This window comes from Semicossyphus pulcher, unplaced genomic scaffold, assembly GCF_022749685.1.
Source record: "Semicossyphus pulcher isolate SPU_LCO1_2020_fin unplaced genomic scaffold, fSemPul1.0.p SCAF_2, whole genome shotgun sequence".
Taxonomy (NCBI): Eukaryota; Metazoa; Chordata; class Actinopteri; order Labriformes; family Labridae; genus Semicossyphus; species Semicossyphus pulcher.
Genome location: NW_027211693.1, coordinates 19817871 through 20902566, shown reverse-complemented (window position 1 = coordinate 20902566; position 1084696 = coordinate 19817871). Strand labels below are relative to the sequence as shown.

Below are 1084696 nucleotides of genomic sequence, written 5' to 3'. Positions count from 1 at the left end.
GGGACAGACTTGAGGTTACAGTGATCTTTGACCCTTAATCACCAAAATCCAATCAGCTCATCCTTGAGTCCGAGTGGACATTTGTGCCAAATTTGAAGAAGGGTTCCTGAGATACTGTGTTCACAAGAGCAGGACTAAAACAATTCCCAGAATTCATCACTTCATCATTTAATCGTATCAGACACTTCTTTAAAATTGTGTCATAATTAATGAATGGATTTATGAGTGATTACAATGATCTTTGACCTTTGAACACCTATTTCTATACAGTTCAGTTCAAGTGGACATTTGCGCCAAACTTGAAGATATTCCCTCCAGGCTTCCCAGCAACATCACTTACACAACAATGGGATGGATGGTGCAGGTATGATGTGCGTAAGTCTGTGTGTACATGTTATTGTACGTCCATCAGGATTTCTTTGAAAACATTATGCCTTTTACATTTCATGACAGACACAATAGAAATTCTAGACAAAAACAACAACGGGAGTTTTGTGTCAATGAAAACTATCCAAACTATAAGACTGTGCAAGGATAACGTTCCCCGAGTTCCATATTCATTGCCTATGGGTGAGTCTGGTACAGATGGACTGTAAATGGAAAATGGACTGTACTACATTCAAACACTGTTGGCAAAGGCTACTATACCAATCTCCAATCAGGAGCTATGGACATTCATACACCGAAGGCCATGCCTTTGGGAACAGTCTGGGGTTCAGTGTCTTGCCCAAGAACACTACGACATGTGTAGCAGTCGAACCCCAACGACGCAAAAGTCAAGATCTGACCCACAGAAAGACAACACACACACACACACACATGGACAAACAATGCGGATATTTTAGGCCAAAACATCATTGTTGCTGCTTGAGGGTACGTCAGAGGATTTTAAGCGGAGCAGCACTCTGAACAAATATTCTTCCTCTTCACTGTTACACGCACTGTCCTATAAAGACAACAGGGAAACAGCGACCTGCATTATGTCTGATCAAAGTTACGAGTACCAAGACTACTCACTGCCACACACACACAAATCTCCACCACCCAAAGCAGCAAGCAGCTAATTTCACACAGCCTCGCGGGAGTGTAAAAGGCTTACTCAGGAACAGAGTCAGTGAGGGAAACAAAGGGAAAAGTGGGAAAGGTGCTGATGGAGGAAAATAAGGAGAATGGATTGTAAAAGGGGAATGCAGGATGAAAACCACGGAGAAGAGCGTAGAGACATAGGGAGAGAGATGAAGCAAACATGGTGGCTGATATAAGATAGTGTAGAAGAGAACTGCGACTTCAGGTTAGCTCCAGCTGAGAGATGTTTTTATCTAAATGTGCACACGCTGTCAAAACTAAAGCCAACAATGCACTAGATTCTTTTCATACTTCAGGAAGAATAGATATTGTTCTGTCAGTACTTTTCAAGGCTCAATGTCACTGACAAGTTACATAAAATCTTAGTTTGTGAATGAAGTTTTTATAATATCCTGCACTGCATTTGCTGACAAACGGTATTTGGCATTGAATTCTTATTTTCAATACATGACAGATATTTATGTTGTTCATCAGGAATTCAAGGACTGACTTACTAGAGAGGGTTGCAAAACAATCCCTGTCTTTGTAATCTTGTAACTGACGGGCTTTAGTTGATGTTTATGCGTACAGTAGATATTTCATTATTAGGACAATTGTGCGAGGTGTGACCGATTAACATTGTGGCCCTCTAGGGTTTCTTTAAGAAGAGGGAACCAACCAACAGAGGAACAGAGCTCTTTTGGGATCAGCATGAATCCAGATGGTTTTTGACTGTTAATCCATTCAGATTCTTGTCCAGGGGTCAGTCCCTACTGAGCTTAAAGTGCGTGGCAAAATTCAACGATCCTATGCCTGAGCAAAAGGGATGCAAGCACAACTCTGCGGTAGGCACACATGCAACACTACCATCACCATCTCCATGAGGGGAATGGATAGCACTTGCTATCCGACCTCACTTTACTGGGATACAGAACCTAATGTCTCCAAAGCACCAAGTACTGAAAACTCTGACCTGCCAAAAATTCCTTTGAGCATTTGGTCCAAACACGGGTCAAATGATTCTGCAGTAGACCCGGGTAATTATCGCCAATCAGCAATAATGGGAACACAAAACCCAGATCGACACACTAATCTCCACCCCCTTTCCGGCACGATGCTATGCTCCATACAAATTCCGCCCGTCTCCGTCCAAGCAGCGCTCGAACATCGTTCCAAATTTGTCAGCGCCGAGTTTGATACACAGACTGAATGATCACTGTCTCCATCAACGTGATAATTTTGCTGGGAAAGGGGTATCACAAATTTTCATGGAATTTTTGTTAAGTCACTTTCTTTTGTCGAAGGACTTACCACTTGGTTCATTGAGACTATGGCCCAATGATGAACGTCATTGCAATCACAGAACTCTTTGGCATTGCAAACTGGTTGTCCAGTTGACTTTCAATGGGAAAACCACAAGTGGTGCCCCTCAGCCATCAGTAGTTGTTCCATCAGAAAGAGTAGGCAGAAAGGGTGACGGATGACTATAGCAATGTAGTGCAAATCCAACCAAAAAGAAACCGTAATGGCAGCAGTGTCACAACAGGCCTACCAATGGTGGAGGAAGTTGGGACTCCTTCCTGACCAATTAATCTTTTTACCTCTTCACCAATTGTCACTTAATCTTGCCCACATTGGACGAGAGCAACACAGAACAAGAGAACTAACCTTCCTTAGACAAGAAAGAAAGACAACAAACACAATTGCTGTCTTTTCCAGGTCGCCCCATCAGTCTAACTTGCCATTATCTCAACTCTCTCTTTCTCTCTCTCTCTCTCCCTCTCTCTCTCTCGATTCTCAACAAACAACACCAGGTCCCTAATAAGCCCACATGGGGATTGGCCCTTCCAACCGGGTGATCTCTTCACTGATTGGCTGAAGCATGAGCTTTCACTCTGCAGGGTGATAAAATGATTTAGTACAACCATTATATTCTATCAGAACCTTTACGTTACAGCAGCAGCAGGAATAGTTTTACAGCTTGAAGAGGTCCTATAACAATTACTTCAATCTAAGTCAGGCTGAAATGACACAGAAAGGTCTTCATTCTTTATTCTGAGTCAACAAAAACAAAATAAAATTTAATGAGCTCTCCTGAGAGAAAAACACCCTCACTGCTTTCATTGGTTGATGGAAGACTTATTGTACCCTATAGAGGTGAGATGAGGATTTGCCTCAAATACACACCCAGTTATTATATGTATAGTGCAGTCAGAAAGCATTACATAAATTATGTTTTCTGGTTGTCCACTTTCCCCATTTCTTGTTGATCTACCAATAGAACTGCCTTCAGAAAAATACCACTACATTCAAACTTAAGTTAAACTGATAATCTCGAAGATTTCAGTTTTGTTCTCTTTGGCAGCAGCTTCTGGCAATAAATGGTAATTAGAGTACACTTCCACGGTTGGCTCCCTTTGTCGCTTTCCTTTTTAGACTGTTTTCCTTCATCTGAGCGTCAAATTTGTTTATTTTTCTGTGGATTTTCACTTATTTTTGAAGTTGTATCTGTAGTCATCGATCTTTTCTTTGTTTGTTCAGCCATAGTAGATTACTGTTTACTCGCAACACTTGCAGAGACCGGAAAAACAGCCGCTTAGCTCCGCCTACCCTCTCTGGCAGACAGACATTTATTTAATCAAAATCTTCGAGACTATATCTTTAAGGTAAACCTCAGTATAAAATCTATTTGCCGATGATCTTTTGTTGTTTGCATCTAATTTTGGAAAATCCATACCACTTGTGTATATTAAATTGGATCTGATTTTAAAGTTAAAATGGAGAAAACAGAAATTATGGCAGTAGGGAAACATATCACAGTCATCCAGATGGACTACCAGTTTTTAAACATAGAACTTGTAACGAGTGAAAATCAGCAACATATCAAGAAAATTGTATTTTGTGACTTGACTAAAATCTGAGGAAGCCCAATCAAAAGAATAAATCTTACCATAAATGCAACAGGAAAAAACAACCTGTTTCAAATTACACTCTTATTTTTCCACAGTACCAATTACCCCGACTAAAATGTCTTTTTAAAATGAATATTCATGTCATTACAGACTCAAAGCTATTCAGAAATTATTCTGACTAACCCGACTTCACCCCAGCCATACGCTTCTTCTTTTTCTTCTTCTAGTGAACAAAGGATTTGATAATTATAAAGCCTGCTAAATGTTAAATATGATGACTATACTGATGGTTTTGTTTATGAATCCATTTATATTCTATCACTGAGGGACTACAAATACAAAGGACTGAAGATTATTTACTGCCTCTCTGATTGGATGTAAATTCCCTCAATAATTGACCAGTTGATCAGATCCCTCCAAAAGCTAAAAGAATCAAATTTGTCTCCCTCAATATTCAATATGACTCTGGAAAACATCTGATCTGTATACCTCGTGCTTCTCTTTGTCGTACAACAGCACATGGCTCTGTGCACCAAGAGAGATCTATAATACACCAGCAAAACAGTTGGTTTAAATCATACCATAACTGTAAATAACACCATAATGTTGTAGTTTTCACTGGTCTGTATTTGACTATTAACTCGCCTGATCATTGCGTCATTGGTTTCTTGTCTTGAGGCATCCCCCCCACAACTGGTTCCTTAAATGATCGTAATATTAGCACTCAGTCATTGTGATGCAGTTCCTTTGTTAGCCTTATGAAGTAAAGGAGGATAACTTAAGTTAAAGCTATGAGTCAGCACTTGGCAAACTCTTAGTCTCGGTTCATTTCAAGTTCAGTGTGTCGGAGTCTTAAAGCAACACATCACGTTCTGTTGTAATTCTGTGACTACGCTGTAGGATTCTAGAATGTTCTCACTGTGTTGTCACGGAGACGTTCTACACACAGCAGCTGCCTTTAGTTCTCCAGCTGACAGTTTAACAGAGAAACCACGTGCACTGATGTGTAGATCCGCGTTGTAATATTTAACGAGTGGCTCGCTAAGTTAATTATACTGAATTTTAAATGCGCTGTCAAACAGATACTCACTGCGGTAAGTAAAAACTCTTCTGTCTCTCTGCTCTCAGTCCTGAACCACCAGTCGAGTCACTCGTCTCTCCGCCGCGCTCCAGAGGAGGCGCTTTTACACGCACCATCAACTTGAGTCTCTCAAGCTGCTTACTGGAAAACACTGTATTCTACCCTCAGCTGCTCAGCATTCAGTGGCTTATTAACCATTTTATATCCACTTAGATCAGTCAAGTCGGCCTTAATGCTTCTATTAAAAATGTTCTTTTTTGATGCGTAATTAATAGATCAGTATGATTAGACTGAAAACATGCACCTGATGCTGAAGATACTAAGTAGATACTGCAGCTTGAAGCAATCCACTCACTTTAAAGAGTCACTCCTTTTATATATGCTTGAAGCTTTCATACAGAATCTGAGATGTCAAGAACCCTGTAAAGAACTCGCTCGCCCCCTAACACTTATCTTGTCATACTGTTGACGAGGTGACGAAAGAGCTCAACATTTCCAGAAACCCTGCTGTTAATGCAGATTTGTTTGGATTGAAGCTCTCGGAGTCGACCGCTTAGGTTTAGACGGTTTGCTGAGAATAACCAACAAGTCCGCCATCGTCAGCTTAGATAGGAAGCCTGTTTGACGACTGAAACAACGGTGTTGGCCTGTCAGGTGGGTTTTCTGCAGACTCTCAATCTAATACCATCTTCAAAAAATGCATTATGTCACACAGTCTGTTTTTCATCATTTCCACATGCATATTTCCGCTGTTGGTTGTCATTTCCTTTTCCTCTCCCTTCTGGAAAGCCAGCTCATGACGCAAAAACCCTAATGTGTCTATTTATCATGTCATCTTTTCTATCTTACATCCCTCGCTTCTTTCCATCTCCTCCTAATAGCTGTTAAATGAGATTTGAGAGTCTGCGTGCCGAGGCGACGCTCACAAGCTGACAGATTTATTTTTTTCCTCTTTGTTTTTTTTCTTCCTTGCTTTTCTTTTTCTACACAAAATACTGAATTGTTTTATTATAGCTCTCTCTCTCTCTTTCTCTCCTGTTCCTGGTGCAAGGGTCTAAACCCTTTTCTTGCACAAGTGCACATAACAAGAGGAACAACTCCTGTAGACTCCTCAGTTTGTTCTCGGCTCTAACCACTTATCCCAATCTATCGTTGTCTTAATATTTGAACCCTCTCCTGTGTATTGAACTCTACATATGATGGAAAACACAGGGTTAAAACCTGCCTGGATATCAACGAAAGCATGCTTCTTTTGAAAGGGATAACATTTTCCCTACGCAAATGAAATGTTAAATTCATAAGCATAAAAGTTCACCCTTACTTAATTCAATACACTCACAGGAGTTTCGCTGCCGCAGCATTTCTTGATCCGGTAGCTGTGTAGTTGTAGCTTACGTCGGCTAATTTTAGATCATTTGTAGCAAACTTTCGGTGGATAATGTTTCATAACTGAGTCATTTCTAAGACTTTTCTCTACACAGGCAGTTACTCTTTTCCTGTAAGATTATCCCAAACTTATGTCTTGTGGCTACACTTGAGCCAAAGTTACACACTGTGGTCTTGTTTGAAAGTGTGCACAATTTTTTTCTAAGCAGAAAAGAAAAGAAAACCATAACTATGGCTCAACTAGCATTGCTGGATATCAGAGAGTGGCAGTGATGTTGTATAGAGTGTGTGTGAGCAGGTCACAATTATGTTTGTTTCCAGACTCAAACTCCCCAGATGTCAGTTACCTTTCGTCCGATACAGTAAGTCTTTGTATTAATCTCAGTCTCTCCTTTGTATGTGGAACAGGTGTGGAACAGTTAAAGCGTCTCTCTCCTCCTCACTGCAGAATCAACATAAAGAGTTTAGCGGATGAAAGATCGTGTCAGTGAAACGGCCACGGTCAATAAGCAGAGCACTCACAAACACAATCAACATCACCATCATCACAACAGTTATGATCACCGTAATCTGCATCATAATCATAAAGCTGACAGAGACGCTAATCAAAGTACGCATTGCAGAGTGGGAACGTAATTGAAATGGATGTGAAGGTATTTATCTCCGTTCTGAAGCGGCACGTTTTATTTTCTCCACTTCAAGATTTACAAATGTGAGTGAAGCGAGCGAGGCTGTTGTACATTTAGCGTGCCTCACGTCTGCTGCTGCAACAGAGAATGTGTGTCAATGCAGCACGGCCTCCCGCCACACAGAGCTCCACACGGACTGCCAAAACAGAGCTTCTCTTCATGAATCTTATCTTCTTCAAGACCTTTCCATCTCAGCTGACACCACAGCAGAGAGTCCTGGCCAGACTGCCAAGTGCCTTCATGCGATGCTACACAACATGTCCAGGCTCTTATCGTCTTGAATCTCGAGCACTGCGCAGCATCGCGCCTCGAGCTGTGCTGCCAGAACCGTCACTTCAACCACAGAAATAATCGCGTTACTATCTGCTTCTACTTTAGTCGCAACAGTTGTGTAACCCGGGGTCTCTGATTGAAGCACAAGAAATACAAAACTATAGCCGGAGAACTTCAGTATCTACCTAAAGGAGAACAGAAGGCTCGATGACAGAGGTTAAGCACGCAGTGGCGGCTAATTTGCTTCACAAATTGGAGATGCTGAATTATTCAACAGCACGGCGCTCATAAACTATCTGCAAATGTTGCCGAAATCCAAGTGTGTGTTGTTAGAAAGATTTGTGTAGGAATGAGAGGGAGCTCATGATTTCTCTGGAGTGCACTTGTTAAAAGTGTAGAAAAGTCACTGAGCTCTGTTTTATCTCTCTGGGTAACAACACATTAAACTGCATATGGCTGCAGGCTGATGGCAACAAGCACTCATGGGTGGGTTTTTTTTCTCTTTGAAAGGGCCTGTTTTAAATACAGATTTCAGCCGCTATACACCCTTACAAACCCAGAAAGCCATCATATTTATGAAACAACACAAAGCAACTGTCTTTCATATTTTAATTATATCAGGCTTAAAGCAGAATAGTGCATCAAGGACAACGCAGCCTTGAGACACGACTCTAAACACACAGCCTATTAAACTAATGTCTTTACTTCCCTCTCAGAACGTCGGAGCACTTTAGATCATCATAAAAGATGGTGTGATGGCTCCAAGAGTAAAACAAAGAGGGCAGAGACGCACAGTATGAGAATAAAAAAATACGATATGAATGATAATTATAAGTGGCAAAACTGATGTTCAGAAAAACTTTCTTACATTAAAGTACAGCTAAAGCTTGATTACACTTCATAGCTCTAAAATCAAGCCTGCATTACACCAGACATCAGACACCTTTACTTTGTTACAGTGAGCCAAGAATGACGGTCACAGTTACATGTCAGCTGTGAACTCGCATATAAATACATGATTCTACAATAGAGACCTTTACCCGACCTGTCTGTTCAAAAGGTTTTTCAGACTGTTGCACACACGACGCTTGTTTTTTTCATCCGTACCGCTCTCCATACAGGCCACATAATGGCTCACTGGGACCAGAAGCATATTATTACTCTTAAAGTATAATTCCCTCTATTTTTTACCCTTAATTACAATGGTTGTGTTTGAGGTCTGAATGCTAGGGCTGTCACGGTAACCACATGACTGCAACACCGTTGAGTGGACCCGGTGACCGCCATCACCGCTATTTTTTTTTAATATCATAAACCCAGTGATGTTGCTAGGTACGAATCCCGCGTCTCTAAGTCATTAAAGGAACACAGTAAACTCACTATATCCATGCATCCCAGGAAAGCTCCTCATCTTTCCCATACAGAACGATACATTATGAACACCAAGAAAACTGGCTGTCAGAGCACCGCTTATGAGCCTGTGTGCAGTCTCACGACATGCTAGTTTAGCCGCTACCCCAACAACAACTAGCCCGTCGCCATGGATTTCATGTGAACAATTAAGGAACTTAGTAGTGGTTAATAAACTCGCGTTTCCACAGCTCATTCTGTGTTCAGGTCGATGATGTTTACCATCTAGGGGACGCGCTGTAGTGAAATAAACAAAACGTACTCCAGCAGCTGGCTTGGATGGCGGTTAACCACCAAACCACAAGGGGGCGTTAGTGTTTCACCGTGGTTAGACAAATTCAGTACCGTGACAGCCCTACTGAATGCCACTAAAGGTGAGACCTACACTCATTACCGTCCCTGAAAGCATCCTGTGTGGAAACAATGATTAAAGTTGCAGCTGCTCTGCTATAGTGCCGTTGTGACTACGGTGACTGTGTGGACATCGTGTTACAGTCACATCACAGCCACGGGTTGTCATTTTGATTGGTTGTCAATCATCAAGAAGGCGAGCGATCAGAGGGAAGAGAAGAAGAGAGAGGAGATGGAGGAGAGGTTTTCATGTAGACTTTGATGATCAGGGATTTTCTGTCAGTGTCTGTTTGTTAAGCTAATAGCACTTAGAACAAAAGTTGGTAACACAAGAAGAGGTCAGGGCAGAAAGCTAGTTGATCTCACTAAACCTTATTTAAGGCCTACATCCTTGTATTGCATTAAAAGAAATTAGTGTATGTTGTTGCCTGTTTGTGGGCCTGTAGGTAGCTGTTACAACCATAAGGCTCAGTGGTAATCAAATCCCACCCTAGACAGACAACAGATCAGTTTACAGGCAGTATTGTCCCATTGCATTACGGTAAGAAAATGCAATTAAATACACAATACAGAAGCAAAAAGGAAACACAGGCCGCATGTTGCACTCGTCAGATCCATCTTTATGTTTCATCAACACCCAAGATGGCTGCAATAACTACAAATTTCCTGTCCTCACACATCTCCTCCATGTGGATTAGTTTTGTAGAGCTCCCTCTTAAAGAACACAGCCACTGAAGAACAATAAACAAATCAACGTGAGGCTCACAACACGTCTCTGCTGAGGTCGGAGATCAAGGCGAAGCTAAATAGTGCCACAAATAAAACAGCTCAGGGACGATACGGTGCCTGTAGAGGCTGAAATGGGAATCTGCTGTTTAATACTGTAATTTCAAGGTTCTTTTATTCACTTTTTTTTCTCCCATTCATCCGTTTTCTCTTTATAATTTAAGATTGAAGCAATACCAATTTCATTTTAAAATGAAGGACAGTTAAGGACATACACAAACACACACGCTCCAAAGCAAGAGGACAATCAAAACATGTTTTTTCATCAGCACTGTCAGGCCTCCCAATAACTCTCAGTCCAATCTGGGATCATTGCAGCAAGCAGGTGAGGTCCTAAAGAGAATATAACCAGAGCTCCTGTCTGACTTACATTCTGTAGAATGAAAACATGCAGCAGAGAGAGCATGGAGAGCTTCAGACTGGTGCTGCAAAGTAACACGCTTTAACCTCTATTTCCTGCAGGGGCAAAGACAACTTAAGTGCAAACCCAGTTGTGATGCCGTTTTCTTCGGCCTGTCCGGTAAAGCCATGACATCAAATGAACCATTTTGCAAGGAGGTGGATGGAGGTTGTGTTTAGGTCCCCCTTTGGCATAAAATGTATCCTGTTTCAGCAGCTAACAGCACCTCTGATCGCAATTGTTGCAGCTTAATTGCCGTGGCTGCAGACACAGATGTTATGATCCTGCAGTAAATGTATATCCAACACCACCTTTAATGTAACTGCCCTGGGTTAGAGTCAGCCACTACTCTTTATCCTCATGTCTTTCCTGTCAGTGTATTACACAGCAGATAGGAAGTGTTTGAGCACATGCAGGTCAAAAGCCACGTGCACCTTGATAATTAATTACACAGCAACAGAATCTCACAAAAAAAGTTACAAGACCTCGTGTCAAGATTAAAGTGAGAAATAAATTGCAGCTCAGAATGAACCTGACCTCCATCAGAGACGTCAGGAAATGTGTACTGTGATGAAACTCAAAAGAAAATGAACAACCCTCCAGATTTGATTCTAAAATCCTGTGTCAGGTAAACTGAAATACGATGGAAGGAACTCAGTTCCTGCAGAAACACTGCTGAACTCAAAGCATTTGCATGAGTGACATTAATAGGCACATGTTAAGAAACCCAGATATGAGCGACTGAAGGCAAACCCAGTGAGCTAACTCCTTAATTAAACAGGAAACACAGACAGTAATAATGAAACACACGTTACTGTAATTGTGGCCTCACTGCTCCCACAGAAGTGTTCCTGATGTGAGCCTGACCTGCACTCTCCTCCTGCCTCATTAGAAAGCTGTCGGCTGCAATCGGAGGGGATGAGAGGAGCTGATGTGATTGGTCATTATAATGCAGCTCGCCCCAACTCCACCTTCTCGTACTGTATTCCTCCTACTAATAATGTGCTTATCCTGCTCCCTGCCGGGCCTGCACTCCTGCCTCCAGTCACTGAAATTGGAATCTTTAATTGGTCCCACCTTTCTTTATGTGTGTGTGTGTGTGTGTGTGTGTGTGTGTGTGTGTGTGATGACACCGCAGTGAGAGGGCTGCAGGCTGGCTCCAAAAGCCAATCCAATACAGACTGCATCACAAAGCGGAATCGAACAGATCAAAACAAACGCTCTGTGTATGTGTTGGCCTGTGTGTGTGCAGGTGAAGTAATCTGAGTTTCTAAATCCAATGACTGTATATACAGGTGGTCGACGCGTTTCCATCTGCTCCCATTGTACTACATTTAAGCCAAAATAGCCCCCTTGACAGGCGCTGCCATCTTGCGCTGGTGACGTCATTTGAAGCCAGAGCTGCGCGGTAAAGATCGAGCCGCTGTTGCCACTTCCATTAACCAAACATCCTGCATCGGCGTGTTTAGCAGCAGAACAGATTCATGTGTTGGTCTGAAGCAGACGTTCACAGTTATGGACATTTAAATGACTGTAGTGATTGTTTGAGTTCCGTCTCCTCTCACCGTTCCTCCTTCACTCTGCTAATCTGGAACAGATCGGCTGCAGGAGCCGTATTTCTCAACAGAGCTGTCAATCATCATTTTTACAGCATCAAATAACTAATTAAAAATAAACTTGTCAGAAAAATAAACACTTGGACATGAATCAGCATGATAAGAACTAACTATAATGACAGAAACCATGTTTGAGAAACATTTATTTGACGTGTATTTTGATTTTATAGTTTGACTCATGTCCCATCTGTTAACATGGAGGAGGCGGGCTTTATGACCTATACTGCAGCCAATCAGCAGGGGGCGATAGAGAAGTTTTGTCTTCACTTTTAGGGAACTGGCATTTCGTCCAACTTTTTATACAGTCTATGTTTCTGACAAGTTTTCTCTTAATCCGTTATTTGATGCTGTAAAACGGATGATTGACTGTCGACAAAGACGGCTCCTGCAGCCGATCTGTTCCTGATTGGAGGAGGAGCGGCGAGAGGACACGTAACTAAAACAATCACTACAGTCATTAAAGTTTACATATCTGTGAACGTCTGCTTCAGACCAACACAAAGAAACTGTTCTGCTTATGCGGCATCCTTGCTGTTCGGTTAGTTAAGTGTGTGTTTTGGTTAGCGGAAGTGGCTACGGCTGCTCCACCCACTGATCTCTACTGTGCAGCTCCAAATGACGTCACCAGAGCAAGATGGCAGCGCCTATCACAGGGGCTATTTTGGCATCACTTTTCGTACAATGGGAACTAATATTCTAATTTCTACCTATCTATATTGTCAAGACTTGATGATGTCATGGATGAAGTTAAAGAGCCTCGTATGGCGCCTAAGTCTCGGAGGGAAGAACTTAACACGCTCTGCCGCATTGAGATCTTCCAATCAGAAACTAATTACTCTGCAGCTATCAGGAAACCACATTCACTTTGGTGCCTTTGAGACGCATCAACACACTCACTGTTGTGCACACACAGAGGAAGTAGAAGAAGAGGCTAGAGGAATTACTGGATCAGAAATAGTAAAACAAAACAAACATCCAGCCTGAGTAAACTGTATAAAATAAATCCTCACTTGTGCTCTTGACTTGCATGTGCTGACTGATTGGCTGCCTTGTGTTCCACTATAACTTGTATATTCTATGTTGCTTTTGTATTTGATATTGTTGTATTTATTGCTTCATATTTCACCTCTGTGGTTGAATCCTATCATACAGTTTATGACTTTAGATACAGCGAGATCCAATTTCCCCATGAGGATCAATAAAATGTAATATTGTCTTGTCTCATCTGCTACAGTCGGCGACATCTGCAGACTTAGTTTAAGGCTGTTTTCCACTTTACTGTCATCTGCCGGCATGTAACCACACACGCACACATGAACCAGCACAAGGACATATCAGAATAGCTCGTCCGCCCGGAGAGGCAGGAGCATTTGAAGTCCTTGCACATCAGCGGGGAATCTGTTATTATACTTCAAAACCATCAAGTAGCATTGTATGATCCTTCTTTTCAGACACACACAGAGGGAGAAAGAGCCGTGGGAAGTGTGTGAGGAATGGGCTGATAATGGAGCAATTATATAAAAAAAGGGAATAACATAATGGGAAAGGCAGTGACAGGCGGACGTGAAGAGGAGAATGGATGAAAAGGAAAATGGGTAACACAAAAAAAGCAGGTACATAAGTGAATAGAGGGTGAAGGAGGAAGAGGAAATAGGTGCTTCTTGCTGAAATATGACTCCAGTGTGGTAAGACTTCTTCCTTCTCTGCCCCTCTCACAGTTTAATTACCTCTCATCACTAACACACGTGGCTTTTGATTGGCGTTGAGTTTGAGGCTCGAGATCAGCGCTGTGTTTGTTTTTCCGCTGTGCCGAAGGACTCAGCTGGCTCTGCGCAGGTGTTGGAAATAATGGAGCTGTCATGGTGCAAACTTAAGGAAGTCTTTCCCCTTTCTTCTTCTCGTCTCCTCTGTCGCTCTCATTACCATTTTTGAAGTCGTCTACATTCATTTTCCATCCGTCACTTTTTCATTTGTCCGACGCAGTCTGTCGTCCCTGTTTCTCTCCCCCCTGACCTCTCCGCTCACTTTCCGTTCCCTTCATTGATGTCGGGCTGTTGACACTCAGTTTGAGGGCTGAGATTAGCGTTGTGTTTGTTTGTCTCGGCGAGCGTCTGGATTCATTTCTCACACTAATGACCTGGCTGGTTATTAATGGATGATAGCAGTAATGGAGCTGTCACTTTCAGAACTCATACTCCTCACTTTGGTTCGTGATCTCCCTTCGTCTCCCGCTGTGTTTTACTATCTCACGTCTTTTTCTCCCACTGTAAAATATGGTTATGTTCACGCTATACTTACAGGCCTCTTCCTGTTAGATGTGCTGTTATTAAGACAAAATGAGCTCCATAAACAATGGATTATCTTCTGTCGTACACTGGACCAGGAAGCTCTACATCATGGCATAACCATCCTAACCATCTATTTCAGATTTAAAAAGCACCATAAAACCTTTATTAAAGTACATTGGCAATAAAATGGTTGTATCAGTACTCACTGGCCTCTACTTTGAAGGTGGTAGCAGTAAAGGATGTATGCAGAGAGCAAACAAGTGTTGACATAGCAGAGAAGGGATATACTGTGTACTACACTTAAGACTGATATCAAGAATAGTTCTCAAAGCTTAGCATAATGCTATTTTGCTAGTTTAGCAAACACATGACAGTACAATCAGTATCGAACACTGGATTAAATACCGCCTAAGACAAAAACACCTCTCACTGTGTAACTAACGGCTATGTTTAGTAGAGTTGTTTTGACCGAGTGTTAACTAAGTTTAATCTGGTGTAAGAAATAATGCTGGAAATGTGTGTGCATTGTTTTACTTCTGGGTCATGAATGCAGCAGCAAATGTGTAGCCATCTATTGTACTGTTGTATCTAAGCCTTGATAGTGACTTTATATTACTTAGATAGCATCCATGCAGGTTATAGAGAAAGAGCCAGAGGCTCTGCTTGATAAATAAACTCTGCAGCCTGCTGGTTTAGATCGTGTCTCAGATGGACGCCATGTGCTGGTGTGATTGTGTTATACTATACTGCACTGAAACTTTATAACACAACTGAATCACGTTTTCTCAGTAGGTCATTTAAAGCTGTTAAATCCTAATAGGACTTTCATGTCACAACTACATTTACATTTTTATTATAACAATCATAATCAGCTTTTTAGTTGTGTTACTCTATCCAACATATAATAATTCCTTTAACCTATGGTATTACTTTGTAAGATGCCTTAGGCTTGCTTCCTTTGTTTCCAAAAAAAACCCCGTCCACACAAGAATGGTTATGAAAAATCCCTGTCTAAACGAAAACACAAAAACACAACAGAACCGCTGTCATGAGAATGCCACACCAACAGGCGGTGATGTAACTGAAGAAGAAGATGAACAAGAATCGCAGCCAGTCAAAAGTCTGAAAAAATCTATCCCGACGCCTTTGTTCCTCTATGTAGTAGACGAGTAACTGTACATATAAATGTGTAAACATGTAAAAAGTCCTGTGAAGCATCACTGTTTTTGTCACGTCCGCCATTTTGCAAGGAATGTCGCCTCGTTCGTGACGCCTCACAGCAGAGGTAACGGCACACAGCCTGACGTCACAAGCCAAAAAAGCTGTTTACCCCGTTTACATGTTTCCATGGAAACAGCGTTTTTCAAAGTCTTCACCCCGGCCAGAGTTTTACAAAAGATCAGTTGTCAGTGACCTAAAACGGCATTTGTGTGTGGATGAAAGGTCAACATGCAGAGAAAAAGCTACGTTTGGAAAAATACCTGTGTACGTGTGGACATGGTCTCAAAGAGGTGATATTATGCTGTTTCATATTTTAAACATATCCTGTATACAATGTTACAATGTTGGATGTCCAGACTAAATGTGGGTGAAGTTTCTAATCTGTAGGTAAAAGTATGTTGGAGTACACGCTGCATTTTGTGATGTCACAAAGTTCAGCCTCAGCTGGCTTCGTACAGCTGGCCAATCAGAAGAAAGCGGGCTTGTAGGGGCGGGGTTTCTTAAAGGGTAGAGAGTGGTTTCAGGCAGAGGCTGTATGAGGGCCTGCACAGAGCACCAGTGTAAGAGACATAAGGAGTTTGTCTAACTGTATATTATGCTAAGCTACTCCACAGGTAACACAGAGTGAAATATGAAGCTTGAAATTAGCATAATACCCCCCATTATTTTTCAATATTTTTCTCAGTATTTGTGTCAATGTGTCAATGTTTATATTTAATTTGCTGTAGATGTGTTTTGTGTTTGCATTGTGTGAACTGTGTAAAGGTGTATGTTGTATTTTCACTGTCAAATTTTGCATATGCCAGAAAGAGTAGCTTCTGCTATGTTGAAGCTAATTGGGGTCAAGCATGTATCAGTCTAATATTATAAGGAATGTTTAATTTGTATACAAGTGTATGTTGGTCTTCAAATCATGGTAACGAGTTCTGTGTGCCAGTTGGATATTCTAAACAACATTGTCAGGATGGCCGCACCCAGAGCAGAGGTAACGTACAATGCCAACAGGATATTTTCAACATCACTCAGAGTCCTGATATCAGCTGATTGTACCAGTTAACAGCAGTCAAACTAGAGGCCACAGTTCTTACAGTGTGCACTGAAATCAAACTGTACTGTGAGTGCAGGGACTCAGGGGAGAGCCGAGCACAGAGCGACAAATCTCAGCTGCCACACTGAAGCCTGGAGGCCAAAACTGTAGCAACCAAGGCTGTACCTGCAAAGACACACGCAGACACGCTCACACGTTCAAAGCTGACAAACCATCTAGCCAGAGGCACAAAACTGTGTGTGTGCGTGTGTGTGTTTGTGTGTGTAACCCCGGTTAAAACACACCCTTCAACCACAATTTCACACCGAACAGAAAACATGCAAATCACAAACACGCACGCACCCTCATTTACATGCAAGGAGTGCGCTTTGTGCTGCAATTTCAGGTTTGGAAGCTATCAGAGGCATGATTTGTTTTAGATGACTCCATGATTAGAGCTTAGCAAATATTAGTCTCTTTGTTTCTACCTCAAAAACACTCAACAACACGAGGAACAAAGAGGGAAAGAGAGACTTACCTGTTTTGCCACCAGTGAAAGAAAACGATCAGACATGAAAGAAGAACAGCAAAATAATATGTTAGGTTAGAATTTGGCTTCCTGTTTGTCTAGCACACACTAAACACACACACGCTCACGACCTAGAAAAGTTTATGCCCAAATCAGACCACACGGCTGCTGTGTTCAACCTGAATTTTCTTTGCCTCTGTTGGAAACGTCAGCAGTCAGGAAGAAGTATTTCGCCCACTCGTATGGTGCACCCACACCTTTACACAACGTCGAATTTTACTTTGACCTTCGCTGCACAAGTATCAAACTAGGCCGGCTCTGAAATCTGACTCAGGAACATCACAGGCTGGAAATCCTGACCTGTTTTTCACTCCCTTGCTGAGTGTCCTTGTTAACCAGGACGGGGGAGGAAGAGTCAGAAATGTGAATAAACCACAGGCACACACACACCAAAAAAAGCCTCATACACACACAGAGCAGTCAATGAAGATGCTGCCTTTTAAATTTTGAGGTATAAATATGAATTTGAACAAAGTCTGCCAGTGTCACATTAACCATTCACAGTCTTTCACATGGAGACAGAGCTGGTGGAGATGGTTGATAGTGAAGAGGAGGGGAAAAGGCTCGGATATCTTCATCTTGTCAGCAACAAACATGTAGAAAAGCCATCTACTACAATCATGGCTCTTTATCCTAATGAATAAAGAATGTTAACACAGCTATTCCACAACACTCCGCCATGAAACAAAGCAGTTCTTGAAACCTTGTACGTCAATTTAATCTAATGAATATTAATGTAGTTGTCTAAGAAGAAAGACAGCATCCAAGCCATCTGAGCAAATTGGAACTGTTTAAATAACATGTTTAAGTTGAAGTCACAAAGCTGTAGGTATTAAATACACCGATCATGTGTAGTTCCCCTCTTCTGCCGCCAAAAGAGCCTTCATCTGTTGAGGCATGGCCTCCACTAGACCTCTGAAGGTGTGCTGAGGTATCAGGCACCAAGACGTTAGCAACACATCCGTTAAGTCCTGGAAGTTGCGAGGTGAGGCCACCATGGACTGGACTTGTTTGTCCAGCACATCCCACGGATGCTCCCCTGGGGAATTTAGAGGCCAGGTCAACACCCTGAACTCGGCGTGTTCCTCAAACCATTCCTGAACCATTTCTGCAGTGTGGCAGGGTGCATCATACTGCTGAAAGAGGCCACTGCCATTAGGGAATACCTACTTCTTAGTTAGGTGGTACGAGTTAAAGTAACATCCACATGAATGGCAGGAGCCGAAGCTTGAGCCTTGGCCGCCCATGACCCGGTCGCCGGTTCATTGGTTTTCCTTCCTCTGACCACTTTTGATAGGTACTGACTGCTGCAGACCGGGAACACCCCACAAGAGCTGCAGTTTTGGAGATGCTGGTCACCTAGCCATCACAATTTTGCCCTTGCCAAAGTCGCACACATCCTATTTTTCCTGATTCCAACACATCAACTTCGAGGACAATAAGTTCACTTGCTGCCTAACATATCTCACCCACTGACAGGTGCCATTGTGACGAGATAATCAATGTTATTGACTGTACCTGGTCATAATGCTGTGGCTGATTGGTGTAGACGGACATCTGTTAAGGGAGGAAGCTGGATGGATATATGAGTGAACAACAATTGTCCTCTGATCTCAACCGAACCTTTTTTTAGCGTAACCATGACGGCAAAGATTCCCTTGACTTACCAAACTACTTATTTCTTATTTTAAAAGATTGATTTAGTGTCTTAATGCGATCAAACCTCGACTATTAGCAGGTCAAGAAACTCTTCCTTTCCTGCTGGAAATGGCATCTGATCTAAAAATGAGTTGTTGCAGAGGGCATGGACAAACAGCATGCTTTGTTGATTAAGCTTGCGGACTGGTTGTAAATATAGTTACTGTGGAGCATATCATTAAAGCAAATTACCACAACATCCTTCTTGTGTTGCTGTTGTGCAATTAAGGGGAGCTGTCCAACACTTCCAGTAACCCTTTGCAGCATCCATAAATCCCCCTCAAGCCAGAGCCAAATAAAAGATTGGCCGGGTTGGATTGGTGAAACTTTCTTGGTCTCAGTACAATGTTAACAAGAAAATTAGCCATTAAATGTTGTTTTTCCATTAAAAGTACCAGTCAGCTTCCATCTCTCAGCAGAATGATTCACAGCCTCATGAAACTATTCTCCCTAGAGACCGTACAGTCATCGTGGCAGGATTATGCAGTTCCTGTTTCACAGGAAGTGAAACGGCTAAAGCTCTGCTGACAGAATTTCAGCTCTGGCAAACAGCAAACAAGGTGCCATATGGGCGCGCACACACACACACACGCACTGCACAGAATACAGGCACACATAATGATAAGAAGTACATTCAGTGGAAGTAAGCCGCAGAAACCTTCACCCACTCTCTCCTTCTGAGAAGCCAGACAGAGAGAGTCGGAGTGGGCTGGTATTGGCTGTTTCCATCTAAATGTCAGAGCTCTCACCATGAAAAGTTGCCGTAATAAAAGTAAGAAGACACACAAGTAACGGGTCAGGAAGATTTTCCTGTGTGTGAGGGTGGTAAATATCAACAAAAAATAGATTACAGTGTTGGCGATCACTTAAAATGCAATCAATTGAAGATCATTAAACAGACCACTTAGAGTATATGAAACGTCAGCCTGATTATATTGTGTGTTAGGTTTGTTAATGCAACAGTGTGTGTGTGTGTTTGTCTTTAATTACTTGGGTTTAAATTAACGCCCCATTAACACTGGATATTTGAGGCCACAATCAATATCGATATGTGAGAGTTTAGTTTGAACGATATAAAAACAAGGCGCTGATGGTCAAAGACAATTAACAGAGCACATTGGAAAAGTCACGGGCTGCAGTAATCTATGCTTTTTGTTCCCTACCTCTTCCATTGGTGTCACGCTCAATCACTTAAATCTGCAATAACACAGACCTAAAGTATTTCACTTTGACAGGGTGAGCGGGTTTATTTACATATCCAGCAGGTAAAGATCAATAGTTTCTGCTCGTGTTGAATAAGCCAAAGTGAGATGTTTACTTTCTTTGAGCTCTAGTGTGAGTCATCACTGTCTCTTCTTCAGCAGCAGGTCTGCTGTTTGGTACAGGTTAGGTAGTATACGCTCAGTTTTTCAGTTCCTGTGCTGAAAACCATTGCCTGCTGATGAAATCGGTGAGACTGGCTGTTGGCTAGAAGTGCAAGATGCTGCGAAGCTTTGTAAAGAGCTCAGGGGAACGGCTGAGTCTGGCTTGTGTGGAAAAAATGGATTGTAGTTGCTCTAAAGTTACTGAAGACCAGGTTGCAAATCTTGTGTATTTCCATCCATGCATTTACCATTATCTATAACACTTATCCTGCTGAGGGTCACAGGGGGCTGGAGCCAATCCCAGCTGTCATTGGGTGAGAGGCGGGGTGCACCCTGGACTGATCGCCAGTCAATCACAGGGCCGACACATAGAGAGAGACAACCTTTCACACTCACACCTACGGGCAATTTAGAGTCAGTATGAACCTAACCAGCATGTCTTTGAACTGTGGGAGGAAGTACCCGGAGGAAACCCACGCATGCACGGGGAGAACATGCAAACTCCACACAGAAAGGGCACTTTGTCCAAACCGGGATTTTGAACTAGGAACCTCCTAGCTGTGAGACGACGGCGCTCACCACCGTGCAGGAATGTGTTGGTGTGTCATTGGCCTTGAAACATTAGAAAAAACCCCAACAACAACCGTCAGATTTGGATGGATCAAATGTTGCTACAAACAAGCCGTAATCGGTACACTGAAATATTTGACATTAGCCTTGGTAGAGGATTTTGTCTTCAGGCTGTCACAGTAAAAAGGTGAATTAAATAATAGGTTTTCAGACCTCAATAGACATCTCAATAGAAGCAGCTATTGCATTTTGCAAATCTCACAAAATGTGCTGGTTGCATTATACCTCTGATAGGAAAATACCAGCTGATAATAGCTCCCTGCGAGTTCATATCTGTCAGGTCTGCTGCACCTCGAATGAAATGTTCTGCCTAAATGAATCCCATAATAGCGCTATTTAAAACGGTACCATCCAAAGTGAAGCTATGTGTTCCAGTATTGGCAGGATGGCGCAGTTTTATCTGTCAGTTCCAGATAAAAGAAGCTCCCCTTTTATTGATCAGCAGCCTCTCCGCTCATCTTATTATCTAACTCCAAAATCCATGAGAAAGTCACTGGAAAGTGCCAAAGGCTGGTGCTATCAAGGTTAGAAGTGTGTACGCTCACACACGCGCACACTAACCACAGGAATACAGAGAAGAGAGGAGGAGGTTTAAAGAGAAAGAACATATTCCATGTGGGCTGTGTGGTGTGTGTGGCTCATTAAAATGTGATTGAAGCCGCAGCTCAGAGGCTGACTCAGCTGAGTTTAATTAAAGCTGTCAAACAATTCTTCCGTCATCCTCCAACATGCATATGCATAAACGTATTCATTTCCACGCCCACGTCCACCTCGCTCTCTCTCCCTCATCAATTGAAGTGTGACATTCCCATAATCAATCTCCCTTTATTTATCTGGGAGACATGACCGGCCGTTTGGCTTCGCTATTCTTCCCATGTCTTTCCCCCGCCCACTGCTCCATCAACCGGACCGCCGCTGTCAACACACACAACGTGCCTGTGTCACCACAAGCATACAGGAACAGGAGATGGAGAGAGAGAGAGAGAAGAGAGGGGAGGTGCGGGAGCCACAAGGAAATGAGGGAGCCGAGTCCATCGCTCTGGTTGTTATTAAGTAGGAAGGTTTCCAGTCAACACAACCTGCAGGGCCGCCGCTATCGCTGAAGACAGAGCTACAAACCTCGGTTAAAGAAATGACATTTGAATAGCTTAGAACGAGGGACTGTAACATCTGTGTGTATGTGCTGCTCTACCACATGCATACATATTAACGCTGGTGAACTCGTGCGTGTCTAATGGGATCATTTGAATTCTGTCTGTATGGATTTTGATGTGTACAATAATTAAAGTTAAGGGCATTTTAACACAACAATAATTACCCTGCTGTACATAGCAAGTATAATGTATTGTTCTACATGTTTGATTCCCCTGTAGCTGCACACTGTGGTCTGAATAGAACCAGGCTTCTTGTGTGTAATGGTACCTGAGGACGGCATTACCTATGAATATTCTTTGAAAATGTGCCGTTAATTAAATTTCTTTTTGCAAGACGGCACATGAAGATTGAGTATGCACGAAGCTTTTGGGAGATTAATTGAATATAACCATTGAATGAAATTACAGATGGAAGTAATTCACCCTCAAGGAAGCGCTGAGAGATTGAATGTTGAGTCTAACACACCGAACGAAAGACAAAACTTCATGGAGTTTTATCAGTCGTTCTGGTATCTGCCGTGCACACCGAGGATTAATTGCTTTTATAACATTACTGGGCATCATTTTCGGTCAGCTCATTTAAATTTAAATTACATGTTGACACCTTCCCTGCACCCTGATAGCACAGAGTCCCAAGATGACTCATTAAGAATTCAAGCACAAACAGTGTTACAGAGCAGGGTTCATACAAAGAGCTGGTGTATTTCTTGGCATTTTATTCGCATTATTACTACATATAGATGAATGAAACAGCACCTTAGTAATACATTGCTTTACCCTCCACGTCTTTATGACTTATTATATCATTTTTGGTAAATTTATATGGAAAAAAAACGACCTAAAGTCAGAGCAGATGAAATGGTTAAACAGAAATACAGCGTTACAATGAGAGGGATCTGATTGGAAGACAAACTCAGTATGGAAAAAAAGTATGCTATACTGTATCATCTTTTAGTAACCGTCACTATGTTACCTTGACTTTGTTTGTTATATCCAGTCGCATACACAGCGCTTTATAAGTACTGCCCAATGACTGTATACATAGATGGCAACGCGTCTCCATCTGCTCTCATTGAACAAAATTGACGCCAAAATATCCCCCGTGATAGGTGCTGCCATCTTGCTCTGGTTACGTCAACAGCATGTCGGCGTGTTTAACAGCAGACCAGCTTCTTGTGTTGGTCTGAAGCAGACGTTCACAGATATGGAAACACTGACTGTAGTGATTGTTTTAGTCACGTTGCCTCTCGCTGTTCCTCCTCTACTCTGCTAATCCGGAACAGATCGGCTGCAGGAGCCGTATTTCTCAACAGAGCTGTCAATCATCTTTTTTACAGCATCAAATAACTAATTAAAACTAAACTTGTCAGAAAAACGAACACTTGGACGTAAATCAGCATGATGAGAGCTAACTATTGTGACAGAAACCATGTTTGAGAAACATTTATTTAACCTGTTTTCATTTTACAGTTTGATTCATGTCCCATCTGTTGACATGGAGGAGGCGGGCTTTATGACCTATACTGCAGCCAGTCAGCAGGGGGCTCTCAGAATGTTTTGTCCTCACTTTTCAGGAGCTGTCATGTCTTCTATCTTTTTAAACAGTCTGTGGTGCTGCCCTGTAATTACATTTACACTGGAAATACTATTAAAAATGTAAAATGACTTTTACATTTGAGTTTCTCCTTCAAACCTGTAATTATGTGTTAAAAATCAAAGAGTTTAAATAGGATACGGGGGATAAAACACCATCTGGCTTAAATGTGGTTACTGGTGTCTCTCTGGATTTGAAAGTCAGCCTGAAACAGGACGTCCAGCCAGCTGTTATTCTGACAACACTGCGGCATCTGACTGGAGAGTGGTTGTGTAGTGCCAGCGGTGACAGCGAGTGGCTAAAACTAACTCCTACGCCCCCGCCATCACCCGGATCAGCAGCAGTCCATCTATCTGAGAGGTTAAAGTAGAACAATGTGTCCAATACTGTTTTTATCCACTTGAACTTTTCATCTCTGACCCTCGACACGGAGCAGAAATTACTCGCTCACACCACTTTGGCCGCAGAAACACACACACATAGAGAAAACAATAAAGTTGAGCCTCTCGTAGTGGACAGCACAAGTGGAGCTGACCATGGTGCTGAAATGTAATGCTGGGATTACAGCTGTGAGGACCGTAGGAGGACATGGATTTCACTAGTGCATTATTGTTGATGATTTTGTCTCACTTTTAGGCATCAGGTCACTTGTCGATAAAGCACTTTTCTAAAGACTACTAATCGATTAAATTGATTAAAATCGATTATTAAAATAGTTGGCAATGAATTTCATGATCATTTAGTTGGGTCTTTGTTATGATGCACGGCATGCGCTGAGAAAACCAGGAGCAGCCAGCTAATGCTGCGGCTTATGTAGCTCAGGTGATGAATTTCAGGAAATGACAACATCTCCGGTCCCCTTCTGGATAAACATTAATTACTTTTCAATGAGGAGTATCTGTTTGTTGTACAGTGCTGGTGATGTGTCCGCCTCCGGTAGTCGAAGAAATAATCAACAGATTACTCGATTACCAAAATAGTTGTTAGTTGCAGCCCTAATTTGGTAGAGACCTTAATTGTCTTCAGAAGATAAATCCCACTGACTTTGATGCTCCCTTCATAATTTGGGGGTTAAATTACACATCTTGACAACTACTCAATTGGCTACCTTGTGATTTAGTACCTTTGTTTATCCTTTGTTTCTCTAGAGTTTCCACCAGATCAGAATTGTGAATAATCAATACTTTGGTTGTTTTTGACCAATAACAAATGGCATTTCCATCAACCACAGTGACATTCAATGCTTATTAGCGTGCATAACTTAAATCTTTCAGCATTTAGCCCAAAGTGCCACTGTGCCTGAGTACAGCCCCACAGAGCTTCTAGCATTGCTGTAGACTCCTGTTATTTTAAGAGAGCGGGGACAAACAGACAATAAATATCAGGAGACGAAGAGGAAGGGATGAAATGCAACAGCTGGAATAGAATCAAGGTTGATGTAGACACATGATGGATCTAAAACCGCAAGGTCATGAAACAACATTACACAAAAACCAGCAGTCTCATGATAGAGTAGCATATTTTTTTATACGTTTTTTAGTAAGTTATTGGAGAAACAAACACTTTTTAACTACATAACCCAGAGGGGTATTGGCTTAACTGTCCACACACACACACAGTCACACATAGAGAGTCCACGACTTCACATGCAGTATTCATTCAGTCCCTCAGGGCTCAACTGTTCGTTGCCATTACCTACAATTCCCAAGAGTTTATCTGTCATAAACAAACAAGCATCAGGGAGTTACTTAGCTGCAAAGAACTACAAAATGATGCAGTAAGGGATATGGAAAGGCACTAAAAGCTACAAGGAACAGATCTGCCACATCTTAGTGTCAATCTCTCCCTCCCCTCCCCTCCTCTCTCTCTCCCAGGAGCATCACATGAGCTGCAGCAGCAGAAACCTCCTGAATTATTGAAGCAGACAAGACATCTCTCAAACCCACACACACACTTACACACACACACAGTAACCGTATCCCTGCCCTCAGGGGGAAAATGAGATAATGACCAATTCAATCTGACATGGTTTTAGAGACCATAAACATCATAGTGAGAGAAAGAGAGCGAGCGAGAAGAGAGATAGTGACACTGATCGAGAGGAGGGCCGTGGAGGTGTGAGAAAGAGAAACAGACTGCCCGTGATTTATTTCACACTCAGGGTTTGGAGGGCTACTTTCAGATGTGATCCGAGCAAGGCAGCGCTCTTGTAAATAAAATCTGCTGCACGTCATAATTGATTTAACTGCCCCCGAAACTCAATACATAGCAGGACTATTTATTCAAAAGAGCAATTTGTAATTTGAATGCTGTCCGTATGATCGTCCGCATCAGCCAACACGATGGGCAAAGCAATAATTGCGTCCATCATCTCAATAATAATGACTGTGATTACAGGGAACAGGCAGACAGACACGTACAATCAATCAGCATGTAGCTGCTTCAGAAATCTCAAGATATAAGCTCCGTGCATGAGCATTAACAGCGCAGAATAAGACAGCAACATGATGCAGGATACGATAGATGATTATGATGTATAGTGTGTGCGTGTTTGTCTTTATAGATGACTGAATGTTAGCCATGCTAGGGTGGCTAATTCAACCTCTTAGGTCCAAACTGAATCATCTCATATTGAACTCTCTCTAAAACTACTGAATGGGTTGCCTCTCTAGTTTTTCCTCAAAGAAAGAACCTAAGACATCCTGATTACAGAGTTCATCTTGGATAGAAACATGCATTTTGATTTCAGATGTCTATTGGGATATATTCCAGGGTCATCTTTTAAAATCAAAGCTTTAAATAAACCGAAGCGATGAGTCATATTGCAAGGCGTGCGCATGAACCCAAGACCTCAAACTACTAATAAAAAGAAAGTATGACTGTGCCAACAGGGACTTCGTGTGTTGCAGGGTATCAAGCGGGCAAATACAGCAGCCATGGCTCATCTCCTCATCTCAGGGGTTCAACAGATTAAACAGAAATCAGGCGCTGATATGTAGAGAGATGTAGAGTGAGCCAAACCTTACAGAAGAAAGCTCTGATGTTACACACGAACCAGTGCGCAGTGGGGGCGTCATTACTAGTAATCCAACAGGAACCCTCAATCAAACACATAAAATATGTTCCAACATACACATGTCTATATTTCCCTTTGACATGGATACATGATGATTAAAACCTGCTATGCATGTTTTATGCATGAAATTACACACAGTTGTGCATAAAGGCCGTGTTTGACACACATACAGTATATCCTCCCCTTCAATCAAAACCAACTGCTAAGCACATGAGTTAAAATCCAACAATTGCATAGACATGTTGACATGAAGCTGGCTGCCTGTCATTAGTATAATGTAGATTTCACTAACAACTGCAGACATCCATGAAAATGAAATATGGTGGAAATATAATGAGGACAGCTTGGAGCCATATGGAACACTGCTGCATGCAGGGTAATGGTGTGTTTACAATATTCAGAATAAAGCAGTTTAAGAGATACAATGATTTGTTCAATAATCAATGATGTGTTTGACAAAAAAGTAGGCAACAATTATTTTTTTACTTTTTTGAATTATTTTTTTACATAAACTTTTATTGGTTCCTGACTCTGGTTAATGTGAATATATTTGGCAGTCAGACTGTTCTTTAAAGTTGTAATCTTGAAGATCTCATATTCGTTCTCTTTGGCGGCACCTATGGCAATAAATGGTAATTGCGGGAGCACACTTCACAGCTATCCAGACAGAGTTGCATGTGTGACGTCCAAGGTTGGGTCCTGTTGTAACTCTTGATTTTCCTCGCTGACGGTCGCTTTCCTTTTTAGACTGTTTGCCTTCATCTGAGCGTCAAGTTTGTTTCTTTTTCTTTAGATTTTCACTTATTGTTGAAGTTGTATCTGCAGTCATCGATCTTTTCTTTGTTTGTTCAGCCATAGTAGATTACTGTTTACTCGCAACACGTTTGTTTCGTTAGCTCCGCCTACCCTCTCTGGCAGACCAACCACTGCTGGGTCACTAACTGGGCGCCGCTTGTGATTTTTCCCACATAAGTTGTCACAGACACCCAGTCCGTAATAATATGATATACTCCAAATGCAAAGGCTTTCATCAGTGGGCCATAGGCTCAGTCAACATTGTGTTACCTCATTCAGCGATAGATAGAGACTTAACAGACATTTATTTACATGAAAATCTTATTGAAAGATTACTACTGTAACAGACTTTCTCAGCAGATGAGCAAATAATACTGTAGGTACGGTGAGCAATCTGATGGTAGACATATTGAAACACCTTATGGTGTATGTCATCATAGCATCTGTCTCTAATAAAGGTAATAATGTCAGAAGCAAAACACAAATATAGGTTATTGGTTCACATTAATTTAAATCAATAAGAGATTTTTTTGTCCAGTGATAAAAGACGTATGTATGTGCGCTCTGGTAGAATATTGCATAATGTAAGAGATACATGTTAGAGGGAGATTATATCAGGTTTTCTTCAATGGTCAGAGGGTTGTTTCTCTGTCTCGGTAAATCTGTAGACAAAAGCAGCGAATCAGACAGCTTCTCTTCAAAGGAATCAACAGCTTAGCAGGAGCGCTTCATATCAGCGCCAAAAAGACCGACACACAGACAATCCCTACAGAGAGAGAGGGGAGGGAGGGAGTTTGTAGGAGCTGCCATGACAAAGCTAGCTGAAACACACACACACATACACACACCCGCTCTTTGTATTGATGATGGATTCCACATGTCTCCCATGCCTCCATCCTCCGTCTGTCCATCTGTTCTGCCCACAGTGTTGATGGGATTCACATTAAATCTCCTCCTCTTCCTCTCTTCTCCTACCATCGCTCTTTTTTCTCCCCATTTCCTCTTTCTCATCAACAGCCAGATTAACACTGGCAGTCCTTTAGCTCTCCTGCTTTGTCTGTCCCTGTCTGTTCTACACTCCGACACACACACACACACACACACACTGAGAAACCTATTTATCCTGGTCAGAGGCGACGGTGACCTTTGTGTAGCCTGTGACCAAATGTCCTCCAATGTGTTTGTGTGTGTGCCTGCACATCTGTGTGTGTGTGTGTGTGTGTGTGTGTGTGTGTGTGTGTGTGTGTGTGTCGTCCTGCCTTTTCACACTCTCATTGATTATACCAAGGCTCCAATCAGAGTAAGCAGGCCCTGTAAATATTACTGATCGATCCCTCCAAGAGCCTCGGGGTGGAAGGGAAGCTCTGTGTGTGTGTTTGCATAAGCATTCATCGTGACTTTTTCCACCACTGGGTTTAAAGAGGTACTACATGACACAGAGGAAATCTTCAATGCAGAGATTACAATCAGCACTTTCTCATTTGAAATCAATAGCTCAGAGGGAGAAATATGCATGCAGAAGGAGAGCGCGGAGAAAGGAAAGGGATGAAAGCAGCAGAAAGCTTGAGTGAGAGAGAGAGAGAGAGAGAGACGGTTTATTTTGAAGGGCACTGTTTCATCAGGAATTAGTTGAGTATAAAACGAGAGAAGGAAGAGCCAGGAGAGTGGAGATGATAAACGCTTTGAAGAAAAGAGGAGGTATGGAGGAAGCTTAAAAAGAGAAAGAGAAATGGAGGACGGAGCAGGAGGGAGATAAGAAAAGAATGACAGGTGTTCCTCAGAGTCTCCACTTTAATTGACAGAAATACTGTACGTCTGCAGGGGAGGAGTGACTCACAGGCTTTACGTGTGTGTGTGTGTGAAGGTGAAGGTGACTCCAGGGTTCGTCATGTCTAAGCTGCTTCTCTAAACCCCCCCTCAGCTGTGCAACCAGCCAATTAGGACATGTGCACGCGCACCAGGGAGCAAACATAGACACAACAGAGGACGAGCAGTTCATTTGGATGCGGAGTGAAGCTCCCAGGTGTGAACGTGGGACTGAAGAAGAAAGTGCAAGCTCAACAAAACTTTCCTTCAATAAATGCAAAAGGGGGAAACGTGTAATACAATCCAGCTCGGCAACCAGCTTTGAAATGAAAATAAGCTGTCACTGCAGCTGTAAAACACATTGTAACGCAAACATTTCTGTACACACGCGCCAGGAAACGAACGCACACGCAGTCCTCTTGTTTTGATAAAGAGAGACAGCGGGGGTCTGTGACTGGCAGCCCTGGAGAGGCTGTCGTCTTGGAAAAGAGAACCCCAATGATAAGAGATGACAGCGTTTAATTCTCACCGTGAGGATGAGCCGCGACGGGCCGCGAGCGCTGACACAACACAGGCGCACAAACACACGCAGCTGTTTGAAAGTTGTCGAGATTTTCAACCAGGTCCACCAGCTATTGAATAGACAGCCTGGAGACGACGAGAAAATATGCAGGACACATCTTATTTCCCTCATAAATAAGATTTTGTTTCTGTAAGCAGGGTTGAAGACAGGATTTCAGCAGGAGAGGAGAAACAAAAAGAAAGGAATGGCGGACAGGGAGAAAAGCCTCTTTTAGGCGTGAAAACAACTTTTCCTTCTCATGAGGCATGAATGTCACTGACAGCTTTTCTGTCACTGTTCGCAGTCAGAGATTCTGCCAAGAGACACGAGAGGGGAGGAGAGGAAACGAGATGAGAGGGGACAAAATGAGACGAGATGATTCATCACGAGACAACCTGAGATAACGCAAGAGCTGCTTATGTTTCACAAGACACAGTCCATAATGTGAGCAGGGAAGTTTTCTACACACTCAGGTAGATCAAACGTAAGCTTGTGTTGGAAACAGACTCTCAAACACTCATGCTTACTGTGCCTGTGCCTTAATACAAACTAAACAATGATCTCTTTTGACAGCATTAATCCAACAATAATAGGCAATCTCACATAGACATAGACTGTTTAAACAATGGACGTAGCCCCCGTGACGTCACCCATTGGTTTCTCGACTGTGTAAATGATATATGAAATCATATATGGCCGCCACGTTGGTTTTCTGGAGCCAAGTGAGTGGTCAGACTGTGTCTGGATCCATTATCTGCTAATGAGCTGGTTTAACTTTGTGTTTCCCACAGAGGAGATTCTGTTTGTGACGGTGACTGACAGCAGGTATTCATTTAGCAGAGTAAAGAAGTAGTGGACTCGCCGCTCGCTCGCTCGCTGAGATAGCAGCAGGTGAACGACACATGCCGGGAAACGTAAAATAACAGATCTTCTCATCACTACGGCCCGCTGTAATCTCTCCGGGGAAAAGCCAACAACTTCTGACTCCTATTTACTGGCCGACGATTAAATAAATGTTGGATAAACACTGAACGGGCTAACAAGCCAGGTACGAGCACAGTATACCTGCTGCTTAGTGCTAAAAATATGAAGTTCCATAATCCCACAGAGAGACAGATTATTTGTCCAATGAACAATAAAATGAGCTATTTATAACAAAACTGTTTTTGTATCAGGCTGTAAACATGTTTATTTCTGCTGTAACAATAAGCTTTCTCCCATCTGCTGTAATGTTATTTCCAATTATTTCAATTATTCCAATTATTCCAATGCGGCCCTTCCGCATTGGCTTCATTTTTCTACATCGGAGGTTGCCGCTTGTTAAAAAGCCATTAAAGGAGTTTTCCAAACAGGTATTATCAGTATTGTAATTGGCCTCCCTTCTTATGACTTTGCTAAAAATAGTTTTGTTCCGAGTACTAATTATTTCATCTTATAAGTGCAGAGACCACACAAGATTCAGGGCAGCAGTTTTGTCACGTAAGGTGAAAGAGGTGAAGTAATGAGGCTGTGAAGGACTATAATTATTAGCTAAAATTATGTCTATTACTTAGAGAACCCTTTAGAGAAGTGTCCTCACATTCACTCAACTTATAAATATATTGACCGTAAATCTGTTGGAGAGTGGCAGAGAGCCAGAGGAACCCATAATTAGCACTGTAAAGAGTTAGTGCGGATATCAGTGTACATGCTTCAGCCCTGCATGATGGCGTCACCACATTTGGATTGGCGATTATGATCCTCCGCTTAGCTGCCGCTGCTGTGTCTACCACAGCTCCAGCTGGGCCGCTCATATTCGCTTTTGTCCCGACTCGATAATACTTTGATGTAGCAAACAACACGAGGCAGTCACAGGCAAAGTACAACAAAGATGACCCTGCCTAAAACAGAAACACAGTCGGACTCAGCGCTGCATACAAATGTGTGTAGACTCACTGCAGGGATGTGATTTGCATAAAAGCTTAGGAAAATTAAAGCGGTGATTGTGACCTAAGGAAAATTGAAATACTGCTGCCACAAATTACAACGAGTGTTTTGGCGGCGGAGCAACAAAGATGTTTATGCAAGTTTAAGGATTAAGAAACTATTTAATTGGTCAAAACATTTAGATATGCTTTAACAGGCTGAGGAAGCTGCAAAGCAGCCCTATAGCGTGAAGAAAACAAAGGCACTGCAATGCAAAATAAAGTGAAGACGATTTTCCAACAAAACGAATCATGCTTTAGACCAAATCTACAGTAACACAATGGTGGCGGGTGTGTGAAAATCAGGCTTGCAAGGCTGTTCTTTAACTTTGTCCTGAAGCTCACATGGTGTTATTTACTGCACAAATGTGTACTTTGGTTTCCTAAAAGCATCAAGCAGGTAACAAAGACGTTAGCTTTAAGGGAACATGTTTTTGAACAACATAAGATGGTAATGAGGGATGTTTTAACTTCTACTGCACGTACCCAGTACACTAGAACAGAACCGTCTCCGTCTGTGTTACACGTATCTTTCAGCATATTACAGTCCACTTATGAGGAAGGTGACAAGGCAAACGAATAAATCCCATCCTAATTTCCTTATGTTTTCACAATAAATCCCCTGAAATTTGACTGTCCAACTATTGCACCAGCTCCCCTGCCAACGAGTAGACGCTCATACATTATGCAGGAGGGAGCAAGCTGCTCATCAGGGATGCAGAGTGAAACATGGCTGCCAGGGGAGAATGGCCGAGAGGAGGAGTCATGGGTGAGGGCCGGAGGGGGGGAGAGAGAGGGGGAGGGGAGAGAGAAAGGGCCATGGTTGAGGAAGCACAGGGTCATTCACTGCTCCAGAGACTGAGGGAGGAAATGAGAGAGAGGAGGAAAGCATGGAAGAGAAATGTGGAGTTCATGACTCAGTGAGAATTAAGAGGAGGAGGTGAGAGTGAGTGAGTGACAGGGAGACATGGTGATTGTTGTGGGCAGCTACTGAGCTTCAGGCATGGTTGGAGTGGAAAGGATTGAAATGAATTCAAATCTGGTGGCCAAATATGACATCAATCAACATGGTTTAGTAGTAAATGAAGATGAAAAAATACATTTTGCATAATTGTCTAAAAAAATCGTTTCCAAAGTTAACGTGTACCTGGAGAGAAGTTTTAGTTTTTGCCGCATCAGTTAGCTCGACTTAGAAGTATATCTTACAGCTCCACAGTGAAAGCCTTGAGGATGTCAGGTGGCGAAGTATGAAGAGCCAGAAAGTCCTTTAGCTCAGGTAACGTGACTTCACTTCGTCCTCTTCAGCTGTCTTGGAGTTTGTAAACCACAATCGTTTTTAGTAACTTAAACAAGCAGTTTTGGTGCTTTCAACCAGCCAATCTGCAGATGCTTCACATTGTTTCTAACATGTGGTAAACATTGTGAAACGTTCACAATTTGTTTTGGTCTAGGCACTAAAAAGTACTTGGTTTGATTAAGGAAGAGATTATGGTTTGGGTTAAAATGATACGTCAATGTTGACTTTTGGTGCCCCAAGCGACCTTGATGGTTTAGCTCAGTTGGAGAGCAGGCCCCCCGTATATGGAGGCAACAGTCCTCGACGCACTGATCCCAGGTTCAACTCCTGGTCTGCCGATCATTCGGTGCATGTCACCCCCCACTCTACTCTCCATGTTTCCTGTCTCTCTCCAGCTGTCCAATAAATAAAGGCAAAAAGCCCAACAAAAAAATCGAACAAACAAAACAGCAATCTTAAGAGTTAAACAGAAAAAGCTTTCTGAAACAGCAGCCTTGAAGGATTACCCCACCACCCCATGATGCAGAAAGAGGTCAGAGGTCAAAACGTTGAAAGTGTATGAGCTCGTCAGTATATTCTGTGTCTTAGCAAGTAGTGTTCTGATCAGCTGGTTTGTAAATGTGGGTTGCTGCATCTTTCAGACTGTGGGATTTGTGTCCTCAATTTTCAGATTTTGAAGCAGCCTGTTTTTGGTCACTGCAGCTTTATAAGCCTTTATGGATGTCTCAGCGTACAATGTAAGATCACAGTTTATGACGACCATCAACGTAAATTAACAACATAAGAAACTGTCATTATAAACCACTACTTTAAGAGAAGGCAATCCTCTCTCAGTGAATTTAGACGTTAACAAGAACGATTGTTTTGATGATTGAAGTTAATTCATACACAGCCACACTACAACCTTCAGTCTGCTGTATTAAAGGTCTGCTACCAGAGAGGAGGAACGAGAAAGGACTGATAAAGACTGGAGAAGAAAAGAAGACACAGTGGGACAAAAAGACAGCCAATGTTGCAGGAGACAAATTACGACCAGCAGGTTTCCCTATGTGATAGGGCAGCCAATACACACACACACACACATACAACAACAGCTCCTGCATTCGGTGGGTAGCATTGCTTGAAATATTAAACATAAATGTCACAGCCTCTCCTCCTATCCATTGCTTCTCTCCCTCCTCTCCGCTCATGTCCTCCTCCCTCCTCTGACAGCTTCCTGTTAATGAGTTTCATTTGCACAGGAGACCACGGCCAGGAGTAAACACACACACACACACACACACACACACACACACACACACACACACACTGCAGGTAGTAGAGGCCTGCCTGAGCGTGCACAGACATGACTTACTATAGCCCTCACATCACCGCTCCGGCTCTGCATGGGGACGACCGGCTCTAATAAGGCCAAAGTTAGCGCACTGTCTCCTGAAACCTCTGGAGGACATGTTAGCAGGCAGCAAAGGACAATCATGTTGTAACTCTACTATCATCATCAACCTGATGAAGACCTGCCAGACTGGAGAGAGTTTGTGGCTTCAGCATTGTCAGTATTAGCCATGGGCTAAGAGTCAAAGCTGCGTCAAGTGCAAAGAGAGCTGAGAGGTATCCTAACCCCTGTAGGAGTCAACAGCAGACGGGAGGGCAGGTGGAGGTGAAGGCCTCTTTGACATGTTGGATTCAGTCAAAACAACCACCTCTGATTTCCTTTTAAGTAGCTGTAAGATTGTTTAAATCTCACAAATATTCTCTATATATAGAATGATGAACATCATCAACATGTCAGGTAACACCGTCAGGTAAACAGGAGAGGCAAATATAGCTGCTGTAATGGCCTGGATACTTTCTTCCTCTTTATAAAAGCTGTTAATTCAATGGGGAAAGCCTTCAGTCACTCAAATCGCACTTTTTTCCATCATGTGCAGAAGTCGGATGTTCTCTGCCAATGAGTCTGCTTGTCTTTGCTGGGTTTGAACCTGCTGAGTCTCTACAAGGTGGATTATGCCTGCTGGCAAGTGCTCAAGTACTCACAGGGTGTATCAAGGGCGGAGTGGGCTCCCCTTGCTCTCTCTCTCTCTCTCTCCCTTTCTCTCTCTCCCAAACACACACACACACACGAAGAGAGAGTGAGGGAGGAGAGAGAGAGTATCACACACAATGATGCTAATAATGAAGCCCCTCTCTACTAGATGTTGTGTCTGTCAGTGCAACTCACATCTCTGAATCTGTTCCAGGATCTGTCCTTGTACTGAGACGCGGTGCTCAGCCATTTGTCATTACTGTTCCCGGAGACCGTCGTTTCTCTGCTCAGCAAGAGAGCCACAACAGGGAGCAGGAAGAAGAACATCTTCTACGAGCAAAGATAGGGAGAGAAACAAAGGACAAATTAGACTAGTAGATCCATTCAGAGTGAGATAAAAACAGATGCAGAGGAGAAGAGGATGCAGCAAAGTGTTTGAAGAGCACACCGAAGTGAGACTGATCACTTTATAGAACACAGAAGTCTCGTATTGTGACGCATAATTTGCCGAATGTAAAAAAAGAAGCTAAACGAACCACTGTTTATAATTGAAGGAGGTGGAGGGCGCTCATTTTATCAAACTAATCGGATTATAAACATTGGAGAGTTGTCACCGCGGCAGATGGGGCACCGCGAAACGATTAGCTCGCGAGCTTCCCCTCCGCCAATTTAAAAAGCAATTAGCGGCGTCAACACAATTGCCGCCCCCACGGAGCTTTGTCTCGGCTTTCATTTGCTCTCTCCTCCATCCTCAGCACCGGGAAAGTCGACAAAACGGGCAACTGTAGACTTTCTTCAGTTATCGTTTCTTTTTGTAAAAGAAAAAAAAAAAAGAAAACACCAACGTGCAGCCTCACCTACCTGGGAGAGTTTGTAGGTGTCCAATTCCGATTCCCGGGGGTAAAATAAGTCCACAGTCCCGGGTACTCCGGTGGCACCCGACTGCTAGTAGGATTGACGGTTAAAAGAGGGGGAGCTGCGAGCACGAGCGGACCTGGAGCTTTCTCCTCCTCCTCGGTCACCAGACACCGCCTCCTTTCTCTCCCTCTCTCTCTCCCTCTCTCTCTCTCGCGCACTCTCTCTCTCTCACCGTGTCATTGATTTTCAGCGGGGGGATTTTTTTTTTATGTTCACACACCAGAGCCCAAGCGGGATTTAGGCTCCGTGTCAGAGCGCTGTTCCGGATGTACTAACACAAATTTCATTTTAGTCACGCGCCTCTGTTGTGGAATTCCAGCTCGTGTCCACCATAATAAATACAATTAAGACGCATAAAGCATAAAATGATATGACTGTATTGGTGTCCGAATGGCTGAAACGTCTCCGAGGCGGGTGCGTTTGTCCTGATGGGGGTATAAGGCGCTTTTCAGAACCATGGATAGAGGCGCTTCTTTATGATTATGACACAACGCATAAATGGGCCACATAACTAGGACGTTCATTTTACGGGGCTATAACGATATACGTTTAAATATTTAATCTGTGACTCCTTGCTTTATCTTTCTCTGGGTTTTGTTCGCTTTGCAAACACTCTTCTTTTTTCCTTTCTCGTGTGGGTCTGGGTGTGTGTGGAATTCAGCAGGAAAATAGTGAATGAACTGTGTCTGTGGTGTGTACTGTCACTCTCCTTCCTATGTGGTTCAGTTCAAGTTTAGGTTTAGGGAACAGAGGAAGCCAGCTCAGTTTTACATTTATGGTTTACTATTCTGGCTGGCTTCATAATTCTCTTTTCTTTTGTTTGCACTGTTGGAAAGTGTTGCCAGGATTCATTTAGTAGGGAAGACTTTTCTTTTGCAAATCTGTATTCAGCTCAACGTGCAAAACTTCCCTGCAAGGAAGGTTTTGCTACTGCCAAAAACATTGTATTGTACATTTATAAATCTAGATTTTATTTCGCTATACTTATGAGTCCAGATTATTTAGTCAGCCGAAGTTCGGTGCAGTTTGAGCAGTGAACTTTTCCCTTTAAAATGAACTGAATCCTTTAGGTTATAGGCCTATTTACAGTCTTTCTTTTTTATTTCCTGTTTTTGGTCCAGACTCAGAGCTCATTAAATATGAAACAGGTTAAACACATAGGTTATTCACACTTATTTGCAATAGTGTTTGTGTAATGTTTGTCCAAAATGTATTGGTCGGAGAATCCTCATCATGAACCAGCCTTTAAAGTGTGTTGCTGTCTGGTTGGGGAGGTTGGTGCATTCAAAACACACAAATCAGTATTGTTGCAGCAGGCCTGTGAGGTTTAATGAAGCAGTGCGGGTAGAGGAGCTGTTCGAAGTGCTGAAATGCTGCAAAGGTGAAAAACATGAGAGACTATCTAAGTGACAACATTTTTCTCTCTAAATTCAACAAGTATTACAGATTACAGATTAAGTGCAATTTTGTCATAGTTCAGACAGCACTTGAATTCATCTTGAATTACTTTATGTGTACAGGCCATGTGTAAATGTGCATTGAAGTGCACAAGCAAAAGTTCAATCCTTGTTGCTTTGCTTCAGAACACAAACTAGTGATTTAAAAGTTATTATAAGCTATCGTTTATGTGTCATTTATAGTAGCAGCTGTTTCAGCGTATATATCGATTCATTAGGAAAGCGGTCAGCATGCAGAGTCACATAAATTTAGGATGCAATTATTCGATGCCGGTCATTAAAAGTTTGTTTTGAATTGTGCTTTCATGTCCGTGTCTATTAATAATTCACAGATAATTCCACGTTTACTAGTGTGTTAGCAATACCCTTTCCTGATCTGCAGTAGTCCATCTCTCTTATAGAGTCATGTAGAAAGCATGTAACTGTATTGTTAACAAAAGCAGTTATGCAGTGGTATGTATGGGATCAGCTTTAGCTAAGAATGTATGTTCCATTTATCTTCAAGCATTGTGATGGCTGATACATTCGACTGATATTGAAGTATGCAAGTTTTTCGATTGAATTACACGAAACATTATGAAAACTCTCTTTGTACTAACTGCATTCAAAATGATTGTTTGGCAAGACCGAAAGAGAACACAGCTATTTCCATATCCAAACCCTCCAGCCTCCTTCCTTCAGTTATTGCAACCCTTAATCAGACTAAAATAAAGACAAAGAGGCAACAACAAAAACAAAAACCTTGTAAAACATTAAACTCACATTTTAAAGCTCGGGCCTCAGCTCTTGTTTTGTTTTTTATTATTAGTAGCATCGCTTACATTAAAGTTTTATATCGGGTTTCGCTTTGCGTTTAAAATTGCAATCATACTGTAAGAGAAGATTTACAGCATGCTAAAATATTAGGGAGAGAGTGTTCAAACGATCTGGACTTGGGCTTGTTTAAGGATTGTTTTAGTAATTAGATCCATGGAGGTCAGTCATGGCATGCGAGTTAAAGTCCAAATACAGTCCATGACCATTTATCTGGATTAAAGGGCGTGAAAACCCAACTTCAGAGGGCTCTGCATAATACACGCTAATATTAAGTCTTTCCTCTTTAAAAACATGTTCATCACTGACTGTGCTGTGAAGTGCTGTGAGAGGGGTGGAACGGCAAAGTCCAATAAGCAGCTTATGAGCTGAATGATTATGAGACACTTGATTTTGACATTTAGAAGCTCTAATGAGACATTTATATGCTGTATATGCTAACAGTTATGTAGCCTGTGTTACATGGATAACCTGACATTTACAGTAAACATGGGGACACTTGTCTCAGTCTTGGAAATGACATTGAGTATTTGTCCTTCAGCTATGGATAAATGGCTTATTTACATTAACATTCATATTTAGACTCAGTTAACACATATATTAGCTCCAAGGGGCTGTTGAGCTCTAACAAGACATCCTTAGTTTTAGATTTAGACATTGTCTTCGTGCTCAGAAACATGCATCCATATTAGATGCAGCCCCTGGACGTTCTTGTGCTTTCTATAGAAAATCTGATGCTGCTAATATATGCTCATCATTTTAACCACTTTTTCATTGTTATTGTGTTTTTATATCAGCTCAACCAGATACTCACCACTCTCTGAGTTCAAAGGAGCCGATGCAGTCCCACTTCAGTCGGATTTTCTCCTGATTTTCTCTAAATCCCAGCATCCACTGGGGGGGGGAGATGAAGGATAAGAGCAGCTGTCGGGGATCCAATTTTGAATAATAAAGATCAAAATATATGAAACAACACATAGGGGAGCAGTGTCCCAGCAGTAAATTTAACGTCATACATCCCCCACATTGCAATTGCAGATGGTGAAAGAAAAAAAAGAGGGAGGTAGGAGAGTGAGAGTGATGAAACAAGATTACATTTTTGTGGTTTTGTGTGTGCGTGTGTTCGTGTGTTGTAGACAAGTATGAAAGAGACAGGGGAAGTGTGCCAGAGATGTTTGAAAGTGAGCAGTGGGGTGTGATAGACTGGTTCTTAATGAGCTGTGTGTCTGTAACTTAACTTGTGCGTGAGAACTTCGGTTCCACTCGAGCGGCTCCACAGAAAAGCTCCGTCAGTCTGCCTGAGAATGGACCATGATCATAAAGCATATCAGCCTCCATGATGATATCTGCCTGCGCTGTCCCACTGTGCAAGGTGCAAAGTGTTGCAAAAAATAAAGCATTTCTACTCCGTGCTCTCGGGGGCATTCGTAAATCCAATCATATATCTGACGTTCCACACAGGATGAAAAGAGGAAACTCACTGAGCATGAAACCCACCGGCAAATTGGATAAGAAGTATAAATGTCTCAACGTCCCAATAGATGTTTTGGTATGCTAGGTATGTGTCCTAATCAGTTCTGTATCAAGACTTCAGTGACAGTAAACAGAATGTGTTGTTGCCTTGCCAAATCTAAAAACAGGACTAAATTAGCTTCATAAAATAATATGATAACGTCTCTTTCAGAAACAACCCCCGATCGGCTTTGAAGTTTTCCTCTGGCTTTGGGCACTTCTGTATTTATACGATGGTTGCTGTTTCTGTCCTTAAATACCTGTGTGAAAAGCTGGTGTGTCAAGGTTTCAAAAAGTTTTACATAATCACAGTTTTTCTTTGTTGAGCTGAAATAGATGTTTTAGCCTCACAAAAGAAGAAAAAAAAGAGCAAAACCTAAATTACTAAATTAAAATTACTAAATTAGTTAAAAAGAGGACATACTTTGTAATTAAATTAGTTCTTTATGCTTATTGTTTGATGTGACCACTGCCCACAGAGGAGCTGTCCATGGTCCTGAAAATGTCCATGGTCAGAAATTTACTTTTTTCTGACTTTAGTCTCAAAATTAGGAGAAAGAACAAACACAAAATGTTCTAAGACATAAGTCCAGCAATAGATCTCAGCAAAAGACATTTAAACAGCCGATTTTTAACCTCAGTCCTATCACACTAATGCCATTATGGTATGGAAAAAAATGCAATTTCGCTCTTTGCCTTTGGAGGACGCTATCCACTTCCCCGACGGGCCCTGGAAAACCTCTGCCAGACTGCGTAAAACGCGTCATCTGGCGGAGGCCAGGGAGCTTGTAAACTTCCTCACTCTAGGATCTCGCCTCCGATGTCATGTCTCGATCAAAATCGTCAGGTTTGAAATGTAGACTGCAGACCTGAAGATTGTTTAGACGATCCACCGGTATATTCTCATCGTATTTCAGATTCTGTACCGCTCTGAGCCATTGCCTGCAACGAAACGGTAGTATTTCACTCCAGCGTCTCTCGCTGGGCCGTTCCTTTCAGAGGGAGGGGCACAATGCACAATGAATGTAGAATGAGCGAAACCATGAGCTGCTTGTACAACTTTCTCAACAGCTATGGCACCAATTTCAAATAACATTGCTTCTATCGATTACAGAGAACACCAGCTTTGACTGACAGGGGGGAATTGCTCCTTTAATCGTTGTTGTTTAAACATATATACACATAATACAGAATAAATTAGCTAAAGTCTCTGGTTAAAATCTCTGGCCCAATAAACTAAGCAGAGTCTTTGATATTGACACACCAAATTTACAGAAAGAAACTGAAAAACAGAAAAGTAAAATTGTAAAACTGCCAGCATGAAATAACATATTCCTCAAGACAGACGAGACGCAGACAGTGAGGCAGACAGTCAGGTTAAGGCCAAGGACAAGAAAGCAAGTTATGAATAGGTAAAGATTTTAAAAAGAGTTGATTAATAGCATCAACCAAGAAAAACAGAGACACATTTCATGTGCTCTTACCGCACTACACTCTGCTGCTTGTGTTGTGTTCTAAAGACTCCAGAGATACTCCAGAGGAGCGCAGGGCGCAGAAGAGGAGAAAACTGTTTCGTGTTATAAGCCGGCAATGACACAGAGAGGTTATCTTCTTACAGCAGCCCACTGTTTGAGAGGACACTACAGAAAGAGAGATGCACTGCAATGCAGCATCGCACCACAAACTGCTGAGCCTCCCTCCAGGTTAGCAGTGAAGAGGCAACACGCAAGGTCACCGAGGTTTCTGGACCAGGGCAGCTAAAGGAGAGCCATTCTCAGGAGGAATCTCTCTCCACAGACTCAGACTAGAAAACAACAGCGCACTAGGGTGGGATGGTTGACACCATGTCAGAGCTATTATCCGCAGTGAAGAAGAAAAGCTCCTTCTTTGTCTTTGTTTTACTTTAGTGGATATACCATGCTCATACTTCTGAGTGTTTATGCTATAATAACATGCATCGGTTTTTCTCAGAGGGTTTGTGCTTCGCAGAAAACGACTAAAAGTTTAGATTAATCTTCACATTTGGACTGTTTCATTTAGGTGCATTGATGTTGCAAATTTTTGTTCTATTGTTGATTTGCTGAAGATGCTGCCTATTGCACTCAGATGCTGACCTAGCATTCACCCTGAGATGATCTAAGTCCCCTAGAGAGAACTGTAGTGTGTGCTGTCTTTATAGAGAAAATACAGTCCAAATCAGCAAAAACCTTAAGTGATAAGTCATCTCTAAAAACAGATTTGTATGTATGAAGGCAGAATCTGTACGCAGGCGACTCGATTATTGGTGCATGTGGAGAGTGAAAGAGGCAGAACGCAGTCACGTGACAGCGATGAAGCTTTTTATAAACACATCTTCTTAAAAGTGCTAACAATCTGATCTTCGACGTCGTCTCTAAAATCCAACTCCCACTTTCTGAGGTTGCTAGTTGGACTGTAAACAATGATCAGCACGCATTAAAGCAAGTCTTGGCTGGAAGCCTTTTATTGCAGTTGGCTACGCCGGAAGCCCTGATAATTTGGCCTTTGCTCCAAGAGGCTTTATGGTCGCCAGAGTTCAGAGATTGAGCCAACAAGAGGATCAAAGCTCCAGACATTTGCCTGATGTTTGGCAACCATTTACTCTAAAGATGGAAGACACTTCAGCTGTTGTCTTTGTCTGCTATTTTATGATAAAAAAGAGATTAAAAAAGAGACTTGGATAAAAATCCAATTTAATCTGTTCTTTCTTTGAGGGCTTGTAAGACCACCAGAGAAGAAAAGCAGTGTGCACACAGTTTTGTTTGTCTGTGAATTGTGAATGTGATTACAGGTCGGTTAGTTAGCTAGTTAGCTAGCTTACCGGTCAATGTTTCAGTCTTATTTATTTCTTCATCCTGTAATTAGACAGTTTAAAATGGCACATTCACTCAAATGTGTCATTTTCTCGTTTGAGGGATCCAAAATGAAGGTGTGAAAAATCCCTCCGCCATCACTGCAGCTCACCTATTTAAACTCCAGGGTCTTCTCTCCCCACAGAGAGAGAGAGGAAACTCTGTTAGTGACCAGCGGTGGGCTAACGGCTGCCTCAGAGTGGGAGGAAATAGATTACCCTTATCAAGGCTCTCTCAGAGGAAAGTTGCAGCCGTGAAAGCTAATTACACTCCGGATCCTCGGAGAACGGTTATAAAACCTGGTGATCCTTTACTTTTTATTATTTCTGAACTTTATTACCAGATATAGGTGTATAAATGTTACCTGCAGTTCTATTTTGTGAGTAACTGTATCATGTAATATGTGATGTAATACCTAATACACAGATCAAACACATGTGGCTTATATTACAACATCAATGATTTACACATCTCCCTCAATCTGACTCGATTCTGTCAGACTGAATCAGCCGCTTTCTCTGTTCAACAAACCGCTCAATCCTTCCAACGTTTGACACTGACGGGGTCGCACCACCAATTAAGAAGACTTTTCTCCCCTCTCCGTCTATCACTCCATCTCCATATGTCTTCTCTTCATTTCACTTCGTGCAGGTCAAAATAATCCATGAGGAGCGCTCTCCCCCTGGTGCAGAGACAGTCAATCCAAACGACGAGTTCTTGGCATGCCTGATCGAAAATGTATTAATATTCCAGGAGGAGGCGTTTAACATTCAGCTGGCTGTTTCTCACAGTTAAAACGCAGCCTGACACGCTGATCCTTTAGGCAAGACAAGAGAAATGAGAGAAATATAAATTGGTATGTTTCTACAAGGCTTAATATCTGACATGATTGGCTCTCAGGCTGTTAAAGGAGCAACAACTGCCAGTATGTAATTCATTTAACAGAGACGAATGATTCCTTTGTAAAGACGTAACACTGTCTCTCATCTTATGTCAAATGTGTTCGGTTTAATACGACATACAATAAAAACCCTACACAAAAAGTTACTGCTCATTTAAAGGCCTCGCTTAGTTTCCATGAGGACGTGTATCACATCTAGGAGGCAGAATCTTGTCCCGTTCTTTTTTTGCATTCATCACCAGGCCGGAAAAACTGCAGCTCAGGATGCAGAGGATGATTTGGTGTTGTTTATTCACACCTGAGCCCTGCTGCATACAGCTGAACCAAGCAGGAAATCCACTTTCCTCTGCTGCCTGCCCAGAAGCTTGTTATTGCAGAAAAATTCTCGCACATCGGTCTGTGCACTTGAGTTTTCACACCTTACAGTTATACTTCAATCAGGTGAGACTGATTGAAAGGAGGGCTTGAAGGGCTCTTTGGCAATACGGGAAAATTCCACTAATGGAGTCCAGACACTGCTGGAGGTAGAGGAGTGAAGAGCAGCCGAGCAGAAGATCCGGATGGATTTGATGTGGAGAGGGATTGAACAGCTGGTTCTGATGAAACACAAAGTTTCCTTAAAGTGGTAGTCTCAAAGATCTCAGTTTCGCTCTCTTTGGCAGCACCTTGGGCGATAAACGGTAATTGCGGGAGCACACTTTTCCGATATCCAGACAGTGTTGCTTGTGTGACGTCCACGGTCGGCTCTGGTTGTAACTCTTGATTTTCCTCGCTGACGGTCGCTTTCCTTTTTAGACTGTTTGCCTTCATCTGAGCGTCGAGTTTGTTTCTTTTTCTTTGGATTTTCACTTATTTTTGAAGTTGTATCTGTAGTCATCGATCTTTTCTTAGTTTGTTCAGCCATAGTAGATTACTGTTTACTCGCAACACTTGCAGAGACCAGAAAAGCAGCTGCTTAGCTCCGCCTACTCTCTCTGGCAGACCAACCACTGCTGGCTGATGGAAAACACGTCACTAACTGGGCGCTTTTTTTGTGAAAATGTCATTTTGACAACACTGTATCTCCAAAATGTCCTTCTGCAAGCTTACAATAGAACCCATATGAACCTGAGAACGATCTCTGCAGGTTAAGAAGCATTTCTTTAACCAATCTGAAAACCAAAATCACATCCAGAGAAAAATGCCTTCACTTTGCAGATGTATCACAAACCCTCTCTGTCTCTGCCTGGCTGTCTCCCCGAGTGTTATTGCCATATTTGTTTTCATTTTTCTCCACAACTATTCCCTCTCTGAAATTCTTCTACCAACCGTTCTCAGTCATTAATTCTAAACTCTTTCAGGTCTCATCCTCTACCCTGTCACCCTGCCTCTTTCTTTTCCTTTGTTCATCATTGAATCTCTGCCTCTTTTTTTTTCTCCCAAAACCCCAAACCCTTCTGACTGCGAGGTTCTTCGCTCATATTTCTTCCCTCCCCTTAAAGCTTTAACATGCTGAAGTAAATCACCACTTCATTCTGTGCTCTTTTTCATCCTTTGACATTAAATTACTCTTACTCCCCTGACTCTAACGGGCCCCCCTCAACTCTCTTTAGACTCTGCATCCAGGCTCAGGATGAGTCCCAGAGCACCCTTCGTCTCTGATTCCCGGGGTGTGACCCAAATTGTTTTGGACAGGCACGTCACGGCTGCCTGTGCTAGAGGTCCTTTTGCTGGGCAACGATTCAGAAAACTGTAGTGGGAAAACATACACGCACGGAGAGGCACACAGATACAAGGATACAACACAGCCTGTTAACTGTCTCTGTTTGAGCTGTGCATCAGGGTCACACAGGTTCATACATTCAATGTCAGACACACAAACAGCATCGGGGCCTTTACAAGGACAGAAAAAGGGTTTGCAGGTTGAACAGTTTGAAGAGGTCTTAAATTCTGGGTCACTATAGAAAACATCCCTGAAAAGTAAAGATTTCTATCAAGTTTTCGATCATTTTAAAGTTGCAGCACAGTTAAACCACATTACAAGAAAGTGTCTACAGCCTGTTAGAATAAGGATAAAAAACATAGAGAGAAGGAAGGATTGACCAGGTGAGGAGTGCAGTCTCACAGGATCTTTTGTATATCCTGTGTGTTAGCCTGATATAAAGGCAGCAGTAAACTCTACCTGGGGCAGCGACTTAAATCTTCCATATTCTCTTATCGCACTCTGAGAAATAACTTTGTACACGCGCACAAACACACAGAGGAAGTGAAATCTAATCCCCACCACCTGTTACAGCGGCAGCCACCTGTGAAGATGCCTTCCTCCTGCCCTCGTCTCTTTCTACAGGAAAAACAAATGAATCAATGCTGAAGGGAAGAGAGGGGGGAAAAAAAGGAGGCAGACAAATGAAACGCAGCCAGGGGTGCCAGGTTGGCAGCTTATCAGCATCTCGTAACTTCAAAACAACACGAGGCTGGAAGAAGGCATAAGCTGGTGGAGAAAACATATGATTATAATGCAACTGTAGAAACAAGGATAAACAAGAGACTGTTGCACAATGAAAAAACGCTGTAGTAGAATGGTTCATACAGGGCAGTGATGGAAAGTCAGTATTCTATTTGGTTGTGTAGACACACATGTTGACTTCTGGCCTGGTATCAGATATATGAGGCACTTGCGTCTCCATTCAATGTCAATTATTTTAGACAAAAAAGATGAACTTTTGCAAAAGTACATGAAAAGTCAAAGAGTTTCTTCTTGTTTCTAACATATTAATCATCTCATGACCCTTCAGACTTCTCTTTGGAAGGGGACCAACCCCTAGGCTGAGAACTTGAATAAAGTACATGTATATTAAAGTATTAAACTAGCACTACGACTGACTATAACACTGAAATCCTTCTTATAAATGTCACATATACTCGCAAATGAATGTGTTTTTTGTGGATTTTGTATTTTTGATACTTTGAATATTAAGCTGATTGTATTCTGTTCTCTTCGGGGTAGGATCATTGTTGGAGTGGTACTTTTATGTTTCGTATTTAACATATCTGTATGCATTTAAACGGAGCTGAGCGTCTTTAACCAATGATACAGGCTAAACTCTTGAACTTTCTTTACAATTGTGAAATACACCACCACCAACTCTTTAATAAAAAATATAGAGAATTTATTATTATTATTTATTATTTATTAAGACGTCAAACTTAAGGTGGCTGACATGGGCAGTAGCGCTGCAACGGCCCAAACAGTTTCCATCAGAAGAAATGGGCTGCAAATTCAGAAACAATGCTGATTCAAAAACACATGCAGAAGTCCAAAACACATGCAAAAAGCGACTGCAAAAATTATCATCAAATGTGCATGAATACAGAGATAATGCAAAGTTAAAAACACAAACCTTGAAAACATGCAAAAGGAAAATGCTGCAGATCCAGTCATCAAAACCGAAGTGCTAGCTGCCCCCAGCTAACTTAGATCCTCAGCAAATGGAAGCAATCCTTAGCTCTTGCTCTTTGCTGTTACACCGAGCACTCCTACAGGTCTGGAGCACGTTCATTATGTTGACTGGATTTGCAGTGTTTTTCCTTTTTTGCATGTGTTTTCTGGGTTTGTGGGTTTTTGACTTTGCATTGTGTCTGTATTTGTAGCGTGTTTCACGTTAATGCATTTGTTTTGGACTTTGCATTTGTGTCTTAGATCTGGCATTATATTTGAATTTGCAGTGTTTCTTCTAATGAAAACTGTTTGGGCCTTTGCAGTGCTATTGCCCTTGACGGCCACCATACAAACTGATTTAAATCAACAAAATACAAACAGATATTACAACTCAAGTAAGTTGGGTTTATTTCTCTTTTCAAGAGAGTTGTTATCAGAGAGTGTAAAGGTGGATTCAAGGATCAAACTGCGGTAAAAAAGCCTTCGACTAAAGCAAACACACAGGTGAAAAAGGGGCTACATTACAGCATCACCCACAGGGATGTGGAATGCAGGAGAAGTGAGATTATAAGAGGAAGGTCACCAGACAACGGCTTTGAAAAGAAGCTGCTGCAATTTACAGTCCAGGTTTTTCTGTATGTCAAATGAAATAATATTTCTACACGTATAGAGGCAGCAGCCGTAAGAGTGAAATTATTGGGTTGTAAAAAAAAAAGCAAATGCCAGGGAGGTGAAAGCTGTTCTTACAAGGATGTAAGTGTAATGGGATCAGGTTATAATATCAGGGGATATTTATATCTGCAGAAGCTTAGGAAGTGTGTAGACATTCACTGTGCAGGTGTTGAAATTTTGACTGCAAAGATTTCCAGACGATGAGATGAATAGAAGAGAAGAGAATGCAGTCTGGTCTGTCTTAAGTTCATAATATGCTTGATGGTGGAGCTCCTCAGCCAGTCAAGGTCACGCTCGAATACACGGTTAGCCACAGAAAGAGGATGGTTTGCTTGTCACTGCACCGTCAGCTTACAATGCAATACAAAACCCTTTCCACAGTCCATTTATCTTTGATGTGATAGCCCGAGCACAAAGCTGCTACACAGAATCTTAAACCCCTTATTTGGCTGAACTCTGTGTGGCAAGATCTGGTGTTTATTTCTGTATGCTGAGCAGAAGGTATTGATCTGAGCAGTAGGTCAGATATCAAACACTGGATTATGTTCAACTGAGATCAACTGAGAATGACATAGCAGGGAAAAACAATGGCTATGGCATTTTACACAGACAAAAAACACACAGAGAGACAACAAAGATAACAATGTAAAGAGAGGAATCCCAGAGTTACCTGGGAATTCTGTTACATCAAAAAAGAAGAAACAACGACTGTTACAGCCTAACAGCCAATGCTGGGTCACTGAACTCACCACAGGGCCTCTGCAAATGCTGGAGTATACAGTCATTATACTTCCAGATAACGGCACACTACTCCTATGTCTGTTAGAAGATCTCTGCATTACATAATTCTGACCAAAAAATATGTGATATCGTTTGTTAAAATTCTGGTAAATTAAATAGACATTCACCTGTATAGCAACAACACAGGATTTACGCAGGTGCACTCAATTACAAATTAATAAATTGCATAGCACTCAAGTGTTCTCTCTAGCCCATCTACGTTAAAACTGTCATTTACGTTGACTTACATATAGCGCTCCCATCACTTCTCATCATCTGTTCGTCCTCAGAGGGGTTTCCTCTTGCTCCTGTTTCCAGCTGCTGCTCCTCTGTACGGAGTAACGTTACTTTCTCCTCCTCCTGCTCATTTTGTGCTGGCGGACTGTTAATGTTATCACTGCTGCAGCTAGGGCTTTATGTAGCACTAGCATCATGACGACGTTATTTTAAGTTTATAAATGTGATAAAAACTTTGAGGCAATAACATCGGACTTGTTCTTTTCTTTTCTCTCTGGCCTTCTCGCTCCCAACTTGTAGGGTTTTCTGGTACTTTATTGTCCATTTCATTAGTACTTTCATCAAACTCCGCTCCTTCTGTCTTGAATTCATTTGTTTACGTTCCGTTCGACCTCTGACATTACATGGACTGATCCACTTGACGGGGTGTAGGGGGAAAACGATGGTCGGTACCAATTCACCTGCACTATAGTGCCCTGTTGGTAATTTTGGGAGCCTGTTGATAAACCATGCAGTCAGCTATGAGAAATGTGAAAAATAAATTCATATAACTGCATTATAAATACCCATAACAACTACTGCTTATAATAGCCTGAATTACATAATTTAATCATATAACATACAATATACAAGTGTGCCTGAAGTAAGCCCAGCTAATTTCTTCCTTCTAAAGTATATATATTTTAACAATAAGACTAACTACTTTTATGTCAAGTATGCCTATATGTAAATATACTTATATTAAAGTTGGCCCGACCTTTAACCATGTCAGATGCAATGTAAAAGTGATAATATTAAAATAATATTAACCAATCTGAAATGTGCTATTCTTCTAGATGATGAGCCCACTTTAATCTCTTACACAGCTTCCTGCACCAAAAGCTACTTGAAGATAATTCCCTTACTGTTCATTTGATTGTTCACAAAAAACCTCCGTGTACTGCCCCCTGTCTGCGCATGGGACTCAAGATTGAGTTGCTGGGAAACCACTTACATTCAGCGGTCAGAGGTCACGAGCTATGACGCAACAGTTAGCTAATTGTGAAAGTTCTGAGGAGACCAGACGGTCAAACCAGACTCACACCAACGCAACTCGCTAAAAAAGTGGCTATACATATTTATGTGGTTAATAACATTAGCTATATTATGTGAAGACGCTGTTTTCTGTAGCCTAGTGTTTATCGTGTTTTTTAGGGTCCAACAGCCTGTCGACGATGACATTTTTGGAATTGAAAATCGCAGGGGACATTTTTCTTTCATCCACTCAACGACCACAGCACAACCGTTAAGTTCAGCACATGGACCCACAACATAACGAGGTATCATTACACCCACAAGACCTCAGGTAGGCAAACCAGTTATCATTTGCATTTCATCCGAGCTGTTTTACGTTGAGGCCGCCGTGCCACATTAATGTAGGCCTAATGTATCCTGCCTGTGTGCATGTGTCTGCTTTAATATTATATCAGCAGTAACAGAGCTTATGATTAGCCTCTGTTGAACTAGGACACTGATGTCATTATGGATGTGGTTGTGTGATGCATATGGAAGAATCTATCAATGATAAGGTATTTTGACTGTGCCTTTTTAGTTGTGTTGCAGTTTGCTAGGCCCTAATGCTTGCAACCAGGATAACAACTATAGGCTAGATATTTGGAAGTGAGAGTTATTGGAGAAGAAAGCCAAGCATTGTCTGTCATATATCCCTGAACATTTTTATGCCCACAGTGTTTTTTTGTCAAGTTGGATTGAAAGTGACATTTTTATCTTTTCTTGCTGTTTTGGGGACATATCAGGCAATAAATGTGGCTGCTTGCTGTTTTTCAAAATATGACTTTTCTTAAGTGATAAAGTGCATTGCGCTATACTAAAAAGACCATATGCTAGTTTTCTTAATGTAAGCTGTAAGTGGCAACATTTGATGTAAGAATAATACTGTCATCAATCAAGGCTTATGAAGAAATCTGGCAGTGTCTGTGCCGCCATAGCTGCATCATCTTTCTTGTCCCCCACTGTCCTTCATCGCTCCAAGTTTTTCTATTCCCTTCATTCTCCTGACTGTGCTCTGTCTTAAATACAGCCTCATTATTTGTTGTGCACCATGCATCTGTATCTCTTGTGTGTGTGCATTTTGAAAGCACATTTCTACAAATCTCATGTTGATGACGGGTAATATTGAACAGGTTTGTGACCTCCACCTTGAGAAGCAATCTAGAGAGGATAGACAAAAAAATGCCTCATATTTTCTTGTTTTAAAACATTGTTCTATTGCAGTGCTAGTCAATAATCATTACAGACCAAATTGTTTGCGTTACCCGACAGTCAAGGCTAAGAATAACATAAAACTTTTTAAGGAATCATCGAAAAACTCATAAAACCTGTAAAGAATTAAAAGGGTGCATATCTCTCTTAGTGCTGTACAGCTCCTAAAAATGGTTTTAAATTAAACAAAAGAAAATTTTAGGTTTTATCTTATCTGCATTTAAAAAAAAATAACATAAAGGGAAACATGTGCCATGTACTATTTTGATTTGAGTAGGTCTAGTATGTATTGTGGGTGACATGATCATATATCATGTTATTATTTTTCAAAGTTCAGCAGTATTTCATTTGGAAAAACAGCAGTAGAACATAGTTTAATAACAATAAATATATATATATATTTATTTTATTTTATTTTTTTATTATTGCTGTGCAGTATAGATTTTAGCCATTTGCCCTGGGGTGTTTGTAATGTGGTATAGTGTAGTTTATAGTAGGTCAGTGATATTTTAATGCCTTCCTCCACACACCAGTGGATCATCTTTAGCCTATATATTCCCCTCTGCTCCTGACCGTCCAATGGTAGATGAGAAACACAAAGGGAGTAGGAGGAGGGCAGAGGGGCCAGCTTGTGAAATATAGCTGGATTGGGCAGTGATGGATATAAAAGTTGTTGACAGCATTTAAACAGGTCATAGATGGAGTGAAGAGAAGTGAGTGTAAAAGATAAGATGGGTAGATTTTACTGACAGACAATCCCCGCACACGGAGTAAGAAAATAAGTGTTGTCAGCAATCTGGGGGAAGTAATAATAAATCTGCATGATATTTGACAGCATCAACTCTGACCTGAGAGATTCTGCAGCCCTATGCATTATTTAAAGTTTATTTACTGAGACTTGCAAAACAGAGGCAAGAGATAGAGCTTTAGAAAAGGGTGAAAAGTTGTAGTTAGAGACAGATTAGCTAAGCCAAGTGTTATAAGATACAATGATGCTTAAAAAGAAGAGTGCGCAACATAAAGAGATAAAGTAAGTTGGTTTATTTGACACACATAGGGAGCTCAGCAGCAGAGCGCCGACACGAGTGTAATGCTGTTGACTCTGTCCAAATCAGGAAATAGATCTTGTTTCTCTTCACTCGCACTCATCCACTCCCTTTCCTCCCACAGCCCAGCTCTCAGCAAACCAAACACATAATTATAGTTTCCATTGAACAAAGACAGGGAGGAATTAATTAGGCAGCAGTCAAGTTGGTAAAACACTTCTCACTTACAGCATTATACACTCTTCCCTCCATCATCCAGCTTTAAAGTAATGAAGGAGAGACTTAGATAAAGAGGCTTTTCTTTGGCGGAGGCTTTCTTTTGTGTTATTAGCTAAATGTGCTTGATGGACGTCAGGATCCATTTTAATGCTTTCTTATCAGACAGTGATTAGAGACGACACTTGAAGGCAGACTACCAGTATGCATGTGTGTGTGTGTCTAGACTGTGAGTGTGGATTACTAAGCACCGTATCATAACATTACCATGGTTTATTCTGTTTTTCTTGTACACATTTTGATTGATCCTTGAAATACAAAGCAGGATCAGACATTCTCTGAAATTTCTTTTTCTCTTCACCGCTGCCTGTTTGTGCACCTGCAAAGACAGAAAATCACTTCAAAGACAGCACAGGCTAGCTTAGCAGTAGCCTGCACCTGCTCCTTTGCAGACACATTTGTCTCTGCAGGAATCGGGGATTAGAAAGAAACAACAGAAACAAGTTAAACAGAACTAGAAAGTCATCCAGCTTCTCTCCTTTGAGATTAGCTGAAGGAGAGATGGCGGGGAGAGGAGGATGCTGAAGTTAAGCACCTTGGACAGCTCTCCCATTTCCTCTGATTAAAGCCACCCAACTGGTGTGCAGAGCAAGAATGCAGATAGATGTACATTTAAATGTGATGCCCATTGGTCATGGGTATTGAAACAATATTGTCATGGTTAGAAAAGAGATTGTATATCTTACACTAGAAGCGTAGCTCTGTTTTGGAAAGAGCAAAGTGCGTGTGCGTGGGGTGAAAGAGTGAGAGGGAAAGATGAAAGTGTGTGTGCACGAGTTACGTGAAGTGTCGGGGACTGGGGCAGCGGAAGAGCAGAGAAAAGAGTGATCGGTAGCTGTATAAAAAAAACGAACAAATCAACATAATAAAGCCTACGACTCCTCAAGACACAAGCCGCGCGTCTTGCTTGCTGCATGCTGCTGGCAAAGTGACGTGAGTTAGCCCTGAAGCTAGCTACAGCTTCGGCCCTGGAGCACAACAACAATAAGTCTCCCCCATGCTTTCTGACTACGGTCGGGACGCTGAAGCTGGAAAAGTTAACAACGGCTTGGCTCGTTAGTTTCCTCCTTTGATTTGTAGCAGGCAGCGTGTTATCGCCATCTGTTGGAATGCAAGGCATACATATTGTTTGAAAAGGAATACATATTGTTTGAGAAGGTCAAAGGTCAAGACAGAGCTGCCACTGAAAAGCAGCACCAGGTTGATTCCTCCATTTCCACGCAGGAAAGGTGGCGTGGGAGATAGTTTGTGGTCATTGCAGTTATTTGGTTTCTACCAGGCAATGAGAGATGGATGGAATGGCATTTTTCATCTCTAAAATGTAGCATCCTATCTAAACAGAATACACATTCACGAAGTAATAAGATAAAATTAAGAACAGATGATATAATATGAATTGTTCTTAATCCCTCGAGCAATATTTGGCTCATTGTCTCTGCATCACTCAACATCTCAGAGGGAGGTGGAGGAGTGCAGCATTAATATGGGGAACACATTCTCTCACCCCATCATATACACACTCAGGATCTGTGTTCGTATCATATATACAGAATCCGATGTACAAACAATCGGTTATGCTTCTACTAAACAAGATAATCCCTCCGTATCCGTGTGGATGTAGGTAGTGCTGTGTGCTTTTGATTGAAAATATGAGATTAAGTTTTATTCCTTTGGCATCACACCGCTCAGGTTTTTCCTTTCATTTGTAGTCAGGAGGTACAGGAACGAATTTCTGCTCGCTCTCCGTGTCAACTCCCACACATGTCAAACGTTAAGCGCACACATGAATTCAAATGATATTAGGACACATATCACAGATACAGAGCGAAGTGTGTGGTTGTGCACGCTCACACACAACGAAAGGAACAATCGAGTCTGGAAGTCCCCCATGTGGGAGAGAGGAAACCAGTAACCATAACAATCTATTCTTTCTGTGTGTACTGCTTTTAGATTGTACTTCTCCTGAATCTCTCCATCCATCTGCTGAAAGCCTATTTTCATGACAAACAATCAGACACACGCAGTCACTCACACTCTATCACTGTTCCCTGTAGCTGCCAGAGAGCCAGCAGACAGAGGAGAGGAGAAAAAAACACTGGGAGGGGAGGTGACAAAGTGAAACCATTTGAATAGCTGGACAATTTGAGGGATTGTCAGTGTGTGCATGTGTGTGTGTTTGGTTTTGTAGGCGTCAAACAGATTTCAGGTGTTAGGGCATCAGCGAGGTGATATAAATGTAGGAAACATAAAAACCAGGTGTCCAGTATGCATATACTCTGCCTATAACTGCATGTTAAGAGGCAATGTTAAGTGCCAGTGCAGAAGGTATGATGTATAAAAGTCAAGTTGGTGGCCTTTAACACACTTGAAGATATATCCACTTGAAGAGAATCACCAACCGTTCAGTTAAATGCACTGCAGCGAAAATAGGTAACCCAGGACATGCAATGGATAAAAGCTTGATTTCCAAAAGGGGGTATAACCCAGTGCGAGCCCCTAACCCTAACCCAAACATCTATTGTGAAAACTATTTCTGTTGTCATTGTTTCCCTGAAAGAGACGGGACTGCATGAATGCTTCTCTGCTTCTATTGGATAGAGCTTTAGCTGAGATTAGCTCAGTCGGTAAAGCAAGGCGCCCCATATACAGAGGCCTTGACCCAGTGGCCCATATTTCCTGTCTCTCTTTAGCTAACCTATCTGATAAAAGGCAAAATGGCCAAAAAAAATCATCTTTACAATCATTCTTTTATTTATTCTTTAAAGCCTATAAACATCCGTGTGTCGAATAAATGGAAAATGCCATGCTTTCAGTGCACTGTAAATACCCTTTATGCAATCATCTAGTTGCTGCCAGTGTTGTTTTCCAAAGTGGACTGTCTAATGAGGATGTCCCCTGTTTATGCAATCAATGCAATGTGTGTGCCATCCATTATTTTGCTAATACTCGTCAAACACAGAGGCATATCTTAGCTGAGTGCACTCACACACACACACACACACACACACACACACACACACACGCATTTCTACAGAGCATGTGGGTTGAAAGACTGATGGACGGAACTTTTCTCTATCACCATGCTTGCATTTCTTTGAAGTACAGACTAGTGTTGATAAAATCTACATGCATATAAAATGCCAACTTTGTATTCAAAACAATTTAATTAGATTCCAAAATTGACCCATTGATCCATTTAGCTGGTTGAACTTAGAAGCATAGTCTGCAGTTTAGCCAGCAGCCTGCACTGATGGCAGGTTAAATGTGGCCTTGACTTTCACTGACTATAAAAGTTCGTAGTTTAACTGACATGCCCTTATATTTACAGTGAGTGATGTCCAGATCGAAATGTTAGATGTGAACATGTTACCTTAAAAATAGCAGAAAAGGAATCCCAACTCTAAGGTTTGTTTTTCTGTGGATCATAAAATGGACAGAAATTGTCAGATAGAATAATCAGATTCCCCAAATCTCAGTGCAGCTAAATCAGTGTGTGTGTGTGCGTGTGTGTGTGTTAGTGCTGGACAGATTGAATGTTGGCATGTGTTACAAACAGCTGGTGGTTTCAAATCTTTGTCACAGTCTCACATATTGTGATGTGTTGCTTTGTTTGAACAGAACCTCTTTTGTAAATGAGCTCATCCTCTTTGTCATGCACGTACAATCCAGATGTTAGTTAAAAATGAATCCTTTTTAAGAGTTATGTGTTTATGTCTTACTTTATCACTTAGCATAATGCAGTTTTTTGGCAGTAAGCATGTGTGTGGTGTTTGATGTCAAAAGGCAAATATGATGAAAGTAGCCAACCAGCTAGCTATCTTTAGCTCATGAATACTAGCTAGTTATAGATATCAGGTTAGGTGGTTTACATCTAATCTTTTAATTTGAATTCATACATGCTTGTGTAATAAGTTTGTTTTTTTCCAGAACATTTGATTTACTGATTTCTGTCTGGAGAATTTCAACACGTATATAAATAAATGCTTCTAAATTAAATTACCGAGCTTTAACATGGCATTTACCCAGTTTTAACATAGCCACACATTTCTTTGCTGTGACAGTTGCTCTTTAAGCTAACAAAGGGTCACACAGAAGCATAGAAATCCCACGGTGAAGGCCACCAGCATTTTGTTCCTTAAAGGCCACGTTTACATCTGTGCCATTTCTTCTAGAGCGAAACCATCAAATTAAGTGTGATCAAGTGTGTGAGCAATTTTGAACTGTATGTCAGAGGTTAAAAAAAAACATGCTAGCAAATATGGTTTCCCCTAAATAATAAGAAAAGTTGACATTAAAGCTTGCAAATATATATATATTTTTTATTGACATGCGTTCCATATAATCTTACTTCTATTCTAGGCTTTTAAAGATGAGTCCAGCTCAACGTACACTTAAAGATTGGCAGGATACTGTATGTTTGATAATTTCACAACAGACAAACATAGGGCTGGGTTTTAAAAAATCCAAATTTTCAGATTCGAATCGATTCTCATTTGAATGACTCAATATTGATTAATAAATCCAGAGATTGATCAAAAAAATATGCGTAAAAACGTGTCTGATCACTCACGTTTCTGAGCGCCCCTGAATGTAGCACAACTCAGTGCATCCCACCGAAACACGGCAGTGAGGGAGACATGCCCGGATTTGTCTACTGCACCTCTTACGGAGACCTCAGTGATCGCAGACGGGCTCTTTTTAGTGTGTGTGCCTCCATGAATATGTAAGTTAGTTTTGCACTGATGTTTATGTTACTCTCTGTAAGCGTCAGCTTTGGCCGTGAGTGTATTTTCGGCATGTTGTTATGCACTATGCCTTTACCCAATCTCGCACAAGTTGAACCCCAAGTCATTTAATCAAAACCATTAGCCAGATGTACAAAAATGAAATGAATGAAAGTGAAACTGGAAAATATCAGCTGTCAAATTCATGAAATTGTTAATATACATCTGACATTTTGCACCATAATAATGCACCAGGTTAGAGGTGCATTGATATTGTAACTGAAAAAACCCCGAACAAAAATCGATATCTGATTGGAAATCGAACCGAATTGGGACCTTGTGAATCGGAATCGAAACATATTGACAAATCCTTATCGATACCCAGGATATATACGCTTTATTTGCAACCAAGCCTGTTTCATTGGCAGTTTGCTTCGGGTAGATGTTGTTGTTGCCTGTCCCACTTTAAATGTAATTCAGTAGACCTTACAACAGCAGGACCTGTTCCAGACATTCCTACATTGTTCCGCTGTAATTATATTAAAACCAATTTAGATGTTTTGTTAAGCTCGATTCTTATTGCAAAATCAGACCTCACCCTCTCCACACTAAAACTTGACTTAAACCAACTTTATGTTTGGTTTCAAATGTTTAACTGATTCATTTCTGTGGACAGCTGCCTGCATTTTTTTACTCTTCTTAAAAAGGCGACAGCTGTGTCCCAATTCAGGGGCTGCAGGGAGGTACTATCTTCAACTTTAAAACAAACTTACTTGGAATGAAAGGTGTACTGATTAAAATTTGGTGTTCCAGGTCAAAGGTCAAAGCCACCATGATGTCTCAAAAAAGTTTTGTGCCACAACTCAGAAATTCATACACTAATTTCATAAAACAATTTCTTAAAAATAGCTCATTGTATGAAATGAGGTGACAATTTTTAGGTCAACTTTACTGTGACATCATAACTTCCTGTGGTCATCATTTTAGGGAGTAAGGATTAGGCAATGTGATTTAGAATCAAAAGTTTCCAGATGAATTCATTCACAGTTGAGAATTTGTTATTGTAGTGACCGCAGTACTCGAATGTTTCCTTGTATACAAAATGTTAATCACACTATCAGGACGGAGCATTACCCCCTAACCACACCCAGCTTTAACTACTTCAGCAGAGCCAGTCATTTAACAGCACTCCTCTCCTCGTCGGTAAGTGTGGGCTAAGAAATTCTGTGAAAGCAAATCCAATTACAAAATCCTTCGAAGAGAAATAATGAAAATTCAAATGGGTTATGTAAATTTTGCTTGTTAAGTGGCTGGGGACAAGTGTGGCAAGTATGAGATTGTGCACATGCACAAACACACGCACGCTCACACACATCAGCCATTCTGCGTCTCTAACACTTTCACTTTCAATATTCTAATCTGAATCCATCATTTCCTCCCTGTCACCTCTTTGATAGCACCGCTAATGTTGCTTAATGAAATTTGTTGACAAAGGAACAGCGCTCCGTCCTGTTCTCAACGTATTGAATTGGCTGTCTCGGGGAAAAGGGAGGCGAGAGGGAGAGAAAACCCAGAAGATAGATGACCTCCCCCACTCACTGTCAGCACACTGAAAACTTCTAAGAACCCCTTTAGGTCTCTCTCTCAATCTCTCTCTCCCCATCTCTCCTGCTCTCCCTGAGTTAATACGGTTTCTATACACTGCTCACTGACTTAATGCAGCATGAAAATAGAAGAGTGAAAAGAGGGAGAGAGGGAGAAAGAGAGTGAGAGAGAGGAGGTTCAGAAAGAAGGATGGCACTGGGGGATAAGCAGCAGATAAACAGAGAGGGGGGAGAGGGTGAAGAGGGGAGAGGGGTGAGTAAGGCGGGCTAAAGGAGAGAAAAAAGAGCCGAGTGGACAAGAGAGATAGAGGGCCTAATGAGAGGCAGAGTCAGAATGAAATATGGGGGCAGAATGTGAGAGATAGCAGCCCACAGAGAGACGAGAGTGAGGCATAAACTCTGAGAGAGAGAAAGCACCAGAGAGAGATTGGGGGGAAATGGTTTGGAAAAACAGCCATGACGTGAAATAAAAGAGAATTGTTCAGGAAAAAGGCTGGAGGAGAAGGATGAGGGAGGCATTAGATTTGGTCACTCGCACCGCTGTGAGTGATAACCGGTTAAATCCAACACTCTCTGACCCTATTTGTTCTGTTTCTTCTTCTTCCATGGGAATGGTGTTTTATTACTGTGATCTTTTTCCTGCTCCTTACCTTCATTGAAACACCCAGGGTCCTTGACACTTGTCTTCAGTCTCTCCTGTCTGTCTTCAGAGTGGATTAGGTCATGTTAAGATTTATGGGAGCGGGTTTGTTAGTAAAAGAGGAGGCATTTGTACCGTTAGGGTGAGATTTCTTTGTCATTTAATCATAATAAAAAATAGAGAAGGGGAAAGGAAGGGGGCAGCATCAAAGGAGTGACAACAGGAGATGGGGAGGTTTTGGGTGAGTTAGGAGAAACTTCAGATTTCAGAAGTAAAAGTAAGTCTGCAGACTCACTATAGGGCAGGAAAACATGATCTTTTTTATCAGATTGTGCAGAATAGGCTCATGAAATTGGAAAAGTTTCACTGACTATGTTATACCGGATGAAAGTTACAAGCATTAAATGCAGCTGAGGCCTTTAGATCATCAGTAAAAGCGAGATTCGTCTTTGGCACTTCTCCTTCTCTATCTTTCTCTGTGCACAACCTTCCTCTCTTCCTATGAGCTCATTTTTCTGGTTTCCAAGTTCTCCGAGTAGTTTAAACCCAACACAGCTGAAGCGTGTTCAACACATCTGTGTGTACTGAGCTGTGCTGTTTCCTTGGACAGGAAACGCTGTTCTATGCAGATTGTGTGAGTTAATACACACACACACACACTGTACAGTAAAGAGCCACTGAAAGGATTAGTATAAGGCCCGTGTGTCTTATTAATAAGCTTATTATACACTGCTGGATGGATGGATGGACCATTTGCAGTACGCATATGCACTGCCCTTTTAGTAATGTGCTAAATGTCATCCTGCTGTGGAGCTGTCAAAACCAGCTGCCACTTTCCCGGAGTAATGCCCCCCTCCTCTCTCAGCCAAGAGTCTTTCTGACTCGCTCACATCTGGCAAAAGCTGACTGCAAGTACAAGAAGTAGAGAGAGACAAAACCTGAGAAGCAGAAGCAAATCTGGCTGAGCTGCAAGTTCATTTTTCCAACATTAAATTCAAATTTGAATGTTTTCTGTTGTAATGATAACCTCAGTGCTTCTCCCTGGAGCATCATGGGTAGTGGGTGATGAAAAGGGTTGTTTTTTTTGCAACTTTGGCAAATTACTCGTCAAAATAAGAGTTTGAGAATACTATTTCTGTTATTCACTGAATCAGTGTCGCAGCATTCATACAAAACTGAACCAGAAACCAACCAGATAAGTGTTTAAAAAGCCCGATTCATAATGTCAGCTCGACATTTGCAGTGACTCCAGTCACATTTAAGAATTAATTGATTGATACAACGCTGCATCGTGCTGGATTGTTTTTAGGTTCATTGTCCCATTACTGGCGCTAGAATCGAATCACCGAACATCAAACTTGAACTGATAATCTTGAAGATTTTAGTTCTGTTCTCTTGTGCGCCCCCTAATGGTGATATATGGTTATTGGTCTTGATTTTCCTCGCTGACTTCATCTGAGCGTCGAATTTGTTTCTTTTTCTTCGGATTTTCACCTTTTTTTGAAGTTGTATCTGTAGTCATCGATCTTTTCTTTGTTTGTTCAGCCATAGTAGATTACTGTTTACTCGCAACACTTGCAGAGACCAGAAAAGCAGCTACTTGGCTCCTCCTACCCTCTCTGGCAGACCAACCACTGCTGGCTGATGGAAAACGCGTCACTAACTGGGCGCCGCTTGTGATTTCTTTCTGTGAATGTCGCCACATGCACCCAGTCCATAATAATACTATATACTGCAAATGCAAAGGCTTTCATCAGTGGGCCATAGGCTCAATCACCATTGTGTTACCTCATTTGGCCATAGATAGAGACTTAACAGACATTAATTTACATGAAAATCTTTGAGATTATTACTTTAAACGGTTCTTTTATTTTGGAAAAAATAAATACTGTTATTGTACACACAATATATGTTTAGAAGGACAAAAAAAAAAAAAAAATCCTCTTAACTGTTTTCTTAAATACATGAAAGCCAATCTGCGGGGCCAAACGAACTTAACAGACCAAAGCAGAGATTGAGAACAATGTCATTTAAAAACAGGCAAGTGGTTAAAGGGGCATCGTAAAAGATAGTCAGTTCATGAGCAGAAACAAACACAATGTCATAAACTTCACTATCACCTTGACATGTTTTTTGTTTTCAAGAAGGCCTAAACCATTAATTTTTTAAGTTAGATTAATTTAACCAGATACAGTTTCAATCACTTAAAGAATACTGCTTAAATTAGGAGCTTTATCTCCGAGGTTTACACCGAGAAAATAGTGCAGAAAATGATTTATCACAAGTACATTCTTTCAAGCTCCGTTGTGTGCTTGCGATGTAAATGACCACAATAAATCTCAAAAGGTTGCGATAAAAACAAACCATTATACAAATATTAAACTGACACTGGCTCCCAATCTGCTCCTTGTTTAATTTCAAAAATTCTTTAATTAGGTTGTAAATCTCTGAACACTCGGCTGTAATGATCAGGTTTGCTCGCTCATTAGGAGCAAGCGCTTAAAAGCACATGTCCTCGGCCTTTTCACTACCCTTACAAAGAAACATGAGTGCTCCGGAGGCTTCTCTTTGTTTCTGTAGCAGAAACACAATACAAATTAAAAAATTAAAACCACTTTAACTTATGTTTAATAAAATTGTCTTTACTTAATACTTCCTGTTTTATGCATGTCTTTTAAAGCACATGTTTGCACAGCACTTGGTTATGAAGACCCTTCAATTTGATCCCGATCTGTGAAAAATGTTTGTTTGCAGATTTAATTAGTTTAAATGGGCAATCTGAGGATCATTACGTGAATCATTAAAACTCTGCACAAGCGGTGCAGGTGGGAAAGTCAGTTTCTAAGTGAATAATTAGTTTGATAAACTTCACGGCAAAGAGAACTCAAATAAAATTAAAATTAAAATCGAAACAAACAAGCAAAAATGTAAGATCCATCTTCTAATCTGTTTAATGCCTTTACAAGTTCTTAAGAAATTACCCAGAAGGCTTTACAAGCAAGGGAACAAGAAGCTCAAGGACTTCTCTTTCCTGGAAAAGTACTCAGGAGGATTCAGCTCAATAAATCACCATCACAACAACAATGTAATCTCTACAAGCATAGATGCAAAAGTTTAAACCCCATGTATTTCCGTCAGCTGAACTGTTCAAATGATAGAGATGGAGGAGACGTCTTTATCTATCACTGCAGGCGGAGCACTGCGTCCTCTCATACACAAAGCAGACATGTAATTTAGGTTCTATTTTTGGATAAGGCTAATTGTTCTTTGTATATGCCTCTAGGAATCTTTTCTTCTGTCGATGAAACATGTTGAATAGAATGGAAAAGAGAAAAAAACAGGGTTGAGGGTCAATAGAAGAATAACAAAAAGACGTCAGGTTTTGCATGAACAACTTATTATCTCTGTGGCAGCACTGGCAGGCGTCCAAGGCCTCGGAGTTCAAAGCAGCTTATTGACTGAGCATTGTGCCATTTCAAACAAGGGAAAAACACAAAGACACATGCAGGTGACATAGGGAAATGGAAAATATAAACTTTAAGAGGTTGAAGAAAGGGAGAGGGAATGGCAGCGACAGAAAGAGGGTTGAGCTTTTAGTGCACATGAAGAAACAATGAAAAGAAGCACAGTTGGAGATCAGCCAGTGGACTCTGTGGTTTAGGTCAAACTGTCAATCTCACGCAGATCTTTAGTTTGTATGTGAAAAGAGAGGAAAAAACATTTCCATAAAATAACATTTATACCGGCACACAAAGACACAGAGACCGTGTAGGTTAGACATACAAACACAGGTTACAAAAATGGACTCTAGGGTTATTCATCATTCAACAAATGTGCCTCCAAGGATTTGAGCCCTCTCATTTCAGATCTGTCACTTTCTACCCTCGTGTTTCCCGCTGGTGTAATTGTCCGCCCTGCCCCGATCATTTCCAGCTGTGTCTCATTGTCTTCTCCTCAACATATTTAATCTGTGTAATCCCTCTGTGCCAATCCGTCCTTGTCCTCTGTGTCAAGCGTTCCAACCTTTTTCTCCCTTGTGCATGACTCCTGGTTTTTGATTATCTCTTGTATTTTGGACTCTGACCTAGCCATTTTCTCATATTGGATTTGTTTGCTTTTCTTCACCTAAAAGACCTTTGACAAGACTGTGTTTACTACCATTGGGAATTGTAGGCTTAAGCCAGAAGGCAACTGGACTTGGTTGAAGTTCTTGAAGACGTCTCACCTCTCAGCCTCTGTAGGTCATGCTTACCATTAGCTGACGTACAGAGGCTTATATTTCTAACTCCGTCCACCAGTCAACTGAAGAAGCCTTTCATATGAGAGGTGAAACGTGAAACCTGGATGACTGAGACAGACATACCATCTTGAGACTTTGGGTTGAGCATTTGACTCCATTTACCTGAGATTCCACTGCCATAAAAGATCCAATACGCTCCCTTTTAGGCAACTGAGTTTTAATGTTTCTATCCGGAATCAGTTTCACTCCTTATGAGTTAAGACGAGGCAGCAGAACGTTTGTGTCTTTCGCTGTAGTGCCTCGCAATAGTGTGATCCATGTTTCCATCTCTTAAAGCTGCTTTATCTTAAGTTATTAAGATGAATGTTCATTAATCTGTGTTGACATATATAAACATCTAAAGATCACTGGTGCTGCTCTGACTTTAGGTTGATTTTGACACAGTTAAAGACCTTTTATCCCCCCCTCCTCCGTCATTATCAATGAGGATCAGAAAGACACACTGAGAAAACACTGGCATAACGTGTGATTGAAATAATTCACACATCAGGCTCTGTCAGAGACATTGTGCTCATTACAATATGTTGTCATTCCAACCCATCTTTAAACGAGACATCTGTCAGAATGAGCGTATTAAAGAGTTCAACCAGGTGGCTTAAATCACAACACCCCACTCAATTTACACTTCTTGTTAAGAGGGTGACAGATGACTGAGAAACAGAGCTTCCTGTGGAGGCGCCGTGTAATACGTCTGTCAAGGCTGACATCTCCAGTTGCCATAAAGGGCATCGGGGTGAAACGGAGACCTTGAACTGATTAATATAGACGTCTTCTGAAATCAGTCATCTGATGGATACAGTGTCCAGGCACCAATAAAGCTGAGATTAATTGCAGCCAAAACCCAAGGCTTCTGCCATAAAGACGACCAGAGCCATGGACTGAAACAGTGTTCAGGACGAAAAGAAAGAACACCAAGAAAATCTGGATTTATGTCTTGTTTTTAATTTTTTAGTCAAGCCTGACTGAAGACTTTTGTTGAAGAGATGTTAAGTAAGAATGTGAATGAAGCTTGTTTTCAGTTGATGTTTATCATAAGTGCATTACTGCTCTGGTGAACGACTAGCTCAAGCCTAAATTCCACAGGATCCGTATCCGCTGCATTCCGTGTGCGCCGCGACCTCCGGAGTTGATTGCGCCCACTCTAGTCAATGCTCATGTTTCCACAGCACGTGCCGCTGCCCGTCTCCGACGCATCCCAGAAGTGTCTCTCCACTCTGCTCCGCTAAAAATACGTGCCAAGTCTATTTAGTATATTTTGATGGAAGCCTCTTCAAACATGTGTCAAGCTGAACGGAACAGAACGTTCCAAACAGGAAGTCATACACGAAAACAACATAAAGCATCCGGTCATTTCAAAATAAAACACCATGTACACACTCCCGTTTTTATATCCTATCACCATATCAACATTACATAACCGGTGGCTCGAGGCCAGGAGCCAATCAATCGGTCAGAGGTTATTCTACGCCATGGACGACAAGAAGCTCATCTCAGATTTACAAACTGAACTGTTGTTTGTGTGTTGCTCTGTTTTAACATTGATGTTATCGCGTGATTTCGCAAGTTCCGCGTGATAATGTAGTTCTCCAGCGATCTTGTGATCTCATGAATCCAGCTGCTTGGGCCAGCGCTCCGCTGCAGACCAGAAACGCCTTCTGTGAGCTAGGGCGCGAGCTGTCTGACGGACCAGAACCGCAGCGCAGACGGAACGCAGCGGACACCGATCTGGGCGTAACACCATATTCAAACGGCGGCCATTTTCCTCTGACGTCAAGCTCAGTTTGGAAGCTTAAATGCAGTTAGATTGTTGTACTGCTGTCTTCCAGGTTGCATTACAATGGACAGAGAAAGCAACATATCTGTTAACTCATGAGCTACTATTAAAAAAAACAGCTAACATCACCATTCACCAACTAGCTAACATAGCTAGGAATTTTAAGCTAGCTGCTGATTGCTAACGTTAGCTGTTGTCTAATGGTAGCTTATTAATGAACAAATATGTTGTTTTACCTTAAAATATTGCTAAATTTTTGGTTGCTGATCAGTTGTGGAGCAGTAAATATGATATGATTTTACACCTGGAACAAAGCACGACATTATCCACCATTTAATCTCTCCAGTCAGGGCACGACATCAGAGGAAAATACATCAGAGGAATATAGTCAACTGCAGGCAGGGAGTATCTCTTTACGGGAGTTATCAAAAGGTAGGCTAATTAACAAGTAATGCAATAAAAACTGGTGGTGTTGTATGGTATGTGTAATTCATAGTCCATGTAGAGCAATACACACCACTCAGGCCTCATCTGAGAGTACATGTGATCAATATCAATCAAATGATTTCTCTATTCAGTTGCTGCAGCAAAATAATAAAGTAAATTTTCATGACTTCAAAGCAATTTCACAGCTCCTTCTGTTCTCCGTGGTGGTTGCCTTGACAACGCTATCAGGGGGGTTCAAATGAAGTGAGGTCTTCTGTTGTTGATAAATGAGGAGAGGTTGCCAAATAAACAGAGGAGTGTGTTTGCGTATATGTGTGTGAGAGGGCATGTGTGTAGCGGTGTGATGATACTTGACTTAGCCTTAAAGGAGAGAAAGAAGTGAGGAGAAAGAGAGTGTGATATGTCTGACCCCTGTCCTATGTAGTTAATTGCATGATTGACAGCTGCAGGTTGCTGATATGAGGGCATATCTGGATACTGATGTTGGTGGGTTGGGTTGGTAGATCCATTAAGTCATGAAAACTTCTGGGTACGCTCCCGGTACAAGTTCATGCAAGTTCCACAGTTTTGTTTAATACTCAAAATGCACGTATGGTTTTCCTAACACAAAAAAAATATTGTAAAAGATGTATTAAATCCTCTCAGCTGTAATTAAACACTGGGGTATTTGGTATGAATACTTTATTTGGTTATTTAATGATTTAGCTGGTCCCAGATATAAGTGTTTTATTATGCACGAGTGCTGAGAAATTAGGCAGCTTATTTGCAGTGCAGTTTAAATGAAGCGTATGTGAGCTTGGAGCGAATTTATTTCAATTAAAGTGTAAAATTTAACCACATTTCACCTTCTGCTGACTGCTGTTTATTCTCACTTACAGTATGTAATTATGGTTTGGAAAGAAATAGCTTTTAACATTCTAGCACTGAAGATATTTGTCTTTATTTCCTAGTTTAATTGAAAGTGGTAAAACTGAGAGTTTTCGGAGGGTTCACTTTGTGTTTTTGTGAGTTAGTGAGAACCGATGTGGGATTAGAGGTGCTTATTGTACGTACCAGTGGTAAACCAGAGGCCTGCTGCACCTGCTACAGAAAGGGTGACTGCCAGGACTGCCAATGTTAATGGTGAACTGGGCGGGGCACTGCAATGTTTTAGCCAGAGTCAGCAGAGTCTGTTATTTTTAATTTACTTTGGTTTTGCATTCTTTAACCACTCACTCACACTCATTTTGACAGTGCTGCTTAAATCAGATCTTAGATAGGGCTGGGTATCGATAAGGATTTCTCAATTTGATTCGATTCCGGTTCGCAGGGTGCAGATTCATTTCGATATGGATTTGTTTAGGGGTATTTCAGTTACAATATAAATGCACCTCTAACCTGGTGCATTATCAAAATATGTAATGTTCACAATAAGAATTGACCCCAAAGAAGTTGCATCATGTCCTTTTTATTTAACATGACAAACACACAGCAGTCAACACAATGTTAACAAATTTATGAATCAGACAGCTTATGAAGCTTATTTCTCCAGTTTCAGATTTGTAGTCTGAACATCTGTCTCATGGAATTGATCAAATTAACTAGGGTTCAACTCGCGCAAGATTTGGCCACGAGATCTCACAGTGCGAAGAACAAAACCACACGAGACTAAGAGTTATGGGGAGATGCATACTGTATGACAACATGACGCTAACAGAGTGTAACATAAACTTCAGTACTAATTTTAGACAACATAGCAAAAAAGAGAGTGCAGAATGATTAATACAATCATAGCAGAATCATGCAGCCCTGAATGGAATGTGTAGATTGCTGCCACTGTAAAGTAACAACATGAATCTGCGTCATGTCAGTAATAAATGGACTTGACTGTAGTTTAGATTGATACAAATGGATATTGTTGGCTACTAAATATCATGCCAACAGTGTGTGTAATATGTTGAACTAGAAGCAATCTGAATTGGATGTTACAACTAGCTACCTAACCTCGCAGCCTAAGGTCGTTTCTGGAGGCATCGTCATTTTAAACATTTATTTTGACCTTAAAATGATTCCCATTACTTGTATTACACCTTATTATGTGCATTATATATTTGTGTAATAACAGACAATAATAGATTCAGATTTTGACTTTCAATGTGAGGAGTGCTTGTAGCCTTGAGGATTTGTATCGCAGAGGTTAATGCTCAGCATTTCTGGTTGTCTGTTTTAAAAACACCTCTTGCATAAAAATTGCAGCGGCACCTGGAAGTCAGAGAAAATGACAACAGACAGGTTAAATTTGTACGCCTGAAGAAGTAGTCAACAAACTACATCCTTTAGTAAAACCCCTTTATTTGATTATTTCCCACTGCCTCCAATTGTGCTCGCAAAGTCAGATCACTCTCTCTCCCTTTACACTTTACTCTGATGCCTACAACTTCACTGCTTGTCGGCATCATTGCAGAATATCTGTATAAAAAGTGCTTTTATTTATTAACCTTCCTTTTGTTTGGGGCATATAAGTTTTTACTCTCATTTTCTGTAGCCCTATTTTTTTGTACCACAAAAAATGAAATGCAGTTCTGTTGACCGTTCTGTTGTGGCCAGTAGAAAAAGAAGGTGCGTGTCGCCAACTGCACCTGCTTTGAAGGTGCTCCGAGAAGGAAAACCGTCTCAAAGGTCACGTCTAATGTTCTCCATAATGTCTTTTTCTGCCGCATAATATTTTGCGTCTGGATCCACTTGGACTTGTGCATCTGGCTCAGAGTTTACACTTTATAAAAAGAGTCTTTAATGTGGACCTTTTCACCTCTGAAATCCTCGCTCTGCAAATTACTGCTCAAGCCTTTGTTAACAAATCTATTAGTTTAACACAGGAGATGAAACACAGTTAGATAATCCCTGAGCTGCTTTCCTTCATTCCCTGCTATCCCATCCTTATCACACTTTGCCTCCTCCTTCCTGTTTGTTTCCATCTCTCCATCTCTTTCTGTGTTTCACCCCGTCCTCTGATTTTCTGGCCACTGACTTATTCAACCTTTATGGGCATTGCAATGAAATGTAGTGCCACGAGGGACTTCACTGCAGAGTGGAATTGCATTCTGTTAAAGCTAAAGCATTCAGACCCGTGTTAGCACATTAGCGTTTTAACTTTTGTAACGTCATTAACATCAGTTAAGATTTATAATGAAGGGAAGCTTGGGGCCTTGGAGTCTTTGGTGGAGGTTAGTAAGAATATTCATATGAATATATAAGGTGAACTGGGCACATGTGAACCCTGATAGCGATGTGATGGATCCATTGCACAGTAGACATATGACTCTACTGAAGTTGGACTTATAGAAACACCCCGACCACTCACAGGTTTTCTTCTTTTGAATGCCTCTGCATAACAACATAAGTCAAATGAAGAAGCTGAGTTTCTCATGCTAAATATAGTCAGCCTTGTTTTGGCCCGTTTAGGCCTCACCTTCCCAACTTTAGCTGTGGTATATCAACTCTGCATTTAAAGACATAGTTAGGAAGTTAATAGTTCATTACCACAGGAGACACATTCTAATACAGTTCATGGAGACATTTCCTCACCGCTCATCCAGTAAATATTATTCAAACCGCTGCTGTGGTTAGCGATCGTCTCTTTAATTGTTTATAGTCAATATGATCAGGAGATGATCCTTGAGAACGAGAGAAGGTCCCGTTCTAAACCATTTCTTGGTGCTTACATTAAAGACAAGTACGATGTAATTTCATACTTCATTACTTTCTAGTTATAGGTTTAAAATGATAGCTTGGTTTGTTTATTGATTGAAATCCAGTACAGTATCTCCTTAAATCAAGCTCACTTTCTGCACCACCTCTTAACTTTGTCTGGAGTCTCTCTCTTGATTTCTTATACAACCTGAGATCATATATTGTATTGTAGATATTATATTTATCCTTTAAATGATGAGCAGAAGCACTGTTAATCTGTCACAGTCAGACTGAAGAGGATGAACTTTGAGCAGTTATTCTCAGAGGAACTGTGCGAGATAGAAACCTATCTCTCTCTGCAGAGAAAAGTGTGTGTGCGTGTGCGTGCTGAGTGTGTGACGCTACAAAACAAATATATGCATTAATATTAAAAGCGGGCAGAGCCATGTGTGGAGATGGCGAGTCTCCAGGCCCATGAATAAAATGAATAAAGGAGGCAGTTAATCTTTAATGCTGTTTAGCCTCAACATGGGACCCTGACTGTGACATCATCAGTTAACACTTCAACCATGACTCAGATGATTTTAATAGTGATTTGGTGGTATTTATGTATGTGCGCTCACACACGTTCATAAAGAAAGCAGAAGACAAGGTAAGGACGGCTTAAAGGACGGTTAGCCTCCAGTTAGCTGTTAGCTTCAGTAATGATCCAGGTGGGTTTTTTCCAGCACTAATGTGTAACAACAGGAGGCTTAATATTAGAAATGATATGTGGATATATTTCCTCATTCAGTAGAGTATACTGACATGAATTCTGTGTTACAATAAAAGGGTAAAAGGCCTGAGCAGTCTCACGATTACTTAACAAGACTGCCTCAGGGAGGACTTTTTTCTCTCTTAACCGGACACATGGGCTCTCTGCTCTTGTTCCACTTTGTCTCAGTAATATCCAATCTGTGTGAGATAGATTAGATGTAAAAGATAGAGGGGAGGGAAGGAGAGGTCAGATAACACCGAAACAGATGTTGATGAAGGAAGATCACAGAGTAGGGACGAAGCAGGAGGCAAAGCATAAGAAAGAGAATGAATGAGAAATCACGAGTGGATTTCCAAGTGGGACGGGAATTCAGATTGATTTTAAAATGAGGTTCAAATGGAGGAATAAAGGTAAGAAGGGGGTGACTGGGGAAGAAGAGGAGAGAGCAGAGGAGGAAGTTTTGATGCATACAGAATTTGTTATAAAATCCCTGGCATAGAAAAGCAGATTGTCTGTTGTGTAGGCCTTCCTGTTGTGTTTAAAGATGGTTCATTAACGCCTGTTCTCTGCTATTAATCAAGACAGATGTTTCTGGCACCTCTCCGTCACCAAATATGAACTGAAACAAATAACCTGTCCAATAGAAGTAAAGTCTACACAACCAAGCTCTTTTACTTCCAACATAGGACCCATGTTTTCAGGTGGTTCACGCCACAACAGAGCTGATGGAAACGCTCTGGAAGCAACGGCCATCTTTTTGGGCCTTTTTGGGCGACTATAGGACTTCCAGCTAAGACTTTCTTTGTGTGTTGCGATTGTTTTCCTGCATGCAGCCAAAAGCTGCTGAAGTGAAAGCTACTATTCAGACTACAAACAGAAACCAGAACACTTCCAACACCCTTAATAGTGCCACATGACTACAGATGCATCTCTATGCAGAATCTGTTAAGTGAAATTAGGACGAGTCTTACCTTATTGACATCCAAATGTTGTGCAAGTTGTAACCGAATGTACAGAAAAAATGGACATTAGAGTTGTTCCATGACTGATAGCAGTATTGCTATTGGCCTCAGATGCTGCCGAACATGCAGTATTGGGTGATCGGTGAGTATGCTCGTCAATGCAAAGACCTGATACCAATGAGGCCAGAAAAATCTACTGGTTTCAGATAAATGATAATGTGACAATAAGAAACATCAGCATTGCAAAGAGTGTTAAGAGGTCAACAGTTTGTGTTCACATTGTTTTAATCACACTGGTATCGGAGGGGTTCTCTGTATTGGCCGATAGTCAAATCCATGTCCTGGAATCGGTGTCTGAAAGGGCAGCATCAGGGCATCTCGAATGGAAATGATCATAAAGAAAACTTTGTGCATAAAAATTGCGATCAGAACTCAAACCAGGTCCAGAGTTCAGCTGTGAATTATTCTTTTGCTGTGAGGCAGTGCTGACAGTCACTGATCCATTTGTGTTACAGTTAAAAACACAAATATTTCCTCTCAGCCAGTATTTCCTTATGTGCAAAGTGTGCCTGTTTGTGATGAGCCTGGTTTTCTCTGATTCCTTTAAAAAGAAAGATCTGAGAGTGTCCTTCAGCTGATCCAAACACGTCTCTCTGCCCTCGTACCTCTTCCTTGACTTCTTGCTCTCTCATTCCTCATTCAGAGTAATTAGGAGGAAAACCTTGAGTCAGCTACAAACTGCAGTGTCAGTCAAAATAACACACGCACTGCCTTTAATACCATATTTTCTGACGTTTCCTCTGCTACAGTATCTTTTCCTCCTCCAACTCGCTGCCTCTCTTCTCAAGCTGTGCCCTGTTTCCCAAAGTCTTTCTGAGCTACATAAAAGAATGGAGGGATCAGCATCTCTGCCAGTCTGCTCGAAACAGAGAGTGTGATTCACACGAGAATAGCAGTGTGTAAAAGTTGAGGCAGCAAAAACAAGGAGAGGGAAAATGAGAAAGATGTAAGAAAATAAGTATGAAGACAAAAGAAAAGCTGAAATGGGCAGAAATGAAGTAAAAGGACGAGTCCCTGTGGGAAAGTGAAGAGTTCTCCCTCATCACAAATCTTGTAAACCGTCTTCTCTAGTTAATAACGTTCTTTCTGGAAAAGCTGCAAAGCAGGCACTGAAAGTTGGACAACTGTAGTTGAAAAGCTGCAAAGTCATTCTGTTCAATAGAGTTATACTGAAAACGCATAGATTGGAAATAATAATGACTTAAAGGAGCGATTTGACCCTGGAAAAAAATTGGCGCTCGTGGTTTCGCTCATTCTACATTCCTACAACACCCAGCATGCATTGCGCCCCTCCCTCTGAAAGGAACGGCCCAGCAAGAGACGCTGGAGTGAAATACTACCGTTTTCGCTGCAGGTTCGACTGAATTTGAAATTCAGTGAACTGGCCCTTTAATGACGGTAGCAACAGACATGAGCATATTTTTGACGAGCAGCTGGGACCAGCGGCTGCTCATTTCAGTAACTCAGGGCCTGAACTCTGGCACAATATTGTGGTATTGCACATAAAATATTGATCCTAATATTTCATAATGTTCATGTATGTCACAGATGTGACGGGTGTGTACAGAACAGACTGGCAGGAGGTGCCAAATCTCTCCCTTTCTCAAAACAGTTATCGATTGATTTGAGCTTGATTTGAGGAAGCGGCTGACAACAGACCACGATATCCAACTTTAGCTTGCATACATAACTTATGGTGCTTTTTACACTGATAAAACTTGTTCACATTAACCTGAGGTCAACACAACACAAAGGTCTTTTAATCCGAGCTGGAGAGAAGACAGCTGTCTTTAACGTCCCTGTTTCAGCTGCTCAGTGACTTTGTTTGGGTAAATGTTAGGGTGACTTAATGGTAGCATCTTTGCACTAGCCTAACCCATATTCAATGCTTTTTCATTCTAAAACGAAAGCAGGGAAAGGCTCCTATAGAGTTTGTTTTTCAGTCGTAACCAGGAAGCTCTATTGAGCCAAGTTTAAAAGTGTTATGAGCTGTATATCAATATCAGTCACTGCTTGCCAGTCCAAACAGAAACAGATATGGCATTTAAGGGAGACAGGTCCTCTCTGGGGAAATTATATTGTCAGAGGCAAATCTGCATTGAAAGTGAGTGTGATGAGAAGGAGAAGGGTATGTAGCAGTGTGACATTGCTCATACTTGAAGGAGCAACAAAGGAGGGGAAAGAGGAGAAATGCTCGGATGAAGACGGAGAGAATAAAAGACAGTGACAGAAGCTACTGTAACTGGTAACGAAGAGGGGAGACAAATCGTTTTCTTAGAGGCAGAGAAAGGGCAGGTATGTTGTCAGAGAGGTGGGAGGTGTAAACACCGTGAAGGACAGAGTGAGAACAGTGAGTTGCTGGCAAAGATGACATATAACTCGTGTTACATGTACATTTTTTAGTTTTCTGTGTTTTTCCAGTTTCTATAACATTTGCTTAAAAACAATACAGCCTTTAAAGTGTGTTATAGACATCTCATGTAAAAAACGCGCCCAGTTAGTGACACATTTTCCATCAGCCAGCAGTGGTTGGTCTGCCAGAGAGGGTAGGCGGAGCTACGCGACTGCTTTTCTGGTCTCTGCAAGTGTTGCGATAGACGGTAATCTACTATGGCTGAACAAACAAAGAAAAGATGGATGACTACAGATACAACTTCAGAAGTAAGTGAAAATAGAGAAAAAAAGAAACAAAGTTGACGCTCAGATGAAGCAAACAGTCTGAAAAGGAAAGCGACCGTCAGTGAGGAAAATCCAGAGTTACAACTGGAGCCAACCGTGGACGTCACACATGCAACAGTGTTTGTGTAGCTGGGAAGTGTGCTCCCACAATTACCCTTTATCCCTGTCGGTGCCACCAAAGAGAACGAAAGTGAGATCTTTGAGATCAGCACTTTAATATATAATAAAATAGATATAGATTAAAAAATATCTTTCCAAGAGGTGTTTTCATTGGGCGCAGACCAAAATGCCTTTTTTCCACTACAACCAATCAGAGCAACAATACTATGATGAAGCAGTAAGCTGCTAGGCTAGGTAGCTAGCTCTATCGGTCAAGTAATGATTTTTAGTTCAACAATATACACAGACGTTTGGCATGACGTGATTTAGTAGCAGCACTTCATTTCAAGATGTCCCCAATCGGAGACAGTCGTCTTGGTTGTCTAAAAAAGTCACTCAGTCATCCTGTCAAACCCACCCCGTATTACATAAAGCGCAATGATTGGTCTGACTTCAGTCAGGTCAGATGGAAATCTGTCTCTGAGAGGGGAACTGAACCAATCTGCCAGAGCAAATAAAACATGAACTCACAGATTTGTCTGGTTCCCAGGTTAGCAATACACACACAGGGCTTCATACAGGGATGTAAAATGTAGAGTTCTGGTTAGGGGGATAAAACATGACAGATAGATGGTAAAGAAGAGGAATAGAATAACTTAAACCAGACAGAGAAGCAGCAGTAGGTTTAAACTGCAGAGTGATTGTTGCATCAGCTTTGCAAGTACAGGAATCCCAAATCAAATGCAGCCTTCACTGTTGTGTTCCCACAGCGAGCGCTGGAAGTGGAAAACAACGCTGTTTGTCCCAACTATGTTGTTGGACTCAGCTTTTCTTTTTCAGCTCTTGTCTCACAGTTTTCTAGCTGACAGACGTTTGTGTTTTCCTCCCATCAGCACTGAGCAGGATCGGGTTGAATAGAGCAACGTTAGGAGCTGTTAATGGCCCACCTGTTCCTATACCGCAGCTTCGAGGGTGTCTTTGAATGTGAGTGTCTACAGCTATTTATAACTCTGAAGCTAACGGTAGAAACATCTGTCCTGCAAGTGCTGAATCTGTGCTTCATGTTAAATAAGAGGATGTAGCATTAGCATATCGTATGTTGTTCATGGTCATCCAAAGGTGTGACTGGACAGCAGAGTTCATATGGAGGCCTGTGTCCTTCCTCTAATATGTAATGGTTAATGTATATGGTTAATCAGTTTGTGGTATTGGTAGAAGGATGGCGAATAGTAATAAATAACGTAATTGAATCCATACGTGCATCGATCGGCTGTGTGGCACTAATGAACGTTTCAGAAGGGAGAATAAATGAATGTAACAGAGCAGAGGAGAAAACATCCATACTGAGCTTGATTTGAGGAGGCTGAGTTTCTTGACAAGGCCTCAGTTTGTCAATTTGATTGATTGTTGGGATGCGGTAATGATAGGATGGTGACTGAATCCACTGAAGAAAGTCTAAGCTTTTTTAATGAAAGGTGTTGTTTGTATGATGACCTAAACTTACTAAGTTTTTAATCCATTTTGTATCTTAAAGCAACAATCTCAAACTTTTCATGTAAATAAATGTCTGTTAAGTCACTATCACCGTGGTAACACAATGGTGATTGAGCCTATGGCCCACTGATGAAAGCCTTTGCATTTGCAGTATACAGTATTATAATGGACTGAGTGTCTGTGGCGACATTCACGGAAAAAATCACAGGCAGCGCCCAGTTAGTGACGCGTTTTCCATCAGCCAGCAGTGGTTGGTCTGCCAGAGAGGGTAGGCGGAGCTAAGTGGCTGCACTTCCAGTTTCTTTAAGCATTGGGAGTAAACAGTAATCTACTCTGGCTTAACAAACAAAGAAAAGATCGATGACTACAGATACAACTTCAAAAATAAGTGAAAATCCAAAGAAACAAATTCGATGCTCAGATGAGGGCAAACTATGCACAAATGAAGGCAAGGAAAATCAACAGTTAGAACCGTGACAAAGGGAGCCTGCTGTAGACGTCTGGTTAAATTGGGAAGAGTGCTGACTTGCCAATGGGAGGTGCTGAGGAGCACAAAATTGAAATCTTCAAGATTATATCTTTAAGTTTGTATTACTTTGGTTCTATTACTGTCTTACTTCCTGAAACATGTACGTATAAATGAACGGATTTAAAGGATCCCTGGGTTAGCTTGAAGAAAACCAGAAACAGAACATTTGGTATCATCCAGCCTCTGCTCATCCATGTATGAACAAGAATATTTGTCCTTTCTGCAGATATCTGAATGCCCTAACTTTGTGGCGTAGAGTTGTCCATGCACCCTGTAAAGTGTGTTTTGTCTCGCGGCAGATTATGAGGTATCCTCGTGGTTTCAGCTTCAATGGATGAAATAGTCTCACTTTGATATAACCAGAATGAAAAGTAAATCACCCTAAACACATTGCCACCGTTTTGTCTCCACACATTGAAAAGATAGTTTTTTACCCATTATTTAAGATTGTATAAACCAAGAAAATAATCTCCATACGTATCAAAAACATATACAAGAAAGACATAGAAAGATGTCTTCTTTACCCTGTGGCGTGGCAACTGAAGAATCAGTCTTTGTCTAGGATTGGTGAGAGAGGGTAACCAATAACAAGTAAAATATCGCCCAGCACAATATTACAGTTTCTAAGTCGACTTTTATTGCTTGCAAGCAAGAGCCATTCTGTAATGACTGAAGAATAACAGTGTACTCCCCTTCTTATAGCACTTTGAGAAAGTGGACCAAACAACAGGATGCACTTTGTCACACTGCAGATGTCATTTGAGCACTAGTGATCAGTCAGTGCTTTAACTGGTTTTATCACACATTGGTATTCTCCCATCCTGTGTGTGTCACAGGTCTATCATCTCTTTGTTACAGAATATAATGTAGCACACACACACACACACACAGGAAGAGTTTTCAATCCCCCGTCCAGGCTACAATGAGCCGTCTTATTTACCATTAACTGACAATGTAAACAAGCTTATACAATGGTGAACACATGAGACAGATTTCTTCAATAGTCAAGAATCAATTCTCAGCAAAGGCATGACCGTATTGACAAACACATGGTCATAGATGAAAAGTCGTGTTAATCGCAGGAACCTCACACCTGCACACCAGCACGCCTTACTACTTTTTTCATCACTCTGTTAAATTTTTCCTCAGCTCCTCTGCCCATCAGCTCATTAAAGCTGATCTACAGTCCTGCTCTCTATCTTATGTCTGACTCCACTGACACAGAGAGCAAATGTCAGAGAGAAGGAAAGTTCAAAGTGGTTCTGTGTGCATGTGCATGTGCGTGTGTGTGTGTGTGCTACTTCGTGCCTATCTCTATAGCTTTTACAAACCAATTAAACATGGCATGTATAAAGGAAATATAAAAAGCATTGTTCTCAGTCTCCCCATTAATAAAAACAATTCATTAATATTGTGAAGATGATGAATTCATTAATTTGACTGATTTAGATGTATAATTGGCGCCAGTGACGTTCAACATTTCCCCCTTAACCAAGTGTCAAATGTCTCAGTAACCATGGTTACAGTTTTCATCCTACACAAATGGTAAATTTTATATATATATATTTTTTGTCTTTGGCCTGGTTATTGAAGTCTTATTTTGAAAGACCCACACAGGGGAGCAGCTGGTGTGTGCCTGTGGGGGTGTTGATGTTTCAGTGGTATATCGGTGGTTCTGTCAGAGGGGTACAGGAAGTGACTTGCTTTGTTCATTCACAATGTGAAAGCTACAATGACTTTATTTGGAGTCCTATTGAGACTAAATTCAAACCTGTCATGTCTTTCCAGTGAAAGCAGCTGCTGTTTTTGTTGCATTGCATTCATGCAGATGATTAATTACAGCGTTCAGGTCTCAAGCAAATCCCTCATTATGGTGAAACCACAGCTTTAAATATCATAAAACACCAATATTCACATCTTATTATTTGAATGACCTTTTACTGATCCTCATATGTGCCCTGTCAATGTTTTCTGTCCCTGCTCACTCCAAAGTGTCAATAATTATACAAAATGAGCCGTTACACAAACAGGAACAAGTACAGAAAAAAGAGAGAACATTAAAGGTAGAGGAAAGGCTTCAGGGGGTGCTTTCTCACTCCATTTAATTGTCTAATTTAACACACACACACACACACACACTATTGTCACCTTGCTGAGGAAGGCATCGTCATTAATACAGAGAGGGACAGGGAAAGATTAGGCTTCTGTTAGGTCTGCAAATTGGACAACAGAAAATCAATTCAAGCACAAACAGAAGCTAATATACATTTCCCCATGAAACAAGGTTTCAGTGTGTGTGTGTGTGTGTGTGTGTGTGTGTGTGTGTGTCTGTTAAAGTCACTGCAGCCTATCATGAAGATAAAAACATTAGGAAACAAGAAGGGTGAAGTCTATAAAAGACAAGGAGCAAAGTCAGAAAGGAACACTTAAGAAACCACAAGCCCTGCACCCCTTCCTCCCCCACTCTCCCACACACACACGCACGCAAGCCCGAAAACACGTACACACACACACACGCAGGGATCTATAGAGTGATCAATTACTTAATCTGTAGTGACTGACAGCCTTGATTGGAACCTTGATGGGATCAATAAAGGCCTGAGAAAGTAGCGTGAGGCACACACACATATACACACACATTGAAGGACAGATAAAGGTTAATGTTCAATGGAAACACTCTAAGCTTTTATTTTGAAATGATTCTGTTGATGGTCAAAATTTTGCATTACCATAACATGCAACGTAAAGGTATATTGTAGCAAAGAGCTATGCTTGAACTCAAACACGCGCTGTGATGTATCGGTGATGTTGAGGTTTTCATTGAAGTGAGTCCCCAGAACCCACGGGTGGTGATTTGAGTGGGTCCCTGGGAAATTGAATGAGTTTAACAATTGTAGTGTTAATCTGAAAAGTTAATTAGAAAACTAACTCTGCATGACTTTTACAAAATTCAAATAAAAACAAATTACCAATCGGAGTGCTGATTTTAACACATGAACAAAACATTCTCATCAGCCCGACAGTCTACAAATAAACCAAACATCTTCTAGTCTGAACATCTACTAAATCAAATGTGATTAATAGTGACAGAAAATGAACCGAGTTAATCACTGTGAAACTTTTATCACAACAATGAAACTTGACTAACACAGTGGAAAGTCTGGTGATAAAAATAAAATGATGCAGATATGTTTGTGGTGCATTGTGAGCAGCCTTAATATAAATCAAGTCTATCGCCTTTGTCAGTGATTACTTAGTGAGCGGTAACGGGATATATGCGCAGACATCGTCTGAGCATAAGAAAACGGCGGTGGCCATTGTTATTTTTTACAGCCAGCAGAGTTTAGTTTATTTCACTACAGCGCATCTCTGAGACAGTAAAACAGCGACATGACTGAACACAGCATGAGCAGCGAAAATGGAAGTTTGTTAACCACGACAAAGTTTGTTGTTGAAATGAAATCCGTGGTGACGGGCTAGTTGTATTGTTGTCGTGGCTAAACTAGCCCGTCACGAGACTGCGAACACGCGATCTCGTCTGCGCTGATTCGATGCGTAGAGGGTTGAAACATGCTCTGACCCCCAGGTTTCCCTTGTGGATTACTGTGAGTTTCACTACAAACCGAGTTCACAATGTTTCGTTCTGTATGGGAAAGACGAGGTGCGTCCCTGGGACACATGGACAGTAAGTTTACTGCCTCCTTTTAAATTTGAATGCGTCAGACACGCAGGACGCGTACCTAGCAACATCACTGATATATATTTAGTTAATATATTACAAAAGATGTCGTCATATGACTGTTTTGAGTTTGTTCAAACAAGCTTTATTGATCACAGAAGAAGAGCTCCTACAGGAGTGGGAACCAGGTGACCAAAGGAACAAAGGGCAAATGAGTTTCAGAATAACGTCTCAACTTATATGATGTTGACGTTCTGGTTTAAGCAGCTAATCCCCTCTGATTAAAGCCTCCATCCAACTCTCTACAAGACCTAACAATCTGTAGAAAAGCAGCAGTGTTTCCACTCCTAAATGAAAGACATCGCAGAGAGGACGACACACGCTTTGCTTTCTCTGCACGGCTATATGTAGTGTCCTATCTTTTACTTAACTGTCACCTTCACCTCTCCCCTTCCTGATGGTGTGTTCATGTGAAACACAGCGCTCTGCAGATACTGTCCGATAGATTAGTGGTGATTCAGCTAGAAGAGGAACCAGCCTGAGATAGGCTGCTGTAAAAAAGAGCTGACTGGCTCACAGCAGACCCATAAAACCACAGACTGTTAGGCCTCTCACAGGTGATCCAGACAGACTGCCAAGACTCACAAACACACACAGGATACACAACGCTCCAAGCACAGTTTAGTAATGCGAGGTCACAGAGATTTGCTTGAGGCATCCACATTAAATTTAATGCGAGCGCCAAGATACAAGAAGGAAGAAAGACGGCTTCAACCTTACCCTCTCCGTATACACCGTATAGTTATTCTACTCTCCATTACCCTCAGCAGCTGTTTCTCTCTCTGACCGTTCTCGTAACACAAACGGATGAATTTGACTCCTGTTTGGAAAAAGATCCTCTGGCACCGATTGAAAATCTCCACTCTGATTGGCTGAGAGGAGAAATTATGTTTTGTTTTATTGTTTTAATTATCGCATATCATCCTGTTTCTTAGCGGCATTCAGAATGATTGCCCTTTAGGAGGCAAAACGCAACCATAGCTGCAAATTACCTACAAAGAAGAGGGCTTCATTATTCCACAGGGTTTTAAATGTGTGTGCTGCTGAAATTACAAACAATAAACACAAAGTCGGCAGCTTTGAAGTCAACATCAAATTCAGATTATTTAATTATTTACAGGAAATAATGTCAAAATATGATTACTTTTTAAAAAATTGTCACTTTTTTTGAGTAATTACTGCCCTCTAGTGGTCGAAAGTCAATTAATGTAGCTTTACGTATTTTAAATATTTGGTCACATAGAGAGAAAGAACTGAACAGAAAATGTTTCTTGACGCCTACCAGAAAGCCTTACTGTACGACCTTACTGTATTTAAACACATGGCACAGTCATACTGTAGGATTTGGCCCTCGATGCCTTCATTTAAAAAGCAGCGTTCGCAATATAAATATAGAATCTCTCGGATCCGTTCGGATCCTGGAGCCTGAACTCTTATAACAGCAGTGTATTTCAGAGGAGGACTCGGGGGAGCTTTACAGTCATGTTAAATCAGCGCTTGAAGCTTTTTGCACAATCTCTTCATTCAGATGTTGAAAACCCTCTTCAGTGATTCAGTCGGGGTCACAGAGGAGCGTGGTAACATTTCCAGAGGCTTCCTGCTGAAAATGCAGATTTGTTTTGGTTGCGGCTCTCCGTCCAACAAGCCTATCTGAGGGTTTAAATGTGGAGGTTTAGAGAGGTGCTGTGAATAATCAATAGCATCAGCAGTGCCCACATAGACAGACAGCCTGTCAGTTCAAAGATAGATGCTTCCTGGTTTGACTTGTCAAGTGGTATGTTCACCCTCTGCTTAAACAGTGACTCTTAAACAGTGTTCACCCTCTGCTTAAACAGATGCATGATTCCAACTGTCTTCCCTTCTGCTGCAAAAACAAGGTGCATAAAACCTCTAAAAATGGACAAAAACCAAGAACGTAGCAGCACAGCGGATCCCTTTTTCCAGCTCTATGTTGATGACTCTTTCTCATCCATGTGGAAAGCCTCAGGAGGACTATTTCTTCTTCTCTTCTCCTGTCAAAGCAGCAGTCATTGTTTCGGGGTGGCAGCCATTCTGTCGTCGTGACAAGCGTCACATCCAACAATGTAATGAGACTTGAAGGGAGAGCAGGAATCTGTGGCGCAAATGTTTGTTACGCAAACAATATCAATCACAGTCAGCTCCTCACCTCGGTCTGAGCTCCTGTGTATGTCTGTGTGTGTGTGTGCGTGTGTGTATGTCAGTTCCACAGACGCTGTGCTGGAGAGAATGTCTCTCAGGGATAAATCCCAGGATGTCTCTTTAGACACAGAGCTGAGCAGGAAAAAGGATGAAAAGAAGAACAGAATGAAGCTGAACAGATTTAACTGTCCCTCGCTGGTCAGACAGTGTTTGTGCAAATTCAAACTGTGTGCACAGGGATTTTCTTTGCAACAATTTGCTCTGCTACAGTGGAAAAACACATTACTGGAATTGGCTGTGCATGTGTTTGGGACAGAACCACAATAAAGCCATGCAGTGGATTCACTAGACACAGCTTCAGGGGAAAAAACTGAGCGTGTAAATAGTTTTATTGGGACCACTGGGCTTGTTGAACTCCACGCTAGCTTTAAAGGGTTATATCAGCGGTTATGCTCTTTGGTTACCGGCCGAGTAAATATGAAACAGTGGTGAAATGAACTCTCTGAGCCTCAGAGAAAGTAAGAGGTTCGGTTACAAATCACATCTGCCACATTCCCGCCCGAGTGTATGGGGCTCATAAAGGCGCTGCCAGAGAAGAAACACACACACACACACACACACACACACTTTTCATTGTTGAAGTTTTAGCTTTGTGAAAGCTGAGAAAAGCTCATTTATCTCCAATCTGATGAAAATATGACTCTATGTGCCTGCAGTCCACACACTTATTCAACACCAGAGTCAGTGTGTACTTTGATGCAACCATTACGGATTACAAATTATGACACAATTAGTTTTTGTGTTATTATTTGAAAAATGGATGAGTAAAAGTCAGAAGCAGTTGCAAATCAGCCGGCTGAAGTTCAGTGTGTTGTCAAAGCCAGAGCCAAAGATTGATGATCAATTGTTTGCTTAGTGTTTACTTGTGTTGTCATTGTCGACACTTATGCTGCGTTCACATGGATTCAGGCACACGGTAGACGGACAACATCTTTTGGACGGCACGGGAAAAGCAAACAAACACGCATGACGAGGTGTTGTTATGGTGATGTTATTAACCGGTTAGCCACTAGCCAAATAACTCGCTAAGCTAATAGCATTAGCCTACACACTTTCAATATTATCTACTCTTCAAAGCCACACCCCGAGGAAGACCCAGTGAGGGTCGAAACCGATCTGCGTTTACTCCTGTAATATAGATGTTTTTTACGAGAGATGCCCTGATTCAATAAAGGCTTTTTAAACTAAATCCTTGTCTCGCTGCAATGTGCCTGAAGAAAGCCCAGTGGCTTCCCTCCTTTAACATTTATCTACCTGGTATTCCACCCAGCTCTGTGCTGATTGTCTGCCATATTTCAGCTTTTCTTGTGATGTCTCTGTAGGTTTATATACGCTGGTCATAAAGTTCTGGGTGTTGTTGTACCAAAATGATGAGCCTCTTGTTGTCCAGATCGGCCATGTTTTCTTGTTGTGCGAGGGAGGTACGCAACATTCGGTTGTACATTTCTTTGCGGAGGACAGCAAAAAGTTAATTTTTGTTTAACTTTGTATGGCACTCTGCCGGCCTCAAAATGATCCTGTTTGCCGTCTACCGTCTGCCTGAATCCATGTGAAAGCTGCATTAATCAGATTTCTTCATGTTGTCCTGTCAAATATGTAGGCCTATGTGTTTTTTCCGAGAAGAAGGGGGCCACGAATTATGATTCTATGCATTGCATTCTAATTCCTGTAATTTCAGGTTTCTAATAAAGGTCATGATTTGGTAACATCCTACATTTTTGATAGTATGGCTGGGAACTGAAGCATCAGCGAGTGGCCTCTGATCTGAACTCCAGCTAGCTTTATTTCCTCAGTGGTGTCTCTCTCTGTTAACCATGGGAACTGGGTAAGACAAGTGTTCCTGAGGGAAAGGGGGAAGCATTGGTGTGATGAAACACGGCTCTGAGACCACACACACAGGTGGCTGTGGCAGTGGTCCTAACTTGACGTGACAGGATGAGGAGTGAACTGAGCTGCTGCTTCTCATGTAGGTGAGCCGTTTGATGTGATCTGGCATCTGATAATCATTCCCCTGAGAGCAGCCGGGTACGAAAGGGCTGACCTGGTTCATAATAGTAGACAAGATTTCCCAATGTGCCCCAGTACACCGGGGAATTTCTTAGCAGCTTGGAAATGTTGTACATTTTAGACGGGGTTCAGTCATATGGAGTCAGGCATAGCGTTTAATCATTTAAAAATCCTTATTTTACACTTTGATTAGAGTTTATACAATTTCAGGATATCTCAAATGTAATTCTGAACAGTTGTCTAGTACTCTCTAGAATTATGCATGTAACAGAATCAGCACATCCGCTCACTATATTTACTTTAAAATGTGAGCAATTAATAGTGTATCTCATGTTCGTGTTGGACATATGAGCTGCAAAGACATCCATGTCTTTGCATCGATCTCTAACAAACTGTAACCCACAGCTGCATTCAGTGAAGGGCATCAGCTAGCTGAGCCTCCAGCAGCAGTCAAGAAGGCGCCTTTCAAAGAAAATCCATGATAAAAAAGCAGCTAGCTGGGATGGCACGCTGGCAGAGTGATGAGGGGAAGTCGAGGAAAATCAAAGATTCACATCAATTTGAGTTCCAATGCGTTCCAAGTATTGATCAGCGGTAACCTGGCTGACCTTAAAGTCTGTGGTGTATGGGAATGTCGCAGGGGGAAACGCAAGGCATGGATGTGATCTGACACACATCACACGCACAGACTACACAGCACTTATAGCACAACATAGACAGTGCATACTTGTTTGTTTTGGAAAAAAATTACCGCTAAATTACATACCTGTTTTGTTTCAAGTGTTAGAGACTACATTTTGTTAAACCTTCTTTTTTACTTAAAGCTTAAAGGGATAGTTTGGATTTTTTAAAGTCGGGTTGTGTGAGGTACTTGCTGTAAGTGTATTACATACACTTTTCTGAAGATATCATTGTTGGTGCTAGAATATTCAGTGTTGGTTTTGCATAAAAATGATCGGTGCAGATGTGGAGCTATCTTAGTGTTGCGTGTGTCAACGGAGCCAGCCACCGCTATCTAACGCCATTATCACTCGGCAGAACTCGGTGTAATCTATAAGGTAACCAGTGGAGGTCGACCGATAGTGTTTTTTTTAAGGGCCGATATAATAACGATAGTTTGTATGAGGAAAAAGCTGATAGCCGATTAATCGGACGATGTCTCCCTACCCCACGAAAAAAAATGAAACTAATTTAAATGAACAATCTTTATCTTTATTACTTATCCTTACACATAACTGTTGAACTGAAGTCTATGTCAAATAAATAACAAAATAAAAACATAAATCTGGAACAGAACATGAATCTCAAAGAGTAATGAATACCTAAATAAATAAAATAAGTATTAAAGAAAATATAATCTGCAAATGAACATTTAACTCAATTTGTTGTGCCCACATTGTGCCTTTCCTCAGCATAATAGTCCCATACAGGGACTGTGTTTCCTCCAGCTGCCATCTAATGTAAGAAACAAGAAACATGTAAATCAATTCAATATAGCTATTAACTAAATAGGCTATCAAATAGATAATGTATATATATATATATAACTTTATTATTTGGTTGTGTATATATTTAATATGTATTTCAATCTACATGAATGATTTAAGTTGCACTTTATTATTGCAGTTGTTTTCTTAAAGTTGCTGGTTTAATAAAACCTTTCTGATAAAGTAAAGATTTACTAAAGTTACAAATGAATGGTTATTATCATCACGGAAGCTTTCTGGTATATATTTGGGAGAAAAAAACCATAAGAATCGTATATAAAAAGCGAATGTATCGCCCCTGCGCCAGTCTCTAGCTCTTTTCCTTTAACTTTACCCACACGTTGTTCACAACAGTTTGTGTTGACGCCGTGACGATAATAAGTACGGAGAGTATCCTGAAGTGTGATCTGCTGGATTACATCGTTGGAAATATGTTGGATTTGTTTACATGGCGATGCGCTCTTCCGTGGCATATATCAGGCCAGATGCTGCGCGTCCCGTTACATTTTTAAATACCACTCTTACAAACTATTAGTGTTTGTGCACATTACCGGAGTGAGGAGGATCATAAAAAGTGTGAATTCATGTCATGAATGGACAGTTGACGTTACGTGGTTGGATTATTTAGAAGAGAGAACGCCAAATTGGTAAGTAATTTAAGTAACAGTTAAATGATCTATTTTCCTCTCTGCCTGTCTTATATCGTGGAGAGCTGATATTGTTACGTTATATTCCTGAGATAACTTTTGAGGGGAGAAATAAACTGAAACGAGTCAGATATAATATGAATCATGTACAACTTCAACGTCTCCACGTACGAGTGACATTTCATGGTTTGGTCATTTCAACAGTTGTTAAAAGTATCCTCGGGAGTTGCACACGCAAACTTATATTTTCAGCAAAAGGGCCCCTCAAATGATCAGATATGATCCCATTAGTTGTGCTAGGCTTGCACTCACTGCTAGCCAAATTGTAGCGAGCTTGCTAGCTAAACGGAGCAGCATGAGCTCGGCAGAAAAGCAGTGAAAGTTATCGATAGTCTAATTCATTAATAATGCAATACTATAAACAACAACCTTATCATGATCATACTTTGGGAATACAGCTGTGGTATAAAGTTAACTTTAATTAATTATCCCAGGTACCTGCATTACCTGTATGTCACGTATGGAGACTCCATTAAAAAGGCGAATGCACGCGATGTACGTCCCCGCCTGAGGCTGCACAGCCATCGGCCACTATCGGAGCCCAGATCCGCCGATGATTATAGTTTTTATTAAGTCCTATCGGGGCCGATTAATCGGCCAAAACGATCAATCGGTCGACCTCTAGTTAAAACTACATCTGTTGAGGAAGATCATGTGATATGATCAAAACAGCTCCAGACAGGGATTAAGGGCCCCTGACTATGATTGTGCTAAAGTAATACTTTCTTTGTAATGTAGTCGCCATATTAATAATGATTTAAATTGAATGACTTGAATACACATTGTATTTATATTCGTCATTCATCTTAGAACATACATGTTTGTACATGATTGGTATCCAATAGCAACAGTTTAGAATGTAACAGAATAGAATTGAAACCGTTTAGATCAAAGTTGCCTTTGATGTGGATTCTATTGGACTGTTCAGAGTTTATAAATACTAGACACCAGTATAGTAGATTTCTTCATTTCCAGTCCCAGGTTCAGACACAAACTGCACTCTGACAATGGAAGCTACACAAACCACGAGAAAACAAAGAAGACAACGGAGAAGAAACAACATTGAGCATAACTCCATGGAAGTTGATCCGCCTTATAACTTTTACCTCAGCTCCATGGAGGCACAAATAAGGGGCATGTTGGAGGACAGCGAGGCCCGGCTCACTGAGAGCAGAACAGAAGGAAGGGTCCTATTGGAGATACGTGAGGAGTCCCTCGCGAATGTTCTCTATCGACTCCAAGAGCACAAAGAGGACATCCGCGAGAAAGATTCCCAGGGCATGGACAGGAAGCTGAAGAGAGCTCAGGCTGATCTGGAACTGCAGATTTCCTCCACCAATGACCTCCATGTCCAACTGGAGAGGATTGTTGCAGCAAACCAAGCCCTTCACAATGAGCTGGAGGCCATGAAGCAGCTGCATACAGTGGAAAAACATGACACAGAGATGGTGGCTCATTGCCTGCAGGTGGAGCTGCTTGAGAAAGAGGCAGCAGAGACTGAGGCTCGGTCCAAAGTAGAGCAGTTGGAGGCCGATCTCATAGTTGAGAGGGATCGAGCAGATAATCTCCAGAAGGTACTGTGTGAGATGGACGAAGCTCTCATAAAGCAGGAGGAGGAAGCTCAAGAAGCTTTTGAGCTGTACCAGTGTTGTCATCGTACCGAGCTAGAGGAGTACGCAATGGAGACCAAGAGGATCAAATCAGCCCTGACAAAGGCAGAAGATCTCCTTGCGATTGAGCGCCTCCACCTTCAGCAGGAGAGAAGCTTCCTGCTGGAGGAGATGGAGGTCTCCAAAGCCTCCTGCCTCGCTCAGCTGGAAGAGCAGAGACGTGAGCACAGTCAAGCCACGGCTGCTCTGAAGATGTCCGGGCAGAAGCTGGAGACTCACCGCATCCAGTGGGAGGAGACGTCCCTCCTGCAGGCTGCAGAAGAACTCCAACAGACTCTGCAGGAGAAGGAGAAGGAGAGGGAGGAGGCGCTGAGCTACATGAGGGCTCAGCTTGAAGATCTCCAGAGCCAGATGGAGAAAAAGCAGAAGAAGAAGAAGAAGTGGTACAGGAGACTCTTCTGCTGCTGATCCCTCCACGCTCAGCGCACGCACACACACAAACACACACACACACACACACACACACACACACACACACACACACACACACACACACAGCCTCATGTATACCTGTGAGGATCAGCCAGTCTTAACCCCTAAATGGCTCTTTGAAGAGGGCTGTTTGAGGGTTAAGACTTGATTTTACACCTGGAAAGAGAAGCCAGTAGTCTTCACTTTTCAGGTGTGGAAGTTAAACTGGTCCTCACAAATATACACATACTACACAAACACACACACACACATTATTTAAAATTATAATAAATTAGTGCAAATAAAAATGCAAATCAAGTCTGTCCGTCAGTTGTGTGATTAAAGTTGCATTGCAGTGATATTGAATACTTTGTGTGGATAAATCAGGCACTGATGAGTTTTAATTTACACCTTACAGGTTTACAGTTTATTATTTTTACTTTTACTTCATTCATTGTTAGCTATTGGTAATTAAAAAACATTGTCTATGAGTTCAGTTACTTGTTACAGACAAACTTATTTCATAGTTTTGTTTAAATATCTGTTTAAGGCCCAAAGAGATCGAATTATTAGAAAAAGGAAAGACAAGAGAAAAGTCCAACAATGAGTTTCTGTGTGACAGAACTGATACTTAACAAGGCCAGGTCAAAACCTAGTATGTGGCTGTCCGCATCAGGTCAATGTGTGCTTTTGTGGGCAATGTGTTACAAGGACTGTCCTTCTGAGGCCGATGACAACGTGTTTGAAAGCAGGTGCGCGCTGCGGACATAGGTAAGGACAGCAGACGAGCAGCGGAGGAGCAGACCCCGCCTACTCCCCGAACAAAGTATCAAGAGCCGTATAGGCAGAGAGCCGCATCAGTGGAGGTCCAAAGTGCACCATGATCCGTGACTCTCTCTGTCTCTACTGCTCTGAAAGTACCGTCCCTCACTCACTCAGTCAGTCAGTCAGTCACATACAGACCCATGTGTTGCACCGACCCCAGCGGTCAGCCAAAAAGTACATTATATCCTCACAGTCCCCGCCCACTATGCAAATGTCCAACCACCCCCTCCGTCTCGAAAACCCAACACGTCTCTGTCATCGTTTAGTGGCAACTTGTTGAAACTTAGCTAGCTTGAAATGTAGTAATTAGTTGTTGTAATGATAATGTTAGTCGTCAGTAGTGAGTTTGCAAAAATTACGATGACAGTTTAAGCTGGCTCGCGCATTGCCGAAGTGGTTGCCATAGGTTGCTCATAATGATATGCATAACGTCAACCCGTCCATTAACGGGATTGGCTCCTTAGGTTTGTGATGTCTCAAACTTGCCAATCTGAAAACGTGTTGTTCAGCCTGTCCTGGGTACACTGCAGTTTAAAAGCAGACAGGCCCAGCCATGGAGATGACTGCTTATGTTGTCCCTGTCATGAGCCAATCTAGTTTAGTTCTGTTTTTGTCTTGTATTTCGATGTTCAGTTATTATTTCTTGATTTACCTTGTCACTTTGTCCCTTGTCATGAGTTTTCATCGTTTGGTTTTGTATTTAGTTTATTCTGTGTTCTTGTCAGTGTTTAGTCTTGTTTAGTTTAGTATTTCACTTGTGTCTCTTTGGTTAGATCATTTCCTGTTTTACTTTGTCACCTTGTCTCTTGTGTTGGTCCACTTCCTGCCTTTGTGTGTTTTCCCGCCTGTTTGATTATGTGCCCTGCCCTGATTGTTTTCACCTGCCCCTTGATTGTCTCACCTGTGTCTGATTAGCCTCACCTCCTAAGTTTATTTAGTCTTTGTGCTCCCCTGTCTTGTTGCCTGTTCATTGTCATCCATCGTGCGTCTATGTCGTCTATCCTGTGTCGTCCTTCTCTGGAGTTTTGTCTATGTCCCTTACTCTGGATTATCTTCATGCCTCCCCTGATTTCCTAGTGTTCCTTGGATTACCCTGTTCCTGGTTTTGTTTGTAAGTTTTTTTGCTGTGTCTTTTGATTTTCCTTTTTGTCTTTTGTTGGATTTTAGATTTTGTTTTTGCATTTTTGCCTTTTGTTTATTAAATCCATTATCTAAGTCTGCATCTGGGTCCTCAACCTTTTTGTTTAAATCAAAACCCTGACAGTCCCTTATATCTTGCAGCACATGAAAAACACCACATGGAGATGTTTAAACACTTGATTTTCACTGGAGGATCCTCAAACTAATTTCAAGTTTGTAATACTTTGTTGTAAGGGCTTTCATTGTGGGCCTATAGTTTAATCGCCACTGAATTACCCCATTTGGCTGTACATAAGAGTACACATGACAGACACTTATTAAATTGAAAATCTTGTTGATAATAACTTTATACTGCTGCTATAAATGAACATTTGTACATCTCTAAGTCTGTGACAGCTACTAACCAGGACACTGCCAGCCTGGAAAAAAAACAAGCACGCACCAACAGTGATATCTTCAGAAGAGTGAAGTTTGATTTGAGTCTGTGCTAGCTGCAGCACTTTCTGACCCAAACAGCTGACATGCGACATAATACACTTCACGGCATGCTTAGAAAAACAATATCCACTAGTCCAACTGTGAACGGCATTCGTCGTTTCCATAATGTTGCATTTTCTTTTGTTTGTTGTCTCTTCTACAAGGCGCTGACCCAGCTGTTGTTATACCGTGCGCTGCATGCATAGATATACAGGGCCGTGCAGAGTGAGACATAGTGCCGAGGGAAAGGGCCGTCTGATGTCAATGTGAAGTGACAAAAAACTACAGCGTACACTTAAACTGAAATGTTTGTTTATGTGTCGGACTCTTTTAAGCTGAAGTACGTGGTACTCCTGCGTCTGCAGCTATGCTTAGCTTCTGTGTAGGAACTCCGGCCTGCTTCTCCTAACAGGGGCCGTGCTGACTGTTATCCACTGTAGGTAATACTCTTACTAAGTACATCATGCAACCCCACTTCAAACAAACCAAACTATCCCTTTAAGAGAATTCTATGGCACCAATACATTGTGTTAGTGTTCAGCAGTCTTAAGACTGAACAGCAGAGCAGTGTGGCCTGGAATTACATATACTATTTAGCATCCCATTAAAAAGCACTAATCCATCAGCAGTGTCTTTTTAAATAACCTTTAATTTTTGCCTCATTTAGCAACATGATATGATGCAGCTGAAATGTTTAGTCCATTAATTAGTTTACCAGCTGAAATTTGAAATGCAACAATTTTGATTATCAGTTAATGGTTTGAGTCAATTATGAAACAAAAAGGCCCTAATATCCTCTGCTGCCAGCCGTTTAATGTTGCTGCTCTCTGAGTGCCGATTTGAGTACTTAAGCAATTAAGATGTCAATTTTGACCGGGATGTTTCATAAACTAAACAAATAATGAATGAAAACATAATCAACAGACTGATTGCAAACTAGAAAAATCCACAGTTGCGTCCCCGGTTCATTGCATTGCAGTACATTTGGAAGCTTTGGGAAACCTTCAGTCCACAATCGGGGAATAAAACTGCTTCAATCATGTTCCACATAATCAATAAGAGCACTTTTACCCTCACAGCAGCTGTTATTACCATTAAAGCTTCTTACTTGTGAAGTTCAACTCCACTGGCACTAATGGTTTTCTTTATACCGTGACCTAGAATTCTACCATAATAGCACATCTGCAAGCTTTCTCTGTTGAAAGCAGCTGGAGACGAATTCAGTATGAACGGTGTTTTTGAGGAGTTGCACTCCAAGGACAAGAGGAGAGGAGAGGCCAATCCCACATGCCATCTAGACATTTCTGGCTACCTTTAGAGAAGACAGGCGATGACGTGCGCTGAGGAAAGATGTGTCAGAATAACGCAGCAGGGAAGCAGCCGTGTATTGACGTCTGCGAGTTCCCTCTGGATAAACTTGGAAGTGAAAAAAACACTTATTTCCTGGTGCCAAATCCTCCGTGTTGACATGTCGCCAATATTCAAACAAGATAAACAACTCTTCTACTTTGCTGCTACAGTAATGTTATTTTTTATCGAATGCAGCCGATGATTGTCCTGAATTTGCAGAACTAAGATTGCTCTCGTGTCCACAGCTTTGCAACCATTATACCAGAGAGTCCTGGCGTAGGCGGAGCTGAGGAGTTACCTGTTAAAATCCGTTCAAACCTTTAAGGCTATGACCAAGGAAGAAAAATCTCAGATACAAGCAGCTGAAGAGTTTCCTCTGCAGGTTTTCTGAGCTCATCCACAGAGACAGGTTGAGAAGTTCAGACATCCAGAAGGAGGTCAAAGTAAAAGTAATGCTGTTTAAAAAAAATAGTTAGAAACCAGTTGAAGAGGACTTATTAGGGCATATCGAACTGGAAGAAGACCTCTTGGTTGACCCTTAACATGCTGGAGAGATTTTATTCCCCATCTAGCCTGGAAATGCCTCATGAATTCCAATGAACGCTAGGACATCTGAGCTGCTGCCTCTACAACTTGGTTTTGCATAGACACATATATGGATAGAGGAAGGACAATGTGGTGGACATTTTGAAGAAGAATTTTACCAGAAAATATGTCCAATCCCTGCTGAGCTTTAGCTTAATTAGCATTGACACTCTTCAGTGTCTCTTGTCGGAATGTCTGTAGAAACAATGGCAGGAAGCCTTCTGTTGCCCATCAAACATCTTTCCTTTGATAGTAAAGAGGTGGAAAATGTCCTCCGTCTATGAGCTCATTGTTTGTTTCTCATCAAAGACTTCATTCCTATCCCCCCTCCTCGTCTTTCTCTGCGGCGCCGACAAGGACTTCCACTGTTTACTGTCAAGGAAAGCAGATGCCTTACGTGTGAGGAATATTTCCACATCTACATCTCTATCTGCATGTAATAATGTTCTCGCACGCCAAGTTGCCTGCTTGTGTGGCACCCACAAAGCTCTAGTCTGCTCTCTGTATGTATGAAAGAGACAGAGAGCCTGTCTCAGCTGAGTCCCCTGACGAGGATTAGATATTGTCATCTTTTATCAGCGCTCGTTTCTTTGCCAAGCTCTGACAGTCTCTCAGGGGCTGCCATTTGCTATAACGTCTTCCTCTTGTGTGTGCGTGTGTGTGTTTGTGTGTGTGCGCAGCACCGTGTGGATTTAGCATATTTTTACACCCAGGCTTGCGTTTTCAGTGTTTATATCCAAAAGCAGATTTTGACACATCTTGAAGATAACCTTTCCCTCAAGTGGATTCACACTTAAAAGCTTAAGGACTTAACAGCATGTTTTATTTTTATATTGGAGCTGTGCATCAGAGGTGCCTAGGGTTGCACTGAGAGTAACCAGCTATGACACATCTAAAGGAGTTTATTAATTACCACCTTAAGAAGATGCACATCAGAGATATGCATTTGAATGTACACTAACTCACCTCGCGCGTGTGTCTGTTTCTATTAGCAGCGTATGGCTTTCAATTATTGTGCCAACTAACCCGCGCATATAAGTGAATTAACATTTTTGCTGTCAGGCGTTAATACATGCAAGATCAATTAGATCGGTTGATGCTGAACAACAAGGGAAAAGCGTCTGCGGCAGAGATAATCTAATTCCCATCGGCATCGCAGTGAGGGTGAGAGAGGGTGTGAAGAGAAGAGGAAGCATCGCTAATCTGTAAGTGTTTAAGGGACCGGCTCTGATAATGTAGGAGGGCCCATAGGGGAAGAATAAAATCATTATAACTTGCTTTTTGGAATCGATGGGGCTTGTTTTACTTCTGTTAGCTATTAATGTTGTCTGCGTCATCTGCATGCTGAAGGTGACTCATGAAGCACATCCGGCTCCTCCCACCCATGAGTGCAGCCATGTTCACCACCGCTCATTAAATCAGTATTTTTAGTCAGTAGTGCAGTTTAATAAGTCAAAGGTTAATGTAATATTTCTTCTTCCCTTCTTCTGTTCTCTTCTGTCATTATCTGTACCACCTCACTTCCTCTTCTCCCCTCTCATCTCTCTCTTCCTTCCTACTATCGTTAGTGCTGAATCACCCGGCTCTTCATCCTCTCTTTTCACGCTCCATTAATTGCTGATGAAGTGTTGCATATACAGTATATATATAGTCACACAGCAGCCTGGCTCACCTATTCCTTCTGTTTTCTCTTGTATGTCTTATGTGCACGCTTGCCTGTATGTGCTGAGAGAGAGACACTAAAGAAGAGGGTGCTTTAAATAGTTGTGTCTTTGTGTGCACTTTTCTATCAGCTTTAAATTAGACTTTTTCAAACACACAACCAGCAGGGTCATAGTAGCACACATTAGTCTTACAAGATGCCTCTATCATGTTCTTGTCATGCCAGGCCTCTCATACTTACATGTGGCTGTGTTCAAGAGTGCTATTTTTGATACGGACGCCAGTAGCTTCATTGTACATTATGTACTTGTATTGGTTGGTGCTTAAAACTTAAGTAGCTTTTAGCTTTGCATGCTAGAATTTAAGAGCAGCTTCCCAGAAAGACCATCGTGTCCAGTGCTACTGTTACCAAATCATCGCTATGGAAGGTAAATTACCCCACAAAAAAAGTGCGATTAACTTTTTCATCACGCCATCTCATCACATCCTCTGTCCCTGTCTGTCCTTTACAGTGAGGAAAATTAAACACAAACGAGAAAAAGCTCATACAGTCTGATTCCCTGAATCATTTATCATCATTACCCCGCGTGCTGTACTGCAGCACTGTTCATATTCGGCTTCCAGCTCTCCTGACTCGATTCTCCATGCTGTATTTCATCCTCGTGGTTACTGCTGTGTGTTATAATAGAAAAATCTGCATTGTGCAAGTAGTGACAGACGGCCAGTAATACCATCTGTGACTGTATCTAATGGGATCACTGCTGCCATTTTGACTGGACTGATGTTAATGCGTATTTAGATGAGCTTAGTAATGTAATCCAACATCTATTCAAAGTACTGAACATGTCCAATTTTAAATCTGAAGAAATCTCCTTCAGAGCAGCGCTGGTGTGTTGATTGATTTGATCAAAAATAAGGTGTGACATTGTTATCTCGTGCTGCTATCTGCTTAGATAGATTTGGATTCTTCCATAAAACCTTTTCCCTCTTGGCCTCTCTATACGGGAGTGTCAGCAAGTAAATCAAGTATTTTTGAATTAGTTTTTATTGTCTAGTAGATTTCAATATATGATTTAAATGGTTTTTATTTCATTCCAATACTAAAATTAATAGAATAGTAAATTACCGATTTATATAATCACCTTTACTTTAAAGACCAGCTCCAGTCATGTTTTAAGACATATAAAATGCTCTGCTTGAAATAATAAATTGTGTCTGATATGTTTTCTCCGCAAAATACGTTTAATTACTTTGTAAAAATCCTGTCAAGGCATCTCTTCCTTCTCCCTCATTAAAAATTCCTGAATCTACATAGGCCCCGCCCACTATGCAAATTTCCAACCTGTCTCTGCCGTCGTTTAGAGGCAACTTGTTGAAACTTAGCTAGCTTGAAATGTAGTTATTAGTAGTAGTAACGTTAACTTTAGTACTCAGTAGTGAGTTAGCAAAAATTACGATGACAGTTACAGCTGGCTCGCGCATCGCTGAAGTGGTTACCATAGGTTACACATAATGATATGCATAGCGTCACCCCATCCACTAACGGGATTGGCTCCTTAGGTTTGTGACGACTCAAACCTGCCAATCTGAAAACGTGTTGTTCAGCCTGTCCTTGGTACACTGCAGTTTAAAAGCAGACAGGCCCAGCCATGGTGATGACTGCTTATGTTGTCCCTGATATGTCTTGCAGCACGTGAAAAACACCACATGGAGATGTTTACAAGGTTACACACTGGATTTCACTGGAGGGGGTCTTTAACTGAGCTAATAAAGATAATGTAATAAAAATGTGAGCTACTCCTTGCTCTTGCTTCTCTGTAGGGTATATTTATATTTTTCAGTCTTAGTCTTTGTAAGATAACATGACAGTGTGTATGTTGCCTGAGAGGCAAAGCTCAGGGATTCAAAACTGAAGGCGACATAGATAAAACATGTATCAACATTTTTAGCCACTCGGAGCTTCCCTCATCTAGATTTCAGTGATCTGACAATTCAAGGGCATTGTTTAGATGGACTCGAGTGAATTGATCATAGTGAAAGTGTGCAAGCAAATATATGAATTTAAAAATGAGTCATTTAAAGTTTGATAAATTATTGAATCGGAACTGTTTGAACATGCTTTGTTTTGTTCCATTAACCACCTAATACATTAGGTTGCAAACTGACATCTGCCTCACAAAGGTTATCGTTGATGTTTGTTGTACATACATTAACGATCTGTTGTAGTTTGTCTATTTTAACCTTCAAACTCCCTTTTCAGTCTCCAGTCCTCTTTCCTTCCCTCTGTTACTAATCATTTCTTTTTAAAATCACACACACACACACACACACACACACACACACACACACACACCCACATACTGACATGTACACAGCAAACTTTGCTGCCTGCCCTCTTGGGATAAAAGCAGATAATGACCAATTCAATCAGACACAGGTCTGTTCAGTTCAGAGAGAGAGAGAGAGGGAGAGACGGAGACCGAGTTAGGCAGGAGGTAAAGGTGAAAGACTGAAAAGAGAAAGACAGACACTGTGTGTGAGTCTGAAAGAGAGAGAGAGAAAGAGAGAGGCGCCGTGTCTGCTTCAATAATTCAGAGGATTGCTGTGTTGTTTTGTGCTGCTGCTGAGTGTCTGTAGTGAGACATAAATAGAAGTAGAAGAAGAAAAAGTGAAAGTGACAGAAAGGTTAAGGGGAGGGAAAAACATGTTTTCAACAGAAAGATAAACTTGACAGAAAGATGTGCCAAATCGAATCATTGTAGGCCTCAGTTCTTAGTTTTCTGAAGTTATAATACTTGCTGTGGCAGCCTAGTTAGAGAAAGGATTAAAGTAGGATTTAAACTGCAAAGACATTGTGTAACTTCACTGAATAAAGTCTTTAAAGTACCTTTAAATCTTCTTAAATATAAAACTAAATGTTTTGATATCATGGAGGCGAAATCAGCATCTGAAAATGTTCTTCATTGGAGTTTCCCTTTCTGTACATTTCAGCACCATGGACAGCTCACTGTTGTTTTGCCGCTCTGACTGGAGAAACCTCCAGACGTTTCTCTGACTACTTTGCATCCTCTTTGTTCTCTGCATAGTTTTAATGTGTAAAAATAAAAGAAATGGAGGAGTTGACAATCAGAGAGATTTGAGAACAAATAAGAGAAAGTAAACAAAAATGATTTGTAGTGAAAACGATATGTAATTCATTTTCATCTCCAATTGAGGTCTTATTTGTACGATTTGTTACTGTGTGTGTTTGTTTCCTTCCCTGTCCTCCTCAGTGGCAAAACATAACAAGATATCTCAGCTCACTATCTCTTCTGCTTTGTACCCTTTACCTCTGTAAGTATGCCGGGGAACAATGTGGCTGTAAACAATGTGCGTGTGTGTACGTGTGGGCTGCTGACTCTGCAGCTGTGTTTGTATCACAGGTAAATTGCTCTGGCTCCTTTTGGTGTGGGAAGCAACAAACAGGAGATCAGATATTCAATGCTGCTGTTCTGTGTGTGAGCACGTGCACACGCAAATGCCTGTATGCAGCACGCAGTGCTTTTTGTTTGTGGCAGAGGAGTTACTTGAATCAACACTATAAAGGCTGCTGTGATTGCAGTACAAACACACACACACACAGTAGAGTGGCCAGTCTTCTCCTATCTGTACCTGTCTTGTGAATCTCTTTATAAGTGAGAGTTTAACAGAGAAATCAGAGCTTTTGATTTGAGTTCTGGTTCTATCATCCCGACCCTGCCCTCTAGGGACACAAATGAGCCTGTAATTAAAATCAAAGTGTCATTTTGATTTATAGATACAGTTTTACTGCACTAATTATGAGACTCTACCCCCCTCCTTTCCTCTTCAAGGGCAAACTACAAAATTACACCAGTCAAAATGTCATCCATCCATGGAAGGATTCAGGTCCCTCAAGGCCAATCAGCATCTAACGTGTCACCTTGTTGTGTGACCTGTAATTTCAGAGCGCCTGCGTTGGTGTTTGTTTCCATCAGAGCTGTCAGCTGGCCTGATTGGGATATGTTTCACTTCCTGTTATGGGTTCAGCTGAAATCCATCATTCCAGTTCTTACTGCAGGTTTAAGTGAAGTTGGGACATTTTTGTCAGCCTCTTTTTGTTTTATGGTTGATTTAAGGTAATAATCTTGAAGATTTCCATTTAAATAAATGTCTGTTAAGTCACTATCTATCGCCGAATGAGGTAACACATGAGGGTGTCTGTGGCAACTTTGTGGCGCCCAGTTAGTGACGCGTTTTCCATCACCCAGTAGTGGTTGGTCTGCCAGAGAGGGTAGGCGGAGCTAAGCGGCTGCTTTTCCGGTCTCTGCAAGTGTTGCGAGTAAACAGTAATCTACTATGGCTGAACAAACAAAGAAAAGATCGATGACTACAGATACAACTTCAAAAATAAGTGAAAATCCAAAGAAAAAGAAACAAACTCGACGCTCAGATGAAGGCAAACAGTCTGAAAAGGAAAGCGACCGTCAGCGAGGAAAATCAAGAGTTACAACCGGAGCCAACCGTGGACGTCACACATGCGACACTGACCATATATCTGGGAAGTGTGCTCCCGTATTTACTGTTTAACACCAAAGGTGCCGCCAAAGAGAACGAAACTGAGATCTTTGAGATTATCACTTTAACAGCTTCATAATTCCCTGTTTCACAATTAAAGCTTTTAAGCTTTTACTCTGAAGGAGCTACAGCTTTCTGAGTCTAACATACCAAAATTGTTGACTGCTTTCTACATGGTACCTACAAATACCCAAGATGGACTAAGGTGGACTATTGGTTACTTTTGTATTGATTTTTTTTTTATTAGGTTCCCCCTTCTAATACACCTTTAAGAACAGGACTAGCGGCTTTGTGAGGCTCTACTGTGGCTTAATTACATCAACAAAATGCTCACCATGCTAATGCAAGCGTATTGATGTGATGTTTTCCCCTTCGCGCACTTGAGCAGAAAACATACCTGCAAGCATCACACACAAGGTATTTCTCCAGACCCAACTGGTTGTCAGTCCTTCATGTTTACTGATTTTTCTTTCCAGTTTTCACTCTGGAGTCACACATCAGTGTGTTAGCAGGCTGAACCTCTTCACCTAAAGTTAACACTGAAGTTCAGCTGACTTGCCCTATATAAGTGTCTCCTCTTAGACGCTGTGGAGTTTAATATCACCTCTATTATTTTCACTAGTTCTGTCACCAGGCAGTGCAGCATACTAAAAGACAGTTAGGACCCTTGTTAAAGCTTCTGTAATGTTTACAGAGGTTATAATGGTGCTGTAAAAATCAGACAGAGCTTTTGGCACTTCGGTGTTAATGGACTTACAGAAGCTGAAGCATCTCATCAAACCTTTGCCACACGGTGATGTACTGCAGGAAGGCAGGCACAGTGCACAAAATCCATCATTATTCTTTCACAGTAACCTTTTAACTATCATGATCACTCTGCATCAGGCTTATTATTCCATCTGTGCAGGTTACTACTGAAGGTTTGATTGCGTTTTCCAGCTTCCAGAAATAACTTCCACTCTCTAAGAGAGGCAGACGTGCAGAGTTACATCCTGCTAGCACTGTGACTGTAAATCTCACATTATATTAGATACACAGGTGTGGATAAGAAGCTGGAAAGCTTATCATAAAAAGATTACTTTGAACCTTGATAAGCTTCTTTTTTTTATTCCATGAAAGTCTTAAAGATAATTTAAAACCCTGTTTGAGTTTCAGGTTTCCTCTGTTGCTTGGGGCGTGTTTAAGGGAGAGAGACTACAAAAGGAGAAGAAAGAGGAGTAGCTTGTTAGTTCAGTTTCTGAAAGACATCAAATCTTGACATTGAAATCTCAATTTATTCAGTATGAAAACCTCTGTCTCTGTACCCACCTCTGTTTCAAGAGTGCCAACAAACTGACATACAGTAAATAAGATGGAGATAGAACAAAATATACTGTAAAGAGGAGACATGTTTGTCCTTATGGTGCATTGTGTAAATTATGACTATACCACAACAAAAGAAGACAATTGAGACTTCAGTTAAAAGTCATTCACTCATCACTTCATGCAACGTTAATGCCAATAAAAGACTGGCTGCAAATAATCTCCAGTTTGTATCTGCTCTCCGACGGAGTCTTATGCTGTTCTCGTGAACTTCAAAGTCGGCTTACTACTGGTGTGTGATTTTTATGTTCTCTTGGCCACACTTTGTGAATTTAAAGAGAAATAATATAGTAGTATCAGATGGAGTAAGGTCATGTCAATAATGATGCATGGTTCATTGTGGGAGTAGCAGCAGCTGTACGAATCCCATATGCAAGTACAGAGGAGAGCAATGAGAAGAAATAGGTGATACAATGTTGGAAGCTTTCTCTCTGAACAAAGACAGAATGAGACTTAATATCTGTCGTTGGTGCTCATGAATCTTCCCACTGCGTCATAGGACTCTTTTGTTTCCCTCCTGTGCGTCCTCCCCTCCCCCTGCCCTTTCTTTTACCCCGTTTTGTTCCACCGCCATGGTTTCTTTAAGACTGTCCTCCTTTTTCTTTCTTTCTTGTGTTATCACCTATTTCTTCTGTTATTTCCTCTCTCTCTTTTGCATTCTCCTTCACTGACTTTTACTTATTGAAACTGTGACAGGAAGCATAATGGAATTTGTTTTAATGACTGTGGAGCAGCGTGTTGGAGCCGTATTTGTGCTCAGTCAAGAACAGTATCACCCAGCTCTGTGTGTGCGCGCTTGCATCTGTACAAGTCAGAGTGTTAAAGTTAATGCTCCTACTAAGGTTCGCTGAGAAGTGAAAAGTTCAGCAGAAATATATATGTAAAAAACAAGCATGAAGCCTGTGCAGGCTCTCTGTGTGATGCTGCATTTTAATACAATGGCATATTTTGTGCTCTATAATGGAAAACTTGTTTAAATTGTAGCAACTATTTTAGCTGGTTTAAGGCTAACAGTATCTGGTTTATCCATCCATCATCTATGCCACTCATCCTGTTCAGGTTCGCAGGGGGCTGGAGCCTATCCCAGCTGTCATTGGGCGAGAGGCGGGGTACACCCTGGACTGATTGCCAGTCAGTCACAGGGCCGACAACCTAACGAGCATGTCTTTGGACTGTGGGAGAAAGCCGGAGTAACCGGAGGGAACCCATGCATGCACGGGGAGAAAATGCACACTCCACACAGAAAGGCGCCCTACGTCTAAAATGAACCAGGAACCTTTTACCTGTGAGCCGACAGAACAGTCTGAGGATGATTGACCTTCAACAAACAACTGTTTTAAAAATAATCTACACTGTGACTATAAAAGCACACCAGCTCTGCCCTCAGTATGAAATTAGAAAGTCAGTTCTTTCCCTCATTTCTTTTGAGTGTCTGTGTGCGCACCCTTGTGTGTGTCCTCCAGCTGACAGACAGTGCAGTACACTGATAAGCAGGGTGAAGCCTATTAGCTGTTTGGCCTGCAGCCTGAATGTCACTGGTGATCTTCTGTCTCTGACCAGAGAACACAGCCACACTTATCAGAGCGCCACGGGACATGGGACACTTTCCATCATGTGATTCTTGTTCTTTCTTTATTCATTAACCCTCGGAGCGACACATTTCATGTCTACTCCTCTCGTTCAGTCTTTTCTTGTGTGTGTGTGTGTGTGTGTGTGTGTGTGTGTGTTCATGTGTGTTTGTGTTCATGTGTGTTTGTGTTTGTGTTTGCTTACAACTCGCTTCAATCTGGACAGAACGTCTGTCATCCAGAGAGGAAACGAAGAATTCTTTGCTCAAATTTGTAAAAAAAACAAATGTGAAAATTATGAGTGAATTTTGTCATAATTCACTTTGCTATTTTGTTTGTCTTCCCATTAGAATCAACACCAACAGTCATAGTCATAAGCTTATATCCACTTATAACTTATGATTATCTGAAACAGGAAGCTTGTTTATGGAAAATAACTGCGAGCAAATAACTGTGAATAAAAAGAATTGCAAACTTGCCAACCTGTTTATGATATTCATATTGCATCATAGATTTTTGCCATATAGATCTGTTATGTACTTATTTCAGTTGCTTCAATACAGGGCTACAACTGATTATTTTATGATAATTTTCTTCATAAATACATAATGAAACAGTTTCTCCATTAATACTCCAAAAGCAGAATGCTATGAAAACCAACAGCTCCTCACATTTAAGAGGCTGTTAGCCACACATTTTTACCTAATAAAAATGAGCATATAAAATGTTGCTCATTAAGTTTTCTGCCTCTCAGTTAAATGATCAGTTGACTCCGCTCTAATTCAATGTATAAAAAAGGACAAAACTAATCTCACTTAATGTATGCAGTGCAAAAAAAACCAATCAGTCCAGTTTGTTAAGTTGTTAGGGAGTTGTTATGAGTCAGCTAATATGTTCCCATTAACTTTAGCTTAGTTAATCACCTCAGAACTCAGAGAGATGAGTGATGACGGAGTTTATGGATCCATTTTAGTCAGAAAGTCATCAGGGACATTTAAAGTTAGTACCTATAACTGAGACAGTAAAAATAATGTTCTCTTACAAAGTTGGAGCAGCTTATCAAGTTTTCTGCTCAAGACAACCCTAACCAGGCTGCTGCTTATTCCCTCGTCATGTTGGCCTCCATTGGGTCCATTTTAATTGACTAAAGTTTGTCAATCATTATCTATAAAACGCAGCCAGTGTCTTACTAATACCAGTCATTTATTTTCTTAGAAACGGAGGAAGGACTTTTCAAACTTTCTGCCTTTTGATAACAACTGGTGTCAGCTCAATTATTAAGTTGATTGTAACTGCTGCTCTGATGATCGCTGTGTCGTTTAATACACTGCTTATTTGTGATGGTTGTTGTGTGACATAGAGTACTGAAGATTAATCAGGTATTATATCTAGTGAATGTGAACTCTACTCCCAACAGTAGAACTGAACTAATTAAAATAAAGAACAGGTTTGCCTTTAAAGCTAGAGGGGAGATTATACACCTATTGCTAAGATTATTCCAGTTAAATGATCACAGTGAAACTTTAGCCGTGTCTCAATTCAGGGGCCGCACCCTTCGAAGGACGCGGGCTACAACACTGAATCTTGGGATACATTGGGAAAAGGAGGACACATCCGCCGGCCGCATCTGAAGGAGCCTTCGAAATGAGACCGCCTTTGACGCGCTGCTGTGACGCAATCTGCCTTCAGATAAGTCCTTCAAAGGATGCGGCCCATGAATTGGGACACAGCTTTTAAGTGTTTTAGTTCTTTTCATGCTATCTTAGCCTAAAGCTAACAGATTCGGGTGCTCGTTAATACAACATTTGTTGACATTTTCATTTGAAGCTGTCGCCTCGCAGCTAGAAGGTTCCTGGTTCGAATTCCGGTTTGGACGTAGTTTGCATGTTCTCCCCAGGCATGAGTGGGTTCCTTCCTTCCAGGTACCCCCGCTTCCTCCCACAGTCCAAAGACATGCTTGTTAGGTTAATTGGTGACTCTAACTTGCCCGTAGGTGTGAGTATGAGCATGAAAGGTTGTCTGTCTCTATGTATCAGCTCTGTGATTGACTGGCGATCAGTCCAGGTGTACCCCGCCTCTCGCCCAATGACAGCTGGGATAGGCTCCAGCCCCCCGCCATCCTGAACAAGATAAGCGGTATAGATAATGGTTGGATGGATGGACACAAACTACCACAACTGACAACATCATGCTGAATATTAATCAACTTCTTTTTGCCTTTTATTGTCTCTTCCATTCTGCATGCTCATGCCAACATGTTAAAGCTGCAGCTGCAGGTGGAAGATTTCATGAGGAGTGAGCAGTCGTGCTCCAACCATTAGACCAATCACAGATAAGAACACAAAGACAGGTCTAGTGGAGAGGTTGAGTCACCCTCATGTCAGCAGGGGCATAACATATTCTTATAGTCTTAAAGATCACCATATCAAACACACGGGTAAAGAGAAGAGACGACTGTGTTTGTGCATGTGTTAAGATGTGTCCTTCTCACATATTTGTATTGGTACACTGCATCTCTGTTCAGATTAATGGAATTAGGAAAACCCCACAATACATAACATTAAACAGAAGGTAAATAGAAAGAGGGGAGGGGATAAGACACGGAGCAAACACACAGAGCCCCCGCTTACAAATATGAATGTCTCAAAACAAATTGAGGTCCCATTCGCATGACTGATTATAAGAAGCTTTGCAGGCAGAATGGAAAAAGAAATCGATAATCCCTTTAGCCAGATCTCTCCCGCTCTGACTTAACGGGCAACAAGAGCATCTCTGGTATTTTACCCTGATCAATAATAAATAAACAGTCACTTCTGTTCCTCAGGTTAAAGAGAGGGCTGTGTAAAATGCTGAATATGTATTGCCTGGGAAAAATAACCAGAAAACTCATTTTGCCTTCATTTAGAGGCATTCTCCTTCCTCTGCAATGTGCAAACACTCCACAAAGCAAATAGAGCTCTTGCTGTATCATAGCTACATCAATGGGTGGTCTTTACTTATGTAGCCGGCTGGTTTATTTATATATATATATATAGAGAGAGAGAGAGCACCAGTAAAAACACAAGGAAGCTGTGCTCAGTCATTCCTGGAGTCATGGAGTGAAGTGCGGGATTTGAAAGGATTCAAAACTGATCCTGGATGTTAATCTATTTTGTTAACTCCAAAGAACCATCATCAGTAGCCTGCGATCACAAGGCTTCATCCAGGATAAGTGGGCATTTTGAGCATGGGAATGTTATCCAGCTCTTTTGGTGCATGAGAGGAGAGCAGCAGCAGAGGAGGAGTGTACAAGTCCTCCCAGCGATCCTCTATATTTCAATCCGGGGAGGTTTATTAAAAACCTTCAAGCACATTTTTAACATGAGTGTCAAATGTAACCAACTGCTACGTGAGAAATGGAAAGCGAGCTCACTGACTGATTCACTGCACTCTGCTTTCCAAACAGCTGCTGATGGACTTTCACTTTGATGCTGTGTTAAAAAAATAAAAAAATCTCTGGAGCCTTGTTGAAAGGCAAAACTGACCCAGGCCGACACTGTGATTCAGATCCTGGCAGAAAACCACAAAATACAATCTCACTTCCAGAATCATCAACAATTGCTGATGCAGTGTGACATTAAAAAAAAAGGGCCAAACGCAGAGCTCCCCCTGCTTCTCCCACAGACTGCCATGATCAGTCTGACACTTCGAACATGAGAGGCCTCCCTCAGCTGATCAGGCTGAAGATCAATCCGATGCAGGGTGGAGGGGCGGGCATATGTTCTCAGGGGGGCTCATTAGATACTTTGTAGTGTTTGTTGAGAGAAACGAAATGCTTTGGGATCAAATGTAATATTCTGTTGGGGATGACTCATCACTGGTTAGATGTGTGATGGCACACATGAAAACAAACTCTAAAGATTGTAAATAGCACCGGGCAGTGTTACACATTGACTCTTACATGAACCTTTACTTCATATCAGTGACTCTAAAGACGTTTCAAGTGCATGTTTTAAACCATACAGTAGTAAAGACCATTAGGATCCTCTGTTATTGTGACACTGACAGTAACAGAGCTAGATTGTTTTACGATTAGTTTCGTGCCCTTTGGTCTGTAGCATCGTCTCCTTCCTACATTATCCACCTTTCTTTAAGTGCTTTTTTCCCTTTCTTCACTATCTCCTCTAACTTTGTGCCCACGTAAGATTTTGTCTCCTCTTAAGTTGGTTTGTATTGAGACCACAGCTGTTGTACGTCTGAGAGCTGAGTGTGTGCGTGGGTTGAGGAGGAATGACTCTTTGAAATCATCTCTCTTTGATCAGTGATAATGCGGCTGCTGTGATGACGCCGAGACAATATGCAGCTGACTACAAACTGCATCTTCAATGTTTCCCAGCTGGAGAAAGATACTGATCCTGGGTGATCCAAGCCTTTCTACTGATGGAGCTTGGCACATGAAGTTGAATTGTCCCGATGTAATTCTCTTTGCTGAGCTAAGCTGAGTAGATCGTGTGTGCTAGTTACTTATTCTGACCTTTGTTTTCATAGGTGATGACCTCTGGTGGACATAGTCATAATGACGACAACTTATTTTGTTGGTTTGAAACTAACTTCTATTGACAGATTCTGCATAGAAATGTAGAATCTGTAGGCAAGTGTTCTGGTTTCCGTTTGTAGTACCCTTGTAGTTCGAGTGATGTTGACCAATCACGTATCAGCAGGCTGCAGCATATGCAGGAAAAACAGCCCGTGTGGAGAGCAAAAGCAGGCGGAACGTAATCCGTCATCAGCGGCTATCTGACAATGTAGCTTTTCATTAATCTCTATAAACAGACATCTGCATGCTAACAGCAAACAGTCCGTTCTAGATCATAAACTCAACTTGAGATAAATTCCTTGACGCTGTGTCACAAAAGCCGCTCAGCGTTCAGATTTCCCGACTTCCTCGAATGCATCAGAAATTATCCGACCTCCGTTCACCAAAGAGCATTTTAAAAGTTTTCTTCTCCTCTTGAGGACAGACCTGGCAAAGCTTCATTTTTACTTCTTACTAATCTGCATCATGATGTTGAAAAGTTCGGCAAAGGTAGGATCCGTTAATTAAAGTCAATCACAAGAAAAACGGGTTATTTTTCTGTTAACAATGCAGCAGGAGGAACAGGAAGTCTTGACTGCAAGTCGTTTATCGCTAACTGCTGGCTAAACGCCCAGCATGTTCACCGTTGTTCCCAGAGGCTATATTGTCATCAGACTATAGCCAATGGGATCCGAGATTTGTTTGAAACAGACAATCAAGCTTAAGGAAGTTTGAAGTTGGTAACCACACCTTTTGGAGTAACTTGGCAGGTGCCCCAGCTTTCCAGCGCCCCCTTTTTTATAACATCAAACAACTAATGAAATTTGGGAGAGACTGGCAATCAACCAAATCTGTCTTTTACGCGTGACAACTTGCGGGAAATGTTCCAACTTTTACTCCTGGAGCAGAGCTCAAATCTGTGTTCACTTTGTTTAAAATATCTTTTACCTGGTTTCGATGCTATATTTAAAAGTCATGTCCAAACAACAAGACTAATGGTCCAGCTTTGATATAACCTCAGTGGAAAAATGATGCAACTTGTTGTAGCTAGCCGAAGGCCCTGACTCAGTCACGGAGGTAAACACGGTTCGTTACGGTTTGTTTGTTGTTGTTTTCTTGCCCTTAGTGTGTTCCTGCGCCGTGTGACTCCCTCTCTCCCTGTGGGTTTTCTCAGGACATGAAAGAGCAGAATCCATGATTTGTTAGTCGCGGTCCTCGCTTTCAAGGCAAACAAGCAATGACGCACACACAGCAGCCCATTTTCCATGTAAAGGTACGTTAAGTACTGTTTGTAGTTTAATTGAATTTCTGCATCTAAGCAGTACTTTTTTATTTTCAATAAGTCTCAGAAATCTTATATTAGAATTAGCATTTTAATTCAATATGGTTCCATGCCTCCAAACACACTTTTATCTGTAAGAATAATATATGACACTACAGTAGGAAACACTTAATGTGACATGGAGCCACTGATGCAGGTGAAAGTAAAGTCTTCTGACACTGTGAGAGACACTCAAAAGAGAGTAAAGGGAAACAGTTATGACGGCTTCAAGCAGGATAATTGATGGCTGCGTGCTGGAGTAGAGCACATTTCTCCCTCTTACTTCCTGAGCTCATCCCTTGTTTCTTATCGGAGCAGACACATAACAACTTCTGCGTCTGATTGGCTTAACATTTGTGGCCCATCACCGCAGCATCACCGTGGGATATCAGCAGAGTTGTGAAGCGGCGAGAAAAATCCCTTTCTGCTCGTGTGTTTTCATTTATCTCCCCTCATTAGCGTCTCCTCCCAGCTCATCAATGCAAATATATGGATTCAATTACTGCTAATGTAGCTTCTCTATCGTCAAGTATTTCCTCTAATACCGCCAACTGATGCAGCAGTCCCATTTAATTTAGTCAGAGAAGACAAAGAGTGAAATTATGTGTGATTTTATTACACTTTATGTCTGGACTGATTCTGACTGATCAGCCTTATATTTTAAGGTTATATGCATAGACTGTATAAACAACGGACATAGTCTCAGTGACATCACCCATAGGTTTCTGAAGAAGCGTTTTGAAGCCTGAATTGCGCCGGCTCTGGCGGTCGCCATATTGGAAATGCCAGCGCCTATGGCTGAGCTCTATGGGCGGGCCGCATGAATCAGCCAGCTATGGCTATGAAGCTAGGCTATATGCTCCTCAGCGTAGCTAGCGGTTATTAGCCATAGACTGTATACATAATGAATGAGCTAGTTTAACTTTGCTTTGAGGAGATTCTGTTTGTGACGGTGACTGACTGCAGATGTTTAGTTATCAGACTAAAGAAGTAGCGGACTCGCTGCTCGCTTGAGGTGAGATAGCGGCGGGTCGACACGTACTTAAACTTAAAATAACCGATCTTCTCATCACTGCGGTCCGCTGCAATCTGTCCGGGGAAAAGCCAACAACTCCTGACTCTTATTTACTGGCCGACGATTAAATACATAAATGGTTGGTAAACACTGAACAGGCTAACTAGCAGCTAAAGCGAGCACAGTATACATGCTACTTAGTGCTAAAAATATTTCAATACAATAACACTAACATTTAACTCACCGAAAAACTGGAGCTCAGACTTCTTGCACAGCCATAAAGTTTCATAAATCCCACAGAAACAGATTATTTGTCCAAACTTTGAACGAACAAATCCCCAAAAGGCTCCAACAGAACAAACAGGTGAAGTTAAGCTCAGTGTCTGTGTCAAGTGAGTCGGCCCCTATCATTTAAGGCTTAATATAATTAAAATGGGTGTGTTATATAAAAATTCACCACCCATACAGTTATCTTGAACAATAAAATTAGCTATTTATTACAAAAGTGTTTTTTGTACCAGGCTGCAAACATGTTTATTTCTGCTGTAAAAATTGGCATTGTCCCATCTGCTGTAATGTTATATCTTGTTTTCTGGAGCCTCAAGTGGACACTCAAGGAACTGCAGTTTTTTGCACTTCCGCATTGGCTTCATTTTTCAGCACCGGAGGTTGCTTCTTGGTTATATCACCCTGCTGTTGATTGATGAGTTAAAGGGGTGAGTCTGTGTTTCCATTACCAGCATATTGATTATATTGCCAGTGCATTTGTTTTGGCAGATTATGTAACCCATTGTATGTGTATGTTGCTCTGTGTCTTGCTTCATCTCCTCAGCAGCACATCTAATATTTAGCACTACCTGTCTGTTTATATGAATGAGACGCCGCCTGTCAATCCGCAAACAGCACACATGAATACTGCACAGAATCCAGATGAGCTCCGTCTCTCATTAACTTCTTCTCCTCCTCCCTCTGCTCTTCCTCCTCCTCCCACCTCAACTTCTCTTCCTCCGAACGTCTCCCCTCCTCTGTCAGTCTGTTTCTTCTCTGCAGTGTTTTTGTTTCATGTTTTTTTTTGTCTCCCTTCTTCAGTCGTTCTCGCTCGTGTCATATTCCCTCTTATTTATACACATTTTATACCCTTTTCTTTGTTTTTCTACTAACTATGTTTATAACCTGCCATTGCCCCCTTTTCTCACAGCCCCTCATTTCCTGTCTCATACATTTCCGATCTGGGTTACCAGATGTTCTTGATAAAGCTGTAGAGTAAGGTTCAGTAGCTGTCATGAAACCATAGCCACAATAAAGACATGGACATAAAAACAAGTAATAAAATACACAGGTAATAAGAGCAGGAGACAAAGGTTAGGATGAGGGGCAGTTAGGGACGGAGTTTTGCGATGTTTCTGAGGTGGAAATAGGAGTTTGTGCACAGATGTTTGTGGGACTCAAAGGTCAAATGAGGGTCAATGTTTACACCCAGGTTAGTGACTGATGAGAGTATGATGAGGAATGTCCTGCCCAGAAAAGGATATGTGGAGTACAAACCAAAATAGCTTCAGTTTTGGAGCTGTTTAGTTGCAGGAAGTTATTTCTCATCAATGTCTTTATCTCCTCAAAGCAGTTGGTCAGTGCAGATGATGATGGCATGGCATGTGACTTAACCTACAACTGACACCTAATTGACACCAACCCATGTAGGGGTACCTGACAGGTAGCTGAGGCGTTCCTCTGATTGGTTAAGTGGTGCATGTATCGGTCAAATGTTCACGTGCTCTTATGAATGCATGGCCCGTGTATATACCACTTTTTTTTGCAACTTGTGAAGTATTTTGCAGGTTGATGATGCTGAAACACTTCTGGTTGTATTGTAATGTCTAACATGGCCGTGCCGTGACACAAAAACCTTTATAATTTAATAAAAACAGAGTACCTCGAAGTATTCACATGTATCCTTTTTCTAAAGACTCCCTTAAACAAACTCAAATTGAGCTCGGGAAGCCTTCCTATCCTTATCTGACACACCTGTAGGGGCAATGACAGTCGTAGTCGTATTGTATGATCCAACAATTGGCTAATATTTGGTAAAGGACTTCATGGATGTGGAAAGCAACAGTTCAGGGACCATCGTGTTCGTGGCTAAAACAAACCAATAATAACTTCTGGTGGGAAGCGGGAGACAAACGGTTGTCTCCCGCTTCCCTCCTGGGAATTTGTTGCTCTTTAACGACATCACGCTATCAAACTACTTCCTTTAGGGCATTTGCTGAAACAGAGGACATTTTTAGAGCACATTATCTCAACTTCATCTCACTTAACAAACTTAATTGAATATATTCCCCTCCACTAAGAAAAGGGCGACACAAATCTTGGTAAAAAAGTACATTGGAGGACAATCTGAGTAAAGAAGAATCTTTTACCAGGAAAGTTGAATATTACAGAAGGAACAAAACCATCCATTCATTTTATGATGACTATGAATTAATTTTCTCCTCTCTGTCCTTCTACCTGATTAACTGTGAACGTCACAGCACCGAATCTAATCATTTCTGTTCCATCATTCAAAGGGAACATTCGGCCGGAGCGGGCTCGCAGTTAATCTGACGATCCTTATAATATTTGAGAATTAAAAGTCAAATGAAAGTAAATCAGACTCTAGCATGATTCAAGTCTGTGATGTACAAACCTTAAGTGATATTCTGACTGGGTCGGCATGTTGTTATCGATGGACCGGTCCTTTTCATTGTGACATTACAGATGTGAGTACATTTTCTGTCTCGGCTAACAGAGGCTGTTTCGCTTCCTGTGGTCATTAGTGGGGAAATAGATTCTTGCTGGAAGAGAGAAACCTGCGCTCACACACGAACACGCAACAGAAAAATATAAATATGGAAGCTTATTTCAGAGAGAGAAAGTCCTGTCTCGTCCTGTCTCGTCTGGGGGTTTATTAGAGAAAACTTTATTGTCATTGCAGTTAATCTATCAGCATTGCTGTAGCTGTTCCCAAACAGCTTCCATATCTTATTTTAGAAGTCTACAGCGGGACTGATTCCCTTCAATCCTGCAGCCACCTGCTCTTAAAAGATTTCAAACCTTTACTGCTCGCTCTGCAGAGGCGCCATCTCGCTCTGATCTCTCCTGACTGCAGCCCCTTTTAATCTATTAAAATCTGTCCTCCCCATCCCACAGAAAAACATCCATTGAAATGCTAATAAGGCCAATAAGACACCTTCGCAAGGTGTTGAATGAAAATAAGTCTTATTAAATGTTCTAACCTTTAAAGTGACATCTGCAGCAATGTCGACTTAAAGTGAATATTAACTGTATGGATGGTTTTCCATTTCTCTCTCTGTTTATGTTTATGTTCCCATGGCAACAAATACAAACCAGATGCCGGGGCTTCAACAGTCTTATTGTTTAAAAATCCGATCGGATCATGGTTAGCTGTTTCTGAGTTTTATTCTGAGTTTTATTTAAGACCTTCTGGTTTACAGGCAGTGAAATCACATACAGCATTTTATATTTTCACCTTTTGTTCATCCAGAGATAATAATGGTAATTACACTGTCCTGCCTGCATAACATCCAGCGCCTGAAACATTTGTTTGGCTGTCTTTGATCTTTCCAGCGCAAACGAAATGATGAAGAGCGCTTGTTCCTCGTCCTCCTCTTTCACATTCCCCCTGCTGTTTTCGTCCCTCTCTTCTTCTGTGCTTTGAATCTTTGAATCCGCTTTAAATTACTTTCTTACCTCAGTTCTGTATTCAGATAAAGTACCAAGGCACCTTAATCAGACTTGATGTACATCACGTACACCATTATCAACCACCTCTCCCTCATGTCCTCCATCCGTTCTCCTCCTCCTCCTCCGTCTTCAGCAGTGATTGAATTGAATATCTTGCAGGATCCTTCCAAACCAAATGTTTCTCTGGTGGTGATGTTGTCACAGAGCATTGCTGCAGAGCTGTAACTATAAGTGTACAATGAGGTGGAACAGCTGGTCAGACATAATGTTATTAAACTGCTGATTTCTAACTTCAGGTATGTGAAAAAATACTAATCAGGTGCTGTTCTGATGGACTTGTTTGTTGTAATCAGAAAACCATCTGTTAAGTGAGGTTTTGTCCCTGTCTGCAAGACTTGTGCATCTTGTTCAATCTGCAGCATTGATTCAAATTCTGTGAAGCCGATTTCTTCATTAGGCGTCCTTTTAGATAAAACGCTATTTGTGATTTAATGCTTCCTCATCTGCTCTCCACACTGGGGCCCTTACATAGATTCATTGCAGTCAGGAGAGACGAGTAAATGAAGTAAGGAAGAATTTATTTTGCAGTAACGATGTGGTTATGGGCAGAAGTCTTTGGCACTTGGACTCTACGGGAGATGCGGTTATTGAAGGGTGTCGTATAGGGCCGCTTTTCCCAAAAAACAAGATCGAATGAATTCAACTAGGGATGCACGATATTAGATTTTTTGCCAATATCCGATATGCCGATATTTTACAACTCATTTAGCCGATTACTGATACCGATACCGATATTTTTTTCCCGCACACCGATTTGCAGAGATCATCAACTCTCTTCTGTATTGGAATTAGTGTACAGTATAATGGTGATACTCTTATCACATTTGTTACAGCGGTCGGGGTGACGGGTCTTGAGATGGTTAATCAAGTTTGTAGTGTTGAAAGACTTTGCCTTGGCTCCTCCTCGCATCACCGAAGCTGAGCAGTCATTGCAAATAGCAGCTTTGCTATCTATTTCGGACACTTTGAAAAACTTCCACACCACGGACATTTTGGTTTCCAACTCTCTCATGCTGCAGGTAGACACACGTGACATCATCACGCTGCGCCCCGCAGGTCTTCTTCGCCCCGGGGACATTGCGCCGAGGTCGGGCATTTAATCAAGCATGCAGCAGCCCATTATTTTATCGGTTAATTATATCAGCGTGTTGGCCGATATCCGATAGTTCATTTTTAAGCCAATATCGGCTGATATCGTGCATCCCTAAATTCAACTTGAAATGGAGTTCTTTTTTTGCCAAAAAACAACAAGTACATATTAGCTGTGTCCCAATCCAGGGGCTGCAGCCTTCAAAGGCCGACAAATGCATCCTCCGTTTCCATCAGGTGCATCCTTCGCAGCCCACCGTATCCCGAGATGCATTGGACGAAGAAATCGTGTGTATAGGCCTACTGTAGGCTACTTTGTTTTCTGAAGAAATGGTCCCAAGTGTATTTATACAGCACGTAAATCCAGTGAATGAATTAAAATAAGATATTTCTGATAGCATTGAGGAAATGCAGGATATTATTCACTGTTGGTTCAAATTCTGTCAAGTCATTTTATCAGTGGTTATAATCAGGATGATTGGCACGATAATTGAAGAGAAGCTTTTCTCGGTACAAAATGATGTATGGACTTATTTCTTAATTGTGCATAAACTCTGTATTTCTGTAGGATGTAGAAGTCAAATGAGAATGAATTAATAGGATTGGTATAACCGGAAATGTACACATTTGTTGCTCTTTCTAACTGAAATCAAAGTTGCCCAAAATGAAGAGATCCCATCGTTTAACATGGATTCCTTGGTTGTGGGCGTGTACAGCAGTCAGTGGCTTTCTGCGCAACTCCTAGATTGGAACAACTCCCAGAAGCTCGATATATTCCAAGAGGTTTAAAAAGTAATTGACTTTCACGTGTTTGAACAGTAATAGACTTTGTTACAAACTTCAGTCAGAACTCTCTTTCAATCAGAGCATAATATTGTGCTAATATTGCACTTCACACTTTCATAAAGGTTAATGAAGTCTATCTCAGTCAGAGTGGAGCCGAATGAGATGGAGGAAAGCGGAGAGAAAACAGAAGCTACAGAGAGAGATGGAGATCTGAGAAGAAAGAGAGGTACAGAGCGAGGTCAGCACCTCCGGGGATAATCTGCACGGCCAGTTTTGTTTCTAGTGTGTGTGTATTTGTACGCGCGTGAGTGTGTGTTTGAGTTTTGTCAGTGTCTCTGGGTCCATTTAGTAAAAAAAAAAAGTTCCTGCTCAGCCGAGCTCGACGTCCAGGTCACCGTGTCTTCGTCCTTCCTTCTGTTCCCCTGACTCTCTGTCCATCATCCTGTTAGTGACTCTTCCTCTCCTGCTGTATTTGCCCTCCTGAACACTGACACGTGGAAAAGAAGTGCAGAGGAGAAATGGGGACAGAATCTACTAACTCCCTTGAGGTCTAGAAAAAGTAGTTTGGCTTTGTTGTCATGAAATTTAGGGCAAAGACAACTGTGAGAAGAATACAGAGGAAGAGACAGACTGGGTAATAATGAGAGATATATAAGAAATTAAAAGTCTGGAGGAGAATAAATTAGACAGAGACAGAGGCAGGATTGGTTTGATCTTTATCAAATTTAAAGTATTTTTGGTGCCGCACAGATGTGAATGATTAGGTGAAAAGAACTCATTTTGGTATCTAAAAAGATTATTTCAGATTTTTGTTTCTGGGATGAAGAAGTTAATGAACAACAGGGAAACTTAATAAATCTTGAAACATTTTCCTCTGGTTATTTTCTCTCAATATTACTACTTTAACTCCTCGCCTCTATGTCTGATAATAACTGCTCTTATGACTTACCCTGCATATAAAGTCAGCTATATAAATGAGCTTGCTGTGCCTCGCACTGCGCCCTCGCACCGCAGTAGTATAAAGAAGTCGTTTGTAAAGGCCCAATGCTGACTTACAGTGGACCAGATCTTATTAATACACAGTTATTTATTTACAGTGTGGAGAGTTTGATGACTTATATCTGCAACCTCGTCAAGAGATGATTAAAACATTTTGAGAAATAATTTTATATCTACCGATATCCAGTTATTTCACCAATAACATTCAATCAGTACCTTGGGTCGATTTGTGTTCATGATGGGCAGAGACAGACTGTTTGCTTCATCTGAGCGTCCAATTTGTTTCTTTTTCTTTGGATTTTCACTTATTGTTGAAGTTGTATCTGTAGTCATCGATCTTTTCTTTGTTTGTTCAGCCATAGTAGATTACTGTTTGCTCACAACACTTGCAGAGACCGGAAAAGCAGCCTCTTAGCTCCGCCTACCCTCTCTGGCAGACCAACCACTGCTGGGTGATGGGAAACGCGTCACTAACTGGGCGCCGCTTGGGATTTTTTTCCGCGAATGTCGGCACAGACACCCAGTCTGTAATAATACTATATACTGCAGATGTAAAGGCTTTCATCAGTGGGCCATAGGCTCAATCAGCATTGTGTTACCTCATTCTGCGATAGATAGTGACTAACAGACATTTATTAACAGGTAAATCTTTGAGATAATTTCTTTGACATTATGGATGGGTTGTTTTTTGGTCAAAAACATATAAAAAATATAAAATATTGCTCGTCTTGCTTCTGGGATAAACTGTTTACTTATTTTTAACAAAGACCAACATTTCTGACAGTAACCAAGTGCTATGACTCTCCATTAACAAGTTACGTTTCATCATGATTTAGTTGATACAAGCAGATGTCATATTACAACTCTTGTTTATGAACAACTCATTTGCAACAGCCAATACGCTGCACAAACATTAACATAAAAGTGCAAAAATGTTCTTGATAAAACTTTTGTATTTATATTGTAAAATGTTCACTTCACATACCGTAATGATCCTAATATAAGATGACCCTGAATATAAATGGAGCCCCTTTTCAAGACTGAAGACAAAAAAAGACTGTTTGAAATTCAAATTTGTATTTATAAAAAATAAAATCAAGTTTTCTAAAACTTTTAGATTAAATTGTCACATTTTAAACTACATAAAATGCCTTTCAAAATGTCACTAAATCTTGAACCACCAAAGTGAGGTCTGTTTGTAGAGCAGTCTTGAAACAGCTGGATGACTGCTCTGGTACCATTTTCCAGTAACATACACACACATACACACACACTCTCCTGTTGATCGCTTGAAAGCGACCGCTTTAAGGAACATGGTGCGATTTTCTCTGTTACCTTCTGTTAGGTAAGACTGTTGGCATTTTTAAGCCGCTGCGGTTCAGGGTCACGATGCAGCTTTTTCTGGGCCAGAGAAGGCATGCCCAGTCCTGGGGGACTCCCAGGAGCTCAACCAAGGTGCAGAGGGCTGAGAGCGCAGGAGGACAGGGCACGGAGCTCCGCGGCTCTGAACATATATTGGCCTTTAAAAGTCTTGACCCCGAATATAAGATGACCCCACTTTTTCAGAGGTCAAGGAAAAAAAACGCTGTCTTATATTCGGACCAATACGATACTTAATTTCTTTCTAATATTTTAATTGTCAGGTTTGTAAACTCTCAGTATGTCATGATATTCCTTTTTTATGGTTAAACTTGGCTGATTGTGTCAAGCTATGAGAGCCAAGTGAATATCCTACATGAATAATCTGAAATGCATGCACATGTAGGCGTTTATGTTGCTGCCTGCACAGTTGTTAATACTGCCATGGCAACAGAGAAAGGTCCTCTTTGTTAATTAGGAATACATAATGGCTCCTCCAGCTTCTCTTGACCTGCTTACACTCACTTATGCACTTTAATGGAAATAATTAGTAGATTGCTTTGCACCTCCTCCATGAGCTCAGTGATTGTCATCAATAGCATTCATCGCTGAGGTGTTTCAAAATAAAAGCCCGACTGTACAATGTGGCAAAGAGGAAGCAGCCAGTAATCAGCGGCTTGCCTCTACCTCATGAGGTTTATTTGCAGTTTACTGAACACCCAGAGGTACAGAGTGGATTATACTCCTCGCACAGTCGCTGTGCTTGTGTTTCTTTTTGTTAGGTTTGAGTTGTTGTCCCATTATGTGGGATCCAGGCCAGGCAGTAAAGCTATTTAAAGCACAACACCTCTGTTTAAATGGGAACCTTTTCTGCTTCTCTCTCCTGTTTGTTTTATTAAAGAATCCCTCTTGTCTCTTGTTTGTATAGTCCCCTTAATTACTTTTCTTTCCCACCAGTGTTTTGTTGGTGTAGTACAGTATTCTATTCATGGCTGGTGATTTATTAAACAGGCAGTACCTCGGTTACAAGAGCTTATCTGTTTAGTTTTCTTTGTTGCAGAGCGCGGACACTGCATTAAGCCTGTGGCCTCACTCATCTGTTTTCTTCCTCATTATCGTCCCTTTTCCTTTGTTCTCTTTCATTTGCTATTCCTGACTCCGACTCTCCTTTTCTCTGCGGATTCATTTTTTTGTTTCCAGTTTCGTTTCTCATTTTCAGCCTCTCACTTACATGCTTTCTTTCCCCCCCACAAGCCCTCTTGTCTCTCTGCTTACATGTTCTTGCACAGCTGTATATGATTCCTGGCATTTTGGGTTCATGATGATAGTCTTGCATGAACAATGGCGAGGATACATTTAAAGCCTGAGGGAATCTTAGTTTTTTATACACTCATATTTTATTAAAGACATTTATTTATTATAACCTCCGATTCCCTCCCTAATTATTCTCTGGTGATTCCAGTCTCTTCTTTCATCAGCTTTACTGTCCTGCAGTAAACTGCAATATTTCCACTTCTCTGCATTATTGATTTTAAAGCTGCTTTTCAAAGTAAAAGCTCGTATCGATAAAGACGTTTAAATGCACCTCTATTTAGACCAGTGGTTCTCAACCTAAGGGTCGTGACCCTCGAGGGGGTCCCGAGATAATTATGGGGGGTCGCCAGATGGTTGTGGAGAAAAAAACCCCCAAAAAACCAACATATTTTATATAAAAGAACACATTTTAGACTGGGGTGGTTTTTTACATTACCTCACCTCTGACAGTGATATCATTTGCCTTAGAATACATTTTAATAAGAGTGTTTGTCAGAGTCAGTTGGCAATATTTACACGGCGCACACCGCCCTGTCTAAAGTACATTGCTCGCTGATTTAGGGTCCCTTGATTATTCATCGGTGTATACTGGGCATATCATGATCAACTAGAGCCTCCGCTCTCGTTCCTTTTAAGAGCCAGGTGCGCTTGGAGGCAGGCCTACATTAACTGGGTTTGGACCGGCATATTTAACTTCTTTCCTTCCACTGTTCCCCTGTAAACGTAGAACACACGCAGGCCCCTGTAGGATATCTGTCAATGCACGGATTGATGTTAAAACCACATAAGCAACCCCACTGCCCAGCAGCAACAAGAATTAAGAGTGACGCTGTACGTTTATGCACGAGGCACAGCAGCGTGACTTCATTAATTATTTACATCTCCAGACGCGCCGTCAGGATCAGACAGGATCTTATGATGTTTCCATCGAAGAAAGGTCGGCTGTTAATGTTTATTTACTTATTTTTGCGGGCTTGATTACTCTGGTCGTGACGAGGACCACCACTGTCTAATTTGAATTTTTTAATTTTTAAAGTTTATTTTGAACAAAAAAAAAGAGAAAAGAAAACAACAACAACACAGACAATGAAAAGTTTGTTCAAAAAGGAGTGGGAAGAAGTCTAAACTTATCTAATCCCACCCCTTCTCCCTGCATGATGATTTATAAATCTATAAATCTATCCTTCCTTAGAAATACTACTATTTATGATTATCTGTGAAATGTGTGATAGACTCTGGATTAGTTTTTTTCCTTGTTAAGAAAAGACATTTAGCAGTAAGTAAAGGCGAGTCATTGTTTTGTTTGTTCTTAGTGGAACATTTGAAATAGTGCCTTGTTATATGCAAATGTATGTAAAAATACAAAAAACATTTTTCTGTCTCGCAGCACAGCCACCTAACAACACCACTGCACTGCTACTGACAAATGTACCCCAGCCTCGCTCGCTCCGCCTGGTTGGTAATGACAGACCTGTCAGTAGATGATAAATTCAGATTTCATCAGCAGGTCAGCTGCAGACAAGAGTGGCATAAAAAAAATAAAATACAAAGTGCTTCGTCATCATTGCTGTTTCTTTTTGCAAACACTTGGAGCTGCGGTACGTGAGAGTGAGAGGTTGGAGGATGTTAGGAAATGCATTCATAAGATACTCGAGTCCTCCGAGATGTGCTCTCCAGCTACGTCTGCGAGATTTGCATTCAGAAAGTGACACCTCATTTAAATAAGGCTGTTAGTCGGGGAAGTTTCCTCAGGTGGTGGTGGGATGATGGTCCAGTTTGAGTAATGGATCCATGAGTTTGGAGGCTGATCACATGCCAAAATACTGTTACACAGATTTATAACTCAAGGCCACAATTATTCTACTGTGACTTAACACTTTACTGCGGTCAAAGTTGAGCCAGGCTCAGCTTGTCATTGGGTGACCCAGCGTTGTCACTGGTCTCACTTGGGTGGTCTTAAAGCCGATCTTTGTCCTCGTACCTCTATTAGCCTCCCCCCAACATCTTATCTCTAGCCTTTTCAATTTACCTACAGTGTTTCAGCACCTTGTCTTCCCCTCCTTAAACCTCCTACACTAGGTGCTGACAGCCTGCTGAATTTAATTTTCAAACCTTGTTGTTGCTATCGAGGCCCCCCCATACTGTACTTCCTGGCTCGTGTCCAGGCCTGAACACCTTGTTCTGGGCTTCTGCTGGCAATATAGTCTTCTCCTCCGCCTCACCTCATCTCTCCCTCTCTCCTTCCTTCAAAATGATCGAACGGTCGTCCTAATCTGGTTCACACAGCTGAATTACATTTTTTCGTCTACACAAACTCACATTTCATGAACCAATACAGTACGCCAACCTTTCTTATCTCACTTATAGCCTCTCTTTTGTATTCAAATCCTCCTCCACTGTCATATTACTGTCACAACTCTGTTCTTGCTCTACTTTTTACTAGTTCTCTGAATCTAGAGTGTATATTTTTTCTTTTCCTGTTTGCACTGTGAGAGCTGGAAGGGAGGCTCATTTAAATATTAAGTGTAAATGAAGGTGCTCACACGGAAAGCATGAAGTTGGAAATGGTTGTGCGTGTCCCTGAGGAGAGAGATAAGGTGACAGGCAGCTCTGAGGTCAGTCCGGCCGTATCTCGCAGACAGCCTTGCTCGCCCTGTGGGTGGTTTGAAGCAGCTATCTGCTGAACTCGCATCAGATCCTGCAGGGCTTCACGTCTGCCGCGGCTCCCCTCAGCTGACCCTGGATACGCACGGCAGGATTTCCATAATGTATGACGGGATAAGAGGTGTAGCTTTTGTGCCAGAGGCAGATATCAGATCAGCTCTTACAGGTATGGAGATAATATTGTCTCAGTCACCAGGGGGCATGTCCTTTTAAACTTTGATTGGAGATTGGAGGCTTGGGGAAGCGGTATGAGCAACAGCATATCAAACAGGTTTCAGTCTCAGTCAGAGGATTAAAGATGAGGTTTTGCCTCTGGATAAATTAAACTTCTATTCATGGATCCTCATGCCAAAGCAGTGATAACACGTTGCCAGGTTCAGTAATTGGTATGTATATTACATGTCTGTATGCTGCTTATCTTATCTAGTAAGGTCTTATTTTTTAGTGATAGTGTTTTGCTTCTCTTAGTGTTTTTGGTACTTATTATGTTGAATGTAATTCCATTGTAAGCTCAGTAAATGACATCTCTGGGTCGCATATTATTTTACAGGTCCCATAGTTTCCCATAATTCCCTGCTTCGGGCCTGGTATGTGACTGTAAAACTACTGGAGTTTCCTGGAAGAGACTTTTTGAATGTGGTGCAAAATGATATTGGTTCATGTTCAAGTGATTACTTTTAATTAAACTGTTGAGAGTTTTCTTGCTAGTGCACAGCAGGCCGGCTATACATGCAAGAACATCACATTAATCTAGAGATGAGAATACAGTTGAACACATATGGATGTGGGATGCTTTTTTGGGATGCGTAAATTAATACTGAATTGTTCTAACTATTCAAATATCTCATGTTGCGCAATATGTCCACAAGAGGGCATAAAAATACAACGAGAGACAAAGTTGCTTGTTAAAATATATTTATTTAAACATAAACATGCGGTGTTATGCTAATGTTTAACTAATAAAGTTAGCCAAAGATATTATAGGCTGTTTATAATCTTTCTGCATAACGCTACAGGATTTGAATTCTCCGCCATCATTACCACACGCCACGGTTGTTGTAGTAGCTTGTTTCAGCTAGACTAAAGTTAGTTATTAACATATAAAGTGATGTTGTGTGCATTCAAAGCTGCTCTGTAACCAAGAGTGTGAGAACACACGAGAGCTGACGAGACAGCCGCGGTAGTGCTGATTTTCTTCACGTGGAATATTAATTTCAATATCCTAATATCCGTTTTTTATAACAGTTCGGTTATAAATTAGATTCAGAATATTGGTTGACAGCCCTATACTGAATACTTACTTGGATTTAAATAAAGCAGTTATTTTAAGTTCTGGTGAGCAAAAGCTGCTTAATTTTGTACCAAAAACAATTTTATGGTTTTACTCATAAAACTGTATCTGAACAATATTTCATTCATATCACATTTGAAATTTGTTTGCAGGAAATAGTTTATAATTGTCAATAAGATTGCCAAGCTAAAGCAGAGTGAAGACTCTGTGGGAGAGGAAATCTTGGTTGACTGGAAACTTCATTCTTAGCTTTCATACATGTGCATAACTTGAGGATTTTGTAGTTGTGTATTATTTATTATCTGGAGAAAGGTCTGAAAGGGAGATTTAGAGAAAGCCAGCAGTCCAGAGGAGCACAGGGGAGTCCAACTGGCCCAGAGACACAACTACACACTACAACACAGAAACAGACTGTATAAATAGAGCCAGGGGTGAAAGAGAGACAGATTTGGATTACAGGATTAAAGTCCATCAGTCAATGTTCAGCTATGATTTCTAGATATAATGACCTGGAATAAACTGGAATAGAGACAAGCAACCTATTCCCATTACACGGTGATACTGTCCGCTTGGCTTGCCAAGTTGGATTTATTGTTTGTAGTTGCCACAGTTGCAAAAATGGTTAAAATATGTTCACAAAACAAAATAAAGAAACCAGAACTAAAAATCAGATTTGTTCTGTCTGCCTGGGGAAATGTACTCAACCCTGAGGCATACAAATGACTTTCAGATTTCCCTCTGTTTGACCTGGCCAAGTGGAAAATTGTACATGAGCCAAGTTTTATTTAAGGCTGGTTTAACACTAAACATAAATAACGGGACAGTTTGTGCCGAGTCCCAGCCAGGAAAGTGTTTATGGGAACGACAGCTTGGTGAGTTTACATAAATGATTGACTATTATCGAGAAGCTGGATTTGTACCAGGCTGGCCTTAGACAGGAACTACCTCACTGCTGATGACCAAATTGGTGTAACTGTCAACACTGGTAATGTACAAGCAACGTAAAACTCTGTAGTATGAAAAGAAGGATGTTTAAAGTAAAAGGGGTTGTAATAGTGTTCAGACTAATTAAATGCTGCTGTGGTTCTTACTCGGCTCCGTTTTGAGTATCACGCCTGAGTTTTATTCTCAAGCACAACTCAAGAACTATTTAAGGGGCATTTCTAGCTAATGAAATAACAGATGTCAAAGTCTATTCTAACAATGAAAAGTGACAAAGAATGGAGGGAAACGATGATGAGTGCCTCAGGTATGCTTTAAGTACCCATGTTCTTCATTAAATGGAGCAAGAATCACAGCCAGAATAAATCTCATTCACTTTTAAAGCTCAATCCCTAAATGGTTCTTAAGTGTTGGTCATATCATAAAAAGCAGCTTAGTATTAATACCAGTGACCTTAAGCTGTCCATCTTCCTTTTTCAAGAATGCTCATCTCAACCAAACAAAACACATAATACTTCATCTATTCACAAGTCGGTGATCTGGAACCTGTTAAGGCATGAAGAGAAAGAAAACGTGCACGTGCTGTGGAATCACGAGCATTGACTTGAATGGGCGCGATCGACTCCGGAGGTCACGGCGCACACAGAATGCGCCGGAGACGGATCTTGTGGAATTTGAAGGTTATGGGGAAAGGTATATTGTATAACAACGTGCCGAAAATACACTCACAGCCAAAGCCAACGCTAACAGAGAGTAACATAAACATTAGTGCAAAACTAACTTACATATTCATGGGCCCACACACGGTAAAAAAAGAGTCCGTCTGCGATTGCTGATGTCTCAGTAGTAGGTGCAGTAAACAAGTCCAGGCATGTCTCCTTCACTGCTGTGTTTCAGGGGGAAGTGCTGAGTCATGCTGCATTCAGGAGTGCTCAGAAACGTAACTGATCAGACACGTATTTTCACATGTTTTTAAAGCTTGATCTCAGGATTTATGAATCGATATTGGGTCATTCAAAAGTGTTCTGGTTTCTGTTGTTAGTGCGTTTGTAGTCTTGACAAATCATGTATCAGCAGGCTTTGGTTGCATGCTGCAAAACAGTCAGAGTGAAGAGCAAAAGGGGCGGAACACATCTGACGACAACTTGATTCTCGGTTCTCAAGTTGCTAGATGGACTGTAACCAATGGAGCACATGGAAAACAAAGTTCTGGTTGATTGCTAATTGCGGGCTACACCCAAGTCCACGAAAAGTTGGCTGTCACTTCCAGAGACTACAGTATATCGTCGTTAAATTATAGCTATTGGGTTCAGAGATTGTACCTGCAGTACACTGACCAAAAGTCTCAAGTAACCTGAGCTTAGCATTTGGAGTGACGTGGAAGTGGTCTAAGTGATTGCTCTATTTCAGTATTTCAGTATTTCTCCGAATGGATTCGGGTTAGAATCCTCACGGCCACTGAAAGGCTTCATATGATTGGAAGCATGTTCTGTTTTTAAGCTTGTGCTGAAATGATTAATCCTGTCTTTTTTTCTTGGAGCCTGTGAGTCAGACCAAACAGTAATCATGCAGAGGTGTTTGATGTAAGATAGACCAAAATAAACTGTGAATCAGTGGAGCCTTAACTGTGTGATATCTACAACTGGATGTTTTAGATAGCTCAGAATCTTGATGAAATAGATGAAAGCTGTGTAGACCTCCATGTGGTTGCGTGTGTGTGTGTGTGTTGGTGTATGTGTGTTAGATCCTGACACTTCTGCTCTCCCGGCAAAATGACGAGCAAAGAGTCTGAAGTGAAGATCACAGCAGCCTTCAGGCCAAACGTCGGAAAGATAAGCGACACTTGGGGGGGAAGAGACGAGAAATACTAAGACAGTGTGTGAATGTGTGTGTGGAGGGACATACATACACAGGTCAGATTACAGACAGGACAGCTTGCTTGAGCAGAGTATAACTTTGAGATTTTAGATTATGAAAACAAAAAGCAAGGCTGGAAACATGAACAAACTGAAGGCTTTGCTAAAATGAATGTATTGTCCACGCTGGTTTAGCAACAAACCTCGACCCTGTCAAACCTCTGCAACACTATTTTGTTCCTCACTTTTTCTTCACCTCTCTTTTTCCTTCCATCTCAGTTTTTTATGCTACCTCTGAATCCTCCAGGGCGGAGAATAAAGAGGCAGAGAGATCCATCAGCGCTCGCTAAAAAGCCTTGCTGGCTCATAAATAAAGGAGGCGGGTGAATTAGGAAGTTAAATCAACTTTGGTTGTTAATGTCACAGCCTACAGTCAGACATGAAATACTCCCTGTAGCCCTCAGTGTTTGACGGCTCTGCTCCCTCCCTCAGGCTCTGCCGCCACATCAACATATGGCGGGGTGTCATGGCGTCAAGTGTGTGTGTGCGAAGGGTTTGATGAAAGGTGACTCCAGAATTTGTATTTTGCGGATCAGTGTGCATAAATTTCTTTGTACCAATGATCAGCCTGTTACCTGCCCTCATATAATTTACTTATCTCTTTTTAGTTGTTATGGTAACAAGGGTTCCTTTAGGCTTAATTTAACATTCCACTGGAAATTACAATGCATGTTGTAGACATACAAAATCCACCACCAGGTTCTATTACTAGCCGTACGGTTGCCTTTAACTATATGAAATGATGTCTGTGAATGTGCTCAGTCATCCAGGTCAGGGTAGAATTATATGAATTGATGTTCATCATCAGATTTATTAAGTAATATAAATGTATATATGTCTATTGTGTCACCTTAAACAGGAGAAACTTGTCTGTTTCATTTGAAGTTGCTGCAGGGCGACATTCATCTTTCAACAGTAGGTGTTAGAAGCAGCAGTGGTATGTTATCGCCTGATGCTGTACTCCTGGTTAAGCAGGAAGTTAGCCCAGTCAGAAAGCATGAGACAGTAGAGCAGCACAGGAAGACGTTGTTCTTGCAAGACTGTCTTTCTGTTGTGTTCGAGAGAAGTGCCCAAGCACCAGAAACATTTAGGTTAAGAGTATCTTCATGTGTGAAGACATTATGTTTTCATGTTTAGTGTTAATATGTCAATAAATAAAGGCTAACTAGCGTACCTGTAATAGAGATGGCAGTTGTGGGTCTTTGCAGTGATTCAAATCTCAAAGCAGTTCAGTCTCATTAGTTCATGAGACTCGTTCACCAAGTGACATTTCCGGTTTACCTGTAACAACGAAGAAACAACTCATTCACTCTCACCTGTTTATGAACGATGAAGGCTCCCGTTGCATTCACTGGTCTTCTCGTAAAATCATCACGATATAACAGTTACTTGGCCCAACTTGTCCATCACCTGCTGACGTTATAATGTCTTAATAAACAAACATAGTTTAGTTTGTGTTCATCTGTCAGTGGTTTACACGTCTGGCTTTGTATGCACGCCTGAAACACTTCTGTCCCACTTTGGTTTGTTCTCGGGTCGTGTCATTTACAAGGACCATTCTCGTTCAGTGACTGACTGACTGACTGGATTCGTTCCGTAGTCCTCCTGATATGGTCATTTGATAAAACCAGCCCTCCTCCAAAAGGCTATTGGCACGTGCTTACATCAATTAGTCGGCTTTTCCAACAGGAAGAAGGAAGCAATTGGGAAGCTGTGAGCAGAGTCACATGCTATTCTGTTGGACGTTAACATCAAGCGGAGAGAATTTAATGAACGGCAGGAACGAATCAGTGCATGGAATTGAACGGATCATTCAATTCACTAAAAAGATTAGGCCTTTTTGAACGGATAGTTCGGACCGAATCATCTCTAATCGGTAGCAAATCTAGGCACGCTGAGCACGCTAGCTACATTTAATTAGAAGCGTACTGACACAACCATTGTATTGTTCGTATTAATTATTACATACGTAGTTAAAATAAGGAGGATTCTAATGCTAGTAAGCTACACATTTAATGTCAAGGTATAAAGAAGCCATGTAGTTCTGAGACGGTTGTAGCTAACTTACATAGATTATTGAGTTATTGAACACAGTCAGCACAGGCAACTATCCCGTTCAGTGTGCGTTACACGTTGCTTTCCCTCCTTGTTGGCCTGGGTAAAACTTTGTCCAAGACACAGAGCAACTTTTCTCCAGCGTTGTCTCTCACAGAGACACAAATTGTGTTTTCATCACATTGATTTGTTCTTTACTGTTGTCCAAAGCCTGATCCATGGCTATCCTCCCACTGTGACCACTCTGGCATAAAAATGTGGACAAAACACATTCTCTATTGATTTACTAAGGACACATTTCTTCTTCATTACTTGATGCTTCGCTGTTAAATGTTTGGTTGACAACAACAGTTAGTGAACCGAGAGCCAGCTCAGCACTACTGCTGCAGCAAGAAGTGATGCTTAAGCTTTTAGTAGTGTTAAATATAATTAGCACTTCACATGTGTCAGAAGTGTGGAGAGACAACATTATCGAGCAGAGAGATTACCGAGCCTACAGCCTGTCATCTGAACCAGATAGAGCCATGGCTAATGCACACAGGAGGATCAAAGCTAGCCCCTTCAGTCACATGGAGCTATTTCCAGAGTTAGCTTCAATCCTAACATCACGGTCTGTTAGTGCATGCTAACATGAAAGCTGCAGCTTGGCATTAAGCAGCATTGTTAGTGTGGGTGGTAGATTAGAGATCATCTCCCACAGAACAACAGAAGGGTATTTACAGTAGCATGTGATTAGAAAGGCTAGCATGGCCTCACCTTCTGGTGCAAAAGGTTTTCTTAGAGGCTAACAGGCTTAAAGGGATAGTTCGGATTTTTGGACACCAAGTTGTATGAATACTTGCTAGTAGTGGAGTGGATGCAAAGCTATTAGCTTACTCACCGAGTCCCGTGGTCGGAGTTCTGGAAGGTTCCGAACGTAGAAGTAGTAGTTCCGGTGAGATGCCAGGGTCATGAAACCAAAAAGTTTTACCCTACAAAAACAACATGCAGACAGTAAAATTATTAAATACATACATTTAAAAAATTTTATTACTACAGCCGGGAAAATCACAAATTCCCACCATTTTGACATGTATTTTAAAAAAATTTAAAGTTACCAGTTCCAGCGTGTTCTCCCCTAGAAACAGCTGATGGATCCCGTCACCTGAGAAACCGGCCTGCCGCAGGCGTAGTGATACTGGATTGTTCAAGAAAGAAAATAGTGCCAAAAGAACGGCGCAGTATATGAAATCCTAGGACGATGACCTTGTTTTAAAAATGAATCACTATTGCCGGCGTGTTGGTAAAACTTTTTGCTTTCATGACCCTGGCATTTGTTGGAACTACTTATTCTACATTTGGAACCGGCCAGAACTCTGACCTCGGGACTCGGTGAGTAAGCTCATAGCTTTGCATCCTACTACTGAGACAACTTGGTCTCCAAAAATCCAGACTATCCCTTTAAACATAGTGGGCAGAGAGTCTATGCACATACAGTCATAACAAACCTCACACGTTTTAGTAGACCCAGCTGATGCCTGAAACCTTGCATTCATCTAAATTGCTAAAATTAATAAAAGAGTAAGTAGGAATTTCTTAAAAAATGTCTTCAGCTCAAACTTCTCAAAGTGAAACCCTGACATCTGCGTCTTCTACAGAGAACAATGTAGGAATATTTATCAAACTAACTGTGCTGGGAACAAAAGAGATTGTTAAAAAAAAACAAAAGTTGCTCTCCTCTGCATCCACCTTATTAAATTTGACCAAATGCTTCGGTAGTTCTCTCCATTTGTTTCCCTGCCATGCGCCTGCCTCTCTGTGGTTATTATGATTCAGCAGATAGATGAGATACAAATGAGATGAATGCCGGCCACCTCTGGCATTACCTGCAGGCATTGTTTGTTTGTGTGTGTGCAGCTCTTTGTGCGTCACAAACCGGTGGGGAAGCAGTGAAATGAACTATCCTGCTGACTGCTCGTGTGTGTGTGTGTGTGTTGAATGTGTGAACATCAGCCTGAACATACAGAGCTTCAGTGTGTAGCTGTAGAGACACAGAAGGCTTGGACAGACAGACTGTAATGCAAACTGCTTTAAACAAAGAGACAGTATTTATATTTCTCCTGCTATAATGGACAATTTCGGACTGTGCCATTATTTCTGACCTACGGACCTCACAGATCATTAGCTGTAGCTTACATCTATTTGATGCTGCATACATGGTAACAGGAAAGAGGCAACCAGTCATACATCTGGAAGTGCATTAGTGCCCTCGAGCCTCCCCCTAAAGCATACCACCTGAAGCAAAAACGCTAAAACTTACATTTAGTAGTTGCTCTGGGCAACAGTTTCCGATTGGATACTACTCCTCCAGAGGTCAATGTGTATTAAAATACATGACAGTGAATGAATGAGTACCAAAAGCATAAAGAAATGTCTCTCAGTGACCAGATGTTCCTGAACTGATACACACAGGGGAGTGAGTGTGACGTCTTTGGGAAGGATAAAGAAAATTAAGTATTCAAACTATATTTTATCTTTTATTAGATACTGCCGTGTCTTTCCTAAAGCTACTAAACTCCTTGGGGCAACCACAGACAGAAAAGTTGTTACTTGTAGTTCTTCAGCCTGAAAAGCCTCTTTACATTTACAGTGTTGTGTCCTCATTAGTACTGGGCAGCAGTTAATGTGTTATGTCAGAAATATTATAATGTCAGATGTTAGTGCTCATTTTTAAGGCCCTGCTTTAAGTTCTTACTGCTAATACCACTTATTATTAAGATCTGTGGTGCCACTGATGCATGGACAATGTTTTCTGCTTTTAAATGGCCAGTTTGCCGATTTTCAACCTCAGTGCTATCATGCTATTATGGGGAGCTAATGCCATTATGGTAGGAAAAAAATGCAGTTGGCTCTATGCCTTTGGAGGACGCAATCCGCTTCTCCTGGAAAACCTCCACCAGACTATGTAAAACGTCTGGCCTCTGGCGGAGGCCAGGGAGTGCGCTAAACTACACTCCTTCAATCTAGGACGCCCGCCTCCGATGTCATGTCTCGTTCAAAATCATCAGGTTTGAAATGTAGACTGTAGACCTAAAGTTTTTTTATGTGATCCACCGGTATATTCTCGTCGTATTTCAGACTCTGTACCGCTCTGAGCCATTGCCTGCAGCGAAATGGTAGTATTTCACTCCAGCGTCTCTCGCTTGGCCGTTCCCTTCAGAGGGAGGGGCGCAATGCACGCTTGGTGTTGTAGGAATGTAGAATGGGCGAAACCACGAGCTGTTTGTACAACTTTCTCCACAGCTATGGCGCCAATTTCAAATATTATTGCTTCTATCGATTACAGAGAACACCAGCTTTGACTGACAGGGGCTTTTTCCAGGGATGAATTGCTCCTTTAACTCATCCCTCCATCCACCTCATCCTCCAACCTCCACTCTGCTCAATTCAGGCTTGTTTGTCTCACACTTTACCGGTAAGGTAAACCATCAGAAATCAGTTCTCTGAGCTTTCAACTTTTTGAGCATTGTCGGAAAAGTCAGTTTTGCTTTAAGCATAGTAAAACGTTATTGCTGATTTCTGAAGACTATTTCTTTAAAAAAACATCATATAACAAAACAGCTATTCTTATTGTACAACAATTTAATTTCAAACTGAAGTCATTAAGTTGTTTTCTTCTTTTCGTTGAAACAATATCCTCTCTATGAAGTTGCTTTCCAGCAAACTAAGCAATGCGGGGAAAATATCAAAGAGTTTTAGTGTTGTTGACCAGTTAGCTGTCAAAGTCTGCAATACAACAGTTGCTTTAATCTATAAGGAAAGCACCCTACACAAAGAACTGCAGTGGTACACTCGGAATTAGATTTTTAAAAAACAGTTTGCAGTGATTGTTGGTTTTAAAAGTTATAAAGCAAACAACAGAGAACTGAGGGGCAAAAGTTTATTGCTTCTTGTTCTGGTTCTCAGCATCAGTCATCCTCAGAGGAGGACAAAAGAAGAAGAGCAACTAAACAAGGAAGAAGACAGGAAATTAGTACACAAGGAGAGAACTTCTAGTTTGAATTAAAAAGGAAGCGAAAAAGTGTGTTTTGAAAAATAGTTGCAACAATGAGTTTTTCAGGTAATTGTTTTTTTAATAGAATTCCTAAGAAACTGTTTAAATATTTATTTAACATGTGTAATAATAGTCAGACATGTTTTAGACCACCCTCAACCTACCAAACAGGGTTCAGTATCTCTTTTAGTGCAGGAGGAGCAGTGCAGTTGTTTGTGTATTAATCATAATGGCTGGATCATTTGGCCTGAGAAATCTAATCCCTCCAAAATGTTTAATAAGTTCCGATAACATAGCTGTCCCATGAGCTGACAATGCAAAACTCACGGTAGACAAATGTTGAGAAAACCTATTTAATCAGTGTTGCAGAGATCCATTATTTATTTTCTGCTCTATTGGCTGTAATTGGTCACAATCAGCAGTGGCATCCTGGTGCCCGGAGGCAGGATGGCCTCACATTCCCTCTGCTTTGCCTTCATTAACACAAGAGCACAGTACACACTTGGAGTCTCACTGCGAGATATCAGAGAGTATACTCTACTGCTCTCCCTTTGGCATCCGTCCACTGGCCCTCTGGCAACATGTCCGTCTGCAGCTTATTAGCATTTCACCACTCAAGGATGCACCGCAAGGCAACAAGATTATACATATTCAGGCCGGACCACTGTCAGACAGCAACAGACACAGCGGCTGATGTTTACTTCACAGAGGAAAGCAGAAAAAAAACAAAAAAGCTTGCAATTGTACACATCTTTGTCGTGGTTTAAATGTCCTCAAGTGGAGCATATTCAAGCAGCAGTGGTATGGATTTCAAAAACCCCATAAATCAGGATGTTACCAGCAGTTCTGGGAGTCCACGTAATTACCTTAAAGCTGTAGTCGATAACATTGTTAAAACTAACTTTTAGTTGTATTTGCTCAAACTGTCACTTTAAACATGCAGTAGTAGATGAGAGAGATAATCTGTGAAAAAAAATCACATTCCTCTGGCTCCTCCTACTGCTCCTTAATGGCATTTGCAAGAATCAAACGCTCCCGAAACACAACAACCAATCAGAGCCGAGCAGTCTCTCAGGCTGCTGTCAATCACACGCTGCGCATGCTCACACGGTCAAGCTCAATTCCTTCCGTGTGCGCAGTGTCAGCCGGTTTGCGTCCAACCGAGACCGAAACAAAACCAGAGTAAACATTGGAGCGGCATGTCCAAGGTGGAGAGAGCTATGAGACCTGTAAGGATAAAGAAGTGATGCTGAGTTAGACAGTTCTGCTCGACAGGTCATTACCCCAGCTTCATTTCTGCTGTATTTGTTTCACATTGCTAAGATGTCTGCTGTAACTGTGATGTTACGTTGGTGTTGCAGTCGGGCTAACGTTAGCTTGTTCTCAATGCGGCTGCTGTTCAGCATTGTTTCATGGCAGTGTGGCTGAAAATATGTTTGAAGTGAAGTGCCCAGGCAGTGTGACCGTTTCTGACTTTCTCCCGATAGTTCTGTGTGCCTGTGCTCTCACGGCTAAATGTTCTCAACATCAGTGTGTTACTGCTTAGTTGCTGTTGTGTTTTCCAACTCGGACATGCCGCTCCAATGTTTACTCTGGTTTTGTTTCGGTCTCCGTTTCAGCTTGCTTTTCCTCATTTCTCTAGTAGTGTAGTGTAAGCCGTAGTTGGAGGGATGGTGGACACAAACAGGCTGACGCTGCGCACACGGAAGACATTGAGCTTGACCGTGTGAGCATGCGCGGAGGAGTGGTGCTGCGCAGCGTGTGATTGCCAGCAGCCTGAGAGACTGCTCGGCTCTGAGTGGTTGTTGTGTTTCGGGAGCGTTGGATTCTTGCAAATGCCATTAGGGAGCAGTAGGAGGAGCCAGAGGAACATCCTTTTTTTCAGATTATCTCTCTCATGTACTACTGCATGTTTAAAGTGACAGTTTGAGCAAATATGACAAAAAGTTAGTTTTAATTATGTTACCTACTACAGCTTTAACGAGCTACATTTTGCAGCAAATTGTGTGAATGAATATGAGCATTATGATCATTTAAATGCCAGCTCCTGAACACAAAACATAGCCACAGCATTTCTGTGCTGTAGTGAAAGTTTCTGTGGAAAGAAAAAAGAAGTCCTTGCCAGAAAGTAACTAATGGGCTGTCTCAGAGGTCAGGGCATGTTTTTTTTTTCTTCCTTTGGCAGAGCGTGTCTCTGCAAAGGAAACTGGGGATTTAAAGACAACTGGAGGACAGGGGCCACATCAAACATGCCTCTGTTAATAAAAGTCACAAAAGAAAATCTCCCTGCTTGGATACAGTCACAACAGACTTGAAGGTGAAGCCAATCCAAGGATTTAAACCACGGCTTTCTGTTATTTCAGTAAAGTCAACTTCCCATTCGTGGAATTTCATCGTGCAGATGTGCTTGACCCGAAAGGTCCTCTGACTAAATGTCAGACTTTCATTTGTTGGAAGAGCCTGAATAAATGAAACTCACTGTTCTTAGATTTTCTTGAGCTGGTTTTTACACAGGAATGAGTACACTTTTTTTTTTATTGTTTGTGTGTTTATTTGTGTAAAACGTCATAAATTAAATACATTGAGTCAGTGTAACAATGGAGCCAAGTCTGCTCTGTCTGAGCAGCTTATTATATAACAAACCGTCTTTGTTACATTTGCGAAAGCAATTTTACAGACACATTGACTTTGTCCTCTCCTACTCGTTGCTTCATAGACTTTGTCTGCTTTTTACACCTCTATCATTCTCTGTTCTGCTTCCCCCTCTGTGTTATCCCGCACTCCAGTGCCACTCAATGGCCAAACCGAGTCAGACTCTGGGTAACTTATTGGTGTATTAAACCCACAATAAAACTAATTTATCAACAACAGTTAAAAGGGGTTTTGAAGCTTCCCTTAAAATCTCTCACTAATACAGCCTTTCACAGAAAACATGGGCTACTGAAGAAGCATTCAGTGCCGATAATTACTGTCCTTTTAACAACAGCTGCAGCACAACAAAGGCCTGCTTGGATCCCACTGATTATTATCTCCCTGTTTGACTATTTGAAAGTAAATCTTTGGTCTAAAAAAACTCTAGATCATTCAAAGAACATACATTTTATGAGTGTACTGGAGACATTACTAATAAAATCTTCAAAGCAAGAACTTTAACATTAAAGAGCTCCACAGGTACAGCTCCCAGCTTAGTGCAACGACATCACATTTTTCAAATCAACAGTCATAACAGCTACTGAAGTGAATATGGCAACAAAGAATGTGGGGATGTCTCGGTCAGAACTGCCTGCAGTACTTGATTAGATTAGGGGAGCTGAGTAGGTGTGGAGTTATGAAAAAAATGCATCCACACAAGATTAGATCCAAGAAATATATAGATTTAATAAATCAATTTCACAAATCTGTCACTGTTGGATTAAATTCATTTAAAGTTCTATTCAGTTTTCATTGATATTTTCTACCTGCCCATATGAGCTACCCTGTCTGTCAATATGAGCTATTACTTTTAACTACATTTAAAGTAGTATTACTCTACTTTCATTAATATGTTCTACCTGTCAAAATGAGCTACCTGCCCTATCAATATGAGCAACAATATGTTTGAGTACATTTGAAGTAGTATTGCTAAAATTTTGTCTATTTTCTACCTCTCAAAATGAGCTACCCTGGTTGTCCTTTTGAGCTACTTTCCTTTAAATACATTTAAAATGGTGTTATTCAAGTTTAATCTATTTTCTACCCGACAAAACGGGCTATTCTCTCTGTTTATATGAGCTACCATCCCTTTCAATTAGAGCTGTGGTATTACTCATTTTTCATTGATGGTTTTTTCCCTGTCAGGATGAGCTACCCTACCTGCCCATATGAGCTACCTTTCCCCCCTTTTTTGGCTGATATCAAATTCTGACATCAAAACCCGACGTTGGGTTGACGTCATAACCTGACATGGAGCTGACTTCATAACCTGACATTAGGGTGATGTCAAATCCTGACCTCTGGCTAACGTCAAATTTTGCATGAACATCTGGTAGGGGTATTAACCCAGTATTTAATTGCCGTCAGCCACCACTATCGGACCTGTGAGACTTGTGATTAATCAATACATTCAAAGGTAGTGGTGCAGTAGGCTACATGCCATCCTGACAATACAACCAACATGCGTAACAAGTCGCAAATGGGGTTTTCATTTTTGGTAACGCAAAAAAACTCTTGTGCGTTTCTTTTCTCAACACAGTAACGTAATGAGTTACTTTTAAAAGTAACGTTACCCCACACTGCTGATCAATAACAGCTCATGCAAATAACAAACGGCCTGTTTTTCTTTCCCATTGTTCTGAGTGTTCCTTTAAGAAAACACGGCATCCGAGTGCCACGGTCTTTCATCACTTGATCTAAATGTCAGAGCTGCCAACAGAAGAGTTTTTTGGGACATGCTTTGCTGCAGTTCAGTTGATTTGTGTAAGTAATTAATTCACAAGCTTTATTAGAATTCATTCTCTATTAACTGTGACATTTATCTAAAAAATGACTTGTGCCATGACTCTATCTTCTCAAGAGTATCACTCATTGAGGCTTTGAGCCATGCAATTGTTTTATCTCATTTAATTTGACTGAGCTGTAATTAAGACAATGAAAGAGGGCCCTGCTGGAGAGTCCCGCACACAGTACTCTATACATCAAGTCACTTTATAATCAGTGGATTTCAAATAGTAGCTTTGGTATATGTTTTAAAGATTCAGTGATAGAAAGTATGTGAGCGAGCACTTTAAGGCAAGAGCCATCCATATTTTATAATTAGGTTTACTGTCAACTAGTTTAATGAGAAGACCAAAACCTGTTTATATGTTAACAGCATTTATATTTCATGCAAAATGATTCAATTACATTTTAGTTCATCGAGCGCATCCAGGCTTTTTACAGAGCAGCAGTGGCTACATTTAACTGAATGCTGACCGCCGGGGTCGGCCCTACACATGGATCTGTATGTGACTGACTGAGTGACGGTACTTTCAGAGCCATAGAGAGAGAGAAAAGAGTCGCGACATCGCAATGGCAGATCATGGAGCATATTGGACCTTCACTGATGCGACTCTCTGTCTCTACATGGCTCTGGATACTTTGTTCAGGGAGTAGGCGGGGCCCAGGAAACCCTTCAAAATAAAAGCATTGTGCACAAACGAGGGGAGTCAGAATTCCAGATCGGGCTTTTACTTTAAAAAAGCATATTTTTTAAAAGTTTATTAATTGATCGCAATCACTCGCATATATCAATGATTTCTGTGAGAAGCACATCACATGTAGACTTCCACACTCTAATTGTACTCTTTTCTTACTGTATTAAGTTTTAATTCACAATCGACTTTAATCTGATCACTTTGCTTCAGTCCCCCAACACACCTGCACCTCTGCTCTCTGCACCTTTTATAAGCTTTATAAACAGCGACAATCAATGCATTTACAATAGGGACATACGGAGATACACAGTAGGAATGTTTACATTGCGCAACAGAACTGCATCTTTTTTTTGAGCGTCTGATGTCGGACCCTCTTTTGACGCACAACCATTCTTCATGGGTTGGTCAGTTTGCTATATAGCAGCTAGCAGCTAAAGAAACCAGAGGTCAGAGGACCAAAGCTAAAAGCTTCCTTGCTGGTTTTTCTGAAATATCCAGAAACACTTATACCGGTTGTGTTGTCGTTAACAGGCAGCTCCCTTCATGTTTAATGTTGCACAGTGTTAACAATGTAACTTATGATATCCCCCCCGGAACTCTGATGCTCCAACAAATATACTGGGTAATTGGTGTGAATGCTGAAGGTAACAGGGATTCAAACCAGAATCCTTGCAGCTGTGAGGCAACAGTGTTAACCACAGCACTACCTTGCAGCCCTCTTGCATTTAATGTCTTATGGAATTAAAAGTTGAGATGGTAAAGTGCAGTGGACTCCGGTGGTATCTGAATTTCTTTGCTTTTCCATGAGTTTGTTTTATAAAGTGCATAGTTGCTTTAAAGAAGAAAATGACCTGCTGCGGGACAGTTACAGACAAACTAGCTAAACTTTAGAAAGGCTGCACGCAGTTTCCCACTCGGGATTACTACATTGTTGCATTCAGAGAACGAACAAAAAAGGTCTTAATTTCAACAAAAGGCCAACAAAAAGCTTACAAAGTTACAATTTCATTTAGCAGAAGCTTTTGTCCAAAGCGACGTACATCTGAGAGTTAATAAAACACAAGCAACGATTGAGACGAGAGGGAACAAAGTCAGCAAGAGCCAACAAACGGCTTCAAGTGTGACCGGACACATGTGCTGACAGGAAGTACACAGGGCGTTATTTTTTATTTTTTTAATCATCATCAACAACATCCTCAATGTCATCGTCATCAATAGCATCAATATCATAAAGTGCAGAGGTGTTCATGAAAGAGCTGGGCCTTTAGCTTCTTCTTAAAGGTGAAAAGGACTCTGCGGACCAAATGGAGTTTGGTAGCTCGCCCACCACCTTTGGACTGCAGAGGAGAAGAGGCTAGTTAAAGACTTAGGGCCCGGTTGTGATGGGAGTACCAGGCGCCTTTCATTGGCAGAGCGTAGTGGGCGGGAGGGAGTGTAGACCTGGATGAGGGCGTTCAGGTAGGCTGACGCCGCTTTTGTTGCTGTTTGGAAGCGAGCAACAGGGTTTTGAATTTGATGCGAGCGGCAGTGACGTGTGCTGTTTACTTGCTTGAAACAGAGTCCAGGTAAGTCCATCGAAAGCTCCAACTTCAGTCTAATTAAAAAACAGGTGAGAACACAAGGCAACAAAACACAGGGATAATGACTATTTTAATTCTGTGTGTGTGATTGGCCCTACATGTCAGGTGAGATGCTCTTTTCAGGTCATAGTATCTCCCTCTGAATCACAATCACAGTTTTGTCATTTTATACTTTCCTCTGACTCTTGTACGTCGCCCTCTTATCCTCAATTCCCATTTCTTGCATAGCAATGAAGGTCAGATCTGTTTTACGAGACTTCATTTAATTTTTCCTTTGTGTTATGGTTTCCTAACTTTTCCTTCCCTTCTTCCCCTTCAGTTCATTCCCCCTTGTCTGACCTCTGTTATCTCCTGATCGTCTGTGTCTCCGTCTCTCTTCCTCCCAGTCTCATTGAACCCATCAGCACTCTTCTTATAAACGATACATCCGCTCATCTTTATGTATATGCATCCACACATGCAAGATCCCATTAATAGAACAAGGCTGTCATTGCTGTAGAGACTGCCGCGCATTACTCCTCGGCCCTCTTAAATCATCATCTCTGCTCGCCTCTCTTCTGTTCATCCTCCAGTTAAGTGGAGCAGCTCCAGATTGAACCCCTCAGCAACTGTCATCTCCCGCTCGCTCTGGCTTCAATTTTCTGTTCACGCAGCATAAAAATGAAGCATCAAAACCCTATTAGCTCACAGAGAAAGACCCAAAGCTACTCTGAAAACAGTGTCATTTGGAGGGATTAAGGTAAGTGGTTAAGTGATGAATCCCACTGGTTTATGCTACATACTGGCTCACTTGCTGCTGTCTATGTGATGTTACATATTTAGCTCTCCTACCTTAGCGAGTTTTCTGCTGTTCATGCTGCATTAAAAGTAAATAAAACAGTGTCACACTGAACCTATCCATCTCTTCTCACTCATTTTCAACCATGACCTAAATAGTTGTAGGAGCAAGGTTTCATTAAAGCCATATTAACCCCCAGAGAGAGGAGGAGAGAGATGTGCCAGTGACTTGAAGAGGTCATCCATCACCTGTTTTTTTCCCCTCCCTCTCTCTCTCCCTCTCGCTCATCTCAGTCAGATAATTCAATATGTTCAGAACAGGCCAGAGAGCTGTTCCTTTGCATAATTGTATTAAGCAACATTAGCAGCGCTATCAGAGAGGTGACGGGAAGGGAAATGGTTTTGAAATTGGTCTGTGATAAAAGACGGCATCAGCAGTAGAAAGGTGAGACTGCGTGTGCGGCTTGGTGTCACACTACCAACACATGTCCTCAGCCTCCCAAACGCTGCATTTACATAACCTACTTAAGTTCCTGTTATTTCTCCTGGGGGGACTTGATGATTGGATTTTTCTTCTTTTTTTTTAAACATAACAATTTCTTACCCCATGTTTATTTCAGAAGGGAACAGTGCTGTTAAAGTGCATTCAGATGTGTTGGCTTCACACCAAGAAACTGGTTGTTTCTTTGAACATGTGCATATCTTCTGTGTGTTTGTCTTTGTTCACATATCGGTGTTATCTTGACGAGTCTGTCACCAATCCAACAAAATGCAATTGCCCCTTGATACAAAATGCTGTCTCACTAGAAAGGAGCCGTAAAGTAGCGGGTGAAGTACCAGCCATATCACTGGGGTCACATCTCCAAACAGCACAGGCTCTGTAACCTAACTCCTGGTTATGACCACAGTTGCCCAAAGGTGAGATGCACCGGCAGGTGTGGGGATAATTCCAAACCTCCAAGCTCACCACATTTTGCTGATTGTGAAATTCTTTTAGCATCATCAGATTTCAACCTGCAGTTTGTGCTGAGGTGGTTTTTTAGCCAGTTGTGTAACAGCTGGGATGAGAGTCAGCACCTGTGAGTGTTAGGCAGTGGTCAGGGTGGTGGAACATGAAGGAAATCTGCTTTTGTTTTGGAAGATCTGAATGGTTAGTTGTTTTAGTGATCTGCTACCCTGCAGTTTCACCTTTCCTTGTACACTTAGCTCTTTGTGATCCTCGTCTTGCCGAAAAGAAAATAACATCTTGAAGGTTGCTTGATGACCTGTAAACGTGACACTTCACTTATCCTGACCGCATGAAAACCCTTATGTTTATTCTGTTCCCAGAACTGAAAGTGGTGATACATAGCAAAGCTGGTTCAATTCAGCCCGATGCAGTGTGTACCTGATAGTTTCTTACATATTGCTTCAAGAACAGCAAATGTTTTCACCTGTGGTAACTGTAGACAAGACCCTTACACAAGCATCTAAAACGATCTCCTGCAGGATGTCATGGAAGTCCAGTTTGAGTAACAGATCCAGTCATTTCTCAACCTTTTAGAAGCCAAAACGCTTCACATTGTTTTACACCAGTCAGCCATAACATTATGACCACCTGCCGAATATTGTGTAGGTCCCCTTTTTGCTGCCAAAACAGCCCTGACCCGAGACCTTGGGAGTATGGAGTCCAAGTCAACACCTTGAGCTCGACGTGTTCTTCAAACCATTTGCAGCATGTTTGCAGTGTGGCAGGGAGCACTACCCTGCTGAAAGAGGCCACTGCCATTAGGGAATATGTTTCCATGAAGTGGTGTACTTGGTCTGCAACAATGTTGGTATGTGTCAAAGTAACATCCACATGAATGGCAGGACCCAAGGTTTCCCAGCAGAACATTGCCCAACGCATCACACTGCCTCTGACGGCTCGCCTTCTTCCCATAGTGCATCCTGGTGCCATGTCTTCCCCAGGTAAGCAACGCACACTCATCCGGCCATCCACATGATGTAAATGAAAAACGTGATTCATCAGACCAGGCTTCCTTCTTCCATCACTCCGTGATCCAGTTCTGATGTCATGTGCCCATTGTAGCGGTGGACAGGGGTCAGCATGGGCACTCTGACAGGTCTGCAGCTTCGCAGCCCCATGTGCAACAACCTGCGATGCTCTGTGTGTTCTGACACCTTTCTATCAGAACCAGCATTCACTTTTTCAGCAATTTGAGCTTCAGCTCTTCTGTTAGATCGCACCACACGGGCAAGCCTTTACTCCCCACGCGCATCAATGAGCCTTGGCTGCCCATGACCCTGTCGCCAGTTCACTGCTCTTCCTTCCTTGGACCACTTCTGGTAGGTCCTTACTGCTGCAGACCGGCAACACCCCACAAGAGCTGCAGTTTTGGAGATGCTCTGACCCAGTTGTCGAGCCATCACAATTTGGCCCTTGGGGCCAATGGTTTAGCTCAGTTGGTAGAGCTGGCGCCCCATGTACAGAGGCGACAGTCCTCGACACACTGATCACAGGCTCAACTCCCGGTCTGCCAGTCATTTGGTGCATGTCATCCCCTACTCTCTCCTCCCTACATTTCCTGACTCTGTTCAACTGTTCTTTCATTAAAGGCAAAAAGCCCCAAAAATAACAATATAAAGAAAAAAAAAAACACTTAGGCCCTTGTCAAAATCGCTCACATCCTTATGCTTGCCCATTTTTCCTGTAATGACTGTACATATAGATGGACATTGCGTCTCCATTTGCTCCCATTGTACGAAAGTGATGCCAAAATAGCCCCCGTAAAAGGCGCTGCCATCTTGCGATGGGGACATCATTTGGAGCCAGAGACTGGGCAGCAAAGATCGGCGAGTGAAGCGGCCGTAGCCTCTTCTGCTAACCAAAACACACAACTCACCGAAAAACAGCAAGGATCCCGCAACCCCGGCATGTTTAACAGCAGAATAGCTTCTCTGTGTTGGTCTGAAGCAGACGTTCACAGGTATGGAAACTTCAATGACTTTAATGATTGTTAGTGTTAGTTATGTTTCCACTCGCCGATCATCCTCTACTCTGCTAATCCGGAACTGATCGGCTGCAGGAGCCGTATTGGTCAACAGAGCTGTCATCATTTTGACAGCATCAAATAACTAATTAAAAATAAGAAAAATGAATAGTCACAGAAACAATGTTTAAAATTTATCTGGCATGTATTTTGATTTAATAGTTTGATTCATGTCCCACCTGTTAACATGGAGGAGGCGGGCTTTATGAACTATACTGCAGCCAGTCAGCAGGGGGCGCTCGCAATGTTTTGGTCTCACTTTTAGGGAGCTGTCATGTCGTCCATCTTTTTATACAGTCTATGGTTCTTCCAACAGCAGCAACATTTTCACTTGCTGTCTAACATATCCCACTGTCAGTGGTCATAATGTTGTAGCTGATGTGTGTGCTCTATAAGACATGATTGTATAACTCTGGGACTGTGATTCAGCTGCAATGTTAGCATCTTCTGCTGCACTGATCAGACGGTAAACAGCAGAAATAAGCCTGTTCATAGTACACAATAATCCACCAGGAATGTCTGCTTACATGTGCTTGATTCTTCCACAGCACTGGCAGACTTACCTCATTCAAATTAATTACGACCCGTGAGTGAGGACCCAGATGCAGAACAGAGGTGTTGGGATGGATAATGAGGTTTAGGTATGGAGATGGGGGAATGATGTCCTGGAGGGTGTGAGCGTGGCTGGAGGAGGGGAGCAGTTCTGGTTTTCCCCCTCGTGGCTAAAGTTGCAGCATCAGTTTTAAACACATATCGAAGTGGCTTGGAAGAAGGACGTTTGCTTGACAAGCTCATCGAAGCGGTTGCAGCTCCACACTCTGAGGGCTGCAGAGAGGCAGAAGCAGCTGACACAGTGCAGAGCAGGTCAATCAGAATCAGATGTGGAGGGTTATTCCCGGGTGAGTCGTTGCTGTGAGTGATGGCACTGATTGTGAAACGGTAACCGCTGCAGTTTGCGCTGATGTTGGAGGGCAGTGGTGTTGTGATGGCACATGCTCACTTCACACCTGCGCCCTGTTCCTCCCACAAAGGTAACTCACTTATAGTTGAGTTTGTTGACGGTTTGGAATATGCCCTGGATTTTCTGCTCCCTGAAGCAAGTTGATCTTGTTACAAGAGCAGCAACTCAAATGTTCAGAGTCACTCATGTGGGCTACATTTTCAGATACACATTTACGCCCTTATTTCACTTCAAAACACGCTTGTAACGGTTTGTTATCAGGCACGTTTTTAGATGAGAACAGAAAGAGCTCGGATGTATAAGAATAATGTTGTTATTCAATCAGTTAGTAGGATGAAGATTAAATCATTTGAACTGACTTACATGTTTGGATAATTAATTAAACGCTTCCTTCTCTCAGCCTTCTCCCACCTCATCATTTTAATGTTTTCTCCGTCCTTTCCTCACTCCCTTTCTCTGGCAGCTTCAGGCAGCAGTGATGCACTGAGTGTGTGTGTTATTGTTTGTCATGAAAATGGGATTTCAGCAGATGGATGGAGAGATGCTGGAGGAGAAATGTTATCCAAAGGGAGCAGGCCAGAATGGATGGACTGATACGGTTACAGAGTAAGTATGTCCCAGATGGGGGGTCCGTGGGCTGAATCTCAAACTTTCATACTTCTTACAAAGTTACAGAATATTGCAAATAGTGTAAATTTAACCTGTTTTTTTCATGGATGGCAGTCAGTGTTTCTGTAAATACATCTTGCTATTGCACAGGATCAGAGGTATAGATACGAGGTATGGATGGATGGATATCAGAATTGAACATGAGCAGCTGTGGAGAGAAAAACAATTCTGTAATGCAGCGTGTATATTTCTAGAAGTCTTCCTGAATGACATACCAAGGATATTTGGGATTTTTGTGTAGCTCAGTATAATGATTCAACTTTTTCCTCCCAGCTTCTATATTTTATCTCTTAGCTGCATTTTAGGAGAGATGTGTACATCATCAAAAAAAAAACAGATTTTTAATAAACTTCTGACTATGAAAACAGTTTAGTAGAAAACAGGAACACAGATCTGCCAACACTCCCAATTTGGACTGGAGTCTCCCTTATTTAAACCACTCTCCCGCTTTACTCCCGATTAGTTATTTCTCCCGTTTATCCATTTCACATTGATACCAATCAAACTGGTGTTCCTCAAGCCTCTATGTGGGATATGTGGGATAAGACCTGGCAACCCAACTGGAGGCAGCGGCACGCATGCGCAAACCACTCACTATCTCTCTACCGCTTAGCTTGCTGCGGAAACGGAGCCAAAGAAGAAAGAGAAGTCACTTTTCTAACATATCTGTTTATGATTCATCTGTGGTTTAGGGTTAGATGTTGACAGGGTTGCTGGGAATAGGCCGATTTTCTGTCCCTCTTTTTCACATCCTAATGTTGGCAGGTATGGAAATGTGTTTATCCTTCCTGATGATTTGAGTGCTTGAGTTTCTCTAATACACCACATTGTGTTTCTACCTGCATTATAGAATAACCTTTGTAGGTAAAATATTACCGTAACAAAGAACAATGATTTCCAAAACCACAAAGAAAAACACTGACGGCTGAATGATGGAGGGAACAGAGAGCGATGCTCAATCAGAAGTCGTTCGCCATCTTGACTGCTGCCTAATTACCTCGTCTCCATGTTTGATCAGTGGAAGCTCTAATTATGTGTGCTCAGAGCTTGGCTGCATGAGTTAAGGAAGTGGATGAGTGTGTGTGAAGTGGAAAAAGATCTTCTTCCAGGTCTTGGGCTGTGTAAACATTGAATCAATATGCAGAGAGATGGTTAACAGAACTATGCTGGTTGAGTCAAAACTTCCTCTTCCTCGCGTCAGTCTCTCATCTTTCTTTCCTTTTTCCTCCCGGCAGCCATCTTTAATATCCAACCCTTCATCTCCGCATTCTCACTAATTACTTTTCCCTTTCATTCACTCTCTCCTCACTCATTTTTGATCTGATAGATGAAACTTTTCAGAGTTCAATTTCTTGTGTGTTTCTTTAATCCATTCTGGCAGTTAATTGCTAACTCCCCCTCTCTCAGCAGCCAGCCTCTGTGTTTTTGTCATTTTTCTCCATCATGCTGTAATGAGATTGATGGGGAGGTAAAAACAAGGTGAGGCTCTCCCACTTCTCCCTCTGCTGACTCCTTCGTCTTTGATTTCGCACCATCTGGAATAAATGCCAGCCAGGCAAATAATGCCAGTGTGCGATGCTGAGGCATGTTCCATCAATCACTTTTTCTGTCCACAAAACTTTCTCCACTCTCTTATCTATTTCCTGTCTTCCCCTGCCCGTGTGGGGACAAACAGCAGCACGCTGGGATAACAGCAGTATTAAAACTCTCTCAGACCTTTGCACCTGTCGGATCAGTCCGTGCTCTGTGTGGGCGGAGGGATACACGCAGTCTTGTTATGAAGCCGGGCCCTCCTCGCCGGCAAATCTCTACAAACAGAATAGATATATCTGCGCTCGACAGGAAATAAGGCATTTTTGGGTTTCCGTCTTCACAGGTTTTTTTTGTGGTTTTCCCCCGGGGGGGTCAGGGATCGGATCTTTGAGCTTCCATCCAGAAAAGCAAAAGTTTATTTTCAAAGTGGAACGCTTGCTAACTCCCTGGCTGGACGTTTTATCACTCTGAGGCCTTTAATATGCTCTATTAGTGTCCTGTATTGCAAACACAGATATATATATATATATATATATATATATATATATATACTACTAACACACTAATCTCTTTTATCCCCATTTAACTTAGCTCGCCCTCTGCTTATTTACAAAATGATATTTGCGTTCTGCCCCCAACAAAGCCATCATTCACTGTCTAAGCATTGTCACTGTAAGTGTAATTGCAGTAAAAATATGTAAGTGCGATTCAATCCTCCGGGGCTGATATGAACTCATTAGGCCATGAAAGTCTGTCCCAGTTTTTAAAGTTAATTAGATGTTGAAATTGGTGCAGCAAAGGTGAATAGTTTTTGGATCCTTTAACTCTTCATCAGCTCACAGCAGCCAAAGGAAAGGAGACATTAACAAAGCAAAGTCAGCCGCTGAATGGGATAAATCCCCCGACTAAATTAAATTTGTCCTTGCAACATTGTCTGACAGAGCTCACAGGAGGATGGATTATGTTGCTGCGCCACGCTCCTCCTCCCCTCCAGTCTGACTGCTCTGTTAGAGCTGAGTGTCTTTGAACACTGCAATTAAACAATTGTCTCAAGTGCTGCCAGTGAACGCACACGCGCACGCGCACACACACACACACACACACACACACACACAAACAAAAGTGTTTCAACAAGAAGACGACGCCACAGGTCTTAAAAGAGAACTTGGCCTGATATACATTATTTATACATGTTTGTGTTAGTGTGGTGACGTGTTTTTTTGCATGTACTGTCAAGTTGATTCCTGTAATCTGGATCATGTGTCGGGTTTGGTTGTAATTACAAAGGATGAGGACACAATTGCCGACTTTAATTAAGATTTAATTAAACACTAAAAAAGGAAAAACCAAGAGGCAGAACAAAAGGCTCACAGTTTGAGAGTCCAGGTAGGAAAGAAACATCAAAGACAACATTCACGAGGTCCAGAACACAAAAAGGAAAACATCCACACGAGAGCCAACGGTAGACAAAAAATCAACTGGCAAAGAAACATGGGAAGACATAGGATGCTTCTCATTACATTAATCTGCACATCCTCGCGTCCTCTCTCCTCGTCTGACACGGAAATCCTTCCCCCTCCGCCATGATGGAGGATCTTCCAATTTCTTAAATGCAGGAGGTACAAAAAACTGTGTCCCAATCCAGAGGCTGCAGACTTCGAAGGACGCTGTCCTAGGAGGATGCTCCATTCAAAGCCTGCGTAGACCGTTAAGGCTGAACTGAAATGAGACGGTCTGGTCTACCCTAGCGTCACCAAACGCTGCTCCTGTCACCTAGCAACAGGTAGCTGGCGGGCTAACTAGCTCGCGTTAACTAATGTCGAGTAAGTTAACCTATTATTTAAAAAATAATTTGTTTCAAGGGCCCTTTCGTTTTCTAAAACATGTGTAACACTAGCTATTCGTTTGAGTTGAAACCAAACCATTTCACATTTTAAAGTGTGTTCCTCGGCCGTTTTAAAAGTCCGCCATTTCATTTGAATTGCCCCGCAATGCTTCTCGGGATATGGTGGGCCACGAAGGATGCACCCGGTGGATCCTTCACGGCCAAGGAAACGGAGGACGCATTTGACGGCCGCATATGAAGGAGCCTTCGAAATGGGACAGCTTTCGAAGCGCTTCTGTGACGCAATCAGCCTTCAAATACGGCCTTCGAAGGCTGCAGCCCCTGGATTGGGACACAGCTAATATTTATTGAAAACTAAACAACAGGGGGCACTGGTTTAGCTCAGTTGGTAGAGCATGCACCCCGTGTACAGAGGCTACGGTCCCACTCTCTACTCCCCACATTTCCTGTCTCTCTCTCCATATTTCATGGTTTAGCTCACAGTTGTATTTCTTAATTGTTCCTTCCCCACTAACCAGACAGCAGCACAGCACGTCTGTTCCTTAGTCCCAGCTCAAGACTTAAGGTGACCAGACGTTTCTACTCCACCGTCCTGACGCTGCAGAATCATTTCCAACTTTTAAATCAATACTTTAAACTCTCTATAACAGCCTTTCTGTCATGTTCGAGTTTTATACGTCCACTATCATTACTTCTTTTGTTCTTTATGCTGCAAAAACCGAGGAAGCGTGAAGCAGGTAGTTAGCAGGAGTTATTTTTGTCTCTTTGTGTGGATAATTGTCACCTTCAGGAAAATGTGTGGATGTGCATGAGTCTCCTCGTGATTGCTGGTTTGTAACTGAACGAAAACATGCTGACTGAAGCGATAACCTAAAACAAATGTTTTTGTGCTTTTTACAGAGAATATTCACAAAGAGACGAGAGACAGTCAGGAATTGAAGACACAGGAGGAAGTTCCTCTAAATGAAGATGTTGAGAAACAGACTCCGTGAGATGTACGTATTTGACAGCGTTGATCCTTTTGTGTTCCCATGGCAATAGCTGTCAGAAACCCCAGACAGCACTTGTCGTCACTCTCAGAACAATTCAACAGCACATTGGGACCTGCTTAAATCATACACGTGAGTTATTCTAAGCACACGACCTCTGTTTGCACTCCAGGGTAGAGTCTGAGGAAGGGCTTTCGTCTGCAAAAAACATCAGTTTTTCCCCTTTCCTTATTATTTCTTTCTTTGAGTTAATTCATTTAAAAAAACGGTTCTTTAGCCAGAGTATTCTGTCTGTTTTTTGCCTCAATTAGAGTCCAATGTTTCCTGTATTGTAACACCAAGCAGACAGTTGGTTTAACCTTTAAATAACACATTGCTATCCTCTGAATCCTTCAAAATCCACATTAAAGAATAGAGGTTGCAGCAGAAAGATGTCAGGGCTGTAACAATGTTTTTAAAGTGTCTTTTCCTCCTCTTTCCTCATTTTCTGTCTTTGATAGTCCCTGAGTCTTCATTCAGCCACAGCACATTTATGATGTCAGCAATTACATTTTATAAAGCTGTAAAAAGTAACGGGAAGTTGTGGGAGAAAATATGTTAAAAATGTTCGCCAGCTGGTGCAACAGATTGGTAAAGGCAGGGAGGAGGAGCTGAATGAGTTGATATATTAGAGAGGAAAGGGTCCCTGAGTTGTGTTTTGCTGAATTATGCACACACTGTGCTGTGTGATTGTGTATCTACTACAGTTAAAGGAGCAGTTCGCCCCTGGAAAAAGTCACTGTCAGTCAAAGCTGGTGTTCTCTGTCATCGATAGAAGCAATAATATTTGAAATTGGCACCATAGCTGTGGAGGAAGTCGTACAAACAGCTTGTGGTTTCGCCCATTCTACATTCCTACAACACCCAGCGCGCATTGCGCCCCTCCCTCTGAAAGGAACGGCCCAGCGAGAGATGCTGGAGTGTAATACTACCGTTTCGCTGCAGGCAATGGCTCACAGCGGTACAGAATCCGAAATACGATGAGAATATACCGGTGGATCGTCTAAAAAATCTTCAGGTCTGCAGTCTACATTTCAAACCTGATGATTTAGAACGAGACATGACATCGGAGGCGGGCGTCCTAGCTTGAGGAAGAGTAGTTTAGCGAGCTCCCTGGCCTCCGCCAGATGGCGCGTTTTATGCAATCTGGCGGGGTTTTCCAGGGGAGAAGCGGATAGCGTCCTCCAAAGGCACAGAGAGAAATTGCACTTTTTTTCAACCATAATGGCATTAGCTCCTCATAATAGCATGATAGCGCTGAGGTTAAAAATCAGCAAACTGGCCCTTTAAGAAACAATGCAAGAGTGTTTGTGTGTTTGTGCAGGTTTGCAAAAACACGCCGGCCACTGGGATTAGTCCGCTCCGTGCCTCAGGAGTCTCTATTGATCTGAGACAACAGACATGGAAGACGTGCAGAGCGAGGGAGTCGGGGGAGACAGGTGGGGATGGAGGGAGAGGAAACAGAAAAAGAAAAGAAGGTAATTTCCAGCCATTAACCAGTTTTCTCATATCTGACTTGCAGCTGATCGATAGCCTCTCCTGTGAGAGACACGCTGACTGTCTGGCTGCTTCTTACTATCACTTCCTCCTGGGTGCTGTGAGACATATTCCCCCAAAACAAACCGTATGTGCTGCAGCTGATTATAGCTGAGCCAGGAGATTCTGGCTGTAAATATAGAACTCATAGTGAGCCTGAAGCCACCCCGAAGAAATCAAATATGAGCTTAAGTTATTAACCAGACAGGTTAGCTGGCTGTAAGCTATATGCTGGCAGCAATGCTTCAGGGTGGCAACATACGAGAGCAGTCAATTATTAATCGTAATGTATTTGGTGAATGAATTAAGTTAACTTTGGAAGGTAAGGCTCTTTACATGTCAGGCCAAAGTGTCAGCGTCTCTCACAACATCGCGCACTTCCTTCATTGTTAGATGCTCTAGTTTGTGTTGTCGTCTGTTGCAGTGAAAAATACCTAGAAGCTGAAGCCAACCTGGCAACTCCAGATACGTTTCTCCTCCTTAATTCGCTCTCTCTCTTCCCCTCTTCCTTCTCTGGAAACCGATCTGTGTTTGTCCAACAGGGTGACAGAGGATCAGGACGGAGTGGAAGCTGTTTTTACAGCTAACAGATGGGAGATTTTACACTCAGCTTTAATAGGGTGCTGGGTGAGATTCACATAGAGAATTTAAAAAAGGGTCTAACAATAACATTCCTCTTTTCTTTTCTAGTTATCCGAAAAAAAGGCATTGATTTCTCAATTTCTTCAGTCTGGGCGCCGCTGTGTTTGTTTGTATCTGTGTAATCTGATGTCTTTGTGGATAACCCCTTATGCTGCAGGTTCTGTGTGTGTGTGTGTGTGTTTGCATGAGGATGTGTAGAGTGTATTTCTCAGTGTGTAATATCAGGCTGTGGGAGATTCCGCTCAGTGCGTGAGGTGGTGTTTATCACTGCCTCTAAATCTGAATAACACACAGGAGAATAGGAGTATATAACACATCCTGACAGAGGTCTCTCATGATGCCTCCTCCGTCTCATTTTCTGTCTTTATTTATCTGCACTTTATTTTTCAAACACTGCTGAGTTTTCATAAAATCTAAGAGGATGTTGGATTGTTTTTTTCTAATTGTCATCTGTTCACCAGCATCTGGCCCGACAATGACAAAGGTCATTTTGTATGTATTTAAAATAGTATTTTAGAGTCATGATTTCCCAATAAAAAAGATAAGATTAACCTTTTCGATGATTCCTGCACTAAGGGGACTATACTTACTGTAAAACCTGGAATATAAATCGCACCGGAATGTAAAATGCAGTCTGTTTTTGGGGGTTTCCCAAAAGTTTCCTATAGCTATTTATTTAAAAAAATGTGTGTACAAGTTATTTCAACACTATTGCAATTTCTTTCCGTTTGAAACATGTTCAAAACAAACAAATTACAGCCCACCATCTGTTTACGTCGAGTTTGCAATCTTGCTAGCTACCGGTGCTGTAGCTAGCGGTAGCTGGCAGCCTACGGTAACGTTGATTATTGTGAGGGTGGCGGCTGCAATCACGATCATGACGGTGCATGTCTGTGACGAAGCAACAATCAAGTTAGTTTTCCTCGCCAACACAAACAGCACTGCGGTGTACCACTTAACAAGCAACAACTTTAGCTAGATTATAGCGCCATCGTCTGGGTAAAACGCAATAACATGCCTCTCTCTGCATTTTATACTAGTATATTGGTTGTCAAAGTAAAACAGGAAATAGCTAGAGCACGAAATACAAATGAAATGCAGAACTAAAGCATCCTAAATCATGACAAGAACACGGAATAAATTAAATACAAAACTAAACAATAAGAACTCACGACAACAAGAGACACAGTGACAAAGTAAAACAGGAAATAATATCTGAACACCGACTTACAAATCAAAAACAGAAATAAACTAGAATAACTCATGACACTTCCAACACGGATGCTACTCTAGTTTCCAAGAAGAGAATATGTAGAATAAAAACCCACTCTGCAAACTGTTTTATTTGAAATAAAATGTTTTTTATGTACTAGTTTCACAGTCGCAGCAGCAATATCACCAATTATATTCCGAACCTATACCACGGTCACTGCTTTAAAAAAGACCTTCTTTCAATGGCAGGTCATTTCTGAGTGTCTGTGACCCACCTTCATGAATGTTTCCTAGTACTACTCTCTGGCTGAATTTATTCATACGAGGTCAGACTCTGAAATTGCTCTGAAATTATAGGAAAGAAAAAATATTACGCAGAATGCTAAGTAAAAGGTACAGCAAATATTTTGACCTGCTTGCCACTGTTACAAGTTTCTGATACTAAAACTAAAAATCGCTCTTTTTATTGATATTCATTTTCATAATTAATACTGTTTGCATGGTTCACCAGGTGGCTACAAAAGGCCTGAAGTCCTTCCTCTACATTTAGGTCATAGAAGAGAAAGAGAGAGAGGCTTTCTCGACGTTCACTGTGGGCCTCTCTGCAGAATCCACAGAAAGATGAGTGGGTGTCAGAAGAAGAGAAATTGGATTGTGGAGACTGTGAGTATCAAAAGTAACAAGAGATATATTTCAACACTTTAAAGCTATAGAGGGAATGAAGAGCGAAATGAGAAAGGAAGCTCTCCGAGCACTCGCGGTTATCAAAAGAAGAAATAAAAGGAGAGAAAGGGGCAGCTCAAGAGATGTAACGATCTAAGAGAAAGTGGGACAGGTGGAGTTTGGATAAGTGGCCTCTATTGACCGGTGGGAGATTGACAGTTAGAGAGAGATTGAGAACGGACCGGTGCTATAGAGAGAAATGAATAAGTCCTCAGAAGCAGTGGTGGAATGGCTGAAGCAGAGAGTGACTGAAAATACAGAGAGGGGGATCTGAGTTTCATGAAGCGAGTGTTTGGAAAAGGGCAGCATGCAGATTCCCTTCTGCCTGAGGAGCACTGATATTTAGAAGGTGCAGGCAGATAATGTTTAGCTTTTTCAATCATTTGCTCCAGACCTGCGGAAATAATGAACTCTCTGAAATGTTGTCTATGCTTGCCACAAGGATTGTTATACACACACCCACTCGCACACACACACACACACACAATTTCTGTGTGTGCGTGATTGAAATAGAAATGTCAGTTTGAATAGGCAGATAATGCTTTATTTCCCTCCTCCTCAGTTCCAGTCTTTTACCTTGACTCCATCATTTGCAACGGCTGTAATTACATAATATTGTCAAAGTTTCAGTGCGTTAGTGAACATCTGCGTGTGTGGGTGAGAGAGAAGTCATCTGCTTGTGTTTGAAATCAAAAACTAAGGAAAAAAATGACTTTACAGAAAGAACATGAAAAAAAGACAGCGTCTTTCCAAATCTTGAACTTTGGACTAGAACAAAAGTATACTCACTCCAACCCACACATCCCTGTGGAACAGGCAGACACTGCTGTCTTTGTGGCATGCCGAGAATCGCTGACTTTTGGTCGTCTCAGAAGGAATAAGAGGAGACTGCTTGGTTGCTTGCTTTATTTCTGCCTTCACAAACAATAACAAAAGAAAAACCTTGTGAGTTACAAGCAGAACTCTATTGATCAATCTGCCTTTAATTGTAGTATTGTTGACTTGTTGTACACTGTTGAATGAGCTCTCTTTGCAGTCACATTAATGGACAGTCAACTTGTCTTTAATCGTCAGGATGCCTCCCACTGCAGGACAATGTCTGCTTCTTTATATTGTTCATTTCACCTCAGGTACCCCAGCTGAGGACACTTTAATGCTTTCAATCCATCAAAACCCAGACACAATATCTCTCCCTCCTCTCTTTGTTTATTTTTATTTCTCTTTCTACAATGTGTGGCTCCTGTGTTTTCTTACCTCCTCGCTGTTTCCAACTGTTTATCACTAATTCTCTGTGACAGAGGGAGTGATATTGACCCCTTTTTCTATCCCAGTGTTTGAGGTCAGCAGCGATTCAGAGAGCATAAGTGTGGAGACGGACTGCCTGACCTGAGTGTGAGTTTGTGTTTCATTAGAGAGTTCTTAAAGGGGGGGTATTATGCTAATTTCAAGCTTCATATTTCACTGTAATATCTGTGGAGCAATCTCGGATCCCATCCGGTATAGCCTCTTGGGACAACGGCAGACATGTCGGGCGCGTAGCCGGCGTTTAGAAATAAACGACTTTCAGGCAAGACTTCCTTTTCCGCGTGCTGCATTGTTTGCAGAAGGAGACATACTTTTACCTACAGATTTGTGTACTTCACCCACGTTTAGTCTGGACATCCAACATTGTAACAATAAATATATGTGTTAAAATGTGAAAGAGCATAAAACCCCCTCTTTAAGCTAGTGCAGAGCAAGTTGATGGAAATGCAAGTCATGCTATCAGTCTTAGATTATTGATGTAAAGAGTTGATGTGAAATTGATGGATAGAGGGATAGAGTGAAGGACGAGTACAGATGAAAGAGAGTTGCGGAAGGAGGTTGGAAAAACAGGGGAATGAATAAAAGAAGGATGGAGGGATGGAAGGACGTCTGAGAGGAGCGCTGAACAGGTTGTTGGAATGATAGTCCAGAAAAATCCTCAGAGCTTGTGAGCTCTTTGATCCTGGTCAGAAGAAGATGAGTCAGAAAGGTCACTTAGGTTGAAAGACAGCTTTCATATGCTTTACTCTTTACAGACATCTTTATTGGAATGTTTTTATTGCTTATGCAGATGATAAAGCCAGAAGAAAATCTGAAGAATAAGAAAACCAAACCTGTACATGTTGCACCTGCAGGCCCCTGTGAAATTACCTGTGTACTTATTGCAGGATGTTTGGCTGTTGGCCTCAATCTGCGGCTATGCAAGAACTATCAGTTGAACACAATGGCTTAGAATTTCCTTTGTCTCCATCTTATTTTTTCTTTCTTTTATCTTTAATTCTCTTTCCGAACCTCCATTAATTCTCTGTTCGTTGATGTCCTCCTTTGTGTTTTTGTTCTTTCTCTTTGTTGCATCATTGCTCTTTGTTTGTATGCAGGTGTTAAGCCAAGTCTGACCACAAACCAAGATTTGCCTTTGCTTGAATTGTTATTTTTTATGGCTCTCATTTATGTGCCTGTCTTTCAGGGTTAGCCCTTTGATCCAGTTGGACTGCTGTGTGATTGTCTTCTGTCTGTCTCTAGACAGCCCGCAGAGTCTCTTTATTATTGAAATGTGGGGAACATCACAGTAACAAGTGCTTTCTCAGAGTCACGACGCCTACACCCGAGAGGTGGGGGGTTTACATGGGATATGTGATAATAAGCTTCAGAGCTACGTGACTATTAAAGCTCCCTGTCTGATTGTTTTGCTCTCCTTATGACTCACGCTAATGTAGTTTGACTAAATAGTACTTCAAGTTTACAACGACCTTCTAAAGTTTTTGAGGTAATCTTCCAAACTTCTCTGGCTCAGCCACATTTTCCTCCAATGATATCTCACAAGCAGTCTCGTAATAAAACCAAATGTGTGTGTGTTTTATGGGGAATTTGCATCAACCTTTCCACAACACCAGAAACAGCTGCCCCCACTTTCAAAAGCCTCGGATATGATTTGATGACCAGGATCAAACTATTTCCCTCATTTGATTCTTTTACAGTTCACCTCAACTTCCTGTTCCACATAAACACATGAATCATCCTTTAAAGATCGTAAGACAAAACATATTAAGACTGGACCAACTGTGCACCTGGACAGTAAGCCAATCTGTAATACAGTTTGAAATTATGAATCAATGAGAAAAATGACTACTTTCTGAATGTTTCTGATGCTACCGATGATGATTTATGTTATTATTGGTGCCATTCTCGTAGGCATTTTTAGTTATATCCCCTGCTAATGCTATCGTCTCTCTAGACTGTCAGTAATACAAAGAAATCTTATCATTGACTATGATCTATTCTTAATCCTGGCAAAGCTGCGTCTCTCTTAAGAGATCAAATAAACGTTCGTATCTCTTTGCTTTGAAGTGGACAAAAGCAGTAGCAGACTTTAAATGTAGCTCAGCTTAAGTTCAAGCAGGAAGACTGGTTCAGATTCATTCAGTCATCATTCATTCATGTCATGTTCTCTCTCTCTCCCTCTCTCTGTCCTTCCTGTCTGGTGATCAGCTGATTATGGGTGTCTACTATTTTAAGTATGAAACCAACCAGATTTAGCCTCGACTTATGTCGACCAATCATCCTGCTGCTGTCAAATTTTAAAGCTGTTTTCCTCTCTCCGCTGTCAGTTTGTCGTTTCAGCTCAATCATTATGACCCTCCTCCAGCCCTGATCACCTCCGATCCATCTCATCAGCTTATCCTGCATCCTTTTCTCACCACCACAAGTGCCTAGACTCCATCGGGGTATCCTATCCTGCTCTCGGCCTCACTACCCCTTCGAGTACATGAAGGCATCACGATGAGGTCTAATCGCCAAAGACTTTGCACATTTCTTCTCCTTCCAAACACTGGGGCGGCTGTGGCTCAGTGGTAGAGTTGGTCGTCTCTCAATCGGAAGGTTGGGGGTTTGATCCCCGACTGCTACATGTTGAAGTATTGTTGGGCAAGACACTAAACCCCAAATTCCATGGCCATAGCGGGTATGAATGGGCATAGATCTGATTGGCAATTGGCATATCAGTGTACAGTCCATTTTACCATTTACAATCCATTTAAATAAATACTTGTTTACTCATAATGTAGTCTCTCCCGATTGATTTTCATCCCCATTTGTAAGGAGGGGCTTTAACTAAGTTGCTCATCAGACACAGTGATTTAAGGCTTAATGTCATTCTTCTTTAAAACCAGCTTTAGTTGGTGTCTCTATCGCAGCGGTGTAACACCTGCTATGAGAAACTTTCACACGATCAAAGTGGTGAATACATTTCTGTGCAGCTAGACTTTAATTAAGGATAGTAAGTATCCAGAACAATGAAAAAAAACAAAAACATCTGCATTAATGTGTGTTACAAATGCAGCACATGTAAAGACAGGAGTACACAGGAGTTATAGTAAACAACATTTTTCAATTACATTCAGCATTCATGAGCAGAGAAGCCCCTTAAACCATTCGTACCATCTCTTATTGTTTATTTTGAGTGGAGCTGCTCTCTGTAATAGAGTGTGATTGCCTGAGTGCAATGAGCTGCTTTTACAGTCAATGTGTTAATGAGAGCAGTATAATGAGAAGTGTTTATGTTTTTATCAATGTGAATAAATTATGGTGGCCTATTGAACTTAATGGTCAGCACACACACACACACTTTCTATGCAAGGGACCCTGATGTGGTTTACCTCATGTGTCACTCTGGGTGGTGATGCAGAAGCAGGACTTCTTGCCTCAGGGAAAGTGGTGGGTGGCTGAGACATGCAGATACAGCTAGGTATGAAAGCTGGTGTGAGTGAAAGACAGATTGGATGATCTGTGCTTACTTTAATGATTCTGTCCTGCATGATTAGACTGATATATTTAAAGAAACCCACAGAGCATATACCAGCGTCTTTAGTTTACATGTGCCGTCTTTGATGAACACCTGCATCGGTAGTTGTGATTGAAAATGTAATCTTGCTCGCTGACTCTGGAAGCAGTGAAGGATACCTTGAGAGGTGCCAGTAGGAGGTAGACACATTAACTTTATTCTGGGCCAAAAATATTCAAGATGATATTTACCCAACCTTGCAGTGACAGGATTTGAAGTGAGCAGCAAGTGCACAAAAAGTCCCTTTACTAAGCAAAAGTAGTAACCACAACATTGGGAAAACTACAAGTAAAAGTCCTGCTATACAACTTGTACTTATTAACATGATGTTTTTGTCTGCCCTGTATGACACACTACACACAACCAGCCATTTACCACCAGGCTGTTGTGGTTACAAATCATACATTTTACTCAAAAAGATGAGTCTCTGAACAAAATCTTAATATAATATATTATAAGCTTGACCTGGGTGGTATTGCATTGCTGTGCTATTGGATTACATTGCATTACACCATAGACTACAGGTGTTCTTATTCTGGAGCTGCATGCAGTTGGCGCCTGAATAATAAAATATTTTAGCACCACGGACAGAGCTCCTTAATCTGTTGAACTGTTGGCTCAAGACCTGCATACATGCATAATTCATCTCACCATTGTGTCGACATGGGTAGACTAGAGGATTTTTAAAGTCACACCAAAGCATAGAATTTGATAAAAGTTTTAACAGGACATTCTTTTATAACTAAAACATTTACTACGTTCTTAGATATTAATAGGGGCAGTCCAGTACTGTTCTTCCTGAAGGTAGGGGAGATTATATTTGTGGATGAATCATGATGCCGGTGGCTCAAACAGCTATAGTAAATTTTGCTTTACTGTAATAAAGATTAGTTGTTTTTGCTGGGGATCCCGTTAATACCCTCAGTGCCCCCAAAACAGTCTCTTGACCTCACCTGATAAGAGTCCATACTGGGTCACTATGCACTTCTCCATCTGTTGTACTTGGAATTAATGACACACTTAACACAAGATAGGGATAAATAGTAGGTTAGTTAAGGCAGGCAGGTCATTTTTTCATCCATTATGAGTTATACAGCATTGTAAATATTATACAACATACCGTGGTAATAGCTACTGTAGGCTTCAGCGGTCATGCCAAATTTAACTTTGACGGACAGAGAGGAGGGGGCGGGACAGTAACAAAAACAGAGCTGACAGCCCGCCCACTGCTCATCCACCTGCACAGTGAAGAAGTTAGTTTGAAGACGAGGAGAAACTCTTGTGAACTGGAGTTGACCCTTGTTATTTCTAAAGGCATGTCATTTAAGTGAACTGGGAGCTGAATGTAACGAAAAGAGGAATTAAAAAATAAGGTAAGTTATCAGCTGCCCTGTACTGGCTTTCGCTAATACAACTGTTAACATTAGCAAATGTTAACGGCTAACAAGCTAGCTAATTTCTCGGCTAATTTCGTCTACGGGCTCTTCAATTATATAAATCCTCAACGTTGCTCCAGTCGTTAACGGTCCTGTGCGACCGAACACAAACTGACAGTTTGAAACGTTACGTCATGACGACGTGTTCCAGTCTATTGTAACTCCATTCTAGAACTGTAATTTTTTAAGTGAAGCAGTCAAGTCAATAACATTTGTTTATATCTATTTCTCTGCGTTTTTCTAAGCTAGCTATACTTCCAGAAGATGCTCCCTGCTACCTGTCCCGTCTCTCCTGCTGGGTAACCTGGCTCTAGAAAACAAAGATAAATTCTGGAACAGATTCAGTAAGTAACATGCAAACATACACTGGACTCTCTTTGTGGTGATGGGTGATCTTTTATCAAGTTTATCTTCACAATTTAGCATTGATTTTTGTGCTTGTGTGCTAAAATCAATATGAAAGACTTATCATCAGAGAAAAATATCCACTTAACAGTTTTGAAAGAATAACAGAAAACAAAATAACACAATTTTGACCAATCCTTTGTGTGGTCGTCTTCATAAGATCACAAGAAAAGTTAGGCAAGAAAGACACAGAATATATGTGAAATTAGTTAGCACTTTTAACACTTCTAGCTGAGAGTAATGCAGTGCCTAACATCAGGGGACACACTGAAGACATTCTAATAGTTTATTTTATACATTAATACTAGCCCAATACAGAGTAATAGCACAAAAGCAGCTGCAATATAGGAATTTGGTGCACGCTTAGGTGCTTATTATGTTCTCATTATTAAGGTATTTGTTCCTTTATCGTGACTGTAATTGACATGTTGTTCAGTGCTAAGGCAATGTAGGATAGTAGCTACTCAAATGTAACACTTTCTTGGAAAAGTATGAGTAATGGAGAACTATGTGACCCAGCTGAGGTAGATCAAGGATATGTACTCATAAACGTATTCAAGTTAAATATAGCTGTCAGGTAGGGGGAGTCTTATTATGGCTACCTGCTGTCCTGTTAGCAGCAGAGTCATCTCAGTCAATCTGTCACAGCTCCTGCAAGAGCCTAAAATAGGTAGCATGTCCCCACAAGGAGCAGCTGCTATTAGCTTTTTTTTGTGCTCTGTAATTGCATGGAGTTTGTTCCTGTGTGAGAGAGGTTTTTTTTTTTTTGCTGATTTTGAGTAAGGACAAACTCCAGAAGTGTGTGTTGCAGCTGTGATAACTGAAGTCTTCGAATGTGCACTTCTGACAGAACAAATTTGGGCCAAATTGACCGCAGCCCCCTCTCCACTTTTGCAATTTCAGCATCCTTTGTCTGATTCTCTTTGTGGATATAGTAACAAATGCTCGTTGTTGCCGAACAACTGATTTGATCCTCAAGGAGTGGAAAAGCTCTGTTGTTGTTGTTTCTCCTAGTGTGTCCTCAATCGTTTGTCCGTTTACATCTCTTCTCTCTCTGTGTATCCTGGTGCTGATAGAGAGGTCTCAGATTTCAGAGAAGTCACAACGCAGCCATAAGAAACAAGGTTCCGTACTGGTTTTTGTATTGTATGTGGAAAAATTGTATCTAGAATTGCGGTTTCCTGCTGTTTAAATAATCATACATCCTGGCTGAATCTTATCTTTTATTGTGCATTTTACAATCGTTTCACTTTGTGTGACACTCAGATCTCCTGGGCTTTGTCTTGTCTAAGCTTTTCCTCTGAAGCGCAGCCAGCCCGTCGCTCTGGGCTTTAAAAGCAGCCAGTACCAGAACACACACAGCTTCTCCCGCTCAGTGAATTGTTCAGTTGTTGCGGGCCAGTAAAGATGCGTACTGTATCAATCTGTGCCATCTCTTTCCTGTTTCCCACTCCTTTCCTTCTTTCCTCCTCTGTCTTCTTCTCATCTCATCTCTTCTTCCTCCTCTTTCGTCTTCTAAATCGCACAGCTCTTTTCTTGCTAGTTTCACGCTTCAGTAATCATTGATGAAATATCATATAGCCCTTTTCTTTGTCAGGCTTTCTCACTCTCAGTTTTCCTCTGAGATCCCAGTCACTCTGTCTCTTTCAGCCTTTCTCTTTCTTTTTGTTGTCAACCTCTCTCATATCCCATGTCTTTTATCTTATTATGTTCCTTCTTTTGTTTGGCTTCCTGTCTTTCCCTCTTCCCCTTTTACTGCTCTGTCAACTGTGATAAGTGAATACTTTTCTCAGGTGCACAGAAAAAGTGAAAGGGTCGAAGGGGGAAAATAGTATATCTAAGAAACTTAAACTGTGTATGTGCGTGTGTGCGAAGAGCCTCATATTTCAACACGAGGGAGATTTTAAAGCATGTTTGATTGGCGCCAACCTTCTGGTATTTGTTTGAAGAGTAGACCTAAATGTGTGTGACTATTTGAAGTTTGTACTCAGACTGGAGCTTTTGTAGAGTCACTCACTAGCACACCTTTTCACACACTCCTCTTAGGTGAGGCAGGCTTTCAGATTACAGAGGTCCAATTCAACAGGTTAACTATTCGAGGTGCATCAATTGATCAGTTTTAAAATCAGACATTGGCTACATGAACTAGAGAATTCATATGTCGTGTAATTAACTTTTTTTTCTTGTTAGACATTGTATATGTTGTACTGAAAATCAAAGTGGTTTAGGAATCAGCATTTATACCAGTATAAAGAAACAAACCCAATGTTTTCAATTGATTTATTTTACATTAAATATCCACATTAAGATACAAATGCTTTTTTAAAAGAGGAGTCCTGGCCAAGACAGCTATTTAAAAAGGTTTCACATGAAGGTACAAACAGGAGACTTAAACAGGCTGATACTACATCAAACAGTGAATAAGCAGTGTTCAGTATAGGACATGTGCATTTACTGGTCAAATTTTCATTAATGCTTTATTAAAGTCGAGCTGAAACGCTATTGTGAGAGTATCTAGCTTCTGTATCGTGACGTATTTCCGAGTGAAACAGGACGTGCAGGCGGGACATATCATTAGAGGGATTTGATTTGATCGTTGAGAAGTGGGCGTAGACAGACGTTCTCCACAGCGCAGTAGCTAGCTAACTGACCGAGCGTTCTTGGTGCTCTGCGGCTAAATGTTGCAGATTGAGTGGTTGAAATTGTTTGGCGCTAACTTACGTAAGCACGCGTGAAATTTAGTTTTACCGGAAGAAAAAATGAACGTATTTTGATTTAAGAATACGAAGAAATTGATTTTCTGTATTTTCTTTGGCCTATATTGTCAAATAGATGCACATTATTACCGGGGATGTGATCTGAAAGGATTAAAATGACATTTTTCATTTCACCTCGACTTTAAACTTTAAAAGCACTTTTACCAAAGACAGATTGAGGAAGGAAAAAGTTGTAGCTACGTAAAGTTTTAGGAGTCAGTACGGCCCTATAAAAATGTATTTATGATATAGGCTTTAGTAAGCAAGATGATTCAGCCTTCTCATACAGGCTACAATAATGTTTACAGAAGCCAGAACCAGGCACAAATCGTGACCCTGAATCCAACATTACTAAGGAGGATGAGGTTGTATGCATAAACAGATTGTCGCCACAGTTAATTCCAGAAGATCATTCTCTAGGCACAATTTTTCTGTTCAGCATTAAGTTTAAGTCGGCATTAAGAATAAGATCCCTCTGGACAACCTTAAAAGCAGCTTGTAGTTCCGTAATCATTGTTGCTCAAGACGAGGAAAAAGTGTGTAAATGAGCCGTCTATTACAACATTTTTTTTCTGTATTTTTTTAATCAATGCATTGATAATGTCATTCAAGACTTTCATCGTCGTAGTACTTTGATTTTCTTTTCTTAAACCAGACTGCAAGTCAGTCAGAACCGCATGTTGTGATCATTTTCATCAGCCCTTCCAAAACCTGGGCTTAAACTGACATTCTAATTGTTCTCAAGAACCATCAGAGATGGCAGCTTACCTGCGCTCTAAAGGGAAAATGTTTTAACTCCTGTTTAGCAGCATATCCATCACCTTGTCACTGTGATTCAAAGGTCAGTCAGTCGACCAGGTGGGCGTGGACTTCACTGTCGCTCTGCCTTCCATTGGACAGCTCGTCATTGGTTTGATTGATACACAGCAGTGGCTTCCTTGCAGATTGATAAATGGTTTATCTTTTCAAAAGGACACACAAAAAGGATTAGTTTGTGAAATGGGCAGGGCTGTGTCCTTTCTGAGCTCATGTAAAATGGATGATAAGCACATTAGTGTGAGAAAGCAGTGTGTGGAAGAAAGACAGTTAATGATGTTTTCTCTTATTTTGGTTTCATGTACATGTCTTTTACCTACATTTAAAATGGACACCTATTGTATCTAGATAACTCATCCTCTCCACTCTCACATTCTTGCTATTACTATTGATTTCACCCAATAATCATTTAGCCATATATAATTAAAAGTGATCCCTGCCTCACTGGAATATAAACACACAAACACACCCACAGCTACTACTCTACTTTGTAAGGAATAAGCTGTACTGAAACAGTGTCATGATTTAGTGGGACAGCCGGTCACCAGGGCATTAGGCTTAGTAAACTGTGCATTACTTAAGATCCAGCCCTTCAAATTAAGTGTTCTCATAAAACGTGAAATGGGAAATCAGTTCACACCAGAGCAATAAATGCTTTTCCATATTACGCTTCCACTGAAGCAGACAAATGTCTCGCAAGTAACAATGAAGTAAATTTTCAAGTAAATGACCCCGTGCACTGTGAGAGCTGGAGTTTTGTGTGACCAATATGTGACCAAATTATCTCAATTCCACACCATCAACATTTAACGCTCCAAACTGGTCACAGCATCGACTTAGAAAGGGCAGATGATGGCCATCCACATCTGACACCAATAACCATGTTTAAAGAGACACAGGTGTTACAACCACTTGTTATTGCAAGATAAACATAGATCGTTTAATTCGACTTGAGCCAGCTCCAATCCCCTAATAAGATTTAAACAGCTGTCGGACTGTTGAGTGGAGAATGAATGGACTTTAGGTGAGTCTTGAGGCGCAATAAGAGAGAAGGCCACCAAGTAATCTGCATCGCTTTGCTACTTTTATCCTTTTAGAGATTCAGTCTCATTGGGCGCTGTTGTCATTTTCCAAGAGAATTGATTGGTTACATGGAAACTTTTCTGGAGGAAGTGAGTTGTGCAGCATAAGTTACCATGGTGGTAAACCTCGCTCGGAAGTGAACCACCAGAATAGCCTTGAAAAGCTACCTCACCACCTCCCAGTATTGCCTTTTTATTACAGGCCCCAGGTCGCTGATATGCAGTTGAAAACTGGCAACACAGTGAAATAACAAGATGCAATAACTTCAAAAACATAAAAGGAATCTTATTTTATGTTGAGTTAGTTAAAATGTAAGTAGAGTTAAAGAGGGCAGCTGTAAATACAAAGGCCCATAGTATCAGTGTGTGATTGTAATGCAGTAATGAGAGCATAATGATAAAAAACACAGATGGCAAAAGTGGGAGAGGAATTTGCTCACAGAGGTAATCACAGGCAACGACATACTTGGTTTAAATTATTAAAGTTGAAGAGTGACCTACGACCCTTAGGTTGAAAATGACCACCTCCTGACCTCGCACAGTAAACATGGTCAGTCTCACACTATCATTCAGGTGACTCACTGGTAGCGGCTTTGTGCTTTAAAGTAGTTCTCATCTGCATAGCTGCATTTTAAACTGCTGTGTTATGGCATTTTTGAACCCAAGTTTGCAGCCTAGCCAAGCATTCAGGTTCTTAGTCTTAATTTTTATGCGTGTATATTCAGACTGAGTGCTCAATTTTGTACACTGTTGACCTTTCCTCCTCCAAAACTCCTCACCAACAACATTGCACTTAGCTGGTTTAAACTGTAAAGCTTTCATCTCTATAGCAGAAACACTCTCAGGGTACTCAGGTCTGTTGATGTGTAGGTGTGTGTGGGTGGCCCTGCAGCCTGAATGTTACTGGTTATTTTTCTCAGTGTTGAGTAATGATGTTATTGTTTCAGAACCAGTGTGAATGTGGTGTCGTGTCCGTCATGTACTTCCTGTTGATTTAAGTGCCGTTTTAATGAAGACTGTATGAAAACACTATGTGTCGGTGTTGGCTCGAGTGATTATTTTTTTGCTCTAGCCCTTACTTGCCTGGTGCATTTCAACAAATAGTTGAACATTTTGGGACATCTTTCCATTCTCGCCTGCCATGAAGTAATCCAGCACATAATACCCTGTAAAACTTGCCTATATGCACATTTAGCTACCTTTGGAACCAAGCCATGCAAGCCTTTCCCCTGTTTTCAGTGTTTACTCTAACTAGGCTCGTCACCTCCAGGCTGCTGAAATATTTCTTTAAATTCCCCAAAATCTGCAACGCTTAAGTGGAGGTAAAATTTAACAATATAATAATAAGTAACACAGTTATTTTAAAGACAACACAGTGTTTCCTCTAGGATCTTTTTCAGCAGCAGGGGTAGAGGGTTTTGTTGTACCTGGGTGGTACGTACATTCATTCATTCAAACCTTTATTTAAGCCTCGAAAATCATTGAGGTTTCCCTCATTTGCAGTGATGTCGAAATACAGAAAAGGACACAATTAAAACAACCAAGAACAAAGTAATTAGAAAAACATTTGCAAGCTGAGGTGAAGTGGTTTGAGATCAACGCCTTAATTTGTCTGAGAGAAATTAGATATGATATGTAGGGCGGTGAATGTCCACTAAGGGATTTATAGATAAAATGCCACCGGACGCCAGTGTTCGGAGTGAATGACAAAATGACTTGACTACAAATCAAACTTTAAACACATATCCGTTTTTACATTTATACAGAGGGCACTTTAAAGCCTCTGTGGCAAAGTTTGGAGCCTGACTCAGAGCACTGAGCTGGTCTTTGTTTTTTTTTAAAAGAGCTCTGAGGCAAGTATTTTTTCACAAATTGCACCCTGATGATACCATCAGGTTATTAGGCCTACTCAGGCGTTCATGTAAAATAATTCAAAGGAAAAGCAGTAAACTTTACTTTGTGAAAGCTGGAACCACAAAATGTTTTCATATGAAAAAGACTTCATGACTCGAACAAAACATCGTTTTTCTATACTTTTCATATAGCCTATGTTTTGTTTGTAGTCTATATATCTGGAGGCTTTACTGACAGGAGAGGCTGTCAAAGCGGAGAGAGTGAGGGCCCGTAGAGTATGTCAGAAACTCCACATCCAGGGAGGTATCTTTCATCTTCCTTAATCAGCTGCTCCTCGTCCATTGCAGTGTTTTCAAAGCGACAGAAATAGGAACCGGGCGTCTGACAGCTAAAACGTTCGGCTCAAAAATGTGCCACTCATTATAAGGCCTAGTTGAAATAAGGAGTTAGATACACAATAGCTTCTCATTTCACTACAATATTGTGGCAGCTTGCTGGAGGGAGATCGCCAGGGAGCTGAAAGTTTGATACTGAGCGCACAGCTTATATAGGCACGTGGATTGTTTACATTGCATCATAGAACTGCAATGTGGTTAGAACACTGTGTGACGAATAAACTGGTCCCGCTGTTGTTTATCTGGTTGCCACGACTTCACGAGTGATTGACGTCCCATGACTCCTGTCACTGTTTCAGTGCTCTTACCCAACGAGGAGAGAGGGCAAACGACCATTCATTTGGAGCATACAAAATGTATGCAGCGGTGCACTGAACATCAGTGATGCATGTACAAACGATGAGCAGCACGAAGGCCAAAATCACTTTTAAACTGATTTATTTCTTAATTTTCTCAGACAAACACTAAAGGAGAACTGGCTTACTATTAGTGTTACTTTTCACATCCATTATGATTAATGCAGCAGGAAACTGTATCAGTAACACTTCATTTAGTTCAAGTTTATTGTTCAGGACCTGTTCAGGATCTGTCTCTGCATTATCTACATCAGTTCATACAAACAAAGACTGTTTTTTTTTCTATGCGAGGAACAAACAAACTTTGATTATGGTAAATAATGAACAACAAAAATGTGATCACGACGCACAAAAAGCACTCAAAGGACTATCGGCCTAATTAGCTTTCATTGTTAGGAACCACATTCATCATCAACATTCAAGTGTGGTCTTTCTGCATTGTCTCCTTACTCTTTATAGTTCCTGCTTTTAACTGTGATGCTTGTTCCCTAAATGGCTAAAAGGCAATTAAGCTCTTTTCTTTCACTTTAATCCTGCTCTTTGTCTCAATGCAGGCTGAACCTGTGTTCAGTGTGCACTCTTATTATAATAGACCAGTGTGAATGTGACCTTGAGTAATAGTACTTAAAGTAAGGCAACATTTTCTCCAGGCCCCTCAAGGTTGGAAACAAAGAACACTTTAATTAATCAACAGTTTTATAACTCCACTTGCTTAATGCACACAGAGGAGAATAAAGAAAGCTTACAGTAAATAATCTGAAATCGATCAGCTATGAGTAACGTATCCAAGCTATGGTAGTTTTCATCCTTCCATTCATACTTCTGAAAGTGTTTGAGGCCTAGTTTTGACCTAAATGAGTTTCTCATCCTAGTTTATACAATCAGGTTTTTTATTTCATAAGTTTGAACGAGGTGAATATGTGAATTTAGAATAAAGTAATACCTTTGAACCAAGATCATGTCTGACTTTTTCTGTCTGAAGCAGCTCGGATGTCTTTTCTTCCAGCTCAAATCCTGACCGACATATTGACTGATTTGAGCTACTGAGCATTTTCTTGGAGTTACTCGTTGTCTTTCTTGTCATATATTTGTAGTAAGCAGATGACCTGCTCGTATTCATAACACTCAAGTGTCATCTTCCTCCAGTCTCCAGACTACCTCTCACGACTTTCCTCCTCAGTCTTCCTCTGTTTGATAGATTAGAGATATTTCAGCCCGGGCCAGAGAGGAGGAGCCAGCCTCACAGAGATTGTTGGAAAGGGCTGACTGGCTCACAGCAGCCTGATGGAATTAGACTCATAAAACCACAGACCTCACTGGTGATCCCACTGACTGTCCTAAGAGCACACACAGGGGTACATGTGTGCTTTCTTAGTCATTTCTGAAAGTGAACTAAATATATTTGGACAGTTCGTCAAAAACTCAAATATAGTAACTTTGATGGACATTACTCCCTATTTTATGTATCAACCAATTCATGTAATAATAACTATCAAAAAGCAGATTAGTTGAGACCAAGTCCCAAAGGCTTGACCTCTGACTCGGTGATAAATCTACAAGTAATATAAACATGTTATGACATGTGAGTTTGTTTGTCAGACAAGGAAAGTAATCGGAAAGTTGACGCCTGAAAGTTTGTGTGATTGCACCATGTTCCAGGTAGTATAGGTCCAGCATTTGTCAAACACACTCATTCGGTTGACATAATCCACTCTATTCACAGGACTAGAAGCTGAGTGTATTGAATTTACATTTATCATTGTAGGATAAAATACCAGAGGTGCTGCTGGTGCCTGTTGAGCCAGAGGAGGATAGATATGGCTGAGTTGAGCATTGATTTTTCTCTGCGTCTACTCAGGGAAATTCTTCAATTTAATTTAATTGTAGTAAAACCTCAGATTGTTTGGGTGTCATTAATATCTGTGAGACGGTATGTGTGTGTTGCTATTGACAACAGGATGATGTGGTGGTTAGAGAGACTATCTGGGTCCAGATGATCACTAGTTTTATAGCTACTTCAATCAATATATATCCCTGCTGCAGTGCGTCCATCCCGCCCAACACCCCCACAGCACATAAAGTGTTTGTTTGCTGCACACAGAGCATTAAAGGCTCACTAACATAATTCTGTACACTTCATAATCTTGTGCTTATATTTTTAACTGCCATGCTCATTACCCGCTGCAGAGAGAATAATGGATGGACTGTCGAGGTTGTGCTCTGTATGGAGAAGGATGAGAATAGAAAACTCTTAAACTCTCTGCGGTTTATCTTATACAGAAGAAGATAAAAGGTTCACACGTTGCTTTATAAAGTGACTTACTATATGTTGCTGTGTCAGGCAGTATGTGTGTTTGCATCACTGCTTAGACATTTACCGACAGGAGGTTATGTAACACAATAGTTGATGAATTCAGAGCCCACTAGTTGATGGGTCAAACACTGTTACCTGTCTGTTTTTAGTTATTATTGATACATTGATAATAGTTTTCCTGGCTGAAAAACAGGAGGATGCATAACTCAGCAGATAAATAATCTATGCTGCCACACTCCTTAGGGTCTAAAACTGTTACCAGCTGATTTTGTGTACTGTTTTTAGTCAACATGAAGTATTTTTACTTCTAAAATCTGGTCTGAAAGAGGATGCGATGTTAATTTCGGTAGGTAGAATATTGCAACACAACTGCCTAATAATTCATCCACAGCATTCGTTTGCTCCACGGTGTTGATTTTAACTTACCAAACAGCTCATAGCCCAATTAAATGTTAGACTTTCAGAGTCTGGTGTTTTTCCGCCTTTATAAACACAAAACACGTTTCAGTCCATCATTTAAGAAAAAGCTTCTAGTACTGAGTCTATAAAACGTTGATTATTTATAGACTTCAGATCATTTCTCATCACTGATCAACCCCCAAAGGAAAGAAGTACTGTATATTGTTTTAAACTGTACATTGCCGTAGATCACATTATCGCTCTCCCTGGATTAGAACAACTACCTGTAGCCACTCTGGTCGGTTTGATAACATAATCCAATCCTAATATGGTCTAAAAATGTTATTGCTGTGAACCCTCTTCGTCATGTTTCTGTTACCTACTATTTCTGTGCTTTAAAGCTAAGGTTAGCTAACGGCAGCATCCACCAGTAAAAGCCAAACGTTTCGCATCGTTGATAGACTCAAAAGAGGGATACAAACAGCACTGCGGCATGTTGTAATTAGGAGACGTGGTAGCAGCTTGGACCCGGAAACAGTTGCGGAGGTGCTGCGTCACCACTTAACCCCGTCCCACTGACAAAAGTAAAAACTACTCACATGCGAGCAGGTGAGAGCAATCGCTCGCTTGGTCTGAGCGTGCTCAAAACATAGTTTTCTCCTCACAGTTTTTGCACGCTACAAAGTTGAACCTCACCATCATGTCAGTGGTGGTGTATTATAACAGAGACAGTGATAGTTAGTCCAGTAGAGTTGAGACAGAGATGATGGAAGGTCAGAAAGATGAAAGAACTGGGAAAATGTAGAAGGGTCATCAGAAGGTGTACTGGTTCTACTGGTTTTTTAAAAGACAGAATGATTTCATGTTTACTCCTCCCCAAAATGAAGCGATGTCTGAGCTACTGCAGGCAGGCAACACGAGCTGCACTGAGCTCACACTTGACATGTGTCATTCTCCGCAATCACCTGACAAACACTTCCTCCCAGTCTGGCGGTCCAATTAAACTTACAAGATTTCCAGTCTCTCCCTCTGCTCTGTCATCACCACCGCCGCCCTGCACCAGTACTGCGCTCATACTTTGAGCCCCACCACCACCACCTTCACCACCCCAGCATCCCCCTGCAGGCTCTAATCATTATTCAAATTTCTGCATGTAAAATAAATCTGCGAGGAGTGATGAGGTCAGAGCCTAGACACCAAACACAAGCTGTGTCCTGCTGCTGCATTAAACATTTCAAACTATTACAAACGTGTTTTCTGACCGAAATGTCTTCACAAAACTCAAATCCAAGCCAGACATCTGGACAAGATGTGGTTTGTACTGGATTTTGTGTTTAAAACAACAAACATTTTATCTGACTAATCTTACTAACTATCTTAATATGAATCTTTCCAGTTATTGATCACTGTGAGTACTGTAGGCTACATCAAAACAGAAAAAGCCTTTTTAATAGTTCCTGCAGGAAAGGGAATATTAGCTGGTTTGGATTTGGGCTGATCTCAGCTTTTTCTGCAGATACACTTTCTCTGAGCTCCAGGAAGCCCACACACTAAAAACAGTTTTTAAATTTCAAAAGTTGAAAGAGATTTTTCTCTCTCTCTCCCTCACTATTCAATAACAAGGAAAAGAGCTTTGTAAGGAGTTTAGTGTAACAGTTGGCCATGCCCAGAGTGTCTGCTTTTCTTTGATTCAGTTTAGAAAAAACACACCAGCGCAAAGGTGCACAAACAGGTCTCTCTGTGTGTTCTTCAGTTACCTACTCATTCACTCGCTTTTACACAAAAGTCACATACAGGTGAAACAGGTGGGCTTTTAACAACGTTTAATTTTTTACTCTAAAGCCCTGTGTCCTGCTGACAGTGATGGTATACCAACATCTGTCAGCTGGAGGGGAGAAAGTGGAAATAATCCTGAAATGTTCAGAGCAGGCTGTTGAGTTCTTTTAGAGACAAAGATGGCTGCATCTTTGTTTCTTTCTGTAAGCTTCACAACCAGTCAGGTAAAAGCAACGTGTGAGAGCTGAGGCTGCTAGCTGTCAGCAACTCAATTTATCGCCGGACTCACTGATACTGTAGTAGTAGTAGTAGTAATTAATTACTTATGTTACCAAAAACACAAAAATTATATGTAAATTACAAATACATTTTTTTTGTGTGTTAGCGACCGTGTTAGCTGCTCTCCTGGGACAGATAGGCTTAGTAATCATTCCTCTAGTCTATCACATAACATATGTCAGTGTGAAAAATCACCTGCTGATTCCTTAGTGCTACAGGAATAACTTTTCATCACGTTCAATCTTTTTGAAATTACGGAGCAAACAAGCTGGTAAAGAAAGACAAAGGTCAGCAAACAGACAGACAAATAGGACAAAAAGAAAAGTCACTTCTCACTCATTTTCTCACCTGTAAAAGAAATCAGTCAGACGTGTTTCCTTTTCCAGTAGAGTAATACCACTTTGGTCAGATGTAAAGTTTTTAATGACATATTCCCCTAATGTTTCTTCCTCCCCTCATTATGGTTTGTCTTTTAGCAGCAATCTGCAAGTCAGTCAAATATCTCTCTTCCTTCCTTCATTGCTTGTTTATTATCTGCCCATCCCTTTGTGTTTACCCGCTCTCACATTTCAATCTCTTTCTCTCCTCTTCTATTTCCCTCAAATAGTGAGTGGCAGCAGGATTTTAGTAGCGTCTGGCTAATTGAAAGACATGCTGCCTTATCTATTATTCAGAACTCTATCTGAGCTTGCCAGTAGCTTATCCACTGCCAGTTTTAGGGGCACCTGACAACCATCTCTTGTTATCAGGCTACATGGGTGGGAGATGCCTTGAATTTGAAGTACCTGAACACTGAATCCTTTTATACAGTGTGTGATGTTTTTGTAATATCACACCAATGTTCAGCTGCCAAGCTCATAGTTTAGTGCATAAATGTGCAGCGTCTCTCTTGTTGTGGAGACACACTTATCTTTACTGCTGCAGCAAATCTAATCTATCTGCTCATTACTGTGTTTCATACTACTGCCGGACTACTCAAGACAATGGGTACAATTCACCATATAAATCGCAATGCACCACATGCAGGTACCTGGCTTTTACTGTGAATGGGAGATGACCCTTTAATTGGTTTAATTAATTTTACGCCATACAGATTAATTTCTATTGCTCCTTAGTGGAGAGAGACAATGTAGAAAAGGAAGAGTGAAGAAAAGAAAGTCCACGTTTTCCCTCACAAGTGATGCAGCATTGAGTATAAAATACGTGACCTCATGTTTCTTGATCGTGATGATGATCGTACACAGCTTAGAAAGGAGACGGGAAGAATGCATGTGACTGTGTGTCCGTTTATCACTAAGCTAAAAAGTTATTAATTGGTGTCTTTGTGGTGAAGAAAGCCAAACGTATATGGTGATGGTTCCTCATCTCAACTTTATAGTGTATACGTTAAACTGTTGGCTATGTGAAATTGGCACCTCTCTGTGAAAATCTTTGCACAATGTCTCACAGATAAAGGGATATGTCGTCCTTGTATGCTATCATTTTTTGTATTTGTATTTAAAATGTGTCATGTTTGGCGTTTCTATTATGCTGTCTGATGTTCTGTGGCCTTCTGCCTTGCTTTTACTTAGTCTGTCAAACTCTTTGTAAACTCAGTTTTTCAAGGTGCTTCATAAAAAAACATTACAAAGGTATAGAGAAGTGGACCTTACCACTCACAGTGTACCAACAAGTTTGTTCTGTGCAAGTTTGAATAAGTGCAGCGCGGTGGGTCCAGCACATGATACCGCTACTGATAATAATGTGTACATTAGATTACTCTAATGCACCCGCACGCACACTCATACTCAAAACACTGACACGACTATTGTGCAGGGAAATTGGATTTGTTGATTTTATCAACCACAGCATCTCTTGCTCTCACAGTAGGCCTAACTACAGCAGTACTATCTGAACCCAACAGTGTGATAAGCAAAACTTGTTAGAGACCTCATTTGTACTGAATAGTTACGTTGAAGTAACCTACTTCGTGGGAGTCATAGTTACCTGTGATAGCTCCCTAGTGTCTTCCTTAAACTAAGGACTGTCTGTGTATGTTTATGTATATTTGTGTGCGTGTATGTGTGCTTATTATAATTATGTAGCTCGGAGGAAATGCAAGCCGACAATCATTAAACTTCCTGCACAGCAACATCCAGATTTTCTCTTCTCCCTCTTTCTTTTGTTGTCACAATCGCAGTGACAAAGACGCAAACACACAACCTATAAGAGAGGAGAGGAGAAAATTTGCACTCGAGTCCAGGACAGCACCAGTAGTATGCAGTTTGCAAACTGACACCTTTATCTTTGCAGGTACTAAAGTACTCTGTAATAATTTACCAAGAGTACTTGCATATAGAAATGACTTCAAAAGTCCCATCCCCAGTATCTTTTTATATCACAGGGCGATTGATTTTGCTAATGGGACACAAACCGCTGATCACTTAAAGACAGTTGGTGGCTGAATGCACTTTAAGTTACACGAAAAATAAAAAGGGCGGGTATTACATGAAACCTAGGTCGACGAAGGTAATGGGTCCATTTTGAAAGATTTGCTAATTAGAATTTTCCAAAACCTGAAGTGACTTTTTCAAATGACCTCTTTTGTCCAACCAGCAGTCCAAAACCCATTCTAACTCAGACTGGCAAAGAAAGCTGAAGATACTTACAAGTGTTAATCGATCATTGATTGTTGATTAGTTTTTGTCTTTCAGTTCATAAATGATTGCAGCTGTAGTGTGTGTAAGCATGCTGTTATCTGGACCTGATCTTGCATGCACACATTATTCATTTGTAAGAAACACACGATATTCAATGCAAATTATGTATGTGTGCAAATATTCTAAAATACATTAAGGCCTTATCTGTTCAGTGTCTGTCTGTTTACATCACTATCAAACCAGAGACCATGCATGCAGACTTTCTGAGGTTAATAACATCCTTTTGGGAAGATCATATTTTAATCTGGCGTCTCTGCAGCTGTGTGAGCCAGACACTGTGAAATCCAGTCATCTATCCGACCAGATCCATGTGGTCACATCTCCAAATCAAATCTCCCTAACAACTGTGCCATGACGGCAGCAAATGAGCTACTACCAAATGGCCACCCTCTATCACCTAATGGATACAGAGGACTGAAATGTTCCCCACAGCATCCCAGGACACCCTGTCCAGCTGATGCAGCAGCTGTTGCCAGAATGCACCGGATGCATTTCACCTGCAGAAACACCGGAAAGATGTCAGTGGTGCCATCTGGTTTGTACAAATCAGTGGCGCCACGCAATGATTGAAGCACTGTCTGTGCGCTAACTCTGGGCATATTAGGTGTCTAATAAACTCATCATTGCTGTAATACCAACTTTATTAGTTGGCAAACCATTCTCATTATTTATAGAGCAGTTAAGAGAATACTGCAGTAATTCCTTTAGTTTGAGCCTGTTGGACTCGATGATTAAATCCATCGATATTTATGTCCCTTATGGCCTCACTAAACAGATGACAGCAGGGTAGGGATGGGTAACAAAAACCTGACTTTATATGTGTTATTTTATGCACTACCCAATGCAAAGTACATCTTAGAGGTAATTCACTGTGTTAATTACCATCATAATACAGATAATGTACTATTATAGTAATAGCAAGAGTCTTAAAGAAGTTTGAGACTGTGTGACTCATCTCTTTATCTAATGTTTGGCAGTTTTTCTTAGTGTCTGGCTCTGCTACCACTTTAATGTAACACAAGGTAGCAAACCCATCTTTCATACTGACTGCGTTCTAAATCTGCTTGACACCTCCCTGTCCTGGCTTTGGAGGGGGAGGGATGAAATATACGGACATAACTTTGTTATTTATTAGATGTGAGAGAGGAAACAGACAGGAGTCATAAAGAGAGGATGTGATCACAAAAGACAGATTTATATTCTTGTAATCACTTTGAACGGTTTGACTGGCATCAGGGCAAAGTCGAGGAAGGCGAAGTTAATGCTTGTAAAATGAGCGTATTTAAATATTCATGGCTTTCTGGGAAAGGAAAGGTCATTTTCTATACCAAGTCAGAATGATAAGAGAGCTTGAAGACACTGTGATCGTAACATGAAGCAGTTAGGAAAGTTTTACCAACATTTCAAACACATGTAGCTGCTGTCCTCATTGAGTTTCACAGTAACTTACTCTGATATACGTACACTTGTTTTTTTAGCCTTGAAGATCACATGTCACTAGTAATACTTCTCAGCTTTGGAAAGTCTAAGCACATAACTCTGGTGATGTCATTAGAGTTGTTTTCTGTGACTTTCTGACTGAAGGCCTGGGTTGTGAACTTGTTGGTTTGAAGTTTGAAAGGAGGGTCTCATGAAACACCGCATAGCTGAGGGTTTGAGCCTGACCTATATTACAGACGCCTCAGAACCAGATGAATCTGCAAGTTCATGTTTTATCTGCTCTGGTAGATGTGTTTGGTGTCTTCCCTCCAGGTCCCTTCTTCCCTTCGCCTTCCCTTGCGTCCAGGTCTAGCCAATCACAAACGTTTCAAGGACTGCACAAAGGAGTACAATTGAGACATTTTGTAAACAACAACAATGTCTGCTGCTTAATTTCAACATCCTGTTGAATCCACTGCTGTATTGTTACTTTAAACTTTTCAAGACAAGAGAGATGTGTTTACTGTACGTCTCCCATTATTTAGTAAGTCTACAGCACATGTGTTGTTTTTGTTGTTGGTCACATTTGCAAATGAGTCCAGCAATGTAAAGATGATGTTAGTGGGACTAAAAGTCATTACATTGATTGAATCTCTCTTTTGTAAGTCTTCTGCCTTAGTAGCCAAATCACTGGAGTTCCCCTGCAAGTACTGTTTGTTTGATGAAAGCTTGCAACCAGCTTTGTTGTACTCTACACATCCCAGAAACATGTCCAAGATGGGGAAATATCCAGATGGCAAAAGAATCATGATGAGAAATATTGAAAATATTTTTCCGATTTTTCTGTCATGATTTCTAAATCCATGCTCAAACACACCAGCATTTATTCTCAACAGCTTGGCTTTAAAGAGCCACTTCAGTCCGTTAATTCTTCTTCAGCTATGTGTTATGATCCTCTAGTAAACACATTCTGTATTTTAGGGAAAGAAGTCGAAGGACGGGAAGCTGCCTCTCTCTCTTCTCTCATGGATTTTGTTCCCCTCACTATACTCCATCCTCAGTTACTCTCTCTTTCAGCGATTTCATTTCACCTCGATGTGTTTGGAATTACATGTCACATCAAATAAGACTAGCCTCTCCAGCCATAGTGTGTGTATGTGTGCAGAAGTATCCCAACACCCTCTAAAACATATTCCTATTAAATGAATCAGTGGTTCCAGTGTCCTGAATGAGTAGCAGAGTCATTATCACTGACCTTTCTTTCATCTGTTGGACATTCATCCTGCAACCAAATAAAGCATTAGATAAATCAAACCACTTTGTCAGTATTCGGTGGTATAGTATGTTGTATAACAGTGCCTCACCTCCTTTGAAGACCCTACTGTAGAGTTCCTCTCAAAGTGAAAAGGTTATAACAAAATGTTGCTGCTTCAAAAACACAGCACACACAAGCCACTGTAGCTTGTCAGTAATAATTAAATGCGTTAAATTTCCTCGCCACATATTTCATAGTGCAGTAGTGCTGTGTTGAACTACATAGAATATGAGGCATAGAAAACTTGCTTTGTGAATGCTTCTGAATTTAACTTCTGTATTTGAAACTTGTAAAGTCTGTTTTCTCACTGTAAGGCTGCACTCCCCTGTGAGAGCTAATGAGGATTTCTGCTGCAGGAACACTATCCGCAAACTAGCTGCTCAACTGTTAACCTATGATGGCACGCCGTATAAATACTTGGCTGAGGAAGTTCATATGAGCACGAATGTCTCCATCTATAATTGGCAGTATCGTGTAAAGTGCACTACACGGTAACAATGGTTTATAATAGTCTATGTGAACATGGTACTAACAAAGTCCCAGCTGTGGGTGCAATATGATCTCAACAGCAGTAGTAATTGTTTTGGTATCTTTCAGAGACAGTTAATAGCCAATGCCAGTAGAATCACATACAAAAACAGAATAGTGTTACAAAGTCTGCTTTTAAACATTTAATCTTGCATGTCCTTTTTTATCTACACATTTTGAGTTTTATTTGAAAGTTTGTCCACGCACACTCAGGGTGGGAGTGGCAGGGTAACTCACAATACGAGATGTGATACGTGGCCCACGATAAACGATAATATCACGATTCAGCAATTCTGTGATAATAGATACATTGCAAGACAATCATATGATGAAATATCAAAATATCCGATTAACTGAAGAACACAAAAGGCCCTTAAAAAGTTAAAGTGCAGGATTAATGTTTATTCAATCCAATTTGGTGTCAGTTTCACAGAATGTGACACAAACTGACATGAAGCAAGGTACCTGTTTTCAGTGTGTAATCTTAATTTACAGAACTATAGAACAACTGTTTAAACAAATGAGTACTTTGGATTTTAAGTGGCCAACATTATCCCGCTTTCTTTTACTTCTTTTATCCTGCTGTCAACTTGTTCTTCGGCCAATTAATTACTGTTCACGTTACCCTCATTCATGTCTTAAGTGCCACCGCAAGGACATGAAGTAATGACACGGTGAGTGAAAATGGCAGGAAAATCTGTTTAGAGCGCCGTATATTTGTAAATTAAAATATCGATATTTTGCAGCCTGTCAATAATTGTATTGCACAAATCAGGGTGACGATATATTGCCGTATCTAACAGAACCGTCAGTGTGAAGCGTGTGAAGCGTTTGCAGCTGCAGTTTTTCCACGACAAAGGCAATAATTGTCCCTTTTCTATGGTTAATTTGTAGATAATTGCAAATCATCATCCATCCATCTTTTTCTTATCTTATTCTTTGTTAATCTCTCTGTTTTATTGTCTTGTGGTCTGTCTTTTTCTAATTTAATAAAGAAGGTAAAGATCCTGTTCACAGAATAAAAGTTCCAACCACCAGCTTTAGGTCTTTATACTGTATCAACACAGTAAGTGTATTTCAATCATGTCTGCTTCTGAGCCTTTTCTTCTGATACAGTGAGAGTTGTTTTTGATGAAATTCCTGAAAGCACTTGTAATCTGCACCTCTTCATGTAACCAGCTCACCCACTCAGTTTTACCACTCGTCTTTTCCACATTTAAAGTTGAACCTTTGACCAGAAAAGTCCTCCTGAAGGGTAGTGAAGCTAGACATTTCTAAGCAAGCGAGTCGTTCAATGCTAAACTCAGTGACAGGGCTTTTTTTCAAGTAGCTGCTTCACAATAAAAGCTCTCCACTGTTGACTCAGTTGAAAGCTTTAGTGACCCTGCAACACCAGAAAGTATTGTGATTGCATTAACAGAAGGATAAAACAGCAAATGGAGCTCCTGTAGTGATGTAAAGTGGAGGAGCAGTGAGGTTGCTGTTTGTTGTATGAAAGTAAAGATTAAAGTAAAACTGGTCAGCACATTTACCACCTGGAGAAGGGCAACATGGTACAACTTAAGTGTGTCATGTTACTAAAACATTTGGAAAAGGTCAAATACCATGTTTCTCTATGCTGACAGGTTCAACTCTCTCAAAGTGCTGCTTCAATAGCAGCTGCCAGAGCTATTTTACATGTCTATGTGTGTGCGTGTGTAGTGGAACAATTTATTTGGCTCATGGGTGAACAGGAACATCAGCACCCTTCTTGAGGGGTAAGAGGCTGCTATTTGCATTGCTGTCAGCCTAAAAGGTTCAGCTTAGGAAGCAGTGCTATAGGAAGATTGTGTTCAGGGTGAGAGAGACAAGAATGGAGCCTAAGGCTACAGAGGTGAAGAGAAATTGTTGGTGAAAAGAAGCTCAGTCTGCAGAGTTGAAGCAGCTCTACGTAGTGGGTTGTGAAAAGCCAGAACCGGGGACTGACTGAGCTGTTTTGCCGTCTCACAGAGGGAGAGAGAGCTTTATCTCTACACTCGAACCGACCGAGCCACTCTAATGAACGAGGAAGCTTTTATCTGTGGGTGACCAGCTGTGCGTGAGGAAGCGGTTTCTCCACTCAAACAAGGAGGCTCGCTGCATATCCAAAAACAAAGCAATCATTCTGGATTTTCACACAGCGGTATCCAAAGCCCCAATCTCCAGACGTTCAGGTTCACATTTTTCGGACTTGTCCGTTCACACGTCCCACACAGAGGGAGATAGTCCCTGTCTGACGAGTTATTACTACTGGATAAACTCTGTTTGGTTTCGGTGAGGAGGGGTGCCTTGGTCGAGTGTGCAGAAATAGGAGTCTTCCGTAATGGAAAGTGTTTGTGGGTTAATAGCACTGTAACGTGTATAAGGAAGTATCTGCAATACAAACGCAAGAATGAAAGATGAAATACAACTCGCTGCAATTACCTGCTGCTTCCACACAGCGGCTAAAGCGGGGTACACACTACTAGATAATCGGGCCGATTTTGGGCCTGATTCCCCCCATCCGACAATCATAAGCAAAGTCCGGACATTTGATGGTTCTAAAGATTATCTTGCCAAATGTGGGGTGAGGTACCAGTATGTTAAGAGTGATTTTACTTCCTGTTCAGTCGGCCGTAATGGCAGCACAGATTTCAAATCGTAAATATTAAGCATGTTCGAGATTTAGGATCTGTTATCCTGTTGGGTGGGGGGAACCCCGATGACAGCCGAGCACGCAGTCTGTGGATTGTCACGTGGCACCATATAATAGCCAATGGGGAATCAAGCTGACTGAACAAGGAAGCACAATACTATTTGGCACAACAACCACAGCAAAAAAGTAACATGTACAGCCCATGTTAACGCCGTCTCCACCACTTCATCCACAGTTAGTTTTTGGACTTTTTACTGAAAATTCAGGAAGAAAAAAGAACTATAATCGCCAATTTTTCCTGCCTGTCATCCACAATGTTGTTTACTCTAAAGTTACGTAAGTTTGACCGCAAGAGTTTTGCGAGATTCCGGTTTTAAGAGTCGGACTCTGGTGTGGGCCAGGCATAAATCTGACTTCACTCAGACTTCATACTCAGGGGCAGGAAAAAGTCTGCTTAAAGTTTCACATGCAGCCTATCTGGTTAATATTGGGATTTTTTCAGCAGTGCAGTGCATGTGTTAAAGGAGCTTTCATGTTTTATCTCCCCTATTCTGGCTTCCCTTCACTGGCTCCCTGTGCGTTTCAGGATTGCTCCAACCCTTTCTTTCAGTCCTTTTAAAACCACATCTTTTATCATGGACTCTCAGATCCATAGACCAGTTGCTTCTGGCTGTCCCAAGGTCAAAGTTGAAGCTCAGGGGTGACCGAGCCTTTTCAGTTGCAGCACCAAAGCTCTGGAACGCTCTGCCTCCACATGTCCGGCTGTCCCCCACACTGCCTGTCTTTAAATCAGACCTCAAAACGCTCTTTTATTCCATGGCTTTTGGCTCTGGATGAAAGTTGCCCTTTTTATTCCTTTTCCTTTCCTCTTGGTCTCGACACTTTTTACTATTTTACTGTGCTGTTGTCTCTAAACTGGTCTTTAAAATGCTTTTATAAAGTGTTTTATTATGTTGTTTTTATGGCCTTTATGTTTGATTCTACAGCACTCTGGTCAACTTTTGTTGTGTTTAAATGTCGCTTTATGAATAAATTTGGATTGGATTGGTTTGGATGTTTTCTAAGGTGGTTGTCACATTATTAGAGTAGAAGAGGAACCACTCCTGTATGCATGCATGTTTGTGTTTGTGTTAGTGTGTGCATGTGCGTTCGTGTTATCTACGTGATAATAACCATTCTTATCAGAGTTCTTGTAAATTCCTTGTGCAGATTATTGACATTATTTGCACAAGAGCAAAAAGCAAAGCCCACTTTCATTTTCAGCTGATTGAGTCCCACATCGCCGCACACATCCCACATCTGTTTACCAAACTACCATCTGCTCGAAACTTGCCACGATGCTTTAATAGAAATAATCAAGTGCCAAAACGCACACTTTGATCAAACACCAATTTCACTGCAATTACGCCAACACCGTGCCCTTGGAGGAAAAACAGACATGGAAGCTGCATAAGATGGAGGGTTGTTACGTCGGTGGGCGGAGAGGAGGAATCATTTCGGAGTACAACCCTCTAATCAGTATTTAACTTCAAACATTTGCTTGTGGGGCTAATTGAGGATGACAGATGAAGAGAGGCCAGCCTGCTCGCAGAGTGTAATTGGAGGCTAATTCTCTGTGATTTGTCTCATCTCAGTGGGACAGATCCGTGGTCCGGGGAGGGGAGATAATCAGGTGAACAAATCACTGTAGCCTGTCTTTACATTCCTGTTGAACTACTTATGATTAATAGTAATAGTAATTAACCAATCAGAATCAGAAAAGTATTTAACACAGCCATGTAATAATCTTTCATATTGCAGACATTCTTTTATTTTCATTCTCCGTAGCCAAGTAATGTTTGTATTCAAACAGATGAATAATCAGTCTGTCAGTGATGTGCACTTTTAACATTACAGGTCACTAACACAGGTCCCCCAGTAGTCTGACTGTTTCTGTATTTAAGTGGCACCACAACACATCTGTCATGCTAAGGGCTGCAACAACTAATCGATTAAAATCGATGATTAAAATAGTTGGCAGCGAATGTCATCGTCGATTAGTTGGGTCTTTGCTATGATGCACGGCATGCGCTGTGAAAATGTTACTAGGGGCAGCCGTGATGAATTACAGGAACCGTCTCCGGTCTCCTTTGGGATAAACATTGATTATTTTTCAATGATGAGTATCCGTTTGTTGTGCAATGCTGATGATATGTCCGCCTCTGGTAGATTAGTGTCTTTTTACACGGACAAACGCCCGATTACGGTTTCTAACATTCATTTAGAAACAAACGTAACGGACTGTAACTCCGTCTATTTTCTCTTCTCTTCGTTTTGTGATGGGCCCATAGTTGGGCTGCTGATAAAGAGGAGGACAGTAGACTGTGGTAATAAAGCTGTTGATAAGCTAATGCCACTGGTAAAGCTATTTTAACGCTAACTCTTGATAAAGCTAATGCCGGGCTTCATTAAACATCACTACATGGAGAGAGAGCTGACGGAAAGTTTCTGTCCGTCACGTTGTGTTTAAATTAACTTGTTATCGTGTGTTTGTCCGTCAGAACCATAGAAAAAGATGGACGACATGACAGCTCCCTAAAAGTGAAGCCAAAACATTTCGGGCGCCCCCTGCTGACTGGCTGCAGTATAAGTCATAAAGCCCACCTCCTCCATGTTAACAGGTGGGACATGAGTCAAACTATAAAATCAAAATACATGCCCAATAAATTTTTCTCAAACATGGTTTTTGTCATTATAGCTCGTTCTTATCATGCTGATTTATGTCCAAGTGTTCATTTTTCTGACAAGTTTATTTTTAATTAGTTATTTGATGCTGTCAAAATGATGATTGACAGCTCTGTTGACAAATACGGCTCCTGCAGCCGATCAGTTCCGGGTGAGCAGAGGACGATCCGCGAGTGGAAACGTAACTAAAACAATCACTACAGTCATTGAAGTTTCCATACCTGTGAACTTTAACCTCAGACCAACACAGAGAAGCTATTCTGCTGTTAAACACGCTGGTGTGCGGGATCCTTGCTGCACCTATCACAGGGGCTATTTTGGCATAAATTTCGTACAATGGGAGCAGATGGAGACGCATTGTCCATCTATATATACAGTCATTGGTGAGAACGGACACTAATCTATCGCTAATTAGCTGAAATTCGGTTGGACAGACACTGGAGTGTAACATAAAGTTATGGAGTTTTTGAATATTTCGTGCCAATAGTCATAGACAGACTAAAGTGAATCTTTTATTTATTCACAACAGAAACTTGAGCAGTTTCTGATTAAATATATTTTGGTAAGTCACGTTTCCCTGTTATACTCATGGCTGCATCCCCAATGTCCTTGTTTTTTTTACTGTAGTGGCCTTGTCTGTACTTCCCCTTTTCATGCGAAATTATTAAGTATATCAATAAGATTTTAATTGAGTTACATAATTGATATATTAACATTGCATTGTACAAGACAACAAGATATAATATGTTTGTGTATTGAATATAATGCTAATACTAAAATTGAGCTTTTTTTCTTTTTAGCCGATTAATGATCGATTAATCGTAGAAATAATCGACAGCTTAATCGATTATCAAAATAGTTGTTCGTTGCAGCCCTAGTCATGCTTTTTTCTTACAACCTGGATACTGGGACCCCTGCCTCAAGTCCCTGGACCGAGGTAACGCTTCTCTGTTTCATCTCTTAATGTGTGAGTTTTTTGCACTTCAGAAAAAGGAACAAAGATTGTGGAAAAAATGTGACCAAGTTTTCCCATATTGAGCATAGTTGAAAAGTTGAGTTACAGAGGAAAAGGGAGCATTTTGAGTGTTTCTTACTTAATGAGAATTATGTATCGAAGTGTCGGCTAGTTGTTCTCAAGTCTTTATAAACATTACTGATAAGCAGCATTTGCATTCACCATTCAGATTGAAGCTGAGAACAAGCCTTTAAAATATTTAAGCTTACAAGGAATAGACACCCCACAGGTCACTTAGTCTCAGCAAACTAAAACAGACGCATATAGGACCACTACTAAATAACAGGTAGACTACCATCAGGTGTTGTTGCTTTGAATCACAAGAAAAATACATCAAAATAGAGCAGAAGAAGTACTTTGAGGAGATGGGGTTGGATACAGAGAATATAAGGTGACTGTAAGGTGAAGAAGGTGATTATAAGTTGAAGTCTTTTGTGCTCCTTTCTAAGACTCTGAGAGTGGAGGAATAAATCATTACTCACCTTTGCAGTTACTGCTTTAAAATGAGGGAAGAGAGGAAACAAAAATGAACTGAGTGCTGTAGAGAGGGCAGAAGAGGACAATTAGGGCCTTTTGTAAACCACCTCCTGCACCCTCTCCTTGCACACTTCCAATCTATTTGCACGCTCCACAAAGGGTCCGAACCATTAGGTACCATCCAAAACCGCCTAGCATGGAGTGGGAGTGGCTTCTAAAACCCTCAAACACAACTATAAATGAAGGTTTTGTTTAGTTGCCTGTACAAATGTGAACTTCAGTTAAGATAAATATTTAATAAGTATCATACGGACGTTAACATCTTAAGAATGTTTTACATTCAAGATCTAATAAACCTTTATCTCTAATCTAGAAAGCTTAATATGTGTTCACTTAATTGTATATAGCTGTAGGCTTTCTTTAGAGGGACTACATTAGAAGCGATACCTCATCTACTAACTGGTTCATCATGTAGCGTTCACTGACTCCATTGAGCATGTGTTGAGAGCTTCTCATGTTGCTTTAGGCCTATAAAACTATAATTGAGGCCTATAATTGCTGTATTTTCTATAATACAACATGCTTAAATAGGACTTCTCAGTTCTCCGAGTCCTGCAGCAAGTGATTACTTCCACTGAGTGCTTGGAAAGTATGTTATTTGGAAATAATTAGAAGTAGATCATTGTCCCTTTGAACAAAACTCTTCACTACAGTTGATTACACACGTCTTTGCCTCTATTATCTTTGCTCTCAGTCTCTCTCATGTCTTTTTATCATCCACACCCCTCCATAGTTTTCACTCTTTTCTTTGAGGACTTCTAAGTTTTGTATCGAGACCCTCACATGAATCTTCTGTTATTTTCCAGTAGATGATGACGGTGAATCAACACACCAAAGACCTGTGGGATTTTGCTGTTGGTAATTTGAATATATTTCACGCACACTTGAACAAAGTGGTTTGCTTTTTACTATCTCACCAGTCTTTTCTTTCATCAGTCTTTTATGCACAGCTTTGAATCATCATTAGACAGAATAAGGGCTGTAACCATCTGCCCAGTGTCTCTCTTCCTCATTTGAATCCAAGCACAAACACAATTACACAGCATTTGTGAAGTTTTTGGCTGAATATTTATGGATAATCTGTCCCTTTTCTCCAAATTGTTGCAATTAAAAACATTATTTTGATTTTTTTTTCTTGTTTGGTGAGTTTGGCGTGACACCAAACTTTACCAGATTGAAATATGTGTATCCTTCTGTCTGTGAAGCATCAGGTAGCTGTCTGCTCCAACAAACAAATAGAACAGCTGTGGCCATCTATATTGATGCATAACAGAAGGGCTGTTTTGAGTGTTGTTTTGTAGCTTCTGTCGAACAGTATCAGTGCTAAGAACTAATGTGGACTCACCAACAACCTGAAAGCTGCACTGATGTCTTCCATTTGTGTTCAAATGTTGTGCATGATATTATCTGTTGTCTCATATGATAGGCAGGCACAAGCAAAGAATATGAAGAACAATTGAACCTCTGAATTGCGTACTATAAAAGTAGCACACATTCCAGGTGCACTTTCTTTCACTTTCACCACATCCAAGTTTTGCTTTGCATCAAAAGTTCCCAACTTTCTTGGCTTGTCTTCTTGCTGGTCTTGGCGCTTCCTTTTCAAATTAACCGGAGAGTTGTTTTCATTTAAACAATTTAAATGTATGAAGTTATTGGTTAATTAATTCAAAGATAGTGTGACATAAGCACAACACAAAGAAGCAGAAACATCTCCTCATTTGATGCTATATAGCAAAGTTTCAGGAGCAGGACCACACCTCCACCGTGCGCCTCTTCCGGCATTACGATTAATTCAAACCTAACTTTCTCCTCCTCTTTCGCTCTCATATCCTGCACCCCTCCCTCCCATCCCTTTTCTTTTTCTGTTTCTTTCTGTCCTCTTATCCGTAGGGCCCTGGGGGGGGAGGTTCGTCGTACCTGGGTGCTATGGCGGATCCCCAGTAAAGCCTCTCCATGCCCAAGCATCATTAATCAATACATTTTTAAATCATATCCTGTTGTTGCTGTGGTCGTTGCTAGTGAATATGTTGTTTGTCAAAGAAAAGACACTCCGATTTATCATGTGACCCTTTAATCTGAACATACATGTTTGTTCAGCCCACGTATGATTGATTTGTTTAGATCATTGGGCCCAAATGATCTTAGTGTTTACTGTGATGGGCTCTGGTTTTCTCCTGTAAACATAAGACCCACATTGTAACAAACCTGGAATGTCCTTTAAATGCAAATGAATGTAAAAGCCTGTGAGATGAGGCATGTCTGCTTTGGAGTTATGTGTATGTACTTAAAGCAAGATGATGTAACTATTGAAAATAGAAGAAACACATTAATCAGTTCATAGATAATAGAAGGATTAATAAACAATAAAAGTCAGCCTCTCTCCATTTTACTACACTCAGGGGTTTTTCTGCGTGTAGAGACGGCGTGCAATCAAGTCTCTCCCACACAGGAGGAGAAAACTATTCATCAATCTCCATTGTCTCTGTGTTGCATAAAGCTGCCTGCTTGTCGCTTCCCTGTGCTAACACACAACAGAAAGATGCTTTAAAGCTGCTGTGTGGTGTTATGCACTAACAACACAGTAACAAACCCAGACTTCATGTTTTTATAAGCGCTGTGCTTCTGTTACCATTTCGCATTGTTCCATAATTATCACTCCTAAGGAGATATTCCAACGTCTCACTTTGTGTGTGTGCGTGTGTGTGGCGAGCAACATAGAAAGGGTAACTGGTAACAGACGCGATGTCTCTTAACCCCCTTACAGGTGTAGAACTGCTGCACAGAGTCTTAGAAATGTTAAACCGTTTGCATTTGTAAACGGTCTTTGCAATATGCGATACCTCATTAAACAACTGCTAAATATCATTGTGTTGCCATGGAGGCCAGCATATTTCATTTGACATTCAGCTGAGGCTGCCTGTAGCAACTAGAGCTGGTTGTGTGTGTGTCTGTGTGTGTTTGACAGTTGTTTAATGAATGTAATACTTCACACTTAGGCTTCACACTATGTGACAGACCTGCCTCTGCCCTGTGCATACAGAGAGACAGAGTGAGAGAGGTGGACTGTGGAGAGGAGTTTAGCTCCAGTGCTTGTGTGAGAAACCGCTGTCAGATAAGGTCTTCAAACCTTTGAGGTAACACTGTTATCACAAGATTGATCTTGAAGACTGACTGTGGATCAGAGCCTGGGCAGGCGATCACATCAGTGAACTTCACGACGAAGGTCGAGGGTAGAGGAAACGTTATCCGAATATGTCAGAGAAAATACTGTCCAAACTTTTTGATGGTTGCAACTTAAAAAAGCTGTAGGATGTAAAATTGCTGATTCACTGTTTGATAATCTGTTGAATTATTAAAAACTTGCATAGCAACCTTTAGACGTAAGAGGAAGTACGGACTGTCGAGTCGGAAAGATTAGAAGACATTGGGGTGTGTATTTCTTGTGGTATGCTTTAAGGAAAAATTGGTTCTGACTGAATTTGACGCTGGAAAGGTTTTTGTCAAGCTGACAGTATTTAATGTGTTGAGTCACAGTTGGGTTTACAGCATGTCGCGCTGTACAGCGTCACTGTCATGGATGTCTGACCTGACGCTGGACCAGGACGGGGAGTAGCGACGTTATTCCTCTGGGCCTTCATACACTCATCATGCTGCACTTAGTGCTGTTTTTTCAGGTGGTTGAACAGGATAGTTGTGTTGCTTTGCGGTGCAGACACAGGTTTCATGCACTCTTTGCATATAATTTGCTTAACACAACTTTGCCTAAACCTGAAATACCATCAAACAACCAGTGACGAGCCATTTCGGGGGACCGGTGTTTCAGTTTAACAGCTGACTCGCTCTCTTCCTGTTTTAGCGTAACAACAAGCAGCGTTCGAAACACTACTGAGTGTTAGCGGCCTACATGACACGTTTGCACAAACAACACTTCACAAGACATAACAGGTAAGTATATTTAAAGATTGTAATGAAAAACAACAAGAAGCATTAAAGAGGACTGCTACATATTGTCTTCCCATTTTCAGCAGCTGCTGTAACCACGACAATCACAGACGCATTCGGGGGAAAGTCGCCAGTTAACAAGGTCACTTGTTAAACTTAAGCACCGGTCTCGATTGTTTACTCTTCCACTCTACAACTCAGGTTAACGCTCATGACATCTTCTGACACGCCAGCTCCTCCAAAAGTGAAGCAAAAACCTCTCAATCGCCCCCTGGAGGAGTGGCTGTTAGTTAAGGAGGTGCTTGATTTGATATGCAGCTGAGCACGCATTTTAGATGTCAATATCGCGGTCAATCTGAATTATTATTCGATTCATTGTTCAGCCCTAATTTATAACGTTACATTATGAGTTTGATCTTGAGCTGATGTTCTTCTCCTCATCTTCCTTTTTAGTGTAAACTGAGCCAGTAACATGCTCACTTACCAGGGATCACATACACATTAATTGTAATATTTCTATTCATGCACAAAGCTCAAACACGTACACATTCTTACAGCCAAACACACAAGTTGCTGCCCTTGCTCGCTGCCACCCAGGTGTGACTGACGGTAGCAATCTCAGGTTGGAGCAGCCAACTTGTAGTCATTAAAATGTCAGCCGTGTCCTGACATTAACGTTGTTTCCCATTTACGTGTACAGGAAAACACAGACCCATGCTCAAGCAAACTCATACACTAACTGCAGAGAGAGAAATGCAAGGACGCATGAAAAGCCAGTCATGATGTAAGTGCTCTTTCCACTGCGAAGTCCCTCGTTGTAAAGATTCCAGTGTCCAGCTAACAGTGTCCTCAGGGTTTGTGCCGCCCTCTTCCAAAATCAGAGTCTGATTTATTTATTTGTTTCTTGTTTTCATCATCTGCATTATTTTCTGCTCCGTCCCATCTGTAATGGTTGGAGCGTTGCCCAGAGAGACAAGAGGGAGAGAAGAATCCTTGGGAGCAGATGAGTTGAGCTGTCAGCGAGGCAAATTTCATTCTTTGGGTCTTGTCTATGAGCATGCCAAACAGCCTTGTGAGCTTGTGATTGTATTGCATTATCTGGAGGAGGCAGTCACAGGGAGGATTACAAATGGCAGGCTGTCGTCCATTATCGCAGCCAGTACAGAGGAGCACGAGAGAGTCAAAGTGGCACGGAGACGCAATCAGAACATGCTGTACACATATAAACATAGAGAGAAGTGTGAAAGAAATGACATATTCAGTATATTAGCATGTTGGGTACATGTGGTGTTTCGAGCCCACTTCACTCCGATAACAGCCTGCAGTTATAAAATTGTAGTGCACCAAGAAGACTCCTGCCAGCTGCTGACAGATCTGTCAAACAATAACTCAGTCACACTTCAGAGGAAGAGGTTGTACCAGCATCTTGTTTAGAATTAGTTAAGTTATCTTTATTAGCGTTCATTACTGTTGCAGAGTGTGGCAGAGCAACCAGGATCTCCCGAATGAAATGAACTCCAATTTCCAAAACCCATCTCTTTTAAGAAACACAGCTTACGGTGCTGTGACTCCTGTGTAGCTCTGAATGTGCATTTCAACAGGAGAATTAGTGTTTTATTTTTATAGCTAAGTATCTGTACACAAAGTCCTCTTGTGATCTTCTCTGATGATGAAGCTAATTAACAACTCTTAGGAGAAAGCCCTGTTACAGTCATTTTCCATTATTGCTGAGTTACAATTTCTTATTTGTTAATAAAGAGCTTGGGAAATAGCAAACTATATGATCATGATATTTATTTCTGTATTGATCAAAATCTATAAATCGTATATGTAAGGTATAATGTATAGTGAGCAGGTTGTTATAGTGGAATGGAACCCTGACAGGGTGAGCAGGATGACGTGGAGCTTATTACACAGCTTTTAACTTATTATTTCTTCTACTTATTATACTTAATTATTTGACACAATATATTGATTTGGAAATTATATTATTAATATAAAAATTATTATCTTTCCGTTTTCTGTTTAAAAATTGTCTGTTAGCTAAGCTAGCTGTTTTACTAACATTAAAATGAGCTAAGCTAGCTGCTATTACTCACATTAAAATGAGCTAACCTAGCTGTTATTACTCACATTAAAATTAGCTAAGCTAGCCGTTATTACTCACATTCAAATGAGCTAAGCTAGCTGTTTTTACTCCCATTAAAATGAGCTAACCTAGCTGTTATTACTCACATTCAAATTAGCTAAGCTAGCTGTTTTTACTCACATTAAAATGAGCTAACCTAGCTGTTATTACTCACATTCAAATTAGCTAAGCTAGCTGTTTTTACTCACATTAAAATGAGCTAAGCTAGCTGTTATTACTCACATTCAAATTAGCTAAGCTAGCTGTTTTTACTCACATTAAAATGAGCTGACCTAGCTGTTATTACTCACATTCAAATTAGCTAAGCTAGCTCTTTTATTCACATTAAAATGAGCTAACCTAGCTGTTATTACTCACATTAAACTGAGCTAAGCTAGCTGTTTTTACTCACATTAAAATGAGCTAAGCTAGCTGCTATCGCATTAAATGGAGACATTTCCTCTAATGGTGAAGAAAGAGGCTGTGAACAGGACTGCAGGAATCAGCACAGCGCCTGATTGAGGTTTTCTGTCTTGTCACTGTTACTTGACATTTTCTTTTCCATTCACCGTGTTTAAACATCGCCGTATTCCGTACTGTGCTCGGTTTAATGTTTACTTCATGTGTCATATTCAGAGTTGTAGATCTCTCTGTCGTAGCCTACAGTTTTTGTATCATTTAACCTTTTGACGTCATTTAGCTTTCTCTCCGCTGTTTTGTCTCTTTTCTGTTTTTTCCCCTCTGTAAACAAGCTGACGTCAAATTTACCGGACTTCTTTCAGCGGATTGATATGATTACAAATAGTCCTCCAGATTGTGTGATTAAGCTACATCCCTAGCGATCTGTTCTTCATAGCAAATGTCTGTTATCGAGAAACACCAGACCTTGGAATGCTGTAATTATCTAATCAGAATAAAGTATTTAACACAGCCAACAACATGTAATAAAGTTTGATCATTCTGCCAGTCTAAAGAGTATCCTCATAATGACAGAGCCTGAAGAAGCAGAGGGTTCATTACTCAAACTTTTAAATATATATATATATATATATATATATAATATATATTTATTAACATGCACTGACGTTATCTGTCAAACACTTTTAAGGCTGCGTTCTTTATTTTTCTTCAGGTAATTATAACAGATTAAAACACACAAAAAAGGATTTTCAAATAAATGACACTCTTCGGAGGAGGACATCCAGAGTGGCTGCAAGCTGAGCCGCCCCTGACGACGTTAGCTTTGTTTTTGGATTAGAATTCCTTCAGTGTTCATTTTTACAAGGTCACCACCTGGACCAAATTATCCCCAGAGGTCTCCTGTCGTTGTGTAACAGGTTTAAATATCTTCCAAAGACATGAGGCAGAGACCTCCACACATGCCCCTTTGCACTTTTAAACTTCTCCATGAGGAGTTAGGATAGGGTAGGGATAATATAAAAGATAATATGAAGACTAAACACAAGGAAATTAAGATTATAATAATATCAAATGTTACAATAACAGTCTAAGTCAAACTGAGTTACTTGAAGCAAGTGTTTCCCATTTTTGGAATGGCTCAAAGCTTACACTTACTTCTTCTCAGCCATTACACTTGTTTACTTCTCTATTTAAAGAGTTCATAAACAGTGACTCAATATCAACAACAGCAACCCCGACCTCAGTAATCATCATCATTATTCTGCTTCATGGAGCGGTGCACTTCCAGTAACCTAACAGTACCACAGAAACAAAGCAAGAGCCAGACACAAGCTCTCACCCACATCACATTACCCGCGATGAGGAGTGTGCTGACACACACACTGAAACAATGGAGAGAAATAAGGCATTGTGAAATGAGCAAGCAAACTGCTCAAGGGAGATAAAGTCAATTAAATTCTAATCAAACCAAGGGGGATGCCATGCATTTGATTATGGGAGAATAGAAAGAGGCGTTTGTGTGTGTGCATGTGTGTGAGTGTGGCTGAATGACGTCCGGGGGCATAGATGGTGCACATGCTATAATACAGTGAATCTGCAAAGTGTGCGACCATGCACTTTAACTAGCAAATTACTGTTAAAGCCACTGACAACAACAAATAGGCTCAGTTCTGAATAAAGCTGTGAAACTCTTTAGCCCGGTCTCTGGTGTGTAAATGATGCTGAATGAACCATTTTAGGAGGTAAACAACACACACACTGCTACATACACTAAAGAATACATGGTATGCGTTTGTGATAACTAATAAGCTTTATATAAGCTGATGAATTTGGCGGCAGAAAAGATTTGAAAGAAAAGGAAACTGACTGTAAGTTGTGATAAACAGAGATATATTTATTCAGTTGTGTATCGGCTGTGAGCTTGGAGGCCAGCCCCAGAGCCCTCATATCTCTGGAGGCAGTAAAGAGCCTGCAGCCAGAACAACCTCCCAGTCACACTGTTGTGCCTCAATTAACACAGGGTTGAGTTTAGGCATGGTGTTTAGCTATGTTAAACCCCAGAAGCAACAGGGGTATTACATTTGTGCCAAGGAATCAATCTTATAACCCTCTGGCAGTGTATTTTTCTGCTGCTGATTTGCATAGTGCTAATCAAGGATGCTCTGCAGATTATTCAGCCGGACAACAGAGAGACAGGACAGAGACACGGGGCAGCGTGTAATGCTGAGGTGGTAAACCAGCCACATCCTGACATATCTGTTCTAATGATCAAGAAGCCTGAAAATAAAATATGACATCCTCTGTGTAAATATATATCTGTTGTTTTCCCTTGTGTATTTTTTTTCAATAAATAAGCATTATTTTTTTAAGTTACTGGCAGCAGACTGGGTTGTGGGTGAGGAACCTCACCTCCGTTGTCATACATTGTAGGAAACTTTTATTTACTGTGAAAAATGAAAAGGGCAGGCATCCCCGCAGCTGGTAGCCACCCTTAAAGTGCAGAAAACGAATGTTACACAATGTGCAGAAAAACACAGATTAATACAACTTTCCCACCAAAATTAGCACATTGGCGTACTGTAGGTTTTTCAGACCTGGGAAGACCGGATAATAAATGCCGATTGTCTCTTTTCCCATTGCCAGTGGAGTATACTCCTTTCGGTCCCTTTTCTGCTGCGTCACTGTCTGACGTCACAAACGCGCTGAAAACAGAGGCGAAAAACAAACTTCCCCTCGGATCAGAAGATGCTCTCTCACCTCGCTGTCTGGCCAGTGTTGCTGCATTTTGTACGATAACAAAGAACACATTCACCGTTGTATGTTCTTCTGTATTTATGCGACAGCGGACAGAACTTCAATGTGCGTCATAGCATCGTGTCGGACAGGGGGCGGAGATTTACGCGTCGACCCGGGTTGTATCCATCATTGCCGATCGGAGCCTAGACGATAAATACTGGATCTACTGCAGAGTCATTTGACCCAGGTCTGAATGCCGATTGTAACCTTTCCCACTCAGCAAAAAAGCTGTGTTAGCCGGTTTTTTGACCAGTGGGAAAGGGGCTTAAGAGTTGGAACCAAATCTGCATCTAAACGAGATATGGGAAAGAAAGTAACTGTGAAAAGCAGTAATTGTACTTAAGGAGCTAAATTACTAATGTAACGCTGATTTTGCTTTTACTGGAGATGGCTGTTCATGCTGTAACTGCATATTCACTTGACTAAAAATGATCACGTCTACTACAAAGGACACAGAGAAAGCAGCTGCATGCAGGAGTCATGCCACATTTGAGGCAGGACCACGCAGCAGTCTCCTACACACTATCACTCATTTGTATTCTGTCAAAGAGTTTTTAAAACGTCATTGAAGTGAAGGTAAAAGTAACTTTTCAACCTTGTCTTTCTGAAGTGAATGTGCTTCCTCTCTGGGACTTGGAGTATCGCTGATATCAAATCTAGCTATGTGAGAGGAAAGATGTAACCCTCCTACTTACATCTATGCATGAGCAAACTCCCTCTCTCTCACACACATACACACACACATGCACACACAGTTAAGCCCGCCTCAGGCATCAGTCTTTAGCTCACATACCACCCACAGAATAAACAAGTTCAGCCCATGTCCTTTTATAAATCTTTTACATGGACAAACCAATCACCACAACGCGACCTTGACAGGCCTCCTGCTTCACTGCTTCACTTTACACAAATACACAGTGGTGTGCGATTTGTCGATGAGTAGAAAGTCTCGTGTCCTTCTCTCTGGCCTTGTGTGGTTTATGTGTTGGTACTGTATAATTTACTTTTCTGTTGATCTGATATAATGTTAGCACTTTGCTTTACTGCCTAACTTAATATTTCTGTTGGATAGATAGAACACCTTGGCTTACAGTATTGTAAGTAGCCCGACCATTGATCAGACATCTCTCCTATTAAAAGCGAAAACAACCTCTGTAATGTGCCGTGTAACTTATCGAACGAAAAGTGATCCAAGTCTGATCTAGGAATAGAAACGTGTCCACTCCTTGGCAAAGCACGGCTCATTAAAAGAGGCTGTTTCCCTGCCAACTCAGACATGATTGTACTTTAAAAGGCAGGGGGTCAAATGGCAGCAGATATCGTAGGTTGAATAGACGACTTTGGTACTTATGACAGGATATAAAGGGATATATTTAATTAGGAGGCTCTGGATGCTATGAATAATCCTGTGTGTAGGTTGAGGTCTGCCTGTTCTCTGTGTGTTTTTACAGGAGGAGCTCACTTGAAAGCGTTGCATTAGACTTGATCCAGTTTATTTGTAGCTGGATGTCTGAAAGAAAGTATTGATTAGAGAACACATTTCTGCAGCAGCAATTTGTTAGATGCTTGAGACCAATAATTTGCAACCACATGAGAGCTCATTATGCTATTCAGTTTTTCTGTTATACGCCTGATATTAATTAATATTCCTTGGGTTAGTGGTTCAAGTGAGAGAGAAAAAGTGGATGTGATAAAGTCATAATTTGGTCCAAGTCATAGCTTGTACGCCGTGTTTGCCCGTGTCTTTTGGCAAAAGGAATGAAGAATTAACAGTGTTCAGTACTTCATTTTCTGGATATTAAACATGTTCGATCAGCTCCGTGCTTTCATCCCTCCATCCTTCGCTCCAGACCTGTTCGCAAAGCCAAGATTTTATTCTCCGTGATCTGTTTGTGTTCTCTCTCTGCAGCTCTTGTTTTTCAGTCAGTTAATGTCTCATTTCGGAGCAGTCGGTGCATCTCACCTTATTTATGTTAAAACTTGTTTATTTGCTATCAGGAGCTGGGAAAACAAACAACAGAGAGCGACGACGACACACAAACACCTTCTACACTAGAGAAGAGCTTTCTTTGGCATCACCTGGAAAATCAGGACGAGCCAAAGTCTCCTCAGATCATAAAAATATCCTCACTTTGAAGGTAAAACTATCTTAAGGTGCGTCTCATAAACACAGAAGTATAAAAATACCACACACACAGCTCTGTAGCAATTAATTAGAGGCCACTTCCTCCCTCTGAGAGGGCTTGCTGGCAGGGTGCGGTGTTCTCCTGCACTCTGGCTGATCTTTATTATCCAATCAGTGCTGGGCTCTGTCCAGTATTAGAGGGCCTAAGAACAGTCTTTCTTGCAGCCTCCTCTTTTAGACTGAGGTCATACTAAATACATATATTAGAATAAAGATTGCAGAGTGGGAAGTGGTTTTTCACTTAACCTTGCTTGTGATCAAATGTTCGGGCTGTAACGTTATTTTCTGCTGCAAGCAAAAGGGATCAAGAACGATGATATAAATGTTTTAAACTCAGATTACTGCCTTACAAAATACCCTGTGTATAATTGAAATTGAAATAAGTGAAATTCGTCCCTCCAGATATGTCGTCAAAAATAAATGGTGTCATTTCATGCTTCATTAAATCCCCCAGAGGAGCACCCGTTCATTTGTTCGGTGAGTTTCACTGTACGTAGTAAGTTACACAGAGGCTGCACTCGGACTTCATACAGCAGTATGAACCTGAAAAAGGCCCAAACAGCAACATCATGATGCAGATTAGTCAAAAGTTAAACTGCAAGCTTTGTCAGGTCCGTCCTCAAAAAGGGGAAGAAAACAACCTTTAAAATGCTCGTTTGTTGAACGGAGGTCAGATCGATCTGATGCATTTGAGGAAGTCGGGAAACCTGAACACTAAACGGCTTTCATGACACAGCGGCAAGGGAATTCATCTCAAGTTGGATCTAGAGCAGATTGTTAGCTGTTAGCATGCATGTTTATAGAGATGAATAAGAAGCTAAATCATTGTCAGATGATGCTGATGGGATGTCATTACGACGCATTACGTTCCACCTGCTTTTGCTCTCCACACAGACGCTGCAGCTGCTGACACGTGATTGGTCAATTCTACTCGGACTACAAGCGTAGTACAAACGGAAACCAGAACACTTCCAGTCTAAAAATCCACACCCCTGTATACAGATTCTACGTTTTTATGTGGAATCTGTGAGCATTTCCATAAATCTCCATTCCCTCCTCCTATAGAGGTGGTCCCGCAGCCCCCAGCCCCCTAAATACATAGAACATTACACCAGGCGTACAAGCTTTAGCTGCACCACAACTTTTTTTCCAGCTTTAAAGTGGTAGTATTTCGACACAAATTAAAAGTTGGATTTTGTTCAAATTAAATTAGTCTTTCCAATCAAAACAATCTCTTCTTTCTGAATAGAGCTGTTTTGTAATTCAGATCCCAAATCTTACAGCTTGATTAGTTCAGCAGTGCACATTTATCCAAATGGTTCATTCAGATGGGATCAGGTTGTGCTCATTTCATCAACAAAAGCAACTCATCCTTCCTCATTTCCTTGCTCGTGGCTTGGAGGTCGGTCTCTCATGTGCTTGAAAAACATCATTTGTCATTAAATAACAACTATACAAATAATATTTGCAGGACACTTGGAAAATTATTAATATGACAAACAATGAAAAGTGTTAAACGTGTATAATAGAGCTTCTTTTTTTATGCCTGTACGGAGGCTAAATACATGTATGGGTGTGAGTCGCCTCAAACTCACATCCTTCGAAATCTCCTCCCTGAAACAGAACAGTAAGAGTCAGAAACATGTACAGAGAATCAGACGGAGAGCAGATTGAGGAACAGCAGTAAGTGCGAGGTCGGCTGAGTTTGATGGACTTACAATTGAGTTTTAGTTTTAAATGGATGAAAGTCTCCTCTCTCTAAGTTATCATTCATCAGAGCCACTTTCATCTCCTTTACCCTTCCTCCTCACAGCCTGTCTGCTCCCCTGACCTTCCCTGTTCTCTTCCTCCTCTTATCACTGTCACTACATCTTTCCTCTCTCTCCACCTTTGTGGTTCAGCCGTGCGGCCATTTCTCCTCTCAGCCTTCCTTTCCTCGTTATTGAACTTTTTTTAGATGACTTTATTCCCCATATGTATGAAGACATTGTTCAATTTGTGGCATAAGGAGACTTTTATACATTCATAATGTCAGCGAAACCTTTTTGATGATTTGATATGTCAGTATCTGTCTCTATGATTAGGCAAATGTCTGTTGGAACTGTAGACTGTATAAAAGAATTGATGTGCATTGCCCTGCTTCTATCGAATTGAGATGTTGCTGCAGACCTGTCAATCATAAAGTAGCCATGCCCCGAAGCATACCCTGCTGTATCATCTCGTTTATTCCAAACGGATCGTAGTTTACAAAATGAACTTCATGCTTTTCTGATAAAAAAAACCGTTGAAATGTTAGCTGAAGTTATATGTCATGTGGCAAGTAGGATCATTTTCTCTTTAACATCTGCACAATCTGACTTCAGTTTCTTAACTAAAGGAGTCACCTCCTGCTGGCCATAAGAAAGAATGCAAGGACCGGAGGCTGTACAGTTCGATTCAGCTGTGATAAGCTGGCACATCATCAAAAATGAACATTAATTTCAGAGGAAAGAATCTCCTGTCTCTTAAAACATATCCTCTCTGCTTGCTTGGTTTTCTTGCATCTCTCCATGTATCCTTGGTAGGACGGACTAAGAGGCAAAGGAAAGACACAAGTGAGGAAAGCATGAATGCAATTTAAGAGACTTGGGATGTACCCATAGTCCATTCTTGCTTTAGTGTTTGGTTAGTCCAAACATTCAATATTCTGTGTCTATAGCTTATTGGTTTTATTCAAGTAGAGTATTCATACCAAGTAAAGATTCAGAGAATCAAAGAGCAGGAGATTGTGTGATTCTGACAGGATCAGGTAAAAAATATCATATCCTATTGATAGAATCGATCACGGTGTGTGATCGGGTCAGGAACTGTCTACTTAATGTCTACAGAGGACACCAGCTGTGACTCAAAGACAACCCATTAGGCTCCTAAGGCTGCTCTCTACTTGAGACATTATATAGCAACATGCTCCTGACGTGTCCCATTTGTAAATATCAGATTTAAAACAACACCAACATCTCTGTATCACATGCATTAAGGAGACAGATCATCTCATGTCTTTGTTAATCCACATAGAGGTAATATCCGATGTTGTACCTTGGCGTGTTGAAAGCAAATCTTCCTCTGTGCTCTTGTTCCTGTTACACTTCAGGTCATGTGCATTGTAATATCTACATCTCTTTTTTTTATCCCCCCCTTGTCTGTGTTCTCTGTCTGTCACCTTCATTTGTTTCCTCTTCTTCTGCCTGTCACCTGAAAGCAAGTTTGTGCTGTTAGCCTGGTGTGAAATGACAAAACGTTCAGAGTCAATGAGCTGCCTTGATCTCTGTCACCTTGAACGGCAGCCAGCTGCGCCTCGGTGCCGCAATGACAGCATCACCTTGGAGAACGATGTGAAAGAAGATGGCTGTGATGCCCTAAACGACATCTTTATCTAATTTCCTTTACTATAAAAACACGAAACATTTTCTAACATGCTCACTCTTACATGAGCAGTTTGTTTCTGTGCTCTAACTCACACACAACAGGAAGTGTTGAGACGGTATGAAACAGGTAGATTGTTCCCCAGCACAATGTACTTCCAGCAAATCAATGGTTATGCAAAGAGATTAATCAGCATTAAAATGATTGCGAGGTTTGGTTTGGTTGAATCCCCGTCTGAAGTTTTGCTTTGCTATGTAACATTAAAGAAACGGCACATAAAAAATAATAGTTGGTCACAAAAACATTATGACAATTAACTTTCATGGAGGAATTATGGGAAGATCTATAAACAAATGAAAGTGTTGGATGTCTGATTAAAAGATGTAAACAAACCTTTAACATAATCAGAAGACTGTCTTTGATTTAACTGTGTCTAACGTAGCTATGGTGTTAAATACCTGTCAATCAACTAAGGAATAATAGTTGGGTTCAGTCCTTGCTCTAAATTTACATTAAGCTGAACAGTTTTTGGATTCTTTCTGCCCCCTAGTGGTCAAAAAATATCAACTGCAGGCTTAAAAATTTTGAAAAGACAGTATTCTTTTTTTCCGAGACAGAAAATGTACCACGATAAAACTTTAGGTTTGTGTGTCCCTTATGTTTTTTCTTCCTGTTGGTCTTACTCTTTTATCCAATACCTCTTTTACTCACTCTCAGTCAGCCTATCCTTCTCTGCACGTCACCTTCAAGGAGACAGAAAGATAAAGGAATCCTGGTGTAAGGACAAAGCGACCTCCTCTATCATACACACTCTAACACAGTACACAAAGATACAGTTTGTGTAGTGTAAGGAAAGGTTTGTCCTGACATCTCTCCTCTCCTCGCCTCTGTTTCTAATAACTGAAGTGTAGATTTAGTGTCACTGATATAAAATTAACTCAAAGGAGTTTCTGTATGCCGACAGTGACCGGGGGAGGATGACATCTCCCGGGTCTTCTCCCTCACTCTCTCCCTTTCTAGACACACAATTAAGTGCGTTAACAGCTCTGTCCTTTTCAACAAGTTTCATTTAGCAACATTAGCAGGCAATAATGGGGGAGAAGAGGTGCAAATTATGGCTTTGAATCAGACTTTCTGAAGCTAAAGTAGTGTTTAGAGGAAGCTTAGCCTTTATTAAGCATATTTGTGTGTATTAAAACTTGTCAGCAGCCTCTCACAGGAACAATTTACAAACCCATCTCACTCCTCATTGTTCCTTTCTGCATAATTAGATTTTTTTCCTCCGACTATCCAAACCTTTTCTGACCCCTCACTCACTTGAAATGAGATTTATACTGTTCGATTTCACTCTGAAGTAGTCTGTCCTGTTTTTTTGTGTTGCATAAGGTTTGTACAGCATTGAATAATAGAATATCTAATCGTGTCTACTCGGCTGCCTAATGGACACATCTGCTCATCAAAGATACATTGTGTCTGAGTATATCTCATCCTCACCTTTTGTGTCTTACATTCCTGTGTATGAAACAGAAAGCCTTGATCAGTACTCTTGTGATTCACTGTGCGTTTATTCGAGGTTTCTTTTTAATAGAGATGAGGACTCAATGACCCATGATTCTTTGTGTGCTTATGCTGTGTAAATTGGAGTTTCAGAACTGCCTATCTGTGAAGATAATCTCAGAGAACAGTGAAGGACTGTGTCCCTGCTTGACATGAGATTTACTATTACTCTGCTGATATGCTTCAGCCAACTGCAAGTTCCGCCACCTCAGCTTTTTTTTATCTTGTATTTTTGGTATTGTTGCCAAGATTTAACAAGACAGTCTGGTTGCTGATTTAACAGTTCCTTCCACGCGGACGTAACGGTCCCGGACTCGTTTCCATTTAGTTTTGCCGGTTTCCACGTCGACTTCTAAAAGGGAACTTTTCGCATGTTTGTCGCTGTGCAGTGGCAGTGAAACATCATCTCCCTCTGCCTCTACACTTCCCCTACCGTTCATGTGCATACTGCATGTCGTGTATGTGTAGCATTCATTTTTAAGGACATGCACAAACAACGCTACAAACAGACGCAGGGCAAGCGCCCAGCTATCATGCGCACACGAACACGTAGTTAAAAGCAAGTATATCTGCGGTAACACCTAGCCTATTAGTATCTCTGACTGAATGGAAGTATTCTTGAATCTTGTTGTTTTTATATAGAGAAACAAAGTTTGTAGTTTGGCATTAAAACTCAACTTTTGAACAATTACCAACCTGTTAATAAATGTATGCAGGCTTGGGGTGTAACGGAATACAAGTAACGCTGTTAAGTAATTAGGATACAAAAAAAGGTGTATCCTGTTACAGTTACAGAAAAAAAGAGGTCATTAGATTACAGATACATTTATTAAAAATGGGGATTACTAGCAGGATCACAATTTTAAAACACATTTTAAAATGAAGCTGATATAATACCAAAGATGCTCTATAACGTGGCGTCTCTTGTAAACAGTCTTTCTGACCGTCCCTGATTAAAGTAACTCTCCCAACCGTGTGTGTGTGTGTGTGTGTGTGTCAGTGTGTCGGTGTCAAAGCTACTGAGTAATGCTGAAATTATGTATAAATTAATGTAGATGAGTCCTTGATTTCAGAGATGACAAAAGTCATTTTGATGCATCTTTGTCTGTTGTGATTCCAATGGGTTTACTTCATGTATACATCTATATCGTGTGTCTGATGCTCAGCACTGACACACTTATAATGGCCACTGTGCAGCTTTTCCACCTCCACATTCTATCAGTGCAGCAGAAGTGGTGCGTGCGTCGTTACATTCAGAATGATTAAAAAAGTTTGAAAAGCTCTGAGAAAGTTGTGAAGCTGCTCGGCTGTTCTTTTACATGGTTATGTAAGCTTGTAGTTCAGGTTAGTAGGTTGTTTTTGTTTCTGTATCTCAGCGTGAGTGTTAGAGCCTGGAGAATAGAGATGGCAGAATCAGGTTTGAACATTTAGAATTTATATTTTGTGATTTTATTGTTTTAAATAAGCAGCTCCAGCCATGGCTGGTTTTGAGGTTTCTTGTTGCAGCTACTTTAGCCTCCAATTAAGACACAGTGACCCAAAGTGATGTATGAGTGTATGTTTGTGTGAATGAGAGAGAACCATATGGGTGTTATATTTCCTTTGCTTGGTTTGTTTCCATTCCCTATTGATCTGAGTAAACAAATACTGCATGAATGACAGAGGAGGGAATAAGATGGAGGGGGGGAGCAGGAAGGAAAGGCGGGAGGGTAATTCCCAGCTATGATCCAGTGTTTGATGTCTGACTTGTGGCACAAATCAATAGTGTGTGTTGGATGGGAAACACACGGCCTCCTGCCTGACTGTTTACTACAGCTTCCACCTGTGTGCATGTGAGGCGCACAAACAAATGCTTTAACACACACAGAAACTCTCACTACTCAGAGGAAGGCCGTATTAAGACTGTACGTCTTTCTCCATGTTTAGTTCTGTCACATGGGTGTCAACCCAGTGCTTTTGTCCTCCTGTTATACGGTTTGAGTATGTGGTAGCTGTGAACCTGTTGCTTATGTTGATGACTGTCACTCAACATTTCACGATTGGTAAGACTCTAATTCAGACAATGCGTTACATTAACGCACATTGGAGTTTTAAACTGTTTGTACACTTACGCATTGCTTTTTATATTTTTATTCTTATTGCCTATTTTTATATCCTAGTCTTTTACTTATTTCTATTCTAGTTCTGTGTTAATTGTTCTGCACCAAAATAACCAAAACAAATTCCTTATGTGTGAGACTACTTGGCAACGATTCTGATTCTGATTAGTTGCCCTTTTTGACGAATGCAACCTAATAAAATACATGTTTGACCCTGCCAGTCAACTCTTAGAAGTGAAGGTTTGGCTCATTGTTGTTTGTCTAAATCAACAGTAACAAATGTGTAAACCAAATTATAGTGTAAACAACAAAGCTGCCTTATAAACCGTGCCTTATAAATATAGCTTAGACTCAAAAAGACAGAGGTAAAACAGCATTGAGTTGCACGTTTTATTTTTATAGTCATTATTGATATGCACACAAACACTGGCCCATGAAATGAGAGTCAAAGATTTAAAACTGAACATTAAACATTCATGTTGTTCTTTACTTGAACTCGTATGTTATTTATTAGATGAGAGTTAATGGCAGCTTAATGAACATTTCAGTGGTTTTTGTGTTTCCATGTTTTTTTATTATTTTATACTCTCATAGTATAACAAGAATAGAATGGAGAGTTGTGATCAGATGGCCAGCACTCCTCTGTGCTCATGATTGTTTAAATCTCACTTTTCTCTTTTTCCTCTCCCTCACTCTCTATTGCTCTATCCATCTCAATGTCATCCTCCCCTCTCCTTTTTCTCTGCTCCATTTTTATATTTGATGGCGACACTTCAGCATAAAGGGCAGATGGATGACCTACAGATTTTGACCGCAAAGATGAATTACTCGCCTCACTATTTCTCCCCTGTTCTGTTTTATGAAAGCTCTTTGACTTCTGCTGTTTGCTCTCTGTTTGTCTTCTGCTTTACTACCAGCACAGCAAAGCATCCCGTGCCTTTATCTGTGCCTTTAAGACATATTTAACTATGCCCTTTTCAAAGGATAAACAACATTTGTATTTAGTGATCTGTCAAATTTTTGGCGGTCCAAGTTGTAGTTTATAAAGGCCTTAAAATCAGATGTCTGCCTAAATGAACATGTCTGTATGATAGGCCCATAAGATGCCGCTGATGCAATCCATGGACTATTCAGATCCTTTAAAAGCAATGTAATTCATCTGCTAATGTCTGTGAGTCATACCAATAGACGTAGGCATATGTTACATGTTAATTCCATTACAGGAGAGACTTAATGGTTGGCAAGTAGGTGGAAGAAAAATGCCATATTATTAACACAAGTAGTGCAGCATCAACCACAGCCTGGTTCCCTCAGGGTCGTTTGGCACACTGATTCAAGATGACTTCAGCAGCGTGAACACTTCCTGTCTGAAGGTCTCTTTTAACCACTGAGCCCCCCCTGTGCTCTGAATGTACAAGTGTCTCCTTGTACTCCCTGTGGAACGACTTTGATGTGTGTCTGACTCTGTCAAGCCGACCTGACCCCGCTGTGCTGCAGAAAGAAACAGTTAACAGGACATGTTGTCTCTGCGTATCTCGTCCCTTTGTGCGTGTGCCTCCCAGTGTGCAAATGTTTTTCCGCTCCAGCTTTCTGACTCAGCAAAAGGACTTCCATCACAGGCAGCAGTGCCGCTCCCGTCCAAAACAATTTTGGTCATGGCAAATAAAACGGAAACGAGGGTTCCTTCGAGACTCATTGATGCCCACAGTGCAGAGTCGGAAGAGAGAGGAGTGGCAAAGATGGGGAGAAGGAGTCAAAGCAGAAGGATCAGAGGAGGAAAGAGAAGTGATTGTCAAAGTGAACAAATTGACTTTGTATTCAAACACCAAAGACTGTCAAAGGGAGAAAATGGAGCAAAAGATACTATTAAAGGTAACAAGATGTGTACTTCCATTTTTGAGCTGGGAGAAAAGTCGAGGTTCATATCATGTTCTCAGATTACTGCTTCCATGTGAGACAGATGCTGCATCCTCACCTGTAACGTGCTCGCTTCCTCTCACCTCTGAAACTCCAGCTGGTGATGAGCTGTAGAAGTGTTATTGTGCTGCACACCGTGTTTTTCCTTCACATGCTGCCATCTCTGTTGATCAATTAATGCTGCCGATCAAAGGAGAGAATCTCTCGCGCACACAGACCCACACAAACAAATATGCAGGTCAGATATAATTATCAGAATGTGTTCCTATGGTAACAGACAAAACATATTGTGTGATCTCAGTGTTATAAAGAAATGAGAGGTGGATGAAAATAGGAAGAGAAGAGAAATTAGAATTTATTTGTGTTTTACACATCTCCTCCTCGTGTGTGTGCAGCCTGCACTGACACACACACACACACTCCATCACCACCAGAGACATAAAATTGTAAGATGTTCCGATACCACTGTCCTTCCCTAAACCAATTCTGATATCTAAACTTGTGTGTGTCTGCTGACACTAGATACCACTTTATCTAAATCGTTTTGCCACTTATGATTATTTATAACCCATTACTCTGCCATTTATTGGTTTATATCTTGTGTATTCCAACCCATGGCTGAGGAAGTTTCTTATTGTATGTGTATGTATGTCTTGTTAAGTTCAAACTGCATGCAAGTCTGTGAACCCAAAGGCAAATTTCCACGTGAGTGGACAATAAAGATTTCTGTTCTATCGTTGTTAGTGTTGTTGTTTTTGTTATTGTGTTATTTAACAGCTGTATACTACTAAAACTGTATGTACAGTATCTCTATCATTGCTGGTCCCCTTTTTTTAGTTTGACAGTCATAGCCTTTTTTTATTTCAGTTATAACTGAAAATTGACCACTGAATTTTGCGTTAATGTTGATGTGATATGCTTTAGTGGAAGCATAAATATACAGGATAGCAAGGGGGTCGAGGATGGAGCCTTGGGGAACACCTCTGATCAGATTAGACGCAGAAGAGAAGGCGTCACTGACCCCTGTCTGATAAATAGGTTTTAAAAGAGTGTAGAGTAGTATCTGTATTTCCACTGCAATTGTTTTGTTTGATTTTAAAGGTCCCATTGTGACTTGTAGACCTAACATACCTACTTCGTTTCATGATATTTACTGGTCTGGATGTTATGAAAGCTAGACATGAGTCTTGACCAATGACTGTATATATATGGACGACGCGTCTCCATCTGCTCTCATTGAACGGAATTGATGTCAAAATAGCCCCCATGATAGGCGCTGCCATCTTGCGATGTTGGCGTTACTTGGAGCCAGAGTCTGCGATCGGCGGGTGGTGCCGCTGTTACCACTTCCGCTAACCAAAACACACACTTAACAAAAAAACAGCAAAGATACCGCACGTCTGCATATTTAACAATAGAACAGCATCTTGTGTTTGTTGGTCTGAGGTCAACATTCACAGATATGGGAACTTCAAAGACTGTAGTGATTGTTTTAGTTACGTTTCCTCTTGACGTTCCTCCTCTGCTCTGCTAATCTAGAACAGATCGGCTGAAAGAGCCGTATTGGTCAACAGAGCTGTCAATCATCCTTTTGAAAGCATCAAATAACTAATTTAAAATAAACATAAATCAGCATGATAAGAACTAACTATATTGATAGAAACCATGTTTGAGAAAAATGTATTGTACTGCACTTTGATTTTATAGTTTGACTCATGTCCCAAGGAGGCGGGCTTTATGACCTATACTGCAGCCAGTCAGCAGGGGGCGATAGAGATGTTTTGGCTTCACTTTTAGGGAGATGTCATATCGTCCATCTTTTTATACAGTCTATAGTCTTGACCTCCTGCTGCACCAGTCTGAGCCGAGTGCCATTTACCTGAACAGTATGATGTGCATGAAGCAAGCTGTCAAACAACAAGTGGTGCTACTCCTTGCAGAAACCTGAGGTTGAGCATGGGGAAAGTTTTCCTTAGCCTGATGAAGTCTGACAGAACGAATGATGAAGTTCAGGGGGGTACCTTTATGCAGTTAAGAGGGGAAGAAAGGAGGGATGCAGAAGTGAATGTGTATTGAACGGTGAGGTTTGCAAACATGGTGGTGCCCAAAGTTTAACTCGCACTCATTTCCACACTCTGAAATCATCAAAACATGGGACATTGTCAGTGGACATTCTCTGCAGGAGTTGAAGAGTAAGTAATGAAAACTTAAGTGAGTGTATTGCCTCCTGCAGCCCGGTTCAGAGTGAGCGATTGGGGAAAGGGAAAGAGGGGGGAGGCAGCATGACGGGCAGGAATGAAACAGAATAGATAAGAATGGACAGGTTTTTGTTGAAAGAAAACTGAATTGTTTGGACGAGCCAAATTAGGTGTCAAGGCAGAATAATGAAAAGAATTAAATGAAAATGAAAATGTCTTTTGTGCGTTTGTTGATAAAACTGTTTTGTTAAATTGTTTTGTAAAAGTGTAATTTTCTTTGTTTTTAGGATTGCTTTACTAAAATGAGAAAATATGATCTAGACACAAAGGAGGAGGTGCACAGGTCAGTTCAGCCGAATGACAGCTGTCAGCCACTCGCCTCTGGCAAAGGACATCTAACACAGATTCCATCAGCTAGTCAATTATTACTGAGCAGTAGAAGTCTTTTTACTGAGAATACACAGCTGGAGAAATGGTACTTGCTCTAGTGCTGGTACGCATGGGAATGTGAGTTTATGTGGTAAAGGTAGCCAAATAAAATACCAAAATCTATCCATTTTTAACCTGGGCATTCTCCTGTCCAAGCCTTTCCAAATGATCTCCATCATTCAGAGTTAGCTCTTTGATCCAGGTGGAGTGCTGCAAGACTTTAATCTTTATGCCTGGGGAGTCTTGTCTGCTGAGGACAGCCTGCAGAGCTGCTTTCTATCATTATAGTGAAACATAGTTAACAATACTGCTTTTAGTGACGTAAAATGATGTGTGAATGACGCAGATAACATTAAGTATTAAAAGGTCCCATTAAACATTTATTGTTGACTTGAGGGTCCTGGATTAAACTCACAGGAACAGCCCTACATGATTATTGTGCATGAACTTATCAGGATCTGGCTAACATGTTGGCATAATGTACAACTCCAGTCTACATAAACATTAAAGGGATAGTTCGGATTTTTGGACACCAAGTTGTGTGAAATACTTGCTAGTATTGTAGTGGATGCAAAGCTATTAGCTTACTCAGTGCGTCCCGTGGTTGGAGTTCTGGCCGGTTCCGACCGTAGAATAAGTAGTTCCGGCAGGATGCCGGGGTTCATTTCATATACTGCCCCCTTTCTTATTGCACTATTTTCTCTCTTGACAGATCCAGTATCACTACGCCTGCAGCAGGCTGGTCTCTCGGGTAAGCTGACCTAGTAGCTGTTTCACGTTGATTCTGACTGACTTGCGTCACCGTTGAAGGAAACATGTCGGACTATGAAAGTGATGAAGATTTTTACAACAGATCCAACGGGATATCCATCTACAGCCAGGAAAATCACCAATTCGCACCATTTTGACATGTACTTTCCTCTGTGACAACAAACGTTGTCTCCCAAGTTACCAATTACAGCATGTTCTCTTAGAAACAGCTGATGGATCACGTCACCTGAGAGACCGGCCTGCCATAGGCGTAGTGATACTGGATTTTGTCAAGAGAGAAAATAGCGCCAAAAAAAGGCGCAGTATACGTCAATGATTTTGTGTTGGAAGTGGATCACCATTGCCTGCATGTTGTTTTTGTCAGGTAAAACTTTTTGGTTTCATGACCCTGGCATCTCGCAAGATCTACTTATTCTACATTCAGAACCAGCCAGATCTTCGACTACGGGACTCGGTGAGTAAGCTAATAGCTTTGCATCCACTCCACTACTGGAAAGTATTTCATACAACTTGGTGTCCAAACATCCGAACTATCCCTTTAAGTGAGCCTTCTGCTTACCTGCTGATTGAAAGTCTCATGTTGACTCACTTTTTCTCCATGTTTGGCTGATCAACTACTCAAAAAAAAGTATGTGTTACTTTTACATCATAGGTGACTTATTTTTTCCAGCGGTACATTTACTTAGTTTCTCCATGATGCCATGCTATGAAGCATTTTTTTTTGCATTATCATGTGAGCCGCTGTGCTGGAAGTAGCAGGCTTTAAATTGTGGAGGATGCCTCAGACTCATTCAAAACCACGGGCTAAAGTTGCACAAGTCTACAGTCTATGGTTCAGATATTTTGTGAGTTCACTTTATGGGGAGCTGTTTGATTCAGTGCTGAAACAAACGACGTATGCACTGGGGAATCTTTGTAATGTATGCTTGTTTGAAACTGCTAATTTTCAGTTTCAATTCAGGCCTTCGAGCATATTGAATCTCTAACTAATAGAAAAGACGTTCTTCTAACTCTTGAGTCTACAAAACAGCAGGAATACATTACATTTTTATACAGCTGAATACATAATAGCCTACAGGCATTCAAATGTTGGAGTTCTGTTGTCTTTTGTAAGAGAGGTTGATGTGCTCAGGGTGTAATTTAAGGTGCTTTTATGTTTCCTTTTTAGATCTCCATGTTATTTTCTTCACCCCCTGTGTTATTGTATGTTTGTTTAGTGATATTTCACCTCTGTGCTCACACTCTTATATCTGTTTAACCTCAGAGGAGATAAAAGGTTATATATGGGCTATAGAATTAGAGACATCAAACAATGAGAGGCAATCTGCCAGCCTCTGTAACTTCATGTGTCATCTGTGTTTATTTCAGATGAGGAGCAGGATACATCGGGGGATTTTGGCAGCAGGGATGATGTCATTCTCTCTGAGACCATATGAAGGAGTCGTAACAGAATGAGAGAGGAGATCAGAAACATGGACGGAGTCAGATTTGAGGACGATGAAGAACTGGAGAGCGTTACATGGAGGTTGATATGTAAAGTTGCTCTGCCCCATTTACTTTACAGTTAGCCAACAAGGAGCCTCTGATCTCTCGGCAAAGATTTGAAGTCATTTGAGCTGATGAACAAACTTAATAATCATACCATCATATGACAAGTTCTACAGAATTGGAGGGTGTCTCTTCTCCAAACAGTGTCCATAAATCACCATCAAACAAACCCCCCAAACTTGAACATCTCAGCTGAACTAACGGCTGTTAGTTTTAAATACTACAAAAAGACAACAGACTCTTTTAGATTAAAAATATCCAGTGTTTTATATACATAGACACTGGCGTCTCTAAACACTCTCAGTGTCTGTGTGTCACGGTCACATCCTCTCATCTCAGCGTGAGAAGCCAGAAATATGAGCTCAGTGTTCATAAACATTGTATGTTTCTTCCAGGACGGGACAGATTTTAGTTTATGTCTTCTCTCTGTCATTAACTCTCCTCGGTGTTTCATCACAGGGCTCATATTAGACGTAAACAGTATAAACAGTGCTGATGCATGACTGCCACACTCACAGGCTCTGGGATGCTTGTAATTGTTTTATGTGAGGGATCTTGAGCGATGGAGGAATCTAACAAACAAGGGATTTTTCTCTCTTACTGAGATTTGGATTGTACCAAATTTGATGTTGTTTTCACTCAGTCTCCGCAGACCTCAGGGGAAATAACAGAAACAGATGTTTCAGAAAATCAAGGTAGGAAAGCATGAGCAACTTAGAGCCAGAAAAGAAGAAAATCTCAGGGAAACAAGGATTGTCTGTGATTTTAATTAAACAAGTTCTAGTCTCTGGAGACTCTTTCTACTGATGGGATCATTTTCATAATATTTTCAAATGTTATTCAGGTAAGCTACAACATTTCTTTCTTCGGGCAAATACATTTGGATCAGAATCTTACCAACACAAGCTGGAAAAGTACAGAAAAGTACTGAGCAGAAATACTCAGCAGTGGCTCAGCAGGTAGAGAAAGTGGTCCAGTAAGAGTGGTAGTTGAATCCCTGGTTTCTCTTCACTTCATGTTCAAGTGTCATCGAGCAAGACACCGAACCCCGAAATTGCTCTAAATGGTCAGGGTTGGCTCTGCCATCAGTGTGTGAGTGGGTGCTTGAATGGTTGAACAGTGCTTTGCATAAAAGCACTGTATAAGTGCTGTCACTACTCCAGCAGAACAGTGCTGCTTGTTTAGAACAATTAGAAGAGTAGCCTGCAAGAAAAATGAATTAAAGTGTTTCTGTCACAACTTAATTGATTAATGGAATCAATGTTGCCTGCATGTAAATAGTACAATACTAGGCACTAGTGATGGTTAACCTATTATATAAAGACATCTCGTGTGTTTGTCTCCCTCGTGTGGAGCTCCCTCTCTCTTCTTTATTTAAGCTTCACCTCCACCCAGAGCGCCCTGATGTCTAGAACAAGGAGCTGACTCTGTAGCGTCAATTTCAATATAAGATTTACTTATTTAAGAGACAAATGCAGCAAATAATTATGACCTTAATTCCAGCTATAATATTCCTTTCTTTCCTTTCTCACCGTCACAGTCAGACTGGTCTGTCCTGTTGTCCTCTCATGACGTCACCAGTGGGACACCATATCCTTTGTCTGCAGGCGCTCGCAGTAAACATTCACAGTTATACACAAACACAAAAACATTCTCTTCTGCTGATTAATATTCAGTTTTCACTTCCTGTCTCTCCACACGCCATCATACTGTATATTCTTATTTTTCCCACCATGTTGAAATTCTAACGAAATGCACTGAAAAGGTTTCGGCTCTGCTGTGACAGTTCCACGTTGTTTGTCTGAATAAATTTCAGTCTCCCTTGTCCCGTTCTGTCTGTTCAGTGTCCTAATTTCAGCAGCCTGCATGTTCCAGCAGCGGATACACATACTGTACAACTGACACTTCTGCAATCACCGGAGCGGAGTCGCACACATGCGTAGGTTGCTCACATTATTAGAGGCCTTTTCTACAGGGAGACAGCCGGAGTTAAGAAAGCATTTTAAAAATACAACCCACACAATTATTTTTTGTACTATTGTGTGAAAATAAGGGGATTTTTACAAATAAATTCACTCTTACATGTATACATGTCACACGCAAGGGGTCGACTTTTGATCATTCCCATTACTGTCATCCTTCAAAGTAAGCTTGCCTCATCAGACACGCCTTTGCCTTCTTTTCACACGCTGTATTAAATCCATTGTACTGATAATGCCCTTTCTGTAGTCGATTTGATTAATGCATCTAGAAGAAAATCAATTTTCCACCATCTTTCTCGCCTGTTTCATCCCATCTTCCTATCAGTCCATCTGTGAGCTTGTCATGGCGGTGGCTCTGATATAATGATTTCAGACTGGTTTAAAGCTGTGCTGCATGACTGATGGCATGGATTCCTGCATGGACTGGACTCGCTGATATGAAAACTTGATGTTCTTGGGGAGTGACAGCCAAGACCTCAGCCTCTCTGGTGCCCACAGATACAGTAAACTTTTTCTGTTACTTTTTGGTATCAGGGCATCAGAAAACACTCATTTGTTACAATTTAGAGGCAGGCGTTGATACAACAGATGTTCCAGAACAGCTGCATTTGGTGCTTTTTTGCATGCTCAAATATGTATTTTTCTGCATGTACACATGCGTACACTCATTCTGATTCTACAACATAGATTGCCAGGAAAAAGGATATACCATCAGGCCCTGGAAAAGCTGTGAGATTGATGGGAGCATCTGGTAATCTGTCCTTGGGGAGTGATATGTGGCATAGAGGCTTTATCAACTGGATGTGTGACTCAAACACGGCACTATCCTCCAGGCTAATGTTGACAGGTAGCACATTGGTTTTTTTTTTCAACCATTTCTGCTGTTACTTTTCGTATTTATTAATTTGCAGTTTCAGAAATAAGGCAAAGAAGAGTTTTAAAATCTAACTTAAGCTGTGGAGAACTCCTCACTCCCTGAGGCGTGAAAGACAATTGGATTATGCCCTGGGTCAGTGAGTGGAGTAGACAGGCCAGCTGGTCCATATTACCTCTGGGTTTAACCCCTTTCCAATGCATCATTAAGATTGACTGTCTGTCCCGGCCTTTAAATTGAGGTTATTGGTCTTAATCCACTGCACTGATAAACTCCTAACAGGCTACACTGTGTGGACATGCAGCATGTCTCAGCCTATGCCTCAAAGACCTCATTTATATTTATGACAACCTCGACTCTCCATTCCTGATTAATCCCCTTAATATTGGGACGCAGATCCGTAAATCTCCTCTTGCCTCTGTGGAGAGAGTAGGAGAGCCAGGGATGTGGAAAGAATGTCAATTCTGAGATTTGCAAAAAAAAAACATACTTGCACCCAAACACCACTGCTAGTGCCATCTTTGCACTCGTGCCAGAACAAAAAAAATCCACTTGTGCAGCAGATGGTGGCAGACACCAACAGTTGTACATTATTATACCCATGTCCTAAGAAGATTGGTTTAATTCCTAAGCAAGCTATTGAAGTGCTGACGATTATCATCCCGCTTTTCACTGGAGAGGACAGAGAAACAGATCCTGAGAGACAGACTCGTACTGAGTCACAGATTAGCTCGTCAGCAGAGAATATGTGCCGCTTAATTCCCTCTGAGGAGTTCAAATGTTTCCTTGTCTGTTTAGAGAGCTGGAGTGCAAAGCTGTAACATGTCTTCAACAGCAAAGTTACAAGAGTCACGTAAACAGAGTTTTTATTTGTTTGATGTCTGCCTTTAGTTCCATTTCATGACTAACTTTTACAGGCGCAGGATGTTGGTCCACTCTGACATAGACCTTCCTGTGAATGTGTTTATGTACCTCTGCTAATGTAAGTCCTGGCCTCCTTTTGAAAGTATCTGATTGGATGAATCGTCACTCACTCTGTCTTCTTGTCATTTCTTCGTGATGACAAATAGTCAGTGTCCTTGAATACCCCTGAGAGTCCCTCCTTCCACCTTCACTGGTCCCTCTCTCCTCCACTCTCCTTAAGCAGATGGCCACAGATGGTAAAACAGAGCCCAGTTAACCTGGTGGCATCTGTTTTAGGTCACACTCTCCGTAACTGTCCAATGTGCATACCTATGTACACCACATACACACAATGAACCCTCCGCTTATGGCCTGGTTACTATAACAACACAGACTGTCACTCCTGCTATGATGACACAACCTTCATGGGGTACAAAAGGTCTCTCTTTGTACAATACAAAGCACAGTGTGACATAATAGAAAGGACATCCATATGGACTGCAGTTGGACGTTTATTGAACATTTTATGTAAGTGGCTAACATGTAAGGAAATACAGTAAGTGACAATTGCAGACACCAAACAGATCTACGAACAAGAGAAGAAGTTAAGTACATAAGTGCTTTAACTTGCATGTTAACTTATTAGTTTCTAGAAAGACTTACAGAGATATTTTTATTTCTAAAAATGTATACACTTAGGTAGAGTAGAATATATTATAATAATATATACAAGTACCAGCAGTTAAATTATTATGTTTAAGTTTTTAGTTCGTAAGTAATGCCAATATGTTAATTTTATATTTTTATGGCATAAAACAAATGTTTAAACAAACTATTATGTATTCTGGTTAAGGGTATACAGGTGAGAGCTTGTAAACGCATAAAGACAAAAGCTTGGTGAGGCTAATTTAAACCTGGGCTGCCCCTAATTAAATGCCAGGTGACGCTTAGCCTGAGACCAAGTCCAATGACGTAAGGGAACAAGCGTGCCACTTCCGTCATCACCCCTCTTGTCAGAGAAGCTACTGTTTTGTTTGAAATGCCATACTATACTAGCAGTACGTACTGATTTGGTCAAAATGTAGTATGCAGTATGCAAACAAAAGCAAAACGTGTAGTATGCCAAAAATACACAGATGTCATAGTGATTTGGAAATCTCAAGTATCAGACCGCATGGCAGCGTGGCACTGGCATGGCATACTGCAAAATAAATCCTCCATACTACCACCGAACGCTGTATGCAGTATGTAGTATATTATCTGATTTTGAACACTAATAAACTACGTGACAAGCCACTTGATAAGCTACACGACAAACCACGAGATTAGCTACAGGACGAACTACGTGACAAGCCTCTGAGCAGCTACGTGATAAGCTACGTGACAAACTACATGATTAGCAAAGTGACAAATTACGTGATAAGCTACATGATCACTTTATTTTGCCAGTTATCACCAAATAACCCAACAATGTTATCGCTACATGGTTGACTTTGTTTTCAGCGAGCCTCCATGTAAATATAGTTTTGTTAGACTAATAGAAATAATATTACAGCTCTATGGCTTGCCAACAGTCTCATTAACTGGCTTAGTTTTAATAGAATGTGTAGATAGAGGTAGGCCTATATTGATTGCAGAGGTCACAATACATAAATATGATGTTAGCTTACATGGAAAGTATATATATGGGTTAAGGCTATCCCTCTGAATTGGTAAGCTTTGACCAAAAACGTACAACCTTTTATAACTGTGCCCAGTGTGTTGATAGTATTTTGAGGGCTAAATAGAAGACGGTGTCCCTCATCTCTATCACAGCACGAAAGTGTAAGGTTTCAAACTGAAATTGTATATGTTTATATTTGTTCAGGATTTAATAAAATGCACATTCATGTTTTAATCTTGTTTGGTTGCCAATATTATGTTGGTTTTTTTAGCATTAAGGACCCCACCACTGGAACTTTGGACTATCCCTTACTCATAGTAAAGGCCTACAGTTTGTAGATTAAAACAAATTCATTTCAGGGCACATGCACAGAGTGTTAGTGCAATACTGCTTGAGTGACAGTTACTGGTAACAAAACAATTATACATAAGGCAACATTAAGCTCAGGGCAATACTGTGTGGCTGAAAATGTAGGCATGTTAAGATATTGTACTGAATGAATGAAGTGGAAAGACTGATATACGTTACTGAGACCATTTGTTACTGTGTGCGTACGTGGTGTCTACCTGCAGGCGATGTTCTCTGACACATACTCCTGCCAACGCTTGTTTCCATCAGTACTCAGAAGACATCAAGATATCTATGATGGAGTTCATAGAAAGTGTTTTATGGATGGACTGAAATGAAGTGTTCAAGGAATTAGAATTCAATAGGATGCAGTTGATGGAATTAAAGTGAGTAGGCTAGTTTAAAAAGATGAGTTTTAAGAGCAGATTTGAATTCAGTGATGGAGTCCAGCATGTGGATGTAAGGGGGGAGGGAGTTCCAATGTTTGGGTGCAGCATAGGAGAAGGCCCTGGCACCCCCTGTGCTGAGGTTGATGGCTGGTAGTGCCTGTAGACCTGCTGATGAGGACCATAGGGAGTAAGAGAGGGTGTAACTGTGAAGGAGGTCTGTGAGGTAAGTTCAAAAGGTTTTTGCATCATTGAAATAAAGATCGAAATAATACCAATAAAAAGGTACTGTTATCACTCATACTAAACACTTTAGTCATGTGAACAGCATTCAATGGAATTACATAAGTATGAATCAAAGAGATGACATTTACTAATTTTGTTTACAGTGATCAATAGTCCGCTTACAGTGTTCAGTTTTGGGTCTTTTCATACATAAAAACCACATGTTGGGAAAATTGTAAAGAGTTTCACCCGACTACTGCAAGCTGTCATATACTTATAGGCTCTCCTAACTTATTTGTTCAATGTTTTAGGACTGCCACAGCGTGTAACGACCATCCCTGCCTGCTCTCCAAATGTGAGTTCACTGTGTTTGTGTGTGGGTACACCTGCTGTGCACACTAACACCGCTGTGGCTCAGAGTTCTAATGCCCTCCTGTTCCAGCCTGTTATATTGCCCTTCTTAGTCCTGCTCCTCCTCTGCTCGTGTTTTGGGACTTTACAGTGCTCACTTATCATCCCCGCTCTCTCACATCTGCTGGTATATTATCTGAGTGGAGCGTGACGCTTTCATCCTGCCCAGATGGGGCTTGTAGCAGGAGAGGACCGCGGCGTAGATTATGTGATTTTATATTGAAATCTGCAAATCACAAAGCTGTCCGTTTCATTACTGTTGTTCCATTATATATTCATGTTTGTATGTTTATTAAATATTCATGTAATGATCATATAAATGACAATTAGATTGTAATTTGCATTAGAAATAAAGAAGAAGCAAAAAATTCAGTTACAATAATCATCCACTTATAGGGATCTATTGGCCCAGACAGACTATACTAACTAACTATAAGCAGTTTTGTGAATGAGTGTTGCACATCACCGTCCTTTTCTCCTCGTGGTGTTAAATCACTCGTGACAGCTGTCACACTGGACCCTGGCTTGCTTACACCAGCTTCATCTTCCTCTGTAATATTCTACTCCCAGGGGTTTTTTTACCTGCTCAGAGAATAGAAGAGGTATTAGGAGACAGCTTGAGCAACAGTGAATTATCATGTTAAAACTTTGACAGGGGAGTGCGTGCAGGAGGATGAAGAGGGAGCTGAGACACAGATGATGGAGGAAAGGTGGTGGTGGGAGCAACCACGGGGGGCAGTCCTCTGTGTGTGGGGAGGGAGAGAGCCGCCATGCCAGGTTCACCATATGACTGAGGACCTTGAAGCCTGGCTTCTGAATGTTGCTGCAGGATGTTTCCATTTTTTGCCAAGCAACTAATCTCTGTCCGCCCTGGTCAGAGCTCTACAAGACACAGAGCAATGGAAAGGACTGTGAATGTACAAGTAGAGACTACAGACATGATTCATGTGTTATATCGCCTGTTTGACACTATTCAATGTCAGCACGGGTCACCAGATATTGTATTAATTCTTACTCTGGTAAAAAACAAACAAACGACTGCTGTCAAAAGAAAAGTGCAGTAATTAAATTCTGAGCCCAAACCCTAATAAACAATCATTTGCAGCATTATAAAGTGACTTAATCAATTAGTATGATACATGTCTTGTTCACATTCATGGATTATGCTAGTCAAGGCAGCAACATTTTGCTGAGATGTTATTTTTTTAATTTTAAGAAATAAATACATTTTTTATTTAGATCCAAAGACTTTCTGTACATAAGGAAAATCGACAAGAGAATAAAAGTAATAATCTCAAAGATTTTTATGTAAATATATCTAGCTGCTAAGTCTCTATCTATCGCTGAATATAGTAGCACAATGATGATTGAGCCTATGGCCCACTGAAGAAAGCCTTTGCATTTGCAGTATATAGTATTATTATGGACTGGCTGTCTGTGGTGACACAAGCGGTGCCCAGTTAGTGACACATTTTCCATCACCCAGCAGTGGTTGGTCTGCCAGAGAGGGTAGGCGGAGCTAAGCAGCTGTTTTTTCAGTTTCTTTAAATGATGCGAGTAGACAGTAATCTACTATGGCTGAACAAACAAAGAAAAGATCAATGACTACAGACACAACTTCAAAAATAAGTTAAAATCCAAAGAAAAAGAAACAAATTGGACGCTCAGATGAAGGCAAACAGTCTTAAAAGGAAAGTTACCGTCAGTGAGAAAAATCAAGAGTTACAACTGTAACAAAGGGAGCCAACTGTGAACATCTTGTTACCTGGGACGTATGCGCCCGTAATTGCCTTTTATTGCCATAAAGTGCCGCTGAATAGAACGGAACTGAGAACTTCAAGATTATTACTTAAATAGGCTAGCTAGCAGGCAGTGTGCAAGGCCATATTGTTATGTGAGCTGATAGCTGGCTCTTTTAGTAATTCAGACCTAGCTTACATAACCACACTTACCCAATGCCCTGTGGCGAACGTACGTCCACACATCGTACACACGTTATTCTCACATACACACTTACGTACGTTATCCATGTGCTTATCCTCGTGTACATTATCCAAAACTAACAAATTACAAAATTACTGTTAGGCTATGTTGCCGCTACCCCGCCATGTGCATTGTGGTAACACACCACACAGTACATCAACACCACCGCAACAGCATGACGACACACGGAACGTCGTGAATTTTTCAACCCGTATGTCACGTTCGTTAGACAGCTGAGACCTCCTCTGTCTTAGTTCATGGGGACCATCTGTGACACAATCCACCCCCCATACAGGTTGTGGTTCTCAGATGCAAGTGATGCTGATCAAACGTCAAATGTATGGGTGCATCAACACCTGAGTAGGTGAGAAGAGGAACAGGCCGGGACAGCTACCAGCCACTGCACACCAGAGCCATGCATTTCCATGTGACAGATCATTACAGCTCTGATGGGCAACAGATGGTGATGAATTGGCACTGAAACCCATGCTGGACAATTTTGTAGGCAGTCAGCTGCACAAACTGCTATATCACTTTTCTCCATGATGTGGCCATCCTGTGAGTGCCAGACACAGACAGAAGCTCCACCCACCTGATGTAGCTCTCCCAGTTCACCAGAGAGAGGTAATACCACAGGGGTAATCATTGGTTTGTTGCTCAATGCAAAAGCAGATGTTTGTTCTGATAGGAACTCTCACAATTCACAAGACACTGGCTAATATCCAACATATGCCAACCTTATAAAGTCTAACAGATTGCATGCCACAATTATTACAACAAAATACTTAACAAGTCTTTACTTATGAGTGTCCCATGGAGTACACAAAAAGCTCCAAGGATATAATGCTCCATCATTAATAAAAACAAGAGATACTGTATTGTGCAAGCCATTTCATTTTCCTTTAACCAATGCTGTCATCTGGTGGTCTAAATGTGCAAAAGCTCTTGGATTCTCTCACTGCAAAGAAGAACAGGATGCTTCCAGTAGATCTCCAACTGTAGAAGGAAATACATTGGACTCAATATTTTGTCCCAGTATATATTTTTTTTTTACCATTTTTGCTTCTGATGTGAGCTTTTACTGCCACCCGCATCGGGTAAAAATCTTTAAATACTTAGCACAATAAAAAATCTGAGTTGATATATTTCTCTAAATATGACCCACCATATTAACAGAGGACTCAGCAGTTAAACACTGTGTTGCAGAGCGGCTTTAAACCTGCAGTAGGAACAATATTATACTTACACTGTACAAACACTGCAATCTTTGGCTTACGTACCTCTGCCAGCATCTCAACCCAATAATTTGCATCAACCTCAACAACAATAGGTAATTGGGTCACTGAGCAGGCTGGCCTGACACATAACTGCTTTTTTTTCTTTTTAAGGAAAAGTCTCTATACTCTACCAGCCATACTAATTGGAAAGCTGACCTTTCTCTGTCTTGAAAAAGCCTACTCAGCACTTTTGGAAGCCACATTGTCGCAACACTCTTGGTCTTAAAGGACGGCTGAACCCTGCTGACTGGGATATACAAAAGAAAAAGCCCATATCTAGAACATGGTGAACTGAACTGGTACTGAAGACTATTGTAAGGTTTCTGGTTTTCATGCACAAAAGTGATAACATAAACATCAGTCACAAAGGGATATGCACCTTTAATAATCATTTTAATGGATATCTGTGGAGTTCACACATCAACTGACATCGAACCAAGAAGGTTTAGTTTAGTTTCTAAAAGAAAGTTTAAAACCTGTGCCAGTTTTCTTTCCCCTTTTGTTCTTTATGTCTTTATTCAATTGACAGTGGGACAGAAGATAACTAAAACCCAAACCCCATCACTGCTGGTAATGTACAGCAGGTGGTGAGTAGCAAAGTTAAGTTTTCAGAAAATAAGCCAGTATAACTATAACTTGCTATTATGGCTTCACTTGAGTAGTATACCTTTTCTTATTTGACAAAACTAAGCTATTAAAGTTAATCCTCCTGCCCCCAGTCCTCCCACTGCTGTTTTCTGAAGCCTACATTTTTTATCCCTTTGGAAATTCTTAAAGCCCAGTGAGAGTTTAAGCTCTTAATTACCCAAAACCTAAATTATCCGTACGATTTTGCTAAGCATGGTTTGACATTTCATTAATTAACTGAAAACTTATCCATTAAGCAAGCACATAAAGAAAATGTAAATAGTTTTTTTGTTTGATGGCTGGAGCTGTAATAAAAAACAATTGACAACAGGTATTTCAGGTTGCAATTTACCTTGCAAAATATTGACCAGCAGATGTCACTGCACACACTAAATATTTATGAAAACCTCCCAAACAATACCTATGCAAATGACAATGTAATAAGTGGGCTATTAAGAATTAGCCTGCACTAAGAAAAGTGGAAAGAAGCTAAAAGTACAAAGACGTTTGGTTACTTTGGTACAAACTCTTACAGAGGGAAGAGTAATCATGCACTTGATCCTTTGAGTCACCTCAGACTACAATTCCCATTATCCCCTATTACTGACGTCAACCCAGTTTCGGCCATGGTTTTAGCTTCTGTCCAATCGTTACTTCGATTTTTATGATTGACGTACTACCCAAGAGCTGCCATTGGTTTCTATGTGGTTTCCAGGAAGTGAACGCCACAGTTCTACCACCTCCTACATGTGAGCCCCATCGACAGCACCACGCGCGGCGTGTGGAGGAGAGAGAAACCGGTAGGGAAGGCAACGTCACTCCTCGGACCACCGACTCGACGTAGTGCTGCGGACAGATAACGGAGCGGAGCGGCGTTGTCCGAGGCAGGTACCGTACCCGTTACATTTATACCAATATATATTCAGGCTGAAGAGTTGACATTTGGTTTATTCCGAAAGACCAGGGGGAAAGTAGGTCGCATTAGATAAGAACAGGGTGGACGCTAGGGCCTGGCAGACTGTAGGCCTGTTATTCTCCGCGCGCTGTACTGACAGAGGCAGCCCGGGCAGGGTCCTTCCCTCACGGTCAGTCCAGCTGCCAGTACTGGTCAGGTGCCTTAACGGACGCCGCGCCACTAGTTTGGAGAGGTACTTAGTCCAGCTAATTAGGATGAATCTTTTGTCAGCTTCATAACACTGTGAATACCGACCAGTCTGGTTACTTGACGGTGTACCGCATATGTTTAGCTCTTCTTTTTCACGTCTTTCAGGTGCTGAAGCGATTACAGCAGAAAGATGGCGGACGACCCCAGCGCGGCGGACAGGAACGTGGAGATCTGGAAAATCAAGAAGCTGATCAAAAGTTTGGAAGCTGCTCGTGGGTAAGAGACCTGTATGAGCTGTGTGTTGATGCTATGGCCGCGTATAATATCTTATGATTTATGGCTTCCGTTGATGGTGTGAATGTTCACCGCCGCAACAGCTGGAGATCGGATAAGTGGGGCCGAATTTGGGAGTGGTTAGCTTAGCATTGCTAACTTTGCTTACCGTTACTTTTGCTGCTAGTAGCATGCTAACTGCTAAGCGCTAGCTAAAACCGCTGGCGCATGTAGCCTGTCTGAAGGTTGAAAACATTGTGTTAATTCTGGGAAATGTTTGTTTATATTCGTCTACGGTTATATGATATGGAGTACATTGCGAAGAATGTTGCTTCATGTCTGATAAAGGGGGGGAAAGCTGGTAACGTTTATGTTAGCTGTGTGGCTAATGAGACCCGCTAATAGACGTCATCTGTGGAAAGAGGCCGCCATGGGTGTCTTTAACAAGAAAGCACGTTGATGAGAGAGGAAGGCCGGCTAGCATACAGTTGGGCTTCACATGATCCGATAGATTAATGTATAGACTTTTAATGACGTTTACCAGGAGGCCTTTGTTGATGTAGATTATGTGACAGAGCTTCTCTATTCCCTTAAGAGTCTTCTTAGTCAGTTAACTCATTGTAACCGAGCCTTTCAATGTTACATGAAAGCATTACAGGCTACTAAATGGTCAATTGAATTCCGTAAGGGAAATTTGGCCTTGTTATTAATCACGACATGTGAAGCATGGGTGTTGATTCACAGGCTTATAGCTTTCTCTGCGACAGCTTGGCGTTTAGTGCTGCGTAGAATTTGCTGTCCTGTGCTCCACCGCCTGCCATGTCACAGTTGACCATTTGCCCTATATTCATCCAGCTGCTGCTACCTGCCTGCCTGCGTGCCTGCCTGTGTGTGTGTGTGTGCAGTGTCAGCCTGTACTGGTATGCTTTGTCTGTTGATAGGTAGTGAATAGAGAGACAGTGTGGGGCAGTGCAACTCAGTTCCGGGCTTCAAGGGCAGAGATTGTATACTGTTTAACTGAAAGCCCACCCTGTGTGTCCCTCAACCTTTCAGCCCCTGTCAAGGTGATATTTTGCAAGGGAAGGTTTGGTGTTGTGTGTACTAAATGAAACGAGATTAAGTTGTGGGTTTATCTCAAAGCTAATAAACTTAACAGGTCAAAGTTGCCATTTCAAATAAATAAAGTTGATAACGCACACTGTGGATAACACCAATCATGTCAGTGTCATTTTGACGTAGATTTGAGTTGCGTTGTTGTGGTGTTAAGCCTGTTACACTATAACAGTGGTGAAGCACCAATGTTTGCAGTGTGCTGTTAGACACTGCAAACATTGCATCTTTTGTGTTTGTATGCTAAAGTGTTTATTTAAGCTTTAATAATAAATCTTCCCTCTCTCTCTTTAGTAATGGAACCAGCATGATCTCACTGATCATCCCTCCTAAGGACCAGATTTCAAGAGTGGCCAAGATGTTGGCTGACGAGTTTGGCACTGCTTCCAACATTAAGAGTCGAGTCAACAGGCTCTCTGTTCTCGGGGCCATCACCTCTGTACAGCAAAGACTAAAACTCTACAACAAGGGTATGTATTTCCTTAAATAATGTCATCTTTATTCTAGGGCAGATTGATACATGAATTTCCATCATGTACCCAGGCAAATACCCAATGTTTTGTGCTTTGTGTTTTAGATTTAGAAACTTGAACAGGTTTCAATTACAGTACGTCTAAACTGAAGTGGCAATTGTTTAAGTGTCATCTTTCTCCGCATTTAAATGTTCTACATTTTACCATTGTTTAAGTGGCACAAGTTGTGGTGGTTATAGCTAGTGCTGGGCGGTATGACTAAAAATCTATATCACAGTATTCCTTTAATATTCTGGCGATTTCACTGTATTTAAAAAAAAAAGAAAAATTCTATGTCTGGGTCTTTTATATAGGTTTATGGTAGGAGTGGGCGATATGACCTAAACTTTATATCACGGTATTTCTTTTCCTTTTGGTGGTATCAGTATTATATTGCGTTATTACAAAATAAGAACAGTCCTCTACTCAAAACATGATTCTGCCTCTTTTTGCTCTATTGTCAATGTGTTTTCCTGTACGTATAAACAATTAACAATTACACTTGATATTATTTGGCACTTAAAATCTATTTTCTATTTTACAAAACAAAAACGCTGCTCCGTGAACAGTCCGTTCATGTTGCCACAGCGTTAAACGGCACCGGGACGAGGTTCCACTAATAACGGGGACACATTCTCTGAAAAGCTGACTCGCGTAACCGCGTCTGACTCAATCATCCCGCCGACATCATATATGACGGCTGCAACGTAGCGTGCATGTTTGCATGTTTTCCATAACCTGTAGATGAGTTGGAAAACGTGTGTGTTTTAACCATGGCAGAACGTGACACCGGTGATACCGCCCACCCCTAGTTATAGCATTGGAATGTAAAGTAGGTAGCTATAAGCATGGTATAAGGGTGTGTATTACCCATCTGTAAAGTCTCACTGCACACATCACATCATACATTACAACTGGAAAACATTCCAGGAACTTTTGTCCCAGAAAAACGATGGCATTTGACAAGAGAGAGAGGAGTGTGCAGTGAAATATTTTCGGTTGTCAGTTTGATGATGCTGGCTCCTCCTACATAAACTCTTAATTGTTTATGCATTCAAACCATAACGTTAATTTGTCTAATCTCTGCGCTCTGACTTTTCTCTCTTGCCAGTGCCACCCAATGGTTTAGTCGTGTACTGTGGCACCATTGTGACGGAGGAAGGTAAGGAGAAGAAAGTCAATATCGACTTTGAACCTTTTAAGCCAATCAACACCTCCCTGTACCTCTGCGACAACAAGTTCCACACTGAGGTGAGAACCTTTGCTTGCTTTCTCTGACCTTTTTTTATGTATTTCTTTCATGTAAAGAAGATTCTTGGCATCTATTATACTTGCGTTATGTCACATTGTCATCAACCATTCTTCCCCCACTACCCTCTAACACAGGCATTGACAGCCCTCCTCTCTGACGACAGTAAGTTTGGCTTTATTGTGATCGACGGTAGTGGGGCACTGTTTGGCACACTGCAGGGCAACACCAGGGAGGTGCTACACAAGTTCACGGTGGACCTACCCAAGAAGCACGGTACTAACCCACACAACACTGAACTTTTGATATTTTTGAACTGCACAGCAGGGATTGTTAGAGAACTAGTTAAATAATGCTCTGTATGTGTGTGTAGCTCATATTTCTAACTGTAAAGAAAAGTTTTAAAGGGTGTGTCTCTTATCTCCATCTTTCTTTCAGGCAGAGGAGGACAGTCTGCTCTGCGTTTTGCTCGTCTGAGAATGGAGAAGAGACACAACTATGTAAGAAAGGTGGCTGAGACGGCTGTCCAGCTCTTTGTGTCCAACGACAAGGTTAATGTGGCTGGAATGGTCTTGGCTGGATCTGCAGACTTCAAGACAGAGCTCAGCCAGTCCGACATGTTCGACCCAGTAAGTCTTCGTCTGTGTGTGTTTTGTTAAAAATCGTACCAATTTTGTGTACAACATTATATACTAATGACTGATCAATTTGAATGTCAACAATTCAGAAACTAGACCAATAAGAAAGTTAGAATCTATATAAAGTTTGTTTACACAACACTTTGTTCAAACTAAAAAAAATGATTAAGTCAATAAAACTGAATTTAAAGTGACAATCTCGAAGATCTCAGTTTAGTTCTATTTGGCGGCACCTAATGGCGATAAAAGGCAATTGTTGGCGCATACGTACCAGATAACCAGACGTCCACGGTTGGCTCCCTTTGTTTCGGTTGTAACACTTGATTGTCCTCGCTGACAGTCGCTCTGTAGTCATCGATCTTTTCTTTGTTTGTTCAGCCAGAGTAGATTACTGTTCACTCGCAACACTTGCAGAGACTGAAAAGCAGCTGCTTAGCTATCCTCTCTGGCAGACCAACCACTGCTGGCTGATGGAAAACGCATCACTAACTGGGCGCTGCTTGTGATTTTTTTTTTCACGCGAATGTCGCCACTGATACCCAGTCCATAATAATACTATATACTGCAAATGCAAAGGCTTTCATCAGTGGGCCATAGGCTCAATCATCATTGTGTTACCTTATTCGGTGATAGATAGTGACATAATAGACATTTATTTAATTAAAAACTTTCGAGATTATATCTTTAAGTTATAACCCTGATAATGTAACAAATAAAAAATATAATTACATTTATATTAGATTTGCTAGAGTAATAAATAAATAAGATGAATGCGCATGTTAAAACAATGTATATTTATTTATGTTTATGTAAAGAATTGTGTAGTTTCAGGTCCTTGACATAAAGTTCTGTTTGCTAAATTGTTAGTATATGAATTCATATATACAGCAGGGTTTATTGGGTGTTTCTCACAGTTAATGCCTAATGCAAATAGATGGAGCTGTGCGCTAAACCTTTTTTTTTTTGTCTCGATTAAACTTTGACGAGTTTAAAAAATGTTCAATTTTCACTTAGACTTGGCTGTACAGAGCCAACACTGCTTTCCTGAGATTCAGTAGTTCTTGGTAAAGCAGGAGCTCAGGCACAGTTAAAATGTCAACATAGCAACGTGTGTTTCAAAAATAAAAGCGAGTAGTTCATTCCCAAAATAAGACTTCTCAGTCGTCTGTAAAGTGGTTAGGATTGTAGCATCTGACCTTGAGTGAACCAGTGTCAGCTGTAAAGTTTGTCCAAAGTCTGTGGCAACTTGAAAATGCAGCATGACTTTATTCTAGCATCTCAAACAGAGGCACACTGCCTTGCAGGAGAACTATGGGGCACTGCAAAAAGCAGAAAACATTAGCAAAATAAAATCAATTAAAATTGCAAATAGGATCTCACATCAGAAAAATCTGACCTACTTTAACACCCCCTGCCTTTCTAATAGGTCTTAAAAAAAGTATTTACTTATTACTGTCAAGGCATTATGAAGAGTACCTTTGTCAACCCTCTGAACTTCTTAGTAAAATGTTCATTGATATATAACCCACAGCTCTAGTTGTAACAAAAAGGAAGAATAAGTTGTCAATATATACCCATATCTACCATGTTAGGAATGTTTGTTCTATGTGATATGGGATATGTGAATGGATATCTCTACAGTGTGTTTAATCCATGTGTGTGTTTGTTTTCTGCAGAGGTTACAGGCCAAGGTTCTGAAGCTGGTGGACATCTCGTACGGAGGAGAGAATGGTTTCAATCAGGCTATTGAGCTCTCGGCAGAGGTTCTCTCTAATGTGAAGTTCATCCAGGAGAAGAAGCTCATAGGTGAGTCGGCCTATTGACACATTGGAACAACAATTTTTTATCATCATCTGTAACTGCTGCGGTCAAACAAAAGCTTTTGTTATGGAAGTGATTTTTCAAATGATTGTCCCTCTGTCTAGGGCGGTACTTCGATGAGATCAGTCAGGACACAGGGAAGTACTGTTTCGGTGTGGAGGACACACTCAAAGCCCTGGAGATGGGAGCAGTGGAGATCCTCATAGTCTACGAGAACTTAGACACAATGCGCTACATCCTTCGTGTTCACGGGGCCGAGAGCAACGGAGCAGAGAACGGTAGGCGAAACACAACAATGACATCTTCTATTAAGGAGAAACAATGCAATACATATTATGCAATTTTTTTATAACCTTCATGTGTCTCCTTTGATTTCTAGACGAGAAGACTTTGTACTTAACGCCAGAGCAGGAGAAAGACAAGTCTCACTTCACAGACAAGGAGGTGAGTAGTCCCAAGCAAGGAGACATTACTGGGATTAAGGTTAGGCCCATTACCCATCATGCCATGTTTTCCTGACACTTCCTGATTGTGTTTCTAGACGGGGCAGGAACATGAGCTGATCGAGAGCATGCCACTTCTGGAGTGGTTTGCCAACAACTACAAGAAATTCGGAGCCACGCTGGAGATAGTCACAGACAAGAGCCAGGAAGGGTCCCAGTTCGTCAAGGGCTTTGGAGGCATCGGGGGTAAGAACACTGTTAATGACGCTGGAAGGCTACATTTGTAAAGCATCAAGTAAGGGAGTTAGGACTGCCCTTCAGTTACAGTTATCAAGTATCCATCAAGCATCCTTGTGCAAAATATGAAGGGTACTTGATAGGGGCTTTTGTTTGTTCAGTCCCTAACTCTTACTTTGCGGACTGGGATGATGTAGGAAACAAAACAAGCACAAAACAACAACAGTATCTTTTCAGTACATATGTTCATGGCATGTTGCAGACGGCATACAAGCTGCTCAATCTAAATAAATGTTTTGCTGAGATCAGCAACAATAAGGACATTGATATCCAGTGCTGTATGATTGCAAGAATGTCACAGGCTATTTATAAACATTGGCATTATTCCATGAACTGAAAACCTACACATAGTAGTTTGATGCTGGGGTAATTCTGCTGAGAAGATGCCATTTCAGACCACTTTTAAAGTGTAACCTTAGCTACAGCAAAGCAAAGTAATCGATTCCTGCACTTGAACTAGACAGGTTGCTTGTTATTGGGCCACTTGATCTCAATTTTGATACAGTAGAGGGGACAGAGTGTTCTGTTCTCCTGTCCTTGTTGCTTGATTCACTTTCCTCCTGTCCTTTGGCTACACTGAGTTTTTTGTAGGAGATGCGTGGTGGAAAGATATTAGGTAAAGTGAAGGCAAATTTAAAACTAAATTCCTAAGGTTACTGTGCTGTATTTGCACTTTATTTTGTCCTCTGGACAGGATCGCCCTATATATTACCTGTGGTCACTTACTTTACACATTATCCCTTCAATTCCCTAGTAACAAAATATGGTTTTAAGCATTTGATTTTCTTAAACAGCAGGTGATTGGCATAGCCTTGAACATCAGTGGCTTGAAAAATCAAATTAGTCAACGTATGTGTTTCATGTGTTCCTGCTACAGGTAAGAACTTTTAAAAAACTGATGTGTTGTTGTCCGACAGACTTTTAATATGATAGAGACCTTAATCATGTGAAATCTTTGATCCATTTCTTCGAACAGGTGAGATTCAGAATGTTTAGCAGGATAAACATGAATAAAATGTCCCAGTACATTTCCTCTTATCTTTTTAAATATCCTCCTCCAATAGCTTATAGGTATTAGCATATCCTGACAACTTCTTCTTTGAATGCTGCCCTGATCTAACTAAACATGACATAAGCTGGCCGCTCATCATATTACCCTTATTAATCTGTCTTTATTGTATTCCTCAGGTATCTTGCGGTACAGGGTGGACTTCCAGGGCATGGAGTACCAAGGGGAGGACGATGAGTTCTTTGATTTGGATGACTACTAGGTAGTCGGGGACTGATACTGGGAGAAAAAAGAAAAGCAAAGGAATGAATGAAGAAATACGGAAAGAAAAATGCCACCTCTCTTGCAGCAAGTGAGAGGTGCAACCGTGTTGACCATATATATGACAGACACACCTTCCAATTTACCTGTTGCATACACAAACTTGCACATACATTTCATCTGTACACGAGACAAAGTACATCACACAGGCTGAAGAGGAGTGAGATTTTCTTTCATCCAGAGAGGGAGAAAGCCCTTCCTGAATAAATCCCTGCCTTAGAGTGCTGGTTCCTTCCCCTAGTTGGATTGGACTCGACTCATTTTTGTTCTTTTTTTTTCTCCTCCCCTCCATTTTGAATGAACACAACAGCAAGTTCCCAGATTCCTCGCTGTCCCTAACCCAGTCTGAAGAGAAACTTTGGACTTACTCCTCACATATAGAAAATATATTTTCCTTTCTTGCCTCATCATGCCCCTTCCCTACATCTCTCCTCTCCTTTCTATGCTTTCTCTCTCTTCTTCTTTTTTTTTTTTTTTTTTTGCATTTCATTTTTTTACTGGTAACTGCTGCTGTTGTATTTTATGAGAGTGGGGGATTTTTTTTACCTGGGTTTCTGTAGAGAAAGGGGGACAAAGTATTAAATTTGAACTGCTGAAAACCATTGCTACCTCCTCATCTGATGTGGTCTCAATCCTGTGCTGTCAGTCTTGTTCCTGGAGGGTCTGACCTTTTCTCTGCTTTCCTGACTTCAAATGAATATATTGTGATAGTCCTGTGTGAGTGACAAGTATGCATGGCTGCTTTAAAGAGATTCTTTTGTTTACAGCGTTCATCAGGATCCAACTACTCATGTTTAAATTGAATTTAAATTTTCACAAAGCAAGTGTATCAGATCTGTTGGATATTGCTAGATATTAATAAGGGCCCCATAATTTATAAGGATCTTAAACCCAGTAAGATTGCATCTATTACACATTTTAATTAAATACTCTGAATTTTTATCGATGCAGTCCTGAAAATACTTTTTTAAATGTGATACACAGGTGATTTACAAATGAAGTAAGATGTATATTTGTTTGCCTCTATTGTGGAGTTAAAGATAAAGGTGAGTGTTGATTCATAGTGCTATGTGTGGAGAAATTATAAGCATAAATACACAAGACACACCCCCATTGTTTCTTAAAAATGTAATCCTTAAACATTGGATTAATGTTCTTTCACAGGGCAAGCTAAGAAAGTACACCTACACTAAGAGCTTGTTTAATTCTCAGTGTACTCGCTGAGTAATCAGGAAGGAAACATGACATTCTGCATATTACAGCGTTAAAGCATGCCCTATGATGGTAACGTTAAAACTTAACTCTTGGATGCAAGTTATTAAAACACCCAAATGATTGTCAGCCATATTTCTGCATTGATTGTGAGACTCGTAGGGAAGCATCGACAAAGGTGAACTAAGGTAAAGGATGCTGGTATGAATGAAGTTGTGTGTGAGTGCCTGGTTTATTGATTTTTCCCGTTGACATTTTTGAATAAAGCCTGACACGGAGTCTTCTTACATCAATCCATTATCATGCAGCTCCAGGTTTCACTCCGCAAAGTTATCAGATGAACTCATTAACCTGACCTTTTACAGGACAACACTGGTGTAACTATTATGTCACGGTTATCACTCATATCAGTTACTTGCATTCATTTTAACCTACGCCAACCTGTGAGGGTTTACTTAGATATGCAGCTGGATGGAAATGTCCTTAAACAACCCGAACGTCTTTTCAAAACCGTAATATCACGAAGCTATAGAAACCTTGCAGCCTTGCATCACAATCCATGTTACTGTTTAATGCAGCTGTATATAAATAAACAATGCCATTGATCACATGTTATATTGAAATAATAGTCTACACCTTGCAGCATCTCTTAGGAAAGCTATGCGGATGATTGATTTTGCCTTAGTGTATTCCTCTTCAGGATAGCAACAGCATCTTCATCCATTTGCCCTTTTGTTTGGGGGAGTCACCGGGGAAGCCTTGGTAGCACGGTTAGCCAATCAATAAAAGCCTAAGCTGCGATTGCCCGCCCCTTTGACAAATTCTGTCCAATCAGCGCGTTCGTTCTTTACATGGGCGTTCCCATCCCCCACCCACCCTTTCTACACTGCCCTACCGAAGCTGTGTGGTTGAGCGAAGTGAATGACGTCTCTGCATTTGCGGGCCGCCGACGCAGGGCTGGGTTTCCATTTTCAGAGCGAGTTTCGGGGGGGATCGTCAACATGGAGCCGGAGATGGAGGACAAAACGCTGGAACTGATGGTAAGATTATTTTTCGTTAGGCATATTGGACTTCCGATGTGTTCGGTGTCACTCCTAAATTGAGCGAAGCGCCGAGGCTCGAGTCGACGGCAGGAGCGGGCTGGAGCGGCTCGTCGGGAGAGGGAGAGGAGAAAGGAGGGGGGACCAGAAATCAGAGGGAGGGCCTGAAATTATCGATACATTTTGCTAAGAATGCTCCGCATACTGGTGAATATGATAAACAAGACTTAGACGTCAACATCGGACGGATGTTAAACACACGTTGTTTTGGACTAGACTGGTAAACAGAGGGGAGAATAAAAGGTGTATGTTCTGTCGTCGGCCGAAGACAGCCGAGGAGTCGCGGGGCAGCGCTCACTGCGGTGACGCTGCGCCACTTTAACTGGGCCCTGTCTGATACTTAGCCGTCCAGCTAACACAGGCTAGAAGGCGATGAACCACGTAAATTTACGGGTATGTTATATTATCTAGTTTATGTTTGGTCGACCTACATTGTAATCGATGTCTGGAACAATTATACAGATGCCATCATGAAAGAGGATGTAGCTATAGTCGTGAGTCTGGTGCCTGTCTGTTTATATTTCTAAAGTGCGTAGAAGGAAGTGTAGAGCTTTTTCATTCACACAGCGTTACCACGATTAGCGAGCTAGCAATTAGCCTCATAGTTAGCATGCTAAAAATGGTAGGTATACTTGACAGCCATTACCATACCAAAACAGCCAGCTGGTCAGTGCACTAACAGCTTATTTATTAACCAAAAACTTTATCTGTCAGTATTATTTAGTTTTCCTCAACAGGCGCTCATATTTGTTCGACATGTATCAGAGTTAACTCGTGAAATGGTTAGCTGTGTGGATAAGCTAGGTATGTAGGCTAACGTTAGCTCTCTTAAAGCTAACATTAACATCACAGGGGTCAAAGTGGTCGTAAAGAAGACATCAATTAGGATGAGGCACAAATGTGTTTTGTCAATGAAGTACCACAAAGAAAGAGTTACCGCTTCCTTTTGTTTCACAGGTGTTCATACCACACAGCCCTCAGTTTCGCTAACAAACAGATCAATTGTGTTTCCATACTTTGTATTGACAAAGCAAGTAAGGCCTGAGATATAATCTTATACTCTAAAGTAAACTCTGGACCAGACCTGCACCACACAAACGCATCTGAGTGAGCATTTAATGTCTTCGTTGATTATCCCCAAACACCACCTATGGTTCTAGTCTACAAATAACCATCATTGCCAGTAAAGACAGAAATTACAAATGAAGCCAGTGAATAGAGATGTGATAGAAACATTGCTCGCATATCTTTAATTGTTTGTTCTGTCTTTATTTTGGTATTGAAGTTATTATACTACAAACTAACACTTAGTAAGACTCAAAACAGATGCACTGAATGGCTTACATGACATCAATTTTGAAATGAGACTGTTACTGTTGAAAAGTAATTTATCTGACAAACTCGCATTGTATGATGACAATGGCATTAATGATTTGACACCTCATCTCTATTTCCTTTCACTGAAGGAATCTTCCACATATTAAACATTTGTGCAAAGTTTAGAGACCGTATTCTTACAGGCCTCCAACAAAATAAATTCCGTCTTGTTTTTCTGTGTATTTAATTTGATTTTTTTGTCCCAGTGTTATTCACTAACCACTCATAAGAGTGGGGATGGCAGAACAGTGGGTGGGGTCTCTCTAAAACCAAGAGTGACAAAAATTGACAATGAATCCCATTGCCCCTCCCTCTCCTCTACCTATCCCCACCCAGTTCATGTCTAATAATGCTTCTGTGTGTATGTTTATCAGTCTGTTTCTTGTGCGTGGAGGAGTGTGTGTTCCTGCGCTCACTGTGCCAATGTGTGTGTAGCTCTAATACTGGTTTTTCCCCTCACTATCCCCCACCTCCTCCCCTCTTTTCTCCCCTCACCTTTGATGGTTACACACCGACCTCCTCTCAATTTCAAACCAAACCTTTTTAAAATTATTTTTCCCATTTATTTTTGAACTTTTACACTCTTCCACACTCTACCTGTCCTGTTCCTCCCAAACTCCTAACTACTTCCATCCATCTGTTCATTCATTGATCCATCCATCCACCCATCTCCTTTGGTTTCCCCCTCCTGACTTCCTTCATCAATCCCCTTCCTCTTTTCTTTACCTCTCATCTCTGGTTTCTCGCTCTGCCCTCTCTCTACCTCCCTCACCCTGTCCACTTCGTTCCTCCTCTCCCTTCCTCCCTTCCTCTCTCTCTTTCACACAGTGCTCTGTGCCTCGCTCTCTCTGGCTGGGCTGCTCCTCGGTGGCTGAGAGTTTGTGTGCACTCAGGTGCCTGCAGAGCATCCCCTCCACCCGGGCTCACAACCAGGTTCTGCCTCTCTCCTCTTAATTCTGCTGCTCCTCCTCCTCTCCCTTCCCTTCCCTTCCCTTTTCTCCCTTGCCATCTCCTCACCCTTTACTTTTCTTCGCCCACTCCACATTACTCCTCATGCCACCTTGGTGCAGACAGCACCCACTCATCCCCTCACCCTCCTACCTCCTCACCTTCCGTTGTCCTTTCCTCCCTGTTGGAAGCAAACTGCTCTCAGGTTGTTCTCTGGTGCGTCCTCAAACTCTCAGCTTACAACAGAATTGTAGCTTTCTAAACTATAATTGAATGCTTTATAATCCTATCAAATCACCGCTCTTGCATCTTGAATTAGGCCCCAGAACTGTTAAGAAGTCAAACAATAATTTTGCCACAAAATGCAAACTGGCGACTTTTCCTTTTTTTTTTCTTGAATGAGTTTAAAATAGTAAACAAGTGCTTTGGTGTGTGAGGAGGAAGGATGCAGGGGTACCAGAGAATAACCCTGCACTGAGGAGTAACATTTACTCCCCTTCTACCTGGAGGTGTGAGGGCCGAGGTGGGGGGTCTGCCTTCCAAGCTCTGCCTACAGGCTACATGCTTGCTTGCCTGCCTGCCTGGCCAACTTGGTCTGTCTTTTTTTTAATTTCTCCTCCCCTTTCTTTTCTTCTCTGCATGATCATCAACACCAGCAAACCCATTCTGGCTTCTTGTCCTGTCTGCTTTGGTCTTGGTACCCGACCCTTTGTTTGTCTGTTTGTTTATGTTTGTGTGGCTGTGATCGCCACTTACGCTAACAGAGAATACTATTATTGTTACCCACATGTAGAGGGATTTTGAGTGGTAACTGTACGTTGCAGAACCCGGAAAAGCTCTTGAGAGGGATCTGTGTTAGAAGAATATCCAGCTAATGTAGCAATCCTGTTTCTATGATCGGCCCACCAATTACAATTCTTTAACCTCTGAAGAAGACTTACAGTTATAGGCATCTATTCTAGCCATTTTCAAAGACATTGACCTTGGCACCATCATCCCCTATGCAGATATGCAATATCATTGACCCTCTCCCAGGTAAAGGGTTTTGTGTCCAATTTCTGCAAATGAATTTGTAAACATATCCGGGTACAGGGAATGTGCATTGTTTAGAAGAGAAATAGAAACTTAAGAGAAACTTTTGCTGTGTTTAATATGTAGTTATGCGATGAAACAGAGTTTGCAGTGTCTGCTTTAAAGAGTTTCTGTAGTTCAGCAATGTGCTAGTTAAAGGAAAATGTAGATATTACAGTAAACATGTTTCAAGATGGCCGCCATAAACATTCCAGCTTTGCCTCAGTCACAGATAAAAGTCGTAAAATTCAAGTCCCCTAAGCGGACAACAGGTCCTCATGTGTTTTTTTGTTTTGTTTTATGAATGTAATTATGGATAGGATATTGCTGCCTTACTGAATTGTGTTTATTATTATGTTATTAAGTGTTTAGAGCAAGATGGTCAACCTCTCACTATATTACTGTAAATACGTCTCATCAGCTTGTTTGCATTGCACTTGTTAAGGACTCGAATCATTGTCTTCACTTAGTCGTACAAAAAATGGGTGGGATCCGGTTACCTCAGTGTTTTTTTCTTATCTCCTCTTTATGCTGTAAGAGCACTATCTGATTTTACTTTCATTACAGTCATGCCTGAGCTGCTGCCTGTGACATCCCCAAGATGCTACAGTTTAATTTCCTGTCCAGACTACTTAGCCCACATCACAGACATGCAAGCAAATGGAAAGCTTTCGCTGCAGCGCTCAGTTCTTTTCACTCCATATGTGTCTGTATGCACGGATGTTTGTGCGTGCACGACTCAGAGGTCATGATGGTTACCCTTCCTTTGGCTGTTTTTGTGGTACTTTTGTGTCCAGCGCTGTCCTCACCGCTGCCCTGGCTCTCACAGTGCCTTTCACACACGTGTGTGTCGAGAACAAAACTCTAACCTGCACCTTTTTTTTCTTGTGTTGTTTTCTACAGAACACATCAGGGATGGATTCACAGACCCTCGTGGATGATCTGTCGCCAAAGAAGAACACAGTTCTTAAGGTTTGTTTGTGTGTTGTTCTTTTTTTTTTGGATCCATGAAAAATGTTGATCTGCAACGAAATTGAGATAAAAAAAAACAACAGCATTTTAAACATGTATATAATGCACAGGAATGACACAATGTATAAACCGTCCTATAAAGTTTGACAATGTTGCAGTTAAAGCTAACTGGCTATAAAATCAACAACAAAAATCAAAGACAGCTTAGGTCTTACGTAACATCCAGACACTAGTAGAATGCAACAACTCTACTGTCTCCTTTATACAAATCTCTCCTATTACTATGAGTGTCCCACATATAAATGAACATATAATAAATCATGCATGGCTTCCTGCTCTTTACAGCTTATTAATGGTCCTGTTGTGGGGTCCCGCAAGCGTCCGTCTGAGGGAAACTACGAGAAGGAGAAGGAACACTGCATCGCCCTGTTTGACCAGTGGTCGGAGGCCGACCAGGTGGAGTTTGTTGAGCGTCTGATCTCCCGTATGTGCCACTACCAGCACGGCCACATCAACTCCTACCTCAAACCCATGCTGCAGAGGGACTTCATCACTGCGCTGCCAGGTACAAATACATTTACAAACGTTTAGAAGCAACACGCTCCAGTGTTGGCTCCATCTTCCCTAACTGCAGCGTGATTGTAAAGTGAGGCCTACATATCAGAACGGTGTTTTCTGGTACATCAGGATGTTGTGGTTAAGAGTAAATAAGATCTGCCTCAAAAACACAGACGGCACTGAGATAAAACTAGAGACAGTTTGCAGTAATGGCTCCTTTGTTGATTGATTTTCACTGTCTGCCTCTTTATAGGCATTTTTTAAATATCTGAAATGAATACCTATGAGCAAAGATTAGTTTTGAAAACTAAAAACCAAACATAATGACCCTCCGGCGCAGATAAACCGACCAGATGATATTCCATTAATTTTGCAGCAAGCGCTCACTCAGCCTCTTCTCTTCCGCCCTCTAGCACAAGGCTTGGATCACATAGCAGAGAACATCCTGTCTTTCCTGGATGCACGCTCGCTATGCTCAGCAGAGCTGGTGTGTAAGGAGTGGCAGAGGGTCATCTCTGAGGGTATGCTGTGGAAGAAGCTCATTGAACGCATGGTCCGCACAGACCCGCTCTGGAAAGGCCTGTCAGAGAGACACCAGTGGTGAGAATGGAAATAGATCCTTTTAAAGACACACACTGGGTTAGCAATCCTTCTGTTTTACACTAAGATCTTAAAAAGGCCGGCACTCTGGGAAATATTAAAAGCATAGTCTGAGGATTTAAACGACTTGTTTTCAGGGTGCTTTATAGTCTTCAGGGTTTTGAGTTAAAGGATAAAGGCACAGAAGGGTGAATAAGGTCATACTTGCCTGGTCTTGAGTGTCTATTGTGAGTGAAAAAAAAAGCTCTAGTAGAAACAAAGCAGATGTCATTCTTCTATTTTTCTCGCCCTAGGGAGAAATATCTGTTCAAGAACCGCACAGCAGAAGTCCCACCCAACTCCTACTATCACTCCCTTTATCCCAAGATCATCCAAGACATAGAGGTAAGAAACAGAGATTACTCCATTATAAACTGAATGCTTTATTAGTTATTTGTGCATATCTCATTATTGCATTAGACAAGTGTCTGGACTCTCATTTAAACGGACACAATACATTTTATATAGAGTTTATGCATCATTGACCAACAAATTATTAATTTATTGACCAAAAATGAAGGAAGGTCCACTTTCATTTTTCACTGATTACAGCTAATTGATCAAGTTGAGTTATTTGTCTTGGTGTTCGTGTTTTCCTAATCACAGCCTCCTCTCTAACTCGCTACATCGCACATCTCTAACAACATTACATGATGTGTGCCTCCCTCTTAAACTTGTTCCTCTCTTTGGTCCACTTCTGTGTTTGTCAAACTCATTGTTTGTCTTTTGTTCCTGCAGACTATTGAGGCTAATTGGCGGTGCGGCAGACACAATTTGCAGAGGATTCAGTGTCGCTCTGAAAATAGTAAAGGGGTTTACTGTCTGCAGTACGACGATGACAAGATCATCAGTGGCCTTAGGGACAATTCCATCAAGGTATGTGTGTATTGAACACCACGGACAGTCTGAGGTTTGTTACTTTGTGAGGTATAATTTCCTTACACGATAAAAGATTAAATCTACAAAGTGGATGGTTGATTGTTTAAAGGGCAACAAACAGAGACCTCCTGGAAGCAAAAACTATTGCCTAAGAATCACAGCTGATGGCAACAGCAAAGCAGCAGGATGTGAAAATCTCAGATTGAATTTTTGTTCTATATATCAGTATTTTTAATGATTAGTTTCCACAGCTGTTGAATCTTAATTTTAAGATTTATTCAGTGTGTTAAAAAGCGCTACTATATTTTTTGTGACATTGCAAAGTAGTACAGGGGTTTCTGTAAAATTCAATTTAAGAGACGCACTTTGTTTTTCATCTATAAAGTGGGCTGCGTCCTGTATACCGGTGCGACCAATATACCAGTATAAAATGCACAGAGGTATGTCATCGTGTTAAGTTAATTTACCCAGACGATGGCGCTATAATCTAGCTAAAGTTGTCGGTTGTTAAGCGGTGACGTCACACCTCTGCGTTAAACTGATTCCGGCTTCAAGCCTCTACAAATAGGTCTGGCTTTTAAAAAAATCAATGTCTCTGATTCGAATCGATTCTCATTTGAATGACCCAATATCTATTAATAAATCCCGACATCGATCTTGAAAAATATGTGTGCGATCACTCACATTTCTAAGCACTCCTGAACGCAGCACCACTCAGCACATCCCCCAATTCTTAAGGTAAACATTCGTTATGGATGTGCACCACGATGATCGCCATTGCAGCTGCCACCCTCAGTAGTAGTTGTTTTTCCCTCGTCAACCATCACGGCGCATCAATTCACTTTTTCCAAACACAGGTGTTCTCAGTGATTACTGCGGCCTTTCTTATAAAATGCAACTTACTTCCAATAATGTTTTTGAGCAACCATGCAGTCATATTTCAGTTTGGGTGAGACTTGCTTGTTAAGGGGTAACAACAAAACCCATTTGTTTTTCTTTTAATGCAAACAATGCTAGATTTTTACCTGATATTTCTTTTGTTTTCTTTAAAAAATTTCAAGACATATGCATGTATCAGTCGACTCCGCTGGCTCAAACTGATATGTAGAAGTAATTACCATCCAGTCCATTTGCAAGTTGATGCACCAGCAGGGGAGAGAGTGTTGGCTGTGAGACAGACATGCATGCTCTGTGTGTGGTTGTTTTCTTCCAACCTGGGTTTGTGTATTTATGAATTGAATCTTTTCTTGCGGCTCAGTGCGGCTTATCGTCTTATTGTCTGTGGCGCTGAGCTAAACCAGCAGACACTGAGACAGAACACAAGTGAATTATAGGATAAAAGAGCTCAGTTCCAGACTCGACGTTTTTTTTACACTTATCTGTCTGGCCTGGGAGAAGATGATGAAGAGGAACGGAGGATGGAGGGAGGAGAAGAGAGGATTTGTCTTCTCATTGTTCTGGAGGAGGCTGACGCACACCCAGAGAAGAGCTGAATGGCGCTTACGTACGCACACGAAGCTGAGCGCAGCAGTAGGGAAATGGGGCATGAACAGTGCGATGAGAATAGACCATTCTTAGCATGACCCAAATCTGCAACCTTTTCATAACCTTTTTTTTCTTCTCTTCCTCTGTCACTCTCTCTCTATCTTCCTCTCTTGTTTCCCTCCCTTCTCCTCCTCCTGTCATTTCTCCTCATAGATCTGGGATAAGCAGTCTCTGGAGTGTCTGAAGATACTGACCGGTCACACAGGCTCAGTGTTGTGTCTGCAGTATGATGAGAGGGTCATCGTCACTGGGTCTTCTGACTCAACTGTCAGGTATGATGCAAACTTTGTTATAGAAGCAACAGGCAGAACTACAGAGTTAGACCACAAGCAGGATTAAAGATAATTAACATCACAGTAGAAAAAGGTGTGACTTTGTATTAATGATGCTAAATGATGAGATTGTTATGCTTGGATCTAATGTTGTTCATCTATACAAATACAAAAAAGTGCAGTCCTAAATCCTTTGTTCATATATGCAACATGAGGTAGGAAGAAGAAGTCCATATCTGAGAAAGTCATTTCAAAATGCCTACTTTACTCTACTACAAAAAGACAAGTAAAAACCGTCAGAAGACAATTTAGCCACAAGTACTCAAGATGTTTGCAACATGTACAAAAGCAGAATATTCATTTTTTAAAGCTAGAACGTAGGCGATGAAATAAATGTGTTCAGCAGCAGCACGTTCTCCAACTGAAGGGATTACTTCACAGTGCATTTCAGGTTAGATCAGATACTATCTCGGATCCCATCGGCTACAATCTGATACGATATAGCTTCTGGGGACAACAGTGAACATGTCGGGCATGTAGCCAGCGGTTAGCGATAAACGACTTCCAGTCAAGAATTCCTTTCCTGCGTGCTGCATTGTTTACAGAAAAATAGACAGTTTTTCTTGTGAATTTCTTTAATTAATCTTACCTTTGACGAAATGACAACATCATGATGCAGATTAGTCAAAAGTAAAAATGAAGCTTTGTCAGGTCTGTCCTCAAGAGGAGAAGACTGCTTTTAAAATGCTCGCTTGTTGAACGGAGGTCGGATCGATCATTTCTGACGCATTCGAGGATGTTGGGAAATCTGAACACTTAAACGGCTTTTCGTGACACAGCGTGGGAAAATCTATCTGAAGTTGAATTTTTGATCTGGAACAGATTGTTAGCTGAACTTGCTGCAGATGTCTGTTTATAGAGATCAATAAGAAGCTAAATCGTTGTCAGATGACTCTGATGGGAGCTGGGATGTCATTACGGCAGATTACGTTCAGCCTGCTTTTGCTCTCCACATGCACTGCTTTTTCCTGCCTACTGATAAGTGATTGGTCAAAACTACTCGGACTACAAGCAGTTTAAAAACGGAAACCAGAACACTTCCAATCCCTAAAAGCCACATCCCTGCCTAACGATTCTACATTTCTATGTAGAATCTGTAAATAGAGATTATGTCAGATACACAGGGATACACTTGAATGGTAATAGATCATAATGTTAATAATATCAGATTGTTTATCATACATATTTTCCATAAAAGAAAATGCATCATACTGATACATTGTAAAAATGAATGATTTTAGCCCACACTGTACTCCTGTTTTGAGTTATTACACTCGCTGTCAGGGTGTGTTAGCATTTTATATCGAGTCTGTGATCGTTTCTCCACACAGCAAATATACAATACTGTTCTGTTCAAATGAGGAGATTACTTATTTTCTTATCAGAAAAACGGCTGCTATGTCTATCTCATCATTTCAAAATCTGCTGTGAACCTAATGCAAAGTATTGCATGCCAAACATCTGTCATCAAACACACAAAGTTTGGTCCATCTAAACAATGTGGATTTCCAACACTAAAAGTCAGAAGTTAATTTGAACTACGTTTAATCAACATTACTCTTTTTTTAAAGGGGCTTCCAAACCATACAGCCACAAAGAGATGAAATATAATCATGTTGTAAAGTGTTTTATGTCATCATAAAGACTTGCGTGTATTATCATTCATCGTTATAGTAAAATGTTTTATAGCAGATATTTTAAAACCCTGGCTCGTGTGTGATTGTTGACACTTGCTTGGCTACTTCACACAGAAGCTCAACATTAATTCTCTCATTACTTCACACTTCAGCCGTACTCGCTGAGCTGTATCCAAGGAAAATGTGACTTCACTTCCTTAGCAACAGCTTGACAGGCGCCGTGTTTGTAGGTTTGGTTGTCAGCTTTTCCAGTGTGTTCTGCCTTTGACTCTTAATGCCCAGCGGTGCAGCTCAGTAACATGTTCTCCACAGCCGCTCGTTTGTGTGCGAGTGAGTGTGCATTGTAAAACTAATAAACATAATTCCCTCTCTTGTCTCCATTGTTTCCCTTTTTCCTTTGCTCCTATTACATCGTCTTTTCCGCTCTCCCAATCAACCTTCTTTTCGTTTTGACCATTGCCCCATCTCATTTTTCTTTCCTACGTCCTCCTATCTTTTTCCACTTTTCTAACCCCTTTGTCATTTCTTCCGTCTTTGTCTTGCACCCCTCCCCTCTCATTCCACATCCTCATTTTTCCTTCTCGCCACCTTTTCCACCCTTCTGTTCCTTCCTCTCTCACCTTTGCCCTCATCATTCGGCCATCTCTCATCTTTCCCTACCCTCCATCTCTCTCCTCTGCAGGGTGTGGGAGGTGACGACGGGCGAGGTACTGAACACACTGATCCACCACAACGAGGCAGTTCTTCACCTTCGCTTCGCCAACGGCCTCATGGTCACCTGCTCCAAGGACCGTTCAATCGCAGTGTGGGACATGGCCTCTCCTACTGACATCAGTCTACGTCGTGTCCTCGTGGGACACCGAGCTGCTGTCAACGTGGTCGACTTCGACGATAAATACATCGTGTCCGCCTCAGGGGACCGCACCATCAAGGTAACAGGAGCAGCCATTCATTAATTCAACCCTCTGATGCAAAGCCTGTCTTCCATGAAAAGTGACAGATTTAAAGTGACAAGAAGAGTGAAAAGAGAGTAGACATTAGAAAGTTGTACCAGGGTGTAAATTCCAACCAAGTTTTAAAGTGGTTGTTTGGTGCACCATACTCGTGTAAATAACAAATAGGCCATTGTTTGACAAACTCTTTTGCCCCCTCATCCTTTTAGGTATGGAGCACCAGCACCTGTGAGTTTGTGCGCACTCTAAATGGTCATAAGCGGGGCATCGCCTGTCTACAGTACAGAGACCGCCTTGTGGTCAGCGGCTCATCTGACAACACAATCCGGTATGTGTGTGAGATTAAAGAGGTATACGATGTAATAAACTATATAATATTTGTATTTTAAAGTTGCTTCACTCAAACCTGCTTAATGTGAGAAATTATTTAAATATGCTAAAAAAATCTCTCAATATAGAAAGACTGAGTTTTATATCATACTGTACCTAACCATTAAAACAAAGACAGTGTAGAGGCCGTGTGTTTCCGTGTGTGTGTGTGTTTACGAAGGCCTCTCTCTCTCCAGGTTATGGGACATAGAGTGCGGGGCATGTTTGCGAGTGCTTGAAGGTCACGAGGAGCTGGTGCGCTGCATTCGCTTTGACAACAAAAGGATTGTCAGCGGCGCCTACGACGGGTCAGTTTAGCACACACACGCACACACACACAGAAATTAGTGCACAGAGACACATTTTGTTCCTGACGTCATGCCGTCTCATGTTTCTCTGCAGCAAGATAAAGGTGTGGGACCTGCAGGCAGCCCTGGACCCACGAGCCCCCGCCAGCACATTATGTCTGCGCACTCTAGTGGTGAGTATCACTGATGAAGCCTGATGCCGAAGGCTGACTGAAGTGTCTGAAGCTGCCTTTCCTTTGTCCGCTCTAAATGTTGGCTTTCAAAATCCAAACTGTATGAATACTAAAATCTGTTTAACACCATTTTATCACTTATACTTAATTTTACTTCTAATGCTGGGGTCTCCAACCCTCTGTTCTCTAACACGCCTGATTTGAATGTTTTTCTCATTATCAATCCCCTGAGATGCTTCAGTTGGTTGATAACGAGCAGATCATTCAAATCAGGTGTGTTGGAGAAACGAGAACCCTACAACGTGCAGGAAGGTGGCTCTCCAGGAGCAGGGTTGGAGACCCCTGTTCTAATGTACATCACGATTTTGAGAATCATTGAAAACATATTAAAGGGACATGCCTTTTTAAAAAATAAAGGAGCAGTTAGCTGAAGCTTTCTGTTATAACAAATCTGCATTTGAATCTGCAACACTTTCAGATAAACTGAACATTATATCCGTGTAAGTCTAGATTATCGAATGCTAAATATTTAGTCAAAGGTTGGATTGTCATGAAACTATATATCGCACATTTTACTCTGGTTGGTCAGCCAGTTTTATTGTTGAAATATCTGTTTCATCGTGTTTTCAGGAGCACTCTGGCCGCGTGTTCCGTCTTCAGTTCGATGAGTTTCAGATCATCAGCAGTTCTCACGACGACACCATCCTGATCTGGGACTTCCTGAACGTCTCGACCAACGGCCAGTCAGAGGGACGGTCTCCCTCCCGCACCTACACTTATATTTCTAGATAGCAGGTATAAAGACACAACCACGCGTTCGCACACACATGTACGATTAGCATGTCTGAATGTCAGCTGATTGCTTACTCTTCTTTTCCCTCTAGGTGGCGCCATCCACCGAACCATTTCTTGGAGGAGCCCAGGGCTGAATTGCTGATGGGTGCGTCCATCATGGAAAGGAGCCCATCTCTTCTCCTTCCTCCTCGTCATCTCTCTGTCCACCTCTAACCCTGTCCCCGCCACCTCCTCCTCCCTGCTCGTACTGACAGACTCATGAGCTTGTGCCCATTACCTGCCAGCACCGTGACATTCACACACACACACACACCTACACACACAGGTCAACAGTGATAATGATCCCTAATACAGAACCAACACAACTCTCCCCAGAAGTTCACCTTCTACTACTAATTTATGTTTGTAAAGTACACTAATAACAGTATTAACGTAGACATTATGTAAGCCACAAGCTCCCTTTGTCCCTCGTTACAAACTTAAAGCAGCTTCTGCCCCTCAGTTTTCAACCCCTGCCAAACAGGCTTCCACAGATAAGGAATTGCTTACTGATATATATTTATATATATATTACACACACACACACACACGGTGGCACAGTTGGACAGAGGATGACCGGAGCTGTGATGCGGGAGACAGAGACTCTTTACTCAGCTTCAGGAATCGAGGGAAGGATTCGAGATGGAGGGAGTGATGGAGGGAGAAATGTGTCTGGGACGACTTCCCTGCTCCCTCTCACTCCCTCTCACTCCTCCCTGTCTCTATCTCTCTCTCTCTCCAACCCCCCCCCACTCCCCTCGACCCCCCGCCCCTCCCCTCCAACCCCCAGAGATGCACACTCGCTTGGAATACGGGGGCACACACACTCAAGTTTGCGCGAGTGTGTGTTTGTGTATGTGGACTTGTGAAACGGCAGAACAGAGCAGAAGCGTCAAACAGACAGACATGCATGTGAGGTTGCCTTGGATACAGCATCCCGGCACACCTCTGCTTTTTTTTCTCTTTAACTCTTACTTTCTTACTGTTTTTTATTACTGTTATTTTCTCATTTTATTTGAGTATTTTGGTTCTTAGTACAAAAATCATACTAAGCGTAGTCCTCTTTCTCTCTCTCTCTCTTTACTGTCTTTTTCCTCTTTCTTTCTTCTAACTCGGACCCTTGTTCATCTGTCCCTTTCACTCCATCTTTCTCTCCCCATCATCTACGTGCTTGCTTTGGTTATGAGAGAAGCTGGAACTCAAGAGCTCAAATTTAGCTGTAAACGGAGTTGTCTTGTCAAAAATTGTGTTGTATATTAAAAATGATTTTTTAAAGAAGAAAATGACCTTATTGTGAATAAAGTACTTGACAGTGGTGGAGTGTTGAGCCAACTGTAACATGAATGAGTGTCTAATTGTCTGTCTGTTCTTGTCTGTGTGTGTGAGTGGCTGGACATGTGCTATGCGTCCATCAGACAAACGGCAGAGAACACGTTTTTCTTGTCCTGCAGTCGTCAAGAATTTAAAATATTTATTGTAATTTTATGTGAATTCTTGGTTAATTTACAAGAAAACCCTTTGACCAATGTAAAAAAGAAAAACATCTGAAGGAAAAAAATCAACTCAGAAAACTGGAGGAACAAAGGTGAAGCAATGTTCAGGAGCGTTAACATCCTGGTTTTGATCTTTTCTATTTTTAGGATCTGATGTTTACATGCAGCTTGTGGAACCTGGTTATTCATATCTGTGTTTATGTGATTCTAACTGTTTCTAAGTTTGTTGTCTGTGTGCAGCTGTGTCTCAATTTTCTCTCCATGTACCCATGAGCCTCTTCCCATCGCACCACATAACCAGGACACTCAAATAACTTGTTTCTTTATTTCTTTGTAAGTGTGAATTAGCACACTGCTTTCTGGTGAGACTGTGAGAGATCAGATCAAATTGTTGAGACGGATTGAATGCAGGATAATCAGTAAGGATGCTCGAACACAACTCGATGCATAAAGCTGTTAAACAGGAATTATCTTAAAAGATCTGTTTTATCATCAATACGGACAGCAGCTCTGTTTGTCCAATTTAGTCCATGAGACGGACCCTAAGAATTCAGCTGTCGTGCCAATGTGGAGGTACCATGTCTCATAGTGATTTTTATAAAGGTCTATGTCCCTAGTGTTGGAAAATGTATGATAGCATTGCAGCAACGGTAGCTTTGTATGTGCTAACACTTCTTTTGTCATCCCTCCATCATGAAACATGTTTCACATAGAGCCAGGATAAAATAGGGTAACCTACACGTAATACCATGAGGTTATATTATATTCTATCTACTGGTCATGTTTTTCATGACGCTGAGGACAACAGAATTTGACCTTTGACCTCTAACGCTGTAACAGGCCAAATACTGCATGCCTCTGCAATTGACCTTCATATTGATCTGATGTGCGTATGGATAGCATCCTAGAGAGCCGAAACGGAGCTTTAAAATGATATATTGCACGACTAACAACAATTACAACATTTCTTATCAGGATAAAGTTTTTTTAACTTTTTACTTTACCCGACCGAGCGAGTCAGCGAGCGACCGAAGAGCTGCGACAACCAGCCTCAAGAGGATGTGGAAACCCTCAGTTGGTTAAAGTAAAAAAAAGTGGTGTAATATAAATATGATTTACAATATAAAAACAAAAAATCAACCAATGATTAAATTATCTTGGTTTTTTTTAAATTAATTTCTTAGGAAAGGTTTTGAGTTTTTTTATTATCTTGCGTTTCTGTTGCTTATGAAGCCATTCACAGCTGCCCCAATAACAGAATCCAGTGTAAAAATCAGAAACAAAATGCACAAAGTGAAGTTTATTCTGATAAGAAATGTTGTAATTGTTTTTTAATCTTTTTATGATGCTATCCGTACGCACATCAGATCAATATGAAGGTAGTTATAAGGGCATTTGCTGAGGCATGCAGAATTTGTCCTGATACAGCCTTAGAGGTCAAAGGTCTGAACAAGTCGACAAATTCTGTTGTCGTCAGTGTCATGAAAATGTGACTGGTAGATGTGATGTGTATTCTATAGACTCACCATTTCTTGCTACTCTTTGGCCTTCGTTTACTTTTGATTAAATATTGACACATTCAAGAATCTTGCACATTATCAATTACTCACTCTCTCTTTTTAGGCGTTTCAGATCTTCATTGGTTCAAACGTATTTAGATGGTCCATATCAGACATTATAAAAAGAGCAGAGGTGATTGAAGGTGCACAGAATTTCAATTTTTTCTGAAGGTAAAAAGTAATTCATCATAATATAATCAATAATATAATTATTCGTATTAATTAAATACCAGGTCCAATCTACAAAGTCGCATATTGAATTAAACTTTGTTTAACCTGTCAGCACATTTAATGTGTTACTAATTCACAGTCAGATGTTTGGATTCCACATATCTGTCTGAGTTTGCACACTTTTCATAATTGTTATTTTCCACTTGCAGTCATTTAACGAGAAACAAATGTTGGTCGCGCAGCATTGTGTAATGACATTAGCACTGTATCCAAGATGGCCACCAGGTGGGAGTATGACCTCAGTTCTCTCCCACAGTGTAACGTGTTTATGAGACTCTGACTGTCTGGCAGCCAAGTTTGGAGTCTAAATAACCTGTTAGAGAAGATCACATACTCGACCGTGTAAACACTGTAACTGTGAAGGAGGAATGTATGTTTGAGATGCTAAAAGTAGTACCTTCTTAGCACGGATCTGGCCAGTGTAGCTGAGCTCTATAATACCTCTGTCTGGTTATTGTACAATGTGTGTTCTCCCGCCAGCAGAAGGAGGGGAGTTGTAGGTTTCTGGGTTTAGTTCAGTGTAGTAGAATGTTTCAAATTCTGGGAATAAGTTATGTGGGATGGATTTGTGCTTGGTGGAGCACCATTAGTATATGATGTGTGTATGTGTTGGATATGGGTGTGTGTGCTTCCTCTGGGTCTGTGGGATTTTGGCCCATAATTCCTGCAGCTCTCAGGTCACAGCTCCGTTCTCACGCACATATTTGGCATTCCTTCCCCGACATGATTACCATACACCTTCCACTCTGGGTTTGGCTACGCGGAATATTTCCATCATTCCCGAGTGGAGCTGGAGCAACGTTCCAGAAATGAACAACTCACCCCACCACCCCCTACTCGCTCGTCTTTATCCTACCCCCACACCCCGTTTCCCTTCCACCCCACTGTCTCTTTATACCACCCCCCTTCTCCAGCACAGATTCCTGCTGCCTTCCAATAGGAATCCTCCGGTACAACCCTTTTTTCCCCCTGAGTCAGCTGTTTCTGTCTGCCGGCGTGATTGGGTCATTTGGCAGCGACATCTCTTCAGTGACCTCCTGCTAGGATGGGGAAGGAAAGGGAGGGATGGGGGGGACAGGAGCAGGATAGATGAGAGGAGAAGCAGCAATGAAACTCTATCTCACTACTGCATGTTTCCCTTCTACTGTTCTGTCTGATTCTCCGTGGCGCATGTTCATGGTGAAACTTCTTAATAATGTGCAGAGGACCACGCTTTAAGGTATTTTAAAGGCTTCCTGAGTGACAACTTTGATTTGTATTTTTAAGCTATTAAAGTCTGAGATTTCAAGTCAATACTTTTATCCATACTGACAAGGCCTACAACAAGTGTAGAATCTGTTCCTCTGTGGCCTGAAGAACCTCGTCTCTATGTGATATCTGCTGGTTGGATTTTAAATGTGTGCAGAGGTCGAAGAACTTTTCCCAATTTTTATACTGAAGTCTTGTGAAATTACCTAATTCCATAGTTTATAATAGCTCTCATATTTGATAGGAACAATTCCCTTGATGGCCCTTGATACTTGATCATTTTCACACCTAGTTCCCTCATAATTCTGAAGGCAGCTATGTAAAGATTTTTCTCTGGCAAGTTATCTCTTCAATAAGTTTCTTTTTGTTGATAAAATCCCAGACAAACTAAAGTGCCCAAAAGGAATGGGCTATATGGATATTACAGCAGATGTAATATCATATTCAAACATTGTTGATTGGTGAGAGTTAAAAATTGAAGTGAGAAATTGTTAATGGATACATGTCTGTGAAGGTTCTCAGTCATCCATGGTAATTCGAAGCTTAATCCAAAAGGGCAGCTGGACTTGGCTGAAGTTCTTAAAGATGTTTCACCTCTCGTCCTAAAGGCTTCTTCAGGTCTAAACTGACTGGTGGACGGAGCTACAAAGAATCTTTCCATCATTGCCCTTTTAGATTAAGCTTCGAGTTAATGGATAAAACATTTGTTAAAAATGTGTTTTTGGTTATTCAAGTGAATGAAATACCTGAGTTTGATGCAGAAATCCTGCAAATCTAACATTTCCATAAAAGGTCTGCACACAGATAAGTTATTATATTTGCCACAATGATCTAATAGGACCAGGGATCTTAAAGGACCACATATAGCACAATTTCTGATTGGCAACACATAAATATTGCGTCATGGTATATATTACCATATTGTCAAACTCCACCGCGTATCACACTTTCTCAAAGGCCAAGGAAATGTCTTCAGATTACTTGTTTTGTTCGGATCCAAAGTCCAAACTCTTTAAATTCAGCACAGTGTAAAACAGAGAAATGCATCATGACTTAAAGTACCTGCACCAACTTATTTGCTGTTATCATAATTGTTTTTTTGTCAATAAAATAACACCCTAAACCCTGAAGCAAGCCGACCACACATGGAGCCTCAGTGAACTTGAATATATCCTGACAGCAAAGCGAGCATAGGAAGAAGCAGTGAGGAGGAGACACAGGAAATGTTTCTGTAAGATTTACTGAGTCAGGAAAGACTGCTGCACACAGAGCTGAAATAAATAAATGAAATAATTTTATCGTAATAATTATAGTAACCATCATAGTAAGATTGCTTATTTAGGGTTTCTGTCTTCTTTTATATATATAATATATATAACTTTCAATAAATTGTTCCCTTTAATATTCGTTCTCCTGTGTGTATGATGAGACTTTGGTTTGTTCCACTGAATGTCCTGGTAGCAGCATTCTGTATCCACGGTATCGCACAGGAGCATCATCCCCTGGGTCGTTTCTATAGCAATGCTAATCGACAAGGCACCCTCCCCTGTGCTCGCCACCCTCTGCACCTATAAGCTGAGGGTGTAGTGTCCTCGGGGAGCCGGGGCGAGGGGAGGAGTCATGAAGAAGGTCTCCAGTTGTCTTTGGTCGGTCGTTGGTTTGGTTTGCTGTGATTGGATGTCTGTTTTTTGGTGCAGCTTAGTTTTATACATTCGAGTTCTTTAAGCTTCAGTCCCTGCGGTGAGTTGTCACGGGTTCATGCAGGGACTGGATGGTCCCTTTCCGGAGTCCCTCGTGATCCAGCTTCACTCATGGTTGTTGGTGCACACACTCACACGCGCAAACACACACTCCAACATACATTTGCTCTCCGTCTTCTTCGTACAAACATGCATTTATACAAGTCATTCACTCCATCATTCCCTCATTCATCCTTTGTCATCCGTCTAACAGTCTCACAGGTTCCCACCGGTTTAGCAGTGAGACAGATAAGTGCGTCACATGTCAACAATCCATCATTGGTCCATTCGATCTGCGCTGATCGCTCTATCCCTTCCTGTTTTCCCTTTGTCCGCAGGCTAAGCACCCACTTTCTTGTTCAGTCAGTCTCTCCCACCCTTGTTCTCTCTGCAGGGTCCAGTTGTAATCCCATACTCGACATTGTCCAGCTGGTCCAGGAACAGGAGACATGAAGGCCTTGTGGTTCTTGTGGTTGTGGAGAGAAGGCCTTCGTAGAGCATGAGACTCTGGCTGCCCTTCAGGTTTCCTGTCAGTGTTTCTGGCCTCTGAATGGAAAGAGACCAAGAGCTTCCAGCGATGGACCAGTACAAGTCCAGTTTGTCCAGTAAGGAAACTAAAACTGAAGGAAGGATCAATAACTTGGGGGCTGTAGTGGCAAATTAGTAGGTGTAAAGCTAAACCCCATGAATGATTCATCAAGTGTCTGGTCAATGTTTGTCCCATCAAAGGGTGGTGTGCAGTCGTGTGCGACAGAAGAGATGACTGGGTTAGCCATTGGCAGGCTCAGGTCGAGGCTTTGCATGACAAGACAGTGGGTGCTAGCGTTAGCCACTACTAGCGGGGCCCGGTAGCGCGCACCTTCTTGCCCCGCTTGCTGATGGTGGTGAAGCGAAAGGGTGTGGTGAGGTCAGGCTGCTCCCCGGGCGGGAAACGCTTCATGAAGTGTACATCTTGCTGGTTCGGGAGCGTGTGGGGGCCGCGGCGAGGGCGGCCTCTTTTAGTGAAGCCCACGTACCAGCCCGTGTAGCGCGCCGACATCAGAGCTGTGTAGTGGTTTTCCAGAACCTTTTCCACAAAGACGCAGTCGGCGCTTCGATTACTGGCCTTCTGAGAGAGCAGAGAAACCACAGGTACCCCCACACACACACACACACACACACAGATTTGGAGAAAACACAAAGAGAGGCTGGTCAGGAAACTGGACGATATTTTTGATGAACATGTCTCTTAAAGAAAGAAGTCTCACCTTTCCTACCAGCTTGCCGCGGCGGTTCATGCACAAGTAGAAGTTTGTTTCTTTGCCCCGGATTCTCACCTGGCTACCGAAGGTATCAGCCTCCACTACGAGCTGGGCTTGTGAAGGGACAGACAGAGGGACAGACAGACATTAGAGCCACAGGAAGCGCAGAGAAATACAGTGTGTTGTGTTTATAGGGTTAAGCAGGTTCATTAAGAAATATTACAGGTAGAAAGATAAAGATGAATAAATTTAGAGCTAGCTTAGCGTCACGTTGTATGTCCTGGCAGAGAACATTCAGGCTCACATGAAAAAGACTTCAAGAAGAAGCCTGTTTCACTTAATGCAGAGATTACCAGCAACCTCTAAATCAGCATGAAACCAGATAAGGTTCTCACATTGAATCACAGTTTTAGGATTCATAGTAGCTCTTAAACGTTGTGATAAATCACAGGGAGATGTAAACGTCTCTGGTTGGACAGATGGTTGTCAGATAAGCCCGGTCACACACATGGATGTGAGGCCGCTGACCACGAATGGGCCTCGTAAAAAAGATAACAGGCAGGAGTAGACGGAGCCCGGTGGGCCGAGAGGAGTGGGAGAACACTCAGACTGAGTGTCTGCGATACTGTTGTTTTAAGGCGTGTGCATGTGCGCGTGTGTGCAGGTGCATGATGTTCATCCTTCCAGGCAACAACCGCTTCAGCAACTACACATCTTCAGAGCGCTTGTGCCTGTTTAAAAATAAATCCCTAAAATGGTTCCTACATGACCTTAGTCAACAAAGGGGTCAAGAGAAATCAATACCTCCCTCCCTCTTGCCCTCTTCCTCTCTCCCCCCCGACTCTCCTCTCGTCTCCCGTCTGCTCTTTCGCTTCATGTGTATACCTTCATGCACCCGCCCCTTCTTCTGCGCTTTACTTCTTTTCTCTCTGCTCCTGGTTCTGCGTGTACCTCAGTGGGATTGGTCAATAAACAGACAGGCTTTTGCATATTTGCTCCCATCTTTGGCTCAAAGTGGCATCTCAGCAACCTGACGTGTTTGTGAATGGACAGGAATTGCAACATGAGCAGCCTCTGAAGCACACTCAGAAATATGAACTCCTGCTTTATGGCTTGGCTTTCTTCTGCCCATTGATTCTGTTTGTGGTTTAAGAATGGGTTAGACATCATTACAAATGGAGAAAGGTGGAGAGGAAGAGGCAGTGGGGGATGGACAGAGGGAGTATTGGAGGATGGAGGGAGGGAGGGAGAGGAAGCCTGCTGTTTTAAATCCAGAGGAGACAACAGGGAGGATGAGAAATCAATGGAGGGATCGATGAAGGAGATGAGTTTCTAACACTCGGTCCGACACTCTACCTGCCAGGCTTCTCCCACTAACTCACACTTTTTTTCACCAACACCGTCCCTCTCCCTCGCTCTCTTTCTTTCTTTTGCTCTCTTGTGAATCATTGAGTCAGCAGCCAGTCGATGAGGTCTTTGTACTCCCAAGACAAGCTCCACTGCCCCTCTGCCAAAGCCTGGGGAGGCATGTGTGTGTGTGCTTTTGTGAGTGCGCCTGCACAGTTGCATTCTGTATCCATTCATGCATGCTCTCAGTCCACCTTCAAGTCTTTGTACTCACAGCCGTCAGTCGGTGTGAGTGTGCATACGTTTGCATGTACCCAAGCATGTGTGTGTTCTGCTGTTTGTGTGTGTGTGTGTGTGTGTGTGTCTTACCATATTTGTCTCCGTCATCTCCTCGGGCGCTGATTCTGCGCCCCAGCACCTGGACATGTTTGCCGCTGGTGCGGCTGTAGAGCTGGTAGACCCGGTGGTGTCGCCGACTCATGGTGTCTCGCACCTGCGTCTGGTTCTCCACATGCACGCTGAAGTTGACCCCATCCACACCGAGCACCTGCTGCAAACACACACACAGACACACACAGACGTTAGCACACACATACGGATACAGAGAGTCATTTAAAAAAACGACTTTTCTCCCATAAACAAGTTGTCTATTCTACTGTCCAATCCCCTCCGTCATGCTGACTCTCACCTGTAATGGATTGCACATCACCAGCAACATCTGGATACATCTGGGAAAAGCAGAAACAGATGAGTTCAGAAAAATGTAAGCAACACTGAAAGTTGGAAGAGTGATGCGTGACACCATCATTTCCATCTCTTTCTTCTCCGCCGCTCTTTCTGTTCAACATCTCTTTTCCTTATTGGGTGATTACTCACACCGCTGGGTGTGCGGCTGGCACAGCCACTTCACATTCAGACAGACAGATGTCCAGAAATCGTCAGACAGACAACACCCAGAGCAGTGTTTATCGTTACGCCACCAGCCTTCCGTCCAAAACCCACTTTCTGACCCATTCTTGACTTTCACCACGCCAAAATCTGGCCTCCAAATGACCCGATTGGACCGTGGCGGAATGGCAAACATGCCGAGACAACTGGAACATGTTTTGGTTTGGACATCTGAGGGAATAGGCTGACTTATTTGGCTGCTGTGCGTATGTAGACAGCTGGGCTGGACTACAGGTGTACAGTCTGTGATGTGGCTTTGGATTGTGGCTACATTTAGAGAATACGTTATGAATAAGTGAGAACATGAGCTACCAAAACGTGAGGAGAGGTGATTTATGGAGGAACAAACTGTCGGGGAGTAATGGTGGAAACACAGCCTGCTGGATTCATGGGCAGTGTCCACATGAAACTATATTTCTTACTTATTTCTCCTTCTGGCTATCTGGACTGTTTGACACCTCGATGATTTAAACATCTGCTCACAGTTCCAATTTAAATTCTTCTCACTCTTTCACATCGCTTAATTGAAGTGTAGACCTTGACCTTGGATATATCACGTTATTTACAGCTTTAGTAGGGGAGTGATTGTGTTGCGCAAAATCTCCTGGCAGTCCTTGAACTGTTCTGAATTAGTGGCTGAAGTCTTGATGAAGTTCAGGACCAAGTGTGTGGGCTGAAAAGCTATTCTACGAATTTTGTCTTTCCCCACCTCATCGTTTGCTATCTCTCTGCATGCCTCCTCTCTCTCTCTCTCTGACTTGTTGTCCTCCCTTTCTCTCCTCTACCTTATCTCTCTGTCCGCTCTACCTTTCTCCTATCTTCTCCTGCCTCCCAGCTTCCTTTATGTTTGGGGTCAGCAGGGTGACTCCTCCACACTGTCATGGGCATGCACACAGATGTGCAGATGTGTGCTGGGTGTGCGTATGTGTACAGGAGGCGCAGGCAGCTGACAGCTGGGCCAAAGCAAAGACATACACGCTGCTGAGAGAGGGAAAGATAGAGAGAGGTAGACCGGGAGGTACACAAAGGGATAGCGAGAAGTCCGGACAGATGAAGGTGATGTCAGAATAAATAGAGGAGAGACGAAGAGAGAGGAGGCTGAAAGATATTAAAGGAGGTGAGAGATAAAATCAGAGAGAGCGGGCAGATGCACAGATGTGAGAAGGTCAACATCTCAAACATCTCAAAGGAAGGAGGGAAAAAGTGGCAACATGAGAGACAGTAGTGTAACCACAGAGTGTGGTCTGGCGTGAGAAGTAGACAAAAAGATAAATAATGGGAATGAAAGAGGAGGGGGGTGTAACTCATGCACATCGGAACACATGTCTCTGCATCCTGACTAACACACACATATACCATCCTGCCTGCCGTCTCTCTTTCCTCTCCACATTTCTTTCCCATCACTGCTGTGTTGGCCCCTGACTCGTTCTAATAGATGCAGACACCTCGGGCAATGCAGCCGAGTGTTGGCCCTCACATTTTGCCTGCGCAGCCGAAAAAACCTGAGCGCCTGTGCATTGTGAGGACTCTCAGCTGTTAAAACACCACAGCTGCACAGCCGCCGAGGACACTGCAGGAAAAGTGCCTCGGCACTGGATTCCCCCGCTCCCACAAAAACCACAGACACTCCATATTATGCCAGCCACAGAGAGAAGGAGAAGGAGAGGGGAAAGAGGGAGACAGGAGCAGCCAGGGATGGGGGAGGGATGAGAAAAGGAGAGGAGAAGAGAGCAGCAGAGTAAAAGTCGGGGAGAGTAAAGACAGAAGGAGGTATGGAGAGAGGGAAAGCCCGGTGCGCCTTGGCCAGATGCCAAAACAAGCAAGGGTCTGACATCATAAACCTGCGTCCCAGCAGATCCACCATATGGAGGCTGCGGTTAGACGAGCAGGCCTCAGCAGCGAGGACTGGGCAGCAGCGTGGAGCGAGAGCGGTCGGCCTGGTGGGACTCAGCACAGAGCAGCGGTTTCAGCTGTGTGTAGCAGTGGTTAGCGTGGTAGGCCGACATTGGAGCAGTGGGCTTCGGCATGGTGCGAGAGTTTCAGATGTTCAGCAGTGGGCCTCGGCGAAGAATAGCGGTTAGGCGAGTGGGCGTGTGAGTGGTATCAGCAGTAATGGGGCCTATGGTGGAGCAAGGCAGAGGGCCTCGGCATGGAGCTGTGGCTTTAAGAGGAGCAGTAACAGGTTGTTGGCCTTTCTCACAAGGCTGTCAGTGTGTTAAAGCTGGTAAAAACAGCCGAGAGAAAGTGTGGTAAAACTGATAGGCAAGAAGGAAATGAATGGAGAGCTGATTGGCTCTGAAAGACCCAAACTCAAACCAGCAGACTAAACAGTGAGGCTGCTCCTCCACGGATACTGCCAGGGGCGCCATCATTCATCAGTTATCAATTCATTCTTTTTATCTGAGCAAATATCTGCGGAAAAAATGAGGTAAAGGCAAGACAGTGAGACAGATGTAGGCAGTTAGGTGGGTAGGAGCCGAAGAGAGAGAGAGGCAGCAGCAGCAGCAGCAGCAGCACACACCCTGTCCAGGTTGTGTGAGGAATGAGAAGTATCTGGAGATGACTGCCATCTGGGAGAAGTACAGCCGACACAAAGAAAGAAAAATAAATCCCCTGGCTTTTAACAAGACACACCTTGAATGGGCAAACTCAAGCCCCCTGAGTCTGAATCCTCCTCCCCTAGATTTGTTCTTGGCACTTTATCATTTTCCTATCCCACTAGATAAAGCTGCTGTTATTTGACTCAAACTCTGAATTATTTTCTAAAGGGGGGAAAAAAGTATTTTCTTGGCGATGGGAAAATGGACTTTTCTAAGCCATCCCTGAAGTAAGTGCAGATGGTGATGGAGATGTTTATGGCAGGTTTTATGAGTAACAGGGCCCTGACTCTGACCCAGTGACCCTGAACTGTCAGCCAATCAAAACAGGGCCTTCCATGGCATGTTTTCTATGGGGACTGATGAGGAGTGATGTAATCGTTAGACACTGCAACCTTCCTCTCCCTCATCTTCCTCTTTAGATAGGCTTGTCATTAGTTTAAACAACTGATTGGATGCATTAGGTTTGTATATGATCTGGTGATCTAGATTTAGTGATAAAAGTGACTTACAAGACGGTCAGCGTGGAAAGAAGGGACCACATCGCTTCCCCCCTCCACTATGGAACTTGGCCCAGAGACAGTCCCCTCGCTCGGTCTGAGCCAGTCCGACAGTCCGGAGAGTTCCCCTCTGTGTTCTGAATCCGCTGGATGTTGAGCAGAGTCAAAGAGTCAGCGGACACTCCCGTTGGCATCGGCGGCGGTGTGCCCCGGTTCCCCCGGCGTGGGTTAATATGCGGGCGCGGGCAGAGTGGGGTGTAAGGGAGGGGTAGCTGTGCCACTGTGACCGCCGGGCAACCTCTAACAGCTGACCAGACCGGAGGAAAGACTGGTGGGCGGGGGAAGCAAAGGGGGTAGGTTAGGGCTTTAAAAGCTGCGCGTCCCCGACAAGGAGATGAACAGGTGAACGCGCGCTCTCGTGGAACAGATAGCCAACTCCAGTCGACCTTGCTGACCCTCAGAGGGATGCTCGGCCCTGCGGACAGCTGCCGTGCGTGCGTAATCTTCTGCGTAATCCAATGCGTAATGTTTCAGCGCAGCAGCAAGCTTCTGGGCTCAAAAAGGAATGCTTCTTCAGTTGATACCGTTACACAAAGTAGTGGATTTTATGTCCCGGCACAGACAAGAGCAGGAGGCAGGTTTAGTCTCAGTAGAGCGGGGTCGGGAGCTGGTGGAGGTGGGCTACCTGGGCTGGCTGATGAAGCAAACGGTGAGCTGGAGACGGGCGCTCTGCGGGCGCAGGGTAATGCAGGGCGGCCTCGGTCATGACTGCGCCCCAACGCTGGCTCAACGGGTCTGTGGCTCAGGTGACACCGACCAACAGTGTCCAAGAGAGGTGGCGATAAGGTCCCGGAGCGGTCCAGCTCAGAGGGTTGTATGGAGAGTGCTGAATGAGAATGGGTGGGGATAATAAAGGGGAAAGAAAGACGAGGGAGGGAGGGGTGGCTGGAGAGGATGGGAACAGCTGTGACTGGGTGGCGGACTCAGCCACCCGCGACACAGCGAGGAAATAACAGCCGCACTTTGCACCTGATTTTCCGGACTTCCCCGCTCGACTCAGCCGCTGTTTACCGCCTGGCTGCAGCAGTCCTCCCTGCGCCCTCTCGACACAATACCAGCCAAAACACAGCACGATGACATCACCGCCAAAATGTTTGAAGGGGGAAAATGCAATCCGATCTTTTTATTTATTTTTTTAAAGGTAGAAAGTTTAAGCAGTCTCTCTGAAGGGGGAAAACACGAAAGTCTCTACGTTCCGAGAGAAACGAACTCCGCGGTGTGAAGGCAGAAGAGTCGAGCTCGCCAGTTTGTGAAGAAATAAAAGTTAAAACGAGCGCACTGGAAACGTGTTTACACAAAACCACAGTGACAGATCTACTCCCAGTCCAGAACCTGCACCGTCCCTCTTCCCCTTATTTTGCTTCCCTGTTTCATTCAGCAAAAAAAACCACAAGAAGTCAAAAAGAAAGCAGCCGTGCGTTTTTATCCACTTCACTGGTATTATGCAGATCCTTCTCCCTTTGAAAGATTCCAAGGTTTCCTTCCATAAAAAGCTCTTCTTGAGGGGGGCTGCACAGGAGAGGCGCGTCGGCAGGCACAGACCTCACTCCAAGAAAAACCAGAACAAGATTTTAACAGACGCGGATCAATCCTCCCTCCCTCCTCTCCTCTCCTCTCCTCCTCCTCCTCCCTCTCCCTCTCTCTCTCTCTCTCTCTCTCTCCCTCTCTCTCTCCCCTCTCTTTGCCTCACACACGCACATGCACACTTATTGGATCAAAATGGGATTAGTCAGTCGCTATGCGATGCCGACCCAACTTACACTGCAGAAATATCAATTTTAACAAGTGCTCCCCACTTTGTGAAAACAACATCTGTTAATGAAGTGATAGAATTTCACTTGTTTACAATGAAACCCAACTTGTTTCTATCATTCTCCCGCAATCTGCCAGTTTTATTCTGGACTGTTTTCGTGTTATTCTCCCTGATTTTAACAAATATTTGTTTGTGAGAACTACTGAAACACGTGGAAAAAAAACATTGGAAACAATGTGAATGATGTCATGGTATCAGGAGGTTTTCATTCTTCTCCAGGAACGATTTGAAAGTGCTTTTCAGAACAAATTATATCTGACTGACAGAGAAAGTGAAAGCCCTTCAGCTGACAGAGACACCTGTCCCAGTCAAGTGAACGTCTGTCATACAACCCAGCGGACTTCTTGTCCTCCATTATCTCGCCTGAAGATAACCTCTCCTCTGCAGCCTCAGTGGCCCCGGACTCACACACACACACACACACACACACACACACACACACACACACACACACACACACATCCCTCACAGCCGCCGCTGCACTTTCAAGTGATGTATTTTGACTCCCCATTTCATAACTTTTAAGTTAAACCTTAAGAGGGAAAAATGAAACGGAGAATGAGAGACAGTCGGGAGGGCGGTATGTAAGCACGAGCACGGATCCAAAACGAACATTTCTCAGGGATTTCGGCAGCAACGCCCGCTCTGCGCTCCCAAAACTCCCTCTCACCGCCGCACAACCGCAGACGGTCAGCCAAGCCAACACAACACTCCTGCCATACCTTTCTTTCTTTCACACGCACACGCGCGCGCAGAGGGAGAGAGAGAATCGAGGGAAAGAGAGTAAATGTGTGTGTGTGCGTGTGTGTGTGTGTGTGTGTGTGTGTGTGTGTGTGTGTGTAATAGAGGTGGGAGGGGGTTGGCCTCATACATCAGGGACAGTTATCTTGGCTCCAAGTTTAGGCTTATTCTTTTCAACATTGTACTTTCAAATCTCTCTCCCTCTCTCTCTCTCTCTCTCTCTCTCACACACACACACACACACACACACACACACACACAGTTCTGCAACTGGACAGGCTCGCTGGGCTGGGTAGGGGTACTGTGGTTGAATGCCTTTCCAGTCATGCTCCATAGACAAGCCTCTGGCCTTCTTTCCTTCTACTGGCTCTCTCTGTCTCTGCACCTGTGTCTGGGTGCTCACCGCACTGCTGCAAGGGACACGAGTGTAAATGTTGTGGAGAGGGATTTGAACCACATTGTAGTGATGAGGAATGGGCCCGTCTGGTACTCTTAAGCCCAGATGGAAGGATCCAGGACTGTAGCACATGTTGGTACAATGGTGGAGTAAGTAAATGCAGGCAGAGGAGCCTGATTTAATCCACAAACGAAAGCCTAATTTAACAGTAGTAAAAGAACTTGGAACCAAAAGGATCCCAGTGATCATCTTCTTCCTGTTGTAAATCTGTAAAGAAGATAAGATTTCTCTGGGAATCAAGTGTGTCCAGCCCGGGAGTATGAACATAAGTTTTAGCAGCAATATATTCAAATAAAATCAAGGACCAAATGAGATTAAGCCTGATTAATATCTGGAGCCACAGACAGTATTAATAACACACTGTTGCTCAAACTGTCTGACCTCCAGGAAGCTACAGAAATGACTTTCAGCTTGCTTCTTCTGTGGAGATGTTTGACAGGTGATTCAGTGTGCAGATCGTGTTTTCAAATGACAACCTTATCCTCAAAGTAACATAAATCTGGAGAAAAAAACCAATGAGGCCTTCTCTCTCTTTCTCTCTCTCTCTCTCTCTCCTTCTGTCACATCACTCTCATTCATCCTCTGTCCTCCCTATCTGTCTCTTTAATCTCCCGGCTGTTCTTTATCTGCCCACTCTGTCCCTCCCTCTGTTTGCAGCCAGCATATTGATTGCCCATGTCTTTGCCTCTGCAGCTCCTGCCTATTGATCCTTTGCTAAGACACACACACACACACACGCACAAACTTGCGCACACACATGGCTGTCCCCTTCCCGTTTCTCAGCACTCGAAAAACCATCGCACTTTCATGCAGACCAACTTAACCACACTCACACACTGTTCATAAACGCACATGTGCATGTACACACACATGTGCACTGAAGCACACAAAAAGACACGCACCAGGACACCTAGTTTTTTTTGCATATACCCTCTGTTGTGTTGAATAGACTTGGCATTGATGGACGTTATGCCTTTGTGCTCCTCTCTCGACTCATTAAAGTGAATGAAACCTGTGTGTGTTTGTGTGTGTGTATCTGGGGCCCTGTAGCTGCTGTAGGTCTGGGCCCAGCAGCTTTCTCTCTCTCTCTCTCTCTCTCTCTCTCTCTCTGACGGGGCCTGCAGGCTTCCTCATCCAGGGAGCCTGGTCAATATGGCCATTCTGTCTAGCAATTAACATCGATCAGCGCTCGTCAATACCGTCAGCACCCAGACAAAGACCCAGGGTGCATTGCGTGTGCTTGCCCTTTCTCTATCACAGTCCAACAAATCCCCAAACAGCACTCTCATTATATGAGGGCATTCTGGCCTGACCCCAAGGTCACCGTGGAGGAGAGGCACGGTGTGCTGGACTCTGCGTTATGGGTGACTGGAGTGGAACCTTATGCAGAGCTCGGAGCGTTCTGAGCTGCGGCCCGGTTGTTGACTCATTGTGACAGCTGTGTGCATGCGTTTGGAGGTGTGTGTGAAGAGCTTTCGATATTCTTTGCATTGGGTGTAGTGAAAGAAAAGTTGGCAGTCAGGCGATATCATCCCCCTGCTGCGCACTCGAAAGTGTTAGACACAGTGCAAACTTTGAAGAGTATAAATGCAATCCATCATTCCGGTGACACTGAGCAGATTTAAAGTTCTTAGATGTGTCAAGTGCATTGGATTGTGTCCAATTAGCTTCGACTATAAGCAGTAAGGGGCATATATGTTTGGAAGGGAGCCGGCCTGCGTATATGTGGGCTCTCTGGAGGGAGAGAGAGGCTTGTGGCTTTGATTAATACCTGCAGACATGGACCTTAAACCTCACATCAGATGTTGAGATGTCAGCCTAACATTGGTTTCTGGGATAGATATCCCGACTCCGTTAATCACGGGCCAAGTTTAAACTGTTCCCCAATGTGTAAATGTATGAGACACTTAATAAAGGCCCTTTGATGACAGGGGGGCCCATGCAAAGTCGAGGAATGTGTACAGTGTGCCGGGCTTTGAAATGGGAACCTGTTCGCCACTTGTCCGCGTCTGCGAGATGAGAGAATCGACAGCTGCAACTAAGTAAGAGCAGGAATTAATTAGCGCGGGGCCGTTTGTGCAATGGTGAGCCGCTGTTGAGATGAAGAGAAAAGCCAAATATTGTTTTTATTAGCAGCGATGTTGGTGGTGCACAGCCTGCTCCCTTCTTTCGCTTAGCAAGATTAATCTAGCGAATATGAACGTTTACTCTCCTTCGTCCCAGAATCCGTTGCAGCTGTTGTCTCTATACATAGCCCAGCTGAGGCGCTGGAATAACTTTACTTTGACACTTTCAAGTTGGAGGGTTTGATGCTGCTTTGGACTCATGTCAGGGTAATTATTCATGCAATCGAGCTTGTCATTGTTAGGCCATAGCCTGGTTTTTGCAGAGTGGATCCAGGTAGTCGTGTTCTTTGGGCTGCACTTGCTTTCTTAGCAGGATTTTCATTATGGAAGTAATTAAGAGGCTTCAGGAGTTGATTTTCATTGTTGATGATGTTTGTCAAAGTGTCTGATGTTAAAAAAACATCTGTACTTTCCAGATCCATCACGTGCCCTTAGATCCAACATATGAAACCCAGCAGCTACACTGCCTCGTCTTAACCTTTGTGCCATCTGGCAGAGACGGCTTGTTGAAGTTTGGACACTTTGCACTGATAAAGTGGTATGTAAAAAACATGAAGACATCAAACTTGGAAGGCGCCTAACGGTGCACCTGGATCGTATATCAGCGTAATAGGGAACTCATGACAGAACCTCATGCATGGGCCAACTATTCAAGAACTTCTGACCATCCCATTAGAGTTAACCCAAGGCCAGCACTAAACAACAACAGGGACCATCTGCATATTGGATTTGACATTTACAGGCATTAGATGTACAAAAAGTCCTGAGTGATGGAAACGTTCAGCAGGAGTGGTGCGGTGTGCTGTCTGACACCGATTGGCGGGGGCTGTTAGTGCGCTACGAGAAGATGCAAAGAAGAAGAAGAAGAAGTTAATCGCTTCTGACCAATGAGGTTTTACATAAATATGCAGCGCTCAGTGACGGGTGGATGTTTGTTTAATTATGGTCCCTGTGGTTGTGTGTGTTTGGTTGAGTGAGAGTGTCATGACCCTCAGTGACAGACCGTACACAGCTGAGTGTTTGGGGTTTGTGGCTGGAGTGTGAATGGCTCACGAGTACATGCAAAGACTGTGTGTTTCATGACTTCATTGTGCATGTGTGTGTGTGTGTGTGTGTGTGTGTGTTAGAGAGGCAGAAAGAGAGAGTTTTTATTCCGTGCTGTCCGTGCATAGTGATGTGAAATGCAGCTGTGGCTTGTGTTGGAAGCTGATCCAGCATGTTGTTTTTTTCTTCCTCCCGTTTCATGTTCGGCCGTTCACCGATGGAATCCATGATCATGGTAACCTTCACTCCTGTCATCTTTTCTGTTCATCTCTTCCACACTGCTCCCACTTCCTCCCCCTCCTCTCCAGTGAGTGCCCTTTACTCCTCCGTCCTCTTCCCTCCTCTCCTTTGTGCTGCTTCTGCTCCCTTTCTCGTTTCTCTCACTCGGCTTTTTCCTCTCTCCCTGGCCCTTTAGCCTTGCCACCGGGCAGAGGAGGAACTGTAATGTTTATGAAACCCTTTAATGTGCTATGTAATTACCCTGGCAACACCTCCCATCATTACTCATGCCAATAAAGCACCTTCGAATTGACATGTCAGAGTTGGATAGCGAGAGACAGAATGAGAGAGAGAAGGAGAGAGAGGGGGGCACAGAACACACACTTTCCATCATTCACTCCCTTTCCTTCATTAATCTCCGCTCCTTTCTTGTCTTTCCTCGCTCTCCACTTTTTCATCTGCGTTTTGTCGTTTCTTTCATTCTTTCCATCCGCAGCTCCTTCCTCTCCCTCTGCATCCTTTTCTCTCCTGCTCGCCGTGACTTCTGCCAGATGCCCAGGTGGTGGTCAATTACAGCACAACTCCTTTTGGAATAACAAAAGCATTCTTAAACTTGCTCCACTGAGCCTATTTTAGGAAGACTTCTCTGGATGCTGGAAACTGGGTGAATGGGCTCGAAGGAGAGGGAGCGAGACAAGAGAGAGAGGAGAAAGAAGAAGAGAAAGAATAACACTTACTGAACGAATGTAAATGAGGATGCATAGAAGAGGCCGGCAGCTGCAGGAGTAGCCTGAACGATGCATTCCTTAAACAACTTGTGTGTGATGCAGAAATGTTTGTTTATGCTAAAAACAATTAACACATGCCCCGAGCTTCTTACAGCAGCCCCTCCCTCTCCAGCACACCCACCCATGCTAGTCGTCTGGTCACTATACCTCCCACTTAGTCAGCTGAGGCCTTGGCCCTTCTTGTGTTAGCACTTATGCTAAGTCCCCTAGCTTTGCTCTACCTTTACTGCCAATGCTCCGACCCCAGTTGCTGCCATAACACCAGCCCCTCACTGTAATACCTTTGCCCACCTCTGTCCATCTGCAGCTGTAGCCTCTCATTCGTCCTCTGTCCTGGCAAAATCCTCATTTGTAAGACAAATATTATAACAAATTAAGCAGCAAAACAATGGGTGGGTGTCTGCCTGACGTCAGCCTGCATTTCATTAGCAATAGCTAGGCTAACGCGTTCCATATGGAGGAGCCTTCAGGGTAGCCCCCTGCTGCCCAGCCCCAGCCTAGCCCAGCCCAGCGTGGCCCAGATCGACTTGGTTGCCACGATCTGCCCCCACCCTCGGTCTTAGTCAGCCCCCAGTTTGGACCCCATCCTGGCCCCTGCCATTATGTCATCTTTAATTTGGACTTGTCACACATCACCTGACACCTACCCCCGTCATGCTGTAACCTTTTGTCCCGTTGGAGCGAAAAAGCACTCGGGAGGCTTTCTCCCTCTCCTTTTCTCTCCCACTTTGCCTGTTTTTTTTAATTCTCCCTTTTCTTCTCATTTTTGCTCTCATGCTCCTTCCCCCCTCGCTCGTACTCTCTCTGTTGGCTTCTGTCACTCTCTCAACCTCTCACTCTAACCCACCTGCCTTTCCCCTCTGCCCTTTGTCATCAAACTCAGATTAGATACGCGTGTTTGTGTATTAATGTCTGTGTTAAGAGCAACGGAAAAGACCAAGAGGGGATCAGACAGGAATCTGATGACACCTCGGCTCAGTCACCCTCAGCCCTTTTTCCTAGACCCCCGACAGATGAGCTGAAAGACAGTGATATATGGGAAGTGACAGTCAGAGGGAAAGTAAAGCGTTCTGGAAAGAGCTAAATTAAAGCACATGACAGGATTCTGGAGACAGGCTGGTATGTTGGACAGACTCTGGCCTTCTGACGAGTGACAGGGCCGTGGGGCTTCCTCCTGTGATATGCAAAGTGATGGATCGCAGGTATTTGATAGAAGGAGACGAGGAAAAGATGCAGATAAGTAAGGATTCATTATAAGAAGCATAAGTTTATGCAAACGTGTATGCATGTGCGCTGCAGGTGTATGATATACCGGATGTGTGCAGGTACGTCTGCGTGTGATTTTGCATGCTTACCCTTTCCTGGTTTGTGTATCTGTGTGTGTTATCATGTGTGTGTTTTAATGACCCGTGTGCACTGGTGTTAGCGGGTTGCTGTGCAAACCCATGTGAGTTGCTGGGTGTCTCTGGTAGCTGTCCCTCATCACTGCTCTGTTCCCCCAGGTCTCTGCTGTTGGTTTCACTCTCCTCTCCTGCTCTGCTGCGTTGCTGTGTGCTTTGTGTTCAGCTTTACTCTATTCTATTCTGCTAAAAGTACAACTAACTGCAGCCCTTTAAAAGAGCATTGCCAATGTATGTTTTATGATACAGATAATATTTTTTAGCTTTAAATTCACGAGTTACTAAAAGTCTATTTTAGTGTTTTGTAAGTCATAACTCAATTTTTCTTCTGTAATAAGAATGAATGAATCAAGCAGCGACAGCTGGTAGACACCGTTTAGTAAAATGATTCTCTTCAGCTCAATAGCCCATATTCAGCTCGGCTGGAGGAAAATTATTTTTATTATGAGGGAGCTATTTTAGACCCGAGTGATGTGCTGAGAGCTGCACTGACTAAAGCGAGAGGAAACTATAAGTCTATAAATACTCAAACAACTATGTTGGATAAAACACTGAGAATGCAAAAGAACAGGGACACATAAAACGACTCTTTTACTCAAGCCTCAATGTCGTATTAACATTAGTATAAAACAGATTCTCCATTTACAGGCAGGTTAAACAAACCTGATTGGAGGAACAAAAGGAATCGCCATCATCATCAGGGCGTCAAATGATAAAAGATCTTCATCCCTCCAGAGGACTTTGGGTGCAGCACGCAGTGCCTCAACATCACTTGGCACTTAAAGTTTACTTACTTGCCTGTACACTTAACATTCACAAGGTTTTGTATTTTAAGTTCATTGTTTGATTAATGTGTGAAGGGGTCATTGCCTGGGTGAAAAATTGAACTCAGTCTGTCCTTAAAAATATTCATTGTTTATTGTTTTGTTTTTTAGTTTAGTTTTGATGTTTCATCTGTTTTTGATAACCGTCCTGATTCCTATGACTGCATGTAAGGCCATTTGTATGTAAAAGTAATGAAAATAGTAAGGAGCAGAGGAGTGGGGTAATGTACCAAGAAAAGATAGAATTTTTTTTTTTAGATTGAAGAGGTTAATAAAAATCAAATTTAATAGAAAAACTTGAATATTCTCAGAGATTTCAAAGTCATAAATTTGCAAGAAAAAAGAAAAGAAAAACATGTTCTTTTGATTAAGGGACATCATCATTTTCCATCAACCCTGTACATAACCTAGTGATTCACATGCTGCTCCATTCTGGAGCACTTCATCATTAACCCTTGCATGCTATTTCTTGCTCTGTGTGTCTTCTTGATGAAGCTTGGTGTCTCAGGTGGACAGCCTGGGGCTGGACAGGGCCAGAGTAGGATCTTCAGGTGGATGGCCATGGGGCAGGATGTTGGCGGCTCCGTTGCAGGACCAGAGGACTGTGGCTTGCACACTGGCAAGTGAGCTTGTGGAACAAGGGGATCAAGTAGCTGATGAAGCAGCATCACAGGTGAGTACTGCAGGGAAGGAACTGGTGACAGCTCCAGCTCTGTGGAAAGAGGGGATTGCCGTAGCTCAGCAGGAGCAGGAGTGCTGCTAGCAGCAGAGTCTGTGTGGCACTGAGCAGTGGAGTCTCTGTGGAGCTGGTTAGAAAAGGCTTGGTTGCAATGAGCAGCAAAGGTTCTGGGGCGCTGGGCAGCAGTTTCTCTGTGGAGCTGGTTCACAAAGACTCGGGTGCTGGACAGCTGAGACTGCCATTGACGTCTCTTTTTTTATGCCATTCACTTCACCTTGTAAAAATGACCATACAATGGAAGATGGGAAAACCTAGAGCATAGAGGCTCACCTGGAGTGACCTTTGGGATATTGAAGGAGGCAGACTTAGGTTCTTCTTCTGAGCCAACCACCATATACTTTCCACCCCCAAGAACATAAGCCAGTGGTTTGGAGAAATCCATCTTATCTGCTCTGCCAAACACCAGCATCACCAAGGCACAACTCACCAGCTGCAAAACAAGTTTGTCCCAAGGCTGCCATACCTGGAGATGCAACCAAGTCCTCCGACGACCTGATGTAAATCCAGGAAGCAAAGAGGACTATCACCATTGCCATCTCTGTACATCCAGCATTCAAAACTCCATTGCCTTTGTGCCAGCAGGACAATTTCCAATTGTTCCATCTGCACAAAGGGAATTAGACCTGCTTACACAGCGAAGGACTGGACAGTGCAAGTCGACCTCGACTCGAAACTCACCTTTCTGTCAGAGACCATAATAACCAATCTCAGGCCAGAACTGATCTTGTGGTCAACGCTGCAGAACCTGCAGTACATTGTAGAACTCATGGTACCATGGGAGACGGCAGTTGGTGAAGCATTCAAACACAAAAAAACTGTTAGTACTCGGACATAGCCGCAGAGGAAGGACAACAAAGATGAAGAACACTGATGCTACCAGTGAACGTTTGTTGCAGAGGCTTTGTAGCCACATCAACCACAAGGCTAGTCACTGTCAAATGCTGCTGAGTGAAGCAGAAAGGCTAAAAAGAAGGGAAAGTGACTGGGCTGGAATATTACCAAGGCAGAGGGGGGTGCACCTGGGAAGGTGTCACGGGCACATCAACGAACCACCAAGGAAGGAGGGTATGTCAAAGTCTTCCTCAGTGGATGAAGTTTGCTCAGGTGACATGTAGATATCAAGTGACAAAGGGAAGTGTAAGTCACGCAACCGCCTGAGGATTAACTTCCAGACTTAGGAGTACTGAGGTGAGGAAGACCCAAGTGGGGCTATTTTTTCAAAATCCAAATCTGCTTGCACTGCAGCAGAATCGTGGATTTGAAGGTTATATGAGGCAGAGGGGTTACTGGAGGTGTTTTCTCTTTATGTTTGACCCTTAATTTAGGGTCAGGGTTAGAAACACATTTATCAGAGCAGAGTTCTGTGTTACCTGTGATGAAAAAATCACATCAACTCTTTCGGTCTTTGGGTAAGTCACAAATCTCAGAAATGTGTTTTTATTTGTTTTTATTCTGCAGTGAAAGAGAGACATAAACAATGTCACAGTGGAATTCCAGCACCACAGCTCTGTTTTCAACCAATAACTGTCACATTATGTGAGCTGTACTTTCAGCACGCAGCTAAAATCACAATGCTTGCACATTCAAAGTAGTGTGCTGGCTTATAACTGACAGTGGTGGAGTGGTAAATACCAGAGTGGCAACATCAGACATTTGTTTAGTGAGTTTGGAGTGTCTGGTTGTGCGGTATGCTCAGTAGCAGTGGGTTTTCAGTGGCCCTGTCGTGTGTGTATATCAAACTATGGTTTGTTCAGTTAAAAGTGTGTGTGTATTTACATGCATGCGTGTAAACCGCGTCAACAGCTTGTGCGTCCAGTAGCGTGTGTGTGTGTGTGTGTGTGTGTGTGTTGGCTCTCTGTGGGGTTGTTGGTTGCTCATGCTGGTTGGAAGTTTATGATCAGTATTTTCCGGCTTGCATGACTTAGCGTGTGAAAATCCATTCACACCCAACACAAACACACACATATGCTAACACACACACACACATACACGCACACTAATGGTGTGGATCTTGATGATATTCCATGGTGTGTCCGTTACTGTATGGTAGTCTTGGTAGCGGTGCAGTGTTTTGGGAGTCAGGATGTGTGTGTGCGTGTTTGTGTTCACTTTGTGTGTTTGTGAGTTCAGCTGCATGTCGGTGTGTGCGGAATGAGTGTAAAAGACATCAGACACCACCGTTAATGGGCTTAATCAATGACAGATGAAATTCCTGTTGTTTTTCTCACCGCAGCACTGTCTGCTCCAATAGAAACAAGGCACAGAATGTGCAGAAAGACTGATGGGGACGACTGAGGTTGGAAATCTCACTTACGTTCTCAGCCACCATATACACACGCACACACAAACTGACACACACACATTCGTGAGCACTCGCTTCGACGTTGGCACGGACCTGCTCGCATTTTGCTCCGCCGCAAAGTTTACGAATTGCATGAAATATGCGATTACAAATAAACTATGCGTACACTGGTCTTTGACTCTGTTACACTAATTCGTGCACACACACTCAGTCTCAAACACACGCACACACTTGCCAAAGTCCTTTCTGTGCTCCAGCTGGGGACCCAGCTGCAGTGATGTCATTGCTTGCTGCCACTTTGCTGATTGTGACTCTTATTGAAAGCAGAGCACTTTGATTCAGCTTCAAGAGTGGTCACTGTGCACAGGCGAGCGCACAAATACACACAACACACAGACACTAAAATAGATTGCACGCTTTCTGCACACACAAACACAGACGGTTAATAACATCAGCATATTTTTAGCGTGCGCACACACACACACACACGCACAGGTTGGATCACATCACTTTAACAGCACTTTTCCAAAGTAGACAAACAGCTTGGATACTCGGGAGATGAGATGGAAAGCAGGATGAGAGGGGAGGAAAGCAGAAAGGTTGTGCCCCTAACGACTTGATCCAGAAAGAGAGGGAGAAAGAAGAAAGAGAGAAAGAAGAGAGAGAGACAGATGGGAACGCAGCGTTGACAGTTTGCTTTGAGAGCAGAGATAAGAGAGACGAAGTTACGCAATGAGGGAATGTCTCCTTTGCCTCTCCAAGCTATCCCCAAATACATCCATCTTCCTCACACGTGGACGTTTATGCACACAAACACACACTCATGAATGTGTACAGCTTTAGGTAGAGACAAATAATCTGTGCCAGCACTTTTTTTTAAACTATGGAGATCTGATATAAAACATTATTCTCCTCTTAACCTCCACAACAGACACACATGCACACTCACTGACAAAATCAGTTACAAGGCTCTGTGAAAGTTCTGCCAGTGTGAAAAAAAAAAGCTGCAAACATATGAGAACAGTTCTGAACAGTTTCCCCATATTATGGTCCATCTGGATCCGTCCCAGCACCCCCCCTTTTCCTTCTGCGCTGGCCTTCGCTCCGTGTCCTCACTGCCAGTGGCACCATCTCAAGTTCTCAACCCTCCATCACCTCCTCTGCCGCCCCCCCGAGACCTTTCTACCCATTCATGTCCCCTGTCCTTATTCGTTTGCCTCTTTCTAAACCTTTCTGCCCTGTCCCCTTCAACGTCCCCCTCTTTCTTTCCCACCTCTCCCCTCCTCTCCCCTCCTCTCTCCTCTGCCTTGTATACACTCGTCTGTTGGCATGTCCTCTGTCTTTCCAGCCTTTGAAGGCTTTTCAGGCTGCTAATAAAAGACAGGTCCCCACCACAACAAAAGAGCTCAGCGCTGCCTTTGAATAAACAGTTTATTTCGCTTTTTTTTTCTCCTCATCATACACCCCCCTCCCTCCCTCCCTCCCTCTCTCTCCCCTACACCCTACCAGTGTGTGTGTTTTTTTCACTCTTGGCTAAGGGGGAAATATGTGCACTTGCTATGTTTTTTTCCATGCGATCACAATGCTCTGGAACAGATTAACAAAGGACGACGGGGAGGGAGAGGAGGATGAAAAAGACAGAATGGGACAGAAAGAGAGAGCAGGTAACTGCGGTAACCTTCAAAAAGTCAGTGTGTGTATCTGTGTGTGTGTCAGTCAGTCAGTCAATCTGGTTGTCTGTCTCTTTTTGCATATTGCCTGGGGGTTGTGGGACACATGCTCTCCTCCCATCTCTGCATCTTATCTCCTGAGCGCTGCAGCACACTCCTACAAGCACCTGTAGTCTGCACTCTGAGGTAAACTCCCCAAACCACATTAGGCCTGCTGTGTACACTGGCAACACCTGGCTTTTCCCAAGGGGATTCAAATAAACATTTAGTTGAAGAGAGACCTGTTTTGTTGGATAAACTGGAACAACCTGGCTTTGAATCTGAGCGTAATCCACCACATCCAGGAGAATCACGTCAAAGTCAAGTTGACAATTTGTCCTGTTTACATGTGTAGAAATATTTCTCTGGCTAGAAACGACTTGTAAGGCGTATTTAAAAGGGCATATTTTTCCCCCCTGAATGTAAATAAGTTCTCAGTTTGTTGGATCTGGACCCAGTGTGGACCTGCTGGCTGGAAAGACACTCTGCTACTGAACGGAGCCACAAAGGCCGGGCCAGGAGCAGGCTGGTCAGGGCCGAGCGCTCCCTCCAGCAGACCTGGGTAAACACAAATACAGCTCTAAATATTTGAGAAGCATGCGGTGAGCCTTAATTCGTCTCATCAGACCTCAACATGCATGAAAATCGCTTGGAAGATAGGTTTATTTAACACTTGTAATGTGTGTTTTCAAGTGCTCGGAGTGAATTCCGCCACTTTCTTGCCCGGGTTTGTTTCCCAGCTTGTTTCAGCTGAAAGCCACACAAGCCACAGTCAGACAGTAACACAACCGAGCGCTGCACCGGACCAAACCACAGCTCGCTGCTCCACATCCACCAGCAACCTCTCTCCCTCTCTCGAAACCTTTCTGGCTAATTCTTCTCTTGTTTGTCCTCCTCTGTTGTTCGGCTACCTTTTGCCTTGCTACTCCTTCCTCCGTTCCGCTCTTTGACTCCTTCTTGCTCCTTTTTTCTGGTACTGGCAGCCGTGTTTTGCCGCAGCCCCAGAGCAAAGTAAATAAATGGTCATTTTTCGGCCTCTTTCTCTTGGAAGAAGAATAACAGCACGAGGAGCATGAGTGTAAAGGTTTGTGTTAACTGTGTGAGTATGTGTGTGTATTCATGCACCAGTGTGTACATTTGTGTGTATGTGTGTATGAGGCAGCAAACCACAGGCTTATTGGAGCTATTAGAGAGCTGGCTGAGCAGCACAGCATAGCAGCACCAGATGGGCAACATAGACGCACACTGCACACATACACACTGCATGCGTACATAAAACACGCACTTTGTACACAGACACATGGTGCACATTAATATTGACAGATTGACAGAGGGAATATTAATACATACAGTACACTCATGCATAAACAGACTTTGAAATGATTGCAAACAAATTGATTACACACACGTACACTTGCGCGCAGCTGGCATGCACAGCTGCCGCACTCTCTGTAGCCCCGTGATGCTCCCCGATGAATGATGGACGGAGTGAGAGTGAGGACGGGTGACACCCGAGAGCATCCCTTCATCTCTGTCACTCGGCTAATCCCTCTCTCCTCTCATCCATTACGTCACTCGGCCTGTGCCAGACACCCCCTCCGAGCCCTCATCCCGCTCCGTGCGTCAGTCGCTTACACTTTCCCTTCTCCTTTTGCCGACTTTCCTTCAACCAGACCCCTCGCTCGCTCTCTCTGTCTTTTCTACCCCTCCTCTTCTCTCAGGCCCCTTTGTTTGGGCCTAATATTAAAACATGGTCATTTTATTTCATGTTTTCTGTCTTTGCTGTGTCGGGGGTGCAAGAAGAACTAACTCACTCAAAAGTTAAATCAGTGATGATGCAAAACTTTTATTGATCTAATATTATTAGATATCTGCTAAACACTATTTTATGTATGAATGGCTCAAAGCCTGCAACTTTCCTTCTAAATACTGGAACATTATCCGCCCTCTATGCTTCCACATCATTCATATCTCAGCTGGATGCTTTTCTGCAACCTGGTTTGCTGCTGTCAAAGCCCCAAACCTCAGAATATATCATGTATTCCCTCCACATCTGTGCTTTACACCTTGCATAGCATTAGGGACAGCCTGTCCAAAAAGCTCTCCTTCTTTAATCCCACTGTTTTGAATCCCACTAAACATTACACCTCACATTTATCTGCTTCCCAGAAGTCACAGCAGCTTTTCCAGAATTTCTTATTTTCCCTGAAATGTTCCCTTTGCATCTCCCTAATGGCCGGCAGGAATTTACTACAAGCTCCAGCGCTACCCCTAACGCTCTTTCATTTGTCATCCATCAGGCTCGGCAGAGTTATTGGAACGTTGCAAGTTGTGCTTCCCGTGGCGTGGATGCGGCCGGCGGGCACGTTCTTGGGGTTGCAGTAAAACAAGCGTCTAATGACACCCCCTATAACCACAGCAAAGGGGGGGCACGCGTCACCAGCGCTAACCCAGGAAATGCTTTGGTTGGCCACAGGGTAATTGGGACTGTCCCATGTAATTTGGGCGGAGAGGCAGGCAAGTTTGGCCGGCACTCGTGCACTTGTCTCTCCCTGGCTGTTGGTCAACCACACAGCACCACAGAAACGACAAAGGATGGAGGGAGGGAGGAGAGACGGAGGAGATAGGGAAGCGAGGAGAGATAAGGCTGGAGTTAAGGAGATAAGAAGAGCAGGTGAAGTTAGAAAAAAAAAGGCTGCATGGGAAGAAAAGAATAGAAAGCAAAAGGAAACTGTAAAGACTGAGAGAGCAGATTAGCAGAGTGTGTGTGTGTGTGTGTGTCAGTGTGTGTGTCTCAAAGAGTGTCACAGTGAAAGCAGAGAAAGTGAAGCGTGGCGTGTGTACGGTGGGCATTATTTTTCCCCACACAGGTTCTCCTACGCTGAGGCAGATGGAAAATAGGAAAGGGGAGCAGGGGGAAATTCAGCTTAGTCAGGTCTTCTGCTCCAGCAGTGTACTCATCGCAGTGTGTGTGTGTGTGTGCGTGCGTGCGCGCGTGTGTGTACGTGTGTGTTTTCTCTGTCTGTCAGGTCCTCTTCACAAGCAGCGCTCACTTTAAGTGGGACAGACAGCTCGAGGACTAAAGAGTTCTGTGTGTGCTGGCCTGAAACCACAGGTGTGTGTTTGTGTGCTTGTACCTACTGGTTTTGTGTGTGCGTGCGTGTGCGTGTGCAATCCTTATGTGTATTTATTTCTGTTTTGGTGTGAGTCGGTTCAAATGTGGTGGTCATGCATCTGAGGTTTTTTTCATGCTTGTGTAACACTTGTTGTGTATGCAGGAGTGCAGAGTATGCATGTGATTGGCTATCAAGTGTTTTACTGTGTGTGTGTGTGATGGTTAAACCCTCAACAGTTTACTGTGACCTGGCGTGTGTGTAATGTCTCTGTAGTGTAGTGGCTGCTGTGTCATACCTGTCTGTCTGTGCAGATTTCTTCGTATTAGGGGAATTAGACGGCTTGTTCCGCATGCTGTCTGCCTGTGTGTGTTCTGTCTGCCTATCTGTCTGTGTTTTCTTGCCTCACATGTTTTTTGTGTGTGTGTGCACGAGCAGAAAAAATGTCTGCCCTCTGCTCGGGTTTAAATGTGTGTGAGCGTGCATATAGAAATGTGCAAGAATGCGAGTGTGTGTGTGTGTTGCAGGCTACGGGGTCACTGGCAGGTCCTCGTCTCCTCAGACCAGACCAGACGATGAGGAGGGGAGCGGCTCGGTGCGGCGCAGAGTGCAGCGGTGTTCTGGGTAGCAGCCTCCAATCTGGGACATGGCCTAAGGCTGCGACTAAATGAAAAATGAAACAGCGCAGCAGCAGGGCCTTAAATGTTTGTAAATGGGAGACTGACTAAACCGCGCTAAACACAAAAACACACACAGAGCAGACTCCAAACAGATCTCCCGCTGAACAGCACCCCCTGACCTGCTTTCCTGGCCCGAGTTTGGCCCGAGTCCAAACCCAGTCAGGTACACACCAAAGGCGATTTCTCCACCAGTGGCCCGCCTTGGGTTTATTTTCCTTTTAAAGGCTGCTTTGTTTTCATGATTAATCAGAGTGAAGGGTTCTCAAGCAGGATTCATGACCACAATTGAATGCATTTTTAACTTCAATAAACAAAATATTTAGCAAGTGTTGTTGTTCCTCGCCCCAGATTCTTGCGTAACAGTAATATGTTTAACAAAGCACAGATGCTGCATCAGCCTGGAGACATAGGTCTGCGTTACAGAGGGAGGAAGACGAGGAGAGACTTTTTAAGAATGTCCCTACCTTTGGTTCACACACAACACACACGTCCTCATCCGGCCAGGGCCAAGAATCACTCTGACCTTTCTCTGGACGATGCTGATCTATTATCATGTTTTCTTTTTGGCATTTGGGCTCTGCTCTCCACACGTGGCCTGTGTGTGTGGGGGGGGGGGAGGAGGATTATGGGTAATACAAGAATAAGTGAAAACACAGGGGAAGCAGGGAGGAGGAGGTGTAAAATGTGATGGAACAGGAGATGAGAGACAGAATGGGAGAGATATACGGAGTGAGAGACAGAATGGAGCGATGTGAGGGGGAGCGGGTCCTGCCATAAAGAGGATGAGACACACTTTACGCTTGGGACCGGTAGAATTCTTTTTTTTGTTACAAGTTGTTTCAATTCAGGAATGACTTGCCAAGCAAAAATAGTTCCAGTATCCCTTCACCAGCGCCGCAGACAAGGCCAAGCCTCTGCACAGCTGGGAAAGTCCGATCTGACTCATTTGTGGATTCCATTCAAAGTCTATGCATCAACAGATGGAGGAAAACGGCTGCAGCGTAAATAAGAGCGGAATAGTGGAATAAAACACCAGGCAGCCACACTCTCCCCTCATCTCATCAACGGTTAGCCCGATGAACAGTAGCTGCTAACCACATGTCAAGCGTTTGCGACCTCTGTTGGGTGATTGACATTTGAATTGGGTTTTAAAAAGTCATTTCTCACAAGAGATGTCTTTAAAAAACAGCTGTGAATTACGCCGAGATGGAGGGGATTCACTTTCCTCACAGGTTGCAGGAGAGTTTAGAAGTGGCCTCCAGCTGTAGCATCTGCATTCTTTACAGCAGGACTGCTTCTCTACAGTTATTTATGTGAATGAAAAGGCATTACATTATTTTACCCTCACTTTCATTCATTCAATTGTTTTGTAAGGAAGAAACACACGCATGAGTAACCGTTACGGGAGGAAAAGAAAGAGTAATGGCTGGAACACATTAAGTGATGTTTCATCCACGTGTGTTCCCATCCGTCCGTCCATCAGTCCATATTCTTCCTCGTCTCCTTCACTCCTCATCCCTCCCTCCTGCTCCCTCATTCTCTGTCCTCTCCCTCTTTCATCTCAGGCCAGACATGCCCAACTGTAGCCAATTAGCATTTTTCTCCCTCTCCTTTTCTCGTTCACTCCCCCCCCTCATGTCTTCCCCTTCTTCTTTCCCCCCCTCTCTTCTCTCCTCTCTCTGTTTGTTGTGTAAATTAGATTTGGGGGCTCTAGACAGATTTTTGTACTGTTTAAGCTCTCTCTTTCTTCTGCTCTCTTTCTCTTAACATGAATAAACCTGCTGGCAATTAAACATTTATGGAACTGGCATACCCCCATTTATCCCATCTCACTCCGTCTCTCTCTCTCTCTCTCTTTCCCTCCCACCAGCTTTCCCTTTCCATTCACCTCTAACCTGCTTTTATCCCGCTCTGTCACTCTCTCTTTCTTCTCGCCCTTTCGCTCTGACACTCACATTGTCTCCTGCCTCCTCACCTTTCAACACCTGCTATACAGGTCGTCCAGTCCCTGCACTTGGCTGTCCTCATCCTTTAGCCGTCCACATCTCTCTCTCTCCTCTCTCTCACTCGCTCGCTGGGTGGAATAGGGGAATGATTAGTGAGAACACATTCAGATTTTCCTTCCATGTGTCGTGCCAGTGAAACGCCCGTGTGCCCGCAGCATTTGGGACAGCTGTGCCAGGGAAGAAGTGGTGTTTGAGTGTGTGTGTGTGTGTGTGTGTGTGTGTGTGTGGGCATGCATGAGAGTGTGTGTGTGTTCAGGATATGAAAAGGCAGGGTTAAAAAGCAACAGAGCGTGAGACAATAAGCAGCACTTGCATAACATAAATGAGAAGCTGTGTAGCTGCTTGTACAATGTGTGCGGTAGCCGAGTGTGTGTGCGCGCGTGTTCAGCGGTGGATGTGGTGGACGTGCACGCGCTCGTTGTTTACACATCACAGATGTTTGTGTACTGATCGTGGTTTATCAAGGTGTGTGCAGACGCATGTGAGTGTGTGTTTTCAGTCGTGGGAAATCTAATTCTGCTCTTGCAACCCAGATGTGCTGCATGGTGCTATGAAACCTGACCCCCCTCCCCACCAACACCAGCACCACCACCACCAACTATAGCAGCCCCCTCTCCTCCCTTGTCCTCCAAACCCGCCCAGAACTCTGCGTTAAGACACATGTGGAAACAATTCAGTCAATGCCCTGAGCAGGGTAGCCCTCACACACACACAAACAGACGTATACACACTTCACTTACACACATACACACTCAGGAGAGACACACACTTCACACTCGCCCCTCTCATATACTATGCACAGACATACACATGCCCAGCATACGCTCACATGTTACTCTCATCTGTCCCCTGTTGAGGTGCTCATTGCATGGCATTTGACAGTGTGTTAACTCTACTGTGATCCTAAACTGCTATCAGGTTGTCTACACTCAATCAGTGAGTCGTGTGTATCCACGGGATGGCTCAGGGTTTATGGAGGAGGTGAGCAGGGGGCTGCACATTCAGAACAATATGTGCAGAGGGGCTAATGGATATTTTTGGGGATATTTTAACATTGTAATGTTAGCTAGTAATGCTATATGTACCTGTGAGGCCCGCGAGTTGTCTGCTGTGTAATCAGGAGTCGTTCTCTGCAGCAACAGCAGATGGAGTGGGTACAATGTCTGTAAAAAGGGGTGTTAAATAATCAGTGTTATGTTTGTGTATTAAAGGTTATTTGTTCTGTTTAATCTGTCTTCACTGACTTCATGATCAGTCTCAGCTAACCTGTGAGCATGTCTGTCTGAAAACTTTGTGAATGGGACATGCAAAATGTTCCAAAGATGTCATGCTACTTGTCATTTCACTGCCCCTTGGCGAGTCTAAGACTAAGGTTAAGCATAACTAGCTGTAACCCATCATACAGCGTATTCTTAGTCTGATTATGTTCCGATCGCACTAACTGTTTTAATCATTAGATTCTGATCTTATTTCAAACAGGGGAAATCTGGGAAATATAAAGATTTACATCTGTCTGGGTTTTAGGTTAACCCTCATCGCCTACATTTGGGAATGGTGTAGAGCAGTGGCGGAACTGGTCTCGCCTCAGGACCCACCAGCACCTCTTTAATGACAAATCGCCACCAAAACTTCTGGAACCATTCATATTTATTTAACAAAAAATTGTGTTGTTTGGACCTGAGACGGAACAAAACATCGCAGTATGTCAACAACACAACACACAACAGTATAATAGTCAAGCAAAATGACCAGCAGTGCATAAGAGGAACATATTTCCTGTACAATCACTGGATACATGGAGTGTGATTAAACTACACTACTACTGTACGCACATCACAGGAAACCCATGTCCTTCAAAATAAAAGCGCAGCATAGACTTATTGCCACAACTTTTTTCTTTCTAGCACACAGCCGCGACCCACTGAAAACAGCTCCGCGACCCACTTTTGGGTCCAGAACCACGGGTGTATAGCGAGGTGAAGATAAAGTAGGTGAAGCAAATTTGAACCAGCACAGCTGACTGATAATGAGAGATAATCAGACAAATGAATCAAGCAAACACACGCTCCAAATATACGTCCTTTTGTGACTTGTCTTCTTAATTGAATAATAATGATCACAAAGAGTCTTTTCCATGGAGGACATGTAGCAGAACTAACGCCAGAAGTGTTATTAGTTATAATATTATTAGTGGCACAATTCCATTTAGCTTCTTCAGTTTCAGGGTGTGTTTAGCTCACTGTCACACAGTCATGGCTCATTGGGAAACTTCCATTGTTAGTGTTATTAGTAATACCAACAAACACCAACAAAAGCACGACAATAATTGTAAGACAATGTTTTATATGTTGTTTTTCTGTGAAAGGGTTTGGTTCCATTTCATTTCCAATCAACTACTTACATTAGCCCTCAACATAAAACAAACCTTCTGTTAAAAAGGTTTGTAAGAAAACTGTACAGAAGCCTTAAGAGGTGAGTAAAAAAATGATCCCTTTTCCAAATCTTTTGTTTATTATTGAAAAAACAGGTGAAATGAAGTTTGATATTTCTCAGTTCCTTAAAGTTATGAGCACTTTGACCCACGTGTTCTCAACAAGACTTTTTACTTGACCAGCCTTTCTTCTGGCTACAAATGTTTTCCAGACAAAAGGACATTACAGTAATGAAAATTGCTTTCTAACAAACAATATACATTATGCAACTATTACAATTATTAATTTACTTCATGTAATGTTTACAGGGCATGAAATATTATTATCCGCAAGAAAAAAAAACTGTTATTTACCTGCATTTATTTTCACAGATCCAGGCAAAACCTTTTTTTCTGACGGAAAGCCTTTTTTCCAGCTGTTTACAGATGGCAGAACAAATATCTTGGAAAATGTATCCTGGCAAAACTTTTGTGTCTCAGGGAAAAACATTTTTCCACCTGTTTCACCGAAAGAAAAAAGGTATTTAGAATTCTGGAAAAAAATAAACTTTTTTCTACCTTTTTTAAGTTAAAAACAGAAGAAAATAAAAACTAGATTAGATGTTAAAAATAAATTGATCGAGACGCGTTTTTCTCACTTGTGTCTCAGGGCTTTGGGACAATCGTCTTTTGACCTCCGTAAGTTTTCTTCAAACTAGTATTTTTATATGTTGTTATACTGTAGAAGTGTTTAAATGGACTTGCAAGAGCTCCAAGATCCAGCAGTGAAGGTTGGTGCGTGACTCTGATGCTGTGTTTATGGGGATTCTGTACTCAAAAATTAACAGTTTATGAGTTGATATAAAATAATATGTAAGTCATTTGCTGCTTTCATCTTCTTTGCGTCAGTTTGAAATGTGATTATCAAAGTGTGAGAGTGCCTGTGTGTGTGTGTGTGTTTGTGTGTGTGTGTGTGTGTGTGTGTGTGTGTGTGTGTGTGTGTGTGTCAGGTCAGGAGCGAGCAGAGGCTGGGTTGTTTTTGATACAGCCAAAGTGCAGAAACAAGCCTATTTCTGTAATTTAATATTTCACTGCCTTCACATCTGGAGCTGCATGTAAAAATGGAAAATAGAGGGCTGGGATATAAGACTGACATGGAGAGAGGGAGGAAGAAAGAGGAGAGAAAAAATACACCCTCCTCTCCAGCACACACATTCACAGCCTTCACTCACTCACTGCTCACACTATGACCACATTTTTACAGTAACACAGGATGCATACTTGCTGCATGCACATATACTTCTTGTCTTTCGTTTTCTTTCTCCCTTTCAATCAGTCTCCCTTTTTTTTTTTGTCAAACACACACACACACACACACACACACACACACACACACACACACACACACACACACACACACACACACACACACACACACACACACACACACACACACACCACTCTGGGGTGACTGGTGTTGTAAGTTGGCGTGAGTGTGTAGGTGATCTGGGTGTGATTACTGCTTGGCTCTCCGACAGCTCTGATGATGACATTCAGCGCTTTGAGCTCCTCTGGCCTGGGCTCGCTCCAAACACAACCAGGCGGTACACACTCTCTCTACCTCGCAACCGTGCATACATGTGGCCTAGATACTACGGCAACACACACTCTGCGTTGTTCGGCTGAACATTCAGGATCTGGTAGGAGAGTGTGACAAGTCCAGAGACGACAAAGGACGTGTTGGCCCTCTGTTTTCAAGTGCATCTTTTAGTTTTTTAAGGCGACATATAATCCCTAAGGTCACCTCACCCTCTCTACCTTACACACGCTCTGTATTCAGATCACTATTATGTTGTTTTAAAGCCTTTAATTCCCAAAGAATAAGTGCGACCTGCTCCTCAGATCTCCTCTATCTGTCTGTGTTGTCGCCGCCAATGTCTGTATTCCATTTACTCCAAGTGTCTGTTTGCCTCATTTAAATGCCAAGCTTAGGGAGCAGCTGTGTGTTGGATCGTTGCTATCAAGACAGAGTCAACATATGTACACACACACACGCACGCACACACACACATTATTCTCTCAGTTGCGGGGCTTCATGCCCAGATTGTGTTAATCCTCTCTGTCCTCCACATATTTCTCTACACCCATCAACGTCAACGCTGCTTTGATGAAGACACACACACACACATACACGCACACACACTCACACTTACTACTCTCCATCATTATCATTGTTTCAGCTGGAGAAGAGTCAGCGCTTTTGTTTGTAATTACAGGGGTTTGAAGTGAAGGGGAGAATTCTCAGGAAGAGAGAAAAGGATGGATGGAAAAGGGAAAAAAAAGAAAGAGCAGGTTAGAAAAAAACACACCAGTATGTCTGTGACATATTAGTCACATTTTACCGTAATTGTTGTTCGACCTCATCCCACACTTGTAAAAAGAAGAAAAGAGAAATACTTTGGGAATGTGCTTTGCAGTGGAAGGCTTCCAAGGTTTTGTCTGGTGTGTTCTGTACAAAGGGCAAAGGGAGCTTTGTGGCTGGCTGGTATGGCTTTAAAAACATTACAGCTATGGGTAAAGGCCTGTTCCGCTTCCTAAGCCCGGGGCTTCGGTTAGGATTGACCCCATCAAAGCAGCATAGATTGTGCCATTTGTAGAGGTACTAAAGAGTCTTCAGCTGGAGTCTTTCAGTTTCCCTAAAATCAAAACGAATCCCTGAGTGTAAAACCCAAGATAAAGGAAACATGAAACCCACTTGGTTCCCTTCCATCTGGACACGTGGTGATAAGCCAACACCAGGATCTTAAAGACGGAAAAAACAATTGATTGTCGGACTGATTGATTTACTTTTCAACAAACCTATCGATTGAACATCAAAAAGAATCAGCCTGTCAGATGCATAAGCTTGTTTGACTGAGGGAGAGAAGAGTTCAAAAACGACACAGCTGAATGATGACAGGCACGTGGCACGCAGCAACATCCGCACAGCTTGCAGAGCTCCCTCCGGGTTCATAAAACACAAGTCTCGTTAAAGCCTCGCCCCCACTGTGACCAGCAAGCCAAGGTCACAGCTCAGGAAAAAGGGTCGTCACGAGTGAAATCAGAGGACGAGGGAGACTCACTGTAGTAAACAAAACTTGTCCGTCCTACAATTAATCCTCCCACTTTGACTTTGTGCACATTTTCTGCATCATGTAAGCTCATCTATCTCTCCTCTCTTTAAAGCACTGTTGCTCACATACTTCTTCGCTCCCTCCATCAATCATTTGTCAGTGCAACACCTTTGAATTAAGCGCCAATTTAACTTGTTTTTGGTGAACGGGAACATTTCTCCACATCAATGCATCTCGCGGCTGACACATATGCACAAAATGCACAAACACACTCACACTCATCCTCGTACATAACTGCTTTCAAACTCAAGGGGAGGTGTGTGACCCATGTACGTCCTCTCTTGACTCCCAGTGTTGCCCAACAGGGAGTGTTTGTGTGGTATCCAAGGGCAACGGCAAGCGAGGGTGGGGGAGGCTGATGCAGAGAGGCAGGGCTGCAGCCACACTTTCTACTCTGGTTTGTTTGCATGTCTGATTGCTGTGTGTTTGTGTGTGTGTGTGTGTGTGCTGCAGAGCATGCAGGTGGGCTTATGCACGATGTCATTGTGTGGCTATGCTGGTGTGTGCGTGTGTGTTCGTGCATGCATGTGTGCGCCTGAGCAGCGTGTGGAAAGTGTTGTTGTCTACAGGCTAACTGTTACTGACAAGCACACACTGACTACTGGAGTCAAAAAGTTAAACGCACTCTATGCTCCTTTCTCTCCCCGGAGGCTCCCTCTTTCTGCCTCTCTAACTTTCTCTCCTCCCATTTTTATTTTCTATATTTTTCTCTCTGTCATACTCTCCTGCTTTTTCTCTCTCCCTGACGATTTCTTTCTTTTGCTCCCTCCCTCATCCCCTCCTCCCTCCCTCCATCTCTGATGATTTTAGCAGAGGTGTGACTCATTGGGCATCGAGCCACAATGTCAGGTAGTGAGGGGAGGGCGGGAATGAGGTGGAGAGAGAGAGAGAGAGAGAGAGAGAGGGAGAGAGAATGAGAGGGGGAAGGAGAGTTGTTTTAAAAATGGTGAGGTATAGTGCAAAGGTTGGAGGGGGGGTTAGTGATATGCAAAACGGAGAGGAATGTGCAAGAGGGAAAGAGTGAGAGTGAAAGAGGGAGGCTGGGGAGAGGGAGGGGTGTACAGTCAGCACAAGGAAAACATAAAAAAGGAGGGAAATGAATAATTTCTGCAAACGGTTTCCGTCACGATTGACTTTTTTCCTCCTTGCATGTTTTCACGATTGCAGCTCATGTTTTGGCCGCGCAGCGCGCTCTGTGAGCTGACCAATGTGTTTATGTGCAAACCTGTTCATGGGCAGGCCTCCATTCATGACTTTTTATGCTTTAAAGTAGCTAATTACCCAGGGGGTCATTAATAGAAGGCCCGGCCTCCCAATAAAAAAGACCTGGAGGAAATGGAGAAGGGGAGGAAAGGAGGGATGGTTGGGAGAAGGGTGCGGAGGATGAGGAGGGGAATGGGTGGGGAGGAGGGACAAAAGAGGAGAAGTGGTGTGATTATGAGGATTTGGTACGGAGAGGGTTACACAGGCACATTCATGTTCATGTGGCTTGTCAATCAACTGTCTTTGTGGCCCCTGAGGCGGGGGCTCTCCACTCTCAGCCTTGGCACTCACCCACACACACACACACACACACACACACACACACGCACACACACGCACACACACACTCTTGGCTGATAATACGACGATTATTTATTTTATTTTCTTTTGATGAGAAATTTGCTGAATTAGTTTGTTTAATGTGCCCTTATATTAAGGTCATCCTGAGGGGACACACACACACACCCTCGCACACACACACACGCTTGAGCTTTGACTTCTGTCCTCAGTAAACACTTCATCTGTGCCAGAGCCATGTCTCCGTCTCCTCTCTGTCTCCCTATTCTTTTCCTTTTTCCCTTCCTCGTGTTTATTCTTCCCTCCCTGATATCACAACATGCTGTCGACGATCAAGAGAAATTATGTCTTTTATTGTTTAAATTTCACTGTATTGATAATGATGATTTCTTCACCTTTCCAGCCCAAATATTCCCATGATGTTGTATCTGATGGTTCAGGTGTAGCACAACTAACTCCCTGGAGCTTCTCTCAACACTGCCCCCTTCAGATCGCTTTCTCTCATTGAACACAGCTCTAAAAGAGAGAGAGAGAGAGAGAGAGAGATGCCACTGATCCTGTGTTTCCGCTTTACTTTGGACACAAATCAAAAGGCGTGGGTAGACAAACAGACAATTGGCATTATGATGCATTAAAAAGTATTTCCACTGTGCACTTACAACCTGTAAGTACTCACTCCAACATATCCACAACTCTGCTTTGCAAGTATTTTGGTGTGGTGCTGTTATTCCATCCTGGCGTGTGCATGCACATTATGATTAATTGGAGAGGGCCCTGATCCATCCAGAGTATTTCAGCAGTGGTGACAGAGGCATGGGGAAGATCAAAGTCATCCTGATAGATTGCTATCGCCACTCCCACCTGTTCCCTCTGGAATTTCCTCTCTCCCCAGCATGAGTGCATGCGCGTGCACCTCTGTTATGTCTATCAGACTGTTTGTGTTTCTGCATGTGTGCCTGAGTTTGCATCTGTTACCAGGTGGACGTGGACCTGTGTGTGAATGTGTGTGTGTAGTCTGTTTCAACACGTCTGCAACTTGCGGGAATCTTATAATCTGGAGTTGGAATATGTGCTCATGTCTGTGTCTGTCTAGCCCTGCTCCACCTCTCTCTCTCTTTCTCTCTCACTCTCTCTTTCTCTCACTATTTGACAGCTCTAATAAGTTCAGGAGATCACGTTACACCCCCCGATACATGCCAACTTCTGCCTGTTTTTCTGCTCCTTCTCGAACTCTGTCTTCTTGCTTCTTTCCTTTGCCCGTTTCATATAAATGCTACGTCCCACTAACAGACACTTTCTCACGAACATGAGGCGCACACACACACACACACACACACATACAGTAACAGGGAGTGAGACACACACTGTCTCTGCAGGCCTCTCAGGTTGCTGACATTTTCCATTTTTGCGCATATAAAGTAATAATAATAATATTAGTGGGTGTGACAGAGCAAGGGTCCATTCACTGCGACTGCCAGCCTCCTATAAATATCCCCCTTCTTCAGGGGGAATCCGAGAAGCAGCAGAGACCTTCAGTTTACACAGCTGAGGAGCATGTGGACGAAACCCTCTATTCTCTCTCTCCCTCTTTTTCCTCCCTCTCCTTCCCCCGTCCCTGCTCTTCATTTTCCTATCACTTCACTGCCTGCTCTGCTACCGTGTGTCTGTGACATTTTCCCTTCTTTGTCTCCTCTTATCGGCCTCCCTATGATTTCTTGCATCCTCTATCTAGTGCGACCTCCCACCTTCCCTCTCGACCGAACATTTTCGTTTTCTCTGTTTGTTTTCTCTGATAGACGTCGTGGTGACACTCTGGACAGAGTTCAGCGGGTTGGTTTGGAAACTGCAGAGAGTGATGAGGTGAGGCTAATTGCAGGTGGAAGTCACCCTGCCTTTCATCACGTCTCTGTATTTTGTTGTCTCTTCACTTCCCCTCTCTGTCTCACCTCCCCACACACCCCCACACACACACATACACACAGAGTCACATCTGCTGAAGTAATCAAAATAATCTCAGGGGCCATACATGCACGCTCATTTATCACACACACACACACACACACACACGCACCCATCATAGTAAAGGAGATTCATGCACACACATATAGACATAATAAATACTCCATGTAGCTCTTCAGAGCAGCAGATACATATATATATATATATATATTATATATATATATATATATATATATATATATTATATCTTATATATGGGTCTTAATTCATGTGTGTATATAAGTATTGTACACACACACGGAGATAAAGGTAGAACTTGTACACTGGTCTATCTCTTACTGGTCTTTAGCTCCCCCTAGTGGAGTTTCTGTGTCAACGTGACAATGCGAGGTTTTCTGTCTTAAAGGTGACGTCATTCTGAGATGCATCCGGGTATGCCATGCCTCTTTTTAAAGATAGGCCAATATAAAAGATAAATAAGCAGAAGTAAGTGTTCCAGTCCTGTATGTTTGCCTTTAAGGATATGTTTTTCCAGACAAAAAAAGTGTATATAATACCAACAGTTAAGGAGACCAAAGCGTACCACGTGATCTGTACCTGTTCAGGAAGGAGCACCTGTCAGACCGATCCCAGCCACATCAGCCCTGCTTGTTAATATTTAACCAGGAACCTGTAACATTTCTTTTTCTTTGTTAACTTGATACAACATGTATTTCTAAACGCAGCAGCCACTTCCCTTTGTATACAATCACGGAAACAAACGATACAAGCTGGTAATCCACGTGCACTGTAACTGACTCATGTATTTATACGCGCTGTCCTTCCGCAATTGCTGCGTCGGTTTAGCTCAATGGTTACATCCTACGATTAAAAGTTTCTACTCTTCGGTCCGCGGGCTGGAGGGTTCAACCATGGGCGCTGTCCGACGTTTTATAGTTTAATAGTAATCCCTGTCAAAGCTTTTTTATAAGGCTGCCGTGATTTCTTAAGGCTCCAGCTTGTGTTTACAGTTTAGAGGCAACTCCTGTTTATTTGTGATTGTTTTCTTTTTATCGTTGTGTGCCACTGGTTGTTTTCTATTCGCATCATGTTGTTCCAATTCTTATCATAATGTCGTCGTTTGTCCTATTTTATGTTGCCTGTAAATAATCACTTTGAAACGTTGTAATGAAAGCTGATATACAAATAAGATGACCACGTGATCCGTAACTTGATCACTTCACTGTTTCTTTGTTAATATTGTCTTTTTAACAACACAAGGTGCTAAAAGACGGAACTTACTTTTAAATTGAATCACGAACACAGATATATTATCCGCAGGTCTTTGCATGTGGTAACGTAATCATGTATTTATAGACGTTTCGCTCCTTAAGTAGGTGCGTCGGTTTAGCTCAATGGTTTCATCTTACCCTGAAGTTTCTATCCTACGGACCGCGGGCTGGAGGGTTCGACCATGGGCGCTGTCTGACGTTTTCTTTTTATCTTCCGCACTTCATCCCTCTGAGAGCGTCTTTCTCCTTTAAAATACATCAAAGCATGTTATAAGAAAAAAAACACATCTTAGAAAGCAACTTCAATAAAAGAGAGTAATCACTAACACCATGTACAACACTGAACAGTACACACGCACCAATTTATAATGCAACTTTTATGAGTGATGGACGTCTCTGTTTTGTTGTCTCCTCACGTCCCTCCTCTTCCTCGTGTCAAACACACACACACACACACACACACACACACACACACACACACACACACACACACACACACACACAGAGCCACATCTGCTCCACATAATCTCAGGGCCATACAAGCACACTCATTTTACACTCACACACACATCAGAGTAAAGGAAAATAACACACATAAACAACTCATACATATGCCTACAGTAAAGTCTTCGGCAAATGGAGCTCAGTTATCATTAGAGTCTGGAACTCTGGTCCTCAGGTGGCAGTACATCTGTCTTTATCACTTATGGGTATCTCCATCAAGTTTTTTTCCTTATTATGCCGAATATTAAAGTGTTTGTGACTTTTTTTATAAAGTGGCAAATACAATTTTTTTTCAATATTGAATCTATCTCCTGAATCTACTTAAATTCAAGTGGAACATCCGGGTTTGGGAGGCTAATCAAAAAAAGAAGATAATACATTATAGTAAAAACAGTACAGTGACAAATCACTGTTCACTCTGAACAATCTAATTTGGCCTATACCACTAAATAAATATAAAAGACCAAGGCTGTAGGTTTAGTGACCGTACACCACATGACCTGTAGTAGCTTACCTGATCAGAAGCACCTGTGTGACTCCAGCCCGTCAACCTGCTCTTAATCTTCAACCGCGTTTCTTCAAGTTTCTGTCTCTTAATAAACATGCTCTGTGTTTAGACATCACGAGCTGCTAAACGCATTTCTTACTTTTGACTGAATTCCGGTTATAAAGGCTGCAGTAACTCACTCAAGTATTTAAACACGCTGTACTCCTTTGTATGACGCACCGGTTTAGCTCAATGGTTACTTCTTACGTTCCAGTTTCTACCCAACGGTCCGCGGGCTGAAGGGTTCAACCATGGGCGCTGTCCGGTGCATTTTCCTTTATCCCCTGTGAGACAATAACCCATGCCCATTAAAAGTACAGGGAAAAGAGGATTACCACAAAAGACAGTTTTGTCTGTGGAGAAGTAACGTACTACTGAGTCAAGATACTAAAGAGCTGAAGCTCACACCTTGAGTCCTCACTTGGCTTATGCTAGAATGTGATAAGTGCTGCATTGTAAACTCAGAATATGGCTTTAAAAAAGTCATAAGAACACATTTCCACTGTTCTGATCATGTCGTATTTTCCCGGTGAAATAATACCCACTGTAGGTCTTGTTAAGGGCGCGTGAGAGCAGCTCGGAAATACCAGTATGTCTCCAGTAGGAGTCGCTGTTCTCAACATGTGCACAGTGTTTCACGATGTGTTATAGTTTTAGCTGCTGTCTGTCACAGGAATTAAACTCCAGTGAGAAAATGAAAAGCACCATTATGCGCTGAAATATAAGGAAGGAGAAATGATCACAACTTTGTCAAATGGGCTGATTTATTTAAAGCATCGTCTGGACTGATCATTAACATTTGACTGTTATCTTTTGTTTCTACAAGAAGTCAATGCTGGTCGACAATTCCGAGCTACACAACAAACTGTCTGGTGATGTCCTATTGTTAGAGTTGACATTAATGCGGGTTTATCTACGTATTTTGATACAGGCAGCCTATGCACTTGGTTTTGCAAAAGTAAATCTACCATGATTATTGGTGTAATAAAAGTACTAAATCTACAGCAGCACTGTCTATCATGTGTCAGATCGTCTAATGAGCCACTCTGACACACAATCGTTATAGTCTCCGAGACTACTGACAATAAGATTGAATTTATTGAAGCTGTTTGTTTGGTTGTTTTATTTGTCAGAGAAATGTTAGCAGGACAGAAAAGAGAACATTTTAGTCCCTCACTCGACCTCTACAAAGGAGAGTAAACATGATGCTTAAGACTATATGCACCAGATATGCAGCCGTAAATAATGAAACAATATAAAAAATAATCTTACTAATTGTGGAAATATTTAAACAGATTTGGAATGAGTCAGAAATCTACTTTCAAATACAAAATAGGCACACTTTACTTTCACTGCATGGTGTTTTCATTTATTGCAACTGTTGTGCCGATAAATATCCGGTAGATGGCGCACTAAGACCGCAGATAAAGAACAAGGCAAAAGACACTACAGACTTCTGATGGACACAAAGTGACAACAACGCTTAATTGACAAATCCTGATTGTTGCCTCAGGGTTTGTCAGTTAATGAGCTTTCTCTGCGTTTTCCCACTTTGTGTTTGTGTTTTATTTTGATGACGTGTTTCACTGACTCACTGACAGACTCTCACTGCTTGTTCTATTCTACTATTTGTTCCCATTGATAGATGTAGCCTGAAGGGAGGACTTATAGTAAATGCATCTTCAGTAACACAAGTCATTAATTCGCTCTCACTTTGTTTAGCTTTGTTTTCATGTGGACAGGATGTTATATCAGATTTGATACATGTTTAAAAATGCTATATGTAAAACTATAATCGTTACTCAGGCGTGTCTCATTTAGTTATGAATCCTCAGCTCCTTTCCCTGGCTATAATTAAAACTGATATAAAGTGATTACCAATCAGTAATAGCAAGTGATATGTTTAATGAAGAAACGTCACTTGTCACAATTGGCTTAATTGCAGTTTAGAAAATAAATTGCTGGACGCTTGTCATTTTGTGTTTTTACTGTTGTATTTTTTTAGTCTTTTAAAATGGTATTGTTTCAGAGGGGAAATAACCCCTCTGTTTATGTGAAGCACTTTGGGCTGCATGTTTGTATGAAAGGTGCTGTATAAATAAAGTTGAGTTGATTTTTCTGTTGAATGTTTTTTTTTATTTATCAGGCCTTTTTTTAAAAACTCAACATCCTGTTGCTGAGAGATGACACCATGATTAAAATGAGCCTACTTATGATTTCCACACGTTTTTACACTAACAACCCGCACCCAGTAGATGGCGCCATCAGATCACACATGAAATAAGGAGATTCCTGGCTCGTGCACGCTGTGGGTCAAATGAAACACAGCCTTTACCTGCTGAACTGAAATCACTTGAAAAAAAATAAATAAATAAACATATGTTTGTTTATTTCTACGCGTGTAAAAATAATAAATGAAAAGTTTCCATCTACTAGAGTCCTAGCAGCCTTGACCCTCCATGCCCTCCTCCTCCTCCGGTGACCCTCGCTGCAGTGTGAGGAGTAACAGGTCACGGTCAGGTGGCTGCTGAGCGGCAGTTCAGAGAAAGTAATGGCTGTCTCCCTGTCGGACAATGGGGTGAGCGAGGCGATAGGGGCGGATGAGACCGGCTTAATGCTCCGTGTAATGCATGTTAATGTAACAGGCACCGAGGGACCGGCGGCCGGAGTGCTTTGGGATTATTTATCACAAAACATTTGTATTCTTCCGTCGGAGAACGCTTGATCCCGGATAGCTGCACACTAATCCTTCACTCCGTTAATTAAAAAGAAGGGGAAACCAATGGAACTGGTGGTGGTGATTTTTTTCTTTTCCAGAAATGTAATCATTTCTGGAGAAGCTTAACCATCTGCTTGAGGTTAAGTCTGCAAGCAGATTGTGTTTTCTGCTTATTTAAACCTGGGGATTTGAGTTTTTTCCTCAAAAGGGGAGGGTGTTGCACTTCTGGGGCTGCTTGCTGGAGAGATAGGTCTGGGACAATGTTTGCGCCCAGGGAAAGTAAAAGTGATACTTATTATGTAACAACTTTTTCCACAATGAGCATTTTAATCATTTCATATGAAGTTCTATTGTGAAATAAGTCGTGACCTTTGCTATTCTCCCTCTTTAAATGCCAGAGAAAAACATGAAACATACATAAACTTAATCCCAACTCTACTTCCTAACTCCTAAAGATATTATTCTCAGTTGGCTTAAAAGAAAACGTCAAAAACAACCACTATTCCCACTAGTCCCTCTTGATTTTTACTGGGAACAGATAAAAACATCATTAGACTTTGACGTCGCTCGGTTTCCTTGATCAGTCTCACAGAGGACCAACTCTAAACACAACAGAGGATGGATTACTCGGGTTTTGGGGCAGTTTTACAGAAACTACTTCGTCTTGTGTAAAAGAAAAAAAACGGTGCCTCTAGGAAGCAGAAATTTGTGTTCCTTGTTCTTTCTCCCTCATCTCCTTCTCGCTCTTTTTCTTCCTCTTCTTTTTGAGCAGCTAACAAGCCCAGCGCTGCCCGGGGGCCGAGGCTGTGTCGTCAGTCCCAAGAAGAGACTTTCAGATTTCCAGCCACCGCTTTACATTAGGATGCCACTCGTGTCTGTGTGGAGACGAACCCGAATCCACAAAGGCATCCTTCAGTTTCTCCCTCGTTCCCTCTCTCTCTGTGGCTCAGTGGTTGTCTAACTGACCAGGATTAAGAGGGAAAAGATTAGATGTGAACAAACATGTGCCGCACTCTAAAGAGGCCCGAGTTGTCCTCTTTGTCCTATAAAAACTAAAAAGCTCAGTGACAGGACTTTCATCCACTGCAGAGAGATTTCAGTCCTGGAAAACATGTTCGCCTTTTCTCTGTCATCTCCACGCAGTAAACACCTATGGGATATCATCTAATCCCAATGATAATACCTGATTAGAGACAAGTATGATTAAGCCTTTATGACATTGCTTTTATGTTGATTGTGTTGATACATGTTCCCGCCAACTTAAGTGAATTAAAGTCGTGTAATGCGCTTTTAAATGTGTGTCTAACCCGCTCGTGATTGTCATTGTAATCATTTTAAGCTCTTAAATGGAGCTCGCGCTCATTTAAATGTTGATTAAAATTGAAATATCATCCTGACCCATCAAAGATTCTTTTTGTAACACCCGATTTCGTGTGTGATGATTAATGAATGGGACTGTTTTTGCAATGTGGGCATTCATCTTCAAAGGGCTCTCATTAAAAAGCATTAGCGGATCCCAGGAGCCCTCTGGCAGTGGCCACTGGTCCACTTGAGCCAAAGCGAATCAGTGCGCAGGCCTGTGTGTTTATGTTTACAGCAGTGCAACGTGTACTAGGGGGGCACGAGGAGAATAGTGTATTATTCTCTGAAGGTTGAAATAAATCAAAGTTAAAATAATGTGAGCTACAACTTCATTCTCGTGCCTGTATAGGTCATCGTGACAAATCCCCGTCCAGCCTCATCTGTTAAACTCAGCCTAGAAAACGACACCCACAACACAATTTACCCCCTAATCCAAATCTGGCTCTGACGTCTGGTGTCAAACTTACGCCTTCCCGTCTCTTTAATGGGTCAGAGGAACAGACAAGAGGATGTGAAAGGGTTAAATGTCTACAGTAATTAGAGGCGCACTTCGCGTCGGCGTCCTCCAATACGGAGCTGCGAGATGCTACGTCCCCCCCCCCCCCCCCTCTTCTCCCTCTCTCTCTCTCTCTCTCTCTCTCTGCACACACATACACACACGTCTCCCCACCAGCTCCTCCAAGTGTCTAATACACTGGAAAATCAAAGCGCGAGCCTCCCCCGTTCACACACCACCGGTGTTGCGCGTGGAGCACAACAGAGAGGGAGAGAGATGCTTTCCTCTCCTTTCCCTTCGGCTTAACTAATAAGTAAAGTTATCCATTCACATAGATGTTGCAAAGTTAGATGTAAAGACTTTTAAAAAAAATCTTTTTTTTGACAGACTTTATGTTTTTCTGTACTTTTAGCGGTGCAGCTGAATGGCTTTATGAGGCGAGAGATGTCTGGGTGAGGTGATTTTACGCACGCAGCTGAGATGGATCACAGACTCTCCAGAGGCAGTTGGGTACCAGTGACTGGGCTCGTTATATGCCTGCTTCTGTGTGCTTGTGTAGTGGACTTGGTTCTTGCACAAATTCGGTACTCCATCCCCGAAGAGCTGGAGCATGGAGCTTTTGTGGGCAACATCGCCGAAGATCTGGGCTTGGATGTGGCCAAGCTGTCAGCCCGGCGGTTCCGTATAGTCTCCGGCGCAAAGAAGCAGTATTTAGAAGTGAACTTGGAGAATGGCATCCTCTTCGTCAACGAAAAGATGGACAGAGAGGAGCTGTGTGAACGAAGCCCGAGCTGCTTTTTACACTTACAAGTGGTGATTGAAAACCCTTTAGAACTGTACAGAGTTGAAGTGGAGATTTTAGATGTGAATGACAACTCCCCCAGTTTCCCGTGGAGCGAGTTTAATCTTGACATCACAGAGTCGGCTGCGCCCGGCTCCCGCTTCCCGTTAGAGAGCGCACAGGACCAGGACGTGGGCACCAACTCTCTGCGCTCCTACCAGCTGAGCGCAAACCAGCACTTCGTACTGAACATCCAGACGCGCAATGATGGAAGCAAGTTTGCTGAGCTCGTGCTGGACACCCCACTGGACCGAGAGCAGCAGAAAAAGCACGAGATGGTTCTCACAGCCTTTGACGGGGGGTCACCGGAACGCTCCGGGACAGCACTGATAACTATCACGGTGTTAGACGCCAATGATAACGTGCCCGTGTTTGACCGCTCAGTTTACCGGGCGAGCCTTGTGGAGAACGCACCGAGGGGGACGCAGGTGCTGAAGCTGAACGCCACGGACCTGGATGAGGGCTCGAATGGTGAGGTGACCTACGCGTTTAGCGGGCACGCACCGCTCAAGGTGCGAGAACTGTTCAACGTGGACCCCTACACAGGTGAAATACGAGTGAAGGGCATTGTGGACTATGAGAAAGCCAGTGTGTATGAGCTATATGTGCAGGCTAAGGACAGGGGACCATCGGCTGTGGCCGTGCACAGTAAAGTGCTGGTGGACATCCTGGATGTGAATGACAACGCGCCCGAAGTCATCCTCACATCAGTCTCCACTCCTGTCCAGGAAGACGCGCCGCCTGGCACTGTGATAGCTGTTATCAGCGTCATGGACCGGGACTCGGGAGAGAACGGGAATGTTGACTGCCAAATCCCGAGCAACGTCCCCTTTCAGCTCCACTCATCTTTTAAAAACTACTACACTCTGGTGACGAGCGAGTTTCTGGACAGGGAAGCGGTGTCCGAGTACAATATCACCCTCACCGCGCGAGACTTGGGCTCTCCTTCCCTCTCGACCAGGAAAACCATCCTCGTGCAAGTGTCTGACATTAATGACAACCCCCCGCGGTTCTCTCAACCTTCGTACACTGTTTATGTGACCGAGAATAATGCCCCCGGCGCTTCCATTTGCTCTGTGACTGCATTCGACCCCGATTCTAACCAGAACGCCTATCTGTCTTATTCTATTCTCGAGGGTCAGATTCAGGGCATGCCCGTGTCCACTTATGTCTCAATCAACTCCGACAACGGCAACATCTACGCACTGCGCTCCTTTGATTATGAGCAACTTAGAAACTTTCAGATTCTGGTTCAGGCGCAGGACGCTGGTTTCCCCCCTCTCGCCAGTAATGTCACAGTGAACGTGTTTGTCTTGGACCAGAACGACAACGCTCCTATTATTGTTTCTCCGCTGCCCAAGAACGGCAGCGTGGCCACAGAGGTGGTTCCGCGGTCAGTAGACGCTGGGTACCTGGTTACCAAAATAACGGCTTTAGACGCGGACGCAGGGCAGAACTCCCGGCTGTCCTATCAGGTGTTGCAGGCTACAGACCCGGGGCTGTTCAGCGTGGCTCTGTACACGGGAGAAATCAGGACTATTCGCCGGTTAGTGGAAAAAGACGCAACAAGGCAAAGGCTGGTGATATTAGTCAAGGACAACGGGCAGCCGCCGCTCTCCGCCACCGTCTCCATTGTCCTCACAGTGGTAGACAGCGTGCCCGAGTCGCTGTCAGATTTCGGAGATCTCACACTCAGCCCACAGCCCCCCTCTAACCTCGCTCTCTATTTGATCGTGTCACTGAGCACAATATCTTTAATATTCCTGGTGGCAATTATCGTGCTGGCTGCGGTCAAGTGCTACAAGGACAGGGAGACGCTCAGCGGGTACAACCTCCCCCCGTTCGCCTGCTGCTGTTGCGGGGGCTTTCAGCCCGATCCGCCCCCGGAGGTGTTCAAGAAATCCAACCTCAACCTGCAGATTTCCTCCGCAGCCAAAGTGCCCACGAACTGTATGGAGGTGAACGGAAACAGCAGCCTCTCTCAGTCATATTGCTACAAAGTGTGCCTGACTCCCGAATCTGCCAAAAGTGACTTTATGTTTCTGAAGCCGTGCAGCCCCGGCAGCACGCCGAGGAACAACGAGGCGAAGAGCGCGGAGAACTCTTGGAACGCGCAGAGCCGGAGCGCGTCTGTGAACAACGGAGCAACTACTCCCAACGAGGTACAGAGAAAATAGCGTACAGTTTACTAAACAATGGATCATGTTGTTCATTTAAATAACATCACTGTCACAACTAAACCCATCTGAGTTCTGTATCTGATTAGAATCTAGACTGTGACATTCTCCCATGAAGGTCAAATCACGCATCACGCCAGACTGATTAAAGTCAACTTGAGCAAAAACTGAGCGAAGACACAGCCATCCTCTGCTCTTAGTGTCTGCACAGTATGTTGTGCCTACTGTTATTATAATCATGTCAATAATGTATCCTAATTGCAGCCTAGTGTTTGGCGCACGGGTAATGAAATGAGACGATGTGAGATTAAATTTTAATTGACATGTTAATGAAAGTGTTAAACCCTGTCTTGCAGGGAGCATATGCTGTGCGCGAACCGTGTCTTATCATCTGTATAGACTGAAGTGAGATATCAATTACTGTGTGAGGGGAAGTGGAGATTAAGTTGACTCCTCTATTCAGTCGGAATATTTCCAGGTGTCATAATGAGACTTTTTTTTAATTAAAAGACACGCAGAGACGCTTTTTATAATAAATTATTACTTTAATTATAGTACTTTATGACCTAAATCTTCCTGTGTCATTGCCACACACTTTTTATACTACCAGAGGACACACACACACACACACACACACACACGCACACACGCACAAACACACACACACACACGCACGCACGCACACGCGCGCTCACGCTTCAGGGCATGTACCTGAGTTCGAACAAAAAGTCAAGGTTATGACGGACAAGGTGAGTGTCAGTCTGATTATATCTGCCTTGCTTTCAGACAATTCCCGTTCGACCACTGAGCTTTGCGACACGCCTTCCTGTTCTCAAACTAACAATACAGGACAGATAACCTCACTAACTATGCCTCAAGGGCACACGCGCAGCCGAACCATTATACTACACACAATGTGGCGTATTCGCAAGGGGGGGCTGTCCATTATTGATGAAAAATGGCAAATGGCCGGTTTTTGGGGGGAGACAGGGGAGAGGACACCGAGAGGGGAGGGGGCAAGGAGAGGGAGAGGGGGGGTGCAAGGACATGGCTGGACTGAGACGTGGGCCGCCTGTAGATCGGCTCCAGCGTTGTCCTCTGAATGCGAGGGGAGAGAGAGAGAGAGAGAGAGAGAGAGAGAGAGAGAGAGAAGCTTCATATTTGTCGAGCAAAGGCTGGGGAGAGGAGGGGTGAATAGAAGCAGGGGGGAGGAAGGAGACGAGGAGAAAGGGAGTTTACGGAGGCAGGATCTATACACCAGTGTTTTCTAATCCTAATAGACGGGGAACCAGACCGGAAATATGCGCGTAATGCCCATTGTCCTCTCCGTGTTTTCATTGAAAAGCAGAGTGAGAGAGACTCCTGATACCAGACTCCACCAGGCTGACAAATGTCACCTCGGTCACTGGCACACACACCTCTGGCCACAAGGGGGATGTCGAGGTCACGGAGATTGTTCCGCCTGCAGCTATGCTCCTTCAGGAGAAAGTGTCCTTCCTGCCGTTAATTGGTGTCCCTCTGCGTATAGTCCTCGCGAGGTCGTCAGTGACACATTAAATCTAAAAGGGAAATCACTGAGCATTACACAAAGCAAGCACATAGTAGGCCTGCTTATTAAATGAAGGTGAAAAGAAGGATTAAACACACGTTCAGGCGTGTAAGACACACAGGACAGGTGCGTGCACGTGAACGCGTGTATATGCGTGTTGTACTCTCTTGGGTTGTGCATATACAGCTGCAAGGATCGTAAACTTTGCAAGGCTCTCTGTGAGACTTTTAATTAAAAACCTTGCTCGAGGAGCGTCAGGCAAATATTAATGTAAAATGATGCATAAAATCCACAAAACAATGACGTGTGTAATTTTCTTAATTTCCTCCCTGGCACGGTTTCCTTTGAAGATTAAAATCATGTTTCGTTTCATCCCGGTGGGGTTCTAATTGGTTTTGTGCGTACTTGGCAAGGGGTGTATTTTGAATACCGATTCTAATAATACGCTTACGTCGCATTCTCCTTGTTAACAATTTCAAGTGAATTAATAGAGCGTGGAATCCATACTATGAGACTCAGACGTGGAATAAATATCAGTCGGGTGCTCTCCTTCACCCCCTCCCGCTGCACCACAGAGGATAAAAGCAAAACTAAGTGACAGGCGAGCCGGAGCTGAAGGCAACAGCACCTCCGCTCGTAAAAAAAATATGTTCTGCAAAACATCCACAGGGCGGCAGTCACGATCCACGGAAAATGACTCGTGTCTCCATTTCAGGACGGATACAAAGATAGACTGCTCCTCATGTCAATTATCTCTGACCTCTACTGATTCGCGAGGACAGAATGAGCAGACGTTGTCTGTCTTAACTTGTTTTGAAGAGAGACATTTCTCAAAATAGACCTGGACTGTGACTTCCCCCTTCTATCTGTCTTTACATTTATGAAATCGTTTTTATTAGGTCTACATTAAAGTGTGTCAAACTGTTTTTTTCTTGCAGCTGAAGCAGCCAAACACAGACTGGACCCTCACAAAGAATCAGAACTCCTCCATTAAAAGGTACAATTTTTCACCTTTGACCTTTGTCTAGCCAATGTCCATAGGTAGTGAATGTACATAAGAGTAAATAGCGATCATTACAGATTGGTTTCTTGCTTTTTGCAGCTATAACTCTATCAACATGGATGGCACCCTCATGCGTAAGGCCATGCATGCAGACCCAGAGAATTACGTCACCTCCATGGCACCTGGACAGTACTGGACCTGGGGAACTCACATGAGAGGCATGAAAGGTGAGGGTGACCAGATTCACCCCAACTGCACTTATTTATGGTAACATGTTCATTTGCAGGTTATGGACTCCCAAACACAAGTACTGTATATAACACACTCCATGCTTTTATGTATTGACACTCTGTTTTCCTTTCATTAACCGTGAATAATTTGTTGGTGTAGTTGTAACTCATCTCAACGACCACCTAAATAAGCATCTTTATGTCTCTAGTTTTGTATTTCTGTTGCAGACTTCTTCTTCTGTTGTGTCATTGTTTATTGTTTGAGATTGCAAAGCACTTTTCCTTTTCTAGAAAAGCACTATGCAAATAAAAGCAACACTGCAGTATAAAGTCAATATTGCATAATTAAGTAGTTGCTTCTCCTCTCCTTGCTCCTTATCTATGCTACACTACAGACTATAAGATGTCTCCTTCAACCAGTGGGGTCCCCTCTCGGCCCTGGACTCCCCGCTGCACACCTCCTCCCCAGCAGCAGCAGCCATCCATCCCTCCCCACCCTCACCCTCACCCACCACCCGACTACCACCACAACATGTACATCCCTGGGACCCCATCAGGCTTTTGCACCCTGAGGCCGGCGGCGCAGAGAAGCGAGCTGGATGTCCACAACTCCTTCTCCACTTTTGGCAAGAAGAGGCGTCTTCAGATGTCCCCCCAGGGAGAGGCTGCGATTATAAATAATGACCTGTACAATGACTGATGTATAAATGACTGTGTGAATGGATGATTACAATGATGGAAAACCTCATTTGAAAACAGAATAAGCGACTGTTTGGTAGATGAATCGATGAACATTTGATTTACAGGTGGGATTAAAAAAAAAAGAGGATGTGCAATTTATTGAGTACGAGATATAGCTGATGAACAATTCATTTAGGCAAAAATGCTGATGGGAAATGAAGTCTTATGGCTATTTATGTGACATGCCACTAAATCATGGCCAATGTATATGTCTGCCTATCATTATTGTTGTTGTTGTTATCATTATTATTATTTAGACAATCAAAGCAGCAGCAATTACATCCAACGTGTTTTGAAAAAGCATTGGTGGACAATAATTTTGCACATCCTTATGAATTTATATTTTTAGTAGTTTTTCTTTTTCTATGTTTGCGGACAGAGCTTGTGTGAATATGACAAATATGATAATGTATATGCAAAGCTGCAACATGATGCAGACAGCTGTAAAGGCCGGGGATTTTCCCCACACATGTACTGTATACATTTATGAGAATAAAGTATTTTTTTCATATGGTCTTTCTTACGTCTCTCAAATATGCATGTGTTGGCCTGCTGTAATAGATGATATTCAAGGCCTGTTACCCAACCCACGCGCACTGACACGCGCATGCATTCAAACACAGCTTCGGTCATCTGCATGCATCGAAGCATTTAGATGCGAGTTTCCTGGATCTGTGTTTAATAAGCTTGAGTCAATTATTTTGGGGTGAAAAAGTTCCACAGCCACTCTTACAAGGGTGGAAAGCTTTTCGCCTTGGTAAGCTGTTTTCCGCGGTGAGGAATAAACACAGTAAAATGCTAACATATGCTAATTGGAGTGCTTGCATTTCCATTTGCCCGCAGAGAATAGTGGGGTTCATTAACTGAACAAACAGAAGCTCCTCTCTCGAAATATCACTTTAATTAAGACCACGACCATGGATTCAAGCGGCAGGGGAAAGGGGGGGCTCAGCTGCAAATGCCACACCTGGGTGTGAGCTCGGGGGCCTGTGACTTCTCTCCCTGTGCCCTTTTACATCTTACTTCTCAGGGAATTAGTTCCTACCTTCAACAGATGAGAACTGGCCACCGGCCAGAAATGAACAGGGTAATTAGGTCGTCGTATGGCTCAGATTGAAAATAATTCTGTTAATAAGGAAACGGGTGTCCGTAGAGAGCATGCAGGGGAGCAGGGTAACCTTCTCTGCGGTAAGGTGGTCCATAGGGACGGCTGAAGGGGCAGCCGTATTTAGGTCAGCTTGGCTTACTTTCAGATGATTGAGGAACAGAGCTCTGTTCTTAAAATAGTGGTGTAGCATTGGTCTTAATCTCTTCCAAGAGAACAACTTTAAAGTTTTTTTTAAAGTTTTTTTCAGGAACATTAAACAAAACATATTCAGAAAAATCAATTTCATAGTTTTAGAAAAAAACAAATCAGCATTGGAATATTTCAGTTTCTTTCAAGCTCTGTGGCTGGTAAAATTGTCTTAAAATTATAGTGTTTTTCTTGGTGAAAAAACGGTTATAAAAAGATATTAAATCCCCACATCTGTTCTGTTACAGCGACATTATACTCATCCCAGGACAGCTCGTGTCACTTCACTTCCTCTTACTATGTTGGTAATTTGCACTGGGAGCTGTCCATGCTCAGGGTGCTGAAATAGTTTGGGCCAGTGGATACTTTCTAGCCAGTTGCAATTTCTCAAATACTCCACCAGAGGGCGCCTGTGATACAAAGCAATGGAAACTGGTGCAGTATTTTAGGTTGAATGCTTTCGAGGCACCCCTCTTCTTCTACACGTCACACACACTTTAAACCAACACTAGGCCACATTTAACTCCTTGATAACTCTACATGTCTTTACACGACTTAGATCTGGCTTTGGTTCTTAAGTAGTGGAAAGGAACAAACAAATTAAGTAACTGAGAGTGGTATACTAAGTGGTATATTAAAGATAATAAAAAAAAGAGTTAGATATTTACCTAAGTACAGAAAAACTGTCTCTGTTGCAACAATTTTGCATAACTTATGTGTGCAGTTAAAAGCACTGAAGAGCCACACTGAACATAACAAGTATGAAAAGTAAAAGTACTTCTAGTTTTTTTTTAGGGATTTTGGTAGAGGTCATTAAAATGATTTAACTGCTGCGTACTTTTACATCATCTTATTATGTAAACTGATGTTTTGTACATAACATCTTTATCTGCAAAGAAGCCACAACTGTCCAATGAATTTAGTGGAATAAAAGGTACAATATTTCCCCCATTTATTGATGTAGAAGTATACAATCGCTTAAAGTACATATAGCTTGGACTTAGTACTTAATGAAATTCCACTGCTTTCTTGGTGTTCAGGCTTATTAAGGAATAAATACTCCCATTGTGGAATCCAACATATTTTTGACCCATCACCCATCATGGGATATTTTATTATTTATTGTTTAACACACTCAAACACTGCACTCAGGTCTTTATCTTATATGGTAGTCAAATACTGGATGAAATTGAGTCCATGATTCACACCCAGTTACAATAAATGTGCCTAGGCTGATGAGAATGATGAGGTTTTGAATGCTGCCTTAATAACATATTTCTCCAGCAGAGGGCATCATTGAGTAAGAATTATTGCCAACCACACAAACAGAGTTTGAAAGAGAAGTTTCATTTCACTTTGTAAACTCAGGAAGTGAGGGGCAGGGAGGTTAAAATGTGTAATGTCAGACATAAAAGGAGTTGCACTGACTGCATTTGAAGAAAAACCAAGGCAGCAGAGAAGCAGGAGAGGATAACTCCATAGTCACCTTCTCTCTCCTTTTCAATAAAACCACATATGAGATCATAAGAGCATAAGATTGGCAGTATTGGCTGTCCATAATCAATCATCAATCTTTATCTGATCTCACTTCAAACACACACATCTAGAAATATTTATACAAACTAAATATACTTTCACACGAGAATTAATAACATAGAAAAATACTTCAAACTCTGTTTTATTCTTTGTATGAGTTTGCTTGTGAGTGTGTGTGTGTATGTGTGCTTGGGTTATAGGCTTTTCTTGCACTCATATCTGCCACAAAGTATAATTTATCTTTAGGTGTTTTGCTAAATGATTCTGTTCAAAAAGTATAAGACTATTCAAATCCATTACCTATCTTGTTCCCACAAAGTGACACAGGACCGTAATATAACTCAGGATGCAGTCGAAGAGTTTGTTTTATTTTTAATTAATTACATTTTGGGCAGTTTGTTAACTGCTGCCCATCTACAATTTTATTCAAGTTTTCTGCTACATTTTGGGATCTTTTAAAACTACAAGTTATGCTAAGTTATGCTAAGTTATGCCTTGTTTGCAGTGATGTGTGAGCCAGTAGGAAGTTTTAAGTGTGCGTTCTCAATCCATTGAATTTAAAGTCCACCACACTGCAGTCATTCACAGATTCCCCACTCAGAAATGAGCAGGTCTTGCCTTGTTTGCATCAATTAATCTGACATGCAGAGTTATGAGGAAGTTGACTATATGTAAATGAACTATATTTTACAATAGCTTGCTGGTAGTTCAACTATCTACATATTTATTCAAGTAGTTCAATTCATATTTGCCAATTTTTGTCAAGTTTACTACTGAAATTACTGAAAACAAAAACAACTTTTGTAAACAACATAAAATTAAAGGAAGGTGCAATTTAAATGTGTTTTCTTTGCTGTTATTGGAACTTACTACTGTCCATGAAGCACAGCTATACAGGCGGGTTGGACAGTGCCACAGGGTGGTTGGAAAATGACGTGTCAAAAAGGGCAATTTATCAAAAAGTACACACAAGTGTTTTTAATCAACAATAATTTAAAATTAGGAGTTAAATATATTATAATTATACTCTATTGTCAGTCATAACTTTAGAGTCCTTTTTGTACAAATAAGCTTTTAAAAGTGAACAGCAGTGAAAGCTCTTGAGTTTGTTACAGGAAAATAACCTAGCAGGCTCATTGATGCCAAAACAACAAGCACGAGTGAGCTAGCCCTTACAAAAAAGTTTATTCAAGTGTGCAACTAGTATACTTATTTTAAACTAAAAATAAGAGAGTACTTTCAGTCTACTTTGTATGTATTTATCAGAGATAAACTTAACAAAAGTATACTTTAGTATATTCGGCATATACTGACAAGCATATAGAAAAGTCTAAGTATATTTGGCCTTGTACTTGTACTTTTGATCCAGATATACTTAAGAAAAGTATAATTTAAAGTATATTTGCCTTATACAGAAAGTTTAAGTATTCTAAGCTTGTAGTTGTGATTAATCTTTTGATAGAGTAGCCTATTTAAAACTTTTTTCACACATATTGGCTTCTTTTAGCTATTATGTTTTACATACTAGCTTAGTATACTTCAAATTCATTAAGTAAACTTAAGTAAAGTTCAAGTATATTTCCCAAGAATACGTTATGTTGTAAGTATACTAACATCAATGTACTAGTAGTATAAAGTTTTATTTTGTACTGCAACTATACTGTGGACTATACTATAAGTGAGTTTATGAAAGTATACTTCGAAGTATACAGCAAGTAAACTTATCTATATACTCTTAGTTTACTAGTTATGTACTACTAGTCCTCTTTTTAGTTTTTGAAAATATACTGTTAGTATTTCCCATTGCAAGAAAATGTCACATATTCATATAGGCTTACCATTGCCAAGTTATGTTGAAGTCTAAGTAACTGCTTCTGGTCTGACAGCTGTTTTTTGGTTGACTGAGTTCTGTCTCACAGTCAAATATATATTAGACTAAACAAACAACAGTGCTGTACACTTGAAAGATGGTACCATGTGTTTAATTGATGACTTAGTCATTCTTAAACAAAAGTGTGCACATCAAAGCTTGTAACAAACTTGATTCATTCTGGCTAATATTATACAGCCATTACCAGAATATACAGTATATATATATATAGAATTCTTAAAGTATACTTTCATAAACTAAAAAGTGGACTAGTAGCTAATAGCTAACTAGTAAACTAACAGTTTACTACTTCTGTATACTATATAAAGTATACTTTCTCCTCATCTGTCCTCATTTCCCATCATGCCTGCTGCCTGGTGCTGACTGAGTAGTTTAAGTTGTTAAGTTTACTATTTTATGTTCCAAAATGCAAGAAAATATTTTTGTTAGTGTTTGTACTGTGTCTGTTCAGAACATATGTTCTGAATATGGCATATGTTGGTAATTGTCATTTTTGTACTATAGTTGTAACCACGAGTGAGGAAATACTCCTTATGTTCTCTGCTTGTCAAGAGGTGTAATACTTTAGCCTTCCAATAGTCCAAACAAAATAATTTATTGCCATCGAAGCAAAATGGACGGTATGATTACTGACACTGGTAGTACATAACTAGTACACTGACGGTGTACTTATAAGTTCACTTGTGATATACTTGAAAGTATACTTTCATAAACTAAAAAGTGGACTAGTAGTACATAACTAGTATATATAAGTTCACTTACAGTATAGTCCACGGTATAGTTGCAGTACAAAATAAAACTAAGATGTAAACTTCTTGTGTACTCAAAGTTTACTTGTCTTACACTTAAAATATACTTAAAAGTATACTTTTATAAACTTAAAAGTGGGCCAATTTAGTCCCAAGAAGTATTGAAGTTGTACACTTGCAAGTATACTACTAGTACATTGATTTTAGTATACTTACAACATAAAGTATACTTGGGAAATATACTTGAACTTTGCTTAAGTTTACTTAATAAAATGAACTTGCAGTATACTTCTTTTTTGTAAGAAACACCTGACTCGTAATAGTGTTAGCTGTGGCAAAAACAAGAAACAAAAGCTAGTTCAAGAGATGAGGAGCAACTTTAACTTATCTATGCAGAGATGAGACAACTTGATAACGCTTTGTTGAACACCAACTGGGTCAGTTTTTTTTTCCGCATCTCGAGTCCTCTCTAAGTATATTTACTGGTGTACCATGTAAAATGTTCAGCACATTGAGGTATTGGGGTAACTGTAGTTTATGTGGATATTTTTTTATTACTTCAGACTTCTACTCTACCTTATTTCTGACAGATCCAGGTGGAGAGGGAACATGATTTCACAGGTGCAATCTGTAAACAATCCTTTTGTCCCCATCCCAAAGAGTGTGCATGTTGTCCCGCTGTTGGAGATGGGCTAAGATACTTAAATCTGAGTTTTCACTTTGCATTTCACTGCATGATGTAAAATATATAAACAGATATTCAAAGTAACCAAATAAAAACAATCAGTGGAACATTTACTGTTTTAGAGAAATTGATTTTCAGTGTGTGTCTTCATGGTATGGAAAGTAGTGGAGCACACACATAGGGCCATTAATAGCACTGGACCAGATTCAGATGATACAAGGCTAAAAGGGCTATTTGCAACATTTAATGACAACATCAGAGACAAAGAATAGATAAATACACAAGGCCGTATTTTCAGTTTTACAACATTGATAGTTCTGTCCAGTAAGGACAGTAAGCATTGTTTTATAACACAGTGTTATAAAAACAAACTTTTCTATTTGTATTATCAGTGTTATTAGTAATATTAGTGTTGTTGTTATTCAAACACTGAGTTCTGTTATTCACTCCTCTTTCTGGCTGGGTTCCATATTATCTGCAGTCCATAATATCAACTCTCAGTGCTGGATCCAAACAAATTAGCTAAAATAAGCAAAACAAAAATAACTTTTCAAAATGATTCCTATCCCTTTATTAGTGACTTCTCTTGAAGATCAACTAAACTGTAAGGTATATTACAAGTTATTGCATCAGCACTAACAACATCACACACTGTACTCCATTATGTAAAAACTCTGTGCGTCCACGTAACCACTGATGGTTATGTCTTAGTCCTACAGACACAGAGAATAATGTTTAAGAATACAGTGAAAAAGTCTGTTGTGGCAATACGTCTTAGACCAGGGTTTGGGGAGTGTGTACTTGGGGCTTGGAATTGACCATATGTGTGGTACTAGCCTTAATTTTATCCTGCTGCTTGGCTAGAAGACAGTAAGGTTGACAGTTCTTGGCTGTAGGATCTTCACTGCAGGATTCAGGGATCTTGATCAGGGATCATCTCATGGAAGTGACCTGAAGATGAAAACACAGAACAGACTCGCTTTATATGTATTGTATATCAAAATATAAGGATAGAATAAAATAAAAAAAATAACTAAACTATACAGTGTAAACATTTTACATGGCATTATGTTGAGATTAACTTCTCTCATTTTAGATCGGATGATTGGAAGTCAATGTATTTTCTTTTGGGACCCTTCTAACTTTAAATAAATTGGCATGGTTTACTCTTGAGGAGGCCTAATGCTGCAGAAATACAGCAGTACATTATGTTACCCATGGCAACATAATATACAGTGCAAAAGCATTGCAAACTTTTGTCCCAGCTGAACAAATACAGGCAAGGGTGTTTTTTGGCCTCCTTTATTCTTAATACATTTAAACATGCTACCAATGTGAAAAACACTGTCTAACCATTTTATGAGTGACATCCTTGGATGACTCTCACATAATTGACATACACTGCTTCTCTAATGTCAACAACTCTCCTAGATACACAAATGTAGGATGATATAATAATAATTATAATAATAACAACAACATCCACACTATTTATCTTATGATTTTGCACACAAATGCGTATGTGTTTCAAGTTTTGTCATTCTCTTTCCTTTGACATACTTCAGATTATTGTATGGGTTTTGAGACAGATATCTAGCTACTTTTCATCCAATTAAGTATATAGCTTAGCTAGTGTAAAATGCTTTATGAACATGACTCACATGACATTTAAACTTGTTATTAAGGTTAAACTGAAAATCTCTGTCAGAAAGCACTGGGCGAGTCATATTCCCAAAGAAATCCAAAGCATGTGTTGCACACTTGGACACAAAAGGGACTTCCAGGCGTGCATGGGTTTTTTAATACTTTTACTCCTCTCTGGAAATACAGAAACACAAGCACATCAGCTCATCGTGACTGCATATTACCGGACAACTCAGTCTACTGAATGACGCATATGCTTCACACTCTCGCTCACTCAAACGTAAGGCCATAAATGTTTGCTTGCACTGTAGTTTTCACTCACACTTTGAAAATATTCATCACACTCACACAGCTAATATTAAAGCAGGGCACATGTGGTTACGTTACTGACTTTCCTAACTAGCAAACACGGCAGGTGCGGCGGTTCAAAGAGAATCAATTACAAAACTTTGACAAAACCGACTTATTTGCAATAACAGTCATCCGTTTCTCTCACACACTCAATATACATTTGTGTCGCTACTTTTATACATTGTTTAATCACTTTTGCTCACCTGGAAATACAGAAACACAAGCACATCAGCTCATCGTGGCTACATATTAACGGACATTTCAGTCTACTGAATGACGCATATGCAACGTGCATCCTAAAGACCCCTAAGCTGCCCAGAAGTGCCTGTGTGAGCCTTACTCATTTTAACCACAGATAAACCTACTAAAATATTACTGATGATTTTGTACATGAATATTAATCACCTTCTCACTAAACAAATGGATATACAAAACAACGAAATTTAAACATGAGGTTGGGGGGTGCCCAGTGTCCCTTTACATGCTTAGCATCACCATGGGTCCCACACATGACACAGAGTCCTGCTGCATGTCACTGAGAAAGCTAAATCTAAAACAGTAACTGCACTATGAGCATCCTCTGTCACATGGTGTCGCTGTTGACCACTAAAGCATGATACATCTCTCTCCTCAAATCATGACACACCCATTTGTAACGTTTGTAAGGGTGCAGGACGCAGTTCCTGGAAGATTATTTATTTCGAAATTAACAACCACCAGAACAGATATTAGGCAGATCTTAAAAATCAACAAAAACAACCAGTTTTTATATAATCTGGAGTCATTTTTCCCGCAGACGAAAGGATGCATTTTTGGACCTCTGTCATTGTCTTGTGTGCTGTTTGGCCCGGAGCTTTGTCTGTGACGCGGTACTCCATAGCCGAGGAGATGGAGAGGGGCTCTGTTGTGGCTAATCTCGCATCGGATTTGGGACTTGATCTTGGAGGTTTGGCACAGCGAGAGGTAAAACTTGATATTTTCCATAACAAAAAATACCTAGATGTCAACAAAAAGACAGGGGAGTTGTTTATCGTGGAAAAGATGGACAGGGAATATCTTTGTCCCAAAATAGCCTCCTGTTTCCTAAAGCTTGATGTTATCATAGAAAGCCCCTTACGCATCTTCAACATTGAACTTGGAATAACGGACATCAATGATAACGCTCCACATTTTCGACGAGACAGAGTGGAGCTCGATGTTTCAGAATCAGCAACACCGGGGGAGAGATTCTCCCTGCCTAATGCTGTGGATCCGGATGTTGGCATTAATACAATTAAAACATACAAGCTCAGTGTCAGTGAACATTTCACCATTGAAATTCAGACGGGCAGTGATGGAACTCAGTATGTTGATTTGGTTCTGGCTAAGTCTTTAGACAGAGAAGAGAAAGCGGTTCATAATCTCATTCTGACCGCTGTGGACGGCGGGGTCCCTGTGCGCTCGGGCACTGCCAATATTATTGTTAATGTACAGGACACAAACGACAATCCTCCTCGGTTTGACAAGCAGACTTACACAGTCAACATGACAGAAAATTCCCCGATCGGAGCCCCAGTGATGAGGCTCAACGCTACGGATCTTGACGAGGGTCTAAATTCAGAGATAGTGTACTCATTCACCCTTTACACGTCAGAAAAAACACAAGACGTCTTTGCATTGAATCCTAAGACAGGGGAGATTACTGTGAAGGGCACTATTGACTATGAGGATATGGAATTTTATGAGATGCACATTGAGGCCAGGGACAAAGGGACGCATCCCTTATTGGGCCAATGTAAAGTAGTCGTCCACGTGACGGATATGAATGACAATTATCCGGAAATTACCATACAGTCTGTTAAAAACACAGTGGACGAGAACATCCCAGTAGGAAGCGTCATTGCTCTGGTGGGCATAAGTGACAGAGACATTGGAGAAAATGGGAAAGTGAGCTTATCCATAAATCAGAACCTGCCATTTATTCTAAACAAGTCATCAGATAAACCCCTGCACTACAAGCTCATAGTGTCCGCACCCTTGGATCGTGAATCAGTGCCTGAATATGACATTATACTTACTGTGACAGACGCAGGAACGCCTCCTTTATCTGACAATGAGACAATACATCTGCATCTCCTAGATGTCAACGACAACGCGCCACAGTTCCCTCAGTCATTTTATACTATACGTGTGATGGAGAATAACGCACCTGGGGCCTTGCTCAGCTCCCTCACTGCGTTTGACCCTGACCTCCATGAAAACCAGTATCTAGTTTATTTCATCCTGGAGAAGGAGATCGCCAACACCTCCATGTCCATGCTGTTCTCCATCAATCCAGAGAACGGGAATCTTTACGCACTGAAAACTTTTGACTATGAGATCGAGAAGGACTTTCTTTTCCACATCGAGGCCAGAGACTCTGGCTCTCCTCCACTCAGCAGCAACGTGACGGTCCACATCATCATCGTGGACCAGAACGACAACGCTCCGGTTATTGTGTCTCCGTGGCGCGCGCACGGCTCGGTGGTGGAGGAAAAGATCCCCAGATCCACCGATAAAGGCTCTCTGGTTGCAAAGGTGATAGCCTTAGACACAGACTCGGTGCACAACTCTCGGATTACCTACCAGTTTCTGCAGGTGACTGACGCCACCTTGTTCAGTCTGGACCAGTACAACGGAGAGATCCGGACTATGAGAATGTTCAGCTACAGAGATCCAAGGCACCAAAGACTGGTTGTTGTTGCTAAGGACAACGGGGAGCCCGCTCTGTCTGCTACAGTCACCATCAAGCTGTCCACAATGGAGACGGTCGTTAAGGCCTACTCTGACATGACTGAGGTGCCTCTAGAATACGACATCTTCTCAGACCTCAACCTGTATCTGGTCATCGGTCTGGGCTCGGTGTCGTTTCTCCTGCTCATCACCATATTGGTCACCATCGTGCTCAAGTGTCAGAAAGACAAGCCCAGCAAAGCGGCTCCTCCCTGCAGGAACAGTGTGCTCAGTGAGAGGAACTCCACCATCGCAGACTCCACTCTGGTCTCCAACGATGCCTACTGGTACAGTCTGTTTCTAGCAGAGACCAGGAAAGGAAAGCTGGTGGTGAGACAGCCTGTGCCAAAGGGCTCCAGATACATCGTGTCCAGTCTACCAAGGGGCACAGGGCTGACAGACACTAGTGACTCAGCAGCGTCCACTCTGCAGGTAAGAGATTAATGCAAACACTTATTTTATATAATTTATCAATACTGGGTGACTTTTATTTTCATTGTGTACATTTCTTAGGTAACTCAGCTTCAAAGCTCTGCTCGAAAATTGTGTTAATGAATAAGAATCTTCTCGTCAGCAACACACAGTTCAAACTTACATTCACACTACAAAACTCATCTTTATATGTATCATGTTGAACTCGGTTAAAACATTCTCGTAAGACGTGGAGGGTGGCGCTGTTCTTTAGGTAAAATGCCAGCCAATGAACGCCATTACAGTAAATCGGTGTCGTCAGTGCAGATCGTGAAAGAAGCGGACAGCTCCGTGGTGCTGAAATTTTTCCCGAAAAAGCTCTTATCATTTTTAGTACCGAAATATTCTCAGGAAGAATACTGTGAGGACATGTGTGGTATCAAAGCCTTTGCAGAAAAAAACAATATTAATGGACGTCTACATTACCTCGGTTAAGGTGCAGTAGACTCGTACACAACAATGGGACGCTTTTTAACAATGGAGCCTTGCAGAAGGTACGTGCTGCTCGTCTTTCTTTTCTCTTTTATTCGTAACATATCGACTTCAGTGACTCATTATTCAATACCCGAGGAGATGAAAGAAGGATCAGTTGTCGCTAACCTTGCCACCGATCTGAGTCTGGATGTTAAAACACTGAATCAGCGGAAGATGCGACTGGACATCATTTCAAACAAGAAATATCTGGATGTGAACAAAGAGACTGGGGAGCTGTACATTGTTGAGAAGATTGACAGAGAATACATTTGTCTTGCAAAGTCATCTTGCTATCTTAGACTGGAGGTGATACTTGAAAACCCTTTACGAATCTTTAACATAGAAGTAGAAATTTTAGATATGAACGACAACGCACCACAGTTTCGGAGAGACGCCATTCATTTAGATATATCTGAAGCGACACCAAAGGGAGAGAGATTCTCCCTCAGCAATGCAGTTGATCCTGATGTTGGAACCAATTCAGTGAAAACATACCACCTGAGTGAAAGTGAGCATTTTAATATCGAGGTTCAGACTGGAAGAGAAGGATCGAAGTTTGCAGAATTAATCTTAAAAAAGTCTTTAGACCGAGAGCAGCAGGCTGTTCATAATTTAATCCTCACAGCTGTAGATGGAGGCACACCTGCTCGTTCTGGCACTGCAAGTGTTATTGTTCATGTTTCAGACACGAATGACAACGCTCCTACATTTGACAAAGTTAGTTATGATATAAAAATAACGGAAAATTCTCCCATAGGGAGCCTTGTTATTCACCTGAACGCCACAGACTTAGATGAGGGATCAAATTCTGATCTTACATATTCATACAGTTTATACACGTCAGAGAAAACGCAGGAAACATTTCACCTGAATCCTTCCACTGGTGAGATTACTGTTAAAGGAATGCTAAATTATGAAGACTTCAGGATTTATGATATGGAAGTTATAGCGACCGACAAAGGAGCCAACAGTTTGTCAGGACAATGTACCATAAAGATTCTGATTGAAGACATGAATGATAATCACCCAGAAATATCTATTAAGTCATTTCAGAGTCCAGTCAATGAAAACATAGAATTAGACACAGTGATAGCTGTAGTTAGTGTCAGTGATAAAGACTCAGGGGACAATGGAGTGGTTGATCTTCATATTCCAGATAATATGCCTTTCAAACTGAGGGAATCCTCTGATAACTATTATGAATTAGTGGTGTCAGAGCCGTTAGACCGCGAGAAGGTTCCAGAATATGACATCACTTTCACTGTGACAGACAGAGGTTCTCCTCCTTTATCTGACAATGAAACGATGACGTTAGAGCTGCTGGATGTGAATGACAATGTGCCACAGTTCCCTCAGTCATTTTACACTATACGTGTGATGGAGAATAACGCACCCGGGGCCTTGCTCAGCTCCCTCACTGCGTTTGACCCTGACCTCCATGAAAACCAGTATCTAGTTTATTTCATCCTGGAGAAGGAGATCGCCAACACCTCCATGTCCATGCTGTTCTCCATCAATCCAGAGAACGGGAATCTTTACGCACTGAAAACTTTTGACTATGAGATCGAGAAGGACTTTCTTTTCCACATCGAGGCCAGAGACTCTGGCTCTCCTCCACTCAGCAGCAACGTGACGGTCCACATCATCATCGTGGACCAGAACGACAACGCTCCGGTTATTGTGTCTCCGTGGCGCGCGCACGGCTCGGTGGTGGAGGAAAAGATCCCCAGATCCACCGATAAAGGCTCTCTGGTTGCAAAGGTGATAGCCTTAGACACAGACTCGGTGCACAACTCTCGGATTACCTACCAGTTTCTGCAGGTGACTGACGCCACCTTGTTCAGCCTGGACCAGTACAACGGAGAGATCCGGACTATGAGGATGTTCAGCTACAGAGATCCAAGGCACCAGAGACTGGTTGTTGTTGCCAAGGACAACGGGGAGCCCGCTCTGTCTGCTACAGTCACCATCAAGCTGTCCACAATGGAGACTGTCGTTAAGGCCTACTCTGACATGACTGAGGTGCCTCTAGAATACGACATCTTCTCAGACCTCAACCTGTATCTGGTCATCGGTCTGGGCTCGGTGTCGTTTCTCCTGCTCATCACCATATTGGTCACCATCGTGCTCAAGTGTCAGAAAGACAAGCCCAGCAAAGCGGCTCCTCCCTGCAGGAACAGTGTGCTCAGTGAGAGGAACTCCACCATCGCAGACTCCACTCTGGTCTCCAACGATGCCTACTGGTACAGTCTGTTTCTAGCAGAGACCAGGAAAGGAAAGCTGGTGGTGAGACAGCCTGTGCCAAAGGGCTCCAGATACATCGTGTCCAGTCTACCAAGAGGCACAGGGCTGACAGACACTAGTGACTCTGCAGCCTCCACTCTGCAGGTATGTCCAAAATTTGTGTATTTGCTTTTGAATCAATCATATTATGTAATTAACTATCACATACCATGTCACTTTAGATTGTCACTTTTCTATACCAGTTGTATATACCTCCTTTTTTTATTTTATTTATTTTATATATTCTTATTTATATTTGTATCTACATTCTTGCTACTTTGTCTTGTGCTGCTGCAACTCCCGAATTTCGCCTCTTGGGATAAATAAAAAATTATCTTATTTTAAATCTTAAATTGTCCTTTGAAAAAAAAAATCTTTTACTTATTTAATTGTAAAAGTACAGTAAGAATAGCAGCGTCAGCAGCACTTTATAAGGCAAACGTATTCAGAAGTTGTAAGTTTGTTTTTCCCCCCATTGTATCTGAAATGTTAGATCAGGTAATATGCAAAGAGTGGCGCTGTTTACTCCAAAAAATCCCAGGCTATGAGCGCCATGACGGTAAATCTGAGTCAGTTAGGTAGACATTAAGAATAAGCGGACAGCTTCGTGGTGCTGAACCGCTCTCCATTTTCAAGCAGCAGGATTTATCTGTAAGATACGGCGAAATCAATTGGGGATGTAAATCGCACAAATATGTTTTGATGGTGGTCTTACCGGAATTTTGCAATATCAGCGGAATCATGCTTTATATCGACTGAGGTGCCCCGAACAGCGAACATTCATATGACAAAGGGGTCCGTTTTGACAATGCAGTCATACAAAAGGTACGTGTCGCTCGTTGTTCTTATATCTGTCGTTCAGTACGTATCGACATCAGTCAGTCATTACTCCATTCCAGAGGAAATGAAAGAAGGATCAGTTGTTGCAAACCTTGCTACCGATCTGAGCCTGGATATTAAAACCCTGAATCAAAGGAAGATGAGACTCGACATCATCGCCAATAAGAAATATCTGGATGTGAACAAAGAGACTGGGGAGCTCTATATTGTTGAGAAGATTGACAGAGAATACATTTGCAACACAAAATCATCTTGTTATCTAAAACTAGAGGTAATACTTGAAAACCCGGTGCGAATTTTTAACATAGAAGTAGAAATTTTAGATATGAACGACAACGCCCCACAGTTTAGGAGAGACGTCATACATTTAGATATATCTGAAGCGACGCCAAAAGGAGAGAGATTCTCTCTCAGCAATGCAGTTGATCCTGATGTTGGAACCAATTCAGTTAAAACATATCATCTTAGTGAAAGTGAATATTTTAACATTGAAGTTCAGACTGGAAGAGACGGATCCAAGTTTGCAGAGTTCATCTTGACGAAGACTTTAGACCGAGAGCAGCAGGCTGTTCATGATTTAATCCTCACAGCTGTAGATGGAGGCACACCAGCTCGTTCTGGCACTGCAAGTGTTATTGTTCGTGTTTTGGACACGAATGACAACGCTCCTACATTTGACAAAGTTAGTTATGATATAAAAATCATGGAAAATTCTCCCATAGGGAGCCTTGTTATTCACCTGAACGCCACAGACTTAGATGAGGGATCAAATTCTGACCTTACATACTCATACAGTTTATACACGTCAGAGAAAACGCAGGAAACATTTCACCTGAATCCTTCCACTGGTGAGATTACAGTTAAAGGAATGCTAAATTATGAAGACTTCAGGATTTATGATATGGAAGTTATAGCGACCGACAAAGGAACCAACAGTTTGTCAGGACAATGTACCATAAAGATTCTGATTGAAGACATGAATGATAATCACCCAGAAATATCTATTAAGTCATTTCAGAGTCCAGTCAATGAAAACATAGAATTAGACACAGTGATAGCTGTAGTAAGTGTCAGTGATACAGACTCAGGGGACAACGGAGTGGTTGATCTTCATATTCCAGATAATATGCCTTTCAAACTGAGGGAATCCTCTGATAACTATTATGAATTAGTGGTGTCAGAGCCGTTAGACCGCGAGAAGGTTCCAGAATATGACATCACTTTCACTGTGACAGACAGAGGTTCTCCTCCTTTATCTGACAATGAAACTATGACGTTAGAGCTGCTGGATGTGAATGACAATGTGCCACAGTTCCCTCAGTCATTTTATACTATACGTGTGATGGAGAATAACGCACCTGGGGCCTTGCTCAGCTCCCTCACTGCGTTTGACCCTGACCTCCATGAAAACCAGTATCTAGTTTATTTCATCCTGGAGAAGGAGATAGCCAACACCTCCATGTCCATGCTGTTCTCCATCAATCCAGAGAACGGGAATCTTTACGCACTGAAAACGTTTGACTATGAGATCGAGAAGGACTTTCTTTTCCACATCGAGGCCAGAGACTCTGGCTCTCCTCCACTCAGCAGCAACGTGACGGTCCACATCGTCATCGTGGACCAGAACGACAACGCTCCGGTTATTGTGTCTCCGTGGCGCGCGCACGGCTCGGTGGTGGAGGAAAAAATCCCCAGATCCACCGATAAAGGCTCTCTGGTTGCAAAGGTGATAGCCTTAGACACAGACTCGGTGCACAACTCTCGGATTACCTACCAGTTTCTGCAGGTGACTGACGCCACCTTGTTCAGTCTGGACCAGTACAACGGAGAGATCCGGACTATGAGGATGTTCAGCTACAGAGATCCAAGGCACCAAAGACTGGTTGTTGTTGCTAAGGACAACGGGGAGCCCGCCCTGTCTGCTACAGTCACCATCAAGCTGTCCACAATGGAGACTGTCGTTAAGGCCTACTCTGACATGACTGAGGTGCCTCTAGAATACGACATCTTCTCAGACCTCAACCTGTATCTGGTCATCGGTCTGGGCTCGGTGTCGTTTCTCCTGCTCATCACCATATTGGTCACCATCGTGCTCAAGTGTCAGAAAGACAAGCCCAGCAAAGCGGCTCCTCCCTGCAGGAACAGTGTGCTCAGTGAGAGGAACTCCACCATCGCAGACTCCACTCTGGTCTCCAACGATGCCTACTGGTACAGTCTGTTTCTAGCAGAGACCAGGAAAGGAAAGCTGGTGGTGAGACAGCCTGTGCCAAAGGGCTCCAGATACATCGTGTCCAGTCTACCAAGAGGCACAGGGCTAACAGACACTAGTGACTCAGCAGCCTCCACTCTGCAGGTAAGAGATTATTGCAAATGTGAGGACAGGGAGTTTTGAGTTCATAACAAAGGCACCCCCTTCTACATATTGTTGTTGCCGTTGTTTAACAGAAAATAATTTATTTACTGTGTTCTTTAATACTTTTGCTTCAAGTATTGTTTATCTAATATTTATTGGGCTCCAATGTCATACACAGACAGAGAGCAATGTTTAAGCCAATTAGGTGTTATTACCCACTTTCGCCATAAGATGGAGTGTACTGCTTAGAGATTCCTTCTGCTGGTCATGAATAGTACTGCTACATTGAAGCTCAGTGCTGCAATACGAAGCCGTGCAGAGGCGTATTTTCAACAATGTGCTCTTCTGTTTGTGTATATTTGCAGTTTTGAACCCTGCGTTAAACATATATAAGACACACTGAGAGTCCTTATTCAAGTGTGCAACAGAAACACTTGTTTTGTATCATTAATGGGTGATATTTGATATTGTAGATTTCCGAGGTAGTTCAGCTTCAAACGTTATGCTCGCAAATTGTGTCAATTTAACAAATTCTTCCTGTTGGCGATAAACAGTTTAGACTCACATTAACAAAAAGAAACGAAAGAAACTAATCTCAATGTGTATCACGTTAAAGTCGGTTAAGACAGTGTTGAAAAACATGAAGGGTGGCGCTGTTTTGTAAGTAATATGCCAGCCCATGAACGCCGTGACAGTGAATCGGTGTCATCAGTGCAGATCGTGAAACAACTGGACAGCGCCGTGGTGCTGAAACTCGACTCCGAAAACGCGTCTTCGAAGGCGTCCAAAGATTCTCGGGATTAAAACTATTTTAACATGTTTGGGATCAAAGCTGCTTCGACAATACTGAACATTACTGGAAACGTATATTATATCGGTTAAGGTGAATTACACTCGCTCACAACAATGGGTCGTTTCCTAACAATGGAGCCTTGCAAGAGGTACGTGCTGCTCGTTTTTCTTTTCTCTTTTATTCGTAACATATCGACTTCAGTGAGTCATTATTCAATTCCCGAGGAGATGAAAGAAGGATCAGTTGTCGCTAACCTTGCCACCGATCTGAGTCTGGATGTTAAAACACTGAATCAGCGGAAGATGCGACTGGACATCATTGCAAACAAGAAATATCTGGATGTGAACAAAGAGACTGGTGAGCTCTATATTGTTGAGAAGATTGACAGAGAATACCTTTGCAACACAAAATCTTCTTGCTACCTAAAACTGGAAATTATTCTAGAAAATCCACTGCGAATCTTTAACATAGAAGTAGAAATTCTAGATATGAACGACAACGCCCCACAGTTTAGGAGAGACGCCATTCATTTAGATATATCTGAAGCGACACCAAAAGGAGAGAGATTCTCTCTCAGCAATGCAGTTGATCCTGATGTTGGAACTAATTCAGTGAAAACATACCACCTGAGTGAAAGTGAGCATTTTAATATTGAAGTTCAAACCGGAAGAGATGGATCGAAGTTTGCAGAATTAATCTTAACTAAGACTTTAGACCGAGAGCAGCAGGCTGTTCATAATTTAATCCTCACAGCTGTAGATGGAGGCACACCTGCTCGTTCTGGCACTGCAAGTGTTATTGTTCACGTTTCAGACACAAATGACAACGCTCCTACATTTGACAAAGTTAGTTATGATATAAAAATAATGGAAAATTCTCCCATAGGGAGCCTTGTTATTCACCTGAACGCCACAGACTTAGATGAGGGATCAAATTCTGATCTTACATACTCATACAGTTTATACACGTCAGAGAAAACGCAAGAAACATTTAACCTGAATCCTTCCACTGGTGAGATTACTGTTAAAGGAATGCTAAATTATGAAGACTTCAGGATTTATGATATGGAAGTTATAGCGACCGACAAAGGAGCCAACAGTTTGTCAGGACAATGTACCATAAAGATTCTGGTTGAAGACATGAATGATAATCACCCAGAAATATCTATTAAGTCATTTCAGAGTCCAGTCAATGAAAACATAGAATTAGACACAGTGATAGCTGTAGTAAGTGTCAGTGACAAAGACTCAGGGGACAATGGAGTGGTTGATCTTCATATTCCAGATAATATGCCTTTCAAACTGAGGGAATCCTCTGATAACTATTATGAATTAGTGGTGTCAGAGCTGTTAGACCGCGAGAAGGTTCCAGAATATGACATCACTTTCACTGTGACAGACAGAGGTTCTCCTCCTTTATCTGACAATGAAACGATGACGTTAGAGCTGCTGGATGTGAATGACAATGTGCCACAGTTCCCTCAGTCATTTTACACTATACGTGTGATGGAGAATAACGCACCTGGGGCCTTGCTCAGCTCCCTCACTGCGTTTGACCCTGACCTCCATGAAAACCAGTATCTAGTTTATTTCATCCTGGAGAAGGAGATAGCCAACACCTCCATGTCCATGCTGTTCTCCATCAATCCAGAGAATGGGAATCTTTACGCACTGAAAACGTTTGACTATGAGATCGAGAAGGACTTTCTTTTCCACATCGAGGCCAGAGACTCTGGCTCTCCTCCACTCAGCAGCAACGTGACGGTCCACATCATCATAGTGGACCAGAATGACAACGCTCCGATTATTGTGTCTCCGTGGCGCGCGCACGGCTCGGTGGTGGAGGAAAAGATCCCCAGATCCACCGATAAAGGCTCTCTGGTTGCAAAGGTGATAGCCTTAGACACAGACTCGGTGCACAACTCTCGGATTTCCTACCAGTTTCTGCAGGTGACTGACGCCACCTTGTTCAGTCTGGACCAGTACAACGGAGAGATCCGGACTATGAGGATGTTCAGCTACAGAGATCCGCGCCACCAGAGACTGGTTGTTGTTGCTAAGGACAACGGGGAGCCCGCTCTGTCTGCTACAGTTACCATCAAGCTGTCCACAATGGAGACTGTCGTTAAGGCCTACTCTGACATGACTGAGGTGCCTCTAGAATACGACATCTTCTCAGACCTCAACCTGTATCTGGTCATCGGTCTGGGCTCGGTGTCGTTTCTCCTGCTCATCACCATATTGGTCACCATCGTGCTCAAGTGTCAGAAAGACAAACCCAGCAAAGCGGCTCCTCCCTGCAGGAACAGTGTGCTCAGTGAGAGGAACTCCACCATCGCAGACTCCACTCTGGTCTCCAACGATGCCTACTGGTACAGTCTGTTTCTAGCAGAGACCAGGAAAGGAAAGCTGGTGGTGAGACAGCCTGTGCCAAAGGGCTCCAGATACATCGTGTCCAGTCTACCAAGAGGCACAGGGCTGACAGACACTAGTGACTCTGCAGCTTCTACTCTGCAGGTAAGAGATTATTGCAAATGTGAGGACAGGGAGTTTTGAGCTCATAAAAAAGGCACACCCTTCTACATATTGTTGGTGCTGTTGTTTAACAGAAAATAGTTAATTTTCTGTGTTCTTTAATACTTTTACTTCAAGTATTGTTTAGTTAATATGTATTGGGCTCCAATGTCATACACAGACAGAAAGCAATGTTTAAGCAAATTAGGTGTTATTACCCACTTTCGCCATAAGATGGAGTGTACTGCTTAGTGAGTCCTTCTGCTGGTCATGAATAGTACTGCCACATTGAAGCTCAGTGCAGTAATACGAAGCCGTGCAGAGGCGTATTTTCAACAATGTGCTCTTCTGTTTGTGTATATTTGCAGTTTTGAACCCTGCGTTAAACATATATAAGACACACTGAGAGTCCTTATTCAAGTGTGCAACAGAATCACTTGTTTTGTATCATTAATGGGTGATATTTGATATTGTAGATTTCCGAGGTAGTTCAGCTTCAAACGTTATGCTCGCAAATTGTGTCAATTTAACAAATTCTTCCTGTTGGCGATAAACAGTTTAGACTCACATAAACAAAAAGAAACGAAAGAAACTAATCTCAATATGTATCACGTTAAAGTCGGTTAAAACAGTGTTGAAAAACATGAAGGGTGGCGCTGTTTTGTAAGTAATATGCCAGCCCATGAACGCCATGACAGTGAATCGGTGTCATCAGTGCAGATCGTGAAACAACCGGACAGCGCCGTGGTGCTGAAACTCGACTCCGAAAACGCGTCTTCGAAAGCGTCCAAAGATTCTCGGGATTAAAACTATATTAGCATGTTTGGGATTAAAGCTGCTTCGACAATACTGAACATTACTGGAAACGTACATTATATCGGTTAAGGTGAATTACACTCGCTCACAACCATGGGTCGTTTCCTAACAATGGAGCCTTGCAAGAGGTACGTGCTGCTCGTTTTTCTTTTCTCTTTTATTCGTAACATATCGACTTCAGTGACTCATTATTCAATACCCGAGGAGATGAAAGAAGGATCAGTTGTCGCTAACCTTGCCACCGATCTGAGTCTGGATGTTAAAACACTGAATCAGCGGAAGATGCGACTGGACATCATTTCAAACAAGAAATATCTGGATGTGAACAAAGACACTGGTGAACTGTATGTTGTGGAGAAAATTGACAGGGAATACCTTTGTCCTTCAAAGTCCTCAGCCTCTTGCTATCTAAAACTGGAGGTAATACTCGAGAATCCACTAAGAATCTTTAACATAGAAGTAGAAATTTTGGATATGAACGACAACGCCCCGCAGTTTAGGAGAGACGCCATTCATTTAGACATATCTGAAGCGACACCAAAGGGAGAGAGATTGTCTCTCAGCAATGCAGTTGATCCCGACATTGGAACTAATTCAGTGAAAACATACCATTTGAGTAAAAGTGAACATTTTGATATTGAAGTTCAAACAGGGAGAGATGGGTCGAAATTTGCCGATCTGATCTTGAAAAAGTCTTTAGACCGAGAGCAGCAGGCTGTTCATAATTTAATCCTCACAGCTGTAGATGGAGGCACACCTGCTCGTTCTGGCACTGCAAGTGTTATTGTTCATGTTTCAGACACAAATGACAACGCTCCTACATTTGACAAAGTTAGTTATGATATAAAAATAACGGAAAATTCTCCCATAGGGAGCCTTGTTATTCACCTGAATGCCACAGACTTAGATGAGGGATCAAATTCTGATCTTACATACTCATACAGTTTATACACGTCAGAGAAAACGCAGGAAACATTTCACCTGAATCCTTCCACTGGTGAGATTACTGTTAAAGGAATGCTAAATTATGAAGACTTCAGGATTTATGATATGGAAGTTATAGCGACCGACAAAGGAGCCAACAGTTTGTCAGGACAATGTACCATAAAGATTCTGGTTGAAGACATGAATGATAATCACCCAGAAATATCTATTAAGTCATTTCAGAGTCCAGTCAATGAAAACATAGAATTAGACACAGTGATAGCTGTAGTTAGTGTCAGTGATAAAGACTCAGGGGACAATGGAGTGGTTGATCTTCATATTCCAGATAATATGCCTTTCAAACTGAGGGAATCCTCTGATAACTATTATGAATTAGTGGTGTCAGAGCCGTTAGACCGCGAGAAGGTTCCAGAATATGACATCACTTTCACTGTGACAGACAGAGGTTCTCCTCCTTTATCTGACAATGAAACGATGACGTTAGAGCTGCTGGATGTGAATGACAATGTGCCACAGTTCCCTCAGTCATTTTATACTATACGTGTGATGGAGAATAACGCACCCGGGGCCTTGCTCAGCTCCCTCACTGCGTTTGACCCTGACCTCCATGAAAACCAGTATCTAGTTTATTTCATCCTGGAGAAGGAGATCGCCAACACCTCCATGTCCATGCTGTTCTCCATCAATCCAGAGAACGGGAATCTTTACGCACTGAAAACTTTTGACTATGAGATCGAGAAGGACTTTCTTTTCCACATCGAGGCCAGAGACTCTGGCTCTCCTCCACTCAGCAGCAACGTGACGGTCCACATCATCATCGTGGACCAGAACGACAACGCTCCGGTTATTGTGTCTCCGTGGCGCGCGCACGGTTCGGTGGTGGAGGAAAAGATCCCCCGATCCACCGATAAAGGCTCTCTGGTTGCAAAGGTGATAGCCTTAGACACAGACTCGGTGCACAACTCTCGGATTACCTACCAGTTTCTGCAGGTGACTGACGCCACCTTGTTCAGTCTGGACCAGTACAACGGAGAGATCCGGACTATGAGGATGTTCAGCTACAGAGATCCAAGGCACCAGAGACTGGTTGTTGTTGCCAAGGACAACGGGGAGCCCGCTTTGTCTGCTACAGTCACCATCAAGCTGTCCACAATGGAGACTGTCGTTAAGGCCTACTCTGACATGACTGAGGTGCCTCTAGAATACGACATCTTCTCAGACCTCAACCTGTATTTGGTCATCGGTCTGGGCTCGGTGTCGTTTCTCCTGCTCATCACCATATTGGTCACCATCGTGCTCAAGTGTCAGAAAGACAAGCCCAGCAAAGCGGCTCCTCCCTGCAGGAACAGTGTGCTCAGTGAGAGGAACTCCACCATCGCAGACTCCACTCTGGTCTCCAACGATGCCTACTGGTACAGTCTGTTTCTAGCAGAGACCAGGAAAGGAAAGCTGGTGGTGAGACAGCCTGTGCCAAAGGGCTCCAGATACATCGTGTCCAGTCTACCAAGAGGCACAGGGCTGACAGACACTAGTGACTCTGCAGCCTCTACTCTGCAGGTAAGGCTCTTTTTACTGATGGGAAATGTACGTATAAGGAGACTTTTGAAATGTCAAAATAGGACTACATATTTACTAAATGGCGTTGTAACTTAGAAACAAATAGGGTCTTCATAAGCCGACTCATTAAATACATTTTCTCGTGTATTTCTACTTTTTCATTAAATAGATTTATTTAATTTTAAAAGTCAAATTCGTTTATTTCTCACTTTCCATAGACACTACCAGTCAAAAGTTTGGACACATTTTCTCATACAAGTGAATGGGAAAGTGTGTCCAACTTTTCACTGGTAGTGTATATAGAAACTGCACATACAAAATAAAACTAGTGAACCAAGTATAAGAGTATTTGCAATTTTTTTAAAATTCTATGATTTGGTTCCCCGCTGTTTTTCATATTATATTTGGCATGTTTTTGCACATTGTCAGTACTCTTTTAGCATCTCAGAAAAGCGGACGAGGAAACAGAGGAAACATCCAAATATTTAAACCAAAAAAATTTTGTACAGCTGAAAATAATTTCATTATATCCATGTTCAAACGGTAAAGAACAAACCAAAGACGGAATGAAACATTTAAAGAAAGAACTATAAGTCATCCAGGCGAACCAAATAAAGATTAAAAGGACGGAAACCCCCTCATTGTATTCAATAATATGTTCTTCTTAAAATCGATTTGTGGCAAGAAACACTAATGTAAAGTTTTATACAATAAACACTTAAGAATATATTTTTGGGTCACATAGCGTCGCTGTTCCCCATACATACATACTCCTGTGACCTCACATTCGCCATGACAGTCATCATTTCACTGAAACGGAGAGAACGGCGAGTGAACAGCTCCCGGTGCTGAACAAATTTGGATTTCAGGGATATTTTTGTTTCTGTGCTTGAACTACCTTTCGGACGTTAACTGAAGAGTCATATACGTCGTAAATTCTGCACGGAAAGGTTTAAAGATCACGCTGAAGAAGACAGATCTGGCGTAACAATGGTAGGTGTTCTCATTTCTGAAGAGTGGAAAAGGTATGTGTCGACCATTCTTCTTGTCTTGGCCACCATAAATTCCACGTCAGCCGTAACACACTATTCTATTCCTGAAGAACTAGAAGAAGGCTCTGTTGTGGCAAATTTGGCTGGAGATTTGGGACTGGATGTAAAGACATTAGTCGCACGGAAGATGCGCATAGAGGCAATTACCAATAGGAAATGTCTGGACGTGAACAAAGAAACAGGGGAGCTGTACATTGTTGAACGAATTGACAGGGAGTCTCTTTGCCCCGCCAAGACATCGTGTTATATGAAAATGGAAGCAATAATTGAAAACCCCAAACGAATATTTTACATCGAGTTAGAGATAATGGACATAAATGACAACGCACCTCATTTCAGAAGAGACACGATAGACTTGGATATTTCGGAGGCGACGCAGGCTGGTGAACGCTTTTCTGTGAGCAATGCAGTTGACCCAGACGTTGGCTCAAACTCTGTGAAAACATACCACTTAAGTGACAGCGATTATTTCACAATAGAAATTCAAACTGGGAGAGATGGATCAAAATTCGCTGATTTAATACTGAAAAAGACTTTGGACAGAGAGCAGCAGGGTGATCATTATTTAATTCTTACAGCTGTAGATGGCGGTATGCCATCTCGTTCTGGTACTGCCAGTATTATTGTTCATATTTTAGACACAAATGACAACGCCCCTTCATTTGAGGAAGAGAGCTACCAGTTCAGTGTGGTAGAAAATTCTCCTATTGGAAGTCTTGTTGTTCGTCTCAATGCGACCGATTTAGATGAAGGTTCAAATTCGGATTTAATATACTCATACAGCCTGTACACATCAGAGAAAACTCAAGACACATTTAATTTAAACCCCAAAACGGGTGAGGTAACTGTTAAAGGAGTGTTGAATTATGAAGACTTCAGGATTTATGATATGGAAGTTGTAGCAACTGACAAAGGAGCCAACAGTTTGTCAGGACAATGTACCATAAAGATTCTGGTTGAAGACATGAATGATAATCACCCAGAAATATCTATTAAGTCATTTCAGAGTCCGGTCAATGAAAACATAGAATTAGACACAGTGATAGCTGTAGTTAGTGTCAGTGACAAAGACTCAGGGGACAATGGAGTGGTTGATCTTCATATTCCAGATAATATGCCTTTCAAACTGAGGGAATCCTCTGATAACTATTATGAATTAGTGGTGTCAGAGCCGTTAGACCGCGAGAAGGTTCCAGAATATGACATCACTTTCACTGTGACAGACAGAGGTTCTCCTCCTTTATCTGACAATGAAACTATGACGTTAGAGCTGCTGGATGTGAATGACAATGTGCCACAGTTCCCTCAGTCATTTTATACTATACGTGTGATGGAGAATAACGCACCCGGGGCCTTGCTCAGCTCCCTCACTGCGTTTGACCCTGACCTCCATGAAAACCAGTATCTAGTTTATTTCATCCTGGAGAAGGAGATCGCCAACACCTCCATGTCCATGCTGTTCTCCATCAATCCAGAGAACGGGAATCTTTACGCACTGAAAACGTTTGACTATGAGATCGAGAAGGACTTTCTTTTCCACATCGAGGCCAGAGACTCTGGCTCTCCTCCACTCAGCAGCAACGTGACGGTCCACATCATCATCGTGGACCAGAACGACAACGCTCCGATTATTGTGTCTCCGTGGCGCGCGCACGGCTCGGTGGTGGAGGAAAAGATCCCCAGATCAACCGATAAAGGCTCTCTGGTTGCAAAGGTGATAGCCTTAGACACAGACTCGGTGCACAACTCTCGGATTACCTACCAGTTTCTGCAGGTGACTGACGCCACCTTGTTCAGTCTGGACCAGTACAACGGAGAGATCCGGACTATGAGGATGTTCAGCTACAGAGATCCAAGGCACCAAAGACTGGTTGTTGTTGCTAAGGACAACGGGGAGCCCGCTCTGTCTGCTACAGTCACCATCAAGCTGTCCACAATGGAGACGGTCGTTAAGGCCTACTCTGACATGACTGAGGTGCCTCTAGAATACGACATCTTCTCAGACCTCAACCTGTATCTGGTCATCGGTCTGGGCTCGGTGTCGTTTCTCCTGCTCATCACCATATTGGTCACCATCGTGCTCAAGTGTCAGAAAGACAAGCCCAGCAAAGCGGCTCCTCCCTGCAGGAACAGTGTGCTCAGTGAGAGGAACTCCACCATTGCAGACTCCACTCTGGTCTCCAACGATGCCTACTGGTACAGTCTGTTTCTAGCAGAGACCAGGAAAGGAAAGCTGGTGGTGAGACAGCCTGTGCCAAAGGGCTCCAGATACATCGTGTCCAGTCTACCAAGAGGCACAGGGCTGACAGACACTAGTGACTCTGCAGCCTCCACTCTGCAGGTAAGAGATTATTGCAAATGTGAGGACAGGGAGTTTTGAGCTCATAAAAAAGGCACACCCTTCTACATATTGTTGGTGCTGTAGTTTAACAGAAAATAGTTAATTTTCTGTGTTCTTTAATACTTTTACTTCAAGTATTGTTTAGTTAATATGTATTGGGCTCCAATGTCATACACAGACAGAAAGCAATGTTTAAGCCAAATAGGTGTTATTACCCACTTTCGCCATAAGATGGAGTGTACTGCTTGGTGAGTCCTTCTGCTGGACATGAATAGTACTGCCACATTGTAGCTCAGTGCAGTAATACGAAGCCGTGCAGAGGCGTATTTTCAACAATGTGCTCTTCTGTTTGTGTATATTTGCAGTTTTGAACCCTGCGTTAAACATATATAAGACACACTGAGAGTCCTTATTCAAGTGTGCAACAGAATCACTTGTTTTGTATCATTAATGGGTGATATTTGATATTGTAGATTTCCGAGGTAGTTCAGCTTCAGACGTCATGCTCGCAAATTGTGTAAATTTAGGAAATTCTTCCTGTTGGCGATAAACAGTTTAGACTCACATTAACAAAAAGAAACTAAAGAAACTAATCTCAATATGTATCATGTTAAAGTCGGTTAAAACAGTGTTGCAAAACCTGAAGGGTGGCGCTGTTTTGTAAGTAAAATGCCAGCCCATGAACGCCGTGACAGTGAATCGGTGTCATCAGTGCAGATCGTGAAACAACCGGACAGTGCCGTGGTGCTGAAACTCGACTCCGAAAACGCCTCCTCTAAAGCGTCGAAAGATTCTCGGGATTAAAACTATTTTAACATGTTTGGGATCAAAGCTGCTTCGACAATACTGAACATTACTGGAAACGTACATTATATCGGTTAAGGTGTATTAGACTCGCTCACAACAATGGGTCGGTTTGTAACAATGGAGCCTTGCAAAAGGTACGTGCTGCTCGTTTTTCTTTTCTCTTTTATTCGTAACATATCGACTTCAGTGACTCATTATTCAATACCTGAGGAGATGAAAGAAGGATCAGTTGTCGCTAACCTTGCCACCGATCTGAGTCTGGATGTTAAAACACTGAATCAGCGGAAGATGCGACTGGACATCATTTCCAATAAGAAATATCTGGATGTGAACAAAGAAACTGGTGAACTGTATGTTGTGGAGAAGATTGACAGGGAATACATTTGCACTACAAAGTCCTCAGCGTCTTGCTATCTTAGGTTGGAGGTGATACTTGAGAATCCACTAAGAATCTTTAACATAGAAGTAGAAATTCTAGATATGAACGACAACGCCCCGCAGTTTCGGAGAGACGCCATACATTTAGATATATCTGAAGCGACGCCAAAAGGAGAGAGATTCTCTCTCAGCAATGCAGTTGATCCTGATGTTGGAACCAATTCAGTGAAAACATACCACCTGAGTGAAAGTGAGCATTTTAATATCGAGGTTCAGACTGGAAGAGAAGGATCGAAGTTTGCAGAATTAATCTTAAAGAAGTCTTTAGACCGAGAGCAGCAGGCTGTTCATAATTTAATCCTCACAGCTGTAGATGGAGGCACACCTGCTCGTTCTGGCACTGCAAGTGTTATTGTTCATGTTTCAGACACAAATGACAACGCACCTACATTTGACAAAGTTAGTTATGATATAAAGATAATAGAAAATTCTCCCATAGGGAGCCTTGTTATTCACCTGAACGCCACAGACTTAGATGAGGGATCACATTCTGATCTTACATACTCATACAGTTTATACACATCAGAGAAAACGCAAGAAACATTTCACCTGAATCCTTCCACTGGTGAGATTACTGTTAAAGGAATGCTAAATTATGAAGACTTCAGGATTTATGATATGGAAGTTATAGCGACCGACAAAGGAGCCAACAGTTTGTCAGGACAATGTACCATAAAGATTCTGGTTGAAGACATGAATGATAATCACCCAGAAATATCTATTAAGTCATTTCAGAGTCCAGTCAATGAAAACATAGAATTAGACACAGTGATAGCTGTAGTTAGTGTCAGTGACAAAGACTCAGGGGACAATGGAGTGGTTGATCTTCATATTTCAGATGATATGCCTTTCAAACTGAGGGAATCCTCTGATAACTATTATGAATTAGTGGTGTCAGAGCCGTTAGACCGCGAGAAGGTTCCAGAATATGACATCACTTTCACTGTGACAGACAGAGGTTCTCCTCCTTTATCTGACAATGAAACGATGACGTTAGAGCTGCTGGATGTGAATGACAATGTGCCACAGTTCCCTCAGTCATTTTATACTATACGTGTGATGGAGAATAACGCACCTGGGGCCTTGCTCAGCTCCCTCACTGCGTTTGACCCTGACCTCCATGAAAACCAGTATCTAGTTTATTTCATCCTGGAGAAGGAGATAGCCAACACCTCCATGTCCATGCTGTTCTCCATCAATCCAGAGAACGGGAATCTTTACGCACTGAAAACGTTTGACTATGAGATCGAGAAGGACTTTCTTTTCCACATCGAGGCCAGAGACTCAGGCTCTCCTCCACTCAGCAGCAACGTGACGGTCCACATCGTCATCGTGGACCAGAACGACAACGCTCCGGTTATTGTGTCTCCGTGGCGCGCGCACGGCTCGGTGGTGGAGGAAAAGATCCCCAGATCCACCGATAAAGGCTCTCTGGTTGCAAAGGTGATAGCCTTAGACACAGACTCGGTGCACAACTCTCGGATTACCTACCAGTTTCTGCAGGTGACTGACGCCACCTTGTTCAGTCTGGACCAGTACAACGGAGAGATCCGGACTATGAGGATGTTCAGCTACAGAGATCCGCGCCACCAGAGACTGGTTGTTGTTGCCAAGGACAACGGGGAGCCCGCTTTGTCTGCTACAGTCACCATCAAGCTGTCCACAATGGAGACGGTCGTTAAGGCCTACTCTGACCTGACTGAGGTGCCTCTAGAATACGACATCTTCTCAGACCTCAACCTGTATCTGGTCATCGGTCTGGGCTCGGTGTCGTTTCTCCTGCTCATCACCATATTGGTCACCATCGTGCTCAAGTGTCAGAAAGCCAAACCCAGCAAAGCGGCTCCTCCCTGCAGGAACAGTGTGCTCAGTGAGAGGAACTCCACCATCGCAGACTCCACTCTGGTCTCCAACGATGCCTACTGGTACAGTCTGTTTCTAGCAGAGACCAGGAAAGGAAAGCTGGTGGTGAGACAGCCTGTGCCAAAGGGCTCCAGATACATCGTGTCCAGTCTACCAAGAGGCACAGGGCTGACAGACACTAGTGACTCTGCAGCGTCCACTCTGCAGGTATGAAAAAAGTTAAGACTCCGCCTATACATCCCAGTGTTTACAATCATTTCAAAAGTCATTTACAGCCGTATAATATTCGAGAGTTTAACGCCTGAAAAAATACTGAAAAAAGAAACTGACTATTACAATTCCTTTTAACAACTTTTACAACATTTGTAAATGTTGAGGTCACCTTTTAACTTAGACATGTAAGTACTCTTTATAAAGTTTCTTCATTTTAAATACACCATCCTTCATTGTACGAAGAGTGGCGCTGTTCACTCGATAAAAAACAATCCGTGGTAGCCATGACAGGGAACCGTTGTAAAACGTATACATTACAGCATCGACAGCCGGACAGCTCCGCGGTGCTGAAATTCAGTATAAGGGCGATGAAGGCGACTTCGCTGTATTATGCGTGAAAATGTTTCAGGTTTGAATTTTTAATCAATAACGTTGGACGGATATTTAAGCAGCAAAATTGTACGTCAGTGGATATTCGTTTTACATCGACTGACGTGCTTCAAGCTGTGATCAAAAGAACAATAATGCGGTCTGGTGTAACAATGCAGTTATTAAAAAGGTACGTGGCGCTCCTTACTCTCTTTTCTGTCGTTCATCGTGTAACTGCCTCCGTGACACATTATTCCATACCAGAAGAAATGAAAGAAGGATCAGTTGTCGCCAACCTTGCCACCGATCTGAGCCTGGATGTTAAAACACTGGGTCGGAGGAAGATGCGTCTGGACCTTATCGCGAACAAAAAATATTTGGATGTGAACAAAGAGACTGGTGAACTGTATGTTGTTGAGAAAATTGATAGGGAATATCTTTGCACAAAAACACTGACATTGTGCTACTTGAAACTGGAAGTTATATTAGAAAACCCCGTACGAATCTTTAACATAGAAGTAGAAATTTTAGATATGAACGACAACGCCCCACAGTTTCGGAGAGACGTCATACATTTAGATATATCTGAAGCGACGCCAAAAGGAGAGAGATTCTCTCTCAGCAATGCAGTTGATCCTGATGTTGGAACTAATTCAGTGAAAACATACCACCTGAGTGAAAGTGAGCATTTTAATATTGAAGTTCAAACCGGAAGAGATGGATCGAAGTTTGCAGAATTAATCTTAACTAAGACTTTAGACCGAGAGCAGCAGGCTGTTCATAATTTAATCCTCACAGCTGTAGATGGAGGCACACCTGCTCGTTCTGGCACTGCAAGTGTTATTGTTCGTGTTTTGGACACGAATGACAACGCTCCTACATTTGACAAAGTTAGTTATGATATGAAAATAATGGAAAATTCTCCCATAGGGAGCCTTGTTATTCACCTGAACGCCACAGACTTAGATGAGGGATCAAATTCTGATCTTACATACTCATACAGTTTATACACGTCAGAGAAAACGCAAGAAACATTTCACCTGAATCCTTCCACTGGTGAGATTACAGTTAAAGGAATGCTAAATTATGAAGACTTCAGGATTTATGATATGGAAGTTATAGCGACCGACAAAGGAGCCAACAGTTTGTCAGGACAATGTACCATAAAGATTCTGGTTGAAGACATGAATGATAATCACCCGGAAATATCTATTAAGTCATTTCAGAGTCCAGTCAATGAAAACATAGAATTAGACACAGTGATAGCTGTAGTTAGTGTCAGTGATAAAGACTCAGGGGACAATGGAGTGGTTGATCTTCATATTCCAGATAATATGCCTTTCAAACTGAGGGAATCCTCTGATAACTATTATGAATTAGTGGTGTCAGAGCCGTTAGACCGAGAGAAGGTTCCAGAATATGACATCACTTTCACTGTGACAGACAGAGGTTCTCCTCCTTTATCTGACAATGAAACGATGACGTTAGAGCTGCTGGATGTGAATGACAATGTGCCACAGTTCCCTCAGTCATTTAATACTATACGTGTGATGGAGAATAACGCACCTGGGGCCTTGCTCAGCTCCCTCACTGCGTTTGACCCTGACCTCCATGAAAACCAGTATCTAGTTTATTTCATCCTGGAGAAGGAGATAGCCAACACCTCCATGTCCATGCTGTTCTCCATCAATCCAGAGAACGGGAATCTTTACGCACTGAAAACGTTTGACTATGAGATCGAGAAGGACTTTCTTTTCCACATCGAGGCCAGAGACTCTGGCTCTCCTCCACTCAGCAGCAACGTGACGGTCCACATCATCATCGTGGACCAGAATGACAACGCTCCGGTTATTGTGTCTCCGTGGCGCGCGCACGGCTCGGTGGTGGAGGAAAAGATCCCCAGATCCACCGATAAAGGCTCTCTGGTTGCAAAGGTGATAGCCTTAGACACAGACTCGGTGCACAACTCTCGGATTACCTACCAGTTTCTGCAGGTGACTGACGCCACCTTGTTCAGCCTGGACCAGTACAACGGAGAGATCCGGACTATGAGGATGTTCAGCTACAGAGATCCGCGCCACCAAAGACTGGTTGTTGTTGCTAAGGACAACGGGGAGCCCGCTCTGTCTGCTACAGTCACCATCAAGCTGTCCACAATGGAGACTGTCGTTAAGGCCTACTCTGACATGACTGAGGTGCCTCTAGAATACGACATCTTCTCAGACCTCAACCTGTATCTGGTCATCGGTCTGGGCTCGGTGTCGTTTCTCCTGCTCATCACCATATTGGTCACCATCGTGCTCAAGTGTCAGAAAGACAAGCCCAGCAAAGCGGCTCCTCCCTGCAGGAACAGTGTGCTCAGTGAGAGGAACTCCACCATCGCAGACTCCACTCTGGTCTCCAACGATGCCTACTGGTACAGTCTGTTTCTAGCAGAGACCAGGAAAGGAAAGCTGGTGGTGAGACAGCCTGTGCCAAAGGGCTCCAGATACATCGTGTCCAGTCTACCAAGAGGCACAGGGCTGACAGACACTAGTGACTCAGCAGCGTCTACTCTGCAGGTATGAGGAAAATATCTATAAGTTAATTGTGAATAACCATCAAGTACAGTCATGAGTTGCAAAAGTACTTATGGCTCGCTTGTCATCTCAGCACTACACAATTTCTACGCTCCTCCTCAAATATTTTACCCATAAGGAGTTTTCAACTAACTAAAATGAACCATGACTCAGAAGCCAAATGTAATACTGACAAAAACTAAGTTTGAAACAACTCCTAATAGTAACCGGCAACTAGAATCTAATTGAATGTTACACTATTTTCAAAAATTCTACAAGTTATTTGATGATTAATCCACACTCTTAATTTTATAAATATGTATTTCTTCTATTTGAGCCCAGATTTGTCTGCATGCATGTAGTATCCAAATAACAAAACTGTCTCGGCTTGGAACACATTAATATGAAATAAGATGTAAAGGTACGTTCCATAGAACTTAATAATCATTAACACACACGGATATTCGTGATTTCAACGCGTTTGGCATTGTTTTTACGCACAGACAACCGTGCGTAAAAGTCGCCAAACATAATGGAAAAGTGACACCGTGATTAACACTCGATGCCTTGAAAATCGCTGTAAACACGTGTTATAAAAATAATGAAACGTTCATAAATAAATGCAAATATATCATGTATGGAATAACAAAAATACCAATTAAATTTTGAGAATTTTTCCTACCAAAGAGCGAAATTAAGTTTAGAAATCCAAGATGAAAATGTCATAAAAAATTCTTTTCCATGTCTTTCAGATTGTGATTAAAATCCGCTCTCTCTGCGTGAGATTAAAATGAGATATTTTTCTGTTTTAAAAAGTTGCAAAGCCTCACTCCAGACTATTCTCGTCGCTGCTCTCCACGAAAACACACTCACGATGAGGTCATCATTCTCACGGTATTTCATTGGAGGAAGGGCAGTTAGACATTTATTACAAGGACGTCACTCTTGGTCTCTGCGCGAGGACGCGTTTCTTAAAAGATCCTCGTTACATTTGTTCAGTCAACAAGAGGACGGTTTATCCACGTTTCAACACCGTCAAGGCTTTGGATATCCATTATGGCGCATCACTTTCGACTCATGTTCGGGAGGGGGTATGTTTCCGTGTTTCTCTTTCTTGCTGCCATCATGAAAACGGTATCCACCGTCACCCATTATTCTGTCCCTGAAGAAATGGAGGAAGGCTCTGTCGTTGCTAATTTAGCAACTGATCTGGGACTGGACGTGAAGACACTAAATAAAAGAAAGATGCGCATCGACGTTGTAGGTAATAAAAAATATCTGGACATAAACAAAGACACGGGAGAGCTGTTTATTTCGGAAAGGATTGACCGAGAGTTTTTATGCCCTTCCAAGAGCATAACATCGTGTCTCCTAAGATTAGACGCTACAATTGAAAATCCAATACGCATGTTTAATATCGAGGTGGAAATCACGGATATTAATGACAACGCTCCTCATTTTCGACGGGGAACGATGCATTTGGACATTTCTGAATCAAGTTCTGTTGGAGAAAGATTCTCATTGAATAACGCTGCAGACCCGGATGTTGGAACCAATTCTGTGAAAGATTACCATCTGAGCTCAAGTGAAAATTTCTCCATTGAAATTCAAACAGGGAGAGACGGGACAAAGTTTGCTGATTTGATCCTGAAGAAAGCTTTAGATAGAGAGCATCAGGCTGTTCATAATCTAATTCTCACTGCCGTGGACGGTGGAGTGCCAACGCGCACAGGTACAGCCAGCATCATTGTTCGCGTGCTTGATGTAAACGACAACGCCCCTTCGTTTGACAAAGATAAATACGTCGTAGAAGTGATGGAAAACTCCCCAATTGGCAGTCTAGTGATTAAACTGAACGCCACTGATTTAGATGAGGGGTCTAATTCTGATATTATGTATTCATATAGTTTGTACACATCAGAGAAAACGCAACAGATGTTTAAGTTGAATCCAGAAAATGGTGAAATCAGAGTGAAAGAGATGATCAATTATGAAGACTTTAAAGTTTATGAAATGGAGGTTATTGCCAGCGATAAGGGGCCTAACTCCTTATCTGGACAGTGTAAACTGACAATACAGGTGACAGATATGAATGACAACCATCCAGAAATATCCATCAAATCATTTCAAAGTCCCATCAAAGAAAATGAACCGATTGACACAGTGATAGCTGTAGTTAGTGTCAGTGACAAAGACTCAGGGGACAATGGAGTGGTTGATCTTCATATTCCAGATAATATGCCTTTCAAACTGAGGGAATCCTCTGATAACTATTATGAATTAGTGGTGTCAGAGCCGTTAGACCGCGAGAAGGTTCCAGAATATGACATCACTTTCACTGTGACAGACAGAGGTTCTCCTCCTTTATCTGACAATGAAACGATGACGTTAGAGCTGCTGGATGTGAATGACAATGTGCCACAGTTCCCTCAGTCATTTAATACTATACGTGTGATGGAGAATAACGCACCTGGGGCCTTGCTCAGCTCCCTCACTGCGTTTGACCCTGACCTCCATGAAAACCAGTATCTAGTTTATTTCATCCTGGAGAAGGAGATAGCCAACACCTCCATGTCCATGCTGTTTTCCATCAATCCAGAGAACGGGAATCTTTACGCACTGAAAACGTTTGACTATGAGATCGAGAAGGACTTTCTTTTCCACATCGAGGCCAGAGACTCTGGCTCTCCTCCACTCAGCAGCAACGTGACGGTCCACATCATCATCGTGGACCAGAATGACAACGCTCCGGTTATTGTGTCTCCGTGGCGCGCGCACGGCTCGGTGGTGGAGGAAAAGATCCCCAGATCCACCGATAAAGGCTCTCTGGTTGCAAAGGTGATAGCCTTAGACACAGACTCGGTGCACAACTCTCGGATTACCTACCAGTTTCTGCAGGTGACTGACGCCACCTTGTTCAGCCTGGACCAGTACAACGGAGAGATCCGGACTATGAGGATGTTCAGCTACAGAGACCCGCGCCACCAAAGACTGGTTGTTGTTGCTAAGGACAACGGGGAGCCCGCTCTGTCTGCTACAGTCACCATCAAGCTGTCCACAATGGAGACTGTCGTTAAGGCCTACTCTGACATGACTGAGGTGCCTCTAGAATACGACATCTTCTCAGACCTCAACCTGTATCTGGTCATCGGTCTGGGCTCGGTGTCGTTTCTCCTGCTCATCACCATATTGGTCACCATCGTGCTCAAGTGTCAGAAAGACAAGCCCAGCAAAGCGGCTCCTCCCTGCAGGAACAGTGTGCTCAGTGAGAGGAACTCCACCATCGCAGACTCCACTCTGGTCTCCAACGATGCCTACTGGTACAGTCTGTTTCTAGCAGAGACCAGGAAAGGAAAGCTGGTGGTAAGACAGCCTGTGCCAAAGGGCTCCAGATACATCGTGTCCAGTCTACCAAGAGGCACAGGGCTGACAGACACTAGTGACTCTGCAGCATCAACTCTGCAGGTATGAGGAAAATATCAATTTAAAATATGTTATACACAAAAGTATTTCGTTCATAACCTTCAAGTCCACTCATGAGTGACAACAGTAGTTTTGGCTTTTTTGTCACATCAGCTCTACACAATTTCAACTCTCCTCCTTACTTACTTCACGCATAAAAAGTTATCAAACGCCTAAAATTGACCATGATTTATAAGTAAAATGTTATACCAAAAAGAAAAGTTGGAAACAACTCCTAACATTAACTGGCAACTAGATTAGAATTTGATGTCACACAATTTTCTCACATGTAACAAGTTATTTGATGATTAATCCATTGTCTTCTTCTTATAAATACAAATTTTTCATATTCCAGCTCAGATATTTCTAAATGCATTTGGTACCTAAATAATGAAACTGGCTACACTTGGGGCACATTAATATGAAATTAAATACGAAGTTACGATCTACAGCACATATATATCATTAACACAGAGACGGATATTGTTGATTTCATCGCGTTTCGCTTTGTTTTTACGCACAGACAACCGTGCGTAAAAGTCGCCAAACATAAAGGAAAAATGACACCGTGATTCACACTGGATGCCTTTAAAATCACTGTAAAGACTTGTCATAAAAACTAACAAAACTTTAAAAAAGAAATGTAAATATATGATGTATGGTATCGTAAAAACACCAATATGTTTTGAGAATTGTACCTCCCAAAGAGCGATTAAAAGTTTAGAAATCCGCTCTCTCTGCGTAAGTTTATAATGAGATATTTTTCTTATCTTAAAAAGTTGCAAAGCCTCACTCCAGACTATTCTCGTCGCTGCTCTCCACGAAAACACACTCACGATGAGGTCATCACTTTCACGATATTTCATTGGAGGATGGCAGTTAGACATTTGATTACACGGACGTCTTGGTCTATGCGCGAGGACTCGTTTTCTCATAAGATCCTCGTTACATTTCTTTAATCAACAAGAGGACGGTTTATCCACGTTTCAACACCTTCAAGGCTTTGGATACAATCTCCACTATGGCGCATCACATTCGACTCATGTTCGGGAGGGGGTATGTTTCCGTGTTTGTCTTTCTTGCTGCCATCATAAACACGGTATCCACCGTCACCCATTATTCTGTCCCTGAAGAAATGGAGGAAGGCTCTGTCGTTGCTAATTTAGCAACTGATCTGGGACTGGACGTAAAGACGCTAAAGGGAAGGAAAATGCGCATCGACGTTGTAGGCAATAAGAAATACCTTGATATTAACAAAGACACGGGAGAGCTGTTTATTTTAGAGAGGATAGACAGAGAGTCTTTATGTCCCTCGAAGACAACTACATACTGCTTTGTTCGATTAGACGCTACAATTGAAAATCCAATACGCATGTTTAATATCGAGGTGGAAATCACGGATATTAATGACAACGCTCCTCATTTTCGACGGGGAACGATGCATTTGGACATTTCTGAATCAAGTTCTGTTGGAGAAAGATTCTCATTGAATAACGCTGCAGACCCGGATGTTGGAACCAATTCTGTGAATAACTATCATCTGAGCTCAAGTGAACATTTTAACATTGAAATTCAAACAGGGAGAGACGGGTCAAAGTTTGCCGATTTGATCCTGAAGAAAGCTTTAGATAGAGAGCAGCAGGCTGTTCATAATCTAATTCTCACCGCCGTGGACGGCGGAGTCCCCACGCGCACAGGTACAGCCAGCATCATTGTTCGCGTGCTTGATGTGAACGACAACGCCCCTTCGTTTGACAAAGATAAATACGTCGTAGAAGTGATGGAGAACTCCCCAATTGGAAGTCTAGTGATTAAACTGAACGCCACTGATTTAGATGAGGGGTCTAATTCTGATATTATGTATTCATATAGTTTGTACACATCAGAGAAAACGCAACAGATGTTTAAGTTGAATCCAGAAAATGGTGAAATCAGAGTGAAAGAGATGATAAATTATGAAGACTTTAAAGTTTATGAAATGGAGGTTATCGCCAGCGATAAGGGGCCTAACTCCTTATCTGGACAGTGTAAACTGACAATACAGGTGACAGATATGAATGACAACCATCCAGAAATATCCATCAAATCATTTCAAAGTCCCATCAAAGAAAATGAACCGATTGACACAGTGATAGCTGTAGTAAGTGTCAGTGACAAAGACTCAGGGGACAATGGAGTGGTTGATCTTCATATTCCAGATAATATGCCTTTCAAACTGAGGGAATCCTCTGATAACTATTATGAATTAGTGGTGTCAGAGCCGTTAGACCGCGAGAAGGTTCCAGAATATGACATCACTTTCACTGTGACAGACAGAGGTTCGCCTCCTTTATCTGACAATGAAACGATGACGTTAGAGCTGCTGGATGTGAATGACAATGTGCCACAGTTCCCTCAGTCATTTTATACTATACGTGTGATGGAGAATAACGCACCTGGGGCCTTGCTCAGCTCCCTCACTGCGTTTGACCCTGACCTCCATGAAAACCAGTATCTAGTTTATTTCATCCTGGAGAAGGAGATCGCCAACACCTCCATGTCCATGCTGTTCTCCATCAATCCAGAGAACGGGAATCTTTACGCACTGAAAACGTTTGACTATGAGATCGAGAAGGACTTTCTTTTCCACATCGAGGCCAGAGACTCTGGCTCTCCTCCACTCAGCAGCAACGTGACGGTCCACATCATCATCGTGGACCAGAATGACAACGCTCCAGTCATTGTGTCTCCGTGGCGCGCGCACGGCTCGGTGGTGGAGGAAAAGATCCCCAGATCCACCGATAAAGGCTCTCTGGTTGCAAAGGTGATAGCCTTAGACACAGACTCGGTGCACAACTCTCGGATTACCTATCAGTTTCTGCAGGTGACTGACGCCACCCTGTTCAGTCTGGACCAGTACAACGGAGAGATCCGGACTATGAGGATGTTCAGCTACAGAGATCCGCGCCACCAAAGACTGGTTGTTGTTGCCAAGGACAACGGGGAGCCCGCTCTGTCTGCTACAGTTACCATCAAGCTGTCCACAATGGAGACTGTCGTTAAGGCCTACTCTGACATGACTGAGGTGCCTCTAGAATACGACATCTTCTCAGACCTCAACCTGTATCTGGTCATCGGTCTGGGCTCGGTGTCATTTCTCCTGCTCATCACCATATTGGTCACCATCGTGCTCAAGTGTCAGAAAGACAAGCCCAGCAAAGCGGCTCCTCCCTGCAGGAACAGTGTGCTCAGTGAGAGGAACTCCACCATCGCAGACTCCACTCTGGTCTCCAACGATGCCTACTGGTACAGTCTGTTTCTAGCAGAGACCAGGAAAGGAAAGCTGGTGGTGAGACAGCCTGTGCCAAAGGGCTCCAGATACATCGTGTCCAGTCTACCAAGAGGCACAGGGCTGACAGACACTAGTGACTCTGCAGCATCAACTCTGCAGGTATGAGGAAAATATCAATTTGAAATATGTTTACACAAAAGTACTTTGTGTATAACCTTCAAGTCCACTCATGAGTGACAATCGTAGTTTTGGCTCTTTTGTCACATCAGCTCTGCACAATTTAAACTCTCCTCCTCACTTACTTTACGCATAAAGAGTTATCAAATGCCTAAAATTGACCGTGATTTATAAGTAAAATGTAATACTGATGAAAAAAAAAACAAGTCGGAAACAAATCCTAACACTAACTGGCAACTAGATCCTACTTTGACGTGACACAATTTTTTAAAATGTAAAAAATTATTTGATGATCAATCCATACTCTTCCTTTTATAAATATAGATTTTTGCTCTTCCAACCTGGATATTCTAAATGCATTTGGTACCTAAATAATGAAATTGTCTAGGCTTGGGGTACATTAATATAAAATAAAACACAAAGTTACGATCTTCAGCACTTATTGATCATTGACACACACGGATATTTGTTTGTTCATCGCGTTTGGCATTGCTTTTACGCACAGGCAACCGTGCGTAAAAGTCGCCAAAAATGAAGGAAAAGTGACACCATGATTCACACTCGATGCCTTAACAATCGCTGTAAACACGTGTTGTAAAAATAGCATAACGTTTATAAATAATACAAACATATTATGTATGGATACACAAAAATACCTATGTTTTGAGAATTTTACCTCCGAATGAGCGAATTTTTTTTTTTAAATCTGATATTAAAACGTTATCAAAAACTTCTTTACAGCTCTTTAAGATTGTGATTGAAGTCCGCTCTCTCTGCTTACTTTCAAAATGAGATATTTTTCTATTTTAAATAGTTGCAAAGCCTCACTCCAGACTATTCTCGTCGCTGCTCTCCACGAAAACACACTGCCGATGAGGTCATCACTCTCACTGTAGCTCATTGGAGGAAGGGCAGTTAGACATTTTATTACAACGATGTCACTCTCGGTCTATGCGCGAGGACGCGTTTTCTTATGAGATCCTCGTTTCATTTGTTCAGTCACCAAGAGGACGGTTTATCAACGTTTCAACACCTTCAAGGCTTTGGATGATGGCGCATCACATTCGACTCATGTTCGGGAGGGGGTATGTTTCCGTGTTTCTCTTTCTTGCTGCCATCATGAACACGGTATCCACCGTCACCCATTATTCTGTCCCTGAAGAAATGGAGGAAGGCTCCGTCGTTGCTAATTTGGCAACTGATCTGGGACTGGACGTGAAGACGCTAAAGGGAAGGAAAATGCGCGTAGACGTTGTAGGTAATAAAAAGTATCTTGATATCAACAAAGACACAGGAGAACTGTTTATTTTAGAGAGGATAGACCGAGAGTTTTTGTGCCCCTTGAAAACAACTACATACTGTTTTCTTAAATTAGACGCTACAATTGAAAATCCAATACGCATGTTTAACATCGAGGTCGAAATTATGGATATTAACGACAATGCTCCACATTTTCGACGGGGAACGATGCATTTGGACATTTCTGAATCAAGTTCTGTTGGAGAAAGATTCTCATTGAATAACGCTGCAGACCCGGATGTTGGAACCAATTCTGTGAAAGATTACCATCTGAGCTCAAGTGAACATTTTGCTCTCGAAATTCAAACAGGGAGAGACGGGTCAAAATTTGCAGATTTGATCCTGAAAAAGGCTTTAGATAGAGAGCAGCAGGCTGTTCATAATCTAATTCTCACAGCTGTGGACGGCGGAGTCCCCACGCGCACAGGTACAGCCAGCATCATTGTTCGCGTGCTTGATGTGAACGACAACGCCCCTTCATTTGACAAAGATAAATACGTCGTAGAAGTGATGGAAAACTCCCCAATTGGAAGTCTAGTGATTAAACTGAACGTCACTGATTTAGATGAGGGGTCTAATTCTGATATAATGTATTCATATAGTTTGTACACATCAGAGAAAACGCAACAGATGTTTAAGTTGAATCCAGAAAATGGTGAAATTAGAGTGAAAGAGATGATCAATTATGAAGACTTTAAAGTTTATGAAATGGAGGTTATCGCCAGCGATAAGGGGCCTAACTCCTTATCTGGACAGTGTAAACTGACAATACAGGTGACAGATATGAATGACAACCATCCAGAAATATCCATCAAATCATTTCAAAGTCCCATCAAAGAAAATGAACCGATAGACACAGTGATAGCTGTAGTTAGTGTCAGTGATAAAGACTCAGGGGACAATGGAGTGGTTGATCTTCATATTCCAGATAATATGCCTTTCAAACTGAGGGAATCCTCTGATAACTATTATGAATTAGTGGTGTCAGAGCCGTTAGACCGCGAGAAGGTTCCAGAATATGACATCACTTTCACTGTGACAGACAGAGGTTCTCCTCCTTTATCTGACAATGAAACGATGACGTTAGAGCTGCTGGATGTGAATGACAATGTGCCACAGTTCCCTCAGTCATTTTATACTATACGTGTGATGGAGAATAACGCACCTGGGGCCTTGCTCAGCTCCCTCACTGCGTTTGACCCTGACCTCCATGAAAACCAGTATCTAGTTTATTTCATCCTGGAGAAGGAGATAGCCAACACCTCCATGTCCATGCTGTTCTCCATCAATCCAGAGAACGGGAATCTTTACGCACTGAAAACGTTTGACTATGAGATCGAGAAGGACTTTCTTTTCCACATCGAGGCCAGAGACTCTGGCTCTCCTCCACTCAGCAGCAACGTGACGGTCCACATCATCATCGTGGACCAGAACGACAACGCTCCAGTCATTGTGTCTCCGTGGCGCGCGCACGGCTCGGTGGTGGAGGAAAAGATCCCCAGATCCACCGATAAAGGCTCTCTGGTTGCAAAGGTGATAGCCTTAGACACAGACTCGGTGCACAACTCTCGGATTACCTACCAGTTTCTGCAGGTGACTGACGCCACCTTGTTCAGTCTGGACCAGTACAACGGAGAGATCCGGACTATGAGGATGTTCAGCTACAGAGATCCGCGCCACCAAAGACTGGTTGTTGTTGCTAAAGACAACGGGGAGCCCGCTCTGTCTGCTACAGTCACCATCAAGCTGTCCACAGTGGAGACTGTCGTTAAGGCCTACTCTGACATGACTGAGGTGCCTCTAGAATACGACATCTTCTCAGACCTCAACCTGTATCTGGTCATCGGTCTGGGCTCGGTGTCGTTTCTCCTGCTCATCACCATATTGGTCACCATCGTGCTCAAGTGTCAGAAAGCCAAGCCCAGCAAAGCGGCTCCTCCCTGCAGGAACAGTGTGCTCAGCGAGAGGAACTCCACCATTGCAGACTCCACTCTGGTGTCCAACGATGCCTACTGGTACAGTCTGTTTCTAGCAGAGACCAGGAAAGGAAAGCTGGTGGTGAGACAGCCTGTGCCAAAGGGCTCCAGATACATCGTGTCCAGTCTACCAAGAGGCACAGGGCTAACAGACACTAGTGACTCTGCAGCATCAACTCTGCAGGTATGAGGAAAATATCTATAATTACATTGTGAATAACCATCAAGTACAGTCATGAGTTGCAAAAGTACTTATGGCTCTCTTGTCATCTCAGCACTACACAATTTCTACTCTCCTCTTCAAATATTTTATCCATAAAGAGCTCTTAACTAACTAAAATGAACCATGATTCAGAAGTAAAATGTAATCCTGGCAAAAACCAAGCTGAAAACAACCACAAATAGTAATTGGCAACTAGATTAATGTTACACTATTTTTAAAAATTAAAAAGTCATTTGTTGATTAATCCATCATCTTCATTTTATAAATATGATTTTTTTTCTATTTCAGCCCAGCTATGTCTGCACGAATTTCCTATCGAAATAATGAAACTGTCTAGGCTTGGAGCACATTAATATGAAATTAAATATAAAGGTACGACCTACAGCACTTAATGATCATTAACACACACGGATATTTGTGATTTCATTGCGTTTGGCATTGTTTTTACGCTCAGACAACCGTGCGTAAAAGTCGCCAAGCATAAAGGAAAAATGACACCGTGATTCATATTCGTTGCCTTTACAATCACTGTAAGCATGTGTAATGAAAACTAACAAATCCTTTATGAACAAATACAAATATATGATTAATTAATTAAAAAAATACCCATTATGTTCTGAGACTTTTACCTCCCAATGCGCGAAAAAAAAGTTTAGAAATCTAAGATTAAAACATTATCAAAAACTTATTTCCAGCTCTTTAAGATTGTGATTGAATTCCGCTCTCTCTGCGTAATTTTATGATGAGATATTTTTCTTTCAAAAGTTGCAAAGCCTCACTCCAGAATATTCTCGTCGCTGCTCTCCACGAAAACAGACTCACGATGAGGTCATCACTTTCACGCTATTTCATTGGAGGAAGGACAGTTAGACATTTTACTACACGGACGTCTTGGTCTATGCGCGAGGACGCGTTTTCTCATTAGATCTTGTTACATTTGTTCAGTCAACAAGAGGACGGTTTATCCACGTTTCAACACCTTCAAGGCTTTGGATGATGGCGCATCACATTCGACTCATGTTCGGGAGGGGGTATGTTTCCGTGTTACTCTTTCTTGCTGCCATCATGAACACGGCATCCACCGTCACCCATTATTCTGTCCCTGAAGAAATGGAGGAAGGCTCTGTCGTGGCTAATTTAGCAACTGATCTGGGACTGGACGTAAAGACGCTAAAGGGAAGGAAAATGCGCATCGACGTTGTAGGTAATAAAAAGTATCTTGATATCAACAAAGACACGGGAGAGCTGTTTATCTTGGAAAGGATAGACCGAGAGTTTTTGTGCCCTTTGAAGACAAGTACATCGTGCTTTCTTAAATTAGACGCTACAATTGAAAATCCAATACGCATGTTTAATATCGAGGTCGAAATTATGGATATTAACGACAACGCTCCTCATTTTCGACGGGGAACGATGCATTTGGACATTTCTGAATCAAGTTCTGTTGGAGAAAGATTCTCATTGAATAACGCTGCAGACCCGGATGTTGGTTCGAATTCTGTGAAAAACTATCATCTGAGCTCAAGTGAACATTTTGACATTGGAATTCAAACAGGGAGAGACGGGTCAAAATTTGCAGATCTGATTCTGAAAAAGGCTTTAGATAGAGAGCAGCAGGCTGTTCATAATCTAATACTAACAGCTGTGGACGGCGGAGTCCCCACGCGCACAGGTACAGCCAGCATCATTGTTCGCGTGCTTGATGTGAACGACAACGCCCCTTCATTTGACAAAGATAAATACGTCGTAGAAGTGATGGAAAACTCCCCAATTGGAAGTCTAGTGATTAAACTGAACGTCACTGATTTAGATGAGGGGTCTAATTCTGATATAATGTATTCATATAGTTTGTACACATCAGAGAAAACGCAACAGATGTTTAAGTTGAATCCAGAAAATGGTGAAATCAGAGTGAAAGAGATGATCAATTATGAAGACTTTAAAGTTTATGAAATGGAGGTTATCGCCAGCGATAAGGGGCCTAACTCCTTATCTGGACAGTGTAAACTGACAATACAGGTGACAGATATGAATGACAACCATCCAGAAATATCCATCAAATCATTTCAAAGTCCCATCAAAGAAAATGAACCGATAGACACAGTGATAGCTGTAGTTAGTGTCAGTGATAAAGACTCAGGGGACAATGGAGTGGTTGATCTTCATATTCCAGATAATATGCCTTTCAAACTGAGGGAATCCTCTGATAACTATTATGAATTAGTGGTGTCAGAGCCGTTAGACCGCGAGAAGGTTCCAGAATATGACATCACTTTCACTGTGACAGACAGAGGTTCTCCTCCTTTATCTGACAATGAAACGATGACGTTAGAGTTGCTGGATGTGAATGACAATGTGCCACAGTTCCCTCAGTCATTTTATACTATACGTGTGATGGAGAATAACGCACCTGGGGCCTTGCTCAGCTCCCTCACTGCGTTTGACCCTGACCTCCATGAAAACCAGTATCTAGTTTATTTCATCCTGGAGAAGGAGATAGCCAACACCTCCATGTCCATGCTGTTCTCCATCAATCCAGAGAACGGGAATCTTTACGCACTGAAAACGTTTGACTATGAGATCGAGAAGGACTTTCTTTTCCACATCGAGGCCAGAGACTCTGGCTCTCCTCCACTCAGCAGCAACGTGACGGTCCACATCATCATCGTGGACCAGAACGACAACGCTCCGGTTATTGTGTCTCCGTGGCGCGCGCACGGCTCGGTGGTGGAGGAAAAGATCCCCAGATCCACCGATAAAGGCTCTCTGGTTGCAAAGGTGATAGCCTTAGACACAGACTCGGTGCACAACTCTCGGATTACCTACCAGTTTCTGCAGGTGACTGACGCCACCTTGTTCAGTCTGGACCAGTACAACGGAGAGATCCGGACTATGAGGATGTTCAGCTACAGAGATCCGCGCCACCAGAGACTGGTTGTTGTTGCTAAGGACAACGGGGAGCCTGCTCTTTCTGCTACAGTTACCATCAAGCTGTCCACAATGGAGACTGTCGTTAAGGCCTACTCTGACATGACTGAGGTGCCTCTAGAATACGACATCTTCTCAGACCTCAACCTGTATCTGGTCATCGGTCTGGGCTCGGTGTCGTTTCTCCTGCTCATCACCATATTGGTCACCATCGTGCTCAAGTGTCAGAAAGACAAGCCCAGCAAAGCGGCTCCTCCCTGCAGGAACAGTGTGCTCAGTGAGAGGAACTCCACCATCGCAGACTCCACTCTGGTCTCCAACGATGCCTACTGGTACAGTCTGTTTCTAGCAGAGACCAGGAAAGGAAAGCTGGTGGTGAGACAGCCTGTGCCAAAGGGCTCCAGATACATCGTGTCCAGTCTACCAAGAGGCACAGGGCTGACAGACACTAGTGACTCTGCAGCCTCCACTCTGCAGGTATGAGGAAAATATCAATTTAAAATATGTTATACACAAAAGTACTTTGTGTATAACCTTCAAGTCCACTCATGAGTGACAATCGTAGTTTTGGCTCTTTTGTCACTTCAGCTCTGCACAATTTCAACTCTCCTCCTCACTTACTTCACGCATAAAGAGTTATCAAATGCATAAAATTGACCATGATTTCTAAGTGAAATATAATACTGAAAAAAAAGTTGGAAACAACTCCTAACATTAACTGGCAACTAGATTAGAATTTGAGTGACTCTGCAGCCTCCACTCTGCAGGTACAAATGACTGCACGCTCTACGACAGTTTGAAGACACCCTCATTCCTAACTTTAATTTTGCAAACCAAAACATGCTGCATCTCGTTAAGGCAGTTCACACTGCAGTTTTTAATTACAGTTTTATAAGGAATGTTTTTGAATACTCCTCGTGCATGCGTTGGTTCCCTCCGGGGTCTACGGCTTCCTCCCACAGTCCAAAGACATGCCTGTAAGGTTAATTGGTGACTCTAAATTGCCCATAGGTGTGGGTGTGAGTGCGAAAGGTTCTCTGTCTCTATGTGTCAGCCCTGTGATTGACTGGCGACCAGTCCAGGGTGTACCCCACCCTTCGCCCAATGACAGCTGGGATAGGCTCCAGCCCCCCGCGACCCTGAACAGGATAAGCGGTATAGATAATGGATGGATGGATGGATGGTTTTTGAATAATGTAAATATTGTTTTGAGAACATAAAAGTGATAAATAATGAGGATTCATGTGTAGGCAGTTAAAAAAGGTAATATATTTTGCAGTTTAAGCATGAGGAACTTACCCAACAAACCAGACACATTGAGAAAAACAACACAATTTCCAAATCAATTTTAAAGTTGGCTTGGTGCACAAAATAGAAACACATATTGTACTTTGCTGACCTCTGATGTTGTCTGTGTTTGTATTTTGCACTACTAACGTTTACTTGACATTTACTCCAATATCTGTTTGTGTGGCTGTGTGGGACATCATCTTGGTATTTAATGGCTCATCGTGAAATTCTGTCACAACAAAGTTTAACATCACTCAATCTCTCTTTATAACACTGTAAAATATCCTTCAAAAGTCTGTCTTTTTATTAAACAGGTATTAAATAGAAAGTACAGAGCATAATCCCAGTATCACCCTTAACAGCCTTAAAGTTCTACCTTTATAGAAAATAAATAAACCTTAAATGTATCATTTAAATGGGTAAGAAAAAGAATAAAGCCACGTCAATAAATGTAACACGTAATAGCAAACAACCTGAAGAAATTACTGAAAATTACATCTGTTCGTATATAATGTTTTTATCTTTCTTTGCAGAGCAGCACTCGTTAAAAAGGTCATTTTCACGTGACCTTAGTTTGTGGTTCATAAAGCTGTGGAGGTGTCATGTGTTCACCGTTTTACTCACTGAACATGAAAACATAATTGAGTTTAAATCAGAAGAGAAAAGTTGCAAAGAACGAGCTGAACGTCTGATAGTTAACATTCATGCGAATAATAATCTGATAATGTTTTTGTCAGGCTTGGCCTGCTGCTTGTCTTGAATTACACATGCTTTTTCTTATCTCTTCGTTATCATTTTCAGCACACATGATATCTGAGGTTCCCTGTTACAATCCATAATAAGAGATTGAGCACAAACACTCTGCAGCAATGCAAAGTCTTTGTGCTCCATGTCTCTCACTGTCATTATTTCATGTAAGCTGATATCATGAATGCTATCTATCTACCTATGTATCTATCTACCTACCTACCTACCTACCTATCTACCTACCTACCTACCTATCCATCTATCTATCTATCTATCTATCTATCTATCTATCTATCTATCTATGATGGTAAGTATGCTGCTGAAAGAACAAACATGTAGCTAAATGTAAACCTGTTTTGTCCCTTTTCTATAGAACAGATTCTAGCAGGCTGCAGTATCTCTGCTCTAAGGATTCACACTAACCATACTTAGTTTGTTGTATGTTTCCAGAGATAACGTTATATTCATAGTTCCTCGACTCTACTCTGTGATCATATGTTACATACACAAATAATCTTTTTCTTGTGCTTGCACTGACCTGACCACTAAATTGCTTGTTTCTTTTTTCTCCCCACTCTAAAGTACCCTAAATGAGGGAAGTCCACTCTGCAGCTGGAGGTATGCAGGAGTCTCACTCCCCCGCCCTGGAAGTCCTATTTTATGAATTATGTTTCAGAATTTAGTGTTTGGATTGTTTGCTGTGTTTGTTTTGGTCTCAGTGGATTATTTCGTCTTGTTTAATTTCTCTTTGGGGAAGGAGATTTTTTTAATTGCAAAAAGGGTCACTCTGTTGACATCATATGCAGTTTGCCAAATCTCCTGTTTTAACCTCTTCATGCCTACATTTTGGTTACTATTACTAATATTACAGTCTCATCTTTAAAGCCCACTAAAATGGGCCAGTGCAATTTTATAACATTAACAACACAATAACCGTGATGGTAAATATACTGAGCCTGAAAATCCGTATTTAACTTGGTAGTAGTATTCCAAGTCATTACTTTAAGTGAGCAATGTGAGAGTCAGGTATATCCAGGCTATAAGCAAAACCCCTGTCTCATTTATGCTCATAAATTATTCATATTCAAAGACAAAACAATAACATAACATGCTGCTCTGCCTGAAGGTCATTGCTCACAGTTTCAATCCTTCACTTCAACTAACAATTTTTCTATTCGATGGTTTTTCTTTTTTCACAATCTGGTTAAAATACGTGAAGAAACTATTCAAATATCTTAAATCAAATAACTGTTTTTTAAAAGGAGTCTGTGCATGTGAAGGTTAATTCGTCCCCTACTGACCCATCACTGATAGAGTAGAGAGTATATCCTATTTGTGAATGTATATGAGTGGGATTGGACTGTAATGTTTCGACTGAGTGTTACTGACTTCACAGAACATCACTTTTGAATTTTCTTTCTGCTGTAGTGTGAATTGTGACCTACTTCTTTGTGCAGGAGAGGCGCAAAGTGAAACCAGTCACCCAGTTACCTAGCAACCACTCTCCTCCACATAATCTAGGAGCATGGTATTCATTGATAAACCCTCCACCTCACCGCTACATGTTCAAGGATCTGCCCAACCCCTCCACCCTCTCTTGTCTTCTGCCTGAAGCCCCTTTCTGAGTGACAGACGTCGGCTGCATGAAATACTTTGTCAGTTTGGACAGACACAAGGCTGTCAGTGCTGTTTTTGTTTTCCATTTTTTTCTTATTCTTTTGTCTTGTTCGCAGGCATCCACCACCAGTAGCAGCAGCTCCACATAGAGCCACACCTCCAACTGCATCCCAGACTGACGAGAAAGCTTCACAGAGGAAAGGAGAAACCCCTGCACCTGACCCCCACATGTACATCCTGCTAACTCTTGTTCCTAACAACGTGTAGATGTCATGCTGCAACACCAAATTGAACTAAGGTGGCTAATCAAGGACACAACCCTCCCCCTCTCCTCCCTTCCTTCTTCAAGCACATGAAAAGTCAATCAACAATGCCTCTCTGTCCATTCATTATGCATGAAAAGACTGCATGGCTTCAGCCACACTCCACCTTCATGTGTACAAATTCCAAGAGATCTTCACAAAGATGCCAACTGTACAAAAAAAATGCAAATGGATATTCAAAGAAGCCTCAGCAGTGACTGTTAGAGTGGACATGGGAATGTTGAAATGCCTTTAAGAGACTGTTTTCCCTCTCTAAAACTGAAACACATGTTGGATATTACATTTTAAACCTGTGTGCTTTGTGTTGCCATATAAGCTTTGATGTATAGTATACAAGTTATCTAAGAGGTGAAACAGCACAATTATCTTTCTGTCAAAAAAGCACCAACCTGTGATTTCAGAGTATGAAACAAAAGGGGAGCAGTATTTTATAAGTAGCTTAGGTGGTTTATGTTTTGTAGAAAGACTTTGTGCTTTTTATGTCTGCTAGGCCAAAATTTCTGTGTGTGAGTGCTGAGAGATTCAAATAAGCAAACCAGTACATCAGACAGATAAATGTGAGGCCTTCAGCTATTACGTATCTGCCTTTCAGTTGATTTTGCATGGGTCAATCAAAGTTCTGCAATAGCTTTAGATCTTTTATGGTATTGAACATCCATTTCTACAACAAAGTGGGATATTACATTTTAATGGGGCCACAATAAAGAGTGAGGACACGCAGCAGCATGATACATTAATCCTAAATGATAAGAGTTTCAGAGAGGGTTAATACACAAGTCATTACCTTCTTTGTTCCTAGTTTTCAAGCAAGAGGAAAGTGTCTGGCAGCAGTGGGACATGGCTTAGGAAAGTTAAACAATTTAGTGTACAGTGTGCTAGAAAGTTAAGTGAGTTGGATACATGGATAATATGAGTCAAGGGGACTGAACTAACAAAGTTAAAAACATCTATGAAAATTGATTATTAATCATCTCCTTATGACTACTGTACATACATGAACATTACTTTTTTTAAAGCCAAACTCTGGATGTTTCTTAGTGTCATCCTCTTCTCAGATTGTGTGACAGGTTGAAAACATGACTAAATGTGTACAGTTCACCCAATGGAAGCTGTGCTCATGTGTATTACTGACTCGTGTTTGTATCTGCATATGCAACACATAAATAGTGATACAAATGTATGTGTGAGTGTCATATATATATCTTTCATATGTCTGTATCTATAAACATGCCTTTCTTTTCAATACTAATGCTGAACATTTTAAAGTGAACAAAAGCAGAGTAACTCCTGTGCCATCAGATTTATGGGCCAGCCCGTATGTGAGACTGTAAAATACTCACACAGCACACATGGCTTTTCTCGTATGAAGTTGTAATTATTTACAAGGGAACATTTACAGTAAGTGCTTTTGTACAGTGTTATTTAATGGTGCAATATGTGGTGACTTGTGTAATGTGAGCTTACTGTATGCCATGGTCTGGTCTGTACCATCTATTAAATACAAAAGCTTAATACAACAGCTAACCGAGTGATGAACTTCTGAGTCTTGAGTTTGAATTCTGCTCTGGTTGAAATAGTAGATTAGTTGATTGGTTGAGATTAGTTGATATTATTGATCCAGGGGCTGTCTGGGCCTTTGTAAATGACCTGGCTCATGTAATTACTTCGTTTAGGGACAGCTTGTTCTATCAGCTCATGGAGAACACTTAATTGTGGCACTCACAAATACAGCAACTTCAAGTTGACTTTAATGTGGACCATTCTCTAAATCAAAGTGTACCCCAGAGTAAGGACTAACACAGACATGTAGACTGTTGTCATGTATATAAAAGCCCCTAGGTGCATAAAGATCAGCATCATGGTTCTGAAGGAGGGATTGTTGTACTTTTATGTAGATGCTTACTTGCTGGATGAAATTGCCATACTTTGCCAGTAAAATCATTTACTTTAAAAGGTTTTTTGTCAACAATGTCAGATAGATTCTGTAAATGTTACTCCCCTGATATACAGGAGTAACTTTAAGAGTGTTAAGTCACATGAGAATATGGTTATTTTGAGTTACATGCTCTGAGAGCTGCTGATCCATGCTGCTGTTTTTCAGTTAGAATAGAACATGCTGACACATACAGGCTAGAGTCCATTGTAATATTTAACATCCTCTGTTACCTCAAGTTAATATTATGTATTTTAAATGTAGATATAAATGTGACTCATAAGAAATTGTTATCTACATAATGACTATGATAAAGTTGTAGGCATTTGCTTTACGTGCAAAACTGGATTATTCTTCCCCTAAGAAGACCTTCTCCCAGGATGCTCTCAGGTGTGGCTTCTATTTCTGTCTCCTTGTTTCTCTCTGACAGTCAGACAGTGTTAAAGTGGTAACTAAAAAACAGGAACATTGACTGAAAGTGTGTGTTTCTCACAAAGATCTACAGCCAAATTGCTTTAAGAACACAAGTATTCACTAGGGACTTTTGCCTCACTGCAATGTAAGTATGGATCTATTTTTATGGATCTGGATCTAGTCTCACATATTGTGCATTAATTACCACAGTGGTCTCTCTTATCTAAAGTAGTCACAAAAAGGTTTTTTAATTTAATAGTTTAAGCTAAACTCACTTAATTAGTAGTTGTTTCTGCTGAGTTCTGAGTTCCTGCTGCCAGCTTAACTTAATTAGCATTCAGACACATACGCATAGTGTTGTATGTTTACTGATCTTTCATGTCAATAATAGTTTTAACTTTATTTTTATAATTCTGATTTACTTTTAAGAATGTAACAGAGTGTAGAAACAATGTATACCTGAGTGTCCTGGTTCACATGTAGCAAGAATTTATCATCTGAACATTTTAGGGACCCCTTTACTGCTTTAAAGGTGCAGTTTTCCAATTCAAAATGCAGATCTAAAAGGCAATGCTCTCTTTTCCTATTTTACTTTGGGGGAAGGACTTTGAGTAATTTATTTTATTCCTTTTTTATATCCATCCATATCCACTTCTGGGCTGATTGAGGAATGGTAAGGCCTGCAAATTATTTTGTAAAGCCTGAGGCACTAGTTCATCTTGGGCTGGGAAAGAGTTTTTTTTTCTATTTTTAAAGCAATTTAAGTAACATTTCCAAGGAAGGCAATTAAGGAAGTTCATGACAATACCTCTCTAATGGGGGATGGCAATGAAAACTGGCTCCAGCAAAGAGCCCCTCTGGGCTGTCTTCACTGGTCACATGCAGCACATCCAACATGTGTGAGTACATCATGCCATTTATCCTGCAAAGGAACAGAAAAAAAACAAACTAATATGTATATGGAAAAGAGCAAAGACAATACCTTGACTAAAGTTCTTTGTATTCTTATTAACTGTGCTAAAGGTCAGAGTTAATAAGCTGAATGAGTGCATTGTGAGCATACTGAAATACATTTTGTTACAATGTGATACCAAATGGTTCAGCATGAACATGGTTTTGCAGACAAAGCATGTTTGCATTTTTTTCCTGAGGGTGGAATAATGAGTCTGTCTCTGCCTTTGTGTTTGCTCACACATGACCTCATCTCCCCAGAGAGATGAAGTCATGTGTGAGCAGGGGGCTTGGCTTTCAGGATGAGGAGATATTTTGATTTAACATCCTTTAAACCATAACATTTGTGTGACACTTTCTAGCACTGGAAATTTTGTGTCCCTGCAATGTCATTTAAATGAAGAAATAATACATATTTTTATACTGTTGTGTTTGTCTCGAGATAAAGTGAGATAAAACACATCTTCAGTTTCTTTTCTAATCACCACTTGTCTCTTAGAGGAGACCCTCACACTGCCTGCTGTCTGCTGCTCTGGTTCACTGGCAGGCTAGCACACTGACACAGCAATGCACCAATGTGGAACAAAGCACTAGAACAGCCACCAGCTGGCACTAGTAGGCTAACATGTGCATCGTACAACATGCTGCAATGTATTGCAGGTATAAGTGTATTGCTGGGGATTTATCTGCAATGCATTATTTTGTACACATATATGACTATGTCAATTTTGAGTGATATTTCAAAAGTGTGTCTTTAACAAGTAATGTCTTGGCTGAAAGTAAATACATTCCGCAAAAAATAATTATTTTAAATAAACCATAAGAGAGGGTATTACTATGAAACAGAGTGTTTGTTTATATTTTAGAGAAATAACAGCGTCAGGGCATGCAGATACAGCTGCCTTTCTTTGTCTGCAGCATCCACAGCTCCTGCATCCCTCCCCCTCTGAGCACAGCTTGCTTTCAGCACCATGGACAGTGACCTGCCTACTGGAGCTGCGTTGCCATGGCGACTTGCTGTCTGTTCTGCAGGAGCACGCGGTGTCCTCTGGAGCTGCCTGTAATATAATATTCTGACGTGCCGCCCCTCTCCCTCCAACATCCGCAGTTTACAGATATCAAATTAATATTCTCTAAACACTGTATACATATCATCACTACATCTGCTCACCCAGGGCTGATAATAAAGGCAATTATAGCTTTGAAACAATCTGGTAGCATTGATGCAGCATGGGGGGGAACGAAGGAGGCAGAAATGGGAGGGGTTGTTGCAGAATGCGGCAGCGCTCGTGCACGCGCAGGAATATGTTTGGCCTAGTTCCAGAGGCAATACGTAACATGTGGGAGGGGTGCGGAGGTTTGGTGTTTTACTATGTAGGTCACTTTGTTTCCCAGTTGCTGTTAGTGGTGTCGTTATTTTCTCCTTTCTCTTATGATTTATTCTGCGGTTTTCATGCTCTGCAGCAGTGTGTTAATGCTTCTGCAGGGCACAATTATGAACGATGTAGGGCAGACATTCTGTATGAGTGGGTTCATCAGACCTGCAGTTGCGGGTTCAATCCGTAGGAGGTCACTGCTCACCTCTGTTACGGGAGAAAGATTGTGGGAGTGTGCTGAGAAGAGCACACAGAGTTTAAGCAGACAGAATGTGAATGTCCACAGCTTTACCTACATCATCAACCATTAGAAAATGATTCATATTAGGGGTCATTTTCGAAAAATGGACTAACATTACCAAGGAATCACATGGGGAAAAACTGTGTAATTTGAACCAAACTCTAGAAAAAATGCAGCCAGTGTTCAAGTTGTACATTTTAAACTCTGTGAAAAGGTATTTTCTATTGTATTGTATCCTATTCTACGTTCAAACGCATTCAAGGAAACTTCAGAACAGTAATGATTTTTTGTTTTTACTGAGAGATATTTGTAGCCTAGTTGTGGGAAACATCAAATGTAAATCATAACATAATATATTTGAGACAACTGGGAAAGAGCACCTCGCTCTCTTCTTTAAAAGTTACTTGTGTTTTTCAGGATCACCTGTGAGAGCTAACCTTTAAAACACAAACTACTAAAATAAAACCTTTTCCATAACTGACTCATACTTCTGAGAGAGTCTGCTCCCTAAACCCGGATTTGGGTTGGTATTTTATGATATTTAACCAAAATCACACGCTTAAACCAGAAGAAAACGTATTATTGTGAGTGTCACTGCACCATCGTTTCAGTGACAATAGGTGGCGCTGTTACACTATATATCGCATCAGTGGTTAAGAGGGGGCATCTTTGCATGTGCATTCGATATAACAACCCAAAGAGACGGGTGGAAAGATCGGAGCGAACAGGCTTCTTTCCGCCACAATGATGGTTCCCGCAGACTTTCATTGTTTATTATCTGAAAGAGGAAACTGAAAAGTCGAGATTTTTTTGAAGGATTTTACACCTTTGATGAAAAGGTTTTTGCCAAACAATGGCGAGAACGGACATGAAAGGGCGATTGCTGGATGTGTGGATTTCTCTTTGTCTGGCTGTGGGGATTGTGACTAATTTGGAAGGAATATCTGCTCAAATACGGTATTCAATTCAGGAGGAATTAAAACTGGGAACGGCAGTTGGAAATGTGGCCAAAGACATTGGATTAGACCTCGGCAGACTGGCGGACAGGAATCTTCGTGTTGTGTCAGGAACAAAGCAGGATCTGTTCAAGGTAAACCCGAGAGATGGGGTTCTGTTAGTGAACCAGAGAGTAGACAGAGAGGATCTTTGTGCAAAAACGGCTCCATGCATCACAAATCTGAAAGCTGTTGTAGAAAATCCCCTTGAGATGCACCAAGTAGTAATAGAGATCCTCGATGTAAACGACAATTGGCCGAAATTTCCCGAAGAAAACTACACATTAGAGGTGCTGGAGTCCGCCATAGTTGGATCTCGATTTCAAATGGAAGGGGCACACGACCTGGATGTTGGCTTGAATTCCTTACAGTCATATAGGCTAAACCATAATCAGTATTTTCGCCTGGAAACAGAGGAATTTGGGGAGGATGGCAAGGTTCCATTTCTTATATTACAGCGACCTTTAGATAGAGAGCACGCCGATCAACATTGGTTACAATTAACAGCTACAGATGGGGGGAAACCACCAAAATCTGGTACTATAAATATCACTGTTATTGTGTCTGATATAAATGACAACTCACCAGTGTGTGGTAAACAGAAATACACAGTAACAGTGAAGGAAAACGCACCCGCAGGAGCATTTCTGCTGACAGTAAATGCATCAGACTCTGATGAAGGTCTGAACGGTGAGATCGAATATTCATTAAGGAGTAAACTCAGAGGACTTTCAACTGAGCCGTTTGATTTGAACAGCAGAACTGGCAAACTAACTGTAAAAGGAGGTCTTGATTACGAAGAAAAACAAGTGTATGAGCTGAAGGTGCTGGCTGCAGACAAAGGTGTAGTGTCTCTCTCCACACACTGCAACGTGGTTGTTAGAGTGGAAGACGTGAACGATAACAAACCAGAAATAGACATCACATCCCTCTCAAGTCGCATCCGAGAGGATGCTCCTCCAGGCACAGTGGTGGCGCTGATGGGTGTGACGGACCTGGACTCAGGTGTGAACGGACAGGTGGTCTGCAGTGTGCCAGAACATTTACCCTTTGACTTAAAGCCATCCCCTGACGGACAGTCATACTCTTTGGTCACTAAAGACATCCTAGATAAGGAAACAACACCCATGTATACTATTTCAATAACAGCTAAGGACTTAGGGAGCCCCGCCCTCTCTTCTACAAAGGTGATACATGTGGATGTAATAGATGTTAATGATAACAGACCTTTGTTCACTGAAAGTCCATACACTTTTTATGTGTTTGAAAACAACAGGGCAGGAATGTCCATTTTTTCAGTGAGCGCAGCTGATGCTGATGAAGATGAAAATGCGGCAGTCGCGTATTCACTGGACCGTAAAAGTCCGGGGCCAACTGTGACCTCCTTTTTAAATATAAATGAAGCCAATGGCACCATTTCTGCGCTGAAAAGTTTCGACTTTGAAACAGTGAAAACGTTCCACTTCCAAGTTGTGGCCACAGATTCTGGAACTCCGTCACTAAGCAGCAACGTCACAGTGAACGTGTTCATTCTGGATCAGAACGACAACGCTCCAGTCATCCTGTATCCAGTCAGCTCCAACGGTTCTGCTGAATGTGTGGAGGAGATTCCTCGCAATGTGAACGCAGGACACTTGGTGACTAAAGTCAGAGCCTATGACGCTGATATAGGATATAACGGCTGGTTACTGTTTTCACTGCAGGAAGTGACTGAGCACAGTCTCTTTACTTTGGACCGCTATACAGGACAGATCAGAACACTTCGCTCATTCACAGAGACAGACGAGGCTGAGCATAAACTGGTCATACTGGTCAAAGACAATGGGAACGTGTCCCTCTCAGCAACAGCTACTGTCATTGTCAAAGTTGTGGAGCCCAAAGAGGCTTTTGCTGCTTCCGATGTTAAAAGTGCAACAAAGGATGATGAGGAGAATAATGTGACTTTTTATCTCATGATAACTTTGGGCTCAGTTTCAGCACTTTTCCTCATCAGTATCATCGTGCTGATTGCAATGCAGTGCTCCAAATCCACAGACTATACTTCCAAATATCTACAAGAGACTAATTATGACGGGACACTGTGTCACAGCATCCAGTACAGATCTGGAGACAAACGCTACATGTTAGTGGGACCCAGAATGAGTATAGGATCTACTATAGTCCCGGGCAGCCACGCTAATACACTAGTGCTCCCTGACAGGAGGAGGCCGTCTGGAGAGGTAAGTGTCTTTTAATTATTTACATAATGTTTCCACAAAACACAAATAACTTGTAATTGACACGTTGAATAAAATAGCTTTTATTTACTACATTGATTCAGCTGGTGTGAAATTGCGCTGTCCGCGGTGCTGAAATAAGTTTTTTGTGACTACAACAAATGGCAGATACAACTGCGTGAAAAATCTTTCCACTTGTTGTTTTGAATGAAGTGCATATTCCCCACCCAGTTAGTGTCCTTCTGTCTATCCATATCCTCAAAGTAATCATAGTGTAGTTAGCAAAGTAGAGTTGTGGATCAGATTAAGAATGTGTCTCCTGTTCTACCCTATGTTGAATGTATTCTTCTGCCTTAATTTGAAGTTGATGAAATTAAAAGTGCAGATTATTACAGGCTCGTCCTTTAGAAACTTGCAATTACCACGACAGTCCTGTGAGGAAGGCAGATTTGGGGAAGCTTAGAGACGTACCAAACATGTAGTTGACTCGCTAGAGGATGCTGATAAAAACATCATCCACAGGTGAGACTTTAAGAGGAGTTTTAATATCAGCTCATCACGTGCCCTTCACCACTGGACTAGGGACAACATGAAGGCATACAAAAGTAGAATGAAATAAACTTCCGAGAGAAGGTGAAGTAAAACAGTTGTGATTTCGTACCGTATTGCAGCCGACCGACCACGTGGTGTCAGTGTGGCCTAGATAATGGTTGTGTGGCTCATTCTTTTAAAGCCCTGCCCATCTCTGGATCACCTCTGGTGGAGGTGGTATGCTGGCGGTGTACTCATCGGACGCTTTATACCGAATGACATGAATAGAGATTGATACATTTGTGTGAAAGCTTCTATTTGAAAACCCTGAAGTGGATCTTATCAGAATGGGTCGTTGAGTAGTTGGATTACTGAATTTGCCTCAAAGAAAGATCTCATTGTTTTGCTTCACGATGGGAGAACGAGGACAAAGGCGACGGGTGAACTGCTGGTGTGTTGCCGGGATTTTGTTGCTGTGCTTTGGGGAGCGGATTTTAGCTCAGCTAAGATACTCTGTTCCAGAAGAAGTACAAGCGGGATCCCCTGTTGGAAATGTTGCAAAGGATTTAGGCCTGGACATTAGCACTTTGAAACAAAGACGGTTCCGTATTGTTTCTGGGCCCAATCATGCTTTGTTCCAATTAAATCAAAACAATGGAGTGCTATACATCGGGGGAAAGATGGACCGGGAGGAGCTCTGTGAAGGAATCAAGGTTTGCTTGATAAACCTAAAAATCGTCGTTGAAAGCCCACTGGAAATACATTATGTTGGCGTTGAAATATCAGACGTCAATGATCATTCACCGACTTTTCCAGAGAGCGAGCAGCGACTGGAAATAGCAGAGCACACTCCTCCAGGTACTCGTTTCCAAATTCATGCGGCCAGAGACCCTGATGTCGGCACGCAGTCAGTCCGATTATATAAACTGAGCCAGAATGAGTTGTTCGATATTGAAGTCAGAGACTCCGAGGAGGATAAGATCCCGTTTTTAGTGCTGAAAAAGCCGTTAGACAGGGAGCAAAAGGCACAACACCACTTAGTGTTAACTGCACTGGATGGAGGCAGTCCGCCTAAATCTGGGAGTCTTAATTTAACAATTACTGTGCTGGATGCAAATGATAACCGCCCAGTGTTCAGCAAAGATATATACAGTGTGTCATTAGATGAAAATGCCCCGATTGGAAGTCTTATAATACAATTAAACGCCACAGATTTAGATGAAGGTTTAAACAGCGAAATTGAATACAGCTTTGGAAAAACACAAAAGAAAAAAGTGCAGGACACGTTTGAATTAGACAGCGTCACTGGTGAGATACGAGTGAAAGGAAAGGTGGACTTTGAGGACACGGAGATTTATAGACTAGAACTGCAGGCTTCAGATAAAGGCCAGCTTCCTTGGACGGCCGAAAGTAGAGTTGTGATAAAAATTAAAGATGTAAACGACAACAAGCCAGATATTGAAATAACATCATTGTCAAATGTAGTCCCTGAGGATTCCAAGCCTGGCACGGTGATCTCGCTCATCAGTGTTACAGACAGAGATTCCGGCATTAATGGTAAAGTTATTTGTACAATCTCGAATAATGTTCCCTTTGATTTGACGCCATCCATTGAGGAAAACATGTATTCTCTTGTCACAAAGGGGCGTTTAGACCGAGAAAGTGTATCTAATTATGACATCACAATAACAGCCACTGACTGTGGTCAACCTCCTCTTTCCACTGTAAAAACCCTGAGTGTTCAGGTATCTGATGTAAATGATAACAGACCAATTTTCAGTCAGAATCCATTTGAACTATATTTGGTAGAAAACAATGCCCCAGGTGCATCGATACTCTCCGTTAGTGCTGCTGATGATGATCTGAATGAAAATGCTGCGATAACATACCGCATAGTGAGAGGTGATGGGCTTCAGGGTGATATGACAACTTTCCTGAACGTAAATTCGGAAACCGGACAAATATCTGCGCTGAAAAGTTTCGACTTTGAAACAGTGAAAACGTTCCACTTCCAAGTTGTCGCCACAGATTCTGGAACTCCGTCGCTAAGCAGCAACGTCACAGTGAACGTGTTCATTCTGGATCAGAACGACAACGCTCCAGTCATCCTGTATCCAGTCAGCTCCAACGGTTCTGCTGAAGGTGTGGAGGAGATTCCCCGCAATGTGAACGCAGGACACTTGGTGACTAAAGTCAGAGCCTATGACGCTGATATAGGATATAACGGCTGGTTACTGTTTTCACTGCAGGAAGTGACTGAGCACAGTCTCTTTACTTTGGACCGCTATACAGGACAGATCAGAACACTTCGCTCATTCACAGAGACAGACGAGGCTGAGCATAAACTGGTCATACTGGTCAAAGACAATGGGAACGTGTCCCTCTCAGCAACAGCTACTGTCATTGTCAAAGTTGTGGAGCCCAAAGAGGCTTTTGCTGCTTCTGATGTTAAAAGTGCAACAAAGGATGATGAGGAGAATAATGTGACTTTTTATCTCATGATAACTTTGGGCTCAGTTTCAGCACTTTTTCTCATCAGCATCATCGTGCTGATTGCAATGCAGTGCTCCAAATCCACAGACTATACTTCCAAATATCTACAAGAGACTAATTATGACGGGACACTGTGTCACAGCATCCAGTACAGATCTGGAGACAAACGCTACATGTTAGTGGGACCCAGAATGAGTATAGGATCTACTATAGTCCCGGGCAGCCACGCTAATACACTAGTGCTCCCTGACAGGAGGAGGCCGTCTGGGGAGGTAAGTGTCGTTTAATTATTTACATAATGTTTCCACAAAACACAAATAACTTTTACTGACACGTTGAATAAAATAGCTTTTATTCACTGCATTGATTCAGCTGTTGTGAAATTGCGCTCTCCGCGGTGCTGAAATACGTTTTTTGTGACTACAACAAATGGCAGATACATCTCCGTGAATAATCATTCCACTTGTTGTTTTGAATGAAGTGCATATTCCCCACCCAGTTAGTGTCCTTCTGTCCATCCATATCCTCAGAGTAATCATAGTGTAATTAGCAAAGTAGAGTTGTGGATCAGATTAAGAATGTGTCTCCTGTTCTACCCTGTGTGGATTGTATTCGTGTGCCTTAATTTGAAGTTGATGAAATTAAAAGTGCAGATTATTACAGGCTCGTCCTTTAGAAACTTGCAATTACCACGACAGTCCTGTGAGGAAGGCAGATTTGGGAAAGCTTAGAGACGTACCAAACATGTAGTTGACTCGCTAGAGGATGCTGATAAAAACATCATCCACAGGTGAGACTTTAAGAGGAGTTTTAATATCAGCTCATCACGTGCCCTTCACCACTGGACTAGGGACAACATGTAGGCATACAAAAGTAGAATGAAATAAACTTCCGAGAGAAGGTGAAGTAAAACAGTTGTGATTTCGTACCGTATTGCAGCCGACCGACCACGTGGTGTCAGTGTGGCCTAGATAATGGTTGTGTGGCTCATTCTTTTAAAGCCCTGCCCATCTCTGGATCACCTCTGGTGGAGGTGGTATGCTGGCGGTGTACTCATCGGACGCTTTACACCGAGTAATATGAATAGAGATTGATCTATTTGTGTGAAAGCTTCTATTTGAGAACCCTGAGGTGGATCTTATCAGAATGGGTCGTTGAGCAGTTGGATTACTGAATTTGCCTCAAAGAAAGATCTCATTGTTTTGCTTCACGATGGGAGAACGAGGACAAAGGCGACGGGTGAACTGCTGGTGTGTTGCCGGGATTTTGGTGCTGTGCTTTGGGGAGCGGATTTTAGCTCAGCTAAGATACTCTGTTCCAGAAGAAGTACAAGCGGGATCCCCTGTTGGAAATGTTGCAAAGGATTTAGGCCTGGACATTAGCACTTTGAAACAAAGACGGTTCCGTATTGTTTCTGGGCCCAATCATGCTTTGTTCCAGTTAAATCAAAACAATGGAGTGCTATACATCGGGGGAAAGATGGACAGAGAGGAGCTCTGTGAAGGAATCAAGATTTGCTTGATAAACCTGAAAATCGTCGTTGAAAGCCCACTGGAAATACATTATGTTGGCGTTGAAATATCAGACGTCAATGACCATTCACCGACTTTTCCAGAGAGCGAGCAGCGACTGGAAATAGCAGAGCACACTCCTCCAGGTACTCGTTTCCAAATTCATGCGGCCAGAGACCCTGATGTCGGCACGCAGTCAGTCCGATTATATAAACTGAGCCAGAATGAGTTGTTCGATATTGAAGTCAGAGACTCCGAGGAGGATAAGATCCCGTTTTTAGTGCTGAAAAAGCCGTTAGACAGGGAGCAAAAGGCACAACACCACTTAGTGTTAACTGCACTGGATGGAGGCAGTCCGCCTAAATCTGGGAGTCTTAATTTAACAATTACTGTGCTGGATGCAAATGATAACCGCCCAGTGTTCAGCAAAGATATATACAGTGTGTCATTTGATGAAAATGCCCCGATTGGAACTCTAGTAATTAAATTAAATGCTACAGATTTAGATGAAGGTTCAAACAGCGAAATTGAATACAGCTTTGGAAAAACACAAAAGAAAAAAGTACAGGACACGTTTGAATTAGACAGCGTCACTGGTGAGATACGAGTGAAAGGAAAGGTGGACTTTGAGGACACGGAGATTTATAGACTAGATTTGCAGGCTTCAGATAAAGGCCAGCCACCAGGAAAAGCCGAAAGTAGAGTTGTGATAAAAATAAAAGATATAAACGATAATAATCCAGATATAGAAATAATATCACTGTCAAATGTAGTCCCCGAGGATTCCAAGCCTGGCACGGTGATCTCGCTCATCAGTGTTACAGACAGAGATTCCGGCATTAATGGTAAAGTTATTTGTACAATCTCGAATAATGTTCCCTTTGATTTGACGCCATCCATTGAGGAAAACATGTATTCTCTTGTCACAAAGGGGCGTTTAGACCGAGAAAGTGTATCTAATTATGACATCACAATAACAGCTACTGACTGTGGTCAACCTCCTCTTTCCACTGTAAAAACCCTGAGTGTTCAGGTATCTGATGTAAATGACAACAGACCAATTTTCAGTCAGAATCCATTTGAACTATATTTGGTAGAAAACAATGCCCCAGGTGCATCGATACTCTCCGTTAGTGCTGCTGATGATGATCTGAATGAAAATGCTGCGATGACATACCGCATAGTGAGAGGTGATGGGCTTCAGGGTGATATGACAACTTTCCTGAACGTAAATTCGGAAACCGGACAAATATCTGCGCTGAAAAGTTTCGACTTTGAAACAGTGAAAACGTTCCACTTCCAAGTTGTCGCCACAGATTCTGGAACTCCGTCGCTAAGCAGCAACGTCACAGTGAACGTGTTCATTCTGGATCAGAACGACAACGCTCCAGTCATCCTGTATCCAGTCAGCTCCAACGGTTCTGCTGAAGGTGTGGAGGAGATTCCCCGCAATGTGAACGCAGGACACTTGGTGACTAAAGTCAGAGCCTATGACGCCGATATAGGATATAACGGCTGGTTACTGTTTTCACTGCAGGAATTGACTGAGCACAGTCTCTTTACTTTGGACCGCTATACAGGACAGATCAGAACACTTCGCTCATTCACAGAGACAGACGAGGCTGAGCATAAACTGGTCATACTGGTCAAAGACAATGGGAACGTGTCCCTCTCAGCAACAGCTACTGTCATTGTCAAAGTCGTGGAGCCCAAAGAGGCTTTTGCTGCTTCTGATGTTAAAAGTGCAACAAAGGATGATGAGGAGAATAATGTGACTTTTTATCTCATGATAACTTTGGGCTCAGTTTCAGCACTTTTTCTCATCAGTATCATCGTGCTGATTGCAATGCAGTGCTCCAAATCCACAGACTATACTTCCAAATATCTACAAGAGACTAATTATGACGGGACACTTTGTCACAGCATCCAGTACAGATCTGGAGACAAACGCTACATGTTAGTGGGACCCAGAATGAGTATAGGATCTACTATAGTCCCGGGCAGCCACGCTAATACACTAGTGCTCCCTGACAGGAGGAGGCCGTCTGGAGAGGTAAGCGCTTTGAAGCAAACACTACAAATACGGCAGACTGCATGGTTGTAACCGCTGTCCATGGTGCTGATTATTTCTTTCTTTAATCAAGCATGATACTTTGCTATGTTTGGATATACTTTTATTGGCAGTTGTTTAATGCAGTTGTATCTCTAAAAGCTTCAGAAGCCATATCCATGAATAACCAACTTGGATGAATGAAGTTGCTTGTGTTTCTGATGAGATATGCGAGCAGTTTGCATGGGTTGAATAAACACTGAGCTACATTTGATTGAAAAAAAAAGTACACTACATATAAGCGTTATTGCGATTTTATTCTGTAGTCATTGAAACACATTCGTTATTCATGTTCAGACAGAGGAAAGTAAACGAATAGTTCCTACTTTGAAAATATTAAGCCCCGTGTTCGTTTCTCCCCCCTTACTTATGTGTTCCAGGTCAAATTTGACAGGTCTGTTTTAACTGCTCTTACGTTAACAGAAAAACCATTAATCATCATCAAATGTTGTTTAACACATTTTTAAGCTGTAAACGATGTCTCAGACTAGTGGTTAATATGAATAACTGCAGTGAAAGAACAGACATTGAAAATGTATTCCAAAATCCATCGATGTTGTCTTCCATTTCTGAGACATCCTCCTCTATCTCTGGCTCAACATCTATCCGTTTACTTTACGTTGGAGTATAAGTGTACTAAATTCGTGTCCAGAAGTTACTAACTGTGGTTTGGACAAAATAACATAGCATGTCCTTGAAAATATTAAGTGTATAACGTTTCTTTTATGACCACCGAGTGTCACTGTAACATTGGGAAACGACATAAGACGTTGACCCTCCCCTCACAAAGCTTTTGTTTCATATCTACAGCGGGGCAGGCATTTGAATCAAGCAAGCCAGCCGATGTATTCATGCTGTGTGTTTTGTAAAAATGCGATTCTCAATGGGTTGGATATATACCTTTTTGTCGCAGTAAGAGCCTTTCTTGTGTTTTTTTGAGTTAACGTGCAATGATGGGGACCAACAGACAACGTGGAAAGAGGGACTACTATTCGTTTGCGTTTCGTTTGTCTCTACTGCTGTTTTTCGGAAATCAGGCTTCTGCTCAGATACGGTACTCTATTCCAGAGGAGGTAAAGGAAGGAACTGTTGTCGGAAATGTTGCAAAAGATCTTGGTCTTGAAATTTCCTCGTTGACTGACCGACGGTTCCGTGTTGTGTCTGGATCTAAGGATGCTTTTTTTGAGGTAAACCAGAACAATGGGGCTCTCTATGTCCATAAGAAATTAGACAGAGAGGAGCTCTGTCACGGGAGTGGTGCCTGCCTAATGGAGCTAAAAATTCTAGTCGAAAACCCTTTAGAAATGCACCATATTGTTGTAGAAATCACTGATGTGAATGATCACTCTCCCAGTTTTCCCGCAAAACAACAGAGATTTGAAATAGGTGAGCAAATATCGCCAGGCAGGAGATTTCAACTGCACACTGCTCGTGATCCCGATACTGGAATTAACACTATTCGTACATACACTCTGACTTCTAATGAACATTTTGAAGTAGATATCCGCCAAAGCGATGAGGATAAAATACCATTTTTAGTGCTGAAGAAGTCTTTAGACAGAGAACAAAAGGACAAACACACGCTGCTGGTTACAGCAGTTGATGGAGGTAAACCTCCAAGATCTGGAACACTTAATATAACTATCATTGTTCTTGACAGTAATGATAATCGTCCAATGTTTAGTAAAGAGATTTATCAAATTGAAATACAAGAAAACGTCCCAGTCGGTACCTCAATATTTAGAATAAATGCAACTGATCCCGATGAAGGCACTAATGGGCTAATTGAATACAGCCTTGGAAAAACTCTTAAGAAAAAAGTTTATGACATTTTTGAATTGGACAAAGTAACGGGAGAGATTAAAGTTAAAGGAGTTGTGGACTATGAGGAAAACGACGTGTATAAACTGGATGTTGAGGCATCCGATAAAGGAACACCTCCATCAGCGGGAGAGTGTAGAGTCATCATTAAGGTAAAAGACGTCAACGATAATCCACCAGAAATAGAGGTAACATCACTGTCAAACGCAGTGTCTGAAGATTCAAAACCTGGTACAGTTATTTCACTACTTAGTGTGACGGATAAAGACTCCGGTGTGAATGGAAAAATAATATCAAGCATAATGTCAGACGTGTCTTTTGAATTGAAACCCTCCTATAAGGAAAATATATATTCAATTGTCACTAAAGAGTTTCTGGATCGAGAGCAGGTGTCACATTTTGAAATAACAATTAAAGCCACAGATTGTGGTGAACCTCCCTTATCGACTTTTAAAACTCTCAACATTCAGATATCAGATGTAAATGACAACAGACCACATTTCTCCCAAAACCCATTACAGTTTTATCTGACAGAAAATAATGTTGCTGGTGCGTCAATATTTTCTGTAAGTGCAACGGACAATGATGATAATGACAATGCAGCTATTTCATATCATATCTTAAGAGAAGGGAGTCAAAATGACGTCATGTCTTTCCTAAATGTAAACTCTGAAAACGGACACATCACCGCGCTGAAAAGTTTCGACTTTGAAACAGTGAAAACGTTCCAGTTCCAAGTTGTCGCCACAGATTCTGGGACTCCGTCACTAAGCAGCAACGTCACAGTGAACGTGTTCATTCTGGATCAGAACGACAACGCTCCAGTCATCCTGTATCCAGTCAGCTCCAACGGTTCTGCTGAAGGTGTGGAGGAGATTCCCCGCAATGTGAACGCAGGACACTTGGTGACTAAAGTCAGAGCCTATGACGCTGATATAGGATATAACGGCTGGTTACTGTTTTCACTGCAGGAAGTGACTGAGCACAGTCTCTTTACTTTGGACCGCTATACAGGACAGATCAGAACACTTCGCTCATTCACAGAGACAGACGAGGCTGAGCATAAACTGGTCATACTTGTCAAAGACAATGGGAACGTGTCCCTCTCAGCAACAGCTACTGTCATTGTCAAAGTTGTGGAGCCCAAAGAGGCTTTTGCTGCTTCTGATGTTAAAAGTGCAACAAAGGATGATGAGGAGAATAATGTGACTTTTTATCTCATGATAACTTTGGGCTCAGTTTCAGCACTTTTCCTCATCAGTATCATCGTGCTGATTGCAATGCAGTGCTCCAAATCCACAGACTATACTTCCAAATATCTACAAGAGACTAATTATGACGGGACACTGTGTCACAGCATCCAGTACAGATCTGGAGACAAACGCTACATGTTAGTGGGACCCAGAATGAGTATAGGATCTACTATAGTCCCGGGCAGCCACGCTAATACGCTAGTGCTCCCTGACAGGAGGAGACCATCTGGAGAGGTAAGAGCAGAGAAATAATATGATTACGTCTTTATATGTCTTTTGGTGTCATTTAGGTTTGTGTTCAATAATATTATTTCAATCAGCTTCATAAAGCCCTGAGCACAAAGAACAACACTGAACAGCTAAAAACAATGTTGTATTTTCAGATGTTGTATATTTTCTTTGGAAGATATACGCATGCATGTCAGTGTACCATATGGCTTATTGTTACGCTTTGCTGTGTACGCAATATACCTAAAAAAAAACAAACAAACAAACAAAAAAAAAAAAAACTATATTGGCCCCATGTTTTTTTAATGATTAAATATGCATCAAAATCATACAATAGAAATTCTGGGAAATTTTTAAGTTGCTGGTTTTCCCGATAATTTGTATGCCTATACTGGACATTAAGCCGGACTGTTTGTTAAGAACAAGACGTGCCAGGTGTATAACGCTGTCCATGGTGCTGAAACGTAGTAAGTTGCCGTTTGGGGTTATGTAGAATATAGCCCAAATTAGAAACTACGCCTATTTACAACAGCATTTTGATCAACTTCAACCTATGGGCCCTTCCCATAATATCTGAAGACTTTCTACATTTATTGTGCTTGTCACACAAACTGAGCACACTGATCAGGTGATCAAAAGCTAAACATCACAATGGTAGCCTACAAAAGGGCACCATTAGGTTTTGATAAAAACTTGAGTATATATAGCCTTTTACTTCCCTAGTGACCTCTGGGTGTCAGTATTACATTGGGAAACAACATGAAACGTTGTCCCTCCCCTCATAAAGCTTTTGTTCGCTCCGTGAAAAAGCAGAGGAGACATTTGTATCGAGCTCGCGAACCGATGGAATCAGGTCGTTCTATTTCTAAACTTGCGACACACAATGTGTTTAATATAGACAGATATTGAAAGAGAGGGCTTCTGTGTTTTACGTGTTGTTGGATAACGATGGAGATCGGAAAACAATCTCGTAAAAGGGTCTGCTCCTGGTTTGCTCTACGTTTGGTTCTACTGTTGTTTGGTGGACAACGGGCTTTAGGAGAGATGCGATATTCTATACCAGAGGAGGTGAAAGAAGGAACTGTTGTCGGAAATGTTGCAAAGGATCTTGGACTGGACATCTCCTCTTTGTTTGACCGACGGTTCCGGGTTGTGTCTGAATCTAAGGATGCATTTTTTGAGGTAAACCAGAACAATGGTGCTCTGCATGTCCATAAGAAAATCGACAGAGAGGAGCTGTGTGAAGGCAGCGGTGCATGTCTCATGGAGCTAAAAATCCTTGTTGAAAACCCTTTGGAAATACACTACGTTGTTGTAGAAATTACTGACGTAAACGATCACTCTCCCAGTTTCCCCGAGAAAGAACAGAGATTTGAAATAGCTGAACACACATTACCAGGGAGGCGATTTCAACTGCACACTGCTCGTGATCCCGATGCTGGAATTAACTCTATTCGCACATACACTCTGACGTCAAATGAACATTTTGAAGTAGACATCCGTCAGAGCGATGAGGATAAAATACCATTTTTAGTGCTGAAGAAGTCTTTAGACAGAGAACAAAAGGACAAACACACGCTGCTGGTTACAGCAGTTGATGGAGGCAAACCTCCAAGATCTGGAATATTAAATGTTTCCATTATTGTTCTTGACAGTAATGATAATCGTCCAATGTTCAGTAAAGAGATTTATCAACTTGAAATACAGGAAAATATTCCAATTGGTACTTCAATACTAAGAATAAATGCAACTGATCCCGATGAAGGCACTAATGGGCTAATTGAATACAGCCTTGGAAAAACTCTAAGGAAAAAAATCTATGACATTTTTGAATTGGACAAATTTACTGGAGAGATTAAAGTTAAAGGGTTTGTGGACTTTGAAGAAAATGACGTTTATAAACTCGATGTTGAGGCATCCGATAGAGCTACACCACCATTAACTGGTGAGTGTAGAGTCATCATAAAGATAAAAGACGTCAACGATAATCCACCAGAAATAGAAATCACATCACTGTCAAACACAGTGTCTGAAGATTCAAAGCCTGGAACAATTATTTCTCTTATCACAGTGAAAGATAAAGACTCAGGTGTGAATGGAAAAATGATTACAAGCATAACATCAGCAGTACCTTTTGAGTTAAAGCCCTCCCACAAGGAGAACACTTACTCAGTTGTCACTAAGGAGTTTTTGGATCGAGAGCAGGTGTCACATTATGAAATAACAATTAAAGCCACAGATTGTGGTGAACCTCCCTTATCGACTTTTAAAACTCTCAACATTCAGATATCTGATGTAAATGACAACAGACCACTTTTCCCCCAAAACCCATTACAGTTTTATCTGACAGAAAATAATGTTGCTGGTGCGTCAATATTCTCTGTAAGCGCAGCGGACAATGATGTTAATGACAATGCAGCTATTTCATATCATATTGTGAGAGAAGGGAGTCAAAATGACGTCATGTCTTTCCTAAATGTAAACTCTGAAAACGGACACATCACCGCGCTGAAAAGCTTCGACTTTGAAACAGTGAAAACGTTCCGGTTCCAAGTTGTCGCCACAGATTCTGGAACTCCGTCACTAAGCAGCAACGTCACAGTGAACGTGTTCATTCTGGATCAGAACGACAACGCTCCAGTCATCCTGTATCCAGTCAGCTCCAACGGTTCTGCTGAAGGTGTGGAGGAGATTCCCCGCAATGTGAACGCAGGACACTTGGTGACTAAAGTCAGAGCCTATGACGCTGATATAGGATATAACGGCTGGTTGCTGTTTTCACTGCAGGAAGTGACTGAGCACAGTCTCTTTACTTTGGACCGCTATACAGGACAGATCAGAACACTTCGCTCCTTCACAGAGACAGACGAGGCTGAGCATAAACTGGTCATACTGGTCAAAGACAATGGGAACGTGTCCCTCTCAGCAACAGCTACTGTCATTGTCAAAGTCGTGGAGCCCAAAGAGGCTTTTGCTGCTTCTGATGTTAAAAGTGCAACAAAGGATGATGAGGAGAATAATGTGACTTTTTATCTCATGATAACTTTGGGCTCAGTTTCAGCACTTTTCCTCATCAGTATCATCGTGCTGATTGCAATGCAGTGCTCCAAATCCACAGACTATACTTCCAAATATCTACAAGAGACTAATTATGACGGGACACTGTGTCACAGCATCCAGTACAGATCTGGAGACAAACGCTACATGTTAGTGGGACCCAGAATGAGTATAGGATCTACTATAGTCCCGGGCAGCCACGCTAATACACTGGTGCTCCCTGACAGGAGGAGGCCATCTGGAGAGGTAAGACATGTTTTGACATTAATTGAAAACATTTTCATTCACTCAAAATAATTTATTGCGGGTTACATTAGGACATTTCCTCCCTACAAATGTACTATGTACGGGAAAAATGAAATGTTCGAGCTCTTTTATTGTATCAATGTTTTTTCTTGAAATGAGAAAATCTTTTCAGGGGACTAACATGACACCATATTTCGCTGCGCTATGTAGGGTTTTAATCCTAGCCTTGTCCTGTGCTGAAGTAGAGCGTGTTGGTCACAATGGTGTGATTTCCAAGTGGAGATTTAATTTTGGGTTCGTTTTTGACTTTTATAACAAGAAATACTTTCCGCCTTCTCTACGGGAAATGCTAAGTAATGGAAAGCATTGTAGCGCTGTCCATGGTGCTGATAGTAACGCTTGGTCATATTGTGGTGTGGTTAAAGTAAAACTTCGTCAGCAAACACTTAACTGTACTGACACTAAGCTGTCATGTACGGTGACAAATATATATGCAGACAGGATGTTCACTGTGAAGATTACAAAACGTAAGTAAGTTTCACGGTCTGTTTTATAACTACATACAGCAGTAAAGAGAAACTCGCTGCCTGGAATGGTAGAAAACATACATAATTCAAACAAAATCTGTGTTCTGGTTAAAAAATGGTCACTAAAAGTATATATTATTTGTCGTCAAGGAGCTAAAATTTGCAAACAAACTTGAATTGAGATTTATATCACCTTTGCTTTCAAAATAGTTCATGATGTTCGCAGTCCACAAGGTGTCAGTGCCATATCAGCATGAGTTGGTGTGTGAAAACGTTGGCCCTGCCCCTTCCAGAGAGGATTTGTTCAGCTTGACAGAGAAGAGAGAGTCCCTTCGACAGAAACGAGTGTTGCCGTTGTTACATTAGGACAAAGATATAGGAGATGTTTCAACTTGATATTTTGTGACATAGGAAGTTTCCCTTTTCGTACGGACCCGCGAGTGGATATCATACTAATCAAAAGCCAAACGATGGGAGTCGGAGGACAAAGGCGAGGAATACAATCGTGGTGGCTAGCCCTCCGTTTTTCTGTGATGCTCAGCTGCGTGGAGCGGCTTTCAGCTCAGATAAAATACTCAGTTCCAGAGGAAGTGAAATTAGGATCCGTTGTTGGAAATGTCGCCAAGGATCTAGGATTGGACATCAGTTCGCTGGAGGAGCGAAGGTTTCGCATTGTTTCGGGAAGTAAAGATGCTCAGTTTGAAGTCAATCAGAACAATGGGGTCTTACATGTGCATAAGAGCATCGATCGAGAGGAGCTCTGCGAAAATATTTCTCCGTGTTTGTTGAACCTAAAAATGGTAGCTGAGAATCCAATGGAAATACATTATGTGGGAATTGAAATCATAGATGTAAATGATAATTCACCAAGCTTCAAAGAGGAAGAAAAAATACTAGACATTTCTGAGTCCACTCCTACTGGCAGACGTTTCCAGTTACCAACTGCGCACGATCCAGATGTTGTGATCAACACAGTTCGTGTGTACAAATTAAGCCAAAATGAGTATTTTAGCATTCAAATTCGAGAGAGAGGAGAGGATAAGATACCCTTCCTGGTTCTGCAAAAATCTCTGGATCGGGAAAAGGACAGTGAGCACAAACTTGTATTGACTGCAATTGACGGTGGGAATCCACCGAGATCAGGGACTCTTAATGTCACAGTCATTGTTCTCGATTCAAATGATAACAATCCTACTTTCAGCCAGGAAGTTTATTCAGTAACAATAGTTGAAAATGTAGATGCAGATACAAGTGTTACTACGGTACAGGCAACTGATGCAGATGACGGTGCAAATGGAGAAATTGAATATTTATTTGGTGGTCAACTTGACCGGAAGATATATGACATGTTCAGTTTAGATAAAGACACAGGTGAAATTCGAGTGAAGGGAGAAATCGACTTTGAAAAGGTTGACGTTTTTAAATTAGATGTTCACGCAACTGACAAAGGGCAGCCTCCTATGAGCACTGACTGCAGGGTGATCATCAAAGTAGTCGATATAAACGACAACAAACCACAAATAGAGGTGACATCTTTATCAAACATGGTATCTGAAGGCTCGAAACCTGGCACTGTGGTTTCTCTTATCAGTATCACAGACCAGGACGCCGGTTTAAACGGTAAAGTAATATGTAGTCTTTCAGAAAATGTGCCATTTGATTTAAAACCATCATTTCAGGAAAATATGTATTCGTTAATATTGAAACAGCATTTGGATCGAGAATCAGTTTCACATTATGACATCACAATAACAGCTACGGACTGTGGTCAGCCTCCTCTTTCAACATCCAAAACCCTCAGTATTGATGTATCAGACGTCAATGACAACGCGCCAAAATTTGTTCAGAACCCTATAGAACTTTATCTGGTAGAAAATAACGTACCTGGAAACCCAATATTTTCTGTTACTGCTTCAGATAAGGACTTGAATGAAAATGCTGCTTTAACTTATCATATAGTCAGAGAGGAAGGTAGTCAACTCAAAACTGCAGCATTCTTAAATATTAATTCAGATAATGGACAAATATCTGCGCTGAAAAGTTTCGACTTTGAAACAGTGAAAACGTTCCACTTCCAAGTTGTCGCCACAGATTCTGGAACTCCGTCACTAAGCAGCAACGTCACAGTGAACGTGTTCATTCTGGATCAGAACGACAACGCTCCAGTCATCCTGTATCCAGTCAGCTCCAACGGTTCTGCTGAAGGTGTGGAGGAGATTCCCCGCAATGTGAACGCAGGACACTTGGTGACTAAAGTCAGAGCCTATGACGCTGATATAGGATATAACGGCTGGTTACTGTTTTCACTGCAGGAAGTGACTGAGCACAGTCTCTTAACTTTGGACCGCTATACAGGACAGATCAGAACACTTCGCTCATTCACAGAGACAGACGAGGCTGAGCATAAACTGGTCATACTGGTCAAAGACAATGGGAACGTGTCCCTCTCAGCAACAGCTACTGTCATTGTCAAAGTTGTGGAGCCCAAAGAGGCTTTTGCTGCTTCTGATGTTAAAAGTGCAACAAAGGATGATGAGGAGAATCATGTGACTTTTTATCTCATGATAACTTTGGGCTCAGTTTCAGCACTTTTTCTCATCAGTATCATCGTGCTGATTGCAATGCAGTGCTCCAAATCCACAGACTATACTTCCAAATATCTACAAGAGACTAATTATGACGGGACACTGTGTCACAGCATCCAGTACAGATCTGGAGACAAACGCTACATGTTAGTGGGACCCAGAATGAGTATAGGATCTACTATAGTCCCGGGCAGCCACGCTAATACACTAGTGCTCCCTGACAGGAGGAGACCGTCTGGAGAGGTAAGACATGTTTTGACATTAATTGAAAATATTTTCATACACTCAAAATAATTTATTGCGGGTTACATTAGGACATTTCCTCCCAATATATGTATGTACGGGAAAAATAAAATGTTCGAGCTCTTTTATTGTATTAATGTTTTTTTATTATTATGCCTCTCTTGAAATTAGAAAATCTTTTCAGGGGACTAACATGACACCATATTTCGCTGCGCTATGTAGGGTTTTAATCCTAGCCTTCTCCTGTGCTGAAGTAGAGCGTGTTGGTCACAATGGTGTGATTTCCAAGTGGAGATTTAATTTTGGGTTCGTTTTTGACTTTTATAACAAGCAATACTTTCCGCCTTCTCTACGGGAAATGCTTTACCAAAGTAATGGAATGTATGGTAGCGCTGTCCGTGGTGCTGATAGTAACGCTTGGTCATATTGTGGTGTGGTTTATAGTAAAACTTTATTCAGGGACGTCATCAAACACTTAACTGTACTGACACTAAGCTGTCATGTACGGTGAAAGATATATATGCAGACAGGATGTTCACTGTAAAGATTACAAAGACTATACTTCCAAATATCTACAAGAGACTAATTATGACGGGACACTGTGTCACAGCATCCAGTACAGATCTGGAGACAAACGCTACATGTTAGTTTTTTTTTTCTTTAATCAAGAATGAGACTTTACTACGTATATGGAGATACTTTGGCAGTTGTTTTAGGAAGTTGTATCTCTAAACGTTCACAAGCCTCTAATCAATAACCAACTTGGATGAATGAAGTTGCTTGTGTTTCTGATGAGTTATGGGAGCAGTTTGCATGGGCTAAATAAACACTGAGCTACATTTGATTGAAAAAAACTTCATTCTGTAGTCACCGAAACACATTCGTTATTCATATTCAAAGAGAAGAAAACAACCCAACAATTCATACTTTGAGAATATTATTAAAATAAAACAAGATAGAATATTTCAACGATTTGTATTCTTTCAATAATCTATCCGTTTATTTTAATGATGTAGTAAGTGCTAAATTCGTTTCCGGAAGTTACTATGATTTGGACAAAAAATGTTTAGTATGTCCTTGAAAATATATAGTCTATTTCGTTTCTTTTACGACCACCGAGTGTCACTGTAACATTGGGAAACGACATAAGACGTTGACCCTCCCCTCACAAAGCTTTTGTTTCATATCTACAGCGGGGCAATCATTTGAATCAAGCAAGCCAGCCGATGTATTCATGCTGTGTGTTTTGTAAAAATGCGATTCTCAATGGGTTGGATATATATCTTTCTGCCGCAGTAAGAGCCTTTCTTCTGTTTTTTTGAGTTGAAATACAATGATGGGGACCAACAGACAACGTGGAACGAGGGACTACTATTCGTTTGCGTTTCGTTTGTCTCTACTGCTGTTTTACGGAAATCAGGCTTCTGCTCAGATACGGTACTCTGTTCCAGAGGAGGTGAAAGAAGGCACTGTGGTTGGAAATGTTGGAAAGGATCTTGGCCTTGAAATTTCATCTTTAACTGACCGACGGTTCCGTGTTGTGTCTGGATTTAAGGAGACGTTTTTTGAGGTAAACCAGAACAATGGGGCTCTCTATGTCCATAGGAAAATAGACAGAGAGGAGCTCTGTCATGGGAGTGGTGCGTGTCTAATGGAACTAAAAATCCTTGTCGAAAGTCCTTTAGAAATGCACCATATTGTTGTAGAAATCACTGATGTGAATGATCACTCACCCAGTTTTCCCGAAAAAGAACAGACATTTGAAATAGGCGAACAAACATTACCAGGGAGGCGATTTCAACTGCACACTGCTCGTGATCCCGATGCTGGAATCAACTCTATTCGTACATACACTTTGACGTCAAATGAACATTTTGAAGTAGATATCCGCCAAAGCGATGAGGATAAAATACCATTTTTAGTGCTGAAGAAGTCTTTAGACAGAGAACAAAAGGACAAACACACGCTGCTGGTTACAGCAGTTGATGGAGGTAAACCTCCAAGATCAGGAACACTAAATATAACTATCATTGTTCTTGACAGTAATGATAATCGTCCAATGTTTAGTCGGGATACTTATCAAATTGAAATACAGGAAAACGTCCCAGTCGGTACCTCAATATTTATAATGAATGCAACAGATTCCGATGAAGGCACCAATAGTAAAATTGAATACAGCCTTGGAAAAACTCTAAAGAAAAAAGTCTATGACATTTTTGAATTGGATAAATTAACTGGAGAGATCAAGGTTAAAGGAGGATTGGATTATGAAGAGAACGACGTTTATAAACTCGATGTTGAGGCATCCGATAAAGGAACACCTCCACTAGCAGGTGAGTGTAGAGTCATCATTAAGGTAAAAGATGTCAACGATAATCCACCAGAAATAGAAATCACATCACTGTCAAACACAGTGTCTGAAGATTCAAAAATTGGCACAGTTATTTCACTACTTAGTGTGACGGACAAAGACTCAGGTGTGAATGGAAAAATTATTTCAAGCATAACATCAGACGTGCCTTTCGAATTGAAACCTTCCTATAAGGAGAACATTTATTCAGTTGTCACAAAGGAAGTTTTGGATCGAGAGCAGGTGTCACATTATGAAATAATAATTAAAGCTACAGATTGTGGTGAACCTCCCTTATCGACTTTTAAGACTCTCAACATTCAGATATCAGATGTAAATGACAACAGACCACATTTCTCCCAAAACCCATTACAGTTTTATCTGACAGAAAATAATGTTGCTGGTGCGTCAATATTCTCTGTAAGAGCAACGGACAATGATATAAATGACAATGCAGCTATTTCATATCATATTGTGAGAGAAGGAAGTCAAAATGACGTCATGTCTTTCCTAAATGTAAACTCTGAAAACGGACACATCACCGCGCTGAAAAGTTTCGACTTTGAAACAGTGAAAACGTTCCAGTTCCAAGTTGTCGCCACAGATTCTGGAACTCCGTCACTAAGCAGCAACGTCACAGTGAACGTGTTCATTCTGGATCAGAACGACAACGCTCCAGTCATCCTGTATCCAGTCAGCTCCAACGGTTCTGCTGAAGGTGTGGAGGAGATTCCCCGCAATGTGAACGCAGGACACTTGGTGACTAAAGTCAGAGCCTATGACGCTGATATAGGATATAACGGCTGGTTACTGTTTTCACTGCAGGAAGTGACTGAGCACAGTCTCTTTACTTTGGACCGCTATACAGGACAGATCCGAACACTTCGCTCATTCACAGAGACAGACGAGGCTGAGCATAAACTGGTCATACTGGTCAAAGACAATGGGAACGTGTCCCTCTCAGCAACAGCTACTGTCATTGTCAGAGTTGTGGAGCCCAAAGAGGCTTTTGCTGCTTCTGATGTTAAAAGTGCAACAAAGGATGATGAGGAGAATAATGTGACTTTTTATCTCATGATAACTTTGGGCTCAGTTTCAGCACTTTTTCTCATCAGTATCATCGTGCTGATTGCAATGCAGTGCTCCAAAACCACAGACTATACTTCCAAATATCTACAAGAGACTAATTATGACGGGACACTGTGTCACAGCATCCAGTACAGATCTGGAGACAAACGCTACATGTTAGTGGGACCCAGAATGAGTATAGGATCTACTATAGTCCCGGGCAGCCACGCTAATACACTAGTGCTCCCTGACAGGAGGAGGCCATCTGGAGAGGTAAGACATACTTATGATCTAATAGCGAACGAATCACTTTCTTATAGTAACATATTTTCTATTACATAAACTTTGTGTAAAATGAATGAGGTGCATTAAAAAATATTTGCTATTTGTATAACAGTTGGATTGATTTCACTTGGTTTTGGTCAAAATCTTGGCAATGTTAAATGTTTTCCCTCCCTTGAAACTTATTAGTGTTCTGGCTTTTTAGTGCAGCATTGTTACCAGAATTACATAATTTAAACTGTTGGAAATGATTCTAAAGTGTGTTCGTGAAATGTTGGTCACGTTGTGGTGATTTGGGTTTAATTTCACAAGCTGGAAGAGATATTCTTATTATTATTATGTTAACGAGAATTCGAGAGGGACTTAGTTCAGTTCAGCTACTTTATCAACACGGAGGGTTGACGCTGTCCGTGGTGCTGAACACATGTCCCAAGTTTTAAGGTTCTTATAAATTACAAACTGGTTGTTTCATTAGCTGTTTGCATCCTAGAAATCGTTTCGCCTTATTGTATTGAGACCGGCGTGAATACTTCAAATGTTTATGACTTTACAGTTTCTGTTTCGTAACATTGTTCTATATTCTCTGTCTCCTTTAAACTACTAAAGCTTGGACATGGCCGCTGGGTGTCAGTGTTAAGCAGTGTTTCAGGGGGTTGCTGAGGCGTGAGTGAAAGCAGACTCTGCCCCTTTCACAGTGTGATTTTCAGCTCGACCACAAAGAATGCCATGGTTTCCTATTTGGATCTCTGCGTTTCCTCTGCGAACTTGTTTTTCTGAAATTTAATCTGAGAAAAACTGGAGGTTTTGTTTTTGGAACACATTTGTGGATGTTCTTTCAAATGATTACGCCACAGGAGACAAAGGACAACGAGGAAGAATGACGTATCGGTCGCGTCCCCTGCTTTTCTCTCTGCTGCTTTGCTTTGCTGAGCTGATTTTAGCTCAAATAAAATACTCGACTCCAGAGGAGGTTAAACTGGGAACTATCATTGGAAATGTGGCCAAGGATTTGGGCCTTGAAGTCAGTACCTTGACAAACCGGCGTTTTCGTATTGTGTCCGGAGCTCAGGACGCGCTATTCGAGGTAAACCCGAACAATGGGGTTTTGTTTGTTCATAAGAATCTCGACCGAGAACAGCTGTGCGATAAAGATGCTGCTTGTTTAAAAGATCTGAAAATCGTGGTTGAAAATCCACTTGAGATCCATTATGTCACGGTGGAAATAACGGATGCTAATGACCATGAACCGACTTTTGTAGAGAAAGAAAAGGTTATAGAAATAGCAGAGAGTACTTTGCCAGGAGCTCGATTTCAACTACCAGGCGCCCGTGATCCAGATGTTGGAATAAATTCCGTCCAGCGCTACAAGCTTAGTCAGAACGATCATTTTAATCTAGAAATTCGAGACAGGGGAGAGGATAAAATCCCTTTTTTAGTGTTGCAGAGGCAGTTGGACAGAGAGCAAAAAACAAACCATAGCTTGATTTTAACCGCTGTAGATGGAGGCACGCCGCTAAAGTCAGCTAGTCTAAATCTAACAATAAAGGTTCTCGATAACAATGATAACAGACCTACTTTTACAAAAGAGGTTTATTCTGTTACATTGAAAGAAAACGTTGCTTTAGATAAGGTTGTTATAAAAGTCAAAGCGACTGATCTCGACGAGGGAACTAATGGGGATGTCGAGTACGCCTTTGGAGGCGACATTAATTCAAAGACGCTGGAGCTATTTAGTCTAGACACAAACACAGGCGAAATTCGAGTTAAAGGACACATTGACTATGAGACAGCTGATGTGTTTAAGTTAGACGTACAAGCCTCTGACCGAGGTCAACCTCCGATGACAACGGACTGTAGAGTTATAATAAAGATCCAAGATATTAATGACAACATACCAGAAATCGAAGTGACATCCATATCAAACATGGTCCCAGAGGACTCAAAACACGGGACAGTGATCTCTCTCATTAGTATTACAGACAATGATTCTGGCTTGAATGGCAAAGTCAAATGCGCCCTGACTGGGGATGTACCATTTGAATTAAAACCGTCATTTAAAGAAAACATGTATTCACTGGTGACGAAAGAAACATTGGACAGGGAAGCTGTGTCACACTATGACATTTCAATAACAGCTACCGACTATGGTGAGCCTCCACTCTCTTCACTTAAAACTTTGAGTATTCAGGTTTCTGATGTGAACGATAACATCCCAGAGTTCCCACACAGTCCGCTGGAATTATATTTGACGGAAAACAACGCTCCTGGTGCATCAATATTTTCTGTGAGTGCATTTGATAAAGACTTAAACGACAATGCTGCAGTGTCCTATCGTATAATTAGAGGGGGAGGGGGTCATAGTGACATGGCATCTTTTCTGAATATAAACTCTGAAAACGGACACATCACCGCGCTGAAAAGTTTCGACTTTGAAACAGTGAAAACGTTCCACTTCCAAGTTGTCGCCACAGATTCTGGAACTCCGTCACTAAGCAGCAACGTCACAGTGAACGTGTTCATTCTGGATCAGAACGACAACGCTCCAGTCATCCTGTATCCAGTCAGCTCCAACGGTTCTGCTGAAGGTGTGGAGGAGATTCCCCGCAATGTGAACGCAGGACACTTGGTGACTAAAGTCAGAGCCTATGACGCTGATATAGGATATAACGGCTGGTTACTGTTTTCACTGCAGGAAGTGACTGAGCACAGTCTCTTTACTTTGGACCGCTATACAGGACAGATCCGAACACTTCGCTCATTCACAGAGACAGACGAGGCTGAGCATAAACTGGTCATACTGGTCAAAGACAATGGGAACGTGTCCCTCTCAGCAACAGTTACTGTCATTGTCAAAGTTGTGGAGCCCAAAGAGGCTTTTGCTGCTTCTGATGTTAAAAGTGCAACAAAGGATGATGAGGAGAATAATGTGACTTTTTATCTCATGATAACTTTGGGCTCAGTTTCAGCACTTTTTCTCATCAGTATCATCGTGCTGATTGCAATGCAGTGCTCCAAATCCACAGACTATACTTCCAAATATCTACAAGAGACTAATTATGACGGGACACTGTGTCACAGCATCCAGTACAGATCTGGAGACAAACGCTACATGTTAGTGGGACCCAGAATGAGTATAGGATCTACTATAGTCCCGGGCAGCCACGCCAATACACTAGTGCTCCCTGACAGGAGGAGGCCATCTGGAGAGGTAAGAGCTGGGAAATAATGTGATAACGTCTTTATATGTATTTTGGTGTCATACGTTTATGTTCAATTACAATATTTCAGTCAGCTTTATAAAGCTCTGATTTCACAGAACACCATTGAACAGTCAAAAACAAACTCGTCTATGTTACAAGTCGGTTCAAGTCTGACTACTTATATTTGGATCCAGACTGGTTACTTTGATGTTATTTGGAGATGCTTTATATTTCATTTGGTGGATGTATTGATGCAAATCAGTGTACCAGTTGGCGTATCTTTAAGCTTTGCTGTAGGCCTATAAGCATTATACCTAAAAACAACAACAACAAACTATATTGGCGCCGCGTTTCTTTGATATTTCTATGTGCAACAACATCATAAAACACAAATTCTGTGTAATTTTTAACGTTGCAGGTGTTTCCGTTCATTTGTATGACCATACTTGGCATGAGGCTGGACTGTTTTTGTTAAGTACAAGACGGGCAAAGTGCCTGATGTAGAACGCTATCCGTGGTGCTGAAATTTACTTGCCTTTTGGATTTATGTAGAACATAGCCCAAATAGCCCTTTTTTTCCCCTATAGCATTTTGATCAACTTCCACCTATGGCCACTTCAATATCATCTAAAGACATTTTACATATTGTGTTTGCCACAAAAAGTGAACAGCTTCATCAGGTGATTGAAAGCAAAAAATCGTAATGGTCTACAAAAGTGATACATTGGATATATTTAATATAAAAAAGTGTAATACATCCTTGTACTTAGTGACCTCTGGGTGTCAGTATTACATTGGGAAACAACATGAAACGTGGTCCCTCCCCTCACAAAGCTTTTGTTCGCCCCCTGAAAAGGCAGAGGAGACATTTGTGTCGAGCTCGCGAACTGATGGAATCACGTAGAGGTACTGTGTTTTTAAAATTGCTACAGACAATGTGTTTGTCATAGACATTTATTGAAAGAGAGGGCTTCTGTGTTTTACGCGTTGTTGGATAACGATGGAGATCGGAAAAGAATCTCGTAAAAGGGTCTGCTCCTGGTTTGCCCTACGTTTGGTTCTACTGTTGTTTGTCGGAAAACGGGCTTTGGGAGAAGTACGATATTCCATACCAGAGGAGGTGAAAGAAGGAACTGTTGTCGGAAATGTTGCAAAGGATCTTGTACTTGACATCTCATCTTTGTTTGACCGACGGTTCCGTGTTGTGTCTGAATCTAAGGATGCTTTTTTTGAGGTAAACCAGAACAATGGTGTTCTACATGTCCATAAGAAAATCGACAGAGAGGAGCTGTGTGAAGTCAGCGGTGCCTGCCTAATAGAGCTAAAAGTCATAGTTGAAAACCCGTTGGAAATACACTACGTAGTAGTGGAAATTACTGACGTAAACGATCATTCTCCCAGCTTTCCCGAAAAAGAACAGATATTTAAAATAGGAGAACAAACATTACCAGGTAAGCGGTTTCAACTGCACACTGCTCGTGATCCTGATGCTGGAATTAACTCTATTCGTACATACACTCTGACTTCAAATGAACATTTTGAAGTAGACATCCGTCAGAGCGATGAGGATAAAATACCATTTTTAGTGTTGAAGAAGTCTTTAGACAGAGAACAAAAGGACAAACACACGCTGCTGGTTACAGCAGTTGATGGAGGTAAACCTCAAAGATCAGGATCACTTAATATAACTATTATTGTTCTTGACAGTAATGATAATCGTCCAGTGTTTAGCAAGGATATTTATCAACTTGAAATAAAGGAAAACGTTCCAATTGGTACTTCAGTGATTAGAATAAACGCAACTGATACCGATGAAGGCACTAATGGGCTAATAGAATACAGTCTTGGCAAAACTCTGAAGAAAAAAGTCTATGACATTTTTGAATTGAACAAATTAACCGGGGAAATTAAAGTTAAAGGAGTTGTGGACTTTGAGGAAAACGACGTTTATAAACTCGATGTTGAGGCATCCGATAAAGGAACACCTCCTCTGACTGGTGAGTGCAGAGTCATCATTAAGGTAAAAGACGTCAACGATAATCCACCAGAAATAGAAATCACATCACTGTCAAACACAGTGTCTGAAGATTCAAAACCTGGAACAATTATTTCTCTTATCACAGTGAAAGATAAAGACTCAGGTGTGAATGGAAAAATTATATCAAGCATAACATCAGACGTGCCTTTTGAGTTAAAGCCCTCTTATAAGGAAAATACCTATTCGGTCGTTACGAAGGATCTTTTGGATCGAGAGCAGGTGTCACAATATGAAATAACAATAAAAGCCACAGATTGCGGTGAACCTCCCTTGTCGACTTTTAAGACTCTCAACATTCAGATATCAGATGTAAATGACAACAGACCACATTTCTCCAAAAACCCATTACAGTTTTATCTGACAGAAAATAATGTTGCTGGTGCGTCAATATTCTCTGTAAGGGCAACGGACAATGATGTTAATGACAATGCAGCTATTTCATATCACATTGTGAGAGAAGGAAGTCAAAATGACGTCATGTCTTTCCTAAATGTAAACTCTGAAAACGGACACATCACCGCGCTGAAAAGTTTCGACTTTGAAACAGTGAAAACGTTCCACTTCCAAGTTGTCGCCACAGATTCTGGAACTCCGTCACTAAGCAGCAACGTCACAGTGAACGTGTTCATTCTGGATCAGAACGACAACGCTCCAGTCATCCTGTATCCAGTCAGCTCCAACGGTTCTGCTGAAGGTGTGGAGGAGATTCCCCGCAATGTGAACGCAGGACACTTGGTGACTAAAGTCAGAGCCTATGACGCTGATATAGGATATAACGGCTGGTTACTGTTTTCACTGCAGGAAGTGACTGAGCACAGTCTCTTTACTTTGGACCGCTATACAGGACAGATCAGAACACTTCGCTCATTCACAGAGACAGACGAGGCTGAGCATAAACTGGTCATACTGGTCAAAGACAATGGGAACGTGTCCCTCTCAGCAACAGCTACTGTCATTGTCAAAGTCGTGGAGCCCAAAGAGGCTTTTGCTGCTTCTGATGTTAAAAGTGCAACAAAGGATGATGAGGAGAATAATGTGACTTTTTATCTCATGATAACTTTGGGCTCAGTTTCAGCACTTTTTCTCATCAGTATTATCGTGCTGATTGCAATGCAGTGCTCCAAATCCACAGACTATACTTCCAAATATCTACAAGAGACTAATTACGACGGGACACTGTGTCACAGCATCCAGTACAGATCTGGAGACAAACGTTACATGTTAGTGGGACCCAGGATGAGTATAGGATCTACTATAGTCCCGGGCAGCCATGCTAATACACTAGTGCTCCCTGACAGGAGGAGGCCGTCTGGAGAGGTAAGACTTTAAGAAAAGTTTTTTTTCAATATATTTGCTAGCATTCCATTCTCTTTCTTTTTGCCATTCTAGATTCTTGTCGTGTATCATCTCACGTATCATAAAACATGCTTGCATATAGAGGGAAAGATGTGGAAAATTAAATAGTCAGCAGGAAATTGATGGATTTCAGTAAGGTGATGTTCGGCTTTTTTCTTTTTGTGTCTTTTGTTCTACATACACGTTTTTGATGAAGAGGAAAATATTTTACATACATATTATATCACATTATTTTCAAAGAGCACAGTCTCTGTCCTTGACTGTCCCTGCTGTCCATGGTGCTGAAATGAAAAGTCTGTACTTATGAACATGTAAGTTTTGTACAGGTGTGTCTAAGAAAATTCCAACTGTTAACTAATAACTGAAAAGTTTGAAGATTTAAAGTGTTTCTATTAAGTTGAATGAGCATTATTACGTACTTAGGTCGTGGAAAAACTACACTACTTTTGTCATTAGAACGAAAGACTGCTCGACAAATGTTGACCGCTGTCCATGGTGTTGAAACACATGAACGCGCCATACGTATAGAAGAAGAACTTTTTTTATATATATATAACCAGTTGATGAGCCTCTTGTGTGGTGAATGCCAGAAGCAAAGTGGACAGAAAGACAGATGGAGGGAGAGGGCTTAAAGAATTTCAAAAAAGCTCAACTTCTGCTGGATTTTCAAGGAATGTTTTACTTCGGGTTTTGCGCTGTTTTCACTTCTCTATGAACATTTTAATACAAACACGAAGTAAGTAGTATAGTTTGTGCTCAGTAATTACCTCTGGGTGTCACTATAACATCGGTAAACCAAAGACGACTTGGTCCCTCCCCTTTCAAGGCTTTTGTCTCCTGCTGAACAGAGCAAAGAGGGTGTCTGAATCGTGCGCACCAGTCGATGAAATCCCTCTTTCCGTTTCAGAAATATGCGGCATGAATAGGGTTGGACATTAAACAACTGTGTGTGAAAGTAGCTGCCGCTGTGGATATACGTGCTCTTGGATAACGATGGGGACCGATATGAAAACGCGAACAATGGGCGGCTGCCGCTTTGCTTTATATTTTTCTGTACTGCTGCTGGTTGGGAAACAGGCTTCGGCTCAGATACGGTACTCTATTCCAGAGGAGCTTAAAGAGGGAACTGTTGTTGGGAATGTTGCAAAGGATCTTGGTCTTGACATCACCTCTTTGATTGATCGACGCTTCCGTGTTGTGTCTGGAAGTAAGGATGAAATATTTGAAGTCAACCAGAATAATGGGGCATTGTACGTCCACAGGCATATTGACAGGGAGGAGCTCTGCCAGGGCAGCGGCGCATGTCTCATGGAGCTTAAAATCCTTGTTGAAAACCCGTTGGAAATACACTATGTAATCGTAGAAATTACTGATGTAAATGACCACGCTCCGAGTTTTCCCGAAAAGGAACAGACATTTGAAATACCTGAACACTCATTACCAGGGAACCGATTTAAACTGCACACTGCTCGCGATCCCGATGCTGGAATTAACTCTATTCGTACATACACTTTGACGTCTAATGAACATTTTGAAGTGAATATCCGTCAAAGTGATGCGGGTAAAATACCATTTTTAGTGCTGAAGAAGTCTTTAGACAGAGAACAAAAGGACAAACACACGCTGCTGGTTACAGCAGTTGATGGAGGTAAACCTCAAAGATCAGGAACATTAAATGTTTCCATTATTGTTCTTGATATTAATGATAACCGTCCAATGTTTAGTCAGGAGATTTACCAAATTGAAATACAAGAAAACGTTGCAGTGAGCACTTCAGTGTTTCAAATGAATGCAACAGATCCCGATGAAGGCACTAATGGAGAAGTTGAATACAGCCTTGGAAAAACCTTAAGACGGAAAGTGTATGACATTTTTGAATTGGATAAATTAACAGGGGAGATAAGAATAAACGGTTTGGTGGACTTTGAAGAAAGCGACATGTATGAACTGGATGTTGAGGCTTCAGATAAAGGAACACCTCCACTGACGGGTGAGTGTAGAGTCATCATTAAGGTAAAAGACATAAACGACAATCCACCAGAAATAGAAGTAACATCACTGTCAAACACAGTGTCTGAAGATTCAAAGCCAGGAACAATTATTTCATTACTTAGTGTGACGGATAAAGACTCCGGTGTGAATGGAAAAATTATTTTAAACCTATTGACTGACGTACCTTTCGAGTTAAAACCTTCATATAAGGAGAACACTTATTCAGTTGTCACAAAGGAAGTTTTGGATCGAGAGCAGGTGTCACATTATGAAATAACAATTAAAGCCACAGATTGTGGTGAACCTCCCTTATCGACTTTTAAGACTCTCAACATTCAGATATCAGATGTAAATGACAACAGACCACATTTCTCCCAAAACCCATTACAGTTTTATCTGGTAGAAAATAATGTTGCTGGTGCAATATTTTTTTCTGTAAGCGCAACGGACAAAGATATGAATGACAATGCAGCTATTTCATATCATATTGATAGAGGCAATGATGTAACTTCTTTCCTAAATGTAAACTCTGAAAACGGACACATCACCGCGCTGAAAAGTTTCGACTTTGAAACAGTGAAAACGTTCCACTTCCAAGTTGTCGCCACAGATTCTGGAACTCCGTCACTAAGCAGCAACGTCACAGTGAACGTGTTCATTCTGGATCAGAACGACAACGCTCCAGTCATCCTGTATCCAGTCAGCTCCAACGGTTCTGCTGAAGGTGTGGAGGAGATTCCCCGCAATGTGAACGCAGGACACTTGGTGACTAAAGTCAGAGCCTATGACGCTGATATAGGATATAACGGCTGGCTACTGTTTTCACTGCAGGAATTGACTGAGCACAGTCTCTTTACTTTGGACCGCTATACAGGACAGATCAGAACACTTCGCTCATTCACAGAGACAGACGAGGCTGAGCATAAACTGGTCATACTGGTCAAAGACAATGGGAACGTGTCCCTCTCAGCAACAGCTACTGTCATAGTCAAAGTCGTGGAGCCCAAAGAGGCTTTTGCTGCTTCTGATGTTAAAAGTGCAACAAAGGATGATGAGGAGAATAATGTGACTTTTTATCTCATGATAACTTTGGGCTCAGTTTCAGCACTTTTTCTCATCAGTATCATCGTGCTGATTGCAATGCAGTGCTCCAAATCCACAGACTATACTTCCAAATATCTACAAGAGACTAATTATGACGGGACACTGTGTCACAGCATCCAGTACAGATCTGGAGACAAACGCTACATGTTAGTGGGACCCAGGATGAGTATAGGATCTACTATAGTCCCGGGCAGCCATGCTAATACACTAGTACTCCCTGACAGGAGGAGGCCATCTGGGGAGGTAAGACTTTAATATATAGATAGAGTGGTGTTTTGTATCAAGATTTGCTCGCACTTTTTGTGGTTTGAGTATCCGTGGTGTGGACTTTAACATGTTTAAACTAAGTTTAAAAATGTAGGGCAGACGCTATGTCATGTATTTCTGAAATTACACTCTGTAATTTACAGATGTTAGTTTGCCGGCTCATTGTAACGGAGGAATTACTTCTTCTGCTTGCTGGAGGTGCTGTTTGATGCAAATGTTTCTCCTTGGTCCTGTCATCCAAACACTTTCTTAGACACCCTTAAAACGCGCCTAGTCATTTTGAATACAAAATATGTTATTGTATGCTGTTAAGAAAGAAATTATCCGTCTCCCTCACTGAGGAAATAAAACAAATGGATGTCTTAGGCTCTTTTTGGCAACATGTGGGCAGAGAGTTTTGCCAACAACCATCAATAATTGTAACAAAATCATACACAATACTGCTTTGTGTTAGATGCAGTTAGTCATTTTCTTGGTCGTCACTGCACTCAAGGTATAGAAATAAACTAGGCAAATAATGACGAATAGGCTGCGGTACAGTTTAGAATTGCTATCCGTGGTGCTGAAATTCATTGTTCTTACTGTCTAGCAGCGTTATGGGCGAGGCTAAAAGAATTAATAACTGAGGAGAAAAATATTGAGGACAAGGCAGAAAAAGGGCAGAAAGTCTGGAATCGCTATCCATGGTGCTGAAACGCACTGCCTTGTTGCTTTCAAGCAAGCTGAAATCGAAGTTTCAGATAAACTCATAGTGTTTGGTTTGGTGTTAGTAATTTCATTTATATTGCGACTTTCAAGTTTTTACTTTTTAGATCTTTTCCGAGAATCATGTTTCGCGAATGCAAAGTCTTTTTTTTCGTGTGTAGCACAGAGAAAGAAAATAACATGGCCCCAAGAATGTCAGAACCCTGTCCACAGCATTACACGTCTTTGTTGTTTTTTCAGACCCTGCATTATCCCCACGTCAGTTGTGACATCTACAGGTTGACTTTCTGAGCAAAGCCTACCTTTGTATTATACACAAATTACTTTAAAAAATATATAATAATGGAATATGTTGTCCACTTGGTGTCACTGTTACATCATTAAGGCCATGGAGGATTTGGCCCCTCCCATTACAAACCTTTTGTTCTGTACCTCTCAGCAGAAACACGTTTGCTTTTAGCAAGCGATTCATATGAGGCTGTTTCGTGTGCGTTCCATACATAAGATGCTAAAAGGGCCGGATATACACGTCTGAATTGTTGCAAAAACAGGCTCCAGTGACTGTATCCGTTCCTGGATAACGATGGGGAGCGAAGGACGACCTCGCTCAAGTGACCGTTGTTGGTTTGCTTTTTATTTTGTCTTACTGCTGATGCTCGGTAAGCAGGCTCGTGCTGAATTGAGGTACTCTATTCCAGAGGAGATGAAAGAAGGAACCATTGTTGGAAATGTTGCAAAGGATCTTGGTTTGGACAAAACATCTTTGATTGACCGACGCTGTCGTGTTGTGGCTGGATCTAAGGACGCATATTTCGAGGTAAACCCGGACAATGGTGCCTTACAGATCCGTAAGAAAATCGACAGAGAGGAGCTGTGTCAGGGAAGTGGTGAATGCTTAATGGAGCTAAAAATCCTAGTTGAAAACCCGTTGGAAATACACTATGTAGTGGTAGAAATAACAGATGTAAACGATCACTCCCCCAGTTTTACTGAGAAGAACCAGCAATTCAAAATAGCAGAACATACATTTCCCGGAACACGATTCCAGTTACATGCGGCCCGTGATCCTGATGCTGGAATTAATTCCATTCGTACATACACATTATCGTCTAATGATCACTTTGAAATAGAAATAAGTCAAAGCGATGAGGACAGAATGCCATTTTTAGTTCTAAAGAAATCTTTAGACAGAGAACAAAAGAATGAACACTCGCTAATTGTAACAGCACTTGATGGAGGTAAACCTCAAAAATCAGGAACATTAAATGTTTCTATTATTGTTCTTGACAGTAATGATAACCGCCCGATGTTTAGTCAGGATACTTATCAAATAGAAATATATGAAAATGCACCTGTTGGTACTACTGTAACAAGAGTGAATGCAATAGATCCAGACGAAGGTATTAATGGGGAGATAGAGTACAGCCTCAGCAAAACACTAGCACGCAAAGTTTATGAGATATTTGAGTTGGATAGTTTAAGTGGACAAATTAAGTTGAAAGGAGCTTTGGATTTTGAGGAATCAGAGATTTATAAACTCGATGTCGAGGCGTCGGACAGAGGGACACCTCCATTAATAGGGAGGTGTCGAGTCATTATAAAGATAAAAGACGTCAACGATAATCCACCAGAAATAGAAATCACATCACTGTCAAACACAGTGTCTGAAAATTCAAAACCTGGAACAATTATTTCACTACTTAGTGTGACGGATGAAGACTCCGGTGTGAATGGAAAAATTATTTCAAGCATAAATAACAACGTACCTTTTGAGTTAAAACCGTCTTATAAAGAGAACACTTACTCAGTTGTCACAAAGGATCTTTTGGATCGAGAGCAGGTGTCACATTATGAAATAACAATTAAAGCCACAGATTGTGGTGAACCTCCCTTATCGACTTTTAAAACTCTCAACATTCAGATATCTGATGTAAATGACAACAGACCACATTTCTCCCAAAACCCATTACAGTTTTATCTGACAGAAAATAATGTTGCTGGTGCGTCAATATTCTCTGTAAGCGCAGCGGACAATGATGTTAATGACAATGCAGCTATTTCATATCATATTGATAGAGGCAATGATGTAACTTCTTTCCTAAATGTAAACTCTGAAAACGGACACATCACCGCGCTGAAAAGTTTCGACTTTGAAACAGTGAAAACGTTCCAGTTCCAAGTTGTCGCCACAGATTCTGGGACTCCGTCACTAAGCAGCAACGTCACAGTGAACGTGTTCATTCTGGATCAGAACGACAACGCTCCAGTCATCCTGTATCCAGTCAGCTCCAACGGTTCTGCTGAAGGTGTGGAGGAGATTCCCCGCAATGTGAACGCAGGACACTTGGTGACTAAAGTCAGAGCCTATGACGCTGATATAGGATATAACGGCTGGTTACTGTTTTCACTGCAGGAAGTGACTGAGCACAGTCTCTTTACTTTGGACCGCTATACAGGACAGATCAGAACACTTCGCTCGTTCACAGAGACAGACGAGGCTGAGCATAAACTGGTCATACTGGTCAAAGACAATGGGAACGTGTCCCTCTCAGCAACAGCTACTGTCATTGTCAAAGTTGTGGAGCCCAAAGAGGCTTTCGCTGCTTCTGATGTTAAAAGTGCAACAAAGGATGATGAGGAGAATGATGTGACTTTTTATCTCATGATAACTTTGGGCTCAGTTTCAGCACTTTTTCTCATCAGTATCATCGTGCTGATTGCAATGCAGTGCTCCAAATCCACAGACTATACTTCCAAATATCTACAAGAGACTAATTATGACGGGACACTGTGTCACAGCATCCAGTACAGATCTGGAGACAAACGCTACATGTTAGTGGGACCCAGAATGAGTATAGGATCTACTATAGTCCCGGGCAGCCACGCCAATACACTGGTGCTCCCTGACAGGAGGAGACCGTCTGGAGAGGTAAGACATGTTGAAATATTTCTTTTCAGGCTGCTGAGCAATATTCCATCTAATTGAACATTGTTTCAAAAATGTGAATTTCATGAATATTTTACTTCCACCCTTGAAACCAGATGTCGTTTCTAGCTTAGCTATCAGACACTTCACTATAAGGTACACAAATATTACTAAAGAAAGATTAAGGGATATTTCATTGATCCTTATGTGCACTTCCTGACCAATTCCGAATAGAGGACTTTATATTAGATGAGGATGAGTAAAGAGAACAGACTGGGCGATATTTCGCCAGAGAAGCGTTATTAATGATTAGTTTAAGTATCAGTAAATCGGAACAACAACAACTTCCATGAGTCAATCTTTAATATTTATGAATTAGACACTGAGTGGCACAGAGTAGTAATTGTGTATTAATTACACATTACTTCATCAGCACTCCAAAGTCAGGTAATGCATCATACTGAGTAACTGGTTCCACAATTATATAGTTGAGGAGTAGAAACAAATCTGTCTGCGTGACAGAAACGCATGGTGGCACTAAACAACCAGAAATACGCACCACATCGTTTCACCATACAAAGATCTGCGAGACCACCTCTGAAGCATTCAGGAGGGCAGACCGTTATCCTCCGAACGGGATTTTATTTTAAGGATTTCCTTGTCCACACGAACCGAGCGCATTGTAAGACGTAGCTTTGTTTTTCTTCAGTTGATGGATATGTAAACAGTCTGCAGATTTCTTGGTATTTGCTGGATTTATTCATTGATAGTAGACAATGGAACGAAGCGGGCAGGACTCCTCGCCACAATGGAGGAAATGGGTCGCTTTCTTGTTGGCTTTCAGTCTGATTGTCGGCAAAGCATCTGGACAGATACGATATTCTATATCGGAGGAGATCAAAGAAGGGACTGCTGTTGGAAATATAGCAAAGGATCTGGGAATAGACCCCAATATATTAAAAGCGAGGGGATTTCGTATTGTGTCCAGCTCCGCGGAACCCCTTTTCCAGGTAAATCAAATTGATGGGATTTTATATGTAAACCGTAACATTGACCGAGAGGAAATATGCCAGCGGACCAGTGTGTGTTTGGTAAACCTTAAAAGCGTGCTTGAGAACCCACTGGAGATCCATTATGTTGCCGTGGAAGTGTTAGACGTGAATGACCATGCGCCGTCTTTCCCGGAGAACAACAAAAGGCTGGAGATTTCAGAGTCCACTTTACCGGGAACCAGATTTCAGTTGCATGCTGCCCTCGATCCAGATGGTGGTACGAATTCCGTTCAACAGTATAAACTAAGTGCAAATAACAATTTTCGGCTAGAGGTGAAAGAACGCGGCAAGGATGGCAAAGTGCCCATCTTACAGATACAAAGCCCGTTAGACAGAGAGGCCTCTAGCAGCCATAGACTGCTGCTTACGGCCCTGGATGGAGGTAAACCTCCTAAAACAGGGACCATGGAGATACTAATAGATGTTTTAGATGTGAATGATAACGCACCTGTTTTTACCAAAGATGTATATACTGCAGATATTAATGAGAATTCACCCATTGGAACAATAGTCTTAAGAGTGAATGCCACAGACAGAGACGACAGTTTAAATGGAGATGTGAGTTATTCTTTTGGCAATGTAAACAATAAGGTGCGCGAACTGTTTGACATCGACCCGATCACAGGTGAGATAAGCGTAAAAGGACAGATAGACTTCGAAGTGGATGATAGCTATGAGATAGATATCCAGGCATCTGACAGCGGTGCTGTTCCTCTTCGAACGGAAAAGGGCGTTACTGTTAATATTAAAGACATAAATGACAATGCACCTGTGATTGAGGTAACGTCACTATCTAACACAATTTCAGAGGATTCCAGACCAGGAACCACAGTAGCACTTATCAGCATCACTGATTTGGACTCTGGAGTGAACGGAAAAGTCATCAGCTTTGTAAAAGACGATGTTCCTTTCACATTAACGCCTTCAATACAGGACAACATGTACGCTGTCGTGACAAAGTCACAGCTTGACAGGGAAAATAAATCGATTTATGATGTAACAGTAGTTGCGAAAGATGCTGGTGAGCCAGCCCTAACATCTGAAAAGACGTTAAGAGTTGTTGTATCTGACATAAACGATAACAGACCAGAGTTTTCAATGAGCCGATATAATTTTTATGTAACTGAGAATAACCCTGCAGGCGTGTCGGTATTTTCTTTAACCGCGTCTGATCTTGACGAGGGAGATAATGCGCTTGTTGCCTATCATATTCCCAGAGAACCAGGCTATGAACATACAGTGGCATCATTTCTTAACATTAACTCTGAAAGTGGAGATATTTTGGCGCTGAAAAGTTTCGACTTTGAAACAGTGAAAACGTTCCACTTCCAAGTTGTCGCCACAGATTCTGGAACTCCGTCACTAAGCAGCAACGTCACAGTGAACGTGTTCATTCTGGATCAGAACGACAACGCTCCAGTCATCCTGTATCCAATCAGCTCCAACGGTTCTGCTGAAGGTGTGGAGGAGATTCCCCGCAATGTGAACGCAGGACACTTGGTGACTAAAGTCAGAGCCTATGACGCTGATATAGGATATAACGGCTGGTTACTGTTTTCACTGCAGGAAGTGACTGAGCACAGTCTCTTTACTTTGGACCGCTATACAGGACAGATCAGAACACTTCGCTCATTCACAGAGACGGACGAGGCTGAGCATAAACTGGTCATACTGGTCAAAGACAATGGGAACGTGTCCCTCTCAGCAACAGCTACTGTCATTGTCAAAGTCGTGGAGCCCAAAGAGGCTTTTGCTGCTTCTGATGTTAAAAGTGCAACAAAGGATGATGAGGAGAATAATGTGACTTTTTATCTCATGATAACTTTGGGCTCAGTTTCAGCACTTTTTCTCATCAGTATCATCGTGCTGATTGCAATGCAGTGCTCCAAATCCACAGACTATACTTCCAAATATCTACAAGAGACTAATTATGACGGGACACTGTGTCACAGCATCCAGTACAGATCTGGAGACAAACGTTACATGTTAGTGGGACCCAGAATGAGTATAGGATCTACAATAGTCCCGGGCAGCCACGCCAATACACTAGTGCTCCCTGACAGGAGGAGGCCGTCTGGAGAGGTAAGCGCTTGAAAATGAATTAATAACGTCTTCATATGTATCTTGTTCTGTCATTGGTTCTTGCTTAACTATATAGTTTCGATTGTCAGCCTTATAAAGCACCAAATAATCACAGAAAATCTACAAACAAACCCGTCTGTTTCACAAAGTCTGGTGGTTATTACTTGAATCTGTATTGGTTTGTAAGATTTTATTGGACATGCTAAATGTTTTAATAGAAAAAACAATAATGCAAGTTATTGTGCAAGATTTTTTAGCTATGCTGAATACGTAAAATGCCTAAATTATACATACTTTATTGTGGCCGAGTCTGTGATAGTTCTAAAAACTTTAGTCAAAATCATCAAAACAACAATTTGAAAAAGTAAACATTAATGGCATTTCCTTTGATTTGGATGACTACTGGGCATGCAGCTGGACTTCTTGCGTTTAGAGGAAAACGAGCGAATCTCCTGGTCATGATCTCTATCCATGGTCCTGAAACGCAGTTGCTTCGTTGGTTTATAGAGAACACAGCCCAAAATAAGACTTTGTTTAAAGAAAAAAAGAAAGCCCATTAACTGGAGTATCTTCACAACTTCCACCAGTAGGCACGTTCCACATTCTGAAGATAGTCTATACATTTCGTGTTTGCCACACAAAGTGAACACCTTAATCAGGTGAATCGATGCAGAAATCTAAAAGGTAGCCTACCAAAGGGCTCCATTGGTTATATGTATTTTTAAAACAGGGGTTTATATAGCCTTGTACTTCATCATTGACCTCTGGGTGTCAGTATTACATTGGGGGAAAAATGAAACGTTGTCCCTCCCCTCACAAAGCTTTTGTTCAACCGATGAAATAAGCAAAGAAGACATTTGAATCGAGCTCGCGAACAGATAGAATCAGGTTGTGCTATTTGTACATTTGCTACACAATGTGTTTAATATAACCTACACATTCATTGAAAGACAGGCTTCTGTGTTTTTACGTGTTGTTGGATAACGATGGAGATCGGAAAACAACCTGGTAGAAATGTCTGCTCCTGGTTTGCTCTACGTTTGGTTCTACTGTTGTTTGTCGGAAAACGGGCTTTGGGAGAAGTACGATATTCCATACCAGAGGAGGTGAAAGAAGGAACTGTTGTCGGAAATGTTGCAAAGGATCTTGGACTTGACATCTCATCTTTGTTTGACCGACGGTTCCGTGTTGTGTCTGAATCTAAGGATGCTTTTTTTGAGGTAAACCAGAACAATGGTGCTCTGCATGTCCAGAAGAAAATCGACAGAGAGGAGCTGTGTGAAGGCAGCGCTGCCTGCCTAATAGAGCTAAAAGTCATAGTTGAAAACCCTTTGGAAATACACTACGTAGTAGTGGAAATTACTGACGTAAACGATCATCCTCCTAGTTTTCTCGAAAAAGAACAGAGATTTGAAATATTTGAACAAACATTACCAGGGAGGCGATTTCAACTGCACACTGCGCGTGATCCCGATGCTGGAATTAACTCTATTCGTACATACACTCTGACGTCAAATGAACATTTTGAAGTAGACATCCGCCAAAGCGATGAGGATAAAATACCATTTTTAGTGCTGAAGAAGTCTTTAGACAGAGAACAAAAGGACAAACACACGCTGCTGGTTACAGCAGTTGATGGAGGCAAACCTCCAAGATCTGGAATATTAAATGTTTCCATTATTGTTCTTGACAGCAATGATAATCGTCCAATGTTCAGTAAAGAGATTTATCAAATTGAAATACAAGAAAATGTTCCAATTGGTACTTCAATATTAAGAATAAATGCAACTGATCCCGATGAAGGCACTAATGGGCTAATAGAATACAGCCTTGGAAAAACTCTAAAGAAAAAAATCTATGACATTTTTGAATTGGACAAATTAACTGGAGAGATTAAAGTTAAAGGATTTGTGGACTTTGAAGAAAACGACGTTTATAAACTCGATGTTGAGGCATCCGATAAAGGAACACCTCCTCTGACTGGTGAGTGCAGAGTCATCATTAAGGTAAAAGACGTCAACGATAATCCACCAGAGATAGAAATCACATCACTGTCAAACACAGTGTCTGAAGATTCAAAGCCTGGAACAATTATTTCTCTTATCACAGTGAAAGATAAAGACTCAGGTGTGAATGGGAAAATTATATCAAGTATAACATCAGACGTGCCTTTTGAGTTAAAGCCCTCCTATAAGGAAAATATATATTCAGTTGTCACGAAGGAGTTTTTGGATCGAGAGCAGGTGTCACACTATACAATAACAATAGTCGCCACCGACTGTGGTGAACCTTTCTTGTCCAGCTTCAAAACTCTCAACATTCAGATATCAGACGTCAATGACAATAGGCCAAAATTCTCCCAAAACCCATTACAGTTTTATCTGACAGAAAATAATGTTGCTGGTGCGTCAATTTTCTCTGTAAGCGCAACGGACAATGATGTTAATGACAATGCAGCTATTTCATATCATATTGACAGAGTGAATGATGTAACTTCTTTCCTAAATATAAACTCTGAAAACGGACACATCACCGCGCTAAAAAGTTTCGACTTTGAAACAGTGAAAACGTTCCGGTTCCAAGTTGTCGCCACAGATTCTGGAACTCCGTCGCTTAGCAGCAACGTCACAGTGAATGTGTTCATTCTGGATCAGAACGACAACGCTCCAGTCATCCTGTATCCAGTCAGCTCCAACGGTTCTGCTGAAGGTGTGGAGGAGATTCCCCGCAATGTGAACGCAGGACACTTGGTGACTAAAGTCAGAGCCTATGACGCTGATATAGGATATAACGGCTGGTTACTGTTTTCACTGCAGGAAGTGACTGAGCACAGTCTCTTTACTTTGGATCGCTATACAGGACAGATCAGAACACTTCGCTCATTCACAGAGACAGACGAGGCTGAGCATAAACTGGTCATACTGGTCAAAGACAATGGGAACGTGTCCCTCTCAGCAACAGCTACTGTCATTGTCAAAGTTGTGGAGCCCAAAGAGGCTTTTGCTGCTTCTGATGTTAAAAGTGCAACAAAGGATGATGAGGAGAATAATGTGACTTTTTATCTCATGATAACTTTAGGCTCAGTTTCAGCACTTTTTCTCATCAGCATCATCGTGCTGATTGCAATGCAATGCTCGGAATCCACAGACTATACTTCCAAATATCTACAAGAGGCTAATTATGACGGGACACTGTGTCACAGCATCCAGTACAGATCTGGAGACAAACGCTACATGTTAGTGGGACCCAGGATGAGTATAGGATCTACTATAGTCCCGGGCAGCCACGCTAATACACTAGTGCTCCCTGACAGGAGGAGGCCATCTGGAGAGGTAAGACGTTAATATTCACCAAGGCTGAGATACTGTATGTGTTACACTATTTTTGGTGTGAGGGTTTGTGGTGTCTTATTTAAAGTTTCTAAAGAAGATCGAGGAATGTTTGAGACAGACGATTAACTCTGTTTCAAAAAGCACAAATTTAAATGTGCTTTATTACTATAAAGTTCGTTATTATATCCAATAACAGAAATATTTTGGATAAGACAAAACAATTTGCAACTGGTCTGTTTTGAAATACTGTCCATGGTGCTGAAGTGAAGTGAGTCACAGATATCGTGCACACTGAAAGCAAAGCTAAACATAAATTCATAGTAACAGATTTAGTATTAGTAATTCGAGTTTTAGAGCAACTTTGCAGTGTAAACTTTGTAGACATTTCCTGAGAATAATACCAAAGCTGGTTAAAAGAAAATTTTAAAAAAAACTTTGAGGTGTTATTTATTAAGATTCGTGTTGAGGGTTGTTTTTGAGCTATTTATAGTTTTTCCATATGTGGAAGAGAAAACATTATATGGTATGTAGAATTCAAGGCCCCTGTCACTGGTATTACCCCTTTGTGAAATTTTATTTTTTCACAATGTATTTATTTCTCTTCTGTTGTAACATCTCTGTTTAGATTTTCTGAGCGAAATATAGACCTTATTTTATTGTCATTACTGTATGTCGCCCTCTTGGTGTCACTGTTACATCAAAAACGCCGGAAAAGACTTGGTCCCTCCCATCACAAAGCTTTTGTTCGGTACCTCACAGCAGAGGATATATATGATTTGAGAATGAGAGTCGAATAAGACCGCTTGGTGAGTTTCTTTAAATGTAATGCTAATGCTAAACGGGTCAGATATGCACGTTTGATTTGTTGCAGAAACAGGCTCCTGTGGGTAGATATATTGTGGCATAACGATGGGAAGGCAAGGGCGATCGCGATCAGAGGACTACGTTTGGTTTGCTTTTTGTTTGTTCTTACTGCTGATTTTTGGAAAGCAAGCTTCTGCTGAATTGAGGTACTCTATTCCCGAGGAGATGAAAGAAGGAACCCTTGTTGGAAATGTTGCAAAGGATCTTGGTTTGGACAAAACATCTTTGATTGACCGACGGTTCCGTGTTGTGTCTGGATCTAAGGACGCATATTTCGAGGTAAACCCGGACAATGGTGCCTTACAGATCCGTAAGAAAATCGACAGAGAGCAGCTGTGTCAGGGAAGCGGTGCATGCTTAATGGAACTGAAAATCCTAGTTGAAAACCCGTTGGAAATACACTATGTCGTGGTAGAAATAACAGATGTAAATGATTACGCACCCAGTTTTACTGAGAAGGAACAACATTTCGAAATATTTGAACACGCAACCCCCGGAACGCGTTTCGAACTGCACGCGGCCCGTGATCCTGATGCTGGAATTAACTCCATTCGTACATACACATTATCGTCTAATGATCACTTTGAAATAGAAATAAGTCAAAGCGATGAGGAGAGAACACCATTTTTAGTTCTAAAGAAATCTTTAGACAGAGAACAAAAGAATGAACACGTGCTAATCGTAACAGCAGTTGATGGAGGTAAACCTCAAAAATCAGGAACACTAAATGTTTCCATTATTGTTCTTGACATTAACGATAACCGACCAACGTTTAGTCAGGATACTTATCAAATAGAAATATATGAAAATGCACCTCTTGGTACTACTGTAACAAGAGTGAATGCAATAGATCCAGATCAAGGGACTAATGGGGAGATCGATTACAGCCTCAGCAAAACATTAGCTCGAAAAGTTTATGAGATCTTTGAGTTGGATAGTTTAAGTGGACAGATTAAGTTGAAAGGAGCTTTGGATTTTGAGGAATCAGAGATTTATAAACTCGATGTCCAGGCATTGGACAGAGGGACACCTCCATTAACAAGCCGATGTAGAGTCATTATAAAGATAAAAGACGTCAACGATAATCCACCAGAAATAGAAATCACATCACTGTCAAACACAGTGTCTGAAGATTCAAAACCTGGAACAGTTATTTCACTACTTAGTGTGACGGATAAAGACTCCGGTGTCAATGGAAAAATTATTTCCAGCATAAACAACAACGTACCTTTTGAGTTAAAACCGTCCTATAAGGAGAACACTTACTCAGTTGTAACTAAGGAGTTTTTGGATCGAGAGCAGGTGTCACATTATGAAATAACAATTAAAGCCACAGATTGTGGTGAACCTCCCTTATCGACTTTTAAAACTCTCAACATTCAGATATCAGACGTCAATGACAACAGACCACATTTCTCCCAAAACCCATTACAGTTTTATCTGACAGAAAATAATGTTGCTGGTGCGTCAATATTCTCTGTAAGCGCAAAGGACAATGATGTTAATGACAATGCAGCTATTTCATATCATATTGTGAGAGAAGGAAGTCAAAATGACATCATGTCTTTCCTAAATGTAAACTCTGAAAACGGACACATCACCGCGCTGAAAAGTTTCGACTTTGAAACAGTGAAAACGTTCCACTTCCAAGTTGTCGCCACAGATTCTGGGACTCCGTCACTAAGCAGCAACGTCACAGTGAACGTGTTCATTCTGGATCAGAACGACAACGCTCCAGTCATCCTGTATCCAGTCAGCTCCAACGGTTCTGCTGAAGGTGTGGAGGAGATTCCGCGCAATGTGAACGCAGGACACTTGGTGACTAAAGTCAGAGCCTATGACGCTGATATAGGATATAACGGCTGGTTACTGTTTTCACTGCAGGAAGTGACTGAGCACAGTCTCTTTACTTTGGACCGCTATACAGGACAGATCAGAACACTTCGCTCATTCACAGAGACAGACGAGGCTGAGCATAAACTGGTCATACTGGTCAAAGACAATGGGAACGTGTCCCTCTCAGCAACAGCTACTGTCATTGTCAAAGTCGTGGAGCCCAAAGAGGCATTTGCTGCTTCTGATGTTAAAAGTGCAACAAAGGATGATGAGGAGAATAATGTGACTTTTTATCTCATGATAACTTTGGGCTCAGTTTCAGCACTTTTTCTCATCAGTATCATCGTGCTGATTGCAATGCAGTGCTCCAAATCCACAGACTATACTTCCAAATATCTACAAGAGACTAATTATGACGGGACACTGTGTCACAGCATCCAGTACAGATCTGGAGACAAACGCTACATGTTAGTGGGACCCAGAATGAGTATAGGATCTACTATAGTCCCGGGCAGCCACGCTAATACACTAGTGCTCCCTGACAGGAGGAGGCCGTCTGGAGAGGTAAGACTTTCATATAACAAGGGTGACATCTTCTATTCAGATGTGTTTCACAATTGTGGTTTCAAAATTTCAAATGTTTAGACCGACTCGAGGGTGTACTATGTTTTGAATAGAACCTATTTCAGAATGCCATCTTAATATACAGTCATGTTGGTCTAAGCTTCCTATTGTTATTTGCAAGTGGTGCTGTGTGGTGGACAATGTTTGTTAAGCTTATCTCATCTACCGACTACCTCATGTACACCTTAAAATTTGCTTAGTCGCCATGAACGACTGAGGTGTTTCTTTATAATGTAAAGAAAGTAATCATCTGTCTCTCTCAGAAGACGAGAGAGTAAAGAACGACGTTGTCCTCTTATTTGGAGCATATGGGCGAAGAGGTTTGCCAATGAACATACATAGTTATCATGAAGACAGAAGTGGCTTGTCTCTAATACTGTTAGATAATCATGTTAAAAAGTATGTTGCATCCTTTGTCGAAAAGCGTGATAATTAAGGAGACAAATGACGTGGTAGATAGGGCTACGGGTTTTCTTGAAATCGCTGTCCATGGTGCTGAAATCTATCGACTACTTCTAACATACATAGGATGCTTAATCGCTTAAATCTTCAGTCACAGCATCCGATATTTGGCACTCTGTTTTAGAAAGATGGCTATACTATCTTGTTTGTTTGAGTTCAATAATTATGTTTGTGGCAGGAAAAGCACATTGCGTTTGTTGAGCGCAGGCTGTCGCTGTCCGTGGTGCTGAATATGTCTTAGGCAAGTCTCTATTCCACAGCAATAACACCACACTCTCGTTTGAAACACGATAATAATTGCTATTATAATGTAATGTAAGAGTTAATGTATTTATGTACAGTCTGTTAAATTAATGTACATGGCTATCTTTACCTCATCTTTGCCTTATAAGTGGGACAATGTGAGACGGCTTTTAATCACTGATTTTAAAAAGCTGTTTTTTCGCGCAAGGTCCTCTTCAAACACATTCTCCTATTATTTCAAATTGAACACTGCAATACAAATTTCGATCAGTCGGTGTCAGTATAACAACAAATAATCCTACAACATGTTTTCGTCATAACCACCAGACCCATCCCCTTCTTCTAAAGCCATTACTGACAGAGCCTATTGCGCGGAAACAGCCTGAAATCACGATCAAGCTGTAAAAATCGAGTACTTTGTTGGACAATGGTTGGATTATGACTACGACCGTGGCGGAGGAATTTTACATTAGTGTACGTGCATAGCTCTTTTCAGATGTTTGAATTTTGAATGTTTCGTTTTCACATCATGGAACAAAGACTACATCAGACACGGGGAGAGCGGACGAGATGGGTTGTCTACATCGTGGTTTTGGTTACGGTTTTGAGCAAAGCGTCGGGACAAATCCGATATTCTATCTCCGAGGAAGTGACCGAAGGAACTGTGGTTGGAAATATTGCTAAGGATCTGGGTCTTGAGAGGACCACACTGAAAGAAAGGGGGTACCGTATTGTGTACGGCACAACAGAGCCTCCTTTTCGAGTAAGTCAAGACAATGGTATCTTGTACGTGAATAGAAAAATTGACAGAGAGGAAGTCTGCGACCGAAGCAAGGTTTGTGTAATCGACTTAAAAACTGTGCTCGAAAACCCACTAGAGGTCCACTATGTAGCAGTGGAGATTCTTGATGTAAACGACCACGCACCGAGCTTCCCTGAAAATGAGAAAATATTGGAGATTTCTGAATCTGCATTACCAGGCGCTAGATTTCAGTTACAAGCTGCGCGTGATGCTGACAGTGGTTCATTCTCCGTTCAGCAGTATAAGTTGAGTCACAATGAACACTTTCGTTTGGAGGTGAAAGATCGTGGTGAGGACCGTAAAACTCCTAGTTTAGTTCTTCAAAAGCCACTTGATAGAGAATCTGCCAAGACCCATGTGTTACTTCTGACGGCCATCGATGGAGGTAAACCTCCAAGATCAGGCAATATGACCATAATTGTTAATGTTTTGGATGTCAATGATAACAACCCAATTTTCACCCAGGAGTCCTATACTGTGCATCTTAAAGAGAATTCTCCCCTCGGTACAACTGTTATTCTAGTTAACGCAACAGATTTAGATGAAGGTCCAAATGGTGAGGTTGTATATTCATTTGGAAATGACGTGGATGCACGAGCACGTTCACGTTTTGATTTGAATTCAGTGACTGGAGTCATTACTGTGGCAGGAGAAATAGATTTTGAAGAATGCAGCAGATACGAAATTGACGTCCAGGCATCCGACAAAGCTATACACCCACTATCAACGGACAAAAGTGTTGTTATACATATTGTTGACGTAAATGACAATGCACCTGAGATTGAGGTGACATCTTTTTCGCACGCGATCCCAGAAGATTCCAAACCAGGAACCACCGTGGCGTTGATAAGTGTTAAAGATTTGGACTCTGGTCTCAACGGAAAAGTTATTTGTTATCTAAGCCAAGATCTTCCTTTTACGCTTACTCCTTCGTTACAGAGTAGCATGTATTCTCTAGTTACCAAAGTGCTTTTGGATCGAGAACAGCAAGCGCAATATGATGTAACAATTATAGGTAAAGACGCAGGTGAACCATCCCTGTCATCAGATAAAACTATACAAATTGATTTATCAGATGTGAATGATAACAGCCCAGTGTTTTCACAGAACCCGTATACTTTCTACATAACGGAAAATAACAACCCGGGAGCGTCTATTTTATCAGTTACAGCCCGTGATGATGACGAGGGCAGTAATTCTCTTATCTCTTATCATATATTAAGATACAGGGGCGGAGAACATTCGCTTGCCTCATTCCTAAACGTAAACAGTGAAAACGGACACATCACCGCGCTGAAAAGTTTCGACTTTGAAACAGTGAAAACGTTCCAGTTCCAAGTTGTGGCCACAGATTCTGGAACTCCGTCACTAAGCAGCAACGTCACAGTGAACGTGTTCATTCTGGATCAGAACGACAACGCTCCAGTCATCCTGTATCCAGTCAGCTCCAACGGTTCTGCTGAAGGTGTGGAGGAGATTCCGCGCAATGTGAACGCAGGACACTTGGTGACTAAAGTCAGAGCCTATGACGCTGATATAGGATATAACGGCTGGTTACTGTTTTCACTGCAGGAAGTGACTGAGCACAGTCTCTTTACTTTGGACCGCTATACAGGACAGATCAGAACACTTCGCTCATTCACAGAGACGGACGAGGCTGAGCATAAACTGGTCATACTGGTCAAAGACAATGGGAACGTGTCCCTCTCAGCAACAGCTACTGTCATTGTCAAAGTCGTGGAGCCCAAAGAGGCTTTTGCTGCTTCTGATGTTAAAAGTGCAACAAAGGATGATGAGGAGAATAATGTGACTTTTTATCTCATGATAACTTTGGGCTCAGTTTCAGCACTTTTTCTCATCAGTATCATCGTGCTGATTGCAATGCAGTGCTCCAAATCCACAGACTATACTTCCAAATATCTACAAGAGACTAACTATGACGGGACACTGTGTCACAGCATCCAGTACAGATCTGGAGACAAACGCTACATGTTAGTGGGACCCAGGATGAGTATAGGATCTACGATAGTCCCGGGCAGCCACGCTAATACACTAGTGCTCCCTGACAGGAGGAGACCATCTGGAGAGGTAAGGCCCATTAAAACAAACGCTTGTGTTGATGTTTATTTTTGGTCAAAGAATACTTTTGAATAAGGTATTGAGCAATATGTCGAAGGGAAACCCTCAGGTTTCCATTGGCACATGATGTAACTATGCAAAGCAGTAATTTGCAACATTTACTAATTCATTTCCAATGTCGGGTTGTCGTGACCAACTAAAGATTGTCTAAGAAGCTGTTAAATCACCACTTCTGTAAGGTGGGTAAACAACCGTTTCAACACATGGTGTCAGTGTAGTTCAGGGATTCTCAGCATCATTTTACGTCACGAGCTTTATTTCGACGGAGCCCTTACATTTTGCTCACACAACATCCCTGAGCATAGACAGCGATTGGCAGCACAGACTGTGTTTTTTGTTTAGCAGTTTTTCCAAGGACATCGCTTACAAATATGACGCAATAAGTCTTACTAATATAACGGTGTAGTTACTGGACTGTTCTTTATCTGCTTTGAGTCATGGAACAAAGAGGATGCACCGCATGGAGGGAGCGACAGTGTTGGTTTGCCTTCATGCTGGTTTTGGATATTCTATGGAGCGGAGCTTCTGCACAGATTAGATATTCGATATCTGAGGAGGTTCCGGATGGATCCGTCGTCGGAAATATAGCTAAGGATTTGGGACTAGATAAGAGTGCACTCAAAGACAGAGGATATCGCATTGTAGCAGGCTCAACTGAACCCCTGTTTCAGGTCAATCAGAATGACGGTATCTTGTATGTGAAAAGAAGAATAGACAGGGAGGAGGTGTGTGACCGGAGCAGCCCGTGTTTGATCAATCTGAAAACCGTGTTAGAAAACCCACTAGAGATCCACTACGTAGCAGTGGAAATAGTCGATATAAATGACCACTCGCCTGTTTTTCCAGAGAAAGAGAAAAAGCTCGAGATTTCTGAGTCGGCCTTACCAGGAGCGAGATTTCAACTACAGGCTGCGCGCGACCCAGATGTAGGCCAGTTTTTCATTCAGCAATATAAACTCAGCCATAACGAATATTTTCGGTTAGAAGTCAAGGACAGAGGCGAGGACCGGAAAGTACCGTTTTTGGTTGTGCAGAAGCAGCTGGACAGAGAGACAGCCGGGAAACATAAGCTGCGTCTGACAGCCGTTGATGGTGGAAAACCGGCGAAATCTGGCGCTATAGACATAATTGTGGATGTGCTTGATGTTAATGACAACTCCCCGGTGTTTACTAAAGAGTTGTATTCTGCCTCACTGAGAGAAAACGTCCCGGTGGGCACTGTAGTGATTCAGGTAAATGCCACAGATTTGGACCAGGGAGCAAATGGAGAAATTATATATTCATTTGGTAATGAAGTTGATTCAAAACTAATGGATGTGTTTAGTGTCGACGCTAACACAGGGGAAATCAAAGTAACCGGTCAGATAGATTTTGAGAAAAGTAAAAGTTATGAAATTGACATTCAGGCTTCTGATAAGGGACAAGTTCCACTTACAACTGACAAAAGTGTTGTAATAACTGTCATTGATATTAATGATAATGCTCCTGAGATAGAGGTGACGTCATTATCTAGCTCTATCAAGGAGGATTCGAAGATAGGAACTACAGTGGCTCTGATTAGTGTCAGTGATTTAGACTCTGGAATTAATGGTAAAGTCATCTGCACAATCAATGAAGATGTTCCTTTCACTTTATCTCCTTCCTTACAAGAAAACATGTACGCTGTTGTAACAAAGCACCACTTGGACAGGGAAAGTGTTTCCAAATATGATGTCACAATTGTTGCGAAAGACACAGGTGACCCGTCATTTTCAACTGAAAAAACCATACGCGTCGTAGTATCAGATGTAAATGACAACAGGCCAGAGTTTTTAACAACCCCCTATGCATTTTACATCACCGAGAATAACAGCCCCGGAGCCCCACTATTTTCTGTTAAAGCTTTTGATCGTGATGAGAACGACAACGCACTTATTTCCTATCATATTCTCAGAGATGGAAGCGAAGACAATAAATTAACTTCATTTTTAAATATAAACTCTGAAAGTGGAGATATTTTGGCGCTGAAAAGTTTCGACTTTGAAACAGTGAAAACGTTCCAGTTCCAAGTTGTGGCCACAGATTCTGGAACTCCGTCACTAAGCAGCAACGTCACAGTGAACGTGTTCATTCTGGATCAGAACGACAACGCTCCAGTCATCCTGTATCCAGTCAGCTCCAACGGTTCTGCTGAAGGTGTGGAGGAGATTCCGCGCAATGTGAACGCAGGACACTTGGTGACTAAAGTCAGAGCCTATGACGCTGATATAGGATATAACGGCTGGTTACTGTTTTCACTGCAGGAAGTGACTGAGCACAGTCTCTTTACTTTGGACCGCTATACAGGACAGATCAGAACACTTCGCTCATTCACAGAGACAGACGAGGCTGAGCATAAACTGGTCATACTGGTCAAAGACAATGGGAACGTGTCCCTCTCAGCAACAGCTACTGTCATTGTCAAAGTCGTGGAGCCCAAAGAGGCTTTTGCTGCTTCTGATGTTAAAAGTGCAACAAAGGATGATGAGGAGAATAATGTGACTTTTTATCTCATGATAACTTTGGGCTCAGTTTCAGCACTTTTTCTCATCAGTATCATCGTGCTGATTGCAATGCAGTGCTCCAAATCCACAGACTATACTTCCAAATATCTACAAGAGACTAATTATGACGGGACACTGTGTCACAGCATCCAGTACAGATCTGGAGACAAACGCTACATGTTAGTGGGACCCAGAATGAGTATAGGATCTACTATAGTCCCGGGCAGCCACGCTAATACACTAGTGCTCCCTGACAGGAGGAGGCCGTCTGGAGAGGTAAGGCCCATTAAAACAAACATATTTTTCGTTTTCTTTTTTCTAAATGTATGTTTTCATTGACATGAGGAAAATGTTCATATTTAACAACCAATATCTTCAAATTTTCCATCAATTTTCTCAGATACAGTTAGTATTGTTTCAATCTGACAAAGTCATCCTGTACACTGTTTTTAGTCCCTTTCCTACCCTATGTGGAGAGTCCATCTTTAAGTGGTTGTAAAATTTTGCCACATAATGGAACTTGGTAAAGGACAGGGAAACATTGCGGTCCCTGAATTGCACTCTGCATTTTCTGTTGTCAGTGAATGAAAGTCAATATTTCAAATTATCCAAATATTAAGTACATTTATAGCAGATGGGGAGATTTGGGAAAATGGTGCCTCGTTTGCTGGCTTTTAGATTTGTTTGTTTGCTTACACGAATACTAGATTTGAGAATTCCAAGAGGTTGTGGTATTGTTTCGCAATGTATAGCAATGAATCAGCTGGCTGTTGTTTCTTTTAATGTTGCAGTTGTGATCCTTTGTCGTTATTAAGACATGTTTCGATTTTATTTCTTACCTTTATACCATTAACAGTGATATAAAACTGTTTTAGTCGTTTCGAAAGCATTTCACATTTCCGAATGTTAATAAAATGATTACACATGATATAAAAAAAATCACTTAAGGCAAACCATGTACGTAGCATGATAAATACATGATAATATTTTGAATAAATAATGGCTAAATAAATTATACCGCAGTTAATGGTCCAATGTTGTGCAATAAAAAACTTTCTCCAACTGCAGCTACACAGAACTGCAGTCAGTGATCGCTGTCCATGGCTTCGCTGAAATGTTTGTTGGATTTCACAAACAATGAACCTAAAAAAAGAACGAACATTGAAAGACATACCGGCGTTATGTCGTAGAATAAATTGATGCAACTTAAAATAAAGTAAGAACATTTGTGGACATTATATGCGTTTTGTGTTTAAGGACATTTTGAGTTTGCTTGTTTAAACTGGTACAACACTTATCCATCTCTTTATCTCTTTCTAGTTACCCGACGTTTGCTTAGAGAGACCCATTAGCTACAAACTATTTTACCATTTAAATAATGTTCTAAAACCCTCAGACTTCTTGCAGTGAGACAATAGCTCGCATGGTGTCAGTATAATGTAAAAAGTCAGCAGTGAACGAACTTGTTGTGTCGTCATTGCATAAAGGTTCCACCTCCTGACAACATTCTCAGTTCCATGTTAGTACAGCATTTTCTGTGTTTCGTATTGCCTTTGGTAAGATTATTTTTGCCGTCGTTTCTGCGATGTGGAAAGACAGTGAATATTTTAATACACAAGAGGGCTGAATTCTGTTTTACAACGTAATTGTTGATCCTGTGATGGATTACTGATGTCTTCGGATTTAACCATGGAACAAAGAAGCTTTGAGACAAGAAGAGCGCGAGGATATTTGGTCGGCTGCGTTGTTGCTGCGCTTTTGTGGAGCGTTGCCTCTGCGGAAATACGATATTCTATCTCCGAGGAAGTTAAGGAAGGAACTGTGGTTGGAAATGTAGCAAAAGATTTGGGGTTAGATAAAAGCACACTTAAGGAACGGAAGTATCGGATTGTTTCGAGTAATGCCGACCCTCTTTTTCATGTAAATCAAAACGATGGCATCCTGTATGTGAGCCGAAAGATTGACAGAGAAGATGTGTGTGCACAGAGCACTATGTGTTCAATAAATCTGAAAACAGTGCTAGAAAATCCGCTGGAGGTCCATTATGTTGAAGTGGAGGTGATGGATATTAACGACCATTCTCCCACATTCCCAGAGAAAGAGAAAACGTTGGAGATTTTCGAGTCCGTGTTGCCCGGAGCAAGATTTCAGCTAAGAGCCGCACGGGATGGGGACAGTAGTCAATTCTCTGTTCAGCAGTACAAACTCAGTCAAAACGATCAGTTCCGTCTGGAGATTAAGGACAAAGGAGAAGATGGTAAAATACCAATATTGGTTGTTCAAAAATCTTTGGATAGGGAAAGTGCTAAAAGTCACTCATTGTTACTTACGGCCCTGGATGGGGGAAAACCTCCGAAATCTGGCGACATGAATATTCTGGTAAAAGTTTTAGATGTAAATGATAACGCGCCTGTTTTCTCTCAAGATGTTTATTCTGTGATGCTCGATGAAAATGCTCCAGTAGGTGCAACAGTCATACAGGTAAATGCAACTGATTTGGATGAAGGGCCGAACGGGGATGTGGTTTATTCATTCAGTAAGAGTATTAATCAAAATATATTAAATCTGTTTGATATCAATCAATTAACAGGTGTAATAACTGTAAAAGGTTTAATAGATTATGAGGAAAAGGACAGATATGAAATTGAAATTGAGGCATCTGATAAAGGCTTTGTTCCTGTAACTACAGAGAAAAGCGTCATCATCAAGATAGTTGACGTGAATGATAACGCACCTGAGATTGAAGTTACCTCTTTCTCAAGTTCCATCCCTGAAGACTCCAGACCTGGAACTACAGTTGCCCTTATCAGTGTCAATGACCTGGACTCTGGTCTCAATGGAAAAGTTATTTGCTCGATACGCGAGGATGTACCTTTTGCTTTATCACCATCTTTGAAAGATAAAATGTATTCATTAGTCACCAAAACACCTCTGGACAGAGAGAAACAGTCACATTATGACCTCACAATAACTGCAAAAGACACTGGTCATCCTCCACTATCGTCTGAAAAGACAATAAGCGTCGTGGTGTCAGATGTGAATGACAACAGTCCAGAGTTTTCACTGAGTCCTTATACTTTCTATGTGACTGAAGCTAATGAGCCAGGCACCTCTGTGTTTTCTGTTAAAGCTTTTGATCGTGATGAGAACGACAACGCACTTATTTCCTATCATATTCACAGAGATGGAAGCGAAGACAATAAATTGGCTTCATTTTTAAATATTAACTCTGAAAGTGGAGATATTTTGGCGCTGAAAAGTTTCGACTTTGAAACAGTGAAAACGTTCCACTTCCAAGTTGTCGCCACAGATTCTGGAACTCCGTCACTAAGCAGCAACGTCACAGTGAACGTGTTCATTCTGGATCAGAACGACAACGCTCCAGTCATCCTGTATCCAGTCAGCTCCAACGGTTCTGCTGAAGGTGTGGAGGAGATTCCCCGCAATGTGAACGCAGGACACTTGGTGACTAAAGTCAGAGCCTATGACGCTGATATAGGATATAACGGCTGGCTACTGTTTTCACTGCAGGAAGTGACTGAGCACAGTCTCTTTACTTTGGACCGCTATACAGGACAGATCAGAACACTTCGCTCGTTCACAGAGACAGACGAGGCTGAGCATAAACTGGTCATACTGGTCAAAGACAATGGGAACGTGTCCCTCTCAGCAACAGCTACTGTCATTGTCAAAGTCGTGGAGCCCAAAGAGGCATTTGCTGCTTCTGATGTTAAAAGTGCAACAAAGGATGACGAGGAGAATAATTTGACTTTTTATCTCATGATAACTTTGGGCTCAGTTTCAGCACTTTTTCTCATCAGTATCATCGTGCTGATTGCAATGCAGTGCTCCAAATCCACAGACTATACTTCCAAATATCTACAAGAGACTAATTATGACGGGACACTGTGTCACAGCATCCAGTACAGATCTGGAGACAAACGCTACATGTTAGTGGGACCCAGAATGAGTATAGGATCTACTATAGTTCCGGGCAGCCACGCTAATACACTAGTGCTCCCTGACAGGAGGAGGCCGTCTGGAGAGGTAAGACATATTTAAGTGCAAACTGTGAGTTGACTACCTGTTTTGTTGGTAAAGAAAACATTAACTATGCCTTCCTGAATATAGCGTTTTGCATAGGTCTACATTGTATTTGTTGGTTCCCTGGTTTTCAACCGCAATATGTTTTTATGCCCTTTTTAAGACGCATTTGCAGCTGTAGTGAGAGGGATCACTTAGGCTGACTTGAATACTTGAAAACCACATTACTTACAAGTTTCCCTGGTCACATACCCTGTCAATAACTGTATCGACAGTATTAGAAACACTCTGACTTCATGCCCGTTTAAACACTATGAACGTTCTCTTAGTCTATGATAATAACAATGCTGGTTGCTCTTTTTAAACGCTGCAGTATCTCGTTGTAGGTTTATGTTGATAACGTATGTTGCCACACTGTTCACTCTTGTAAACACAGTCCACATTTTACACCCGTTTGATCACTTAGAACTGCAGACAAGAAAATGTAAACTGACAAATGTCCAATAGATAAGCGTGCTTTTTCTGAAAAACAACACTCAACACAAAGCAATCGCTGTCCTTGGTGCTGAACGTTTTTGCTTCGTCTGGTATTGTAATTATAGCTTCTTCAGTATTAGATCCTAAACATTATTCACTAATGATATGTACGACCTTTACAACGTTTTCTTTTATATCTTCTTTGAGGCAGTTTTGTGTTCACTTGTTACAGGCTCAATTAAGTGCCAAGAGATTTTGAGGAGGGTAAGTTTAGGCAGATGATTGCTATGGCTTCAAAATCAAATCATCATAGAGATAATGTGAAGACCATCCTTTAAATGTCTGCAGTTTGAAATAAGGTCGCATGGTGTCAGTGTAATGTAAAGAATCAGCAGTGCACGAGCTTGACGTCATTGCTTTTTGGTTCCACCTCCTCAAATCAGTCTCACTTCGATACTGGCAGCATCACTTCTGTGGTTATTTTCATTCAACGGGCAGTTTGCCCCAAATTCTGGATATAGGTGAATACTTATTCACATAAAGAAAAGAGTTGCCTTGTGCTTTTGCAACGTAGACATTGTCCTTGTGATGGATTACTGATGATCTCGGGTTTAACCATGGAACAAAGAAGCTCGTTGTCACGAGCGCGAGGATATTTGCTGGGCTGCGTGTTTTCTGTGCTTTTGTGGAGCGCTGCCGCAGCGGAAATACGATATTCAATCTCCGAGGAAGTTAACGAAGGAACTGTGGTTGGAAATATAGCAAAGGATCTGGGGTTAGATAAAAACTCACTGAAAGACAGGAAGTATCGGATTGTTTCCAGTACAGCGGACCCCCTTTTCCACGTGGATCAAAACGATGGCATCCTGTATGTGAGCCGAAAGATTGACAGAGAAGAGGTGTGTGCACAGAGCAGAACGTGTTTAATAAATCTGAAAACAGTACTAGAAAACCCGCTGGAGGTGCACTACGTTAGAGTTGAGGTAATGGATATTAACGACCATTCTCCCACTTTCCCAGAAAAAGAGAAACGTTTGGAGATTTCAGAGTCTGTGTTGCCCGGAGCAAGATTTCAGCTAAAACCTTCAAGGGATCGAGACAGTGGTCAGTTCTCTGTTCAGCAGTATAAACTCAACAGCAACGATCATTTCCGATTGGAAGTTAAGGATAAAGGAGAAGACGGTAAAATACCAACATTAGTTGTTCAAAAATCTTTAGACAGAGAAACAGCAGTAACACACTCATTGTTACTGACCGCACTGGATGGAGGCAAACCTCCGAAATCTGGCAACATGAATATTCTGGTTAATGTTTTGGATATTAATGATAACGCGCCTGTTTTCTCTCAAGATGTTTATTCTGTGATGCTTGATGAAAATGCTCCAGTAGGTACAACAGTCATACAAGTCAATGCAACTGATTTAGACGAGGGCCAAAACGGAGATATAGTTTACTCGTTCAGTAACAGTATGAATCAAAAAATATTAAACCTATTTCATATTAACCCAGTAACAGGCGAGATTACTGTTAAAGGTTTAGTAAATTACGAGGAGAAGGACAGATATGAAATTGAAATTGAAGCATCGGATAAAGGTTTCGCTCCGCTTACAACAGAAAAAAGCGTCATCATCAAGATAGTTGACGTGAATGATAACGCACCTGAGATTGAAGTTACGTCTTTCTCAAGCTCCATCCCTGAAGACTCCAGACCTGGAACTACAGTTGCTCTCATCAGTGTCAATGACCTGGACTCTGGTCTCAATGGAAAAGTTATTTGCTCCATAAGTGAGGATGTTCCTTTTGCTTTATCACCATCTTTGCAAAACAATATGTATTCATTAGTCACCAAAACACCTCTGGACAGAGAGAAACAGTCACATTATGACCTGACAATAACTGCAAAAGACGCTGGTCATCCTCCATTATCGTCTGAAAAGACAATAAGCGTCGTGGTGTCAGATGTGAATGACAACAGTCCAGAGTTTTCACTGAGTCCTTATACTTTCTATGTGACTGAAGCTAATGAGCCAGGTACCTCTGTGTTTTCTGTTAAAGCTTTTGATCGTGATGAGAACGACAACGCACTTATTTCGTATCATATTCTCAGAGATGGAAGCGAAGACAATAAATTGGCTCCATTTTTGAATATTAACTCTGAAAGTGGAGATATTTTGGCGCTGAAAAGTTTCGACTTTGAAACAGTGAAAACGTTCCACTTCCAAGTTGTCGCCACAGATTCTGGAACTCCGTCACTAAGCAGCAACGTCACAGTGAACGTGTTCATTCTGGATCAGAACGACAACGCTCCAGTCATCCTGTATCCAATCAGCTCCAACGGTTCTGCTGAAGGTGTGGAGGAGATTCCCCGCAATGTGAACGCAGGACACTTGGTGACTAAAGTCAGAGCCTATGACGCTGATATAGGATATAACGGCTGGTTACTGTTTTCACTGCAGGAAGTGACTGAGCACAGTCTCTTTACTTTGGACCGCTATACAGGACAGATCAGAACACTTCGCTCATTCACAGAGACAGACGAGGCTGAGCATAAACTGGTCATACTGGTCAAAGACAATGGGAACGTGTCCCTCTCAGCAACAGCTACTGTCATTGTCAAAGTCGTGGAGCCCAAAGAGGCATTTGCTGCTTCTGATGTTAAAAGTGCAACAAAGGATGACGAGGAGAATAATGTGACTTTTTATCTCATGATAACTTTGGGCTCAGTTTCAGCACTTTTCCTCATCAGTATCATCGTGCTGATTGCAATGCAGTGCTCCAAATCCACAGACTATACTTCTAAATATCTACAAGAGACTAATTATGACGGGACACTGTGTCACAGCATCCAGTACAGATCTGGAGACAAACGCTACATGTTAGTGGGACCCAGAATGAGTATAGGATCTACTATAGTCCCGGGCAGCCACGCTAATACACTAGTGCTCCCTGACAGGAGGAGGCCATCTGGAGAGGTAAGGCCATTTAAATAATAGGTGTTTTATTTAAGATGAGACATGGTGCAAAATGTCATATTCAACAACCAACACCAGCATATTCCACTTTAAAGGTGTATTTTGTTCAGATACGGTTAGAAATGTATGTTTCAGAGAAGTCCTTCCTGTCTTTGTCAAAAAACATATTCATACCCTAAGTGGAAGGTAAGTTTAGGCAAATAATTAAAGTGCTTGGTTGATATTAAGGAGACATTATGGTCCTTGGTTGGACTTACTCTTGTCAGTGACTGTAAAACAATACTTCAGATTTTTTTAAATATGAAGGGAATTTGTAGCAGATGGAGAGATTTCTGAAAGCAGTGGCATGCTTGCTGTTTGATTTGAGCAGTGGTTTAGTACACTGATACTATGATGTATGTTTCTATGGCACAGTGGACAGGTTTTTCATTTCATGGTGTGGAATCAGTTAGCTGAATATTGTTTGATATAGCAGGTGTAATTGTTTTTGTTTTAAAGATTATATTTTTATGGCTTAACTTGGACTGGGTTCAACGTAAAAGACTATTGCTTATTTCATGAGTGAAATCTGTAGTACAATACATTACTGTTCATTGACAACATGGTTGTAAAGTATGATGATAGAGAAAATAATTAGGTAACACTATGTAATTAAACTAAAAACAAGGTAATAGCTAGCTTTTGACATTGGGTTTATCTGGGTTATCATGAAGGCAAATGTATGTAACAGCGTAATAAATGGGCAACACAATTAAAGATGCAATGAGGCAAAACTATTAAATAATATTAAATCAATAACTTAATAGCAATAAGGTAACCTGTAAAATATAAAATTGTTATATCAGTACATTTTTTGGATTAAGCATATGTAATATAGTAATATTAATCGCGTTTTAACCTAATCACGTAGTTAATATATTATGTGTTAATATCCTTTTTTTTTTCTGTCATAGTATCTTTATTTTAGGTAGACCTACAATATTTCTATGTTTCTTATCTTGCTTTGCACTTGTCAGATGTCTTCAAAAAGCAGATGTTATAAAGATGTAGTTACAGTACAGTAATACAGCTATTGCTACTTGTGCGTTTAGGTGATAAAAGTCAAGTTTCCTACAAAGAAGAACTAACTGACAACAGAAACACTGCAGCATGAAAAAAGAAAGGATGCCGCAGTTTATGTTCCATTGTTTTTAATATAAATCCTAAAATCGAATCATATTACTTTCACCAACTTTGGCTACACACTGCTGCAGTCAGTGATTGCTAACCATGGTGCTGAAAATGATAAATCTCACTTTCCAATGTGTTTTCAATCAAGTGGAACATAAATTAAACAACCATACTGACAAGATTTCGGTAATTAAGGTAATTCAAGTTAATCATCGGAACTAGAAATGTTCGCAAATGCTCTGCAGAATACTTACAACATTTTGAAACATTTAGAAAATGTAGTATGAGTGTTTACTGAAGGGTTAATGTAGTTTTCACTTCCTGTTAATAGATTACGTTGGGTCTGAGATTTGCAGTAGTTACGAAACATATTATTATTCATAAGATTTGATACAAACCCTTAAACTCTTCTGCAGTGAAAGGTTAGCTCGCATGGTGTCAGTGTAATGCAAAAAAGTCAGCAGTGCACGAGCTTGTTGTGTCGTCATTGCATGAAGGTTCCACCTCCTGACAACATTCTCGATTCCGTGTTCGCACAGCTTTTTCTGTGCTTCGTGTTGCCTTTGTTAACATCCTGTCTTCAACCATTTTTGACCATGTAGAAAGAGAGTGGATAATAACTTAGAAGAAAGTGCTGGATTCTGTTTCTACAACGTAGTTGTTGATCCTGTGATGGATAACTGAAATCTTCGGGTTTAACCATGGAACAAAGAACCTGGAAACCACAACGCGCGCGAGGATATTTGCTGGGCTGCGTGGTCGCTGCGCTTTTGTGGAGTGTTGCCTCTGCGGAAATACGATATTCAATCTCCGAGGAAGTTAACGAAGGAACTGTGGTTGGAAATATAGCAAAGGATTTGGGACTAGATAAAAACACTTTGAAAGACAGGAAGTATCGGATTGTTTCTAGTACTGCGGACCCTCTTTTCCACGTGAATCAGAACGATGGCATCCTGTATGTGAGCCGAAAGATTGACAGAGAAGAGGTGTGCGCGCAGAGCAATACGTGTTTGATGAATCTGAAAACAGTGCTAGAAAACCCGCTCGAGGTCCATTATGTGGCAGTGGAGGTGCTGGACATCAATGACCATCTTCCCACTTTCCCAGAAACAGAGAAAAGGTTTGAGATTTCAGAGTCCGTGCTACCCGGAGCAAGATTTCAGCTTAAACCTTCACGTGATCTGGACAGTGGTCAGTTCTCTGTTCAGCAGTATAAACTCAGCCAAAACGATCACTTTCGTTTGGATGTAAAGAATAAAGGGAACGATGGTAAAATACCTATATTAGTGGTTCAAAAGTCTTTGGATAGGGAAACAGCTAAAAGCCACTCATTGTTACTGACCGCACTGGATGGAGGCAGACCTCCGAAATCTGGCGACATGAATATTCTAGTAAATGTTTTAGATGTCAATGATAACGCCCCTATATTCTTTAAAGATGTTTATTCTGTGACGCTCAATGAAAACGCTCCAGTAGGTACAACAGTCATACAAGTAAATGCAACTGATTTAGACGAGGGTCCAAACGGAGATGTGGTTTATTCATTCAGTAACAGTATGAATCAAAATATATTAAATTTATTTAATGTCGATCCAGTAACAGGTGTAATTACAGTTAAAGGTTTAATAGACTTTGAGGTGAATGACATATATGAAATTGAAATTGAAGCATCGGATAAAGGTCTCGCTCCTCTAACAACAGAGAAAAGCGTTATTATCAAGATAGTTGATGTGAATGATAACGCACCTGAGATTGAAGTGACCTCTTTTTCAAGCTCCATCCCTGAAGACTCCAGACCTGGAACTACAGTTGCCCTCATCAGTGTCAATGACCTGGACTCTGGTCTCAATGGAAAAGTTATTTGCTCCATAAGTGAGGATGTTCCTTTTGCTTTATCACCATCCTTACAAGACAAAATGTATTCATTAGTCACCAAAACACCTCTGGACAGAGAGAAACAGTCACATTATGACCTCACAATAACTGCAAAAGACGCTGGTCATCCTCCACTATCGTCTGAAAAGACAATAAGCGTCGTGGTGTCAGATGTGAATGACAACAGTCCAGAGTTTTCACTGAGTCCTTATACTTTCTATGTGACTGAAGCTAATGAGCCAGGTACCTCTGTGTTTTCTGTTAAAGCTTTTGATCGTGATGAGAACGACAACGCACTTATTTCATATCATATTCTCAGAGATGGAAGCGGAGACAATAAATTAACTTCATTTTTAAATATAAACTCTGAAAGTGGAGATATTTTGGCGCTGAAAAGTTTCGACTTTGAAACAGTGAAAACGTTCCACTTCCAAGTTGTCGCCACAGATTCTGGAACTCCGTCACTAAGCAGCAACGTCACAGTGAACGTGTTCATTCTGGATCAGAACGACAACGCTCCAGTCATCCTGTATCCAGTCAGCTCCAACGGTTCTGCTGAAGGTGTGGAGGAGATTCCCCGCAATGTGAACGCAGGACACTTGGTGACTAAAGTCAGAGCCTATGACGCTGATATAGGCTATAACGGCTGGTTACTGTTTTCACTGCAGGAAGTGACTGAGCACAGTCTCTTTACTTTGGACCGCTATACAGGACAGATCAGAACACTTCGCTCATTCACAGAGACAGACGAGGCTGAGCATAAACTGGTCATACTGGTCAAAGACAATGGGAACGTGTCCCTTTCAGCAACAGCTACTGTCATTGTCAAAGTCGTGGAGCCCAAAGAGGCTTTTGCTGCTTCTGATGTTAAAAGTGCAACAAAGGATGATGAGGAGAATAATGTGACTTTTTATCTCATGATAACTTTGGGCTCAGTTTCAGCACTTTTCCTCATCAGTATCATCGTGCTGATTGCAATGCAGTGCTCCAAATCCACAGACTATACTTCCAAATATCTACAAGAGACTAATTATGACGGGACACTGTGTCACAGCATCCAGTACAGATCTGGAGACAAACGCTACATGTTAGTGGGACCCAGAATGAGTATAGGATCTACTATAGTCCCGGGCAGCCACGCTAATACACTAGTGCTCCCTGACAGGAGGAGACCATCTGGAGAGGTAAGACATATTTTTTCAGCTTTCTCCTCCCCAAAAGAACAGCACTACGTCATTTGCCATGGATACGTTGAAAGCATTTACAAAGTCTTTTATTGCTTTGTTGCTTAAATCAGTCATTCAGGAAACACTCACTCAGTATTCATTAATTACTAAGTCATTACGGCTAAATACTCATTAATTCCTAAGCAGCTTCTTTTGTGTATTGTATTGCGAAGTGTTTCCAACAAAACTTTTCATTAAAGACAGTGGAAACATCTCGATCGTGGTTATGGTCTGAGGAATATTTTCAGGACTTTGATGACTCATTAGTTGTTGGAACATAATTAGGATAAATTCGGAAAGTTGTGGCTTCTCTGATTACCTTTTTGCTGTAGTAACAGCTTTGTTGTGGCCTTGATATGCTTTTATGCTCGAATCTTTGACCTGTCGGCTTTTTTTTGTTTTCCTTGTCAAAGTTTGTATTATTTAGTTTCAAGACATGTTCTTTTTCTAATAACCTGATAAAAACAGTGAAACAGACTGAACAAGTTGTTTCATATTTATGCATTCCCAACTACAGCGTATAGTTAAACTTGAAAGATATTTTCCAACTGTGAGTGCTTGAAATCATATTCTCTCTGCTGTAATCAGATGAAGATAATCGTTTTTCACACAAACAAAAGCAGAGTTATTTTAGATGTATACTGAGCTCCATCAGGACATCTTTAGTATACCCAAACCACAGTCCATCAAAGATAACACGAAATACTGGTAGGGTATGGTGGTGGAGAAAACGTGAAATAATCCTGTGGCTGTGGTACATTATTAACAAACTTGAAAGGGAATGCTATTACCAGATGCAGCCATAGACAAGTAAAGTTCGTTGTATTCGCTGTCCATGGTGCTGATCATGTTTGCGCCAATTTCCCAGCATGTTTTTCAAGGGCGAGGTAACTTTATCCTCACGTTTTATTTCACATCACTAAATCATATGAGGTATTACATGTACCCACGTGCTGGGTTCCTTTTTTTCACATTTTGAAAAGGTTTGTTTTCCTATGATCAGAAGGAGGGTTTGTGTTAGAAATAAGCAGCCTGCTCATCAATTTCCTTACTTAGTATTTTTTTGGAAGATGTCTCGAGATGAGCAACAATTTATTAAGACACATACAATCTAGCATTCAGTTCATGTGTTACTTCCATTTGATTGTCTGCAATGAGAGTTTTGATCGCATGGTGTCAGTGTAATGGAAAAAAATCAGCATTACATGTGATGTCAGAAAAATTTGGTTCCACCTCTTTTTAGCGTCCTCAGTTCGGTGTTAGCACGGTCGTGTCAGAGCTTTCTGCTGCATTTGGAATATACTCGATTTTCCTCCATGGCTGTCGTTGTCGGAAAAGGATGAATATTTTCACACAGCCTAGTGTTATAGTCGATCATAGCATAGTGATTTTCTTCCTGTAGCTGATTTCTGATGATATCGGGTTTAACCATGGAACAAAGGAGATACGAGAGACGAGGATGTTTGCTTGGTTCCGTGGTCGCTGCACTTTTGTGGAGCGTGGCCACTGCGCAAATACGATACTCAATCTCCGAGGAAGTAAAAGAAGGAACTGTGGTTGGAAATATAGCAAAGGATCTGGGACAGGACAAAGGCAGCTTGAAAGACAGGAAGTACCGGATCGTTTCTGTGGCGGAGCCACTTTTTCATGTAAATCAAAACGACGGAATCCTGTATGTGAGCCGAAAGATTGACAGAGAAGAGGTGTGCGCGCAGAGCAGTACGTGTTTGATAAATCTGAAAACAGTGCTAGAAAACCCGCTTGAGGTCCATTATGTTGAAGTGGAGGTGCTGGATATAAATGATCATCCTCCTAGTTTCCCAGAAACAGAGAAGAGGTTGGAAATATCTGAGTCTGTGTTGCCCGGAGCAAGATTTCAGCTAAAAGCCGCACGGGATCAGGACAGTGGGCATTTTTCCGTTCAGCAATATAAACTCAGCCCCAATCAACACTTCCGTTTGGAAGTTAGAGATAAAGGAGAAGACGGTAAAATACCTATATTGGTTTTGCAAAAATCTTTAGATAGGGAGGCAGCTGGAAGTCACTTATTGCTACTGACGGCGCTGGATGGGGGAAAACCTCCGAAATCCGGCGAAATGAATATTCTAGTGAAAGTTTTGGATGTCAATGATAACACACCGATTTTCAGTAAAGATGTTTACTCTGCTTCGCTCTCTGAAAATGTTCCAGTAGGTACCACTGTCGTTCAAGTGAATGCAACTGATTTAGATGAAGATAAGAATGGAGAGGTCTATTATTCATTTGGTAACAGTGTGAGTAATAAGATATTTAAGCTTTTTGAAATCAATAAAGAGACGGGTGAAATTATTGTGAAAGGTCCTATAGACTATGAGCAAAAGGATAAGTACGAAATAGAAATCGAAGCATCGGATAAAGGTCTGGCGCCGCTTACAACAGAGAAAAGCGTCATCATTAAGATAGTTGACGTGAATGATAACGCACCTGAGATTGAAGTTACCTCTTTCTCAAGCTCCATCCCTGAAGACTCCAGACCTGGAACTACAGTTGCCCTTATCAGTGTCATTGACCTGGACTCTGGTCTCAATGGAAAAGTTATTTGTTCCATAAGTGAGGATGTTACTTTTGCTTTATCACCATCTTTGAAAGATAAAATGTATTCATTAGTAACCAAAACATCTCTGGACAGAGAGAAACAGTCACATTATGACCTGACAATAACTGCAAAAGACGCTGGTCATCCTCCACTATCGTCTGAAAAGATAATAAGCGTCGTGGTGTCAGATGTGAATGACAACAGTCCAGAGTTTTCACTGAGTCCTTATACTTTCTATGTGACTGAAGCTAATGAGCCAGGCACCTCTGTGTTTTCTGTTAAAGCTTTTGATCGTGATGAGAACGACAACGCACTTATTTCATATCATATTATCAGAGATGGAAGCGGAGACAATAAATTAACTTCATTTTTAAATATAAACTCAGAAAGTGGAGATATTTTGGCGCTGAAAAGCTTCGACTTTGAAACAGTGAAAACGTTCCACTTCCAAGTTGTCGCCACAGATTCTGGAATTCCGTCACTAAGCAGCAACGTCACAGTGAACGTGTTCATTCTGGATCAGAACGACAACGCTCCAGTCATCCTGTATCCAGTCAGCTCCAACGGTTCTGCTGAAGGTGTGGAGGAGATTCCCCGCAATGTCAACGCAGGACACTTGGTGACTAAAGTCAGAGCCTATGACGCTGATATAGGATATAACGGCTGGTTACTGTTTTCACTGCAGGAAGTGACTGAGCACAGTCTCTTTACTTTGGACCGCTATACAGGACAGATCAGAACACTTCGCTCCTTCACAGAGACAGACGAGGCTGAGCATAAACTGGTCATACTGGTCAAAGACAATGGGAACGTGTCCCTCTCAGCAACAGCTACTGTCATTGTCAAAATTGTGGAGCCCAAAGAGGCTTTTGCTGCTTCTGATGTTAAAAGTGCAACAAAGGATGATGAGGAGAATAATGTGACTTTTTATCTCATGATAACTTTGGGCTCAGTTTCAGCACTTTTCCTCATCAGTATCATCGTGCTGATTGCAATGCAGTGCTCCAAATCCACAGACTATACTTCCAAATATCTACAAGAGACTAATTATGACGGGACACTGTGTCACAGCATCCAGTACAGATCTGGAGACAAACGCTATATGTTAGTGGGACCCAGAATGAGTATAGGATCTACTATAGTCCCGGGCAGCCACGCTAATACACTAGTGCTCCCTGACAGGAGGAGACCGTCTGGAGAGGTAAGGAATCAAATAAAGCTATTTACCCTAAATAATATTTATTTTTTGCTTTCGTTTTATTAATGATACATTGAATTCAGTGAATGTCAATCCGGATAACCAATGAAAAGTGTATTAGATCTTAATTGTATTAGTCGCTCAAGCTGGTCACTAATTTGACATGCAGGATCATTATATTGTCTTTTCCTTTAAAAATACTGGATTTAGCGCACTGGTGCCCTGTCTGCATATTCTACTAATTGAGTTGAACGTTTGTGTGTTTTGTTTTAGTTACAATTATTGGTTGTTTTAAGTAAATAATTAATTAACCTTCTCTTTATACTAGTGATTAAAAAAGAAAGAAGCTGAAGTAACTAACAGCTGATTTAACGATGTTCTTGCCTGATGAGGTAGCAAACGGGAGACGATTGTAGTAACACGAGTGCAATGCCTGCGCCAGCCTTTAGACAGCACATAATGAAACCTATACCGAAAATTTACCAGGACAATATGACAGCTGTGCAAATCTTTTTAAATATTTGAAAAATAAACTTTTCACTTAATTACACCAAATCGTGATAGGTAGTTAGACAGAAGGACAATGACAAGTGACCTCTGTCCAAGGTGCTGAACGTGCTCTGATAGTTTAACTGGTGTTCATACCACTCACTCACTGTATCTCAGTGTTTTAATTAACACCAGTTGGTCATACACATAAGTGTATACTCGCATGTTGTGCAGAATCATCTCAACATTTAGAAAAGATTTGCTTTATGTATTATTGAAAATAAGTTTCGCGCTGACGGTACGAAGAGACAACGTGTATTTATATTCACCTTGCTATTCTGGCGCTGTCGAATGACAAACTCAGAACAATGCAGGCTATTATTCAGCCAGAGTGCTACTGGCTGTATGATCTTCTGCAATAAGAATTTAGATCGCATGGTGTCAGTGTAATACAAAAAAGAGGCATTACACGAGCTAGTCATCGTGCATTTTGGTTCCACCTCTTTCATACTCCCCATCTCGACATCGTCGCAGTCATTTGTGAGCTTGATGCCGCTGTTGGCAATACTATTGTGTTCGTTTCTTTCGTTGTGGGAAGTGGATGGATAACTTCACATTTGAGAGTTGGATTCTGTCATTATGATGCAGTTTTTGCTTTTTTAACGGAGTTCTGATGATATCGGTTTTCACCATGGAACAAAGGAGATACGAGAGACGAGGGTCGCGAGGATGTTTGCTAAGCTACGTGGTTACTGCGCTTTTGTGGAGCGTGACCACAGCGCAAATACGATATTCAATCTCCGAGGAAGTGAAGGAAGGAACTGTGGTTGGAAATATAGCAAAGGATCTGGGATTAGACAAAAGCACACTGAAAGACAGGAAGTATCGGATTGTTTCTGGTGGTGCGGACCCTCTTTTCCACGTGAATCAAAACAATGGTATCCTGTATGTGAGCCGAAAGATTGATAGAGAAGAGGTGTGCGCGCAGAGCAGTACGTGTTCAATAAATCTGAAAACAGTGCTAGAAAACCCGCTGGAGGTGCACTATGTCGAAGTGGAAGTGCTGGATATAAATGACCATTCTCCCACTTTCCCAGAGGAAGAGAAAACGTTGGAAATTTTCGAGTCTGTGTTGCCCGGAGCAAGATTTCAGCTAAAACCCTCAAGGGATCTAGACAGTGGTCAGTTCTCCGTGCAGCAGTATAAACTCAGCCAAAACGATCACTTCCGTTTGGAAGTTAGGGATAAAGGGGAAGACGGTAAAATACCCATATTAGTTTTGCAAAAATCTTTGGATAGGGAGGCAGCGGGAAGTAAGTCGTTAGTACTGACGGCATTGGATGGGGGAAAACCTCCGAAATTTGGCGAAATGAATATTCTAGTAAAAGTTTTGGATGTCAATGATAACACACCGATTTTCAGTAAGGATGTTTACTCTGTTACGCTCTCAGAAAATGCTCCAATAGGTACCACTGTCGTACAAGTGAATGCAACTGATTTGGATGAAGGTCAGAATGGAGAGGTCTATTATTCATTTGGTAACAGTGTGAGTAATAAGTTGTTTAAGCTTTTTGAAATTAACCCAACAACAGGTGAGATCATTGTTAAAGGTCTTATAGATTATGAGCAAAAGGATAAGTACGAAATAGAAATCGAAGCATCGGATAAAGGTTTTGCTCCGCTTACAACAGAGAAAAGCGTCATCATCAAGATAGTTGACGTGAATGATAACGCACCTGAGATTGAAGTTACGTCTTTTTCAAGCTCCATCCCTGAAGACTCCAGACCTGGAACTACAGTTGCCCTTATCAGTGTCAATGACCTGGACTCTGGTCTCAATGGAAAAGTAATTTGTTCCATAAGTGAGGATGTTCCTTTTGCTTTATCACCATCCTTACAGAACAAAATGTATTCATTAGTCACCAAAACACCTCTGGACAGAGAGAAACAGTCACATTATGACCTGACAATAACTGCAAAAGACGCTGGTCATCCTCCATTATCGACTGAAAAGACAATAAGCGTCGTGGTGTCAGATGTGAATGACAACAGTCCAGAGTTTTCACTGAGTCCTTATACTTTCTATGTGACTGAAGCTAATGAGCCAGGTACCTCTGTGTTTTCTGTTAAAGCTTTTGATCGTGATGAGAACGACAACGCACTTATTTCATATCATATTCTCAGAGATGGAAGCGAAGACAATAAATTGGCTTCATTTTTAAATATTAACTCAGAAAGTGGAGACATTTTGGCGCTAAAAAGTTTTGACTTTGAAACAGTGAAAACGTTCCACTTCCAAGTTGTCGCCACAGATTCTGGAACTCCGTCACTAAGCAGCAACGTCACAGTGAACGTGTTCATTCTGGATCAGAACGACAACGCTCCAGTCATCCTGTATCCAGTCAGCTCCAACGGTTCTGCTGAAGGTGTGGAGGAGATTCCCCGCAATGTGAACGCAGGACACTTGGTGACTAAAGTCAGAGCCTATGACGCTGATATAGGATATAACGGCTGGTTACTGTTTTCACTGCAGGAAGTGACTGAGCACAGTCTGTTTACTTTGGACCGCTATACAGGACAGATCAGAACACTTCGCTCATTCACAGAGACAGACGAGGCTGAGCATAAACTGGTCATACTGGTCAAAGACAATGGGAACGTGTCCCTCTCAGCAACAGCTACTGTCATTGTCAAAGTTGTGGAGCCCAAAGAGGCTTTTGCTGCTTCTGATGTTAAAAGTGCAACAAAGGATGATGAGGAGAATAATGTGACTTTTTATCTCATGATAACTTTGGGCTCAGTTTCATCACTTTTTCTCATCAGTATCATCGTACTGATTGCAATGCAGTGCTCCAAATCCACAGACTATACTTCCAAATATCTACAAGAGACTAATTATGACGGGACACTGTGTCACAGCATCCAGTACAGATCTGGAGACAAACGCTACATGTTAGTGGGACCCAGGATGAGTATAGGATCTACTATAGTCCCGGGCAGCCACGCTAATACACTAGTGCTCCCTGACAGGAGGAGGCCGTCTGGAGAGGTAAGAGTCTTCTGTGAAAACCATGGCTTGTTTCCAATTGCAGTGAAATTCTTTTGGTTGTTTTACAAGTTTAATCAGTTATCCATTGTTCATAATACCCGAGTAGTTGTTGTCCGACATCATAAAATTGTGAACCAGCTGCAGTTAATTACAATGTATGTGCTTTGAAGCATGCATTGTTGTAACAATAACAACAGTTGTTATAGGCTGACAAACTGTTTTTTGCTATCCACGTTGCCATTTGCCACTTTTTCACTATACACCCAAATCCCTCATCAGTTATACATTGTACTTTACTACATTTATAGAGAACCGTTTAAATCATTCTGAAGTGTCATTTTTAGACAATAATATGATCAGAGCTTTGCAGCCTTCTCTGTTGTCATATTGAGTCACACACGTCCCTGGGTGAAACATTAAGGTTGCATTATTCGCTGTCCATGGTGCTGAAACGTATTGCTCTCATGGCCATGGTGCCTATTAATACAGTCTAAGAAGTGTAAAACCACTTACTTAATTAATGAAATGTCCACTTAGTGTTAGATTCAAAAATATGATATACCATTACATTTCAAAACAACATTTTATGGATGCATATAACTTTATCTGGATTTCTTTTTCGGTTTTTGTTATTGTTTATCTTTAATCTAAGGATAATGTGATTTCCGTTTGCATGTTCATTCAGCTAAAGAGGGCATCTCCTCACTTGAACTGTCGCCCCACAATCTCTATACGCATGGGCAAAAGTAATTAAAAGCAAAAATGTAATTCTGCGTAAATGATAAATATAAAACTTTGATGTCGTTGTAGTGAGCGATGAAATCGCATGGTGTCAGTGTGTTGTGGAAATAACGGCTTTAGTTTGTCGTCATTGCATTTTGGTTCCACCTCTTTGTAGCCCTCTCAGTTCGAAACTGGCAGCATTGCTAAGCGGCTTGCTTCTGCCTTGTCAAATATCGTCCCCAGCCTTTTTAATATTACTGAAAAGGAAAGGAAATTTGTATAGCGGTTATGTTGGACTTATCTGTTACAGCACGATTATTAACCCCGTGAGGAATCGGTATCATTTTGAATTTCAATCATGGAACAAAGAGGATGCGAGGTAAAAAGGGCGAGAAGAAGGTGGATCGTCTGCTTGGTCGCTGCGCTTTTGTGGACCATGGCCTCGGCGCAAATCAGATATTCCATCTCTGAGGAAGTTAACGAAGGAACTGTTGTTGGAAATATAGCAAAGGACTTGGAGTTGGATAAAAGCACGTTGAAAGAGAGGAAGTATCGGATTGTTTCTAGTACTGCGGATCCTCTTTTCCACGTAAATCAGAACAATGGAATTATATATGTGAGCCGGAAAATTGACAGAGAAGAGGTGTGCGAGCAAAGCAATACGTGTTTGATGAATCTAAAAACGGTGCTAGAAAACCCGCTGGAGGTCCATTATGTTGTGGTGGAAGTGCTGGATATAAATGACCATTCTCCGTGTTTCCCGGAAAAAGAGAAAACGTTGGAGATTTCCGAGTCTGTGTTACCTGGAGTACGTATTCCTCTACAACCCGCAAGAGATACAGACGGTGGTCCTTTCTCTGTGCAGCATTATAAACTCAGCCCCAATGACCACTTCCGTTTGGAAGTTAAAGATAAAGGAGAAGACGGTAAAATACCAACATTAATTGTGCAAAAATCTTTAGATAGGGAAATTGCAAGAAGCCATTCATTAGTGCTGACCGCATTGGATGGAGGCAAACCTCCGAAATCTGGTGTTATGAATATTCTGGTAAATGTTTTGGATATTAATGATAACGCGCCTGTTTTCTCTCAAGATGTTTATTCTGTGATGCTTGATGAAAATGCTCCAGTAGGTACAACAGTCATTCAAGTAAATGCAACTGATTTAGACGACGGGCCGAATGGGGATGTAGTTTATTCTTTTAGTAACAGTGTGAATCGAAAATTATTTAAGCTTTTCGAAATTAATCCATCAACAGGCGAGATTATTGTTAAAACTTTAATAGATTATGAGGAGAAGGACAGATATGAAATAGAAATTCAAGCATCTGATAAAGGCCTAGCTCCTCTAGCGACACAAAAAAGCGTCATCATAAAGATAGTTGACGTGAATGATAACGCACCTGAGATTGAAGTTACCTCTTTCTCAAGCTCCATCCCTGAAGACTCCAGACCTGGAACTACAGTTGCCCTTATCAGTGTCAATGACCTGGACTCTGGTCTCAATGGAAAAGTTATTTGCTCCATAAGTGAGGATGTTCCTTTCACGTTATCACCATCCTTACAAGACAAAATGTATTCATTAGTCACCAAAACACCTCTGGACAGAGAGAAACAGTCACATTATGACCTGACAATAACTGCAAAAGACGCTGGTCATCCTCCATTATCGTCTGAAAAGACAATAAGCGTCGTGGTGTCAGATGTGAATGACAACAGTCCAGAGTTTTCACTGAGTCCTTATACTTTCTATGTGACTGAAGCTAATGAGCCAGGTACCTCTGTGTTTTCTGTTAAAGCTTTTGATCGTGATGAGAACGACAACGCACTTATTTCATATCATATTCTCAGAGATGGAAGCGAAGACAATAAATTGGCTCCATTTTTGAATATTAACTCTGAAAGTGGAGATATTTTGGCGCTGAAAAGTTTCGACTTTGAAACAGTGAAAACGTTCCACTTCCAAGTTGTCGCCACAGATTCTGGAACTCCGTCACTAAGCAGCAACGTCACAGTGAACGTGTTCATTTTGGATCAGAACGACAACGCTCCAGTCATCCTGTATCCAGTCAACTCCAACGGCTCTGCTGAAGGTGTGGAGGAGATTCCCCGCAATGTGAACGCAGGACACTTGGTGACTAAAGTCAGAGCCTATGACGCTGATATAGGATATAACGGCTGGTTGCTGTTTTCACTGCAGGAAGTGACTGAGCACAGTCTCTTTACTTTGGACCGCTATACAGGACAGATCAGAACACTTCGCTCATTCACAGAGACAGACGAGGCTGAGCATAAACTGGTCATACTGGTCAAAGATAATGGGAACGTGTCCCTCTCAGCAACAGCTACTGTCATTGTCAAAGTCGTGGAGCCCAAAGAGGCTTTTGCTGCTTCCGATGTTAAAAGTGCAACAAAGCATGATGAGGAGAATAATGTGACTTTTTATCTCATGATAACTTTGGGCTCAGTTTCAGCACTTTTTCTCATCAGTATCATCGTGCTGATTGCAATGCAGTGCTCCAAATCCACAGACTATACTTCCAAATATCTACAAGAGACTAATTATGACGGGACACTGTGTCACAGCATCCAGTACAGATCTGGAGACAAACGCTACATGTTAGTGGGACCCAGGATGAGTATAGGATCTACTATAGTCCCGGGCAGCCACGCTAATACACTAGTGCTCCCTGACAGGAGGAGCCCGTCTGGAGAGGTAAGAGAAATGTGCACAAAGAATATAACAGTTGAATAATAATACGCGGTGTATTCATGTAATGACAATCTTAATACACACACTGCACAGGTCAACATCAAACAATGATCAGAAATTCATGTTTCATAAACTTTTGTTTGAAGAAACAAACTCAGCCCTTATTGGTGCACCTGTACAATGTGGAGCAGACTAATTCAGTGTAGCTGATTTTTGATGGCCAGTTGCGTCAGAGACTTTTTTTGCCTTCATGAATTAATGAGAATATAGGTTACATTTCAGAAACATGGACGATCGAAAGTAAAACTTGTTGGAGCATGTTTATCATTTCTGATGTTGGAAAACTGCATGTCTATCTTGTACAGCCATCATTCATTTTTTTAGGATACACACAAAGTTGTCTTTCTATTGTTGGACAGCAAGGGATACACAGTGTGTGTGATAATGTTTTACATAACGCTCACATGTTCAGTACTTGCGTCAAAAAGTGTGTCCTGTATAAAAATAACGGTGCGTTTGAGTGCAGTGGGAGTTGTCGCTATCCGTGGTGCTGAAGGTAGTTGTTTTTTTTTAACTTTGGTATTTTTCTTGAAATGTCACAGAAATAAGACCTTTGTCGCAGTCTGGATACTTGTAAATAGTTTATCTGTAAAGAAGGACCTGATTGTGACTGAAGTACATTGTTTTGCATAACAATAATATGAAATGTGTCACTACATATTAACAGGCTGTTTGTTTCAGTTATCGGAGGAACTTTTGATGTTACTATATTTACATATGAACAGTGTTGCAATAACTTTCTGAATCGCATGGTGTCGTTACAATAGCAAATGTTGAGTCAAAGGCTGTTCGTCATCATCCTAAGGTCCAACCCTGTATTTCAGCATAACGTGGGAATAGCTTGAACACTAAACTAGCTCTTTATGAGTCTGGGCTGTCCTGGCGATGGGGCGCAGTTTGCAAAGAAAACGGCTGATTAATTATTGTTAACTATACAATTATAGATCCCGGAATAATTATTCCTTCTTCTGTACATGATGGCACAAAGCGGACGCCAGGCGTGGTCAAAGCGATGGGGATGCGTCGCCTTCATGGTGGCTTTGGTAACGTTTTGGAGCGAAGCATCTGCTCAGATCAGATATTCCATCTCCGAGGAGGTAAAAGAAGGAACTGTTGTTGGAAGCATTGCGAAAGACTTGGGCATTGACAAAGCTACGCTGAATGACAGAGATTATCGTATTGTTGGCAGTTCCGCGGAACCCCTCTTTCGTTTGAATAAGGACGACGGTATCCTGTATGTCAGCAGGAAAGTGGACAGGGAGGAAATCTGCGAACGAAGCAGCGCGTGTATAATCAACCTTAAAACCGTGCTAGAAAACCCTCTGGAAATTCATTATGTGGCTGTAGAGGTGCTGGATGTAAACGACCATTCCCCCGTTTTTCCGGAGAAAGAGAAACGACTGGAGATATTTGAGTCGACATTACCGGGAGCAAGGTTTCAGCTCCAACCTGCACGCGACCCTGATGGCGGTCAGTTTACTGTTCAGCAGTATAGACTAAGCCACAATGAGCATTTTCGTTTGGAAGTGAAGGAGAGGGGCGAAGACCGTAAGATGCCCTTTCTGATCTTACAGAAGCAGTTAGACAGAGAGGCTATGAGAGAGCACAAGCTCGTGCTCACAGCTATTGATGGTGGGAAGCCGGCGAGGTCTGGAACAATAGGAATAATGATTGAGGTGCTTGATGTTAATGACAATTCCCCAGTTTTTACAAACGATGTATATTCTGTTATGTTAAATGAAAACGCGGCCCCTGGTACCTTAGTTGTTCAGGTTAATGCAACTGATTTGGATGAGGGCGCAAATGGTGAGATCGTTTTCTCATTCGGGAAAGAAGTTGATGCACATTTGCAAAAACTATTTAACATAGACTCAAGCACAGGTGAAATTAAAGTGACCGGTGTGATTGATTTTGAAGAAAACCAAAGTTATGAAATTGATATACAAGCTTCAGATAAGGGTCCTTTCCCCATTTCCTCAGACAAAACTGTGATTATAAAGATAGTCGACCTTAACGATAATCCCCCAGAGATTGAACTCACATCCTTTTCCAAATCGGTTCCTGAGGATTCAAGAGTTGGAACAACTGTAGCTTTAATCAGCGTCAATGATTTAGATTCAGGCCCAAATGGAAAAGTTTCTTGCTTTATACGTGAGGACGTTCCTTTCGCTATTTCTCCATCTTTGCAAGATAATATGTACGCTATTGTGACTAAATCACACCTGGACAGAGAAGAAAAGTCTTTATATGAATTTACAATTGTTGCAAAGGACACTGGGGAGCCATCACTGTCATCTGAAAAGTTAATAAGTGTGGTTGTTTCAGATGTGAATGATAACAAACCACAGTTTTCTCTAAGCCCTTATACGTTCTATATTAATGAAAATAATGACCTTGTGTCACCTGTATTTTCAGTTAGAGCATCTGACCTTGATGATAGTGATAATGCGCATATTTCATATCACATCTCGAGAGAAAGCAGTGGAGATAGTGCTGGGCTGTTTTTAAATATCAACTCTGAAAGTGGAGATATTTTGGCGCTGAAAAGTTTCGACTTTGAAACAGTGAAAACGTTCCACTTCCAAGTTGTCGCCACAGATTCTGGAACTCCGTCACTAAGCAGCAACGTCACAGTGAACGTGTTCATTCTGGATCAGAACGACAACGCTCCAGTCATCCTGTATCCAGTCAGCTCCAACGGTTCTGCTGAAGGTGTGGAGGAGATTCCCCGCAATGTGAACGCAGGACACTTGGTGACTAAAGTCAGAGCCTATGACGCTGATATAGGATATAACGGCTGGTTGCTGTTTTCACTGCAGGAAGTGACTGAGCACAGTCTCTTTGCTTTGGACCGCTATACAGGACAGATCAGAACACTTCGCTCATTCACAGAGACAGACGAGGCTGAGCATAAACTGGTCATACTGGTCAAAGACAATGGGAACGTGTCCCTCTCAGCAACAGCTACTGTCATTGTCAAAGTTGTGGAGCCCAAAGAGGCTTTTGCTGCTTCCGATGTTAAAAGTGCAACAAAGGATGATGAGGAGAATAATGTGACTTTTTATCTCATGATAACTTTGGGCTCAGTTTCAGCACTTTTTCTCATCAGCATCATCGTGCTGATTGCAATGCAGTGCTCCAAATCCACAGACTATACTTCCAAATATCTACAAGAGACTAATTATGACGGGACACTGTGTCACAGCATCCAGTACAGATCTGGAGACAAACGCTACATGTTAGTGGGACCCAGGATGAGTATAGGATCTACTATAGTCCCGGGCAGCCACGCTAATACACTAGTGCTCCCTGACAGGAGGAGACCGTCTGGAGAGGTAAGAAAATGGTTTTAGCCAATTAATGGACTAATGGAAGTTATTAATATTTTTTTATTAATTATATGATAAATTATTATACAATACAAATAAAAACTACGCCAGTTATATTGTCTGAAAATGCAGTGTATTGTGACAGGAAACGTGGTTCACTTATTTCTTTTCATGCTTGCACCCTCAGCAGGCTATGAAAAAGTTTAACCACTGATAATAGGACGTTTTTTGTGATTGGAAGTGTATCTGCACTGTAACATGAGCTCGCTTGGTGTCACTGCTTGTGGAAATGAACGGCTCTCAGTTGAACCTCCTCTGCGTCACGTGAGTAGTTTGATGCTTTTTCGCGAAAGGAAGCACTCGTGCTTGGGAGGGCGATGGCTTCATACGTTTGCCTCTTTCCCCTACATTTTTATTATTATTAGGCATTGCCAATTTTTGTTCAAAATGCTTGTTCCTGTGTAGATATGTTAGATTAGCACATCTACAGTCGTCTTGTTTTGTTGTTTTTTAATACAAAATGGCACGACGAGGACGCAGCGCATGGTTTGAGCGCCTGGTCGTTCTCATTGTTTCCTTGGATTTTACCTTCAATGTTGTTTCGGCACAGCTTCGGTACTCTATTGCTGAAGAGCTAACAGTGGGTGCTGTTGTTGGGAATATTGCGAAAGATTTAGGGCTGGATCACAGTGCTCTGAATACCAGAGGATTTCGCATCGTTTCTGGATCTACGGAACCGTTGTTTCAACTCAACAATCATGGCATCTTACACGTTAACCGAAAAATAGACAGAGAGGAGGTGTGCGAACGGATCAGCAGCTGCGTTATAAACATCAAGACTGTGCTGGAGAACCCGTTAGAGGTGCATTACGTTGCTATTGAGGTTTTGGATGTAAACGATCACACCCCCACCTTCTCTGACAACGAGACGCATTTACAGATATCAGAGTCTGCTTTACCTGGGGCGCGTTTTCAGCTACAAGCCGCTCGTGATCCGGACAGTGATGTGTATTCCATTCAACAGTACAGGCTCAGTCAAAATGACCATTTTCGTCTGGAGGTGAAAGATAGAGGAAAAGATGGTAAAATTCCTCTTTTGTATTTGCATAAACCTCTGGACAAAGAAACATCAAGAAGTCACAGATTAATGCTGACAGCTGTTGATGGAGGAAAGCCTGCTAAATCAGGAACCATGGCAATTATTGTTAATGTTTTGGATGTAAATGACAACATGCCAGTTTTTGCCAAAGACACATATTCTGCGGTACTTAAAGAAAATTCACCTATTGGCACAACTATCGTGCAGGTGAACGCCACTGATTTAGATGATGGATTAAATGGGGAGGTGATTTATTCGTTTGGCGATAATGTAAATAATAAGTTACGCAAACTTTTTGAAGTTGATGCAAATACCGGTGAAATTATTGTGAAAGGATTGATAGATTTTGAAGCAAATGATAGGTACGAAATTGATATTAAAGCTTCTGATAAAGGACCAGTCCCCCTAGAAACAGAAAAAAGTGTTATAATAACTATAGTGGATCTAAATGACAATATACCTGAGATTGAGGTGACATCTTTTTCGACAGCAATTCCTGAGGACTCCAAACCAGGAACGACAGTAGCATTGATAAGTGTGAATGATAAAGATTCAGGTGTCAATGGAAAGGTGATCTGTTATATCAGTGAGGACGTTCCTTTTACATTAACACCATCTTTACAAGACAACATGTACTCTATAGTCACCAAATCTCTGCTGGATAGAGAGCAGCAGTCCAAGTATGATGTCACTATAATTGCTAAAGATAGTGGCGAACAACCTTTGTCATCTCAGAGGACAATAAGTGTGACTGTATCAGATGTGAATGACAACAGCCCAGAGTTTTCAACAAGTCCATATATTTTCTATGTTGTTGAGAACAATGTTGCAGGAGCCTCTTTGTTTTCAGTGAGTGCTCATGATTGTGATGAGGGTGATAATGCTGTTATATCTTACAACATTATGAGAAATGGAGATGAGCACAAAACATTTACATCCTTTCTAAACATTAACTCAGAAAGTGGAGATATTTTGGCGCTGAAAAGTTTCGATTTTGAAACAGTGAAAACGTTCCAGTTCCAAGTTGTCGCCACAGATTCTGGAACTCCGTCACTAAGCAGCAACGTCACAGTGAACGTGTTCATTCTGGATCAGAACGACAACGCTCCAGTCATCCTGTATCCAGTCAGCTCCAACGGTTCTGCTGAAGGTGTGGAGGAGATTCCCCGCAATGTCAACGCAGGACACTTGGTGACTAAAGTCAGAGCCTATGACGCTGATATAGGATATAACGGCTGGTTACTGTTTTCACTGCAGGAAGTGACTGAGCACAGTCTCTTTGCTTTGGACCGCTATACAGGACAGATCAGAACACTTCGCTCCTTCACAGAGACAGACGAGGCTGAGCATAAACTGGTCATACTGGTCAAAGACAATGGGAACGTGTCCCTCTCAGCAACAGCTACTGTCATTGTCAAAGTTGTGGAGCCCAAAGAGGCTTTTGCTGCTTCCGATGTTAAAAGTGCAACAAAGGATGATGAGGAGAATAATGTGACTTTTTATCTCATGATAACTTTGGGCTCAGTTTCAGCACTTTTTCTCATCAGTATCATCGTGCTGATTGCAATGCAGTGCTCCAAATCCACAGACTATACTTCCAAATATCTACAAGAGACTAATTATGACGGGACACTGTGTCACAGCATCCAGTACAGATCTGGAGACAAACGCTACATGTTAGTGGGACCCAGGATGAGTATAGGATCTACTATAGTCCCGGGCAGCCACGCTAATACACTAGTGCTCCCTGACAGGAGGAGGCCGTCTGGAGAGGTAAGAAAATGGCTTTAGCCAATTAATGGACTAATGGAAGTTATTCATATTTATTTATTAATTATATGATAAATTATTATAAAATACAAATAAAAACTGCACCAGTTATATTGTCTGGAAATGCAGTGTATTGTGACAGGAAACGTGGTTCACTTATTTCTTTTCATGCTTGCACCCTCAGCAGGCTATGAAAAAGTTTAACCACTGAGAATAGGAAGTTTTTTGTGATTGAAAGTGTATCTGCAATGTAACATGAGCTCGCTTGGTGTCACTGCTTGTGGAAATGAACGGCTCTCAGTTGAACCTCCTCTGCGTCACGTGAGTAGTTTGATGAATTTTCGCGAAAGGAAGCACTCGTGCTTGGGAGGGCGATGGCTTCATACGTTTGCCTCTTTTCCCTACATTTTTATTATTATTAGGCATTGCCAATTTTTGTTCAAAATGCTTGTTCCTGTGTAGACTCATATGTTAGATTAGCACATATACAGTCGCCTTGTTTTGTTGTTTTTTAATACAAAATGGCACGACGAGGACGCAGCGCATGGTTTGAGCGCCTGGTCGTTCTCATTGTTTCCTTGGATTTTACCTTCAATGTTGTTTCGGCACAGCTTCGGTACTCTATTGCTGAAGAGCTAACAGTGGGTGCTGTTGTTGGGAATATTGCGAAAGATTTAGGGCTGGATCACAGTGCTTTGAATACCAGAGGATTTCGCATCGTTTCTGGATCTACGGAACCGTTGTTTCAACTCAACAATCATGGCATCTTACACGTTAACCGAAAAATAGACAGAGAGGAGGTGTGCGAACGGATCAGCAGCTGCGTTATAAACATCAAGACTGTGCTGGAGAACCCGTTAGAGGTGCATTACGTTGCTATTGAGGTTTTGGATGTAAACGATCACACCCCCACCTTCTCTGACAACGAGACTCATTTACAGATATCAGAGTCTGCTTTACCTGGGGCGCGTTTTCAGCTACAAGCCGCTCGTGATCCGGACAGTGATGTGTATTCTATTCAACAGTACAGGCTCAGTCAAAATGACCATTTCCGACTTGAGGTTAAAGGTGGAGGAGAGGATGGGAAAATTCCAGTTTTGTATTTGCATAAACCGCTGGACAAAGAAACATCAAGAAGTCACAGATTAATGCTGACAGCTGTTGATGGAGGAAAGCCTGCTAAATCAGGAACCATGGCAATTATTGTTAATGTTTTGGATGTAAATGACAACATGCCAGTTTTTGCCAAAGACTCCTATTCTGCAAAGCTTAATGAAAATTCACCTATTGGCACAACTATCCTGCAGGTGAACGCCACAGATTTAGATGATGGCTTAAATGGGGAGGTGGTTTATTCGTTCGGCAATAATGTAAATAATAAATTACGCAAACTTTTTGAAGTTGATGCAAATACCGGTGAAATTATTGTGAAAGGATTGATAGATTTTGAAGCAAAAGACAGATATGAAATTAATATTAAAGCTTCTGATAAAGGACCAGTCCCCCTAGAAACAGAAAAAAGTGTCATAATAACTATAGTTGACCTGAATGACAACGCACCTGAGATTGAGGTGACATCTTTTTCTAAAGCAATTCCTGAGGACTCCAAACCAGGAACGACAGTAGCATTGATAAGTGTGAGTGATAAAGATTCAGGTGTCAATGGAAAGGTGATCTGTTATATCAGTGAGGACGTTCCGTTTACATTAACACCATCTTTACAAGACAACATGTACTCTATAGTCACCAAATCTCTGCTGGATAGAGAGCAGCAGTCCAAGTATGATGTCACTATAATTGCTAAAGATGGTGGAGAACAACCTTTGTCATCTCAGAGGACAATAAGTGTGACTGTATCAGATGTGAATGACAACAGCCCAGAGTTTTCAACAAGTCCATATACTTTCTATGTTGTTGAGAACAATGTTGCAGGAGCCTCTTTGTTTTCAGTGAGTGCTCATGATTGTGATGAGGGTGATAATGCTGTTATATCTTACAACATTATGAGAAATGGAGATGAGCACAAAACATTTACATCCTCTCTTAACATTAACTCAGAAAGTGGAGATATTTTGGCGCTGAAAAGTTTCGACTTTGAAACAGTGAAAATGTTCCACTTCCAAGTTGTCGCCACAGATTCTGGAACTCCGTCACTAAGCAGCAACGTCACAGTGAACGTGTTCATTCTGGATCAGAACGACAACGCTCCAGTCATCCTGTATCCAGTCAGCTCCAACGGTTCTGCTGAAGGTGTGGAGGAGATTCCCCGCAATGTCAACGCAGGACACTTGGTGACTAAAGTCAGAGCCTATGACGCTGATATAGGATATAACGGCTGGTTACTGTTTTCACTGCAGGAAGTGACTGAGCACAGTCTCTTTACTTTGGACCGCTATACAGGACAGATCAGAACACTTCGCTCATTCACAGAGACAGACGAGGCTGAGCATAAACTGGTCATACTGGTCAAAGACAATGGGAACGTGTCCCTCTCAGCAACAGCTACTGTCATTGTCAAAGTCGTGGAGCCCAAAGAGGCTTTTGCTGCTTCCGATGTTAAAAGTGCAACAAAGGATGATGAGGACAATAATGTGACTTTTTATCTCATGATAACTTTGGGCTCAGTTTCAGCACTTTTTCTCATCAGTATCATCGTGCTGATTGCAATGCAGTGCTCCAAATCCACAGACTATACTTCCAAATATCTACAAGAGACTAATTATGACGGGACACTGTGTCACAGCATCCAGTACAGATCTGGAGACAAACGCTACATGTTAGTGGGACCCAGGATGAGTATAGGATCTACTATAGTCCCGGGCAGCCACGCTAATACACTAGTGCTCCCTGACAGGAGGAGGCCGTCTGGAGAGGTAAGAAAATGGCTTTAGCCAATTAATGGACTAATGGAAGTTATTCATATTTATTTATTAATTATATGATAAATTATTATAAAATACAAATAAAAACTGCACCAGTTATATTGTCTGGAAATGCAGTGTATTGTGACAGGAAACGTGGTTCACTTATTTCTTTTCATGCTTGCACCCTCAGCAGGCTATGAAAAAGTTTAACCACTGAGAATAGGAAGTTTTTTGTGATTGAAAGTGTATCTGCAATGTAACATGAGCTCGCTTGGTGTCACTGCTTGTGGAAATGAACGGCTCTCAGTTGAACCTCCTCTGCGTCACGTGAGTAGTTTGATGAATTTTCGCGAAAGGAAGCACTCGTGCTTGGGAGGGCGATGGCTTCATACGTTTGCCTCTTTTCCCTACATTTTTATTATTATTAGGCATTGCCAATTTTTGTTCAAAATGCTTGTTCCTGTGTAGACTCATATGTTAGATTAGCACATATACAGTCGCCTTGTTTTGTTGTTTTTTAATACAAAATGGCACGACGAGGACGCAGCGCATGGTTTGAGCGCCTGGTCGTTCTCATTGTTTCCTTGGATTTTACCTTCAATGTTGTTTCGGCACAGCTTCGGTACTCTATTGCTGAAGAGCTAACAGTGGGTGCTGTTGTTGGGAATATTGCGAAAGATTTAGGGCTGGATCACAGTGCTTTGAATACCAGAGGATTTCGCATCGTTTCTGGATCTACGGAACCGTTGTTTCAACTCAACAATCATGGCATCTTACACGTTAACCGAAAAATAGACAGAGAGGAGGTGTGCGAACGGATCAGCAGCTGCGTTATAAACATCAAGACTGTGCTGGAGAACCCGTTAGAGGTGCATTACGTTGCTATTGAGGTTTTGGATGTAAACGATCACACCCCCACCTTCTCTGACAACGAGACTCATTTACAGATATCAGAGTCTGCTTTACCTGGGGCGCGTTTTCAGCTACAAGCCGCTCGTGATCCGGACAGTGATGTGTATTCTATTCAACAGTACAGGCTCAGTCAAAATGACCATTTCCGACTTGAGGTTAAAGGTGGAGGAGAGGATGGGAAAATTCCAGTTTTGTATTTGCATAAACCGCTGGACAAAGAAACATCAAGAAGTCACAGATTAATGCTGACAGCTGTTGATGGAGGAAAGCCTGCTAAATCAGGAACCATGGCAATTATTGTTAATGTTTTGGATGTAAATGACAACATGCCAGTTTTTGCCAAAGACTCCTATTCTGCAAAGCTTAATGAAAATTCACCTATTGGCACAACTATCCTGCAGGTGAACGCCACAGATTTAGATGATGGCTTAAATGGGGAGGTGGTTTATTCGTTCGGCAATAATGTAAATAATAAATTACGCAAACTTTTTGAAGTTGATGCAAATACCGGTGAAATTATTGTGAAAGGATTGATAGATTTTGAAGCAAAAGACAGATATGAAATTAATATTAAAGCTTCTGATAAAGGACCAGTCCCCCTAGAAACAGAAAAAAGTGTCATAATAACTATAGTTGACCTGAATGACAACGCACCTGAGATTGAGGTGACATCTTTTTCTAAAGCAATTCCTGAGGACTCCAAACCAGGAACGACAGTAGCATTGATAAGTGTGAGTGATAAAGATTCAGGTGTCAATGGAAAGGTGATCTGTTATATCAGTGAGGACGTTCCGTTTACATTAACACCATCTTTACAAGACAACATGTACTCTATAGTCACCAAATCTCTGCTGGATAGAGAGCAGCAGTCCAAGTATGATGTCACTATAATTGCTAAAGATGGTGGAGAACAACCTTTGTCATCTCAGAGGACAATAAGTGTGACTGTATCAGATGTGAATGACAACAGCCCAGAGTTTTCAACAAGTCCATATACTTTCTATGTTGTTGAGAACAATGTTGCAGGAGCCTCTTTGTTTTCAGTGAGTGCTCATGATTGTGATGAGGGTGATAATGCTGTTATATCTTACAACATTATGAGAAATGGAGATGAGCACAAAACATTTACATCCTCTCTTAACATTAACTCAGAAAGTGGAGATATTTTGGCGCTGAAAAGTTTCGACTTTGAAACAGTGAAAATGTTCCACTTCCAAGTTGTCGCCACAGATTCTGGAACTCCGTCACTAAGCAGCAACGTCACAGTGAACGTGTTCATTCTGGATCAGAACGACAACGCTCCAGTCATCCTGTATCCAGTCAGCTCCAACGGTTCTGCTGAAGGTGTGGAGGAGATTCCCCGCAATGTCAACGCAGGACACTTGGTGACTAAAGTCAGAGCCTATGACGCTGATATAGGATATAACGGCTGGTTACTGTTTTCACTGCAGGAAGTGACTGAGCACAGTCTCTTTACTTTGGACCGCTATACAGGACAGATCAGAACACTTCGCTCATTCACAGAGACAGACGAGGCTGAGCATAAACTGGTCATACTGGTCAAAGACAATGGGAACGTGTCCCTCTCAGCAACAGCTACTGTCATTGTCAAAGTCGTGGAGCCCAAAGAGGCTTTTGCTGCTTCCGATGTTAAAAGTGCAACAAAGGATGATGAGGACAATAATGTGACTTTTTATCTCATGATAACTTTGGGCTCAGTTTCAGCACTTTTTCTCATCAGTATCATCGTGCTGATTGCAATGCAGTGCTCCAAATCCACAGACTATACTTCCAAATATCTACAAGAGACTAATTATGACGGGACACTGTGTCACAGCATCCAGTACAGATCTGGAGACAAACGCTACATGTTAGTGGGACCCAGAATGAGTATAGGATCTACTATAGTCCCGGGCAGCCACGCTAATACACTAGTGCTCCCTGACAGGAGGAGGCCGTCTGGAGAGGTAAGAAAGGTCACTATATTGCAAGGCAGTTCTTGTATGAATGCTTGGGTCAGACAAATATAGATCTAAATGATTGACGTTTGCCAAAGAGAACTGAAGCACAACGCCTATTTAGAAACTGAATAAAAACAGATCAGACATAAAATTCATCATCCTGGGTTAACTAAAGAGATTGTGTGTTTTCATGAGACTCCTAAGTTTGGTAGAGGGTTTGCAGATGTCTGTGTGATTGGTTCTCACACAGCCCAGAGTGTTTATATACCGCATAACAAATTGGACTGCAGTAAGTATTCTGTGTGTATGTAATCATAGCACTGCATTGTCCCTGTGCAAAATTCATCCCAGGAGATGATACCACCTTATAAAGCAAATGTTCGTTCCACGAACATATGAAGCTTGTCCTAACATCTGGATCATTTGAGCTTCTGCACACCTTCCTTGACTTCTGACATAATACTCTTTCAGTACCTAAATATCCAGATAGTCATTGGAAAAGAGTTGTAACTGTATATCATGTGTTTCACTATGAGAGTAAAAAACGTGTCATTGTTTACATGTCAGTACACATATCTCTGTGTGATTTTTTCTTTCTGTGCCACTCTACCCGTGTTGCTTCGTGTGTGAAAAGAGAGTAACTGACCGACTAACAGAGTTACTTGAGGTCTGTGCTGGCTGATGTAGTTGAGGTGATTCAGTGGTCCATGAATGGCTGCAGCCACAGCAGTGAGAGGGGGAGAGAGAGAGCCTGCGGCGAGTGTGCAGTGAATCACAATGTTCAGCCAGTCAGGTGGGGCTGGGGCACTTTGCTTCAGAAGGGATCTCCATTCATTTCAGGACTGCAAAGCAGCAAAATTTTTTTTGCTATTTATCATTAGATTGGCTTCTTGTGCTTTGGATTGAACAGTACTTACAGAGATGTAGAAGAGTGTATACAATCTGCGTATAATTACTCCCCACACTAGCGTCTGTGCAGATGATCCCTTTCGACTGAAAAAATAGGTCATATTTTATCACATGTGTGAGGGTCTGCATGCTGAGCTTCTGATTCTCTGTTGAACACAGTGTGTTGCCCATAGCAACACATGAGGAGATCCACCTCTCTGAGTCTACTGGTTTCCACAGACTAGCATGCGCTCAACGCTCTTAGCAACAGCAGCGGAAGTGGATGAAGGAGGCAGGCAGGGCGGGAGGAAGGGATAGAGAGAGCAGTGGTGGAGGGGGGAGGGGACGTGGCTTTTGTATGGCTCATCTATAAACATAGCACAATATTTAATGAAAATGGCTTTATTTAGATAGAAACACATGGATTATGTCAGTGAAATCTCTATTGTAATTCAGCCAACAGATGGTGCACATAAAGAAGTAATAGTGAAGGCGGGAATGGTTGAGCTTTAATTAGATATTTTATAACATGGAGATAATCTATTCTCTCAAACAACTGGGTCAACCATAGATTTCCTACCTTGAAAATGGCTGTCGCTAAAACATGTTTTTGAAACACTCATTAAATGTGTGTGTGTAAAAAGCCGGTAGCACGTTTGGCTGCAGAGACATGCTTGTGAAATAAAGCGGTAAGCCACAATGGAGTATGAACGAGGAAGGGAATGGATCAGTTCAGGTTCAGAGTAAGGCAGCAGCTCGGCTTCCAAAAGTAAAGGCTGAACACACTTCACAGTTTCATCCAGTGTTTCATAGACAGTAATAACTGCCCTTACGTGCCTGTATGCATATTTTATGTGCACACTTTTTGTGTGTGTGAGAGAAAGAGGCATCATGTGTTTTGTAATAGAGCAGCAGTGCTAAGCTGTGCCTGGACAGCAGATGCCCAGAGAAGATTTATTGATGTGATTAAAAATGATGCATCACATTAAACCTAAAAAGTGCAGGGTTGTCTGCGGCTACACTGTAGGATGGACGAATGTGCGGGCTTAAACATTCTTTTTCTTTGCCGGGGAGTTTTTGGAGCTAAATAATAGATGAGGGAACAGGACAGAATGAACTGCTAGAAGGGTCATGAGCTGCATTCAGAAAGAAAGCACTTGAGATGCTGCTTGTTCCACTGATGAATCAACACATTATGGTTCATCATGCAAATTGCCTTGATGCAGGCGCAATCAAAACTATGCAAGTTAGCAAATTAATTTTACGATGCATCTAAATTATGTATGTATTATGTGTGTTGTTTCCAGCCTGTGACTTTAATCTACACATTATTGCGCAACAGGAGAATGTGAACTGACTGCAGCATGTCTGTCACAGTATGCCTTACACATTCTCATTCTGCATACTCTCTTTGTTGGGGGTGTGGCTGCTTGCTCCACTGGCTTTGTCTGTCTGCTTGGCTGGCTCAGCAGATCAGTGCAATTGTGTTTGCATGCTAAGTGTCTGCACTGAAAATCATTCACAGTGCAACGACCCTCGTGTTTTGTATGTTTATGTTGTCTTTGTTAAGTGGGTGAGAGCATTTTTCTCATTAAACTGTATTCAGTGTCATAGGGAGACATAGAGGACAAGTTAAACGTCTGTAAGAGAGGAGGAGACACAGCTGTTGCAGCAAGACTGCGTGTACTGCCAATTCAGCAGCTTGGGGGCAATCCGCCTTATTTTGTTTTGCTTGCTCCTTTGCATTCACATTAACAGATATGCTGACAACTTCATACCTTAACAAACTCCTATCCCCATATTCCAATCTTTCCTTTGCTTTCCAGCTTTTTCTGCTTCCCCATGCCATCTTTGTTTTTTGTGTTAGATACTGAATTATAAATGTTACTTATAAGAAACCGTTCCTTGCAGTACTGTCTGTTCTATTCTGCCTCTGCTGTGCTCTCTTCTGTTTCATGCAAAAGCCTGCTGTTAATTTCAATGTCTCAACTCCCCTCTGTGTCTCTTCCCTATTCCTCTCCTCCTTCCTTACCCTCCATATTGATATCACTCTCTGTTTGCCCCTCCCCCATCCCACTCTTGGCCTCCTTTCCCGCTTTTATGTGTGTGTCCTTCATTTCCTCTTTCATATGCCACCCTTTTCTGCCTTGCTTTCGTTTTCTGTCTCTCTCTCTCTCCGTAGTCTATCTACTCTTGCATTCTGCCACATGCTCTTTAGCTCGACGTTGCTGCGCTTAATGCCTGTAGGGTTGTTGCTGTGGATGCTGCATGTACTGTTGTGTGTCAGTAGGGCACATTCTCCCTTATTGCTCCAGCTTTGTTGGAGGATGGCGCCGCTCACATTGAGGTCAGCTGCAGTGATGGTAATCTAATTTACACACACAGTAGGGTACAACGAAAACAACTACTGTCTTTATCTTCACACTTCACACACACGCTTGTGCTCATGTACGCACATGTAACACCACATTGCACATACTCACATACACATTTACAGAAAAAAAGAGGGTGAAAGAAACGGAGCATAAGGACGGCATGCACACTTGGTAATAGCGTGGCTTGCAGAGAGAAAGAGAGACACATCCACTGTGGGACAAATATAATATTTAAAGCACTGTGCCAAAAATAAGATGCCCTGGGTTGACTGAAAACATTTCTTAGAATATCATAAAGACATGGCTGTTTTCATGACGTCAAAGTTTCTTCTGATTTGACATCTCTTATGACACTCCATTTATAGCCTGCAGGTTTGTACCCAGCAGACATTCACTAACGAGACAGACAATAGCTCTCAAACCAAAAAAATGTCTGACTCATGTCACAGAGTGGACAAACTAAGCATGTCGAACTCTCTACTATTGTCGTTCTCTCTAATGTTGTGTTTGCATATGCTAAGTTTCTACATACTCTGTTCCCTTGTCTGCTCTCTCTCGCTGTGTGAAAAATTCTAGGCTAAGTTCTATAAATGAGCCTGAGATGATCCCTCCCATCACTTAACTATTAGATTCTGTGCCTTCATGCTCTCTTTTCCCATCTTTGTTGTGGTGTTCAGTCAGTAAAACAATCACAAGCATTCAAGCAACCTAACAAGCACCGTGCATGATTTTGATAAAGCTGCAGTGTGGAGGCTGGTAATAAGCCTTTTATATAATGTTCATCAGTAACAAAACACCCGAGAAGCACAACATTTTTAAAGAGAGTAGGTGAACAGTCTGCAACTGACCATACTGATTGGTTAAAGAAACAACCCTCATATTTTTGTTTAGCCAGACGTGTGCGAGCACATCACAAGAATAATTACGAGGGACGTCTGACTAACAGTGCAACAACCCTTACAGCATGGTACTTAAACAATGGTCAACAATGGTGTCACTGGCTATTGATTTTTGATCACCAGTTTACAAGGTTGACTGTAGAGTATTTTTTCCCACTAGTAAAGCAGTTGTGGTTTGATGAATGGGTGTTATCAGCTTTGGTTGTAGATACCGTTATTGCCAATGTGTTTCTGGTATTTAAATCAATAAAGACTGGTTTAAGGAATTTTGTATTGTGCGATGTAAACTGCATGCTGTCCAGATGCTGCTGAACAGCTTTCAGTTTTCTGGGCTGATGCTAGATGAACTGTGTTCATGCTGATGAGTGTGTGTTTGTATCAGCTTTTCGTCTTTGCAGACCATTCAGGTGATTTGGTTGACGTGACACATGGGTTGCTTTTGTGAATGTCAGCACACACAGGCACTGCTGCGGTGCAGCTTATAGTGTATCTGGTCAATAAAATGTGTGTGCATGTCTCTGTTTAGTGCTGTGCTTCAAATGCAGAGTGGCAGAGAAGGATTGGATGAAAAAGTTACAAGTGGTAAAAACAGCAGATGTACTCAATTTATTCCCTCTTGGTTAACAGGGCAAAATCAGAATCAGTGGGCCAAACATTTCAGCGTGGGCCGCATTCACAACTGTGGGCCAAGACTCCCTGGCACAGCTCCTTTTGCTCTTGTCATTTATCCTAGAACATGACAAGTATGGTTCAGAGCCATGCGTGGCTTTGATGTGAACTGAACTGGCCCGGGGTCGTCACTACTCTTAAGTATATAGGTCAAACCTGGTTCATGCCGGTTGTATTAGTGAGTATGCACAGCAAGTCTTACCTGGTTACATTCGTATCTTTGCAAATAGTGCAAGTAAGATAAATATGACACATTTGTGAAAATCTGTACAATTCTTTTTATGTCTCACTCTCACAGCCTCACTCTCTCTTTCATGCCTGGTGTTGTGTGAGTGGGTCTGACCCTTTCTCCTCTCCAACACTCAGTTATATAAGCCCTCAGTTTCATTACGTCTCAGTCCATTGACTCATGGCTGTGCGGATGAGTCCTGTAGGTTGCTACTCTCATTTTAGAATCACTTCACTGCAGCTGCATTGAGGCGCTGAGGCCTTTCTCCAGGGTCTGAACCGGGTTAACTTCTATGAGCATTACCAACATTGCACTAATGAAAACCATTTGAGCACACTGTCTTCATGTGTCATTTTAAATCCATGCTGGAATGTATGAGTCTAGCTCAGGGAGCTGCATTATGCTGATGTGCTTTCTTGATTTTCTTCTTGTAAGATTGTTTTACTGCTGATACAATAAGAGTGTCGAACAACATGTGGGCCTACCTCTCTCTGTCTGATGTAATAACAACCACTTGATGGCTTTGTTTAGTGTATTTAGCCTTGTGCAATGTCTAAATATATATATATATTCTGAATCAACAGAGATCAGAACAGATGTAGGTCTGCACTGCTCCTCTTTGGCATCAATGCTTATACAGCCACAACATCTGCTGCTGCGCTTAGGTCGTCACTGCATGCCTGGAGGATTGAACTGACGGAGGGGTCAGCGGAAGGCTGCTTGCAAGACAGACAGCTATTAAGGGGGAAACCAGTGAACTCACATCTGGCTGGAAACACACTTTAATTTAACTTTTTGGCTAACCTTTAAGTGTCAAGTGAGCTGAGATGTAGATTTAGAGGAAAGGTTGTGATCTCTGAAAGAAAGAATGATGCATGAATGGCTGAAGGAAATCCAGAGTTAGCTGTTCCCACTTTGGCTGCAGTCTTGCTAAGAGGATTGCCCTCTTACAGCAGCGTTCCTGCACTGCATGCTGCGGGGTAGATGGACTCTTAGTTCACAACTGCAATTCACTTGTCCGATTAATAGCGTATGTTGTATTTATTTCTGGCCGTGCCGGGATGGGATCAGATGTTGGCGGTTAGAGGGATCCAGTCTCTAGCTGCAGGGTTCCTCTTACCCCTGTGGCTATTTGCCCCTGCGAGTGCCCCCACTAAGCATATTGGGTAATTGCTTAGCCTTCTTTATATCAAGTCCTGTCATTGGTCTATGAATATTGCCTGTTTGAATATTAATAACAATACAGCTGTGTTTTTCTTTAAGATTTTTTACATGGTTGTCCAGCAGTGCAGGCAGACAGTTAGAGGCTGTTTTGTGTCATTTGTGTCTAGTTAGAAGGATTTCACAACAGACTTATGCAAGAGCATGTAGCAGCTGTTATGTTAAAAAACATGACTTCACATGTGGTTTTAATTTTTAGACTTTAGCATAAGAGTTGCAACACAGTCTTAGAAGACTGTTGAGAAATACGTTTTTCTTCAGGCATTTGCAATCAGATCCACTTAGTTGAGCCTGATTGTCGATTTCCCTTAAAACATTACACAAGTGTGTAATTTACCTGACATCATTATCATCATTACATTTTTTAACACTAAACAGCTTTTATGTACTAAAAAAGGAACATGTGGTCTGATTATGAATTTACAGAAATATAATTCATTGATCTGTGGTCTTTCTGGACTGCAAGGAAGGCACTGTGCTAGTATCAGTTGTGTGTGTGTGTGTGTGTGTGTGTGTGTGTGTGTGTGTGTGTGTGTGTGTGTGTGTGTGTAATCTAATAACATTGTTGTGGTTATGTACAGTAGTTACAGAAAGACGGCCTGTTTTAAACACAGCTTACAGCTACAGCCTGAAACGTCTTATCAGTTTTCATCCTATTTTATAAAAGATCTGAACATCATTCGCCTCCGTCTGGTCATCTTTTCAAGAGTGAACCATGGAGCTGTTCTGTGCAGTGCGTGACTCATCCCATCCCACATGTAGCTTCTCATTTTGTGAAGTTGGTCGGCTGTGTTTATTTTTAGATGAACCATCTGTCATATAAAAAATGAAATCAGGAACTTTTGGCATTTAGGGGTAGTGCTAGTATTAATTCATTATGATATTAGGGGGATTTAGTTATGTGATGAACTGAACACACACACACCTGAGTTGTATTTGTGTATTTACATGTGTTTCTATCTCCTTCCATGTTTCCCGCCATCTTATCGTGGTAGCAGCATATGAATAAAACAATGAGACAAGGGTGTGGAAGATGAGTGTTAACGCTGTAAGCCTGACTCATAACCCACTCTCTCCTCCCACCGACTGGCTCTCTCTCTCTCTCTCTCTCTCTCTCTCTCTCTCTCCCTCCCTCTTCCCCTGCCTTTGTTCTCGATATCACTACCCCACTTTTCTCTAGTGTGCTTTAGGTCTGATCGTTACTTTGTACAGATTGCTTATTTCTTCAGTCCATCTCTATATTTTCATATCTCTTCTTTCTCAGTTACACAAAGAATCTCTTTCTCTCGTTTTCTTCATCCCTCTCCTCCTCCTCCTACGCATCCTGGTTTCCTCTGGCTGGTTCTCTCTCTTATGCCCCCTCCTGTCGCTCTCCGTTACTGCAAGCTGAAAGAAAATGGCTGACACACCTTTTGTGGGATGATATCTCCCTCACGCTCTCCTTTTTCGCCCTTTTCATATAAGTCTGTTAATCTTAGTTTGGTGGCTGATTAACACTGGAATACATAGCTTTGTCCTTTTGTCTTTCGTAATGATCCAACCTCCTTTCTCCTCTCTCTGTCTAACCACAGAGGCAGCGTCTCCTCTCCTCTTTCTGTAGAAACTGGAGCAGTGAGTACAGCTGAATAAGACAGAGTACCCTTCTTTTTCTCTCCTCATGACTGCACCAAAAGTAGGGAGATGGGAGGCACCACCAAACCTTAATGTCGCTCTACACAGCCTCCTGAATAAGTGGCAACTTCAAATGGAGCTGGGAATTGTCGGTCTGATTTTATATTCAATATTGTTCTTAGATAGGTTTTTCTGTGCTACTTTCTCAGCATGTTTTGCCACTTAAAGTTTTCATATTTAAAGCTTTAAGTTTGTGTGTTGGAGTTCAAGCTTGTGTGAGTCAAGAAATCCACACTTAAAGGTGACCTATTTTCGATTTTTTTAGGGTTAAAGGAAGGACAGTTGTTGTTTCAGGTCAGGGTAGATATGGATACAGGGTCCTCTATTTTTTATACCTACTGCTTTATTTAACGGGGTGTATCTGTGCAATGTGGCTGACTGTGTTTTGGCACCATGTGTTGCAATATCACCCATAACCTCTGTGGATGAAGCTCTGCTGGTTCCTGAAGTACAGCTTTCGGCTGCACTATGTTCATGTTTGTGAAGTTTGTGTATCAGGGGTTCACTATTAGTGATCATGATTGCTAGTGACAGGTGAATTTTGTTTGCTGGTTTAATTGATACAATGAGTGCTTTCGTATTTTAGGACTTAAGTGTAATCCAAGTATAAAGATGATTAATAGAAAGGTTGCTTTCTTTCAGAATCTGGCCTGTACAGTGATTTAAATGCAGTTTTGCTCATAGAAGTGCATTTAACATACATTTAAAGACTGTGATAATCCATTCAGAGTTACTATTAATTGTGCAGCCCTTCTGAGTCTGTCTCTCTCATCTCGTAGCGTTTGACCTGAAGTCCAGCACTCAGTGTTGCTGTTAGTCTGTCAAATATATATTTATACATTTAGTCTGATGGTTAAGGTTTTAGCAGTGTTTAGCAGCAGATAACAAGATCAGGTATCACATGATACACTGAAATGAAAAAAACAAAATCTTTCATGCACACCAAAACCACGTCGTCCACAGCAGGCACAGGGCTGGATAATATAGGCATCACATTACAGATAATGAAGTGAGAGTCTGCTTAATGTGAGTAAAGGAGCAAAACAGAGCAGAGACTACAAAGGCGTTAAAAACATGATACCAAAATAACGAGGAGTTTGGTCTGCTTGTTTACAGAACACTGTAAATGGGGTCTTTGCGATAAGACTGCATATAATTGTTCCCTAAGCCCTTGTTTACTCCCTAATGTTCGTCTTAATCCCGACTCACTTTGCCTTGTCCTCTAACTGAGAACCAGGGTAATAAACTATGGGTATATCTTATGTAACTAAATATGTTAGACATGAAGTATAAGAAAAATCACTGACGAGTAAAATAGAAATACTGTATCTGCACAATGTAATATAACCCTGCCGTCGAAGTGTCCTCAGAGAAACCAATATAGATCTCCATGTACTGGATGGAAAGTAAATATTTGTGCTGCTAAATGTTTTAAATATCACAAAGCAGTATCACTGTTCCTTCAGGTGTTATAAATAGGAAATTCCTGACAAATCCTTCTTTACATTCTTCCACTGCCGTGAGTATTCCCAGTCGTCCTGGATTAAGGCTTCTGTAGCGTGTGTAAAGTAATAATTCTACTGTGTTGCTCCTCTAATGCGATTAGGTGGAATCATCTTAATGATGCCATGAAGTGTAGCTTTGAAATGGGAACTGCACAGACAGCAAACTAGGATGCCACTCAACCTTAAATTCCAGGCTAATGTCCAGGCTGCTTTATATGTATTTCATTTTGCGGTCTATTATTGGTGTTGTGCATTTGCTTTGTACTCGTTTGTGTTAACCTTTTGTTTTAGCTGACAGCTGAAGATAGACAGGAAATATTGGGAGAGGAGAGTGGGGGATGACATGCAGCAAGGGGCAGAGAGCTGGAGTGGAACCTGCGACAGCTGCGTTGAGGACTGTATGCTCTGTATATGGGGCGCCTGCTCTACCCACTGAGCTAAAACAGCGCCCCGTGTTTGTGTTTATGTTGCTAAGATCCCAGTGGATTATCAACTCTCATTTCTCTCCATTTCTTTAATTTTTCATATTTTGTCTTGTCTTTTGTTGCCTTTTGGATTAAATCATGCGGCTTGCAGGTTGCAACTGCTGTATGATATATTGTAACCAGCAGATTTTCAATACAGTTGACAGCTTTCATGAACATTATAACACAAGGTAGGATTTATTGCAGGGCTGTTGCATCAGTGTGCATTACTTTTAGCATTTATTTTTTTGTACCTTATAATCTGGCAACTACTCCCTCTAACCTCTCTGTCTGTTACACACACACCTATAAACATACGACACATTCGTGTTGCACTAATATCCATGGCATCCTTGTGAAATTAAAGGAAGGTTCTTTTGCTACACATGTTGGGGTGATGTCCATGTAGCTGTTAAAGTTTTAAAGCTGATGAGAGCAGAAGATGGTGTCTGCTATTCTGGGAGAGTGGAAAAAGCAGAGCCCGAGCTTAAATGGTGGGCAGGCAAGTCATTATTTTATAAATAGTTATCTTCATTTTCAGTGGAAAGTGGAGCAACCTCACATAAGCATTTCAACCATTTCAAACATCAGATTCTCTGCAGGCCAGTACTCTCCTCCATTATTCAGACCGTTTTTTATATATTTAAGGAAGTGGGCCAAGCCCTAGTGCAGCAGCCCTGCACCTGCAATGCACTTCATACGCAGCACTGCATGACTGATAAGAAGGTAAAAATAGATATTACACAAGACTGCGTGGATGTGTACGGGTATGATTTGCTGATGTAGAGGAAATCTAGTGTGGATAAACCGTCCTTCACAGTTACTGTTATGAATTTGTCCTCATTATGTAAATGATCTAAACTACAATATATCTAACTGCCTTCTAAAGGATACTATAAAATCTGCATAATCTTCAGTTGTGGCTGCGGGTTGTATCTCTCCGTCTTTCCCCCTTTGTTGTGATATGTATCAGGCTGGATGAGAATGTGCAGGTACTGTTAGATACATCACACCTCTCTTCTCCCATCTGGGGAGTTGACATTTTAATTTCCGCAGGCAGAGACGATGTGTGGCTGACACCACTGCTGCTAGTGTATCTCTATCACTGATACAATTTTTCAAAGTGTGTGTGAGCTTGCTAATCTAATATAAGGCTTTATAGCATTGCCTGCCTCTGACATCAGCTTGTGTGTGTCTGTGCAAACGGCCATAGAGAACAATGGAAAGGGTGAAAAAGCTCCCCCTTGTGGCCAAAAGAGGGAATAACATGACACTTATTTTTATGCAGTATGTGTGTCTGTGTGTCAATACATTCAATTATTTAGCATGTTGCCACTCTGTGTGTGGTAATGTATTGACTGGTAGGATTGATTTTCTGCATTAGAATTGATACACAGATAGCAGGTCCTGTCCTATTTTACAGTCTGATTTAAGCCAAGCACAGTTCATGCCCTCTTCCCCAGTGAACTGTTTGATTGACAAATCTAGGTTATCCATGCCTGACTATAAAGCTAGATTTACTTTTAATCCCACAAAAATTGTTTGGTCCAGGCTGTTTCTGTGCGTGTGTGAGTGGGAGACATGGAGAGGAGAGAAAGAGAGTGTACAGAGAGTGTGTGTGTGACCTCTATTTTTATCAAATGTTTCTATAAAATGGGTTCATGTGAACAATCTGGAAAATATACTGTTTATATTTCAGTCAAATGTAACACATATTTTTGAGTTTGTGTCGTGATTGGGGAAAATCAAATCCCCTGTCCTTGGCGTTTGTACTGAGTGCTCATGAAGAGGGGTGCAGAGGAGGGGGGTAGCAGGGTGGGGCACTGACAAGGGCTGCATCTGCGTCACCATGGATACAAGAGAGATGAGGGGGGGATAGTGAATCAATTGTGGGTGCTCCCTGTGAAAGCAGATCTATCGGCCACTGTCTCTAGGCACAATGTTGAGCCAATCAGAGTGTCCTTTACAGTCACATTGATTCTAGCTAACCAATCAGATTCCAATGCTATCTTTGCTGTTGCTAAACCTTGTTTTACATCCTGTGTTATTGACAGATTTGATTAATGGTCTGTCGTTGCAAAGTAATCCGTGACTGTGTCTGTTACCACAACCTGTTTGCTATAAGATCTTTTTTAAATATCTTTTCATAGAACAAGACAAGCATGATACTCTCACTGAGCTACAATGAACTATATATATACATATGTGACTGATATTCATGCACACCCACTCCATGTTTCTCCTCTGTCTCACTATTTCTATTTCTCGCCTTCACACCTCTGCAACATGCACACAGAAGCTGATCATTCCCTCATGCTGTTTAACTCCATACAGAGAAACTGCACTTCAAGCCGTACAGATGCTTACTAACTACTTTAGGCTAACTGTTAAAGGTTAAATACACTTTGTGTAATGTCTGAATTTGTGATAGGATAGCTCTATTATAGATATATTTTGGCTTTAATGAACTCAGGGCCTTGATCACTACTGATTATCTTTAAACAGACAAAATGCATGAATTTCATTACAGGAAAGAATAGTTAGTTGTGTGGCTTTGATTGAGAGGCTGAAACAGTATTGCTATACATACTATTGATTCAAAAACTTTCTAGGAATGCTGTGTATGTAGGGTGACTACATATACTGACATAAAAACTTCTTTTAACCATCGTATCTACAAAATTGGCTCAGCTCATGATAATATCAAATAGAACAATAACAACAGCAACACTAGCATGCTGTTTCCCCTGCCAGAAGTTTTACAGTAGAGTAACTAATTATGTTATTTTTGGGCATTGTGCCATTACTTTCCAAATGAGTGAACACTGTTTATGTGCCTCTAGTTTTGTCTCAGAGATATGTGCATGCGTGTGTGTTTGGGCATGCTCCATATTTGTTGTGTCCTGGTTTCCATCTTGTTCCGGCTCATGTTTCTCTGGACCCGCCCCTGTCCTACTTACTCCAGAAAGCAGTGGAGGCGCGCGCAGATTTGGAAATAAATGATTAAGGGGTAGTTGGATTAAGTACTGGGAGAGATTCATCTTCCCCCCTAACTCTCTCTTTTCCTACCTATCTATCATAGATGAAGTTAAGATGATGGATTTGAAAAGCTGTCTCAAAATCTCAATGTCATATGGAAGCAAGGGAGAGGGGTAATTCTCCCAAGTACACCCCACTCTATTTTTAGACTTCTTTATCTTCCCAGTGCCTGTCCCCTTCCTCCCCCATTTTTTATCACTTCAATTACATTACTCTTCTGCAATTTTACCTTCCTATGTTCTGTTTCAATTACATTAAATCTGTCTTGTTACCTCTATCTCTGCTTTATCAGAGGATCTAAGTAATTAGTGTAGTGCTGCATTTGGGTGTGGTTCTGAAATCAAGTGCTGCATGAGCCACATCACAGACGTTTGTCAGAGAACCCCCCTGAGACTTTGGGCCTATAAATAGTGCTCAGCACACAAAGAAAAGGCAAAAAAAGAATAGATTCAAAGAAAAAGCACGATATTGTGCTTGATGATAGATACTAAGTGAAGAAGACACAAGGAGTAGGTTGCCCCCTTGTGTCCGGATGAGCACTTCTGAAGACAAAAACAGCCCAGTGACATCAGTATCTCGTCACAAGAAGCAGGATGTAGTGTCAGGACTGCAGGAGTGGGGGTGGTCTCCAGAGACCTGGCCCAGGGAGGGTACAGTGGGTTGGGTTTGGCTGAATGCAAAGGTCAGGCGCTCTGTGGGGCTGTGGGGGTGGAAAGAGAAGCAGGCGCTGCTGCTTTAGTGGATCTGTCATAGTGAATATGCTACTGCAGCGCTACATTACCAATGCATGAGCGCAGACGTGGACAGCCTGGTATGGCTTGCAAAGGAAAGCTGTTTGAGTTTGGTGTGTAAGTGTGTGTGGGTGTGTCAAAATGATCAGATCTGATTCTTTCAGTCAGATGAAAGAGATATGTGGAAGTGAACTGTAGCAGCTAAAAATGTAAAAGTGGGTAGGAAATACAGTGTATTATTTTTTATACTATCAGATGCCTTTACAAAAATAACCACATAGGCTTCTGCATTAGTGAGGGTGTGTGTGTTTGTGCACACATGCATCATGTCTGTGCCTGAGATGGCGTTGCTATGGAGACAAGAGAGCTGTGCAGAAGGAAAGAGGAAAGGGGGGGAGACTCGCCTTGGAGCATGTGCAGATAGCACCCTTCCCCCATCTACTCATACACAGATGAACAGTACAGTACACACCCTTATAACACACACTTGATCACAAGCACACACACACAACCGATGGCTATGTAAAGGGCTATCATGAAATCATAATATGAAGGAGGTGCAGAAGCTAATTTGGTGACTGTATGTGTTGGTAGCCCTTTAATAATGCAGTGAACACGCCTAAAACACTGCTGTGGACTGCTTCCGCCCATGCCGCCTCGCTCCCCTCACCTCCCACTCACTGCCTTTGCCCCTTTGATCCCTGCTGTTACTCCTTTAACCACATCACGTGATAGGTATACCACAGACGGAGCAGGGTAACAGGCACACATGTATTTAACCACTAGATTTATTATGCACCGCTCCCTGTGTTTGGAGAGCAAATACTGTGTATATTTCTTAACTGCCATTTATTCACTATTAATTATTCAGCATATTATTATATCCTCAGGAAATGTGACTTTAATCAATGCAAATAGAGTTCATAAATGAGGACTGAAATTCTGTGTTCGTAAGGATTTTGAGTTCTTTAATCAATGAAATTGTATAAATTGAAGATGCACACATGTGCACATGTCTGGGTGTATATGTTTATGATTTTTGATTTACTGTGCCTGCAGAAGTGCATAGAGTTAATTATGGATTCATTGACCCCTCTGCAGATGATCCTTAGTAGAGCTGTATCTGGCACTTAAAGAGGAGGACGATCATAATTACACAATCAGTTTCCTCCATATGGCCTATAGTGGGCTTTGCAATTTCAGGTTTACTTGAGGATTGTAAATATAGACACTATTGTAGCTATGTTTTCCTCAAAAGCCATGTCTGGAGGCAGTTTGACTCTATATTCATATTTTAGAAGTATTTGGCCTACAAAATAATGTCACAATGTCAGCAGGACAAAAAACAGAATCCCTGGTAAGATTTATGCTTTTTAAGAGATACATCTCTCAACAGTGCTGAGTAAACTGTAGCCTCAGTGCTCCATGTTGTCATGTTGATTGTATGACAAATATAATCCAGACAGGTCCTGCAGGGTCAGAGCAGTACAGACAGTGACCTACAAATAAACTATGAATCATTGAATGTCATCATGAGCAGCCTGGTCTGACGGGCCAGGTGGTCTGTGTGTTTGTATCTATTAAAATAACCTACGTGTTCATTCAACTCAATGTCCTCCCTTCTATAATTTCTCGTGACATACATTAAGAGAATTAGGCTCACAGGTCATCCTTTGTGTGCTATTATTATTATTACATTTTGGGGTCAAGGGATGACTGCGGCTCAGATTTTGATAGTTATTAATATTGTCAAATCAAATCATGTTTCCCTGCTGAATGGAAATAGGACAGGAGTTCCTGAACCCAGGGCTTAATCCTGGGATTACAAACGAGGGAACGATCATAAGCTCATGACTACTGTCGCTGTGGAAATGTGGAGAAACTGTAAAATCTCCAAAATACAGCACCGCACATGGATGTCCCTTCTGTTTATGTGCAGCAAAAAAATAGGGTCAACTTAACTTTATGTAATGTCCTCAGGGATGATTTAAGAAATTACATTTTTCTACCTATTTGGGCCAGTGTTCAGCCTTCTACCAGGACAGGGTAGCCAAATTAACAGGTATGGAACCTGTCAATTCTTTGAGCCATGTCATTTCACCAAAAGAGCAACTAACTTCACTGACAGAGTCTACACAATTACAAATTACAGACTAGTAAACAAATTGAAAATGAGTATGGCAGAGAAAGTGAAAGGGGTAGAAAGAGGTGTGGTGTGTTTGTGTGTTTATATGATTAATGGACTGCACTTGTATAACGCCCTTGTGGTCTTCAGACCACTCAACGTGTTTTACACTTCGGCCACATTCACCCTTCCCCACACACATTCTTACACTAATGGCTATGCCTTCAAGGATAAGTGGCAAATTAGTGTTTTGCTCAAGGACATTTGGACATGTTGACTTCCAATAAGTGATTAGTTTCTCTGAGCCACAGCTGCCTGTGTGTGTGTGTGTGTGTGTGTGTGTGTGTGTGTGTGTGTGTGTGTGTGTGTGTGTGGTTTTGGGATCTATAGTTGACAGTTCTGACAATCTTCCGACATCAGAGCAGGCAGAATAGCTCTACACTTAAACATGCTCCGTTTTGCTGTCCATGGTGCTGAAATGTCATTTGTAGCTCTCACTTTTTGGTTTTGGCTGTTCAGCAGCACAAACACTGTACAAATTTGGTGTAACTAATAGCGGCTGAAGAGGAAGCCACTTTGCATTTTAATTTAATTTCTGCAAGTTGCATATTTAACCACGTGGCGCCGCTGTTGATCCACCTAAGACAGCCCTACTCTTTGATAAAACTAGGCCCCTCCCGTTTTCAGGCGACTGGGACATATCTCCAGTCTTTGTTATAAAGAGAGCACGGTGGAACAAACACTGAAACACTTTCCAATCACATACGAAGCTCTCCTCGGCTGATATCTTCCATTTTGACAAAAAACTGACAGCAGTTGGAAGTCACATTTGTTCATATTGGACAGAAATATGTCTTCGTCTTGTCGATGGAGCTATTTCGGGATATTTCTTTTTCTACTGGATTGTTACTGGGAAGCGGTGTCTGGGCAGCTCTCCTTTTCCGTCTCAGAGGAGGTAAACCTCGGGACTCCTGTTGGAAATATCGCTAAGGATTTAAACATTAATTCACAGGACTTGGAATCCCGTATGTTTCAGATTGTTACTGGATCAAAAAGAAAATTCTTCGAGGTAAATCTAAAGACAGGTGTTCTGTATGTCAGTGAGAGAATAGACAGAGAGGAGCTTTGCGCAGAGGAAATTAAATGTTCTGTTAGCGTTGAAGCCGTGATAAATAACCCTTTAAAGCTTTATCGTATTGACGTGGAAATTTTAGATGTAAATGACAACGCCCCATCGTTTACGACAAAATTGCAGAATTTGTTTATTGCAGAGAGTACTCTTCCAGGAGTTAAATTCGCATTATCTGAAGCAACTGATGCAGATGTGGGGAGAAACGGAGTCAGTACTTACAAATTAAGTCAAAATGAGCATTTCTCTTTGTCAGTTCACAAAGCAGGAGGCAGTGTGTCTGCTGAGTTAGTGCTGCAGAAAGCTTTGGACCGAGAGAAGCAGCCTGTGATCACTATGACACTGACCGCTGTAGATGGAGGGAGTCCTCCAAAATCAGGCACCTCACAGATTGTCATTAATGTTTTAGACAATAACGATAACATTCCAATATTCAGCGAAACGTTGTACAAGACAAAAATCCCCGAAAACACACCACAGGGCACAGTGGTAACTACTGTGAATGCCACCGATGCGGACGAGGGCCTAAACAGTGAGATTGTGTATTCATTGAGAAGCAAAGACCAAGATCACGTGCTTGATATCTTTGAAATTGAAAGTCAAACAGGTGTCATTAAGGTAAAAGGAAAAATAGATTTTGAAGAAAAAAAGGCTTTTGAAATACGCGTAGAGGCCAGTGACAAAGGACAGCCTCCTATGTCTGCTCATTGTAAGGTGCTAGTAGAAGTGGTCGACGTAAACGATAACGCTCCCGAGATCACTGTTACGTCACTACATAGCACAGTGGGAGAGGACGCAGACGTAGGTACTGTTGTTGCTCTAGTGTCGGTCCTCGATAAGGACGATGGAAAAAACGGTGATGTGACAACTGAAATAAAAAACGACGTCCCACTAAAGCTCGAAAAAAACTACAAAAATTATTATTCTTTGTTAGTAGACGGACTCTTGGACAGAGAAAGGGTCTCAAGTTACAACGTCACCATAGTCGCCGCTGATAAAGGAACACCGTCTCTATCCAGTACGAGTGTAGTTACTATACAGGTTTCAGATGTCAATGATAACGCACCTCTGTTCCCAGAGCCCATAATTAATGTATATGTGAATGAGAACAGTCCAGTGGGGGCAACTATTAAAACAGTGACTGCAACTGACGCTGACGTTGACAGGAACAGCCAGGTGAGCTATTCAATGTTACAAAGTAACAGTAAACCACTACCGTTATCTACCATGGTAAACATCAACTCAGAGACTGGAGATATAGTCAGCCTGCAATCTTTTAACTACGAGGAGCTGAAAACGTTTCAGTTTAAAGTTCAGGCCACAGACTCTGGTGTTCCTCCGCTCAGCAGCAACGTGACTGTGAACGTTTTGATCCTGGATGAGAATGACAATAATCCAACTATTCTCGCGCCCTATTCTGAGCACGGCTCCGTTAACAGCGAGAGCATCCCCTATTCTGCTGAAGCGGGATACTTTGTGGCAAAGATCAGGGCTGTAGACGCAGACTCTGGATACAACGCGCTGCTTTCTTATCACCTCTCTGAGCCCAAAGGAAACAACCTCTTCCGGATCGGAACCAGCACCGGAGAAATCAGGACTAAGAGGAGAATGAGTGACAATGACCTGAAAACTCACCCCTTGGTGGTGTTGGTTTCTGATAACGGAGAACCCTCCCTGTCATCTACTGTGTCTATTGATGTGGTGGTGGTTGAGAGCACAGCTGACATCCAGACTCAGTTCAGACATGTGCCCATAAAGGAGGAGAGCTTCTCTGATTTAAACCTGTATCTGCTGATCGCCATTGTGGCGGTGTCGGTCATCTTCCTGTTGAGCCTCATCAGTTTAATAGCTGTCAGATGCCACAGGACAGACGGCACTTTCAGCAGGTACGGCGCCCCAATGATCACCACCCACCCTGACGGGAGCTGGTCTTACTCGAAAGCCACCCAGCAGTATGACGTGTGTTTCAGCTCAGACACGCTCAAGAGTGACGTAGTGGTTTTCCCCGCACCGTTTCCACCTGTAGATGGTGAACTGATCAGTATAAATGGAGGAGACACTTTTACCAGAACGCAGACTTTACCTAACACAGAGAAGGTAAGAAAGCATTAAAAACGCAACACGTTTCTTTTTACGTGCTATATATACAATATATTGTCCTTCTGTGTTTCTCTTATTCTTACATATGAAATTTAATTATTTCCACGTTCTATATTTAAGTATGCTTTTAATGTGTATTGGCAAATGGGCCAAAGTTATGACCATAGTGAAGTTAATGTATAATATGCCGCTAAGTCAATACTCCGGGAGGTCTGCAGGATGCCGCTGTCTATGGTACTGAAATATGCGCCACCGTCAGTCTTTGTGTGTGGGGTCTGGAAGGTGTTAAACATACATTTATTCGAACCCCGAAAAATGCTTATTGCACTTTCCTGGTGGTATAGTTGACACTGGAGTTTACTTGAAATAAATTATATGTATTTATAAGTGATTCAAACCTAATTTTTCAACACATTTAAATTATGTCTCTTTGGATACTCCCAACTTAAAGGGAAATAGAGAAAGGAAGTATCGTGAATAGCATTTTTTTTTTTTAAATAATCCTCCTTTTTTACAAGCAAGGACCGGTGAATAAGAAGGGAACTGATCAGTTTTTGGTGTCATGTGATTTGTGACTTGGTCATATTTTGAACTGAATTTTCAGAAGAAAAGAGTTAATTGTCTATTTTTAGAGATGAATGTAGTTACTTCAAATGACCACACGGGGACATTGTAGACCATCACATTTCGATGTGCCTCTTGGTTGCTTCAGGCCCCTCCCAGATTGAGAGGATGATGATGTTTCTCAGGGCTTTGTTGGAAAGAGACGCAGTGAAACAGAGGATTGTGTGGCCATCACTTTGTCTGTTACCATCCAGAGGGTAGACAACTTAAATTCTACCACTTAGCTTTCATCTTGAATTATTTAACGGGATTTTGGAGACTAAACTCCACATGATCTGTTCACGTTGGATACAAGCATGTCGACGCGGAGGATACGGAACCCTTTCGGGATATATTTAGTCTTTGTTCTTATGCATTGCTGTTTGGAAGCGGTATGTGGGCAGCTCTCTTACTCTGTATCTGAGGAGGTAAACCCGGGGACTTCTGTTGGAAATATCGCCAAGGATCTAAATCTAAACGTCCAGGATTTAGAGTCTCGCATGTTTCAGATCGTTGCTGGATCAAAGAGGAAATATTTCGATGTCAATCTTAAAACGGGTGTGCTGTATGTCAATGAAAGAATCGACCGTGAGGAGCTTTGTGTTAAAACTGCAAAATGTACCGTCAATGTAGAGGCTGTGATCAACAGTCCACTGAAGCTGTATCGCTTAGAGGTAAACGTAGTCGATGTAAATGATAATGCACCGTATTTTCCTGAGAATTTGCAGACTCTGAACATTGCTGAAAGTACTATGCCTGGAGGGAGGTTTGGGTTTATCGGCGCTTCAGATCTCGATGTTGGGAAGAACAGTGTTAGTTCATACAAGCTAAGTCCAAATGATTATTTTTCTATAGACGTTCACAAAGGGGGAGAGAGTGTGTCTGCGCAGCTCGTGCTTCAGAAAGCTTTAGACCGAGAAAAACAAAGTACTATAAGACTTACAGTGACTGCAGTCGACGGCGGAAATCCACCCAAGTCAGGGACATGTCAAATCATAATTAATGTTTTAGACAATAACGACAATGCCCCAGTTTTCAGTAGTTCTTTGTACAAGGCACGCATACCTGAGAACTTATCTGCAGGTAAAACTGTTATCGTTCTGAATGCAACAGATGCAGATGAAGGGTTAAATGCTGAAATAGAATATTCATTGAGAAGTAAAGGTCAGGATCACGTGTTAGATATATTTGAAATTGATCCTAAAACAGGAGCAATTTTAGTCAGAGGTAAGATAGACTATGAGGAAAATCCTGCGTTTGAGATTCATGCACAGGCCAGTGACAAAGGCCAGCCTCCGATGTTGGCAGAATGTAAGGTGCTGGTAGAAGTGGTGGATCTCAACGACAACGCTCCTGAGGTCACTGTGACGTCACTACTGAACACAGTGAAAGAGGACGCAGAAGTAGGTACTGCAATTGCACTTGTTTCTGTGCTGGACAAAGATGGAGGGAAAAATGGTGCAGTAAAAGCTGTGATCGCGAATGATGCTCCGTTTAAATTAGAGACAAATTATAAAAATTATTATTCGTTAGTAGTTAATGGTCCTCTCGACAGAGAGACTCAGGCACAGTACAACGTCACTATCGTAGCTACCGATGAAGGGACTCCACCTCTCTCCAGCACCAGCATAGTGACTGTTCATGTTTCTGATGTCAATGACAACCCGCCTCACTTCTCAGAGCAGCTGGTTAACGTGTATGTGAAAGAGAACAGTCCGGTAGGAGCCGTTATTAAAGCAGTGACTGCAGTTGATGCCGATATCAATCAAAATGGTCACGTGAGCTATTCATTTTTACAGAGTAATAGTAACTCCATACCGTTATCTACCATAGTGAACATCAACTCAGAGACTGGAGATATAGTCAGCCTGCAGTCTTTTAACTACGAGGAGCTGAAAACGTTTCAGTTTAAAGTTCAGGCCACAGACTCTGGTGTTCCTCCGCTCAGCAGCAACGTGACTGTGAACGTTTTGATCCTGGATGAGAATGACAATAATCCAACTATTCTCGCGCCCTATTCTGAGCACGGCTCCGTTAACAGCGAGAGCATCCCCTATTCTGCTGAAGCGGGATACTTTGTGGCAAAGATCAGGGCTGTAGACGCAGACTCTGGATACAACGCGCTGCTTTCTTATCACCTCTCTGAGCCCAAAGGAAACAACCTCTTCCGGATCGGAACCAGCACCGGAGAAATCAGGACTAAGAGGAGAATGAGTGACAATGACCTGAAAACTCACCCCTTGGTGGTGTTGGTTTCTGATAACGGAGAACCCTCCCTGTCAGCTACTGTGTCTATTGATGTGGTGGTGGTTGAGAGCACAGCTGACATCCAAACTCAGTTCAGACATGTGCCCATAAAGGAGGAGAGCTTCTCTGATTTAAACCTGTATCTGCTGATCGCCATTGTGGCGGTGTCAGTCATCTTCCTGCTGAGCCTCATCAGTTTAATAGCTGTCAGATGCCACAGGACAGACGGCACTTTCAGCAGGTACGGCGCCCCAATGATCACCACCCACCCTGACGGGAGCTGGTCTTACTCGAAATCTACTCAGCAGTATGACGTGTGTTTCAGCTCAGACACGCTCAAGAGTGACGTAGTGGTTTTCCCTGCACCGTTTCCTTCAGCAGATGGTGAACTTATCAGTATAAACGGAGGAGACACTTTTACAAGAACTCAGACTTTACCCAACAAAGAAAAGGTAAGAAAACCTTAAAATAGCAATATGTTCGCATGATTGTTCACTCGAGACCTGAAGCTGAAAGCAACTCTTGTTCTTGAAGTGAAATTACGTAATTACTTTCAAACTACATACGTGAATGTGTTTTGTGGCTTTGTCTTGAAATAAATGATACGCGAGCCAAAATAATGCGTTTATTTATCGGCTACGTAAACCTTCACAAAAGGAAGTATATGTCGCTGTCCATGGTGCTGAAATAACAAAACTGTCCTAAGGAGAACGTTTGGCAACGCGGGAAACTAGTTTAATAGAAAAAAAGTGAGGAGTCGTTTCCTACCACAGACATAAGGATTGTCTTAAAAACATGTATTTACTGATACAAAGGATATAAACGTGGTTTCATCATATTTCGAGAAGAAATTGTAAATGCGTGTGTCATTAAATTCATATCCCCTGCTTTAAATTAGAAAAAGGACACATGAAGCGAATATTATTTTCCATCAGCTGTTTCAGCTTCCACTGTGTCTTTAATGGGCTTAAATGCTTTACTTCGATGCCTATACGTCATGTCTTGAATTTGTGTTTCTTTTGGCCGGCATTAAAAGTGCTACATATTGGTGTGGATTTAAAAAAAAAAAGAACAATAACAGAGTGGTGGGAGGTGGGGGTGATGAGAGACAAAAGAACGACGAATGGCATGAATTATGATGGTCTGACATATTTGAGCAGTGCTATATTTGTTATTATGAAGTGCCTCAATTTCAATAGTAGGTTAACTACAATGTGTTGCCTTCAGAGATTGAATGCAGTTATTTCAAATGACCACATGGGGACACTATAGACCATGACATCTGAACGTTATTACAGGAGGCAGACTCCTCCCAGAAACAGAGGTCGATGACGAGGTTTCTCTGAGCTTTGTGACAAAGAGACGCAGGGCGAGAAAGAAAAAGGCTGACAGACATTTCCAAGCTGGCTGAAAAAATGCTAGAAACTGGAATCGTGTTGTTTGCTTGTATTACGACTGTTTGACGGGAGAAGTCGGACTGGGATTTATGCCTTTTTGCGTTGGATATAATTATGTATTTCTTTAGCAGAACGATTCTTTGTCGGATATGGCTTGTGGTCGTACTGCTGAATTGCTGCTGGGAACCGGTGTGCGGACAGCTCTCGTATTCCGTCTCAGAGGAGGTAAACCCTGGGACTTCTGTTGGAAATATCGCCAAGGATCTCAATCTGAATGTCCAGGATTTAGAGTCTCGTATGTTTCAGATCGTTGCTGGCTCAAAGAGGAAATATTTCGAGGTGAATCTGAAAACGGGTGTGCTTTATGTCAATGAAAGAATAGACCGTGAGGAGCTTTGTGCGAAGGCTGCAACATGTACCGTCAATGTGGAGGCCGTCATCAACGACCCACTGAAGCTTTACCGTTTAGAGATAACAATAACAGATATAAACGACAATGCACCCGTTTTTTCTGAGCAACTGCAGTCCCTTGATGTTTCAGAAAATACTTTACCCGGAGTGAAATTTGGACTAATAGAGGCATCGGATTTGGATGTTGAAAAGAACGCTGTAAATACATACAAGCTTAGTAAAAATGATTACTTTACTTTAGAGGTTCACAAAGGGGGAGACAGTGTTTCTGCCGAGTTAGTACTGCAAAGAGCTTTAGACAGGGAGAAGGACTCTGTTATAAAACTCACACTAACTGCAGTAGACGGAGGAAATCCATCAAGATCGGGCACCTCTCAAATTATTATCAACGTTTTAGATACTAACGACAATCCGCCTGTTTTCAGTAAATCTTTGTACAAAATGCAAGTTAATGAAAACTTACCAGCAGGGTCTACTGTGATCATACTGAATGCAACAGACGCAGATGAGGGTCTAAACAGTGAAATAGAATACTCTTTGAGGAAAAAGGGTCAGGATCGTGTGTTAGACTTATTTCAAATGGATCCCAAAACAGGAGCAATTTTAGTCAGAGGTAAGATAGACTATGAGGAAAACCCTGCGTTTGAGATTCATGCACAGGCCAGTGACAAAGGCCAGCCTCCGATGTCTGCTCATTGTAAGGTGCTAGTGGAAGTGGTGGACCTCAACGACAACGCTCCTGAGGTCACTGTGACGTCATTATTGAACACAGTGAAAGAGGACGCAGAAGTAGGTACTGCAATTGCACTTGTGTCTGTGCTGGACAAAGATGGAGGGAAAAATGGTGCAGTAAAAGCTGTGATCGCGAATGATGCTCCGTTTAAATTGGAGACAAATTATAAAAATTATTATTCGTTAGTAGTTAATGGTCCTCTCGACAGAGAGACTCAGGCACAGTACAACGTCACTATCGTAGCTACTGATGAAGGGACTCCACCTCTCTCCAGCACCAGCATAGTGACTGTTCATGTTTCTGATGTCAATGACAACCCGCCTCACTTCTCAGAGCAGCTAGTTAACGTGTATGTGAAAGAGAACAGTCCGGTAGGAGCCGTTATTAAAGCAGTGACTGCAGTTGATGCCGATATCAATCAAAATGGTCACGTGAGCTATTCATTTTTACAGAGTAATAGTTACTCCATACCGTTATCTACCATGGTGAACATCAACTCAGAGACAGGAGATATAGTCAGCCTGCAGTCTTTTAACTACGAGGAGCTGAAAACGTTTCAGTTTAAACTTCAGGCCACAGACTCTGGTGTTCCTCCGCTCAGCAGCAACGTGACTGTGAACGTTTTGATCCTGGATGAGAATGACAATAATCCAACTATTCTCGCGCCCTATTCTGAGCACGGCTCCGTTAACAGTGAGAGCATCCCCTACTCTGCTGAAGCGGGATACTTTGTGGCAAAGATCAGGGCTGTAGACGCAGACTCTGGATACAACGCGCTGCTTTCTTATCACCTCTCTGAGCCCAAAGGAAACAACCTCTTCCGGATCGGAACCAGCACCGGAGAAATCAGGACTAAGAGGAGAATGAGTGACAATGACCTGAAAACTCACCCCTTGGTGGTGTTGGTTTCTGATAACGGAGAACCCTCCCTGTCAGCTACTGTGTCTATTGATGTGGTGGTGGTTGAGAGCACAGCTGACATCCAGACTCAGTTCAGACATGTGCCCATAAAGGAGGAGAGCTTCTCTGATTTAAACCTGTATCTGCTGATCGCCATTGTGGCGGTGTCAGTCATCTTCCTGCTGAGCCTCATCAGTTTAATAGCTGTCAGATGCCACAGGACAGACGGCACTTTCAGCAGGTACGGCGCCCCAATGATCACCACCCACCCTGACGGGAGCTGGTCTTACTCGAAATCTACTCAGCAGTATGACGTGTGTTTCAGCTCAGACACGCTCAAGAGTGACGTAGTGGTTTTCCCCGCACCGTTTCCACCTGTAGATGGTGAACTGATCAGTATAAATGGAGGAGACACTTTTACAAGAACGCAGACTTTACCCAACAAAGAGAAGGTAAGACAATGTATCAAGTCAACTTAAGATATCGCATCAGTCACAAGATGCGTACTTTGCTTTTCCTTAACGTAAATAGCTGTGTGCTATGTAATAATTATTTAGAGTCATGACATTTGCATTGGTTCTCCTTTTTAATAAGGAAGCAATTATTATCATTATCATTATAGGCATTTAATACTCAATATTGAGTCTGTAGTCCCATACTGGAGACTGTCGCATGCTGTTAATGTGTTTTTCTATCTCAAAATCAGTTTGTTGTTTTTTCCTGCCCATTCATATTGTCTTTCTGCGTCGCTATCCGTGGTGCTGAACGCAACTTCCGAAACTTGCATGGAATTCCGAGAACATAATGCAGAACAAAACGATGCTGGAGTGCAAAATTATTTTTGAATACATAAACACATACATGTGTCCATAGGTTTTTAACAATGTAATACTCATTTCACTGATTTTCTTGAAGAACACTACGTCGATTCGATCTTACACTTTGTACCTCAGACTAGAAAAAAATATGAAAAACCTGTTTCTGTAATTTCACCACCAAGATACACACTGTTACTGTTTTAAGGCTTCGTTTTAAACTTCAGATAATCTCATGAAGAAGAACTTTCTAATGAACAATTTATTCTTATAAATAATGTGAATTCTAGTTACAGTGGCCTAAACATCGTTGGTTATTGCTTGATTTTCTGGTTTTTGCAATTGTTTCATGTTTAAGGGGAATAGTGAATGGTTGCTACTAACCAGTCTTACCATGTTTAATGTAGCATGTAGTTATGACATATGTCCACACGGGGACACTGCAGACCATCACATTGAGACGCTCTATTCGATGGCTTAGGGCTCCTCCCAGATTCAGCGGATGATGTGTCTGTGGGCTTTGTTACAAGGAGAGGTCGGACGACAAAGAACGGTCGTGTTGTTTGGTGGAGAGAATGACGAAATATTTCTTTGGACTCTTTCTTCCTTGATCATGATCTGGTGGTTGTCTTAACATACTCTCCAGAGTGGCCTTCATTCTCTTTCTCGATGTGTGGAATAATGTATTTTCCGAGCAGAACGAGATCTGTATGGATTTATCTCTTGGTCGTGCTGCTGGATTGTTACTGGGAAGCGGTGTCCGGGCAGCTCTCTTACTCCGTCTCAGAGGAGGTAAACGTGGGCACTGTTGTGGGAAATATCGCGAAAGATCTGAACATCAATGTCCAGGATATGGAGTCTCGCATGTTTCAGATCGTTGCTGGATCAAAGACCAAATATTTCGAGGTAAATCTGAAGACTGGCGCCCTGTATGTTAATGAGAGAATAGATCGAGAGGAACTCTGCGGAGACGAGCCCAAATGTTCACTTAGCGTAGAGGCGGTTATTAATAATCCTTTAAAACTGTACAGGATTGAAATGATAATCTTAGATGTAAATGATAACTCACCGTCATTTCTAAGCGCGTCAGAGGTGATAAACATTACAGAGAACACATTAACGGGGGCCAGATTTCCCCTGCATCCAGCTGACGATGCAGACGTCGGTAAAAATACAGTTAATACCTACAAGCTAAGCCAAAATGAACACTTCGCTCTCGCTACACATAAAGGAGAGAGTGTAACCCCAGAATTAGTCCTGCAAAAAGCTTTAGACAGAGAAAAACAGTCTGTGATTCGACTGACATTGACTGCGATTGATGGAGGAACTCCTGCTAAATCAGGCAGTTTGGTCATTATAGTTAATGTTTTGGACATCAACGATAACGCTCCTGTGTTCAGTAAAACGTTGTATAAAGCAAGTGTGTTTGAAAATGTAAAGATAGGAACATCGATAATAATGTTAAATGCTACTGATTTAGACGCAGGTCCGAATGGACAAGTGTTGTATTCGTTCAGTAAACTAGGCCGGGGGAAACAAAGTGATTTGTTTGTTATAGATGAAACAACAGGGACTGTCACAAATAAAAAGAATATCGACTTTGAACAGAATAATGCTTTTGAGATTAGAGTACAAGCCAGTGATGGAGCTTCCTCGCCGATGACTTCACATGCCAAATTATTGATTGAAGTTTTGGATGTCAATGACAATGCCCCTGAAATTACAGTCACGTCATTGTTAAACACTGTGAAAGAGGACGCGTCCATCGGCACCGCGATTGCACTTGTTTCAGTGTTTGATAAAGACGGAGGTAAGAATGGGATGGTGAACTGTAAAATTTCCAATAACGTCCCATTTACGTTAGAGTCCAATTATAAGAATTACTATTCTCTGGTGGTGGACGGTCCTCTTGACAGAGAGGAAACATCTCAATATAATATCAGCATCACTGCTACAGATGAGGGCAGCCCACCTCTCTCCAGCACGAGCGTTATTAATGTACACGTCTCAGATGTGAATGACAACAAACCTCTATTCACAGAAAACATTATTAATGTCTATGTGAAAGAAAACAGTCCAGTAGGAGCAGTTATTAAATCTGTTTCAGCAATCGATAATGACATCAATCAAAATGGTCACTTGAGCTATTCGTTTTTACACAACAGCAGTAACTCACTGCCGCTCTCCACAATGGTGAACATCAACTCAGAGACAGGAGATATAGTCAGCCTGCAGTCTTTTAACTACGAGGAGCTGAAAACGATTCAGTTTAAACTTCAGGCCACAGACTCTGGTGTTCCTCCGCTCAGCAGCAACGTGACTGTGAACGTTTTGATCCTGGATGAGAATGACAATAATCCAACTATTCTTGCGCCCTATTCTGAGCACGGCTCCGTTAACAGCGAGAGCATCCCCTATTCCGCTGAAGCGGGATACTTTGTGGCAAAGATCAGGGCTGTAGACGCAGACTCTGGATACAACGCGCTGCTTTCTTATCACCTCTCTGAGCCCAAAGGAAACAACCTCTTCCGGATCGGAACCAGCACCGGAGAAATCAGGACTAAGAGGAGAATGAGTGACAATGACCTGAAAACTCACCCCTTGGTGGTGTTGGTTTCTGATAACGGAGAACCCTCCCTGTCAGCTACTGTGTCTATTGATGTGGTGGTGGTTGAGAGCACAGCTGACATCCAGACTCAGTTAAGACATGTGCCCATAAAGGAGGACAGCTTCTCTGATTTAAACCTGTATCTGCTGATCGCCATTGTGGCGGTGTCAGTCATCTTCCTGCTGAGCCTCATCAGTTTAATAGCTGTCAGATGCCACAGGACAGACGGCACTTTCAGCAGGTACGGAGCCCCAATGATCACCACCCACCCCGACGGGAGCTGGTCTTACTCGAAATCTACGCAGCAGTATGACGTGTGTTTCAGCTCAGACACGCTCAAGAGTGACGTAGTGGTTTTCCCCGCACCGTTTCCACCTGTAGATGGTGAACTCATCAGTATAAATGGAGGAGACACTTTTACACGAACTCAGACTTTACCCAACAAAGAAAAGGTAAGAGAAAAACGTCTGTAATGGCCTACCAATTTAAACAATATAAGCTCACTTTTGCCATTCGTACGTAGTTTGTTGTGCCTATTTTCTTGTATACTTGTAAAATGTTTACTAAAGTAAAACAGGTTGTTGTGGGAAAAAATGGTTTCGCCCTATTTCTCCAACTTAATTATGTGAAGAGGTTTTGTGCCTCACATTGTCTTCAACGTGTAAACTAGTCTTTTCTGAGCCAATGCATTAGTCGCTGTCTATGGTGCTGTAGACAAGTATAAATCACGTTCAGAGTTTCAACTTTCAAAATGGCACTGCAAGGAGATTGTTTGTTTTGTGCCTAGTTTTCACAATTGATTTAACGGCTGAGTTTGCAATGTTGGCTGTTTTGTGGTTTCCAATCTCCGTTATTTTGCTGCAATATAAATTACTTATTGTTTTTCTGCCAACTCCGTCAGTTAGCGTAAACGGCTGTTTTAGCATATCAGCAATCACTCTTTGAAATGTTGTGCTCTTAGTCAATTTACCATACATTGCAAATTATTGTTTGCCTGTTATTGCTTATCAGTCAAAAGCGTAAGCATACCACCTCACCCTTATTTTGAAATAGATACAAATTGTATAAAATAATAATAAGACCAGTTAACTAAAAAAAAAAATTTAAGAAAGCAACTTGATATTTCCCTGCTTTGTGTTCATTTTAAAAATGCTCATTTGGTAACGAGTATTAACGAGGGATGGATTGTGTAATGTCATACTGTTTGGCTTGTGGATTGTTATGTAATTAGTCCACAAGGCCATGAGGGGGCACTGCAGACCATAACACAGACACTATAATATTAAAATCCTGTGGCCCCTCCCAGATTAAGAGCGTGATGATGCCTTGTAGGGCTTCGACACAAAGAGACGCAGAGGCACAGAGAGAAGGCTGGAGCATTATCTGCACTGTGGACAAATTAGAAGAAAGGGGAAAACACGTTCCCAATTATCGACATCCTTTAGATTTGTTTCTATGTTGGATTCACGTCGGGTTGGATTATGTCTTCAAATAACAAGAGTCCTGTGGTGGCATACGTGTTATTTTTGCTGCTGGATTGTTACTGGGAAGCGGTGTCCGGGCAGCTCTCATACTCCATATCAGAGGAGGTGAATCCTGGGACTTCTGTGGGGAATATAGCCAAGGATCTAAACCTCAGCATCGATGATTTGGAGTCTCGTATGTTTCAGATTGTTACCGGATCAAAAAGAAATTTTTTCGAGGTAAATCTAAAGACTGGCGTTCTCTTTGTTAGTGACAGAATAGACAGAGAGGAGCTCTGTGCGAAGGCAACACAATGCACAGTGAGCTTAGAGGCTGTGTTAAACGTACCGTTGAAGCTTTATCGGCTAGAAGTAAATATTCTAGACGTTAATGACAATTATCCGTCGTTCACTACTAATTCGCAGAGTATTGAAATAGCTGAAAGCACACTACCTGGGACTAAATTTCTCGTGTTGTCTGCATATGACAGCGATGTAGGAAAAAATGGTATCAGTACGTACAAGCTAAATCAAAATGAACACTTTTTATTATCAGTGAACAAAGGAGAGAGTGTGTCTGCTGAGCTCGTCCTCCAGAAACCTTTAGACCGAGAAAAACAGCCTGTAATTAAACTCACACTGACTGCTGTAGATGGCGGCACACCTCCGAAATCTGGTACTTCACAGATAATAATTTACGTCTTAGACGTCAACGATAACGTGCCAGTATTTTCCAAATCATTGTATAAAACAAGCATTACTGAAAATGTACCGCTTGGTGCATCAGTGATAACAGTAACAGCAACAGACGCAGATGAAGGGCCAAACGGGGAGATTTCATACTCACTCGGCAGCAAAGATCAAGACCATATTTTGGAAATATTTCAGATTGATGAAAAAACAGGATTATTGACAGTTAAAGGAAAGATTGACTTTGAAGAGCACCCGGCGTTTGAAATCCGCGTGCAAGCAACTGATAAAGGCTCTCCGCCAATGGCAGCACAGTGCAAAGTACTAATAGAGGTGTTGGATTTAAATGACAACACACCTGAAATATCTGTGACATCACTGATCAACAAAGTGAAAGAGGATGCAAAAATAGGTACGGCTGTTGCACTTGTGTCAGTCCTGGACAGAGATGGAGGTAAAAATGGAGTAGTTCATTGTGATATTAAAAATGTAGGCCCCTTCAAATTAGAAACCAACTATAAAAATTATTACTCTTTAGTAGTGGACGGACAGCTGGACAGAGAGAGTGCTTCATATTATAATGTCACAATCACAGCTACAGATGATGGAAGCCCCGCTCTCACGAGCACCAGCGACCTTACAGTTTATATTTCTGATGTCAATGACAACCCGCCGCGTTTTTCAGACACTTTTGTCAATGTTTATTTAGAAGAGAACAGTCCAGTAGGAGCTGTTCTTAAGAGAGTGACTGCCGTGGATGCAGACATTGATCAAAATGCCCAGGTGAGCTATTCAATTATAGAGAGTAATAGTAACTCCATACCGTTATCTACAATGGTGAATATCAACTCAGAGACAGGAGATATAGTCAGCCTGCAGTCTTTTAACTACGAGGAGCTGAAAACGTTTCAGTTTAAACTTCAGGCCACAGACTCTGGTGTTCCTCCGCTCAGCAGCAACGTGACTGTGAACGTTTTGATCCTGGATGAGAATGACAATAATCCAACTATTCTCGCGCCCTATTCTGAGCACGGCTCCGTTAACAGCGAGAGCATCCCCTATTCTGCTGAAGCGGGATACTTTGTGGCAAAGATCAGGGCTGTAGACGCAGACTCTGGATACAACGCGCTGCTTTCATATCACCTCTCTGAGCCCAAAGGAAACAACCTCTTCCGGATCGGAACCAGCACCGGAGAAATCAGGACTAAGAGGAGAATGAGTGACAATGACCTGAAAACTCACCCCTTGGTGGTGTTGGTTTCTGATAACGGAGAACCCTCCCTGTCAGCTACTGTGTCTATTGATGTGGTGGTGGTTGAGAGCACAGCTGACATCCAGACTCAGTTCAGACATGTGCCCATAAAGGAGGAGAGCTTCTCTGATTTAAACCTGTATCTGCTGATCGCCATTGTGGCGGTGTCAGTCATCTTCCTGCTGAGCCTCATCAGTTTAATAGCTGTCAGATGCCACAGGACAGACGGCACTTTCAGCAGGTACGGCGCCCCAATGATCACCACCCACCCTGATGGGAGCTGGTCTTACTCGAAATCTACTCAGCAGTATGACGTGTGTTTCAGCTCAGACACGCTCAAGAGTGACGTAGTGGTTTTCCCCGCACCGTTTCCACCTGTAGATGGTGAACTGATCAGTATAAATGGAGGAGACACTTTTACAAGAACTCAGACTTTACCCAACAAAGAAAAGGTAAGAAAATGTATCAAGTAAACTATAATTATCGCATCAGTAACGAAATGTATACTTGGTTTTATGTCAAGTTAAAGTGCTCAGTGCAATAATTTTTCTTGACATTAACATGGGTTATCCTTTAATGGCAGAAAGCATAATAGACATGTAATCATGAATATTGGGATGGAAGTTTGATAATGTTGACTGTCGATTGTTGTTAGAATGTTTTTTTATCTTAAATTCAGTCCTATTTTCTGCCGATTCACATTTTCTTATTGCGTCGCTATCCGTGGTGCTGACATTTCATGCAATTCCGGGAACATACTACAGGACAAAACGTTGCTGGAGTGCACAATCTTCCTTGTATATATTAACACATACATGTGTCCATAAGTTTTGAACAATATTTGACATATTTCATAGTTGTATTCATACAAAAACAATTTCGATTGAATCTTACAGTCACTTACAATGTGAATTTTAGTTATCGGTAGTCTGAACGTTTTTGGTTATTGCTTGATGTTTATGGAGGATTGGGAATGGTCACTACTAACCACTTTTACCATTTTTAATGTAGCGTGTAGTTATGACATATGTCCACACGGGGACACTGCAGACCATCACATTTAGACGCTCTATTCGATGGCTTAGGGCTCCTCCCAGATTCAGCGGATGATGTGTCTGTGGGCTTTGTTACAAGGAGAGGTCGGACGACAAAGAACGGTCGTGTTGTTTGGTGGACAGAATGACGAAATATTTCTTTGGACTATTTCTTCAGTGATCTTGACCTGGTTGTTGTATCGTCATCTCCAGAGTGGCCTTCATGCTGTCTCTCGATGTGTGGAATAATGTATTTTCCGAGCAGAACGAGCTCTGTGTGGATTTATCTCTTGGTTGTGCTGCTGGATTGTTACTGGAAAGCGGTGTCCGGGCAGCTCTCTTACTCCGTCTCAGAGGAGGTAAACGTGGGCACTGTTGTGGGAAATATCGCGAAAGATCTGAACATCAATGTCCAGGATTTGGAGTCTCGCATGTTTCAGATCGTTGCTGGATCAAAGACCAAATATTTCGAGGTAAATCTGAAGACTGGCGCCCTGTATGTTAATGAGAGAATAGATCGAGAGGAACTCTGCGGAGACGAGCCCAAATGTTCACTTAGCGTAGAAGCAGTTATTAATAACCCGTTAAAACTGTACCGAATTGAAATTATCATCTTGGATGTAAATGATAATTCACCTTCATTTCAAAGACCGTCACAGGCAATTAATATCACTGAGAGCACAACGGCAGGAGCTAAATTTCCCCTGTATCCAGCTCACGATGCAGACGTCGGTAAAAATACAGTAAATACCTACAAGCTGAGTCAAAATGAACATTTCTCTCTCGCTACACATAAAGCGGAAGGCGTCACTGCCGAATTAGTGCTTCAGAAGGCTTTAGACAGAGAAAAACAGTCCGTGCTTCGACTTATACTGACAGCCATAGATGGAGGAACTCCTGCTAAATCAGGCACTATGGTCATAAATGTAAATGTTTTAGACATTAATGATAACGCTCCTATATTCAGCCAAACATTGTATAAAGCCAGTGTTTATGAAAATACAAAGATAGGCACATCTATAATAGCATTGAATGCAACTGATTTGGATGCAGGCTCGAATGGACAAATTTTATATTCTTTCAGTGAAGTGGGCCGTGGAAAACAAACGAATCTATTTGCTATAGATGTAAAAACAGGGACTGTAACAAATATAAAGAACATCGACTTTGAGGAGAATAATGCTTTTGAGATTAGAGTACAAGCCAGTGATGGAGCTTCCTCGCCGATGACTTCACATGCCAAATTACTGATTGAAGTTTTGGACGTTAATGACAATGCCCCTGAAATTACAGTCACGTCATTGTTAAACACTGTGAAAGAGGACGCGTCCATCGGCACCGCTATTGCACTTGTTTCAGTGTTTGATAAAGACGGAGGTAAGAATGGGATGGTGAACTGTAAAATTTCCAATAACGTCCCATTTAAGTTAGAGTCCAATTATAAGAATTACTATTCTCTGGTGGTGGACGGTCCTCTTGACAGAGAGGAAACATCTCAATATAATATCAGCATCACTGCTACAGACGAGGGCAGCCCACCTCTCTCCAGCACGAGCGTTATTAATGTACACGTCTCAGATGTGAATGATAACAAACCTCTATTCACAGAAAACATTATTAATGTCTATGTGAAAGAAAACAGTCCAGTAGGAGCAGTTATTAAAACTGTTTCAGCAATCGATGCTGACATCAATCAAAATGGTCACGTGAGCTATTCGTTTTTACACAACAGCAGTAACTCACTACCGCTCTCCACAATGGTGAACATCAACTCAGAGACTGGAGATATAGTCAGCCTGCAGTCTTTTAACTACGAGGAGCTGAAAACGTTTCAGTTTAAAGTTCAGGCCACAGACTCTGGTGTTCCTCCGCTCAGCAGCAATGTGACTGTGAACGTTTTGATCCTGGATGAGAATGACAATAATCCAACTATCCTCGCGCCCTATTCTGAGCACGGCTCCGTTAACAGCGAGAGCATCCCCTATTCTGCTGAAGCGGGATACTTTGTGGCAAAGATCAGGGCTGTAGACGCAGACTCTGGATACAACGCGCTGCTTTCTTATCACCTGTCTGAGCCCAAAGGAAACAACCTCTTCCGTATGGGAACCAGCACCGGAGAAATCAGGACTAAGAGGAGAATGAGTGACAATGACCTGAAAACTCACCCCTTGGTGGTGTTGGTTTCTGATAACGGAGAACCCTCCCTGTCAGCTACTGTGTCTATTGATGTGGTGGTGGTTGAGAGCACAGCTGACATCCAGACTCAGTTCAGACATGTGCCCATAAAGGAGGACAGCTTCTCTGATTTAAACCTGTATCTGCTGATCGCCATTGTGGCGGTGTCAGTCATCTTCCTGCTGAGCCTCATCAGTTTAATAGCTGTCAGATGCCACAGGACAGACGGCACTTTCAGCAGGTACGGCGCCCCAATGATCACCACCCACCCTGACGGGAGCTGGTCTTACTCAAAATCTACTCAGCAGTATGACGTGTGTTTCAGCTCAGACACGCTCAAGAGTGACGTAGTGGTTTTCCCCGCACCGTTTCCGCCAGTAGATGGTGAACTCATCAGTATAAACGGAGGAGACACTTTTACCCGGACTCAAACTTTACCCAACAAAGAAAAGGTAAGAGAAAAATACATCAAGTGAAGTTGAAATATCGAATCAGTGACGAGATGCTTAGCCAGTCACTATAGGTTGCAGTCTTGACATCGGTTCTCTTTCAATAATAAATTGATAAGTATTATAAAGATGGAATCTTGAAAACTGAGTCCGTAGTTGGATATTGTAGACTTTCGATTGCTGTTTATATGATTTTGTGTCTTAAATTCAGTCTTTTTTCCTGCCGATTCGTATTTTATTTGTGTGTTGCTGTCCATGGTGCTGAACGCAACTAGCAAAACTAGCATACAATTCAAAGAACATGACAAAGAACAAAATGTTGCAGCTTTGTATCATATATTTTCAATACAATTACATATACTGTACATGTGTCCATAAGTTTTGAACAGTATATTACATATTTCATAGTTTCTATTAAAGTAAAACTATTGGGATTCAATCTTACAGTCACTTTGCACTTTAGATTAGACATATTGAGATAACCAGTTTTTGTAATGTCACCGTCATAACACACTGACACTGTTTTATGGCATTGTTCTTAACTTCAGATAATCTAATGAAGAACTTTGTTAAGAACACGTCACTCGTGTAATTCATATGAATATTAGGAATCAGTGGACTGATCGTTCTTGTTAATTGTTTTGATTTTCAGATTTTTGCATTTCCTTGATGTTTCAAAAGAATCGAGAATGGTCACTGCTAAACAGATTTATCATGTTAGATGTGACATGTAGTTATGACATATGTCCACACGGGGACACTGCAGACCATCACATCGAGACGCTCTATTCGATGGCTTAGGGCTCCTCCCAGATTCAGCGGATGATGTGTCTGTGGGCTTTGTTACAAGGAGAGGTCGGAGGACAAAGAACGGTCGTGTTGTTTGGTGGAGAGAATGACGAAATATTTCTTTGGACTATTTCTTCCTTGATCATGATCTGGTGGTTGTCTTAACATACTCTCCAGAGTGGCCTTCATGCTCTTTCTCGATGTGTGGAATAATGTATTTTCCGAGCAGAACGAGCTCTGTGTGGATATATCTCTTGGTTGTGCTGCTGGATTGTTACTGGGAAGCGGTGTCCGGGCAGCTCTCTTACTCCGTCTCAGAGGAGGTAAACGTGGGCACTGTTGTGGGAAATATCGCGAAAGATCTGAACGTCAATGTCCAGGATTTGGAGTCTCGCATGTTTCAGATCGTTGCTGGATCAAAGACCAAATATTTCGAGGTAAATCTGAAGACTGGCGCCCTGTATGTTAATGAGAGAATAGATCGAGAGGAACTCTGCGGAGACGAGCCCAAATGTTCACTTAGCGTAGAAGCAGTTATTAATAACCCGTTAAAACTGTACCGGATTGAAATTATAGTCCTGGATGTAAATGATAATTCACCGGCATTTCGAAGCGCATCACAAGTTATTAACATTACAGAGAACACAGCAACGGGGGCTAAATTCCTTTTGAAAAGAGCTCACGATGCAGACGTCGGTAAAAATGCAGTAAACACCTATAAGCTGAGCCAAAATGAACACTTCTCTCTCGCTACACATAAAGGGGAAAGTGAAACCCCAGAATTACTGCTTCAGAAGGCTTTAGACAGAGAAAAACAGTCTGTGATTCGACTGACACTGAATGCGATTGATGGAGGAGCTCCTGCTAAATCAGGAAGTATGAGGATCATAATCAATGTGTTAGATATTAACGACAATCCTCCAATTTTTAGTCAAACGCTATACAAAGCTAGCATTTATGAGAATGTAAAGACTGGAACTTCGATCGTAACCCTGAATGCTACTGATATAGATGCAGGTCAGAACAGACAAATATCATATTCCTTAATTGAAATAGACCAGGGTGAGCAAACTGATCTGTTTGCTATAGATGAAAACACAGGGACTGTTACAAACACAAAAAATATCGACTTTGAACAGAATAATGCTTTTGAGATTAGAGTGCAAGCCAGTGATGGGGCTATTTTTCCGATGACGTCACATGCCAAATTATTGATTGAAGTTTTGGACGTTAATGACAATGCGCCTGAAATTACCGTCACATCATTGTTAAACACTGTGAAAGAGGACGCGTCCATCGGCACCGCGATTGCACTTGTTTCAGTGTTTGATAAAGACGGAGGTAAGAATGGGATGGTGAACTGTGAAATTTCCAATAATGTCCCATTTAAGTTAGAGTCAAATTATAAGAATTACTATTCTCTGGTGGTGGACGGTCCTCTTGACAGAGAGGAAACATCTCAATATAATATCAGCATCACTGCTACAGATGAGGGCAGCCCACCTCTCTCCAGCACGAGCGTTATTAATGTACACGTCTCAGATGTGAATGACAACAAACCTCTATTCACAGAAAACATTATTAATGTCTATGTGAAAGAAAACAGTCCAGTAGGAGCAGTTATTAAAACTGTTTCAGCAATCGATGCTGACATCAATCAAAATGGTCACGTGAGCTATTCGTTTTTACACAACAGCAGTAACTCACTGCCGCTCTCCACAATGGTGAACATCAACTCAGAGACTGGAGATATAGTCAGCCTGCAGTCTTTTAACTACGAGGAGCTGAAAGCGTTTCAGTTTAATGTTCAGGCCACAGACTCTGGTGTTCCTCCGCTCAGCAGCAACGTGACTGTGAACGTTTTGATCCTGGATGAGAACGACAATAATCCAACTATTCTCGCGCCCTATTCTGAGCACGGCTCCGTTAACAGCGAGAGCATCCCCTACTCTGCTGAAGCGGGATACTTTGTGGCAAAGATCAGGGCTGTAGACGCAGACTCTGGATACAACGCGCTGCTTTCTTATCACCTGTCTGAGCCCAAAGGAAACAACCTCTTCCGGATCGGAACCAGCACCGGAGAAATCAGGACTAAGAGGAGAATGAGTGACAATGACCTGAAAACTCACCCCTTGGTGGTGTTGGTTTCTGATAACGGAGAACCCTCCATGTCAGCTACTGTGTCTATTGATGTGGTGGTGGTTGAGAGCACAGCTGACATCCAGACTCAGTTCAGACATGTGCCCATAAAGGAGGAGAGCTTCTCTGATTTAAACCTGTATCTGCTGATCGCCATTGTGGCGGTGTCAGTCATCTTCCTACTGAGCCTCATCAGTTTAATAGCTGTCAGATGCCACAGGACAGACGGCACTTTCAGCAGGTACGGCGCCCCAATGATCACCACCCACCCTGACGGGAGCTGGTCTTACTCGAAATCTACTCAGCAGTATGACGTGTGTTTCAGCTCAGACACGCTCAAGAGTGACGTAGTGGTTTTCCCCGCACCGTTTCCGCCTGTAGATGGTGAACTCATCAGTATAAATGGAGGAGACACTTTTACACGAACTCAGACTTTACCCAACAAAGAGAAGGTAAGACAATGTATTCAGTAAACTTGAAATATCCCATCAGTCACGAGATGCTTACTTGGTTTTACGTTAACGTAAAGCGCTCTGTGTTGTGCAATAATAATTTAGAGCCTTGACATTTACATGGGTTCTCCTTTTCACCAATGAAACAGAAAGCATAACAAACATGCAATCCTGATTGTTGGGTTTGAAGTTTGATACCGTAGACTGCCGCTTGTTGTTATCATGTTAATATATCTTAAATTCAGTCAATGTTTTCTGCCGATTCACATTTTCTTTGTGCGTCGCTATCCGTGGTGCTGAAAGCAATTTGCGAAACTTTCATGCAATTCCTGGAGCATAATGCAGAACACAACGTTGCTGGAGTGCGAAATATGTTTATATACATTGACACATAGTTACATGTGTCCACAAGTTTTGAAGAATATATGACACATTTGAAAGTTTTTATTAAAAAAAAACTATTTCGATTCAATCTTACAGTCACTTTGCACTTTGGATTAGTGAAAATATGAAAAACCAGTGTCTGTATTTACATGCATACTGTTGCTGTTTTAAGGTTTTGTTTAAAATTTCAGATGACCTCACGTAGAAGAACTTTCTTAAGAACAAATTGTTCTTATAATCAATGTGAATTTTAGTAATCAGTGGCCGAAGCATTGCTGGTTATTTCTTCATTTTCTGGTTTTTGCAATTGTTTAATGTTTATGGAGAATAGTGAATGGTCACTGCTACACAGATTTATCATGTTAGATGTGACATGTAGTTATGACATATGTCCACACGGGGACACTGCAGACCACAACATCGAGACGCTCTATTCGATGGCTTAGGGCTCCTCCCAGATTCAGCGGATGATGTGTCTGTGGGCTTTGTTACAAGGAGAGGTCGGACGACAAAGAACGGTCGTGTTGTTTGGTGGAGAGAATGACGAAATATTTCTTTGGACTATTTCTTCAGTGATCTTGACCTGGTTGTTGTATCGTCATCTCCAGAGTGGCCTTCATGCTGTCTCTCGATGTGTGGAATAATGTATTTTCCGAGCAGAACGAGCTCTGTGTGGATTTATCTCTTGGTTGTGCTGCTGGATTGTTACTGGAAAGCGGTGTCCGGGCAGCTCTCTTACTCCGTCTCAGAGGAGGTAAACGTGGGCACTGTTGTGGGAAATATCGCGAAAGATCTGAACATCAATGTCCAGGATTTGGAGTCTCGCATGTTTCAGATCGTTGCTGGATCAAAGACCAAATATTTCGAGGTAAATCTGAAGACTGGCGCCCTGTATGTTAATGAGAGAATAGATCGAGAGGAACTCTGCGGAGACGAGCCCAAATGTTCACTTAGCGTAGAAGCAGTTATTAATAACCCGTTAAAACTGTACCGAATTGAAATTATTATCCTGGATGTAAATGACAATTCCCCGGTATTTCAAACAACATCACAGGGAATAAACATCACAGAAAGTACAGCAGCAGGAGATAAACTCCCCCTGCATCCAGCTCACGATGCAGACGTCGGTAAAAATACAGTAAATACCTACAAGCTGAGCCAAAATGAACACTTCTCTCTCGCTACACATAAAGGAGAGAGTGTAACTCCGGAATTGGTGCTTCAGAAGGTTTTAGACAGAGAAAAACAGTCTGTGATTCAACTCATTTTGACTGCAATTGATGGTGGATCTCCTGCTAAATCAGGGACCATGGTCATTATTATCAATGTCTTAGACAGTAATGATAACGCTCCTGTATTCAGTCAGACTCTGTATAAAGCCACTATATATGAGAACACAAAAATAGGCACATCAATAATAGCATTAAATGCTACGGATTTAGATGCAGGCCCGAATGGACAAGTTTTATATTCATTCAGTGAAGTGGGCCGAGGAAAACAAACAAATCTATTTGCTATAGACGAAAATACTGGGACTATAACAAATAAAAAGAACATCGACTTTGAACAGAATAATGCTTTTGAGATTCGAGTAAAAGCCAGTGATGGAGCTTCCTCGCCGATGACGTCACATGCCAAATTATTGATTGAGGTTTTGGACGTTAATGACAATGCCCCTGAAATTACAGTCACGTCATTGTTAAACACTGTGAAAGAGGACGCGTCCACCGGCACCGCGATTGCACTTGTTTCAGTGTTTGATAAAGACGGAGGTAAGAATGGGATGGTGAACTGTAAAATTTCCAATAACGTCCCATTTACGTTAGAGTCCAATTATAAGAATTACTATTCTCTGGTGGTGGACGGTCCTCTTGACAGAGAGGAAACATCTCAATATAATATCAGCATCACTGCTACAGATGAGGGCAGCCCACCTCTCTCCAGCACGAGCGTTATTAATGTACACGTCTCAGATGTGAATGATAACAAACCTCTATTCACAGAAAACATTATTAATGTCTATGTGAAAGAAAACAGTCCAGTAGGAGCAGTTATTAAAACTGTTTCAGCAATCGATGCTGACATCAATCAAAATGGTCACGTGAGCTATTCGTTTTTACCCGACAGCAGTAACTCACTGCCGCTCTCCACAATGGTGAACATCAACTCAGAGACTGGAGATATAGTCAGCCTGCAGTCTTTTAACTACGAGGAGCTGAAAATGTTTCAGTTTAAAGTTCAGGCCACAGACTCTGGTGTTCCTCCGCTCAGCAGCAACGTGACTGTGAACGTTTTGATCCTGGATGAGAATGACAATAATCCAACTATTCTCGCGCCCTATTCTGAGCACGGCTCCGTTAACAGCGAGAGCATCCCCTATTCTGCTGAAGCGGGATACTTTGTGGCAAAGATCAGGGCTGTAGACGCAGACTCTGGATACAACGCGCTGCTTTCTTATCACCTCTCTGAGCCCAAAGGAAACAACCTCTTCCGTATGGGAACCAGTACCGGAGAAATCAGGACTAAGAGGAGAATGAGTGACAATGACCTGAAAACTCACCCCTTGGTGGTGTTGGTTTCTGATAACGGAGAACCCTCCCTGTCAGCTACTGTGTCTATTGATGTGGTGGTGGTTGAGAGCACAGCTGACATCCAGACTCAGTTCAGACATGTGCCCATAAAGGAGGAGAGCTTCTCTGATTTAAACCTGTATCTGCTGATCGCCATTGTGGCGGTGTCAGTCATCTTCCTGCTGAGCCTCATCAGTTTAATAGCTGTCAGATGCCACAGGACAGACGGCACTTTCAGCAGGTACGGAGCCCCAATGATCACCACCCACCCTGACGGGAGCTGGTCTTACTCAAAATCTACTCAGCAGTATGACGTGTGTTTCAGCTCAGACACGCTCAAGAGTGACGTAGTGGTTTTCCCCGCACCGTTTCCGCCAGTAGATGGTGAACTCATCAGTATAAACGGAGGAGACACTTTTACCCGGACTCAAACTTTACCCAACAAAGAAAAGGTAAGAGAAAAATACATCAAGTGGAGTTGAAATATCGAATCAGTGACGAGATGCTTAGCCAGTCACTATAGGTTGCAGTCTTGACATCGGTTCTCTTTCAATAATAAATGGATAAGTATTATAAAGATGGAATCTTTAAAACTGAGTCCGTAGTTGGATATTGTAGACTTTCGATTGCTGTTTATATGATTTTGTGTCTTAAATTCAGTCTTTTTTCCTGCCGATTCGTATTTTATTTGTGTTGCTGTCCATGGTGCTGAACGCAACTAGCAAAACTAGCATACAATTCAAAGAACATGACAAAGAACAAAATGTTGCCGCTTTGTATCATGTATTTTCAATACAATTACATATACTGTACATATGTCCATAAGTTTTGAACAGTATATTACATATTTCATAGTTTCTATTAAAATAAAACTATTGGGATTCAATCTTACAGTCACTTTGCACTTTAGATTAGACATAATGAGATAACCAGTTTTTGTAATGTTACCGTCATAACACACTGACACTGTTTTATGGCATTGTTCTTAACTTCAGATAATCTAATGAAGAACTTTGTTAAGAACACGTCACTCGTGTAATTCATATGAATATTAGGAATCAGTGGACTGATCGTTCTTGTTAATTGTTTTGATTTTCGGATTTTTGCATTTGCTTGATGTTTCAAAAGAATCGAGAATGGTCACTGCTAAACAGATTTATCATGTTAGATGTGACATGTAGTTATGACATATGTCCACACGGGGACACTGCAGACCATCACATCGAGACGCTCTATTCGATGGCTTAGGGCTCCTCCCAGATTCAGCGGATGATGTGTCTGTGGGCTTTGTTACAAGGAGAGGTCGGACGACAAAGAACGGTCGTGTTGTTTGGTGGAGAGAATGACGAAATATTTCTTTGGACTATTTCTTCCTTGATCATGATCTGGTGGTTGTCTTAACATACTCTCCAGAGTGGCCTTCATGCTCTTTCTCGATGTGTGGAATAATGTATTTTCCGAGCAGAACGAGCTCTGTGTGGATTTATCTCTTGGTTGTGCTGCTGGATTGTTACTGGGAAGCGGTGTCCGGGCAGCTCTCTTACTCCGTCTCAGAGGAGGTAAACGTGGGCACTGTTGTGGGAAATATCGCTAAAGATCTGAACATCAATGTCCAGGATTTGGAGTCTCGCATGTTTCAGATCGTTGCTGGATCAAAGACCAAATATTTCGAGGTAAATCTGAAGACTGGCGCCCTGTATGTTAATGAGAGAATAGATCGAGAGGAACTCTGCGGAGACGAGCCCAAATGTTCACTTAGCGTAGAAGCAGTTATTAATAACCCGTTAAAACTGTACCGGATTGAAATTATAGTCCTGGATGTCAATGATAATTCACCGTCATTTATAAGCGCGTCAGAGATTATCGACATAACAGAGAGTACAGCAACGGGGGCTAGATTTCCCCTGCGTCCGGCTGACGACACAGATGTGGGTAAAAATGCAGTGAATACCTACAAGCTGAGCCAAAATGAACACTTCTCTCTCGCTACAAACAAAGGGGAGCATTTAACTCCAGAATTAGTGCTTCAGAAGGCTTTAGACAGAGAAAAACAGTCTGTGATTCGACTCACATTGACTGCAATTGATGGAGGAACTCCGGCTAAATCTGGCACTATGGTCATAATTGTAAATGTGTTAGACAGTAATGATAACGCTCCTGTATTCGGCCAAACGCTTTACAAAGCCAGTGTACATGAAAATGTAAAGACAGGAACATCCATAATAACATTAAATGCTACTGATTTAGATGCAGGGCCGAATGGAGAAGTATCATATTCATTTAGTAAGCTCGGCCGGGGAAAACAGACAGATCTATTTGCTATTGATGAAAAAACTGGGACTATAACAAATAAAAAGAACATCGACTTTGAGGAGAATAATGCTTTTGAGATCAGAGTACAAGCCAGTGATGGAGCTTCCTCGCCGATGACTTCACATGCCAAATTACTGATTGAAGTTTTGGACGTTAATGACAATGCCCCTGAAATTACCGTCACATCATTGTTAAACACTGTGAAAGAGGACGCGTCCATCGGCACCGCGATTGCACTTGTTTCAGTGTTTGATAAAGACGGAGGTAAGAATGGGATGGTGAACTGTAAAATTTCCAATAACGTCCCATTTAAGTTAGAGTCCAATTATAAGAATTACTATTCTCTGGTGGTGGACGGTCCTCTTGACAGAGAGGAAACATCTCAATATAATATCAGCATCACTGCTACAGATGAGGGCAGCCCACCTCTCTCCAGCACGAGCGTTATTAATGTACACGTCTCAGATGTGAATGATAACAAACCTCTATTCACAGAAAACATTATTAATGTTTATGTGAAAGAAAACAGTCCAGTAGGAGCAGTTATTAAAACTGTTTCAGCAATCGATGCTGACAGCTATCAAAATGGTCACGTGAGCTATTCGTTTTTACACAACAGCAGTAACTCACTGCCGCTCTCCACAATGGTGAACATCAACTCAGAGACAGGAGATATAGTCAGCCTGCAGTCTTTTAACTACGAGGAGCTGAAAACGTTTCAGTTCAAAGTTCAGGCCACAGACTCTGGTGTTCCTCCGCTCAGCAGCAACGTGACTGTGAACGTTTTGATCCTGGATGAGAATGACAATAATCCAACTATTCTCGCGCCCTATTCTGAGCACGGCTCCGTTAACAGCGAGAGCATCCCCTATTCTGCTGAAGCGGGATACTTTGTGGCAAAGATCAGGGCTGTAGACGCAGACTCTGGATACAACGCGCTGCTTTCTTATCACCTCTCTGAGCCAAAAGGAAACAACCTCTTCCGGATCGGAACCAGCACCGGAGAAATCAGGACTAAGAGGAGAATGAGTGACAATGACCTGCAAACTCACCCCTTGGTGGTGTTGGTTTCTGATAACGGAGAACCCTCCCTGTCAGCTACTGTGTCTATTGATGTGGTAGTTGTTGAGAGCACAGCTGACATCCAGACTCAGTTAAGACATGTGCCCATAAAGGAGGACAGCTTCTCTGATTTAAACCTGTATCTGCTGATCGCCATTGTGGCGGTGTCAGTCATCTTCCTGCTGAGCCTCATCAGTTTAATAGCTGTCAGATGCCACAGGACAGACGGCACTTTCAGCAGGTACGGCGCCCCAATGATCACCACCCACCCTGACGGGAGCTGGTCTTACTCAAAATCTACTCAGCAGTATGACGTGTGTTTCAGCTCAGACACGCTCAAGAGTGACGTAGTGGTTTTCCCCGCACCGTTTCCGCCAGTAGATGGTGAACTGATCAGTATAAATGGAGGAGACACTTTTACAAGAACTCAGACTTTACCCAACAAAGACAAGGTAAGACAATGTATTCAGTAAACTTGAAATGTCCCATCAGTCACGAGATGCGTACTTGGTTTACGTTTGTGCTGTGTTGTTGATTTTTGGGTCTTAAGTTTGATATTGTAGACCTTCGCTTCTTCCAATTATGTTAATGTATCTTAAATTCAGTCATTGTTTTCTGCTGATTCAAATTTTTTTTTTTGTCGCTATCCGTGGTGCTGAAAGCAATTTGCGAAACTTTCATGCAATTCCTGGAGCATTAATGCAGAACAACACGTTGCTGGAGTGCAAAATATGTTTTATATACATTAACACAAAGCTCTGTGTCCACAAGTTCTGAAAAATATATGACACATTTCAGCGTTTTATATATAAAAAAAAAAAAATAAAAAATAAAAAATAAAAAAAAGCAGTTTCGATTCAATCTTACAGTCACTTTGTACCTTAGATTAGTGAAAAAATGAAAAACCAGTGTCTGTATTTTTCCCACCAAGATACACACTGTTATTTTGTTAAGCTTTGTTTAAAATTTCAGATGACCTCATGAAGAAGAAAGTTCTTAAGAACAATATATTTTTATAATTAATGTGAATTTCAGTTACCAGTGGTCTAAACATGGTTGGTTATTGCTTGACTTTATGGTTTTTGCAATTGTTTCATGTTTATGGAGAATAGTGAATGGTTACTACTAACCAGTCTTACCATGTTTAATGTAGCATGTAGTTATGACATATGCCCACACGGGGACACTGCAGACCATCACATCGAGACGCTCTATTCGATGGCTTAGGGCTCCTCCCAGATTCAGCGGATGATGCGTCTGTGGGCTTTGTTACAAGGAGAGGTCGGACGACAAAGAACGGTCGTGTTGTTTGGTGGAGAGAATGACGAAATATTTCTTTGGACTATTTCTTCCTTGATCATGATCTGGTGGTTGTCTTAACATACTCTCCAGAGTGGACCTTCGCGGTCAATCTTGATCTGTGGAATAATGTATTTTCCGAGCAGAACGAGATCTGTGTGGATATATCTCTTGGTCGTGCTGCTGGATTGTTACTGGGAAGCGGTGTCCGGGCAGCTCTCTTACTCCGTCTCAGAGGAGGTAAACGTGGGCACTGTTGTGGGAAATATCGCTAAAGATCTGAACATCAATGTCCAGGATTTGGAGTCCCGCATGTTTCAGATCGTTGCTGGATCAAAGACCAAATATTTCGAGGTAAATCTGAAGACTGGCGCCCTGTATGTTAATGAGAGAATAGATCGAGAGGAACTCTGCGGAGACGAGCCCAAATGTTCACTTAGCGTAGAAGCAGTTATCAATAATCCACTAAAACTGTATCGGATAGAAATTATAGTCCTGGACGTTAATGATAACTCACCGTCGTTTCTTAGTACATCACAAGTTATTAACATTACAGAAAGTACAGCAGCAGGGGCTAAATTTCTTTTAAAACAAGCACATGATGCAGACGTCGGTAAAAATAGTGTTAATACCTACAAGCTGAGCCAAAACGAACACTTCTCTCTCGCTACACACACAGGGGAGACTGCAACTGTCGAGTTACTGCTGCAAAAAGCTTTAGACAGAGAAAAACAGTCTGTGATTCGACTCATACTGACTGCAATTGACGGAGGATCTCCTGCTAAATCTGGCAGGATGACGATAATAGTGAACGTGTTAGACAGCAACGACAACCCTCCAATTTTTAGTCATACGCTTTACAAAGCAAGTGTTTATGAAAACGTTAAGATTGGAACTTCGATAGTAACCCTGAATGCAACTGATTTAGATGCAAGTCAAAACGGGAGAGTATCATATTCTTTCATTGAAATAGACAGGGGAAAACAGACGATTCTGTTTGCTATAGATGAAACAACAGGGACTGTTACAAATAAAATGAATATCGACTTTGAACAGAATAATGCTTTTGAGATCAGAGTACAAGCCAGTGATGGAGCTTCTTCTCCCCTCACCTCACATGCCAAATTATTGATTGAAGTTTTGGACGTTAATGACAATGCGCCTGAAATTACCGTCACATCATTGTTAAACACTGTGAAAGAGGACGCGTCCATCGGCACCGCGATTGCACTTGTTTCAGTGTTTGATAAAGACGGAGGTAAGAATGGGATGGTGAACTGTAAAATTTCCAATAACGTCCCATTTAAGTTAGAGTCCAATTATAAGAATTACTATTCTCTGGTGGTGGACGGTCCTCTTGACAGAGAGGAAACATCTCAATATAATATCAGCATCACTGCTACAGATGAGGGCAGCCCACCCATCTCCAGCACGAGCGTTATAAATGTACACGTCTCAGATGTGAATGATAACAAACCTCTATTCACAGAAAACATGATTAATGTCTATGTGAAAGAAAACAGTCCAGTAGGAGCAGTTATTAAAACTGTTTCAGCAATCGATACTGACATCAATCAAAATGGTCACGTGAGCTATTCGTTTTTACACAACAGCAGTAACTCACTGCCGCTCTCCACAATGGTGAACATCAACTCAGAGACTGGAGATATAGTCAGCCTGCAGTCTTTCAACTACGAGGAGCTGAAAACGTTTCAGTTTAAAGTTCAGGCCACAGACTCTGGTGTTCCTCCGCTCAGCAGCAACGTGACTGTGAACGTTTTGATTCTGGATGAGAATGACAATAATCCAAATATCCTCGCGCCCTATTCTGAGCACGGCTCCGTCAACAGTGAGAGCATCCCCTATTCTGCTGAAGCGGGATACTTTGTGGCAAAGATCAGGGCTGTAGACGCAGACTCTGGATACAACGCGCTGCTTTCTTATCACCTCTCTGAGCCCAAAGGAAACAACCTCTTCCGTATGGGAACCAGCACCGGAGAAATTAGGACTAAGAGGAGAATGAGTGACAATGACCTGAAAACTCACCCCTTGGTGGTGTTGGTTTCTGATAACGGAGAACCCTCCCTGTCAGCTACTGTGTCTATTGATGTGGTGGTGGTTGAGAGCACAGCTGACATCCAGACTCAGTTCAGACATGTGCCCATAAAGGAGGAGAGCTTCTCTGATATAAACCTGTATCTGCTGATCGCCATTGTGGCGGTGTCAGTCATCTTCCTGCTGAGCCTCATCAGTTTAATAGCTGTCAGATGCCACAGGACAGACGGCACTTTCAGCAGGTACGGCGCCCCAATGATCACCACCCACCCTGACGGGAGCTGGTCTTACTCGAAATCTACGCAGCAGTATGACGTGTGTTTCAGCTCAGACACGCTCAAGAGTGACGTAGTGGTTTTCCCCGCACCGTTTCCGCCTGTAGATGGTGAACTGATCAGTATAAACGGAGGAGACACTTTTACCAGAACTCAGACTTTACCAAATAAAGAAAAGGTAAGATTACACAGTTATTTTCTTTAGTTGAGTTGTGATGTTAGCTCTTGACACTAAAACATAAAACGTATTTTTTCTGTGATTGTTTTAATGTCAGGTTTGCGTTTCTGCATTTGTGGAATGCATTCAGTTGCCATAGATTTTCTTTATTCATAGGTTTATTTTAATACGCCACTATATTCACTTCTTAAGACAAAAACTGGTCACTTTTTATTGAGGCTTCACACCTAAAATCTGAATCATGTTTACAGGTCTTAAATATTTTTTTTAACTTCTGACAATTGGCAAAATCCATTTTTATCCCAATACCGATAAACACGGATTTGAAGATACAATAAGACGTGTGATTAAGCATTTTGCTCATAATGTGCCATGAGAATGTCATTTAACATAAACAATCAGTCTTACAGATAAAGTCATTTGCAATTTAATGCCTTCGAGCATTGGTATAAAATCTATTTTGCAAAGACTTGCAGGGTTACGCACAATTTACTTACATAATGTAGCTAAATTCAGTTTTGTATGCAGGCTCAACATATGAAAAAGTAATTTAATCATAGAAAAGCTCAAGGTTGTGATAGTGTTATTTTTTCCAATCTGCCGAGTTTCTAAGCTAAAAGGACTATTGTAGGATTTACTTTTGACTGTTGGGTTTGGAAATTCGTGGACCGTGTCCCTTGTTGTCTAAATAATTGGAACTGTTTACAAGAAGATGACACTATACACTCCTAGTATTTTTGGGGCTTCCAAATCATATTGTGTAAGGTCTTCTGACAGACAGACTGTCTCGCCACAAATGTTTTATACCCCGCTGCATCAGCATACTGAGGCTCTGTCCGTGGTCCTGAAATATTTGGCGGTTACCCTTTGTTATAACGGCCTGGCGCTACACTCAGTTATGCAGGAGATTCCATATCTGTGGTTTATCACTGACATGGATGTGATGTTTGACTGTGTTCATTTCAAAGCCTTGTAGTTATTGCAAATGTCCACGAGGCGACACTATAGACCGTAACACCGCCGGCTGGTCGCTGATGTGTGGAGGCCCCTCCCACATTAAAAAGGATCATCTTTTCTTCCAGTGCTTTGTTAGAATGAGACACAGAGCGAAGGAGGATGGATATAGATGATACACAGACTTCGAATTCAGTCTTTCAGACGATGTTTGGGTCCTAATAAGCAAAAGGCAAGACGATACAAGGATTTATGTGTTGTTCTCGTTGTATGGAATTATGCATCGGCCCGGAAGAAAACCCTCCATTGGGATATATCTCTTGCTTGTTGTCTTGGAGTTTAACTGGGGAGCGGTTTCCGGGCAGCTCTCCTACTCCGTCTCAGAGGAGGTAAACCTGGGGACGTCTGTTGGAAATCTCGCCAAGGACCTCAATCTTAATGTTCAGGATCTGGAGTCACGTATGTTTCAGATCGTTGCTGGGTCAAAGAGAAAGTATTTCGATGTAAATTTGAAGTCAGGTTTTCTCTATGTCAGTGAAAGAATAGACAGAGAGGAGCTCTGCCCGAAAGCTGAAAAATGCACAATAAACGTTGAGGCTGTGATTAACAGTCCACTGAAACTTTACCGTATTGAGGTTAATATTGTTGACGTAAATGATAACCCCCCTTCTTTCAGTGCTAAATCGCAAACTATCGACATAGCAGAGAGCGTGTTACCGGGAGCCACATTCCCTGTGCTGTCGGCCTACGACGCCGATGTGGGGAAAAATAGTATTAGCACTTACAAGCTTAATAGCAATGAATATTTCTCTCTCGCAGTGCACAAAGGAGAGAGTGTGTCAGCCGAATTGGTTCTTCAGAAATCATTAGACCGAGAAAAACAGGCTTTAATAAAACTCACTCTCACCGCTGTAGACGGAGGAACACCTCCAAAGTCAGGCACGTCAGAGATAATTATTAATGTCTTGGACATAAACGATAATATCCCAGTCTTTACGAAAACATTGTATAAAACGAGTCTAACAGAAAATGCACCACTCGGCAACACAGTAGTAACAGTGTCTGCAACTGACGCTGATGAGGGGGCAAACAAAGACATTGTTTATTTTCTAAATTCCAAAGACCAGGACCATGTCTTGGACATTTTTGAAATCGATTCAGAAACGGGAATAATAACCGTTAAAGGACAAATAGACTTTGAAACAAACCCTGCCTTTGAAATTCGCGTTCAGGCTGCAGACAAAGGCCAGCCTCCATTAACAGCACAGTGTAAAGTACTCGTCGAGGTGGTGGATCTGAATGACAATGCCCCTGACATCACGGTGACGTCACTGCTCAATACAGTAAGGGAGGACGCTGAAATCGGCACTGCCATAGCACTCGTTTCAGTTCTCGACAGAGATGGGGGCAAAAACGGTGAAGTCAAATGTGAAATATTGAATTCGGTTCCTTTTAAACTAGAGACAAATTATAAAAATTACTATTCTTTAGTAACTGGTGGAGCTTTAGACAGAGAGCAAGTTTCCAACTACATTATCACTATTAGAGCTACTGATGAAGGTAAGCCCCCCCTCTCTAACACCACTGTGGTTCTAATTCAGGTGTCTGATGTCAATGACAACGCGCCTCTATTTTCTGAGACTGTAATTAATATGTATGTGGAAGAAAACAGTCCAGTTGGGATGGTTTTAAAAGCAGTATCTGCAACAGATGCTGACGTTAGTGAAAATGGACGGCTGAGCTATTCATTAGTTAGTGATAATAACTTAGTGCCGTTATCTACAATGGTGAACATCAACTCAGAGACTGGAGATATAGTCAGCCTGCAGTCTTTCAACTACGAGGAGCTGAAAACGTTTCAGTTTAAAGTTCAGGCCACAGACTCTGGTGTTCCTCCGCTCAGCAGCAACGTGACTGTGAACGTTTTGATCCTGGATGAGAATGACAATAATCCAACTATTCTCGCGCCCTATTCTGAGCACGGCTCCGTTAACAGTGAGAGCATCCCCTATTCTGCTGAAGCGGGATACTTTGTGGCAAAGATCAGGGCTGTAGACGCAGACTCTGGATACAACGCGCTGCTTTCTTATCACCTCTCTGAGCCAAAAGGAAACAACCTCTTCCGGATCGGAACCAGCACCGGAGAAATCAGGACTAAGAGGAGAATGAGTGACAATGACCTGAAAACTCACCCCTTGGTGGTGTTGGTTTCTGATAACGGAGAACCCTCCCTGTCAGCTACTGTGTCTATTGATGTGGTGGTGGTTGAGAGCACAGCTGACATCCAGACTCAGTTCAGACATGTGCCCATAAAGGAGGACAGCTTCTCTGATTTAAACCTGTATCTGCTGATCGCCATTGTGGCGGTGTCAGTCATCTTCCTGTTGAGCCTCATCAGTTTAATAGCTGTCAGATGCCACAGGACAGACGGCACTTTCAGCAGGTACGGCGCCCCAATGATCACCACCCACCCTGACGGGAGCTGGTCTTACTCGAAATCTACTCAGCAGTATGACGTGTGTTTCAGCTCAGACACGCTCAAGAGTGATGTAGTGGTTTTCCCCGCACCGTTTCCACCTGTAGATGGTGAACTGATCAGTATAAATGGAGGAGACACTTTCACACGAACTCAGACTTTACCAAATAAAGAGAAGGTAAGAGAATTGCATTAAGTATGTCTCATCATTATCCTTATTTATGTTGATAATTTAATTGAATTTAAGCCATATTTGTTACTTTGATTAAGGGTTGTGTTCCACCACAGCAACAACAAGCTTTTGTTACAATAAACAGAATGTTTAAGGTCAACTGGAAAAGCTTCGTTGGAGCTTCTTGGCATTTGAATTTGTATTTCGGTGTCCTTGGTGCTGAAAACCTGTTTGCTTAATATTTTTTGCCTGCATCCCCATGAAATGTGGTAAATATAAGTATAGGGAGGTTCCATTCTAAAAAATTAAGTTAGGTGTAGAAGTGTAGTTGTGCAGCACCCTAACAAGTGTATATACGTATGTCTTTATTTCAATAAATTAGGGTTAGAGAAATGAGTGAATGGTCAAGAAATCGTGGTTTTATCATATTTTATAACAGCTCTATATGGATCTTGGTAAAGTATAAGTTATTGCTCTTTTGACTTGCTTATTTCTGATAAGTGTGTCTCACTGTTCATTGATTCTTTCATTTCGCCCCTTCTTCGATGTTACATCAGCTGAAGAATACATTTGCATTTAATTTGTTGTATTAAAACTTCCGTTTTTAGTGCAATCTTGAATATTTAGAATCATAATGTAAAAATGTTAACCTCCGCCCTAAAAACATCAAGTGCTCCACTGCAAGTTTGAAGACATTGTGTGCCATTGTTATCAGACGAGCAGCATCAATGTCGACGTTAAAATTATTAGTCCCATGCCAGATTTAATAAATGTCACAGCATATTCTTTACCTCAATGGCTTTGAATCAGCATCCCGTGACGCTATAACAATGTAAGACTGTCTTTATATTTGAAAAACATCGTGTCTTTTGTTTTGGATCAGCATTCTTGTAATAATTTACAGTGCCTTTTCTGAGGAAGTGTTGACCACTTCTCTGAATGAGGAGGTATATTTCATGGTTTATAACGTGTGCAGTTCGTTAAAGCTACCACACAGTGACGCTGTAGACCGTAACACAGAAATGTTTGGGCTCCTCCCCGAGTAAAAACGGAGTGACTGTAGATTTTCATCACAAAGAGAGACGGGGAGAGAAGGGACGGCATTATGGAGTCTTCGTCTAAAGAAATAAGAAGATCGAAATAGTGCTGGCTAAAATGTTGTCAAATCTCCTAATTCCATTGTAAAACTTCATTACGGATATATTCTCTGTTGTTTTTCGGCGGAATTATGCCTTTACCAAGCATCAGGAGGTCTATTGTTGCATATCTGGTGCTGTTGGATTGTTTCTGGGAAGCGGCGTTTGGGCAGCTCTCCTACTCTGTCTCAGAGGAGGTAAACCCAGGGACTAATGTCGGAAATATCGCCAAGGATCTAAACCTCAATGTGCAGGATTTGGAGTCACGTTTGTTTCAGGTTGTTACAGGATCTAAGAGGAAATACTTCGAGGTGAATCGAAAGACTGGATTTCTTTATGTCAATGAGAGGATAGACCGAGAGGAGCTTTGTTCAGAGGAACCAAAATGCACTGTAAGCGTGGAGGCTGTGATAAATAACCCGTTAAAGCTTTACCGTGTAGAGATAGAAATCAAAGATGTTAATGACCATTCTCCGTCTTTTAGCACAAAATCACAAATGTTGGACATTGCAGAGAACACCTTGCCTGGGTTTAGATTCGCGTTATCGGAGGCAAGCGATGCTGATGTGGGTAAAAATGGTGTCAGTGCGTATAAGCTTAGTCCAAACGAGTTCTTCAGCCTTGCGACACACAAAAGAGGGGAGAGTATATCTCCAGAGTTAGTGCTGCAGAAAGCCCTAGATCGTGAGAAAAAGCCACATATGCAGCTTGTGTTAACTGCGGTAGATGGAGGAACTCCACCAAATTCAGGCACATCAGAAATTGAGATAAATGTTCTAGATATTAATGATAACGCACCAATATTTAGCAGTACTCTTTATAAAGTTCAAACGTTTGAAAATATACCGATTGGTGCAGCTGTCTTCGCGTTAAATGCGACTGACGCTGATGAAGGCACAAACAGTGAAATAGTTTATTCCCTTCGCAGTAAAGATCAAGACCGTATTCTGGATATCTTCAAAATTGATCCGGAAACGGGGATCATCTCTGTGAAAGGCAAAATCGACTACGAGGAAAGAAAAGCATTTGAAATCAGAGCAGAGGCTAGGGACAAAGCCCAACCTCCTTTGTCTGCTCATAGTAAAGTGCTGGTCGAGGTCATTGATGTAAACGACAACGCTCCTGAAATCACAGTGACGTCACTGCTCAACACAGTGAACGAGGACGCAGGTGTAGGTACCGCGATTGCACTTGTATCAGTTCTTGACAAAGACAGTGGCAAAAATGGTGAGGTGAAATGTGAGATTTTGAATACAGTCCCGTTCAAATTGGAAACAAATTACAGAAACTATTATTCTTTAGTGGTTGACGGTCATCTAGACAGAGAGGTAACTCCTCAGTACAATGTAACTATTTCTGCTACTGATGAAGGCAGCCCTCCTCTTTCGAACACCAGTGTTATTACTGTTTACGTGTCTGATGTTAATGACAACGCGCCACATTTCTCGGAACCTGTAATAAACATTTATGTGAAAGAGAACAGTAAAGTAGGGACAGTTATAAAAACAGTGACTGCAGTTGATGCTGACGTCAGCAACAACGGCCAGGTGAGCTACTCACTTTTAGACAGTACTAGTAAATCTCTGCCCCTCCCCACAATGGTGAACATCAACTCAGAGACAGGAGATATAGTCAGCCTGCAGTCTTTTAACTACGAGGAGCTGAAAACGTTTCAGTTTAAAGTTCAGGCCACAGACTCTGGTGTTCCTCCGCTCAGCAGCAACGTGACTGTGAACGTTTTGATCCTGGATGAGAATGACAATAATCCAACTATTCTTGCGCCCTATTCTGAGCACGGCTCCGTTAACAGTGAGAGCATCCCCTATTCTGCTGAAGTGGGATACTTTGTGGCAAAGATCAGGGCTGTAGACGCAGACTCTGGATACAACGCGCTGCTTTCTTATCACCTCTCTGAGCCCAAAGGAAACAACCTCTTCCGGATCGGAACCAGCACCGGAGAAATCAGGACTAAGAGGAGAATGAGTGACAATGACCTGAAAACTCACCCCTTGGTGGTGTTGGTTTCTGATAACGGAGAACCCTCCCTGTCAGCTACTGTGTCTATTGATGTGGTGGTGGTTGAGAGCACAGCTGACATCCAGACTCAGTTCAGACATGTGCCCATAAAGGAGGACAGCTTCTCTGATTTAAACCTGTATCTGCTGATCGCCATTGTGGCGGTGTCAGTCATCTTCCTGCTGAGCCTCATCAGTTTAATAGCCGTCAGATGTCACAGGACAGACGGCAGTTTCAGCAGGTACGGCGCCCCAATGATCACCACCCACCCTGACGGGAGCTGGTCTTACTCGAAATCTACTCAGCAGTATGACGTGTGTTTCAGCTCAGACACGCTCAAGAGTGACGTAGTGGTTTTCCCCGCACCGTTTCCACCTGTAGATGGTGAACTCATCAGTATAAATGGAGGAGACACTTTTACAAGAACGCAGACTTTACCTAACAAAGAGAAGGTAAGCCATGAGGATTTTTATTAAAATAACTAAACACATCTATCTTAAGGTTTTAATCTTGTTCAGGCGTTTTCTCTAAAGTCCTTAAACCATGAACATGTCTTGCAAATTCGTTATCGGCTTAACCAACAAATAGTTATCTGTATCTATATGTAATTGTGCACAATTATTAATCATTATAAAAAGGGCCGGTGACGTAAACATTTAAAAAATACCTTCTTAATAGTTTCATGGCACTTTGTAATACTTGAAAGTGGGCAAGTGATTTCTAGAGTGCCAACTGTTACCACGATGGTTTAAATGACCGAAGGACAATAGTACAAACAGCTAAAATGTTATTGCTGAATTTCACTGTGTCTAGGATACAGTGCTCTGCAGTCGCTTGAGAAATGGCACGACATACATAAAACTGCACTGGGCCATGTCCATGATGCTGAAAATATACCCTCTTCTTTTGTCTGTATTGAGGCTAGGGTTATGTCCATGGTGCTGAAACATTTTCTCTTTCTTCTGTTCTCCGTATTGAGATTCAGGTTCTGCCCATGGTGCTGAAACATTTTCTCTTTCTTCTGTTCTCAGTATTGAGATTCTGGCTCCATCCATGGTGATGAAAGATCTTGTCCTTCATCTGCTCTCTGTATTTTCTCTGTCCATGGTGCTGATTCGCGCCTATATCTTCAGTAACTGAATACACACATTGACTGCATATTTCACAGATACAGATTGTTCTATACAGTTTACCTGCTGAGCATAAGTCTTCCGAAATCAACCAGTTGAATACAGTAATTTGTTCAGTCTATATTTATCTAATCAATACTTTATTTCTCTACCTTACAATTAACTTGTCCTTGTCTCTTTTGGCCCACCTTTCTGTATCCAAAAGTGTCACGAGATGTCGCTAGAGACCATGCAAAAATCTTGAGCTCAATGTTTTGAAACTCCTCCTCTATTCATGACAAAAAGGGACACGTCATCATCTTGCTGTGCTTTGTGAAAACAGCGTACAGACGAGTGGAGCCCTTCACAGAAAGGATCATAAGCGAGAATGGATACGTAGAAACAGCAGTTTTTCATATTTCGTGGATAGGGCAAGAGGCAGGAGCCAGGATTTGTCGCTTTCGCTGCAACAGCAATGGCTGCTCGGGAAAAATGGGATAATATCGTGGGTCTGTTTTTCACCTTGCTTTGTCTCTGCGACTGGTCCGTGGCTCAGATATCCTACTCTGTTTCCGAGGAGGTGGACAAAGGAACAGCGTTGGGAAATCTCGCTAAGGATTTAAATCTCAGTGTGCAGCAGCTCCATTCCGCGGGTCTTCAGATTACCTCCGTGTATAAAAAACGGTATTTTGACATAAATCATGAATCTGGAGTACTTTTCGTTAGCGAGAGGATAGATCGGGAGGAGCTTTGTCCTAATACGGTAAAGTGCTCTTTAAATATAGAGGCTGTATTGAGCAATCCTCGAAGCCTCCATCGAATTGAGGTTGTGATTACTGATATTAACGACAATGCTCCGTCCTTTCAAGAAGACATAACTGTAATAGATATGTATGAATCTTCATATGTCGGCGAAAGGCATCCGCTACCGATAGCTCATGATGCAGACGTAGGTGTTAACTCGGTAAAGACTTACAAATTAAACCCAAATGAGTATTTCTCTTTGGATATACAGGGCATTGGAGATCAGAGTGTGTCTGCTGAGTTAGTGCTGCAGAAAGCGTTAGATCGAGAAACGCAGGCTGTTATTGAACTCACACTGGAAGCGATAGATGGAGGAAAACCTCCCAAAATGGGGACTTTACAGATAAATGTTAATGTTCTGGATGTTAATGATAATCCACCCTTGTTCAGTAAATCTCTCTACAAGGTCAAAGTTGTTGAAAACGCAAATATTGGCACAACATTATTAACACTGACAGCCACAGATTTAGATGACGGTGTTAATGCTCAGCTTGTATATTCATTTACAGAAAAGGGCCGTTTAAACCCTGATGACAAATTTGCCCTGGATGAAAATACTGGAGAAATTACAGTGAAAGGAAATATTGATTATGAGGAAAACCAAGCATTCGAAATTCGTGTTCAAGCACGTGATAAAGGCACTCCTCCTCGTAGTGCACATAGCAAGGTTTTAGTCGAAGTTATTGATGTCAATGACAATGCTCCAGAAATCTCAGTGTCATCATTAATGAGTCCAGTAAAAGAGGACGCTGAAATAGGCACAGCTGTTGCTATGGTGACTATCACTGATAGAGACGGGGGCAAAAATGGGCAGACAAACTGCAAAATTACAGGTTCCATCCCTTTTAAGTTAAAATCTAACTATAAAAACTATTACTCTTTGTTAGTTGACGGATCTCTTGACAGAGAGAGTGTTTCGCAGTATAATGTTTCAATAACTGCAACAGATGAAGGAAATCCGGCTCTGTCGAGCACAAGCATCATTACAGTTCGAATTTCTGATGTCAATGACAATCCTCCTCGATTCTCTGAACCTTCGATTAATGTTTATGTGAAAGAGAATAGCCCGATTGGAAGTACTGTTCATATATTGACGACGTTAGATTTAGACTTGAATGAAAACGCAAAAGCAACGTACCATTTAATCAAAAGTTCTCCAAAGACCACACAGATAGCTTCAATGGTGAACATCAACTCAGAAACAGGAGATATGGTCAGCCTGCAGTCTTTTAACTACGAGGAGCTGAAAACGTTTCAGTTTAAAGTTCAGGCCACAGACTCTGGTGTTCCTCCGCTCAGCAGCAACGTGACTGTGAACGTTTTGATCCTGGATGAGAATGACAATAATCCAACTATTCTCGCGCCCTATTCTGAGCACGGCTCCGTTAACAGCGAGAGCATCCCCTATTCTGCTGAAGCGGGATACTTTGTGGCAAAGATCAGGGCTGTAGACGCAGACTCTGGATACAACGCGCTGCTTTCTTATCACCTCTCTGAGCCCAAAGGAAACAACCTCTTCCGGATCGGAACCAGCACCGGAGAAATCAGGACTAAGAGGAGAATGAGTGACAATGACCTGAAAACTCACCCCTTGGTGGTGTTGGTTTCTGATAACGGAGAACCCTCCCTGTCAGCTACTGTGTCTATTGATGTGGTGGTGGTTGAGAGCACAGCTGACATCCAGACTCAGTTCAGACATGTGCCCATAAAGGAGGACAGCTTCTCTGATTTAAACCTGTATCTGCTGATCGCCATTGTGGCGGTGTCAGTCATCTTCCTGCTGAGCCTCATCAGTTTAATAGCTGTCAGATGCCACAGGTCAGACGGCACTTTCAGCAGGTACGGCGCCCCAATGATCACCACCCACCCTGACGGGAGCTGGTCTTACTCGAAATCTACGCAGCAGTATGACGTGTGTTTCAGCTCAGACACGCTCAAGAGTGACGTAGTGGTTTTCCCCGCACCGTTTCCACCTGTAGATGGTGAACTGATCAGTATAAACGGAGGAGACACTTTTACAAGAACTCAGACTTTACCCAACAAAGAGAAGGTAAGAAAAAATGCAACCGATTCCATGTCAGGATTAATTTGTCGTATTAACGCCAACTCTCATTTAATGTCTTTACTTTTGTGTTGAAATATTGAGTACAGAAGTTGTCGTTTCGGGTCGGTCCTTCTGAGATTTGAAAGCTTGATTCGGTTTTTAATAGTTTTCCTGGTAACAGGAATATACTGGATTTGATGGTATTCCAGCCTGTCATTTTTTTAATCGATGTTTGCAGTTTTCCTACCCATCCTTCAGTGAAAGCAAAAACAATCATTTTAACTCACTTAAATGATGGGTAATTAGCCGTTCAACATGTCTTAATAAAGCAGCATTTCAGTTCCTTTTTTACGAACAGAAAAAGTGTGCAAACATTTGGCCTCTCTTGGTAATTTCACCTCCTTCTCCATATAATTTATATTAATGTAGTTGTTGCATATCTCCACGGGGTGACGCTATAGACCGTCACATTGAGAGCTTGTATGTAGTAATCTCGCGCTCCTCCCAGTTTCACATGACGATTTGCCTTCTTCAGTCTTTGTCACAAAGAGAGACGGAATGGACCGAAGGAAGGTCTGTTTTATCCCTCTGTAAAATATATATTTGACGCCGTCTGGAGTTGGATATTTTCAGAATTATAAAACTCGTGACGGGATTTCCTCGCATTGGATGTGTGTTTAAATGATCTCATGGAATTATGCCTGTACCGATGAGGACTTCTATTGTTTCCTTTCTGTTGCTTGTGGTGTGTTGCGGGGAAACGGAGTGTGGACAGCTCTCCTATTCCGTGTCAGAGGAGTTGAATCTGGGGACTGCAGTAGGAAATATCGCTAAGGATCTAAGTCTCAGCCCTCAGGACTTGGAATCCCGAATGTTTCAGATTGTTACTGGATCAAAAAGAAAATATTTTGAGGTAAACGTAAAGACTGGAGTTCTCTACGTTAATGAGAGAATAGACAGAGAGGAGCTTTGTTCAACGGAACCAAAATGCACAATCAGCGTAGAAGCCGTGTTAAATAATCCTTTAAAGCTGTATCGCTTAGAAATAAATATTCTAGACGTAAACGACAACGATCCTTTATTCACGGAAAAATCTCAAACTGTAGACATAGCAGAGAATACTCTGCCTGGAATGAAATTCGCTTTGTCTGAGGCTATTGATGCAGATGTAGGGAAGAATACTGTTAACTCCTTTAAATTAACACCGAATGAATATTTTTCCCTCGCCACAATCAAAGGAGGAGAAAGCGTCTCTGCCGAGTTAGTTTTACAGAAAACGCTGGACAGAGAGAAACAGCCTGTAATACATCTCACTGTTACTGCTTTAGACGGAGGGACTCCGCCGAGATCTGGCACGTCACAGGTCATTATTCACGTTTTAGACATAAATGATAACCCTCCAGTTTTCAGCAGTCCCTTGTATAAAACGCGAATAACCGAAAACACTCCAATCGGGGCGACTGTGATTACACTAAATGCAACCGACGCAGATGAAGGTTTAAACGGTGAGATTGTGTATTCCCTAAGAAGTAAAGGGCAGGACCGCATATTAGAGATCTTTCATATTGATCCCATAACGGGAGCGATCATTGTCAAAGCTAATGTGGATTATGAAGAAAATAAAGCTTTTGAGATCCGTGCAGAGGCAAATGATAAATCTCAGCCTCCGATGTCTGCTCACTGTAAAGTGCTGGTAGAAGTTATTGATGTCAATGACCATGCCCCTGAGATCACTGTGACGTCATTATTAAATACAGTAAAAGAGGACGCTGATATGGGTACTGCTATTGCACTTGTGTCATTTGTCGACAAAGATGGTGGAAAAAACGGCGAAGTGAAATGTAAAATCTTAAATCAGGTTCCTTTTAAACTAGAGACAAATTACAAGAACTATTATTCTCTAGTTGTTGACGGGGCACTTGACAGGGAAATTACCTCTACCTACAACGTCACTATATTCGCTGTGGATGAAGGGACTCCACCCCTCTCCAACAGCAGTGTCATAACAGTTCAAGTTTCTGATGTAAATGATAACTGCCCTCGCTTCTTAGAACCAGTAGTTAATGTTTACGTGACAGAAAACAGTAAAGTTGGTGCAATTCTTAAAACTGTATCTGCGTTTGATGCTGACGTTGACCAGAATGGTCAGGTGAAATATTCCTTTTTAGACAGTAACAGTAACTCAGTACCAGTGTCTACTATGGTGAACATCAACTCAGAGACAGGAGATATAGTCAGCCTGCAGTCTTTTAACTACGAGGAGCTGAAAACGTTTCAGTTTAAAGTTCAGGCCACAGACTCTGGTGTTCCTCCGCTCAGCAGCAACGTGACTGTGAACGTTTTGATCCTGGATGAGAATGACAATAATCCAACTATTCTCGCGCCCTATTCTGAGCACGGCTCCGTTAACAGCGAGAGCATCCCCTATTCTGCTGAAGCGGGATACTTTGTGGCAAAGATCAGGGCTGTAGACGCAGACTCTGGATACAACGCGCTGCTTTCTTATCACCTCTCTGAGCCCAAAGGAAACAACCTCTTCCGGATCGGAACCAGCACCGGAGAAATCAGGACTAAGAGGAGAATGAGTGACAATGACCTGAAAACTCACCCCTTGGTGGTGTTGGTTTCTGATAACGGAGAACCCTCCCTGTCAGCTACTGTGTCTATTGATGTGGTGGTGGTTGAGAGCACAGCTGACATCCAGACTCAGTTCAGACATGTGCCCATAAAGGAGGACAGCTTCTCTGATTTAAACCTGTATCTGCTGATCGCCATTGTGGCGGTGTCAGTCATCTTCCTGCTGAGCCTCATCAGTTTAATAGCTGTCAGATGCCACAGGACAGACGGCACTTTCAGCAGGTACGGAGCCCCAATGATCACCACCCACCCTGACGGGAGCTGGTCTTACTCGAAATCAACGCAGCAGTATGACGTGTGTTTCAGCTCAGACACGCTCAAGAGTGACGTAGTGGTTTTCCCCGCACCGTTTCCACCTGTAGATGGTGAACTCATCAGTATAAATGGAGGAGACACTTTTACCAGAACTCAGACTTTACCCAACACAGAAAAGGTAAGAAAAGGAACACGATCAATCAGCAAATAGTTCGTTTCTTGTATTTAGCTTCAGCAACTGTACACGGAAGCCAAAACGCTAAGAGTAACCTACAATTATTGCTAGTTGTTTTTTAAAAAACAATTTCAGAAATGACTGAAAATTAGGTTATCCTCATAGTTGATCTTGAAAATATGAACTCCCTTGCAACATTAAAAACTCTGATAGACTTCATACACAGTTTGTATACACTTTGATACTGCTTAGGGGGAAAGGAGCTGTCCATGGTTCTGATATCCCTAAGTGCTCCTTAGTCTTTTGCACAGGCCTGATTTCATATATTTTAGGTGAACTTGTATTCAAAGTGCCATATCTTGTAGAGGGTCTGCATTTTAAAAAAGAGATATGCTTTTTTTTAATGTAAAGCACAGACATTTGGGGTTTATTCGGGTCTAGACGCTTAACTTTTACCATATTAAAAATAATATTACCACAAGATGGTTGTATAGGGAGGGACAAAAGAACGGTTTCTGTCCTGGTTTGTAAGATGTGCTTTTAATATGTTTGGTGTGGAAGCAAATTACTTATTATGTTCAGCAACAAAAGCTTGGAAGAAGCCATGCCTTCTTGGATTGAATACGTGTATATTCTTACTAAAACATTATTGTCCCTCTTGCAAGTTGCAGCATTTACTTTTGCTTGGCTTCTATCACAGTTCTTAATGTTTTGTGTTTGCATCAAAGAAACGAAATGTTTTGTGAAATCTGATTATAAATTATATAGTTGTGTTTCTTCTTTAGTGGAATCTCCTAAATCATCATGTGTGGTTAGTAAATAATTCTCTGTAGTATATCTAAGAAAACGCAAGATGTCGCTCGAGACCACAATTTCAATTGCGTTCATTTATGACGAAAACTCCTCCTCCGCTGCCGGTGAAATAAGAAGCAGCTCGACGTTTGGTAGGGGCTGGGTTTGTGAACCACTTCGTCTTGAAAGATGGTCTCTAAATGAAGAACGCTCGGCTGTCTTTTGGATATAATCACGTTTTTGTGGATGAATGACGTTTATGTGCCTGAACTCCTTATCTAAACCGTGAGGATGAGTCGTCGACGGTGTAGAGAAGCCAAATGGATGTTGTGCGCCACTCTTCTTTGTTTATCTGACTGGTCTGCAGCTCAGATTTCCTACTCTGTTTCCGAGGAAGTGGACAAAGGCACAGTGGTGGGGAATCTCGCTAAGGATTTAAACATTCAAACACAGCAGCTGGAGGAGCGAGGATTTCGGATTGTATCGGCATACAGTAAGACATATTTCGAGGCGAATTTGAGAACAGGAGCTTTATTTGTAAACGAAAGGATAGACCGTGAAGAGCTCTGTCCTAATCTACCGAAGTGTTCCTTAAATATAGAAGGACTACTGAGCGATCCTATGAATATTTATCGCATTGAGGTCAGCGTTGTAGATATCAATGATAATGCACCATTATTCCTCGAGCAGACACATGTGTTTAATATCTCAGAGTCTTCCTCAACAGGGGAGAGGTATCCGCTCCCCATGGCTCAAGATGCAGACACTGGCAGCTACTCGGTAAAAAGCTACAAGCTAAGTCCGAACGAGCATTTCTCCGTAGATGTGAGCAGCGGAGGAGACGGTGTTTCTGCCGAGTTAGTGCTGCAGAAAGCTTTAGACCGAGAGAAACAAGCTGTTATAAAACTCACTTTAACCGCTGTAGACGGAGGGAAACCTGCGAGATCTGGTACTATGCAGATAATGGTTAATGTGATAGATGTTAATGATAACACGCCCTCCTTTAGCAGGTCGCTTTATAAAGTAAGAGTCAGTGAAAATGCACCCATAGGGACAACTATATTGACACTAAATGCAACCGATCTCGACGAAGGTCCGCATTCAGACATCAGATATTCTCTCATGAGAAGAGGAAATGTGGACTCTCCTGAAAAATTCATTGTTAATCCGGAAAGCGGTGAAATCATTGTGAATGCTAATTTGGATTACGAGGAAAGCACTGCATATGAATTACGAGTAAAAGCAACAGACAGAGGAGCTTCCCCTCGCAGTGGCTATTCAAAAGTGCTAGTAGAGGTTGCCGATGTAAATGACAACGCACCAGAGATCTCTATAACTTCACTGATGAGTCCAGTAAAGGAAAGTGCAGAAATTGGAACAGTCGTTGCATTGGTGACTGTGACTGACAAAGATGGAGGGCAAAATGGCCTTACCACTTGTAAAATTAAAGACTCAGTCCCTTTCACTTTAACGTCAAATTACAAAAACTATTACTCTCTGACAGTAGACGGCCGGCTTGACAGGGAGAGTGTATCGCAGTACAATGTAACCATTACTGCTGTTGATGAAGGAAGTCCGCCTCTTTCCAGCACCGCTGTAATCACGGTAGATATATCTGACATTAATGACAACGCGCCCCTTTTCCAGGAGGCTAATGTATATATTTACCTTAAAGAGAATAGTAAAGTGGGAGATGTTATGACAAGGATATCTGCACAGGATGCAGATGCAAATGAAAATGCTAAATTGACTTATTCATTAATTGATAATCATCCAAAAGGGTTGCCTATTTCAACATTTATAAACATCAACTCAGAGACTGGAGATATAGTCAGCCTGCAGTCTTTTAACTACGAGGAGCTGAAAACGTTTCAGTTTAAAGTTCAGGCCACAGACTCTGGTGTTCCTCCGCTCAGCAGCAACGTGACTGTGAACGTTTTGATCCTGGATGAGAATGACAATAATCCAACTATTCTCGCGCCCTATTCTGAGCACGGCTCCGTTAACAGCGAGAGCATCCCCTATTCTGCTGAAGCGGGATACTTTGTGGCAAAGATCAGGGCTGTAGACGCAGACTCTGGATACAACGCGCTGCTTTCTTATCACCTCTCTGAGCCCAAAGGAAACAACCTCTTCCGGATCGGAACCAGCACCGGAGAAATCAGGACTAAGAGGAGAATGAGTGACAATGACCTGAAAACTCACCCCTTGGTGGTGTTGGTTTCTGATAACGGAGAACCCTCCCTGTCAGCTACTGTGTCTATTGATGTGGTGGTGGTTGAGAGCACAGCTGACATCCAGACTCAGTTCAGACATGTGCCCATAAAGGAGGACAGCTTCTCTGATTTAAACCTGTATCTGCTGATCGCCATTGTGGCGGTGTCAGTCATCTTCCTGTTGAGCCTCATCAGTTTAATAGCTGTCAGATGCCACAGGACAGACGGCACTTTCAGCAGGTACGGAGCCCCAATGATCACCACCCACCCTGACGGGAGCTGGTCTTACTCGAAATCTACTCAGCAGTATGACGTGTGTTTCAGCTCAGACACGCTCAAGAGTGACGTAGTGGTTTTCCCCGCACCGTTTCCACCTGTAGATGGTGAACTCATCAGTATAAATGGAGGAGACACTTTTACCAGAACTCAGACTTTACCCAACAAAGAAAAGGTATGTGTGAGGTTTTTATTCACCGTTTTCAGTTTACAACTGCCATAATTTACATATCTTACTTTGTGCAGGCTAACTGTGTAAAACATGTAGTGAAAACAAAGAAAAAGTGCTAGTAATGGCTTCCCAGTTTTCTGTTGTTTACGTGAGCATATGTTGCAGTTTAGAAAAAAAAATCCCATCAGTGATAGAACTCAGCTATTAATTTTGTAACACTACGAAGACAAAGCTCCTAAACGCATATTTTTCTGCTTTCACTGTCGTGAGAATGCGGTCATTATAAGCAGGATCCTTTAATAGTGTCAGCTCTAAACAGCATATCAGTCGTCTGGACCCATGAGGTTAATAGCCTGAATATACGGCGCTCTCCTTGGTGCTGAAATAAGTCTCCAGCCTTTGGGTTCTGTGAGCTCTCTAGAACCTTTTATTGTTAAACCACTTGATTATTCCACTTTTATTAAATAGTTATGGTCAACAGAAAGAGAAGAACTTTGAAAGATGAATTATTCATTTTTTAGATTTGTGTTAAGAATTACATTTTGCCTACATTTTTCTGGCGTTTCTTTCTGGATACACTTCAGCCGTGGGACTTTAGAAGCTTTAAGTGGCTAAAGTAATTTTTAGATTTGTATTTAAAAACGGGAATTATGTCATATTTAATGAGAAATTTGATATGACCACATTTTTTCTATTATATTTTACACGCACTAAAACAATGTCGTGAATTTCAATTACACATCTTTACTACTTCAATTACACATCTTTACTACTACTTAAATACTGCAAATTTGGGCAATTACAGTGACATTCAGTCTGACTTATCTGTCTTTCACCACATGATGTCGCTGGAGACCACAGCTATGATTGTTAAATATGTGTAAAACTCCTCCCTGTACGGGAAACGTAAAATCGTCATAGGCCCTCCCTTTATAGACACACTCGGCTTGTTTTGTGGGGAGAAGGGCTGCTGCTCCTGCTGCTCGATAATCGTGTTTATGTCGGATATATACATAAACTGGACATTCATGATAAGCTGGATTTACTGTATATTGTTCAACGATGGGAAACGAAAGACATGTCTGGATTTATATTGCTGCGCTGCTGTTTCTTTGTGACTCGTCTGTTTCGCAATTGTCTTACACCATATCCGAGGAGGTGAACAAAGGCACCGTGGTGGGGAATATCGCGAAGGATTTGAGCTTGAATGTACAAGATCTAGAAACCAGGGATCTACGTATTGTTTCGAGTTACAGTAAGAAATATTTTGACGTGGATTTGCGGACCGGGAACCTCATTGTTGATGAGCGAATAGACAGAGAGGAGCTTTGTCCGAACACAGCACAATGCTCACTAAGAATACAGGCTGTTTTAAACAATCCAATGAATGTACACCGCATTGAGGTCAGTGTTTTAGACATAAATGATAACTCTCCAGAATTTATTGAGCAGTCGTATATTTTAAACATCTCTGAATCGATGTCAGCAGGAGAACGGTATCTCCTCCCAATAGCAGTAGACGCAGACATAGGCAGCAACTCAGTGAAGAGCTACAAGCTGAGCCAGAATGAGTATTTCTCGCTTGATGTGCAGAGCGGCGGAGAACACGGTGTGTCTGCAGAGTTAGTGCTGCAGAAAGCTTTAGACCGAGAGAAACAGGCGGTAATTAGACTTATTCTGACAGCTGTAGATGGAGGTAAACCTGCCAGATCGGGTACATTGCAGTTAAAAGTTAATGTATTAGATCTCAATGACAATTCACCAATTTTTAACAGATCATTGTATAAAGTCCGTGTGCGTGAAAATGCCGCACACGGAACAATTGTAATTAAACTAAATGCAACAGATTTAGACGAGGGAATGAACAGTAAGATTCTGTATTCATTGATCAAACGGGGAAATGTTGATCCGTCAAATATGTTTGATCTAAATGCAGAAACAGGAGAAATCACTGTGAAGGGCACATTAGATTATGAGGAGACACCTGCTTATGAGGTTAGAGTTCAAGCGAAGGATCAAGGAACTTTTCCCCGTAGTGCTCATGCTAAACTGCTGATAGAGATAATTGATGTCAATGACAATGCCCCAGAAATATCTGTGACGTCACTGATGACACCAGTGAAAGAAGACGCAGAGCTGGGGACAATCGTTGCCTTGGTCACAGTGAGTGATAAAGATGGAGGAAACAATGGTGTAACTAGCTGTAAGGTAGTGGGCTCTGTTCCGTTTAAACTCAAGTCCAACTACAAAAACGACTATTCATTAGTAGTAGATGGACCACTGGACAGAGAAAACACCTCTCTTTACAATGTCACCATTACAGCCACAGATGAAGGGAGTCCGCCTCTGTCCAGCAGCAGGGTCATTACTGTTCACGTTTCGGACGTCAATGATAACGCACCTCGTTTCATGGAGCCTGTGATTAATGTTTATGTGAAAGAAAACAGTCCGACAGGCTCCGTTATTTACACAATAAATGCTTTTGATCCTGATCTGGACAGTAATGCAAAACTAACTTACAAGTTGTTAGACAGTTCTCCAAGAAATATTCCAACTACATCAGTCGTAAACATCAACTCAGAGACAGGAGATATAGTCAGCCTGCAGTCTTTTAACTACGAGGAGCTGAAAACGTTTCAGTTCAAAGTTCAGGCCACAGACTCTGGTGTTCCTCCGCTCAGCAGCAACGTGACTGTGAACGTTTTGATCCTGGATGAGAATGACAATAATCCAACTATTCTTGCGCCCTATTCTGAGCATGGCTCTGTTAATAGTGAGAGCATCCCCTATTCTGCTGAAGCGGGATACTTTGTGGCAAAGATCAGGGCTGTAGACGCAGACTCTGGATACAACGCGCTGCTTTCTTATCACCTCTCTGAGCCCAAAGGAAACAACCTCTTCCGGATCGGAACCAGCACCGGAGAAATCAGGACTAAGAGGAGAATGAGTGACAATGACCTGAAAACTCACCCCTTGGTGGTGTTGGTTTCTGATAACGGAGAACCCTCCCTGTCAGCTACTGTGTCTATTGATGTGGTGGTGGTTGAGAGCACAGCTGACATCCAGACTCAGTTCAGACATGTGCCCATAAAGGAGGACAGCTTCTCTGATTTAAACCTGTATCTGCTGATCGCCATTGTGGCGGTGTCAGTCATCTTCCTGCTGAGCCTCATCAGTTTAATAGCTGTCAGATGCCACAGGACAGACGGCACTTTCAGCAGGTACGGCGCCCCAATGATCACCACCCACCCTGACGGGAGCTGGTCTTACTCGAAATCTACTCAGCAGTATGACGTATGTTTCAGCTCAGACACGCTCAAGAGTGACGTAGTGGTTTTCCCCGCACCGTTTCCACCTGTAGATGGTGAACTCATCAGTATAAACGGAGGAGACACTTTTACGAGGACTCAGACTTTACCCAACAAAGAAAAGGTAGGCTGCACTTTGCAAGTAATGCTTCAAAAAGGTTAAGAAATTGAACACCTTTAACTAAAATGCAATTGAATTGCGTGACTTCTTATGGGTGCCACCTGTGATGTAACATACATGTAAGCTTTGAAACAATATAAACTCAACCAAAGTCTCCATCATGGCAACAAAACTGATAATCCTTTGTCAATTGTTAATGATCAAGTTAAGCTTTGCAAACTGCTGTCTTTCTGAGTTTTAATAACGCTGACCATGGTGCTGAACTATGTTATTGCAATACTGGGCTTTAGGAAACTGTGCCTCCTACGCAAACCGCTGCTTTATGCGCTCTGGAAGAATCTCAACAGCATATGCAACCGGCCCTCTGCAGCTCTGATCGTGTAATTATACATAGCTAAATATGGTGCTTAACTTAGGTCTTCGTCACTACCATTCTGTTCTAAATGCCATTGTAACACTGTAGGAAGATGGCTCTTGATAACTCATATAATGAAATGGCGCTCTCCGTGGTGCTGAAGAAGGGATAGTAACATTAGGTTTCTGAGCCGTCCTTATATGTTTAAAGAACCCGTTTTTTATTATTTTTTTATCGTTTCTGAGCATTGTTAACTATACTGACTTCTTACTGTATTTACATTTTCTGAGTACATTTCTCATTGTTCTTGTTTTGTTCTGGATACATTACAGTATTTTAACTTTTCAGTGGCTTGTCTGGCTTTGAAAATGTCCATCAGTGGATGGTTGTTGTTCACTGACTATTGAATTTATTTTTTAATGCTAAAGAATGGAATCAATAAGTACATACTTGATTAACTTTTTACTATTTGCTTATCTAATTACCGTGCAATGTTTGATTGTATTTGTAGCCCTTGGCAGCATGACTTGTGTGTGACTGTACTGGAAATTATTTGACCCAGTAATAGTTGATATAACCAATCATTCAACACTAGATGTCGCAGGAGACCATCGATTGCAGTGTTTCTATGTACCTAAAACTACTCCTACATGGGTGGGAGAAATGTAATCGTCATCGGTCATTATATTCTGCTAGACGCACTCGGTGGTGTTGAGACGAGAGGCTGGAGCTAAAGCAGAGCATTTTGCGTTTGAAGGAATAACCTACACAAGGGATTCATGATTGAATTGGTTCAGCTCTTTTATTGCACCAAGGATGTATGTTCGACGACAACGGGAACATGTCTGGATTCATCTTGTTGCGCTGCTTTGTCTTTGTGGCTGCTCTGCCTCTCAGATATCCTACTCCGTATCTGAGGAGGTGAACAAAGGCACCGTGGTGGGGAATATCGCGAAGGATTTGAGCTTGAATGTACAAGATCTAGAAACCAGGGATCTACGTATTGTTTCGAGTTACAGTAAGAAATATTTTGACGTGGATTTGCGGACCGGGAACCTCTTTGTTGATGAGAGAATAGACAGAGAGGAGCTTTGTCCAAACACGGCACAATGCTCACTAAGAATACAGGCTGTTTTAAGCGATCCAATGAATGTACACCGCATAGAGGTCAGTGTTTTAGACATAAATGATAACTCGCCAGAATTTATTGAACACTTATATTCGTTAAACATCTCTGAATCGACGACACCGGGAGAGCGATATCTCCTCCTGATCGCAGAAGACGCAGACATAGGCAGCAACTCAGTGAAGAGCTACAAGCTGAGCCAGAATGAGTATTTCTCGCTTGATGTGCAGAGCGGAGGAGAACACGGTGTGTCTGCTGAGTTAGTGCTGCAGAAAGCTTTAGACCGAGAGAAACAGGCGGCAATTAAACTTATTCTAACAGCTGTAGACGGAGGTAAACCTGCAAGATCGGGTACATTGCAGATAAATGTTAATGTAATAGATGCGAATGACAATACACCAATGTTTAGCAAGTCGCTGTATAAAGTTCGTGTGCCTGAAAATACCAACAACGGAGCATTAATAATACAATTAAACGCAACGGATTTAGACGAGGGAATAAATAGTAAGATACTCTATTCATTTATGAAACAACGAAATACAGATCCATCACAAATGTTTGATCTAAATCCAGAAACAGGAGAAATCACTGTGAAGGGCACATTAGATTATGAAGAGACGCCTGCTTATGAGGTCAGAGTTCAAGCAAAGGATCAAGGCCCCACTCCCCGTAGTGCTCATGCTAAATTGTTGATAGAGATAATTGATGAGAATGACAATCCCCCAGAAATATCTGTGACGTCACTCATGACACCAGTAAAAGAAGACGCAGAGCTGGGGACAATCGTTGCCTTGGTCACAGTGAGTGATAAAGATGGAGGAAACAATGGTGTAACTAGCTGTAAGGTAGTGGGCTCTGTTCCGTTTAAACTCAAGTCCAACTACAAAAACGACTATTCATTAGTAGTAGATGGACCACTGGACAGAGAAAACACCTCTCTTTACAATGTCACCATTACAGCCACAGATGAAGGGAGTCCGCCTCTGTCCAGCAGCAGGGTCATTACTGTTCACGTTTCGGACGTCAATGATAACGCACCTCGTTTCATGGAGCCTGTGATTAATGTTTACGTAAAAGAAAACAGTCAGACAGGCTCCGTTATATACACAATAAATGCTTTTGATCCTGATCTGGACAGTAATGCAAAACTAACTTACAAGTTGTTAGACAGTTCTCCAAGAAATATTCCAACTACATCAGTTATAAACATCAACTCAGAGACAGGAGATATAGTCAGTCTGCAGTCTTTTAACTACGAGGAGCTGAAAACGTTTCAGTTTAAAGTTCAGGCCACAGACTCTGGTGTTCCTCCGCTCAGCAGCAACGTGACTGTGAACGTTTTGATCCTGGATGAGAATGACAATAATCCAACTATTCTCGCGCCCTATTCTGAGCACGGCTCCGTTAACAGTGAGAGCATCCCCTATTCTGCTGAAGCGGGATACTTTGTGGCAAAGATCAGGGCTGTAGACGCAGACTCTGGATACAACGCGCTGCTTTCTTATCACCTCTCTGAGCCAAAAGGGAACAACCTCTTCCGGATCGGAACCAGCACCGGAGAAATCAGGACTAAGAGGAGAATGAGTGACAATGACCTGAAAACTCACCCCTTGGTGGTGTTGGTTTCTGATAACGGAGAACCCTCCCTGTCAGCTACTGTGTCTATTGATGTGGTGGTGGTTGAGAGCACAGCTGACATCCAGACTCAGTTCAGACATGTGCCCATAAAGGAGGACAGCTTCTCTGATTTAAACCTGTATCTGCTGATCGCCATTGTGGCAGTGTCAGTCATCTTCTTGCTGAGCCTCATCAGTTTAATAGCTGTCAGATGCCACAGGACAGACGGCACTTTCAGCAGGTACGGAGCCCCAATGATCACCACCCACCCTGACGGGAGCTGGTCTTACTCGAAATCTACTCAGCAGTATGACGTGTGTTTCAGCTCAGACACGCTCAAGAGTGACGTAGTGGTTTTCCCCGCACCGTTTCCGCCAGTAGATGGTGAACTGATCAGTATAAATGGAGGAGACACTTTTACGCGGACTCAGACTTTACCCAACAAAGACAAGGTAGGCTGTACTTTGCATTAATACTTCAAAAACGGTTTAGGAATCCAACACCTTAAACTAAAAGGCAGTTGAATTGCTTAACTTTTTATAGGTACTACCTTTGATTTTACACATGTAAGCGTTGATCAATATATACCCAACTAAGGTATCCAGCATGGCAACAAAACTGATAATCATTTGTCAATAGTTAATGATCAAGTTAAACTTTGCAAACTGCTGTCTTTCGGAGTTTTAATAGCGCTGACCATGGTGCTGAACTATGTTCTTGCAATACTGGGCTTCAAGAAAACTATGCCTGCTACGCAAACCGCTGCTTTATGCGCTCTGGAAGAATCTCAACAAATTATGCAACCAGCCCTCTGAAGCTCTGATCGTGTAATGACACATAGATAGACATTGTGATGAACGAAGGTCTTTGGAATGCATTCTGCTCTAAATACAATTTTAATAAGGAAGGACGTATGGCTCTTGATAATTCATGTTCTGAAACTGTGCTCTCCGTGGTGCTGAAGACGGGATAGTAATATAGGGTTTCTGAGCCGTCCAAGCATCCGTTTAGTATTACTTATATAGTGTTTAAGCATTGTTTATTATATTCACTCCATACTGTATTTACATTTTCTGAGAACATTTCGTTTTCTTCTTGTTTTGTTCTGGATACATTACAGCATTTTAACTTTTCAGTGGCTTGTCTGGCTTTGAAAATGTCCATCAATGGATGGTTGTTGTTCACTGACTATTGAATTTATTTTTTAATGCTAAAGAACGGAATCAATAAGTATATACTTGATTAACTTTGAACTATTAGCTTATCTAATTACCGTGCAATGTTTGATTGTATTTGTAGCCATTGGCAGCATGACTTGTGTGTGACTGTACTGGAAAACATTTGACAGTAAAAGTTGAAATAAACAATCATTTACCACTAGATGTCGCAGGAGACCATCGATTGCAGTGTTTCTCTGCGTCTAAAACTCCTCCTCCATGGGTGGGAGCAATTTCATCGTCATCGGTCATTATATTCTGCTAGACGCACTCGGTGGTGTTGAGACGAGAGGCTGGAGCTAAAGCAGAGCATTTTGCGTTTGAAGGATTAACCTACACAAGGGATACATGAGTGACTCGGTTCAGCTCTTTTATTGCACCAAGGATGTATGTTCGACGACAACGGGAACATGTCTGGATTCATCTTGTTGCGCTGCTTTGTCTTTGTGGCTGCTCTGCCTCTCAGATATCCTACTCCGTATCTGAGGAGGTGAACAAAGGCACCGTGGTGGGGAATATCGCGAAGGATTTGAGCTTGAATGTACAAGATCTAGAAACCAGGGATCTACGTATTGTTTCGAGTTACAGTAAGAAATATTTTGACGTGGATTTGCGGACCGGGAACCTCTTTGTTGATGAGAGAATAGACAGAGAGGAGCTTTGTCCAAACACGGCACAATGCTCACTAAGAATACAGGCTGTTTTAAACAATCCAATGAATGTACACCGCATAGAGGTCAGTGTTTTAGACATAAATGATAACTCGCCAGAATTCATTGAACAGTCGTATATGTTAAATATCTCTGAATCAACGACACCGGGAGAGCGATATCTCCTCCTGATCGCAGAAGACGCAGACATAGGCAGCAACTCAGTGAAGAGCTACAAGCTGAGCCAGAATGAGTATTTCTCGCTTGATGTGCAGAGCGGAGGAGAACACGGTGTGTCTGCTGAGTTAGTGCTGCAGAAAGCTTTAGACCGAGAGAAACAGGCGGCAATTAAACTTATTCTGACAGCTGTAGATGGAGGAAAACCGGCTAGGTTGGGTACATTGCAGATTCATGTTAACGTAATAGATGCGAATGATAACATACCCACGTTTAGCAAATCACTTTTCAAAGTTCGGGTGCGGGAAAATACTGACCAAGGTGCACTGGTCATAACATTAAATGCAACAGATCTCGACGAGGGAATAAACAGCAAAATAGTGTATTCGTTTATAAAGCAACGCAACACCGATCCATCACAAATGTTTGATCTAAATGCAGAAACAGGAGAAATCACTGTGAAGGGCACATTAGATTATGAAGAGACACCTGCTTATGAGGTCAGAGTTCAAGCGAAGGATAAAGGTGCCTCCCCTCGTAGTGCTCATGCTAAATTGCTGATAGAGATAATTGATGAGAATGACAATGCCCCAGAAATATCAGTGACGTCACTCATGACACCAGTAAAAGAAGACGCAGAGCTGGGGACAATCGTTGCCTTGGTCACAGTGAGTGATAAAGATGGAGGAAACAATGGTGTAACTAGCTGTAAGGTAGTGGGCTCTGTTCCGTTTAAACTCAAGTCCAACTACAAAAACGACTATTCATTAGTAGTAGATGGACCACTGGACAGAGAAAACACCTCTCTTTACAATGTCACCATTACAGCCACAGATGAAGGGAGTCCGCCTCTGTCCAGCAGCAGGGTCATTACTGTTCACGTTTCGGACGTCAATGATAACGCACCTCGTTTCATGGAGCCTGTGATTAATGTTTACGTAAAAGAAAACAGTCAGACGGGCTCCGTTATATACACAATAAATGCTTTTGATCCTGATCTGGACAGTAATGCGAAACTAACTTACAAGTTGTTAGACAGTTCTCCAAGAAATATTCCAACTACATCAGTTATAAACATCAACTCAGAGACAGGAGATATAGTCAGCCTGCAGTCTTTTAACTACGAGGAGCTGAAAACGTTTCAGTTTAAAGTTCAGGCCACAGACTCTGGTGTTCCTCCGCTCAGCAGCAACGTGACTGTGAACGTTTTGATCCTGGATGAGAATGACAATAATCCAACTATTCTCGCGCCCTATTCTGAGCACGGCTCCGTTAACAGCGAGAGCATCCCCTATTCTGCTGAAGCGGGATACTTTGTGGCAAAGATCAGGGCTGTAGACGCAGACTCTGGATACAACGCGCTGCTTTCTTATCACCTCTCTGAGCCCAAAGGAAACAACCTCTTCCGGATCGGAACCAGCACCGGAGAAATCAGGACTAAGAGGAGAATGAGTGACAATGACCTGAAAACTCACCCCTTGGTGGTGTTGGTTTCTGATAACGGAGAACCCTCCCTGTCAGCTACTGTGTCTATTGATGTGGTGGTGGTTGAGAGCACAGCTGACATCCAGACTCAGTTCAGACATGTGCCCATAAAGGAGGACAGCTTCTCTGATTTAAACCTGTATCTGCTGATCGCCATTGTGGCCGTGTCAGTCATCTTCCTACTGAGCCTCATCAGTTTAATAGCTGTCAGATGCCACAGGACAGACGGCACTTTCAGCAGGTACGGAGCCCCAATGATCACCACCCACCCTGACGGGAGCTGGTCTTACTCGAAATCTACTCAGCAGTATGACGTGTGTTTCAGCTCAGACACGCTCAAGAGTGACGTAGTGGTTTTCCCCGCACCGTTTCCACCTGTAGATGGTGAACTGATCAGTATAAATGGAGGAGACACTTTTACGCGGACTCAGACTTTACCCAACAAAGACAAGGTAGGCTGTACATTACAATTGATGCTTTAGTGGTTGATTTAGGAATCCAACACCTTTGACTAAAATACAATTGCATTGCTTAACTTTTTTATCGGTACAACCTGTGATGAAACATACATGTAAGCCTTGATTAATATGAACTAAAGTAAAGTCTCCGTTATGGCAAAAAAAAAAACATTCATTTGTTAATTATCAAGTTAGACTAAAACTTACAACATAACTGTAAAAAAAAAAAGTTTTCTTTAGTCTTTAGGCTTACCGTTCTTCTTAGAACAACACACACTAAAACAATGATTTCAGGAAAGTGTTTACCGAAAAACTCAGTGTCAGAAAAAAAACACAGCCAAGCTGCTCGTTTGTGTTACACATCAGAACAAGTTTAATAAGTAATAAGAAAAAGGTTTTAACAGCTGTCAACATATCTCATATACTACGGTAACTTGAAAAACACTTTGTCTGAGGATAAACAGCGCTGACCATGGGGCTGAACTACGTTTTTGAAATGGGCGTCAGGGCAACTGTGCCTGCGCAACCCCCTGCTTTATGCGCTCTCGAAGAATCTCAACAATACATGCAACCGGCCCTCTGCAGCTCTGATCGGGTAATGATACATATCTAGACATTGTGATGGACTTAGGTCTTTGGATAACGACCATTTTGCTCTCATTACAATTCTAAAACGAAATGAAAGATAGCTCTTAATAAGTCAAGTTATGAAGTGGTGCTGAAGACAGGTTAATAGGTTTTCTGAGCCGTCATCATATGTTATAAGCACCCGTTTTGTATCATTTTTTTCATATAATTTTTGACCATTGTTTACTACACTGACTTAATACTGTATTTACATTTCCTTAGTACATTTCTCATTCTTCTTGTTTTGTTCTGGATACATTTCAGCATTTTAACCTTTCAGTGGCTTGTCTGGCTTTGAAAATGTCCATCAATGGATGGTTGTTGCACTCTGACTATATTCCTGTTTTAATGCGAAAGAATGGACTAAATGAGTACATACTTAATGAACTTTGACTATTTGCTAATCTTATGACCGTGCAATATTGGACTGTATTTGTAGCCCTTGGCAGCATGACTTGTGTGTGACTATAGTGGAAATTATTTGACACAGTAAGAGTTGAAATAAACAATCATCACCGCTAGATGTCGCAGGAGACCATCGATTACATTGTTTCTATGTGACTTAAACTCCTCCTCCATGGGTGGGAGAAATGTAATCGTCATCGGTCATTATATTCTGCTAGACGCACTCGGTGGTGTTGAGACGAGAGGCTGGAGCTAAAGCAGAGCATTTTGCGTTTGAAGGCATAACCTACACAAGGGATTCATGATTGACTCGGTTCAGCTCTTTTATTGCACCAAGGATGTATGTTCGACGACAACGGGAACATGTCTGGATTCATCTTGTTGCGCTGCTTTGTCTTTGTGGCTGCTCTGCCTCTCAGATATCCTACTCCGTATCTGAGGAGGTGAACAAAGGCACCGTGGTGGGGAATATCGCGAAGGATTTGAACCTAAATTTCCAAGATATAGAAGACAGAGATTTTCAAATTGTATCGGGTTACAAGAGGAAATATTTTGACGTGAATTTGCGGACCGGAAACATATTTGTTGACGAGAGAATAGACAGAGAAGAGTTTTGCCCCAATACGGTAAAATGCTCCTTACAATTGCAAGCCGTTCTAAGAAATCCAATGAGTGCACACCGTATTGAAGTGAATGTTTTAGATATAAATGATAACTCGCCTGTTTTTATTGAAGAATCGCATGCATTTAATATATCCGAATCATTGTCAGCGGGAGAACGATATCTTCTCCCAGTAGCAGAGGATGCAGACATAGGCAGCAACTCAGTGAAGAGCTACAAGCTGAGCCAGAATGAGTATTTCTCGCTCGATGTGCAGAGCGGTGGAGAACACGGTGTGTCTGCTGAGTTAGTGCTGCAGAAAGCCTTAGACCGAGAGAAACAGGCGGTGCTCCCCCTCCTCTTGACGGCCGTAGATGGAGGTAAACCTCCTAGATCAGGAACATTGCAGTTAATTGTGAATGTATTAGATGTCAATGATAATACACCGACATTTAATAAATCTCTTTATAAGGCGAGTGTCCAAGAAAATGCCACCCCCGGTACTCTCGTTTTTAAGTTAAATGCAACAGATTCAGACGAGGGAATGAACAGTAAACTCGTGTACTCGTTCATCAAACGAGGAAATACAGATCCATCGACTATTTTTGATCTAAATGCAGAAACAGGAGAAATCACTGTGAAGGGCACATTAGATTATGAGGAGACGCCTGCTTATGAGGTTAGAGTTCAAGCGAAGGATCAAGGCACCTCCCCTCGTAGTGCTCATGCTAAACTGCTGATAGAGATAATTGATGAGAATGACAATGCCCCAGAAATATCAGTGACGTCACTGATGACACCGGTAAAAGAAGACGCAGAGCTGGGGACAATCGTTGCCTTGGTCACAGTGAGTGATAAAGATGGAGGAAACAATGGTGTAACTAGCTGTAAGGTAGTGGGCTCTGTTCCGTTTAAACTCAAGTCCAACTACAAAAACGACTATTCATTAGTAGTAGATGGACCCCTGGACAGAGAAAACACCTCTCTTTACAATGTCACCATTACAGCCACAGATGAAGGGAGTCCGCCTCTGTCCAGCAGCAGGGTCATTACTGTTCACATTTCGGACGTCAATGATAACGCACCTCGTTTCTTGGAGCCTGTGATTAATGTTTATGTGAAAGAAAACAGTCCGACAGGCACCGTTATTTACACAATAAATGCTTTTGATCCTGATCTGGACAGTAATGCAAAGATAATTTACAAGTTGTTAGACAGTTCTCCAAGAAATATTCCAACCACATCAGTCGTAAACATCAACTCAGAGACAGGAGGTATAGTCAGCCTGCAGTCTTTTAACTACGAGGAGCTGAAAACGTTTCAGTTTAAACTTCAGGCCACAGACTCTGGTGTTCCTCCGCTCAGCAGCAACGTGACTGTGAACGTTTTGATCCTGGATGAGAATGACAATAATCCAACTATTCTCGCGCCCTATTCTGAGCACGGCTCCGTTAACAGCGAGAGCATCCCCTATTCTGCTGAAGCGGGATACTTTGTGGCAAAGATCAGGGCTGTAGACGCAGACTCTGGATACAACGCGCTGCTTTCTTATCACCTCTCTGAGCCAAAAGGAAACAACCTCTTCCGGATCGGAACCAGCACCGGAGAAATCAGGACTAAGAGGAGAATGAGTGACAATGACCTGAAAACTCACCCCTTGGTGGTGTTGGTTTCTGATAACGGAGAACCCTCCCTGTCAGCTACTGTGTCTATTGATGTGGTGGTGGTTGAGAGCACAGCTGACATCCAGACTCAGTTCAGACATGTGCCCATAAAGGAGGACAGCTTCTCTGATTTAAACCTGTATCTGCTGATCGCCATTGTGGCGGTGTCAGTCATCTTCCTGCTGAGCCTCATCAGTTTAATAGCTGTCAGATGCCACAGGACAGACGGCACTTTCAGCAGGTACGGCGCCCCAATGATCACCACCCACCCTGACGGGAGCTGGTCTTACTCGAAATCTACTCAGCAGTATGACGTGTGTTTCAGCTCAGACACGCTCAAGAGTGACGTAGTGGTTTTCCCCGCACCGTTTCCACCTGTAGATGGTGAACTCATCAGTATAAATGGAGGAGACACTTTTACGAGGACTCAGACTTTACCCAACAAAGAGAAGGTAGGCTATTCGTGCTAAATTCTTTTAAAACCTGAAAGCACTATCGTAACGACATAGTTTTTTTTCTTTACTGCTAAGACGTCAAAATATTTTCAGAATTTGATTTATCAAACATTTCAAACATCTTTCATACATCACAAATGAAGGGAAAATAATATTACTGAATACCAATTTTTCACACTTGCTCAAACAGAAAAAATACAACGTTTTACTCTAGTCCAACCTTTCGCTAAGACATGTTGGAGACCAGTTTCTTACAAACAAGATGTGATACAAGTTGTAGCCCTTTCTGAATGTGTGCTGTATGCTCTATGTTAAGTTTTCTGTGTCCAAATAGGAAACTTAAAGATTTTCTTTCGAAACAGTTCTGTTGTATTGGCAATGGTACTAGTTTCATTGCCAGTATCTAGAAAGAGCTCTCCGTGGTACTGAAATTATTTTTGAGCCATTAAGCTGAAGACCCTCTGATTTATGCCTGTGGAAAGCATGCCGTTAGTAAATTAAATGGTATTATTTGTTATCAAGCCAAACTGAAACTCTGATTACGTTGATGCGGACTTTACAACCTCGAGTGTATGAAGCTGGTATCATTTTGCTCCGATCTAACATTTGCAAAATCCCCTGAGGTTGAATGTTGTGAGAAGTCGCTGCCCTTGGTGTTTGACTTAATTTTGGTAATATGTGGTTTCTGTTCCATCTTTGTGAATTAAAATCATTCTGTTATTGATGATGAATTCTAACTATGAGACTTTTAGCAATAACACTATGGAATACATTCTATGTCATTTTCTTCCTAGATATATTTTATTATTTGTACTTTGTACCATACCTTGAGTAGCAACTGATGCCTAGAATTTCCATCGATTCGGGTAGTCACTCTCTAAATATTTACACACATGTTTAACATAATTATTTATGCTGTTGTTGATATTTCCAGTCGTTTGACTGTCAGAGAAGCTGGCTTGTATTTTCGTACCTATCATTCACCACATGATGTCGCAGGAGACCGTAGATGTGAGTGTGTTTGTATGTCCATAACTCCTCCTCCCTGTATGGGAAAAATGAAATCGTCATCGGCCATTAGTACACCCGCGGAAGCTGCTGTGGCGAGAAGGGCTGGAGCTTCCACGCGACAATATCTCTTTGGACAGAATTCTCTGTAATGAGGATATATAATCGTTTGCGTTCAGTTCTTCTGTGGCGTTAACAATGAGTACTCGACGACAGAAGGAATACGCGTGGATCCACATTGTTGTGTTTCTTTGTCTTTGTGACTGCTCTGCTTCGCAGTTATCCTACTCGATTTCCGAGGAGGTGAACAAAGGCACCGTGGTGGGGAATATTGCAAAGGATTTAAATCTCAATGTACAGGAACTGGAGACCCGGGATCTACGTATTGTTTCGAGTCACAGTAAGAAATATTTTGACGTGGATTTGAGGACCGGGAACCTTTTTGTTGATGAGCGGATAGACAGAGAGGAGCTTTGTCCGAATGTGGTAAAATGCTCGTTAAAAATACAGGCTGTTTTGAACAGTCCAATGACTGCACACCGCATTGAGGTTAACGTTTTGGATATAAACGATAATTCTCCTGCTTTTATTGAAAAAACGTATTCTTTGAATATTTCCGAGTCATCATTAACGGGAGAACGATATCTCCTCCCAATAGCGGAGGATTCAGATATAGGCAGCAACTCAGTGAAGAGCTACAAGCTGAGCCAGAATGAGTATTTCTCGCTTGATGTGCAGAGCGGTGGAGAACACGGTGTGTCTGCTGAGTTAGTGCTGCAGAAAGCTTTAGACCGAGAGAAACAGGCGGTGCTCTCACTCCTCTTGACGGCCGTAGATGGAGGAAAACCTGCAAGATCGGGGTCATTACGAATACATGTTAATGTATTAGATGTCAATGATAATATCCCCACATTTAGCAGTTCGCTTTATAAAGTGCGTGTGCGGGAAAATGCTGCACCCGGAACGGTGGTAATAACTTTAAATGCAACAGATTTAGACGAGGGCATGAACAGTAAACTTATGTATTCATTGATCCAACGAGGACATACAGACCGCTTTGAACTAAATGCAGAAACAGGAGAAATCACTGTGAAGGGCACATTAGATTATGAAGAGACGCCTGCTTATGAGGTTAGAGTTCAAGCGAAGGATCAAGGCACCTCCCCTCGTAGTGCTCATGCTAAACTACTGATAGAGATAATTGATGAGAATGACAATGCCCCAGAAATATCAGTGACGTCACTGATGACACCAGTAAAAGAAGACGCAGAGCTGGGGACAATCGTTGCCTTGGTCACAGTGAGTGATAAAGATGGAGCAAACAATGGTGTAACTAGCTGTAAGGTAGTGGGCTCTGTTCCGTTTAAACTCAAGTCCAACTACAAAAACGACTATTCATTAGTAGTAGATGGACCACTGGACAGAGAAAACACTTCTTTTTACAATGTCACCATTACAGCCACAGATGAAGGGAGTCCGCCTCTGTCCAGCAGCAGGGTCATTACTGTTCAGGTTTCTGATGTTAATGATAACGCACCTCGTTTCATGGAGCCTGTGATTAATGTTTATGTGAAAGAAAACAGTCCGACAGGCTCCGTTATTTACACAATAAATGCTTTTGATCCTGATCTGGACAGTAATGCAAAACTAACTTACAGGTTGTTAGACAGTTCTCCAAGAAATATTCCAACTACATCAGTCGTAAACATCAACTCAGAGACAGGAGATATAGTCAGCCTGCAGTCTTTTAACTACGAGGAGCTGGAAACGTTTCAGTTTAAAGTTCAGGCCACAGACTCTGGTGTTCCTCCGCTCAGCAGCAACGTGACTGTGAACGTTTTGATCCTGGATGAGAATGACAATAATCCAACTATTCTCGCGCCCTATTCTGAGCACGGCTCCGTTAACAGCGAGAGCATCCCCTATTCTGCTGAAGCGGGATACTTTGTGGCAAAGATCAGGGCTGTAGACGCAGACTCTGGATACAACGCGCTGCTTTCTTATCACCTCTCTGAGCCAAAAGGAAACAACCTCTTCCGGATGGGAACCAGCACCGGAGAAATCAGGACTAAAAGGAGAATGAGTGACAATGACCTGAAAACTCACCCCTTGGTGGTGTTGGTTTCTGATAACGGAGAACCCTCCCTGTCAGCTACTGTGTCTATTGATGTGGTGGTGGTTGAGAGCACAGCTGACATCCAGAATCAGTTCAGACATGTGCCCATAAAGGAGGACAGCTTCTCTGATTTAAACCTGTATCTGCTGATCGCCATTGTGGCGGTGTCAGTCATCTTCCTGCTGAGCCTCATCAGTTTAATAGCTGTCAGATGCCACAGGACAGACGGCACTTTCAGCAGGTACGGCGCCCCAATGATCACCACCCACCCTGACGGGAGCTGGTCTTACTCGAAATCTACTCAGCAGTATGACGTGTGTTTCAGCTCAGACACGCTCAAGAGTGACGTAGTGGTTTTCCCCGCACCGTTTCCACTTGTAGATGGTGAACTCATCAGTATAAATGGAGGAGACACTTTTACACGAACTCAGACTTTACCCAACAAAGAGAAGGTAGGCTATTTGTGCTAAATTCTTTTAAAACTTGAAAAAACTATCAAACAATATAGTGTTTTTTCTTCACAGCTAGAAGTCAAAATATTTTCAGAATTGGATTTGTCAAACATCTTTCATTCATCAAAAATTAAGGGAAAATAATATTACTGTATACTAATTTTTCACACTTGATGAAACAGAAAAAATATAAAGTTTTACTATAGTCAAACCTTTGGCTAAGACATGTTGGAGACCAGTTTCTTACAAACAAGATGTGATACAAGTTGTAGCCCTTTCTGAATGTGTGCTGTATGCTCTATGTTAAGTTTTCTGTGTCCAAATAGGAAACTTAAAGATTTTCTTCCGAAACAGTTCTGTTGTATTGGCAATGGTACTAGTTTTATTGCCAGTATCTAGAAAGAGCTCTCCGTGGTACTGAAATATATTTTTGAACCATTAAGCCGAAGACCTTTTAATTTTATACCTGTGTAAAGCATGCATTTAGTAAATTAAATGGTATTATTTTTTCTTAAGTTAAACTGAAACTATGATTACATTGATGTTGACTTTACAACCTCGAGTGTATGAAGCTGGTATCATTCTGCTCCGATCTAACATTTGCAAAATCCCCTGAGGTTGAATGTTGTGAGAAGGCGCTGTCCTTGGTGTTTGACTTAATTTTGGTAATATGTGGTTTCTGTTCCATCTTTGTGAATTAAAATCATTCTGTTATTGATGATGAATTCTAACTATGAGACTTTTAGCAATGGCACTATGGAATACATTCTAAGTCATTTTCTTCCTAGATGTATTTTATTATTTGTACTTTATACCATAACTCGGGTGGCAACTGAAATGCCTGGAATTTCAATTGATTAGGCTAGTCACTCTCTAAATATTTACATACACGTTTAACCTAATGATATATGTTGTAGTTGATATTTCCAGTCGTTTGACTGTCAGAGAAGCTGGCTTGTATTTTCGTACCTATCATTCACCACATGATGTCGCAGGAGACCGTAGATGTGAGTGTGTTTGTATATCCATAACTCCTCCTTCCTGTATGGGAAAAATGAAATCGTCATCGGCCATTAGTACACCCGCGGAAGCTGCTGTGACGAGAAGGGCAGGAGCTTCCACGCGACAATATCTCTTTGGACAGAATTCTCTGTAATGAGGATATATAATCGTTTGCGTTCAGTTCTTCTGTGGCGTTAACAATGAGTACTCGACGACAAAAGGAATACGCGTGGATCCACATTGTTGTGTTTCTTTGTCTTTGTGACTGCTCTGCTTCGCAGTTATCCTACTCGATTTCCGAGGAGGTGAACAAAGGCACCGTGGTGGGGAATATTGCAAAGGATTTAAATCTCAATGTACAGGAACTGGAGACCCGGGATCTACGTATTGTTTCGAGTCACAGTAAGAAATATTTTGACGTGGATTTGAGGACCGGGAACCTTTTTGTTGATGAGCGGATAGACAGAGAGGAGCTTTGTCCGAATGTGGTAAAATGCTCGTTAAAAATACAGGCTGTTTTGAACAGTCCAATGACTGCACACCGCGTTGAGGTTAACGTTTTGGATATAAACGATAATTCTCCTGCTTTTATTGAAAAAACGTATTCTTTGAATATTTCCGAGTCATCATTAACGGGGGAGCGATATCTCCTCCCAGTAGCAGTAGACACAGACATAGGCAGCAACTCAGTGAAGAGCTACAAGCTGAGCCAGAATGAGTATTTCTCGCTTGATGTGCAGAGCGGTGGAGAACACGGTGTGTCTGCTGAGTTAGTGCTTCAGAAAGCTTTAGACCGAGAGAAACAGGCGGTGCTCTCACTCCTCTTAACGGCCGTAGATGGAGGTAAACCTGCAAGATCGGGGTCATTACGAATACATGTTAATGTATTAGATGTCAATGATAATATACCGGTTTTTAGCAGATCTCTATATAAAGCGCATGTGCCTGAAAATTCTGCACGAGGAACAGTGGTGATAAAGTTAAACGCAACGGATTTAGACGAGGGAATGAACAGTAAGATTCTGTATGCATTGATCAACAGAGGGAATGTTGATCCATCAAATATTTTTTATCTAAATCCAGAAACAGGAGAAATCACTGTGAAGGGCACATTAGATTATGAAGAGACGCCTGCTTATGAAGTAAGAGTTCAAGCAAAGGATCAAGGCCCAACTCCCCGTAGTGCTCATGCTAAACTGCTGATAGAGATAATTGATGAAAATGACAATGCCCCAGAAATATCAGTGACGTCACTGATGACACCAGTGAAAGAAGACGCAGAGCTGGGGATAATCGTTGCCTTGGTCACAGTGAGTGATAAAGATGGAGGAAACAATGGTGTAACTAGCTGTAAGGTAGTGGGCTCTGTTCCGTTTAAACTCAAGTCCAACTACAAAAACGACTATTCATTAGTAGTAGATGGACCACTGGACAGAGAAAACACCTCTCTTTACAATGTCACCATTACAGCCACAGATGAAGGGAGTCCGCCTCTGTCCAGCAGCAGGGTCATTACTGTTCACGTTTCGGACGTCAATGATAACGCACCTCGTTTCATGGAGCCTGTGATTAATGTTTATGTGAAAGAAAACAGTCCGACAGGTTCCGTTATTTACACAATAAATGCTTTTGATCCTGATCTGGACAGTAATGCAAAAATAACTTACAGGTTGTTAGACAGTTCTCCAAGAAATATTCCAACCACATCAGTCGTAAACATCAACTCAGAGACAGGAGATATAGTCAGCCTGCAGTCTTTTAACTACGAGGAGCTGAAAACGTTTCAGTTTAAAGTTCAGGCCACAGACTCTGGTGTTCCTCCGCTCAGCAACAACGTGACTGTGAACGTTTTGATCCTGGATGAGAATGACAATAATCCAACTATTCTTGCGCCCTATTCTGAGCACGGCTCCGTCAACAGTGAGAGCATCCCCTATTCTGCTGAAGCGGGATACTTTGTGGCAAAGATCAGGGCTGTAGACGCAGACTCTGGATACAACGCGCTGCTTTCTTATCACCTCTCTGAGCCAAAAGGAAACAACCTCTTCCGTATGGGAACCAGCACCGGAGAAATCAGGACTAAGAGGAGAATGAGTGACAATGACCTGAAAACTCACCCCTTGGTGGTGTTGGTTTCTGACAACGGAGAACCCTCCCTGTCAGCTACTGTGTCTATTGATGTGGTGGTGGTTGAGAGCACAGCTGACATCCAGACTCAGTTCAGACATGTGCCCATAAAGGAGGAGAGCTTCTCTGATTTAAACCTGTATCTGCTGATCGCCATTGTGGCGGTGTCAGTCATCTTCCTGCTGAGCCTCATCAGTTTAATAGCTGTCAGATGCCACAGGACAGACGGCACTTTCAGCAGGTACGGCGCCCCAATGATCACCACCCACCCTGACGGGAGCTGGTCTTACTCGAAATCTACTCAGCAGTATGACGTGTGTTTCAGCTCAGACACGCTCAAGAGTGACGTAGTGGTTTTCCCCGCACCGTTTCCACCTGTAGATGGTGAACTGATCAGTATAAATGGAGGAGACACTTTTACAAGAACACAGACTTTACCTAATAAGGAAAAGGTGAGTTTTTTTTGCAGCCTATTACTCCGTTTGCTCCATGACTTGATACCTTGACAGTAATTATAATAAGAAATTCATAGTTAAGAATTTCTAATTCCCTTAAATCCAATACAAAGAACATAATGTACATACATTTGCACAAAAAAATACGAGCTTGTCTTAAGTTGTGAAATAGTGGACATCCCCTGCTAGCATTTCTGTGGGTTGCTGTCCGTGGTTCTTAAATCATACTGGTGTCTTCTTTGTCTTTTGCGGCTTCATAATTGAATGCTTCAGGTGTTAGTTCGTACGTTCTTTATGCTTTTTTGTTTTTAAGGTGGCATGTTTTTTCCGTCCTTAACATTCTTGAGATCGTGATCGCAATGTTGAAATTTGTTGTTAACTCAGTTATATGGAGACACTGTCCATGCCTTTGAACTCAATGTTTTTACCAAAGTTTTGACTTTATTTTCCATGTTATACATTTTAAGGTAAATAGAGCTCACTGTCATTGTTCTGCAGACATTTGTGACTATTCAGTGTGATGTTTTTCTCTTTACGCAACTGGCTAAAGAAAACTTAAAGTTCTGTTGTACATCTATATAAAACTGTTAGGATATGAGACTTACAAAGTGTGCTATTAATGTTTCAATTACTTTCATATCTAAGTTGTAACGCGTGGGGTCGCTGATGACCACGTCTTGGTGAGGTCGCTGTTTTCAGTCTCCTCCTCTCGATGTGAGGCGTCAGCAGACTGCGAGTGCTTTGTGAGAGAAAGACGAGTGGCGATGAGAAGGAGAGAACAGGGGTGTATGGGATTTAAAATGCTCGCCGACTGAGTGGCCTTTAATGGATGAATTATATTTTGCTTCTCGTCAGTTTCTTTGGACGCAGCCATGGGCAGTGGAAGAAATAACGGATTTGTCTGTTGGCTCTTTACGTTGTTTTTATGCGACTGGTGTACTGCACAGATATCCTACTCTGTTTCCGAGGAGGCGGACAAAGGGACCGTGGTCGGGAATCTCGCAAAGAATTTAAACGTCAACGTCCGAGACCTGCAAACGAGGAATCTAAATATCGTGTCTGGATACAGTAAGAGATATTTCGAGGCAAATTTTAAAACGGGGGATCTTTGTGTTAATGAACGAATAGACCGCGAGGAGCTTTGTCCAAACACGATAAAATGCACACTTAACTTAGAGGCCATACTGAGTGACCCTATGGTTCTCCACCGCATCGAGGTGGTAATCGTTGATTTAAATGACAACGCGCCAGCCTTCGTAGAAAATTCATATTCACTTAACATATCTGAATTGTCTCCTACGGGCGAGCACTTCTTGCTTCCCCTGGCTATTGATGCAGATACGGGGAGCAATTCTGTCAAGACTTACAGGCTGAGTCCAAATGAATATTTCTCCCTAGACGTGCAGAGCGGCGGAGAACATAGTGTGTCTGCTGAATTAGTGTTGTTAAAAGCTTTAGATCGGGAAAAACAAGCTGTTGTTAAACTTACTCTGACAGCTGTAGATGGAGGAAAGCCTCCGAAAACCGGAAGCTTAAATATAAATGTAAATGTTCTGGATGCAAATGATAACACGCCATCATTTAGTAAAACCCTTTACAAGGCACGGGTAAATGAAAATGCACCAGCTGGATCATTAGTAATACAAATGAGTGCCACCGATTTAGACGAAGGGGACAACGGGAGGCTCACTTACTCGTTTGTTAAGCGTGGAAACTTCAATCCTGCTGATGTGTTCTTAATTAGTGCAGACACTGGAGAGATCACGGTAAAGGCAATGTTAGATTATGAAGCACAGCCAGCATATGAGATTCATGTTCAAGCAACAGACCACGGGGTTTTACCTCGGAGGGCAAATGGAAAGCTCCTGGTGGAGGTAGTTGATGTAAATGACAATGCCCCAGAAATTGTAGTGACGTCACTCATGAACCCCGTTAAAGAAGATGCTGAAATAGGAAGCGTTGTTGCTTTAGTGACAGTGACTGATAAAGATGGAGGAAAAAACGGCCAGACTCAGTGCAAACTAATCGGTTCTTCACCATTTAAGTTGAATTCTAATTATAAAAATTATTACTCGTTAGTTGTAGACGGACCCCTTGACAGAGAAGAATGCTCTTTTTACAATGTGACAATTGTAGCTGCTGATGAAGGGACCCCGCCTTTATCCAGCACCGGCGTTATTACAGTTCAGGTCTCTGATGTAAATGATAACTCGCCTCATTTTCTCGAACCTGTGATCAATATTTATGTGAAAGAAAACAGCCCCGTCGGAGCTCGTATCTATACTATAACTGCAGTCGATCCTGATATGAACGAAAATGCCAGAGTGACGTACTCATTAGATGTTGATTCAAAAAGTATTCCAATAACTTCTGTTGTGAACATCAACTCAGAGACAGGAGATATAGTCAGCCTGCAGTCTTTTAACTATGAGGAATTAAAAACGTTTCAGTTTAAAGTTCAGGCCACAGACTCTGGCGTTCCTCCGCTCAGCAGCAACGTGACTGTGAACGTTTTGATCCTGGATGAGAATGACAATAATCCAACTATTCTTGCGCCCTATTCTGAGCACGGCTCCGTTAACAGCGAGAGCATCCCCTATTCTGCTGAAGCGGGATACTTTGTGGCAAAGATCAGGGCTGTAGACGCAGACTCTGGATACAACGCGCTGCTTTCTTATCACCTCTCTGAGCCAAAAGGAAACAACCTCTTCCGGATGGGAACCAGCACCGGAGAAATCAGGACTAAGAGGAGAATGAGTGACAATGACCTGAAAACTCACCCCTTGGTGGTGTTGGTTTCTGATAACGGAGAACCCTCCCTGTCAGCTACTGTGTCTATTGATGTGGTGGTGGTTGAGAGCACAGCTGACATCCAGACTCAGTTCAGACATGTGCCCATAAAGGAGGAGAGCTTCTCTGATTTAAACCTGTATCTGCTGATCGCCATTGTGGCGGTGTCAGTCATCTTCCTGCTGAGCCTCATCAGTTTAATAGCTGTCAGATGCCACAGGACAGACGGCACTTTCAGCAGGTACGGAGCCCCAATGATCACCACCCACCCTGACGGGAGCTGGTCTTACTCAAAATCTACGCAGCAGTATGACGTGTGTTTCAGCTCAGACACGCTCAAGAGTGACGTAGTGGTTTTCCCCGCACCGTTTCCGCCTGTAGATGGCGAACTGATCAGTATAAACGGAGGAGACACTTTTACCCGGACTCAGACTTTACCTAATAAAGAAAAGGTGAGTTGTTTGTGGACCAAGTGCATTATTCGTTTCTTTCTGGTGATAGAGTCATTGCATTTTTGAAAGTGTTGGGTGATTGTTGTATGATTTTGTTTATCCCTAACAATGTTCGAAGTTTCGAATCTATCGTTGTGAACGATATGGTATACAAAGCAATGGTCATTGGAAGTAATTGTATTGTTGTATGTTAAAGAAAAGCCATTGAATAATGGTATTATAAGCAGAGAAATCATTGCTCAAATTAGATCTTTGTTATACTGCTGACCAGTGAATGCGCTGTCCATGGTGCTGAACTCTGGATTGTGGTTTTGCGTGTACGAACAAATGCTGCCTCGTCCTTAAATTAACTCAACCTTATTGGCTGACTATCTACCCAGTCTTTATTGTATGTCGCCCTGATGAATTTCTTAGTGAACCAGGTATGACCACATTTTCCACTGAAATTTTTCTTTCCACTGCTTTAAACTTCTGGACAAATACAGGCAACAGTATGTTTAAGAATTTCATATCTAGCTCTTTGTACGGTAGCAAAAAAGTAACAGCTGGTGTCGCTGGAGACCACAATATCCGTGTGGCTCCTTTTTTTCCCAGACTCCTCCTCTCCGCGAGGCATCACCAGTCCAGCAGTGCTTTGTGAGGAAATACACAAATGGTCACAAGACAGAGAGAGCTTAGTCTTTTATTCACCTAAAGTGCGGACATGGTCGAAAATGATGATTTTTTTCCTTCTGTAGCAGCGATGGGACGTGGAGGACTAACGGTCACGATTTGGATACAAGTGATAGCTTTGCTTTGTTTGTGTGATGGCTCCAAGGCGCAGCTCTCGTTCTCCGTTTCCGAGGAGGTTGACAAAGGGACGGCAGTGGGAAATCTCGCTAAGGAATTACAAATTAATGTTCACGAATTGGAAAAACGGGATTTACGAGTTGTATCTGGGAATTCTAAGAAATATTTCGATGTGGATTTGAAAACGGGTGCTCTTTATGTTTGTGATAGGATCGATCGCGAAGAGCTGTGTCCAAATACGGCAAAATGTTCTCTGAATATAGAAGCCATTCTCAGCCACCCAATGCATCTGCATCGCATAGAGGTACAGATTATCGACATTAACGATAATGCACCATCCTTTCGAGAAAAGGAGAAGACTTTCAATATTTCGGAATCTTCTGTTACCGGGGAGAGGTATCTACTCCCAGTGGCAAACGACGCAGACACGGGCAGTAACTCGGTAAAAAGCTACAAGCTGAGTCAGAATGATTATTTCTCACTGGATGTACAAAGCGGCGGAGAGCATATCGAGTCTGCTGAGCTGGTGCTACGGAAATCATTAGACAGGGAGAAACAGTCCGTTATTCACCTGACTTTAACCGCTCTGGACGGAGGAAAACCTGCCCGGTCAGGGACATTAAAAATAGTTGTCAATGTCATGGATACAAATGACAATGGGCCAGTATTTAGTCAAACTCTCTATAAGGCCCAGGTCACAGAAAACGCTCCACCTCTGACATCCATACTGACTGTAAGTGCTACAGATTTAGATGAGGGAATTAATAGTGAGATTGTCTATTCATTTATTGAAAGGGGAAATTTCAATCCTGAAGCTTTGTTCTCTATAAACCCAGACACAGGGGAAATAACAGTAACAGGAAAAGTAGACTATGAGGAGAATGCAGCATATGATATTCGAGTACAGGCAAGAGATAAAGGCACACCCTCTCGAAGTGTGCATGGTAAAGTGTTAGTGGAAGTAACTGATATTAATGACAATATACCTGAAATTATCATCACCTCTCTTATGAGTCCAGTTAAAGAGGATGCAGAGGTAGGAACAGTGGTGGCTTTGGTGACTGTGACAGACAAAGACGGGGGTAAAAATGGCCTCACTAGTGCTAACATTCTTGGGCTGGTGCCTTTTAAGCTAAAGCTAAACTACAAAAACTATTACTCTTTAACAGTGGATGGACCTCTTGACAGAGAGAGTGTTTCTCAATATAATGTCACCATCATAGCCATAGATGAAGGCACTCCGCCTCTCTCCAGCACCAGTGTTATTCCTGTTCACATTTCTGATGTGAATGATAACGCCCCTCTATTCTCAGAGCCTGTTATTAATGTCTATGTGAAAGAGAATAGTGCAGTGGGAGCTACTATCTTTAAAATCACTGCAGTTGATCCTGATGTAGGAGAAAATGCGAAAGTAACATATTCATCACTAGATGGCATTTCCAAAAGTATTCCAGTAACTTCTGTTGTAAACATCAACTCAGAGACAGGAGATATAGTCAGCCTGCAGTCTTTTAACTACGAGGAGCTGAAAACGTTTCAGTTTAAAGTTCAGGCCACAGACTCTGGTGTTCCTCCGCTCAGCAGCAACGTGACTGTGAACGTTTTGATCCTGGATGAGAATGACAATAATCCAACTATTCTCGCGCCCTATTCTGAGCACGGCTCCGTTAACAGCGAGAGCATCCCCTATTCTGCTGAAGCGGGATACTTTGTGGCAAAGATCAGGGCTGTAGACGCAGACTCTGGATACAACGCGCTGCTTTCTTATCACCTCTCTGAGCCCAAAGGAAACAACCTCTTCCGGATTGGAACCAGCACCGGAGAAATCAGGACTAAGAGGAGAATGAGTGACAATGACCTGAAAACTCACCCCTTGGTGGTGTTGGTTTCTGATAACGGAGAACCCTCCCTGTCAGCTACTGTGTCTATTGATGTGGTGGTGGTTGAGAGCACAGCTGACATCCAGACTCAGTTCAGACATGTGCCCATAAAGGAGGACAGCTTCTCTGATTTAAACCTGTATCTGCTGATCGCCATTGTGGCGGTTTCAGTCATCTTCCTGCTGAGCCTCATCAGTTTAATAGCTGTCAGATGCCACAGGACAGACGGCACTTTCAGCAGGTACGGAGCCCCAATGATCACCACCCACCCTGACGGGAGCTGGTCTTACTCGAAATCTACGCAGCAGTATGACGTGTGTTTCAGTTCAGACACACTCAAGAGTGACGTAGTGGTTTTCCCCGCACCATTTCCACCTGTAGATGGTGAACTGATCAGTATAAATGGAGGAGACACTTTTACAAGAACTCAGACTTTACCTAATAAAGAAAAGGTAAGCGTGATGGTGCACCAAACATGGAATAATGTAGTGTTATTCTTAAAGCAGCTGACCAATTTGGAGTCAACACAACATATTTGTGTTATCTTTGACAATTGTAGTTTACTGTGATCAATTGAAATTCTACTTACAGTAACGATTTGATATTCTTTTAACTTTTTTCTCTGTACCTATTGAGATTATTTGTGGCATGCAGCACTTTAGGACCTTCCAGCATGTCTTCTCTAATAATGTCTCTTGCTCATTCCTCATTTAATAGATATTGAGTCTTCCTACTTTTGCTAAAACGCAAGGTGATTGTGTTTGTCACTTTTAACTTTATGGCAAATCAGTAAGATCTTGAGAAACTTAATCTCTCTCAAAAGTTTTATATCTATGGCTTCATCATTTCTCTCCATCTTGAATTGACGCCAACGTCAACATCACCACAAGATGTCGCTATCAGCTCATAGAGTTTAAACTTTTTCTTTTCTGTGCGACGCTCCTCCCTTTTCATCTGACATAGAGGTTTGTCATTCTTTGTTCGTAGCAGTACTGAACATCCTCGCTGTTTTGAGGGGCTCTGATCGGGGTGTATCGTCATGTTACCGCTGGATTGATTTCTTCGAATTAACTTGTTAAAGGGCATATGGAGAGGATGCAACAAGGGACTATTTTACGATATTGGATTTATTTTTTGTTCCTCGTTTCTCACACATGGAGTCTCGCAGCAGCACAGATTGTGTATTCTGTTACGGAGGAGTCGAGCCCGGGTACCACTGTGGGGAATTTGGCGAAAGACTTGCATTTAGATGTACAAGAATTGGAAACGCGAAGTTTTCAGATTTCAGGACCTAACACGAGGTACTTCGAAGTAAATGTAAAGACTGGGATTCTTCTGGTGAAAGACAGAATAGACCGAGAGGAGCTCTGCTCTCGTAATGTCAAGTGTTCTCTGGAAGTGGAAGCCATTGTGAAATCTCCGCTCAATCTGCATCGCTTTGAGGTTAAAATTGTGGATATAAACGACAATGCACCCACATTTCGGATACCAGGAATGGTTCTAAACGTGTCGGAGTCAGCTTTTCCTGGTGAAAGATTTACACTAGCAAAGGCATTTGATGCAGATGTCGGTAGTTTTTCGGTTAAGGGCTACAAGCTAAGTCAAAATGAACATTTCACCCTGGATGTGCAGAATGGTGGAGAGCCGACTATGTCTGCTGAAATGGTGCTGCAGAAAGCGTTAGACCGAGAGAAAGAGCCTATTATTAAACTAACACTGACAGCTGTAGATGGAGGAAAACCCCCTAAATCAGGCACGTTACATATCACCGTTAATGTTCAAGATGTCAATGATAATATTCCTATTTTTGACAAGCCGCTGTACAAAGCAAGAGTGAGCGAGAACACACCGCACGGCGCAGCCGTTATTTCTGTGCACGCTAAAGATTTAGACGAGGGTTCAAACGGAGAAATTCAGTATTCTATTATCAATCACGACAGTGATAATGATGTGGACAAATTTGGCATTGATCTCATTACCGGTGAGATTACGGTACAGGGTGAATTGGATCACGAGAAAAGCAACGCAGTGGAAATCAGAGTTCAAGCGAAAGACAAAGGGTCCAGTCCAAGAGCATCTCACTGTAAAGTGCTCGTTGAAATCACGGATGTTAATGACAACCCACCAGAAATATCAGTAACATCTTTAGAAAACGTGGTACGGGAAGACGCACCCATAGATACAATGGTGGGACTCATAACGGTCAGAGATAACGACGCAGATAATAATGGTGTTGTTCAGGTTAGAATAGTTGATCCAGTGCCGTTTAAAATAAAAAACACATACAAGAACCATTATTCTCTGGTGGTAGACGGAACCCTAGACAGAGAACGAGCCTCTCAGTATAATGTGACAATAACAGCGTCTGACGAAGGGGTTCCGCCTCTTTCCACCATGAGCGTTATTACAGTTCACGTCTCTGATGTCAATGACAACGCACCTCGTTTTAAAGAGCCGGAGATAAACATTTTTGTGAAAGAGAACAGTCCAGTCGGTGCTGTTTTATATACTATGACTGCAGATGACCCGGATGTAGACGAAAATGCAAAGGTGACGTTTTCAGTAATTAATGTGAATCCTAAAAGCAATGTAATAGGATCAGTTATAAACCTCAACTCAGAGACAGGAGATATAGTCAGCCTGCAGTCTTTTAACTACGAGGAGCTGAAAACGTTTCAATTCAAAGTTCAGGCCACAGACTCTGGTGTTCCTCCGCTCAGCAGCAACGTGACTGTGAACGTTTTGATCCTGGATGAGAATGACAATAATCCAACTATTCTCGCGCCCTATTCTGAGCACGGCTCCGTAAACAGTGAGAACATCCCCTATTCTGCTGAAGCGGGATACTTTGTGGCAAAGATCAGGGCTGTAGACGCAGACTCTGGATACAACGCGCTGCTTTCTTATCACCTCTCTGAGCCCAAAGGAAACAACCTCTTCCGGATCGGAACCAGCACCGGAGAAATCAGGACTAAGAGGAGAATGAGTGACAACGACCTGAAAACTCACCCCTTGGTGGTGTTGGTTTCTGATAACGGAGAACCCTCCCTGTCAGCTACTGTGTCTATTGATGTGGTGGTGGTTGAGAGCACAGCTGACATCCAGACTCAGTTCAGACATGTGCCGATAAAGGAGGAGAGCTTCTCTGATTTAAACCTGTATCTGCTGATCGCCATTGTGGCGGTGTCAGTCATCTTCCTACTGAGCCTCATCAGTTTAATAGCTGTCAGATGCCACAGGACAGACGGCACTTTCAGCAGGTACGGCGCCCCAATGATCACCACCCACCCTGACGGGAGCTGGTCTTACTCGAAATCTACTCAGCAGTATGACGTGTGTTTCAGCTCAGACACGCTCAAGAGTGACGTAGTGGTTTTCCCCGCACCATTTCCGCCAGTAGATGGTGAACTCATCAGTATTAATGGAGGAGACACTTTTACACAAACTCAGACTTTACCAAATAAGGAAAAGGTAAGATACAACAGGCTGTAAGTTTATAGACTACAAGTTTTGCAAATGCATCGTCTTACCCAGTATATAAACTACAAGCTCTGTTGGCTATGCGTTTCAGTTGCCAGCTTTTCCTTCCTTCTCTGCATATTTCTAGCATAAGCGCTGTCCATGGTACTGAAACCACGAGGGCCTGTTAGAGTTAGTCCTAAGACCCCTGCACAAAACCACGGTGGGTAGTACTGCCAAAACTAAAATCGGAAAAACATATTTTCACTGCATATAAAAATGTTGTAAAGTGACAGTAGCCATAAAAATAACGGAGTAATACAGTAACTAGTGATAATTTGCGAGTAACGTCATGAAAAGCAGCACTCAAGCATTTCTGGTAGCAAAAAGCCTTGTATTAACAACTGTTTTGTGTGACAACTCGTTAATAAATAGATTTATGAAACTAAATGATGAATATACATCATAAAAAATCATAAACATGTTCACATAAAGCAATGTATGATGGGAGACTGAAGACGCACTGGACCATGACTATACATTTTAAATCCACCACAAACGTAGTTAGCTATATTTTACCCACCATCAGCATGCTTGAAAGCTGGTTCTAGTGAAGGTGTTGCTCGCTTCATATGACAGCCGTGGTAGTTATCAAGTCACCTTGGATTCACAGCAGTTTTAATGGATTCAAAGTCAACCCAGTCACTGCAAGAAAAGGGCACATACTGTATTTGTAAAAACGTAGCTTCTCAAACCACCCATGTATTACAAAGTAACGTCTCCAACGGTTATCCGTTTGTTCCAAATGCTCAACCACAGCATTTCGAGCTAGCTTGAATGCACCACGCAAAAGCATCACCTCCGCATATGACTGCCATAAAATAGCAAAGCTCAGCCGAATTTAGCTCATTTAACTGGAGGAAAAGCTACTAGCAAAGCGAATATTGTTTGGAACACATTCAACTTACATTTCAACTGTGTAAAGCGGATTTTTGCTGTTCAGCTGGTAGTTAGTCGAAGCTTCTTTACATAGAAGTTTGTAGCACTCACTGCCAGTGTATTAATGGTCCACTCAGTAACTCATCGGTTATATATTGAAAACACATACTCACCTGATAAAAGTTGAACATCCTGGCAGCCTTTCAGGCGAATTGGGTCGATTTTATCCGGTTATTTTTGTCACATAAACACGACTTGGTCTCAGTTCGTCAAAAACATTCCCAGAATGTCAACAAGCCAATTCAAGTCCAAAATGGCGCGCTTTCCTCACACTCCAATTTCCTGTCGGCACAGTGCTCGGTGCTGCCGCTGATGGCTGGAAGCTGTATTGAAACCATCTTGGTAGTAGTTAGCCGCTGTCGACCACAAGTGAGGCGATTTTGGACTTAAGATGGGTTATATTGACTTACACGAATATCACCACTGTAAATCGGGGTGAGTCCTTATCTTGACTTTCTAATTATACTCATAACTCATATCTAATAGCCTCCACTGCCCCTGAACTGTCGAAGTCATGTTTGATTAATGTTTAGCTAATTAGCTAAGTTGGAAAACCAGAAGTAAACAGAATTGTTTGATGACTTATGGTGACCAGTTTCTTTCCTTGCTTAAACCAGTAAACAGACCAGAGGCTGAAGTTGACACGTTTTGTGATAAGAGCAGTTGTTTTCTTTGGCACCTGTAGAGATCTGTTGACAGCATATCTATTTATTGGGTGTTGTTTTTATGCACTTTGACATTAGATGTTCTTACACATTTAGCCTTTGTCTGGTTGTTCTAGTGGGTGTACAAAATGTCTCTAGTTCTTCATTGAAACTGTGGGCTAGGTTATCATGTCTTAGTGCAGTGTCTCAATCCCAAATTAATTTTGTCTCTTCATGACAAAAGCACAAACAGCTTCATTTTTTTTCTTCAAAACTTATATAATAATTCACAGGGCAAATTTGTTAGGTCGAACATGGTAGGAGTTATGCTGGGAATAATGTGAGATGACCAAACTAATTGCATTCAAAGGCGTTTTTCACAGCAAACTTTTTTTGTTTGAATAGTGTGAAAAGCACAGAGGTTATGTAAAACATTAATGATTGCTCTGTTGTGTTCAATTGTCCCTGTAAACTGTGACAGTGTGATGGTTAGCTGTCATGCATATGACCCTGACACAGAAACAGCGAACATAAAATGTTTAATTTACACATCTACTTCTCCTACATTGTCTTCTGCGAAAAAGGCCTATAAGAGCGATAAAAGATTAACTTGTCTCAGTAGCTCTTTTGCCTATTCTTGATTCGTAAATAATCTATTTTTGTCACTCTTTGATGTTGCTCTGCTCATATTTGTTCTACATCTGCAGTTGAATTTGTCTCTCCTGAGATATTTCCACCAGCATCTCTGGAGTCACACATTATCCTTCCTGTTATTCACCATTGGGGCGTCTTATTCTCTGCTGTTTGTACTCATAATATCTCTGCATTCGTATTAAACCATGCCCCCTTGTTCTGATATTATATCTTTTAGGAACAGCACTCATAGACCCCAGTGTATTGTGAAACATGGTAATACTTTTAGGGCAATGAGGGATAGTGTATATCTAATAATAGAATAACACCAAGAGAAAGGGTCAGTGTTTGCCAAGCCAGCTTTACTTTCTGTATAAAAATAATATTGTGTATTGTCAATTCTCAGCTCTAAAAATACAAATGCATAAACTGAGATGTTATTTGTAAATAACATCCTCCAATTTCTTTATATATTTTTATGTTATTCCTGCCTGCAACATGTCCCTATTTGTTTTGCTTGGCTAGAGACATATACATGATATTATTCTTTCAAGTCTGCTCCTTTTTTCTCTCCCTCCTCCTCCATCATGCTGCCAGATTTCTTTCCCTTCCCCCTCTCCTTCACCAGCACTTGCTGAGAAGGGGAGCAGCTGAGAGAACTAACAGGGAATTAAGGTCCATCTCTGCAGACATGTGTCCTATCAGCATTAGAGCGCTGTAAACAGGATCTAATATATTTTCATTACTATCCCTAATGTGTGCACAGAGTAGAGGCGGCCCTGATCTGCTCATGCCAAGTAGGACGCAGGCACCTCATGTATTCTGAATGATTGAATTTGTCAGTGGTTAAACCTAGATTTTCATGCACATTTGTGCTGCATTTATATATGTATTTTATGCTATTATTATGGCTCCTAACTAGTGGACTGTGTTCAGATACTCTCGAGGAAGGAAGCTCACCGTTTCTGCATGGTGTTGTAGTGGATCTATGATGCTTTGAGTCACTCAGACGATGTGACCTCATTTCAGGGAGTGGTTCAGCACAAAAACAAGCGTGGCCCGATCTGGCATTACTCCGTTCGTGTTGTCGGTGCAGTGTTTTAAGAGACTGAATCAGGGCTTTCTGCGTTCTCAAACAGACTTAACATATTACAGGCGATGCGTGTCGGTCATGTGGAGCTTGTAAGTGGGTCAGCGTGTGATTTAAAGATGGCAGCGCGCTACATGCGCCATCTGAGTGAACCGGTGTTTGGTAGATGCCTCGCTGTTTCTGCGTTACAGTGTGTGTGCAGTATGGATGTATACTGCCTCCATACTGTGGGTCCTGAAACAATGCCTGGAGCTGCCTCTGCGTAAAAGTGGTTCAGTATGTGTTCTGTATGCTGCAGCTCTCTGTGAATGTGAGAGAGAGGAAGACAGGGGGAGGGGCAGGTAATTTTCCGCTACTCGCTGCTGCAGCAGCAGCAGCAGGGAGCTTCAGTACCGATCGAGGTATCAGCTCCGCTCGGCTCAGCTCTCCCTTCTGCTCTGCTCTGCGGCTGGGCGGGGCCGACAACACCTACTGTCAATCACAGCCAAACTGGTTGGGCGGGGCTAAGGGTCATGGCGGATGAGGAGGAGAGGCTTTTATCCATGCAAGCATCAGAACGTGTGTGTGTGTGTGTGTGTGTGTGTGTGTGTCAGTGTGTCGTGTTACAGGATATGGAGCAGCAAAACTGTGCTCTTGTGCTTATAGCAGAAATTCTCTGCTGTGGGTGTCGAATAGAACCACGATAATGATGCTAATATATAAAGATCTGGGTAGCTTTATGAGAGACCTATAGGTTTTTTTGTCAGTATGCAAAGGATGAGGAAATGGGTTTAGAGTGTGTATCAGGTAAAGCTTCTAACCCAGCCTCCCCCAGTGCTGCAAATGCATTAAATTATTGATTGTACAGTACATTATCTAGGCTGAGTCAGACAGCTAAGTGGTCCACAGTTCATAGATTGCAGTCCTACAGAAGAAGCATTCAGGTCATTTTGGTGGATTACACAGATGCACCAAAAGCATGACGTAGAAATGTCCTTGCCTCACCAGATTTAATACAAGGTGACAGAACAGCACAGGGGTTTAAAGAAAATGTCTAATTCTGCTTCTTCTTTCATTCTGACAGTCTCACACACATCTTATGTAGCACTTCCTGTTTTTCTTACTTACAAGGGTGTGTCCTTTGTGTGAGTGAGGATGGCGCTGCTGTCTGCGGTTGCCATGGAGACTGTTCCGAGCCATAATGAAATGATGTACTAGTCTGTTTCCAGGGAGCTGCCAGTATGTACCCACCCCCCACCCACACATCCATCCCAGCATGCACTGCAGGAAGGCAACGGGGTGGACACAATGGGAGGCAGGAGAGATGGAGAGAGAGACAAAGAGAGAGATCAAAAGATGTGCAGCATCGTGAGCAGAACTGTCCAGTCAGAGGGAGGGTAAAGCAACTGAGCAAGCAAGGGAAAAGTGTGTGAGATAAGGGATTTGGTTCTAAATATGGCAGAGGGTTTTAGTGGAAGTCACAAACACAGCAGCCCAGACTCAAGCCTTGAGCATGAGATAGTGAGAAGCTGGAGCTTCTGAGGATGAGATGGACAAAAAACACATTAAATACATGCCCTGCAGCTGAGTGAGAACATCACAGGCTTACAATTGGTCACAGATAAAAGAAGGAACTTATCACCAACCCCCTCCCATTTCTCCTCCACTTCCACCAACCCGTCCTCCATCCGTGCTCCCTCTTAGTGGCATCGGCATGTATTTGCAGTCATTAGATTAGCTTTGTCATGCTCAGAAACGCGGGTTCCATTCCTCTCCCATCCGGCTGGGATACAAAGCCAGGGCATCCTAAGAGGGAAGTATCCAAAGCCTGCCTGCTTTTCCTGATAGCTTTGTTCAGCGTCACAACAAGAATCTGTTTGATTTATGCACAGGCTGAACCGGGACAGCCAAGGAGCTGTTTAACCCCTTTGCAAGACCCCAGAGGGAGGGATTTGTGCTGCTTTTAGTTCTCTCATGCCCTTTATTTTTGAAAGCAATTGGTACACAGGGGATCAGCACAAACAAACACACCCAGAGAATGCCGCCTCCACCCGCTTACTGTGTCCACCTGAGTAAAAGGATTGTGGTTACCATGGGACTTTTGTTTGGGAGATTTAAACATGGGAAAGTTCTTGTGCACAGAGAAAAGTAGTAGTCATGGTTTTATTAACATATTTCTAGAGTTCATTTCCACACATTTGTAATTTCATTTGAAAAAGTTATATTTCTAAAGGGAGTGGCAGCTAAACTAGAGCAGATTGTCATTTTATCTCAGAGCCGTAGAGACAAAATGCAGCAGTTTTCACAAGAGTCTGCCTCTTCAGCGTGTGTCATCGGTATCGGAGGAGAAAATATTATAGTTACTGGTTTGATAATGCATATATGACTTGATCTTGTACCAATAACAGGCAGTGATTCTGTAGATTCCGCCCTCAGTATCCTTTATCCTGCTCTCTCTCGCCTCTCCTCTGGAGGGTGCATTGACTAATCTTTATCCTTTCCGGTCACTGTATTGAAAAAAAGTCAGAAAATGACGGTCACTGCAGTCTGACGTCTGTGCCCTCCTTCTCTCTCTCATCCTTTCTCCATCTCTCTCTCTCTCAAACACACACACACTCATGGCTGGGATTATTCTTTAGTGCTCCGGCTTAATGAGAGAGCCTGTGTGGATGGGCAGTGGGGCGATGATCACGTGTCAAACCCTTGTACTACCGATTTATTCCAACAGAGGGACCAATTTCACTGTCTCTCCCACCTCTGATGCCTCTTGCTCTCAGGCTGCCGCTCCCACATATACAGTCGGATTCTCTTTGCACTGTTATTGGCATTCACGTTTACCTTTCCTTTACCGACTAATACACAGCTATTCAAAGGACCTAGACTAAAGATACTATTTTTTTTTATACATATTTTATAATTTGCCTTTAGCACGAAAGATAACCAAAAGATGAACAGACCCATTTCCTCTTTCTCTCGTGAGTAGCACTTTTATAAATCCTATTACCACACCGACCAGGGCCATCATTTAAATGCTATGCTGTTGCCTCTAACAAGGCCTGATTGTCACTCTCTATATTTCAGTGCAGCTTTTTTAATTTGTTAAATCTGAAAACGCATCTCTGACACCATAGATGATGCTGCCCACCCACACAGCAGCCTGCAGCCATGTCCTCTTTGTTCCACCTTATCTTTGAAGTAGCATGAAGACAATAGAATAGATATTTTGGTGCCTGTTACATTTGACCAGTAGTAGTGTAATCTAGCATACAGTACGACTGCTGTCCCATGCACAAAGCAGCACAAATCCAAAGCAAAGTTTTTGACTAGAAAAAATGGATTGAAAACTTTGAGCCAGTAGTTTTGGATTATAGATTAGAATAATTATCTTTCCCCTCCTTATCTAAATATATTAAAGTAAGCCATGGATTAAACATTACCTGTGAACCAGTGTGTGTAGTGAGAATGACCTCTAAGAACCGGCATGCTCCTATTTCCTGCAGTGAGTGCATCTGCTCATCTAAGTCCTTGATGGCTGTCCCCTACCATATAAGAATGAGAGGAGAACAACAGCAAAATCTGCTCTGACATTCATTCAGACAAAATATGTATGTCCTTGAATAGTATTTGTGTTTTTACACTGCACGTGTGTGCGTGTGTGTCTGACTGTCTCTGTGTGATTGTGCATGCCTGCAGGCACAAAAATGCCCTTTAAGTTTGCATGAGTGCCTCTGCTTGTGTATGTGTTGACTGAGGGAGTGACGTAAGGAGCACTGCTCCATGATAGCCCGGCCGTGACCCGCTCCTCTGTGAATCTCTGCTGTCATCAGACTCATTAAAAATAGGGGGGATTCCAGATAACAGACTCTTAGGGGAAGTAATATGAATGGCTTTTAGAGTGGCCGCTTACAGTATTAATGAAGTTGAGTCTTAGTGGAGAGAGTGTTATTAATATGGTGGCCATCTTGCATAATTGATGGGATGAGGGGTGTTTTAATATTCTGGCGGAGAAAGAGAACAAAGAGAGTTTCAAACTTTCTAAACCTGAATGATCTCTCTTATCCACAGGCAAATCTGTAGACATTTTTTTCTCCACACTTCCTTTATTTTTTTTCAGTCTGTGCAAAAGGCATGGTCTCTTGTGTTTATAACTTAAAACCCCAGCATCCCCCTCAGTCATCCCCTAGTTTAATTTGTCAGCAGATATTTAACAAGTGCAGCTGGAGAGACTCTAAAGCGAGACACTGCCTGGGGAAAGTGAGAATATGGAGGAAGGGGGGTTAAGAACACAAAACGTGACATGTTTTTAAAGACATAATAATCTGAAAAATGAACACATTGTATTTTTATATTTTCATGTTTTCCTCCTTTTTTTAATGCTGATTATGTTTCCAAATATCTGATCACATTTAATTTGAAATTAATTTAGCTGAATTGAAACACCAATTAGCCGTTTGAAATCGGCGTTTGTTCATGTGTGACTGGCATCTGTCTGCAGGTTGAACACTGTTGACAGCTTCATCTGCAGCACCCTTGAGTAAAAAATGAAACAATTCACAGCTCAGCGACGTGCAATTAACGCTGAAACAGATGTTTGTATTTGAAACAGGCCGAGAGAGCTGTTACATATGCAACACATTGGAATAGCGGCTGTGGGGGTGGGAGGGTGGACAGGTGCAAAGGTCAGATGTAAATCCAGCTCTGTGTTTGTTTCTGACGAGATAGACGCTTCCTGTTTTCTTTCTTTGTGTCACTGACGAACACAGAGGGCCACATGTCCCACCGGGTAAATCTGCTAAATGTCACGGCTAGCGTAGCCGACGCTACATGCAGACCATCAGAGACTGTCAGCCCCACTTCAAAGAAACTCTGTTATCACCGCTGCTCAGTGGGGTAATAATGTGGGGAGAGAAATCCACGCCAAATATAGTTACTCTTAAAAAAGTTTAGCAGAAGCACGACAAATAAAGCCAACAATATACACTTATAAGACTTACTTTATAGACTAATAGCTCATAATTTGTCTTCCTTCCATGAACATTTGGCTTCTTCTCCATCTCCCTGTTTCTCCACCTCCTCCTCGTCGCCTTGCAGTGCGAAGACTTGCTCTGTATCTTTCCACTATGAGCATCCGAGTGATTCACTGTCTTCTCCTCATCTCTCGGGATGCCAAGTGCAGCCTTGGCCGTGGGCAGACCGGGCGTGGGTGAGAGTGGCTGTGCACTAGGAGAGAAAAAAGATCATGTGGGCGGTGAATCTTTGACCCAGTGGCCAGGGTGAATCTAGAAGGCACTGGGTCTTAAAAGGCCAATTTTTCACAGCTTCTAATCTGTTCGACGCAGTTTTAATGTCAGTACTGGTTTAGCAGCATTGTTGTTTCCTGAGACTTATTTTACAGTGAAATGCATTTATGTTCACATAAACAGTGAACAGTGTCAGCAGATCTGTCATGTTGATTTCATTAGGTATGTTGTCTCATCCAATTAACTTGAATCAAATGGAAAATCTGACTTTAATGAAGGTACATGGGTTCTGAGGCCGGAGTCATTAGAGGAAAGCCAGGGCATGATGATTTGCGTGTCACCACCTGCTACACTACACATGCGCTGTTGAAACTGTCTGCAGCTTACAGAGGCAAAATGAGCGTCAGAGGGAAAAGGAGTCTGATTACACAGGACCCTCAAATGAAAAGGGCCCTCCAAGACAGAATAATGAATAGCCATGTATGAGGGGAGGGGGCCATACATAACGGCTGTGTATGGGGCCCATCATTTTGTGCATCGCCGCTGCATACAGCCGTAACTGTAGAATGGATTGATGGTGTGATTTTGCAGCTGCTTGCTAATTTGTCTTTGAATTAGGGAAGTTATAAACTAAGCATGCAAAGCAGGTGACCATGGAGACAGTGCATGTAACAGAAAATCTTCCATGATGTCACTCTTTGTTGTTTTGTACTGAATGTGTGCATGACCATTAGTGTCTGTCACGAGAGGTCAGCGTTGTGTTTGTGCCAGATGTGGAGAGGGGTCACATCTGGAGCATCTTGTCTGTGACCCGGTTAGCGTCGTCACCACTCATGACATCACATGCTTTTGTGTTTTATGTGTGAATGAACCTGTGGCGCTCTGCAGCAAGCACCCACATCTAAAACCAGTGTAAGTGCAAAGCATCGTCATCTGTGACGGTGGAGGGAAAGTGATAATGAAGGAGAAGATGTTTTTTTGTTAAGCTATCAGACATCTCAAGTGTTTCTACACTTCTACTTGTAAACAGATAAACAGACACAGGGTGAAATGGACAGACCCACCCCAGTGTTTTTCTGATGGGTGAGTATAAAACAAGAGGGGTGGTCTTTTTGAATACACTCCCAACACCAAAGCTTAATTCCCCTGTCACTTCCTCTGACTCCCATGGTTTTTTTTTTGGTGAGAGTATCTGCAGTAACTGAATCGTGCGGTGCTTTTTGGACAACATGTACAGCTGTCCTTTTTTTTTCAAAATATAGTCTGCATGTATCAGAAATCTGCCAGGAGGGTCTCTGGTTAATCGTTGGTCTGCATCCGCGAAGAGGTCTTATCGCCAGGCTGGTTCATAAATCAGTTTCCAGGCGCACAATGAAAAGGGCGGTGGCGCTGACAAAAAAAAAAAACGGGGGAAAAGATTTTGTCGAGTTGATTTAACCGAGATCAGCGAGCAGATGACATTGTCCGCTCCGTGTTCGGTGTTCAGATTTGCAGATTGATAAAACTGCTGAGTCTTTTCGTCGTTTTGGCTTTTTATTTTTAATATGGTGCTCGATCGTTTCATCGGAGGTGCTGAAATGCAGTCAGCATCGTTTGAGCGAATGGCTCCCCCTCCCCTTTTGCCCACAGACACCATCACCACATCGCAGGAGGAGAGAGAGAGAGAGAGAGAGAGAGAGACCAATAGGCAGCAACAGTGAAAGTCCGCTCTGCAAGGAGGAGAGAGAATTTTAAAAACAGAGGCAGGCAAGCGCAGGAAAACATGGATGCACAGGAGAAAACCCCCTTTAAACAAGCACCGGAGAGAATGCGGTGGTCGTCCTGCTCATAGTCGGACTATTCCCTCGTTTTTAATGAGGCGGGTGGGGACGCACAGCAAGCTGAGAAGGCGGAAAGATTTCTCCGATCCGTCCGCAAATTCTGCCTGCCTGCGATGGCTGTGACGGCGCGATGCTGTTACAGTGTAAAGGAGAACGTGCCTTTTTCCTTGTATCTGTTTCTTTTCGTACTCAGTGGCTTTACAAATGCACAAATCCGATACTCCATCCCGGAGGAGTTAGAGAATGGTGCTGTGGTCGGTGACATCGTGCGGGATTTGGGTCTGGACGTGAGAAAACTTTCCACGCGACGCATCAGAATCACATCGGACAGTGGCCGCAGATATTTCACCATCAATCACAAAACAGGGAAGCTGGTGGTGAGTGACCGCATCGACCGAGAGACAGTGTGTGAATTCAGTGGCACCTGTTCACGCAACCTGGAGGTGGTTTTGGAGAACCCGCTGGAGGTGCACAACGTGGAGGTGGAGATTTTGGACGTCAACGATAACGCGCCACAATTCCCTCGAGATGAATATCAGCTGGAGGTGTCAGAGTCCGCTCTCACTGGGTCCAGGTTCCACATCGAGGGAGCTCAGGATGCAGATGACGGCTCCAACTCTGTGAAACAGTATCGCCTCAGCCCAAACGACCACCTCACCCTGGACTCTATAAAAGCCTTTGCCAATAAGCACATCGAGCTGATTCTCAAAAAGCCCTTTGACCGCGAGCAGATGCCCTCCCATCAGCTTATCCTGACAGCCATGGATGGAGGCACCCCGCAGAGAACTGGCACGGCCAAAATCAATGTACGCATCCTTGATGCCAATGATAACGTGCCTGCGTTTGACAGCTCCGTGTACAAAGTGAAACTATCTGAAAACTCTCCCAAGGGCGCACTTGTGATCAAGTTAAACGCAACAGACCCTGATGAGGGCCTAAATGGCGACGTTTTTTACTCGTTCAGCAGTTACACACCAGAAAGAGTCAGACAGATGTTCTCCATGGACACAGACACAGGGGAAATCCGTGTGAAAAATAATATAGACTATGAGGAGACAAACTCATATGAAATGTACATACAGGCCATGGATAAGGGCCCAGCTCCTGTGGCAGTGCACTGTAAAGTAGTCGTAGAAGTTTTAGATGTAAATGACAACATTCCTGACATTGTACTGTCTTCACTCTCCAGCCCTGTACGTGAGGACGCCCGGGCTGACACAGTGGTAGCATTAATCAGTGTGAATGACCGTGACTCTGGACTGAATAAACAAGTCACCCTGGAGATCATGCCCAATTTACCTTTTAGGATCAAGTCCTTCCGGAACCACTACACCATCGTCACATCCGCTTTCCTGGACCGGGAAACCATCTCATCCTACAACGTCACCGTCAACGCTGTGGATGGAGGAACCCCACCTCTGTCTTCTCAGATGACCTTTAAGGTGGATGTTGCAGACGTGAATGACAACCCTCCCCGCTTTCAACAGACATCATACACTGTTTATATTACAGAGAACAATGCTCCCGGTGCACCTCTGTGTGTCGTTAAGGCAACAGACGGTGACACTGGAGAAAACGCACGCATCACCTACACTGTCCTCAACGACAACAACCACGGTATCCCTGTAGCCAGCTATGTCAGCATCAAACCTAATACAGGTGAGGCCTATGCCCTGCGAGCCTTTGACTTTGAGAAGCTCAGAGAGTTTCACTTTCAGATCAAAGCCCAGGACAATGGTGTGCCTCCCCTCAGCAGAGTGGCAACAGTGTATGTTTACATCATGGATCAGAATGACCATAAGCCCAGGATAGTCTACCCAGCCACCAACGGGAGCCGCACCACTGAGACGCTGTTAAAAAACGCCGAAGCAGGAGTGTTGGTTAGCAAGGTGACGGCGTGGGATGGTGATGCAGGGCAGAACGCTTGGCTGCTCTACACCCTGGAGCAGACCAACACAGACCTGGACCTGTTCAAGGTGCATGAGTACACAGGTGAGATCCGCACCACCAGGCGGGTCATAGAGGACAACTCCACCTCCTTTGTTTTGACCGTGCGGGTGCGGGATAATGGCCTCCCGCCACTCTCCTCCAGTGCCACCATCCATGTGCATGTGATGGAGCTTCCACCCAAGTTAGCCCCTGACCCCAAACGCATCATCAGGCCCAACAGCCCCTTGATGTTCTCCAACGTCACCCTCTACCTCATTATCGCCCTTTGTGCCACAACCTTCGTGTTCCTGGTCACCGTCTTCGTGCTGGCCATTGTGCGTTGCCATGCCTACTGCACCCAGCCCGGTTCCTGCTCCCCGTGTTGCGTGTCCAAGAAGAGTCTACCAGAGGGGGGCACCTCAGCAGGGGGTGGTGGTGGTGGAGGAAGAGCTGCAGGTGGAGGAGGAGGAGGAGGTGGAGGTGGTGCGGGTGCTGGTGCTGGTGCTGGTGCTGTTGCTGGTGCTGGTGCACAACAAAACAGCAATGTGGCCCTGCGCCGAGACCTCAAAGTGGAACCGCATTATATTGAAGTGCGGGGAAATGGGTCTATGACCAAAACGTACTGTTATAAGACATGCCTGACCGCCACGTCAGGAAGTGACACTTTTATGTTCTACAACACGGGACGGCCGCACAGTGGCACCTGGGGCTCGGGCTACGTCACCAGCCACAGCGGGCAGAGCCAGTTATTTGTACGGCGTCTCAGTATGCCGGACGCTACTGCCATTCAGGTGTGTGTCCGCTGTAATCTATGTGGTTGTTGTTTTTGATTGCCTCATAACAATAAATGACACACAAGCACAAGCTCCATAAACGGAAAATTCTCAGAGAGTTATGGTTCAGGTTTTGCTCTAGGGCGTTGTTCTTGCAGCAGGATTGCAGTTGACATTTATGGCTTTGGAGCTCCTGAAGCATCTCATCTCTTTTCCTTGCGTGGGACGCTTTAAAAAGCTTCTTTTCTTGCTACTTTTTCAGTTGTGTGTGGACGCTTCTTGTTTAGAAATCTAAAAGTTTCACTCACAGGATCGGTTAAGTCCTTTTAGTTCTCTTAAACAGATCAGAAAGACATACCACCATTTTGTTTATGTGTACGCTTCTATTATAACCTGGCGTAACATTGAGGGCCACACCTTCAGGCATCTACCTTAAGATTAGATAGAAAGCTTGCATACACAAGTGTGGGTAGCTTCTCTAGGTGGTGTGTTTATTTGAGTGGGTAGGTGGGTGCACTCTGACTTGCTGGATGCGGTATCTTTGTGTGTCCCACGCCTGCCAAAGACCAGTTGTTTGTTGATTCTTGAAAATATGTTTTCAAGAACCGTCTCTCTCATTCTCTTACCAGTCCCTGTGACTAATCGAACTAGAAGATTTCAGAAGTTAGTTCACCTCTGACCCCACACAGCCAGTGTTATTTGTCAACTGTGAGCTGTGTGCAACAATATTCAAGTCCAGCATGTCCAGAGGGCATTCAGTGGTTGTCTCTATAGAGGTAAAGTCTGGGAAATAGTGCAGCCTTCACCAGCTACGAGGGCCACCAGTCCCACTGCACCAAAATATCCTCTTCTGGTCACGTACCGCTCTGGTTCTGAGCAGCATGCCAGAGTTTGGGAATTGGCGAAAAAGGCTGGCATGAGGGAGAAACTGTGACTGAGTTTAATTAACATGAGAGCTTCATTTCAATATCTCATTGATTTTTTTTCAATTTAAAAGGTTGATGCAAATGCACAGAGTTATGTGCATCACTTCTGGTTGTAGTAAAACAAAAATAATTATCAGGATACAACAAACATGGATTGTTTTCTGCAGAATAGTCTTTGCCTCAGAGCCTCTCTGGGTCTGTGTGTGCAGTGCAGAAATGAATATCAGAGAAAAGGAGAGATAAAAAAGGGAGGGAAATGTTAAAGGTAATTGTTCTGTTATCACTTGACGTGTTCCTCATTAAATGCCAGTCATGTTTGTTCTTGCTATGTAATTAACTGGCTGCGATGTGTTGCTCAGTACTGTGCGAGGATTGGCTGGCTCTGCACGGATGAGGCGGGGGATGAAAGGTGATTGGACGCAGTGTTGATGGCGGAGGTGTGAGCTCTGTATCCATGCTAGGAGCGTTCAGCTCAGAGGGAGAGGGAAGAGTGGAGGGAAGAAGGCGAGGAAATGATTTAGTGGCCGAACCGAAAGCTTTCTGTATTCCCTGATTTACATTAACATCCAGGGAAGGAAATGAGTACACCTAAAACCCCATGTAGTTTATTTTGTATGTCCACTTTTTAAACAGTGGAACATAATGCATTGATTTAGAATCCTGACTCAGAGCTTTGTTTATTTTCTTTTTTAGTTTCTAACATTGACTGTAAACCTGGGAGTTTTAAAGATGGGGACTTTTTATATTCCAGATGTTTGTATCTAAAGTGTGTACGTGCTCGTGTTTGTTTTCATTTACTGCGATTAACACCATACGGCCAAGCAGACCTCTCCCTTCGGCCACTGACACGCCGCAACAGGGCAAACGCTTAGCAAAGCCGTTTAGCCTCATTTGTGGACAATCTGCTCTTAATTTCAAGTTTGTTTCTTGTCTTACACTGTCTTTTTTTTAACTGATTGCTATTTGAGGAGTGATTTTCTGCAAATAATCAGGTGCACCCTGAATTTCCAGTACGGATACGTGTCTCTAATGCTGCAGTGCTCTCTATCCCTGTAACCACTCTGCTCTGTGTGAATGGCTCCAGGAGGAATACCAGGCTTCTCTCATTAAGACCAAATATTGGATTTCAGGGGTGATGAATGTCCACTGCAGACTCATAGAGGTCAATGCAGCTTCAGCAGCAAGTGAACATCTGTCATATTTGAAAGGAAATGGGATTGCAAATGGATCTCTTCTGTACTGCATGGCAAAGCAGGGAGAATATAGTCTTCTCAGTCAGATTGGTTTAGCTCTGTCAGTTGTTCAGGTGGAGATTATAGAAAATGTGATCTCATCTTGGTTATGTGGTCAGGTTAACAGCCCACTGTGAGTTTGATCTTGCGGAAGAATCCCAACCACAAATGACTTTTAGTCCTCTCATCACATCTGCTCAGTTTTTTATAATGCTGTATCATATTTGATATGACATAATTTACTTGAAGCTCAAACACATCACTAAACAGGTGGAGGTTGTAATGGTGCAGCGTCCCTAAAATGCCCCTTTTCATCCCTCGTTTGCGATGTGTCTGAGTCTGGATGCAGGGCTCAGGGGGTTAATCTGATATCTGCCCTCGCCTCCCCCCTCCTTCCTGCACCTGTGACCTTCAGAGGAGTGAAATGACGGAGGGCGGTGGGTGGAGGGTAAAATCTAGACTGGGCTCTTCACAGTAACCATGGTGAGAAGTGTCAGGTTGAGTCAGGCAGAGTGTGTGCCAGTGAAATTCAAGGTTTTGATCAGTGTAAAGAGGATATAACAGGGAGAGGAAACTGAAAAGCACAGGAGAGGGGGTGATGAATATACACAGAGGCAGAATATAGGAAGGGAGGGGAAGGTGATGGAAAAATACAGAAGGCAATGGATGTGTTTCTGAACCATGATAGAGCATTCCTGAAGAACACCTTGTTCTCATCTATAACAGTGTCATCATAACATGCAGTAGTATGAGAGTTTTGCAATGTTTCTATGGTAGTAGACTGAACCACAGCACGCCTGGTCTGAGTGGACAAACCCTGGACATGTAGCCTCGGGATCTGTGTCTCACAGTACCAGGGTCAGTGGGCTGCTGTAGTGAAATCTTTGAAAGTCATTCGTTTTTTCAAAAGACATGGATGGAAGACAGGAGGGATGGGAGGAGATGAGTGTACCTAAACGGTACAATTCATCACTGGCTTCTCTGCAAAGGCATGGGGCAAGCTGTCACCACTATGGTTGTGTGTGTGACTGAGATTGTGTCTTTATGTGTGTGCATGACGCACATGCACTAGCAGTTCTTGCCATGACTTATTAATGAGCTGGTATTGGTTTTCGCCTGTACTTAAGACTCAATTCCTCTCACTCTCTCTTGCAGCCCAAAGTGCCGAGTGCAGACTGGAGATATTCAGCCTCCCTGAGAGCGGGCGGTGTAATGCAGAGGTAAGCACCCCATTTATTTTTTTTACTCATCATACCTCACCACTCCCTTTCAGGATATTCTGTAAAGACCAAAAGACTGTTCCATAAACATCCCACCTGTTAAGATTTGGGCAAATAATTGAATCCTGCACCATTCTCTAACTCACTGATATTAAGCAGCCCCCATCCATTCCTCAACAGACACATTTTAACATAAGTATACAATTGATTCTGGGAGTCACAAATCCTCAAATCGTCTAGGAAATTAACTAATTAGTCCCTGAGCTCATTTTCCAGAAGCATGCTTTTACCTGAATATTATTTTAATGACTTAACAGAGGGTATGTAGTCAGGCGATAATGTTACTTTGAAGAGATTTCTTGCTGTTGGTGTGGATTTTGAGCTGACATTGAGGTCTAATGCACAGTCTAATCCAATTTTGACATTTCACTAAATCCTTTTTAGTTGCACAGGAGCGTAGGAGAGGTGGTAAATATGCACACAGAGGTATATGGAATAAGCAACATCAACATGAAAAGGGTACAGGATGTCCCAATGACTTGGCCACCAGGCAGCATATCTAAAAGTCTTCTAAGCCCATACCCTTCTTTGTATTAAAGAGCCAGGTGAGGCATTTAGGTTCACCTGTGAACCAATTCCAGGAAATAATATTATTTTTACCACTAGCTGTTGCTCAGGTGTAATTTCAGTGCTGGGACTTAGATTGGGATTTACAAATGAATGTAAAATACAGGAGAAGCAACATAGTAAGGACAAATGAAATATGATCTCCCAATATTTCCATAGACAGATGGAGGACTGACAGCAGGGAAAGGCAGGCAGAGAGGGGGGCAGTGATGGATGAAGGGCAGGTGGTCAGGTGGAAAGATAGCCTATCACAAACGTGGGGATTGCTGCATGACCACACCAGTGATTACATTACCCATAAGACACTGGGCTATTACCTGCTGTGAGATCAGATGGACCCAACCAAATCAAGGGTCATGCTAATGCGATGGCTCCATAATTAAACAAAAAGTCGCAGCCTTAATCAGTCCTCTCTAGACCTACCTTTTTTCCATCATTCCTGCTGTATGCGATCTTTCCACTTCCTTTAGATGGATATGGTGATTATACTTTTCCTGTATACTGTAGCCACATACTGTATATACTGTATGTATTCATGATGTTGTCAGATTAAAGACTTTGCACCATCTGAGTGTTGTTAATGATGCACAAATTCCCTCATAATTACAGCAGGGATTCATGAGAGTTAATGTGCTTGTGTTAACCAGTCTAACATGCTAAATCTGTCTGGTGACTCACCACCTCTGATGAGTTTCAACTTGACTATCCCTCCATGTCCCATTACCAAGCCCCCCCCCTGCTGATCATTTATAATCACAGCTTTAACAACAGATTTAGGATACCACATCCAAAATACCATGCAAAGGCAACAACCTATTTAATGATACATTTTCTGGTGGAATCCATAAGAATTTCCCCTTAACTGTGTTGTTTAGGAGGTTTTGTCTGAGTAGAAGAAGGTTTCAGCACTGGTAAAGGATGCTGAAGCCTGTGTTTACAGGCAGTTGGAGAAGATGGGAAGATGAGCAAGAAGGGCTGACATTAGCTGAAAGTGTATCATCATCAGTGTTTGCTATTAATATTTTATCACTGTACCTCAATGATGCTGTTGCTTAGCAGCACTTAAAATGGTTTCCATCTCCAAATCACGTTCGTTCTTTTTGCAGAGCCACTACACAAGATCAGAGTGGCGTTATTAGAATAATAATTTAACTAGGTTTAGAAGTTTTTGAATGTTTTTTATCTTTTTTATCTTCAATAGAATAATGAACCAAGTCTTTTAACTGCTAGTAACACACTGCATATTAAAAGTAACTATTACGGGTGGTGCAGCCCAACCATAGAAAAACATTTCACACCATTCCCTCTCTGGTTAGATATTCTGTTCATGTCTAGGGTAATGTTGGTTCCTCCCTCCTTATTTAGATGATATCAGAGAGCAGCAGACCATTATAAAGATACACAGGTTACACCTGGATCTTGAGTATTAAAATCTTAATGTCAGAGATGGAAAATATTACCCTTCCCTTTTCTAGTTAAGGTATAGGCAGAGAAAGGGAAGAGTGGTTTGTTGCAGCATTTCTGTTGCTGTGTACTGCACTACAGAGAGTGTGGAGTTTTTCAGTAGAGGGGAGGGTGATAAAATCCCACAGAGCGAGTGTGAAAATGTAAGAACAGCCATCTGTAATCCATAATCCAGAGAATGCCAGGAACATTTAGGGTGAATACTTTTAATCCTAATCTGAATATTGCATTTCGGGGATTGTGGCTGCTGTACCCCCAACAAGTCCCCACACACTGAGTACATTGGGTCGAACTTGTGCATTATAGAAAACATATGGTTATGAGACGGTTACATATGTGAAACAATCACCACATAGAGTTTCCCAAGGTATTATATGATGTGTATGGGAGTCTTCTGTTATAGACTTTGCCTATTTACCATGGCATAAAAAGTACAATGTGAAAACATTTTCAGTGTGTAATATATGCATGTTTGTCTTTTCTGTTCCAGCTCGGTGCATATGGAAGAGTCCTCAGTGATGCAAGGAGCCCAAGGGGTCCTGGTTCAGAACTGGCCCACTGCATCCAGTGCCGCTGGTAAGAGAGCTTCTCTCACCTAAACCAAACAAAACCAATTCAAATGCAGGCTTAGGCACAGATAGAAAAAAAAAAAAAAATGAGAGGTCTGCTTGGTGAACAAGGAACAAGCCCACTCCTAAAGCTCTAAAATACTGTCAGCCTATGTTAGTGCATATGACACAGATTTACAGACATTACCAGCCAAGACTTCTTTCTTTTAACAACAACTGTACATTCCTCGAGTGCTTGTTTAAACACGAAAGATTAATAAAATGACGAAAACAGAGATATCAGATACGAGATCGCCCCAGCCCACTCCTAACACTTCCCACTGCTGCAGGGAGCGGAAATGACACACGCTACGTAGGCGTAGATGGATATCTCTGCTCGCTGAATCAGGAAGGGAGACAATACGGAGAAAAAGAGGGAGAGAAAGAGAGTCAAAAGTCGATTGGATTATCAGCAAAGTGTTTACAGAGGCATAAACCACTGAGCCACAGAGGACAAACATTAGAGAACACATTAGAGAAGAATAATAAAACACAATTACATTCTCCCCCCTCTCTTTATGTGGATCTCTCTCATTCTCCAGCTCTTTCATACACACAATCCCAAAGACCAAATTAGGAATGGGTGATGTGAGCAACAATAATATTACATTTTCAATATTGTAATATGATTTAAGCTTTCAATAATATGATAAATGGACTTCAAACTTACTTATAATCTGTGCATTAAATATTAGTGCTTTACATTCAACAAGCCACTGAGTGAAACAGTAGAAACCGTTTCCTGGTGATAGCTTTTAATATTTCTCCCATGTAGGAGAATTTAAGCCATCAGGCATTTCAGTTGCATGGAATTGCATATTTGAGTCAAATGCAAAGTGATATTCAGAACAAAACAGTAATTATTGGCAGCGCTGCCATTAAGCAGCTGCAGGCGAGTGACGCATGTGGAAGTGTCAACTTCGCTCGTTGCTTGATAATCATTCAGTCTAAATTTAGCCACATTATTGCTTTTGCAGGTATGCTGAATATTTTGAGTGTGGAAAAGACATGTGGCACCTTGCTCATACTGCAATACTGGTGCTTTATACTTATTATGGTATGTAGCTATTGTTGCACTTTGTAGCAAGAACTTTACAGGAGACATACAGGAAAAGAATGTTTTTTTTATCCATCTGACCTTCACCAGGCTGGAAAAGTCCTCACACAAAGCACTGCAAAGGAGCTCTTTAGAAACACTTCTTGATGTTTTGTAAGAACAGTCACAATGAAGAATAACACAATTCCAAATGACAGCTTACTCAATGCTAAATGCCATTTCACAGACATTGTAAAGTGAATGTCACTGATGCTACATACCCTGCCTCAAGATTTATGACCAAATATGCACTGCTTGCACAGAGTCAGCGCCCTTCATGCATTAAGAAGAATTCAGATGTCAACTCTTGACTTTCCTCATGATGACATGGAAGTGAAAATGTCAAAGTCAAAATGGATTAAGAGTGAAATAGAGGAAATAGTAGCCTTGTAGAGGATAATGAAGAAGGCTGCAGGTTAGATATCTAGACGGATGTACGTATATATCATGAGAAGACTTGGGTGAGGATGGCGCAATTAAGTTTAGATAAAGAGGCCATTTGTTTTAATTAAGAATGTAGAGATGGCCTGTTCAGTCTTTTATAGACAGGAAGGCGGTGGGGCTGGGCAGGCAGACAAACTACCCACACACTAACTACTGTCCCTTCCTCTCCACACGCACACACACAGCCTCCTCCGCTCTGCCATCGATTTCTTGCCTTGGCTGAGGACTTACAGCCTGGAGGCACTTCAAAACATGAGAGATAGAAAGATAGATAGAAAGATAGATGGAGAGAGAGGCAGCAGAACAGGCAGCAGTGACGTCTTTAGGGTGGGTCAGCGGTAACGAGATCAGCTGGTGAGGATTTAAGGTGGTCTAATTAAGCCGCGGCAGTTCAAGAACACATTGTGTGCACGCTAATCTTGCTTTACCCCAGGGCTAGCTGTCCCCTCTTTATCTCATTGTTGGCCAGGATAAGAATGGAAATATTAGCTGAGGGCTATATAATCCTCAGGTTACATTTAAGGGTTGGATTAAGGATACTTCTGGGTGAAGAATGTCACATAATATGAAAAGCATTTACCTCTAAAGCTCGCTGTCTGGAGGATAAGATTTAGAAAGATTTGTGTTCTGACTCTTGTTTGTTCTGTTTATCACTTCCCAGAAAAAAAGATTTATGGAGATATTGATTCAATGTGGCCTGTCACATCACTATGAGTCATAGTCTGTGCTATTTATAACCAAATCATCCTGTTTGTTAGGCAGGCTGTGGTCCTTAGGTGGGGAGCAGGAGTATATGGGAGTTTGGTTTTGTTGCTGTACCTACAGGGCGCTGTTCTGCCTCATGGTCTATTTTTTACTTCAGTGTAAAACTCGGAGGTACAGCCGACAACGCCCCTGTTTCCTCCTCTCTGGTTTTTCAAGCGTGTGGATTTGTGTGTTGCTGTCAATTTGTGTCTGTGTCGTTCCATCTTGTTTTTGTGTGTGTGTGTGTGTGTGTGTGTGTGTGTGTGTGTGTGTGTGTGTGTGTGTGTGTGTGTGTGTGTGTGTGTGTGTGTGTGTGTGTGTGTGTGTGTGTGTGTGTGTGTGTGTGTGTGTGTGTGTGTGTGTGTGTGTTTTGGCTGCCTGCTTTGTGTGCCGCTCCCGCTGTGACAGATGGAGCGCAGCCCACGCCCAGATTAACAGACCCACATTAATGAAATCAGGGTTTCTGCTTGCTGTCGATCTCTCTCTCTCTCTCCCTATCTGTTCCTCATTCCCTCTATGTGTTCCTCCTCTGTTTCTCCTTCTATTTCACAGCTTTTTCTCTAAACCAAGGGCACGTAGGGATTCAGAGAGAACAGTGCAGAATTTCAAGCATCCCCTGGAGAGATGGACAGAGAGAGACAGAGAGAGAGAGAGAGAGAGAGAGAGAGAGAGAGAGAGAGAGAGAGAGAGAGAGAGAGAGAGACAGAGAGAGAGAGAGAGAGAGAGAGAGAGAGAGAGAGAGGAGAGGAGAGGATGGTTTGGAAAGTTAGAGAATAAGCAATGCAGGATAAAATGATAGAGGAACACAAGTGATGGACATTAACTGTTTGGGTCAGAGTGACAAAGAGTAAAGCTGATTGATTGTAGCAAAGTCTGCAAATGGAAGAGAGAGGGAGCTGTATGAGGCGGCTGTTGCTAGGGGAGAGTGGTTAGACTAGACAGAGAGGGAGAGAGAGAGAGAGAGAGAGAGAGAGAGCTTGCAGCATTATTCTCCATCAGCACAAGCACTGTCACCATGACTCCTACCAATGTCCTACTGCCTCACTGGAGGATGCAGTTTCCACGGCAACCATTCATGGCCCCTGATATTGGCAGAAGAGAGAGGGAGGGAGGGAGGGAGGTGGGGCTGTTATATAGCAGGGAGTGCAAACATATGGTGGGGGACAAAAGGTGCTGAAAGAGGGGGTAAATATGGGGAGAGAAAAAGCTGACTGTGGCGTCAGGTGAAGGACGAGACAAAGGGAGGTGTTTACTGAAATGCACATACATAAGCAAAACAACGCATGAGGTAGGGACAGGGTCACAGAGGGAGGGGTGTGTTTGCAAAGTGACAGTTGGAGGTAAGAGGTGTAAAGTGGTGGCAGGAAGAGGGTTGAGTAAGAGAGAGTGACCTACATTCACTGGGGCGGTGGTGTACTGCAGAGGTGGATGCAGGTTTACTGTTTCCCTCATCTCCCCAGATCGCACACACACATACACACTGAAACATATTCACAGAGGAGCAGTTAGTGGCTGATTTGATTTAGGTTAACAGTAATCAACTGCAGCGGGCACCTGTCGGGGCAAGAGTAGACTCAAGGGTGGGCAATAGGCAAAGTGAGGGGAAGAAAATGTACAGAGATGATGGAGGAAAAGGTGGACAAGAGGATGCTCTACTGCTTCAATGCTTCAGGGCTCGGCTATATGAGCCTTAATGAAGCATCAAGGAGCATGACCTCATTAATTTCCTTTTACTTTATCTTTGTCAGAGTTTGTGTAAGAACTTTTTGATGGATTTCTCTGAGTGATGGATGAAAAGAGACAAAGAAGAAGAAGAATAACAAACTGAAAGTTGATTAAATTCAAGGTTTGGTATCTTACTTTAGAGCTGCAGTCTTTTCATGAAAGTGGTGCAAAAAGATATTTGGCACAACCAGCAAGGCAAGGTAGAACAGTCTGGAAGCTGTCACTGTTCCTGCTTCTGAATCCCCCCCCCGCCCATCTGTTTCCTGTTTCCCACTTCAGTTATTTGTTTCCCTTTTATTGTCACTCTATTTTTTTTGTTCCCACATGGCGCTCTGTGAGTCTTTAGATATCTTTCCAGCTCTCTTCCTCTCTTAAACACCTGAGAATAAATCAATTTCTCCATTTCTTATGTTTCCTAGCAAGTACACATACAAACATAAATGCACACAAGCACACAAATCTCTCACACTAACTGTAGACCTACATTTGGTTTATTTATATTGTGTTGGGTCCTGTCACTTGGGAATGGTTGTGTCCACCATCTGCCACATGATCCATCTGGGAACAGACAGCAAGGTGCTCAACCTGGCATGAAACCCAAACAGACACACAAACACAAAATATTGCACTCAAATATGCATATGCATGGGGCATAATTGCTGTTAAAAACAAGCCGCATAAAATCTTTATTGTATGATTAGAAAAAACAGGTTCATCCCCGTTTCTCATTTACTGTTAGCAGATTGGGAAATAGGTGGTTATGTATGCAGGCAAAACACATTAATTCTACTTTCATCTCCCAGGCATATCAGTGAAAAAAACAACACAAGAATAAGAGTCAGGTTTTGAATAGACAGTCTTATCAAAACAGACACGCTGCACAGCAACTTAAAGGACACAGGTGCTCTCTGAAAAGGGTGTGGTCTCAGCTGTTTACTATCATAAGAATCATAGTCTTCTCCACCACTGCAGTCTAGGGGGAAAATAAACAGAATCCCACCTTTCCATTATTTTTTATCAGTTTTTACCCTTGCCTTCACCCTCCTTTGTGGTGGCAAGCATCAAGTTTCATATCTGCATCCTTGCACTTCCTGGCCCCTCTCCTTCCTCGTCCTCCTCCTCCTCCTCCTCCTCCTCCTCCTCCTCTTCAGCTCCTTATGTAACGCTGCACTGCGCTCCACTGCGCTTCTGCCCAACTGGCCGACGGTAGGGCGAGACAAGGGGATGAATAAAGTAGACGTGGCAAAATGGAGCTTTGGTGATTTTAAGCGGCTGTGAAAAGCTCGGGGCGGAGCAGGGGAGCGAAGAGTCAGTCACACGCAGAGAAGCAGGACTGAAGACTCCAGAGATCAGACTCAGGGTTGAAAATCACAATCTGTAATGCAAAACGATTGATCACATCGGCTCGTGTCGCTCCAGCATTTCAAATAGGGGGTTTAAAATTGTGCAAGTCACAGATACATAGAGAGAGTAATGGAGTTGGAGGCAACAACATGAAACAAATGCTCGTCTCTAATGTGCCTGGCAGTTATCATTGACGGACGAGCTGTTTAATACCCAATCACATTAATGTTACCATAAACACTGATAGGCATGATTAAGACTTTTGTCAATAACTGGAAGGGACGGGTGTTAGCTGGCTGAGTTTCACGCAAGATTAGTTTAAAGGTCAGGGGAAATGAGCGATGCAGGGAGAGAGAGAGAGGGTGTCAGGGGAAAGAGAAGGAGGGAGGTAGGAGTGGAGAGGAGAGAGGAAGTTTTGCTCTGCAACAGCCATCAACAAATCAGATTGAAGCCATGGCTGTGTAGAGATCAGTTTGGGCGAGTCCGTTACTGTTACCGTTAAGGAGGAGACGCAGAGAGGAGGCAAAGGGCAAATCAAGTGGGAATAGACATGCAGTATAAGGACACTTAAAGAGGTTAAATATAGAGGGAAATGGTGCATAGCTGGGAACAAAGGGCAAATGCCATATTGTTCATATTGTGTGTAATATCACAGTTAAATCTGGTCTTAGAAGTGGTTTTTAAAATCTAACAAAAGCAAAGCAGTGAGGACAATTATGATATGACCTTTTCAGCTGCAGCAGAGTGTAACACAGCCGGACTGCAGTGTGTCCCATGATTTTGTTTTGTCTTATATTTAAATAAGGCATTAGACATGGACCCTTTCGAGAGATTTACACTGCCCTGACTTACCCCTTTCTGTTTGTCTGCTCCCAGCATGACTCATCACTCTCGGGGGTGTTGTTTTGTTTATGTCTGTACGTTTACATGGGGGCACTGGTGCCTCATCAAGTTCCCACATTGAGTTAGACAGGTAATTTTTTAGAGGCAAGAGGGTGGACACTTTAAAGCATATAACAGCAGTATTCTATACTTTTTTCATTTAGCATTTTTGTGCCCCCTTTTCTTCTGTTTCTGCCTTCCTTTTGAGATGATAAAAACAGGGTCATGTTTCTGCTCAGGGAGTCAGATGAGGACTTATCAACTGAGGGAAGACTCTCGCCTCGTAAATGAATGTGACTCTGGCTGTCTCTGTGTCTCCATGTGGAGGAAGCAGCGACTGAGATCTAGCCTGTCCCGTCCTAATCTCCTCAGTCTCTTTGTCAACCTCTGTCTCCTCTCTGCGGCTCTCGCAGCTGTGTTGTCGCAGTCGGTGGAAGTATGCGAGCTTTTTGGGGAACAGCGATGTGAAACAATTCAAATGCATGACCCACTTAATTTTTGTACGACAGTCCCAGTCTGATTACATAAATATGTGAGGGAAAAAAACATGCTGTTGAGAATGACAATTGTGACTAGGGCTGCAATGCACACATTTTTTCATTTATGAAAAATTTGATCAATTAATCAGCTTTTAGATGGGTCTAAAATGTAAAGAAAAATGTAAGAGAAATAGCCTTCACAATTTCCTAAAGTTGAGGTAATGTTAGATTTCTTGTTTTGCTAATCAGCAGCCTAAACTCCAACTGTTCAGTTTACATTTTCATAAAAAGACCGAGACAATTAGCAAATCTTCCATTGGAGAAGCTGGCACCTTTAAGCTCCCAAAGTATTAAAAAAAAACTTAAATGCCATTGTCTGCGTCAACTTGGACAGTTTCCCTGCATAAAGAGGAGCTTTACGTCAGCTTGTTCCTGTATGACTGATCAGGATTGTATGCCAAGGGGGAAACATCATGTTTGCCATGGATTTACTTTGTGAATCCTTCTCTGTGAGCAGTTCTCACAGAGCGTTGTAAATGCTAAAATATGGAAGGGGGGGGTGATTTCTGAATCAAGGACCTCATACATTTCATCATATTAATTTCAGTTACTTATGTCTGCATTAGGTTTTATATTTCATGTGGTTGCATTAGTATAAAACAAACACATTCACAACATATGAGGATCCTTTACTGTCTCACTGATGGTCCATCTATCCCAATGGTCACTTGAATGGGAAAATAATTCACCTGACAGTACATAGAAAAGGGAAAAAAATACAAATAAAAAATCAGAACACTATATCCAAACTTTCTGTCAAAAGATTTTCTAACAGACATGACAGCATGAAGAAGACTCGAACCAAAGGAAGCGGGTGTATTTTAAGACTGGCGCGGTGACAGTGAGTTAAGATAAGCTAGAAGGCTGGTATCCTCTACCCTGGGTTCTGCATGAGGTCAGGCTTCTCCTTCCAGACACTGTTCCTTCTGGTTGGATGGCGCCATGCTCAGTTAAATCTCCCCTTTGGAAAGAACTCAGAAAAGGAGTCAGAGAAATAAAAGGAATATGTGAGGCAAGTGTGGCAAGTAGGTCACTGCTGTGTGGAAAGATTCAAAGGGACAGGAGTATGCTTGTAGACTGTATACAGTTTTATACTGCACATAGACATAGTGTATATAATTACACAAACCCACACAATAAAGTAAGTTACTGATGTATAGACTGCAAATACTTGTGAGGCTATTGGGGTTCTCAGCAAACCCAGTCACCTTAGGGGACAGTTTACTGGTTCAGCTCCTTGAACCTGAAATGTACCTTTGCAAACATTGTATGCAAACACACAAGGACTTTGTATATCTGGCATAAGAATTAGATTGTCCAATAAAAGTAAAATGTAGCTTTTCTTGCATCCCGTTATCACCTTTCTCAGCCTTTAAGATGAAGGACTTAATGTTTCATCACACAGTGCCACGGATGTTAGCTTTGGCCAGGAGGGAGTCTTTGATTCATGGCCCACTTAGCAGTCTCCTCTCGGAAACCTCCCATTAAGTTCCACCTCCTCCAACCTTTTATAACATGTCATGGCTGCTTTTCATGGAAAGAGACTCATTAATGATCAATTTAGATTTTTACAGTGGCTGCCGTGGACGTCATTGAAGCCTCCCTGCAGTCAAAGTTTTGAAAACGCGGCTTAGAACTATATGAAAACAGAGGTTTTGAGCCCAATACGTGTTATAATTGCCACTTAATGTGTTGTATGATCAAGAAAACATTGTGGTTGTTTTTTGTAACCATATCTGTTTGAAACAAACAATAACCTATCATCTATCTTTTCTTGTGTCTTACAGATCCTGAAGGGGGAGAGGTGTCTCCTCCAATGGGTGCTGGCGTAGACAGCAACAGTTGGCACTTTCGCTATGGCCCCGGCGGTCCTGGTGCCCCCCCACAGCACCTGAAACCTGGCGAGGTTCCCCCAGAAGCCTTCATCATTCCCGGCTCCCCCGCCATAATATCCATCAGACAGAACCAGGGCGGAGAGGACGACAAGAGCGATTTCATCACCTTTGGAAAGAAGGAGGAGGCCAAGAAGAAGAAGAAGAAGAAGAAGGAGAAGAAAGACAAGAAGGATAAGGGGAAGGATGATGGAGATGAGTAGAGGAGCAGAAAGAGAGAATAGCAAAGAAGTAAAGGGCGTTGTTAAAACAGAGGTACCAACCAAAGTCCATTGGGCAAATAGAAAATGTGGAAGCTAAATGTTCCAATTTATTGTATTACCTATTTTCACTGATAAAATTCTAAAGTTCATTCTGTTTTACGAAACTGGCCTTACCAAGATTGATTTTACCTTCAGTCCCTTACTAAGGTAAATTATATCTTGCCTTGATAAACAACAAAATGATTGATTTTATCTCCATGCCCCTATGTGCCTAAACACCCTGAGTCAACTTACGTCAGTCATCCTTTTCAACAACAAACGACTGCTCTTTGGCCTCGTCTTGGATTTTTTTCTCCCTTTACCCACTGGGCATGTTGGCACCTCTGTCTTACCCCCTCCCCAACTATGATGTGTAAACCATTCTCTCTGAGAGCAGACAAATACTTTGTATAAGAACAACGAAAAGCTCTGTGCCAGCTGAGGAAAAGAAGAACGACAAAGAAGATTGAGACAGATGTCTGTCATCTGGAGCTGGACACACACTACTTGTAAATAGCACAGAAGAGAGTCACTGAAACTAAGGCTAACATGACACTGCTGCAGATTCCGCTGGTATTTACCAACAGTGTTTCCTGAGATCTCAATAAAACCCCATGCACACAAGCATGCTCACACATTCAAACATGCATACACACTCTTGCCATGACAAAGTAGACATGGAAAGCACTTGAGACCGAAAGAGAGGGAGAGAAAAAAAAGGAGAGGAAGTCAACTCACATCAAGGAAATGTGCTTAAAACTAGACACTGCAAGCTTTTTGCCCTGCACAGTCGCCTATGCGGTACACATGTGTTCATCAACTCTCTCAGGATGGAAGCAGTCATCCTTTGCAGTCACTCTGTATTTGCTCACAGCATTTTGAAGGACACAGACAGCTTCTTCTCCAGCCAGAACCTCGATGGAGGAATGCAGAGAGCAACGGAAAGATGGAGAGATGAGAGAATACCTCAATTTCTCCTGAGGACCACAGAGGGGAGAGTCCAGCTGAGCTGGCATGTTACTCCGCTTTCAGAGAGTAAACTATGATGAAACCTTAAAGAATACTAGGAGAGTCTCGAGATTTTGTCAGCACCATCTCTTCTCCCCTACCGCAGCAAAAGCCTGATGCTTTCTGCTTTGAATGTTTGGTAGCAACCAGTCCTTACCTGATAACTTTGAGTTTACAAATGCTCACCTGCTTGTACCTGCCCCAAGCTGCCACGAGCCATCCTCTCCTCCCCCGACTGCCTTTTCCCTACTGTCACCCATCCCACTGACTGCCTCTTCATGTGATGATGAAGTTTGTGGACTTGATCTGTTTTCATTTATTCTCTAAAGAGATTCACTATCAAATACATTTTTTTCTTCCTCATAGCTTTAACTGCATTTTGCGTGTCATGCCCACCCCCATTTACCCACAGACACTGCACCTAACCCTCGCACAGACCCCCTGCAGACCCTGCTGCTCTGAACATTGTGGTGTGCTGAGAACAGCATGGAGTAATGTGGATGAGGCCAGGGGAAGCCCGATCAGGGGGTTGGGGAGGGGGTCTACACCCTGAACTCTTGTCAGATGTCTCTCTAAGTGCACAACGGTTCAGTGCTTTTAACTTGCGAGTTCCACAGTACGCTGTTCATTTCCTATTTGTAGCCACTGATGAGAGGGGACCAGGTGGGATGAGGCTGATTACAGGGGTGGAGGACTGGGAGAAAGTGAGGGGATAGGTGCCGTGGGCTGGCCCTCCGCCTCCATGTACAAGAGAAGAAAGTTGTTCTCCAAGTTGATTGTTTAGGATCGTCGACTCACATATTAGCTTTTATGTACGCTGTAAATGTAGCGTAGACTTTTCATAGATTGTCTCTACATTGGTAATTAAAACCTGCTAAAAATATGGGCATCTTTAGGGATTCCCATCCCTCAGCTATATCCCACCAATCCTCTCTCAGGAGGTCTTTAAAAATGGGGGTGCACACACTCCTCAAGACCTGCTTCTGTTGGTTCCCCTCCCCTGCCTGTAACTTGTTGCCACGTCCCCAAAGTTTTGCGGCTCTGTATGACGTCACTCCATTAAGTGGCTGCTGCATGTACTGCTCTAAGGAAACACATACTATATAGAGAAATATATATATAAATAGATAGATGGCTATGATTTTATTCTTTTGTATCATCATTTTTCTTCATTACTCGCACAGGAGATATTTCTATGTACTTCTGTCTGCCAAACATCTATGTACTACAATCTTCACGCTCCACAGATGTTGTATGGCATCCACTAAACCTCTTTAGATATTTGTAAATGCTATAGTGTGATACCTTTCAACGCAAGTTTATTATTTTTCTTTAACCAACTATGATTTTTGCTTTTGAGAATAAGCAAAGCAAGAAAAAAAGAAAAAAAAAACACTTTGTGTCTGGCTTTGACATGACGATCTAACTAACACTGTAATATTGTAACTGAAATATGTATGATCCTATGATGAGCTATCACTTCCCTTTCACTCTAGGAAAAATGAAAATGACAAAAAAAATCCAGTGTAAAAAAAACGTATATGTATTGTATGCTTGTGTTTAGTGAGTGTTCATGCTGTCATTCTTTCCCAATGTATGGTGGTGAACTATGGTGGCAATGTGCTGTCCTTAATGGACTGGCCCAGATCTGTTGTAAAATCCTTTTTTTGTACACCCGCTCATCAACTGTGACAGTGAAGTAGTGAATTTCATTTATTTCATTTACTTTCTGACTATTTTTTATTTTACCTTAATGGATACAGTGGTAATGTGTTTTGTTTATAAATCACTAATAAAGTTTTCTTTCTTAAAAATCAGTGTGAATTTATTGTCTTCGGGCTACTTGGGTGTGTCCATGTGAGTATGAGTGTGTGTTTGTGCTTGTGTGTCTGGGCCATTTTCTGTCTTTTTTCCAATAGCAGCTTGACATGATTGAAAACACAGAATTGAACATAATTTTTGCTTTGTGAAGACAAATAATCTGTAATTTTCAAATACTGTAGGAATAACATTATCTTTAATAAAACTTTATAATGATCCTTAATTAGAAATCAGTATCAAAGCTATACTTATTTTTAGAGGAAGCCTGTATCTCAGTACAACACCCCAGAAGGGTGGGAAAGAATCAATCAGGAGAAAGATTGCATCTCTTCACATCAGTTCACAAACTATCTGAGGCTGTACTCATCTATCACACATGCTCACATCCTACTTCAGCACTGACAAGCACTCAGATGAGAGACATGGACAGAATGACCTACCCAGCACTGATCCCTAATTTCTCTTTGTTGAAAGCCATGGTCACAGATGGTCCTAACAGTCCCTTGTGAAAAGAAGCTTCCAGACGCAGTATAATTTAATAGAGTGGCTTAGTGGATTTATTGTATCCCAGTGGGCAAGTGCTGAAAAAATGATCACAATAGAGCCACATCAGCCATGCTGGCCCAGATAATACGCAGCATTGATAATCAATATTTGTATCCATTCATCTGCTCTGGCAGCTCAATAATTTCTAAAGGGTCATTTAGAGCACTATGAACTAGAACAGATTTCACATTTTGTTGTTTTGTGTGTCCTAATTAAGGGCAACAATTAAATAGGTGTGTTTGTACCTTCTTGTGTTTTTACTTTGATTCTTCTCTTACAATAATAAGTACAGAAATAAGACAATATACAGTATAAAGTCAGTGAAGTCTTCATCTCCTCATCACGCATTAAAAGGAAGGGAGTTTGCAATGAGGGAGGTTCAAGAGTTCATGCTTTATTCCTGCAAAAATGCATCTCTTTCTTTATTTCATTCTCTCTAGGAGACAGACAGGAGTTGTTTCTATGGTTACAGCTATTTGGGGAATAGTCTCTATGGCAACAGCCTTATATACTTAGCAGGAGGGAAAACAGTAGGGTTCAAAAGGATGGGGTCAAGGTGTGTGTGAGTGGGTGTGTCCTCACAGACAGCAGGATGACTATAAATGTTGTTTGATGATGCAACACCACAAAAAGTGTCTCTGACTCCTTACTGACATTTTACTGATAAGAACAGCGGGTTCAGGGAAGAAAAACACTTTAAGAAAAAACACCCACACATTTAAAATGACTACACTTACTTATTCCCATGAGCATTCACAGAACGCACCCTGGCCTGACTGTGAATTTTGGCTCACTTGAGTTATGCAAACAAATTAACAAACAAGCAAACTGGCTCAGTGTGCAGACAAGTAGCCTGCAGTGTTTGGTCTGCAGAGCAGTGAATCTCTGGCTAATGAATATGGATATATATTATGGCAGAGTGAGCAGAGCCAGGCAAGCAGAGCAGTGGACCACTGCGGAGCCTTTTTATGTGCTACATTCCAAAGAGACAAATAATATAAACCACTTTTAGCAAACATAACTGTATGTATATTTATGTTTAAGCTATATTGTTAAACACAAACATATAGTGCAGTGCATGCTAGATTCATTTATGCAATATGGATGTAATGATTCAAGAGAGGAAGGTCAGATAAGGAAAAATAAAAAAAACTCTAACACTCTTATGATGAGAAAGGGGTCTTTTAACCCGTAATAAAGCAGATTAAACATATGCCAAACCAGGGTACACTGGGACTGGAGTGTGCATGTGTTTTGTCTTAGTGGGTGTTGACCTGGAGATGTTGCCAGCTGCAGTGACTCAGCAAACCCATCATCCTGCTGAGGAAGGCAAATGGAGAGACATGGAAGCAGCCAAGATGGAGATGGAGAGATTAATGTGATATGCACAATAATTTTGGCCTCTGGCAAAAACAGCACTGCATGTAACACTGTAGAGACACAGTGTGTGAGGTAAATATAGTGCATCAGAGTGAATGATACAGGGGGAGACGGTAGATTGAGAAATAGGTCCATTTGTTTCAGCCTGTCAGCATTAATGAAAATGATGTTAGTTGGCCAACTGCTGGCCTAAATGTATATTAGTGAGAAATATGCAAGTGCAGATTGGCCATGGTATTTGGTTGAATGGTGAGTTTGCATGAAAATATAATAAAAGTTGGGCCGCAGTCTTTATAGAGTTTCATTTTTGAAAACATGTAACTAAATCCCATTTTAGAGACAATGTTCAAGATTTAAAAATATGGCAAGGACAAATAGAGGGAAAGTTTGGGGTCACATTAACTGCCTACTTATGATAAATTACAATACGATGGATGGGATGGGATTCTGTCTGTCTGTCTCTCTGTCTGTCTGTGTGTGTGTGTGTGTATGTATGCAAGTGTGTCTGTCTGTCTGTGTATGTATGTAAGTGTGTCTGCCTGTGTGTGTGTGTGTGTGTGTATGTATGCAAGTGTGTCTGTCTGTCTGTGTATGTATGTAAGTGTGTCTGCCTGTGTGTGTGTGTGTGTGTGCGTGTATGTGTGTGTATGTATGTAAGTCTGTCTGTCCGTGTGTATGCAAGTCTGTCTGTCTGTCTATCTGTGTATGTATGTAAGTGTGTCCATGTATGTATGCAAGTGTGTCTGTCTGTCTGTGTGTGTGTGTGTGTGTGTGTATGCAAGTGTGTCTGTCTGTCTGTGTATGTATGTATGTATGTAAGTCTGTCTGTCTCTCTGTCTGTCTGTGTGTGTGTGTGTGTGTGTATGTATGCAAGTGTGTCTGTCTGTCTGTGTATGTATGTAAGTGTGTCTGCCTGTGTGTGTGTGTGTGTGTGTGTGTGCGTGTATGTGTGTGTATGTATGTAAGTGTATCTGTCTGTCTGTCTGTCTGTGTGTGTATGTATGTAAGTGTGTCTGTCTGTCTGTCTGTCTGTGTATGTATGTAAGTGTGCCTGTCTGTCTGTCTGTCTGTCTGTCTATGTATGTAAGTGTGTCTGTCTGTCTGTCTGTCTGTCTGTGTGTGTATGTCTGTAAGTGTGTCTGTCTGTCTGTCTGTCTGTCTGTCTGTGTGTGTATGTATGTAAGTGTGTCTGTCTGTCTGTCTGTCTGTCTGTCTGTGTGTGTAAGTGTGTCTGTCTGTCTGTCTGTCTGTCTGTCTGTGTATGTATGTAAGTGTGTCTGCCTGCCTGCCTGTCTGTGTGTATGTGTGTGTGTGTGTATATAAGTGTGTCTGTCCGTGTGTATGCGAGTCTGTCTGTCTGTGTGTGTTTGTATGCAAGTGTGTCTGTCTGTCTGTCTGTCAGTGTATGTAAGTGTGTCTGTCTGTCTGTCTGTCTGTCTGCCTATGTATGCAAGTGTGTCTGTCTGTATGTGTATGTATGTAAGTGTGTCTGTCTGTCTGTTTGTGTATGTAGTGTGTCTGTCTGTCTGTCTGTCTGTGCATGTATGTAAGTGTGTCTGTCTGTCTGTGTATGTATGTAAGTGTGTCAGTCTGCCTGTGTATGTAGGTGTCTGTTTGTCTGTCTGTGTGTTTGTGAATGCATGTAAGTCTGTCTGTCTGTCTGTCTGTCTGTCTGTCTGTCTCTGAATGTGTCTGTCAGTGAGTGTGTCTTTCTGTCTGTATTCCTGTCTGTAAGTCTGTCTGTTTGTCTGTATGTATGTATGCATGTATGTCTATATGCATGTACTGTATGCCTGTAATTGTCTAAATCATAGACTGTATAAAAAGATATATATACAGTCATTGGTCTAAAGTGTAAAATATATCAAACTGAATGTGTGTGGTAAGGTGACAACTGTACCAGTGTCTCCAGAGCTGGGGTTACTCGTGTGTAGTACTAGGATAGGATAGCGTAGGACATGATACAAAAAAACATACATTTGACATAACATTTCATAACACAGAAGACAGTATTCAAGGCCCTTTAATGTATTTTACATCTGTGATTTAACTCTATTTGATTTCAGAATGGACTGAAGGTAAGATAAACCTTCATTGATTCCACAACAGGGACATTTTCAGTGTCAACAGCAGCAAATAAGGAATAAAGAAGCACATGGTGCACATAGAGCACAATAAAATCCGACAGTTCTGACACATTTTCAGCTGGACTGCACTGCTTGGACTAAAGACCACATGGTCTTGGGCATACATCATGACCAATCATGCAGCCAGTATTACAGGCTTTCAACTGCTTGAACAGGCGAACATAAAGCTCGTCTGTCTGTCTATCTGTCTATCTAACCTAGACATCGTACAGACAGTTCCAACGCGCATATGGTTGTTTTATTTACTCACGTTTGACGATTTTGAATGGCTGTTGTGACTGCCGACTGAAAGTAACAACTCAAACCAAACCCAAATAAACAAAAGTAAGCAAACAAAACCCCCCAAACAAAACGAAATGAAACGATCGAACTATTTTCTTTCTCATAATTTTTGTTTTGTTTATTTTACGGTTGAGAAACTGGGACTCGTTGGCGTCTTCAGCTGCTTTCCACACACCTGCTGTCTGGTTGACTTAGCCAGAGCGGAAAGGGTCACGTTTTGTTATTCCTTCTTCTTCTGTAAGAACTAAAAGCACCACTAGGTGGTATCGATCATTCCATTTATTAAACAAAAAAAACTGGCTCTTACAGTTGGACTTCATGTACCATGATGCAGCACATACAAGACGCATACCGTTGGCCCACTGCCAGAGACCTTTCAACATTTTCATTTTTTTTTAACCAAAGACAAATGGAAGTAAATGTTTGTGGGAGTTGTCATTAAACTGTTAATGCTGATGTCCATTTTACAAAACCTCACTTACTAGATAAGTGCTGCACACTGCTTTTTCCAATTCATTCATATCTGCTGCACTTGTTCTGCAGGAGTGCTAAGCAAAAGGCGCCATCTCCTGGTCAAAGTCTCCCAGCACATTTGGTTACAGTGACCAACTGCTCAACAGTCATCAACACAAGGAAGTGGTGAAGATTAAGGAAAGAATAATGATAGACAGTATAGTTGGACTTTCAGTGTTGTGCTATTTTAACATAATTTCTATTTTACCTAACTTTCAGTCATTTGGAAAATATACATTTATCATGGCTGAAGGATTATCAATTTTAGTTCAGTTCTGCTGTCAAATTCTGAATTTTACTTTGCATTGAAGGTTGAAATAAGCTCACTTCTGTGAAAGATTTTCATTATTATAAATATGTATTTGGAATCCCTCCTATGAATAAAGAAAATACAATTCATAAAAAACTTCTTGATATAATTTATATAAAAATATTGTTATACCTGGCCTTTTCTCTATCTGTATAATAAATAACACATATTCATTAATTAATTCATATATTAATTAAATAACCCATCAAATGAATGTGCAAAAGAAAGAAAGAAACAAACCAAAAATATTGCAACATTTTTCAAAAGAACCCAAGGTTTGGAATATTGCAATACACACATGAAATCTGAGCTGAACATCCATTACATAGTGTTTTCTATATGTAATTCAGAATGCTCGAAACAGTTGACCTCTATTCAAACTAGGCTATAAGGTAGCTTAAGCACAGTTTTGGTATATGTACTTGCTCTCACTACAAAACACTCTGTTCAGTCCTGTGTTTGTAAAATACAATAGGAAAAGAAAAGGTCAGAATTTGAGAATAGAAAAGATAAGTCCAAGATGGCTGTTTTCCTCAAGCCTTTGTTAGAACTTAAATAACACTTAAACTGTTCAGTGAGTGCTGGTCATATTATATTAAGTGATGAACTGATTATCTGAATCTCTGTGCCAAAGTGCTCATCCAACTACATGTTGATGAATGGTAATCCCATAATCAAGAACTTAAAATATATATATACTATACTTAAACTGGAAGAAAAGCTTTAACTTGGCATCAAAACATTAACCTAGATATTTGAATTGTGTCATATCTTTCTTTAGTAATTCAGGAGATACAAAACAAATTGTTATCTGAATATTAAGAACTGTATTGAATATGTGATATATAAAGTATTCACCTATAAGAAAATCTTTAATCATGAAAAAATATGAGATTCACATATAGAAGAAACAATACTTTTAATGGAATTGTGAACCAGACAGGGCCTATAATGGATCGAAGTAAGGCTGCCTGAGGGGCAGGGCAAAATGCAAAGGCCACCAACTGTAGGAGGTGATGCACCAGTGTGCAGAAAGTTATTAATTCAATGTAAAAAAGTTCAAAACTTTGGTAAAGATCAAAATTGCCTTGTATATGACTGAAATTTAAAGTATGACACCTCTGTAATAAAAACACACAGGGAACTTTCAAACATTTAAGCTTATAGAGGCTTTTCTCCACTGGAAAGGCACGTATTAGCGCATTGCATCACATATTCTCCATTTTACCTCTTCCAGTAAAAAAACTCTGTCAATATGATAGTGTGAGAGCAAAATATTTGGGAGATGAAGCAAATAAGTGATGCCTCTGTATTATTAAATTGCATGGAGCACTGCTATTGCTTTCATATACAAGTCCAAGTTGTGTATTCTCCTTGCTACAAAATGTAAAATGCAAAAAATATAGGCCCATCAAAAAATGTATATCAAAAATGTTTACTCTAAATCTTCAATGGACAAATTGTACATCATAAATCAAAATCAAAAATATAAAACCTAGCCCTTTTTGAACATTAAAAAATATATATATATATATATATATGCTACATTTGACATTCAAAATTGTGTTGCCCGGTGGCAGAAATGTGTAGTTTCGGTCCGTCACACAAAAGGGTCCCTCCAGTAAATTATATGCTACGCTCATAAATGGCACTTCTAAAATCCTTAATTTGAATTCTCTATATGTACGAGGTTCTTGGTAAAGAAAATATTTAAATGAAAGATACATTTAAATTTTCAAACAGGTGGCAGAAGTAATTACAGTTGATCTCAAGTTCTTTTGTAAATGTTTATTCATTATCCTGAAAATAAATATACATTTTAGTATATAAATCTTTATTGCGAGTCATATATTTAAACGTGACACTGAGAAAACTACATATTCAAATTAATATTTAAATATTTAAATTAGTCGTTTCCGGTGACCGAAGTCATTAGGCTACGCTCTGGTCCGTCACACAAATAAGTCCCCTTGTTTAAGTCTTGGCGCGAGCTCCAACTTTTAACTTACCATGTCGTTTGAATGTTACCGGTAAATGTGTCTTTGCAAGTCTAGCTACTTAGCTGAAACGATTGGGAATAAAGCCTCTGTTGCTCAGGACGCCAACAGCAACAAATTACCTACATTGTTTTATCTCAAAGTTAAGGTCTTCCCTATCGGTAAACAAGGCAGCAAAAAACGGCAACGAGAAATAACAACCGAAGTCAGTCAGCTAGTAGCTTCACTAATAAGCTAGCATGATTCAGCCTACATTAGCTATTTTGCCTGTCATGTTTTACAGTTACTGGACTCAACCATGCAAACTGGTAAGTAACAGTATTTTTTGCTTTTGTCGCCGTATGCATGTGTATTGAAACTCTGCTCTGCGTTCACAGTAGGTAAGGTTGTATGGTTCAGAAAAAGTCTGCAAAAATGTTTAGAACCATCAGCTTAATAATGCCCCAGTAACTGAAGTGTGACTAGCTTCTAACTGAAGTGTTACTAGCTTCTAACTGAAGTGTTACTAGCTTCTAATTTAAGTGTTACTAGTCCTAAGCTAACAAGGTTCAACACACATCAGCAGCCAAAGTCAACCATGCAACCTAGTAAGTAACCAATTTTGGTGCCATATATAACATTCTCTTTAAGTTTTATGCTATAGTTTTTAATAACATAAAGCCAGTATAACAGTCAGAAAGTGGTGAACCAGCTTGAACACATGACTGGGTGTGTTGGGTTTCTTTATGTCTAATCAGGTAGAGGATCAATTTTATTTCTGGTTTCCGTTTAATATATTGTTCAAACCTTCTGTATATGCTATTTGAATGTAAGTCCTGTATAATATTTTGGCTATATTTTGAAAACTGCATTGATTTCAAATAGCATATGCATGAGGTTTGAACAACATTCAAAATGTAAACAAAAGCATATGTCGAATTTGATATGGAATAACCAAGCTAAGTGTAGTAAAGACTGATCATGTTTGAAATGTATTTGGTTGTAAAAATAACATCAATAAAACCCATGCCCAACCCAGAAGTCATTAGTGAAGACCAAACCTCAAAACTGTTCTGTGTGGATAAGGGGCATAAGAGCTGCATGCGCCGCCAAAAATTCTCGCTAGGGCCATCAGTCAGTTGCTTTTCAAGCTCATAATGCTTATATTGTCTTATACACATGTACTCTAGCACTGAAACCAATGTTAAAAGTTTGGGTTGGATAACCAAGCTTTTGATCTTGTTGATGTCTAATATCTGTGAAATTGACTCCATTAACTTAAGCTTGTTTTTGTTATTTGTATTTCTTTTCTTCATCTGCAGACAGCGTGGAACAACTTTTCTCAATGACTTTGGAAGGGCACTGTATCGAAGACGAAGAGGTGCGTATAGAACCCATGCTTAAAATGGCTGTATTTTATCCCGACAACATGGTAACTAACTATAAAAAATGTTTGAATCGCTCTCTGGTGGAAACATTTAGACACAAGAATCCAAGAACCATTTAACCCTTCATTGAGCGCACAGATAAGTGGATGAAAAGACATTTTTCTTCCTTCTGTTCACAAACATAAATTAATTCCAAATATACAAAGAGAAATAAAAAAAGAACATTTATAATCTGAAATTGTTCATGCATAATACGGGAATCTTCAGTTTTCCTTTGAAACCTCTTATAGAAACTTGAATGAATACATCGTAACAAAACAAACCATCACTTTCTCATTGAAATGTATATAGTGTGATTTATTTACAGGTTACAAATTCTCTCAGGTAAACATACTAAGTAGCTTCAACTTTGTCATATGATTAAATCCAATTCTGCAGAATTTACATTAACAACTCTAAAAGAAACTTTAATAAACCTATGTACATAACGATGTACAAAAATTTAAATAGGAACACATAATATGTGGTTCGACATAACTCAAAAGATAACAACAACTCATAAAACAATCCTTTCAAAATAACTTACTGATGCAGTGGCAGCCGGCACCCAGCCCATATATCCTTGCCTACTCTAGACTCCTCCTCCCTAAGCTGCCATGCTTGGTGAATCTCCTCGCCCACTCTAGGTATCAAGACATATTTACCCTTGAGATTCTTGAACAATAAACAACTAACTGGGCATTGTAACAACTGTCTATCTATATAATTTGTCTGGGAATTTTTGTGTTATCTAAATTTAATATACTATAGTAAATTTGACTTACACTATCATAGTAAAATTGACTAGGAAATTGTGTAATGAAATATACAATAACATTACAGCATGCTGTGTATCTTCTAGGTTGTCTAAGAGGATAAAGGGTAATTTACTCCAAGCTGCACATGCCATCAGTAGAAACTGTCTCTGCACTTCCTGAGTGATTGTCTGTGGTTGTGGATGATGCTGGAACTTCCTCGAGAACATTTTTCTGCTCATCTTTAAAGACTACTGTACAGGTGAGTAAATAAAAGCCTTTAGAAAGAGAAATAAACATTTAATACACTCAAAGAAAAGTGTATCGAGGATATAACTTAATTACATATTTCATGACTTAAGCTCTAGAAAACTGTGCTTATATACATCCACCTTGGAAACATAATATTATTGTATTCTTAGTATCATGTCAACGTCACTCAATAATCACTTGGATATTATTGCGGTCAAGTTCTTAATGCTGAAACTGTGAATTGCTCATTTGTGCCTTGAAGTAGTTTTGGCTAAATTGCTGAAAGCAGACTTTCACCATTCATAAGAATGGAAGAGTTAAAACAGCTTTCAAGTTTTGCATAACCCAAGGGGTTGGTTGGGGAGCTGAGTATACTCATTATCAAGAGATGGTGGAGCTGCGGCCCACAGCCTGCGGGCCAGCTGGTTGTATTGATGGTAGAATTTTAAACACAATATAGGTGCAAATAGCTGGTGTTTGTTTATAACCTGGTGGCTTACAAGCAAGCAATCCTAAAGGTAGATTTTAGTCCCTTTTTGCTGTCTTGAGTTTCTCTGTCCTTTTAGACGTATTCTCCAGTGCTACCTGAATTGACTGTATTGTGTTCGATGTTTATTTTCATCATCCATACATCTTTTCTTCAGATAACGTAATAGATACGATACATAGATAGAGTCATAGTCCTTAATACCAGCAAGACTGTGATTCTGTCTTGCACGAGGCAGAGTGAAGGAGGTGATCACAGCCGTGCTCATTTTCAGTGCAGCAACACAACCTCAGCTGAGATATTTCTTTTATACAACAGTTCTACAAGGGGTATATATTAGTAAACAGTAATAAGCAACAACAAAATATTCTTTTAATTTAATCATTCATTTGTCTCAGTTTAACAACGTGTTCTGGAACTTGAATGGAACTTGAATGGAACTTGACTGGAACTGGACTGTTTCAAGCATACATAACATTTTTTCTGCACTCTGTGCGCATAGATGGATTACTGCATGGGCAATGTGGGCACATGCCCAGGGCCCTGCAGTGCGGGGCCCTTGGCCTTAAGAATGAAATTCTCTTGGCCTTTTTGTGTAAAGTATTTTAGTTTTGAAAATAAGTGTTATTTTGATCATGTTTGAATAAAAATGTTGGATTTTTTTTTTTTTAATTTAGCAATTAAATTCCATTGGAGTGATGACGTCTGTTGTGAGGTATGTTAAGTTTCTATTTTGCGGTCAAAATAACATTTAAAGAATGGAGAAATGTTTGCTCAGCGGGTCGGCAAAACGCAAACTTAAGAAAGAAAGGGATGATAAATATGCTTTGATACGTCAAATATTGTCGATTTCGACATTTTTGAAGGCAAAGCAAGTGGAAGGTTATTGTGATACTTTTAGCAGGGGGCAGTTGCTACATCACTGCCTTCCCGGGGACATGGATGCTAATGCAGCGCTGGTTGTGGGTTGACCCAAGCTATTGTGTGACCAAATGTATGTGCTTGGTGAGGGTACATGCAGTGCATGTGTACTAGGTGTTTGTACTAGTGTGTTTGTATAGGGCCCGTGGCGAGTTTGTGGCCAGGGCCAATGGTCATGATAGTCCGTCCATGTGTGTACGTATACATGTTTCTGCAGAGCAGCCACTTTTTATGATGTACATTTATTGTGACGTTTACACTTATTGGGGAACCAGTGAAATCAGAGTCTGTTGACAGTAGCTTTGGTTGTTTGTTCAAGATACCGGCTTCATTATTCAAGACTAAGAACGTTTGTTGTAACTTTGAATAACAAAATTGAAAAACACCTGTAGTGGAGGGATAATTATCAGTTTGTTTTTTAAGTTTTTGGCAATGCAGCCCCGTAATGGGACAATATTTATCGGCATCTTAAAGGTGCAGTTGTGTGAATTATGTGTATCATAAACGTTTGATCCTTTCATTTACTGCAGGAGTAATCCTCTTTATTGTAGTCGGTGTTAAAATACTTCGTCAAAGTGAAGGTGAGGTGGTACAGCACCTAGCTGAACAGATAATTAACATTAAGGCTGACTATCCTTACTACTTGTTCATTGAGAAAACCGCAGGCATGAACTTCCAAAATATAAAAACATTCTGGATCATTGTTATACTCTTATAAAAGACAATTATCACTCTCTCTCTCCACTGTGATCACTCTCTGGTTCATTCTATCCTAACCTACAGGCAGAAACTAAAATCTAATAAGCCTGTGAGGAGGTAGACCAATGAGGCAAAGCTGGAATTACAAGCCTGCTTCCACTTCCCTGATTGGAGTCTGGACAAACTCGCTGATACTGTAACATCTTACTTCAGCTTTGTGTGGATATGTACGTTTCTGCCAACTTAAACCTTCTGCATATAGTGTATATCAAAAATAAACTCTTGCTTACATAAAAACTCATGCAGCTTTGTCAGGCCAAGGACGGACTTCAGAAGGATGACAGAATACTTTGCAACCAGGCCAGAAACCCACTGACAAAGGAGACGCCAAAAAATAAGAAGCTACAGAGGGGCTTCAAAACATTTTTGCCATGCCAACGCAGGAGGTCCAACCTGCCTCAGGAGCTGCTGATCCAATTTTACATGGCTATTAATTAGTCAGTCCACTGCAAATCCAGCACTCTCTGGATATGATCTAAAACCAAACAGGACAGGAACAGATTACACGGGACAGTTGGGACTGCATAACAATGCCAGCCAGCCCGCCATTCAGGACGTCCGTTGTCAAAAAACGGACAGGACACCTCACTTCAGATTTATCTTCCCCTGGACACAACCTGTTTCAACTACTTCCCCTCTGGGAGGTGCTGGAGAGGTCTGTTTTCCCAAAACAACCAGGCTCAAATTTTTCCCCCCACAGGCCGTCATTATGAACATTTAGTATTAGTCAAATAGTCTCATGAACAACCCTTGAATCATATTTATTACAGCATTCTTATGTTCACTTGTTGAGCTTGTAATCTGTTTTTGGTTGTATTTTCATTTTGTTTATGAACATTGAAAGCAAATGATAAAACCGAGCCAATTCTCTTGAAAGTACAAACATACTTTGCCAATAAAGCTGATTCTGATTTTGATGTGCGAGTTATTAATGATATATTTGGAGCTACTAAGCAATCTGGGTTTGTTTCGGACTCTGGCTGGAGTAAAAATGGTTACTGAGAAGAAAGTCTTTCTTTTAAGACGTCTTTTATAGGACAAGCCTCCCATGCCATCTGTATATCCTGTTGTCTCTGTCCATGGTCCTGAAACAACTAGCGCCACTGGAAATTAGTTTTTTTCCTTTAGCCTTCTGAACTTGTTACATGTTTAATACTATATTGCTACTACTACTAATACTGCTAACATTACCACTTAATAATGATAATGATAATGATAATGATGATAATAATAATAATAATGATGATGATGATGATGATGATGATGATGATGTTTGTGATAATGATGTTGGGATTATTTTATTTTTTCCTATTTTGAGCATGGCTATTTTTTTTGATGCCATACATAGATATATGATTGTTCATATCTTTAACAAGGCCATAAAGCTGTTATGTACATATGTATATACATACATGCACGTTGTTTTCTAAATAATTGCAAAGCAATATAGATCTGCATCTGATCTCTGCGTTTCTATAATGCTTATTCAGTGCACGTCATTTATAAATGTAAATGTTTTATTTGGTATTTAGTTTGCTATGGTTGGTATTTGGTATTTTGTTAAATACACATCAACGTCTATAGCTGATTTATCTTTGAACGTTATACCTGAGATAGAAAATTTTATTTTTTATCATGCTAACAATAAACAGTTCGCGTGAAAGTGGGTGGAGATTAGATTTATGCTGTGTCGAGGATGCATGTAGGTGTAAAGAGTGTCAAGCGACTCATGGTGTCGCTGTAGGCTAGCACAAAAGCAACCGACATCTCCACCCACTGACTGCATTAACATCGGCTGTAATTTCTCTGAAGAATCCCTTCATTCCTAGTCTATTTTTCATCGTGTTCGCTATTGTAGAATTTTGGATTTTTGGCCCCGATTTGAAGTTACATTGTTTTACTTCCGTATACTTGTTTCTAAAACCTGAGGACATCGTTTGTGTCAGGATGGGAGACAAAGGATTTTTAGCGCTTCGTCTGTTCTTCTGCTTCGCTTCCTTCGTTGTAACGCTGCACCTCGTTAATGGAGACCTGAGTTATTCTATTCCAGAAGAGATGAAACTCGGATCTGTTCTTGGAAATATAGCCAGAGATCTCGGTCTTGATCTGAGAACCTTATCTGCTCGAAAAACCCGTGTGGATTTTGAGGGAACACGTAAGCGGTACTGTGACATTAATCTGAGCACCGGAGATTTGATCACATCGGAGAGAATGGACAGAGAAAGCCTTTGTGGCAAGAAACCATCGTGTGTTGTTAAAGTAGATCTGGTGTTAGAAAACCCTCTGGAGCTTCATCGTGTGAGTCTTCATATTCAAGATGTTAACGACAACTCTCCAAAATTCAAAAAGAATTTGATTGAAATGGAAATAAGTGAGTCAGCAGACAGGGGTAACCGCTTCTCTATCGAGGAGGCCCATGACGCAGATATAGGTCAAAATGCTGTTCAAAGGTACAACCTACAAAAGAACGACAACTTCATTCTTGCTGTTGACAGCAACAAGGTTGAACTAGTGCTGGAGAATACACTTGATCGAGAGAAACAAAAAGAGCTAAATTTGCTCCTCACAGCTTTAGACGGAGGCTCTCCTCAGAGATCAGGTACAGTAGTCATACACGTCACTGTACTGGATGCTAATGATAACGCCCCAGTGTTCAGCCAGGCCGTTTATAAAGCCAGTCTGCCTGAAAACTCCCCTCCAGATACCATAGTTATTAATGTCAGTGCTACAGACGCAGATGAGGGAGTGAATGGAGATGTGACGTATGACTTTGGACACATGTCTGATGACGATGTAAATGTTTTTTCTTTAGACCCTAAAACTGGAGAAATTAGAGTAACTGGTGTGATCGATTTTGAAGTAAGTAGTTCTTTTGAAATAAGGGTACAAGCCAAGGATGGTCTTGGTCTTACATCTTATGCCAAAGTTATTATAGATGTTACTGATGTGAATGACAACGCTCCGCTGCTATACCTGAAATCACTGACTAACCCCATACCTGAGAACGTATCACCTGGTACAGAGGTGGGCATCATTAACGTGCAGGACAGAGACTCTGAGACTAACGGACAGGTCCGCTGCTCCATTCAGCAAAATGTCCCTTTTAAGTTGGTTCCTTCTATTAAAAACTATTATTCTCTGGTGAGCACAGGACAACTGGACCGTGAACTAGTGTCTGATTACAACATTACAATCACTGCCACTGACGAGGGCTCTCCACCTCTGTCCTCCTCTAAAACTGTTGAGTTATCTGTAGCAGACATCAACGACAACCCACCAGTTTTTGAGGAACAGTCCTACAGCGCATATGTGAGTGAAAATAACAAACCTGGCTCCACTTTATGTTCCGTTACTGCTCGAGACCCCGACTGGAGACAAAACGGTACAGTGATTTATTCTCTGTTAGCCGGTGAGGTGAACGGTGCCCCGGTGTCCTCCTATGTGTCTGTTAACGGAGACACGGGGGTGATCCACGCTGTGAGGTCGTTTGATTATGAACAATTCAGGAGCTTTAAAGTGGCCGTGATGGCCAGAGACAACGGTTCTCCTCCGCTCAGCAGCAACGTGAGCGTGAGTGTGTTCATATCGGACGTGAATGACAACTCTCCTCAGATACTGTACCCCGCCCCGGAGGGCAACTCCTTCATGACCGAGCTGGTCCCCAAAGCTGCACACGGAGGCTCTCTGGTGTCCAAAGTGATAGCGGTGGACGCGGACTCCGGGCAGAACGCCTGGCTGTCCTATCATATAGTGAAATCCACTGATCCGGGACTTTTCACTATTGGTGTCCACAGCGGAGAGATCAGGACCCAGCGGGACATTTCTGAATCTGACAGCATGAAACAGAACCTTATTGTGGCAGTGAAAGATAACGGACAGCCCTCTCTCTCTGCCACCTGTTCCATGTATTTACTGATCTCTGATAACTTGGCTGAGGTGCCAGAACTGAAGGACATTTCTTATGATGAGAAGAACTCCAAGCTGACCTCTTATCTGATAATCGCGCTGGTGTCTGTGTCCACTTTTTTTCTGACCTTCATCATCATCATCCTGGGTGTGAGGTTTTGTCGGAGGAGAAAGCCCAGACTGTTGTTTGACGGTGCAGTGGCCATCCCCAGCGCTTATCTGCCTCCGAATTACGCAGATGTTGACGGCACAGGAACTTTACGAAGCGCTTACAACTATGACGCCTACCTGACAACAGGGTCTAGAACCAGTGACTTTAAATTCGTGTCATCTTACAATGACAACACACTGCCTGCTGACCAGACTCTGAGGAAAAGCCCAAGTGACTTTGCTGACCCGTTTGAAGACTTGGACGCCTCTCCAGAGGTAGGAACCAATTAAATACCGCATTGGTTACAATGCATCAGGTCTTTTAATGAAGTACTTTTATTGTCCGCCTGAATTCACAAACTTCAACCAACCTGTCTTTATATCTCCGAAATAAAAAAAAAAGTTATATGGTGGTTGTGGAAGGAAATGTATCCAACAAAAAGCGGTACATTTTGGAAATACTTTATTCGTCACTGCGTGGTTTGTAAGTTACATCAATAATTGATTACATAGTATATTTCTTGTCCTTCACAACGTTTGAGATTCTTTTTTGTGTTTGTGATTGGAACATTTTTTCTTCTTTTTCTCAAGACATGTTGGGTTGGTTTAATGCTATGCTGATGGTGTATTTTCACGTCATATTTCAGACTTGTTGACCTTGAATTTGGTTACTTGACATAATAGTTTCATGTCTAAGAATTACCCAGTATTTACTTCAGTGGATCTCTCTCTTGAACACAAGATTGCATTCTTTGATCAGTTATCCAGAGACCGATAGAAGGTTGGAATTACTTTGGGACAAACGCTTCGTCTAATATCATGGTATCTGTCCAAGGTGCTGAAATCCTGCTCAGGGACAAATGCTGCACGGAGTCTTTATCTACTCATCCTCCTGTCTGAATTTAAACTTCTACTACTACTTTTACCACTACTGCCTCTTATAATGATGATAATTACAATGGTCAGAATAAAAATAACAACAACATTAAAAATATTGTCAATAGCAGTAATAATGATAATCACGATTATAATGCTAATGATGCTAATAATAACATTAGAAGAAAAAGACATTGTAACGATAACGTCATATCCTTATCTAAATGATTGAATCTAGTCATTGTCTTAATATGTAGAACACAACATTTTTATAACAAACAATACGTCACACTGTTGGTGAATTTAAGTGGGTTCTGTGTAGCTGGCTCTTTCTGTCGGTGGCCCATCGAGTCGTATCATTTTCATCTATAGCCTGTTGTTTACGTAAATAGTAACTTTCAGAAAAGTAAAGAAAAAATTTAACATTTTTAAGTACATGTAAATATGTTGCGGCTGGGGTGGTCATCTTCAAACCTTGTCAGTTACAGTGAATAGATCGCGTGTCTCAAAAAAAATAGATTCACCAAGCCTACACTATTTATATTTTCGTGGGTTAATATTATTTTTTAGATGGTTTTAGACTGTGTTGACATGACTTCATTACACAACAGTGTGAAAATCAAAAGTGACTCATGGTGTCGCTGTTGGCTGACAGAAATCAGGTGCTCGCCACTCCACCCACTACCACTGCATAGACAGCAGTTGAAGATTTACATTTTCCAACGTATTTTTTTCTTGATCGTCGCTGTGAACATTTGGATTATTGAGTCTTATGGAGAGCTTCTACTATATAGCACTGGAAAGTATAAAAAGGTATAATTCGTATAAAACAGACGTCGTTGACTTTCCGATGATGGTAGACAAAGGATTTTCAGCGCTTCGTCCGATCTTCTTCTTCGCTTCCTTCTTTGTAACACTGCACCTCGTTAATGGAGACCCGAGCTATTCTATCCCAGAAGAGATGAAACTCGGATCTGTAATTGGAAATATAGCCAAAGATCTCGGTCTTGATCTGAGGACCTTATCCTTACGAAAGGCTCGTGTGGATTTTGAGGGAACTCGGAAAAGGTACTGTGACATTAATCTGAATACCGGAGATTTGATCACATCGGAGAGAATGGACAGAGAAAGCCTTTGTGGCAAGAAACCATCGTGTGTTGTTAAAGTAGATCTGGTGCTAGAAAACCCTCTGGAGCTTCATCGTGTGAGTCTTCACATTCAAGATGTTAACGATAACTCTCCAAAATTCAGAGAAAATTTGATTGAAATGGAAATAACGGAGTCAGCTGAGAAGGGTAACCGCTTCTCTATCGAGGAGGCCCATGACGCAGATATAGGTCAAAATGCTGTTCAAAGGTACAACCTACAAAAGAACGACAACTTCATTCTTGCTGTTGACAGCAACAAGGTTGATCTTGTACTGGAAAATAAACTTGATCGAGAGAAGCAAAAAGATCTACATTTGCTCCTCACAGCTTTAGATGGAGGCTCTCCTCAGAGATCAGGTACAGTAGTCATACACGTCACTGTACTGGATGCTAATGATAACGCCCCAGTGTTCAGCCAGGCCGTTTACAAAGCCAGTCTGCCTGAAAACTCTCCTCCAGATACCATAGTTATTAATGTCAGTGCTACAGACGCAGATGAGGGAGTGAATGGAGATGTGACGTATCACTTCGGTCACGTGTCTGATGATGAAGTTAATGTTTTTTCTATTGATCCCAAAACGGGAGAAATTTCAGTAACTGGTGTGATTGACTTCGAAGAAAGTAGTTCTTTTGAAATGAGAGTGCAAGCTAAAGATGGGTTAGGTCTAACCTCGTACGCTAAAGTTATAATAGATGTTACTGATGTGAATGACAACGCTCCACTGATATACTTGAAATCACTGACTAACCCCATACCTGAGAACGTGTCACCTGGTACAGAGGTGGGCATCATTAACGTGCAGGACAGAGACTCTGAGACTAACGGACAGGTCCGCTGCTCCATTCAGCAAAATGTCCCTTTTAAGTTGGTTCCTTCTATTAAAAACTATTATTCTCTGGTGAGCACAGGACAACTGGACCGTGAACTAGTGTCTGATTACAACATTACAATCACTGCCACTGACGAGGGCTCTCCACCTCTGTCCTCCTCTAGAACTTTTGAGTTATCTGTAGCAGACATCAACGACAACCCACCAGTGTTTGAGGAACAGTCCTACAGCGCATATGTGAGTGAAAATAACAAACCTGGCTCCACTGTATGTTCCGTTACTGCTCGAGACCCCGACTGGAGACAAAACGGTACAGTGATTTATTCTCTGTTAGCCGGTGAGGTGAACGGTGCCCCGGTGTCCTCCTATGTGTCTGTTAACGGAGACACGGGGGTGATCCACGCTGTGAGGTCGTTTGATTATGAACAGTTCAGGAGCTTTAAAGTGGCCGTGATGGCCAGAGACAACGGTTCTCCTCCGCTCAGCAGCAACGTGAGCGTGAGTGTGTTCATATCGGACGTGAATGACAACTCTCCTCAGATACTGTACCCCGCCCCGGAGGGCAACTCCTTCATGACCGAGCTGGTCCCCAAAGCTGCACACGGAGGCTCTCTGGTGTCCAAAGTGATAGCGGTGGACGCGGACTCCGGACAGAACGCCTGGCTGTCCTATCATATAGTGAAATCCACTGATCCGGGACTTTTCACTATTGGTGTCCACAGCGGAGAGATCAGGACCCAGCGGGACACATCTGAATCTGACAGCATGAAACAGAACCTTATTGTGGCAGTGAAAGATAACGGACAGCCCTCTCTCTCTGCCACCTGTTCCATGTATTTACTGATCTCTGATAACTTGGCTGAGGTGCCAGAACTGAAGGACATTTCTTATGATGAGAAGAACTCCAAGCTGACCTCTTATCTGATCATCGCGCTGGTGTCTGTGTCCACCTTTTTTCTGACCTTCATCATCATCATCCTGGGTGTGAGGTTTTGTCGCAGGAGAAAGCCCAGACTGTTGTTTGACGGAGCCGTGGCCATCCCCAGCGCTTATCTGCCTCCTAATTACGCAGATGTTGACGGCACAGGAACTTTACGCAGCGCTTACAACTATGATGCCTACCTGACAACAGGGTCTAGAACCAGTGACTTTAAGTTCGTGTCATCTTACAATGACAACACACTGCCTGCTGACCAGACTCTGAGGAAAAGCCCATCTGACTTTGCTGACCCGTTTGAAGATTTGGACGCCTCTCCAGAGGTAGGAACCATTCAAATACCGCCCTCGCCTCAATGCATGTAGTCTTTTAATTTTGCCATTTTATGTCCTCCTGAATTCATACGCTGCAACTTGTTTTTACATCAACGGAATTTTAAAAAAGTTTTTGTGTTGTTGTTGTTGTTGTTGTTGTTGTGGAAGCAAACAGTTAGCTTCAGAGTGTTTTACACGGGTTTATTATTCACAGCGTAGTTTGTAAATTACGCAGTTTTTCTTGAAACAGTATTTTCTTTCTTTTCTCTCCCTTGGACTAATTTCTTTGTGATCGTTTTTGGAAAATGTGTTCTTCTTCTTCATGTCAACACATAATTTGTTGTATTATTGCTATGTTGATGGTTTCTTTGCAATTCATGTCTCAGAAGTCAGAAGTATTAACCTAGAATATGGTTTTCAGACAATATAGTTACAGTTAAAATGATTAGTATTTTTTTTACTTCGTTTTTTTTTTTGCTAGGTAACTTGATTAGACTGTATGAATAGTTGGCTATAGACCGATGGAGGGTTTAAATAAGTTGTAGACAAAAACTTTGTCTAATATCATGGGATCTGTCCATGGTGCTGAATTCCTGCTCAGGCTCTAAAAAATAAATGGTGCCAGAGATGAATTTTTGTACTCGGCCATCCTGCCTGAATTTATACACTACTACTTTTAATTTAACCACTACTGCGTGTTATGAAATAATAACTGCTAATAAAAATAATGATGATGATAATTTTAAGAAGAAGAATTCGAATAATAACTAGAAAAAATCCATATCCTGCAGAAAATTCCGGGAAACTCTGAAAGCTGAAATTAATTTGTAAGCTTCTGCTGAAAGTCTAGAAGTATTTAATAAACTGTGAGATAAGATGTTGAAATAGTTGACTGCACTACTGAGCAACTTCAAAGTTGAAACGCACGTGCTAAAAGTCTTGCTGGAAATAGCTTGACATTGATAAATGTATTCAAGATAGCAGAGCAATAATGTCTTTAAAATAGCTGAGGATTTTCAATTGTTAATTTCGGGGATTTAAAGCATTAAAAAATAGTTCAGCTCTGTAGGGGATGAGGCTTCTTTGCATGTGGAGGGTTTCTTGAATTTAAATCCATGCCTTTGACTTGTAATAGAAAAGTTTATTATTGTTATATTTCTACTTTCATTTAAGCATTTATTATTCTTATTGTTTCTACCCCTGTCTATGGTGCTTAACCGTGCTCCATTGAGCTGTAGCCATTTTTTTGATATAACCAAGTCACGATTAAGTTGTCCTTATGGTCACATATTGAGGATATAATTGAATGCTTGTTTCAAATCAGAATATTTCCGATTGTCATTTGCTTGTTATCTAATACTTTGTAGCTCTCATCACATGTTGGAGCATAGCGTAGTGCAAAGGTCGTCAGTACCCCATTGAATGTTACTTTATAGGGACTTTAGTATGTGTGCAGGATATGACACAACACTGAAGATAAAAAACGACTCATGGTGTCGCTGTTGGCTGACAGAAAATGAAAACAGCACCACTCCACCCACCACCACTAAATGAAATTCAGTTGTATTTTTCCCTGGGAATCGGATAATCCCCGAACATAGGGTTGCGTTCACTGGTGCATGTGTTGGATTATTGACTCGTTTTTAGGATATATTTATATATTGCTCTGGTCAGTAAGTTTTACAAGCCACAGACGCGTTTTGTGTCAGGATGGGAGACAAAGGATTTTCGGCGCATCGTCCGTTCTTATTCTTCGCTTCCTTCTTTGTTACGCTGCACCTCGTTAATGGAGATCTAAGTTATTCTATTCCAGAAGAGATGAAACGCGGGTCTGTTATCGGAAATATAGCCAAAGATCTCGGTCTTGATCTGAGGACCTTATCTTCACGAAAGGCTCGTGTGGATTTTGAGGGAACACGTAAGCAGTACTGTGACATTAATCTGAGCACTGGAGATTTGATCACATCGGACAGAATGGACAGAGAAAGCCTTTGTGTCAAGAAACCATCGTGTGTTGTCACAGTAGACCTAGTGTTGGAAAATCCTCTGGAGCTTCATCGTGTGAGTCTTCATGTTCAAGATGTTAACGACAATTCCCCGCAATTCAAGGATAGTTTGATTGAAATGGAAATAAGTGAGTCAGCAGACAGGGGTAACCGCTTCTCTATCGAGGAGGCCCATGACGCAGATATAGGTCAAAATGCTGTTCAAAGGTACAACCTACAAAAGAACGACAACTTCATTCTTGCTGTTGACAGCAACAAGGTTGAACTAGTGCTGGAGAATACACTTGATCGAGAGAAACAAAAAGAGCTAAATTTGCTCCTCACAGCTTTAGACGGAGGCTCTCCTCAGAGATCAGGTACAGTAGTCATACACGTCACTGTACTGGATGCTAATGATAACGCCCCAGTGTTCAGCCAGGCCGTTTATAAAGCCAGTCTGCCTGAAAACTCCCCTCCAGATACCATAGTGATTAATGTCAGTGCTACAGACGCAGATGAGGGAGTGAATGGAGATGTGACGTATGACTTTGGACACATGTCTGATGACGATGTAAATGTTTTTTCTTTAGATTCTAAAACTGGAAATATAAGAGTCATTGGTGTAATTGATTTTGAAGAACGCAATTCTTTTGAATTGAGAGTGAAAGCTAAAGATGGTTTAGGTCTAACCTCGTACGCTAAAGTTATTATAGATGTTACTGATGTGAATGACAACGCTCCAGTTATATACCTGAAATCACTGACTAACCCCATACCTGAGAACGTGTCACCTGGTACAGAGGTGGGCATCATCAACGTGCAGGACAGAGACTCTGAGACTAACAGACAGGTCCGCTGCTCCATTCAACAAAATGTCCCTTTTAAGTTGGTTCCTTCTATTAAAAACTATTATTCTCTGGTGAGCACAGGACAACTGGACCGTGAACTAGTGTCTGATTACAACATTACGATCACTGCCACTGACGAGGGCTCTCCACCTCTGTCCTCCTCTAAAACTGTTGAGTTATCAGTAGCAGACATCAACGACAACCCACCAGTGTTTGAGGAACAGTCCTACAGCGCATATGTGAGTGAAAATAACAAACCTGGCTCCACTTTATGTTCCGTTACTGCTCGAGACCCCGACTGGAGACAAAACGGTACCGTGATTTATTCTCTGTTAGCCGGTGATGTGAACGGTGCCCCGGTGTCCTCCTATGTGTCTGTTAACGGAGACACGGGGGTGATCCACGCTGTGAGGTCGTTTGATTACGAACAGTTCAGGAGCTTTAAAGTGGCCGTGATGGCCAGAGACAACGGTTCTCCTCCGCTCAGCAGCAACGTGAGCGTGAGTGTGTTCATATCGGACGTGAATGACAACTCTCCTCAGATACTGTACCCCGCCCCGGAGGGCAACTCCTTCATGACCGAGCTGGTCCCCAAAGCTGCACACGGAGGCTCTCTGGTGTCCAAAGTGATAGCGGTGGACGCGGACTCCGGACAGAACGCCTGGCTATCCTATCATATAGTGAAATCCACTGATCCGGGACTTTTCACTATTGGTGTCCACAGCGGAGAGATCAGGACCCAGCGGGACATTTCTGAATCTGACAGCATGAAACAGAACCTTATTGTGTCAGTGAAAGATAACGGACAGCCCTCTCTCTCTGCCACCTGTTCCATGTATTTACTGATCTCTGATAACTTGGCTGAGGTGCCAGAACTGAAGGACATTTCTTATGATGAGAAGAACTCCAAGCTGACCTCTTATCTGATCATCGCGCTGGTGTCTGTGTCCACTTTTTTTCTGACCTTCATCATCATCATCTTGGGTGTGAGGTTTTGTCGCAGGAGAAAGCCCAGACTGTTGTTTGACGGTGCAGTGGCCATCCCGAGCGCCTATCTGCCTCCTAATTACGCAGATGTTGACGGCACAGGAACTTTACGCAGCGCTTACAACTATGATGCCTACCTGACAACAGGGTCTAGAACCAGTGACTTTAAGTTCGTGTCATCTTACAATGACAACACACTGCCTGCTGACCAGACTCTGAGGAAAAGCCCAACTGACCTTGCTGACCCGTTTGAAGACTTGGACGCCTCTCCAGAGGTAGGAACCAATTAAATGCCGCATTGGTTACAATGCATCAGGTCTTTTAATGAAGTACTTTTATTGTCCGCCTGAATTCACACACTTCAACCTTTCTTTATATATCCGAAATTAAAAGAAAAAGTTATTTGGTGGTTGTGGAAGGAAATGTATCCAACAAAAAGCGGTAAAGTTTGGATATACTTTATTCGTCACTGCGTGGTTTGTAAGTTACATCATTAATTGATTACATTGTATAGCCTATTTCTTGTCCTTCACAAAGTTTGAGCTTCTTTTTTTGTGATTGTGATTGGAACATTTTTTCTTCTTTTTGTCAACACATGTTGGGTTGGTCTACTGCTATGTTGATGGTGTATTTCCATGTCATATTTCAGACTTGTTGACCTTGAATTTGGTTACTTGACATAATAGTTTCATGTCTAAGAATTACCCAGTATTTACTTTAGTGGATCTCACTCTTGAACACAAGATTGCATTCTTTGATCAGTTATCCAGAGACAGAAGGTTGGAATAACTTTGGGACAAACACTTCGTCTAATATCATGGTATCTGTCCAAGGTGCTGAAATCCTGCTCAGGGACAAATGCTGCACGGAGTCTTTATTTACGCAGCCTCCTGTCTGATTTTAAATACTACTACTACTACTACTTTTACCACTACTGCCTCTTTTAATGATGATAATTACAATGGTCAGAATAAAAATAACAACAATATTGAAAATATTCTCAGTAGTAGTAATAATGATAATAACGATTATAATGCTAATGATGATAATAATAACATGAGAAGAAAAATACATTGTAACGATAACGTCATATCCTTATCTAAATGATTGAATCTAGTCATTTTCTTAATACGTAGAACTTAACATTTTTATAATAAACAATACGTCACACTGTTGGTGAATTTAAGTGGGTTCTATCTCTACGTGTAGCTGGCTCTTTCTGTCGGAGGCCCATCGAGTTGTATCATTTAAATCTATAGCCTGTTGTTTACGTAAATAGTAACTTTCTGAAAGGTAAAGAAAAAAGTTAACATTGTTTTGTACATGTAAATATGTTGCGGCTGGGGTGGTCATCTTCAAACCTTGTTAGTTACAGTGAATAGATCGCGTGTCTCAAAAAAATAGATTCACCAAGCGTACACTGTTTATATTTTCGTGGGTTAACATTATTTTTTAGATGGTTTTAGACTGTGTTGACATGACTTCATTTCACAACAGTGTGAAAATCAAAAGTGACTCATGGTGTCGCTGTTGGCTGACAGAAATCAGGTGCTCGCCACTCCACCCACTACCACTGCATAGACAGCAGTTACAGATTTACATTTTCCAACGTATTTTTTTCTTGATCGTCGCTGTGAACATTTGGATTATTGAGTCTTGTGGACAGCTTCTACTATATAGCACTGGAAAGTATAAAAAGGTATAATTCGTATAAAACAGACGTCGTTGACTTTCCTAGGATGGGAGACAAAGGATTTTCAGCGCTTCGTCCGATCTTCTTCTTCGCTTCCTTCTTTGTAACACTGCACCTCGTTAATGGAGACCTGAGCTATTCTATCCCAGAAGAGATGAAACTCAAATCTGTAATTGGAAATATAGCCAAAGATCTTGGTCTTGATCTGAGGACCTTATCCTTACGAAAGGCTCGTGTGGATTTTGAGGGAACTCGGAAAAGGTACTGTGACATTAATCTGAATACCGGAGATTTGATCACATCGGAGAGAATGGACAGAGAAAGCCTTTGTGGCAAGAAACCATCGTGTGTTGTTAAAGTAGATCTGGTGCTAGAAAATCCGCTTGAGCTTCATCGTGTAAGTCTTCATGTTCAAGATGTTAACGATAACTCTCCAAAATTCAGAGAGAATTTGATTGAAATGGAAATAAGGGAGTCAGCTGACAAGGGTAACCGCTTCTCTATCGAGGAGGCCCATGACTCAGATATAGGTCAAAATGCCGTTCAAAGGTACAACCTACAAAAGAACGACAACTTCATTCTTGCTGTTGACAGCAACAAGGTTGAACTGGTGTTGGAGAATACACTTGACAGAGAGAAACAAAAAGAGCTAAATTTGCTCCTCACAGCTTTAGATGGAGGCTCTCCTCAGAGATCAGGTACAGTAGTCATACATGTCACTGTACTGGATGCTAATGATAACGCCCCAGTGTTCAGCCAGGCCGTTTACAAAGCCAGTCTGCCTGAAAACTCTCCTCCAGATACCATATTGATTAATGTCAGTGCTACAGACGCAGATGAGGGAGTGAATGGAGATGTGACGTATCACTTCGGTCACGTGTCTGATGATGATGTAAATGTTTTTTCTATAGACCCTAAAACTGGAGAAATTTCAGTAACTGGTGATATTGACTTCGAAGAAAGTAGTTCTTTTGAAATGAGAGTGCAAGCTAAAGATGGGTTAGGTCTAACCTCGTACGCTAAAGTTATAATAGATGTTACTGATGTGAATGACAACGCTCCACTGATATACCTGAAATCACTGACTAACCCCATACCCGAGAACGTGTCACCTGGTACAGAGGTGGGCATCATTAACGTGCAGGACAGAGACTCTGAGACTAACGGACAGGTCCGCTGCTCCATTCAGCAAAATGTCCCTTTTAAGTTGGTTCCTTCTATTAAAAACTATTATTCTCTGGTGAGCACAGGACAACTGGACCGTGAACTAGTGTCTGATTACAACATTACAATCACTGCCACTGACGAGGGCTCTCCACCTCTGTCCTCCTTTAACACTGTTCAGTTATCTGTAGCAGACATCAACGACAACCCACCAGTGTTTGAGGAACAGTCCTACAGTGCATATGTGAGTGAAAATAACAAACCTGGCTCCACTTTATGTTCCGTTACTGCTCGAGACCCCGACTGGAGACAAAACGGTACAGTGATTTATTCTCTGTTAGCCGGTGAGGTGAACGGTGCCCCGGTGTCCTCCTATGTGTCTGTTAACGGAGACACGGGGGTGATCCACGCTGTGAGGTCGTTTGATTATGAACAGTTCAGGAGCTTTAAAGTGGCCGTGATGGCCAGAGACAACGGTTCTCCTCCGCTCAGCAGCAACGTGAGCGTGAGTGTGTTCATATCGGACGTGAATGACAACTCTCCTCAGATATTGTACCCTGCCCCGGAGGGCAACTCCTTCATGACCGAGCTGGTCCCCAAAGCTGCACACGGAGGCTCTCTGGTGTCCAAAGTGATAGCGGTGGACGCGGACTCCGGACAGAACGCCTGGCTGTCCTATCATATAGTGAAATCCACTGATCCGGGACTTTTCACTATTGGTGTCCACAGCGGAGAGATCAGGACCCAGCGGGACATTTCTGAATCCGACAGCATGAAACAGAACCTTATTGTGGCAGTGAAAGATAACGGACAGCCCTCTCTCTCTGCTACCTGTTCCATGTATTTACTGATCTCTGATAACTTGTCTGAGGTGCCAGAACTGAAGGACATTTCTTATGATGAGAAGAACTCCAAGCTGACCTCTTATCTGATCATCGCGCTGGTGTCTGTGTCCACCTTTTTTCTGACCTTCATCATCATCATCCTGGGTATGAGGTTTTGTCGCAGGAGAAAGCCCAGACTGTTGTTTGACGGAGCAGTGGCCATCCCGAGCGCGTATCTGCCTCCTAATTACGCAGATGTTGACGGCACAGGAACTTTACGCAGCGCTTACAATTATGACGCCTACCTGACAACAGGGTCTAGAACCAGTGACTTTAAGTTCGTGTCATCTTACAATGACAACACACTGCCTGCTGACCAGACTCTGAGGAAAAGCCCAAGTGACTTTGCTGACCCGTTTGAAGACTTGGACCCCTCTCCAGAGGTAGGACCTTTTTAAAGTAGTATATATGAGCCAAACGATTTTATAGTATAGGCTCTAGTTAATTTGTTCATCTCTCTTTGTGGTTCCAGAAATGTCTTTTTGCCCCCAAACAATTTCAATGTGTTTTTGGGGATTTGAGGAAACATTTCTACCTCGTATACTTCATTACCGTAGATCCCATCGTTATTTAGCCGTTTATGAAATGTGTTTTCATTTTTTTCCCTCATCTCTTTTTGTTGTGATCATGTTATCATGATCGATTTAGTCTTGGGTTAAATTTCCAAAAGATACCTCTCAGCTTTTTACAAATAGTTATTATCCATGTTCAATTTAGTGTCAAATGGTTATACAAAGTTGACAAGTTGTGAATGTCCTCAATTGAAGTTAGTTCTTAATTAGTAAACTAAAAACATACAGTTGATGAACTCTGAGTTGGTCCAACCAGCTCTTTTTCAGCTCAAAACTTTTGGCTCTGTGGAAGACAATTAAATAGAAAATTGTAATGTTGAACTTGTTACATTTAGTAGCATAATGTATTTTGCAAGTGTAGTAGTAAATGAATGGATTAGGGCTTTCCATTGTTGGCCGCACACTATTTTAGTTGATCACCAGCACTTTTCAATGACTTCCTTCTTAATGTCATTGAATCCTTGAATAATTTCTTTTTCTATGCCCGATTCATCCTAGACTGACGGCTTTACTTCTCAAGTCTGAGAATAAGTTGGTATTTTTTCTGTGATGGTCTCTTACTCACATCAGTAGTGTCTAAGAATGCTGGACAAGGATAAGAGATCAACTTACAATATACAGCATCTTTTTCTAATGGCGATCCTTTCGATGATTTTCCTATTCCATCTAGCGGTATCCAGTTATGGTGCTGAAACAACCTCCATGCACAATAACAACCACAAATGTTTAATTTTCTTTAGCTGTGCTATTTAATCCATCATTTGATATAATAATAACAATATGTATATATATATAGATGTATATATACACACACACACACACACACACACACACACACACATTTTTGGTTTTATTAAGATAATAATAATACCCCTCTTCTAAAATGACATGGATCACTTTTTAAATCTCCAAATTAGAAAAAAGCTTTAGTTTTAGTAGCACAGTTTGTTTGTTTGTTTGTTTGTTTTTTCTAACATACTTTGGTTGTATGTGCGCTGTTGTATTATAGTTTTTAATTTTTAATTTTTTAGATTGTGGTTATTTTTCAGACTGCCTCAGCGGTTTTCCTGACAGTACTCACACACAGTTCTGTTGTTGTGTTATATTATTGTTGTTAGTGCATGACATGTTGGAGTGTCATCCATGAAGACGTGTTGAAGTTGTTTATTGGGGCTCAGTAGTAAAAAAATGGTTATAAGCGACTTTGGTAAAACCATGGGTCAAAGTGCAGATTACTGAAATTAATTAGCTCAACCACTGTACTTTACTACAATATTTAGGGACTTTAATTATACTTCTGTAATTTTAATATCTGCGACTTTCCACATTTCAGTGACAAATAAGGACTCTTTACTCCACTACATTTATCTGACAGTTGGTGTTTGTAATTATCTTAGAATTAAACATTTAGAATATATAACAATCTTACATTTTGAGATAGAATCAGTGGTTGACAGCCTTTATGGTTTATGACTTAGTAAATTAAAAAAATGGTTTGTAATTGAGCATCCTGGACGCATTTTAGATGCATAGGTTGTTAGCAGTTTACTCCCAAAAGACACTTTCCCTCTTAATTTCGTAGAGGGTTTCATTTCAGTACAACTGTTTTAGACTCATAAAGATGCAATTATATTATTTAACAAAAACTATGGGTTACAAAGTTAAAAGTTTAGCAGAGAGTCAAAAAGCAAAGATAAACTTGGGTGACAGAAGTTTTTCTTCTTTCCTCTTCAACAATCATTTTGTGTCTCCTCATATTGATTGACCCTTTGGAGGGGACCAAACTCGAGGTTGAAAACAAAGTAGTGAAATCTAGATCCAGAAGAACCTGTTTCAATAGTAAAATGCTTCTTACACATTAATACAGCAGTGTTAATGTAATCATTTCATATATAATAATATGTAAGTCAAAGGGCCGTTTTTTCCAACAGTATGAATATCGTCACTTTTGATATTTTAAATGTATCGTGCTAATAGTATTGCTTTTCTTTTAGTATTTTTTTTAATTCAGGACTTATACTTGTAAAAGAATATTCCTAGATTGTGATCTTTGCACTTTTATGTGTTTTCTCCCACTGCTTTCCATGGTGCTGAACCTCGCAATTGTGTTAGGCTGTAGATAAAAGCTAGATTTTTAATCTTGAAATAGACTACAAACATTACAGTTGTGTTGTTGGTAAGTTGAGGACATGATGAAAGGCTCATATTAAATTGGATTTTCTCCCCTCTTTGTTATCAATTGTTTTGTAGGTCTCATTTTAGAACATATAGTGTACAGGACTTCTGTGCTACACTGAATATGACATGTTTGTGATTTTTAGACTGTGCACAACAAAACACAACACAACACAACACAACACAACACAACACAACACTGTGAAGATAAAAAACGACTCATGGTGTCGCTGTTGGCTGACAGAAAATGAAAACAGCACCACTCCACCCACCACTACTGAATGAATATCAGTTGGATTTTTTCCCAGAGAATCGGTTAAATCCCCGAACATAGGGTTGTGTTCACTGGTGCATATGTTGGATTATTGACTCTTTTCTAGATATATTTATTTATCGCTCTTGTCAGTAAGTTTTTCAAGCCACAGGCGCGTTTTGTGTCAGGATGGGAAACAAAGGATTTTCGGCGCATCGTCCGATCTTATTCTTCGCTTCCTTCTTTGTTACGCTGCACCTCGTTAATGGAGACCTGAGCTATACTATTCCAGAAGAGATGAAACGCGGCTCTGTCATTGGAAACATTGCGAAAGATCTCGTTCTTGACCGCAGCACCTTATCTTCACGACAGGCTCGTGTGGATTTTGAGGGAGCTCGGAAAAGGTACTGTGACATTAATCTGAGCACCGGAGATTTGATCACATCGGAGAGAATGGACAGAGAAAGCCTTTGTGGCAAGAAACCGTCGTGCGTTGTTAAAGTAGATCTGGTGCTAGAAAATCCTCTGGAGCTTCATCGACTAAGTCTTCATGTTCAAGATGTTAACGACAATTCTCCCAAATTTAGAGAAAATTTGATTGAAATGGAAATAAGTGAGTTAGCTGAGAAAGGGAGCCGATTTCCAATCGAGGAGGCCCATGACGCAGATATAGGTCAAAATGGTGTTCAAAGGTACAACCTACAAAAGAACGACAACTTCATTCTTGCTGTTGACAGCAACAAGGTTGATCTTGTACTGGAAAATAAACTTGATCGAGAGAAGCAAAAAGATCTACATTTGCTCCTCACAGCTTTAGATGGAGGCTCTCCTCAGAGATCAGGTACAGTAGTCATACACGTCACTGTACTGGATGCTAATGATAACGCCCCAGTGTTCAGCCAGGCCGTTTACAAAGCCAGTCTGCCTGAAAACTCTCCTCCAGATACCATAGTGATTAATGTCAGGGCTACAGACGCAGATGAAGGGGTAAATGGAGATGTGACGTATCACTTCGGTCACGTGTCTGATGACGATGTAAATGTGTTTTCTATTGATTCCAAAACTGGAGAAATTTCAGTAACTGGTGATATTGACTTTGAAGAAAGTAGTTCTTTTGAAATGAGAGTGCAAGCTAAAGATGGTTTAGGTCTAACCTCGTACGCTAAAGTTATAATAGATGTTACTGATGTGAATGACAACGCTCCACTGATATACCTGAAATCGCTGACTAACCCCATACCTGAGAACGTGTCACCTGGTACAGAGGTGGGCATCATTAACGTGCAGGACAGAGACTCTGAGACTAACGGACAGGTCCGCTGCTCCATTCAGCAAAATGTCCCTTTTAAGTTGGTTCCTTCTATTAAAAACTATTATTCTCTGGTGAGCACAGGACAACTGGACCGTGAACTAGTGTCTGATTACAACATTACAATCACTGCCACTGACGAGGGCTCTCCACCTCTGTCCTCCTCTAAAACTGTTGAGTTATCTGTAGCAGACATCAACGACAACCCACCAGTGTTTGAGGAACAGTCCTACAGTGCATATGTGAGTGAAAATAACAAACCTGGCTCCACTTTATGTTCCGTTACTGCTCGAGACCCCGACTGGAGACAAAACGGTACAGTGATTTATTCTCTGTTAGCCGGTGAGGTGAACGGTGCCCCGGTGTCCTCCTATGTGTCTGTTAACGGAGACACGGGGGTGATCCACGCTGTGAGGTCGTTTGATTACGAACAGTTCAGGAGCTTTAAAGTGGCCGTGATGGCCAGAGACAACGGTTCTCCCCCGCTCAGCAGCAACGTGAGCGTCAGTGTGTTCATATCGGACGTGAATGACAACTCTCCTCAGATACTGTACCCCGCCCCGGAGGGCAACTCCTTCATGACCGAGCTGGTCCCCAAAGCTGCACACGGAGGCTCTCTGGTGTCCAAAGTGATAGCGGTGGACGCGGACTCCGGACAGAACGCCTGGCTGTCCTATCATATAGTGAAATCCACTGATCCGGGACTTTTCACTATTGGTGTCCACAGCGGAGAGATCAGGACCCAGCGGGACATTTCTGAATCTGACAGCATGAAACAGAACCTTATTGTGTCAGTGAAAGATAACGGACAGCCCTCTCTCTCTGCCACCTGTTCCATGTATTTACTGATCTCTGATAACTTGGCTGAGGTGCCAGAACTGAAGGACATTTCTTATGATGAGAAGAACTCCAAGCTGACCTCTTATCTGATCATCGCGCTGGTGTCTGTGTCCACCTTTTTTCTGACCTTCATCATCATCATCCTGGGTGTGAGGTTTTGTCGCAGGAGAAAGCCCAGACTGTTGTTTGACGGAGCAGTGGCCATCCCCAGCGCTTATCTGCCTCCTAATTACGCAGATGTTGACGGCACAGGAACTTTACGCAGCGCTTACAATTATGACGCCTACCTGACAACAGGGTCTAGAACCAGTGACTTTAAGTTCGTGTCATCTTACAATGACAACACACTGCCTGCTGACCAGACTCTGAGGAAAAGTCCATCTGACTTTGCTGACCCGTTTGAAGATTTGGACGCCTCTCCAGAGGTAGGAACCAATCAAATACCGCCCTGGCCTCAATCCATATACTCTTTTACTTAAATCAATTTCTGTACGCCTGGATTATTACGCTGCAACTTGTCTTAACATCAGCGAGAATTTAAAAAGGTTATTTTGCTGTTTTAGAAACAAACAGTTAGCTTAAAAGCCTTTGATCCGGTTTTATTAGTTACACCGTGTAAATTACGTCAGTTTTTCTTAAACTATTTTCCTTCTTTTCTCTCTCTCGGGCTCTTTTCTTTGTGATCGTTTTTGGAACATTGCTTCTTCTACTTCATGTCACCGCATGGTGTGTTGTATTAATGCTCTGTTGTTGGTTTCTTTGCAAGTTATGTGTCAGACGTATTTACCTTGAATATGGTTTCCAGACAAATTAGTTTCAGTTCAAATGATTCTTTGTGTTTACTTTAGTGATTTTTTTGCTGGGTAACTTGATTATACTGTCTGAATTGTTGGCTAGAGACCGATGAAGGGTTAAAATAACTTGTGGACAAAAACTTTGCCTAATATCATGGTATCTGTCCATGGTGCTGAAATCGTGCACAGGCTGTTAGAAACAAATGGTGCCTGAGGTGTTTTCTACTCGGCCATCCTGGCTGAATTTACTGCTACTTTTAATTTAACCACTACTGCCTGTTATAGAAATAATTACAATGATGATGATAAGTATGCATTCAATAATGATAATAATTATTAAAAGAAGAAGAATTAGAATAATCACTAGAAGAAAATGTATATCTTGCAGAAAATACTGGGAATTGCTGAAAGCTGAAATCAATTTTTAAGCTTCTGCTGAAAATCTTGAAATATTTAATAAACTGTTAGATACGATTTTGAAATTTGACTGCACGCCTGATCAACTTCAAAGTTGAAATGCACGTGCTAAAAGGATTGCTGGAAATAGCTTGAAATTGATAAATGTTTTTAAGATAGCAGAGCAATAATGTCTTTATATAGCTGAGGATTTTCAAATGTTAATTTCTGTGTTTTTAAGCGAAATGAAAAAGTACAGCTCTGCAGAGGATAAGGCTTCTTTTCTTTTGGAGGGTTTCTTAAATTTAAATTCAGGCCTTTGACTTTTAATAGAATAGTTTATTATTGTGATATTTGTACTTTTATTTAAGCATTTGTTATTCTTATGTTTCTACCCCTGTCCATGGTGCTGAACCGTGCTCCACTGCCGTGTAGCCGACTTTATTATATAACCTAGTCACGGTTAAGGTGTCCTTATGATAACATATTGAGGATATAATTAAATGCTGGTTTCAAATCAGAATATTTCCGATTCTCCTCTGCTTGTTATCTAATAATTTGTAGCTCTCATCATATGTTGGAACATATAGCCTATTGCAAAGGTCGTCAGTACCCCATTGAATGTTGGATTGTAACGACTTTAGTATGTGTGCAGAATATGACACAACACTGAAGATAAAAAGCGACTCATGGTGTCGCTGTTGGCTGACAGAAAATGAAAACAGCACCACTCCACCCACCACCACTGAATGAATATTAGTTGGATTTTTCCCTGGGAATCGGTTTAATCCCCGAAAATAGGGTTGCGTTCACTGGTGCATGTGTTGGATTATTGACTCGTTTTTTTGGATATATTTATTTATCGCTCTTGTCAGTAAGTTTTACAAGCCACAGGCGCGTTTTGTGTCAGGATGGGAGACAAAGGATTTTCGGCGCATCGTCCGATCTTATTCTTCGCTTCCTTCTTTGTTACGCAGCACCTCGTTCATGGAGACCTGAGTTATACCATTCCAGAAGAGATGAAACGCGGGTCTGTTATCGGAAATATAGCCAAAGATCTCGGTCTTGATCTGAGGACCTTATCTTCACGAAAGGCTCGTGTGGATTTTGAGGGAACACGTAAGCAGTACTGTGACATTAATCTGAGCACCGGAGATTTGATCACATCGGACAGAATGGACAGAGAAAGCCTTTGTGTCAAGAAACCATCGTGTGTTGTCACAGTAGACCTAGTGTTGGAAAATCCTCTGGAGCTTCATCGAGTGAGTCTTCATATTCAAGATGTTAACGACAATTCCCCGCAATTCAAGGATAGTTTGATCGAAATGGAAATAAGGGAGTCGGCTGAGAAGGGTAACCGCTTCTCTATTGAGGAGGCCCATGACGCAGATATAGGTCAAAATGCTGTTCAAAGGTACAACCTACAAAAGAACGACAACTTCATTCTTGCTGTTGACAGCAACAAGGTTGAACTGGTGCTCGAAAATAAGCTTGACAGAGAGAAACAAAAAGAGCTAAATTTGCTCCTCACAGCTTTAGACGGAGGCTCTCCTCAGAGATCAGGTACAGTAGTCATACACGTCACTGTACTGGATGCTAATGATAACGCCCCAGTGTTCAGCCAGGCCGTTTATAAAGCCAGTCTGCCTGAAAACTCTCCTCCAGATACCATAGTGATTAATGTCAGTGCTACAGACGCAGATGAGGGAGTGAATGGAGATGTGACGTATGACTTTGGACACATGTCTGATGACGATGTAAATGTTTTTTCTATAGATTCTAAAACTGGGAATATAAGAGTCATTGGTGTAATTGATTTTGAAGAACGCAATTCTTTTGAATTGAGAGTGAAAGCTAAAGATGGTTTAGGTCTAACCTCGTACGCTAAAGTTATTATAGATGTTACTGATGTGAATGACAACGCTCCACTGATATACCTGAAATCACTGACTAACCCCATACCTGAGAACGTGTCACCTGGTACAGAGGTGGGCATCATCAACGTGCAGGATAGAGACTCTGAGACTAACAGACAGGTCCGCTGCTCCATTCAGCAAAATGTCCCTTTTAAGTTGGTTCCTTCTATTAAAAACTATTATTCTCTGGTGAGCACAGGACAATTGGACCGTGAACTAGTGTCTGATTACAACATTACAATCACTGCCACTGACGAGGGCTCTCCACCTCTGTCGTCCTCTAAAACTGTTCAGTTATCTGTAGCAGACATCAACGACAACTCACCAGTGTTTGAGGAACAGTCCTACAGCGCATATGTGAGTGAAAATAACAAACCTGGCTCCACTTTATGTTCCGTTACTGCTCGAGACCCCGACTGGAGACAAAACGGTACAGTGATTTATTCTCTGTTAGCCGGTGAGGTGAACGGTGCCCCGGTGTCCTCCTATGTGTCTGTTAACGGAGACACGGGGGTGATCCACGCTGTGAGGTCGTTTGATTATGAACAGTTCAGGAGCTTTAAAGTGGCCGTGATGGCCAGAGACAACGGTTCTCCTCCGCTCAGCAGCAACGTGAGCGTGAGTGTGTTCATATCGGACGTGAATGACAACTCTCCTCAGATACTGTACCCCGCCCCAGAGGGCAACTCCTTCATGACCGAGCTGGTCCCCAAAGCTGCACACGGAGGCTCTCTGGTGTCCAAAGTGATAGCGGTGGACGCGGACTCCGGACAGAACGCCTGGCTGTCCTATCATATAGTGAAATCCACTGAACCGGGACTTTTCACTATTGGTGTCCACAGCGGAGAGATCAGGACCCAGCGGGACATTTCTGAATCTGATAGCATGAAACAGAACCTTATTGTGGCAGTGAAAGATAACGGACAGCCCTCTCTCTCTGCCACCTGTTCCATGTATTTACTGATCTCTGATAACTTGGCTGAGGTGCCAGAACTGAAGGACATTTCTTATGATGAGAAGAACTCCAAACTGACCTCTTATCTGATCATCGCGCTGGTGTCTGTGTCCACCTTTTTTCTGACCTTTATCATCATCATCCTGGGTGTGAGGTTTTGTCGCAGGAGAAAGCCCAGACTGTTGTTTGACGGAGCAGTGGCCATCCCCAGTGCTTATCTGCCTCCTAATTACGCAGATGTTGACGGCACAGGAACTTTACGCAGCGCTTACAACTATGACGCCTACCTGACAACAGGGTCTAGAACCAGTGACTTTAAGTTCGTGTCATCTTACAATGACAACACACTGCCTGCTGACCAGACTCTGAGGAAAAGCCCAAGTGACTTTGCTGACCCGTTTGAAGACTTGGACGCCTGTCCAGAGGTAGGAACCATTCAAATACCGCACTGGACATAATGCATTTACTCTTTTAATGAAGTCATTAAATTATCCTCCTGAATTCTTACCCAGCAACCTGTCTTAATATGAAGTCAATTAAAAAAGTTTTTTTGTCGTGGAAGCAATTCTTAGCTTACAATCAGTAATCCTGGATTAATTGGTCACTGCGTGATTTGTAAATTACTCCAATTATTGATGACGAGGTGTTTTTCTTTTGTCCCTCAAATCCTTTGAGCTCAATTCACATTGATTGTGATTGGAAGATTTTTTCTCGGACTTCGTTTCAGCACATGTTGAGTTAATGCTGCAGTGATGGTTGATTTTCCGGTCATGTCTCAGTTAACCTGGAATATGGTTATTTCTCAAAATAATGTTCGGTTAAAGGATTTCTCAATGTTTACCTTAGTGAGTTTCTCGTTTAGTCACGTGATAAGAGTCTTAGATCAGATGCCTGGAGACCCATGGAGCGTTGAAATCACTGTGGGACAAAAGCTCCGTCTAATATCGTGACATCTGTCCATGGTGCTGAAATCCTGCTCAGGCTCTCACGAACAACTGTTGCAGGGGATGTCTTTTTCTTCCCAGCCATCCTGTCTTGATTTGAATTCTATGACTACTTTTACGACTGGTGCATCTTATAGTAATAATGATTATTTTATTGAAAGTAATATTAATAAATAACGGTACAAGTAGTGATGAAAATGGAACAAAAAGACGATAAACTGGGAAAATTGTATATCCTGCAGAAAATACCTGGGAATGCTAGTTGAAAAGAATTTGTAAACTAATGCTGAAACTCTAGTAATATGATGTAAACTGATTGTAAGATAAGATGTTGAAATGGTTGACTGCGCTGCTGAGCAGTCTGGAAGTTGAAATGCACTAGAAAAAAGGCTTGTTGCAAAGAGCTAGATTTTGATAATGGTAAAGAAAGCAGAGGGTCAATGTCCATAAATGAGCTGAATATCTTAAAATTTGAATTTCTTTCTGTTAAAGCATGAGGAAATAAAATAGCTTTAATTGGGATAAGACTTGTTTTTATTTACAAGGTATTTTTTATTTTAAATCCAGGCCTTTGACTTGTAATAGAATATTTTAACATTGTGGTCTTTGCAGTTTTATATAAGCATTTGGTATTTGTATTGCTCCTACCGCTGTCCATGGTGCTGAACCGTGCATATCTATTGAGCTGTAACTTGAATTTTTGAACTTGATATAAACACGTGTAAATGATGTACTGTTTTTAATAAGATAATGAAGATATAAGTCAATGCTAATTTAAATCGGATTTCCCCCCTTCTCCTACTTTAAAGCTCTCGTCATATATTGGAACATATAGTGCAGAGCTCGGCTGTACCTCACTGAATATTACATGTGTGATTTTAGCATGTGTGCAAGATATAACACAACATAACACTGTAAAGATAAAAAGTGACTCATGGTGTCGCTGTTGGCTGACAGAAAATGAAAACAGCACCACTCCACCCACCACTACTGAATGAATATCAGTTTGATTTTTCCCAGACAATCGGTTAAATCCCCGAACATAGATTTGTGTGCACTGGTGCATATGTTGGATTATTGACTCTTTTTGCGGATATATTACTATATCGCTCTAGTCAGTGAGTTTTATAAGCCAAAGACGCATTTTGTGTCGGGATGGAAGACAAAGGATTTTCGGCGCTTCGTCTGTCCTTCTTCTTCGCTTCCGTTTTTTTAACACTGTACCTCGTTAATGGAGACCTGAGTTATTCTATCCCAGAGGAGATGAAACGCGGGTCTGTTATTGGAAATTTAGCAAAAGATCTCGGTCTTGACCGCAGAACCTTGTCTTCACGACAGGCTCGTGTGGATTTTGAGGGATCTCGGAAAAGGTACTGTGACATTAATCTGAGCACCGGAGATTTGATCACATCGGAGAGAATGGACAGAGAAAGCCTTTGTGGCAAGAAACCGTCGTGTGTTGTTAAAGTAGATCTGGTGTTGGAAAATCCTCTGGAGCTTCATCGACTAAGTCTTCATATTCAAGATGTTAACGACAACTCGCCGCAATTCACTGATAGTTTGATTGAAATGGAAATAAGTGAGTTAGCTGAGAAGGGTAACCGCTTCTCTATCGAGGAGGCCCATGACGCAGATATAGGTCAAAATGCTGTTCAAAGGTACAACCTACAAAAGAACGACAACTTCATTCTTGCTGTTGACAGCAACAAGGTTGAACTAGTGCTGGAGAATACACTTGATAGAGAGAAACAAAAAGAGCTAAATTTGCTCCTCACAGCTTTAGATGGAGGCTCTCCTCAGAGATCAGGTACAGTAGTCATACACGTCACTGTACTGGATGCTAATGATAACGCCCCAGTGTTCAGCCAGGCCGCTTATAAAGCCAGTCTGCCTGAAAACTCCCCTTTAGATACTGTAGTGGTCACAGTGAGTGCAACTGATGCAGATGAAGGAGTCAATGGAGATGTTACGTATCACTTCGGTCACGTATCTGATGACAATGTAAATGTGTTTTCTATTGACGCTAAAACTGGAGAAATTAAAGTAAAAGGTGATATTGACTTTGAAGAAAGTAGTTCTTTTGAAATGAGAGTGAAAGCTAAAGATCGTTTAGGTCTAACCTCGTACGCTAAAGTTATCATAGATGTTACTGATGTGAATGACAACGCTCCACTGATATACCTGAAATCACTGACTAACCCCATACCTGAGAACGTGTCACCTGGTACAGAGGTGGGCATCATCAGCGTGCAGGACAGAGACTCTGAGACTAACGGACAGGTCCGCTGCTCCATTCAGCAAAATGTCCCTTTTAAGTTGGTTCCTTCTATTAAAAACTATTATTCTCTGGTGAGCACAGGACAACTGGACCGTGAACTAGTGTCTGATTACAACATTACAATCACCGCCACTGACGAGGGCTCTCCACCTCTGTCCTCCTCTAAAACGGTTCAGTTATCTGTAGCAGACATCAACGACAACCCACCAGTGTTTGAGGAACAGTCCTACAGCGCGTATGTGAGTGAAAATAACACACCTGGCTCCACTTTATGTTCCGTTACTGCTCGAGACCCCGACTGGAGACAAAACGGTACAGTGATTTATTCTCTGTTAGCCGGTGAGGTGAACGGTGCCCCGGTGTCCTCCTATGTGTCTGTTAACGGAGACACGGGGGTGATCCACGCTGTGAGGTCGTTTGATTATGAACAGTTCAGGAGCTTTAAAGTGGCCGTGATGGCCAGAGACAACGGTTCTCCTCCGCTCAGCAGCAACGTGAGCGTGAGTGTGTTCATATCGGACGTGAATGACAACTCTCCTCAGATACTGTACCCCGCCCCGGAGGGCAACTCCTTCATGACCGAGCTGGTCCCCAAAGCTGCACACGGAGGCTCTCTGGTGTCCAAAGTGATAGCGGTGGACGCGGACTCCGGACAGAACGCCTGGCTGTCCTATCATATAGTGAAATCCACTGATCCGGGACTTTTCACTATTGGTGACCACAGCGGAGAGATCAGGACCCAGCGGGACATTTCTGAATCCGACAGCATGAAACAGAACCTTATTGTGGCAGTGAAAGATAACGGACAGCCCTCTCTCTCTGCCACCTGTTCCATGTATTTACTGATCTCTGATAACTTGGCTGAGGTGCCAGAACTGAAGGACATTTCTTATGATGAGAAGAACTCCAAACTGACCTCTTATCTGATCATCGCGCTGGTGTCTGTGTCCACCTTTTTTCTGACCTTCATCATCATCATCCTGGGTGTGAGGTTTTGTCGCAGGAGAAAGCCCAGACTGTTGTTTGACGGAGCAGTGGCCATCCCCAGTGCTTATCTGCCTCCTAATTACGCAGATGTTGACGGCACAGGAACTTTACGCAGCGCTTACAATTATGACGCCTACCTGACAACAGGGTCTAGAACCAGTGACTTTAAGTTCGTGTCCTCTTACAATGACAACACACTGCCTGCTGACCAGACTCTGAGGAAAAGCCCAACTGACTTTGCTGAAGTATTTGGAGACTGTGATGATTCTCCTGAGGTAGGAATCATTTACTTCACTGAAGATTCAGTTAACTACTCTTTTTAATTATATTTTTGGTATGGATGTACAATATCTACTTTTTACTTATAGATTAGCTGATAACAGGAATTTCACTTGGGTATAAATTTTGAATTCAGCTATTGGGTCTGACGGGAAAGACTTTTAATTTTAAAAAAGTAATTAGGGAATTTGAATCTTTCTACTTTTAATTTCATCTTCAGCAGTTTTCTGGTGTTTTATGTTTTCAGAATGCAGAAGACATGTATGTCCTGAACTCAATTATACACCTCTGAAGATTTTCTTTTGTTTTTTCAGCCATTCAACCTATTCCTGTTTCATACTGACATCCCTTCAAATTTATATAAACATTTCATCATATGAAAATTACAAGCACTGTTTTCCTTTTCCTATTCTTTTGTAGAAAATACACTATGATGATAATAATAACTAAGATAAATATCATAGGGTGGCATACAGAATAATAATTTTCCTTGTGGCAGTCATAAAGGTTGTCTAAAAAAATATTAAGCTCTCTTCTGCTTTTAACACGTTTCTGAGTGAAGATCGACCTCTTAAATGTTGTGGTCAGATTGGGGAATAGTTTCTGCAAACCAAAACTCAAATGATATATCACTATTTTTTGAATTAATTTTGATTCAGACTGAGCATGACCGCTAACAGCACTATTTCTGTACACAGACTAACTTGCTCAATCTTGATTCATAATAGCACTATGTTGTACGGCCTTTGCGACAGCCCACTGAGAAAGGTTTTAATATATTCTATACTTTTTATATGGGTTCATTACTGTCTACCTCAAGCCATTTCCTTCCAGAACATCTATACAACAATACATTAAACTGTGGCAATTCCTTCTTTATGAGAGTGTACTGTTGACTGTTTTGTAAGAGCCAAGCACTCATCTAATCATTTGAATTTTGTCTCACAAAGGTATTACATTTATTGATTGTTAATGTTTAAACTGTTGTACTGATTGCTTTGGAATAAAAAAAAAAGGCAGATTAGTCAAAAAAAATATGCTGAATAAAAAAATCCTAAGGGAGAGCCATCGTATCAATGCTGTTTATTTATGTTTTTGTTTTTTTTAGAAATATCACTTTGGATTTTTTGCTGTATTAAGCAGATAAAGAGCCATGGGCTTAACTAAAGTCACCTGCAAGGTGGCCCTGGACAGGTTATGTGCTCTCTTTAACCATTAACTCCTCTGTAGATGCAGATTAATCCTGTTTTACACAGAGATATTGTCTACCTAAAGGCAATCAGTAAAATGAACAGGCCGCTTTGCAATTTACTACAGACTGATTAACAAAAATACATTCTAGAAACTTAGTAATGTCAAGCATGTAAGACAATAAAATTATGTTAACAGCAAAGGCATATGTACAAAAGAATCATTGACAAAATAAAATATATGCAGTAGCATACACGATATGAGAGTACAGGGGGAAACTGATCCCACCAGTTTCTGTATTTTATAAGTAAGCCAGCTTGAGCAGGTACTAGAAATCAAACTGATATCAACGACAATATCCCTATAGTATTTGCTCTTCTTAATGGAGAGGATACTGCTTAAGGTCTCCCACCAACTAAAGGTAGAGGATAATCATAACACATATTGACATGTCTCAAAATCTGATCCCTGTTTGAGTTATACTCAGCTGAATCCTTGTCAAATAATTGAACAAAGTAGAACCTTAAAGACTCCTTTGGCCTAGAAGACCTGCTTCTACCTCCAGTGAAACTTTCCCCTTGTCCTGGATCCATTAAAAAAAAGGCAGTTTACTGTATGCAGTGCAATGGGGCTTTTGAGACTGATTTCATGCAACACCATTCTCATTATGCAGTTAATTGTTAGTAAGATTTAAAGGTTATTTATGTTATTACAATGCACATTTTCTGTGCACATCCATATGTGCATGGTAGCTCCCTAAGATGTAGAAACACATACTGTAACAGCACACTTAATCAACGTCAGCCTTTCTTCGCCTAATTATAGCTCTCTACCGAATATTTATGTGTAATCCCATGCCTGTCATATTATCATATTGGCTTCTTGTGACTTTTTAACTTAAACCCTTAATCAGCCTTATCTCTTTACACCTCTTGCTCTTCTTTAAGATTCCTCCTGGTTCTCATCTCTCCAGCACATTTGTGCATTCACTTTATCAGTTGTACTCTCACCTATAGAATTCTTACTGGACTGGAGTATATTTTTCTCAGCAAGAGACAGATGCTTTGCAGGATGGCAACCAGTTGTCTTTGTTCTGCATTAACTACAGTAGCATTTCAAGATAGTTGTGGCTTTTTGTTCAATACATTTACAATATATTTGCTATAAATAACGAGTTCATTTTCTACAGTAAGACTCTCAAATAGCTATCCTTTGACTTGTGATTAGGCTTGCTCTTTTTTGCTCGCTGGTTGATCTTGAAGTATAATGAAAGCACCAAGAAAATAGTTCCAGTGTAAGCATTCAGTGTTGATCTTTCACGTGCAGAGATGAAATTGAACTCACAGTGTCGCTGTTCACCAGCAGAGAACACACTCCTCCACCCCTTTCTTTGTTACTCTATAGGACTGGTCTTCTCCTTGACAAATCCCACCCTTGGATGTGCTTTCGTCAGCCTTTCGCTTCAAACAGATACTTTGCAAGTACAGCTGATGTTTCGTATGTTATAGTAAATGATCGCAATGATTTTTGCACGGGGATAAATAACAGCAGTAATCGTTTTTGAATTGTTTTTCATGCTTGTCTCAGGATGGCACACAAAGGGTATCAGGCGGCAGGCCTGCTTTACAGCCTCGCTTTTTGTCTTCAGCTTATTCACATCGGCAATGGGGACGTGAGCTTTTCTATTGCTGAGGAAATGAAACCTGGATCCGTCATCGGAAATATTGCAAAGGACCTCGGACTAAACGTGGGGAAATTATCTGCTCGAAAGCCCCGCATTGACAGAGAGCTAAATCGTGAACGGTACTGTGACATAAATGTTAACACTGGAGATTTAATTGTAGCTGAAAGAATTGACAGAGAGGCGCTCTGTGGTGAAAAGGCGTCTTGTGTCCTTAAATGTGAGTTAGTTTTAGAGGCACCTCTGGAGTTACACCGCATTTCACTCCAAATACAAGATATCAACGATAATCCGCCTGTTTTTGCTAAAGACGAAATCAAGATAGAAATCAACGAATTTGCTGTTAAAGGATCTCGCTTCCGTGTTTTGGAGGCACACGATATGGATATAGGGCAAAACGCTGTGCAGAGCTATGCGTTACAGGCGAACGAGTATTTATTTTTGAAAATTAAGTCCAAATCAGATGGTGGTAAATTTGCAGAGCTTGTGTTGAATAAAGAATTAGACCGCGAGGAACAGCAGGAACTGAGATTATTGCTCACTGCACTCGATGGAGGCAGTCCTCAGAGAACTGGCACTGCAACCGTGCATGTGACTGTACTGGATGCTAATGATAACGCCCCAGTGTTTAGCAAGACTGTCTATGAAGCCAGGCTACCTGAAAACTCACCAGTAGGTACTGTAGTGGTTACAGTGGCTGCAACTGATGCAGATGAAGGTCTAAATGGGGAGGTGACTTATGAATTAAGTCGTATTTCAGAAACAGGTCGAAGAGTATTTGCTTTAAATCAAACTTCAGGACAAATTAAAGTAATAGGATCTTTGGATTTCGAGAAAGAGTCGATATATGAAATGCGTGTGGACGCCAAAGATGGATATGGCCTTACTTCAGATTCCAAAGTGATAATTGAAATCTCAGATATTAATGACAACCCACCTGAAATCAGCATAAAATCGCTGACTAACCCCATACCTGAGAACGTGTCACCGGGTACAGAGGTGGGCATCATTAACGTGCAGGACAGAGACTCTGAGACTAACGGACAGGTCCGCTGCTCCATTCAGCAAAATGTCCCTTTTAAGTTGGTTCCTTCTATTAAAAACTATTATTCTTTGGTGAGCACAGGACAACTGGACCGTGAACTAGTGTCTGATTACAACATTACAATAACTGCCACTGACGAGGGCTCTCCACCTCTGTCCTCCTCTAAAACTGTTGAGTTATCTGTAGCAGACATCAACGACAACCCACCAGTGTTTGAGGAACAGTCCTACAGCGCATATGTGAGTGAAAATAACAAACCTGGCTCCACTTTATGTTCCGTTACTGCTCGAGACCCCGACTGGAGACAAAACGGTACAGTGATTTATTCTCTGTTAGCCGGTGAGGTGAACGGTGCCCCGGTGTCCTCCTATGTGTCTGTTAACGGAGACACGGGGGTGATCCACGCTGTGAGGTCGTTTGATTACGAACAGTTCAGGAGCTTTAAAGTGGCCGTGATGGCCAGAGACAACGGTTCTCCTCCGCTCAGCAGCAACGTGAGCGTGAGTGTGTTCATATCGGACGTGAATGACAACTCTCCTCAGATACTGTACCCCGCCCCGGAGGGCAACTCCTTCATGACCGAGCTGGTCCCCAAAGCTGCACACGGAGGCTCTCTGGTGTCCAAAGTGATAGCGGTGGACGCGGACTCCGGACAGAACGCCTGGCTGTCCTATCATATAGTGAAATCCACTGATCCGGGACTTTTCACTATTGGTGTCCACAGCGGAGAGATCAGGACCCAGCGGGACATTTCTGAATCTGACAGCATGAAACAGAACCTTATTGTGGCAGTGAAAGATAACGGACAGCCCTCTCTCTCTGCCACCTGTTCCATGTATTTACTGATCTCTGATAACTTGGCTGAGGTGCCAGAACTGAAGGACATTTCTTATGATGAGAAGAACTCCAAACTGACCTCTTATCTGATCATCGCGCTGGTGTCTGTGTCCACCTTTTTTCTGACCTTCATCATCATCATCCTGGGTGTGAGGTTTTGTCGCAGGAGAAAGCCCAGACTGTTGTTTGACGGAGCAGTGGCCATCCCCAGCGCGTATCTGCCTCCTAATTACGCAGATGTTGACGGCACAGGGACTTTACGCAGCGCTTACAATTACGACGCCTACCTGACAACAGGGTCTAGAACCAGTGACTTTAAGTTCGTGTCATCTTACAATGACAACACACTGCCTGCTGACCAGACTCTGAGGAAAAGCCCAACAGACTTTGCTGAAGTGTTTGGTCCCTCAGCGGAATCTCCTGAGGTAGGACAAATATACCTTTTGTAGTTTGCAATTACCCTTAATTGTGTCTTTCCAGTATAGTATTGCCATGCACATACACTTATCACCAAGTGGCCTTGCATCCACTCATTTAGGTATGCATTGGATCATTGAAGCTGCAGCAGATACGGCTTGTGTACACTACTAAGTTTTTGCACAATACTATATTCATGCATTTAAAAGTATGACCGATGCGCCTTTTTATATATTACAATTTGAGAATAGGAATTACAGTATGTTTCGGTTTTGCCTGGCAATGACGCTTGTTTTAAAATCCTTGATGAAGATTTAATGCTGTTTTTACGATTTATGCTTCGTTTCTCTGAAATGAAGGGGAATGATCGCCCAGTCATGGTTTGTCGATGAAAAGAAGTCTGTGTGTGAAGGTTAAAATATTTTTTCCTCCAAACATATCACTGTCTAAATTTCAGTGTGTTGCTATCAAACCCTCTACATACTGTTACACTGACCCTCTACACACAAAGTATTTTTGTCGGCCTCTTGACGTGAAGTATTGAACCCGTGTTTGCCATTGTCACTTTATAGATGTTACACTAGATCCTCTATCACTTTAATTGTACGAGCAGGGATATTTTTTGTCCTGTGATCAGTCTGTCATAGTTATTTTCTGAGAACGCAAATGTTAAATGAGAAAAAATTTAAGGGTCTACAATGAGCCGATCAAGTGCTATCCGTGGTGCTGAATTGTGTTTTCTCTTCATTCTTATGTTAAACTAACTCCCAGTACATCCCTGTTAGAATATTAAAATTTGCTTCTTAATATTGTAGATTAGAGTTATAGTGTTGTTGTTGGAAGCTGTTCTGAAATCTTATGTTGGGATAGTTTTTATCTGCAATATTCCAAATACACTCACGGCGTCGCTGCTTGCTCGCGTATGCGAGAAGGGTAGTTCCTCCACCCACTGCAAAGGGGGTAATTGTAGCATTTTGCCAGGACCGCCATTGTTACAAGGGCGGCGTATATTTATTTTACTATAACGTTATATTTGTATCCGGGAATAGAAAAAAATAGTGTCCGGGTTCTCTTTGCGGAAAAACCATGGACCCCAAAGGAAAATCTTGGTTGAGATTTCTCTTCGGCCTTGCTGTCTCAGTCCACATCGCCACTGCAGACCTCAGCTATTCTGTTCCGGAGGAGATGAGACCCGGATCCATTGTTGGAAATATTGCAAAGGACTTAGGGCTGCAAGTGGGAAAATTGTTCACTCGTAAAGCCCGTATTGATACTGAGGAAAGCTATCAACACTATTGCGATATTGATCTGAAAACGGGAAATTTTGTCATCAAGGAAAGGATTGACAGAGAGGAGCTGTGCGGGGAGAAGGTTTCGTGTATGCTTAAATTTGAATTAGTACTAGAGAGCCCCTTGGAGCTGCACCGCATTTCACTGCTCATTCAGGATGTAAACGACAACTCACCCAATTTTCCAAAGGATACAATTAAGCTAGAAATAAGGGAATCTGCCGACAAAGGAGCTCGATATCGTGTTAATGAAGCACACGACGCTGACGTTGGACAAAATACGGTTAAACAATACAGTTTACAAAACAATGAACACTTTGTTCTATCTGTTCGAGACGATACTGATGGATCCAAGAACGTCGAGTTGGTTCTGGATAAAGAATTGGACCGTGAAAAAGAACATGATTTAAATTTCCTGCTGATTGCCGTTGATGGTGGTAATCCACAAAGAACAGGAACAGCCAATATACATGTGACTGTACTAGATGCTAACGATAACGCCCCTGTGTTTGACCAAGCCGTTTACAAAGCGAGTCTACCTGAAAACTCTGCCCTTGATACTATAGTCGTCACAGTAATTGCCACTGATGCCGACGAGGGAGTCAACGGGGAGGTGATGTATGAATTTAGCCGCATCTCAGAAAGGGCTAAAAAGGTTTTTTCACTGAACAGTAAATCTGGGGAGATAAAAGTCATAGGGGCACTTGATTTCGAAACGAATTCTAAATATGAAATGCGCATCGATGCCAAAGATGGATATGGTCTTTCTTCTGATTCCAAAGTAATGATTGATATCACTGATGTAAATGACAACGCCCCAGTTATACATGTGAAATCACTGACTAACCCCATACCTGAGAACGTGTCACCTGGTACAGAGGTGGGCATCATTAACGTGCAGGACAGAGACTCTGAGACTAACGGACAGGTCCGCTGCTCCATTCAGCAAAATGTCCCTTTTAAGTTGGTTCCTTCTATTAAGAACTATTATTCTCTGGTGAGCACAGGACAACTGGACCGTGAACTAGTGTCTGATTACAACATTACAATCACTGCCACTGACGAGGGCTCTCCACCTCTGTCGTCCTCTAAAACTGTTGAGTTATCTGTAGCAGACATCAACGACAACCCACCAGTGTTTGAGGAACAGTCCTACAGCGCATATGTGAGTGAAAATAACAAACCTGGCTCCACTTTATGTTCCGTTACTGCTCGAGACCCCGACTGGAGACAAAACGGTACAGTGATTTATTCTCTGTTAGCCGGTGAGGTGAACGGTGCCCCGGTGTCCTCCTATGTGTCTGTTAACGGAGACACGGGGGTGATCCACGCTGTGAGGTCGTTTGATTACGAACAGTTCAGGAGCTTTAAAGTGGCCGTGATGGCCAGAGACAACGGTTCTCCTTCGCTCAGCAGCAACGTGAGCGTGAGTGTGTTCATATCGGACGTGAATGACAACTCTCCTCAGATACTGTACCCCGCCCCGGAGGGCAACTCCTTCATGACCGAGCTGGTCCCCAAAGCTGCACACGGAGGCTCTCTGGTGTCCAAAGTGATAGCGGTGGACGCGGACTCCGGACAGAACGCCTGGCTGTCCTATCATATAGTGAAATCCACTGATCCGGGACTTTTCACTATTGGTGTCCACAGCGGAGAGATCAGGACCCAGCGGGACATTTCTGAATCTGACAGCATGAAACAGAACCTTATTGTGGCAGTGAAAGATAACGGACAGCCCTCTCTCTCTGCCACCTGTTCCATGTATTTACTGATCTCTGATAACTTGGCTGAGGTGCCAGAACTGAAGGACATTTCTTATGATGAGAAGAACTCCAAGCTGACCTCTTATCTGATCATCGCGCTGGTGTCTGTGTCCACCTTTTTTCTGACCTTCATCATCATCATCCTGGGTGTGAGGTTTTGTCGCAGGAGAAAGCCCAGACTGTTGTTTGACGGAGCAGTGGCCATCCCCAGTGCTTATCTGCCTCCGAATTACGCAGATGTTGACGGCACAGGAACTTTACGCAGCACTTACAACTATGACGCCTACCTGACAACAGGGTCCAGAACCAGTGACTTTAAGTTCGTGTCATCTTACAATGACAACACACTGCCTGCTGACCAGACTCTGAGGAAAAGCCCAACTGACTTTCTTGAGGCTTTTGTCGATCCTGACGATTCTCCCCAGGTAAGAATTGCAGTTTAGATATTCCAGTTTCAGACACATTGTGTTCAGAGGCTAATCTTTACGTTTCCATGTAAGTTCATCACGTGTCCACATATATATTTTTTAAATTTAGATAACTTATGTATATTTCGTAATCTTGTACCGTCTTCCTTATGCCAGTGATTTTCTGGCTCAGGATTCGTGCTGTAATTTATGCCCACAGGTTAGCAGTTCTGCATTCCTTTTTATGTATTTTCTGTCTTGATGTTAAAACATCTAAGACAGTAATTGTTTGCAGAATCACAGCTTATATATTTCTGAGTATCATCAGCATACAAATGCTAATTGTTATGTGTTTTTATGAGGTGGCCAAGAGGAAGCATGTAGATAGAATAAAAGAATTGGACCACACTGAGCCTTTGGACACCCTACGATGAACCCCAACAGCTGACCTAGCAATGGCAATACCATCACAGAAATGCCCCTCCTTTAAGTAGGACCTAAACCAGTCCACTTATCCCCTTCAGTTTTTGTTCATGCTTCTACAAAAAGCTGTTGATTTAGCTCTAGAAATTATCCAGGCAATCTTCTGTCTAAATGTACTTGGTTGCATTATATAAAGTGTACCTGTTTCTGCTCATCTAATAATAGATATGAGGAAAAATGCAGAAACCTAATTTTGTATAGTCTGGAACAAATAACACACCAACTACCCTAGAATTGGTTAGTTCAAACTATTTAAGCATCCCCTGCCTTTTTTTAACCATGCACTTTTCTGTTTTGCATAAGCAGTAGTTTCATAGGTTCACAGTGTTATAATGTCAGTAGACAGCTGTCTGTGGAATTCAGGCGTTCCCTTGATGCTGTGGAACATAGGAACGTGTACAGACCTGAGAATAGCTGACACAGTGCCCCCGCTACGCTTACACTTATCTGCTGCAAGTTACTTTTTTTTATGTTTGTAAAGTCACACTGTTTAAACTTCAGTAGTTGTGCTTTTTACAGATTATTTTGTTTAATATCAACAAGAGGGGCTGCTTTTCTCTTCTGTATCTCTCTCTTTTGAAATTACATTCATTCAGGAGATCGTCATGATTAGCGGCACTCTGAGTAAGCAACATCTTATTTTAAGATGCCAAACGTTACAGTTTATTTAAAATGGATGTTCAAAAGAGGACGTTTGCGGTCATCCTGATAAGGCCAGTAAGCTCTGTCCATGGTGCTGAAAACACATAGGGCTGGGTAAGCACAAAGCTGGTTAAAGGCATTTCTGCTGCTAAATATATCAATTTACTTTTCTGATCGTTTGTCATAAAAAAGTAGTAAAACAGAAAAAAACAATATAGCAAATGGTTAATCTTGGAACATGTTTTTATTTATTTTAAATGACACACTTATATGTGTTTCAGATATACAACATGCTTGCAGCTTTTTACATTAAGTATAACCTATACCTATATATGTCTACATTACACATGACGTAATATATTCTCCGTTGACTTTTTATATTATATACCAATTAATCTTCTATGGTGTCACCTTGTGCTCATTTTCCTTTGAAGAAGACATTTTAGGCTGTTGACCTTGTTTCTATTATTTCTCACATGCTGAATCTCAAATGAACACATTGTGTCGCTGTCTACCAGATTACTAGGAAATATTGCAATGCCGTGTGGCAGAAGCCTCCACCCAGTGATCTCCGCTTTGTGTTTCCAGTTATGTTGCGGCTGTGGGCCGAGCTGTGTGATCGTTTTATCGTTTTTTGTGTCTTTGGATTTGTCTGATTGAGTACATCCAACGCATTTTCGCGAGTTGAACTAAATACTTTCAAATTCGTAATCTTTGTCGTGGATATTTTCCGTTTGAATAATGGAACATAAAGGATTTCCAAAGCTTGGCCTGGTTAAGCGCTTTGTCATCTGTCTTCTTGCGCTGCAAACGGTATGCGCCGAGGTGAGCTATTCCATCCCAGAGGAGACGAAATCTGGAACCGTCATTGGAAATATAGCCAAAGATATTGGCGTGGATATTACCACCCTGTCAACTCGCAAGGCTCGCATTGACTCCGACGAGAACAACGAACGATTTTGTGTTATCAGTTTAAAAACCGGGGATCTCAGTGTTGCTGAGCGGCTGGACAGAGAGCGTCTTTGTGGCACCAAACCATCTTGCACTTTAGTACTGGAACTTGTACTGGAGCATCCGTTAGAATTGCACCGTATAAATCTACACATCCAAGATATAAATGATAATTCTCCGCAATTCACGAGAGATTTAATTAGAATGGAAATAAGGGAGTCGGCAGAAAAGGGCACCCGTTTCTCATTAGAGGAGGCACATGACGCGGATATTGGTCAAAATTCTGTTCAGAGATACAGTCTACAGAAGAATGAACATTTTATTCTCATGACTGATGCTAACAAAGTTGAACTTGTTTTGGAGAATAAACTTGATAGAGAGACACAGCAAGAGATTAATCTGCCTCTAACGGCAGTTGATGGTGGTTCTCCACAGAGATCAGGTACTGTAATGATACACATCACTGTACTAGATGCTAATGATAACGCCCCAGTATTTAGCCAGGCCGTTTATAAAGCCAGTCTGCCTGAAAACTCTCCTTTAGATACTATAGTGGTAACTGTGAGTGCTACTGATGCAGATGATGGGATGAATGGTGACGTCACATATGAATTGGTTCATGTTTCAGAAACGGATGAGAAACTGTTTTCTATTGACGCTAAAACTGGAGAAATAAGGGTAGTTGGTACCACAGACTTTGAGAAGAAAAAGTCATTTGAATTGCGACTTATGGCAAAAGATGGACTAGGACTAAGTTCTTACTCTAAGGTTTTCATTGACCTAACTGATGTAAATGATAACGCTCCTGTAATATATTTAAAATCTGTGAATAACCCCATACCTGAGAACGTGTCACCTGGTACAGAGGTGGGCATCATTAACGTGCAGGACAGAGACTCTGAGACTAACAGACAGGTCCGCTGCTCCATTCAGCAAAATGTCCCTTTTAAGTTGGTTCCTTCTATTAAAAACTATTATTCTCTGGTGAGCACAGGGCAACTGGACCGTGAACTAGTGTCTGATTACAACATTACAATCATTGCCACTGACGAGGGCTCTCCACCTCTGTCCTCCTCTAAAACTGTTGAGTTATCTGTAGCAGACATCAACGACAACCCACCAGTGTTTGAGGAACAGTCCTACAGCGCATATGTGAGTGAAAATAACAAACCTGGCTCCACTTTATGTTCCGTTACTGCTCGAGACCCCGACTGGAGACAAAACGGTACAGTGATTTATTCTCTGTTAGCCGGTGATGTGAACGGTGCCCCGGTGTCCTCCTATGTGTCTGTTAACGGAGACACGGGGGTGATCCACGCTGTGAGGTCGTTTGATTACGAACAGTTCAGGAGCTTTAAAGTGAAGGTGATGGCCAGAGACAACGGCTCTCCTCCGCTCAGCAGCAACGTGAGCGTGAGTGTGTTCATATCGGACGTGAATGACAACTCTCCTCAGATACTGTACCCCGCCCCGGAGGGCAACTCCTTCATGACCGAGCTGGTCCCCAAAGCTGCACACGGAGGCTCTCTGGTGTCCAAAGTGATAGCGGTGGACGCGGACTCCGGACAGAACGCCTGGCTGTCTTATCATATAGTGAAATCCACTGATCCGGGACTTTTCACTATTGGTGTCCACAGCGGAGAGATCAGGACCCAGCGGGACATTTCTGAATCTGACAGCATGAAACAGAATCTTATTGTGTCAGTGAAAGATAACGGACAGCCCTCTCTCTCTGCCACCTGTTCCATGTATTTACTGATCTCTGATAACTTGGCTGAGGTGCCAGAACTGAAGGACATTTCTTATGATGAGAAGAACTCCAAGCTGACCTCTTATCTGATCATCGCGCTGGTGTCTGTGTCCACCTTTTTTCTGACCTTCATCATCATCATCCTGGGTGTGAGGTTTTGTCGCAGGAGAAAGCCCAGACTGTTGTTTGACGGAGCAGTGGCCATCCCCAGCGCTTATCTGCCTCCTAATTACGCAGATGTTGACGGCACAGGAACTTTACGCAGCGCTTACAATTATGACGCCTACCTGACAACAGGGTCTAGAACCAGTGACTTTAAGTTCGTGTCTTCTTACAATGACAACACACTGCCTGCTGACCAGACTCTGAGGAAAAGCCCAACAGACTTTGCTGATGTTTTTGGAGAGTCCGATGGATCTCCAGAGGTAGGGTTAAATATATTTTTCTAAATCTTTTATTGTGTAGTTGAACTTTCAAACCAACTTGGTGGGAATGCGTTTTTCCATAGCACATTTTTCCCTCAGCTTTTTCAAAATAGATAACGTTATTAATAGTTTACCTGATTTCTGTGATTGCAGTAAGTCCTTTGTGTTATTACTTTTTGCTTTTGGATTAACTGTAGTTGTACTTTCATCCCATTAACATTTTAAGTAGCTGTAATTAAAGTTGAATCAGTACAAATATGACTTTTACTATCACAAGGTTGGGCCCTTGAGCGACAAATACAAGATTAAACCTAGAATTCTAATGCATTTTAAAACGCGTACCTCACAACAAGGTCTTGAACGAGTTTACTTAAGTTGGTTTCATCCAACAACAAACTGCTTACTGAAAAGACTCCACTGAAAATGCACACAGATGTTGCTGAATCATTTTGGGTATTCAGGATATACCGGATTAACACCTACTTTAAAAAAGTATAAACATACAGATACATGGCGAACAGGTTTTCAGTACCTTGCATTTATTTGTTTTTATTAATATTCCTTTCAAAAATATTGATAATCATTAATTTGGTTGAACTTTCTACTTGTATGTCTATCTGGTAAATAATTTTAAGGATGCTGTTCAATTGATTTCAACTTTTCTAATTGAAACCACCAAATTGGCACAAATAGGCCCAGAGAATTAACACGTTGTGCATTGAATTAAGTTTTCTGTTAAGTTAAAGTCTTCAGTTGGGCTTAATGATAAGTTGCTGTCCATGGTCCTGAACACAACCACAAACTCCAACAATATGCAACTACTATTAACCTTGAAATCACCATCTTAAATAAACAGACCGTGCTTGTTTAAGTACAAAAATACCTGGAATGCTTTGTGTTCTGTAAATCTTTACCCGAGTTAATTTCTTTACTCTTGTTGCAGATAATTATATAGTTAAGCAATAATTCACAACATGCTGTTGTATATTTAAGGTAACATTTTGCATTTAGATGTATAAAGTGGCTTCAAAATAGAAACGTCCTGCATGAGTCGTAAATTTCTACCCCTGTGCAGTCAGAGTATTTTAGGTGTTGTTACTGTGCCGGAGAGATTAACCTGACTGGGGTATTCTAGGTTGCAATTAACTGTGATATTTAATTCAATTGCAATATATTGTTAGTAACTTATAATTAGTTTTTGCTAAACATCCAATCAAAACAAGATGTACAAACTATTAGAAACACTTTCCAAGTAATACAATAGTGTGCACCCAGAAACGACTTAGCGTATTGTTTTTTTAATATCACTCTGTCATTGCATCAAATCTAGTTTGAGGCTTTTGCGGTTCAACAGGGAATTTCTCCTTTGGAAAATATCAGTACTCAAGAATAAATCTTCAACTGGTGTTTAATATGTTCTTTATATCTACTAAGTTTAGTGAACTGTATTTTCAACATGCAGGAAAACTATTCTGTAATCTTTCAAACAGGCTGTGAGTGTCGCTGTCTACCAATCGAAAAGTAAAGTAGGCTGCATTTAATACCGTCCAGCGTCTCCACCCACACGTTTCCCTTTTCATTGTTTGCCATCACACATTTTTTTCTGAATCGGTCAGATGTACAGATTCCTGCGCGTTTGTGAGGAATATTGGTTACGTTGTTAGCATTTTTCATTCACTTTGACTGTCGGAGGATGGCATATAACGGATTCAAAGTGTACTTTTTGTTCGGCTCATTTTTTCTGCTTTTAGTGTTGAAGCTGTCTTATGGCGATGTAAGCTATTCGTTCCCGGAGGAAATGAAACGCGGATCGGTGATTGGAAACATTGCCAAGGATCTTGGGCTTCAGGTTAATAGACTTTCTCCTCGGAAGGCTCGGATTGTCCTCGAAGGAAGCCGTAAACGTTATTGCGAGGTTAACGTAAACACCGGAGAGCTCGTCGTTGCTGATCGAATTGACCGAGAGGAGCTGTGTGGAGCGAAGACATCATGTATTCTGAAATGCGAATTGGTACTTGAGGATCCACTGGAGTCGCACCGCATATCTTTGCAAATTCAGGATGTGAATGACAATCCACCAGTATTCGTTAAGGATGCGGTGAAACTGGAAATACGTGAATCAGCGCCTAAGGGCTCTCGCTATAGAATAAATGCGGCACGCGATGCAGACATAGCACAGAACGCTGTGCAAAACTATATCTTACAAAAAAACAGTTATTTTGCTCTCAATGTTCTCACTAACTCTGTTGGTACAAAATACAGTGAGATCATTTTAGACAGAGAATTAGATCGTGAGGAACAGCAAGAGGTGACCTTATTGCTGACAGCCGTAGATGGAGGTAACCCTCAGAGATCAGGTACTGCAGTAATACAAATTACTGTACTGGATGCTAATGACAACGCCCCAGTGTTTAGCCAGGCCGTGTATGAGGCTACTCTACCTGAAAACTCTCCTGTACAGACAGTAGTCGTGACAGTGAGTGCTACTGATGCAGATGAAGGGGTTAATGGCAAAGTGACATATGAGTTCAGTGGAATAAGTGATAATGCAAAACAAATATTTTCATTAAATGAATATACTGGAGAAATTATAGTTGCAAAAAATGTTGACTACGAAGAAGAAACAAAATTCGAAATGCTCATTGAGGGAAAAGATGGCTATGGCCTCTCCTCAGAAACAAAGGTCGTTATAGATATAACTGACCTGAATGACAATGCCCCAGTGATACATATCAGTTCATTGGTTAATCCCATACCTGAGAACGTGTCACCTGGTACAGAGGTGGGCATCATTTATGTGCAGGATGCAGACTCTGGCAAAAACAGACAGGTCCACTGCTCCATACAGCAAAATGTCCCTTTTAAGTTGGTTCCTTCTATTAAGAACTATTATTCTTTGGTGAGCACAGGACAACTGGACCGTGAACTAGTGTCTGATTACAACATTACAATCACTGCCACTGACGAGGGCTCTCCACCTCTGTCCTCCTCTAAAACTGTTGAGTTATCTGTAGCAGACATCAACGACAACCCACCAGTGTTTGAGGAACAGTCCTACAGCGCATATGTGAGTGAAAATAACAAACCTGGCTCCACTTTATGTTCCGTTACTGCTCGAGATCCCGACTGGAGACAAAACGGTACAGTGATTTATTCTCTGTTAGCCGGTGAGGTGAACGGTGCCCCGGTGTCCTCCTATGTGTCTGTTAACGGAGACACGGGGGTGATCCACGCTGTGAGGTCGTTTGATTACGAACAGTTCAGGAGCTTTAAAGTGGCCGTGATGGCCAGAGACAACGGTTCTCCTCCGCTCAGCAGCAACGTGAGCGTGAGTGTGTTCATTTCGGACGTGAATGACAACTCTCCTCAGGTACTGTACCCCGCCCCGGAGGGTAACTCCTTCATGACCGAGCTGGTCCCCAAAGCTGCACACGGAGGCTCTCTGGTGTCCAAAGTGATAGCGGTGGACGCGGACTCCGGACAGAACGCCTGGCTGTCCTATCATATAGTGAAATCCACTGATCCGGGACTTTTCACTATTGGTGTCCACAGCGGAGAGATCAGGACCCAGCGGGACATTTCTGAATCTGACAGCATGAAACAGAACCTTATTGTGTCAGTGAAGGATAACGGACAGCCCTCTCTCTCTGCCACCTGTTCCATGTATTTACTGATCTCTGATAACTTGGCTGAGGTGCCAGAACTGAAGGACATTTCTTATGATGAGAAGAACTCCAAGCTGACCTCTTATCTGATCATCGCGCTGGTGTCTGTGTCCACCTTTTTTCTGACCTTCATCATCATCATCCTGGGTGTGAGGTTTTGTCGCAGGAGAAAGCCCAGACTGTTGTTTGACGGAGCAGTGGCCATCCCCAGTGCTTATCTGCCTCCTAATTACGCAGATGTTGACGCCACAGGAACTTTACGCAGCGCTTACAATTATGACGCCTACCTGACAACAGGGTCTAGAACCAGTGACTTTAAGTTCGTGTCTTCTTACAATGACAACACACTGCCTGCTGACCAGACTCTGAGGAAAAGCTCAAGTGATTTTGCTGAGGTGTTTCAGGATTCTTTGGAGCCTCTAGAGGTAGGCTCTTGTTCTTTTTAAAGCGGAGTGAATGAACATATTTTTGTGGGGTATTACCCCCTAACACATTTAAATAAGTATTTGATAGCTTACGACTACACGACTTCTTTCCTTCCTTTTGTTTTGTTCTTAATTGGATGTAGAAAAAAAATGCAAAAAAATGATAACGTGATCTTCTTCCAACTTCAGCTACAGTTAAGGTATCGCCCGTGTGATGACTAACATGGAGATGCTTAAGTGACTTTTTATTACTGTTTATCAACATCACACTGCATTTTTTACTCAACCTCATTCTTGAATCTAAATCGCGTCATCACAATGGTTTGATAAACATCTTACAAGCTTATTATTAGACCAACAGTTAACCCTGCCCTTTGGAATAAAACAGCTACAGTACATGCATTTCAATATGTTGCAGTTAACGCAGATAACTTTTGGTCGAGGACGGTGTGTGGCATGAATGCCGCATTCTTCATTGACCCATGTTCTTGATTAACATGGTTGAAAAAACAGTAAGATATGAATCAGACTCTACAAACATGTTTTTCATTAGATCAGTTATATTTCTCAGCCCTCTATTGCAATCCACAGTTTTAGCTCTTGTATACCAGTGTCTCTCTCAAACAACTGGTGAAATCCTTGTGCTCTTCATTATATGAATTATTGTATCATTTTCAGAAATATAACCACTTTTGCTTAAGATAGTCATTAATTCGCAGTTTAGTAGTCTCTTGAGACTCATGATGAACATGGCCCCTGTTCCATTGTAGGCGTTACATTACACTATGGTAACTATCCATGGTGCTGAAACCCTCCTACCCGTAATAGATTCGTATTGTTGTTACTGCTGTTAAATGAAAGCACCTGCATTAAGAGAAATACCCACTGGCACTTAGAACAGAAAACCTAATTTTACAGCACATAATTTGGTTATGTATTAACATTTGGACTCTGACTGCAGTCTGGATTAGTTGTTTTTGTCTTTTTCATCAGAGAAGTCAATTACTTTAAACTTTTGTAATACCTTCAATTTGCTCAAAGTGTCGCTGTCTACCAGCTTTACTCAGTGGTGATACATTATTTTACCCTCCACGTTTGCAGATTTCTAAATCACGAGCGATTGTTCGGTGGTTAACTCCGTGTATTCCCACCTTTTTACAGTCGGACTGCGTTTGCTTTGCAAAGAGGCGGTCGGTTATTTTTATTTTAGAACGCTTGGTTCTGCTGGAATCGCTGCTGGTATTCCAGGAAAATGGGACACAAAGCATTTTCCGTGCTGGGCCTGGTTCACTCTTTGGGAGTATTTCTTCTTGCCCTGCACACCGTCTGCGGAGATGTGGCATATTCTTTTCCAGAGGAGATTAAACGCGGCTCAGTTATCGGAAATATAGCGAAAGATCTGGGACTTGAGGTGGGCAAATTGACTGCTCGAAAAGCTCGTATTGATGCAGACGGGAACAGCAAACGGTATTGTGACATCAGTCTGAGCACGGGAGATATCATTGTTGCCGAGAGGATTGACAGAGAGGGGCTTTGTGGCAAAAAGGCATCTTGCGTTTTAAAACAAGAACTTGTTTTAGAAAACCCGTTAGAGCTGCACCGCATTAGTGTGCACGTTCAAGATATTAACGATAATTCACCACAGTTTAAAAAGAGTACAATAAATTATGAAATTAGGGAATCAGCTATGAAAGGGAGTCGCTACCGTCTAGATGAGGCCCACGATGCAGACATTGGACAAAACGCTATACAGGGCTACAGTATCGAGGCAAACGAAAATTTCAGATTAAATGTTATTGCAAAAAACGGAGGAGGAAAATATAGCGAGTTGGTTTTGGAGAAGGAGCTGGATAGAGAACAGCAGCAGAAGCTTACAATTGTGCTTACGGCAACAGACGGAGGCACACCTCAGAGATCAGGAACTGCAGTCATTCACATTACTGTACTGGATGCTAATGATAACGCCCCAGTGTTCAGCCAGGCCGTTTATAAAGCCAGTCTGCCTGAAAACTCGCCTTTAGACACTGTAGTGATCACAGTGACCGCTACTGATGCAGACGAGGGAATCAATGGAGAGGTGACATATGAATTTGATCACATTTCAGATGAAAGTAATAACGTGTTTTCTCTTGATCAGACAACTGGTGAAGTGAAAGTTAGTGGATTAATAGATTACGAGGCATTGTCCGCATATGAAATCCAAATAGCAGCAAAAGATGGGCTTGGATTAGTGTCATCCTCTACACTAATAATTGATATCACAGATGTCAATGATAACGCACCTCTTACGTACATTAAGTCCCTGACTAATCCCATACCAGAAGATTCCCCTGTTGGTACAGAGGTGGGCATCATTAACGTGCAGGACAGAGACTCTGAGACTAACGGACAGGTTCGCTGCTCCATTCAGCAAAATGTCCCTTTTAAGTTGGTTCCTTCTATTAAAAACTATTATTCTCTGGTGAGCACAGGACAACTGGACCGTGAACTAGTGTCTGATTACAACATTACAATCACTGCCACTGACGAGGGCTCTCCACCTCTGTCCTCCTCTAAAACTGTTGAGTTATCTGTAGCAGACATCAACGACAACCCACCAGTGTTTGAGGAACAGTCCTACAGCGCATATGTGAGTGAAAATAACAAACCTGGCTCCACTTTATGTTCCGTTACTGCTCGAGACCCCGACTGGAGACAAAACGGTACAGTGATTTATTCTCTGTTAGCCGGTGAGGTGAACGGTGCCCCGGTGTCGTCCTATGTGTCTGTTAACGGAGACACGGGGGTGATCCACGCTGTGAGGTCGTTTGATTATGAACAGTTCAGGAGCTTTAAAGTGCAGGTGATGGCCAGAGACAACGGTTCTCCCCCGCTCAGCAGCAACGTGAGCGTGAGTGTGTTCATATCGGACGTGAATGACAACTCTCCTCAGATACTGTACCCCGCCCCGGAGGGCAACTCCTTCATGACCGAGCTGGTCCCCAAAGCTGCACACGGAGGCTCTCTGGTGTCCAAAGTGATAGCGGTGGACGCGGACTCCGGACAGAACGCCTGGCTGTCCTATCATATAGTGAAATCCACTGATCCGGGTCTTTTCACTATTGGTGTCCACAGCGGAGAGATCAGGACCCAGCGGGACATTTCTGAATCTGACAGCATGAAACAGAACCTTATTGTGGCAGTGAAAGATAACGGACAGCCCTCTCTCTCTGCCACCTGTTCCATGTATTTACTGATCTCTGATAACTTGGCTGAGGTGCCAGAACTGAAGGACATTTCTTATGATGAGAAGAACTCCAAGCTGACCTCTTATCTGATCATCGCGCTGGTGTCTGTGTCCACCTTTTTTCTGACCTTCATCATCATCATCCTGGGTGTGAGGTTTTGTCGCAGGAGAAAGCCCAGACTGTTGTTTGACGGAGCAGTGGCCATCCCCAGCGCTTATCTACCTCCTAATTACGCAGATGTTGACGGCACAGGAACTTTACGCAGCGCTTACAACTATGACGCCTACCTGACAACAGGGTCTAGAACCAGTGACTTTAAGTTCGTGTCATCTTACAATGACAACACACTGCCTGCTGACCAGACTCTGAGGAAAAGCCCAAGTGACTTTGCTGAAGTGTTTGGTCATTCAGAAGAGTCCCTAGAGGTAGGCCCCAATATAGCATTTTTTTTTCTCTTAATCCCAGTATTCTTTAATCTAACTTGACATTTACAGCTGATCATTTATTTTTATTTAGAGTTGTACATGGTCCTCATGAGTGTTGTTTTGGTCATGTTTTCCTGGGGCTATTTGTGTAGTATCAAAAATAACCTAAAAAGTCCTAACAATTATGTTTCAATCAAAGCTGTTAATACGTTTTTAGCCAAGCTTTGTCTGCAATGAAAGTTGGATTGTTGACTCAGCGGATATATGTTTGAAATTAATCAATGAATTTATAGGCCATACCTTCATGGACATTTAAGTGATTGTGTTTGTTCAACTGAAACACATTCTATCATCGTTGTCTCCGATTTGTTATATTTATTTCACGCTCCACAGTTAAAATTGTCAATAATTGGGATGTATACGCAGCAGCAGTGTAGCACAATCAAAAACAAAATTCCAGTGTAACCTAATTTCATACGGATATTCTTTTGGATTGTGCTATACTGATGAATTAAGTATGTCAGGTATACACAGAGATTCTGTTGTTTTTCTCGTTTTAATCATTTTATATCTAAATAATAGCTGGATTGTAAACATGCAGCTTAACCTTTAAATGCCATTACGGCTTGTCAAACAAAATGCGAACCATGCATTAAGATTTTGATGTCTGGAAAATTAAACACAGTAACGTAGTTTGTGTCTCACAGATTGGACTCTATACTGTTGCAGTATATAATTGTAACTGTCAATATAAATGCACATAAAAGCAATAACTTAGGGCTCATATGATAATGACACTTAAGCAGTAGCATTGCGACAGCAGTTGCATGAAAGTTCAGAACTAAATGTTTCAAATAGCTTTACCTCACTTCATTAACAGTGTGTATGATAGCCTTGTTCTTTTGTCTTGGCTATTTTTTCACTTGTTTGGCACATTGTACAATAAGAAAGCTTGTTTTTGTTGGCTGACATGTCTTTCATAAAAACTTCATTGATCACAGTATTTTTTTTGGACAACAGCTAGGGAATGTGTTGGATTGACACTTTCTTATGTTTTGTCAAGTGATGCTGGCTGGAAAGGAAACACTTACTGCAAAAGCACCATTGTTTATAATTGCTTCTTTTTTTTCACGTCACTGGCACAATTAGTCTAGATTTTCTATTTCCTACACTCAACATTATCTATCCTACATTATGTTGTGGACATACTGTAGTTAAACAGGTGATAGGACAGTACTTGGACTACCAGTGGGATATTTGTCCATATCATTTTCATGCTTTAAACAAGTGGAGTCATGATGTCCTTCGCTTGCTTACGAGGCTTTGCCAATACTGTTTGTCTCGTCTGTTGATTTATTTTTTTAGAACGTTATCTTTCTTATTGCAAACATTTTAAGTCATACAAAATAAGCTCTTTCTTTGGTGCACAGTTAGGCTCGTTATGAATAATAAAAGGTAATGAAAAGTGTGGGTGACTGAATGGCACCAGTGCTGTCACACAGATTTCTCAGTTTTACAGCATTTCAAAGCTGTGATGTTATAATGCTACTCCAGAATGTCATCTATTTGGGAGATTTTTTTTATCAACTATCTACACAGCAAACTTGTAAATCAACATTTATTTAGATAGGTAAAGAAACAGGAGTAGTTGTAAATGAAATGTGGTTGCAGGTAATAGTTTTTGGTTGTTTATTAATTTGTCAAATTGGCCTATTAAAAAGTTAAAATAATTATTTTGTTGACCCTTCAGCTATATTTCAACCTATATTACATACTCTAAAATAGCATTGCTGTAATATTTGCTTTTGATATTTTTGATTTGCTTTACAAGCATATGTTTCTTTAAACTATAACTTCACTGCCTGTGAGGCTTTCTGAAACTGCTTAGGAGATGGTTGATACCTGGTACATAGTGTGCTTTGTGTGCCATTAATACTTAACGTTACTCTATTAAGATTTGGTCTATCACGCATTTTTTTTCTTTTCTCAGTTAAAGTCTCTGTGCACACAAAATTTAATCTGTGAACTACGTTTTAATCGATTATCCGTTTTATTAAAATATCAACAGATAGTACAATTTTTCAACGATTAATCAAATATAGCAAATTTGTCAGTAGAAGGGTTTATTTGCAGTATTATGTTACGTATTATAATAATATAAACATTTTTTTTGACAAAAAGCTTATGACAAACGCGATGCAGAAGAATATTAGTCTGAATACATATCAACTGAACCTCTACAGAGAAGCTAATCTCAGCCGTTTTTCGGTTATTTACACTATACTTATTACACATTCTATGAAAGTTTTATCATAATAAGCAAATAATGAGAGAAAAACATGAAGTTTTGCCTTGAAACTGGCAGTGAAGCTGACAGTGTGTTTTCGTTTCTCAGTGCTATAACTGCTTTTAACTCTTGGTGTCACTGTGCACCAACAAAGGCCGACCATAGCCGCTTTTTCCTCCATTATTTTCCACCATTGCAAAGCGTCATTGTGGCACGGTGTGTTTGTCGGTGAAGGACGATATAAAAGGCCTACATTGTGATGATATTCGGATAGTTAATACCGCGAGGAATACAACCGTCTTTCATTACTGGAAGTATTGACCGGAGGAGGATGAACGCCTGGTCGATCATGGGAAATGCAGTGCGCAAAGGATTTTCTATGAATTCCTTTTGTGTTTTTGTCCTTTTCATCAGCCTGCACTTCGCGCATGGAGATGTGAGCTACTCTACTGCAGAGGAGATGAAACGCGGGTCAGTGATTGGAAATATAGCCAAAGATCTGGGCCTCGGGATTACCACACTTTCCGTGCGTAAAGCTCGCATTGACACAGACAGGAACGACAAGCGGTTTTGTGATATCAATTTGAGCACAGGAGATTTGATAGTTACTGACAGGATCGACAGGGAAGGTCTTTGTGGTAAGAAAGCGACCTGTGTTTTAAAAGAGGAGCTTGTTTTGGAAAACCCTCTGGAGCTTCATCGTATTAGTATTCATGTGCAAGATATAAACGACAACGCCCCACAGTTTAGTGAGGACTTGATTGCATTTGAAATAAGAGAATCAGCAGCCAAAGGAGCCAAATTCTCACTCACTGAAGCCCATGATGCAGATATCGGTTCGAACACTGTGCAGCGCTACAATTTACAGAATAACGAATATTTTAGCATCAATGTAGATACAGATGGTATTGGACGGAAACAATCCGAACTGGTTTTGGTAAAAGAGTTAGACCGAGAGCAAGAGAAAGAAGTGAAATTTGTGCTTACAGCTCTAGATGGTGGTTCCCCGCAGAAATCAGGCACTGCGATAATACACGTCACTGTACTGGATGCTAATGATAACGCCCCAGTGTTTAGCCAGGCCGTTTATAAAACCAGTCTGCCTGAAAACTCTCCTTTAGATAGTGTAGTGGTTACAGTGAGCGCTACTGATGCAGATGATGGGCAGAATGGTGACATATCATACAATTTCGATCATGCATCTGATGACGATGCCTCTTTGTTTTCACTTGATCATAAGACGGGAGAGATAAGAGTAATCGGATCGATCGATTATGAGACTGAAACATCAATTGAACTGCGTGTAAGGGCAAAAGATGGACCAGGTCTTACCTCGTATTGTACAGTAATTATAGATATAACAGATGTCAACGACAACCCACCTGTTATCAGCTTGAAATCACTGACTAACCCCATACCTGAGAACGTGTCACCTGGTACAGAGGTGGGCATCATTAACGTTCAGGATCGAGACTCTGAGACTAACGGACAGGTCCGCTGCTCCATTCAGCAAAATGTCCCTTTTAAGTTGGTTCCTTCTATTAAAAACTATTATTCTCTGGTGAGCACAGGACAACTGGACCGTGAACTAGTGTCTGATTACAACATTACAATCACTGCCACTGACGAGGGCTCTCCACCTCTGTCCTCCTCTAAAACTGTTGAGTTATCTGTAGCAGACATCAACGACAACCCACCAGTGTTTGAGGAACAGTCCTACAGCGCATATGTGAGTGAAAATAACAAACCTGGCTCCACTTTATGTTCCGTTACTGCTCGAGATCCCGACTGGAGACAAAACGGTACAGTGATTTATTCTCTGTTAGCCGGTGAGGTGAACGGTGCCCCGGTGTCCTCCTATGTGTCTGTTAACGGAGACACGGGGGTGATCCACGCTGTGAGGTCGTTTGATTATGAACAGTTCAGGAGCTTTAAAGTGGCCGTGATGGCCAGAGACAACGGTTCTCCTCCGCTCAGCAGCAACGTGAGCGTGAGTGTGTTCATATCGGACGTGAATGACAACTCTCCTCAGATACTGTACCCCGCCCCGGAGGGCAACTCCTTCATGACCGAGCTGGTCCCCAAAGCTGCACACGGAGGCTCTCTGGTGTCCAAAGTGATAGCGGTGGACGCGGACTCCGGACAGAACGCCTGGCTGTCCTATCATATAGTGAAATCCACTGAACCGGGACTTTTCACTATTGGTGTCCACAGCGGAGAGATCAGGACCCAGCGGGACATTTCTGAATCTGACAGCATGAAACAGAACCTTATTGTGACAGTGAAAGATAACGGACAGCCCTCTCTCTCTGCCACCTGTTCCATGTATTTACTGATCTCTGATAACTTGGCTGAGGTGCCAGGACTGAAGGACATTTCTTATGATGAGAAGAACTCCAAGCTGACCTCTTATCTGATCATCGCGCTGGTGTCTGTGTCCACCTTTTTTCTGACCTTTATCATCATCATCCTGGGTGTGAGGTTTTGTCGCAGGAGAAAGCCCAGACTGTTGTTTGACGGAGCAGTGGCCATCCCCAGCGCTTATCTGCCTCCTAATTACGCAGATGTTGACGGCACAGGAACTTTACGCAGCGCTTACAATTATGACGCCTACCTGACAACAGGGTCTAGAACCAGTGACTTTAAGTTCGTGTCTTCTTACAATGACAACACACTGCCTGCTGACCAGACTCTGAGGAAAAGCCCATCTGACTTTGCTGAAGTATTTGGAGACTGTGATGATTCTCCTGAGGTAGGAACATATGCCAAATACTATTTTTTATCTTTCGTGCCACTAAACTGGTCAGTTTTACATGACATATAACAGGTCTCCTTTTAGGTATTACTCCTGAAGAGTTTTCAAGAACTTTGTTTGGTTTATTAAAGCTCAAGTTAACTGTGACTTCAAGATTTAATTGGTTATTTTTTTCATTTGATCCTCATTTGAGCATTTTGATTTATATTTGAGCGAGTGAAATCATTAAATTGTGTTACTTTTCCTTTTGGTTTCTATTAGTTGATCAACTTCTTGAGTTTGGAGGAAATCTGATTCCAGTGAGCTCCTTCTCCTGTGCAGTATTATAATGGGCTTACCCATCTCATGTCTTTAAGCTGTGTTACAGACAGTGGATCATAACTACATAATGACTTTTTTTGGAATATCTGTTGAAGTAGTCTAATCTTGGCAACATTTTATTATAGTGTGTGGTTTTTTCTGGTAAGTGTTAACCAAACACAAGCCATTTAGTTGTCCTGCAAAAAGTGTAGCCTATATATGAGCACTTTCTCAGTATTTCTGTTGAAACATGAAGTATTTCTGATATTTATTCCCACTTCTACACCTTTACCCTCCCAGTCTTAAATTGTTTTGGTCCCTCTTAACATTGAACTTCAAAAATAATAGGCCTCTGTCTGTTTGTTTTTTCAGTCCGTGTTACGATTAATTTCAAGACCAACTTTTGATAAGTGCAATTTCCCCGTTTGTCTTGTAATTATCTGTTCACTCTGCACTGAATACGTGCGTCTTCGAGACTTTAATCCAATTTGTATATGTCTCTGTCCTTGGTGCTGAAACTCCCCGTTGCTCTCTGGCTGCTTTTTAGGGACAAAATAACACGTCTTGTTATGTTATATCTTATTTAATACAATTATTAAACTGTATTATGTTTTAGATTCTAAACTTTTTCACAATAATTTACTCATTTCGATTAATGATCCCCTCTTGAAATGAACATACTCTCCATATATGCTGCTATTGATAATTTATCAGTTTGCAGACTTTCTGCTTGTGGAAGGTTGCAATTTCTTAAGTAGACTCACGATGTCGCTGTGCACCAGCTGAAGTAGATTTGGTGTCGACATCCACCCACTGTTGTCGACGCCTAATGTTACTCTAGGTGCTGCAGTTGATCGTCCAGAGAGGCAGAGATCTGGTCTTGGATTTGGTTTATTTTGGTTTAAATCCTTAATTTTTCTGGATCAATCCCGTCTTTTGCAAAGGAAAACTTTACTGTTTCGGATCGGTGTCATGATGACTTTCACGGGACTGGCAATTCAAAGCTGTGCTGTCGGTCTTCTGCTCTTTTCTTTGCACGTCACCAATGGAGATATCAGCTATTCTTTTCCGGAGGAGATGAAACGCGGATCCGTGATCGGAAACATCGCCAAGGATTTGGGTCTTGAAACGAGCAGACTATCCGCTCGAAAGGCCCGCATTGATACCGAAGAGAGCGACAGACGTTATTGTGACATAAACCTCCGTAACGGGGATCTGACTGTTTCTGAAAGGATCGACAGAGAGGGCCTTTGTGGAGACAAAGCGTCCTGCGTGTTGAAACAAGAACTCATGTTAGAGAATCCGTTAGAATTGCATCGAATTAGTCTCCATGTCCAGGATATAAATGATAACTCTCCTCAGTTCAACAATGAATTGATCGAAATAGATATAAGTGAATCCGCAGACAAAGGTGCTCGTTTTCCAATAGAAGAAGCACATGATGCGGATGTAGGCAAATATTCCGTTCAGACGTACAGCCTCCAAAGGAATGATAATTTCATTCTGGGCGTTGGAACTAATTCTGTGGAGCTTGTACTTAACCAAGAGCTAGACCGCGAAAAACTAAAAGAGATCAATCTTCTACTGACAGCTCTGGATGGTGGTTCACCCCCAAGATCAGGTACCGTAGTCATTCACGTCACTGTACTGGATGCTAATGATAACGTGCCAGTATTTAGCCAGGCCGTTTATAAAGCCAGCCTATCCGAAAACTCTCCACCGGGTACTGTTGTTCTGACAGTGAGTGCTACTGATGCAGATGAGGGATTAAATGGAGACGTTACATATGGCTTTGGACACGTTTCAGAAGACATCAAGTCCATATTTACGATAGATCATAAGACAGGTGATATAAAATTAACGACAACAGTTGATTTTGAAACTGCATCATCGTTTGAACTGCGTGTCACTGCAAAAGATGGTTTGGGATTAACCTCTTATGCCAAAGTCATTATAGATGTTTCTGATATAAATGACAACGCCCCAGTTATATATCTGAAGTCACTGACTAACCCCATACCTGAGAACGTGTCACCTGGTACAGAGGTGGGCATCATTAACGTGCAGGACAGAGACTCTGAGACTAACAGACAGGTCCGCTGCTCCATTCAGCAAAATGTCCCTTTTAAGTTGGTTCCTTCTATTAAAAACTATTATTCTCTGGTGAGCACAGGACAATTGGACCGTGAACTAGTGTCTGATTACAACATTACAATCACTGCCACTGACGAGGGCTCTCCACCTCTGTCCTCCTCTAAAACTGTTGAGTTATCAGTAGCAGACATCAACGACAACCCACCAGTGTTTGAGGAACAGTCCTACAGCGCATATGTGAGTGAAAATAACACACCTGGCTCCACTTTATGTTCCGTTACTGCTCGAGACCCCGACTGGAGACAAAACGGTACAGTGATTTATTCTCTGTTAGCCGGTGAGGTGAACGGTGCCCCGGTGTCCTCCTATGTGTCTGTTAACGGAGACACGGGGGTGATCCACGCTGTGAGGTCGTTTGATTATGAACAGTTCAGGAGCTTTAAAGTGGCCGTGATGGCCAGAGACAACGGTTCTCCTCCGCTCAGCAGCAACGTGAGCGTGAGTGTGTTCATATCGGACGTGAATGACAACTCTCCACAGATATTGTACCCCGCCCCGGAGGGCAACTCCTTCATGACCGAGCTGGTCCCCAAAGCTGCACACGGAGGCTCTCTGGTGTCCAAAGTGATAGCGGTGGACGCGGACTCCGGACAGAACGCCTGGCTGTCCTATCATATCGTGAAATCCACTGATCCGGGACTTTTCACTATTGGTGTCCACAGCGGAGAGATCAGGACCCAGCGGGACATTTCTGAATCTGACAGCATGAAACAGAACCTTATTGTGGCAGTGAAAGATAACGGACAGCCCTCTCTCTCTGCCACTTGTTCCATGTATTTACTGATCTCTGATAACTTGGCTGAGGTGCCAGAACTGAAGGACATTTCTTATGATGAGAAGAACTCCAAACTGACCTCTTATCTGATCATCGCGCTGGTGTCTGTGTCCACCTTTTTTCTGACCTTCATCATCATCATCCTGGGTGTGAGGTTTTGTCGCAGGAGAAAGCCCAGACTGTTGTTTGACGGAGCAGTGGCCATCCCCAGCGCTTATCTGCCTCCTAATTACGCAGATGTTGACGGCACAGGAACTTTACGCAGCGCCTACAACTATGACGCCTACCTGACAACAGGGTCTAGAACCAGTGACTTTAAGTTCGTGTCATCTTACAATGACAACACACTGCCTGCTGACCAGACTCTGAGGAAAAGCCCAAGTGACTTTGCCGAAGTATTTGGAGACTGTGATGATTCTCCTGAGGTAGGAATCATTTACTTCACTGAAGATTCAGTTAACTACTCTTTTTAATTATATTTTTGGTATGGATGTACAATATCTACTTTTTACTTATAGATTAGCTGATAACAGGAATTTCACTTGGGTATAAATTTTCAATTCAGCTATTGGGCCTGACGGGAAAGACTTTTAATTTTTAAAAAGTAATTAGGGAAATTGAATCTTTCTGTCTTCAGCAGTTTTCTGGTGTTTTATGTTTTCAGAATGCAGAAGACATGTATGTCCTGAACTCAATTTTACACCTCTGAAGATTTTCTTTTGTTTTTTCAGCCATTCAACCTATTCCTGTTTCATACTGACATCCCTTCAAATTTATATAAACATTTCATCATATGAAAATTACAATCACTTTTTTCCTTTATTCTTTTGTAGAAAATACACTGTGATGATAATAATAACTAAGAGAAATATCATAGGGTGGCATACAGAAAAATCATTTTCCTTGTGGCAGTCATAAAGGTTGTTTAAAAAAATATCAAGCTCTCTTCTGCTTTTAACACGTTTCTGAGTGAAGATTGACCTCTTAAATGTTGTGGTCAGATTGGGGAATGGTTTCTGCAAACCAAAACTCTAATGAAAAATCACTGTTGTTTGAAATAAGTTTAGATTAGTCGAAAAAAATATGCTGAATAAAAAATCCTAAGGTAGAGCCATCGTATCGATGCTGTCTTTTTTATGCTTCTTATTTTTTTTTTTTTAAATATCACTTTGGATATTTTGCCTTATGAAGCAGATACAGAGCCATGTGCTTAACTAAAGTCACCTGCAAGGTGTCCCTGGACAGGTTATATGCTCTCTTTATCATTAACTCCTCTGTGGATGCAGATTAATCCTGTTTTCCACAGATATATTGTTTACCTAAAGGCAATCAGAAAAATGAAGAGGCCACTTTGCAATTTACTACAGAGTGATTAACAAAAATACATTCTGTAAACTTAGTAATGTCAAGCATGTAAGACAATAAAATTATGTTAACAGCAAAGGCATATGTACAAAAGAATCATTGACAAAATAAAATATATGCAGTAGCATACACGATATGAGAGTACAGAGGGAAACTGATTCCACCAGTTTCTGTATTTTATAAGTAAGCCAGCTTGAGCAGGTACTAGAAATCAAACTGATATCAACGACAATATCCCTATAGTATTTGCTCTTCTTAATGGAGAGGATACTGCTTAAGGTCTCCCACCAACTAAAGGTAGAGCATAATCATAACACATATTGACATGTCTCAAAATCTGATCCCTGTTTGAGTTATACTCAGCTGAATCCCTGTCAAATAATTGAACAAAGTAGAACCTTAAAGACTCCTTTGGCCAAGAAGACCTACTTCTACCTCCAGTGAAACTTTCCCCTTGTCCTGGATCCATTAAAAAAAAAGGCAGTTTACTGTATGCAGTGCAATAGGGCTTTTGAGACTGATTTCATGCAACACCATTCTCATTATGCAGTTAATTGTTAGTAAGATTTAAAGGTTATTTATGTTATTACAATGCACATTTTCTGTGCACATCCATATATACATGGTAGCTCCCTAAGATGTAGAAACACATACTGTGACAGTACACTTAATCAATGTCAGCCTTTTTTCACCTAATTATAGCTCTCTACTGAATATTTATATGTCTAATCCCATGCCTGTCATATTATCATATTGGCTTCTTGTGACTTTTTAACTTAAACCCTTAATCAGCCTTATCTCTTTGCACCTCTTGCTCTTCTTCAAGATTCCTCCTGGCTTTTATCTCTCCAGCACATTTGTGCATTCACTTTATCAGTAGTACTGTCACCTATAGAATTCTCACTGGACTGAAGTATATTTTTCTCAGCAAGAGACAGATGCTTTGCAGGGTGACAGCTCGTTGTCTTTATTCTGCATTAACTACAGTAGCATTTCAAGACAGTTGTGGCTTTTTGTTCAATACATTTACATTATATTTGCTATAAATAACGAGTTCATTTTCTACAGTAAGACTCTCAAATAGCTATCCTTTGACTTGTGATTAGGCTTGCTCTTTTTTGCTCGCTGGTTGATCTTGAAGTATAATGAAAGCGCCAAGAAAATAGTTCCAGTGTAAGCATTCAGTGTTGATCTTTCACGTGCAGAGATGAAATTGAACTCACAGTGTCGCTGTTCACCAGCAGAGAACACACTCCTCCACCCCTTTCTTTGTTACTCTATAGGACTGGTCTTCTCCTTGACAAATCCCACCCTTGGATGTGCTTTCGTCAGCCTTTCGCTTCAAACAGATACTTTGCAAGTACAGCTGATGTTTCGTATGTTATAGTAAATGATCGCAATGATTTTTGCACGGGGATAAATAACAGCAGTAATCGTTTTTGAATTGTTTTTCATGCTTGTCTCAGGATGGCACACAAAGGATATCAGGCGGCAGGCCTGCTTTACAGCCTCGCTTTTTGTCTTCAGCTGATTCACATCGGCAATGGGGACGTGAGCTTTTCTATTGCTGAGGAAATGAAACCTGGATCCGTCATCGGAAATATTGCAAAGGACCTCGGACTAAACGTGGGGAAACTATCTGCTCGAAAGCCCCGCATTGACAGAGAGCTAAATCGTGAACGGTACTGTGACATAAATGTTAACACTGGAGATTTAATTGTAGCTGAAAGAATTGACAGAGAGGCGCTCTGTGGTGAAAAGGCGTCTTGTGTCCTTAAATGTGAGTTAGTTTTAGAGGCACCTCTGGAGTTACACCGCATTTCACTCCAAATACAAGATATCAACGATAATCCGCCTGTTTTTGCTAAAGACGAAATCAAGATAGAAATCCATGAATTTGCGGAAAAAGGATCTCGCTTCCGTGTCTTGGAAGCACACGATATAGATATTGGGCAAAACGCTGTGCAGAGTTATGCGTTACAGGCGAATGAATATTTAGTGTTGAAAATTCAGTCCAAATCAGATGGTGGTAAATTTGCAGAGCTTGTGTTGAATAGGAAATTAGACCGCGAGGAACAACAGGAACTACGATTATTGCTCACTGCACTCGATGGAGGCAGTCCTCAGAGAACTGGCACTGCAACCGTGCATGTGACTGTACTGGATGCTAATGATAACGCCCCAGTGTTTAGCAAGACTGTCTATGAAGCCAGGCTGCCTGAAAACTCACCAGTAGGTACTGTAGTGGTTACAGTGGCTGCAACTGATGCAGATGAAGGTCTAAATGGGGAGGTGACTTATGAATTAAGTCGTATTTCAGAAACAGGTCGAAGAGTATTTGTTTTAAATCAAACTTCAGGACAAATTAAAGTAATAGGATCTTTGGATTTCGAGAAAGAGTCGATATATGAAATGCGTGTGGACGCCAAAGATGGATATGGCCTTACTTCAGATTCCAAAGTGATAATTGAAATCTCAGATATTAATGACAACCCACCTGAAATCAGCATAAAATCGCTGTCTAACCCCATACCTGAGAACGTGTCACCGGGTACAGAGGTGGGCATCATTAACGTGCAGGACAGAGACTCCGAGACTAACGGACAGGTCCGCTGCTCCATTCAGCAAAATGTCCCTTTTAAGTTGGTTCCTTCTATTAAAAACTATTATTCTCTGGTGAGCACAGGACAACTGGACCGTGAACTAGTGTCTGATTACAACATTACAATCACTGCTACTGACGAGGGCTCTCCACCTCTGTCCTCCTCTAAAACTGTTGAGTTATCTGTAGCAGACATCAACGACAACCCACCAGTGTTTGAGGAACAGTCCTACAGCGCATATGTGAGTGAAAATAACAAACCTGGCTCCACTTTATGTTCCGTTACTGCTCGAGACCCCGACTGGAGACAAAACGGTACAGCGATTTATTCTCTGTTAGCCGGTGAGGTGAACGGTGCCCCGGTGTCCTCCTATGTGTCTGTTAACGGAGAGACGGGGGTGATCCACGCTGTGAGGTCGTATGATTATGAACAGTTCAGGAGCTTTAAAGTGGCCGTGATGGCCAGAGACAACGGTTCTCCTCCGCTCAGCAGCAACGTGAGCGTGAGTGTGTTCATTTCGGACGTGAATGACAACTCTCCTCAGATACTGTACCCCGCCCCGGAGGGCAACTCCTTCATGACCGAGCTGGTCCCCAAAGCTGCACACGGAGGCTCTCTGGTGTCCAAAGTGATAGCGGTGGACGCGGACTCCGGACAGAACGCCTGGCTGTCCTATCATATAGTGAAATCCACTGATCCGGGACTTTTCACTATTGGTGTCCACAGCGGAGAGATCAGGACCCAGCGGGACATTTCTGAGTCTGACAGCATGAAACAGAACCTTATTGTGTCAGTGAAAGATAACGGACAGCCCTCTCTTTCTGCCACCTGTTCCATGTATTTACTGATCTCTGATAACTTGGCTGAGGTGCCAGAACTGAAGGACATTTCTTATGATGAGAAGAACTCCAAGCTGACCTCTTATCTGATCATCGCGCTGGTGTCTGTGTCCACCTTTTTTCTGACCTTCATCATCATCATCCTGGGTGTGAGGTTTTGTCGCAGGAGAAAGCCCAGACTGTTGTTTGACGGAGCAGTGGCCATCCCCAGCGCTTATCTGCCTCCTAATTACGCAGATGTTGACGGCACAGGAACTTTACGCAGCGCTTACAATTATGACGCCTACCTGACAACAGGGTCTAGAACCAGTGACTTTAAGTTCGTGTCATCTTACAATGACAACACACTGCCTGCTGACCAGACTCTGAGGAAAAGCCCAAGTGACTTTGCTGATGTTTTTGGAGACTGTGATGATTCTCCTGAGGTAGGGTCACATTTCATATCACTGAACTTACGTTCAATGTCCTGAAGAAACCATTCTCATTGCTCGTATTGACTGTATCAGTTGTACTTTTCTTGATTGTTGTGGATGAATATGGTTAGTCTACTTTGAATCAGTTCAAGGTTGTTTAGAATCAATTATTGTTTCTGAAGAATTTTTATTCCAACTTTTCATGATACAGTATTTGGTAATGTGGTATTGCTTCAAAACCTATACCGTCCAGACGTCACAGCCTATATAGGTGTTCTATTTTCCCTTTAATATTTGCCTCTTGGTGCCAACCAGTGAGAGCACCATACCTTTAACCTTGCACTTAGTTAACTTCATATTCCCTATATCCCATCTGCAACACACACATATGCACATTTAGGGATGAACTCTCTACAACTCTTTTGTAATACATAGTAAAGGGCAATTACTTGGCATGTCCATCATTTTTTCCCTGTTTGTTTTTGTTTGCTTGTTTTATTTCTCTCCCAGTGGAAGTATGGTTTCTCATTTTAATGTTCTAGTTAGTATCGCTGTCCTTGGTGCTGAAACCTGTTTGATGTGTTGCAGTTTTAGAGGTAGTTTACCTTTTCACTCTTTATTTTGCTGCTGTAATCCCCTTTACTTAATAGATTTTACCTAACTTTTACTTGCATAAGCAATAGGAAAACATGCTTTGGCTACATGTTACTCTGTCCCTGGTGCTGAACTCTTATACGTTTTATGAAGCATTTTAGAAATATTTGACCTTTGCTATTGCAGATGACATCACCCCCCTTTTAGTTTTTGTCTCAGTAAAATTGTTATCTGTTGAGCCCTGCTTGGCCATGTTGGACGTGTATGCTTAAAATTATTAATTTTTAATATTAATTGTAGCTCACTTATTGCCTCATCTTAAAGAGTGAATCTAAAAAGGAGTTCTCTGTCCCTAATGATAAATATTGACTTTCTCCCCCCCCCATCACCTAACGTTTAAGCATACCAAGACCTATTAAAGAGGTTTGATCAATCTCTTGACTTGTCAAAATTCTCACAGTACTGAAGATCATTGCGTCTTTGTTGGCAATGCATTAACTTTGAACCAAGCAATGTTTTGTAAAACGTGTGTTTGAAAACGAATAATTATTTAAAGTCCACAACAGTCAAATGACTGTCCGTCCCGAGACGGAACTATTCCATGTCTTTTTCTTATAGATAAGAATAATTGAATGGTTATATTTTCTAATGGTGTAAAGAAAAAAAATCCGCCACCTTCCTGTTATACCTTAGAAATACTCATGGTGTCAGTATGCACCAGTAGACGACAAAGCACTGTCATTCTCCACCCTTCTTTTTCATCGAATTTAAAGCCTGATTCTGCTCTTGGAGCGCCGTTGACAAAAACTGCTTCGAGTGGGACTGTAATTTCACTACTGTTTTTTTGCCGGAGGAAATCACGAATGAATTGTTGATATATTTCGGACTACTTGGCAATATATTTTTCTGTATATGTAAGTTTTCTCGCAGTAACAATGGGATATATCAGATTTACGTTGCGTTTCGGCCTTGCTTGTGTTTTTCTCGCCCTCCACCCCGTCTATGGAGACGTGAGCTACTCTATGCCGGAGGAGATGAAACGTGGATCTGTAATTGGAAATATCGCCAAAGATCTGGGACTTGATTCGGGCAGACTGTCTGCTCGCAAGGCCCGCATTGATACTGAGGATAAGAACGTTCAGTACTGCGGTGTGAATCTCAACACCGGAGACTTGATCGTACAAGAAAGGATTGACAGAGAAGGGCTTTGTGCGAAAAGAGCATCGTGTGTTCTGAAACAGGAACTGGTACTGGAAAATCCTTTAGAGCTACACCGTATTAATATCCGCGTTCAAGATATCAACGACAATTCACCCCAATTTAAAGAGGAGTCACTTAGGATTGAAATTCGTGAATTGGCGGTCAAGGGTGCGCGTTTTCCCCTTGATGAGGCACATGATGGAGACATCGGAGAAAATGCTGTTCAGGGCTATTTGATTCAGCAGAATGATCATTTCAAATTAAACGTGAACACAAAGGCAGGAGGAAGAAAATACTGTGAATTAGTATTAGACAAAGAATTAGACAGAGAGGACAAAAAAGAGCTCATGTTATTGCTTACCGCATTTGATGGAGGCTCTCCTCGGAGATCAGGCACTGTAGTCATACACGTCACTGTGCTGGATGCTAATGATAATGTTCCAGTGTTCAGCCAGACCGTCTATAAAGCCAGTCTGCCTGAAAACTCTCCTCTGGATACATTAGTGATCACTGTGAGTGCTGCTGATGCAGACGAGGGATTAAATAGTGAAATTACCTTTGCATTCGATCATGTTTCAGATGAAAATAACGTTTTTTCTTTACATTCTAAATCGGGTGAGGTGAGAGTATCTGGAGCCATCGATTATGAAAGAGAGTCATCCTATGAAATGCAGATAAGCGCCAAAGATGGTCTAGGACTAGTGTCATACGCAACGTTAATTATAGAAATTACTGATGTTAATGACAACGCCCCAGTCATATATCTGAAATCACTGACTAACCCCATACCTGAGAACGTGTCACCTGGTACAGAGGTGGGCATCATCAACGTGCAGGACAGAGACTCTGAGACTAACAGACAGGTCCGCTGCTCCATTCAGCAAAATGTCCCTTTTAAGTTGGTTCCTTCTATTAAGAACTATTATTCTCTGGTGAGCACAGGACAACTGGACCGCGAACTAGTGTCTGATTACAACATTACAATCACTGCCACTGACGAGGGCTCTCCACCTCTGTCCTCCTCTAAAACTGTTGAGTTATCTGTAGCAGACATCAACGACAACCCACCAGTGTTTGAGGAACAGTCCTACAGCGCATATGTGAGTGAAAATAACAAACCTGGCTCCACTTTATGTTCCGTTACTGCTCGAGACCCCGACTGGAGACAAAACGGTACAGTGATTTATTCTCTGTTAGCCGGTGAGGTGAACGGTGCCCCGGTGTCCTCCTATGTGTCTGTTAACGGAGACACGGGGGTGATCCACGCTGTGAGGTCGTTTGATTACGAACAGTTCAGGAGCTTTAAAGTGCAGGTGATGGCCAGAGACAACGGTTCTCCTCCGCTCAGCAGCAACGTGAGCGTGAGTGTGTTCATATCGGACGTGAATGACAACTCTCCTCAGATACTGTACCCCGCCCCGGAGGGCAACTCCTTCATGACCGAGCTGGTCCCCAAAGCTGCACACGGAGGCTCCCTGGTGTCCAAAGTGATAGCGGTGGACGCGGACTCCGGACAGAACGCCTGGCTGTCCTATCATATCGTGAAATCCACTGATCCGGGACTTTTCACTATCGGTGTCCACAGCGGAGAGATCAGGACCCAGCGGGACATTTCTGAATCTGACAGCATGAAACAGAACCTTATTGTGGCAGTGAAAGATAACGGACAGCCCTCTCTCTCTGCCACCTGTTCCATGTATTTACTGATCTCTGATAACTTGGCTGAGGTGCCAGAACTGAAGGACATTTCTTATGATGAGAAGAACTCCAAGCTGACCTCTTATCTGATCATCGCGCTGGTGTCTGTGTCCACCTTTTTTCTGACCTTCATCATCATCATCCTGGGTGTGAGGTTTTGTCGCAGGAGAAAGCCCAGACTGTTGTTTGACGGAGCAGTGGCCATCCCCAGCGCTTATCTGCCTCCTAATTACGCAGATGTTGACGGCACAGGAACTTTACGCAGCGCTTACAATTATGACGCCTACCTGACAACAGGGTCTAGAACCAGTGACTTTAAGTTCGTGTCATCTTACAATGACAACACACTGCCTGCTGACCAGACTCTGAGGAAAAGCCCATCCGACTTTGCTGAAGTATTCGGAGACTGTGATGATTCTCCAGAGGTAGGAACATGTGCCAAATACGTTTTTGTCTCTTTTGTCCTCGTAATCTGTCAAGTTATAGATTATTTAACAGGTATGAGGCAACACCGGCAAAGAGTTTTCAAGAAATGTCTTCCTGTTTGGTAATTAAGTTCAGGTTTAAAGTTACTACAAGCTTCAATAGGTTGGTTCTTTTCTTTTTTTCGACCAATTGAGCGTGATAGTTTGTATTTCAACATGTGATATCCTATTTTTTGTCTCTGTCCTTGGTGCTGAAATACCCTCTTGCTTTCTGGGTGCATTTTCGGGGACAACGTTGCACCTGTCTTGTTGTTTTAAGAGTATAAATAAGCTGTGTTATTTTCAAGATTGTAGCTTTCCTTAATGCATATATTCCACGTTTTAAAGTCATAGTGAACGTCTGTATGGTAAACATTTGATTAATCAGTCAGTAGAATGTCCTGTATTTTATCCCGTCCCAATGCCCTTACCTTAACTCAATTTAAAGTTCTCTACATAGGGAGGTGTAATTCTAATAGGTTCACTGCCGACGCAGTGGTTTGTTTGACAACTGCCAAACAGGTTTTGTGCCATGTCAAGTTGTTCATTTTCTGATAGCTTTGTCGTATTTTAATTTTTTGTCTTGGCTGCTTCATTTTGAGTTCATGTCCAAACGTTGTTTTTAGCTGGCAGAAAACTTTCAACAAGTTTAAAGGCACAACGTTTTGCTCTTCGCAGAGATGAATGACTACAATCTCAATGACAAGTTGAAGAACATTCATTACCACCAACATTGTGAAGCTGCTATAATTCTTGCAGTTCACACTATTTGTAACATTTCTTGAAAACATTTAGTTTTGTTTATTCAGCATCTGCTCGGGGAGTCAGACAGAGAGAGACACACAACGATGTACTTCTATGACAGCTAATCTCCACGAGATTCAACGGCAGAATAAAAGATGTTGCACTGACTAATATTATAGTATTTAATGTGGAACAGAAAATAACCAGCCTGTGATTATTATCTGTAACAGTAGTATTTCGGGAAATGTTTCTTACAATGTCACCATGAAATGCTTCAAGAGGATTCATTTTTATAAACTCTTAAAACTCAAAGTACCAGCTACTCAGTTTTTTTAAAGAAGAGTTAAAATGGTACAATTTCTTTAAGTCGCTATTGAATATCGTATCAAACTTTATTTTTAAACATTGACGGTCAGTCTACCGTATAGTGGATTTCAAATTAAACTGCTATGTTTCATTTGTACTCACGGTGTCACTACAGACCAGCTAAGGAGTCAGATGTTCAGGCTGCTTTGCACACAACCCATTACTTGGATCGACCATTCCTGTGTTCTTTGTAGCCTTCAATACCGACGACACATGCTTGGAAGGCACATCTATTGTACTATAACTGAATTTAGTGGTCGAGACTACCGTGTATAAACTGGTGTAGTACTGTTTTAGGACGATGTATCGACGGAGCGTTCTTCAGTGCTGCGGCTTTGTCTTTCTCTTTGTTGTGGTGCATTACGCACACGGAGACCTGAGCTATGCTGTGCAGGAGGAGCTGAAGCACGGATCTGTGATTGGAAATATCGCCAAGGATCTCGGCCTGGAGGTGGGCAGACTGTCTGCTCGCAAAGCTCGTGTTGACATGGAGGGCAACGACAAACAATACTGCGGGATTAACCTCCGGAGCGGGGATTTATTCGTTTCTGAAAGAATAGACCGAGAGGAGCACTGTGGAGAGAAGCCTTCGTGTGTTCTTAGATTCGAATTGCTTTTAGAGAATCCATTAGAATTGCACCGGTTGTCCCTGCAGGTGCAGGACGTAAACGACAATGCGCCAATTTTCCCGAAGGATATTATAAAGCTTGAAATCAGAGAATCAGCTGCCAAAGGGGCTAGGTATCGCATAAATGCAGCACAAGACGCTGATGTAGGCAAGAACTCAGTTGAGAGCTACAATTTGGAACAAAACCCCCACTTTGTGTTCAACATGCAGACGACGAGTTCTGGTAATAAATATGGTGAGTTGGTGTTAGATAAGGAGTTAGACCGAGAGGAGCAGCAGGAAATGAAATTATTGCTCAAAGCTGTGGATGGAGGCTCTCCTCAGAGATCCGGGACTGTAGTCATACACGTCATTGTACTTGATGCTAATGATAACGCCCCAGTGTTCACAGAGGCCGTATATACAGGGACAATAGCGGAAAACTCACCCATTAATACCCCAGTTATCACTTTAAGTGCATCAGACGCTGACGAAGGTGTCAACGGAGAGGTTACGTATGAATTTAGCCGAATTTCTGATAAATCACAGAAGCTTTTTTCACTAGATGAGAAAAGTGGAGTGATCAGTGTAGCAGGTGGCATAGATTATGAAGAGGGACCCAAATATGAAGTGTTTGTTGAGGCCAAAGATGGTTATGGTCTGTCTTCAGAAGCGAAGGTGATTATTGATATCACTGATGTGAATGATAATGCCCCGTTAATATACCTGAAATCACTGACTAACCCCATACCTGAGAACGTGTCACCTGGTACAGAGGTGGGCATCATTAACGTGCAGGACAGAGACTCTACGACTAACAGACAGGTCCGCTGCTCCATTGAGCAAAATGTCCCTTTTAAGTTGGTTCCTTCTATTAAAAACTATTATTCTCTGGTGAGCACAGGACAACTGGACCGTGAACTAGTGTCTGATTACAACATTACAATCACTGCCACTGACGAGGGCTCTCCACCTCTGTCGTCCTCTAAAACTGTTGAGTTATCTGTCGCAGACATCAACGACAACCCACCAGTGTTTGAGGAACAGTCCTACAGTGCATATGTGAGTGAAAATAACAAACCTGGCTCCACTTTATGTTCCGTTACTGCTCGAGACCCCGACTGGAGACAAAACGGTACAGTGATTTATTCTCTGCTAGCCGGTGAGGTGAACGGTGCCCCGGTGTCCTCCTATGTGTCTGTTAACGGAGACACGGGGGTGATCCACGCTGTGAGGTCGTTTGATTACGAACAGTTCAGGAGCTTTAAAGTGGCCGTGATGGCCAGAGACAACGGTTCTCCTCCGCTCAGCAGCAACGTGAGCGTGAGTGTGTTCATATCGGACGTGAATGACAACTCTCCTCAGATACTGTACCCCGCCCCGGAGGGCAACTCCTTCATGACCGAGCTGGTCCCCAAAGCTGCACACGGAGGCTCTCTGGTGTCCAAAGTGATAGCGGTGGACGCGGACTCCGGACAGAACGCCTGGCTGTCCTATCATATAGTGAAATCCACTGATCCGGGACTTTTCACTATTGGTGTCCACAGCGGAGAGATCAGGACCCAGCGGGACATTTCTGAATCTGACAGCATGAAACAGAACCTTATTGTGTCAGTGAAAGATAACGGACAACCCTCTCTCTCTGCCACCTGTTCCATGTATTTACTGATCTCTGATAACTTGGCTGAGGTGCCAGAACTGAAGGACATTTCTTATGATGAGAAGAACTCCAAGCTGACCTCTTATCTGATCATCGCGCTGGTGTCTGTGTCCACCTTTTTTCTGACCTTCATCATCATCATCCTGGGTGTGAGGTTTTGTCGCAGGAGAAAGCCCAGACTGTTGTTTGACGGAGCAGTGGCCATCCCCAGCGCTTATCTGCCTCCTAATTACGCAGATGTTGACGGCACAGGAACTTTACGCAGCGCTTACAATTATGACGCCTACCTGACAACAGGGTCTAGAACCAGTGACTTTAAGTTCGTGTCATCTTACAATGACAACACACTGCCTGCTGACCAGACTCTGAGGAAAAGCCCATCTGACTTTGCTGATGTTTTTGGAGACTGTGATGATTCTCCTGAGGTAGGAACATGTGCCAAATACTATTTTGTATCATTCGTGCCACTAAACTGGTCAGTTGTAGATGATATAACAGGTCTCCTTTCAGGTTTTACTCCTGAAGAGTTTTGAAGAACTTTGTTTGGTTTATTAAAGCTCAAGTTAACAGCGACTTCAAGATTGAATTTGTCCTTTTTTTCATTTGATACTGAAATTATGTTGCTTTTCCTTTTGGTTTCTATTAGTTGATCAACTTCTTGAGTTTGGAGGAAATCTGATTCCAGTGAATTCCCTTTCCTGTGTGGTATTATGGGCTTACCCTTCTCATGTCCTAAAGCTGTGTTACAGACAGTGCATCATACCTATATAATGACTTTCTTGGAATATCTGTTGAAGTCGTGGAATCTTGGCAACTTTTTATTCTTGTCTGTCGCTTTTTCTGGTAAGTGTTAACCAAACACAAGCCATTTAGTAGTGCTGCAAAAAGTGTAGCCTATATATGAGCACTTTGTCAGTATTTCTGATATTTCTTCTTACCACTACTACACCTGTCCCCTCCCTGTCTTCAATTGTTTTGGTCCCACTTAACATTGAACTTCAAAAATAATAGGGCTCTGTTTGTTTTGTTTTTTTCAGTCTGTGTTACGATTAATTTCAAGACCAACTTTTGATAAGTGCAATTTTCCCCGTTTCTCTTGTAATTATCTGTTCACTCTGCACTGAATACGTGCGTCTTCGAGACTTGAATCTAATTTGTATATGTCTCTGCCCTTGGTGCTGAAACGCCCTGTTGCTCTCTGGCTGCTTTTTAGGGACAAAATAACACGTCTTGTTATGTTATATCTTATTTAATTAAATTATTAAACTGTATTATGTCTTATGTTCTAAACTTTTTCCCAACAATTTACTCATTTCGATTAATGATCCCCTCTTGAAATGAACATACTCTCTCCATATATGCTGTTATTGATAATTTCTCACTGGCAGACTTGCTGCTTGTGGAAGGTTGCAATTTCTTAAGGAGACTCACGATGTCGCTGTGCACCAGCTGAAGTAGATTTAGTGTCGACATCCACCCACTGTTATCGACGCTTAATGTGACTAAAGGTGCTGCAGTTGATCGTCCAGAGAGGCAGAGATCTGGTCTTGGATTTGGTTTAGTTTGGTTCAAATCTTTCATTTTTTCTGGATCTATCCCGCCTTTTGCAAAGGAAAGCTTTACTCTGTTGGATCGGTGTCATGATGACTTTCACGGGACTGGCAATCCAATGCTGTGCTGTCGGTATACTGCTCTTTTCTTTGCACGTCACCAATGGAGATATCAGCTATTCCTTTCCGGAGGAGATGAAACGCGGATCCGTGATCGGAAACATCGCCAAGGATTTGGGTCTTGAAACGAGCAGATTATCCGCTCGAAAGGCCCGCATTGATACTGAGGAGAGCGACAAACGTTATTGTGACATAAACCTCCGTAACGGGGATCTGACTGTTTCTGAAAGGATCGACAGAGAGGGCCTTTGTGGAGACAAAGCTTCCTGCGTGTTGAAACAAGAACTCATGTTAGAGAATCCGTTAGAATTGCATCGAATTAGTCTCCATGTCCAGGATATAAATGATAACTCCCCTCAATTTAATAAGGAATTGATACAAATAGATATAAGTGAATCCGCGGATAAAGGTGCTCGTTTTCCAATAGAAGAAGCACATGATGCGGATGTAGGCAAATATTCCGTTCAGACGTACAGCCTCCAAAGGAACGATAATTTCATTCTGGGCGTTGGAACTAATTCTGTGGAGCTTGTTCTGAACCAAGAGCTAGACCGCGAAAAATTAAAAGAGATCAATCTTCTACTGACAGCTCTGGATGGTGGTTCACCCCCAAGATCAGGTACCGTAGTCATTCACGTCACTGTACTAGATGCTAATGATAACGTGCCAGTGTTTAGCCAGGCCGTTTATAAAGCCAGCCTATCCGAAAACTCTCCACCGGGTACTGTTGTTCTGACAGTGAGTGCTACTGATGCAGATGAGGGATTAAATGGAGACGTTACATATGATTTTGGACACGTTTCAGAAGACATCAAGTCCATATTTACCATAGATCATAAGACAGGTGATATAAAATTGACGACAACAGTTGATTTTGAAACTGCATCATCGTTTGAACTGCGTGTCACTGCAAAAGATGGTTTGGGATTAACCTCTTATGCCAAAGTCATTATAGATGTTTCTGATATAAATGACAACGCCCCAGTTATATATCTGAAGTCACTGACTAACCCCATACCTGAGAACGTGTCACCTGGTACAGAGGTGGGCATCATTAACGTGCAGGACAGAGACTCTGAGACTAACAGACAGGTCCGCTGCTCCATTCAGCAAAATGTCCCTTTTAAGTTGGTTCCTTCTATTAAAAACTATTATTCTCTGGTGAGCACAGGACAACTGGACCGTGAACTAGTGTCTGATTACAACATTACAATCACTGCCACTGACGAGGGCTCTCCACCTCTGTCCTCCTCTAAAACTGTTGAGTTATCTGTAGCAGACATCAACGACAACCCACCAGTGTTTGAGGAACAGTCCTACAGCGCATATGTGAGTGAAAATAACACACCTGGCTCCACTTTATGTTCCGTTACTGCTCGAGACCCCGACTGGAAACAAAACGGTACAGTGATTTATTCTCTGTTAGCCGGTGAGGTGAACGGTGCCCCGGTGTCCTCCTATGTGTCGGTTAACGGAGACACGGGGGTGATCCACGCTGTGAGGTCGTTTGATTATGAACAGTTCAGGAGCTTTAAAGTGGCCGTGATGGCCAGAGACAACGGTTCTCCTCCGCTCAGCAGCAACGTGAGCGTGCGTGTGTTCATATCGGACGTGAATGACAACTCTCCTCAGATACTGTACCCCGCCCCGGAGGGAAACTCCTTCATGACCGAGCTGGTCCCTAAAGCGGCACACGGAGGCTCTCTGGTGTCCAAAGTGATAGCGGTGGACGCGGACTCCGGACAGAACGCCTGGCTGTCCTATCATATAGTGAAATCCACTGATCCGGGACTTTTCACTATTGGTGTCCACAGCGGAGAGATCAGGACCCAGCGGGACATTTCTGAATCTGACAGCATGAAACAGAACCTTATTGTGTCAGTGAAAGATAACGGACAGCCCTCTCTCTCTGCCACCTGTTCCATGTATTTACTGATCTCTGATAACTTGGCTGAGGTGCCAGAACTGAAGGACATTTCTTATGATGAGAAGAACTCCAAGCTGACCTCTTATCTGATCATCGCGCTGGTGTCTGTGTCCACCTTTTTTCTGACCTTCATCATCATCATCCTGGGTGTGAGGTTTTGTCGCAGGAGAAAGCCCAGACTGTTGTTTGACGGAGCAGTGGCCATCCCCAGCGCTTATCTGCCTCCTAATTACGCAGATGTTGACGGCACAGGAACTTTACGCAGCGCTTACAACTATGACGCCTACCTGACAACAGGGTCTAGAACCAGTGACTTTAAGTTCGTGTCCTCTTACAATGACAACACACTGCCTGCTGACCAGACTCTGAGGAAAAGTCCAAGTGACTTTGCTGAAGTATTTGGAGACTGTGATGATTCTCCTGAGGTAGGGACATGTGCCAAATGCTGTTTTGTATCTTTCGTGCCACTAAACTGGTCAGTTGTAGATGATATATAACAGGTCTCCTTTTAGGTTTTACTCCTGAAGAGTTTTGAAGAACTTTGTTTGGTTCATTAAAGCTCAAGTTAACAGTGACTTCAAGTTTTAATCGGTTGTTTTTTTTTATTTGATCCTCATTTGAGCATTTCTATTCATATTTGATTGAGTGAAATCATGAAATTATGTTACTTTGATTTTGGTTTCTCTTCGTTGATCAACTTCTTGAGTTTGGAGGAAATCTGATTCCAGTGAGTTCCCTTTCCTGGGCATTATTATATTGGGCTCACCCATCTCATGTCCTTTAGCTGTGTTACAGACAGTGGATCATAACTACATAATGACTTTCTTGGAATATCTGTTGAAGTCGTGGAATCTTGGCAACTTTTTATTCTAGTCTGTCGCTTTTTCTGGTAAGTGTTAACCAAACACAAGCCATTTTGTAGTGCTGCAAAAAGTGTAGCCTATATATGAGCACTTTCTCAGTATTTCTGTTGAAACATGAAGTATTTCTGATATTTATTCCCACTTCTACACCTTTACCCTCCCAGTCTTAAATTGTTTTGGTCCCTCTTAACATTGAACTTCAAAAATAATAGGCCTCTGTTTGTTTTGTTTTTTCAGTCTGTGTTACGATTAATTTCAAGACCAACTTTTGATAAGTGCAATTTCCCCGTTTGTCTTGTAATTATCTGTTCACTCTGCACTGAATATGTGCGTCTTCGAGACTTGAATCCAATTTGTATATGTCTCTGTCCTTGGTGCTGAAACTCCCCGTTGCTCTCTGGCTGCTTTTTAGGGACAAAATAACACGTCTTGTTATGTTATATCTTATTTAATACAATTATTAAACTGTATTATGTCTTATGTTCTAAACTTTTTCCCAACAATTTACTCATTTCGATTAATGATCCCCTCTTGAATTTACTATACTCTCCATATATGCTGTTATTGATATTTTATCAGTTTGCAGACTTGCTGCTTGTGGAAGGTTGCAATTTCTTAAGGAGACTCACGATGTCGCTGTGCACCAGCTGAAGTAGATTTAGTGTCGACATCCACCCACTGTTGTCGACGCTTAATGTGACTAAAGGTGCTGCAGTTGATCGTCCAGAGAGGCAGAGATCTGATCTTGGATTTGGTTTATTTTGGTTCAAATCCTTAATTTTTCTGGATCCATCCCGCCTTTTGCAAAGGAAAACTTTACTGTTTCGGATCGGTGTCATGATGACTTTCACGGGACTGGCATTACAAAGCTGTGCTGTCGGTTTACTGCTCTTTTCCTTGCACGTCACCAATGGAGATATCAGCTATTCTTTTCCGGAGGAGATGAAACGCGGATCCGTGATCGGAAACATCGCCAAGGATTTGGGTCTTGAAACGAGCAGACTATCCGCTCGAAAGGCTCGCATTGATACTGAGGAGAGCGACAAACGTTATTGTGACATAAACCTCCGTAACGGGGATCTGACTGTTTCTGAAAGGATCGACAGAGAGGGCCTTTGTGGAGACAAAGCTTCCTGCGTGTTGAAACAAGAACTCATGTTAGAGAATCCGTTAGAATTGCATCGAATTAGTCTCCATGTCCAGGATATAAATGATAACTCTCCCCAGTTTAATAAGGAATTGATCCATATAGATATTCGTGAATCCGCGGTTAAAGGTGCTCGTTTTCCAATAGAAGAATCACATGATGCGGATGTAGGCAAATATTCCGTTCAGACGTACAGCCTCCAAAGGAATGATAATTTCGTTCTGGGCGTTGGAGCTAATTCTGTGGAGCTTGTTCTGAACCAAGAGCTAGACCGCGAAAAACTAAAAGAGATCAGTCTTCTACTGACAGCTCTGGATGGTGGTTCACCCCCAAGATCAGGTACCGTAGTCATTCACGTCACTGTACTAGATGCTAATGATAACGTGCCAGTGTTTAGCCAGGCCGTTTATAAAGTCAGCCTACCCGAAAACTCTCCTCTGGGTACTGTTGTTCTGACAGTGAGTGCTACTGATGCAGATGAGGGATTAAATGGAGACGTTACATATGATTTTGGACACGTTTCAGAAGACATCAAGTCCATATTTACCATAGATCATAAGACAGGTGATATAAAATTGACGACAACAGTTGATTTTGAAACTGCATCATCGTTTGAACTACGTGTTACTGCAAAAGATGGTTTGGGATTAACCTCTTATGCCAAAGTCATTATAGATGTTACTGATATAAATGACAATGCCCCAGTTATATATCTGAAATCACTGACCAACCCCATACCTGAGAACGTGTCACCTGGTACAGAGGTGGGCATCATCAACGTGCAGGACAGAGACTCTGAGACTAACAGACAGGTCCGCTGCTCCATTCAGCAAAATGTCCCTTTTAAGTTGGTTCCTTCTATCAAAAACTATTATTCTCTGGTGAGCACAGGACAACTGGACCGTGAACTAGTGTCTGATTACAACATTACAATCACTGCCACTGACGAGGGCTCTCCACCTCTGTCGTCCTCTAAAACTGTTGAGTTATCTGTAGCAGACATCAACGACAACCCACCAGTGTTTGAGGAACAGTCCTACAGCGCATATGTGAGTGAAAATAACAAACCTGGCTCCACTTTATGTTCCGTTACTGCTCGAGATCCCGACTGGAGACAAAACGGTACAGTGATTTATTCTCTGTTAGCCGGTGAGGTGAACGGTGCCCCGGTGTCCTCCTATGTGTCCGTTAACGGAGACACGGGGGTGATCCACGCTTTGAGGTCGTTTGATTACGAACAGTTCAGGAGCTTTAAAGTGGCCGTGATGGCCAGAGACAACGGTTCTCCTCCGCTCAGCAGCAACGTGAGCGTCAGTGTGTTCATATCGGACGTGAATGACAACTCTCCTCAGATACTGTACCCCGCCCCGGAGGGCAACTCCTTCATGACCGAGCTGGTCCCCAAAGCTGCACACGGAGGCTCTCTGGTGTCCAAAGTGATAGCGGTGGACGCGGACTCCGGACAGAACGCATGGCTGTCCTATCATATAGTGAAATCCACAGATCCGGGACTTTTCACTATTGGGGTCCAAAGCGGAGAGATCAGGACCCAGCGGGACATTTCTGAGTCTGACAGCATGAAACAGAACCTTATTGTGTCAGTGAAAGATAACGGACAGCCCTCTCTCTCTGCCACCTGTTCCATGTATTTACTGATCTCTGATAACTTGGCTGAGGTGCCAGAACTGAAGGACATTTCTTATGATGAGAAGAACTCCAAGCTGACCTCTTATCTGATCATCGCGCTGGTGTCTGTGTCCACCTTTTTTCTGACCTTCATCATCATCATCCTGGGTGTGAGGTTTTGTCGCAGGAGAAAGCCCAGACTGTTGTTTGACGGAGCAGTGGCCATCCCCAGCGCTTATCTGCCTCCGAATTACGCAGATGTTGACGGCACAGGAACTTTACGCAGCGCTTACAACTATGACGCCTACCTGACAACAGGGTCTAGAACCAGTGACTTTAAGTTCGTGTCTTCTTACAATGACAACACACTGCCTGCTGACCAGACTCTGAGGAAAAGCCCATCTGACTTTGCTGATGTCTTTGGAGATTGTGATGATTCTCCTGAGGTAGGGTTACATTTCATATTACTGAACTTAGGTTCAAAATCCTGATGAAGCCCTTCTCGTTGCTCGTATTGACTGTGTTAGTTGTACTTTTTTTATTGTTATGGTGGCATATGTTTAGTGTACATGGAATCAGTTCAAGGGTTGCTTAGAATCATTGATTGTTCCTGAATATTTTTTATTTTAAATTTGGATTATTTTCCCGTCATCACGCAACGTTTAAGCATACCAAGACCTATTAAAGAGGTTTGATCAATCTCCTGACTTGTCAAAATCCTCACATTACTGAAGATCATTGTGTCTTTGTAGGCAATGCATTAACTTTGAACCAAGCAATGTCTTGTAAAACGTGTGTTTGAAAACACAAAACTATTTAAAGTCCACAACAGTCTCATGGCTGTCCTTCCCGACACTGATTTATTCCAAGTATTTTTCTGATAAATACGTTGCATGGAATTGGTCTATTTTCTAAACATGTAAATAAACAAATTCCTCCATCTTGCTGTTATACCTTAGAAATACTCATGGTGTCAGTATGCACCAATAGACGACAAAGTTCAGTCATTCTCCACCCTTCTTTTTCATCGAATTTAAAGCCTGACTCTGCTCTTGTAGCGCGGTTGACAAAACTGCTTCGTGTGGGACTACAATTTCAATACTGTTTTTGTTGCTGGAGTAAATCACGAATGAATTGTTGATATATTTCGGACTACTTGGCAATACAGTTTTCTGTATATGTGCGTTTTCTTGCAATAACAATGGGATACAGCAGATTTACGCTGCATTACGGCCTTGCTTGTGTTTTTCTCGCCCTCCACCCCGTCTATGGAGACGTGAGCTACTCTATCCCGGAGGAGATGAAACGTGGATCTGTCATTGGAAATATCGCCAAAGATCTGGGACTTGATTCGGGCAGACTGTCTGCTCGCAAGGCCCGCATTGATACTGAGGATAACAACGTTCAGTACTGCGGTGTGAATCTCAACACCGGAGACTTGATCGTACAAGAAAGGATTGACAGAGAAGGGCTTTGTGCGAAAAGAGCATCGTGTGTTCTCAAACAGGAACTGGTACTGGAAAATCCTTTAGAGCTGCACCGTATTAATGTTCGCATTCAAGATATTAACGACAATTCACCCCAATTTAAAGAGGAGTCACTTAGGATTGAAATACGGGAATCAGCTGACAAGGGTGAACGGTTCCTACTTGGAGAGGCACATGATGGAGACATCGGAGAAAATGCTGTTCAGGGCTACACGCTTCAGCAGAATGACCATTTTAAATTAAATGTAAACACAAAGTCAGGAGGAAGAAAATACTGCGAATTAGTTTTAGACAAGGAATTAGACAGAGAGGACAAAAAAGAGCTCACGTTATTGCTTACCGCATTTGATGGAGGCTCTCCTCGGAGATCAGGCACTGTAGTCATACACGTCACTGTGCTGGATGCTAATGATAATGTTCCAGTGTTCAGCCAGACCGTTTATAAAGCCAGTCTGCCTGAAAACTCTCCTGTGGATACATTAGTGATCACTGTGAGTGCTGCTGATGCAGACGAGGGATTAAATAGTGAAATTACTTTTGCATTTGATCATGTTTCAGATGAAAATAACGTATTTTCTTTACATTCTAAATCGGGTGAGGTGAGAGTATCTGGAGCCATCGATTATGAAAGAGAGTCATCCTATGAAATGCAGATAAGTGCAAAAGATGGTCTAGGACTAGTTTCATACGCAACGTTAATTATAGAAATTACTGATGTAAATGACAACGCCCCAGTTATATATCTGAAATCACTGACTAACCCCATACCTGAGAACGTGTCACCTGGTACAGAGGTGGGCATCATCAACGTGCAGGACAGAGACTCTGAGACTAACAGACAGGTCCGCTGCTCCATTCAGCAAAATGTCCCTTTTAAGTTGGTTCCTTCTATTAAAAACTATTATTCTCTGGTGAGCACAGGACAACTGGACCGTGAACTAGTGTCTGATTACAACATTACAATCACTGCCACTGACGAGGGCTCTCCACCTCTGTCGTCCTCTAAAACTGTTGAGTTATCTGTAGCAGACATCAACGACAACCCACCAGTGTTTGAGGAACAGTCCTACAGCGCATATGTGAGTGAAAATAACAAACCTGGCTCCACTTTATGTTCCGTTACTGCTCGAGACCCCGACTGGAGACAAAACGGTACAGTGATTTATTCTCTGTTAGCCGGTGAGGTGAACGGTGCCCCGGTGTCCTCCTATGTGTCTGTTAACGGAGACACGGGGGTGATCCACGCTGTGAGGTCGTTTGATTATGAACAGTTCAGGAGCTTTAAAGTGGCCGTGATGGCCAGAGACAACGGCTCTCCTCCGCTCAGCAGCAACGTGAGCGTGCGTGTGTTCATATCGGACGTGAATGACAACTCTCCTCAGATACTGTACCCCGCCCCGGAGGGCAACTCCTTCATGACCGAGCTGGTCCCCAAAGCTGCACACGGAGGCTCTCTGGTGTCCAAAGTGATAGCGGTGGACGCGGACTCCGGACAGAACGCCTGGCTATCCTATCATATAGTGAAATCCACTGATCCGGGACTTTTCACTATTGGTGTCCACAGCGGAGAGATCAGGACCCAGCGGGACATTTCTGAATCTGACAGCATGAAACAGAACCTTATTGTGGCAGTGAAAGATAACGGACAGCCCTCTCTCTCTGCCACCTGTTCCATGTATTTACTGATCTCTGATAACTTGGCTGAGGTGCCAGAACTGAAGGACATTTCTTATGATGAGAAGAACTCCAAGCTGACCTCTTATCTGATCATCGCGCTGGTGTCTGTGTCCACCTTTTTTCTGACCTTCATCATCATCATCCTGGGTGTGAGGTTTTGTCGCAGGAGAAAGCCCAGACTGTTGTTTGACGGAGCAGTGGCCATCCCCAGCGCTTATCTGCCGCCTAATTACGCAGATGTTGACGGCACAGGAACTTTACGCAGCGCTTACAATTATGATGCCTACCTGACTACAGGGTCTAGAACCAGTGACTTTAAGTTCGTGTCATCCTACAATGACAACACACTGCCTGCTGACCAGACTCTGAGGAAAAGCCCATCTGACTTTGCTGAAGTATTTGGAGACTGTGATGACTCTCCTGAGGTAGGGTCACATTTCTTATCACTGAACTTAGGTTTTCAAGTACTGAAGAAACCCTTCTCGTGATTTTCTTTCTACTTTGTCAGTTTTCTTGCTTTTCTAACTTTCCGCTATGCTGTTGTGGTGGCCTTATTTAATTGTGCATTTAATCACTCTCATTGTTGTTTAGTAAAAAAGTTTATTCCTAAATAATTTTGATTCCAGCTTTTCCTGATATATCTTTTAGCGTTCCGTTTTTACTTTCAAACGTTCTGTTTAGACGTCAGAGGCTTTGTTTGTGTTTTATTTTCCATTCAAGATTTGCCTCCAGATGCCGACCAGTGAGAGTGCCGTAATAACTTCCTGATCTCTTTACACCATTTGCAATACACACAGACACTACCAGTCAAAAGTTTGGACACAGTTTCTTATACAAGTGAATGGGAAAGTGTGTCCAAACTTTTGACTGGTAGTGTATATTTGAATGAACCCTCTACAAACTCATGTTTAATACATGTTTTCGGTCAATTACTTTGCACCTTTGGAATAATTATGGCGCCATTTTTTATTTTTTATATATTTATGACGTACTGGAAGTATACTTTATAATTTTAATATTCCATTAAATGTCGCTGTCCTTGGTGCTGAAACCTGTCCGATGTTGCGATGCATTTTCCAGTGGTTATTTATCTAAGCCTTTTTTGCTGTTGTAACTCCCTGACGTTATGTTTCTCTGCCCTTGGTGCTGAACTCTTTTAGTTTTTATTTAAGCATTTTAGAATAATTTCACTTGTTCTTTTATGATGTCGACATCACACCCCTCTCTCCACGCTTTTTAATTTGATCTCAGCACTTTTGCTATTATATTAAGAAAGGAGTTGAGATTTACTTGTTTTTTCCCCCTCATCACGTAACGTTTAAGCATAGCAAAACCAGTTTAAGAGGTTTGATCTCTCTCATGAGTTCTCAAATCCTCACAGTTCTTGAGATTTTTGTGTCTTTGAAGGCAATGCATTAACTTTTAACAATCACTGTTTGTAAAGACGTGTGTTTGAAAACACATGGCTATTTAGAGTCCAAAACAGTCTCATGACTGTCCTTTCCTGAGAAAGAACTATTCCATGTATTTTTCTGATCAATGAGAAGTATGGAATTGGTCTATTTTCTAAACATGTAAATAAAGAAATTCCTCCATCTTCCTGTTATACCTTAGAAATACTCATGGTGTCAGTATGCACCAGTACACGACAAAGCACAGTCATTCTCCACCCTTCTTTTTCATCGAATTTAAAGCCTGACTCTGCTCTTGTAGCGCGGTTGACAAGAACTGCTTCGTGTGGGACTGTAATTTGACGATTGCTTTTTTTTGCTGGAGTAAATCGCGAATGAATTGTTGGTATTTTTAGGACTACTTGGCAATATATTTTTCTGTATATGTAAGTTTTCTCGCAGTAACAATGGGATACAGCAGATTTACGCTGCGTTTCGGCCTTGCTTGTGTTTTTCTCGCCCTCCACCCCGTCTATGGAGACGTGAGCTACTCTATCCCGGAGGAGATGAAACGTGGATCTGTCATTGGAAATATCGCCAAAGATCTGGGACTTGATTCGGGCAGACTGTCTGCTCGCAAGGCCCGCATTGATACTGAGGATAACAACGTTCAGTACTGCGGTGTGAATCTCAACACCGGAGACTTGATCGTACAAGAAAGGATTGACAGAGAAGGGCTTTGTGCGAAAAGAGCATCGTGTGTTCTCAAACAGGAACTGGTACTGGAAAATCCTTTAGAGCTGCATCGTATTAATATCCGCATTCAAGATATCAACGACAATTCACCCCAATTTAAAGAGGAGTCACTGAATTTTGAAATTCGTGAATCGGCGGACAAGGGTGCGCGTTTTCCCCTTGATGAGGCACATGATGGAGACATCGGAGAAAATGCTGTTCAGAGCTACTCGCTTCAGCAGAATGATCATTTCAAATTAAACGTGAAGACAAAGGGCAGTGGACGGAAATATGGTGAACTGGTGTTAGACAAAGAATTAGACAGAGAGGACAAAAAAGAGCTCATGTTATTGCTTACCGCATTTGATGGAGGCTCTCCTCGGAGATCAGGCACTGTAGTCATACACGTCACTGTGCTGGATGCTAATGATAATGTTCCAGTGTTCAGCCAGACCGTCTATAAAGCCAGTCTGCCTGAAAACTCTCCTGTGGATACCGTTGTACTCACTGTGAGTGCTACTGATGCAGACGAGGGAATAAATGGAGAAGTAATTTATGGATTTGACGACGTTTCAGATGAGAACCAGGTTTTCTCCCTAAACTCTAAAACAGGAGAGGTTAAAGTTGCTGGATCTATTGATTATGAAAAAGAATCGTCTTATGAAATGCAGATAAGTGCCAAAGATGGACTGGGATTGGCGTCGTACGCAACCTTAATAATAGAAATTACTGATGTAAATGACAACGCCCCAGTTATATACCTGAAATCGCTGACTAACCCCATACCTGAGAACGTGTCACCTGGTACAGAGGTGGGCATCATTAACGTGCAGGACAGAGACTCTGAGACTAACAGACAGGTCCGCTGCTCCATTCAGCAAAATGTCCCGTTTAAGTTGGTTCCTTCTATTAAAAACTATTATTCTCTGGTGAGCACAGGACAACTGGACCGTGAACTAGTGTCTGATTACAACATTACAATCACCGCCACTGACGAGGGCTCTCCACCTCTGTCCTCCTCTAAAACGGTTCAGTTATCAGTAGCAGACATCAACGACAACCCCCCAGTGTTTGAGGAACAGTCCTACAGCGCATATGTGAGTGAAAATAACAAACCTGGCTCCACTTTATGTTCCGTTACTGCTCGAGACCCCGACTGGAGACAAAACGGTACCGTGATTTATTCTCTGCTAGCCGGTGAGGTGAACGGTGCCCCAGTGTCCTCCTATGTGTCTGTTAACGGAGACACGGGGGTGATCCACGCTGTGAGGTCGCTTGATTACGAACAGTTCAGGAGCTTTAAAGTGGCCGTGATGGCCAGAGACAACGGTTCTCCTCCGCTCAGCAGCAACGTGAGCGTGAGTGTGTTCATATCGGACGTGAATGACAACTCTCCTCAGATACTGTACCCCGCCCCGGAGGGCAACTCCTTCATGACCGAGCTGGTCCCCAAAGCTGCACACGGAGGCTCTCTGGTGTCCAAAGTGATAGCGGTGGACGCGGACTCCGGACAGAACGCCTGGCTGTCCTATCATATAGTGAAATCCGCTGATCCGGGACTTTTCACTATTGGTGTCCACAGCGGAGAGATCAGGACCCAGCGGGACATTTCTGAATCTGACAGCATGAAACAGAACCTTATTGTGGCAGTGAAAGATAACGGACAACCCTCTCTCTCTGCAACCTGTTCCATGTATTTACTGATCTCTGATAACTTGGCTGAGGTGCCAGAACTGAAGGACATTTCTTATGATGAGAAGAACTCCAAGCTGACCTCTTATCTGATCATCGCGCTGGTGTCTGTGTCCACCTTTTTTCTGACCTTCATCATCATCATCCTGGGTGTGAGGTTTTGTCGCAGGAGAAAGCCCAGACTGTTGTTTGACGGAGCCGTGGCCATCCCCAGCGCTTATCTGCCTCCTAATTACGCAGATGTTGACGGCACAGGAACTTTACGCAGCGCTTACAACTATGACGCCTACCTGACAACAGGGTCTAGAACCAGTGACTTTAAGTTCGTGTCTTCTTACAATGACAACACACTGCCTGCTGACCAGACTCTGAGGAAAAGTCCATCTGACTTTGCTGAAGTATTTGGAGACTGTGATGACTCTCCTGAGGTAGGGTCACATTTCATGTCACTGAACTTACGTTCAAAGTCCTGATGAATCCCGTCTTGTGTATTGATTTAACTGTTTTCAAATGTATTGTTCGGTCCTGTAGTGGTTGCGATGGTTCGATTTCCTGTTAAATGGTCTCAGCGTCTTAGGAAGGCATGATGGTTCCTAAAGATTGTAGTCTTCAGCTCTTCAGGTAATGGCTTTCATTCATCTATGGCTAAGTTAAATCCTACCGGTAAGACACCGCAGACCTGTCAGTTTGTCTCCCATTATTATTTTCAGTCCAAATTTGAAGTTACTGGGGCTGACTAATTCAACTCGCCATAACAACCTCGTATCCCCCTATCTATCCTATGTGCTAAACTTTTAGTTTAATCATTATACTCACAATCGTCACAAAACATGTTTTTGAGAATTTTTTATTCTGAAATGTATCGGTCCCTCTGGTTGTGTGGATTTTTTTTGGTTTATCGATGAGTCTTGCTTGGGTTAGTTGTTTCTCTGTCCTTGGTGCTGAATTACGTTTGCTATTTTGATGCTTTTTCATTAATAATAATGATGTATGGTTTTATTACATTTTTATATTCAGATCGTGTTATTTATTATATTTTAAGATTATTTCGTGTTATTATTATTATAAAATAACAATTGAGCTTTTTATGCTTTAATGTTTGAGTGCGTTTTGCGGTGCTCTAATCTGTTGTCATTGTAAGCTTTTCCTTTGGATCAATAATCATAAGGAGTTTTTCACTTACTGGCTAAATTGACGTGTCTTAGAGAAGAATGAAGATGTCAAAAATATAGTTCTTGGTTTTAGCCCTTTTTTTTTGCTCAATATAGTTGATTGTTTGTAAAATTATTACATGATTGGTTTGTTGTATTATACCTGACCGCTTGAAATCATGACTTCCAACTGACAACATGGTCTTGAACCAGTGACTTTAAATGTGTCATCTCACAATTACAACACACTGCTGAGAGACCAAACTCTGGGGAAAAGTCTGACAGATGCAGATCAACTAATAATTTCTTTCTTTATTTCTTAATGAGTTTGTATTATTGCACAAATTGGATTCTAGTTATATTTACCTATCGGATCCCATATTGCCCTCAAACATTCACTGTATACAAATGTTCTATAAGTCTCAGAATATACTTTAATTTGAACTCCAGCTTGCTTGTTAACATTTGTCACAAAACTAGGCAATCGTGAGAAGAAAGGAAACCTTACAGGAGATACAAGTTGATATATCACAGAAAGAAATATTGTTTAACAGCACAAACACAATCGGATCAGTTGATCAGAGGCGTGCACTCTCAAAGTATTTAAGGCTGTTTTTGGGATACCTTTTGTATGTTTGATAAAAAGCAGACCCCAGCTGGTATAACATTGTGACTGTCTGGCATGTCTAACTTATGAAGATTCCAGTCAGAGAGGTTCTGATTCATCAAGCTCATATGTCATTAGGTTTCCATATTTGTCCATGTTGTATTTTCTGCTTTCGTGCATTCTGAATCAGTCGTGGGTTAATAATTATATATACAAAAAAGACATCACATACATGGTGTTAGAGGACTTTTGAGTGGTAGTGGGGTCTCTAAGTTTGACCAGTCAAATCAGTAGAAATATAAGTTGTTTGACATGCTGCAAATGTGGTTTTTGTCAGTTTTAATAGGAATGGGAGAGAATGTTGCAGGCTCATGCAAACATAAATGTATTTTATATATTTATCACTTGTTCAGATATGTCTGTCTGCCTTCCTGTCTACCTGCCTATTTCTCTGCTGAGTGACATTTAAGTTTGCTCTGATTTCATTGAGTCTTCCTTTTCAGGATGTTCAGTAGAATCGTTAGTCTCTGCATTTGCATCTTGATCAAGAACGTATTGTATTTATAAGGTTATGAAAGCGCATCCAGGCTGTCAGACACAGAACTTTATCATGACACATTATAACACTTTATTTGGAAAATTGCAGTTTTAATTTCGGTCCATCATTATTATATATTATGTTCCATGAGAAAGGAACTTATGTTTTTTAATTTGATGTGCGACTCTTCTGTGATGTTAACAGTAAGTGTATATATTCTTCCATAGCCTGTATTGTGTTATGTTAGGACATTCAATGGCAAACAGATCAATATCATTCCTGTAGTTTAACGAGTCCACTTGTCATATGGTGATAATAATACATCTTTGATTACTATTATTGATGATAATAGCAGAACATGTTCACATGTACAACCTGTAATTGTTGTATTCCACTCATGGTGTCGCTATTGGCCAGTCTAACATTTGCACTCCACCCTCTGGTGCATGGACCAAAAAAAGGGTAATCTTTCAGTTACTGTTGTTCTTAGCATAAAGGCGGAGTAACTGGGGAGGGCTGTCGGATTTCTTCAGACTGAACTGTAAAGTATTAATTCTGTAATCAGACAAGGACCGTTTTTGTGACAAACGCGTGTCAGCGATGGGGCTCAAGCTGAGCAGCGTGGTTTTCTTTCTAATGTGGCAAACCGTGAATGGAGACGTGAGCTATTCCGTCCAAGAGGAAACGAAGCGCGGATCTCTGATTGGAAATATAGCAAAGGATCTTAACCTGGACTCGAGTAAACTGTCTGTCAGAAACGCTCGTGTCGATGCAGCAGGGAATCGTAAACGTTTTTGCGACATCAATCTAAGTACTGGGGATTTAATTGTTGCCGAGAGGATGGACCGGGAGGAGCTCTGTGGGGAAAAGATGTCGTGTGTAATAAAACGCGATCTTGTGCTGGAGAATCCCCTGGAACTGCACCCCTTTACTCTACACATTCAAGATATAAATGACAACTCGCCACAGTTTAACGAAGAATCAATCAATATAGAAATCCGAGAGTCTGCAGACAGGGGAGCTCGTTTTGTGATAGAGGAAGCGCACGATGCGGATGTAGGACAAAATTCAGTTCAACAATACAGCCTTGAAAAGAACGAAAATTTCATTTTGGCTGCTGATGGAAAAAATATCGAGCTTGTTCTTGATAAAGAGCTTGATCGAGAGAAGCAAAAAGAGCTAAATTTGCTCCTCACAGCTTTAGATGGAGGCTCTCCTCAGAGATCAGGTACAGTAGTCATACACGTCACTGTACTGGACGCTAATGATAACGCCCCAGTGTTCAGCCAGGCCGTTTATAAAGCCAGTCTGCCTGAAAACTCGCCTTTAGATACTGTAGTGGTCACAGTGAGCGCGTCTGATGCAGACGAGGGAATAAATGGAGATGTGACGTATGACTTTGGACATGTTTCAGAGGATGTCAAGAAAGTTTTTCGTATTGACCGCAAAAACGGCAAAATAACAGTTAATGGTGTGATTGACTTCGAAAATGTTAACACATATGATTTGCGCATTAAAGCAAAGGATGGTTTAGGATTATCTTCATACACTAAGGTGACCATTGATGTTACCGATGTCAATGACAACACACCTGTAATCTATGTGAAATCTCTGGCAAATCCAGTACCTGAGAACGTGTCACCTGGTACAGAGGTGGGCATCATTAACGTGCAGGATGCAGATTCTGATGATAACCAAAAGGTCCGCTGCTCCATTCAGCAAAATGTCCCTTTTAAGTTGGTTCCTTCTATTAAGAACTATTATTCTCTGGTGAGCACAGGACAACTGGACCGTGAACTAGTGTCTGATTACAACATTACAATCACTGCCACTGACGAGGGCTCTCCACCTCTGTCGTCCTCTAAAACTGTTCAGTTATCTGTAGCAGACATCAACGACAACTCACCAGTGTTTGAGGAACAGTCCTACAGCGCATATGTGAGTGAAAATAACAAACCTGGCTCCACTTTATGTTCCGTTACTGCTCGAGACCCCGACTGGAGACAAAACGGTACAGTGATTTATTCTCTGTTAGCCGGTGAGGTGAACGGTGCCCCGGTGTCGTCCTATGTGTCTGTTAACGGAGACACGGGGGTGATCCACGCTGTGAGGTCGTTTGATTACGAACAGTTCAGGAGCTTTAAAGTGGCCGTGATGGCCAGAGACAACGGTTCTCCTCCGCTCAGCAGCAACGTGAGCGTGAGTGTGTTCATATCGGACGTGAATGACAACTCTCCTCAGATTCTGTACCCCGCCCCGGAGGGCAACTCCTTCATGACCGAGCTGGTCCCCAAAGCTGCACACGGAGGCTCTCTGGTGTCCAAAGTGATAGCGGTGGACGCGGACTCTGGACAGAACGCCTGGCTGTCCTATCATATAGTGAAATCCACTGATCCGGGACTTTTCACTATTGGTGTCCACAGCGGAGAGATCAGGACCCAGCGGGACATTTCTGAGTCTGACAGCATGAAACAGAACCTTATTGTGACAGTGAAAGATAACGGACAGCCCTCTCTGTCTGCCACCTGTTCCATGTATTTACTGATCTCTGATAACTTGGCTGAGGTGCCAGAACTGAAGGACATTTCTTATGATGAGAAGAACTCCAAGCTGACCTCTTATCTGATCATCGCGCTGGTGTCTGTGTCCACCTTTTTTCTGACCTTCATCATCATCATCCTGGGTGTGAGGTTTTGTCGCAGGAGAAAGCCCAGACTGTTGTTTGACGGAGCCGTGGCCATCCCCAGCGCTTATCTGCCTCCTAATTACGCAGATGTTGACGGCACAGGAACTTTACGCAGCGCTTACAACTATGACGCCTACCTGACGACAGGGTCTAGAACCAGTGACTTTAAGTTCGTGTCTTCTTACAATGACAACACACTGCCTGCTGACCAGACTCTGAGGAAAAGCCCAAGTGACTTTGCTGAAGTATTTGGAGACTGTGATGACTCTCCTGAGGTAGGGTCACATTTCATGTCACTGAACTTACGTTCAAAGTCCTGATGAATCCCGTCTTGTGTATTGATTTAACTGTTTTCAAATGTATTGTTCGGTTCTGTAGTGGTTGCGATTGTTCGATTTCCTGTTAAATGGTCTCAGCGTTTTAGGAAGGCATGATGGTTCCTAAAGATTGTAGTCTTCAGCTCTTCAGGTAATGGCTTTTATTCATCGATGTCTAAGTTAAATCCTACCGGTAAGACACCGCAGACCTGTCAGTTTGTCTCCCATTATTATTTTCAGTCCAAATTTGAAGTTACTGGTGCTGACTAATTCAACTCGCCATAACAACCTCGTATCCCCCTATCTATCATATGTGCTAAACTTTTAGTTTAATCATTATACTCACAATCGTCACAAAACATGTTTTTGAGAATTTTTTATTCTGAAATCTATCGGTCCCTCTGGTCGATGAGTCTTGCTTGGGTTAGTTGTTTCTCTGTCCTTGGTGCTGAATTACGTTTGCTATTTTGATGCTTTTTCAGATGGTTTTCTTCAGTTTTTTCATCTCTTCATTTTGTCACTCCTTAATTTTGTCTCAATGAATTAATACCAATGATAAATGTATGGTTTTATTACATTTTTATATTCAGATCGTGTTATTTATTATATTTTAAGATTATTTCGTGTTATTATTATTATAAAAAAACAATTGAGCTTTTTATGCTTTTATGTTTGAGTGCGTTTTGCGGTGCTCTAATCTGTTGTCATTGTAAGCTTTTCCTTTGGATCAATAATCATAAGGAGTTTTTCACTTACTGGCTAAATTGACGTGTCTTAGAGAAGAATGAAGTTGTCAAAAATATAATTCTTGGTTTTAGCCCTTTTTTTTGCTCAATATAGTTGATTGTTTGTACAATTATTACATGATTGGTTTGTTGTATTATACCTGACCGCTTGAAATCATGACTTCCAACTGACAACATGGTCTTGAACCAGTGACTTTAAATGTGTCATCTCACAATTACAACACACTGCTGAGGGACCAAACTCTGGGGAAAAGTCTGACAGATGCAGATCAACTAATAATTTCTTTCTTTATTTCTTAATGAGTTTGTATTATTGCACAAATTGGATTCTAGTTATATTTACCTATCGGATCCCATACTGCCCTCAAACATTCACTGTATGCACATGTTCTATAAGTCTCAGAATATACTTTAATTTGAACTCCAGCTTGCTTGTTAACATTTGTCACAAAACTAGGCAATCGTGAGAAGAAAGGAAACCTTACAGGAGATACAAGTCGATATATCACAGAAAGAAATATGTTTAACAGCACAAACACAATCGGATCAGTTGATCAGAGGCGTGCACTCTCAAAGTATTTAAGGCTGTTTTTGGGATACCTTTTGTATGTTTGATAAAAAGCAGACCCCAGCTGGTATAACATTGTGACTGTCTGGCATGTCTAACTTATGAAGATTCCAGTCAGAGAGGTTCTGATTCATCAAGCTCATATGTCATTAGGTTTCCATATTTGTCCATGTTGTATTTTCTGCTTTCGTGCATTCTGAATCAGTCGTGGGTTAATAATTATATATACAAAAAAGACATCACATACATGGTGTTAGAGGACTTTTGATTGGTAGTGGGGTCTCTAAGTTTGACCAGCTGAATCAGTAGAAATATAAGTTGTTTGACATGCTGCAAATGTGGTTTTTGTCAGTTTTAATAGGAATGGGAGAGAATGTTGCAGGCTCATGCAAACATAAATATATTTTATATATTCATCACTTGTTCAGATATGTCTGTCTGCCTTCCTGTCTACCTGCCTATTTCTCTGCTGAATGACATTTAAGTTTGCTCTGATTTCATTGAGTCTTCCTTTTCAGGATGTTCAGTAGAATCTCTAGTCTCTGTATTTGCATCTTGATCAAGAACGTATTGTATTTATAAGGTTATGAAAGCGCATACATGTTTCAGAGAATAGAGCTGTCAGACACAGAACTTCATCATGGCACATTATAACAGTTTATTTGGAAAATTGCAGTTTTAATTTCGGTCCATCATTTTTATATATTATGTTACATGAGAAAGGAACTTAAGTTTTTTAATTTGATGTGCGACTCTTCTGTAATATTAACAGTAAGTGTTTATATTTTTCTGTACCCTTTATTGTGTTATGTTAGGACATTCAATGGCAAACAGATCAATATCATTCCTGTAGTTTAACGAGTCCACTTGTCATGTGGTGATAATAATACATCTTTGACTTCTATTATTGATAATAATAGCAGAACATGTTCACATGTACAACCTGTAATTGTTGTATTCCACTCATGGTGTCGCTATTGGCCAGTCTAACATTTGCACTCCACCCTCTGGTGCATGGACCAAAAAAAGGGTAATCTTTCAGTTGCTGTTGTTCTTAGCATAAAGGCGGAGTAACTGGGGAGGGCTGTCAGATTTCTTCAGACTGAACTGTAAAGTATTAATTCTGTAATCAGACAAGGACCGTTTTTGTGACAAACGCGTGTCAGCGATGGGGCTCAAGCTGAGCAGCGTGGTTTTCTTTCTAATGTGGCAAACCGTGAATGGAGACGTGAGCTATTCCGTCCAAGAGGAAACGAAGCGCGGATCTCTGATTGGAAATATAGCAAAGGATCTTAACCTGGACTCGAGTAAACTGTCTGTCAGAAACGCTCGTGTCGATGCAGCAGGGAATCGTAAACGTTTTTGCGACATCAATCTAAGTACTGGGAATTTAATTGTTGCCGAAAGGATGGACCGGGAGGAGCTTTGTGGGGAAAAGATGTCGTGTGTAATAAAACGCGATCTTGTGCTGGAGAATCCCCTGGAACTGCATCCCTTTACTCTACACATTCAAGATATAAATGACAACTCGCCACAATTTAAGGAAGAATCGATCAGTATAGAAATTCAAGAGTCTGCAGTCAGGGGAGCGCGTTTTGTGATAGAGGAGGCGCACGATGCGGATGTAGGACAAAATTCAGTTCAACAATACAGCCTTGAAAAGAACGAACATTTCATTTTGGCTGCTGATGGAAACACTATCGAGCTTGTTCTCGATAAAGAGCTTGATCGAGAGAAGCAAAAAGAGCTAAATTTGCTCCTCACAGCTTTAGATGGAGGCTCTCCTCAGAGATCAGGTACAGTAGTCATACACGTCACTGTACTGGATGCTAATGATAACTCCCCAGTGTTCAGCCAGGCCGTTTATAAAGCCAGTCTGCCTGAAAACTCCCCTTTAGATACTGTAGTGGTCACAGTGAGCGCGTCTGATGCAGACGAGGGAATAAATGGAGATGTGACGTATGAGTTTGGACATGTTTCAGAGGATGTAAAGAAGGTTTTTAGTATTGACCGCAAAAACGGCAAAATAACAGTTAATGGTGTGATTGACTTTGAAAATGTTAACACATATGATTTGCGCATTAAAGCAAAGGACGGTTTAGGATTATCTTCTTACACTAAGGTGACCATTGATGTTACCGATGTCAATGACAACACACCTGTAATCTATGTGAAATCTCTGGCAAATCCAGTACCTGAGAACGTGTCACCTGGTACAGAGGTGGGCATCATTAACGTGCAGGATGCAGATTCTGATGATAACCAAAAGGTCCGCTGCTCCATTCAGCAAAATGTCCCTTTTAAGTTGGTTCCTTCTATTAAAAACTATTATTCTCTGGTGAGCACAGGACAACTGGACCGTGAACTATTGTCTGATTACAACATTACAATCACTGCCACTGACGAGGGCTCTCCACCTCTGTCCTCCTCTAAAACTGTTGAGTTATCTGTAGCAGACATCAACGACAACCCACCAGTGTTTGAGGAACAGTCCTACAGCGCATATGTGAGTGAAAATAACAAACCTGGCTCCACTTTATGTTCCGTTACTGCTCGAGACCCCGACTGGAGACAAAACGGTACCGTGATCTATTCTCTGTTAGCCGGTGAGGTGAACGGTGCCCCGGTGTCCTCCTACGTGTCTGTTAACGGAGACACGGGGGTGATCCACGCTGTGAGGTCGTTTGATTATGAACAGTTCAGGAGCTTTAAAGTGGCCGTGATGGCCAGGGACAACGGTTCTCCTCCGCTCAGCAGCAACGTGAGCGTCGGTGTGTTCATATCGGACGTGAATGACAACTCTCCTCAGATACTGTACCCCGCCCCGGAGGGCAACTCCTTCATGACCGAGCTGGTCCCTAAAGCTGCACACGGAGGCTCTCTGGTGTCCAAAGTGATAGCGGTGGACGCGGACTCCGGACAGAACGCCTGGCTGTCCTATCATATAGTGAAATCCACTGATCCGGGACTTTTCACTATTGGTGTCCACAGCGGAGAGATCAGGACCCAGCGGGACATTTCGGAATCTGACAGCATGAAACAGAACCTTATTGTGGCAGTGAAAGATAACGGACAGCCCTCTCTCTCTGCCACCTGTTCCATGTATTTACTGATCTCTGATAACTTGGCTGAGGTGCCGGAACTGAAGGATATTTCTTATGATGAGAAGAACTCCAAGCTGACCTCTTATCTGATCATCGCGCTGGTGTCTGTGTCCACCTTTTTTCTGACCTTCATCATCATCATCCTGGGCGTGAGGTTTTGTCGCAGGAGAAAGCCCAGACTGTTGTTTGACGGAGCAGTGGCCATCCCCAGCGCGTATCTGCCTCCTAATTACGCAGATGTTGACGGCACAGGAACTTTACGCAGCGCTTACAATTATGACGCCTACCTGACAACAGGGTCTAGAACCAGTGACTTTAAATTCGTGTCTTCTTACAATGACAACACACTGCCTGCTGACCAGACTCTGAGGAAAAGCCCAAGTGACTTTGCTGAAGTGTTTGGAGATTGTGATGATTCTCCTGAGGTAGGGTCACATTTCATATTACTGAACTTACGTTCAATGTCCTGAAGAAGCCCTTCTCTTAGTTTGTTATGACTGTATCATCTGCCCTTTTCTTTATGCTGTTGTGATGGCATCTGTTAAATGTGCATTTAATCAGTTTAAGGGTTGTTAAGAAGTAAATATTGTTTCTGCTGACCAGACTCAGAGGAAAAGCCCAGCAGACTTTGCCAAATCATTTTGAGATTTTTAGAAATGTCGTGAGGTATGAACAGATGTCCGTTATGGTAGTACCTATTTGCCCCCTATTGACATAGGCAGCACCTTTACAGTTGAACATTTCTTTGAGGAAGTGACACATTTGACATGACAGATTTGTTGTTTGACGTCTTCATGAAGCCCTTCTCATTTTTTTTCTTTTTGTGACTATTTTTGGTCTTTTGTTCTTCTTAGGTGGTTGAAGCTTCAGTTTCATTAATGAGTCTCGGTGTTGTGAAGAAGATATGATGGTTCCTGAATAATTTCGATTCTAGCTTTTTTCGGTACATTTTTTGATGATCTACCCTCAAAAACATATTGTTTAAATGTCAAATATTTTCTTCTAACTTCTAAATGCACACTAACAACTTCCTTTTCCCTTTATGATGCGCAACCCACACACAGACACAAACAGGGATATACTTTTTCCATACTCTTGTTTCATATATTTTAGTTGATTCTTTGCTATGGTTGGAATATTTTTGGACCATAGGTTTTTTTTTTTCAAACTCTATTTTTCTCTCTCTGGTTGTTAGTAATTTTTATGTTCCATTGAGTTTCACTGTCCTTGGTGCTGAAATCTGTTTGGTTATGTGATACATTTTTAGAGGTAGTTTGTTATTGGAAATCGCAGTCCAATTTGAATCGATGCTTTTACTTAACATTTCCCCATGCAGATGTTTGATGAAGTGGTTTTATTTCCTGTTTCTTCTTTTATTGATTTGTTCATATAAATATTTAATTGCACATTATAAATAAATCCCTATTAACAGACACCAGGGCTTGGTGTTAGAGCAGTAAGAAGTTTGTTCTGCTTTGTTAGTGGAGTCTGGCTTTCTCAAGGTTGCTGTCTATGTCTAAAATGATTGATGCATGCACTGACAAAAGCCTCCTCCGCAGAATATATTTAACATGCAATCTTTTACCGAAGGCATATTTCCCTGACAATATAGAACAAGCTAGATACGTTTTTACTCATGAGATTTTATATAGATGTTATTTTTTTCTGATACATGCCAGATATTGTTTTCCAGTAGCAAGAAGTACCATATATAAACACTGTAGAAAGCAAAAATAATGCAAATAAATGCATATTAAACAGAAGCAACTGCAGACAAGATTGTACAAAGCAGCTCTAAGAAGTCATTTTTCTACTCTGAAAGTTAGATAGTGTTATTGATGACTTCTAACCATCTCAACATGAAAAATGAAATGTCAGCCTGTTAACTTCAATATTTATAGTAATTGTTGATCACTATCATCGTATAACAAAATTTACCAAACATCACAGTAAAAGTGAAATTATATTATAATACTATAACATTCACCATATTTTGAAAGTATCTCAAGTAGTCATCTTTACTGCTGTTTAATAGTTGAATATTGCTGTTTTTTTTTGTTTTTTTTACCTATCCCAGGATGTTCAATTTATTAAAGACCTCGGTGAGATGTTAAAACTTGCCCTTTATTTGTGAAATATTTGACTTCAGCCAACAATGAGCTCTCTTCCTATGACGTGCGTTATTTAAAATGAAAAACAATTTGGGATATGTTTGAAGACACTGCAGTTTCATTTGCAGTATTTAACTGTCAATTGATTTTCTGTCTTTTGGATGGGAACAAAAAAGGTAAAACAATATGAAGAACATTAGTAACATTTAGTTTACTTGATCACATGCTTACTCTGCTGTGTAGGAATGTGGTGAAAGTGCAGAGAGAGAAAAACAATTGCATGAAGGTGGGGAACATAATCTTTCTGTAGTTTTGAGACTAAATGAACCATTTGAGGGGACAATCTAATACGACAATGGTCCCCATTTTGTCCTCAGGGATAGTTTCAATGTTTTTTCTAAATATTTGGAAACAGGGGTCCTTCTTAAGAAACTATTATGAGAGTTTTATTATTGTTTTGCTTTATTCCACCACAAATTGTCCAATTGTATTTTTTCCTCCATTGGCATGCAAACATAACCCCAGATCAGTAAAGAAATGTTTTTCTTCTCTGATAAATAATGACTTTGTAATTGTGTCTAAATTTAAATACATGAGGGAGAAAAAACTCTATCGCCTTGTCATACCTAAACATGTACTCATGGTGTCAGTGTGTACTCGCAAACGAGAGGGCACAGTCATTCTCCACCCTTCCGTCCCAACGAATGTAAAGCCTGATTCTGCTATTGTACCGCAGTTGAGCAAAACCGCTTCCTGTAGGACTGCAGTGTGAGTTGTTTTATGTGCTGGAAGAAGTCTCAGATGCATCGTTGATATTTTTGACCTGTAGTAAAAGCTTCTTATGTGTATGTGAGGTTTCTCGCAGTAACAATGGGATACATCAGATTTACGCTGCGTTTCGGCCTTGCTTGTGTTTTTCTCGCCCTCCACCCCGTCTATGGAGACGTGAGCTACTCTATCCCGGAGGAGATGAAACGTGGATCTGTCATTGGAAATATCGCCAAAGATCTGGGACTTGATTCAGGAAGACTGTTTGCTCGCAAGGCCCGCATTGATACTGAGGATAACAACGTTCAGTACTGCGGTGTGAATCTCAACACCGGAAACTTGATCGTACAAGAAAGGATTGACAGAGAAGGGCTTTGTGCGAAAAGAGCATCGTGTGTTCTGAAACAGGAACTGGTACTTGAAAATCCTTTAGAGCTGCACCGTATTAATATCCGCGTTCAAGATATCAACGACAATTCACCCCAATTTAAAGAGGAGTCACTGAAATTTGAAATTCATGAATCGGCGGACAAGGGTGCGCGTTTCCCTCTTGATGAGGCACATGATGGAGACATTGGAGAAAATGCTGTTCAGGGCTACTCGCTTCAGCAGAATGATCATTTCAAATTAAATGTAAACGCAATAGATGACGGGCGAAAATATTGCGAATTAGTGTTAGACAAAGAATTAGACAGAGAGGACAAAAAAGAGCACATGCTATTGCTTACCGCATTTGATGGAGGCTCTCCTCGGAGATCAGGCACTGTAGTCATACACGTCACTGTGCTGGATGCTAATGATAATGTTCCAGTGTTCAGCCAGACCGTCTATAAAGCCAGTCTGCCTGAAAACTCTCCTCTGGACACATTAGTGACCACCGTGAGTGCTACTGATGCAGACGAGGGTGTCTATGGTCAGGTGACGTATGGTTTTAACCATGTTACAGGTCAAAATACCAATGTATTTTCCTTAGATCCTAAATCGGGAGAAGTGAGAGTAGCTGCCGCTGTTGATCACGAGAAAGTTTCATCCTATGAAATGCAGATAAGTGCCAAAGATGGACTAGGATTGGCATCATACGCAACCTTAATTATAAACATTATTGACATTAATGACAACGCTCCAGTTATACATGTGAAGTCCCTGACTAACCCCATACCTGAGAACGTGTCACCTGGTACAGAGGTGGGCATCATTAACGTGCAGGACAGAGACTCTGAGACTAACAGACAGGTCCGCTGCTCCATTCAGCAAAATGTCCCTTTTAAGTTGGTTCCTTCTATTAAAAACTATTATTCTCTGGTGAGCACAGGACAACTGGACCGTGAACTAGTGTCTGATTACAACATTACAATCACTGCCACTGACGAGGGCTCTCCACCTCTGTCGTCCTCTAAAACTGTTCAGTTATCTGTAGCAGACATCAACGACAACCCACCAGTGTTTGAGGAACAGTCCTACAGCGCATATGTGAGTGAAAATAACAAACCTGGCTCCACTTTATGTTCCGTTACTGCTCGAGACCCCGACTGGAGACAAAACGGTACCGTGATTTATTCTCTGTTAGCCGGTGAGGTGAACGGTGCCCCGGTGTCCTCCTACGTGTCTGTTAACGGAGACACGGGGGTGATCCACGCTGTGAGGTCGTTTGATTACGAACAGTTCAGAAGCTTTAAAGTGCAGGTGATGGCCAGAGACAACGGTTCTCCTCCGCTCAGCAGCAACGTGAGCGTGAGTGTGTTCATATCGGATGTGAATGACAATTCTCCTCAGATACTGTACCCCGCCCCGGAGGGCAACTCCTTCATGACCGAGCTGGTCCCCAAAGCTGCACACGGAGGCTCTCTGGTGTCCAAAGTGATAGCGGTGGACGCGGACTCCGGACAGAACGCCTGGCTGTCCTATGATATAGTGAAATCCACTGATCCGGGACTTTTCACTATTGGTGTCCACAGCGGAGAGATCAGGACCCAGCGGGACATTTCTGAATCTGACAGCATGAAACAGAACCTTATTGTGGCAGTGAAAGATAACGGACAGCCCTCTCTCTCTGCCACCTGTTCCATGTATTTACTGATCTCTGATAACTTGGCTGAGGTGCCAGAACTGAAGGACATTTCTTATGATGAGAAGAACTCCAAGCTGACCTCTTATCTGATCATCGCGCTGGTGTCTGTGTCCACCTTTTTTCTGACCTTCATCATCATCATCCTGGGTGTGAGGTTTTGTCGCAGGAGAAAGCCCAGACTGTTGTTTGACGGAGCAGTGGCCATCCCCAGCGCGTATCTGCCTCCTAATTACGCAGATGTTGACGGCACAGGAACTTTACGCAGCGCTTATAATTATGACGCCTACCTGACAACAGGGTCTAGAACCAGTGACTTTAAGTTCGTGTCATCTTACAATGACAACACACTGCCTGCTGACCAGACTCTGAGGAAAAGCCCATCTGACTTTGCTGAAGTATTTGGAGACTGTGATGATTCTCCTGAGGTAGGGACATGTGCCAATTAGTATTTTGTCTCCTTTGTGTCAGCAATCTGTCCATAGTCTTTTATATATGATGGTATTAGGTAACACCTGTCATGAGTTGTGAAGAACATTATATGTCTCTGGTTCATTAAGTTCAAGGTAATAGTTACTACAAGCTGCAATGTTTGTATTTGTTCCCACCGTTTAGTGTTTTGGTGTTTAAGTGTTTATTTGCGTATGTGTTATACTGGTGGTGGTTGACCTTTTTTGCCTCATATTAGTTGATCTTTTCTTAAATTTGGAGGAAATCTGATTTCAGCGGTTTAGTCTGTGTGGCTCGGTTTTTGCATTTGTTTATCTAGCGTGAGGTTTTAGCCGTGCTGCAAAGAGTGTCTCATATTAGCTCTTTCTTAGTATTTCTTTTGAAACACAACACGTTTTGTCGATTTTACCTTCTAAGTCCTTCCCCATCATGTTTTGTTGTTTTCCTGTTTTTTTTTTTTGTTTTTTTTTTTTTACCTCAAACGTCCACTGTAGGTGAACTTTTTCTTAATATGTTTTTGACAATTTTACTTTAATTTAAGATAAACCTTACTCTTTCAATTTATCTTTTGACTTCTTTTGAGTCTGCACTAATGTGTGTGCCTTTTATGTCTTGAGAAGAGCTTAATCTAGTTTTGTGTCTCTGTCCCTGGTGCTGAAACAACCTGATGCTCCCTGCATGCGTTTTTAGGGTAATTTATCATCAGTATTGTTATTTTTCTTCATTTAAGCGTACATGCTGTGTCATGTTTCAGAGTATATTCATATGTAGATATAGCCCACATCAGGGTAATAATTTCAAAAAGTTGAACATGCATTCATCAGAAAGTTTTCAGTTTTATGTTTATTCATATGACATTTCACATACTCTCCTCCTTTGAAGCTCACCATGTCCATATTACTCAGCTTCTTCTTAAAGATTTGTTTGAGGTTCTGTTTTTTCTGCTGCAGTATTGTCAGTGAGCAGTAAAATCTTTTTTATCTAAAATGCTATAATTTATTCTATATTCGGTTAATTTTTTTCATTATTTTTATCTTTTGCTTTTTCTGTGCATTGTTTCAAAACAATTCATAGCCCATTTGTTGTTTTCCAAACTGCTGTTTCTTATCATCATTCTGGTTTCATTGACAAAGATACTTAAGCCATTCCTACTATTTGCACTCCACTTTATTCAGACCATAAAAATTGCTCAAGATGCCACTTTAGAATTATGCGCACTGAAAAGTGTTATGACATTACATTGCTGGTGTTTACAAATTATTAAAGTTAATCAGGGAGTTGTTGATCAGATGCTTGTTTTCCTGGCAGTGGAGTAGTGCCTCATTCATGACACAAATTGTTATTTACTACTAAGGATAATATGCATTGTCCTCTTGGCCATTTTCTCAAAGATTTTTAAACGTCTGGTGCACATGGAAGCTTCAGTATGAGCCAAACAATTATTTGGGATTAATCATTCTTTACTGATATGTGATTACTGAGTGTTCATTTGCCTGCATGAAAGATGACCAAATTACATTTTAATGTTACAGTCTCTTCAACTTGATGACAACAAATAATGTGCAGTGTAGCTGAGTCTCATCATTAGTCTTATCGGCTTCCATGAATAGATTGTCAATGGTAAATAATATCTTTCATGCAGTCCCATGGTCATTGTTGAAGAGGACATGGTATTGTGGCCACATTGCCAAGATATGTTATTCATAATTGTTGGCATTGGCATTTCTGGCGAGCACTGATCTTTGTTAGTAATCCATAGAGATATGTTATCGTATCTAGCAGAGTGCTATATGTATCACAGGTGGAAGACACTGCTTGAGTTGTTTTCATTAACACCAGTCGACCTCCCTTTATAAACATATTTGCTTAACTGGTCTCTGGTTTGGGCTTTGTTGTGTTTGATTGCTGTCTGACTTGAGGGTATGCATTGTAAGAATGTTTCCTGTATATGTATAGTGGCTTTTTGACAGGTGATTGTTTAATACATTTATTGATTTGTACCTGGCAGTGTTGTCCACAGTAACTTTGTAGTCTAATCGTGTTGTTTCCCCAAGTTTTCTGACTTTTTGCATTGAGTTTCCTTTTCAGTTTTTGCAGTTATTTGTTCAAATATACTGTGGTAATAGAAGTTGTTTATTTGCCAGAATTTGAAAAGTGATCTGTTTTTGGACTTTATAAATGCCTTCTTTCTCCATTTAATTTAAAAAGTAAAATTTTTAACACAACTTTAAACTAATTGTTGGATACCAGAAGTAGTGGGGCAAAGGAAGCTCTGCTTTCTACTTGCTAATTTCAGACTTGGTGATACATAAAGCCTTTAGATATAGATTTAGTTCATATACATTTAAATAACAATATTCTCCAATAAACTCTTGATTATGAAACAGGACACTAAACAATTGCTGTATCTTTTGAAAAGAACTACAGCCAATCACAGAATGACAAAAACAACAACTAACAAATACACCTGCAAGTGGTGGAATAGGGGCAGTGCACTTCTACTGTATTTGGAGATACTATCTCGGTCCCACTGGAAACAATAGTGTTATACCAAACTCATACAACCCTGTAATATGATGATAAAGGGGACTATGGCTGGGTGTGATTTTAATATACATACATACAGTACATGTGTATACTTACATTTCTACAGCTAAATGTCCCTGTGCTAATATATTAGCTTAGCCTAACACAACCAAAATCTTATATGACAAACAAAAACAACTGTTGATTGTTATGTATTTTACCATATCACTTTCAGTAAAGATGGACTGGAACCATGCAGCAGAATCCCTCTAATAAAATAAGGAAAATAATAAAATCAGCAGAGGATTGGATGGTGAGAGGATTATCAGATGACTGCCTATTTACAGCCGAAATGCAGTTACACGTGAAAGTCATACCACTTTTAATGTCCCTATCTGACAAAGCCTGCTATATTATTGTTATTCATTGGCATATTATTTCATTAAAACAGATTATGTTTGCTGATTTTAACAAAATGCAGTCCAAACTGATTTAGACGACTGTGTTTGCAGGTAGCTTGCATATTGATCTTTAAAAGTTCTGCCTTAACAAGTTGCTTGCTTTACACTGTGTTGAGAGTTTGTCTTTGATGCAGTGAACTAAATACAGTTTTGTGCCTGGTTTCCTGATTTGGACTGATTGTTGGTCCTGTTAAATGTTTTAAACACCAAAGTCAATTTGACCCCTTTTTATGTGGATGAATACAACTTAAGGAAATGCAGTCTAATACAAATTTTAACATTGGTCCTGTTGATTTCTTTCAGTGTTATTGTTGATCTTAACTCACGGTGTCGCTGTACACCAGCCTTAAAACGCTTTAGTTCCTGTATCCTCTGTGGACAGACGTTCTTGTACGCCCATTCCGACTAGATAAAGGCACAATTCCGCTTTATCGCCGCGGAAATTCCTGTTTTGTGATTGAACTGTGTGTGTTGTGTCGATTTTTTAACGTCTTAGGAACTCGCACCTGACGATGGATTTGAAAATTGTCGCGGTTCAGCCATGCGGCTTGTATTTCCTCCTTCTCTTCCTGCGTGGCGCATATGGAGACATGAGCTATTCTTTTCCAGAGGAGATGAAACGAGGATCGGTTATTGGAAATATAGCCAAAGACCTCGGGCTGAAGACGGGCGCTCTCTCTAACAGAAGAGCCCGCATTGACACGGATGGGACAGATGAACGTTACTGTGACATAAACCTGAATAACGGAGAGCTGGTTGTGGCTGACAGGATTGACCGAGAGGGGCTTTGTGGCGAAAAGGCTTCGTGCATTCTTAAACACGAGCTTGTGCTGGAGAATCCTCTTGAGCTTCATAGGATTACTCTACACATTAATGATATCAATGATAATTCTCCACAGTTTAAAGAAGAATCGATCAATATAGAAATTAGAGAGTCTGCAGACAGGGGAGCTCGTTTTGTTATAGAGGAGGCGCACGATGCGGATGTAGGACAAAATTCAGTTCAACAATACAGCCTTAAAAAGGACGAAAATTTCCTTTTGGCTGCTGATGGAAACACGATCGAGCTTGTTCTCGATAAAGAGCTTGATCGAGAGAAACAAAAAGAGATACATTTGCTCCTCACAGCTTTAGATGGAGGCTCTCCTCAGAGATCAGGTACAGTAGTCATACACGTCACTGTACTGGATGCTAATGATAACGCCCCAGTGTTCAGCCAGGCCGTTTATAAAGCCAGTCTGCCTGAAAACTCGCCTTTAGATACTGTAGTGGTCACAGTGAGCGCTTCTGATGCAGACGAGGGAATCAATGGAGATGTGACGTATGAGTTTGGACATGTTACTGAAGATGTAAAGAAGATATTTAGTATTGATCGTAAAGTTGGGGAGATAAAAGTAATTGGTGCTGTTGACTATGAAACTACTTCATCCTTTGAAATACGCGTAAAAGCAAAAGATGGTTTAGGGCTTTCATCTTATGCGAAGGTAATGATTTCTATCACTGATGTGAATGATAACGCCCCTGTAGTCAGTTTGAAATCACTGATGAACCCCATACCAGAAGACACAACACCTGGTACAGAGGTGGGCATCATTAACGTGCAGGACAGAGACTCTGAGACTAACAGACAGGTCCGCTGCTCCATTCAGCAAAGTGTCCCTTTTAAGTTGGTTCCTTCTATTAAAAACTATTATTCTCTGGTGAGCACAGGACAACTGGACCGTGAACTAGTGTCTGATTACAACATTACAATCACTGCCACTGACGAGGGCTCTCCACCTCTGTCCTCCTCTAAAACTGTTGAGTTATCTGTAGCAGACATCAACGACAACCCCCCAGTGTTTGAGGAACAGTCCTACAGCGCATATGTGAGTGAAAATAACAAACCTGGCTCCACTTTATGTTCCGTTACTGCTCGAGACCCCGACTGGAGACAAAACGGTACAGTGATTTATTCTCTGTTAGCCGGTGAGGTGAACGGTGCCCCGGTGTCCTCCTATGTGTCTGTTAACGGAGACACGGGGGTGATCCACGCTGTGAGGTCGTTTGATTACGAACAGTTCAGGAGCTTTAAAGTGGCCGTGATGGCCAGAGACAACGGTTCTCCTCCCCTCAGCAGCAACGTGAGCGTGAGTGTGTTCATATCGGACGTGAATGACAACTCTCCTCAGATACTGTACCCCGCCCCGGAGGGCAACTCCTTCATGACCGAGCTGGTCCCCAAAGCTGCAAACGGAGGCTCTCTGGTGTCCAAAGTGATAGCGGTGGACGCGGACTCCGGACAGAACGCCTGGCTGTCCTATCATATAGTGAAATCCACTGATCCTGGACTTTTCACTATTGGTGTCCACAGCGGAGAGATCAGGACCCAGCGGGACATTTCTGAATCTGACAGCATGAAACAGAACCTTATTGTGTCAGTGAAAGATAACGGACAGCCCTCTCTCTCTGCCACCTGTTCCATGTATTTACTGATCTCTGATAACTTGGCTGAGGTGCCAGAACTGAAGGACATTTCTTATGATGAGAAGAACTCCAAGCTGACCTCTTATCTGATCATCGCGCTGGTGTCTGTGTCCACCTTTTTTCTGACCTTCATCATCATCATCCTGGGTGTGAGGTTTTGTCGCAGGAGAAAGCCCAGACTGTTATTTGACGGAGCAGTGGCCATCCCCAGCGCTTATCTGCCTCCTAATTACGCAGATGTTGACGGCACAGGAACTTTACGCAGCGCTTACAACTATGACGCATACCTGACAACAGGGTCTAGAACCAGTGACTTTAAGTTCGTGTCATCTTACAATGACAACACACTGCCTGCTGACCAGACTCTGAGGAAAAGCCCATCTGACTTTGCTGAAGTATTTGGAGACTGTGATGATTCTCCTGAGGTAGGGACATGTGCCAATTAGTATTTTGTCTCCTTTGTGTCAGCAATCTGTCCATAGTCTTCTATTTATGATGGTATTAGGTAACACCTGTCATGAGTTGTGAAGAACATTATGTGTCTCTGGTTCATTAAGTTCAAGGTTATAGTTACTACAAGCTGCAATGTTTGTATTTGTTCCCACCGTTTAGTGTTTTGGTGTTTAAGTGTTTATTTGCGTATGTGTAATACTGGTGTTGGTTGACCTTTTTGCCTCATATTAGTTGATCTTTTCTTAAATTTGGAGGAAATCTGATTTCAGTGGTTTAGTCTGTGTGGCTCGGTTTTTGCATTTGTTTATCTAGCGTGAGGTTTTAGCCGTGCTGCAAAGAGTGTCTCATATTAGCTCTTTCTTAGTATTTCTTTTGAAACATGACACGTTTTGTCGATTTTACCTTCTTAGTCCTTCCCCATCATGTTTTGTTGTTTTCCTGTTTTTTTTTTTGTTTTGTTTTTTACCTCAAACGTCCACTGTAGGTGAACTTTTTCTTAATATGTTTTTGACAATTTTACTGTAATTCAAGATAAACCTTACTCTTTCAATTTATCTTTTGACTTCTTTTGAGTCTGCACTAATGTGTGTGCCTTTTATGTCTTGAGAAGAGCTTAATCTAGTTTTGTGTCTCTGTCCCTGGTGCTGAAACAACCTGATGCTCCCTGCATGCGTTTTTAGGGTAATTTATCATCAGTATTGTTATTTTTCTTCATTTAAGCGTACATGCTGTGTCATGTTTCAGAGTATATTCATATGTAGATATAGCCCACATCAGGGTAATAATTTCAAAAAGTTGAACGTGCATTCATCAGAAAGTTTTCAGTTTTATGTTTATTCATATGACATTTCACATACTCTCCTTCTTTGAAGCTCACCATGTCCATATTACTCAGCTTCTTCTTAAAGATTTGTTTGAGGATCTTTTTTTTCTGCTGCAGTATTGTCAGTGAGCAGTAAAATCTTTTTTATCTAAAATGCTATAATTTATTCTATATGCGGTTAATTTTTTTCATTATTTTTATCTTTTGCTTTTTCTGTGCATTGTTTCAAAACATTTCATAGCCCATTTGTAGTTTTTCCAAACTGCTGTTTCTTATCATCATTCTGGTTTCATTGACAAAGATACTTAAGCCATTCCTACTATTTGCACTCCACTTTATTCAGACCATAAAAATTGCTCAAGATTCTACTTTAGAATTATGCACACTGAAAAGTGTTATGACATTACATTGCTGGTGTTTACAAATTATTAAAGTTAATCAGGGAGTTGTTGATCAGATGCTTGTTTTCCTGGCAGTGGAGTAGTGCCTCATTCATGACACAAATTGTTATTTACTACTAAGGATAATATGCATTGTCCTCTTGGCCATTTTCTCAAAGATTTTTAAACGTTTTGGGTGCACATGGAAGCTTCAGTATGAGCCAAACAATTATTTGGGATTAATCATTCTTTCCTGATATGTGATTACTGAGTGTTCATTTGCCTGCATGAAAGATGACCAAATTACATTTTAATGTTACAGTCTCTTCAACTTGATGACAACAAATAATGTGCAGTGTAGCTGAGTTAGATTATCAATGGTAAATAATATCTTTCATGCAGTCCCATGGTCATTGTTGAAGAGGACATGGTGTTGTGGCCACATTGCCAAGATATGTTATTCATAATTGTTGGCATTGGCATTTCTGGCGAGCACTGATCTTTGTTAGTAATCCATAGAGATATGTTATCATATCTAGCAGAGTGCAATATGTATGGGGTGCTGGTTTAGCTCGGTTGGTAGAGCAGGCGCCCCATATACAGAGGCTACAGTCCTCGTTGCACTGATCGCAGGTTCGACTCCCGGTCTGCCGATCATTTGGTGCATGTCGTCCCCCACTCTCTCCTCCTTACATTTCCTGTCTATCTTCAGCTGTCCTATCAATTAAAGGCAAAAAGCCCCAAAAAATAATCTTTAAAAAAAAAGAGTGCTATATGTATCACAGGTGGAAGACACTGCTTGAGTTGTTTTCATTAACACCAGTCGACCTCCCTTTATAAACATATTTGCTTAACTGGTCTCTGGTTTGAGCTTTGTTGTGTTTGATTGCTGTCTGACTTGAGGGTATGCATTGTAAGAATGTTTCCTGTATATGTATAGTGGCTTTTTGACAGGTGATTGTTTAATACATTTATTGGTTTGTACCTGGCAGTGTTGTCCACAGTAATTTTGTAGTCTAATCGTGTTGTTTCCCCAAGTTTTCTGACTTTTTGCATCGAGTTTCCTTTTCAGTTTTTGCAGTTGTTTGTTCAAATATACTGTGATAATAGAAGTTGTTTATCTGCCAGAATTTGACAAGTGATCTGTTTTTGGACTTTATAAATGCCTTCTTTCTCCGTTTAACTAAAAAAGTAAAATTTTTAACACAACTTTAAACTAATTGTTGGATGTCAGAAGTAGTGGGGACAAAGGAAGCTCTGCTTTCTACTTGCTAATTTCAAACTTGGTGATACATAAAGCCTTTAGATATAGATTTAGTTCATATACATTTAAATAACAATATTCTCCAATAAACTCTTGATTACACAGGACAAAAAACAATTGCTGTATCTTTTGAAAAAAACTACAGCCAATCACAGAATGAAAAAAACAACAACTAACAAATACACCTGCAAGTGGTGGAATAGGGGCAGTGCACTTCTACTGTATTTGGAGATACTATCTCGGTCCCACTGGAAACAATAGTGTTATACCAAACTCGTACAACCCTGTAATATGATGATAAAGGGGACTATGGTTGGGTGTGATTTTGATATACATACATACAGTACATGTGTATACTTACATTTCTACAGCTAAATGTCCCTGTGCTAATATATAAGCTTAGCCTAACACAACCAAAATCTTATACGACAAACAAAAACAACTGTTGATTGTTACGTATTTTACCAGATCACTTTCAGTAAAGATGGACTGGAACCATGCAGCAGAATCCCTCTAATAAAATAAGGAAAAGAATAAAATCAGCAGAGGATTGGATGGTGAGAGGATTATCAGATGACTGCCTATTTACAGCCGAAATGCAGTTACACATGAAAGTAATGCCACTTTTAATGTCCCTATCTAACAAAGCCTGCTATATTATTGTTATTCATTGGCATATTATTTCATTAAAACAGATTATGTTTGCTGATTTTAACAAAATGCAGTCCAAACTGATTTAGACGACTGTGTTTGCAGGTAGCTTGCATATTGATCTTTAAAAGTTCTGCCTTAACAAGTTGCTTGCTTTACACTTTGTTGTGAGTTTGTCTTTGATGCAGTGAACTAAATACAGTTATTGTTGTGCCTGGTTTCCTGATTTGGACTGACTGTTGGTCCTGTTTAAATGTTTTAAACACCAAAGTCAATTTAACCTTTTTTATGTGGATGAATACAACTTAGGGAAATGTAGTCTAATACAAATGTTAACATTGGTCCTGTTGATTTCTTTCAGTGTTATTGTTGATCTTAACTCACGGTGTCGCTGTACACCAGCCTTAAAACGCTTTAGTTCCTGTATCCTCTGTGGACAGACGTTCTTGTACGCCCATTCCGACTAGATAAAGGCACAATTGCGCTTTATCGCCGCGGACATTCCTGTTTTGTGATTGAACTGTGTGTGTTGGGTCGATTATTTAACGTCTTAGGAACTCGCACCTGACGATGGATTTGGAAATTGTCGCGGTTCAGCCATGCGGCTTATATTTCCTTCTTCTCTTCCTGTGTGGCGCATATGGAGACATGAGCTATTCTTTTCCAGAGGAGATGAAACGAGGATCGGTTATTGGAAATATAGCCAAAGACCTCGGGCTGAAGACGGGCGCTCTCTCTAACAGAAGAGCCCGCATTGACACGGATGGGACAGATGAACGTTACTGTGACATAAACCTGAATAACGGAGAGCTGGTTGTGGCTGACAGGATTGACCGAGAGGGCCTTTGTGGCGAAAAGGCTTCGTGCATCCTGAAACACGAGCTTGTGCTGGAGAATCCTCTTGAGCTTCATAGGATTACTCTACACATTAATGATATCAATGATAATTCTCCACAGTTTAAAGAAGAATCGATCAATATAGAAATTCACGAGTCTGCAGTCAGGGGAGCTCGTTTTGTGATAGAGGAGGCGCACGATGCGGATGTAGGACAAAATTCAGTTCAACAATACAGCCTTAAAAAGGACGAAAATTTCCTTTTGGCTGCTGATGGAAACACGATCGAGCTTGTTCTCGATAAAGAGCTTGATCGAGAGAAGCAAAAAGAGATACATTTGCTCCTCACAGCTTTAGATGGAGGCTCTCCTCAGAGATCAGGTACAGTAGTCATACACGTCACTGTACTGGATGCTAATGATAACGCCCCAGTGTTCAGCCAGGCCGTTTATAAAGCCAGTCTGCCTGAAAACTCTCCTTTAGATACTGTAGTGGTCACAGTGAGCGCTTCTGATGCAGACGAGGGAGTCAATGGAGATGTGACGTATGAGTTTGGACATGTTACTGAAGATGTAAAGAAGATATTTAGTATTGATCGTAAAGTTGGTGAGATAAAAGTAATTGGTGCTGTTGACTATGAAACTACTTCATCCTTTGAAATACGCGTAAAAGCAAAAGATGGTTTAGGGCTCTCATCTTATGCGAAGGTAATGATTTCTATCACTGATGCGAATGATAACGCCCCTGTAGTCAGTTTGAAATCACTGATGAACCCCATACCAGAAGACACAACACCTGGTACAGAGGTGGGCATCATTAACGTGCAGGACAGAGACTCTGAGACTAACCGACAGGTCCGCTGCTCCATTCAGCAAAGTGTCCCTTTTAAGTTGGTTCCTTCTATTAAAAACTATTATTCTCTGGTGAGCACAGGACAACTGGACCGAGAACTAGTGTCTGATTACAACATTACAATCACTGCCACTGACGAGGGCTCTCCACCTCTGTCCTCCTCTAAAACTGTTGAGTTATCTGTAGCAGACATCAACGACAACCCACCAGTGTTTGAGGAACAGTCCTACAGCGCATATGTGAGTGAAAATAACAAACCTGGCTCCACTTTATGTTCCGTTACTGCTCGAGACCCCGACTGGAGACAAAACGGTACAGTGATTTATTCTCTGTTAGCCGGTGAGGTGAACGGTGCCCCGGTGTCCTCCTATGTGTCTGTTAACGGAGACACGGGGGTGATCCACGCTGTGAGGTCGTTTGATTACGAACAGTTCAGGAGCTTTAAAGTGGCCGTGATTGCCAGAGACAACGGTTCTCCTCCGCTCAGCAGCAACGTGAGCGTGAGTGTGTTCATATCTGACGTGAATGACAACTCTCCTCAGATACTGTACCCCGCCCCGGAGGGCAACTCCTTCATGACCGAGCTGGTCCCCAAAGCTGCACACGGAGGCTCTCTGGTGTCCAAAGTGATAGCGGTGGACGCGGACTCCGGACCGAACGCCTGGCTGTCCTATCATATAGTGAAATCCACTGATCCGGGACTTTTCACTATTGGTGTCCACAGCGGAGAGATCAGGACCCAGCGGGACATTTCTGAATCTGACAGCATGAAACAGAACCTTATTGTGGCAGTGAAAGATAACGGACAGCCCTCTCTCTCTGCCACCTGTTCCATGTATTTACTGATCTCTGATAACTTGGCTGAGGTGCCAGAACTGAAGGACATTTCTTATGATGAGAAGAACTCCAAGCTGACCTCTTATCTGATCATCGCGCTGGTGTCTGTGTCCACCTTTTTTCTGACCTTCATCATCATCATCCTGGGTGTGAGGTTTTGTCGCAGGAGAAAGCCCAGACTGTTGTTTGACGGAGCAGTGGCCATCCCCAGCGCGTATCTGCCTCCTAATTACGCAGATGTTGACGGCACAGGAACTTTACGCAGCGCTTATAATTATGACGCCTACCTGACAACAGGGTCTAGAACCAGTGACTTTAAGTTCGTGTCATCTTACAATGACAACACACTGCCTGCTGACCAGACTCTGAGGAAAAGCCCATCTGACTTTGCTGAAGTATTTGGAGACTGTGATGACTCTCCTGAGGTAGGGACATGTGCCAATTGGTATTTTGTCTCCTTTGTGTCAGCAATTTGTCCATAGTCTTTTATATATGATGGTATTAGGTAACACCTGTCATGAGTTGTGAAGAACATTATGTGTCTCTGGTTCATTAAGTTCAAGGTAATAGTTACTACAAGCTGCAATGTTTGTATTTGTTCCCACCGTTTAGTGTTTTGGTGTTTAAGTGTTTATTTGCGTATGTGTAATACTGGTGTTGGTTGTCCTTTTGGCTTCATATTAGTTGATCTTTTTTTAAATTTGGAGGAAATCTGATTCCAGCGGTTTAGTCTGTGCGGCTCGGTTTTTGCATTTGTTTATCTAGCGTGAGGTTTTAGCCGTGCTACAAAGAGTGTCTCATATTAGCTCTTTCTTAGTATTTCTTTTGAAACATGACACATCTTGTCGATTTTACCTTCTTAGTCCTTCCCCATCATGTTTCGTTGTTTTCCTGTTTTTTTTTTTGTTTTTTTTACCTCAAACGTCCACTGTAGGTGAACTTTTTCTTAATATGTTTTTGACAATTTTACTGTAATTCAAGATAAACCTTACTCTTTCAATTTATCTTTTGACTTCTTTTGAGTCTGCACTGATGTGTGTGCCTTTTATGTCTTGAGTAGAGCTTAATTTAGTTTTGTGTCTCTGTCCCTGGTGCTGAAACAACCTGATGCTCCCTGCATGCGTTTTTAGGGTAATTTATCATCAGTATTGTTATTTTTCTTTATTTAAGCGTACATGCTGTGTCATGTTTCAGAGTATATTCATATGTAGATATAGCCCACATCAGGGTAATAATTTCAAAAAGTTGAACATGCATTCATCAGAAAGTTTTCAGTTTTATGTTTATTCATATGACATTTCACATACTCTCCTTCTTTGAAGCTCACCATGTCCATATTACTCAGCTTCTTCTTAAAGATTTGTTTGAGGTTCTGTTTTTTCTGCTGCAGTATTGTCAGTGAGCAGTAAAATCTTTTTTTTATCTAAAATGCTATAATTTATTCTATATTCGGTTAATTGTTTTCATTATTTTTATCTTTTGCTTTTTCTGTGCATTGTTTCAAAACATTTCATAGCCCATTTGTAGTTTTCCAAACTGCTCTTTCTTATCATCATTCTGGTTTCATTGACAAAGATACTTAAGCCATTCCTACTATTTGCACTCCACTTTATTCAGACCATAAAAATTGCTCAAGATGCTACTTTAGAATTATGCACACTGAAAAGTGTTATGACATTACATTGCTGGTGTTTACAAATTATTAAAGTTAATCAGGGAGTTGTTGATCAGATGCTTGTTTTCCTGGCAGTGGAGTAGTGCCTCATTCATGACACAAATTGTTATTTGCTACTAAGGATAATATGCATTGTCCTCTCGGCCATTTTCTCAAATATTTTTAAACGTCTGGTGCACATGGAAGCTTCAGTATGAGCCAAACAATTATTTGGGATTAATCATTCTTTCCTGATATGTGAATACTGAGTGTTCATTTGCCTGCATGAAAGATGACCAAATTACATTTTAATGTTACAGTCTCTTCAACTTGATGACAACAAATAATGTGCAGTGTAGCTGAGTCTCATCATTAGTCTTATCAGCTTCCATAAATAGATTATCAATGATAAATAATATCTTTCATGCAGTCCCATGGTCATTGTTGAAGAGGATATGGTATTGTGGCCACATTGCCAAGATATGTTTTTCATAATTGTTGGCATTGGCATTTCTGGCGAGCACTGATCTTTGTTAGTAATCCATAGAGATATGTTATCGTTTCTAGCAGAGTGCTATATGTATCACAGGTGGAAGACACTGCTTGAGTTGTTTTCATTAACACCAGTCGACCTCCCTTTATAAACATATTTGCTTAACTGGTCTCTGGTTTGAGCTTTGTTGTGTTTGATTGCTGTCTGACTTGAGGGTATGCATTGTAAGAATGTTTCCTGTATATGTATAGTGGCTTTTTGACAGGTGATTGTTTATTACATTTATTGATTTGTACCTGGCAGTGTTGTCCACAGTAACTTTGAAGTCTAATCGTGTTGTGTCCCCAAGCTTCTGACTTTTTGCATCGAGTTTCCTTTTCAGTTTTTGCAGTTGTTTGTTCAAATATACTGTGGTAATAGAAGTTGTTTATCTGCCAGAATTTGACAAGTGATCTGTTTTTGGACTTTATAAATGCCTTCTTTCTCCGTTTAACTAAAAAAGTAAGAATTTTAACACATCTTGAAACGAATTGTAGGATGTCAGACACAGAAGTAGTGGGGACAAAGGAAGCTCTTCTTTCTACTTGCTAATTTCAAACTTGGTGATACATAAAGCCTTTAGATATAGATTTAGTTCATATACATTTAAATAACAATATTCTCCAATAAACTCTTGATTACGAAACAGGACACAAAACAATTGCTGTATCTTTTGAAAAAAACTACAGCCAATCACAGAATGAAAAAAACAACAACTAACAAATACACCTGCAAGTGGTGGAATAGGGGCAGTGCACTTCTACTGTATTTGGAGATACTATCTCGGTCCCACTGGAAATAATAGTGTTATACCAAACTCGTACAACCCTGTAATATGATGATAAAGGGGACTATCATGGCTAGGTGTGTTTTTGATATACATACATACAGTACATGTGTATGCTTACATTTCTACAGCTAAATGTCTCTGTGCTAATATATTAGCTTAGCCAAACACAACCAAAATCTTAAATGACAAACAAAAACAACTGTTGATTGTTACGTATTTTACCTGATCACTTTCAGTAAAGATGGACTGGAACCATGCAGCAGAATCCCTCTAATAAAATAAGGACAATAATAAAATCAGCAGAGGATTGGATGGTGAGAGGATTATTGGATGACTGCCTATTTACAGCCGGATTGCAGTTACACGTGAAAGTAATACCACTTTTAATGTCCCTATCTGACAAAGCCTGCTATATTATTGTTATTCAGTGGCATATTATTTCATTAAAATAGATTACGTTTGCTGATTTTAACAAAATGCAGTCCAAACTGATTGAGAAGACTCTGTTTGCAGGTAGCTTGCATATTGATCTTTAAAAGTTCTGCCTTAACAAGTTGCTTGCTTTACACTGTGTTGAGAGTTATTGTTGTGCCTGGTTTCCTGATTTGGACTGATTGTTGGTCCTGTTTAAATGTTTTAAACAAAAAAGTCAATTCAACCCTTTTTATGTGAATGAATACAACTTAAGGAAATGTAGTCTAATACAAATTTGAACATTGGTCCTGTTGATTTCTTTCAGTGTTATTGTTGAACTTAACTCACGGTGTCGCTATACACCAGCCTTAAAACGCTTTAGTTCCTGTATCCTCTGTGGACAGACGTTCTTGTACGCCCATTCCGACTAGAGAAAGGCACAATTCCGCTTCGTGGACATTCCTGTTTTGTGATTGAACTGTGTGTGTCGATGTTATGTCGTTTTTTTAACGTCTTAGGAACTCGCACCTTACGATGGATTTGAAAATTGTTGCGGTTCAGCCATGCGGCTTCTATTTCCTTCTTCTCTTCCTGCGTGGCGCATATGGAGACATGAGCTATTCTTTTCCAGAGGAGATGAAACGAGGATCGGTTATTGGAAATATAGCCAAAGACCTCGGGCTGAAGACGGGCGCTCTCTCTAACAGAAGAGCCCGCATTGACACGGATGGGACTGATGTACGTTACTGTGACATAAACCTGAATAACGGAGAGCTGGTTGTGGCTGACAGGATTGACCGAGAGGGGCTTTGTGGCGAAAAGGCTTCGTGCATCCTGAAACACGAGCTTGTGCTGGAGAATCCTCTTGAGCTTCATAGGATTACTCTACACATTAATGATATCAATGATAATTCTCCACAGTTTAACGAAGAATCGATCAATATTGAAATCCGAGAGTCTGCAGACAGGGGAGCTCGTTTTGTGATAGAGGAGGCGCACGATGCGGATGTAGGACAAAATTCAGTTCAACAATACAGCCTTAAAAAGGACGAAAATTTCATTTTGGCTGCTGATGGAAACACGATCGAGCTTGTTCTCGACAAAGAGCTTGATCGAGAGAAACAAAAAGAGATACATTTGCTCCTCACAGCTTTAGATGGAGGCTCTCCTCAGAGATCAGGTACAGTAGTCATACACGTCACTGTACTGGATGCTAATGATAACGCCCCAGTGTTCAGCCAGGCCGTTTATAAAGCCAGTCTGCCTGAAAACTCTCCTCCAGATACCATAGTGATTAATGTCAGTGCTACTGATGCAGACGAGGGAATCAATGGAGATGTGACGTATGACTTTGGACATGTTACTGAAGATGTAAAGAAGATATTTAGTATTGATCGTAAAGTTGGTGAGATAAAAGTAATTGGTGCTGTTGACTATGAAACTACTTCATCCTTTGAAATACGCGTAAAAGCAAAAGATGGTTTAGGGCTTTCATCTTATGCTAAGGTAATGATTTCTATCACTGATGTGAATGATAACGCCCCTGTAGTCAGTTTGAAATCATTGATGAACCCCATACCAGAAGACACAACACCTGGTACAGAGGTGGGCATCATTAACGTGCAGGACAGAGACTCTGAGACTAACAGACAGGTCCGCTGCTCCATTCAGCAAAATGTCCCTTTTAAGTTGGTTCCTTCTATTAAAAACTATTATTCTCTGGTGAGCACAGGACAATTGGACCGTGAACTAGTGTCTGATTACAACATTACAATCACTGCCACTGACGAGGGCTCTCCACCTCTGTCCTCCTCTAAAACTGTTGAGTTATCTGTAGCAGACATCAACGACAACCCACCAGTGTTTGAGGAACAGTCCTACAGCGCATATGTGAGTGAAAATAACAAACCTGGCTCCACTTTATGTTCCGTTACTGCTCGAGACCCCGACTGGAGACAAAACGGTACAGTGATTTATTCTCTGTTAGCCGGTGAGGTGAACGGTGCCCCGGTGTCCTCCTATGTGTCTGTTAACGGAGACACGGGGGTGATCCACGCTGTGAGGTCGTTTGATTATGAACAGTTCAGGAGCTTTAAAGTGGCCGTGATTGCCAGAGACAACGGTTCTCCTCCGCTCAGCAGCAACGTGAGCGTCAGTGTGTTCATATCGGACGTGAATGACAATTCTCCTCAGATTCTGTACCCCGCCCCGGAGGGCAACTCCTTCATGACCGAGCTGGTCCCCAAAGCTGCACACGGAGGCTCTCTGGTGTCCAAAGTGATAGCGGTGGACGCGGACTCCGGACAGAACGCCTGGCTGTCCTATCATATCGTGAAATCCACTGATCCGGGACTTTTCACTATTGGTGTCCACAGCGGAGAGATCAGGACCCAGCGGGACATTTCTGAATCTGACAGCATGAAACAGAACCTTATTGTGGCAGTGAAAGATAACGGACAGCCCTCTCTCTCTGCCACCTGTTCCATGTATTTACTGATCTCTGATAACTTGGCTGAGGTGCCAGAACTGAAGGACATTTCTTATGATGAGAAGAACTCCAAGCTGACCTCTTATCTGATCATCGCGCTGGTGTCTGTGTCCACCTTTTTTCTGACCTTCATCATCATCATCCTGGGTGTGAGGTTTTGTCGCAGGAGAAAGCCCAGACTGTTGTTTGACGGAGCAGTGGCCATCCCCAGCGCTTATCTGCCTCCTAATTACGCAGATGTTGACGGCACAGGAACTTTACGCAGCGCCTACAACTATGACGCATACCTGACAACAGGGTCTAGAACCAGTGATTTTAAGTTCGTGTCTTCTTACAATGACAACACACTGCCTGCTGACCAGACTCTGAGGAAAAGCCCATCTGACTTTGCTGAAGTATTTGGAGACTGTGATGATTCTCCTGAGGTAGGGACATGTGCCAATTAGTATTTTGTCTCCTTCCTGTCAGCAATCTGTCCATAGTCTTTTATATATGATGGTTTTAGGTTACACTTTTCAGGAGTTTTCAAGAACATTATGTGTCTTTGGTTCATTAAGTTCAAGGTAGTACTACAAGTTGTAATGTTTGTATTTGTTCCCACCATTTAGTTTTTGGTAGTTTTTGGTGTTTTAGTGTTTATTTGCGTATGTGTTATACTGATGTTGGTTTTCCTTTTGGATTATTATGAGTTGTTCTTTTTCTCAAATTTGGAGGAAATCTGATTTCAGCGGTTTTACTCTGTGTGGCTCGATTTTTGCATTTGTTTATGTATGTATGTATGAGGTTTTAGCCGTGCTGCAAAGATTGTGAGTGAGTTTTTTTTTTTTACCTCAAACTTCCACTGTCGGTATAGGTGGACTTTGCTTTATATCTTTTTGTCAACGTTATTGTCATTTCAAGATTAACCTATGGTATGTGCAACTTTTCCTGTCTGTCTTTCAATTATGTTTTGGCTCTGCACTAATGTGTGCCCCTTTGTGTAGTGAGTAGAGCCTGATCTCAATTTTATGTGTCTGCCCTTGGTGCTGAAACTCCCTGATGCTCTCCGGATGCATTTTTTAGGGACATTTAACATCTGTCTTGTTTAGTTCTTCATTCAGAGGTATATTATGTTTAGTCACCTTCTTTACTTTATTCAGACCATTAAGATGCTACTTTAGAATTATGCACACTGAAAAGTGTTATGACATTACATTGCCGGTGTTTACAGGTCATAAAAAGTTAATCACAGAGTTGTTGATCAGATTCTTGTTTTCCTGGCAGTGGAGTAGTGCCTTGTTGACTAAACAAATTGTTATTTATCATATGTGTTGTCCTCTTGGTTATTTTCTTAAAGCTTTTTAAACTTTTTCGGGTGCACCTAAAAGCTTCAGTATGAGCCAAACAATTGGTTGGTATTAATCATTCTTTATGACCAAGTTTCATTTTAATGTTACAGTCTCTTCAGCTTGATAACAACAAATAATGTGCAGTGTAGCTGAGTCTCATCATGAGTCTTATCAGCTTACATAAATAGATTATCTATGATCAATAATATCTTTCATGCAGTCACATGGTCACTGTAGAAGAGGAAATGATGTTCTTGCCATTTTTCCAAGATATGTTATTCAGAATTGGTGAGCACTGATCTTTATTTAAAATTCATATTGCTATATTTATCTCTGGAGTTTGATGACTGAAACTATGGACTTGCTATTTTTATGTAAGAATGTTGACAGCACAGGAACTTTTACGCAGCGCTTACAACTATGACGCCTTCCTGAAAACAGGGTCTAGAACCAGTGACATTACGTCTGTGTCATCTTACAATGACAACACACTGCCTGCTGACCAGACTCTGAGGAAAAGTCCAACTGACTTTGCTGAAGTATTTGGAGAAATGGAGGAGTGATCAGAGGTGTGACCACACATGACATCACATGACTTGTCTCTTCAAACTTTCTCTTTTTCATTTATTCCTGCTTGAGAAGCTCATCATATAGGTGTTTTTGTTTTTTTAACTTATTGTTTTTACCTTTTTTCCTTTGTAAAAGTAGGTTGTGGTGCATCATTGTGTATGTTTCTGTGTTTTTTGTCATCCAGATCCTTTCTAGCTTAAGGTTAATTATTCAATGTCAATAAGGGTCACTTTCATGTTATACTGTCAAATTGGGTCATTAGATGCATTAGGTAAAGTGATTCAGTGGATTTTACAGGATCGTTAGCTGCATTCTCATTGTACATAAATGCCACAAAGAACATCTCACTTCTTATTTATGTCTCACTTCATACTCGTGCAATCTTGTGCCACTTGACTAAGATGATGTGTCAAACTGAGTTTGTTGACACTTGTTCTTTATTGCTTCTCCTTCATTTGCTGTGGCTTGGGTTGTACGTCATGTGCATGTTGGTTTGTACAGAAGTGTCTGCACCATGAATTCATGTAAATGCACTCACTGGTCTTACATGAAGACCAGGAAATTGATGTTTTTGTGACGTCTAGTAGAGTGATCCATACCTTGGATTTGAATGACTGGAGATGTAATCAGACATGCTACTGTGTTGTCTGTAGGTGGATGTCACCCCCTGTAATATGTGGGTGTGTGATGTGTTTGCTCTGGCTGTTTTTGTTTGAGTTTTGCCTTGGTTGATTGCTATGTGGTCTGATGACATGCTTATGACACACAGATAATGCACATATAGATAGAGGGAATAACATGTTGCTAGTTATAATTGCAGTTTGTCAGTTTTTAGTCTGTCTGAGATTTCTCCAGTGATTTTGCAAGCATATTGATATACTTTGAATGACCTTCATTTCATTTAAAATATACTGAATCTCATGTGTATATTAGCAACCCTGTGTTTTCACTGTAAAGATCAAAACGTGGTCTTGTTTTGTAGACAATTCTACATTTTTCTCACCTTATTCATCAGAATACAGTCTGAGTTTCATAAATGTAGTATAATTAGGTTTTGCTGTCAGATGGAGGACGTTTCCTTCATTGTAACCAAAAGAGTTTTTCCAGTAGTGACTTTTGAAACAACTGATCAGACTTTTCTGTGGATTGATCTTGTTAAAAGTGATTGGTTATAACTTCTCGTGTCTGGACTCTTCTGCCTTGTCTGGTTGAATTATTATTTTTAATCAAGTGTTGTATCTAATGCATCATCTGTTGTTCTTACCCATGACAACTGGTTTGTCTCTCTTTAATCTGTGATTGTGTGAGGGTTTTTTTATCTTTTCAGAAGGTGACAAAAGCTTGTTTAGTCCAACTTAAACTTTATTTGGTGTGTTAATGTAGTGTAATTACCTTGCATTATCATAACATTTGTAGATATGCAGTTTTATACAAGTTTGTAGTAACACACTGCATTTGGTTTTTGTGGCGTTTATGCCTTTTTTCATAAAAAAGAATCAAAATACAACACTAAATAATCTGCAACAACCTGTCTTGTAAAAAAGGAAATTAACATGCTCTGCTTTTGCATTTAGATTTTTTTAAATCAAAGAGTCAAATTATCCTTTCACCCTCCGCAGAGCCTCTTTATAGAAAGAATTCCTCTTGAATGCAGGAACAGTGTGGAGGAATTGCTTTAATTACAATATTTTGAGCTCATCTTTGACAAATTTGCACAATGTTAGTAACTGTACATGCAAAACGTTTTCTTATGATATAGAAATAGGACTCAGAGTCAGTGGGTGCCAGATCTGAGTGTCTCCCACTCTTCCCTGGTTTCCTTGCTAACTTTAACTTATCAGGACTACTTGTAACAAACTTGCTTATAAATGAATAAATTACTTATTGCAATTTTAAGCAAGGGACGAGCACCACTACTAGAATTTATTTAAGTAGGAAACCAAATCCTATTTTTTTTTTTTTACAGAAAATGACAAGAAACTATGCACATTTCTTAAAACTTGCAACAATAAGGAAAACTCAAAGTAGGAACCCAAATGTCACTGCTGCTTTCTGAAATACAGGCCGAGCCCTGCTGTGAGGAGATGCTACTTTAATGTCAGCGTTCACATGGTGGATTACTCCCTGCTTTAAAAGTAACAGTATGACACTGATGTTCTTTAGTTTAGTTTTCCCTACAGTTTCATCAGCTCACTATCACGACTTTGGTTTCCCTGATATGTGACTGAATAAACCAATAATAAGAACGGAAGTCCAAATTAGGTCATTGTGATGATTAAACCATGTGGTACAGATTCAAGCTGCAGGAAGACTAAGTAAACTTAAAATATGTAAATCATTGAATGTAAAAGTTTAGTGCCTTAATGAAACTAAAACTAGCGCTAAAAATATGTTGCACAACTTCTTCAGTCTTTCATCAATCTGCAGACACCCGCAGTCAGTGTGCCAAACCTTTACAGCAATGCAGATATGCAAATCATGATTACAGCTAACTTAGCAAGACAACTTTTAAATGCAGAAAAACTTAACAGAGAGGAATTCTATCTTACAAAGTATCTGTACGTATTACAATTGATTGATAGTCTATATCGGTTATACAGAATACAAGCATGACAGTAAACAGGAAAACAGTAGAAGTAAGAAAGACAAGTGAAAGGGATGAAATCTAACTGATCTGACACAAATGCTGTGATGAATATACCTAAAAGAAATGGAAAACTTAGATTCAAAACATGTCACATGTTTTAATGCAAAGGAGGAAATTATTAGCCTCCTATCAGTCTATATTTTGTACATGTTGTAAAATGTGTTGCTAGTTTCCATGTTGTTTCCTCATTTGATCTTCATAGATAACCACAGTTACGAATATTAATAATACATCATTTTTGTTTATTGTTCATAGAAAAGTAATTTAATCAGTCTAAAGCAAATTTCAAGTGTGTCTTTTATTATTCTCACTGTTTTTGTTTATTTTAACTCACGGTGGCGCTATACACCCGCCTTATGATGTTTGCATTCCTCCATTCTTTGGTGAGGACGCAGCCTTGTGCTCTTGTGTCCAGATAGGACAGATCAACCTGGATTCACCGTTGCTATTCGTGTTTTGTGATTGAGCTGTCTTTATTCGCGGTGCTCTTTTCTTATTTATGATGGATTCGAAAATGTTTTTGTTTCAAACGCTCAGCTTCTATTTCCTCCTTCTCTTCCTGCGTGGCGCATATGGAGACATGAGCTATTCTTTTCCAGAGGAGATGAAACGAGGATCGGTTATTGGAAATATAGCCAAAGACCTCGGGCTGAAGACGGGCGCTCTCTCTAACAGAAGAGCCCGCATTGACACGGATGGGACTGATGTACGTTACTGTGACATAAACCTGAATAACGGAGAGCTGTTTGTGGCTGACAGGATTGACCGAGAGGGGCTTTGTGGCGAAAAGGCTTCGTGCATTCTTAAGCACGAGCTTGTGCTGGAGAATCCTCTTGAGCTTCATAGGATTACTCTACACATTAATGATATTAATGATAACTCTCCACAGTTTAAAGAAGAATCGATCAATATAGAAATTAGAGAGTCTACATTCAGGGGAGCTCGTTTTGTGATAGAGGAGGCGCACGATGCGGATGTAGGACAAAATTCAGTTCAACAATACAGCCTTAAAAAGGACGAAAATTTCATTTTGGCTGCTGATGGAAACACTATCGAGCTTGTTCTCGATAAAGAGCTTGATCGAGAGAAGCAAAAAGAGATACATTTGCTCCTCACAGCTTTAGATGGAGGCTCTCCTCAGAGATCAGGTACAGTAGTCATACACGTCACTGTACTGGATGCTAATGATAACGCCCCAGTGTTCAGCCAGGCCGTTTATAAAGCCAGTCTGCCTGAAAACTCTCCTTTAGATACTGTAGTGGTCACAGTGAGCGCTTCTGATGCAGACGAGGGAATCAATGGAGATGTGACGTATGACTTTGGACATGTTACTGAAGATGTGAAAAAGATATTTAGTATTGATCGTAAAGTTGGTGAGATAAAAGTAATTGGTGCTGTTGACTATGAAACTACTTCATCCTTTGAAATACGCGTAAAAGCAAAAGATGGTTTAGGGCTTTCATCTTATGCTAAGGTAATGATTTCTATCACTGATGTGAATGATAACGCCCCTGTAGTCAGTTTGAAATCCCTGATGAACCCCATACCAGAAGACACAACACCTGGTACAGAGGTGGGCATCATCAACGTGCAGGACAGAGACTCTGAGACTAACAGACAGGTCCGCTGCTCCATTCAGCAAAATGTCCCGTTTAAGTTGGTTCCTTCTATTAAAAACTATTATTCTCTGGTGAGCACAGGACAATTGGACCGTGAACTAGTGTCTGATTACAACATTACAATCACTGCCACTGACGAGGGCTCTCCACCTCTGTCCTCCTCTAAAACTGTTGAGTTATCTGTAGCAGACATCAACGACAACCCACCAGTGTTTGAGGAACAGTCCTACAGCGCATATGTGAGTGAAAATAACAAACCTGGCTCCACTTTATGTTCCGTTACTGCTCGAGACCCCGACTGGAGACAAAACGGTACAGTGATTTATTCTCTGTTAGCCGGTGAGGTGAACGGTGCCCCGGTGTCCTCCTATGTGTCTGTTAACGGAGACACGGGGGTGATCCACGCTGTGAGGTCGTTTGATTACGAACAGTTCAGGAGCTTTAAAGTGGCCGTGATGGCCAGAGACAACGGTTCTCCTCCGCTCAGCAGCAACGTGAGCGTCAGTGTGTTCATATCGGACGTGAATGACAACTCTCCTCAGATACTGTACCCCGCCCCGGAGGGCAACTCCTTCATGACCGAGCTGGTCCCCAAAGCTGCACACGGAGGCTCTCTGGTGTCCAAAGTGATAGCGGTGGACGCGGACTCCGGACAGAACGCCTGGCTGTCCTATCATATCGTGAAATCCACTGATCCGGGACTTTTCACTATTGGTGTCCACAGCGGAGAGATCAGGACCCAGCGGGACATTTCTGAATCTGACAGCATGAAACAGAACCTTATTGTGGCAGTGAAAGATAACGGACAACCCTCTCTCTCTGCCACCTGTTCCATGTATTTACTGATCTCTGATAACTTGGCTGAGGTGCCAGAACTGAAGGACATTTCTTATGATGAGAAGAACTCCAAGCTGACCTCTTATCTGATCATCGCGCTGGTGTCTGTGTCCACCTTTTTTCTGACCTTCATCATCATCATCCTGGGTGTGAGGTTTTGTCGCAGGAGAAAGCCCAGACTGTTGTTTGACGGAGCAGTGGCCATCCCCAGCGCTTATCTGCCTCCTAATTACGCAGATGTTGACGGCACAGGAACTTTACGCAGCGCTTACAACTATGACGCCTACCTGACAACAGGGTCTAGAACCAGTGACTTTAAGTTCGTGGCATCTTACAATGACAACACACTGCCTGCTGACCAGACTCTGAGGAAAAGCCCAAGTGACTTTGCTGAAGTATTTGGAGACTGTGATGATTCTCCTGAGGTAGGGACATGTGCCAATTAGTATTCTTTCTCCTTTGTGTCAACAATCTGTCCATAGTCTTTTAGATATGTTAAAAATCAAACATGCTTTTAGGGTAACACTTGTCAGGAGTTTTTAATAAGATTATGTTTCTCTGGTTCATTAACTCCAAGTTAATAGTTACTACAAGCTGTAATGGTTTTTTTGGCTCTGAGGAAAAGCCAAACTGACTTTGCTGACGTATATGGAGACTGTGATGATTCTCCTGAAGTAATGATATCTTTCACACAGCCACACATACACATGCGCACACACACACACACACACACACACACACACACGCACGCACGCACGCACGCACGCACGCACACACACACACACACACACACACACACACACACACACACACACACACACACACACACACTATACTATCCCCCACTCTCACAGAAAACCCATTTCCGATTGCTGTTGTAAATCAGGGAATTATCTTTGGCTGTTTTGGCTCATTTCTCTGTCCATGGTGCTGAACACTGAAATACTTATTCACTCCTTTTAGCACTTTGATCTCTGTCTTCTGGTCGACTGTCACCTCTTTATTCCTTGCTCGAATTATTTTTCAAGGTTTGATAAAATGTCACCTTTTCATTTTCTTCCCAAAATTTTTGTGTTTTCTGTGTTTTACATTTTTCAATTGAAAAAGTCACTGCTCAGATCTTATGTCTGAAAGTCCTTTTTTAGTCCCCTGAGAAAACAGTGTAGGCGACCTGCCCCAGAGTGAAGTTTATACGTTTAAGAAGATTATTGTTTTTGGAAAAATTAGAACGATATTTTGTTTGAAGTATTCAGGTTTTTCCTCTTTTGATCATTGCATAAAAAGCAACTTTCATTCCACTGTAATTAGTAGTCAGAGGTACGCAGAAAATAATTTATGCTTTAGTCTTTGCATATATGAGATAGAGCTCTTATATTGGCCCTGAACATTTGTCCTGGATGCAAATCCCTGACTGACATTAACTGCTCATCATCATGATCAATTGTTTAACATGGCCAATAAAGATATAGTTCCCTGGACTTCGAGTTTCTGGCATGCAACCTGCACATAGATCTCTCAACTTTTGTTTGTTTATATTTTGGTATCTTTTTGACAACTTTGGTTTTGAAACGTTCATGGCAAAAAGGAAACCCTTTTTATAACTCATTTCAGTTGCATCTTTTTAGACATCTGGACCTTAACAATAGACTCACTACTCCATCATATTCTTACCCTTCGTTCAGGGTTTGTGTATATACTGATGGTTTTATAAGAAGAGTATATCTATATATACAGTCAGATGTATTCTATCCTCTTATGGCATTATTTTACTTTTTACAGTACAGTAAAACATTTAAGTTCAGCTGTGTCATTACACAGACACTGTTTGCCAACCTCACACGATTTGTCAGTCTGTGAGTGTGATGGTGTTTGGAAAGAAAATGTTCTCTTCGATGGTGATTTTGGTGTAAAGTGCTCTTTCTCACCTACCACAGGGAAGAAGTTGATAAAGTAATGCCCAGGGTGTGAGGTGTCTACAGTTGTGTGCATGTGCTGGACGCTAATATTTCCAGAACGACTAATGAGTTTTTTTAGAGAGTGTGTGTGTGTGTGTGTGTGTGTGTGTGTGTGTGTGTGTGTGTGTGTGTGTGTGTGTGTGTGTGTTGAGCATCCTCAGTCTACTGTCATCACCACATTGACAGAATGAGAATGCTCAGCTCCAATACAGTTTAAAACAAAGTAGAGCACAACAAAATTTAGCCTCAAAAATATGTTAAGTAAATGTGTCAGAGGGATAACTCTGCACATCTCTGAGAATATAAACCCAAAAAAAGTAGATTTACTATGTACTATTATAGTTACTATATGTACTTTTCAAAAATATTCTTTAGGTTTACATTACATTGTCCAGGTTTTGCTTTTGCTCCACAGTTTCCTAAAACGTATGTGCTCATTTTGTATCATGTTCACACCCAGAAAACGATTTTCCTGGCCACAGTGCAAGATGATGTGAAGAATATGGTATATATTTACATCATTTGTCTTCCTGGCATACTGACCACTGTTGCAATTATCATCTCAGGCTCTTGGTGGCGCTCTTTTACAATGTCTGACTCATGGATGCTACGCCGTGTCTCACCCTATCTGTGTCAGTGGAACTAGAGTATTGGGTTAGAGCCGAGGGCTGTGTATGCATGCATGCTTGTGTATATGTGGTTATTTATGAGGGAGGGAAGGAGAGAGAGAGAGACTGAGTGTGTGGGTGTGTGTCAGTGTGTGTAGATGCGCGCGTACATGTGAGTGAGTCAGAGAGAGAGAAAGAGAGAGAGAGGGAGAGAGAGAGAAAGAGAGAGAGAGGGAGAGAGAGAGAGGGAGAGAGAGAGAGAGAGAGAGAGAGAGAGAGAGAGAGCGCGAGCAAAAGAGAGCGCAGTAGTGAAATGGGGATGGAGAGAGAGGAATCCAAGCTGACAGCTTCCCTAATAGAGCATGATTAATTCAGCCAGAGAAGCAGGGAATCGTTGGAATACAGCAGCATTTTTAGTTCGATATTTTACACTATATGTTTAACGTTTAGCTAAAGTGTCGACTGGAAATATGTTTTTGGAAGCATGTTTAAAAATGGACCATCGAACAAACTTAAAATGGTGGCTGCATTTTTTATTGCTCGCCCTCCTTTTTGGTGTCTCGTCTGGTGAAGTCCGCTACGTCCTTCCCGAGGAGATGCAGCGGGGGTCGGTTATCGGCAATGTTGCGCGGGATCTGGGGCTTAAAGTGTCGGAGCTTTATGCCCGTCGAGCCCGGATTGTTGCAGAAGGAACGAGCCAGCTGTGCGAGCTGGACGCTGCGTCAGGCAATCTTTTGATCAGCCAACGGATTGACAGAGAGGAGCTCTGCGCGCAAAACAGTGTCTGCATCCTACAGTATCAGCTCCTACTTGAAGATCCCCTTCAAGCTTACAGCTTAGTTTTGGACATTGCAGATATAAATGACAACAGCCCAGTGTTCGCTGCGGGGGAGATACAACTAGATTTAGTCGAATCCACAGTTCTCGGAAGACGCTTTCCCTTGGAGAGCGCGCATGACCCCGATCTGGGAACCAACTCTGTCCGTGAATATAAACTGAGCCCGAATGATCACTTTGCACTGGAAATGAGCACCCAAATTAACGGCAATGCTTATCTGGAACTAGTTCTTAAAAAACCATTGGACCGGGAGGCACAAGCTGAACATGTATTGAAAATCAATGGGATTGACGGGGGAAATCCAGTCAGATCAGGAACTGCTTCAATCCATGTTCGTGTTTTGGACGCCAATGATAATGTCCCAGTTTTCAGCCAACGAGTTTACAAAGCCTCTGTGCCAGAGAACTCGGCCATAGGGACTCTCATAGCAACGCTAAATGCCACAGACTTCGATGAAGGTGTCTATGGAGAGATAACTTACTCTTTCAGTCACCTGTCAGACAAGATTGGAGGGGTTATTGAAATTAACCCTTTGAGTGGAGAGGTTCGGGTGGCAGGTCCCATTGACTATGAAGATGCCAGTACGCACGAGCTGGATGTTCAGGCCAAAGATGGAGGGGGCCAGGCCTCTCACTGTAAACTTATAATTGACGTCATTGACGTAAATGACAACAAGCCTGTGATAGAGATAAAGTCAGCCTCTGCTAATGTGGCTGAAGACTCTAAACCAGGAACTATGGTCGCTCTGATGAATGTGTATGACCTGGACACTGGAAGCAGTGGACGCGTCACGTGCACGATCGCAGACGATGTTCCATTTAAGATTGTATCAGAGGTCAAAAACTATTACATGTTAGTGACCGACGGGATGCTCGACAGAGAGTTTCAACCAGAGTTTAACATCACAGTGACAGCCACTGATGCAGGCTCCCCCTCACTCTCTAGTGTAAAAGTATTAACAATCGTTGTTAATGATATCAATGATAACCCACCAACTTTTACGCAGAGAGAGTACAATGCCAACCTCTTGGAAAACCAACCCGTTGGCACGTTTGTGATGAAAGTGAAAGCAGAGGACATCGATGATGGCTCTAATGCTAAAACACTGTACCAGATATCAAGGGACACAAACTCAGAGGTGTCCTCCTTCCTCACCATCAACTCAGACACTGGAGAGCTCTTCACATCACGCCTCTTTGACTACGAGCAGTCAGTTTACTTCCAGATTAAGGTGACGGCTCGAGATGGAGGCAGTCCTTCACTCTCCACCACCTGCACTGTAAACGTTTTTATCAAGGACCAGAATGACAATACACCTGTTGTCCTGTATCCTGTCCAAACTTCCGGGTTCGTTGCTGAAGATATGGTGCCAATCGAAGCACCTAGAGGTTACCTGGTCACTAAGGTTGTAGCCGTGGACGCGGACTCCGGACATAACGCGTGGCTGTCCTACAGAATAATCAAAGCAACGCGGCCTAACTTGTTCATGGTCGGCCTGCATACAGGAGAAGTCAGGACTGTGCGACCATTCATGGAGGACGATGAACAGAAACAGTCTCTTGTCGTTTTAGTGACTGACAACGGGCCCGAGTCTCTCTCCGCCACTGCTACAGTCAGCATAGTTATTGGGGACGGGCTGCCTGTTTTAAACGAACTCTTTGAGTTTGCAGATGAGTCACAGGACAACGACGACTTAACGCTCTATTTGATCATTGCCCTGACAGCCGTTTCCTCTCTTTTGATCCTTTTAATCAGTGGTGTGTTTTATTTTAAGCTTTGCCGCCGTAGTTATGTTTACCGTTCAACCACCGCCAGTCTCCCTGTTTTCCCCACGGCCTACTGCCCCCCTAGTTTTACAGATTTCAGCCGTTGTGGGACCCTGCTGAAAGATGATCGCTATGACTCCTTCTTGACCACTGGGTCGTGGAGGGGCGATTTTCGTTTCAGCTCAAACACAGACACAGACACACTGAAACAAAGAAGTGCAGCCTATCAGAAAAACACCCTAAGGCGCGCTAGTACAGACAGAGCTAGTCTGAAGGTGAGGGCAGGTGGACCTCATCCCTGTTATGTGGTCACATGAGAGTCCAACTCTAAATCTGTTTTAAAATAATCCCTGTGCAGTGATTTAAACTTGGATTATCTGACTGTCAAATTTATTCTCATGGTTGTGGCGAATTACTGGAAAAATACGTATTGTGGTTATCTATGCATAAAATGTGAACATTTTTATACAGAAGTATTCATGCATGAATATTTTGTCAGTGGATCAACATGTTTTGTAAAGCTCTGTGAATTTGAACCATAACCTTCCTCCATGACCAGACTGTGAACATAGACGACAATCTTAACCCTGTAGACTGTTTAACCTCTAACCTTATTCCAGATTACTATCATAGTAGCATAACTACAGTAATCTTTATCCTTATCCGTTTTGTTGGTGATTGGTTTTCATCATAGACTGAAAAAAGTTTGTTTCTCTTTTCTGTACAATAACTCGGTAGGTCACCGCCTTCCTTTTTCTCTTATTTATTGTGTATACATTTATGTTGAAGGACATACGTAAACAGTTAATGAACAACTGCAGATTGTGTGTTTGACTCTTTTTTGAAGCTTAAAGATAAATATTGGATTATGAGTTGGGAAGTATAACCTTTTAGACACATTACATATGGTATATCTAATGCCCTGCATTTGAAGTGCATGGCACTGACGACTCTATCACTGTATATTTTGATGGTACAGTTGAGAAAAGGTGTTCATCACTGTTATTCTTTGTCAGTGGTGTTTAACTTTGCCTGTTTTTATGGTTTTGTGTAAAACAGTATTCACACAATTACTGTCAGTTTTTACTTGGAATACACTGCAGGCAAGTTTGATAATGCTATAATTTGTTCTTTCAAAATAACAATAACACATGATTTGTTGTGTGACAGAGACCAAATAACAGCTTTGCACTACATACTATGAACTGAATGATATGTAAACAGACTATTGCTGTATGCAGATGAAAAATAAACTTTAAGAAAATATTGTGTTCTACTTGCCCTACTCATGCCCTTCACAACAGAAATCGTTAGTGATGGTAATCATAAGAAAAAATCCAAGGCAACAGTCATTTACAAGAAAAATAAAATGCTCACCTTGTCATAGACTTGTATGGATGCAGGTCCGTACCGTAGTACTGTAACATACTGAAAAAATCAAATCTGGAAGCTCTCATGTCTGTTTGACCTCAAACGTGGACAGTGCAATGCTGTAATCAACTTACAAATCATACACAATTCATACAAATACAATATGTGTATATAATTATAGATGGTTGTAGTTTTCACTATAATTCTGCTGATAACTTGAAATGTCCTGTTTTATTGATCGATTATTGTACAACCACAGTTATGGCTCCAATAAGGTGTACCAATTTAATGATGCTTCATTTCCTCACAACTGAAGTAGAGCTAAATATCATTTTACTGTAGAATACCTTTTGGATACCAGTTTGAGCTCTCTGCCAAGACTACACATATTGTAGCAAATACAAACAAACATAGTGTTTGGGGTATTTTTCACTCTTACTTTAAACCATATAGATATGTTCAGATCAACTCACAGTAAGACTCTTGTAAGGCCCTTTTATATAGTATCAATAAACATACATATTTCAGACATAATAAAAGCAAATTCATTGATTCAAACTTTAAATGTAAGCCTTCAAAATCAGTGAGGTTTCCCTCATTTGCAATGATGTCCAGATACAGAAAATGACACAACTGAAACAACCAAAATACTAAACATAAAAAAAAACAATTACAAGCTAAGGTGAACTTAAAGTTTACATAAAAGGACATAACACAAAACATTTGTATACGTATGGATGTTCAAAAGCGCTGTAGTCTGAAGCTGCATTTAGGTTAGTCTTTAGAGTCTTATACAACAGCAAAGTGGTGATGCGTGTGTGTGCGTTTCTCTGACACATACAGTGTCTGTGTGTGCGCTTTCCTGCCTGCCACTGACTGTGTCATGGTGGTGAAGCAGAGAGGTTTTGTCATCAAAAGTATTCTCTGTGATTTAATGTGTGCTCCTGTTCGTGTTACAGCTGCAGGCTCATCTGTGCTCCTAATTTAAGCTACGGAAGGAGGGGAGGGGGAGAACAAGCAGTGCTCACATTTTTTTCCCTTTCTTATCTGGGTCACAAGAACGCAGCAGAGTGGATGACAGCATTGGTAGGAAAGTATGTCAGTTTAAAAGCATGGCGGATTTTAAATGACATATGCTTCACAGTTTTCAGTGTGTCTGAATACTGAGGGTAGTTGTGTTATAGAAACATCTTAAGGGGATGAAACTTTGGAAAACCGCTGACTCATCAATGTAAATAGTAGGATGTGACACGTTTAAGTTGCACTTGTGTTTATGTATTTGTTATAACATAGAGAGAAAATCCTCCACTCGTTAATTGTGAAATATTTGTTTTCCTTGACGCTTTGTTAAATGTGATGTTGTCACCCTAGTAGAGAATTCTTAAACAACATCCTGCTTTGGTTGTTGTGGTGTAAACTGTCATTGAATACCAAAACAGGATTTGTCATGAGGGGGTTATTTATGATACTGTTCTAGGCTATGATATCACAGACTAACAGCTTAAGTCTGGGTGGTTAAAGAATAAATGAAACATAGCACAATGCAACTGCTCAGACAAAGTAATAGCTACCTTAAGAGTTAAGACCCAATTAAAAGGGAAAAATAAAGCTTAATTTCTGGTTTGCTTTCAATGCTCTGATGCGAGCAGGTTATGAAACAGAAGAGAACTTACCAGGTTAAAGATATCGTATATTTATTTATCAAAAAATGCAAAGTAGCTCCACTTAGGAGCTCAAGAAACAAATTACTCTATACAAGTAAAGAACTTGAACTGGGAGACAGACTATACATCATGGCTTCAGTGTGTCTTTGTCAAAGCAGTTCCTTGAAGTTACCCTATGACTTGTTAAAATCTATGGGTTGGTTACAAATTGTCAGTGTCTGATTTGTCACAAGATCAAACCATTATGTAATGCATTATTTCACTGTGCGTATGTAGATGATGCTTAAGACAAAAAAAAAAAGACAAGATAAATGTTTGTTTTGGATGCATACTTACTGTTTTGTTTTCTCTCCTTTCTTTTTTCGGTGCACTCCTTGAATGAAACTTCCATTCCAATCTAACAGGTAAGATAATTTCCATTTTCCTCTCCTTTCTCTAAATCTCACACAGTACACTACTTTACATTACTCTATTACACAACTTCTCCAGCCTCATAACACCCTGCTCAACACCCACAAACACAGTTGACCCAAATGCGTTACTCTCTCTTTTGCGCCATGCCTCTTTCACCATACATTTGTGTATTGAAACTAATGTAAATGTTTGTAAACTACATATCTTTACAAACACTGCTTTAAAAAAAAAAACTATTCATGCAAGACAAACATTTAAGCTTGCAGTTTTGTAACACAGGCAGCTGAACTGCTCTTATTTGTGTTTGCTGTGTGATTCTACCCTGGGCTTTAAACTATATGAATATTAATAATGCTGGCTGCTGCTTTGCAGTCGTTGCCTGAATAATGCACAATCATGATGTGCTGAATGTTGTGCTCTGCGGCAGTGTAGGCTAATGTTATGTGTGAAATTCAAAGCAGTGACCCAGTTAAATAAAACCTACCAGAGCAGACATCATGTTGTAGTTACATAAAGAAAAATCATCCTTAAACTGCTGTGATACTTCTCAGTATTCAATCATGCTATTAGACCAGTGCAGCAGCAGTTCCATCGTAGACTGTAATTCCACTGCACAAATATAGGTCACTGGATTTATCAGTCATACTGGATCAGGAGAGGAGAGATTATCTATCTATCTATCTATCTATCTATCTATCTATCTATCTATCTATCTATCTATCTATCCGTCTGTCTGTCTGTCTGCTCTCTATCCTTCTCTCTCTTCCTCCTCTCCATCTCTCTTTCTCACTCTCCCTCTGCATTGTTTTGCTTGATGTGCATGTATCAGCAATTTTGCTCTCACATTATTGAAGCTTGCACGTTTGACCTTGATGGAAGTTATTTATTTAACCACTTCCCAGCACATAGCAAACTATTTCCACACTTTCCCCACTTGTATAGTATATTGATCTATCTAAACACGGCCTTGATGCTAATTTCACTGCAGAATTAGACACAGAGAAAGCATGGAAATAATGACAGACCTGTATTAATATGTTTTCTAAAAGCAGTGAAATTTAAGACACTGGCTTTGTTGTAGATCCTTAACATTAACGGTTAAATAAATAAGGCTCGTTTTGGATGTATAAGATGATACAGACGATCATTGGTCCACACATACCAATGATGATGTTGTTTCAGTTTGTCACTGTTGGTGGTGCTGTTGCCTAAGCGGACTATTTGACTAACACCAGACTTATAACAAGTCACCGCCCGTTCTTGAAGGCAATGGGCGACTGTTTTGTGCATACACTCGCTCTGATTTGACTATATGGTGCCATTGTATGGATTTCACTGAAGACTACAGAAAAAACGGTCCATATAGGGAGTGAGATACGGGGTATATCTTACCAGGATAACTTAGCATTTTTGGATCTCTTCGATGTGAAGAAATGGATATTCTGAGGAGAAAAGGCACCTCACTGGATTTCAGAGTCTCCATTTTGCTTTTCTGCGTTGTTGCTGCGGTCTGCGGACAAATTCGTTATTCTATACCAGAGGAGATGAGGAAAGGAGTGTTTGTCGGAGACGTTGCAAAGGACCTGGGCTTGGATGTTAAAAGGTTGGTTTCTGGTCGGGCTCGACTTGTTATAGACGATGAAAGCCAATATGTCGCGCTGAACCAGAACAAAGGGCACATCGTTGTCAATGAAAGAATTGATAGAGAAAAGCTTTGCGCTAAGAAATCGCCCTGTAGCTTTAGTCTTGAAATCGTCCTCGAAGATCCACTTGAATTGTTTTCTATTACCATCGAAATACAAGATGTTAACGATCATGCTCCTGCTTTTCCCAAAAAGGAGATCAATTTAGAAATAAGCGAATCGACGCCCACAGGAACTGTGTTCTTGCTTGATAGCGCAGCTGATCCTGACGTAGGAATAAACTCACTGCAAAGTTACTCGTTAAAGACAAGCGATCATTTTATTCTCAAACAGCACACTCGAGCAGATGGGAGTAAATATGCTGAATTGATGCTGCAGAGTGGTTTGGACCGCGAGAGGCAGAGCGAGCATACACTCATATTGACGGCTGTCGATGGCGGGGAGCCGCAGAGGTCTGGGACAGTAAAGATACATGTATCTGTCCTGGACGCAAACGACAACGCACCAGTTTTTACGCAGTCAACATACAAAGCAACTGTCTCTGAAAATGTGTTGCGAGGCACGGTGATTGCTAGAGTCAGTGCCATAGATGCGGACCAAGGTTACAATGGCAACGTCACATATTCTTTCACACACTTAGAGGACTCCTCCTGTCCTTTCACAATAAATTCTTACACGGGAGAGGTGCGACTCAGCGGTGAAATCGATTACGAGGTTTCTCCCAGTTACGAGATAAACCTTCAAGCTAAAGATCCATGGGGTGTAGCGGGTGCCAGCAAATTAATAATCGAGGTAGCAGATGTGAATGATAACAGTCCAATAATCACAATGGCTTCATTTTCTGGTAAAATTTCAGAGGATTCTACTCCCGGTACAGTCGTGGCGTTGATCAGTGTCCAAGATAAAGATTCCGGTAAAAATGGGCAGGTTCATTTAAACATAGATGAAAATCTCCCCTTCAAAATTAAATCATCTCTCAGGAACTATTACACGTTGGTTACAGAGCAAAATCTCGACCGAGAAAAGCGCCCAAAGTACAACATCACTCTCACGGCGGCAGATGAGGGCTCGCCTGCCCTGTCAAGCAAGAAAACAGTCATTTTAGACGTGACAGATATTAATGACAACGCACCAGCTTTCAACCAAAGTGTTTACAGCACTCAGGTAATGGAAAACAATTCTCCTGGTGTTGCTCTGTTGCAGATCCACGCCACTGATCCGGATCTGGGTCAGAATGCACGCATATCATATTTTCTTATTGACGCTGAGGTCAATGGAAATCCTGTCTCCGAATATTTCTCCATCAACATGGAGAGTGGAGTCATTCAGTCTTTGCGTTCACTTGACTATGAGCAAGTCAAAGAGTATAAAATACGAGTTAAAGCGCAGGATGGAGGCTCGCCACCCCTAAGTAGTAACACAACAGTTATTGTGCGTGTCCAGGACCAGAACGACAACCCCCCTCAGGTCCTGTACCCAGTCCTGACTGGTGGCTCTGTGGTGGCTGAGATGGTGCCTCGTGCAGCAGATGTGGGCTATCTGGTGACTAAAGTGGTGGCTGTTGATGTGGACTCTGGACAGAATGCCTGGCTCTCCTATAAACTGCAGAAAGCCACAGACAGGGCGCTGTTTGAAGTGGGCTTACAGAATGGAGAAATAAGAACTATCCGCCAAGTGACTGATAAAGATGCTGTGAAACAAAGACTGACTGTTATAGTGGAGGACAACGGGCAGCCCTCTCGTTCAGCTACAGTTGTTGTCAACGTGGCGGTGGCGGACAGCTTCCCTGAAGTGCTGTCGGAGTTCACTGACTTTACACACGACAAGGAGTACAATGACAACCTGACTTTTTACTTAGTGCTGGCTCTGGCTGTAGTGTCCTTCCTCTTCATCACGTGTTTAGTGGTTATCATATCAGTGAAAATCTACAGGTGGAGACAGTCTCGTGTCCTGTATCACTCCAGTCTCCCTGTGATTCCATATTATCCACCACGTTACTCAGACACTTTGGGGACAGGGACTCTCCAGCACGTGTACAATTACGAGGTTTGTAGGACGACTGACTCCAGAAAGAGTGACATCAAGTATGCGCAGCCGATGAGTCAAAGTTTGGTCAGTGTGGATGACGCCGGAACTGAAACTCTGCCGAATGGAGAACAGCCATCAGCAGTATCTCGCATATCTACTCTGGTAAGTTAGACCTTTGCTCAAATTATACCACCTGTAACATCAGTCAGCAAAACGTGTGAGTTAAGTTTCACCTTCATATTTTTTGATGATCATCATTTTATCTGGAATATTGCGCATGTAAGGACCACGTTTTACAGGATAGTGTTTTCAGAAGGCCGGTGTGTTTTGCTGTTGGTTCACTGTCCATGGTGCTGAAGTTCTTCTTTGCATTCAGACACTGAAGAGACATTAGTTGAATTCAAACCACAGTTAGGTGGCTACTACTACTACTGCTAGCCTACTACGATACTTTTGATAATAATAATAATAATAATAATAATAATAATAATAATAATGATGATAATAATAATAATAATAATAATAATAATAATAATAATAATGATGATGATGATAAGGCTTACATTTTGTAAAGAACATTTGAGCTCCATTTTCTTGCTAACTGGGTATTTTGTCAGTGCACTGTCATTGAGGCAAGACCTTTTTTATTTCAATCCATTCAGTATTCTCTCCTTCTCTCTCTTATTTTTTTTTTTTAACCATGCAGAGGTTGATCGTGTTACATATTCATGTTTTTGTCAAATAAAAATTGAGCTTTGGCATTGGTAGAGAGAGTATGCACTGAAACATCCAACTCATGAAGTTGTATGTTCTAAGTTTCATATTTTAGCCTCTAAGTGACGCTGTTGCCTGGTAAATCAATTCTGCCGGGCATTGTGAGCCACTGTTGTTCCCTCCCCTGTTACTGTGTTTTACAAGAGGAGATGATCAGCGTTTCACACGAGCAGGAACTGAACGGATAAACAGTCAATTACACTTCACTCGCTCATCTATTTTAAGCTGGAATATATTTGTTTTCCTCAGGGAGTTGAAATCTCTATCATTGTTCGGAATACCCCGTTTCAACATGGCATTGAAAGAAAATCGTCGAGACAGAGATGTAAGATGGCGATTGCGAGGGGCAGCATATGTGTTTATTTTTCATTTCACTCTTCTTAACCGAGTGGAGGCACAGATCCGGTATTCGATCCCTGAGGAGATGAAGAAAGGCTCCCTTGTTGGTAACGTCGCACAAGACCTCGGTTTGGATCTGAAAAGGCTCCGTTCTGGCCGGGCCCGTATCGTGACCGGAGAAAACATACAGTACACCGAGCTAAAGACAGACAAAGGGACTCTGGTCGTGAATGAGAGGATAGACCGCGAGCAGCTTTGTGGAGACGAAACACCGTGCAGCTTTACCTTCGAGATTCTATTAGAAAAACCAATGGAGCTGCACCCTGTGACGATCGAAGTGTTGGACGTAAACGACAACGCTCCCACTTTTCAAAACAAGCACTTGGAATTTGAAATAAGCGAATCAGCTGCTCTCGGTTCCCGTTTTATTTTAGAAATAGCGGACGATGCAGACGTGGGGCAAAACGGTCTGCAGAACTACATCTTAACTCCGAACGACAATTTTGTTGTGAAACAACATGTTAATCCAGACGGCAGCAAATACGCCGAAATGGTGCTTCAGAAGCCAGTAGACAGAGAAGAACAGCCACGCCTGTCTCTAAAGCTGTTGGCTGTGGATGGTGGAAATCCACAGAGATCTGGTACAGTAAATATTGATGTAAACATTCTAGATGCCAACGATAATGCACCTGTGTTTAATCAGTCTGTGTATAAGGCAACGGTGATTGAAAATGCTCCAAAGGGCACTCATATTGTTACTGTGATTGCAAGCGACATAGATAGCGGCTCATACGGACAAGTGACGTATTCCTTTTCCAAATCGAAAGCAGGTATAGCTGATTTGTTTGATATAGATGAGTCTACTGGAAGGATCTACGTGGCAAAGGAAATAGATTTTGAAAAAGACAAGAAGATTGAGTTCATGGTTGAAGCTAAAGATCAAGGCGGGCTGACAGATTCTAGCAAAGTTGAAATTGAGATTATCGATATAAATGATAATGCCCCGGTCATTAACGTAATGTCATTTACGAGCCCTGTGTCAGAGGACTCCCCTGTTGGTACCACAATTGGCATTATTAATGTTAAAGATCTTGATTCGGGTGAAAACGGACAAGTACGGTGTATAATCGAGGGCAATGTTCCTTTTAAAATTAAATCCAACGTCAGGAATTATTATGCTTTACTGACTGATGCTGCATTAGATCGTGAAAATATGTCAGAATGTAACATCACTGTTATTGCCTCAGACGCAGGATCTCCTCCTCTGTCAACGAAAAGAACTTTTTATCTAAAAGTCTCTGATGTCAATGATAATGCTCCAGTATTTCAACGAGGCCCTTACAGTGCATTCATAGCAGAGAATAACTATCCAGGTGTATCTTTGTTTAATGTTTATGCTAAAGACCCTGATGAAAACCAGAACGCGCGTGTTTCCTACATTTTGCAAGAGTGTGATATCGGAGGATCTCCAGTTTCTGATTATGTTTCCATTAATGCAGAAACCGGAGTAGTACATGCAGTGCGCTCATTTGATTATGAGCAAATCAAGCAGCTAGTTTTCGTCGTCAAAGCGCAGGATGGAGGCTCCCCTCCACTCAGTAGCAATGTGAGTGTGAAAATAGTGATCCAGGACCAGAACGACAACCCCCCTCAGGTCCTGTACCCAGTCCTGACTGGTGGCTCTGTGGTGGCTGAGATGGTGCCTCGTGCAGCAGATGTGGGCTATCTGGTGACTAAAGTGGTGGCTGTTGATGTGGACTCTGGACAGAATGCCTGGCTCTCCTATAAACTGCAGAAAGCCGCAGACAGGGCGCTGTTTGAAGTGGGCTTACAGAATGGAGAAATAAGAACGATCCGCCAAGTGACTGATAAAGATGCTGTGAAACAAAGACTGACTGTAATAGTGGAGGACAACGGGCAGCCCTCTCGTTCAGCTACAGTCATTGTTAACGTGGCGGTGGCGGACAGCTTTCCTGAAGTGCTGTCGGAGTTCACTGACTTTACACACGACAAGGAGTACAATGACAATCTGACTTTTTACTTAGTGTTGGCTTTGGCTGTAGTGTCCTTCCTCTTCATCACGTGTTTAGTGGTTATTATATCAGTGAAAATCTACAGGTGGAGACAGTCTCGCGTCCTGTATCACTCCAGTCTCCCTGTGATTCCATATTATCCACCACGTTACTCAGACACTTTGGGGACAGGGACTCTCCAGCACGTGTACAATTACGAGGTGTGCAGGACGACTGACTCCAGAAAGAGTGACTGTAAGTTCGGCAGAGCTGGAAGTCAGAACGTGCTGATAATGGACCCCAGTTCTACAGGGACGATGCAGCGGATACAGAGTGAGAAGAACATCCTGGATGAACCAGACTCTCCTCTAGAGGTCAGTTGAACAATTTAACTTTGTATTTGTTGTTGTAGTTTTTTCTAGTGTTATTCATTTTAAAAAGCTGAAATCAAAATGCTACTTTCAGCACCATGGACAGCACCTCAGTCAGCTTTTATAGCTTGAAAAAATAAAATCTGCTATACTCTTAGCAGATTCCACAGTAGAAAGCATTTGCTTTGCTAGTTGCCATGCCGAATGACTTGGTAAATCTTTTGTATTAATTCTGCTTGAACAACGTTCATGTCTGCTTACGTCATTTAGTTTTGTTCATAATATGTCCATTAGTTTGGTGGGAGTGTTGTTTAGGTTAGCAGTTAAAAGCAGATCGAAAGTAAATGTCTTGTTGTGGTAACACACTATTATGAAAACACGACTCCTTTTGCAGCTTTGCAGCAGATAAGGATGATTTACTTTGTCTGAAACGCTGTTTTCTAAATTAAATCTGAACAGTTGCTTTCAAAGCTTACTGTTAAATATTAATATGTCAATTACTTTCACTTCTACTTTGGATAGTTCGCTTTACCCCTTTGACTAATTGAGTTTAAAATAATTTGCTGGATAAACAAAATACCTTAATTTACCAATTGTGTCTTCTTTAACCATAACATACATTTATTTTGAAGAGACTTTTTAAATCTGTCTGTCTGTTTTAGAGAGGTAATAGTTTGGTCTCCAGTTGACTTGATGTTCACCTTTTAGACTCTAAGGGACGCTGTTGGTCAGCAAATTATTTTCTGTGTAGTGTCGTCATTCAGTCCATCCCCTGACTGACTACATAGTGAAGAGGCTCTCTGTGTTTGTCGAGGTTTAAGGGACGTTAGAGAGGACATGCTCTCACACGCTGACATGTAAAGGTTGAAGACGTGTTCAAGTGTAAACGGATTTATAAGAACCAGCTTTCCCGTCATATCAGTTGGATACAGAAACTCTTTTTCTATTCTTTGTTGCCATGATGGCATCGCAAGGATCTCTCACCTACAAATGCGCAAGATGGCGAGTGTTTTCTGGACTGCGACAGAAAATACAAGTGCTGATATTCCTGCTTCAGGTGGTTAACATGGTAGGTGGACAGATTCGTTATTCTCTGCCAGAGGAGATGAAGAAAGGCTCTGTTATCGGTAATGTAGCGCAGGATCTTGGTTTGGATCTGAAAAGGCTCCGTTCTGGGCGGGCCCGTATCGTGAGTGGAGAAAACATCCAGTACACGGAGCTGAAGACAGACAAAGGGACTCTGGTCGTGAATGAGAGGATAGACCGCGAGCAGCTTTGTGGAGACGTAACTCCGTGCAGCTTCAGCTTTGAGGTGATTTTAGAAAATCCAATGGAATTACACCGAATAACTGTTGAAGTTTTGGATATTAATGATCACTCTCCCGTGTTCCCAAATATCGATAAGCCCATCCGCCTTGAAATAAGTGAATCGGCTTTAGTAGGAGTACAGTTTCCACTGCAGAGTGCAGAGGATCTAGATGTGGGACAAAACACGTTACAAGATTATGTTTTATCACCAAACGACAATTTCATATTGAAACAGCATGCAAATCCAGACGGAAGTAAATATGTTGAAATGGTGCTCCAGAAGCCTTTAGACCGAGAGCGACACCCACATTTGTCCTTAAAATTAATCGCAGTTGACGGAGGAACACCACAGAGATCTGGTACAGTAAATATAGATGTCACTGTGTTAGATGCAAACGATAACATTCCTATATTTAACCAATCTGTTTATAAAGCGTCTGTGATGGAAAACACAATGCAAGGCACAAGAATTATCAGAGTAAACGCCACTGACGCTGACAGTGGCTCAAATGGACTCATTACTTACAGTTTGTCAAAGACGAAAGGAAGTGCAGCAGACATATTCAGTATTGATGAAAACACCGGCACTATTTCTGTGTCTGGTCAGATTGATTATGAAAAAGACAGAAAGTACGAGGTAAGGGTGGAGGCAAAGGATCAGGGTGGCCTGACCGGAACAAGTAAAGTTGTTTTTGATGTGTATGACGTCAACGACAATGCCCCAGTTATTAATATAATGTCATTTTCGAGCCCAGTATCTGAGGATGCTCGTCCTGGTACAACGATTGCTATTTTGAACATAAAAGATGCAGATTCTGATAAAAATGGTCAAATAAGATGTTCTATAGATGGCAAACTCCCCTTTAAGATCGAGTCATCTCTAACAAACTATTACAATTTGATTTCAGACCAACATTTTGACAGAGAATCAGTCTCAGAGTATAACATCACAATAACAGCCACTGATTTCGGCTCTCCCCCTCTTTCCAGCTCAACGAAATTATATCTTAAAATTTCTGACGTAAACGACAACGCGCCATTATTTGATAAAAGCAGCTACTCTGCTTACGTCACAGAAAATAATTCCCCCGGAATTTCCATATTTGCTGTCAGCGCGCGAGACTCAGATTGGAATCAAAACGCGAGAATCTCGTATCTTTTAGAGGACACACAAATCAGTGGTAGTCCAGTTTCTACTTATGTGTCTTTGAACTCTGAAACTGGAGTTCTTAGCGCGGTTCGTTCCTTTGATTATGAGCAAATGAAACAGCTTCAACTAGTAGTCAAAGCGCAGGATGGAGGCTCCCCCCCACTCTGTAGCAACATGACTGTTAAAATCCTGATCCAGGACCAGAACGACAACCCCCCTCAGGTCCTGTACCCAGTCCTGACTGGTGGCTCTGTGGTGGCTGAGATGGTGCCTCGTGCAGCAGATGTGGGCTATCTGGTGACTAAAGTGGTGGCTGTTGATGTGGACTCTGGACAGAATGCCTGGCTCTCCTATAAACTGCAGAAAGCCACAGACAGGGCGCTGTTTGAAGTGGGCTTACAGAATGGAGAAATAAGAACTATCCGCCAAGTGACTGATAAAGATGCTGTGAAACAAAGACTGACTGTTATAGTGGAGGACAACGGGCAGCCCTCTCGTTCAGCTACAGTCATTGTCAACGTGGCGGTGGCGGACAGCTTCCCTGAAGTGCTGTCGGAGTTCACTGACTTTACGCACGACAAGGAGTACAATGACAACCTGACTTTTTACTTAGTGCTGGCTTTGGCTGTAGTGTCCTTCCTCTTCATCACGTGTTTAGTGGTTATTATATCAGTGAAAATCTACAGGTGGAGACAGTCTCGCGTCCTGTATCACTCCAGTCTCCCTGTGATTCCATATTATCCACCACGTTACTCAGACACTTTGGGGACAGGGACTCTCCAGCATGTGTACAATTACGAGGTGTGCAGGACGACTGACTCCAGAAAGAGTGACTGTAAGTTCGGCAGAGCTGGTAGTCAGAACGTGCTGATAATGGACCCCAGTTCTACAGGGACGATGCAGCGGATACAGAGTGAGAAGAGCATCCTGGACGAGCCAGACTCTCCTCTAGAGGTCAGTTAAACTATTATCTTTTTCTCTCTTCCCTGTCGTTGTGGTTCAATGCATTACAGTTCAGCACCATGGACAGCGCCGCAGTTAGTTTGTGTGACTTAATGGAAATTCTGCTTTTACCGTGGGAAACATGTATGCTCGCTGTCAAACCGCATCCTTTACAGCATTTTCATTCCGTATTACTCATGCATTACTAATGCCCAAACAATGTTCTCATTCGCTAACGTCTTTTCTTTTTGTTATTAATAAATCAGGGAATTATAAGGATTGTGATAACATTGTTTAGCTTTCACAACCAAAAGCATTACATGATTGTTGTGTGAAGTCTGGCAATTAGAATAATTAACTCATAGACACACACATAACCCGATTTTAAAATCCTAATCCTTAACTTCCATACACGACTGTAACACAGCAGCTTTCTTTTCGCTTCGGGAATGCATTTCATTATTAAATAAAACATCTCAGACAGACGTTTTACATAGGGTCCATTGAAGACTCCATGAAAAGCGTAATTTCCAGGCGGGTCTTAATAAATCCTCATAACTAGTAAGCAAAGTCAATGCTCCACTGACTCATTACTCTCTGTCCATCCTGAAACGTGGCAGGTTTCTTTACTTTCCATTTTTCGTGGCTCGTTTTTATCTTGACATCGTTTGAAAGGCTGTTTTATTCATTTAGTTGTACCTATTTCGTTGTCTACATTTAGTTTAAAATCGATTTTCACTTCCTTTTCTCTTTTACTGTGGGTGTGTTCCTTTTAGCTTGAAACTGAACTGTTCCTTTTTTTTCTCTCCACCAATTCACTTTAATTGACCCATTCTGTCTTGAAAAACAACCTTATCATGATTTATTCGATATAGATGAAGGTGTACTTTCAATCACTCCTCTCTGGAGCGTTCATATTGTGTCGAAGCCTTCACTTGATGTTCACCTTTTAGACTCTAAGGGACGCTGTTGGTCAGCAAATTATTTTCTGTGTAGTGTCGTCATTCAGTCCATCCCCTGACTGACTACATAGTGAAGAGGCTCTCTGTTTGTCGAGGTTTAAGGGACGTTAGAGAGGACATGCTCTCACACGCTGACATGTAAAGGTTGAAGACGTGCTCAAGTGTAAACGGATTTATAAGAACCAGCTTTTCCGTCATATCAGTTGGATACAGAAAACCTTTTTCTATTCTTTGTTGCCATGATGGCATCGCAAGGATCTCTCACCTACAAATGCGCAAGATGGCGAGTGTTTTCTGGACTGCGACGGAAAATACAAATGCTTATATTCCTGCTTCAGGTGGTTAACCTGGTAGGTGGACAGATTCGTTTTTCAATACCAGAGGAGATGAAGAAAGGCTCTGTTATCGGTAATGTAGCGCAGGATCTCGGTTTGGATCTGAAAAGGCTCCGTTCTGGGCGGGCCCGTATCGTGAGTGGAGAAAACATCCAGTACACGGAGCTGAAGACAGACAAAGGGACTCTGGTCGTGAATGAGAGGATAGACCGCGAGCAGCTTTGTGGAGACGTAACTCCGTGCAGCTTCAGCTTTGAGGTGATTTTAGAAAATCCAATGGAATTACACCGAATAACTGTTGAAGTTTTGGATATTAATGATCACTCTCCCGTGTTCCCAAATATCGATAAGCCTATTACTTTTGAAATGAGTGAATCAGCAGCAATCGGAGTAAAATTTCCACTGCAGAGTGCAGAGGATCTAGATGTGGGACAAAACGCGTTACAAGATTATGTTTTATCACCAAACGACAATTTCATATTGAAACAGCATGCAAATCCAGACGGAAGTAAATATGTTGAAATGGTGCTCCAGAAGCCTTTAGACCGAGAACGACACCCACATTTCTCTTTAAAATTAATCGCAGTTGACGGAGGAACACCACAGAGATCTGGTACAGTAAATATAGATGTCACTGTGTTAGATGTTAATGACAATGCTCCAGTTTTTAACCAATCTATGTATAAAGCCTCTGTGATGGAAAACACAATGAAAGGCACAACAATTATCACAGTAAACGCCACTGACGCTGACAGTGGCTCAAATGGACTCATTACTTACAGTTTGTCAAAGACGAAAGGAAGTGCAGCAGACATATTCAGTATTGATGAAAACACCGGCACTATTTCTGTGTCTGGTCAGATTGATTATGAAAAAGACAGAAAGTACGAGGTGAGGGTGGAGGCAAAGGATCAGGGTGGTTTAATCGGAACCAGCAAAGTTGTTTTTGATGTGTATGATGTCAACGACAATGCCCCAGTTATTAATATAATGTCATTTTCGAGCCCAGTATCTGAGGATGCTCGTCCTGGTACAACGATTGCTATTTTGAACATAAAAGATGCAGATTCTGATAAAAATGGCCAAATAAGATGTTCTATAGATGGCAAACTCCCCTTTAAGATTGAGTCTTCTCTGACAAACTATTACAATTTGATTTCAGACCAACATTTTGACAGAGAATCAGTCTCAGAATATAACATCACAATAACAGCCACAGATTTCGGCTCTCCCCCTCTTTCCAGCTCAACGAAATTACATCTCAAAATTTCTGACGTAAACGACAACGCGCCATTATTTGATAAAAGCAGCTACTCTGCTTACGTCACAGAAAATAATTCCCCCGGAATTTCCATATTTGCTGTCAGCGCGCGAGACTCAGACTGGAATCAAAACGCGAGAATCTCGTATCTTTTAGAGGACACACAAATCAGTGGTAGTCCAGTTTCTACTTATGTGTCTTTAAACTCTGAAACTGGAGTTCTTAGTGCCGTTCGTTCCTTTGATTTTGAGCAAATCAAACAGCTTCAACTAGTAGTCAAAGCGCAGGATGGAGGCTCCCCTCCACTCAGCAGCAACGTGAGTATAAAAATCCTGATTCAGGACCAGAACGACAATCCCCCTCAGGTCCTGTACCCAGTCCAGAGTGGCGGCTCTGTGGTGGCTGAGATGGTGCCTCGTGCAGCAGATGTGGGCTATCTGGTGACTAAAGTGGTGGCTGTTGATGTGGACTCTGGACAGAATGCCTGGCTCTCCTATAAACTGCAGAAAGCCACAGACAGGGCGCTGTTTGAAATGGGCTTACAGAATGGAGAAATAAGAACTATCCGCCAAGTGACTGATAAAGATGCTGTGAAACAAAGACTGACTGTTATAGTGGAGGACAACGGGCAGCCCTCTCGTTCAGCTACAGTCATTGTTAACGTGGCGGTGGCGGACAGCTTCCCTGAAGTGCTGTCGGAGTTCACTGACTTTACGCACGACAAGGAGTACAATGACAACCTGACTTTTTACTTAGTGCTGGCTCTGGCTGTAGTGTCCTTCCTCTTCATCACGTGTTTAGTGGTTATTATATCAGTGAAAATCTACAGGTGGAGACATTCTCGCGTCCTGTATCACTCCAGTCTCCCTGTGATTCCATATTATCCACCACGTTACTCAGACACTTTGGGGACAGGGACTCTCCAGCACGTGTACAATTACGAGGTGTGCAGGACGACTGACTCCAGAAAGAGTGACTGTAAGTTCGGCAGAGCTGGTAGTCAGAACGTGCTGATAATGGACCCCAGTTCTACAGGGACGATGCAGCGGATACAGAGTGAGAAGAGCATCCTGGACGAACCAGACTCTCCTCTAGAGGTCAGTTGAACAATTTAACTTTTTATTTGTTCGTTTTTTTTCCTGATTTTATTCATTTTAAAAAGCTGAAATCAAAACGGTACTTTCAGCACCATGGACAGCACTTCAGTCAGCTTTTATAGCTTGATACCATTTCTACTATACTTTTAGCAGATTCCACAGTAGAAAGCGTATATGCTTTGCTAGCTGCCATGCCGAATCACTTACAAAATGGTCAATTTGTATGACTTTTGTATTAATTCTGCTTGAACAACGTTCATATCTGCATACGTCATTTAGTTTTGTTCATAATATGCCCATTAGTTTGGTGGGAGTGCTGTTGAGGTTAGCAGTTAAAAACACATCGAAAGTAAATGTCTTGTTGTGGTAACACACTGTTATGAAAACATGACTCCTTTTTCAGCTTTGCAGCAGATAAGGATGATTTACTTTGTCTGAAACGCTGTTTTCTAAATTAAATCTGAACTGTTGCATCCAAAGCTTACTGTTAAATATTAATTACTTTCACTTCTAATTTGGATAGTTCGCTTCCCCCCTTTTACTAATCGAGTTTAAAATAATTTGCTGGATAAACAAAATACCTTAATTTACCAATTGTGTCTTCTTTAACCATAACATACATTTATTTTGAAGAGACTTTTTAAATCTGTCTCTCTGTTTTAGAGAGGTAATAGTTTGGTCTCCAGTTGACTTGATGTTCACCTTTTAGACTCTAAGGGACGCTGTTGGTCAGCAAATTATTTTCTGTGTAGTGTCGTCATTCAGTCCATCCCCTGACTGACTACATTGTGAAGAGGCTCTCTGTGTTTGTCGAGGTTTTAGGAACGTTAGAGAGGACATGCTCTCACACACTGACATGTAAAGGTTGAGGACGTGTTCAGGTGTAAACGGATCTATAAGTACCCGCTTTCCCGTCATATCAGTTGGATACAGCAAACCTTTTTCTATTCTTTGTTGCCATGGTGGCATCGCAAGGATCTCTCACCTACAAATGCGCAAGATGGCGAGTGTTTTCTGGACTGCGACGGAAAATACAAATGCTCATATTCCTGCTTCATGTGGTTAACCTGGTAGGTGGACAGATTCGTTATTCTATCCCAGAGGAGATGAAGAAAGGCTCTGTTATCGGTAATGTAGCGCAGGATCTCGGTTTGGATCTGAAAAGGCTCCGTTCTGGGCGGGCCCGTATCGTGAGTGGAGAAAACATCCAGTACACCGAGCTGAAGACAGACAAAGGGACTCTAGTCGTGAATGAGAGGATAGACCGCGAGCAGCTTTGTGGAGACGTAACTCCGTGCAGCTTCAGCTTTGAGGTGATTTTAGAAAATCCAATGGAATTACACCGAATAACTGTTGAAGTTTTGGATATTAATGATCACTCTCCTGTTTTCCCAAATATCGATAAGCCTATTACCTTTGATATAAGTGAATTAGCCGCAGTTGGAGTAAAATTTCCACTGCAGAGTGCAGAGGATCTAGATGTGGGACAAAACGCGTTACAAGATTATGTTTTATCACCAAACGACAATTTCATATTGAAACAGCATGCAAATCCAGACGGAAGTAAATATGTTGAAATGGTGCTCCAGAAGCCTTTAGACCGAGAGCAACGTCCTGAATTGTCTTTAAAATTAATCGCAGTTGACGGAGGAACACCACAGAGATCTGGTACAGTAAATATAGATGTCACTGTGTTAGATGCAAACGATAACATTCCTGTATTTAACCAATCTGTGTATAAAGCGTCTGTGATGGAAAACACAATGAAAGGCACGAGAATTATCAGAGTAAACGCCACTGACGCTGACAGTGGCTCGAATGGACTCATTACTTACAGTTTGTCAAAGACGAAAGGAAGTGCAGCAGACATATTCAGTATTGATGAAAACACCGGCACTATCTCTGTGTCTGGTCAGATTGATTATGAAAGGGAAAAAAAGTACGAGGTGAGGGTGGAGGCAAAGGATCAGGGTGGTTTAATCGGAACCAGCAAAGTTGTTTTTGATGTGTATGATGTCAACGACAATGCCCCAGTTATTAATATAATGTCATTTTCGAGCCCAGTATCTGAGGATGCTCGTCCTGGTACAACGATTGCTATTTTGAACATAAAAGATGCAGATTCTGATAAAAATGGCCAAATAAGATGTTCTATAGATGGCAAACTCCCCTTTAAGATTGAGTCTTCTCTGACAAACTATTACAATTTGATTTCAGACCAACATTTTGACAGAGAATCCGTCTCAGAATATAACATCACAATAACAGCCACAGATTTCGGCTCTCCCCCTCTTTCCAGCTCAACGAAATTACATCTCAAAATTTCTGACGTAAACGACAACGCGCCATTATTTGATAAAAGCAGCTACTCTGCTTACGTCACAGAAAATAATTCCCCCGGAATTTCCATATTTGCTGTCAGCGCGCGAGACTCAGATTGGAATCAAAACGCGAGAATCTCGTATCTTTTAGAGGACACACAAATCAGTGGTAGTCCAGTTTCTACTTATGTGTCTTTAAACTCTGAAACTGGAGTTCTTAGCGCGGTTCGTTCCTTTGATTTTGAGCAAATCAAACAGCTTCAGCTAGTAGTCAAAGCGCAGGATGGAGGCTCCCCTCCACTCAGCAGCAACGTGAGTGTGAAAATAGTGATCCAGGACCAGAACGACAACCCCCCTCAGGTCCTGTACCCAGTTCAGACTGGTGGCTCTGTGGTGGCTGAGATGGTGCCTCGTGCAGCAGATGTGGGCTATCTGGTGACTAAAGTGGTGGCTGTTGATGTGGACTCTGGACAGAATGCCTGGCTCTCCTATAAACTGCAGAAAGCCACAGACAGGGCGCTGTTTGAAGTGGGCTTACAGAATGGAGAAATAAGAACGATCCGCCAAGTGACTGATAAAGATGCCGTGAAACAAAGACTGACTGTTATAGTGGAGGACAACGGGCAGCCCTCTCGTTCAGCTACAGTCATTGTTAACGTGGCGGTGGCGGACAGCTTTCCTGAAGTGCTGTCGGAGTTCAGTGACTTTACACACGACAAGGAGTACAATGACAACCTGACTTTTTACTTAGTGCTGGCTCTGGCTGTAGTGTCCTTCCTCTTCATCACGTGTTTAGTGGTTATTATATCAGTGAAAATCTACAGGTGGAGACAGTCTCGCGTCCTGTATCACTCCAGTCTCCCTGTGATTCCATATTATCCACCACGTTACTCAGACACTTTGGGGACAGGGACTCTCCAGCACGTGTACAATTACGAGGTGTGCAGGACGACTGACTCCAGAAAGAGTGACTGTAAGTTCGGCAGAGCTGGTAGTCAGAACGTGCTGATAATGGACCCCAGTTCTACAGGGACGATGCAGCGGATACAGAGTGAGAAGAGCATCCTGGATGAGCCAGACTCTCCTCTGGAGGTCAGTTAAACCATTATCTTTTGCTCTGTTCCCTGTCGTTGTGGTTCTATCCATTACGGTTCAGCACCATGGACAGCACCGCACTCAGTTTGTATGACTTGGTGGAAATTTTGCTTTTACCGTGGAAAACATGTATGCTCGCTGTCAGACCGCATCCTTTACAGAATTTTCATTCCGTATTACTCATGCATTACTAATGCCCAAACAATGTTCTCATTGGCTAACGTCTTTTTTCAGTAATACATCCGGGAAATGTGAGGATTTTGGGAGTGTTGTTTAGCTTAAACAACCAAACGCATCTCATGTTGTTGTGTGAAGTCTTACACTTATATAATTAACACATAGATACCCACATGCCCCCGATTTTAACATCCTAATCCTTCACTTCCATACACGACTGTAATTCAGCAGCTTTCTTATCTCGTCAAGAATGCATTTTTTTTTTGTTAAATAGAAATTCTCAGACACACGTTTTGCCTAAGTACATTAAACAGTCTATAAGTGACATCGTATCTTCCATGCAGGTCTTTATAAACCCTCATAACGAGTAAGGAAATGCGTTGGTGCATTGAGTCATTATGCTGGTACCATAATGAAAACATGGCTGATTGCCTAACGATACATATTCCATTGCTCATTGTGATATTCGACATCCATTTAAAAATGCTGTTTTATTCATTTAGTAGTACCGGTTGCATTGTAAACATTTTGTTTTGACTGTATTTCACTTCCTTTTCTCATTAACTGTGGATGTGTTTCTTCCAACTTGTGAGTGAACTATTTTTAACCAACAATCTGTTTTAAAACGACCTTTAATTTACCCATTTTGTCTTGAAAATCAACCGTATCATAATTTATTTGACATAGATGAAGGTGTACATTCAATCATTCCTCTCTGGAACGTTTATATTGTGTCGAAGCCTTCACCTGACTTTCACCTTTTAGACTCTAAGGGACGCTGTTGGTCAGCAAAACATTTTCTGTGTAGTTTCGTCATTCAGTCCATCCCCTGACTGACTACATAGTGAAGAGGCTCTCCGTGTTTATCGAGGTTTTTAGGGACGTTAGAGAGGACACGGTCTCACACGCTGACATGTAAAGGTTGAAGACGTGTTCAAGTGTAAACGGATTTATAAGAACCAGCTTTTCCATCATATCAGTTGGATACAGAAAACCTTTTTCTATTCTTTGTTGCCATGATGGCATCGCAAGGATCTCTAACCTACAAATGCGCAAAATGGCGAGTGTTTTCTGGACTGCGACGGAAAATACAAATGCTTATATTCCTGCTTCAGGTGGTTAACCTGGTAGGTGGACAAATTCGTTATTCTATACCAGAGGAGATGAAGAAAGGCTCTGTTATCGGTAATGTAGCGCAGGATCTCGGTTTGGATCTGAAAAGGCTCCGTTCTGGGCGGGCCCGTATCGTGAGTGGAGAAAGCATCCAGTACACCGAGCTGAAGACAGACAAAGGGACTCTAGTCGTGAATGAGAGGATAGACCGAGAGCAGCTTTGTGGAGACGTAACTCCGTGCAGCTTCAGCTTTGAAGTGATTTTAGAAAATCCAATCGAATTACACCGAATAACTGTTGAAGTTTTGGATATTAATGATCACTCTCCCGTGTTCCCAAATATCGATAAGCCTATCACTTTTGAAATGAGTGAATCAGCTGTAGTAGGAGTACAGTTTCCACTGCAGAGTGCAGAGGATCTAGATGTGGGACAAAACGCGTTACAAGATTATGTCTTATCACCAAACGACAATTTTATATTAAAACAACATGCAAATCCAGACGGAAGTAAATATGTTGAAATGGTGCTCCAGAAGCCTTTAGACCGAGAGCAACGTCCTGAATTGTCTTTAAAATTAATCGCAGTTGACGGAGGAACACCACAGAGATCTGGTACAGTAAATATAGATGTCACTGTGTTAGATGCAAACGATAACATTCCTGTATTTAACCAATCTGTTTATAAAGCCTCTGTGATGGAAAACACAATGAAAGGCACGAGAATTATCGGAGTAAACGCCACTGACGCTGACAGTGGCTCAAATGGACTCATTACTTACAGTTTGTCAAAGACGAAAGGAAGTGCAGCAGACATATTCAGTATTGATGAAAACACCGGCACTATTTCTGTGTCTGGTCAGATTGATTATGAAAAAGACAGAAAGTACGAGGTGAGGGTGGAGGCAAAGGATCAGGGTGGTTTAATCGGAACCAGCAAAGTTGTTTTTGATGTGTATGACGTCAACGACAATGCCCCAGTTATTAATATAATGTCATTTTCAAACCCAGTATCTGAGGATGCTCGTCCTGGTACAACGATTGCTGTTTTTAACGTAAAGGATGCAGATTCTGATAAAAATGGCCAAATAAGATGTTCTATAGATGGCAAACTCCCCTTTAAGATTGAGTCTTCTCTGACAAACTATTACAATTTGATCTCAGACCAACATTTTGACAGAGAATCCGTCTCAGAATATAACATCACAATAACAGCCACTGATTTCGGCTCTCCCCCTCTTTCCAGCTCAACGAAATTACATCTCAAAATTTTTGACGTAAACGACAACGCGCCATTATTTGATAAAAGCAGCTACTCTGCTTACGTCACAGAAAATAATTCCCCCGGAATTTCCATATTTGCTGTCAGCGCGCGAGACTCAGATTGGAATCAAAACGCGAGAATCTCGTATCTTTTAGAGGACACACAAATCAGTGGTAGTCCAGTTTCTACTTATGTGTCTTTAAACTCTGAAACTGGAGTTCTTAGCGCGGTTCGTTCCTTCGATTATGAGCAAATCAAACAACTTCAGCTAGTAGTCAAAGCGCAGGATGGAGGCTCCCCTCCACTCAGCAGCAACGTGAGTGTGAAAATAGTGATCCAGGACCAGAACGACAACCCCCCTCAGGTCCTGTACCCAGTCCAGACTGGTGGCTCTGTGGTCGCTGAGATGGTGCCTCGTGCAGCAGATGTGGGCTATCTGGTGACTAAAGTGGTGGCTGTTGATGTGGACTCTGGACAGAATGCCTGGCTCTCCTATAAACTGCAGAAAGCCACAGACAGGGCGCTGTTTGAAGTGGGCTTACAGAATGGAGAAATAAGAACTATCCGCCAAGTGACTGATAAAGATGCTGTGAAACAAAGACTGACTGTTATAGTGGAGGACAACGGGCAGCCCTCTCGTTCAGCTACAGTCATTGTTAACGTGGCGGTGGCGGACAGCTTCCCTGAAGTGCTGTCAGAGTTCACTGACTTTACACACGACAAGGAGTACAATGACAACCTGACTTTTTTCTTAGTGCTGGCTCTGGCTGTAGTGTCCTTCCTCTTCATCATGTGTTTAGTGGTTATTATATCAGTGAAAATCTACAGGTGGAGACAGTCTCGCGTCCTGTATCACTCCAGTCTCCCTGTGATTCCATATTATCCACCACGTTACTCAGACACTTTGGGGACAGGGACTCTCCAGCACGTGTACAATTACGAGGTGTGCAGGACGACTGACTCCAGAAAGAGTGACTGTAAGTTCGGCAGAGCTGGTAGTCAGAACGTGCTGATAATGGACCCCAGTTCTACAGGGACGATGCAGCGGATACAGAGTGAGCAGAGCATCCTGGATGAGCCAGACTCTCCTCTAGAGGTGAGTTAGAATAATGCCCGCTTTTCTCTCTTATTGTAACTTTTTCTCATTTTCGTTTGGATTTGCATTCATAGAGAACAGCTGGACATTGTAATGTCACTCAATGACATTGTAATTTTCAGCACCATGGACAGCGTTCTAGTTAGCTTTGCCTATTGAGTAAGATTTCGGCTGCTTCAAGGATCTTCACTTGTGCAGTCGTGGCTTTTAAATCCCCTTTTCATGAGTTCAGTTGCCTTGTATTTTGACGTACTTTGCAATACTTTATGTTCGCATATACTTATTTGCACTGTGAACGGTTTGTATTTTGTCTACAGTTGGAATTCGGATTTTAAAAGATCAGTTGAGTAAGGGCAACAAAAAGCATCTGGTGAATGTTGAGGAAGATGTTCGTCATGTTAGATTTTATTTTTCCTTCTTTAAGCTTGAGATGAAACTTGAGCTGAAAGTCCCATATCCTAACATGAATCCTAAGCGTTTGCTTCACCATCAAACTACTTTTTACATTTGAACTTTGCATCCTGTTCAATATAAATCCTAACGCAGAATATTTACTATAACTATATGCTACGGGAAACCAATTCACCTTTGACCTAATTCTTTATTTAACATTTCATAATTTACGAGTGGGTGGATTTTTATATAGGGATCGTCAATGCCTTTTTGATTTAAGGTATTGCTATCTTTAGATTGATGGCTTCATGGAACTCTGAAAAAATGTATTGTATTCAGTTTCTTAACTTAATCTGTATTTTACAGTGTTGTAGGGCAAGTTGTCTACTGGTAAATGTCTTTGTTTTTCTTTTACTTTAGTGCTCAGTGAATTTCTTTCGTTAGAGACATTGTATCTTAGGCCATAATAATTATGTTATTTCATGGGTACTTTGAAGTCTTCACATGCTTATTTGTTGATTTGTTTCAATTTCGTGGACGGTGATGATTATGTTTCGATGTTCAGCTACTGGAAAAATAAATTGCATTTATTTTTGTCTCTTGTGTTGATATTCAATGACTGGACTCTAAGGGACGCTGTTGGTCAACTAAAAGAAGCCTGAACAGTGTGTTAGGCGTTTCCTTTATTCGCTGTTCTCTGTCGAAAGAGGATAAGCTCAACGCAGCAAAGGACGTTGAGGTTTTGCAGATAGACCTGGTCTGATTTGAGTTGTATCTTCTTCGAAAGATTGGAAACTTTAACTTATAACGTTTTATTACAACTGCATCTGAACTGTATTTGTCTTATTCCTCGGGGTTTCGAAGAGAAGTGCTGGGATATCATATTATTTCTTTCTTTTCAACATGGATTTCGAAATGTATGTCTGCCGGGCTCTAAGATGGCGTTTGTGCTACAGACTGACGTCGCACAGCATTATTTTACTGCTTTCTCTTGTTCATTTTGCCAGCGGGCAAATACGTTATTCAATCCCAGAAGAGATGAAGAAGGGATCTCTTATTGGTAATGTCGCACTGGACCTTGGAATAGACATGCAGAGGCTCCGTTCTGGCCGGGCCCGTATCGTGACCGAGGAAAGCATGCAGTACACCGAGCTGAAGACAGACAAAGGGACTCTGGTAGTGAACGAGAGAATAGACCGAGAGCAGCTTTGTGGAGACGTAACACCGTGCAGCTTCAGCTTTGATTTAATCCTAGAGAACCCGATGGAGCTACACCACGTTACGGTGGAAGTGTTGGACATGAACGATAATTCACCCTCTTTTCATCAGCACGACACGCAATTGACGATCGGAGAATCAGCAGCATCGGGAGCGCGTTTTGTTTTGCCTACAGCCAATGATCCTGACGTAGGAGTAAACGGACTTCAGGACTATAATTTATCCCCAAATGATAATTTTATTTTGAAAAAGCATTTAAACTCTGACGGACGAAAATATGCGGAGATGGTACTTGAGAAACCGTTGGATAGAGAGCGATATCCAAGCCTGTCTCTGAAGCTGATAGCAGTGGACGGTGGGACGCCACAGAAATCTGGTACAGTAAATATAGATATCACCGTCCTGGATATTAACGATAATTCTCCTGTTTTCAACCAGTCCGTTTACAAGGCCTCTGTAATGGAAAATGCCGCAAGAGGTACATATATCACCACTGTGAATGCAACTGACGCAGATAGCGGATCAAATGGTCTGATTTATTATTCGATATCCAAAATGCAAGGTAGTATTGACAGTATATTTGAAATTGACAAGACAACAGGTGTAATTTCTCTTACAGGACAAGTTGACTATGAAAAAGCAAAGAAATTTGAAATACGCATTGAAGCAACAGATCAAGGAGCTTTGGCAGACTCGAGTAAAGTCATAGTTGAAGTGACTGACGTGAATGATAATTCACCTGTCATCAATGTCATGTCATTCACCAGTCCTGTATCAGAGGACTCTCCTCCTGGTACAACAGTTGGAATTATAAATGTAAAAGACCTGGACTCAGGTGATAATGGACAAGTAAACTGTAGAATCGACCAAAATGCACCTTTTAAGATCAAATCCAATTTAAGGAATTACTACACTTTGGTAACAGATGCTGTGTTAGATCGTGAAAGTGTTTCAGAGTACAACATCACTGTAGTTGCGACAGATGCAGGAATGCCTCCTCTCTCGACTAAGAGAACCTTTCATTTAAAGGTCTCTGATGTGAACGATAACGCCCCAGTGTTTCCTCAAAGTGTTTACAATGCTTTCGTCACAGAGAATAACTCTCCAGGTGTTTCTGTCCTCACGCTAAGAGCTAAAGATCCTGATGAAAACCAAAATGCCCGTATATCTTATATCCTGGAAGATTCTGCTATCGGCGGATCTCCAGTTTCTGGTTATGTTTCTATTAATGCAGAAAGTGGAGTAGTGCACGCAGTGCGCTCATTTGATTACGAACAGATCAAACAGCTAGTTTTCGTAGTCAAAGCGCAGGATGGAGGCTCCCCTCCGCTCAGCAGCAACGTGAGTGTTAAAATAGTGATCCAGGACCAGAACGACAACTCCCCTCAGGTCCTGTACCCAGTCCTGACTGGTGGCTCTGTGGTGGCTGAGATGGTGCCTCGTGCAGCAGATGTGGGCTATCTGGTGACTAAAGTGGTGGCTGTTGATGTGGACTCTGGACAGAATGCCTGGCTCTCCTATAAATTGCAGAAAGCCACAGACAGGGCGCTGTTTGAAGTGGGCTTACAGAATGGAGAAATAAGAACGATCCGCCAAGTGACTGATAAAGATGCTGTGAAGCAAAGACTGACTGTTATAGTGGAGGACAACGGGCAGCCCTCTCGTTCAGCTACAGTCATTGTTAACGTGGCGGTGGCGGACAGCTTCCCTGAAGTGCTGTCGGAGTTCACTGACTTTACACACGACAAGGAATACAATGACAACCTGACTTTTTACTTAGTGTTGGCTCTGGCTGTAGTGTCCTTCCTCTTCATCACGTGTTTAGTGGTTATTATATCAGTGAAAATCTACAGGTGGAGACAGTCTCGCGTCCTGTATCACTCCAGTCTCCCTGTGATTCCATATTATCCACCACGTTACTCAGACACTTTGGGGACAGGGACTCTCCAGCACGTGTACAATTACGAGGTGTGCAGGACGACTGACTCCAGAAAGAGTGACTGTAAGTTCGGCAGAGCTGGTAGTCAGAACGTGCTGATAATGGACCCCAGTTCTACAGGGACGATGCAGCGGATACAGAGTGAGAAGAGCATCCTGGACGAACCAGACTCCCCTCTAGAGGTCAGTTAAACATGTTATATTCGCCTATGTTTCCCCTCCATGTTCTATATTCAGTTAGTTTTATGCATAAAATTCGTTTCGGGTTATACTGTCATTTCAGCACCTTGGACAGTACCTCAGATTGCATCACCTAACAGAATTGGTGCTTCTGTTAAAGTTTGCTACGCCTTTTTTCTTGTTTTGCTACCAGTGTGACTTTTGTGTGAATATGCATTTCCGTTCACAAGACGTGCATGGTCTTCATTTTTTCAGTGATGGATACCAAATCTAGAGAAAAGCAGCATTACAGACAATTTCTATGTTTCCTCTAAGGGACGCTGTTGCTCACAGAAATATTTAACAGCGTTGTCTGTCTGAGCACTACCTCCCCCATCGTTTCAGTTTAGAAGAGAGGCTTCTTCCCGTGCAGTCAGGGCGGTGATATACACAGAAAATATAGAATATCTGCAGTTGTTTTCGATCTTCTCTTTTTACGATTTATCAAGTGTTGCCTTTGGCTAAAGGATTACTTTTTGTGGAGATTGTTTCTTCTGAAGTCTAACATGGCTGCTGCCGGATTACTGCAACGTTTCAAATGGCGATTTATCTCAGTCTCGCTGTGGCCCAGATGGTTTGTTGCTTACTTTCTGTTCTTCAGCTCTGCTGTAAATTGTCAGATTCGTTACTCAATCCCAGAGGAGATGAGGAGAGGCTCTCTGATCGGTAACGTCGCACAAGATCTTGGTTTGGATCTGAAAAGGCTCCGTTCTGGTCGAGCCCGTATCGTGACCGGAGAAAACACCCAGTACATCGAGCTGAATGCAGACAAAGGGACTCTGGTCGTGAACGAGAGAATAGACAGAGAGCAGCTGTGTGGAGACGTCACACCGTGCAGTTTCAGCTTCGAAATTATTTTGGAAAATCCTATTGAGTTGCATCGTATAATGGTTGAAATATTGGATGTAAATGACCATTCGCCTGTGTTCAGAAATAACCACGTACGGATGGAAATAAGCGAATCAGCTGTTATTGGCTCTCGCTTCGTGTTGGAGAGTGCGGATGACCCAGACGTTGGAGTCAATGGACTACAAAATTATGTCTTAAGCACAAGCGAGAATTTTGTGCTGAAACAACATGCCAACCCAGACGGAAGTAAATTTGCAGAAATTATCCTACAGAAACCTCTAGACAGAGAGGAGCAACCCCGCCTCTCCTTTAGGCTGATAGCTGTGGATGGTGGAACACCGCAGAGATCTGGTACGGTCAATATTGATATCACCGTGTTAGATGCAAATGATAACCCTCCCGTATTCAATCAGTCTGTGTACAGGGCTACAGTCTCAGAAAATGCAACACCAGGGACTCACGTTATAGCCGTAAATGCTACAGATGCTGACAGTGGATCAAACGGCGAGGTGACTTATGCATTTTCTAATTTAAAGGGACATTTAGCTGACATATTCAAAATAGACAAGACCACCGGTACAATAACGGTCTCTGGACAAATAGATTTTGAGAAGGACAAAAAACATGAAATAAGAGTTGAAGCAAAAGACCAGGGAGGGTTGGCGGATCTCAGTAAGGTAATTATTGATATTGTCGATGTTAATGATAATGCACCAGTTATAAATGTCATGTCATTTTCTAGCCCTCTCTCTGAGGACGCTCCAATAGGCTCGACTTTAGCTGTTTTTAATGCTAGAGACGCAGACTCGGAAAGAAACGGACACATCACGTGTACAATAGATAAGGATTTACCGTTTAAGATAAAATCATCTTTGACTAATTACTACTCACTCGTTTCAGACGCAGCTTTTAACCGTGAAAAAACACCAGATTACAACATTACTATAACTGCAACAGATTCAGTGTCCCCGCCTCTTTCAAGTGCCATAAAGTTGCACCTTACACTTTCTGACATTAATGACAACCCCCCCTTGTTTGATGACATAATATATAATGCTGACATTACAGAAAATAATTCCCCCGGAGTGTCAATAATCACGGTCAGCGCACAGGACTCTGACTGGAACCAAAATGCGAGAATCTCTTATATCTTGGAAGACACACAAGTCGGTGGTTTCCCGATATCTACTTATGTTTCCATAAACTCTGAAACTGGAGTTCTTAGCGCGGTTCGTTCCTTTGATTATGAGCAAATCAAACAGCTTCAACTAGTCGTCAAAGCGCAGGACGGAGGCTCCCCTCCACTCAGTAGCAACGTGACTGTTAAAATAGTGATCCAGGACCAGAACGACAACCCCCCTCAGGTCCTGTACCCAGTCCAGACTGGTGGCTCTGTGGTCGCTGAGATGGTGTCTCGTGCAGCAGATGTGGGCTATCTGGTGACTAAAGTGGTGGCTGTTGATGTGGACTCTGGACAGAATGCCTGGCTCTCCTATAAACTGCAGAAAGCCACAGACAGGGCGCTGTTTGAAGTGGGCTTACAGAATGGAGAAATAAGAACGATCCGCCAAGTGACTGATAAAGATGCTGTGAAACAAAGACTGACTGTTATAGTGGAGGACAACGGGCAGCCCTCTCGTTCAGCTACAGTCATTGTTAACGTGGCGGTGGCGGACAGCTTCCCTGAAGTGCTGTCGGAGTTCACTGACTTTACACACGACAAGGAGTACAATGACAACCTGACTTTTTACTTAGTGCTGGCTCTGGCTGTAGTGTCCTTCCTCTTCATCACTTGTTTAGTGGTTATTATATCAGTGAAAATCTACAGGTGGAGACAGTCTCGCGTCCTGTATCACTCCAGTCTCCCTGTGATTCCATATTATCCACCACGTTACTCAGACACTTTGGGGACAGGGACTCTCCAGCACGTGTACAATTACGAGGTGTGCAGGACGACTGACTCCAGAAAGAGTGACTGTAAGTTCGGCAGAGCTGGTAGTCAGAACGTGCTGATAATGGACCCCAGTTCTACAGGGACGATGCAGCGGATACAGAGTGAGAAAAGCATCCTGGATGAGCCAGACTCTCCTCTAGAGGTCAGTTAAAAATGTGACTACATGTCTGTGACGCTTTTTATCTTTCTGTTTTGAATTCTTTGGCAGTTGACGGGATCTATTTTTTCAGCACCATGGACAGCTTCTCACTTTGGATTTGTTGTTAGGAAAACTCATCGCTTGGTTTTGTTAAGGTTTTGCACAGCGTGAGTGATCATCAGAGTCTTTTAATGTGTATTAAGTCATGATTGTTGGAAGGATGTGTTGCATGTGATCTAAATCAATATACTTATCAGTTGTCTTTTTACCAAACAACTCCTGCTTTTTTCCTGGTGCGTCCTCGAACATTGATTGAGTTTTAGGAGTATTTTGGTCTTTTTAAGTCATGTGACGACAGTTGCAATTCAGTTTGCATTCATGTATTGGCATTTTTTAGAGACAATAACCAAGAACAGCATCTTATGTAATCGTTTCCTATTTCGGCTCAGAAAGAGCTTTTTATTGTGAGGTTTCTTCTAGCAGAATACTTTGAGTTTATTTTGATTATCCAGCAATCAAATGTGACCATTAACTTATTTGCAGAAATGATTTTTTGGTGCATGGTGTTCCTGATTTTGAACTCTAAGGGACGCTGTTGGTCAATCCAACACAGTCTCTACAGCATCACCACACAGTCCCCTCCCTAACGAGCCAGCCTATGAGAGAGAAGGAGATGGTGTGCATTATGTGGGCTGACGTTCGAGGAAAACGGACTTAGATTATTTGATATCTCCCTTCAGATAGTAACCGATAAGATAACATCATTTTTCATTCAGTGTTTTTCTTTTAGAATTAGTATAGTGCTCGGATCTTGTTGTGGTATATTTCCGTGTTTCCTTTGGCCATGGCATGTGAAATACCTCCCCACAGTCGCTACGTGAAATGGCGCTTTGGCTGCGGACAGAACTGGAAGCTTCTCTTTTTCCTCTTTTATCTCATCCATGTTGCCAGCGGACATATCCGATATTCTATCCCAGAGGAGATGAAGAAAGGCTCGCTAATCGGTAATGTGGCGCAGGATCTTGGTTTGGATCTAAAAAGGCTCCGTTCTGGGCGGGCCCGTATCGTTACCGGGGAAAACATCCAGTACACCGTGCTGAAGACAGACAAAGGGACTCTGGTCGTCAAAGAGAGAATAGACCGAGAGCAGCTCTGCGGAGACGTCACACCATGCAGCTTCAGCTTTGAGGTGATTTTAGAAAACCCAATGGAGCTGCATCAAATTACAGTTGAAATAACAGACATCAATGATCACTCTCCAACGTTTAAAAGAGATAAAATCAGTTTTGAAATTAGTGAAATAGCTAATACTGGCGCTCGTTTTCCTTTGGCGAGTGCAGAAGACCCCGATGTGGGTGTCAATGGACTTAAAGAATATTTTCTGACCGAGAATGAGAATTTTGTTTTGAAACAAAACTCGAATGCAGATGGTAAGAAATATGCAGAGATGGTGTTACAGAAGCCTTTAGACAGAGAAACAAATCCTAAACTATCTCTAAAGCTAATAGCTGTAGACGGTGGAACTCCGCAGAGGTCTGGCACTGTAAATATAGACATTACTGTTCTTGATGCCAATGATAATGCACCTGTATTTAATCAATCTGTGTACAAAGCTACAGTGATGGAAAACTCTCCAAAAGATACTTACGTTACCACTGTTAATGCTACTGACGCAGATTTCGGCTCAAACAGTATTGTAACCTATTATTTTTCAGACCTAAACAGTGGGCTTGGTGATTTATTTTCAGTAGAAGAAAAAACTGGCGTCATTTTGATTAAAGGTTCTATTGATTATGAAAAAGACAGGAAGTATGAAATTCGACTCGAGGCTAAAGATCAAGGAGGTTTAACGGATTCAAGTAAAGTGATAATTGAAGTAAGTGATGAAAATGACAACACCCCCACTATTAGTGTGATGTCATTCACCAGTCCTGTGTCAGAGGACTCTCCTCCAGGTACAACAATTGGCATCATCAATGTAAAAGACCTGGACTCAGGTGATAATGGACAAGTAAACTGTAGAATCGACCAAAATGCACCTTTTAAGATCAAATCCAATTTAAGGAATTACTACACTTTGGTAACAGATGCTGTGTTAGATCGTGAAAGTGTTTCAGAGTATAACATCACTGTAATTGCGACAGATGCAGGAATGCCTCCTCTCTCGACTAAGAGAACCTTTCATTTAAAGGTCTCTGATGTGAACGATAACGCCCCAGTGTTTCCACAAAGTGTTTACAATGCTTTCATCACAGAGAATAACTCTCCAGGTGTTTCTGTCCTCACGCTAAGAGCTAAAGATCCTGATGAAAACCAAAATGCCCGTATATCTTATATCCTGGAAGATTCTGCTATCGGCGGATCTCCAGTTTCTGGTTATGTTTCTATTAATGCAGAAAGTGGAGTAGTGCACGCAGTGCGCTCATTTGATTATGAGCAGATCAAACAGCTAGTTTTCGTCGTCAAAGCGCAGGATGGAGGCTCCCCTCCACTCAGCAGCAACGTGAGTGTTAAAATAGTGATCCAGGACCAGAACGACAACCCCCCTCAGGTCCTGTACCCAGTCATAACTGGTGGCTCTGTGGTGGCTGAGATGGTGCCTCGTGTAGCAGATGTGGGCTATCTGGTGACTAAAGTGGTGGCTGTTGATGTGGACTCTGGACAAAATGCCTGGCTCTCCTATAAACTGCAGAAAGCCACAGACAGGGCGCTGTTTGAAGTGGGCTTTCAGAATGGAGAAATAAGAACTATCCGCCAAGTGACTGATAAAGATGCTGTGAAACAAAGACTGACTGTTATAGTGGAGGACAACGGGCAGCCCTCTCGTTCAGCTACAGTCATTGTTAACGTGGCGGTGGCGGACAGCTTCCCTGAAGTGCTGTCGGAGTTCACTGACTTTACACACGACAAGGAGTACAATGACAACCTGACTTTTTACTTAGTGCTGGCTCTGGCTGTAGTGTCCTTCCTCTTCATCACGTGTTTAGTGGTTATTATATCAGTGAAAATCTACAGGTGGAGACAGTCTCGCGTCCTGTATCACTCCAGTCTCCCTGTGATTCCATATTATCCACCACGTTACTCAGACACTTTGGGGACAGGGACTCTCCAGCACGTGTACAATTACGAGGTGTGCAGGACGACTGACTCCAGAAAGAGTGACTGTAAGTTCGGCAGAGCTGGTAGTCAGAACGTGCTGACAATGGACCCCAGTTCCACAGGGACGATGCAGCGGATACAGAGTGAGAAGAGCATCCTGGATGAACCAGACTCTCCTCTGGAGGTCAGTTAAAAAATGTAACTTCATGTCTGTGACGCTTTTTATCTTTCTGTTTTGAATTCATTGGCAGTTGACGGGATCTATTTTTTTCAGCACCATGGACAGCTTCTCACTTTGGATTTGTTGTTAGGAAAACTCATCGCTTGGTTTTGTTGAGGTTTTGCACAGCGTGAGTGATCATCAGAGTCTTTTAATGTTTTATTAAGTCATGATTGTTGGAAGTATGTGTTGCATGTGGTCTAAATCAATATACTTATTATCAGTTGTCTTTTTACCAAACAACTCCTGCTTTTTTCCTGGTGCGTCCTCGAACATTGATTGAGTTTTAGGAGTATTTTGGTCTTTTTAAGTCATGTGACGACAGTTGCAATTCAGTTTGCATTCATGTATTGGCATTTTTTAGAGACAATAAGCAAGAACAGCATCTTATGTAATCGTTTCCTATTTCGGCTCAGAAAGAGCTTTTTATTGTGAGGTTTCTTCTAGCAGAATACTTTGAGTTTATTTTGATTATCCAGCAATCAAATGTGTCCATTAACTTATTTGCAGAAATAATTATTTGGTGGTGTTCCTGATTTTGAACTCTAAGGGACGCTGTTGGTCAATCCAACACAGTCTCTACAGCATCACCACACAGTCCCCTCCCTAACGAGCCAGCCTATGAGAGAGAAGGAGATGGTGTGCATTATGTGGGCTGACGTTCGAGGAAAACGGACTTAGATCATTTGATTTCTCCCTTCAGATAGTAACCGATAAGATAACATCATTTTTCATTCAGTGTTTTTCTTTTAGAATAAGTACAGTGCTCGGATTTTTTTGTGGTATATTTTCGTGTTCCCTTGGGCCATGGCATGTGAAATACCTCCTCACAGTCGCTGCGCGAAATGGCGCTTTGGCTGCGGACAGAACTGGAAGCTTCTCTTTTTCCTCTTTTATCTCATCCATGTGGTCAGCGGACATATCCGATATTCTATCCCAGAGGAGATGAAGAAAGGCTCGCTAATCGGTAATGTGGCGCAGGATCTTGGTTTGGATCTGAAAAGGCTCCGTTCTGGGCGGGCCCGTATCGTGACCGGGGAAAACATCCAGTACACCGAGCTGAAGACAGACAAAGGGACTCTGGTCGTCAAAGAGAGAATAGACCGCGAGCAGCTCTGCGGAGACGTCACACCGTGCAGCTTCAGCTTTGAGGTGATTTTAGAAAACCCTATGGAGCTGCATCAAATTACAGTTGAAATAACAGACATCAATGATCACTCTCCAACGTTTAAAAGAGATAAAACCAGTTTTGAAATTAGCGAATCGGCTAATACTGGTGCTCGTTTTCCTTTGGCGAGTGCAGAAGACCCCGATGTGGGTGTCAATGGACTTAAAGAATATTTTCTGACCGAGAATGAGAATTTTGTTTTGAAACAAAACTCGAATGCAGATGGAAAGAAATATGCAGAGATGGTGTTACAGAAGCCTTTAGACAGAGAAACAAATCCTAAACTATCTCTAAAGCTAATAGCTGTAGACGGTGGAACTCCGCAGAGATCCGGTACTGTAAATATAGACATTACTGTTCTTGATGTCAATGATAATGCACCTGTATTCAATCAATCTGTGTACAAAGCTACAGTGATGGAAAACTCTCCAAAAGATACTTACGTTACCACTGTTAATGCTACTGACGCAGATTTCGGCTCAAACAGTATTGTAACCTATTATTTTTCAGACCTAAACAGTGGGCTTGGTGATTTATTTTCAGTAGAAGAAAAAACTGGCGTCATTTTGATTAAAGGTTCCATTGATTATGAAAAGGACAGAAAGTATGAAATTCGACTCGAGGCAAAGGATCAGGGAGGTTTGACGGATTCAAGCAAAGTGATAATTGAAGTAACTGATGTAAATGACAACACCCCCACTATAAGTGTGATGTCATTCACCAGTCCTGTGTCAGAGGATTCTCCTCCAGGTACAACAATTGGCATCATCAATGTAAAAGACCTGGACTCAGGTGATAATGGACAAGTAAACTGTAGAATCGACCAAAATGCACCTTTTAAGATCAAATCCAATTTAAGGAATTACTACACTTTGGTAACAGATGTTGTGTTAGATCGTGAAAGTGTTTCAGAGTATAACATCACTGTAGTTGCGACAGATGCAGGAATGCCTCCTCTCTCGACTAAGAGAACCTTTCATTTAAAGGTCTCTGATGTGAACGATAACGCTCCAGTGTTTCCTCAAAGTGTTTACAATGCTTTCATCACAGAGAATAACTCTCCAGGTGTTTCTGTCCTCACGCTAAGAGCTAAAGATCCTGATGAAAACCAAAATGCCCGTATATCTTATATCCTGGAAGATTCTGCTATCGGCGGATCTCCAGTTTCTGGTTATGTTTCTATTAATGCAGAAAGTGGAGTAGTGCACGCAGTGCGCTCATTTGATTATGAGCAGATCAAACAGCTAGTTTTCGTCGTCAAAGCGCAGGATGGAGGCTCCCCTCCACTCAGTAGCAACGTTAGTGTTAAAATCCTGATCCAGGACCAGAACGACAACCCTCCTCAGGTCCTGTACCCAGTCCTAACTGGTGGCTCTGTGGTGGCTGAGATGGTGCCTCGTGTAGCAGATGTGGGCTATCTGGTGACTAAAGTGGTGGCTGTTGATGTGGACTCTGGACAGAATGCCTGGCTCTCCTATAAACTGCAGAAAGCCACAGACAGGGCGCTGTTTGAAGTGGGCTTACAGAATGGAGAAATAAGAACGATCCGCCAAGTGACTGATAAAGATGCTGTGAAACAAAGACTGACTGTTATAGTAGAGGACAACGGGCAGCCCTCTCGTTCAGCTACAGTCATTGTTAACGTGGCGGTGGCGGACAGCTTCCCTGAAGTGCTGTCGGAGTTCACTGACTTTACACACGACAAGGAGTACAATGACAACCTGACTTTTTACTTAGTGCTGGCTCTGGCTGTAGTGTCCTTCCTCTTCATCACGTGTTTAGTGGTTATTATATCAGTGAAAATCTACAGGTGGAGACAGTCTCGCATCCTGTATCACTCCAGTCTCCCTGTGATTCCATATTATCCACCACGTTACTCAGACACTTTGGGGACAGGGACTCTCCAGCACGTGTACAATTACGAGGTGTGCAGGACGACTGACTCCGGAAAGAGTGACTGCAAGTTCGGCAGAGCTGGTAGTCAGAACGTGCTGATAATGGACCCCAGTTCTACAGGGACGATGCAGCGGATACAGAGTGAGAAGAGCATCCTGGACGAACCAGACTCTCCTCTGGAGGTCAGTTCATTTTGATCACATGACTCAAAGATACAATGCCTGTTTCCGCCCCCATATGCCCACCCATCCCATTGTTTTCCCAAGTGACTTTAATTTCAACTTCCAGCTTTTTGAATTTAAAATGATTGACAGATGATTGTGTTGATATTTTAATTGATTAAGGGTTAATAGCCATAACATATTTCAATCAGTAATCAAAGCTTTCTTTTATTATTATTCTCCTTTTTGTTCCTTATTACTGATTTATTACTTTTAGTATTTTCAGCTTACAATGAATGAAGTCCTTTACTGAATTTATTTTGATACCATGTAGTTGTCCTTTCGTTCTGAGTCCTGCTCTCCGTTCACTGCATTTGTCTTGCTGCTTGATTCAGTACCACGGACAGCGAAAGTCCTGTTCTTTCTACATTCGTCACTTCTTTCCTCTTTGAAGTCAATTCATGCTTTAAACAGACTATTTAATGTTGTGGGCCTGCAGTTCTTCAACTTCTTTCTTTTTTTCCCAATGTTCCCACTGACTATACGCATTTTCAATATAGCGTAACGAGCAAATGTCGTCATGTTTAATATTTACCTGTGTACAAGCTTCGTATATTTACAAGTGGTGATGCTTGGCCTTTATATCCCAGTGAAAGGAGTTCATGCTTTGGACTCTAAGTGACGCTGTTGGTCAGCAAAACGATTATACTGTTACATCCAGCCTCTTTCTCTTCCTCACTACCGCACTGTAGCTTGTCAGCAGTGATAAAGTCTTTAGGGGGAGGACAGGGAGTGAAGACGCTGTTTTTCCACACATTTGTCTTTGGAATATATCAGGAGCCCGTTGTTTTCTTCAAGTAGTGCCCATTTATTCAACCGGATTACGAGCTCTTGTGTTTTTTCTTCAAAAGAGGACGATTCATTCACTGTTTTTGATATGGCAGCCCGGGGACAACCCTCCTCTATAAGCGTAAGATGGCGATTGTCTTTTATGGTACGATTTCAAATGGGTGTTCTCATTTTGCTTTCTTGTGTGGGTTATAGAGTGGCCGGTCAGATTCGTTATTCTATTCCAGAGGAGATGAAGAAAGGCTCCGTTATCGGTAATGTAGCACAAGACCTTGGTCTGGATCTGAAAAGGCTCCGTTCTGGGCGGGCCCGTATCGTGAGTGGAGAAAACATCCAGTACACCGAGTTGATGACAGACAAAGGGACTCTGGCCGTGAATGAGAGGATAGACCGAGAGCAGCTTTGTGGAGACGTGACACCGTGCAGCCTCAGCTTCGAAATAATTCTCGAAAATCCAATCGAACTCCATCGTGTCACTGTTGAAATTTTAGATATAAATGATAACACTCCCTTCTTTCCAAATAAAGACATGCAGTTTGAAATAAGCGAATCTGCGACACTAGGATCGAAATTTCCTGTTGAAAGCGCTGTGGATCCTGACGTTGGACTAAACGCACTGCAGAATTACATTCTATCTCCTAATAACTACTTTATTCTGAAACAACATGCAAATCCAGACGGCAGTAAATACGCTGAACTGGTGCTGCAGAAGCCTTTAGACAGAGAGGAGCACTCCACCCTCCCTCTTAAAGTAATAGCCGTTGACGGTGGAAACCCACAGAGATCTGGCACTGTGAATATAAATATATCAGTATTAGACGCCAACGACAATGCTCCTGTATTTAATCAGTCAGTGTACAGGGCTACCGTCGTGGAAAACGCCTCAAAAGGGACATATATCACAACAGTGAACGCCACCGACGCCGACATTGGCACTAATGGGGAAATAATGTTCAGTTTTTCGAAAATAAAAGGCAGTACGGTCGATATGTTTAGTATCGATGAAAACACGGGGGTCATATCAGTTGCCGGACTCATTGACTTCGAAAAAGAGAAAAAATATGAACTCAGATTAGAGGCAAAGGACCGAGGAGGTTTGACTGGAACCAGTAAAGTAATAATTGATGTTAGTGACGTCAATGACAATGCTCCAATTATCAATATCATGTCATTTTCTAATACCATGTCAGAAGATGCCCCTCTCAGCACAACAATAGCAGTTCTTAATGTCAAAGACGCTGATTCAGAGAAAAATGGACAGATAAAATGTACCATGGACAAAACGCTCCCGTTTCAAATCCAATCTTCTTTAACAAACTACTATAATCTGGTGTCCGATCAGGATTTTGATAGAGAAACTACCTCTGAATACGAAATAATAATAATAGCCACCGACTCAGGGTTTCCTCCTCTTTCTAGCTCTGTCACATTGCAACTCAGAATCTCTGACGTAAATGACAACCGCCCATTGTTCGACAAAGACTCATATTCTGCTTACGTCACAGAGAATAATTCCCCTGGAATGTCCATCAAAACTCTTAGCGCGCGGGACTCTGACTGGAACCAAAACGCAAGAATCTCATATTTCCTTGAAGACACACATGTCATCGGCAACCCAGTGTCTAACTTTGTGTCCATCAACTCAGAGACTGGCGTTTTACATGCAGTGCGTTCGTTTGATTATGAACAAATTAAAGAACTTCAGCTCAGCGTGAAAGCGCAGGATGGAGGCTCCCCTCCACTCAGTAGCAATGTGAGTGTGAAAATAGTGATCCAGGACCAGAACGACAACCCCCCTCAGGTCCTGTACCCAGTCCTGACTGGTGGCTCTGTGGTGGCTGAGATGGTGCCTCGTGCAGCAGATGTGGGCTATCTGGTGACTAAAGTGGTGGCTGTTGATGTGGACTCTGGACAGAATGCCTGGCTCTCCTATAAACTGCAGAAAGCCACAGACAGGGCGCTGTTTGAAGTGGGCTTACAGAATGGAGAAATAAGAACTATCCGCCAAGTGACTGATAAAGATGCTGTGAAACAGAGACTGACTGTTATAGTGGAGGACAACGGGCAGCCCTCTCGTTCAGCTACAGTCATTGTTAACGTGGCGGTGGCGGACAGCTTCCCTGAAGTGCTGTCGGAGTTCACTGACTTTACACAGGACAAGGAGTACAATGACAACCTGACTTTTTACTTAGTGCTGGCTTTGGCTGTAGTGTCCTTCCTCTTCATCACGTGTTTAGTGGTTATTATATCAGTGAAAATCTACAGGTGGAGACAGTCTTCCGTCCTGTATCACTCCAGTCTCCCTGTGATTCCATATTATCCACCACGTTACTCAGACACTTTGGGGACAGGGACTCTCCAGCACGTGTACAATTACGAGGTGTGCAGGACGACTGACTCCAGAAAGAGTGACATGAAATATATGCAACCGATGAGCCAAAGTTTAGTGAGTGTGGACGGAGCCGGGACTGAAACACCGCAGGTGGACAAGCAGCTCACAGGCAACTGTTCTCAAATGTCAACCTTGGTGAGTGATGTGCTTAATATCTTCGTCTCCCTTTTCTCTTTCTTTGGTATTCTTTTTTTTCTGGATTTATAAAGTAGTTGCAGCAAAATGCACACCAAAAGCGGTTAGTGGCGTCTTAGTATAACTGTCCATAGTGCTGAAACGGACGAAGAATTCCTTTTCAAGTAATGTTTACGTTTTGTAATAAAAGGGGAACTATATTTTCTGACCCAAAGGGCCACATTTTTTTTTCATGAAACACTTAATTTAATATGCTACATGTAAATATCTGAGTCAAGAGAGGGAATTGTTTTACATTCATACAAACATTAATCAAACAATTACCATGGAAGAGCAAGCCATATGAAACTTAAATATAACATGAACCCAAAGTAGTATTTATTTTCCCTTTTTTTTCCAGTGCCCATTTTATTTTAAAATACGACGCACCCCCATTTATCTGATTCTCTCACCTCTCTTTATTTTATAGTTTATTCTATAGATCATCGTGGTGTTAACTGTATTGCAACAGTCAACTTTTAAATGTAATGAAGGTTTAATGGACTTGAGTGATTTCAATATGACTTTACAGTTGAAATAGTATGTAGAGCAAGACCTGCTCAGTTCTCTAGAATATGTTCCTTACATACTTCGACAATGTAACACTTTAACCATTGTGTTAGGAATCAGAATAGAAACAATCTCTAAGGTTTGGATAGGACATTTAAACCCTTCCTCTTAATATGCCCACCACATACATTACCGTGGATGGGCTCTGAGCGCCGCTGTTGATACATCACTGACTGACTGTCCCAATAAGCAGAGCTGCGGTCCGCCCCTTGTATTCATTTCAGTGTTTTACTGCCTGGAGAGAAGACGGCCTAGTCCGTGATCGTTTAAAGAGGAGCACTTCTCGTGGATTTTTTCAGCTGAAAATACCTTTACCTTTTCTTTTGTTGGATTTATTTGCATCAGGTTTGCACTGACAGGGATTTATACGTCTGTACCTCTGGATTCATCATGGTTTATATGTGGATCACCACTCGCAGAGGCCCATGGCAGGCACTGGTTGTCATTCTTTGTCTTTTCGAGCTGAGCTCAGTGACTGGACAGGCTCGGTACTCCGTACCGGAGGAGCAGGCAGAAGGGTCTTTTGTCGGAAACATCGCTCGAGATTTGGGTTTGGATGTGGCGAGGCTCATATCAGGTAAAGCTCGTGTTATCACCAAAGGAAGCCGACAGTACGTTGATTTAAACCGAGACAAAGGCACCCTTGTTATTAAAGAGCGAATCGACCGAGAGGAACTGTGCGGAAAGACGACGCCCTGTAGCTTCAGCTTCGATGTGATTTTAGAAAATCCTATCCAGCTTTATCGGGTAACAGTGGAGGTGATAGACATAAACGATAACAGCCCGTTGTTCCCAAAGGACGACATAAATTTGCAAATTGTTGAAAATGCTGCATCAGGCACTCGTTTCTCACTTGAAAGTGCAGACGATGCCGATGTTGGTATTAATGATATTCAAAAATACACACTGAAACCCTCTGATCATTTTAAATTGGAAGTGCAAAACCAGCCTGATGGAGGAAGATTCATCGAAATGGTTTTACAAAACCCGTTGGACCGAGAGAAAGAGGAGACTCACACACTCGTGCTGCTTGCTTCAGATGGAGGGGAGCCACACAGATCAGGGACAGTGCGTATTCATATCACTGTGCTAGACATTAACGATAATGTACCAGTGTGTAGCCAGCCTGTTTATAAAGCAGAAGTCAGGGAGAACTCTCCTTTAGCAACAGTGGTTACCACTGTGAGTGCAAATGACGCAGATAAAGGAGTTAATGGAGAGGTGACTTACTCCATAGCTCATGTCGCCAGAGAGGCGAAGCAGCTGTTTGAAGTAAATGTCAAAACTGGAGAGATTAAAGTCGCAGGTAAACTGGACTTTGAAAAATCTAGGACGTATCAGTTAAACGTTCAGGCTAGAGACCATGGGGGATACACAGACACGTGCAAAGTTGTTATTCAGATAATTGACGAGAATGACAACGTCCCTACAATACAGATGATGTCATTTTCTAATTCGATATCCGAGGATTCTCCCCCAGGTACAACTATAGCTGTTGTTAACGTTGATGACGAGGACTCTGACGGTAACGGTGTCGTCAAGTGCTCCATCAACTCTGACGTACCTTTCAAAATCGAGTCTTCATTAACAGGATATTACACCATAGTAACAGAAGACTTCTTAGACAGAGAAAGTGTCCCTGAGTATAATATCACCATCACCGTCTCTGATCAAGGCTCTCCGTCTCTGTCCAGCAGTAAGAACATTAATGTGAAAGTTTCAGACGTGAATGACAGCCCACCGAAATTTGCTCAATCAGAATATAGTAAGACTGTACCAGAGAACAACTCTCCAGGATTTTCTGTGTTTGCTCTCAGTGCAAGTGATGCAGACTGGGGTCAAAACGCTCGGCTGTCTTACTTCCTGGAGGATAAAGAGATTAATGGGGTCGCTGTGTCTAATTTAGTTTCCGTAAATTCAGAAAATGGCGTCATTCATGCAGTTAGGTCATTTGATTATGAGCAAATCAAGTGGTTTGAATTTAACGTAACTGCTCGTGATGCTGGATCCCCTCATCTGAGTTCAGTTGCTACAGTTAGAATAGTGATCCAGGACCAGAACGACAATCCCCCTCAGGTCCTGTACCCAGTCCTGACTGGTGGCTCTGTGGTGGCTGAGATGGTGCCTCGTGCAGCAGATGTGGGCTATCTGGTGACTAAAGTGGTGGCTGTTGATGTGGACTCTGGACAGAATGCCTGGCTCTCCTATAAACTGCAGAAAGCCACAGACAGGGCGCTGTTTGAAGTGGGCTTACAGAATGGAGAAATAAGAACTATCCGCCAAGTGACTGATAAAGATGCTGTGAAACAAAGACTGACTGTTATAGTGGAGGACAACGGGCAGCCCTCTCGTTCAGCTACAGTCATTGTTAACGTGGCGGTGGCGGACAGCTTCCCTGAAGTGCTGTCTGAGTTCACTGACTTTACACACGACAAGGAGTACAATGACAACCTGACTTTTTATTTAGTGCTGGCTCTGGCTGTAGTGTCCTTCCTCTTCATCACGTGTTTAGTGGTTATTATATCAGTGAAAATCTACAGGTGGAGACAGTCTCGCATCCTGTATCACTCCAGTCTCCCTGTGATTCCATATTATCCACCACGTTACTCAGACACTTTGGGGACAGGGACTCTCCAGCATGTGTACAATTACGAGGTGTGCAGGACGACTGACTCCAGAAAGAGTGACATGAAATATATGCAACCGATGAGCCAAAGTTTAGTGAGTGTGGACGGAGCCGGAACTGAAACACCGCAGGTGGACAAGCAGCTCACAGGCAACTGTTCTCAAATGTCAACCTTGGTGAGTGATGTGCTTAATATCTTCTTCTCCCTTTTCTCTTTCTCTGGTTTTCTTTTTATTCTGGATTTATGAAGTAATCGCAGCAAAGGGCACACCAAAAGCTGTCAGTGACGTCTTAGTATAACTGTCCATGGTGCTGAAACAGTCGAAGAATTCCTTTTAAAGTAATGTTTAGGTTTTGTAATGAAAGGAGAAATTTATTTTCTAACTCAAATGCACACATTTTTTTAAAATAAAACACTAGGTAATCTAATATTCCATTCTAGAGGGAAGTTGTTTTACATTCATATGCTTAAGCAATTACCATGGAAAAGCAAGCCATATGATACTTAAAAATAATAAGGAACCCAAAGTACTTCTTGTTTTTTCTGTTTTTTCTAGTGCCCATTTTATTTTTAAATATTAACGACGCACCCCCAGAAGTGATCTGTCACTCTGTTTATTTCATGGTTTATTCTGTAGATCATCGTAGGTGTTAACTGTACCGCAACAGTTTCAATATAATGAAGGTTTAATGGACATGAGTGAGTTCAGTATGACTTTACAGTTGAAATAATATGTAGAGCAAGACCTGCTCAGTTCTCTAGAATATGTTCCTTACATCCTTCTACAATGTAACACTTTAACCATTGTGTTAGGAATCAGAATAGAAACAATCTCTAAGGTTTGGATAGGACATTTAAACCCTTCCTCTTAATATGCCCACCACATACATTACCGTGGATGGGCTCTGAGCGCCGCTGTTGATACATCACTGACTGACTGTCCCAATAAGCAGAGCTGCGGTCCGCCCCTTGTATTCATTTCAGTGTTTTACTGCCTGGAGAGAAGACGGTCTGGTCCGTGATCGTTTAAAGAGGAGCGCTTCTCGTGGAAGTTTTCAGCTGAAAATACCTTTACCTTTTCTTTTGTTGGATTTATTTGCATCAGGTTTGCACTGACAGGGATTTCTACGTCTGTACCTCTGGATTCATCATGGTTTATATGTGGATCACCGCTCGCAGAGGCCCATGGCAGGCACTGGTTGTCACTCTTTGTCTTTTCGAGCTGAGCTCAGTGACTGGACAGGCTCGGTACTCCGTACCGGAGGAGCAGGCAGAAGGGTCTTTTGTCGGAAACATCGCTCGAGACTTGGGTTTGGATGTGGCGAGGCTCATATCAGGTAAAGCTCGTGTTATCACGAAAGGAAGCCGACAGTACGTTGATTTAAACCGAGACAAAGGCACCCTTATTATCAAAGAGCGAATCGACCGAGAGGAACTGTGCGGAAAGACGACGCCCTGTAGCTTCAGCTTCGAGGTGATTTTAGAAAATCCTATCCAGCTTTATCGGGTAACAGTGGAGGTGATAGACATAAACGATAACAGCCCGTCGTTCCCAAAGGACGACATACATTTGAAAATAGCTGAAAGTGTTGCACCAGGCACTCGTTTCTCACTTGAAAGTGCAGACGACCCCGATGTTGGTATTAATGATATTCAAAAATACACACTGAAACCCTCTGATCATTTTAAATTGGAAGTGCAAAACCAGCCTGATGGAGGAAGATTCATCGAAATGGTTTTACAAAACCCGTTAGACCGAGAGAAAGAGGAGACTCACACACTCGTGCTGCTTGCTTCAGATGGGGGGGAGCCACACAGATCAGGGACAGTGCGTATCCATATCACTGTGCTGGATGCTAATGATAATGCGCCAGTGTGTAGCCAGCCTGTTTATAAAGCAGATGTTAAGGAGAATTCTCCTGAAGGAACTGTTGTAACCACTGTGAGTGCAAATGACGCAGATAAAGGAGTTAATGGTGAGGTAACTTACTCCATAGCTCATGTCGCCAGAGAGGCGAAGCAGCTGTTTGAAGTAAATGTCAAAACTGGAGAAATTAAAGTCGCAGGTAAACTGGATTTTGAAAAATCTAGGACGTATCAGTTAAACGTTCAGGCTAGTGATCACGGTGGATATACAGACACGTGCAAAGTTGTTATTCAGATAATTGACGAGAATGACAACGTCCCTACAATACAGATGATGTCATTTTCTAACTCGATATCCGAGGATTCTCCCCCAGGTACAACTATAGCTGTTGTTAACGTTGATGACGAGGACTCTGACGGTAACGGTGTCGTCAAGTGCTCCATCAACTCTGACGTACCTTTCAAAATCGAGTCTTCATTAACAGGATATTACACCATAGTAACAGAAGACTTCTTAGACAGAGAAAGTGTCCCTGAGTATAATATCACTATCACCGTCTCTGATCAAGGCTCTCCGCCTCTGTCCAGCAGTAAGAACCTTAATGTGAAAGTTTCAGACGTGAATGACAGCCCACCGAAATTTGCTCAATCAGAATATAGTAAGACTGTACCAGAGAACAACTCTCCAGGATTTTCTGTGTTTGCTCTCAGTGCAAGTGATGCAGACTGGGATCAAAACGCTCGGCTGTCTTACTTCCTGGAGGATAAAGAGATTAATGGAGTCGCTGTGTCTTCTTTAGTGTCAGTAAATTCAGAAAATGGCGTCATTCATGCAGTTAGGTCATTTGATTATGAGCAAATCAAGTGGTTTGAATTCAACGTAACTGCTCGTGATGCTGGATCCCCTCCTCTGAGTTCAGTTGCTACAGTTAGAATAGTGATCCAGGACCAGAATGACAATCCCCCTCAGGTCCTGTACCCAGTCCTGACTGGTGGCTCTGTGGTGGCTGAGATGGTGCCTCGTGCAGCAGATGTGGGCTATCTGGTGTCTAAAGTTGTGGCTGTTGATGTGGACTCTGGACAGAATGCCTGGCTCTCCTATAAACTGCAGAAAGCCACAGACAGGGCGCTGTTTGAAGTGGGCTTACAGAATGGAGAAATAAGAACTATCCGCCAAGTGACTGATAAAGATGCTGTGAAACAGAGACTGACTGTTATAGTGGAGGACAACGGGCAGCCCTCTCGTTCAGCTGCAGTCATTGTTAACGTGGCGGTGGCGGACAGCTTCCCTGAAGTGCTGTCGGAGTTCACTGACTTTACACACGACAAGGAGTACAATGACAACCTGACTTTTTATTTAGTGCTGGCTCTGGCTGTAGTGTCCTTCCTCTTCATCACGTGTTTAGTGGTTATTATATCAGTGAAAATCTACAGGTGGAGACAGTCTCGCGTCCTGTATCACTCCAGTCTCCCTGTGATTCCATATTATCCACCACGTTACTCAGACACTTTGGGGACAGGGACTCTCCAGCATGTGTACAATTACGAGGTGTGCAGGACGACTGACTCCAGAAAGAGTGACATGAAATATATGCAACCGATGAGCCAAAGTTTAGTGAGTGTGGACGGAGCCGGAACTGAAACACCGCAGGTGGACAAGCAGCTCACAGGCAACTGTTCTCAAATGTCAACCTTGGTGAGTGATGTGCTTAATATCTTCTTCTCCCTTTTCTCTTTCTCTGTTTTTCTTTTTATTCTGGATTTATGAAGTTATTGCAGTAAAGGGCACACCAAAAGCTGTCAGTGGCGTCTTAGTCTAACTGTCCATGGTGCTGAAACAGTCGAAGAATTCCTTTTAAAGTAATGTTTACGTTTTGTAATGAAAGTAGAAATGTACGTTCTAACTCAAATACACTCTTTTTTTAAATAAAACACTAGCAAATCTAATATTGTATTCTAGAGAGAAGTTGTTTTACAGTCATACATACAAATGTGTAAGCAATTACCATGCAAGAGCAATCCATATGATACTTAAAAATAATAAGGAACTGAAAGTACTTCTTGTTTTTCTTGTTTTTTCTAGTACCCATTTTATTTTAAAATAGTAACGACGCACCCCCAGAAGTGATCTGTCACTCTGTTTATTTCATGGTTTATTCTGTAGATCATCATAGGTGTAAACTGTACCGCAACAGTGTCAATATAATGAAGGTTTAATGGACATGAGTGAGTTCAGTATGACTTTACAGTTGAAATAATATGTAGAGCAAGACCTGCTCAGTTCTCCAGAATAGGTTCCTTACATCCTTCTACAATGTAACACTTGAACCATTGTGTTAGGAATCAGAATAGAAACAATCTCTAAGGTTTGGATAGGACATTTAAACCCTTCCTCTTAATATGCCCACCACATACATTACCGTGGATGGGCTCTGAGCGCCGCTGTTGATACATCACTGACTGACTGTCCCAATAAGCAGAGCTGCGGTCCGCCCCTTGTATTCATTTCAGTGTTTTACTGCCTGGAGAGAAGACGGTCTGGTCCGTGATCGTTTAAAGAGAAGCACTTCTCGTGGATTTTTTCAGCTGAAAATACCTTTACCTTTTCTTTTGACGGATTTATTTGCATCAGGTTTGCACTGACAGGGATTTCTACGTCTGTACCTCTGGATTCATCATGGTTTATATGTGGATCACCGCTCGCAGAGGCCCATGGCAGGCACTGGTTGTCACTCTTTGTCTTTTCGAGCTGAGCTCAGTGACTGGACAGGCTCGGTACTCCGTACCGGAGGAGCAGGCAGAAGGGTCTTTTGTCGGAAACATCGCTCGAGATTTGGGTTTGGATGTGGCGAGGCTCATATCAGGTAAAGCTCGTGTTATCACGAAAGGAAGCCGACAGTACGTTGATTTAAACCGAGACAAAGGCACCCTTGTTATTAAAGAGCGAATCGACCGAGAGGAACTGTGCGGAAAGACGACGCCCTGTAGCTTCAGCTTCGAGGTTATTTTAGAAAATCCTATCCAGCTTTATCGGGTAACAGTGGAGGTAATTGACATAAACGATAACAGCCCGTCATTTCTAAAGGACGAAATCAATTTGCAAATTGTTGAAAGTGTTGCACCAGGCACTCGTTTCTCACTTGAAAGTGCAGACGACCCCGATGTTGGTATTAATGATATTCAAAAATACACACTGAAACCCTCTGATCATTTTAAATTGGAAGTGCAAAACCAGCCTGATGGAGGAAGATTCATCGAAATGGTTTTACAAAACCCGTTAGACCGAGAGAAAGAGGAGACTCACACACTCGTGCTGCTTGCTTCAGATGGAGGGGAGCCACACAGATCAGGGACAGTGCGTATTCATATCACTGTGCTGGATAATAATGATAATGCGCCAGTGTGTAGCCAGCCTGTTTATAAAGCAGAAGTCAGGGAGAACTCTCCTTTAGCAACAGTGGTTACCACTGTGAGTGCAAACGACGCAGATAAAGGAGTCAATGGAGAGGTAACTTACTCCATAGCTCATGTCACCAGAGAGGCGAAGCAGCTGTTTGAAGTAAATGTCAAAACTGGAGAAATTAAAGTCGCAGGTAAACTGGATTTTGAAAAATCAAAGTCATTTCAATTAAACGTCCAGGCTAGAGACCATGGGGGATACACAGACACCTGCAAAGTTGTTATCCAGATAATTGACGAGAATGACAACGTCCCTACAATACAGATGATGTCATTTTCTAACTCGATATCCGAGGATTCTCCCCCAGGTACAACTATAGCTGTTGTTAACGTTGATGACGAGGACTCTGACGGTAACGGTGTTGTCAAGTGTTCCATCAACTCTGACGTACCTTTCAAAATCGAGTCTTCATTAACAGGATATTACACCATAGTAACAGAAGACTTCTTAGACAGAGAAAGTGTCCCTGAATATAATATCACCATCACCGTGTCTGATCAAGGCTCTCCGCCTCTGTCCAGCAGTAAGAACATTAATGTGAAAGTTTCAGACGTGAATGACAGCCCACCGAAATTTGCTCAATCAGAATATAGTAAGACTGTACCAGAGAACAACTCTCCAGGATTTTCTGTGTTTGCTCTCAGTGCAAGTGATGCAGACTGGGGTCAAAACGCTCAACTGTCTTACTTCCTGGAGGATAAAGAGATTAATGGAGTCGCTGTGTCTTCTTTAGTGTCAGTAAATTCAGAAAATGGCGTCATTCATGCAGTTAGGTCATTTGATTATGAGCAAATCAAGTGGTTTGAATTCAACGTAACTGCTCGTGATGCTGGATCCCCTCCTCTGAGTTCAGTGGCTGCAGTTAGAATAGCGATCCAGGACCAGAACGACAATCCCCCTCAGGTCCTGTACCCAGTCCTGACTGGTGGCTCTGTGGTGGCTGAGATGGTGCCTCGTGCAGCAGATGTGGGCTATCTGGTGACTAAAGTGGTGGCTGTTGATGTGGACTCTGGACAGAATGCCTGGCTCTCCTATAAACTGCAGAAAGCCGCAGACAGGGCGCTGTTTGAAGTGGGCTTACAGAATGGAGAAATAAGAACTATCCGCCAAGTGACTGATAAAGATGCTGTGAAACAAAGACTGACTGTTATAGTGGAGGACAACGGGCAGCCCTCTCGTTCAGCTACAGTCATTGTTAACGTGGCGGTGGCGGACAGCTTCCCTGAAGTGCTGTCGGAGTTCACTGACTTTACACACGACAAGGAGTACAATGACAACCTGACTTTTTACTTAGTGCTGGCTCTGGCTGTAGTGTCCTTCCTCTTCATCACGTGTTTAGTGGTTATTATATCAGTGAAAATCTACAGGTGGAGACAGTCTCGCGTCCTGTATCACTCCAGTCTCCCTGTGATTCCATATTATCCACCACGTTACTCAGACACTTTGGGGACAGGGACTCTCCAGCACGTGTACAATTACGAGGTGTGCAGGACAACTGACTCCAGAAAGAGTGACTGTAAGTTCGGCAGAGCTGGTAGTCAGAACGTGCTGATAATGGACCCCAGTTCTACAGGGACGATGCAGCGGATACAGAGTGAGAAGAGCATCCTGGATGAACCAGACTCTCCTCTAGAGGTTAGTTCATTGATCCATCATTCACATCGCTACATAAACACATTGCTTGGATTCATGGCTCATCTCACTTCCTGCTTAGAGGTCAACTTCAGTACCACAAATGATGGACAGCTCCTCCAAGAGTTGTGCGAGTTAGCTGAAGTTGGTCAGTCTTAATATTCCACACCATGAAAGGCCTAATCACAGGTATATACTTCTTATATATCTGTCGTGTTTTCTATGTAATGCGTGAGCTTCTTTGTGCCTTCTGCAGTTTTGAAATAGTATTGACTGTCTCCTTCCTTGTAAGTTTTTTATCTGTTGAGAAAGATAGAGAAAGAGAGCAAACGTTCATAACAATATAAAGATTATGAAGAGTATTTGCCTCCCCGCTGTACGTGTTTTCTCTTTCTTTATCTCTGCTTATCATTTCAGTCCTTTAGCTTTATCTCGTATTTCTGTATTGTTTTAATGAAACATATGCTTGCACACAGTGAAGTAAAGACGATTCATAGATAGATAATATATTCGCAGTTTCCTAATTGCGTTCCAAAGAAAATGTGTCTCTCCTCTCTTTAGTGACAGCAGTTGTTATCTTCATGTTGGACTCTAAGGGCCGCTGTTGGTCTACAAAGCAAATGAGAAGCGTTTTAAATGCAGCTACTCCTCCCGTTCTTGTCAGAGTGAGGCGCAGACAGCAGGACATTCGGTCTTCATTTTCACGGGTGATATCTGGACTAATGTATTCGTTGTCACAGCGTATAATATAAAGACAACAACAAGAGGACGATACCTGAAAATAGGCTGCCTTTTTGCTTCATACTTTATGTAGAGTCAAGTGGATTGCTTCTGGAATATGCATTTTATCAGCGGTGAACCCTCGATTAAATGGCAAGTACGGGCCTTCATCCTTGTTTTCTTTTTTAGCGCTACACTCTGTCAGATCCGCTACTCAGTCCCAGAGGAGATGAGAAAGGCCTCCTTTGTGGGAAATGTGGCTGAAGATTTAGGCATTGACGCTAAAAGATTGATATCAGGCGGTGCCCGAATTGTAAGCGGAGATAGCAGCGAGTATATTAGGCTGGATGTAGACAAAGGGATTCTTGTGGTGGGAGAAAGGATTGACAGAGAGCAGCTGTGCGGGCAGACGTCGCCCTGTAGCTTGAATTTTGAAATGATTATGATGAATCCAATGCAACTACATAGTGTTGTAGTGGAGGTGTTGGATGTTAATGATAATGCGCCTGTGTTTCACGAGAAAGAACTGCATGTAGAGATAGTAGAATCTGCTCTTCCAGGGACCGAAATATTACAAGAGAGCGCAACAGATCCTGATGTTGGCATCAACGCTTTACACGGTTATACGTTACACCCAACAACACATTTCAACATTAAAGTCCTCTCCAGCCCAAACGGTCATAAATATGCACAGCTGTATCTTTCTAATGCGTTAGATCGCGAGAAAGAGGAAAAGCTGCTTCTCACGCTGACTGCGGTAGACGGCGGTGAACCACAGCGATCAGGGACACTAAAAATACATGTCACTGTGCGAGACACTAATGACAATTCTCCCATTTTTACGCAATCATTATTCAAGGCGTCTGTTAAAGAAAATGTTCCAAAAGGTACCTTAGTGCTGAGCGTGAGCGCAACAGATGCAGATGAAGGAATGAACGGACGTGTTACATATCACTTTAATCGCATGTCCAGTTATGTTGCTGAACTTTTTAATCTGGATGAAAAAAGCGGAGATTTAACTGTAAACGGTGTGATCGATTATGAACAGAATAAAATCTACGAGATTGGTGTGCAGGCAAAAGACCAAGGTGGACAAAGTACATCAACCAAAGTAATAATTGAGGTGGCTGATGTTAATGACAATGCACCTGTAATAACACTAACCTCGTTTTCTAGTGCTATTGCAGAGGACTCTCCAAGTGGAACTACTGTGGCGATCATAAACGTTAAAGATCTAGATTCAGGTAAAAATGGCAAAGTAGACTGCTCGGTTAACAGCAATATTCCGTTTGCAATCCACTCATCTCTGAAGAACTATTACACTCTGGTAACAAACGGCGTTCTTGACAGGGAGCGAAATCCTGATTACAATATCTCTTTCACAGCTGTGGATGAAGGGAGCCCACCACTCTCAACTAACAAGACCATATCACTTCGAATATCCGACGTCAATGATAATGCACCCGTGTTTGAACAGAGTTACTATGAAGCTAACATCATGGAGAATAACTCGCCGGGATTTTCTGTGTTTTCCGTGAAAGCACAGGACTCGGATTCGGGGCAGAACGCTCGCGTGTCTTACCTGCTTATTGATACTCAGTTGAATGGTAACCCAATATCCACTTACATATCTGTTAATGCAGAAAACGGAGTTATACAGGCAGCTCGATCATTTGACTTTGAGCAAATCAAAAGTCTAAATATTTTTGTAAAAGGACAGGATGGAGGCTCCCCACCTTTAAGCAGCAATACCACAGTTAAGTTAAATATTCAAGATCAGAACGACAACCCCCCTCAGGTCCTGTACCCAGTTCAGACTGGTGGCTCAGTGGTGGCTGAGATGGTGCCTCGTGCAGCAGATGTGGGCTATCTGGTGACTAAAGTGGTGGCTGTTGATGTGGACTCTGGACAGAATGCCTGGCTCTCCTATAAACTGCAGAAAGCCACAGACAGGGCGCTGTTTGAAGTGGGCTTACAGAATGGAGAAATAAGAACTATCCGCCAAGTGACTGATAAAGATGCTGTGAAACAAAGACTGGCTGTTATAGTGGAGGACAACGGGCAGCCCTCTCGTTCAGCTACAGTCATTGTTAACGTGGCGGTGGCGGACAGCTTCCCTGAAGTGCTGTCGGAGTTCACTGACTTTACACACGACAAGGAGTACAATGACAACCTGACTTTTTACTTAGTGCTGGCTCTGGCTGTAGTGTCCTTCCTCTTCATCACGTGTTTAGTGGTTATTATATCAGTGAAAATCTACAGGTGGAGACAGTCTCGCGTCCTGTATCACTCCAGTCTCCCTGTGATTCCATATTATCCACCACGTTACTCAGACACTTTGGGGACAGGGACCCTCCAGCACGTGTACAATTACGAGGTGTGCAGGACGACTGACTCCAGGAAGAGTGACTGTAAGTTCGGCAGAGCTGGTAGTCAGAACGTGCTGATAATGGACCCCAGTTCTACAGGGACGATGCAGCGGATACAGAGTGAGAAGAGCATCCTGGATGAGCCAGACTCTCCTTTAGAGGTGAGGCCTTTGACATATTGATCATCTATGATTATGTTTTTGCTCCTCCGAAGTTCAAACAGTGGAAGCCCTCGGGCTCACATGGTAACTTGGGGCATTTTCAGAACCACAAACTAATGGACAGCTCCACTGACCGGAGGTTAAATGCCCTTTCTCAACTGCTAATTATTCCCCATTTCCCCATGAAACATGAGGATATACCTATATTAAGCTGTTACTTTATTTACATATGTATTGCTATTTGTTTAGTTATAGATTTTTGTTTTGAATATTAATGCCTTTCCTCTTTTGTTCATACTTGATACACATCCCGAGGGGCCTAAGCCTGGGTTTTTTTTTTTTATAACCACAGATATATGACCATTTGGTCAAAGAGGATAATCTGTCATAAGAAATATAGCTATGAGATTCTGTTTTGTATCACTGGAATACATTATTTAAGTTTTGCTCTGAAATACTATCTCTCCTATACCAAAGTACTTGGCAAATCTATTTTCCCTTTCTGTCTGTGTTCATGATGTTCATGATTTGGACAGTAAGGGACGCTGTTGGTCAGTGAAACAAGTGTTTAGAGTTTGCTCAGAGGAGGCAGAGCTTTCATTCCCCCCTTCAGCTGAGGGAGAAGGCAATCCGTGAGCTTCATAAGCAGGAATACGTCCACGAATTCACAAGCAAGGACTTTAAAATCAAAGGATTACTTGGCGCATTTTTTACCCTTCTCAGTGGATTTTATACAGCAGGCTGTTGGAAGCGCATTTTGTTATCTTTGCAATGACGTTTAAAAAATCTCCTTCTTGCGGAGAAGGGCGTTTGTGTAGCAGCTCAATATGGCCGTTTCTGCTCTCCGTGTGCCTTCTCAGTCACATCGTGTCTGGCCAGATCCGGTACACCATCCCGGAGGAGCTGAAAACGGGCTCTCTTATTGGTAACGTAGCTCAAGACCTTGGTTTGGATTTGCAAAGGCTTCGTTCTGGCCGTGCCCGTATCGTGACTCGACAAAGCATCCAGTACACCGAGCTGAAAACAGACAAAGGCGTTCTAGTCGTGAATGAGAGAATAGACCGAGAGCAGCTATGTGGAGACGTAACGCCGTGCAGCTTCAGCTTTGAGGTGATTTTAGAAAATCCTATGGAATTGCACCGAGTCACAGTGGAAATAACCGACATAAATGACAATTCTCCTGCATTCAGAAAGGAGGAAATTAGATTTGAAATAAGCGAAACTGCCACACTGGGATCACGCTTTTTGTTACCCAGTGCCGAGGACGCAGATGTAGGCAGTAATGGTCTACAGAAATACATTCTCACAACCAATGATATATTTAGTTTGAAGCAGCACTCAAGTCCAGATGGCCGAAAATATGCCGAGATGATCTTACAAAAGCCCCTAGACAGAGAAAGCGAGCCAAGAATATCATTAAAGCTCATCGCCGTTGATGGCGGAACTCCGCATAGATCCGGTACAGTAAATATAGATATTACAGTGCTTGATGCGAATGATAATCCTCCTGTCTTTAACCAGTCCCTCTACCGGGCTACTGTCCCGGAGAATGCAGTAAAAGGCACCTATATCACGACCGTAAATGCAAGTGATGCAGACAGCGGATCCTACGGGCTCGTCACATACAGATTTTCAAACTTGAAAGAGCAGTTGGCAGACGTATTTTATTTAGATGAAATGACGGGCACTATAACACTTGAAGGGCAAGTCGATTATGAAAAAGATAAGAAATATGAGATAATGGTTGAAGCTATGGATCAAGGAGGTCTGACAGATTCAAGTAAGGTGCTGATTGAAATTGTAGACGTGAACGATAATGCACCTGTAATAAATGTGATGTCATTCTCCAGCCCCGTGCCAGAGGATTCTGCCTCTGGTACCACAGTGGCAATAATTAATGTGATTGACGCAGACTCAGAGCAAAATGGCCAAATTATGTGTACAACAGACAAAAGTCTCCCATTTAAAATTAAATCAACCTTAACTAATTACTATGCATTAGTAACAGACTCAGCTTTTGACAGAGAAGTTGTACCGGAATATAACATAACGGTAAAGGCCACCGATTCTGGATCTCCATCTTTGTCAAGCACAACTATATTACGTCTGCGAATCTCTGATGTGAATGACAACGCCCCGTTGTTTGAAAAAATGAGCTACGTCTCTCACGTCACAGAGAACAATTCTCCTGGAGTATCCATATTTTCCGTCAGAGCGCAGGACAGTGACTGGAATCAAAACGCCAGAATATCGTACTTTCTCGAAGAAACACAGATCAATGGTAGCCCAACTTCTTCTTACGTCTCCGTAAACAGTGAAACTGGAGCTATTCACGCAGTGCGCTCGTTTGACTATGAACAAATCAAACAGCTTCAACTAGTAGTAAAAGCGCAGGATGGAGGCTCCCCTCCACTCAGTAGCAACGTGAGTGTAAAAATCCTGATCCAGGATCAGAACGACAATCCCCCTCAGGTCCTGTACCCAGTCCTGACTGGTGGCTCTGTGGTGGCTGAGATGGTGCCTCGTGCAGCAGATGTGGGCTATCTGGTGACTAAAGTGGTGGCTGTTGATGTGGACTCTGGACAGAATGCCTGGCTCTCCTATAAACTGCAGAAAGCCACAGACAGGGCGCTGTTTGAAGTGGGCTTACAGAATGGAGAAATAAGAACGATCCGCCAAGTGACTGATAAAGATGCTGTGAAACAAAGACTGACTGTTATAGTGGAGGACAACGGGCAGCCCTCTCGTTCAGCTACAGTCATTGTTAACGTGGCGGTGGCGGACAGCTTCCCTGAAGTGCTGTCGGAGTTCACTGACTTTACACACGACAAGGAGTACAATGACAACCTGACTTTTTACTTAGTGCTGGCTCTGGCTGTAGTGTCCTTCCTCTTTATCACGTGTTTAGTGGTTATTATATCAGTGAAAATCTACAGGTGGAGACAGTCTCGCATCCTGTATCACTCCAGTCTCCCTGTGATTCCATATTATCCACCACGTTACTCAGACACTTTGGGGACAGGGACTCTCCAGCACGTGTACAATTACGAGGTGTGCAGGACGACTGACTCCAGAAAGAGTGACTGTAAGTTCGGCAGAGCTGGTAGCCAGAACGTGCTGATAATGGACCCCAGTTCTACAGGGACGATGCAGCGGATACAGAGTGAGAAGAGCATCCTGGATGAGCCAGACTCTCCTCTAGAGGTTAGTTAAAGAATGAAGCCTTTATCTCTGCCCTTATTTTTCTTTCTCTGTTCAGTTATATTGACAGTGAACTGTATCGCGTTGTACTTTCGTATTCAGCACCATGGTCAGCGTCCGATTTTAAAACCCTTGTATTCACATTTAGAAAAAAAAAGTAGATTACATATTCTTACACAATGAGATGCTGCTATATTGTCATTATTTGACAAGTACACGGATTTACTTAGTTGCATTGCTTTTTAAAGAGGACTGATTATTTGCTTTTTATAGCAAAACGATGAATATGCTGAGGGCAAAATTACATTTTTACTAAGACTGCCTTAATGTTTTACTGTAATGTTCTAATTTTTCTTTTGCATTTTGCTATTGTTCCTCTTCTGCTGCCATGTTTACTACTTTAATCCAGTACAACTATAAACCGCTTTTTATATAGGCTGTGACCCGGAGACAGCCCCGCATTGCTGGGTAATTTCACTCACTGAGACTAGTTCAACATTGCTCTAAGTTGCTGGCTTTCTGTCTGTGGTTTACTTATGTGTGGAATGTGAAGTTGTATGTTACATTCCGTGTTTAGATATTCAATCAAATTATTTTTAGTGGAAACACGTTATTTTGTATCCCTGTTGGTTCCCACATTAGATTGCATAGAAAAGTTGTTGTTGTTTGAACCTAATAGCAGTTTGCCCGGTTCTTCCTCCGTTTGGACTCTAAGGGACGCTGTTGATCAGTAAAACATTGCTGAGTGTTGTTTCTGGGCCAGAGGAGAGAAAGAGGAGAGGGAGAAACACTACATACAAGGAGGCACTCGATGGAAATGCAGTCGCTTTGAAACAGCAGTTTTTTTTTTAGTAATAAACGAATAGTTTTGCGTCACATGAAGGCAGCACTATTTAACTGGAATTGAAATTGAGTCTTCGTGTAGCTCTGGGATATATTTTACAGTTGCTGTGAGGATTTTACTCTAAACGCCATGGGGAATCGCCAGCACCGATGCGGAAAACGACTGTTGTGTGAGGCACTTACATGGCAACTATTCATTTTTGTCTTCATGGTTTCTACCATCAACGGGCAAATCCGTTATTCAATACCGGAGGAGATGAAGAAAGGTTCTCTGATCGGTACTGTGGCTCAAGACCTCGGTCTGGATCTGAAAAGGCTCCGTTCTGGTCGGGCCCGTATCGTGACTGGAGAAAACAACCAGTTCACCGAGCTGAAGACAGACAAAGGGACTCTCGTTGTGAATGAGAGAATAGACCGAGAAGAGCTCTGTGGAGACGTAACGCCGTGCAGCTTCAGCTTCGAAATTATTTTGGAAAACCCAATTGAACTGCACAGAGTGACAGTAGAAATATTAGACGTAAATGACCACGCCCCGACATTTAAAAATGAAGTAATTAATCTAGAAATTAGTGAATCTGCAACAATAGGGTCTAATTTTGACTTGGAAAGCGCAGATGACTTCGATGCAGGGATTCACAGCTTGCAAAATTATGTTCTATCTCCGAATGATAATTTCGTTTTAAAGCAACAATCCAACGCTGATGGAACCAAACTCGCTGTAATGATTTTACAGAAGCCATTAGACAGAGAAATGAGTCCGCACCTCACCTTGAAGCTGATTGCAGTAGACGGAGGAACACCGCAGCGATCTGGTACAGTAAACATAGTGATCACTGTCCTTGATGCCAATGATAATCGTCCTGTTTTTAATCAATCATTGTACACGGCTTCTGTGACTGAAAATGCACCCGTAGGTACATATATTACAACTGTGAATGCTTCAGATGCCGACAGTGGCTCTAATGGCTTAGTTACTTATTCGTTTTCTAATGTAAGGGGAAAGTATGGAGGAAAGTTTGAAATTGATAGTATATCCGGTAAAATAACTGTTGCTGATAATATTGATTTCGAAAGAGACAAAAAATACGAAATAAGAGTGATTGCCAAAGATCAGGGCGGCCTAAGTGACGCAACCAAAGTTGTTATTGACGTCACTGACATAAATGATAACTCTCCAGTTATAAATATAATGTCCTTTTCCAGTCTGATTTCTGAGGATGTCCCTCCAGGGACGACTATAGCAGTTTTTAATGTTAAAGATGCAGACTCTGAGAGGAACGGTCAAATAACATGCTCAATAGATTATAATCTTCCCTTCAAAATCCAGTCTTCTTTAACAAATTATTACAATTTGCTTTCAGATATACATTTCGATCGTGAAACGAAACCAGAATACAACATAACCATAACTGCCACCGATTCAGGGTCGCCCCCACTGTCTACAAAAACAACTTTACACCTAAAAATTTCTGATGTAAACGATAATGCTCCACTCTTTACTATGCCGAGTTACTCTGCATTTATCATTGAAAATAATGTCCCAGGGATGTCAATTTTCAGGGTGAGCGCACAAGATTCTGATTCCAATCAAAACGCAAGAATCTCATACTTTCTGGAGGACAGTCAGGTCAGTGGTAGCCCGCTTTCTTCCTTTGTGTCTATCAACTCTGAAACTGGTGTTTTACACGCAGTGCGCTCTTTTGATTATGAACAAATCAAGCAGCTTCATTTCACTGTCAAAGCCCAGGATGGAGGCTCCCCTCCACTCAGCAGCAACGTGAGTGTTAAAATCCTGATCCAGGACCAGAACGACAACCCCCCTCAGGTCCTGTTCCCAGTCCAGACTGGTGGCTCTGTGGTGGCTGAGATGGTGCCTCGTGCAGCAGATGTGGGCTACCTGGTAACTAAAGTGGTGGCTGTTGATGTGGACTCTGGACAGAATGCCTGGCTCTCCTATAAACTGCAGAAAGCCACAGACAGGGCGCTGTTTGAAGTGGGCTTACAGAATGGAGAAATAAGAACTATCCGCCAAGTGACTGATAAAGATGCTGTGAAACAAAGACTGACTGTTATAGTGGAGGACAACGGGCAGCCCTCTCGTTCAGCTACAGTCATTGTTAACGTGGCGGTGGCGGACAGCTTCCCTGAAGTGCTGTCGGAGTTCACTGACTTTACACACGACAAGGAGTACAATGACAACCTGACTTTTTACTTAGTGCTGGCTCTGGCTGTAGTGTCCTTCCTCTTCATCACGTGTTTAGTGGTTATTATATCAGTGAAAATCTACAGATGGAGACAGTCTCGCGTCCTGTATCACTCCAGTCTCCCTGTGATTCCATATTATCCACCACGTTACTCAGACACTTTGGGGACAGGGACTCTCCAGCACGTGTACAATTACGAGGTGTGCAGGACGACTGACTCCAGAAAGAGTGACTGTAAGTTCGGCAGAGCTGGTAGTCAGAACGTGCTGATAATGGACCCCAGTTCTACAGGGACGATGCAGCGGATACAGAGTGAGAAGAGCATCCTGGATGAGCCTGACTCTCCTCTGGAGGTTGGTTTAATGAATCTTCTCTTCATTGTTAATTTTACTATTAGATACTTTGTGCTCCCTATCAAGAACCCTTTCTAGATAACTACTTGAGTTCCCTAGTTGTTAATGATTTCAAGTCAGCCAGTTAAAGAAGCTGGCTTTGTCTGTGTTCTCTAATTCTTTCCTTTTTGCCAAGTTAGATGAATACTGAGCTATTGAGCATGATACCTTCGTTTTCAGCACCATGGACAGCACCCCACTTTGTATCACTTGATTGTGGTACTTTTCCTCTGTTCGTTTATTGAACTTAAACAATCATATTGATCTTTGTTCTGAGGCAGTGATGTGCTTTTCATTTTTCAAGTGTACATTGTTTTGATTTAGTTTAAAAGTTTAGCTTCTAAGTTTCTAAATTTTCTTTTTGAACTTGGTTGATCTCCTGGGTCTCATGATGTGGATTCATTGCTGGTTGTTCAAACTGGCTGCATGTGTTATGAATCAATATACTAACATCCAGAATTCCACTTTCCTCGCTCTTGTTTTACCAAACAATAGTGTTTTCTGTCCCAGTGCTTCCCTGGACAATGATTGTAGTGGTACTTTGTACTTGTTAAATCAGATTTAGAGTGTTGCTATTTTTATTCACATGTTGGTGCATTATTAGGGATAGCAGACAATAACAGTATCCTATTTAGCTCAGGATGAAACTACTTTGTATGTTAAGGTTTCTTCTTGCAAAATACTGTGAGATTATTTTTGAGATTATTTTGATTATCCAGCGATCAATAGTTTCCATACACTAAATATTTGCAGAAATAATTCTTTGGTGCATGGTGTTCCTGATTTTGAACTCTAAGGGACGCTGTTGGTCAATCAAACACAGTCTCTACAGCATCACCACACAGTCCCCTCCCCAACGAGCCACCCTATGAGAGAGAAGGAGATGGTGTGCATTATGTGGGCTGACGTTCGAGGAAAACGGACTTAGATTATTTGATTTCTCCCTTCAGATAGTTACCGATAAGATAACATATTTTTTCATTCAGTGTTTTTCTTTTAGCATAAGCATAGTGCTCGGATCTGTTTCTGGTATATTTTCGTGTTCCCTTGGGCCATGGCATGTGAAATACCTCCCCACAGTCGCTACGTGAAATGGCGCTTTGGCTGCGGACAGAACTGGAAGCTTCTCTTTTTCCTCTTTTATCTCATCCGTGTGGTCAGCGGACATATCCGATATTCTATCCCAGAGGAGATGAAGAAAGGCTCGCTAATCGGTAATGTGGCGCAGGATCTTGGTTTGGATCTAAAAAGGCTCCGTTCTGGGCGGGCCCGCATCGTTACCGGAGAAAACATCCAGTACACCGAGCTGAAGACAGACAAAGGGACTCTGGTCGTCAAAGAGAGAATAGACCGAGAGCAGCTCTGCGGAGACGTCACACCATGCAGCTTCAGCTTTGAGGTGATTTTAGAAAACCCAATGGAGCTGCATCAAATTACAGTTGAAATAACAGACATCAATGATCACTCTCCAACGTTTAAAAGAGATAAAATCAGTTTTGAAATTAGTGAAATAGCTAATACTGGTGCTCGTTTTTCATTATCGAGTGCAGAAGACCCCGATGTGGGTGTCAATGGACTTAAAGAATATTTTCTGACCGAGAATGAGAATTTTGTTTTGAAACAGAACTCGAATGCAGATGGAAAGAAATATGCAGAGATGGTGTTACAGAAGCCTTTAGACAGAGAAACAAATCCTAACCTATCTCTAAAGCTAATAGCTGTAGACGGTGGAACTCCGCAGAGGTCTGGTACAGTCAATATAGACATTACTGTTCTCGATGCCAATGATAATGCACCTGTATTTAATCAATCTGTGTACAAAGCTACAGTGATGGAAAACTCTCCAAAAGATACTTACGTTACCACTGTTAATGCTACTGACGCAGATTTCGGGTCAAACAGTATTGTAACATATTATTTTTCAGACCTTGACAGTGGGCTTGGTGATTTATTTTCAGTAGAAGAAAAAACTGGCGTCGTTATAATTAAAGGTTCTATTGATTATGAAAAAGACAGAAAATACGAAATCAGACTCGATGCAAAGGATCAGGGGGGTTTAACGGATTCAAGCAAAGTGATAATTGAAGTAAGTGATGTAAATGACAACACCCCCACTATAAGTGTGATGTCATTCACCAGTCCTGTGTCAGAGGACTCTCCTCCAGGTACAACAATTGGCATCATCAATGTAAAAGACCTGGACTCAGGCGATAATGGACAAGTAAACTGTAGAATCGACCAAAATGCACCTTTTAAGATCAAATCCAATTTAAGGAATTACTACACTTTGGTAACAGATGCTGTGTTAGATCGTGAAAGTGTTTCAGAGTATAACATCACTGTAGTTGCGACAGATGCAGGAATGCCTCCTCTCTCGACTAAGAGAACCTTTCATTTAAAGGTCTCTGATGTGAACGATAACGCTCCAGTGTTTCCACAAAGTGTTTACAATGCTTTCATCACAGAGAATAACTCTCCAGGTGTTTCTGTCCTCACGCTAAGAGCTAAAGATCCTGATGAAAACCAAAATGCCCGTATATCTTATATCCTGGAAGATTCTGCTATCGGCGGATCTCCAGTTTCTGGTTATGTTTCTATTAATGCAGAAAGTGGAGTAGTGCACGCAGTGCGCTCATTTGATTATGAGCAAATCAAACAGCTAGTTTTCGTCGTCAAGGCGCAGGATGGAGGCTCCCCTCCACTCAGCAGCAACGTGACTGTTAAATTAGTGATCCAGGACCAGAACGACAACCCCCCTCAGGTCCTGTACCCAGTCCAGACTGGTGGCTCTGTGGTGGCTGAGATGGTGCCTCGTGCAGCAGATGTGGGCTATCTGGTGACTAAAGTGGTGGCTGTTGATGTGGACTCTGGACAGAATGCCTGGCTCTCCTATAAACTGCAGAAAGCCACAGACAGGGCGCTGTTTGAAGTGGGCTTACAGAATGGAGAAATAAGAACGATCCGCCAAGTGACTGATAAAGATGCTGTGAAACAAAGACTGACTGTTATAGTGGAGGACAACGGGCAGCCCTCTCGTTCAGCTACAGTCATTGTTAACGTGGCGGTGGCAGACAGCTTCCCTGAAGTGCTGTCGGAGTTCACTGACTTTACACACGACAAGGAGTACAATGACAACCTGACTTTTTACTTAGTGCTGGCTCTGGCTGTAGTGTCCTTCCTCTTCATCACGTGTTTAGTGGTTATTATATCAGTGAAAATCTACAGGTGGAGACAGTCTCGCATCCTGTATCACTCCAGTCTCCCTGTGATTCCATATTATCCACCACGTTACTCAGACACCTTGGGGACAGGGACTCTCCAGCACGTGTACAATTACGAGGTGTGCAGGACGACTGACTCCAGAAAGAGTGACTGTAAGTTCGGCAGAGCTGGTAGTCAGAACGTGCTGATAATGGACCCCAGTTCTACAGGGACGATGCAGCGGATACAGAGTGAGAAGAGCATCCTTGATGAACCAGACTCTCCTCTGGAGGTTGGTTTAATGAATCTTCTCTTCATTGTTAATTTTACTATTAGATACTTTGTGCTCCCTATCAAGAACCCTTTCTAGATAACTACTTGAGTTCCCTAGTTGTTAATGATTTCAAGTCAGCCATTATGCAAATGTATAATATCTGACCATAACTTTTCATTCAAATGAAACCTCCACCGACTCGCATAGATTTACAGTTAAACAGTTGAACTAGCTTTCTTTCTTGTGGCCTTTGTCCCCGTTGTAAGTGCCTTTCAGCACCATGGACAGCGCACCATTCAGGACGCTTTGTATTGCACCATTTCCTTTTAATTGTGTTTCCTCTGTGTGATGGTAGCTGGCTGTGTGTGTGTGTGTGTGTGTGTGTGTGTGTGTGTGTGTGTGTGTGTGTGTGTGTGTGTGTGTGTGTGTGTCAACTACTTATAGTCATAGCATGTTATATCTAATCATGATGGAACTTAATGTTTAAATATTCTTACCATAATTAAACATATACTTTGATCGTCCCCATAAAAAAATCTGTATGAGTTGTAGTTCAGTGAATTCAACTCACAGGGACGCTGTTGACCAGTGTGCTGAGATTTCATAGCTCATTGCTGCTGTACCTCCCCCATCAATTCGAAATGTTACGGAGAAAGAGAAAGAATTGAAGGCACCATTTGAAATCGGCGATGATCGAACAAGGATATACCAGGCGAATTATCAACATTCATGGTTGTGTGGATTATTGATTACTGATATTTGTATCCAGACCTCCTTCACTGGATAAGCTATTTGATACCATTTTTGTGTGGACGTGAGAATGTCGGACAGAACAATGAGACGGCAAGTAGGACTACTGTTGTTCATGGCGGTTGCTTCTTTCAGCTCGGTTTTTGGTCAGGTCAGCTACTCCATTCCTGAAGAAATGACGAAAGGATCTTTAGTTGGTAACATAGCACAAGATTTGGGTTTAGATGTGAAACGACTGAAATCAGGTAAAGCTCGTATTTATACCGGAGAAGGTACAGAATACATCGAGCTGAATAAAGAAAGGGGGGTCCTTGTGATGAAAGAGCGGATAGACAGAGAAGCGCTGTGTGGACAGACGATGCCCTGTGCTCTTGATTTTCAGATCATTTTGGAGAATCCAATGCAGTTTTACAGCGTCACTGTCGAGATCACCGACATTAACGATAACGCCCCCGGTTTTAAAAACAGTCAAATGAAATTTGACATCAGTGAGACGGCTCAAGTTGGGTCGAAATTCGTGTTAGAGAAAGCCTCTGATGACGATGTGGGTGTAAATGGCCTACAGGGCTATTCACTGAGTTCAAGTGACGTATTTACTTTAATCCCTTATAGAATAGGCAGCAGCAGGAATGTTGAGATGGTTTTAAAGAAACATCTTGACCGAGAGAAACTGGATAGGTTTTCTTTAGTATTGACTGCTTTAGATGGTGGCCTGCCGCAGCTGTCTGGAACTATAATTATTGTAGTAACTGTATTAGACGCTAACGACAATGCACCTGTTTGTACTCAAACAGAGTACAAGACTAGTGTGAAGGAAAACTCTCTGAAAGGAACTGTTTTAACAACGGTGAGCGCATCTGATGCTGATGAAGGTCCACACGGGCACATACAATATGCAATTTCTAACGCTCCAAAGGGGGCATTAGAATTATTCGATATAGATAAAGATAATGGGGCGTTCACGTTACTTGGGAAACTCGATTATGAGAAATTTCGGCATTATGAGATAGATGTTCAAGCATCAGATGATGGTGGTAACACAGACGTATGTAAAGTTATGATTGAGGTGCTGGACACAAACGATAACCCCCCAGCAATCAATATTATGTCAACGTTATCCAGTATAACTGAGGATGTTAAGCCAGGCACGGTGCTGACAATGATGAACGTCCAAGATCCAGATTCAAATGAAAATGGCAAAGTCCACTGCGTTTTAGATGAAAATATTCATTTTGCAATTAAGTCAACTTCAAATAATTTCTTTACTTTAGTGACAGACAGTGAATTAGACAGAGAGATCGCTTCTAGATATAACATCACAGTGACGTGCTCTGATGAGGGAGTGCCCTCCCTCTCCAGCAGCGTCACTCTCACCTTACAGATCTCTGATGTGAATGACAACGCGCCTGTCTTTGAGAGGAGCTCATATGAGGCCTACATTGTAGAAAACAACACACCAGGCCTCTCTGTATTCACAGTGAAAGCCAGAGACGCTGACTGGAACCAGAATGCCCGTGTTTCTTACATCCTGGAGGACTCCTCTGTTAACGGAGTGCCAGTCTCCTCATATGTGTCCGTTAGTGCCGATAGTGGAGTCATCCATGCAGTGCGCTCTTTTGACTTCGAGCAGATCAAAGACTTCCAGTTCCGCGTCAAAGCGCAGGATGGAGGCTCCCCTCCACTCAGCAGCAACGTGAGTGTGAAAATAGTGATCCAGGACCAGAACGACAACCCCCCTCAGGTCCTGTACCCAGTCCTGACTGGTGGCTCTGTGGTGGCTGAGATGGTGCCTCGTGCAGCAGATGTGGGCTATCTGGTGACTAAAGTGGTGGCTGTTGATGTGGACTCTGGACAGAATGCCTGGCTCTCCTATAAACTGCAGAAAGCCACAGACAGGGCGCTGTTTGAAGTGGGCTTACAGAATGGAGAAATAAGAACGATCCGCCAAGTGACTGATAAAGATGCTGTGAAACAAAGACTGACTGTTATAGTGGAGGACAACGGGCAGCCCTCTCGTTCAGCTACAGTCATTGTTAACGTGGCGGTGGCGGACAGCTTCCCTGAAGTGCTGTCGGAGTTCACTGACTTTACACACGACAAGGAGTACAATGACAACCTGACTTTTTACTTAGTGCTGGCTTTGGCTGTAGTGTCCTTCCTCTTCATCACGTGTTTAGTGGTTATTATATCAGTGAAAATCTACAGGTGGAGACAGTCTCGCATCCTGTATCACTCCAGTCTCCCTGTGATTCCATATTATCCACCACGTTACTCAGACACTTTGGGGACAGGGACTCTCCAGCACGTGTACAATTACGAGGTGTGCAGGACGACTGACTCCAGAAAGAGTGACTGTAAGTTCGGCAGAGCTGGTAGTCAGAACGTGCTGATAATGGACCCCAGTTCTACAGGGACGATGCAACGGATACAGAGTGAGAAGAGCATCCTGGATGAGCCAGACTCTCCTCTGGAAGTCAGTTTCCATGCGTAACAATTTTACAGTCTTCTTCTATATTTAATATTAACTTTTAATCCTGTAGCCTTTCAAGAGGACTACATTCCTTGCACTTGTATATCCAGTCTTGTCAAATTGGAAGGCTCCCATTTCCCTTAATTCTGTAAAGTTAGTAACACTTTCCCTCCATTTTGAAAGTGTTATTTTTCTTCAATATGAGCAAAGTTGTTTCCTACATTTGTGATTATCTTATGACATCTGTGTCTTAGGAGCATTTCTATTACTAAACATAAATGAAGTGATGTTTTTTTCCTCTCTATAACGAGTTTCAGAGAGTTAGGAAAATAGCACTTTTCCATTACAGAAAATACTTTCAGTCCTTTTTCTCTTTTTATTGTAAATTCAGCACCTTGGACAGCGCCATAGTCTGCCTGTGATGTTTGAATGTAAACCCATCTCAAGTCAGCTTTATAGCTGCAGTGTGATTGCGTTTTTAATTAAATGAAAGTTTTCTTTAAATAATTGACTTAACAGATACATATTTTTTCTAGATATCCTCATGATGTCTGCTGCTTGCACAAATATACATCAGGCTGCAATGGACAGACATAAGAACACTTTGTGCCTTATTATGTAATCTTATAAACATGACATTAGTTGGTCACTTGATTTTTTATGTTAAATTGTTATATTTGATTAAAACAAGAGTAACTGGGTAGATTATTGATACTACGCAGCAACTCATGTAGTTCCATTCCTCAAACCTGCCTGTTTTGGTGGCTGACTTGTCAATGACAAATCAATAAATAATACATGTAAATACTGTAATCAATCATTTTGATTTCCACGTGTTTTACATTGTAGGAAAGTTGTGGTAGGATCGTGATATTACAGCTTTATAGAAGTACTCTGCACAGAGAGAGTTTCAAGTGTGTGTGTGTGTGTGTGTGTGTGTGTGTGTGTGTGTGTGTGTGTGTGTGTGTGTGTGTGTGTGTGTGTGTGTGTGTGTGTGTGTGTGCGCGTGTGCGTGTGCTGGAGAGAGAGTGCGATACAAAGAGAGAGAGAGTGAGTTATTGTGTCTGTGTAGCATGAAAGGACAATTTTGCCACAGCTTGTCAGTAACTCACTGTTTGTATCTGATTCTGATAAGCTAGTTGTTGTTTTATTTCCTTGTGGTTGACCTCTCAGGCTCAACTACATGTATCCTATAGAAAATAGAATATTTTTCATATTAATATTTGTCCTAGATACACGACTGAACATAGACATTCACTCTATAGAAAGCAAATATCATTTCCCATCTTCCTCAGTGTTCTGTAGTTCAGCATAGTGAACTCTTAGGGCCGCTGTTGGCCAGTCTGTGTTAGTTGAAGTGAAGAATTAAGCAGTACCTCCCCCATCATATATTAGAGCACGAGAGAAAGACACAAGGATCAGTACAGAATACGGAGACCGGAGCTCTAAACGTTTATTTCAACGGATACTGTTCTTTTAATTTTGCGACTTAAGACCTAAGTGGTGATAAAATCCAACCTGATGACATAAAAGGATCACCTCTAAAGAAAACGTTGGGTTCTTCCTGGAATATTGCGTGCTTCATTTTACAGGGACATGACGGACAGAACAATGAGACGGCAAGTGCTGCTGTTTATCTCGGTTCTCTGTTTCAGTTCAGTGACTGGGCAGGTCAGCTACTCCATCCCAGAAGAAATGCCGAAAGGCTCTTTCGTGGGTGATATTGCGCAGGATTTGGGTTTGGATGTGAAAAGGCTGAAATCAGGAAAAGCTCGCATATATACGGGAGACAGTGCAGAGTACATCGAGTTGAATAAAGAGAAAGGAGTCCTCCTCGTCAAAGAGAGGATCGACAGAGAGGGGATCTGTGCACAGGCGGTGCCCTGCGCTTTACATTTCCAGGTCATCTTGGAGAATCCTATGGAATTTTATAGCATTACTGTCGAAGTTACGGACATCAATGACAACGCCCCGATTTTTAAAAGAGGTGAGATGAATTTCAGAATTAGCGAGTCAGCTATCACAGGAGCAGTGTTCCTGTTGCAACAAGCAATAGACCTGGATGTCGGTTTGAATGGTCTTCAGAGCTATATGTTAAAACCAACCGATAACTTTGTTTTAAGGCTGCAAAATCAAGCAGATGGAAGCAAGATGGTCGAAATGGTTTTAAAGAAACCTTTAGATCGAGAAAAGGAGGATCGTTTGTCGCTTGTATTGACTGCAGTGGACGGAGGTGAACCGCAGCTTTCTGGGACTGTTCAGATACACATCAGTGTGCTTGATAGCAATGATAATGCTCCAATCTTTACGCAGAAAATCTATAAGTCCACAATAAGAGAAAACTCTCCCCATGGGACGCAAGTGGTGATAGTAAGTGCTTCTGACTTAGATGAAGGATCTAATGGTAAAATATCTTATGCTATATTAAATCTACTGGACAATGTGTCCGAATTGTTTGAGATAAACAAGGAGACTGGAGAAGTTACGCTGATTGGCATCACTGACTTTGAAAAAAAGCGACAATATCAAATACATGTCCAGGCCAGTGATGAAGGAGGCCTGACCGACTCATGTAAAATCATAGTGGAAATAACTGACACAAATGATAACATACCTGCTATCAATGTCATGTCAAAGTCCAGTGCAATAAAAGAGGACATTCAGCCTGGCACAGTTGTGACAATGATAAATATCCAGGATCCAGACTCAGGTGAAAATGGAAAAGTTCAATGTTACATTAACGAGAACATTCCATTCACAATTTCCTCCACATCAAATAATTTCTTCAGTTTAACTACAGACAGTGATTTAGACCGAGAGAGAGCCGCTGAGTATAACATCACAGTGACGTGTTCTGATGAGGGAGTGCCCTCCCTCTCCAGCAGCGTCACTCTCACCTTACAGATCTCTGATGTGAATGACAACGCGCCTGTCTTTGAGAGGAGCTCATATGAGGCCTACATTGTAGAAAACAACACACCAGGCCTCTCTATATTCACAGTGAAAGCCAGAGACGCTGACTGGAACCAGAATGCCCGTGTTTCTTACATCCTGGAGGACTCCTCTGTTAACGGAGTGCCAGTCTCCTCATATGTGTCCGTTAGTGCTGATAGTGGAGTCATCCATGCAGTGCGCTCTTTTGACTTCGAGCAGATCAAAGACTTCCAGTTCCGCGTCAAAGCGCAGGATGGAGGCTCCCCTCCACTCAGCAGCAACGTGAGTGTGAAAATAGTGATCCAGGACCAGAACGACAACCCCCCTCAGGTCCTGTACCCAGTCCAGACTAGTGGCTCTGTGGTGGCTGAGATGGTGCCTCGTGCAGCAGATGTGGGCTATCTGGTGACTAAAGTGGTGGCTGTTGATGTGGACTCTGGACAGAATGCCTGGCTCTCCTATAAACTGCAGAAAGCCACCGACAGGGCGCTGTTTGAAGTGGGCTTACAGAATGGAGAAATAAGAACCATCCGCCAAGTGACTGATAAAGATGCTGTGAAACAAAGACTGACTGTTATAGTGGAGGACAACGGGCAGCCCTCTCGTTCAGCTACAGTCATTGTTAACGTGGCGGTGGCGGACAGCTTCCCTGAAGTGCTGTCGGAGTTCACTGACTTTACACACGACAAGGAGTACAATGACAACCTGACTTTTTACTTAGTGCTGGCTCTGGCTGTAGTGTCCTTCCTCTTCATCACGTGTTTAGTGGTTATTATATCAGTGAAAATCTACAGGTGGAGACAGTCTCGCATCCTGTATCACTCCAGTCTCCCTGTGATTCCATATTATCCACCACGTTACTCAGACACTTTGGGGACAGGGACTCTCCAGCACGTGTACAATTACGAGGTGTGCAGGACGACTGACTCCAGAAAGAGTGACTGTAAGTTCGGCGGAGCTGGTAGTCAGAACGTGCTGATAATGGACCCGAGTTCTACAGGGACGATGCAGCGGATACAGAGTGAGAAGAGCATCCTGGATGAACCAGACTCTCCTCTAGAGGTTAGAAATTCACAGTATTTTACGTTTCATTTTGCTTTAATACACCATCCAGAGAAAATTAGTCTTCAACTTAGAGAAAGGTGACAAAGATGTATAGCCTTGATTCACATTTAAAGTATCAAAAAACATTTTTCTTCTTCTACTTTTAAGTTTTCTTTCTCTTGATGGTTTCAAATCTCGTCTTCATTTTCCTTATATGCTGGCTTGTGGTCAGATCTTGTACTTGTATTCGTTTTTTCTTTCTTTTGCTTTTATAAATTTAGCGTTTTTTATTCCATGTTTATAGGCTTGTAGGTCGATGTATTTTGGCTTTTTATTATGCGTGTTACCGAATATGGATGAGTTCAGACTTTGTTTATCTGAAAACATTATCAGAGGTCGCCGAGCATGGCACACAGCCAAATGATGCTTTGAGGACCCTTCTTCATTCCGCCTGTGTGTTTGTACGTGCACAGAAGACATTGCTTCTCTAGCTGCAAGATTAGGCCTTTATTTGTTAAGTATTTGCATCAACTCCATGAAGGCTTAAAATGCTGCTGTCTGATTAAGCATGGGAAATTTCTGCTGTTTAGTTTTTGCTCTCCACGTAAGTTTAAATGTGCAGTGTTTAGAGTAATGTATTTGGCATGTGCGTGGTTCCTCTATCAACTGATGGGCCACAATACTTGTCAATTTGGACAAACTTGTGTAGTACATTAAAACGAACTCGTAGGGCCGCTGTTGGCCAGCCTGTGATAAGTGTGGGGCAGGTTTGAGCTGTACCTCCCCCATACTCTTTCTTTTCTTACATCAGTGGAAAACAGACACGCAGTGCGCATGTTACAGAGCAGCATTCATCCACACGGAAAGCTGCCGTTAACTGTTATTCATTTCTTACGACTCATTTTTGTATAAACTGAGGAAATACATCGGCTTTTCTTCCACACGGACTGGGACAGTAGCGGGGTTCGTGCTGCAGGGACATGCCGGACAGAACAATGAGGCGGCAAGTGCTGTTGTTTATCTCCATCCTTTCTCTCACATCGGTGCGCGGGCAGGTCAGTTACTCCATTCCTGAGGAAATGGCGAAAGGATCTTTAATCGGTAACCTCGCTCAGGATCTAGGTCTGGACAGGAAAAGACTGACCTCAGGCAAAGCTCGGATTTTTACGGGAGACAGTACGGAGTACATCGAGCTGAACAGAGAACGAGGAGTCCTCATTATCAAAGAGAAAATAGACAGAGAGGCGCTCTGTGCACAGACGACGCCCTGCGCTTTACATTTCCAGGTTATTTTAGAAAATCCTGTAGAATTTTACACGGTTGCAGTCGAAATTACAGATATAAATGACAACACCCCGATGTTTGAAAAACCGGATATGACGTTCAAAATAAGTGAATCTGCCGTAATAGGAGCAAAATTCTTGTTAGAGAGGGCAATAGATCCCGATGTTGGCTTGAACAGTCTACAGGGTTATTTTCTGACAAAAACCGAGAATTTTGCGCTGAAATTGAAAGATCAGCCTGATGGAGAAAAGATTGTTGAAATGGTTTTGCAAAAATCACTCGATAGAGAAAAACAAGAGGAGATTTCTTTAGTCTTAACTGCGGTTGACGGAGGGGAACCAAACCTATCGGGCACAGCACAGATTCATGTTACAGTGCTTGATGCAAATGACAATGCACCTGTTTTTACGAAGACGGTCTACAAAGCTACAATCAGTGAAAACGCTCCTAAAGGGACCGTCATAACCAGAGTCAGTGCTTCAGATGCTGATAAAGGATCGAATTCAAAGATAACTTATTCGATATCCAACACTGTCGCAGGTGTACGAGACATGTTTGAGATTGATGAATTAAGTGGGGATTTGATCTCCAAGAGTGCTGTAGATTATGAAAAGGCACGCCACTATCAAATCCATGTGCAAGCCAGTGATGAAGGAGGACTGACAGATTCATGTAAGATTACGGTTGAAGTGATAGACATCAACGATAACAAGCCAGTTATAAATATAATGTCACAGACTAATGTCATTTCCGAAGACTCCAAACCAGCTACGGTTGTGACTTTGGTAAATGTTCAGGACTTAGATTCCGGAGATAATGGCAAAGTTCACTGTGCAATTAATGAACACATTCCTTTTACATTAAAGCCGACATCAAGTAATTTCTTTAACCTGGTGACAGATAGTGATTTAGACCGAGAGAGAGCCTCTGAGTATAATATCACAGTGACGTGTTCTGATGAGGGAGTGCCCTCCCTCTCCAGCAGCGTCACTCTCACCTTACAGATCTCTGATGTGAATGACAACGCGCCTGCCTTTGAGAGGAGCTCATATGAGGCCTACATTGTAGAAAACAACACACCAGGCCTCTCTATATTCACAGTGAAAGCCAGAGACGCTGACTGGAACCAGAATGCCCGTGTTTCTTACATCCTGGAGGACTCCTCTGTTAACGGAGTGCCAGTCTCCTCATATGTGTCCGTTAGTGCTGATAGTGGAGTCATCCATGCAGTGCGCTCTTTTGACTACGAGCAGATCAAAGACTTCCATTTCCGCGTCAAAGCGCAGGATGGAGGCTCCCCTCCACTCAGCAGCAACGTGAGTGTGAAAATAGTGATCCAGGACCAGAACGACAACCCCCCTCAGGTCCTGTACCCAGTCCTGACTGGTGGCTCTGTGGTGGCTGAGATGGTGCCTCGTGCAGCAGATGTGGGCTATCTGGTGACTAAAGTGGTGGCTGTTGATGTGGACTCTGGACAGAATGCCTGGCTCTCCTATAAACTGCAGAAAGCCACAGACAGGGCGCTGTTTGAAGTGGGCTTACAGAATGGAGAAATAAGAACTATCCGTCAAGTGACTGATAAAGATGCTGTGAAACAAAGACTGACTGTTATAGTGGAGGACAACGGGCAGCCCTCTCGTTCAGCTACAGTCATTGTTAACGTGGCGGTGGCGGACAGCTTCCCTGAAGTGCTGTCGGAGTTCACTGACTTAACACACGACAAGGAGTACAATGACAACCTGACTTTTTTCTTAGTGCTGGCTCTGGCTGTAGTGTCCTTCCTCTTCATCACGTGTTTAGTGGTTATTATATCAGTGAAAATCTACAGGTGGAGACAGTCTCGCATCCTGTATCACTCCAGTCTCCCTGTGATTCCATATTATCCACCACGTTACTCAGACACTTTGGGGACAGGCACTCTCCAGCACGTGTACAATTACGAGGTGTGCAGGACGACTGACTCCAGAAAGAGTGACTGTAAGTTCGGCGGAGCAGGTAGTCAGAACGTGCTGATAATGGACCCCAGTTCTACAGGGACGATGCAGCGGATACAGAGTGAGAAGAGCATCCTGGATGAGCCAGACTCTCCTCTAGAGGTTAGTAAAGGAATGTAGCCTATACCTCTGCCGTTATCCTTCTTATTTTTAGAACCATGGAAAGCGTCTGCCTATGAATCACTGAATCTCAGTTTTCCAGAGGTCTCTTTGAAAATGGTGTGTCTATTTACTATATTCAATTTAGCTTGCTGGTTGTAGTTTTGTACTTGCATGTAATTCAGCACCAAGGACAGCGCACAGGACACTCATGTTACTCACAGGCGAAACTTTTTACTATTTCGCCACGTGTTTTTTTTCCCTCCTCTCTCTCCCTCTCTCCCCCTCACTCTATTTCTGCTTGTGTAAGCATTAGTAAACGCTTGTCACTGTAGAGCATTGTTTACAAACATATGTACATATGTATATTTAACACACACTCTGTTGGTGCTCAACAAAGTGCAGAGTGGATTCAGAACTATTTTCCTTTAATAGTGGAATTTTTATCCTGTTCAGGATTCACTGCAGTGCTCCTTGGAAACCTTAAAAAAATCTACATCTCCTCTATTTTATTCGCCTTTACCCTGTGCTAAGTGTAGCCACCTGTGTGTCCTAATATGCGATTTTAGGGAAATGGCTTTTTTCTGTTTTCAAGTGCTTCATATTCTAATTCATTTAAGTCTTTGATTTAGTCATCTGTTTGTAGTGTATATGCAATGTAGGCAGAAGAAAGTGGAATGAGTCACATTAGATTTTCATTCAGGAAAATATCTGTCAGTGAATATTTAGGTGTCATACTTTAAATTGCCTTTATAGTGGTTGCCACAGTAACATGCCCTGTAGTTCAGTACATTGAACAGAGAGGGACGCTGTTGGCCATCGAGTTGCTGAAAAAGCATTTGTAGCAGTACCTCCCCTACACCTCAACATATTACATTGGCAAACAGAGAGGCAGGGTTAACAGTCGGGACCGCCATGAACAGCACAAGCCAGGACGGAGCAATGGGATTTCTTTGTTCCACATTTTAGGATAACTGCCATCTTAAGGACCTTATACGTGTATTCACCGCTCCGAATTGGAATCTAAACGCGAAGAAACGGAATATTTTTGTGTTTTCTTCAAAAACGTGTCGACCAGAATGATGGGATGGCAATTGCTGTTGTTTTTGTCGCTGCTCTCTCCCTGTGTCGTGCACGGACAGGTCAGCTACTCTATTCCCGAGGAAATGGCAAAGGGGGCTTTGATAGGCAATATAGCCCAAGATTTGGGTTTAGGTGTGGATAGACTGAAGTCCGGTAAAGCTCGTGTTTATACTGGTAACAGTGAGGAATATGTTGAGCTGAAGCGAGACAGAGGGGTCCTCCTCATGAAAGACAGAATAGACAGAGAAGCTCTATGCGGACAAACAATGCCGTGCGCGCTCCATTTTCAAATGATCCTTGAGAACCCGATGGAGTTTTACACAGTGACTGTCGAAATTACTGATATAAATGACAACCCTCCAGCATTTGAGAGAGGTGAGATTAAATATGAAATAAGCGAGTCAGCTCTTACTGGAGCTCGGTTCATCTTAGACAAAGCTATAGATGATGATGTTGGTGTAAACGGCTTGAGCAGCTACGCCCTAAAACCCAGTGATCATTTTGCTCTGAAAACCATCAGCAGAAGTGATGGGACAAAACATGTCGAGATGGTTTTACAGAAACCATTAGACCGAGAGAATCATGAGCATATATCATTAATACTGACCGCTCTGGATGGTGGTGAGCCACAGCTCTCAGGGACAATGCAGATTCTCATAACCGTGTTAGACGTGAATGACAACCCCCCTGTTTGCTCAAAACCGGAGTACAAAGCGAGTGTTACAGAGAATGCTGCTGTCGGCACTGTAATAACCACCGTCAGAGCTACAGACAAAGATAAAGGCAACAACGGAAAAGTTACATACACGATTTCAAAGTCCGGAGCAGCGGCTCTCTTTACAATCGATCCCAACAGTGGTCTGTTGACCTTAACTGGAAATGTGGATTATGAAAAGAGGAGACTTTATGAGATAGATGTTCAGGTGTCAGATCAAGGAGGATTATCTGACGCATGTAAAGTAATTGTGGATGTGACGGATACGAATGATAACCCTCCGTCCATTAACATCATGTCTAAATCAAACACAGTAACTGAGAACACGAAACCAGGAACGGTTGTAACGATGCTTAATATACAAGATCCGGACTCAAATGATAACGGCAAAGTCATGTGTATTTTAAACGAAAACATTCCTTTTGCCATTAAATCAACAACAAATAATTTCTTTACCGTTGTATCAGATGGCGATTTAGACAGAGAGAGAGCCTCTGAGTATAACATCACAGTTACGTGCTCTGATGAGGGAGTGCCCTCCCTCTCCAGCAGCGTCACTCTCACCTTACAGATCTCTGATGTGAATGACAACGCGCCTGTCTTTGAGAGGAGCTCATATGAGGCCTACATTGTAGAAAACAACACACCAGGCCTCTCTATATTCACAGTGAAAGCCAGAGACGCTGACTGGAACCAGAATGCCCGTGTTTCTTACATTCTGGAGGACTCCTCTGTTAACGGAGTGCCAGTCTCCTCATATGTGTCCGTTAGTGCTGATAGTGGAGCCATCCATGCAGTGCGCTCTTTTGACTACGAGCAGATCAAAGACTTCCATTTCCGCGTCAAAGCGCAGGATGGAGGCTCCCCTCCACTCAGTAGCAACGTGAGTGTGAAAATAGTGATTCAGGACCAGAACGACAACCCCCCTCAGGTCCTGTACCCAGTCCAGACTGGTGGCTCTGTGGTGGCTGAGATGGTGCCTCGTGCAGCAGATGTGGGCTATCTGGTGACTAAAGTGGTGGCTGTTGATGTGGACTCTGGACAGAATGCCTGGCTCTCCTATAAACTGCAGAAAGCCACAGACAGGGCGCTGTTTGCAGTGGGCTTACAGAATGGAGAAATAAGAACTATCCGCCAAGTGACTGATAAAGATGCTGTGAAACAAAGACTGACTGTTATAGTGGAGGACAACGGGCAGCCCTCTCGTTCAGCTACAGTCATTGTTAACGTGGCGGTGGCGGACAGCTTCCCTGAAGTGCTGTCGGAGTTCACTGACTTTACACACGACAAGGAGTACAATGACAACCTGACTTTTTACTTAGTGCTGGCTTTGGCTGTAGTGTCCTTCCTCTTCATCACGTGTTTAGTGGTTATTATATCAGTGAAAATCTACAGGTGGAGACAGTCTCGCGTCCTGTATCACTCCAGTCTCCCTGTGATTCCATATTATCCACCACGTTACTCAGACACTTTGGGGACAGGGACTCTCCAGCACGTGTACAATTACGAGGTGTGCAGGACGACTGACTCCAGAAAGAGTGACTGTAAGTTCGGCAGAGCTGGTAGTCAGAACGTGCTGATAATGGACCCCAGTTCTACAGGGACGATGCAGCGGATACAGAGTGAGAAGAGCATCCTGGATGAGCCAGACTCTCCTCTAGAGGTTAGAATGTTTTAATTCCCGTTTAAGTGTATTCTTATTTATTTAAAACTGATAATACCCACTTTAAAGTAAAACGGCATATTATACCATTTAAATTGATATTTTGTGTGTAATGGACAAGATTTACTGCTCTGTAAAGTGGTTCCTTTTTTTTTTTTTTAGATAATTTGGGTTTTACTTCAGGTGTTCTTTCACCTAAAAGAATGGAGAATACATATCTTCACATCAATCTTTCTATTTTTAAGGACAGAATATTGTTTATAGTGGTAATAACAATGGTTGTTATTATTGGTGATTTTGAATGGCTGTTATTGTACTGTATAGTAGGAGTACCTGTAGTCGGGGTAGTAGTTACATGGCAGCAGCAGTAGTAGGATGATTGTTTGATTGTAGAAGATTTCTATATATTTGTAGATATTAAAGGCTGTATTGCATCACCCTATATCAACAGTTTGTTCAGTCTGGGACTTTGTGCTCTTAGTTTGAATTGATTCACTTCAGAACTTTGGACAGCGACGTAAATAGCATATGTTTATATTGGATGTAAACTGCTGTTTCCACAGTTATAATATCGGTCTCTTCATTTATTCTTTTCATTATCATACCGTCAATATTATGTAGAGAAATATTTACTTCCCGTGCAGTTCGTCACTTTGTAGTCTGTCATATGTAATCTATACCCATCGATCCCCAACAAACTTCAATGATTGGACAAACACAATGCCTTGAGTTTTGTACATTTTTTTTCCTTATACATTTTTCGCAGTGACTCTGACTGTAAAAGTTATATGTTTCAATCACGTCTTCCTGTTGCATTCGTTTGAAAAGCTCAATATATTACTCGGATAGATATATATTAACTTAATTCGGAGATGGTTTAAAGTGAGTTCTTCAGAGTTTAATTTATAGTTGTTGTTCTGCAGTTTGATGATATGGACTCTTAGGGCCGCTGTTGACCAGAGTGTCGATGAGAGAGAGCAGGGTTGCAGCAGCACCTCCCTTGTAACGTCGACACAGTACAAAGAGAACACGACGGGCAAAGAGCGGACAGTCCTGGTTGTGGCATATTTTCATAAAAGAAGAGGAGACATTTCGACCTGCAAGACATTTGTCACAATGTGTGGCTCATGCATCTTTTAATATGAGATTTGAAGTTGGAATCTAAGGTCTATTTGTTTTGTTTTCCGAATATAAGCGGACTGTGAGCCTGACTGAGGGAAAAATCGGACAGAACAATGAATCGGCAAGTACTGTTGTTTATCTCTCTCCTTTCCCTCGACTTCGTTTTCGGGCAGGTCAGCTACTCTATTCCGGAGGAGATGGCGAAAGGCTCATTAGTGGGAAACATAGCTCAGGATTTAGGGTTGGAAATGAAACGTTTGGTATCAGGCAAAGCGAAGATCTATACGAGGAGCAGCGACGAGTACATGGAGCTAAATCGAGAAAGGGGAGTTCTCCTCGTCAAAGAGAGAATCGACAGAGAGGCGCTGTGTACAGAGACGGAGCTTTGCGCTTTACATTTTCAGATTATTCTGGAGAATCCTATGGAATTTTACAGTGTTACAGTCCAGATCACAGATATCAATGATAATGCACCAGCCTTTGAGAAAAGTGAGATGAAATTTAAAATTAGCGAGTCAGCTATCACCGGAACAAAATTTGTCCTAGAAAGGGCTGTGGACCTTGATGTTGGAATCAACGGTGTTCAGAAATACGAATTAAAACCAACCGATAATTTTGCTCTCAAACTGCACAATAACGCAGACGGGAATAAAAAGGTCGAGATGGTGCTACAGAAGCCTTTAGACAGAGAGAAACAGGAGCAGATATCTCTCGTGTTAACGGCTGTAGATGGAGGAGAGCCGCAGATGTCAGGAACAATGCTGATTGTCATCACAGTTTTAGACGCTAATGATAATGCCCCCGTTTTTACACAGGCAACATACAAGGCTACAGTTACTGAGAATTCACCTAAAGGCACCGTTGTTTCCACTGTTACCGCTTCAGATGCAGATCAGGGATCTAACGGTAAAATAACTTATTCAATCACAGATACATTAGGAAATGTCAGGAAAATGTTTGAGGTAAATGAAGAAACCGGGAAAATGTTCTTAATTGGAAATGTCGACTTTGAAAAGTCAAGAATTTTTGAGATAAATTTACTCGCAAGTGACGAGGGAGGACTCACAGACTCTTGTAAGTTAATTGTTGATGTGCAGGATGTAAATGACAACAAGCCTGAAATAAACATCATGTCAAAGTCAACTGTTATTTCAGAGGATGCTAAGCTCAATACAGTCGTTACAATGATAAATATTGAGGATCTAGATTCTGGAGAAAATGGCATCGTGAAATGCTTTATCAACGAAAACATACCCTTCATTTTAAAGACATCGACAAATAATTTCTATAGTTTAGTGACAGACAGTGATTTAGACCGAGAGAGAGCCTCTGAGTATAACATCACAGTGACGTGCGCTGATGAGGGAGTGCCCTCCCTCTCCAGCAGCGTCACTCTCACCTTACAGATCTCTGATGTGAATGACAACGCGCCTGTCTTTGAGAGGAGCTCATATGAGGCCTACATTGTAGAAAATAACACACCAGGCCTCTCTATATTCACAGTGAAAGCCAGAGACGCTGACTGGAACCAGAATGCCCGTGTTTCTTACATCCTGGAGGACTCCTCTGTTAACGGAGTGCCAGTCTCCTCATATGTGTCCGTTAGTGCTGATAGTGGAGTCATCCATGCAGTGCGCTCTTTTGACTACGAGCAGATCAAAGACTTCCAGTTCCGCGTCAAAGCGCAGGATGGAGGCTCCCCTCCACTCAGTAGCAATGTGAGTGTGAAAATAGTGATCCAGGACCAGAACGACAACCCCCCTCAGGTCCTGTACCCAGTCCTGACTGGTGGCTCTGTGGTGGCTGAGATGGTTCCTCGTACAGCAGATGTGGGCTATCTGGTGACTAAAGTGGTGGCTGTTGATGTGGACTCTGGACAGAATGCCTGGCTCTCCTATAAACTGCAGAAAGCCACAGACAGGGCGCTGTTTGAAGTGGGCTTACAGAATGGAGAAATAAGAACGATCCGCCAAGTGACTGATAAAGATGCTGTGAAACAAAGACTGACTGTTATAGTGGAGGACAACGGGCAGCCCTCTCGTTCAGCTACAGTCATTGTTAACGTGGCGGTGGCGGACAGCTTCCCTGAAGTGCTGTCGGAGTTCACTGACTTTACACACGACAAGGAGTACAATGACAACCTGACTTTTTACTTAGTGCTGGCTCTGGCTGTAGTGTCCTTCCTCTTCATCACTTGTTTAGTGGTTATTATATCAGTGAAAATCTACAGGTGGAGACAGTCTCGCATACTGTATCACTCCAGTCTCCCTGTGATTCCATATTATCCGCCACGATACTCAGACACTTTGGGGACAGGGACTCTCCAGCACGTGTACAATTACGAGGTGTGCAGGACGACTGACTCCAGGAAGAGTGACTGTAAGTTCGGCAGAACTGGAAGTCAGAACGTGCTGATAATGGACCCCAGTTCTACAGGGACGATGCAGCGGATACAGAATGAGAAGAGCATCCTGGATGAACCAGACTCTCCCTTAGAGGTTAGAATGTTTTAATTCCCGTTTAAGTGTATTCTTATTTATTTAAAACTGATAATACCCATTTTAAAGTAAAACGGCATATTATACCATTTAAATTGATAGTCTGTGTTTAATGGACAAGATTTACTGCTCTGTAAAGTGGTTCCTTTTTTTAGATAATTTGGGTTTTACTTCAGGTGTTCTTTCACCTAAAAGAATGGAGAATACATATCTTCACATCAATCTTTCTTTTTTTAAGGACAGAATATTGTTTATAGTGGTAATAACAATAGTTGCTATTATTGGTGATTATGATTGGCTGTTATTGTACTGTATAGTAGGAGTACCTGTAGTCGGGGTAGTAGTTACATGGCAGCAGCAGCAGTAGTATGATTGTTTGATTGTAGAAGATTTCTATATATTTGTAGATATTAAAGGCTGTATTGCATCACTCTATATCAACAGTTTGTTCAGTCTGGGACTTTGTGCTCTTAGTTTGAATTGATTCACTTCAGAACTTTGGACAGCGACGTAAATAGCATATGTTTATACTGGATGTAAACTGCTGTTTCCACAGTTATAATATGGGTCTCTTCATTTATTCTTTTCATTATTATACCGTCAATATTATGTAGAGAAATATTTACTTCCCGTGCAGTTCGTCACTTTGTAGTCTTTCATATGGAATTTATACCCATCGATCCCCAACAAACTTCAAAGATTAGACAAACACAATGCCTTTATTTTCGTACATTTGTTTTCCTTATACATTTTTCGCAGTGACTCTGACTGTAAAATTTATATGTTTCAATCACGTCTTCCTGTTGCATTCGTTTGAAAAGCTCAATATATTACTCGAATAGATATATATTAACTTAATTCGGAGATGGTTTAAAGTGAGTTCTTCAGAGTTGAATTTATAGTTGTTGTTCTGCAGTTTTATGATATGGACTCTTAGGGCCGCTGTTGACCAGAGTGTCGATGAGAGAGAGCAGGGTTGCAGCAGCACCTCCCTTGTAACGTCGACACAGTACAAAGAGAACACGACGGGCAAAGAGCGGACAGTCCTGGTTGTGGCATATTTTCATAAAAGAAGAGGAGACATTTCGACCTGCAAGACATTTGTCACAATGTGTGGCTCATGCATCTTTTAATATGAGATTTGAAGTTGGAATCTAAGGTCTATTTGTTTTGTTTTCCGAATATAAGCGGACTGCCTGACTGAAGGAAAAATTGGACAGAACAATGAATCGGCAAGTACTGTTGTTTATCTCTCTCCTTTCCCTCGACTTCGTTTCCGGGCAGGTCAGCTACTCTATTCCAGAGGAGATGGCGAAAGGCTCATTAGTGGGAAATATAGCACAAGATTTAGGTTTGGAAATGAAACGTTTGGTATCAGGCAAAGCGAAGATCTATACTAGGAGCAGCGACGAGTACATCGAGCTAAACCGAGAAAGGGGAGTTCTCCTCGTCAAAGAGAGAATCGACAGAGAGGCGTTGTGTACAGAGACGGAGCTTTGCGCTTTACATTTTCAGATTATTCTGGAGAATCCTATGGAATTTTACAGTGTTACAGTCCAGATCACAGATATCAATGATAATGCACCAGCCTTTGAGAAAGGTGAGATGAAATTTAAAATAAGCGAGTCAGCTATCACCGGGACAAAATTTGTCCTAGAAAGGGCTGTGGACCTTGATGTTGGAATCAACGGTGTTCAGAAATACGAATTAAAACCAACAGATAATTTTGCTCTCAAACTGCACAATAACGCAGACGGGAATAAAAACGTGGAGATGGTGCTACAGAAGCCTTTAGACAGAGAGAAACAGGAGCAGATATCTCTCGTGTTAACGGCTGTAGATGGAGGAGAGCCGCAGATGTCAGGAACAATGCTGATTGTCATCACAGTTTTAGACGCTAATGATAATGCCCCCGTTTTTACACAGGCAACATACAAGGCTACAGTTACTGAGAATTCACCTAAAGGCACCGTTGTTGCCACTGTTATAGCCTCAGATGCAGATCAGGGATCTAACGGTAAAATCACTTATTCAATCACAAATACATTAGGAAATGTCAGGAAAATGTTTGAGATAAATGAAGAAACTGGCGAAGTTATTATAATTGGAAATATTGACTTCGAAAAGTCCAGACATTTTCAAATAAATTTACTTGCCAGTGATGAAGGAGGACTCACGGACTCCTGTAAGTTACTTGTAGATGTGCAGGATGTAAATGACAACAAGCCTGAAATAAACATCATGTCAAAGTCAACTGTTATTTCAGAGGATGCTAAGCTCAATACAGTCGTTACAATGATAAATATTGAGGATCTCGATTCTGGAGAAAATGGCGTCGTGAAATGCTTCATCAACGAAAACATACCCTTCATTTTAAAGACATCGACAAATAATTTCTATAGCTTAGTGACAGACAGTGATTTAGACCGAGAGAGAGCCTCTGAGTATAACATCACAGTGACGTGCTCTGATGAGGGAGTGCCCTCCCTCTCCAGCAGCGTCACTCTCACCTTACAGATCTCTGATGTGAATGACAACGCGCCTGCCTTTGAGAGGAGCTCATATGAGGCCTACATTGTAGAAAACAACACACCAGGCCTCTCTATATTTACAGTGAAAGCCAGAGACGCTGACTGGAACCAGAATGCCCGTGTTTCTTACATCCTGGAGGACTCCTCTGTTAACGGAGTGCCAGTCTCCTCATATGTGTCCGTTAGTGCTGATAGTGGAGTCATCCATGCAGTGCGCTCTTTTGACTTCGAGCAGATCAAAGACTTCCAGTTTCGCGTCAAAGCGCAGGATGGAGGCTCCCCTCCACTCAGCAGCAACGTGAGTGTGAAAATACTGATCCAGGACCAGAACGACAACCCCCCTCAGGTCCTGTACCCAGTTCAGACGGGTGGCTCTGTGGTGGCTGAGATGGTGCCTCGTGCAGCAGATGTGGGCTATCTGGTGACTAAAGTGGTGGCTGTTGATGTGGACTCTGGACAGAATGCCTGGCTCTCCTATAAACTGCAGAAAGCCACAGACAGGGCGCTGTTTGAAGTGGGCTTACAGAATGGAGAAATAAGAACTATCCGCCAAGTGACTGATAAAGATGCTGTGAAACAAAGACTGACTGTTATAGTGGAGGACAACGGGCAGCCCTCTCGTTCAGCTACAGTCATTGTTAACGTGGCGGTGGCGGACAGCTTCCCTGAAGTGCTGTCGGAGTTCACTGACTTTACACACGACAAGGAGTACAATGACAACCTGACTTTTTACTTAGTGCTGGCTCTGGCTGTAGTGTCCTTCCTCTTCATCACGTGTTTAGTGGTTATTATATCAGTGAAAATCTACAGGTGGAGACAGACTCGCATCCTGTATCACTCCAGTCTCCCTGTGATTCCATATTATCCACCACGTTACTCAGACACTTTGGGGACAGGGACTCTCCAGCACGTGTACAATTACGAGGTGTGCAGGACGACTGACTCCAGAAAGAGTGACTGTAAGTTCGGCGGAGCTGGTAGTCAGAACGTGCTGATAATGGACCCCAGTTCTACAGGGACGATGCAACGGATACAGAGTGAGAAGAGCATCCTGGATGAACCAGACTCTCCTCTAGAGGTCAGTTAAAGATTGTATCTATGCGTTTGTGGCTCAAGAGATTTTCAATGTTTAGTTGCATTGGTATTTAAGTGTTGTATACTCTCCTGCCTTTTTCAGTACCCTGGATAGCATCCTACAACTACTTTCAAAAATAATATTTGGCCGTATTGTTACAGCACACACACACACGCTTCTTTGACTTGCATACATTCCTCGGAAAGCGGACTGCGAATTACCTGAGAAGTTACCCAAATTTAACCTTTTTAATAGTCGTCTTATCAACATGGAATTATTTTAAACGCCAGTTATCAGGTATGATAGTTAAAACACTTCAAATATTTATGACGGACCCAGCCCCCTTACTGTATTCTTCTCTTGCATTACTTTTCTATTTATTATCTGTTTAATTGATGCTTTATCGGTAACCTAACTGGAGTCAAAAACAAAGCCTTTGAGTGTGGCTTGATGTACTAAACTGTATGTTTCGTTATTTAGCTATTGTTATTTATTTTTTTATTTTTTTAGTAAATTAAGCAAAGGCACTAAAAAATACTAAAACACCAGTGCCGCTCTAATTGTCTTAAACTAATATACATACGTGCAATAAGATTGTCTGGATGAACGAACTTGTGCTGGCGTTTGCCGTTTTTAAGACTTTTATCATTTCAGCACCTCGGACAGCTACATTTTTACACAGCCTTTTCCTCTACTTGTCCTTATTTTTCGATGTCTGTTAGTTAAGTCCTTAAGTTTTTTTCGCATTTTTTTCTAACTTAGTAAATTAATTTCAAACATAAAACTATTTTTCTCCTTTTTATTAAGTTTTGTTAATGCATTTCATACCTTTAGTCGGATATGACTTGTGTTTATATGGAAACGTTATTATAGTTGCTGATTCAAATAAAGGTGGAGGGAAAGGGTTGATCACAAAAGCATTTGAGGCAGCTACTCACAGTTTTTGTAGAGGGTAAGAGTCCGTATACGGTATTTATTCCCTTATTTAAAGTTACACTTTCCTAACAGTAAGTCTGCTGGTTAAATTAAATTATGTTGGCTTCCTGTAGTTTTGTATCATGAACTCTTAGGGCCGCTGTTGACCAGATTGTGCACAGCAGAGGGTAGGGATGTGGCAGCACCTCCCATGTGACATCACAATAGTGAAGAGAGCACGACGGGGGAGAACAGACATTCGGGATAGAATCTCTGACAGCAGATACGACGATCTCCGAGACATTTGTTTTACTTGTGTGGATTACAAAGCTATGAATTTGATGTTTTTCACTGGAATGGATTTCAGTTTATGGAATATATAGCCGGACTGTGGAACCCTGCTTAGAAAATTCTCGGATTGAACAATGGAAGGACAAGCGCTGTTGTTTATCTCACTCCTTTCCCTTGGTTCGGTATTTGGGCAAGTAAGCTACACAATACCGGAGGAAATGGCTAAAGGATCTTTGGTCGGTAATATAGCACAGGATTTGGGTTTGGAAACAAAACGTTTGACTTCTGGAAAAGCTCGAATATATACCCGAGACAGCGACGAGTTCATCGAGCTGAACAGAGAGAGAGGAGTCCTCCTTGTTAAACAGAGAATCGACAGAGAGGCGCTCTGCAGACAGACGACGCCGTGTGCTTTACATTTTCAGATTATTTTAGAAAATCCTATGGAATTTTACAGTGTTACAGTCCAGATCACAGACATCAATGATAATGCACCAGCCTTTGAAAAAAATGAGATGAAATTCAAAATTAGCGAATCAGCGGTGATCGGGGCTAAATTTGTCCTAGAAAGAGCTGTGGATCTTGATGTTGGAATTAACGACCTTAAAAGCTACGAATTAAAACCAACAGATAATTTTGCTCTCAAACTGCACAATAACGCAGACGGGAATAAGAACGTGGAGATGGTGCTACAGAAGCCTTTAGACAGAGAGAAACAGGAGCAGATATCTCTCGTGTTAACGGCTGTAGATGGAGGAGAGCCGCAGATGTCAGGAACAATGCTGATTGTCATCACAGTTTTAGATGTAAATGATAATGCCCCCGTTTTTACACAGGCAACATACAAAGCTACAGTTACTGAGAATTCACCTAAAGGCACCGTTGTTGCCACTGTTACAGCCTCAGATGCAGATCAAGGATCTAACGGTAAAATCACTTATTCAATCACAAATACATTAGATGATATCAGGAAAGTGTTTGAGGTAAATGAAGAAACTGGTGAAGTTACTTTAATTGGAAATACTGACTTTGAAGACTCGCGGAACTATCAAATAAATTTACTCGCAAGTGACGACGGAGGACTAACAGACTCTTGTAAGTTAATAGTTGATGTGCAGGATGTAAATGACAACAAGCCTGAAATTGACATCATGTCAAAGTCAACTGTTATTTCAGAGGATGCCAAACAAAATACAGTCGTTACAATGATAAATATCGAGGACAAGGACTCAGGAGAAAACGGAAATGTTAAATGCTTTATCAACGAAAATATACCTTTCACTTTAAAAGCTTCAACACACAATTTCTATAGTTTAACTACAGACAGTAATTTAGACCGAGAGAGAGCCTCTGAATATAATATCACAGTGACGTGCTCTGATGAGGGAGTGCCCTCCCTCTCCAGCAGCGTCACTCTCACCTTACAGATCTCTGATGTGAATGACAACGCGCCTGTCTTTGAGAGGAGCTCATATGAGGCCTACATTGTAGAAAACAACACACCAGGCCTCTCTATATTCACAGTGAAAGCCAGAGACGCTGACTGGAACCAGAATGCCCGTGTTTCTTACATCCTGGAGGACTCCTCTGTTAACGGAGTGCCAGTCTCCTCATATGTGTCCGTTAGTGCTGATAGTGGAGTCATCCATGCAGTGCGCTCTTTTGACTTCGAGCAGATCAAAGACTTCCAGTTCCGCGTCAAAGCGCAGGATGGAGGCTCCCCTCCACTCAGTAGCAATGTGAGTGTGAAAATAGTGATCCAGGACCAGAACGACAACCCCCCTCAGGTCCTGTACCCAGTCCAGACTGGTGGCTCTGTGGTGGCTGAGATGGTTCCTCGTACAGCAGATGTGGGCTATCTGGTGACTAAAGTGGTGGCTGTTGATGTGGACTCTGGACAGAATGCCTGGCTCTCCTATAAACTGCAGAAAGCCACAGACAGGGCGCTGTTTGAAGTGGGCTTACAGAATGGAGAAATAAGAACTATCCGCCAAGTGACTGATAAAGATGCTGTGAAACAAAGACTGACTGTTATAGTGGAGGACAACGGGCAGCCCTCTCGTTCAGCTACAGTCATTGTTAACGTGGCGGTGGCGGACAGCTTCCCTGAAGTGCTGTCGGAGTTCACTGACTTTACACACGACAAGGAGTACAATGACAACCTGACTTTTTACTTAGTGCTGGCTCTGGCTGTAGTGTCCTTCCTCTTCATCACGTGTTTAGTGGTTATTATATCAGTGAAAATCTACAGGTGGAGACAGTCTCGCATACTGTATCACTCCAGTCTCCCTGTGATTCCATATTATCCGCCACGATACTCAGACACTTTGGGGACAGGGACTCTCCAGCACGTGTACAATTACGAGGTGTGCAGGACGACTGACTCCAGGAAGAGTGACTGTAAGTTCGGCGGAGCTGGTAGTCAGAACGTGCTGATAATGGACCCCAGTTCTACAGGGACGATGCAGCGGATACAGAATGAGAAGAGCATCCTGGATGAACCAGACTCTCCTCTAGAGGTCAGTTACAGTTTGGCAATTTGCGTTTGTGGCTCGAGACTTTTTCCATGTTTAGTTGCATTGGTATTGAAGTGTTGCATGCGCTACTGCCTTTTCAGCACCCTGGATAGCATCCTAAAACTACATTCAAAAATACGTTTTTGGCCGTATTATAACAGCACACACACGCTTGTTTGAGTTGCATACTTTCCTGGCTAAGCGGAACAGGAAATTCCCTTGGAAGTTACCCAAATTTATCCATTTTTATAATCGTCTTATCAACATGGAATAATTTTAAACGCCAGTTATCACTTATGATGGTTAAAACACTTTAATTTTTTATGACGGACCCAGCCCCCTTTGCTGTATAGTTCTCTTTCATTGCATTTCTATTCATAATCTCTTTAATTGATGCTTTATCGGTGACCTAACTTGGAGTCAGTTACAAAGCCTTGGAGTGAGGCTTGGTGTACTCAACTGTACGTTTCCTTATTTAGATTTCTTTTCTTTAGTTTTTTGTAAATTAATCATAGGCACTAAAAAATACTACATTATTATAAATGTTTTGCTTTTTACAAGCATCAATTTCGCACTAATTGTCTTAAAATACATACGTGCGATAAGATTGTCTGGATGAACGAACTTGTGCTGGCGTTCGCCGTCTTTAAGACTTTTATCGTTTCAGCACCTCGGACAGCAACATTTCTAGACAGCCTTTTCCTCTTCTTGTCCGTATTTTTAATGTATATTAGTTAAGTTCTCAAGTATTTTTTTCGCATTATTTTCTAATTTAGTCAATTCATTTGAAAAATAAAACTATTATTCTCTATTTATTCAGTTTGTAGAATGTATTTCATACCTTCAGTCAGATATGACTTGTGTTTATATGGAAACGTTATTATTGTGTCTGATTCAAATATAAGGGGAGGAGGGGTTAACCACAAAAGATCTTCAGTGCTACTTGCGGTTTATGAAGAGCATATTAGGACGTATACGGCTCTTATATCTTTATTTCAAGTTACACTTTCCTAACAGTAAGTCTGCTGGTTAAATTCAATTTTGTTGGCTTCCTGTAGTTTTGTATAATGAACTCTTAGGGCCGCTGTTGACCAGATTCTGCACAGCAGAGGGTAGGGATGTGGCAGCACCTCCCATGTGACATCACAATAGCGAAGAGAGCACGACGGGAGAGAACAGACATTCGGGATAGAATCTCTGACAGCAGATACGACTATCTCCGAGACATTTGTTTTATTTGTGTGGATTACAAAGCTTTGAATTTGATGTTTTTCACTGAAATGGATTTCAGTTTATGGAATATATAGCCGGACTGTGGAACCCTGCTTAGAAAATTCTCGGATTGAACAATGGAAGGACAAGCGCTGTTGTTTATCTCACTCCTTTCCGTTGGCTCGGTATTTGGGCAAGTAAGCTACACAATACCGGAGGAAATGGCTAAAGGATCTTTGGTCGGTAATATAGCACAGGATTTGGGTTTGGAAACAAAACGTTTGACTTCTGGAAAGGCTCGAATATATACCCGAGACAGCGACGAGTTCATCGAGCTGAACAGAGAGAGAGGAGTCCTCCTTGTTAAACAGAGAATCGACAGAGAGGCGCTCTGCAGACAGATGACGCCGTGTGCTTTACATTTTCAGATTATTTTAGAGAATCCTATGGAATTTTACAGTGTTACAGTCCAGATCACAGACATCAATGACAATGCACCAGCCTTTGAAGAGGGGGAAATCAAATTTAAAATTAGCGAATCAGCGGTGATCGGGGCTAAATTTGTCCTCGAAAGGGCTGAAGATCTTGATGTTGGAAATAATGATCTTCAAAGATACGAATTAAAACCAACAGATAATTTTGCTCTCAAACTGCACAATAACGCCGACGGGAATAAGAACGTAGAGATGGTGCTACAGAAGCCTTTAGACAGAGAGAAGCAGGAGCAGATATCTCTCGTGTTAACGGCTGTAGATGGAGGAGAGCCGCAGATGTCAGGAACAATGCTGATTGTCATCACAGTTTTAGATGTAAATGATAATGCCCCCGTTTTTACACAGGCAACATACAAGGCTACAGTTACTGAGAATTCACCTAAAGGCACCGTTGTTGCCACGGTTACAGCCTCAGATGCAGATCAAGGCCCAAACAGTAAAATAGCCTATTCAATCACAAATAAATTTGATGATATAAGAAAAACATTTACCATAAACAGAGAAACTGGTGAAGTTACTTTAATCGGAAATATTGACTTTGAGGAATCGAGGCATTTTCAAATTAATATACGTGCTAGTGACGAGGGAGGACTCACAGACTCCTGTAAGTTAATTGTTGATGTGCAGGATGTAAATGACAACAAGCCCGAAATTATCATAATGTCGAAATCAAACGTGATATCAGAGGATGCTAAACTCAACACAGTCGTTACAATGATAAACATCGAAGACAAAGACACCGGAGAAAACGGGAAAATACAATGTGGTATCGACGAAAATGTACCCTTTATTTTAAAAACATCAACAAATAATTTCTATAGTTTAGTGACAGACAGTGATTTAGACCGAGAGAGAGCCTCTGAGTATAACATCACAGTGACGTGCTCTGATGAGGGAGTGCCCTCCCTCTCCAGCAGCGTCACTCTCACCTTACAGATCTCTGATGTGAATGACAACGCGCCTGTCTTTGAGAGGAGCTCATATGAGGCCTACATTGTAGAAAACAACACACCAGGCCTCTCTATATTCACAGTGAGAACCAGAGACGCTGACTGGAACCAGAATGCCCGTGTTTCTTACATCCTGGAGGACTCCTCTGTTAACGGAGTGCCAGTCTCCTCATATGTGTCAGTTAGTGCTGATAGTGGAGTCATCCATGCAGTGCGCTCTTTTGACTATGAGCAGATCAAAGACTTCCACTTCCGCGTCAAAGCGCAGGATGGAGGCTCCCCTCCACTCAGCAGCAACGTGAGTGTGAAAATAGTGATCCAGGACCAGAACGACAACCCCCCTCAGGTCCTGTACCCAGTTCAGACTGGTGGCTCTGTGGTGGCTGAGATGGTGCCTCGTGCAGCAGATGTGGGCTATCTGGTGACTAAAGTGGTGGCTGTTGATGTGGACTCTGGACAGAATGCCTGGCTCTCCTATAAACTGCAGAAAGCCACAGACAGGGCGCTGTTTGAAGTGGGCTTACAGAATGGAGAAATAAGAACTATCCGCCAAGTGACTGATAAAGATGCTGTGAAACAAAGACTGACTGTTATAGTGGAGGACAACGGGCAGCCCTCTCGTTCAGCTACAGTTATTGTTAACGTGGCGGTGGCGGACAGCTTCCCTGAAGTGCTGTCGGAGTTCACTGACTTTACACAAGACAAGGAGTACAATGACAACCTGACTTTTTACTTAGTGCTGGCTTTGGCTGTAGTGTCCTTCCTCTTCATCACGTGTTTAGTGGTTATTATATCAGTGAAAATCTACAGGTGGAGACAGTCTCGCGTCCTGTATCACTCCAGTCTCCCTGTGATTCCATATTATCCACCACGATACTCAGACACTTTGGGGACAGGGACTCTTCAGCACGTGTACAATTACGAGGTGTGCAGGACGACTGACTCCAGAAAGAGTGACTGTAAGTTCGGCAGAGCTGGTAGTCAGAACGTGCTGATAATGGACCCCAGTTCTACAGGGACGATGCAGCGGATACAGAGTGAGAAGAGCATCCTGGATGAACCAGACTCTCCTTTAGAGGTGAGGCCTTCCATTACAAAGTCATCAATTTAAGTATATGTGAATTTAGTAATGAAGGGTAAAAAAGCTTATAATAAGTAATTATTCAAAGCGATTTCTTCGGTTTGTTGTATTCAATATATTTCATGGACAGCGGTAAATAATCCTCCTACATAGCCTCTCTCATCCCCTCTAGCATTTTTACACTTAGCACTGAGACGTTGTGTGTGTGTGTGTGTGTGTGTGTGTGTGTGTGTGTGTGTGTGTGTGTTTGAGTGAAAGTGGAGAGGGAGCGACTTTGTGTGATCGTAATGTACTTTTTCAGTAAAATGACAGCGCAGTATCGCAGCTTCAGTATGTCTGATGTACAGCAGTCTTATTTAAACTGGCGTGTCTTCTTTGGACTTTTATTTATTTGTATTTCAATACTTGGTTTTGAACGAGTTTGTTTAAACGGAGAAATGCTATACGCAATGCCTTTTCCCCAGGACTGTGAATAATACCATTCAACCATTAACTGCTTGGAGTGCTTATTGTTCACATCTTGTGCAGTTTCGTGTTATGTACTCTTAGGGACGCTGTTGGCTAGTGTGTGGTAGTTTCACTGCAGATTCCAGCAGCACCTCCCAGATCGTTTAGGTTTTGTTGCAAGCGGGATCGCCACAATGCCCAGTCCGAGTTACCGAGGAGACTACACCCACAAACAAGCAAAGGATTTGACAATATTTTGATCGACATTTATGTATACCTTTCTTCATTTTTAGTCCTCGAGTGTGTGGAATACGACCGCCTTATTTGAGGATTATTTTCTTATTTGTTGTGTTCGAGGAGAACCGTGAATGAAACAATGAGACGGCAAGTACTATTGTTTTTCTCGATGCTCTCTCTATGTCCCGTGTTTGGGCAGGTCAGTTACTCTATCCCCGAGGAAATGTCAAAAGGCTCTATGGTCGGCAATATAGCACAAGATTTAGGTTTAGATTTAAAACGACTCAAATCAGGAAAAGCTCGCTTGCATGTCGGAAGCAGCGCTGAATACATCGAGTTGAATAAAGAAAAGGGACTCCTTCTCATCAAGGAGAGAATAGACAGAGAGGCCTTATGCAAACAAACGACTCCGTGTGCTTTACATTTTCAAATAATCTTGGAAAACCCCATCGAGTTCTATCGCGTTACGGTGGAAATAACAGATATAAACGACAACGCCCCTATATTCAAAATGAATAATATGGTATTTGAGATCAGCGAATCGGCTGTAAGGGGGGGCAGATTTGTACTAGAGAAAGCAATAGATTATGACGTCGGTTCAAATGGGCTCAAGAGCTATTCTCTAAACCCAACAGATAATTTCGTTTTAAACCTTAACGACAATACAGATGGGGGGAAGGAGGTAGAGATGGTCTTGGAGAAACCTCTCGATCGCGAGAAACAGGAACAATTGACTCTAACGCTTACAGCTGTCGACGGAGGTGAACCTCAGCTGTCAGGGACAGTGCAAATCCATGTCACTGTGTTAGATGCTAATGATAATGCTCCAGTGTTCACGCAAAAAACATATAAAGCTAGTTTATTGGAAAACTCCCAAAAGGGAACTTCATTGATGACTGTAACAGCCACAGACAGAGATCAAGGCTCAAATGGCTTCGTAACGTACTCTATGTCAAGTAACACAGAGGGCATATTGGATTTATTTGAAATACACGGGACAAGTGGAGAGGTACGTTTGGTTGGTAAAATTGATTATGAAACATCGAAACATTATGAGTTAAATGTTAAAGCAAGAGATCAAGGTGGGCTCACTGACTCGTGCAAAATACTATTTGACATTATTGATGTGAATGACAATACTCCACTAATAGATTTAATGTCAACTACACAGTCTATACCGGAGGATTCCACGTTTCAAACTGTTGTCGCTGTTATGAATGTGCACGATGCGGATTCGGATGTAAGCGGTGTCGTTAAATGTTTTCTAAGCGACAGTGAGCCTTTTATCATTGAAAATACATCGAATGGTTTCTATAGCATACTAACAAACGGTGACTTAGACCGAGAGAGAGCCTCTGAGTATAACATCACAGTGACGTGTTCTGATGAGGGCGTGCCCTCCCTCTCCAGCAGCGTCACTCTCACCTTACAGATCTCTGATGTGAATGACAACGCGCCTGTCTTTGAGAGGAGCTCATATGAGGCCTACATTGTAGAAAACAACACACCAGGCCTCTCTATATTCAAAGTGAAAGCCAGAGACGCTGACTGGAACCAGAATGCCCGTGTTTCTTACATCCTGGAGGACTCTTCTGTTAACGGAGTGCCAGTCTCCTCATATGTGTCCGTTAGTGCTGATAGTGGAGTCATCCATGCAGTGCGCTCTTTTGACTTCGAGCAGATCAAAGACTTCCAGTTCCGCGTCAAAGCGCAGGATGGAGGCTCCCCTCCACTCAGCAGCAACGTGAGTGTGAAAATACTGATCCAGGACCAGAACGACAACCCCCCTCAGGTCCTGTACCCAGTCCTGACTGGTGGCTCTGTGGTGGCTGAGATGGTGCCTCGTGCAGCAGATGTGGGCTATCTGGTGACTAAAGTGGTGGCTGTTGATGTGGACTCTGGACAGAATGCCTGGCTCTCCTATAAACTGCAGAAAGCCACAGACAGGGCGCTGTTTGAAGTGGGCTTACAGAATGGAGAAATTAGAACTATCCGCCAAGTGACTGATAAAGATGCTGTGAAACAGAGACTGACTGTTATAGTGGAGGACAACGGGCAGCCCTCTCGTTCAGCTACAGTCATTGTTAACGTGGCGGTGGCGGACAGCTTCCCTGAAGTGCTGTCGGAGTTCACTGACTTTACACACGACAAGGAGTACAATGACAACCTGACTTTTTACTTAGTGCTGGCTCTGGCTGTAGTGTCCTTCCTCTTCATCACGTGTTTAGTGGTTATTATATCAGTGAAAATCTACAGGTGGAGACAGTCTCGCGTCCTGTATCACTCCAGTCTCCCTGTGATTCCATATTATCCGCCACGTTACTCAGACACTTTGGGGACGGGGACTCTCCAGCACGTGTACAATTACGAGGTGTGCAGGACGACTGACTCCAGAAAGAGTGACTGTAAGTTCGGCAGAGCTGGTAGTCAGAACGTGCTGATAATGGACCCCAGTTCTACAGGGACGATGCAGCGGATACAGAGTGAGAAGAGCATCCTGGATGAACCAGACTCTCCTCTAGAGGTTAGACTTTTTACCCTTTGCTTTTTAAAAAGGTGCTTGTTTGAATATGTCTCTACTCGCCTAAAACAGAATTTCAGCACCGTGGACAGAGGCAGTGACCAGCCTCAGCTATATTTCACCCTTATCTCACAGTGCTAATAATGTGCATTTTGTTGTCGTGGCAATTAATTTATTTAAATTATCAATTGATCGGTTATACATGCAACGTATGTGCGTATTGGAGGGTTGGCACCCCGTTTTTTTTTTTTAAATAATTGTTTCATTAAACCGTTAATGAATACTATGCATCCTCTTTTTTTAACTACAGCTGATAGTAGGTATACTTCTGTTGCACTTTCACGTTTCCGACTCCATGGGCCGCTGTTGGTTAACGGGTTGCAGTTGTAGGCAGGATTTAGACAGAACCTCCCATGTCATTTCGTTATTCCAGAGAATGAGAAGGGGAGACAGCACTGTTCACGGACTGATAGGATTTTAGATGGATACATCGATCTTGTAGGCTCTTCTTCAAAATTTGTGGATTATATCGATATCCCTTTACCTATTCGATTTCATGTGGATAATTTTTGATTGTTGAACGGATTTTACCCCCCTTTTTGTGGCGCAATGTTTACGGTGGATAGAACAATGAAACGGCAAGTGCTGCTTTTCATCTCGATCTTTTCCCTCGGTTCTGTTCTCGGGCAAGTGAGCTACTCTATTCCGGAGGAAATGGCAAAGGGTTCTACAGTGGGCAACATAGCACGGGATTTAGGTTTAGATTTGAAAAGACTAAAGTCAGGTAAAGCCCGCATATTTACGGGCGACAGTGCAGAATACATCGAGCTGAGTAGAGAAAGAGGACTCCTCCTCGTGAAAGAGAGAATCGACAGAGAGTCGCTCTGCAGACAGACGACGCCTTGTGCTTTACATTTGCAGATTATTCTAGAAAACCCAATGGAGCTTTTTCGGATCACAGTAGAGATTACCGACATCAACGACAACAGTCCCAGTTTTAAAAATGACGAGAGACGCTTTGAAATCAGTGAATCCGCTGTATCAGGATCGAAATTTGTATTGGAAAGGGCGGTCGATGCAGATATTGGCATCAATGGCATTAAAAATTATAGCCTTAAGCCTACTGATAATTTTGTCCTTAAAATACAAAGTCAGGCTGATGGTAATAAAAAGGTCGAAATGGTCTTAAAGAAGCCGTTAGACAGAGAGAAAGAGGAGCAGATATCCTTGTTGTTAACAGCTGTAGACGGAGGGGAACCTCAGATGTCTGGTACAGTAAAGATTTACGTGACCGTGCTGGATGCAAACGACAACGCTCCTGTTTTTTCGCAGTCTGTTTACAAAGCAGCCATAGCGGAAAATTCAGAGAAAGGAACGACATTGACATCAGTGAGTGCTTCTGATGCAGACAAAGGAACAAACGGGGAAGTGTCATATTCAGTGTCGACTACTATGGACAGTGTGTCCGACATATTTACAATTAATGAAAACGGTGAAGTAATATTAGTTGGGGCAGTTGACTATGAAAAAGCCAAGAATTACCAAATTGATATCGAGGCTACAGACAGTGGAGGTCTTTCTGATTCCAGTAAGATTATTGTAGATGTTATTGATATTAATGACAATAAACCTGTAATTAGTATACTCTCTAAATCTGATTCAATTCCAGAAAACTCACTCCAGAATACAGTGATAGCCATGTTCAGTGTCCTTGACCCAGATTCAAGTAACAATGGTCAAGTAAACTGTAGAATTAATGGCAATATTCCATTTACGATTATGACTTCTTCAAATGATTTCTATAGTTTAGTGACAGACAGTGATTTAGACCGAGAGAGAGCCTCTGAGTATAACATCACAGTGACGTGCTCTGATGAGGGAGTGCCCTCCCTCTCCAGCAGCGTCACTCTCACCTTACAGATCTCTGATGTGAATGACAACGCGCCTGTCTTTGAGAGGAGCTCATATGAGGCCTACATTGTAGAAAACAACACACCAGGCCTCTCTATATTCACAGTGAAAGCCAGAGACGCTGACTGGAGCCAGAATGCCCGTGTTTCTTACATCCTTGAGGACTCCTCTGTTAACGGAGTGCCAGTCTCCTCATATGTGTCCGTTAGTGCTGATAGTGGAGTCATCCACGCAGTGCGCTCTTTTGACTACGAGCAGATCAAAGACTTCCAGTTCCGCGTCAAAGCGCAGGATGGAGGCTCCCCTCCACTCAGCAGCAACGTGAGTGTGAAAATAGTGATCCAGGACCAGAACGACAACCCCCCTCAGGTCCTGTACCCAGTCCTGACTGGTGGCTCTGTGGTGGCTGAGATGGTGCCTCGTGCAGCAGATGTGGGCTATCTGGTGACTAAAGTGGTGGCTGTTGATGTGGACTCTGGACAGAATGCCTGGCTCTCCTATAAACTGCAGAAAGCCACAGACAGGGCGCTGTTTGAAGTGGGCTTACAGAATGGAGAAATAAGAACGATCCGCCAAGTGACTGATAAAGATGCTGTGAAACAAAGACTGACTGTTATAGTGGAGGACAACGGGCAGCCCTCTCGTTCAGCTACAGTCATTGTTAACGTGGCGGTGGCGGACAGCTTCCCTGAAGTGCTGTCGGAGTTCACTGACTTTACACACGACAAGGAGTACAATGACAACCTGACTTTTTACTTAGTGCTGGCTCTGGCTGTAGTGTCCTTCCTCTTCATCACGTGTTTAGTGGTTATTATATCAGTGAAAATCTACAGGTGGAGACAGTCTCGTGTCCTGTATCACTCCAGTCTCCCTGTGATTCCATATTATCCACCACGTTACTCAGACACTTTGGGGACGGGGACTCTCCAGCACGTGTACAATTACGAGGTGTGCAGGACGACTGACTCCAGAAAGAGTGACTGTAAGTTCGGCAGAGCTGGTAGTCAGAACGTGCTGATAATGGACCCCAGTTCTACAGGGACGATGCAGCGGATACAGAGTGAGAAGAGCATCCTGGACGAACCAGACTCTCCTCTGGAGGTTAGTCTCAGAATACCACAAAGTGTAGCATATTACCCTTAATGACAGCCCTATTTTTATCTATCCATTATATTGCTTACTAAACTTAAGGACCTTTTAAAGCTTGGAATAAATATACAATGCAATTATGCCTTCCTCTTTAGCCAGTTTTTCGTCCTTTGTACTTACCGTTCTTAATGCCATTATAAGTCACCTTTAACATCTACTTTTTCACGTTTGAATTGTTTTATAAAGCCTGCATGTAGTTGTCTTCATTGCTAATTCAGCAGCATTTAAGTGTTGGTACTTTTCAGCCCTCCATCCTCAACTTAAATCTAATGTTAGGTTATTCAAAACCTTTTTGAAAACTGTTGAATATACAAAAGAGCTGTCAAAAACAAACATAACCATTGTTGTACTAATGTTTTTGAGGAAGGACTAAAATATCTGTTCTCCTAGAAGACAACAGTGAGTACTTGAGTGGTTTGTTGCAGTGATGGCCAGTGCATATGTGATCCCATGCTCACATTCACGATTCACAGTGTGCATAGATTTATTATCACATTTGTTCTTTCTGTAATGCTGTCGTGTTAAATTTGTGGGTCCTGAGTATTCATGTAATTGTGAATTCAGCACTACTGTCATGGACAGCGCTATCCAGAGAGAGAAACAGCAAAGACACACAAGTGTAAGAGGTGGAGACGTATGCTCAGTCACTGTATAGCACATATTAACTGTGTTCCTTTCCAGAGAATTGATTTAATCATGTTTAGAAACTTAGAATGTTGCAGAAAGCATTGGTGTTGGGTGTTTAAGTTACCGAGCACAAACATTATGAGATCCTTTGGTTTTTAGGGACATACCTGGAATAGTTTGCAGTTAGTTCCTCTGTGTCCTTTGTGTCTAGGGCCAGAAACACTTGCTAGCATGAGATATCTCTGGCTGTACTTTTGTGAAAAGTGGAGTGGCTGTAAGTATTATCCTTGGTGATTGTCCAGCATCATCCTAGCTGTGCATGTTGTCTGAATTATTTAACTCTTGTTGATCACCCATTTATCAACAGCAAAGACACAACAATAGATTGACTTGATTTTCTTCCATATGTCCGGCTCACAGTCCTGCTGTGCTGCGTCTATATGTTTAATTTAAGATGACTTAGCCACTCTGCATGATTTTCTGATCAAGCTTTATCTCAGGATAGACTTTGGGGTCAGGATGGAGCTGTAGAAACACACAAGAATAGATTTTTGATATATATATTTTAATTCACAGTTAGGTAGTCTTTAAGTGTGTGGAGGGTAAAAAGGAAATAGTCAGTAAATGTCTATTAACGTGGCAGCTTGAATTTTCATAATTTATAGGTTGATTTAAATCAAATAGAAAACAGATCACAGTATTTCCCTGCTGCTCATATGGTGACGAGCCATTCTTGCTCCACCTCTGTAGCAAATAACAATGTCAGGTTAATGTTTTAAGTTGCCCAACCTGTCGGAGTTACTCTGCTCATTCCTGTTAGATTTTCAGCAGCAAAATTAGTTTGATGAGCTGTTTATAAGATGGAACTTCCCAGAGGTCAGTTTATAATCTTAACTGACAAAATAGTCATGAGTAAGGGATAATGTGAATGTTTGACAAGCTTGCAATGATAGATGTTGCATCTAATACGTATGTAAATGCATAAATTAATTCAGTAAATCATTTGATCAGGCATCAGTTAATAAATTAATTTGAAATGTACCACTACCTTAGATAATGTTTTTGATGATTCATCTTTTTCTAACGACTTTAAAAGGCCCATTTATCTTTTTATTCCTCATTTAGTACATTTGTTAATGATGAAGCTACACACATAAATAACTCCAACAACTGGGCTCCCTGTGTACTTATCTACAAGATAGTTATCATCAAATGTTTTATTAATGAACTGTTTTTATAGAGTCATTGCTTAATGCATTTTGTAATTACATAAAACCATATTAATTTCTTCATATTTAATCTCCCCCTGCACTGTGAAGTTTTCTGCAGTGCGCGTGTTTGGACTCTCAGGGCCGCTGTTGACCAATGTAGAGCCTTCCCCACATTATTCGCTCTCTTAAACAGAGAGAGAGACACACACATTCTGCACATAAGCGTCGTCGCAGAGACCGGGAGATATCCGCGCTTAGATTCGTTTGCTTCAGATTGAAAAACACGAAGATGATCATCTTTCCACGGATAACTTAATAATAAAGGGACTTTAACGCTTTGGAATACAGCATTTCTTTTCATCTACAGATTTTTTTAGAGGAAGACATGTCGGAAAGAACAATGAGACGGCAAGTACTGTTGTTTATCTCGGTTGTTTCCCTCTGCTCAGTTTTCGGGCAGGTCACCTACTCCATTCCCGAGGAAATGTCGAAAGGCTCTTTAGTCGGTAACATAGCGCAGGATTTAGGATTGGACGTGAAAAGATTAAAGTCGGGCAAAGCTCGCATATATACCGGAGACAATGCGGAATACATCGAGCTGAATAAAGAGAGAGGAGTCCTGCTTGTGAAAGAGAGGATCGACAGAGAGACGCTGTGTGGGCAGACAACACCTTGCGCTTTACATCTCCAAATTACACTTGAAGACCCGATTGAATTCTACACAGTTACAGTCGAAATTAATGACATTAACGACAATGCTCCCAGCTTCAAAAAGGATGAGATGAAATTTAGAATCAGTGAGTCGGCTGTGATTGGAGCCAAATTTGTGTTAGAGAGAGCTATGGATCTGGATGTCGGTGTGAACGGATTGCAGGGCTATTCATTAAAACCTACAGACAACTTTCAACTGAAACTGCAAAATCAGCAAGATGGGAGTAAAAAGGTGGAGATGGTTTTGCAAAAACATCTGGACAGAGAGACGCAAGAGCACCTCTCTTTAACTCTCACAGCTACTGACGGTGGTGATCCTCAGCTGTCGGGCACAATGCGAGTAGAAATTTTAGTGCTAGACGTTAATGACAATGCCCCAGTATTTACGCAGGAAGTATATAAGGTAACAATAATGGAGACTGCCCAGAAGGGCACAATTTTGAGTACCGTAAGTGCTGTAGATGCAGATCAAGGTTCAAATGGGCAAGTGTCATATTCGATAACAAACACGCTGGATGACGTTCCTGCTTTGTTTCAAATCGACGAGGAGAATGGCGTGGTGGCTCTGTCAGGAAACCTGGATTATGAAAAGACGCAGCACTATGAAATACACGTACAAGCTAGTGATGATGGAGGACTAACAGATTCATGTAAGATTGTTGTTGAGGTGTCTGATACGAACGATAATCACCCGTCCATAAATATCATGTCTAAAACTAATGCAATATCAGAAAATTCTAAACCAGGAACTGTAGTCACTATATTTAATGTTGAAGATCCTGATTCTGGGGAAAATGGAAAGGTCACTTGTAATATCGAAGAACACATGCCATTCTTGATGAAAACGACGTCGAAAAAATTCTTTAGTTTAGTGACAGACAGTGATTTAGACCGAGAGAGAGCCTCTGAGTATAACATCACAGTGACGTGCTCTGATGAGGGAGTGCCCTCCCTCTCCAGCAGCGTCACTCTCACCTTACAGATCTCTGATGTGAATGACAACGCGCCTGTCTTTGAGAGGAGCTCATATGAGGCCTACATTGTAGAAAACAACACACCAGGCCTCTCTGTATTCACAGTGAAAGCCAGAGACGCTGACTGGAACCAGAATGCCCGTGTTTCTTACATCCTGGAGGACTCCTCTGTTAACGGAGTGCCAGTCTCCTCATATGTGTCCGTTAGTGCTGATAGTGGAGTCATCCATGCAGTGCGCTCTTTTGACTACGAGCAGATCAAAGACTTCCAGTTCCGCGTCAAAGCGCAGGATGGAGGCTCCCCTCCACTCAGTAGCAACGTGAGTGTGAAAATAGTGATCCAGGACCAGAACGACAACCCCCCTCAGGTCCTGTACCCAGTCCAGACTGGTGGCTCTGTGGTGGCTGAGATGGTGCCTCGTGCAGCAGATGTGGGCTATCTGGTGACTAAAGTGGTGGCTGTTGATGTGGACTCTGGACAGAATGCCTGGCTCTCCTATAAACTGCAGAAAGCCACAGACAGGGCGCTGTTTGAAGTGGGCTTACAGAATGGAGAAATAAGAACGATCCGCCAAGTGACTGATAAAGATGCTGTGAAACAAAGACTGACTGTTATAGTGGAGGACAACGGGCAGCCCTCTCGTTCAGCTACAGTCATTGTTAACGTGGCGGTGGCGGACAGCTTCCCTGAAGTGCTGTCGGAGTTCACTGACTTTACACACGACAAGGAGTACAATGACAACCTGACTTTTTACTTAGTGCTGGCTCTGGCTGTAGTGTCCTTCCTCTTCATCACGTGTTTAGTGGTTATTATATCAGTGAAAATCTACAGGTGGAGACAGTCTCGCGTCCTGTATCACTCCAGTCTCCCTGTGATTCCATATTATCCACCACGTTACTCAGACACTTTGGGGACAGGGACTCTCCAGCACGTGTACAATTACGAGGTGTGCAGGACGACTGACTCCAGAAAGAGTGACTGTAAGTTCGGCAGAGCTGGTAGTCAGAACGTGCTGATAATGGACCCCAGTTCTACAGGGACGATGCAGCGGATACAGAGTGAGAAGAGCATCCTGGATGAGCCTGACTCTCCTCTCGAGGTTAGCAAACTGTAACATTTTAAATGTTTCATTTTTATGCAAATCGAATCCATCCTATTGATTTATTCCTTTCATATAGTATTTGCTTTCAGCAGCAGTCCGAATAGACCACATTTAAATGCCGGAGAAGTTGGCAATGTTGTAACTTTCTAAATCAGCACCATGGACAGCGACACGAAGCACTGATATCTTCAGTGAACGTATTTGTGTGTTATGAGTGTTTCTATGTGTCGTCTTGACCTAATACCTTCTAGTCATACAAACTACAATCCAAAAGTACTCATTTTCTTATTATATCATTCAAATATGCTGCCCAACCACGAAGAATATCCTCATGCAGATATTGTGTAAAATATCAGTATGTCCATTTAATGGCCATATTGTTTCTGGTTTAATTTATCTTTTATTTTCAGTGTGAGGCTTTGCACTACAATGATTACATTTGGTTTTACTTGTTGTAATTTGTATTTTCAACTCAAAGCGTCGCTGTTGGCAAGCGTGTTGCGATTGAACTAGATGTTTTTTTTCTCTGTGCCCTTCCCCTTCTTGTCGATACGCTGGTCATAAAACAGAGAAAGAAAGAATGCACAGTATGCGCTCGTAAGAAGTCCTGGCAGGATTGTTTTAACTGGATACATTTTCTTACTTTCTACTTGACTGCGGATTATTTTTGTGTTCTCTACATTCGCATTGACTGCACTGGGGATGCTTTTGTTGTAATGATGCTGGGAACGACTTCCGACAGAACAATGGGACGGCAAGTACTGTTGTTTATCTCGGTCCTACATCTCAGCTGCGTGCTCGGTCAGGTCAGCTATTCCATTCCTGAAGAAATGACCAAAGGCTCTGTAGTCGGTAACATAGCGCATGATTTAGGTTTGGATCTAAAAAGGCTGAAATCAGGTAAAGCTCGTGTCTATACGGGAGGCAGTGTAGAATACATCGGGCTGAATAAAGAAAGGGGAGTCCTCCTCATCCAAGAGAGGATAGACAGAGAGGCTTTATGCGGTGAGACGACGCCTTGTGCTTTACATTTCCAGTTAATTCTGGAAAATCCAATGGAATTGTTTCGTGTCACAGTGGAAATCACGGACATAAACGACAATACGCCCAGTTTTACAAATGCAGAGAAACGCTTTGAAATCAGCGAGTCTGCTGTGATAGGATCAAAATTCATTTTAGAGAAAGCTATTGATTCCGACATTGGGATGAATGGCTTACAGCGATATCTACTTACTCCAACAGATAATTTTGTATTAAAACCTGGAAACTTGGCAGATGGAAGTAAAAAGGTCGAGATGGTTCTACAGAAGCCTCTAGATCGAGAGAAGCAGGAATACATATCATTGTTGTTAACTGCTGTGGATGGAGGGGAGCCGCAGATGTCAGGGACAATGCAGATATTTGTTAATGTATTAGATGCAAACGACAACGCACCTACATTTGCTAAATCTCTTTATAGAGCAAAAATATCAGAAAATTCTCCGAAAGGCACCAGCGTAACGACTGTTAGTGCATCTGATAAAGACATGGGTTCAAATGGAGAAGTATCTTATCTGATATCTACCAGCGAACGTGTGTTAACTGAATTGTTTCAGATCAATTCTAAAAGTGGTGAAATTATCCTCGTCGCTGAATTAGATTTTGAAAAAGCAAAAATGTATGAAATGGATGTTGAAGTTGTAGACAGTGGAGGACTCTCTGATTCTACTAAAGTTATAGTCGATGTTATTGATATAAATGACAACAATCCTCACATAAATGTTATTTCTAAGTCAGATTTCATATTAGAGGACTCTCCTCCAAACACTGTAATAGCCATGTTAAGTGTAAATGATCCAGATTCAGAAAATAATGGAGAAGTAGAGTGTAGTATGGACGGCAATATTCCCTTTAAAATACAGACAACATTGAATGGATTTTATACTTTAGTTACAGAGGTTACTTTAGACCGAGAGATCGCTTCTCAATATAATATCACAGTGACGTGCTCTGATGAGGGAGTGCCCTCCCTCTCCAGCAGCGTCACTCTCACCTTACAGATCTCTGATGTGAATGACAACGCGCCTGTCTTTGAGAGGAGCTCATATGAGGCCTACATTGTAGAAAACAACACACCAGGCCTCTCTATATTCACAGTGAGAGCCAGGGACGCTGACTGGAACCAGAATGCCCGTGTTTCTTACATCCTGGAGGACTCCTCTGTTAACGGAGTGCCAGTCTCCTCATATGTGTCCGTTAGTGCTGATAGTGGAGTCATCCATGCAGTGCGCTCTTTTGACTACGAGCAGATCAAATACTTCCAGTTCCGCGTCAAAGCGCAGGATGGAGGCTCCCCTCCACTCAGCAGCAACGTGAGTGTTAAAATCCTGATCCAGGACCAGAACGACAACCCCCCTCAGGTCCTGTACCCAGTCCTGACTGGTGGCTCTGTGGTGGCTGAGATGGTGCCTCGTGCAGCAGATGTGGGCTACCTGGTGACTAAAGTGGTGGCTGTTGATGTGGACTCTGGACAGAATGCCTGGCTCTCCTATAAACTGCAGAAAGCCACAGACAGGGCGCTGTTTGAAGTGGGCTTACAGAATGGAGAAATAAGAACTATCCGCCAAGTGACTGATAAAGATGCTGTGAAACAAAGACTGACTGTTATAGTGGAGGACAACGGGCAGCCCTCTCGTTCAGCTACAGTCATTGTTAACGTGGCGGTGGCGGACAGCTTCCCTGAAGTGCTGTCGGAGTTCACTGACTTTACACACGACAAGGAGTACAATGACAACCTGACTTTTTACTTAGTGCTGGCTTTGGCTGTAGTGTCCTTCCTCTTCATCACGTGTTTAGTGGTTATTATATCAGTGAAAATCTACAGGTGGAGACAGTCTCGCGTCCTGTATCACTCCAGTCTCCCTGTGATTCCATATTATCCACCACGTTACTCAGACACTTTGGGGACAGGGACTCTCCAGCACGTGTACAACTACGAGGTGTGCAGGACGACTGACTCCAGAAAGAGTGACTGTAAGTTCGGCAGAGCTGGTAGTCAGAACGTGCTGATAATGGACCCCAGTTCTACAGGGACGATGCAGCGGATACAGAGTGAGAAGAGCATCCTGGATGAGCCAGACTCTCCTCTCGAGGTTAGAATTTGTTATAACCTTTTTATGTTCTCTGTGTCTGATGAATCCCTTAGGCGCTTGTATCACATCTCTATAATCAGCACCATGGACAGAGGCACGGGTGTTTCCCCTGACTCTTTACCCCTCTTTTTCCCCTTAATATTTAAAGTAATGCTGTTGCACATGGCAAATGTGTTTATGAGTTTGAGTTTTTGTGTGCAAGCTGTGGGGATGCTTGGCAGTATTTTTCTTACGTTTTTACACAATGCTATTATTTATAGATTGTAGCTTATTTTTTTTATCTTGGTCAGTGATAATAGATTATGTTGGTCGGTCTGTTGGTATCTACGTCTACCTCTCTGTCCGTCTACCTGTCTATCTTTCCATCACCATCCAAACATGCATGAATTTACTCGTTGTCCAACTATCTATTTTACTTTAATATTCGGTTTCAACGGTTTCATAACGGAAATTATGATTCTTTTTTTTTTTTTTTTTAAATCAAAATATTACTTGAGCTCCCAATTATCCCACTTGCTTATGGTTTTGCTGATATTGTATTGGCATCTTCTCCTGGTACATAAAGCACTTGTTCTGTCGTTTACAGTTTTTTTTTCAGGCATTTACTGTAGTTCATCGCTGTATACTCTTAGGGCCGCTGTTGGCCAGTGTGTTGATGTTTCACCGTAGGTTTGAAAAGAAACCTCCACCATCATGATGATATCAGAGAAAGAAAGAAAGGAACAGGGTTACAACGTCGGCGCACACTTCAACGACGACAGAGCAGAATCCCTCTTTTTACCGATGTGGACGATTATGGAATAGATCCTTAAACTATTTTTTATACAACGTATTGACTACAATACCCGGTGAATGTGGATTATATTCTTCATGTTACCCTACGTGAGACAAATGTCGGAGAGAACAATGGGACGGCAAGTACTGTTGTTTTCCTTCGTGCTTCATCTCACTTCTGTGCTCGGCCAGGTCAGCTACTCCATTCCTGAGGAAATGCCGAGTGGCTCTCTGGTCGGTAATGTTGCTCAGGATTTGGGTTTAGATATAAAACGCTTGAAATCAGGCAAAGCTCGCGTGTATATAGGAGACAGTGCGGGATACATCGAGCTGAATAAAGAACGAGGAGTCCTCCTTATCAAAGACAGGATAGACAGGGAAGCGATTTGTAGACAGACTACGCCTTGCGCTTTACATTTTCAGATCATTTTGGAGAACCCCATGGAGTTCTACAGCATCACAGTCGAGATAACGGATATAAATGATAACCCTCCCGCCTTTGAAAAACAGGAAGTAAGTTTTAAAATCAGCGAATCGGCTGTAATTGGAGCAAAATTTGTATTAGATAGAGCAATTGATCTAGATGTTGGTAAAAATGGTCTTCAAAAGTACGAGCTGAAACCTACCGATAATTTTGTTCTGACACGGAACAGTCAAGGTGATGCAACAGAGAAAGCTGAAATGGTTTTAAAGAAGCCTCTCGACAGAGAAAAGGACGACTTGATATCTTTAGTTTTAACAGCTTTAGATGGAGGAGACCCCCAAATGTCTGGAACAATTCGGATTTTAATCACCGTGTTAGATGTCAATGATAATGCACCTGTTTTTACACAATCCACCTATACGGCCACTGCTTTTGAAAATGCCCAAGAAGGGACGGTAGTCACCAGCGTTACTGCGTCTGATGCAGATTCAGGAATGAATGGCAGGATTAAATATTCGATCACAAATAGTTTGGATCAAGCTCATGCACTGTTTCAGATAAACGAAGACAGTGGTGAAATTAGATTGATTGGAAATATTGATTATGAAAATGCACGAAATTATCACATCAACATACGTGCAAGCGATGACGGTGGACTTACAGATTCATGTAAAGTAATAGTTGAAGTGGTAGATATGAACGACAACAAACCGACGATTAATGTAATGTCAAAGTCAAACATGATATCTGAACACTCTGAACCGAACACTGTTGTAGCGATGATGAACGTCCAAGACCCAGATTCAAATGAAAACGGTAGAGTTCAGTGTTTTATAAACGATAACACACCTTTGACTATAAAGTCGACAACAAATAATTTTTATAGTTTAGTGACAGACAGTGATTTAGACCGAGAGAGAGCCTCTGAGTATAACATCACAGTGACGTGCTCTGATGAGGGAGTGCCCTCCCTCTCCAGCAGCGTCACTCTCACCTTACAGATCTCTGATGTGAATGACAACGCGCCTGTCTTTGAGAGGAGCTCATATGAGGCCTACATTGTAGAAAACAACACACCAGGCCTCTCTATATTCACAGTGAAAGCCAGAGACGCTGACTGGAACCAGAATGCCCGTGTTTCTTACATCCTGGAGGACTCCTCTGTTAACGGAGTGCCAGTCTCCTCATATGTGTCCGTTAGTGCTGATAGTGGAGTCATCCATGCAGTGCGCTCTTTTGACTACGAGCAGATCAAAGACTTCCAGTTCCGCGTCAAAGCGCAGGATGGAGGCTCCCCTCCACTCAGCAGCAACGTGAGTGTGAAAATAGTGATCCAGGACCAGAACGACAACCCCCCTCAGGTCCTGTACCCAGTCCTAACTGGTGGCTCTGTGGTGGCTGAGATGGTGCCTCGTGCAGCAGATGTGGGCTATCTGGTGACTAAAGTGGTGGCTGTTGATGTGGACTCTGGACAGAATGCCTGGCTCTCCTATAAACTGCAGAAAGCCACAGACAGGGCGCTGTTTGAAGTGGGCTTACAGAATGGAGAAATAAGAACTATCCGCCAAGTGACTGATAAAGATGCTGTGAAACAAAGACTGACTGTAATAGTGGAGGACAACGGGCAGCCCTCTCGTTCAGCTACAGTCATTGTTAACGTGGCGGTGGCGGACAGCTTCCCTGAAGTGCTGTCGGAGTTCACTGACTTTACACACGACAAGGAGTACAATGACAACCTGACTTTTTACTTAGTGCTGGCTTTGGCTGTAGTGTCCTTCCTCTTCATCACGTGTTTAGTGGTTATTATATCGGTGAAAATCTACAGGTGGAGACAGTCTCGCATCCTGTATCACTCCAGTCTCCCTGTGATTCCATATTATCCACCACGTTACTCAGACACTTTGGGGACAGGGACTCTCCAGCACGTGTACAATTACGAGGTGTGCAGGACGACTGACTCCAGAAAGAGTGACTGTAAGTTCGGCAGAGCTGGTAGTCAGAACGTGCTGATAATGGACCCCAGTTCTACAGGCACGATGCAGCGGATACAGAGTGAGAAGAGCATCCTGGACGAACCAGACTCTCCTCTAGAGGTTAGGAAACTGTAACATTTTCAATGTTTCATTAATATGCAAATGAAAGTAACTGTACTTGTGCATTAATTTCAAATAGTAGTTGCTTCAACACCAGTCCGAAATAGACCTGATACTCTCCAAGGAAGAGTATGTTATGTGACATGTGTCCCATCCAGCACCATGGACAGCGTCACTTCGCTTCGGCCTCCAGTTAATGTGCTCCTGTGGATAGTATTTTCAGTTCTTGAAGTAATCATACCTTCTATTCATAAAGACTACAATCCCAATTTATTATTTTTTTTGTCATAACTTACCATGACTGCCAATAATAACAATAATAATGATAATTATTATTATTATAATGATTATATTGTTGTGTTTTTCTTATGGTTTTTCCGCTATTACCTGCTTTTCTCATCGCACTTATCCTATTTTCTGCTGTTTGGTGAATTGAACAGAAAGGGCCGCTGTTGGCCAGAGTGTGGCAGTCTTTGATAGGTTTGGCAACTGTACCTCCCCCTTTGTCTGTGTCATAGTAGACAATAAAACAGGCACGGATCGCCTGTCCTCGTTAAATGGAAAAGTGCTCACGGCCATTGAAAGCTGTTTTTTCGTTGCTTATTTCCTTGAGATTCGTTCTGGATTTTATGACATAATACTCATATGGATTACAATTTTATGAAGACGACACTGGAATACAGCGACTAAACAATGAGACGGCAAGTACTGTTGTTCTTCTCGGTTGTCTCCCTCACTTCGGTGCTCGGGCAGGTCAGCTACTCCATTCCTGAGGAAATGGAGAAAGGATCATTAGTCTGTAATATAGCTCAGGACTTAGGTTTAGATTTTAAACGGCTCAAATCGGGTAGAGCTCGTATTCATTCGGGAGACAGCGAAGAATATATCGAGCTGAACAGAGAAAGAGGAGTCCTCCTCATCAAAGAGAGGGTAGACAGAGAGACTCTGTGCGGAGAAGCGACGCCCTGTGCTTTACACTTACAAATGATTTTGGAAAATCCGATGGAACTGTTTCGCATAACGATAGAAATCACAGACATTAACGACAATGCTCCCAGCTTTGAATCGAGTGATAAACGTTTTGAAATCAGCGAGTCTGTCGGTATTGGGTCTAAATTTGTGCTGGAGAAAGCCATCGATGCTGACATTGGTACAAATGATCTGCAAAGCTATTCGCTTAATCCAACAAACAATTTTGCTTTAAAATTAGAGAATCAAGCGGACGGAAGTAAAAAGGTAGAAATGGTTCTACAGAAGCCTCTTGACCGAGAGCAGCAGGGACAGATATCACTTTTATTAACTGCACTAGATGGCGGACAGCCGCGTATGTCAGGCACAATGCAGATAACTGTTAACGTGTTAGATGCAAACGACAATGCACCGGTCTTCACTAAGTCCGTATACAAGGCAACAATAACCGAGAATTCCCCGAGGGGAACGAGTGTTATAACTGTGAGTGCCTCAGACAAAGATGGAGGCTCTAATGGAGAAGTATCATACGCAATTTCAAATAGCAAGCGTCGATTATCCAACCTATTTCAGATCGATAGGAAAACAGGAAATGTTATCTTGATCGCAGAAATAGATTATGAAAAATCAAAGCTCTTTCAAATTGACATCGAAGCTATGGATAATGGAGGACTCTCTGATTCCAGTAAGATTGTAATTGATATTACTGATGTGAATGACAACAGTCCTCAGATTAAAATACTCTCTAAATCAGACAGTATTTTAGAAGACTCGACCGAGAACACCGTTATTGCTATGCTGAGCGTAAATGACCCTGACTCTGAGAGGAATGGACAGGTGAAGTGTAAAATTAATGATGATATTCCTTTTAAAATACAAAATACGATGAGTGGATTTTATAGTTTAGTTACAGAGGTCGCTCTGGACAGAGAGGTCGCGTCACAGTATAATATCACAGTGACGTGCTCTGATGAGGGAGTGCCCTCCCTCTCCAGCAGCGTCACTCTCACCTTACAGATCTCTGATGTGAATGACAACGCGCCTGTCTTTGAGAGGAGCTCATATGAGGCCTACATTGTAGAAAACAACACACCAGGCCTCTCTATATTCACAGTGAAAGCCAGAGACGCTGACTGGAACCAGAATGCCCGTGTTTCTTACATCCTGGAGGACTCCTCTGTTAACGGAGTGCCAGTCTCCTCATATGTGTCCGTTAGTGCTGATAGTGGAGTCATCCATGCAGTGCGCTCTTTTGACTACGAGCAGATCAAATACTTCCAGTTCCGCGTCAAAGCGCAGGATGGAGGCTCCCCTCCACTCAGCAGCAACGTGAGTGTTAAAATCCTGATCCAGGACCAGAACGACAACCCCCCTCAGGTCCTGTACCCAGTCCTGACTGGTGGCTCTGTGGTGGCTGAGATGGTGCCTCGTGCAGCAGATGTGGGCTATCTGGTGACTAAAGTGGTGGCTGTTGATGTGGACTCTGGACAGAATGCCTGGCTCTCCTATAAACTGCAGAAAGCCACAGACAGGGTGCTGTTTGAAGTGGGCTTACAGAATGGAGAAATAAGAACTATCCGCCAAGTGACTGATAAAGATGCTGTGAAACAAAGACTGACTGTTATAGTGGAGGACAACGGGCAGCCCTCTCGTTCAGCTACAGTCATTGTTAACGTGGCGGTGGCGGACAGCTTCCCTGAAGTGCTGTCGGAGTTCACTGACTTTACACACGACAAGGAGTACAATGACAACCTGACTTTTTACTTAGTGCTGGCTCTGGCTGTAGTGTCCTTCCTCTTCATCACGTGTTTAGTGGTTATTATATCAGTGAAAATCTACAGGTGGAGACAGTCTCGCGTCCTGTATCACTCCAGTCTCCCTGTGATTCCATATTATCCACCACGTTACTCAGACACTTTGGGGACAGGGACTCTCCAGCACGTGTACAATTACGAGGTGTGCAGGACGACTGACTCCAGAAAGAGTGACTGTAAGTTCGGCAGAGCTGGTAGTCAGAACGTGCTGATAATGGACCCCAGTTCTACAGGGACGATGCAGCGGATACAGAGTGAGAAGAGCATCCTGGATGAACCAGGCTCTCCTCTAGAGGTGGGTTATGGTGTTAATATCTGTCTGAATCTTGGCAAGGTCAATGGGACGCATGGATTTATGTAAAGGAGTCAGTTTTGCAAATGTCCAGCACCTTGGACAGCGACAAATCCGTATTGTTTCCCTTTTGTGGGCCTCTCCTGCTTTTCCCTCTCTGTTTAATCTAGTCTAGTCTCTATATGCTATTCTATATTACTGAATCCCCATAACACAATTTTATAATTTATTTGTACACGTATTTATTTTGCAGATTGAGTAGGTTATTTGTTATTCTTTTATCCTCTTTTCTAAATTATTCATTTCAAATATTTGGCATTCATGCATTTGTTCTTCTGTACTTTCACAATTTGAACTCATCGGGCCGCTGTTGCCCAATATGTTGCAGCTAGGAATGGCTTTTGTAACAGTTTCTCACAGTCTACATTCTGGCGTCGTGCAGAGGCACAGTCACACACGCAGAATGCCCACTTCGGTGATCATACTATAGTATCCGCGGACATCTCAAGCTGGATCTTTACTTTGAATATGTGGATTAGAAGCACATTTTTCTTCGAATTGTAACATTTACGTGACGGAATCTCACTTTTCTAACGGAATAAATAACGGTAGCAGTGGTGCGACAGAGGAATCAGACAGAACAATGAAACGGCAAGTACTGTTGTTGATCTCCATCTTCTGCCTCGGGTGTGTGATCGGGCAGGTCAGCTACTCTATTCCCGAAGAAATGGCAAGAGGCTCTTTGGTCGGTAACATAGCACAAGATTTAGGGTTGGACGTCAAACGGCTTAAATCTGGTAAAGCTCGTATTTATACGGGAGACAGTGTTCAGTATATCGAGCTGAATAGAGAAAGAGGAGTCCTCCTCATTAAAGAAAAAATAGACCGCGAAGCCCTCTGCAGACAGACAACGCCTTGTGCTTTGCATTTCCAAATAACGTTAGAAAACCCATTGGAATTGTTTCCAGTTACTGTAGAAATTACTGATATCAATGACAATGCTCCAGTGTTCCAAAAGGAGGAGAGGAGGTTTGAAATCAGCGAATCAGCCGTCATCGGCTCTAAATTCATGCTTGAGAAAGCGATGGACCCTGATATCGGAATGAATGGTCTTCAGAGATACAATTTAAAGCCGAGTGACAATTTTATGCTCAAATTGCACTCTCAGTCTGATGGAAGCAAAAAGGTTGAAATGATTTTACAGAAGCCGTTGGACCGAGAGAAGCAAGAACACATATCTTTAGTTTTGAAGGCGGAGGATGGAGGCGAACCACAAATGTCTGGAACGATGCAGATTCATGTAACTGTACTGGATGTCAACGACAATGCACCTGTTTTTAGTAAACCCGTTTACAAAGCAAGCATTACAGAAAACTCCGCAATAGGAACACTTGTCACTAAGGTCAGTGCTTCTGATGCAGACAAAGGTTCAAATGGAGAGGTGACCTACGTCATCGGGAATAGCATGGACACTGTTTCAAAGCTATTTCACATAAATAGTGAAGGGGAAGTGATACTAGATGGTCCAATAGACTATGAAAAAGAAAGAAATTATCACATTGATATAGAGGCGATTGATCTAGGCGGACTCTCGGATTCGAGTAAGATAATAATCGATGTAATTGACGTGAATGATAACAGCCCTATTGTAAATATGATCTCAACATCAGGCTCGGTACCAGAGGATTCAGCCCTCAAAACTGTCATAGCTTTAATGAGTGTAAATGACCCTGATTCTGACACAAATGGCAAAGTCCAGTGTGTGATCAATGAAAATATACCATTTGAAATTAAATTTACGTCAAATAATTTCTATAGTTTAGTGACAGACAGCGATTTAGACCGAGAGAGAGCCTCTGAGTATAACATCACAGTGACGTGCTCTGATGAGGGAGTGCCCTCCCTCTCCAGCAGCGTCACTCTCACCTTACAGATCTCTGATGTGAATGACAACGCGCCTGTCTTTGAGAGGAGCTCATATGAGGCCTACATTGTAGAAAACAACACACCAGGCCTCTCTATATTCACAGTGAAAGCCAGAGACGCTGACTGGAACCAGAATGCCCGTGTTTCTTACATCCTGGAGGACTCCTCTGTTAACGGAGTGCCAGTCTCCTCATATGTGTCCGTTAGTGCTGATAGTGGAGTCATCCATGCAGTGCGCTCTTTTGACTACGAGCAGATCAAAGACTTCCAGTTCCGCGTCAAAGCGCAGGATGGAGGCTCCCCTCCACTCAGCAGCAACGTGAGTGTTAAAATCCTGATCCAGGACCAGAACGACAACCCCCCTCAGGTCCTGTACCCAGTCCTGACTGGTGGCTCTGTGGTGGCTGAGATGGTGCCTCGTGCAGCAGATGTGGGCTATCTGGTGACTAAAGTGGTGGCTGTTGATGTGGACTCTGGACAGAATGCCTGGCTCTCCTATAAACTGCAGAAAGCCACAGACAGGGCGCTGTTTGAAGTGGGCTTACAGAATGGAGAAATAAGAACTATCCGCCAAGTGACTGATAAAGATGCTGTGAAACAAAGACTGACTGTTATAGTGGAGGACAACGGGACGCCCTCTCGTTCAGCTACAGTCATTGTTAACGTGGCGGTGGCGGACAGCTTCCCTGAAGTGCTGTCGGAGTTCACTGACTTTACACACGACAAGGAGTACAATGACAACCTGACTTTTTACTTAGTGCTGGCTTTGGCTGTAGTGTCCTTCCTCTTCATCACGTGTTTAGTGGTTATTATATCAGTGAAAATCTACAGGTGGAGACAGTCTCGCGTCCTGTATCACTCCAGTCTCCCTGTGATTCCATATTATCCACCACGTTACTCAGACACTTTGGGGACAGGGACTCTCCAGCACGTGTACAACTACGAGGTGTGCAGGACGACTGACTCCAGAAAGAGTGACTGTAAGTTCGGCAGAGCTGGTAGTCAGAATGTGCTGATAATGGACCCCAGTTCTACAGGGACGATGCAGCGGATACAGAGTGAGAAGAGCATCCTGGATGAGCCAGACTCTCCTTTAGAGGTTAGCATGTTACATTTCTGATAATCAAACTGGTATTTTTTAAATTGTATTTCATTTTCATTGTTGTCGTTTGCGGCACATTCCGTTTCAGCACCTTGGACAGCGAAAACTTGTCCCTCGTTTTCCCTCTTCTTTTTTCACCTTTAAATGTTGTTCTTCTTTGTTTACACTAAAGATGGTTGCATTTGTATTTTGCCAACGTTTATTAAGAGTCTACTGAGGAAAATATTGAGCTATTAAGCACTATTTTGCCATTAAACTAGTGCAGTTATAGTTCTTTGGGCTGTGGTTTATACAGCAACCACAGGTGCATCAACAGAGGTAACAGTATTTCTTTATTTAAGTAGTGTAGTTTCGTGTTGTGAACTCAGTGGGCCGCTGTCTACCAGCGTCTTCGTGTTTCAGTTTATATTTATATACTAGGACATCCCCTCTCCTCTCACAAGAGAGAAGGACTCCGAATCATTACGCACAGTCGTTGGTGGATGCAACAACATGCCCGGAATATCAACTTGGAATAATTTCCTCATGAACCGTTGATTTAACAGATCCATCTGCATTTTGTATTTCAATCGGAAGACTTTTTCACAAAGGAGGGGAGAACACGTTAGCTTGATTCGACGGGTGATCCTGTGAGAACAATGAGACGGCAAGTACTGTTGTTTTTCTCGGTCCTCTGTCTCAGTTCAGTGCTCGGCCAGGTCAGCTACTCTATTCCTGAGGAAATGGCAAAAGGCTCATTAGTTGGTAACATAGCACAAGATTTAGGTTTAGACGTTCGACGGCTGCAAGCGGGTAAAGCTCGCATCCACACGGGAGACAGTGCAGAATACATTCAGCTGAACAAGGAAAAGGGGCTCCTCGTTATCAGTCAGAGAATAGACCGCGAAGCTCTCTGTGGTCAGACAACGCCTTGCGCTTTGCATTTTCAGATTGCCTTAGAAAACCCAATAGAAATCTTCCCGATTACAGTCGAAATCACAGACATTAATGACAGCGCTCCCATGTTCGAAAAAGAAGAGAGGAGGTTTGAAATAAGCGAGTCTGCGGTAGTCGGCTCCAAATTTATGCTTGAGAAAGCAATAGACCCTGATATAGGACTGAATGGTCTTCAGAGCTATACACTGAAGCCAAATGTTCATTTTATGCTAAAATTGCACAGCCAGTCTGATGGTGGAAAAAAGGTCGAAATGATTTTACAGAAACCTTTAGACAGAGAGAAACAGGAGTTTGCATCATTATTGTTAACAGCTGTAGATGGAGGAGAGCCGCAGAGGTCTGGGACTATGCAGATCCATATTACTGTGTTAGACGCTAATGATAACTCTCCTGTTTTTACGCACAACGTTTACAAAGCAAATGTAAAGGAAAACTCGCCCACGGGGACACGCATAACCAAAGTAAGTGCCTCTGATGCAGACAAAGGCTCCAACGGGGAGGTTAGCTACGTGATCGGGAATAGCATGAGCAGCATTTCAAAATTATTCCACATTACCGAAGATGGCGATCTCGTGTTAAATGGGCCTATTGATTATGAAAAAGCCAAAAAGTACGAGATTGATATAGAGGCGGTTGACCGAGGAGGTTTATCTGAATCTAGCAAAGTGATCATTGATGTAGGCGATATTAATGACAACACTCCCGTCATAAATATGATCTCATCATCTAATTCTATAGGCGAGGATTCGAGTTCAAGCACGGTGGTAGCTGTAATGAGTGTAAACGATCGTGATTCTGAAGAAAACGGGAAGGTCCGATGTGTAATAAATACAAATATACCTTTTACAATTTCGCCTTCATCCAGTAATTTCTATAGTATCGTGACAGATAGTGAATTAGACAGAGAGGCAGCTTCTGAGTATAATATCACAGTGACGTGCTCTGATGAGGGAGTGCCCTCCCTCTCCAGCAGCGTCACTCTCACCTTACAGATCTCTGATGTGAATGACAACGCGCCTGTCTTTGAGAGGAGCTCATATGAGGCCTACATTGTAGAAAACAACACACCAGGCCTCTCTATATTCACAGTGAGAGCCAGGGACGCTGACTGGAACCAGAATGCCCGTGTTTCTTACATCCTGGAGGACTCCTCTGTTAACGGAGTGCCAGTCTCCTCATATGTGTCCGTTAGTGCTGATAGTGGAGTCATCCATGCAGTGCGCTCTTTTGACTACGAGCAGATCAAAGACTTCCAGTTCCGCGTCAAAGCGCAGGATGGAGGCTCCCCTCCACTCAGCAGCAACGTGAGTGTTAAAATCCTGATCCAGGACCAGAACGACAACCCCCCTCAGGTCCTGTACCCAGTCCTGACTGGTGGCTCTGTGGTGGCTGAGATGGTGCCTCGTGCAGCAGATGTGGGCTACCTGGTGACTAAAGTGGTGGCTGTTGATGTGGACTCTGGACAGAATGCCTGGCTCTCCTATAAACTGCAGAAAGCCACAGACAGGGCGCTGTTTGAAGTGGGCTTACAGAATGGAGAAATAAGAACGATCCGCCAAGTGACTGATAAAGATGCTGTGAAACAAAGACTGACTGTTATAGTGGAGGACAACGGGCAGCCCTCTCGTTCAGTTACAGTCATTGTTAACGTGGCGGTGGCGGACAGCTTCCCTGAAGTGCTGTCGGAGTTCACTGACTTTACACACGACAAGGAGTACAATGACAACCTGACTTTTTACTTAGTGCTGGCTCTGGCTGTAGTGTCCTTCCTCTTCATCACGTGTTTAGTGGTTATTATATCAGTGAAAATCTACAGGTGGAGACAGTCTCGCGTCCTGTATCACTCCAGTCTCCCTGTGATTCCATATTATCCACCACGTTACTCAGACACTTTGGGGACAGGGACTCTCCAGCACGTGTACAATTACGAGGTGTGCAGGACGACTGACTTCAGAAAGAGTGACTGTAAGTTCGGCAGAGCTGGTAGTCAGAACGTGCTGATAATGGACCCCAGTTCTACAGGGACGATGCAGCGGATACAGAGTGAGAAGAGCATCCTGGACGAACCAGACTCTCCTCTAGAGGTTAGAATTGTGCCCTCCCTAAAACTTGTCATCACGAAACGTTTTAACCAAATGCGCCATATTTTGGGTAATTTTGTTTGGGCTTTTCTTTTTCAGCACCTTGGAGAGCAACACAAAGCATTTATATATTTGTCCTATTCAGTGTGACATATAGAAAAGAGCCAACATAATAGTGCAATTTAATTCCTTTTAAAGTTATTTTCCTTTCTCTTCCTCCTCTTCCCTCTCACGTCACATTTTCTGCAATTTCGCTTTCTGAACTCAGTGGGCCGCTGTTGCCTAGTCTGTTGCAGTTGTAGTATATTTACAGCAGTACCGCCTCTTCATTTCGATGTATTAGAGAGAAAGGGCAGGCGCAGATCGCATTGTCTTCGGTAGAGGAGCGGATATAGACGACGGGGCGCAACTATCGTTCTTTTTATTCAAAATCGAGGACTGTTTTCTCTTCATATTGTGGCTGAATGCTTGACCTTCTTTCCGACGGATCTGTACGGGATTGCTGGTTCTTTTTCCCGATATAATTTCAAACAATGAGACGGCAAGTACTGTTGTTTTTCTCGGTGCTCTCTCTAAGCTCAGTCTCCGGGCAGGTTACCTACTCTGTTCCGGAGGAAATGGCAAAGGGCTCTTTGGTCGGTAATATAGCTCATGATCTTGGTTTAGACGTTAAACGACTGAGGTTGGGTAACGCTCGTGTTTATTCTGGTGACAGCACAGAGTACATCGAGCTGAACAGGGAAAGAGGAGTCCTGCTAATCAAAGAGAGAATAGACAGAGAGGCGTTATGTGGTGATACGACGCCGTGCGCGGTGCATTTTCAGATTGTGTTAGAGAATCCTATGGAATTTTATAGTGTCACAGTGGAAATTACGGACATCAACGATAATGCACCAACCTTTGATAAAAACGAAATTAAATTCATAATGAGCGAGTCTGCAGTTGTTGGGGCGAAGTTTGTATTAGAAAGAGCTGTAGATTTAGATGTCGGTACAAATAGTCTCCAGAGTTACGTACTAAAGCCCAGTGATAATTTTTTACTTAAACTGCACAACCAAGCTGATGGCACAAAGAACGTGGAAATGGTCTTACAAAAACCTCTGGACAGAGAGAAAGATGAGTTCATTTCTTTGGCTTTGACGGCTGTAGATGGAGGAGAGCCCCAGATGTCAGGAACAATGCAGATTCACATCACAGTGTTAGATGCGAACGACAATGCACCTGTTTTTACACAGCCGATATACAAAGGCACTGTCGCTGAAAATGCTGCAAAAGGCACGATTGTGACCACTGTGAGTGCGTCAGATGCTGATCATGGTTTAAATGGTAAAATAACGTATTCAATCACAAACACTTTAGATGACGTCAGACACATGTTTGAAGTAAATGAGGAAAATGGCGAGGTTAAGTTAATTGGTCGCCTGGACTATGAAAAGAAAAAGAATTTTCAGATCAATGTACGCGCAATGGATAAAGGGGGACTATCTGATTCTTGTAAAGTGATGGTCGATGTCGTTGATATAAATGACAATGAACCAACGATTAAAATCATGTCTAAATCAGCTATTATATCAGAGAGTGCAAACCCCAACACAGTCGTTACAATGATAAATATCCAAGATCCAGACTCAGGTGAGAATGGTAAAGTTCAGTGTTTTATAAATGATAATATTCCTTTCGTATTGAAATCAACATCAAATAATTTCTATAGTTTAGTGACAGACAGTGACTTAGACCGAGAGAGAGCCTCTGAATATAACATCACAGTGACGTGCTCTGATGAGGGAGTGCCCTCCCTCTCCAGCAGCGTCACTCTCACCTTACAGATCTCTGATGTGAATGACAACGCGCCTGTCTTTGAGAGGAGCTCATATGAGGCCTACATTGTAGAAAACAACACACCAGGCCTCTCTATATTCACAGTGAAAGCCAGAGACGCTGACTGGAACCAGAATGCCCGTGTTTCTTACATCCTGGAGGACTCTTCTGTTAACGGAGTGCCAGTCTCCTCATATGTGTCCGTTAGTGCTGATAGTGGAGTCATCCATGCAGTGCGCTCTTTTGACTACGAGCAGATCAAAGACTTCCAGTTCCGCGTCAAAGCGCAGGATGGAGGCTCCCCTCCACTCAGCAGCAACGTGAGTGTTAAAATCCTGATCCAGGACCAGAACGACAACCCCCCTCAGGTCCTGTACCCAGTCCTGACTGGTGGCTCTGTGGTGGCTGAGATGGTGCCTCGTGCAGCAGATGTGGGCTATCTGGTGACTAAAGTGGTGGCTGTTGATGTGGACTCTGGACAGAATGCCTGGCTCTCTTATAAACTGCAGAAAGCCACAGACAGGGCGCTGTTTGAAGTGGGCTTACAGAATGGAGAAATAAGAACGATCCGCCAAGTGACTGATAAAGATGCTGTGAAACAAAGACTGACTGTTATAGTGGAGGACAACGGGCAGCCCTCTCGTTCAGCTACAGTCATTGTTAACGTGGCGGTGGCGGACAGCTTCCCTGAAGTGCTGTCGGAGTTCACTGACTTTACACACGACAAGGAGTACAATGACAACCTGACTTTTTACTTAGTGCTGGCTCTGGCTGTAGTGTCCTTCCTCTTCATCACGTGTTTAGTGGTTATCATATCAGTGAAAATCTACAGGTGGAGACAGTCTCGCATCATGTATCACTCCAGTCTCCCTGTGATTCCATATTATCCACCACGTTACTCAGACACTTTGGGGACAGGGACTCTCCAGCACGTGTACAATTACGAGGTGTGCAGGACGACTGACTCCAGAAAGAGTGACTGTAAGTTCGGCAGAGCTGGTAGTCAGAACGTGCTGATAATGGACCCCAGTTCTACAGGGACGATGCAGCGGATACAGAGTGAGAAGAGCATCCTGGACGAACCAGACTCTCCTCTAGAGGTTAGACTTCACTAGCTGTCTGTTGTGTTTGAATCACAATTTGAATAGCATTACTCTTATTTTCAGCACCTTGGAGAGCGCAATGTTTCACTATGTACTTTTCTTATTCCACCCCCAGTGTCTCTTTTTAAATTGGCTATTATAGATGCGGGATACCATTTGTCAAACATTTGCACCCATTGCTCTCCATTTGGACTCACTCTAGTTTATTCATTAAGTGGCTGTGGCACCAGTTATTCACAGGAGAAGCGATTTTTTTAACTGTTTTTTAATCTTATCTAAAGCAAACCAATGTGATTTTCACAACTGACATGCAATTTTACTTTATGAACTCACAGTGCCGCTGTTGGCCAGTCTGTAATAGATTTACCGCAGACGTATTGTACCTCCCACCATGTCTTTATTTTAGATAGAGAAAGAGACTCAAGCGAGGCACACTGTTCGGAATTAACCGAGGATACAGAACCGGAAATCTTTTTTCGTGTTGGGAATATGCTTTATACCCGGCAGTAACAACAAAAATCCGTGAGCAAATATTCAGAGAACATACATGGTTCTCACTGGAATTACGCCGGACAGAACAATGAGAGGGCGAGTACTGTTGTTTTTCTCGGTCCTCTCTCTCAGCTCGGTGCTCGGGCAAGTCAGCTACTCCATTCCTGAGGAAATGCCTAAAGGTTCTCTGGTGGGCAATATGGCAAGGGATTTTGGCTTAGATGTAAAACGACTAAAATCGGGTAAGGCTCGGATTTTTACTCGAGACAGTGAAGGATATATTGAGCTGAACAACGACAGAGGAGTCCTCCTCATCAAAGAGAGGATAGACAGAGAAGCGCTGTGTGGACAAACGACGCCTTGCGCTTTGCATTTTCAGATTATATTAGAGAATCCGATGGAATTTTACAGTGTTACTGTTGAAATCACAGATGTTAATGATAACCCTCCATCCTTTGAAAAGAACGACGTCAAATTTAAAATTAGTGAATCCGCTGTTCGTGGGGCTAAATTCATACTAGAACGGGCAGTTGACCCTGATGTAGGCTCAAATGGATTGCAAACATATAAACTGGAACCAACAGACAATTTTGTTGTTAAATTATATGACCAAGCAGATGGGACGAAAAACGTCGAAATGGTGTTAGAGAAACCTCTCGACAGAGAAAAAAATGAACACGTTTCTTTAGTTCTGACGGCGGTGGATGGGGGAGAGCCGCAGATGACAGGAACAATGCAGATTCTGATCACTGTTTTAGACGCTAATGATAATGCTCCTGTTTTTACGCAGCCTATTTATAAAGCCTCTATAAAAGAAAACGCCCAAGTAGGAACAGTTGTGGCTACAGTTACAGCTACGGATGCAGATCACGGATCTAACGGTAGAACAACTTACACAATTTCAAATATTGTAGATCATGCACGTGGCCTATTTGAGGTCAATGATGAAAGTGGGGAAATCCGGCTAAAAGGAAATGTTGACTATGAAAAAGCTCGAACATTTCAGATAAATATTCGGGCCAGTGATGATGGAGGACTGGTTGACTCCTGTAAAGTGGTCATCGACGTCATTGACATGAATGACAATAAACCCGATATACATATCATGTCAAAATCAAACATAATATCAGAAGATGCCAAGGCAGATACTGTAGTGACGATGATAAATATTGAGGACGCAGACTCGGGTGAAAACGGCAAAGTCCAGTGTAGCATTAATGATAATATTCCTTTTGCGATGAAGTCTACAACCAGTGATTTCTATAGTTTAATGACAGACAGTGGTTTAGACCGAGAGAGAGCCTCTGAGTATAACATCACAGTGACGTGCTCTGATGAGGGAGTGCCCTCGCTTTCCAGCAGCGTCACTCTCACCTTACAGATCTCTGATGTGAATGACAACGCGCCTGTCTTTGAGAGGAGCTCATATGAGGCCTACATTGTAGAAAACAACACACCAGGCCTCTCTATATTCACAGTGAAAGCCAGAGACGCTGACTGGAACCAGAATGCCCGTGTTTCTTACATTCTGGAGGACTCCTCTGTTAACGGAGTGCCAGTCTCCTCATATGTGTCCGTTAGTGCTGATAGTGGAGTCATCCATGCAGTGCGCTCTTTTGACTACGAGCAGATCAAAGACTTCCAGTTCCGCGTCAAAGCGCAGGATGGAGGCTCCCCTCCACTCAGTAGCAACGTGAGTGTGAAAATAGTGATCCAGGACCAGAACGACAACCCCCCTCAGGTCCTGTACCCAGTCCTGACTGGTGGCTCTGTGGTGGCTGAGATGGTGCCTCGTGCAGCAGATGTGGGCTATCTGGTGACTAAAGTGGTGGCTGTTGATGTGGACTCTGGACAGAATGCCTGGCTCTCCTATAAACTGCAGAAAGCCACAGACAGGGCGCTGTTTGAAGTGGGCTTACAGAATGGAGAAATAAGAACTATCCGCCAAGTGACTGATAAAGATGCTGTGAAACAAAGACTGACTGTTATAGTGGAGGACAACGGGCAGCCCTCTCGTTCAGCTACAGTCATTGTTAACGTGGCGGTGGCGGACAGCTTCCCTGAAGTGCTGTCGGAGTTCACTGACTTTACACACGACAAGGAGTACAATGACAACCTGACTTTTTACTTAGTGCTGGCTCTGGCTGTAGTGTCCTTCCTCTTCATCACGTGTTTAGTGGTTATTATATCAGTGAAAATCTACAGGTGGAGACAGTCTCGCGTCCTGTATCACTCCAGTCTCCCTGTGATTCCATATTATCCACCACGTTACTCAGACACTTTGGGGACAGGGACTCTCCAGCACGTGTACAATTACGAGGTGTGCAGGACGACTGACTCCAGAAAGAGTGACTGTAAGTTCGGCAGAGCTGGTAGTCAGAACGTGCTGATAATGGACCCCAGTTCTACAGGGACGATGCAGCGGATACAGAGTGAGAAGAGCATCCTGGATGAGCCAGACTCTCCTCTAGAGGTTAGAATTTCCAGTAGAAGGAAAACCACGGTCATTTCTAATGTTCAGCACCATGGACAGAGACACTTTCTATAACTCTAATACACACTATATCTATCTATCTATCTATCTAACCATCCATCCATCCATCCATCCATCCTTCTTGTAATATCGTCTCAATCTGTATTTCTGCAGTTTCTTTTTACGTCTCTAAGTGCCGCTGTTGGTTAGTGAGTGTTAAAAAAATGGCCCTTTTCCTGAGTGAAGTCCTCCCTCGTCTGCCTGACGCGTTAGCTCTGTTTTAATCAGAGCTATCGCCTGACAAAGGCAACCGCGCAGCAATGAGCTCGTGATCAAATATTTGGTCGTATTTTGAAACGGTGGTCTTTGTTTTTTCTGTTTGGATTTTACGAAGGCTTTCATCATGATGGCTGTTCTTTTGTGTACGCCGAGTAAAACATTGTCATGGTGGCCGCTGCTTCTCTGCATTTGTGTCGCAGAAATCGCACTTGGGCAGGTCCGTTATTCTATACCTGAGGAGATGGCTACGGGCTCGGTTGTCGGGAATATAATCCAGGACCTAGGCTTGGATGTTAAACGGCTGAAATCTGGGCGAGCTAGGATATTTACCGAGGATGGCAGTGAGTACATCGGTCTGAATGCAGAAAAGGGAACATTGGTTGTGGCAAAAAGAATAGACAGAGAGGAATTGTGCGAGCAAGTGTCTCCCTGCTCTCTTCATTTCCAAATCATCCTAGAAAATCCGATGGAGTTACATCGAATTGATGTAGAAATTACAGATATTAATGACAATGCTCCGTTTTTCCCGAAAAAGGAATATAGTTTCCAGGTTAGTGAATCTGCCTCACAGGGGGCTCGCTATGCGCTTGAGAGCGCCAGAGATCCCGATGTGGCACAAAACACAATCCAAACGTACAAGCTCAACCCTGCAGATCATTTCAAACTGAATATTATTAGTCGGCCTGATGGAACAAAATATATTGAAATGGTTCTTCACACGTCGCTCGATAGAGAGAAACAAGAGGAGCACAAATTAACTCTGACAGCATTTGACGGTGGTAATCCTCAGAAATCAGGTGCTGTCAAAATAAATGTGGTTGTTTTGGATGCAAATGACAATGCGCCAGTATTCAGTCAGTCTGTTTACAGAGTAACAGTTCTTGAAAACGCGTCTAGAGGCACTGTTATCTTAAAAGCCAGCGCCACTGATAATGATAAAGGAGCAAACGAGGAGGTTGTTTATTCGTTCTCCCAGCATACAGACAGTGCATCCTCCCTGTTTAATATGGATCCTCGTACCGGGGAAGTGAGCGTAATTGGTGTATTGGATTATGAAAAAGCTAAACAATATGAGATTGATATCGAAGCTACAGACAAAGGCGGGTTGACGGACACGAGCAAGGTGCTTGTCGAGGTGACCGACCTTAATGATAATGCACCTGTTATAAGCATAATCTCCCTCTCCAACCCCATACCAGAGGATGCGGCTCCGGAAACTGTTATAGCAATGCTCAACGTCAAAGACCTGGACTCTGGTAAAAATGGACAAGTTACCTGTTTTATTAGCTCACATTTACCTTTCAAAATCAAGTCATCATCGACTAATTTTTATAGCCTGATATCTGACGATGAGTTAGACCGTGAAACAGTGCCAGAATATAATATAACAATAACAGCAAAGGATGAGGGTTCCCCTTCTTTTTCTACAAACAAGACTATTAATTTACGAATATCAGACGTCAACGACCACGCCCCAATGTTCCCACAACCATTAATGACCGCTTTTGTCACTGAAAATAATTCACCTGGCATGTCACTACTCTCTGTTAAAGCCAGTGACAAAGACTCCGGTAACAATGCGCGTGTTTCTTACTTCCTTGAGGATAGCCAACTGAATGGGATGTCAGCCTCCGCTTATTTTTCAGTGAATGCAGAGAGTGGAGAGATACTTGCTGTGCGTTCCTTCGACTATGAGCAAACAAAAGAGTTCCAAATCCGCGTCAAAGCGCAGGATGGAGGCTCCCCTCCGCTCAGCAGCAATGTGACTGTGAAAATCTTGATCCAGGACCAGAACGACAACCCTCCTCAGGTCCTGTACCCAGTCCTGACTGGTGGCTCTGTGGTGGCTGAGATGGTGCCTCGTGCAGCAGACGTGGGCTATCTGGTGACTAAAGTGGTGGCTGTTGATGTGGACTCTGGACAGAATGCCTGGCTCTCCTATAAACTGCAGAAAGCCACAGACAGGGCGCTGTTTGAAGTGGGCTTACAGAATGGAGAAATAAGAACTATCCGCCAAGTGACTGATAAAGATGCTGTGAAACAAAGACTGACTGTTATAGTGGAGGACAACGGGCAGCCCTCTCGTTCAGCTACAGTCATTGTTAACGTGGCGGTGGCGGACAGCTTCCCTGAAGTGCTGTCGGAGTTCACTGACTTTACACACGACAAGGAGTACAATGACAACCTGACTTTTTACTTAGTGCTGGCTCTGGCTGTAGTGTCCTTCCTCTTCATCACGTGTTTAGTGGTTATTATATCAGTGAAAATCTACAGGTGGAGACGTGAGCGCCTGTTTTATAAATCCAATGGGAATCTCCCTGTTATTCCGTATTACCCGCCCCTTTACGCAGACGTGGGAGGTACCGGTACGTTGAAGCCGGCATTCAGTTATGAGGTGTACGGAACTACTGACTCCCGGAAGAGTGATATTAAATGTTCCAGACCCTTCAGTCAAAGCACTCTGAGTGTTGACCATAGTGCCACCAGGACAGTGCCGAGGCATAAAACAGAGTCAGAGAATATGCTTACAGAGGTGAGATCAGCCTCTGTCTTGCTTCATTAAACCCTTGTTACCATATTTTAATGTATTTGTATGTTTTTGTTTTTACCTCGTACTGCAGATCTGTTTAGGCACTGCTCACTCATCATATGGATAGGTCGGTTTCTACATCAACTCTAAGCATTTACTGAAGCTCACACTGTTTCAAACCATTTATTATTTAACCAAAAGTTGTCAACATGTGTTTATAGTCACTGTTCCACTCAGCATTCGAAATAAATCTATCAGTGTTCTACATATACAGTACATACTGCACACACTCCAACACTGTTGTTTATAAGCCGACAATGTTTACAGAACATCCTCTGAAACACAAAGTTATACACACAATTCTTGATGGGCAGAGTGGAGTCAGCATATTGTTGATTATCATATTGGGGTTGGGAAGATGTGATTGCTTGAGGTACTGTGGAGAGAAATCAGCTCTGCATGAACTGTAAGAAAGGAGACTCTGTGTGCTGATCAGATTGTCCCTTTGTGTCCATGTGAGCTTGTCTAGGTTTTTGCGGTCTTCTAACAGATTGAGTCACTGGTTTATGGATAATGTTGTCCTGTAATGTGGTTTTCTTGGCCACAGCTAAGGCTTTAAAGATGAAAGTTTAAAGATTCTGCAGGATAGAAAGAGAGGAGAGATGCAGGTGGGACGTGGATGCTGGGGGTGATGATCTTTGACAGCTCTCCCATGTTGTTTTTACTTCATGACGCCACATTCATCTTGATGTTTTGACATATTTTTGCTCTATTTTTATCTCTATTCAATTATTTGATGTTATGTTCTTTGAGAGATGATGTAATGTGCACACAAAATAAGTATGATTATGTTCATTTACCAATTATTAGATCCCTTTCCACTGTGACAATCTGACTTTATTATACACAAGATATAATGCAAGACAAATTCTGGGCTTCATCCCTGCTAAAGCATTACAGATTTCCCCCGCTGAGAATCACACAACCACGCAGTGCACTACTTTTGAGTGACCTAGTTACTTCATAACATGCTGCAGCCACAGGCATCAGGCTACATACACACAGAAATGAAGCAGGGATGGATGAAGCAACCAGAACAACTAAGGAAAGGGATGCAAATTACTAAAAAAAATGCAAAGTGTGACGCTATGATATGACTTAAGAGGTTTAAATTGTGGCAGAGGGGACGAGGGTACGCTCACTGCTGCTGGTGGGAAGATTGAGAACGAGGGTGAAAAGCAGCGTGATGGAGAGGCAGAGAGAGGCAGCGGGGGAGGGGAAGAGAAGAGGCACGTGGTAACCGGCACAGTCTCCACCATCCCTGTGCAGCATTCGTGTTACTGATGCACGGCAGCCATTTTGATCTGCAGCCCTCTTTGTCTGCTAAGATAAGAGAGCTCAGAGAAGTGTTACATGTGAGACAGTTACAGTGACTGCTTTGTGGAGGAAACACACACTGAGAGATATTTTACACATGTGAACGAATGGAATACAAGAGGTAGAAAGGGAGGGAGGTAGAAATGAATTATATAACAAACACCAAGGGGATGTCAGAAATCAGGACAGAGGTTGAATGTGTACCAACGGAAATATTTAATGACAGAGGAGCTCTGACCTATATGAGTTCAAATCCAGCAGTCCGCAATGCTTCATGTAAAATGCTCATACAGTAACAGCAGGTTTGCTACCTCCTGAAAGAGTCTCCACCCGGGAGCGTTTACATAATATGAAAGCAGGATGATGTTTTTAAACTGAAAGTGATTGTTGTTGATTAGACACAAATAAGCCAGTTATTATATTGATGCCTGATGCAGGAGGAGAAGGCATGTGTGTATCTGTTGGCTTAAACATAACACACACTTGAGTGATGCCTAAATGCAGTTAAATCTGCTCAGTTTTATACAGCATGAGAGGAAGCATTGGATCATATATATGCCTGGGCTGGTTGCTCTTGGTGGTGTGTGTTTCAGCAGTAAAATATTCATGATGTTCAGGGTGTGTGCATGTGAAAATAGTTTACTACACTTCACAGTTTAAAAGTTTACAAACTACAAAGCTTAAAGGTCATTTGTGTTAACCCCCATAACCGCAAGAAGCAGTTTGTCATCATTATCGGCCCACATCTGTGTCTGCTTTACCTGCTTCAACTTTTTTTAAGCCTTTATGTCTCCTTTTCTCAGGTTTGTTAGACATGAAGGGTTTTACTGACTACCATAAATTATTTTGGCCAGGTTCTCCGTAGGGGTCAAAGCTCACTGAAAGCTGCTAAATGGTTCAGCCTGTTTTATATCCTGTGCCCCTTCAGCGTGTTGTTGTTTTATCTCCCTCTTGTTTCAGAAACCCACCTTGAAGCCCCTATCATCAGTCTGCTAAACTTGTTACCGACCGCAAAACTATAATCACGTGTAGAAGCTCCTGGTTCCCACCGGCCCGAGCTCTTGTTTAAGTATCCTGCCTTCCCAGCCGGGCTGTCTGGTGAGCAGCTGGGTGCACATGTGTATGCCCATGGGGTTCATCAACACACTGCACAGTGTGTATGTTTGGGGATGTGGTTAATGTTTGAGTTGTAACCCCTCATTTTGTATCTCAGATATCTTTGGAAATTTGAGATATGACCTAATTCCAAGTGTGCAGGCATAGGGCACAACAATATATGTATGATGCATACATAGGTTTGATACACTCCCTCCACCTGATGAGTGCTGCTGCCTGTCCTTCTGGGACCGTTGTTATGTTGCTTCAAACAAAAGAGTGCATTTAAACTCTGAGCGGATAGGGCCAGTTAGAGAGAGAGTCCTTAAACGTTACCCTCATGCTGCTCTCTAGCAAGTGTCAACACCGTGTCAAGAACACATTCTACAGCTGACCCTGTTTGTCTTTCACTGGAGAGTAAAGATTACATTTTCTCATCTGGATGAGCCAGAAAGGAATAGCATGTAACAGTTATTGATCCATTGCTTAGCAAATATGTTGATTATCAAGGTGCAGATCTGAATGTTATTGTTGCATTAGGCTGATGGTGGGACAAAAACTGATTAGTGCAAAGTGTTTATTCGTACAGAACCTTAAGAGAATACCTGTTAGCACTTGCACAGTTTAATCAAGTGTACCTTTAAGACATCCAGACACACTTTGACTTATTTACTTATTTATTTTACTGACACGGTTCTTAAAGTATGGAATTCATTGGCTTATTCTCTGGCAAGGATTGCACACATGTCCTCCCTTACTACTGTTGTTGTGATTCAGAAGGAGAGAGCCTTACCTTCTAGGTGATGCCATGTGTTATATTTATAATGACATTGTAGCTACATTATGACATACATTATTCTCACTTTGTTATTATATCATCCTAAAACAATGTGTTGGGCTTGTTGCCATTTTCACAAGTATTGAAGTCACATTGTGTCAAATAGTAGTTAAAACTCTACGGCCATAGCTCAGCAGTCAGTCTTGGTTTCTAACAGGCTTCCTTTTCCTCCTGATCTCATTATCTGCATCCCTCCCCTCCCCCTCTCCAGCTGCACCACTCTGCTGCAGAGAGAGAAAGAGACAGAGAGAAAGGGAGAGGGAGATTGCTCAGTGAAGGACATTTTGTTCGGTCTATAAAAAGCCATTTTACGCCATAACTTTTCATTTCATCCCTTTGTGGGTCGACACGTTCTTGACTAAGAGAAATATCTGCTTTGTACAGCTTGCCAGCCTTTTATCAAGAGATTCTTTATTACCCAGCAGACCATTAGCATGTGCTTTGATTGAACAACGCAGCATCAATGTACAAATGTGTGTCCATATGAGAATTGTGTCTCTTCCTCTCCTCCATCCTCCATGTTGTTTTTGTATCTCTCTTTTTGTCACCATCGCCAGCTCACAGGAAGCAGGGTGGGATGCAGGCAAAGCAAGGGAGGTGGGTTGTGTTACCATAGCAACAAGCTGACTCACTGGCAGGATTGTACCATTTTTCATTCAGCCACAGGGGGTCAGCAGCAGACACAGCCTCTGAGCTGTGATGGCTGCGTGCATTTGTTGATACTCGGAGGACAGGAGACACCCCTGTTTTGGGCAAATGGGTGCAGCATCCTCAGACATGGTAGGGGGGGGACTGATGATGGAGAAAGAGGAGGGGGAGAGGGTGATCATGGCTGCTTTTAATAGATGCTGTGATGGATGCTGCCCTATTTGCTGTCTTCCTTTTTCTAGCACGCCTGTCCATGATGAGTGTATAGACTAAAGGCTTAGATTAACCACTTTTTATTATATTCTTTCGTTTTCATAAATAAGGGATGGCACGCTTTTGCACTCCCTTTGTCGTTATCTTGTTGCCTGCTTTCCCAGTTGACCGATTTGTTTGGGATTTATGTGTCTTTTGGATCAACCCACTTACCTCATGTTATTACTTCATATATGTCCATGTGCATAAATGGTCTATAACATACAGTGTATAATTAAATCTGCAGCAAATAGGTCCAGTAAGAAAGCAGTTGCTGCTTTGCTTTGTCTAAGAAGCTTAAATTTGCTGCCACAAAGACCCTCACATGAGCTGTGACAAACACAGGGCAAAGGCTCTCATTAATAAGACATGGATGTGTCCCTGGCCATCGCCTTGAGGCCCCCTGCTGTTGCTATGAGGGTAGTGGCTCTGTGCAGCAGTGCAGAGCAGTATTTTTGTTGTGATTCAAACATTGCTGCTTATAGCAGGGTCTCATTAGTCTTCAGTTCCCTCAGCAATATCTGTATTTGTATTAAGGGTCAGGTTGAAGTGGCTGTACCATTCCAAAGTATTAATGCTTTTTTTTTAAGGGTGAGGTGATTGCTGTAGTTTCTTTTTAATGAAAACATCTAAAATAACAAATGATAAGTGGGGTGCTGTTGAAATGATTCACACAAACAGGACTGGATATATTTTTGGTAAAGCCACAGTGACCTTCAACTGTAGACTGTGTATTGTAATTCTCTAGTTACTAAAGAAAAGCCTCATTTATCCTCCACAATTATTTCTTTGTGTTTCATTATAGTTATTAACCCACTTATAAACAAGTAAACAAAGTTTCCCTGAAGCTCTATCCTCTGTCTCTATTTGTCTCTCACTCACTAACTCATACACACACTAGTAAAGCACTTATATACTTGTGACCTGGAGTCACACCCATCTTGGTTCATTCTTTCATCAGTAAAGTTATCCCTGCTCAGAGTTGTTTGAACCGGCAGCTCTATTTCTTATCTTGTTATATTACATAAAATTACTGTATCATATGTTTGTTTTTTCTGTTTTCTGATGAGCAAAAAGCAAGAATATTTTTTCTTTTATATTCTGTCTACAGTTATCTGTATTATACTAACTGAAAGCTGACACAGATACAGATCAGACAACGCATTTGGTGTCCACATTTTCAAACATGATAAGTTCATTTGCACACAAGGTCAACTGTAGTTGTGAACACATTTCATACTGAATCTCCACACAAAATCACAACCCTTCTTTTCTTGAGCGACATGGTAAGTATGTTGGTTTGCTCTACTTCCCAAAGCCAGACCGTGTCTGCAGACCACCAGTCTAACCGACATCCTCTCTGTCTTGTTTTTCTCTTTCATGTGCCCCCCTTGTTGCCTGCTGCTGTTCCTGTTTCCTCCTTGACTCATGATAAATCCTGTCTCACCAAATAAGGTAAGAAATAGTTTTCATTTCACACTAGTACCATCAAACACATACAGAAGTACAAACTTCATAACTCTACAAACAGCACTGATTACTGATTCACTAAAAACTGAGTATCATCATACACTAACAGAATTCAAACACAAACATACCACAAACTTCAGCTGTGACATGTTTCACAGTGGCCAAACATCACACACTGGCAATGAGTCAACTTAGTTAATCAGATTTTCTGCAAGTGACACATCCGTTCACATAACTTACAAGACATCAATTACCACTGATTATTGCTTCAGTGAGTCACTGATGGACACTTTGCTGGCAACAGATCATGTGTGACAGTGTGAGTGGCTCAATGCTCATAATATGATGTGTTTTTTCTGAGGGGGCTGTTACACTGAATTAAGCTCATTATGACAGAAACAACATTTAAAATCTTTGTAGATGAGTGGACATTCAATTTTAATACTAATCTTTATAGAGAGTATATAAATCAGTATTCTCTCTTATTAGTACATACCCTGTTTTTCAGGGAGCGACTGAAAGACACAGAATAAAACAGCTCTGCCTACTAACAGGCTTATACGGTTTAAGGAAAGAATTAGCAGGCAATACCAGCTGCTAAAGTAACTCATGCCAACACAAAGTTGGAGTGATTGTAATGTCCAGTGCTGTATCTTGGATTGTAGCTTATGTTTTGGTGCTCTGGACCACCATCCACTTTATATAGTCCTTCATTAAGCATGACAGTGCAGTCATTAAATAAAATATCGCAATGCAGTGGGTATAGAAAGTATCACACAAATATCAATACAGAAAAAATGCAAAGTTTATGTGTGTATCTATAGTATTCTAACATATCAGAGGTATTTCTGTTATTTAGCCTTCTCCTATTGAAACTTAAAGTCTAACAAAAAGTCATCAATATAACACAAAACAAGTCAACAGAAACACAAACAGTGAAATGAACCCCTCCATAAAACAGCTCCAACAAAACCTGAACATGACAATCCTAAAGGGTTTAGTGCAGGACTGTTTTAATAAACTGAATTAGTTTTTGCTTTGTCTAATCAACATACAACTGTTCTCATGTGTAACTGAGGTGAGACATTACTAGAAAAGGTATTTACATAATGCCCAGTAAAACCAACACTGTATACTCCAGCTTTACACCATACAGCTGATTTAACACACAAACATCTAATGTAGCAATTAAAAAAACACACACTGTATGCTGGGTAGTATTTATATAGATGACCCCTTGTATTAAAATGTGTACACCCTACATGTGATTCCTTTTTCTTAACATGCAGTGTCACATAATCTGCTACAGTTTAGGGTGCAAACTGAAAGTGTGCATTAACTGCCCAGTCATTTTCATTGAGAAATGGCTGAATGATGACAGGGTGTGCCACAGTGTTTACCACCATCACCTCCCTGTACTTACTCGCTGGGTCCTCTTTAGTGGTATGAAAATACCCCAACAACTATGTGAGTGTAAATATGCTTGTTTGTTTGTTTACCCTGCCTCCTGTTCTGTACGTTCAGGGGTAGCACCCCCTGACCCTTCACAGAATAATTGGGTATAGAACATAGATGAATGGATGGACAGATGGAAATATAAAGTTAGTGTGGGTCAAAAAGGGAACAGTTTTGCTTCATGCAAGCTGTAGCTTAACACCTGACAATAACCATGTTCAATGTGGTATTATACAAGACATATTACATTTGAATGAAATGTGTGTGTGTGTGTGTGTGTGTGTGTGTGTGTGTGTGTGTGTGTGTGTGTGTGTGTGTGTGTGTGTGTGTGTGTGTGTGTGTGCTTTAAACCATGTGCATCAGCATCCAACTCTGTGTGTTTCTTGATGCCTGCAAATATCAGCCCTAAAAATAGCTTCTCTGGTCTTGTATTAAAATAGCATCAAAATATTTACCACTTTAATGGAGATGGGCTGATTTATCATTTAACTCAAAAATGTCATTATCTAACATCTCTGCATATTGGTTCTCCTTGATAATAAAAAACAGAAGTAAAAAGTAAGCATACCAATATATCCTATATGTATCTAACTATGATTTCATAACCTGTAGCAGTCAAATTTAATTAAGTCTACCCATTATGTATTCCATGTATTCAGTAATTATTACAGAGAGGAGGATGAGGTTTTGTGTTTCTCTGGCTGCCTGCTGTCTTCTGAGCCTGTGAGGCTGTGTGCCTCTGCAGCTTGCAGCAGCAGCAGTTGGCCGCCTGTGTGGCGCTGTCCACTCGCGTGGTGCTGAAAGCAGCTCTGTGCTCACCCCCTCCCTCTTGCTGTCTCACACTGCCTCTCTACATCTCCCTCTGTCGCCAACTTCTATTTAGAGCATATCACTAAAGCACATACTTATTTAGTTTATTTCACATAGATAAATAAAGTTTGATATTAATTTATACATGTTGTTAAGATTTTTTATTTAACTATTTACAACATTGAATTTACACATTTAAAGTTTAATTATCATTTAAAAAATTCGAATCATAATAAAAAATAGATCTGCCTATATTGCTTGTCGTCAGCGGAGGGATATGGCGTGATTATAGTGTTTTTTGATTTATAATTGAATGTGAATTATTTGATTGTAAGTGATAACCAAACTTGTATTAAGTACAATAGTGTCAACACTGACTAATCTGCCCGTGTCGTATATAATTATATATATATGATCAAATAATTGTTTTGCGAAATTAAGTAAGGGTCTGTGTGTGTTTGTTTAAAAAGGGAGATACAGAGAGAGAGGCAAAATGGAGCAAACGCCCTCCTGTCCTCCATCTGTGCTCCCCCCTCCATTTCCATTTGCTCTACAGACCTCCATACGGGTACTTCACGTTGGCTGCTGACAGAATTATTTTCTCTGAGGCTTGGTGGGTGCTTGAAACCGTAATGACGTATGTAGGCTGCATTTCCTTTCTCTGGCCACAGGAAGGCAACGAAGAGCCTTGCCAGCAACAAAGGCATGTGCATGAATGCAGGTGCATACAGCCAAGAGAATAGATGGATCAACACAAAGCATTATATGAGTGATTACATATTAATCATTATGTGATCATTGAGTTATTTGTATAACACAATTTCGTCTATCTTCTAATGGTTTTCTAGAGGACATCCTAACTTATGTCTTTATAGTTTTACGATTAAAATATACAATAATTAAATATGTTACAGGTGATGCAGGGACTCTATGAGATGTACTACAATGATATTTCATATAATGACAACCCGAATCATTTTCTACGGATCATACTTTTACGTCACTCTTCTGTAGACTGCTGATGCCACGATTGGTGGAAATACGTTTAAGCTGCCCACCAATGAAATCCAGAGCTGTACAAAGAGATCTACTCCCTCTCAGAGAGTAGCTCCAGCGTCTTAACCATTACAATGTTCTGCACAGGAGGAGAGGGATGCATATGCAGACACAAAGCATGACTGTCACTGTTATGTATGAGGACGCATTTACATTGGATAATAGACCTTCTATACCTAATCAGTTAAGAAGTCGGGATTGGAGTGAAAAGATATGGGATTTATGGAACGAGGAATAATGCGGAACAAACTGCCTGCATGGCAGGTGTTTTTGTGGTGGCATCATTTCTTTCTCTTGTGGAGTACAATAGACGGACAGACTCGCTACAGCATCCCGGAGGAACTAAAACAGGGCTCTGTGGTCGGAAATCTAGCCAAAGATTTGGGATTGGTTGTATCTGAACTGTATCGACGTAAATTGCGGATTACCTCGGAGGCTGGTAAGCAGTACTTCAGTGTGGACTTGGGGAAGGGAGAACTGGTGGTGATTGATAGGATGGATAGGGAGGAACTGTGTGGACAAAGACCGTCATGTGTGTTGCCTCTGGAACTAGTAATAGATAACCCCCTACAGCTTCATAGAGTCGAGATTGAAATACAGGACACAAACGATAATTCTCCTAGTTTTCTCACTAAAGAGAAGGTGCTGAATATTGCAGAGCTGGTTAATCCAGGGGCGCGATTTCCTTTAGAAAGCGCCCAAGATGCAGATGTCGGTGCCAATTCAGTGCGTTCTTACCTCATAAGCAAAAATGACAATTTCAAATTGACTGTTAAAAACCACAAGGACGGTAGAAAAATCCCTGAACTGGTGCTTGAAAAACCACTGGATCGCGAAAAGCTGCCTGTGCACAATCTTATCCTCACCGCTGTAGATGGTGGAGATCCAGCGCGCTCAGGTACGACTGAAATTACAGTCATAGTACTAGACAACAATGATAATGCTCCACAATTTGAGAGACAGGTATATGAGGCTAATGTTAGTGAAAAGGCAACACCTGGAACCGAAATACTGCATGTCAAAGCTACAGATGCGGACGAGGGACTAAACGGAGAAATTGAATATCTTTTTGCAGAGCAAACCACTGATCTGATTTTATCATTATTTGACATTGTTCCTTCTACTGGAGCTATTGTTGTCAAAGGACTGTTAGACCATGAAACTAACTCATTCCATAGATTTGATATCACTGCAAAAGACAAAGGTAACCCTAAGATGGATGGGCACTGTGGCGTCGAAATTAAAGTAGTGGACATCAATGATAACATTCCTGAAATAATTGTGACATCTTTAACTACACCTGTTCCGGAAGATTCTGCAATAGGAACAGTTATTGCCTTGATCAGTGCAAAAGATCCAGATTCGGGTGACAATGGTAAAATAACGTTGAGCTTGCCTTCAAAATCCCCCTTTAAGTTAAATCCATCGGTCTCTAACCATTACTCATTAGTGACGAATGAGCCACTTGACCGTGAAAAAAACGACCAGTATAGTGTTAAAATAAGAGCCACCGATTCTGGAAAACCCCCATTATCGAGTGAGAAGATAATACTTGTTAAATTGTTGGACGTAAATGACAACCCACCAGTTTTCTCCCAACCTTCTTATGTGATTTATGTAAAAGAGAACCATGCTCCTGGGAAGGTTTTGTGTTCAGTATCAGCGTCTGATCCTGATTTGAGTGACAACGCGAAAATCTCCTATTCTATACTGGACTCTAAAGCGCAGGACGTGTCTGTCTCCTCTTATGTTTACATTAACTCAGATAACGGCAGCATCTACAGCATGCACTCGTTTGACTATGAGAAACTGAAGGTGTTTCAGATTCAGGTTCAGGCAAAGGACCAGGGCTCTCCTTCTCTCAGCAGCAACGCCACTGTCCATGTTTTTATCCTGGACCAGAACGACAATGCCCCCGCTGTTATTTACCCCTCCTCCGCTGCCATAGGCTCCCTCTCTCATCAGAGGATGCCCCGCTCCGCTAAAGCGGGCCACCTGGTTACCAAGGTGACGGCCGTGGACGCAGACTCGGGCCATAACGCGTGGATCTCCTATAAAGTGTCGGAGGCCACAGACGCCTCTCTGTTCAGTGTCAATCTGTACACAGGGGAGGTGAGGACTAAACGCGCTGTGTCCGAGCAGGACGACTCCTCTCAGAGGCTGCTTATAGAGATCAAGGACGACGGGGACCCGGTCCAGTCCGCCACCGTCACGGTGTCCATCCTGCTGGAGGACGGCCTCCATGAGCCCATCTTAGACCTGCGACAGAAAGCGACCGAGCCCAGCAGGAAGACCGGCAGAATCACCCTTTATTTGATCCTCTCTCTGGCCTCGGTGTCCGTGCTGTCTCTGGTGACTTTTCTCATCTTAGCGGTTAAATGCATGAGGAACAGCAGAAGCAGCTCGAGTTGCTGCACGAGACGCAGCGACTGTGACGATTACAAGAACCCCAACAGAAACCTGCAGATTCAGCTCAACACTGATGGACCCATAAAGTACGTGGAGGTCCTGGGAGGAGACATGTTGTCTCAGAGTCAGTCCTTCAGGTCCTACATGTCTCCCATGTCAGAGTACAGTGATTTCACTTTGATCAAACCCAGCAGCACCACTGACTTTAAGGAGGTCATCAGTGTTCTGGATGCGTCTTTACCCGACAGCACCTGGACCTTTGAGAGCCAGCAGGTGAGCAGAAAAAACACTGTACTTAGATTGAGAAGATAAGTGAGAAGAAATTAGCATTGTCATTTGTTATTTACTACCAGAACTAAATGTTGCATTTTGTGACCAATAGTTCCAATATCCTTGAATCCACCCATCTATTCATCTATCCAGTGTTTAAATAATGGATACATGATTGTATGCAAGACTTAGCAGACGCAGTTCAAATAATAACAGTGAAGATGTCTGTCAATGTTATCTCACACGCACACATTTATCGAGCCATTTCAGAACATGTCAGCACCACCAATGGTGGACAGCGTCTCTCTGAAGAATGCAGGAAGCTTACGTGCCTATTATCGTATGAGTTTAAGCGCGTATTTAGCCTCTAATGTTTACCATCTCTTTAAGAAAATATTTAAGTCCCTACACTTGTTTTGTTTTGAATTGATTGATTTAAAAAAATATTTTCCCACTGTGGAGATTGTGATTGTTGACATCTAAAGTTGCAGTATTCTTTTTTCTTTTCTTTCTTTATCATTATTTGTTCTTTCTTAGAAGCCTATTTAATAGTGACATTCTACCATTACATTGTGGACGTCCCATAAGTCTTAAAGTAATAGCCTCTTGTTAAAGTGAAGGGTAGCACAGAGAAAAGATGCTGCCACTTTAAGAGTGTCGATCCGTTCCCCTCTCATTGGATGGTAGAGGTGGAAGCTGTTCGCCAATAGGATTCAGAACTGTACAAAGCAATCTTGTCCCTGCCCCCAGTCAGCACCAGTGCTGTAACACGTAGAATGCATGGAGCTGTTGGAGAGAGACAACAATGAGCTCGTATTTTATAATGTGGATCATTTTTAATTCCGACTACAGCTATGGGCAGTAAATGCGGATCTTATTTTTTTGGATTAACATCTACAGCGATGGATTACAGCTTTTTTCAAAACATTATGTCGATTGGAATTAATGTGTTATAGCGGACCAAGGATGACAAAGGGAATAGGATACCGAGACTGGAGATGGCAGGCGCTTTGGTGGCATCATTTCTTTCTCTTGTGGAGTACAATAGACGGACAGACTCGTTACAGCATCCCGGAGGAGCTGAAACAGGGCTCTGTGGTAGGAAATCTAGCCAAAGATCTGGGGTTGGGGCTTTCTGAGATTTTTGACCGTAAGCTGAGTGTCGCCTCTGAGGCTGGTAAGCAGTATTTCAGTGTGGATGCGGGGAAGGGCGAGCTGATGGTGAATGACAAAATAGACAGAGAGGCTCTGTGTGGACAAAGCGCCAGCTGTGTTCTACCTCTGCAGGTTGTAATTGAAGACCCATTACAACTGTTTCGTGTTGAGGTAGAAATACAAGACATTAATGATAATGCGCCTAGATTTCCATCAAATGATATCAGATTGGAGGTTGCAGAATCAACGGCTGTAGGGGTAAATTTTCCCTTAGAGAGCGCCATAGACCCAGATGTTGGCAGCAATTCATTGAAGTCATACACTCTCAGTAAAGATGAATGTTTTACTATTAGAGTAATAGAAGTTGCCGGTGGAAGGAAGGTCCCTGAATTGATTTTAGCAAAAACATTAGATCGAGAGAAAAAGGCTGTTCATAAGCTTCTGTTGACAGCTCTAGATGGAGGCAACCCAGTGAGGTCAGGAACCGCTCAGTTATCTATTACAGTCCTCGACATCAACGATAACGTCCCAGCTTTTGAAAAAAAGATGTATAAAGTATCTGTAAGTGAAAATGCTGCAGAAGGCGCATTGATAGTACAAACAAAAGCGACAGATATGGATTATGGCCAAAACGGAGAGATAGAATACTCATTTGGAGCTCACACACCAGATGCTGTTCTTTCTGTTTTTACTATTGATCAAACATCAGGAACAATATTTCTTAAAGGAAAACTAGATTTCGAAGAAACTGCAAATTATGAATTAGACATAAGTGCGAAAGATAAAGGAAGTCCGAGAATGGAGGGACATTGCACTGTGCATGTAGAAGTTTTAGATGTTAACGATAATGCCCCAGAAATAATTCTCACCTCTCGCCCAAAGCCAGTGCGCGAAGACTCTCCTAATGGAACCGTGGTAGCTTTGCTAAGTGCCCGAGACCTTGACTCCGTGATTAACGGGAAAGTAACATTACAGCTCCCCAAGAAAACCCCATTTGCCCTAAAACCATCGTTTTCTAACAATTACGCACTGGTTACCAGTGGTCCTTTAGACAGAGAGAGTTTCTCACAATATAATATTGATATAACAGCCACTGACTCAGGCTCTCCTCCTCTGTCCAGTAAGAAAACGATACCTGTCAACATCACTGATGTGAATGACAACCCTCCTGTATTCACTCAGCCCTCCTATAATGTGTATTTAAAAGAGAATGGGGTAGCAGGCTCTATACTGTACTCAGTATCAGCGTCTGACCTGGATTTTGGTGAAAACGCCAAAGTGTCTTACTCTATACTGGACTCTAAAGTGCAGGACGTGTCTGTCTCCTCTTATGTTTACATTAACTCAGATAACGGCAGCATCTACAGCATGCACTCGTTTGACTATGAGAAACTGAAGGTGTTTCAGATTCAGGTTCAGGCAAAGGACCAGGGCTCTCCGTCTCTCAGCAGCAACGCCACTGTCCATGTTTTTATCCTGGACCAGAACGACAATGCCCCCGCTGTTATTTACCCCTCCTCCGCTGCCCTGGGCTCCCTCTCTCATCAGAGGATGCCCCGCTCCGCTAAAGCGGGCCACCTGGTTACCAAGGTGACGGCCGTGGACGCAGACTCGGGCCATAACGCGTGGATCTCCTACAAAGTGTCGGAGGCCACAGACGCCTCTCTGTTCACTGTCAATCTGTACACAGGGGAGGTGAGGACTAAACGCGCTGTGTCCGAGCAGGACGACTCATCTCAGAGGCTGCTTATAGAGATCAAGGACGACGGGGACCCGGTCCAGTCCGCCACCGTCACGGTGTCCATCCTGCTGGAGGACGGCCTCCATGAGCCCATCTTAGACCTGCGACAGAAAGCGGCCGAGCCCAGCAGGAAAACCGGCAGAATCACCCTTTATTTGATCCTCTCTCTGGCCTCGGTGTCCGTGCTGTCTCTGGTGACTTTTCTCATCTTGGCGGTTAAATGCATGAGGAACAGCAGAAGCAGCGCGAGTTGCTGCACGAGACGCAGCGACTTTGACGATTACAAGAACCCCAACAGAAACCTGCAGATTCAGCTCAACACTGATGGACCCATAAAGTACGTGGAGGTCCTGGGAGGAGACATGTTGTCTCAGAGTCAGTCCTTCAGGTCCTGTATGTCTCCCATGTCAGAGTACAGTGATTTCACTTTGATCAAACCCAGCAGCACCACTGACTTTAAGGAGGTCATCAGTGTACTGGATGCGTCTTTACCCGACAGCACCTGGACCTTTGAGAGCCAGCAGGTGAGCAGAAATCATCAATTGATTTTAATGACTCAGAAAAGATACGGGTGTTTTTTTATTTAGTACAGGAAACAAACAGCAAACATCTATCTATCTATCTATCTCTCTGTCTCTCTCTCTATCTATCTGTCTGTCTGTCTGTCTGTCTGTCTGTCTGTCTGTCTATTTCTCTCTCTGTCTTCTCTAAAATTCCATTTAGGGAAAAAAAATTAAAGGTGCATGATATTTTTACAAAGACGGTTAAAATATTCCTTTTAAAGGCAGATAAACATTTATTGTAACACGTATACATCTGAACTATTCAGCACCACCACAGCGGACAGCGACTGTGAAATGCAGTGACGATCTTGTAGCTTCTGAACAGTGTTCATTCATTTACTCTGTACAATGATAATGACCGTGGATAACGTTCGAATTTTTTTTTATTCTTTTCTGTCTTTTTCTTTAATGCAACATTTCATTTAATCTCTCAAGTTATTTAAATCTCTGGCTGCAAGATGGACTTAATTTATGTTTTATGTTTTGCAAGAAAACCGGTTTTCTCATAGTGTTTAATAATAACTTATTTGTAACAATCACCCGTGAAAGCTTACTCGCAGAATAGATGCTGCCACTTTAAGAGAGTCGATCAGTTCCCCTCTCATTGGATGGTGGATATACATGCTGTGCACCAATAGGAAGCAACACTGTACAAAGCAATCTAGTCCCTGCCCCCATGCAGCCGTAGCGCTGAAACACTTAGAATGAATAGAGCTCGAGGACAGAGGCAGAAATGGGCTCGTATTTTCTGCGATTTCAACATATGCATTTTAGCTTACAACCATGCTCAAACATAGTGGCATTTTTTCTTTGGGGACATTTTCTACTATCAGGGATTCCAACATTGTTATAAACAACGCCTCGATTGGAATTAATGTGTTATAGCGGACCAAGGATGACAAAGACAATAGGATACCGAGACTGGAGATGGCAGGCGCTTTGGTGGCATAATTTCTTTCTCTTGTGGAGTACAATAGACGGACAGACTCGCTACAGCATCCCGGAGGAGCTGAAACAGGGCTCTGTGGTAGGAAATCTAGCCAAAGATCTGGGGTTGGGGCTTTCTGAGATTTTTGACCGTAAGCTGCGTGTCACCTCTGAGGCTGGTAAGCAGTATTTCAGTGTGGATGCGGGGAAGGGCGAGCTGGTGGTGAATGACAGAATAGACAGAGAGGCTTTATGTGGACAAAGCGCCAGCTGTGTTCTACCTCTGCAAGTGGTTGTTGAAAATCCTTTGCAGTCTCATCGAATTGAAGTGGAAATAAGAGACATAAATGACAATTCTCCTAGTTTCCTTTCAAATGAATTATCTTTGAAAATAGCAGAATCAGCCGCTGTTGGCACCCGTTTTCCTTTGGAGAGCGCGGAGGATCCTGATGTTGGAAGCAATTCTTTGAAAACGTACTCTTTAAGCAAAAACGATTATTTTTCTCTAAAATTGAAAGACACCAAAAATGGTAAAGCGGTCCCAGAATTAGTTTTGGAGAAACCTTTAGACCGTGAAAAGAATGCTCACCATCAACTGCTGTTGACAGCATTAGATGGGGGAAACCCAGTCACATCGGGAACCTGTAAGATTATCATCACTGTACTTGATAATAACGACAATTTTCCAAAGTTCAATGAAAATGAGTACAAAGTTTCTTTAAAGGAAAACAGCACCAAAGGAACCTTTGTAATCAAACTTACAGCTACCGATGCTGATGATGGTCTTAATGGTGAAGTAAAATATTCTTTTGGGTCTCGCACTCCGGACTTTGTGTCATCAACATTTGAAATAAACGACATGACAGGAGAGATCGTTTTAAAGGGAGCATTAGATTATGAGAGTTCTAAATCCTACGTGATCGATATAACTGCGAAAGACAAAGGAACTCCCGAAATGGAGGGTCACTGTCGTGTACAGTTGGACGTAGAGGACATAAATGATAACGCTCCAGAAATAGTTCTGACTTCCAAACCCAGTCCTGTACGCGAGGACGCACCAAGTGGCACAGTAGTGGCTTTAATCAGTGCACGAGACCTTGATTCTGGTATTAACGGTAAAGTGACCTTAAAGCTTCCAAAAGGTTCTCCTTTCATACTGAAACCATCGTTCTCTAATAATTATGAGCTGCTTACCGGTGGTCCTTTAGACAGAGAGAGTTTCTCACAATATAATATTGAGATAACAGCCACTGACTCAGGCTCTCCTCCTCTGTCCAGTAAGAAAACGATACCTGTCAGCATCACTGATGTGAATGACAACCCTCCTGTATTCACTCAGCCCTCCTATAATGTGTATTTAAAAGAGAATGGGGTAGCAGGCTCTATACTGTACTCAGTATCAGCGTCTGACCTGGATTTTGGTGAAAACGCCAAAGTGTCTTACTCTATACTGGACTCTAAAGTGCAGGACGTGTCTGTCTCCTCTTATGTTTACATTAACTCAGATAACGGCAGCATCTACAGCATGCACTCGTTTGACTATGAGAAACTGAAGGTGTTTCAGATTCAGGTTCAGGCAAAGGACCAGGGCTCTCCGTCTCTCAGCAGCAACGCCACTGTCCATGTTTTTATCCTGGACCAGAACGACAATGCCCCCGCTGTTATTTACCCCTCCTCCGCTGCCCTGGGCTCCCTCTCTCATCAGAGGATGCCCCGCTCCGCTAAAGCGGGCCACCTGGTTACCAAGGTGACGGCCGTGGACGCAGACTCGGGCCATAACGCGTGGATCTCCTACAAAGTGTCGGAGGCCACAGACGCCTCTCTGTTCACTGTCAATCTGTACACAGGGGAGGTGAGGACTAAACGCGCTGTGTCCGAGCAGGACGACTCATCTCAGAGGCTGCTTATAGAGATCAAGGACGACGGGGACCCGGTCCAGTCCGCCACCGTCACGGTGTCCATCCTGCTGGAGGACGGCCTCCATGAGCCCATCTTAGACCTGCGACAGAAAGCGGCCGAGCCCAGCAGGAAAACCGGCAGAATCACCCTTTATTTGATCCTCTCTCTGGCCTCGGTGTCCGTGCTGTCTCTGGTGACTTTTCTCATCTTAGCGGTTAAATGCATGAGGAACAGCAGAAGCAGCGCGAGTTGCTGTACGAGACGCAGCGACTGTGACGATTACAAGAACCCCAACAGAAACCTGCAGATTCAGCTCAACACTGATGGACCCATAAAGTACGTGGAGGTCCTGGGAGGAGACATGTTGTCTCAGAGTCAGTCCTTCAGGTCCTGTATGTCTCCCATGTCAGAGTACAGTGATTTCACTTTGATCAAACCCAGCAGCACCACTGACTTTAAGGAGGTCATCAGTGTACTGGATGCGTCTTTACCCGACAGCACCTGGACCTTTGAGAGCCAGCAGGTGAGCAGAGAGTCTAACAAATGATAACATATACTGTTTTCTACAGACGCTACAGTAATCACAAACAAAGCACATTTGTCTGCACAGTGAGAAATCACAACTATTAAATTAGTTTCACTATTATTAACTTATATTTAGACTTGTTTTAAAAACCAAAATATAAGAATCACATCGAAATACAAAATGCTGAACTGTCTCGTTTACTTCAACTGTATGATTAGTCCTGACGAGTGTTGTATATGTTGAATGGCTTTTCGTGCTAAGCGTTTCAGCACCACATGTGTGGACAGCGACTCTGACCTATATACATTCTAACACGAGTCCCTCAATTTTCTGCAGTTTTTTGCATGTCATTCCTGTCGGCATTTGCTTTGATATGATTCTTACACATTTCTAAATCAGTATCAAACTCAAGTTTATAATTTGAAAAGTAATTTAACTTTGTTTACGTAAATGTTTTTGTTGTTGTTGTCTTGGACGTACTATTTCGACACAAATGTAACACAACTTTGTAACTACATAATGACATGGCTTTGTGTGTGCATCAGGAGCAGCTGGCTGATGTAGATTATGATGCACTAAAATATCAGTTGTTATGAAGGCGAATCAGAACCAACCTGATGATGACTGAATCGTTGATGTGATGTTCGTGATCACCGTATTGAAACGTGTTATCAGCATGACAATTGTCACGTGCTTTCAGAGTTACTTTGACTACCATTAGTTGATGTGGGGTTTTATGTGGCCGTCTGTTTAGAGACTAGATTATTTTCTGATTCAAACAGCTCTGAGAAATAAGCAAAACAATATACTGTGATGACATGCCAGTCATTCACTCTACTGCAACTTACTTAACTCAAATTCAGCATTTACTAAAAGTCGAATGTTCCATTTGGTATTTCTTTTTATTTAAGTGTGTTTTATTATAAGAAACCCTGCAAACATAAGGTGACTGTAATGGCAGAAAAAGATTATAAAATAGTTTGCAGTTATTGATAAAATAAGTTCTCCTTTTTCTAATAAACGCCTCCAATTTATTGTAATTGTTAATTGAAATGAGCGCCCTATTGTGCCATTTCATTCCCTTTTGCATTACTGTGCTGGGTCTGCAGCACATTTCTTTTTGCAAGCTTATTGGATGTAGGGTAGATGCTGTGCACCAATAGCATTAGGAGTTGTACAAAGAGATCTACTCCCTCCCCCATCCGTCCTCAACACTGTAGCCAGTACATTGCTTCGAGCTCGAGACGAGAGGAGGATGCGTTTAAACACTAGATTAAATAACGTACATTTAACTTGGATCACATGATATACAAAGATGGGATTTTTTGGAGTACAACCATTTCCTCGTCCGTGGATTTTCACATTGACTTCGGTATTGTGAACAGTATTTCTATGGGAAATAAGGTCGTATTTTAACGGACGGGGGATGACAAAGAGAATGGGATACCGAGACTGGAGATGGCAGGCGCTTTGGTGGCATCATTTCTTTCTCTTGTGGAGTACAATAGACGGACAGACTCGTTACAGCATCCCGGAGGAGCTGGAACGGGGCTCTATGGTTGGAAATCTAGCCAAAGATCTCGGTTTGGGACTATCAGACATTTTTGACCGTAAACTGCGTGTCGCCTCTGAGGCTGGTAAGCAGTATTTCAGTGTGGATGCGGGGAAGGGCGAGCTGGTGGTGAATGACAGAATAGACAGAGAGGCTCTATGTGGACAAAGCGCCAGTTGTGTTCTACCTCTGCAGGTTGTAATAGAGAACCCGCTGCAGTTACATCGGATAGAAGTGGAAATAAGAGACGTTAATGACAATGCTCCTAGTTTCCTAAAAAGCGAACACATAATAGAAATAGCTGAATCCACCGTTGTAGGTGTGCGTTTCCTTTTAGAGAGTGCAGAGGATCCCGATGTTGGCAGTAACGGGTTAAAGACCTACACGCTAAGCAAAGATGAATGCTTCACTTTAAAAGTTAAAGAAATTGAAAATGGACGAAAAATACCAGAATTGGTATTAAATAAGTCGTTAGATCGAGAGAAAAAAGCAACTCACAATCTGTTTCTTACTGCTTTGGACGGAGGCAATCCGGTCAGGTCTGGTACTTCAAAAATAACCATAAATGTTCTTGATAATAATGACAATGTGCCCTTATTCGAAAACTCTCTTTACAAAGTTGCTATTCAAGAAAACAGTACAAATGGCTCCTTCGTAATTTCAACAAAAGCCACGGACATAGATGAGGGTCCAAATGGAGAAATTGAGTACTCTCTTGGCATACACACACCACCATCAGTGCTGTCATTATTTCACATAGATCCTGTAACGGGAGAAATATTTTTGAAAAACCAGCTCGACCACGAAACTCAAACCTCATATCGAATAGACATTAGTGCCAAAGACAAAGGTATCCCCAAAATGGAGGGTCACTGCAGTGTGCAGGTGGATGTTTTAGACGTAAATGATAACGCTCCAGAAATTGTGCTGACTTCTAAACCCACCTCTGTCCCCGAAGACTCTCGCAGTGGCACAGTAGTAGCTTTGCTCAGCGTCCGAGACCTTGACTCCGGTGATAACGGGAAAGTCACGTTAGAACTTCCTAAACGTTCTCCTTTCACTCTTAAACCCTCATTTTCTAACAATTACGCACTGGTTACCAGTGGTCCTTTAGACAGAGAGACTTTCTCACAATATAATATTGAGATAACAGCCACTGACTCAGGCTCTCCTCCTCTGTCCAGTAAGAAAACGATACCTGTCAGCATCACTGATGTGAATGACAACCCTCCTGTATTCACTCAGCCCTCCTATAATGTGTATTTAAAAGAGAATGGGGTAGCAGGCTCTATACTGTACTCAGTATCAGCGTCTGACCTGGATTTTGGTGAAAACGCCAAAGTGTCTTACTCTATACTGGACTCTAAAGTGCAGGACGTGTCTGTCTCCTCTTATGTTTACATTAACTCAGATAACGGCAGCATCTACAGCATGCACTCGTTTGACTATGAGAAACTGAAGGTGTTTCAGATTCAGGTTCAGGCAAAGGACCAGGGCTCTCCGTCTCTCAGCAGCAACGCCACTGTCCATGTTTTTATCCTGGACCAGAACGACAATGCCCCCGCTGTTATTTACCCCTCCTCCGCTGCCCTGGGCTCCCTCTCTCATCAGAGGATGCCCCGCTCCGCTAAAGCGGGCCACCTGGTTACCAAGGTGACGGCCGTGGACGCAGACTCGGGCCATAATGCGTGGATCTCCTACAAAGTGTCGGAGGCCACAGACGCCTCTCTGTTCACTGTCAATCTGTACACAGGGGAGGTGAGGACTAAACGCGCTGTGTACGAGCAGGACGACTCATCTCAGAGGCTGCTTATAGAGATCAAGGACGACGGGGACCCGGTCCAGTCCGCCACCGTCACGGTGTCCATCCTGCTGGAGGACGGCCTCCATGAGCCCATCTTAGACCTGCGACAGAAAGCGGCCGAGCCCAGCAGGAAAACCGGCAGAATCACCCTTTATTTGATCCTCTCTCTGGCCTCGGTGTCCGTGCTGTCTCTGGTGACTTTTCTCATCTTAGCGGTTAAATGCATGAGGAACAGCAGAAGCAGCGCGAGTTGCTGCACGAGACGCAGCGACTGTGACGATTACAAGAACCCCAACAGAAACCTGCAGATTCAGCTCAACACTGATGGACCCATAAAGTACGTGGAGGTCCTGGGAGGAGACATGTTGTCTCAGAGTCAGTCCTTCAGGTCCTGTATGTCTCCCATGTCAGAGTACAGTGATTTCACTTTGATCAAACCCAGCAGCACCACTGACTTTAAGGAGGTCATCAGTGTTCTGGATGCGTCTTTACCCGACAGCACCTGGACCTTTGAGAGCCAGCAGGTGAGCAGAAAACAATACTAGATATTCTGTTTTTTTTCACTGGACATGCATTTTGCAAAATGGAAATATTAACCTAACATGCCGTATTAATCGTGCTTCAAACGTAATCAGTCTTAATTATTTGTTGTTTTTTAGGCTATGTCGCTAAACATAGTGTCTGCTGTTGCTGGAATTTTACTTATGCAGAGTCCACTTATAAAGTACATAGTATCATTCTGTAATATCGCTTGGTTTAATTTCTATTGTTAGTTTAATAACGGAATCAAAACACTGTGATGTCCGTCATTGCTTCCTCACTTCAACCAAGTCATCTAGGTCAACACAGCACCACTTGTACGCTGGACCACTATTGCTCACATACTCTCTGTTTGCGAAGAGTGATATACTGTACATTTGTACCTTGTCTTATATTAGTTTCTGCTCCACGGACATGCTTTGTGTAAAGAATACATTTTTGAAGTTTGCAATGATGGAACTGTATTTTAGGATCTTTAAATGCTCCCTTTGTTTATATTAGAGATACGTTGTTTCAGCACCACACGGATGGACAGCGAAACCGTGAATGGGCTCTATTATAACAGGGAAACTGCAAAATACTGTCATTTTTTTCTTATTCAATCACAAATAGTTTGTTTATTCCAAAGTAACCAGAACACAGACGGTGTTTGTCTTTTTCCAGTCAGATGTTTCGACATCTAAATGCTGACTTTATTTATTTTTACACACTCTTAATGTATGGAGGCAGATTCTTTCAGGGCGGCTGTGTCTTTAAAGCACTGCTCACCCCCCTTCCTATTGGATGGTAGAGATGGATTTTGTGCACCAATGAAACGTAGAACTGTACAAAGAGATCTACTCCCTCCCCCATGCAGCCTCAGCACCATAAACACTTGCACTGCAACGAGCTGGGTGAGAGGGAGTCATGCTCTTTTCGGAATTAAAGACGAAAAATCTTTGTTTTCTTTTTGCTTTGCACCAATTTTGGATTTTTATTTCGGATTGATGCTTCGTGGCAATGGATGATAAATGTGGGCCTTTAAATTACCTCTGTCGGAAATAATTGTAGCGGACCGGGGATGACAAAGACAATGGGATACCGAGACTGGAGATGGCAGGCGCTTTGGTGGCATCATTTCTTTCTCTTGTGGAGTACAATAGACGGACAGACTCGTTACAGCATCCCAGAGGAGCTGAAACAGGGCTCTGTGGTAGGAAATCTCGCCAAAGATCTGGGGTTGGGACTATCAGACATTTTTGACCGTAAGCTGCGTGTCGCCTCTGAGGCTGGTAAGCAGTATTTCAGTGTTGATGCGGGGAAGGGCGAGCTGGTGGTGAATGACAGAATAGACAGAGAGGCTTTATGTGGACAAAGCGCCAGCTGTGTTCTACCTCTGCAAGTTGTAATAGAGAACCCCTTGAATTTGCATCGGATTGAGGTAGAAATAAAAGATATTAACGACAATTCGCCCAGTTTTCATACAAAAGAGCTTTCCTTAAAAATATCTGAAACAGTAGCAGTTGGAACTCGTTTTCCCCTTGAGAGTGCTGAAGATGCGGACGTTGGCAGTAATTCAGTTAAATCTTACATGTTGGTTAAAAATGACTGTTTTACGTTGAAAATGAAGGAAGTTGAGGACGGCAAAACAATCCCAGAGTTAGTGTTAGAGAAGCCCCTCGACCGAGAGAAGAAAGCAGTTCATCAGCTTCTATTGACTGCATTAGACGGGGGGAGCCCAGCCATGTCTGGTACCTCACAGATCACTGTCACGGTGCTTGACGTTAATGACAATTTTCCAGTTTTCGAAAAAAATATGTATAAAGTTTCGCTCGGGGAAAATACTCCAAAAGATACGTTTGTTATCAGAATTACAGCAACTGATGCTGACGAGGGCCAAAACGCAGAAGTTGAATTCTCTTTTGGTTCAAGGACACCGGATTCTGTCTTATCAGTTTTTGAAATAAATCCATTAACCGGTGAAATCCATTTGAAAGGAGACTTAGATTATGAAAGAGCCACGTCTTATAAAATTGAAATAACTGCAAAAGATAAAGGAGTTCCTGTAATGGAGGGTCACTGTCGTCTCCAGATAGATGTAATAGATGTTAATGATAACACTCCAGAGATTGTGCTCACTTCTGAACCGCAGGCGGTGCGCGAAGACGCACCAAGTGGCACAGTCGTTGCTTTGCTCAATGCACGCGACGCTGACTCCAGTAATAATAGCAAAGTCACGCTGAAACTACCAAAAGGTTCTCCATTTACTCTGAAACCCTCATTCTCTAATAATTACGCATTAGTTACCAGTGGTCCTTTAGACAGAGAGACTTTCTCACAATATAATATTGAGATAACAGCCACTGACTCAGGCTCTCCTCCTCTGTCCAGTAAGAAAATGATACCTGTCAGCATCACTGACGTGAATGACAACCCTCCTGTATTCACTCAGCCCTCCTATAATGTGTATTTAAAAGAGAATGGGGTAGCAGGCTCTATACTGTACTCAGTTTCAGCGTCTGACCTGGATTTTGGTGAAAACGCCAAAGTGTCTTACTCTATACTGGACTCTAAAGTGCAGGACGTGTCTGTCTCCTCTTATGTTTACATTAACTCAGATAACGGCAGCATCTACAGCATGCACTCGTTTGACTATGAGAAACTGAAGGTGTTTCAGATTCAGGTTCAGGCAAAGGACCAGGGCTCTCCATCTCTCAGCAGCAACGCCACTGTCCATGTTTTTATCCTGGACCAGAACGACAATGCCCCCGCTGTTATTTACCCCTCCTCCGCTGCCCTGGGCTCCCTCTCTCACCAGAGGATGCCCCGCTCCGCTAAAGCGGGCCACCTGGTTACCAAGGTGACGGCCGTGGACGCAGACTCGGGCCATAACGCGTGGATCTCCTACAAAGTGTCGGAGGCCACAGACGCCTCTCTGTTCACTGTCAATCCGTACACAGGGGAGGTGAGGACTAAACGCGCTGTGTACGAGCAGGACGACTCATCTCAGAGGCTGCTTATAGAGATCAAGGACGACGGGGACCCGGTCCAGTCCGTCACCGTCACGGTGTCCATCCTACTGGAGGACGGCCTCCATGAGCCCATCTTAGACCTGCGACAGAAAGCGGCCGAGCCCAGCAGGAAAACCGGCAGAATCACCCTTTATTTGATCCTCTCTCTGGCCTCGGTGTCCGTGCTGTCTCTGGTGACTTTTCTCATCTTGGCGGTTAAATGCATGAGGAACAGCAGAAGCAGCGCGAGTTGCTGCACGAGACGAAGCGACTTTGACGATTACAAGAACCCCAACAGAAACCTGCAGATTCAGCTCAACACTGATGGACCCATAAAGTACGTGGAGGTTCTGGGAGGAGACATGTTGTCTCAGAGTCAGTCCTTCAGGTCCTGTATGTCTCCCATGTCAGAGTACAGTGATTTCACTTTGATCAAACCCAGCAGCACCACTGACTTTAAGGAGGTCATCAGTGTACTGGATGCGTCTTTACCCGACAGCACCTGGACCTTTGAGAGCCAGCAGGTGAGCACAAAACAATAGACCCGCCATATACTTTTTCAGTGATTTGTGATTTCTGTCAACCACAAATAGTTTTAAATCACTTTAATAACATTAATCAATATTTTTGGCAGCACAAGGATTTATAATTATTGTGTTTTGATTCTACTAAAGCCCATGACACAAATGTTTGATTTGCTTTTCTTTCTCATATAAAACAGACGGACTGTCTTGAACATGACATCACGATGTGTGTCACTAGACGTGATTTGGGCGTTTTAAGAGCAAGTTTCATTAAGTCGATTTTTTTTTCTACCTTTCCCTTAAAAGTGAAGTAATGAACCTCTTAGAAGACAAGTCTTTGTCGAAAACGCATTAAACTGTGGGAACTCTAAGTGACCTTTTTCTGATGATCACAATGTATTCATTTTAGTAAGCCTGCACTGCGCATCTTCCCATCATCACAATGTGCCTCCAGATCATTCAGTGTCTGTCAGACTTGTGAATTAATTTTCAAAGTATATTTTCAAAATAAAAGGTATTTATTTTATACATGTATGATTATAGCCATGATTAGTTGACAGCAATCCTTTCAGAATAAAGTGTCACGTGGATTTGTAGTTGTGTTAAAGTCCTTATATTTTTCAGCAGCTGAGTGTAATGCCCATTTCGACGTTCCCTGATAATGCTTGGGGTCTGTGAGACAGTGCAGCAGCCTTATGAGCAGAGTTTGGCCTTTGTGATTGGTTAGCAGAGATGGATGCTGTGAGCCAATAGCGTGCAAGACTGTACAAAGAGATCTACCCCATCCCCCCATTCAGTCTCACCACGGTAACCCTCACAGTGCTCAGAGCTGGAGAGGAGATGCGCTTATTACAACGTGTCCGGAATACATATTCTACTACGGCTCGTATAAGGATCTATTTATTTTGGAGTATGTTTTTCTGGCGATGGCTTTAAATGGAGGATTGTGTTGACGAATATTTCGATGGGAAATAACCTATTGTAACGGACCGGGGATGACAAAGACAATGGGATACCGAGACTGGAGATGGCAGGCGCTTTGGTGGCATCATTTCTTTCTCTTGTGGAGTACAATAGACGGACAGACTCGGTACAGCATCCCGGAGGAGCTGAAACAGAGCTCTGTGGTAGGAAATCTAGCCAAAGATCTGGGGTTGGGACTATCAGACATTTATGACCGTAAGCTGCGCGTTGACTCTGAGGCTGGTAAGCAGTATTTCAGTGTGGATGCGGGGAAGGGCGAGCTGGTGGTGAATGACAGAATAGACAGAGAGGCTCTGTGTGGACAAAGCGACAGCTGTGTTCTGCCTTTACAGGTTGTAACGGAGAATCCGTTACAGCTGCACCGAATAGAAGTCGAAATAAGGGACATCAACGACAATTCTCCAATATTTATAACAGATGAGCGATCATTAAAGATTGCAGAATCTACAGCCACAGGCGTACGCTTTCCATTAGACACTGCACAGGATCAGGACGTTGGTGTTAATTCAGTTAAGTCTTATACACTAAGTAAAAACGAGTGTTTCAGTTTAAAAATGAAAGATCTATCTGGTGACCGACAAGTTCCAGAACTTGTTCTCGAGAAATCACTTGATAGAGAGAAACAAAGTGTCCATCATTTATTACTGACAGCATTAGACGGAGGAAATCCTGTTAAAACTGGAACCACGAAAATCATAATAACTGTACTCGACATTAACGACAATGTCCCTGTTTTCAAAAGGCCGTTGTATAATGTTACTGCACCTGAAAACAGCATCGCAGGTTCTGTTCTTGTTAAGGTTGAAGCAACAGACGCAGATGAGGGTGTAAATGGAGAGATTGAATATGCATTTGCTGATCACACACCCCAATCCCTATTATCTCTTTTTAAGCTGGATTCAGGTACAGGTGAAATTATTTTAGTTGGGCAGCTGGATTATGAAAGCAGTGCAATGCATGAAATACGTATTTCTGCAAAAGATAAAGGAGTTCCACCGATGGAGGGACACTGTCGAGTGCAAATAGTTGTAATAGACATCAATGATAATGCTCCAGAGATAGTTCTTACTTCAAACCCAAACCCAGTGCGAGAGGATGCACCAAGAGGAACAGTAGTAGCTTTAATCAGAGCACGAGACCTAGACTCCGGTAATAACGGTAAAGTCACGTTAAAACTTGCAAAAGGTTCTCCCTTCAGTTTAAAACCATCATTCTCTAACAATTACGCACTGGTTACCAGTGGTCCTTTAGACAGAGAGAGTTTCTCACAATATAATATTGAGATAACAGCCACTGACGCAGGCTCTCCTCCTCTGTCCAGTAAGAAAACGATACCTGTCAGCATCACTGACGTGAATGACAACCCTCCTGTATTCACTCAGCCCTCCTATAATGTGTATTTAAAAGAGAATGGGGTAGCAGGCTCTATACTGTACTCAGTATCAGCGTCTGACCTGGATTTTGGTGAAAACGCCAAAGTGTCTTACTCTATACTGGACTCTAAAGTGCAGGACGTGTCTGTCTCCTCTTATGTTTACATTAACTCAGATAACGGCAGCATCTACAGCATGCACTCGTTTGACTATGAGAAACTGAAGGTGTTTCAGATTCAGGTTCAGGCAAAGGACCAGGGCTCTCCGTCTCTCAGCAGCAACGCCACTGTCCATGTTTTTATCCTGGACCAGAACGACAATGCCCCCGCTGTTATTTACCCCTCCTCCGCTGCCCTGGGCTCCCTCTCTCACCAGAGGATGCCCCGCTCCGCTAAAGCGGGCCACCTGGTTACCAAGGTGACGGCCGTGGACGCAGACTCGGGCCATAACGCGTGGATCTCCTACAAAGTGTCGGAGGCCACAGACGCCTCTCTGTTCACTGTCAATCCGTACACAGGGGAGGTGAGGACTAAACGCGCTGTGTCCGAGCAGGACGACTCCTCTCAGAGGCTGCTTATAGAGATCAAGGACGACGGGGACCCGGTCCAGTCCGCCACCGTCACGGTGTCCATCCTGCTGGAGGACGGCCTCCATGAGCCCATCTTAGACCTGCGACAGAAAGCGGCCGAGCCCAGCAGGAAAACCGGCAGAATCACCCTTTATTTGATCCTCTCTCTGGCCTCGGTGTCCGTGTTGTCTCTGGTGACTTTTCTCATCTTGGCGGTTAAATGCATGAGGAACAGCAGAAGCAGCGCGAGTTGTTGCACGAGACGCAGCGACTTTGACGATTACAAGAACCCCAACAGAAACCTGCAGATTCAGCTCAACACTGATGGACCCATAAAGTACGTGGAGGTCCTGGGAGGAGACATGTTGTCTCAGAGTCAGTCCTTCAGGTCCTGTATGTCTCCCATGTCAGAGTACAGTGATTTCACTTTGATCAAACCCAGCAGCACCACTGACTTTAAGGAGGTCATCAGTGTTCTGGATGCGTCTTTACCCGATAGCACCTGGACCTTTGAGAGCCAGCAGGTGAGCAGAAAACAATAGACCCGCCATATACTTTTTCAGTGATTATTTGTGATTTCTGCCAACCACAAATAGTTTTAAATCACTTGTATAAAATTAATCAATATTTTTGGCAGCACAAAGATTCATAATTATTGTGTTTTGATTCTACTAAAGTCCATGACACAAATGTTTGACTTGATTTTCTTTCTCATATAAAACAGACGGACTGTCTTGAACATGACATCACGATGTATGTCACTAGACGTGATTTGGGCGTTTTAAGATAAAGTTTCATTATGCTGATTTTTTTTTAGTTGAGTTTTGTTTTTTTCTACCTTTCCCTTACAAGTGAATCAATTAACATCTTAGATGACAAGTCTTTGTCGAAAACGCATTAAACTGTGGGAACTTTAAGTGACCTTTTTCTGATGATCACAGTGTATTCATTTTAGTAAGCCTGCACTGCGCATCTTCCCATCATCACAATGTGCCTCCAGATCATTCAGTTTCTGTCAGAATTGTGAATTAATTTTTAAAGTATATTTTCAAAATAAAAGGTATTTATTTTATACATGTGTGATTATAGCCATGATTAGTTGACAGCAATCCTTTCAGAATAAAGTGTCATGTGGATTTGTAGTTGTGTTAAAGTCCTTATATTTTTCAGCAGCTGAGTGTAATGCCCATTTCGACGTTCCCTGATAATGCTTGGCGTCTGTGAGACAGTGCAGCAGCCTTATGAGCAGAGTTTGGCCTTTGTGATTGGTTAGCAGAGATGGATGCTGTGAGCCAATAGCGTGCAAGACTGTACAAAGAGATCTATTCCATCCCCCCATTCAGTCTCACCACGGTAACCCTCACAGTGCTCAGAGCTGGAGAGGAGATGCGCTTATTACAAAGTGTCCGGGATATATATTCTACTACGGCTCGTATAAGGATCTATTTATTTTGGAGTCTGTTTGTCTGGCGATGGCTTTAAATGGAGGATTGTGTTGACGAATATTTCGATGGGAAATAACCTATTGTAACGGACCGGGGATGACAAAGACAATGGGATACCGAGACTGGAGGTGGCAGGCGCTTTGGTGGCATCATTTCTTTCTCTTGTGGAGTACAATAGACGGACAGACTCGGTACAGCATCCCGGAGGAGCTGAAACAGGGCTCTGTGGTAGGAAATCTAGCCAAAGATCTGGGGTTGGGACTATCAGACATTTATGACCGTAAGCTGCGCGTTGACTCTGAGGCTGGTAAGCAGTATTTCAGTGTGGATGCGGGGAAGGGCGAGCTGGTGGTGAATGACAGAATAGACAGAGAGGCTCTGTGTGGACAAAGCGACAGCTGTGTTCTGCCTTTACAGGTTGTAACGGAGAATCCGTTACAGCTGCACCGAATAGAAGTGGAAATAAGGGACATCAACGACAATTATCCGGTTTTTTCAACAGAGGAGAAGTCTTTAAAAATAGCAGAATCTACAGCCACAGGTGTACGCTTTCCTTTAGAAACAGCACAGGACCTGGACGTTGGTAGTAATTCGGTAAAATCTTACACTCTAAGTAAAGATGATTGTTTTAGTTTACGGATTAAAGAACTGCCTGGTAATCGAAAGGTTCCGGAACTGGTTCTGGAAAAATCACTTGATAGAGAGAAACAAAGTGTCCATCATTTATTACTGACAGCATTAGACGGAGGCAATCCTGTTAAAACTGGAACCACGAAAATCATAATCACTGTACTCGACAACAACGACAATGTCCCTGTTTTCAAAAGGCCTTTGTATAATGTTACTGCACCTGAAAATAGCATCGCAGGTTCTATACTTGTTAAGGTTGAAGCAACAGACGCAGATGAGGGTGTAAATGGAGAGATTGAATATGCATTTGCGGATCACACACCCCAATCCCTATTATCTCTTTTTAAGCTGGATTCAGTTACAGGTGAAATTATTTTAGTTGGGCAGCTGGATTATGAAAGCAGTGCAATGCATGAAATAGATATTTCTGCAAAAGATAAAGGAGTTCCTGAGATGGAGGGACACTGTCGAGTGCAAATAGTTGTAATAGACATCAATGATAATGCTCCAGAGATAGTTCTTACTTCAAACCCAAACCCAGTGCGAGAGGATGCACCAAGAGGAACAGTAGTAGCTTTAATCAGAGCACGAGACCTAGACTCCGGTAATAACGGTAAAGTCACGTTAAAACTTGCAAAAGGTTCTCCCTTCAGTTTAAAACCATCATTCTCTAACAATTACGCACTGGTTACCAGTGGTCCTTTAGACAGAGAGAGTTTCTCACAATATAATATTGATATAACAGCCACTGACTCAGGCTCTCCTCCTCTGTCCAGTAAGAAAACGATACCTGTCAGCATCACTGATGTGAATGACAACCCTCCTGTATTCACTCAGCCCTCCTATAATGTGTATTTAAAAGAGAATGGGGTAGCAGGCTCTATACTGTACTCAGTTTCAGCGTCTGACCTGGATTTTGGTGAAAACGCCAAAGTGTCTTACTCTATACTGGACTCTAAAGTGCAGGACGTGTCTGTCTCCTCTTATGTTTACATTAACTCAGATAACGGCAGCATCTTCAGCATGCACTCGTTTGACTATGAGAAACTGAAGGTGTTTCAGATTCAGGTTCAGGCAAAGGACCAGGGCTCTCCGTCTCTCAGCAGCAACGCAACTGTCCATGTTTTTATCCTGGACCAGAACGACAATGCCCCCGCTGTTATTTACCCCTCCTCCGCTGCCCTGGGCTCCCTCTCTCACCAGAGGATGCCCCGCTCCGCTAAAGCGGGCCACCTGGTTACCAAGGTGACGGCCGTGGACGCAGACTCGGGCCATAACGCGTGGATCTCCTACAAAGTGTCGGAGGCCACAGACGCCTCTCTGTTCACTGTCAATCTGTACACAGGGGAGGTGAGGACTAAACGCGCTGTGTCCGAGCAGGACGACTCCTCTCAGAGGCTGCTTATAGAGATCAAGGACGACGGGGAGCCGGTCCAGTCCGCCACCGTCACGGTGTCCATTCTGCTGGAGGACGGCCTCCATGAGCCCATCTTAGACCTGCGACAGAAAGCGGCCGAGCCCAGCAGGAAAACCGGCAGAATCACCCTTTATTTGATCCTCTCTCTGGCCTCGGTGTCCGTGCTGTCTCTGGTGACTTTTCTCATCTTAGCGGTTAAATGCATGAGGAACAGCAGAAGCAGCGCGAGTTGCTGCACGAGACGCAGCGACTGTGACGATTACAAGAACCCCAACAGAAACCTGCAGATTCAGCTCAACACTGATGGACCCATAAAGTACGTGGAGGTCCTGGGAGGAGACATGTTGTCTCAGAGTCAGTCCTTCAGGTCCTGTATGTCTCCCATGTCAGAGTACAGTGATTTCACTTTGATCAAACCCAGCAGCACCACTGACTTTAAGGAGGTCATCAGTGTCCTGGATGCGTCTTTACCCGACAGCACCTGGACCTTTGAGAGCCAGCAGGTGAGCGCAAAACAATAGACCTGCTATTACACATCTTTAGTTATAACTGCCATTAAAATTTCGTTTTCAACGTGAACAGCATATACGAAGAGTGATATGTCGGCTTTGTTTTATATTTTGTCTTGATATAAGTTATATTTTTCTTTTGGCTTCAGATGTGTCATTTGAAAACTTGTACCGAGGTTTAACACGATAGTTTATAGTTAGTTTATTTCAAATGGAAAAGATACTGTTTTTTTCTTATCAATGAGAAATGTTTATTGACTTTATTCCAAAGGATAAATTCTTAATAACGTTTTTACATTTTATCAGAGTAAGTTTTTACATATACAATATTTCCATTGAGTATTTAATCATTGCTTCCCTGTTATACAACATTTCTCTAACATAAGTTAACTGAGTTTTGAAATATTTACAGTATATAACCAACCTTTTAAATAATTAAATTGAAATAATCATTTATCAATATCAATGTAATAACATGCATAGACTGGACTCGTGATGGGAGCAGTTTTAAATATGATCTTCAGTGCATTTTCCTTTCTGCAACAGAAGTCCTCCGTTTTATTTCTGTGCTTCGTTTGAATAACATTTTATACACAGATAACTATCACACAGAAACTTACTAAGCCTTGTGTCATGTTTCTTATTACATGTTGCAAGGGAGGGTTGTATTAGACCAACAGCAACGTTAGCTCTCTGTGATTGGATAGTAAGGATGGATGCTGCGAACCAATAGAATGCAGAACTGTACAAAGAGATCTACTCCCCCCCGCCCCCCATTCAGTCGCACCACGGGTACCCTCTCAGTGCTCAGAGCTGGAGAGGAGATGCGCTTATTCGAAGATTTCCGGAATTTGCTCTTCTGTTTTTACCGATTTTTCAGGGAATTATTCATCATGGAATATCCATTGTTGCGGTGGAATTGATGTCGTGCTGGTTATGTGAACCATATCTCGATGGGAAATAACTTATTCTAACGAACCGGGGATGACACAGACAATGGGATACCGAGACTGGAGATTGCAGGCGCTTTGGTGGCATCATTTCTTTCTCTTGTGGAGTACAATAGACGGACAGACTCGTTACAGCATCCCGGAGGAGCTGAAACAGGGCTCTGTGGTAGGAAATGTAGCTAAAGATCTTGGATTAAAGCTATCTGATATTTTTGACCGTCAGCTGCGTGTCGCCTCTGAGGCTGGTAAGCAGTACTTCAGTGTGGATGCGGGGAAGGGCGAGCTGGTGGTGAATGACAGAATAGACAGAGAGGCTCTATGTGGACAAAGCGCCAGCTGTGTTCTACCTCTGCAGGTTGTAATAGAGAACCCACTCCATCTGTATCGAATAGAGGTAGAAATAAGAGACGTCAATGACAATTCTCCTAGTTTTCTCAGCAAAGAGAGAAATTTGAAAATTGCAGAGCTGACAGCCGTGGGTGCGCGCTACCCTTTGGAGACAGCACAGGACCTCGACGTTGGAAGTAACTCAATAAAAACGTACAGTCTTAGCAAAGACGAATGTTTCAGTTTGAAAATTAAAGAGTTGGCTAATGGTAGAAAAGTGCCAGAGCTCGTATTAGAGAAACCGCTTGACAGAGAGAAACAAAGCGTCCATCACTTACTGTTGACTGCATTAGACGGGGGAAACCCTGTCAAAACGGGAACTTCAAGTATAACAGTTACCGTTTTAGACAACAACGACAATGTCCCTATTTTCAAAAAGGCTTTATACAAAATGTCTTTGCCTGAAAACAGTCAAAGTGGCCTCATGCTCGCGAAGGTAGAAGCAACAGACGCAGACGAGGGTGTAAATGGAGAGATTGAATACTCATTTGCTGAGCACACACCCGAGACATTGTTGTCTATTTTTCAGATAAACTCTGCAACAGGAGAAATGTTCCTTACTGGACAATTAGACTACGAAAGTGCTGCAACACATGAAATAGATATTACAGCAAAAGATAAAGGGATTCCTGAAATGGAAGGTCATTGTCGTGTTCAGGTGGAGGTAATAGACATGAATGATAATGCGCCAGAAATTGTTCTAACCTCAAAGCCGAGCCAAGTACCTGAGGACGCACCCAGTGGCACAGTAGTGGCTTTGCTGACTGCCAGGGACCTTGATTCCGGTGATAATGGAAAGGTGACATTAACACTTCCCAAAGATTCTCCTTTGACTCTCAAACCGTCATTTTCCAATAACTATGCGTTGGTTACAAAGAGTGGTCTAGATAGGGAAAGTTTCTCACAATATAATATTGTGATAACAGCCACTGACTCGGGCTCTCCTCCTCTGTCCAGTAAGAAAACGATACCTGTCAGCATCACTGATGTGAATGACAACCCTCCTGTATTCACTCAGCCATCTTATAATGTGTATTTAAAAGAGAATGGGGTAGCAGGCTCTATACTGTACTCAGTATCAGCGTCTGACCTGGATTTTGGTGAAAACGCCAAAGTGTCTTACTCTATACTGGACTCTAAAGTGCAGGACGTGTCTGTCTCCTCTTATGTTTACATTAACTCAGATAACGGCAGCATCTACAGCATGCACTCGTTTGACTATGAGAAACTAAAGGTGTTTCAGATTCAGGTTCAGGCAAAGGACCAGGGCTCTCCATCTCTCAGCAGCAACGCCACTGTCCATGTTTTTATCCTGGACCAGAACGACAATGCCCCCGCTGTTATTTACCCCTCCTCCGCTGCCCTGGGCTCCCTCTCTCACCAGAGGATGCCCCGCTCCGCTAAAGCGGGTCACCTGGTTACCAAGGTGACGGCCGTGGACGCAGACTCGGGCCATAACGCGTGGATCTCCTACAAAGTGTCGGAGGCCACAGACGCCTCTCTGTTCACTGTCAATCTGTACACAGGGGAGGTGAGGACTAAACGCGCTGTGTCCGAGCAGGACGACTCCTCTCAGAGGCTGCTCATAGAGATCAAGGACGATGGGGACCCGGTCCAGTCCGCTACCGTCACGGTGTCCATCCTGCTGGAGGACGGCCTCCATGAGCCCATCTTAGACCTGCGACAGAAAGCGGCCGAGCCCAGCAGGAAAACCGGCAGAATCACTCTTTATTTGATCCTCTCTCTGGCCTCGGTGTCCGTGCTGTCTCTGGTGACTTTTCTCATCTTAGCGGTTAAATGCATGAGGAACAGCAGAAGCAGCGCGAGTTGCTGCACGAGACGCAGCGACTGTGACGATTACAAGAACCCCAACAGAAACCTGCAGATTCAGCTCAACACTGATGGACCCATAAAGTACGTGGAGGTCCTGGGAGGAGACATGTTGTCTCAGAGTCAGTCCTTCAGGTCCTGTATGTCTCCCATGTCAGAGTACAGTGATTTCACTTTGATCAAACCCAGCAGCACCACTGACTTTAAGGAGGTCATCAGTGTTCTGGATGCGTCTTTACCCGACAGCACCTGGACCTTTGAGAGCCAGCAGGTGAGCAGAGAGTCCCGTTAATAATAACACATACTGTTTTCTACAGAAGCTGCAGTAACCGCAAAGAAAGTACACATTTGCCTGCACAGTGAGAAATCATAACAATTTAGTTCAACTTTTCCATTCTTATAGTGGATACATTTGAAAATAACATAAAAAATTACATCCAAATGAAACAGCTTTACTCTTGTTAACTTAAACTGTATTCTTTGACCCAAAGAGGGTGTTCGGTGTTTGATTCATTTTCGAGTTGAGCGTTTCAGCACCACTGGGATGGACAGCGACTCTTTCCTTTGAGCCATAAAGAGGGCATGATAATGGGTGGATGATGGCCTTTACTTGATAACAATGTCTATGCATTAATATTTAAAGAACAGACTTCATAACTATTTTTACATTTATTAGACTAACTGGCTTTTATGCACTGAAATGATTACATTTACACCTTAAAAAAATGTCCCAGAAAAATGTATTTGCTTTTAGTCACATTAAATGTTGACAGTTATTGTGTGCTTTTAAAATAGAGACTTTCATTTTTCTAATAAATATATATTTTTTATATTAACATATAAACGTCGGCATCTCCTGTTGGTGATTCTCTTCCCCTTTAATGACAGTGCACAAGGGTTAGTGTATCTTTAACGATGCTGCTCAGTCTCCTTCTCATTGGATATGAGAGGTGGATGCTGTGCACCAATAGCAGTGAGAACTGTACAAAGAGATCTACTCCCTCCCCCATGCAGCTTCAGCACCAAAACCACAATGCTCGCAGTGTAAAGAGAGTATGGTTCATATTCTCTGACTATCAGGGTATCTAAATGATTTTTGTTATGATGAACAGGCATCGTTTTTACGGAATATATCATGCTCTCGGAATATGGATTTTGACTTTATGTTCTCCGTTCTCGTGGATTGGAAGTGATGCATTTTACTGAATCAAGGATGACAAAGGGAATGGGATACCGAGACTGGAGATGGCAGGCGCTTTGGTGGCATCATTTCTTTCTCTTGTGGAGTACAATAGACGGACAGACTCGTTACAGCATCCCGGAGGAGCTGAAACAGGGTTCTGTGGTAGGAAATCTAGCCAAAGATCTTGGTTTGGGATTATCAGAGATTTTTGACCGTAAACTGCGTGTCGCCTCTGAGGCTGGTAAGCAGTATTTCAGTGTGGATGCGGGGAAGGGCGAGCTGGTGGTGAATGACAGAATAGATAGAGAGGCTCTGTGTGGACAAAGCGCCAGCTGTGTTTTACCTCTGCAAGTGGTTATCGAGGACCCGCTGCAGTTGCATCGAATTGAGGTGGAAATAAAAGATATTAATGACAATTCTCCAAGTTTCCTTTCAAATGAATTATCTTTAAATATAGCCGAACTAGCATTAGTGGGTACACGTTTTCTTTTGGAGAGTGCAACTGATCCTGACGTTGGAAGCAATTCACTCAAATCCTATACTCTAAGTAAAAACGAGTGTTGTTCCCTTAAAATAAAAGAAATTGAGGGGGGTAAGACCGTCCCTGAACTTGTTTTAGAGAAGCCTCTCGATAGAGAGAAAAAAGCAGTCCACAAAATATTACTAACAGCGTTAGACGGGGGGAATCCAGTCAGATCCGGAACCTCCCAAATAACCATAAATGTGCTTGATACAAATGATAACTTTCCTGTATTTGAGAAAAATATTTACAAAGTAACCCTGGGTGAAAAAAGCATAAAGGGAACTCTTCTTATAAAGCCTAAAGCAACAGATGCAGATGAAGGTCTAAATGGTGAAATTGAATTCTCGTTCGGCTCTCGGACACCTGATTCTGTATCGTCAATGTTTGATATAAACCCCCTTACAGGTAAAATCTCTCTGAAAGGGGAGTTAGACTATGAAACTACCAAGTCGTATGACATTGATGTAATTGCAAAAGATAAAGGCAGCCCTGAAATGGAGGGACACTGTCGCGTGCAGGTTGATATAACTGATTTCAATGATAACGCTCCAGAAATTGTCTTTACTTCTCAGCCAAAGCCAGTGCGCGAGGACGCACCAAGTGGCACCGTAGTTGCTTTAATAAGTGCGCGAGATCTTGACTCTGGTGATAACGGTAAAGTAACTTTACAAACCACCAAAGGCTCTCCCTTTACTCTGAAACCATCATTTTCTAATAATTACGCACTGGTTACCAGTGGTCCCTTAGACCGAGAGAGCTGCTTGAACTACGATATTGAGATAACAGCCACTGACTCAGGCTCTCCTCCTCTGTCCAGTAAGAAAACGATACCTGTCAGCATAACTGATGTGAATGACAACCCTCCTGTATTCACTCAGCCCTCCTATAATGTGTATTTAAAAGAGAATGGGGTAGCAGGCTCTATACTGTACTCAGTATCAGCGTCTGACCTGGATTTTGGTGAAAACGCCAAAGTGTCTTACTCTATACTGGACTCTAAAGTGCAGGACGTGTCTGTCTCCTCTTATGTTTACATTAACTCAGATAACGGCAGCATCTACAGCATGCACTCGTTTGACTATGAGAAACTAAAGGTGTTTCAGATTCAGGTTCAGGCAAAGGACCAGGGCTCTCCGTCTCTCAGCAGCAACGCCACTGTCCATGTTTTTATCCTGGACCAGAACGACAATGCCCCCGCTGTTATTTACCCCTCCTCCGCAGCCCTGGGCTCCCTCTCTCACCAGAGGATGCCCCGCTCCGCTAAAGCGGGTCACCTGATTACCAAGGTGACGGCCGTGGACGCAGACTCGGGCCATAACGCGTGGATCTCCTACAAAGTGTCGGAGGCCACAGACGCCTCTCTGTTCACTGTCAATCTGTACACAGGGGAGGTGAGGACTAAACGCGCTGTGTCCGAGCAGGACGACTCCTCTCAGAGGCTGCTTATAGAGATCAAGGACGACGGGGAGCCGGTCCAGTCCGCCACCGTCACGGTGTCCATCCTGCTGGAGGACGGCCTCCATGAGCCCATCTTAGACCTGCGACAGAAAGCGGCCGAGCCCAGCAGGAAAACCGGCAGAATCACTCTTTATTTGATCCTCTCTCTGGCCTCGGTGTCCGTGCTGTCTCTGGTGACTTTTCTCATCTTAGCGGTTAAATGCATGAGGAACAGCAGAAGCAGCGCGAGTTGCTGCGCGAGACGCAGCGACTGTGACGATTACAAGAACCCCAACAGAAACCTGCAGATTCAGCTCAACACTGATGGACCCATAAAGTACGTGGAGGTCCTGGGAGGAGACATGTTGTCTCAGAGTCAGTCCTTCAGGTCCTGTATGTCTCCCATGTCAGAGTACAGTGATTTCACTTTGATCAAACCCAGCAGCACCACTGACTTTAAGGAGGTCATCAGTGTTCTGGATGCGTCTTTACCCGACAGCACCTGGACCTTTGAGAGCCAGCAGGTGAGCAGAAACAACAAGGCATCGTGTGATAGTATACCTATACATGTGGCTGAGCAGAGTTTTCTCATTTGTTTTCGGTTTTCTTTTCTATTTTAATATTCGGAGAAAGATGCGTAGCCTTGTTGCTTGAGCTTTAGTGTTTGTTTCTCGTTGGAGGACGAACGAAATTAGTATAAAATGATGTTTTTATTGCTGGCAAAGGGTTGTGTTTCCTACATTGAAGCTGCTTGACTGAGCACAATTCAAACACACACACATAAAACACAATTTATCTTTCAGATTTATTTTAATCACCTTGTCAATTTCAGCCAAAGAATAACACGAAATCGGTAAAAGATAGATACGTTAATTATTATTATTATAATCCTATCTATTCTCTGTTTTAAAATGAAATCTTCTGTCTTCATTTTGAATGTTCAGTCAAAAGATTCCCTTTTCTTTACTAATTTAAAATCTAATCTGTTTTACAGAATGGTGTATTATTTATACAACAGCCTACTTTGTTTTGCTCGTTGATGTGGGATACAGAATGTGTGCCTGTAACTTTAAAATGTCTGTTGCGTGGCATTTCTACAGCTTCCTTGTATTCTAAAATAACTTTGGAACTTTTAACTTTTCTAAAGATGTCCCATTTAAAAGTAGCTTTGATCTAGGCTTAGTTTGGGGGGGGACACCAGTTTGGAAACCCCGCCCCCCTGCGGAAAGAAATAGTATTGCTATAAATAACAGCTGCTGTATTAGTGGCTGTGTTTTGACTAAGAGGAGTTCTCAACAAGAGCACGTGACTGTTTTTTGTATCAACCATTTCAAGAAGGTGGTGTGTTATTATTATTTCAGCCACACTCCTCCTTCTATCACTCCGCTTTCAGTGTCTCCTCAAACTTTGTAAATGAGAAAGTAGTTGATACTTGCCTGTCAGTGGAAGTAGAGTCACTGGAAAGTTTTCTGTGTGTGTGTGTGTGTGTGTGTGTGTGTGAGAGAGAGAGAGAGAGAGAGAGAGAGAGCTGGTCCAGCCCTGTCTTCCAATGAGAGGGAGGCCTCTGTGGCCCTTCCCCGCCCACGAGGGGAGTGAGGCGGAGGACACAGAGCAGAGAGTTTCACTGGAGGCACAAAATACTTTGATTTTCTTCCTCGTTTTCTCGTAAAAGACGCCGTCATGATTACTTCAAAACTTCCCATCGCTCTGTTTTTAAAGCGGAAATGTTTACTGTCGAGCCTGGCAGCCTCGTTTTAACTTTACTATGGATACGTGACGGTGAAAGAAGGAGTTGAAAACTTTTCCATTCTCCGATCCTCGGAGCGCAGCACAATGGACTCCAGACAGAGGAAGCGCTCCGGAGGAGGGAGGCTGTGGAGGCTCTGCTTCTATCTGGCTTGCCTCTCCTCTGCGTCCGCGCAGCTCAGTTACTCTGTTTCGGAGGAACTAAGCCCGGGCTCTGTCGTTGGGAATATCGCTAAAGATTTGAGTCTCACTGCTCAGCGGATGGTTCAGAGGAGGTTGCGGGTAGTTTCGGAATCCACAACGCAGTATTTTGAGGTAAAGCAGGCGACCGGCGATTTAGTTATTAAACAAAAAATTGACAGAGAGCAGCTGTGCGAGTTAAATACAGCTTGTTCACTACAACTTCAGATAGTTCTGGAGGATCCTTTAGACAGTCAACGCGTAGTGGTGGACATTCTGGATGTGAATGACAATGCACCGCAGTTTTCAACAAGTAACATTTCTCTGGAGATATCAGAGGCGGCCGCGCCGGGCACAAGGTTCCGCCTGGAGAGCGCACACGACCCAGATGTTGGGACCAACTCGTTACGCACTTACCATCTCGCAGCAAATGACTTCTTTGTTTTAAATGTGGAAAGTAAAAGTGATGGCAGCAAGTTTCCAGAGCTGGTGGTGGATAAAGCTTTGGACAGGGAGACGCAGGCCTCGTTTCGCCTGTTGCTCACTGCTGTGGATGGGGGGCAGCCGGAGAAATCTGGCTCAACACTTCTGCTCATCAAGATTCTGGATGTAAATGACAATGCGCCCGTCTTTGACGAGCCCGTAAAGAAAGTTAGGCTATTAGAAAATGTTGCACGAGGCACTTTAGTAACGAAGTTGAACGCGTCTGACGCGGATTCGGGGAACAATGGAGACATATCTTTTCTGTTTAGTAAATACACGCCGGAACGCGTTCTCAGTCTTTTCAGTGTGGATTCTAAGAGCGGGGAGATCCGCGTGAAGGGGGATGTGGATTATGAGAAGGCCTCTGCGTATCACATCACAGTGCAGGCCAGAGATGGTGGCTCTCCTGCTATGGAGGGCTCCTGTAACGTCATAGTGGACATCATTGATGCGAATGACAACCCACCAGAGGTGAAGCTGACGTCACTGACCAGTCCTATTAGAGAGGACTCTGCTCCAGAGACTGTAATAGCGCTCATCAGTGCACGTGACCTGGACTCTGGAGTGAATGGGAAAGTTACACTATCAGTCCAACCAGGTTTGCCATTCAAACTGAATTCAGCTTTTGGAATGCATTACAGCCTCACCACCTCTGGAAACCTGGACCGTGAGACTGTCCCAGAGTACACAGTGGTCATCAAGGCCACTGATGCTGGCTCTCCTCCCCTTTCATCACAAACCACCTTTGTGGTGAAGCTTTCTGATGTGAATGACAATGCCCCCACCTTCTCCCAGCCTTCATACTCTGTGGACATCCCAGAGAACAATGCTCCCAGTGCCCCCATTGCTGCTGTTTCAGCCACTGATCCAGACCTTGGTGACAATGCTCGCATCTCCTATTCCATCCTTTCCAGCATGGTCCAGGGCTCCCCCATCTCTTCCTATGTCTACATAAACCCAGAGAGTGGCCACATATACAGCATGCGCTCTCTGGATCATGAGCAGCTTAACGCTTTCCGTATTGAGGTGCAGGCACGGGATGCTGGGGTGCCCCCACGGACAGCCAACGTCACTGTGCATGTGTTTGTGGTGGATGTGAATGACAATGCACCAGTGATTGTGCACCCTTCCTACCCAAAAGACAAAAGATTAGAGCTCACTGTGCCCCCGTCTGCTGGCCCAGGGCACCTCATAAATAAACTTGTAGGGGTGGATGCGGACAGCGGGCACAATGCATGGCTGTTTTACTCCATCGCCCCTGGACCAAATGCTGGCATGTTCCGTATCGGGGCACACAGCGGTGAGCTCCGTACGGCTCGCAAGTGGGCCGAGGAGGAAGAGGGCTCAACGTATGACATCGTGGTCGTCATTCAGGACAATGGTGACCCACCAAAGTCCACTTCTGTGAACATTACAGTAACTGTGGATGAGAAGGGCAAGGCTAATGATGCTCCTCCTAGCCCTCGCAACACACCCTTCTACCACCGCACAGGGATGTCGGACATCACCCTGTACCTCATCATCTCTTTGGCTTGTGTATCAGCCGTGTCCTTCATCACCTTTGTTGTCCTCATGGTACGTTGCCTGAGGCACCGTGACCCAGTGCTGGGAGACTCCGACTGCTGCTGCTACGGTCGCCACAGGTCCAGCCGCTACCATCAGAGACCCAGCAAGGACCTGCACCTGCAGCTCAACACTGATGGACCCATACGCTACATGGAGGTTGTGGGAGGCCCCTCGGAGGCCCATACACGCACCTACAGGCCCTGCTACTCCACCCTATCCAGCCGCAGTGACTTTGTATTTATGAAGACACCCATGCTGAGTCACAACAACACGCTCAACATGACACTCAGCAGGAAGCACCTTATGAACTCAGCCAGCGAGGTGAGGGATTAAGTGGGAGAGCGAGCATGGCATTGGTGGGATACGATCAGGATCCGGTGTTTTTATCTCTTGACAGGTTTCAGAAAGGCATCAAGTATTTTAAGATGTGTTTTTCACATGCATTCTTTAACATGAATGGTTTAATACAATGGTTTTGGATTTCTTCAGTCACGTAGCTCTGCGGTATTTTATCTGAGAGGCCTGGTGCTTTAGATGGATGCTCCCTCTCTCCATGTGGTGAGAAAGTTCTTAGTGCTTTGTTGTCCTACTTCACAATGGGCTTAATATTTAATCCAACCCAAGGCTAGAAAATGTGGTTCCTATCTCTGACTTCCAGAAACTATAGTGGCAGAAAGAAATAGATAAAGAATATAGATACAGAGAGAGTCATGCAGCAAGAAGGCAGCTCAAAAAAGCTGAGGAAATAGCTTCAGAAAAGAGAAAGAGCTCCTAACAGATGGAGGGGAGGAGACGAACAGATGAAAATATGACTCGGAGCGGAGAGGAGATGAACAGGATGACAGAAGGGGTGAAGGAGAGGAAAAGGCTAAGGAAACAAAATGGTGAGAGGAGGAGGGAAAGAATAAAGCAGTAGCTGAAAAACAGGAATTCGTGGGGTCAGTGGCCTGACCCCTGACTTCCTGTTGTCCTCTGAACCTTTGGTGATTGGTTCCAGGACTCGGGACATCACATGAGTGAGGCTGTGCTCATTGGGTGTGTGTGTATTTGTTCTGAACAGACATTTTTTATTTCCATTTTTAGATCCTTAATCATTAAAACCACTTGTTTATAAGTGGTCAGAGTGGGGTGTAAAGGAAACAACATCCAACATAAGCACTACCAGTAATTAAAACATGGCTGACAGAGCTCCAACAGGATGATTATTTTAAGGGAATTAAGCAGAAAAAGTGAGTTTTCCCATTCTCATCCTCAGTCATGCTACATGTAGGATTCATGATTGAAGTAATAGGTAATAATTGCGTCTGTGTAATATCCATAAGAGTCCTGATTCTCTCGACTCTGTGCTGCACAGAAACTCTCTCTGTGCTGAATTAGGTTGTCCCTGAGGTCAGCAGGGTACCATCTGTCGCCCTGCTCTAGTGACACGTGTGCAAAGAGGACAACAGAGGGAAGGAGAACGAGGGATGGATAAAAGGAAAGGAAGGATGGCTGTACGCACGTGTGCCACAGCGACAGACGGCGCAGGCTGTAAAGGCTTTAGAGCAGCAGCCATCACTGTGGGTGTTTATTTGCATGCTCGTGAGATTGTGTTTACAAAGCGTCAGGCACGACGAGTTCTCCAGGAGTGTGTAATTTTAGCAGGACCCTGGGGTCTCTGTGACCGATTATCAGTCACCTCCCACTGCCCTTCTGAGCGTCCCCTATTCATTTGCAGTTTGCTGTTTTGGCACTCTTTCTTTAACTGTGTGACATCACAGGTTGTGCTGCAACATGTCAATTATTGCATTCTAGGAGAAATGATGACATGACGAGGGAGTTTCCAGGCTCAGACGTTTAAAGCAGTATATGGATATTCTCATGACACTGGTTCATCCGTCAGTCTTTGTGTCTGTGGGAGTTTATGCGGGTTGGCACGTGCTCTGTGTTCGGCCGAGTGTTTTGTAAATATACTTTTTATGGATGATAAAGCTGCACATGCGACAAACTAGCTCGAGCACTTCAGGGAAACCATCATCAAGCTTATTGTCTGCTGAGTCATGATGTTTGTTTTAGGGAGAGGAATATGAAGGAGCACCGAGCAGCAGACATCGAGCTTTGTCTCAGTGCTCAGGGTTTCCCTATTTTCATAGATGTTTTTATAGATGTAAAAGTTGCGTAGCTTTAAAGAACATTGTGTCTGTGAGATATCTGTGATGAGTGGATGATACCTGTGTGTGTGTGTGTGTGTGTGTATGTGTGTGTGTGTGTGTGTGTGTCTGTGTACACAGAAGGTTGTCAGAGCAACAGAAGAGACACGACTTCCTCTTTTGAGAGCACCAGGTGCCACAGTTCTTTTAACACCAATACAATTGTGCCTGTTAGGAAATTGAATCTTCCACAAAGAGCACCAGATGGACATGTGCAGGAAGTGCATGTTGTTTTTCACCCCTGTCAGGGAGAGAAAGGGAGAAAGAGATAAGATTTATTTGTATGCTGTACACCTGGAGAAATCAGGAGAAGTAGTTAACCCTGTAAACCAGGTGCTTTTGTAAAGTTCACACTGACATGCTGGATGCAGTCCATGTGGCAACCTGTTGATCAGTGCAGCTTAAACTCCTCTATCCTTTGCCTGTGTAATGAATATCCATCTCATGTAGTAAGATGATAGTATTTCACCGGGCGAGCCCTCGGTGCTCTATGGCTAACGTGACAGATGCAGGGGAAGCACACTGACCGAGTTTAAAGCTTCCAGGATGGAATAAAAGTCTTTCTATTGGATGAGAGCTGTAATCCCTTCATCTCTCTCCCATGGCCCAGTCTTCATCTGTATTTGACCCGCTCTCTCTGTTTCCTGCCTCTAAGTTCAACTTTCACTTCAGAACAGGCATGCGCTTGTTGAATATCCTCATCTCATCTATTTAAAGAGATTAACTCACTGCAGAGACTTTGAAACAAAACAAAACTAAAATCAGTTATATTTTGATCCTTGCCGATAAACCTAACAAATGTTGTCTAAACCATGTATCGTGATGGACTTGCAAGTCCTCTCTGTGCTTAATGAAGCACACAGCGTCACAGTACATGAGGTGCACAGCCCAATATTGAAGCACAGAGTCAGTTACCCTTTACTCCACATGCCTGCAGTGGGATCTGACCTTGGACGTGACTAGCGTATGTGTGGTGAGAGCGAGTCACACAGCTGGAATGCTGGGCCTCTCTGCGGATGTTCGCCTGCACTCAGTGCTGATCTTTTAGTCTCCCTACCAGAGCTCAGACAGACGTGTGTGCCCACGCACGGATCCACGTCTCTGAGTCCATTTTTAGATAAAAATCGACCACGCTCTGCTCTGATAAGAGTTCAGATATGTCCGCCTCTTCTCATCCACCATGGTTTCATTATGTAGTCCTGAAACTTGTGAGGTCTGGCATTGCAGCTTGTTTTGAGGAGATGAAGAAGCACTTTTTTCACTCCTTCATTTAAGTTATCGTTTATGGGGTTACACTTGTTTGACTGCATGGATGCTGGACCCCATTTCAGTGTTTCAGCAAACTCTGCATTCAGTAAGTCACCATTCTCCAGGTACATTCACCAATGATGCTCACCAGTGTATCCAGCATTGCTGCTACCTTTTGTGCAGGTATTTTTGTAAGGCTTCTCTCTCCCTGTTGTCTCTCCGGCTCTCTCGCTTCCCTCCATCATTCCCTCGGGTAGAACAGCTCTTTTAATAATGCAGCATATTCGTCCTGCCGGCCTCTCTCTCCGGGGAGCTCTTGTGTCGATTAGGCGGCAGAATCTGGAGCCAAGCCAGGGGTCTATTCACCGCATCACTGCACAACAAGAGAGCCTGAGAGCGAGAGAGAGAGAGAGAGGGAAAGAGGCAGAGAGATGGAAAAGACTTGGCGGTATGGTCAGTGAGGTAGAGATGGACAGGAGTGCAATGGGCTTGAAGACATTAATAGAGAGGAGCAGGGACATGCAGAGGCATGAGGGAGGGTTTGATGCTGCTGAGCTATCATGGTAGCTCACTCTGCATTAAGTTTGCTTCTTTTGCTGCACTGGTGCATTGTGGGGGCCCTGTTTGTAGATGATGGCTCGGTCATGTGATCATGTAGTTCCCTTTTTCATATTGTCCATCTTTCTTTCTTGATTTCGAGCCCTGTTTTATAAGCAGTGTCCCAGTTTGTTTGTTTGTGTGTGCGTGTGCTCCTCCTCTACAGCATCATATGCTCCACAGCATCCGAACAACACGGATGCCTGAGCGTACACATATCTGTTGCCAGCTTTAACTCTTTGTTGACAAAAGGTTTTCTAAATCACACATACACCATCACACACACACACACGTATACACACACACACATCCTTTGAACCTCTCAGAAACGTCCTCCTGTTGTGTCAATGAAACAAACGATTCATGTCGCATCTTCTTTTCCTTTCGCAGCAAAAGCCCCCCAACAACGACTGGCGCTTCACACAGGGACAGAGACCCGGACCTAGCGGGTGAGTAAACTGAAACACACACACACACACACTGATAGAAGTCAGAGTAATGTCAGCGACATGTTGTTGTGCTGCAGCAGGCGACGTATCGTAAAGACAGAGTGATGAAGGAGGAGGGGGGATGGTAGCAAGCTGCAGGATGCTGACTGTAAAGCACAGATGAAATCAGTCTCAACGCAGCCGTCTGAATGGGACGTTAAATAACAGCATAGTCCACATGTGATGTGTGCGTGCATGTTGCATGACTCTGCTCATCCAGTCTTGATTTACACTCCTGAGTGAGCATCTCTGCCTCTGTTGCAGGCTGCTTTATAAAATGGCTGCCGCAGCTTCCACTCCCCCCCTCCCCCTCCTGCTCCTCTCCCTCTCTGCGCTCTCGGAGCCTGTGCGCCATCACTCAGTACTACTGATGAGGGACGGGGACCAGAGCTAGTGGGGGGATGGGACAGTGTGTGTTTATCCTTCTCGCTCTCTCTCTTCGTATATTGCCTTTGCAGAGATCGTACAGACTCGCCCTTTTCAGAGACAGGAGATGAATTTAGTCGTGTGTTTCAGCGAGTGTTTGTGTTGATGCTCGATGATGCTATGTGCCCATTCTGCGTGGGCTAAAATGGAGAGCGTGCAGCGAGAGTTTTCACAACAGTGATTGCACAACACATTCTGTGAGTCAAGGCTTCTCCCTGAAACAAACCAGCTGGGGCAGACAGCTCAGTTCAACCCAGTCAGGAAAATGTTACACACACTAACACACACACACGCACACGTCTCTGCTGTTATAGGAAATGAAACATTGGACAGAGCTTATGTTAGTGGTTTAGGAAAAACAACATATTTTCCACTGAGATCTCAGTGATTGATTCACAATGATTCTGTTCAGACTGTATAACTTGTTGTGTTTCTAGTCCCCACATGCCGTACGGTACACACATACGATGGACGCCGAAGAGTGGGACAAGGTACAAACTTAGACATAGACGCTGTGTGGTCACTTCCTGCTCTCAGCAGCTGATCAGTGTCATCAGTTTTGTCCAATCAGAAAGAGACCTGATCTCTAATCAGCTGCTAAGAGCAGAGAGTGTTGTAAATCTCTTAGCTAGTGCACCGCAGTGAGTGCTGTGCTGTGTGTAGATGTACCTAACCCATAGCTTCTGTTAGTCTCCCTGAAAGTTTGATGGGGTTTGTTGATCGATGTGCACATAGGCCACAATGCCTGCTGTGGCGTAGAACAGGACTGTGACTCTTTGGTTTTTGCGTGCAGTGTTTTGTAGATTTGTTCTGCCTTGTGTGTGTGCTGCTGCTGTACATGAAGTCATTCTAGTCTGAGAGCTCCTGTTTTCTCTCCTCCTACAAGACCGGCTTACCATACAGTGTTGCCTTTGATGTGTGTCTGGGATGGTTGTAGCTCAGCATCACAACATGTGGCTTCTTCATGTGATTTATCCACCGGTCGACTACAAGAGAAGAGGCGGTGCAGGCTGCTTTCTTTTAAACGCCTCGCTGAAGTAAACAGCTCTCGCCATAGAACTACTGAGGTCAACGTGCAGATGTCAGCATGTGCACAGTTTGAGTTCTGTTACAGTGTTGTTGCTTTTCTCTGCGAAACAACCAAGACAGTCATCCTTAGACGTAAAACAAGTCGTGTAAGGTTGCAGAGGAAGCCCGATAATTCAGTCTAGCCGTGATGGGACGTCCCTCCGGACCACAGCTCACAATCTCGCCCACAGGAAGTGATAATCCTGACCACAGGAAGCGCTCAACACAGCCACAGGATGTGATAAGTGCAGAGAAACGCCACTTTAGCACAAATGAAGCGTTCCCTTTTCTCCGAGTGGTCGTGTAGAGGCACAAAATGGCTGCTCTGCCTTTACTGACTGTGCTCTTACTCAGCCTTGTGCACAGAGAGGACGTACATGCTGCTCTCGCTCACTGTCTCTTTGGCACCGGAGTGAAAACCACTTTGGCAGTGAGATCTGGCAACTTGCTCTTAAACAAATTCCTTTTTTTTTTAACGCTAGAATTCCTTTTGACTTCTTCCCTCGATGTGTCCTTTAGTCTCTCTCTCTCTTCAGCACGGAGCAGTGTGTCTAAGAGTTAGTATAAAAGAGAGAGGAGTGTGGTCCTTTGTACATGCTGTGTATTTTACACACTATCTCTATACATACAACCCTGCTTCCCTCTTTAACTCTATGGCCTGTTAAGTAGGACCTGATGCCCCTGTGCCCGTTGAATCCCCGGTGTGTTGTTGACTGTCCTCTTTGGAGCTGTACGCTCGTCCAGAACCTTTTAACACGTCTCTGTTGGCTAATGATCCTTTAAAATCCTTCAGGTGGTTTGTTATGACTCCAAATAGTCAAATAAGCAATGTTTAGCAAACAGCTGTAACTGCTTGTATAGTCTTTGCTCTGGAGTAACTCTAGAAGCAGCATACGTCGTGTTTTTAGAGGATTTGTTGTGACTTGTGGTCGTCTCCTAATGCAGTGATTTGGCATTATTATTAGCAGGTAATAAAGATACCTTACTTTAGTTTCATTATATATCAAAACAGGCATCTTAAGTCCAGAGATGGAGCTTTATCAGCCCTTTGAGGCAGGATTACATTGTGGTGACCTGGCTGTTGGAGGTAGAGCTTGTGTTGGCGTGTCACAGGTGTGGGAATGGAAGTAAGCGTAATAGATGGCAGCTCTGCTTTCTCCTCTGCTCTGCACACATGCAAATTGCAGCCTTTAAATAAACAAGCCTTTGAAGGTGAAGTTTGCCCACATGGAAATGTTCAGTGCTCGCTGAGCGCTGCGTGTGTGACTATGCAGACAGCTATTTCCTTTAAAGGTGGGCTCATTAAATAATTAATGATATTTACTAGACAGGCGCAGTGCTCATGGCCATACCGGAGAGAGTGTGTACAATGTGTGTGAATGCAACGACACGCCTGCTGCTGTGTGTCTGTGTGCAGACACGTTTGGTAGAAACCTCACAGAGAGCGTGTTAAGGAGTGTGCGTTTGTTTGAGACACACCCTGTTTTGTAAACTATACATCCTCCTTGTTATCCTTCGCTGCCTACAGGCTGTGTACTTCACCATCAGCTGCTTTGCCTTTACATCATAAACCACCAACTGTCAAACCAGTCAGCTACACACACACACACACACACACACACACACACACACACACACACACGCAAACACACACACAAGCTGGAGAGGATAAGGCAGCAGTTATTTACACTTGTTCTCTCCTCCTTTTTGCTGCAGGGCAACTGGAGGACCTGAGGTTGCCATGGGAACCGGCCCCTGGCCCCAACCCCCGACTGAGGCGGAGCAGCTCCAGGCCCTGATGGCTGCAGCCAACGGTGAGTCCGATACCTCCTCATCCTCTATCAGTTCATCCTGTCCTTTCCAAACCAGTTACTATCTCCTCACACGCTCAGAGCAGCTGCGTGGGCCGGGCCGGTTTATGCAGGCTCCTGTTTGGTTGGAGGGCAATGAGCCAGACTCGCTCATTGATGAAGCTCTCTGCGTCAGCATTGATGTTTCCATGCTGGGGTCGTGTGCTAATAAATATCCAGAGGAAGCCTCGGATCATGCTCAGCTACAGTGGGCGTAACTACCTGCAGCTCCTCTTATAAACAGTTCATGTGTTGCCGTCAGTGACATGGCAGAGATGCATGTTTCCACTGTACACACTGATCACATGCAGACTGTTTTATCATAAGCAGAAGACTACAGAGCGACAAGAACACTTATATAACTCACAACCTGCAGGCTGGGACATAGTCAGAGATTCACGTATTTCGAAACACCTCCACTGTGCTGTCTCTGTTCCTGCAGTGACTGTGGGGATACACAGTGAATCATCCTCAGGCTGGTACAGTGGAAGTCATATCTTGGAAAATGCAGCGTACATTTCTCCAGAGTGCAGGGCTGAGTAACACTGAAAATAGTGACAAAACACAGAGAAAGGATGGGGGACAAATCGCCAAGATGATTTGCCAAATACTCAGGTCATTGTTTCCTCTGTTTTTGTAACCATTAACACATTACGCCCCCCTTCCTCTACACCCACGGACACACACACACAGACCCTCCCCCGTCTTGGACGCTGCACCGGACGCTGTGTGATATTTTTCCATCGGAGTGAACAGAGACACGAGGAGAGGAAAGGCTCTGGTCCAGCATATATGTGACCTGCATGTCAGCACAGAGTTAGACTGAATGAACATTTAGTGCCATCAGGAAGGAACAAACAGAGCATGTGATAAATACTGAAGGTCGTCTCTCTGTCACTGTGTTGATAAGCACAACACAGGAGCAAACACTGAGTACAGCAATGTCAAAAGGGAGGAAGAGGACAAATAAATACATTTGTGTTTGTGCTTTGTCTCTGTGGAAACCAGTGCAGGTAGCATGACAGCTTTCTCCTGCAAACGTGTGTTTATATAGGCTGAGACTCCTCTCTCCTACAGCATGGGGGAGGGAGCGTTTGTGTCTCTGGCTCTGCAATGCAGGGGCTGTGGGAGAATTATGAGCTGAGCAGCTACGTCATGCGCATGCACGCTCAGGCAGGGGGGGGATAGAAAACCAGAAACACGGTTTCATCATCCCTGCACACAATCGACCATTTTGTTAGCTCAGAAGCTTTTTTTAGTTCATATTTTGTCTGCTTGTGCATCAGCTTTTAGAGCAGCTCACTGCAGCCTCTGCTTTAGCTGAGCCTTGGGAGGTTCTTAGATTAAATCTTCCTTCAGTGCAGCACCTTATGTCTCTCAGAAGCTTTACAAGTAATTGGTTTAGTCTCCTTTACGACCTCTTTTCATTTCTATTATAACACTGTCATACTAAAACTTTCTAATTCCTGTTGTCTAACAAGTTTCATCCCTCTCTCCTCTCCCTCCTCACCCCTTATCCCCCCACTCTGTCTCTCTTCCCACCAGAAGTGAGCGAGGCTACGGCCACCCTGGGGCCCGGCACCATGGGCTTGAGCACCCGCTACAGCCCCCAGTTCACCCTGCAGCACGTGCCCGACTACCGCCAGAACGTCTACATCCCCGGCAGCACAGCCACCCTCACCTCCAACCCCCAGCAGCAGCAGGCCACGGCCCAGCAAGCCACCCAGCAGGCGCTGCCCCCGCCCCAGGTCTCTGCCCAGCCAGAGCCCCCCAAGGCCGCCCAGACCCCCGCCTCCAAGAAGAAGTCCACCAAGAAGGAGAAGAAGTAGAGCCGGACGGAGAGAGGTGGAGGAATGACGAGCCCGGCCTGATCTGATGAGAAATTCGACCCCCCATACCCCCCCATTAGGTATCTCTCTGCTCCGCTGTCACTCATGGTTTAAGTCATGACAGCGAATCACTTTGACCACATGGACGATGATGAAGGGTCTTTGAAAGGATGTCTTGAAGAATCTGAATGTGCTGAAGGCTGTTACTGGTGTTGATACCCGTGCTGTGCTAAAGGTGGTGTTTGCTCATGTAATCTTTGTCTGTAGATAACTTCGGCGGGGTATGGGGGGTTTAATGATTCTGTTTGTTTGTTTTCGGCTATTTCAAATGAACTTGGACAAAGAGATTCAGTGTAAGGAACCTTGCTGGGATGCCAAGGCTATACGCAGTGATGTATTCAGAGATGAAATGTTAATGTCTTTCATGTTGGATTATTGTGCTCTTTCCCTGAGGTGGAAAGTCCGCTCTTGTAAAGTACGCTAGATGCCATCCATTAGATTCCTATAGAGGGTCAGCCTTGCAGGGTCTTAAAGCATAAGTCCTGTGCATATAAGGCGGCTGTCACACAGGTATTACAAACTCTTCTGCATGCTCTTTAAGGTTCAAACCACATAAAGTAGATTAGAGTTGCAAACTATGCATTGCAAAAGCAAAGGGGAGGACGTCCTGAATCTGTGTTCCTCCCTCCAATCGCAGGTCAATAAAATGCACATGTAGCATTTACTTGACACAAAATAAAATTTACTTTTGTAAACATAGTTTAAAAAAATGTAACTCTCCTGATATTTTTATGACCTGAGCATGCACCCAGAGGGAGGGCTGGCAGAGGGCGGGGTGGCGTGCTGTCATTGAGGCACAAGCCGTGCAGGTGGTAAAGCAGCAGGGACCGGCTTTTTGAATAACACCTCCAGATGGGCACAAACATGTCCTGCTGCCCTGCACCCTCCAAACTCCCCTCGTCTCAACCCAGCTCGTGTCCCCTCCTCACTCACTACCCCACCATGAGAGCCAAACAAAGAAATGCACTGTCCGTATTCTGAAGATGAGATGGTAGTAGGGGTAGTAATCACTCTTAGATGTGCGAAACACCCGAGTATTTCCCCTCACTATCCTGAAGTGCTGAAGAAACTTCTTGATGTGGCACAGTAACATGTTTTTCTTTGGGAGATAAAGATTCGATAGCATAGAGGAGTTGTTTGTAAAAGATATGAAGTCTTTACTTTGCCGTCCATCTGTCCGTCCGGCCTCTGGCCAGATACATCTGCATGAGAACAGGCAGCTTGCAGGCTGGGTCAGAGGGAGAGGAGGGGGAGCGGTGAGGGGGACACAGGCTGAGGTTACACCGAGCAGAGGGGTGAGAAACAACCTTGGCTCTACCCACTGAATGTACAGAGGAACCACTGTTGACACCCCTTCACCTTTCTCTAATGCACTGACCCAGGCAGAGGGCGACACAGCTGTCCCTGTTGGTGAGGAGAAACCACTCAGCACTCTGAAACATCCTCCTCCATCGAACGGTAAACCTCAGCCTGTCCTCCGCCCACCGCTCCCCTCCACTCCCTGCTCCTGTGAGGCTCCTCCCCACTGTAAATAAACACAAGTCCTGTCGATGGTATGAGCCAGTGGTTTGTATAGAAGGGACCAGTCCAACATTTTCAAAATAAGAGTCCCTCTCCACAAGGCGTGGCTTACTACTGGAATGTGTTGCATTTTGTTTTTCAAGAAAAATAAGAAAACCACAGTAAAAAAAAAAAAAAAACTCAATAATGAATAAAACCTGAGATGTTCTTCAACAGTTTGTGTTGCAATGTAGTAACTAAGCACCATGGAAGCCAACTAACTCTTCAGTGTAAATAAATGAATTAAAGATAACTTTAGATAAGTAAGCAAAGTGACACACGTAGACTAGTTAACTTGTGATATGTGTTGCGCATATTTTTGTGTTCATTTTCTCTCTACTATCTTTTATCACCCTGTAAAGAAAGAAAACAAAAAAATCTGGAAATGTTTCTATCCTTCTGTAACCTCTTAATGTTCTTTTGCGGTGATTTTATCTCGTGCATTTGTGAAAGAATGCCTCTCATTCTCTTTCTGTCCATATGAACAAATGATTATAAATATTATATATGTGTCCGTCCGTCCGCTGCTGAATTAATACTACTCTATCCTGCTGTATTATCTTTCTTATCAAATGCTTAGCCCCCACGCTTTACCCCTGTGTTACTCTCTTATTTTTATGCTAATATTTATATTGCTGTTTTATTTTCTCTTGAACACTGACATTTCAAATAAAAGATTCTGAAATCATATAAAACACTGGTGTGCTTTCTCTTTATTCTCATATGTGTAGTAACAACTACAACTTTGTTGAGTTAACTTTGTGACTTATTTAAACTTCTAGTTATTCATGAGAGCGGTCTATTAAAAGCAGACACTACCATCTTACTTCAGGCTTTTCAGGCTGTGTGACCCACATTCAGCGGGCCTGCAGCACTCTTACAATTTCCCAGGAAGCTTTGCTCCATCCCTGCTACATTTCAGCTGCCCTCCATGTGGAAGAACACAGCGTCCGAAGAAGACGATAAAGAGGCCACAGAACTTTATTATGTCTGATGTCTGAGGTGATATTAACTCCTGTTTCCTCATCATATCATGTGTGTTAAGAATGGACCTGTACCATGATACTTCTGTTAAAATGATTCACAAGTATGACCAGAAAATTGACTTAATTATGAGTCTTATTGATGGGGCAAAATGAGTCGACTGGAACTACAGTGGCTGTAATGCACCAAAAAGCTGCATTAAAACACAAGAGGACAATGAGAAGACTAATTATACAAACTGTATCATTTGGAACTTCATATATTTCAGCATCTTTTATTCTGGTGATGGAAACCATGTGGGTCAGAGAAGGAGTTAACACCACTGTTATTTACTTTGACATATGGGGATGATTAAAACAACTGATACAACATGTGTCTGATATTAAAGTAACTTTTCATTGTTAATGTCAGAAAGATTAATTATACCGACACAATGAGGAAACAAAATATCACTAAGTATACCAGTACTCTCCATCTTGTAGCTCATCCCAGCAGAGCCGCATGTTCTTTAGCTCTTCTGTCACAGAGCCTGGGGCCACTGCAGGGAACATGGCAGCCTCTTTGTGCCTTTCACAAGGTCTTACACAATAACATAGGTCCCTATAAATAGCCCACGAGACGTCAGCCAGCAAAACAAAAGGAGCGGGCTTCAGTGCTCTGCTGCAGATGTTTGGGGGATGGAGGGTGGAGTGTTGCTCATGAATCAGGCGTGACGTCCTTTTTCTGTGGACGGCCTGAAGATTAAGCGCACATAGTTACATACATTAAACACTACTGATTCACATTCCCAAAATGGCCGACTTCCCTATCCCTTCCCTCAATGTTTTATGCGGTTGCCATGCCAACTGTCAGCCCCCAGCGCCGGATGCTTCCCTCTGCTCGCCACATCTCCATCACAGATCCATGCAGACGACGTGGCTGGCTCTGCACACTGGGGGCCTGGCTGAGCTGAATGACCTGCAGGAAGACAAACATATTCAGCCATTAGTCAAAACCTGGCGACTCTGAGAGAGACATATGCAGGAAACATGGCCGAGCTGAGCGGGGGATATATCTCACACACACAGACAGAAACGGGTGGATGAGTCAGAGGTAATAATCTGTGGGTTTGTCCCAGTTTGAGTCACTGGAGAGCTCCAGGATGAGCCACCATGTGAGAGCTATTCTAACTGTGGGAAACAATAAAGAGTTCTTCATATAGGAACAACAAGAACATGTACAATCAGGCTGTGAAGAAGCTCTTAAGTTACTTTGTCAGCTGCTGTGACTCACAGAGACTCCTCCTGTCCTCCCTGTCCCCATGTGTCATCCGTTCCCCGGAGGGGAGACCCCGCAGAATGGGGAGATTGTTCTTTTATTGCCCTCTTTAGGTCCCCCCACCCTATCTCGCTTAATTAGGCCCATTCCTACTTATTAAAGACACACACACACACACACACACACACACACACACACACACACACACACACAGTCACACACAGGCACAGAACTTCAAACCAGTGATGTATAGCAGGGGAAGTAGAAGCAGACTGGAAGTTGACAATGGACTGCCTGTGCTCGTAATATGATTAGTCAGAGGGGCTGACACAAGAGAGACTAACAGGCATCATCACGTCCTGAGTGTGACACAGGGACATGTCAGCAGGCGTGGGGAGGCCCACAGACACACTTACACACTGTGGTCAGTCTGTAAAGACGTCAGACATCAAACACACTCACAAATTAAAGTGTAGAAATGAAAATCATAGCTATCCTAAGTTGTTCAGATTCTCATCAGCAAACTGGAGCAGAAAGAAGAACACAGCTGCTCCTCCTCTCTCACAGTGAGAGGAAACACGGCTCTCATTTCACATGTGATCCATGTGAGCAGGACGTGACGTATCGGCTGCTTGTGGCGGGACAGGAAGTGAGTTTCCGCGCCTCTTTTACTCTTTTTTTCCCTTCTCACTTGTCAAGCATTAGGAAGGAACCTTCCCCCTGATCCTCCCCCTCTGACTTCCTCTCTTCTTCCTTCCCTGCGCCCCCCCTCCTCTCCTTCCTGCCCTGCTGCAGCTGTCCCTGCTCTGTGTAGGGTCACCACATGTTGGAGGACAGAGCACTGCTCTGTGGAAGTGAGCACAGCGGGGATAAAGAGCAGCTTAAAGTGGACTTTACTGGGAAATAAGTCTGGGATGAAATGTATATATGTGCAGTGGCACAGTCAAGTTAAGTAGGGCCTAAATCCCAGTGACACACTTAGAGGGGATAACGTATGAAAGTTTCAGAGACCCAGAAACAGCAGTGCAGATACAGAGAGACAGAGAGGGAGAGAGAGAGAGAGAGAGAGAGAGAGAGAGAGAGAGAGAGAGCTGCTTTTTGGATGGATGTTCCTTCTGAAATATTAACGGGGAGAGAAAGGAATGGAATCTTTTTTTCTGCCCGCACACTCAGCCAGCTCCCAAAATAAACCCGACTGTGCACGACAACAAAAATCAGGTAATATCCACTGATGCTCCGAGTAAGAAAACATTCCTTACATGCATTATCTTACATTATTAATCATCCTCTGTTTGCTTAACAAACTACATTTCCCATGTTTATTACATAAATTCCCAAAAGCCTGCTTGCACTTCAGCCCAGAGGAATGTGCCTATCATGCAGAGCTAACGGGGCGCTCAGTGCTCTCTGGCTGAAAGAAAGGGAGGCGGCCATTGAGCAGGAGCACTGGAGCACTGGAGCCTAAACGTTGCTAAGGCTAACAGTAGCCTGATTTAAAGAGACACAGTAATGTGCTGGCTGCTGGCTCGACTACATCACAGAGATGGAGCTGTAGCAACGTGGAAGAAGAACACAATGCTCCCTTTCAAAGCAGCGAACCCCTTTTTCTCTTCATGTGAAAAGGCCCCTCTCTACTCTTTCTCTCCCGCTCTCGGCCCATCTCCTCTGCCAAGAGCTCTCGCGCCTGTTTTCTCAGCTGGGAGGATGGAAATCAGACGGAGGGGAGACAGAGGGGAGGCAGGAATGAAGGGGGGAAGACAGACTGCAGGATAGTTAGAGCTGATTTTTCAGGGGGGACAGAAGCGGGGTTAATTGTCTTTTTGTGCGTCTGCTGCAGCAAGAAGACGCAAGAACGTAGTGTCCTCTCATGCTTGGACCTTGTTGCATCAGGTGCCACTTTTCTGGGTTACAAGTCGAGGGTCAGGTGTGCAAAACAAAGCAGATTGTTCATGTAACACAAACAAAACAACACAAAATGAAGAGCAATCTATTGGATGAAAATGTGGTTTCCATGTGACAAGATAGAAAAGTGTTTGTGTTTTCAGGGGCTCAAAAGCTTCCATCTGGTGCAATGTGGTTTGAGGGCATCTCCTGCCCCCACCCCGTCTCTCTCAAACACACACACACACTACACTCAGTCATAACCCCAATCCCTCCTCACAAGCTGAACACCCCATAAGCCCAAAACCTCCCCCCATGCAGCACTCGCTCACACACACATGCAGCTACCACACCCCCAGCACAGACAGTGCAGAGTATCTAATCCATTTCCTCCACCACTGTGGTCGTCATGGAAACGCAAAATTCCCCATCTGAGTGACGAGAGCGGGATCGGAGCGAGGAGGGAGCAGAGAATTAAATATGCAAAGATGCAACAAAGAAGCCTTTAAGCAAAAATTCCATCCAACTACTGCTGCTTTAACACTGTGTGTGTGTGTGTGTGTGTGTGTGTCTGTACATGTTAGCAACAATGCATCTGCAGCATGTGTGAGATTTTGTACATGCCCGAGCATTAGCTTGGGGAAGCGTGTGTCTGTGTGTGTGTGTGCTCGGTGTGTGCGTTCTCAGAGGTTGGACACAGTGTGAGCGTGCAGCGCCTCAGACATGCAGACTCTGACACACAGGCATGTCGACAACTCAGCGCCATGGCGACAGGTGTTGCCGCGGAAATGGCGCAGCTGCTGCATGGATATTTCAGGCTAATAAGCGTGTAGCATCTAGCTCCTCTCAGCTCCCACAGCTCCTCGTCTGTGTTTCCTGAAGCAACAGTCTGATTGTGGAGACAGGAATGCAAACGTTACATGTTCAGCTCAGAGGCTTCATAAAGAAACAGGAAGAAAACATTATTGAGATTTTTCTAAACAAATCATTCATTCAAAAATCTTTCATGACAACGAACCATTCAGACCACACAACCATCCCTGCTTTTAGTCACACAGAAACCAGATTTCATCTCTTAAAGAAATAGTTTAATGTTTTGGGAAATACATGTACTTACATTGTTGCCAAAAGTCAAATAAGGGATCTGGGAGCCATTTTGCTTAGCTTAGCATAAAGACAGGAAGCGGAGGGGAACAGCTAGCCTTGCTCTGTCCAAAGCTCAAAAAACAAACCTTGCAAGCACCTCTAAGCTGACTGTTTCACATGTTACACTGTGTTTGTGTACAATCAAACAGAAATGATCAAATGTGTCGGGATAATCAAATCTGAAACAGTGTTACTTGAATGTTTGGACACAGTCAGGTTAGCTATTTCCACCTGCGCTCAGTCTTTATGCTAAGCTAGGCTACTTACCTTCCTGATCGGCTGAACGCACAGACATGAGACAGTTTTTAATCTTCTCATCTAACTCTCTGCAAGAAGGTATAAGCTATTTTCTTACATATGTAAGTATTCAAATATATGTTTCAATCAAAACAGTAAAAAAAGTGAATGTGAAAGTTTAGAGTTAAATATTTTCTAATTTATACTTTTGGCGGAAGAAGTGTCCGTGCAGGCCCCCATCGCTCAGAGTAAGAAAGTGATGGAGTTAAAACATGTTTTCAGTGTCTATACATGTGAAGCAATGATCAGGACTCACAAGAAACATGCACAAAAACATTTTGTACACCAGCACACTGCTGTCTCCTAAGTTCTTCTTTAATTGTTCATGACAGTGTGAGAGGGACTGTTTCTGCAGAGGTGAAAACTTGTGGAGTTGAAGCAGAATCTGTAGAGAGACAGTAACGTCCCCGTATATTCAGACCAGCATGAAATATTTTATATTCTTCATTAAACGAGAAACGATGAAAATGTCAAGAATTAACAGACGTCCAACCGTAATAAAGACATCAACATACATAATGAAGGGAAAACTGAAAAGGACGGGAGCCACATACACACACACACACAGATACACAGGTGGACATAATGTGAGAAAGTTGCATATTTGTGAAACATGAGGGAATAATAAACACATGTGAATGGAAACAAGAGGCACCCTGGGAATATTTAAAGAGCCATATCTCACATAATGACGGCGGTGTGAGTGTCAGGACAGAGGAGCCTGTGCTGCACGCAGGACCTGTGGACAGGTGTTAAAGCCATCAGCAGAGGAGACACGCACAACGACATAGCAGAGGTTTAAACTGATCGTTATAACAAATACAAACGTGGAAGGAGAGGTGAAACGTTCCTCCTGCATCAGGCCGACTCTAGAATTTATATGAGAACTGAAAGTATTCAAAGAGTGCAGGAAACAGAGCTGATACCCTGCAAGGAAACAAAAACATGATCCATATTTGTTCTAGTTCCTGAGCTGTTTGACGCAGTGCAGTCACACTCTGCACAGTCAAACTTCTCAAGTCTGTTCACAGTCTCATTTGGAAATCTGCATGAATCATGACTAGCTTGTTTGTTTGAGTGTGTGTGTGTTTGTTTGTGTGTGTGTGTGTGTGTGTGTGTGTGTGTGTGTGTGTGTGTGTGTGTGCACAAACAGCAGCAGAGGAAACAACCCTGCGAGAGGATTAATTAGAAAATACTGCAGGACGTTCTGAGAGATGAGGAGGAGAAGAGAGGAGGAGGGAGGAAGGAGGAGAGAGGAAAAACAAGCTCCAGTGCCCCAATTTACTGCTCTCATGGCACGTCACCCACCCCTCCCTCCCTCCGTCTCTTTGTTCTCCCGCTCCCATCATCCACGCTGCTTTTCACTCAGCACATAAAACTCATTTAAAAGGTCAGAATCTTTTTTATGTCGTACTGTCCTTACATCCATTTCCTCCTCTCTCCTCTCCTAACCCAGATACTCTCTGCCCTACATAAAATGGAGGTCTGTCATTCTCCCTTCGCGACCCCGCCTTTCCTCTCCTCCATCCGTCCACCCATCCCTCCCCTCCTCTCCCCCTTTAGTGACCTCTCTGTTTTTCCATGTGAGGCGGCAGTGGACGTCCAGAGAGCGGTTTGTACCACTCGTCTGTCTGTGTCCATAAAGCTCAAATATTCATGCGGCCGCTCCACTCCGCTCCGCGCCGCGCAACAGCAGATGATGTCGGCTGGCAACAGACTCCCAGTTTCCATGGCAACCTCCACCATCCTCCCTTTCTCACTCTGACTCAGTCGGGTGGTAGAGCGGGTTGGTGGCAACATGTAGCAAAAGGGGGAGATGTGTTAGCATCAGAGGGAGTGGATCACTAAGAGGATGAAGAAGAAGAAGAAGAAGGGGAGGAGAATAAATAATTAATGCTGATGAGAAAGAAGAAAAAAACAGATTTTATAGTGATAGAGAAAAACAAACATCTCTAAGCAGGAGGGGACACAAAGTGGAGTCTCCCTGTGTCTCCTCTTTGTCCTCTCGGCCCGGCACAGTGACTGTAAGCTGCTTACGATAATACAGCTCCACAATGGCTCTTAATGCTCCTCTTTTACCCCCCACCCACCCAGCCAGTCTGCAGAACAGATTGCAAACCAGTGCACTGCCCCCCCATCCCCATGTTGGCCCTGCCTTTCTGCAGAAACTTGTCTCCTGAGCGGGTTTTAATGCAGCACTTGACCCATGTGTCCTTTATGTTATCAGCGCAGAGCGGTGACTCACGCTGGCTGCACGGTCCCACATCACTCATTGTTTACAGGCCTGATCTGCTGCATCGCCGTTTAATGCCCCGACAGTGTTTAAGATGCACTGTGTTTTCATCTGCAGCTTTAGTTCACATCTGTGTCTCCTTTGTCTATGTGGGTCATCTCTTCCTCTGCGTTTGTCTTTCTTTTCATTCCCTCTCTTTCCTCTTTTAACGCCACCTCAGCCTCAGTTTTACGGTACAACGGAGGAGGGAACCTTAAAAGCAGGAAGACGGCATGCTGTGAGAAAGAACAAGCTGCAGGGGAAAGACAGGGAGGACATGAAAGATGGAAGGGAAGTGCAAAGAGGAGGAGAAGAGAAAAGAAGAGAGAGAGATGAAAGAGGAAACAAAGCGAGCGGAGAGACGAGGGAAGCAGACGAGACAGGCAGGAGTGGGAATAAAAGGAATCAGGGAAAGTCGGGTATGGGTGCTGATTTTTACCAGCAGGAGGTAAGTGTAACCATGGTTACCAGGCAAAGGAGTGATGTCACTGCCTCTAAAAAGGGGTTTGGCATGCTGGAGGTATTTTGGGGGGTCTGGCACTGTGAGTGTGTTCTTCATGCTCAGCAGTTTGTTGGCCAACATCAGAGGAAAATGGCGACTATCCTGTAAATGACTGTGAGTTTGATTTAATTCAACACAAACAACTGAGACATCACACTTGGATTCATTTCGTCATAATGATCGGCAGCAGTCAGAGACTTGATCGGATCAATTGATCGAATAGCTCGAATACCCTTCTCTGAGCTGTGAATGTCTGACTCTGTTACAATGGGCAGTTTGACCTCTAAATGTCACTGTGGATGCAGACTTGTTATCCTCACCCCGTGTTCACCCTCTCTATCTGAGGTTGTACCTTATATAGGACACACACGCACAGAAATGCTTGCAAGACACGCATGCATGCACAGCCACACACACACATGGGACCACGCCCAGAAATGAAGTGCCCCCGGAGGAAATCAGACGGCTGCGGGCTCTGCTGATGTAGGTCAGTTGACTGACGACTGCCCCACCTCCATCAGAGTGTAAGGACACGCACACACACACACACAAGGAAGAAAAACACACGCTTGATTTCTCCTCCTTCCTCAAAGACGTGAAAATGTAACCTTTGATAACAAAGTGAAAGATGTATAAAAACAGTGTGTGTGTGTGTGTGTGTGTGTGTGTGTACATAAACACACAGTAAACAAACAGGATGGATAAATCAGGTCGGTGGCTCAGACCCTTGTGATTAAAGCCTGACTAGTGGAGACAGACACAACAGCCCGAGGCTCCCACGTGGAACCATCAACTCAACTTCTTCACATCAGTCTTCACTCGCTGCACAACAACACCACACCCTCCTCACGCTGACGTCCTTGAGGTCAAAACAAGACTTTATAGATAAGAGAAAACTTTGAAGTCCAACTGAAGAGATGAAATCTGAATCCTTGTTGTCTCAGCCCTGAGAGATCGTGTGTGTTCTCACACAGCAAAACAACCTTAAAGAGCAGTGATGAAGCCGGTCTGTCTACTCCAATCACAGGGGAGAACATTATGATGAAAGATTTTAACTGCACTGATGGACAGGGTGGTGCAGCGGTTAGTGCCTCACAACTTAAATGTTCCTGGTTCAATTGCCGGTTCGGACGTAGGGGGCCTTTCTGTGTGCATGTTCTCCCCGTGCACGCGTGGGTTCCCTCCGGGTACTCTGGCTTCCTCCCACAGTCCAAAGACATGCACGTTAGGTCTAAATTGCCCGTAGATGTTAGAGTGAGTGTGAGCGGGTGTCTGTCTCTATTACCCCTTTCCCACCCAAATCAGCGTGTTGATACAGGTTTTTCAGACCCGGGAAGACCTGCTTATAGATGCCGATTGTCTCTTCTCCCATTGCCAGTGAAGTATACTCCTGTCGGTCTCTTTTCTGCTGCATCACCATCTGACGTCACAAACGCGCCGGAGACAGGGTCAGTAGACAGTAAAGATGTTACGGTGGTTAGGTCTTTATTGTATCTATCACTCATTCAGTCTGTTTAACAAACTCGGCGCTGACAAATTTGGAACGCTGAGACGGGCGGAAAGGGGTAGGAGCAAAGAAGCCGGGTGTAAGCGGGGAAAGGGCTTATATGTCTGCCCTGTGATTGACTGGCGATCGGTCCATGGTGTACTCCGCCTCTCACCCAATGAGAGCTGGGATAGCCTCCAGCCCCCTCGTGACAGGATAAGCTTAGTATAGATATTGGGTGGATGGTGGGCAGACTGGTGTTACCCTAAGTCTCGGGTTTTACCATGTACTGACTCACAAACAGCCCACATCAGGCAGCTGTGGTCACATAAACACATTGTCACGACCATGCTGTTAGGCTCATAGCTCACACACGACTGCACTTAAGTGTGAGCTTATGACACTAAACAAGGCGATAGGTTGTTAACTTGTCACTGTGAGCTGTGTGTGTGATATGACATGTCAGATTTGTAGTGCCCCCACGAAGCCTGAACTGCTACTGATAAACACCAACAAGAACATACAAGCCACTTCGGCCTTTGCATACATGTGAGGACTCTGCAGGTGTTCCTGATTACCTGTCTGCACCTGAGGTTTAAAAGGAAGGATAGTGAGCACTATGGTCATGCATGTTGCTGTGTGACCCCCGGTGCTTATTGATATTCTGTTTGCATCGGCCCTCAGCCCGCAGAGCAGACAGACCCTCCTCTCTCTCAGTCTCGCTCATATTAAGGGGAGAATACCATCCACTGAGAGAGACGATGAGCCGTCAGGATGAGTCATGGCATCGAGGATTAGAGGAAATGCTCAGAAGTTCTTTGTAATGACAGGAGTCATGTGTGTTTATGTGTGTTGAAGAGGGTTAGAGACTGTAGGGTTCAAGGTGAATTTACCCGAGGGGAAAGGTGATGGTTGAAGAGAAGAGGAGAAATTAAAGGAGAGAGGTCGAGAGGTCGAGGCAGAACGAGCACCGGCCTGAATTCTTCATTACATGAACTTTTAATCAAACCTTTATTTCCTCAAAAGGCCTCACAGGCGCCTGTTTCACATAATAAACAACTCTACAAAAGCCCATCTGCTCTTTAATAGGATTTAATACTTAAGATGTCTCTTTCTGTTGGACGTCTTCAGCTCTGACGCGCACAGACACACACACACACACACACACACACCAAGGCCTGTTTTATAACATGATGCCAGTCACATAAGTTCACAGTGATACACAGGACATGCTGACTATTTTCTCAGCAGTGTGGTGCATGCTTTTCTTCCACATTAACACACAAATGAGACGCAAACAGGCGACAAAAAGGGCAGAAAAAATAAGAGACAGAAAAACAAGAAGAAACTAAATGTTCACGAGCAGGCAGCAGGAGAAACAGAATCATATATTAGGCAGCTTAACAGACAGGCACAGAGCTCTGCATGAGACAGACAGTGTTTTTATCCGTGCACCCCGGAGCCTCAGGGCGACACGGACAGCTCTGTGATGATGGAGATGTCACTCAGCGGTGTGATGGCACAGCCAATCGGTTGACACTCGATGGCCCGTGTTAATTGGCTGCTAACTGTGTGTCACATGATGAGTGTTTTACAAGCAGCCGAGAAATCTGATCAAGGGGATAAAATGAAGATATGATGACCGACGCAGGGGACACACACGTTGAGACGCAGGCGTGTGAATTTATGTGCTCTGTGGAGGCCGATTCAAAAGGATGCAAATAAGCACACAAATAGGCGCACACACAAACACACACCATCTTTCTACATTAGTTAAAGCCCCTTTTTCCGCATTCTTCAGAAGTCCCTCAAACCCTGTTTGTGTGGAGTTTAAATGCCACAGCAGAGTGTATTTCTCTCCTGAAACAGCAGGAAAGTTGAGAGATGGCCAATCTAAACAAATGAAGCAGCTTTAATCCACAGTTCTCGGGTTGGAGACTGAGGGAAAGAGAGAGAAGCAGAGGAGTGTTCAGCCAAGTTAAAGACAAATGAAACACATTTATTTCAGGGCCCTGGCAGAGTGGACGATAGAGGCAGCCAGAGAAAAGCACACAGAAAAGACTTCTGGGTCAGGGCAAAGAGAAAAGAGAGGAGGAAACAGCAGTGAAGAGGAAACATACAGGATATAAGAGATTCTATGATGGTAGCATCTATTGTTTTCCTCCATCCACAGATGAGGTCACATCTCCTCTTCCACACACACCCTCCCTCCCTCCCTCCTCCAGGAGACATAGGGGTGGCAGATATGCTCCTAGGTTCACTTTGCTACCTGGAGACCGACAGCCTCCCCCGGCCAGCCAATCAGAGGCTGTGAAAAACAGGCTCCTGCTCTGCCATTGGTCCACTGCTCCCGGGAACTCATTCCACTATCAATGGCCGTGTCATTGTGTCGTCTGGCAGCGCTGAAGCCAATTATACTGCCCCCTTTCTTTGTTCAGACTCCTTTTCTGCAGCAGACCCCCTTCAAGCTCAGAACACACACGCACACACGCACACCCACACGCACACACAGGCATACAAATCTCTTCCTGACTCCTCAGAATGTCACAACAAGAGACTGAGGGAGTCTGGGAATCAGGAGGACCTGAGACTCATAGTAATGAGAGATCATTAAAGATCCCAACACAATCCATCTTCTATCACTGACAGGACCTCAGCCACAGTAAACCCACAACAATACAAGTTTACTTAAAGTCAACCACAACCTAAGTGTCTTCTATTTCTGACGCTTTGTGAAACTTTACCCAAAGTACATTTATATACCGGTCGCCGAGGACGTGAAGAAATTCCCTCCTGGTGTTTCTAGGATATCAGGATCATAGGAACTGGAGCGACAGACATGTGGACAGATGTACAACCAGGAAAAATGGAGGTGGATTACATTTCAATGAATCCAAAGTTTTAATGCACACAGGTGTATCCCAGTGTGAGCTCCCATAGAACTTCTTCAAAAATAAAATTTAATATACAGGATGTCTCCTGTACATCGTGCTTTAATCATCAAATCGTAACATTCTTGTAAAAATGATGAGCGTCTGAAGAAAGAAAATAGCCCAGTGAGCACCAACAGGGATTTTTGGTCGATGACTGTGATTCACTGCTCACTTAAGCCACTTTCCCACTGGTCAAGTCCCGCAAAGACCCGGCTTTTTTGCTTGATGGGAAGGTTACAATCAGCGTTCAGACCCGGGTAGAATGACTCAGCAGTAGACCCGGGTAATTATCGCCTCGGCTCCGATCGGAAATGATGGGAACAAAAAACCTGTGTCAACACACTAATCTTCGACACACTCCGCCCCCTTTCCGGCACTATGCTATGCTCCGTCGGTAACTTCTGTGACTCCTTGTCATCTCAGCTACAAATTCCGCCTGTCTTTTTCAGCACCGACTTTGATAAACTGACTAAATGACTAATAGATACAATAAAGACCTAACCACCGTAACAGCTTCACCGTTTGCTAACCCTGTTTTGGTGATGCAGCAGAAAAGAGACTGACAGGAGTATACTTCACTGGCCATGGGAAAAGAGACAATCGGCATCTATAAGCAGGTCTTCCCAGGTCTGAAAAACAACACGCACATTTTTGGAGGGAAAGGAGTATAAACAATCATTTTAGCTGCTGTGAGACTTGAAAATTGCCATTAATATGTGAATGTGTGATGAATCTTGTGACACAATATGGTCCTGTTGAAGCACAATAAGCACAATAACATGGTTTAGGAGGAATCATGGGTGAGTAAAAGGAGGGGTTGGCCTTAATAAATGAGTGTGACCTTTAATAGATATCTAAGAACAGTCAATGACTTCAAAGTCACACCTCTCTCTCTCTATTCCACCACATACAGCGTCGTCTGGCCTTACTTTCACATTTGATATGAACTCTTCGGTGCAATGAAACTTCAAACTGAAAGTCAAACACACAGTTTGCCTTCAGTCCTCTCACAGCCCCAGGTGGCTGACATGACCAGGATGTGCTCACATGTTTATACAGACACGTGTGCTGTGTCAACACTGTCGCAGATAAGAAGCACACATTCAGACACACCCACATGAGATCACACCTGAAGGCTGCATCTGCTCAAGCATGCAAATGTGCCAAACAAACTCAACACAGACTATGGATTAACAAAGTAAGTCCAGAGCACACACGGGTGTTGGTGTGAACAGGTCTGGAGCTCATTTGCTGAGAATATTCATTAATTCTTTTTAAAGCAGCTCTCCTCGTCTCCGTCCTTGTTACAAACTCTTGTACTCACAGAAGCTCTCTCCTGATTACGCAGACCTCTTACAGAGGTCTTTGTTCTGTGTGAATCATCACTTGTTTGAAGCTTTTTGTTACTTTGCACTTTTAAAGCCTCATCCTGATCTCATTATCTTACACAAACAATTCCTTCATTCATGCACAGGTACTTCATTGAGAAGCAAATGAACCCTTAGTTAATAACAATCAAAATGTGCACAATCGTCTATTGCAGGAATAAGGCAGTGTGTGTTTGTAGTCAGGAAAGAAGCACAAGTGGCAGAAGCTAAACAATTAATAATTAATGCTACATGCAAGAATTACCTGTGAATGTGGGCCAACTCGATGGTATTTTATATTTCTCAGTCCAGCCACAATTTCAATCTCGAAGAGTTGTTATGTTCTCCTTGGCGGCACCTAGTGGCGATAAACGGTAATTACGGGAGTACACGTCCCAATTTAACCAGACGTCCGCGGTTTTCCTCGCTGACGGTCGCTTTCCCTTTCAGACTGTTTGCTTCATCAGAGCGTCGAATTTGTTTCTTTTTCTTTGGCATAGTAGATTACTGTTTACTCGCAACATTTGCAGAGACCGGAAAAGCAGCCGCTTAGCTCCGCCTACCTTCTCTGGCAGACCAACCACTGCTGGGTGATGGAGAACGCGTCACTAACTGGGCGTCGCTTGTGATGTTGCCACAGGCACCCAGTCCGTAATAATACTATATACTGCAAATACAAAGGCTTTCATCAGTGGGCGGTAGGCTCAATCACCATTGTGTTACCTCATGCAGCAAAAGATAGTGACTCAACAGACATTTATTTAAATGAAAATCTTTGAGATTTTTATGCTAATGATTAAGGGGTAAAACCACATACGGGGGTATGAATGAAATGTGATTCAGGATCACTGATTTTGTCATTTAAAGTTTTACCAATATTTGGTATCAGTGATACAAGTTGTACAGTTGTACTTTTAGACTTTATGAGGACTTTCTCAGTTCCACAACATGAGTAACAAGGACGTAACCCTGTGCATGTGGATGTCATAGCCTAAGGAACACGCACAAAAAAGCAGTGAAAGCAAAGAGCCACTCGCCATGCTGTAGTTCTCCTTTGATTGGGAGCAGATGCCGGAGGACGTCCGTCTATTTGTGTCTTCAAAGAGACAGAGTGACACGCACGAATACAAAGAAACGATGAGACATTTTGATTCAGCTTCTTCTCTTTTCTCAGGCCAGAGTTATACTGCCTCATGGCCTGCATGTGTGTGAGCTCCAACAACGCTCGTAAATGATGAAAGGAAGTCAGGGCTTCTGGTTGAATTAACAGGGCCGTTAATGAGCAGAGAGAGAGGCAGCAGCAGCTCGGGCTCACAGAGCACAGGAGAGCTGCTGGGAAATAGATTCCTTATTCTCCTGACAGACATGACTTCCAAAAACAGAACTCATTATGTTCTCTAACTCCCTGTGACGTCAGAGACGAGATGACACGACTACAGGCTCCAGTAAAAATGAGGGGGAGGCAGATTTTGTGCACTAGAAGTATGTTTGAACATTTGACAGCTCATTAGAAAGATTGCAGGCGTGATGCAAAAACTGTGGCTTGTTCATGAAATTTGAAGAGTCATATTATCCATAAACTCCCGTCTGCTTTCCCAGGAGACTTTCACTGGCCAATAAATAGTTTACATGACTCTAACTGAGGGTGAAGTTTATCACCTTCACTGACCTGCACACAGGAGAGTAAAGTTTAGTTCACTTTTCAGCTGGATTGAACTTAACAGCACCACCAGAGACTACAGGGCATGATTGATGCTTTTCTCTTTCCGATTAGAATAAAAAACAGATGCAGAGGTTTCAGCGTGAACGAGCTGCAGATGGAGAGAAGATCCTGATGTTCAAATGTGAAAGATTTAAGAGATGTGGAAGGATTCAACTCACCTTAGAGAACAGAGCTGAGGCCGGAGGAACTTTATGTAAGTGGAACGACCCAGCAGGACAGACTGACCACGACAGGGAGCCGAGCAGAAGCTGGACTTATCATCGTTTAATATGCAAGAGAAGACATGGAGATACAAGCTGATGATGTGGGTGATATTCAGATGGTGGACAGATGTGCTGCGTCTGACTGAACAGGAAATACTTTGGCATTAACCATTTTATAATTTAGGCTGAATTAAGTTTTGTGCTGAAAAAACCGTCAACCTGAAAACAAGGCCAGCATGTTTTTCCTGTGGTTTGAAGTTTTGCTCTTCCACTTCAGATGTTCGTGATAAAATTTGCAGGAAGACAGAAATATAAATGACACAAGGGTTAGTGCAAATATAGAGCAGGGGCACAAATCATGAAAAAGCAGCTGAAGTGTTTTCCTGTGTTCGATGTGCGGGATCATGTTGAATGTTGGAAAACATCTCTGGAAATCCTGGAGCTGTGGAAAATCCTGGAATGTGTCTGTAAAAATAACTCGCCCCGCTGTTTATTCATTCTTCCGCCGTCTTTTGGCAATAAAATTATAGTTTCACAGAGTGCAGGAACTATCTGGTATTTAACTGCAAAAGTGTGTTTACATGAGAGAGAGAGAGGGGGAGGAGACGTATGGAGAAATGTGCTTCAGAAGGAAGGAAGATACAGGAACACAGAATCACACACTTATCACATTAACACACCAACAGATAGCGTGCACACACACAACTTTAAAGAAGAAGGAGGCAGACATCTTTAAGTTACTTAAGACATCTTTAATAGTTCTGTGTGGCAGACAGAATAACCGTGTGCATTGGATGTTTATAAAGAGCAATCTCTGGAGAAAGAAAGAAAATGTGTCCATTCAAAAGAATTGAAAATTACATTAAAATAATCAACCGTAAAAATACACATAGAAAACAATCTCTTAAAAAAATAAATGAACAAAAGGAATGACTCAAATTAGACAAATGTTCCAGTGATGTTCTCGTATGGTTTTTAAATATTTCCACGTCGCAGTATCTGGTACAATCAGAGCACAGCAGACAGAGATCAGAGGGCGTGTCCCTGGTTATATGCAGCGACAGCATATTCTGTGCTTCAGAGCAGGTTGTGACATCTTTGCACCTAATTATTCTCAGTGTAACTGGATTCAAATGAAGCTCAAACACTCAGAACAAGGATTTCTACACTCGCTCGCTCTTATGTTGTTTCAGAGCCAGCTCCTCCGTGTCCAAGTGTTTATGGAGGATGTCATACAAACGCTGGTGTTGTTGAGAAAAGCAGGTGATGCCTTACACTCGGCACAGGCATTATGACGCACTGATCTAGTCAGCAGGTGAATCTTCTCGTCCTGAGGCTGGCTACAGAATCGTGTTTGCATAGGAATAAATATTGCATGGAGCTGCTGTCAGACAATACACCACAACATCATGACAACATGTCTGCTGAATACAAATAAGAGTGAGGCCAGACATTCAGCAGCTACTGTTGCAGTTCAGTGGGAGGGAACAGACACACGCATACACAGGCAACCGAACGCGCACACACATGTACTTGTCTCAGCAGTTTTTGGGCAGTTTTCCAGTGTGCTGTATCCTCAGCAGAAAGACCACAGAGCTGTTTATGAAACCTAGCATTTATGACAGCATGGTCGGTACCGTTCAGTAATTACAGATGGCAACACGCACGCACACTACACGCACATAGAAACACACACATGCGGGAAGTCGACACTAAATATAGGCAGCTTAGTTCACACACTCAGATATTCTCATGCACATAAACACAGGCATGTAAACTGCTCAGGCTCTGTGTGGAGACACCCTTTAATAACCCTTTTTGGTCCAACTGTCTGAGGAGGCACTTCCTCCTCCTCCTCCTCCTCTCCGACGCCACTTCCCTCTCAGGTTTATGGGAATGATCATGTTTGTTAGCAGGTTTTCTTCATATAACTGCTGTGGGCACATGTGGTAACAAAGCTTTAACACGTTTATGTAAATCCTCCCCTTTTTATAGGATATCTAACAGATGCATGCACACCAGTGAATCAATCCCTTCTCAGTAAAACAACAAAAACACCCAGGTGACTGTGGTCGCACTGTGCAACACACCATCAACACACGTGACTGCACTAACCTGGGACTGAAATGACAAGACTGGGTTTCTATAAGTTGGCACTTTTTGTTCCCCATAATACAACAAAATGATAAACAACCATACAGTATATGAGACAATTACAAAGCAATATGTTTCAGAGGTTAAAAAATAACAATGTGAAAAAGCGCAAAGTGGTCTTGGCTGGAACATCCAGAGAAAACTCTGAAGCACCTGCAGGATGTGCCAAATATCCAGACACCCCCACCCTCAGTGTGGGAAACAGCCGCGTGTGGATCCCGCCTGAGGAAGTCTTTGGAATCGCTGAAGATGCCCTTTATGAACGACAGGTGATAAAGAAATACAGAGAAACAGATATGTGCACATGCTGAAGAATGAAATCTTTATGACATTGGCGAAGATCCAAAGATAGACGAGGGACGTCCAGGGGGTTTGTGGCCAAGGTGTGAGCCCCGCCCACATCCTCTGCTCCCCCCTGTCGTCCCGGCAGACACAGTCGCTGTTAGCCTAAAAGATAGTCCTGTTAAGACAAGCTTCAGAGAAACACGGGCCTTTTTGCAGTAAGCTAATCTCAGATTGACATTGGCTGCTGGAATGGCTACGAAACACATCTGCATTTTGATATCACTGACTCAGTGAGTAAAAAAAACGTCTCTCTCTCTCTTTTTAATTGGACCGAGTCGGAGCAGCCTCCAGTAACTCTTCTAACGACTCTGCTCCTTCTAGTTTCGGCTCCTCCTTCTCCTCCGTTTTTTTCTTCTTGATGGGCACTTTGCTGGATGAAGGGGTGTCTTCCTGCATCAGCTCTTTGGCCAGGATGTTGGTCACTGCATGACCAGCTCGTCGCTGGTTGGCTGAGAAAGAAAGAGACAATGAGTTAGTGACGTAAACAAATACATGTGTTTATATCACAACAGGAGCACACAGATATGTCAGTGCATGCCATGAAGCCAAATATCTGATTCATGTGCAAGAAGAGATTAAACTGTCAGTTAGCCGTACGACACCACATCAGCAGCCAGGTACGCTCACTGCGAATGAACAGAGACGATCACTTCAATTAGTTAACACACTGATGCCTGAGACAAGTATGTGCCTCTGAGGACACCATACTCTGTGTTGAACCCTTTGCTTTCAAACATACACACATGCATTACCATGATGCACAAAAACACAAACACCTGTCAATGTGTGCGGATTACTGTCATATGTGGAGCAACTCACTGCTAATGTCAGATTAGACTCCACATGATCCTGACGGAGTGGAAGAAATAAAGAGGAGAGGGAAGAGTTATGAGAGACGTTTTAAAGGAAGAAGATGGAGGAAGGAGACGGTGAGGGCGAGGGTGTTAAAACAAGGAGGGGGAGGAAGGGGTAGGGCTGAGGGTGAGACGCCATGAAGAGCAGGATGATTCATGCTGTGGGAAGATCAAAGAGGCAGGGATGAATGAAAATGAGACCAACGTGGATGGAGAGACGGAGCGAGAGGAGGAATGTAAGGAATGACGAAGGCGAGTAGTGAAATAGATCAGGGAGAAAATAGCGGCTGCAGAGAGGAGAAGATAAGAGAAGCAAAGGGACAGAGAGAGAGAAACAGAGCGAGTGTGACAGATTGTGCCCCGAGGATGCTGTCGTTCTTTTTCTTCTACCTGCTTACTCTGGTTTTTCTTCACATCCTCCTCCCACACACACCAGCAGCAGCAGCCTTTTTCTCTCTATCCTTTACCACTCTTCTCTCTCCTGTGTGGGAGGACAGCTGTGCAGCAGCGGCCATTTTGAATTATATAGGTCAGTGGGAGATTGTGTTTGTGTGTTTGCTCTTATCTTATTCCTGGTGTACGCTCACAACTCTTCAATTCTCAAGCAACAGAGGCGATAAATGAAATGTTAGCATCAGTGCAGGACACATTGTTATCAAAAACATTCACGTCATGTGTTCCTGTGCTGCTGATGAGACAACAAGATGATGCAACAAACATGCAAATGAACCATGGTAACACAAACAAACCAACATTTGACACATGGTTCTAATGTAGCACAAAAACACACACAGAAAAACACACGAGTTACCGAGCAGGTCTCCAGAACTAGCTGTGATAAAGACACAATAGAGTCTGGGGAGAGAGAGGAGATGTGGAGGTTTAGTCACGTTCACAGTTCACTTGTCTTCTTCACATTTGAGCCTCAGCTGGGCTGATCAGCGCAGACAGCTGGGGTGTCACATTATCACCTCACACTCTTGGAGAAGCACACAGATCACTCTGCATCTCTTATAAACACCAGTGCATGTGCAGTCTCATCTCACACTCATGCTCCATTTCTATTTCCGTCCCTTTCCAAACCCTGCCGCACTCATAAACTTACTAATTAGAAATTATGCAAATGACCCCAAAACTGGGAAAAGGAGTGTGTGTGTGTGTGTGTGTGTGTGTGTACTGTGTCCTAAAAAAAAACAGCCCTCAGAGAAAAGCTCTTCAAAAGCTGTCAACCCAGCTCCTCTCGTCTCTGATCCTCCTCCTCTCCCTCTTGAGAGAGGAGGCAGAGAGGAGGAAGAGCGAGGGGGATAAGAGTCAGGATCAGAGGGATGTTGCGTTGCAAGGCAGCATGGGAAAATGATGAGTTTAGACAGAAACCTGCAGATTAAAGTAATGAGAGGAAAATGTGCAGGGAAGGTTTTCTCTTCATTTCAATAGACCTACAATTCTAACAGCCTCCGGAGAGAGGGGGTCACATGACCTTATCAAGTTAGTTTATAATGACAAAGACTATATAACAAATAAAACACAAGGCTATATAAGGCTATGCGTGACACTTTCTTGTTGTTGTGAACAAACCCCTTGAAGAGACTGGAAAAAATTGTAAGTCCATAACCTAAAACTTCAGCATGTCTAAAATAGGAGAGGTTTCTAGAACAGCTGGGTTAGCCTTACTTGGTCAGGAGTAAACAAAGCATCTGTTTGGGACAATCATCCTTCAAAGGTTTTCTTTGTGGTAGTTTAAAGCTCAAAGTTTAAATAAAGTGGAATGATTTTGCAGCTCACTGCTTTCAGATGCGACTGAAATTACAGATCATTTCTTGTCCCGACCTGTAAGATTGAAATGTATCTACTGAAAGGGGCGCTACACTTATCTTTCATTGGGAGGGGAACTGCTTACGTCTATACTTGTTAACCGCTCTGGTTTCTCTGGAGAAGCTGCCTGAGAAAATAACCTGAATGATTATATTAGATGTTTTTGGAACTTGATCACCACTAGGGACTAAAAGTCAGGATACCCCGACCTCTGCTGCTTCAATTTGACCCGCTTTTTAATCCATCTTTTCCAAGCCTCTAAACTTCGTTGAAGTTCGGTGGAAAAAAAACACCGGATTAGCCCTTTAACACGTGGCACTACAAACTTTGGAAACTCTCTCTCAGCATGTGTGTCGTATCAGGAAACTAGCTGAGATTTTGTCCAAATGATCCATGCACTTGGCACGAAGCCTGGCGTGCGCAGCAGTAGGAAACGAGACGTCGAGACTCACAACAAAGGCTGTTTTTAGGTCTGTTTACCGCCGGGAGAGAGCGAGATTGAATGAGTGTTTGCACACTGAGGGGCGATCAGAGGAACAAAGATCATCTGTAACACATTACACTCCAGGAGACTCGATAATGATGGACTGATGACGGAAGGAACGCGTTGTTGTACAGTGTGTGTGTGAGAAGAGTGAGGGGAGAATTTGCAGACATGCAAATGTGGGGCAGCGAGCTCAGTGGCTTTGTTAGGAGAACACCCACCTCTTCTCTGGTCAAAGACAATGCCCCCCTCCCAACTTAATGAACATAAAGTGCATGCTGTGATGCCAGTGGCTGAAGAGGAAGCAGCCATCTTTATGCTCCTGGTTCACTGAAAGTACAGCAGCTGCAGTAAAGCCGCGGTCACATGACAGCATGGTAACCATGCCACAACTAGCATGATGGTGATACCGCAGATGCAGGCTGAACCTCCATCAGTGCCTCCATCTTAGCAGGGACTTATATCGCCCTCTTCAGGCCGCACTGTGAGACACACTGCTGCTGTGCACTGGAGGACTGTGGGAACGAGTGACGTCATGCAGCACCACCAGTGGCTTGTGTCTGAGGGGTAATATTGATGTGCTGGCATGCTTTATATGCCCCTGAACTGAATCAACTGGTGCGTATGCGAGGCCTGTTGGCTTGTATTGTGTCAGTGTGTTATGTATGCATGTGACATCACCACTGCTGCAGTAAAGGATTGATTGATGAGAGCTCTCCTATTGGTCTGAATGATCTCTGCTGTGTGTGTGAACATCTGTAGGCACACATCTTTGTAGGGGGCTTCTTTCTTCCTTTGTCGGAGCAGACCGTCTGCAGAGGCAGCGTGTGCCTCTATTGTTGCTATCCTCTTTATCTCAGTCTCTGTGTTGTGATTGGTCCTTTGTCTACTAGTTGCTACTGTGATTGGTTGCTCTGAAAAAGGGTCATGACCCAGCAGATGGGTCTATAGAGAGTGCTTAGGCACGTCATTCCTCTACACACAAGTGCCCTTTAATTGCTTTAAACACATACAAATTAGCCTAATGTAGCCTAGCTTCAGTCTGTATTCATACAAGAGGAGCTAAACTTGCTATCTAAAGCAAATAGCCAGAGTGATAATGATAGAAAGAGTATGCAAGGCCGTCTGTGCTCTGGATCGTGACATGTCTGTTTAGGTGCATGCATTGGTATGCAAACATCCATGTGTGTCTTTGTATTGGCATGCAAGCATCTGGTGTGTGCGTTTTGTCTGTGTTTGAAGGGGGGGTGCAGACAGACGGTCGGCAGACAGCTGAGGGCAAACCATGCAGTCTGATCGTTCTACACAACCAGCACAAACACACACACACAGTGAGCTGAGGTGCAGGTCAAAGGTCAGGGGGTATACAGCCTCTGCAGCCTCGTGGCCCTCCATTCAGTCACACCGCTGTGACACAATGAGCATGACAACACACTCAATAGGCCCTCAGTAGTTCTTTAACACAGAGTTGGTGACGTTTGCAGTCACCCCAGCTGTGAGGAGAGGAGAGGAGGGGAGAGGAGGGACACACTTCACGTAATGAGGACCCCGACATGTACAATAATGATCACTAGCTCTGAAACTATTGTGTGCGGTTTTATATGAGCATTTAGAACTCACACGGTGTTGTTTAAAATGTAACTGTTCATCTGTGAAACTGTCATCAGTGTGATATGATCAGAGGGCAGCAGCTTACACTATAAAAGGGAAAACAGATTTGTTAACTGAGTGAAATAAGTCACTTGTTGTATTCTATGTTTGTGAGACAAAACTAAGACAATCATAGTGAACATGTTTGACTGCTACATTTATTATGGCTTTTCAGGGAGTCATGCTAAAGCAAATTTTGGCTAGGATAACTTTTGACTGCAAGACTAGATAAGTCATGTAAATCATTAAACACCACATCTGCCATGGGAGTGGAAGTGTTAACAAAATGAACAGTGTTAGACGATAATGACGCGAGTGTGTTTGCAATGAGGGGCTGTAGACTTCATAATACTTGTCCGTTGTGAGTTTTAAATGACAGTGTCTTTTTACCTGTATTGTATGTTTCAGGTCTCTATTGTGTCGCATTATGTATAGACCCAATGCAATCTAAATTTATTTGTAAAGCACATTTAAAAACAACAATAGCTGACCAAAGTGCTGCGCAACCAAACATAAAAGCCATAAAAACAACACAATAAAACACTAAGACCAATTAAACGACAAGCTGCTGACACAATAAGCTACCCTGAGAATGTTGAACTGAAAGACTGAAACTTTTCATTTATTTTGTTTTTATGATGTAACCTCAGGTTGCCTTGCAGCTTGCAAACTCACCATAAACGAGTAAACGCCTGCTGCAGACTCATTTGAATAAGATACAGAGGTTTAATCATGTTTATGGATATTGGATGGATACAGTCAACTGGTCAGGGTGTTTCCATTATGCACCACAAGGCCGATCTTATGCTCTAAATAGAATACATTATTGGTCTCTTTAAATGGTGTCCCTCAGACAGACCCAGTGTTTTCAAAGCACCACAGTTTTTGATGTTAGTATATATTAGCCTGTAAAGAACAACCATAAAAACAATATTTCAACAGTGCTGAGCAGTCACACTGGAGCGTCTCTACCTCTTTCCTGTGAGTATTTTTTATTAGTAGTTATTAAAACTAAAACATACTTGACTTGGACATGCAAAAAGTTACTTGTGCCCATCTCTGGGTTTTAGGGATCAATAACAAAACTTGACCTAAAGCTGGGTAAACATTATGATCTTTGACTGTATCAGAGGGACACTTCTTTTAGTATTGTAAAAATATTAACTGACATATCAGTCAGTTAGGAAGAGGATTGAGTTGAAAGAGATTAGTTACAGCTATCTGACAAATCTACCTAAGTTATTTATACAGCATCTTCTTAACTATTTACACTTTAACAGCAGTAAAACTTAACCAGATGAAATATAGGGCAGAGAGTGACAGCAATGACAAATGACAGCTGGGATAGGCTCCAGCCCCCCCACGACCCTCAACAGGATAAGCGGTATAGATAATGGATGGATGGATGGATGGATGGATGGTGATAATGTTTGGATAACTGTTTTAATGTATGACTTAATTCAGCCATGACTCTAAATCCACTCCTTTGTTCATCATTCCAGTGGATCAACTTTTGTTTTGTCTTTCCAGACTCACCACATGGCATCTGATCTCTACAGATACCACCAAACACAAGAGTTGAAAACAAGCGTAAACTAATTTGTATAGAAGCGTAATTAAAATGTGGTGGGATGAATAACTGGTTTAACTGACCTGTGGACTAATGGCATGGCATTACATCACACAATGGCGAGGGAAGGAAGGTTGAGCAAACATCCGACCAGAATGATGACACTTTTATGACCTCTGCTTGAACACAACAACAAACTTTTCCACTGAATCACATTCAGATCAGAAAGAAAATTAATGACTTTTCCTCCAGCTGCGCTCCCTTCATGTTGTGTTGTGTTCATCAAACAGGCAGAAAAACAAACTCAGTCTCATCTTTCCTCAAATCAAATCAAAGTCTCTGAACAGTCAGACGCAGTGCTGGAGAGAGGAGTGTTTTTATCCTGCTGATCTGCTGCCTGTGGCCCCAGTGGTGCCGGATATATATCAGTTGAGCCAGAGTCAGGATGTGCCTCCTCCTACTTCAGCTCCACTAAATTAAGACCTCTGACTCGACAGACCAGTCAAATATGTCTGCACACTCACACATTGACACGCACGCATGTTATGTGGGTGACAATCCAAAGGCTCTTCCTGGGTATAAGGAAGAACAGTGGGTGACTAAAGAGGAGCAACACTTTAATCAAAGAGAAAATAAATATCCTAACAAAGCTGAGATTGGAAAAAAGAAACTGAACTTTGGCAACAGAAAACGGGAGAAAAGAGGAGACGGGGAGGAGGCACCGAGCAGATATGTGTTACATGCAGCCACTTATATTTTCCCTCTCTGTCCCACCACAGTCGTGTGTAAGTAGAGAGTCACTCTCTTCCTTTTGCTCACTCTTAAACACACATGTTAAGGTATTTCCTGTTGGGAGTGTGAGGTGGCCACACAGTATTATGGGTGACTGACTAAGCCCTGAAGTGGGCCCCATTTCTTCTCATACAGCGCTCTCTTCCCCGCTCTCGCCTCTTCCTCCATTTCCTCCCTTCACTGTTGTCTCAGTCAGTTCAGTCGCGATAGGCCTGAGGTGTTTGTGCTGAAAGAGTTATTCTCTGTGTGACTTAGTGGACCACAGAGGACCACTTGTCACGACCCGTCTCATTGCTATGCAGATGAGAGTAACAAGGCTGTATAAGTGCATTCAGTGATTTAAAGAATCATAGAAAGAAAGAGGAGCGGGAAGGAGTGCAGTCTACCCTCTGGCTCTGAGCTATTCCACTCTGGAGCACCGCTTCACATCTGGCTTCTATTGACGGAGGTATTGGGTTGCACACACTCTTCCCGGGCCTCTCTTATGTGTGAATACTCACCCACACATGAGTGCATGTGAACAAACACACACAGGCTCCCTCTCTCTCTCTCTCTCTCTGTTAACGGGCATTGGACACTTTCCCACTCACATACTTACACACAAGTTTCCCAAAACCAGGTATCATGTTACAGAGACGCTGTTCCAGCAAGTCACATTGCCTCATTTTCGTTTACATGTTCCTACAATGCCTTACCATCCACGAAATGTGCTAAAATCCCAAAAAAGAGGAGGGAAAAAAACTCTCCAATAAAGGAATTAAAGTGGATTGTGTTGTGCTACACACAGCAGCGAGCACTGTAGCTAACCTGATTACCTGCCTGTCTCTGTGAGCTTACAGGCTGAACAACATGGCCTGAATGGAGATCAATACAGGCTGCAGTGCTCAGGAGTATGTCCTCACATACAGGTCAGGGTTTTTTGGCTGGTACAGTATTGACAAACAGTAATTCAGTTGTTTGATCCGAGATAAAATGGAAAAATGATTCTAAATTGATTGAATTCTGACATTATTTGCACACATTGGCATTATTTTCAATTCTCAGTGTGCGAGTCCACATTTTCACACTTGTGTAAGCCGCATTTGGATTGGCTCTCCAACCAGTTGTTATGTCATGCGCTTACATCATTCTGTGCAGTGAGGAACAAACTTACAAGTGAACATAAACACATTTATGACCAGAGGGGGACTTTAATGGCTTGTATTTTCCTCACACTCTTCCCAGTTGTTTAAATATGTTTCGCCTGTTGCCCACTCGCTGATCTCACTTCCTTGAACTTTCTACCCACACTCTGGTTTGACCTCTTCAGCGCTACATTCATTTCCCTCTTATATTTTCCTATCCCACAGCCACACCCTCACCAGTTGTTCTCTAAACTATCCTTCTGCCCACACCCACCCTTTGCACCCCTCCCTCTTCTTTTGTTGTTGTGCCAGCCATTGGTGGAATTGGCTTTGCCCCCCTGTAACCCGGAGCCAGAGAACACTAACACAGCCCACAGTCTCTGAGCAACAGATGGAAGCGAGCCCGGGGAACACAAACAAATCTGTTGTGTTTTTGTTGACAGAAACATGGAGACGGAGAGGAAGAGAGAGATGGAACCGATGAGGCTCGTATGTTACATGTGTTTCGGTGCAGTGTGCATACCAGCAAATCTGTAAATCAAGTAGGACATGACACTTTGAAACATCTGCATGTTGTGTGATGATTAACTGCTCTACCTGCTTGCCGAGGTCCTCTCTTTCTCCTGAAAGCAGCTCCGGACTGCAGGGCCTCCAACAGGCCGTCCATGATACCAGTTTCATCACCCTCTGTAAACACACAGCATCAAAACATTATTATTACAGTGCAAGAACAAACATGGGAATTTAACTTTTCAGTTTAAGTTTTATTTTTGTCTCACACACAAACACACGCACACACCATGTTATTTTAAATCAATACGACACTGAAGCATGCACTCATTTTCCTTCCCAACAACATGGGAGTGATTGGTGGTTTTTCTAAACCCTATACCTATCTCTGCTTCTCTCAGACACGCCAACACACACGTGGGCAGGGAGGCTATTTACCAGCCACATGGCCACGTTAGCAAATTAGCTACATTAACCCAGATAGGCGGTGACCTAGTTTAGCTACTGTCCCTGCTAGGGCTACACATCGCACTTTAAGGGAGATATAACCTCTATGAACACAAACACACAACCTTATTGGAGAGACACGCCCACTGAGACCCAACGTGAGCCCTCAGAAACATTAAAATACTGAAGAATTAATGAGTAACTGTGGTTTAGATGTAAAGGGTGTTGGAAACTGGAAAGGAACCTGGTCCCTGTGTGTGTACATGCCTACTGGGGTTTGTTTACATCCACATTGTCTGCACAGACTCAGTGAGCGGTGGGCTTAAATCACAGAAGGTGGGCAAAACTAAGTGTGAGGGGGGCTCTGTGTACAAGTGTGTGTGTGTATGTGTGTTGTCATAATTGTGGGCAGTGGCACAGCTCAGCGCTCAGGCAGATGCTTCTAATTATTTCTATTTGAACCTGAAAAGAGACACAGGGGGCTAAAAAAGGGGCAGTGAGGTTGTGGGTTAAAGGTTTATGTCTTCACCTCCCCAACCCCCAAACACACACACACACACACACAATATCTAATCCTGCAGTAAGCCATGAAGCAGATGGCCCGTGGTCTCGCCTGTCACGTCAGAGAAAGTCTCCCTCACACACTCCGCAGCCTTTTCACGGCTCACATACACCCCTCGATGTCCATGTGCTGGAACTGCACAGAGACATGAGGATGATGTAGGCCATGTTTGTCTCCTTCCGGGGAAACACATCTGGCACATTTCCACTCACACTAATCACATGGTTGGCTTAAACCACCGGTGGAAGAACAGACACACAAACCTATTTGTGAATATGTACTGGAGGCAATAAAGAAACCAAACAGTGACTTTGCTGTGTAGAGAACAGGCTTATTGTTGACCGAGTGAACTGCAATTAAGGCTCCAACATGTTTGGGACAGTGTACTGTCGCGCCTTATAAAAACAGCTCTATGGCTTCTTTGTGGGAGCGCAGCCTGAAGCTATCTGTGAGTCTTGTTTATCAAAGGGAAACGAACAATGTTTGTTTGTTAGCGATTAGTAATGGGGTGAATAACGCACTTGTTTGGTTCAATCACTTCAGCATGTGCTCTTGTTATCTGATTCATGGCGTCATTATTGACAATCAATAATGTGATGGCCTCAAAACCCATGGTGGCAAAATCAGTCCGACAATGGCATGCACTGGGAGCAGCAACAGCATGCACACACGCTGCACATACACACAACTACAGGCGCGATCCAAACAGCAAGGTAGCAAGTAAGAACATAAGACGGATTAATTTGTGTAATAGCATCAGAGTGTTAGCTCTTAAAGATGTCTCTTTGGATGCACACACACTGACACGCATACACAGACATGCACACATCCACACAGAGGGCCGCATCTTATGTGGAGCAATAGCACCCCTAATGGATGTTCACACAACAACAGATGAGGATATGAAGGGAGGCATTTGCAGAGAAAAGAGGAGTCACATTAACCAAAGACAGAAACATGGAGAAAGGGGGAAAATAAGAGGCTATTAGAAAAAAAAGTGTTCAAGAAGGCTGAAGACACTATTTTCTGTTTTGCTAAAGTGCCATGATCATGCTCTTCTAGGCTCATCCCCCGCTCACCCTCTTGCTTTCCTCCTCTCCTCCTCTAACCCCATTTTCTAAGAGACAACAACACAAGTCTAATCCCAGAGAGAGCATCTGCTGTCCTACTCTCCTGCTTCCTTCTTCCCTTCCCCCACTCTGCTCAGAGTCTTGCTTTTCTGTGTGGAGCACGAGCACTCCTAGTGGCCGTTCCCATACCGGCATCTGTGTGGCTAACACACCCACACAGGCACACACCCTTTAACACACGTATAAGAGCACAGCCTTCAACGACCTTTTACAGACGGTACTGACACCTAGCTGTAGAAATAAGAACAAGCTGGTGTTGGAGAAGTCTGGCATGTGTCCAGAGACAGCATTAGAGACAGTAGCAGAGAGCATACTGTGTCAAATAATAGTAAAGGATAGGTCTGATTAAAATGCCAAAAATATTAAACATCCATGTTTCATGAGAGACTAATAAAGCCAGTGAATGCACTTCATTATTAGATATTCAAAAGATGAAATAAATATTGATCTTATAAACTCAAAAGAATCTGTTGTTAACAGTAACTAGCATCACATGGGAGGCACATGTGAGGCTCCAATAAGGCAGCGTCTGTCTGTCTGACTCACAGAGGAACGACAAGGCCATAAACTGCAAACACACACTGACCTTCACTGGTTAAACCAACAAACGGGGTATTATGTTTAGATAGGAGAGGAGCATTCATGAGATAGTGAGGATATTTGAGTACATGGTGGGAGATTCACACGGAAAAAGGGAACAAGAAAGAGTGGAGAAGTGAAGCTCATAAAAAAAACCTTTGTTGAATCCTGGATGAGCGTTATAAACAAATACAGAACAAATACCAGGTGTGTGTACGCCAGACATGAATTTAAATAGGGGGGTGTTGAATGACTCTGGGCTACAGGGGCAGTCAAATATGCCACCTGTATGTAAATGATCTCCAACGCATTAATGCACACACACACATGAACACACACACCTTTCAAGCACTATTATGTTCCATTGGTGCATGCCTCTAGAGGCTGAACATGAAATTTGACCTTATTTTTCTACCACAATGTCTGCTCCATAGTTTTAACATGGAGAGAAAAGATCCAGCTCAGTGCTCGCTGCGTCTTTAAGTGCCCTTTAAATGAACGGCAGACACAGGGGGAGGGAAGGGGGAAGAGAAGATGGAGTGATGGAACAAAAGCATGAAAGAGAGGAAAGGAGAAGCCAGCTGGAACATAGAGCAGGAGCAGAAAGGCCAGAAAGACTTTTTGTAAGAGAGGTTTCACAAAACAGACACACACAGAGTGCAGAAACACTTTGGCTCTCAAAAACATAGCCAAAGCAAAACAGAAACATTCACAGCAACTTTAAAGCACACATATATACAAATCAACCGCGTGAGCTGGGGCTGTAGCTGCCGTTTGACAGCAAGTGGAACTGTGGAGTCCCAGGAGAAGTCGAGCCACAGAGAGGAGGAATGCACTGAAACTAGGTCACAGTCTGAGAGAGGGGGGAAAAAGTGCCTGTGCATAAATGTGTGTCTGCAAGGCAGGATTTGAGTTTAATGTGTGTACACGAGGATGAGAGAGTGAGACTGTGTGTGTGTTTATGTGTGCGTTACACGGGACAATATGCTGCTGGAATTTTTATGAGTATAACAGCATCTCATAGCAGAGTGGAAATGTGTTTTTGGTGATAAAGAGATTTAGGAAGTCTTTCAGTTCCCTTTTATGCATCTAAATCCCCCCGCTCACCCGAGGAGTGAAAGGAGGTCCAGAGGCTCCTTGTTTGCATCCTCGTCCTCACTTTCTGTGCAGCTTATTGTTACTTGCAAACACAGGTCATCAGCATTAGATTAACTCTGCTCTATAAATGCTGATGGGTTGCTCTTTCACACACACACACACACACACACACACACACACACACACAGAAACACACCCACAAACACCACAGAAGCGTGGACTCTGACTGCCCCCAACTGGAATCAGAGGGAAATACAAACTGAGAGGTGCGTGTGTCTCCCTCTCTTTCAATCACACAGATATGACCCGGCAATATTGACCTGCGTTGATGTCAAGGAGCTGGTTCTTCTTCAGTTTCTCCTCCTTCTCCTTCTCGGCCTTTTCCCTGGCGAGCTTGGCCCTCTTGATCTTCTCTTCAGACTCCTTCCTCTTCTGATTCTCCTTTACTGCTTGCTGGTGGGTGAAGAAAAAAATGAGTGTGAGTATTTGATGAGGATATCTTAATTTAAAAAAAGGGAGTTCAAAGAGACAGGTGTATAAAGGATGTGATGGAAGTGTGTGTAAATAAACAGAAGTTTAAAACCAGTGGATGGCAGTTATCCACAGTAACTGGTTAAACAAGTTACCACCCGGGGGGACCCACCCTAACGGCACAATTACAGTTGATGTATAAAGTTACAATATAATGGAGCCATCCATTTCATTATTGTGTCAACAGAAGCAGGTGTACAGCCTCCTGGTTTGACATTTGTCTTTCATCTTTATCTACTTTGGAGTGGTCAGTTAGACTGCAACCACACCTGCGCCCGTTTGAAACAGATCAGACATGAGCTCATTCCCGTGAACAAAAACACACCTGGAACATGTTTTTGAAGGTGTTGAGGTCGCCGAAGAATTCCTCCACCGATATTTTCTTCGGGTCAAAGACAAAGTACTCTCCCAGATCGTTAAATTGCTTCTCCATATTCTTATGCAGCAGATCCAGCTTCTCATACTGTTCATGGGCGGTACCCACAAAACTGTGGAGACATGGTGTTAAGGAAAATAGAAGCAGCACCTCTTTATTTTAAATGTATAAAAAACGCTTGCATTTGTATTAAAACACACAATGTTTCGGGAATTGCTGAGTTTTTATAGTATGAAATATGTAACTGAGTAAAGAGGATATAGACATCTTCTCCACAAACAGGTCCTTGTCATTTTGTGGAGGAGGGAACGTTTCCAGATCTTTTTCCAGGTTCTTGATCTGACGGCCCATCAGCTCCAGGTTCTTCTGAAGGGTCTCTGCAGAAACTGAGTTGGACACAGCAGGCATTAATGATGCAGAGCATACACTTGATAATACATAATTATAACAATGACAGCAGCCTGTGTGAAGATGATTCATGTAATGTTTAACCAGGGGTTTACAAAGACTCTTCATAGTGATGGAGATGTATAGAGATCAGTTTGTTGTCCTGTGTACCTCTGCTGGCCTTCTCCACGTGGATGAGCTCGTCTGCAAAGCTCATGACTTCAGGATACTGCTCCTGGCACACATCAGCCAGGAAATGGAGCAGCGTCTGCTTCAGGTCAGCTGATTTGGTGTCACGCAGCTGATTGAAAGAAGAATTGATTTAAAAAGAGGACAGTGAAGGCAGTCAATCAATAGTTATTTAATGGCTGCATGAGCTGGCAGTGATTCACACTTTCCATGTGCGTGGGCAGTAACAGTACGGTGTCGTAAGAAAGACATTTTGTCCATGCCGCTTTTTTTCCCACATTAAAAAAATTTAAATACAGTTTAGAAATAACTCTGTAGCATCACTGTCTGATTAAGGACCAATAAGGGAATCTGTAATGTGTTAAACATGCGGCTTACCTAAAGCTAATATTGACAAAGCATGAGGGAAAACATTTGCATGGTATGTTTATGTACATATGTTTGTAATTAAAGGCTCGTCGCTCAAGTGTTTAAAAGGTAAAAAAATATGACGTACGAACAGATTTATGTAATTTGTGTTGAATGAAATTTTCAGATGTAAGCCACAAACATGGGCAGTGAAGCGAGGTACACACTACAAGATAACCAGGGCCGATTTTGGGCCCAATTTCCCCCTTCAGACAAAAGTAAACAAAGTTTAATTAAGCTTAATCATTTCCAATTCTTCCTGCCATCGTCTTGTGTGACTGCGAGAGTTTTGTGAGATGGTCAGGATGCTGGTTGTTCATGAATGGAATCTGTGTGTGTGGTGTGCTGTTTGGGTCATGTAGTTGCTCTCCATGCACTATAGGAACAAAACTGTTAAATCTATCATCATTTGTTGTCATGTGTGGGGTCTATTACATTTTCAACATCCATTAAGATTTTAAAATTCTTTTAGTGTGGGCCAGGCCTTAGTGTTTTCTGTCACTGCAGGAGGGCGTCTGTTAACTGCTGAAGGACCCACGTTTCATACAAATTAAACAAATGTCGGCATATCTACTCTTTACCTTGAAGAGGTACACAACAGGCCAGACTAAAGGCCTTACGTTTGTTATTATAGTTTGTGTGTCTGTACTATGTTAACACATCATTTTACCTTGCACAGGTATGATATGGAGAAGCCGAATGCCTTTCCATTGCGGGAGCCAGCGTTCATATAGTTTCCCACGAGGAGGATGATCTCCAGCAGCTTGGAGAAGGTCTGGCTCTTCCTGAGCTCCTCGCAGGCTGCCGTCACCGACACCACATCTGGCTTGATGTTGTTCAGCTGCTCCTCAAACTGCAGCTTGAACACGATGGCCTGAAGCCTTGGCGTCAGCTTCTTTACGCTGGACATCTGGGGGGTGAAAAGAGGGTGGGTGGGGGGATTTGAGACCCATTTGTAGTATGTTCGTTGCCACATAGATGTGTGTGTGTGTGTGTGTGTGTGTGTGAGAGAATGAAGGGCACTTTATCTATTACTCACATCTTCCACTGCTGAACAAAGCAGCTTGTGTTTAACAGCCAGAGGATTTTCTGGGTCTAATATATCGACTATGGTTTGACTCTATTTCAGTAGTTCAACTTTTTCTGTGCCTCATCCACCGTTACACTGCCTTCCTCGCTTTGATTGTGGTTAGTCATCTCCAAGTCAGGCGGGATTTCAGACTTTACAAAAACAAGATCATCTCTTCTGACTCTGTTTCATGTATGTGCGTGTGTGTGTTTCCTCACCACGACTCCAAACTGCTCGGACTCAGCCAAATCATCGTATTCATCCTTCATCTCTCCCAGGGAACTCAGCTGATCTGGTCCTGGCAGCTGTTTGACCAGGTTCTACACAGCAACAGGAGGAAGATATACAAACTACTCCTTGAGCTGGACATGGACACTACACCAAACACAGATTGATCAACGTTTCTGTGGGTTATCCCAGTTTCAAGAGTAACCAGTGTGCACTTTCAGCCAGCATGTAAAATTCAATGTGTGTACAATCTTAAATATCTGTATAACAGATGTGAGCTGTGTACCTGAACCATGGACTCTGTGAGGATCTTCTCATTAACCTCCAGGACGGCATTTTTGATCTCTTCATAAGGGAGTCGAAACGATCCCAGAAAAATGGCTGTATGGGCAAAAACAATAAACAGTACTTTACCAAACTGATTCAAACCTCTTATTTCAATGAAGGTGCACACTGAATACATTTGCCACTTTTATGAGGGTATCAGACGTTTGAAGACTTACAGAGGTTCTGTGCAATTTTGCCATCGAGAACCTTCAGCTCCTTCACCTTCTTCTTCTGCCCCTGCTTCTTGTCGTCTCCACCCTCCTGCTCCTTCTTGGCTGGAGGGAGAAATGAAGAAAGGGAAATTGGTCATGCTGACAATAGAAATAATACTGGAAAGGAGGAGAGCAATAAATTGTTCTGTAAATTAGAGAAGCAGAAGAGAGGGATGGACAGAGGGCCTGTGTGATGACTATAAAGGCGGACAGACTTGGCATGGCCTTCACTTGTTCACCCTCTTCCAAATGTATGGTGTCACGGAGGTGTGAGGATTGCCGCATCAGTGCCCTCAGGTGAGACTGAACTGTGATGAAATGACTGTAACACTGGGGGAAAGATGTCCGTGCTGTGTGCGGGCCTGGTAAATATGGTTGGACGTTTGTTCGCTGCGAGGCATTTAAAGTTAGCCGTGAGCTTACTCACACATGTACAGTACACTTATCACACACACACAGTTGATGGAAACACTTTAACTTGTTCTGACAAGGTCAACCTTTGACTGTAAGGTCGTGTCAGTGTGTGGTGGTGAATGTTCACTTGTCTAGAATTAGGAGTGAAAGACCAACAAGCACACACACATCCACACACTGGTGGCAAAGGTTTAAGTGCCAGTCTCCAATCAGATCTATGCCCATTCACACCCATGGCTATGCCACCGGGAGCAATTTGGGGTTCAGTGTCTCACCCAAGGACACTTCGACATGTAGCAGTCAGGGATCGAACCCCCAACCTTCCGATTGAGAGACACCAGACTCTACAATTGAGCCACAGCCACCCATTACAGCTGTGGATGTTCTGTGTAGATGTGTCATGTGTTTATAATCAGAAGGCCTTTTAGAGGTTCAGGGGACAGACAGTGGTCTGTTCTAGAGGCTGCGTTGCGTCGAAGGAACTTAACATGGTCATACGACATGTTTTTTTCCATCCATGAAAAATGTAATAATGGAAAGTCATTTATAATTGAAATGACTGTCTTGTCTTGGAAAAGGCCTTTGAGTACATCTCAAAGTCACAACAATTACTGTTCATCCAGTAAAGAGCAAACAAGCACTGATCCCGACACCGTTTATCATCACTTAGTACATCTTGTACAGCTTTAAGTTTGATAAACACTGGAGCATCTCAATAGCCTCTTTCTTTATCCCGATTCAGGCTATATCGTACTCTCTCTGTGCGGCCTCGTCCTTATCTTATCTTCGTAAAGACCCCGCTGTAACAGGAAACGAGTCAGTGTCTGGAAACAGCCGGTACAGCATGTACAGTAATAGTACGCTGTCCTTCTTTATCACTGTCTGTCTGACACACACAGAAACAATACAAATCAGCCCCTCTGTGCTGAGCAGCCCAGCTGTTTCCACCGCCTGCTGATGATGTCATGTGGTGACATCAGGAGCTAAAATTAGGTATTTCACAACAACAGACACGGAAATAAGGACGAATAGAACTGTAAATTATACCTGGATTATGTTTTAACAGATCTACCACTGTGTGATGAAAAGTGCTACAAATATTTATTATCTATCATAGGTGAACAGAACCCCTGCTTTCTGTGCTGCACATGTTCCCTCATTTCTTGCTCGCAGTTATTCCACCGTGTTTACCACAATCAGTCCACATTCAAGTTCATTCAAACAGCAACACTGTAAGTCTTCTCCGCACAGACACAGGCAGCCTCTTCAGCATAACAACTCACTCATCCGTCTCTCCATCCCTCCATATGTCCAGTCAAACAGCGCTTTGTCTCTATGCAAGAGGCCAATCAGTCTGACAGTCTGTTAACGAGTCCGGGCCTCTTAATGAGCTCCTCATCTCATTCATTCAGAACGTACACATACACACAAAACAGTCAGTCAGTCAGAGCGCTGTGGCCTCAATAAGTCCCATTGTTTCACTCAGCGTGGTGAGTCCTCTCTCAGGATCCACCATCATTTCTGTTCAAACTTTACATCTGTTTCAGCTCTTTACTTCGACTGTTCGCCTGTAATTTGTGTAAGATCAGTATCATCAGCTGTGTGTATCACTACCATGAATCAACAACACTATTGTGTGCCCAACACTTCAGCCATGGTCCCCTCTGAGAGCAGGAAACCATAGCAGGAAGTGGAGCATTACACACACATAGGGTAGGAAAATCCATCAGGACATCTGACAGGAAACAACATGAATATCTGAAAAACAGCAAGTCGCAGCTGAAAGGGGAGGAAGTGACAAGAATCTACAAATAAACATGTTGGGAGTGAGGCACCAACACAGACGCCGGGACGAAATGATTCATGTATTCAGAGGCATGAGGAGAATAAGAGAGATGATACCTTTAAACAGAGAGAAATAAAGAGCTATTATTACTTAAAGTGAAAGCTTAAACCCTGCGAAGAATGCACATGCAGATAGGCACAGATGATCGCCTAATCTGTGCTGTATATAATCTCAAGGCAGGACAATCCTGTTAGTCTGGGACAGGACTAGTAACCTAGTTAAAGCTCCATGTCACTAGGTCAGTGTGTGCCTGTGTGTGTATCTTAGAGGGATGGAGAGCCGGGAGACGGAGCATGTGTCTGCGTGTGTGCATCCGTGCTGTAACAGCTACAGTGCCAGCTGCGCTCCAGCCAATAGAATCAGGCCGAGCTGTGTTGACATCATGGCTGATTCATAAAATGGGGTCTGGTGTGGAGATTGTAAAATGGCTGCTCCGTGGTCTCCACATGCTGAGCCCTCTTTATTTGTGAGGCAATGGCACCTCTAGTGGCGGCTATGGAGCGCTGCAGTATGTTGCACTTAGTCATTGTGGGGGAGGAGAGGAGATGACAGAGGCAGAAAACATGTGTGACACACACACAATAACGCACGCAGGCACGCATATACGTACACACACACTTGTGGAGCGCTGACATCTTAACATCCACATGTTTTATCATCCCAGCTGCCTTTTTGTTATACGCTCGCACAAAGAAGGCTTCTTTTGTGGAAACAAATCACTACCAGCCCTACCACCACACACACACACACACACACACACACACACACACACACACACACACACACACACACACACACACACACACACACACACACACACACACACACACACACACACACACACACGTCTCTTTTCCTGGAACACCTCCCCCTCGTCTCCCCAACAGCTGCCTGGCACTGAGAGCTGATGAAAAAAAAGGGGGGGGGGGGGGTGTTATGTCTGTGTGTGTGTGTGCGCATGCAAACACGTATGTGTGTGTCACGACAGAAAAACTATATTTGTCCATTTCTGTTTTTAATTAAGTGTAAAGTGAGAAAAAAACAGAGAGATGGAGGAGGAGAGGAGGCGAAAGGAGGGGGGCACAGAATCCTGAGGAGCCAAGTCATGCAGAGGTCTCAGTCAATATGTAACCGAGTGTGTGCATGTGTGCGTGTCTGTCTGTCTCTCACTGCACAAAGAGGAGTCTGTTTATCAGTCAGCAGACCTGAGCGTGTCCTTCACCCCCCCTCTCCTCTCCTATTCCCTTGGTCTATCGTTCCCTCACTCCTTAAAAGGAGAAAATGTGTGCTGGAGAAGGTGATGGGTAGCCGAGCTGAGAGAAGGAAAAATAATTGGAAACAGGCAGAAAGAAGGAAAAAGAAAGTTGAAGCACAAAGAGACAAACAAAGAGAAGGAAAAGTACTGAACTCAGAAAATAGTTCAAGCCCAGAAAGCAAAGCCTCTTTTCTTTTCTATCTCTCCTCATGCCTTTTCATGCGGTCTATTCATCCACTCATCACCACTCCCTGCTTGTGGAGCGCAGCAGTTTATTTTTAACCCACTAAAAGCTTTCATATGATGTGCTCCATTGTATATCAGAGCCCCCAAAGTGTTTTTCTTTGGCCCTCTGGTGGCAAGAGAGGAGAAAGGCACAATATTAACTTTATATAACTTCTAACTAAGTTTTTCCATTCAGCATTCCAGGGCTGGAGACGGTCTTCACTGGAACGGAGGAAAGGGTTTCTAGTTTCAACATCAATAACTAAACACAGAGCAGCACTTTGGAAAAAGCGCAGAGGGTTGCTCAAGAGAAAGAACCACACAGAAACACAAACACATCTTCTGCCAAGTTTCAACATCAACAAGACTTTTCAGGGGAACTTAATAAAGACGTCTCATGCTTTAAGTTTAAGAAAGTTTTCTTTATGAATGCTCAAGTATTAATCCTAAAGAGGGAATGAGACAAAGAAGAGAGGGAGAGGGAGGGGGCATAAAGTCCTTTGTCTAAAGTAAACAGAAGGCCCAAACTATGGCAGACAGAAGGACAGCTGTAGCCTTGGTCCCTTTAAACTTTAAATGTCCAACATTCTGTCACTCTCTTTATAAGTGTGTGTGTGAGTGTGCGCGTGTGTGTGTTACAATGTAAGCAAGTTTGACAGAAGAAGAATAAGGGGGTTTCCACGGTAACCTGGAGTCTGAAAGAGCCCCTTCATCCTGTTTTTCACTGTGAAAGGAAACGGGGAGGGAAAAAAAAAAAATTCCTGACTGTGTGTGTGTGTGTCTGTGATTGTGTGAAAAGGACCAGATGGCAGGGTGGGGCAGTGAGGAGGGGGGACGGGGGCAGGATGTGGGAGGGCCAGGATGCCGGGGGAGGGCTTGAGGGAGGGGCTTAGATGGTGCTCACTTGCGCTCCCCTGGTGCATGAAGACTGTAACTGCAGGTTTTATTTTCTGTACAGATTTAAAGTTGGATATTATCACACTATGTTTGTTTATGTTTATGTTTAGAAACATAAAAATACACTAAATATAGGGCTGAAAATATCTAGAATATAAACTACAGAAATGTATCATCTGTTTATTATATATAGCCTGCTGGCTTCAACTGACACTTGCAATAACAACAGAAGAGCACTACTCTTTTAAAATTTAATATTCATTATAAAGGTCTTTAACCAAGTTATATTTATTCTAAAAGCTGCAGGAACATATTTGTTAGATTGATTTAAACATAATTTGTGTACTTAAAGGTCACACATAATGTACAATTACAAGTATAATAACATGCATAACTATTATTTGACTAAATTATAAGAAAACGTTTGTCATAAAATTTTGGCAGCATGTATTCCTGATCACTGATTAAAGGTCCATCTAGTCTTGTTATAACATGTAATTTATAGTATTTTATGAGGATTTTGAATAATACATACATACACAACAATCTACCCCAAACTAACTCATAATAAAGGCAACTGCTCTACATGTGCCTTAAACTCACGACATAAAATAACACTGATATATTGTCACATGAGCTCTAATTAAAAAGTATTTCTCTGTAATTTATCTAAATGTGTTGACTACAGGGGGCACAAAGTGTGGGTCCTTCATGGAGGTTGCTGTTTATCCGTGGAGTCACAGTGCCCTCCACTGGTGACTCTAGTGTACTGCCGCTAGATGTTAAACTCCTACACCTGGATACACTGTTTATTACCTTCACAGTCCATCTCATCCACGTTGGATATGTGAATGACAGAGATAGAGAACAAAGGAAAGAACGAACTGATTAACTGTGTGTATATGTGAGAGAGTAGGGGGAGACAAAAAGGGGGAGACAGGCAGAGGTGGAAAGAGTGTGTGGAAGTGTTGGGTGTGCGGTAACAGTGGGTCTGTGTGAGTGTGTGTGTGTCAGTGTTGTTCTCTCAGGGCCATTCTGACCTCTCCCTGCTCTTCTGGCCATGAAGGTCTTCAGCGATGACGCACACAAGGCATGTAACGGCATCACTGATGAGACACACACACACACACACTCACACAGAGTATGCTGCCTGCATTACTGATAAGGTGCACTACAGTCGACACACCGACACAGCATTACCTTGAACTTGAATTCGCACTTGCTGAAACCACACAAACAGCCCATAAATCCCCATAGCAAATAACAGAGGACACCGACAGACACCCCCCACCGCACGCACACACACACACACACACACACACACACACACACACACACACACACACACACACACACACATACACACATACACACACACGAGCGCAAGGAGAGGTGAGCTGCTACGGTGTGCTTATTAAATCAGTCCTATATCAGCCAGTCTCCTTGGGACAGCAGAAAAGATTTACTACAGCAATTACACTGGCTAATTACAAGGAGGAGAGATAGAGGGAGTGAGATCGAGCTACAGAGTGTAAAGGAGAAAAGGAAATCAAATCAAAAGAGGAGAGAGCAAATAAAGGTGTGAAAACCTGAGACGATGAGCAAATAAAAGAGGGAGAGATAGAGAGAAGTTAGTTTAAAGGACACAGACGATGAGGGAGTGACCTTGAGGCAGCCACAACACCTGAGCCTTTAATGGGGTACATGGAGACAACAGAGAAACACACAGGTTCAATGTTCAAACTCACAAACCAGCTGTGTGTGAGTGTGTGTCTGCGCATCTGTGTGTGTGCGTGAGCACCTAACTGAGTGACTCACTGGGTATAAGTACTTTTTCCTGTGGTACTCTGGTAGTCTGTGTGCTGCTTTGGTGTTTGTTATTCACAGTGTGAGTGTCCTTGACGCTGCACTGGCCTTCACAGCAGTGCTCCCTCTACGGGGAGGAGAGTGAATTACAGTGCTTTGCATTAGTATTCACCCCCTTTGGACTTTTGTACATCTTGCAGGGATTCAACCTGGAATTTAAATCGATTTTATTCAGCTTTTGTCATTTGATTGACATAACATGCTTTGCTGCTGCAAAATACTTCTAAGTGTGCCGCAAACAATAGTTAAGACAAAAAATCTGACATCTGTTGGATGCACAAGTAAACATCCTCCCTCGAGCCAGTGCAGCAGTACGTTTTTGGGGTTCTACCAGCTTTGAAAGTTGCACTTTTTGCCCTTTTTTCTTGGCAAAATAGCTCAGGCTCAGTGTGACAGGATGGAGAGCGTCTGTAAACAGCAATTTTCAGGTCTCGCCACAGACTCTCTACAGGATTGAGGTCTGGGCTTTGACTGGACCTTAAGACATTAACATTCTTTGCCTTAAACCGTGTCAGAGTAGCTCTGGCTGTCTGGCTGTGTGCTTACAGTCATTGTCCTGATGGAAGGAGGACCTCCGCCCCGCTCTCAAGTCCTTTTCTTTGCAGACAGAAAAAGGATTTCTACAAGAATTGCCCTGTATTTGGCTCCATCGATCTCGACCTCAATCCTCACTTCCCCAGTCACTGCTGATGAAAAGCCTCTCCACAGTATGATGCTGCTGCCGCTGTGTGTGCTGCACAGTATTTTTGCACCAGTGCTTAAAAGTTCAAGTTTTGTCTCATCTGATCAGAGTACCTCCTTCAAAATGTTCGCTGTTCCTCCCACACGGTCAACTCCAAACTGGACTCTGAACAGCATTCTTTCAGCATCGACTGTCTTTCGCTTCTGTGATATAAAGTCCAGGCTTGTGGAGTGGACTTCTGATAGTGGTACTGTGTACAGATGTTAACACCTGAGCTGTGGAGCTCTTATCTCTTGTTTAGGTTAGCAGCCTTCTCTTGGGAGATTAGCTGTTGTGCCATACTCTTTCCCCCAAGATGGGTTTATTGGTGCTCCTTCACATATACAAAACTCAAGAGTATTTTCGGTATCTTAACATTTGCTCTGTACTTCTCCACAGCTTCTGTTTGCTGAGCTCCTTGGTCCTCATTATTCTGTTTGTTCAGTAATGGTCTCAAACAAACCTTCACAAAGAGGTGTATTTATGTTGAGATTAAACTGCAAACAGGTCGACATCCAACGTTCAACCCCACTTCAAAATTATGGACTATTTTGTGTTTTTCAATTACTTACAAGCCCAATAAATCCATTTTAATTTGCGATTGTAACCTGATGAAATGTGGAAAAGTCCAGTTTGGTTGAAAACCTATGCGAGGTATCGTGCATCATTAAGCAGTCACTGGCTGTTATGTTTGGTATCAATCAACCCTGATCCTTGTTCCTCCTGCTGAAGATGGCGAGCAGTGACATTTGCAGAGATTTACATACTTAACGTACATGTGTGTGTATGCGTGTGTGCGTGTGCTGGATGAGATGAGTTATCTGTGAAGGTCTGACAATCTCTCTCCCTGTATCTGAATATAGCCAATCAGAGCAGCAATTAAGACGCCTAATAACGCGATACATCCTCATTCCTATGAAGGGAATACAGTTTGTACATTCCCTCAACAGGGGCGGGGGCTCAGGTCACACAGCTGAATGGTGCTCTCTTTTTATGTAATGCCAGCTGCCTGAAAAATGTCCTGACATTTCCCTGCTTGTCAAGCGTGCTGTCCACCCTGACCGTCTCTGTGACACATTCACAAGCATGCAGAAAGTCTCATTTACATGAGCACAGAGGTAGAAATGAAAACTTAGAAATTGGGTTTCCATCTCAATTAAAAAGTTAGATGAACTGTAACACACATGCACCCCATGAGGCACACTTTGCTCTGGGCAAAAAGGATTAGGTACGGCGCTCCTGTCAGCCCTCAAATATTCATTATTACTTTATGGAAAGATAGCAGACAGAGAGCGAGTGGGAGCAAGAAGGAGCAAGGAAAAGGGAGAGTGCAAAGAAAGAGCATGAGTAAGTGATAGAGAGGCACTTTATGAATACAAGCAGTTCTGACTTATGCAAAGCAAAATAGATGAAAGGAGGACAGAGAAAAATGGAGGTCTACACGGTGTCATGCCATGGAGGACAGTTAAAAGCTCGTCGCAGGGATGGAGCACACACTCATCCGCTGTTAATCCCTCAGTCTCTGTCCTCTCAGCTCCAACCATCCATCCCTTCACTCGTCTTTATCTCTGCTTCAGTGATGAGGACAAAGGAAAGCACTCACTCATTTCCCCCCTCCCTCCCCAGCTCTCTCTCTCTCCCCCCCTCCTTTTCCTTTTCTTGGTCTCTTCAGGCAAGACTCGCAGGCCTGATTAGCAATTGTGACTTGACCGCATGGTGGAAAGATTGGCACACATGCAAAAGCAGCACATACACACACGCATATGTATACACAAACACACATTCAGTATGTGGCAAAGAGGAGGACTAGGGCCAGTTTTGCTAGGTCTAATTACCCCTTGAGCACGGCCCAGAGCCAATGAGAGGGCTGGAGAGGAGGAGGGAGTTTTGCCTTCTTTAATGTCAGCCATCGCTCGCAGGACACAAACACACACGCACGCACACACACGCACAGACTTAAGAAAGTGTGTCTGACTAGAGGCAAAAAAAAATTGGTCTGTTTTCTTGTGCTTGTCACTGTTTTTTTTGCAGCCAACATGTTAATACGACCAAGCCAAGGAAACGAGAGAGGAGAGGAAAAAAAAGAGAAGGATGTGGAGAGCGGTGCTGGAGGAGAGATAAAGGCGATGAGTAACAAAGTGGAGCAATTGCGACGGGAGGCAGCATTGTGGAGCAAAAAAGGATGAGAGATAAGGATGAGAAGAAAGATGCGATACGGTCAACAGAGTAAGAAGAAAGAAAGGGGGGGATGAGAGCCCGATTTTAGAAAGACTTTGCCTCAATTATGATGATTAACACACCAGACAGACACACAATTATCTCTATATACATACAAACTCATATAACTAGAATTCAGTGTTATATTTACAGGCAGCCTGCGATCCATACTGCAGAGCACACGGCGAACACTGCTTTCCATTTGTGTATGTGAGCCTCTCTCTTTGTTGCAGATGCTTTGGGAAAACTACTGCAGGTGTTTGAAATACATCAATAACACTGGATCATAGTCAAACTAAGTAGCTGGAGGGGGACGACAACCATGATCTGGCAACCTCCACCTTTGCGTGGGAACCTGGGGAAAAGTCTGTCTCATCAAAGATCCATTGGGGTGCTGCAGGCTTTCTAGTTTGTGAAATCACTTTTACCCCACAACCTCCCCCCCTCCCTCAAATAAACTAAACAAGAGGGAGAAATATTTAAACAGGGAGACAGACGTGCAAATCCTCTCCTAGAACATCTGTCTGCTGGCCTCTCCGGGGAATTGGCTGTAGTTGGGGATAGACAAAAGGACACACATGCATGCACACAAAGACACAAACAAAAAAAGTACACACCTAATCCCACCATGCGCTTAGTGAGCCATCAGGGGACGTGTTGCCAATCAGACAGCTATGTGCGGCTGGGCAAATGAAAACAATCAAGGAACAACACACAATGTGGCTAAGAGACTGGCACCAGTTTGTGTTAGCGACAGTGTGAGCGTGTGTTGTTGTGTGATTGAGTTCACAGATTCGTGCACACACAATGCCAACCGGAGACCAGCCTCTGAGCTCGCTCGACGCATTCCTAGGGGGGGCTGTGTGTGGAGACATTTTCTGGGTCTTCTGTAACTAAAAATGATTGATGCGAGAGTGGCAGATTCAGGAAGGGAATCAATGTTTTAAGGATTCACTGCTGACGCATTCATATTGCGAGCATATTGTCGGACAAAGGCGGCAAAATGAATGTAATGTGGGGATAATCTCGTGCCCTGCGGAGCTTCTTCCACGTTCACTCTGCAGGCTGACCTGGATGTGGTTTGTTCTGCTTTTGTTGTTTAAACAGAGAAGCACTGGTATCCACAAACCCTACAATGGATATATGTTTTAAATATTTTAGCTAAAGTAGGACAAAAGAACAAGCTGTAAAACAGCAGAATTTGCCTTAAAGGTTTGACAGTAAGTCAATAAAGCACCCCCTGGAATATGGAAACAAAAGCCTGTGTAGCTGTCTCTCTGCCCTACCTGTTGTTTGCACTGTGCACCAGTGACCTAGCATGTGTGTGTGTATGTCTTGCGAGCTATTGCTCCTCTCTCTGTCTTGTCTCTTCTCACGGCTCAGTGAGTGTGTCAGTCTGCATTGGCCTTCTTTCAGGAGCTACTGAGAGATGGCAGCACCATTAAAATTTAACCCACTATCTCACCACTCCCATCACACTGACAAGAGAGGGAGCGAGATAGCCGGGCAGGCACACGAGGATGTACAGGCATGTACCTAACCGCAGATACGCACACATACACAAAACCGCACACATTTCCGAGGAGTGAGTTAGATGTGATAGCGAGGGATGGGGAGCGACGGAGCGAAAGATCCCATACAGATGGAAAGTAAAGAATAAGATGGAACAGATTACCGCTTGAAAACCGCACACGTACGCACACGTCTGATGCATGCGCGGCGGTGGAAATGAGTGGCATCGATTCAGCTGGGGAAATGGAGAATATGTATGGGCCTTACTTTCTATCAGGCCACACTCTACCTCTTTCTAAATCCACATTTCCACACTTTCTATTACTTTCTCTCTCATCAGCTCTGGATTCTCACTCCCTCACAAGCTTTCAGTTTCCCTCCCTCTCCTTTATAAATCTATCAATCTTCTCTGTTCAGTAGTTTTTGATGCATAGCTGTTTCATTTTTCTCTGCTCTCTCTCCGACTCTCTCTCTTTCTTTCTGTTCCTGTCCTTTTCTGCCCCAGTGGAGTGTGGGATAGCAGGCAGTGCTGGGAGGCCTATGGTCTCTTAATTAAGAAGCAAGGCGGAACGAGGCCACAGTTAACAAGGACACTCACACACAGACGTTTGCAGTGCTTTACTCGTAAGGACCTGCATTGTCTATAGGCTCAAGCGCTTAAGTTAACCGCACACTAGGGATGCACCATACTGGATTTTTTGCCGATATTTTCCGACCCTTTTTGCCGATTTCGATATATTAGGCACGTTTTTTTCCACCTAATGGCAGAGAACATCAAGTCTCCCCTGTAGTGGAATCAATGTCATGCCTCTTATTGTAGTGGCCAAAAACTGCCATACCGCAGACACCTTGCACCATTCTTCACGCTTGACGGAAGAGGCGCTGTACAAAAGGTCACATGTCTGATGGCTCACTTTTCTGAGCGCACCTAAATGCAGCATCCCCCCGAAACAAGGCAGTGAGGGAGACGTGTCCGGACTTGTTTACTGCACCTAATATGGCGACATCAGTGATCGCAGACGGACTCTTTTTATTGTGTGTGCGTCCATGAATATGTAAGTTAGTTTTGCACTGATGTTTATGTTACTCTGTTAGTGTCGGCTGTGGCCGCGAGTGTATTTTCGGCGTGTTTGACGTTGTTAATTCCGGTAAAATGACAAGAATGTGAGCTAACTGTTAGCTAGTAAAGAGTTGGGAAAGTTGTTTGACTTGTGTCATTGGCTCGCGTTTCTGTGACTTTAAGTCTTTATGTGTATATTGTTGATAACTTTGCGCAGGCAGTATGCCATTATCTGCAGATACCGATAACGTGCCGATAGTATCGTGCATCCCTACCACACACTGATCAAGACCTGACTCGAACCTTAGCCCTTTATGTGATGACCTCACTTTGCAGTAGCATCCTCACGTTTAGAGCTCAAACTCTGCCTCACAAAGACAGAACAAGGGAACACACACACACACGCACACACACACACACACACACACACACACACACCCACACCCACACCCACACCCACACACACACACACACACACACACACACACACACGCACACACACACACACACACACACACACACAAACACACACGCAGATGATTTCCTCCTCTTTCACACATCACAACACCTAATCAGAGGCTGAGGACCTGGGTTGAAATCTGCGGGGCTAGGACTCAATCAGCCAGTGCAATCAGACACACACGCACACACACACACACACACACATTCATTCACATTCATTCACACACACAGCTACAATTACACACACAGGGACGACACACACGTAATAAGCCCTGAGCTGACGGACGACAGGAAGGCCATTACATTATTCAGTCTACCTCATCACCACTGTAAGCAACACACATACACATACACACACACGCACACACACACACACAGAGGAGGCGGGATGGAAGCAGCTATTTTGAGAGCGCGTGCGTCCGCTCTCTTCGAAGGTGACTTTGGGCTGGCTGGAGTGGTAATTGGGTACACATACAAATGCCTTTTTCTTCCTCTTCCCCACGTTCTTTTCAAAGTCTTTCTTTTCTCTCCCCCTCCCGCCATGATCCCCCTCTTTCCATCGCTGCAGCCCCCAGAACGTGATTACATTTCCGACATGAGTGAGGGGTGAAGAGAGCGAGAGGAGGGATGACGGAGAAGTGAGGGAGACAGATTATTGACTTTAAAAACAAAGAGCCAAGAACAACAAAAACCCACAAATGTGTACACACAAACATACATACATTAGCATTTGCCCCCTGCTCACACAAACACACACCTATATATACATATATATCATTTACTTGGCAGGAGGCGAGGCAAAGCGGAGGAAAAATACACGAAATGTCACTCAGACTGTCATCCTGATCTTTTCTGGTAAGATCCATGCAGACACACACACACACACACACGCACACTCACACACACAGAGTGCAATAGCCATCTCATTTCCTCAGACGAGTGACATTTTCAGTCTCTCTCTCTCTTTCTGCACTCAGTCGCTGTGGTAGCAAAATTAGCATTCCCTTTCCCTCCTCTGCCTCTCCCTCCCTCGACGGCCGGACAAGAGGTGAGGACCACAGGGACAGAAGAAAAGGGAGAGAGCGAGACAGAGAGAGAGAGAGAGAGAGAGAGAAACAAGAAGAAAGATGGGAACAAAAGGAGACATTAAGAGAAAGCGGAAGCGCCTGAGAGTGAGGTGAAGACAAAGAAGCAAACAGCAGACTGTGACAGGCAGAGGAGGAAGAGGGATGGGAAGACAAAGACAGAGAGATGCAATGAGAGAGGGAAAGAAAAACAGAGGCAGTGTACGGGGTGCAGACTTGTGGAGAGAACGAGGTGGGGGGAAATATACCCTCGAGGGATTTTTATCACCATGACAACCCTCTCCTGTCTCCTTTGCTGTCCAGTTGCATGATGAACTCCTGCTTCTTTATTGGACCACAGCATGGACCGAATCTCCACTTTCAGGGCCTTTTAATTCATGTGATTCAATGATTATTTAGCGATGAGTTCCAACACACTCGGAGTAGAAAAGAGAACATGCAGCCTCCGTGAAATAACAGCTGGACAATTGTGCGTGTGTTTGTTTACTCTGCTCTACAGCCGTGCATGTGGGTGGGTGCTCAGACCAGCATGTGCGCTTGTTTCTACAGGGACAGGGTAGAGGGCCCACAGAGTATAATTAAAAGCCAGAGACAGAGAGTCCTTGGGACAGACTGCAGCAAGAACTTTATGGAGAGAACAGGGAAAAAAAGAGGGAGGGAGAAAGAGAAAAAATAGGAAAACTGACCTTTAAAAACACATAGTGAGGCACAGACAGCGTGAGAGATGAGAGAGGTGTAATAGGAGATGGGATATTGGGAGATGGACTGAATAATATTATGCTGAATTGAATGCGGCAAAAAAAAAAGAACAAAAAAAAGGGAGAGAAGGAGCAGGAAAGGAAACATCGTTGGACTGAGATGTTTGTGGGGAAGGGCACGAGGAAGACGAGCGAGACAATAACAGGGAGAGGGACAAAGACAGTGAGAAAGAGAGGAAACGACAGAATCCTAATCAGAAATGTGAAGAACAAAATAATAAGGCTGCCTGACAGCAAATGTCAGCTCAGGGAGGGTAGCAGATGGAGGGGGAGAGAGAGAGAGAGAGAGGACAGAGAGACGAGGGAGGAGAGGAAAGGAGGAGGAGAGAAACATTCAGAAGGAGACAGGTGGGGTTGGAGTGATGGAGACACTTCCCCATCACGGCTCCCTCCACGAGGAAGGAATACAATCTTTCTGATGCTTAGAAGCAACACATCGCCAGGAAAGATATTCCCCATCTCCCACTGGAGGGAAACAGAGCCGCCAGGTCAGGCGGGTGAATCCTCACATGATGGTGTATACGTGTGTGCGGAAATGTGTGCGCTTGTACACTAACAACTTCACTGCCTGGCTGGGAAATGTTGCCCTTGAGCCAACCTTGACTGCTGTTTCACTCCAGCAAAGCTTTGCTTTAATTCCCAAATCAAAAGCCATCTCGTTCTCCCTCCCATGTTGCTTCACTACGACTTGATGGTGAGAGAGGATCCTGACTGTCTATCACAATGCTCTTAGCGTTCCTCTTTAGCTGTTCAGTACTTCTTCAGTCTTAGTCTGATGTAGAGCAATAAACAAGAAGCTAAAAATTTCAATTTAAGGCAACATTGCTTCAAAAAAATCCGCTCGGGCTCACCAAAATTGGCCCAAAGAAGATTGGAAAAACGTTTCCAAATCTGATGAGTCTCAAATCTGCTGCAACATTCAGATGGTTGGGTCAGAATTTGTTGTAAACAACATGAAAGCATGGATCCATCCTGCCTTGTATCAACGGTTCAGGCTGCTGCTGCTGCTGCTGGCGGTGGTGTAATGGTGTGGGGGATATTTTCTTGGCACACTTTGGGCCCCCTTAGTACGTAGTAGTAAGTGAGCATCGTTTAAACCTCACAGCCTCTGATGGCTACTTGCAGCAGGATAACACGCCATGTCAATCATCTCAAACTGGGTTCTTGAACATGACAATAAGTTCACAGTGCTCAAAAGGAGTCCACAAATGGCAGGAATAGAAAAGCAAACCTACTGGAAAAAGTTGACATGAATATCAACCCACCATTAACACTTAAAAAAGTTGAATATGTCTGTTCTAAGCTATTCTTTAATTGTGTGATCAAAGTGAATGAACTTTGGCCGCAGGCGTTAAAATTTAAACATTAACAGTGTCAAAAGCCACGCACAAGTCAGCAGTGAATTAGATAATATATGCGTTGTGTTAAGGTGATCATGAGCGATGTGAATCTTAAGAGGAAATCAAGCTTTAATGAGTAAAACAGTTCGTTTAAGTTAACCTAAGGTCAACGGGGGAGAGACGGTGTTATCTAAAAGTAAAACTCACAGATTCCAGCACAACATGAAGTTTTAGTCCAGCTGTCTTTTTCTTAGAACTCCCAAAAAGAAGAAAGTATGCGTTATCAATCGCTAAACCGACTCTGCTGAAAGTTTAAAAACAGCAGCAGAGGGTTTATTGCAACAGATAAGCGGTCTCATAGACTTTGTCATGTCATTTTGTAAAGGTTAATAGCAGCTATTTAGGTAATAGTCAGGTCAGCAGGTGGTGGATAATACACAGTGGTCAGACTGTCGCAGTGAAAATACTAAGCAGAGCAGTGAACAGCTTCTCCTGTCAGACTTTGAGGCTAATGTTAGCTCTATCTGCCACAGTGTAAATCTGTCTGCATCATTTACAGGCTGCCAGTCATCATTAGTGATTATCTAACAGTAATGTGTCATTATGAGGGGAGGTGGACAAACATGTGTAGCTGTCACAATCAAACTTTTTAATGTCACGATGATTTTTGATGGTTAATTTTGCTGTTTTGGAAAGGAGAACCTCGAGAGCTCGTTTCCGTGTAGTCAACAGTTTCTTAGGACGACTTTGAACCCACAATCACAGCTCAGAGGAGATCTCAGGAGTCACTCTTATTCAATCACTTTTTCTCACTTTTTAACCACTTTTTTTGTGTGTGTGTGTCACATTACTGAAACTGAAGAGCTTGAGGAATGCTTTGTTTACTCCAAAATAAAAAGCAGAATAATTCTCACTGGATGTTTATGAGTAAATGTGAAGAAGAGTGATTCTTATCTGTTTTGCAAACATGTGGTTTATTGTTTAATTTGTATTTGCATTCTTAAAGTGTTTGCTTCACAACACATCATCAATCCCAGAGGGCAAATAAACACAAAGTATGTTTATTTCTTGATGGGAAATGTTATTACTGAAGATAAAAAGACTAATTCAGAGATTTTGTTGAAAACAAAAACAACTCATTAAAAAAATAATTGTAATATAATATTTGAGGACGGCCACTAGTTTTATTGGGTCTACATACAGATGCTTGGGAAACTTAACTCTAGCCAGGAGGAAATGTTGAAGTTTAAGCTTTGACTAAGGTCATGTCTACACGTACACAGGTGTTTTTCAAAACGTAGCTTTGTCTCTGAAAACAGATCTTTTGTAAAACTCCTGCCAGGGTGAAGACTTTTAGAAACTCCGTTTCCACGGAGACGTGTAATCGGGGTAAACGGCGTTTTTGGCTCGTGGTTTCAGGCTGTGCGCCGTTATCTCCTTTGTGAGCCGTCACAAATGAGGCGACATTCTTTGCAAAATGACAGATGTGACAAAAACAGTGATGCTTAACAGGACTTTCTACATGTTTACACAGATATGTACAGTTACTTGTCCACTACATTGATATATCATCGTAGCACCATTGCAGCCCGCCAGGTAGTCTTCTGGCAATAGATTTTTTCAGACTTTTGATGAGCCACAATTTTCTTTTGTCTTTGCATGACCGGGTTATATCGCCACCTGTTGGTGTGGCATTCTCATGACAGCCTTTCTGTTGTGTTTTTGTGTTTCGTTTGGGACAGGGATTTTTTTTTATAACCGTGCTTGTGTGGACGGGGTTTTTATGGAAACGAAGGAGAGAAAAACACGTCTACGTGTAGACATAGCCTGAGGTCACTGATACATGCAGTGAATGTGCTTCATTAAACACCATTGTAAGAGACTATAGTTTGGGATACATTTAAATAACATGGCAGTGCGTCTCATTAGATCACCATTAGAAACCGCTCACATTTCCCTTGTACCTGTAATGACATATTACACTACCTACTTTAAAATAACAGCTGTCAATCAGAGGAACAGCTAGATATCCTCCTCCAAATATGAGAACTGTTCCAGACATGTTCACATTCGGATTATACTTTTAGCACTAAATGTGCATGGTATTGCAAAATTCAGCTCCGGGTGGCAATCTTGACAATTATCTAAACTCTCTCTGGGATAATAGCGGGATTCATCCCTGAGCTGTATCTCTGTAAGAAGGTCAAAAAGAGATAGAGGTTATCACCCCCTTAAAAATCGTCCCTGTTTCCCCCCGTAAACCAGCTTCACCATCGCACCTCCACTGTCCTCCTCTGTAAGGACATCTTCCCAATCACTTGTTCTCCATCCTCTCCCTCCCCTCATCCCTCTCTCTCTCGCTGCACCCAGTGAGTAATGGCAGGAGCAAAGGATAGTGGCAGAGAGCTATAAAAGTGTAATTTGCTCCATTTTCCTTGGGAAACCAAATTCACTTTCTGTCCTGTGTTACAATCTGTTAACATTCAGATGGCCGGCATCGCAGACAGCGCATTACCCGCCTACACTCGCTGCTAATGACCCTCACACGGAGCGCACACATACACGTACTCACAGCAAGGACACACAAGCTAGAAGTCCATGAAAAGTACAAAGTGTATACGTGTACACTTGCGTGCGCACACGCCGACACACAGAGACTCATATCGTGGTTGTAATGGACTGAGAAAGGGCAGAAAGAGGAAGCGGGAGGGAACGAGAGAGAGATTATTGAGAGAAAAGGTAGATGGGATGAAACTCTGTGCAGTGAGGCTAAGTAGGTTTTGCTGTATCAAATTAAATAACTTGTTCAATCTCACTTTTCGCCCCAGAAGAAGGAAGAAAAGAGCTCTTTCTGCTGCCCCACAAGCCTCTCTCCTCCTCTAATCTGTCTCTCCTCCTCTAATTCTCACTAAGTCTTGTTCCCCTCTTCTTTCTCTACTTTCTCCTCCTCGGTGTAAATCTCCCAAACTCTTGCTCTATTACTCCGTCTCTTTGTCTCTGTGTTCACTTCCTCCATGCCCGTCTCTCTCCTTCCCTCACTTGTTCGCAAAATCTCTCTCACACTCTCATCTCATCATCCCACCCTCACAGCAATCCCTTCTCTCCTTCTCTATCCCTCTCCTCCATTTCCACCACTCCTCTCTCAGGGAGCTAATAGCCTCCTCCTTTGTTCTTGGAGAACAGCGGGGAACAATGGCGGAGTGGGGCTTGTCGTTGTGGCAACAGGCATGAGACAAGAGAGAGAGGGAGGGAGACAAAGAAGAAAGGCAGAGAGAGAAAGAGCAAGCGCAGAGGGGATGCTGGTTGTTAGCCGGGCGGCAGGGAAGCGAGCGCTGGCTAATTACACTCGTTTCTATGCACACCGCAATTAAACCCTGATGCACACACATACACTGCCCGCGCTCAGAATATCCAACGCCAGCCTCGCACACACACACACACACACACACGCACACACGCTATGCAACATCAGAGAGAAAGAGCAAGCAAGAGAGGAGGTGGCAGAGAGGCAGAGAGGGGGAGTCTGGGAAGGGGAAAAAAGAAACGACAAGAAAAGACTGAGGCTATTTTAAATCAATGCTACTGTTCTCTCAAGTAGCACAGTAAAGTTCATTAAACTACTGGCTCAAACACAACCGGCCTCATCGAGTCTGTTTAAATTCTGTACGTTGACATTTAGGTATGAAGTGGCTCGATGACCTCGTCGCACCCACACCTTCATATAAAAGTCAAACAGCACACACCGGAGACCCAACAGTTGCTGTACTGTCACCAGTTGGCCTCAGTTTCAATCCTCCGTCATATTAATTCTCCCCCTCTCTTTTATCAGTTGTATTCCTCCCACTCTTCATCTCTATCCATCTAATCAGCTCATCTGCCTCCATCTCTCCACAGGATGATCTCCCTGTCTCTCTCCAGAGATGAAGAGCTTTAAACTTCACACAAATTAACAAAGCAGGAGGAGAGGAGGGAGCGAAGGAGAGGTTGGTAGAAAGAGGAAGAGATGGAAATGGGGAGAATTACATCCAGGTCACACCACCCTGTAGGGTGGAACTTATCCTCTGTCTCATAAACACCCATTCCCAGCTCCCTCCATGCTTCTATGCATGCCTTAACACTCTTTTCCATTAACACACGTCTCGGGGAAAACATGTGTTCCACGCTGTCTGCCTGCTCTATTCTATTATTCATGCAGTTTAATGCGTGCCCAAAGAGTGTGCATGCATGTGTGCGTTAAGAGTGCTGGAAGTCCATGTTAAAGAGCAGGAACGAGTCTCTACATGAGTGAAGACCAGCTGATGTGTTGGTCACATCGAGTGTTAACAGCAAATAAAAGCAGCCACAGATTGTGCATGTGGACGTGCACATGCATATCAATATGCTCACAAAAAGCACAACTTCACACAAACACACACACACGTACACACAAACGCCGGCTGCCAATGAGGCAGATGAGGAGTGAAAGGAGTCACATTAAACAGCCAAACTTGTCCTGTTTCGCTTTCATAGCCCCAGTCCATTTTCATAATGCATTAAAACCACCGCTGAGAAGAGACATGGAAAGGAGAGGGGAGAGACGAGGAGGGGGTAGAAAGGAGTGGAGACACAGAGAGGAGGAGATGGAAACGCGGGGAGAGGGGACAAGAAAGATTTTAAAGTAAACTAAGGCTTGTGGATGTATGTGGGTGCGAGGAAACAAGATAAGGATGAAGGGAGTGGAGGAGTAAGAAAAGAGAGCTCGTCTCAAAGGGAAGATACGGGAAGAGAAAGCGTCTGATATGAGCACAGACAGATTAGGGAGGTGGATAAAAGAAGATGGGATGCACTGATAGAACGAGTAAGGATGACGGAGAGAGATGGGGGACATGATTTAGTCACAAACTTTGATTGTGGTTTCTTTATGAGTGCTCTATGTTTTGTGCACGTGTGTGTCTGTGTGTGCGGTTGTACAGTGGCAAGGGGCAGAAGGTTCTCTGTTTCAGCACCAGCAGGCTGATGAGAGTTTGGGGCCAAACAGCCTGGAGGCAGAGCTGGCCTTGTTACTCTCTCTTCTCTCTCTCTCTCTCTCTCTCTCTCACACAAACAGACACACAATCTAAAAATTCAAACCAACAGCTACAACCAGTGTTAGCAGCCAAGGATTCATAACACTGAACCTCGGATACTAACGATACAACTAACACATCAAAGCAGTTCAGATGTCAAAATGTTAAGAATGAATATGCAGTGTTGTTATGAATAAAAAATTTAACAAGTGTATTTCATTTATTTCTGTTAGATTTTCATTTTCATAAGACATAAACTGCAGCAACTGATACTTCAGGATCCATATGTTTGTGTTTGAATGTTTTAGCCTTTTAACCCTCGTTTGGAGTTTATTTTTCACATTAAAAGGATCAAAACATTTCCTGTAACAGCTCCTGGTTTGAGAGCAGCTTTCCCTTTTCTTCCAGACTCATAAGGTGAGCGTATGTTATCAACTCAATACGTTAGACAGGTAAACAAAAGTCAAACAGGCTCAAAAAAACAGATGTAAACAGTAGAGTAAATAGTGAACATCAGGCGCATCAGATGGCCAAACAGACTCCTGTATGTTGACAGTATACCAAGATTATATACCAATGTTTACTGTTTGCTGTAGGAGGAAAATTAACTTCCTAAAACTTCCTATAATTTGTCAGTTACGTCATCACGCATGTTTTTGCTGTGTGCGGACATTAAATACGTTTTACATAACGGAGTTTTACTGACAGGTGATTTCACATCCTTACTATCTTTGCTCAGAGTAATGCACACAAAACAGCGACCAAGAAGCGACAAGTAATCATAACATAGCAAAACAGCAGCGGCTGATGCAACACCATCGTGCCCTAACACTTGTAAAGTCTGGGAGCGTTTCATCCTCAACACTGCAGAGAAAAGGATCACCTGCAGGATTTGTAAGCGGACCTTGCTGATCACAGGAGCACGTTGGTAATGCGGGAGGATTTGAAGAGAAGGCACGCTGGACTTGCGGATGATGCAGACTCGCACAAATAAGATAATTAGCTACTCAGCTAGCTATAGATGGAGTTGTATTGTCTTTTAACATTAATATAACACTGTAAAGCTATAGATAGAACCTGATGCATCTCTCTTTTAAACAACTGCTGACATTCAACTTAACAGTCCAAAGTTACAGCCTCACTGTCAAACCTTTCCCCTAGAACACACATTTTCATCTCCTTCTCATCTCTTTTTCTGCCTCTTTATATTTCTCTTTTGCATCAGTAGCAGGCAAATCAGCTGCAAAGACATATTTTTGAATAAAGAACTCATATTTATCTTTATTGGTAGTTTGTACATGCTTCAAAGAACCTCTTAAAAGAAAAGATGATAGCTAAATAAGAGACATTAAATCGTTGTGCAATTAATTATGCAAGGAGTCGACTAACTGTTTCAATAATCAATGACGTGTTGACTTATAAAATACTGGTTATTTGCAGCCCTAATCCAGTGTAATGCATTCATGACTCGGACAGAAACTTCCCTCCTCCTCTGTCCCTCCATCATGCTTCCTCTTTTGTGCGTCTGGGTTTGAATTTTCAACAACGCAATGAATACATTAATTCAGACCCGTTCACTTATATTACCAATAAACAAATACATAAACACATTTAGAAATGAGAGTTCATGAAATTCACTGTTGGATTCATCAGGTGTCATAAGCCTTTTTTACACTGCGGTTCTGCCTCATTAAGTGTTCATTCATTTTCATATCTGAGTGACAAGAAAAAGTGTCTTCTTATTATCTTCTTATCGGTTGGGAAGGAAATAGTTAAGCAACCAGTTGACCGGGGGCTGAGGCATCCAAAAGCCTATCTCCTCCAAGTCAATGGCGTGAAGGCTATCTCACACACAACTGACAGAGACAGAGTGCTGCCAATAGTGCCAGAGGGAACACGAGAGAGAGGGGGGGAAGAAAATGGGGAGAGAGAGAAGACGGCTAAAGAAAGGAGACAAAGGGAGAGAAATGGATGGATAACGGTGAGCACAGTGGTCAGAGCCACAGGATGAGATGTTGTTTTGATTCGATGCTTGTTGCTCATTACGGGAAAACTGACATGATGAAAGTTAGAGGAGCAGCGTTTTGTGTTTGTGCGTTTAGAGGGCTGACAGCTCGGGCAGTGTTAGGAAAGCACTAAGAGCCTTTAGCAGCCACATGCTAAAACTTTAATCAGGCATTAATAAAAACAATATCATTACTGTCTGCCTAAGGAAATATCAACACACACCTCACTGGAGGAGGCAGACACACACACACAATTAAAGTCCAGGAAACACCACTGCCGACATAAACAACCTGATTGCACATCTCTCCATCCTCCCGCTTTTTTATTGCCTCTCATCTATCAATCCACCTTTAAAATCATTGTGCAACATAACACACAAACAGAGCACGGCCCTGCACACGCATCCACAAATGAGCAGCTACATGGTTGGAGGAGCGAAAAGAGCAGGAAGACTGAAAGCATCGTCTCAAGGACAAAGGTAAGCCACTCAACTCCCGTCTGAAAGCAGAGCTGTTCTGCACAGCAAAGGGGCCGAGACTTGAGTCAAGCAATTGTAAGTCGTGCTGCTCTCCAGTCGCACTATTCAGCAGAGAAATAAAGGAAACTATAAAAAAAATGGGAAGCCAGACACAAAATGGACACCCAGTGAGACACACCTGAATGCCGTAGCCTTCTTGAAAGGGTAGGAGAGATATAGAAAGCTCTCTCTCTCTCGCTCTGACAAAGCTAGCCTGGAAGGATGAAAGCACTGAATGAAAGCCTACACAGGACCTTAAAAGACGATATAATGGTGGCACTGAAAGCAGAGAGGAGTAGTGGAAAACAAGGGCAAGTCATTTTATGGATGTTCCTAGAAAATACGGAGGGAAGGAAGTTAAAGGTGAGAAAGAGTGTAAGGATGGATGCATTGTAGGAGAAGGTAATAAGTAACACGAGGATAAATAAGTAAGGCAGTGAGAGAAGGAGGGAGTGAGGGCAGAGAGAGAGAGAGAGTAAAAACTGAACGGGAAAGTGACAAAGTCAGAAAAATTATAAAACATTACTTTTCGTTCTTAGTTTAGAATAATCCTTGCCCTATATACACACACAGTGAAAGAGAGTGAGATATGTGTATGTGCACGGGTGTGCGCGCATGAGAACGGATCACGCTCCGATAACATTACACTCCTTAATTCCTAATTAATCCTTCTAAACTGGATTACGGCGCGGAGCATGACAAGGCCAGGATTCCACCCTCTGCCCTGATGCCTCTGTGTGTGCCTGTTTGTGTGTGTGTGTGTGTGTGTGTGTCACTTCACTGTTTTTCAGCTTGAGGTCTCACAAGGCCGGCCTGTCCTCGCTTACATGATGTTGGGAAATGAAGCTGACAGTGTCTGCGGTCCCCCGTGACACAAACGCACACATACACATTCACGTACGCTCTCTCACACACACTCTGTGTCTCTCGTACACACAAACACAAACGCTCAAGAAGTCCCCAGACCACAGTTCTTGAAACGCTTATGAATTATTGTGGCGAGTCTCGGCATTACTTTACACATTTTAAGTGAGGGCTCGTGGGGGATATGTGCTTACTCACATAACAGACACAGGTCCCCTGACACACACACACTTGTCCTGGTTTGAAAGCTGCCACACAAACTGTCCCATGTGATGTGTTCTGCATTACACTGCAGTCTGAGTGCTCCACAGACAGCAACAGTAATGGATTCATTTTTATCTTCTATTGTTCTCTGCAGACGAGCTGAACAGCGTGTTTTATACCAAAACAGCCTCCGTATCTGTTCATTCTGTTCTTTTTTACTGCCCTTTAAAAAAAACTATAAACTACTAAGACCAGACTCTGTTGTGTACCGTAATGTCATAACCAAATCCAGATGAATAGTGAATGTATACAGTTTAAAACACAAGCTGTGTTTGCACCTGTTGTATAAATGTGCTAACTCTGCTAACAGCACAGTATAACATCTATATATAACTTATGTCATGAGCTCTACAGTATTATGTATAGATGTAACAGCATGCTGAGACAAACTCTTTAAAACTACAAAACGGTGTGGAGTTTGAAACTGGCAAAGCACCTTGGTCACGCTCTCTCTCCCAACACTTTGTACTGTTTTCCACAGTCGACTTTGAACTACAGCTATCACTCTTAAAAAGAAAAAAAAAACAAATTAAACTTTTTATAATTTTACTGTATTCTGAACCTTTCTGTCAGAACAGGCACGGTTGTAAAGATACAGACATTGTGCAAGAAGTCTACACCAGAGAAAATGTTTGTTCTCTCAAATAAGCAAGAACACGCCTCATATTCATAAAAGCTTTAACACGTATCATTATGTGATAATGTCATTTACCTCAACTCTAATGTGCCAAATGTTTTGCTTAAACATACAATAACCCACTCTATCACCATCAGCATAATCTCAGATCCAATCGGCTATGGTCTGACGACAACATAGCCTCTAGGGACAACGGTGAACATGCCGGCCATGTAGACAGCAGTTAGCATTAACGACTTCCAGTCAAGACTTCCTGTTCCACGTGCTGCGTTGTTTACAGAAAAATAAACAGTTTTTCTTGTGATTTACTTTAATTAATGGGTCTTAAGTTTGCTGAAATTTCAACATCATGATGCAGTTAGTAAAAAGTAAAAGTGAAGCTTTGTCAGGTCTGTCCTCAAGAGGAGAAGAAAACGTTTAAAATGCTCGTTTGTTGAACGGAGGTCAGATCGATCATTTCTGGTGCATTCGAGGAAGTCAGGAAATCCGAGCGGCTTTTGTGATGCAGCCTCAAGGGAATTTATCTCATGTTGAGTTTTTGATCTAGAACAGATTGTTAGCTGAACTTGCCGCAGATGTTTGTTTATAGAGATTAATCAGGAGCTAAATCGTTGTCAGATGACGCTGATGGGAGCCGGGATGTCGTTACAGAGCTTTTGCTCTCCACACGGACTGTTCTTCCTGCATAAGCCGCAGCCTGCTGATACGTGATTGGTCAATACTACTCGCACTACAAGCGTACTACAAACAGAAACCAGAACACTTGAGGTTCCTTAAATCCACTTCCTGCCTACAGATTCTATATTTCTATGTAGTTAATAGAGATTACCATCAGCCTGAAACAATGAGCTACTTCAATGGTTCAACCATTCATTTTACTGTAATTCATGCAGGTAGGGTCAGCAAAGACGGTATTGGAAGGCAATTTACAGGACTTTCACGTTAGATCATCATAATGAGACGAGAGAGACTGCAAGAAAATGCAAAGAATGACCCAGCTATATATTCTTTGAACTTTGAACAGAAGAGTTTGGTATTGTCTTGAGAAGAACTTCCTGCACTCAGACTGCAGTGTAAATTAATAATGTGTAACATATTGTATTGTGTGTTACTGTTTGCAGCTTTGAGTCCTCTGTGCATATTAAACAAAGCCGACTACAGAGGAGACAAGGGGAGCAGAAAGGGGAAGAAGAGTGATGGATGGATGGATGGATGGATAGAGGGGGGGTCACAAAGGGATACAAGGAGTGAGTTGGGGGGTATTAGCATGCTTTCATGCGTTCTACACCTCAGTGGAGCACCACAGGGCTTGTTGATGCCTCTAAGTGCTATGCAGTATTAAGCAGACAATCTCTAAGGAGACCCAGTGGCATACTGTGTGTGTGTGCTGACTGACCGCTAACCGTGTACAGTTAAGTACCAAGCCCTGAATAACCCGTTCCAAAGCAGAGAAAAAGGGAAGGGAAGTGGAGAGATTCAGTGCAGAGCCAAACATAGTCAGAGGAGTGAGGCATTAAAATGCTTGCTGTGATGTGTTCCGATCGTCAGAGAGGGAGAGCGGAGAGACAGGACAGCACAAGGAAGAAGAGAGAGATGAAAAGGTCTCCGTCCATCCAGTCTGCAGAGCACACGTGTTCATCAGGCCGCCTTTCTGTCCCGTCTCTGCTGCAGCCGTCAGGGCAGCCAGCAGTGCAGCACTCTGAACACCTGAACTCTCATTTCACCTTTTCTCACTCGCATGTTCTCACAGCTAACGTACCCAAGTTCCCTCATTTTACCCCACCTCAATCTCCGTCTCCTCAATCACTCTCGTCGCGTCACGTCTCTTCACCTTTTGATCGTTTGTCATTCCCTCCCTCGGTGCTCTCTTCAATCGTACACAGATCACTCCTACCTCCATTCGTCCTTCTCCGAGCCTCATTCATTCTGTGCCTCTCTCCTTCACTCCACCCCTCAATAACGCCATCCGTCTTCACGTCTACTGAACCAAGATTAGTCTCCATCCATCTGTATCTTTGACAATAATCTCTGCTTTTTTTTTTCAAAGTAGTACCTGCAGGTTTTGGAAAGTCACATTCATGCTATCGAGGAAAAGAGTGTTTCGACTAATGAGCAGCCAATTTTTGTATGTACAAAACCTGCCTTTTTAACTAATTCTGACCTTGTGGGTTTCAAAGCAGTTTTGACTTTCATAGAGCAGATTTGCAGCAGTTATCAGCACCTATCAATTTTTTGTTGGTATTTCCTGGCAAACAATGCAGCGGCCCTCATGTTTGTTTCCTTTAACTGGCTTCAATCAAGCAGCATTCTTGTTATCATAAATCCAGCTCCCAGAAATTTGCACTTTTCCTTCAGAGGCGGCAGACTTTTATCTTTCTTGGGTTGGCCAACTACCTCGAGAGCCAACAAACACACTATGTTTATAGGAACTTTCTCGCTGAGATCTGCATGAAGTGCTACCCAGTGTGGAAGAAAGGCAAAGCAGCGTGTTTGTAGTTCTACATGCAAAGCTTTAAAAGTTAACCGCCAAAAACAATGTGGGATTTAAATGTAATGGGAAGTAACCTTTCATTATGAAGAGACATCACGTTGAGCCTTTCAGATTTTTTATTTTATTATGATAAGTGTTATCTGCGATGCTGTTATGGTGTGTTGTTTATGCAGTATTTAACTGCTCTCTTCTTTGAGGGGAGAAACAAAGAAACCAGTGAGAAGGGAAAAGCCTTCAGAGCAAAACCAACATGAAACTTTGAAAGCAGAGAACTCTCTGGCTTCTTCAAAAACTTTCCAGAACAGACTTTAAAACAAAAAAAAAAAATCTTGGAGAGATCTTTAGAAGTCTCTGGTGCACCACTTCATTCACCCAAACACACAGGAGAGGCTGCCGATGCCAGGTGCATGCACAACAAGTCCTGAAAGGTTCGCTCTGTGCGCTGCACATCTGAAGTGTAACAGTTACAGCAGACAAAGCACTTCAATGTACACTACATACAAAACAAAAGAGACAGTATGTATGAAGACATGGGACTCACAGCTACCATGTACTGTAGCAGGATGGAGAGTGTAATTCTAACACAGTTGAAGTGAAGTCAGTCAGAGCGCACACAGTCGTCTTATTGTGTCAACAGTGATATTTCCCCCGCAGGGACAGACGGATTTGAGGTTAGGCCGGGTGGTTCTGTCCCTGAAAGTGGACGAAAACAAGCTTAGAGATTATTAGAGAATTCATTGGGGTTTAGTCACTCCACAAGCTTTGTTCAAGCTGAGATACAATTCTTTGGGTTTTGGCTGAAGTCGAACTCCAATTTTCAGGCCCAGTCAAGCTCAGCAGCCTCTCTGAAATGGTACAACTCCAAAGCTCGCTGACTCAGATCAATACTTAAAGCAGTAACTCCATTCACACGATGACAAATTACTCATCTGCTTTCTCTCCCTCTCACACTTTCTTTTACTGTTAGTCCCTGATGCCCTGCTACCCTCACCCTGCTTTGCCAGTCTCAGTTTCACCCTGTAGTTAATCTGCTGGGTGGAGTGATGAGCGCTCGGGGAACCGACAAGAGGAAGATGAAGGAGATGAAGGAAGAAGGGGAATGAGGGGGGTGGGGGGGTGGGGAGTGAGAGCTGGCCATGCATTATTGAGCATACAGAGTGGAGTTTTTAGGGGATAAATGTGAAAGCATGTTTAGGGACAACCTTTTCCCTTCTGCCTCCGCCGCCTTCTCCCTCCCTTCATTACTCGCCCTCCCTCCAACTTTCCCTTTCCCCACGAGGACGGCCACATCTCTTATTCAGTGGGGAGGTTAAAAATTCAAAGCTAGGAGGGAGGAGGTGAGGGGGAGGAAAGAGAGAGTACCTGAAAATGGTCAAAATGAAGGAATGTCTTTAGGGAGTTTTCTCAAGTGCTAATCTAGAGAGCTCCTTGCTTTGATTAGGCGTGCGAGTGTGTGTGTGTGGCAAGGGGTGGGTGGTGGTTGTGGTGGGAGAGTATGAGGATGGGGGAGTAAGATGAATAGCGAGAGAGAGGGAGGAAGAGTGGGATGGAGGCGGTGTAGACGACGTACACTTTCATGCTTGCAGTGTAGTGTAGCACACAGCATGGTGAAAAATTAAGGTGCCTGCAGGGCGAAGCAGAACCCACGTCTCACAGAACACGACATATGCAGATACTGAGTAATGGAGCTCGAGCATGCAAATACACACACACACAAACAGGCAGCTACTGTATGAGCACAAACACACAGGAGCAGAACAACTGTAAATGAGCAGGTAGCATAGCGTTATTGTTCTGACATATATTATGCATACAAATCTGAGCTCTTGTGCCATGACACATAAACAAAGTCCACACACACGCACACACACAGACTCTGTCACACGGTTACTGGTAGCAGATTAAGGTCAGAAAGTGGAGCATGGCCTGGTCCAGCAAGCCTTGTAAATACCATCGGTTTCTGGTGTAAATGCCACTGGGTTACCCACATTACACACAGCCGGCACAGCTAAAGACCAGGGGACACGTTGCATCAGCAGCAATGAAAGCTGAACAGGTTACAACGCGCACACACACACATCTGGAAGTAAACAACATAATGTGCACCTTAAGAAAGTTGGAACAAGTGTGTGCAAAGTTTGGGTGAAATTGATCGTTTTAATATGTGTGATTGTGCGAGGACCCCCGAAGACACGGTCTGCACCATCAGCATAATGGGGACGAGAGTCTAATAGCACCCTAATAACTCACTAGCCAGCTAACACCACATCAGCAGCAGCTCCAGGCTACCGTTAAACAATTCCACCGAGATAGGAGCTCTGGACTTTAAAGGACACTTTCAGACGCCTCTGTCGCTGCCATCCATCTTTCCTTTTCTCATTTTACAGCTCGCTTTATCTTCAACCTCCACCATCAGCAGTCCCTCCGTCATTTTTCTGATTCCGTCCCTCGTTCATTGTCTCTTTTCATAAGAATCCCTTCATCGGGCGGAGATAAGAGAAGAGAGATGAGGAAATCAGGAGAGAGGAGAAGTAGGGAGGGAGATGGGGGTTAATGCTCCTATCTTGTCAACTCCATCTTTGAAGTTGTTGCTCTTTACGGCTCCATTTTTTATGTATGCTATCAGTGACATCAAAGTGGGCTAAGTTTCTCGTGTGTGTGTGCGTGTAATGCCCTCAGGGATAGGTAGCTAATGTTGCAAAAAAATAAACAGAGATGCGGTTGCTGGCGGGCGGCAGAGTCAATCAGCTCTGCACTCTGACTCTCTCCTTATCTGCCTCTATTCTCATGATTAGCATGCTTTCTAATCATAGATTCAACCTCAGTATGACTCCCTTGCCAAAATGAAAGCACCTCCTCTACCTTCACCAACACTTTGACAGCTCAGGAACAGACGCACACATGTAAGATGGCACACACACAAGGCACACATGTAAGAAAAACAGAAGAAGAGAGGGGGAGGAAAAAAAAAGAGTATGCTGCTGTGACCAAGAGGAGCACAACAGGAAAGAGGAGTGGGTGGAAGGAGTGTAGGTGTGCATACATATATCCCTTCATTCCTACATCCTTCCTTCACTTTTCATGTTTTTGCCCCTCTGAGTGTAGAAAGACAGAATCATGAACAGTGGGGACACTTAGCATCCATAACAAGCTTTTGAGCTTATCAGCCAATCCCTCAATTAAACACACACACACACACACACTCACCAAGATTACAAAAGGTATATACACGCACACACACACACACACACACACACACAGGCTCCCTCAATCCCTGCTCAGCTGTCATATCACTGCGAACATTTAAATGGTAATGGCGTTAGGATGAGAAATGAGGAACACTGGCTGGCTGGCTGGCTGGCTGTCTGACCGACTGGCGGGCTGTTTGGGAGAGGAGCCGAGTGAAGCGAGGAAGGCCTACTCCGTTGAAAAACAGGATAATCTCCAGGAAAGAGAAAAGGCAGCAAGGAGATTAGGCACACACAGCGGTAATGCTCCGGCATGAGTACACTTAGCTCATTTGCATGTAAAACAGCGGAGAGAGAGATATAACGAGGGAGGCACGGAGAGAGGGATGGAATGAAGAGAATGAGTGGGACAAAAGCGTGTAAGTGTGTGTTTGTGTGTTCGCCGGTTTACATGTGTATGCATTAGCACATGCCTCTGCCTGTGCATGCGAGTGAGCTGTCGCGGTTGGCAGCGAGAGCCAACGCGAGCGCACACAGATGTGTTTGAACCTGATAAGGCCTGATGAATGAGCAGTATTTTGCGGCTGTTCCTCAACCATAAAGAGATGGTGAATGAGGGGACGCTTGCTATTGCCGCGCTGAGAATACACGGCGAGGCTTAGAGAGCGAGCAAAGCCAACCTAATGCACCGCCACTGTTACAGGCTTAAAAGGTATAGTTTGGGTTTAAACTTAAGCAGCGGTGCACATAAACAAACACACATCCTATAAACATCAAATCTTTCATGTACAGGTTATAAAGACTACATGTCTATATACGGCCTATAGGTACTTACTGTCATCCAATCCTGTGGTCATTTAGCGTATGCAAAAAGGTGGCGAGAAAAAACAGGGATTAGAGGTATAAGTGCAGAAGAGGCTGCATCCAGAAATGGAACCAATAAGAGAGAATAGAGGAAAAGAATAGAGGGATATTTTTCTACAGCATTAGTGACCCTTGCATTAACCTGCCTCTCTTTCTGCATCCCCAGCCTGAGCGCTGCATGATTTATTAACAAGGCCTGTTACCGTGGGTTACACAAGTACAAACATACACGCAGAGATACACACACAGAGAAGTTAAAACGCATTACACACACAAGCTTCTCAAAGCCAATACTAATTTAGCACAATCGCAGAAGCGCGCACAAACACTCCTATGGCTTAATACCGTGTGCCCATTCCTCATTTAGTCATCTAAGTGCTTTATTAGTACAGTTTTTAAAGAGTCTCGGGAGACTGCAGCTCGGAGTCTTCATAAACTGTTATCTAAAACGCTGCCTAATTATACACAATATCGCACACACAACACAAGCATGCACAAACACACGCGCACAAATGTTTCTTGGCTGTGACCTAGAGGGATCCAACAGTGATAAACAAACATCTTCTAGAAGTTGGTTATGGGGGAGGTGGGGGGGGTTATGAAACTGGGATGATGATGAGGAGAAGGAGGAGGAGGTGGAGGAGGAGACAGAGGGGGGTAAGAAATGAGAAATCTGACTGTTGGGGTGAAACAGGGTCTTTGGCTTTCTCACCTGTGGTCATTTTCAACAATAACTCGCGAGTAATTTATCAGGCCTGTCAAACGTGGAGCAGTGACTGCAGCAGCAGAATCAGAAGAGACACTAAGCTGCATTACTTTCCCACATGATGTATCGTCTTGTGAAGTGCGCCTCATGAACGGCCGAGGGGTACATTTCCAGCGACAATACATCACATAATCACGCAGCTGACATTTTTTGGAACAGTCCTGCATCAGTCTGGTTACAAACATAAACAAAACAGCACCACGACTACCTCTGTGGGTGACAATGACCTTGAACCAGCGAACTGCTACAAAAACAAGCCACCGCATGTTGTGAACTCCGTTTATCAGAAGTTGGAACGACCTTAACAACAACACTACATCCTAATTGTCCATGCGTTTGGCCTTTCATCGCTAATATATTACATATCTCATCTCATCCCTTTAACTGATTGGCCTGCAACCCGAGAGAGGCACGCACTTACAAACACTCTCCTGCTGATTGGTGGCTCATTAAATTGAAAAGTGTATTGAACAGACAGAAGAGGAAACTCGACACAAACGCACGTACATGCACAGACACACATACCTACAGAGAGGGAAATTGATTTCTTCAGAACACAGGGAGATCAAAAGGCTTATTATAATTGGTTTGTAAATGTGGCTGAGCTCAACCACCCACTCTCTCTCTCTCGAGCACATACACCAGCATGCACAGGCACCCTCGCGCCGACAAACACGAACTCTATCTGCTAAATATTGCCTCTGCTTTACAGGAAGCAGTGTGATACATGAAGGTGCTGCTGCATGTGGAGGTGTGCAGCGATATACAGTGCGAGGCATCAAAAAGTGCCTTCTTGGGATGGTTGGGGATCTCCACCGAAAACGAGAAATTGGGTCGTTGTCGTACTACAGCAGATCACAGAAGCACAGCGACAGAGACTGAGACACGGAGGAGGAGAGAGTGTAAGGCTGGAGAATTGGGATATGAAAATGATCCTCACATTATGAGGATTAATAATCATATATGCTCCTGGCCCTTTTCTCTCCTTTTCTCTCCCGAATCAAATTAATCACCACCGCTCCCCCAAGCCCAGCCTCTCCCTCTGCTCTCAGTTCTTTTTTCCCAACCTCCTCCTCCTCCTCCTCCTCCTCCTCCTCCTCCTCCTCCTCCTCCTCCTCATTCCTTTTCTTACTCTCTCTCTCGTTCTGTTGCTAATTGGGCTATCTGAGGTGCCGACTTCAAAAGGCACCTGCTATCAAACACGGATGAAAAAGTAAGAAAAGGACAGTTCAGGATATATATTCCCATGTTGGATGAACAGTGTAAAAATTCTAGCCTTGTCACTGTCCTCCTGCCCTTTAAGAAAGTTAGCTACATGTGCATAAAAATGAACCCTGTTTGAAGTCTCTCACCTACTTGTATTACTTTTATAAGAACGATGGAGGAAAGCAAATACTGAAAAGCACAAAACAGACACAAGCCCGTCACAAGTGAGACATGAAAGGAGCAGCTTAAGGAAGAATGAGGGGATAAGCTTACTGCCTGAAACCCAATACACAATACTAACTACATTACAGTTAGACATAGTTGCTTATATAAATAACTTGGCTCTACATGATTGCAAATCGTCGTATCATTTTCCTTATAAGCAAAGCAAAACAGTTGGATGATGTCTAATGGTGACTGCACACTGCACAGACAATGCCCAATGCACCTTCAAAGCCTCTTCCCACTTCAATTCAGTCACATACACAGATGTCCCACCCAATCCAATACAATATCAGCTGTCAATAAAAAACGGTGACGCTCCTGGCAAGTTTGTCAACGTCTGAACCTAACCAATCACAGCAATGTTGCAGCAACCTCCATCGACAGGTCGGGTCAGTTATGCTGTACGCTAGTTGAGCTAAAGTGAGGAGTTTGGTGCTGTTAGCCTGTTTAGCCAGATTTATGAAGGACAGTAAAGGTGGCCACGCCAAGAAAAAGCAGAAAACATACTATTACAGGAGCTGGAAAGCAAGTTTTTATTCATGAATGTGAAGGTCAACTTTTCAGTCGACAAAAGAATCAACATGGGGCGCCACCAGCAATTACAGCGATGTAATGCAAGTAGCTCTTGGCCACTTAGTAGCTCTCAGATGAATGAAGGCTAGAGACCCCTGGTCTGGGCAGTGTGCAGCCACCTTAAAGGTGCCTTTTCCCAACAAACCGCAACATTCTGAGACAGCGTTCCCTTGACAACTAGCCTATACTCGAGTGCGGAACATCAGTCCACACGACTTTCTTCTTCTAATGTTGGTTAACTACCTGTCCTTTAAGCACTCACTTGAGTTTAACAAAAACAAAAGTCTGTCCTGTCAGCTGACGTCTGGGCAGTGTGGAGCTGGCCAACTTTAGAATGTTGAGGTGAGCTGGGCATTGTCTGTGCAGTGTGCAGTCACTTTAACAGGAAAGAAGATAACAGCATGATGTCCCCACTATAAGTACTGCTGGATATAAGCTAATACATTTTTATAATGCTCTGTATGGAGTTTTAAATAGAATTTTATACCCCATCAAACTGTACAGATGTACGGAGTAACAGCTTGCTATTATCTCAGACTGGCATCAGTTCAAGCTCATTCAAAACCTCAGGAAGATAACAAAAAGCAGCAGGCAGTCTTATTAAGAATATATCATCACATATTTTCTTTCCTAAAACCGGTGCCAAGATAAAACAAAGACAGCACTGAAGTGTACCTTTAACCTCGCGGCGTGCAATACAGAAATATAGTTTATCAACATCAATCACAGAGAGAGAGCCAGCAGGAAGCCTGCGAGCGAGTCTGGGAGAGTATACCCAAACAGCTCCCAGAGGTGGTGCACCTTGTGAAAACCTTGAGAGCTTGCATGCTCAGTAAGCAAAACCTTGCTCTTTTTATCGACTGACTATAAAATGTCTCATTTCCCATGTTGATCGCTCAGTTTTGTATGTCCGTCCTGGTAAACAAGATGTTCAGCAGCACAGCTCTACTAACGATGGCCTTGGCTGGGATGGTTGTTAGCAAGGCAAGTTAAGTAGCTTAGAAGAAAAAGGTCAAAAGTCGAGAGGTAAGGAAGGCTCGACTGGAATAAATGAAGTGAGGTGGAACTTTTATCCAATAGGAGGCTGGATTTCTTACATTCTTGCCTGAACTCGCAACAACTGAAGAAAACAACAGTTTCATCCTGCAGAGAGAAGGTCTGCATGTGTGTCGTGTGTCTGATGTGTTCAGTAGATCAGGGTTAAATTAGATAAGAGGCATTACTTACAAAATGTATGTTAAAATAACAGAATCCCAAATACAAACACTAAAGATGCAAACATAAAGGTTTTCATTATCATCTCTGCTTCAGGATTGTTTCAGGAGACGACTAGTTTGATTCTGACTTGCTCAGCAGCTGCTGGAAACAGAAGCATGAAGGATAACTGGCCTGACCTTAACTGACATGTTGACCCTGTTTTCAGGAGAGAAGAGATACAGCTACATACACAGTTAAAGATACACAGACTGAAAATAGAAATAACTACATAGAAAAGAGCAAAGGATACGGCCATGTACAGCCAGAGGGCGTGTCTCCCACCATCAGCTCTCTGCTCTTCCACCGAGGCTCAGAGGTCACCCCTGACCCTGCCCTGAGCACATTACCACCCTGCACCACTGTTTTCTGTGTGGGTGTGTATGTATGTGTGTGTGTGTGTGTGTGTGCATGCCAACCCAGCTGCGCTGCTGGGCAGCTGACGGAGAGGAGGAAGAAAGGTCAGGAAGGGTCAGATGTGGCTCGGTGTGGTGTTGGTCTGCTTTTGCTGGGTAACGAGGAACAGGAGGCAAAGAGAAGGAAGAGGAGGACGAGGAAGAGAGAAGCTCCCAGAGGTGAGGGATAAGGAGGAGGAGAGAAAGGTCAGGAGGAGAATATATTAGGCCTTGAGCGGTGTGTTTAGAAAGAGAAGGAAGGACGTGGGGTGAAGGTTCAGTCCTAATAATCTATGTGTAGATTAGCCACATGCATACTTTCAAAAGATGCCTGATAACAGCTCAATGCTCTGCTCAGAGGTCTGAGCAGGAAGCAGCGTTTGGCGAGGTAACACAACTAACTCTCGTCAAGGTGATTCACTTCTTAGCGGGGTACATTGCCATGGTAACTTACTACACACCTAACCTGCTCCAGAGCAGGTCATGTTCAGGATAAGAGCTCAACCTGTGGAAGAGTACCGCCTACTGTCCAATCAGTTCTCTTGATCCCTTTGTCTCCAAGCCCAGCAAGCAGATCGGGAGAGGGAGGAGGGCAAGAGTGTTCAGAGACTGATATAGATACTGATATTACTGATGTCACCCTACAACCGAGACTGAAAGGCTTGTACCTGCTGTACTTAAAGGTACTAAAGAAAGCCTTGTTACCGCTTTGTATTGCTCCATTATACCGTTTGACCTCGCAAATATTCACTTCAATTATTGTACTTTGCTCTAAAGCTCCAAGGTATGCCGCTCTGCTACCAGTAGACTTGTTTGTGTTTGTGATTGCTCTGCAAACCGCCCCTTTAAGTGATCATGCTCATGGCCTGACCGAAAGCCAGATAAACAATAGATACTTGGTGTTTTCATCGTACTTAGTAGAACAGGCCACTGGTCCCTGGTACCTGATCTCTGGTCTCTATCTCTCTCTGTGTGTCTCTCGCACACACACACACAGGCAGACAAACAGACAGGTATGGGGCTATGAAAAGGCCAGGGTGTCTTCATACTCAGCTCTCAGAAAAGGTTATTAGACATCAACCGGAACAGGCGGCTGTCTCAGCCAATAAAAAGTTGCAGCGTGGGTGCACGGGCCGAGAGTGTGGGGGAGGGGGTCAAATCAAGGAGTGACAGGCGGACGTTAGGACTTGCCATACAGGTGAATGCAGATGGGACAGCTGCCAACAGTGATGCTAGCTGTTGATGTCAGTTAAATGTCAGCCATGTGTGCATGCGCACTTCTGTTTATGGATATGACATGAGCAGGACTGTGTGTGTGTGTGTGTGTGTGTGTGTGTGTGTGTGTGTGTGTGTGTGTGTGTGTGTGTGTGTGTGTGTGTACTGAGACTGAATCTGAAGGTCAGATGGAATTATACACACACCCACACACACTGTCTGTCTGTGATTTCCTGGTGTCCTGGTTATGAAATGAATATGGAGGAGTTAGAGCAGAAGGCTCGGTGACACTGGGACAAGGTGATAGGAGTGGACAGGTGTGCGTGTGTGAGCGTAGGGCCGTGTGTCAGCGCTTTGTGCCAGGACAGCAGGTGGCTAGTCAAAGGACATCAGTGACCTTCTCCTTATCCCTCCCTCTACCCTCCTCCCTTTGTCCATCTCTCTTTCCGTCCCCAAGTCCCAATTCGTCTCACCCTGGTCTCTGCACAACAAGTCATGGGCACATTGAGAAGATGAACACATACACAAACACAGGTGTGGGTGGTTTATTCATGAACTCGTGTGAGATGCTGTTTTGACACGGAGTTGCTGAATAATGTAAATGCGCAGCGTGTCCTCCAAGCAGAGGACGGGAAGGGTGAGAAAGGCTGGAGAAGATGTGTGACAAAGAACTTAATGGAGGTGTGTGCGTGATATTCTTACCTTTGGTGGCTGATGGAAGCAGAGCAGGAGGATTGAAATAGACGTGGAGTCAGGGAGCGAGGGGAGAAACAGAGACATTGCTCATTACTGCGAAACTCAACATGATAAGTAAAAGACGCAGGGCACACACTCACTCTTTGTCTGCGAGGAGAAGGCCAGTGTGAGTTTGGCAAAGAGCTCGTTGTTTTCAAATTTGCCCTCCTTTGCCTGGGTCCAGAAGCTGTTCTCAGAGAGGTCCTCGGGTCCAATCTGAGAGAAGGAAATGCCAGGATGTACAGATAAAGAGAGGGTGACAAAAAGAAGAAAAGGGAGATGTAATGTATCTGATAAATGACCATATTATCTATCATCATCTGTGCACGTGGCAAACGATAAGATATGCCAATAAAGATGTCAACAGAACAAAAGGGCTGCAAAAAATAGAGGCAGGGGTTTGATAGTAGAGGGAGATGAGGAGGGTGAAGAAAGGAAGGAGGGCACAAAGAGGAAAGGGAGAGGAGGAAACAAGTAATAATTTTCTCTAATCTTCACACGCAGTTTCAACCACAAAGCGTCTTGAGCTTCACAAACAGAAACGCAAAGGAATACGGAGCTTTTTCTTTCCTCACTCTTTCTCAGGAGCTCTTTCTGTATCCCTCCCTTTGTCTCTCTTTATTCTGGTCACAATTTACTTTGTATGTTTTTCCTTCACTTTCTGAGTGTTCTCATCAAAGGGAAATACGCCAGAGAGAAAGTGAAACAGAGAGAGCGAGCGAGAAAGCAGTGGTAGTAAATTTACAGATATCAGGCCTTTCATTATGGACAAAGCCTCAGGGATGGGGATGTAGGACGGAGAAGACAGAGAAAAAGGGAAGGGAAATGTGATACGGGGATGAGCTGAAGGAGCACGAAAGAAAGCAAGAGAGCACGCAAAGAGGAGGACGAGACCAAGCCGGAAAAAAAAGTTAATTTAAATTACAAAAGAATACTGTCCTTTCTAGCAGCAATTTAATTATCTTTCAGTGGCGCAGTTAAAAGAAGAAGGCTTATTAAAAAGCAATTTCTGTGACATCCTCGTCAAACACCCTCACCAGCCGGAAAGAGAGGGAGATAGAGCGAGAGCGTGAGGGAGAGAGAGAGGGAAGCTAAATGCTGATGAAGTCTGCTGAAGCCATTAAACAGTAGCTTTAGGCTAAAGAAAGACAGAGGGCCGTTTTGATGTTTTAACCATCACAGATGAGAGGGAGGAGAACATGAAGCACATAGTCATGAGATACACGCGTGTGTGCAAGTCACTGCAGGTCAGAATCCCACAGTTAAAGCTCCAGCTCAGCTTTCTCTCAAACTGTTGCACACAGAAGCACACGCAGAGCTTTTTCAAACTGGACTGTTGTTTAAGTTAAATATATACAAACTTTATTATCAGGATACAATCCCTATATGTTTTAACATTAGGTTTATGTGATAATGAGGAGCTGCAGGTTGCGGGACAGTGAGCTACTGTTTCATAAAGTTACTTTTAGTTCCAGGAAATTCTCTTCAAGGAACTAAATGGTTCTTGTGACCCATTGTTGTCTGCGTTTCCACAGCATCCTAAAGTCCCGTGAAGATTATGCAAATCACGCCAATGACGTATGAAGAAGCAATAAAAGCTGTGAAAAAATGTTGTGGTCCTTTATTTTTTTGTAGTCCTGTTTCAGCTTCTTCAGCTTTTCTCGGACACTCTGCATTACTGACTTGTTTGGCGGTGTGGACAATGTTGAGCTCAGACAACCATAGAGATATCTTGGCGTACACTTTCTCGTTGCGGGTAGCCATATCCAATTCCTGCATGGATGCTCACCTCATTGTTGGGCCATCTGTCAGACTTTATTCTCTGACTCCATCTCAAAGCACGGTAAACAATCTTGAAGCATGATGATAACAGTGAGCTTGCAGCTGCAGTCTTTTAAACATGGCGGGTGAAATAAAACGCTGCAAGTACTCGATCGATCAGAAACGATCCGCACCGCAGGCCCCGCCCTGAAAGTTCCTGGACCTTTGGAAAGTACTACCTACCGAGCAGCGACTTTTCGGGGGTCAATCAATTACCCTGGAACTAAATTTAGACCCTGGTTCCTGAAACGCACGAGTTCCTTAAAAGGTTCATATTTCCTGGGGAAAGTTTCTGCTGTCGAAAAGCACCTTATGATTGTTTATTGTATATATATATGCATAAAAACAACATTGCTTTTATCTGGTCATAATTTCCCACATTTTCATAACGAAAAATATATTGCAGATTGCATATTGCTGTTTTGCATTGCACATTTTCTCAAATATAGTGCAGCCCAAGTCAGGCGGGGGATTAATATTGCGATTGTAATGGTCCATGACCGTCAGTCAACAGCAACGGACGACACATCTGCGATCATCCCACCCTTTCACGTATGCTACATTAAAGAATGTAGGGCATAAATGTGATTTTTTTTATACACAATATTTTTTACAACAGATAAAAAGTATTTATTGAACATTTATCCTGAGACTGACCTTTCTCCAGTTGGCTCTCTTCAGCTGGACCTCGGGCTTGTACTCCTTCTTAGGCTTAAGCCCGAAAGGCAGTGGAGGTGGTGCAGGAGCGACCCAGCCCCCCATGCCAAACGGTGGCGGTGGTGGAGGGATACCAGGAGCCCCAGGTAGTGGTGGAGGTGGTGGTGGTCCCATCCCAGGTAAGGGTGGAGGAAGTGGCGGCATGCCAGGCAAGGGCGGGGGAGGTGGAGGGCAAGGCATGCCTGGTAAAGGAGGTGGTGGAGGAGGAGGAGGAATACAGGCGTGACCCGGTAACGGGGGAGCGGGCGGGGGGACAGGCATGCCTGGTAGGGGAGGGGGCGGAGGTGGAGGTGGGGGTGGAGGGGGCATACCTGCATTCTGGCCGGGGAGAGGAGGGGCAGGTGGCGGAGGGGGCAAACCGGGTGTTGGCACAGGCACAGTGACTGTGACAACTTTAGTCTTGGCCTCTTCCAGGTCTTTAGACAGCTTTTCAATCTGCAGGAAATAAAGACAAATATCCATTAACCTCTTTATGTTTACAAACCATGTACAGTAACTTATCATACTTGCACGTCATGACTGTATATTGATGTTTTATATTCCTTAAAGTGACTGTTTGTATTTGCCCCCGTTCAGATGAGTAGCAGTGCCAACAGAGTGATTAAATTTGAGAGAAAACAGCAGAACAAAAGACGGGAAGAGTGACATAGAACGGGATTAAAGCCTGGGCAGGATTGAGCTTTGGGAGAGATGGAGGAAAAATGCAGTACACGGCATGTGTGTGTGTGTGTGTGTGTGTGTGTGTGTGTGTGTGTGTGTGTGTGTGTGTGTGTGTGTGTGTGTGTGTATGTGTGTGTGTGTGTGGGGGGGGGGGGTTAAGCCCAATTCAAAAGAAAAGTTTTAAAAGAGGAGGACAAACTTCTTAATTAGCAGCGGTGTTGAAATCAATCTTTCATTCCAACACTGAAACAGTTATTTGAGTATTTACATCAGTAAGGCAACAGTTCTTGAGAAAACTGTCCAATTCATTAAAGTGTCCAATTAATTAAAGTGAGCAGATAATATTAGGCAGTGAAAGCAGGCTGGGTCTTGAATGTGAATATACAATATGTGATATAAACGGTAGTTAAGAAGTATAGTACAGAGAAGTGCATTAACTATATGTGTTCCATAAAGAGTGCATGTCTATGTGGGGAAGAGGGTGTGTACGCGGCGTAACAAATTGTTTTTGTAGTTTCCTCGGACTATGAAGAGTAGCAGACATAAAGGGCCTCTGAGGCAGGCTTTCTTAGCGAGGCAGCAGATGAAGAGTTGGGCACGGCATCACACGGAGGGACAGTGAGAGATCTCTACATGTGAAGAAATCTTAGATGGGCAGTGCCTCAAACACAGAGAAAGTGAGCCATCTTAGTATGAGAAGCTTGTTAGATGCCTGGCTGCTAATGCTGTTGATGCGTTGGACAACTGTGCGTGCATATGCATGTTTGTGTGTGTGTGTGTGTTTTGGCTCTTGCACGGTGAGAAGATGACTCTGCTGGCATCAGCCACTTTGGATGAAGCTCATTTTGGAAGCTGTGTTCTTTTACTGACAGACACACACACACACACACACACGCAAACACACGCAGAAAACAGCCACGTCTTCATGTGGTTATGAGCACACATGCACAGAGGCAGACTGTTCTGGGTCGCTTGGTGTGCTTGTGAGTTGGGTTGTCACTGTGAGGCAGAGTCCAGCTGGTGTGGCAGCAGGACACTGACAGCTAAACAATCCTCAACTTTGCCTTCCTAATGCATGAGTGTACACACACACACACACGCACACACACACAAACAAACAAACAAACAAACAAACACACACACACACACACACACACACACACACACACACACACACACACACACACACACACACACACACACACACACACACACACACACACACACACACTAAAAACCCTGCACGTACATCTTAGCCTTAATAATTTCAGCCATCCTTTCCCTTTCTCCTTCTTTCTTTAGTGACTCTTTATTCTCCTATTCCCCACTTTCCCTGTTTTGAGTGAGTTTCTTAATCTCTAAAGGATTTGGCTTCTTCTCACAATATCCTTTCAGTTCTTTCCCTCTTTTCATGCCATGCTAGTAGTTAGCCAAATCATTTAAGGCCAGGGGGCTTCTGTGTTTGTGTGGGTGTGTAGAGATGTTGGACAACTTCTTGGTGCTCAGACTTTTGAATGATTGTTTTCCTCTTAGCCTTAAAAATGTTTTACTTTGTGCAGCTTTAGCAAAAGTTTCAGTTCTGTGTTTCATGGGTTTCCAAGACATTAAACAATACTTCAGTTATCTGACTCTACAGATTCGGTTTGACTACTTTTATACTGACAACAGCATGAAGCAATGATAGAGATACTACATAAAGTCTGTTTGAGCTGGTGAACTTGCCACAAAGACTTCTGGAAGTGTCAAACTGAGTTTAACTCACTTTTATTCAATGACTTCAGACATTAACTCAAAGATTGTCATTTATCTTATTAGCTCAATACTCTACTGTCAAATAAAACTGACTATAAACGCAAGTAGCTTCGATATAAATTAGAGTTATTTGAATTAAGCCCCACATAGACAGGTAAGGTTTGTGTGTACCTGCTGCTGCAGAGTGCTTAGCTGCTGCTGCAGTCCCTGGTTCTCCTTTTCTCGGTCCAGCTTAGAAGTTGCCAGCTGTTCCTTCTCTTGGCTCAGGTCCTGCAGCTTGTGCTCGTAGTCGCCCTCCAGTTTCTTCAGCTCCACCTGCAGCTCGTGGCGTGCTGTCAACTCTGCATTCAGCTAAAAACACATGTAGAGGGCCACAGAGAGGTGCAGTAAAAAGTTACTATACGGTATTTATTTACAGTATTTATGAAGCTTTTATTTATGCAGTAGCACCAGTGACAGCCACATCAACCTGTAAAACAAACAATAATGTACCGTCACTGATGACTATAAGAATAGCTTGACCTCAGGAAACAGTGTGAGATTAGAGAAGTGATCAGAATTACTACTAAAGGATTAAGGTTGAAGAAATGCTAAATCATTTTAAGAACAATTTCATTTAATAGGATGATAGAGGGGAAGTAAAGCATTAAGAGCATCCGGTAAATATCAGACATAAACCTTAAAAACACCTGAAGTGTGTTTGCATTCACAAGCTTTTAGTCTCCCTCCCGATGCTGCGGCAGTTACCGTATCTGTAAGACCTGTAGAAGCCTTTTCCTTCAGTCGAGTGCTTTCCGTTTCATTGTATAATTTACACTGGAAATTAGTGTCAATTATTGAGTTAGGATGCTTCAGTGCACTTGTATGAGCGCTCTCTCACTTCCATTTTAAGGCCTTCACGTCCATTAAAAGAAGTGGCAGAGAAACAGCGATTTTAATTTTCTCGCTTTCATATATTTTCAAGGATTTTTCTTGCGGGACACTTGACAAACAGGACGAAGAGTATTTAAACAGATGTATCCACGAACGCACAGACACACATTGCTGTTTAATTTGCAGACAGCAGATCCGTTACTCTCGCTGTCAGCGTCCTGACAGCCTCATCCCTAATTCCTGCCAGAGGGACTGCCTGCAATTACCCCATCATACACAGCCAGCGCTATGGCGGGTGTGTGTGGTCAACGAGAATTAATCCAAGTGTGTTTGTAATGTATGCGTGTGTGAATGTGCGTGCCTTCAGTGGATATGATCCAATGTGAGAGCGCGTGTGTGTGTCTTTATGGGTGCCTGAATGAAGGCTAGTTTCAGCTCCCTCTTTGCAATTATCCTGTCACCAGGACAGAAGCATCAGGGTAGCAGCACACCGCAATCAAAGCATTTATCCCCTTGTGTGAATGTGTGTGTGTGTGAGTTGTGTGTTTTTTTACTTCCCTTTAAGAGTATTTGTCTGCCGGCTGGCTGTCAGACATGTGTGCTCATTCTCTTAGTCACCCCGTGTTCCTTGCTTTTCCTCATTTGTCGTCTCATGTCAGCCAGAAGGTGGATGCGCGGAACATCCTGATGTGTGTGTAATGTTGCCTTTAACTACGTATGATTTACTTTTGTGTCTATGTTATTGTAGCTTGTGTTATTTCTGGGTTGACAAGATGTGTGTGTCTGTGTGTTTGCGGGCGTGAACTTGTGCATTTCACCTTCTTCTCCAGCTCATTTGCCTTCGCCTCGCTCGTTTCCACCTTGGTCTGGTCCACCATGTTGTCTGTGGACAAACCGAAACGGACAGGGGAAAGGAAAAGAGGAAAAAAAAGGAGGTGAATAAGATAACGGTTTCAGACAACGCACCTGCACACATCTGGTCGAGAAGACATTGCACCCTTCAGTCTGGCGTCTGGCACATGCTGCGTGCATTCACAAGCAGACGCTTACACACAGAGCAAGTGTCTTACGTGTGTCCCTGTCCTTCCCTTATCGCACCAGTCAAAGTCAAGATCCGTGAGATGATTGTGGAGGCATCTCATTATCATAGGATTCTATCTGTTTCATGCTGCTTCTAATTTAAGCCTCCAGTACATACACCTTTATCTGACCGTGTGTATGAGAGAGAGGTGGTAGTAGAGTCATTTCTCTCATACCACTATTTTTCACATTTTTATATTCGCCTCTTTTTCTGACAGACTGCAAAACTAAAAGAAAGACCATATAACAGTTGGGGGAAAATCCATTATCAGAGGTTCTGCTTGGCAGAGGAGAGGGTGGAGAGGACACAGGCTGACCAACAGGGTACTTTTACAGAATAATTGCAGGGTCTACAGGTGGTTCAGTGCCCAAGGGCTTGCCGAGCATGTGCAATAAAAGAGCTAATTAACATGAAGATGAATGCCAAAAAGTCACTGGATCAAAGACAGCTAATCACGATGCCCAGGAGAGGGATCAAACAGATAGATAGCAGAGATAGAGGAGCTGTGAAAAGCTAAATTAGAAAGTGAAGAAATTACATTAATTCAGAGAGACTGATTTAGACTGATTGTGAAGGGAAAGTTTGAGCCTTCAGTTGAGTGAGAAGGAAAAACTCTGAAAGATTTCTTACAGACAGAGAGGCAGGGGAAAATGAGAAATCTATTCTGTGAAAAAGAAGGATTTGCCAGATGAAAGAACCTCACTATAATATGCCAACACACATACAATTTCAGAGTGTGCATTTGTGTACGAGTTCACATGGTTATTGGATGTGTAATGGAGGGAGGGAGGGGGGGCTCTTCTGTCATGGTGGCTAGGCTAAATGGGACAAACTTGGAATAGAGAGCACTAAGGGAGCCAGAATATGGGGGGAAAAAACTGTGCTGAATTTCAGAGTTCAAAGAAAAACACTAAATAATGCATGCAGGGCAGAATTGGGCTGCTTTCCACCGATAATAACTCTGGCAGCCTTAAAGGAGGCCAGCCAGCCTGTATGTGTGTGTGTGTGTCAGGACGCATTTAGAAGCAGTGCAATTAGAGCCTCCTGCGGTGAGCAACGGAGACCTGCCATAAAGGAATATTGAACTCTTGAGACATGGCCTGCACCTCCATTCTGCTCTGGTTTATTTCACTACACTCAGCAGGTGTTTCCTAGTCAACATTTAGAGCTGTCACTCAGGGCCACAATTTCACATGCACATATACCAGCAAAAAGTTCAGCACTTAGACAGTGGATTAGTGGCCATCATGTATCTGCTTTTATCCCTTTACAGAAGTATGTGCTACACCTGGATAGCTGTGTCGTGCTCATACGCTCAGGTTACCCGTATGGACGTTAAAACAGCTTCTGATTCCTTTAATCAGCCTTCCCTTTAATACTGGCCATCAAAAGACCCGTCCCTCATGCACTTCCAATTCAACATTCTGGGGACAAAATCTACAGTCCTGTGCAAAAATTAATTCAGGAGTTTCAGTTTCAGTCTTTTGAGAATTCCCGCTGTTTCCCCCGACACTGCATTACTATGCATCCTCTGCTGCTCAGCCAGGAGGAGAGGAGGGAACTTTTTCAATGAAGAGCCAGAAACTTCACAAGGTACTCACTGGATTTTAACTCCGACTGCAGGAGCACCATAATAGCTTCAGATTAACTTTGGATTGGAATGTACTTTGGCACAAATGGAGCACTATAGGTTACTTCCTTCTTTCTTTCTGCTTTGAAATGGACCTGCAAAACTGTGAACCCATCCTCTAAACATAGGGGGGTTTGCAGACAATTGTACCTCGGCACTGCCGACTTATATAGAGCAATTACCACTATCAGGTCCTGAAAACCACAGTCTAACCAATCTGTTTTTGTATGTCAGGGATCAAACATTGGAAGAGGACAAAGAAATGTCATGTAATTTATAGTGAATTAGAGAGGAGTGCTTGGTTTGAGCTTTTATCCTGCATGTCTGTAAAACCTGTAGCTCAGTTCAGCCCACTCTGAAACACACTATCTCTCTGGCTCCACCCTGTGGTGTGTCTGTGCTGCAACACATTTGTCAACAATGTAGATAGACAATGTGACATGGAATAGGACTAAATGAAGGTTTAATATCTGGATATTGTAATTGACAGCAACACAGCACAAGCATAGGCCAAAAAAGTCTGGTTGAATGTTTTAACCAACACAGTACTTCCTGGTCCATCCGCATTAAGTGATAACTTGGTCTTTAATGTCTGAGAAAGTGCAAGAATAAAGTTTAAAATGCCTTTATGGCAGGCTTTAAGGTTGCAGGGTGATCCACTAAAAGGCATCACTTTAAGAGAGAAGCAGGAGACTTGTTCATGTCTGCGTTCAGGTCGAAACACTCACCTATCAAGCTCTCAATGTTGAGGCTGAGGTTACGGCACTTGAAGTCAGGGTCCGCTCCATTCCTGTGAAGCACGATCTGTGCGATACACTCGTCGATCAACTTGTAGTACTGAGGCCTGCAGGAGGGGGGGGTGACAGATTTACACAGAGGTGGATGAGGAGAAAGACAGAGAAATAAAAGGTGGGCATCAATGGAGAATATCTGACTCTCTACAACATACTCTGCATGTTGCGTCTACGATGATGTTATGACAGGTGTATTCCTTTTACAGTATCAGTGTAGTCTGCCTTAAGAGGAAATCTGGTGTGAGCAGAGAATCAGACTGACACGGAACAAGCAGGTTCATTTGTTCAGACGAATGTGTGAGCACACATGCTTTGTCACTTTGTCTGCAGCTGAGATTGGCTGTCTGTGTGAGCATGACAGTTTGAGTTTCTTGTCACTAAGATTGATTGTGTGCAACTGTGAGAGTGAGAGTGTGTTGGTGCACGTCCAGCGCCCGTGTCTGATCAAGGCAGCTTTACACAGACACTCAATTTTGGAGGTGTCTTATTCGCTGACCCCATTAGATGCTGCCAGAGTCACAAACTCAATACTTTATTTATTCTGTCTCCTTCCCTTCCCTGCCTCTCTTAGTCACTCCGCCTTTGTCTAACACTTTTCCCACTCCTTCACTATCCTTCAAGTTGTTTTTTTTCCTTAAAGCTTAGATTTATCCGTGGAGCGAGAGAGACATCTAGTGTCGTTCTGGAGAAGTGAAACAGAAATAAAAAAAGGCTTAACCCTAAATATGATATTCTTCAGGAGTCCGAACACATTCAATTTAGACGTTAAGTTTAGTAGGAGAAGGTGTTTTTTAAAATAAACATCTAATATGGCCCACACTGTCTTGTGCATGCATGGTATGTGCATGACCTTAAGTCAGCCATTCCAAGCATTAGTGTATTCTAGTAAATTTCCGTCTATTATTAACACTGAAGCATAGTGCGATCACAGCAGCAGGTATGCTTTCATTTATTCCCACACAAACTCTAACTCAAGCCTTCCACTTCCTGTACGTCCCTGCTTCATTCTCTCATCATCTACCTAGCAATTTACCTCCACTCACAATTCCTTCTTCATCATTGTCTCGCCCCCGCCTCCCTTTTCTTTCCATCTCTATAATTATAAAGCGGTATTTTCTGAGACCACGTCTCTCGCTCCCACCCTCACTTCCTGTGTCCACCTCTATTTAGTTCCACTGGCTAATCTAGATGGTGAGAGATGGACAGGGAAGACGGAGGGATGAAAGAGGGGAGGTAAAAGACTCATCTTCCATCCTCACAATTTATTTCCCAAACAGTGTTAAAAATAAATCACAATTTCCTGCCTGTCTGATACCATCAATGTGACCCTGGACCAACAGCTCACCTCTATGTGTGACTGCCTGCTGATGACTTTGTGACTTTGCCTGAGTTCTGATTACAAAGTAAAGCCTCTGTTTTGTGTAAGAGGACATGCATGTGTAGATGCTGGACGCTATGGCTGGTCTTTAACGTTATTCCAGCCCCGTCTTGTCATTCAATCATCCAGTTCTCCTCTCTTCTCTGTGTTTCTAGCTAAAACCCCCCGAGGGCTTTGGGAGACACAGGGAGAGACATTAGCATATTTCTGGTGATAAGAAGTGATTTCTATTAAAATGGAATTGGATTTCTTTGCATGTATTAATTTCTCAGGCTTTCAACGGCACTCTGAAAAACAAAACAGCAAATGGAGAAAAGGCGGAGGAGAGGAGAGGAGAGAGAGAAGTGGAGGCAGAGGGGTAATTGAAGGAAATGAAGAAACTTCTACATCTAACATTTTTTGTTTTGGTTATTTTAGAATTTTTTGATAAGACTGCAAATGGACTGCAGAGAAAAACTGCCAGTTATAGTTGCATAAGGTCTTCCTCTATGTACATAATGTGGCATTAAATTGACAAAATCATGTCATATTTTAATAAATCTTTAAACTCTATTTTTAACCTTTAAAAGACAATCCATGGATCACCTCTTCTATCACCAATGTTATATCAGCAGATACTCTGTAATACGGTACATGCTTAAAAAGGAGTGTGTGTAAGAGTGTCAACATGTATGAGTGTGTACATCATGTCCTACCTGGCCAAGTAATCATTACGGATCAGCAGCAGGTGCTGCATCAGGGACAGGAAGTTGCTTTCAGCCTTGGAGTCCTTCACGGTGTTGACAAGGATCTCAAACACCTCGCGCACATCAGTGAAGCAAAGGCAGTTAAGGTTCAATTAAAACAATGAATAGGACAGTTTCACACACATTAAGTACTGCATACAATAATCTCTATAATCTGGAGGCTTGGAGCAGCCCACTGAACGCTGCCATTTGTGCGCTACAAACATAATGTTAAATACAAGTCAGACACAGACCTTATCTGTATCAGATAATGTTGTTCGATAGGGACAGTTTGATGGAATCTGAGCATGTCTTATATAACTAACACAACCAGTTCTATCACATATAATGTTTGTTGTCAAAATAAATGTGATGTTTTGTGCTGTGTGCAGGCAGCAGAACGTGTTGCAATAGGAAAGGCCGATTGAGGCAGACTGTTGTCGGCTCCTGGGAGACACCTGGTGTTGAATATTATAACTGCATGGCAAAAGCAGCAAGAACTACAGCAGTGGGTGGAAGTCCTTTTTAAGGTGTTTCTAAAAGTTAAAGTAAAGGTGATTTTCCTTTTTCTTTTATTATAATTCTTATCAATATCTATCTACCTTTGCTTTCACATTAGGTCAAAACCGGGCATGTTTTGCCATAAAGATAAAACAGCGTCCTCTGCATCATTCCCTTAAAATATGTATCTTTGTCAGATAACGGAAAAATCATTAAGACATTTGGGTAGATAGAATACATTTGCATAGAATAAAGCCTTTAATTTCAGGCGCACTTGTACCACTGTTTAAATGAGATTCTGGCTTTTGAAGTCAAGTATTTGATGAGGGTCACAACAAATCTACAGCATGACATCAGCACATCCTGCTTAGAAGTTATGAAAATATGAATGTTGGATCTGTCTTGGAAAGAAGTAGTCAGGCTGTTTGTAAGATGAAGAAAGGAATAATCTGACTTTGTGCAGACAACAGGCTCATTTCAATTAGGTTTAAATGAATTTGATACTACATACTGTTTATCTTGATCATTCATGTTCTTACAAGATGAATTCTCCCCGTCATCTAACTTTCAAAGTGATGTAAAGGTGAAACCACAAGTAAGCCAAGTATTGTAGTAAACAGGTTTATAGTTTTTCAAGGTCAAAACGAACACCTGGCAGCTCCTACAGAGGGACAATTTCGCACAGTGGAAGGATATTCCATCTCAATTCGGATGTCATCAAGACGCGCTTTGAGGTCCTCAGAGTCATCTTCAGCCTGCTCATCAAACACCGTGAGTTGCACCCTCAGCTCTTCGTTTTCTATCACCCGCACCTCCTGCAGGGAGAGCGATGGGATGCAGGCGGAGGGAAGAAAAGGCAAGGTGTAGAGTGTGACAAACATTGACTGTGAGAGAATGTTTTTACAGCATATGATTTTGTGTCAGCCAGTCAGCAAGACGCAGGCATCGAGAATGAAGGAGACGTTGTTGTTGTTGTTGTCATTGGATATTCACTTTAGGAGAAGATCAAAAGACATATTTTTGTACCTTCAGCTGTTCTCTGAGTCCCAATCTAAGTAGTTCAGAACGAATATGGATCCTGAAATCCAACTCTTCTCCCCGGCTGATCAAGGCATTGATCAGCTGCATGCAGCCACCCTGTCAAAAACAAGTCATCAAGTCAGCTTCACTATTTTAACTAACAGGATAGATGATGTCACAAAACAAGGTGAGTAAGTCTTTACAATGCTGCAATGGGGTATGTCTTATTTGGAACACAAAAATACACATGGGGGTTTATTAATTAATTAATATAACTCATATAGACCACTTTAAGCATGTTTACCTTGAGAGCAATGTTGTGATTGTTCATGCCAGTAAGGAGAGGCTGAAACCTCTCAATGTCCCTTTTCTCTGCCTCCTCTGTGATGGCCTCCAAAACACGCTCATGACTGCAAAAACAGACAGTTATTATGTTTCTGTATTCAACCACTGTTATTGAATCCTAAAATACACCTCAAAAAGAAAAGATTGATCTCAATGTTAGATTGCTCGTCATTACAAACAAAGGCTAGAGCAGTTGAAAACTGTAACTTTGTATAATACCACTACTGTTCCAGACTTAAACCGTGGGGAACACTGGCTGTTCAGTTCATCATTTCTGTGTGTTCAATATATTAAATGACATGGTGTTCACATTTTACAGAAGCTTACAGGTTCTCAGGATGTTCCAAAATTGAGATGGCAGAGAGCAGCTTGACAGCATCCACCATCATATGTGGCACCTTCGGGTTAATGGCTCTGACCAGCAGAGGAATTCCCTCAACGGACTCCAGCATGGATTTCAGGCCATACTGAAAGAGAGAGAAAGAGAGAGAGCAGAATAAGATAAAGTCTTTCAGGGTTTCTTTTCTTCAGCAGGGCAAACACAGGGCTTTCATGGTCTAAAGTTTAGTGTTTACGACAGGAGAATGAGTCTGTCTGGTTCCAGGTACCATCGATAATGGACATTTTTAAAGGGTTCTAATATTGACATTGATTACACTAAATCCAAAACATATCTATTGTTTTGTAAATATTTGTAAATACATGCTTTCGAATTAACTTAAACTTTATTTTGAAGAATATTTGTATTGACCAGCCTGATGCACAGTTTTCTCTGTTCCAAAATTATGTTTCAGTTTTACATTTTCCAATTCTGATCGTAGTCAATCTGAACTAATGTCTGTATTACTTCAGGGTATAAGGTACCATAGTTTTTTTTCTCTCATAGTTACTACCATATCAATACTCTGTGATGAGAAAATTGTTGAATGTGATGATAAATACTCTAATACTTAGAGCAGTTGTATCAAAAAAACATACCATATTTTCATGCAACTGAAGAAACAGAATTGTCTTACCTTGTTGTTCATAAAGGCTTTTAGACAGCGAATGATCTCGTGTTGACATTTCACTCCATTCATTCTTGAAAGAGAATAAAGACATCATAAATACAATGCTTAAAAGTACAAATGTCTATACTACATATACATATAATTTAGGTGTCTTACGGGTACTCGTCTTTGTCCTCCTGAAGTCGTCGCAGCAGACTGAGCAGCAGGGCTAGCCCCTCATTTCCAAAGTTCTGCACCCAACTGAAAGTGACAAAAAACACGATAAATACAGTTTGCTTTAGACAGTTCACACTTTACTAAACACGATTTCCTTTTGGCTTTTCCCAAAGCCATGAAAAACATGAAAAATATACATTTACCCATTTCAGTTTCATTGTTTTCTTTTGTCTTCTTGATAAGTCTTTAAGTTTACAGAAAAGGGATATACACTCGTTGAAAACCTGGTTGTTTTCATGTGTTTCTTGTTTTTCTTTTAAGTCATAATAACAGTCTTCATTAAAGTTTAAATAATAATAACTCTCTGTGTTGTTAGGTCTAATGATATGCCAATAAACACTTCCTAATTTGTATATGTGGCTAATGCTGTAGCTAATCATTTTGCCCACCTTACATAAAAAGCACAATCCATTACCCGATGTAAACAACAATACTGGCCCTATTAAAAAAAAAGATAATCTTTTGTTAATTGAATTTAAGGCATTTAATAAAAAACCCTTTTGGAAATGATCAACAACAAATACCCATATGCTGTCAAAGTAAAAGTATATCTCTACCTCAGTAAATTAAGGGCAAATTTAAAAATGAATAGGAAAAATAATTTATTCCACAGTTAATCAATTGACGAGTGTGCGATACATTTAAATGATCGTGTTTTCAAGCCAATTATTCCAGAAGTCAATTTACACAGGTAGACAGCTGGGAAAGGCTTCAGCTACCCCCCATGCCCCCGAACACGACAAGCGGTATAGATAATGGATGGAAATTACACAGGTAGTTAAACTGAGATTACCTTTGTGATGGACTGAATGAGAATAAGGTTCCTTTCAATCAGGATTTAATAGAAGCAGTAAGTGCTTAGGTGGATCACCTTTGCACATGTAGACAATGCAAGTGTTCAGAAAAGGGCCTGAGCTTTGTGTCGCTCCAGGGTGATTTTTAAAGATAAGTAATTTGTTAAAAAGTTAGCACAAAGTCATTTGAAACATTTAAAGCCATTCCTGTGTTTATCTGTTCATTGTTTTATGTTCTCCGGCTCTGTATGAATCTGTATACAAGTACAGGCATGTATTACCTGACAGGGTTGTTATTGAGGGAGACTCGCAGAGACTCCAGGCAGCTCAGCAGCTGTGTGTCTCTGTATTCTGACTTCAGCTCCTGGATGTACATCATGGCTGATCTGGAGCTCTCCTTCTGGTCTTGGCCCTAATCAACAAGCGCAAACATACACAGTGGGAACACAAAAACACAAAATCAGCCCGTGTTCTGCATTTATATTTGTCTTCTTACAGGTTATAATTGATATTATTTCCACATGAAATCACAGCAGCAGAGCAGCGAGCGCAACAGTCAAGCCTAATTTAAAATTTTGATTTATAAAATTAAAGGGTACTATGGGTAGGATTTTCTCGTAATTGGATTATTTCACAGTTAAATGAACTGTGCTGGCAGCCATCTGTGCTTGGTTATGTAGGTCCTTTGAGCTATTCCCTTGCACAATATTTAATTATACTACACCTGCTGCCTCTGAAACATCATTTACCCAACTAATAGAAGAGGCGCTGCTCCTACCAATGATTTTTTTATATTTCATTGACTCTACATTTCACCAGTGAATACATTTGTATAATTCATAATAACAACAGTCTTACAGAAGTTAGGGAACACTCTGGTCATTAACACACAGATTTGTCCAAAACTGTCCAAGGCTTCATTCAAACTTAACAAGAGATGCACAAAGTATTCAAACACTGTGTTTACCATATGGCAAAAAATATGGCAAAAGATTTGTAACATGAACTAGTCAGAACCAATAGCACTCTCTTAAGCAGACCGTGTTAGTGATTAATATTCTAGTACTGACAGCTTTAGATGTGTGGAGGTACTGAGACACCATCTCTCGCTTGATCATAATGTCCTTTGCCCGCAGAGGCCGCTGCTTCTCCTCATTCAGGTTCATATCCACCTGGAGAGGGAGGAGGAGATAAGAGGCAAGAGAAAGAGTTATGATGGAGGGTTATACAAGAAGTACTCTGAGACAAGGACAGAGCGTGATGAACAATCTGTAAACTCAAGCAACCATTAAACTGAAAATACATACTACAATGGAAGACTGTATTTATAAATGTGAAGAATTGCATTATGGGTTAGAAGTATATTCGATGAGCAAAAAATCAGCACTACCGCGGCTGTCTCGCGAGCTCTAGCATGTTCTTGTATGTCCTTGTGCACACTCTCTTGGTTACGGATCTTTGAACGCACACGATGTCACTTTATACTATGATACTTCAATAATTAGCTTTAGGCTAGCTGAAACAAGCTAATACAACAACCGGGTGGCGTGTGGGTAATGACATCTCGGCCGGAGAGAGACAGATTCTCGCCCCCAGCATAACAGACAGGTAGAGGTATGTTGATTTTTTTTAAAGACATGTTTATGTTTAAATAAATATACCTGTCACAGCACAGCTCGCTCGGGGCGCTGAATGTCCGTTCAACCGTAACCAAATTATTTTATCTGTTTATTTTGCAAACAGGAAGCCTATGTTGATGTATGTTTATGTTTAATCTGTCTTTGCTAGTAAGTTTGTCCCTCGTTGTATTTGTGTGCCCTCTTGTGGACATGTGGTGGCGCAAAATGAGATATTCTAATAGTTCAAACCCATGTGTTTTTTTAGAAGGAATAATCGAACGTCATTTTTGGCCAATTTTGACAGCACTAGAGCAGATTTATTATGATAATGCTACATTACACACAACACTTCCAATAATTCAAACACTGTGGTATATTTGTCTTTGTCCTTTGTGCTGCAAGGTAGTAATTTACATTTTATGTCAAAGAAAATCTATATGGAGCAAACACAGAAAGTATATTTCCTCTTTTATAACTAATATTTTTCTTCATCTTTAAACATATTTTGGGGTAATCCTACATGAAAACAGGGCCTTTAATCAGTGAATAAATAAGTACTGTGAGTGGAATATACAAAGCACAAGATTTTCACAGCTGTTAAAAAGGAATAGATCATGTTTTTTACACTTTTACTGTCTTTCTTACCATCATCTGTTCGAAGAGCTCCAGGACGTACTCATCGGGGTGATCGTGCAGCATCGCACCCTGAGCACTGATCTCATAGCTGGCAGCAGAGGAGTGTCTCTGACCCTGCATATTGCCGGGCTTCTCCTTATCCTTTTTCATCCTCATGCTGGTGAAACGCTCCAACTGGAAAAGCACACAACATGACACATGTCAGATTAAAGAGTTCAGAGAGAAAAAAGTGCAACTAACAATGTAAGACCACAAAACAGACAGCAACCCCTAATCAGCTCACAGTTTCCTTCCCTAACAGCAATTCCAAATAAATTAACAATTATAACACACCCAAGGGCTGTTTCTCATTAAGTTTTGGGATATTACATTTTCTACAACAGTAGAAACTTTTAACAATGTGAGACGATGATTAGGGATTAGAGGTTTTGCAGACAAACATTGCCACACAAAGTCGACATGCAGTAAACACTGGCAGGCGCAGAACACGAGACCCAATTTCAACAAACAATGGGGGATTTCCTTCCCTCTGGTTTTAATGACTTTGTGTGATAAACTGCCAACATGTTCTCAAAGTGTTTCTCATTTATAGCTAAATGAAAAACACTGGAAAACTTTGGATACATGCAACATCAACACATATTGACACAGTGAACCCCAGTGATGATTCATGAATAATAAACTGTCAATATGTGTGAATCTGGCATCCTCCTTTTTGCAAGGCGTCACAGTGTGCAAAGCATTTCACACGGTCAGAGCGCATCTTCAGAGCATGCACATCCAACATAAGTGCAGCACAAACATACATATAAACACTTGTGTTATGGTGTATTAGGTTTTTAGGACACACGGTGACATGGCCTTAAAGGCATGATGGTGAGTTTGTTTATCAAACACCTCAGTGGCAGATGGACAAGTCAAGCACGCAGGTGATGGTGGCAAGCGAAACCTACCTCGTCAGGGATCAGCCGTTTGAGTTTCTGTAAAGGGTGAATGAATGAATGAAAGGGAAATAATGGTGCAGAGGGGGTGGGACACATGAAGCAGATGACAGGGGGAAACAGTGACAAGAAAGGAGGCAGGTGGAGGGAGAGAAGGAGAAAGGATCAATTACACAGGAATCATTTCAGACAGGAAACGGATCATGAAAACTCTTCAGATTTCATGAGTGATTCATAGCAGAACAGAGGGAAACACTAGAAATTAACTAAATTCAACAGCAACACATTAGTATCTAAATTTATACTACAGAGAACTCGAACATTAAAAGTCTACGTTGAGGTTTTCCACACAGCTGAAAGGAAGTAATATTTAGTCAACACAAAGAACAGTCCAAGGGAGAGGGAAGTTAATGCACCTACTGGGGAAGGTAGTGACAGCATCATATTAGAGATGCACATGCATGTCTTGGCCACAAGGTGTCAGGCTATGTCCAATAATGTGCAATGTGCAATGTGCAGAAACTCATTTGACAGCAGATTCACTTTCAGACAGGACCAACACATGCCCTGATAAGATCTTTAGAGTACACATGCAACATCATAATGTCTCAAATCCAAACTGAATATCACAGAGAAGAAGTGAAAAACGTGAAAAACAAGACTTGTTACAGCGGGAAGATGTCGACATTTTGTTCCTGTTTAGAAATTTGCCTACAATTCAAATTTAAAGACACACTATTTTACATGTAGACAGACAAATGCTTTGCTGTGTCAACAACCCCCAAGTCATGGGAAGGATCAGTCTTGCCATAACCCCCCTACCTTGGTGTTCTGACATCTAATAGCATGTAACATTTGGGGTGCTCTCTGCTGCAGGGGTCTACGGGTCAAAGGGTCACTGTATTCCACACAGAACAGGGTCTTCTTTAGGTGCTCTTATTTAAGGAACACCGACTAATGCAGCGCTATTAACAGATGTGCCCCTTTCTCCTGTTTTTAGCTAAAGCTGGAGTACAGTGTCAGTCGCCTCTTGATGTTTAGGTTAGCATAAAGACAAGTCTCAGAGTATTCAGCATTCTCAAAATATCAGTGAAACTGAAGGGAAAACAGGAAATACATGCCTATAAAGCAACTGTAGCACAGACAAATACTTTAAAAAAAAAATTATTTACACGTTGTCTTTCTAAAAAAAAAAAAAACTATGTAAATAAAAACATGAAAAAGTATCTTAAAAAAAGTTTAGAGCTGAAGAAGCCTTTCGGATGAGAGGTGAAACCTCTTCAAGAACTTTAACCAAGTCCAGATGCCTTTTGGATTAAGCTTAGGTGTAGGGCTGGGTAATATGACAATATATATCATTAAAACAATATAAAGATGTCTACTGTATGTTTTTCTATATCGTCTCGATCGTCATGTCACAAAACCAGCGGCTGAACTGCTTTAAGGCAATTTTAACGTCATTTTGACAACGCTTAAAGTTCTAATGCCTGCACGTGGGGGTGAACCTGGAGCGAACCATAGAGGGAAGCGCTGTTTATTAACATGGACATTAACGTGCAGGAAAAGACTCATCCCAAGTGAAAAACAGAAACTCAGCACGTTTTATTTGTCAAGTATTTAATGCACACAGGATTATCCAAAAATAGGGCTTTACCATGTGCTTATTTCATGTCGACTAATTATTTGTTAAATTACCAGAGAGCATGATATATCGTGATATAGGATTCTGACCATATCGCCCAGCCCGACTCAGAAGTATCTAAAAAAAGTTTTTTTGCTCATTTTCAGCTTCTTTGCGTCATGTATCGGCTACTACGTTCTAAATGCAGCCTCTATGACACACCATAGTCACTTGTTAGTTTAGCCAGTTAGTTTAGATTCAGTCAATGTATTTAGATTAAGTATTACACACCACATTCATCCACAAATAAATTAATATCATTTTATTGTCAAAGAAAGGTTGCAAAAGGTTCGTATAAGCAGGAGGCTGTCGATATCATATTGTATATGTAAACAACCACTGACAGAACCACAACTGCACACTTTTTTTAGACACTGGCACATGCAGGGGAAAACCTTTCACAAATAAAATTGTGCTCTTCCTTGTGGTTCATCTTACTAGTAAAATGTATGGACTAACAATGAGAGAAACATCTTTTCAAGCCTAGTACATCTTTTCTACCTTGGACTTCCTATTCTCTTGTTTGAAATTATAGCAAAAGTTCTGCTTATTTTTGCCTTTGACAGTGGATTTGTCTCTTTTTCATTACCCCTCAATCTTCCACTCCTTCATTGCCTCCGAGCTCTAAATTAAAGTCTTGTAAAGTCCTCGGGGATTCACCAATCGCATATTCACCAGTCAGACAAGTCTGACAAGACAATGTAAAGGCTCTAAAGGCTTTTTCATGCAGAAAAGTACACCACATCAAATATTAAATACGTGATTAGGCTTAAAGAGAAAAGGTAGGTTAGGTCACTTTAAAGAAACAATGCCAAAAACACAGCCTCTTCAATGCCTTTGATTAGAACATATTAAAGAGGGATAGTGTCAGACGGGTAACGGTATTAGGTATGAATTTTTCCTTTAGAAATGGAAACTGAAAATAAATGAATAAACACTATAGTGCGATCCACTTTTGTTCTAATTACTTTCCATTTTGTTTCATTGTCTTAGTCACCAGGCCTGCTGCTTTCACTTGGCAAGGAACAGGGGAAACTTATAGCAAAGCTGGTTCTTTGTTTTAGCGTTATTCCCCATACCGCTTCAAATACCTGGACTTTGGCTGATTCTGAGAACCCCTTCTGACAGTAGTGCGAACACTTTGACAAACTGCTAGCACCACACCATTGTTGTTCGTCATTGTCTGAAGTTAATTAACCTGGAACCAGTTGATTTTCACTGAGCTGATATCAGAAACACTCTACCCAGAGTAAAGCTAAAACTCCATTACAGCTGTCTTTAGATGTACGATGTAAAGAGTTAGCTTTGCCAAACTATAGCCTCAAACATATACTAGATTTTGTAAACATCTAAGTGTAGTAAGTAAGACTTCCTGTGCCCTTTTCAAGGATTTTCTGTACGCCTACAATAAGGTGGGCTGTCCCTTTACTGCATGTGTCACAGCTGGACAGGTTAATAGGCCTTTTTCTGTAGCAGGTAGAAAAGGGGTTTAAAAGAAAGCACTGTGACCATGGGGAGAGCAGTCAACAAGAGATGTTTCCGCTTACACAGCTGCCATTAATAACAGACCCTCAACCCATGCACACACACACACAAGCACAGGGGCAGAAAACAGACACAAATGTTGTGGTGCTATCCTGCCCACAGAACGGAAATAAAGCGCTGACAGTAGGCACAGTGAATTCTGGGTAATCGCACGGAAAACTAAATATGAGTGTCAGGAAGAAGGCATCAGTGATAGAGAGAGAAGAGGAAGAGACAAAAAGCATGCTTGAATTTCACAAACCTTGAGTGTAAAGTTCTGCTTTTTATCCCACAAGTAAAGTAAAGAAAAAATGCACTCATAGACAAAGTAAGCCTCAGAGTGTGAGCCAGGACTGTCTGTGAGGGGGTCTAATAGGCCTTACAGAACTGTCTTTCTGTCTGAGACGAACCATTAAAGCAACAATGAGCTGCTTCAGAACAACTTTCAGGACTGCTCTGAGTACCAAGGACTCCATTAGACAGATGAGCCAATGCCCACTTTGATCCAAGTACTGACGTGTTATTCACAGATGGGAGATATAGCTGAATTTAATACCACAATATTAAAGACCAGCTCCAGTCATGTTTTAAGACATAGAAAATGCTCTGATATGTTTTTTCTGCAAAAATAAGTTTAATTACCTTGTAAAAATCCTCCCAAGGCATCTCCTCCTTCTCCCTTATTATAAATTCCCGAATCAATACAGGAATATTATCATAGTCCCCGCCCACTATGCACTACATTTCTCCTTTCGTAAAATTACAGCCGAAAACAAAACACGTCCCTGCCATCGCTTAGTGGCAACCGTCGAAGTGGTTGCTATAGGTTGCACATAGTGATATGCATAGCGTCACCCCGTCCATGAACGGGATTGCCTCCTTAGTTTTGTGATGTCTCTGCCGATCTGAAAACGTGTTATTCAGCCTGTCCTTGGTACACTGCAGTTTAAAAGCAGACCGGCCCAGCCATGGAGATGACTGCTTGTGTTATCCCTGATATGTCTTGTAGCAAATGAAGAACACCACATAAAGATGTTTACAAAGTTAAACACTTGATTTTCACTGGCGGGGGTCTTTAATGAGAATATGGCAATCATTGCAAAATTAAGAGTCCCATAATGTTGTTTAGCACAGTTAATTGTTTTCCAATGTTAAGCTTACATCAAACAACATTTATTTTAAATAAACAAGCTTTATTGTCTAATTGTGAGCTTTGAATGACACTCTGCTTGGAATCATTGCATTGAATTGTAAAATAAGTACATGTATGATCATGTATTAATTTAGATTTATTCCAGAGCCTTATTTGTGCATGCTACTATCTATAGAAGTATAATACAAACGTGAACATGTGTTGCTGTAGCAGGCACGCCCATGCATGCAGCATGGGCGTGCCTGCTACAGCAACTTAGCATGACAAAGTGATATTATCGAAATTGTCAAAAAGAACTGAGTATCCTGTGAGGCAGCATACCAACATACTGGTGAATGATGAGTGGGGAAAATAGGTCATAGCACACAGCCTGTAGGCTGTATCACTTATGTTCAGTTTTAAATACATACTACCATTTTGTTACAGTGAAAGTTACAGACAGTTTTCTCAATTTTGTCCAACCTTTCAAGCAAAACTGCCAACAATGGACTATTGGTTGGACAAACATACAATCTGAGGAGATAGGATCTTGGAAAATGTGATGGGATTTTTTTTTATTCTTGGTGACATTTTTGAGAGCAAATGCATAAAAGTTTTCTAATTAATAAAACTCCCTCCACCTGTGTTCAGGAGTGTTTTTTCTGTTAGGGTGAAGTGCCCAGAGGTACTTTATGATACAGTAATCTGATTGCCTAATAGAAAAGGTGTTTCATCCATAGACTGTATAAAAAGATGGACGACATGACAGCTCCCTGAAACTGAAGCCAAAACATTTCGGGCGCCCCCTGCTGACTGGCTCATTCTTTCTCAAACATGGTTTATGTCATTATAGGTAGTTCATTGTGTTCATTTTTCTGACAAGTTGATGCTGTCAAAATGATGATTGACAGCTCTTTTGACAAAGTCGGCTCCTGCAGCCAATCAGTTCCGGGTGAGCAGAGCGGAGGACAATCCGCGAGTGGAAACTTAACTAAAACAATCACTACAGTCATTGAAGTTTCCATACCTGTGAACGTTAACCTCAGACCAACACAGAGAAGCTATTCTGCTGTTAAACATGCCGGTGTGCGGGATCCTTGCCGTTTTTCGGTAAATTAATGTGTTTGGGTTAACAGAAGTGGCTACGGCCGCTTCACTCGCCGATCTCTACTGCGCAGTCTCTGGCTCCATATGACGTCACCATCACAAGATGGCAGCACCTATCACAGGGGCTATTTTGGCATCAAAATGGGACTGGGACTGTTTGCTTTATTTAACTGAATGGTAAGTTTTCCTTTATTTTTCTTAACAAAAACCAGCAGCTAAGCAGTGAGTTTCCCAAAACGTAATTGCTTAAGTTGTGAGATGCATGTTCATACTATAAGTTATGTGTAACTATATTCTAATAAGGGCTAATATGTAAAGGGTTAACTGAAAAAACATCAAACTGCACGGTTTTAGATGGATATTTACACAATGTAAAAATCAAGAGTGAAGCACTGATTGCTGCTTAGTAATTTTCTATGCAGGACATAGACCCTGCTACGCTCAATCTGCAGGGCCCTTTAGACAAACCACACACATGCACTGACACACACACAGAACATACAAGTGTACCAAACAGAGCGTAATTGCACAGAATTGAAGAAAGTAGCAAAAATAAGTAGGACAGGTAAAGGTCTCTCTGTGTGGCGGTCTGTCTCTTACAGCATGCAGCTGACGAGAATGCAAAATCAGCAGAAGCAGATGTGGCTTCTGACAGTGACATAATGAGCCAGTCACAAGCTGGAGCTGATTTTTCTCTGTGTGCGTATCTGTGCATACATATTAAAAGTATTGGGTCCTGAGAGTGAGGAGAAAGATTATGTAAATTAGAGTAAAAAAGAAAACTTAGTAACTGCATACAGGCGGAAAGCAGAGTTTAGACTTCAACAGGTGAATAAGTGAAGCCCCCACAGTGTCATTCAAAATTAATGTACACTAGGGGAATGATCGGGCACCACTACAGGGAAAATCTGATTTCTCCGACACTTTATGCAAATGTGATACGGACTTGACACATATTGTATTTGTCTTAGGGCTACATTGACAAATTAAGTGAATAGTACTTAATTCTGTCAGTCTTGTATCCTGTATTATCTTCCTCATGAGAGCACCCATGTGTCAGGGTTTTTTATTAAAGCTTAACAATTTCCCCTGTTTCTAGAGCACCCAGGAGACTGCCAGAACATCAGTATCTTTATGTGCACAAATATATCTATGTTGATCATCACAAACCAAAACTGATTAAGTTCCATATCACAGAATAATGCGGGGAAACAGGCCCCAGTTTTCAATGAATCAGTGTGGGGGAGGTCAGTGATTGCTTTTGTGTTTAAAAAGTGCTCTATACATTAAGCTTAACTACGCTTGCCACGGTAGTCAGTGTTACTAGTGTTACACGGTTTTTTGGGCGTATGAAATAAAACCAATAGATTTCATTTTCATGTATCAGCACAGCTCCCAAGCTGAGCAAATAAAATAACTGTGTGTATTCTTAATACAATTAGAAACTACACTATCTGCTCCATCGCAGCAGCAGCGCAGATTCACAGCACAGACAGTAGCAGCAGATGTCCGAACATTGTCAATTTTAATGTGATGAGAGAATAGGCAAAAGACAAAACGATGGTAGAGAATTTAGTTTCGAAGGCAAAAGTGCCTATTTGGTGGAAGATCACAGCAAGAGCTCTACAGGTATTGAGCGCCATCAATTAGTTTTTTGGTTTTTTTTATGTCCGGTGTAATCGGTAACACTGGTGCTGTCCCCAGTTTATTAAGCAGTGGGGAAATTTCCCCACCATGGCATCCCTAGCAACTTACTTAATTAGGCTTTACTTCAGAAAGACCACATCGTACAATACTTAATGCACAGTACTCTCTAAACTAAATCCCTTTAAAGCACAGTTTTGTAGTATCAACTTACAGGAGTATTACATGAGGCCCTTTACCTCTAAATTCTAAAATGCATTGCGATGCCAGCACACTGAATTGAGATCAACCATCAAATTTTCTTATCAAAATATGATTATAGCCATCTGATGGTACATTATGCTCTAAGCAGTGAAGCTCTTGGAGAGGGCCTTTGTAATCAACAGTTTTAAAATGAATGGACTGGAGACCTTAAAGTTAGCAGGATTTTTATATTATGGTTTGGTCAGGATGTTTCACTTATCTGGTACTAGAGAGTAAGAACTACTGTCCAGCCCCGCCTGTAACTGACCACATTTTAAAGGTTATGATTATGTGCCGCCCTTGACTGCTGTTTCACTTGGTCTTTCTTTGGTCTAACCATGTACACTTAGACATAAGAGGATTTGCCGGAAACCTTTGTACAGAGAAAATGCAAAAAAGTCAAAAAGTTTCAATTTGATAGAAACACATTTAATTATGAATCTTAATAAATATAGATTTTACTAAAACCTTTATTAAATGCATAACACATGAAGCGATAGTCTACCACTGTATTCACGTTTGTCTTGTGAGTTTTCAGGATATTTTTAGGAATGGAGAGAAAACAAATGACCTGTCTGTTAGATGAATGAGGGGTTACTGCACTCATATTTCTGCCTGTGTTCTCTTATTTGTAATGTGGTATTGGGTTTGCCACATTTCTGAATTTTGATACAGCATGAGAGCATGGGAGACAGAGTTGGGTGGGGGAGAGGAGAAGAGGTCAGGGATAGGGGTGTGATGAGTATGGCAGTGAGGGAAAACAGGGTGGAGATGTTGGGTAATGGAAGTGTGGGTGTATTCATATTATTCTCACTGTGTATGTTTTGATGAGAGACGTATATTGTATATTTGGAAACCTCTGGACATGAAGTTAGAGAAAAACAAAGTTTGGAGATACAGTAAAATGTTGGACTTCTTGTTTGTGAGGGGGGTGTATGCATGCGTCATGTTGTAACCACACCGAGTTATTATTGCTTACCAGGTTGCCATGGCTACTTAGTGTACGTATGAGCTCACACAAGAGGAAGCAGCAGCACTTGGGTCGGCACACCCACAGGCAGTTGACAAGTTTCCTTTGGATTTAGCCCAAGCAGGAAATTACCAACAACCCCAACGTGTTGCACACACACGAAACAGTTTGCTTTCTAAGGCTTTATGGATTAGGACCAAGTCAAACTTTTACTTTCAATTCCGTTAACCAAATATCTTGGGGAAAAAAGGGACATTTTTTGATTTATCACAAATGCTCATATTAGCCTTGTAACAAAAAAGCAGGGGAAGATTGTTTTAGAATAGCCCATCATAGATTGTGTGGAAGTTTGAACTAACCTTTCATGTGTCAAGGGGAAACTCAAATACTGACAAAAAGAGACAAGAGGAAGAATGAATAATCCCCAAAACAGGAATATTACCAAGGCTGTCTGGCGGTGATGTCTGTCAATGTCTGAGGTCAATGTCTCCTCTCCATTACTCCACACTGTATTGGACATCTTCCATTTCTTTCCCCTCAGCTCGTCTCTATGCTACACTTTTTAATGCTCCTACATGCCTCACTGACCCACTGACTTAAGGTGCATCTGAGGGTACTGTCTATGTGTGAGGGAGATTATGGGTGTATGTCAGTCCAAGTGGGGCATGTTAGCTGCATGACTGCTCCTTGTCCTTGGTCTACTGTTGTTAATGAAGACACAAAACCCAACCACCCCCCACCAAACTCTACTAAATACAAGGGAGGTCACTGTCACTGTCTGTTTTCCAAGAACTTGACAGAACAAGCTTTAAATATTCAAATGTAATCAAAATAAAGTCCCAAATTGGCTGCTTGTAGGAAAACCAAGGGATTGGTGGAACAAATACAAATGCACAAAAGACCAAATATAAGGACAAAGAAGACATTATACACACCAACAACCGTACAAAGCTGTTTTAAGGAACAAAGGGGGAGGGAGATTGAACAGCACAATTCTAAGACTAAGCCTATAATTTGGAGTAGTAGGATTTTACCAATGGGTTTCACAGGAACAGTTAAAGGAAGTAGATTTAAATCAGCAACGCTTACAGCAATTTAATTACATGGAGGGGGTGGGCAGTTCTTTGACAGTTGTCGTGCACGTATTTCTATGTGGTCAAATTGTTTGAAGTAGTGTGAAACTGTAAACAAACCAATAGAAAGTGGCTCGGAGATAGGCTAATGTAAATTAATATTATGAAATACAATGAAATATGAGCTGGAATAATTTCCATTAACATAGATGAACTGATCGAGGGCTGCCCCGTGAAAGTATTATTTTAATAATCATTTGAGAAGACTCGCACATTATCAATAATAGTTTCTAGTCTCAGAATGACACTTAGTCTTCTTTATTCATGAGATTTTTTTACCAGGAGCAGCCCAATCAGATTCAAATCATAAAATTCTTCAGATGAACAATATACTGTTTAAAGATATAATCTCGAAGTTTTCAGTTTTGTTCTTTTTGGCAGCACCTTATGGCGATAACCGGTAATTGCTGGAGCACACTTCTTTTTTGTATCTGTAGTCATCGATCTTTTCTTGGTTTGTTCAGCCACAGTAGATTACTGTTTACTCGCGACACTTGCAGAGACCCTCTCTGGCAGACCAACCACTGCTGGGTGATGGAAAATGCGTCACTAACTGGGCGCTGCTTGTGATTTTTTTACCACAAATGTCGCCACAGACACCCGGCCCAAAATAATACTATATACTGCAAATGCAAAGACTTTCATCAGTGGGCTATAGGCTCAATCACCATTGTGTTACCTCATTCGGCGATAGATAGTGACTTTTATTTACATGAAAATCTTCGAGATTATTACTTTTAAGCATTTACATCTCCATGTACCATCATTGGCAATAGTACCTCTGAAGATCGTCTCTGCAAAGCGAGGCACATTAACTGAAACGCATGCTGCAACTTTCTTTGCTGCTTGAAGCAAAAGGAAAACTCCTTTTAGTTGCTTTATCTGCAGCGTATCTACATGAGTCAACAGTGGTACAAATATCAAGATTATTAGACTTTGTAAAATTTAATGCAGATATGCCATAACCATCTTTTACTGAGAGTGACATTTCTGCTTGAGCTCTACTAGTACTTAATTTGCTCATTGCAAACGCTGTCATCCAGCCTGATGATGTGACCCCTTCAAACAAACTACCTCTGCAAGCTGTTTTGCCTCAATGCACGCTTCACAGACCACAGCTTACTTTGAACTACGTAGAGTCATTTCAGTACTGATTAAAAAAATTATGCTGGCGTGCAAGGCCTTCAGAGTTATTTAAGTAGCGGTTGTATCCTGAAGACTAGAGTCGTAGATGTAGCCTAATGAGGCGGCAACAGCACAGTTTAACTCTTTCACCTACACACATTGTTCACTAACAAGCAGTGGAGCATCCTTCAGCACGCTTTGCAGAAACATCCCTCGCGCACATAGGCCTATACAAAGCTCCCACTTTCACCTCCATATTAACACAATAACCGTAAATGTCACCCACACACAAATTCTCATTACCTCCCTCATGCCCTCACATACTCAGTTCACTGTACTAGCACAGAAGGACTCAGCTGATATGCATGCATCATTGACTGCTCCTACTGATGACTGCTTCTTCTCCATCAACAGAGACAGAGGCATGTTTGTTCCTATGGCCCACCATCAGAACAACTGTAACTGATGAGAACTGTCTAAAAAATAACTGGACAGATCTGAGGAGGAGTGCACAGTAACGTTTTCTTCATGTGTGTTGGTGTTGCTCTGGCTGCTTCTGTGTACCTAAATATGAACTTAGGCAGAAGCTAATAGCCATTAACTCAAAGCTAAATAAAAGTCTGTAAAAGAGAGGGTAATAACAAACTAACTACCTGTACACAGGGTTGTCCAAGTATTGATACTTTGATATTTTCAGGAGAACGTTACAATCGCTATTCATTTACAACAATAGTACCTAAAGTACCAAAGAACTTGGTCAAATTATTAGTGGTGCAACAGATCATAGTTGGTTTGTGTTCTGTACAGATCACTCCCCACTGTTCAACACAGTGTGATCCATGGACCGATGCCAAGTTCAACATCATGATGTAAAACACTATTTTACTGTCGCTAATCCCAGTGCAGATTTGCAGTAAAAAGAGATAGAGTGTTGTGTTTGACTCTTCATTGTAATAATTAGTTGAAATGCAGAGTAACAGTCACAGCTAGCAGGGGAATGGAAAAGATATTATAAATATCTTTACCCCACATAGACAACAGAAACATTGTGAACATTGCTAACTGAGTGGCATCTCTGCTGCTGTGAAAACCATATCAGAGATGAAAGAAATCGAAGGCGTGAGTTTCAGGGCAAGTTGATGTCGAGTGTCAACAGAGCAGAAGCATTCAGGGAGGGAAAAAACAGAGAGGTGTTGCAATTAAAGACCCATCTGCCCCCCACACTTGACTTTTTTATGACCTATTGATGTTCAATCAATCCTTCAAAAGGACAAGAAATACATAAAGACGTTTGCAAACTAAATTCAATACTTTATTAATTAAATTCAATACTGAAAGGCCTTATCATGACAATATTAAATACAATTGTTTTTACATGTTTAACCTATTCATTTATTCTATCCGTATTGCCTATCATGCCCCACAGCATTTCCCCATGACAATTTTGTAAGTGGGTTATTAACGAAGTGTTATAAAGATATGTTGAGAAACTTTTTTATTAAAAAAAACTGAGAGAACCTCAAATATTACTGAGCTTCATTTGGGATTAATTTGCATTTCAAATGATTTAAATTGTCTGTAACTTCCATGTGAATGTTACTTCGCCACGGATATCTCAAGCCTCTGCTCTACCTCAGCTCACATAGCAATTATAATGTGAAGTAATGACAGACTTCAGGTTAAGCTTAGTTTCCTACACTCCTCGCCAAGACGCAGCAGGGTGCACATGTGTGTCTGACAGCTCGATTTCTTCCACAACCTTGAACGGTTTAACGTCTTGCTCCAGTCTTAGTAACAGGCATAGACTCCTGTCCTCCATTCATGCAGCTGTGTGAGTAGCACGTAGGCCCGTGCTGTTGACAGTCACGGTGTTGAGATGCACGTAGCAGTCTGAGATTAGCTGTAATCTGTCAAGGGGAGACTGAGGAGAGTCATAGAGGAGGACTGACACTGTAATGCTTCCTAAGCCCCCCATACACACCACAGGTGACACACAGCTTCAAGAGCATTCATATCTTTGAGGATCAGTCTCCAGGCCTGTCTATCCAGCAAGCTGCTTACAAGCAAACTGTAGTTGTTAAAGAAGGCAGAGAGAGTACTAGGTCATATAGACATACTCCACAACACCGCCCTCTGTCCCTGACTCGCTGGCTGACCTACAAAGATTGACACAAAAGGCCTCACTCTTTATGACCTTTTCCATGTAAGAGTAAAAGACTGCAGTACAGATTGTGGTAGATGTGAGACAAAGATAGTGTGACAACATTCTTTATCATTATCATAATTTATTGTATCACTATGCATTTGTTGTCTTGACCACTATTAATACTATTACTACTATTTCTATTTCTCAGTAGAAATAGCAAAAATGGTGACTAAACTCACGGGAAAGGTCGCTGAAAAAGGGGATTAATTTTGACCAAAACACATCTTGGCGTTATTGTACAAAAATATGTTTAAAAACTAATATTTTGTAACATAATTATTAAATCGTAAAACAACTGAAAGCGAAAGGATGAATCTTAACAGGGCTGGGAATAAATTAACAATTTTTAGGTGCACCTAAAATGACTAAATTCCTCCATCACACTTCAGAGAGCTTTCGATCTGAATAGCTGACTTCTCTACTCTGTCCGTCTGCTATTTGTCAATGCAGTGGGCAATCTCATAAGATAACAAGGTTATAGCCCCCCTAATCCACCCGTAGAAAGGTATGGGGGGAGGGAGCTAGGAAGCTATTCGACCATCCGACGGCTGAGGCTGAAGCTGAAGCGCTATATCTCAGCCAGCTCAGCTCAACTCAACCAGTTCTCTCTTTTACGTGCACCAGAGAAGGAGGTTTATTTATGATGTGTTAAAAATCACAAGCAAACTCTGCTGCATGTGTGGCCATTATAAAATAGTTACACTATATATATACTATAGTGAGTCCAGCCAGTGGCAGTCGCAAATCTGTTTCTAAAGCAGTGTTGGGACAAGACAATCAGCTAGTCTGTGTGTGCCCGACAACATTCCCTGGTTCTCTTGTTGTTAAACTAAAACTAAACTAGTAAAACTAGTTTTCATTGAAGAGGGGTCACATATATCCCACTGTTACCTCTCCCAACAGACTGGCCACATGGTTTCCAGTACCCTACTGCGTTGAAGGTGGATAATTTGTGGTGCAAAAAGCTTTACAAAAAAAACAGCAGAAACAATGTCTTGATTTCCTCAGAAAAACACAATTTGCTGTGATCCGCCTCCAGTCTGGAATGGTTCAAACTTGTCGCTTTGCTTTAACCTGCTCTATATTTTACCATTATCCAGGCCTCTAAGACATCCAGGCCTTCAACGATTTAAGACTGGGCTTTGTGAATGTATGTAAACATATTTACTGGTCCACTGGTGCCGCCTTGCACAATGGATGGAAAGGCAGAATGGCGAGAGATAAGGGTAAATATTAATAGGCACAAACAAGGAAGCATCCTGTTCGCTATTTTTGCACAACTTCCTGACACGGCCCTCAGTATTTGAGAAATAAAAAACAAATGGTGGAAACACTGTCATATCTAAGTGCGTGTATGTGTACGTGTGTGTGTGTGTGCAACTAGAAAGAGAAGAGCATGTGCAACTAGAAAGAGGAGAAGGAGAAGTGAGTTTAACACTTGACAAAATGAGCGTGTGAACACTAACAGTCATCATATAGGAGGTCGGAGTAGTTTGAACACAAAATTTGCATGTTGCTTCATTTTTTACTGAAGAACAGACAAACACTAAAAGACACATTTCACTGTCTCTATAGAATCTCAGCTGTGCACAGAGGAGGCAGTTTATTTTAAGTAACATGAGAGTGAAACAAGTGAAACACAAAAGTCTGGGCTGGCTTGTTCAATTGAACTAAACAGACTTTACACCAAGTGAAAGCCATGGACAAACATCAGGGCAGGTAACACTGACTGTGGTAAATATTCACTAGCTCCAGGCAGCATATACACGCAAGCATTTGTTCTTCTCTGACTGAGTGAAATTAAGCATGACAAAGAATGACATGCAGAGACAGAACTGTTTCCTCACTGTTTCACACCATATTTGTGGCAGTGTGGAGACACCTCTAAGCAAACCACATTATGAATGCACAAAAACAAAGTCACACCGCAGTTAACCGCACCATGTGACAAGGACAAGGGAGAGTTGTGACACTAACTTTTTTTTCCTCCGACTTTAAAATTGGCTGTCGTCTGGCCTGACTCTTCTCTTACCCCACCTACAAGAGTCAGTCATTGTCATGCCGCGCCATTACAGTGCATAACATCATCATTTGCACAGCAATGTCAAAATAATACACAAGAGTTTAATCTGTAAAAAATAACTTTCCTCCTTAACATGCATAATGGCGTCAGTGGTTTGGACATGAGAGAGCAACATCAACTCTGTGACTCTGTTCTTTGTTGCCATGGTGGCACAAAACAGAAAAGCAACATCTTTTAGACTGTCAGTCAGTTTGTGTCAGGAGAGCACAAAACATTGTTTGGTTTAAACTAATGACTAATTTCACCGTTGATTAATCTGCCACGTTTCTTGGTAAATGAAAACAGGGATTGACGTTTTTAATTTGTCATACTGGCCCAACAGGCCAACAAGCCCCAAGAGTACAATCTCGGTTGGCCAAATCTAAGCTTCCAGAAAAAACAGACAGAAACGGCAGTGCACTGCAACTAAACACAATCTTCCTAACTGTGACACTGCAATAAATGAAAAAACAGCAGAGTGACATTACTATTAATAACTACCAAGATGTTATATTTGGTGGCCACAGAAAACCGTAGTCATTAGCTGAGGCTCAGCGTTTCAGGGTTGTGAGCGCTCTATGGGCTGACAAAAAAAAAGCTTACCGTCTCCTACTTTCTGTCAGCACACACACTCTGTTTATGTAGCCACAGTGTTAACATGCACAGGGAAAAGGTGCCGCTGATAACGGGAATACACAGAGCCAGATCATCCTGCAGCGACATGGTTACAGTTTACAGGAAGGGGACACACAGACTCTGAATGCGGTCAGCGGTCAGTTCACTCTGTGCTGTCATAAAAAGCAGCACTAATGTGATATCAGATGGACTTTTCCTGTTTTTCTATGTGTGAGAAACACTGCTATAAGTGTTACGTGGGTCATTAGCGTTGGGGGAAGTGAATCTCCCTCGTGTGTGTGTACGGAAACTAAAAAGTGTGTTTATCCCAGTAATGACGTATTGCAAAATCGTGACACCGGTGACGGTATTGAAACCGGTATACCAACCTATCTTTTCTTCTTTTTTTCATTAAATGTTTAAAAACTGTTTAACTTTATCTTCATAAAAATAAGTAATCATTTTGTCACATTCTGTGATTCTCTGTTTACGTGTGTGGTGGGTGGAGGGCAGGCTCGGACTGGCAACTCTGGCAAATGCCAGATGGGGGATTGTGGGAGAAAAAAATGGACTTGCCAGCTGCGGGCCACTACTCCAAAGGGACACCGCAGATCAGGCTGAATCCGCTGGTCTGGCAAACGTGGCTTTGCATCACTGGACGTGATATGAAAACTTGATCATCAAGCCTGTTGCCGCTCTACAGCTCTGTGTTTGTGAAATATATGAACTACACAGCATATGGGCATATGACAGCGTGTTGAGACGATGTTTATACTTATACTTAACTGTGGGTGTAAATACGGACAGATCGCAACGTTATTTGTTCAGGTAAAGAGCAACAAAACACACACATATGTGTGTCTTATCTGCTCCTCTCCTAACGTCTGTCTCCTCCCCGAGCGGCGTGATAACTGATAAACTATGCATGGATCACCTCCTGCTCATCTCATTCACAGTGTGTGGAGATGTATTTTATTCTTTATAAAGGTTGTTCACGGATGGATGGATGGAAGGATAGATTGGGTGGCTTGGTGTACTTTATTGATCCCAAACTGGGAAATTGTGGCGTCACAGCAGCAAGTTATCAAAGCGAATACAGCACAGGAGAAAATAAATAGACAGTAAAAATAACCCTAAAACTAGAGGAAGGAATATACACATCCAGGAATTCTAACAGCAATAATAAGTAATAACCTCAGCTATATTAATCTAAAATATAAACTAACATATAACTAAATATAAATATATCTGAAAAGTAAACCTACTCAAGTAAATCTAACATATATCTTAAATATAAACAAACATTACAGGGAGGTAGAGTTGTTAATGTACCATACAGTCTTCACAGTTGTAAATGTGCAATTACAGTGCCAAAAATACAGGAGCGATCGCAACCCTATTGGGCTGAATTTTTTGCCTAGTCCGCCAAAGGTGGAGAGATAAACACTGACAGTACGGAGACTTTGCTGCCTGATGCAACACGCTATGTGCACAACCATTACATGAATCCACTGATAACTTATCTTATCTGGGAGATCTGTCAAAAGTATAAAGACATCAGCGCACTTTCTAAATTATAATCACAAGACATGTTCATTTGAAGTGTACGATTAAAAACAACAACATCTGAACCGAACAACCAGCCAGGTGAAGGTAAGAATCCATTCACAATGTGGTATTTTAGTGACTCTGCATTCCTCCGTGTGCCTGCCCCGACAAATTGGTCACCAGCACTTTTATTACACAACGTAGCACTCACATCCAGTCAGAACAGGCTTCAGCAAACCCAAACACAGCCCTCAGCTGAGCCAACAGCTGTTACTTTTTGAACTGTAAAGGACAGTAAGCACTGAGCAAGCAGAGAGCACTGTGCATTTAAATCATTACGCTCAGCCATGACAGATTATTCCAGACTTTTCCAAAAGTTTTTATTCCATCTCATTACTTGTGTCTGGAAAGGATATTGGTATAATTTTAGGGTGAATTATAACTGCTGTAGGCTGGGAATATAAAATCGCTGCCTGAAATTGATTCCAAAGCATTCAAAAGTCTGTGCATGTTGACTTATTATGTCTCATTAGGTTTACAATTTACAGGTTAGATCCAAACGGATCACAATGACAAAAGTGCCCTCTGCTTTCACTCTTGTTGCACTTCTGTCCTCATCAGTTACGTCACACCAAGAGGTTTATCCTCGATAGCTAATAAACACCACCTGCTGTTTAGATCAGTGACTTGGGCTGTGACAACAGGTACAACATGCAAACAAGCAGTGGAGATGCGGTTTCAGAACCGACTCAGTCATTTCAGTTTTCCGAACTCATCTCACCACCTGTAACTTATTATATCATTGACTTCGCCCCCACTTAATGACATTCTCAGCCTTCCTTAATCTCCTTATCTGCTTTTCTCTTTTCTGGCTTCTTTCCCACTCATTCTTTTGCTTTCTGTCAAACACTCTTTTCTTCTCTCTCGCTCAATTTGTCTCTATCTCTCTCTCTCCAACAGTCCCCGCTCACTGACGGCTCACTTGCTTTTCCTTGCATAGCCTTGCTCTCTGAAATACTCCCGTTCACTGTGAGCCAAGAGGCCCCTGCCACTAGCAGTCCATTAACCACTCCAGTTTCACGCTGGCACTCAGTCACCCTATTCTTCAGCTCACAGCATGCTCCTCTTCCCCTGAGATGAAGAGAACAGGAAGCAGTGTCTGTGTGTGCCTAGGTGTGTGTGTGTTGAGGGAATAGAACAGACATGCATAAAAAAAGAGCACAAGAGAACAGCTGTACACGAAAGCAAATTATTACCTACTGTACTTGACTCAGACTGCTTGAGTCAGACTCTGCGTCTGAAGAGTCATGGCCTGACTGGCTTAATTCATCGCGTTATCTCAAATTAGGCATTTGCTGAGGTGGTTCCCCCAGGAAGTAGGTGCAATGCATGCTGCACAAAGTCTCACGCAAGCACAAGACTTCATGCTTGAAGGAAGGTTCACTTCTCTTTGCTATTGTTCAGACTTTCAATGAGAAATATCAATCATTCAACCACATCATAAAATTATTATCATAAATGTCACATTAATGTTGATGATATAATAATTATTTATTAATAGAACAAAAGTAATAAACTGCTAGGTTGAGGTTGCTTGCATGAGCAACATATTTTCAAAGAATATTCAACATAAAAGCAAAATGTGAGCACTTGCTTTAGGGCTCTCCTGTTTGGCATCAACTACAAGGAGTTGGCCTTCAAAGGTTTAATGTACATCTGAACATTTGTTAAAATGATGAAAGCAACAAAATAAGTTACATGTAACATACTCTTGAAAATACATTTTAAAATGAAGCTGATATAATACCAAAGATGCTCTATAACATCTGGCATTTCATTTCTAAACCATCTGTCTGACCGTCCCTGATAATACCATGCACCTGCGCGAGCACTTTACAACACTTAGCGACACACGTCTCACAACACTGCTCCTCAAAGTTGCCATCAACAGTCTATAGCCCTTTTTACACTGCGGTTCCACCTCAGCGCCGTAACAAAGCTCCGCCGTCATGCAGCCTTTGCCATTTTACATTGGACCTAGCAACTCCAGCGTAAAGCCACCAAGTGTGTGTTTTTACAGCGTTTCAGTATTGTGAAAGCAAAACGTGCGCAAGGTGTAAACAAAAAGCGCATGCTTCTAATACACACGCACGGCGCTGTACCGCCCTGCCGGCTCTGCTGTTTACACAGACGCCGTTTCGCCTCTGTTACTACCTCTGATGCTGGCTAAGAGACGGAACGACTTCGCCCCACCATTCCGCCTCTGTGCTTTTTCAACGTAACAGAGGCGTAATAATCCTGCCTTGAACTGGCAGTGTAAAAGCCATGGCCTGCGGTGAAAAAAAAAACAAGCTTCCACTGAACTGTTGACATGGGAGCAACATCACATTACAGTTCAAGTTATGCTGTCACTATCCAAGGACTCAACATCTAATTTAAAGAAACACTTACAGGTAAGATCAACTGCTAACATTAGCTGCACAGAATTCCAGTTAAAAATGTTAGCTAACCTGTCATCAACTTTTGCTACTACTGAAAAACAGTTTGTGACTGTGGCTATGGCCAAAACAAAAAACACAAGCCCCACACTGGAATAAGTTTATGTCAGTTTACTTGAAGTTTGAGTGTGAAGAAGTGTGAATAACAGACAAAGTACATTTAAATGCGCAGAATTACCGCTATTAATTTAAAGTGGCATCCGCGCATTACAAAAGTACTGAAAGTTATTTTCAACCCTCCCGACCCTGTTAGAGCACAATTCTACGTTGTGCAATCCGTTCCGTGACACAGCTTCAAATCTAAAAAAAGAATTGAATTATTGAAGTGACTAAGGAATATCAGTAATAACAAATAAGAGATAATCTGAGATAAACGCATGGATCTTCAAAACAATTCAATCAATATCCAAATATTTGATTCTGGTCTGCCTCAAACCAATCAGGCTGTGTAAAAAAATGCAACGTCTACTTGAGTAAATTCAGAAAACCTTCCACCTAAAAAGCAGATAACCTGCCAAGCTCAACATGTCCCAGAGCCAGAATCTGTGATCTACAATTCACCTTGTATCCTAAACAGCTGTCCAAGGCAGTGATCCCTGGCTAATCCACGCTGCCTGCCTGCTGGGTTCGAGCCAGCTTGTTTATGTCAACAGCGTTTATGGATGCTGATCTTTTCTCTTTTGGCCTGAAGAACACAAATAGCACCTCAGGGAGCACAGCTAAAATGACCTACTTCAGACAAACACCACAGAGGTACCTTTGAGCCCAACAAATATCATTTTAAGCATTCCTGTGTGACATAACTACTGGTTACATGCACAAAAAACACAGCCAGTGTGTGAACTGAGACACACACAAAGACTCACACACATGTTCAGGCGTATACACATGCTTATAGCCAGCAGGAGTTTGAGCTGCAGTCGTTACATGTTGTTGTTGGGGCAAGGGAACATTTGAATATAAAGATGCTTATTAAGTTAATATCCAAAATGTCTATATCTCATTAATTCAATGGTATTTGTCTATATGAGAAACCCTGTTGATGTGGCAATCTGGTAGATTTATTCCAACAATATTCTGAGTAAAAAAGAAAACAAAAATACACCACAATCAGGAGACATTGTCTTAAAAATGATACAAAAAGAGACACTGCTTCATTCAGTCCTAAAGACACAATGGAGAGACTTTCTCACAAGAATGTGTTTAGGTTGGAATACCAAATGTCATTAGCTGACTTGACTCCACACACACGTCATTAGTGGTAAACATCACATCATGTTATCAACACCGGTATGTCTGAATGAGGTGAAAGGGGAGAGTGATGAAATCATAGATAAGTCAATGCCACGGACAAGATAGTTGAAAGAGACAATGTCACACTATAGATCAAGTACACCACAACAAATAATTCTTCAGGCATTAACCTTTCTCTGAACTCTGACCATGCTGTCAGATAAATTCTGCCAGGAGGGTTCATATATCAGTTACTGGTGTAATGAAGTCAAGGGCATACCTCAGTCTTAGCTGCACACACAGAAATGCACCGAAGCTCAAACACTTGTGTGTTTAGTGTAATCTGAGGAAATTGCACAATTGGTTTCTATTTATGACTCATTTTTGCTTTTAGCCCTACCTTAACCTGTGCAGATTCTGTAATAATATCCCACTTATAACAATACTCTCTTTATATAATCAATCTTGCGCTCTCTCTCTTTCCAAAATATTAAGAGCATACATTTACAGTACTGATGAGTTCTGACAGCTAATCACTTCATTGCACACTGGGTCTTGCATGCTAGTGTTGCATGGTGCCAGTTTTTTTCTTACATCAAAACCATGCCTATAAGGCCGGGGACACACCGGACGAGGAGGCACTGCGAAACTGGCTCCGCTTCGCGGCGCTTCCACGTCCGGTGTGTCCCCGGCGTTACGCGTTTCCTTTCGGCGCCCATGTTAACCGATTGCGTCATTCACACTAGACGCGCCGCAGTCACCTTGCGATCGCGTCAATCCTGGCAGGAAGTCACACATGAAACAACGAGAGAATACGATCAATTTTCAAAATTGAACACCGCGATTGACAAATGCGATGTTATATTTGTGTGCTTTCATATATTTGTCAGTATCTAAACAGAGCGCGAGAGAGATGAAGATACACGCACGCACACACAGACACACAGACACACACACACAAGAAAGAGAGAGACACAAAGTGTGCTGGCTATAGGGGGTGGGGGCGGGGTGTCAAAACACGAGAGCATGATGGAAAAACAGCTCCAAATGTGAGTAAACGACAGCTGAGGAGCAGAGGCGCTTGTCGACCGGTGCGGAGAAATGCGCGTCTGGTGTGAACAGAAGTGCTCCGGCTTGCGCGCGATTTTCGTTGAGCGGCGCTTCGCAGCGCTTCCTCATCCGGTGTGTCCCCGGCGTAAGGGGTGCAAGTAATGATTTTTATTATCAATTAATATGCAGATTATTTTTACAATAAATCAACTACTCATTTAGTTTATAAAATGTCAACATCAAAATCCACGAGTCCAAAGCTATGTCTTGCAAATTGCAAATTTAAATGACAAAGAAAGGCAGGAAACAGCCAAATGTTTGGCATTTTTGCTTTAAAAATGACTGAAAGGTTGAATCAATAATAAAAATAGTAGGTAATTGACTTTATTTAAATCAACTAACTGATTAATTGACTAATCGTTGCAGCTCTAATGCCTACAAAGACCAACTTCAACCTACTACCACTTCTTCTTGGCATAAATACTGTCTGGCTCATGCTTAGGCGGTAATATCTACATAAAAAAAGTCATGAAAACATCTTGAATAGAGAGCTTTGTATGTGGTTGAGAAATAACAGTTTGTGTTCATTCCTGTCAGCAGGACAAAAAAAACAATGGCGCTTCAGAGTGGTACCATTAAAGGGCTTGAAACTCTACAAAAAGTGTGCATTCTGTGGAGGAATTGTTTACTCGGTGCCCAGATGTGTCTCCTGAGCATCCTCTATGGTTACCGTTTGTCTGTGTGGCCAATATCAGTTTTCACCTGTTGCTAGACATGGCCAAGGGGTTAAGTTACACAACAGCTTTTACTGGCTGATGACAAGCATCACTATGGGTGATTCTTACAGCTCTGCTCCCAAAGCCCCCTCACTGAATCACTCCCGTGACACAGCCAGGTAGACACCACATGATGTCATCGCAACCAAGTCACCTTGAGAAAATCCAATGTGTCATCAATGCCACACCTTACCATAGAAAGTGAGGTAATCTATTTGACACAATTCTATTACTGTTTTAATTTTATATAGTGTTTAAAATGCATGCAGTCCTCTCTGTAAAAAAAACCCACTATGCTCTTCAGATTATCCTATAAAAAATTAATAAATCATCTTAGTTAATGGTTTAAGTGTGGCAATATCTCATTCAGGGCTGCAGAAGTTCAGGTTTAACGTTTCTGTAACTGTAATCTGGAGAGCCAGCTACTTCCTCATATGTTGACACTAAGTTTGACCTGAATCATGAATCCTGCAGGCTAACATGTCAAGCTCCATAGACAGCTGGAGCACAGCCTCAGGGGGGTGAAAGTAATTACAGGTATAGTGGCAGTTTGTAACTTTGTAGCTTCACTTGAAACAAGAGAGGAATAAACTGTAACCATCAGTGAAGTTACGTGCAACGTTTTTGAAGCCTAGCACCCAAACGTCATCATAAAAGTACAACAAGTTATAAAGCCTGCGGGATACTCACAAATTTCTTCTTCCCATCTCCATCCTCATAGTTCTTCTTTGCTTTCTTGTCCTTCTTGGGACCAGCAGCTGAGGCAGAGCTCCCCGTGGAGGGATCCATAGTTATAAATTAATCCGTTTCGTTGAGTTAGGTGTCAAAATAAACCTGTGTGGCGGTAAACTCCCCACAAACAAAGAAACTCTACTCAGACTATGTTTCTTAACTTGCTAAGGAAACAAATGTTTATTCCCTTCGGCCTATGCTAGTGCTGTGGCTAACTAGCCACAATTAGCACAGTGTTGCTAATGATTTGGTAGAGAGCCAACTAACAGGAGCGAGTCCCTCGCCTGTCTGTTTCTCCTGAAGGAGGGAAATTCAAAGTACAACCCCAAGTCCTTGAGACGAATAGCACCAAAACAACCTGTTGCGTTTATAAAAATACAAATGAGGACTTTAGTCTACCAGTATCCAAGAGTAACAGGAACCGAAGCTTGAAAAATGTGAATATTAAGTCCTAAAAGTATGCGGTACTAACTGTGCTAACGTTAGCTTTAGCTAGGCTAGCCTGTCAGGCTACAGTAGGTAAAGTCCCGTTAAGGAAAAAAAAAGTCCGCTCTTCCGTCTCCCACGAGCTGTTTTCGGCGACAACAACACGGATGACGAGATGGTGTTAGGGATGACTTTGTCTGGCTGTGTCTCCCAAATTAGTTTCCATGACTGCAACAAGTTTTCGTTAACTTTTTAACCCCTGAATGACAGCGGGGGAAAGCTATGCGACAGAAAAGTCTTCCTGTTCTTCTGACAGTCCGGTCAGAGCTGGTTGGGGAGGAGCCTACGCGAGCTCTGCAGCTACACCTGAGAGGATTTAACCAACGCTTCTGACATGACTGCACAGAGCTGTGGTAAGCACAGCTTCACGGAAGACAAACAGGTATAGTCGGAAAATGAGAGACTGTTGATTACTATAGAAAATTGTGCTTGTGCTTGCATAGACCCGCTGTTTGTGACGTGTGTTTCGAACTAAACAGAGAATGTTGTCACAATGTGCACTGTGTCACAATTCAGCATCTACATTCCAAGTAAAGGGGAAGGACTCAGATAGTAAACTGTAGTCAAATAAGCAGTGTAGTAGAATAACCCACCAGCAGCAGGCAGCACAGTCCAGTTCATCTGAATAGTGACACAACATCTTGGAAAGTATGACAACTTTTGGTAAGTATTGTAGCCTACTATGAAGTCATTAAGCCAGAAATTCAATCAGTAAAACAGTATTCTTTACACTGAGGTTTGGTTGACACGGGAAATAGCTTAGAAGTTTAACAGATGTGCAGTAAATTAATCGGGCTTTCCTGGGCAATTTTAAGTAGCTATATTCTTTATTCCCCTATTATTTCATCAGCTGCATGTGGCATTATAATAAGATGGAATGTATTAACTGCGTTTAATATAGGCTATCTTTTTTTTTAAAAACAGAGATTCTGATTATTTCCGGTGTCTGTCTTGTTCGGGCGTTTCTTGAAGACTTCAGTAGGTGATGTTACAACATGTGTGGCTTTGGCATTATGCCATTGTGTACGGTAGTCACACTGTGCAAACAAATACTCAGACATAGGGCGCCACCAAGCGGTGGCACGCGCTGCCGTGTCACCAGACTATAGGCAAAAGGTCAAGTACCAATAAAAGCCTGTATAACTGTATATTGTTCTCTTTACGGATTCATTCACAAATGTTGTGGGGAAAAGAATATTAGGCCTATAATCATAATATTTCCAACACTCCAGGCAGGTGTGACGCTCCCCAGATCCTGTAAGTATTTTGGATTGCGCACCAAAGACAACTCACTGTAATGTAACATTCAGGAGTTACTGAATGAATGTTCACAGAATGCTTTGACTCCACTCCCCCTGCCATGCACAAACCTGTGCGCACACTACTCACGCACACACAAAGGGATTACAAAGATAGGCTCATCTATCTGTCTCGGTATGTGAGAGATGTTTTCCAACAACAAGATTGGAGAGGATTTGCGCATAACCGGTGGCACTGGAACCGACAACAGTTTGGTTTATCGCACAGGACTCGTCATAAACTTCAGCCTCAAGTCTTCATTCTCCGGGATATTGGCGCTGTAAATTGTGGGGGAGAGGTTAATTAAAAGTGGAAGTGCAGGATAAGGCTCCCGGCCCCATGGCAGTCGTAAAAACACCGGTACGGCGCGTATTAAATGATGAACAGTTGACATCAGCAGCTGCAGCATCGCCATTCATAGACAGGTGGATAGATAAAAAGACTTGAGAGTACATTTGAATATCTTTATGTGACGATATAAGCCCACAGTCTGTCATTTAATCATCACTTCACAATGGACAAGAGGGTGTGTTGCATCTTTTCACAAGACAAATTACAGTCATACAAAGTATTTTATATACAAATCACTGTAGGCTCTGACTCGGGTTTCATTTGAAAGAAAAACAGATTCCTCTTAGTGTTAAGTATTGTGAAGTTAGACCCAAACCGCAGGCTTCCGGTTGAATCTGTACTATTAATACAAGCTTGGGAGTTACTGTAGAGGAATGCATTTATTTCCATGGTGCAGGGCGGGGACTACAGGGGGGGTTCACATAAAATATATTAGTCACCAGGAGTTATACTGTTTTCTTTATACATTGCAGTAGGCCCAAACACACCAATCAAGCGGACCCCGTGGATGAAGTGCTATCTTTTGGGGAGAGGGGTGTGGATGAATAGAAAACAATGGCCACATTTGTCTTGTTTGGGACCCAGACTGATCGTGTTCTGTTCCAGGTTATTTAGGCTTTCCAAAGTGTCTACAACTCATAGGTAACAGCTTCTTGTGTCCAGTACGCGCAGCAGCAGCAGTTCATTGGAGATCAGTTAGTCCTGAAACCCACCACAGGAATCTCATTAAAGAGTCCCAGACATTAGTCCTGGTGGTCCAGCCTACTTGTAGGACGTCCGGGCCTCTCTCAGCGACCTGTCATATGGCATGGAGGCGAAGAAAGAGTTCCGGAGCTGACAGTTGATGAAGAACACAATTAGCAGCACTAACAGGAAGAGCAGCAGGCACATGACTATGTAGGTGATCAGGTCCGGTTTGTGGAGCTCGCCCTCCCGGAGCCCACCTCCCCCCCGCCCCGTGGTGGGTCTCAGAAGGGCGGCCACGCTCACCGAACCGCCGTGGGAGGCGTTCAGGGAGGCGGGGGCGTGCGTGGAGGACTGGGCCATCAGCACCAGGTCGAAGTCTGCGGTGTCGGTGGAGTTGAGGAGGATCTGCCTCAGCATGGCGCACAGCGGGCTCACCGGCTGCGTGGAGCGGCTGTAGGGTTAAAAAAGAACACGGAGAAGGTTATGTAGCCTAATGACCCCGTGTCTGCTTAGTCTGGGTGTAACTGCACCGGTGAATGATAGGAATGTTCAACATCCAAAACACCGTGTGACAAGGTCACGGATGAACTCCTCAGTGACACAGATAATCTGCACTGTCTGTGCCAATCAGGTCACATGATGCCCTCAGTGATCATGAAAACACGTAGGCTGGAGTCACTGTTAAGATCAAACTATAGATTCAGAACTATAGTTACAGACACGTAGGACCTCAGTTAAAGGAATTACTCACTTTGGTGTGCGCTGCGAAGGGTTCCGCAGGTGAGCTGAAAAAGACAAAATCCCGGCTCCGCATTCCTTGGCGTCCCCGGCTCTGTCCGCTCCTGCCCCGCCGAGGACGCGCTGTGCAGCAGCGGTGGGTCGGTAGTCTCCAATCTGCGCCCACAGACCATATGTGGCTGATGTTAACACCGCGTCTCCTGTCACATTAAACCCACCTGGTCAAACACATGTGTCAGCGCAGAGCAGAGTCACAGTTAAAGAACACAATTCCACTTGTTGACGTTTAAATCCAAATCTCCCTGCCCCACATGGGGCTCAGCACAAACTGCGTAACTGTATTCTAGTGTAGCGATATCCGAAAGGGTCAGTAATAGGTGGTGAAGTTCAACGGCACACGTCTTCTTGTGCGTCGTGGTGCGCAGTTAAGCAGGATCGCCTCTCCTTGTGCGTACAGGGCGCAGCTTAGCTGGTTCTTTTATCCGGTGGAGGGTCGATACGTGCTGGATACTAGCTACCAGCAGCCTGGCCGCTTGGGACTATCGATCCAGTGTGACTAAAATGAGACGAAAGGCGGGATTAATGGAGGACAAAACGCAGCAGCACCCCGGGTCTTGGAACAGCTTCCCATCTGTGTCCTGGGTTGCGTGCGTATCACAGAGCAAAGGAGAGAGAGAGGAACATGAAGAGAGAGGGACAGAGAGAGAGAGAGAGAGAGAGAGAGAGTAGCAGATCAAGAGAGGGGAAGGAGGGTGCTGGAGGCACGTCACTGTAAGGAGAGAGTCACAAGAGAGAGTCCCATCTATCTGTCTATCTATCTATCTATCTATCTATCCATCTTAAAGTGAGGAGGAGGGACAGATTCAGAGCCGTTTCGGGGTCAGTGTGGGGAATGTGTCACACTGGGGTGAGGAGAGAACAGGAAGGGGTGTGAGATTGGTGAGTGTGTGTCAGAACTCACAGGGGGTGATACATTTTACAAAAAGTCAACCATGTAGGCCACTGTCTGTCTGAGCGAGTCTTACTGCTGGATATCTGAGCGTTCCCTTAAGGAAGGACTTAAAGCCCCCCACACCGCCTGATTTGTGTGTGTCCAACATTAAAGTGTTTGCTCTCTGTGAAATAGGTTTGACATTGGGTGCTCGACAATAAAGAGAAGGTGCTAAAGATGGAGATGGGAAGCTGGTTTGCTCTTACATGATGGTTCAGTCATGAGCGTGCATACAAAGGGGCCGGACCCTTTAAGCTCTGCCGATCTGTTTCATATTCATCTGCACCTGTTCTGTCACAATAGAGAGGCTGGCAGGCGTACAGAGCAAGGGCAGAGGGACACACTCACACACACTGCAGCAAAAATACAGTAAACCACCCCCGAATTGGAACAATGACTTTGATGCTGCATGCACAAACACAAACAGACAATAAAAGGTTTGAGGGACTAGCTAGTCCTGGTGTGTCGCATCAGCTTAAAAAAAGAGGGTAAAAGTTTAACAGAGTTTGGTGGAGTGTGCATGTCTCAGGGGAAATCTGAGTCAGCCTAAAGCCTTGTTTACATACCTGCAGGGACGGCAGTAAACGTGACGGTCAAGGAGATTACTGTTTATTATTGCTTTTTGGATGTTGCACTCCGACACGCACGCAAGACCAGCTCAGAGGCGAATCAGAAGACACACCAAGGAAATCCAGTTTGCCAAAATCTGTGTGACTGCCTTCAACTGGTGATGAGCAGAACTCTGCGACCTTACGCACCACAATCAGGTGGCGTAAAAGGAAAAAGAAGGGATGGGTGTGATGCCTCTTTGTACCGGGACAAAGATGTTGACTGGTGTCTTGCTCTGTGAAAAATTGTGCGAGTTATCAGGCTTTGCTCATTAGCTGTAACCCCTAGCAATGGAATTTTGATTATGAATGATGAATTGCAATTCTGCTCCGGCATTGACTTCATTAAGGGTCGTAACCAGCAGCATCAACACTGTCATGTATTGTGTCAAACAAGTCAATGGCTGTTTTCTATTCAGGTTTCCTTCCTGTGTGTCAATCATTCACACACACAGACTCCAAACATCACTGGCTATTTTTGCCTTTTTCTTCTTTTGTGTTCTACTTTTTGAGTCGTCTTTCCCTCTCTTCCGTGTCTCTCACGTGCGGCCTGTTTCTCCCAATTCTCTTCATGTCTTCATCTTCTCTCCTTTTCCCTCCACACGCCTTTTGCCACCTCCTTCTGTGTCTTAATCCTGTTAATCCATTAAAAAAAGGAGAGAGAAAAAAACAAGTCATCCTTGAAGCACCGGGCGCTCAACATTGAGAGAAACCAGAAAAGTAACGTATTAGGATGTGTTTTCTTTCTTTCCTCCTTTTTCTCTGAGTTAATTATGTTTTTTGAGATTTTAAAAAAAAGAGACATGCTTCAAGAAGCTTAATTTTCCTGCTGATGAGACATAAGCGAAGCAAATGGCAGGACATGCAAGTCAACGGGGATTATGTATGTGTAGCCTACACACCGCAGCCACACGACTCTCTTTTTCCCTAATTTCACGCGCACACACGCTGATGAAACACACATAATAAGCACCACTCTGCACTGTCAGCTAACTGGAGAATTGGGTCTTCTCAGGGGTTGTAGTTTTATGACTCTGATTTCCCTTTATTTCCAGGAGGGGAAGCATCAAAGTTGTAAAAAGCTTCTCTTAGAGCCCCCCTGCCTCTTTACTTCATTAAGTTTCAGTCACTCTAAATTACGTCATGTCGAGTGGAAGTAAAAAGCACAAACAAAGGAGGTGCCAATCCGCCCCCACGTCACTGCTATCCTCAGCTCCTAATTCCTGTGAGACAAAATTACTCCAGTCTGAATTTAGTTTATTTTTGCTTCATGAAAGACTCATATTGTTGTGCTGCGTTCCTCAGCAGGAGCTCCACAGAGCAGTGGAGTCATTCTCCGTACAGGCAGGAGTCCAACAGCCGCCCAAATACTCTGGCTGTGCAGTCCATCCATCTCTGCCTTTCACTGCTGCACTGTCACACCGGCTCGTGGAAACAATGCGACCAGAGCTGCAGAATCATTCATGATCAAAAAGTCCAAACAATGAAACATTCTGCTCGAGCTCGCAAGGACAGACGCACGCGCAAAGACACACATCTGATAACATTGATGCTGTCCGACACACTCTTCAGACTGCAGCGCGCTGAGGCCACAGGGAGAGGGATTATGAGACACTGAGGTGCACGCTCCTGCTTGTGCACATACACAAACACACTCACAGGAGAGGTTTGACATGTATAAACCACAAGCAGCCGTGTACACACACACTGCCACACACTTAGATAAACAGAGGCAGACAGGAAAGGAGAGAACACATGCTCTCACACTCAAACACACTCCTACACAAGCTCACACAAGCCACACACAGCACAGACAATATGATCACTAATGGCAGCACAGGCAGCTCGGACTCCTTTATCTCTTACGTCAATACATTCCTTTCTCTCTGTGTGTCTGATTTCCAACAAGAATCTCAAACAAACAGAAAGTGTGACACAAAAATGTCCCCCCTCTCTAATTTTATGTGATTGTCTTCATTTTCTTTGAACCATCTCCTCTTTAACCTCCACTGAAAAAAATCAGGCGGCAAAATAGGATTTCTCCCTGCCAGCGCATCAAACGCCCCCATTGCCAGAAATCAGACGCTCTACAATTAGTCACTCGTTTATCTCGCCAGAACACCAAATGCTGCTCTTCATCTCAGGGAGGAATAAAAGGAGAGGCATTTACTGACTCTCGACGGAAAAATGACAAACGGATACTCGAAATGAGCAGCAGCTGTCATGTAACCACTGACACACACACACACTCTAAACTAACACTACGTTTGAAACTGTACACACAGAAATATGCAGATTACTTTCATTACAGTCATATTCTATGAGGCCAGAATGTATTTGACTCTGCAGATGTGCGCAATATTCCATCCATTATCTATACTGCTTATCCTGTTCAGGGTCACGGGTGGGCTGGAGCCTATCCCAGCTGTCTTTGGGCGAGAGGCGGGGTACACCCTGGACTGGTCAATCACAGGGCTGACACATAGAGACGGCGACCTTTCACAGTCACACTCAACTATTTTAGAGCCACCAATGAACCTAACGAGCATGTCTTTGGACTGTGGGAGGAAGTCGGAGTACCCGGAGAGAACAAACAAACTCCACACAGAAAGGCCCACGTCGTCCGAGCCGGAGTTCGAACTAGGAACCTTCTAGCTGTGAGGCGACTGTGCTAACCACTGCACCACCGAGCAGCCCAGTAAATTCATGTTTAATTAAAGACTAAGGTGAAACTGTAGAAAAACTGAAAAAGATTAACATAGTTTTACTGATAAGTTCATGTTTTTTGCAACTTTGACACATTTTTCCAGTTAAAATTTGTATTCACACTTTATTTATTGAAGAACAGAATCAAAAACACATTTTATTTTCCCATTCGCACAGCGTTGGCTCAGATCTCAGTGCAGGTCAAGTGGCCTCTCAGCGTTAAAGCAAACAAAGCTTTGGAGGGCCAACGGGGAGTTCCAAAGTGGGAACTTGAGGACAGAAAACAAACAACAAGAGAGGAGCAAAGATGCTGAGACTCAGCAAGCTTTTCTCTCACCTTCTTTTTCATCTGCATTTCAAATGTGAATCATTTCAGGGGGCTTGTGTTCAGGATCAGTGAAGGGGGGTTTGGGAGGGAAGGAAGGGAGGGGGAGAGTCCCATGTAAGTGGGTGCTTGTCTGAGTGCGGGGTGGGTAGCCATGCAGTAGAGCAGAGACGCATCCGAGAAGCCCGAGACACTCAAAACATGAAGAAATGGATGAAGAGGGAGGGCAGGAGGAGGTGTAGGGAGGGAGACGAGGAGGAGGAGGGAAACTAAACAAATCAAGTGGGAAATAACAGAAGCAGTGTACCCTGTAAGTCATAATCTCTGATCCCTCATGAGTATGTGTGTGTTGTGCTCGCAGTGTGGATGAGGACAGAGGAAGGCAGAGGAAAACAGACGGAAACAGCTAATAAGAAAAGTCCAGTTTCCAGGGTCGCTGAGGTCACGGCCTCCTGTGATTCAGACAAAACTTATGACAGAAAGAGCCAAACAGACGTGTGAAGAAAAAAGATTAAAAAAAGATTAACAAGACAAACAGAAAGTGAGAGTAATAGCAGAGACCAACAGAAGCAGATTAAAAAGAGATGGAGACACAAACAGAAAACAGGAAGGTGAGTGATGGAGAGAGTGAAGGTAAAAAAAACAGAACCCAGAACAGAAGAAAAGGAAAGAAAGTGAGTCAGAAGATGGATGCTGGTGCGACAGCTATGGCTAGCCCATAAAAGGGAAACTATGTTGTAGGTACATAAATAAACTGAGGGGAAATGTTGCTGTATATGACGAGCAGCAGCGCCGGGATTGTAATAAACATCACTTCCTCTCCGTGTCTCAGTCATTCTCCTCTCACACTCACACACACTCTTTAAAGACCGTCTGTCTGCAATCCAGGAAACGCTACAGTGTCCAACATCCATTATTCACTGCTGTCAGTTAGAGCGCGATAAGGATTCAGGAGTGGATGTGAAACTAACACTGAGGATGACGATGGTGATAGCGCTGTTGCAATGAGCAGTATGCTGTTAAATGGAAGAAGATGATGAAGGTGACAAATGTTCTGTCAGAAAGCTGTGATGACAGAACGTGAGGATGATGATACTCAGTTGTGAAAAAAAAGTAATTTTCTACCCACTATGCTATTATTAGGATATAACACACTCAAGCTGGACTGTGGCTGTGAATCACAGCCGTGCTGATATTCAGTACAACACCACGACCTCGAGTGTGATATTGCTTTTATACAACAGTTATACAAACGGCAAATAGTAGTAAACAGTAACAGTCAACAACAGATTATTTTTTGCTCCACCGTATCAACTACTTCCACAACATCTGTTGCCAAGCAACCCAAACATTCTCCTGCCCTCTGTGTGTACAGGTTACTACAGACCAGCTGTTTTTTAATCATGTACATTCATCTGTACATTCATCAACCAGTGAAATATGAGTCTGCTGTGTGATTCTAAGGTCGACGTACACGGTCTGCTGTAACATTAATGAACAGTATTCAGAACACATGGCTGAGGCGGAGTGATACACAGAGCGAAAAGTCCCAGTGATGTTATGCTCTATATTAGCACTCATGGAATGCCTCTTATCCAATCAGATTACTTGGTCAGAACTAACTGGTGTATGAATAACCATGACAGATTGATTATTTTTGTCTTATTTAATCATTAATTTGACACCTCCAACACAACTAGTCCCACAACATGACTGGAACAGGACTGTTGCAAGCATACATACACATTTCTGAACTCCTGGAACTCCATAAATTCCATGTATGATATAACCAGTGAAATCAGAGTGTGTTGACAGTTGCTTTGGTTGTTAGTTCGAGGTACCAGCTTCATTATTCAAGACAAAGGCTGTTTGTTGTATAACATAGTTGAGAACACCTGTAGTGGACTGATACATACAGTTAAGAGTCTCAGTGCTGTTGTACGTTATATCAGCACTCATGGATCAGCCTCTTGTCCAATCAGGATACTTGGCCAGAACTAACTGTTGCATAATGCGACATAATTAAGCACTCCTGGCATAATGCTCACTATCCATCACTATGGTTACAATGTTAAGAGATTGAGATTCGGCATCCGTCTGAATAGTTCTCTGTTAGATTAATTCAGTCTGTTGATGAAGCGTTTTTCAGCCATTTGAGACTGGAACTAGGCTTCATGCTGCGGTAACTCTTAATACTTCGTGTTAACCTTTAGAATAGACATGCTGACTTCTGAAGATGTAGTTTATGGGGGAAGAGAGTCACTGAAGAGGTTTTTCACACTATAGGAGAATTTGTAAGCAGAGTAAACCATAAATCCCAAATCCCTGGGAGGAAATGCATCCTACTGGTGTTCGCCCGAATCTGGCAAGCGTACCTTCAAAGGCGATTAGATTATATACATCACCACCTTATACACCAAGAACTAAGCTCCCTAATAATCCAGTTTCATGGCCTGTTCTGCAAAATGTACAGAATGTAGTGCTCTGAACCTCTATGAAATCTTTGGGAATACAGCAATGTCTTTATTTTCTGACAGCGATGATCGAATGATGATGATTTCGGGGGGGAAGAGATAGATGCCTGGACACCTGACACATTTATCTTGTGTGTGCGTGCACTTTCGCACGCTCCACTTGAACTCATGCTAGTGTCATTCTTCAGCACGGCCTCAAGGGCCGCCTGAGCCACCTGGAGGGCCTGTCAGAGAGTTGTCATATCAATCCCTCCATCCATCGCCGACCTGCGTGCCGTAGCTTTGAAGAATTGGTAAACACTCGACGAGTCTTTTCTTCTGATAGCCCACTCCTCGTCCGATCCATCAGACCTCTGGCTGCTTCAGAAATTAGATATTGGCGTTTCACCAATGATGGGGTCTCTGAAAAAAAAGTCTCAGCACTATGGATTTGTGATTTCTTACAACAGGCTGTCACATCAAAGAAGTGTGTGAAGCCCTTATGACTGTAATAAAGGTTGTATTATTAGAGATAAATGTCTGTAATGTAAGACTGTGGCAGCTTTGTGCTCTACAATAGTCCATCGGTTTGTGTAAGAGGTTCGTCCTGATTAGGGCCTCTTCAGATGGATGTCTTCTAATGAGATCCTGTGATGAGAGGCTGAGGTGGCTTAAGGAGGTGATTGATGATGAGAGTGTGTGTGTGAGGAGTGATGAATGACACACGTGCATCTATGAGAGACGGTGCCACAAAAGGACTTCTCCTGTGTTAATGCCTCTATTAATATGTGAGTGTACGCGTTTGTTTGCTTGTGTTCAAACAAGTTAGCATCACTGTTTAAATGTGAGCAGATTGACTGAGTGTGTGCGTGCATATTTCAAGTGTTCACACCTCAATAAGAGGCTGTTTGAGCCCACATATGTGTGTTGTAAAGTCTCTAATAATACACCAGGCTGGTGTATACGAGTGTGTTTATACAAGAAGCAAGCATATTCTTTTTATATGTGCGCCTGCTGCTAAGTTTGTCTCCTGAGGGGGCTTCCAGGCAGTAGGCGGGAGTCTAATCTCTCCTCCAAATCCCTGGAATCCCTGTCTTTCAGAGGCAGGAGGTCACATCGCTCCCCGCTCGGCGAGGAGAGGCAGGAACAGAGAAAGACAGATGGAGGAGGCAAGGACATGGAGGGAGAGGGAGGATGAAGAGGAGGAGAGGAGGGAAACACTTCCATGCCTTGGGCCTCTGGGACAAATTACACCAGAGAGGGGGTTTCAGCTGAACACACACACACACATTCACGCACACACACAAACAGAAGACTTCAAGGTTTTCTTTGCGAGCACACGGGCTAAAGTTTGCTCACTGGTCAACCAAGCATGAACACGTACTTTAAGGACATTTTACCACATCATTATAACACACATATACACAAACATCGAAAGAGTGTTTTTGAGCAACGGCCTAAAAACTCAGAAGTCAGACAGAGAGCACTGAAGGAATTCAGTGATTTAAGTCCTTTCTCTTCTCAGACAGTGTTTTGGTGTCTCTGCTTTATTGGCCTGCGTATATAAAGCAGCGATGAGTTATGGGAGAGAGAACAGGAAGCAGAGAGAGGGAAAGGTTATAAAGCAGACTCAACAACACGTGGAGGAAACGATGCTCGTCTGAGTGCACCCAGGCATGTAATTAGGATTGTTGTACAGTTTTACATCTCAACGCCCTCAACATTAAATCTAAAAATACGCCTCAGGGCAAACCTTATGAGCTGAATCATTAACCCAGAATACAAAAACCACTCATTCTTATTTTGAAAAGCTGCATTTCATGTGAGTATCATATAAAGCATGATGTCAAAAGTATGTATATGAGAAATACTAACCTGCAGCTGTCACACCGGGCCTTCAGTGTATGGATTTAAACATTAAAAAGGCAACAACACTGGAAAACCTACATGACCATATAAGGTAACTTTACCTATGACTTTGCAGGGTTAGTATAGGCCTGTTGTCATGGCAGGCTGTAAATGAAGTCTGTCAGTGACAGCCTGAGACAGTGCAGAGAAAGTGGCGGATGTATGTCTGAAGTAACTGGGGTCTATTTAACATCTAGACATACACTGGATCAGAGTGTTTACAGTGCTGCTTTCAGGATGTGTCTGACACGCAGAGTGTTAGCGTGGTAATCACACACAGGTGCATGACTCAGCTGCACACACACACAAACAGGAATTGGTCTTGACTGAATGGACTGTTTTTAAGGGTTTGCTCCTGAAGTAAACAGGAGGGGTGCACATCTGCTTTGGAAGTGGTGGGGGGCATGTCAGGGTTAGTTTGGGCTCCAGTTTGGGGTGCAATGTTATGCTGGGGTACCTGCTAACATAGCAAACCCAGAACTGTTATTTTGGTGGAGTTAAGTGCAGTTTGTATTAGCAAGTTTTGGTTTCCATTCCATAGTTTTGAGCCTTGTTATTTCTGGAGGCAGCAACCAGCAGAGCTGTGATTTCACTGTACAACAAGCCTCATGGCTGCTTTCTCGCTCTGCGTGGTCTTAAAAATATAGTCTCTAACAATCTGTGTTGACTTCTACTCTTTAAAAGTTTGAAACATTCTAGTTGTTTTCGATCTTTTGCATTTACATCAAGTGTTGAGAAAAGTTAATGTTGTGGTCTTGCATCCATTACCTGTGCAGCTTATCCTGTTCAGGATCATTGGGGGGAGAGACAGCGTACACCCTGGACATGTCGCCAGTTAATCACAGACAGTGACTTTCACATTCACGCCTACAGGCAATTTTAGAGTCACGGTCTTTGGACTGTGGAAGAAAAAATGCAAAGAGAGAGAACATGCGTGTTCCACACACTGCCAGCTACACCAGGATTCTAATCCTTCTTAAAGTGACAGTGCTAACTACTACAACATCATGCTGCCCCCTGCAAATCCCAATTCATTACCGCTGAACTATACATTATTACATTATTATAAATGTATAAATATATAATTATTGATAGCACATACTGTATATTACATAATAATATGTTTTAACTTGTCACTTACTCCTACTAGTCAAACAGCTGTATATACATTATATGTGATTTATTTTATCTATTCCTATCTACTGTTATATTAAATGTTAAATTGGGCAAACAGTGCTAAATTTAGGATGCAGGTTAGAGTAGAAAAAATGACGCAGGAACGTCCTTGTTGATCCAGCAGGTTGAGTTTTGCATGTGACTTTTTAAAGCATGTATTCTGTGTTTTGATAGTTATGGTGCCTTAAAGGCGCTAGTTTCTGTAAACGTTTTAAGTTGTAAAAGCTTCATGTTGGCAAAAAGATCTGTTTGAATAGCTTAAAAACAGGTCTGAGTCAGGCCTCTTGTAAATACAGTAAAATATAAATACAGTAACTTCAAATAAAGAGGAGGTTCTCTGTGTATGTTTGAATGTGACTGCAGCACCATGGATGTGTATTATTTAATGCAGCTTCTACCAGCTGCTCAAATGTTTGTTTAAAGAGCATTTGTTCTGAATGCGCACACACGTGTGTGTGTGTGTGTGTGTGTGTGTGTGTGTGTGTGTGTGTGTGTGTGTGCGTGTGTGTGTGAAGCCACATGTTTGGATTTGACCGCTGGCCGCTGATGTGGACAAACACTGAATATTTAGACCCATAAAGTTCATCAGCAAACACACCGAGCACTCCAACAATGAAGCAGCCAGTATAGAGGTCACTCTCTTTAATTCAAGGATCAAAAATATGACAATATACAGTACAAGATTCTGCTTTAATCAATATCTCTTGCGTACAAGTTAAAAATACAGTATTTCAGGTAATTTAGTCTTTCAGGAGGTGTGAGTCTTTAATCCCACTCGGGTCTGCACACAGACGATGGTTAGCTGCTCTTTCACTCTCTGACACACACACACACACACAGTACAAATAAACAGAGACATAAGTTTAAAAGCACTACTAATTTAAACATTAAAATTGTGTGTCTGCAACAAAAGTTGAACCATTAAAGCCGATTAAAATCTGATTATAAACTTTAAAAGTGTGCTTGGGCCCGCTGCACCTGCTCGTGACTTCAGCTGTCCACCTTAAAGCTTTAAAAACGACCTGTAAAGATTGAAATATAGTTACATTTATTGTGAATATAAGTCCTCACACATTTCCTGTAATGGATCTGCTCACATAACAAGAACTGAGTCATGTAATGACAGCCCTCTAAATGCGTTAATCCTCGCGACTGTTACCCACAGAGCTAATGACATGTGATAGCATCCACACAATAACAGAATAATAATCCTGATGATTTTATATTTTGGATCGGATCTGATCGGTTTTGCACGGGGAGGAAAGGGATTGTATGATGTATTGTAATTATCTGAGCCAATTAAATCCATTCATTTGATTAAAAACACAAAAGCTGGCACATTTATGACGTTTTAAGATGAAATATGAGACATTTTCGGACAAAGTAATGAAGCTTTCTAAGTAGAAATATAATGATGTGAGAGGATCTAGATATTATAGGTGATGAGTGAACGGCCAGTTTTTGTTGCAGAATCTGCTGCTACATGAAGGACAGTCTCTACTCTAGCTATATCTACATCTGTATATAGTATGTTGCTCCAAACACCCCCATGTAAGTGAAGTCAAACACAGGCGTTTAGCTGGTGCCGCAGATTGTCAAATAAATCTCCCAACGAAAAACAAAACCATAAAATGACTCCGCACAGCTTCCGCAGGAGAATCCCGGCGTTAATAGCAGAATGATTGCTCTGTTGTTCAAACAGCCTAAAATAACTCTCACATTTTCTCATCTCACAAACGTCTGTTTGCCCCAAAGCAATCAGACAGAGGAGCGCTTTTTTTCCCTGCCTCCATGTTCTCCTCCGAAGCACCGACCCCCTGCATTTCCCAGCTGTAAACACAAATCCTTGAGGGAGCGTCGCTTCCAAGTTGTTGTTTCAGAAAAAGCGTTTGTGCTGAATGAAGAGGAAAATATCCACAAAGGTTATCTGGATCTTATTTGTAATGTTTCTGGGCTTGTTCAAATATGCACAACACCTCATGTGAAACTTTGTGTGTTTATAATCCTACAGCTTCACCGGCAGCACACTGTGTGACAAAGACATACTGTACATAAACCAACAATACACTGAGAGGATAATGTGTCATTTTCGAGTGAGCTTTAATGACTTGTTTTCCGCTTTTTCCTGAATCATCAGACTCCTTATCAGAAGTTGTGCATCGTGGATGGATGTGCATTAATTAGATAGCCTGCTGTGTAAAGGGGTGCACAGTATCTCCGCAGGCGTCACCATGTTTCTCCTGACAAAGTGAGCACAGAGACGCAAAGTCAGCCTTTCTTCCCCCTCTCCCTCTGCGTCCTCCCCTCCCTCTCCTCCACCGATGTCTCCTGGCAGCGGATATGAGGGCCCTTCAGTCCTCTGCCCCGTGGTGCCTCTTCATCATATCTCATTCTGCTTGTGTTTTCCTCCTCATTTGTCCCCTTCTGTCTCCCACCCGGCCTGCGAGCCTGTCTTCCTCTCCTGTCTCTCTCTCCCTGAAGATGTTGCCTTTAATTAGCATTAAGCCGTCAACACAAACCCCAGTTCACCTCTGACCTTTTGACCTCACGCTCACTTGCAGTCTTCCCACATTCCTCCTCCCTCTTTCTCCACCCTGACCCTGCTCCCCCCCTCCTCCTGCTTTCGCCCTTTCTTCCCTTTCACATCTTCCTCCCTCCTTCTCCTCCTCGTGAGTCCCGTCAGTGCCTCATGGTGTTCTTGCCAAACTTGTCGCCCAGTTGTTGGATGAGCAGAGCCAGCTCTCCGGCCGCCTGCGACTTCTCCTCCAGGAGCTCGTAGCGCAGGCTGGAGATGTCCTGCTTGATCTCCTTCAGCTCGCCTGCAACGTGGACACACACAGACACATGAGTCAGGCCATGTGAGCACATACAGACAGATGCAGGTAAGACACTGATGTACAAGGCCACAGAACCGTTCAGCAGTAGACACGTGTGAGTAAAGGACACCATACAGCCCCATTGTGTCTAAGCACAGTCAACACACTCACATATTCTGCACAGAAACTGACACAATGAGAGTGGGCAAAATGAAAAGGACTGTTTTTTTTTACCTTCGTTGACTTCGTCATTCTCTCTGTCCACTTGAGCCTTCAGCACGTAGCGCTTAATCAGGCGCTTCATGATCTTCTACGAGAAGGAGAGGAAAGACGGAGATTAAATGGAAAGAAGGTGACGAGGTGAGGTGACAACAAGTGGTGCACGTCTCAAGTGAGCAAACTTCTCCTTCTCTAATTACTTTTTGTCCCTACAGTGTGTGCGTCCAGTGTTGAGTATTGATCCGCAGCCAACAGGGACGACCTGCAGACACAGCCGAGGCTCAGGCAGTCAATCTTTGCATGTAGGCAATCTTGATACGGGTCGATACCTGTCAGCACCCAGACAAACGTCTAATAGAGTGACAGGTCGATGCTTGGAGTGAGAGGTGTGGTGTATTTGTGTGCTGAATGTTAAAAAATGAAACCAGGAAGCAGGAAGAAAAATTAGGTTAGATTTCCTTCAGTGCAAAGGTGAGGAGCATGTCCTCCCTCCTCAGTGTGGATGTCTCTCAATTAGCTCACTTCCTCTTCCTCCTCCATGTGAAATATTGCCTTTCTTTCAATTGATGCACTTTCTGTTAAATACCCCCCTCTGATTTCTTATCTCATCTCCAAACCTCCCTTTACCTTTCCCATCCCTCTCATTTTCTCTCTCCCTCTCTCTACATAAAATCTTTTATCACCCTCCTGCTGTTCTGACTCTCTGCCACCATACCTCTCCTCTTTTCTCTCTCCATCACTCATTTTGTTCCTCTTCTTTCCCATTCTCATCCTTCTCGGGACTTACCTGGTATCTGGTCGGGTGTTTTCTAGATTTCTTGGGGATGAACTCCTCGCCCGGGCGTGGATAAGCCCTGAAGCGTTCATCCTGTTGCGACAGTGAGATACAAAACAGCAGTTCGATGTTAATGTCACATTTCAGGGTTGAGTGGTGTTCTATAATTGAAGCAGGCAACACACCGCCAAAATAAAACAACAATGAAGAGCAGGGAGTAGTGTTTGTGTATCTAGTTCTCACACGTGTGTTCAAAGAGAATTCACAGCCTCACTTGGCCCGAGTGAATCTCTGATAAGTGACTTCTAGATGCCTTCCTCGTCCACGACCTTGCTTTGCAGCTTGTGTGTCAGTTCAGCGCCGCTGTGTCAAAAAGAGTTTTAACTTATGTGTGGACACACACAACTAGCTGCTACTCTATAAGCACTCAGAATGCAGAGGCCTGGAGTTACCGCAACATGATGGCAGAATAATATAAAGGTTTATCAATGAATAACATTTTTGCTAGTTCTGAAAAATAACTCACAAAATGTTCAAACTCCTTTTAAAGGAGGAGCTTTTGGTATGTGTTGATTTTGGCGCCCCCTGTGGACAAAGCCGTACTTCTTATCACTGATTTTGTCCTGTACATGCTTAAAGTGGTGTTTTTCAACAAAAAAATCTCACCCTTCTTTCTTTAATTGTCATATGTATCACTCACTTTAAAGTGTTAATCTCTAAGATCTCAGTTTTGTTCTCTTTGGCGGCACTGATGGTGATAAACGGTAATTGCAGGGGCACACTTCCCAGGTATCCAGATAGTGTTGCATGTGTGACGTCCACTGTTGGCTCTGGTTGTTTCCTCGCTGACGGTTGCTTTCCTTTTTAGAGTTTGTCTTCATCTGAGCGTCAAATTTGTTTCTTTTTCTTTGGATTTTCACTTATTTTTGAAGTTGTATCTGTAGTCATCGATCTTTTCTTTGTTTGTTCAGCCATAGTAGATTACTGTTTACTCGCAACACTTGCAGAAACCCTCTCTGGCAGACCAACCACTGCTGGATGATGAAAAAAGCGTCACTAACTGGGCGCCGCTTGTGATTTTTTCCACGCAAGTCGCACCAGACACCCAGTCCATAATAATACTATATACTGTAAATGCAAAGGCTTTCATCAGTGGGCCATAGGCTCAGTCACCATTGAGTTACCTCTTTCAGCGATAGTGACTTAACACATTTATTAACATTTATTTACATGAAAATCTTCAAGATTATTACTTTAGGTGATTTTTCATCCTGCTTTCTTTAACAGTCATATGTATCACACAATTTAAATGTTTGCCCTGGAAAATGTAAACAAAGGCAGCGTGCAGTTAATCGCTTCATCTGACACCTACCCACCGCCAACTGTTCCAGGCATTAAAAATAACTACATAGAAATCATCAATCTTGTTGCTGATGGTCTGGTTTGCTTTTGTAGCTCATATAGAGTACTTTGAATTAATTTCAGTCTGTTTCATAACCAACAAAAAAACTCCTCACAGGAGCTTTAAAGTTTAAAGCTCTAAAAAATCACATCTTTTTTATATTTTAGGGAGTGTTGGATCGATGTTGCAGATTCATCCTAAAATGCAATACATCATAACAGAAACATGACTGAACTACATGCAGCAGCCAATACTACCACAGAATATAAATATGTTGAATTTATAACATTTATAAACCGAGGAGTTCAATTTCATACAATAGACCATTAAGCATTACACTCATATCTGCTCTCACTGATTTTATAACCACTTTCAGACTCATCGAGTGTTCTTTGAAAGAACAAAATGTTCTTTTTTTATGGCACAGAATGATCGTTTTATTCACTCACGCACAAAACTAGAAGAACTGAAACTTCTGTTTCAGCTTCATGTGAATGTGAGGAACACTTTGTTCTATGAGCAGAGGTTTTCTAAACTCTTTGTTTTGTACTCTGTGACTTGTTCTCCATCAATAACCTGCTACGCTTCCTTCGCTTAGTGATTTTCGATTTGTTTGCTTCTGGCGAGAAATTAATTGTCCTCATTACTGTGAATATATGAAAGATATTTTCACCAAAGGAAAGGAACCTCAATTACTGTATACACACACACACAGAGCACAAACACTTAAAGAACAAACACAAACTTTTTACTCTTTTATCGGACCTACATACGAACGTTCAATAATAAATATATAACCAGAGGCTCAGTCTTCTCCTGCTCCACATGTTCAATCCAGGCCGTCACACTGACTCGATATCTTTTATGAACATGTGCTGCTTTAAACACAATTAGTGAAACACTCCTCAGACAGTCGACATGAAAAAAACATGGACCTAAAGACAGAAAGGTGGAAATAACTGATTCAGAGAGACCTCGCTGTCTTCTCTAAATCTCACTTGACATTCTCGGCGCTGCCTCGTGCTCGGGTGTAAGCTCTTGTATCGATCGCTCCCTGCACCTGCTCGGCTCTGCGGTTAAACTGTCAGAGCTGCACCGAACTTTAGGAGCTCACGGAGGCAGCAGGGTGTAACCCATCTTGTCCCCATCCAAAACCTGCCCAGGCATTTGAGCAGACGCAGGCAGATCCGGCGGCCTGACTAATAGCTGAGCTGAGCTGTGAGGCGAGGTGAGCCGTTTGAGCTGAGGAGTCAGACGGAGGAAATGCTCGCGGACAACAACCAGCACAGCGATTGAATGTGTGTTAAATGGCCTATGCTATTTTGTTCACGCACGACTTTCTTTTCATTACAGTGACTTTATTTAGATGGACAATCCTCGAGAGGGAAATAGTGTGGAAATGAATGAGGCTGAAGCATTTCAGGCTGTAGTGGGATTTTCATGTGCATCCTGGGTCTGAACCTTAAAGGGTTAGTTCAGACTTTTTGACATGGGGTTGTATGAGGTACTTATCAATAGTCAGAGTATTGTCTACAGCAGAAGGGGGTCAGCACCCTCAGGCCCCTGTTTGGAGAAGCTGGCTGGAGAAGCGACACAAAAGCTAAGCACTGGGTTTGGAGCATAGGCTGTATAAATAATGGACGTAACCACCTTAACGCCAGCCACTGGTTTCTCAACTGTGTAAATGATGCTGAAATATGGAAGCTACCATGTTGGTTTACTGTGTGGCTGTGTGTCTTTGTTGACGTCTAGCAGACAGCCAGCACTATCCACCTGTCACTCTAGTAAACTGCCCCTACCGGTTTGAAAAAATGTAATGGGTGTGTTATATAAAAATTCACCCCCCGTACAGTTATCTTGAACAATAAGATGAGCTATTTATAACAAAACCGTTTTTTGTACCAGGCTGTAAACATGTTTATTTCTGCTCTGAAAATCATTTTCACATCTGCTGTAATGTTATTTCCTGGTTTCTGGAGCCTCAAGTGGCCACTCGAGGAATTGCAGTTTTTTAAACTTCCACATTGGCTTCATTTTTCAACACCGGAGGTTGCCGCTTGGTTTGGAGCCAAAGATACTTTAGCCACTTATATAAAAGTCCCACCTTAAAAAATATCAATATCAGTTCATGTGTGCACTATATTTTGAATATTTTAACGCTTCACCCTGCTGTCAGACAGCCGTTTCTTCTGATCTATGTTTTTCACCCTACAAAGGTTCTGTATTCCTACACAGGCCACTTAAAAAAATCAGAACTGCCCCTTTAAGGCCACGTGAGCACATTATATTTAATATATGTCATTTTTAGCAATGACTCAAACATGCCTATACATACTGGTCATTGCAGATTGTTGTGGATGCATCTGGTTAAGACGGGTTAAAGCGGAAAACCTGGATGGAGGTAAACTCCTGGTAATAAGTATGTTGGCCATTACAGCAAAATGGTCTTTTAAAAACATAAATTGCACGACAGCAAAGAGAGCAGATTTGAAATGAATCCAACTATTTCAAATTGCTCTAACTTGCTGTGTAAACTTTCACCTCATAATAATATTTTCCTGTTGTCTGACAAAGAGATGCTGAATGGGAGGCATGAAAAACAATCTGCATGTTGTCAGTAATCAGCTTGTAATTATTGGCTTCAGTTCCTGCAAAATGTGTTTGATTCAGTGCACTTCAGAAAGATGGCGGCTCCTGCAGCTGGGTTTTCAAAATCATAAATTGAGCACAGTGTCAAAAACAATGTCAGCCCATTAGCTGCCCCCTGTCTCATACTGGACTGTATAAAACACATCCTTTAGTTTGTCTGGAATTTGTCATGATTTTAGGGATCAAATAATTCCTGACACCGACCTTAGCCTGCGAGTTGAGCATGCCCAGCTCCAGCTCGTTGTTATGGCGACGGCTGTTGGACTTGCAGAGGAGAATCAGGCACGACTTGATGCGGAGGACCAGGTAGTAGAAGGACTTTGGACTGGGGACGAGGTTATAGGGGGCGGGCAGGGTGCGACCCTCGTCAAAGTAGGAGAGCCACAGCTTAGCGCGGGCAAACTTCCACTCCACATCAGCGTCCTCCTGCAGAGACACAGACACAGACAGAGAACAACATGTGTTTCATTGGCTTTCACTCTGTTACTATTATTTAAACATTGCATCCTCTATCCACACATTCTTAGCAGTGGTCATTTTGTCTTGACACTCGCATGTAGCAGGTGCAGAAAAAACATCAAATCCCTATTGCACTGCTTTTTTTAACAGCCGTATTTTCATTCATATCTCATTTTTGTGACATCTTTCCAATGTGACTCATGCTTTTATTTTTAATTCTGTGTTTTTGTTTGTTGTCTCTGTATCGATTGTGTGTAGCTCTTGGTATTTTCGAGTCCTCCTCTAATCCCCCCGCAGCCACAGAGGGGATCAAACAATGATCCTTATTGACTTGTTGACAATATGAGCCCCTCTCTGCGTTGCATCTCATTTCTGTACCTCTATCTCCTGGTACGAGCTGTTGATCATGGCGATGAGCATGTTGAGAAGGACCACCACCATTGTGACGTTATAGACCCCGTACAGCACGTAGCCGATGTTCTCGATGAACTTGTGGTCATACTTGAGCACCACTGAGATCACTTCAGACAGCCCGAAGATGGACCAGAAGAGGGTCTTAAAACTCTCCTCCACCCTGCGAGGAGAGAGAGAGAGAGAGAGAGGATGTGGCAGTCAGCAAACAGAACAACAGCTAATACATGGAACATGTGCTTTAATGCTGTGGGGTTTATGAGGTGGCACTGATGAAATGCCTGATGAGTCATGTCCAATTTGAGCACAGTGTCCCTTTTATCTGTCTCACACACACATAAAAACACATACCTTAAGTCTCACACATACTGCACTAAACATACACATACATTAAAACATGTTAGACTACTGCAGAGTTTGTGACATCGTCTGGCTTATAAGAAAATAAGTCCATTAAGTCTATAGCCTTGTCCTGTCTTGACCTTCACACAAAATAAATGCTAAAACATCGCTGCATTTAATGGAAAGACAATTAAAGTTAGTTTTTTCCCTTCATAAATTACAATTAAGGTGTAAGTGGCACATTTCTTAGAGTGCCATGGTCGTATCTAGAAATGATGCTGATAAAATTTAAGTTTGATTAAACTTATTCGACATTTCCAAAAACGTCTGGTGGTCAAACTTCCTTTCTTCGGTTAACTTTAAATGAGTTAAATTTGTGAGACTGTTCATTGAATAAACAGAAAAGAAACATTAAAGGGGGGTATTATGCTAATTTCAAGCTTCACATTTCACTCTGTGATACCTGTGACGTAGCTTAGCATAATTAACAGTAAAAAAAACTCTGGCTCTCATACAGCCTCTGCTCAACTCTGTCCCTTTAAGAAACTCCGCCCCTACAAGCCCACTTTCTTCTGATTGGCCAGCTCTCTGAAGCCTGCTGAGGCTGCACTTTGTGACATCACTAAGTGCAGCGTGTAGAAAAAACTGTGTGAAACCTGGCGTTCACAGCAGCCTGCAGACTGAGCTCAGAAGCCTGGGGATTACTCCAACATACTTCTACCTACAGATCTGAACTGAACATATTTTGCATGTGTTTCACATTTTTGAGTGTTTATTGTTCACAGTGAAAAAGTGAAAACTGCATAGTTCCGTGTTTTTCAAGAATTACATTTTTAAAAAGGTCGCCTCTAAAATGGGTTGTTCAGAACAGCTGTAGGTTTCTATGTAGAACCTTGCTTTCGCTGAAATCGACCAATCATCATTCATCTCAGGCTGCCTTCTTGCACTAGCTTGTAGTCAAGTCTTTGTCAAGATTTTGCCTGACCATTCCGATACCTCTAGGTGATTCTGGCTCGTACATATAAGGTCGAATAACCGATCCTAGAGCAGCCATGTTTTCTACAACTTTGGAGTGACAGTGCAGTGCGCCCACTCCCCAACGTGTGCGATCCCACATGGCTACGCGGTCACTCCAATTACTGTCCGACAATCATGGCTAAGGTCTAACCTTTGAATGGCAAAACGGCTTGTTCGTTCAGGAGGAAGGAGAGGAAATTGATTGCATAACTAAAATATGTCCCCTTTAATATGTGAGACAGCATAAAACCCCCTCTTTAAGACGAAAGAAGAAAGAAAGAAACGACATAGGCGTTGCGTTCTTAAAGGGCAGGAACTACTTTCCTTTCACCCTGACGTTCATGAAATCAACCACTCTAATGCTGCTTCAATAAAACATGTGGTGTGCTTTTTGAGGTCCAGCCTGAGGGATCACTCTCTGACACTGACCACGAGCGTGCACATTGACATTCAGGTGCATGTCTGTCGTTAAATATTCCATGAGCGGTAAGTGTGCAGGGGCTGGATATGACAGAGGGGGGCTCAGTGGGGAAGGGGAGCCGCCGGCTTGGAGTGCTGGAGGGGCTGAAGAAGGAAGGAGAAGATCTGAAGCCTCCTGGTTTTGGAGCCGAAGGCGTCTTCTAACTTAAGGTCTTTCAAAGATGTATGGTAGGTGAAGGCAAAGAGAGGAAAACACTCTCATGTACATAAAAAGACAGAGACAGACACACACAGGCACGGATCCTCCCCTCCTCCGCCTCTCTTTCTCACACACATGAAACAGACTCCACAGCTTGAACCGTTCAGAAGGAATCCTAAACACAGTGTTTAACCTTTAGCACCAGGTCTCCATGTGTGCTATCTATTTCTGACTGAGCTGCAAAACTTCCAAGAATCTGCTCTGCTTTTTTTGCAACACATTTCCTAGAAAAATATGTTGCTTTCAAGGAAACGTAACAAACTGAATGCTCCTAGCAGGTAGAGCTACATTTACTGTCTTTATTTAATTTAGAGTAGAACGACCTCCTTCACTGGAAACACTCCCCAATGACTCCTTTTACCATATGGCCTTCGGGTGTCTATCTAACAGCATGATTAATGGTTCTTACAAAGTATATATATATAGTTTTTAATCTCTGAATAGGTGGTTTCTCCTTCTTCAAACATGCTGTCACATGGAAAAGACATCCCATATTTGTGATTTCTCCATGTTAACATGTATTGACAACCTGCTCACAACATGACAGATCTGTCGTTACACGTACGATCCCCGCTAACCTCCATGTATATCACTTGTGTATGAAAGCTGTGTACAGACCCTGAGTGCATCGTGAACATGTTTACATGCTAAAAATTGTCACATGAATGAGTGCCACTATAAATCTATCAGGCACTAATTTAAAAGCACAACAGACTGAAACCTTGTAGCCTTAAAGGCCAGAAAAATGTTTTATCTCACTTAGTGTCTTACTATGAGTAATGGGCTTCTGCCAAAATTGGAATTTGCATACTCAAGGTCTGTGTGGTTAGCAGGTTTTTTTACAGCCAGGCTTAAAATGAACAAATAATTATTCTCTGTTGATGATTGTGGATTTACATGCTGCCTCGAGGAAATAGCCACACGCTTGCACTCAAAAAACAGCCATGACAAAATCTGTCCCCTCTGCTTTTATACCGCACAGATAAAGTATAAGTTGCTGCATTACACCCTCGGCCGGTGTTCCAAACTTGCTCGAGTGTTAAAAAAGTTTATCTTCCTTTAAGCAGTGCAGGTGGTGACTGACGGATCCACATTTCTCCCCTCTGGGCTTACTGTAGCTGTCTGCACTCGCCGTTGAGACAGTTCATTACAACAAATCCGTACACTCCTCTCGACCTGACTCGAACACTGCTGATGCTTGTTCTCGAACAGACTGGCTGTTCTCGAAACTTCCAGTACATAATGTACGAGACCGACGGGAGCACCCGGGGGATTCAGGCCTGGTCAGGTTTGTTCATGTACCAGAGTCGGTGCTTGTTACACTGTTCATCGTCGCGCTAGCCTGTAGACATTTGATGTGCTTGTTAGTGTTTGCATTCTTGTAACTCTAATGATACATCAAACATACAAGTTAACAGACTTGTTGTTAACAGAATACACATGAGGAGGTTATTATCTCTATGCACCATATAGATGAATATTTATGGCTTTACTTCCAGCTGGTACACGCAGATCATGTTAGTGCGACCTGCGAAACACATGAGGAAAAATAACACTCAAATCTCCAGGTACTAACTCACCCTTCTTCTAATCCCTACAAGCCCCTGACCTCTGACCTCCCCTAAAGTAAACATACTAAGCAGTTTCCCAAAGCAAGGAAAGATCACGTAACATAACAAATACATCGTCTTATCTCGAGAAGCACTGATTAATGCACTGTTATGCACAATTATGTGCAGCTAGGCACTGATTTAGTCAAACGATCCAACATAATTGTGTTTCAAATCGAGGCTACTAGCAATATTAAGCTACGTCTGACCAGAGGAACAACTTGTAACCATAAAAGAATCTTTCTCTGAACCAGAATGACATCTGAACCGGCCGCAACACATCATCGAGCTGGTTGATAACTGCTTCGAGAATAAGTGTCCACATCACAGTGACACGAGTAAACAGAAACACACTGACGAGCATTAATAGTAGAATAAAGAGCGTTTTGTCTTTGTGTTGCCTCGACGTCAGACAGACTATTGCTGCAACCGAGGGCTGTTATCAACAACACCATCTTCTCACTCACTATTCACATCACACGCGTCCGCCCGGCTTTTTCGTGCAATCAGGAGAGCCGAGGAAGGTGATTTTGGGCGGACTTGCCTTGAAAAAACGGTTATTTTCATCCGCCTGTCTTTCAATAATGTCTCATGGCTTATCTGGAGCCTCTCTTTACAAGATAAGAATGCTTTCCAGTGGCTTTTGAAATATGAAACCAAACATAAAAAAGGGGACAATTATCTGCTCTCGATTATGTTATATCCTCATTATCTTTTTAATCAAATTATCCTGTCTTCCAGCTCTCCTTCCCACCCGTGTGAAGCGCTCGCTCGATATAGAATTTCATGTTCCCAAAAATGTGAGTGTAGATAATGATGAAGGGCTTTGTTCCAGGCTGCGTTAATGTGCCATTAAAGCAGACACTGGCAGGGACGAATACACACACACACAATTAGAGCCACAAAGAGCACTATTTATATGCATTGTTCATATGTTCGCCCAGGCACATTATTTCATTATTAAACAACTTCCAAGAAGTAAACTCACAGCCGTAGAACGCTTATGGATCGAAGTAAAAGTGGAGGGTCCTCTTGCATTCTGGGTAATATTTATACACAGGCAGAGTGCTGTTATGCATCCTCATTTGTTTTGCCTGCCCTGTTTTCTGCTGATTTAATTCACTTAAACCTGATTGAGGAGCCTCTCAGGCAGGAAGTGTAATTATGAAGAACCTAAAATGCATCCCCCGAGATCAACAACATTGATAAATTTCAATGTGTCTTTTGCTAATGTCAGCCCAGGTGCAGGTCATGCGTGTATTATGCAATCCACTGCTGCAGAGATAAATGAGATGCTCTGGATAATGGAGTATTTTTAACCACGAGATGAATGAGATGATTTCATTTCAAAGTCTTTGTGTGTTTTATAAGTGCGTCGTACAGCAGGCAGTGAATCAGCAGGGACAGCGGGCATCTGGAGACAGAGATGGACAGTGTGTTATTATCTGTTATTAAGAGTGGCAGCTCCCAATAGGCTGCACGCAACATGAAGGCTTCTCTCTCTCACACACACACACACTTAGCCCTGCAGGACTCTGACAGAAAAGAACTAACTTTGTTACCACACAAACACTCCTTCCACATACATCATAGTGTGCGTCTGTGTGTGGGAGACGGGTGAGTCACCTCGGCTCGGCGGGAGCAGTCCAAACCCAATCACCCACAGGCCCAAATCAACCCCCCCCCCCCCCAGAGACATGCTCTCACACTCTCTCTGCGACTCTCTCGCTTTCTGTTTGTTACTGTCGTTGTCTCAGCTCCTCTCTCTCGCTCACCCCTGCCTCTCTTTCCTGTCCGTTTCTCTCTCACCCGTTTTCTCATTATAGTCCTATTGCCACTGGTTTATATCTCTCACCCCATCACCCTCCCTCCCCCTCCCTGACGCTGCTTCCATCTTTCATCCCAACAGCTTTTAGCTATTTCTGTCACTCAATCTATTCTCCTGATTTATCCTTCTTTCTTTCTTTCATTATTTTGCTCCTCTCGTATATATTTCTCTTCTTTGTTTAATCTGCAGAAATATTCTCACATCGAATGTAAATGTGGATGCAAATGTAGACCGTGTGAACGGCTGCACCCGGCCTTCTGCTCCCTCACTCCCCCTCCTGCCCTTCAGTCATTAGCAAGATATTACATTTCTCCTCCTCCATGGGTTTCCTTTTCTCTCCTTTCTGGTCCTTTCCTTTCTTTTCCTCTCCTTTCCTCTCCTCTATTCTCCTCTCCTTTTTACTACACTCCTTTCCTTTCCTATCCTTTCCTTGGCCCTCCTCTCATTTCATCTACTGTCCTCTTCTTTCCTTTCCTTGCCTCTCATTTCATTTAATCTCCTATCCTTTCCTCTACTCTCCTCACCTTTCCTCTATGCTCTTTTCCTTTCCTTTACTCTCCTCTCTTTTCCCATCATTTCCTTACCTCTCCTTTCCGTTCCTATCCTTTCCTATATCCTTTCATTTCCTCTCATTTCCTGTCCTCTCATTTCATTTAATCTCCTCTCCTCTCTATTCCTTTCCTTACCTTTCCTCTCCTTTTCTTTCCTCTCATTTCATCTCCTTTCCTCTTCTTTACTTTTTTCTACTTTCCTTTCCTTTGCTTTCCTTACTTCATCTCTCCTACAGACAGACAAGTAGTCAGACAGACAGACAAATAAAGACGAAACATCTTTAATATTAAATTGAGTTTAACTTTCTATCGCACCAAATAAGCTGTCACCATGGTGACACCAGGGCCTTTCCCACCATGGCTTTTAATGAATGAGTGAATGTTGCTCCCACGAGATGCTCCCCTGCCTGCCTGTGCCTTAAGGTGTGTGTGCCTGTGTTTGTGCGTGTGTGTGTGTTTGACAGAGAAACAAAAAGCAAAAGAGGAGGAAAAAAGGGGAACAGAACAAAACCTGATGTGTGTGTGTGTGTGTGTGTGTGTGTTGACAGACAGTGGAATGCTAAATGAAGCAGGTAGAGAGCAGTGCAGAAGGAGGCAGTTTTATTTGAGTGTTTTCAGGTATGGTGGGAGGGAAATCTTATTAAGCGGGGAATACAACGCAGCAAGACGAGCTATTAACTGTGTTTTGATGGGAAATCAAGCTCACAACATTGTTTTAATTTGCTGCTCCCTCGCTGTCTGTTTTCTGCTCATCACTTTCTCTATTTTTATTCATCTTTTAGCTTACGCAGCACAAAACAAGGATTTTGGACTCTTTTTGGCTCCTGTTTTGTGTGATATTTAAATCATGACTTTTCATTTTCTATTAAACAGACTTTGTCTATGTTCTCGAAACTTTCATCTATCTTGGTGAAACCTTCGTCTATCTTCTCGAAACTTTCATCTATCTTTGTGAAACCTTCGTCTATCTTCTCAAAACCTTTGTCTATCTTGGTGAAACCTTCGTCTACCTTTTTAAAACCTTTGTCTATCTTGGTGAAACCTTCGTCTACCTTTTTAAAACCTTTGTCTATCTTGGTGAAGCCTTCGTCTACCTTTTTAAAACCTTCGTCTATCTTGGTGAAACCTTCGTCTATCTTCTCGAAAACTTTGCCTATCTTCTCGAAACCCTTGTCTATCTTGGTGAAACCTTCGTCTACCTTTTTAAAACCTTTGTCTATCATGGTGAAACCTTTGTCTACCTTCTTGAAACCTTCATCTATCTTCTCGAAACCTTCATCTATCTTGGTGAAACCTTCGTCTATCTTCTCAAAACCTTTGTCTATCTTGGTGAAACCTTTGTCTATCTTCTCGAAACCTTCGTCTATCTTGGTGAAACCTTCGTCTATCTTGGTGAAACCTTCGTCTATCTTCTCAAAACCTTTGTCTATCTTTGCGAAACCTTCGTCTATCTTCTCAAAACCTTTGTCTATCTTGGTGAAACCTTCGTCTACCTTTTTAAAACCTTTGTCTATCTTGGTGAAACCTTTGTCTACCTTCTTGAAACCTTCATCTATCTTCTCGAAACCTTCATCTATCTTGGTGAAACCTTCGTCTATCTTCTCAAAACCTTTGTCTATCTTGGTGAAACCTTTGTCTACCTTCTTGAAACCTTCATCTATCTTCTCGAAACCTTCATCTATCTTGGTGAAACCTTCGTCTATCTTCTCAAAACCTTTGTCTATCTTGGTGAAACCTTTGTCTATCTTCTCGAAACCTTCGTCTATCTTGGTGAAACCTTCGTCTATCTTGGTGAAACCTTCGTCTATCTTCTCAAAACCTTTGTCTATCTTTGCGAAACCTTCGTCTATCTTCTCAAAACCTTTGTCTATCTTGGTGAAACCTTCGTCTACCTTTTTAAAACCTTTGTCTATCTTGGTGAAACCTTCGTCTACCTTTTTAAAACCTTTGTCTATCTTGGTGAAGCCTTCGTCTACCTTTTTAAAACCTTCGTCTATCTTGGTGAAACCTTCGTCTATCTTCTCGAAAACTTTGCCTATCTTCTCGAAACCCTTGTCTATCTTGGTGAAAACTTCGTCTACCTTTTTAAAACCTTTGTCTATCTTGGTGAAACCTTTGTCTACCTTCTTGAAACCTTCATCTATCTTCTCGAAACCTTCATCTATCTTGGTGAAACCTTCGTCTATCTTCTCAAAACCTTTGTCTATCTTGGTGAAACCTTTGTCTATATTCTCGAAACCTTCGTCTATCTTGGTGAAACCTTCGTCTATCTTGGTGAAACCTTCGTCTATCTTTGTGAAACCTTCGTCTACCTTTTTAAAACCTTCATCTATCTTGGTGAAACCTTCGTCTATCTTCTCAAAACCTTCGTCTATCTTTGTGAAACCTTCGTCTACCTTTTTAAAACCTTCATCTATCTTGGTGAAACCTTCGTCTATCTTCTTTAAACCTTCGTCTATCTTATCAAAACCTTCGTCTATCTTTGTGAAACCTTCGTCTACCTTTTTAAAACATTTATCTATCTTGGTGAAACCTTTGTCTATCTTGTCTAAACCTCGTCTTCAACCTGCATTTAAACCTTAATTAAGTGTGTGGTTGTTATCAGCAAATGTACCTCAACAATCTAAAGTAAAATCCACTGGAGTAATATTACCGCTGAATTTATGAATATTTTAAATTGATTGTGGTTTAAGGTTGGGCTGATTTTAACCTTGTTATATAATGCCGGGTAGTTTAATCTACAACAAAGAATCATATTCTATATGATGATTTTATGTTGTGAGCTTGGCTATCCTTTGAGAACCAAGTCTCTCTCAAAGTAAACTTTTCATGAGCTCAGAAAAACAGTCGATGCCTTTTCCAGCTAATCCAATGTTTTTTTTAAATAGTGTATTTCTCCTAAGAATAGGGGGAGTTTTCACATCCCATAGAGGAACACTTAATCACTTAATCCCTCAGTTTATAAAAATAATTCAAACTCATACTCACCAAAGTTTGACATACATTGTGTTTTAGAAAGATTGACAGAAAGAAACTTAAACTCAGGAGGGCGGAGCTTAACAAACAGCCAATTATTAACCACCTGTAGTGAACTAATTCTACATGTAATGACTTACAGATCAGTATTGAAGTGTTTCCATGACCATATGTGGGGTGCTGTCCCGGCTCTTGAAAATGCTTAATATCATTTGGTATTATAATGAAAGAATTGATCAGAACGTATTGAATATAGGCACAAGATCTGAACATATTGATCCGAGCAGTGACATTTAGAAGCCCAAACTGGTTACACTGCATGGTTGCATTTTCTTATATCCGTCTCTCTCTTCTCTCCGTCTGTCCCACCTTAATTGTAGTTATGTCTCCTCTCCTCATTCTGACAGAAAGATGCGCTTGGCTGGTAAAGGCTGAACACGACACCTCTGTCTCACCTGCAGAGCTAATAACGTCTCTCTTTGCTCTTTTCTCAGCCCGACACTACCTCACTTATCTCTTTCTCTCTCACACACCGGGACCCCAGTCTCACCACCCTGCTATAACTCTTTCCTTCACTCAACAACTCACACCCTTTGCGATTCCTTCCTCCCGTCAGAGCTTCAACTTCATATTCCCGACTGCATCTTCATCCCTGCATGTCCATGTGCCATCTTTCATCCCCTCTACTCCTTCTTTTGTCTCTGTCTGCCTCCCTTCCCTCTCTCTCTCTTTGTGTCCCTCTTCATTTGAATTGCATCACACAGCTTTGTCCTTGGCTTTAATCTGATATGCTTTCAATCTGTCCCAAACTGTGTCTGCACTCATTGTGTCTTTCAATTCAATCATGTTTCGATAGTGTGAAAAGATGGACCATGTTGCAAAACAAACTAACCCACAGGCCCAGTATGGTTTATAAACCACCGTAACACTCAAACCTGGACAAAATCTGTATAGTGAACATGCTGCAGGAGTTATTTCTGACTTCCTCCCACTTTTTCTAATGGTATGTGGTAAGAATGAGTGCACTGACCTTCTGCCTGAACAAACAGCCGAGCCTCTGCATCTGCATCTCACCCCTGTGGATCTACTCTCATCCCTCATTCCCTCCTCTTCCCAATGGACTTACATTGTTGCACTGCTAGTACCGGATGTGCTGCACATACTCAGTATCAATTAAACAGTTTGATGCATGAGAAAAATCATTATTTTTAAAGGTGTCTTTTCTTTCACTCTGCCCCAAAATCTGCACAGCTCCGGCCTCTGACTATTTCAGAACGTTTACCTCCCCTGTCCTTTCCCTGTCTGTCTTTCTGTCGCTCTCTCTGTGCAGTGTTGTCATGCATGGCTGACCAGAACATAGACAGGTCCACCGCTCCACCAGCTCCGTCCAAATCAGAATCCTGATAAGCGCGTGCATTTATTCGTACATACATGTTTGTTTGCACCTCTCACATATGCTGTAATAAACAGCAAGACAGGGGATGAAGTGTATGTGTGTGTGACCCTTGTTTGTGTGTCCCTGCTTAAGTGTATTTGAGCACACTTCTGCGTGGGCACTCCACAAAGAGCATGTGGTGTGTTTCTTTTTTTAAGTGTGTGAGTCACATAGCTGTCTGAGTCGTCGCGCCTCTGGGGGACCGGGTCTGTGTGGCTATTACCGCTCGGCATTCATTAAGCCTCATCCAGCTGTGCATGTATGTATGTGTGTGTGTGGAGAGTGATATCGTCCGCCTCACTCCTCAACCACACCCCACCCTTTCTTCTCCTCACCTCCCTCCTCCTCCTAACAGCCTGAGTGGGCCCCTCCTGGGGTATCATTACTACTTCCACCTGGCTCCCTCCTCATCTTCCTGCATCAGAGCTATCAGACCAGCCTTTTCTTCTGCCCTCCATCAAACACGCCCCATCAGAAAGTCTCACAGCCCACACACACACACATCCAGACAGGCACATGCTCTCTGCTGGGTGACAGACGGCACAAAAAAGGACGGGAGATATTTCTTCTGAATTCACCATCGGGCACAGCACAAGCCGGACTCATACCAAACATGTCACAGTGACACCTAGAAACTGAATTAAGTGAAAACTAAACAAGCACAGGCATAAAAGAGACAGAAAAATGCATCACAGTGCAAAGTCTGCGAATTCTATGAGACACCTTTAGACAAAACATTGAATAAAAGTGTTGATAAGGCTAAAAAATAGACAAAAATAAATGCATTACTGTCTCTCTGTCCAGTCAATTCGAGGCATATGCTGTCAACCGCTGTACAGACGATGGCACAACCAGGTTTAGACTTAAAGCCACACTGACCCCTGGTGGTGAGATTGACAACAACACAATTTAAGGGGTCTCTGTCATATTAAAAACATCTCTATGCAGCAGCTCCCACAGGGGAGGCAATTTAAAAAGCTGTCAGAGGAACACCAGCGTGGCTCATTAACGAACAGAAACGCAGGCACCTTGTCCTGCTAAAAACACTCCAAAAAAAAAAACCTTGTCATAATAAATGAAGAGCAGAGGGGTTTTTTTTCAGCTGTGTTATTGCTGATTTCTTAAAGCAGCCTCGGTGCAGATCTCTAAAGCGGAGCGGAGAAGTGATAAAGGGAAAAAACGTACAAAGCTGCCCTGATGCTGGAAAAGAGTGTGTAATGGTGATGATAAGGCACTTCCATCTGCTCGGCCTGAGGTCCTTTCTCTACTTGTCCTTTGCTCCTTGAGAAGTCTCCTTTATGTCTGACTCTCGGGTTGTGACCGCAATCTTTTCTGACTGTCCATTCCGACTCCATTAGACTCCCTTTTCTACCCGTCTGTCCGCCTCTCTGTCAGTTAACTCCCTCTCTGTCTGCCTGCTCATCATGTTGCCTGGATCTTCAGCTCCATGTGGGCAGCCAAGCAGAACTCGCAGCCTCTAAGACTCCTGAGCCGGTGCTCGGCAGAGGAGCTGCTGTACATGCACAGCACAGAGGTGGAGGAAGGAGAGACAGCATGGGAAGGCATGGTCCTTTACAGTACAACTCGGATCACACAGCTATTATCAGTAGTGATTCTATGGAAGGTGGATGTTCAACAGATCATAAAGGTGTAAACTGCTCCCGGGCTTTCCATACTTATGCTTATCAGCTTTAGGAGTGTGATGTACTTTATTATACAACAGTTAGTGCCGACCAAGTAATCTGATTGGACGACAGGCATTCCATGAGTGCTGATAGAGAGAACATCACTCCGCCTCAGGCAGGTGTTCTGAATACTGTTAATTAACATTACAGCAGACCGTGTGTGTCCACATTAATCAAGCTGGTGCCTCTGAATCACACAGCAGACTCTTATGTCACTGGTTAACGATAAATTAAAACAAACAGATAAATGTACAAAAACAGCTGATCTGTGGTAACCTGTAGACACAGGGTGCAGGAGAATGTTCGGGTTGCTTGGCAACAAAAGCCAAGTTTCAGTTAAGTTGTGGAACTAGTTGAAAAATAATCTGTTGTTTATTATTACTGTCTACTACTATTTGCCGCCTGTATAACTGTTGTATAAAAGCGATATCACACTTGAGGTCTTGATGTTATTCTGAATATCAGCACTGCTGTGATTATCTGCAGCACTGCAGCCTTGTGCTTACGACCGAATCACAGCAAAACATCTGAGTGATTTTTCTGACGTGCTCATGCTAAACGAACAGTGTTTAAAGGCTAAACTTAGTTTCACTCATACTTAGGAGAAAAGCAGCTGCAACAAGTAGATAAATAGACCCAAGTGCAGGCAGGTGGACAGACAGGTGCCGAACAAGATAAGAAGTGTAGGCACAGGCAAACAGTCTGGCACAGTAAACTCTGCCAGGAGTCACAAGCGCTGTACGGTTGCCAAGACGACTATAAACAACACAATCCCAGGTCATTTAAGCCTTATCAAGTTAGATTCTTTAGTTTGAGATCAAAAAAGTGGACCAGACAGTCCTCACAGAAGCAACGTGTGGTGGACCAAACTACCTCCACACAGCAAACAGGTCCACAACACAAGGTTTAAGCTCATGTGCAGATCTGGCAGCAGTTTCTCCTCCTTGGAACGCTGCTAATGCAACATTAACCAAGGGCAAGAAGTCAAGTCACACTCTGACTAACTTTCTTAATGTGTTCTTCACTGATATGAAGAACCTGTAAACCTGTTTGGTGACTGATTACCAAACGTGCCGAAAAGACAGAGTTACTTTACACTCCTTTAATCCAGGCTGTCCTGCAGCTAGAAAGTATGCACCTTAATGTACAAGGTGAAAAACTTCACCTGGAGTGACTTTTCCAATCTGGTTATTAAAAAGAAGCATATTTGACAATGTAATTACAGCCCAACTTGTAAAGCCTCTCCGCTCTGTTGGATTGTGTCATGTCATCAGTTTAAACGTGCAGATGTCTTCCTCTGAGGAAATGAAGACTGATATGTGACAGGGGAGACAGCTCAGAGTGGGGTTTCATTCTTTGATGAATGATGATAAACAGACTTGCTGAGAGATTCTGTCAGCAGGCCGAGATGGATAACTTTCCTACAAATATCAGACACGTACATCGCAAGAGCCAGCATCAATCTGTGTGCGGCCGATGTGGCAGGATGAGCGCACGGAGAGGCTGAAATGAAGGAGGGAGGCGGTGAGATTTAGAATGATATAACGCTGGCGGGCGGGTTGATTTCTTTACAGACAGGTTAATATATAAAACACCAACTCACCTGTAAAATAAATCCTAAAGTAAAAGTGATAGAATATACTTTGAATCACTTACAGCTGACGTGGAGAATTGAAAGTGAAAGAACATATTTAAAGCCTTGTGTGGTCAGCCTGTAACTGTAACACAGCCCTTCAGTAAAATGTGCACTTGACCATTTGAAACAGGTGACTGATGATTTTGTGCAGCACTTTAGCAAGTTAAGTGTGTTTGGAGTGGTGGTATCGACCTCTTGTACTTTCAGATGGATGATTTTCAAATATCAAGGCCAACAGAAAGAAGAGATGTACATACAGGGTCTGTGTACTTTTTGGTCTTTGTTTCTTTAAGAAAAACAAATGGGTATTTGATTCTTTAAAATTAAAACATATACATGAAAAACATGTTTAGTTCTTTCTCCTTTATAAAGCTATTGATTAATTGCAAGAAAACTAAGATGAAAAACATTCATTTTCTGAAACCAGAAGCTTTGCCGGTATCCATAAGGGCAGCTGTGGCTCAGTGGTATAGCTGGTCGTCTTTCAATCAGAAGGTCGGAGATTCGATCCACAGCTCCCTCAGTCTACATGTCAAAGTGTCCTTGGGCAAGACACTGAACCCCAAATTAATATGAATATATGAATGCGATAGCTGATTGACAGTTGGGCACTTAGTAGCAGCCTCTGCCATCAGTGTAAATGTGAGTGTGAATGGGTGAATGTGATATGTAGTGTAAAAGCAGCTTTGAGTGGTCGCAAAGACTAGAAAAGCACTATATAAGTACAGTCCATTTAGATGTACAACGCATCTCCATCTGCTCTCCTGGGCGCTGCCATCTTGTGATGGTGACGTAATTTGGAGCCAGCAGTAGAGTAGAGATCAGCTGGTACCGCACGCCGGCATAAGAACAGCTTCTTGTGTTGTGTATGACTCCAGCTTTAGTGTTAGCTACGTTTCCTCTCACTGTTCCTCCTCTACTCTGCTAATCAGGAACAGATCGGCTGCAGGAGCCGTATTTGTCAACAGAGCTGTCAATCATCCTTTTGACAGCATCAAATAAATGATTAAAAATAAACTTGTCAGAAAAATGGACATAAATAATGATAATAACTAACTATAATGTTTGAGAAACATTTATTTGACTCATGTCCCATCTGTTAACATGGAGGAGGCGGGCTTTATGACCTATACTGCAGCCAGTCAGCAGGGGGCGATAGAGATGTTTTGGCGACACTTTTAGGGAGCTGTCATGTCGTCCATCTTTTTATACAGTGTGTGGCTCAGGCTTTAGGGTGGAGATTGGGATTGGGCCAGAAATGGCCATAGATATCTGTGGATGCTGCTAACAATAAAACTAACGAAGAACTTCTGGTTTCAGAAAATGAAAAATCGGCTGTTTTCTAGCTATCTTATTTTATGCTTTATACAGGAGAAAAATAAAATTAAGTGGTATTTCAATTTTGTGTATTTTGTATTTCTGAGCATAAAAACTAAAAATTGTTTTTCATTTTTTTATTTGAAATTAAAGTTATTTGTTTTTGGTTTATTGATTTCTGTTTCTAAAAGAAAAAATCAAAGACCAAAAAGTACACTGACCATAATTAACACTGTATGTAAGAAGACTTGTAAGGGTTCACTGTTCGTGTCTGATTAAGTCCTGAATGAAGAATGCTAACATAGTTAGCTGTAGTTAGATGAGATGGCTGGATTTAGCTACTTTCCATCACATCTTTGTCAAACGCTTCCTCTGTGTGTTTTGTGCTTCGATAATTCCCAGACTGCACCCCGACACTTTATCAAACGACAGAAAAGCTCTTCATGCCTCAGAGAAACTTTAACAGATAGTTTAGCCTGGCATCAAAAACTTCTGAGACTCTGTCAAAACATTTCCCAAAGCCGCTCTCTCTCGCTCCTTCAGAACCTTCACATCCATATTGATCCTGAACCAAAAGGATTTTAAGAAATCAATAGGCCGAGATGTTTTGCCTCATCCTTAACTGCACGTCAAATCAAGGTTATTTCTGATCAAACATGAGGGGTTTAAATTTTAACACTCAGACGGAGCTCAGACAGAATCAGATGCTGGGATCTCTCACTGTCACTTGCCACCAAAGTTCATGTTATTTTAGTTGTGTTTAAGGGGAGACAGCCGCTATGCTACTGCGCATTAATACATGTAATAACAGGCCAGTTTTGTACCACAACTTTATTAATACTGTGTGATAAGGCCATAATTCTCCTGTGTTTGTTATAGATTTTCTTAAGACAGCCATCGCATTCACCATTCTTCAATTAAATACAAGCAAACAGCCTGAGTGCCAGTACGAGGCCTGAGGGGAGATTAAAGTTCGATCTCTGCCGCTGATAAAGCACCGAGGATTTAATGAACCCGGCAAACCGCCTCATCAAGGACAACGTGCTGATCCACATTGTCTTGAGGATTGCCATGTTCTACGGCTTTGTCCAGCAATTATAGTCTCATGGGACCCAAATCAGATACTTTAGACATGACTTCTTGTTCTGCTTGACAGTCTGATATCAGATGAGCAGAGCAGGGCCGTCTGCAGACGTGGAGATGTGATGGCATATGTTCAAACTGATCTGTAACTGATCTGTTTTTCTGGTCTTTACTCTTGTGAGTTACATTAAGGTGCTACAGTAAATACACTTAATTTCATGTGTTAAGACAGAACCAATATCTAATCCCACATTCAGCGTACACAGCCCGGGCATTACTCACGTGGTGAAGGCTGGATTGTACTTGGCTCCCAGGTAGTACGAGTACAGGTTGAACATGCCGATCATGAAGGCCACAAACACCATGATGAAGATGACCATGAACTTGAAGATATCTTTGACCGTGCGCCCCAGAGAGATCTGCAGTGGGCCAAAGCTCTCGTTGGCGGGCAGGATGTAGGCGATGCGAGAGAAGCTCAGCACCACGGCGATGGCGTACAGGCCTTCTGAGATGATCTGGGGGTCGGAGGGGCGCCACTTGTTCCTGGCTGGAGAAGACAAAGGAAAAAAGTGGCTGAGTGAGCTGCTAATGTGTCATTTGAATAAAACTAGAAAACTACTGCGGGAAACTGATTATTTACCCATTTGCACAATAAAATAGGTCCCTGGTTCAGATTTTAACGGACAAACTTTTTCACACTGAATAAAATCTGAGGCATCAGGTATGCAAGTAAATCTGCATTTCTTTGGCACAATGTTAAACTCAGGCATCAGCTGCACAAAGCTGTTCTGTATGTACGGAGCAAACTTCTGGTTACAGGAGGATCTAAATGTTTGCAAGAGATGCTCCTAAAGAGCAGAATCTCTGCTATAGGAACGTGTGCTTTAAAGGAGGAGAAGGGACAGTGAAAAAGAAGCATTAGGTGAGGAGAGTGGTGAGGGAGGAGGGAAGGAAACGAGTATGAGATTGATAAAAGGAAAGAGATAAGATAAAGGGACAGTGTGTCCAAGGAGAAGACGAGGGAGAAGAGAAGGATGACGAAGAGGATAATTGAGCTAGAGGGAAAAAAGAGATTAATTATGTAAGGACGACTAATAAAGAAAACAAAAGTAATAAAAGACGGACTAATTTCACTGAATTGATTTTAAACTATAAACATCTAAGAGGTATGTACAGTATATCACACTGAAGGTTTCCTTCAGAGATGATAACTAACACTCAAGGACACCTCCTTCTTCATGTACCGGTGTGTCATGACAGAGTCACACCACCAGATGACAGCACTGATGAGGCTTCTCTTAGGCCTCTATGGTTCTCTTAGTAGGCCATAAAGAGGTGTGGAGTCTGTTGGAGTCTGCTAGTAAATACATTTACACACTCTGCATGTGCGTATACTGCGTGGGCATGTGTTTGTGCTTTTGCGCAGTAATTGAAAGTGGCTTCTGTCTTGTTTGACTTATTGGTAGAAACATAAACATGGTGCATGAATTGTTTATTCCCTGCTGTAATGATCTCCTTTTATATACTGTCTGGAGAATGCACTCACTCCCTCACACTCCCAGGTTATTATAGTTATCTTCCTCTTTGATATGTTCTTATGAGTAAATAAAAAAAGAGGTGTGCTGCCAAAGATCAAACAGGAGAACGTGTGCACAAATATGTGCGACATGCTAAGACAAATGACAAATACGCTGTCATTTTCTAGAGTCCCAGCTCAGGGTTTTAGATAATCTTGACATTTTTACACAAATACTCCTTCGGTTTGCAACCTTATCAGAGACTGGAGCAGCACAAGGATTCAAGCGCCTCGTGCAGAAGTGTTTACATTTATCATGTGGTGTCAAATTGTCCTTTTGTGGAAGTAGTGTGGTAGATAAGAGGTGAGACAGTTTGCGGCAGAAAGAGGCTGAACATCAGAGACATTGGATAAGGAAGAAAAGGGTGTGACGAACAGGAAGCAGACTAAGCTGGATCCATATTTTGCTCACCGTATGTGAAGTAGGCGACCTCCTCGGGCAGCGAGGCGTTGCTGAGGTCTTCGTCAGGCACGTGCATGTCCACATACTGCTGAGCTTTGGACGCCTTGAGGAACGCCATGAAGCGTGCCGTGAAGGACGCCACGAAGATGGACAACATGCCAAAGTCCAGAACGTTCCACAGATGCATGATGTACTCTCTGGGCCCGTCGCTCCAGATCTCCTTACACTCGGACCATATCATACCTGGGGGAAGACACACATACATGAATACATCGTGGGAACACTGGAAAGACAAAAGCACCAAGAGGAAGAGGATTTCACAGGCACTCTATCTACATACACACAGATGTCAACAACAGAGCTAATTTACACCCAAGCACTCAAACACCTCCATTCAGAGCTCAGGTGCAAACAAACACACACATGGACACACTCGTCCTACACAAGCACTCTGTCATTCTCTATTTGGAGCCAAAACAAGGAGAAAATTGCTTACTGAAAAGGCGCCCTGATCAGTATCATCTCTATAACAATTACTGGGCCTTCAAAGCATCGGGCTGGAATTACAATTACCCTGCTCTACACACACAAACACACACACACACACACACACACACACACACACACACACACACACACACACAGAAGAACACACACGAGCACCTGCTGCCAAAAAATGACCATGCCTGGGGAAAGAATGGCGCCATTATACGTAAACAAATAAATACAGGAGCATATGTGCGCCAACATACACAAACCACTCGCATAATGCTGTTATATGTGTGTGTGTGTGTGTGTGTGTGTGTGTGTGTGAAGAAGGAGGAACATCAGCAGATGGGAAGCAGCTGAGCTCTGACAGATATTGCCATGGGCTATTTATCTGTGGAGTTTGTCTTTGTTTTCCCGTCATCCCCGCCTTTCCTCCTGCTTCCTCACGCATGTCTTCTTCTTCTTCACTCCTCCTTTTGCTTTCATCTCGCTCCTCCATTTCTCTTTCTCTCCATCCCACCTTCTAATCTCTCCTCGGCACCATCTCTCAGGTCAACCTCCAAAAATTTCCCTCCAGCTTATCGTTTGGACTCAGCCTGACCACTGCTTCCACTGCGTACAACCAGGAGACTTGTATTTGATGTTTGGAGGATAAAAGGGAATGGGTTGTTGTATTGTTAATACCTTTGCTTTCATCCACTCGGTTGGTTTGGTGGTGCATGCATTCATCTTTAATTCTGCCTCAAATTAAAGTTGGGGAGTTCAGCCTCTTTCTGGGAACTTGATTTGAAAGAAGGCTGTGTTGTGATGTGGAGAAACTTTAAAGGGAACTTTGAATAAGCATTTGAACTTTTCAAACCTTGGTATCTTACATGTAACTGTATTTTAACTGGTAACTGTGCATCATTTCACACTAGGTGTGGACCATGTGACTCACCCAGCACCCACTTCATGATCAGCATCTCGGTCCAGGAGAACTGGGTGGTCTTTACTCTGAACACCTGTCGCGGGTGGTCTGTGATGGTCTCATTCGGCAGGTTCTTGACACCCTCGAAGCGGTCGGAGGCGTTGACGACCAGCAGCCCCAAGAAGATGGTGAAGGAGACGGCGTGAGCCACGAACTTCATGAAGGGGCTCCGCAGGATCTGACCCAGCTGGAAACACAGTATTGACATGTTAGCATCTTATAAAGCTGATTTGGAGATCTTCTACTTGTAAGATATGAGCACAGGGATTTACATTTGCATTTAAAGAGTTGGTTTTATGCTGTTTCACATTTTAAGACATATAATGTTACAATGTTGGATGTCCAAACTAAACGTGGGTGAAGTTTCAGATCTGTAGGTAAAAGTATGTTGGAGTAATCCCCAGGCTTCTCAGCTCAGTCTGCAGGCTGCTGTAAACGCCAGGTTTCACACAGTTTTTTCTAGATGCTGTACTTTGTGACGTCGCAGCAGGCTTCGGAGAGCTGGCCAATCAGAAGAAAGCGAGCTTGTATGGGCGGGGTTTCTTAAAGACACAGAGCTGACTGAGTCGTTTCGGGCAGAGGCCGTTCGAGGGCCTGCACAGAGCACCGGTGTGAGAAAAATGATTATAGTTATTTTAACTGTAAATTATGCTGAGCTACTGCACAGGTATCACAAAGTGAAATGTGAAGCTTGAAATTAGCATAAGATCCCCCTTTAAATGTTTTTCTGGCCAACTGCTATATGTATGGTGCAATATTTAGTGTCCTTTAAGCTCTGTTTTGGTCTCCACCACTTCCTAATAAAACCATGGAACTTTGCTATGGCTATCAGCTAGTTGTTAACTTCTGCAGTCTGTCTTCTAGAGCTGAGCAGGTAGTTCACAGTTTCACATCAGAGCCTTTCCAAAAAAAAAAGCAGCCGTTTCGTCCACTGAAAATAATGTTCATTCATTCAGTCACACCTTTATTTAAGCCTCGAAAGTCATCAAGGTTTCCCTCATTTGCAATGATGTCAGATGCAGAAAGTGACACAATGAAAACAACTGAAAACTGAAAAATGAAAAGCAGATTTTTCAAGTTCAGAGAAAACGTGTGGGACTGGAAGCATAAGAGAGTCAGTAGAGCGAGTTTTGTAGCTTCCAGTGGTCCAGTTCAGCGTGGATGTTACGCTGGGGCGGCTGTGGCTCAGTGGTAGAGTCGGTCAATCGAGAGGTTGGAGGTTCGATCCCCAGCTCCCTCAGTCTACATGTCTAAGTGTCCTTGGGCAAGACACTGTACCCCAAATTGCTCCTGGTTGCATAGCCATTGGTGTGTGAGTGACTGATTGACAGTTGGGCACTTTGCGTGGCAGCCTTTGCCATCAAAGTGTGAATTCACACACATTCACACCATCAGTGTGTGTGATTAAAAAAGTGTAAATGCAGCTTTGAGTGGTTTGAAGACTAGAAAAGCGTTATACAAATGCAGTCCATGTAAGATGGTAAATGTCCAGTAAGGGATTTATAGATAGCGTTTGTCTTGCCTCTGTGTCAGAACTGTGTTATACAGAGTACAGTGATGAGTGTTGTAGGTTATCTCCGGTTATGAATCTAAGAGCAGAGTGATAGACTAGGGATTTGAGAGTGGAAGCAGCAGCATGTCTGTGGATTATATCACCATCATCTAGAACTGACAAAAAGACTGATTCAAATATAACTTTTCTTTAGTTAATTGCAGTTAATAGGGAGGTGGGGTAAGTTTTTCTCTGTGGGGTTATCACCTTTGATATTACACCTTTCATCCAGCTTAAGATGACGATATTAATTACGACTTTAAAGTTGTAAGGTTTAAATTAAGGTAAGGTTATAATTGAAAGTCCTTTTGACTCCTGCTTTGTTTTCTTCTCTGTATTTGCTGCATCACTTGGTGCATTACTGCCACCTACAGATCAGTAATAGACAGGACGGTGTTGGGACTGACTTCTAAATGACATCTACAGAGCACTATTAGTGGGCAAACACTTCACAGGGGACCTTTCCTGTCACTGCAAAGTAACAAGCAGACAAAGTCTCTTTATACAGACACCAGTCACACGCTGCACAGTCAAACAAAAGAAAGTGCAGTGGGATGATTTGTTCACTCGTTTGCCAACATAAAATCTGTTATTATAATCTGACTTGCGTTAGTTCTTGCGTTTATAAAAAATAAAACTATAAACAATTGTGAAATTGCAGCAAAACAAACACCTTTTTTTCTTTCTAGATTATTTTTCATTTTGCAGCGTTCCTGAGATTTTGACACTCAAGAGATTGAAATCAGAAAAGCACCACTACACAACCATCATGGCAGGCAAACAGCAGCTGCTGAAGTGCATTACGTTCATTTTCACAGCCTCATAATGATAGTACCTAAATGCCAAACAATCATATGTGGAAATGCACCATATGGGGACATTATGATGTAGCATATTGGTGCACAAGACACACAAATGCACACGAACACACCTCCAACCTCGACGTCTTTGTGATCCCAACATTTGCCTCTCTCTGAACCTGCTGTGTTTAATATTAACTACCCACAGGACATCTCTACTCTCTGCATGCACGATAACACATCAGATCCAAGCGGTCCTCATGCCACACACATGACTAAACAATGTGGTTAATCTGAACCCTGCAGAACCTCCTCCTGCCGCTGGGATGGATCCGCATCCTTCATTTATCCACCCTGATAGCACTGATCCATTTAAGCCCTCAGCTCGAACTAGATGGTGATCACAGATATGGCCGGCTGCTGTGTGTTATTATCAGTGTGATGGTGATGAGAGCTGAAGCTGGCTGCTGCATCAGTGGCATGCAAATAAAGGAGGTTTGGTGTGAAATGGAAACCCCTAAAGGCCAGAGAGGAGCTGCTGCGTCTCTATTATTCCCTAACATCTTTCCACCGGGGGGAATCAAACCTGACGTAAACAGTGTGCAGACTGCCATCCACTCTGAATGATGACTTATACGAGGAAACACCTTCTGTCAGACTGTAGATAACTCTGTGTGCCCACTGTGTGTTTAAATGACAGAAGATTATAGGGACTGTAACAAGTGTGTCAAACCTCTTACTGCTCTCTCTGTAACTCAAACACACAAACACAAGCAACTTTACCAACAAAGATCATTTTATTTCATTAACTAATCACTAAAAATCTAAAATTTAAAGTCAGCCTCTTGTTTCCTTCTTATGTGTCTGTCTCCTTGTTTTGCTTCATTGTCTCCTTCATGTTTCCTTCTCTTGTAGGTTGTGTCATTGTGCCCTATTTTCCCTTCTTTTATGTTTCTTTCTTTCCCTCTTTGTTTTACATGTTTTACTCCCCTTCTTTTCTCCATGTCCCTCTCTTGCTTCCTTAATGTGCTTGCTTGTATCCTTTAGTTTTTTACCTTTGTTTCCTTGTGTACTTCTTGTTTTGTTTCGTTTTCTTCTTTTGTTTTCTGGATCTGTTTTTGTGTTTACTTGTTTAGTTTACAGTTCCTATTCTTTTATGTTATTTTCCTTAAGTTTTTCCTTCCTTCCTCGTTTCCTTGTTATGCTTCCTTTTTTCCTTCCTTTGACCTCTCTGTTGAGGCTGATGACAATTAAGGCTTTTACTAAAAACAGCTGTTTATGCAGGAAAGGCAAAATTCAACTAATCTTCAGTTATCAATAAAAAAGACGACTTTGTCCTTTTCCTGTAATACTTCAAATTCAACATTCTGTCAAAAATTCAGCTTTTGAGAAACAATTCTGAAATGTAATACACTTCATCTACAATTGTTTTTCATGAAGGTCAGATGTTTATGTAGCAAGAATTTACAGCATCTGTAAACAGCAATGAGAATTCAGTAAAACACTTTGATGCACCGTGGGCTCAATGTTTGTTATAATCAAAAAGCTGGATTGTTTTTGTGGGTCTAAAGATTCAGTGCAGCAAGTTTGGTGTCAATTCAGCAAAATGTGTGATGAGATCAGTTTAAGTAGATATACTGTGTTGTACAAACAGAGTTTAGCCCCTTATACACCGCCAGTTCAAGGCAGGATTGTTACGCCTCTGTTACGTCTCATTTTCTTTGTAAAACGCACGGAGGCGGAAAGGTGGGGAGAAGTCGTTCCGCCTCTGAGCCGGCATCGGAGGTAGTAACAGAGGCGTAACGATTTAAAAAGGGCTTTCAATTCTGTAACTCTGCTTTTCAACATCAAAAATGTATTTTTTTAGTATGAATATATCAGTTGTATTGCTAGTTCAGTCACTGTTATAGCTAGCAGTGTCCTCAGAGCACAGAGGGGAGTGTTGGTTATGCTGGAGGTCAGTTTGACGACAGGAAATCCAGCTCCGAGGTTGTGTTCTTGAGGCTCCATGTAACCCAGAGCTGACTCGCTGTAACCCCGGCTCATGTCTCCAGAGGCGGGCGCTGAATGATGACCCACCTCCTTCTGGCTCCTCTGCTACTTCTTATTCATCTAGTGTCTCCACCTGAACCAACAGTGTGGTCCTGGTCAGAGTGGCTATTAATCCCCTCAGTGCTGCAACGTTGATGTTATTCACTGTGTCTCGAATGGTGTGTTTGGTACTGGCTGGTAAATTATTTTTAAAGATAATAAATATCCGATACACAAGAATCACTACTTCATTCATCACCCATACAGTGCAACAAGTTGACCCGAGCTGTGTAAGTCTGCTCAAACAGTGAGACAGAGGGATTGCTTGACTCAAGCATGAAGCTTGTACTAGAGGAGGAGAGCTGATCAGCCAATCACAGGCTACTTCTATGTTTCATCTCTTTACTGCATCACGGAGGACTGATGGGTGTTCTTGTCTGCACCTTTCAATTCATGTCACACCACTATCAGCATGTTTTCATCGTTTCTCAGCCTCTCCCATCAATGAGACACATTTAATATGAAATATCTGTTCCTCATCAGCCTCACAGTTTATCTTTTTGATGACTTACTGCTTTGCTTCAGAGCTACAGAAATGTTAATATCTCCTTCATCTCTCCCCGCTGATAGGGAGTGTAATATGGTTTCAGGCTTCTGATTATGATCTGAAGAGGTGGCGTGAAAATGCAGAATATTATGAGCAGCGAGGAATAAGCAATTGGTGAGATGAGCAGAAGAAAATTGCATGATAAGCCCCAGGTGTAAGAGAGAAAACTACACCCTATCAGCCCGTGTCTGTTTTAATGTGTTTCTACTTTGCTTTGTTTTTGTCATTTCGACATCAAATTAATCTAATCTACCTTTTTGTCCCTGTTGAGCAGCCGTAACACCATCATTAGGCTTTTATAAACATTCATTTTGTTTCTCCGTTATTAGTTTGATTTTGTAATTCTGCTTTTCAGCATCTCAAATGTCTTTTTTCAGTATTAAACTGCTTCTTTAAATTGTATGCAAAGTGATAATAACAGTAATAACAACATGCTCTTTAATCGGCGTCAGCAGATGTCTGTGACACACAAGCTCTTCTGTTGGTTTATTATTAATCAGATGTAATCACACACACGCACACATGCGGATACAAACCCACACTCACGCACACATTAACATACGCAGGTGTGTTTTCATACACTGAGATCAGAAGCAGAGAGTGTCTCATGATTGAATTCATGTCTCGCCGGCGGAGACGCTCTCAGCACTCGAGATCCGCTGCTCTCTCTCTCAGTCTAACAAAATTATTAATTCAATAGTGACACCTGACACGGCCCACTCCAAGGTCCTCCAAACTCTGTCTGACGCACACACTCATACACACACACGCTCACACACATCACTTGATGTTGAGGGAGAGGATTATCCAGGTTGATGAGCAGATTTGCACTCAGCTTCGGTGTGCATTTGTGTGTGTGTGTTTGTCACTTCACAGATTATAATTTGCTTGATGGAGTATTAACAGCCAGTGATAAAGTGCCTCAGGGCCCTGTAATTGAATTGTGATTACACAGTGCTCTTCCAATAGGAAACTTGTAATGTTTTTAGCCACTCCAGTCATTGTGTCTGTCGGTCACACAACACCTTGGTCCCCAGTCACACATGTTGACAACAAGTGGATGAATTTTAGAATATTTGGCGACATATTCAAATTCCCAGAGAATAAAACGTAACGACTTTCAGAGGGAAAGAGTGGGACAGGTGTGTGCCTGAGCAAGTGCAAGGAACAGAACAACTCTTTAAAAGATACAGTAGATTTTAGGGGTGGAACAAAAAATTGATACGGCAATACATTGCATCCTGACTCATGCCATACAATTATTATTAGGCTGGTGACAAATATCGATATTTGAATTTCAAAAAAATGCCGCTTTAAACATATTTCCCAGTGATTTTGACTCGTAGTTTCAGGACTCCTCGCAGTGGCGCTTATGACATATATGAGGGTAACGGGAATGGAAATTAATTGGTTGAAGAAAAAGTTGACACCAGGATAAAAGAAGCAGAAGAAGAAGACAGCAGGATAATGTTGGACTGAAAACACGTACATTGTTTCATCTCAGTTTGTGTCAAATTCTGTGAAACTGACAACAAATTGCAGTGAATAAATACATGAATCCTGTACTTTACCTTTTTAGGGGCATTAGTGTTCTTCAGTTTATCAGATATCATGATGTATTGTTGTATGATTGTCTTCAATATATCAACTATTACAGAATCGCTGTATGGTGATATAATCGTTATCGTGGGCCATGTATCGAGTATCGTATCATATCACATTGTGAGTTACCCTGTGATTCCCACCCCAGGTAGATTTGGATCAAGTATCACTTATGCATGCAGTAATGTTAGCAGTGCTAATGTTAGCATGCTTATAGGCTCTGTAACAATAGTATGGGACTGTTAGCATTCATTAGCATTGAGCAGTTGACTCCCTGGTACTTTTTTTTTAAACAATGTTCTGAGAATGTCTGAATGTCCGAGAAGTTTAAACACATTGTTTGTAATGTTTTTCTGCTTTTTCGTCACTCGAAAGTTTGTACGTGTTGTGGCATACGGGGTGCACGTGACAGCAGGTAATGTTCTTATGTTCTGTTTGGCCTTATAATGCCACTGTTGTCTTTGTTTTCATTTTTCAGACAAAATAACTTGTAAATGACTCATACATGTAAATAAAGCTCTGTTAATGAGGAAATACTTTCTACAAGCTTTTTCATTTTACGGGACTTTTATTTTGCCGCCATCTGCTGGTGGAAGAGGAATATTGCCACAAAGAGATTGCTCTGCAACATTAAGCCATGGAATAGGATAATTAAGCACCTAGCCCGTACGGAAACGAGGTGTTGTGTGGTTGATATATTTTATAAATATGTGCAGTAATATTTTGCGCTTCAGTCTGATTTAACAGCGAGCGAATGCATACATGTATTGCCGTTTTGACGGTTATGCTAATATTAGCTTCCAATTAACATTCACGGCAACGCTAGCTTTCTAGCTTTTCATATGTGCACTTAAAGGTTAAAAATGTTATCAATGCTCATATTTACGGTGTATGGATGAGGTTTATAATGTTTATATTTTAAGAAGAAAAGGTGTTTTTTGAAGAAAATACATAATGGAAAACAAAGTCAACAAAAAGAAAGGCTTTTGGAAACATCAGTATGCTTCACCATTGCCTGGCTGGGGCAGGCTACATAGTCAGATAACTTTTGGTCAACTTTCAGCCAATGAATCATACAGAGCAGTGTCTGACTTAAGATAAGGAAAGGAAGAACAAGCCGCACTGTCTGGTAACCTGGACTGTTCCAGAATACTTGATCAGAACCGTCTAGGCCCTGGTGAGGTGTGCAGCGTAAGTTAATGCCGATGTACCCTTGTAAGAACTTACTCACTACCCTCCAATAGTTGGTTTCTTTAACTTGTGTGCGGTCATGTGTGTGTTCATACCTTGCTACATGGCATGATCCAGTAGGAGATGGCCAGGAAGGGCAGACCTACGGTGACTCCAAGCACTGTCCAGCACTTCACCCCCACAGACTGCTGCCTCAGACCGGGCAGGTTCTCGTACCAGATCGTGAGCAGCTGCTGCTGACAGTTGGGATGGGCGACGAACTGGAGAAGCAGACAGGGACAAGAAATTGAAACCATTTGAGAATAAATTACAGAAGATTTCGGCACAGAGGGAAAGGAGCAATTAGCAGCATTAGGAAACTTTCAGGGAAGCTTTTTCTCAGCTGATTTTAATAAGCATTTGGGGTTTTTTTCTGATTGTTTTATTGATCCCCTGAGGGTTCTGTGGAGTCTCTACAGCAGCGGCAGGTTGGGCAAACATCTTGACACCACATATGCGGCAGCTACACTGAAATGGCCCAGTAGTCACAAACAGGAAGTAGGTGGCTTATATAACAGGCTGACAGCAGAGGCAAAGTTATCTTGGGGCTCATTATTTTTGCAGAAAAAAACCCTGTAGATAAACAGCAGACTGAGTATTAAATCCATGTTGGAGCCTGTTTTACACACAAGCATTAAATGCTGCTAACAGGCTTTTGCATCACAGACCTGTATACTAGTGTAAATAGTGTCATTCTGCACTGGTACACAGACCATACTTTGCCTCTCTTTATGCTAATATTCAACATATTCCCAAGTACCTGAGTGTGCAGGCTGCTTTTCTATTTAAAGAACATCTATTGTGTAAACATATATTTTTGATTCACGAGCCTCTTGGCTGCATTTAAATGAAAAAAGTCAACAAACAGGTCAGAAAATCAATTTAGCAGGCAGTTAGTAAAGCAAGCAGGCAGCAAATAAGAAGCAGCGAGTGTTGACACTCATTATGGAGCGTGTTTGCTTTACTAGACGGGGCGAGGTCGCAGCATCTCAGCATCTGATGACGACTTTCCACAGAGATAAGTGAGAAGTCTGCTGAGGGAGGAGAGGATGGATGTTTTTGTTCCCGCTGGAGGAAGGATGCGATCAACAGAGCAATCGATGCTCAGCAGGAGGTCAGGAAGTGTAACAGTCAAACACAATGTTGTGTTGTTTTTTGTTCACAACAGGCCGCCTCTCGTCAAACCGGCTCAGCCATCTTTGTTTCACCTCATCAATCCTTCCTTCCTTTCACCAGTCGGCCTCGGTCATCACATTCAGGGACGATTTATCTCAACTCTGCTCCCATCCGCCGATCGAACGCACACTGTGTACATGTCCACTCATTCATCTGGACCACACACAACCATAAGCTCTTCATCACAGTTAACATTGTTTCCCAGCAGTGACCAGTCTATCAGCCCACTGACCCATGACACAAACCCAGCCTCCTGCACTACATGGAGTCACGCTCCACCTGGTTTCCATGGTAATCCATCCCTCCATCTTTTCCTGTGTAATTAGCTCTCTGAGAATTGGTCACGCTCTCCTGTACCGGATGAAAACACAAACAGGCTGTGTACCGCCCGACACACACACACACGCAAACCTGCGCATACACTAGCTCACACACTGGGGAAATACCTGATTAAAGAACATTCGGGACATGAAGGTCAAACAGGAACGTGTGTGTGTGTGTGTGTAACAGAGAGAGTATGGAAAGGGGGGAAATGGGGAAAAGGGATTTGGTTTGACATTTTGTAAGAACACCTTTGCTGAGCGGGGATTAGCTCCCTGACAGCGAGGCCAGTTTGTTGTTTACAGAGGGCCCTCTGAGGCCACAACACACATACTGTATGTACACACAAATAAAAGAGCCTATACACACCAGCTTCAAACCAACGTATAGGTCACACATCTGTAAAACAAGTTCTTATGTCCCATGTTAATCCTCCCTAATGCTATTCAATTCATCATCATCACGAATTGTCACGTGGAAGGAAACTATAGCAAATCGGGAAGCAAGCTGACTGAAGAAGGAAGCACATCAACTGCAACCACTGCCAATTCTTCCTGCACGTAGTCCGCCATGTTTGTTTCCTCTAAAGTCCTGTTTAACTGCGAGAGATTCAGTGAGATTTCCAGTTATAAGAATTGAACTCTGGTTGTTGTTGAAAGAATCTGTTAGTGTGTGGTGTGCTGTGCGGTCATATCGTTCCCCTCTCCACACTATAGGAACAAACTGTGACAGCTATCATTATTTGTCATGTGTGGGGTCTCTCACATTTTCCAGACATAAAGGGGCACATCATTTCAAGTTCACTGGTTATGGGGAGTAATAGATTATATAAAGTCCTCTGTGGCTTAGGAGGAGCCTACAAATTCTTTCAACAGGACACATAGTTGTGTAGTTTCATGTCATGTTACCAAAATGTGAAAGATAACTAAAACTTAACATGAACTATTGAGTCGGTCTATTCATTACCTACTTTTTGTCCGTCTTACCTTCTTGACTTCGTACTTGATGGCCAGTTTGATGCGGCTGAGGCAGGGTCGGTTGTAGGGGCTCGGCGGGCACTGATCCACGTCTCCGTTCAGTATGGCCTCCACTTCTTCTGTGTTCCGACAAAGGTCCAACACACCCACCACAAAGTCCTTACACTGCATGGACAGCTTGCGGTAGTCATTCTGCAGGAGTCAGGCGGAGGTAGATAGTGGAGTAGGGAGGGAAAAGACATGGAGAAGGAGAAGAAATGTAACTTTTAACAGCATGAAACTTCGAGTAAATCAGTCACTTCAGTCTTTTAAGTGCATTTTATAAAACCTCTTGACTAATCCCAGTTCAGCTTTGAGACTTCTGCTCTACCTTTCCCGCCTGCTGGTTTATGTACGAGCTTCGACATTACACCATTTTTATGGTTAATGACCTGAGAAATGTCAACTGCATACAGACATTTATTCTCATTTGAAATTATAATTTGGCGCTTGAGTGTGAATTTGTTCGTGACCTTTCCAACTCGAAATAAATCAGCTCCACTTTGCAGAAAAATCGGTTGGGTGCATATTTGACCTAAAGTCTAAAGCAGAGAGCAGGATTACCTTTATAGATTATATTTGACTATAGACACAGTCTAAAAATCTTAATAGCAAGCATATTGATTTCAAGTAATTCAAGTGATTAAAGTAATAATATTGAAGATTTTCATTTTAATAAATGTCTGTTAAGTCACTATCTATCGCAGAATGAGGTAACACAATGGTGATTGAGCCTATGGCCCACTGATCAAAGCCTTTACATTTGCAGTAGTATTATGATGGACTGGGCGTCTGTAGTGACATTTGTGAGAAGCTAAGCGTGTTGCGAGTGAACAGTAATCTACTATGGCTGAACAAACAAAGAAAAGATCGATGACTACAGATACAACTTTAAAAATAAGTGAAAATCCAAAGAAAAAGAAACAAATTGGACGCTCAGATGAAGGCAAACAGTCTGAAAAGGAAAGCGACCGTCAGCGAGGAAAATCAAGAGTTACAACCGGAAATAACAGAAATGGGCACAACAGAATGCACTTAACCATCAGGATATTGTTTAATAAATGCTCACCTTCAAACATTTACTTCTACCTAATGTCATGTACAGATTACCTAAAAAGTTGAATGAAAATGCCTGAAACTTGAATCAAATCCAAAATATTGGTCGGAAACTACTCCACCACAAATAGCAAAGACTAAAAATAAAAAGGGAGCCTGAGAAAAATACCAAACAGATGAAAGGTATAGGAGAAGGAAGAGGGGGCTAATCCTTTCATTCAGTGAACATGATTGCCTTTTAGGTGGGAAGCAACAAAAGAATTCAATGGATTTAGCACACCTTTTTCACTCTCCTGGTATTTGCATAAAACTGGTTCAAGGAAAACGGATTTGCATTTTATTTTGGAGACGACTTCAAAACTCGATAAATGTGAATCAACTGAATAGAAAAAAACAAATTGAAAGCTGCACACTTCCATAAGCTGTGCAGCTCTCGTGCGTAAGCTGCAACCTTTATGCATTTATTTCAACTAATAAAGATTGATGTTTCTACCAACACGCTCCCTTGGGTTACAGTGTCACCTCAATGCCATTTATATTCTCACGAGGAAGGTTGTAACAAATCAAGGCCTGACATATGCCTGCATTGTCGAGCAAACAGAGAGCACAAACAGAATGATTCTTGTGTAAACAGTCGGTGCTAACACCGCCCCGGTGACCCAAGGCAAGTGTCATGTATTCTTGTGTAGTCATTTATTTAGTGTTTAGTTTTCATTTCCTGTTTTATTTTGTCTCTCTTATGTGTGATGCTCTACTTCCTGCCTCTGCGTTTGCCCGCTTGTGCGATTGTGTGCCCTGCCCTGATTGTTTTCACCTGCTCCTTGATTCGTCTCACCTGTGCCTGATTAGCCTCACCTCCCCAGTGTATGAAGTCCATGGCTGCTTCCCAAGTCTCTTATTTGATTTCTCCTCGCTCCTCACTCCTCGCTCGAACCGGAAGTAGTTCCGGAGCCGCCATATTGAGGATCGCCTCAAAGCTCTTATCGCTGCTCGGAGGAGCGAGGATTGAGGAGAGAGGAGGGAGTTCCGAGGAGCGATAAGCGAGGGTTTGATCAGCGTGATGTAATTTACCCTGAAACTTTTAGCCGAATAAATCATTTTCATAGTTCATGAACAGACAGTATTTGGGCTTATTAAATAATTAATTCAGATTATCAGTGATTAAAAATGTAAATAATGAACAAATAATTTAAAGACATTGTGCTGGTAAGAAATGTCCGTCTGGCTCTGCAGCAGGAACACAGACTGCAGCCTGTTCTCCATGTGCAGGTGTTTATTAAACAGGTAACAGGATACATAGAGGAAACACTGTTACTGTGTGTTTTATTAGAATTAATACAGTGCACATGTGTACAGACACAAACAGCTGTTAAAGCAGACTGACAGCTGATCCAGCGGTGATCAGCTGACGCTTTATCGGAAAGGATGTCTCATGTCTCTTAAAAAACATTCCCTCGTTTCCTCTCTCCTCTCTTGTTTTCCTCGCGTCTCTCCATGCATCTCTGGTGGGAGGGACTAAGACGCAAGTGAAAGACGCAAGTGAAGGAAGCATGGATGCAATTTAAGAGACATGAGAAGCAGCCCCTGTCTTGCCCTGTCGCTGGGCTGGATGGATGGATGGATGTTTATTTCTACCTGCTCTTCTTGGACACTGAACAGTAAGCCTTTTTGTTTTTGTTAACTGAGTCCTCTTCTTTTGTGTCTTAAAACCTCAAACATGACAGTTAACAAATAGAAGCCCTAATAGATGCCCCTGTGGTAGATGTATAGTGCCTATCCAGTGGAGAAGAAGCGATACAGAGACCTCTAGGATGCCCTTCCATTGGAGTGAATGTGATGCACATAAACTTGATGCTCTCTCTATTTTTTACACACTGCTCCTCCGCCTGAGTCTGCTGCCGGTGTTGAAATAATTCAACTTTATCTTGTACGCACAGAATAATAACTTGCAGGCAGCAGATAAAAATATAATCTCTCAGCATTAAGGGGATCACATGTACTCCTTTATCAAAGAGCTGGAAAGAGAAAGCAGTTTTACTTTATTAATACCTTGAAGGGGAAAGTTATGATCACCACCGTCGAATGCAAAAGTTAAATTTGGCTTTCACATCTGAATCCCTGGCAGCTCAATATATGCTAATCTCTTCTACCTCACTACAATTAACATTTCCTGTCAGGCCTTAAAACCCTCCTCTCCTCCTGCTCCCTCACTAATCGTCGCAGCTTTAAACCCTCTGCTCCTCTGTCTCCTTACACCTCCTCCCCTCTCCTCGCCGCCTCACTCTGCTCCTCAACAGTTGGCCGAGCAGCAAACAATAAGCAGATTGGAGCTCCTGGCAGGTTTGGTGTCCCTTAGGACTGATTCTTATTATGCATTCAGCACTCTGTTTGTTATGTGTCCAAACATACCATTACACCGTGTTGGTAATGAGCACTTTCATCACACTCTTTACGCTGGTCTCCTACACAAAATCCATATGTATTTTGCTTTAAGCAGGTGTGATAAAAACGGAACTATATTTTGTACGTAGTTTGTATTGATTATGAAGCATTCAAGGTCTGACTCGAGTTACACGAATCACTCACTGAATCACTCACTCAGACATTCACTCTGTTACTAAATCAGTACCCGCTCTCCCAACACACCCCGGAGCCCCCACCGGGAGCGGGTGGAACTTGTCTCGGTGGTTAAGCGGTTGTGACTCACTGGATTTGATACTCAGCTGTCAACTCGAGTTGGCAGTTCAGAAACCGGTTGAGTGCTTCAAGCCCCCGGGAACAACACCAAGCTTTAGACAATATTCATTGACTGTATAGATGGACGACATGTCTCCATCTGCTCCCATTGTACGAAAGATATGCCAAAATAGCCACTGTGATAGACGCTGCCATCTCGTCATTTGGAGCCAGAGCTGTGCAGTAGAGATCGGTGGGTGATGCCACCGTAGCCACTTCCCCTAACCAAAACACACTTAAATTACAGAAAAAACAGCAAAGGACCCACACGTTGGTGTGTTTAACAGCAGAACAGCTTCTCTGTGTTGGTCTGAGGTTAACGTTCACAGGTATGGATGGTATCCTCCTCCACTCTGCTAATCTGGAACAGATCGGCTGCAGGAGCCGTATTTATCAACAGATCTGTCAATCATCCTTTTGACAGCATCAAATAACTAATTAGAACTAAACTTGTCATGAAAATGAACACTTGAACGTTAATCAGCATGATAAGAACTACCTATAATGACAGAAACCATGTTTGAGAAACATTTATTTAACGTGTTTTTTGATTTTATAGTTTGACTCATGTCCCATCTGTTAACATGGAGGAGGCGGGCTTTATGACCTATACTGCAGCCAGTCAGCAGGGGGCGCCCGAAATGTTTTGGCTTCAGTTTTAGGGAACTGTCATATCGTCCATCTTTTTATACAGTCTGCGGCTGCGTCCGAAACCACATACTAATGTACTGCCTAATACATACTCAAACAGTATGTACTGCATACTGCCTACTAACCTGACTATTAGGATCCCGTTGGCATCATACTCAGAGCCGTCTTCTCCGTATCACGTGACTTAATCGTTTACATATGTCTGATCTGATCTCCGGTCCATCTCCGCCATAGTAGAAGCTGAATAGCCGCAATGCATTTTGGGGCGGTTGAGTACAACCAGTGAGCTCCCGTCACATACTCAAATATCCAGGCCGATCTAGTATACATCCGGGCATTTCTCGCATACTCAAAATTGCATACTATCTTATGGGAACGCATGACATACTCAATTTTACGTCAAGTCTACGTTAGTATGATTAGTATGATTAGTATGATAGTATGCGGTTTCGGACACACCGTATGACAATATTACATAGTGGTCAAACTGTGTAACTACAACTTCCTGGTCCAACAGGACACAAAAAGCACTTTTTCCGACCACAATCATGGGAAAATGAGCGTCACAAACCCCAGGAAATTATTTGCTTTACTATTAGAAATTAAAGGTCTAGAATTGCTGCACAATGAAATGTAATCCCCGTTAATGGGGGATTCAGGCTCTGGGTAACTGACTCAAGTGACTAAAAAACCAGACTGTCTTTTGTGAGTGACGCATACAAACCTCCCATCTCTAGTCCGCACTCTTAAATACCAAACAGCTGCAATACATACGTACATATTTCAGAATCTGCCCTCATTTGGTTCATCAAAAAAGAATAATTTCTAGGCGTCAAGCGTGGCAGCAAGCCTCATAGCCCTGTGGGGACATCGAGTAAAAGATGGCATTGGGTGTATGTTGACCTCAGGCTGCTCAGTATAAGAAATCAATTACAATCTCATGTCTGGCTCCGTTCAGCGAAAGACAAGGCTTCAGGGCAGTACATGTACCACAATGTTTTATTAATTAATGGTATTTCATCACCCACGCGCACAATCACCACATACATTCAGCATGTTTGAAAAATCCAATCACAATTCAGGGTGTTCATGTGGTTTGTGCCTCGAGGGCTGAGATAAAGGAACAGGAACAATGTTGCGAGATTGAAAATGGAGACCGAGCGGTGTGAAGCAGAGTGAGAACGGTTACAGATGAGTGAACTGAGGAGGGGGACATGAGACAAGATTCAGACATGGAGGGGGGGAGGGTGTAAGATGGAGGGATGAGAAGAAGAGAGGGATAGAGAGAGTTTGTTTCTGCACTTGAGTGGACATTCACCCCCGTCAGTTAACCTCCTTTATTCACTTTCTGTCTCTTTATTTAAACTTAATTAACTTAAATTAGCATGACACAAGAGGAGAGTAAAATGTGATCTAAAAATCTAAATGGACACCCTCCTCCTCTTACTTTCTTTACTTTCGCTCTCTCCCTGTCTTATCTGTGTGTACTGTATGTGTCTGTGTGTGTCTGTGTGTGTGTCCAGGGGCTCTTTTGAGAAATTGATGGGCTGTCTTGAAATAAAAGATGTTTAAAGATAGATGTTATTCCATTAGGGAGGTCCTGACACGCCTTTAGCGGTCCCCACATAAACATGAAACCTGCACCAGGAGCAGCTCTCTCATCACTGCACTCTGACAGGCTGCATGTGTGTGCCACTGGCTGAGAGAGTAGTGTTTGCTCGCACTTGACATTGTGTATTTGTGAATACTTTTTATTCCCTCTAAGCATAATTGGATACACAAGTTGTGCCCCATATTACACTGTGTTGCTTTGAGTGTATTTAGCGTGTTATCATGGTCACATTAAGCATTTAAACTTTTCTATGTTTGCATGTTATTATCTTATGTTGCATCAATCTCAAAATAAATTGAGGTTGTTGATGATTTGAAGTGCTGGAAAAGTACCGATTCTAACACTTTGGTGCTGATAGATAAAACATTATAAAGAGAAGTATTAATGCTTTATGTTCTGGGCGAGTGAATTCTACCAAACTTGGCGATCAGTGCCAAATATCGAATAGTGAACAGTGGACTGCCTAAACTGCACATGCTAGGATTTTATTCTTATATCTACAGGCTAACCAAGAGTAAACAACGCTATAGTTAGCTATGTTTATATTGTGCCTTAATGTTAAAATCTCCAACTGCTGAGAGTTGAGTGTTGGCTGTTAAATTTGCAAACAAACTTTCAAGAACATCTAACCAAGAAAGTCACTCCTATTAGCTTCAACAGGAAGCAAACAGGAAGCACAACTGGCTAATGCTCACAATTCTAATTAAGATAATGTGAATATGGAAGCTTCCTAGCAGTCTGACTCTGCAGCATATTAACAAACCACAGCACACACAGCTTAAAGGAGCAATTTGCCCCTGGAAAAAGTCACTGTCAGTCAAAGCTGGTGTTCTCTGTAATCGATAGAAGCAATAATGTTTGAAATTGGCGGCATAGCTGTGGAGAAAGTTGTACAAACAGTTTGCAGTTTCGCCCATTCTACATTCCTACAACACCCAGCGTGCATTGCGCCCCTCCCTCTGAAAGGAACGGCCCAGCGAGAGACGCTGGAGTGAAATACTACCGTTTTCACTGCAGGCAATGGCTCAGAGCGGGACAGAATCCAAAATACAACGAGAATGTACCGGTGGGTCGTCTAAAAAATCTTCAGGTCTGCAGTCTACATTTCAAACCTGACGATTTTGAACGAGACATGACATCGGAGGCAGGCGTCCTAGATCGAGGAAGTTTACAAGCTCCCTGGCCTCGGCCAGATGACGCATTTTACGTGGTCTGACATAGATTTTCCAGGGCCCATTGGAGAAGCGGATAGCATCCTCCAAAGGCATTTTTCTTCTGCCATAATGGCATTAGCTCCCCATAATAGCATGACAGGACTGAGGTTGAAAATCGAACTGGGCCTTTAACAATGAGAGACCGTGTCAGTGGCCTGGAACCATACTGTGATGAGGGACTAAAAATGTTCACTCAGTTAACAGAGGTAACTGCCAGTGAGCTGCAGTAGCTGGTTAGCTAACCGTTAACACTAGCTAGCTAAGGCTTGCTGGTGTTCTCTAGTCACTTCATTTTCCTTACCATTGCAAATTGTTCACTAAGAAGTTATTGATGATGTAAAATTAAGCTCTCCTGGCTAACAAAGTTGGTAAGCTAGCAAACTCAACAGTTTGTTAGCACTCATCAGTTTGTTAGCTTAGCTCTGACGCTATCAGGACAACAGGCTCACACCTTTTATTGTTTTCAAGAATATATTTGTGTTCTTAATCTTTTAAGGCCTACAGGTGACATAAAGGTGTCATCAAGGTCAGTAACTATTGTTTCATTAATTTCCATGTGACATAAATTCTCAGAGACGTCATGACTCGATCTATTCCCTCTTACTTTGCTCCTTTGATTTCCCCACCTGAAACAGGACTATCTGAGGCTCTTGGCACACAGTCTTAACATTGTTTGATAGTTAATGATAGGATGCTGGAGGAGCGACAGGGAGTCAAAAACAGAGAGCAGACAGGAGGGGGGGTGATAATGAGATGGTAATGAGACAGATGAGCTCCAACACAACTCTGGTCCCTCAGGTGAGCCCTTCTCATTAACTTGTCTGCAGACGGGGAACAGGATGACGAGCAGACCGGCTGAATGACAAACACGAAGGTGGCAGAAAATTTGATGAATGGATGAATAAGGACAGACAGGAATGAACAAAGGGCGGAGGACAATATGCAGGAACACTTGAGAGACAAAGGGAGACAAATAAGCAGAGAAATGCAAAGTGTAATATTATCAGATGATTCACATGATTTCTACCATCATGATCTCTGCTTTGGTTGTGGTTCAATGTGTAATCAACGGGAGCTGAGCCGGGAAGTTGGAATTTTCTTTAAATGTTCATTAAAATTAAATAGTTGTGTAATAAACACACTGTATTGTGCATTATAGCTGCCATAAAAACTCTTTACAGAGACAGAAAGAATATCATGAAAGAAAAGACACTACAAAATTTGGACAATATGGACATGTGACTAAGTTAAAGATACAATCTGGAATATTTCAGTTTTTGTTCCACTGAGCGCCACCCACTGGCGATAATCGTTAATTACAGGAGCACATGTCTCAATTTAGCCAGACAGCCTTTGTCATGGATCTAACTCTTGATTTTCCTCACTTTCCTTTTCAGACTGTTTGCTTCATCTTATTTTTGAAGTTTGGTCAAAGAGTTTAAGCCATCAGCCGTACTAGATTACCGTTTCCTCGCACCGCTTACAGAAACTGGAAGTGCAGCCACTTAGCTCCGCCTACCCTCTCTGGCAGACCAACCACTGCTGGCTGATGGAAAACTCGTCACTCACTGGGCGCCGCTTGTGATTTTTTGCCAGATGTCGCCACAGACACCCAGTCTGTAATAATACTATATACTGCAAATACAAAGACTTTCATCAGTGGGCCATAGGCTCAATCACCATTGTGTTACCTCATTCTGCGATAGATAGTGACCTAACAAACATTTATTTACATGAAAAAGTTTGAGATTGTTACTTTAAGAGTGAAGATGAACTAGTGAACTAAAGTCCACATGCTGTTTGACTTGAGAAAGAAAGAAATCATTTTCAATAAATCACAAACTCTCTGCTGGATTTTGAACATAAGGGCTGATACAGAGAAAAGTGCACTTTTCTAACACTGCAGAATAGATCCATCAAATGGACTATTAACAGAAGTCCCAAGCAGAGACACAAAGCAAGACTCTATTACTCACAAATTTGATATAAACATTAGCACACTGAAAACAGATAATAAAAAGATGTGTGTGTCTCTAAAAACGCAGGTAAAGGCACTGTACCAGAATGTAGTGCTGCGACACAGTTCAGTTGATTTAATGTTCACAGCTGCTTGGGACCCTAAGCTAAATTCTGAAAAAGGCTCATTCAATACATCTCGTATTTTGACTTTAGGTATTGTACCTCGCTGGTTAGATTACCATTGTTGTGTAACAAATGTTGCCAATGAGTTTGGGAACTTTGCAGATTGAATGTAGAGTATGTGTTTTAATCAGGCATACAGCAGGGTGTCCTGACTTTAATTAAGTAGTGTTTATGGATTATTTTGCAGTTTTGTTATACTGAAAAAGGAAACTATGCTTATTATTACAGCTATAATGATTCCGACCACATCGCCCAGCCCTAGTGGTTAATTAGTGATAGCATAATTTTCATTCCAAGTAAAGTTTTTGTCAGTGAGTTGCTGTCTTTAATATCCTAAGCCAACTGTTAGGGGACATCAGCTGGCACAGTGAGCTGGAATCATCTCCCGTATAGTAAAAGCTGCCCAGACCTGCCACATAGCATAAGTTAGCGGGCATGTTTTCCCCCAAACAGAGCCAGTAAACCTGGCTCAGGGCAAATCCAGCACATTCTGACAGGTTTCATTTCCTGGTAAGAAAAACAGGAGTGGGACTGCTATGAAATCTGTAGATCCGGCCATTATAATTAACAACAACACAGACAAGTGACTAAATTTTCTCCACCACACATTGTCTATGTTAGCTTTTTCCCACCATCAGCTTTATCACAGAAGCGAGGTAATTTTAGGGTCTGAAGTGTTATCATATCTTTCATATTTTCCATCCGACCTTAGAGTGTTTCACTCTCTGGTTCTTATTTCAACACAGCCTGAGGAGAGATTGAATCGGTAATGAGAAGTTCAGATGAGTGCTGACAATCTGGGACTGCACGGGGTGATCAAATTTAGTGATTGCATTAGATCATTGGCAGGAACAGATTGAAACATGGCAGAGATGGATCTGCACATTTTCATTCAGCTCTGAAACTCATGAAAAAATAAAGAAATAAAGAAGAACATGAGAAAGCCGGGGCTATAATCAAAGTGGAGGTTAAAAGTTTCAGTAAGAGTTATTAATATTTAAAAGTCTTAGAATTTAATATCAATCTTTTTGCCTTCTTCTCTTTGCCTCTCAGCCAAATCAATTCTATGCCAACACATAAACTTTGGGTATTACAAAAGTCAGGGGATTGAAAAAGTACAAAAACACTGGCACACAAAAAAGTAATAGGTAGATAGGTAGAAAATATCAAACCATCTTACCTTGAACTCTGTCTCGATGTTGGCCAGCCTTGCCAGTTCGTTGCTGAGCTCGAGGGCGGTCAGCACGGGGTCCTCGCTGCTGAGCGCCAGGTACGCTGCACTGGCCAGGCCCTTATAAGCATTCATCCTGGAGCGAGAGTGACTGAACGAGTCTTTCTTCTGCTTTTCCATACACTCTAAACACTTACAGAAGTAGTCATGAGGCCTTTCAATGCGGGCCCCCTTCGTCAGGAGGATGTGGACGATCTCGTACTCCTGGCAGTGAGCGGCCAGGATGACAGGCGTGACGTCATGAGAAAAACGCGTCCCGTCTTCGTCGTAAGCGTAAAAGTCGTCATCACGCATCTCCTGCTCTAGAGGGCTCAAAGTCAGCCGGAGACCTCCCCCGAAAGCAGGGTGGGCGAGGATGGCTTCAACGATGCGAACATAACCCTTAGAGATCGCCAGAAGCAGACCGTCCCCGATCCTCGCCAAACCATCCTTCTTTAGAAGCAGCTCGGTCACTTCTAGGTGCTCATTTCCCACTGCAAGCTGCAAAGCATTCTGGCCCATGTAGTCCACACAGTTGAAGTTGAGGGTTTTGGACTCCTCCAGCATTTTGCGCACCACAGGAATGTTCCCGTATTCAGCAGCATCCAGGAAACGCTCCTCCTCTGCAGTGAGGGCCGAGCCGCGCTCATTGAACATGTAGGCCGGGCCCCGCACTGCTTGCCGACGCCCCTTCTCTCTCAGCGTGGTGTGCCGGCGATGCATGGCCTCCACCCTGGAGACAGTTAAGAGGAGACACAAATGTGATGAAGTGAAAAGACAGTATCATTAGTTACAGAAAGCTGATTATGGCATAACAAGGCAAACAAAGTCATTACTTTCTCTCCATGAGGACGAGGACTGCTCAAACACAATCAGCAGTCCTTGACACATTCTTCTATCCTGACCTCGGAGAAAGCCCTACCAACACATCGGTGATACATCTGTCCCCGGCCAGATCAATGAAATGCCACCAGGGTCAAAGCACATGGCGAGGCCATCTCAGGTCAACAGCTCTGATTGGCAGGAAAGAGATGGAGCTGTCAGGTTAATTGGCCCTGGCATGACAAACTCACACTCTGAGTCAGTGGTCCGCCACAGAGGCTCTTTGAGCAGTGATGAATCTGTCATTATCTATCAACACATGCATACGCACAGGCATGGACATGTGCCTCCTTTTCAATGTGACATTTTGTCTTCCTAAATGGTTCCAATTCCCACTGATGGACTGTCAAATCCCAGCAGGACAGCACGGGTAGAAAAAATCATCTTAATCGATAGAGACCAGAACCTCAGATAATGACTCCTGTTACTGCAAAAACACCTTTTTGAGACTATTGAACTCCTCTTATTGTATTTTTCAAACACAAAGATCCACAACAACGTCTGCATCTGTGCAGCCTGACACTCTGACCCACATACAGAAAGACGCTTTGATGTTTCTCAAAGCTGGAAGGAAAGACAGAATGAGGAGCAGAGGAAATGAAATTAGTCGGGGTGTTGTTGGAAAATAATACCCAGAACAGTTTATCTCCCCAGCTCCCAATAACCAATTAAGACTTTAGATTGAATTCATCAAAAGAAAATATGATCAGCCAGTCACTTAGAGACCTGAAACGATTAAAATCGAGTGGACACACCTACTTTGAAAACCTATGTGCAGACTCTTTTCAAGACAGCAATTTAATGTTCTCTCCTTTTATGCTCTCTGATCTGGTGCAGTGACCTCACAAATGACAAGCAGCCCACTTTGACAATAAGAGCTGCCATGAACATAGAAAAAAAGGCCTTACTTTGTACCGTATGTGCATTGGTGGCTAGCACGCGCAGAGAGCTGGACATTGACGGAAAAAGGTGCAAATGGAAACCTGGTCACAGTAAAAACATTCCCCGGGGACGTCTAATGATGTGGAGAAGATGAAGAGTGCTCACTGAGGCACTGTGGGAGAGTGTGTATGTATATATGTATGCGTGTGTGTGTCCACATGTGTGAGAGCGAGACAGAGATAGAGTGTGTGTTCCTCAGTGTACATTTAAAGGGTATAAAAGGTCTGCAGCTCCTGATTTTTCGATTTACACAATCAGCTGTGTGCGCCTTGGTCTGCAAATCAATGTTAGAAGGCAATGTGCCCCCCTCTCTCTCTCTCTCTTACACACATGACAACTGCTTATTTATTCCACAGATGAACCTACACAGGAATACAAATGTAGATATATGGTGCACCCGTGGACAAAACATTAGTACGCACCCAGAGTATGGACTCAACAACACACAATAGCCATGCACCAACACCTTTAAGGGGCTTATAATAATATGAGCTATTTGTAACTTAAGGCAATAGCTTATGTTGATGATTCACAATAATGCAGTATGCTGTAGGATGCACCTCTACAAGCACACACACACACGTGCACACACTCTCACAGACGCTATGTGTAAACACTGGGAGGATTCCTCATAAATGAGGGGACGCTCTGGCTGGCAGCCCACTTAGAGAACCTCATAGTCGGGTAATGAATCACCATTTTCCATTCATACTCCATCTTCCTCTCCATCCATCTCCGGCTGATCGGAAATAGAATTTACCTGCATCATTTCTGTGCCGATTTACAATTGTAAAGAAGAGGAGGCAGATACAATATGGATGGATGGATGGAAAGTGTGTATGTGTGGAGAGAGAGAGAAAAGATGACCAAGAAGATCAATTAGCGAGTGAAGCAGAGGGTGCATGTGTAAATCTGATTGTATTTGTACATTATTCAGTGCTTATAGTGCTCTTAAATATTTGTCACAATACCTTTGTTGCAACCAAAACCACCTGACTTTCCCCCCCATTGGTGGAGCAAGGCATAATTAGACTCACACCTTTAATCCCTGCTTTGGTTCAGAAACACCTGAGCAAAAGTATTAAGGTGTATACAGCTTGGTCGATCACTAAATTGTTAATCTCCACCCTGCACAGACTCAGCTGTTACTGAATGTACCCGCTCTCATTTCGATGCTGCATCCAGCTCAGAGGCGGCTGCAGATCACTCAGAGCTCCCGTCCAAGCGAGCAGTCTCCTCGCTCCTATTAACAACTAAACTGTCAGGAAAGGGAGGAAATATCTTTCACGACTGCTACATGTGATTCCAACTATACAGTATCACAGCAGAGTGTGGCAGAAATCCTTCTTTATCTATCTAAGCTGTAGGTCTTTCTTACCATTGATACTGAATATAAATTATATTCTATTGGCAGCAGTTTCATGTTAAGTAAGCCCCTTTAAAGAAACCCACCAAAGCAATCAAAAATGTGGCTTTTTAACTATATGAGTACAATTTGAGTTTGCTTGTGTTTAGGTGCCACTGGAGAGTTTAGATTTTTTAGACTTTAGAATAAGCTGCCAAGAAAAAACGATTTAAATGAATAAATAAAACACGTTCATACAACTAAGGTCTGATTTGACCGCCAGAAAGTACGAGTTAATGTGAGCTATGCTGTGGAGATATCAAGGCAAGAATGCTGTGAAAGTAGTGTTCAGTGACTTCAGCCTGCAATGAAAGTGTTGTACAATCTTTGTCATCTTCTCTCTTACTTTTCTGTCATGAACTCTATCGTCTATCTATCTACGTTTAGGAACCAAAAATGCTCCATTAGGTTTGGAAAACAGGATAGGAGTAAAATACTGAACCTCAAAGAAACTTTAAAAGGAACAGGAAGTCATGTTACGAATTTTAAGAATGTCACGGACTTTAAAAATGTTACGGATGTTATGACCATTATGGACTTTACAAACCTTACAAATGACATGGACTTTAGGAACATAATGGACGTTATGAACATTATGGACTTCACGAATGTTATGGATGTTATTAATGTATTGTACTTTACAAATGTTTTGAATGTCATGGACTTTAGTAATGTTACAGATGTTATGACCATTATGGACTTTAAAAACATTATGAATATAACCGATGCTATGACCATTATGGACTTCACGATTTTAATGGATGTAATGAACTTTATGGACTTTATGAACGTTACAAATGTTATGGACTCCCGAACATTACAGACGTTATAAAAATTATGGACTTTACAAACGTTTGGAATGTCATGGACTCTACAAATGTTACGAATGCCATTGACTTTACGAATGTTACGGATGTTATGAACATTATGAATCCTCCGAACTTTACAAATGTCATGGACTTTGTGAGTGTTAGGGATGTTATGAACATTATGAACTCTACGAACTGTGTGAATGTCATGGACTTTATAAATGTTACAAATGTCATGGACTTTACGAACATTACGGACGTAATGAATGTTACAAACATTACAAACATTACGGATGTTACAAATGTTACAGTTTTTTTGGTTTGACCTCTTCCTCCATCACAACCACTTGTCTGTACAAACCTTTTTACTCTTAATACCTCATCACCTGAGTTCCTCTTCACCTTTGCTCCTTTATAATTACTCGGCCACTAGGCATCACCATCATCATGTAAATATGGGCCACTATCCCTCAATAATAGATGATAAAAGTCTACTAAGCCTACTACCTCATAGTTCGATGGCTACTGATAATGGCCACTTAACACTTTCCACCGCTAACCTTTATTGGTTTGACCACTAAGTTCAGTTCAGTAGGTTATGTCATTTCCTGGTGAATAAGGGAAGAAGAAAAGAGGATAAATCAGGTTTGAAATCAAGTTTGGAGGATAATGACAAGAAAAGAATGTTCGACTCAGCAGGAATATTTACAGAAGTGACTAATGAGTTAGAACTTTATCAGCGCACAGACGTGAGCTGAATATATAAGAGGAGTTTCTCTCTCAGCTCTTTCTCTCTCTCTCTCTCCATCAAACACACACACACACACACACACACACACACACACACACACACACACACACACACACATAGACAGCCTTTCAAGCAGTAAATTGCCAATTTTAAAGATCAAAGGTGAGTTGTTCACCATATTTCACTGGTAATGAGAAACAGGCATGTTCACCCTCTCTCCTACCCAGTCTTTCACACGCACGCACGCACCCACACACTCACACATAGAAAGACATCCAACCATTTAACCATCAGTGAAAGCATACATGCTTCTTTTCCAGGCGAGGGCCTTTTAAGATGAACGCTGGTGTTTCAAAGAGAACAGAAGAAGAACCAAGAAGATCAAAGAGCCAACACTGAGGCCTGCATCTCTCCAAATCTGATCACAGCTAAGCTGGCAGTGCAATATGAAAACCCTCTGAGTGTCACCATTTATATCCCACCTATCTGAAGTAGGTACAGGAAACTGTGTGACGTCATATAGGACACTAAATGTGTAATATTGCAGATATTTTCTCAATCAGGGCTTTATGAGTGCGTCTGTGCATTTTTTGTGATGGGTGTGATGAGTGTGACATTGTGGTGAGTGCACAAGCGGATTTCTGCAGTCTGCTCCGGCTCAGTGTCACATGGTTTAGCCCCGGTGTCTCTCCTGTACTCAAACTAATCACACATACACACACAATCCCTGTTGACGGCTGGTCGTGCATTCATGCACCAGAACCAATCAAGATGCTCCCCCTCTCTCTCTCTCTGCACAAGGACGACAGATCTGTAGTGGAAAACCCCCAGATTTACTAATTCATTCAAACACGCACACCCTTCACTCCTCATGTATATATGCTGTGCAAACATGCAATCACATGGGACACACTACATTCTGGCCAGAACACTCACACACACACCACACACACACACACACACACACACACACACAGTTGTATTAGCAGAATGAGGCTTAACAGCAGAATATATTGTCATTTTCCAGTAAATCTAATCTACTGTACAGCCAGGCCCCTTAATGTAATCCATATAGCAGCTGTAAAGCACAGCTGAGGATCAATCATCAGTGTGTAGATGCACTGACAGGTGAATGCAGATGGCAAAGTGAAAATCCTGGCCACTTCACTCTCCCCCAAAACTGGCCTCTAATTGTTGAAATTCCAGGTGGATTAGTTGCTCTTCATTTAATTCTCTGAACCCAGAACAGCTGTGCCATTTCTTATCTAAACAGCCTCTTTTCTAAAGTGTTTTAATACGATCATGGATTATACTGTATATAAGGCCAAGAATCTGGTCACTTTAATCATTATGTCTCTACTAGAGATGTAAAAGTTGCAGGTTTATATAAAAAAGTGACTCACGTCTGCCTGGTCTCTGAGTTGAACTCGGGGTCGATGTGTACATCAGAGAAGTGGTTCCCCTGGTCCGAGAGCTCCGGAGTCCGCTGGAGTCTCTGTCCGCGGTGCTGAAAGCGCTCCGCGTTCGCCGCGCCTCGTCCTCTCCACTTGGGGAACGGGTCATCGTAGCGGTCGTACACCGCGTCTACCCGCACGTCCAGCCGCGAACGGAGCGGAGAGCCGGAGTCCCCGGTGCTCTGCTGGAACTTTGGCGTGGAGAGGTGAGAGGAGTCCCGGTTCTCTGGAGACGGGTGAAGACACTCCGGGGAGGTGAGGTAAGGCGGGTCCGTGTCCCCAAGCAGCGGAGAAGCGGAGGAGAAGAGGTCCAGGGGCCGCGGGGAGGAAGGAGATCCTCGGGGAAGACAGACAGACGGTGGGGAGGGAGAGTCGGAAACATGCCCTCTCTCGCCGCCGTCGCTTTCCTCTCCCTCGTCAGACATGAGGAGAGCGCGCGGGCAGCATTTACTTTAAATATTTTTAGCTATGTGACAGACATTTGACGATGTTTGTCAAAGTTTCCACCGCACAAGTTTGCCCCTGAGCCGCGCGGCAGCGATGAGCCAAACCTCCACGAGACTGTGCGCACCAATTACAGAGCAGGGAGAGTGCGCGCGCAGGGAGCCAGCCCTTTACAAAATGGAAGAAACAACGGCAACAGCACAAAATCACCCAACTTACACTTTGTATTAGCCTAGATATGACTCGATGCTATGCTACTAGCAAGAAAAAAATGGACTACATTTAGGCTTTGCTGTTTTCGATCTGATATAGCTGAATGTTTTGAAAATATAGGTCCACCACTGAACTTTTTAAACAGAAACTGAACTGTTCTGGTGAGCTAACAGACACAGAAGTCCAGGTCACTCAATAGTCTTTAATAGAACACTTTTTTACTGATAAAAAGACAGAAGAATCCACTTGAAAGAGGTTGGCTGGGGAGTGAAGGGGTTAACACGACCACCTGTTGTACACCAATTACTGTACTGACATAATGTTGTTACTGCTGCAGAGAACAAGCAATTCCTGTAATGTAGCCCGCATGTAACCTCAGTGATAGGTTTACTTAAGGATACACTGACTGGGTGCTTGCTCTGCACCTTAGCCACAAAGCCTGTTTAGGTCTTTGTCTTTATGAAGAGGACGATAATGTACATGTTAGTGTGCGTCCTTGTGTGTGTGTGTGTGTGTGGTCCTGTAATTGGAAGCAGAGACCTATTAGTCATGATGGCGACTTCCTGCTCCCCCACACAGACAATAACCAGCCCTCACCCGGCTCTTTGATGTGTCCTTGTATTTATGCACCAAACACATACATAGATCATCAAAAATCTAATTAACATACATCACGTGTGACAAACTGTTTTCACTGTTGTTTGGGAGGAAAATAGTCCCCGAAACTGACTGGATTGAGGTCTTTTGACAACATTAAAAACAGACGGAGCCATAATGTAAATGTCCTCATAACTGATTAGTTTTTTCCTAATATGGGTCTATAAATAAATTCTTGGTTCAGTTTTTCACTCATCTTTACATTAGAGTGATGGGTGCAAATGGTAAAACCAGCGAAGCAGCCCCGCAGGATGAATTACACGTCTGAGAATAAATATTTCAGTGAGACTGTAGAAGTGGAACTTGTGGAAAAGTTTCCTGGGTTTTTATAGCAACGGTTCCATATACTCCCCACTTTCACACCTGGTGGCCTAGCGTGTATGAACATCGACTGATAAAGCATCTTTGCTAAAGTCTGACCCCACAGGTGATGCAGAGATTACTGGGAATTGGGAGAAACTGTGTGAATGTCAAGAGGCACTGAATAGGTGTGTGTGTTCGTGTGAGGGTCCGCCATTGTACCTCTTCTGGCATATTGCACTGAGCGTTTGAAGTACAAAAGGGTTATTATGAGTGTATGTGTGTGATCTGCACAAGCTGCAACAAGCTACTTTGCTTATCCAGACTTGTATGTGTTTGGACAACCTGCAAGAAAGCAGCAACAGATTTGCAGAAGCATAATAAAAAGTCAGACTCCTGTAGGGATGTTAATATATTAAAAACAATGGAGTTATTAATTTTCCACTTTAAAGCAGTGTTTGATAATGAAGGGTCTCTTTGCGTTGAAATTGTCTGGCTTCACCTCAATCACGGTTGTCACAGCGGGATTTTCTATTGTTTGTCACAGGCAGCGCTGCTGCTGGGAAATCACTGATTGGGGTGTTTAGAGAAAAGCTACATGCCTGAAAGTTTCAATCAACAGAGAACAGAGCGGCAGCACTCCTCTGTCCAATGTGATTCAGTGAGAGTTTGCTGTTTCAGAGTTAAGATAGCTGCCACTTCAAATGGAGATGTTTGTAACATTTCAAACAGCACATTGGAATCTATTTAAACTTAGAAAGTTGGAGTTAAGATGCTGAAATCCTCAAGTGTTTAAGAAAGACAGACTTCTGTGAAAGGCAGGAAGACAGAGATGGAGGTGTAGAATTGAATTACACCAAAGGTCAAGTAGGATCAGAACACTCCAATCTTCTGTCCTAGCCCAAACATAACGTTTTAGTGTTAATAACACTTGTTGCAGATGTTCTCTGTGTCTCTAAATTGGCAGCATAATCTGCTCTGCAGGCACAAAAACCTGAAATATTTCAGGCTATTTCCTCCTTGATTTTTGGCCTCGGCCTTTGCTTGGCATTCCCAAATATGAATGCACAGGGTGTTATGGACAAACATGCATGCATTTTGCTGTGTTTTGGGTGACTCAGATATTCAACTCTGTTTATTTGAGCTGGAGTTGCAGCTGATGTAATAATGCGGAGCAAGGCCGAGGCAAGCAGTGGAGTTCTGCTGTCTCTGTCATTACAGCGCGCACTGTCGACTTTATACTTTAACTGACTACATTTGCCATTGACACTGTTTGGACAACCTCTTAAAACGTGGTGAAAGTTATTGCCCCCCCTCATATGTAACCATGCAGAATATATTATTCCTCAGAAAAGTTTTTAAAAAGTCCTGCTTTCTAAGGTTTCCAATCCTCCTCCCGACGCAGTGTCGCCCATCTCTTTGTGACATCACCATTTTTGCAGCATCTGGTAACAAACCAGCACCTGAGCCCTCCGGCAGGTTACTCACTCTACTCTTCTGGACCAGCTGTTGGCCAGATTCATCCTCTTGTGACAGCAGACAGCTGATGTGCCAGTGTGATGATGCCAGCTATCACCTTCCTCTGGAGGAAGGAGTAAAGGTTCACAGTCCTGTCTTCACATTTCACAGGTGTGTGCCTGAGCAGGCCTGCAGTATCCATCAGAGGCAGCGACAGTCCCTGCAGCCCTAAGCTGTTCGTGGTTGGCTGATGAACTCAAGCTGTAACCCGGCTGTCCCATCAGGTTTCACTTCTGTTCACTACCTACTTCCCCTTCAGGTATGTAGTGGACAGCAGGACTCTGGGCAGAGAAAGTCCCTTATACTCTACTGTAATAGATTTCTCACTCTCAGCCCATTTTGAAAGCCTAATACCTGTAATTTATGTGCTCTGAATGGAGTTACCTGACTTGCATATTAAGAAGGCAAAACACTGTTGGTTCAAGATTTTAAGGAAATAGAAAATCATAAAAATAAAGTCCACATGGTCAAGCCAGATTAGCATTCCTTGTTCCGACATCAAAGCCTCCTGTACCATGCGAAATCCAAAGATACACACAAGATCAAGCCTTTAACAAAACACACTTTAGAAGGAAAAGGTCAATTACTTTTATCAGTCAATCATTTTTTATTCAAATTGTACCAAACCATAACAAAAGTTATCTAGTGACACTAAGGAGAAGGTCTAGACCTTACTCTTTCTTATCATATTTAGAGAGGCCGTTAAAGATGCTATATGTCACTTTCAGAAAATCCTCATTCCTAGCGTCACGGTCGGCCGTTCAGGGAACTGCAGTTGCGTTCGTGCCAACACTCGCACACATGAACGAGCATCCAGGGTTTTTGCCGAAGACACACATCAACACTGTTTGTCATAATACCTAAGTTAGTATCATGTTAGCTGGCGAAGTTACTTGTCAAGCTAGACTGACAACACTGCCATACACACTTGGATAGTATTTTGGTTGTCATGACATTAGCGAGCATGCTAAGGTTGGCCAACTAGCTCTAACATAACTACACTGCATGGATCTGGCATTGTGCTTCGTAACCAAACGGCAAATTACTCAATTACTAGCCAGATCACCCCCCGGGAGTCTGCGTGAGTTAGCTCATGTTATCTACTAGACTGTGTTTTGCTACGTTGCCTAACTGGCAAATGGTCAGCAATAGCAGACAAGCTAACGGTAGCTTGTTGTCAGCTTACCGCTGGCTGGCTAACCTTAGCCTAGGCAGGTAATGCAATGATATTGGCTAATAGATAACAATCGGTAGTTATACACATTTGCTTTGTTCTGCTACATAATTTACAAAATCAACACCGTTTGTTATGTTAGCTGGCGAAGTTATGTGTCAAGCTACATAACTGACATACACACTCAGATAGTATTTGGGTAGTCATAACTTTAGCGAGCATGCTAAGGTTAGCCAACTAGCTCTAGCATCAATACACTGCATGACTCCGGGATTGTGCTTCGTAACCAAACAGCAAATTACGGCCGGCGAACCAGCAAATCGTCACAGGCATTAGCTAACATTAGCCAGGCAGGGCAGGGCATTATCCATCTCCATTTCACAGCTTGCAATGTCTCGTGTTGCACACTGTTGACTGTAGTGGCGTAGAATGAGCTCTCGGCAGAGGTACTTGCAAATGCACAGATACGTCACATCCTCTTCTTTCCCAGAAAAACCGTCCCGAGTGCTTTACATAAAAAACAGCCCACAGATTGTTAGGGCCAATGGAGGAAGTTGGGGAAGGTCTCAATTTATCAGTTCCTCTACTATCTCTTTACACATTGGCAATAAAAAATGATATTTGATTCATAAATATATGTAAAATCTTACATATAGCCCCTTTAACGTTTATTTTAAGGTCCTTGTAATAAGAATTATTAATAGGTAATAAGACCTTAATAAGGTCTTAGTTGTTTGCTAATTACTGCATAATAAAGTATGTTATAATCTTAATGAAGCAACTGTAAAGGTTAGTAAAGGCTCAACAATGGCATAATAAGTGAGTGAGTAAGACCCAATGAATGAGTTTGTAATGCTATTATAAACAATTATAAGAAACTTAAAAGGCTTTCATTAACCCTCTTAAGCTGTATTTACAGATTTCTTATAAGTGCTTAAAAATGTCTTATACTCTAACAATAAACATGATTATGATACTGTTAATGACACTTATATAGTCTTATTAACATCTATTTAATGTTAATAAGCATCTTATAAGGACTTAAAAGGGTCTTATTACCTATTAACTAACGCTCATTAAAAGGACCTTAATATAAAGCGTTAACTTAAAAACATGAAGAGCCATCTGTCTCGACCACATGGGCCAAGAATGTGGTAAAGAGGGAGAAGAAGAAAGATGAACATCGAAGGGAGATGGAGAGAAGCTTCAAGTCCCATTGACACTATACTGTAAATTCATTATGTAGTGACAGAAGTACAGTAAATAATAATGTGCATTTAAGCTCATAGTGTTTCCAAGCAAGCATTAATATCTACCAAAGACTGCACTCTTTGCGAAAACTTAGCTGGATTCTAAGAGTTGCTTAAGAAAGGTAAATGTGAAGTTATGACAGGGGTTGCACACAGATGGTGGAGAGAGACTGACAGAGTGTGAAAAGGGTGAAAAAATCAATCCTCCAATGGGTCGCTGTGTCCTTTCTCATTCTTTTTCAGCCCTACATCCGTGCCCCTCTTTGTCACACCCCGTCCTCGAATCATCCCAGTGTCATCAATCAACTCCTCTTATTAAATCAATTAAAAGCCACATAAAACATAACATTCAGTCAGCTGGCCCATTATTTTTTTGCTTCACTATCTTAACCTCAAACAGTTCAGTGCGTTCGACATGTATTTAGCTGTGAGAGGACGTTTTTGAGGGGAGTGA

At 42.3% G+C, this 1084696-nt stretch overlaps 88 protein-coding genes and 4 pseudogenes across 124 annotated transcripts; 88 read left to right on the top strand and 4 right to left on the bottom strand.

Moving 5' to 3' along the window:
- Positions 1-220046: 220046 nt before the first annotated feature.
- LOC138598282 (eukaryotic peptide chain release factor subunit 1) lies at positions 220047-228665 on the top strand. Of its 3 annotated transcripts, none has more exons than XM_069670038.1 (11): positions 220047-220169; positions 220556-220666; positions 222068-222243; positions 223397-223536; positions 223672-223810; positions 223973-224163; positions 225849-225978; positions 226098-226271; positions 226373-226437; positions 226535-226682; positions 227922-228665. In XM_069670038.1, exons 2-11 carry the CDS (start codon positions 220581-220583, stop codon positions 228002-228004), a joined length of 1332 nt encoding a protein of 443 aa, XP_069526139.1. In that variant the 5' UTR covers positions 220047-220169; positions 220556-220580; the 3' UTR covers positions 228005-228665. The 3 variants fall into 3 exon arrangements, with proteins under 3 accessions (XP_069526139.1, XP_069526138.1, XP_069526140.1); XM_069670037.1 differs by having other exon boundaries at positions 220047-220173; XM_069670039.1 differs by lacking the exon at positions 220047-220169 and adding an exon at positions 220195-220433.
- Positions 228666-230183: 1518 nt separating this feature from the next.
- On the top strand, positions 230184-244314 carry fbxw11a (F-box and WD repeat domain containing 11a). 2 transcript variants are annotated; one of them, XM_069669780.1, is made up of 14 exons: positions 230184-230315; positions 232581-232685; positions 234675-234743; positions 235089-235308; positions 235715-235901; positions 236195-236285; positions 236679-236816; positions 238518-238636; positions 241016-241265; positions 241496-241614; positions 241853-241963; positions 242058-242136; positions 242767-242931; positions 243021-244314. In XM_069669780.1, exons 1-13 carry the CDS (start codon positions 230277-230279, stop codon positions 242926-242928), a joined length of 1689 nt encoding a protein of 562 aa, XP_069525881.1. In that variant the 5' UTR covers positions 230184-230276; the 3' UTR covers positions 242929-242931; positions 243021-244314. The 2 variants fall into 2 exon arrangements, with proteins under 2 accessions (XP_069525881.1, XP_069525880.1); XM_069669779.1 differs by lacking the exon at positions 232581-232685.
- A 4495-nt stretch (positions 244315-248809) lies between these two features.
- On the bottom strand, positions 248810-256417 carry fgf18a (fibroblast growth factor 18a). Its single transcript, XM_069669704.1, has 5 exons — positions 255886-256417; positions 252517-252556; positions 252198-252378; positions 250488-250594; positions 248810-250345 (listed from the first exon to the last, which is right to left on the bottom strand). The coding sequence occupies exons 1-5, from the start codon at positions 255915-255917 to the stop codon at positions 250076-250078; spliced, it is 630 nt and encodes a 209-aa protein (XP_069525805.1). The 5' UTR covers positions 255918-256417; the 3' UTR covers positions 248810-250075.
- A 35844-nt stretch (positions 256418-292261) lies between these two features.
- LOC138598261 (protocadherin-10) lies at positions 292262-298909 on the top strand. Its single transcript, XM_069670008.1, has 4 exons — positions 292262-294898; positions 297401-297459; positions 297565-297692; positions 298091-298909. The coding sequence occupies exons 1-4, from the start codon at positions 292376-292378 to the stop codon at positions 298393-298395; spliced, it is 3015 nt and encodes a 1004-aa protein (XP_069526109.1). The 5' UTR covers positions 292262-292375; the 3' UTR covers positions 298396-298909.
- An 8481-nt stretch (positions 298910-307390) lies between these two features.
- pcdhb (protocadherin b) lies at positions 307391-309781 on the top strand. The gene has a single exon (XM_069669344.1). The coding sequence runs from the start codon at positions 307391-307393 to the stop codon at positions 309779-309781; it is 2391 nt and encodes a 796-aa protein (XP_069525445.1).
- Positions 309782-310267: 486 nt separating this feature from the next.
- On the top strand, positions 310268-313154 carry LOC138597821 (protocadherin alpha-C2-like). Its single transcript, XM_069669343.1, has 2 exons — positions 310268-312670; positions 313107-313154. The coding sequence occupies exons 1-2, from the start codon at positions 310268-310270 to the stop codon at positions 313152-313154; spliced, it is 2451 nt and encodes an 816-aa protein (XP_069525444.1).
- A 219-nt stretch (positions 313155-313373) lies between these two features.
- Positions 313374-316129, top strand: LOC138597820 (protocadherin alpha-C2-like). Its single transcript, XM_069669342.1, has 2 exons — positions 313374-315758; positions 316124-316129. Exons 1-2 carry the CDS (start codon positions 313374-313376, stop codon positions 316127-316129), a joined length of 2391 nt encoding a protein of 796 aa, XP_069525443.1.
- A 430-nt stretch (positions 316130-316559) lies between these two features.
- LOC138597990 (protocadherin alpha-C2-like) lies at positions 316560-350855 on the top strand. Of its 3 annotated transcripts, none has more exons than XM_069669613.1 (3): positions 316560-319067; positions 347979-348014; positions 349130-350855. In XM_069669613.1, exons 1-2 carry the CDS (start codon positions 316665-316667, stop codon positions 347988-347990), a joined length of 2415 nt encoding a protein of 804 aa, XP_069525714.1. In that variant the 5' UTR covers positions 316560-316664; the 3' UTR covers positions 347991-348014; positions 349130-350855. The 3 variants fall into 3 exon arrangements, with proteins under 3 accessions (XP_069525714.1, XP_069525713.1, XP_069525712.1); XM_069669612.1 differs by lacking the exon at positions 316560-319067 and adding an exon at positions 329621-332026; XM_069669611.1 differs by lacking the exons at positions 316560-319067; positions 347979-348014 and adding an exon at positions 329621-332026.
- LOC138598446 (protocadherin alpha-C2-like) lies at positions 326479-329096 on the top strand. The gene has a single exon (XM_069670236.1). It carries the CDS (start codon positions 326682-326684, stop codon positions 329094-329096), a length of 2415 nt encoding a protein of 804 aa, XP_069526337.1. The 5' UTR covers positions 326479-326681.
- Positions 333080-335494, top strand: LOC138598445 (protocadherin alpha-C2-like). Its single transcript, XM_069670234.1, has one exon. The coding sequence runs from the start codon at positions 333080-333082 to the stop codon at positions 335492-335494; it is 2415 nt and encodes an 804-aa protein (XP_069526335.1).
- On the top strand, positions 336507-338921 carry LOC138598444 (protocadherin alpha-C2-like). Its single transcript, XM_069670233.1, has one exon. It carries the CDS (start codon positions 336507-336509, stop codon positions 338919-338921), a length of 2415 nt encoding a protein of 804 aa, XP_069526334.1.
- LOC138598443 (protocadherin alpha-C2-like) lies at positions 339984-342398 on the top strand. Its single transcript, XM_069670232.1, has one exon. It carries the CDS (start codon positions 339984-339986, stop codon positions 342396-342398), a length of 2415 nt encoding a protein of 804 aa, XP_069526333.1.
- Positions 350856-355104: 4249 nt separating the features above from the next.
- Positions 355105-358169, top strand: LOC138597819 (protocadherin alpha-8-like). The gene is made up of 2 exons (XM_069669340.1): positions 355105-357465; positions 358134-358169. The coding sequence occupies exons 1-2, from the start codon at positions 355105-355107 to the stop codon at positions 358167-358169; spliced, it is 2397 nt and encodes a 798-aa protein (XP_069525441.1).
- A 237-nt stretch (positions 358170-358406) lies between these two features.
- On the top strand, positions 358407-360773 carry LOC138597818 (protocadherin alpha-3-like). Its single transcript, XM_069669339.1, has one exon. The coding sequence runs from the start codon at positions 358407-358409 to the stop codon at positions 360771-360773; it is 2367 nt and encodes a 788-aa protein (XP_069525440.1).
- A 925-nt stretch (positions 360774-361698) lies between these two features.
- LOC138597817 (protocadherin alpha-3-like) lies at positions 361699-364101 on the top strand. The gene has a single exon (XM_069669338.1). It carries the CDS (start codon positions 361699-361701, stop codon positions 364099-364101), a length of 2403 nt encoding a protein of 800 aa, XP_069525439.1.
- A 959-nt stretch (positions 364102-365060) lies between these two features.
- Positions 365061-367433, top strand: LOC138597816 (protocadherin alpha-8-like). Its single transcript, XM_069669337.1, has one exon. It carries the CDS (start codon positions 365061-365063, stop codon positions 367431-367433), a length of 2373 nt encoding a protein of 790 aa, XP_069525438.1.
- A 924-nt stretch (positions 367434-368357) lies between these two features.
- LOC138597815 (protocadherin alpha-8-like) lies at positions 368358-370981 on the top strand. Its single transcript, XM_069669336.1, has 2 exons — positions 368358-370712; positions 370958-370981. Exons 1-2 carry the CDS (start codon positions 368358-368360, stop codon positions 370979-370981), a joined length of 2379 nt encoding a protein of 792 aa, XP_069525437.1.
- A 728-nt stretch (positions 370982-371709) lies between these two features.
- On the top strand, positions 371710-374259 carry LOC138597814 (protocadherin alpha-8-like). Its single transcript, XM_069669335.1, has 2 exons — positions 371710-374067; positions 374239-374259. The coding sequence occupies exons 1-2, from the start codon at positions 371710-371712 to the stop codon at positions 374257-374259; spliced, it is 2379 nt and encodes a 792-aa protein (XP_069525436.1).
- A 1144-nt stretch (positions 374260-375403) lies between these two features.
- LOC138597813 (uncharacterized) lies at positions 375404-380993 on the top strand. Its single transcript, XM_069669333.1, has 3 exons — positions 375404-377758; positions 378475-378496; positions 378622-380993. Exons 1-3 carry the CDS (start codon positions 375404-375406, stop codon positions 380991-380993), a joined length of 4749 nt encoding a protein of 1582 aa, XP_069525434.1.
- A 974-nt stretch (positions 380994-381967) lies between these two features.
- On the top strand, positions 381968-384334 carry LOC138597812 (protocadherin alpha-8-like). The gene has a single exon (XM_069669332.1). It carries the CDS (start codon positions 381968-381970, stop codon positions 384332-384334), a length of 2367 nt encoding a protein of 788 aa, XP_069525433.1.
- A 1020-nt stretch (positions 384335-385354) lies between these two features.
- On the top strand, positions 385355-387712 carry LOC138597811 (protocadherin alpha-8-like). The gene has a single exon (XM_069669331.1). The coding sequence runs from the start codon at positions 385355-385357 to the stop codon at positions 387710-387712; it is 2358 nt and encodes a 785-aa protein (XP_069525432.1).
- A 1288-nt stretch (positions 387713-389000) lies between these two features.
- LOC138597809 (protocadherin alpha-8-like) lies at positions 389001-391415 on the top strand. Its single transcript, XM_069669330.1, has one exon. The coding sequence runs from the start codon at positions 389013-389015 to the stop codon at positions 391413-391415; it is 2403 nt and encodes an 800-aa protein (XP_069525431.1). The 5' UTR covers positions 389001-389012.
- A 716-nt stretch (positions 391416-392131) lies between these two features.
- On the top strand, positions 392132-394501 carry LOC138597808 (protocadherin alpha-3-like). Its single transcript, XM_069669329.1, has one exon. It carries the CDS (start codon positions 392132-392134, stop codon positions 394499-394501), a length of 2370 nt encoding a protein of 789 aa, XP_069525430.1.
- Positions 394502-395475: 974 nt separating this feature from the next.
- LOC138597807 (protocadherin alpha-8-like) lies at positions 395476-398455 on the top strand. The gene is made up of 2 exons (XM_069669328.1): positions 395476-397821; positions 398447-398455. Exons 1-2 carry the CDS (start codon positions 395476-395478, stop codon positions 398453-398455), a joined length of 2355 nt encoding a protein of 784 aa, XP_069525429.1.
- Positions 398456-398730: 275 nt separating this feature from the next.
- LOC138597806 (protocadherin alpha-8-like) lies at positions 398731-401166 on the top strand. The gene has a single exon (XM_069669327.1). It carries the CDS (start codon positions 398731-398733, stop codon positions 401164-401166), a length of 2436 nt encoding a protein of 811 aa, XP_069525428.1.
- A 1213-nt stretch (positions 401167-402379) lies between these two features.
- Positions 402380-404942, top strand: LOC138597805 (protocadherin alpha-3-like). Its single transcript, XM_069669326.1, has 2 exons — positions 402380-404740; positions 404934-404942. The coding sequence occupies exons 1-2, from the start codon at positions 402380-402382 to the stop codon at positions 404940-404942; spliced, it is 2370 nt and encodes a 789-aa protein (XP_069525427.1).
- A 340-nt stretch (positions 404943-405282) lies between these two features.
- LOC138597804 (protocadherin alpha-8-like) lies at positions 405283-408110 on the top strand. Its single transcript, XM_069669325.1, has 2 exons — positions 405283-407589; positions 408105-408110. The coding sequence occupies exons 1-2, from the start codon at positions 405283-405285 to the stop codon at positions 408108-408110; spliced, it is 2313 nt and encodes a 770-aa protein (XP_069525426.1).
- An 892-nt stretch (positions 408111-409002) lies between these two features.
- Positions 409003-412093, top strand: LOC138597803 (protocadherin alpha-3-like). The gene is made up of 2 exons (XM_069669324.1): positions 409003-411360; positions 412067-412093. The coding sequence occupies exons 1-2, from the start codon at positions 409003-409005 to the stop codon at positions 412091-412093; spliced, it is 2385 nt and encodes a 794-aa protein (XP_069525425.1).
- Positions 412094-416677: 4584 nt separating this feature from the next.
- Positions 416678-420262, top strand: LOC138597802 (protocadherin alpha-3-like). The gene is made up of 2 exons (XM_069669322.1): positions 416678-419035; positions 420236-420262. The coding sequence occupies exons 1-2, from the start codon at positions 416678-416680 to the stop codon at positions 420260-420262; spliced, it is 2385 nt and encodes a 794-aa protein (XP_069525423.1).
- A 245-nt stretch (positions 420263-420507) lies between these two features.
- Positions 420508-423591, top strand: LOC138597801 (protocadherin alpha-8-like). Its single transcript, XM_069669321.1, has 2 exons — positions 420508-422853; positions 423574-423591. Exons 1-2 carry the CDS (start codon positions 420508-420510, stop codon positions 423589-423591), a joined length of 2364 nt encoding a protein of 787 aa, XP_069525422.1.
- Positions 423592-424030: 439 nt separating this feature from the next.
- Positions 424031-427138, top strand: LOC138597800 (protocadherin alpha-8-like). Its single transcript, XM_069669320.1, has 2 exons — positions 424031-426413; positions 427074-427138. Exons 1-2 carry the CDS (start codon positions 424031-424033, stop codon positions 427136-427138), a joined length of 2448 nt encoding a protein of 815 aa, XP_069525421.1.
- A 331-nt stretch (positions 427139-427469) lies between these two features.
- On the top strand, positions 427470-429935 carry LOC138597798 (protocadherin alpha-8-like). The gene is made up of 2 exons (XM_069669319.1): positions 427470-429827; positions 429918-429935. Exons 1-2 carry the CDS (start codon positions 427470-427472, stop codon positions 429933-429935), a joined length of 2376 nt encoding a protein of 791 aa, XP_069525420.1.
- A 926-nt stretch (positions 429936-430861) lies between these two features.
- LOC138597932 (protocadherin alpha-C2-like) lies at positions 430862-570101 on the top strand. 10 transcript variants are annotated; one of them, XM_069669509.1, is made up of 4 exons: positions 430862-433219; positions 555608-555672; positions 558254-558339; positions 566933-570101. In XM_069669509.1, exons 1-4 carry the CDS (start codon positions 430862-430864, stop codon positions 567238-567240), a joined length of 2817 nt encoding a protein of 938 aa, XP_069525610.1. In that variant the 3' UTR covers positions 567241-570101. The 10 variants fall into 10 exon arrangements, with proteins under 10 accessions (XP_069525610.1, XP_069525611.1, XP_069525607.1 ...); XM_069669510.1 differs by lacking the exon at positions 430862-433219 and adding an exon at positions 436604-438955; XM_069669506.1 differs by lacking the exon at positions 430862-433219 and adding an exon at positions 458486-460861.
- Positions 433734-436103, top strand: LOC138598442 (protocadherin gamma-A11-like). The gene has a single exon (XM_069670231.1). The coding sequence runs from the start codon at positions 433734-433736 to the stop codon at positions 436101-436103; it is 2370 nt and encodes a 789-aa protein (XP_069526332.1).
- LOC138597933 (protocadherin gamma-C5-like) lies at positions 439474-895544 on the top strand. Of its 23 annotated transcripts, none has more exons than XM_069669525.1 (5): positions 439474-441825; positions 887959-888017; positions 888920-888973; positions 891267-891364; positions 892946-895544. In XM_069669525.1, the coding sequence occupies exons 1-5, from the start codon at positions 439474-439476 to the stop codon at positions 893227-893229; spliced, it is 2847 nt and encodes a 948-aa protein (XP_069525626.1). In that variant the 3' UTR covers positions 893230-895544. The 23 variants fall into 23 exon arrangements, with proteins under 23 accessions (XP_069525626.1, XP_069525621.1, XP_069525628.1 ...); XM_069669520.1 differs by lacking the exon at positions 439474-441825 and adding an exon at positions 650765-653155; XM_069669524.1 differs by lacking the exon at positions 439474-441825 and adding an exon at positions 674696-677087.
- Positions 461785-464181, top strand: LOC138598440 (protocadherin alpha-3-like). Its single transcript, XM_069670229.1, has one exon. It carries the CDS (start codon positions 461785-461787, stop codon positions 464179-464181), a length of 2397 nt encoding a protein of 798 aa, XP_069526330.1.
- On the top strand, positions 468652-471051 carry LOC138598438 (protocadherin alpha-10 pseudogene; annotated as a pseudogene).
- LOC138598437 (protocadherin alpha-8-like) lies at positions 475142-477668 on the top strand. The gene has a single exon (XM_069670226.1). The coding sequence runs from the start codon at positions 475254-475256 to the stop codon at positions 477666-477668; it is 2415 nt and encodes an 804-aa protein (XP_069526327.1). The 5' UTR covers positions 475142-475253.
- LOC138598436 (protocadherin alpha-10 pseudogene) lies at positions 478569-481042 on the top strand (annotated as a pseudogene).
- On the top strand, positions 485424-487823 carry LOC138597936 (protocadherin alpha-10 pseudogene; annotated as a pseudogene).
- Positions 492390-494783, top strand: LOC138598434 (protocadherin alpha-8-like). The gene has a single exon (XM_069670224.1). The coding sequence runs from the start codon at positions 492390-492392 to the stop codon at positions 494781-494783; it is 2394 nt and encodes a 797-aa protein (XP_069526325.1).
- LOC138598433 (uncharacterized) lies at positions 495988-501961 on the top strand. Its single transcript, XM_069670223.1, has 2 exons — positions 495988-498363; positions 499451-501961. The coding sequence occupies exons 1-2, from the start codon at positions 495988-495990 to the stop codon at positions 501959-501961; spliced, it is 4887 nt and encodes a 1628-aa protein (XP_069526324.1).
- On the top strand, positions 502566-505252 carry LOC138598432 (protocadherin alpha-4-like). Its single transcript, XM_069670221.1, has 2 exons — positions 502566-504938; positions 505247-505252. Exons 1-2 carry the CDS (start codon positions 502566-502568, stop codon positions 505250-505252), a joined length of 2379 nt encoding a protein of 792 aa, XP_069526322.1.
- On the top strand, positions 530690-533737 carry LOC138598431 (protocadherin alpha-13-like). Its single transcript, XM_069670220.1, has 2 exons — positions 530690-533059; positions 533654-533737. The coding sequence occupies exons 1-2, from the start codon at positions 530690-530692 to the stop codon at positions 533735-533737; spliced, it is 2454 nt and encodes an 817-aa protein (XP_069526321.1).
- Positions 536815-543076, top strand: LOC138598430 (protocadherin alpha-8-like). The gene is made up of 2 exons (XM_069670219.1): positions 536815-539199; positions 542852-543076. Exons 1-2 carry the CDS (start codon positions 536815-536817, stop codon positions 543074-543076), a joined length of 2610 nt encoding a protein of 869 aa, XP_069526320.1.
- Positions 583811-586210, top strand: LOC138598428 (protocadherin gamma-A11 pseudogene; annotated as a pseudogene).
- LOC138598426 (protocadherin beta-18-like) lies at positions 587646-594134 on the top strand. Its single transcript, XM_069670213.1, has 2 exons — positions 587646-590033; positions 592812-594134. Exons 1-2 carry the CDS (start codon positions 587646-587648, stop codon positions 594132-594134), a joined length of 3711 nt encoding a protein of 1236 aa, XP_069526314.1.
- Positions 595584-597983, top strand: LOC138598425 (protocadherin gamma-A12-like). Its single transcript, XM_069670212.1, has one exon. The coding sequence runs from the start codon at positions 595584-595586 to the stop codon at positions 597981-597983; it is 2400 nt and encodes a 799-aa protein (XP_069526313.1).
- Positions 600775-603213, top strand: LOC138598422 (protocadherin gamma-A12-like). Its single transcript, XM_069670208.1, has one exon. The coding sequence runs from the start codon at positions 600775-600777 to the stop codon at positions 603211-603213; it is 2439 nt and encodes an 812-aa protein (XP_069526309.1).
- Positions 604836-607253, top strand: LOC138598421 (protocadherin gamma-A12-like). The gene has a single exon (XM_069670207.1). It carries the CDS (start codon positions 604836-604838, stop codon positions 607251-607253), a length of 2418 nt encoding a protein of 805 aa, XP_069526308.1.
- LOC138598420 (protocadherin gamma-A12-like) lies at positions 608895-611327 on the top strand. The gene has a single exon (XM_069670204.1). The coding sequence runs from the start codon at positions 608895-608897 to the stop codon at positions 611325-611327; it is 2433 nt and encodes an 810-aa protein (XP_069526305.1).
- Positions 634543-637242, top strand: LOC138598419 (protocadherin beta-16-like). Its single transcript, XM_069670203.1, has 2 exons — positions 634543-636945; positions 637210-637242. Exons 1-2 carry the CDS (start codon positions 634543-634545, stop codon positions 637240-637242), a joined length of 2436 nt encoding a protein of 811 aa, XP_069526304.1.
- Positions 638224-640886, top strand: LOC138598418 (protocadherin gamma-A11-like). Its single transcript, XM_069670202.1, has 2 exons — positions 638224-640602; positions 640842-640886. Exons 1-2 carry the CDS (start codon positions 638224-638226, stop codon positions 640884-640886), a joined length of 2424 nt encoding a protein of 807 aa, XP_069526303.1.
- Positions 643010-645991, top strand: LOC138598416 (protocadherin gamma-A4-like). Its single transcript, XM_069670201.1, has 2 exons — positions 643010-645409; positions 645986-645991. Exons 1-2 carry the CDS (start codon positions 643010-643012, stop codon positions 645989-645991), a joined length of 2406 nt encoding a protein of 801 aa, XP_069526302.1.
- Positions 646894-650587, top strand: LOC138598415 (protocadherin beta-15-like; the record flags this gene model as incomplete). The annotated part of the gene is made up of 2 exons (XM_069670200.1): positions 646894-649314; positions 650579-650587. Coding segments are annotated over 2 exons (2430 nt in total), but the record flags the coding sequence as incomplete, so codon positions are not given.
- Positions 654374-660727, top strand: LOC138598414 (uncharacterized). The gene is made up of 3 exons (XM_069670199.1): positions 654374-656802; positions 658060-660409; positions 660716-660727. Exons 1-3 carry the CDS (start codon positions 654374-654376, stop codon positions 660725-660727), a joined length of 4791 nt encoding a protein of 1596 aa, XP_069526300.1.
- LOC138598413 (uncharacterized) lies at positions 661165-667542 on the top strand. Its single transcript, XM_069670198.1, has 3 exons — positions 661165-663552; positions 664935-667373; positions 667477-667542. Exons 1-3 carry the CDS (start codon positions 661165-661167, stop codon positions 667540-667542), a joined length of 4893 nt encoding a protein of 1630 aa, XP_069526299.1.
- Positions 669842-672247, top strand: LOC138598412 (protocadherin gamma-A11-like). The gene has a single exon (XM_069670197.1). The coding sequence runs from the start codon at positions 669842-669844 to the stop codon at positions 672245-672247; it is 2406 nt and encodes an 801-aa protein (XP_069526298.1).
- Positions 679543-682055, top strand: LOC138598411 (protocadherin gamma-A11-like). The gene has a single exon (XM_069670196.1). It carries the CDS (start codon positions 679644-679646, stop codon positions 682053-682055), a length of 2412 nt encoding a protein of 803 aa, XP_069526297.1. The 5' UTR covers positions 679543-679643.
- Positions 685556-687955, top strand: LOC138598410 (protocadherin gamma-A11-like). Its single transcript, XM_069670195.1, has one exon. It carries the CDS (start codon positions 685556-685558, stop codon positions 687953-687955), a length of 2400 nt encoding a protein of 799 aa, XP_069526296.1.
- Positions 696647-699928, top strand: LOC138598409 (protocadherin gamma-A11-like). The gene is made up of 2 exons (XM_069670193.1): positions 696647-696654; positions 697513-699928. Exons 1-2 carry the CDS (start codon positions 696647-696649, stop codon positions 699926-699928), a joined length of 2424 nt encoding a protein of 807 aa, XP_069526294.1.
- On the top strand, positions 704542-718941 carry LOC138598408 (uncharacterized). The gene is made up of 4 exons (XM_069670192.1): positions 704542-706918; positions 709497-711958; positions 713981-713994; positions 716574-718941. The coding sequence occupies exons 1-4, from the start codon at positions 704542-704544 to the stop codon at positions 718939-718941; spliced, it is 7221 nt and encodes a 2406-aa protein (XP_069526293.1).
- On the top strand, positions 719837-722278 carry LOC138598407 (protocadherin gamma-A7-like). The gene is made up of 2 exons (XM_069670191.1): positions 719837-720222; positions 721495-722278. Exons 1-2 carry the CDS (start codon positions 719837-719839, stop codon positions 722276-722278), a joined length of 1170 nt encoding a protein of 389 aa, XP_069526292.1.
- On the top strand, positions 723333-725687 carry LOC138598405 (protocadherin gamma-A7-like). Its single transcript, XM_069670190.1, has 2 exons — positions 723333-723609; positions 724903-725687. Exons 1-2 carry the CDS (start codon positions 723333-723335, stop codon positions 725685-725687), a joined length of 1062 nt encoding a protein of 353 aa, XP_069526291.1.
- On the top strand, positions 726946-729330 carry LOC138598403 (protocadherin beta-4-like). The gene is made up of 2 exons (XM_069670188.1): positions 726946-727259; positions 728553-729330. The coding sequence occupies exons 1-2, from the start codon at positions 726946-726948 to the stop codon at positions 729328-729330; spliced, it is 1092 nt and encodes a 363-aa protein (XP_069526289.1).
- LOC138598402 (protocadherin gamma-A7-like) lies at positions 730359-732743 on the top strand. The gene is made up of 2 exons (XM_069670187.1): positions 730359-730672; positions 731966-732743. Exons 1-2 carry the CDS (start codon positions 730359-730361, stop codon positions 732741-732743), a joined length of 1092 nt encoding a protein of 363 aa, XP_069526288.1.
- LOC138598401 (protocadherin beta-4-like) lies at positions 734009-736393 on the top strand. The gene is made up of 2 exons (XM_069670186.1): positions 734009-734322; positions 735616-736393. Exons 1-2 carry the CDS (start codon positions 734009-734011, stop codon positions 736391-736393), a joined length of 1092 nt encoding a protein of 363 aa, XP_069526287.1.
- On the top strand, positions 737681-743106 carry LOC138598400 (protocadherin gamma-A5-like). Its single transcript, XM_069670185.1, has 5 exons — positions 737681-737694; positions 737785-738069; positions 739342-740116; positions 740773-741034; positions 742322-743106. Exons 1-5 carry the CDS (start codon positions 737681-737683, stop codon positions 743104-743106), a joined length of 2121 nt encoding a protein of 706 aa, XP_069526286.1.
- LOC138598399 (protocadherin gamma-A7-like) lies at positions 743939-746386 on the top strand. Its single transcript, XM_069670184.1, has 2 exons — positions 743939-744321; positions 745609-746386. The coding sequence occupies exons 1-2, from the start codon at positions 743939-743941 to the stop codon at positions 746384-746386; spliced, it is 1161 nt and encodes a 386-aa protein (XP_069526285.1).
- LOC138598398 (protocadherin beta-4-like) lies at positions 747221-749674 on the top strand. Its single transcript, XM_069670182.1, has 2 exons — positions 747221-747603; positions 748891-749674. The coding sequence occupies exons 1-2, from the start codon at positions 747221-747223 to the stop codon at positions 749672-749674; spliced, it is 1167 nt and encodes a 388-aa protein (XP_069526283.1).
- Positions 750645-753495, top strand: LOC138598397 (protocadherin gamma-A11-like). Its single transcript, XM_069670181.1, has 2 exons — positions 750645-753014; positions 753484-753495. The coding sequence occupies exons 1-2, from the start codon at positions 750645-750647 to the stop codon at positions 753493-753495; spliced, it is 2382 nt and encodes a 793-aa protein (XP_069526282.1).
- On the top strand, positions 754014-756549 carry LOC138598396 (protocadherin gamma-A7-like). Its single transcript, XM_069670180.1, has 3 exons — positions 754014-754368; positions 755656-756399; positions 756500-756549. Exons 1-3 carry the CDS (start codon positions 754014-754016, stop codon positions 756547-756549), a joined length of 1149 nt encoding a protein of 382 aa, XP_069526281.1.
- Positions 757401-769671, top strand: LOC138598395 (protocadherin gamma-A11-like). Its single transcript, XM_069670179.1, has 5 exons — positions 757401-758363; positions 765004-766458; positions 766512-766597; positions 767319-767606; positions 768894-769671. Exons 1-5 carry the CDS (start codon positions 757401-757403, stop codon positions 769669-769671), a joined length of 3570 nt encoding a protein of 1189 aa, XP_069526280.1.
- Positions 770711-773249, top strand: LOC138598394 (protocadherin beta-4-like). Its single transcript, XM_069670178.1, has 3 exons — positions 770711-771019; positions 772304-773059; positions 773235-773249. The coding sequence occupies exons 1-3, from the start codon at positions 770711-770713 to the stop codon at positions 773247-773249; spliced, it is 1080 nt and encodes a 359-aa protein (XP_069526279.1).
- Positions 777394-779814, top strand: LOC138598393 (protocadherin gamma-A2-like). The gene has a single exon (XM_069670177.1). The coding sequence runs from the start codon at positions 777394-777396 to the stop codon at positions 779812-779814; it is 2421 nt and encodes an 806-aa protein (XP_069526278.1).
- On the top strand, positions 781390-784262 carry LOC138598392 (protocadherin beta-16-like). The gene is made up of 2 exons (XM_069670175.1): positions 781390-783789; positions 784245-784262. Exons 1-2 carry the CDS (start codon positions 781390-781392, stop codon positions 784260-784262), a joined length of 2418 nt encoding a protein of 805 aa, XP_069526276.1.
- LOC138598391 (uncharacterized) lies at positions 784752-790624 on the top strand. Its single transcript, XM_069670174.1, has 2 exons — positions 784752-787165; positions 788227-790624. Exons 1-2 carry the CDS (start codon positions 784752-784754, stop codon positions 790622-790624), a joined length of 4812 nt encoding a protein of 1603 aa, XP_069526275.1.
- On the top strand, positions 791845-794244 carry LOC138598388 (protocadherin gamma-A2-like). The gene has a single exon (XM_069670172.1). The coding sequence runs from the start codon at positions 791845-791847 to the stop codon at positions 794242-794244; it is 2400 nt and encodes a 799-aa protein (XP_069526273.1).
- LOC138598387 (protocadherin gamma-A5-like) lies at positions 795454-797847 on the top strand. The gene has a single exon (XM_069670171.1). The coding sequence runs from the start codon at positions 795454-795456 to the stop codon at positions 797845-797847; it is 2394 nt and encodes a 797-aa protein (XP_069526272.1).
- LOC138598386 (protocadherin gamma-A2-like) lies at positions 799176-801670 on the top strand. The gene is made up of 2 exons (XM_069670170.1): positions 799176-801560; positions 801659-801670. Exons 1-2 carry the CDS (start codon positions 799176-799178, stop codon positions 801668-801670), a joined length of 2397 nt encoding a protein of 798 aa, XP_069526271.1.
- On the top strand, positions 802907-805324 carry LOC138598385 (protocadherin gamma-A2-like). The gene has a single exon (XM_069670169.1). The coding sequence runs from the start codon at positions 802907-802909 to the stop codon at positions 805322-805324; it is 2418 nt and encodes an 805-aa protein (XP_069526270.1).
- Positions 813783-816197, top strand: LOC138598382 (protocadherin beta-16-like). Its single transcript, XM_069670167.1, has one exon. The coding sequence runs from the start codon at positions 813783-813785 to the stop codon at positions 816195-816197; it is 2415 nt and encodes an 804-aa protein (XP_069526268.1).
- LOC138598381 (uncharacterized) lies at positions 820208-825751 on the top strand. The gene is made up of 2 exons (XM_069670166.1): positions 820208-822607; positions 823301-825751. Exons 1-2 carry the CDS (start codon positions 820208-820210, stop codon positions 825749-825751), a joined length of 4851 nt encoding a protein of 1616 aa, XP_069526267.1.
- On the top strand, positions 829166-832013 carry LOC138598380 (protocadherin gamma-A1-like). Its single transcript, XM_069670164.1, has 2 exons — positions 829166-831730; positions 831996-832013. The coding sequence occupies exons 1-2, from the start codon at positions 829349-829351 to the stop codon at positions 832011-832013; spliced, it is 2400 nt and encodes a 799-aa protein (XP_069526265.1). The 5' UTR covers positions 829166-829348.
- Positions 853048-855585, top strand: LOC138598379 (protocadherin gamma-C5-like). The gene has a single exon (XM_069670163.1). The coding sequence runs from the start codon at positions 853048-853050 to the stop codon at positions 855583-855585; it is 2538 nt and encodes an 845-aa protein (XP_069526264.1).
- Positions 856291-858934, top strand: LOC138598378 (protocadherin gamma-C5-like). Its single transcript, XM_069670162.1, has one exon. It carries the CDS (start codon positions 856436-856438, stop codon positions 858932-858934), a length of 2499 nt encoding a protein of 832 aa, XP_069526263.1. The 5' UTR covers positions 856291-856435.
- On the top strand, positions 860321-866341 carry LOC138598376 (uncharacterized). The gene is made up of 3 exons (XM_069670161.1): positions 860321-862793; positions 862929-862993; positions 863860-866341. Exons 1-3 carry the CDS (start codon positions 860340-860342, stop codon positions 866339-866341), a joined length of 5001 nt encoding a protein of 1666 aa, XP_069526262.1. The 5' UTR covers positions 860321-860339.
- Positions 867219-869790, top strand: LOC138598375 (protocadherin gamma-C5-like). Its single transcript, XM_069670160.1, has one exon. The coding sequence runs from the start codon at positions 867319-867321 to the stop codon at positions 869788-869790; it is 2472 nt and encodes an 823-aa protein (XP_069526261.1). The 5' UTR covers positions 867219-867318.
- Positions 874234-876708, top strand: LOC138598374 (protocadherin gamma-C5-like). The gene has a single exon (XM_069670159.1). The coding sequence runs from the start codon at positions 874234-874236 to the stop codon at positions 876706-876708; it is 2475 nt and encodes an 824-aa protein (XP_069526260.1).
- Positions 895545-911631: 16087 nt separating the features above from the next.
- LOC138597797 (protein diaphanous homolog 1) lies at positions 911632-1010156 on the bottom strand. The gene is made up of 28 exons (XM_069669318.1): positions 1009393-1010156; positions 986168-986194; positions 985224-985388; positions 984030-984131; positions 983241-983371; positions 982106-982189; positions 981956-982019; positions 981267-981406; positions 980899-981004; positions 980601-980711; positions 980271-980389; positions 979044-979160; positions 976905-977020; positions 974284-974348; positions 972764-972943; positions 970121-970615; positions 967744-967858; positions 967580-967618; positions 929703-929801; positions 929486-929580; positions 929190-929291; positions 928573-928812; positions 927477-927606; positions 927180-927304; positions 926868-927032; positions 926332-926464; positions 922283-922372; positions 911632-913848 (listed from the first exon to the last, which is right to left on the bottom strand). The coding sequence occupies exons 1-28, from the start codon at positions 1009489-1009491 to the stop codon at positions 913661-913663; spliced, it is 3642 nt and encodes a 1213-aa protein (XP_069525419.1). The 5' UTR covers positions 1009492-1010156; the 3' UTR covers positions 911632-913660.
- Positions 1010157-1011687: 1531 nt separating this feature from the next.
- Positions 1011688-1013647, bottom strand: LOC138598523 (small integral membrane protein 32). The gene is made up of 2 exons (XM_069670318.1): positions 1013009-1013647; positions 1011688-1012708 (listed from the first exon to the last, which is right to left on the bottom strand). Exon 2 carries the CDS (start codon positions 1012672-1012674, stop codon positions 1012333-1012335), a length of 342 nt encoding a protein of 113 aa, XP_069526419.1. The 5' UTR covers positions 1012675-1012708; positions 1013009-1013647; the 3' UTR covers positions 1011688-1012332.
- A 12186-nt stretch (positions 1013648-1025833) lies between these two features.
- Positions 1025834-1079111, bottom strand: trpc7b (transient receptor potential cation channel, subfamily C, member 7b). Its single transcript, XM_069669674.1, has 12 exons — positions 1078636-1079111; positions 1072414-1073176; positions 1061793-1061975; positions 1059366-1059530; positions 1051458-1051674; positions 1050041-1050274; positions 1048335-1048599; positions 1031861-1032056; positions 1031228-1031449; positions 1026985-1027065; positions 1026213-1026288; positions 1025834-1025981 (listed from the first exon to the last, which is right to left on the bottom strand). The coding sequence occupies exons 1-12, from the start codon at positions 1079109-1079111 to the stop codon at positions 1025842-1025844; spliced, it is 3018 nt and encodes a 1005-aa protein (XP_069525775.1). The 3' UTR covers positions 1025834-1025841.
- Positions 1079112-1084696: the final 5585 nt, after the last annotated feature.

Coding starts and splice junctions, on each gene's coding strand:
- LOC138597817 (XM_069669338.1), top strand. CDS start 361,699: ATGGGAGAACGAGGACAAAGGCGACGGGTGAACTGCTGGTGTGTTGCC.
- LOC138597813 (XM_069669333.1), top strand. CDS start 375,404: ATGGGGACCAACAGACAACGTGGAACGAGGGACTACTATTCGTTTGCG. Junction 377,759..378,474: donor GGAGGAGGCCATCTGGAGAG/GTAAGACATACT, acceptor TGTGATTTTCAG/CTCGACCACAAAGAATGCCA. Junction 378,497..378,621: donor CGACCACAAAGAATGCCATG/GTTTCCTATTTG, acceptor ATTACGCCACAG/GAGACAAAGGACAACGAGGA.
- LOC138597819 (XM_069669340.1), top strand. CDS start 355,105: ATGGCGAGAACGGACATGAAAGGGCGATTGCTGGATGTGTGGATTTCT. Junction 357,466..358,133: donor GGAGGAGGCCGTCTGGAGAG/GTAAGTGTCTTT, acceptor ACCGTATTGCAG/CCGACCGACCACGTGGTGTC.
- LOC138598412 (XM_069670197.1), top strand. CDS start 669,842: ATGGGGCTCAAGCTGAGCAGCGTGGTTTTCTTTCTAATGTGGCAAACC.
- LOC138598387 (XM_069670171.1), top strand. CDS start 795,454: ATGAATCGGCAAGTACTGTTGTTTATCTCTCTCCTTTCCCTCGACTTC.
- fbxw11a (XM_069669780.1), top strand. CDS start 230,277: ATGGAGCCGGAGATGGAGGACAAAACGCTGGAACTGATG. Junction 232,686..234,674: donor CCACCCGGGCTCACAACCAG/GTTCTGCCTCTC, acceptor TGTTTTCTACAG/AACACATCAGGGATGGATTC. Junction 241,266..241,495: donor CAGGGGACCGCACCATCAAG/GTAACAGGAGCA, acceptor TCATCCTTTTAG/GTATGGAGCACCAGCACCTG.
- LOC138598375 (XM_069670160.1), top strand. CDS start 867,319: ATGACAAAGACAATGGGATACCGAGACTGGAGATGGCAGGCGCTTTGG.
- LOC138597990 (XM_069669611.1), top strand. CDS start 329,621: ATGCGGTCTGGTGTAACAATGCAGTTATTAAAAAGGTACGTGGCGCTC. Junction 332,027..349,129: donor CAGCAGCGTCTACTCTGCAG/GTATGAGGAAAA, acceptor TCTTGTTCGCAG/GCATCCACCACCAGTAGCAG.
- LOC138598437 (XM_069670226.1), top strand. CDS start 475,254: ATGTGTGGAATAATGTATTTTCCGAGCAGAACGAGCTCTGTGTGGATT.
- LOC138598434 (XM_069670224.1), top strand. CDS start 492,390: ATGCATCGGCCCGGAAGAAAACCCTCCATTGGGATATATCTCTTGCTT.
- LOC138598421 (XM_069670207.1), top strand. CDS start 604,836: ATGGGAGACAAAGGATTTTCGGCGCATCGTCCGATCTTATTCTTCGCT.
- LOC138598432 (XM_069670221.1), top strand. CDS start 502,566: ATGCCTGTACCGATGAGGACTTCTATTGTTTCCTTTCTGTTGCTTGTG.
- LOC138598443 (XM_069670232.1), top strand. CDS start 339,984: ATGGCGCATCACATTCGACTCATGTTCGGGAGGGGGTATGTTTCCGTG.
- LOC138598380 (XM_069670164.1), top strand. CDS start 829,349: ATGAGACGGCAAGTACTGTTGTTTTTCTCGGTCCTCTGTCTCAGTTCA.
- LOC138597814 (XM_069669335.1), top strand. CDS start 371,710: ATGGGAGTCGGAGGACAAAGGCGAGGAATACAATCGTGGTGGCTAGCC. Junction 374,068..374,238: donor GGAGGAGACCGTCTGGAGAG/GTAAGACATGTT, acceptor TCTTGAAATTAG/AAAATCTTTTCAGGGGACTA.
- LOC138598385 (XM_069670169.1), top strand. CDS start 802,907: ATGGAAGGACAAGCGCTGTTGTTTATCTCACTCCTTTCCGTTGGCTCG.
- LOC138597815 (XM_069669336.1), top strand. CDS start 368,358: ATGGAGATCGGAAAACAATCTCGTAAAAGGGTCTGCTCCTGGTTTGCT. Junction 370,713..370,957: donor GGAGGAGGCCATCTGGAGAG/GTAAGACATGTT, acceptor GTGCTGAAGTAG/AGCGTGTTGGTCACAATGGT.
- LOC138597806 (XM_069669327.1), top strand. CDS start 398,731: ATGGGAAGGCAAGGGCGATCGCGATCAGAGGACTACGTTTGGTTTGCT.
- trpc7b (XM_069669674.1), bottom strand. CDS start 1,079,111: ATGTCTGACGAGGGAGAGGAAAGCGACGGCGGCGAGAGAGGGCATGTT. Junction 1,061,976..1,072,413: donor ACATCGAGACAGAGTTCAAG/GTAAGATGGTTT, acceptor TGACTCCTGCAG/AATGACTACCGCAAGCTGTC. Junction 1,027,066..1,031,227: donor TGCTCAACTCGCAGGCTAAG/GTCGGTGTCAGG, acceptor CTGTCGCAACAG/GATGAACGCTTCAGGGCTTA.
- LOC138597804 (XM_069669325.1), top strand. CDS start 405,283: ATGCTGGTTTTGGATATTCTATGGAGCGGAGCTTCTGCACAGATTAGA.
- LOC138598398 (XM_069670182.1), top strand. CDS start 747,221: ATGGCATGTGAAATACCTCCTCACAGTCGCTGCGCGAAATGGCGCTTT. Junction 747,604..748,890: donor ATGGAGCTGCATCAAATTAC/AGTTGAAATAAC, acceptor CGTTAGTGTTAA/AATCCTGATCCAGGACCAGA.
- LOC138598440 (XM_069670229.1), top strand. CDS start 461,785: ATGTCGACGCGGAGGATACGGAACCCTTTCGGGATATATTTAGTCTTT.
- LOC138598374 (XM_069670159.1), top strand. CDS start 874,234: ATGACACAGACAATGGGATACCGAGACTGGAGATTGCAGGCGCTTTGG.
- LOC138598403 (XM_069670188.1), top strand. CDS start 726,946: ATGCTTATATTCCTGCTTCAGGTGGTTAACCTGGTAGGTGGACAGATT. Junction 727,260..728,552: donor ATGGAATTACACCGAATAAC/TGTTGAAGTTTT, acceptor CGTGAGTATAAA/AATCCTGATTCAGGACCAGA.
- fgf18a (XM_069669704.1), bottom strand. CDS start 255,917: ATGTGGTCCCTTCTTTCCACGCTGACCGTCTT. Junction 252,557..255,885: donor CTTTCCACGCTGACCGTCTT/GTAAGTCACTTT, acceptor TGCTTTTCCCAG/ATGTATCCAGATGTTGCTGG. Junction 250,346..250,487: donor GCGGCAAGCTGGTAGGAAAG/GTGAGACTTCTT, acceptor CTCTCTCAGAAG/GCCAGTAATCGAAGCGCCGA.
- LOC138598376 (XM_069670161.1), top strand. CDS start 860,340: ATGACAAAGAGAATGGGATACCGAGACTGGAGATGGCAGGCGCTTTGG. Junction 862,794..862,928: donor GGACCTTTGAGAGCCAGCAG/GTGAGCAGAAAA, acceptor GTTGTTTTTTAG/GCTATGTCGCTAAACATAGT. Junction 862,994..863,859: donor ATGCAGAGTCCACTTATAAA/GTACATAGTATC, acceptor AAATAATTGTAG/CGGACCGGGGATGACAAAGA.
- LOC138597802 (XM_069669322.1), top strand. CDS start 416,678: ATGGAACAAAGAACCTGGAAACCACAACGCGCGCGAGGATATTTGCTG. Junction 419,036..420,235: donor GGAGGAGACCATCTGGAGAG/GTAAGACATATT, acceptor GTCTGCAATGAG/AGTTTTGATCGCATGGTGTC.
- LOC138598405 (XM_069670190.1), top strand. CDS start 723,333: ATGGTAGGTGGACAGATTCGTTATTCTCTGCCAGAGGAGATGAAGAAA. Junction 723,610..724,902: donor AAATCCAATGGAATTACACC/GAATAACTGTTG, acceptor GTAGCAACATGA/CTGTTAAAATCCTGATCCAG.
- LOC138598430 (XM_069670219.1), top strand. CDS start 536,815: ATGGAGAGGATGCAACAAGGGACTATTTTACGATATTGGATTTATTTT. Junction 539,200..542,851: donor CTTTACCAAATAAGGAAAAG/GTAAGATACAAC, acceptor TGTATGCTGCAG/CTCTCTGTGAATGTGAGAGA.
- LOC138598418 (XM_069670202.1), top strand. CDS start 638,224: ATGACTTTCACGGGACTGGCAATTCAAAGCTGTGCTGTCGGTCTTCTG. Junction 640,603..640,841: donor ACTGTGATGATTCTCCTGAG/GTAGGAATCATT, acceptor TTATGTTTTCAG/AATGCAGAAGACATGTATGT.
- pcdhb (XM_069669344.1), top strand. CDS start 307,391: ATGCATTTTTGGACCTCTGTCATTGTCTTGTGTGCTGTTTGGCCCGGA.
- LOC138597808 (XM_069669329.1), top strand. CDS start 392,132: ATGGAACGAAGCGGGCAGGACTCCTCGCCACAATGGAGGAAATGGGTC.
- LOC138598420 (XM_069670204.1), top strand. CDS start 608,895: ATGGAAGACAAAGGATTTTCGGCGCTTCGTCTGTCCTTCTTCTTCGCT.
- LOC138598392 (XM_069670175.1), top strand. CDS start 781,390: ATGACGGACAGAACAATGAGACGGCAAGTGCTGCTGTTTATCTCGGTT.
- LOC138598381 (XM_069670166.1), top strand. CDS start 820,208: ATGTCGGAGAGAACAATGGGACGGCAAGTACTGTTGTTTTCCTTCGTG. Junction 822,608..823,300: donor AACCAGACTCTCCTCTAGAG/GTTAGGAAACTG, acceptor AGCGACTAAACA/ATGAGACGGCAAGTACTGTT.
- LOC138598445 (XM_069670234.1), top strand. CDS start 333,080: ATGGCGCATCACTTTCGACTCATGTTCGGGAGGGGGTATGTTTCCGTG.
- LOC138597809 (XM_069669330.1), top strand. CDS start 389,013: ATGGGGAGCGAAGGACGACCTCGCTCAAGTGACCGTTGTTGGTTTGCT.
- LOC138597798 (XM_069669319.1), top strand. CDS start 427,470: ATGGAACAAAGAGGATGCGAGGTAAAAAGGGCGAGAAGAAGGTGGATC.
- LOC138598433 (XM_069670223.1), top strand. CDS start 495,988: ATGCCTTTACCAAGCATCAGGAGGTCTATTGTTGCATATCTGGTGCTG. Junction 498,364..499,450: donor CTTTACCTAACAAAGAGAAG/GTAAGCCATGAG, acceptor TTTCGTGGATAG/GGCAAGAGGCAGGAGCCAGG.
- LOC138598407 (XM_069670191.1), top strand. CDS start 719,837: ATGGCATTGAAAGAAAATCGTCGAGACAGAGATGTAAGATGGCGATTG. Junction 720,223..721,494: donor CACCCTGTGACGATCGAAGT/GTTGGACGTAAA, acceptor TAGCAATGTGAG/TGTGAAAATAGTGATCCAGG.
- LOC138598442 (XM_069670231.1), top strand. CDS start 433,734: ATGGCACGACGAGGACGCAGCGCATGGTTTGAGCGCCTGGTCGTTCTC.
- LOC138598393 (XM_069670177.1), top strand. CDS start 777,394: ATGTCGGACAGAACAATGAGACGGCAAGTAGGACTACTGTTGTTCATG.
- LOC138598431 (XM_069670220.1), top strand. CDS start 530,690: ATGGGCAGTGGAAGAAATAACGGATTTGTCTGTTGGCTCTTTACGTTG. Junction 533,060..533,653: donor CTTTACCTAATAAAGAAAAG/GTGAGTTGTTTG, acceptor TTTTTTTCCCAG/ACTCCTCCTCTCCGCGAGGC.
- LOC138598391 (XM_069670174.1), top strand. CDS start 784,752: ATGCCGGACAGAACAATGAGGCGGCAAGTGCTGTTGTTTATCTCCATC. Junction 787,166..788,226: donor CTAGAGGTTAGTAAAGGAAT/GTAGCCTATACC, acceptor CGTGTCGACCAG/AATGATGGGATGGCAATTGC.
- LOC138598408 (XM_069670192.1), top strand. CDS start 704,542: ATGTTTTTGTTTCAAACGCTCAGCTTCTATTTCCTCCTTCTCTTCCTG. Junction 706,919..709,496: donor TTCTCCTGAGGTAGGGACAT/GTGCCAATTAGT, acceptor TTTAACGTTTAG/CTAAAGTGTCGACTGGAAAT.
- LOC138598413 (XM_069670198.1), top strand. CDS start 661,165: ATGGGATACAGCAGATTTACGCTGCATTACGGCCTTGCTTGTGTTTTT. Junction 663,553..664,934: donor ACTGTGATGACTCTCCTGAG/GTAGGGTCACAT, acceptor TGGTATTTTTAG/GACTACTTGGCAATATATTT. Junction 667,374..667,476: donor ACTGTGATGACTCTCCTGAG/GTAGGGTCACAT, acceptor TCGGTCCTGTAG/TGGTTGCGATGGTTCGATTT.
- LOC138598425 (XM_069670212.1), top strand. CDS start 595,584: ATGGGAGACAAAGGATTTTCAGCGCTTCGTCCGATCTTCTTCTTCGCT.
- LOC138597800 (XM_069669320.1), top strand. CDS start 424,031: ATGGAACAAAGGAGATACGAGAGACGAGGGTCGCGAGGATGTTTGCTA. Junction 426,414..427,073: donor AGTCTTCTGTGAAAACCATG/GCTTGTTTCCAA, acceptor ATGTTCATTCAG/CTAAAGAGGGCATCTCCTCA.
- LOC138597797 (XM_069669318.1), bottom strand. CDS start 1,009,491: ATGGATCCCTCCACGGGGAGCTCTGCCTCAGCTGCTGGTCCCAAGAAG. Junction 983,372..984,029: donor ACCTCCACACATCTAAAGCT/GTCAGTACTAGA, acceptor CTTGTTGATTAG/GGCCAAGACCAGAAGGAGAG. Junction 928,813..929,189: donor CCGAGCAGTTTGGAGTCGTG/GTGAGGAAACAC, acceptor TTCACCCCCCAG/ATGTCCAGCGTAAAGAAGCT.
- LOC138598419 (XM_069670203.1), top strand. CDS start 634,543: ATGGGAAATGCAGTGCGCAAAGGATTTTCTATGAATTCCTTTTGTGTT. Junction 636,946..637,209: donor ACTGTGATGATTCTCCTGAG/GTAGGAACATAT, acceptor GGTTTCTATTAG/TTGATCAACTTCTTGAGTTT.
- LOC138598444 (XM_069670233.1), top strand. CDS start 336,507: ATGGCGCATCACATTCGACTCATGTTCGGGAGGGGGTATGTTTCCGTG.
- LOC138598395 (XM_069670179.1), top strand. CDS start 757,401: ATGGTTTATATGTGGATCACCGCTCGCAGAGGCCCATGGCAGGCACTG. Junction 766,598..767,318: donor GACAGCTCCACTGACCGGAG/GTTAAATGCCCT, acceptor GTGCCTTCTCAG/TCACATCGTGTCTGGCCAGA. Junction 767,607..768,893: donor ATGGAATTGCACCGAGTCAC/AGTGGAAATAAC, acceptor CGTGAGTGTAAA/AATCCTGATCCAGGATCAGA.
- LOC138597803 (XM_069669324.1), top strand. CDS start 409,003: ATGGAACAAAGAAGCTTTGAGACAAGAAGAGCGCGAGGATATTTGGTC. Junction 411,361..412,066: donor GGAGGAGGCCGTCTGGAGAG/GTAAGACATATT, acceptor CACTTGTTACAG/GCTCAATTAAGTGCCAAGAG.
- LOC138597816 (XM_069669337.1), top strand. CDS start 365,061: ATGGGGACCAACAGACAACGTGGAAAGAGGGACTACTATTCGTTTGCG.
- LOC138597932 (XM_069669500.1), top strand. CDS start 549,706: ATGGCTGTGACGGCGCGATGCTGTTACAGTGTAAAGGAGAACGTGCCT. Junction 555,673..558,253: donor GCGGGCGGTGTAATGCAGAG/GTAAGCACCCCA, acceptor TTTCTGTTCCAG/CTCGGTGCATATGGAAGAGT. Junction 558,340..566,932: donor CACTGCATCCAGTGCCGCTG/GTAAGAGAGCTT, acceptor TGTGTCTTACAG/ATCCTGAAGGGGGAGAGGTG.
- LOC138598388 (XM_069670172.1), top strand. CDS start 791,845: ATGAATCGGCAAGTACTGTTGTTTATCTCTCTCCTTTCCCTCGACTTC.
- LOC138598401 (XM_069670186.1), top strand. CDS start 734,009: ATGCTTATATTCCTGCTTCAGGTGGTTAACCTGGTAGGTGGACAAATT. Junction 734,323..735,615: donor ATCGAATTACACCGAATAAC/TGTTGAAGTTTT, acceptor CGTGAGTGTGAA/AATAGTGATCCAGGACCAGA.
- LOC138598411 (XM_069670196.1), top strand. CDS start 679,644: ATGGGATACATCAGATTTACGCTGCGTTTCGGCCTTGCTTGTGTTTTT.
- LOC138597811 (XM_069669331.1), top strand. CDS start 385,355: ATGGGGACCGATATGAAAACGCGAACAATGGGCGGCTGCCGCTTTGCT.
- LOC138598416 (XM_069670201.1), top strand. CDS start 643,010: ATGGCACACAAAGGATATCAGGCGGCAGGCCTGCTTTACAGCCTCGCT.
- LOC138598446 (XM_069670236.1), top strand. CDS start 326,682: ATGGGTCGGTTTGTAACAATGGAGCCTTGCAAAAGGTACGTGCTGCTC.
- LOC138597801 (XM_069669321.1), top strand. CDS start 420,508: ATGGAACAAAGGAGATACGAGAGACGAGGATGTTTGCTTGGTTCCGTG.
- LOC138598397 (XM_069670181.1), top strand. CDS start 750,645: ATGGGTGTTCTCATTTTGCTTTCTTGTGTGGGTTATAGAGTGGCCGGT.
- LOC138598399 (XM_069670184.1), top strand. CDS start 743,939: ATGGCATGTGAAATACCTCCCCACAGTCGCTACGTGAAATGGCGCTTT. Junction 744,322..745,608: donor ATGGAGCTGCATCAAATTAC/AGTTGAAATAAC, acceptor CGTGAGTGTTAA/AATAGTGATCCAGGACCAGA.
- LOC138597818 (XM_069669339.1), top strand. CDS start 358,407: ATGGGAGAACGAGGACAAAGGCGACGGGTGAACTGCTGGTGTGTTGCC.
- LOC138598386 (XM_069670170.1), top strand. CDS start 799,176: ATGGAAGGACAAGCGCTGTTGTTTATCTCACTCCTTTCCCTTGGTTCG.
- LOC138597821 (XM_069669343.1), top strand. CDS start 310,268: ATGGGACGCTTTTTAACAATGGAGCCTTGCAGAAGGTACGTGCTGCTC. Junction 312,671..313,106: donor CTGCAGCCTCCACTCTGCAG/GTATGTCCAAAA, acceptor AAAAAATCCCAG/GCTATGAGCGCCATGACGGT.
- LOC138597820 (XM_069669342.1), top strand. CDS start 313,374: ATGCAGTCATACAAAAGGTACGTGTCGCTCGTTGTTCTTATATCTGTC.
- LOC138597805 (XM_069669326.1), top strand. CDS start 402,380: ATGGAACAAAGACTACATCAGACACGGGGAGAGCGGACGAGATGGGTT.
- LOC138598282 (XM_069670038.1), top strand. CDS start 220,581: ATGGCGGACGACCCCAGCGCGGCGGACAGGAACGTGGAGATCTGGAAA. Junction 223,537..223,671: donor ACAACAAGTTCCACACTGAG/GTGAGAACCTTT, acceptor CCTCTAACACAG/GCATTGACAGCCCTCCTCTC. Junction 224,164..225,848: donor AGTCCGACATGTTCGACCCA/GTAAGTCTTCGT, acceptor TGTTTTCTGCAG/AGGTTACAGGCCAAGGTTCT.
- LOC138598414 (XM_069670199.1), top strand. CDS start 654,374: ATGACTTTCACGGGACTGGCAATCCAATGCTGTGCTGTCGGTATACTG. Junction 656,803..658,059: donor TCTTTCGTGCCACTAAACTG/GTCAGTTGTAGA, acceptor GGCATTACAAAG/CTGTGCTGTCGGTTTACTGC.
- LOC138598394 (XM_069670178.1), top strand. CDS start 770,711: ATGGTTTCTACCATCAACGGGCAAATCCGTTATTCAATACCGGAGGAG. Junction 771,020..772,303: donor TGACAGTAGAAATATTAGAC/GTAAATGACCAC, acceptor ATCCTGATCCAG/GACCAGAACGACAACCCCCC.
- LOC138598426 (XM_069670213.1), top strand. CDS start 587,646: ATGATGGTAGACAAAGGATTTTCAGCGCTTCGTCCGATCTTCTTCTTC. Junction 590,034..592,811: donor ATTTGGACGCCTCTCCAGAG/GTAGGAACCATT, acceptor CCTGGTACAGAG/GTGGGCATCATCAACGTGCA.
- LOC138598382 (XM_069670167.1), top strand. CDS start 813,783: ATGTCGGAAAGAACAATGAGACGGCAAGTACTGTTGTTTATCTCGGTT.
- LOC138598402 (XM_069670187.1), top strand. CDS start 730,359: ATGCTCATATTCCTGCTTCATGTGGTTAACCTGGTAGGTGGACAGATT. Junction 730,673..731,965: donor ATGGAATTACACCGAATAAC/TGTTGAAGTTTT, acceptor CGTGAGTGTGAA/AATAGTGATCCAGGACCAGA.
- LOC138598400 (XM_069670185.1), top strand. Junction 740,117..740,772: donor AACCAGACTCCCCTCTAGAG/GTCAGTTAAACA, acceptor GTAAATTGTCAG/ATTCGTTACTCAATCCCAGA. Junction 741,035..742,321: donor AAATCCTATTGAGTTGCATC/GTATAATGGTTG, acceptor GTAGCAACGTGA/CTGTTAAAATAGTGATCCAG.
- LOC138597933 (XM_069669511.1), top strand. CDS start 877,609: ATGCATTTTACTGAATCAAGGATGACAAAGGGAATGGGATACCGAGAC. Junction 880,084..887,958: donor GGACCTTTGAGAGCCAGCAG/GTGAGCAGAAAC, acceptor TTCCTTTCGCAG/CAAAAGCCCCCCAACAACGA. Junction 888,974..891,266: donor ACGCCGAAGAGTGGGACAAG/GTACAAACTTAG, acceptor TTTTTGCTGCAG/GGCAACTGGAGGACCTGAGG.
- LOC138598410 (XM_069670195.1), top strand. CDS start 685,556: ATGGATTTGAAAATTGTCGCGGTTCAGCCATGCGGCTTGTATTTCCTC.
- LOC138598396 (XM_069670180.1), top strand. CDS start 754,014: ATGGTTTATATGTGGATCACCACTCGCAGAGGCCCATGGCAGGCACTG. Junction 754,369..755,655: donor AAATCCTATCCAGCTTTATC/GGGTAACAGTGG, acceptor GTTCAGTTGCTA/CAGTTAGAATAGTGATCCAG. Junction 756,400..756,499: donor GGTGGACAAGCAGCTCACAG/GCAACTGTTCTC, acceptor GGATTTATGAAG/TAATCGCAGCAAAGGGCACA.
- LOC138598378 (XM_069670162.1), top strand. CDS start 856,436: ATGTGTTATAGCGGACCAAGGATGACAAAGACAATAGGATACCGAGAC.
- LOC138597807 (XM_069669328.1), top strand. CDS start 395,476: ATGGAGATCGGAAAACAACCTGGTAGAAATGTCTGCTCCTGGTTTGCT.
- LOC138598523 (XM_069670318.1), bottom strand. CDS start 1,012,674: ATGCTGAGGCAGATCCTCCTCAACTCCACCGACACCGCAGACTTCGAC.
- LOC138598261 (XM_069670008.1), top strand. CDS start 292,376: ATGGATCACAGACTCTCCAGAGGCAGTTGGGTACCAGTGACTGGGCTC. Junction 297,460..297,564: donor CAGAACTCCTCCATTAAAAG/GTACAATTTTTC, acceptor TGCTTTTTGCAG/CTATAACTCTATCAACATGG. Junction 297,693..298,090: donor TCACATGAGAGGCATGAAAG/GTGAGGGTGACC, acceptor GCTACACTACAG/ACTATAAGATGTCTCCTTCA.
- LOC138598379 (XM_069670163.1), top strand. CDS start 853,048: ATGTGTTATAGCGGACCAAGGATGACAAAGGGAATAGGATACCGAGAC.
- LOC138597812 (XM_069669332.1), top strand. CDS start 381,968: ATGGAGATCGGAAAAGAATCTCGTAAAAGGGTCTGCTCCTGGTTTGCC.
- LOC138598422 (XM_069670208.1), top strand. CDS start 600,775: ATGGGAAACAAAGGATTTTCGGCGCATCGTCCGATCTTATTCTTCGCT.